General features: G+C 41.3%; 28 protein-coding genes, 11 long non-coding RNA genes and 1 gene segment (V, D, J or C); 17 read left to right on the top strand and 23 right to left on the bottom strand.

Moving 5' to 3' along the window:
• Positions 1–3,201: 3,201 nt before the first annotated feature.
• slc39a13 (solute carrier family 39 member 13) lies at positions 3,202–18,886 on the bottom strand. 2 transcript variants are annotated; one of them, XM_049031511.1, is made up of 10 exons: positions 18,752–18,886; positions 17,063–17,427; positions 14,080–14,187; positions 12,535–12,647; positions 8,112–8,261; positions 7,410–7,499; positions 6,572–6,622; positions 5,901–6,033; positions 5,552–5,651; positions 3,202–4,643 (listed from the first exon to the last, which is right to left on the bottom strand). In XM_049031511.1, the coding sequence occupies exons 2-10, from the start codon at positions 17,379–17,381 to the stop codon at positions 4,568–4,570; spliced, it is 1,140 nt and encodes a 379-aa protein (XP_048887468.1). In that variant the 5' UTR covers positions 17,382–17,427; positions 18,752–18,886; the 3' UTR covers positions 3,202–4,567. The 2 variants fall into 2 exon arrangements, with proteins under 2 accessions (XP_048887468.1, XP_048887467.1); XM_049031510.1 differs by having other exon boundaries at positions 18,747–18,880.
• Positions 18,887–18,978: 92 nt separating this feature from the next.
• On the top strand, positions 18,979–22,110 carry LOC125704288 (uncharacterized). 2 transcript variants are annotated; one of them, XR_007381076.1, is made up of 4 exons: positions 18,979–19,281; positions 20,865–20,968; positions 21,152–21,194; positions 22,026–22,110. It is a non-coding gene; the product is annotated as an uncharacterized LOC125704288 (long non-coding RNA). The 2 variants fall into 2 exon arrangements; XR_007381075.1 differs by lacking the exon at positions 21,152–21,194.
• A 3,003-nt stretch (positions 22,111–25,113) lies between these two features.
• LOC125704287 (uncharacterized) lies at positions 25,114–29,115 on the top strand. 3 transcript variants are annotated; one of them, XR_007381074.1, is made up of 3 exons: positions 25,114–25,280; positions 25,440–25,594; positions 25,928–29,115. It is a non-coding gene; the product is annotated as an uncharacterized LOC125704287 (long non-coding RNA). The 3 variants fall into 3 exon arrangements; XR_007381073.1 differs by having other exon boundaries at positions 25,440–25,563; XR_007381072.1 differs by lacking the exon at positions 25,928–29,115 and adding an exon at positions 25,595–25,791 and having other exon boundaries at positions 25,440–25,563.
• Positions 29,116–43,906: 14,791 nt separating this feature from the next.
• Positions 43,907–50,942, top strand: spi1b (Spi-1 proto-oncogene b). Of its 2 annotated transcripts, none has more exons than XM_049030276.1 (5): positions 43,907–44,206; positions 44,654–44,702; positions 46,770–46,960; positions 48,776–48,935; positions 49,757–50,942. In XM_049030276.1, the coding sequence occupies exons 1-5, from the start codon at positions 44,165–44,167 to the stop codon at positions 50,074–50,076; spliced, it is 762 nt and encodes a 253-aa protein (XP_048886233.1). In that variant the 5' UTR covers positions 43,907–44,164; the 3' UTR covers positions 50,077–50,942. The 2 variants fall into 2 exon arrangements, with proteins under 2 accessions (XP_048886233.1, XP_048886232.1); XM_049030275.1 differs by having other exon boundaries at positions 43,908–44,206; positions 44,609–44,702.
• Positions 50,943–53,439: 2,497 nt separating this feature from the next.
• Positions 53,440–83,485, top strand: mybpc3 (myosin binding protein C3). The gene is made up of 29 exons (XM_049030279.1): positions 53,440–53,550; positions 55,702–55,806; positions 56,466–56,552; positions 57,299–57,447; positions 57,596–57,713; positions 57,942–57,990; positions 59,933–59,992; positions 62,188–62,351; positions 62,721–62,853; positions 63,094–63,096; positions 63,183–63,307; positions 63,732–63,837; positions 65,616–65,782; positions 66,942–67,107; positions 67,382–67,488; positions 67,672–67,701; positions 68,033–68,172; positions 71,178–71,337; positions 73,185–73,289; positions 73,566–73,754; positions 75,248–75,382; positions 76,462–76,629; positions 77,090–77,178; positions 78,033–78,228; positions 79,065–79,204; positions 80,456–80,615; positions 80,836–80,972; positions 81,537–81,723; positions 83,062–83,485. Exons 1-29 carry the CDS (start codon positions 53,523–53,525, stop codon positions 83,091–83,093), a joined length of 3,435 nt encoding a protein of 1,144 aa, XP_048886236.1. The 5' UTR covers positions 53,440–53,522; the 3' UTR covers positions 83,094–83,485.
• A 4,647-nt stretch (positions 83,486–88,132) lies between these two features.
• LOC125751437 (MAP kinase-activating death domain protein-like) lies at positions 88,133–148,330 on the bottom strand. Its single transcript, XM_049030242.1, is given in 36 exon segments — positions 88,133–89,878; positions 90,167–90,213; positions 91,986–92,055; positions 94,397–94,503; positions 94,777–94,849; positions 95,333–95,497; positions 95,606–95,713; positions 95,925–96,035; positions 97,371–97,476; positions 97,586–97,706; positions 98,389–98,451; positions 99,278–99,398; positions 99,718–99,876; positions 101,211–101,294; positions 101,538–101,647; positions 103,353–103,409; positions 104,867–105,082; positions 106,737–106,887; positions 107,417–107,603; positions 108,210–108,312; positions 111,691–111,792; positions 112,031–112,170; positions 113,345–113,619; positions 113,997–114,190; positions 114,885–114,988; positions 115,954–116,122; positions 116,691–116,926; positions 119,791–119,960; positions 124,134–124,214; positions 124,481–124,594; positions 125,046–125,177; positions 125,581–125,893; positions 129,993–130,519; positions 130,521–130,572; positions 131,630–131,859; positions 148,180–148,330. Coding segments are annotated over 35 exon segments (4,941 nt in total). The 5' UTR covers positions 131,689–131,859; positions 148,180–148,330; the 3' UTR covers positions 88,133–89,764.
• Positions 136,416–450,416, top strand: kif18a (kinesin family member 18A). 4 transcript variants are annotated; one of them, XM_049030244.1, is made up of 19 exons: positions 421,373–421,529; positions 422,220–422,289; positions 422,716–423,077; positions 425,286–425,443; positions 425,683–425,787; positions 427,072–427,182; positions 428,619–428,816; positions 434,924–435,100; positions 435,196–435,270; positions 435,416–435,519; positions 437,295–437,457; positions 437,919–438,083; positions 438,615–438,736; positions 439,013–439,257; positions 439,575–439,634; positions 447,647–448,001; positions 448,908–449,000; positions 449,157–449,278; positions 450,014–450,416. In XM_049030244.1, exons 2-19 carry the CDS (start codon positions 422,279–422,281, stop codon positions 450,148–450,150), a joined length of 2,763 nt encoding a protein of 920 aa, XP_048886201.1. In that variant the 5' UTR covers positions 421,373–421,529; positions 422,220–422,278; the 3' UTR covers positions 450,151–450,416. The 4 variants fall into 4 exon arrangements, with proteins under 4 accessions (XP_048886204.1, XP_048886203.1, XP_048886201.1 ...); XM_049030246.1 differs by lacking the exon at positions 422,220–422,289 and having other exon boundaries at positions 421,352–421,478; XM_049030245.1 differs by lacking the exon at positions 422,220–422,289 and having other exon boundaries at positions 421,374–421,529.
• LOC125751444 (oxysterols receptor LXR-alpha-like) lies at positions 149,359–169,304 on the bottom strand. Of its 5 annotated transcripts, none has more exons than XM_049030260.1 (10): positions 169,182–169,304; positions 166,900–166,983; positions 158,695–158,814; positions 158,249–158,515; positions 157,341–157,549; positions 155,710–155,889; positions 154,019–154,118; positions 152,232–152,345; positions 151,885–151,979; positions 149,359–151,705 (listed from the first exon to the last, which is right to left on the bottom strand). In XM_049030260.1, exons 2-10 carry the CDS (start codon positions 166,940–166,942, stop codon positions 151,559–151,561), a joined length of 1,275 nt encoding a protein of 424 aa, XP_048886217.1. In that variant the 5' UTR covers positions 166,943–166,983; positions 169,182–169,304; the 3' UTR covers positions 149,359–151,558. The 5 variants fall into 5 exon arrangements, with proteins under 5 accessions (XP_048886217.1, XP_048886215.1, XP_048886216.1 ...); XM_049030258.1 differs by having other exon boundaries at positions 158,695–158,958; positions 169,182–169,302; XM_049030259.1 differs by lacking the exon at positions 169,182–169,304 and adding an exon at positions 168,794–169,014.
• Positions 169,381–179,935, top strand: LOC125751445 (ADP-ribosylation factor-like 14 effector protein). 6 transcript variants are annotated; one of them, XM_049030264.1, is made up of 5 exons: positions 169,381–169,574; positions 172,092–172,284; positions 172,740–172,880; positions 177,748–177,869; positions 179,315–179,935. In XM_049030264.1, the coding sequence occupies exons 1-5, from the start codon at positions 169,504–169,506 to the stop codon at positions 179,541–179,543; spliced, it is 756 nt and encodes a 251-aa protein (XP_048886221.1). In that variant the 5' UTR covers positions 169,381–169,503; the 3' UTR covers positions 179,544–179,935. The 6 variants fall into 6 exon arrangements, 5 of the variants coding, with proteins under 5 accessions (XP_048886221.1, XP_048886222.1, XP_048886223.1 ...); XM_049030265.1 differs by lacking the exon at positions 169,381–169,574 and adding an exon at positions 169,583–169,685; XM_049030266.1 differs by lacking the exon at positions 169,381–169,574 and adding an exon at positions 171,170–171,307.
• On the bottom strand, positions 183,079–184,255 carry fshb (follicle stimulating hormone subunit beta). Its single transcript, XM_049030278.1, has 2 exons — positions 183,868–184,255; positions 183,079–183,453 (listed from the first exon to the last, which is right to left on the bottom strand). Exons 1-2 carry the CDS (start codon positions 184,027–184,029, stop codon positions 183,241–183,243), a joined length of 375 nt encoding a protein of 124 aa, XP_048886235.1. The 5' UTR covers positions 184,030–184,255; the 3' UTR covers positions 183,079–183,240.
• kcna4 (potassium voltage-gated channel, shaker-related subfamily, member 4) lies at positions 187,691–190,533 on the top strand. The gene has a single exon (XM_049030248.1). It carries the CDS (start codon positions 188,150–188,152, stop codon positions 190,136–190,138), a length of 1,989 nt encoding a protein of 662 aa, XP_048886205.1. The 5' UTR covers positions 187,691–188,149; the 3' UTR covers positions 190,139–190,533.
• LOC125751454 (uncharacterized) lies at positions 273,490–279,072 on the bottom strand. Its single transcript, XR_007400618.1, has 3 exons — positions 279,005–279,072; positions 274,098–274,178; positions 273,490–273,542 (listed from the first exon to the last, which is right to left on the bottom strand). It is a non-coding gene; the product is annotated as an uncharacterized LOC125751454 (long non-coding RNA).
• On the bottom strand, positions 344,830–420,382 carry mettl15 (methyltransferase like 15). The gene is made up of 8 exons (XM_049030267.1): positions 420,340–420,382; positions 417,500–417,741; positions 384,565–384,701; positions 372,672–372,863; positions 369,284–369,462; positions 361,382–361,746; positions 358,823–359,414; positions 344,830–345,605 (listed from the first exon to the last, which is right to left on the bottom strand). The coding sequence occupies exons 1-7, from the start codon at positions 420,371–420,373 to the stop codon at positions 359,277–359,279; spliced, it is 1,287 nt and encodes a 428-aa protein (XP_048886224.1). The 5' UTR covers positions 420,374–420,382; the 3' UTR covers positions 344,830–345,605; positions 358,823–359,276.
• LOC125751447 (coiled-coil domain-containing protein 34-like) lies at positions 450,201–563,091 on the top strand. Of its 2 annotated transcripts, XM_049030268.1 has the most exons (9): positions 450,201–450,210; positions 557,765–557,813; positions 557,990–558,223; positions 558,881–559,019; positions 559,522–559,629; positions 559,909–560,067; positions 561,006–561,141; positions 561,598–561,838; positions 562,699–563,091. In XM_049030268.1, the coding sequence occupies exons 3-8, from the start codon at positions 557,997–557,999 to the stop codon at positions 561,828–561,830; spliced, it is 1,002 nt and encodes a 333-aa protein (XP_048886225.1). In that variant the 5' UTR covers positions 450,201–450,210; positions 557,765–557,813; positions 557,990–557,996; the 3' UTR covers positions 561,831–561,838; positions 562,699–563,091. The 2 variants fall into 2 exon arrangements, with proteins under 2 accessions (XP_048886225.1, XP_048886226.1); XM_049030269.1 differs by lacking the exon at positions 450,201–450,210 and having other exon boundaries at positions 557,767–557,809.
• On the top strand, positions 471,605–495,907 carry bdnf (brain-derived neurotrophic factor). Of its 5 annotated transcripts, none has more exons than XM_049030270.1 (2): positions 471,605–471,736; positions 493,270–495,907. In XM_049030270.1, exons 1-2 carry the CDS (start codon positions 471,734–471,736, stop codon positions 494,074–494,076), a joined length of 810 nt encoding a protein of 269 aa, XP_048886227.1. In that variant the 5' UTR covers positions 471,605–471,733; the 3' UTR covers positions 494,077–495,907. The 5 variants fall into 5 exon arrangements, with proteins under 5 accessions (XP_048886227.1, XP_048886230.1, XP_048886229.1 ...); XM_049030273.1 differs by lacking the exon at positions 471,605–471,736 and adding an exon at positions 472,704–472,765; XM_049030272.1 differs by lacking the exon at positions 471,605–471,736 and adding an exon at positions 481,448–481,786.
• On the top strand, positions 500,608–512,297 carry lin7c (lin-7 homolog C (C. elegans)). The gene is made up of 5 exons (XM_049030277.1): positions 500,608–500,787; positions 501,992–502,110; positions 504,049–504,120; positions 509,272–509,481; positions 509,726–512,297. Exons 1-5 carry the CDS (start codon positions 500,751–500,753, stop codon positions 509,891–509,893), a joined length of 606 nt encoding a protein of 201 aa, XP_048886234.1. The 5' UTR covers positions 500,608–500,750; the 3' UTR covers positions 509,894–512,297.
• lgr4 (leucine-rich repeat containing G protein-coupled receptor 4) lies at positions 516,852–554,088 on the top strand. Its single transcript, XM_049030243.1, has 18 exons — positions 516,852–517,680; positions 529,712–529,783; positions 535,439–535,510; positions 537,017–537,088; positions 539,507–539,722; positions 539,877–539,948; positions 542,826–542,894; positions 543,760–543,831; positions 544,072–544,143; positions 544,446–544,514; positions 544,783–544,854; positions 544,966–545,031; positions 546,902–546,973; positions 547,302–547,373; positions 548,231–548,356; positions 549,865–549,959; positions 550,298–550,354; positions 550,499–554,088. The coding sequence occupies exons 1-18, from the start codon at positions 517,496–517,498 to the stop codon at positions 551,800–551,802; spliced, it is 2,835 nt and encodes a 944-aa protein (XP_048886200.1). The 5' UTR covers positions 516,852–517,495; the 3' UTR covers positions 551,803–554,088.
• A 428-nt stretch (positions 563,092–563,519) lies between the features above and the next one.
• Positions 563,520–574,755, bottom strand: LOC125751443 (UDP-glucuronosyltransferase 2C1-like). 3 transcript variants are annotated; one of them, XM_049030255.1, is made up of 2 exons: positions 574,687–574,755; positions 563,520–565,479 (listed from the first exon to the last, which is right to left on the bottom strand). In XM_049030255.1, exon 2 carries the CDS (start codon positions 565,472–565,474, stop codon positions 563,882–563,884), a length of 1,593 nt encoding a protein of 530 aa, XP_048886212.1. In that variant the 5' UTR covers positions 565,475–565,479; positions 574,687–574,755; the 3' UTR covers positions 563,520–563,881. The 3 variants fall into 3 exon arrangements, with proteins under 3 accessions (XP_048886212.1, XP_048886210.1, XP_048886209.1); XM_049030253.1 differs by lacking the exon at positions 574,687–574,755 and adding an exon at positions 570,010–570,051; XM_049030252.1 differs by lacking the exon at positions 574,687–574,755 and adding an exon at positions 565,819–567,673.
• LOC125751441 (UDP-glucuronosyltransferase 2A2-like) lies at positions 568,068–574,774 on the bottom strand. 3 transcript variants are annotated; one of them, XM_049030250.1, is made up of 3 exons: positions 574,687–574,774; positions 572,322–573,879; positions 568,068–568,112 (listed from the first exon to the last, which is right to left on the bottom strand). In XM_049030250.1, exons 2-3 carry the CDS (start codon positions 573,872–573,874, stop codon positions 568,073–568,075), a joined length of 1,593 nt encoding a protein of 530 aa, XP_048886207.1. In that variant the 5' UTR covers positions 573,875–573,879; positions 574,687–574,774; the 3' UTR covers positions 568,068–568,072. The 3 variants fall into 3 exon arrangements, with proteins under 3 accessions (XP_048886207.1, XP_048886208.1, XP_048886206.1); XM_049030251.1 differs by lacking the exon at positions 572,322–573,879 and having other exon boundaries at positions 568,068–569,670; positions 574,687–574,704; XM_049030249.1 differs by lacking the exons at positions 572,322–573,879; positions 574,687–574,774 and adding an exon at positions 570,010–570,145 and having other exon boundaries at positions 568,068–569,670.
• Positions 574,775–582,798: 8,024 nt separating this feature from the next.
• On the bottom strand, positions 582,799–586,624 carry LOC125751525 (T cell receptor beta chain MC.7.G5-like). The segment is given in 5 exon segments: positions 582,799–583,181; positions 583,267–583,373; positions 583,592–583,609; positions 583,770–584,102; positions 586,243–586,624. Coding segments are annotated over 5 exon segments (543 nt in total).
• Positions 586,625–592,448: 5,824 nt separating this feature from the next.
• LOC125751526 (uncharacterized) lies at positions 592,449–628,467 on the bottom strand. Of its 5 annotated transcripts, XR_007400655.1 has the most exons (6): positions 625,116–625,648; positions 601,218–602,119; positions 601,024–601,130; positions 599,832–600,601; positions 594,606–594,725; positions 592,449–592,809 (listed from the first exon to the last, which is right to left on the bottom strand). It is a non-coding gene; the product is annotated as an uncharacterized LOC125751526 (long non-coding RNA). The 5 variants fall into 5 exon arrangements; XR_007400654.1 differs by lacking the exons at positions 599,832–600,601; positions 601,024–601,130; positions 601,218–602,119; positions 625,116–625,648 and adding exons at positions 622,825–623,594; positions 624,017–624,282; XR_007400656.1 differs by lacking the exons at positions 599,832–600,601; positions 601,024–601,130; positions 601,218–602,119; positions 625,116–625,648 and adding an exon at positions 628,330–628,467.
• Positions 628,468–639,591: 11,124 nt separating this feature from the next.
• LOC125751523 (puff II/9-1 protein-like) lies at positions 639,592–677,974 on the top strand. 50 transcript variants are annotated; one of them, XM_049030461.1, is made up of 4 exons: positions 639,592–640,333; positions 640,526–640,666; positions 668,436–668,477; positions 677,754–677,974. In XM_049030461.1, the coding sequence occupies exons 1-4, from the start codon at positions 639,860–639,862 to the stop codon at positions 677,880–677,882; spliced, it is 786 nt and encodes a 261-aa protein (XP_048886418.1). In that variant the 5' UTR covers positions 639,592–639,859; the 3' UTR covers positions 677,883–677,974. The 50 variants fall into 50 exon arrangements, with proteins under 50 accessions (XP_048886418.1, XP_048886384.1, XP_048886397.1 ...); XM_049030427.1 differs by lacking the exons at positions 640,526–640,666; positions 668,436–668,477 and adding exons at positions 649,754–649,894; positions 659,155–659,259 and having other exon boundaries at positions 639,642–640,483; positions 677,817–677,974; XM_049030440.1 differs by lacking the exon at positions 668,436–668,477 and adding an exon at positions 659,155–659,259 and having other exon boundaries at positions 639,642–640,438; positions 640,505–640,666; positions 677,817–677,974.
• LOC125751531 (uncharacterized) lies at positions 641,979–642,945 on the bottom strand. Of its 2 annotated transcripts, XR_007400664.1 has the most exons (3): positions 642,741–642,945; positions 642,547–642,653; positions 641,979–642,124 (listed from the first exon to the last, which is right to left on the bottom strand). It is a non-coding gene; the product is annotated as an uncharacterized LOC125751531 (long non-coding RNA). The 2 variants fall into 2 exon arrangements; XR_007400663.1 differs by having other exon boundaries at positions 642,547–642,945.
• Positions 651,249–655,656, bottom strand: LOC125751528 (uncharacterized). 2 transcript variants are annotated; one of them, XR_007400658.1, is made up of 3 exons: positions 652,005–655,656; positions 651,817–651,923; positions 651,249–651,394 (listed from the first exon to the last, which is right to left on the bottom strand). It is a non-coding gene; the product is annotated as an uncharacterized LOC125751528 (long non-coding RNA). The 2 variants fall into 2 exon arrangements; XR_007400657.1 differs by having other exon boundaries at positions 651,817–655,656.
• LOC125751529 (uncharacterized) lies at positions 660,527–661,470 on the bottom strand. 2 transcript variants are annotated; one of them, XR_007400660.1, is made up of 3 exons: positions 661,283–661,470; positions 661,095–661,201; positions 660,527–660,672 (listed from the first exon to the last, which is right to left on the bottom strand). It is a non-coding gene; the product is annotated as an uncharacterized LOC125751529 (long non-coding RNA). The 2 variants fall into 2 exon arrangements; XR_007400659.1 differs by having other exon boundaries at positions 661,095–661,470.
• LOC125751530 (uncharacterized) lies at positions 669,790–670,750 on the bottom strand. Of its 2 annotated transcripts, XR_007400662.1 has the most exons (3): positions 670,546–670,750; positions 670,358–670,464; positions 669,790–669,935 (listed from the first exon to the last, which is right to left on the bottom strand). It is a non-coding gene; the product is annotated as an uncharacterized LOC125751530 (long non-coding RNA). The 2 variants fall into 2 exon arrangements; XR_007400661.1 differs by having other exon boundaries at positions 670,358–670,750.
• Positions 677,975–691,616: 13,642 nt separating the features above from the next.
• On the top strand, positions 691,617–693,979 carry LOC125751941 (uncharacterized). Its single transcript, XR_007400816.1, has 4 exons — positions 691,617–691,687; positions 692,300–692,382; positions 693,172–693,261; positions 693,896–693,979. It is a non-coding gene; the product is annotated as an uncharacterized LOC125751941 (long non-coding RNA).
• Positions 693,980–701,531: 7,552 nt separating this feature from the next.
• Positions 701,532–707,390, bottom strand: chrna5 (cholinergic receptor, nicotinic, alpha 5). Its single transcript, XM_048969496.1, has 7 exons — positions 707,122–707,390; positions 704,514–704,665; positions 704,074–704,118; positions 703,541–703,650; positions 703,150–703,327; positions 702,357–703,046; positions 701,532–701,909 (listed from the first exon to the last, which is right to left on the bottom strand). Exons 1-7 carry the CDS (start codon positions 707,192–707,194, stop codon positions 701,751–701,753), a joined length of 1,407 nt encoding a protein of 468 aa, XP_048825453.1. The 5' UTR covers positions 707,195–707,390; the 3' UTR covers positions 701,532–701,750.
• Positions 707,391–707,963: 573 nt separating this feature from the next.
• On the bottom strand, positions 707,964–714,401 carry LOC125704152 (uncharacterized). 2 transcript variants are annotated; one of them, XM_048969498.1, is made up of 12 exons: positions 714,271–714,401; positions 714,111–714,146; positions 713,622–713,924; positions 713,082–713,405; positions 712,405–712,728; positions 711,796–711,879; positions 711,633–711,657; positions 711,487–711,545; positions 711,359–711,386; positions 709,603–709,682; positions 709,354–709,379; positions 707,964–708,175 (listed from the first exon to the last, which is right to left on the bottom strand). In XM_048969498.1, the coding sequence occupies exons 1-12, from the start codon at positions 714,293–714,295 to the stop codon at positions 708,119–708,121; spliced, it is 1,371 nt and encodes a 456-aa protein (XP_048825455.1). In that variant the 5' UTR covers positions 714,296–714,401; the 3' UTR covers positions 707,964–708,118. The 2 variants fall into 2 exon arrangements, with proteins under 2 accessions (XP_048825455.1, XP_048825454.1); XM_048969497.1 differs by lacking the exon at positions 707,964–708,175 and having other exon boundaries at positions 708,831–709,379.
• A 4,371-nt stretch (positions 714,402–718,772) lies between these two features.
• Positions 718,773–731,857, bottom strand: LOC125704153 (uncharacterized). Its single transcript, XM_048969499.1, has 10 exons — positions 731,727–731,857; positions 731,597–731,632; positions 731,070–731,372; positions 730,572–730,895; positions 729,860–729,952; positions 729,700–729,724; positions 719,956–720,014; positions 719,828–719,855; positions 719,339–719,394; positions 718,773–719,091 (listed from the first exon to the last, which is right to left on the bottom strand). Exons 1-10 carry the CDS (start codon positions 731,749–731,751, stop codon positions 719,039–719,041), a joined length of 1,002 nt encoding a protein of 333 aa, XP_048825456.1. The 5' UTR covers positions 731,752–731,857; the 3' UTR covers positions 718,773–719,038.
• Positions 731,858–736,073: 4,216 nt separating this feature from the next.
• On the bottom strand, positions 736,074–744,485 carry chrna3 (cholinergic receptor, nicotinic, alpha 3). The gene is made up of 6 exons (XM_048969604.1): positions 744,372–744,485; positions 743,648–743,787; positions 741,743–741,787; positions 739,434–739,543; positions 737,699–738,854; positions 736,074–737,244 (listed from the first exon to the last, which is right to left on the bottom strand). The coding sequence occupies exons 1-6, from the start codon at positions 744,427–744,429 to the stop codon at positions 737,116–737,118; spliced, it is 1,638 nt and encodes a 545-aa protein (XP_048825561.1). The 5' UTR covers positions 744,430–744,485; the 3' UTR covers positions 736,074–737,115.
• Positions 744,486–748,656: 4,171 nt separating this feature from the next.
• Positions 748,657–755,903, bottom strand: LOC125704219 (neuronal acetylcholine receptor subunit beta-4-like). The gene is made up of 6 exons (XM_048969600.1): positions 755,601–755,903; positions 752,350–752,495; positions 751,797–751,841; positions 751,455–751,564; positions 750,270–751,290; positions 748,657–749,730 (listed from the first exon to the last, which is right to left on the bottom strand). Exons 1-6 carry the CDS (start codon positions 755,647–755,649, stop codon positions 749,557–749,559), a joined length of 1,545 nt encoding a protein of 514 aa, XP_048825557.1. The 5' UTR covers positions 755,650–755,903; the 3' UTR covers positions 748,657–749,556.
• A 23,908-nt stretch (positions 755,904–779,811) lies between these two features.
• Positions 779,812–793,203, top strand: LOC125704092 (ubiquitin-conjugating enzyme E2 Q2-like). Of its 4 annotated transcripts, none has more exons than XM_048969413.1 (13): positions 779,812–780,618; positions 782,130–782,234; positions 783,961–784,065; positions 784,751–784,807; positions 784,894–785,052; positions 786,381–786,465; positions 786,620–786,680; positions 786,860–786,950; positions 787,059–787,117; positions 788,041–788,089; positions 788,174–788,269; positions 789,592–789,658; positions 789,880–793,203. In XM_048969413.1, exons 1-13 carry the CDS (start codon positions 780,460–780,462, stop codon positions 789,909–789,911), a joined length of 1,125 nt encoding a protein of 374 aa, XP_048825370.1. In that variant the 5' UTR covers positions 779,812–780,459; the 3' UTR covers positions 789,912–793,203. The 4 variants fall into 4 exon arrangements, with proteins under 4 accessions (XP_048825370.1, XP_048825371.1, XP_048825372.1 ...); XM_048969414.1 differs by having other exon boundaries at positions 784,897–785,052; XM_048969415.1 differs by having other exon boundaries at positions 779,813–780,618; positions 784,894–785,037.
• Positions 793,204–818,575: 25,372 nt separating this feature from the next.
• LOC125704091 (SH2 domain-containing adapter protein F-like) lies at positions 818,576–906,224 on the top strand. Of its 3 annotated transcripts, none has more exons than XM_048969412.1 (7): positions 818,576–819,410; positions 839,982–840,111; positions 880,682–880,897; positions 890,566–890,718; positions 894,998–895,050; positions 895,942–896,061; positions 903,480–903,616. In XM_048969412.1, the coding sequence occupies exons 1-6, from the start codon at positions 818,982–818,984 to the stop codon at positions 896,026–896,028; spliced, it is 1,068 nt and encodes a 355-aa protein (XP_048825369.1). In that variant the 5' UTR covers positions 818,576–818,981; the 3' UTR covers positions 896,029–896,061; positions 903,480–903,616. The 3 variants fall into 3 exon arrangements, with proteins under 3 accessions (XP_048825369.1, XP_048825367.1, XP_048825368.1); XM_048969410.1 differs by having other exon boundaries at positions 818,580–819,410; positions 894,998–895,172; positions 903,480–906,224; XM_048969411.1 differs by lacking the exon at positions 890,566–890,718 and having other exon boundaries at positions 818,584–819,410; positions 894,998–895,172; positions 903,480–906,224.
• Positions 906,225–921,187: 14,963 nt separating this feature from the next.
• Positions 921,188–964,503, top strand: LOC125704097 (CD276 antigen-like). Of its 4 annotated transcripts, none has more exons than XM_048969425.1 (8): positions 921,188–921,534; positions 923,074–923,119; positions 924,783–924,868; positions 933,881–934,231; positions 935,491–935,787; positions 944,984–945,165; positions 952,321–952,354; positions 961,948–964,503. In XM_048969425.1, the coding sequence occupies exons 3-6, from the start codon at positions 924,826–924,828 to the stop codon at positions 945,163–945,165; spliced, it is 873 nt and encodes a 290-aa protein (XP_048825382.1). In that variant the 5' UTR covers positions 921,188–921,534; positions 923,074–923,119; positions 924,783–924,825; the 3' UTR covers positions 952,321–952,354; positions 961,948–964,503. The 4 variants fall into 4 exon arrangements, with proteins under 4 accessions (XP_048825382.1, XP_048825383.1, XP_048825385.1 ...); XM_048969428.1 differs by having other exon boundaries at positions 921,189–921,534; positions 944,984–945,118; XM_048969427.1 differs by lacking the exon at positions 921,188–921,534 and adding an exon at positions 921,997–922,111.
• A 62,508-nt stretch (positions 964,504–1,027,011) lies between these two features.
• Positions 1,027,012–1,058,270, bottom strand: LOC125704095 (inhibitory synaptic factor 1-like). 2 transcript variants are annotated; one of them, XM_048969422.1, is made up of 3 exons: positions 1,058,076–1,058,270; positions 1,056,397–1,056,797; positions 1,027,012–1,028,524 (listed from the first exon to the last, which is right to left on the bottom strand). In XM_048969422.1, exons 2-3 carry the CDS (start codon positions 1,056,538–1,056,540, stop codon positions 1,027,709–1,027,711), a joined length of 960 nt encoding a protein of 319 aa, XP_048825379.1. In that variant the 5' UTR covers positions 1,056,541–1,056,797; positions 1,058,076–1,058,270; the 3' UTR covers positions 1,027,012–1,027,708. The 2 variants fall into 2 exon arrangements, with proteins under 2 accessions (XP_048825379.1, XP_048825378.1); XM_048969421.1 differs by having other exon boundaries at positions 1,056,991–1,058,270.
• A 45,360-nt stretch (positions 1,058,271–1,103,630) lies between these two features.
• On the bottom strand, positions 1,103,631–1,129,822 carry LOC125704093 (C-type lectin domain family 9 member A-like). Of its 4 annotated transcripts, none has more exons than XM_048969419.1 (7): positions 1,129,574–1,129,822; positions 1,128,693–1,128,773; positions 1,127,951–1,128,100; positions 1,127,433–1,127,789; positions 1,126,050–1,126,216; positions 1,104,221–1,104,336; positions 1,103,631–1,103,929 (listed from the first exon to the last, which is right to left on the bottom strand). In XM_048969419.1, the coding sequence occupies exons 1-7, from the start codon at positions 1,129,635–1,129,637 to the stop codon at positions 1,103,797–1,103,799; spliced, it is 1,068 nt and encodes a 355-aa protein (XP_048825376.1). In that variant the 5' UTR covers positions 1,129,638–1,129,822; the 3' UTR covers positions 1,103,631–1,103,796. The 4 variants fall into 4 exon arrangements, with proteins under 4 accessions (XP_048825376.1, XP_048825375.1, XP_048825377.1 ...); XM_048969418.1 differs by lacking the exon at positions 1,104,221–1,104,336 and adding an exon at positions 1,125,588–1,125,703 and having other exon boundaries at positions 1,129,574–1,129,818; XM_048969417.1 differs by lacking the exons at positions 1,103,631–1,103,929; positions 1,104,221–1,104,336 and adding exons at positions 1,124,950–1,125,287; positions 1,125,588–1,125,703 and having other exon boundaries at positions 1,129,574–1,129,817.
• LOC125704098 (uncharacterized) lies at positions 1,105,315–1,128,672 on the top strand. 2 transcript variants are annotated; one of them, XR_007381032.1, is made up of 3 exons: positions 1,105,315–1,105,383; positions 1,116,833–1,117,021; positions 1,126,596–1,127,426. It is a non-coding gene; the product is annotated as an uncharacterized LOC125704098 (long non-coding RNA). The 2 variants fall into 2 exon arrangements; XR_007381033.1 differs by lacking the exon at positions 1,105,315–1,105,383 and adding an exon at positions 1,128,389–1,128,672 and having other exon boundaries at positions 1,116,673–1,117,021; positions 1,126,596–1,127,272.
• Positions 1,115,402–1,120,984, bottom strand: LOC125704096 (C-type lectin domain family 9 member A-like). Its single transcript, XM_048969424.1, has 7 exons — positions 1,120,449–1,120,984; positions 1,119,595–1,119,675; positions 1,118,283–1,118,432; positions 1,117,870–1,118,121; positions 1,116,462–1,116,619; positions 1,115,998–1,116,113; positions 1,115,402–1,115,697 (listed from the first exon to the last, which is right to left on the bottom strand). The coding sequence occupies exons 1-7, from the start codon at positions 1,120,510–1,120,512 to the stop codon at positions 1,115,565–1,115,567; spliced, it is 954 nt and encodes a 317-aa protein (XP_048825381.1). The 5' UTR covers positions 1,120,513–1,120,984; the 3' UTR covers positions 1,115,402–1,115,564.
• A 10,264-nt stretch (positions 1,129,823–1,140,086) lies between the features above and the next one.
• On the bottom strand, positions 1,140,087–1,144,408 carry LOC125704099 (uncharacterized). The gene is made up of 3 exons (XR_007381034.1): positions 1,144,253–1,144,408; positions 1,143,178–1,143,286; positions 1,140,087–1,141,102 (listed from the first exon to the last, which is right to left on the bottom strand). It is a non-coding gene; the product is annotated as an uncharacterized LOC125704099 (long non-coding RNA).
• Positions 1,144,409–1,153,433: the final 9,025 nt, after the last annotated feature.

Here is a 1,153,433-nt window from a genome sequence, read left to right on the forward strand (position 1 = left end):
ACTCATTCTTGGCAACAGATCGGTATGACAATGAACTGCCACTACAATGACTACCACTAATCATTTTATGCATTGAGCGAAAAAATGGATGAAACGAAAAGATCAAGAGTGAATGTCGAGCAGAATCATTACCAGAAAAACCGATGCCTTCGCATACATAGTCGACACTGTCATTACAGACTCTGCTTTGCTCTTCTCTGAGGACACATCTTGGCATTGAATGATCGGCAGCTTTCAAACTACCTCAGGAGGAGGAAACTGCAAAGCAAGGAATGGCATTATAGACCAAACAGTGAAGTTAAATTTGTGGGCTTGTTATGGAAAAAAAGAAACGATATATTATCTCCCTGCATCGAGTGACCAAAGCCAAGGGCAAGAACAGCAACTGTGGTTTAGAGAAACAGCTGAGAGTAAAAAGCCAGACAAGTGAAACACACAAACAAGCAAAACCAAAGCGGCAGGAACAACAATCGCAATCAGTCAAGCAATGCAATGCTGAATCCAAGAGAGTCAGTAAATACAGCAGGCTGAATAACGAAAGCGAGCAAAAGCTGCCGGGAAGCGAACGGCAGGCGGTTTATATTCACTTCTGGGTGGCGATATCGAGCGGCAGATGGAACCTGGGCTGGAATCCCGGAATGGAGCAGAGACAGGAGGGCTGGGTGGACAGAACGCTGGAGAATGAGTACGATACCTCGCAGGACAAAACAAACCTTTGATTAATCGAGGAGGACAGGATGTCCAGGGTGCCAGAGTTTGACCACCACTGTGCCAGCAAAGTGAGTCAATATGCAGATCCACGAACTGAAGGTTTTTTTAAGCCCAGCTGGTGAACAAACATCACTATTCAGTGGTACTGCTTTCCTAGAGAGCGTATGTTTTTGAAGACTCATTCCTCCATATGCTGGATTGTGTTCAATGTTCATTGTTCAATGTTCCCACGAGCACAGAAGCTTAAGAGCTGCAATGTATCAAGCCAATAAAATGCAATACAAGAGATCTGGCTTGTTATTACTGGAAATGTTTAATACCGTTACAAAGAAGCAAACTAGGGCCAAGGCGCAACAATGAATACCTAGAAAGGTCAAGCACCCACAGAACAGACACCGTGCTGTAAAAACGGTGCTGTCCATTGGATAAGATGAGGAGTCCTAACCCTCATCATAAATGACATCATAAAAGATCCTTGGGCATCTTCCGAAAGTGTAAGGCTGTTACCCCGACGTCCTGGCTAAACCTTTCAGAACTGGCCTCTTATATGTAATTGGTGAATTCTCTCCTGTTCCTTCACCACCTTAGCTACTGTGTGGTGAGCGTACTGGCGTAGAACAGCTGCTGTCGCATCATCCAGGTGGGGGCTACGCTGTGGTTGTAGTTCAAGTGGCTCCCCATTGGTTCTGTTAAGCGTTTTGGGCGTCTTGAAAAGCGCTACATACACACAAGTCATTCACTCAGACACAAAATTGATATTGTAGAATGTGTCCGGCAAAATGTGTCACATGCTGATGAAATCCAGACACAAGCCCTTAACTGACCCAAAAAACTCCCGCAAATCACCCTCATCAAGATCAGAAAAATGATTAAAGCTCAAGTTCAATGATAGCAAGAGAGGGAGACCCTCAAATATTTCAGATCGACCTCAAGAGAAATTGTTGCGAATGATTGTTGTGAATTAACCCTGGACCTCTGAAGCTGGCATAGTCCCATCAAAATATGTTATTCCCACAAAGAAATATTTTTAAACTGAAGAGTCCCCTAAGTGTGTCTCCGAACAAAAATGGACTAAGAGGGTAATGACGGGATGCCTTTAAAGCCAATATAACTGCAATCTACATCTGAAGAACCTAAGTAACAGCTGCAAAAGGGCAGAAACTGACAATGATGGACCAGCAGCAGGACGGAGGACTGTAAGGGCAAGCTGCCGTAAGGACGGGGGAGACTGCAGTCAACAGTACAGACTGCAAGAGAGGCACATGGTATTTTCTGATAATGACGGCTTCTGTTTAGACACATTCCACTACTGCAGGCTTAAACTAAATACTCAACCTGTATAAACATCATACACTATCCTTTCCCCCTACGGACATAACGTCCTAACGTCTCCAAGTATGAATAACATGAGAGGAAAAGGAGATTCAAGTGAGCATTGTTTCTAATACAATATTTAATCAGTCATAGAAATTGTGTCACACTGTAAAGTCCACTGGCAGAAACGTGCCTTTGATTACAGAGATCAGACGTGCAGAGTTGGATCTGGAAGATTGTGAGTGTTGTCAAGAACCCTTAGAAAAATGAAACTTCTTAAACAGCTGAGATCGGCTGTACAGGAAACAAATTATCACATGGTCCAAACTGATCATGTAAGTACAGTCAGAGACAAGCATTTAATAGAACAAAGTACATTCAGTTAAGTCCTACACACATGTATTATTTGACTCAAAAACACTGAAAGTCGACAGAGGCAAAGTAAAAATGCACAACTGATCTTGTTGGGTGAAGCCTCCAATGAACATATTTACCAACCTTTTTAGTTTAATGTTGAAACATATGACCTTCAGTAAGTCTGCCACAGGTCCCAAATACAGTGGCCGGTGTGTCAATACGCTGCAAATTCAGAAAACAAAATACGAAAAGGAAAACAAAAAAAAGCTAGAAATCCACTCACAACACCTTGGAAACGAGCCACAACACAACGGAAGTTTCCAGGGGACACTGAAACGAAACAGCCTATTAGGGCTGGGTGCCAGATTGAATGTTTACAGCATATTGATGAATTTTCAAAATGAGATATGGGATTCGCATGTTGAAAACTTCCATTAAAAAGTGATTAACATGAATAGTGATAGGCTGGTACTCTCCTTATTGGCCACTGTACCTGAAGTACTTCCAAGAACAGAGAACTCGTCAAGTATTTCATCCTTATTTGGAGGGATAGGTGGTGGCGATGATGCGTGATTGGCAGACAAATCTCAGCATAGCAGCTTGTGCATTAGATACAAGGTACAATCCACCATAACAGAACACTGAGTAAGCAGAACCTACAAGTGAATTGTTATGGCAATGCACTCCTGCCAAGAAGATTGTGTCACAGTTCAATAAGTGCAAAGCAATCCATAGCACACTCCAGTCATTTGTTGACATTTTGGGGCAAGCTTCTGGGGGGGGAGGGGGGGGGGGGAAACTGATGGCTTGCAGCAAATATTTGGTTTGTATAACAAAAAAAGTTTATTTACAAACAGGTACACATAAGGCAAAAGATGTACTTAAAACAAGATATGCATTTTCGAAAAGCAGTCTATTCCATTACCGGAGACTCAGAGCAGCACAGCAGAAGTCAGTTGCTCAAGTTGACTGAAAAATTGAGTGAAATCGCAGAAAAACCAGACTAATAAGCATTTCATAAAATACTGCCGTTTTTAAGCACTGACCTATTCAGAAGAATAATCTCACAGGCTTATGTAGAGTTAAGTGTTACATATCATAGATGTGCATTTCCCAAACACGCAAACTAAACAAGGGAAAATTGCTAGCTCTTAAATGTTACCGGTTTATGGGAGTGAAGGTTATACACCGACATAAGAATAAAATCTGTAATAAAATAGATCACAGGGATTTAGCTGTAGCATAAGATTAGTATATTCTAGTTCTACGTACAGGGAAAACAACCCTTTCATTCTTCAATGTCTTTGTGTGTGTATTCCTACTGCGTCATTAACGCTCAAAGACTAAATTATAGTAATTAATTTAAAAGCTTTTGAGTTTCTTTAACACAACTAATATATATACCTTCCCAGGGGCTAACACTGAGCCAAAATAAGTGTCACTCAAGAAATATAGATACAGAAAATTTTAGTCATGTGCATCGACAAAATTGCAGAGTGTATCTAAACTCTCCAGTGACACGGAAAGCAGCAGGTATGATCTGACCTTAGACTGACAACATGCCGTTTGCTTGCCGAATACCACAGAATCTAACAAAAGGCACCTGAATATGCTTGAACATACAAAATCTTATATGACAGGATATATAAATAACAGAACATAACTGACAGTGCCAATGAGGACTGTGAAACAAGGACCAATATCCAACAGCTAAAGAGCATTTAAATCAGTACATTGGCAAAGGTTAACAGATGTTTGAAGTAAAGTTGTTATGTATGCAAGACTGATGAGAAAATATTACATTTAGCCATTTCCACGTAGTGGTACCAGTGGGTATTGGCGTGTAAATGAAGAGTAACACTTTGGGAAACAAATAACGCATCTTTGAATGTTCATCTCAGTAGTGGTCCTGGGGAGTGTGGTGCCGCGGGCTGGATAAGCAGCCGACGGATCCCTTCGATTGAACCACACACACTCACGGCACGTCCACCTCTGGCATGGCTCCCACACTGGAGTGCATGTTCAAAAACCTGGACCTCGCAAGCCTCCGATTGTCTGTCCGCTTCCATTGCGAAGAAATAAACTGACTTCCTGTGACATCATTTCCACTTGACACATTAAAGTTGAGAAGTGTGTGTTGGGGGGGGGGGGGGTCTCTTTCTGCAGTGGAAGCGCACCCAGAGTGTCAGTCCACCACAGCGGACAAGACGGCCATGACTGCTATCCCACAGCACAGTAACAGGATCTGCAACAGCGAGCACCTAGAGGCAGACGATAGGACGAGAACAGGACACAATGTATTCTCACACAAGCAATGGCGAGTACTAGTCTTTCCTTATCAACAAGGTGGCAGGACATCACTCATAGCTCCTAAAAGGGTCACCTTTGGGATTTATTGCAGTCAATTTCCAAAAGCTCTATAGGCAATAAAAACATCTAGCAAACAAAAAGTGGCACCATAACAGGAAATTAGTTTATAATTTCCCCAACAATAACACTGTGCTACTGTAAAGTATAATACTGATGTGATAATCAATACTTTTTAGATGGCATATACCTGCTTGACTTGAATTCATTCATAACCACAAATACTGGGTTCAGAGAATCCAAAACAAGTGCCTGCTTTCTCGTACAAGTGTCAAGGTATCAATTTATACTTTGTAATGAATGGATGAAACATGGAATTTCTTGTCCCAGAATAAGCTTTTGTGAAAGATTTCAGATACTTTGCTAAATATTAAATCCGACACTGGTGTTCGGACATCCCGAAAACCTCTTCCACATTTATTAAGGCAAACAGCCAGTGAAGTTCATCTGATGTCCTTTACCGAAATATTTTGTCTCACTCGGGCCGTGTCTAACATTTCAACACATGCACTCTCATATGCTGTAGGAGGAAATAGGTTTCTCAAGAATTTACCACTGGAAGCTGTAACACTGCACCATATTTTACGCAAACTAAACACACTATTGCGGGTGTATCCAAAGTCAGGTGGAATAATACTTAGATTCCATGAAAGTAAACAATTTAAATGCAGACTGGCGATAAAATCCAAGCAATTTTAGCAGTGTAATCCAGAACTTGAAACAACTCCATTTGAGGCACTTATGAGAACTTCAGACAGAAACAAAAACTAAGCATAAAACCATGACTTAGTGACGCGATTACCTGGGGTTAGACTCTTCCAGAAGGTCTGGCACTATGTTGACTAAAGCAATGTACAGGAAGCCACCTGATGTAAATGGTAGGATCCAGGCTGTAGAATTTCCTGCACCAGTGAAGAAGAAAGGATAGCAACTGTTGAGGAAATCACAATGAACACAAGTGCCTAAGTTCTACATACATGTTTTTTTTTCCCATGATGAAACTTTACATTAAAGGGTGATGAACAACATCAGGTTGGTACTGTCCTTTAAGCATAGGGCAGTGTTATCAGCAAACAGCATTGAATTAAAAATGGAAAAAAATACACATCCTAGCACATACGTAAAGTCATGCATGAGTGCTGTGGTCTCACCTGTTCCTTTGGGAGACTGAGCACAGAGGGCGAAACAAGCACCCAAAACCCCCCCTAGAGCCGTGGACAGCTGCATTTTGGCTGCCCTCCAACGGTCAAACCCCGCCCTCAGCAGAATGGCGAAGTCCCCCACCTGAAAGGCAGGAATTCAACTCAGCACAGTTGGAGAATTATGAGCCCCTAATTATGAGCCCCTATCCTGTCTCAAATTACAGCCTCCTGGCAAAATTAACATATTGTATTATAATAAGACTGAACCAAAACCAATTCAGGAAATATATTCATGGTAGCAGTGGTTAACTTCGGGAATTAATCGAGAGGACTTTGCGAGGGTTGTGCTGTTTTTCAGTAAACGGTAGAATACACTGCTTTGCACTCACTACAAATCAGCAAGTCTTATGTTTCTCAAGGAGCGGACTGGAGACAGAGAAGGCAGACAGCCAGAAACAGAGAAAACAGCTGCATTTACAGCAAAGGCCAGAGGCCTGGAGGGGACATCAGGCTCAATTTCTGCTCGTCTGCCAACATTTCAGCCCCAAATCAACCCCACTTCTAACGGGGGGAGGCTGATAAAACTTAGATCTCCTGAGGATTAACAGCATACTTGAGAACCAGCAGCATCCCCACATTAGTCAACAGAATCACGTAGAGGTGGCCTAGTATTTACGAACCTCGTGAGGAATTTCATGAAGAAGAATGGCAAATGTTGTCAGGACACCGACCTGTTAGGATAACAGGAAAAACACATATCAGTGACCATCTGCTGCATGTTTTACGACCAGTCGCATCGTTTACGTTGCTAAGGTGACATAACTATGGCAGCAGCTGCTTCAAGTATGTGCTGAAACGGAATTTTATTCAGATCTCTTTGTTGTGTGGCCACATGCTTAACAGTAACCCAAAATTTTTTATTTATTTTTTTTAATATATAGTTTTTTCTTGCTTCTATACCAGACTGAGACAAGGTTTTCTGGGCAGACATGTCAACTTCAATTAGTGTCTTGATAATACATGCCTGAATTCATACGGCCTGCAACTATCGCAGAAGGACAGACGAAAGTTTTATGTCTCTATGTGCCTACAAATAGTGTAAACAAAGCTGTTCATAGACAAACAAAGGAATACACTGTGAAGGATATAAAAAAAAACACCTGTTAGGGTTTGTGGTCATTTTACTTCCTGAATTACCACGAAAAGCTCTATAAAAAGGGACAACTATTATTATTATAATCATTTAATATTATTCAATATTGTGATTATTTAATATCATTACCAATTATTATTACTGTTATTATTGCTGTTATTATGGTTATTATTGATGATGACTGATAATGATAATATTCACTATAGAAGACAAGCGAGGCTGACCGCCATCCCAAACATCATCATGCTGCCTGGGGTCTTAGTAAGTGCTTTAATAATAAACATTTCTTGTCCTGACAAAAACAGAACATGGGACGCACGTTCACTTTTTTTGAACATTTGATTTTTCTTGCAGTACAAACTTACTTTTTTGCTGACCAGGAAACTTCCCCCGACTGCCAGCCCATGAGTAAAGTTGTCAATGCAATTGGCCAGGAGGTTTAAATATCCACTTGTCTGTCAAAAAAATAGTTATATCAGATATAAAGATACAGAACATCAATACGGCAAGATGTCTTGTATCGAGCAAAGCATCTCACGTCAAACTGGAGTAGTATAATTAGATATTCTTTAGTCCATGAGGCATTGAAGTTTTAAAACTTTTCCCCTCACGATCACAAATACACCAGAGTGGGACGCTACCACGGAACTCTCGCCAAGACCTCTCTGTATGAACAGAACAGAGCACTGTCCAAACAGTAATGCAGTGCTTCTAACTGGACTCAGGCACAGACAAAAGTTTATGAATGTTATTGCCGGAGCTCTCGACCATCTGCTCGTGCTGGCAGGAGAAAGAATAAGGCGAGTAAGACACGTACGCGATGGCGATCTTTCTCAAGGCAAAGCAGGGGGAGACGGCACAGCTTGTAAAATGACCGAAAGTCACCGAGAGCAACGGCTCCAATAACAGCGGGACCCTTCTCACGGTACCAAGTATGATCACTGCCAGTTATTACCTTGATTTTATTCTCAGCATATATATTACAGTGCATTTGTAAAACCTGAGAATCGTAAATATTGCCTGGGACAATATTAAAAAAAAAAGACATCAACACTTTTCCTCCCCACCTTTATTTTCTCGGGGGTTCGATGTGGCTCCAGAGCGGAATGGCCATCGGGACAGTGCCCATTTGTGTGTGGGGCCCACTTCTCCGGCGAACCGATTGTCTGCCCACAGCTGGACTTAGCGTACAGATTGGCTTTTGAGCACGAGCAGATCTGCAAAAGGAGAAAAGTTTTGGTGTACCGAGTGCCATAAATGTGCAATTAAGGCCATTACAAAAAAGAACAACAGTAAACCATAAACATAATTACAAAAATCTGTTACATTACTGTCACCACAAGAGCAATATTTATACCCAATGGATCTGCGAAAAACTAATAGTTGCTCTGATCCACAGATGCTCAATATCTAGAGACTTGGGGTCTTCAGATATACTCACAATGCTAACAAACATTTAATTGAATAAGTGAAACCCAATTAGAGTCAGTTTTACTCTGGAAAAATCACTCTACAATCCAATTAACTTCAGCATACTACCCACCTTTTATAGAATCATAGTTAGTTTTATGGTTGAATGTAAAAATAAAGAAAACCGTGAATGAAGACGTTATCCCGAGCACGAGGTGGTATCCACGTGTGCTTTCGTTTATCGAATTATGTTGTTACTCACAAGGCATTAACTTTTCAACTGTCAGTATTCCTGAGTTTAAAAGGAAACCGCTGCTAGATATGCTGTAGAATTCAGATTTTTGCAGATACATTTCCTGGTGTTTTTGTTTTATGTGTGGATTAATGCACGGTTAGCACAATTTTAAATGAGTATTAAAAATAAATGGAATGATAAAATGCAACTACGAACCAACAAAATGACAAAGGCCCCTCTCTTCATCCTATTTTAAGCTGTCAAAATTCTCTTAATCTTTCACATCTGAACACAAAAACCTTTCACAGACACTGATGCTGTTTGATGGATAAGATTCCTAAACATTTTATGTGGTTAAGTGCAACTAAATTACTCAATAACTACACAGATAATAGCTTCTTATACATATAGTTGCACCCAGTCAGGCTGACAGCTGACTTACTATACTTAAGCAATCTCTTTTGAAATTGCCTAAAGTCTGAATTTCAACAGCAGAACCAGACACCATTTTCCACTGGCAGATTTACTGGTTTAGCCACCGGTATATTGCACTTACAATTTCAAATACCAACCAATATATTTTTAGCAAATCTGCAGGTACAAATTTTTAATGATGGGTCCATATAGTTAAAATGTCAGCCTTTAAAAGCGATAACAGTCGTGATTAAGAGCATTCCTGAACACTGCCGAGCCTGGGGCTCAGACGCACAACCTCTCCCTCGTCCCCTGGCGATAATATTAATTTTCCAGCTTCGCAGCTCCACTTTCAGCAGGCGTACAAAAGCCTCTCTTGCTAAAACCACAAACGATGTAAACACACAAACAAAATTTGCCCAACAAGCTCATCATGAAGACCACAAACACGCTGCTCTTTTGCAAATCCATGTGCATAAATTAAACCGCATGCCCCGCAAACAGCAAGAGATATGCTCTTGTGCGAAATGCACACGTCTATGCAACTTAGGCAGGACTGGTCCAGGTGCGCAAACAACCACCACAAAGGTGTGGAAATTACAAGGGGTTCTTAACATACAAACAGAATGGTCAGGCAGCATTAGTTTTTGTCTACTTTTATAGAGCAACAAGACATAATGACATTTATGACACACACATGCTCGGAATTTCGGCTCCTCTCGTAGCTCTTTAAAAGGCCCATTCAGAAAAGCAGTAACCACAGCCCTGCCTAACCGCCATGAGGGAGCTGCCTCCCTGCGCTTTTTTTGTCTGGTTTTATATTTAGCCAAAGTGTGGTGGAAAACACTTGAGTGGCATGGAAACTGCTAGCCTTCAGCCCGGGGGGGCGGGAGGGGGGGCAGGGGAGAAGTCTGCACATAGACATTCCACAGGTATTAAGACTGGATAAGTCACATTTTGACTTAATAAATCTGGTTAAAAAAAAAAAATTCGAAAAATTCACCTGCATCGTCTCTTACCAGAAATTATTTATTCACGATAATCCACAGACTTTGTACTGAGCAGATTAATGTAGGAACTATTTTCTTCTACCAAACTCCACACACCAATCATATCATTGCACAGACTATACAAGCACCCCGGCAATATCTTGAGTAACCAGGGTTAAGATTTTTTGAAAGAGATATTGCTGTTGAATTTATCAAATGCATTTTTTGGCGTTTTAAAACACCAGAGAGAGAATACTCTTCAGTCCCATAATATTCGAGAAAAGGCTGACATTTCTATGGCCAATATCTCCAAAACCAGGCAACTCCCAGCAGTACAACCTCTAAAGCTTCCCTAAAAAATATCTTTTAATGAGTTTTGGGGTGAACTGCCCCTTTTCCGCTGAGAGTAAACGTTCAAAGGACATGAAGCTGCCAAGGGTAGCATCGTGAAACAAAACGCAAATAGCGACATTTATTAGACCAGGGGTGGGGAACCTGATCCAGGCCACACTCACTTTCAACTGTACTCAAGGGGGGGGCAAGAACTAATTAAGTCGCTCATTATCTGCCTTAGCAACAAGCCATCTAGGTAATTATGGGATGAATCACAGTTGCATGCGTCATTTAGATTTTCCTGCAGGGAGTGAAATCCTGGTTGGTCTGCTAATATGTCTCAGGACTGGATTACTTATACCACTTAGTTACTATCAGTCAAACTGGTTATTTGTACCGTTTTATGTACGACGCAAAAATTTCGCTTGTGTGCCTTTGCGCTAAAAGCTTGTCTTGCTGCAGGACTGGAACAAGTGATTAGTACTGCAATGGGTTAAACCATCAGCCGATTAAAATGTAAATGTTTACTTAAAAGAACAACAGATTGGGAGACTATACCTCCAGCGGCAGAGATAAGACTGCAGTGAAACCTGAGCAACAGACTCAAGTGCAGTGGGAGCAGCCTCACGACCAGAACTATAAAAAGCCCAGGAGTCACTGTCTGGGTCCCAGTTTTCACCAGCTGTCTGCAGCCCTATTGGGCAGAGCATCTGGCACAAGCAGTGGGAGGACTGGACGCACTTCCTGTTTTACGCGGGGCTCCGCTTATAGATTACCAGAAGTGAATTAGATTAAAAGAGTGCAGTGAAGTAAAAGGAGAATGATAGACATTTTCCAAGTGACTACATTATAAAACACACAAAACCTGAATAAGATTAATGCCTCTAGCCTGAAATAAGCATAAGTATGTCTGTACCGTATCTAGCTATATTTAAAAAAATAAAACGTCACAGCACCCAAGAATGCATCCTTTACCTTTTGTTACATGACATAATCATTTAAGATATGCTGTTCGTTCTGCCTCACCTAGTAAGATGTAAACGTTCTAGTGTAAGACGTAACTTGAAATTAGGAGTACATTTTTCCCCCCATAAAAATAATTTCCTCCTGGGTCAGAACTTAACAGGGTTTAAAGTTTGTTTAAACAAAACCGTCACTGAGAAACTGCCGAGGCACAAATTTATACATATACAAACAGACCCCATCTATGAATGGTTTTCCTATTGGCAGGGCAGACACAAACCGCACTGGCAGGGGACGCAGTTTCCCTAAACAAACTTTTCCTCCTCGATTTTTTCAAAGTGCCTAGACTTGACAATCAAAACGAAATCTAACTGTGCGGCGCAAATCCCACATGAAAAAGTGTTTTGCCAATCAAAACGAAGGGAACAGAGGCGAAGAGCAGATTTAGCATAAATCTGTGCCTGTACGGATCAAGATAGCTATGCAAAGACATGTCAGTGCAAGTTCCCAACGCACGTCTCCTTGCACACGCTGTGTCTGTACCAAGCTTCAACTAAATGGAAAGGCTTCTGAGCTGCCGAGTGGCCGAACTAAACCAGCCCAACCGAAAAGCAGCGCGCAGAGGGGAAAACCTGACAAGCATACATGTATATTTACGTCTAAATAAGACCCCTTCTATAAATAGCAGCAAGCCAGCATGGAGGAGTCAAACTTTCTGCAACTGGCTGAGGAGCCAGACGAGGCTTGAGTCAGTCTCATGATGACCCACGTTACAGAGGCATTAGTCACCAGAAGACAGATGAACTGGTCAAGTGAGCTCATTCTTTCCAAGCAGTCCTGCAGCACGTTTTAAAGATGGTTGGCTGGTTAGTATGAGTAACCCTAAGATTAAAAAATATTATACAGAAAGACAACACGACATCTCATAAAATTCTACTGTGGACAGTCAAAAAAAAAAAAAAAAAAAGAGAGAGACAGACAAAATTCAGCTTGACAAACCCTGACAAAGGGATACACAGCACATACAGAATGTCGAACTGGGTTTCAGGAAGGAACAGATCAAACGGTTAATGTGCTATTTGACTGAATGCAAGGCCATGTGTGTGGAGTCCCCAGGATCCCAAAGGACCGTGCTGTGGAACTCACCGAGGGCTCCTCCTGACTCCCCTCATCTGGGAACATCTTCTCCAGCACGAGGAAGGACAGCATTCCCACAATGACCCACAGGCCCTGGATCTTGTGATACTGATGACCCCCATCTGCCAGAAAGGCACATTACAGCCCCAGGGACTATATATCCATTTGTTTTCATATTCTCAGTATTCTAGTGTTTAACAAAAAAAAAACAACAACCATGGCCCTGGTTTGTTACAAACTCATATTTACTATATCAGTCATTCTCATACTTCGGTTACCTTGTAAATCAAACAACACTGTTTAAACATTTTAGAAGTTAGTTGCGCAGTGTTACCCACGTAGGATGCTACTCCACTGCACCAGCTTGATTTCCAGCCAGGAACCATTACCAAACCAAGTGCTTTCTTTGTAACTTGCAACTGTGTTTATTGTCAATTGGTTATGCAAATAATCTTCCTCCCAAACACAATATACATCCACTACCCTGAAAAACAGCAGTTAGGAACTCGGAAAACGTCGATTGAGAAAAAGAAAGGAATAATAATGGATGTGTGGACAAATAAGACCAAAGCTTAAACTGCCCAACCTTTTTAATTACAAAAAACATGATACCTGGGGCAGTGGAAAAGCCCCCTCAAACCTGAATCGCCACCCCCCAGGCCGATGTGTCAATCTTGGTTGATTTTGCAAACAAATTTTTTTGCCAATATTCAAAGTTAGTTGCCTCACTGATAAAGACAAAAATACTAAATTAAAAGGAGATGATTCGATGAGATGATCAACCATTTCCCAAATGAGGATGACAGCGGATGTCATTGGCTCATTTACCGCTTAGAATCTCGCTACAGTCTCCTCAATGTCTCAGTGCCTGTATTATATTATGATGTCGCTAAATACATTCATGGGATCTTAAGTAATGTCAACGACATCAAATTCACTAAAGATTTATTGGGGCTCAGAGGCAAGTCAGTTATGGATATTGGCATTATTAGAAAAAAATATATATATAAATATATCGGCATCAGCCAAAATTTACATATCGTGCCACAGTGGCATAGCGGGTAGTACAACCCCCCCCACCCCCCCACCCCCCAGTCTTTATGTCAGGGGACTGCATGTTCTCCCTGCGTTTGCACAGGGACTCTGAGTAATATGGTTTCCTCCCACCAGTCCAAATGTGAATTTACATGTGGTTTAGATTAACTTAAGTATGTATCCTAGGACTGGCTTCCTGGGAATATAGAAGATGGATGGGTGAACGAAATAACACAATGTAGAATTAATATGTCAAAGTCTAACCACGTAATTACTGACTGTCTGAGCTTCAACGGTAAAGAGACTTCGTATCATACTGAAGCTCAAAATCAACTCCCAAGAGTACAGAGGAGCACAATCATGACCAAAAACAAGGAAAGACCAAATGTCGCATTTTGTTTGCGCTACCCATTTTTTCCCCCCCACCAGCATAGCTACAGCAAGCCTGGCCAAGGAGGAGAGGGAATCTAGAAGGGCAGATCTACCAGATCAAGATGGAGAGACCGGATGGCCGCTCACCTGTGCTGCAGGAATAGGCCCATGCCTCTGGCAGCAGGTGGAGGAAGACGTCACCCAGTAGACCTCCGACGGCGAAGCTCAAGAGCTGCTTCAGTTTCTGGCAGCCAGCTGTAGCCAAAGACAGAATATCAAACGTGGACAAGTACTACAAAGGACTCTTCAGTCATAGTGGTGCCACAATGGTTTTGGATGCCAGTACAAGCATGACGTCATTTGTTCCTTAAAGTCAAATCTCACAGTAACAAAAAAAATGTCACCCTCCACTTCTGACGTACGCCAAGAGCTTTTGGCCTGATTTTAGGTAAAAATCCAAAAGGAAAACAAAAGATTGTAGTTTCTACCACATAAAACCTAAAGCTCAATGACTTGGACCACAAAGAAGGTGCTGGGAAGAACAGGGTAGATTTGTCCTCCTCAGAGTAGTGAGGCTTCTTCTAATGCTACTTTATTACGACTTCATGACAATGTGAATTAAAAGACAGAGAAACATGACGGATCAAATATTAGTGTTAATATAAAATCAACAGCTACAAACCAGACAGCTGCAGCTCTTGCTGGCTTAACATTTGATATTTAACACCTTGGTTTCATTACACAATGGTTTCCATGATCCTTTTCAAGTATCACTGATGGAGCTCATTTCAGCTGGGACATGCCCTCTGGCTTTATCTCTGAACTACCGATGTCTGAGGAATTTGGAAGTGACTAGGAGAGCACTTTGTCTGTTAGGCAACAGCTCCCAGCAGGAGTGCAGAAATACCCGCTCTGAGCGTTTAGGTTGGAGATATACTTGCAGCAGACACCCGCACATTGTGTATGCAGAAACCTTCACTGACCTACAATCCAGATCTTCATAACTGCTGAGGTTGCTGGAAGAGGAAATTTAATAAATCCCGGGAGATGAGGATGAAAGTAAGTAACTGCCTGATAGCCCTCTATGCAAACCTCTGTCTGTCTGATCCCAGAGCAGGCCTGGTTTAATATTAACAGGCCCCTGCATAATGCAGCTGATCTGGAAGTTTCTGCTTATCTATATTCTGCTCTCCATCAAACTCAAACTCGTTCTCTAAGCTCAGATGGCTGAAAAGCATTCAAGTTCTACGTGAATAAAAAAATATATTTAACACTGAATGTATTCAAACATGCCTTTTGATACTTAAACGCAGATTCTTTAAATATTTAAAGTCCTCTGCCAGCAAATGTCAAATCCCCATTTGTGAGGTCACACACTTTGATTCTGAGTCCCTGACTGCATCAACTGCATACAATTACCCCACCATATCTGATTTCATCACTCTAATTGTTCTTACTATAATTAGCACCCACTTCCTGCTGATTAAAACAAACTGACACCTACAAGGTATTAAAAGTTCATCAGCAGTGTGGATAACTACAAATTTAAAATTGGGTCAGAAAAATAATAACGCAGTACATAATAAATGTGTGTCACAAAGTTATGAGTCCATTCGATATTATGAACCATTTTCATTTAACCTGACTTTTTAATATAATGTGTGTTGTGACAGTCCATTCATGAGTTATCCATAAGTCTGATGTTCTTAACCCAGGAACTGCCGCCACTTTCCAATGAATACATAACGTTAACAGTGCAAAACTGCAATAACTGTTAGAAGCAACTCCTAAGACGTTCGGTCCCTAAATGAATCCAGTTTCACAACTGTACGGGTCAGCAGTCAGACTAAACAAAATAGTATCACAAGCAAAAGTGAGATATGAACTGCTACGTACTGTATACCAAATTCAGCCATGGCGGTTAGGCACGCCACACTGTATGGCACTTACACTGCAGATTATTCATCACCATATGTTCCCTTTTAAATCCAAGTGTGATGGGTTTAAAAGCCTTTGCTTATATTTACTGATTTACAGTGAAATACCCCAGACTCTTGGCACTGCAGTATGTTGATTCCAGGATTTTTTTTTTAGCCTGCCGTTGTAAGTACTACTAATGAATAGAGGATGAGAATCAATGTTGTGTTTTCTATCAAGCTGATGACGACAAAATAATTAGCTTTTGTCCTTTGACATGGATACGTCATGGGGCTGCAGCTACTGTCTGTGTCAGGAAGTTGGGTTATTATGATACAAAATCAACTGTGCCTCTGGGTGAGGGCAGCACTGTGTATGGCTATGGATGAGAAGGATTAATATGTCAGTGGAGCTTCCTGTGATTTACAATTGCTCCTCACACAAAGGGTCAAAGCCAGTGAGCCGGTTGACCGGCCAGGACTGCATAAGGGGCACAAGGATCTGAAGCGTTTCACACTGACTGATGCTATCCAGGACTTTGTCCCTCACACACATCTATATTCCTGTCCTGGCCAGTGGTGGTCCTGTATCTACCAACATTCATGCACACATCTGTCCACCACTATAACGTGCAAATGGAAATGATGAACAAGAATCAGGAGAAGACTGACCTTCAGCTTTCTGACTAAATATACATCCACTGAATGGTACTACCTTCAAAAACACGATTTACCAGAAGCGTCATTAGACCTATTTTAGGGTGGCTTTAGCCCCCCCAGATATATACTTATTGGCTTTAATCCACGAATAATTTGCCACTGCCCCCCCCCCAGTAAAAACTCTGCTCCTCTATCCATTCATCTCTAACTATGCCCCTGCTCTTTACCATTTCAGTACAACATTAATAAGATACTCACTAACAATGTATAATATCTCAATTTCTTCACGTGGCTGACATTTTAATCCAGAATCACTCACTGCTGCTTTCTAATCCCGTGCGGCTCTCCAACATATTCCTCTTTCTCGGGATTTATACCAAGACAGGCTCCTAAGCCCAATGCCCTCTCACGATGGCGTTTGCTCACTCCTCGCTAACCCCTCTAACAAAGCTGCCACCGCTCACAGAAAAATGTCATTAGCATTAAAGGTCTGTGCAGACCTCAGATCCCCACTTGTGCTAGATGTGGTATCGTGGCTTAGCTTCACCATTTACCTTCAGTCTTTAAGGCGGCTCCTGCTTCAATCGGGATGACAAGCAAGGGGAAAATCCCACTGAGCCCCACCACAATAGATCCAATGAGGGAACAGATAAAAGCATCTCCCCTCTCCCCGGAAAAGAGGTCCAACAGCACCTGTAGACCCGGCAACTCCTCGGTACACCAGGGACCCGCCACCGCCTGCAGCACAGTGGCCTGGGACATCTTCCTGGCGTTGGACCGATGGCTAGACGCCGTTGTGGAAATGAAAAAAAGGGCAGTGCTGCTGAGAAAGGCAGCGATACCCCAAGCTGGGCTCCAGGCCCGAAACTTCATGGCTCCTTCACCATGCCCAGCACTCGCAGCTGACGCCGAAAGGACACTGCAACCACAGAAGAAGACATGCAACAGAGTCAACTTCAAGTTACAGAGACAAGAGGACTGCATTCAGATCAACACTGAACCTTGCTGTCTAACTCAAGCAAAAGAGTACTGAGTTATGCCCATAGACAATGTCATGTTTTTATCAATATCAGCATTAAAAAGAACAATTTTGCAAACTGAAATTTTGCAGATAACCCCTGAAGAATGATGCGCGCAGTTTTATTATTTTTTTTTTACACTTAATGGAAATGACTTTTCCTTCACATCATAACCCTGCATAGAACAAGTCGGTATAGAAAACGAGCGGATGGAAGAACGGAATCGGTTTAAATACTCGTCTGTCAACCGGGAACTTTTCCCAGTAGTGCACCTGGGACTGCAGCGCGCAAACCTGCACCATCACTCATTATCAAATTTCTGGACTTTTGCTGTAGATTTGCTCAGGTAATAATAAGCTGAGTACTGAGGGAACCCACTGGAATGCTAACGCTAAGTACCTAGAAGGTACTAGTATCCCCCCCCCCCAACAGACCCACCCCACCCACCAGATTACAGAGCTCCGTTAAACTCTGCCTACCTTGTTTCTGCTTTGTCACATTTGCTTGTTGTGGTACAACACGTACACAAATAATAATAATAATAATAATAATAATAATAATAATAATAATAATAAATTCATTATTATTATTTTTGAAAAAAAATATTTTTTAATTATTACAAAAAGCTTATACTGAATTTATCACTAAATGAAGAGGATTCTTAAATTACTAATGAATCGATTTGTTTTAGGACGCAGGTAACGGGTACAAACGGCTGCAGTCCCCAAGTTTCCAAAAAAGTGCCACACCTGTACTTAAATTAGACGTAAAGTCCAATAACCCTCGATATTACCCGCAGGCTATGTTAAATACCGTGCGGAATGATTCACTTTAACGTTTTATGCATTAATTAGCAATATCTTTCTACTTTACATGATTATAAAGCAAAATGTATGTTCATGAATGTAAGCGTCATTTCCCTCACAGTTTACCCTTAAATATGTGAATTATCAGTTTGCAAACATTCAAGTTGTCTTACCATAGTGTACCACCTATTGCCTTATGACGATTATACTAAATAATTATGAGTTTGTGAAACTTATTTTTCAGTGATAGATTCAGTTACCCGAAACACGTTGGACTGTATAAGTAGAACGCAGTGCAAACATATGAAGTTTTAACTTCTGAACAAAGCTGAACAAATCATGCATTAACTTAGTCAAAAATATTCAAATAACGCAATCCTAAACACTTCATTATAAGAAAAAGATTAATTTACCATACTTATAATCCCGAGGTTTCTGCTCCAGACTATCCCTGCCATCCAGCTCCGTGCTCCGCCGCGGGTAAGCTGATGCAGCAGCTGCAGGGGAACCACCTCCTCCGGAGGCCACGTCTCACGACAGGAACCAAACTTCCTTACAGTCACACGAACCGAATAAAAGGGAGCACTTCCGGTCGATGCCGTCATCACGTGGGCCCAAGAGAGTAGGAGCTGTTAGTGACCGCCCTCCCCCGGCCGGTTTGAACGTAATTCTTCTCGCTACTTTTTGATCAAATTGTCCCAATTGTCCCAATACCCTGAAATTGTCGGTTTGTACGATAATTACACGCTTAATAGCACAATAACATATTGTCACTGTATGGGTACAACGAGATGCCCTTCTGTTGAAGCCTCAGTAAAGACTGTAAAGTTTAAGAATATAGAATAGAATAACATAATAATCACAGTGTAATGTAGTTTTAACCGTATTATTTATTTAGCGCCATATTCCCTTCTATCTCAGTCGTGTTCCTGGCTTAACGGCAATTCGGTAATTATCTTACTCCAAGATTTATTTCTTTCAATTTTATTAGTGTCAAACACGTTATCAACAATCATTTTGTTTTCTGAGTTAAAGTTTCTACGTCATTCCAAAAATAAACATTCATAAAATTAAATACATTATGTTTATGTTCATATAGTTTGTTCTTGCTTTTTACATTCAAAAAATGTAACTGGTAAGTATTTGGCATGCTTTCGTTTGGTTGTATTTGTTGGTAGGTCCTTGCCACTTAAAAGAACCTGATCACAAATTGGGCTAAATTTGATCCTAATATGGTAGAAGTTATACAAATCCTTCATTCTTTTTTCCTAATAGTCTGTTTGTAATTTGAAACAATTACTAAAATTGGTCCAAGTGACCATTGTATTATTTGTTTACCATTTTTTTTGTCCCTGTTTTATTCCTTAACACTTAACCCCTTCCTTTTTCTGGCCTGTTTTCAACCAGGCAACTCATATTGGTAAATAAGGAACAGAGTGACTTACATAAGTACTCATCCTCCCAAGACTGCATACTTAGTAGAGCCTCATTTTTTTCTGAAATTACATCTGGAAGTCTTTTAGTCTTTACCAACTTCGTACATCTGGATCTTGCAATATATGCCAGTTTTCCTTGGCGAAATTGCTTAAATCCTAGCAAGTAGAATGAGGAGTATCGCTGATCAAGCATTGCTATCTATGAATCATGTCACTGATTTTCAGTCGAATTGAACCCTGGGCTTTCACTAGGTCATTCTTAGACATTCAGTTCCCCGATTTTAAACCATTCCAGTGTAGTTCTGGGTGCACGTTTAGGGTTGACGTCCTGCTGGAAGGTGAACTTATATCCCAGTCTTAGGTCTGTTGCAGACTGAAACAGGTTGCGCCTATAGAACTGCTTGTATGTTGCTCTATCCGCTCCTTGTTGATGAAAAGCATCCCTACTACATGATGCTAGCACAACTGTGGGCATGGTATTTTCAAAAACCTTTTTCCGCGTATTTGCTGTGTGTTCCACATTCTCCTTATGGGATTTTGTATGATCCCCACTTCTCACCGCTGTTCCAGAAAAACCAACTTCCTGAGTAGTAGCTGAGCCTCTGTGCCTGTGAATTAAATGTCCAAGAGCGATGGCTAAGGGTGTCGTGTGAATGGAAAGTAACATTTATGTAAACTTTAGAAGTTACCTCAGAACAGCCAAACCATCGGAAAGCTTAATGTTTGGTTTATTATTAATAAGGAGTAAGGAGAAGCTCGCAAAACATAGTGAGCTGAGATCACACGCTACCATATTATATTTAAAATTTTACCTTCACCACCACGCAAAATAAATAAATAAATAAATGACAATAGAAGCCTTTGTCTCGAATTCCACATTGTTGGATGATGGCATTAAGAGGACAGCTGTTTGTAGTTAATGTTACGTGTTGATAACTTCATCTGGTATTTCGGCCTTATCTACAATATTCAGCTCATTTCATTTTGTTCCATATCAACAAAGCATCATTATTTTGTTTCACCCCCCCCCCTTTCCTTTTTATGGAGTATCCAAGATATAGAGTTTATTGAATCTCAGCTGTGGTTCCCCCCCAGCTCCATCAGGACCGGAGCCCCCTGTGAAAACCCACATGGACACGGGGAGAGTGTGCAGACTCCACACAGAAAGGACCCAGGACCAAACCCAGGATTATCTTGCTGTGAGTCAGCAGTGCTAACCACTGCGCCACCACGCTGCCCCCCATATTCTTTCCATTTTTTTTAAATAATGGATTTAACGGCGTTTTGATGTTTTATAATGCAACGCTGACTGGATCTTCTCCAGAACATGATCCTAAGCTTCTTTTGATAGCACTAAGGTTTTTATCCTTCTGTTTGCTTAGATATGTTCTTCAAAAAACTTTGGGACACTACAGTTCTACCGAGGTAGACCCCCCTCATATACCTAAATATATACCATTTGGTTGTACCAGCAAGTTTATAGGGAAAAGGGTAAATACTTGCGCAATGACAACTTTGTTGTTGGCTTTCGTTTGTTAGTTTTCTATCTGTAAATGACTATATATTTTTAAAACTATGTATTTTTTTACTTTATGGAATATTTTGAAGACCCGTGACATTAAACTTGAGGCTGTAACACAATCTAATCTGCAAAGGGCCGGTGTGTATGTGGGTTTTTGGGGTAACCTTTAGGTCAGCAGATCAAACCCTGGTGTGAGGACTCTTTAGCCAATCAGTCCTCTAATCAGTAATCTGATTAGGGAGTTGCTGTGAAACCCCGCATACACAACGGCCCTTTCTGGATAAGATTGGGCACCCCTGCTGTAACTCTACAAAATGCAAAAAAGTACAGGGTGGTGAATACCAGTGAAAGGTACTATATACAGAAAGAACCTTAAACATTGTGGAATTTTACGACCTGCAACGTCTCACACTCACTCACCAAAACAAACTCATAGCTTTGCAAGGTAAATCGGCAGGTCAGCTAAAAGCCATCACAGACATCGTCCACCCCCATGCCATTTCCATGTATCAAATAAACACTGGTCATGTCTCTACAGCAGCCTGAACGAATAATGATGATTCTAACCGCTGGGAATATCTCAGCTCACCTGACTCATACTCCACAAAATTACACTTCAGTCTCAAGAATACATTTAAATTTTACTAACTTCACCAGAGACTGTGAAATTGAGGTTTATGTAGACGGTAGATTTTTGTCTAACTTCCACTTTGTGGCTGTTTATTATGGTCAAGATCATAGGAGACCTGGATGGTATCCCTGGTGACACTGCTGGGGTACATTCCGGATGGGATGCCAGCCTATCACAGGAAACATATGGTATATATGCACATCACAGGCAGTTTGGTGATGCCAACTGCATGCAACTAAATGTATGCGTAATAAACTTTAAAATTACCTGCTGTCTAAGTTACTACTGTGCAGAGTAATTCGCATTAACCTTTTCTGCATTCATTAGCGACATTTTTCCATTTTACAAGGTCATAAAGCAAAATGTATGTTAATAAATATCAGAGTAATTTCCCTCAGAGTTTACCCTTAAATACATGAATTATCACACTGTAAACATTCAAATTGTCTTATAATAATGTACCATCTGCTACATTACAATGATGATCCTTCCATTTTTGAGCCATTTATTACTCTCCGTATAGTGGGGGCCCTGGGCCCTGTCCCAGACGACACAGGGCTGGGGTACGTTCTGGATGGGCTGTACAGCAACAGTGCTACTCAGAGCCATCATGCCCCCCCTCTGACAAGAAGAGGAACCAATTTAATCAGATAATGAAGTCAGCTGTAAAAAGAAAGGTAAGACTAAACTTTTGAAAGGGAAGAGCAATGGAGGTGTTTCTGCCGAAATAAAACCTACAAGTACAGGCCATAGACCACATCAAAGACGCAAGAACATTAATCTTCACCTCAGACAGGATCTCATAAATACACTGAATTTACGAAACGGCTGCAGAGACGTTTCCGTCAAAGAGCACTATGTCATTCTGGGAACCCGCGGGCTCCTCACATTGGCTGCTGGACTGGTGGTGGTTCCGAATGCTCAGGAGATCCGATTTTTAATAACAAATTTCAGGCGACCTGCTGCATGCACAACAGGAAGAGCTGATGAATGTGGGACTGATGCTTTTTAGATAAAAGTCTGTGAAGAAATGCGAGGCTGCGGTGTATCAGCTCCGAATGAACATCGGCGCTTTGCTGTGTTTCTGAGGGACAAGAAGGACTTACAAATTGACTGCCATTAAGCCTGATTATATATAAAAAAGTTAAATATAATAGTTTGTAATAATGAATGCGAGCACTATTTTGTGATGCTTATGAAAGCATTGCGTGGCTTCAGCAATTATTATTATTATTATTATTATTATGTATTGTATAACTATTCTTCTGATTTACCTACAAATTCTACTTAAAAACAGACTTAGGGAACGGTAACTTGAGGGCTGCCTGTACATGCTTTTATTGTACTGCTTTTTTTCGTGGAAAATAGGCATATATGCTTTGGGGGGGGGGGGATTGAGGACCATTCATTATTGTCTGCATTTTCTCAAACAGAGAACAACACACAAATTCAGTACTTCGGTGGGAAAAGTAGCAGGCAAACATGACTGTCTTCAACATAAACTGTAGACCGAAAGACACAGATACCTTTTATTACTGGTAAACAAGTCAGATAAATATAGAAGACATATTGAAAGCCCAGTACAAAAGTAAGGACACGCAGCAAAATGAAAAGAGGGAAGAAGAGGAAACCAAAAATGTTTGTAGTGGACGTTGCAGAACAGAAGGCACACAAGTATCAAGTAAATTCCACATGAAGGCAGTAGTGCTAGCAGGTTGGGTGCTGGCGTAGTTGTATAATTAACTTCTGCCAGGGAAAATGTAGTTTGATACAATCCTGTTGTCCACCACAGGGTGGAGCATTTGATTTGTGAGATAAGAACTAAGTTTCTATGTGATGTATTTTAGACACATAGTTAAGTAGCGACCGCTTGTTCTAAAGTGTAAATTCATTGTAAATGGCCCCAAGCCTCTCAGGCTGAACAGGGTTCTCCACAACAGAGCAACCGAAATTACGCATCTTGATATGGCAACAAGAGAATGTGTACCTAATCTGCAAGAAAGGCCTCTTCTATATAAAGTATATTTGGGTTAAACCCATTTTCCAAACCCCAAACACAGCTACTTTTTGCTTATGGGTGTAGTCTAACCAAGAAAAGAGAATGCTTTTATTGTGAGTTCTTTGAAATGTTGGTGCTTGAAATAGCACTCTAACATTCAGATTTAAGGCCTCGTGGAAGCTGTCCGCTCTGATTGGGAATAATATGGGTTAATCCACTGCAGCACAAGGGTTAAGTCAGTGCATGGCTGTTTCAGATAAGGTGAGTCATCTTTAGACTTACTTAAGCAATGGATTTAGAAAGAGGAACTTTGGGGGAAGAGCTGAAGACACATAGGAGCCACATAGAGAGGATTTCATACATGCTCTGCTCTTTTGTGGCACCATGCGCTTTCAATGTCTCTTCAAGCAATGGTTTTACAAGGCTTAAGGCAGTATCTTATGGACAGTGAAAGCAATTTATATAAGTTCACATTAGCGAAAACAACATTTAAGAGCAACAAATCTCCAATTTTACAGACATTTCAGCAAGGTCACCCCCACACCCCCCACCCCACCCATCCGCTGCTGCAAGCCTGTAGCGATTCCTCCAAACACACTACGGCAGCCTCCTTCCATAAAGAACCTTTATTGTTTCACATTTATAGCTTACTTGTTTAGCTATACCAGTGATAGAAAGACATGCCTAACCGAATGTATAATAAGGGCAATGGGTGTTGATAATATGTTTTTAAAAAAAGCTACTTGTTGATTTTATATATCTAGGAGAAGTTGATACATCATCTGCCGTGACTTCGCCCTGGATGAGTAGTTATGAAAAATGGACGTATGGATGTATGGATGGGTGATTCATCCCTGGACATTTGCGCATTCTGTGATCTTTTGTGTAAAGTTGTCCTCCAAATGTCCAGTGTTGCTCTGATGCCTGATTATATTCCCCCAACATTTCTTTCACATGATTTACTTGCTCAACGGTGTGGCGAGTGGGCTGCTTTCTTTTTCAGAGAATAGGATTGCCACCATGTGTTTTTGATTGTGTACACTGTTGCTCTGATTGTGGCAGACTTTCGGAAATTCCCTTCTCCATTGCCTGTCTTCTTGGTAGCGAGCATGTGACTAGCCCAGCTTGCCTTATTTTTTGTGTGTGGCCATGTGTCCGTGTGTGTGTGTGTGAGACTGAGAGCCGATGTTCCTGTGAGTCACTGTCTCAATGAAGTACTCGTCAAGTAAAAAAAAAACATTTTATGGTGATCGCAAGTGGCTCATTCTAGTAGCCTTTAGTAGTATGTACTGGAGTGCTTTTTTTTCAATTTAGTGTGCTTCATCTGAAACAGGACACAAAGCGGCTTACTGTCGCCAGGTAAATATAAGTAAAAATTTAAAAAAAAAACATGATAAGATCGTGCTTTAAAATATTTCAAGAAGGAAATTGTATTCTTAGTTGTTGTTCAGTGGTTAGTTAAAAGGACAGCAGTAGCATTCTAATGTAGCCTGCTAATCCACCCTGCCTTGCACCCAGGTCAGTCCACGCAGCTCTGCCCTGCACCCAGGTCAGTCCACGCAGCTCTGCCTTGCACCCAGGTCAGTCCATGCAGCTCTGCCTTGCACCCAGGTCAGTCCACGCAGCTCTGCATTGCACCCAGGTCAGTCCATGCAGCTCTGCATTGCACCCAGGTGACACACGCATATTTACAGATTTTTCTGGAATTGTTTTTTCACATGACCACTTCCTGCTTTATCTTTATACTTTTCTATTATATACAATTATTATTCTGTTTCGGTTTGAAGAAGTCTGCATAGCTTAAATATTCTAGCTTTCATCAGTATGGTTTTTGTATACCAGTTACTGTAAATCTCTTACATTTACATTTATATTTCACATATTTAGCAGACGCTTTTGTCCAAAGCGATGTACAAATGAGGCAAACAGGACATTACAAATGTATGTACAGTCAAGGAATCCATCCATCCATTTTCCAAACCGCTTATCCAACTTGGTCTGTCAAGGAATCAACTTGGCGAAAAGCACGGCTAGACTGAGCTTCCATTGGATGCCAAGGTACAAGTGAAAGCAGTACTGGGGCAGGAGAGGCACAACAACTTCTAACAAGCAACGGCCTAGTAAGACTATTCAAGGACCAGAAGTGCTTCAACATTCATGGAATGTAAAGAGGCATCAGTCTAGTAGAGGAACTCATGGAACAGAAGGGTCTTGAGGCGTTTCTTGAAGGTGGAGAGGGAGTCTGATGACTGGACGTGGTTCAGCAGCTCATTCCACCATCGGGGAATCACACAGCAGTACCTTCTGGAGGAACAGCTCTTGCGTGGTGAAGGGAGTTACAACCGGCATAGGTTTGCTGACTGAACTGATGATAAAAACATTAACCTTCATTCAGATAGTCAAATTTAGTTAGATTCATATTGAGCTCTATCAACTGTTCAGTGGGTGGGGTCACTGTCTATACTCTTTATTTCTTATTTCCATTGTTTTCGCATGAAGAAGAAATTGATTATTCCTGTCACTATATTAAACAGAACTAATCATTAAAAGGTGTAATGTTTGGTGAATAATTTCCCATTAATTATCCAGCAAACTATCACTTTTTTTGAGGATCCAGTAGCTGGGTCAAGTTTAGCATTAAGGTGAGGAGGTTTGTTGTCATGTGCAATATAAGACAGTCAGTTACACCATAAAATGAGACTTAATGACTGGTGAAGTGGTAGCTGTTTGCTCTAATCGAAATGCTAACTGGTACCCTGGTGACTAGTGTTTCTGAAATGGTTGGTACATCCATTGACACATCCTTTAGGCTGATAAGGTAACATCAGGAGACTGTCAGTCACATGCAAGGCTCTTTTGACCAATTGCTGCCTTGCAACATCGCATGACGACACCAGATGATCTAGCTGGAAGTTTATCATATAGCCCAGACTGCACCATGGGTGGGGGGAGGCCTAACACACTTTATTCACAAATTAGTAACACCCACACCACCACTAATTCTTACTAAATCAGTAGTAAAGCTGTTCATCATTAAGGAAGAGAAAGCTTGCCACGAATATGACATTGTGAAGGATTTCTGGAAAATCCAGGTCCTGTCTGGGATCTCTTTCAAGGATTTGGAGAAGGTGCCATTAATTGTGGAATCTCGCCTCATGAAGGCGGAAACATATGAAAGGCTTGGGTGACTAGTCTAGGCAAAGACAAAGAGAGCGTATTAAAATCTGGTGGTTCTTCTGGTGGCTTAAGACACCGTTGCCGCCTGCTGCAGCGGCTGTACACCGGCAGGAAGTGTGCTTTGGTAGATAAAGACCTTCAGTCAAGGCAGGTCAACCAAGTCTGTTGAACAACAGACATGTTTACTCACACCACACAGCCTTTGATGTGGTAAACCTGGTGTGTCTCCACCACTGAGTAAGGTGTGAGTGTTAAGTGGAATCATACTGGAAAAAAAAATCTTTAAAGGTGGTCCTGGTTTAAATGAATAGGGCCTCTGAAAGCTCTCCACTCACTTTTTAAGGGATCTCCACAAGGTCCAGCTCTAATCCTATGACTGCTGTACCTGAATTTCCCTTGACAAACCAGTGATCATTAACAAGAAGGAGATCATTTCCATGGATTCTATCAAACCATCATCTGCCAAAATCCATCTATGAGAACTAATGAGGGTCATTAATATTAAGCTCCATGGATTTATCTTAACCAATTAAATGTATCAAACTATCTGGCATCACTGAATTGTATAATTGAATTGTATAATTCACAAGATGTACTCATTGAATTGTATAATTCCATTGCGGTTTCAGTATAAAAAAGTCTCGTTAGATCCCAAGAATATCAGTCAGAATCCATTTGTTTTATTTGTCACTAAATCGTGTGCCTAACACCTGCCAAACCAAAACCACGCACTACCAAATATTATCTTGAATGGTCAATAGGCTCCTGTAAAACTCACAGCCATAAAGTGAATAGAACAGGACAAAATGAGGAATCGGGAATAAGAAGTGAGATGTTTGGATCCACCATAGACGACTGTCCGATGCCTGTTTGTCTCATTGTGAAAGAGGTGAACAGAAACCTAGCATAGCCGGATATGCGAAAAACCAGGAACTTCCCTCTCTTTGGGGGTCAGCTTTTGTTTTGAAACCCCGTTCAATCCTGACAGGTGTTACCTGAAACATATTTGTGGGATTTAATGTGCCTGAGAAAATGTGTTGCAAATGGCCCAATCCGATACATGGCGATAATTTCATATTTACAACTGTCACTAGATGAACAAGTAAGGGGTATACTGAAAATGAACAGATTAACATATTATTGCAAAAAATGTGATTCATTTTGTTTGTATTTGCAGGTAAGGCTGCATTTATTTAGCATAAATAAAACTATGATTTATTAATATTTTTGGTGTCCACACTTGAACCATCCAGCTATTTATCTCAGCCAGAGTCACAGGGTTTGGACTTAAACAATAAAGTGAGATTAAATTGTACTTTGCAGCTATGAAACATCCACAACAAACGATGTTCTGCAATACATCACTGGGCTGAGCCGTGATGGTGACCAGATTTCCTTTTGCTCAACAGAGTTGGATAATTCAGGTCCAGACCGGGATTTTGTTTCAACCGACCAGTTGAATATTCTGTGACTGTGACTCTTTATGCTGAACTGGTTGGTTGAAACTAAATCTTGGTCTGGACTTTTAATCTCTGGACCTGAATTACCCAACTCTGCTGCTCAATAGTTATAGAGCTTAGCAGGACCAAGCGATGGGCCGGTGAGTGTTTGATTGGCAGGCCAACTTGACACGGATGCCACCCAAAAAGGAATGATTGGTACAGTTCCCTCCCTTCTTAACAATGTACTGCATGGGCCATTGATCTTAATGACCGCATTCTGAGACTGAAAGCCTCAAAAGAGGAATGGGAGTTTGGCCACGGTTACAATTTTCAAAGACCCTGTAAAATCAATAGAAATGCCACAGAAACCCTTTTCGATGGTACAGCTTGTCTGTGGGACAATGCTTCTCCAGCAGAGGTACAGTATGGAGACACAAATGCATGTTTATCACATACATGTCACTATGCTATGCAATCTAGCAGCGTATTTGTCTTCTCTATTCACTACCTGTCTGAAAAAATAAATTACCACACTGTAATAGGCATGCAGGCCTGTAACAGCCGGATTCAGCCTTTAACACCTTATTTTCTCTCTTGCTATTTTTCAGTGTACATCTTTGAGGAAGTCAATAAATTGCAGCCTGGCTACTATTAGAGAAGAAGAAAAAATACTCAAGGAACAACTTCAAAGTCTAATTAAAGGAAGTTTTTGACTGATTTACGCTGCTCCAGATTTGACTGTGTGTTGCAATGCTTTTCACTAGACACTGATACCTTATTTAACCTGACTGAAATAAAAGGTTAAAGACAAAAGGTTAAGAGGAATGATTACTGTAGCAATTTCTGGGAAGGAAATTAGAGTGGTTTTCCGAATGCATCATTTTCTTTCTTTGATCACCCCACATTAAAAAGAGTGGCAGTCGTTTCAGATCCTGCAATGGATTAACAAAGGTGTGTTTATACTAAACTGCTCTGACTGGAGAAACACACATTTTGATCACAAGATATTTGCTGTGCATGCTTAATCCTATATTCCATATACTCAATGAAGAGTTGCTTAAACTGCATTTACACTAGTTTTAGTACTTTTGAAGTGGATTTTCTCCAAAAACTCCATTCAAAACCCTATTGTTTTTATATTGGATTGAATTTTCAATATTTACATATACACTGGAGATCAAAATTAGAGAACAACCTACAATTTCCTAAATGTCAAGGTCACTACGTAATCCTACTTGGAAGTTTTCCAAACAGGAGTAAAAGAGCAGTATTTTAAGCATATGTCACCAGTTACATAAATTCAGGAGCACAGTATAAGAAACTTAAATGACATCTTTGAAAAAGAACACTGATCAAAAGTGTTCATCAATTGTTCTCTAATTTTGATCTCCAGCGTAAGCTATGGCCAGTATTATATTGGTATTCAGCTGTTATACTGATATATAACCTTGACATATTGCTTCCACTTTTGTTTATCTGGTTTCGGTGGTTTGAAATGCTTCTTTACACACGTACACATTATTTTATTTTTTTTAAAAAGGAATCTGTTTAAAATAGCCGGTAAACTATATCTAACTACAGTTTGTGAGATAAAATGATATTTTTACATTGATCAGCAATGGTTTTGTTGAGAACAGCAAAAAGGCGATACAGAAGAAAAGCACCATATTTCCTGTTGCGGCTAATTCTGTTTCCTGGTTTTTTTTCACGTAAGCGGTTTTGCTGGTCAAGACCTACAACAGCTTGTAGGATTTGAGTGCTTGGAGGCCTTGCAAGAGGCCGTATGAATCTTCTCAGAATAGCTTATAGACTGAGCATAGGAATTTCTGTAATCCATTACTGAATCGGCTGGATCTCACAGGAAGACAAAGATATAGAAAATTGTTTACATTGCATTGTTTACGTTACCTATGCCACGTGTGGCTATTGGAGGTACTAACCAACTTATTCGACCTAGGGAGAGTTCTTGTAGGCTCGCCGTTGGCTTGAACTTGTGAATTTGGTAAATAGTTTCCACCTGACTAAAGGGAACAGGTAACACTGAACCCTATTGTCAATATTAATGTTCACACACAGCCTTATCCCAGCATGCTATTGGGACGGTACAATGGTATTTATTTTAATTGATGTGAAATGAAACATATACGTGGTCTGCATAAGGGAAAACACAACAGCTGGAAATATGGTTCAGCTACAGCACAGACCGAAGGGATTTGGACAATTAACGTAGATATTACTATGGATCATTCCCCTTTTCTGCTTCTAAGGGAGCTGTACCCTATTCTCCAGAATTAATCACTGTCTGTCAATCATGACTGCTGAGCTTCCCTTGGGTCCAGACTTCCTGGGGGCAAAAAGGCACCCACCCACACACACACACATGCCTGTAACCATAAATATATATCCAGGAGCATGTGGGAGGCAATGAACCCATGCAGTCACCTGACTAACCTCCTGGGGCAGTCGGTAGTCCCGCCCCTTCCTTCACACCAACATAACTTTTGGTTTTCATCAGATGAGTGTAATCAGCCAACTGCATCATAATGGCAAAGTCCATAAACAGTGCAGATGTACAAAGCAGACAGCCTCGATTCTTACCTGGTGTGTCTCGTTCCATGGCCACTTTAGTGACCTATAGAACAATATGTGTTTTGGGGGATTATACAAGGGGAAGGGACCTCCTGCCTCTGGTAGGAGGGGAAAAGTACGAACCACTTCCTGTTCATGCATGATGGCCTCTGTCATAGACTGTGAAGGAGAAGCAGGTGTATTTATGCTTCTGAACACGCAGGTTTACAATGATGCCACATAAAACTGAGAGCTATCAACATTTATGTATGTATGCATTTATGTATTTATCTGTTTGATAGCACTGGCTAGCTGGTATTGATTTTTTTTTTCATATTTGTACATCATATTTAAAATATTATCCCACTTAATAATGCAATATTTCAGTTTCTGCAAAAAGAAGATGACGAGCCATTTTGGCTTAATATTATGATACTAATATTCTGTTTATCTGAATTAAAAAATTCTTTAAAGACACGTTTTTACCTTCCTTTGTTTAATATTGAATTTGACAGAGTACATCTTGTGAAGTGGGAAGTTAGGCAGGTTACATCATAGGCCTAAATTAGTTCTGAATTCATAACCTAAAGGTCCGTGCAATGTCCCAAGGAAAGGTGCTTAGGTTAAATACTCCAGGGTTATGCTGTGTGATACAGTGAAAATCATATTGAACAAATACCTGAAACATCTCCTAGGATCTCAACCTAGGAATTGCCTCCTGAATGGTTACACCTCAAAAAGAGAACTTCACTTTGATCCAGTCAGAGCAGTTTAGTATAAACACACCTTTGTTAATCCATTGCAGGATCTGAAATGACTGCCACTCTTTTTAATGTGGGGTGATCAAAACAAACTGTATATTATCTGCAAAAAAACTGATTGGTGAAGTGCCAAAATACATAAGGAAGTGCTAGACTTCCTGCAGAAAGCTGCAAGTTCTGGAGCACGCATATGGAGCGACGCAAAAGTGACCCTGCAGGTTCTTCTTTTTATATTTGAAAATATTGTATAAGATCAGAAAAAGGTTTAGCGTTTAATATGGAGCCAAAATCTTAAATGTGAAAAGGTATTTATTATAATATGTGAGTTTAAAGGACCCAATGGCGGGAAATATCAGGTCGTGATAACAAAACCACATTGTAATTCACAAACTCCACAGTGGAAAACTCCTCCAGTCACCACAGCCTTGCTGTAGGTAGGCTACCAGCCAGACTCTCTCAGTGGGCTGAGAGGTCCCTTTAGAGGCCAGCGCAGGTGCAGCACCAGGCTGCTGAGTCCCTCCCAGCTGCTGTGCCTCTTTGGTACCCATATATCTTGCACACCTGCCCTTTTTTCCACAGGAAAACCACCTGAGGGCAAGACCTGAAATAGATTCCTTAAGATCTAACACACTGTTCTAAGCCCTTTTCCTTGCTGTGGCTATATAGATTTAAACTTTTGATAAAGAGAAACCGTTTTATAATTAATCTTTAAACCTAACTCTGTTACTTTAATAAATAACAACTTTTAATACTTGAATAACAATCTCTATTGATTATTCAGTGAAGATGAGGTAAAGTTGCAGGGGCCTGCAGCTGAATGCCTGCACGCACGATACGCACACTTGGCATTTTCGACTTGTTACCATGTGGCTAATGTGACGTGAGTGCGTGCGTCTGTTTTTCCTCATTATGTCTGGAACAGAAACATAAGAAGAGGACTGCACGATTTTGGGTAAAATATGAATCGCAATTTTTTTTTTGTTACACTCAGAATCACAATACTGTCTCACAACTCTTGAACGATATATTTCTCCATTCTTATTTTGCACTGTGTATCGTCTTTAGCGAGGGTGAGTCTATTTTGCACAGCCAGGGCAGGTGTTACGACGTGCAGAGCACGGACCGGGGAAGCAGGCGAGGAGAGCCGTGGAAATGAACAAAACGGGATTTATTGTGGGCTGGCACTCCAAAAACCGCAGCGATGCTATAACACTACAATGACCGGACTGGGGAAACAAACTGAAACGTGGACTAGATACATTGAGCTGATGACAGCAACAAGAAAGATAAACACGTGGGATTCCACACGGGGCACATGGAAGGAGCAGACAATCGGGTCATGACAGCAGGATGCCTAGAGAGACGTCAAAAGAAGGCAAATATTCACACAGAAAGTTGTCTGACTGTAGAATGCAAAGATCAACACGAAACAAAGTGAAATCCTGTACATTTCAGGCATTTCGGGTCCCAAAAAAAAAAAATCGGTACCGTATCAGTAACTTCAGAAAAAAATATATCAGAATCAGTCAAATTTTCAACCCTGGTGCAGCATTACCAATATGATCATTAATGAAATAGGACTGTCACATGAACTTTGCAGAACAGAAGGGGCATATTCTGGGCCCTGTATCATGACACAGGATTTCTTACTTAACCGTATATCTTATCAGGTTTAAGGTAGTTTGGGCTAAATGTAAGTGAACGAAGATAAAGTCCATCTACCTTAAATACGACAAGTTATGTAGGTAACCAACAAATCACGCTTTGTGATACAGGATCTCCTCTTCCTGTCACGCAGTGTAACGCAGTCCAGACACAGTAGATTGGGGGTGTGCTCAGCCTGAGATAAAATCCCACACGCACCCCTGGTCAGATACATCAGGATACGTTACAACACAAAGCGATAAAATAAGATACATAAGGGCAACATAACATTTCATAGATCAATCATGGTAGAATTTTCAGTAACACTTTACTTAAGTCCAGAAAGTAAGGCACTATATAGATATCTTTATAATGCAGTTATAATGGTCAGTATAAGCATTAAGGATGCTTTATAACTGCATTATAAAGGTATCTACAGTATAGTGCATTATAGATGAGACCTTCATAGAACATTCATAATGCATAATAAACATGGCTATAATGTGTTTTGCCTTTTTATAAATAGGTTTGTCACCATGTTTATAATGCTTTCTGAATGCATTATAATGCATTATGAATGTGTTTATAAATTAATTAGAATGACCCTAATTAAAGTGTTATCAAGTTTTCTTAGTCCAGCAGCAAGGGCATACAGAAAGGAAGACCTCAGCTAGCATATGCAACCATTGTCTTCATCTGCAATTCTTTAGCTGGTCTCTCTGGATGCACTTTTGCACTATTTGCATGTCTTTGTCTTTCATTTGGAATAGTCACGTCATGAACAATAGATTCTGATGGACTGGCTCTTTTCAGTGAATCCGTTGAACCGGTTTCCAAATCTGAAATAACTTTTGGTAGATGCACACACTGTACAGGCACACATCTAAAATTACGACAAAGTGACATGTAAAATCACACAACAACCTTTTTAAATATGTATATATTTGCTTTGCGTGGACCCTCCATAGCCCTGCTGTCCTCAGTGGCCCTGCAGTGAACCGAGTTGCCACTCATGCCAAACTCGCTAGCATGTCAATTGCCTGAGTCAGGAGTTAATAAGCCACAGCCACCATGCAGCTGGGCATGAACACAGTGCCAACACAAAGGATTATGGTATACTATATTTTTGCCTCTACAGTTTTATATATGTATGTAATTTTTTGGCATCATTACTTAACCGTAATCTAAACCACTAAAATTACACAGCAGTGTACGGGTCTGCTTTGGGTTTAAAATTAAAGCTTGACACATTTTTCTAATCGTCTCTCACAGAATAGGGCATTGTTTAAGCTCCCCCAGTGAAACGGCAGTCAGTAACAGGTTACGCAGGGCGGTGTGAGCAAAAGGGGGAACCTGGATTATGTGTGCAAGGTCAATTTCTGGGAGCTGTTATTACCAGGTCAAGTGCAAGTGGATAGTGAATGTGCACCTTTAAACAACTAATGACTTATACATTGTGATTTTATCCATTTTCACAGTTGTATTCCTGCTTACCTAAATACACATTATTGTTTTCCCACAAATTCAGATGGGAACTCTGGTGTAACTGGGATGGTAACAGCTGATAAAATGGAATGCTGAGGATAAAAACCAAAAATTTCCCTAAAGTTATTCCGAGGCTCATGTTGAAATAGGTCGCATATTTATTTAGCCAGAATTAGAATTTTCACCAGTCCTTCCTCTTATCAGCTCCTGGGTCATCCTGGGGTTTCTGGGAAATGTCTCAATGCGCAGGAAAACACATGGAAACAACCGTTTTGCCTCTGTAAATGTCTCAGGTGATCAGATGTGTGGGCCTCGGTCATTTTTGAATGTTGCAACAGTTCTTACGATGTCATCATTAAAAAAAAAAATGTTTTTATTGAGTTATAGAATCAAGAATACTTTGAGATCTGAGATGGACAAAAATGGAATCCACCTAATGCATTCTTTCTGCTGTCTTGTCACCCTTTGCTCTGTTCCATTTGTCTATAACAAAGTCTATAACACTAACCTATAACCAACATTATGTGCGGAGACTATTTTTAAGACCCCATATGATGAACAGTGTCTTTCTTCCTACTCCTGTTACTAAATATTAGTGAACTGTATCCAGCTTTATTTTGTGAAAAGTAACCACACGTTTTACACCTAAGCTCCACGTGGCTTGTGGTCGTTGAACTGTCTTTTGTTCTCTTCAGTTCCAGTAACTGCAATTCATGAGCAAAATTCTGCTCTGTGTCCTTCAGAAACAATTCTGTCAAACATGGCAAAAATATTCATCACATAGAAAATGGCAGAATTGTCACCTACGTCATTTTTAAAAGGCGACATTTTGCGATACATTTATTAGTAGCTATTTTCATGTTATGCCTTTTTTTATAAGAAAATTTAGAAAATCATAAAGGCTAAATTTAAGGGAAATGAAAATGACCTCAACCCACGACTTTGAGAGGACCAGACAAGCACACGCTACATTAAATATCAGAAACACGACTTCTTTTTCTGCAGCCACAGCTCAGTGTGAAGTGCAAATGGATCTGGGTGAGACGGTTGAGGCTTGAGAGGTCCGGTGAGGGGTTGTGTAAGAGACAGGGCATCTGCAGATGTAACTGACTTCCTGTGTTGAGAGGAAATTCACTGCAACACATTGCTGTTGGGAAAACACAAGAATCTGCACGCACAACACTCGATTTTCCACTCTGCAAACCTGATTCTGAACGAACATTTGACCTGTCCTGCCTCTCAGCCTTTCTGCAGAGTAACAGGTGACATGGAATCACTGGTTAAATTTTGCTGAATCATGTACCAGTTCTGATGGACAAGATATTTAACCTGAATTGTTCCAAAACCCGACCATGTAATATTTAACTATGTAAATGGGCAAAATCTACGATAATTTCTATATAACTAACAGTATTAATGCCTCACTAATAAATCAGGCCACCCTATCCCATAAATAAAATTACATTGTACCACATTTGCATGCTGGATCAAAGTGATTTGTGTCTTGTTTTTTGTGTATCATTACTGAACACTGTAGGTGGTGCATTAGTAGATGACTAATCAGTTTGACTTCAAAGAGTGACAGAGTCTCCCAGTGACTTAAAGCGATGCTGTTATCCATCATATCTCCAATGCAGATGAGTGCCGTTTCTTCTATCAATCATTCATTGCTTTCCCAAAAGTAAACACAGCAAATATTATAGGAGAAGCTTTCATTGTGACAGTTATTTTTCGTAAACCTTGGACCAGGTGCCAGTGCATCACAGGGCACAGACTGTGGGCACTTTAAGAGACACCGGTTCAGCTGAACTGGAAACCCGTGCCGACACGAGCCACACACACACACACACACACACACACACACACACAGTGCAGTTGTGAGCTTACAGTGCTAACGATTGAGCCACCAGCACAGGGGTATCATATATTTTGCTTTAGGTTTATTCTTGATTGGGATTTACCATTATCCGGCATTAGTATAGTAGCTATTTCAGCTTTGGTAATTAGCAACTAAAAATTCCCCAAAAGAACAAATGTACTACTCAGATGGGACAGGTGTGCAGGCCTGTCTTGTGTGTTTGCCTTGTGCTCTGTGCTCCAGGCTCTCCATGGCCCCATGTTGGATAAGCAGTATGGATGGATGGATAGGTTTCCTCACCTTTCCATCTTTCCGATTGTAGGTGGTACTATGGGCAGGTAGGAGTCAGGAATGGTGGTATTCCGTATACACTAATTCAGACTTGCATTTGGCCAGTTCTTAAGTCTTTGTAAAGCTGAAAGAGGACAGAGAAGGAGACAGAGATGCCTGCATACTTGTACCATACTAAGGATAATCAAACACACATCAGGTGATCTGGTTCATTCATAGGCTACCGCATGTATGAATATAGTAGTAGATTTTTTTGGTTGTAGTTTCAGAAATTATGCAGAAAATCTACTTTCTCCTTTCTGTTACCCAAGGTTACTTTCTATTGAAAACTTATGCCATCTGGCCTGGCCAAGTTGGCTACCACAGCTCACACCCCACTGACAAGGTGCCCATAGCTTTCCACAGCTAAAAGGTCAAAGAGCTCCTGATTAACCCCACCTCCCCTTTCAGGAAAGCCCTCTGTCCATTCTCTTTTACCTTAATCCACATGCCTCTGTTAGGGATCGGGCCCCATAAAAGTCTCACACAGGTTCCTTCATGGGGAACTGAATCTGAAAGAAAGTTCCCTAGTTCCTCTTTTTCTTAGCGTCTCTATGCTGTATTGTACTGTATATACCAATGTGTGTGCATGCTGGCTGAAGCCGTGTGTCGGTATGTGCGTGCAAACAGCATCTCATCTTCAGCAGAACTGACGTGACCAAAGTGGTTTTGACGAGCATCTCCTGTCATACCCCGTTAAACGAGCGAGCCCCTCTCCGCCTGGTCGGGCACACGGCCCCCGCCATCTTATGCAGGCACCGCTTGGCCATCACTCTGCCCCCCCCCCCCCCCCCGCTACAGGCCGCGCTGCGGCCTCAGACATCATTTCTGGCGATCAAGGGGAACACTGGAGTCCAAGTAAAATAATTGATAATGAGAATGATGTTTAATTATGGTACTTCCCCTTCCTGTCCTGCTCATATCAGACTATTTTTGGAGAACTTCGATTTGGTCGTCTTTTCATAGTTGATTTACTGAGAGGTTGCAGCGGTGTTAATGTAATATAAGTTACATTATTAACCAGTCCCTACGTTAGCACCTTGTATTCTCTATATAGCAGGCGAATGAATGCCTACTACATGTACTTTACCTCATTGAATCAACCATGATAATAATAATATGTTAAATGTCTTTTCTAGTACAATGTGGTGACCAGTGACTATGTCCCCAGAAAAGATCTTTCTTTATAGAGCTATTTATTGAAAGAGAGAAGTGAAAGTTTTTTTTTCTCATACTCCACAATGATCCTAACCCCCAGTATCCTCAGAGCATGCTTTGATAGCCACATAGATACTGACCGTTGAGTAGTCTAACAAGTCCCCACAATAAGTTCTCTTATTCCCCAAAAACAGGGGCTTTCCATCCAATGGGATGGCAGCCAAGGCACCTGTCCTAGGGTTGTCTGAGGTGATGGTATTACGTACTGTAGAAGACACCAAACTGTCTATGACAATGCATTTGCTGTTCACCCAGACAGCGGCCTTTCCGCCTTGAGGCAGTGAGCAATATTTTTCAAACTTCAAAGCCAAGTCTCAACATTTGTTAATATTTCTTTTGCATGTGCTGTTATGGGATGCATCAAAACATGCTGGATAAGCCTGATTTTTTCAAACCTCACATAAAAGTCTGACCAGCCACGACCATTTGTTACCCATTGACTTCTCACCTTTGAGACACAGAGGGTTGAACGTTAAGACTGGCTTGGTTCTTATGTTTTAGTTGACTGTGAGGAGGGTTAATGTACATCACTGAGACCTGGAGTTGCACTAAACAAACAGGTATGTGCTGTAACCGGAGGGTTTAGAAGTTCCATCTAGTTGACGGCGATTGACTGCGAAACCAGGAAACGCATCAAATGGGCACATTGTGAGCTGGCTGAATGACACTTACGGTGGCCAGCTCCGCATGTGCTCCGTTCAAAAGTATCACTGTGGAAAAATACCTAGTAAAAGGCAGCTTTTAGACGGAGCTTCAGCCTGGCTTGAATTTGATCAGCATGCTATTCAGAAGGACAAAAGAAACACACTTGCTTGACCCACTCAAAATAGACAGAACGCTGCTGAGGAGCGTAAAAGCAGGAGGTGAAAACACAGCCGGCAAAATGCATGTCATCAGTTTTGCTGGTGTGCAGACGAGCTGTTATGGCTTGACTGGTGCTCCAGGAGGGCGACTGCGTGGGACGGCGTTCGGTAAAAGTAGGGCTGTTAATAGCGAGTGCAGCTTTAGGCTACTGGAGTGATCGCAGTGGTTATTTTACCATTTCCTTTTAAAAAGGCCATGCCTCCCTGTAGTGACAGGCTGAGAAGTCCCACTGCACGTCTTTACTGGCCCCCAGTTTTGCGACATGGCTGTCCTCTCTTCACAATCCATCGGCTCCCCGTCCCCTGAGCTGATATCTCCATGAAGATGACGGAACAGTAAGAAAAGCATGACAGTGTGCAGGATTCCCAGCCTCTAAACATTCTTGTAAAAAAGAAATAAAGATAGCAATAATAACTGAAATTAATAAAAAACATCCGACCATAGATACTCAAAATTGACTCTTTCCACCTTTTATCATGAGGCATTAGTTAGTTGCTTTGAAGTTTTGTTAAGTTGCATAATATAAAATGTACAGAAAAGTAAATGTATGCTGATTATGTATCTATATGTACACACACACACACACACAAAGTGTACATACAGTATATACATACACACAGTCTGTGTATTTGTGTATATATATATATAGCAAAGACAAAGCAACTGAAAAACCTTCTGACATACTGTACCAAGTGAACTAGGTACGCCTTCGACATTCAGTGGCAAAAATGTTACGGCAAAACGCGTCTTCTGTGTAAATTCATTCATTAACATGTTTTTAGTTAATCTGCCTGGTGACTGCCATGTGCACCAATGATGAATATCACTGACGGTTTCCGCTCTTGATCCTTACATAACTAAGGAATTGTGCTTCTTGGTGCTTGTGCTGCGTTTCCATTGAAAGATCGTATCGGGCCATGGTTACAAATAGAACAGAGCAGTGGAATATGCTGGAATCTTTTGCAGTACATTATTAGGGTGCAGCTGCCTATGTGACAGTAAGAGAGGTGTAGTTCAAGATGAATTTTCTATCATGGAGGTATGCTTAGATTAATTAAGATTAGTCGGGCTAAAGTTTTGAAATAATGTGACGCAACTATAACCCTTCACATCTGATAGGGTCTCAGCTTTGTCTACATTGTTGCAGCTGATGCTGCGCCCCCCCCCCCAACCCACCCCCCACCCCCCACCTCCAGTCTGCGGCCTGAAACCTTACATCTTTATTTAGAGCCCAAAATCAGGCAGCTGCTTTTGCTGGAGGTTATTTAACACAGAATTTTCACAATCTGTACATAACACACATCATTACACTCTACCAATAAGAGGCAGATACAGGTGTGAGCTTATGCAGAAATAGCTGAAATTTTCAAACATCAGGAATGATATTTTAAACTTAATTACAGAACAGTGTTGCTTTTAATAGTTGGGGGGCGGTAGACTATTTTCGAATATTTTTATATATACTTTATGTCAAATACATTAAAGGAAAAAGAATATTTGTTCTTGAAGCTCAATACTGGTATTTCATTCCCATAATCTATAGCATATATGGTCATTTTGTATTCAGCTTAATGAAACAATAGGAAAAATGATTATTAAAATCAGTTGATAATCTAAAGGCAGATTTTAGGAAGTTTAGAAAGATTTCACCCACTTTTTGACCGAATTGCTGATGACATGAGCAGAATTGGGAGTTAAGAGGCCTTCCGTGTTTATGACTGCTGAATGGGAGGCAGAGCGTTCCTGCAGTCACAGTCTCTTTCCTTGGTGAACCTGTGTGAGTCCACAGTGAAATCTGCTTGCAGAAAACCTGGCATGTCATCCTATAGCTTCTCTACCAGCAGAAAACACTTGTGAATTCTCACCTTGTCTTGATGGGTTTCTTTTACTGAACAGTTCGTGGTAATTGAGATTTTCTGTGCATATCGTGTCATGAACCTTAAGAGGTCCCATTGGTTCGCTTTATTCCTCAGAAGAATAGGAGATAAACAGTAAATAGACTAAATGGACTTGGTAGAATACATCAGGTAATGTAAAGGTATAATCTGTGAGTGATTTCTTTGGGCGAATGTGGGGTATATAACCACATACACAAAGGCTCGGAAATCATAATCTTATCGTAGGTAGATGCCTTGAAGCTTTCATCTTAATGGATCTTGTGCTTATTTTTTTAGCACAAATCCCATTGTCTTTGTATTTATTTTTCATAAATTTACATTTCCTACGTTATAAAAATCATGGTATGTCTGTCCTGTGATAGGTTGTCGCCACATCCTGGGTCATTCCTGACGCCCAAGAACCTGCATAGGACAAGTGGGTACAGAGGCTGGAATGGATGGATGGAAGGAGGAATGGATGGATGGATGGATTTTATGAAAATCTGAGTTCAGGATTTTTATAACATAGGGAATCTTTAAAAAAACCTTAGAACTATTCAAAAGCAGTAATAATCAGTTACCTTCCTCCTGTGATTAGACGTGCTTCTATAGATATTTTGTCAATTCTCAGTTATGAAAAAGGTAAGAAGCTATTTTAGAAGCTTAGAAAAGCAAGCTATTCAATGGCCGGGGTTGTATGTTTGGTCTGCACTTTTCAACATTTTTCCTTCCTAAAATGAACCATTATACGGAATAAAGAGTTGATGGAGCAAGGAGGAGGTGCGGCTGTTAGCAGGCGTACCAGACTGTGAGTGTCACACAGTTTCGCCCGCCCGTCTTCGCACCTGCTAGCAGAAACGCCTCGACCGCCGCAGCAGGGCATCTGAGCACGCAGAAGCACGCTAGAGGTTAAAAATGGAAGTGGGGGGCTATGCTCTGGGGACCAGGGCACACTGATGACAAAACGTCAACAATACAACAGCGAGGTTTCCATGTTTGAAACGCAGACATTACACGAACATCTCTGTAGAACAGATGAAGGACCACACACTGAACATTTACATAGTGAAGGAGGCCTGCGACTGAGAAAAAAAACAATGGCAAACGACTTTTAGCGAAGTAGAATGGATGTACTGCAGGTTAGTGGGTGTCGTTTGTTCATTTCTTACTAACTTTCCTTTCATTATTTATGACTTGACATTATGATTTTGCCGTCACGTATGTAGCGGGCATCCGGAGTAAATTTCGGAAATGCCTGCATGTATTTGTGAGTCTCCGTGTCATGTATGCTGTATGAATATGGTTCTGATTCATTTCCCAGTTTGAATGTGCGTGTGGCTACAGCGTGCTAGCATGTGCACATGCATTACGCGGTCAGAGCCATTCCGGTACACAGAGGTGACGGGCCGTATTGCTCTGTAACTTTGCTGCATCTTTGGCCTTTTGCCCTCCCCTCATACTGGCTTGGTGAACCCATTCCTCACGTCTCGCCCCACCTCTCTTTCTGTGTTTCTTCCGTTACAACATCGCAGAAGTTTTTGTGTAAATGTTTCTGCCCCCTGCCACCGACTGCTGACATGCAAAACGGCCAGTTCAAAGGAAACGGCGCTATCTTGCTATCTAATCTCCAGAGTCTTCTTTCGACAGACAGTTAAAAGAATTCTCATGTACTGTAGCTATCAATAAAAAGGCCGATGAGCGGTCTAAATGTACATCATTCTCATTTGTTTCATTGACTGTCTCTCTGCAAATCCTTTTTGTCAGTGACTACTGTAAAAATTTCAAGCATAAAATTCTGTTTGAGATTTAAAACTGTAGAATTTTTTTACGATTTCTACAAATGACCAAAACAGTTTAGGAACTATATTAACAGAATACTGGCTAAGTAATATCATCATTACTGAAATCCTGTAATGCTAGAGGAAAATATATACATAAAACAATATGACAGCAGATATCAAAATTCATGTAAATAATACAACAATTCCCGTATTTTCAATCTCATTATCAATTTGCCAGTTCATTCAGTAAAACTTACATACATTGACACCAGTGTTTCGGTTTCATATATCACTGTTAAAAACCAGCCCTTACTGGGTAATCGGTAAATTTTTATAAATAAATACAGAATAAAGGGTAGACTAGGGTCAAGTCATCTGGCTATTTATTTAGTATGGAATATATCCCACCTGATCCAAGCTGCAGTCACTTCCTCAAAATAATGTCACAGTGCTAGACTTTGATTAAAACAGGAACAAATGTGTGTTTCCCTACTTCCCTTTTAGTTCACAATACCTATATGTTTTTAGAAATCGTCAACACATTATAATGAACGTCCCACAATGAAACATCTGAAGTTAGAAGCACTATTAATTTACTTATCATGAATTAAAACTATTATTCGTATATAATCCATCCATCCATTATCCACTACTTATCCAACAATACGATGTATAATATGTGTCTGGAGTCGCTACATGTACGTATACAGATATGTGTGTTGTCATTTTGTTAAATAATGTTTGTAATGACTGTTAGAACATTTAAGCCAAAGTAAAATTAAACTGTAAAAAAAAAAACGCAGTTTAGTCTGAAATTTCTTTTATATCTTTGGTTATGATTAAAGGACTGAATACTTTTACATTCCAACTAATAGAAAAGAAGAGAAAAAAAACTACTGAAAAAAAACTGACACAGGATCACCCTGTGATTGGCTGCTGTCTATTGGTCCTTGATGACTCAATTCTGATAGACAAATCACCAACAATCAGGAACTTTACTGTAAAAAGAACTAATAGTGTAAGAGGATCGTCTCCCACAGATATTGTATTAATAATTAAGGGGCCTCACCTGAAAAAAATTGGCAGTACAGTAATTGCCCCTGTTCAGCGGTGCAGACTGCAACTCCCTAGAAAGTGGTGAAAAAAGATTTTGAGGTTCGTTTCTTGGTTATGCAATGGCCTCAGCAAAGTTTTAAAAGACCAAAGAAGAGTGCGGAGTATCAGGCCGAAAAGTCTTCATGCTGCATGCATACAGAATGGAGGGGTACCTCATTCCACCTGTGAGTATTTCTGCTTTACTGCGCCTTTGCCTCCATGGCCTTCCATAAGTGCTGCTTTTCATCATTCCAGTGACATTCCCAGTGACTTTATAGGATACTATTTCTAATTATTACAAGACAGTCACTGGCAGTGTTAGCAGCCTGTCTTTAGGGAAATACTGAGAAATGTTTATAAGCATGTATATATTTTTTATCTTATTTTATTTTGCTCTGGGATTGTTATGTTTTTGTTTAATCATACCTAAGTAACCAGTCGGAGGAAAACATAGATTATATGTGAAACTACACTTGATGGCAAATTTCTTAAATGTACCTGTCTAATATAAGTACTGGTAAACGGTCTTTGTGTGTGTAATGTAGGGTCATAATCCCACGAATGATTTTTGTCTGATTTTCTGAAAGCCACCCGAAGAAATCATGCATTATGATGCTGATATATTTCGACAGCCTGTAGAATATTACCCGTACTTCAACAGCGATGGGGAGAGCCCTGCCGGTGAGTAACAGAGGATATATATTACCCTATGTCATTCGTTATTAAATTATATGTCATTATATATTTTCCAGTTTGTTTATATTATTGTGATGGTTTTATGCAAATATTTAGCTACGGAGTTTTTTCCCCCCTCTCTTCATTTCTGAACAAAAAAAAAAACTGAGGCTTATAAACCATTACAACCCAACTGTATCCAGTCTAAAAATATTAGTATTTATGTTTAGAAATATTTTTTTATGTTCCAGGACTGGCAGATCAAGATAAGCACATATGCAGTAGATTATGGATTGTTTAAGCAGCCAAGTGAAAAACAACAGCAAGTGGTTTAATGAAAAAAAAAGTCAAGTGAACTGTACCGATATAATCACTCTGTATAAAGCATAAAGAAAGGAAACAGATGCTATTATACCAACCCTGTCGATGACAGTTGGGTCTGACTGCTCTTCAGTCCCCAGGGATAAAACCGAATAGATACTTTTATCGTTTAATGCCTCTCCCTTTTAAAAATAGTATATAATGTGTGTATATATATGTATATAAAACACATGCTATTTTCTTTTAGTAAAATCTTAATTATAAAGAGACTGTTTTTAAATTTTGCTATAGAAGTCATGAGTAACAGCTTCCATGAGTGAAATAAAATGCAAGCCACTTATTTTCCACAGTACAGCAAAGTGGTGCAGTGTAGCGTTTTTTTCTCCGTGGTCAGCCTTTAGCTTAAGTATCAGACATAACCTTTGTTCTTCCTTTACCCTGGTGTTTAGTTTTATATATATATATATATATATATATATATATATATATATATATATATATATATATATATATATATATATATATATATATATATATATATATATATATATATATATATATATATATATATATATATATATATATATATATATATATATATATATATATATATATATATATATATATATATATATATATATATATATATATATATGGGGCGGCATGGTGGTGCAGTGGTTAGCACTGTTGCCTCACACCTCTGGGACCCAGGTTCGAGTCTCCGCCTGGATCACATGTGTGTGGAGTTTGCATGTTCTCCCCATGTCATCGTGGGGTTTCCTCCGGGTACTCCGGTTTCCCCCCACAGTCCAAAAACATGCTGAGGCTAATTGGAGTCGCTAAATTGCCCATAGGTGTGCCTGTGTGAGTGAATGGTGTGTGAGTGTGCCCTGCGATGGGCTGGCCCCCCATCCTGGGTTGTTCCCAGCCTCGTGCCCATTGCTTCCGGGATAGGCTCCGGACCCCCCGCGACCCGATAGGATAAGCGGTTTGGAAAATGGATGGATGGATATATATATATATATGTATGATTATTGTAACAGTTTTCAAATAGCTTTACCTTTTTATGGATGCAGTTGTTATTAACGTGGTTGTTTCCAGACTTAAAAATCCCCAGAAGATTTAAAAAAAAAAAAAAAAAAAACAGTATTTGTTAGAAGTTGCCAAAACCCAAAAGTTAATGCTGCTATTGTGCTGTTATTTCTCTTTGTTTTGTACTTCTTCGTTGTAATTTGGTTATCAGCTGATTAACTCAACAAAGACTAAGAGAACTGAAAAATCTGAATAGATTTAATGTGATGAAGTAAAACAATGTCAATAAGTGTACAGCAGGCATCATAATCTGCATGAATTCTACAGGGAAATTACAGACGCTATACTGCTGGCCTCCTTTGTTGATGTGGTGTGGTGGTCAGTGCAACAGTAATGGTGCAAACAGCTTTATTTTCACATCAGTAAAAACAGCACAGGAAATACTGATGTGAACACAGTTTCTTAACTCTGTGGTCGAAAAGAGCAAATGATTGAACAGAGCTGAACAGGCACAGCTACAGAAATTATGCTTGTGGACCAAATATAATGGCGGGATAAACCTCACATTGACCTTTATTTATTTGTTGCTTTTAACAGGCAATATTTGACCAATCAACCACACAGACAGTGGGACTCGCAAAATTAGTCCAAAATTTTTCAATTTTGTACTAAAATAAGACTTTAAAAATCTAGCCTGTTCCTCCTCTCTCATCCTTCTAGATCATACATGGGACTACCACCCCCATCATGTTTACTCTAACGAGTGTGAGAACATTCAAGAGAACCAGCTGGCAGAGTTGCAGAGTGTTCCCCCCCAGCACATCTCTGGCCTGCATCGGGCCGGGGAACCTGAGTCTATCTATGCCCTGGATCCCACACTTGGGTCTCATCACCTGGCTATCGCACCGCCGGTCAGTCCATTTCCTGTTTACCTGACTGTTGCCTTCTGATTGGTTTGTTCTTAAAAGTATTAGGAATGAGCCAGCCTTTGTGTGACAATATTCTCATCATAGCACAGTGGTGACAAAGTTGACAAGATGTTACAGTGAGTGCAGTGGTCTAACGTTGCTTTGTAGCTCACAGCTTGTATAACATTAGATAGACACCCTTTGTTATGTACCAGTTAGCAATGCGTAAGTCGTAAGATCTTCAGGCACTATGCCACCTGCTGGTCCTGGGACAGCAATTATTAGCTGAATTTGCCTGTCTAAGAAACTGTGAGTGAAATGAATGCACGGCAGCGTTTCTGCACAGGGCGAGCCGCCACCATCGCTCTCTGCAGTTTCCCTCTCTCATCATGACAGTGGATTCTTTTGATGACTGTTAGAATATTTTCACTCCAACATTTCCTGTATGCAAGCTCAATGAGAAGCCACTGTTTATAAAAGAAGAGGCAAGCAAAAACACAGGCAGTCCAGTAGGCCTCCTTACCAGTCTCAATATTTTGAGAATTACAAGCAGCCCATTTAAACTTACTTGGAAAACTTACTCGCATGTAAAAAAAAATTTTCTTCTCCTTTGCCTGATCTTGGCCTTGACTCATCTTTTTTTCGGGGGCAGTAAGTGGCTCAGTGGGCTAAGTCTCTTTGAGCCTGGCCTCGGGGCCCTTGATGAAGGCCCTTAACTGCCTGCAGCTCCAGGGGCCCCGCACATTGGCTGAACCTACGCTGTGACCCCACAAGCCATGGGCAGGCGAAGATAAGCACTCCAATGTACCTGTGCAAATGGCAAATAAAGGATTTATCATTTTCTCACTAATGCTCTAAAAATTTGCAGAGAAACACCACAACAAGGATGACAGCATTTCTGACAGAGAAAGAGGCGGCGAGTGTGCGATTCGTAATGAAATGCAACAAGCAGAGCAGGCAGGAGAGGATGGTCACAGATAACAGACAGTTGCAGGCTGCTTTTCGCTTTGTCTATTGCCCAACGATGCTCTTTCCTGCTTGAGGACCAACAGTGTTGTGATGGTTTTCTCGGTTCAGAATAGTGTCGACTCATTAACCGCTAGTCTGTGGATTTACCTTGTTTACCCAATTCAACTGCTCGTTATTGGGACATACGGTCCTGTGTGATGTGGAGAGGCGGGATGTTTGCTTCAGGTGGTGATAGGAAAGACAATGAGAAGCAGGCAGAAGAATTACCCGTAAAAACCTTGATCGCTGCTGGGCACGTGCGCCAGTCCGAGTTACTGAGGGCCGCCGTTTGTCTATTGTCTTTTGGGGAGTTTGATCAAAAAAGCAAAAACATGCTCTGTATAATGTAATGTCTGGGAAAATGTCAAAGCGAGAGTATTTAAACACTTTATTTTCAAAAGAAGGTATCACTTTATTTTAAGATTTAATAATAATAGACAAGCAGGTGAAAATGTTAATGATTTTTTAAAACATATACTGTTAGCCAAAATGTTTTGTAACATGTCTTCTCGCCAGGGCAGACATGTATAACAACAGATGTACTTCCTCTTTCAGATTTAAGTTTGCCTGTGGTGTCTCGAGTCACCGCTATCTTCCAGAGCTGTCTCCTTTTGAAACCTCTCCCTCTGCATTAGAACTGTGTACGACTGGTTGCTGAATTAGAAATTATGTTTCATGGTTAATCTGTGGCAGCACATGCCTTGGGAACTATGCTTTAGAAAGGTGCAAAGAAGGTAGAACTGGAGAAGAAAATAATGTGCCCTTTATCGCCGATCCCTGTGTTGACCCCGGTCACTATTTCCTCCTCAGATGCAGTACTACTCCCGCAACGCCTACTTTCCACATCCCTCCCCAGCCCAGCGCAGCACAGACGAAGAGGACCCAGGTGGCCGAAGCCCCCCCTTCGAGGTGTCGGATGGAGAAGGGGACATCGGGGATCGCATGCCGTGTCCCCCTGGGGGGGAGGCAGGTGAGTGGCGTTGGTGGACCAGTTTTTTTACCCGCCTTAGTTCGGCTACGTATCCCAAATTCACACAATCCCAAACATGACCTGCAGCAAAATGTGACATATAAAAATGAGCAAGGAGAAAGCCCCCCCCCCCCAACATGAATGAAGGCCTCACCTTTTAATGTCAGAGTGAAAATGTAAGACAAAAAAAGGTACTATTTCAAAATGGTAGACAGGAAGTCACAGAATAAAGATTGTTACAGTAATAAAGAATATGTTCTATGTGACCATGTTTGTATGGTATATAGTGCTGGTCTTGCTTTACTAAATATCCTTTTTAAGTCCCAGATGAAAACTAGCATAAAGTAAGCAGCTAGTGATTGGGAATGTTTCTGACAACTATTATGCATCAGGCTTTGAGAAAGTTGCACGCACACCATTTATTCACTTTCAGTTTCCCAGCAGTTACGCTAGTCCTGGGCGTTCTCTGCAAGTATAAGCAAGTTATGGGACCAAAACCTCAGAAACCAACTCTGAGCCCATTTTAAAAGAATGAAACTGCTTGTCTGCTGATTTTCCGTGCGGCTTAAGTCACTGTCAGCCATTATGGATTGTGAGTAGGCAGTGACCAGGGCCGAATGTGCATAGCTATGATGCAGCTGAACTGTAAAACTGCCCTAATCAATGTGCTCCCTGCTGCTAATGAAATCACGCAAATACAACGTTATAAAAACGTTATTTTAGCCACCCAGCTTCTTGCCCAAAGTGGGTATATTGGGCTCTGTTGAGATTTAGGGGGGCACTCGAGAGGTGTGGCTGACAAGGGCATCTGTCTCTCACAGGCAACAAGAAGAAGATTCGCCTGTACCAGTTCCTGCTGGATCTGCTCCGCAATGGAGACATGAAGGAGAGTATCTGGTGGGTAGACAAGGATAAAGGCACTTTTCAGTTCTCTTCCAAGCACAAGGAGGTGCTGGCCAATCGCTGGGGTATTCAGAAGGGGAACCGCAAGAAGATGACGTACCAAAAGATGGCCCGAGCTCTTCGGAACTACGGCAAGACGGGAGAGGTCAAGAAGATCAAGAAGAAGCTTACATACCAGTTCAGTGGAGAGGTTCTGGGGAAAGTGGCTATAGAAAAAAAAATATTCCCACACTTATAGGGCAAGGACAGAGATTTACTGTTTTACTCTTCATGTGAGGTATGACTTTTATATACACAGATTGAAAAGACACCTAAAAACTTACTTTAGGTTCCAATACGGTCTTCATGGGGTTTTTCAAATGTCATTTCTGTGCAGGAATACAAAGCAAATAAGTACTAATATGTTTTATTTTACTTTATTTACTACAATTCATATGAATTATGTGTGTCAAATAGATGTTGCAGCTTTGTTTTCGGTACTGATTTTGCATTAAGTAATAGTTTTCATGATATCGGTATGCGATGTATGCAGTGTAAATAGTTTAGACCTTATTGTGAAAATACGAAAGGGGAAGTGAATATGCATGACACAATCACACACAGCAGTCAGTGGAAATCAGCAGCTTCCCACAGCCTCAGTTCATTTCCCATATATACCATACAAAATGGCACTGAATCCCAGATGCTTTGGGCCTCGGGGCCATGCGATGAACCTGTGTTCCTTTTAAATGCTCATCAGTTATGTCTACCTTATGAGACAGACTGAAGCCAAAATGGACTGTTTTTTATTTAAAAAAATGTGTATATAGTATGGTCATTGAAAAACTTTAAATTGTGAGATACAGACAGATTTCTCAGTAAGTGCGTAGCAAGGATAATATACATGAAATCAGCCGACTAAAGCTGATAAATACAGGTGGCATGTAAGGTACATGTATAAGGATACAAATAACTTCAGATCATTTGAGTAGCATAGCTTTTTATTTTGAATTGAATCACGGTGTATTCTGTCTTTTAAATAAATTATTTATTATATAAAAATCACTTTGATTATGCTGATGATGTTAGAGGTTTTAATGGTAATAAAGTCATATGCAATTTTCATATCTAAAATTTTTCTAAACAAAATAATATTTTGTTATACATCAAGTAACTATTATATTAATAATTATTATTTTTATAATTTACATATATATGGTACCAGTACCAAAAGTTTGGACACACCTACCTATAGAAGGGTTAATTGGTACTATTCTGTACATTTTACAATAACTATATAGACATCAATACTGTAAAATAACATATGGAATTATGCACTAACCACAAAAATATTAAACAAAAAAATAATTCTTGGGTGGGGCAGCTCTGTGAGTTAGGACTCAGAAGGTTGTCGGTTCAAATCCCGTGGTCAGCAGTGTGATTCCATCATTGGACACTTGAGCAAGGCCCTTGACCCTAATTGCTCCAGGGACTGACTGACCCGGCTGTCTCCTATATGCCAGTTTCATGAGGTGACCTCCTGGGATGCTTTTTCAGCTGAGCACTCATTGACCGCTGTTGACTTCACTCTCTGGTCAAACTCCTCCAAAACCGTTTCTGCTGTGTTTAGGTCAGATGGCTGGGTCATGTGACACAACACTATCACTCTCCTTTGCAGGTGGCTTGGCGTGTCCAAGCCATTGGCTAGTACGATATAACACAAATTACAATACAAAACTTCTATATTAAGCAAGCTCAATTATGAACTTAACTGCATTAAATTTTAAAAGGAAATTGTTTTGCAGTACACGTGCTTACATAGGGCACACAGTAACCGACTACCACAAGAGGGCCTCAGTTGTATTCCAACTACACAAAGAATAGTTAGAACATAACTTATTAAATGCAAAGTTTTCTCCCAAATTTAGCTTGCCTTGTGGTGAAAGGTCTGTAGCGAGTCATCAAAAATAAATGGCAAAGCTGAGTGTGGTTTTAGCCAAGCATGTCACAAGACATCTGGGTGTCGAGAGTGACAACAACAAGTTGCACCACAGTGTCACTCATGTCACTCCCGAGTTTTATTTGTTACAAAGCCACAGGTGGGTGGGTTATATGTTGAGATGTTGCAAATTGTCACTTTAACAATTTTCCATTGTTCTAATACAAGGGGAACATCTACAGGACAATAGGTTCATTTAATCCTACATTTAAGTATTTAACAGCATATATTCTGTATGTTTAAATTTAAATGTAATATAGCTGTTTCTATAGTTATATGGTTATGCTTTAATAATTTGTGACCAATAAAATCTGCAATGTGGCATGGTGGTGCAGTGGTTAGCACTGTTGCCTCACAGCTCTGGGAGTTGGGTTTGAGTCTCCGCCTGGGTTAAATGTGTGTGGAATTTGCATGTTCCCCCCATGTCGTTGTGGGGTTTCCTCTGGGTACTCCGGTTTCCCCCCACAGTCCAAAAACATGCTGAGGCTAATTGGAATTACTAAATTGCCCATAGTTGTGCATGACTGGGCTGTGAGTGTGCCCTGCGATCGGCTGGCCCCCCATCCTAGGTTGTTCCCTGCCTCGTGCCCATTGCTTTTGTGATAGGCTCCGGACCCCCAGTGGGATAAGCGGGTTGAAAAATGGATGGATGGATAATCTGTAATGAAAAATAACGATAATATTTCTTTAGATAAGCACAGAAAACATTCACTAAGGTTTTTTGCATAAGTAGAAGAAGCCAGTGACTAACAGAAAGTGACACAATGGGAACAGAGCTGAGCATGTGACCAGGACCCTGCCACCTAAAACCTCAGACGAGCTTCAGAAACATCATGTGACTAAACAGGACAGAGCAGGCAGTGACTTTCAGGCTGTACTAACTAAATAAACACTAAGGACGGTGAAGCAGGTCAGACACTAAAGAAAGAACGAGTCATACTTACAGCTCATAGACGGCACTCTGACACTGGACAGTTCTTGGTGCCTGGATCTGACTTTTCACAGTAGTTCCTGCCCTTCCAGCCCATTGCTAGCATTACTGCTTGTCATACCATTGACCATCCCATCAATGTCGGCGATATATGTAGAACCAAACGAGCAACAAGAGTAAATAAACGCTTTCTGAACTTGTATAAGTTTATACCTCTTTTTGGCTGCAACCAGGGCCTCTGCCAAGTCCCAACAGTGAGTCTGTATGATCAAGAGAAACGTAAATTTTCAAAAAGCACAGACTGACAACACTTGGGAAGTGATTTTTCATGCCGCTTGCCTAGATAGTGGGAACCCCTTTCAATGAGACCACAGAAGGGTTCCTGGTGGAAGCGTTTGGCTTAGGGCTGAACGCTCGCTGATGCATATTCAACCAGCTCCTGGAAAAGCTCCTGTCGTCTTTACCTATATTTTGACAGGCAGAGAGGAATGAATTGGGATGGTTGAGTAGCTCAGTCACTTTCTAAATTTGTCACCTGCATCCTGTCGTGCTGTCATGTGCGAACGGTCCTCTGGAGGGTGGGGATGAGTTCAACGCTGGTTGTGCGCTGCAGGGTAGAAGCATGGCTGTAAATTCATTGCCCGGCTAGTAAGTAGAGGGAGGGGGTGGGTTTGGGGCGGGGGTTATTGCAGCCTCAATCTGGGACAAGGCTTGGGGATGTATTAAAGGCACGGTGCTGGGTATGACAAGGGATTCTTAGGGAGCCTCGATCAAGATGCCAGAGCCGAAAGCTGAAAATGCAGGTGGGAATTTGTGTTGTGTTGGGTCTAAGACAGCCAGCCATATTGGAGAGCATGCTGGACTTCTGCCTTCCTCAGTTTAACAGCATGTCTAAACCGGGCATGGAAATGTGACAGTATGCAAGGTGTTTTCTTATCAGCTTTTGCTGATGCATGTGTGGAAGGAGATTAACAAAGTCTTTGCACTTTCTCAGTGAATAAAACGTGATGACGTGTTTAATTACACGGCCAGAAGTAGAAATAGGATCTAAAACAGACATGGATGGTCATACCTCACACTTTCTGAACTACACTTCACTGAAGATCTTCTCCAATTCTCTGACTTCAGAGCAAAGTAGTATGTAAGTTTTTTTGAACAGGGTTTGATTTCAGACATAACTGTTAAGTCCAGTGTGAATGGCATGCTGCAAAACTAAAGACATTAGTATAGTGTAATAAACAAGAATTAGCTACTGAAATCTGGGGGGTATTTATGAAAGCTGAGCAGGTTGCATAATGAACTGGTGGTTGTGACTGTCCCCGGAAATGTGAGTGCACGTGCCTCATAAAATGCGCGTATGCAAAATCACATGTGCATGAGTCACATATATTAACATTATCCCTGCATGCATGTCAGCTTTGCCTAGAGAATGTCACCAGCCTTATGTTGCAAGATGCTTTGCATCCTAAAAAGTTCGCCTGGCCGTTTCAAGTGTAGGTATGGCACTCCGGACATGTACTTTTCAGGGAGTGTTTTGTTATTTTAGCTAAAGAAGACTGTCCCAGAAAAAAAAAGAACACACTCGACATGTAATGCAACTTTAGTTAGACCACCCTAGAATGATCACTAAACCCCGCGGTGGATAATGGACATTATAGAAATGCAAAAACCAGGTCTGTCCTTCGCTTGAAAGTGCAGTCCTGGTTTTAAAGGCTTTTTTATTTGTTTATTCTGAGTCAGCATAAAATAATAATCTTATTATTCATGCCATATATTATCAGAACTGTTAAATCTGAGTCAAGTGATTTGGGGCGTAACTGATATGAATGATACTATTCAAATATTTTAATTATATCTTAATAGATAAACATTTTTTATATATATATTACTGACTATTGGTGCTTATTCCCTGGAATTAGGGACAGGACAGTCATAGTTCTATGTTTTTAGTCATATATATATATATATATATATATATATATATATATATATATATATATATATATATATATATATATATATATATTTTATAACTATGACTTTTAAATTATTATTAAAGTGAATCTCTGACTGGAGTTTAATGCAGCAGGCTTTGAGCACAGCAGGACACGAGAGTAGGACACAGGTTGTTTGAATCCCCATATAAGATGCCTGCTGGGTTAAATAAGAACTTGAAGAACCTGAAGTGACAAGTGACCCTGTTTAGAACATGCCACCGCGCCTCTGTACCGCTCTAATTCACTGTCAGGTTGCCACCTCTATGCCAACCTATCACATCCACATATCACAGTTTAGCCTTCATTACAACATGAAACTGTCCTAATTCCCTGGAACAGCCCTTCGTTTATATATAGCCTATTGTAAAATTAAACGGGAACTGTGGTGCATCTAGAACTAATTATAAAATGTACAACACAGCATGTACATCTCTCAAAAGATATATAACATTATGTTTAGAACAGATTATAGACACCTAGAGTAGTGCTTCCCAATCTGGCCCCCAGGGGCCCCGGAGAGCCCACGTTTCAGCCCCCTCCCAGCTCCCGATATGGACTGTCTGGAGGTCCCCAAGCACCGCGTGGAGAAAAACTGACCTAGACGAAGCTGCAGTAGGTGCTGGTGGAAGCTCTACCCGGAAATATCATTCTTTCAATTCCTACTGTATAACTGAAATAGAGGCCAGCTAATCCCCCACCATTACCTGACCATACTAAATGTGCACACAGCAGGTGTTTATTGGTGGCTTTGAACATGTGCTATACTTAGACATAAAAAGACACATAGTGTCAACTTGCATCCATGGTATCGACACTAAGTCATATACAAAAAACAAGGAGAGGACAATGTGAAAAATACATATACTGTATAAGAACAAACTCTCGCACATGTAGGTATATTTATCCGCGAATGGATTTGTTCGTTCGGTTTGTCTCGTTTACGGACCTCCTTTGCAGGGACCTCTGAGGATAAAGCAAGCTGCGCAGCCGCAGCACCATCAGCAGATTCTACCCCAGCAGACACAGCAGGAGACGCCCAGCATGACGGCACAGATGCTGATGGTCAGGTTCCTCTTAGCCGACACTCAATGGCTGCAGTTATATGTCTGTCTGTTTTAGCTGGTCACTGGATATTTACAGAAACACTGTCCAGGTTAAACGCTTCGATTATTGAGAGCACCAGGCTTTTTCTTATTGGCGCCTGAAACAAGTTTTCAGAAGTGATGCACAATGCCGTAAGCATGTACTGTAGTGTGATTTAAGGTGGAATTTCAGATTTATGTTCAACACCAGTAGCCACCTTGAGGCTGCTTATGGTACTACAGCATACAATTCAGTGCGACCAACACACACATCCATCCATCCATACATCCATCTATTTTGTGAAACCACTTGTCCTATTCAGGGTTGTGGGGGTCTGGAGCCTATCCCGGAGGCTACGGGCGCAAGGCTGGGAACAACCCAGGATGGGACGCCAACCCATCACACTCACACACACACACACACACACATGTACACCTACGGACAATTCAGCAACTTCAATTAACCTCAGCATGTTTTTGGACTGTGGGGAGAAACCAGATAAAAATATATAATTTATATTGAAACATGATTCACCACATAATTCAAAGTGGTTTAAGAATCGGCAAAGTATCTATAAATGCATGCGTTGCATCACTACATGCTCAGAGCATTCAGGTGACTTCATGCATCCTTTACAGGTTTGCCAGAAAGTCAGCATCCGGACACAAGGCAGGACCTGACTGGACTTTTCTTAGAGAAGCCCGTGAGTGGAGAGGTCACCGTCGGTGAGTGAGGAGCTCCTCACCCAGAGGACACACATTCTTCAGCCTTCAGATCTACTGAATCTGATCCAAAAACATCATGTGTCTGAATGATAATGACTATCAAAACTCGGAATGATTATAGCTTAATTTAGTTTAAGTAATACATTAGTATTCCATAAATTTAGAAAATAACAAACCGTATTTTTTGTGATCTGGAATTGCAACATGCTAAATGATACTACAGCTGATAATGTCTGCATCAATGGTTAAAAAAACTCATGGCAACAGTTTCATGATAGTTTTTTTATGTAAAGTCCTCATTAACAGTGAAGTAAAGTGGCTGAGTATACTATGCTTTGGAAGGCCTACAGTGCTGCAGTTTTGATAGCCATAGAGAGTTGATGGAAAATGTACCAATACACAGATAGTTAGACCTTCCATAGCGTGGTCTGTGATGCTCTTCTAACTTACTAGTCCAAACCTGCTTAAGTCCATCCATCCATCCATATTCCAAACCGCTTATCCTACTGGGTTGCGGGTGGTCCGGAGCCTATCCCCGAAGCAATGGGCATGAGACAGGGAACAACCCAGGATGGGGGGCCAGCCCATCGCAGGGCACACTCACACACCATCCACTCACACATGTACACCTATGGGCAATTCAGTAACCCTGCTTAAGTCGTTTCCCCGTAAATCCAATGGCATTAAGTTTAGAACATCAAAACCTCTACAGAATATATATTTTTTTCACATCATATGATGGGCAGGAGAGAACATCACCTTCATATCCAAGGTGAGCACTGTCAACCTGCTGAAAAAGCCCACTGTCCGCTGGTTCAAGGGAAAGTGGATGGACCTGGCCAGCAAGGCTGGGAAGCACCTGCAGCTGAAGGAGACGTACGATCGTAACACCAAGGTCTGTGCCAGGCTACAATCGGGGCTGCATGCAAACTCGGGGTCAAAGCATTTGAGCGAGTATAATTCAACGCAATGTTAAAACATTAAACCTATAATCCTTAAGCATATCACTCAGTTTCAGAGGAAGAGTAAGTTGTGCATTGCAGATATTCACCTTCGAAATGCAAATCATTGGAGCCAAGCCCAACTATGCTGGAGCGTATCGATGTGAAGTGTCCTCCAGGGACAAGTTTGACAGCTGCAATTTTGATCTTGTTGTGCACGGTGAGCATCTTCTTAAATGGCCATGATATGGTGGCCAAAAATATTCAAGTCTGTGTGGAATTCGGCGTTACAATTAATCATGCACAATTAATACTTAGCATCAGCTTTCGATGACAAACCCTCTGCGACAAGAGCAGAAACACATTTTAGTTTACATTGTGGCATTAATGTCACATAAAACGCAGTAGAATTTATTTTAAACTAATGGTTTTCAACACGAATCCACAGAGGCAAGAGCAACTGAAGAGTTTGACATCCGCGCAGCCTTTAGACGCACGTAAGTTCTGCTCTAGATCCGCTTGACACGTACTGGCCTACCTAGGCAGGACAGACAAGAACGAGGAGGTCTAGGATGTCGAAATAGGTACAGATCTCTTCTGGCAAGAAGAGATCTGGGCGCCACTATTACTAACATTCTGGAAATGCTAATTCACCAGGAGCACAGCTTCAGGACAGAAGAAGAGTGGAACTGCGGGAAGGTAGTAAAGGGTTTGCAGCAACAGCGGGGTCATATTCAGAATGAGGAGCCTCAGTAAACTCATTCAGAATGATAACTCAGCAGAGCTTCGAGTATTCTCCCATCTGATGCACCTTCGGCAGGGTGAAAATGGCCCCCGCCTTCAAAGGTTTTGAGAACACAACTGCCACAATGGAGCTGGATAGAAAAACTAGATGTTTTGCAAATGGGCACAACTGCCAGAACTTCAATTCAGCTGAAAGTGAGTGACTGCGAGCAGATTACAAAGTATCATGCTACTAAGCTATAGCAGTAGCATTGAGCGTTATTGGTTAGTATGACGTTTTGCTACACTTTTCAAGGACAACTGCAGAAAACAAATGATTGTAGATGGACGTTACCGTCTGAAGGACACCTAGCCTCCACACTGGATGTTGTGTTTGATCAAAGCCAAGGAGCCTGTTGTGCAAAATATACATCAGCTGGAGGGATGGAGTTTGGTTCCTGGGCAGCAGTGAATTGTCCTACCTGCCCTGGCATGCAAGCTTGGCGTGAAATAGACCTGTCTGCCATGATGAGAGTGATTTCCCATGAGCTGTCACAAGACATTGTCCACAAGCTTCCAAAAGGACAGCAGGCACTTGCATTAGTCACAGCAGACATGGCAGAGTTTGGTTTAGGACTAAAGGAAGCTTCCATGCATTACTTTTACAAAGTGCTCTGTCTTGTGAAGGCCCATGAAATTTGAGATCGTTGGTATACTATAAGCTTTAATCTTTCATATATGATTTCTGGAGATCTGAAATGTACATTATGTGTGGGAATGTACATCGAGGTGTGTGTGTATGACAACATTTGGAGTGTGTCACTTGTCACATTTTAAACTTTACTATGCGTTTACTGGGGATTGAAGCCAGTGTTCAAGCTGACAGTTGCTTTATAATCTTGTCAGAGTATTAATACATTTTTGGACATTTACTACAAGTGTGAATGACAGACATTTGGACAGTAGGATGCGAGATGGAGTATTGGATGATAGGATCTTTTCCATGTTGCTTGAGACAGACTGCTGCAAAGTAATACCATGACCTTGAATGATCTTTTGGACAGTGGGATCCTCAATATCCCATGTGAGATGGTCTGTTGAACACTATGATCCTAACTGCCCTGTGTGAGATTATATGTGGGACAGGGGGATCGTCAGTGTCCCATGTGAGACGGTCTGTTGGACACTATGATCCTGACTGTCGTGTGTGAGATTATATGTGGGACAGGGGGATCGTCAGTGTCCCATGTGAGACGGTCTGTTGGACACTATGATCCTAACTGCCCTGTGTGAGATTATATGTGGGACAGGGGGATCGTCAGTGTCCCATGTGAGACGGTCTGTTGGACACTATGATCCTAACTGCCCTGTGTGAGATTATATGTGGGACAGGGGGATCGTCAGTGTCCCATGTGAGACGGTCTGTTGGACACTATGATCCTAACTGCCCTGTGTGAGATTATATGTGGGACAGGGGGATCGTCAGTGTCCCATGTGAGACGATCTGTTGGACACTATGATCCTGACTGTCCTGTGTGAGATTATACATGGGACAGTATAATCTTGATTATCCTGTGTGAGAATCATGATGTGAACTTGAACAGGGGACAGTTAACCTTTACTTTCAATCCACTCCTTGCTCTCTGTGCTTTGCTGCTCTTTTCTGGGGGCGGGGGGAGGGGCTGACATCATGTTGGCTTTGTTGTCTCCCTGCAGTAGCATTGATGGAGGTGAAGAAGCTGGAGAGCTGGACTTCAGCGCTTTGCTAAAGAAGAGGTGAGGTCACCACGTGCAAACACGACCAAAGACTGAACTGATCTTCCAACCACTTACCTAGTCCAGGGTTGTGGGTGTGGCCATCAACAGCCATTAGATATTCCGATGAGTATGGAGAGGGCTGTAAACAAAGCAAATGTGAGCTGGCATGAGATGGACTACCAGGTGCTGAACTTCATTTAGATACATCCTCACTTGGGATCCAACCCCATGAGTGTTTACTACTAACAGCAAGCTGCTTCTTATTTTTAGATGAAATCATTTGCTGATTAGGGCTCTATCAAGGAGAGCAGAGCTTGGCGAGAATAATATGGAAGGATTTTCACATTCTGAAGGGGAAGATTTGTTTAAGATGTTTCTGTTTTCACAAAGTTTCCCTGTTGATTTGCTGAAAATTCGAAAACCAACAAGTCCAGACATGACTTTAATATCTGCCAGCAGAGACACTGGATGACACTAAACAACAAGGGCTTTCTTGGGTTTACCTCTTATGCAGTATTTCAGTAGAAAAAAACTGAACCACAGAGTGTGAGTTTTTAGAGAGGGAAGATGCCTGTAGCAGTTTAAACCCTGCAGTAAAATGCAAATAAATCCAGCTAATGTGCTTCTGTGTTTTATCTGATACTGGATCCCCTGAATGTTGGACCTCGCCTGGCAGGGAGTAAGTTTCTATTGAGTGGACCCACGCAGATTAAAATGCATGGAGAGACTTGGTTCTGTTTCACCCCTTAACTGGCAAACCTGCTCAGAACAGCCTACAGTCGCATATAGCTTGCAGTGATATCAGCCTGCAGCCGCATGTAACCTGTAGTGACACCAGTTTGCAGCCGCATGTAACCTGTAGTGACACCAGTCTGCAGCCGCATGTAACCTGTAGTGGCATCAGCCTGCAGTCGCATGTAGCTTGCAGTGATATCAGCCTGCAGCTGCATGTAACCTGTAGAGACACCAGTCTGCAGTCACATGTAGCTTGCAGTGATATCAGCCTGCAGCCGCATGTAACCTGTAGTGACACCAGTCTGCAGCCGCATGAAAACTTCTGTGGCATCAGCCTGCAGTCGCATGTAGCTTGCAGTGATATCAGTCTGCAGCCGCATGTAACCTGTAGTGACACCAGCCTGCAGTCGCATGTAGCTTGCAGTGATATCAGTCTGCAGCCGCATGTAACCTGTAGTGGCATCAGCCCGTAGTCACAGCCCTCAGCTGATCTCACTGTATTTCTCTCTGAGAAAAGCATGTCTATATTTATAGCGAGTGTATCTGGTGTGGCAGCTACTTCACTGATTTCTCCTGCTCCAGCAAGCTTGAGCTGCAATCAATAACAGAATGAATCCTTTTTCCACTACTTGTGCTTTTTCCTTTCGGTTGTTTTGTACGATTTATCATTTGAAGTGACGATTTAGCCTGAAAATGCGTTAGATAAGGTGCTGCTTCTGCTTTCCATTCCGATGGAGGATTTTCAGAACACGAATTGACTTTTGCGCACTTGTCCTGCTCTGGGCATTAATCATCGTAAGAGCAGCAGCTTTTGAACAGCATCAGGGTGATACACACCCTTCCGTCTGTCAGTGTGTGAAATAATGTCAAAGAGGCAGCTGTTAATCCTTGTTGTTCTGATTGTTTTTCGGTTACTGTGCCGTATTTCTGAAGTGCATTTCACACATACCATTTTGTAAATATCAACTTTTACAGAACTACTACTCTGGCTCTGGCAGGGCTAGAGTGCTGTGTGATCATGTGAGACAGGGGCTGTGTCCGAATTCAGGGGCTGCAGTCTAGAAACGCGTCCTACTTTTGCCAAGTTGCAAAGGATCCAACTGATGGATGGATCCGATTTACCCTTCGCAGCCCAACATATCCAAACATTCATTGCGCAGAGGTAAAGTGGATGCGTCCCACATAGGTGACTGGAGCGACACTTTGTGAGTCAAGGATAAGAGTGGGAGCAGTTGGTGAGGAGCAGACCATCCCATTTGATGCTTTCTGCTCCTTCTTCGAAGAACACAGCCTACTTAGGCTATGCCTTCCTGGGCCGCGTCCTTCAAATGATGCAGCCCCTGAAATCGGACGCAGCCAGGATGATTATGGGTGTGTGACAGAGGTTGATGGAGTAGTGCCCCAGGCTCTGTGATCAGCTGAGAGAGGCAGACTAAGGCTGAATGAGGTCATCCAGCCAGTCATCTATGCCTTCCCAGTGTTGTCCAAGTCAGCACGGAACCTGATGTAGACGTGTGGGAAATCCTCCAGAAGGCCAAGCCCAATGAGTATGAGAAGATTGCCTTCCAGCATGGCATCACGGACCTGCGTGGCATGCTGAAGAGGCTGAAGAAGATGAAGAAGGAGGAGAAGAAGAGTGCTGGTGGGTGACGAGCCGACCTGTCAAATCACACTCATCTCAGTGAAAGATTCAGAAAGTCAAAATCCATAAAACCAATTCAACACTCTACCAAAGCAAGAAATGCATGTTTGAAGACTATGAAGATATGTAAATAAAGAAATGAAAACACACACAGGCAGTTATGAAACCAAAAAATGGTGCTTGTTCATATTTCTCATAAATGCCCTAATATTTCCAAGGTTTTACATTGACTTGAGCACCTATTAAGACAGAGACAATTTTCACTGCCGCGATACCTACTGAAACAGAACATTAGCACGACGTGAATGATCCGAAGAAAAAGCCGTTTTATCAAGTACAGCAAGGTTTATTTTTTTCATACAATCCCAGCATTCCTGAAGAAGCTGGACCCAGCCTATCAGGTCCAGAAAGGTCAAAAAATGAAATTCTGCGTAGAAGTGGCCAATCCTGACGCAGAGGTGAAATGGCTGAAGAATGGACAGGAAATCCATCCTACTGGCAGGTATACCTGATCAACTGGGTACTTAAGCGGGTCCTGGTGATTTGAACCGCGAATTTTGTTTTTATATATATATAGTATGTTTTACGGGTTTGATTTGGATAAAACGGCATATGCCATAGAACGTGCTGAGATTTATTATAGTTATCCGCCATCTTTCATTCTTTTCTCTCTACTGCCCCCCCCCCCCCCCCCCAATGAACGTCACTGGGATCCTCTGAACATGATGGCTGTCATTTGTAGCAAGTAAGGTGTTCATCAATAGCGACTTTATTGTTACAGTACTAAGCTCCGGGTTATCATGCTACAATACTGCTTCTGTACTCCATCAGGTACATTTTTGAGAGCGTTGGCAACAAGCGATACCTCACCATCAACAACTGCTCGTTATCTGATGATGCTGCTTACACTTGTGTGATCGGAGATGAAAAGTGCTTCTCTGAACTCTTCGTCCAAGGTAATCATCTGGAAAAAAAAATAAAATCTCTGTCCATCAATGCCTCCTTTCTCATGTCAGAGGAAACTGGGCACCTGTATATTATTTCCTGTGTATGATTAAAAGGTATACAGTGAACTTTGAGTGCTAAATAGAAAAGGTTTAGGCTGATTCCACACAGGTCTTATGCTGGATGAGACAAATCATTAACTTACCACAAGTGTCCGCAATGTTTGCTAAATCCTACTAAATCCCACTTACTCCCATTCAGAAATGTGCAGCTGTAAAGTCCTAGGATTTACTGTAATTCAAAAACACTCGCCGCGTAATTGAATGCTGCAGCCTACGCGGGCCTGTGCTCCACCGCGACTCGCGCCAAGGACAGGAGAATGCGGGGCGGCGGAGTTATGCAGCCCTGTGACTGAGACCCACTGCTTGGTTTCAGAGCCCCCCGTGCTCATACTGCGCAGTCTCGAGGACCAGATGGCCATGACAGGGCAGCGTGTGGAGTTTGAGTGTGAGGTGTCCGACGAGGGTGCCCAAGTCAAATGGTAAGACGCCAACCAGTGCCAGCCTCAGTCAGGCAACCTTCACTGCTCTTAACACCATTCCCAGTAAACACATGTAATCTCCCCATGGACATAAACTCTTCATATAAAATAGGCAAAATAAAATCATCATCAAATAAGGAAAAATTGACTACGCTTTATCTATATTCTGTGTATTTAAATGGAATATCCGCAATTTAATTTATTTTTGTTAACTAAATTTAGTTAAATATATATATTTTTTTATTTAAAACTTTCGGATTCCTTCAGGATATCTGGATAAGGATACATGTCATTGATATGTATTTTAAGCAGCATTCCATTAAAAAACATGACTATTTTATTAGCTGAATTACAGAATGGCTCCTACTTCATAATCACAGTTACGTAAAAGTGGCTCTAGGGTTTGTGCTCATGGCCCAAACCAGGACCAAAATCAGCCCAACCGTGTGGAAAAAAAAACGCTGAACTACATGGGGATTAGGTCCTTTCTGGTTGCATTCCTACTGTATGCTGCGCATTCCTTAAGTGTCCTGTAGGTGGGGTTTGCACCTTGTTGCACAGGAACACCTGCATGACTCACTAGGAGAAGCCGTTACTGGCTCACGCAAGTATAACCGCTGCTTTTGTCCGTCAGGCCGATATTTTTGGCTTGCCAAAAAACATGTCAGAGGAGAAGGTTAAACACTAGATGACCGCTGGACATCCCCCTTTCACCTTAATGGTGGACACTTTGCAATTTATAATAGGCTTGATATAATAAATTGTTCAATGACTTATCTACTGCTATTGGAAACATGCTCTGTATAAAAACTTTGTCATATAAAAATGTAATATAATACCACAAATTCTTATATTTTGTAATTTTTATTAGAAGTGAATCAATCTCAGTTTTTCTTAAATTAGTAAATACATATGAGAAAATTATATGCCAAAAAAAAGCTTTGCTAATTAGGCTACTAGAAACATAGATAACGTGCCGTTCCACCTGGTTTGTACATCATGTTTTAAGTGTTTTTGAGACCTTATGAATCCAAGAGAGGATATGCAAGTGGCGAATGCTTTAAATGGCCCATAATTTTTCTCCCACTAGCAACAGTGTCACTTACACTTCGTCGCGATATCAGCCGCTCCTGTATCACGAGCTGTAGCGAGCGTGCAGAACAGCCCAAGCCAGCGACTCCCAAATCACACTCATGATTTTGACTCTAACGCTCATGGAAGAAATCTTAAGGCAAATTCATATTATTCCACTATAAACCCTAAATGACCTGCATCCAAAGCATTGGGGTAGTTTGCAAACCCTACAGACCCTAAGATAATTAAACCGGATACATAAATGTAAATATGTGTGCAGACTCGTCTTGAAAATCTTACGCCAACCAGCTGACCAAAATTGACACAACCCTGCTAAATTATTGTACATTTTTAAATTTAAAAGTTGGCAAGATGTACATCCAAACCCCAAACTTTAACCGCTTTACGTGCTTCTTAGCAGGTGACAAAAAAATGTTCATGGATTAGTAAAACAAAAATGTAAAATAATGAGCAGGTTCGAAGCACATACAAAGCGAAAAGGTTTTCCAAGGCTTGTGTCCTGGAATCAGGGGCAAGATTTTGGACCCCATAAAAGGATATCACATTGGCCCCCCAGTCCCAATCCAGTTATCTTCCAAATTCTGTAGGACTGCCACTCTTAATTCCCTTGGAATTGTCCTAACCCCCCCTCCCCCCGTACGGCACCACTTTCTGGAACTCGTGCTTCGACTTGCTGAACGCAGGGAAAAGGACGGCGTGGAGCTAACCAGGGACGAGTCCTTCAAGTACCGTTTCAAGAAAGACGGCAGGAAGCACTTCCTGATCATTAACGAGGTCGGCAAAGAGGACGGCGGCCACTACACCGTGAAGACAAGTGGCGGGGAGTCCATGGCTGAGCTCATGGTGCAGGGTGGGTATCGGCTCCATGCCCGCGCTTTTAGTCACACGTATAACGCACACACATTAGGACAGGTTTCAAAATGCATGGACTGTTACTATAGCAGACATCCATACTTTTTGTCTTTGGCTCCTGATCAGTGGGTGAAGTGCCAAGAACGATCAGCTGAGCCTCTTTGGCCTGCGAAATAGATTCCTGGGGTTGTTATTCAGTCCACACACCTTGCCTGCTGCCCCAGTGACATTGGGCTTTTTTTTTTAAAAAAAAAAAAACCATTTCTCTAGTACTACTAAATACTAAACTATTTATTAACTGGGTATTTAGATGATGCAATACTTATTTCGATGTGTTCTTGTCGTACAGTACTGTAAAGTATATTACTGCATGACAGTTGTTTCTAGAGACACAAAATCGAGGATTTATATCCCCTCACCCTATTTAAACTGTGTCAGGGTATGACACAGATTTCAAAATCTGTCCAAGGTTCATTATGTTAGAGTATACTTTATAAATGTGTATAATCAGATGTTTGTCTCATTTTCATCCACATCAATCTTATTTTCTTTTGCATTGTCATCCGCTACTTAGATTATTATACCAAACAGGACAGTGCAGAGACTTTTCGTGGAGCGGGGGGTGCTGAAAGGCTACCTTTAAAGTTCAAGCACAAGTTTAAATGAAATACTTTGGGCAAAACGAACAGGTGTTCAAACCACCCCATACCTCCCCCCCCCCCAAAGCATGTAAATGCCCTCCTCTAGTGCCTGTCTATAGATTTCAGCATTTAAATCAATAGGGATAATTCCCAGCCTAAAAATTCAACAGTTGTAGTACCGGGAGATAACGCTCACACAACCCAGACAAACAAATAATTAGTTACACTAGGGGCTTGAAACTTCGTACATCAGGAACTTATTTTCTTGGCTTTCCCCTTAGAACTAGTCTGCACTCTATACGAGGCCCAGACTCTCCTGCCTCAGTAATGTACGAGAACAGAATACTGCTAGTATGGATAATACCTTAGGTAAAATTTGAATGATTAGTCACATCACCTGACAAGATTGCTGTGAATTGAATATGAAAAATACTGTAAAACCGGTGAAAGCCCTCAGAGTTATATGATTTGGAAGCCATGGCATTTGATTGGTGGTCTGTGTGCTCCACTTAACAGAGAAGGAGTTAGAGATATACCAGAGCATCGCTGACCTGACGGTGAAGGCCAAGGAGCAGGCAGTGTTCAAGTGTGAGGTCTCAGATGAGAATGTGAAGGGCATTTGGTACAAGAATGGCGTGGAGGTGAAGACAGACCCGCGGATAAAAATCACACACATCGGCAGGTTGGTGGCGGCGGTGTGTGGAGGGGGGGGACGGTTAACTCTGACTTTTGAGGGTTCGGAGTGCATGGCCTTTTTCACTACAAACTGCCAAATGAATATGGATTATGAACAACTTTGCCCAATCATGACACGCATTACTTGCAATGCAGAGCAATCAACCATCTATCCAGAAGGCGGTTGCAGAAAGCACCAGGTTAACTACGAACACTTTCCTTGGTGCGTCTGTGGACATGGATTTGAACCACGTGTGATAGAAGAACTCATGTTATTACAGGATCCACAAACTGACCATTGATGACGTGAAGCCAGAAGATGAAGGTGACTACACCTTCATCCCTGAGGGATATGCGTTCAACCTGTCCGCCAAGCTCAACTTTCTTGGTACAGTAACTTCTTCATCTTTCGACAATTATAGAACACAATTCAGCTCAAACACAATTAGATTTGACTAAAATACAGTATGACCCATAAGACACCCTTTGACTGCATAGTGATTCTGGTGAGCCACTTGCAGACTGAGTGGGACGTTTCTTACACAAATTCTTCTTCTGTTTTGTAACACAGACGTCAAAATTGATTTTGTTCCTCGGCAAAGTAAGTCGTTTCCTAGTATCCATTATTATTTCTGTATTGAAATGTCCTGATTGTTATATTGAACTCCAGTTACTATTACAGAATTAATGGGCAATTTAGGGTAACTTAGACATGGTGGCTTGTTGGGATGAAACTGTTGCCTCACACCTCCATGTCTGGGCGTTTAGTTCTGCTCTATGTGTGGAACCTGCATGTTTTCCTTCGTTGTGCTGGTTCCTACACAGTCCAATGACCCCCACCCCTAGCAACCTGACTAGGATATGTAGCTAAGTTGAACAGGTAAATATTAATCTTCAGATTAAACTAAAGTGATTTCTTTTTGCCGTCAAAGATCCACCAAAAATCCACCTGGACTGTATTGGTCATTCTGCTGAGTCCACCATCATAGTGGTGGCAGGAAACAAACTGCGACTGGATGTGCCCATCACCGGAGAGCCTGCCCCCATTGTGATCTGGACCAAGTCTGACAAGGTAGAGCAAGGCGTCTTTTGTTACTTCCTGATTGAGCATAGCTGGCTCTCATGTATAGCCCTACAATGAGAAGCAAAGAGCGGCTTCACTTAGAGGAGCACACACAGACCGCCCAGTAAGTAAATCCTCACAGCCATACTGCCTAAGGAACTGAGCCAAACAACCATACCATTTCCTTACCAACAGGGGGGTGTACAGGGGTGGAGCCACAGGGGCACTAGCCCCAGATGACAGCTGATTGGTTCCCAGAGTGCCCCCTCCCTTGTCACTCACTGATTCAAACCATATAATTCGCTAATGATAAGGTAGACCCCTCTGCATGAATGGCCCCTCTTATGCCCCCAAAAATCATAGAACCGCCCCAGCTTCCCAGTTCTCCCAAGTTCTAGCTAAGCATCAGAATCAGTGATATATCACTAAAATGAGACATTGAGATAGTATCACAATAATGGTAAATATTCTCAGGAACAGGCCACCAGTTATAATGTAAATTTGTCATTCATCTGTCTGTAGTCTGTACTTCTTAATTAGTATAAAATCATACTTAACAGCATGTACTCCGTCTATCAGCATGAGCCGTTACCGTTTGCCATGGGTGGCAATGTCATGTATGCAACGAGTCACCATTGGAGGTTCTGATCCATTGTCACCACCACCAATCATGATTCCACCAATCATGAGTCCACCAATCATGATTCCACCAATCATGAGTCCACCAATCATGATTCCACCAATCATGATTCCACCAATCATGAACAGCATGACTTGCAATATAATGTAAGAACATAGACAATTTTAAACCATGATGGTTGTTTTTTAAAAAAACATTTGGCATATGGTCACTTTTACAAATGACATCTAGATTGCTAGACAAATTATTAATGTGAGATGTAACTATCGGTGTAATAATTACTGGCTGGATGGTGACTCAGTGGGAGTTTGCACTTTCTCCCTGTGTCTGCATGGACTTCTTTCTGCGTCTCCAGATTCCACACAAAGTCCAAGGAATTGTTGTCTCTAAATTGCCCATTGAGTGTGAGTGGGTCTGAGATCCTGTACTGGGTAAGTGTTTGTGGAAAATGGAGGTATAGTAATTACTGAATGGGTTTGCGTGTTTTTTTGTAGCCACCACTAGTTACATGCCAAATGGAAAGGAATTAACCTGTAACTGACCAGTGCCCAGAGCTGCTACTCTAAGAGGCTTGCTTTTAATTCAGCGTGATTCCTTCGGAGGTCTTTAAAAATACAAATCGATCTGGAAGGAATCCCGTGAGCCTTTTTGCATGTCATGGTGCCTTCCGGAGATAACACCGCTCACAAAGACACCTAAGGTGAGAAGATCAAAGCTTCGCATTATCACCCAAGCAGGTAAGAGTCTGAGGATCTCTGCCAGCTGATCATCACTGACTGACAGCTTGCTCTCTTCAGACCAAAATAAAACATGCTGCCTGACTGGGAAATAAGACCCAACAATGAAACTAATTTCTAATTAAGATTTAAATTGCATTGCTCAAAGATGCAATTTGATATGAAGGTATCTAGAAGATGCCATGATGTCACTGGGCATCTTCTAGAAATATTTCCCAGCTTTGGTGCAGCGTGTAGCTCAGTGTGCGTAGGAGGTCACTGCTTCAAGCCCAGCCTCAGCACATCTGCAGGTTCTTCAGCAAGGCCCTTAACTCCCAGCTCCCTCAACACCGCTATGAGTTGCTGCACTTCGTGGCCAGCTTGCTGCTACCTGCAGAGAGCAAGCTGGGGGAGATATAAAGAGTATTTTCTCACAGGGATCAGTTAAGTAGCAATTCCTAATAATTAATGAACTGGTAAACAATAAATATAATGAAAATAGGTGGCTTTAGGATTAACTTCTTGTCCTTAGCATTTACCTAGAAAAAGTAATTCTGCTGAAGCTGATAAAAATCAGATGAAGGGTTTATTTCAGAAGAAATACAAGAATTCTTCTTGTTCAATAAGAAACTGGCGTGGTCTGCAGATGCTCTCACACTATATTTATCTTCGAGTTAGTTGGGCAGATTCAGGGAAAGTGACCCGTATCCCGAATACCAATGCAGAAAAGGTATACAGCTTTTTATTCAGAGAAAACTGCAGCTTGCTGTTTTATGTCAACAAGAAGGAGGTAACATCTGGCGAGCGATATCACATTAGCTGCAATTTAGCGTTTTAAGCACGATCTCGGTGGTATATTCTGTATGAGAATCTGTGCAGTCAAGATAAAGAGACCAATATTATCAATGTCTTCCATCATTTGGAGGCCGAGTTACTTACTAAGAGCGTGTCACTGTCCACAGATCATGACTCCAATTTGCAGCTTCTGCTCTCAGGCCACAAGTAGCATGATTGTGTCTGACTGTACTGGTGAAGGTCTTTTTGGTCTGAGGCTGTATGAATGGGAGGCTGTTCCTGTGCCACAGAAGGAACTGGAGACAACTGGCTTCTTCCTGGAAGTGTAGCTGCTCTATACTGTCTCTCAGCTTTGGTTTGCTCATGTAGGGTAAATCTAGACAGCTGAGGACCGACCAACCCACTGACCTGGAGTACATTGCTGATCTGATGAAAGATGGAGAAGTAAGTCTTACAGCAGCAATACCATGGCTTTTGCATGATTTACTCTGTCGATACTCGTGCAAACAGTAAGGCAAGCAAGACCATCATCCCTCAGCAGGACGTCCACCCGGGCAGGTAATCTCAGAGATCCTCCTTACTAAAAAGCAGTAACCGTGATATTTAGATTAAACTTTTTTTGTGAGACACAGAATGTTCAAAATGATGAAAGAATCATTTATCATCGCAGTTCTTAATTCTAAGGACAAACAGCAGTGTAGCTTTCGTCTGCAGGTAAGTTTCGTGTTTTAAAATGGAAAAAGTTTCTAAAAGAAAGGACATGAAGTGCGTCAGTTGTGGCGGGAACAGGGTCGTTGGGAAGAACAGCTGCTGTCCCTTGGCAAGGGTCCAGGCTGGCAGGTTAATCTCTACCCCCTGGGCAGGTCATCTCTGACACAGAAGGGAGGGTCCACGTGGAGACCACCAAGGGCAACTGCATCTTTACCATCGAGGGGGCTGAGAGGAAGGATGAGGGTGTTTACACCGTGATTGTCCGCAACCCAGCGGGAGAGGACACTGCCAACATCAACGTCAAAGTAGTGGGTGAGTGCCCATTCTCCTACCCACTGAGAGTTAGCCCTTTTCCACCAACGCAGTGCTGGTGCATAATTTGGAACTGGTTCCATGCTTTTCCACTGTCAGTTACCTGACAGTACCACAGAATTCTGGGTGTGAAACTGGGAGCCTATGGGGAGTCACATTTGTCATTTCCATTGTTTAATGTTTTGCTTGACTTGAGAGTTCCCTAAAAACATACAGAAATTAAAGCAGACCTGGAGAAAGCAGGCTATACAGTATGGAGCAAATTATTAGCAAATATATATAAAAAAGAACTCCCACAAAGCTTCCAAATTGTGACTTCAACACACAATTGAGAATTGGCGCGTGTTCTCCCAAGTTCATGCTCAAGACGGTGATATATGTAGTCAAATGACTAATGGAAGTGAAATTTTGGTTGAACTGCGTCAGACTGAATTCAGAGTCTACTGTGTCCCATCATTGGCTTGTTGGTGGATATACAGTACACAAACAACTGGTGATGCCTGTCTTTTGTACAACTGCAAAATCTGCACAGCTAAAATGCAGCAAATAATTAGCTATAAATATTAATTAATAATGCTTTGTACTGTAGCTAACTAATGTTTTGTGGAAAATAATGTTTCGACTGATGCTAACTAAAGAGCAGTACTTACGTTAGCATTAGCATAAACATTCTCTGTCAAAAAAACATTAACAAACTCAAAAATGTTACATGCCTGTCATAGGGTGCATATTTACTGTTAGTTTTAAACAGTGGAAATGTGGGCTGGTTCTCACTCGGCACCAGCACCAGCGTGGCGCTAGTGGAAAAAGGTTCATGGAAACTAGGCTAACATGCACTGTCCAAGTCACACACGCACGTGTCCTTTTCATCTCCGCTTCCCCTGGAAAGTAGCAGCTTGTGCCTGGCACAACATTTGACATTTGATATGCCAAGTAGTTATGGGTAAAATGCCAATATGTACAGCCGCAGCCAGGACCAGTTCACCTAATTTATGGAAGCAGAGCTGGCCTTTAAATATGATCCCAAATAGCATCATGTCAAAGCCTATAGATCAGCTTAAAGCCAGGCATTGGCCAAGTACATTGACAATTAAGTTATATTCTTGTGATTTCATTCCCTCATTCTGCAATTAGAGGGTTACCTTGAAAGCTGGCATTCTGTCATTGGACAGACATAAGACTGTCAGTCTGGCATCTTTCCGCCGTTTGTGACGCTGAGCGGCTGCACATCACTGCACGCTGCAGCACATTGTCCCGCATCCCCAGCGAGCCCCAGACAGACTCCTCTGCTTCTCAGATGAGCCAGACCACATCAGTGACCCCACTGCTGCATGCGTTCTTATGCATAAATTAGGGCCACCTTGACCTGTGCTTTTGTTCATGGAGTAACACAATATTAAACTATAAAGAGAGTTTAATTACCTGTATCTGTTAGCTATACTACAGGCATCAGCCATGAGAAATACTGGCTGATCATTTGGAGTAGATTAATTGAACTAACGTCATTTAAAACTTTTTATTATTATTATCATTGTTATTATCATTGTTATTATTATTGTTATTATTATTATTATTATTATTATTATTAATAATAATAATAATAATAATAATGATAATAATAATGATAATAATAATAATTTCAGTATCCTCATCCATAATTTATGCTAAGGGTGTTTTCACATGATGAAACATTTGTTATCAACTGGAATTCCTCAGTATCTTTAAATTATTACCAATAGATCAAATTCTCCAACAAAAATAATAAAGAGATAGTTAATAAATGGTTTCTGCCCTCGGCAGGGTAGCTGCGGTCCATGTGAGGCATTTATTGTATTCCCTATGTTCAGACGTGCCAGATCCTCCTCAGGCACCCAGAATTCTGAGCGTTGGGGAAGATTCCTGTATCGTCCAATGGGATCCCCCATTGTTTGATGGTGGCCAGCCTATAATTGGTAAGTATAAGCAACAAATAGCTGTGATGCACTTTGACATTTGAAGATAAATGTAATTTCTCTTGTGGTAATTCTCGTGTTTGCAATACCTGGATTCTAATTAGGAAACCAAGAGTAGACTTCACACTAGGGTTTATGGTATTTTACATAAAGATCCTACAAAACTGAAACATAATTTCATAATGTTACGCGAAACAGCCTCTCTGTGACCTTTGTAATTATTGATATCGCATAAATATTTAGGATCATCAGAGTGCTATCGAAACCCCCCCTTAGGTTATGTACTGGAGAGGAAGAAGAAGAAGAGCTACAGGTGGATGAGGGTGAATTTCGACCCACATAAGGAGCTTACCTATGAAGCCAGGAGGATGATCGAGGGGATGCTGTATGAGATGCGAGTCCTGGCGGTCAATGCCATTGGCATGTCCCAGCCCAGCGCTGCTTCCCAGCCCTTCATGCCGATTGGTCAGTCCCTTTATTTTTCACTTCCTTTCATCTCCTTCCATCCCACTTGGACCTACAGTGTACATCCAGTTTTTCAGTTCCCACAATCCATTTCCAATTGGAATAATAATTATTTTTAATTAATTACAAATAATCCTTTTTAGATCATAGGAGGATTCATTCCACCGTTTTGGTTAAATTGTGGCCACATTTTGCTTGTTCCCAGAGTAAAACATGACCACAATTTAATTAAAATGAGGGGACGAATTAGTAAAACGTGACCATGTTTTAAAGTATCGTTCCCACAATGTATATCATTTTTATCGCTATCATTCACACGTGGCCACGATATTTCATTTTTATCATTATGTCATGAGCGGCGCTCTATAGTCCTCCAACATATAGCTAAATTGTCATTGTTTGAGCTTTAGACTTTTAATCGAGGAACATGGAGTCAGTTTCATGAAGATACATCTGTAAAACTCAACAGCCTGTGGGATTTATTAAGACAAGTAAGTAGACTGCACGGGGTACAGAGAGGTCCCCCTCCCCTTTCTGGTCCTGGTTCAATGGGTGTGAACACGGAGGTATCCATCTGAGCCTGTTTTTAATCCAACAGGTTCAGAGGTCACACAAGCAGGTGGTTAGGAAACTATGCCCAGCCTTTACCTCTATAAATACATGTATATTAGAGAGCTGCGAGGTTAGGCCTGACCACACTGCAGAAGAGAGAGCTCAACCTGCTGCCACAGCCACCGTCTCGTATCCCAGGGAAATACGCCGGCCCAGGGGCCACAGGGGGCAGAGCAGTGTTGAGAAGCCTCTAAACTCAGGTGCCTGTAAGAGCCATGACGAAGCCGAAGCTCCCCAAGATGGCGGAGAAGCAGCCAGTGGAAGAAGGACACTTGGAACCAGAGGTCGCACCTGAAGATGCACCTAAGAAGACAGAGGAACCTGCACCAGGGCAGCCCCCGACAGATGAACCCGGCCAGGCGGAGCCCACGTCTGCTGAAGTAGGCCCAGCTGCAGAGGAAGGGGCCACATCCACTGAGGAGATGCCTTCACATGTGGAGCCCATGTCTGAGGCAGAACCAGAACCAGAACCAGAACCTATTGGCAGTAGGCTACTGTTTTTCGCTAATGCGTTCAAAGGAAAATATTAACACTAAAACATGGACCATTGAACACTGGCTATTTAACTGCATTTGTAAATGTTTACGTTTGCTTGGCAGGGCTATAATACTATTAACATTCCAGGTTTGCTTAGTCTACGGCTGCCATTCTGAACAACAGACACCAGACAAGCCTTCATTAAACTCTATTGATTCATGCTGCTCAGATAAGATAAGCTTTATTGATCCCAGGGGAAAATTCTTTAAATAGTAATTTGAATTCGGTTTTGGCCTGGTCAATAAAAGGATGAAGATCATTCATTCATTGAGACGTCATGGTGAGACATGGTGACACGAATGAATGATAATGTTTGACCCTTACTCACGTTCTTCTCCCCCCAGCTCCAACGAGCGAGCCCCTTGGCCTGAGCGTTGAGGACATCAGTGATACCACCATTTCCCTAAAGTGGAAAACCCCAGAGCACTTGGGGTCCTCCATCCTGCAAGGATATGGGGTTGAGTACTGCAAGGAAGGCAGTGAGTGTCCCTACACACGATCCAGTGCACATCTCTCACTGCACCAGCTTATCCAATCACGGGGGAGTATTTAATGCAACTGATTCAGTTGGTCAGCCACGATTCAATCCAAATGTAGCATATAAGCGTATGTACTGCAAGCTATGGGCCTCACCTTAGTTGTTCCCTTAAGCTTTTACAGGACTAACAAATCTTCAAAAAGTAAATACGCTGTAAATACTTTCACTTCCGCAACACAACAACAGACATGCAGCATGCTATTTTGAAATTTAAGCCGTGTTCTGTCACCCTCTTTTTGAGCACAAACAACCACAAATGAGTACAATCTATGCAAATGGAAAGTGCATGTACTGTAGTACTTCTGTATGGGGAAGCTCTGCTTGTTTTGTACACATATAGAGCTTTCTCTGGAGCACGTTGCTCTCACCTGAAAATTAGATTCGTTTTAGTAGGATACAATCGGTGTTGGGAAGATTACTTTTGAAATATTATAGGTTACAGATTACTAGTTATCCTGTTAAACTAACTTTTGTAAGAAATGTTTTAAACTGGCCAATAAAGCTGAAGCATGCAGAAGGATGTGCCGATCAGCGTTTTCGGGAAATATGCCAGAAGGCGGCATTTTTGCACAGCAAAACGATGCAAAGTAACAAATGAATATTATATTTTACATATAAACTTTTTACCAAAAAGAATAAATTCGGATGTAACCCCTTTGCAATCATCAACATTTTGATTAGTATCGTTAATCAATTTCAATACCTTTTCACAGTAACTGTAACAGATTACAGTTACATTTATTTTGCAATTTAATTACATAATGCTGTTACGTGTAACTGATTACTTGCCAACAAAGAGTATAATTTACCATCAAATTCTCATTCCTTGCACACAAGCACAACATAGCATCTAATTCACTTGATATGTTTGCTAACAGTGTCCCTAGCATTGCCTGCACACTAAGGAATGTCCATGGTACCCGCGTTAATATTGAGTAAACAGCTTATGCTTGATGCACTAGGCTCCCTAAGGTTTCAAGTTTCGAAGCATTGAACGATGCTTTTTCTCTCGTTTTACAGCCGACGAATGGATGCCAGCCTTTGAGGGATTGACGGAGAGAACATCGGTCATCGTCCGTGATCTTCCAACAGGGGAGAAGATGAAGTTTCGCGTTCGGGCTTATAACGAGGCTGGCCCTAGCGCCCCCGCCACACTCGCCCAACCTGTCACAATCCGGGAGATTATGCGTGAGTCCGCACTGCTGTCCTCTCCAACCCCTGGCAAGCTTGCCGCATCTCTCCACTACTGAATGATTTCCACAGAGGGTTATTAGCAATGAAAAGAACAGTAAAGCAGGAAAAATACACAGAGACAAGACTGTGGTGCAAATATCTATCTGCCTCAGCTATCAACCCATTAACTTAATGGAATTTGTAAGATACCACAGGCAACAGTGAAGAAATTCTTTTGGGCAGATTCTTCTCCCCATTTCCGACACCAATCTGACCACCTAACTGGGCCTTAAAGGACCGTTCTGAGAGTGATGTAAGAAGCCAGGCCTTTCGTGACATTTCAGAACACAGCTGGGCAGCAGTGGGTGCTGAGCCTGTATGGTTCAGTGGAGCCACCAGCACAAAAGTGTATATTTTCGTGGAACATTTGTTTGTTTGCTTATTTGTTTGACTTTTTGGTGTTTTTTTTTTGTAGAACGACCTAAAATATGGGTCCCACGAAATCTCCGCCAAACTGTGATCAAACGGGTTGGGGAATCAGTAAACCTGGTTATTCCGTTCCAGGTGAGCTATGAAACCAAGAACTGGAAACTGTTGTATGGCAGACTGTATGGATGACACAGATGCAGAACAAGAATACTAAGTAAAAAAGACTAAACCTTTAACAAAGCTTATACAGTAGTTCTCATGTATATCTCATGCTACTTTATTAAATGTGTGTTTTTCTCTGGTATATATAAAGCACAGAGCCTCCAAACTTTGATTAGATACTCTATAATCACACACTACAGTACTGTCAGTAAAATACCATCTGCAGGTTTGGTATTCAGATTAAAATGATTGACTCTCATCTACAGTACAGTTCTCAGGAAAATGCTGGCATGTGTTTTCTGATTGCAATGCAGGATATTTCCCACATTTAGGAGTGATGTGTATATTGTTATGGAAAAGTCTGGGTGTTTGATTACCTATGAACTCTACAGATCAAAGGCATCGTAAGTCCTTCGTATTAAAAAGTCATAGCCAAAACCGCATATGCGAGAGCTTCAAGAAGAGAACGTCAAGGACCTGTACTGAGCGGACACCTTCTGATGACTGGACTTCATTCGTAGCTGTTACCAGTTTAGCATTCAAGAAAGAAGGAAGAAAATGACACCTACGACCTCTAAAAGACAAACCCTATGTCTCACATTTTCATTTGTTGTCAAACCAAATTAATTCTAAAGCACTTGCGGAGGTCACAGAAAGCCCGAGCTGGATAGCTCCACACCAAGATTTTTTTTTCAGCCAATCAGTTGCGTACTATCTGAATGTTACACTTTACACTCAGCTGGTTGGTTGAAACAAAATCTTGATCTGGATTTTTACTTTCTGGACCTGAACTATCCATTTCTGCCCACTGTCAACATTCTTCTCAGGGCAAACCGAGGCCCAAAGTCACCTGGACAAAGGAGGGGGAGCCTGTAGATCCCAAGCAGGTCAACACCCGGAACAGCGACACCGACACCATCCTCTTTATTCGCAAGTCTGAACGTAAGGATTCGGGAAAGTATGAGGTGCACCTGCAGATTGAGAACGTGGAGGATAAAGCCAGTATAACCATTCAGATTGTAGGTGAGCATTAATCCACTTCATCCTGTCCTGAATGTCTGCCAGTCACAATATAAACATGTTCATTTTACTGCTTTGAAACCTTATTTAAAAAAAAAAAACTAGACATTCTATACCCCTAGGCAATAATATCTTGTATCTCTATGTCTTGCAATGGCTGTGGAGTACTGCCTAGTAACCAAAAGATTAGAAGATGTAATCCTAGTCTATATGAAAAGATGGAGATCGCAGTCAATCAGAGGCAGAGCCTTCAAGGGATAGTCTCAGTCCCTGTCTGTTCATTTGAAGGGAGAGCAATCAGAGGCAGGGCCTTCTAGGGATAGTCTCAGTCCCTGTCTGTTCATTTGAAGGGAGAGCAATTAGAGACAGGGTCTTCAAGGGATAGTCTCAGTCCCTGTCTGTTCATTTGATGGGAGAGCAATTAGAGGCAGGGCCTTCAAGGGATAGTCTCAGTCCCTGTCTGTTCATTTGATGGGAGAGCAATTAGAGGCAGGGCCTTCAAGGGATAGTCTCAGTCCCTGTCTGTTCATTTGAAGGGAAAGCAATCAGAGGCAGAATTAGCTTAAATTTTTGCTACATTATCTGTCTGTACACAAACTCCGGGCCAGGGTAACAGGGCATTTTATGGAAGAAAATGTCTTTTCTCACCAAATAGTCTTGATGTAGTTGAACAAGAACTAATGATACACACTGTAAAAAAGCAAAATGAAACAGACTCAGTGTATTTATCAATGCTGTATCTAACTCACAGTTCTGATTTAACCACTTCAAAAGTTTTAATAATGATATTGCTTAAATATTAGAATTATAAATGCCAATGGTTTCCTTGCACTTGACAGACTTACCTGGTCCACCTGAAAATGTAAAAATCACAGATGTTTGGGGCTTCAATGTGGCCCTTGAGTGGAAGTCACCAAAGGACGACGGCAACTGTGAAATAACAGGCTACACCATCCAGAAGGCAGACAAGAAGACCATGGTAGGTGTGACTATGAGCCCGCAACTCCATCACCCCTTAGTAGACAACATTTTTCACACATCAGTTTAGACCTAGATGAGATATGATGTAAAACACTTCATCTCCGTAGGCGTTAATTATGATGTCCTTGTGAATTCATGCTTTCACCAAAAAGATACCTCTGGTAATTCCAGGGTGACCGCCCGCATTGTTTTCATAGCATGAGTCACAGCTGTGAATGCTCCCAGCGCTGAGCTATAATTGAAGGTGCATGTGCAGTATGCCAGAGGGTAAAACTGTGCCATTGTCAAGGATATCTTTACCCTGTCCTTGTAACCCTGCTGGCCAGAGGAACGCAGTGCTCTGTCAGCAAACTGACAGAGGCTTGAGTCAAAGCTATCCCTTAGTCTCTGAGAAGACCCCCAATTCTGTGTCTAAGCTGAAAGGCGGACACTAAGAAACAGTCAGCCAGAAAATATCATTTTAGGCATAATTCATTGTTCCCGTCAACGAAAAAGAAAACCTTTTAAAAAGTGTGTTTTACTGCACTAACAGTTTTTTTTTTGGTCACACCATGTAAACGTACTTACCTAGCTGTTCATTACTGCCAGCAAAGAGGGGGCCAGTACTTGTAGGGGTGCGTGCGAAGCCATTTCCACTTTCACGTGAAATCAGCTGGCTTAGTCGGCGCCTCCAGACATTGGTGTCCAAGGCAGCTGCTCACGTTGCCCATAGGATCGACCGGCCCCGTGCAGGAATTGAAGCCAAAAGATGTGGATCGGTTGCTGCAGGACCAGGAAGTACGACAAACACGACCACGTGACACGGCGATAGCAGGAAGGAATAAGGGCTCTATTTGTATTGAAAATGGAACTAATAAAATGGGCCGAAATTAAAATAAAGCAAAGCTGTATGGATATACCACCCAACCCATTTTTCAAAAATGAAACATGGATAGGGTGGAATGCCACGAACATATATGGAGACTTATATGTTAAGAATTGCTGCTGCAGTGAGGGAACATAAGACATACAGCCAATTTTCACTCTGAGAGGTTTCAAATTGCCGTTTGAGACCCATGACTAAAACGCATGAAGTGTAAGTGTCAATGCACCTTCCTTTTGTATATGAATCTCTTTGATGTATTTTGATATTAATATTCATGTTATCTCACAATGATGTCTAATGATAGCAAGTTATATTCAACAGAATCGTAAACGCGGTGCAAAACCCTGCTTCATGCCTTGAATGCTTGTGATCCACCCTCCACAGGAGTGGTACACTGTATACGACCAATACCGACGCACCAACTGTGTGGTGTCCGACCTCATCATGGGCAACGAGTATGTTTTCCGCGTTTACGCCATCAACATGGTGGGTTTGAGTCCAGAACCCTGCTTCTCCAAGGACAGCGCCTACATCCAGAAAACAGGTTCGCTTAAAAGCTCCTGCATTCAGAGACATTCAACCATCTGTCAGCTCTTACTGCAGATCTGATAGACAACTATAATACCTCATGTTCAGTTCCAGATTGTAAATCATCTTTTTAAAAAAAAAAACACACATGGGGAGACAGGTCTAAATTTATCATATGCCCCCAGACACAAAGATAAAAAGAGGAAGACAACTTTTTTTTCTACTGTTGTTCTCAGGAATCATGTACAAACCACCCACCTACAAAGACCCAGACTTCTCGGAAGCGCCAAAATTTACTCACCCCTTGGTGAACCGCTCAGTCATTGCGGGCTACAACGCCACGCTGAGCTGCTCCGTGCGGGGAATTCCCAAGGTAAGACAGCCAGATCAGAATGACCAATGATTATGCTTACTTTGTTAACTATTACAGTAACAGTAAACCAAAACATTACAAGGTGTATAGGTGTTTGAAACAATAAGAAACAGACCCTTTTTCCGACCTGGAAAAATCGTACAACATATCGTACTACATTTCATTATGGTTCTGTATCCTTTAGATTTATATTCATGTTCGCATTTATGGACATATACAACCAACTTGCATATGCAAATCATGCTTCATAGATCATTCACATAATGGAAAGTGATTAGTTGTCTTCCTTGACAACAACAAAATGTGTCCCCTGTATTTAAACCGACATGTCACATCATGACAGCAGGGGAGAGGGATTTCAGCACAGAGGGAGTAGTGCTTGGGGACAGTCCCTTGCTGAGGGTTTTCTTTGCTGGTTAGGGATTCAAACCAGGGATCTTTCAATTACAAGGGCACATCCATAACCATTAGGCCACCACTGCCACTAAGGGACAGTTCACAATAATAACGATGGCAATAACGCACTTGGATGGGTGGATTTTAAATACTCTTTTAAACTCTTAGCCCAAAGTAACTTGGTACAAGAACAAGATGGACATCTCCAATGAGGCCAAGTACAGGATGTTCAGCAAGCAAGGTGTCCTCACTCTGGAGATCCGGAAGCCCTGTCCCTTTGACGGGGGTGTGTACACTTGTAAGGCGGTCAACGACTCTGGGGAGGACGTTGTGGAGTGCAAGCTGGAGGTCCGACGTGAGTATGAGCGTCAGCCTACAGGCCAGACGTCACAGGCCAACCCAGCTTCAGTAGATCCACAGTAAAATGCAGTTTCTTACAGATAAAGTTGTGAGGCATTTCTTGCACTATACTTAACCATGACCTATTGCGTGGTAAAAGAGCTTTACCGTATGCGCATATTTGTCAAAAGTCTTATATGAAAGTGCATCTAGTCACATTTGAAGCAGGGTCTATTATTACATTTAAAGAAGATGATCATGTAGCAAATATTGTAGCTACATAACGTATAGATATTTACGTTTTATATCTAGCTACTTAAATTACGGATAGGAATTAGGATTTGTGACTATTGGAAGTAGTGGAGTGACTGCTGCTTCCTTACCAATTGTATGTTTACTTTAGAGATTCAAATAATCCCAAAAACTTAATATTAAACCAGAAAGTGAAAATCAAACGAACTGATATTAAGGACGGTTTGACTTATTCACTTGGTTAAAACTTCATTAGCTGTAAAGCTTTTAAATCACACATGATGAAATGCAAAACACTGCCCGATCAGCTGTTGTGCGTAATTAGCAGGCTGGGTACAAAGGCTTGCAGTTCACAGGTGCAAATTCAGAGAAATCCACCTCTTCTGTGGATATGGGGCAGCTACTATTCACACATGCATGCACCTGCAAGGGGAGATGGTTAGTGTGTTACTGAGGTGGATGCAGCTCCAGGAAGAAAAGCCTTTTTACGACCTGAGCCAAGACACATGAGCTGAAACCAGCTTCCACATTCGTCATGCCGTTTCAGAAGGAACTATTTGTTGACCTTTTGTTTTGTATAAAAATACCCAACAAACCATTTTAACTTGCTGGCTGTCCATCCAGGTCTCACCTCTACCCACTCTTTTTCTCTGTTCCCTAATTTATGATGTCATAATGGAAACGTTAACAAAATTCGCTCTGACAGTCAGAAGCTATTTCCTACCCTTTGTTCAGGCTTTTCTCTATTGAAGTAATATGCTCAGGTTAAGGGGTAGTGTGGCTGTTCATGGATATCTTATGTTTGCGGTGCGATTATATAATTTCCCTGGGGAACCCCATGCTCCCCATTGTTTTTTGCATAGTCAGAGCATTTATGTTTATTTGTCTAACTGTAACTCCTGTGTCTGGCGGTGCCCTTGAGAGATTATGGATCACTTGACTACGGAAGCAATTTTTGATAAGTGGGGGACGGGTTCATCTACTGATCACCATGGTTACGTTTTTAGAAATTACTGTGCAACTGACAAGCTGTGCATCATGTAGGCAGTCCATGTTGTTGGGTCTTGTGAAATAGGAAATTCACTCTGTGCTTGCTTTTCAGCTCAAATCACCAAAGAAGACACAAAGAAATGAGGAGAAGATCAATTTGGCGGGTGGTGAGGGGGGGGGGGAATCTCGCATCCTGTAACACCAACATGTCACCGTCTATAGGAGGAATCTGCTTCACCCTGAACGTCTTTCCCTTCCAGAGGTCATCTCTACACTTTCAGTTATTTAAAGCGACTAGCATATGAAACTTGAGAACACATTAATGCATGTTCAGATGTGCAGACAGTGGAATCTGTCAAAAATGAGGCTTTTGCTTTTTTTGACCTTTCTACGCTCATCTAGTATATGTATTTCTGTGTTATTTGCTGATATGAATGTAGTAGCTTTGATGCTTGAACACATGCTGTAAGAAGATATTTTTGTCCTCTTGTCAACAGCAGTAGGTTGAGCCCAATAAAGTATAAGATTAAAAACTAGTTTTACGTTTGCTCTACAGTAAATCATTTCACATTTGGGCAAATAAGCCCCCAGAAGTGAGCTTGATGAATTCAGCACAAGGTCATCTCAGTGCTGTAGATGTCTGGGCCTTGTCATGGACAGAGATGCACGGGTTGGGGGGGGGGATTAATACTAATAAAAACAAGGGGTCATGGAGGGGGAGACCAGTGAAGGAACGACAACCACGAAAGGCCCCAACCGAGCATTTTTAAAGTCGAGGTCTTCTGTTTCCTTTCATAGAGGGTGGGACGTATCTGGACTGCCGGGGGTGTCAGTTTGGGTGTCAAATGTGGGAGGCTATTAGAGAGGCTTTGTTGGGAAGGGTGGCTGGAATGTGAGCATGCAAAGGCACGCTGCCTCACAGACTTGGAGCACCAGCTGGCCCCCACCCGCCCACCCCCCCTTGCAATTGTAATGCAATGCCGAGATCATGTGCACGTATCCCAACAGCATCGCTGTAAACACTTTTTTTTCTCCCAGAAATGCTGAGAAATAACATGCATATCAAAGCATGTAAAATGAATAAATGTGGTGTAATCCTATACTACAGCGATAACAAACATTCCTAGGATTATTTTTTCACACAGATTTGGTAATGACACAAAATATATCTTTGCATGATCTTGATTTAAGGGCAATTCAATCTGCTTGCATTACTTTTTACAAAGTAAAAAGTCTTGCTTATTTTTATACATCATTTTCCTTAAAGGGATTGATAACAAAAAATATTCACCTTTGAAATGCAGTAGTCTGTACATCTCACAGCGTGTTAATTTAGCCTCATAATTCTATGAAGCTGAGGTATGTCAGCTCATACTTTGGAAGGTGTCCCTTGCTGAATATACCAGCCAAGCGTTTCTCATTCGTTGAACTTGCCCATTGTGGGTCTCCTCTATAGCTTTATATTTACTACTCCGGCTCTATCTTTAAAAGAAAAATCTTTGTAATGTTCACATATCCATGGAGCAACTTACACCATTTGTGTAATAAGTAAACATGCACGCTTAGCCACATACCACTTTTAAGTTCAGTAATGACTATTTCATAAATATTTTTATATCCACCATTTTTTGATTACTTCTTATTAAAGCACCACAGCTGACATCAACTTCAGGTGATCAAATTGAAACATGAGCCAGAAGAGAATCAAATACAAGAACATCCCCATTTTAAGTAAATGTATTCCAAAAATTCAATTACTTTTAAGAAATACTCGCCCCAGAGTGTTCCAAAGAACTCAACACCATTAAAAAGAATCTCTGAAATCCTCTGAGATCAACAATTAAATCTAGCGGGGGTGTGGGGGGGGGGGGTACAAAACAATTTTTTCCTCTTAATCATAGTGTCAATCCTTATAGAGCCATTGACGGCCTGCAAGGGCAATTAGCCCGAACATGAGCGTCGCGGCTGAAATGACTCGGACGTAGCGAATTAGGAGTTTCTTGATCCTTGGTCTATGGAGAGCAGCTGGTGATGATCACAGTGACAATATTCATCATATTGCACTTCAGGCAGCAGACTGAGAGCACGCCAGCTGCTGAGTGCCCACAACAGGGGGGTGGGAAGCAGGGGTACCTGAGTGTGACATCACAGATGCCAAAAAAAAAACATACTGAGCAGACAAACGAGAAGATGAAGAGCTACAATCAGCTAAATCCTGGTCGGAGATTGAACTGGTCACAGCAAGGGACCTAACAGGGTGTTTTCACCAGTGAGAAAACACATTATTTTCTTAAGATGATCCTTCCTACCAAGCTGAAAAAGAGAAAATACAAGCATCAAATACAAATAAAAAGCTCCAGAAATGTTCCTTTCTTGTCCCACATTTAGAATTGCTGAACCCAGTGTGACACACCAACTAATTCTAAATGCAGTCAGGATTCACACCGCTTTCTGTCACAGGTATTCCGAGATCAAGAATCAGACAAATATAAAGCACATCTGGGCAGATTATATTTTGATAAGGTCCTTCTTATTCATCATGAACCTATTTTGGTGGAAAATGGAGTGGAATACAAGACAAACCTTTTCTGCACTGACTGCAGATTCACAAGTGTCACACATTTATGCATTTAATGAAAAAAAACCTTCCTTGTTTTTCATAAAACCATTTTAAACTGCTTTCCCTGAATAGGGTCACAGCAGCGGCATGGAGAGACTTTTTCAGGGGTAGGGCCCCCCCTTGGCACTTAGTGAAGCACCCTCAGCCCTCCCCACCCCCACAGCTCTGCATATGCCAGGGTCAGAGAGACCTGGAAAGTATGTATTCCATGCAGTACAGGGCACGCTAGATGGTCTACCAGTGCATTACAGGGCACACACACACACACACACACACACACACACACACACACACACAGGCCAAGCGAAATAACCGCATGTTTTTGGACAGTAAGAGTCAACTAGGTTACCTGGAGATAAAGTGAAATTTAGAATCATCCACCTCTTGGTCTCAGTATTAAAATGTCCTGTCAGGTAAACCACAGAGTGGAATGTGGCAGCAACGGTGCAGATGACGCCGTTCATGGCAATATCACATTCTGAAGGGCTCACAATGTCCAGAATGAGTCCAGAACATTCCTGAGTCTAACAATACCCCACATTGGTGTCGAATGGCAGGTGAGGGACTGTGTGTGAGGGAAAGAGACAGATGGCGTGGGGCAAGGGATTGGCTAGACAAACATATCCGTCACATGTAAGTCTATATATCGCCAAAATGGATTCAGAGCAGATGAGTTTAATTGTACATTGAGATACATTATCAGGACAATATGGGCTGGTAATGTGCAGGTGAAAGAAAAGCAATTTAATACACGAAATGTCATTGTCTTAAGTACGCCATTTATCTAAAACATTTCATGCTCAAATAGTATTTACACCTACCGTGTTTGCTTGCTGCAATAAGGTAGTTTTAGTAAAGTCATGTCTCCACCTTGTGGTCATTAAGTGATGGTGCAGGAAAGGAAATAACCGAGTACAAGTTAAGGCACGACAGAGTAAAATATAGATAAGACCCAGCGAAAAATCTTAGTATAGTAGCAAATATATACCGAATGGGGAAAAAAAATAAAAAATAAATAAAGATAAAAGTAATGAATATGAACCATACATCTTCAAACGTATTCTGATCGGGGGGGAGCCTATCCCATACAGCACTCGCAGACAGGGACACGCACATCCAGGCACAACATGACCTTTACGAACTTTCCTTACCAATCAAACTACATGTTTTTGCACTGCAGGAGAAAAGCCGTACAACATGGGGAGAACATGCAAACTTTACATAAAGCGACAGTGGGATTAAAATCCCCCTCAATCCTCGTTTGGTAACGACTGATAACACAAATTAAAAACGAATTCCTTATCTTTCATTACAAATCCACGTTACTGAGGACGCTTTAAGAGGGTGAAGACGAAACCTAACGAAGAGGGTAGTCCGGTAACCTGCAAAATCGTTTAATTACATGGATCAGTTATTTGTCATAGTTATGTTTAGTTGTGAAACTGCATCCAAAACAATGTTAATATTTATTTTTAATGGAAAAAAAGCTCCTATACCGCATCCTCTCATGACGTGACTATTGCATGTGTGCCCAATGCGATGTGGCGATACACACCTACTGTCCAGATTTTGTACCCCTCAATGTCAAAGTCATTCTGAGGTCACTACTAGTATATAAAAGATACCGAGTTTGGAGGTGTTTTCAAAATGGACGGTGTTTGAAATATTTCTTGTAGCCATCTACAAATTTCTTACACTCTTCAACTGCGATGTATAGGAGCTCTTAAATATTTGCAGGATTTTTGCCAACAGCAGATTCCAAAGGTGTTCAATCACATTGAAATCTGGACTCATTGCAGTCAGTCTAACCTAGTCCAGTGAAATCAGTCAAGGCTTTCTGCATTTGTCTTTTGAAAGTCAGGTTCTCCTTAGTCTCCACCCATAAAACCCTTCTCGATTCAGTGTGTGGTGTTTCGTACAGAGAACTCCGTCATATTTGAGCTCTTTCGCATGTCAAACGAGGTGCTTTCCCAACAGTCTGCACCAACCTTCCACGGCTTGTCTGGTCAACGTTCCACTCCCCACTACATCGCGGGACATTCTTGGGAGTTCCACGGGCAGCAAACTTGGAGCTCAGTGGTGTGCAGGTACCGGAACCTCTGGAGATGGCCGTACACCTGCTGAATTCTTACGTTTGTTTTTTCTGATAGTCTCCACTCATTTGTCTTCACCAATGATTAATTCATATCTAATCTATCACAGGTGACAGCAATTGTCATGGCCACCAGTCAGTTTTTGTGCCATTTCGATTCCTCTTTTGATCCTGTAGTGTTGCACAAACAAATGTATATAAACCAAAGCTGCTTATGGGAGAAACCCTAATCCCTACAATGACAATCTTAACCCCTTTTGTTCCCAAATGTATTACGTACATAATGCCCCCCCTCCCCACACACACACACACACACACACACACATACACACATATTAACATATATTAACAACTACAATAACTATGGTGCATAGAGTAGAAATTGTGTACAACAGGCACGAATACATCAGACACTGGCCAAATAAGTAAATAAATACATGAATAAAACCCACTAAAAAAGCCACAAAATCCTTCGAAGTTGGACATCATTTATTTTCTTATTGCCAAAGCTGTACAATTTCTATAAATACCTTTAACACTTAAATATTTACACCACTTCCCCCTGTTCTCTACAGTAGCAGATTTCTACACATCACTGACACACTTCGCTACAGGATTCCCCAACTCCCCCAGCCAAAACGTTCAGGTTATTCCTCCTGCGACAGACGTATTTACATCCTGTTAAATATTTGTCTTCTTCTCCCCACACAGTACATCTAAAGGATTTTATTTCTCATGGAAGGAGTAACGATCTGTCTGTACACACACATACACACACACACACACACTCACGGATTTCTTTCTTTAAAAACATAAAACCAAAAAAATACCACAAAAGTATATGGCTTCTAGAGTTCCACATATATTACACATCCTAGGAATGACACTACAGCCTACTGTGGAACAGAAGGTGTTCAATCTCCCTTGTACACAGTATGACAGGACTGAAAAGTACAGCAACTCCCCTATTTCTACAGGACAGGCTTTTCAAACCCAGCTGATTTTCATATTGTACCTGTTTCTCATTGCTAAATTATGCATACAGTTAAACAAAAGTTCAACTTTTCTGCTTACGATTGTTTCGGACCACTTTAACTGGTGATGGACTTTATTGCACATCTAGAGGACGAACGATAGTTGAATAGCAATGCTTGACCGTTAAAGTGAAATGTACAGCGTTTAAAACTTCTTACTCTTAACATGCAGTTTTAACTGTGCTGATCACAGACAACAAACATTAAAACCGGCACGGCAGCTAAGACAAGGGCAAGCAAAACATTTTGGACCACTCACAATTACTGTAAGTAACGGAACCGCTAAAAGGCCAAACAATGGGAATCTTTCTGTTGTGGTTCATATCGCATTGGTGCCACGAGTTTCCCCAGTGTGCTTTAGAGGTGAAGGAGCCGATAGCGTGTCCGCTTCAGCTAGGAGAGTTTCCCAACATACCACCATTTTAAGCATCTTGTAGATTGTAGTCGATGACATCGTAAAGCACATTAATATTTACTATACAGCCAGCATTTTGGGGGAAAGGGGAATGAAAGTCTGAGGGTGGCAGAGCGTTAGAAAGTCTCCAGTTTATTTTTCCCCCTTCCTTATTTTCCAAGATTACCGTTTGTGCAGGATTACCGATTGTCTTATTTTCCTCCTGGGAAAACAGGGTAGAAGGTTGTGGAAAAGAAGAAACAGCAGGTGGTACATTCAATAAAGCAGTGGAAATGGTCCCAAATACAGAGTAAGGTCCTACAGGTGAGCTGTCGGGCACAGGAAGGTAAGCCTAGTAAAAGGGATGGCGGGACAGACGAATGGATGCTCCTCTCGCTCGTGCAGTGTAAATGCCAAGGGCTTGGTGTTTGGGGCCCGTCAGAGGGTAGTGGGAGGAGCTGGGTGTAGGTATTAGCTGGGTGTAGGTGTTAGCTGGGTGTAGGTATTAGCTGGGTGTAGGTGTTAGATGGGTGTAGGTATTAGATGGGTGTAGGTGTTAGCTGGGTGTAGGTGTTAGATGGGTGTAGGTGCTAGCTGGGTGTAGGTGCTAGCTGGGTGTAGGTATTAGATGGGTGTAGGTGTTAGCTGGGTGTAGGTGTTAGCTGGGTGTAGGTGTTAGCTGGGTGTGGCTCGCAGGAGAGGAATCTTGGCCTTGCTCTCCGCTTCCTTCCCCCGCACCGCTGCCATGTATGAGAAAAGACACAGCACAGAGTAGCAGATCTGGTCTGCCTGTGAAGACGGGAGGGGGGGGGGGGGGACGACAAACATTTGACATAATCCGATATCAACATCCAAGTCACGCTCGAAAGCCCACAAATAACCAATTCTGGGGTTAACTTTAAAAGTGCTTGGCTTTGACATCAAAGGCACATTATACTGGAGATACATTAGCTATTACTAGCTCTAGATATCCCAGTAGAGCAGGAAGATTACAGGAAACGCTGAACCACTTAAGCAAGGTGTACTGTTAAGTGGAATAACGCAGGTCTTAAAGAAGCAGAGCATGAAGGAACTCACCATTGGAGTCTTGTACTTGTGGATCACCACTTCTTTAGTTTCAGGAACTACAGCCAGACGTGTTGGAGACAGAATAAAGATTTTATGAGCTGGAATGGACAGTCTGTACATTTAATAGGACACATAAAACAAGCATAAAAGCAGGAATATACCAGTCAGGGGACAAAGCTACAGTGTAGGATCTCAAAGAAAAGAACTGAATAACTGAGGAGAGAAACACATGTAAAATGGACGGGCAGCAACGCTGATCCTATTTGCATGTGGATTATATTATAGGGAACTGAAAAATAGTTTAAAGAAGCAGGACATGAACACAGTGTCTATAAGGCCCCCCAGGCAGCTGTAGGAAACCCCACCCAAACTCCACCTTGTCACGTCAATTAAGTAAACCTGCAGCACATGGCCAGCTATGTCACTAAAGAGCAGCAAAGGGATTCAAACGGTCAAGGAAACGAAGTCAATGAATTGTTGTCCCCTTAACCCAAAGCCCGTGAAGAGACATGCAGTGCGGGGACTGGGTCATGCAACAATGAATGACATATGCCACTGAAAATTTATTACCAATTTATGATATCCGTTTGATACAAATATTTAATAGCTCTAACACATGCAAGTAAACTTGCAACGATTGCAAAACTCACAAATGCCCATGTGCTTGTGAAGAGGAAAAAAAAAAACTTGACACCCACTATGTTAGTGACTTATAGATGTGTGAGAAGAGAAATCAGATGAACACTCTGTTAAGGGACACTGTAACAACGATCAATGATCATCACCCAAAGCTACAGGAGCTCCGATCTCCTGAAAACCCCAGTATTTCCATCTGATCCTGCAGGAATTTTTTTAACCCCCTAGACAAAAACTGACCTCCACCTTCAATGTTGGTGGTAGAGAAAAGGAAGAAAAGAAGGTGAGGAGAGAGGAGGGAGCGACGGGAGTCTAAGAGGAAGGAGAAGAAGGAGACGGCAGAAGGTAGGAAGGAGATAGATAAAAGTGACAGAACTTTACCTGCTGGAGAATGGAAGGTTTTCATAAAAGCGACGGTGAGGGGACATAGAGGCTTAGAGGAATGGCAGTAACTCACCCTCGTATTTAGAGGAGTGGGGGGGTATGGAAGAACACAGAGAATACGCTTCGAGAACAACCACCAGTACTGGTTACAGGACGTCTCTCAGACACCTATCACTTTCCTGTTCTCAGCCATGCCTGAGATCGACCTCCTAAGGGCTAATGCTTGTGTGAGAGATTCCCAGCCATTAAAACCGTTAAACCAAATCCTGTAGATCCCCTTTCATTCAAAGTAACACGCCATTATCTAACACGGGGATTCTTAACCTGATCTTCAGGAACCATCAGGAGGTCCGAGTTTTTGCTCCTTTCCAGCTCCCTGCCAGGCAGTTCAAAAAACGAGGAGTATCGGGAGGGGGGTGGGCGGGGGGGGGGGGGGTGGATACCGGGGAACCGGGCTGAGAAACACCAGCCTAACAGATGTCTCCATATTACCGTTACTTGAGGGTCTACACGGAATCATACATTTGGACCAAAAAGCTTCGAAGATCAAGGCAACTCTATTCCTGAGCAATGTGATGCGACAATCTCCAACCGTGTTTTCCTACATCATACGAGGTGCAAGGTGCCAAACACAAACACCGTACCGGCTGGTTGGACCAGTTACCTTTCTGTTTTTATAGCGGGAATATGACATACGACAGGGGGAAAAACAACAACAAAAAAAAAGTTACTTGTGAACGTTAAGAGCCACAAGTGTGAGTTACTGCCATGTCCGTTAGGGGGCCTGGTATCAAAGGGATGTAATTACCAAATTCCTCCAGGACAAAGACTCCTTTCACAGTATTGCACTTTCTAATGTGACTCAGCTCTATGAAAACCTAAAAAAAAGAATAGAAAAAAAGACAGAGAGACCATTAGCATAACCAGGCAATTTTAGTACCACAAGGTCATTAGCAGAAATTAACAGTAAACAAAATTAAATGGCCAAAAAAACAAAACAAAAAGGTAGACGTGATACCATGCAAGCTCAGTTATGCTGCAGCAAAGAAGAAAACTCATAGAATGGGGAAGTAGTGTGGCTTTTCCATGACGTTATGCGAGTAAATAGTGTGCATGAGGGTGCGTTAAAAAGTCATTTTGAGGCAAATGATGCATCTAATGCATGGAAATTCGACCACATGGATCCAACAAACGAACGTACATACTAATCAATGAGCTGGAGAGCAGAGGTGGACTGAGAACAGTAGAAAAAGGATGGGAGACATAGAACCGCAAACGACAGAAATGACAGACGGGATGAACTGCTAAGAAGCGAAGACAACAGAGGATGTGTACCTTCCGCTCCTTGCAGGGGGAGGAGCATGGGAGAGAAATGGTTCGGATTAATACCGGACAAAGGCGAGCACAGATGTGGACACGCGGATGCAACCCCCCCCCCCAGAACAAGCTGGGCCTACTCAGCTACCACTCACAGCCCAGATCATCAATCATTTACAGTTACCGTGAGTCCAAGATTGACATGTGATGTTCAGGAAATACACTCCGATTGGACACACTTTCCCAGAGCCCCTCATCTCCACTTCCTCCATGCCTCTTCCAGCAATGATCACTAACCTTCGAGTCTCGTCCACTACCATTTAAACTGCAATAAAAAGGCTGAATTTTCCTATCATATTTACAATCAGTAATATATATCCTGTCCGACCATGTAGGTTTAACAGGTTGGACCCAGTAGCCAACAGGTCTGAACACACCGACAAAGAGTGTCTGCCTGAACACGACCATGCCGAAACATCCCGATCTTCACCCTCCTGGGTTGCTTTTATTTTAGCCATTACAGGACCTTTAACGACTAACTCCGGAACTCTGTCAAAGTGTCACCATTCCATTCGTTCTATGGGGAAAAAAGACATCAGTTTCTTTAAATGGCTATCTGGCCAATAACTGAATTTATTTCTCTTGGTATACAAGTACCATACCTAAGCAATCATGAAAACAGACTCTGTACGGTCAATCAGTTCTAAAACCCTTTTATGGATAAATGGGACCTGAAACACACTAAACCCAAAACAACATCCCTCTGCTCCAATGAACTGTTTCAATCTTCTGTTTCAGATCAGCTGTAAATGCGTCACGTATTCTTCCGAAGCTGATACCGCAGGTGGGTTCGGCATGTTATACAAAAACTTCACTTACCTATAAAAATTAACAGATCGCACCTCAAACCAGAATACCAGTCAATGGAGGCTCTGCTTTTAGCAGCTTTCCTCAGCCATTCTCAACAGTGTGGTGCAGTTTAATGCACTTTCAAAGTGTTTTATTTGAACTTTTCATGCAGTCATGTTCCCCGGGAAATACACCAAGGAAGCAATGTCTGTAGCATAAATTAAGCAAAACATCCCTGGTGCTCACTTGTATTACTATAATTTGCCTTCTCAGCCTTTTGTATATCAGTTTTTTCACTTCATGGCAGATACACGAAGTTCCCAATGTAAGCATGCACATGTTTCATTTGCAAACTACAGTGCTTTGCACTATACACCAGAAATAGCCAATAAGAGTTATTCTGATGGGATTCAAATCGAAAATCATGAAATTTTGACCCATAGCCTGTCATTTCACAAGCTGGTACATATAAATATATGATGAAAAGATTTGTACCTTAAGTAAAGAAAAAAAAAAGTTTTGGTGTCCAAAAAAAATGTAATGTGGAAAATGAAATATATATATATACACACACATGAAAACAAGTTGCAGTCTGTACTAATCTTACCTCTATAATCATCACCTAAAATCCCCAAATCTACAATTCATAATAGTCATATATAGGTATAGTAGTAATAAGACATTTAGTCCAGAAACTGGCTTGAATATTGTAACATTGTACAATATTCGTCAAGATTCTGGAACTCTCAAATTTCCAAAAAAGAAAACTTACTTGCAAGAGACTTGAGCAAATTAAAAAATAAGAACATCAAGCAAATCAAAGCAAGCGACACACAAAATGACAGCTTCCTCTATGGTGTCATCAAACTTCTTTGTTTTCCGAAATCGTCACAAAATTACAAGCCAGAATTGACATGATTTTGGAGGGGCTGGCTGGCACCCAGAGGAAGTGGGTGGCACACTGTCGAGGGAGTGAAAGAACGTGGGAGAGCGGGTGAAGGACTGGCGAGGCGGCATGCGTGAGTGGGCGCTCGGGCAGGCTGGTAGCGCTACCTGGCTGTGCATAAACTTGAGGTTGATGCCCTCTAGTGTGACCTGTAGCAACCCTCCTTCGCCCGTCTTCATGTCCTGCACTGGGAACTCTCCCCCCAGCTCGGGCCCTGCAGGGAGAGCACACCTAAGCCCCAATCTATACCACAAAAGCAGGAGGTTCTAAACCCTTCTCAGGGTCACCCTGTGACCTTTATCAGCTTTTTTAGCATCTTTACAATGCAGGTCTTAGTGCTACACATCAAAGCCCAATTAATCTACTCTATGGTCCAGACTGTAAAGTGACTTAAGATCACATGACTTATATCAGAAAGAAGCAGCATGAGCTTGCGGTTGCCTGCTCATTCACAGCTCTGCAGGTCTTCATTCCCTTGTGACCTCACCTGGTTTAATGCTCTGCTGCCAAGCGGCAGCTCGCTCCATGCTCCCCTTCACACAGTAGTACAGCTCCCGACACTGAGCGACAGGCACAGACAGGGTCAGTTGACATCGTTTAACAGGATACCTCCACACCTACAAGACCTCCGATCTTCTTGAGCTTGATATGCGGAGTACTGTGCACATTAAAAGAATGTACCTGCATGGAACCACGAAGGCCATAAAATCTAGACTTTTCAAAGCTAATTGCTCAATTGGGACAAAGAAATGTCAAAAAATAGAATAGGAATAGAATATTAGCAACCTGTTTTCGCTTCATCAAAAAAAGACAGTTTACGCAAGATACCGAATATCACACTCAAAGCAATAAGACAAGGAAAGAACATTTGTCAAAGAATGCAGCCAATCCTCTGAGAAAGCTGGGATCACCATGGAAACGCCAGTGAAATTCTCCTTGCATGGGCACATCAAACAGTGTTTGATGGACAGCTCCCAGCAAGTGTGGTGCAAACCGAAGACTATGTAATATCCTGGAAATGAGTCATCAATGAAGAAACCAACCTTTTTGGTGTAGAACTTATTGAGTTGGGTCTCTTGGCCATTACGCCTCCAAAGACACAGGACTTTGGTCTTGGGGCAGTAGGTCATGTTGATGAGCTTCTCGTACCACCAGCGCTCGCACACTGTGCCAATGTTGCTGCGTAGCACGATGCAGTCATCACACACCTGCCGACGGACGTGCGCTGTGCGTGAGCCACCGCAACTGCGTCTCAGAGCGACTCGGCTCATCAGAATATGAAGGAAAGCCAATACAATCTCAAGCTCGTCTCATACCTCCATGAAGAATATGTCTCCCGTTGTATCTGTCCCAGCATGCACCACAAACGTTTGCTTCTTGATATGACGACTACCACTGGGCCGAATGGACAACTCCCGCCCACTCTGGAATACAAGAAACAATGGCGCCCAGCTTATTTATTCACTCGGCTGTCTATCAATGCCGGGCTGTCCTTTGTGTAAAACGGCTTAACCCAAATCTAAAGCTGTCAAATGAATCAGTTCTACAGTACAGTGGAGTAACTGGAGAAGCCACAAACACTATGTGCATTCAGGGACCAACACCACACACTAGCAGGTCAGCCTAGTTCCTCACCAGCTCTGATAGACGATCCAGGACCTCATTGATCTCCTGACTGTAGGTCAGGCCGACGTGACACTTCCCCATCAGGCGTCTGATTTTCTTCCTGATGTCGTTTTTGTTGACCTGTACCAGAAACCAAATTATTTGCTTTGACAGTGAATGCTAATTCCACTGCCACTTCTAAATCTGGACTGACAACTGCATATTAGAATATCTGAACAAAAGCACTGGATATATTCACAGTAGTTCAGTTGAACTTTACAAAGTTTTTTGGGAACAAACCTAGAACTTTGGTCAATATGTGACATGTAAGAGTTTTAATATTCGGGATTTGTGACCACATAAATAAGACAGGTGGAATAAACCATAAAAATTTACTGAACAGTTTATGAACCAAAACCACCCAGACACTTTTATATCAAGGTCTAATTGTATCTAAAAGAAGCTCTTAACCCATGGGAATGAATGAAACAAGGCTCTGGTTTGAAGCTCTAAACCAGTGGTTCTCTTAACCGTGCCCCATGTAAGTCCAGTCGTGACCCTATATCAAGTATAGGTTTAAATTAATTAATCAAGCACACAGTGCAGTCTGCAGGATACACCAATCAACGGCTATCGCACAAATCTGATTGGATGTGCCAGTGAGTTTTTAAAAAAGCATCTGTGGTTTGGTTTCTTGGATTGATTGAATGTTCACTAGTCTTGCGTTAAACATTTGCGGACCCTAGGACTGTTTATATAGGATTAGGGCTGGGAAATCTGATCGTGGATCAGTATAGGAGTACGCTAGTTCTACAGTGCTTACATTTCCAACTCTGCCTCACGACCTTTTCAGAACTTTTGGGTTGCGACCCACGGGGAGAATTAGCCTCTAAACAGCATTTTTATAATATCAGGTATTGATGACTTTCCTCGTGAATAAGCAGTCTCACAATTAATTATATTTTCATTTACCAAATCCCACTCAGCTAAATGATGTGACCATCCATCCATTGAATTCATTTATGCTGAATAAAACCTAAATATAAAACAACTATCAGCAAATATAAATGAGTATAAATAAGTTCAAATGCATCTGTGTGTGTCAGCCCTTCAAATTGCCTTAGCAGCACAGAATTGTCCATAATACTTTACTTGACGGGGCAAAAATAATATAGTATTATGCTATTACTTATGGATAACAAAGTAAGTTTTAGTTACATAATGATCTCATGTAAAATCATCATTAATGAATCATAATAGAACTTGTATCCAAAGCAATTACTACATTTGTTACTATATCTGATAATTCTGGAAACCTTTGTAAACTACTAAAGGAATGACTAAAGGAACAAGTAATGAACAGCACAAGTGAAATACTGATATCATATTTGTTTACCATTTATTTCAAGTAGCACTTTTGGTTCATGATTTGTACTTCGCTTTTACAGTGTCACCAAAACGTTTATATGTTTTCACCTTCATCATGAGCATGTAGGCCATTATATTGTGAAGTAGGGTGGCCAGAAGCCGGTCTTCATCATCCTCCAGGCGTTTCCGTTCTTGATCTCCAAGTGACAGGTACCTAGTGGTTGTGAGGGGGGAAGGGGAGGGGTTGTCAGTCTATTAACCTATTAGCCTGAAGCCCATTCTCTACCATATATGTCTATCTTTCAGCAGTGCCAGGCACTCACCTGTCGATCATCTCCTGGGGCCCTTGGTCCAATCCCATGCCTTCCCTCTCCAGCATGACCGCATCCAGGAAGGCGTCTTCCCAGAACTGCATCTGGTCCCAAAGTGTGGAGCGTTCCTTGCCTGTGCAAACACATGCACACATAGCTCAGGGTTAAATAAAAGTCAAGAGACTGTGTTTGCAAGCTTCACTGCCTGCTAGAGATACACTCAAATAAATGTAAAAAAAATCCTAACTTGAAAAACCTCTTAGCATTAAATGTTATTAAATGCACAGTTTTGCATGCATAGGATGCAACACAGGGTTTTTCAGGGTCTTTAAAGGTTCTTTTGTCCCCCTTAGGACACCGTAATGGAGGAAGATCAGGTACCAAGCAGGGGAGCTGGTAACTGAGGTGACCACAGATTCAGTTCTCAAGCACAGTCATGTTGATTCCTTAATGTAAATCTTTGTGAAGGTGACAGTCCTGTCTCTCTGGTTCTTTATCTAAACCGGTAATCAAAAAAGCTTTCTAAAGACACCGAAGGCCAAAGATTTGACCTTCTCAACAGCACTGAGAAGGCTGCGCTCCTTCAGCTTTCGTACAGATCAGCTTCTGGCTTGTAAGGTCAGGCAAGACAAAAATCCTATCTTTGAAAAAAGAAAAAAAAAACAGATTTATCATGCAGCAGTTAATCTGAAAATAGGGAGCTTGGCCAGAGGAGTTTAAGAGTTCGCAGGCATGCTGATAGGTCATAAAATACAGGAAAGCAAGAAGGAAGTAACTCAGACACACAGCGGTGAAAGGGAAAAGGTCAGCCCTACTCAGAGAGAAGGTCTCCATGGCAGCATCTTCCAGCTGGTCCCATACAGAGCTTTTATCCCGGCCTGGGTGTCCCAGGACAGGCAGAAAGGAAGGAGATAAGCAGCATGAAGGAATTACAGGCAGAAAGAGAAGACGAAACATTAGCTTGAATTAATAGTAAGCTTATACACTATATATTAAGAGGAGGCAGACTCGTTTTTGAATTAAAAAGTATATTTGTTATGGAACAACCATGTCAGTATATATTGTAAAATGTATGAATAAACACAGTTCTTAAGAGAGAAAAGAAGCTTGCCAAAATAATGGAGCACAACATCAATGTTTGCTGCATTTTAATCAGGGTGTCCTTCCCAGGCACTTGTGGATGATAATAGCACAGTAAACAATCCACATCTCCTCTGCTGAGGTGCTGAAGTAAATCACAGCTTGCTCACACACTTCAAAACATAACAGTGACCCAATCTGGGAGAGAGTTCACTACTTATTTTCTGCTGACATCACGCAGTAGTCTAGTCATACTGTAACTGATAACTAAACATGTTTGACAAAGTTGTATATAACAACTTCTGTGTGGTAACCAGATGAAACCGTACTACCATCAAGAGACACAAGAGTCTGCATCCAATGTGGTATTTTCTCATTACTTTTGTGGGGCTGCTGGTTCTATTCGTAGCTGAGATACCAGCTATGGTCCTGATATGTGTTTCAATTGCCACAATTATTCCATAGATCAAGAATTAAGAAGCCGAAATGGACTCCAACATGTTCCATGTGACCTGCAGCTGATCCGCTTCAGGAGAGTTGGAAAGGTATCCACTATTTGGAAGCGGCCAAGAGCAGCATAGACACTCCAGATTCCCCAAAATTCCACTAGATGAGTGTACATACCAAGCAAACCTTCGCAGAGGTATATCCTCATGCTGGTATCTTCAAGAGGCACGATTTGAGCCTCCTTCCTTAAGCTGCCTCGCGGTTCTGCCAGACGAGGCTTCATCTTGTGAGGTTTGCCCTTTAGGAAAAACCCAACATCTCCAAGTCAGTCTGGGAAATACTTTGGCAATCACTCCCCTGCTCTTATTTAACACTGACCAATACAGTTGGCATTGTAGATACTATCGGCACGGTGTATAATTGTCCTGTAGTCATAGGCCATCGTATAATTTGTCATTCAGAGCAAGGATGAATAGATAGAAGTATTCAAATATGAGTCTATAACGTATTGAATGCATTACTGGCTTATTCACTGAGGGCATTTCCATGTACATTGTGGATTGTGGGGGGGGGTGTCAGAATATATGATTAATAGAATCCTACAACAGGGTACATACAAAGAGAGAACTGGTGGCAGGGTTGGTCTCGATCTCGCTGTCAGAGAGGGTACCCCGGGACACGGTGAGGTGGGGGGGAAGTCCACCTGCCGGACCATCACCAGCATTGCTACTCAGGTCACTGTCGGCCCCCAGCGTCTCACCGGAGCTGTTGCTCACCTGAGGGGGGCAGCATTGAGCAAAGGTCTTGCGTCTCTTAGACTGTCCGCTTGTTCACTGCTTCCCAGACACGAGAAAAAGTGAATCACTAAGGAAACCAAATCCGTGATTCCTGAAGGCACCGAGGCGCGGTCTCCGATTAGTGACAACATCAGGCTTCTTGTATTTTTGGCTAGAAGCTTATCTTAGGCTACAGACTTCATTGACCAAAGGAACATCTTATTGGAAGATAAGGCATTCTAAAGTATGCCGCAGGTTAAAAGGACACTGTTAATCTAAAAGACATTAATAGTGTTCAGGGCAAGGTAAAGACATACCAGTCGTTGGACTGCATTATCAGACTCCTGTGTCACGCTCGCTTTTTATGCATCTGCATGCGGCTCACCAGCTCCTGTCATGTTACTGATACATGATACTTATCATTCCTGCATTTTTTAATTCACTCTGGTCGCAGGTTATTAATGTTGCGTACCATGTTTTATCAAGGCATTCAAACACATAACGTTTAAAAATACAGTAACTCGTTCACATTTGTGAGGATAAAGGGTGGAAGATCCCCGCAAATGTGAGTATTTCTGAATAATACTGGGACATATACACATGAATAATACCCTCCCCCCCAATTTAATACCACTTTCCAAACAATCAATTCTGTATTATACACTCAGCATTAAATTATTTTGTCATTTTCTATCAAGACCTTTTTATATAATATATCCATCCATTTTCCAAACCGCTTATCCTACTGGGTTGCGGGGGGTCCGGAGCCTATCCCGGAAGCAATGGGCACGAGGTAGGGAACAACCCAGGATGGGGGGCCAGCCCATCGCTGACACACTCACACACCATTCTATATAATATATATTATTATATAATATACAAACCATCTAAATTATGCCACTGTATGAACAAAGTTACTACCGTATGCCTTGGGGGCACTATATTTTGGACAAAAAATGCAAAATGTAGACTTCCAATATTAAAGATATAGTACGCCTTACCACTAACAAATACTATGTATCACTAATATTTATATATAATATGGTTTTATGTGATTCAAATTAAGTATTGTTTTTGGCTTACGCGTCGACTGACTTTTTGCAATCTTTTGGCAAATAAAAGTTTCAAATTTTATTGCTCACGGCCAACTCAGGATTAACCGAAACCACGAATGTCAAGTCCGCAAATGTCACGGGTCCCCGTATATCTGTTTGCATTATTTCTTAGCACGTGGACTGAGAGGAATTCAGTTTCATTTTAATTTATCATGACTTAGCTCTCATTATCTGGGTAGCAATAAGGCTCAGAGGAACCTCATGTCAACCATAGCCTACCACAGTGCTGGCCTCCGAGTCCTGGCTGGTGCTCCGAGTGAGGCTGGGGGATTTCGCCGTCCTTACAGACTCTGTTTCACTCTTCTGTAGATAAACAAAGGGAACAGAAATGAGCTGGGAAGATGGTGAGGGGAATGGTGAGTTCTGAGAAGCAGGGCTCGGGACCACACTAGAAGATAATTGAATCTATCAGGATTGCACGGAGTGTTGAAGGGTGTCACACATGTCATATTACAGGATCCATACATGTTAAGACTGAGCTATAAGCATGTGCTAACACTCTCAAACTGATCATGGCCATTCCTTGAAATTCTGAGTCTCACCGACCTGAGAGCCAGAGGTGACACTGAGACCACTGTCAGCACTGATCTGAGATCTCTTCTCATCCGTGTCCCCGGGGTCCACCACCGGCTTGCCTGCTTTTGCAGCTTCCGTCCCTGAAGGAAACACTCCATCAGACTGGCAGTCACAAGTTCCTCCAATTCGATTCCAGCGGGAGAATCACATGACCAGGTGTAGAAGAGTGTTGAATTCACAGAGAGTATTGTTCTTTTGAGGTCATGAAGATTAGAAGATGCTAACGGATTACCAGAAACACCCATACAGTCCAGGATTTAAGACCGTTTCTATAATGTCATTAAAAGCAAAAGCTTTAAATTTATTCCTCTTATCTCGGCTGGTGACCTCAGGGCCCAGCATCTACTGTTGAAACGTCTCTGTGTTTAGCGGTAGGCAAAGCTCTCAAGGGGGGTAGGCAGAGGTTGAACGTTTGCAGGTATTAGGTGGCAGTAAGCTGCCTGGTTTTACAGTACCAACAGACTATAAATGTCATTCAGCTGTAAACTGCAGCTTATGTTCTAGCTCAGCCCAAACTTACACACACACAGACACACACACACATACATATTTATATATATAAGTATAATATAAGTATGTACTGAGCTATATATAGAAAGCCACAGACAAGGATGGGGCCCAGTGTAGCTTTCTTTAATGCAGTAACGTGAAGCCCAGTCATACACGATACTGTGTCACTCTAATACCACTAAGTTCAGAGTTTAAGCATTTAACTAGAAAGAACAAATATGTTTAAAAAATTGACCTCCTTGTTATAGAGCAGCTTTGCCTTTAGAAGCCGCTAGAAACATTTTAATGTAGGTTATCCCTAATTTAGCCTGCAAAGTCTAACAGATTCCTCCGGTCAAATACCCTGCACCAAGGCCTTTCTGCCTGTAGGAGGCGGAGTGGCGTCTTACAAGTGACTCAGTGAACAACAAGGAGCAGGGAGTCCTTGGGAGTAGCTGACCCCAGCAGTTATGATTCTTAGTAGATTCCATTACACCAGTGTTTCTCAACCCATCCTCAGGGATCCCATATTTTTGCTCTCTCCAAGCTCCCTGTCAGATAGGTCACAGTCCTGCTCCCTCCCGGGAGCTGAGAGGGAGCAAAATTGTCTGAGACATAGATTGTCTGAGGCTCCCCAAAGGACGGGTTGGAAACACTGCATATGGTCACACAGAACTGCATGTAATTTAGAGCAAAACCTAAACAAACAAAAAAAACACAAGAATGAAAATCAAGCTGTGGGACCAGCATACTAAGAAAACGAATTATTCTGGCCCTTGAGGCTCAGATGTGCATTTAAATGTACAAATCCAAGCAATCTGTGAGAAGGATTTTATGTCCTATCGTTGCCAACCAGAATTTTAGGAAAAAATGCAGCATGGAACGAAGCCAGCTGCTTCGCAAAGAAGGACATTTGTACAGTAAAAGTGTCAAAACGGAGATGAAACTAGTAACTTCCAAGTAAAAAACACAGACGTCCTCGACAAAAAATGTCAAGAAAACGGATATCCTCTTTATTATGGACAGAAATGTCATTTACCACTATAAACACTATACAAGTATTTCTCCAAATCTATTAAAGAGCCTAATAATGTTCAGGGTTTCTCTTGTTCATTTTATGATCAGCACTGAGGTCTGTCATGTACGCCGACGCTTAAGCACGGGAATCTATCTGAAGACACGATCTGTTCTCATTGAAATGAACATTACAGGCATGGGAGGTGTAGAGGTGACAAGTGGAAATAAAGAGGTAATAAGAAGACCCAGACCCAGACTTTTTCTTGTGAAATGTCTTACTCTGTAGTTTTTCCATAGCTTTTTGAGCTCTGTTATCCTGGTGCTTGCTCCACAATTCTACCCAAGATGCAATGCAAGCAAGGAGAGAAAGATATAGAGAGTCAGAGGCTGTTGGATTGGCAGGGAATGAGTGATGGGCGTTAAAAAAAATTAATAAATAATATAAATGAAGCAAAAAAGAAAATCATATAATCATCATCTTCAAATAAAGATGCTTTGTAAAAACACTATAGGCTAAAATGCATTAAAAATTAAACTTATCAAACTTAACAGCCAAGCACTGCTCTGTGGTATTGGTCCCGGGGGCTACAGTCTGGCAGACTATCAGGTCTTTATGGCATCCCCTGTCTAGACACTTTGCATCAAATGTCTGAACAGTGGAATTAAGTAACTGAAGAGGATGGGAAGAGACTGGAGCCTCCCTGAACCAGGACCGAAGGAGCAGCGCACAAACGGGAAAATGGCTCTGGAATGGCAGGTGAGCGGCCGGCCACAGCAGTGAGAATGGAGCAGCGGAAGCAGGGGTGCAACGTGAGAGAGACACATTCCGTAGAATTGAAGGTGCTTTTCCCAAACAGGGGGGTGGGCCAGAGGTGACACTCGTCCCGTTTACACAGACCCTCCAGCTGTATCCTCAAACCGGGGCAGAATCTCTACTGACCACGAATGCTCCAACCGCGCTATTGAATTGCAGATTATGAGATGCCTGCAGTTGCGTTCCTGATACTAACAGACCAGCAAGTAAACCAAGCAGGGTACAGGGTCTGCATAAAGGGGAAGATGAGCTCAGAACAGTACCTCACACAGAAAACTGCAGTAGAGCCTGATAGCTGGATTCTGCTGGTTAATTACAGCTGATAGCCAATGGATTTTGAATTAGTGTCAATATCAGAAAGAAAATATACACTATTTGTAGACTAACTAAAATAAAAATAGAGATCTGTAAAATTAAATACATATATCTACCAATTCAATAAGTACTGCAGATTTCGAAACAAACAGAAAATGGCTGATAAAAATCAAACAAACATGCGTCCAGTCCTTTGGTTGAGGTAACAAACATGGTGAAATATCTGCAATACATTGGATTTGATTAACACACAAGACAACACACTAATCTGCATACTTAGGCTCAAGAAGAACATTCACTACAACCTGTAATCTGGGCAATATGTCTGACATGCATCATTTCCATCTAAACAACTCAAAATATAATTTTGTCTGTTTGAACCAACCAATTTATGGGTTCAACATAGCACTGAAAAGAAGGAGAGTCATATTTTTAAAACACCCTAATTGCGCTGAGTCATTAATTAGTAAGTAATAATTTATACCCAAATGCCTGACCCATTAACATACCTTACTCAAAATCATAGTCAGCATTAACTTTAGAGATAAAGAACATCTGGCGTGTATTCTAGCAAAACCGTTGCTGAAAAACAAAATGAGTAATTGCTGTCAGGGGTTACAGAAGAGCGCCCCCTCATGGGCGAGGGGAAGCTCGGAGTACACACCAATAGAGGCAATAAAATTCTCCTCGTTCAGACTCCGGGTGTCAAACTGGCGAGCTCCCCTGCCGGTGGAGGGGGCAGGCGGATGTAGCTGGAACTTGGGTACCAGCAGAGGGCGTGGTGGTAGGGCAGTGTCCGCCCTGGGCGTCAGGCTGCCCTTACTGCTCGGGCTGCTGCCGCCCGCGATTTCTGTGGGGCTCCGCCTGCGCTTCTCAGCCTCTTCAGAGACAGACGAAATACCCGGGAAAGAGCAGGGTGGAAGAGAGAGAGGAAGATGGTACGGCGAGAAAAGGCAGAATTTCAGATTAACTTATGAATGATCAAAGCATTTAAGTGGACACCCCACCAGTGGACGTGCTATTTGATTTCCTGCCAGAGGAACCTTTGTCAATGAAAATTTGTCAAAATTAATTATATAAGTATAATAATAATAATAATAATAATAATAATAATAATAATGATAATAATAATAAAATATCATCATCATCAACTAGATTTTAAAGTGCAGAGTTGGTAGCAGCCCTCAGGCAGGACAGCGACCGGCAGGAAATCTAACAGGATTATCTGATGGCTCCACTACAAGGAAAGGGTCAGAAAGGTGAAGAGCCACAGAGAGGAGAGACGACCCCAGAGGAGCAGGACCTGGGGATGCAGTGAGTTCCCTCCATTTCAGCGTTCACACATTCTCACTGCCCGCCTAACACTAAGACGCCTGCGGAAACCCGCTTTCCCCCGCTGCTGGCATCACCCTGAGATGTGACCCAGTGACAAAGAGCTCAGATGTTGCATGGCGCAGAAGCAGCACAGAAATGATACATGCTAACTTACATGCCCAATATTGTAAACTCTAGTTGGAGCTACTTGTCTTTGCTATGTTATTGTACTCACTCGGAAAACAGAAATCCTAGGTGCTTGAACATTGCATCATACCACAATTGGAACAAACACACAGAGCAGCAAGATGCTGAACGAACACAGGTTAAATTTCAGCTCAAACAGCTGCCTTCTAACTTCCAAGATCTACAGTAAAAAAACAACATCCTTATTCACTAAAAGGAGTCAATACAGTACCATATTAGTATCCATTTTGTACTCTGAACAACATGATTTACTCAGTTATGTATAAATAAAAACAAGTTAGAACGCACTGAAATGACCAGACAAAAAATGCGGGCTCTGTAACAAAAGTGAGTACACCTATGATGTCATCTCTAATTTGCACTAATTATATAATCCCTGTTAGACCCTCTCACCAAACTATTGATGGCTGGTCCACTGTCGGTTAGCATGTTAGACTGCTGGCTAAATAGGCATCCATAACAAGCCATTAACACCAGATTATTCTGGATTTTTGCCTATAATCAACCGCTTTTAATCTCCTATGGCTCCACACGGCAAGAAAATGCCTGAAAATTTAAGAAACCAGATAACAAAACAGATGCAAAGGGTTAAAACACTGAGCACAAAAGTCGATCACAAAAGTGATAAAATGTAAAAGGTGCTTCTTGTGATTTAGATTTTCTTGGTTTGCGAGTCGCTATACCAAAGGCCAGCTACTTGCTGCTTGAGCAATACCAAATACGCTTTTTATTGTAATCAATTCAAATCTATCACTAATGAATCGATGTTAACCAACAGTGTTTAACACCTCATACGAGATCTAATTAATTAAACTTACAATACTTATTGGTTTTGTGCTTGTGTTAATAATCTTTTCCTGCTGAATGCTCTTACTGTTGGATGCATCGACCAGCAAGTTACTCTGCATAAATGCTATATGATGTACTCTGCAATCATATCATACAATCTGGTTTATAGCTCTGGATGTAGGAGACAGCAGCAGGGAAGGGGCAGCTAGGCGGAGGTGCCCTACCTTTGGTCTGGTAGTGCGTGCGAGCGATCTCCAGCAGGCTGAAGACGCTGGCCATGCCTCCCAGACCGGCATTGCTGTACGTGTGCTCCAGGCTGGACACCGTGCACTTCAGCAGGTCCAGCATCCCTTTATACACTTTGCGGCTGAGCTCCTGCACACAGGGAAAGAAAAGCGTTTGTTTTTGGGGGGCTTCCCTACAGACTTGCGGAGGAATGGATTTATAAATGGAGGAGATGTCAGAGAGGGGCATGGTGGTGCAGTGGTTAGCACTGTTGCATCACACCTCTGGGACCCGGGTTCGAGTCTCCGCCTGGGTCACATGTGTGCGGAGTTTGCATGTCTCCCCATGTCGTCATGGGGTTTCCTCCGGGTACTCCGGTTTCCCCCCACAGTCCAAAAACATGCTGAGGCTAATTGGAGTTACTAAATTGCCCGTAGGTGTGTATGTGTGAGTGAATGGTATGTGAGTGTACCCTGCGATGGGCTGGCCCCCCATCCTGGGTTGTTTCCTGCCTTGTGCCCAATGCTTCCGGGACAGGCTCTGTACCCCCCGCGACCCAGTAGGATAAGCGGTTTGGAAAATGGATGGATGGATGGAGATTTCAGAGATTCTGGTGCTATAGGATCATCAGAGTTTGACTGGACAGAGCTCCACCCTCCCTCTCCTCCCCAGCTCTCACCACATCATGGATGACTTCCTGCCTGGCGTCCTCCTCCGACTGGATGGCCCTGTTCAGTTTGCTCAGCACAAAGATGCGCAGCTGCTCATTCTCCAGCAGGCGGCGCACTTTCTTCATGTTCAGCCAGCCGACACCTTGGCCTTCTAGGACGCCCTGCACCACTTCCTTCAGGAACTGCTGGTTCTCGCTAATGGGGACGCAGACACCCATTATTTAGGGCAGACGTGCTGAATAGAAACTGCAGAGCAAAGTCTTATCTGATACTTCCTGTACGGATCAACCATACTGGAGGAGGAAGTACCACAATATCACAGGCGAAAATGAAGTGTGCGCATGATATCAATTTAACATATTCGTATTAATATTAAGCACTTAAAGTATTTCAAAGGTAATATAACTAAAAATCATGTAGGGTCACAGCTTCCAGGAGCAGAGTTGGTATAATTTAGGTCCAGAAAGTAAAAGTCCAGACCGGGATTTTGTTTCAACCAACCAGTTGAGTCTCTGTAACTGCGACTCTTTATGCTCAACTGGTTGGTTGAAACAAAATCTTGGTCTGGACTTTTACTCTATGGACCTCAATTACCCAACTCTGTCCAGGGCTAAGTAAGTGAAACAGCAATTTCAAGAAAGAAACACTGATCCCAAACTAATGACATCATCCTGCCAAAATGGTATTGATTTCTTCTAGTCAGTTCACTGAGCTGATGAGTCCCCTTCTTTCAATTTGCTTTTTAATTTGCAGAAACAATAGTAAATGGGTACAATCAGAAAGCTGCCGTATCCCGTTTACCTGCTGTTTGTCCGCCCCTGAGGAGAAGACGACTCCTTTTTCACTGGACTGTGCTTAATAACAGAGGATTTCTGGTCCACCAGAGCTCTCGGGGGACGGTTGCCTGAAAGGGCCAAACAGAACTGAGGCACCTTCAGGGCACTTAAAAAACACAATAAATATCCACCCACTTGCATAACTTACATGCTCCAAGCTCTCTCCCTCATACAGACTCATACTGTACACAAACACACACACACACACACCTTCCTACACGTCACCACCCACATTCAGACACGCACGGCATGCACAGCAGTACAAAATCATATACCACACACACCCACGCCTAAGAACATACCACGACCATCCAAACGTACACAGAGCATGTAATGTTGTACCGATGCTGGCTTTCAGGCAAGTACATTCATGTGTACAAGTGCTGGTATGGTGTAAAAGATATGCAGACAGGCGCAAACACACCTTTACTTGCTTGGTAACCGCGCACACACACACTCACACACACACACACGTTATCGATAACTAACTACTGACATTATTGACCCAGGTATGTGGCACAGTGCAGAGTGGCATGTTTAAAAGGTGATATACTGGTTACTGCCAGTAACAGGCATAAACAAACCAAAACGAAGGTGAGAGATGGAAACACCAGGTTCACACATCGGCAGAAAAGAGAGAAAAACTGAAGAGGCTTCACAGTAACTGTGGCAGAACGCTAACAAGCTGAACACCTTCATGCAACACATACTAATTAACACGGGACTAATATTTACTTGTGCGTAGTATATACATACACAAACACAGTGCGTAAAAATGGCACGCTTTTTGTGATTGGTTAATAAACATGAGGGTTAGACACAACGGACGAGCAAAGTGTACAGCCCGGTCGAGGCTGGATGACTTTCACAGCCAGACACAGAGCAGCCCAGAGACGCGAGTGCAGAGGAGACTGGTGGGAGATGGGAGGAGGAGCTAGACTGGGTGGGAAACATGCAGCTCATGCAAGGGTGAGACCCACCTTCGCCGCTCGCGGGGCCAGCTTCTGTTATTATCTCCATTAGAGAATTTAGCCCAAATACTGGACACAGAACCCAGAATTAGTGCAGTGAAGAAGACCAGCTCAAGAAGGAGAGACGCCGGCCCGAGGCAGAGCAGGCCCGCGTCTCGACGGGGACGCAGCACGCCAGGGCAACAGAGGGTGCAGGGCCGGGCCAAGGAGAGAAAACGGAGCAGAGCGGGCCTGCAGCGCTTTAACCGCTTCCGCGGACATCATCCTTCCGCCCAGGTAGCTCCGCCTCAGCATTAACAAACAGGTACGTTTCAACCTGCTCGTCTATAATTCAGAACCCAATCCAGCCCAGCCACAACATTTTCACTGCCCTGCAATCTAGCAGGAGGTCCCGCACCATCAGACCACTGACAGCCAGATTCAAGAAGAGCGTGTTTCCCTCAGCCATGCGGATTTCCCGTCACAGTCATGCCCACGGCAAATACACTTTAGAAATCGGCTACTGCGTTTTATCACCGACTGACTGCATGTCATCCAGACTCATTGTTTTGTGTTGCTTTTTGTATAGTATTGTTTTGTAATCTCTTATATTGTTATACACCATCTGCATTGCTGTGCACTGTCCTGTATGATTTTGCATGGTCTGCATTGCTATGTTTTGGTTGTTTTGTCCTAGTCTCGTTTAGTCTTTTTTAAGTCCAAACTAGTAAACAATCCAATGGACCTGTTGCACATGGCTAATAAAGAATCTTGAATCTTGTGTTAACCGCACAAGACGAGCAGCCTCTGCTGATCTGGGGCAGGACTTCCTCAAGAGAAGCCTGCAGCAAATTTGGATGTGCCGCTTGCTCCATCAGGCGGTGCCTCTACCTGGGTGGAGGAGAGGTGAGCTGGTACTACAGCCCAGGGGGTGGGCAGAAAAAGCAGCGAAGAGCTATCCCACCCTGGCTGCCAAGTGGGAAACCAGCCCCAATAGCCCCCCCCCCAATTCCTTTAGCACTGTAGCAGACAGGGACTGAGGTAACCACACAGAAATACCACACAGTAATGGGGACGGGGACAATGAACATCACAAGCATACCGGCACAGAGAGCCAACACTCAACAGAACAAAAAACACAATATAAAGTCACTAACAGTTATATATACCTGCATAAATGTATTCAACTGAAAGCCAAAACTGATAGACGTTATGAAAGAAACATAATATACATATATATATATTTTTTTTTTCCAATGTGTACATGTTGGCACAATTGTCTCCCTGCAGCAGAATAACAAGGCTGGAAAAAATTCCCCTGTAATACATGCCTGCAACCCTGCAAAGCGAACTGCTCTGAATCAAATCACACTGAATGTGAACACACTCCGCTTAGCTAAACGGCACATATTTCACTTCAGAAAGAAGAATGAAATGTTGCTATGGCAACTATCCAAAAAAAAAAGCAAAGCTCCGGAGTTATACCTTACGTTTCCCATGCACTGTACAGGACATGTTATCGTTTTTAACTCACGGTTTTATAAATAGAAATGAACACTGTCGCACTTCAGAGCATAAGTGGAGCTTTCTGCCATGCAGACATCCTAAATAGTGCCATAGGATTAACTTCATAAGTTAACGTTTATGCCAGTAGATTGTGATAAAAATCCCCATTGTTATCCATTTCATATGTCATCTAAATGACACCTTAAAACATACAAACACATTTTGCACCAAACACAACACTGCAAGCAAATCGCAGATACATGACTAATTATACACTGCAAGCAAACTTCTCAAAAGCTTCACGAGAGAATGGACAGCGCAAGTGAGATTTTACCTTTGAGCACAAACAGATTTAAATAACAGATTCATCCCACTTCCACTGGCAATCATCAACATTTCCATAGCTTTGTAGCCACTCCACGTACACCCTAGCATTCTCTACTGTTATTGAATAAAAACACTGGCATGTTTCCACAGGGGGGAAAAAAAAAATCAATTAACAATCCAAATACTGCATACTTCATAAATGGCTGTTTAAATAAGTGGAGAAACACAATCTTGCCTTTCAGCTACCGTCGCCTAAGCCAGACACTGACTCAGCTAAAACTCTGTAGCCTGTCAATGTAGCATTAAGGAAACTGGGATTACAACCTGACACATGCAGACTTTGCGATTCTTCCCAGAAGTAATATTGCATGTCTTTTTTTTTACATGCACATTCACAGGAAACGAAACAGTGGTCTCAAATTCAACAATTTAGTTAAAAACAGTAGCAATCCAACGGTAAAAGTCCAGAATATGGTTACTGCATCTTTTACTTGTACAGAAAGACTAGACGGCTGTCAGACATCTAAGAAACCACGGGAGCAAATTAAATGCCTAGTGAGACACCTTCAGTGCGAATGAAAGCAGCGCGTCTATCAGCTCAGTGAGGGGGATTTGGAGTAGTGAATAACCGTAGCTGTAACGGCAATAAGGAGAGTACTGTACCTTTAAGACTGGGGAATGGGTTGGCCTTGTCCCTTACTGCTTTGCTTGGAAGGGCCAGATTGGACAGGCTGAAACTGGTACCATGGTTCTTGTACAAGTTACCTACAAGATGCACACATTGGAATCGCTTAAGGGATGGTTGACAGCGGAGGGGTCAGCTTTGCTAGCATGACAGGCTAAGAAGTACATGACTCATAAGTTTAAGGGCAGATTAACTAAACAAAAATACAAAGAAAGAAGGGAGACTGTTGACCTAATACATACAGACGGTCACAGAGAGACTGTCCTGCATATTGTACTAAAGCGTAACACCGCATCAGGCTGCCCTTTGTGTACCCACTGGCGAAATTCATGAGGCCGCTGAAGCCTTCGTTGCTGTTGTTGGAGATGGTGGAGGTAGGGGAGCTGCCGTGGGAATCCGACTCCCCGTCCGAGTCGCCAGACAGCCTCAAGCTGTTGGGCCGCAAAGGGAGTGGAGGCCTGCAAAAGCATCAGCCATTAACTCTTCAGGTTAAAAGTATTTACTTAGCGGGTGCATTCATCCAGAACGATGCAGGATTGAGAAGGCAGAGCCAGCCGGTCCCTGGAGCCACTGACCATTAATTAAGGGCCTTACTCAGGGGCCCAATGATGGAATCTCAGCCAACCCTGGGATTTGAACCAGCAACCTTCGGATTGTAGGCACAGAGTCGTAACCCGCTGAGCCATCTCCATGAAAAGTGGCATACATATTCATTATTTTAGGTTCTTCTTTTAGTTTGGGCAGGATGTGAATGTTTGCTGACTTTGTAGAAGCGTGGGGTGTGTTACTCACTTATTGAGGTTCTGGATGAAACGTGGGGTGTTTTACTCACTTATTGAGGTTCTGGATGAAACGTGGGGTGTTTTACTCACTTATTGAGGTTCTGGATGAAATGTGGGGTGTTTTACTCACTTCTTGAGGTTCTGGATGAAATGTGGGGTGTTTTACTCACTTATTGAGGTTCTGGATGAAATGTGGGGTGTTTTACTCACTTATTGAGGTTCTGGATGAAATGTGGGGTGTTTTACTCACTTATTGAGGTTCTGGATGAAATGTGGGGTGTTTTATTCACTTATTGAGGTTCTGGATGAAATGTGGGGTGTTTTACTCACTTATTGAGGTTCTGGATGAAATGTGGGGTGTTTTACTCACTTATTGAGGTTCTGGATGAAATGTGGGGTGTTTTACTCACTTATTGAGGTTCTGGATGAAATGTGGGGTGTTTTACTCACTTATTGAGGTTCTGGATGAAATGTGGGGTGTTTTACTCACTTATTGAGGTTCTGGATGAAATGTGGGGTGTTTTACTCACTTATTGAGGTTCTGGATGAAATGTGGGGTGTTTTACTCACTTATTGAGGTTCTGGATGAAATGTGGGGTGTTTTACTCACTTCTTGAGGTTCTGGATGAAATGTGGGGTGTTTTACTCACTTATTGAGGTTCTGGATGAAATGTGGGGTGTTTTACTCACTTATTGAGGTTCTGGATGAAATGTGGGGTGTTTTACTCACTTATTGAGGTTCTGGATGAAATGTGGGGTGTTTTACTCACTTATTGAGGTTCTGGATGAAATGTGGGGTGTGCTACTCACTTCTAGAGGTTCTGGTTGAAGCGTGGGGTGTGCTACTCACTTCTTGAGGTTCTGGATGAAACGTGGGGTGTAGCTCTCCTCCTGCTCTCCATCGGCATCGGTATCATCCTCAGCAGGGAAGCCGTACTGTGGCTCGAAATACGGGTTGTCATACTCCTTCTTCTGTCCCGGGACATCCATAGCAGCAGCCCACTCACTGTCCTTTTGCTCAGCTCCCAGCACAGGAAAGGCCTGCGCACCCGTAACTGGGAGATGGTTCTGCACCGTTCCGCCGGGTACCATGGACACATCGGAGTCTGCTGGTTCTGCCTGATCCTGTCAACGCGTGCAATATCCAATTTCATTCACCCGTCTCCAGCAATTCCACACGTGATACAGAAAAAGACAATAAAATATATCAAATATTCACAATATTTACAATCTAAAATATTGACAAACAATGCCCCAGAATAACCAAAAAAAAAGTTTGGACTGTGCATGCTAGTTTAATCGAGGCTTGGCTCTCATTCTGAAAATGAGGCTTTTCCACACGACTCATGTTCCGGCTGGTGTGTCCTCTGGCCTTTGTCAGACGACATGGGGCACAAGAGACATCAAAGGATCGCTCACCGCTCACAGCCTATGCACTGTATGTTCAGTAGGGTGATGTGGCTACAGCACATAGAGATGCTGAGATCGGTGGGGGTCCTTACATGGTTGACCCCCTGGATGATGGTGCTGGGGCTAGAACTGGCTGTGGTGCTGGAACTGGACTTCAGCTGTTGGCTTTCCACGGACCCCTCCCCCTCCAGGGGCAAGCCCACCGCCCCGGCCCGGTACTCCTGGAAGTCCTGGAACTCCACCTCACTGGCATCTCCCAGGGCAGCATGTGTCAGGGGGTCCTCATCTGAGGAACACAGGAAACAGTGGACCGGGTCACCCAGTGGGTCAAGGACCGGAATCCAGTTTGTGGTGCCGTGTGACGAAAACAAACCTCCAAGAAACTCACAAGTGTATCAAGACCTGAGTGTGAAAACCCGTCACACTAAATAAAACGGGTTTGTTTATTTATTTATTTATTTTAAGTGCCAAATCACAGCTAGTTATTAGCTCATGGTATTTTTTTACTATCAGAAAATGGGCAATAAAGTGATAAATAATGTTCACAATTACCCAAACAAAACCACAACTACAATGTCACTTTGCTGAAGTTGGACTTATCAGCAAAGATGCACTAAAGCCCCATAAACCTAATAACTGCCAATGACAATTAATTTTAAATACAATGGAGGCATTAAAGGCCGTCACACCAGAGCATAATGTAATAACCAGCCAATAATGTACCAGATTTTTGTGGATAATATAATAGGTTATTATGCTTTTGATTCAGAAATTTTATTACATTATTGGTAAGTTAAAACATTATCGACTTTTATTACATTAAGAATGGAAAAATTATTACGTAACTGGAAGTTATTACACTTTTGGCAGTTGTTATATTGCTGGCTGCCACACATACATGTATGGTTTGTTACGGAAGTGGCACTGGAAACATGGCAGTTTATGTGGCTTAAATCGCACCGGAGACGTCCAGCACTCACTCGCCGTGTCTCCCTGTATATCACATTTGATCATTTCGCTGACAAAGTCCCCCAGCGAAGAGTAAGAGGAGCTGGAGTCATCGCAGTCCACGCTGTCGCTGCCGCTGGAAGGGAAAGGAGGGGCTTTCAGTGACTGATTGTCCGCCTGCTCACATCTGCAGGATCTCCAAAGAGAGGCAGAACGCAGTGGAGGGCTAATGCTGAAAAACGGCTGGTCCGCCACACAAACCCGTGAGGTGCTCAAGATGAAACCTTTACTGCTTTGGCCATAGATACAAATCAGACAGAAACAATTAAATACTTGCTAATAATCTGCTCATAAAAAGATATAAACACGTCAAATTCCATGGGTTCCCAAACTTTTCAACCCAAAATTACAGTGCCTGAGACTTGACCCCCAAAACACTCCCGCCGGCTGGTGAGGGAGAGTCCCCTTGCACCCTTTCACCATTGGGGAGTGTGTGTGTGTGTGTGTGTGGGGGGGGGGGGGGGGGGGGGGTCCCTTCAGAAAGTGATACTACATCCTACCGTCTAGGACTGGCCGCAACGCTATAGCCTGATGTCCAGCACTGGCTGGCTCCTTTGGTGTTACTCAACAACACAGATATTTCTTCTGTCTCTATGACTCTGTAGGAGTGGGGGTGTTAAATTGGCCCATTTTCTTACTGAGAGTGCAGAAAGAATGCTAGAAATCAGACACACACAGCCCACACATGGGACTGCTCTCTCCAACAGGGGGCAGTGTTGCACTGCCAAGAATGTCTGCATTTACTCTATCCACATGAAACTGTTATCAATAGCTTCAATAACTTATCGATACTTTGATCTGACAGATTCCTGTGACCAAGATTTGATGGCTCTACTACTGCACAACCCACAAATGGATTTCGTTTTTCAAAAAAAACGTTACGGATAAACGTGAACGACCACAGGAAGTAAATCTTAGAAATGTCCGATACACCGTACAAATTGCTAGGTTACATACATACTTTTTATTGCATCACTGGTCACGGATTTGCCTTTATGTCAAGCTTAATGATATTCTTTATTTACACGAGTCCCCACAAACCTGTCGTCGGTGAGGTCAGAGTCGTCATCCTGCTTATTTTCGGCTCCCGTCGGGCTGCTGAAGGCCACTGCCAGTTGGGAGTTCCCGTCGTACACGCGGTAGAAAATGGGCTGCAGCTGGTGGGCGTACCATTTGGGCTTGTCCCCGATCAGGGAGGGGTCGTATACATCTGATTAGGGGGGCAGGCAGAGGTCTATGAATCGTCGTTCTTGAGAGCATTGCAAAATGCCAGTGAGTAAGACTACTTTTATCCTACAGTATCTGCTAGCCGTTCCCAAAAGCTGACAGTTTCACTGTGCTGTACAGGAGTAGATAAGACCATATTAGATGATTTTACAAGTTCCCTCTACCTCTGTCAAGGGATTAATGTTGTTAGCGCCCCCATTTCTGCTTTTTCTTATGAAATTTGCCATGAAATTTACAACATGGAATTTCCACTGCTCTGATTAGTGCGAATCTTCCTTTCTCACAATGTGATTCACAGCACAGAAAGGTAAGAAGAATGGTGACAGGCAGGGATCACCAGTCTCTCCATGTCCATGTTCTGTTGTCTACAGTATATTCTAAACAGCTACTGTAGATTACATTTGGAGCTGAATAAGCACATAGCCAATCAAAATAATGCCTCCCTCTCGCACCTCCTTAACCGGCTCAGTACCGAACATGGACCATTCGGGAGCAGAACAAGTGATACATAAACAGGAAGATTAGAAGGACCCCCCCATGGAGACTCTTACTGTTGTGGATCCTCTGAAAGGCCTGGTTGGTAGGGCTAAGGGACCACTCGCCAAAGTATTCCACGGCTTGAGTGTGGGACAGCTTCTCCGCGAAGCTGGACTGTCTGGGACGTGAAGCCAGGAAGGAGGAGGCCTGGAACGCCACCACGGGCCGCGGGAAGAGGCGCAGCGTGCGCGTGTGCAGCTGGAAGCCCTGCAGCACGTTGGGGGAGTTGAAGAACCTCACCATGGCAACCCTGTGGGGAGTGCAGGAGCGAGTGCCTGTACTGTTGTTAAAATGTAATTAATATTCAGCCCCGAGCAGAACATTTACGCTCCCTGCGCATCACTCACTTGATTGCAAATAACAGTCTTTGCGTAATGGAATATAAGCCAATGCTGACCACAGTACACAAGCATCTATATAAAAACCACATTCCATTTTCGGTTTATTCTAAAAACAGTTAACTCTATATTTAGGTACTTTTTTTTATTTTCAACAATGCTATTTGAATGTAGATGTAAACCACAAGCAACAAAATAGGATTTTGTATATTCTGAAGCACATTATTACCCAGATTGCAGTTTCAGAACATTCAATATACCATAAATGAGTGAAAACAGTATTTGTATTTACATTGTATTTTCTCCATAATCATATTACTCTTCTACAGTCGACCTTTCTGCATCCTGATGTTCCCCCATTGCGGTTTCCATACATTGTGGAGTCGGCATATGAAATTAAATGGAAATTTTTTGGGAGTTTTGGGAAAGTTGCAGACAACACACTGAAAGCTTAATAACTCAAAGTTTAACAGCTAATATCTCGCAGTGATCACACAGTGATCTCGCAGTGATCTCGCAGAGATCTTTGTATCTCACATTTCTTGTGTCCTTTAGCTTCACTTCACTTGCCAGGAGACCAAAAAAATTTTACGTGGTTTTTCCCCAGATTGTGAGGGCTGTGCCCCGAATCCCCCAGGATGTGGAAGGGTTGACTGTTGCATTTGTGAGTACATGTACAGTGCCTGCTCCTATTTGATTAGAGGATGCCGTTATTGCCTCTCAGAGCTGCGCTTTTGAGGTGCACCACCATCCGCCCGTACAAACTGCCCCTTTCAAACTGCTAGGGCTGAGGTCTCGCGATGATGGCGGCCGAACCATGATTTGTTTTTTACTGGCATGTGCGAATCGTCCTGCATGAACGTCATGCTATTTTGGACGGCGTGAATGGAATGGTTTTTGGGATTCCGTACCAGGACAGGAAGTGTTCCTTTAGGACAGGAAGTGTTCCTTTAGGACAGGAAGTGTTCCTTTAGAAACTTCACATGTATTACTGACGTCAGGTCAGGATGCCAGAAGAGGCGTGCTATTACACTTTCCGTTATTCCTGTCCAAAACATCACTCCGCCACCCTTTTTATTGATGCCTCAATCTGGTAGGCATAGGATGTCCATTTACCAGCCATCCAGAAATCCACCTATCCGGACCATCTAGTGTAAAGCAGCATTCATCAAATGAAAATCAATTTTTATATATGCCTGAGCTCATTGGATACGTTTCTCTCTGAGTGCCTTGGAGAGAGGCAGCCAAAACACAGACACACACACAGCCGCCAGCCTCTGGCTGATCCTACGCCAAACCATTTCGGGATTCAGGGACACCAGCCATTTCGAAAATGTGTTTGCTGCTTAACGGGGTTTTCTTTTTTTTATATATATATTTTTTTAGCTGTCCTGTTAATAAGATTAATTTGCTTGCCTGAAACGTTCCTTAATGATCCTTCATCTGATTTACACTCATATATGTTTTAACAGTTCAATGATCTTTTAAGTTTTGATGAAATAAATTATTTACATCTCCTGCAAGACATTTTCACACTTTTCAGCTTAAGAAAGATCTTTTTTCCTTTAATGAGAACTGCGACCTACCTAATAATGTGGAACAACTACTAATTAAGTTTCAGTTTAATTAAGATCACCTGGCAAACTAAATTACAACGATCTCTTGGATTGGTGTACTTTACCTAAAGAGACAAAAAAATAAAAAAACAAAAAGATGACAATATAACTGTATTTTCCTGAAATTGCTGCCTAATCATTTGCAAAGTAGTGTATTAGTCTATCATAACTCTGTTCAGATTGTTGAGATTTATAATTACCCTGTTTAAATGGGACAAAAAGTTTGTTAATGATCAATACATAAGAAACCAGAGGAGAAGAAGATATCATTTAATTTGGGGAGGCAGTCCATGTTCCGCATTTCTGCATGGGGTTACCTACATGGCTGAGGTCGTTACTGCAGACTCCCGTGACCTTTGACCTTTTAAGTGCCCTCTTGCTGATTGTGGCGAAGACCAATCACAAATATTATTGACCAGGGCAGGACCATGCAAGAGCCTCAAGAGGATGACCGTTTCCTAAATTACCTTCCCAAATGAAAAATGTATCACTGAGGCCACTTGGAACAGCCCATTTCAGCAGGAACCTCCATAATCACCTATCTCTGCATATTCTAGCCAAATTCACAGTAACATGCTGGTTTGATCCCAAATGACTTATGGTCCAGCTCCACCCACATCACTGGTTTTCGATACTTGTGATTGAAATTCAATCAGTTCAACTGAAATTATTTAACCCAGGGGTGAAATTGTTATAACAACCCAGGACGGGGGGGGGGGGGCAGTACATCGCAGGGCACACCCACACACCAGTCACTCACACATGCACACCTATGGGCAATTTAGTAACTCCAATTAGCCTCAGCATGTCTCTGGACTGTGGGGGGAAACCCAGAGGAAATTCCACGACGATATGGGGGGAACATGTAACCCAGGCGGAGCATCGAACCCGGGTCCCAGAGGTGTGAAGCAACAGTGTTAACCACTGCACCACCATGCCGCCCCATTTACTAAACCAGTGCCTAAGTTAAATATTTTATATTACAGTTTTTAAAATTATTGAGGAAAATAATTCAATATAATAATCTGTAGTTATTGTTTCACTTAGACTGACAATGATATCAATACAGATTTTCTCATTTGCCTACGTATGTCACTGCACAAGCCAAAACTAATTCTGAATGCAGTTTATTTCATCACAGAAGAGGTGAAACGTCTTGCCTTGTGGCGACATCCACAGAGTCCACGTCATTGCCATAGATCAGGGGGTTAAACTCTGTGGAGGGGGTGCAGGTATTTTCCCTGGCGGTGAGCAGGGGGATCTCTTGGCTCTCGTGGAACTTCTCCAGGTTGAGGATGGGCTGAGTGTTGAGGCTCATGCTTGCCAGAGCCTGGAGGGAACAAAGAGAAAAGGCCGGGCCAAGTTAAGCCGAGTTCATACAACTATGTTAACGGTAGCACTGCGATCTGTGAACAGTGCCTGGCAGTGGCTATATTTACATCTCAGGCGCCATGACCAGAAGGAGGGACAGTCCTGTTGCAGACTGAAATCGGTCAGGGTTACACTCAAGGTTTAGTCAAGTTTGCAGCAACCCATGATTGCTGAGTGTAGCACATCTTTAAATCCCACTAAAAAAAGGGAAATGTAACAGGGATTCCGAAAAACAGAGAGACTAATGTTAGTTATTTAAGAGTGTCAAGTGTATGTAGTAAAGGTTGTTTTCTGCAAACTTCACTTAAACAGGAGTGCATCATATTGCAGTACAGGTAGGGTTCAACTAAAGGAGGAGGGAAGGGGGCTTTGTTTTCTGCAAACTTCACTTAAACGGGAGTGCAGTATGTGGCAGAATTGGTAGGGTTCAACCAAAGAAGGTTCACTGCAAACCATGGGGGGGGGGCAAAGCATTGGGTGGCAGTCATTGTAATATCGCAGTATGGCCTTCTGCATTTTATAGAAGCTATTCCTCTGAAAATCACCTGTGCAGTTCTGTAAACATTCAGTCATGCTCAAGCAGCAACTGGGCCACTATGCATCCCTGGAGATTTTTTTTAAGTAGAGCAGACATTTAACAGATCATGCCACAGAGTCAAATTTAACATGTATTTTATAACTAGGAATGAACCAACAAGCCAACCCACTGGTCCCGGAGACGTTTCCCATGCAAAAAGCATGGCAGCGCAATCAAAAAATGAATAGAAACCTTATTGTCAGAGGCGAAGATCTGCCTTTGCGTGATCGCAGTCAACCTAACCAGACACTGAAGCACAAGAGAGACGGAGGGTCACGAGACAGCTGTCAGCCAATCACTGAGCAGGGGCGTGACCAAAGGCAAAGGCCAAGAAGACCCGGGAGTTAGAAGAGGCTCCCGTATGGCACAGAAAGAAAAACAAACAGCGTGGGCAAACAGAGAGAGGATAGAGAGAAACACAGAACAACAAACAGGTTAGCAGCCTCATAGGAAAGACAAGAACATCTTACAGAACGCCTCACAAATGGTACAGGAGGGTGGTGGGGGGGGGGGGGGGGGGGCTTAGTACAGAACTGAAAAGGAATGGGTAGGATTTATGAACCTAGGTTCATAAATGCAACACGACAGATTCTCTGACAGCAAAATAGCACCAGGCAGGCACTGACATAGCCTGAAAACCGACAGCAGACAGGTTTTCATAAAATGATCATACTTATTAATCAACCTTACAGTTATAATTACACCAAAGGCCTTCTGGGACTGTTTATACATAAATCACCTTAATGTTGCAAAACATTTTGGTGAATTACAGCATATGGTTCTGGCTTGGTGTGACGACTTGGGAGAATTGAGAGGACACTTATGACACTAATGACAAATAGCGGGTTCATACCACCGGAGGAAATTATAAAACACTTTACAAAGGAGCCTCCATAGTGCTGGATCTTTAAGAAAAGAAACGTTCCGATCTTACGTGATTTTGAAATAAATAAAAATCCTGTTGCCAGAAATTCGAATGCGTGTCACAGAAGGACGAGATTCCTCTACCTTCGGGAAATATGCTCTACGGCATCTTCTCTTAACAGCAAAACCCGATCTTAGTATCTAAATGCAGCATCTCCCTTACACAACTGGGCTTAGAGTCATGTGACCAGCTTGCTTCAGAAGGGTATTACACATGCTGTTACTGCGCCGTATGGTAATGAAGCAATAAGGCACAGGACCGATGCGGAATCCAAGTTGCAGTTAATGAGTGAACCCGGCCGTCCCTGTGAAGGCAGGTCAAGGGTACGGACATGTAGGACTAGGGAAAAACCCCCCCTTTTGTTTTACCCTCAGAGAGAGGGGAGCTGCCCATGGACATCTGACAGAGCTGGGAAAGACGCTGGGGAGACTTGACCCCCAGGGTAGGAGGAGAGAGGCTGGGGAGCTATTTATAGGAAGGTAAAGCGGAGGCAGACTGCTGTGGGCACAGACTGGAGAAATGCCAAAGCTTCAGGCTTCGCTGCTCAGAAGAGGCGATTACCTGCTCGTCAACGTCTGAAGTGCAGTAACAGGCGACAGGGAAGAGAGCTGAAGCACAGCCACACTGCACATACAGTGCGCACACACACACGCACACACACACACACGCGCACACACACACACACGCACACACACACACACGCACACACACACAGGTTTGTAATTAAATCTTTGTGGGGACTCTCCATTCACTTCTATGGGGAAAACTGTAATCCCAACATAATGACCTTAAACGCTACCCAGCCCTAATCTTAACCATAAGTAACCAAACAAAATACGAGACTTTTGGCATTTTTACTTTTTTGATTGGACTCACAGATCTTTGTGAGGACCTGAAAAATGGTCCCCACAACATAAAAAACCCAGGTCTTTATTACATTGTGGGGGACATGTGGGACACACACACAAACACACACACAAACACATGTTGGCCTACCTATCTAAATGGGGACCTTCCATTCATTTCTATGGGAAAAACCCTAATCCCAATCACGACACCCTTAACCCCCACCCAGCCCTAACCTTAACTATAAGTAACCAACCAAAGTACAAGACTTTTGGCACTTTTACTCTTTTGATTGCATTCACAGATTTTTATAAAACTGAGGTTATCCAAATGGGGACCTAAAGAAGTTAAACCCAAAAGTAAGAAAGTTTCAGGTTTTACCGCACTTTGGGGACATTTTGGTCCCCAAATGTGATCTATGCAACCCCCACCCCCCGCCCCCCCCCACACACACACACACAGACACACACAGACACACACACATACACGCACACACGCATCTGTGTGCTTGCAAGGCTTCCTACAAACAGCACTTAGCTTCTGCCCGTATGCACAGGTACAGTGGTGTCACTGTACTGGGAGCGGATGTAGTTAGTTACGCATCTCTGCAGAGCAGGACCTGAGTCAATGCAAATTTACAGAAGTGAACAATAGAGGCATTGCACAGCAGCCCCGGTCTGAATCACGGATGACCTCCTCAGAGCTGATATGGTTACTAGTTTATGGATAATTATCAACAGCTTTCATTCGGGTTTTGCCACATCGCTCGTTTATAAACCTTCGTCGTGACTACGGTCACCATGGAGAGGCTTCAATGAATCAGGCTTGGAGTCTGGCCAGGATTTGGACAGAGTGCTGGGTGGGCGAGAGGTCTGGAGATGTTAGTGAGAGTCAGGCTGGATGCTGATCTCTGGACAGGAGCTGCTTTACCTGCAACTGCTATGACATGCAGAACCCTAAAAGCTGGGGGGGGGGGGGGTTACGGATGGGTGCTGCTGTCAGTGTAGACAGTAACGGCTCTGCTAAGTCTATGTCTTGTCCAAAGCAGCACTATAATCCCTCATTTAAATGCCCTGACGATAACGCTGTACTTGTGCTTAGGGGGGAAATTCAATTAAAGGAACAGGGAAGATAACTTTAGAAAGAAGTCTGTATGTCCAGCACGTCGGTGTGGGGGCTGCTGGGGGCTGGACTCACACTAAGTGCTTGTGCTTCATGTACCCATCACCATTTGCTCCTCAGCTACCTGAAAATTGCTCTCATCAGGCACTATAGGATGTTTTCAGTAATACTTTACTTAAGGTCATGTTTTTAGTCATTTATAAACACGTTTTATAATACATTATAATGCATTCATAATGCATTATAAACATATCCATAAATATTTATAAAAAGGCATAACACATTATAGCCATGGTCATTATGCATTATTACTGCCTTATGAAGCTCTCATCTATAATGCACTATAGATACCTTTATAATGCAGTACAAAGCATCCTAAATACTTACTTACCATTATAAAGCATTATAAAGGTATGTATAGTATCTATATAACCATGGCTATAATATATTATGACTTTTTATAAATATTTATGGATATGTCTATAATGCGTTATGAATGCATTATAATGTATTATGAACATGTTTATAAATTACTAAAAACATGACCTTAAGGAAAGTGTTATGAAGTTTTTCAGTGTGCAGCAGCAACAGACTTCAAAAGCAGAGCTGAGCTGAAGCCAGAATTGACCAACATCTCCATCAAAAGCCAGGCTTAGTCTTACCTGCTGTAAGTGTTTCTTCAGCTCGGAGGCCTCTGGCTCCGGCAGCGGGGGAAGCGTTTCTGCATTGCCTGGTACGATGACCTGAGGGGCGTAAAGGAAGAAGCCATTGGCAAACCAGCCATTAGTCAAGGTCAGATTAGCGGTGGTTCCTCCGAGCTGTCAGCTGAAATACTGCGTGGCCCTTTAAATGGTCATTATCAAACAGCTGTCTCCATCTGTAGGACCTGCTATGGATCGCGCTGCTTATATCAGCAGGGCGATGAAAACCAGACAGTTAGCAAAAGAAAAAGAAATACGTGAAGCGGAGCAGGACAGAGCCGGACTGCCAAATGACCCAGAGCGCTAACCTTGTTACAGTCAAGGTCCACCAACCACACGTCATCTGGCATCTTGAAATCCGATTTGTACAGGAAGAAACTGGCTGGGACACCGATGATGTAGGGAGTGGGGGCGAGAAGTAGCTGGGGGAGGTAAGTGAAGACCTGTTAGACTGGGCAGAGAACCATAAAGTCAGTGTTTCTGAACCCGGTCCTCGGGGGCCCCCAGACAGTACATGTTTTTGCTCCCTCCGAGCGGAAATGTGCACTACCTGGCAGAGAGCTGGGAGGGAGCAAAAATGTGGACTGTCCAGGGGGTCCCCGAAGACTGGGTTGAGAAGCACCACATAAAGTTACAGTATAAGGGATTTCAGTTATTAATATAGATGCAATGTTAGTCATTCTGCTATGGTACTCATGTGCCTGATTAGCAGATGGCTTTCACTGAGATGACCGTCAATCCTGCCTGTTTTATTTAAGGATTTTACCGTATTTACTCTTGTATTCTTACCCTTTGACATCACTAAGCCGCTGCTGCTAGAAGATCATAAAGTCTTTTCACAGTGCCCCCACCCGCCCACCCCCACTGAGATACCTGCTCCGCAGATGCCATGCAGGTCGGTAGCAGTGGGATGATGGGAAACATGTACTCCAGCGGATAGATCATGGCCACGAAGGCCATGACGCTCATGGACAAGGCGTTGTAGTCGCGGGACTGGAGCACCACCTGATGGGAAGAGGGGCCATTGAAAAATCATCACCAACAGCCTCACGGTGCAGCCCCAGTAATCACATCACACCGTATGGTCATCATAATGAAAGGCGATGGCTGAGCTCTGCATCATTTATCAACGTTTCTCAATCCGGTCCTCAGGGACCCACTGGCAGTCCATGTTTTTGCTCCCTCCCAGCTCCACACGTAGTGAAATTGTGGATTGTCTGGCAGGGAGCTGGGAGGGAGCAAAAACATGGACTGCCCGTGGGTCCCCGAGGACCGGATCGAGAAACACTGCCACGTTTAACATCTCTGCGGCATACAGAAAAGATTCTGAATTCTGATTGGTTAAGATGCTTCACATTAAATCAATTACAGGTCTCTGTCATAACGTGTATAAATGGTTCAGGGCTACCTTGTGCTCCAACAGGATACAGCTGAGAACCTGCAGACAGGCGTCCACTCCCAGCAGCTCGAGGGGCAGGTGCAGTGGGAAATCGACCATGGAGAAGCGGGACGAGTCGGGCAGGGCGAAGGTAAGCGGGCTCTGCATCTCACGGGGCAGAACCTCCACGTCTACACGCTGCAGGCCTGCAACCGGCACTGGGGAGCGCAGCAGGCGGTAAACCCAGGCCTCGATCTCGCGCAGGTCCTGCAGGAGAACGCTGCCCTTCTCCTCCACTGACAAGGAGCCGGTGAAGACGCGCCACATAGTGTCCCTGCAAGGGCTGGACGGTCACCGTGCATCAGGAGCAGAAGCCGGGCATGAACCCGGACACACATGATCGCATGCAGACAAATGACACACATCCTTTAACTAGAGGTGAATAGTTTATGTCCATAAAAATGCAGATTTTGTTTCAACCAATCAGTTGAGTACTCTGTGACTGTGACTCAGCATACAAAATCTTGGTCTGTATATTTATTTTCTGGTTCTGAACTATCCACCTCTGCCTATAGCAAACACATATAAACTCATACAAACGCACAGGGAAAATGACGAATACAAACGCGCAGACATACATACGTACATAAGGTTCAACAAACTCGATACAGCAGAGAGCAGATTAGGAATCTTAATTTCTGCACAGCTACTGAACAAAAGTTTGAAACTCCGAAAGAGCAACATACTGTGTGTTTAACAGAATGATGTGACATTTTAAAAAGTGATAGCAAGTTATTCACACCCTATATTCTTATTTCCTTAGAAAGAAAACAATGCAAACAATATTCCTGCACCAACTTCTGATTATCTAATGATACACAGGTAATGCAATTCTTTAGAAGCTTTCAGTCTCTGAAATTCCTTCAGGAACATCAGGCAATGAGTAAATGAAGGTAATTAAAAATGTCACTAAAAGCTGGACCTGCAGACTATCAACAGTATTGGCTGGCAGAGGAACATTAAAGAATATCGTCATTTGTCATCCGTCAGCAACCAGATTAAATTCTGATGTCAGAGAGAGCCTGGCATTGTCAGAGTAAAACATCTACTCTAGAGCTGTCTGTGCACATGCATACAAGTGGGATTTAACAGAAAGCTGAAGGAAACCTTGCTGGTAGCAGCGGGAGAAAATAACGATTGGGATCTTGGTCAGATAGGGATATACGGGCGAACTCAGCCCAAGAAGGTCCATCAGTCCACCAAAAAAATCTAGGCTGGATATATTTTGGGTTTTTTTTTTTTTCGTGCATCTTGCAAGTACAAGTACATTTATTATACTGACACAACAAACTCCAAATTTTGCTGAGAGCTTAATCTGGGTCAACAACACACATCCCAACAAAGCAAGGAAGCCAGGCACACAAAAAAAACCTTAGAATTGCACAAAATCAAGGTTCTAGACTGGCTATCATCTCAACACATCAATACAATAAAACACTGGCCATGCGTTTACAAAAGGATATCACAGGCAATCTGGCGGACACATTCCCCGCGGAAAAAATTATCAAATATCCTCAAGGAAGGGAACCTGCCTGAACCTGATAACACTAAAGCAAGGGGCTTCTCGGTATTCAAAGCAGAAAGTAATTTCATTTAATATCACAATCATCATTCTAAGGAGAAAAATATCAAAATCGCTCATTACTTGCATTTCAGTCTATTATCATTAAGATATCTATGCAAAAACAAAACGACCATCAATGATGTCCATTGTAGAAATGTTTAAAAAAAAAACAATAAAAATGGCACAAAGGTATAAATACTGAGATTAGTGGGCAGGCACACGTACGCACGGACAAAAAGAACATACACTGCTGCTCAAGCTCATTTCTCCGATCCTAGTGTGGATGGGAGTATTCCTGTCCACTGGACAGCGGATTTCAGGTTGCCGTGACGTCGCGGTAGATGCATAGTCAATGCCGGGGTAAACATTCACAGTTGTGCAGCTATTTGCGGCTGAAAGCCAAACAAAACGAACTGTGAAGCCAACCGTTCCGGCAGGGCCCCCATTACGCCTCGGAGCTGGAGCCAGGAGGCTGGGACGCAGCTGGCCAGGGGCGGGGCCTGCAACAGAAGCAGGGGCAGGTCTCTGGGGGGCCGTGTCTGTGGGGTGGAGCCACGCTGAGTCAGATGCATATCTCTAAAATGCTTCCGGGCAGATGAATGAAGAAGTAGGGCTGTCCTGCCATGTTAGGAAGCTGCGTGTATCTCCACATGAAAACCTCTCCCGATAGCATGCCTCCCTATCTGTACCCGAGTGATGCATACTTCATGGTAGACAGACGTTCTAGATACAATATTAATATGCATGTAATATAATATGTGCATTTAATATATTTGTATGTTCGACATGCTGAAGTGAGGGTTATGGCCTTTGCTACGTTCAAGAAGACCTCTTCCATTGCTCAGCAAGCCAGCTCTCTCAATCTGTCACAAAACCTGGCTGGTCCTCCTGTTCGGCCGCATTACATAACTATTCCCAGGCCCGCTGTCAGAGTTAAATAACAGAAAACTGTGAGGTTTTTTTGTTTTTTTTTTTACTGAGAATGGCCATTTTGTTTTCTGCCGTGTGAAAGGATTATGTCGCAAGGCAGCAGGATCGTCCTTGAAGAATCAGATGAGGACTGTTGCAGGGTGAACGGCGCCGAGGAGGAGAGAGAAGTCCACCCTGCGTGACGAGAAGCCTGGGCTGGACCTCATGTGCTACAGCCTGCTGGGTAAACGGAGCTGTGAAGGACAGACCACCCTCTCCTCCTGACCCTTTCGGCGTTACTCATCATCGCTAAGCTAGACGGGGGGATTATCATAAAGAAACAGGCTTTCCTCTTTCTGGGAATCGGCCTCTGGATTAAATCTGTTCGGTCCATTTGAGTGAGTGGACTTGAGCTCTGAGAGACCCTTCGAAGAGGCGTTCCTCTCAGAAGTCACACTGACAAGGTTAGCCAAGGTCACAGGAGATACAACCATGCTTGGCAGCTGAATATATTTCACAATCGTGCATGACAATTAACAGAGAATGGGGTGTGTGTATGTGTGTGTTCACAACACTGAACAACACTGAATACTCGTGTTCCTCTTAACTGCACCAACAGAAACTCATCTTATTTAGGCATGTCAAACATAATTAAATGTAATCATATGTGGAACAAACATAAGTCACGGATTTCCATACGTTACCTTGATCTCATTTGAAGGGGATTATCAATTTATAAGACTCTACACCTAAGAGGCCTGTCTCACCTGTCATTCAAAGGGCAAATGCGGAAACCGGATTCTTATCAATGTTAGTGAGAGTAATTTTCAGAGAGAGAGTGATTTACTCCAGAGAAGCCCTCTGCATAACCAGAGCTATACATCTGGATAGCTTTGTCCCACAGTGAAAGACCCTCATCCAGCTGGAAGGAGATGATGCCTCACTACCTACTGCACAACCGAGCATGCATAGCAGCGATCGGAAAAATATCTGAAATATGACAGAGATATAGCTATAAATAAACCCATAACTACTGCTTCAGGGAGAAAATGGCCAACCCAAGAATCACTACAGCATGATAAATATATATAAACCCCTGTATACATAAAACATAAAATATAAAGTGTCACAGTGGCTTATTGGGTAGCTCTGCCGCATCACATCCCCAGCATTGGGGGTCTGAATCGTGCCTTCGATCAGTGTGTATGGAGTTTGAATGTCCCACCATGTCCAAATACATGTAGTAGGAGCATGACTGTGTGTAAGAAAGTATGTGTATGTTGCCTGTAATGCAGTATAATGTCTGCAAGGTATGATTGTACAAAAAATCTGATTCTGCGCAAGACTAAGTCCAGGATACCTCCATGACCCTGAACAGAATAAGCGGTTAAAAGATGGATGGATTTCTAAACAAATTCAGGTCAATCCAAACGCAGACACCGACAGAGACGCGAGTATGAAATGTGCTTCTCAGAAACTAACACTAGCATCCCACTTTGCACGCGGCCCAGACACAAACACTGACATGATCTTAACGACACACATAGGAAGCTCATCAAAAGAACAGGCACCAATCAGCTGGTATATAAAAGGAAACTAATTGCAGACGAAGGCACTAATCTGAGCTGAGTCACTGATCGCACCGGGGGACCCGAGTTCCAAAAGGAACCAGGGATCTTCAAAGACAGAAAAAATCTAATCCAGAAAGATATAATGGGGCTAAGAGTGAGCCGTAGTTTACCATACACCTCAACGGCAGAGGGAGAATGAAACTACGAAACATAGCATGTGTGGCATTACACTGTCTGTCACTATATGCTGGAATGGGACCGAGGAGTGGGTAGGAAACAAAGCACCATTTCTCCATTTAAAAATGAAAGGTTTGAGCCGTGTAGACGGGTAGACTCACCTCTGCACTCCTTTGGGGAGGCCGGCCTTGTGCGTGAGCCTATCACTGCAGCAGTCCACCAGCCTCTTGAGGATGTACAGGCATTCCCTGAACGTAGAAAGGAAGGGGTAGTGGCTGATAATGCACAGCGAGGTCAGGGCGCTGTTGTGGCTGCGTGGGCCGTGTCTGCCACTGCGTTTGCCCTGTGGCGACTTGCCCGCATCAGGCACCGAGTTGACGCTCTCTGAGCTCTCGTTGCCCGCCTCTTCAGGGGCACCGCTGGGGTCGCCGGGCGGAGCCGGGGCAGGAACCACGGCGGACGCCACCCGGGGCCGTTCTGACTTAGCTAATCGCCTCTGGAAGGAGCAGTAGAAATTGACGCAGATGCCATAGCGTGTCACGCCCGAGTCTTTGTCCGTGAGTGTGAACACAAAAGAGGTGTCGTCTCGCAGGCCCACGCGCCTCTGCCTCACGCTCAGACAGCCCTCGGGCTGGCAGAAGAAGACCACGTCAGGGGGGAGGGGGAAGTCAGGGTGATCCTCCAGGGGGGTAGCGGCGCAGTAGGCGGGGTGTCTGGGCCACACTGTCACTGCTGGGCTGCCTAAGAAGGGAAAAGCACAGCAGAGTCTTGTTAAAAGGAGGGTATCACTAATCACACACCAATACATCCACAACCATACTTCTGAAGAAATTCTTCTAAAGGAACTATTATCCATAACGTAATGTAACGCAACGTAATGTAACGTAACCAAAATATGACAACCTCTGCCTGGCGGTGTCTGTTGTGTCACATGATCAAATGACAAAGCTGGACTGGCACATGACGACGGCGGAAACCTCCTGTGTTACAGTCATTTATGGTTTTCCTCTGAAAATGTGTCGTGTCCCTCAGTGATAGCAAACTTCCAAGCCATCATTTACTGCAGGGACACTATTACTTAACCTAACCCAGCAAAATGCACGAGGACGGGCAACAAATATCAGTATTAAATGACATTTTATGGATGATATCTCTAGTTGCAGGTGTGGTATTCCATCAGTCCCTATAATCTATGTTAACTAGCAGCTTGCAGCTTCATGGAGTAGACATGTCTAGATTTTGGCAAGCTTTTAGACCACATTTAAGCAGCCAGAAGTCTCCTCCTATCCCCAGCTCCCCCACCACCACCACCATTCAGGTCTGCGCCGGTTTGACTCTCCTCTTGGCCTGGTCTCCGCTCTTGGAACTGGGCTCTCAGACATTTGAACAGTTGCCCATTGGTTACTTACCGCCCAATTCTAGTTGTAAAAGTGAGCTTTCAGGGTGTCTCCTTACTGCACTGCAAACACAGGGGACCCGGCCTGTTACAGCCCAGACCCACCCACACCCATGCTGGGTGCCGCGCTGATTATTACGGCAAAAGGGACAACGTGAAAGTACACGGACATGCATTTTTGTGAAAATGTAGAACGGTGTCCATAAAAGAATCCCTCCAGAGAGACAGGCTGCGATTTGTGGATCTACTGTGATGAGTTTAAAGGAAAGGATCAAAAATACAGAAGGAGGGTCACTGGGAGGAAAAATGACAGAAGTTCTCTTAATGTGACACGATACTAAATGTGTTCAGACCAACAGACTCCTATTAGGAATGATTCAGGCTGGACCGAGGACCACTTACCTGGCACCGACCAGCACCAGGTAGTCCAGTAAGCGGGGGCACGGTATCTTTTTCTCCATGGCTGAAAGCGGACTTCTAAGTCATTGTAACGGAGACATAGGTGCAGCACTTCGACCGGAGACCGGTCGACCAGGAAACAGCGGAGCTAGGCCAGCGGTGAGCTCAGACGTGCTTGGGCAATCATCAGGATGCAACGGGGAACTTGCTGTCCTCCAGTGGCGCCTCACGATCTGAAGGAAGGAAGCAAATTTGTTTCACACCTTCTGACCACTAAAGCAAATAACATCAATATTAGGACACAGATGTAAAACATCCAAACAGGCAGGATAGCATGCTTCCCTATCAAGGATCATTATGCAACATCAAGGTGAGAAAAACAGACCCATCTGGAAATAAAAGCAATAATTAACCTGGAAACTGAAAGTAAACATTCTCAGATAAAACAGTCATTTGCTTCACAGCAGGACTCTCAGCAGCGCGAGGCTCAGAGGTGGCCGATATCTCGTTATACTCTCAGCCTGCTTAGAGGTTCACGACCTTCGTGCAAAGTGCTGGTGGGCACGCTGCCTGCTGTTGTTCGGTGCTGGGGGGGTCGTTTAAAGCATGTGCCACTGGCCAATCCCGGAGCGGGGGCCGCCATGCAGTAGGTGGTGCACAATCATGCATGAAAATCCTACACAGAGAGGCGCTGAGCCAAAGACAAAAAAATTCATGATCCTTGAAGTGGGAACGCTGAAGGGCAGGAGGCAGTAACAATATTACAGCAGACACCCAATAATGCTGGGATTTTTGTACCCTTTATTACTGAACATGTTTGATTGTTGATTGGTTATTTGTAAAATTTATACTGTCAAACTTGCTATTTTTGACTCAGTACGAGAATAATTGCGCATGATCAATCGTTATTACGATGCACAACACCGCAGTGCAGCCTATAATCCAACGACAATGTAGAAAAACTCCCAGTCTCCCAGCCACTGCCTTGCCTCCCATTACTCGCATTTTCAGTCGCCCTTTCAGTCCTACTTGTCTTGTTGCGACAGTTCTTGATGTGTCATGCTGGAGCACTTGTCAGAATGTAAACAGCAGACCTACATGGTAACTAGCCCAGCCAGCTCCCTGCAGAATCCAAAGCTAATAATGTAGAAAATGCTCAATCTCTGTATGCATCCTACACACCCATGGTGGCTCAGGAAACAGCAAGCCAGTACAGCTGGGGCCCAAAGATGCATCTCCCAGTGATAGCTGCTTGGTGTGCAGATCCATCCGTTTCAGAAAAATACAAATATTAAATTGTAAATGCGCACCACTGACTATAACACACGGTCGAACATTCTCACAGTGACATTCTCATCAGCTTTCCCAGAGCACGGTCGCACATTTGAAATGTGGCAAACAGGCACCTACATCATTACTGTATACACCCTGCAGGCCATTTCCTCTGGAAATGTCTGTTATGCAGCTAAAGTGAAGATATGCCAGTTCCCAGAGAGACTGCGATTAACAGCTTTAACCAAGAAGTTGATAAGACGGATCAGGCGAGTTCAAATGCAAACAAAATGGCTATAATTTGTTGTTAAACCATATGTCTATCTTCCTCAAAACATTTTATGGGCAGAGGTCCCATAATTTGTCACGGTTTGGTAAGTGAAACTTGGAAAAACATATTAAAGTTAATTTAGAGGAATGAATTATTTATATCCCCCAACGAGAAACAGCGAACTGAAGATGGATGGATGAAATTATTTATGCTCTGCTTAATGGTTCCAGAGTAAGAATTACTAAGTCATAACAGATTAGTGGAAATAAATGAACACACTCGGTGTCCATTAAGAGGCAAAAATGTTCTTTGAAAATACACAACCTCGCCTTTATAGGGATTTTTTCACTAGATTAGGGTTAAGTCTACGGGTTAACATGATTTAATCTGAGAGATTCATTTGGGAGTCTGATCAAAAGATCTGACCAGGGAACTAACAAAGAGGTTAATTTCATAACAACCTGCAGAATGTGTCACCTGTGTTGTTACTCATTCAGACGAAAGCCTTGAGTGTACATGGGTTGGGGTAGCGGTTCTGTATGAAAGCACAAAGCACCTGTGATGCCCTGGAGCTCAGTTTACAGGCGAAACAGGGAGAATCTCAAAACCAACATGCAGGGATTTTTTATCGTCCTCAAATACTTGTTTTTTCAGTATTGGGACTGGTCTTCGGCGATGTAAGATGATGCAAAACGAGTACATGAGAACACAAGTACGGCCAAGTACGTATATTGAGATTCAACCAGAATGGCCATTTGGGGTGCAGAATGCAACTATCCAACCACCATGATAAATAACCGGCCCTCTTTTCAAAACTGTTCCTGCCACATTTTTGCACAAGTCAACAGTATGGCGTGTTGCACAATGCTAATCATGAGCCTGGACGGTTCATGAGTCAGCTGGAAATGCAATCCACTATTTCCCTACCTTAACTGCCACAGGGACAACATCCCTACTAGTTCCCTAAGGCTGCACAGAGCCGGTGCCGAACGAGGGCTTTGGCATGCGACTCCCTTTTATACAGCTGAAAGGTCTTTGTTTCGGTTTGGGCGGGGCTCCCAGAGAGAGATGCAGCAAACAGACAATGTGCCGACAGGGAAGAGATGAAAGAGCACATGTTTTCAGAGAGAGATGTCGCACCCAAGATGACCTCGTCTGAACTCCTACCAGCCAGCAGGGCCATTTCATTTCATCACATTTATACCATTTTACCTCACTGCACAATATAAAATAACAGGATTTAAAAAAAAAAAAAAAAAAAAAACGAACATCACAGGTCAACAATTTGAACATTCGGCATTATTATTCTTTTATTAATTAGCAAAAAATAGTACTATGATATACTGAAATCCAGAAAACAATGACTGCAAATCGTAAGCCTTCCTGTTAATTTAAAATTAATTAATAGTTTTGCTTGTGGCAGACACGTGATCTATCTCACCTCAGAGCTGAGAAAGCCATACGTTTCTTAGGAAATTCTCACACCCTGGCTTTTACTAAAGAGGGAACACTCTTTGATATTATAAAGAGAAATTCCTAGTTTATCATGTTGTTTTATACCTGAAAACATTAAACATTTAAAAATGTAATTCTACATTTTTACAGTAACTACAACTGCAGTGGAGATTACGACGTCATTCGGTACATGAACTCCTGCTTTAAAGAGTTATTGTTGCCCGTCATGTCAGCAGTCTGTACAGGTTAAAAAAGACGTTTGCCTTCTTTACAACAGCAATACCGACCAAAAGCCACCATGCCCCAATACTCACTCATTCAAATATTTTTGATATCAGCAAATCACTTTGTCATTATACGTGCTTTGCTACTATTCATGTTCCGTGGACAGTTAAAATTATCACAGTGTAAGCTGATAGTTGCATAAAAGATTCATGGTTTTTAAAGGATTGAATTGGGATGTAAGAAAATGACAAGCCGAAACGCTGATGTTTCTGAAGTAGATTTCCCATGTGTTCAGAGATGGGAAATTCAGGTCCAGAGAGTAAAAATGCAGACCAAGATGGTGTTTCAACCAATTAGTCGTGCATAAAGCGTCAGTCAGAGTACTCAGCTGGCCGGCTGAAATAAACTTTTGGTCTGGAGTTTAACTCTCTGGACCTGAACAATCCATCTCTGCATGTGGCTAAGACCTAAAATGTGAGGGAAACATCTAACGTGTCGTCTGTAACTGCATGCAATGACAGGCATCATAAGAGGAACAAGAGGGTTCTGATGCTGTGGGAAGCTGTAAAGCAGAACATTAAGAGGCAAAAGGTCTGACAACCAAGGATGGAGCAAGACAGAAGGACAGATGTTTCAGAGTAAAAAGCCAAGTGTGAATATAATCAAGATGTACTGTGTACAGAAAATCCAAAGTGAGTTTGGTTTATGTATCACGGATATTTAACAGCGTGGCAAGTCACTGCAGAAACACACTTCACTGAACCATTTTGTCTACTGTTACACAGTATTCAAATTAACTGTGTGTAATTCAAATTTTACAAGATCAGATTTTCATATGTTGCCACCAGTAGGTTTTGTTCCATCTGCTAAATTTATTTTTCATTCCCAAAAACTGCACTACTTCCCCTAAATCATTTTAGGCGTTAGGAACGGAAAACCTGAATGAAAAATGTTGGCACTCAAGTTAAAGTCGGTCCTGCTACAACGCATGAAATGACACAGCAAATCTGTTCTAACGTGACTGATAAATTAGTACCCAAGTCCAATACAATCGTCTTTATATTTCTGCGATTTTCAGTGGGAGAGAAAAACACTACATGAACTACAACGCGATACGGTCTTAGCAAGAAACACTACTACCATGCTGGAAACAGATTTCCAAGTGAACGACAGTGATGTCCAATTGGTGAACAAGCTGTTCTTTAGAAGCGATTCTTTTTAGTCAGCTGTCGGCAGCCATGTTGCCCTCATTGCCCCTCTGCTTACCATGACCCGTTGTATTGGTGCAGTGACCATGCCCGACCACATGGTGGCTGTGGTTCACTGCTGCCAACTCTCTGCGATCGACAAGTTAGAAAGTTCGGCACATTCGGTTGAAGTTACTCATCAATTCTTGTGGGACTTATAAGACTAACTGTAGATGTTTATGATATAATTGATTCATGTATTATTATTATGATTATTTCCTATTTAAAATACATATAATTACATTATTGGCCACTGGTATCCCTGTTTTTATGATTTAATTCATTAAAATTGAGTAAGGTACTAATTTTTGGAGTTGTGTTCTGCAATTTTTCCAATAGGATATGTGTATTTCGGTATGCGATTTTAGTGACCGCTGGGTTTTTTGGGAATGTATTAGTCGTATTGTAGCAGGACTGACTGTACATACACAACAACTAAGCAAAGGGGAATTTTAGTCACACCGAGTGACAAGCTCCCTCACGAAACAGGAAGAATGGACATATTGTTTTACGTCTGATAATCTCATCGACTCTAACTAAATATTTGTGACAGGACTGTGTTATCTACACGCTATTTCGGACCTTCACAAATAGTCCCCTTACCAACAAGGACTAAGGTGCAGAATTCTCGCTGCACTAGTCAAAAAGGGGAAAAAACCATGCCAATTTAAGACTGGCATATAATGATCAACACGCAATTAACTATTGTCTGAATTCTAACAGTGCTTTGCAGACATAAACAAACCCACGCAGTATCTGAGCACATTCATATGCAGGAACAAGGCCGGCGTGTCCCGTAATGACAAAGCTGACATCAAGAACACACCTTCAGCCCTCTGCAGGCATGGCAGATAGAAACGTTACGCCAGAAGGCTAGCCCAGCCATCCAGAAGATTACATTAACATTTACGCACATTATTTAGTTGCTTTCGTCCAAAGCGGAATACACACGAGACAGATGACACATCAAAAGTATACGGCTGCCAAGGAGCCAACTTAGCTAGATAGGGCAGCTAGGCTGAGCTTTCAATGGGTGTCCATAAAGAAGTAATGGCAAACTAGCATTACCCAGGGGAAGAAAGTTCAGGTTCAGAAAGTACAAATCCAGACCAAGGTTTTATTTCAGCCAACCAGCTGAATATTGAGAGGTTGTGACTCTTTATGGTTGAAACAAAATCTTGGTCTGGATTTGTACTATCTGGACCTGAACTTTCCACCTCTGGCATTAGCTAGAGCTACCCAAAATAAGATCAGCACCGAACCCACATGACCTTGCAAACTGTGTAGGGTAAAAATGTAGACAGACAACACAAATAGTCTCATATATAGCCTAAATACACCACAAATCTGCGTTCGGAGTATAGTCTGTATTCCTTTATGACAAACCAGCTTCACAGGTGGATTGTAGGAAGGATGAGAGTAGATGATCACTGACATGCATGTTTACATAGTTGAAAGAACCCACAGCAGTGTACCTCTCCTTTTGCTTGACAATACGACTCAGACAGAGATTCAACAAGTTTAAATACCCTCTAAGTGTCATAGACATAAAAAGTCAAGAAATATTTTTCCAGACAACACGTACACTATCCACGATAATACAATGTGTACAAAAAATATATCGATATGATTAACATTCTGATTAATTGGAGATTTCATAATAATTGATACTTGATTGATCCCCAACAGGAAATCATGTTTACGCCTCCCTCAACTTGGTCTTTGCAGAGTAAGTTGTCCGTGAAGGGCAGCCATCCATAGCGGCACCCAGGGAGCAGGGAGCTAAGGGCCTTGCTCAATGACCTGCAGATGTGCTGAAGCTGGGTTTGAACCGGCGACCTTCTGATTACAAGAACACAGGCTTAGTCCACTGAGCCACACGCTGCCATAAGTTACCAGTGAGACATGTAGTACTGCTGCTACCCAAGAGGGAGTCAAAAAAGCATTAAGACACAATGAGCAAAGTAAAAAGAAAAGTGAAACGTGGGTGGAAAATGTCAAGCCCCCCCTCACCCAAATTTCTAACGATACACTGCTGACACAATTAAATGCTGAGGTGTCTTTCCTGACTGCTGACAAGCATTTCATGTCTTGTCCTTGGAGTTACAATCACAGGCAATAAATCACATTGATGGATAATGTCGGCCCTGTTCCAGTGATGGAGAATGGCTCGACAGGGAAGTGCGCCCTACCACAGAGCCTGCAACAGTGACAACCCTGGGTCATCACTCAACAGCACAGGCTGAAGAGACAGCGCAGGTACACATGATTACCACCTCCTCTTCCACCTCCCATTGCAGCTAACAGCCCCAAGGTAATCTGATTCAGCTTGGCTCTCTGTTGCTGTAGCAACGCAATCTGCTTTCTTTACAGCCCCAACAGAGACTGCTATTTTTAATCAACACACTACTGACCCTAACACACACAGGAATAAAACGCAGGGAGGGGTAATTCTCTAATAAAGCACACGTAGATGAGGTTTAACATGCATGTAAATGAGGCCTTCTGGGGCTGCGTCTGTCCCCCCCAGTGGAGTGCCACTGGAGTGGCACCGGATGCTAAGATGGGTTAGCTGGCATGTGCCTTATTTTCCATGGCTCTAGTGTTTTACTTTTTTCATTACTCATAAATATATGATGCTTTAACAATGCCAGAAAATCTATAAACAACAGCTGAGCAGGTCCTGAAATAGATGAACCTTTAAATTCATTCCTCCTTTGAAAATTGTAATAAATATTATATCCTACCACACAAGGAATGGAGACCAAAGCACCATTCGATCTGGGTGTTGCTGTAAAAGGTGCTGTTTGTCTTAGCAGTGATAAACTTCAGCTGTGTGTTCCACCCTGGAGGGCAAACAAACCTTCCCACACTCCGGCCCCACACTACACCGTAACATCTAACAACAAAACCCAATCTGTGTCAGCTTGGACAAAGTTTGGGTCTCTACGTCAGAGATAGTGACCTCCAGTATTTTAGGGGAGCTCAAGGCATTGATTTACTTAAGTGCTAATAGTTGAGAATATCTGAAAGATTAGTTCTAGGGAAACACCAGCCTTTTCCAAGTCATCAAGGCTTGGCAAACAGAAATGGAAAAAGTAAGCTAGAGGTCAGGCAGAAACAAGATTTTGTTTCAACCAACCAGTTGAGTATAAAGAATCACAGAGCACTCAACTGGTTGGTTAAAACAAAATCTTGGTCTGGATTCGTTCTCTTTGGACCTGAAATCTTCACCTCTGACAATCTGAAAAGCTCAGAGACGGCACAAATATATATTTGTTTGGCTCAGATATACAGCCAGGGCTCAAGAGTTTGAAGATCTGCAATGATGCAACCTCTCCAAACACTCGCTCAATCCGAGACCCCAGATTGTGCAAAGCAGTAAAACAACTAAGAAGGAGATTTTAACCACCTGAGCCACAAAATCCCATTTGCCCTGAAGATTCCACCACAATGCTTTTTTTAACCAGTACATTAGTAACTCCATACTGTTAGAAGACATATTAACATGGCAAATACACGTTCCTGTACTAACAGCAGGTCTTTGCCATGTGCTGTAACTGAAGTTAAATCACATTTCTGGGAATGAATTATTAAAGACACACTAGGTGTTTTACTCACATGGTGGTTATGCATTGTCTTCTCCTATGCAAATGAACAGGTAAATATCCAGTTGCTTCCTTATGTGAATGTGGAGTTTTCACCGTCTAGTGATATTCATACAGGTACTTCAGCTAATTCGCAGAAATGCCTGCGAATGGCTGAGTAAATGTATGTTTGTGTGAGGATGTGTATACGCTAGGCCTGCACGACGTGCAATGTTAATATTGACATCACGTGAAAATGCTATTCATATATATCAGAAGGACCGCAACTATCAGCTGGACTACAATCAGGCTCATACCACCATACCTTCCAGACATTATTCCATGGTATACGGTAATTTCTCATGTTTGCGAGAAATTTAACAAATGATTGAGGAGGAGAAAGGCGAACAAGGGCTGGTAAGCAAAAAAAAACAAACATTCGCCTTCCGCTAAATGGAAATATTTCGGATTCAACACCAGAGGCAAAATTGAACAAAAGCAAGTGATTTGTCGGCACAGCTCACGGCAACACCCCCCAACTTTGATAGACTTTATTGGTTCCCAAGTAGCCAAGTTCTACTTGGCTACTTTATTTTGGGTGCATTTTGAATAGCTTTTTTGAATAACATTTAATCGCAAAAAATTTCACACTGCAATATACGAAAATTTTTCAATAGCATGCAGCTTTAGCAATGGCACCCTTGCCTCATACCATATGCCACTGAAGATAGTAACAAAAAAGATATCTGCCAATCCCTGTATTATTATGAAATATATGACAAACAAGACAATAAAACAAAATAGCATGTCCAATCAAATTGCCTTGACCAAAAAAGGGCAGCCGATCTGGGTGTACAGCTTGATGCCTAACCATCTTCAAAAATAAAAACACTATTAAATGCACGGACCCCACCCCATAACATGGAAACCAAACACTGAGGCAAAATGGCTGAAGAGGATCACAGTTGCCCTCCTCGAATGAAGGAGAAAAATCATTACGTGCTTTACAGCTTAGTGCCAGTGCTACACTCACCCAAGGCACCCAGTCTTAGCACACATACACACTTCATCTAGAAGCACACCATAACTGACCAGCAACAGGAGGAAATCTTACAGTCTGACAGAAAGGCCCAAACACATCAAACAGTGAGAAAATCCAGAGCAAGCTGACAACTTCCCCAACCATTACGCCACCACCGCCCTACTCGGTACCCTGACCCTTTCTGCAAAAACAGCTTTTTGGGTTATTTTGGGGTAAGTAGCCACCAGCTTTTTATGCTGCTCAGGGGGAATTTTCGCCCGTTTTTCATGTCAGACCTGCTCCAGGTCCTTCAAGTAGTCTGGCTGTCACTTGTCGACTGCAATTTAAAAAAAAAAAATAAGGCACAGACTTTAACTTTGACAATATTCACCATTTTGTTTTTTTAAACGACTTATTGCAGGTGGCCTTCTGCATAGGATAAGCGTCCAGCTGAAAGATACATTTTTTTCCCAAGTTTCAGTTTTTTGCAGATTGAAGCAGGTCTTCTTGGAATATCTTTCTGTATTTTGATCCATCCATTCTCCCTTCAGTTTTCACAAAATGGCCAGTCCCTCGGTTCCTCCAGATAGCATGATGCTGTCACTAGCGTACTTCGCTGTTCGGATGGTGTTAATTGAGGCATGGGCACGCAGACTGCACAGCCTTAACCGATGTTAGCTGGGTCTCTCGTGCTTTCTGCCGAACTCTAGACATGCTTTCACAACCTCTTCCGGTCAAGGTCTTCATTCTAGCGACCCCCCCACACTGTCATGCCGTATGCTCTTGACATAGTTAACTGGTGCACCTTCGCTCCACTCTCAGCCACTGAATTCTATAGCTCCTTCAGAGTAATTATTGGCCTCATTTTGGCCTTCAGCACCTGTCTATTTCATACGTCCTTGTTGAGTTTTGAGGGATAACAGGTTTGGTGTGACTTACACATGCTCGGTATTGATCCAACAGCGCTTACCGGGATGTCCAACCTCTTGGATATTTTACATACCCTATTCTAAATGCATGCAATTCGATTAGTTCATCTCTAACTTCCTTATGATGCTCACTTATAATGCTCCTTGTAACGCTTACAATGCTCCTTGTAACATTTATAATGCTCCTTGTAACATTTATAATGCTCCTTCTAACATTTATAATGCTCCTTGTAATGCTTATAATGCTCCTGACATACATTATTACTCACACTAAAATCAATATGTTATACTATTAAATGCTTTTTTGTTAAAAAATTATTTTACAAGTATATAAAATCATGTAACGCCAATGACATGAAATTAAAGGACAACATTAATTTGAAATAATTTATAATCTTTAATAATCATTTTTGTTTTCTTTATTTACATACCTGATATTAAGTCTGACAAAATAAAATGTGAAAGATTTTTTGGTAACACCTTACTTGACAGGGCATAAATAATGTAGTATTAAGCTATTACTTGTGTATTAATTAACCACAAACTAAGTGTTAGTTACATACTGACCTCATGTTCGTTCATCATTAATGAATTGTGACATTTTTATCTCAAGCAGTTACTATATGTGTTACTGTATCTTAATTCTGTAAACCTCTGTGAACAACTGAAGGAACTAACTAACTACTGAGGAACTACTGAAGGAACAAGTAATGAATAACACAATGACAAGTGAAATTGATTTCATCTTTTGTTCATAATTAATGAATTATGATTTAATTTAATGTCTTAAGTAGCTACTATATTTGTTCATGATTTGTACTTCAATAGTAACTCAGCTGTGCTAAGTATTTGGGCTCCTCAAGTAAGGTTTTACTGATATTTTTTTTTTTAGTAACTATGTTACTAGAGCAGTATCCATGATGAAAGGAACAAGGTGTTTTTGAAGCTCTTGTCAATTTGAAATACATTTTAATTGAAATCCAAATGTGGAAACCATTATAGAGCCACCCCCTTATACATAATTGACCAAAATGTTGGCTTATAAAATTATGTCTGTTACTTCCTGAGAAATTAAGGCTTTTACATAACCAAAAAGCCAAGGATGTGTCACCATATTTTGAAAACTGTTGGGTTTTAATCACGATAACAAATTTTGCCAATTTTAAAATAGTAACATGGTCTGGAACATGGGTTCATGGCTTGAAGGCTGTCAGCTTAAGGCCACGGCCAAACCTCTGTACCATTGAATTCAGTTCTCCAAGCACACAGCACAAGACTAGAAACCCCAAACACTATATTAATACCATACCATTACTCATTTTCATGCTGAAAGGCACATAGCGCGTCGATGATTTGCCCGCATTTGGTCCTGCCTTGGGCTACGTGATCTCCTACAGCTCATTTATCACAGCTCTCCACCTGGTTTTTTTAGGTCGGCCTTGTTTGCGCTTCCCAGGTGCTGACCATCTCAGAGCAACCTTTGGTATACGGTTGTGGTCCATTCTGAGGACGTCACCAAGCCATCTTAAGTGTTGGTGCTTGATCTCCAGCACCATACTCTGACTCTTTGTTTGCCTGGAAAGGTCTTCATTGGAGATCTTCTCGGGCCAGTAGATATCACAGATCTTCCTGAGACATCCATTGTGGTAGACATTGATCTTGTTCACGTCAACCTTTACAGCACACCAGCATTCAGAGCCATACACAGGAACAGATCTGACATTGCTGTTGTAGAGTCTGACCTTTGTTCTCAAGATGAACTGTTTATACTGCCAGATGGGCTGAAGTCTTGTGAATGCACTGTGTGCTTCCCCAAGCCTTGTTCTGATGTACTTTTTTGCTGCATTGTCCTTACTAACAAGACTGCAAAGATATGTAAACTCCTCAACATATTTTAAGTGGCACATCATTCATTGTGATAAGTGCACTAGGGTTGGCATTCATGAACTTGTGTTTTAGAGGCACTGAATTTGACACCTGTTTGCTTGGCAAAGGTGTTCACTCTGTCAACCTTCTCCTGCAAATGGAGTAATTTTGAGGAGAGAGCAGCTCGGTCATTGGCAAAGTCAAGATCTTCAAGCTGCGATAATGGGGTCCATTGGATGCCTCGAGGCTTGTCAGCTGTTGTCCTCTGCATGATCCAGTCAATGGCAAGCAGAAAGACTATGGGGGAGATGAAACATCCGTGTTGCACACTGGACTCCACTGGAAACCACTCTGGCAGGGTTCTGTCAACTATGAGGCTGCACTGGAAATGAATTAACACTCTGCTTGGCCAAAAAAAAAAGTCACGATTTGAATTTAAATCAGCAAGTACTTAAGAGCTAATGACTGGATCGATATTACAGCTCAGCAACGTCATGCAGCAATGAAGTAAAGTCAACCGAGTACCTGAATATACTGAATGGTCAGGTTATCCCAACAATGGATTTTTTTCTTTCCTAACATATTCCTAGCATATTCCAGGACAATAACGCCAAGATTCATCGGGCTCAAATTGTCATAGAGTGGTTCAGGGAGCATGAGAAATCATTTTCACACATGAATTGGCCACCACAGAGTCCTGATCTTTGTCTTTGAGATGACTAAGGAAGACTTTACAGAGTGGTTCAACTCTATCATCAATACAAGATTTCAAAGATAAATGAATGCAAATCTTTATGAAAAAAAATGTCGAGACGTTGCATGAGTACGTGCGAACAATGCATTGACGAATGTGCACCATTACCAAAGCCAAAGGCACTGCAACAGAGTATTACAGTGAGTGACGTTCTTTTTGGCCAGGCAGTCTACAAAAGGGTAAATACTGGACTCACTTCTCAAAAGAAAACTGCATTCTAATTCATCTTCAGGTTTGCATGAACTTAGCCAGACTATATTATTAATATTATTATTATTTATTAATGATAGTAATTCATGACATAGTTCGGTACAGATCTACAGGACTTATCTTCTCATCAGGCTTTCTAATTTGCCCCTAGTGGAAGGTCTTACCTTCATCCACTGAGATCTCTCTTATGCACTGAAATTTTTTATCCTCCATTACCTTCTTAAGCAAGTTTGAATACAATCCTTGTATTTCAATTCCTGACACTTGACTGTTTTTAACCTTATTGTGATTGGCAGTTAAGAAAAAGAACTGCAGTACATCAGTACCTTCCACGCTGCAGAGCGGCTCGTATCAGTCACTAACGCAATGTCTGATGTTTTTTCATGTCCTTCAGACTTGATTTATGCTCAGAATCCTACAGCTGCAGTCAGAATTATAAACAACCCTAAAAATGCTTCAGTACAAGCCAGGCTTTATGTATCAGAAGGCTGCGGGATTCTTAACTGATCTCAGCTTGTTTTACATGCCTAAAAAGGAGACAAAATAGCTGCCTGGTTCAGCGCTGAAGACATTGATACAGTCATTTATAGAATTCTCTAATGTCTTAGTACCACCTGGGTTTTCATGCAATTCATTGACAAAGCAAAATGAAAGGCTTCACTGGTAAAACCACACAAACCAAACAGAAATCAGGACCATTTAACAGACAAAACATATTTTGTACTATGTTTTCACCACAATTCAAAACTGAAATTCGCCCCATATTTGTGTTATGAAAGGCACAAACTGCAGACCACCTACAATGTGGGAAGAAATATTTTTTAATGCTCAAACATTAAACTGATTCACTGCAGTGCGAAATCAGATTTATGAAAAGTAGGAGTTCCCAATCTTTCAATACTCGTGGACCTTCCTAGGGTGTAGAAAAATTTCACGTGCCGAGGGGAAGGGGTATCGGCAGATCAACTGGCAATTTCATAAGTTTGACCATTTCCATTTTTTTTTCAGAATATGCAAATGTGAGGGGTTGTAAAAATTTGAAAATAAATCAATCAACCAATCAATCCATCCATCCATCCATCCATCCTCTATACCCGCGTGTACTATGCAGGGATGTGAGGGTTCGAACCCTCTACAGAATCTACAGGCACAAGGTAGAGAATAAGCCAGGACGGGTGCATCACAGAAAATGTGAAAATATGCAGTTTATATTCCGAAATGAAGCAACTCCTCCCCGAAACCTACCAGTGTTCCACAGTCCAGCGGAATACTGGGGGCTGGGAACCCCTAAATATAGCTGGAATGCATATATAAAACTCAGATGGAAAGGTTCCACCAAAATGATATATCTTTGGTCACATTTTGGGAATTGTGCGCCTACAATGATTCTTTTTAGGAATCCATCTGAACACTAATTTTTCTCCAGGGATCAATGACTGAACATGGCAGCAGATAAATTTCCAAGGAGCATTTTTCTACTGCATCAACAATTATCATTTAAATTATCATTCTTAAGACCCAATAAATGTACACTTTTTAATTATTCTGCTTGCTTTCCGTTTCTATAAACACAAACTTTTCTGTTAAATGCGGCACCAAGAGTATACATAGGTCTTAAAGTGACAGTACCTTTTTCCTAGCATGAATTTTGGCTGCCACAGTATTACACTATATAAGACAAAAATACAACATGAGATTAAGCACAGCTAAACTTATGAGAAGGTATTAATACATACACTACTTCCCCATTCCGTTTAGAAAAAACATGTAGACATTGCAAAAACATCAGTCCTTAAATAACAAGAACCTACTAACTGGCCTTTAAATTATTTCTCTTATGGTAACTAACAAACATTTAAATTCTCAGACAGGTTCTGAGTCTGACGTATAGGCTTGGTTTATTATTATTTTCTTGTTAGTCTCTTTTACCAAAGGAGGAACAATACATCAACACATGGGCACCTTTAAATAGAAATCGTTAACGACTTCTCCTTGACCATGTGCTCTCCACATTGCATTTAGCTTCACCAGCAGTGAATCTGATGAAGTGTCACACATCTGAGTCGCAGTGACAGCTCCTTTCAACAAGGGCACACCAACACACCTAGTAAACAAAGTGGCTCCTGCTGACACCAACCGTGCGTCACCTCCTCCAGCTCCGACAGCGACAAACTATCCTCAGGACCCCTCGCAGCGTTTGCTGGAATGCCATCGGCAATCAGTGCCAGAGTGACGCCCGAGCTCCCCAGTGGAGCTTGGCGAGTCTTCGGGCTTCTCTCCTCATGCAGTGCCTCACGCCAATAAGCCAGCCGAGACAGAGAGAACCGGAGACCCAGCCTAGAAAGTAAACATTATGCAAACGGGGCGCAACTTTAATCCTGTGACCTAAGAAGAGCTCATGTGTGGCCCTGTTGGTTACGACTCTGTACCTGTGACCGGAAGGTCGCCGGTTCAAATCCCATGGCCAGGAAAATGATTTCACTGTCGGGCTTTTGAGAAAGGCACTTAACCCCAATTGCTGCAGAACCTGGATAACCCTGCTCTCTCGGTTATACGTGACTTTAGATAAAAACATGTGGTAAATAAATAGATGTGATGTTGATATTCTCAGGAGAGCTGAACCCAATTTCTGCGGTTTATAAAATCCTGTAATTTTACATATATATATATGTGTGTATATTTATATGTGTGTGTGTGTGTGTGCTTGTAAGACTTCCCAACGAATTCAGTTAATGATCACTTAATCAAACAGTACCTGCTGTAGAAGCACTTCATTCTTTGACTTTCGTCCCCTTAGCATCCTGGCCAGGCCTAAAATGTGACCTTGGCTGGACACCTGCTGGAACCGCACTTCCCACCACGCACGTTTCACCACCTTAATAACAACCTCAGGGGTGCAGGGCTACGCCCGTGACCGACTTCCCAAATCGTCCCAGCATGAGTACCATTCCGTTTCAGGAAATGAAGAGTTAGACAACCAGCCATCAAATCACTGTCATACAGCCAAGGCGAGGGATGCACAGAAGCTGCTGACAGACAATTCTGCCCTTGGACATGCGCTTCTAGCAGCCAACAAAAGAGAGATCACTCCATAACAGCAGACCAATTAACGCCCCCGTGCTCGCTTCAGCATTTGCAACTTCACTCCAGCCAACAATCGCCATAAACATCTGTCCGTGTCTGCTTGGTCTGAATACGAATGACAACCATCGCAATAATGTGGCACAGCAGCAGCGAGATAACAGAACGGCGCGCCAGACTCTTTCATAACGCAGAGCACTACACGATACCAGGGCTTCTTAATGTGCCCAAATTAGCCCGATCGCCTGGACATCACCGGACACATGGCGTGCAGATCCCTAGAAAGATCGGAGGCTTACTTAACCAAGATCGGTGACCTGTCCACCCCGAAGCCCCCAATGACCTGTGGTATTCAACTCCCTGAACACCGCGTCCGCACAGAAGGGGGGCAATCATCCTGCTTTCAAATACTTGTACCCACCTGCTGAATAACTATACATTGAATAGCTGAAATTAGGCGTCCGCTTTGCGACCGTGCAACTTACACTACAACCACAGCGGGCGGACGCTTCCGGAGCACCGACATCTACATCCATCTGTATCGCCAGATAAACCACCATCTATCTGATCTCCATGTTAGCGTTTGGAAGCCCAGGCACGCAAGCAGAGGAAGGCAACACGACTCCATCCCTTACCTGTCTCCAAGCCTCTTCTTAATGGGATAACGGGAACGCTGCCCCGATCTGGCGAGATACCGCGAACATCACAGCCGTCAGCGCCGCTCGGGCGGTACGCAGCACTGGCACCCGCTCCGCCAGCCCAGTAGCAACCACACGCAGTTCCGCATAACTGCAGGGCGGGGACCGCCGGGACCTACCATTCAGCGGGGCGGGGGTGTCACGGCCCACAAAAGCCCAAGGGCGCCCCAATATGTCGGATTCTGTATCCCTTTCTTTACAGGTCCCTTTGTCTGTCTCAAGTCAAATGGCATATTGTAATAGCACGCGAAAATATATCAGTTACTTCCCCGTGCACATCGAAACAGTTGCCTAATATGTCTAATAATAATTGATTTAATAATATTACTGATTTCATAATATGAAAAATGCAAATGTGTTTTTCTGAATTAATTCCATTGATGTTTGAATACAACTGTCATTTCGTCGCCTTTGCCACCAGACATTGCTAGTCTACCCTGTTTTTTTTGCAGTAGTAGAACATTCCAGTGGCTCTACGCCTTTATAAAGGGCTTCGAACTAAACAGGCCTACATGTCGCGGCAACGTTGTTTTCCTGTCGTGCGTTGTTGTTGATGGCACGGGAGTTAATTCTGTAAATATTCATTTTGACAAAATGTTCTTTTTCCTTGTTCTCTTCAGATTCACTGTTATTCTCCGATGCGGAGCAAACCTGAAGATCACTCTCCTTAATTTAGAGAGAATCTAATTTGCAGTGTAATCAAAATATACTAAACGGCAAGTCCACTGTATTAATAATAATAAAATAAAATATTATTATGCAAGCTAAATTCAAAGCGCCAAGTCAATTAAGGATTACCACAAGCCTTTTGCGCCCTCTAGGGGAACAACTTCTAAATGGCATTATTTTCAAATACAGACTTTATAAATAAATGAGGATCTTTCCAACCAAATTTTTGGACTTCTGTAGCGTGTTCCGGGCGCCCATTTCTTTAACATGCAGAAAGATATTGCACTTTTCTAAAATACCATTTTAGATGTACTTTTCCCCACCCTCAAATAAAGCACAATTTTGCTATTCCTCGCTTCAAGTAGGATACTGGAACATTAACCAGAACACGAGAGACTTCCGGAAAAGCCACAGAACAAAAAGTTCTCGAAGGCACAAAACAGCAGATAAAATTCAACATTTTATTTATGAATCTAATAATTATTTACTTCCTCAAAAGCAGATTGGAATGGAAAAAAACACTTGTAAATGGCTTAATATCTTAGTTTTAAATTGCGGAAATTTTAAGTACAAGAGTGTATATTCGATAAGCTATATTTCACCATTTGTTCTTCTCCAAAATTTATTTTGTACATTGAGCAGGACAAAATTAAGGCGCTGAGATATTAAAATTTTTAGATTTTTCATCAGAACATCCCATATAAAAGGTGAAATATCTTTCACTTACAGGTGTGAACGTAATTTGGTAAATGCAAAACGCAGGGCTTTGGTAAATTAGAAGATCTGTAGAAGATGAATGACAAGATATACTAATTTACACAATCTGTTGGGATAAATATATAAATATTTTACTTGCATCATACAGATTCTAATATATTTTTCCTAGAACTGGTAAACAGAAATGTGTATAAAAGTACATAAAGGCTACAAAGAATTACTTTTTTTTCCTAAACCAAGAAAAGCAATTAGAAGAGTTAGAATAAAACAGGTAAACGAAGGGAATATTCGACATTGCAACGTTTGGTCTACTTTTATAAAATCATCATCATACAACTGAGATCTATAATTAGGTTCTGAATGAAGACTAGTTCACCAAACAGCTAGCGCCTACCAGGGCATATGTTAGGGAACAAAAGCAGAAAAGTTTGGTTTTAGTGACTCTAAACAAAGTAAGAATCCTTCCCAGATGTGTCCAAAACAGCGATGTGATTAAGAGGTAACAGTTGATGAGACTGGTCATCACAGTGGATAACAGATGTAGGTATTTATGCCTTGAAGCGTTTGCCATGTTATCCTTGCTAGTTTTCTATAATGAATGGTATTACACATGACCAAATATAATTAAAAGTTAACAAGCATTTATATTCACTTTCTTTACTTGTAACTACATAAATGATTTATAATTTTATAACTGTTACTTCTATAATAGTCACTACTACAAATTTTCCTTCTTTGAGGAGTCCACTTCCTGGTTGTGACTGTTCGGAATAACCTTAGACAAGAAAACAGGAAGGGTCAAAAATGTCCAGTATGCATTTTCTCGTATAGAATTAATGCATATTGGCTAAGGGAGTTTTAGAAATGACACTATTGGAGTACAGGACAAGCCAGGGCAACAGGAAAAACCCACCGATTCTAAAACGAACGGTGTGAGAAGAATATATATTTCTTTTTTTTGGGGGGGGGGGGGGGGGGGGCATAGTTATCTAGGTCATGGTAATTGTCATAGAAGCTCTACGCAGCACAGGGCAAACATCCTCAGAGGGGCCACTAAACAATTTTATATATATAAATAAAATGCTGAATCTCGTAATATTAGTTCATCAGTACTGTGGATTGCTTATATTTTTATTAATCTCCATGTTTTAGCCAAATGTTTAGACATTTAAATTAAATATGAGCAGGAATAAAAATATGGCAACTTGCTGAAGACTCTGACATCAGTTTTAGTGTTTTTGCATTGAATGTTGGTGTGTGTTAAATGCTGACTGACACCCTTCAGTAATTATCCTGCGCTTGTATCGGTAAAACATAAACTGAACAGTTTAGTTTCACATACGGCGTAGTCATATAAAATAGTACAGCTGGTTAGACAAACCCAGGCATCAGCAAATTAATCTGGATTACTACCACAAAATGCCTATGAGAGCTTGCTTGACACCTTTCAAATTTGAGACTGAAAACTGAGTTTCAAATTTTTGAGATTCGGTATTGTGTACTATGAAATCACCAGAAACCAGGCACAACCGTCTTCACTCTGCTCAAAGCTCTGCCCTGACTCAGAATTTGACCATTAACATGTCGGAAATGAAATCAAAAAAGTAAAATCACCTCTCCAAGCTTGCAGAAAGAAAAATCCACCTCTGGTAAAAGGAAGCATGTGAGAACACGTGCACGATTCGCAATGTCAAATTCCCGGGGAGGTACCAAACCACCCCTCACCTTTTACAAATCAGGTAGACAACATGCTGAGAGTTTTTTTTTTTCTTTCTTTCTTTTTTACGTGTTACTTCTAAGCAGACAGCCCAGCAGCAGGTAAACCCGAAGTTCCTGCATCAATGCCCCGCGTGCAGAGTCACAAAAGGGCAACTGCTGATGGGGTACTGGGGAATGGGATTATGGATTAAGAGGAGCGAAGGCCATGGGGTCACTCGTGGACGTCCCAGATCTCGGACAGCAGCGGTGGGAGCTTCTTGTCCTGGAGGCGTAGTGCAAAGACCTGCTCAGAGTGGACGCTGCTCAGGGTGCGGAGGCTCACCAGCTTCATCAGCATGCGAGGAAACATCAGCTGGTCCTGCAGGACAGCCAACGCACCATCAATGCATCTTTCAATTAATCTCCTGGACATCGCTGAACACGCACACATCACTGAAGATGTTTAAAAAAAAAACTGCATGTAAAGAATTTAAATACAAAAAACAAAATAATAAATCACCCAGGACTCTTTGCTTGTTCAAACTCACTGTTACTCACGTTTGGTCTCTTTATTCTGATATAAGAGTGAAGTGCATCTACATATGGCTGCTGCAGTCTTTCCACTAAATCGTGGTCTTGTACATTAGGTCGATCTGCAAAACAATGTAATTGTTACAGATGAATAAGGCCATGGAGCTGTTGACATTTATGGTCGTTAAAATAGACTTACTGTTTAAAATAGACTTACCTTACATTTCTAATGATATTTACAGTGTTGGGCCATTACAAAAGGCATATTACCAAGAAACTCCTGATAATCAACAAAAACAAGCACTCAAAAAGCATAGGTTCTTGCCACACTAACCACTAGGGGAAGCTAAAGAACAAAGGAAAGAGTGTCTCGCCTGCTGAGAAGATGTTGATGGCGATGAGCAGGGCATACTCCGCTTCATCCAGGTGCAGGTCATTCATGCCCTTGGAGAACTCGAAGATGGGGTTGATGAATTCAAACTGAAGCCCTAAAAAACACAAAATTACAATTTTCAGAATCTTAGAGCAAATATTAGTTACGTGGGACAAAGGGAAACTGGGACCTATTTGATTAGCTATATCTTTACAACTCTGTGGTCTATTAACTTAAGCCGAGTTCCTGAGCTTTCAATACTTTTTATGTTTTAGTATTTATAATTAGGATCATATTTTTAAAGTGAGAGAGTAAGGAAAATTTCTAGAATTACCCCAGTTTACCAATAAGCAGGCATACAGGGTGATGCACAAAGAAATTGCATAGGGACACAGGTGTTGGAGAAAAACATAACTGTGTGTTGGGGGGGCTAGGGGTCTGCATTCCTGCGGGACTGCTGTGGGGGCCACGACAATGCAGAGCAGCACGAGACATTTTCATTTTTGAATTTGGAATAGACAGGGAGGGACAGATAAATAAAAATGACTTGCAGGATCCAGCAGAAAGAATTTAAATAAATAAGCATTGATAACATAGGAAAAAAAACATATTTGGGCAAAATGTTATTCATGTTCATGTGAACAGGAAGTTGCATTAAAATTTCACGGACTACACTGATATTCACAGCAAGTGTAAATAAATAAAAAAAAGTAACAACTACAATAAAAAAATGTGCATATTTAAATAGGTTTATATTCTTAACTTGAAAATAAGCATAGTGAAATGAAAATGTTTTTTTTCCCTTTGTGGGTGGGGGGTGGACAAAAAAAATGACAACAGATGATTATCGCCTACCACGGCCCGATCCAAAGCCTGATCTGTTTAATTTCCTGTGTGCGTCCAATTTACGTCAGCTGTGCAAATCGTAAGATTCTGTCATACGCTGCAAACGAAATTCTTTAAACTGGAACTCAAAGTAACCCATCATCTACCTGCAATGTTTTTGATGCCATCCTTTCGAGAGGAGACGGCAAGAGAGCATGGTTTAATACGACTAATCGAATTAGGCCCTTGCAAAACGAAGAATGCACCAACGCCTACTGTACAAATATGTACATTAAAATATTTATTAAAAGATGGGATTGAGACTCAGGATCAACAGATATAAATATTGAATGGATCAGATCGGGCTACCAAAATTGCTAATAATTAAAGGAATAAAGATATGGATACTACTGAGAATGGAGGAACACACAGAGAACCTCAACAACAAAGACAAACTAAATATATTTAATAAAGTCAGATTTGGGGAAGAAGTTTCACTATCTGATTCATGTTGACAAGAAGAGTATTACAGTGGACAGGAAAGATAGACAAAAAAGAAAGATAGGACTACAGCTAAATGTGCTGATGAAGACAGGGGTCAGAGGCAGCTTTGGGTTCCTTGGAAGGATCAACAAGTCAGGACTCAGCAGTCAAGAAATATGTCATAACCTGTCAATTGGAAGAGCAGACGAGAAGAAGCGAGAAAGAGTAAAAACAAGGATAAGAATTGCGAAGAACATGAAATTTCCTGTTGTGAATCTTTATAGATGTAAAAAGTGGACTACTTTGGGCTGCAAGGAATACAAACAGCATCTTGATGAAGGGAACATGCCACTGGGTAACCTGAAGAGAGAACAGAAGACCCAGACAAAAGAAGGAACATTCTGGGGGGCGGCTGTTAAATTTGCCATTAGTCAATGTCAACGTGGTGGCAGATAATAATAAATAAAAATTATACATTACCCGCTTTTGCAAAATCCTCCTTATTATAACTAAAGTCCTTCAGAAAAGTGATACTTTCTATGGTAGGGTCATATCGCCGTGACGACTCCAGCAGCATGATCTACAAAAACACAAAGACGTTATTCGAGACCTTCTAATCACTACTGATCAATAAGGGACCTACAGAGCATATTTATTGAGGCCGCAGCCAAGGATACGACGATTAGACAAGAGCAGCAGATTTTATGGAATATGGGAGCCCATTAGTTGCACGGTCTAGTAAACAGGAAGCACGCTTTAGGACAGGAGGAGGTTACAGGTCCCAAATCTTGCTTTAAAGTGGTCCAAATCATTCAAAATCAGCTAAAACTGAATTCTTTAACATTATACAATAGTTAGTTCCAACCAAGAAATCTGATTCAACAAGAGGCGTTCTATGAGTGCCGTTAGAGTATAAATGCACTCGGCCATTTCATGTCACTCCGCTTTACAGGTGTATCAATGTCTGAAGGAAAATGCTGACTATGTCCTGTCACTCTGTAGTATGTATTGTGGTGTTTTTTGCAGCTGAACGAGCCGAGTAAAAAGGCTGGTTCTGTCCTGGGTGCCAGACTGGAGAAGCTGGCGGAGGTGTCTGAGAGGAGAATGCTGAAAAAGCTTCAGTATCATGGACAACCCTTCTCACCCCATGCACGTCTCCATGATGGGTCATCAGAGCACATACAGCAAAAGACTCATTGCCTGCAAATGCAGAACCGAACGCCACAGGAAATCCTTTCTACCTGTGGCAATAAGACAATGTACAACTCCTCCCCTTTCTGCAGGTGATCCGTTTCAGCATTTATGTCATTAGGTTCTTATTCGGATTGCCATTTACTCACCTATATGCTATTGAATGTTTGTTTCATTCCCTCATCACAAACTGCTCTCATTTTATTCATTGCACAAACACTAAATCACTTTTCATAACCACTCTCCCTAATAATTTATTTGATTACATCTGTTATAGTTATTTGTTACTTTGTTCTTCTTATCAAAAAAAAAAACCATCACATATGCCTCACTTCCACCAACACGGAACCAGTGCTGGGCTGGTTCTCGCTTTGAGAACCCGTCTGTGTTTCCAGCAGTTTCAAAAATGAATGTAAGAGGAAGTTAAGTAAAGTAAAGAGTCGTATGTATTTTATTTTGATCAGATTCGGATTTTAAGTCAAAATTTCATCCTGACCTTTGAGGAAGGCTCCACTGCGTAGTTTACAAAACAAACTGTCATTCACTAGTTTATATCCAAGACGCCAACAAGTTAAAGATATTGTCCCAACCAATGCATACCGCTAACGTTCAGTAATGCTAGTAATTAATAGTCCTTGAATTGATTTTCCTTTAAGTGAGACTGGGAGTGGTAATTATAACACACCCATTTTTAAAAGGAATGTGCAAAGCAGACCTATTGATTTGTTTGGGTGTTCCTCATGTAAAATGGACCACGAGGTGGAACCTAAACAACCATTTAAACCTTGCTGCAGAGCAGTAGGGGCTCCTGAAGGATTAAGCAATCCCAGTGCTTATGGACGAAAGTCTTTTCATTAGATTCATTTCTACTAAATCACACCAGGATATTTGTTATTACTCCGAAATTCAGTTTGTGTTAAATTTATGAGAGATGGAGAGTATTTTTTTCCCCAGAGAAGAGAGGCACAAGGCTCACTGACCTCGATGGTGGATGTCTTAAGGAGGGCAATCTGGTCCTCTCTGGTGAGCTCCAGGAAACCCGGAAGCTGCTTGGCAAAGTCCACGATCTCCTGCACTGACATGATGGCCAGCTCGGTGAAATGGGCAAACCGTTGCTGCCTCACCTCACGGTTCTGCAGGTCCTGGCTCTGGGGCCACGGCTAAGGGGGGCAAGCAGAGGGCAGGGAGGAGGCGTCAAGCACTGTACAGAACAGAGTTACTGCATGACCAACTGAAAAAGGTAGCCTGTGATCCATAACAGTGATTCCTAACCCGGTCCTCAGGGACCCCCAGACAGTCCACATTTTTGCTCCCGGTATGGAGCTGGGAGGGAGCAAAAACATGTTTAGAGGTTGAAAGTTAACACATCTACATGATGTGAGCTCAGAAAACATCATGGTCAACTATCTAACACTATCAAAGGGTAAGAAAATGACTTTACCAGTGCCCTCATTTCATTAAAATCTGCCTATTTCAGCTTGGAGGCTGCATACGAGTGATCCAAACTGCTTTATGCAGTGGTTTATTAAACAGGGTTAAAGGAGGACAAAATTTCTGCTTAGGAAAATCAGCCAAATGTCACAGCATGGCTGCACCACACACTGCATTCATACAAAATGCTGTTCTCACCCCTGGAGTGCAGTTCTCACCCCTGGAGCGTGGCAGGAGGAACAGTGACTACCAGATTTTAGAACAGGTTCTTCTACTACTGCAGTATTGCAGTCTCCTGTACTTTATGGGAACAGCAATATGACAAATGTTACACTTGTCTTTACTATGCAAATTCTCTATTGTCTATTTATTCTATATTTGTATAATATTGTGCTTTGTACTGAATGTGGCTGAGAGAGTAAGCATTAAAATGCATTTATTACACATAGCCATATTTGTTATTCAAGCCCACAAAAATGCTCATCCAGTCAAGTGGGAATCAACTGGCAAGTGATCAAATGGGCCTCGTCTCTCCCACTCAAGAAATTACCGTCCTGCCACTTACTACTCATTATATGAGTCACCCACCTACGTGAGGACTTTCCAATCTAAAACTGAACAGAAAGCAGGAAACTCGACTGCAGCTGGACCACACTACCTGTCTGTCAGAGCCAAACACTGAACAACAACAACCAATGAGGGGAGTGAGACTTATCAGAGCACTGCCTTGCGGCTCGGCACAGCTGCTACACAGAGAATACTGCCTTTAAAATGGATTCTGACTGTCTACCTTTAGGACCTGGAGGAAAGCCAGGTGCCTGTTACATTAGAACAAGCCAACAGGAATAACTTTAAGGACCCCTACCCCAAATGTGCTGTGATGTGCAAAGTTAGTTAATTGCGATGCGGGCAAGTTTTCGAATCGATGGGAAGATGTTTCATAGCCATTAATATAACAACAATGACAACTATTCTCGGCCTACATGGGTTATGCAAGTATGCATGGTACATACATGAAAATTACATTATTTGGGTGTTACCATAACAAAACCTTCTTGCAGCTATTGTTATCAAAAGTACAAATTGAACAAAAGCAATAAAAGCAGACAGTGATAAAACAATATGAGGAGAAAATACTCCTGGAAGATGGTCTCTCTAGCGGGGGCGATGCAGCACTGACCGTGACTTTGGGCCGGTCGAGGAACGATCTCTTGTTGCACTGTTTCTGCATGGCCACCAGCTTCTCAATCATCTCCAGCTGGTCTGGAGCCAGCTGGGCCACCTCGGGCCTCGGCGCCGGCTCGGGCGGCACAGCGGACGTGCGCGCAGACTCCTCTTCCTGCTGCTTCTTCAGCTTCTTCAGCCGGATTTGCTCTTCGGAAAGGACACCTGGGATGGGGGACGGGTCGTTCAGTAAGCCCTCAATAGCCAAGCCCTCATGTCCCAACTGATAAAGTATCATTTATAACACCGATGTGGCAAAGGATGGCGATAATGATAACGTTTTTGTACATGGGCAAAAATTACTAGCAGAGGTGGAGATTTCAGGTACAGAGAGTACAAATCCAGACCAAGACTTTGATTCAACCAATCGGTTGAGCATAAACAGTCACAGTCACAGAGCACTCAACTAGTGGGTTGAAACAAAATCTTGGTCTGGATTTGTACTCTCTGGACCTGAAATTTCCACCTCTGATTACTACTTATGCACACTATTGTAGATGCATGTTATGAATGTGCAACACCTCCTAGCTTCTAACAGTTTTTGACCCTAGATGGGAATCTTAGGTTCAAATGGTCACATTCTCAAAGACCTTTTGTGCCTTAACCAGGAAATGTGACACATGGGACCTTAGACTTCACCCTGGCACTAGAGGCAGTGGATTTCTGATTCACTAACAGTCAGGTTACAGGCAGCAGGCATCAGTTTACTTAAATGTAAAACTTTGTAAACTGCCGCGAATTTCCAACCATCATCAATCTGAACGAAACCAACATCGCTGCTACCATGACAGGTACTGGGATTAATTATACCGCTACTACCAATCGAAACCCACGCTGCCCCGCCCCCAGCCAATCACGACTCACACTGCTCCAACATGCCCGCCTCCCGGCACTTGCGCAGCCGGCACTGCTGACACTTGCGCCGCATGTACATGTCCATCTCGCATTTGCCGCTGTTCTTGCAGGTGTACTGGGCGCCCTTGATGACGCTGCGGCGGAAGAAGCCCTTGCAGCCCTCGCAGCTCAGCACGTTGTAGTGGAAGCCCGAGGCCTTGTCCCCACACACGCTGCACACCTCATTGCCCAGCATCTTGGGGGCTGGGCCCTTCTTCCGCTTGACTGGCAGGTTCTCTGCATGGAGCAGGGTGGAAAAAGGAGATTATCTTACTAATTCTGATGTTAAACTAGATAACAATAATGCTAAAACTGAAGTCAAGTGCTACAATATTTAACAATGTAAACATACATGAAGCCATGAACTGGACTGGATTGCTGTGGGTGTTAATATACTAGTCTTGGGGATATGTTACCTTGTTCAACAGCCAGCGTGTTTACAGCAGGGTCCAATTTGGCACTGCCAGATTCTGCAGAGATGGAAGGGGTCAGATCTGGGTCCCTGGAGTCATCCAGCTGGGCCTGAGGAGCCGGTGCTGTGCCGTTTGGCAAGGGGGGGAAATCGATGGGGTCAGGGAGGGGCAGCGAGCCATCGTGACCGTCTGCTACCGCCACAGAAGAGTGGGATGCATCCTCTGTGCTGGACTGATCTGGAGCTATGCCAAACACTTTATTTACATCTGGAAAATATGCATGTGTGACAGACAGACAGACAGACACACACACACACACACACAGGCATTAGGCATAATAACATCAGAAATACCTTAAACTCATATAAAATGTTTCACACCCAGTGCTAACAGCAAAAACAATATAAAACCTATTTGCTATTCTGTTACTGCCTCCTGCTGTGTGTGTGTGTGTGTGTGTGTGTGTGTGTGTGTGTGTGTGTGTGTGTGTGTGTGTGTGTGTGTGTGATTTGCATGCTCTCTTTCAGTTTTCTGCATTTCCTCCCACAATTCACAGTCCTTAAAATACCAGTTTACTTATCCACCAATACTATTTAAATTGCAGTCAAATGAGCATGTGTGCACTCAGCACAACTCTGTACTGGATAATCATTTATTTAAAAAAAATAAAATAAAAAAGATTGTTGTTTATTATTCAGTGATGATAATAATGTAATGAGAATGTAAACAACTCGAAGCACTTCAGACGGTTTATCAGTAAGTGAATCCCAACATGTGTGACTGTCCCAAGGATGGCCACAGACCACTGAAGCAGGAACTCCCACATCCCCATGGTAATTCTCAGAAAATCATGACCTCACCATTTTAAAGGCATTTCACTGTATTGCACTAGCCTACCCCCCCCCCCCCCCCCCCCCCCCCCCCCGCAAAGACTAGGAGATTGAATCGGCTTCTTCAAAACTAGAAACCCAGCAATAACAAGCATTAGTCTGTCAAGGACAGAAACATCAGCATTAAAACTCCTCCTTGGCTATATTTGTGTCTCTTTAGTCTACTAAAATATCACTATAAAATGTATGTTAAATAAAACTGAGAGTCTGTACAGTCACACCTTAAACTGAAGTAATGGGGTGATTTTCCCCTGCAAGAAACGTCCATTAAGATTATGCAAACTTCACCCAAATAACTGTCATTCTCTAACAAATAAGTGAAAGTAAGTAACTTCTAATAATAAACATTTAAACATTGTTTTCCAAACAAAATACAAGATCTTTATAATAAGAGTGAAAATGGCAGATTCAAAACGTTCCCTGAATGAGTCAACATGAGGAGCAGAATGAAGTCAGGTGACAAGACCATGAATTTACTTACACTTGATATTACAGTTAATTACAGTTGGGTAAGACTTTACTTGAGGGGTACAAAAAAACTTACTCAGTTACTACTCAAGAGCAAATAATAAACTAATACACTTCCTGCAAGAAATACATGAATCATCATGATAGATTAATGATGAATGAACATGGGATCAGTACATAACTAAGACTTAATGCATTAATTAAACAGGAACTAAGTATACACTATTACATTACTGGTGGCCCCCGGAGTAAAGCATTACTAACACCAGATACAAAACTACATTTTCTTCAAGTGTTTTGTGAGTTTCAACCAAGTACTCGGGTTTCCGCTGATGATTCACCACTGTGCGCATGCATGCCTTGCGATGAACTAACACCCCATCCAGTGTGTTCCTCTTACAACCCTGTGCTGGATGAGGAACTGCAAGCTGGATGGGTGATTTATGACAGACCATGCAAACAGTCCTCATCGCCCCATCTTAGCAGATGACCATTTTGTTTCCCATGTGCTGAAGCTTTCCTCGAAAGCTTTCATCAAAAACAAAAGTCCCCATTTTGTCTGCCAATCCCCATAGCATGTGGTTCCATTTGCCATTCCTACTGAACCAGGTCTTGCACAGCTACTTTCAACTCTCTTACCCACAGTTTTAATATAAACAGACAGCATTCATCTTCCCCTGACACTGGCTAACAGCAGTTAAAATGAACTGGAGATTTAATTCCCAACTAGTCAGGCATTTCTCTATAAGCCTCTGAATGCAGCCAACAAACTTACTAAAATCAGCACTGCAGTAAATATCCAGGGTTTCAGTTTCCTTTATATTTGTATTTTTGTCTTGCTACATCAGTGGCTTGGTCCACGGTTTAATGCAGCACCACAGGCACATATATGCACAACGACAGAACGAGACAGAGTGACCAAAATACCTTAAGTACAGCATGGCCTGAATCCTCAGTTACGTTTCATCGGGGCTGTACTAAAACCGGTCTGTTTTACGACAATAAGACTAACAAGAAGTTATATCAAAGTCACTATATTTACATCCCTGCAATCTCAGACTGGTAACAGTGACAAAATTTTACACCACAATAGCCTGGGAGACATGGAGATGCACATTATGTTTAGATGCCGACTACTATGGGTCGCGGGAGGTCCGAAGCCTATCCCGGAATCAATGAGCACGAGGCAGGGAACAACCCAGGATGGGGGGCCAGCCCATCGCAGGGCACGCTCACACACCATTCACTCACACATACACACCTACGGGCAATTTAGTAACTCCAATTAGCCTCAGCATGTCTTTGGACTGTGGGGGGAAACCCCACGACGACATGGGGAGAACATGCAAACTCCACACACATGTGACCCAGGTGGAGACTCGAACCCGGGTCCCAGAGGTGTGATGCAACAGTGCTAACCATTGCACCACCATGCCGCCCCTAAAACAGATCCCTTGCTAGCAATGGAACTATCAAAATGAGCCTGGAGGAACGCAAATAAAACACCAACGCAACTCGGTTATGCACATGTTCCTACATTAAATTCCCCAGTATTTATTCATTCATTGTATTGAAGAAACCCAACCAGAGTACAGAATGTGGGATTGTGCAGGCTAAAGACAGACAAAACATCACAGGGAGAATTCTGTGAAAATCTACAGATTACAGTTAAGAAAATGCACCATACAAAGTGTACAGTACAATACTGCATCAGATGTACGTCAGAAAACCCTAAAAGAGAGAATCACAATACCTTCACAGAGAGGAAGCTATGTGCTCTAAAAAGGAGAAGGATATATCTGTGAAGTTAAAAAATAAACCTGTCAATACCACAGACACATTAATAAACAGCACGACTGTTTCAGAAAACAGATTCCCTGGAGAGAGACCTGGGTTTAGGCAACCAGCTGTAGGTTATTAGCAACGTGGACCAGAAATAAACAAGCACCGAGGCCAGCTTCTGCAACAGCAGCCAGCGCCAGACAGGAGGTGCTGAGTCACTGTCACAAGCCGAAGCCAGACGGGTGGTGGCACTGGGAAGGGATCCAGCTGCAGCGATCTCCGCTCACCGTTTGCCCCCTCCCACTTCAGGTGCCACGCCTGATTTTAACTGAAAAGCAGAGAACCCGGATAAGACGGCACACAGGTGAGGCTTTGTTTGGCTCTCTTCGACATCTGGCAGATTTGCAAAGTAAAGCAACCATAAACCTTGCTTTTCATTTTAACAAGGCCAGTGATTCATTGACCGAGGTGGAGAAGAATATAAATGTCCTCACACTTTAAAGGATTTACAGTTCTCCAGGTTAAATATACACAGTGTACAATTATGTCATGACCTGGACCCACCAAATGCACTGACCCACAACATAGAGAGATTTCTCAGTATGAACATAACTGGAAGCTCACAGCATGTGCTTGAGGGGGGGCGGCTTATAATTGCACTGCGCATTTGCTTCCCACTGCCATCTCGGTGCATTGTCAGTAATGGTAATGGAATACTCGGAGCATGTGAATGCAAGTAAGCCAAGTAGCGCTTTACATTGACACCAGTCACATTCAAATGGCTATGAGCTGCCCGTTGTCAGTTACGAGGATCAAACGTCGGGAGCATAACAGTGAAAGTGACTGAAAGTCTAATGGTTTAATTTCTTTACTTTTGTGTCGGTACACAAACTGCCGAGGAAAAAGTGTGGACGAAATATTTTGCCATATTCACGAGTATCTATAAGTATAAATCTCATGCTTATTATTCATCGTTTATTAATATATTTCTTTATTATCATTATCTGGTTTGATCGCACATAAGTGAAAATGTTTTAACAGTAAATTGCCGATTTTTGTAATTGCTGGGGAAACCGTCCGAGTTCTCGCTTCTGTTGCGTTCCTGTCTTGCCGTCAGGCTCTTCATACTGGTGTGTCATGTTCACTGTTGGTGCCCAGGGAATGCTGCCTCTGTCATATTTAATGGCTGTTTTGCCTAATGCAAAAGGATAAGAATGGCGTTTCTGATATGTTTCAATGTTGAATTTTTAAAACTATACTGTAATTGTATCCTCAGCTTACTTCTTATATTATGTGACACAAAAAGCCATAGAAATACTTGAATTCACGACATCAGTCTCCACAACCATGTACAGAATGGAGATCTTGAGATGCAGTAATTTTAGCTTACTAACAATAATGAGCCCGATCTTCACCAGCTAAGCCCACACATAGAACATTCAGATGCCCACCATTTCTGGTGCCATTAAGGTTCTTCTCAGTGAGATCTGTTCCAGACATCTTGAGATGTTGTGCATTCATTGTTACTGGTGCTCACTACATACAATTTCCATCTCTCCTCTCTGGATCGCTGCGTTTTACTATTTCGGGAATCCTGAAGGATCATTTTCCTTTGTTGCAAAAACTATTGCCGCTGCAGCCAACGACAGCACAATCGGGCGTGACAAACTCACAGAGTTCATTAAGTGTCTTGCAACGGAAGGAAAACTATATACCAATATGGCTTTGCTGGGTTTATATGGTAGTGTGTGATGTCACAACCCTCCTAATAGTGCCAAACCCTTAACTGTTGATTGTGCAGAATGTCAATAATCTTCAAAGTTCTGAAATAGTGAAAAATGCTGGTTTGATTTGAGAGATCAGGCCATGCTATGTTTAGGAGCCAATAGTTGTGGGGCTCCCTCATTTTACCAACACCTTTCAACCCTTCGCTGTGTATCGTGAAATTGACTGCATTGTAAGTGTTTATAACATTCTGCCAGGGTCCTCTGGAGAGATCCGTTGGAAGCGGCACTTCCCAGGACCACCAGAGCAACGGTGACCCTAGGGGTCCTTGAGAGAGTGAGTGGTACTGGCATTTTTGGGTGTTAGTATACCAGGCAGCTACGAAACTCATCTAAACGTAGGCTAACTTACAAACAAAACTGAAGACTTCTTAAGAGATGTATTTTTAGTCCAGAATGAACTAAACCAAATCTTCATCAACTCTGCAGGCTGCAGAAGACCATCCACTCTAGTCGTATAAATCATATGCTACCTCAATCTGAAGTCAATTTTTATTTGTTTATTAGTTTAGGGCTAAAGCAAAATTAAGTGTGATAATGTATTCTGTTCCACACCAATAAACAAAACCAATGTACAAGTGTCAGTTACTAATAATGATATAATTATTAAAAATCTGACTTTCATAATAAATTATCTTCCATGAACAAAGCCAGAAGTTGGGTGAGTTGATTAGCAGGCTAAACCTCTGACTGGAAGGTCATCAGTTCAAGCCCCGGCTTTGGCCTTGAGCAAGGCCCTTAACCCACAGCTCTAGGGGTGCTGCACGCTGGCTGACCTTGAACTGTGATGCTCAAGCTTGCTATCGCCTGTACGTGTGTCTGTGCGTCTCATGGAAAGCAAGATGCAGCATGCGAAAAACTAATTTTCCAACAGGGATTAATACAATATCTCTTAATAAAGTGTCTCTAATCCTTTACATGGAAAAAGAGAGCTGAAGGCATGTAAATACTATAACATAAAGATGACACATACCTTCACGGAAAATTAAATTGACGCAACTATGCCCGGCAACTGAAATTTGAGCTACAGATTCTGGGTTACTTCTGAGCAACACTGAAAACATCTCCCTGAAGTAAAGTTCACATCAGTCGTGAAAACAACACACAGACAGACAGCTCTTCGGCAGCGTTTCTACAGGAGTCCGTATGGTCTAGATATCTGTGGAACTGAATGCTGGCCTATTGTTTGTGTTCAACATTGGCCCTGATCTTGACTGACAGTCCTATTGTTTTTTAGTGGCAGAACTGAAGGTCAGCCATTTTCAGGCACGTTGACATTAACGCAGTGGGCCAATAAGAATGAGAGTTTGAAGAGAGTCTTCGGTCACATCATGTGGCAGCCTGCAGACAGCCCGGATGTCTACCCCTCTCAGTAACTTGGTGCGAAAACTGAAATACATCATTTGTTTAAACATTAATCCCTTAATATTTCACAGAGCCACCTTTTGCCACAATGACAGCACTAAGACAACTTGGGTAGGTGTCTACTATCTTCATACAGTGGTCAGGATATACAATTGTCCACTCCTCTTGACAGATCTGCCTCAGCTCAGTATCCTTGGACAATGACTTGAGATGGCATTTGTAAAGCATTTGACTGGTTCTTGATGTGGTTGAGGTGGGAATTTTGACTGCGTTATTCCAGAACATTTACCTAAGTCACTCCTGTATCGCTTTGGATCTATCATGCATCCACCTTACTGTCACCTACACAAACACCACCAAAACAAATCAAATCAGTTCCACCTATAAGCTGATTTTATTGTCTGCCAGTTTTGATAACTCTAAATAATAAAAGGTTGAGGGCGGCATGGTGGTGCAGTGGTTAGCACTGTTGTCTCACACCTCTGGGACCCGGGTTCGAGTCTCCGCCAGGGTCACATGTGTGTGGAGTTTGCATGTTCTCCCCATGTCGTCGTGGGGTTTCCTCCAGGTACTCCGGTTTCCCCCCCACAGTCCAAAAACTTGCTGAGGCTAATTGGAGTTACTGAATCACCCATAGGTGTGCATGTGTGCGTGAATGGTGTGTGAGTGTGCCCTGCGATGGGCTGGCCCCCCATCCTGGGATGTTCCCTGCCTCGTGCTCATTGCTTCCGGGATAGGCTCCGGACCCCCCGCGACCCAGTAGGATAAGCGGTTTGGAAAATGGACGGATGGATGGACAAAAGGTTGAAAGAAAATAAGATTTATAACTCCAGCGTCTAAAATGCACATCCTTTTAAGTTTCACAAAACTGATCTTCTTAATTCAGTTTAGAGAATCAGTGACCATTAAGGATGAACCTGGACAGTCAGCCATACTGGGTCTCTTCATGCCAGAAGTGAGAAACGATCACAGCTGGAAGTACAAGGAGCCACCTGAAGACACAGCAGATGCAGCATATGTACACCTGTGTGTAACCACTCAAAGTCGTCGAGAATTCAAATCAAGAATAGCATGCAGAGAAAACCATTTCAGGCAGCAAGCAGACAGTGGTGCACACAATTACACCTCAAGGATGAAATGTTTCTAGCATATCTACAAACCCCATCTCTGCTCCACCACACTGTTTTAATGTACGCCTAAATCCCTCACACCAACTCACTGAGTGCCTACACCTCCACCAGGCTGGGTGATAAATCTCCTAGACTTCCTTCTGAGAGCAAATCCTATCCACTGAGCTCAGTGAGCAATAAAACAAGCTGGGGCTGAGGTCTGGCCAATCTTGCTCCAGAAATGAGACTTCATATTGAGGTCTGATTTCACACGAGTGCACGGCATAGAACGAAGCGGAAGTAAAAGTTTTACAATGAGGCTGCAGACTCGCCTATGCAAATGCGGATCCAAGAAACTGTCATTTACAAATAGCCATAAAAGAACAGAAGGATATTTGCTGGAAATATTGGTAACAGGTAAACAACATCAAATTTCTGATTCTACTTCCACTGATTCTAAAACATCGCAGAGGTTTAAATGGACTACTTCTGTCAAGGTCCTGCCAAACAAGCAGCACACAAACATCTCAAATACAGTTTACACTGCCAACACACAAATAATTATTACACCTGAAGGTAAGCAGAACATGTAAAAACAAAAAACAGTAAATGTCTAAACAGCGCTACCATAATAAAACCCACTGCATGTTCACAACACAACTTAGCAGTGTATACCTCAGGCTTTACATAAATGAGTTTAAGAGGCTGATAGTTAATTTTATAGTGCTGTTAGGTAAGCATAATTCACATTAACAACCAATCTGATAAACATTCATGGCAGGGAGAAATCCTGCAATATAGGACACTTACCATGACCAACATCAGTGATATCAGTCGGAGAGAGCGTGGACATCTTCTGCACAGCAGTTTGTCATAACGGGACCAATCTTCACCCTGTTTAATCCAAAACATTAGCTGTTCCGCTGTTCCAAGGTATTACATTTGCAGGGTAATCCAGTACAATACAGAAACCGATAATGTGTCAATCACTGTTACAAAAGAACAACGCATTTATAGCAGGAGAAACTTTGTTCTGCCCAAGAGTGGTTTGTGGTACACTGAGAATAAAAATATTGCATTATCACACGAAAATTTATTTTCATTATAAAGATATTTACAGGTTTTAAGGGATTAAGCAAAAAATTATTTTAACAGAATCTGGTGCAACTGTCTATGATAAAGGCTGCATCAATTTAAACACTCTAAGACAGCTCAAATATATCAGGGACCTTGGGATTACAATAAACTATAAGGTGTTTTGACTTAAATCCACAAAAAATATATGGCTCCCCTACAGAGCAACTAAAAAGTGCATTTGCCTTTAAGGTTTACAAATCAGACCACAGAGTAACCACCACCTTCAATACTGTGGAATCCAGATAAAACATAGATGGAATAAAACGCCAGGAGCGGAGGAGCAGAGCGAGAAAATGAAACCAAGAAAGGGAGGTTACTAAAGGTCATTCACATCATTTTCAAACCCCCACTGGGTCTTAGCTAGTGTCTTCCAGCCTGACTGCCGGCATTATTTACCAAGATACCCACTGCTCACTTCGCATAACTGCGAGTGTCTTGCAATGCCATATATAAAACCTGTAACCATAAAAATGTACTATGATCTGCGCAAAAACAAACACCATGCAAATGAGATAAATTAAAGCAAGCTTCAACTTAAGTAAGAAGATAATTTATAACGAACTACAACTCGTAGTAGAGAAAACAAAAAATAGCAGATACGCATTGTGATCAATAGTGTGACAGGGTAAAAAGTGAATAGCCAGATGGTGACTGTACACACCTATAACTCTGATAACCTGTAAACTGCATTGCCGCCTTGCCAGCAAGCTGCAATGGATGTTCCTGACTCAGGATAACCTTCCCTACCTTCCCGAGTCCAATGTCCTTTGCAGGTTATCAGACTGCACTTACCTTTGTACGGTGCATGGCTGCAACGAGAAAGCCCCTCCGCTAAAACAAACTTTCTATATTTGCTATTAATAAATCTACGCGCTTCTTTTTACTTTGCCTAATACCTCAACGGTTTCGGCATGTAAACAAAATTAAAAGGGCTCAGTTTAATAAAGCATGGGCTATATATGTTCGCGTTATAGTGTATTTTTCCAGCTTAATGCACTTCTAAAAATGCAATGGTGTGTGTGACCACAAACAAACGTGACAACAGCGAAAGAAAAACTGAGAAATAAGTGCAGCCGTGCACCAACGCACATTGTTTACGAAGACCCAGTAATCTATAGCCGAGTCCGATAGCACTTTGCAGGCAAGTGGTATCAAGGTGGCCTGACGCTAAGTAGGATCATCCATTTCCATCCCAGTTATACGCTCGTGTACCGGTGACAGGCCTAATACCGCGCTCATGGGCTCTGTTTCCCCTTCGGGGATCTTCCTCACGACAGGAAATAACCCACTGTCATCCACGGTGACCAGCAGACATGCCCCTGAACCGACGGCTTCTAGCACTTACCTCGGAGATCCCAATGAAATCCTTTAAAGCCTTATTAAGGTCAGCTATTGCCCGTCTCACTACCAGAAAGCATAGTGATGTGTCGGTTTAGCTCGATCAGACACCCTGGCAAGTTATGAAACTGGACTGACATTAACCAGCTTCGAACGTGGGACGTTCCCGGTGCACCTCACTGCGTTAGTAAATAGCCCACTAACTACTAACGTAACGGCCGATAACTACCTCGGAAGACTTTCCAGCAAAGGAAACCAGCACACCGAACCATCATTCGACGATGCGACGCGGACGAGCGCTTCTGAATGCCGTGAAGATAAAATAAAACAATATAAAATAAATCCGACAGCATCCGAGCGTCCCGTCGTTTAATTACACATTTTAGCTTAATCGCACGCGAGCTGCCGGGAGTGACGTCACTCTCTGCGGCGTCAGGAATCTCCGCCCACGCAGGACCGCCCCGGCAATTCTGCCTGCCTTTAACCACATACACTTTAAAGATAATTTAACGAATATCTGCGATTTTAAGGCCGTCGTTCCAATCAGCATTGGTTAGAATTGAAGCTCTTTCATAAATGTTCCTCTTTGTAGGTTTCATTACGGAGAAGTCGGTCACCTTGTAATTTTAGAGAAAAGTAAGGCTTTATTTATCATCACGTGAAAGCACTTCCCAAAAGCAGCGTACAATAAAAACCTCCCAGGGTGTTTGAAGACAGCAGCTTTCCGGAACGGATCCAGACAACCCTGGCCTGTTGTACTCCGGACGTACTCTCCAGTGCAAGGACCCATTTTGGGCCGCACGGCTTCCTGTTTGTATCATTTTACTTCCCGTAACGCGCTGAACCACCGTGAAGCTGCAGAACGATTTTGATTTTGTGTCTGAAGCTGTAGACGGCAGTTTTATTTCTCATTCGTTTATTTGAGTTTAGTTTGTCATAATGCCAGTTAGTTGTGCTGCTGAAGGGTGTACGAATCGATTCATTAAAGGTTCGGAAATTAGGTTTTATAGGTATGTTACTACAACAGAAAAGGTGTTTGTTGTCGCTTCTACTCCATGCGCTGTTTTACTCGTAGTTCCTTGAGATATTGGGATGTGTCCGTTATGTTTCAGCGTCAATATGTAAGGCCTGATGCATTTTAGAATTTATTATTACGGAATCGTCCTGATCCTAATGCTTCTGTTACAGTATAATCCCTTTATAGTGGACTCGCTTATAATGGAATATCGTCTATAACGGACGAGGTCCGCTGGTCCCGGCCGTGCGCCTTTACGAACATACAGAAAAAGCATAGGATATAGCGGAAATTCGCTGTAGTTCTGTTCGCTATAACGGACATGCAGGCTCTGCCTACAAGGCGCGTGGCGTGCCGGTGATATCCAGCGCAGATGCGTAGTCGGGATTATTAATAGTCACGCTCTATAAATAGGCATCAATAGTTCTTTTCAAAATGGCTAAGTCTGCATCAAAGCGTCGTTCTATAACATTAGATTTTAAACGCAAAATCGTTCTTTTAATCGAAACAAAAATTAAAACACAAGCGGATATTGTACGTGAGTATGCTTTAAGTAAATCTACGGTCAGTGACATCTGGAGTAACCGTGAGAAGTACAAGACTTCTTTGCAGTTTGCAGATGGCAGCAAGAAAATGCGCAAATCCACCTATGATGATGTTGAAGATGCGCTTTTTCTTTGGATAAAGCAAGCTCGTTCACTTGGTGCACCAGTCTCCGGTCCAATTCTGAAAGAGAAGGCAGTCAGTCTTGCTGTTGAACTTGGTCACAATGACTTTAAATGTAGTGATGGATGGCTGGATCGGTTCAAGAAGCGCAGAGCTGTTATCTTTCGCGTCCTGAGTGGCGAATCACAGTCTGTACCACAAGAACTTGCTGCAGACTGGCTACAGACCAAACTGCCACGGCTGCTGGACCAATATGACGAACGTAACATCTTCAACGCTGACGAGACTGGATTATTTTTTAAGTTGTTGCCGGACCGCACGGTGATGTTCAAAGGAGACCGCTGTCACGGTGGCAAGAGAAGTAAAGAGCGCCTCACATTATTGTTTGCTGCCAATATGGATGGATCTGAAAAGCTGCCGCTGTTAGCTATTGGAAAGTCTGCCAAGCCACGTTGTTTCAAAGCTTTGAAGTCGCTGCCAGTTGTGTACAAAAGCAATCGTAAAGCATGGATGACAGCCAGTCTGTTCAGTGAATGGCTGACAGATCTTGACAGAAAATTTGTGAAGGAAAAGCGTCACGTTCTGATGATCGTTGACAACTGCAGCGCACATGACCCAGCTGTAGCTGAACAGCTTGAAGCAATACAGCTGGAGTTGTTGCCACCAAACTGTACTAGTCAACTTCAGCCGTGTGATATGGGCATCATACAGAACTTCAAAGTTCTGTACAGAAAGCGGCTTCTGCAGAAACTTATCCTGGCCATCGAGAACGGCAACATGGACAACTTTGCTGTCGACATACTGCAGTGTCTGCGATGGGCTCGCTCAGTCTGGGAGAACGAAATCACAGCCACAACAATCAACCATTGCTTCAGGAAGGCGGGACTTGTCAAGAACGTTGTATCTGATATTTCTGCTGAGACAGGAGAAGATCGTTCAGAGACATCCCCATCAACGATATTGTCTGCTCGTGACTGTGGTGACATTTTTGAACGGCTGACGGAATTGCATTTCTTGGACCGTACTACGTCTGCGGAAGAATTTCTTGTCGTTGATGAGCAGGTGCAGACAGCTGCTGTGTTTACCGATCAGGAGATTGCAGCAAAGTCTGCCAGTGTCGATGGTGCACAAACTGGTGACGAATCCAGTGATGAGGAGGCTCCCGCTGAGCTTCCACCATCTGCACATGAAGCGAGCATGGCGTTGACTCTGCTGCAGCGATACGTTGAACATAACGCTAATGAAGCTGTTGAAGCGGACGTTCTGATGAATTGCGTTGGAAAACTTGATGCGTTTATCACTAAAACCTCTGAAAGAAATGCAGCGCAGAAGAAAATGACAGATTATTTTTCTTCCCAGTAATTTGCGTACAGTTCGACATAATGCTTTAGAACATCTTTTAGTGTAGGGTATTAGAATGCCTCTTGCCATTTGCTATACAATCGTTCACTACAGTAGTAAGAAAAGAAGATATGGGTGTTTTGTGACGTAAAACGATTTTTTTTTTAGTTGCAATAGGTGAAATACACTACCGTACATGTATAACCACTGGGGTGTGGCATGAGTAAATGGTGTCCTGTAGTTCTGTTCTGGGCATACAGCAACTCTGGACATAATGGACTGTTTTGCCAGGTCCTTTAAAGTCCATTATAATGGGATTGTACTGTATTTGTAATTGTTAGTTAACTGAGCATTTTATGACAATGTGAAAATCACCTATTTTTGAGACGTATAAGAACTATTGTTACTGCAGAATTTTCAAAAACTTTATGCAATGAAATAATGGGCTTTTGTCCTTAAATAGGAGGTAAAATGCCGGCCGCTCCTCACAGCGTCTCTCTTGCAGGTTCCCCATCAGCAAGCCCCAGCTTGCGGCCCAGTGGGTACAGAGCCTCGGTCGCAAGTCGTTTGTTCCCACCGCCAACTCCTGCCTCTGCTCCGAGCACTTTCAGCCGGACTGTTTCCGTGATTACAACGGACGGCAGTTCCTGAGAGAGGATGCCGTGCCTACTATCTTTGCAGGCTGCAATACTACCAAGGTGACATGTTGTTGCTGTGAGAGATTATTTTTAACTAGCTGACTCCTGACCTGAAGTATTGTTTTTCTATGGTTTTATTTTCCCCTCTTGATCTTATACTATTAAATTATGCAGGTTTGAAGGCATGGTATGAGGTATAATTTGGTCATACAGTACTATGTAAGGCAGTAATTTAAGAGAGAGAGATTCTTGAAAAGTTTGGAGGGGTAAGCTGCCTTCCTAATTATATTTTGCAGATTTATTTTACTTTATAGTCTAGGGTTTACTGAACAAATGAAATGATTCAGCGTAGCCCAGATAAAAGTAACTCTACATGTCAGTTGTATTTATTAAAGATGCATGGCAACTTTTATGAGGCCTCCTGTATATGTGAAGATGATGAAATGTATAGTGCTGGCATATAAAATCAAATTTTGCTGGATTTGTAACTGTGGTGTACAACTGTGTCTTTATAGATTGAATTACGGAAGAGTCGAGGTGGGTTGGTAGCAAAAGATCCTTTGACAGACAAAGATAAAGAAAAGGACCACGAGAAAGCAAACCTACGTACAAGAGACAAAAAGCAAAAACTGAAGGAGACAAATTCTGCCAATATGGTAAGAGGCAACACAACAAAAAACAAATACCAAACGTTAATTCGAAGTAGTTGCATCTTAAAATCAATATTATATTTGTTTAGCAGACATTTTTATACAAAGTAACATAGAGTTGAGAAAGCGGGGTCAGCCAGTCCCCGCAGCTTTTGGGGGTTTAGCGCCTTACTTGCGAGCCCAATGTAGCCATGTTTCCTGTTTAGCGCCAATTATAAAAGAATTTTCAGTAAGTCAACAAAACTTAATTGCTAATGGGGGTGTTTCTGTTAATGGGTGTCATGCGAACCGTACTTAACATCTAACATCCCAATCCATATCATACTTCGTTATGTAACAAAAAACATTGCCTATGTCTGCGACTAAAATGTATGCTTTTAATCTGTTTTTATTTTTGTATTGGAAACGGCTGTGAGGAAAATTATAGGATGAGAGATCGGGCCGCTGCTGTCACTATAGGTCCCTTGCAAATAACTAAATTTTACCGTACCAGATTACAAAATTACCCCAAAATACCCTGCTTATTTAGCTCAGAAGGTAATTACTATGAGTTTTGAAAAGTGTGATATTTTTAAATTTTTTTTTTTTGCATTTTTGTATTTTGGGAATTATACCCCATCAGTAATGTTAAGCCAGACTGGTCTTGCCAACTTGCCTCCCAAGAATGAACTTGAATCATGGGATTGCTCTCATTTGGCGAGGATGCAACCGATACATCATTGATTATTTGAGGTGTGGTACAAACGACATCCGGAGATCTTTACCGTCCTCTGCATTTCTGTTGTTCAGTATTGGGAATTGATCTTCAGCAAAGGAAGGTCAAAACGGGTGCATGAGAACACAAGTGCAGTCAAGTACACATATTGAGAAACGCCCATTGTCATGTTAGGTTCCTTAAAAGGCAGACTGAGCAGGATATGTTGGCTGTTTATAAACACATCATTCACAGTTGGCCCCGACTCAACAGGCGAGCGAAATAGTGCTGCTAAACCTACTCCACACATGAAATTAAATTATTTTAGTGGGATGTCTAGTGTTTGCTTTGCATCAAAAGTCTTCACTAGTGATATCACTGTTGCGGATAAATTTCCAATGTTGGGGAAAGAAAATCAAAATAAATTAAATCCGTTTTGATAGAGTGCTGGTGTGCTCTTGTCACTAACGCAGATGGTCAGGAATGCTCTCTTTAATCAGTCTTTTTTCCCCATTTTGGCGTTCCGATAAGATCAACCATGTCTAATATTATCATAGTTCTTGGCTCATGCAAATAGTGACATGGACAATGTCCACCACCAATCGGTCTCTCCACCACCAAACAGGATGCAGCAAAGCAGGTAGAACATCTCAGATAGAGTAGATACTTTGGATTCTTCTCCATGTCTAAGCTGGTACAGTTCAGAGTACAGTATAGAGCTACAGTGTTTTGAATGGAGGGTGCATTGCATTTCCACTGCACTTTAAAGTTATTTTTCTATTTTGCGCTACTTTGTCCTTTTGTGCAGTTATCTTTCTGTGTAAAGAAAACTGGAATACATATTTTGTAAGAATTTGTGAAAAAAAAATCTTTACTGCATTTATTCTATGTAAAACAGAAGCAAATATACAGCAGTAAAACATTCTGTGTAATAAGGGGTACAGCAAAATCAAAAAGTCTTTAGACAAGAAAACATTGTCTTTAGATGTGGGAGGGTAACTTTGCAGTTTTATGGTTGAAAACTTTACTATAATTCAATAACATTTACGTGTGTGAACTTTGTAGTAAACATTTGCTAAAAATTCTGTTTTTAAATCACACTGAACAATCATACGCAAAACCTTTGTAGAGATATGGAATTAAATTAAATGCACTGGGCTGATGAAATATTATTCATCTCTTTTTATCTTGCATTATCCACTGGCTCTTTCTTTTCATTAAGAGAAATAGGCTTAGTTCAGTTCCAAGAAATCGAAACAATCTCATTACAACTAGAACGTTTTGTTGAATTTTATAACTCGCTGTTGTTGGGGAGGAGCGGGAAATTGGCATGGGATGTTTACATTCAGTCATAATCGGTAACTGGTTTTACAATAAATTACACCAACACTGAGAGGGATTCATTGACAAGACCAAAACTATCGGTCAGCTCTGTTACACCGAACTCGGATATGTTGCTGGAAATGCATCCAACATGCTAACTCCTTTGAGTTAGTATCAGTTCGTTATGATTATGATGCAAGTTTATTTTAGAATTATTTTACATAGCCATTTTAAAATGTGCTAATTAGCGTCCGATGGGTTACATACGTCTATGGTGATACATGACTGTTTTGCAATTGTTCCTAATTGTTTGCGGTTTTAGTAATAACTTGAATGCGTTTTGAAATTATGCGTGTGCTGCTGTAACGGCACATGCTCCGACATATGAACCTAAAACCGAGGTGAATTTTGTGTACCATTACACCGCTATTCCCAGCTCATATTTAACAGAATATGAAAACAATTTTGCAGGCCTTAATGCGCCGACCGCGACGTATGCATACTGAGACAAACCTAGTGGTCTACAGCAGTGATATTGTACCAGACCAGTAGAGGGCAGATGTTGGTCTCAGTCTTAATGAAGGTTACGCAAAACCAGGAAGTGTTACACATCAACCCATTGCGACTGAGAGTGAGTTGCTTTTGCTTCTGTTGGCGTGTGCTGAAGAATGAAAAAAAGGCGGAGGGAAAACAGTATGTGCGTCCATAAATACCATTGCCCTTTTCCTACTTTTTATGGCCGTATGCTGTGTGAAAGTCGGTGTTGCTACGTTATTTTTTGTACATGCGCAGTTGGCGCGCACTGACCGCAACCGTATGCGTAGACGGCAAAATGAAGTGCGCGCGCTTGCTCTTGTTTGGGCGCGGACGAGTAATATAACGGCTGTGATGTGCGCGAGATTCCGACGTGATTCTTCTGCCGTCCATATAATGAGTTGACTTGTATTTCTCGGGATGCTGTTGGATGTTCGTGATTCTATAATGTGAAGATACCAGTTAAATGTTAAGGCATACACCTTATTTAACGACGTGTAAGATGAAGATAATCACTGAGCCCCTGTTAAATGCATCGTAGTGTTCGTTACCTAACTACGAATTTTTCTGTCCGAATCGGATGAGGGTTCGGTTTTATTGCTTAATATTTCGTTGTGTTTAGGTCATTATTACTAACACAGACGACTAAGCTACTAGTTAATTTCGTAAGTCTGACTAATATCTCCTAAATTAGACTAGACTGACGAAGTAGACTCTTCGTTAACAGTTAAAAATAAGATACTTATTTGCCAATTGCTGGTACAATCCGTATTGTGCCCTAATACTATTGGTTAGTGAACTTTTAATTCGTTCTGTCTAGTTAGTTTATGGGTCGTCTAAACCAGTTTTAAAACAACTCATTTGGGGGCTTTAATAACCTTTAGGGGTCTAGTGACATCCAAGTCGATTAACCTCAACTATGGAAAACTCATTTAAAAGGCCATGCTGTAATCTCTGTTGGACTGTAGTGAATGACTATATTGCATGCTTATTGTATAATGCTTGTTTGACACTTCATCGTGAATATGCATAGATACTTGCTGTTTTACTTACTATTGCAGATCTGTTCTATGAAATGACACTTGTGTTCATTGTGCTTTTAGAAACATGTAACTTGAGGTATGATCTGAAACTTGTTCTTTTTGAGATTGATGCTTGTTTATTGTAAGGGCACTGTACTGACAAAAGAAAAAAAAATGCTGTTGTAATCTAGCATCTAGTCCTATGTTACAAGAGGGCTTAATAAGTTAGATAAAAGGCCTCGGTTCTACCACTAAAAGTTTTGCCTGTAATCATCAAAAAGGCAGTAGATATGTCAGAAATGAGCCCATGCACAGTGGGGGAGCAGCTGCAGGAGGCATCAGACTGCCACAAGACATTCTTAAGCCAGGAGGTGGGGCTGAAACAGCTGGGGGTACTGCCTGAGAGGGACTGCCTGCTGCTGCAGCTGCGGACAGGCCTGATGGGTTTGATGGAGCGAGACACAGTGTGCCTGCACCACCATAAGGTCTACGTGGAACACTATGAGGAGGCCCAGAGGGTCTGCTGTGACCCCTTCAGTAGCCACAGGAAGGTTGTCAGGAAGGGCCTGCGTCCCATAGACCTGGATGACGCCAGCTTCCTGACCGAGCAGTTCGCCCGGCATTTTGTGCCTGGCTGGAAGCTGTGTAACCGTTGCACCCAGCTAGCCACTGGGTACACTGATCTGGAAGCAGCGTCCCGCCAAAGACGCAGACTGGATAAGGAAGTATGTCAGGCAAATTTCTGTTTGCTACTATACCTGGGATATAATGAAAGGTCCCTAAACCAAAGGAGGATGCTGACATTGTTCTATTGTGACAGTGTGCTATTGTGTTCCCTGGTTTGGAAGAAAAAAATAGTGAAGGATTGAGGTATGGTATTGTAGGCCGTAAAGCTAAATTGAATGTTCCAAAACCCTACAAAGGGTTACACATCAAACTGAAAATACATGCTGTTAAATATATATTTGAATAAATTATTGTTAGGGTCTAGCATGTAGTGGTGGGTTTTGTGATGGACAGTTTTTGTGCTTAGGGAAAGGAAAGGAGTTTTTCAAGAATTAGTGAGTAACACGCACAGTGAAGTAACTTTAATTCCACCGAAACTTAAATTAACAATTGCATGTCCCTCCCATACCACACATTCACAAGTATGGTCTCTTATTGATTCCACATGCCCAGCGTTAAAGGTTTTTAATGAGCATAATTAAAATATTTGCTATATTTGTCATATTTTAACCTTTTCTTTGTGTGTTTTTTTTTCTCAGTTTTAGTTCTCAGTATTGTATAATTTTGTGTTTAGGGAAAAACAGCCAAAGCTTTGAAGTCATTGGAGTTTGCCAACCCAGGCCGACAAACAGATTTTGCAGCAGAAAATAACAGGAGAGACAAGAGGCGAGTGAATAAGTATCCTTCCAGTGACAGGTAAGATCAATCTAACAGCATGGACAAAAGTAAGAAAAATATCTATATATTTCCAATCTTATGTTTTCAGACCTCTCTCCGTAGTGAAGGGCTCTGTTTAAAACATTATTTGCTATAGCATTTTGGCATGCAAGTATTGGGGAGATCCAAATGTAGGCTGCTTTGGATCAGTAGTCGTTTTAATAAATTACGGTAAGGCCAGGTATCGCCATTGAGTTCCCAAATCGATTAGAATTCCAATTCCACTCGATTAGGCTCTGCATCGATTGTGAACCCAAAAGTTAATCAATAAATTTGGCGCAATCTAATGTTTTATTAAATTCAGTTAGCGGAGCATGCACATGCTACCTTTTTGGAATACCATGGAAGCGATAAGTAAAGGAAGTGGCGATAAAGGAAGGCTCAATAGCCACAATATCTTTTTTAAAAGAGATATTGTCGATAAAGTAAAAAAACATGTTGGTGTGGCAGTGCGTATAAACTTTTAGGTATTTCAAGTGTACTACTGATCAGCTTCTCAAATTGTGGGCATAAGTAAATGTCTGTATAGCACCACAAAGCCAGTTTCCGGACAAATTTTTATGCCCCTTACCTGAAGCTCTATAATCACATGACATTTATCGGCACTTATTTGTGTCTCGACACAGCCCACGGCAGTATCACCAACTTATTTGAGATGCACTATTGGTAGATGATAAGAAGTTCTGTTCGGCTATAGTTAATTTTGGGAAGATGTAATCTTTTTTTATTGATAGTGCAATATTAAACCTGCATATTTAAAATAATTACGATGTGATATCGTGCTGCACTATCTTCAGTGGAGCAACTCCCACCATATCTTTCATCTGTTTTTGTCTGCCAAGTTCTCATTCAGGGCTGGCCACGTTAAAGGGTTAACGCTTTACACATTTATGGGTAAAGGCTATAGACTGTAAAAGGCATATATTTGAAAAATGACCTCTGGGTTTTATGAATCGATATTTGTTTATGCAAATTTGGATCAGTTTGAATCAGGACATTGTTGCCTAATATGTTTTTGCATTTAAGTATATTAATACAGAATTTTACTCTTTTGTGTAGCTTTGAATTTCAAGTTATGATGTTTAAATCATTAACTTTAACTGTTATGTTTCTTGTTCCTTGTATGTTTCTGATACATTTGTAGTTACTAAATGGCAGCATTTGCAAAATTGCTAAATCACTATGAAAACTCTGTTCCTCCCATGCATTCTACAAATGTGCACATTTTATGCGTAGAAGTATGAGTAGTTCTGTGTCTGTTACAAGTTTGGATACGCAGATGCACAGTTCATGTGCAAAGTATGAACTGGCCTCAAGGGTTAGAAGTTGGTTTGGTAGGGGGTGTTATTTAAAATGTAGCACACTGGTTTATTTGACCACTTTGCAGGTTGGATCCCTTCATACTTTACTTTTCTGCCTTTCAGGCAGACCATGGGTACAAAGAGTAAGGTGTATGACAGCGAAGGCCTACTGATCGTTAACGGCTGTGACATGTGCGACTGCCTGGATGTGGAATGCATGGGCTGCTTCTACCCGTGCCTTGGCTGCAACTCCCGCAAGTGCGGTGTGGAGTGTCGCTGCAACCGCAAGTGGCTGTACGAACAGGTGGAGGTGGAAGGAGGGGAGATCATCCGGAACAAGTACGCTAGCTAGGCTAGATGTCTCTACAGAATCCACTTGTGCACAGTGCTGTTGTGTATATACTCAAAACGGATTTCTTTGCTTATGACCACAGTCCTTCTGACTGAGGAGTCTTAATTTAATTTCTGTAGTATACTTTAAAAGATTTGAATTAGCATTTTTTACATCAGCAGTGGACTTTTTCGCCCCGCTGTACTGTTAAACGCAGACACCACTGAATTAGTTAAATACTTTGTTCATAAATTGCTAAAGGTCTCAGGTGGTGTGTAAGGCTTTGGTCAGTATGGCCCCTTAATAGCAGGACTGAAGATAAACAATTTGCAGTGATCTAGTTGTAAATATATATGTATTGTCCTCATATGTGTGCCATTTGTGTCAAATAAATTGTGCTGTATATTTTTAAATGCTGCTCTGATTTATTTTATCCTATTTTATCTTATTGTTCACAAAGTTTTGGGATTGGTATTTTAAGGCCAAACTAAACATGCATCTCTGACTTTCCTGAGGCCTGACCTCATTGTAATGCTTTCCCTGGGATAAAACAGACCATGCATAAGAATGTAAACAAAAGGGGGAGAAGAATTCAACCATGGTTATACATTTAAACTTATTTTTCAATCTACAAAAACAATGGTGTTAGATTGGGGCAGAGGCAAGCCAAAAAGAGTGAGCATTTTTTTTAATTAAATGGGAAATGTACCTTTTTAACCTTCTGGGGTAAGGCCAGGAAGTTATCCTGGATGTGTAAATGAGCAGAATTAACTTCAAAGGTTTGAAAACAATTTTATTTTACACATTCCCCAGATATAATTGTTTAAATGATTCAATGAAAAATATGGATATGTGAAGGGCTCATTTTTATAAAAAGGGTTAATAAATTAGTACTGGTTGATCACAGAATTAGCTTATTGTGCCACTTGATTATTTTTATACATTTTATTTCCCATCTGTACATTTTTAATTGCAATATTAAATTGCCTTCACCCTAAATGGTTTACATGGCAATCCTCACCCATTACGATATGCTAATGATCTTAAAGGAGTCTATTGGTACAGGATTGGATTGGGGTGAACCTGGGTCCTGTTCTAGGACATGAGGAAAACCCATCCCTCATGGGAGGTCAGTCCATTGCAGGGCAGAAACCCATCCTCAATGGGCGATTTAGAGATACTTAAGACCATGGTTGTACTGACTGTGACATCCGGCATAGCTGTTTGTGTTATATGTGATAATTTATTAAACCTGCATATTTTTCTGATTGTGAAGCAGGTGAATGAAGTTGACTTCACAACATGACTGCAAGGGGGCTTATTGTGGGATTGTTCCAGGACAACTTTGTGGTCTTTCCATTTATCGTTACACTATGTGCGTCTTTCATGAATTCTATTAAAAAATCTAGTTTAAAAGAGAAAAATATCTATTGTAATGTAAGGATTTATTCTCTTACCATAGCGTTTGTGCTATTAGTAATATCTATAAGGAAGACAGCGACACTTTATTAATCCCTCGTGGGGAAGTAGTTTTTTGCCTTCCCCTTCTTGCTCTCCACGTATCGTGTAGCTGAGAGCAAACTTGGCACCAAATGGCAGCCACCTGCAGCAGCACCCATGGAGCTGGAGGTTAAAGGGTTACAGACATATTTTACCGAGGCCAGGCTCGAACCAGTGACCTTCTGGTCACAGGCTTAGCCCTAACTTTAGGTTATGCTGGTCAGCGTGTATGTAATTTTTGACGCTCATTTAGTACATTTAGTGAGTGTGAGGAATATGTAATCCAAGAAATCACTTTTTCAAAGGGTTTTTTTTTAGTGGGGGGACGTGCGTTAGTATAGACATGGGGTGTGTAAGTATAAGACCTACTCCAGGTGGGACATTAAACAAATTCATGTGAGATGGGGATGGGGGCAGAGGGAGATGAGGCTGATTTAACAAAAACAGCTTTATCACCAGACCAACGTGCACAAAATAAAAGGGCTACACTGGGTTCAGGCATCATACGCTGGCAAGATAAATTAAAAAAAGCTGTGTGGTGTCTCAGAGGTGACCGTGGAGGGGGACACAGGCTGTGTGAGGGGCTCGCAGTCTCTGAAGGATGCCGGTGTGCTGATGGACAGCTTTGCCTTATCCCATGTAATTAAATCTACCAAGGACTCTGCTGACTCATGTGTTTAGTCTGTATGGCCTCTTTTTAAGATGATACCCGACGTGGACTAAAGCCATGTGCCACGGCTTGTTTTTAATTAGTAATTTTTAAACATTTATATGGGATCAGTGTACTTTACCATGGAGGGATTTTCCACATTTCCTTATAACACTGTTGCGACACTTGCTTTCATTATCCAGGTGCACGCGTTACATTTGTGTGTTTAATAGCAATGCAGTGAGTGCATCACTCCTGCTGACTCTGCAGACTTCCCCTCAAGTCAAAAGTGAGTCAAAAAATTTTTCAAAGATAACGAGAAATACTTTGATTCTGACACTTTCTCTGGCAGTTGTATAGAGAATGCATTAATTTGCTCAGAACACTGTGAAATACCTTATGGCTGATGCATAAAATGCCATCTGGTGCGCGGAACTCTTTATGTGTGAGACTGGATTTACGACCCAAATTACAATAAACTTAAAGATGGAAGAACTTATTAGCACTCGCTGAGGTCAGTCCTGAGCCACAGTCTAAATGTCTAACTGCATTTACCCTGTGCTTGTGCACATTTTAGTGTCTATGAGCTGCAAGTAACTTAACTTGAACAACTTTCAATATGATTTCTGTGAAATTTTTAAATAATTGCTTCCAGCCGTTCAAGGATGCACAGAGTGCTTGATTGAATCGAGACACCAGAAGGTTGTGCAGGTAATATGTAACTTTGCTCCAGCAAGGTGACTTTTATGGAACCATCTTTACATACACCTGACACTTCATTTTGTAACTTGTAGCATTTATGTCGCGTTGGAATTAGCAATGAACTCCTGGGCAGAGAAGCTGTCACTCATTTCCATTTCCCACCATGGCGCTACACGTAATACATTATATGTGCTATATCACAGTAAGTTTCCAACAATATACAAAACATTTTGGGGGGATTTTCTGAGGCCATGGCCTTGTTCCGAAATATTTACTGTATATGTATCAAGGTGCTTCAGAAATAGGAAGCTGCCTGTGCCTATTTACTGAAAGCTTTCTTTACTGGATCTGACTTCCCGTACAAGCAGCAAAAACCCCAGAGAGCCTAGTGGGGTTCTGAGTAAGAGCGTGACATTGGTACCACCCGTACCGTTTCAGCAGGCCTGCCACACTGCGGCGCAGAGGGCTGAGCATGGAACACTGCAGTGAATACCTGATCCAGATCCTCTCCATCTATAACTAATCTTCAATCCCTCCGCGTATATTCAACTGCAGCTCTTTGCTTACAGTTTTAATCTAGGGTGTTACATTAACACACGGTGGACATTGTCTGCTGTTGAAACACGGTCATGCTGCGCTGATTCAAACAAACATAAAATTGCACACAAACAGCATTGACATGGTGCTGCCCGTTCACTCCATGCCTAGTGTGATGTATATGTTATGAAAGGGTAGTCAAGACGAGTGCAGTAATAAAATCTGTTTAATTTTCTAAGGTTCACAGATTCACGTTAAAGGGAACAAAAGTCGTTTTTTTTCTTGCTGCATCAAGGTCCCTTTCTCACTGTACTTCTTCTGAAGCACTGCCTAGTGGGTTTGGCAGCTCAGCATGTGGAAGCTACTGCAGTCTGTGCTTTCCACGCTGCACTGGTCGCACTTGCAGCTGAGGGGAACTGGGTAGGAGACAGTGGGGTCCACTCCCTCTGGGCAGTCGGGCAAGTGCACCGTCTTGTAGGTAACCTCTGAGATGCTGCAGGAGTTCTGGGCGTGTGCGATTAGGGAGCTCTTGTACACAGGATCCTGTAAACAGTGCCAATGCAGAGAACACTGTCACTGCATCTAAATGATGAAAATCCCATCACAGACAAGACTGCCTTGAAACATCCACCATCACAACATTGTCCTGTTCTGACTTTGGGGTTATAAAGAGTTATGATTGTAGTATGTACTGTATGCAATTTATTAAAATATTCTTTAAACTGCAGTGTGTGATGTATTCCCTCGCAAGAATGGCAAATTACATTAGGACACAGAAATCAGGAGCTGAGTAATAATATTTTCCCTCAAATGGCCTTATGTTTTCATGTTGTGATGTCCCCTGTGTGTGATATTTATGCCTAATGCTTTAAAAATGCTTGCAGCCGTTGTAAAAATGCCCTGAGCCAAATGAAATACGGCTGACTGTTTAACACTGAAGTGAGGGATCCACAGTACCTGAGTGAGGCAAAAGCCTGCGCAAGAGGCTACATCAATCATGATGCATTTTCCACACTCCTCTCTCTCCAAGGGGATAGAGATGTTGATCATGTCACACTGAGGACTGACCCCTGATAGTGACCAGTACACCATCGCTACCAGCAACAGCACACGGTCCATTCCTGAGTCCTCCAGTGACGGCGGCAGCGAGGAGGATTTCGTGGGATGAGGTCAAATGTCAAAAGTTTGTCTGCGCTCCTGTTCGGTGAATGGTTTTGAAATAGGAAACAGATGATCTCTTGGCTCACCAGTCAAGAGATGCAAGCCCACAGTAGTTATTTTCCCTCAAATCACTCAGTTCCATCAAGCACATACTTAAAGAACAGCCTCAAAATATGACAAAACTTCTAACTGGATAGAAAACTGGCAAATTTCAATGTCCCGTCGTGTTTCATTTCAAGTTAAATTAACTGTATAAAAAAGTTTCAAGTTTAGCATCACATTGCAGCAAGAAGACAATATATTCTGAAAATATTTTCAGAGAAAATTGGAGAGAGAGAAAGATTAGGAAAGAGCAGCATGTGGACGCAGCCCACAGTGTGGAAAACAGGAGAATTAGAGGTAAGGCTCTCACCTGATGGACTCCCAGAGATGTATTTGGAAGCCGCTGGCTTTTATCCTTTTGTCAGCCATGGGAAACCCAAATGACATGTTTCAGCCAATTAGGGTTTACCTGTGTGGGGAGACACAACTCTTTGAATGATTGTTGTCATGGCTATACAGATAACGATGTCTGGCCAAACATAAGTGCAAGCGGAATATAGTGGTTTTATTTTTCATCCCCCCCCCTCATAGCGTGGGACAGATCAGTGATCCAAGGTCAATACTCCCACAAATTTAGCAGTGACAAATGAGTGAACTTCAAACATGACGCTGAATGTATTCTATTACATGCACCTTGTATTGCACCCACAATCAGTTTATAGAGTTAGTTAGAATAGATTGCAATCTTCGATATATGCGATGACTTAATGATGATAGCAACCTATGAAATTCACCGGAAGATTTCCATCACCTTTTCAAACAAGAAATTGTAGCTGGCATCTATTCTTGCTTGGAGACCTTTATCTTGCAAGAGAAATTGGTAATCCCGTTTTCCAAGAAATCAACATTATAATATAGCAAGCAGATACACTCATTCGGCAGTGATTGTGACAGTTTCCTTTCATTTGCACAGATGATGTATCAGGATATTAGAACGTATGGTCCCTCAAAAGTCTCCCCAGTAGTGTAATAATTTGCGCGAGGGATACATTTGCTATGAAACAAGAAGTATCCATTGCAGTATTTTGGCATGCAGTAGAGGGAATTCATTCTGTTAGTTTTTTAAAGACCTGTGCTTTGTGTTGCATCAAATTAATGGACCACACAAAGGAGGAAACATCCTGTATTTATCATTACTTGAGCTGACAAATTGAGCGCATTTTAGATTTACTAAATCAAAGCAATATCTTGTATAAAATCTATGAAGTTGAAAATTGAATTAATCCTACTGAGTTGTAGATAAACCAAACACTTTAATATATACTGTATGATGTTATATGTTCGAAAGAAATCACTTTTGCATGACATTTTATGACCCAATACATGAAATATATCTAGCGAAGTCTAAGCTGTGAATTGCACAGTAACCTGTTGCAGCTCATTAATGAAAGTCGTTACTTTAAAATATCAGATGACCGATTGATAACAGACAGGCACTTTAGGGAGCTATACTTATTGTGTGATTTGCAAGAGAAGTTACAGTCAACACAAAAGCAGAGTAAAATTTCTCACTCACTGCTTTCACAGTGTTGCACATACTGTATACTAATGTTCAGAAGAGAGTAAAAAATAGTAAACAAAAAAAATGGTTAAGTTGGTGCTTAGGAAAACCTGTTTCAAGCAGATGTTCCTATAATGAGCAAAGTAGATTTTCACCCACTTATACAGATTGATGCTTTACTAGATTCAGTTGATGGGGATTTTGGGACTCAAACTCACAAACCTCTGTGTTTTTAATCAACTCTTACTAGGAGCACGTCAATGTTCAAGCTAACCTCCTCTAAATCTTGCTGGCTGTAATAAAATTTTTATCTAGAGTTGCTACGGGGCCCCTACTGAAAAATATAATGCGGGATCCCAAACCGATACTAAGGGGACCCCACAAGGTTATTTTCAACCGTTATAGGTGGAATGAGGCTACAAAGCCAAACTCCATACTCTTTCTGTACATCTGCCTAAATACACACCTTTCCCTCCCTCTGCACTTGTTTACTAGTGGAAATAGCTTATTAGGATAGATAGATAGATAGATAGATAGATAGATAGATAGATAGATAGATAGATAGATAGATAGATAGATAGATAGATAGATAGATTGATTGATTGATTGATTGATTGATTGATTTTTGGCAGTAAAGGACACCTACCTTGCAAGTCTATGGCAACAGCTGACTTGGATGCTAAAGTTTGAGACTGCAGCATGACTGTTAGTAGTGCAATGTCACAATGCAGCCACTGAGGGATGGTCTAAGGCCGGTAAGTGCAACACAGCATGCCCAGCGCAACCACCGTGCTCCTCAAAAACACATGCAGAATAGGTAGCAGGCAAGCGCTGCGGACAGATGCGTTACTCGCGCCCACCTTTACAATTTAAATGATAAAACTTTCAAGCATTATAAGTTGTGCCGTCAGTGCCAAGTGTATGAAATCACCAATAGTGTGAACACTGTTTTTCGCAAGAATGGAGGCAGAGGCAAATTTCGTTTTTGCAAGGTGAGAAACGAATAATGATTGATCCTGTTGAATTACGATACAAACAGCTGCATCACCTTGAAGCTAAATGAAAAATACGTATACAACAGCGTTAGTCGATACTGTTTTTCTATACCTAGCCTAGACTTTGCTTTATTTTATTTTATTACATCTATTCATCGCATAAGGCGGCGAATCTTTAGCGCTATTTTTATTATTATTATTATTATTATTATTATTATCGACTCTTATTTTGATGTCAATAATTTTGCCAATAAAATCCTATCAAGACGCTTCAAAAGTGCAAGCCCTTGAATGCGATAGACAGTACAAGTAAAGGTTCAGTTGTCAGACGGAGAAATGCATCGATGGATTTCCTACATACTGGATATCACGCAAACGTGATCTTGGGAACGAAATTCAGGTGCAAGGAAAGAAGATAATAGTCTGGCCTTTTCATATGTAAGTATCTGTATGAATTACGCTGGAGTATTTTGTAGCGCGGGGCTGGGGGGTTAGTATGCATGGAATAACGAGTGTCTGAATTTGTGGTTTGCTTGATACTGTAGAAAAATGAAATAATACTCATTCTCCTGTTGCAGAGCTAGCAGTTATTATCTTTGTTGTATTTGACAATGAGAGATTGGTTATTCCTGTCGTGATATAAATTATTAATTAATGTGATAGTATGATAATAATTTATAATAATGTAATTATTAATATTTGCGAATAATTGTTCGTTTTGCTAATAGTAACGCTCTTGTTTTTCTCGTCTCAGATGTTGCTCGCCTTGAAGAAATAAAGTAAACACCAAACACTGGACGTAGCTTTCGATTAACCCCACCCATCCTAAAATCCCTGTCCAATAAATAATTCGTCAAAGAAATTATTGCTTTATGCCTGCGTACTTCGACATCCAAAGAGTTAACAATGAAGGACACAAGACAAGTGAATTTTTTTGGGGGAGAGACATGAGATCTAAGACGTAATTTTCCTTTAAATATTATTTCTGTAATTTCCGAAAGGTGTCCTCAAAAACCTTGCATGGATGTATTTGGACTGTAAAAATATTTATTTTACAAAACAGAAGACCCACCCCCAATGTGAATATTCATTCATTTTTTATTTATATGTTGTTATTTTTCGGAGAACAACGGTATGGCTATATTACAAAGAAATTTTCTTGCATACTGGGAATGAATTGAGCTGAATTATCGACTGGCTGGACTCTCATCTTTGGAACTTTACCTCGGAGCCTGAGACTACAAGCAACTCATAGAACAATGCTGTTAGCGTGGCACCGCAACTGGACGTCTAAGATCAAGATGAGTGTATGTTGCATGCACAGAATAACACGTGCACGCTTCTGACAATGCGTTATTTAGTTACCCATCAGGTCCCCCCGCCCTAATAATAATAATAATAATAAAATACAATTCCGTGTTTGGGAGAGATCAATTTCAGCTATCCAGTTAATTCCAACTGCAAAACCAAGAAAGCCAAAATGGAGTTCGCCATGGTAGGTGCCGAAAGCGGTGGGGGCGGCACCCACCTGCCTTACGGATATGCCCAGGCGCGGGCTCGGGAGCGGGAGCGCGGCAGGGAAAGACAGGCGCAGGCGAGATCGGCGGCAGCTGCCGAAGGTGCATCGGCTGGAGAAGGAGGAACTTCTTCCACCCATCACCCCCACAACCACATCCAGCAACAGCATCAGTCTCGCACCGCCTCTTTCCCTCATGCCAGCAACAGCGGCGCTGGTACCGCCTCGGGCCCCTCCTCCTTGCAACAGTCTCAGCAGCAAGTTCTCCGAGGAAGGAAAAAGCAACGGGGCGCAGAGTACCGGAGGAGAAACCGCCGAGCTCTCGGCGGGGAGCTGCGCCAGTCGGAGCTGGCTCTTCTCGGCTCCGAGGAGGACATTATGATGGAAGACGAGGAAGCTGAAGGCGAAGAAGGAGACGAGGACGAAGGAGGAGGTGGGACGAGGAGCGGAGAGCGGCTCAGAAGCGTCCGCTGTGATATGGATGATGAAGACGATTCGGTGTCAGTTACTGACAGGCGACCGCAGTCAAGCTACGAAAATGTTTACAGTGAGTTCGGCTGCTGCGAGAGGGTCGTGATCAACGTGTCTGGCTTGAAGTTTGAGACGCAGCTGAAAACTCTCACCCAGTTTCCCGACACCCTCCTAGGGGACCCGGATAAGCGGATCAGGTACTTTGATCCTCTGAGAAACGAGTACTTTTTTGACAGGAACCGACCGAGCTTTGACGCCATTCTATACTATTACCAGTCGGGGGGGAGGCTGAAGCGACCTGTCAATGTCCCCTTCGATATATTCTCCGAGGAGGTCAAGTTCTACGAACTGGGAGAAGATGCCATGCTGAAGTTTCGAGAGGATGAGGGTTTCGTGAAGGAGGAGGAGAAGCCCTTGCCGGAGGATGAATTCAAACGCCAGATCTGGCTTCTTTTTGAATATCCCGAAAGTTCAAGCCCCGCACGAGGAATCGCAGTCGTGTCCGTTTTAGTCATCGTTATATCTATTGTCATTTTCTGTTTAGAAACTTTGCCCGAGTTCAGGGATGAAAAAGACTTCATTGGCGCTGGGAGCAATTTAACAAGTGCGGACAATGGATTCACCCCGTTCAACGACCCCTTCTTCATTGTGGAGACTGTGTGCATCATCTGGTTTTCTTTCGAGATCATAGTTCGCTTCTTCGCCAGCCCCAGCAAAGCCGCCTTCTTTAAGAACATCATGAACTCCATCGACATAGTGTCCATCTTGCCTTATTTCATTACCCTCGGCACAGATCTTGCCCAGCAGCAGGGCAACGGGCAGCAGGCGATGACCTTCGCCATCCTGCGGATTATTCGACTCGTTAGAGTCTTTCGCATCTTCAAGCTCTCCAGACACTCCAAGGGCTTGCAGATCCTCGGCCATACCCTGCGGGCCAGCATGAGGGAGCTAGCGCTGCTCATCTTCTTCCTCGTTATCGGGGTCATCCTCTTCTCCAGCGCCGTGTATTTCGCCGAAGCCGATGAGCCCACTTCCCAGTTCACTAGCATCCCCGACGCTTTTTGGTGGGCGGTCGTTACAATGACAACAGTGGGATACGGGGACATGAAACCAATAACAGTCGGTGGGAAAATAGTGGGCTCCCTGTGTGCCATAGCCGGCGTGTTGACCATAGCTCTGCCCGTCCCGGTCATTGTCTCCAACTTCAATTACTTTTATCACAGAGAGACCGACAACGACGATCAAACGCCAGTAGTACAAAACATGCCTCCGTGCCCATATTTCCCGACAAACTTCCTCAAGAAATTCAAGGGATCCCCGACGGCTTCCTCCTTAGGAGATAAAGCCGAGTATATGGAAATGGAGGAAGGGGTGACCGAGTCATTATGTGGCGCAGAAAAACAAAGTCCGAGCAAAGGAAACGGCACAAAACTCCTTAGAAAAATGAGCACTAACCCCAAATCACTACAAACAGATGTGTGACGAGAAGCACCAGACATTAGGTCTAATTCTAGTTTCATATTACGGGCTACGTCGCATTAACTTACGCAAAGACCGTGATGCGTTGATTACTTTAAATGTTACGAAGACAAACATCACTTTTAAAAATGTACGTGAATATAATATGTTCGCTGCAATGAATGAGATTTATGTTGTCATGTTGAATCCAATGTAAAAGCATCCCAAAATGCTGCAATCACCAGCTTCAAGTAGTAAGCGGGGTGGAAAATATTAATGGTAGGATCTTCTAGTGCATATAAGATCTATCATAAGTATCATTAGGAATTAAAAATATACATATAAAAATATAGGAATAATGCAAAAGCACTTTATCAATTTTTTCTGTCACTTTAAACGAATTCATGCAGAATGGAGAAAGGCAGATGTTGTGTTCTTGCTGTTGTTATGCAATAAACCCTAATTCACTTTGCACTAATGTAGGCGGCAAGGTTTATAATCAGTCATGAAAAACTCCATCCACACACTTTAAAGACGCGCGCACAGGCGCATATATATATATATATATATATATATATATATATATATATATATATATATATATATATATATATATATATATATATTGGTCACAGAGCCCTATAGAAATCGATGGGTGACAGCTTCGTTAATATTACTCATACATACATACATACATACTGCTGAATATCCATACATTTCGTCAGCGATCCTACATAACCATTATGTTCGCACGTACCGTATCATCTCCATACTAGCTGCCTACGTAGCACTTCTCTTAGTTGTTTAGTGAAACAATGACTCACAGACATCAGTATGAGTAGCACAAAACACTCGGTATGTTTGGTGTTTGGCATTTAAAAGCATGAAGTGAACTAAATTCATTCCCCGCATTTAATTCCTGCCACCTTGTCCAACTGGGCCTTTTTTTTGTGGACGCCCAATGTTGGAAACAATGTATAGTGGTTTCTAGCAAGAAGAGGAATAAAGTTCCGTGGACAACGTGTTCGACATCGTTTATTGTCAGAAGACCTTCGCATGATGCCTCTTATTGCGCCATGCATAGTACCTTCTGTCTACTACATGAGAATATATATATTTTTTTTTACTCTGTGAAATTGAAGTCCTGTTCCCTTTCTTTAACTACATGGACGTGAAATCCATTACGTGACGATAAGTGAAGACAATGGGAAGAAATGCTTATTGTGATCGCAGCCTTGGGTTTTTGTTGTTTTGTGGACTTCCTGTACGTCCTCAGTCACAGATGAACTTAAGGTCTTCCTGGAGAATACCCTAAGAACCCGCACGCAGGGGGTCTGAATAAAGGTATGTTTCTTTTATACGTACTTTTACCTTGTATGTGATCCATCAATACATGTAGAAATAATAAAACACCAAGCACTTTTGGATTGACGAACAAGCACTTTTTCTTTAAAAAAAAAAAACATAAATTGAATTACAAAGAAAGTGCTGTAGACAATATCCAGATATACAACAGCATTGTGTCGTTCACTGTTCTCAAAAAAATCCAGTTTGATATTAATGTATTTTTAAAAATATATTCATAGTGAAATGGGACCCTGTAATAGCAAAGTATTTATGTGCATTTTTGTAAGTTTATTACAGGTCTAAAACTACTTCAAATTACTATAACGACATAAAAAATAATCGAGAAATTGTTACATATGAATACTTGCCGATTATATTATCTAACCAAGCAAGTAATACAATGCTGAACATTGACATACAATCCAATGCCCTACTCAGATTTTTTTTTTTTTTTTTTAAAGTTGTGTAATTTGTCAGATTTTTCTGTTTGTTTGATTTTAAAGGGATACTCACAGAATAGTTCCATTTATTTATTAGTTTGGTTGTTTGTTTGCTTATTTGTTTATTCATTCATTTGTCTATTTTTATTTGTTTGTTTTGAAACGTGTTTGTAAATAATTTTATAAAGTCACATTTCCCAATTTAGGCCAGTATGTCAGAGATATGTAAACACTGTTTGCTTTCCTGAGGTAAGTCTTTTGAATGGCTCTATGTCTAGACAATAACTGAACTTATAATGGGATAGGAAAAACTGACTAAAATTAGCAGCATAACTATTCTAAGCACAGAAATACAAGGAAAATCCACACAAACCATGTTTCTTGAAAGGATTTAAACTGTGAACTGGGAATTAAACCCAAACCCATAAGTTAGATCTAAAACATTGCTAAAGAACTTGGCAGTTGAACAACGGAGATGTAAAGTTGACTTGTGATGAGTTTTTGACTGAAAGAAATGTTACTTTGATGCAAGGGAAGGGTACGCTCTTGTGTTATATTTACTGTTTTGGATATCGCTGCTGTGTGGTTTGTGTGTAATGCACTGTATATTCAAGACTGTCTTGAACTACTTTGCTTCCTCAAAATATGTGGTGCTGATGGATAATATAGAGATTATTTTTCTGGGAAATTTAACACGTCTTGGGTGTTGTTTTCCAAATATGTAAATGCGATGCAAATACAGAGAAAGGTGTGCTGGTTTTCAGACACTCATCAGTTACTAAAAGCTCTGATAGATACAGTGCATATTATATGGCCTCAGTAATCAGGATGTGAGATATCGGTGTATACTTCGGGGCATAAAGGTGAGAGACATTACTTGCACTTATACAAAAACTATGAAAACAAATATATTATATTTGTAAGGAATGAGATCTCATGTATAATATGATTAGGTAAAAAGTTGCTCAGTATTAAGAATATCATACTGTATGGTAGGAGGGCTCTGCAGTTGCCTGGTATTTATAACAGTGATTACGTTTTCTTAATGGTCCCATTTTCTGAATTTGTTTTCGAAGTGTAAGTGGTACATTAAATGATAATATACGTAGTACATTACATTGTATTTTGAAATCAGGAATTATTGATATCATGCCGCGTGAATGTTATCCTGTATAAAAGAACATAAAATCAATTTATAATTTATAAGATAAGATTGGTACAATCTAAGAGCATACAGCATATTACAATGCTGCCCAAATGGTTCGCTTACAGATAGGGGACATATCACACATGAAAAAGCAGCCTCAGTTTCTTAGAATATAATTGGGTGATACAGATAACCACACCGAATTGTGCACAGTGTTGGGCTGTCATGGAGAGACTCGGGGTTTCAGTCTTCATTCAGACAAGGCAAGATTTGTGATGGTCAGAATGATATGGCAGATATCCCATTCCCTGAGTAGGAAATCTATCAAGGCGTCCTGTAACTGAATTTTGTTAGCAGTTACTTCAGTTATAGAATACATTATTTTGTTTGATATAAAGCATCTTGTTAAATAATCTTGAGGTGTTTTAGCGTGATGTTGTTATTCAGTCATTTTTGCCTCCTCTGATCAGATGTTTTCCTAAAATTTGACGGATTTTATGAAATCTACCAATACACTTAATCATACACTTAAAAATATTCCTATTGTAGGAATAATCAATATGCTGTCTCACAGTAATTATTTTACAGCTTATTTGCACAGTCAAATATTCCTCATGTGTACCTTCAGTAATGTTTAATATTAAAATTGGTATAATTTTTTTGTGGTATTATTACGGATATATCTGTGAACAGCAAAGTCATAAGTATCATCTATAGCTATATTATAACTAACCATGTCGTAGCGTGATTTTTCTTGGATGCTAAGTTTCTAGGTAATATTCCTTAAGAGGAAAAGTTAATATGTTTTTATGTTTGTGGGTACATTATTTATTCATTCTGAGTGCATGATTTACAGGTGAATTTCTACTGTCATAAAAGAGTTTCACCAAAACCCACAGGATTACAGATGTCAAAGATTAAATGTTTGCGCGTGTTCTACTCGACGTAGAAGTGACAATCAAAAGTGTACAAACTGATAGGGAAGGGGCCAGAAATTCTAATTAGGGAAATGGTCACTTTTATTAGGACCGGAAGCAAATGGAGCAGATTTGAAACCGCTGGCAGTGTTATAATGAATGACTAATGTTGTCCAGTTCTGGACTTGATCGTGTTTGCGTGCAAAGGTCATGGAGCCCTCGTGAGTCAAACCCCCCACAGGCCCAGAAGTCCCATTTGCCCTTCATCTGAAGCACAAACGAAAACACCCTCAGTATGATTTTCATATATTCAGTGGCTGTAAATGTAAATGCACAGTAAAGATATCTCTGGGCTGTGATTAAAATTCATATCAATTCTAATATTTCTGTAATTCTCAGCTTTCATTTATAATATTTGGCGATTAATTACTTGCAAAGCATTGGATGATGAGATAGATGAGTCAATCTCAGAGTGCCATATTTAAAAGAGTTGGTATAATTTGTGCTGGTTGCCTTCCAGATATCTGTAACGATTATCACATTTATATACAATAGGGAGTTACATCGAAAATGCTTCTTAATTTATGAACCAAATCATGCATTTTTTTTTATAACCTGCCACATAATTTCTGCTTAGTCCCATTTTGGCAGTTGATAGGGCTGGCATTATCGGCTTGGGAGCATTGAAGGCAGTGAGAAGGCTTGATTTGTGCCAACAGCAGCTACCTGCAGTGGTACAGATCTCAGCGTAACAGGAATGGTACACGAACCCAGCAGGCACTGGTATAGCTGCATCACAGAGAATGGCACCAGCTATCCAGTGACTGGGGTAAAAGGTGCTATATTACCTCTTATACCCCAGAAGTGATACTCCCTTATTGTTCATGTATCTGACAATATAAAACTTTGGAAAGTATGTTAGATATTGTCAGAAAAACAAGGTGATGAAGAAATATCTGCTACGTAAGCATAAGTATTTTGATGCCACCTATATGTACACTTTCCAGAGGCCTGGTATAGTGATACCGGTGAAATAGGTTATGAAATGTATTACCAATAGTGTTAATAGTGGTAAAAACCAAAAACACATTGACTGTTAAAGCTGTTACTTTAGGGTGCCTTGTGTATAATTTCTGTTCCAAAACTCATAATTCAAAGTTCAAGGTGATGCACTAGAAAACCAGGATATTGAATTTCTTAAATTCTACTATTTAAAATGGGAAGAGGACATTTTTACAAAAAGCGTGTATACTTGGACATGCAGTATCCAAGATAAATATTACTATATGGATGCAAATCTAATACTGATGGTAGTTTTACTTGTACAAAAATGTTCTGAGGGCAGAACGAAAAAATGATTGTTTCAGAGAGATAACCAATCAGATTTTAGAAGAAGTGGGTCCAAGCAATGAGAGGAGGCAGAACCAACCAATTAGATGTCTTGGTTCTGCCTCCTCTAATTGCTTGGACCCACCTCCTCTAAAATCTGATTTGTTATCTCTCTGAACCAATCATTTTTCATTCTGCCTTCAGAGCAGTTTTGTGTAAGTAAAACTCCCACAAGCAAATTTAATTGGCGTGGCAATCAGTGCATGGCATGTCATATTACTTCCCATACCCAACACCAGAGAAGTTGAGCAAATTGTGTTTGACTTCTTTGTAATATGGCAAATGGTCTCATTCGGAGTGAGCATATCTCTCCCTGGTCACAAAAATAACCACAGAAGCATTTTTTTAGTATTGAGAGATCTTTAATAGTGACCACTTTCTAGTAGTGATGCACTCCCCACGAGAACTAAAGTTTACAGGCTAATATAGAGAGAAATTTATGGAGCAATCCCCTTTATTTCCTGCATGCACCTCTTGCAGTTTGAAAATGGATTACAAATGTCTCCTCTCAAGGGGAATCTTTATTTCCCACCTTTCTCCTTAGGTCATATCCTGCAAATTATCTCTGCTCCCCTCCTCTAGGTCCTTTTGGATTCTAAAGAAATTTTAGTTCAAATATAGTTAAAGACCTAGGCGATCTCCATGCAATCAAAGGCACAATGAGGTTGCTAGTTCATGACATGTGATTGGCTGGTGCTTCCCATTGTGACAGCATAGAGTACTAACCCTGGTAGCAGTACTTCTGAATGTGGTCTATGCAGTGACTGGTCAACTGGTCTGTGTTGCTATAGCAACTGATACTCCATATACTCCATATCTATTGAGTAGTGATGGGTTGTCAGCTAGACAGGCATCCAAAAGACTTTATAATTTTAAGATGACTCTAGGCTACAGGAACATGGTTTTCTATACTCCATGTATGCACTGTCACTTAAAAATGTACTCTCTTGATCCAAGTGCAGAGGTTTAATGTTCTCTAGTCATACTGTACACACCACACTGTTTTAAAGGGTAATTTTTCTGATGACCTGTCCCTTTAACAAGTGTGCAGCATGCGATGTGTATTCACATGCAAGGGTCACATGATGCATGTGATGGATGCATCCTTCCCTTCCAGAATTTAATGTGTGTTAAGTGTTGGGAACTGGCACCTTAATGACCTTATTTGTGGCATGTAGTATAGTGCCCTTATATGAGATGTGAATCACTCTGCCTGGAAAGATGAACAGCCCCACATGACATACGGATTAGAGAGGGGATCACAGTTTATTACTGTGCAGCTACAGTACATTGTCAGAAAAAAGGGTATCAATTTGTACATTTGCTTGTCACTAGGGCTGTACCCTCAAGGGCAAAGGTATCTTTTAAGATACCGAAATGGACTATGAAGGACATTTTTGTACCATTGGGGGTACATTAATGTTGCTTTGCACCTTGGGGAGTCAACTTCTTTACATTAAATTAGACTAAAAGACATTTACCTACAGCTGGGCTACAGTTGGCAGACCCTTGAGAGTCCAGCGCCAGTAACGAGATAACGTACAAACTGGTACACTTTTATTCTGACAGTGAAGGAGAGAAATAGATGAATCGAATACCCTTCAAAGGCACTAAATACAGACAGACAGACAGATAGACAGACAGAGAGACAAACAGATAGATAGATAGATAGATAGATAGATAGATAGATAGATAGATAGATAGATAGATAGATAGATAGATAGATAGATAGACTTTATTAATTTTGAGGGAAAAGCCATTATTTAAGAAGCTATTTTGGGGGATAAGAAAATAAGTAGCAAATCGACACGAAAATCCCCAGTCACCTGACTCCCTCTTTCGCGATGACAACGTCCCCTCTTCCTACTCGGACTTTGTGGCATGGCTTGGGTGCATGTGCTTCACTGGCTCTTTAAGAGGCTGTTTTGTGTAGTCTGTGAGGCGCGGCACCTCTGGGTGTGTGCTCTACCGTACCAGTACTAGTTATAGGCAGAATACCTAGGACCCCCGAAGTACGTGCGTTCCAGTGGAAGTGAATTTGATCATCAGTTTTTTTTTTGGTGGGGAGGCCTTCGAAATAAAGCTTTGCCTAGGTCCCCTGGAAAGGGAGAGCCAGCCCTGCTGCGTACCCATTAACTTAGAACAAGGATACAGAGTCCCTGTGCTGCGACCACTGACTTGGAGAGTGAGCCAGACTGGTATAGAGATGGACTGCTGCTCTGCCACAGAGATCCACGGTGATCTGAGCAGCCAGCTCATCCCTCCAAAAACAGCAGACATGTTCATGCATAAAGTGTCCCTGCATCCCCGTAAGATCTTTCTTTGCTGAGAAGTCTGTTTACTCAAAGCAGTGTTGCATGGCAGCAATGTAATAGACTGAAATTCCACCACACAAAACGCAGGTTGTCTCCTGCTCAATCGATTACACCAAATGTCTGCATTTACTGCCCTTCTCAGCTCCAGCACACCTAATTTAACAGGAAATATTAGCAGGCTGGACATTTCACAATAAATGTGAAATAATTTGGCATTGGCATTATTTGGCATCCATATAGTTATATTTCCATAATGTAAAGCAAATAAAAAATGAATCTTGAAACAATGCCATGAAAAATAAAAAAACATTAATATCAGTCACTTTCACATTTCAGAATAATTCAGTTTATTTTTTTTAATAACAGTAGATATGAAAGTGAATTTATTTAGCAGATCTACAGTTGTTCCTTTATTAAATGCTCTGAGTCTTTTTACATACTGTTATTGGACTGAATTGATGGAAAAGCCAGCCTTGTCTCACTGCCACCCATCTGAACTCTGCAGGACCCAAGTAATTTATCTGGGATGATTTTTCAGTTTGGGCTGAAATGACTCTAACATGAAAGCCTCTGGCACAGCTGAGCAATTATATTATTGAGGAGGATTAAAAAGGTATGTAATCATTTAGTGTCCTGGAGGGTCACACGCTTCCCCCATGAATTTTGTTCCAGTGGCTCAAAAGCCTGATATGAGCAAGGGGTGGTAAACGCTAAAGAACTGCAGTGCAGCTCACTGCAACCTTGTTTGTTGTTGCCGACAGTCAGGGCCGATCGATTCTAAAGGCGACATAGGTGGCCGCCTTGGTCACCATCTTTGCAGGGGGCGTTGACTTGCCAGCTAATTTCACTTTGCCTTGGATGGGGAGCGCCGGTTGGCGAGGCTTGCCTAAGACGCCACTTCGACCAGGACCGGTACGGCCGACAGTGATATGCAGTATTGGCCTGTGTGCTGAAAAACAGGTTGACTTCTTACCTTGAACGGTCTTCTTTCTAAGATTCCCTCCCAACCTTTAGTGCATGAATAAGCCGGTTCCCAAGCATCGCTGAAATTTCAGATAATAGCTGATAATCTATTTGAACACAAGTCCTGAGCAAAGCAAAGGAGCAGCTTCATTATTAGGGTTAATCAGAAAAATGAAAGGTGATGTGTGCTGGACTTGTGTGGGTAGAAAAGTTGACCCAGGAAGGTAAATTGAAACACAGTTCATGTTCCCAGCAACACGAATTCTTATTGTACTGTAAGTTAGTGCTTCGCCCTTTCAAGTCTCCTTCTTTGTGTGCAAAATGGTTTTCTTGTGGTTGTTGCTGTTATTGTAGGTAATTTCTGTAGTGCTTTGAAGAATTTATTGTAAAAGAGTAATAAGATTGGTGCGATTTATATGTTTTATATGTGTTTATCCTATAAATTAAAGTCAAATATTTTTTGTGATGTTTAGAGTGTGAAAGACAATCTGAGACTGATTAAGGAACCATCCATGAATCAGGCATAGAAATGAAATTAAGCCTTTTAGAATCTTACTGTCAGTAATGCTGATTCACTTAACGTCACTGAAAATTTGTGGTTACATCCGCTTTTAACAAATGCATCAATTAAAGTTAACATAGCAATGAATTAACTATTGTCGAGTGGCTTATTTGATAGTTCATTCTTTGATAGGGCACGGTAATATCATTCAGGCTTTGTTATTGTCAAAATTATATGACGTAGAACACTGAACATCATATAATTGTTAAGCATTGTATGTTTAAGTAACAGGGAAGTCTTTGATATTAGCTGGTATTCGTTCACTTTAGAATCACATTATGCTGTGAATTATGACTGTGAGCCGTATGTTTGGAGATCTCTCCTGTGGAAGGTAATGATGTAATGTTTTGTCAGTGTTTATATTTGCTAGTCTACCTGCTGGCAACTGAGAGGCGGTTTTGTTTGCTATGCACTATATTTGTCATGTGCTATTAAGAATCCATTCGTTCTTATGTTTCATTTACTAAGCAAGTGCTTCAACTTTCAAAATTTTGTTTTCCAGCCAGTTAGAACAAATAAGTTTGGATGTGATTCTAATTTATAAGCATGGTTTGAGCTGAAACAGAAAAAAAGACCTGTTAATTAAACGTCATATTATATATGTCTCAAAGGCCTTGTTTAATACTTGGTTTTAAAATGCATCTTGGGTGATCGGATCACAAATGGACAGTGCTAAATACAGGTCTAAATCCCCACCGAGACGAATTGTGATCCGATCATTTAAACCATTTGCTGAGGTGGTCTTGGATGCATTTATCCACAAATGTGTGTAATGTAAATGCTATGTGCCCTGGTGTGTCCCCGACAGACTTCACAATAATTGTGCATGGGGCAGGGTCTTCTGGCGGAAGTGACGTAGGCAGGAACGAAATCTGAACACGAGTGGTCAATTGGACACCTCGGAGACTCATGATAGGCAGAGAAGTGTAAACGTGTTTCGGCTGTATACTTGTGATCCGATCACTTAAGACTCATTTTAAAACCAAATGTAAACAGGACCATAGACACACAGGCTATTTTGGTGTTGTGACCTATGTAGATGAATGGGATGGATGTTTCCCTTCCATGGCTGTTCAGGAAGTGTGCAGAGGTGTTGGTGTAACAGGAAAAAGGAGACATCTACGTTCTGGTCATTGTTTTTAGTTAAAGAGAAAGGGAATGTTAAGTAAAGTCCACTGAGAATTTAGAGACTGCTGAGCGTTACTGTGATGCTTACCTCGCAGCTGTGTTGGAAAGCCTGACCTACATCTGAACCGCGGCTCATCCCACACAAGGATGAGGGCCTCCCTGCCGTCGAGGTGTCCTGTGTTTTCACCAAAAGGCACGCAGCAGCTACTGTGCCCCCTGTCTCCTGCCTCCTGACGCGGCATTTAAGCTGCTAAAGACGGGCACGGAGCGGCAGACGCAGAGTAAATGTCATGGGGTTCGTTTGCTTGAAAGATGGCCAATGGATATCAGATGGCAAGGTTGGGATTCTTTCACTCAAACTTGAAAATTACAGACACCTAGATGGCTTTGCCATCTGTTAGCATAGTGTAAGATACGTTTATAGCCCTCCTTCATATGTATTCAAAGTGTGTCTTTATAGAATGGCTTCATAAATATGTATGTTCCCTATTTATCTAATAAAGGGAACTGATAGCCAAAATATTACAATAACCAAGAATTAGTTTGGAGAGTGAAATGTTTTTAATTTTTCTTCCATCCATATTCCCATCTACAACTTCTACCTGTATTCCTGGTTGGTCCAGTTAATATTCATAATATTCCTATACAGTGAAATAATAGCACACTGCACAGTACTTGTATTAATGGAACTGTACTCTGAGGCATGCTTTGCAGTGATTCTATAAATTGCTTTGAGACTGGGCTCAGGAGCTGGGCTTTAGACCTCAGTCATGGCCACAAAAAAGGAGCAGACAGTGAAAGAGGCCGGCCATTGTAATCGTCAAGCCATTTTTGACAGGCGGTGTTGGGGGAGGGGGGGGGCAGACTGATGGCCAAGGGGATAGGGGGAGAAAAGGCAGAGACGGCTTCCAGCCCCTGCAGGATCCATCCAGGGCAGTGAGCTTCAGATAGAGTCTGTCTGGGATTATATAAAGGAAAATGTTAAAATAGCATATTTTCCATGAGACATGGAAGAGGGCCTAAGGGCAGTCCACACAGAAATGTGTAATGGTCACTAATTGTGTATTTACATTATTTCCGGTGTCATCCATGCTTAAGATGTACGAAGAGTGAAAGGATATGAGCAATACGGATAAGACGTGATCAACAAAGGTTAATTTCACATTGCAAATTCTATCTCTCTTTCTGTGCAGTTTAGTACATCAATTATTAATTAGCTATAGAATGTGAGCTTATCTTATGTGTATCAGCAAACATTCTTCTCCCCCTTTCATGCAGTGCGTGAGCCGCAGCTCCTGGCATTTTTCTCGCTGTAGCTGCGGACTGTTTTCCTGCTGATTTCACTGGGCTTTGCATTTCTGAACACTGAGCTACAGCTCTTTCACTGCTAGAGCTGCTTTCCCCTTGTTTATTTTAGGAACTTGCATCCGTGTCTGTCCATTGAAATAATCTCTGTTTCACCCCATATGTGAATATTTCTCTAAAGCTGCCAGTTGAATAATTTTCAGCACGGACAGCTGGGAGATCGTTATTGATGTCATAATTTGTGTTTTTCTGGTTTCCAAATAATTAGCAACCGCAGTGAATCAGCCAGGTTACATATAAGTTGATATACCCAAATGCCCCAATTTGCCTCTGTGTCCCTCCCTATCTTGGGAGAAATTGTAACAGTAATGGGCTTTATGTCAATCAGTTGATCTCGGAAGTTATGTTTCCATGATTGTGTTGCCAAGGATAAAATGGGCAAAAAATAACATACACACTAGAGCGAGCGTCTCATGTGCACTGTGTAGGGAAACATTGAAAATGTTTGTGTTAAGTATTCACATTGCCATAGTAACACTGGGCTACAATCAGCAAAACTGTAGAATTTTGTTTGTGTGGTAATTAGAGCAGTATTTTTCCAGGGTTCGTGAGATAACCCAGCTCAGCTCTGCGTTTGGAAAATACGTGTCAGCCTTCCTCCGGACACGGCGCGTTCCAGAAGGAAACGATTGTAAAACCAATTAAGATGACGAAAGACGGCTTTGTGCTATACCTGACAGCTACCTGTGTGAGTGATGTATTGTCCCCGAACAGTAACCCTCTGGCCTCCGTGACCTGTGTCTACGAAAAAACAGCCATGTAATTCTCACGATAGCTGGCTGCTATCAATGTCAAGCGCTGAGATTGTTTTACAAAGATCTGTTGCACCGGTGGTTCTCATTTCTTTACTCATGCTGTGGCCGTGGACTTAGACTGATGTTGGGCTAAATTATTCATTGTCTTTTTGAATCGTCAGCTTGTGCAGAGCCAGGAGGAGGTAGAGCCCCTAGGTTTTATGTTGTTGCCACAGCAGCTTGTGTGGATGGGGTGAGGAGGTGTGGACAACGCAATTAGGGGAGACTGGGCATGTGTGGGAGCGATGGACGTTTGGTACGCTGCAGGATGGAGATTCATTTATCCTGGGGGACAAATTCATTGTGTCGTTCCCCTTTAAATACACATACCTATGTACATAAAGCACTAAATGATAGAGTAATGAGGCTATTTTTGGAGACAGGCCTGTAGTGTTAAAGATGCCTATCCAGTCACCGGGAGATGTTTGGTGTAGTACCGAAATTGTATCAGTAAAATTATTATTTCAATAAATGTGAAAATGTAAACATTTTAAGTGAATTTGACCAGAACGATTTAGGTCATCTTCTGTCAAAGTCATTTATTTATATAAACCATATATGAGCGAGTGGCTCAGTGGGCTAAGTATCTGTGCGTGTGGTTTGAGCTGGTTTGAGCCCAGCCTCAGCATGCCTAGAGTACAGCCCTTAACCCCCAGGTCCCTGGGCAGCGCTATGGATGGCTGCCTCTCGCAGCCAGCTTGCTCCTGCCTACAAAGAGCGAGTTGAGGGAGGCAGAAAGAGAATTTCCCCATGGGGATCAATAAAGCATCCAAAAAAACATACTAAAACTAGCCCACAGTCAAATGCTTGGTTATTCGCTGGAGCTCAGCTTTCCCTCAAGAGTCAGCCTGCGACTTTTTCTTCTACTTCATGTTTTACTTCCCACTCAGTGTCCTGAACTAGTTTAATTTCAGTTGGCCTGTGAAGGATGATGAGTGTAGAATCCTAGTCAATGGTTTTGTTGGGTGGTATAAGAAACACCACTTGCAGCTTAGTGTTGGAAAGACAAAGGAATTGGTGACACCATCAGGGAGACTGATCACTGAATCCCGCCAGCATCCAAGAAGGAAAAAGAGTAGAATTGGTCCCAATGATACCATAAGTACCTTGGCATCTACAACAATGACTGGCGGAACTGGCAGGACAACATGAAAGGAGTTTGCAAGTAGACTGCCGTTCTTGAAAAGACTTCAATATGTATAGTCTACCACTACAGACATTACCATTTAATGGTAACCAGTGCCATGTGTATTGCTGCTGTTTGGTCAGTGCCCTGTTTACAAGGGTGTCTAAGTGAGCATAGCCCACTCAGATTAATAAAATGCACCCTCAGGTGTAAGTCAGTCTGTCCATGACTGCCACGTACTTGTGGGAATCGTGCACTCTAACTAATTTCAGATTCACCCTTAGTGATTTTGTTGAGGGGAGATGGTGGGGGGGGGGAGTGGGGGGGACGCTAGCTTTGTCATGGCACTGTCTGGAATGCTTGGAAGTGGTGGTGAAGAATGTCTACTCCTTTCTGAATAATGAAGCCAATTTATGCCTACTACCATTTATTTGTTTGTGTTTTTTCTTTATGTTTGACTCACTTGCATTAAAATATGCACCTACCTTTTTTATAATCATTTTTCTACCACGCTTCTACCACCTACAATGTACTATACGATTTCTTGTTTCCTGGACGGTTGTACTGGGAGGTATTTATTTTTGTGATTCAAAATGTAAATTTTGCTAGTCTGACACCAGCACCAGAAAACATACGTTAATGATGCTTTATTTATGTTTCTCAATGTTATTTCCAAGCATACAGTCCAATTAGCCATGAGTCAATGTTAGATTCATAATGTGGCTACATGCTCTGGCTTGTTTGTGCCTTTTTGCGTTTCCCAGTCCAGTCCTTCAAGAATCCACAGACAGTCCATGTTTTTGCTCCCTCCCAGCTCTGGAGATGGAGCGGAAATGTGAACTGTCTGGCAGGGAGCTGGGAGGGAGCAAAAACATGAACCGTCTGTGGGTCCTCAAGGACTGGGTTGGCAAACCCTGGCTTATTGTGTTTACCTGCTTGACTTTATTGTGGCTGCGGTGGCGTTTGTGTCTGTCGCTGCGGACATACGCCATTGGGAAAAAACAAGAACAGAATGTGGTCTTGTTCTCGTATGCTGGAAATGTGAGGCCAAAACGTTCTGACTCATTTGTTCATCCAGTATGAGGCCCAACACCCCCCATGGATCAATCCGTCAGTGTCTCCTTGACATATTACACAGGCATATGAAGCATCATTTTAGCCTGCGCGTGTCCTTTCAGGATTCACCATCCAAATCCAGCAGCCAAAATCGAGTATGAGAGAAAATAAATGACTGTAGGATTAGGAAGGCCAAAATAAACCAATTTCCAGAACAATCCGCGTAAATGCATTGCATGTATTTGGCTTTTTGACGATAGAGTAAAATCTTTTATTATTCTTTATGGATAAACAAGGCACAAGTAGAGACGTCTGCGTGGAACTATACCAATCTATGTCAATTTACCTTTTGACTGTATAACACTACGGTAAGCAGTGGAAATGAGAGGTCCTGATTTTACAGTTAACTCACCATTTCAAGGAATCTATGCATTTAATTAGCTATTTGATCCCTTTTTGCGTAGGTGATTGGGGGTGAACTTAATGATGCTTTTCATGGGTTCAACTACCATTTAGAAGATTCTTTTCTGATGGGGCAGAGTGGGCATTTTGAAATCAGTTGACGATTCTTTCGACAGTATTCAAAAAAATCTGTATAACAGTGTTCTACAGTTCTCATGGTAATCTTTTGGTGATAGTTTAGAATCGGCTATCATTGGGGTCTAGTCAAAAGTGTTCAGCATATTTTGGGTGGTGACATGTTGGTCCTAGGAACGCAATCTTCTTCTATGCTCAGTGAGTTGTCACTCGCTTCATTCACAAAAATTCAAAGCATGTCCATTTCCTCAAGGTCACTAGCTAACCATCAAGAAAGGTAATGGAGTCTGTTCTCAGGCAGTCCACCCACCATGAATAAAATGGCTTTAACTCAATGTGACCCTCTAATGTAAGGTGAAGTGTAGAGAGCTAGCAATTTCAGATGGTAAACTTTCTTTGTCACTCTGTATCAAAATGCTGCTGTGTAGTTTGACCCACTAATCTGCCTCATATGTCACATGTGATTTTCTACGGATAACGGCGTTTAATAGGAAACAACAGCACACACATAATTTAAACAATCAAGATAAGCGACAGGCACTCACACATGGACAAGCCACGTTTACACATATTTATTTATAAGATGCTTTCCTTAAAAATAATGTAAATGTGAGGCAAATAGCATATTACACGAAAGCTGAAGGTAATCTCCTCATAATGCATTGGTTAATTAATCGTTAAGAACTTACTGTAAGTGAAATTGCAGGGAACGTCAACCAATTACAATTTAGTGAGCAGCATGTTCATGGTGTGCCGAACCACGGAGTCTTAGAATTTATAAATTCCGCATTCTGCAGAGGATCTTCAGTAATTTGGCAGGTGTAAACACTCGAGCAATTTCACAAATTGGCCTCGTGTCTGGGTTTCTCCCATTGCAATTGCGGGGGCACATGGTAAAGCTGCATGCTTATGTACACAGCCTCTGGGGGGGTACTCACACTTTAAGAAAATGAAGCTGCAATAATTAAGATGTCGCCACAGTATATGTCTTTAAACTAATTGCAAAATTAAACTCTTTGCAGGTAACCCATTGAAGATTTAAACCAAACCAGGTGAATGTTGCATTATTTATATTTCATCGTTAGGAAATCATAATGTGAGAACAGAAATGTGTCCTTTACTTCACACGAAGAGATCGCTAGATGTACTACATCTCCATAAAACCCATCCATCTTCCAAATGATTATCCAGTACAGGGTCACAGGGAGAGCTGGAGCCTGTCCCAGGCAGTACAGGGCATAATGCAGAAGGGTAGGCTATACACAAACACACGCACGCACACACACACATGCACACAGGTTCGTAGTTATTTTGTGAGGACACACCATTCATTTCTATGGGGAAAACGGCCACATGATGACCTTAACCCTACCCAGCCCTAACCTTAACCATAAGTAGTCAAACAAAATACGATTTTTAGTTTTTTGATGGTATTCACATATCTTTGTGGGGACATGAAAAATTGTCCCCACAATGTCACAATATCAGGTTTATGTTACATTGTGGGGAGCTTTCGGTCCCCACAATGTAATATAAACATAGTCTACATGCACACACACACAAACACACAAAATAAGAATTAGAAACTCATAAAACTGCATGTCATGGACTGGTGGATAGCGATGCAACACAAGGAAAGCATAACTCCATTGGATTCAATCCTCGGTACAATAAGCTACCCTGTCACCTTTCCTCCCACTTAGCAAAGCGATATTTAAATCAGTGTAGAAGACAGAGCAAAAATGTGGACTGTCTGGCAGGGAGCTGGGAGGGAGCAAAAACATGAACCGTCTGTGGGTCCTCAGGGACTGGGTTGGCAAACCCTGGCTTATTGTGTTTACCTGCTTGACTTTATTGTGGCGTTTGTGTCTGTCGCCGTGGACATACGCCATTGGGGAGCATTGAACTGCTTGAAGCAGCAGTGAAATGAGCCGAGGCCTGTGCTGATTCCACTGTGCGCTATAACACCCATCCACCCTTTAGGTACAGATGTGAAATGCAGAGATCTCCTAGAGGTGACGTTGTATGTGATGTCATCACATTTTTACGGTAGCACCTCAGCTCAGGAGTAATGGTTTCGGTCACACCGTCACAACACATACTCCGAAAAGCTGCAGGGATTTGTAATGTACAAACAAAAAAACATTTATCTAAGGTTTTAAATCCACTACTCATCCTGGTGTAAATGATGAAGTCACATCCACGCAAATAGTTCAGTTCCAGTAGAGGGGATAACACATACCAAACAGGAAGTGATTACCATTATAAACAGAGTCCCTGACATCCTGTTTCACACACCTATCTCCCTGAGAGCAGACCATGGTTGGCTTGCTGGGCAGTTGGTCCTAAGCCAGGCTTCATCAAACGCAGCTTTAATCTTCTCTGGCCTTCAGCCCGTACTTCGGTCCAACTTTTCCTACATTGCTCTACACATGTGCGTTCAAGCCTGTGCCATGTCTGGCTCAGGTGACCTTTATTATTTTTCCAACTGATATTTTCTTCCAAATGTGAGGATCCGGTATGTAGAACACCTTCGGCAGCCAGTCAGGCTTGGATTTTTTGAGTTTGAGCTGAAGTATTCATATTTATCCTTTTCCAAAACATGTGGGCCCATATGGCAAGAGAAATTCCTGACGACTAAGGAAAAGAGCAGACTCAGTTCAGTGCGGTCACAGCATTGAGGAGGGACCGTATTTTTCTGCATGCCAGGAAACTGTGTTTGTGTGTCTTTGGATTTTTCCTGGAGAGGCTTTTGAGAAGGTGCTGCTTTCATGCCAGGTTTCATAAAGTGACTTTGATTATTAAACAGTTTTGCCAGAGGCCAGAGATTGCTCTCCACAGTGAGTCGTGTCACATAGACAAAGCTGGGGTTCCTTCTGGAACTTTATGGAAAAACAGGAGAGAGTGAAGGCCTTGAACAGTATCAGGTGTTAAACAAAGAGGCTGGTCTACCTAATTATAGTGGAACTAACAAGCTGGCTTTCAAAATTGCATGGCTTAACAAAAGAAAACACCACTTGCAGAGCATTAAAAAAAATGTACGCAATGCAACAAAAACATCAGCAGTTTTGTATGGGTATTTTATGCATCCAAGACTATGAATCACTTAACATTAGCCCAATTTGGAAAACTGTCTTCATTTAATATATGTTGCAGAAGAATGTATTTTGTTTATGTCTTTGAAATGGAATGTGATGTGTTTTTGCTGCACATTATTACATTTTACTACGTTACACCGTACGTTAGCTGTTGTAAATATGTCTCTGGATCTCATAACTAGCTGTAAAACTCTGCTGGGTTTTGGCTTTGCCTGCCTCTGGTCAGTGCTGATTTGATATATTGTATCTGTCACCTGTTAGAACTCAGTCCATAGTCGGTATGTAGATCTCAGTAAGTAGAATCCAGCACTTACAGTACTATAGCACTGCTGGTACTGGTAATGGACGGCTTTGATTTTTACTGTGCTTATGCTATATTTAACATCAAATGCATTTCTGCTGGATGGAATTTGGAGGCTGACCAATAAGCGAGCATCTTAAAAGAAAATGCCGATTCAGTCCTTTAATGAGGCAGTAATATGACGCTTCTGCCCTGCTTTCTTCTGTTTTGACACAGTACTTTAAAGCACAGAAGAGTCCAGAAGACTGTACTGTTGTTGTGGAGACATGCTGCCTGAAGAAGAGAGCTTGGCCACAACTACTGGAAAGCGTTTGGAGATAAACACAAGAAGATGTCGAAGTGTGGCGCACAATGCAGACGATTGCCTTAACAAGTGTGTGTGCGTGTGAGTGTGTGTGCGTTTGAGTTTATACATATGTACACTCATGCAAATACATCTGTATAGATTCATATATAAATGTTTAAGCGTATATGCATATAGACTGACACACAAGTGCAAAATCGGACATGGTTAGTGATAAGGCTACATACATTTTACTAGTGTTATCAGTGTTTTGATAAAAGCAAATATGAATATTTCAATGCAAATATAACACATTTACATTTGTTTTTGATATTATTGGATAATGTCAAAAAGGGAACAAAACACACTGTGGCCAGATGCTTCCTGTAGCATCTCGTCTCATATCGTTAACAAACAAGGTATATTTTGTTTCCTCTCTCAGTATGCATTAATGAATTACCTTGGCTACGTGTGAGCATTGATGAATTTAAGCATTAACCATCTGCTCACACCAACATTTTGTATTGTGTTAAATCAGTGTTCGCTCCATTCAGGCTGAGTGCATCGTGTATGAATGCTATTCACATTGGTATTGCAGCAACAACTGCAGATGTCAGGTAACATACACATGTGGCACAACTCCTCATTCACGTAATCTCATGATTCCTTAAAGAATGCTGGAATGTTGTTGTTGTTCACATAAAACTCTGAGAGGCTAAGATTGCGGAATTAATGTGCGATTGATTAAAGTACGAGAGAACCAGGTGCAATCGCTTTGTCTACGCTTTACTTCATTTAGGTCTTATGTATGCAAAGACTTATGAAAGTATGTTTGTTCGGTAAAAATAAACTTGAAACTTAGATAACCAAAGTTGTAATCTAGTACCATCATCAGTGTCTTATGAAGTTCCAGAGTAGGTGGTGAATTCAAATCTACAACAGTTAGAAAACACCCCAAGCTGAAATGAAGTGTTTCCAATATGTCACGTCAGTTCAGATCTTAGCCACCTAAAGTGACTATTTGCAGATTCACGTGACCTTCTAGACTGTTAAGAACCTCTTTTGTATGCATCCCGATTAATTGTTTAGTTGTTATGTTGTCTGCTGGAGATGTGAATACTCATATTGAAGAGACAGTTCAATGAAGTGTACGTATAATGTGGACTTAGTAAATGGATCACAGCCCTCATAGACAAGCAATGGCACGTCATACAAGCAGGTGTGGTTTCCCTTTTCAGAGATTTAGAGGCATGACTTAACCCTGTGGACGGTAGTGCAGCTAGCTCAGCATCCCAGTACAGCCTGTACCTGAGTATGCATTTTGTCTACAGCAGTGACACCTGTAAACAAAGCCATTGCACACTGGGCGTTACATTGTGTGTCTCACTGTTAGAACTGTATCTGTACCTCAATAACTTGAAAAGATAGTGTTGTATTGGAAATATACTGTTCAAGTTCCCTAAAGTGCACAGAGTAAGAGCAGTGATTTATGCTTAAATAACAGGCCACTTTTATTTGTGATTAGATCGTTGTGGTTGATTGTTAAGTCATTTCTAATAGTATGACTTCAAGGTGGCCAGGCCTCTTTTCAAAACGTCCTGTATTTTTTTATGTGATATACTTCTAGTTTGTATCTCATATTGATTTGGTTAATATGACTCTATGTCAACTGTATGTCCTTTTCGGCACAGATACTCAGCATATGCAAAAATGTTTTAAAATCCATGCCGTTCATTATAAATAATTTTTACAAATTCTGAATAGTTTCAATTATTCTTAATTACCGTGTGAAATTTCTTGTAAGCAGTGGACATATCCCCGACCTACCAGAAAACATGCTTCCAATACAAAGTAACAAAACTGTAAGACTAATTCTTCAGTCATTTTTTGTTTATTGTACCATTGGCATAATTATTATTATTATTATTATTATTATTTTGGCAACTACATGTTTTGGTTTATATACATGTTACATTCCCTAAGATACCATATCTCCAGTCTCTGCAATAAGAAAACAGTTAATGGCTTAACACTCAGTGTTTAACCTCATGTTGTGTCATGGTTACAGTGCTGTTATATATTCAGAAATGCTGGTGAACAGTTCGTGGGAACGCAATGTAAACTCAAAATATTCTTCAAAACAGAGAAATGCTAGACACCCTTAAGTATGTAATCTTTATGGCAAGATTGTGCGCCCAGTTGCTTGTTGTTATGGTCTTATGTATCTGTTTAAATCTCTGCACTTCCCTCCCCTATCTTATTTTTTTGCATGATCCTTTGTTTTCAACACCTCATTCAATAAAATATGCATTTTTTTGTTATTTATTTGGGTGCTACTTTGGTATTATAGGGGCCCTTTGATTCCTTCTTATTTACTTCTTTCTTAGCAGTCATTCAACTTACTGATTTTTCTACATTGATACTGTATAATTTTGTAGGCAGCAATATGAGACGTGAGAGAGAAGAAATGTCTGTGAAACTTTGACTTCAAAGCTGAATCTATTAAAGGAACACAAAGCAAGCAGATGTGTTCTGTGTGCTTGTGTGGGCTTCTCTCCATCTCTGTGCACTCTGGCATGACTGAAGGTGCAACCGAGGGCAGAAACGGAGCCAGAAACGCCGGCCCAAACACAGGCCAGGAGCGTCCCGTGGACTTCTGACATGGCGACGTAAAAGTAATTTTAGATACGTGATACCCGAGTCTTTCATGTTAAATGTTGATTAAATATTTAAAACGAGTTCTGTGTCAAGTAATTACTATGCTTTGGAAAGTGGACCAAGAACATCAGTCAGAGGCCAACAATGACACTGTGAGTATCTCCTTGTGTATTCAGATATTACAGCTCCGCTGTCCGGATGTGGGCTTTTCATGATATGACTGCTCCGAATATTTCTGTACACTCTCTGCACCTTTTTTAGCACTCATGGGAAAAAGGCCACTGAAAAACATATCTTACCCCAGGGGAGGATAATGTCTAGGTGGAGGTTGTTATTAATTCCTTTTGGTTAATTTCTGTAATAAAAATTTCATGTTGAAAAATATTAAATATGGGTAGGGTATAAAATACGATGCTGCAGTATTGCACCGCTGCAGAGATTACTAGCACAGATGAATCCATGGCGATCCATGCGAAATACGGATATAAAATATGACTCTGCAATTTTGGTATTATGCAATGCGATCCGATGGCTGCTTGATGCAAATAAGGATATAAAACATAGTGCTGCAGTGTGGAATCACTGCGGATGTCCTTAAGTAGGGCCCATTCACAATAATCCTGTGGTTTTATTCTGCTGTGGAGGTTATTGTATATTGACCAAGCATGCCAGTAATGCATGCCAGTTCACAGGAATACAATATGTTGCTGCAGTTTTTCATGCTAATAGAGGTCACTTTATAATATTAAGGTATATATTGCGGTGAGGGGAGTTTAAACCTTCATTTTGCTATGTGGATATCATCTGATGCTGCCGTTTTGTTCCCCTCCAGAGGTAATCATGTACCGTCGTTACATGGCCAATAAATATAAAATGGAAGAAAATCTGAAATATCTCTCAAATATGAAGCTGCAGTTATCTCTGCAGAGATAAGTATGTATGTATATAATACATATATGTATGTATGTGTATGTATATACATAATATGAGACGCTTGTATTTTTATCATATCATAATGGCAGGGCACTGCCATTCACAGGAAATAAGGATATACAACAGGCTGCTGTGCTTTTGTTGCTCATGAGGGATGGTTATGTAACACCGGGCTCATTCACTACAAATACCATTATAAAATACGAACAGTACAGTCAGTGTTTCGTTTTGTTTTTTTACCCTCAGCACCAAGATGATGTTCAGACTGTGGATTCCAATTATAAACAATTACAGTTTTAATTACTAAATGGACTCCAAATGCATCAAGCTTATCTGCAATCTTTCGGAAGCCACTCAGCACATTTGGTCCCCTTGTAGTTGACTTGGTTTACACTTGCCTGTGCATCCTAAGAATAGGTTTCGTCGCTCGTGACGGTAACACTAGACTCGTCAGCGAGGCGTGTCGCGCGTCGGCGGGGACTTTCTGGCGTGTTTGTTTTTGCTGCCGACGTGCACAATGCACCGTTACCTTGGTCGCTCAGCAGTGCAGGGCCAAACGTCATGCAGCATTTCAATATGGCAGCCCTCTGCTGTATGCATGGAAAATCTGAAACAGGACACCCAGTGCCCCGCATGCCCCCCCCCCTCACCCACCCCAGCGGGGGGGTCCTTTGGCCTCATGCATAAGGCTTTGTTCATCTAACAAACAAGTGGATTTATTGTAAACATTGGCCGACCTGTGTTAGCAAAGAATTATGATTATGGTGTTGAAGGTGGGGGGGGGGTCCTAATTAATTTATTTTCAGCATAAACTTTTGGAATTTTTGGTAACACTTCACTCGAGGGGGCAAAATACCTTAGTAACTCAGGTAATACTCAATTACAAATCATGAACAAATTTAGTAACTGCATGAAATTGATTAATGCTGAACGAACATGGGATCAGTACATAACTAATACTTTGTTTATGGTTCATTAATACATTAAGTAAGAGTGTACTGCTGCATTATTTATGCCCCCTCAAGTAAAGTGTTACGGAATTTTTGGTTGATGGTAATTTTCATTTACCAGCTCCTACAGTAGCTGATGGAAAAGCTTTGTGTTTATAGCGTTGAGATATGCAGCCCAGGGTTTGCCACAATTCTCTTCTTTGCCTGTGGGACATCTCACTCTCACATGCAGAAGATCGCTGGAATGCAGATATTATTTATAGAGCTGCCATTTATCTGATGGTCTCTGTACGTCACTGTGATTTTCACACCAAATTACTCTCATTCAGAGATGCTTCCCTGCCTGTGAATGAGCCTATATCCTAGGCGGAGAGAAGAGCATTTATCAAACGCTTCCATGGTTCAAAGGTCACAGCCTTGTAGCACGTTAGTATCAATCCCAGCAGCACACGCAATCCGACAGAAGAATAGGAGAATAGTGAGATTCCTCACATGGAGAGTAGTGGGACGAAGGATAAATATAGATGAAGAGTCTGGCCTAGAGATAAACCTGTAAAATGCACACATCTGGTTAAATGTGACACTGCACCTTTGTATATTCAGCGGCTCTTTTTCTACACTGTCCAATTTGTGCAGGGAAGCATAGCGAATTGCTGCAGGAGACCGGGAGATGGTGACAGGACTAATGCCCACTTATCAGTATCTTAGCACATGTAATCACTGTCGTCTTACTGTCTGAAAAAGGAAAGCCGTGTGGCTTGTCACAGCTTGCGCTGAATTTCAAGCAGAGCCCTTGAAGGACAGAGAACCAGAGGAGAGGCTATTATAATGATACATAAGCATGTATGCCCGGCTGCAAGTGGGGCCATTCTGGTGCTCCTGTGTGTGATTAGGTCGATACATAAGTAGGTAGATAAGCATGTAGGCAAGAAGGTAGGTGTGTAATTTCGAGGATGGTTCAAATTATTTATTTTACTCCCCGTCTATGTGCCTGTTTAAGAGCAAAAATATTGGGATGAGGGGGGTTCAAACCCTAATCTTTCTACACTCTCAAAAAAGGGTAAATATTTGTAGCTTTTCTTGTCACCGGGGCTGGACCCTCAAGGGTCTGCCAATTGTACCCTTAGCTGTAGGTAATTGGACTCTGAGGAACATTTCTGTACCATTGACAGTACCATTAATGCTCTTTGTACCTTTTGGATGTTCCTCAGACTCCATTTCTCTGGTATAATTACAAGGGTACAGCCCCCGTGACAAGAAAAGATGCAAATATCTACCCTTTTTTCTGAGAGTGTATGTGGCAATGTGCCTGGTGGATGAGTAGACAGACAGAAAGACAGACAGACAGACAGACAGATAGATAGATAGATAGATAGATAGATAGATAGATAGATAGACAGATAGATAGATAGATAGATAGAGCATGTGCCAGGCACTTGGGTGGGAGGCCAATAAATTGCTGAATGACTTTCCAGTGCCCCCCCCGAGCATGCTCCTCCACCCAGTGGAAGCTGCACAGGAATGCTAGAGTGCTCAGGATTGTGGGTGAGTAGGGGCTCCTGTGACAGGCATGACCTCTGTGTCCTCCGTTCTGGTCACAAAGCCCATTTCGGACAGTCATATCCTTCATGGGGCCGCGTGGTTTTATTAGGGAGAGAGTGACAGCTGCTGGGGCGGGGGGGGGGGGGGGGACGTGCTGCCTCCGGTGACTTTCAGAGCGGCACTCCAAACTGCAGGCGGCATTAATCACCTGTGTGTCATTTTTAACATTTTTAATGAATTTCAATTAAACACTAATAATGTTTTTACATTTGTATTCGGTCCGCAAATAGACATAAACACAATAATCTGGAACTTGATTTGATGAGAGATTTTTACAGAAAATGAGCCTCCGCATGCAGTCTTTTTGTCTTGGTGAAGATATGGGTTGAGACAGAACGGATGGCGACACACACTTTTATGAAGTGTATCGAAAATGTCTATTTGTTGTCATAGTAACTGCCAGCATAGCCAGACCGAGGGAGAGGAGACAGCTCAGTAAGGGCAGTCTGCATTCTGTACAGCAGCGATTTTTGAAGATGCTTAGCCTGCGTTACCGATAGAACTTGCTTCTGGCAAAGGATGGATATGGGGGCGGAATCTTTTTTTATAGTAAACCAATCAAAATACTGTAAAACAGGACCAATGGGAGGTTGACGCAGAAATGAAAACAAATGATGATGTATCAGCACAAATTAATAATGCAGCACATAGAAAGCTGGGACTGGGGTTTTCCCACAAAAAGCAAGACGACAGTTAAGGATCCTCCTCTTTATATTGACCTCATGGCATTGGGGGGGGGGGGGGGGGGGATAAAACACAGTTATATAACACTTTGTCTTAATAGTAGGTTGCAAGACAGCCAGTTCCACTTGATCCCTGTGCAGCACTATTTCCAGCAGGGACCCGGTGGCTGATCTGAGGATGGGCTCACATGACGGGGGATGGAAGGTAGGGATTCACTTGTGTGGTGACTTCATGGCTGCTGCCCAAGGGTGCGAGAGCGAGGTGATGTCCATTGCAGTCAGCTTTGCCCTTATGGCTGCCTTAGCGTTGCAGTAGTGATATGTCACCCTAGTATTTGTATCCGACAAACATTGTAGTGTTCAGGTTCCTCAGGCTTCATTGGCGTTCATAAAATGTTGCAGTTAAACTAACATAGTGTTAGTTTTGTCCTTAGCCACAAATGTGAATCGGGTTAAGGGTATGCAATTTGAGAAGACATGATACATTATAAACAAGTGACATTCCCCCTCCCAAAGACTGAAATGACACCACCAGCCCTCTGTACCCCTTTATTCAGCCTTTTTAGTTGTGCCAATGTGGAGTGCTAAATGATTGTAGTTCTGCCTAAATAGTTTTTCATGCTCTCCACCTAGACTTGCATCATCAGCTGAATAGAGGATCATTTTTAGAGAGAATACAAGCAGAATATTAAAGCATTACTGTATTGTTTGCTGAAGCATGATAATTACAGTAATGCAGGCATGGGATTATTAATCTTTCTAAGGACTGAAAAATGTTTTGATTTTTTATGCACATTTTAACAAAGGCATATTTCATTCACAAAGTAACAAAAAAACGAAAACTAAAAATACCCTTTTTAATATCTTGTTTTTCTCTGACAAAAATGGAATAAACTTGCTTAAAGTGAAAAAAGGCATTACAATTGTAAGTATAAAGATCTTATGGATTTATGTTCAAGGAAATAAATAACCAAACAAACATATAAACAAATAAACACGAGACTGAATGAAGAAGTGTCACGAAACCCCCATGGTTGAAGATATTCTGCTGAACCAGTAAAGCCATGAAGTTAATCTTTTGCAACCTTTTGTAGACATATACTCATTCTCAAAAATACCAGTGGATAATTTCCACACCTAATTATGCAAAATATGAGGAAATCTAGGCTGACTCAGGCACTGAAATTTGTGTACTAAGGTGTTTCCCCGAAAATGATGCTTCGGATTGTTTTTGAGTGCACTGTGGAATCCTGCTCTGAGGAGACCACACAGTATTTCATTATTACCACTTTTTTACCATTACAAGCTGTTAATTATAGTGAGAGTTAATGTTTCATAATGATAGAAGAGACCCTTAGGTAGCTACTATGAGGCATACCTATTTTCACAAAAATTATGAATAACAATAAGTGTGGTTCCACAATGTTACTCTTTGAATTGATCCAATACCCCACCTTAAAATCAAGAAATAACTGCATATGTTTGTCTGCTCCAAATTATACAACATTAGGGAAGAATTACTCGTTACAAAGTACATTTCTATTATCGAATAGCGCATATGGATTTATAAGAGAAGGTTGGATAAAGAAGCTGCTTTAAAAATGACCATATTAAGCCCTGGTTTGTAAAAAAAGCCAGAACCACATTATTTAAACCAAACAGTCAATGCTGGTTTCCTGTTTTATTTAAGTCTAACAAGTTATAGCTTGTTTGTCATGCAATAGAAGCACATTACACACCAATGAACTAATGAAAAAAAATCTGATGTCAGATATTTTTAATACCAATATTATTCTCATAATTCAACAAGGCTTCCCTAGACAATCATAAACTCCGACTATTTCCTGTAATATAAATACATCCAAAATGTTCACAGTTACATTTCCAACTAACACTTCTGAAAATTGCTAGCTGACACATCTTAGCCAATGAGTACTCTCCATTGAGAAAGATGGTTTACATGCACACATTTGCATAATGGAACACGCGATCGGGGAAATGTCAACTGCAAGCGATGCTGCAGGATTTTGTAAATGGGATAGAAAGCAGAACTTTCTAGACCACCAGGCTGAGTATAGATAGGGAGCGTCCACAAGGGGCTGTCCTGGATAATTCCCTGTTAAACTCTGACTTATCTGAGGCATGTTAGAGCAAATACAGGCATACAGAGAAGATAAGCCCTATGTCTGGTGGAATGAAAGAGAAAGGCATGAGTTAGTCATTAAGAAACGCTAACTCCAGTCAATGGACTTATTTTTGACCATGCAAGGAAAGTGCATGAAAAGATGTCCTGCAGCTAACCTGACACTGTATATTCTTAAACCTGACTTGGACTGGTTAGGCATGTAATTAATATCAATAAATACACAAGCTATATAAAGTGGGTCCATTTCAGTCAGGGATGGAGATACTCCATGAAGTTTAGCAACAGCAGATGGGTAGCAGTGGAAGCTCTTCCACTCCCCCCCCCGCAGAAAGTGATACCAAAGAAGAGTCAGGAAGTACATCCCAACCACACGCGAATCTGTTACTACTGCAGCTCGAGAGCCTGCCAAATGTCTTTGTCATGGAACAGAAAATATACTTCTGTACAGGTCAAACTATCGTTTGTAAAAAATGTTCATATCTGTGATGAACTCTTTTATTGCACATGTTTTAAAGAACCCGCAAATTGCAAAATCTAAACATACAATAATCAATGATGAATATGCAAGATAATCAAACTATGACTGGATAGTAAAATTCCAGACCAAATTTTGTTTCAGCCAACGAGTTAAGTACTCTGTGACTCTTTATATTCAATCGGTTGGTTGAAACAAAATTGTGGTCTAGATTTTTACATCCTGGACTACAACTATTCACATTTTTTTAAGCTCTATAAACATACTCATGGGGTGGCATGGCGGTGCAGTGGTTAGCGCTGGTGCCTCACACCTCTGGGACCCGGGTTCGAGTCTCCGCCTGGGTTACATATGTGTAGAGTTTGCATGTTCTCTCCATGTCGTCGTGGGGTTTCCTCCAGGTACTCCGGTTTCCCCCCACAGTCCAAAGACATGCTGAGGCTAATTGGAGTTGCTAAATTGCCCATAGGTGTGCATGTGTGAGTGAATGGTGTGTGAATGTGCCCTGTGATGGGCTGGCCCCCCATCCTGGGTTGTTCCCTGCCTCGTGCCCATTGCTTCCGGGATAGGCTCTGGACCCCCCGTGACTCAGTAGGATAAGCGGTTTGGAAAATGGATGGATGGAACATGCTCATTCATTACGTGAAAACGTGTTTGCACTTAAAATGAAATATCATAAAAATAGAAATGCATGCTCATTTTAAATTGAGTTATTTGATTAATTCTTAAATAGTAGTCCAAAGCAGCAGCGTCAATTGGCACTGATGGGCTACATGATATTTCCATTAGCTTCATACAAGCATACCTAAACACCCTAACATTCATTTATGCACCGGTGTCACACCAGAAACAGGCCAAATCCCCACTGATGGTACAACTTTAATGGGAAAAAGCGTACCATCCATCCATCCATCCATCCATTCTCCAAACTGCTTATCCTACTGGGTCATGGGGGGTCCAGAGCCTATCCTGGAAGCAACGGGCACGAGGCAGGGATCAACGCAGGATGGGGGGGCCAGCCCATCGCAGGGTACACTCACAGACCAGTCACTCAGACATGCATTCTTACTCCAGTTAGCCTCAGCATGTCTTTGGACCCGGAGAAAACCCCACGACGACATGGGGAGAACATGCAAACTCTGCACACATGTGACCCAGACGGAGACTCGAACCTGGGACCCAGAGGTGTGAGGCAACAGAGCTAACCACTGCACCACCATGCCGCCCCCACCCATGCCATACGGTATCATTTCCTTTCTCATTTTATTCTATAAAGCTCTTCATAAGATTACGATACTCATGTGGGAAGTTGGGTACCTCATCATTACTTGATGTTCATGATGTTCAGTGCTCATTAAAAATAGAGCTCAGAGTTTAGCTTTTAGATTATGCACACGATCATCATAAAGTTCAAATATTAAGTTCAGAATTTGAAGCATTATGACCTGACATTGTGCTTACTTCCTGCCTGCTTCTTGTGATGTAAGTCTTTTTAGAGCAGAGGCGGACATGCAAAGGTATGCAAAGTTTAGGTAAAAATCATTACTGAAAATAGGTTGTAATGTAAAAAAAAGCTTGTAAGCTATTTTTGTTATTTCATCATAACATTATTATTTTCATGATGTAATGACTATGGAACAAATGGTAATAGCAAATATGACAGTATCATGTAACATACCCAGTGCTATCAAATGTTACTCAGTCAAAACACATTGTTTCACTTAGTGAATGTATCACCATTAGAATACAGGACTTTTATTATCATCGTACAAGTAGTAAGCAAAGTGAAATTCAATCTTCATACGTCTTGTATTGCTCCCCTGAGACACACATAGCTAACAGCAAGGCCTGAGGGTAGAGGACAGGCCAAATCATTTATTCAGCACCTTGGGAGCCTTACTTAGGATTAAGGACCTTGTTTGTTCAATGAGCAATGGTGCAACTGCTCTGGCCAAGCATGGGATTTGAACCAGCAACCTTCCATTGACAGCGATGGAGGCCCTATCCCACAGAAGCAGACACCACTCAGCCTATTACTCATTATAATCAGGAGTTCGGGCATCATTTCCAACAGGAGGTACATATAGACTCTCTTACTTGTTTTCAGCAGGAAATAAACAGAGCAGCTATCCATTAGGATACAAACATTTTCCTTTAAGTGCAATAACTACCTGAAAATATTTGAATCATGAGTAAGTAAAGAGACCAGTGTTACTGCAAGGTGCAAACATATGGCCAGAAATCCTTGACTGAAGAGAAGTGATATGCCTGAGTGAACAGCCTATTCATATTGACATTCGAAGCACATACTGTATAATGCATGTGCTTTAAGATGCATTAGTCCTGATTTAACATAATAACACTCGACACACATGGCTGATGGCAATTATCAGAAGGTCATTTCCTGCTGAAATTTCTGCCTGCTGTCCTCTGCTGTTCTGAGGACTTTGAAATACAAGGTAATGTTGGCTCAAAGCAGTTTCAAATGTGAAATGTCAATATGTATATACATGTAAATTAATTTAAAACATTTAAACACCCTGTAATAGTATTTTTTTGCTAAATTCCTCATTATGAGGTACATTTGTGTCTTTATCAAGTAGACACATTCATTGGGAACTTTCAGGATCACACCTCCAGAACCTCACAAGCCCCAGTCCCTAAGTTCAGCTATAGCTAAACCAGTAGCATCTCTGCCTGTCTAGAAGCATTACTGTGGAGTATACCTTAAATAAAGCAATCGCTTCTGCTCTATTATGGTGAGCATAGGAGCAACCATTAAATGGGCCATCAGTTTAATAATTGAATAACCAAGAAAGATTAAGACGAATTAACACAATCAGAGATTCCGGTTATCAAAAGAGATAAGTACCGTGGTAGAAAGCCTTGAAACTTTGCGGCATTTGGTTCAGTTGCTATGCACTGCTAGACGCTGCAGCAGACTTCGTTGCTTGTGCCCTCACTGGCATTTTCTTACTGGACTTTCTCGGTTCAGGTCTCCATGCATTTCTCTTGCTGGGGCCATAGAGAGGTCATAGTGCTGACAGATGTGCTCCACACAGCCAGAGCACCCTCACAGTCAAGACAATGGCAGAAGTTCCCTTAGATACGATAGTCTGGCCTGCCAGTGGCACTTGTTCTCAGTCAGGCCAGTTGGGAATCAAGATGACTTTTTCCATTAGTTCTCAGCCAATGCGTTCCATCTGCACAATTATCTGCCCAGAATGCAGCCTGGAATTGATTACCAGTCCTCACATGACCATTATTGTGAGTGTGACATAGCTTTCATGCAATCTTCCACATCATTGAAAAAGACTTTCCACGCAGTAGTCCAATAGGAAGTCACGCGGCCAGTGTCACAAGATCCCTCCAGATGGGTCACGGCCTAGCGGTGACCTTGCAGTGCACGCCCCCCCCCACCCCCCACCCCAATGTCAACAGAGCTTTGTGTGAAAACAAGGATGGTGACATCTATTAAATCAGAACAGTTTCCAGGCAGCATGGAACATGGGAGACCAAAAAATGATTTTGTATAATCAGCAGCAGCTGAAAATATTTAATTTCATTTCAAACATGAAAAGGGGTTCAGAGGACGGATGTTATATGAAAAGAAAGCAAGTAGATTTTGATTGTATTTCATATTGACAGTTTCATTCCAACACATACTCTATCTATGAAAGGTACATCTAGAACATCATGTTACATCTAGAATATGCACATATTGTGTATTGCTACTCATGTGACAGCTCGATTAGAACATGGCAGGATGGAGAACAATTTTGACAGGAGAAGGTGAGAAAGAGAAAAAAGGAGACGCGAGTTTGTTACTGGTCCAGGAGATGGTGAGAAACATCCTACCGCAGTCATGGTTACAGGAGTAGAGGGCCTGGTATTCAGCTGCAGACAACACGGCGCAGTGTGCCACCTCCACAGCGTCTGTCTGTCACATCCGCCACACAAGGAACCTCCTGGAGAACTGTGTTCTCACAAGACCGAACGCCGCCATGGGCAAGCCCACAGTACCTGTCGGTGAACAAAGAAGTGCTGAGTGCAGCATATTTTGTGACTATCCACTGGGGCCTGTGCTAGCTAGCTTCTCCATTGGCTTATACCTTGACATGGATTATGTAGGGCATCATTGTATCCGGTACTTGGGGCAGAAGGTGTCTCAGCATTGTTAATAAACCCCAGCTTGTTACATATATATATTATTCTTAAGAATTTGCCCAATCGGTCTGCATGTGCTTTGTGGACTTGGAAAAGGCATATGACTTGGGGGGTGTCCTGTGGGGGGTGACTCAGGAGCATGGGGTGCTGGACCCTCTGTTCCAGACCATTAGGTCCTGTATAACCAAAGCAAGAGCTTGGTTCGCATTAACGGCAGTAAGTCAGACTCGTTCCCAGTGGGTGTTGGACTCTGCCAGGGCTGCCCTTTGTCACCGATTCTCTTCATAACCTTTGTAAACAGAATTTCTAGATGCAGCCAAGAGGCAGAGGTTGTCTGGATTGGTGACTGCAGGATCGTGTCTTTGCTTTTTGCAGATGATGTGGTCCTGTTGGCTTCATTGAGCTGTGACCTTCAGCATGCGCTGAGAAGGTTTTACAGCTGAGTGTGAGGTGGCCGGAGTGAAGATCTCCAGCACCTGCAAGTCTGAGGTCACATTTCTCAACTGGTAAAGGGTGGATTGCCCCCTCCAGATGGGGGATGAGTTACTGCCTAGAGTGTAGGAGTTCAAGGGTCTAGTTCATGAGTGAGGGAAGAAGGGAGAGGGAGATTGACAGGTGAATTGGTGCAGCATTGGCAGTAATGCAAATACTGTACTGGTCTGCTGTGGTGAGGAGAGAGCTGAGTCGGAATGCAAATCTATCGATTTAAGTCAGTTTGCGTTCCTACCCTCACCTATGGACACAAATGTTAGGTAGAAAGAATGTGATTGCGGATACCAGCGATAGAAATGAGTTTCCTTCATAAAGTGTCTGGGCTCAGCTTTAGAGACAGGGTGAGAAGCTCGGACATTCAGGAGGGACTCATAGCAGAACCACTGCTCCTCCTATTGGAAAGAAGCAAGCTGAGGTGGCTTGGTCATCTATCTAAGATGCCTCCTGAACCGCACCCCAGGGAGGTGCTCTGGGCATGTAACTATTCTGCAGGGGCAGTTAAAACACGTAAGCCACTCCTACGACAATCATACTTGAAAAATGAAAATTTTTAACATCTCTAGGGGAGTACATGAGACACACAAAAAAGAATAGCCCAAAATGAAGTAATACCTTGTACTTATTTTGTTGCAAGAAATAGCATATAATTTCAAATATACAGTAAACAAAGGGTTAAGAAACAAAAATCTCTGAATAGTTGCAACTGACAAAACATATCTCTTGAAAACTGCAAGACGTGTATGCTAGAAATAGCTACATTTACATTTAAAAATACAATTCTCAATCTCAGTTTTAACAACCAAAACCTTTTATCAGCTGAAGTTGCAAGTAAAAAATATTATATCAGCAAGTGTTTCAATCAAAAACAAATGATGCTTGCTATCACAAGAACAGAAAGCACCTTTTATTTACCCCTTTGTCCAGTATTTACCACTGAGTCTAGTATGTTGAGGATGGTTCTTCCAAAACATGGATTCTGGGTCAGTTTCTGTAGTCTATGATGCTAGTATCTTGCACTTCCAGGCTTTGGCTGTGGGTGAAAATCTCTGTCCGTCCAGGTTGAAAAACACCTTCTTTATGACTTCAAACATAGAGTTCTGGTGGGTAAGTAAGGTGCAATGCATACATTAGTGAAAATAACACACTTATCATCACAGATCCCCATTACATTTGCTTTTCGGCTCTCAAGATATCAAGTCTTGTTGGCTCAGAATAAAAAGTCAGAAAACAAATGATCATCTTTCTATAGGCAACTAATTGTAAGATACCCATAACCATTATCTAAGATAACCATAAAACACATTAAGGTGTAATTACATGATTAGATTATTAAGTGTGGAGTTCACTCATGGGGTGGCATGGTGGTGCAGTGGTTAGCACTGTTGCCTCACACCTCTGGGACCCGGGTTCGAGTCTCCGCCTGGGTCACATGTGTGTGGAGTTTGCATATTCTCCCCATGTCGTCGTGGGGTTTCCTCCAGGTACTCCAGTTTCCCCCCCACAATCCAAAAACATGCTGAGACTAATTGGAGTTGCTAAATTGTGCATGTGAGAGTGAATGGTGTGTGAGTGTGCCCTGCGATGGGCTTGCCCCCCATCCTGGATTGTTCCCTGCCTTGTGCCTATTGCTTGCAGGATAGGCTCTGGACCCCCCGCGACCCAGTAGGATAAGCAGTTTGGAAAATGGATGGATGTACTTCACTCACCAAATGCTGTTTAACACACTTTTTATGGTCCTGCTTCATAAACATGCACAATACATCGAGGAGGCATTCTCTTTGGGTGAATTTGCTGCTTTCTTTCAAATAAACACAAGAAAATTGCATTTCAATATACAATTCCTGTACATTGTTAAGAAACTCCAAGCAAAAATATATTTGGCCTACATGATTAACTTTTGTATCAACCTGGGAAATGGCTAAAATGATGCGCTTCATCTTTCCGTCAGTGACCCCATCCTTGCTGCAAAACAACTTCATCAAGCTGTCAGAGTATTGGTCAAGCATTGCAAAATAACCTAGCTGTAGTAGGACAATGCTGAGCAAGAACTCAGCATTGATCTGTTAAACAAAATGCCTACCAATACCTTCTCGTTCTCTGTATGGAAAGGAACTCACCATATAAGCAGAGCTTCATTGGAGTTTATATTATAACCAACACTATAATGTCTGACATTAGAACATTCTGTAATGCTTTATTAATTCTTATACCAACCAATGTATGAAGGCATCTATAATGCATTATAGATCACAATTTAAGCAAAGTGTTACTGACTTTTCTCTCACAATAGGAAAACAAATAGTGGGAAGCAACCATTTATCTTGTGTTGAAAACTGGACAATAACAAACAAGCCATTAAACAATTTCAGTGCACTCCACTAGGGGTTCTCAAAGACACCACAGAAGCACTTGGGCTTAGGTGGATGAGCTGGCCAAGTGACAAAAAATAGATATAAAAAATAATCAGTTCCACCTATTCAGAGCAAATTAACAAATGCCCTATTTACACTTGGTTTCAAAACGCACCTTGAGTGATCAGATTGCAAGTGGACAGCATGAAATACAAATACAGTAAGACGGATTGTTATCCAATCACTCAAACCACTCGCCGAGGTGGTCTGGGATGCATTTGACCATATATCTTTGGCGGTGTACATGCTAATGTGTCCTGGACGCATCTCCAACAAGGCTCTCGCAATTACTCTGTGTTACTGTGTGAATCTGTACTTGAGATTCGATTGGCCGAGGTGCATTTTAAAAAAGGTGTAGACAGGGCCAGCATAACCATAATTAGCAGAAATGTTTATATAATGCATGAACATGGCTTTGTATTCTTTTAAAAAAATGGAAACTTGTATTTTAATTTCTCGTTAACTTAACTCTGATGAATTAATAGTAACTGTGTTTCCTATCTAAAGCAATTTGCTTTAATTAACTTATATATAACAATATATAATATATAATTAGTTCTTTCCTATCCAAAAACCGCAGTAGTAGCTTCTGTGCACAAGCCCACTTTCAGAGCATCTCAACAATCCTCCTATTTGGGTCATGAGATCTGTATTCTGTATTTATGCTACATTGCATTCTGACATTTCAGGTTTTTGTGGGAGTTTCATAATCTCAGTGAGGTCAGTCTTAAATCACTTTGAACTTGAAATTCACACTAACCACTGATAGCTCAAGCTAGGATGCAAGAATTTGTGGTCTTTGTTGAATTTTAATTGCAACCTTTAACAATGCTGAGCTTTCTAAACAATATGTTGAACTCGGGTGTATTATCTGTACTATGCTAAAGGAAGAACTGGAATTATGCCATGCGTTTACTGCATTCAGGGTGTTTCGTTGCTTTGCGCCCTGTGCTACCCGGGATAGTCCAGGCCCAATGTGACCCTAACCAGGACAAGTGGTAAAGGACGGATGGATGAATGAATTTACCGAATTTATTTAGTCACTCATGTCTATAGCCAGTGGCACTGGAAGGAGATTGACATTAGGGGAGACATTTGCTTTTCAGAAATACAAGTGCTATGGATATTTTTTTTCTTTATTGCGCACGATGGGGTCTTATTAAGATGGAGTCACATTATTTTTACAATTACCTAGCTAGTAGCTACCATCAGCAAGCATGATGTTATTGATTTTAAAATATGTACAAATAACTTCATTTAAGCGTGTAGATAACAATGTGTTATACAGTTACTTACTGTATAATGTGTTTATCAGAAGGTAGTGTGTAACTTAGCAGGTTAAGACTCCTGTGTCTGAAAAATTCCTTATTAGATTCCACACTCAGCAGATCAATCACACTGCCAGTAGGTCGTTGAGGGGGAGATTGCAGACAAATGTTGCAGCCAGTTAAGAATTTTGAAGTACAAAAATAATTATTAATATAAACATTGGCTAGCTAGCTGGATAGCTATCGCCAGATTACTATGAAAAACAAATTCTGACTGCTTGGATAGTCATTACCTTTCAACAAACTCAGTTTGCTAGCATTAGCCTGTGTACTTGTCTCTATGTGTCACGTTCCAAATGTCAATAGATACTGGAAGTCGTGCCAACCGCCTCAGCTATCGATGCTTTGCGATATCTGTTTTGGGCAGTGTGATTCTCTTTACTGGATGTCTTGCACAGAAACTCCTTAAGATTTATGTGCGCAGACCAGACGATAACTTAGACGATGATGTTAACTTAGTAAACATGAATGGATGTGTGCACAATGTTTAAAAACATTGACAAGTATATTAGAGATTTGGGGGGGGGTGGGTGCTGGGGAGGACTGTCACTAAAGTTGCATACAGGCTACAGTAATATGTGGTGAAACTCGGGAAGATTTTTCAAGTTACGGGTGTTCAAGTCCGAATCCATTCACATGTGGACTCGAGACTGGATTCAAGCCTGAATCGGCACTCGAGTACCACAACTCTGGTCTACGGTGTTTTTTTTTGTTTTCAACTGTTAGATATTGTTCTCTAACTAATATGGTATTTAGTACTTGTCAGGCATCAACAAGTACAATGCACTGGAAAATCACAAGGAATCCAACCAGATAAAAAGAACAGCATGCATAAACGTACTCAAATGGTATTGCAAGCAATGACTCGTGCTGTAACTCATGTAGCCCTGCTCTTAAGCCAAAAATATCATAGTGGCTAGGAAGCAGCTTACCTCAAACAGGAGACATGTCTCCTCAGGGGGCAAAGGAAATCTGTGTGAAATCCTTTCTGTCATGTGGCTCCAGTTAGTCAGCATCACTGAAAAGCCTAGCCTCTCCACTGGAGGTCCTCTAGCTGCGTATGATTTCAGGCATAACAAGAAACAGATGCAGACATATGTATTCAGTAGTGCGAACAAATGGATACTTCACTCATGGTCATAGATGACTATGGTCATAGACTTTTAAATATACACAAGCCAAAGGCTCCCAGAGAATGTTCACTGTGGGCATTAGTAAGAGGACAAGCTTCCTTAAACATCCATCACTATAACATATCAGTGCTCTCCATTGCTAATTTACAGGAAGCAGTTACAGGAGCAATGTTGTACGTAATACAAAGCAGATAAAGATGTCTGACTAAAGGAAACTCTGCCTTATATGGCAAACTCAAATCTTATCTGAATTTGCACTGGTCGCCGAAATTTTTGGCATTACGCTTTAAAAATTACTGCACGAATACTGGCGAAAATGTTTATAAACACTCAAAAAATGTTTACAAGTATCATGCACTGGACGATTAAATAAGTAACTGGAGTAACTGGAATTAAGTTCTGCAGTCTCTAAAAACTGGAAGTGTTCCCACAGTTTTGGCTACTAGTGTTTATGTCACTTATATTAGTGATGGATACCTTGTTACCTACAGTGAATAGCACTAATTCGTGTCATTGGATGTGTGATGGCAGAAAGCTGCGCGGACCTGCAGGAATGGGCACTCCGGTATTCTCCACGAGTCTTACAGCCCTGCAGCGAAAAGCACCTGCTTCACTGTGCAGCCTGCAGTGGTGGGCTGGCTGCAGACTCTGCTGCGCTAAAGGCTTGGCACATGTCTATCTCCAGTGACACTGATACCTTCCACTTTACACTGTTATCTTCATAACCTTGCTTGAGGCTTTATGCACACCAGACAGTCTTGGGTCCAATGCTCAGGAAATGTCAGGAGTGGAGACAAACCATGCTACTTTCCAGTAGGTGAGCAATGCCATCCAACCGAGGGTGAAAAGGCATTTCAAATGGACAGGGAAACTGTGTTATGATCTGACTGTTTTTCATGAGTTGAATTGTCTGAAACATCTCCATCCTGGGTTATTCCCTGCCTTAGGACCATTGCTTCCAAGATTGGCTCCAGACCCCTGCAAGTGCAGTATAAGACAATTGCATATAGAAAGTCTGAATGAATGAATGAATGAATGAATGAATGAATTCATATCTAGGTTGGATGAACACACAATTTTTGGTGAAGCACAACAGCATTTCTTATGAAACTTCACATTCAGCAGCGTGTAGTTCATCAGTTTTTCCTATAGGAAGGCAGATAGTTCCTAATGGTTTCTATATCAGCACATTTTAACATCTGCATTGCGATTCATTAATAAAAGACTGTTTCATGCTGTTATTTTGATACTGCATCAGATTAGAACAGGACAAACTCAAACTCTTTCAGGAGATTGAATTTGCTATCACAAAGCCACCGGTGCAATTTAGATTTCTGGAAGAGGGAGCCACATACGTAGTAATAGTGAAAGAAAATAGGTGTCACGCAGATATAGGAAATTTCTCCTGGAATCAAGCTGTAATAGAACAAAACAAAACTATCCGGTAGAAATTGAATTTGGGTCCGCACCATAATATTTTCTATTAATTGGCTATCAATTTAAGCAATGTCTTGCCAGCATAAAAAAAATGTCATTTCAACACCCAGAAAAAATTATGGGACATTATGAGACAATTCAAATATTTCACTGCTTTTCAGTACATTTTACAGAAACATGGATTATGAGAGGCATGCATCAGCAGAGCAGCACATGATTATATGGCTGAAAGATGAAGCTGCCCAGATGGTGGTAATTTCTGATCTCAGATCTGATTAAGATCTTTGCATAACTGAAATAGCTAACTGCTGTCTTTGGCAGTAGATGCAGTGATTGGATTGGATGCCCCCTTATCACTGGTATCTGTGAACAAACTGCTGGACCAGACAAAACATTGCTGAGACTCATTGTTGCATTTTATCCTTTACCGTATAATTATTTTCTTTGGAACTTTCCAGCCATTGTGGAGTCTCCCTGACGCTGTAATAGTCAAAGTGCAGTGTCTTTATGTTTTATTCCCTGGCCTCCACTTTCAAGGTGATGTACCATTTATAGGCGACTTCATCTTCCTCTCCGGACATATCTGTGCACAGGTAGGTATATTACCCACTGATTGTTATGGGCAAAACTGTCACACCTGATTGGTTGGAATGACCTGGAATCATATTGGGTCAAGATCAATAAGCACGGGCCTATAAAATATATTTTTTATAAAAATAAAAGTATCAGAAGAGCCATAAATAGATTCCTGAGTCAATCCAGTCAAAAGGGGCCAAAACCAGTAACAATCAAAACCATAAAACTATACGCTTTTAAATTAAGGCGAAGTCTTATCCAGACACTGGGTCAGCCCCTATTTGTAAAATAAGAAACACACTTCAGTTCCTTATCTTTTTTTTTAAGGTAAGATATGGCTAAGCATTTTGAAAGAGGTATTGGTACAGTTAAGTTCAGTTTGTATTTACCAAAAAAAATTAATAAATTTTTCCTTTAATTACATCCCCAGAGTCCCCCTCCACCCCCCTGCCCCACCATAGAGGTATTGGCACCCACTGCTTTTTAGATTTATTATGTCTGCTAGGGAATTTAGAGCCGGCTAGCTGATTAACATACCTTGGATGGAGACTGGACGTTCGCCAAATCAGCATCAAAGTTCAAGTTTGATGCTAAATTGGCTCAAAATCTGATCTCTGCAAGAATGTTAAATACTTCCCCAACCACTATATATGTGCATTATGTGCTGACCATCTCTGTGTCTGGCTCCCTTACATCTGTGAATGTTATATATATTAATAGGTATTTTCTTCAGGGTTCCAGCAGCTGGCACTGGAAGCTTCTGGATTTCAGCAGTTACATGCACTGTGTCTGGCCACATGCTTGTTGTGCTCTCTGGAGCTCGTACCAGGTTGTTCCTGGGTACGGAGTGAAAAGAGTAGCCCTTCTGGCTATGAAGGGTGCCTCGTGTAGAAACAATTCAAACAAAAACACTGGGGGGGGGGTGAAAAAGCAGAATTGGGGCAGACAGCTGAACACGAGCAAAGCAAGGGAGTCCAGAAGATGAACTTCTAAAGAGCATGAGGAGCAGAGCTTCTACAGAGGGACCTGACAACGTTTATTGCGCCCAACTTCTTCATACTGTACGTATCATCGGGCTGCTGGTTTTCTAGCTCTGTCACCTCCTCTGTCACCTCCTCTGTCACCTCCTCTGTCACCTCCTCACGGAAATCTGAGTGAAATGTGTGCAAAGATGAAACACCAGCTCTGAATGCCACTGAATTCCCAGCCACTACAGGCAGCCCCTGGGTTAGAAACGTCCGACTTACACAATTTGTACTTATGAATGGACTACCATAAAGCCTGTTATATAAAAAAAAACGTGTATGGTTCGTAATAATGAATGCGCACACTACTTTGTCACGCTCATGACAACATTCTGTGGCTTCAGTGATTTGTTGGCTTGAGGTACAGTACGGTACCATATCTAGTTACTTTTATTCTTCTTCTTCTTCTTCTTCCTTACAGGTTAGATCCATATAAAAAAAATGTCGAGATTCTGGTGATGGTAAACCATGTTCATTATTTAAACGGAAAATGGAATGTCATTGGCCATGTAAATCAATTTCTAGCTTGTTAAAAATAATCTGGGTTTCTTAATCATCCTAACAGCAAAAGTCCGTCAAGGAATTCTCTACTGGAAAACATCATTTGAGTTTCATTATCAGAAGCAGCAAAGCACATGAAATGCCTCTTCGAAAATCCCCATTTTCAAAGATGCTGCGGGAAAGCACAGAGCTTGCGGCGAAAACGAATTGAGGTGATGTTTGCTTATGGAATGGAGGGTAAAACGTGAAGAAATGTTTCCTTGTGTCCCTCCCTCTTACTCTCTTGTAACTTTGACTAAGTCTATGGGCACATCTGGAAGCCATTATGATGTCCACTGAAGGACTTAAGGCCAGATTGCACCAGTCCTCACTCCAGAAAACAGGCACCGTTGGCCAGAACCTCAGCTCTCTCAGCCAACCTCACGTCACCGTCCCAGAAAAGGCCAAGCTACGGAAAGTGGTTTCTTTCTCCATCACTTACATTCATATGTTTTCCGGTGCCCATTTTGCGTAATGTATCCATATCCAGTATGCTCCTTCTACTCTAAAAAATCTAAATGTTCAAGAATATTGTTTTTAATTATGGACACAAATAATAGATTGTTGTGAATTTAAGATAGATGTATTGCTGTTGATCTTTTTCCTGCAGCCATTGCACTGATATCGAGTTTTCTGTGTGTATGCTATCAGGAAGCTTTCCTGGAGCACCGAAGAGGAAAGCGGAGGATAGAAAGGATGACGAGAGCAGTGTGGACATCCCAATCCAGTCCTTGGCGACCGGCAGACAGTCCACATTTTTGATTGGGAGTTGGGAGGGAGCAAAACATGGACTGTCTGCAGGTTCCTTGAGGACTGGGTTGGGAAACATTGATCTAAAGTGTACAGGCAGAACCAGGGATATTAAGCTATGCAAGAACACTGACGGTGAAGGACAACTGGGAATGATAAACGCAGGTTTTTCATCTCAGCTCTAATGAGCGTGGAAATTCGAAGGCTGCAAGATAAGAAAGATTGAAGATATGAAGATAAAAGAGGACATCCTTGAGCGGCAGCAGCCACAGTGGAGGACACGATTGTGACCTCACAGTGATAGTAATGCAGCACATTTATCAGGTCACGATTCATTGCCGCCTAAAAAACGAGACGCGATCAACACACGTTGCAAACGCCCAAGGCTCAATAAACAGCAAACAGAAACTTGCCACAGGGGTAAGGAAGGTATGACACCACAAAGTGTAAACATTACAAGACTGAAATCTCACTGCATCTGAATATAATCATGAAAACATCATCAAATTTTCCAAATAGAGTCACCTGACTGCTTCTCCTGACAGCCGTAAACCACTCCCCCAACATCATCACAGTTTCAACTAAGACATCTTACTCCACTTTGCGTAATATAGAAGTCTATTGCTAAACTTGCCTACTTTGATTAATGCTTAGGGCACCATCATGGAAAATGATATTTTCAGCGTACAATCAGATGCGTCTGAGTCATTGAGCCGAGCTCCGAAGTTACCGTGCCTTTCGGGAACGAGACCGATGGAGGGTGACGTGTGATGAGATGCTTAATGCTGAGACACCATACTGCCGTTTCCACAACCAAAGCTCTTGTACAGCGTGAAATGCCAGCCGGTCATTAGTCTAGGTGTCTCCAATTTGCTTATTGACCTAATCGCAGCAACAGAACTCGGTTGTTAAGTGAGGGATGCCTGTATATAAAATATTGTCATCATTACAATTATCTGCCACGTAACACAGTAGCCCCTCTTTTGGTCTGTAGCAGATGTGATAACCTTCGCTAACATCCCACATCGATGAGTCCTGCCCGCCCATCACCCCGCTGATGGTTTTCCCTCCGTTTTCCCACAGTAGGTAGGCCTTCTCACCACAGCTGAGGTGACCAAGTCATCTGGCCATAACGATATGGCCTTTGTCAAAGTCACTCCGATCTTTACCTCCGGCCATTGTTTCTGCGTTCACCAGGTCAACTATGAGTATAGAATGTTAGCTTACTGGCTAATATATCCCAGACCTTGGCATGCACCGTTTTATGAGATAGTCTACATTACTTGCTTCATGGTCATAATGTTTTGACTTGTCGGAATATATATTATTTGTTTTTTACTTATGTCACTAAAATTTAGTTATTGACAGCTCCAACTTAGATCTTACGTTTGGTGTATGAACCGGAATTCCTCGCAGCAGACTATCACAGCTCACAGCAGGCTACCCCCCCCCCCCCGACCACCTGTCATGATGCATTAAAGGGCACAGAAGTCTGTTGCTCTGATCCACCAAACTGTGTGCCGCATGGCAACACACAGCATAGTGCAGAATTAAAGAGCCTCTGCCCTACAGAGGGCGCTGATGAGCTGGGCAGCCTTAGTCAACCGCACGTTTATTTGCAGTTAACCATTAATCCAATGAGATTTCTGGATGATGAGCACAAAAATCACTACAGAAAAAAAAAATAATTTGAAACCACTTTTATATAGCTAAGCCGATTGCTTTGAAATGTATGTCCAAATTTCCTTGCGTTAATATTTATTAGCATCGATTTTCATTTGCATTTCGTGAAATCAGTAAAAAGAAAATAAATGCTGCAGTGTTCTTGAGTAGCAAGTCCTCTAATTTTGTGATCCTTCAATGAAGTGAGTATATCTCTGAGTTACTGGGGAACCGCTCAATGTGTATAATCATGAGTAATTACTGCCTCTGTGATGTTCACTGCCTCTGCAAAGCTGACGTTCGTGCGTATTACCGCGCGTCGCCTGTTTCAAAAACTGCACACCGCCACAGACACAATTTAGTCCGTGTCACTGAAGAATGTGTGAAACAAAACGTCTAAGCTCGGTAATTTACTTTGCTTTGTAAAGCATGCGTTGAGTAGCCTCCTAATGGATTGTGATGTGACATAAGTCCCAGTGTGAACATTCATTTACCTTCTGCTCTGTGGTTTTTCATTGTGTGCACTGAAATTATGGGACATAACATGTAATTTTAGTGTGGCTTTAAAAGAAAGACATTTGCATCCCGTGCAGGCAGAGCAGTCCCTGTCCTACGGGTCATTTCAGCTCCTGCATAACCTATTAATCATATCGAACATACAACACTCTACTAAGATGAATTACATTCTTTAAGATTCAATTCTGCCTTGCTTTTCCTGGTAGATATTAGAACATTTATAATTTAGGAGTAAGAACCCTGGTAAAAGCTCTCCGTTTTATGAAGACGGTCCTGGAAAGAAACTTAGAACTTGTTTGGACTCATGGAACAGAATCAACGCACAACAAGAGCGTATTGAAGTACTCACATTACCTAGGCATCATTGCCAGCGCCTGATGTTTTATTGCTGTGGTTTTGATTCTATCAGACATATTGTACATAAAAGCTGAAAAGAAATGAGCTTAAATGATTTACGATCTATATAATTTCCTGCCCTTAATGCCATTTTATTACATTCTCAGAGGGGGGCTCTGCTTGCAGAACTGTAAGAAGAAAAGCATAATATGCAAATTGTGAACCTTTTGCACATTTCGGCAAGAAAAGAACTCAAAAAGAAGATCAACATTCTAATTCACAGTCACACCCATCAACGTGTCCTTCACTCTGTTTTTACTGTATAGAATACTGAGATAAAATGTATTATTTGCTTACTACCTGTGCTGTTGTTCTCTTTCCTATTAAGGTTGCTTAAGCGTTATTTCCTGATGCAAAGCTGAATTGTAAAACTTAGAGTGAATTTGGACGGTGAGACTCAGGCTTTGGGATAAATTAGCTGCTAATGTGAGTTTGGTGCAGACGTGTCAAGGTCATGTAGAGCTCAGACATTATTTCTCAGGTCAGCAGTTTGTTGAAGCGATACCACACGAATCAATAAAAAAGCATAAATAATTGCTGTAACACTTGCAAAAGAATGAATTGCTCATGAATGAATGAAGAAGCAGTCACATGTCAGGCAGACGCACGTGGATGCTAGCTTTGTTCACACAGTTTATTAATGGAACCAAAAGCAAAAGGTCTGCATCACAAAAGGACCTTTTTACAGATGATAACAGAACACACTGAACTCCACACATTCCATTACATCTTATGCTGCATATGTCTTGAAGAAAATGTTTCAATTGATTTTTACCTATTTTAGAACTAGAGAAGCTTGAAGTTTTTCTGTGTGTGTGTGTGTGTGTGTGTGTGTGTATACATACACACACACACACACAGATAAACTTCAAGCTTCCTACACACACACACTCACCGAATAGGCATAACATTAAAATCACCTGCCTAATATTGTGTAGCTCCTCATGCTTCCAAAACATGTCTGACCTGTTGAGGCGTGGCCAACACAAGACCTCTGCAGGTGTCCTGTGGTATCTGGTACTAAGACATCAGCAGCAGATCTTCTAAGTCCTGTAAATTGTGAGGTGGGGTCTCCACAGAACACACGTGTTTGTCCAGCACATCAGACAGATGCTCAACCAGGTTCAGATCTTGGGGATTTGGAGTGCAAGTCAACACTTGGAACACCTTTTCCTGTTCCTCAAACCACTCCTGAACAATTTTTGCAGTGTGGCGGGGTTCATTACTCTCCTACAAGAGGCCATTGGCATCAGGGAATACCGTTGGTGTGAAAAGGTGTTCTTGGTTTTGCAATAGTGTTTAGGGAGATGGTATGTGTCACAGTACCAACCAAATGAATGCCAGGACCCAAGGTTTCCAAACAGAACATTTCCCAGAACATCATACTGCATCTGCTGACTTGCCATCTTCCTATACTGCGGTACATGTAAGTATGCATGTATGTATACACAGTATGTATACTGTATAATGAACTTATTTAAACTGAAGCCTGCTGAAATACTTATGAAACATGAGGACAGACCTTGCCAGTGCTGGAGGCTGATTTACAGATTTCAAGGAATTTCTCATTCAGAATCAGTTTCCAAATTCTCATTATAGCCTATTGAACATTCTAATTAGAGCGATTCATCTGGCTGGTGTTTTTAAAGGCTCACATTATCCTTTGAATGGTCTAAAAGCTTTGTTTCTCTTTTATATGAGACTGGAAAGGTGATTTGGAAAGTTCTCTATTTTAATGTTCATTTATTTAAAGATGGATCATCTGAATGATATAAGACTTAATTTATTGTTAAATGAATTATTTATCTCCTCTGTATAGCCAATAAAAAGTGATTTTGTAGAAGGCCCAAGGACATATAAATATTTAATTGGCCATTTCTCAATAGAAGAGCTGCACTTTCACGCTCCGGCAGCCTTTAGCTTGGGATCATCGCCATGTTGAGTGTCCAACCCAGTCCTCGGGGACCTACAGCCGGTCCACGTTTTTGCTCCCTCCCAGTTCCCAGCCAGACATTCCACATTTCAGTTGCCTCCCTCCCAGGAACTGGGAGGAAGCAAAACCATGGACCGTCTCAGAGTCGCTAGGGACCGGATTGGGAAACGCTGGTGCTATACACTGCAGAAGTCTCCGTTTCTACACTTTCACAGCACAGAGGTCCATCACCTGCGTAATCTCGCCGTTGCTGAAGCTCCGGGTCAGACAGCTCTGACTCAGCCGCTGCTGTTTTTATTGGACGACGTCACTCATTGGGACTGAGCAGCGCGTGAGATGCATCACATCTGGGAATGACTCTCGCAGTGGCTTGACCTGAACAGCTGCATTTCATTTCTGAGGGGGCAAAACAGACATCAAATCGATATAAAGGTCCCATTACTTTTCCTATTTTTTTATTTTTGTGTTCTCTAATTTTAGAAGCTTGGCTGCCAGCTCTTTTTTCGAAACGTTTATTTTGCGCCTGAACTAATGAACAGTGCATTCCATTATATGGGATGTATAATATTATGCTACTAGTTTTTAAGAAAAACCTGGGAAACTAAACAAAACAAACTGGCAGTGGATGACAGAGCTTATCCCTAAATCTGCTAAGAGCTGCCATTATCTAGCTTTATTTATAGATCATCCTGTTACGCATGGAGGGAAAAAATCCCAAAAACCCTACAGCACATGAAAAGAGCAAATCAAAGCGCTTGCAGGCAGCTCCTGGAAATGTCTCCCATGGTTTCACTCTCCATGTCATATTTACAACGTGTCTATCAAAAACTCATTCTGTCTCAACAGATAAAAATAAACTCAGAGAGCACATAATAATGAAATGATGCATGTTGTAGTAACAAAAAACAAAGTACAATGTTTGGGAATGAAAATCAGTTTGGCCTCATAACACCTATTATGTTTTGTTGATGTCCCGGCCATCTGTGCTTGGACATCCCTAGAATGCTAATTTGTGGAAATGTGTGAGGTACACTGCTGCATGAAAGAGAAATGAAGCTGATGTAAATCAATTACACCACAATGAGTTTCCAAATAAATTCCTTATATTGTGCCAACAGACACTGGAAGACAGAATTCCACCTTCTAGGAATTTAGTATATTAAAATATCACTTGTTGGTAATGTGTCGTTATCTCTTCTCTAGAGACTGGCAGATGCTGTTACGTACAATGCATTTATCATTTCTGTTTTTATAAAAATATTATGCATATATGTGTTAGCAGAGTTGGTTGATTAAGGTCCAGAGAGTAAAAGTCCAGACTGGGATTTTACCAATTCAAAGGCAAATGAGTGGGCAGGCTAGAAGGACGTCACAGGCAAATGAGTGGGCAGGCCAGAAGGACGTCACAGGCAGTGGGGTGGGCAGGCCGGAAGGATGTCACAGGCAAAAGGGCGGGCAGACCAGAAGGACGTTACAGGCAAATGAGTGGGCAGGCCAGAAGGACGTCACAGGCAGAGGGGTGGGCAGGCCGGAAGGATGTCACAGGCAAAAGGGCGGGCAGACCAGAAGGACGTTACAGGCAAAAGGGCGGATAGGCCGGAAGGACGTCACAGGCAAAGGGGAGGGCAGGCCGGAAGGACGTCACAGGCAAAGGAGAGGGCAGGCCGGAAGGACGTCACAGGCAAAGGAGAGGGCAGGCCAGAAGAATGTCACAGGCAAAGGGGAGGGCAGGCCGGAAGGACGTCACAGGCAAAGGGGAGGGCAGGCCGGAAGGACGTCACAGGCAAAGGAGAGGGCAGGCCGGAAGGACGTCACAGGCAAAGGGGAGGGCAGGCCGGAAGGACGTCACAGGCAAAGGAGTGGGCAGGCCAAAAGGACGTCACGGGTAGACAATAAATAAACACTATGTTTTCCAGGCCTGTAACAACTTTCTCCAAATGCTGCACCACCAAAGGATATAAGGCAAGAGAACAGCACCCCATCAAAATCTAACCTAAAGGGATATCTGCTCCCTGTCCTCATACGTCTTTAATTAATTCAGTTTGATTAAACTGTTTCAAAATGACAGAAGCGATAATTTTTTTTTCTCCCTCTCTATTACCCATGTAACTTCACACTTATTAAGAAAAATACACCTCAGCCACCCAGGGAGTTACCATCTGATCTCAGGGTGCAACAGCCCCGCTGTTACCCTGGTGGAGACCATTTCGTACTTACAGAAGCACTCTGCATGGAGGGTGTGTTCTCCTTTAAGGTACAGGTTTAAAATGAAAGGGCTGAAACGGGGCAATTTATGAGAGAGTTGTTGCAACTCGGTGTCTATTTTTTGCGCCTGTTTTCCAATTATTGTGTTATTTCTTACCTGTATTGTCTGAATGTAACTGTTTGGCATCATCCCACAACTGTACATCTTCTGTCTTGGATCACATACATTCATAGGAAATTTGTTTGATGTATAAATATATGACTTGGACTCAATATTAGGAAGATTTCAAGCACTTCCAGAGACGGGTGTATCACTGCTAGAATTTCCATAACACAATTATTAGTGGCACTGAGGACCCTTTGAATCATTGCAGCATGTTATGGTAGTTTGTGTATTTATTCTGTGTTCTATATGCAGTTAGCCTGCCTGCACTCATTATAACCATATTCTGAAGGCTAATGTGTTATGTGTATTAATACCTACATAACAGCAAGCGTGTGCAAATTCACAGCGTGATTTAAAAATAATGGTGGGGCTGCTACTTTGCAAGTGTTGTTTTTACGCCGGAAAACAGCGAAGTGTCTTAGTGCTCATGGAAGATTCAGGTTAAAAGGAAACAGAAATAATAGGGCTTTCTTGACATTAAAAAAAATTCTTTTACTTAGTTGGTTTTAAAATCATTATGGACAGTTTTTTGAAGTGAAACAAACGGCTTTGGATAAATGAATAAAACGGAAAAGCGAAGTCATTCGGGTTATGAAAATGGCAGCTTGTAAACAAGTTAATGTAATGTGTACAGCCTCCAAAAATATGATGAAGTGATCCATATAAATATTAATATACAAAAGTATTACAAAGACGGCTAGAACTATTTATAAAAAGGCATAACACATTATAGCACGTTTATTATGCATTGTGAATGCTCTATGAAGGTCTCATCTATAATGCACTATGCACTATTCACTATATATGTTCACTATATGTACTATGCCTGTGTACTATTCACTATATGTACTATGCACTATATAATGCACTATTCATAATGCATTTTAATGGTCAGTATAAGCCATTTATTGTGCATTTCAGATATTTTTGTGCGTGTCAATGGATAGGAAGTGGCAACATGCAATAATAAATAATTCCCATGTATTTGTACAAATGGAAAATAAAAAAGCGTTATCATTATTAAATATAAACTACTCTCACCCTAAGGGCAGTCGGGTCAGTCATATCGCTCTTGGGATATTTAGAAAAACACATGCGATAGGATCAGTTTCATAATTTGGGACATTTTTAAGCCAATGGGCATGCCACATGCATTATGTAGGGTAAATATTATGAGAGAAAAAGATGTGGTTTATTTTAGACACAGCCCTCTGGCATGGCAGCAGCCAATTCACCGCTGCCAATTGCACAATGCCTACAGCCATTACTGAAACCCACTGAATTACTGAGAGCTCCCAGCTGGCTTTGAAAACATCCAAGGGCAAAAAATGACAACTTATTTCTCAAAATGAAAAGTTCATGTTTTCAGAAATGACAACAGTATTGGACCAGGACTCAAAACGCATTGGTAAATTTATGAAATATCCTTAGCTTGTTGTACTTTAAGGTTGCTGCCGAAAATCCTAACGTAATGCCTACATTTAATGTTTTTGACAGTTATATTTTCTTTGCAGTCTGTGTTTATACCTAGAACAGGAATCAGTCTACAAGAATATGATTTTATAAGGAAAGAAGCTTCTATCTCCGAGGGTAAATTAACACCCCCTCCCCAAAAACTACAGCAACTTAATTTGCAAATTATTAGTATCCATCCATCCATTTTCCAAACCGCTTATCCTACTGGGTCGCGGGGGGTCCGGAGCCTATCCCGGAAACAATGGGCACGAAGCAGGGAACAACCCAGGATGGGCGACCAGCCCATCACAGAATTATTAGTATTATTATGAGTATTTTAAGAATTTCAATTTTAGATGTTATATTTCGTCAATGAAGGTGATTAGGTTCAAAGATAAGTGAAGAAGTCCTTCCTGTGAGGGAATAGCCATTCTGGATACTCGAACCCCAATCCTAGGGGTGTGAGGCATAAACAATAGCAACTATGCAGCCATATACCCTGTTATATGTTGCAAAAATAAATAAATAAATAAATAAATAAACAGTCATTCTAGGGTAACTAAAAATAACGTTGATTCCCATTTTATTTTCCGCTGGAATCCCAAAAACAATCTAATCTAGTACAGCTTGAAGTAGGAAATGCAGGGACAGTGAATTCAGTTTTGAATTGGACATATTTCCTCCAGGGGGCGGCATGTTGGTGCAGTGGTTAGCATTGCTGTCTCACACCTCTGGGACCCGGGTTCGAGTCTCCGCCTGGATTACATGTGTGTGGAGTTTGCATGTTCTCTCCTCCGGGTACTCCGGTTTCCCCCCACAGTCCAAAAACATGCTGAGGCTAATTGGAGTTACTAAATTGCTCGTGTGAGTGAATGGTGTGTGAGTGTGCCCTGCGATGGGCTGGCCCCCCATCCTGGGTTGTTCTCTGCCTTGTGCCCATGGGCTCTGGATCCCCCGCACCCCAGTGGGATAGGCGGTTTGGAAAATGGATGGATCGGATCTTGTAGTCTGTAGCTATAATCAACAAATGCTGGAAGCAGTTTTAATCACATTAGGCGTGTAGATTTCTGGGACTTCAATTAGCAGCAGTTTGATTGTATTTTATGACGTAGTAAAACCATCATAATAACTAGTAACATAAAGGTAAGATAGGGGAGTAAGTGGATGTAAATGAAGATAGTGGAACCGTCTTATTTACACCAAGACTGGGCCAGACAGAAGAGCTTTGGGGAGAGGGTATAAAACACAGATTACATTGCTGAAACCTCACATATACATACAATCTGGGCAGGAAAACTTCTTACTCTGTGGGAGCCGCAGGCATGATAGGGCGATAAAGAGCAGCTGCATGATTCCTTAACATTTCTCAGGTGTTAATCACAATGGGGCCTTTCTGGGTTTGGGTCTCTTCAGGTGTTGACAGTTTTAAATAAACTGAGTTTATCTCATTTTATTCGATCTTCCAAGTAAGGTAAGGAAATATGATCAAGAAATGCATTTACCTTCAATGTTATTTTTGGATAGCGAGGAAAGATTCAAAAATAACTTTATCCAGTTAGCACGCAATTCCATAGTCTACCAAGAATAAGATAATAAACTAACAAACAAAAGCAAATAAAATTCTTTATTTAACATGGAAGCTATGTTGCTTCATGTTGGTATTTAAAGCCTCTTCACATACAAACTCAGGTAGACTAGAATTTTTATGCCACTGGAGAAACATTTCAAAAAAATTTTTATTAAATGTAATACCTTTTTGTGACACCCCCCCCCCCCCCCTTGCATGTTGTTAATTGTTTTGGGTGTATTTTCTTTCACATTCTGTACCTGATTCAGATGACTGTAAACCATTCATGTGAATTATTCATTTTATAAAGGCACATCTTGAAAAGAAGTCAATTGTAAAGATATTTGTTACATGTGTAATCGTAATTTGATGGAAACACAATGCCAGACTATTGCGCTGAAGCATTGTTGCTCTGCAGGCATTGAAAACACACCTTGGCAATCCAGACAAATGTGGTTAGAGGTGAAGCATTTCTTTTGGTTTCTTAAATGTTTGATTGATCTATCGATTGCTGTTCCCCTTTTCCACAGATTCTGCACAGCCTCTCTTTTTTAGGAATGGCCCCTGCGATCCGGCAATTTCCTGCTGTAAATGCTGCTTGGCACTCATAGGCGTGACACTAGTGAGATCACTATCTCATAAGAAACAAAATGAGCTAAATCACTGGCAGTGATTTTAACATTTTCTATTATGTGCTATTAAAAATTCAATATCCTGTCAAAAGTTTCGTAGATTAATGATCACTCAAGTGCAATGCATTTTTTAAAATCAAAGTTTTTAGAAATTGCCTGACACCCTGTCACGCCCTGCATTCCTTTCCCCTCGTTCTCTCCCGTTACTTGTTTAATCTTCCCTCTCGTTACAGGCCCTGTGAGGATCATCCCAGGTGCCTCTCGTCTGCTCCCTTGTCAGTGGTGTATATAGTGTTTCCCTGTCTCAAGCTCCCCAATCCAGTCATTGATGTTTCTGCCTTGCGTGCGTCCAATCCTCCGCACCCTGTGGTCTGGTTTCCTTTTGCCTTGCCTGTAATTTCATTTGATAAAGCCCCCCCCCCCCCCCCATTTGGTTTTCCCCAAGCCTGCCTTCGCCTTCGTCTCCGTCCTTGCCTGCGACATGACACACCCGAAATACTCAAATACTCAGTATGTAGGAAAATGGGGAAATACAAGAAACAAAATACAACTTTCCTTCATGCTTAATTAAAAAAAAAAAGAAAATGTTTTTTGCATCATGACAATTTATTTTATTTATATTTGTTCAGCAGATGCTTTCCCCAAAGCATGACATCAACGAGAGAGCAGGGTCAGATGGTCCTTGGAGCGTTTGGCGGTTAATTAAGGGCCCAGTTCAGGGGCCCGGCAGTGAAAATCACTCTGCGGAGCGCAGGATCTGAACTGGCAGCCATCCGATTATGGACTAACCTGCAGAGCTCCACACCACCCCCCAAATTACAGCAGGGACATAACCTTGTGCACAGCGACAATGGTTTTTAACCAAGTCAGTTACCCAGCTCTTTGACATCTAAGGTATCCAGGATTACCGACACTGCAGATCGCTATTTCCAAATGTTTTGTATTACCAGCATTTAAATCACACACGCACACACACAGGTTTGTAATTATATCTTTGTGGGGACTCTCCATTCACTTCTATGGGGAAAACTCTAATCCCAACATAATGACCCTAACCCTACCCATCCCTAACCTTAACCATAAGTAACCAAACAAAATACAAGACTTTTGGCATTTTTAGTTTTTTTTTTTATTGCATTCTGAGATCTTTGTGGGGACCTGAAAAATGGTCCTCATGTCGTCAAAATAATTTTTCACCTTGTGGGGACAACGTGACCCACATGACCCACGTACAGACACTTAGACAAAGACACAGACACACACACACACACATACACACACACACTTTTCACATTTGACCTGAAGTTTAATAAGTCTTTTATCAGCTATACATTTACTTCAAAAATATATCTACAAGATAAGTGTTGATGTGTGCTTCCAAATCTGTCATGTGTGATACGTGATCTGTCATATGTCTCCATATATTCTTTTTATAAAACCACATTGTGAAAACATTTAAGGACATTAAAATATAAACTATATTGAATGACAAAGACAAATTACTCTAATTAAACAAATTAACATATAATAAGCACCGTTATTTAAAACTGCTAATCACGCTCAAGCAGCTAATAATTAAATGTTTACCTCAATATCTTATTTAACTTGGTTCAGTTCTGCCAAGTCTATATACCATTTTGTGCTATGAATCTGAATAGTTATGGTTGCTTTGATTATATTAAGCAAATGCATTTGTTATCAGATCAGTCCATAAATACGTAAATATCTCTTTTTTGAGTATTGCTGTAAGTCCTTTCAGGCATTTGCTAATTGCTTATCTAACGCGAGGTTGTGCCGAGCCTGGAGTCAATCCCAGGATGCACTGGGGGAGACACCCTGGACGAACGGTAAAACTAGCATAAAACGCTGACGCGTGGACATAATTTTTTAAGTACCTCAGATAGAAAAGGGATGACATTTCCTCTAATTTCAGCTTTTCACATTAATTTGCCGATGGATGATTTGCAGGAAATCACTTTAAAGATGGTATTCCATCGGAAAGATACATACGTGTTGAGGAAAGAGGCCTGTGAGAGTGAAGGGCTCTGGGATATGAATGGAGCGCTAGAGAGCCAGAAAAACAGCGGTTTTAATCATTACCCCGCCGGTCGTCTCTGCCATCTGGCACAACTCCCACGTCACATCAGAGGCACAGGAAGCCTCTGACCACCCCATGTGAGGAGACACGACAATCCAGCTGCTCCAACCTATCGTCATCAAAAGATGAAGAGGATGGAATGACTGTGCGCTGACAGAAATGAGACAATCATTAAAACCCAATCGCTCTTCGTGCTGAAGAATGAAAACCAGAAAGAGAAAGATCTGTCCGAACTTGTAAGATAATTATAGTATTTTATACTGCATTATTTCTCTTTGCTTCTATAGCAGTGAGAATTATTTGGTTGTATGTTTTTAACGGAAAGATAGAACACCGAATCTTCAGTAGCACATGAGAGGCAGTTTAGAAAGTAAAACTGCAGACCAGTCAAATGAGCATAAGAAAAATCTAAAACAATATTTAAATTAAAAGACACAATGCCTCGGATTATGCAGTAGAATTTCTTTTTTTTTTAAATCTGGCATCAAACATCTATTTTCTACATGGACAAATATGCAGTGTTTTCTGCCACTGCTTCTGGAATCTCAAATATGAGTGATGTTGCCGGATGTGGTGCAGTAGTTAGCACTGTTGCCTCACACCCCTGGGGCCCGGGTTCAAGTCCCATGTGGAGTGTGCATGTTCTCCCCATGTCATTGTGGGGTTTCCTCCAGGTACTCCAGTTTCCCCCCACAGTTCAAGAACATGCTGAGGTTAACTGGAGTTACCAAGTTACCCGTATGAGTAAATGGAGTGTGAGTGTGCCCCGCAATGGGCTGGCAACAGGACAAGCAGTTACAGCCAATGGATGGATGGATATTGTTGTCTGTGATTTTTTTTCAGATTGTTATCTGATCAGATCAAAAAAGAATCAATTCATCTATTACCCAAGTTGAAATGTATGTCACATTACTCACCATTACTTTCTCCTTCTGAAAGTCACGACTGCGCTCTCTCTCAGCTCATCCATTCTGAAGATTAACTGGGCAGCAGTTGTGTAGGTGTGTCAATGAGCAGTAGACAAATATTTCAGTAATGTTCACTGGGGCACACAGTTACGTCTGCCTTCTTTTTTTTTTTACTTAAGTGCTTTGATCTTGTTGATAATAATTTTGCTGCGTTGAACTGCTTTGGAGTCGGTAATGAGTTTTGAGAATGAGACTTCACGTAGGGGCATTGCATTTAAGCTGAAGCATCTTACACGTTCACTCACCCGTATCACGCATGGTGATGCATTTACCAATGCAGTAGATGCAGTACTGATGCTTACACCGTAAACCATGTGGCCCAAGTTGTGTGTCTTGTTGTATCATTGAGTTTCTTTAGGCTGAGATCCAATCCTGGGATGGACCTCGACTCACCCGAACCCGTGTCAAGTTTGCAGATTTAATCCGCAGCCAGACTGCACTGCTGTCCATAGGTTCCTGGTAATCCTCCATCTATGCCTGTTTCCACCCACTCAAAGCTATCAGAGCTGGACTGGCCTGAAGGCATGTTGGAAAGACCTTGAGTTTAGTTGATGAAGCATTTCCTTAAAAAAAGAGAGAAAAAAATGAAACTAGAATTGTTTTTTGGATATTCTACTAACATGGCACACTGACAAGGCTTGGATGGACATTAGATGTAGCCGGACGCTTTTATTTTTTAGAAATATATTTCACATTAAAATTATTGCAAAATCAAAAGCCTAGCTACCAATATTTTTATGTTATACAGGTTTTAATACACTCATTTATGACTTAATATACTTCACTCATTCATGAGTATAGTAGTAACATGTTTTAATACACTTCTTCACTCATTCATGAGTATAGTAGTATAGTAGTAACATGTTTTTAATACACGTCACTCATTCATGAGTATAGTATTTGTCTGAATATATAACATTTGAGTAAAAATGATTCTGAGGTGTGTAAAAATGAATGTGCATACAGTATGTGCAGCAAAAAACAAACAAACAAACAAACTTGCATCCTTGGCTTTCTCATATGTTCCTTCTTTCAGGAATGATGTCGCTTGGCTACGACCACCCACTCCTCCTGAGTCAACTACAGTTTGTTAGTAGAGTGAACAGATCATGTTCAGCCAATTAGAGTCCAGCCTACATTCAGCCAGTCATATGGAAGGACATAGACTGGGGCGTGATCATAACTACTACTCCCTTTAACCAGCCATAAACACATAATTGTATTACAGATTACATATTTTTTACATACCTTTGTTCATATGTAATAAATTATAATTTGGATTACAGCTCTACTCTAATCACTTTATATAAGCACATAATTTTCAGCAACACACCTTATTGCTCTGATTCTAATACCATTGAGCATCATTTTAGTTGATTTATAAGCATTTCTTGCCCTGTATCTGTGGGTAGGGTTGGCTCTATGCCACCTCTGCAGGTTGCCAGCAGCCCGCTCCTGCCCATGGCTAATTGGGCATGGCTGTGCCCCAGTGTGCCAGGCCAGGAGGGCCAGAATGTTGGGGGAGGGGGGTATGTGTGGGGGTGTTAGAACCTGGGCTGATCGCCGCAGAGCCAGCCATGACGAATGAGGGAGGACATCTCCCAGGCTGCCGGGGGCCCTGCTGCAATGTCACAGCACAATTCGGCACTGCATCTCCCCCCCCCTACACCCCCCCCCCACAGCCTCAGTTTTCCAGCCTCAAGTCTCAGCTTCCTATCATAAAAGAAAACTCTCTGTCTGCTCAAGTATGTGGGCAGATTTTAAGGTAGGTTACAGAACCATCTAAGAAACATTTAGGACAGCCGAACCAGTCTAGTAAGAGCTCTATGGGAAGACACACTGCCGAGGATTTAGGCAGAGGGTGGGGTGGGGGGGGGGGGAGGCAGGTGATACACAACTGCTCATCGATTAATCTTTATAAGCAAAAAATAGGACAAAAGCTATAACCCTTTCTCACTGTGCATGTCAGTAAGCCATATCGCTTGAATGAATTGCAGCAACCTTGTGACAGTATGGGGGGGGCAGAGGAGAAAGTTGGGAGTGACCTGGGTAGGTTTTCAGGTAGCTTACAGAATCACCAGAGCTTTATAACAGCCATGCTGGTCCTTGGAAGTGTGTTTTATCTCTTAAATTATGTGGAAGGCAGATTAAACCACTTTACAGTGCAATAGCCCTCGTTAATCAGCATGTGTTGGGTGAGTAAGACATAGAGAAGGATTGCAAAAATATCAATTTAGCAGGCTTAGCATCTGCTGGTTCAAAGAACAGCTGAATACCCCTCCCATCCCATTCAATTGCAATCCTGCTTTGATGCACAATCACACATTCAAGATCTATTTTTAGGAACGAAGTCATTAATGTCTTATTGCAGAGCACAATTGTTGTTCACGTTCGTACAGCAGGCTCTTTCATTTAAGGTGACCTGGGACAGCCTTCCATAGCAGTCAGTTTCTACAGCCGGTTTTCGAACAGGGTCTTTACTGCAGGAAGGGAGGCAAAGAAGCGTCATAACCGGCATTACAGGAGAATGTGGAAAGAACCCCATGGAGAATAGCCCTGAGCCCTTTCCAAACTGCGAGTTTAGTTCAGAAAAAAAAATTCTAATGAATTCGGCAAGGATTCACTTCAACTCAGAGGTTTAACTGTTTCTAGTGGTTTAAATCAGGCAACCCGTCTGCTTTCCTTCTTGTTAGGAAGGAGCTTGGCATAATGATTTGACGTGCGAACGATTACAAGCGCCTGCCGAAACCACTGGGTGAGATATCACACATATCAGTTGTGTTGCAGCCAATGCCGACTCAGAAACAGAAGGGTCTCTTCTGAGGGACTAAATAGACTAAAATCATAAATTGTCGCTGTTCAACAGAGGCCCACCTCCTGAGATGAAACCCGCTTAATATCAGGTAGATATGCGAGCTGTAACGGGTGACAAATATGACTGCTTTATCTCTTGCATAAGGGATGGAAGCAACTACTCCCACAGCCCGTGGCAACAGTTCTTAGATGCTTTTAGATGCTCTCCTGTCAGCAATAAGAAACACACACAACTGTTGTTTCTGCTCTGGATGATATGGACACCACAAGAAGAAGAAAGAAGGCTATAGCTGGAAATAGTGTTGTGTTTAAATAGGGTAATCATCAAAATCCACTGGAGTGGATCTGAATTCCCGATTTAATTTGAGCGTGGGCCATTTACACCTACAGTGCCAGTCAAAAGCTTAGACGCACCAAGTCACCTACAAAGGAAAATGGTAAGGTGTTGCATCACGTGACCTGGTCACCTGACCTAAACCCAGTTGAGATGGTTTTGGAGGAGTTCGACCAGAGAGTGAAGGAAAGCACACATGAGGAACGCACCTCATGAAACTGGCGTAGAGGATACAGTAGGGCCAGCCAGTCCCTGGAGCAAATGGGGTTAAGGGCCTTACTCAAGGGCCCAATGGTGAAATCACTCTGCCGACCCAGGGATTTGTACTGGCAACCTTCTGAGTCCCAACCCACAGAGCTGCCCCCCCCCCCCAGCAAAATTATATATTTATAATTTTATTTCATTATATAATTATTGTCAGTGCTTAACTCCATATATGTTATTTTATAGTTTTGATGTCTTTGTAATTATTCTGAAATGTAGAGAATACTACACCTTCTATGGGTGGGTGTGTCCAAACTTTTGAAACTGATTTTGTATATCCTATATATTTACAGTTTAGAGTTTGCAGGCTATAGCAAATAACATGTTAGACCTGCTCCATGCAGCATCTGCTGCCATGTTGCTATTGCAATTAAAAATCAGTTCTTATTTGTAAACTGTTGTATGTTCACTTCATGGTTTGGCAATATGAGTGAGATGTTTTTGAACATAAAACCCATATAGAATAATGAAACAGAGGTTTGTTACTTAATATGACTCCATGAGCCCCAGGGAAATATGTAAATGGTTGAGAATCTTCTGCAATTCTTTCTCTCTCCCCTTTTTATTTTGGTGCTTTTACCGACTACCTGTGATCTTCAAAATCAGATAACAGTGAGCAGATATGCACAGAGCTGTGTTAGGAATAAGCACCAACCATGTGATAAAGTGATAACACCATCATGCAGCTACACACGGCCTTCGGTTAAATCACCTCAAACTCTATTGGCATTTCAGAATATGCAGGCGTACAGTGAAACAAAATATCAATTGTCCAAGACAAGACTGCTTCGCACAAAAGACATAAATATGCCGGATAAATAAATATGCTGAACAAACAGTAAAAGTTTCAAATAGGGCTGTGCAATGGGTTTCACTGTAAGCGGCTTACAGTGAACGAGCAGTAGCAAAACATTATAAAAAAATGATGCAATCTAGTGCAGATGGTTGGTGAGCAGTTATGGATTAAGTTGTTCAATGGAATTACAAACAGGAAGACCGATACATAAATGCAACGGCTAACACTCATGAAATGCCCAAGGGTTACGTCAAAATAGTATCAACAGACACTTTTCATTGATCCCCGTGGAGAAATTCTCTTTCCACCTCCTCCATCTTGCTTGGTCGTGAAGGGCAGCCGCCGATTATAGAGCCCAGGGAGCTGGGGGTTAGGGGCCTTGCTCAAGGAGCCAGAGACACGCCGAGGCTGGGCTCAAACCAACAACCTTCTGATCACAGAGGCATAGCCCACTGAGCCACACACACTGTGCTACCATGCCCTCATACTGTCTTATTAGAAGCTAAACAAAAGTCTGTTTCCTTGCGTTAAAATACTCAGGAGATGCGTTGAAGAGCAAATTAAATGCTGTTGTGTAATATTTTGTTTGACAAATCTATACCAAGCATATTCACCAAAACAGGATAAAATGATAGCAAAATGTGCTGTACAGACATAGAATAGATATACCAAAGTAGAGAAGCCTCTTAACAGACTGGAACTCAACTTTGGCCGCTCAGGGAGCTAGACATTTGGTCATTATTCATGTTCTGCACTTTTGTCCAGTCTGTTTGGGAGAAGGGAAAACGTAGAAATAAAGATGGATGCTCCCATTACTATGCCTAGAGGGCTGTTACTTTGCATCAAGCAAAAATGGACAAATAGCAATATGTGCCAACCCTAGTTTTTTTTTAGACCTCACCTGCGAAATGCATCTGCCAGTCTGTGGGAGATTCTGCACACCTTCCTGAGGAGAGGCAGAAAGCCAAAGAGTGTTGGTGCTGTGCGTGCGCGTGAGTTGCTGTAGTATGTCCGAGTGTAAGGCGCAGATGACGATCCCACCGGAATAAAATCGGTAAAACTGTAAGTTATGTTATAATTCATGGTAACTCCTCCTGTACCCAAGAGGCTCTCTGAGACACAGAAAGGCTCAGAGTAAATATAAAATCATTTATTGCTATATATTTGCAGATAATCTATATTTATGAACCTGCGATATGAATTTCATCAGTATTCTAAAAATATTTAGTCACTGTTTGAGATTTTCACTACTTATCTTCAGTGTGTTGGCTGACTTAAAGTGAAATGCATTTCTTGCGAAATAGCATGTTTAATTCTTAAAGAGAGAAGATGGAGTCGTCTTTGCAGCAAGAATATCATACGTTAGTCTATTGATTTGAAAATGTTTGGATGGCCTGCCACCTGCTGGACGCATTAAGCATGGCGGGCGTATTACCAGATCTAGTATGCAGAGTGCATCTTAGCATCGATCAAACAGTGAAACCAGAAATCCAAGTTGCTCTGATTTGTGTTCATTATTAAATTCCATTTACCTCAGTACCAAGAATCAATTGTTGTGTTTTTCTTAATCATTTAAGTCCTGACAATGCAATCTTTCTATATAAGTGTATCCAATTTATCGATCACCTTTTATTTTTTTTTATCAAAAACTGTTGGTCTGAAGATACACGATAATGGAAGCGGACAGAGTATGTATCTCTTACACTGACATTCAAACAAACAGCAATAGCAGGACGTGTACACACACACATACACACACACACACACACACATTTGTATTAATATCTTTGTGGGCACAGTCCAATCCATTCATTTCTATAGGTAAAACCCTAATCTCAGCAATGACACCCTTAAGCCCCACCCACTCCTAACCTTAACCATAAGTAACCAAACAAAATATGAGACTTTTAATGTTTTTAGTTTTTTGACTGCAGACACAGATTTTTATAAAATTGAGTTTCCCCTTGTGGGGACTGAAAAATGGTCCCCATAATTTCAAAATAACAGGTTATCCTCACATTCTGGAACATTTGGTGTATACATAACCCTCCCCCACACACACAGCAGACAAATTAGAGATGCCAATTCATCGAATCTACCCCAACAGTGAGAAAGGTAGGAGTGCGTGCACTACCCGCTGAGCAGAAGCACTGCTTTACAAGGGGAAAATTGTCACTTTAACTTCACTTTAAATGTTTATTTGTATCGATGTGTATTACTTTCAGTCCCTGGGTGGACTGTACATTCGCAGTGACCTTGCATTGTGTAGACTGTCATGGATGGATGGATGCAGGCCTGTAGCCAGAAAAAAATTTCAAGGGGAGTTCTGCAAATATGAAAGGGGGTGGGGGGGGTCAATCTCGTTATTTTATTCCTTAGTTGGGAGCAATCTAATTGTGGGGGGGGGGGGGGTGGTTCCAGGGACGGATTATGGGTTGTGTGGCCCCTGGGCAAAACGTTCGCGAGGGCCCCCCCCCACCACCACAACCACCACAATTCAAGGGCCCTTGGCAGCCAAACGCCAACCGTATAGGGTCAGGGGCCCTTGTAGGCAGAGGATCAAAGAATGTGGGCCCTCTAAAATAGACAAACGAAAATACATTGTTGATAAGCGTTGCAAATTGTTTTGGGCTAGGGGCCCCACGGGCCCCCTGCACCCCAAGGGCCCCTGGGCAGCGGCCCTGCTGGCCCGGTCCGTAATCCGTCCCTGGGTGGTTCCAGACTATGTGCCTGGAAGGATGACTGCGACTGTATGGATGATTTTTTTCCATGTGAAACATAAATTATAGTATTTTTATTGATCAATAAAAATATGTAGACCAAAAATGGGGGACATTTAACTTGGTCACGCTCACCTGAAGCCTAACCCAAGCTGAACAGGTTACATCCTCAGTTTCTCAAAAGCTCCCCTTAATAATGTGCATAGTTGGAAACATTCAGTTATATGTTATGTAAGTTGCAGCTATGCTCTTGGCAAACGTACCCCTGGATGGTATGTCAGTCCATTGCAGGGCACATACAGATGTGGAAAAACTTAAGAGACTTTTATTTTCACTTATTTTTCAATTTATGAGTAAGCATGTAAGAATAAAATATATACGTTTTTTTGCAAACCGGACCCTGGTACTTGTCTGCTTCTCATTAATGAAGGGCTGCTTCCTTGCTTTATGGGTCTTCAGTCCTGCTTCTAGGAGCCTGATATGAACTGTCCTAGCAGTGCACTTCACACCTGCACTTAATGTTTCCCATTCTTTTTCAAGGTCACTTGAGGTCATCCTCCGATTTATGAGACTCTGCCAGATAAGTTAACTGTCATCCCTGGCATTAGAAAGTCACTTTTGCCCTTTGCCTGGCTGCTTTCTGGTCGTTCCCAGTGTCTCCTGCTTCACCTTATTCTTGTTTACTGCCGTTTTAAAAATTTTGAACCTGGAAGCAACCTGCTGCTCAGCGTAGCCTCCTGCCAGCAGAACCTGGATTAAACCAGGATTTAAAAATGCAGATGGCTGTACTGTACACACACATTCACAGTCGTAAATTTAGCTGCATGTTTCTATATCGTGGGAATAAACCCATAACACAGGGAAAGCATGCAAGTTGCACGCATGTGGCACAAGCAAGATCAGAACCCCCAACCATAGAGGGACGAGAGAACCACCCGACCCACTGAAGCACCATGCTGCCTCCCCCACACACAAAATCGAAAACAGTAAAAACCTTTTCAGGTTTTATTTTACAAGCGAAAACACTGTTAATTTTGGAGGGCATGTTAGGATTAGTTATCATTTTTATTTGAAGTGCAAACTCTCACTGGCTTGGCTGTACTGGCTTGTACAGGCATCAAAGTAAAGCACAGAACAGGGGTGGGCAGTCTTATCCGCAAAAAAGGGCCGGTGTGTGTGCAGGTTTGTGGGGTGACCTTTAGGTCAGCTGTTCAAACCCAGATGTGAGGACTCTTCAGCCAATCAATCCTCTAGTAATCTGATTAGGGAGTTACAGCAAAAACCCACAACTACAATGGCCCTCTCTGGATAAGATTGCCTCCCCCTGGTCTAGAACATATAGATTGATAGTAGCAGTAGAATTACGACTAAATTAAAGTGGATGGAAAAAAATGTAAAAATCAAAGACATCATTTACCACTAGGTGCCAGTATAGAGATCCAAATTGCTTAAAGATTGTCAATACCCTGCTGGAAAGATAATGGTCAGTCTCAGCTTGGTAATCAAATAGTCAGGACAACAGAAAAGGACTATAAGGAGAATTGTTTTTCACAGTGGTGAAGTGCACTTTTGGCTTCCTTAGACTTGAACACGTTCTACAGTGTGGGTATTAAAGCAGAAAGACATAGATCTTAGAGACCTGCAGATTGTAAGCAGGGCAATTAATTTCAATTGCAATTTGGGCTCCCAGTGATTATTAAGACATTCTTGTGTTATACACACAGCACACCCCTTTCCAGTTCCTTTTTATTTATTTTTCAGTCGAATTATATCAAGTTCAAGGAAAGACAAGTTTAAAAATTTTTTTTTTTATTAAAGTTCAGTAAATAATTGATATTTCTAAAATCAATGAATAATTCTGTAAAATAATTGTGATCTCAATAGTGACGAGAATAATCATTATGATAATTTTTGCCATAATTGAGTATCACATACTTGTGTTTAAGATTGCATCGAGTTAATGGAAACAAGTTTTCATAAACCATTGGGGCAATCTAGGAGAGTGTAGGGTGTTCCTGGACAGTGCAGGATCCCTGTAAAATGACAGCACTGCCTACTGATATAACTTCATTAGTGGAACATGACTGCAGCATTTTAGACAATCCCTAGTAAATGTGGTGCAAGACTCCATCCTTTCTCTGTTCACTTTACATTAACAATATGGGAAACTGATATTTTTAGTAGAAGGTTATACTGAAGGGGGCGGCATGGTGGTGCAGTGGTTAGCACTGTTGCCTCACACCTCAGGGACCAAGGGTTCGAGTCTCCGCCTGGGTCACATGTGTGTGGAGTTTGCATGTTCTCTCCATGTCGTCGTGGGGTTTCCTCCGGGTACTCCAGTTTCCCCCCACAGTCCAAAAACATGCTGAGGCCAATTGGAGTTACTAAATTGCCCGTAGGTGTGCATGTGAGAGTGAATGGTGTGCGAGTGTGCCCTGCGATGAGCTGGCCCCCCATCCTGGGTTGTTCCCTGCTTCGTGCCCATTGATTCCGGGATAGGCTCCGGACCCCCCGCGACCCGGTAGGATAAGCGGTTTGGAAAATGGATGGATGGATGGATGGATGGTTATACAGAAACATCACAATCAGGGGTTTTACAACTTATGGGTGTAAATATCTACCTCTGGCTCTTCTACCTGAGAACTACTCTCCTGTCATCCCCTTTAGTTGGGATCTCATGTTCCTTTTATTGGGATCTCATGGTTGGACAAGGCTCCCAGTTTAATGCATTTAATGTAAAAAAGATAAGTGGTATTTATATTAAAATTTATATTTATATTAAAATATTTCCCCACCATGCGCTGGATATTATTTCTTCCTTTATTTCTTCTGGCAGGCGATACCAGAATTCCCAAGCACTGCATAAGAGGCTATCAACTTATACACCCTACAAAAAGAAAATAAACCACAAATAATATATTCTAAACATCGACGACAGTAGTCATTCAGACCAAGGAGGAAATATTTTAATTTGGTGTTATTACGATTTTACCAAAGTCAAAAAATGTTATTTGGGACAAAGCTAAATCCCAGAAAGACACAGCATGTGGAAGGCTCACGTCATACAAAACGTAATACTTGCGCAGCTCTAATCACACTGTTATATAACAAAACAGCAGTGTGGTTATGAGAATGTATGGCAATGACTGGCTAAATCTGAAGCAAAAGTATTTTACTTTAATCTGCAAGAACACTGAAGGCAAGATTGATTTTGGTGACGGCTAAACATTAGTGTGCTATCCCTCTGTGCCTATGATGGGAAGGTCGCCGGTTCGAGCCTGGTTTTGCCAGAATAGTCACATGCCCTTGAGCAAGGCCCTTAACCCCCAGCTCCATGGGTGCAACTGCAGGTGGCTGCCCTTCACTGCCAAGCTTATTCTTACCTACGTCTGTCATGGGGTAGCCAAAAATTATTATTATTATTACTGCACATCACCAAAAGATCCAGGTCTGATGCAGAACACACCCCACCCCCTAGTTTGCTTATTTAATAAGAACATGCCTCTTCACAAAAACCATGCAGCGAATATTCTAGGATAAGACAGCTGGCATGATATACGAGCTGAAATACACATTTATTTGTTACATTTACTTTCTGCTTTCTTAAATCTGTTACACCATAACGAAGCATTGTGATTCTGCATTTGAAATGAAATTTCCTTCGTAGATAATATGGACACAGGGTGTATGTTAAGTCTTTGGTGGGTGGCATGTGCTTCGGATGAAGGGCAGCTTCACAAGCAGCACAGAGGCCGGAAGATAAACGCAGACCCTGCAGCAGAAGCACATAGTTTTCTTATTAAAGTTTATAAATATGCAAATGCACAGCCACATTTAATTACATAAGTGCCCTATTTTATATGTGAATGTTTTTTTTCTATTCCTGTGTATATAAAACTTACTGTAAGTATTTTTTCTCAATGAGGAAAATGCAACATGCAAAATTAAAACGTTATAAAAAGGAATTTAGAAGCAGCACCGGTCATTGTGGGTTATCTTCCGGGTTCATCCGTTTCCCCCCACAGTTCAATTACATACTAAAGTAAGATGGAGTTGCCAAATGCAATTTGTGAATGCGATAGGTTGACGCCCTAGGTATAGGTAAACATTCTGTTTGTCAAAGGGTTTAAATCAACAACACATATCTGTGGGCAGTCGTTGTTTGTAGAGATGCACCGATCTGATATTTAGATCGGGATCGGCACCGTTCCAGATCTACTCAGTTTCGGTTGTTGCAGTCTCTAAAAAGATATCTCCTATTTCGTGTTAAATCTATTTGTACAACCAAACGCACTACAGCTCTTTCTCGCTTTAGATTTTCTGTGGCATTCATGCTAAGTGCTATGGCTGCCTCTCAGTCTTTTTGCCACTCAGTGGGTGTGAGCGCAGTGACGTCTACCTGTTGTGACGTTATGCTCATACCCTTTACAATAGGAGGAGTCTAAGAATAGATCAGGTAAGGATTGGGAAATATTTACGCTCTTAGCTGGAACTACTAGCATAGCAATTTTCAATCTTTGAAAAAACAAAGTTTTGATAGGTGGGAAATGCGAGACAACGCGATTAATATGAAAACAGCAATGTATGATTTGGGAGTCGCTGGCTTGGGCTGTGCTGCTACAGCTTGTGATACACGAGCGGCTGATATCGCAACGAAGTGCCGCTATTGCCAGTGGGAGAAAAAATATGGGGCATTTGAAGCATTCGCCACTTCCGTATAATCGCTTGGAAGATATTCAAATAGAACTGCAAAACGCGTCAAAAACGCTTAAAACATGATATATATAAACAAGGTGGAACAGTACGTTATGTATGTTTCTAGTAGCCTAATTAAAGATTTTTATCTGTATTTACTAGTTGAAAAATATTAATAACATAAAGTATAAATATATATTATATATTTATTATATTAAAATATTAAGGTAAAATAGCTATTGTATCGGAAACTATCGTTATGAGCCGTTGTGTATCGGAATCAGATCAGAACTGAAAATAATGTGGATTGGTCCATCGATAATTGCATGATTTATACTCTGGCTTATAGTTGCACTAAAAGTACTTCAGTTCATCAGGACTGCCTTTTTGTCTTTGGTTCATTTGGCTTCAGACATGCAGGGTGTGATTTAGAAGGTTTGGTCATCGGCCAGGAGAAAGTCTTTCCTAAGCTGACATTGACACCTTGCAGACATTCATTCTCCGTGGTCTTGGAGTGCTTTGAGAGCAATCACATGGAAAACACTGGCTAATTTTTTCCTAGCTACAATTAGTCAGGGAAACAGTGAACTCAATCAACCAGTATGTGGTGCCTCTAGTAGCTATGAACATTCCACTTACTTGAGCAAAAGTCACTCAATAATGACCAAACTATCCAGAAATACATTCTTAAATGTTTTGTAAAACAATTTAGCAATCAATTGTCATTGTTGACATACCACAACAATGAAATGTGTCTTCTGTATTTAACCCATATATGACATCGTGACATAGCAGTGGGCAGCTAATTCAACGCCCGGGGAGCAGTTCTTGGGGGTGGTACCTTGCTGGTCGGGGATTTGAACCTGCCATTTTTCGATTACACGTGTGCTTCCCCAACCATTAAGCCACCACTGCCCACAACATGTCACAATATGTGTCAAAACAAGGCTGTGTTTGTTTAACAAATCATATAGAACACAATATTATGATGGTTTGAACAAACAAGAGAAGATGGTCACAGGCATGAGTAACTCTTCCTGTACTGAAAAACTTCTTTTGTAGTTCAAACAAGCAAGCGTCATCAGTGATCTCCACAAACTCTGGCACTGTCGAGGGTGTTCTCAATGGGACCTGCTTTCATCTGTCCTCTCTGGGTCGCTGTATTTGTTTGTTTGTTTACTTGGGAATGCTAAAGGATCCTTTGCCTTTGTCTGCTGTTGTTGCACTCAACAACATCACTCCTGGCCATAACAAAAAGGGCAAAACAGCACAGACCAGGGATGGGGATAAATATCATTCCCATGCAGCTCCCTAGTGCCTTGTCAACCATTTATTCGACACCAGTGGAGCACTATTCAGGGTTATAGGCCCTGTTCTCAGGCCCAGCCGCAATGAAACTATCCTGTCAAGCGCTGGATTGAGACTGGTGACCTTCTGATCTCAGGCACAGAGGGCTTAACCCATGAAGTCATGCACTGTCCCGTGTGAAATGCCCTTAAAATTCCAAACCTTGTTGTGATGCCAACCTCAGGCATTTAAAATTCTCAAGAGAGTGAATAACATTTACCAGACAAATCCAAGAGTGAGGCACATAGACACAACCTGCTTAAAGGGATTTCGGTATTGATTGGTTATGTTTTTCAGTTGGACATGCAGATATCTGAAAACCTTGTTAACGTGTGCTTCAATTAAAAATACTTGTACACCTCCTTTACGGAAATATGCACATAAAGTAAGGAAGTATACTTTAACCTCTATGTTTTATTCGTACTCAGAGCTGTTCACCATGTGTTCATGGTTTAAAACAGGCGCATTGATTAAAAAAAAAATGACTGAACTACTGCCTTCTACATGTTTATATCAATGCCAGAGAAGCACAGCCAAGTCACCACAATGAACTTTTTGGGGAAGAAGTGTATTATTCTTTCAGTTTTTATCATTTTTCCCTCCAGTTTTCTTTTCCCTGGCTGTTTGAGTTGGGAAGTCCTTGGACAGAATAAATTTTACAAAGACTGACAGATTTTGAAAAGGAAGCCTTGCTGAATGCTGTATATAATAAGGGTTTGCAGTCTATTCCGCTGCATTTCTTTGTTTCCTTAGACTGGCCTTGAATAGATAAAATGTCACTGAATGGAAACTTAGCCGGAGATTCACTCGATTTAGCTTCTCCATAACAATAAGGGTTTCCGATTTATTATACAACCTAATCTCTGTACCTGGTTAATTGAATTATCTTCAGATCATATAATGATATCCACATGCAGTACATTCCTTTAATCTTAACTACTAAAGACTGATTAATTCACGTTTTAGCTGTTAAATCTTGTGAGATTCAGTTGGCCTGAAGATGGAATAGGCGTCTTATAGTGCCATGTTAACACAGGAGAGAGAGTTAGAGGGAATCACTAACAATGCTGGTTAATCATTGTAAACACTGTTGCTTAATGGCTACTGTGCTTTCAAAAGGTACATCCAACTACCTTACTGATGGGAAATCAAAATTTGAATCAGTTTTTTTTTTTTTAACAAAGACCAGAAAAAAATGCCATAAACAATTTTGTTCATTTCAGATCTCCTGTTGGAGCACCTGAATGTAAATTTCCCTGCAGGGTAGCTTCATTGCTCAGGGCACCATTTGAAGTGAGGAATCCTTAACACTAGATGGTGATATCTCCCCTCTGATGAAACATCTCCTTTATTTTTCACCAGTTTAATCCTGCACTCTTATAAAATGGCCCTGGTTAGATTCTTCAAAGTAAAAGTTAGGACACTAATGAAAAGAATGATCCAATAAAACTTTACTAGCAACCAAAACTGCACAACAACAGTCCCTTCAATCAACAAAATATTTCACAAGTGGTATCAAGAACACTTTAAATAGAGCTGATTGTTCGTGCTTTTTGGCCTGTCATTGTCCTTGTTGTTTTCAGCCTTACTACACACGCCTGTTCCTTTGTTTAGTCATGTGACGGTGGGTCATCTTCTGGGTTTGACAGAAACAGGCGCCCCAAAAGGCAACAAGCTCCCCTTGTTTTGCAGCCTTTTGGAGGGGCTGCAGCGGGGCGTCTGGCCCCTTCATGTGGCCGCCATGCAAGGAGAACTTGTCTTACTCACCCGCCGGACTGAAAAAGCAGTTGTTCAAAAGATGAAATGCGTCGGATTCCTCGCGTCTCATGCAGGCTGCCAGTGTCCTGTGGCCCTAGTGCGTCTGGTTTTCCTCCTGGGCGTGTCGGTAAGCCTGTGTGGGGACCTCTTCGGTTTCCTGTCTTACTTACGGTATTTCCTTTCGTGACATGTGAGCAATATAACGCATTACTTCACATTACAAACCTGTACACATTACTTTCCTTTTGTGAAAAAAAATGTTTCCGTATCAGTGGTTTAATACGACCTCTTAAAGGCCGCAGTTCATCATTTTTGATATCTTTATTATGCCAGGTGGCCTGTGACTATGATTTACTGCCGGCGGTGAGTATAATAGCAAGTAAATGACCACTATACCACACGGAATAACTGTCATTATGTTGTTGAACTTTTTGTCAATTTGTTTTGCCATGGTTGTACTTTATTAATTCAACAAGGCTCATTTACTGTATGAGTGAATAATGACAAGGGAACACACTACTGAGTGTTAAAGCTCCTATAAGAGGAGAAGGATGAGGAGCACTCCTTACTGGTTATGCTGGTGACCAGTTTGAACTCGAGCTATCATGTAACCGCTGAATCTGTTATTCTATCACAGGTGTAACAATAGAGTGGTATAGGTTTAATTACAACATTGGTAGGACACAAATCAGCTCTGAACACACAGTACTGCCATAATATCGGTGCAGACATCTCCCTACCATCCATACCCAAATCTACGCCCTTGTCACAATAGGTATGAGAAAAGGGGTCCAATAAGATGTAAAAAAACATACTTAAGTACCTGATTTCACAGTCATTTCTGATAGAGTTGGAACCCATTAAGTGAGATGATACACACTCATCTACAGAGTGTCAATGTCTCAAGAAATGTTAAAGCACTTATTGAATAAAAAAAGCAATGTAGAATTTGTTCAACACTTAGTCACTGTTACCACCTGCTGCCTCAAAAATGCTAACTTATTATTTAGAAAATGTACATGAGCAGACACACACACACACACAGACGGCTCATATGAAACACTTTCTAAATAATGTTCCATAGAATGCAGTTTTTAGGGCTAAATTATAGAATATAGAATAATTCATACTTCACTAAAGACAACGAATCTAGTTTAAGGAATCAAATTGTTTTTCTGCTCAACCTTTTGATTAGCAAGTACTTCTTTAATTTGTATCAGCATTATGATGTGGGTTTTCATGTAACAACAACAACAATAATAATAATAATAATAACCATTTTTAGTTTTTATTTATGCATCACCTTTGTCACACTCAAGGACGCTTTACAATAGATACAATCCAACACAGAAAAACCATCTTGTTCTGAACAGTTTGAAAGACCCAAACAAAAAGGAATCTTTCCGCAACAATTGATCGCAAAAAGCGTCAAACTATTAAGGACTTGAGGCCATATCAAGTGACTCAGCAGCTTCGTAATTTTATTTCTCGGCCACAGCCTTTGGAGAAATGAAATAACGGCGAGATCAGTTCAACGTCAGCATCGGACAGCCTCAGAAAGCATTAGCAGAGTTCACTCAGTTTAGCGTGTGACTCATTGTCCAGCTGGATATGGATGGTTTTTGGAATATAGATCAGCACTATAGGCAGCGCCATAGACAAACCCAGAACAGTACATTGGCCAATTGCTTCATCCATCCTCCTCTTCCACCTCCTCTGTGATTATCACCTTGCTAATCAATGAGTGTCCACCCCCTTAGTTTAATACTTCCAGCTTCACCAATGCTGCCCGATACCATCAGCACACTGCTGAAAATAACAAGCAAGAAGACAACTATTCCAGCTCAGTTTGACCAGTAATACACTGTGTTATTGTATTTAGGATGTTTCAAGAATAAAAAAAAAAAAATTTACTTATATGAGTATTTTTTTGTGTTCGAAGTCAAGAAATACACACCCACCATCTCCTTTGATGCTAATTCCTCCACACACTCCATGATCTGTCTCGGTAATTTAGTTGAATTAAATGAAACTGAAATTTGATCAGTAGAGTTTACAGTCACAGAATGCATTGCTGTAGATGGATCCTTAGGAGTAGACCACTTGCTGTTATGAAGCAATTGTGACATATTTTTAAACAAACAGGCAGACGTCCTTAGGAATATAAAGTGAAGAAGATTCTATCATTTTAGTCTTGGCTTATTTCCGTGTATCACTTTCAGTGTCTGTCCACTGCAGCTGCATTTGCAATGAGGTTATGCAGATAATGTTATATGTCTAGGGAAACTACTTGTTGTGGGATTAGTAATCAGACAATGGAACAGCAACGGCTGTAGGCTATATTTAGGTTGGCTTATTGATTAGTGTTGGAAGAAAGGTTAAAACTGCTTCAGGGAGTCTTAAAGTCCTGAAACAAACAGTTTTCTGAAGCAAAGATTTGTTACCTTGCATCTTCTGGTGTGTCTCCTACATGTTCTTTCCGGCAGGATTTGATTGTCTCCTTTATGCCCTTAAACCCAGACTGAGCGAAGGATGATACCAAAGGCTTAACCCTTGATTTACCACTGTACCCTAGTCCTAACACACACACACACACACACACACACACACATATATATATATACTATAATAATGTTTCAGTGTTTGTCTTCTTCAGTATACCGTGTCCTTGGTTAGGCGAATGTAACGTTATACATTTCAGAGAATGTCAGGAAATATCTTTTCAGTTTTTATATAGTTGTCCATAAAAGCATGAGACATCAATTCACATGTAAATACAAAATGTATTTTAAATATATAAGTATACGTGCATTCACATCTCACTCTAAAGGAGCAGCCTGTTAGTTATTCACAAATCCGTGGACGAATACACCAGACAAACATCGCAGAACAAATAATTATGACATCTTGCAGTATTTAGCATTTTGCAGGTAGGAGCTACGTTTGGTCACAAAAAGCCTGGAGCCAGTTTCAGGAAGTAAAACAAAGTATGAAAAAGCAGTATGCAGGATGCGCCTCCATCACAGGGCACATGCACACACAAACACACACGCAAACACAAACACACACGATGGACAATTTAAGTACAAATTTGCTTAGCTATATGCTTTTGGAATATCGGAGTACCCCGACAAAAGATTCATACTTCACACACAGACTACCCACTGCTTTGCCATACCACTTTTGTGAGAGATATATTAGTAGTATGTAAGTATACACTACAAGTGTATACTGTAAAATTATAGAGGTATGTAAATGGTGTACACTATACATTAACCCAGGCATGCTGATGGCAATTTGAATACTACCGTATACATGGAGACAGACTTCTTGATGGTGAAGTTCACACTTGACACTGGATATAGAGCATAATTATGGAGAAGTGCTCTAAATATCATTTGAAATGTGCTCATGGGAAATTTATGTATTGATATAGTTGATGAGGAACTGTGTAGTGTAGTTTGCTGGAGTTGGTAGGTTATTATTTTTTATTATTTAGGCTCTTAGACCACGGAGCACTGGAGTGACGCACTGGGCTCCTCCAGAGAGCGCCCGCTACGCACCTCAAGCGCCTTCCTGGGTGAGAGCTTTTCAAAGGGAACCAATGAGACGTGCTTTGCGTCTTTTAAGATCCAAACAGCCGCATGAGTCATACCCTTACACAACACGGAGCCTATGGTCTCCGTGCTTTCAAGTCTCCTGTCTCTGAGACACAGTCCCAAAGGTCGCTTGATCGTCCTCTTCCACTGTTTCTGTTTCCATCTTGAAATGACATGAGTCACTGTACCATTTTTTTTTTTTTTTTTTTGCGATTTCTGAAATTTCTGAAACTCACACTCATAAAAAATGTGTTTTTAAGACAAACCAGTGCATGAATTGGGTTCAGTCTAGGATCATGCAGCCGTCGTGCCGAGCAGATGCACAGGCCTCCTTTGAAAATGCAGCCGGATTTCGCAGAAATTTTTTAACTCTCCGTGGTGTCAGTTCCTGGGGTTAGTTCCAGGGGACATGGGGCACAAGATAGGGGAACAAACGAATCGGATGACATACCGGCACAGGACACACACCCTCACATACAATGGGAAATTTTGAGATGCAAATTTGTACGTACTATTTGAATATAGGAGGACAACGGAATTCCAAGACAAAATTCACACAACATGGGGAGAGCATTCCGACCAGTGTCCATCCTGACCTGAGAGTTGGGTTTGCTGTGGAAGTCTTCAGGTCTAGTGGGAGTGATTAATGCATGCCACAGCAGCATGTGAGCGTGTCTGCAGTGATGACTCATCGTCTCCAGCATTATTTTACCATCTTCCTCCCCTCTGTTGTGGAGGGAGGGGTGTTGTGTTATTTTTGATATTAATTATGGTTACTTTAAGCTGAACAGACCAAAATTACATTTACCTGAATATTAAATATATCATGACTATTTTCTTTGAATATTGAAGAATAATATCTCACTTTTAGGTATTACTTAGATATAAGTACAGAATGTAGACTGGAAATATATATACAGACAGACAGATGTGTACATGCATTACACACAACGGTAAATTAATTATTAGTTCATATCCCATATACTTTGTTACGCCTTCCGGTAGGTCTGGTCATTCTTATTTTAGAAATCATGCAAAAAAGGAGGCAGCATCACAAAGAGGTAGTATAGCAACTAAGATTGTATAGTTGTTTTAGTAGTATAGTCATTAAGGTAGTATAATTGTTTTAGTAGTATAGTCATTACGGTACTATAGTTGTTTTAGTAGTATAGACATTAAGATAGTATAATTGTTTTAGTAGTATAGTCATTACGGTACTATAGTTGTTTTAGTAGTATAGACATTAAGATAGTATAATTGTTTTAGTAGTATAGTCATTAAGGTACTATAGTTGTTTTAGTAGTATAGACATTAATAAACTGGTTCAAACCTCAGATAATCTGACACTTAACAAAACAAACACACAAAAAAATGTTAAAGGAGTTTTGGATTGAAGCACCATCAAAGCAACTTAATGGAGTGTAATTATTACTGAGGCTCAGTTAGCATCCTGCAGCGGCTTCCTGCTACCTGGTGGTAACCAGCACTGAGCAGTGGCTGCTTGTGCTGCAGGAAGTAAGGGCTGCCTCCTCTGCTCATGGAGGGAAGGACTTGCCACAATCCCTCCAGTGTCTGCCTATTCATGGGCATAGCCCTAGCTGCTAGTGCCTTCTCTTTACTACTTACAATCCCCCAATTAGTCACACTAATGGCCCGTTTAGCCGCATATAATGGGTATTATATCACATGAGATCCTTAGGAAGAAACTTTCAGGGCAGTAATAAGGTGACCTGCCTTCTCCGCGCCCCACCTCTTACTTATCTGTGCCTTACTTTATGCCAGGGGGAGATTTAATCTGTGTCAAATGAGATCCCATGTCAACCGTCAGAACCAATCCGTTGGGCTTATCTGAGAAGAAACAGGCACTAGCTTCTTTCATTTACAATACCAGTCAAAGGTCTGGACACACCTGCTTTTGTCGCTATTTATCTATGTTTTTCCACCTTATAGTAAAACACCTCAAGGCAAGTAATCCATTTCAAAAATTGCAACGACAAAGAGAAGTGTTCAACATCTCATTTTTTTTTCAAATTTTAGACCCTTCAAAATAGCCCTCTTTTGCTTCAATGACAGCATTGTAGGCTCTCGGCAATCTTTCAACCAGCTTCTGGATGTAGCACCTGGAATGCTTCTACAACAGTGCTGAAGAAGTTTCCGCAAGTAATGGGCACAGGCTGAACACCTTGCCCTTGCTCTTCGATCCAACTTATCCCGAACCAGCTCTGTAGGGTCATCATCTGAAATGGTTTTCATTAAGTTTGTCCAGACATTTGACTGGTACAGTACATTCCATTTACAGTATGTAGCAGATAATTTTTTCCAAAATGACATACATTTTTTGAGAAGGCTGGGTTATACTGTTGTTAGCAGTTTGTGTTAAGGGTCTTGCTTAAGGGCTCAATAATTAAATGAGTTCGCTGAACCTGGGATTCAAACCGGCGACTTTCCGAACATAAGTACAAGTCTTCAACTCGCCAAGCCACATGGCGCCTACCCTTTGGAATGGAATGTTCTGCTGAGAAATGTCTCAAAATATAACAAGCAGAATGGGAATATTAACAAAAAGAAGCAAGAAAAGCAATTGCTCACCCAAAAAAGGAGCAAGTAGAAAGATAACAGGAAACAAGCCGTCCTCATCATTCAGTGAATACTTGTGGGAAATATGACCGTGTCTGCAAGGTCACGATCACCACCTAGCCACCACACATGCATGTTCTTGTGTTTTTTATGAATCCACAAGAGAGTTTATTGAAAGTGCACAGATTCATTCTTAAATTGTACTATTACAAACCGTTTCCCACAATTACATCCTTCATCTAATTTTCAGTCATGGTTTTCAGGCTGCCTCTGACATATCTTCTTTGCAGGAAGCTGTAGTCACCCTACAACTGCGCTTTGTCAAAGGGAGAAAAAAAATAAACAGAGCTGGTTTTCTCTGAGAGAGCGCCAGACTCAAACTTCTTGCACATCATAACAAATCAACGCATTGTGCCATTAAGGGGGTCTCTATTGGTGTTGATTACTATGTCCCGGATCTCTGAGCATCACTTGGAATTGCTTGCAAGAGTCCCTTGTTTGCACACTATAATTACTCATGCTCAAAAATAAGAAACATACTGCGGGAATGAAATGAAAGTATATAGTGTGTCAGGATGAGATACTCATGAGAGGCAGGGGGGCCTCGGCGTGAGACACTTTATTGACAACAAAAGAAAACACAACGAAGTACTCAAAATAAGGCAGGGCGCTTGGCTTTCCACCCAGCGGATCCTCTTCCTCCTGTCTCCAATGTACAGTACCTGTTCTGTCTGTCTCCTCATGGTCTGAACAGGGTTGCAACTAGATGGCTTAATTAGTTGCCTGCCACGGGAATTTACCGTGCAGCAATGCTGAGCCCCGTCGTTTCCTGCGAGCATGAATGCGATGCCCTTAGAGCCATGCGCTCTTCCCGCATTATTAGCTACAGCTAGCTAATACCAGGTAGGACTCCTGCATTCTGCCTCGAACCATGCCAAGGGTAAATGATTGCAGAAGATTTAACTGAATGGTTTTTGTTCGTCACACCTTTCTCTGTAAACTCCAGACACCGTAGTACTTTGAGGCATCCAGACAGCTGGCTATTTCAGAGATGCTGGAACCACCATGAATGGCACCAATAATAACACCACATTCAAAATCATTTAGATGAAGTGTTTTTAGTCCAAGAGTACATAGAGAACGCCTCGACCCTGTCTGCGCGCTGTCTGCGTGTTCATTCAGAGCCTCATGATTCACTGTTTGGAAGGACAGGCTGTTTACATTAAACTGACCAGCGAGTGTGTTTAGTGAATATGTTCTGAAACCGAACCAGCACTTGAAGTACAATTCAATTTTTTCATTGCTTTCTATTGAAGAGCCGGAACTTACTTCTGGTCATAAACATTTATGACACATTGGCCTAAAGAACAAACAAGACGTTACATATTGTAAACAACAAGTCATTTAAATCTAAAGAAAAAGAGAGAAACAGCCATAATAATAAGCAAATTATGTGACAGAAGATTGATCTAAAAGAAAATGGGAATTTAAACACCCAGCTCCTGGATTCAGACCAGCTGAATTCTTAAATCGTGTCCACAGAAACAAGAGCGTTTCTGTGGCTTCCTGTGCCTCAGTCTTATGAATAATTTTGAACAAGTTGTGCTGCTAGAGCACGTTGCTAATCCCTACCACGTCACTGAGTGATTATTATGCATGTACCTTTTCCAACGCAGGAGAAGTACGCTTGTCTTACACACCCCTGGGAGCTGATATATTTTTTTATTGCTCCGCTTATAGATCAGGCAGCGTGAATGAGCGAGAGAGCAAGTGAAGGATGGAGACAGAGAAATGGGATACTTCAGTGGTGGAGATGATTGTGTGTGTATAATGCCCAGCTCTCATTCATACAGAAGCTCTCCTTTGCACTATCATGCACACTTAATAGTGCACACACACACACACACACACACACACACACACACACGGAACAAACGGTTTCATTATTTTATGCTTCTCCTAGATGGAAGTAGCTGTCCACATGGGTGGGGCCACTTTGCTATTCTCCCTCTCTGCTAGTGACCGCCTGCAAGGAGTAATTGGGGGGTGGTGGGGGGTGGACAGAATTCCTTGCTAATTGTATCAATGGGAATGCCAAAGGTGGGGGGGTGGGCACACGTTGCACTCTGTTTCGCTCTTTGACTTGGCACGTAAGGGTGAGATTTTTTGCACCTCATTGACATTTTTGCAGTTTTCCTCACTCCAGTCATCAGCTCAGAAACAGACATATGGAAGGTACAAGCATGCACCAAACTTACACATCCACACTCCCCCAACCAGAGCCCCAGCATTGCAGATCTATGTAGGAAAGCATAGATGACATCATGAAATAATAAAGACTAAGGGGGCCATCCAATGTGTATCGTAAAATGGATAGGAAGGTGAGCTACGCACCTTCTTCAGGCCCTGCACCCAGAAATATTGACTGTAGCACCATCCAAAGAACCCCGAGATTAGGACTCACAGTGTTCCCCTTTAAAGAAACTAAAACAATTGCAAACTGTATAAATAGTAGGAACATTTCTGTTGGGTCCCTCCAGAGACGCGGAATGGACAACTGTCCCTGCATTCAGACCACAAGGTTTTCCTACCTGTATATGTCTTAAAAGAAGGAGAGCAAGATGGAGTATGCAAAAAAAATGCTTTCCAATGTACCTGTTCCCATACCTTTACAAATGGTAAATAAAGCTTCCTTCCATTTAAGTAACTGTACATATTCCACGAAGACAAGATGGTTCTTACACAGTGTGAAATGCACGACAGAGACAGGAGTCTCATTTAGATACCATATATATCATCTTAACCTGCAGTTTCCTGGGGAAATTTCCGAGGTGAACTCAGTCCTACGCCCTCACCTGGCAATGGGCAGAAACGGTGGCCCTAGAATACCTCAAGAATGGGAAAATAGATTCTACATGTTTCTCCATCCTACAATTTCCTCCTCTGCGGTGAACTCTCAGCAAGAGGAATTCCCTAAATATCTCTTTTGGGGAGATTCTTCCAGGAACAAAGAAACGTCTTGGTACCGTGGTGGAGGTCACTATGGACACAATCTCATCCCATACATCCGTCTTCCAACCACCTATCTTTTGCCTGGTGCCTCCTTAGAGACACCAATTAGCTTAACTGTTCTCTCAACGTGCTCCAGCAACTCATAGACTACTTCCTACGCTCCTCCAACCTTGATCTCACTAGAGGCCTTCTTCCCAACTGTATTGCCCCTAAAACAGACCACTATGATTGCATAATTCTCCCTACTGGACTGGCTCTTATTGCTGGAGAATGGCCATGACTGTTCCAGGACACCTGCACATGGAAACATGCCGCACACCATCTCCAAAGACTAATCTTCAGGAGCTGACCAGCCTGTACTGGTCCCTCCAGCAAGGTCTGCCTATTATTTCCTTCTCTATAATTAGTTTATAAATTTATAGCTAATTAATTCTTCATTAGTTTCTCTATTCTGAATGTGTGTCATAGGCGGTTACAGCTGTTGATCTTTCGGTTATTAAAATCTGTGAGTCGAGCTCACATACAGTGTATGTTTCACATGTGCACTGACTGATCTTTTAGATAATCTGTGAATTATTGGCAAAAGTAACCAAAGGTCACTTATTGTGGCAGATCTCTCTGCTTCTTGTTTGTTTGACATATCAGGTGGGCGCCCTGTTATTTTCTCCTCACCTCTTCGGTCTTCAGGTAAAACTGAAAACAACTTTATTAACAGTCCATCCTGCCCAGGGTGTCCTCTGCCTTCTACCCTTTTCTTCCTACGATAGGATCACTGCGACCTTGTACTAGATAAACAGCCATGGAAAATGGTTCTATTCATGAATGTACAGATGGATTGAATAATGGATGGATGGATGGATGAATGGATGGATGGATATTAACTTTTTACTGAAAATTACCTGCACAATTGATTGACCATGTAAAAAGCTTGCTGGCATTAATCCCAGGAGAGAGTCTGATATTCTTGGGGATGGGGGGGGTTTGAGGGGTGGATGTTAAGGTCTATCTATTAGGACAACAGGGGGGGCAAATGAATCCAAATTAAATACTGGAGGGTGCACATCCTCTCCAGTTCCTTCGTGATCCATGGCACGGACACTCTGTCGCCATATTATCCACCGAAGCTGTTATTTATTTTTTTCCTTTCTTCTTATTATTTTTATTATTATTTTTACCGAGTTCACGTAACAGAGACTTTTATTCAGACCTTAAGTGTTAGCAGACTTCACTGTGAACTCTGAGTCACCGGGACGCTTGGCTGACGCAGATACCCGATTACAGAGTGAAAAGTGGAAGTGTGTCGGCTATGTGAATTGCCGTGCTATTTCAAATCAGTGCCGATTGCGTTTTCTTTTCCCGTCCTTCTCGCTCTCACAAACACCTGAGTTCCGTGCGTCATCCTCCTAATATTTCTCTCAAGGGCAGATCGCTAAGGATCCTATTGTCTTAATAAATCAAAGCTCAGATACCTTTTCCTGGTTTTGACTTAATTAAAGCAGAAACTACGGCAGCCATCGCATTCCACGCACATTGGATAAAAATGTCCTTTCTCATTTCTTGTGTGATCTTCCATGACCACTGTTCCCACTAAACATCGGCGTGACCTTCTGCGTGTGAACAGCGTGCATTTTTATTATCTTCTATAATTCACCGTTTATTACTCCCAAGGTGTGCCCTGGTTTTATCTTTCAGGGTTGAGTGTCTCATTCACCATTTTCCTTTCCAAAAATGTTAACAAATAATTAATTGTATAGTTGCCCAGTGGAATGCTACTACCAAGTTACCCATGCAATTGCAATTTGTTGTATGTTCCTACTAAATTTGGATGAGGGCGGCACTGTAGCAGAATAGGATGTTACGACCTTGGGAATAGAGGAAGATGCTGGCTGTTTCTGTCATATTTTAGACTTCATTTTTATACATGAGAAGCATAAACACTTATCAAAATAAGTTTTCTGTCTGAAGAAATTCCAAAATGTGTCTCTTTAAAACTCGGGCAACCAAAAGGCTACTTTCAGAAAAGAATCAGCCGCCCTTAAATCGGGACCAATGTAAAGACCCCCCAAGGCCCATTTCAAGATCAAAATGCTACAGAAAAGACGTAAACACAAATTCACCTAGAAAAGAGAAGAGGTGGTACGGAGCAGAATTGGGAACGTCTCCTGAATGTTTTTCAAACACTTGAACCTCCTTTGTGGACACAGCAGCCTGGGAGCATCACAGTGAATCATACTCCGGGCCCCAGAAGGTCAGAGACGCTGAGAGATCCCTTCAGAGCTGCTGGAGTTTGCCCTGGTACGGTCGCTCCAACTGCATGCGGCTGGAAGGCAACGCCTCCCCCACCCAGGACGTGGCTCTGGGTTGTTTATTTATTTTCATACCCATATATGCCTGATTTATTCCAGAAAGTCAGCCCACTTCTGCGCTGCACTGTGAGCACAGGGCACCGCAAAGCAGAAGTGACGTGAATGATTGTTATCATTTCAAGGTTGCAGGATTGATTTCTCATTTGTTCCCGTTCCCATCGTAACTATGGCAATTTAAAAGATCCCAGCCTGATGATAAGCCTCGACGTCAATGATGTTTGTTCCTTTTGTTTTCCTGTCTTTTTTCACCCTTGTTAAGTTCTATTTAATGCGCAATTGAAAAGACACTTCCTGTAAGTAGCTTATGGACAAGCAGTGCTTGCCGCTGAGAATACTTTTGGGCATTGAGGTGACTGCCTCATTGTCTAGAACCGTGTACCATGTTTATCGATAGCTGCAGAGGGCTGCAATTCAGGGTAATGGAATTAAGCTGAAGCACAGTGCATTGCGTCATAAAGGGAGTGCTGTCCGCCCCGCACTCACCGTTTATTAATTGTGGTGTCAATTTACCTCCAAAGTGCTTATATAATTAACATGAGGCACAGGAGAATTTGGAAATGGATACTGATGACTGCAGCCGCTCTGCCGAAATCACACCGATCGTAGCCTTAACCTTCTTCTGATGGATATATAGGGTAAAATATAGGAGGTGGAGATTGATCAGTGGTTATATTACCCTGAGGAAATTCCTATGACAGTGTACCCTTTACTAACTGGGGGCTATGCAAAGTGACTCACAGTGAATGCAACATGCTAGTGAAAATATAAATGGAATATAGGCCATCCACCGGACATGATTTTTGCCACACAAATAAGTCAGTCTCAATGTCACTAAGATGCAGGGCATTTCTTCAGTCTTAAAACGAGCGAGGTATGCCTCATTTAAACACCAGCTGCACCTAAAAAAGCTGTATGTGCAATTTTGAGAAATCACATGTCTATTTTGTAAATCTCTACGGCTTTTAGGAATACAGCCCCTAGCTGTGTGTCTATTTGCTCGTTCTCCTTGTTTTTTCGCGAGCTTTTTCCAGGTACTCTGATTTATTCCCGGAATTAACAAACATACCGTTAGGCGGGTCGGCGTCTTTAAATTGTAGCGCGTCTCCGGCAGTGGACTAGCATCCTGTGTAGGGTGTCCCCCTGCCTCATGCCCTATGCTTCCTGGGATTGGCTCCAGACCCCCTGTAATCATGTCCTGAATAAGCAGCTATGAAAATTGTTTAAACCACCAGAAAATCCACAATTTTACTATTCTCATCACTTTTCTTGTTTTTTTTTTTTTTTCGTACTAATTTCAGCTGTACTCGTTTCAGATGAATCATGGTATCCCAGAGAGAGAGAGAGAAAAAAAGTTGTATATTTGCCATTTATTAATGAAATCTTTCCTTACACTTGCGTCAGCGAGTGGCGAGCCCCTACGTGCTCTGCTCGTAGCGACCTCCATAGTCTTCACCTCGTCCATGATTATTTAAGACTGGAATACAAAAAAATGAAAACAATAAGAGCTTCCCTCTCAGATAACAGGCCCGACGCCCTCTTTATGAAATTACGCAAACACAACATAACACCTGGGCCCTATATGTAAACCGCAAACAGGCCGCAAACAGGAATTTTAAAATAATTTATAACAAACAATATTTTTATTTTAAATGACCCCACACGTCTCCTTCAGCCTGGAACAGCCGGGCATGTTACTTTTTAGCAGGTTACAACTAAGCATGGCTGAAAATAGCAAACGCTTGCCACGTGTCACTGTGCTGCAAGGCAGCTCCTGGCCACAGCCTGCTGGCTGGTGCTTGGACCAGCTTCAGTACAAACAGGGGCATTTTTATCTTTTATGTGCAATACACACAGGCACGGAGATGCCACATTTGATTCCTAAAATTCAGCTTTAGCGCTTTCTCCTCCGCCTTTGATACTTGTGCCGGCGGATTATTTCAAAACATATCAGGATGAATTAAAGATAAAAATGACATTGGGATGTGCCTCTTCGCTCGCATTAGGCCTAACAAATCCTCGTTATGCTCACCATTAGGGCCAGTCTGACGGTGCCGTCTTTATTTATTTCGCCGCTGTGTTGCTGGAGGATTAGGAGATGTCCATTTGATAGCTTGGGAATGGTTTTAAAGGAACGGTTAGCGGGTTTTCATTGCAATGTGTTATTGTTTTAAGAACAGTGCATGGGCATTGTTAATAATATTTAAAGCAATATCTAGTATAGATTACATTCAGGGTGCACAACCAGTTTGTCATTCCTGTCCCACAACCCTGAATAAATGAATCCCTTTAGAGATACACTGATGTATTGTATCTATTACTTGTACCTTTATGAAAAATGTAAAATGGTTTGCATCCAAATCTACAGCAATAGTTGCAATATCCTGGAACGCTAAACACATATATAGCAAACCTCACATTTTGAAAATAATACTTCAGCGATTGGGAGCGTTTCTGGCATGGATTAAAATTTCAGTTTTCGGGTTGATGAACGGTCCAAGATGTGGCCGGCAAAGGGTGTTTATCTTTTAACATTTGGTCCCCACCTGTAAAATATGTTTATTATTAACTTTTTATCTTTTTCTCTTTTGAGAGGATTGCTATAAATTATTTCGGTCTGTCCTCAGTTCCAAACCATGTCAATAATCCAAGATCATGGATATTCATATTTTTTTCTTGCTATAAATACACCAACTCCATTATTAGCTGATGAATTTGGTATAAACTGCAAAGCATGCATCCATCCATCCATCTGTTTATCCAAAAATGATGGTGTGCAGGCACAGAGGATGGGATGCCAGTCCACCGCAGGTCACATGCACACAGTCACACGCTATACTTCTACATAATAACATAAACAAATTTAAGGGTGGATATAAAAAGATGCAGATTTGACTGGATTCTTTATCAGCCTCACATTGGATTTTCGTTATGGTGTGTTTATTATCAAATAAACGTAAATTCAGGCCAATTCAGCATTAGCTCAACAGCAACTTTCATCCTCACTAAATTTGCTATCTTAAAGAGTTGCAGTTACATCATAAACAAGCTTGGGGGGCGAAATACCATTTAGAAGATGGGAAATTAATAGCAAATTGGCAGTAATGATCCATTTTTATCATGCATTACATCAAAAATGGCACAATTAGAAAATCAATGTTAAATCAACAAGAGTATAGATTACATTTACAGAGAAATCACTGTTAAATGATAATAAATGCATCTTGAATGGTTTAGTAAAGTGTTTCTCCTTAAAAGCTGTGTTTTTAATATTACCCATAAGTCAACAGGCCATGTGCCTTGTTCATTCTTTCTCACTGTAATTACTTTTTCATTGCTTTTTTATGATACATCCCATCATCCATCTCAATGCTTTTGATCTCTGCTGAAACTCATTTCCCTGCTTTTCTACTTCTTCACAAACATATTCTTCTGCGTCCATAATACAAACCATCATTTGAGTATTTAATCTTAGGTAAGACGTAAGACGAAAAAGAATAACAATCAAAATTGTGTATGAAATAGCTAAAACATGGGCCACGTCAGAATGGTTTTTAGATACTGTTTAGCTTGACCAGAATCCGAATCCTCAGATAGATGTTCCTGCAGTAATAATGCCATTTCAATCCATTCAATGACCACTACTATGTACATCAAACTCTTTGCAAGTATATTCATCAGTCTGTGTTTTGTCTTGTACGGGGAGAATAATTACAATCCATTAGTGTTACAGTGTTTCAGGCTGCAAATGTTTTTGATAGTTTCAACTGAGCTTTAAGAAAACTGACTCAGTATGTGTAGAGCGGTGATGAGCCGGAAAGTCAAACAGTGTGATAGAGGCAAAGGAGGCTACACAATAAGCCAATGTGCTTCTCTAAAAAGTGTTACTGGTAACACACTGATTCCAAAAACCTACAGTGGTCTCTGAGTCACTCTTAACACTGAAGCAAAAAGCGAAGGGTGTGAAAAGGAAACTGAAAGAACCTGGGCACCAAGGGGATGGTGGAGAACGGATGCGGAAGATGTACTGATTTTCTGATGCGATTTTTTTTAAATCATGCAAATCTGCTGTGTTTTGTAAAGGTGCCTAAATGCTCGGCGGCTTCGTTTTCCTGCTCTGCAACAGTTATTGATAATTATTATTTAATAAAATCCAGCTGGGTTATTGTTTAATTGTCCACATGAACAATGCAGACATCTACGTCCAAGGAAATTGTATTTGGGTGGGATAATGGAGTAATTTCTAGGTTGTCTTATTGACCTGTGTGGCATGATGGTGCAGCAATTAGCATTGTTGCCCCATACCTCTGGAGCCTGGGTTAGAGCCTCCACCACAGCTCTGTGTTTGGAGTTTGCATGTTATCTCTGTGCTGTCATGGGGTTTCCTCCAGCTACTCTGTTCCCCCCCCTCCCACCCAAAAAACATGGTGAGGTTGATTGGTGTTACCACATTGCCCATAGGTGTGACTGTGCCTTGTGATGGGTTAGCACCCCATCCTGGGTTGGTCCCTGCCTTATATCCATAGGCGCTGGACCCCTGCAACCCTGCATAGATCGAACAACTGCTTCCAGAAAATAGGTGGATGTTTTTGACCTGATTTATTGTGGCGCTTGGCTAGCAGCTGCCGTAGCTTAGATTTTATAGCATAAATATATACAGGGCTTTTAAAAAGTAAAGGTTAGAAGGCATTACTTTAAACAGGAAGATCTCCTGGATGAAGGAATGGAGATGCGTAAGACATTAAGCTGGTGTGACAATTTATTTTTGCAAAAGAATAAATGTCCATAGGTCAATTGATTAGCATTCTATTGTACTATTATACTAATATACTAGGAAGACTTATAGATCTGTTATAGTGGGACAGACAGAGAAACAAAGTGCCATCGCTAAATTCTTCTTGGACAAACAGGTACTACAGGACTTCAATGACCAGCCTTTATGTGAACATATTAGCAGGACAAGCCTATTGTGGACACTGGGGCGGGGGGGGGGGGGGGTGGGCAGAGCATAATTCTACTCTACTTCTAGAAGGCATTTATGTTGTAGTACTAATATTTATTTCTACTTTTGTAATACTTGTATTGCAAGTATTCCACAGTGTGTCTCCCCAAAGCTAATAATTAAATAATAAACATAATTAGCCAAACGTAGAGCAACAAATGTCCCCCAGCACAATTTCTTGCCCTTTGCATATGCAAGTCGCTTCTTCAGATCAGTGCACATGCACCACCAGGAGCTATTTAGTGCACAAAATCTCCAAAATGATCCACAAACACAGAAAATCAACATCAACAATGGCCACCCAATTCATTTCACAAGTAAAGCTAACGGCAGAAATCGGACTCATGTTATTGATCCAAAATGTAAAAAATGAGTGTAGTTTTTGGTGCATGTATATTTCCCCAGTTTAGTTCAAATAAGGCATAAAATTACATAATCTCATAAAAAAGGCGATATAGGTCTCCCAGTACTGGGAAAGCCCTGATACTTCAAGCTATTTTTCATTTGAAAGAATTAATTCTCCTAGAAAATTACTAAACAATGTTAAATTTACCTAGAAGAACAGATTTCTGAATATGGATGCTACATATGTACCAATAGTTTTTAGCTAGATAGAATTTTTCGCTGAAATATTTTTATTATTGACTTTCACCGCAAAACATAAGTGTAGGTATAAGGTACCTTGAAAAAGTACTGAACCCTCTTAAAATGATCAGATTTACCTGAATTACAAATGATGCATATACTGATTCTTCCTGTCAGTATTTTTATTCCGAGCTCATAGTGTTTCACAGTAAATAGTCACAGGTAGAGGCCTTGTATTATTGTTCACTACGGCAAGGTACTGTAGCGCATCCCATCAGTCTTTTTCGTCTTTCATTTGGAGCTTCCTTGGCACTGGGGTTGATTTTGACTTTGAAAATTTACTGTGAGACACTACGGATTTACAATGGTAAAGGATGTGCATGTATCATTTGTAATTCAGGCAAATTAGATAATTTTAAGGGCAGTTCTGTTCAATACTTTTGCAAGGAACTGTATTATAAGAAGTTTCAGTTTGCGGTATGTGTTGTCTCAAAGTTTTGTGCCCCAGTCACATCGGACTTCCAGTACAACACCAGCTCCTGCCATCCACAGAAGTTCTTGGATGACTTCTTCATTGTAGGATATGTCAGCAATGGAAATTAGCCAGAGTACAAAGGACTAGTGGAGGACTATGTGCAAACCCCACATCAGCAAGGCAAAGGGGTTTGTGGCAGACTTCCGGGCATGACGTGCATTACATTATTTGTAGGGGGTATTACTGCTTGGCACAAAAATTTCATTTTTAAATATATGCGAAGTATGGTTGTACTCTCTGAAGCTTGCACAGCATTGCCGTACATTCTTAAGGAGTTAATTGCACAAGACAGACAAAGCACAGAACTAATTTAACGTATCATCCAGTTTGTTCTGGTCTATTTCTGAAGACTGGACCATATAGGAACTCCATGACAACTCAAATTTATATACTGCATCAAGTAAGGTTAAAAGGCATTACTTCAAACAGGCAACAGGTCAGAGACCATTGAATTAGAACTAAATCTGCAAGCGGTGCTGTAAAAGGCTTTTGTTTAACATATGCTCCATTTATTATGCAGATAAGCCTTAGACTATGCCATTCGTTTCACCTTGTTTTGCTTTTGCTCCATTGAGTTGTTTTCTCTCTTTTGCATTTGTCCTCCCTGCCCCTTTTAAAAGGATTTCTATTTCTATAAAGGTAAAAATGGAGAGCCACCCAAAAGCCGCCACATGCCACGGAACGACAGCCCCTTTGTTCCCCTGCAGGTGACCTTAAAACTGACACCAAAAGCAAAACAAAAACCTTGAGCCTTATTGGTTCTCTCTGCCCCTTTCTATCCCTTTTCAAGCGATCGGCAGATGTGTCGTTTTCATACCTTAGATCCAAGGGACCACGATCGGTGCCCTATTTTGACGTCACTGCTGCAAAAGGCTCAGTGCCTTTGATTCCAAGGCTGGGGAAATGGAAGCGAAAGACGGAAGCTCGGCTCGTGCGGCTCAAAGCCCTGCAGCTGCTGCTCACCACACAGAGCACCAGTAAACACCAGGCGTGGTGCAGCAGAATTCACTGGCAGGTACTGCAAACTGGAATATGCCAGGAGACAAACAGCATAGATAAAATTATTAATTATAATATGCTTACCATACTATAATGCAGTGCCATAACACCCACAAATAAATAAACAATAAATACTGGAATTATCCAGTTCGAATCAGTATCAGAGCACAGGGCACAGAAAGGACAGAACAGTGGTGACAATATCCAACAATTTGCCTCCCTAGACATAAATTGCAACTACATTTTATTTCTCAGAGACATCAATCCAAAACAAAATACTTTTTTGAAAAAGCATGATGAACCAGTTCCTGAGGCAGTTGGGGTCAAGGGTCTTGATCCAGGTCCAAACGATAAATCCACTCTGTCCACCCTGGGGTTAGAACCAGTGACCTTCTGGTTGCAGGCACAGTGTCTCAAACACAGATCCACATGCCTCTCCCCATCAGAACAGACTGTGCCCATCATCTGAGGACTAGTACAGAAAACAGTGAAGAAAGTATAGAGGGTCCTTAAGTACAATTTTGGCGTCATTGTTCGGTTAAATGAAGCCAGCAAAATTTAATCCTACCTCCTTTTATACATCTAAGTTCTTGCTACAGCAAATCAGGCTAAATACCCAGTTAAGCAATGGTCCTTCTGGGATATTAATCAGTAATGTGAAACCCTGAAAATACCCCGAAACACTAATATCTATGTTCTACAGATCTCCATAGTTTTGTTCTGTAATCAGCTTTGAAATTAGTTGACTGCTGCCTTGTGCTCATGGTGTTCAGAGTAAATGAAACTAGTCTTTTCCTCAATTGCCCCTGAACTGTGGAACTCTAGTGAGAAGTCCTTGCACACTGTATGGCGCACTGCATTGTGCATTGTCGCACAGCTGGTTTATGGAATTATAATTATAATTCTTGTTAATAATATTTTGTAATTTTTATAATTGAAGGATTTAAAGGAGGGAAAACTTTTCTTTTTGGCGTTTGTCCTGTTGGCCGGTTTGCATTGGTTTCCCAATAAAATTGCTGTCAAGTCAAACCCTGTGGTTCTTTTTTTCCAGGTTTACTGAAATATGTTCATCTTGGAGGGGTTTTCATTTAAATGGAGCAGTAAAAAGGTTTATATGTATAAATATGTGCAGTAGTAGCAGGAGAAGTGTATATTTGTGCCCTTCTCAGGATTGTACCAGTCAAAATAGTTCTTCCAAAGAGCAACTCTTAGGCTGATGTTTGAGTAGAGGTTGACATTTTGGGGCTTGACTCTTAAGGAGAAGGGCATGGCCTCTTTTTCCAAACCCCACATCTTCGGTTGTTGTAGCTAAGAGGTTGTGCCCCCATTACAGCAACCTTCCATTCGTCTGACCCCCACTACAGTAAAGGCTTTGGCCGTGATCCACAGTAGAATGTACAATGTTCAGTAACGCAGCATGATTGACTCTCCTCTGGACCTGGATTCACCCAGACTCTTGCAGAATCGCTCTGGAAACCCAAGGACACCTGCCCTGGTGCCCAAACAGATTATCCAGTGTTTCACGCCAAAACGCCCTCTCTGTCCTCCAAGCCCACACTGCACTGCATCTGCTAAGGTTATACCACTCAAACAAAGGAGCACTGCAAGCCAACCTATTTCCTTCCCCTCTTTGGAAAAGCAATGGTTTAACTTAATTACCTTGATGATTTACATCAGCTTTCCACGCGTTTCCTCTTCTGTCACTTTTCATACTTTATCATTCACACAATTCCACTCCTGTTCCATTTGGTGTTACATTTCATGTATCACAGTTCTCCAAACTTCTGTATATCTCTGTCTTATTAATAAATGCTTTTGTTGGTTTTTTCTTGTTCCAAACTGGACTCAAAGGATAAATAACTCATAATCAAGATTAATGCTGAATATTATTGTTACTGTTATTAATATTTTGGACAGGGACTGTTAATTACAAACCTACATAATTGCTGCCCCTTGGGGTGAGTCTCTCTTAGATAAAGTACATAGTTACCAAAAGCCAAAAAAAAATTCTCAGGTCTACAATACATCCCAGATACTGCAACACTTGTAACACTTATAACTGGCATTATGCACTTTTTCACTGTAACCTTGTACTGGATAGCACTGTAATGGTATGGAAGATGGGTAACTGGATAGATTATGTACTATTTCCTTAGATTTTTATTTTTGTTTTGTTTTGTATTTGTTTCTTATTCTTCTCTGATAACACTGTGCTGTGATTTCTCTGCAATGGACTGGCATTCTGTTTGGGGAGTTCACTACCTCATGCCGTGTGATTCCCGGGATAGGTGCCAGGCTCACTGTGATCAAGCCAAGATAAATCATTTATTTTTATATCGCATTTATTTATGCATAATCTAAGCAGGTAACTATGGGTTCAAATTGGTGATAAAGTGCGATACCCAGTGTCAGGTATCAGTGTCATAACCAATGTTATTCTGCACTGCATTGTTAGCACGTATAAAAGTGGATGAACATTAAGTATCGGTTTACTTGCTTAACGCTGAAGAAGATAATTATGCCCGATCTTCAGTTCTGAAAGGTGCTGCCCACTGTAAAATAGAAGAGAAAACTGATGGTGTTTCAGCCTGTTTCAGAAGAGGAGAGTTCTTCAAAGAACAGCCAACTGGCATAGAAAAGGTAAGATGGGAGGGGTGACTGAGTTTCACACTGACTTCAGATACTCTGGCCTTTGTGTCACCTGCACTGCCAGTGCACCAGGGCTGAAAGCAGTGCTGAGCTATTTAAAATAGATTTAAAAAAAATAAAATAAAAAATGCGGAGCCAACTCAAACAAAGTGGAATGCATTTTTGGTAACAAAATTATTTATTGATATATTTTATATTTTTTCATATTCTCTTGACCTTGTCCAGAATAAGATACATTAGATATTTAAGTTAAATAACTGTAATAGCGAAGTGTCTTGCTAATATTAAACAGGCTCATAGAGATTATGAAATATACTCATTTTCTTTTATTTCTCCTAAAAAAATTGGAGATCTGGAACTAGATCTGATAACCTGCGTTCTGTCTCTTAGCCTTTTCATTCCCTCTTATCTAGCAAAAATAACAAAAAAAATGTATAACAAGTTAAATGACTGGAAAATCAACACAGCAGACAATTGCCTGATAATTTGAGAGAACCCTACTTTAGGAAGGCTTAACAAACAGCTGATGATAAGAACATGTTAAACAATGTCTGATAACACTGTGCTATTTGTACAGTACCTTGCTCATTAACACGAAAACAAACTACGTTTGTGTCAGGTTGTCTAGAGTCCCTTGCAGCAGTGGAACCAGGGAATTATTCGATCGCATAGAGTGTTGCTAATAGTTACATTGCCTGTGATAGGAGGCAGATTCTGGGAAATGAATGATGGCTGAATTTTTACTGTTTAAAAGAAACCCAAACTTGCATCTAAATATAGGTAAGAAAATGACATTGCATGACACTTTCGACTTCCTGATTTCCTACTTCGTCACTCATGCTTCAGCCAGCACGCTCAGCTGACGGATTACGCTCAGAACACAGGTCGCGCCAACGCAGTAGGGACCTGATTATATGGCACGACGGGGCAAAATGATGCATATATTACTGTGTCTGGCCCTGAACAGGAACTAATATGTTCTGTACAGATGGAAATACGATCTGAGACATGCATTTAGGTGTCCAGGGGGTCAAATAATAGGAGGGTAGTGTCAGGTGGGAGTGTGGAAGGCACAAGGGACTTGTCCCATCGCTGTGGTGTCGATGTTCTCTCCCTGTGCAATTCTCACATGCTGCAAAGGCACCAACTCACCGCCCATAATTAGGCTCCTTCCAAATATTGCTGTCTAACTGGAATGATAAAAAGAAAGAGAAGACAAGGAGATGAGCTTCCAGCATCATTTCCTGTACAGCAACTCAACGGAGGGAGACCCCATCTCACCAATACAGTGTAATTCAGAGGAATTGATATTTTTGTGAATAAAACTCCAAATTTTGCTTCTAAATATTTCAAAAATAGTGTAATCTTTCGCATTCTGAAACATAAAGAACTGCATAATAAAAGCAAATCCTTATTATATTTTTTTTCTAGCTTACAAGGGAACAAGACTTGAACTTCATTGCCATGTAAAATATTGTAGCGCCAGTGAGATTTGCATGTCCCAGCATGTATACAGTATAACCCCGTGCATGTAACTGCAAACAGTTATGATTAAGACTGCTTCCCGATTGTGGCGTGTATGTTTGCCCGTGTTTTCTGTGTACCCTGTCCAATACACGTCAATACACGTGTCCTTAGCTTGTATAAATCTCCCACCGTGTGTGCCTTAAAGTTTAGCATCTCACCACCTTGTGTTTCCGCTGTTGTATTTGGGTTCGGTGCTTGTTGGGTGCCAGTTATAGTCCTGTCAAGAACTGCAATAAAGGGCATTGTTCTCCCCTAAATAAGCCCCCTCATCATTCGCCGTCGTTCCTGCGATGCGAAGTCATCACAATGTTATATAAAATGAAAAATGTATTCAGTAAACTAGGGAATACTGCTTTTACTTTCGCATTTTATGCTCGTCGTGTTGTGGTCGTTTGTCCGGCGTCTCTCCGTGTCTGGATGAGCCAGGTCATTTATACAAGTTTTACAAAGTGATACCTTCTGAAAAGAAAAGCCAATTCCGCCTCCCATGAGCTCCTTCCTTCTGCAGAAATGTACCATGATTCATTCAGATGATGTCAGATGACTGGCGACAAGGGTGAATCGTTACGGTCTCTCTGAATGACTTCATCATTCATCCGTATCTCTCATTCCTCTGGCATTTTTTGTGGTGATTTATTTTCATATCGGTGATGCAGTCTTTCCCAGCTAAATCTGAGGACTTTTTTTTGCACTATGACTCTCTCGTGACTCTAAGTGTGTTCTTCATTTTAGTGGCAAACTGACACTGAGACTAATATTATGAGACTGCATTGTTACATTCGTACACTAAGCCACTATTCAAACTTTGGGTGTTTGGGGGAACATATTTCACCTTGGGAACCAATTAAACATCCATCCATCCTCCAACCTACTTATCCTTCTGGGTTGTGGGGGGTCTGGAGCCTATCCTAGAAGCTATGGGCACACTCATACACCATTCACTCACACATTGACAATGTAGTAACTCCAATTAAACTGAGGGAAACTGGAGCATCCGGAGGAAATCCCATGACGACATAAGGAGAACATGCAAACCCAGGCGAAGACTTGAACCCGGGTCGCAGAGGTGTGAGGCTACAGTGCTAACCACTGCACCACCATGCCGCCCTCCCAGTTAAACATATGACATGTGAAATAATGGAGAATTAATTTAGCTTATGTGAGTTTTCACCTAATAACCACCCTTCATGAAGCAAATACGCATAATAAGAGATCCCTGTAATTGCTATACAGACTAGTATGAAACACACCCTTAATGTATGCAATGCTGAAGGGATAGATTGGACCCAAAAAGCTGCAACTTGCAAACACCAGAGACTCCTTGCAAGGCTGTGGATTATCAGTTTTTTCACACAACAGACCACTGGGTGCAGCATTTCGATGAAGCTGTCACACTGGGTGTGAATCAGCAAGGAAGAACCTGGAATGGCAGAGTGACACTACTGGGTTGAGTTTGAAATGATTTAGGCAAACACATACCTGTACTTAGCTATAGTCACGCTGTCCTGCATCTCTCCTCTATTAATACTCTATGCAGGCGATACCAAGCATCTACAATCTGGGGGAGATGGTGCAGGCGGCGGCCACATTTTGTAAAAATATACAGCGACTAAGCCAACCTTAATACAATTTGTAGGAAAAGTTTATATATAAATAAGGTCTTTTGGTTGCTATTTATTTACAAGATTCAAAACAATTTCTGGTCAAACATCAAATGAGTAAAATCCAAATTGTTTCTTTAAAACTGCCAAGCCATTTTTACTTCACATTTGTTTTGTTGCATTTGTGTTAATGAATAATTGGTAAAGTTCGTTGAGGGCAGAGTCAAATGTTGCAACATCTAAAGCATGTGTTGGATCAAAGTGGTAATTAAGCCAGACTCTCACATCCTGAGAGCATAATTTATCACTTATATAAATATATCACAAACTCAGTTGGCGCTCCTTCATTGAATTTGATATAAATAGCATAATTCATTCAATGTTACATAAAAAATACAACACTTATTAATATTTGATAAATATAGTCCATCTATTTGCATTTGTTTTGCAAATTCTAATTGGAGTTGCCAAACCTGTGGGTGACTGGCATGGTGTCATCACCTTGCAGGTAAGATCTGACTCCAAAAGACTCTCTCCATTTATTATTGTGAGATTATATCCTGACAACACTTCAGATTCCCTGTCACAATGCATTTTTATGAATTTAATCACAATTGCACTGGGCTCTCAACCCAGTTTACTCATCAATGCCCTCTGCTGGACAGGTAGAATACTTCCTGTTTTTTGCATTTCCTTTTTGAAGGGAGGAAAGATATTAGGGGGCAGGAGAGTAGTTTCTCTGGTTAATATAATATTTTGAGAAATACAATTTATATTGGGAAATTATCTTCTTCACCCAGAAGAAATGGATTCCACCAGAACTGGGAGATACCACACGTAGTCCAACATTTGTACAATTATTATTGCAAATTATTATATAATTATGAGCTGGGGGGCAGCATGGTGGTGCAGTGGTTAGCACTGTTGCCTCACACCTCTGGGACCTGGGTTTGAGTCTCCGCCTGGGTCACATGTGTGTGGAGTTTGCATGTTCTCCCCATGTCGTCGTGGGGTTTCCTCCGGGTACTCCGGTTTCCCCCCACAGTCCAAAGACATGCTGAGGCTAATTGGAGTTGCTAAATTGCCCGTAGGTGTGCCTGTGTGTGTGAATGGTGAATGAGTGTGCCCTGCGATGGGCTGGCCCCCCATCCTGGGTTGTTCCCTGCCTCATGTCCATTGCTTCCGGGATAGGCTCCGGACCTCCGGTTTGGAAAATGGATGGATGGATGGAATTATGAGCTGTATTGTTTTGTTGTTTTTAAATATAATGCAATCATAAACACAAAAATAAAAATGCATTTCAATGGACCTGGCTCACACTTTGGTATTTGAAGATTTTTTTTCCGTTCATAGTGTTTGGTCACGTCTTCTCAGTTCTTCAGCTAACAGTGGCTTTAAATTAAACATACTGAACTGTTTTGGGCATTCTGACTCTTGTCTTCATTTAGAAGAAATAATGTGTATATTTAAACTAAAGAACACACTAAATAAATTGTAGCAAATCCTAAAAGAAAAACTAGACCAAATTTTACAACGTGTTGTAAGAACAATTTAAGCCATTTATTTAATTTATCAAGTTTTTTTATTGTACATCATACATTTCTCTTTTTTTAGCCAAAATTGCTAGAAAAGTTCTCAGTGTTTCCAGTTATTTTAATTTAACAGGGAAGCAAACAGTGACATATTATGGCCAAACAGCTTCATAAATTGAAAGCAAATGTATGGCACGGGGAGTAGATCCAAGTCAAAGTAATCACACAATTATGAAGTGCCTAAATCTGAAGTGGTCTCCTCAGAGCTGTGCCGTACTACATACCATCACAACTTTACCATCCTCTGAGCCAAGAGCACAGACCCAGAAGGACACGTCTGTGAGTGTAATCGCCAGAAACAATACGAGCCTAATTGCACTGAAAATAAGGACCAGTTTGGATATCTGTGATTGGCACATCCAGCATGATATATATATTAGGGTACAGTAGTTTAGCGAAGCCCAGACGTTTGATTTTGTGTTGAGTGCATTGCAAGGATTACTGTAGCGTTGTGTGAGGTTGCCCTGTTATAAGAGGCAGAAAAATTTCCAAGACAATATTAGTTGCTGTGTATGGCCTGTTTGGGGAGTTCATAGCAGTGGTACATGGTCACACTTTTTTACATGTAGGCAGCAGGCTAATGAGGAGGTGGGGGGCTTTATTTCCAGTTTCTGTGAATAACTTTCTAGGTGGCAAAGTGGAGACACCCAACAGCGGGGGTGGGAGTGATACCCTGTGCAGAGCTGGTCCAGGGCTTTCACCCTGACTTCGTCCTAGCTGAACTACAGAGTCCAGGACCAAGATCCAAGGAAGACATTCAAAGTTCTTTGTAATGAAGTCGTGGCATATTGCTAGAGGGGGTGGAACCACTCGGAGCAGCGTCTAGGCCTCCAGAGGCTGCAGAGGGAAATTAGTGAGGAAGCCAAGAGACTTTAAGAGCAAAGGTGATGGCAGAAATAAGACAGTAAACTTGGTTAATGAGATAAGGCAACAGCTTCTGATGAGCCGGCAATGGATCGACAAACCACATGAGAACTCAATGCGAGCCAATAGCAGCCGTGCCCCAGGCAGGATCGAGGGTTAGGGTGAGACAAGCCGTGCTACCCCATCTGTGTCCAGAGTGGAGAGTCTGGCTATATTCAACAGCATTGCCCCTCCTGTCAACCTGTCTTTCGGTGTTTTAAAACCTCTCCACCTTTCAGGAGGTATACAATGGTAAGACACAGACTGATATTCTGGACCACCCAGTGATGGTTGGCAGGCATTCAGAAGAAAAAATGGCTGTGAGGGGCTGATGAGTCTCCTGTATTTTGGACAATAGATCATAGGTAACTTTCTTTAGCTCTGTTAACTTTGATATTTTTGGAGGATGTGCTGATATGAAAGCCTACTGATTTGACATGGACGATTCTGAATGCAGTTGTTGACCTTCAGCAGTCTTATGTGGCCTATGTACACAGTCCTGAACGTTGAGGTGGAGGTGGGGGTGGGGGGCGGGTGGGGTTGAAGAGACCTGGTAAAGGGGTCATTATTGTAGATGACAAGTAACTCAAGTACTTCTCGTTATGAGTGCGTTTGTTATTATTGTTGGAAAGCCTTTCTTCCAGGACTCACACCCAGGTTCCTCAGTCTTTAAATCAACCATTAGACTAAAGACAAGAGTTATGTAGGGAAAAAAAACCTTTACAATCTGTTGGCAGGTGAAGGTGAGGAATTTGTAGGAGTGTTTTAATAGAGTGGCTAAACTCCCTGGCTCCCCGCCTTGTTAGCCGTTGGCCCAGGCAGAGACACTAGTCTGGGTCCAAATCAACCAACACGGATGGTTGTGATCTGGTGGAGGATACTGTTAGTGATGAAGGAGAGTACCATGTAGGAAGAGCCATGTCTGTGATCCTCATACGTTTCCTGTGGAATAAGAAGATAAGTAGCCCTTGATGATGATTACTGTATGCAGAATAATTTTGCAGGTTATGTTGAAGAGGTTCAGAATCGAAGGACATTGTACAAAGGTACACATGGCTGGACACAGCTGAAGTGGGAATCTAGCAGGTGAGTGCTGACCGTCTAATTACCCCGTCTAATTACCCCTGTCTTTTCTGAGGTATGGCTTAATAATGGAGCAGCAGACCAGGGTGTTGGATCTCCTGATGCCAAAGGCAGGGGTCACTTACAGGCTGATTACTGCACTGCTCCTCCAAATTCCCAGTGCTACTCTGAGACTGCTGTAGGTCAGTCCCTGCAAGTCTCTACCCAGAGTCCTGTGCCCTTGCATAAGGGGTGCTGGACAAGCGGGTAATCCTGAGAGCAGGAGTCCCTGAGGTGCTCTGGTGGTACTAGTGAAGAAGATTGTAGTTGGAGGATTTGCACTGATTTCTGCAAAATCAATGCAGTGATCCATAAGGACACATTCCCAGTCTTCCAGATAGAGAAGCCCGATACAGTCACAGTGCAGTATTCCATGCTGGATTTAATAAGTGGGTATAGCAATGGGAGCTACATATATTCAACTTTGAAAATATTGCATCGAGCCATCCCTGTGGGGTTCTACCAGTTTGCGTGGATCCCTATTAGCCTATGTAATGCTCCTGCCATGCTCCAGCACTGGATGCAAAGGTATGTCGGTTCCCAGAGAAATTATTTTCTTGTTATTTGTTTGATATGATTATGTATTCTGCAACTCGGAGCATCTGCGAGAGATGCTTGATTTCCCTTTTCATTGCTTTAGTGCTCCACCGGGAGAAGTGCTCGTTCAATTCTGATTTTGAACTGCCCATATACCTCGGTACAGTCATCTCGGAGCTGTGCTGGCAAAAAATACAAGAGAGAAACGAGTGGGTGATTGCCCAAGCAAGCTGCAGTATGGATCTAGCTGAGCAAAATGCTCAGAACTATAGTTCACTGAAACAGGAGCTACGGGCTCTCAAGTGTGGAGACACTGAAAAGTTCAAAGATTGTCAATAGGGGGCAACCTTCAAGGTCTTAACTAATGCTCAGCTTCTAGTGCACCTCTAAAACAACTAAGCTAGGACCAGTGCAATACAGGTGGGAAGTTCAATTTGCTAACTCCAACTTAAAGTCTGTAATGGACCTGGTGCTGACAGTCAGAATCCTGATGCATTATCTTGGATGTCTATGGAGGTGGAAGTGCGAGGAGTGGAGCTGGAGAAGCTGTACTTCTGGGGGAGTTTGAGAAGGGTCTTGGGGAACAGGACTTTGCCTCTTGGCAAGAGGGGAAGGCTGGGGATGACTGGGGTGGAATGGAGGAATCCTGGAAATACGGTTAAATCAGCTCCTAGGGGTGGTAACATGGTACCATAACAATTAAATGGAAAGTGATCATGCATCTCCATAACACCGTAGGTCACGTCAAGGCCAGATATTATTAAGTACATTACGGAATTGTGTCTACTGGGAGAAGGTGGAAAAAAATCTCCAAAGGTGGGTGGCCCAAAATGTGTAAAAGGAGGACTATGCCATACCCCCCACAGGGGAATGGAGCCTGGGAACATTTCAATAAGGTTTTGCTCGGACTTCTGAATATTCTGGATGGGGTATAGAGCTGGAAAGGCGAGTGGAAAGTCTGTCAATGCTTACACTCCATAGAAGTGCTTGGCTGGTCCCACTTTATGTGCTGCTTTGCAAGGCATGCAGAGCTGCTGCTTGATCTGGATTTAGGGCTCGCAGGATTAAGACATAGCAGGGACTGGTGCAAAAACCTCCCAAGTACAGGAGACAGAGCTGGTGCAACATTTTCGACAAGCAAAGGCAGGGCCATTGGTTCCAGGGGAGATAAGCTTTCTGCCAGAATTTTGGGCAGAGGAACAACGGTAAATTGGACCCCCACTGCTTGCCTGAGTCCTCGGTTATAATGAAGCAGATGACAACGGAGCACCCTATGTATGTGTTGGGGCCAGAAGGTAGACCTATGAAGACCCTGAACATACGGCTAGGTTCAGAGAGATGAGCCACTTGGTGCAAGGCATGAGTAGCCGATACATTTTACAACTTTTAGGCGGCCAGGGAGGGGACCTGAGGAATGAATATGTAGGCGGTCTAGCCCAGTGATTCCCAACTCAGTCCTTGTGTTTACTGTCTGTGGGTCCTCCAGGACTGGGTTGGGAAACACTGGTCCAGCCAGCACTATTGAGTCCTCTGCCTGTTATAGGAATTGAGTGCTCTGGATGACTCCAATTTTAGTGGGGATGGAAAAGATCTCGTGATACTGTCGGGATTTACTTTTACAATTGTTTGGCGGTGGATGTGCTTTTATGATGAATTTCCCATGTCTTTTTCTCTTATTAATAAAACTCATTGAAATTCACATTGGTGTTTTTAAAGTTTGCCGGGCTGAAGTGTAGTGGGTCGCATGGATTTCTTGCGCTGTATGCTTCCCTGTGTCTGCGTCTCCCTGATTAGTGCAACTTCCCTGCTGAGAAGGGGATTACCGTATATGCTCTACAGTATGTGACTGCTCCTATTGAATACGGAGATGAAACATAACTTAAACTTTGGTGCTTTAACTCACCCTAAACAGGCACAACAAAGATGGATGAGTTTAGTCCTATAATTATTTTGATTACTTAGTTATATTGCTTCTGTATACCAACATTAAAACATATAAGGTTAAAGGACCATCTGTGGGGGCGTCATGGTGGTGCAGTGGTTAGCACTGTTGCCTCACACCTCTGGGACCCGGGTTTGAGTCTAAGCCTGGGTCACATGTGTGTGGAGTTTGCATGTCGTCCTGGGGTTTCCCCCCACAGCCTAAAAACATGCCGAGGCTAATTGGACTTGCTAAATTGCCCGTAGGAGTGCATGTGTGTGTGAAGGGTGTGTAAGAATGCCCTTTACTGGCCCCCCATCCTGAGTTGTTCCCTGCCTCGTGCACATTGCTTCCGGGATAGGCTCCGGACCCCCCGCGACCCAGTAGGATAAGCGGTTTGGAAAATGGATGGATGGACGGATATACACACATATATGCATACAGGGCCCATGAAAGCAAATCATATTGGGCCCCCCAGTCCAAACCAATCTAGTTATTTACCAGGACCCTTGGAATCGTCCTAACCCCCCCCCCTCCTTATGGTTCCCATGTATAAATATGTGTCTGTGTGTGTGCATATATATTGACACACATGCAGTATATGGACTAAAGTATTGAGACACCTGACCATTGCACCTACAGGAACTTTTATGACGTCCCATGCTAAATCCATAGGCATCAATGTGGAGTTGGTCCCCCTTTGCAGCTGTAACAGCTGCCACTTTTCTGGGAAGACTTTTCACAAGATTTTGGAACATGTCTGTGGGAATTTTTGCCCATTCATCCAAAAGAGAATTCGTGGTCAGGCGAGAATATTGGACGTGAAGTACTGGCTTGCAATCTCCGTTCTAGTTCCTCCCAAAGATATTTGATGAGGTTGCGGTCAGGACTTTGTGTGGGCCAGTCAAGTTCTTCCACACTAAACTCACCCAACAATGTCTTTATGGACCTTGCATGCATGGAACAGGGCCTTCCCCAAAATGTTCCCACAAAGTTGGAAGCATAGAATTGTCCAAAATGTCTTGGTATGCTGAAGTTCGTTGGAACTAAGGGGTCTCTCCTAACCCCTGAAGAACAACCCCATACCATTATCCCTCCTCCACCAAACTTTACAGCTGGCACAATGCAGTCAGGCAGGTAACCTTCTCCTGGCATCTGCCAAACCCTGACTCATCCCTGTGACTGGCAGACTGAGAAGCGCAATTTCCACTGTTTCAGAGTCCAGTGGTGGCCTGCTTCACACCACTCCATCTGACGCTTGGCATTGCACTTGGTGATGTGATGCTTGCATGCAGCTGCTCGGCCATGGAAGCCCATTCTATGAAGCTCTCGGCACATAGTTTGGTGCTGGGGTTAATGCCAGAGGAAGTTTGGAATTCCAGAGTTATTGAATCAACAGAGCATTGGTGACTTTTATGCACTATTCTTCTTAGTACTCAGCGACCCCGCTGTGTTACTTTATGTGATACGTCTCTTTCTGTTTCTGTTGTTCCTAAATGCGTCCACTGTGCAATAATACCACTTAGAGTTTACCGTAGAAGATCTAGCAGGGAAGAAATTTCATGAAATTACTTATTGCAAAGTGGCATCCCATGACAGTGCCATGCTTGAATTCACTGAATGCTTCAGAATGACCCATTCCTTCACAAACGTTTGTAAACTAGACTGCATGGCTAGGTGCTTGATTTTACACACCTGTCCCAATGGGTGTGAATGAAACACCTGAATTAATTGATTAAGAAGTGTGTCCAGTACTTTTGTTTGCATATTGTATACGCATGCCGTATTTGTGCCATTTCTCCCTTTTCAAGTCCTTTTTACCTCCAGAAACTCCGGGAGCACCAAGCACCAAGCCGAGGTTTTATTCTCTTTACACTTTCTGCGTTAAAAACATTATTTCTTACTCCATTGTTGTATGATATTGAATTCTTTATGAAACCATATGGGAGTGTTATTAAGATATATCTTTCAGAAAGATCATGTACATTCTCTAACAGATCACTTCTCCAGAACTTTGAGAAAGTCTACAAGTTATGCATCATTCCTAATCTCTCTGTACCCTACAGCAGGGCTGCAGTCCCTGATCCTGAAAATCCTACATCCTAATTTAACACACCTGATGCAGATAATCATACCTTTCGGTAGCATCTATGTATTAGAGATTTTGAAGTTAAGTTGGCTCTAATACTGAAACGCTACTGAAGTGCCTGACTGTAAGCATCAGATGCTCTGCAGGGTGGTAGATCTCCAGGAGCAGAGTTGGGCAGCTCTGACCCGCAGTATCTCAAAGTGGAACCACGCTATGCTCAGAAGTGAGGGAATGGATCTGAAATCCAGGAAAAAGATTGGACGTCTGTCAAAACCAGACCAAGAAATCTAAGCAAATGCTACATTTCTTTTGGAGAACATATCACTTTGAACTGTAAACAGGTTTCATGGAGAAGGCAGCCATGGAGGCAGATGGCAGAGTTTCATCTACGAAAGGGGACATCAAAGCTACCCTAAGGAGAGAATTCAGGAATCAACATTCGCTGGGAACTAGTAATGTAAACGGACCCTCTATTTACGTACCATTGTTTGCTTCTGTTTTACTGCATAGACCACTTTTGAAGAAGCCCTCATGAAACTGTCTTCTGTTTGATGTGAAAACGTCACCTTAGAATGGATTCCGAGATGCAAGAGTGCAAATGCCTCAGCGTTGATATAAAGGATTTTATCATATAAACTATCAGAGGTCTCTGTTTTGAAAGCTGTTTCCTCATAGCAGTTACAGGCCAGTATTATCTTGGCAATGCGTTTGCTCTTTTGTCCACCATGGTCATTAATGATGATACAGCACTTTGTGGTGGTGGTGGTGGTGGTGGTGGTGGTGGTGGTGGGAGGGGGGGGGCAGATTTTAACTTTGCTTAGCTACCTTGTGACCTCAAACTGTCAGGGAGTTACCAAAACAATATTCCAATATAGCATTAAAGTATTAGTCCAAATGGAGTCAGTCGTACAAAGAAAAATAATGACAGTATCAAATATGAAAGCAATTTTCTCCTATGAAGAGTTATAACATATAATTTTTTTAAACCACTCATTATACGTCAATCTTCAGCTCAACAGAATATTGCATAGAGATTAAAATGTATTGAACCTAAGGAAATGTACATTTTCAATTTACCCATTGCTAGTACAATGAATATTCACACCAGTAATACTTTTCTACTCTCCGTCGTCATTGCCAACACCACCTCAGGTATGCACAACTCTAATTATTTAACATGCTTGTTCTGATTTGCTTCAGTGACAGAACAAGCCGTCACTGAGCTACCAAGGTATGACTCAGTCGACATAAATAAAGAGTGCGCACGTTCTTGGCAGTCTACAACATAAAGTTCTATAATTTATTATTTCAGCCAAAGATACTTTGTGAACAGTCACTGGTACAGGCTACTGGCATCCTCAGTGAAGATAGGAAGGGGTTAATGCACAGTAAGCCATGCATTATATGTTTTTAAATGCACGGAACCGCCCGACACAGAGCGGCGTGAGTTTATGAACGTATAATGCACGGCTTGAAGTGCTTTAACCCATTTACATAATGGTTCCTACACATTTGGCTTTTACTGTACATAAGGACACACGCTTCATTATTAGTAGAACTGATTTATTCTGGCACATATTTCTTAGATACAACCCCGGCTTGTCTTGTATTAATCCTTACTGAGTTAGAATTAAAGATTATAATAGTGCATTGATTTACTACTGTGATTCACCAGGCTGCTATTACTTCAGTGGTTATAGAAAATTAATCAACAGCCTTTTGACCAATCAGATTTAAGAATTCAACACTGACATGGTAAAAGTATGAAATAATTCACAGTAGATGCATTCCCTGATGAAGAGACTGAGTATGTGAAAAGGATAGCAGAATCATTAGCCAATGGCATTTCTCAGAACTTCAGGAACGGTTATACCATGCCAAATCTGAGCGCTGGTGTTCTTCAAAATCACTACAGTATTTAATATCTTTTGTTATTATTTAATTTTTTGTTAATGCAGCTTTGTTTTGTGGGGTAAAAAAAATCATCTTAATAATATTAAGGCACTGCGATGACCTGGCCCCCAGTCCTGGGTTGTTCCCTGCCTCGTGCCTGTAGCTTTGGGGATAGGCTCTGGACCCCCCGCAACCCAGAAGGATAAGCAGTTTGGACAATGGATGGATATTAAGGCAGAAAATGACTTTGTAGGCCTAGAGTTGATGCTTTTTGTTGACTAAGGGAAAAATACAAAATTATGGGTGAAAAGTGGCCTAAAGTGGATAAATGTCTTTTAATAAATGAATCTAAAGTATCAATGGAAGACAAAAGACAAAAGGTAAATAAAATTATTTGGATTATATTTTACTAAATAATATGTTCTGAAATACACCTCTTGGTGCTACTTGGGCAGTTTTACACTAATATACTACCAAGTTAAATAGTGATACTGATTTTGTTTAATGGAAGTCACAAAAAAAATAACAAGTGAATTTAGGACAAAGAATATAATTGTAATTGTGTTTAACTATTTTGCTCCATCTATCTATCTGTTTTCTATAATAGGCTCTCCAAAGCAGGATCACCTGAAATCTGGAGGCTATTCAAGGAAGCACAGGACACAAGGCAGGGGACACTATGATGGCTTCCATGACAAAATTCAAAGCTGTAAATGCACTAAACATTAGCACGGAATTAATTAAACGAATGACCTTCATAATACAGGTTAACCCATTCATCCATCTTGCAGCCAGTTACCTTGTCCGGGTGGCAGAGTTGCCTGGAGTCTATCCCAGGCAGCAAACGGCACTGGGCTGGGATGCCAGTCCATTTCAGGGCACACAAACAGCAATTTAAAACATACTGTATGAATATTTTGGTTTTTAGCAGCGACGATTCTAGAATTTTTAATGAGGGGGCCATAAAAAAGGCCATAATTCATATAGAGGGGCAAACCTTATAATTAGCCAGTGAGTGACAGCAGGGAGACCACTCTGGAGGATGATCGGCTTTCAGTTGGGGCCAGTGCCCCTGTGGCCCCACCCTTGAATACACCCCTGACAACTACCCTGAAGTCACTATATTTATAATGGAAATGGATCTTAAGATTTTCTGCATGCCTGGTCCAAAAACCATTTATTCTGGTTAGGGTGCGCCTTTTCCAATGGAAATAATGATCATCCTGTACAATGAACCACTTTACGAAGTTCTTTTTAAGACTAATATCAAAGTAAATATACAGGATTGAGGGTTTATTTCTACTTATTCACAATGATTCAGATAATTCATCACATATTTGTTGCTCTTATTCAGATGTAGCTTTAATTTTTAAAACCTTGGCAAGATCGCAAATTGTTATTATAATTAGAGCTGACATTATGCAACTTACGTTTCTGATGATGTCACATCTGACCTCTTTCTGTAACATTGGTGCCATAGCTTACAAAGTATTTTCTGGTAAAATGGCAAAACTCCATATGTCAAATTAAAGAAATGGATGTCTACAGATAATAAAAAATAACAATAATAATAATTGTTATTATTATTATCGATACATCCATTATCATAACGCTTAATCCCCACTGGGGTCGTGGGGGGATTGGAGCCTATCCCGGAAGCATCGGACGCAGGCGGGAACCAACCCTGGGTGGGAGCCAACACACCACAGGGCGCACACACTCACACAGCCACACTCACATTCACACAACTACAGGGCCAATATAGACACGGCAATTAGCCTACCCTGCACGCTTTTGGACTGTGGGAGGAAACCGGAGCCCCCAGCGAAAACCCACACGAACACAGAGCGTGCGAACTCCTATTATTATTATTCAATTAGACTCTCATGACCAACCAAACTCTCCAGACATGTTGGAGGTCTATAACCAAGTGAAGCCAGCTGGGTATGATAAAGTCTGACGGCACAGGGCCGGTATAGAATAGCCAGCCAGTGAATATGACCTTGAAGATGACCAGAGGTCACTGAGAGTACGGCATTCATGCGGCCATCATTAACCCTGAGATATACTGTGTCCTCCTTAGGTAAAGGAATTCTGCAATGGAGGGCAAGATAAGATGCCAACCAAGTAAATGGCCAATGGATTTTCGAGGGAGGGAAAGTCACCTGATTAAATACGTAAAACAATGACTTTCCACTGGCAGTAAAAATCACTCTGCTAGCTGGGAATAAATCTACTACTACTCTTTCAGCATGCACACATTTGTGCATCCTCTGACAACACACCGTAGGGCATTTTCAATATCCAATCACATTGTTCCTGTGCTTCAGGGTGCTTCCACAAGTTTCCGAATGTGGTCTGCCTTTTGTGTATAAACCACGCGGATCAATATTGTTTGAACCTGTTCCACTGGACAAAAACATGGGCGACCCACGCACTCTGGAGCACATAAACACCCAGAACAAAAAAAAAAATACGAGTGTCAAATTTTCCCCTATCGTGAGGCTTTGTGATTTAAGGTAATCTAATAAAGATTTAACATGAGGCTAAAATGCTTGGTGACTCATAGGTCAGCAGTGGGTGGGAGGTGAGAACATTAGAGCCTTAAGCATTTGGGCCGTAATGGGGCCAGAACTGCTTTCCAGTGCCTAACATTGCAAGTTATTACTTCCTGTAATATTATAGCTCAGAGCCATTTTTGTCAATTCACAACACCTTCGCTCACTCATTACATGCGAAATAAATGGAGCGGACATGAAATATACGTCCTCTTCTTTTCTCATTTATTTGGTTGAATTTTGGCAAGGCGGCCGGAAGGAATAACCAAGCCTCTCGCAGCCTTATCCTCTTTTTCCTGTGTCCCGTGTCCCGTCTCTCAAACGCTACAGCAGGAGCATCTCATCCTCCGGGGATGTGAAAGTTCAAGCACGTCCAAAAAAAAAAAAAAAACAATAAAAATTCACAGACTGCAAGGGGTCTTATGGATCAGCGGAGAGGACAAAGTACGTCCCAGACCAGTGATGGCAACCCATCCCTGCATCACTGCAGGAGCCCTCAGCAATCAGAAAATCAACGGACTGACGGTAGGAGAAATGGGTCGTGTGATCCGTTCCATTTTTCATTTATTTAAAGGGCACCTGCTAAGGCAGTTAATATGTGAATGTATATATCTATTCATGCTGAGAAACACAGCCTACTTTGAATGATGTTTGCATTGCAAATACAGTTTTTTTCTTACGGTAATAGGAGAAACCAAGTTTTATTGTTGGTCTGCGCTGTGCTGCACCCAAAATGTACATGGCTGAGTGCGCCGCGAATAAGGGGGTGTAAAGTTTGACAGTTTGAATGGAAAATAGAGAAAATACACCTGAAACGGTAATTCCACCGTTTGCCTGCTTTGGCCGTGACAGGCGTCTAAGCATCTGTGGCCATTTGCTCTGTGGCAGCTCTTTGATATATGGAATAATTCATTTGCCAAAAGGATAATCATTCTAAAGGATGATCGTACTTTGGGAATCATTTTTCTTTAATACTGTGTTACAATATATAAAACAATTATATTGACATACACCAAAACAGTATGTACAATATATCAAAGTGTTAGAAATGTATTACTCCCTGAGAACTGCCAGCTGGATCAAAACAATGATATTTCAATACCCCGTGTGCTGTCAGATTTGAGAGGGTGATAAATTTCGAATGCTTCAGTAAAACCTGCCTCAGAGGTTTGTCTCCTGGTCAGATGTGCTGGTCAGAAGCCACCTTCTGTTTCCCACTGCATAATCAGGAAAGATTTGTTATGTGGCCGGGAGACGATTCCTGGTAACCAAGAAACAGCCTCACAACATCGTAAAAGGAGCGTGTCTTGTCTCGGTACACGGTAGCCGCTACCAGCCCTCCACTGCGGGCCTCACTACCACGCATACTTGACAGTTCTTAAACATTCCAAATTCAGTCATCAAAGTACAGGTTACTAGGCTTTTCATTAGTTCCCCGTAAACACCATCAAAGGCCTGCATTTCATCTTCATCCAAGCACCATGCGGGGTTCACACATGTGCATTTCCATTAAAGGCATTATTACAATTAGTCTTGCACACACTTTAAAAGAAACAGAAGTGTGATTGGTGGGAAAGGGAGCCAGTGAGAACCGCAGCCGACGTGCGATTGCACAGACTTGTTTTGCACCCATAATGAAAGGATGCTATTCAACATTCTTAGGTTTCCGTGATCCAGTCTCTGTAAACAGGATCATTTTTTAGCCGCAATGTTTACCTGTTGATGAAGACAACATTGTCTATGACCTAAACCACCTATTTTAAGTATGACCCAAATTAGCAGTTATGGGCATTTTGGAAGAATGGCGCTAAATTGGCAAAATAAAGCTGACATTTTAAGTTAACTCACCCCAGGGTGTAATGTGGTAGAGCATCTGGCAAATGTTAGACTGGAAGAAAAATGGGGAAAAGCCGACACGTTTTTCGACTGCTTTATAGTGCATGGGAAAACAAACTGCCGAAGGGTTTCACCAAGCCTTTTCTTTAATTACAATCGCAGCGTGAAGCTCTCAAAATATCGATCTCATCCACCCAGCAGAAATAAAACAAAGGCCATTCAGACAAGGCTATACACTGATCATTCATAACATTAAAACTACATGCCTAATATTGTGTGGGTCCACCTTGTGCCACCATAACATCTCTGACCTGCTGAGGTATGGACTCCACAAGACCTCTGAAGGTATCCGGTGGTATCAGGCACCAAAACAATAGCAGCAGATCCTTTAAAATCCTGTAATTTGCGAGGTGGGGCCTCCATGGATCGGACTTGTTTGTCCCGCACATCTCACAGGTGCTCAGGCAGAGTCTTGGGAATTTGGAGTGCAAGTCAACACTTGGAACACTTTTTCCATGTTCTTCAAACCATTCCTGAATATTTTTTGCAGCGTGACAGCGCTCATTATCCTTCTAAAAGAGGCCAATTCTTTCAGGGAATACTGTTGTTGGTAAAAGGTCTACTTGTTCTGCAGCAATGTTTACGTAGATGGTACATGTCAAAGTAACATCCACATGAATGCCAGGACCCAAAGTTTCCAGGCAGAACATTACCCAATCACATTGCCTCCACCGGCTTGTCTTCTTCCCATAGTGTATCCGGGTTCCATCTCTTTCCCGGGTAAACAACACACATGGACCTGGTTGTCCGCATGATATTACAGAAAATGCAAATCATCAGACCAGGTCACCTTCTTTCATTGCTCCATGGTGTAGTTCTGACACCCACATGCCCATTGCAGGCACTTCCGGCATGCACAGTGGTCAGCATGGGCGCTCTGGGCACTGTGTCTTCTGATATTTTTCTATCATAGCCAGCATTAACTTTTTCAGCAATTGGTGCTGCAGTAGCTCTCCTGGGGGATCGGACCAGACAGGCCAGCCTTCGCTCCCCACGCGCAGCCTTGGGCAACCATGACCCTGTCTGTGGTTCACCAGTTGGCCTTCCTTAGACCACTTTCGCTAGGTACTGACCACTGCATACCGGGAACTCCCTACAAAGCCTGCAGTTTCAGAGATGTTCTGAGCCAGTCATCTACCCATCACAATTTGGCGTTTTCCAAAGTCACTTTACGCATGTCCTTTATTCTGCTTCCAGCACATTAACTTCAAGAACTGACTGTTCACTTGCCTGATAAATAATGGCACACAGCTTCACAGCTGATATTGTAATGGGATAATCAATGTTATTCACTTCACCTGTCAGCGGTTTTTATGTTAGGGCTGATCGGTGTGTATATGCTTATATACATCCATGTCTTCTTTCTCATTATATCCTGCTGAAGTTCTGTAGGGCTTTAGTGGAGCAGAAATCAGAAAAAGCAAAAATGAAAAGGGAATAGTCTACGACGTGGGGTGGGCAGTCTTATCCACAAAGGGCCAGTGATGCAGGTATTTGGGATAACCTTTAGGTCAGCTGTTCAAACCCAGGTGTGAGGACTCTTCAGCTAATCAGTCCTCTAATTAGTAATCTAATTAGAGATTTGCAGCGAAAACTCCCATACACAAAGGCCCTTTCTGGGTAAGACTGGCTACCCCTGCTCTAGTGTGTGAACTTAGAAGTTACTTTGATTCGTCCCATAATTACTGTTTAGTATTTGATTTTCCATCAGTTTTCATTGATCCTAATCTAAAGATGTGCAAAAAAGCGACACAGAAAGTTACCAGCATCTGATCACGAGAAAGGGCATCGCAGATTAACCGGCCGGGGAAAATAAACACTGCAGGTTTTGTGATTTGTGAGCATGTTAGTGTCCATGGGGTGACTGACATTGTGCACATAAAAAGATCTCATTCACTACGGTAGGTAGCATTTATGGGAAACATGAATGAACCCCATGTCCTGCCACAGGAAGCATGGATACTCAGCAACTGGATACATTCTTATAAGCAGTAGTGGATGCTGTTTATCAGGACATGAAACATTCCCAGTGGTCTTCCTCACACTGATATTTAGTTAAAACTGGTAAAGAACATGTGTAGACAGGAGATCTATACATAGAAGAAGAAAACCATTGGTGTTGTTAAAATAAGAATCCAACAATAGCCTGTTCTCTTATCTGATAAAAATACAAATGATGATTTCTTCTAGAGTTTACCATTGGACCACAATGGTCCCCAGAGTTTATGAATCAGTAGATGAGTCACCTTCATTTAAAATCTGATTTGGGAACAGGCTTTAACTGTTAAATTATTGCATTAAGCTGCACACTTATTACAATGGAATTTTAATCTCCTGTCATCTTTTTAATAGATGTGTAATAATGTTACATATACAAAAGACACAAAAATGCTTCTGAATGTACAAAATGACAACCAGGATTCTTTTTCATTATGTAGTATACTGGAGTAAATATTTTCCAGTGAATAAGTCTTACATGAAATACAATGTAACATCCATCCATCCATCCATTATCTCCCGCTTAATCCGGAGTCGGGTCGCGGGGGCAGCAGCCTCAGCAGGGAGACCCAGACTTCCCTCTCCCCGGCCACTTCGTCTAGCTCCTCTGGGGGGACCCCGAGGCGTTCCCAGGCCAGCCGAGAGACATAGTCTCTCCAGCGTGTCCTGGGTCTTCCCCGGGGCCTCCTCCCAGTGGGACATGCCCGGAATACCTCCCCAGGGAGGCGTCCCGGAGGCATCCTGATCAGATGCCCGAGCCACCTCATCTGGCTCCTCTCGATGCGGAGGAGCAGCGGCTCTACTCTGAGTCCCTCCCGAATGACTGAGCTCCTCACCCTATCTCTAAGGGAGAGCCCAGCCACCCTGCGGAGGAAACTCATTTCGGCCGCTTGTACCCGCGATCTCGTTCTTTCGGTCACTACCCAAAGCTCATGACCATAGGTGAGGGTAGGAACGTAGATCGACTGGTAAATCGAGAGCTTCGCCTTTTGGCTCAGCTCTCTCTTCACCATGACAGACCGATGCAGCGCCCGCATGACTGCTGACGCCGCACCGATCCGCCTGTCGATCTCCCGCTCCATCATTCCCCCACTCGTGAACAAGATCCCGAGATACTTAAACTCCTCCACTTGGGGGAGGACCCCATCCCCAACCCGGAGAGAGCACTCTACCCTTTTCCGGCTGAGAACCATGGTCTCGGATTTGGAGGTGCTGATTCTCATCCCAGCCGCTTCGCACTCGGCTGCGAACTGCTCCAGTGAGAGCTGAAGGTCACGGCTCGATGAGGCCAACAGAACCACATCATCCGCAAAAAGCAGAGACCTAATCCTGAGGTCACCGAACCGGACGCCCTCAACGCCCTGGCTGCGCCTAGAAATTCTGTCCATAAAAACTATGAACAGAATCGGTGACAAAGGGCAGCCCTGACGGAGTCCAACCCTCACCGGAAACGAGTCCGACTTATTGCCGCCCATGCGGACCAAACTCTGGCACCGGTCATACAGGGACCGAACCGCCCTTAAAAGGGAGCCCGGTACCCCATACTCCCGGAGCACTCCCCACAGGACCCCACGAGGGACACGGTCGAATGCCTTTTCCAAGTCCACAAAACACATGTAGACTGGTCGGGCAAACTCCCATGAACCCTCCAGAACCCTGCTGAGAGTATAGAGCTGGTCCACTGTTCCACGGCCAGGGCGAAAACCACACTGCTCCTCCTGAATCCGAGGTTCGACAATCCGGCGGACCCTCCTTTCCAGGACCCCCGAATAGACCTTACCAGGGAGGCTGAGGAGTGTGATCCCCCTGTAGTTGGAGCACACCCTCCGGTCCCCCTTCTTAAAGAGGGGGACCACCACCCCAGTCTGCCAGTCCAGAGGTACTGCCCCCGATGTCCACGCGATGCTGCAGATGCGTGTCAACCAGGACAGCCCCGCAGCATCCAGAGCCTTGAGGAACTCTGGGCGAATCTCGTCCACCCCCGGGGCCCAGCCACCGAGGAGCTTTTTGACCACCTCAGCGACCTCCACCCCCGAGATAGGCGAGTCCACCCCCAAGTCCCCACACTCTGCTTCCATATTGGAAGGCGTGTCGGTGGGATTGAGGAGGTCTTCGAAGTACTCCCTCCACCGACCCAAAACGTCCCGAGCTGAGGTCAGCAGCGCACCATCCCCACCATAAATAGTGTCGATGCTGCACCGCTTTCCCGCCCGGAGCCGCCGGATGGTGGACCAGAATCTCCTCGAAGCCGTCCGGAAGTCGTTCTCCATGGCCTCACCAAACTCCTCCCACACCCGAGTTTTTGCCTCAGCGACCGCCAAAGCCGCATTCCGCTTGGCCTGCCGGTAGCCGTCAGCTGCGTCTGGAGTCCCACAGGCCAGAAAGGCCCGATAAGACTCCTTCTTCAGCTTGACGGCATCCCTTACCACCGGTGTCCACCAGCGGGTTCGGGGATTACCGCCGCGACAGGCACCGACCACCTTGCGGCCGCAGCTCCGGTCAGCCGCCTCCACAATGGAGGCACGGAACATGGCCCATTCGGACTCAATGTCCCCCGCCTCCCCCGGGATATGGGAGAAGTTCTGCTGGAGGTAGGAGTTGAAACTCTCCCTGACAGGGGATTCCGCCAGACGTTCCCAGCAGACCCTCACTATACGCTTGGGCCTGCCAGGCCTGGCCGGCTTCCTCCCCCACCAGCGGAGCCAACCCACCACCAGGTAGTGATCGGTTGACAGTTCCGCCCCTCTCTTCACCCGAGTGTCCAAAACATGCGGCCGCAAGTCCGACGACACGACTACAAAGTCGATCATCGAACTGCGGCCTAGGGTGTCCTGGTGCCAAGTGCACATATGGACACCCTTATGCTTGAACATGGTGTTCATTATGGACAGTCCGTGACGAGCACAGAAGTCCAATAACAAAACACCGCTCGGGTTCAGATCGGGGGGGCCGTTCCTCCCAATCACGCCCCTCCAGGTCTCACTGTCGCTGCCCACGTGAGCATTGAAGTCCCCCAGCAGAACAAGGGAGTCCCCAGGAGGAGCGCTCTCCAACACCCCTTCCAAGGACTCCAAAAAGGGTGGGTATTCCGAACTGCTGTTTGGCGCATAAGCGCAAACAACAGTCAGGACCCGTCCCCCCACCCGAAGGCGAAGGGAGGCTACCCTCTCGTCCACTGCGGTAAACCCCAATGTACAGGCTGAATTGAAACTCAAATCAAACTACGACCCAAGGGCCTCGTGGGCATCAAATGAACATTAAAGGTCATTATGAAGAAAAGCAACCTTGCGTTGTTGAAGAGGTTGCTGGAACTTCAAGTCCAAACTGCATTTACAGAAGGCATAGTTCTTCATGATGAAATCTCGCCTCATTGCGGACATGCATATGTAACTAAGGGACAACCCACATGAGATCTTCAGTCATAACACTTGCAGTTCAGACTCAGTGATCTATCTGAAGCTAAGCAGGTTTGGGCCTGGCTAATGCTTGAATAGGAGATCACTTAGAAAAGCTTGGTTGCTGCTTGAAGAGCTGCTGCAATGGCCAAGACAGGGACGTATTTGGTACATCCTAATGCCCCAGTGTGGTGATGGGGACACTGCTGTAAAAATGGTGCTGTCCTTCAGATGAGATGTAAGACTGAGGTCATAAAACTATCCATCCCTTGGCCTTCTTTTGAAAGAGTAAGGGAGGTAACCCAATGTCCTGGCTACATCGTGGTCCTTTCAGAACCGGCCTCTTAATTAACCATCCCCTATACAGTATGTAATGTCAATTCTCTCCTGTTCCTTCATCACCTTAGCTACAGTTGGGTGAGTGTACTGGTGCAGAATGGCTGCCATTGCATCCAGTGGTTGTGGTTCTGTAAAGCATTTTGAGTGTCTTGAAAAGCGCTATTTCAATGTAACATTCATTCATTCATGCATTCATCGTAAGGGACAAGCTAATGAGGGACATACAACATGATCTAAATTCAGGTAGAGCTTAACCAAGCTTTGGAAGTGGCCTGCAGCAAAACGATGGACACAATCAGATGAGAGATTAGTTTCGCTCTCTGTGGTAAACTGGAAGCTTTGAGTCTGTACTGAAGGACACACAGCCTTTGTTAGTAGAAACAGCCCTTGTAAGTTCACCAAATGCGTGGCCTGATACTCCAGAATGGCGTAGCATGTAGACAATCCAGTGTTAAAGACTGAGGAACAAAAACCTTTTCTATAATACAGTGTTACTTGGCTAAGTAGATACCCACAGGGAAAGTAACAGGCAATTAAATTGACAAACACCAAACCTTTGTAGGGCAAACAGAATAACAAGTATAGTTTGCGCTGCACAATAAACACCTTGTCATTTTAGTTGACAAATACAGTATGTTACATGTTTAATGTGTGTAGGAGGATGAGACTGCTGTGATCTGAGCTTCGGTAGGCATCTGCATATTTACAAATGGAAGCAATCAAAGGAATGCAGAAGTTTATCATGGAAGAGTGTCCCAATCCAGTCCACGGTCCACATACTTAATAATAATAATAATAATAATAATAATGTTCTGTATAATTATTTTTCCAACTTACAACTTAATGACTACGGATGGTCCATGTTTTTGCTCCCTCTGGGCTTAATGCCAGATAGTCAACATTTTTGCTTCCACCCAGCTCCCATGGAGCAAAACTGTGGACTGTCTGTGGGTCCCCGAGGACCAGATTGGGAAACACTGCCTATAACCACCCACCCCCACCGCTGGCATCACCTTTATTGACACTAATTGATCATTTGACACAAAACTGATGGAGACTGGAGCTGTATAGATTAAGTAGCACTGAGATGCATCCACTCAACAGAGAGAAGATTCCAGATGTGATCAATCTCTGATTCCCAAACCTAAAAACAGTTTGGCCCAAATGTAACGCTGGCGGCCAATAAAGTGTCAAAGATATTCTGCCGAGAGTAGGAGGGTGGGACGACCAAGCTGCTAATCTCATCTACATCAGGCCCTCTGTTACCAAAAAAGAACTGATTACATTGTCTGATTATCCATAATCTAATGAACGCTTAGGAATTATATTGTGCTTTTCTGTGTCATAACTGGAAAGAACAACACAAACATTTCTTAATGAATTGTTTAATTGTTGCCTTCTCCCAAAAAACCAGTATTACTACCTGAAACAAACGTATTACTTGAGTAAAAGGTAATTAAACTTAGCTGTTTGTAAGTACAGGCAGCCCCCTAGGTGAACAGACTGCCGTGAAGCCTATCATCTTAAAGATTTCGGTGAAATACAATGGCTCGTAAAAACAAACACAAGCACTACTTTGTGATATTCATGAAAATATTGCATGACTTCAGCAGTTCATGATCTTGAGGTACAGTACAGTACTATATGTATTTACTTTTATTATTACTATATTATTGTTATTGGCTTTTATTGCTATTTTTATTATCATCATATACTGTATTATAATTTTTCCAACTTTCATATTACAAATTAGGGAACAGATAATGTTTGTAACCTTGGGACTGCCTGTACCGAATTGATGGACAGGTTACGTAGCCATACATGTTGTCTATAACACAGCATACATTACCCTGATGCATAGGTAACTATTAAGGGAAATAGAAGCTTTGCATGCATTAGTGAAGCACAATACCTGTCCCATTCCTTCATCCTCTATTCAGCAATATAGAGCCGTTCAATCCTTAGCAGCTGCCATTATCATGAGTGATCTGTGCATAAATATGTCTCCTTAAATTACTTTCCAAGAACCTGGAGTAAATCAAATAAATGTAATTTCTACATTGACCTTCACAATAAAAGAAAAGCACATGCTCATGTCTGTACATAGAAGAGTGATGGGTTATCATAAAAATATCAGAAAAAAATGGAGCAATTTGTAGTCTCAGTACCCTTAAAAAGGAATATCAAAGGCTTAGATTTTATGCACTTTCAATTTAAAGCACGTTATTTCCAGGATGTCGCCTCCCCAAGTTCCATTGGGAAGAGCTGCTCTATTTTTCTGAATGAAGTGCTAAAAATACATTGCCTTTTTTTATGAATGAAACACTGAAAATACAACTCACATTCATCTCTCCCTCTCTTGCTCTCTCTCGCTCTCTCTCTTTTCTAAAACCATACTCGAGTGAGCCCAGATCCAAAGAATGACAATCATGTAGCTCAGCTCGGCCATACAAATTTCCTGGGCTGAGACACGAAATGTCAGTATACATTAACACCTGATCCATTAAAACAATGCAGAGACCATTTTTTAAGTATTAGTCACCGAGTCCAGAGAATGCAGTTGCGAATTTCCAGTACCACCTTGAGTCTGGACAGCCAGTCACACGTGTACAGAATTAAATTATTTATCTTTATTCTAGAAGGCTGGAGGAATAGCTTTTACCTCACAGCTTTGACTTGACCATTGCTCTACAATGACAGAAGGAAGCTACACAAGGGAAAGAGACCTGAATGTAAACTCACCATTATTCATATTTCAGACAGTGTGGTTTTCCGTTCAGTGCCAGATTTTAATAGAATGATAATATGGCACTAGGTCAAACAATAAGATTAGGATAGTTAGCTGGATTGTAACAGGATGGTAAACGATGCCAGATTTCTATTTGTAATCCTTCGGATAAAGTTGAGAGGTTTTTCGAAGAATATCTTTGTCTGATTTTTGACTTGCCTTAGGATACCGTACGGGTGAAATTGGCCAGATTTTGGTACACTGATACTCCATGTAAGAATATCTTTTATTTACTGATTTTGTTTAATGGATAAATGCTGCTTGCAGGGTTTCACTGAGAGCACATGACCCAACTGAACATGGCGTAACACAACGTATATGTTATATTCATTTAGCCAAGGCCTGTGCAAATAATCAGTACAATGACAGAACATGAAAAACACTAGACATCAGAGGACATTAAGGACATGGCAATGAATGCTAGTGTTGTATGTCAGTGCACAGATTAGTGCTAAGTGTTGGTCTGTATGCTTTTACTTGAGGGAACACAAATAATGTAGTATTATGTTATTTATGTATTAATTAACCACAAACAAGTTAGTTTTAGTTACAACCTGATGTCATGCTTGTTCATCTTTAATGAATTGTTATCCTTTATCTCAAACAAGTACTATATTTGCTACTATATCTAATTCTGTAAAACTTTGTGAACTACTGAAGGAACTACCAAGGAACTCTTGAAGGAACAAGTAATGAATAACACAAGTGAAATACTGATGTCATGTTTGTTCATCATTGATCATTCATGACACATCTTTAATCTTAAGTAGCGACTATTTTTGTTCATGATTTGTACTTAATTCAATGATTCAGTTACTATACTAAGTAAAGTGCTACCATGTAGTTTAAATACTCAAAGTAATAAAGTTCTTGTCTGCTCCAATTCAAATAAATCTGTGTTGTAGGACACCACCCGTTGTCTATGTGTGGATTTGTGATACTGTTGTCACTGTGATGACACAATCATCAAACACTTATGCATTATGACGAAAATGGATTATTTAAAGACTAAAGTGAAATACCAGTTTAGTAACGGATTTCTAAAGAGGACCTCTGAAGATGGATTCTTCTCTAAATCACATAGTTTTCATCTATCCATTGTCTATACTCATTGTTGTATGCAGGGTCACAGGTGTCCGGAGGCTATTCCAGAAGCTACAGGGCGAAAGACAGCGAATAGCTCAGGACGGGGTGTCAACCTGTTGCAGGGTACACACACCATTCACACATAGGCAACTAGGCAACTTCAATTCACCTAAAACTGTGGGGGGAAACTCATGGAGCCGTTCTGGATACTCGAACCCCAATCCTAGGGGTGCATTGCAATGTGGAGTAAGAAGTATGACTGTAGAGGATAGCATTAGCATAGCATTTCAAGGTTTTATTGAAGTTCTGCTCCTTGCATATGTATGAATGAAGTTTCCATTCCGTATACAGGGTAAAGGCTGTTCTCTGATATTAGTAAACATCACGTGCAGTTTGGCTGAGGGTGAGAGCTTACTTATAAGACCATTCAGGACCTTAGAAACACTTCAGAATGTGCTTTTTGAGGTTTCCTGGAATTTGCAGTTACAGGATAACACTGCACGCTCCATATTTCTATAACTCCTTATTGCTGTGTCACAGTGTTAAAGTGGAAAGAGCGCGATGAATTATGTTTCCTCTGCCAAGTGCCTATACCGCTCTCTTCATTGCTCTTCTCTATTTGTTAAGTCTGAGGCAATTCTGGCACAACATGGTATGTAAATATTATAGCAGATCCTGTCAGGGTGGATCTTTTAGTCATTTGTACCTTCACACAAGTATGGTGGAGCCTGGATCAAATGTTTACATTTTTTTCTCTTGGGTACATTCCTAAATAAGGCTTTTGACTACATGCAAAGTTATGGGGGACATCTTAAACAGTCACGTTTACTGCTTTACGCAATTACTAGCATTACAGTGTTATCAAACTAAGCAGCACCGGTTATTAGACTATTAAAAGTCAGACAATTAGTAAACATCAATCTGCCATGCTAGTCTGGAACACAAGTTTTGCTGAAGAGATGCTGAAATTGTGTTTGTTTCTGGCTTAGGTGGTTTGAAGAAGTGTTTGACTCTTTATTGGTTAATTAACTTGACATTTTCAGCCCTGTGGTCAAGTTAAGTCCATCTGCGGCATTTAGGTAAAGGTCAGAAAAGAGAATCCTAAGACAAGAGAATGATGGGCAATTAAGTTACAGTTGTTTAACTGTCATTCAGAGAAAACTATTGCAATACAATCACTGTGGAAGCTTTATCTGATTAATTAAACATTCCAATAAGTAAGTTATGGATGTGGTTAATATTATTACTATTATTGTTATTAGTGTTTGTACTACTTGAAGACTAAAACACTTGTCATTCACGTCACTCAGGAAGTGAAATGAACTACTATATGTGAACCAGTACAGGGTGAACATTCTGACTCATACATTCCCAAGTACCCAAGAAGTCTTTAACTTTCTGAAAAAATAAACACAAAAGTTACGGTTCTAGGCAGGGGAGTAGCTAGACATTCTGGGGCCCCCTGACAAAATGTCACGCTTACATTATATAATTTTAGCATTTTACGTATTCAAGGGCCCTTGTAAAGTGCTGAAACCCCTGTATCTGTCAGGCCATCCAAGCCCCTCCAACATTCCTTCTAGGTTATTTTAATGTCTGGTGCATTTTAACATGGGAACCTTCTATTTGCATCATTGTAACATGAGAACCTTCTATTTACATCACTGTAACATGAGAACCTTCTATTTGCATCATTGTAACATGGGAACCTTCTATTACATCATTGTAACATGGGAACCTTCTATTACATCATTGTAACATGGGAACCTTCTGTTTGCATCATTGTAACATGGGAACCTTCTATTTGCATCATTGTAACATGGGAACCTTCTATTTACATGATTGTAACATGGGAACCTTCTATTTACATCATTGTAACATGAGCCTCAACATTACCAGTACATAAGATAAGATAAGATAAGATAAGATAAGATAAGATAAGATAAGATAAGATAAGATAAGAACCCATTATTAATTCTACAGTTTGGGAAATTTACATTGTTACAGCAGCCAAAAGGACACAAAAGGAGGAATAAATGCAGCAAAACTATACGCTCAATATAATCAAAGAATGAGCCGATATAACACATCAAAAAGTTTTACATGTTATATTCCTGTTATAAGGTGACGTCTAACAGAAATGTAAGGAAAAAGTCAAAGTACGTTGCCATGGTCTGTTGCCTATTGGTCAGCTGTCCTCAGCTTGAGGTTTAGCATGAGATAATCAGTTAGCGCTGCAGTCACCGCCCTTCCTCCGAAAGAGCTATATTCATTGGCTCTACATGTCAAAATCATTCGTTCAGAAATGTAGTTCAGATGCTGGTTTGACAGAATAACACACTTTGAAGAACCACATCATATGATCAACCTGCTGTTAGCTCTGACACTTACATGACCTGTGTTAACTATTCTGAAGAGAATCAATCAGCAAAACAAAAATATAATATATTATATTATATTAGGTTAGGAACATATAGAATATTTAACGATAACACCACTTAAAGCTGTCATCTACAATATATAAAAATGGTTGTTATAAGAATAAATAAATCATTACAGCATCTTCTATTAAGAACATAAGACATTTACAAATGAGAGGAGGCCATTCGGCCCATCAAGTTCGTTTGGGGAGAACTTAACTAATAGCTCAGAGTTGTTAAAATCTTATTTAGCTCTGATTTAAAGGAACCCAGGGTTTTAGCTTGCGCTACACTAGCAGGAAGACCATACTCTAACTCAGGGGTGTCAGACTCCAGTCCTGGGGGGCCAGGGTCCTGCACATTTTTGGGTTTCCCCTCATTTAACACACCTGATTAAACTCCTTGTGCTAATTGCCACTCAGCTCTTGAGCTGAATCATTTATGGTGGAACAGTGAAAGAACTAAGCTACACAGGGCTCCGGCCCCCCAGGACTGCAGTTGGACACCACTGCTCTAAGTACACGCTGTGTAAACAAGTGTTTTCTAAAATTCAGTTTAAAATGTTCTCCCGCTAATTTTCACCTATGGCCACAAGTTCTAATATTTAAAGTAATATTAAAGTAGCCATTTGGCTGAACAGCATCCAGACCTGTTAGAATCTTATATACCTGGATCATGTCCCCCCTTAGTCTCCTTTGCGCGAGGCTGAACAGATTCAGCTCAGCTAACCTCTCCTCGTAAGACATTCCTCTAAGACCAGGAATCATTCTTGTAGCCCTACGTTGAGCCTTTTCCAAGGCAGCAATGTCCTTCTTAAGGTATGGTGAGCAAACCTGCACACAATATTCTAGGTGCGGTCTTACCAAAGAATTACTGTATATAGTCGTAGCATCACCTCCCTTTACTTAAATTGTCAGTCATAAGGCATTATAGTGTAGATTATAATACTTCATAAGCTCTAATGAAGCTCTCATCTATATAATACTATTGACACTTTCATAATGCATTATAATAGTCGGGATAAGAATTAAGGATGATTTGTACTGCATTATGAAGGCATTTATAGTGCATTATGGACATAAACATCATGAAGCATGGCTACAATGCAATATGCCTTTTTATATTTATAGCTATGTTTATAATGCATTATGTATACATTACAATGTGTTATGAATGTGTTAATAGATTCTCATAGACATGGAAATTGAAAGTGTTACCTCTTTAATCATAAATCAAAGAGTGAAATAAAATATTGCACATTAAATTCTAAAAAGGTGAAGAAAATCCATTTACTAATACATGGTTCTGTTACCTTCACAACTGCATCATCTAACAGAAATCATGCAGAGATAAACAGACATGAAACTTTTAGCATCAAACAAAAGGATTTTCATGTATTTCCAAGTAATCCCAAAATATACACTAAGTTACTTGATTTTGTACAGATTTGTACCCCAAGACAGAATGCAAACTGACGAACCGAAATAACTGTCGTTTGACGTCAATATGCTATTTATAGACCGTAATATTTGTATTTGGGGGGGCGGGGGGGGACTCTGAATCTGACATGAAAATGCACTTGCATACTAGTACACTAGCACACACACTCACACGTACCACAGAAAAGACACTCACCTCAGAAAAAGTGGAACAGCTCTGTGGATTTGCTAGGGACCTACGCTAACAACATGTTTTATATTTTGGGCACATACATACACTGAACAAAAATATAAACGCAACACTTTTGTTTTTGCTCCCATTTTTCATGAGATGGACTTAAAGATCTACAATTCATTCCAGATACACAATATTACCATTTCTCTCAAACATTTCTCACAAATCAGTCTAAATGTGTGATAGTGAGCACTTCTGCTTTGCTGAGATAATCCATCCCACCTCACAGGTGTGCCACATCAAGATGCTGATCTGACATCATGGGTAGTGCACAGGTGTACCTTATACTGCCCACAATAAAAGGCCACCCTGGAATGTGCAGTTTTGTCTCACAGCAAAATGCCACAGATGCCACAAGCATTGAGGGAGCGTGCAATTGGCATGCTGACAGCAGGAATGTCAACCAGATCTGTTGCTCGTGCATTGAATGTTCATTTCTCAACCATAAGCCGTCTCCAAAGGCGTTTCAGAGAATATGGCAGTACATCCAACCGGCCTCACAACCGCAGACCACGTGTAACCACACCAGCCCAGGACCTCCACATCCAGCAGGTTCACCTCCAAGATCGTCTGAGACCAGCCACTCAGACAGATGATGCACGGCCCCATGTTGCAAGGATCTGTACACAGTTCTTGGAAGCTGAAAATGTCCCAGTTCTTGCATGGCCAGCATACTCACCGGACATGTCACCCGTTGAGCATGTTTGGGATGTGCTTGACCGGCGTATACGACAGCGTGTACCAGTTCCCACTAATATCCAACAACTTCGCACAGCCATTGAAGAGGAGTGGACCAACATTCCACAGGCCACAATTGACAATCTGATAAACTCTATGCGAAGAAGATGTGTTGCATTGTATGAGGCAAATGGTGGTCACACCAGATACTGACCGGTTCTGAGTCCCCAGACCCCCAATAAAGCAAAAAACTGCACATTCCAGGGTGGCCATTTATTGTGGGCAGTATAAGGTACACCTGTGCACTACCCATGATGTCAGATCAGCATCTTGATGTGGCACACCTGTGAGGTGGGATGGATTATCTCAGCAAAGCAGAAGTGCTCACTATCACACATTTAGACTGATTTGTGAGAAATGTTTGAGAGAAATGGTAATATTGTGTATCTGGAATGAATTGTAGGTCTTTAAGTCCATCTCATGAAAAATGGGAGCAGAAACAAGAGTGTTGCGTTTATATTTTTGTTCAGTATAATAATACTTATAAAACAAAAGCATAATCATGTTTATTTATTTGCTTGTTTACCTGTTTATTTGTTTAGTTATTTTTGTATTTATTATATTTATTTTTAAGCTCATTTAATCTTATTTACGATTAGTTATTCAGTTACATATGACAGAATAGTATTTTATGTTTTGACCTACCTTACTTCTAGCTTAATTTTACATTGTACTTTCAGTTTTTTCTAAACATGCTACACTGTAGGTAAATGTACCTTTTAAGGTACAGAAATGACCTCTGAGGAACGTTTTTGTATCATTGGGGGTACATTAATGTTGTTTGTACCAGGGCTATACCTGTATTTTGTTCTGACAGTGTTGTTACAAAACATTTTTTATAACATTTTTAAATGAAACACACCTGCTATTTTCTGAAGGGACACATCAATAAAAAAAATAACCAGCACAGGCATCCTGCTGGTGGAACAGAGCAGTTGCAGAGATAATAGATTTCCTGCAAAGAGAATGGAACCAATTCTAAAGCCTTTCCCATGTTATTAATGAGGACAAATACATTCCTAATCCATTTGTGTGTTTTGTCTGCATGTACAACAACTCAGGCTGGTATCCTCTTTCTGATGATTGTAAAGCCACACATCATGGCCTGATCCTGACACATTAGTTGCTTTGTTATGAGTACAGTGGGATAAGAATCCACGATACATTCTCATAGACACTCCTCTCTGTCTCATTTTCTCTCTCTCTGACAGTTAACCCTTTGTGTAGGAATGGCTTTCAGGCATTAGACAAGGTTTGTCAAATGCCACCTACACCCTTTATCCTGCGCAAATGAGCTTTGATTTTATATTAAAAACACTGTCAAAATGTGAATACCTAGCATAGAACTACAGTATTACTGTTTCATAAGCAACATCAACAACTTTATCCATATGAATAATTTGATATGATATACCGTAAACATTTTACACGTTTTTTTTTAAATAGTTAATTCCAAAAGAGGAATGAAGCTTGTATACAGTTATTCAGTGTTTGGAGTTTTTAAATGCGCTGTCTTCTGGAACAATCCATTAATCTTCTAACCACTTAACCTGTTTGGAGCGGGTGCAGGAGGATATCCTAGACCCATGTCTGATATACACCCTAAGTGGGATGTAATGGAGTAGGAGAGAGTTTTTGAGATTGGTGGGGGTGAGACCCAACTTACTATAAACACAGAGGTCTGTCTATTGGGGGGGATGAATGAAGCCAAGCCCCTGTCCCCCCTGGTTCCTACAACCCGGATGGGATACCATTCCAAAGCAGGATACACACACACACACACGCACACACGCATATGTCAGGTAAACATATCTTTATGGGGACCACTCATTCATTTCTATGAGAAAAATGCTAATGCTAACTATGACAACCTTAACCCCTACCCAGAGTTTTTACATTTTAAATTTTTTCATTGCAGTCACAGATTTTTTTAAATTGAGTTGGGGACATGAGGTATGTTTATCCACTCACACGCATATACAAACACACAATAATACTCTATGGCCAATTTAGGGACACCAATTATCTGCCCAACTCCTATAATGCCAGTAAGTTCCATTCAGTTTTCATGTTCATGTGCAATACTTCATTTGTAACATATTAGAGGAGTTTGCAGTTCGGGTCCAAACACAATAACTGATTATCTGATTTGAGTCATCATGTGGCACACCAGAACTACGCATCATTGAGTATATGTATTAAAGAGCAATGCAACAGTGAATCCTGCATCGAAAGAACAACGTAGAGAGGTTGAGAAGAACTTCCTTCCTCATTAATGATACACATGGGCACACAGATACATAATCAAAGTTCAGTCAAGGACTGACAATGAAACTTTTTAAAAACTGTTGCTGCACAACAGAGCTGAGCTTACCTCGAGAGGTATTTGACGTCTCTCCACAGCTCTTCTCAGAGTCTGTGCTGACGTCATTCACAAACTAATCAATGTCACTCCACAAGCGAAAGCCTCGACCCTCAGTCGAACACTTTAAAGCCTATCTGGGACACACTGTACATAAAACCAGCTATTTCTGCTGTCTGTTTACCACCTAAGATTTATACACCAGCATCTGCTTAGCAATCTTAAGCCTTGTAAGTACATAGCTTGCCATTAAAATAACAAGCACATTTTATTTTTTTTGCCCTCCTGTACTATTTAAATATGATATCATTTTATTAATACATGTATAACCTCAACCCTCACAAGAAACACAAACCTTTGTTTTATTATACATTTTGTCTTAACAGTAAAATTTGGGAATTTATGTTCAGATAAGTTAATGTCTTGTATTAGCTTTAAGGTTCATCCACAGTGACAAGAAACACAATACAATGTAATAATTTCTTCAAATGAATCAGTCCATTGTACCAGCTTTGGTCAGCAGGGGGAGAGAACACCACACCCTAGGGGATTATCCTATTCCTTTTAGCATAAATATTTTGCAGAATAATGTTTAACTACAAGTGGCATTGTGAGCATTAACTTAAAAGCTAAAAACATTATATACTACCTACCCCTTCACATTACCATTAATAATAAACCAACCAATCAGCAAGATTTTGTTTGTTTGTGTTCCTGGTTTTGCCTAAACATTGTCTGAATCCACTGTTTGCCATTTTATTTTGAAAGTAGTTAAAAATTCCCTGTGACCCATCATTGTTCTTACACAGTCGTATACCAATCAACTTTGCTAAGTAATACACCCCGAACATTTCAAGAGGTTATTTTAAGTTTTGTAGATGTGGCATATGTGTGACGGCACTTGGTAGGTAATCTTTTCCTGTAATCCATCCATCCATCTTCGAAACCTGCTTGTTCTATGCAAATCCAGAGCCCATTCCAGAAGCTATCAGTCCAAGGCTTTTTCCCATAATGTAAAAGTTAAATGCAAAGACTGAAAGATGTTTTGCCGTTTTTGACTGCTCTAGGAAAGGCATTAATGGGAATGCTAAATTCATTTCTTTGAAATGAACGTTTTCCTTCGGGCCAGCTGCTATATGAACATCTTACATGAGAACATCTTACAAGCCAAGATATTACATGCAAGACTTTGCAGCCTGCACAGGGTGGTGATTAGTGCATGGCGTCAGTCATGTCGTTTGAACCAACGGTAACAAGAAAACTGACCAATGAAAAGTGGGTTATACCTGCCATTTACTGCCGGCATGATAATTCCAATGGGAGTCAAAGTTATAATGTTCCCATCACTTTGTTCAACATTCAGAAATGTACCCAAAATGTTTAAGAAGCTGCTGAATGACAAAAATGTATGTATGTATGTATGTATGTATGTACTGGATTTATGTGTGTGCGTGTACTCTCTCTCTCTCTCTCTCTCTCTCTCTCTCTCTCTATATATATATATATATATATATATATATATATATATATATATATATATACACACACACACACACACAATGAATTAAATAATTCAGATATAGGTATTCAACTTAGCTGACATATGACATTGCTGCAAATCCTAAGTAGAGTGTAAATTTACATGGAAATATAAATTTGTTAAACTTCAGAAGGAAAATTTTTGTTTTACAAGCAGTTTAGGACAACATCTTATCACAGAGGTGATGGAGTTTGTCGTTTCCGGTTACATATACTCTCCATGACTGATGTATTCACCACAATGTATTTACAATATTAATTGCACAATGGGTGAACAGCACAGCATCTGCTAATTGTTTTCTTGATAAAAGGCATTTGCTCGAATTATTTTATAGCTCATTATTTCCATACTTATGACTGGCATCAATATCATGTGTCAGCTAAGCTAAATACCTACATTTGAATTAATTACTGAATATGACTCTGCAAGCTACTGTGAAAAACGAAAGTGTGGAAGAAATTACTCTGATATTAGCAAAAGTACTGCATTAGATAAGACCAGGTGAAGCATGACAGCTGGTTGCTTACTCCATTGTTTAACACAGTAAGTTGATCAAGCTGTTATAACATTTGTGTATTTTGTATTTCTAAAAAAAATAGCAAGTGATCTATTATGATGACTGTAAGTACATACATGTCACAATGACTATTAGAATGTAAGTAGAGCATCAAATGAAATTGGCAGAGCTTGTGTGTTTCAACTTCAGTAACTACCTTACAACCCTTTCCTTTACCTCCCAGTACCCATGTACCAGTGAAGTACCTCACCATTATCTCTGGTAACACGTTGGAACCACATTGGGTCATTATCATAATTATAATGACTAACAATGAAACAATAATTCAAGATAAGTTAACTGCTGTTTTATTTAGAATATTTTATATAGTTATTTTTTATAATGAATTGCATGTTGATGCCTCACCCTCTGAACATGTGTCCATGCTTTGGGTGTGTTCTTTTGTATTACTTAAAATGTTATGATCCATAAAGACTCTGTTCATTTATATTCTTGATAAATTGCATTCTTTTTATTTTCAGCCTTTGGTTGCCTTTAAGTACAGTGCAAAACAATAATAAATCCTTTCTGAGCATCACGTTCTTTCTGCATCGTTTATGAAACGAGCAGTTTCGGTTTGGTCAAAATGAATGGCGGTTTAGCTCTGTGATTAATTCAGTGTTTGCACGTGTGCACAACTGTGACAAGCGCAGTCTCTGCCAACAGGGACTGTGCAGTAACCCTTCACTATAAGCCTCAGTATAAAGTCAGGAAGTAGTGGAGGAAGAGCAGTCAGAGGATGTACGGCTTCCCTATTTTTAGCTCATTCTTCGGGTACTGCTTAGTTGTATCCTCTATGGAAGATAAATGGTGGCATTTCTGTCGTACAACGGATTCGGCTGGCCGATGCTGGTCTTAGGTATGCTAACAACATCTGCTAATGTTCTGAAGAACCCTTCTTGACTCCAAACAGAGCCGTGTACAGGCTAACACAGCCACAGTAAGCTAAGGCTCAGCTACATGCTACTGAGCTTGTGGCTTCGACTCCCTTCTCACTCCCAAGCGAGTTTTCTCTTCTTCTCACTCCCCTGTGAGCTAAGCTGAGCTGAACTGTGCTTCCAGGTGCTGGCTGTGCTAGACAGTCAATGTGTTAAGACCACAGATTGCAGCTGCTTGGTTGTCTCACCCTACATCAAGCCACAATTACCACTCAAGATGAAGTGCTGTGGTGTTTATTGCTTTGCGCATCCTAATACAAGGCTGTGTGACTTTTCAGAATACAGATCACAGAACATTAATTTCCAGCTAGCACATGGTAACCTCACTGTGCCTAATATACAGGCAACACTGCACTATCATACTAATTGACACTGATTCATTGGCATCAGTTTCTGAATCATAACATCGTTGTGTGAATCCTTTACCGGCTGAACATATGCAGTACACTTTCCAGTAAAGATTTAAAATGAAGGATGCATTGTCAGTTCACCTGGTACATAACACTATAATTTCAAATTTTTATCATTCACAGCATACATGTGACTTGTCCTGGTGTATTTCTAAATCCAGCCAATGTGCTGCAATTTACAGGCAGCCTGAGTCAACCAAAGGAGACACGTATACTCAGACCCCCTGCTACCCCCCCCCCCCCCCACATGGCCAGTGTTTTGCATTTTAATTGTCTCACTATTTGAAGTAACTCAAAGTGAATATACGATTTGTCAGTTGATTCTTTTTCTTCCAGGCTATGAATAAAATGCTTTAATTATTGATGCACTGACGTCATACGGCTGTTTAAATGTTCTGTGTGGTTAGACTTATGTCTCACGGCGTGTTTTCACCCTGCCTCCCCTCTCAGCAGAGGTTATTAATGCAGCCACGCTCTTACGTGGCTCCCGCTTGTAGGGTGCGGCCGTCCAATGGAAAGCAGCGTCTCTGTATGAGATCCGTGCCCCTGCGCACGAGCTCAGACACACACGAATGCACTCTGCTTGTGTTTGTCTTCTGCTGTTACGGTGCTGCCGGAATGATCTGGAAGACAGTTTGTCAGTTAAATGCTTTCCATAATTTAATACCGCAACATGCTGTTTGGAAGCATCAGATGAAATGTTTTAACTGCATGAATCTGGAACTCATACTTTTCATTTCTTGATTAATCACCCTGTGTCACAATTAACCTCAAGTGTTTAGTCTGCTGTAGGTGATCAAGTACTCAAGGTTCTCATTACCTTCTTATTGTCACGATAAATATTTATTATTTAATTTCTACTAAAAACGAATGAAAAACACTGCAAATGATTTAATAAATGACCTGCGTGTTTTGGCAGAAAAAAATATTGGAAAGTGCTTTAAGTAATTATGTAGGCAAAAAAAAAAAATGAGAGGCATTGTTAAATGAATGTCTTTGGACTGTGTATCTGAATTTACGGTCTGTGTGTGGCTGACACTGGCTGATGCTGACAGATTCATATCTACTGGCTCAATCTGCCTGTTTGTCTGAATCCTGATATGCACTTAACCCTGTTGAAGTTTCATATACTCTGATATATATAGCAGTGTATGTTAATCTTTATTGGAAAGGATAAATTTTCAACAACACAATTTTAAACTGCTAGTGGAAAAAGCGGTCCAGCTATTTCAGATCCACTTGGGATTTTTGCCACAAGTTGTCATGTATTTTGGCATAAATGGTTGCTTTTACTTAAGGGATATGGATTTATTGCAATGTAACTCAAAATCCAGAGGGGGTGCTGCACACTGCTTGCGTGACAGTGTATTTTAAGCATAATAGAGCACCTAACTAGTCAGTCATATCATTCATGAATATTTTAGCCTGTTTGTCGCTTGTATTAGCTTTAATAACATGCAGCTAGTGGTAGGTGCTGAACTTTGCTTAATGCAGAATCCTGGGTTTTGTGTTGTGTTAAATGACAAGAGAACAGAGAACCACATGTAGAATGTAGAACATAGACTCACGGTGAAGTCATTGACATAATCCCAGTCTTTCAGGCTTCCACCCCATGCGTATTGTTGTTTGCATATGGATTTAGTTACATACAACGTACTAATAACATATGGCCACATTCGAAGGAATTTTATTGTCACGAAACTTACAGAACTGGCTTCTAGCCATGTTAATTGGAGCATGTTGGTTGTAAAATAGTTGATTTTTTTTTTTGGTTATATTTTGGTTGCCTGAATGGTCTCTGTGCATGTATGGCCCCAAAGTTATAGATTGGATCGTATTTCTTGTACTGGGGTTAACAGCTATTTCCAGCACCCTCGCCCCCCAAAACAGTCACGTTTGTTTTTTTAAGTGATCTTTGAACCTTTTAAGGTTTCCAAAAGCAACACTGCAAGTCCTTTCAGTAGTGTGTGCGCTGCGAGAGCTGGCTCTTGTTTCGGTTGTTTTGTTGGTTCCATGGCCTTGTCATCCCATCATCCTGCTTTTCACATCATCCTGCTTTTCACATCACCCTGCTTTTCATTTCATTTGCGAATGCATGCGCTGGGCTTCTGGCTTTAAAGATAGGCAAGTACAATAACTGACACATAAAAACAGCACTTAGGAAAGCATTATTTGCCCTTCATGGCTCAGGTCTATCTGAGGAAGGCTTGGCTCACCTCAACTCCAAAGTCAGGAGCATCACTGACACCGGATTAGCATCTGACAAAGGCAGAGTGGGGGAGACAGACCGGATTGACGAGGACTCTCTCAAGATAGGCTGGAAGCCATGTGGGGTATGAAGGAAAAGGAGAGGGCGGGGAAAGTAAGTTTTACAAGAGACAGCCGGAAAAGATGATGAATACTGAAGCTGTCACCAGGCTCAGTCTGGAACATGCGGCCAGCAGGTTACTCATAAATAATTGATGAAGTGAAACATTAGCCTCTTCTGCTTGGCCAAGTTTCCTCGCAAGGAGCAGGTAGCTGACAAGTCATCCAGTTACAGGAAGTACAAAAATGGCATTTTGCCACGTCTTCCTGATGTCCACTACAGCAAAACAGATCTATACTATAATTAAGATAACCATTGTTCCAACCACTTCTATCACTGCTTTGGTAAGTATGCAATTCAGACAGGTGGTAATGAACATATTGCATCCAAAAGAAATTAACTGGGATTCGATTTGCTACACCGGTACTACTATTTTGATGAAGCAGTTGAGTCAGGCCCATGTGACCTCAGTCTGAATTTAATATGGAATCCCAACCCGATCCTTTGGGATCCACAGCCGGTCTATGTTTTTGCTCCCTCTGAGCTCCCGGCTAGACGGTCCACATTTTTCCTCCCTGCTAGCTCCCTATTGGGAACTGGGAGAGAGTAAAAAAAGTGCTGTGTTGTGGGTCTCCAAGGACTGGATTGGGGATCGCGGCTTTAGACTGGGCAGTGAGCTTTCCAGAGGCCTCAACATCACTGGTCTTGGAGAGAATGGTTTTAGTGTTCAGCTTGGCTCAACTGGGAATTCTGTTTCTGGGCTTCCATTGCTGGTTTTATTTGTTAACATTATGTCTCCAGGTTTCTGTCTTGTTTGCCAACATCTTGTTTCCAGGGTCGCGGTCGTAGTTAGTCAGAATACGGCAGCTGTGGTGTCACTTTGCCAGGGACTTATTTTTAGGTTTGTATTAGTGTTTTGCAGGGGTGGATTAACTTATCTGGGGACCTGAGCTGACATCAACATGGACACTCAGGTGTTGCTGATTTAACTGAGCGTTCCATTTTTCCCAAGGCAGAGCAGGGCAGGACCCTGACGACTGCCAGGACCCTGGGCTGTAGCCTAGGACAGCGTATGCATTAATCTGCCCCTGTTGTTATGGTTTTCTTGTTTTAATTAATTTCTCCATATCTGAGTCTGCCATTTCTAAGTCCAATGTTCTCAGAGGATAACCCCGGCAAAATAACCTGGCATTCATGTCGACAGCGCAGCTCAGGGTATCTCCTGTCTTACACTTTGTCCAGTATATTTTGTTGAGAAAAATCTTTGGGACTCATCCAGATGTGGTGACGTTGCTTAAATATTGGGGCATTCTGATTTTAATAAATCTGGACCTGGAAGAAGGTTTGTGTCTGAATCTGAACTAGGAAAAACCTTTCTGTAGATCACTTTGTTTTGGACAAGTGTAATCAAGCGAATCCTTAGTAAATTCAGTCATTATAATGGACGATATGTTGTATCAGCATATGAGAGATTTTTCGCATATCCTAGAGAACAATGTAAACAGTAAGTATGCTAAATGTGTTAAAGTCAATGTTTATGACAAAGAAAGACACACAAGAATGTTTTTGCCAGTTCTCGAATAATTTAAATTTAATGTTAATAAACGTAAAAAAAAAAAACAGGGAAGAAAACTAATGCAATTCTCCTGTGGGTAGCTACCTCAAGTAAGACAAAACTGAAAATTTAGAATTTAGTGATCAATTGTCATTGTTGACACACCACAGCACACAACAACGAAATGTGTCCTCTGCATTTAACCCATATATGACATCGTGACATAGCAGGATGCAGCTAATTCAGCACCTGGGGAGCAGTGCTTGGGGGTGGCACCTTGCTTAGGGTACCTCAGTGGTACCTTGCTGATTGGAACCTGCAATCTTTCGATTACAAGTGCATTTCCCTAACCATTAAACCATCACTGCCCAAAAAATAAAATGTATACTTATTCAGAAATAATACATGGTTATCCAATAGCTATTTTTTGTTTATTTATTTATTAACCGCCTGGGTTACATGTGTGCGGAGTTTGCATGTTCTCCCCATGTCAATTTCAGAAAAGATTTGTAGAAGTAGTTATTAAACTGCACCAGCCTTGATAATTAATGACACATTTGGTGCAGTTACTCTGCAGTCAAACAGGTTGTAAGTTGTGGTTTGCTCTTACTAAATCTTGTGTGTGTGTGTGTGTGTGTGTGGATTATGTTTATATTACATTGTGGGGACCATTTTTCACATCCCCATAAAGATCTCTGAATGCAATCAAAAAACACTTGTCCTATTCAGGGTTGCAGGGGGTCTGTAGCCTGTCCCGAAGGCTATGGGCGCAAGACAGGGAACAGCCAGGGTGGGGCGCCAACCCATTGCAGGGTACACTCACACCCCAGTCACTCACGCATGCACATATATGGGCAGTTTCGTAACTCCAAATTACCCTCAGCAGGTTTTTGGAATGTCGGAGGAAACCGGAGTACCTGGAGGAAACCCCATGACGACAGGGGGAGAAAGTGCAAACTCCACACACGCGGAACCCAGGTCCCGGAGGTGTAAGGTTGTACTAACCATTGCACCACCGTGTCACCCCCAGCTGGAGCATCCAGAGCAGTAAAATGTGTATCTGCTCATTTCGTGTGCAGGAGTATGTGAGACCAGAGAGTAACCACATTCTGGCCACATTTGGATGCCCTTCACACTACATAATATCCCTGGTAATGACATCATGCGTGTCAAATGCTGACTATTCCTGGTAAAGTGCAGAGATATACATACATAACCATATGCTATATAAAGCACAACTTCTGCAATCACTCTCCATGTTAAACAAACACTATCAGTTTAGCTGTGAGGTGGGAAAAAAAATCATATCTTTCAGTTTCCACATGAATTGAGTTTGTTAATGGACACTCGCGCCATGCACTCACACACCATTCACTTACGCATTCACATCTAAAACAACACGTGCATATCATGCAATTACATTATAAGGTTATCAAGCATGTAAAGAATACAGAGCATGCTTCAAAAATTTCAGACCTCTACATGACAGCATGGAAGCAGCACAAAAGTCATAGATTAAAACTGCAGAGAAAGGAGCTAGCAGCTTCACTAGTCACAGTTAAACACAATTAGGCTAAAATAATGATGCAGTAAAAATATTTATACATGTACATGAGGAAGGATCTTATAAAGATGGACTTTCTCATTTTAGTTATTTAAATTCAAACCACTCATTATGTGCCTCTTCGTCAGAGCAGCGCTGATAAAAGTGAGGTCATCCCCGTAACCCATTCAGATTTAAAATCCAATTTAAATGCAAAATAGTTTTTCAATAATAAACATCTGGAATAAAATGAAACTACATGAAGAGTGTCGGCCTCCACTAAACATGCATCATAAATGTGGCAAAGGAGGGGAAGCAAAACATATAAAATCATAAAACAACAATAGCAAAAGAAATCCAAGCTCAAGCTGGTAAAGATGGAAAGAATTATTAGCATGAATTGCTGCACAACGTTCGACATTCCCTGTAAGCTGTTTCTGAATTAAAAAAAAAATGAATGTTTGATGTGTAAACAAGCTAAATCAGAAGTGTAAACTTCACAGGACCTAAGTGGGCAATTATAATATGTATTATTTGGAAAATAACTTGTCTTCTGTACATAATGAATCCGTATAAACTTAGTGTGTTACTGTCATGACATACAGTATATTCAAGGAACTGTTGCAACAAAACATAATGTCGACCATTAGAGACAAAAAGCATTTTTAAACATGCATGCATGACAGAAAATCTTTCAGATGACTCTGTTGCCATATGGATGTGCATTGCGATTGTCTGATACCCAACACAGCTGCAGATTTCTTTCAGACATGTAAGAGAAATTAACCTGACGAAGTGCCTGTTGCTTCCCCACATCAATAAATCTGCCCGATTGTTCTGTAGACACTATTCCCCCCACTGCTAAGTTTTATCTTCTGCCCTCCTAGCTGGTAAGTTTGGTAGTACTTTACTTGAAGGGGCAAAAATATTTAGTAATAACTCAGTTACTACTGAAGTGCAAATTCCGATCGAATCGTGAATAAACATAGTTGCTACTTGAGATAAGATGTTACGATTCATTGATGACGAACCAACATTTCACTTGTTATTTATTACTAGCTTCTTCAGTAGTTCTTTAGTAGTTCTTTCAGTAGTTCCTTCCGCAGTTCATAAAGGTTTGCAGAATTATCAAACGTAGTTATATATACAGTAACTGCTTGGGATAAAACATGCATCACGATTCATCAATGATTAATTAACATGATTAAGATCACTCAATTCTGACTTTAAAGTCAGCTGCTGGAGTTTTCAAGCTGACCAGACCAATTCAGTAGAAGCCTACTAGAGAAAAGCCCAATATTCAAATACTGAAACAGCCTGTCTTTAACAACTGCACTCCCTGCAGTCTGCTACCACTAGAAATATTAACTAGTCCGCAAAAAAACGTAATGACAAACTGATGATAGGAAAGATCTTCAATCATTCATTTCACATAGCTACTTTTAATGCGTGTTAAGCGTAGTTGTCGATGTTGTTGATGTTTGTTAACGATGTGGTGATTGCAGTCCGCATGAAGCAGATGACCTGGCAAACCCACTGTGAGCAATAAGAACACCAGCTTCACAAACAGATGAGGCTGAAATTGCACCCGCAATCCTGAAATGCAAAAGAAGAGGAAGGAATAAGCAAAGAGATAACATGCATAATGTCATGACTTATGTAGTGTCAATGCAGCCGCTAATCTGCACAGTCCTGATTGAGGAATATTTGTAACAGGAGCAGAGAATAGAAAGCATTTTTTTTGTGAGTACAAGAGAAGTCAGATGTCTGAGAAGGGAAAACAGAGGTGGGGTGTTCCATTAGAGGTAGGGTAGGGAGGAGACAAAGAGTCTCCCCAGTAGGCTTGGTTAGCGGTAATGGCAAAGGGAGAGAACAGAACAAGAGTAGGACCAAAGAATTCAAGATAAGCTGAGACTGAAAGGGGAATTGAGTGTGGCCTACAATATCAAAAAACATCAAGAAGACCTCAGACAAAGCAAAGAGCAGCAACATAAGTGGAGAGAACAGACTCAATTACAGGTTTGGAACCTCTTTTCTCATATAAGAGAGGAACAAAGTCCAGACTATGTACAATCAGGGAAAAAGAGCCAGTCAAAGAGCGGAGATCCGATGACAGACAGCTCATTCAGAATCTTTTGAAAAAAAGGTAAGAGAGAGGGCAAGGTGCTGGTTTTAAAGGTGTGGTTTCGTTGAAAAAGTAGACCTAACTTGTGCTTCTTGTATGAACTGTTATGCTGAAAAAGACAAGAGCAGAGAGGCTAACTACAACATAAATATCTTGCAGGCAGAAGGACGGAAAAAAATGGAAAGATTGTCAGTAAGGAAGCTGTTGGGGTCTCTTACTTGCAGCAAGAGAGCTATGGTCATGCTATGAGACAGAGTCTGGATGTGGAACAGAGAAATCTGGCATTGTTATTTGTAATCGATTCATTTTTGTTAAGAAGTAAAACTGATTATTCTTGTATAAAACAGTGTATCTGTATATACTAACAAATTCTATGCCATGGTACAAAACAAAGACCCCCCCTACATTTACAGTAAATCTTATCTGTATGTGTGAGTAACAGTAAGGTTAAAAATATTCACACCCACAACTGTGCATCCATAGATGCAGGAAAGACCCAGCAAATCTTAACACTATTGCATTAACTGTGTATCTTAACCGATAAGGCAGATTTCTTCATGACGAAGTTAAAGAAAGACTTACGTATATTTCTGCTGAGGCCTCTATGGCATCACTCATGCCCAATGAGAACTAAAAATTTAGTCACAGAGTCACCTGAAATGAGAATACAGCTGGACAGTTCTAGAAAGAAAGCTAAAAAGCTCAGACACGATGATGACCCCGAAATCAATAATGCAGACAGCCAGGTGCTAATCAGATTAATATATTATGTTATTATAGAATAGATCTACCTGTTCTTTAATCATTTACCCAGTACTAGGTCACTGAGTGAACATGGAGCAACATAGGACAGAAAGCAGGGGTCCACCCTGGTTGGGATTGCAGTCCATTGCAGAGACATCAAATTAGCTAACTATGTGCCTCTGAACTACTGGAAGAAATTAGCATAACATGCCAAAACACATTCAGTGTTATCCAATGTGCCACTATAGATGGAAAGTACAACTAACTGCGAAAGTCCACTCATGACATAACGAGAAAAAATATGCATATCGTGGGAACTATATATTAAAACGTGAGCACATTTCATAAGTAATACAAGTGCATTTTTGGTGCATTTTCATCTCCTTTAACTGATGTGCCCTCTAAGGGGGGGGGGGGGGGGGGGGGGGTTACACAAAAACTTGCCATTTTGTGTCCCTCAGAAAAAACACTACTCCATAAATCTCAATAAATTTTGTTTTCCTGATTTTTCTTTTGAGACCAGTATGTAACTAAGGCCTGGTTTGTGAAGCCACAAGTGTCCTATTATTACTCATGAATAGGTTTTATTTGTAGTATGTGTGAAATGTTTTAAAAAAAACTATTTATGAATCATTAGTCTCCAGGTTGTCTTCAACCCTATTACTTTTCATGAAAACCCCTTATGAGATTAAGGACTGTTCCATTTGTTGCATTTTTCCAGGAATTTGCATTTTATACCTTTGTTAAAGTTGATTGTAAAAAGACAAGTAAATGCTCTCCTTTTTTTAACTTATTTTTCATGTACAATCAGAGAACAAGCTCTTTGTGTCAACCCTGTTACTACAAAAGGATACATTAAAACGTTTTATTTAAAATTTAAAATGCATGTATACGACAACATATAAGCATCTCTTGAATGCATTATGTAAGTGTTTGTACTGCATTATAGATGAGAGCTTCATAAAGCATTCATAATGTATAATAAACATGGCTATAATGTGTTATGTCTTTATGAATGCATCATAATGCATTATGTGGGTATCTATTTAAGTAAAGTGTTACCGATATTTTCCGATTTGTTGTCTTGAGGTTCACCTCGCCATTGATAATACTTCCAGGGCATTACTATATACGTGAAAGCATTTCCCAAAGAATGGGAGTATTTAAAACCAGGTGGAGGTACGCCATGCATTCAAAACACCTTCTTTAATACACCAGAAAGGTCAAATAATAGAAGGTTACTAGCGGAGGACAGTGAGGTGGACATACAGTATGTACGTCACACATATAACTGGATAGCTGTTGGTATTCTTTAGAGGTACCACAGAGAGTATGCAGTAATTGTATTTGCTTTCCATTAATGTGTTAATGATATGCATCTTGTGTACCACTGACCCAGCACGGGGGTGCAGGGAGCCTGGAGTCAGTCCCAGGAACCATAGGACACAAGGTAGAAACACCTTGGATGGACTTTCAAGCACAATATGGCCACTTTGAAACACAAATCCAGCAAACTATACAAATGATGCAGTATAATCATCCGTTTGTCCCTCCATCCATCTTCCAAAGCACTCTTTATATAATAAAGCATTGTGATATTCCCAGACAGGAACCAGGTGACATGGTGGCCCCCACCTGCGAAGTTTGGGTTCAAACTGCACGATATGTGGAATTTACATGTTAAATTGGCCGCTGTCTGTATCTTCTGGGACAGGCTCTGAATCCCTGCTAGCCTGCATGGCAGATACAGGAAATGAATGGATAGATTGCTGCTTGAAATTCAAGAATACCTATCATTTAAAACATTACATTTCAAATACACCAACAAAATACGCAATTCATTATCGGGTGAAAATGGAAAAAATGTTAGAATCACGTTTTCTTCTTTCACAAAATTTAAGAGAAATGATTATTCAAAACTTTTTTCAGTGGTCTGTGTACAGATTCATGCAGCAGCTTCTTAGTATTTATCTGGGAACTACAGTCACGAAATAGCAGCTTGTTTGGTTGTAAAATATAAACTAAACTAAATGGTTTTCAGGGGTATTTTTGCCAGTTCCAGCTTTTTACAGTTAGTTTTATATGTTATATGATATTTTTTATACATCATAATATATCATATATTATTATTTCATGTTTATCTGGAAATGATACTAAAAGAGTAGCAATGGCCACCCTATACAAAGGATTTTATACTGTATCATTTAATTAAAACTTAATTTAATAGTTCATTTTATATAGCACCTTTCTCAGTATGGTTGACCGAAAGCACTTACCACAGACTCAAATAGCAGTTCCTGACATACCACAGCTTAGGGTAACAATAGAGTAAATGAATAGCGAAGGAAAGCCAGAAGAAAATGGAGGAAAGGAAACAAAACTCCATAGTTTGTTAGTAGAAAAATAAAACTCTGGGAGTCCAAGGTCAACCAGCTGCCCAACCCCCTGGGCCATGCTAACATTAAATAGGACAGGAAGTAGTGTGTGTTATTGTGTAGTGCTATCCTCTGTTACACTGTCTGTGGGTCAGCGTGCCATCTGTAGGGCAGCACTCTCTTTGGACTTGTGCAGGAAAGCCTTCAGTCCTCTGCTGACCAGTAGCTGTGCCTGTGGTCTGCTATGTCTATGACATGAACTCAGTTGGTGTCCGATGGGGCAGGCTAAGCTAAAGTAATAGGTCTTCTGTCCGGATTTAAAAAGTGAGACACAATATATGCCAAATTAAGAGAAGGCTGCCATTAGTTAATCTCAGTTTACATTGTGGATTGTACATCTGGCTAATTCAGTTAAGTAAGCATGGGCAGCTGACATTGTGTACACACACACACAGACATACATACACACCCACACACATGCATACATACATACATACACATAGATACACACACACACACACACACACACACCCACACACATGCATACATACATACAGACACACATACACATAGATACACACACACAAACACACACACACAGACACACCCAGACACACACACACTCACGTATGTTTGTGTTCATATCTTTATGGGGACCATCCATTCATGTCTATGAGAAAAACCCTAATTCCAAATTTAAAAGATTTCGTATATGTTGCATATATTTCACTTTATAATCCTTAGCCTATTTTGAAGCCTTATTCTAAGAACAGTGAAATGTTTCTCAGAAATATGGCTTCAGACTTTGTTGTGGGAAATATGATAAACTTATCCATCGATCCGTTCATTTTCCAAACCCGCTTGGCCTGTGCAGTGTTGCAGGGGTCCGGAGATATTTTGGTGTATCTTGGTCACTAGAAAATTTCGTTCATATTTTTATATAAAAACTTCCTAAAATGGAACAAGGTACATGTTTATGTTAACAGGAATCCTAGTTTATGCAGGCCGAGTTGATGCACTTTTTAAATTTCAGGACTGTACTTGCCCCCCATGATTAGTGTCATATACCTGAAGCATTGTCTTGTGACAAATATTAAACACTAGGCACAGAGGAAATAATGCTTTGAGAAAGATTGATGGAGAATGTGTCCACTGTTTCTGACCTCGCCTAACCACTCCTCAACTGGCTGATTAACGAATTCACTTACAGTAGTTTGCCCCAGTTGAGCGTAAAGGTCAGCTGTAATGGCATTTGCTACACGAATGTCAGGACAGGCAATTAATTGCTATGTAATAATTCCCTTTTCAGGTGGTCACAACGTGTTTTGTGATGTAAGCATTTTGTCCTGCTATTTACATAAAAAAAAATCCTCAATTCAAGTGGAAACTCAAAGATATGATTTTTTTTCCCACCTCACAGCTAAACTGATAGTGTTTGTTTAACATGGAGAGTGATTGCAAAAGTTGTGCTTTATATAGCATATGGTTATGTATGTATATCTCTGCACTTTACCAGGAATAGTCAGCATTTCACGTCCATGATGTCATTACCAGGGATATTATGTAGTGTGAAGGGCATCCAAATGTGGCCAGAATGTGGTTACTCTCTGGTCTCACATACTCCTGCACACGAAATGAGCAGATACACATTTTACTGCTCTGGATGCTCCAGCTGGGGGCGACACGGTGGTGCAATGGTTAGTACAGCCTTACACCTCCGGGACCTGGGTTCCGCGTGTGTGGAGTTTGCACTTTCTCCCCCTGTCGTCATGGGGTTTCCTCCAGGTACTCCGGTTTCCTCCGACATTCCAAAAACCTGCTGAGGGTAATTTGGAGTTATGAAACTGCCCATAGATGTGCATGCGTGAGTGACTGGGGTGTGAGTGTACCCTGCAATGGGTTGGCGCCCCACCCTGGCTGTTCCCTGTCTTGCGCCCGTAGCCTCCGGCACAGGCTCCAGACCCCCTGCAACCCTGAATAGGATAAGAGGAAAATGGATGGATGGATCCTCCGGTTGGATCATTAGGAATGGCCTTTCAAAGAGTAAAATTGGACATATTTTACTATAATAAATTACAATGAAATTACATTTTGAATTGAAATGAATACATTTTTATTTTCACATTGAGGCAAGCAGCTGTAAAGCACCACAAATATTTATTATTGACACAATACAGCTTTACTGTCGAGATATTATTATTATTATTGACATTCTACCCACCTATAATATATAGAAGTTGCACAAAATACAGCTCTGAAAATATACATCTTATTGGTAAGTGATGTGCAATACTATGAGAAGCTTTTATGGAAAATATGGGTGAGTTGGACTAATTTTTTGGCAGAAACACTAATACGGTCATTGTCTGGGAGAATGAATGTACATATATAGTTTTTCTGGATAGTTTATAAATTGACATTAAAAGTGACTACATTAATAACCATTTTCCCAAAAAAATTGATATAAATGAAATCTGGATGAATAGTTTTCTGGGCCAAGGGTATCCCAGATAAGCTGTGAACTATGAATGGCGAACCTATTGGTGGGTAAGTGGGGAGAAGCACATTTAATGTGTCCCCAAAGCAGATGGGAATTTTCCAAAAAAGCTGGATGTCAGAGTGAATGCGATGCCGTGACTTTGAGCTGCATATACACACTTTCTGTATCGTTGACCAGAACCAGCTTCAACCCCACACTCTCCCATTACAAATATAGCTGGGCTGTTTTTATTTCACCCACATAATGCAGTCAAGTTTTCAAAATTGATGAGTCTGCATGACGCTGAAATGCTGGGCCAGGAATTCATAACTTGAAGATTAAATTAATGTTTGGCTGTCCTGTCTGGCTGTGCTTCTATTAAGTCATATGGGATGCAGCTGGATTGTGTTAGCAGAAGTAAAACGATAATCCTGCACTCCGCACCCTTCGCTGACTGCCAGTCCAATTTAGAGCCGGACACACGCATATGTTTTCACATTAAAAGCCCTGATATCTGTGAAATATTTGGCACTGAAACAATCCCTGCACCTAGTCAGCCTATCCTGTGGTTGAAGGTTATTAATTAAGGTGATGAATGAATCTGTAAGTCATTGGACAGCCGACTTCCTGACAGACACAACACTGAATGTGACGTTGGAGAGACACACGTCTGAACACATTACTCTTCTCCTATTTCTATACAAATGATTCCATCTCAGCTGTAACCTGCCCTCCTTCTTGGATCTTTACAGCACATATACAACAAGTGGGATCACTAGTGATTGGTCACATCCTGTGCACTGCATCATTCATTGGCTGCCTTTTGGAAGAGATTCTAGCCACTAAAAAAAAAAACAGGGATTCAAGACAGAAAATACTGCTTTTCTCCCTGAGGGGTGGCCCACCTGAACATGAGACACAGTACCCAACTGCTATGAAAAAAAAGGACAAATCACCTCTTGCATGCAGCACTACACCATACATTGCACATTCATTTACAATTGTGATTAGGGCTAATTCCTGATTACAGAGCAGTCTGTCACATGTGATCGTCACAGTTTCTTCTCCATACAGTGATTTAATGCTGTCCTTGGTCTCCATTTTTTTGCGTGTCTAGCTACAGCTTCACCATCTCGACTGGGGTTGCACTCAGACATACACACAGCTCATTATTAAGGAAATGCATCCTTTTTTCCTCACCTGCTTCCCAATGGAGGTCAATACTCCTGACAGTATCTAGATAAAAGATCTTTGCACCAGGTTTATCCAGTGCACTGATCGGCTCTGAATGCGGCGTCTCACCATATCCTAAGTTGTTATCAGTAAGATCAAGAAGCCCTGCGCACTACAACTGCATTTGTGATCTCTGATTATTACATTTTTTTTTCCAGCAGTACTGCTCGAGTAGTATCATTAACGAGTCTGAAATAATGTTCAGCTTTTCCACATTGATTTTTTTTTTTCATTGATCTCCCTCTCATAAAACTATAGTGCAGTGTCTCGTGACAATGTCAATTTTAAGAGTGTTAAGTCATATAAGAAATATTAAATACCATGATTATTTGAAATAGCTCATTGTGCTAAAAATGTGTCTCCGCCTGTTTGTCAGATTCTGTCCAAAATCCAAACAAGTGCACGGGAACAAGGAGATAAGGAGAAGTTTGACAAATAAGGCAGAGAAAATGCACAAGACAGCAGCCCTTGCAGGGACTGAGCAGCGTTAGAAGGTGTTGCTGGGATCGGCAAAGATGAACTAGCGGCTACGGCACTCAAGCAGGCTGGCGCTCTGACTCACCATATTCTCATGGGGCTCTGGCTGACGTCACTCTGAGAACGTGGGTCAGCCTCCGTCCGGAATGCAGGCCTGCTCACGTCAGCTACGCAGACAGACTCGAGTTGAGTCAATGTTCCACAGCCTGTGACTGATCCTACTGAATTTTATATCGTGTTGCCGAGAGGTACAGTCATCTTCTTCTACTTCCTCGATCGTTTAATGGGTAACTGCACAGATACAGTCTCATCATCGTCGATACTACAACATTTGATTAGCATGATTATCATGATTAGCATGATTGTATTATTAGAATCCGGCCATTTCCATTGGATCGTGGCAGATTCTGACACCCACAAGTTTTTTTTTTTTTTTTTTTTTTGTTTAACACCCCCTACGATGCTTCCACAGTTTCAATGCATCAGCTCTGATTGATAGGGTGGGGGTGGGACTGACTTCCCCCAGGGCTCTACGCTAATGAGCTCCCAGTCGCATTAAACCACTAAAAATTGAACATTTGTGGAGTGCTCTGGATGGGTCATCTCATTAAAAGTACTGATTATCTACACTCTTTTAGAAAGTTTCCTTTGTTATGCTTCATATCGCGCTTGGAAATTTTCAGGAAAATCATCCGTTTAAAAAGGACACTGGACTTACTGGGAATTAAACTGTGAGACGGGGCAAAGGGCATTTCAGGATGAGTGCACAGTTCACCTGATCCTCATTCCCATTCCTTATAAAACACTGAATTTCATTACCGCTCTCCCAGTGACCCCTTATGGATCATGATGCCTGTCCCTGCAGCCAATTGTTGCCTAACTGTGATGCAACTTTTGGTTTGTATATGATCTTAACCCTGATAGTTTTGTTTTCCTTTCTGCCCCCCCCCCCCCCCCCCGCCCCGCCCCCATTGTTTTTATTACTGTTGTTAAATGCATTGAATCAAGAATGCTGGGAATATTGTTATCAAATACCCACTTATGCACAATTACAATAAAACATCTGTGCACAAATACATCTCTTTTGGCTTTTAAAATCTGCATATTTTTTATCCAATTTCTTGGATTATTAAGTTTAAACATTTTCATGTAAAAGCCTATACTGTTCCCTATAGCATCAGCACACTGTAATTATAGGTAACATACATATTTAGTGGGTGACATGGTGGGTCAATGGTTAGCACCAGTGATGACCCGAGCCAGCATCAAAGATCGGAATTGGGGCCGATCCAGGCATTTTTTATTGATCAGTATGAGCTACCAAAGCTCGATCTATTTCACTTTCTGCTTCGCCCCAATTTACGTCAATTACGCTGATTGCAAGGCTCTGTCACATGTAAGTAAGCCTGAAACTAAGAACTCTCAAAGTGTCAGCTGTGTGCAAATTTTTAACCTGCCCAACTGCTACCTGCAATGATTGAAAAGCCATCCTTCTGAGAGGAGGTACAGTAGCAGCAGAGAGTCGTTTAATATAGCGAATCAAATTAGGCCCTTGCAGGAACACGATAAGAACGTATACTGTGAAATCGCAAGGCTTACTCAGACAAAGACTACACCAACGCCTACTGGATGTGTATGTATATTTAAATATTTATTAAAAGATCAGATTGGGATCAGACTGGGTTGATATAAATATTGAATGGTTCGGGTTGGGGTACTGAGGATCGGGACATAGTTAGCACTGTGGCCTCACACCCGCATGACAAAGCAATTGAATCCTGTGTCCAATACGTGTGTGGGGAGTTTGCATGTTAATTCTGTGTTACATGGGTTTCCTCTTCAATGACATGTGGGATAATCATTAACAATTAAGGTAACGGTCATCTCTAAAATGCCCATAGTATATCCTGTCCAGCAGGAATTCCAGCTCTTGGCCCTGTGCCGCCTGGGATAGGTTCCAGGCCCCCCACTGACTATGACCAGGATAAGCAAATGGAGGAAAGATACTGAACTATTTTTATCATGATTCTAAAAATAATTATGATCCAACTTGTGGTATTTGTGCCCGTCATGATCATGAATCATATCCCTTATAATGTCTTCCCTTACGTCAATTTCAAAATGTATACGTATTTATTTGAGTGTATTTCAGTGAATGTATTTACCTGTCAGAGATCCTAAAATATTTAGAACACAACTGGATTGGTCGAAGAGACCACTGCAGCGCAAGGCAGAGGAGTCCACTGTATCACAAGACTGGGGAGACCACTGCAGCACAAAGCAATGGAGTCCACTATATCACAAGACTGGGGAAACCACTGCATCACAACGCAGGGGAGACCACTGTATCACAAGGCTGGGTAGACCACTGCAGCACAAAGCATGGGAGACCACTGTATCACAAGGCTGGGTAGACCACTGCAGCACAAAGCATGGGAGACCACTGTATCACAAGGCTGGGTAGACCACTGCAGCACAAAGCATGGGAGACCACTGTATCACAAGACTGGGGAAACCACTGCATCACAACGTAGGGGAGACCACTGTATCACAAGGCTGGGTAGACCACCTCAGCACAAAGCAAGGGAGACCACTGTATCACAAGGCTGGGGAGACCACTGCAGCACAAAGCATGGGAGACCACTATATCACAAGGCTGGGGAAACCACTGCATCATAAGGCAGGGGAGACCACTGTATCACAAGGCTGGGGAGACCACCTCAGCACACACCAAGGGAGACCGTTACCCTTGCCATCCATGACATGAAACCTGCACAACACCATGAGAACATGCAAACTGAGTGAGTTTCAAACTCGTTGTTGCTGTTCTGAGGTATTGTCATATCATAAGCCCCGAATAAAATACATAAAAATACTTTTGACAAAAAAATCCACGGCACAGTTGGGCATTAACAAAATGTTTTTTGTTTCTTCATGAAGTTCTACATCAGCTCACACTGATTCATCTCCAAAAATCTGGTGCCTGACCAAAAATGGTGTCTGAACATTCTCATTTATAAAGTTACCAGCAAATGCCAATGACTGACCAAAGTACCATGAAGTAGTCCTCATACCAGTGTACTGCAACATCACAGCATCGTCTTGTCAAGCGCCAAGTACATAACGTCTGTTCAATCCAACAAAACCCAAAGCGCAACAATTCTTTGGTACCCTCTATCAAACTAATCTACTATAATTAATTTCTACATAGATGCTATCTTCTGGGAATTTGATATTAATAAGGGAAGCTGGCTTGCAGGAAAATTAGAATGTAAGCCGGCAGAGTCAAACTGTCGTAAAGTGCTTGGTAACCACCAAGCAGGTGTCTGTATGCCTGTGGTAAATTTAATAACAATTTCAATTCCCTTCCTCACCTCAGCTCCCAGTCACTGCCCTGTAAATTCCAGGCACGGTGTCCGTGTTGTCATGGGAATGCTGCTTCTCCCACTAGTGGTGGCACATGCCTTGAAATGTGTAAATAGACATCAGGATGTTGGTAGGGTAACATCTCCAAGGTTTTCTGTCCAGAGGTAATAATAAGACAAAACTATTATTTTGATGAAGGCCTTGGCCATTGTTTTAGTGTGTATACACTCATCAATATCCTCAAACTTTAAAATCCTGGGTTTACCTTTAAAATCAGATCTCTGTTTTCTTTAAAAGAGCTAACCAGAGAAGCTAAAGACTTCTTAAATATGGATTGACCTTTGCTGGCCTCATTATTTTGGCACTGTTTAAGTGTGTGTGTTCTGTGCATTTCCTGTACACCTTTTTCAGATATTCCCCAAATAAACCTGCTGCCGCTTCACAGTGGACTTAAGTCCATGTTTTTTCCCCATCATAACTACAATCTGAAGCTTTCCCTTAACTCTCAACCCTCTATAAAATCAAATGCAACATCACTGGATTAAACGGGGATTCAGGCTGTCTCAATATTCTAACTTCTCCCATGTTTTGACGAGTCAATTACTTGTCATTGTAGGTCAATGTTCTTATGGAAAACTGTGAGAACTGTGAGTTTTATTAATAATACATTTTATGCTAATAGAGTTATAAAAGATTCCATTCTTTTCCACAATGTTTCCCATAAGATCATGTTTGTCAAAATAGACACTTTTATCAAAGATATACATTTGATCATTTTTAACTCATGAAAAATTGCTGCAAGGCTTAACATTGGAAGATGCATGTAAATAGAAAAAAATTTACCATAGTACCAGCAAGATTCAAGTTTTCTGATTTAGATATATTTTTAGAGTTCGTGTCTATTTTATTGTATGAGTAACTGACAACATGCAAGCTATCCAATCAGCAAATAGTATATTCAGAACATTGTTTGGTGCAAACCATGTGATTCATCCTTGTCATGCTATACATACTTCCAGATTAGCTCAGAGTGTCTATTTGCATGTACTGAGACAACAGTCATGGTCACTTCTGAAATTAAATGCACACGATGAGTCGACCAAAACCAGTCAGTCATCCTGTGCACATCCCCCCACCTACGATTTCCTGATGGACTGTTGAGAATTTCCTAAGACTCATGCGCCAGCTACTAAACAACACGTCTTTCGTGAACAGTTACCTCTTCTGTGTTTGGCCCTTGTAGTGGACGTGGTCGGCATGTCAGGGGTCAGACTGCAGTTGAATCTTAACGTGGCAGCGCACAGACGGCCCTTGTGTCTTGTTTGAATGGAATCTAAGTGAGCACTGGCTGAGGCCTGATTTGGAGATTGTTCTACCCACATTTTTGTCTCAGTTATGCTCTGACTGATACATGGACTTGGCCAAGAGGCTTATTAGTCAGTTCAGATGTAATGACAGGCCATCACTGAAATAATGATGCCACTTGCAGATTAATGTGGTCAGTTTTATATAATAGAGGTCTTTGTGACCTAAATATGGCATAAAAACTGCTGGTGACCTTAATAGATTTCAACAGAGTTACATTTCACAGGACGCCAGAACTGATCAAAGGTCTTCTGTGTTGTACTAAGGGTTCATAACAAGAAATCAAAGTGATGTGGCAAGGAAACTGGAAAAAAGAGGCTTCAAAACACATCTGAGCCCACACTGGTTTTTGTATATAATAAATAAATAAGTACAAACCTTCCCTTCCTTTATTCTTTGTCCCTGAGATGTACTGAGATAGACACAGCTCGAAGTGTTTCTGAAGCACCACTGGGCTAGTTTCTCATTTGCAAAGTGTCACAGGACCACATTAAAGACCATCCGGCTAGTCAATAAATCCAGTGAAGTAGGTTTTGTAGAGTTAATATGTGAACTTCCCTGGGGTGCGGTCTGTTCATCTTGTTAGAGAATAAAAATATTCTTGGAAGAGCAGCATCTGTGCAGGAAAAAAATACATACCCAGGGTGCTCTGTCAGTATTGATCTCATATCGTTGTATTATAATATTCATAGAATTACTCATCTTTTCCAGTAAAAAAAAATGGGCTTAGCAACGGGCAATTTTGAATAACATCTGACTTACGGACTTTTATACGATTTTAAATGCACGGCTGGAGTGGCTAAGAACTAGCCTATGCGCGGAGGGTGGCTGCCTCTGTGGACCCAAGCTACCTTCGTTAATTCAAAAATCGCCCAATCCTGAGACCGTAAGACAGTTGTTATTCAAAATTGCCTGTCGCTAAGCCCAATTTCTGGTGGTCCTTAGCCACAGCAGCAGTGCATTTAAAAATGTATAACGCACGACCTGTCGTACACTAACTCATACTTAGTTAGAATTAAAGATTATATATATCACTGCGGGGGCGGCATGGTGGTGCAGTGGTTAGCACTGTTACCTCACACCTCTGGGACCCGGGTTCGAGTCTCCGCCTGGGTCACATGTGTGTGGAGTTTGCATGTTCTCCCCATGTCGTCGTGGGGTTTCCTCCGGGTACTCCGGTTTCCCCCCACAGTCCAAAAACATGCTGAGGCTAATTGGAGTCGCTAAATTGCCCATAGGTGTGCATGTGTGAGTGAATGGTGTGTGAGTGTGCCCTACGATGGGCTGGCCCGCCATCCTGGGTTGTTCCCTGCCTCGTGCCCATTACTTCCGGGATAGGCTCCGGACCCCCCGCGACCCAATAGGATAAGCGGTTTGGAAAATGGATGGATGGATGGATATATTACTGCATTGATTTACTAATGTGAATCGCCTGGCTGGCACTGTTGTGTGCAGTTAAAGAATATTCTTCAACATACTTTCGACCAATCAGATTCACGAATTCAACAGCGACGTGGTATAACGGAAAATTAAAGCGTTTATTGGGAGGAATGATGCTTTGAATCAGGCCTACTGGGGATCCAAGCATCTCAGAGACTCAAGTGGTGCCAAGACCAAAGGATTCAAGATAGAGATTCAGATATGTGAACTGGGGCCGTATTAATGTGTGCATCTTCCTCTTCTTCAGTGCACCAGAGCCTACCAATTTGTTCATCTTTTCGGTCAAATCGTCAGGTCTCTCCGCAGTGATACAGAAACCATGTTAGTGCATAAATACCCACCATCAGTTGTATTTTTAGAACCTGAAAAACTATAATTAAAACAGTCAGTATTAATGGTTAGACTAGGCTGATTAAAAGTAATTAAAATGGTACTAGATTCATTATTAAAGTGTTCAAGTAATTATCAATAATATACGTCAGGCAAATGTTCTTTTGGGAAGCTAAGCAGGAGACAGTTTTAAGGTGGGCTTGCAAGAACTTAGCAATAACACAGCACAGAACACAACAAATGTAATAAACACTAAAAGGTGCGAGAATAACACAGTCCAATACCTCATTAAGCGTATAAATTTCAATACAACCTATTTACATTCTTGCCTGGTTACTATTACATATTACATGATCTAAAAATACACTCAGTAACAGGGGGGTAATAAGTGGCTCTGTGGGCTAAGCCACTGCACCTGTGATCAGAAGGTCACGGGTCCAAGCCCAGCCTCGGCATGACTGTGGGCCCTTGAGCAAGGCGCCCCCCTCCCCATATGGCATTACAGTGTTGATTATAATACCTCATAAGCTCTAGTGAAACTCGCATGTGTAACAAACTCTTGATACCTGCACAATGCATTCCAATGGTTGGTATAAAAACTAAGATGCTTTGTACTTGTGAAGGTATCTATAGTGTATTATAGATGACCATTAAATAGAGCATTCATAATGCATAATAAATATGGCTATAATGTGTTACATATGCATTATAATGGGTTCATAGATTATTATAGACAGGGCAAACACAAAAAATGTTACCACAAATTTTGTACTGTCCAACAGTAAAGACCTTACAATCAACAATGCTATCTGCTATACTGTAAACATAGCACAATGTCACTACCAATTTAAACAGTTGAATGTTGCTCACTAGGGGATCATTGAATAATGCGGATTTATTATTAGCCAATCCTGCAATTTCAGCTAGTGATAAATATGAGCGTAGCCATGGGTAGAACATTATGGGCCCCGCAGCTCCAGTGTTCTGGGTTGAATAACTGACTCGGCTAATTTGTGCAATTTAGCACTTGTTTAGGTTTACTCCTGCAGTCCAAAGACATGCAATTCGGCTGCATTGGTGTCTCTAAAGTTTGCTTTGTGTACTGTGTCCTGTGGACAGGCATCCTATAGAGGGGACACCCCATATTGTGCTCTGGGATAGGTTCCAGTCACAGTGTAACCTTGCATTGGATAAGCAGGTCTTGAACTGCTTGAAAATTACAGACTTCATAAGCATAATATTTTTTCTTCTTTGCTGTTATTATTGCATTTGCTAACTCACCACTTACCTTGGTGTTGCTGTCAGTGTTTGCATATAAGAAGGTTGTAATGAAGGTTTTAATAATCAGTCACTCAGTTTAAATCCAAAACTGTTGTGCTGAATGATTGCATACTGGGCTGGCAATTCTGGGCTTACATCAGCATTTTTTTTGTATTGCCATTGCACACCATTTATTGATGACAGTTAACATAATCGTTTTTATGCTAAATTATCTCAGTGACAAATTTCATGGAAATGTTATTGAGAGCCTGCTTCAGATTTGAAAATTGTGCAAACTCTTTACTTCCTGTGCAATTATGTTTAAGACACTTGACTACCTACTTGTAATCTTGTAATGCGCCTGATACAGGCATGTGGGGGGAAAAAATATCCTTGGCACCTTTTGTGAAAATATCAGTTATAAAGTAATAAAAATGGATATCTGACTTTATGGTAAATCTATCCTTTAATAATTAATGAACCAGGTCTACTCATATGGCACTGAAAGAATTCATAGCTATCAGAGTTGAGGCCATTCCAGAATACATTCATTAATTCCAATCCAAATCAGGACAGGGAACTGGAATTGTAATTTAAATCTGCCCCCAAGTTCGAATTCAATTCAAATTCTTCTCCCCATGGTTGTTTTTCCTGATCCCAATTCCAGTTCCATTTGCTGATTTGGATTGGAACTGATGAATGTATTCCGGAATAGCCTCAATCCTGATAGCTATGGACAAATCTTCCATACATTTTGTTCAATGAATTGCTTTCGTATCTGATGTGGGGTAAATCAGTTTTTTAGGTTGAAATCCTTGAGCAGAATATGACCTTCTGTAGAAACACATAACTTCGTAATGTGAGTCAGCCTGGGTTATCAATAACACAACTTAAACATAAAATATTCCACAGAGATTTGACCAAGTGTCAATAATTTCTGTGGACAAATGACTACCATGTAATGTTATTAATATTCATTTGGACAACCAAAGCTAAAGATAATCTGTGTGTGGCTGATAGTGGTGGTCTAATTTGTCAGTGAATAAGACATTAATTAGTGATATTTCAGAGATTAACATTTACTGGAATACTGAAATGAATTGCAATGATTACGAATTAATGGCATGAAGAGTAACAGTCGTTCTTTGATATTTAGTGGTAGGACTCGACTCGTCATGTCATCAGTTTTGACAAGTGCTTCCCTACCCACTCTTTTCAATTCAGGGATCTTGGAAAGAGGGTTTTGCTTATTATACTGAAGGCAATACCCAGTACCCTCACTATGAAACCAGCAGAAATATATTCCAAATACCGTCTACTCCAGTCTTGCTGTTTAATATGGCATTACCGTCTGTGGTATTTTTAATGAATAAGGTGTTGGTGTTTACTAATCAAAATAGAAACCTCCAACCTTGTAAATAGTTCATTTCAACTGCTGTCCAAATGACACAAACTCAACATCAACCAATCCATCCATTTTCTAAATGCTAATCCTGTCAGGGTAGCCTGGAACCTCGGGTGTCACGTGTGTACAATTGCGTGTGTTTCAAATTCGTCATGTGGGAATTTTTAAGCTGTCCATGGTAAAAACAGGACCCATCAGTGACTGTTACTAGAAAAAGTCATAAGCACCATACGGAGGTGTATGACAGGGTAGGGCCTACTTGTTCCAAAACCCCATTATTGTTAGCAGAGTATGCCACTGGACATACCAGAGGAGAGTCAAGAGAGCAATCTGGAAATAGGTTGTGCTGTGCTGTGCAAGATTATAAAATATGCCTCCAATCGAAATCGGTCCCAGTCCTCCACAGAGCTAAACAGTAGCTCCATGGACTTAATTAAAAGATGTCTTTCAGTATGAAAAGTGTGTTCTCTTTTTTTTATCTCACACACACACACACAGGATTACAATTATATCTTTGTGGGGACTATCCATGCATACCTACAGGGAAAACTACAATCATAACATGACGACCTTAACCCCTACCCAGCCCTAACCTCAATCATTAGTAACCACACTCAATACAAGACTTGTGGTGTTTTTACTTTTTTGACTGCATTCACAGATCTTTGTGGGGACCTGATTAACAGGTTTTTATTACATTGTGGGGGACATTATATAAATATATATATTTAACGGCCAATGACCCTGAAAGGACAGAGGAAAACAAAGGATAATTTGATTGACAGTAATAGACAGGTTTCTTTTAATGATTTAACAATGACAGAAGTGTGACAAGGAATAAAATGATTTGCACATTAACTAATGAAAGCTTACCAAACTGATTTTGTTTCTCTGCCTAAATTTCCTTGTGCCCAAATCAATGCCAGCTGTGTTTATTTTGCGCTCGTTTACAAAAGCTGAGGTGACGAGGTTAATTGTCCGAAATGAGGCTTCAGCCAGCGACGTGTCATTCCGCAGGTTTCCACCATCATATTTCTATGTACCTCACCGGTTATGTTCACAGACTCCTCTTTTTTTAAGCTGAATACAAGAATAAATTCAGGACATAAACATCTGTGGTTTATTGGACGTTCTCAAAAGGTAAGAGCCCACGCTCTTAAAAGAATGAAGTAATACAAGGCAGTTGTAATATGCTCCTCACCACTCAGGTTGTGCCATTTTCTACAAATATACCCAAATCTTACAAGCGTTCCATTTATTAAGGGTGCAAATTGCCATATTTCTTCCAAATGCTCTACCTATTATGGTATAAATGTATTGGTCTGTGTAACAGTGATAGCACAAAGGGTATTCCCCAGCTAACGATGCAGCTCACAGCGCTCCATTGAGATGAAATTGCCGTGTGACAGGCCTTGCATCATACCTGTGGTAATAATATTTACTCAGTGTAAGCAATACACTTCCTTAATGCTCTGCTGTGTCATGCATTATGGGGGCTCAGAAGGAGGACTGATCAGTGTTTTCCTATATCAGGGTTACTCAAGTCCCTCATCAGCAGTTGTTCATGCAGGATTTCATACAACAAACATCCTTGCTAGGTAATAAATAAGTTTCACTTTGGGAAAGTAAGTGCAAGATGTACTGCTGCTGACCTGAGGAAACCTCAATGCAAGAATAAACCTTCATCTCTGTACTTTGAGGTAGGACATTAATGTTACCTTCCTCTTTAGGAAAGCCTAATAGAGATTGTTCTTCATACATCTCCTATCCCATCCAGAGAGCTTCTCCTCAGACATCAGTGAGGGTCTTCTGACCACCTCAATCAGTATCTGGCTCCTATCCTCCTCCTTCTCCAAGACCAAGCTGCACCAGGTGGTCCATCCTGCAGAGAAGATCATTGCCTGTCAGCTACCAGCGAAAATTGACCTCTTCATTGCCAGAGCAAAAAAGAGACGGGGTAAGATTTCCATATAACCCTTCCACCCCCAAAGATACCCCTTTGTCAAACTGCCAAGTCAGTATCAAGTCAATTGCTACAATTTCACCCCTGAAATGACCTGGCTCATCAAAAAACTCAGCTAGATATAACCCTTTTTTTACCACAGTCACATCACCTACTCCTGTGTTTGACTACAGCTGTGATTTCTGCATTGATGTAGTTGCTGTACTTGCTTTTCATTGCAGTTTTGTTGCATTTACTGTTTGTGTTAGAGCTGCTGTACCGCACTTGTTACACATGCTGCATCGGCTGAAGCCCCGGATGAATCCAAATGAGCCCCAGGTGATTTGTTTAGCTCAGATGTTTAAATGTTTAAACAACCGTGATCTTACTCTGAGAATTCCATATATCACAACAACAGTCCATGGCTGCGTTCTCATTTCGGTGATTTTGGTGGATCCTTGGACAGCTTATGTCTTTGGGGCTAAGCAGCTTAAGTCTTAAGATCTTAGCAAAACCCCTGGTATGTCAGACAGTACATGATTGGATGTTGTCTTGCCTCTATATTGTTGCGGTACCTCTGTATTTTTGTTATTGTCCAACGTTTCTTGTGTTGCACCATATCATAACCAATCCCTGTATTTCTACATACAGGCAATAAAGTTCCAAACTGAGCTTAAGGTTAATGTTGAGAAATTATATTTCTGATCTCGCACATTAGCTGCTTCTGTTTACTATTTTCTAGATTTATTTTTGTATGATTCTCTAGTTCACTGCTCATGCAATGTACCAGGCGAGCCAGGCATGATATTTTATGGCAACAAAACATATTTAAAGGGGCAATCAAAACACAAACTGTAGCTAAACAAATATAGCTGAGATTTTTTTTTAAATTGCCAAGAGAACATGTAATTTGAGAACAAGATGGAAATTGGAAATTATAGGGTACAGTTAACCCCCTCAAATTCCCTACAGATAGCGAGCGAACAACCTACTCTTTGTTTTGTGCAGCTGAGCAGAGTGTGAAATGCTTTGATTACCATCCAGTTGTTATGAGTGGGGCATGCCAGCAATTTGTATCGCAAACCCTATCATTACATCGCTTACTCTCCAGCTGCCATGTCCCCCTCACCGTCAATCTCCGGGAGACCCCATTATGAGGCTCACACAGCAGAGCAGCTCATTTCCGTTACACACCAAATGCCCTACAGAAGCCAGAGCTCTCAAGAAAGGATAATAGAGGCAAAGTGTTGGGTCGGACCTGTACCTGAAAAGGTTTTCCAGAAAGAAGATGATTTGATTCTGCTATAGTAATCTGCTGTCTCAGAGGTGCTGATTACTGGTTACTTGCTGTTTCCAGTTGAGGATGAGTCAGACAGAATGTGCTCTTCTTATGTCAGCGTGCCTTCTGATAAAATGGTAGAATGCACTTTTTCTTTTCTCTTTTTAAAGCTCCCATTGTGTTAAGGCTGGGAGAAAAAAGGTGGTTTGTGGCAGATGGCTGATGCTGTAGATGATCAATTAGGCTCAGTTTGCACTAAGCAACACAAACAGTTGAAGTGCAGCTGTAAACTAAAACATCGGACATGTCTTCACTTAGCAATTCATTTGCATTTTCTCATCTATAAAAAAAATAACATTTAGGCCTATATTTTCTGAAGCTCTATAAATTAACTGTAAGTTTAGAAAAAGAGGATAATTTGATTTTCGTCTATTTTGTTTGCGAACAACATTCAGTTATCCTTGTTTCTTGTAGTCTAACTAATATTAAGAATCTCAAAATGTGCATTGTTCATAGCTGTCTTTATCTTTTTTTTTAAATTGTCTATATCCTAGTAGCGTTAACAAGATGTTTCAGTTTGAAGGGGACAAGTGAAACAGAAAATAAGAAACAAAACTGTAAAAATGTCAGAACAGCAGAAACGTCCACATAACCATAATTTGCAAAATTGTTAAAATATCACGCATTTTTTGTCAAACACATTTGGAGAACCAGAACCAATGACAGTGCTGAATGGGATGTGTAACGTAGATATTTTGCCAGTGGCAATGCTGAATGGGATGTGTAACGTAGATATTTCGCCAGTGGCAGTGCTGAATGGGGATGTGCAACGTAGATGTTTTGCCAATGAGAGTGTTGAATGGGATGTGCAATGTAGATATTTCGCCAGTGGCAGTGCTCAATAGGATGTGTAACGTAGATATTTCTTCTGATACCTACAGTCTTGCGCTATTGATTGAAAAAAGGTAAAGATTTATATTTTCCTGTACAATTCTGTCTTATATCCATTTTGCTAATAGTTTATCCAGGACAAGATCACGGTAGGGCTGATTAATATCCCAGGACACTCAGGTAACACAGGAGTAACACGCAACTTAAAGGTGCTGATTCACATCACCGCATATCTTTGAATAGCAGGTGGAACCCAAACTATGACGAGAAAATCTATCAACATGTCAGCTGAGGGGGCGGCATGGTGGTGCAGTGGTTAGCACTGTTGTCTCACACCTCTGGGTCCCAGGTTCGAGTTTCCGCCTGGGTCACATGTGTGCGGAGTTTGCATGTTCTCCCCATGTCGTCGTGGGGTTTCCTCCGGGTACTCCGGTTTCCCCCCACAGTCCAAAAACATGCTGAGGCTAATTGGACTTGCTACAATTGCCCGTAGGTGTGCATGTGTGAGTGAATGGTGTGTGAGTGTGCCCTGCGATGGGCTGGCCCCCCATCAGTCCCGTCAACTGAGGATAGGAATGAAGCACACAATCCTACCGATTGTAACCCCCCCTTCCTCCCCCCCCACACACAAAATCTTTCTTAAAGATATTCTTAATATTTATTACCAAAGGACATCCACCAAATTAAATGACTCCTTAACATACATTTAAACATGCATTAAACGAAATATCATATCTGAAATCAGTCCAGAGCATGTGTTTATAGAAAGGCTTCTGATTTCAGCTGTCCTCTGTTATAGCGGCTCTCCTAGGCAATTTCTTTCAGCGATATATGTGCAGTGGTTCCCAGATGTTACCGTGCTGCAAAGTGAGCACTGAAGGTGCGACAGGTAATAGGTCTGGGCACTGGTCAGCCAGCATGACAAGCAGACAGGTCATTACCAGATGGAAAAGAACGTGACAGCAGAAATGCAGTTATTTTGTACGTTCCCCCCTCTTTTTCAATTGCAGGTTAACGTCATACCATGTGACCCTGACAGGGATAAGCAGCTTAAAGATAGTTGGATGGATGGATGGATGGATGGACATGATACATGGCAAAACTAAGCCCTTAAACTTAAATGTAGTGGATATTTGTTAAACTTCTCTGTTTTAATCTGTCATGTTTAGTTTTCTTTCTGTCATTGCCAGGAATTTATTTTCACTTAATTGGAAATGGAGGGTGTTATCTATATCTGTATGGTATATACACACACAGCTTGTGATTATGCGTTTGTGTGTGTGTGTGTGTGTGTGTGTATAGACACATAAATAATGAAGACATATAATGAATGAATAATGAAGATAGATATAGTATATTTCTATTGAAAAATGTAGTCAGAGTACTGGCGAATGAATGAATTTCACCCGAATGATGAAGATAGAGCTGTGAGGTGGGGCGGCTGAACATTTGTCAAGGCAACGGCTGGAGACATGCGAGGGCTTTCTGTGACGCAATAAGAGGATTGTGTTTGTTTCTCTGAAGTGCCTCCCTGGTGCTCAGAGCTGCTCCTTGCAGTGTGGATCACGCACTGGATATGCAAGTCAGTGTTCGAGCAATACGAGCGGCCAGGCAGCATGAGGGTCTTCTTCAGCCAATCCGAAGCATCCTACTGAATAAGTAATGTGAACTGAGGCAACAAAAGGCTCCGACTAGAGACAATGGCCACCCAGATACTGCAGTTCGCTTTGGAGGATGCTTTGTGAGTCTCACGGTTCTCCAGGGATGGGGTGCCGCATAAGGCTATAGTAGTTAGGTAGTGACTAAGGGGCTCCGTAACCACACATGCATTCTCCTGCCCCATCTACTTCTGTCCATAGGTCTTTCATCTTCCCCCTCATTCTCCGAGGTGATTCCTATTAAGCTTCCCTCCGTTTTGGGGATTTTTTTCGTTTTCCCTTACCAAATTACATCCAGACAAAAGACACACCCGTTAAGGCATCGGTTATAAAAAGCAAGAGAACATTAATTAAATTTGGTCGCATTCCAATGAGCAAATAATTACTGTAAAGTAATACTACATTTGCATGTAATCGAGCTCGGTTAGAAGCACAGGATTCTGCTAAAATCAGCGCCAGCAGAACCGCCTGATCGTTCCTTCATGGTTGTAGGCGACATCGCTCACAAATAAACACTGCAGCTGTCTTCTTATTTTACAGGAGCCGACGATTCCCCAGTTAGACCACGATGGCAAAAAAAATTTCTGTGCTGGCACCTCGCCAAGTACCGACAGCATTTGTTATTGTGGATGCATGGGGTATGGGGAGAGGTAAAAACAACATGTCAAATAGCACATTAAGCATCCAGAGAGATTTAAAAGTATCTCAGGACAAACTACACATGTATTTGCTGTCGAACAGTCTGTGGTTCTCCTCGTTTTAAATATTTAATCAGTTTTTGATAGTCCTTAGTGTCACTGGGTGCTCTCCTTGACCCAGAAATCACAGAAGACTGTCCCTGACCATTTCCTCAAAGCTGTAGCATCGGTCTTAATTATAACCGCATCAAAACGCCAAATTATTAATTCATCAACCTCATTAACTTTTAAAATTCTGCAAGGTGTTTGGTTGCAGAAGTGAACTGGGACAGAATGTATCCCAGGTAATTCTCTCGTCTTCTCTGAAAGTAGACAGAGGGATGGGAAAATGTAACAATTAGGTGGCAATGAATGGAAAATTGGACAGGAGGACTGCGAGGCTTTCTCTGGGCAGCGGGTTCACTTTCCCTCTGTGAAGCGGACAGCTTTAGAAGTCGTGTTTTTATTTAAGTTTTAATTGAAAGTCAGCGAAAGGCAGGGGCTTCTGGCTGCAGCATCACTCTTTAACATCTCTGTCTTGCCTGGATGCGATCCGCCTCCCAGGAGAGCAGAAACCGGCGTCATTCACAAAAATCATTCAAATGGCTTCGACTTCAAAGCCTTTCATTGAGGAATCTTTTTATAGCACTGGAATGCAGCCCTTACCTGATTAACATTGCACGCAGCAGTCCTTAAGAACTCCTCCAACAGAAGCAAAGGGACACAGCCCCTCTCTGTATGCCTGCCTTCAAACAGCGATGGGAGGGTGAAGTGAGACATGACCTACGCAGACCCAGGGAGCTCTCTAAGATATCGATTCTGCATCGCAGTTCCAAAGACTCAAAGCACATCTCCCAGCTCTCTTCTCACGCAGCTGCAACATGTTTTAAATAACTGATCCCTTTTCTAAAAAAAGCATTTTATAGCGCCATGAAAAAAAGGATAAAAATATTTGCCTGATTCTCTATTCTTGCATATTTGACACACTAAATGGTTTCAGATTTCGAGACAAAATATTAAACAAAGGAAAAACTGAATAAACACATAACAGAGTTTTTTGATTACTATTTTATTTACTTTAATTCATTCACCCGTATCACCCATGTGAAATGGCACTGCCCTCCTAGTTAATGAACCAATTGACCATAATTAATTGATAATTAGATTCAGCTGATCGAACACAGCCAGGCATGTTTACAGACAGCCCTTTTGAATCTAAAGCGCACTCATATTGACCCTTACCATCCAAGTGCCACTGTCACAACAAAGGAAGAAACACATATATGATTATATTGATTACATAATGTATAATATATGCGTGTGTGTGTGTGTCTGCGTGCATGGACAGGGTTACAGAGCTATTTCTAAGATCCTGAGACTTCACTGGACCGCAATGCGAGCATTACTTCCAAATGAAGAACACTTGAAGAGTTCAGTTTGCAAAATATCTGTAATTCATCCAGGAAATCACGAATGATACCAGGAAAGCACTCAAAGGCCTCGTGTGAATGACTGCAATAGGAAAGAGATTGGCTCAAAATGAGGTTTGTGACTGAAGTCTGTTAGTCCAAAGAAACCTAAATTGTCATCTCATATTTGCAAACAAGCGTTTAAATGATTTTTGGAACCATGTCCTATGGAGTTAAAAGTGGAATTCTTTGGATGATACAGGACCTGTTAACGCCCAGCATAAACAAAACACAGCACTTCACACTATTAACACAAGTACACATTCGCCTTTAAAGGCGATACATGCGGCAATCGATTAATGTAACAGCGCAAATACATACGTGTCTTATGTGCATTTGCACCGATATGACAAGAAATTACCGTGCATTTCAACCTCTATACCGCAAATGAAGTACAAATTAGCACATAAAGGTTAAAATGCACAATAATTTCTTGTCATATCGGCGCAGATGCACATAAAATACATATGCATTCGTGCTGTTACAACAATCGATTGCCGCACACATCACTTTTAAAGGCGAATGCGTACTTGCGTACCAGTTATGTCAATCCCTGAATATTAGCATCATACCTAGAGTCATTGATGCTAACATCACCGTGCTGGTGTTGGCGTGCCTTACTGATTCAGGGGTGTACTTTTTAAAAATTTACTATCGGCATACTTACCGTATTTTCTTCACTGAAACATTTTATATACTACAATGAATGGGGATGTTCAAATTTGGGAGCCGTTTTCTAGGTATATTAATGGATGTTTCAGTTTGGGTAAAACCATTGGTTGTGAATAACTTTGAAACAGGCTCAGTGAATGCATAGTATGCGTTTTAGAGTTGGAGATGTAAAATAAGGGGAAGCCTGGCAGGCCTCAATGTTGCAGGAGGGAAATTAATTGGTGTACAAACTGGGATCTATTCCATTTAACCCACACTAACCCAATTTAGGCAGAATTTTGTGCTGCATCAGTAGTGAAAGAGCCTCTCCGTATGATCCAGCAAAATGTGAAAGCCAATTAGACCCGAATGTCTTCTTTTATGTATAATGAGGAAATTTCATGTTTGAACTGAGCAATAATTATACCAATTCTGCTGTAATTACAACGCAATGTCAATTATCTTGTTTTTTTTCCCCCATTTACCCAGAAGGAGGACAGTCTCCAATTTTTTTCACAGTAAAAAAAGAAAAAAAAATCAATTACAAGCCGCAGGATTTTATAGAAGTCTTTAAATAGAGACGACAAAATTATGTAAATGCAAATTGCAGACCCTGAGAGGTGGAGCAGCGAGTTAATCATGTGTAACACAGAGAATGTGTACACAGCATGAGTACATTATTATACTTATTAACTGCCATGGTGATCTTTTAATAAATGTTTTTGCCAAAATTATTTTCATAGCAATCATGGCACCTTAGCAAGCCAAATTTGTTAACGGTACCATCTGATTGGGCATTTCTTAGTAAAGGCAATACAAACAGAGGATTGCAGTACTAAATGACAGTTTCCATTGCTATGACTCACTTGATATAGCCCTGGACTAGGCCAGTGGGTTGAACCTCGAAATTTTTAACATTAGCAGGTTAGCAATACTATCAAATGTTTTCAACGAGTTTGACCATTTGGATGTTGAAATCTGATCTCAGAAATCCCCTGCCTAACCCTCCCCCGTTCTCTGGTACTATTCAGCTATCTCATTTTGATTCTCAACAAATTTGCACGCGCACACACACAAACACACACACAAACCTCTGCGCATATCTTTATGGGGACTGTCCATTCATTTCTATGGGCAAAACCCTATTCCCAGCAAAGACAACCTTGACCCCTGCCCAACCCTAACCTTAACCATAAGTAACCAAACAAAATACAAGTCTTTTGGCTTTTTAGTTTTTTGATTGCAGTCACAGATTTGAATTTTCCCTTTTGGGGCCCGAAAATATTGCCCCACAACGTTTTTTATTACATTGTGAGATAATGTATACTTGTGTGTGTAATGTATACCTGGACCACAAACACGCCAACTAAGTTCCCTTATCTATAGATTTCAGTTAATCACTGAGTTCTTGCTGTGTGCTGATTGGTCAGTCTCCGATAATCATGCATGTGTCACTAATGTTAATGTGAAACAGCTGGTTGAGTCTTTCAATCAAGGAAACAAACCACTCAAAGCGTAAGAAGAACTGAATTAATTAGTCAAGCACAGGAGTCTTTCAGGTTTAAAGTAGTTTGTACAACCCAAAGTATCCTACCAGACATGGGCTACCTGACCACCTTCTTCAAATACTTACAAGGACATGAGAGGTGTAACTTTTGTTGATGATATAGTTAACATGGTACTTAGGTTAACCAGGTTATTTAACCCTGTTGTAGGTAATCCATATACAGTTTGAGATCACCATCCTTTGCTGTCAGGCAGACTAACCTAGTCACAGATAACTAACTACAGTAGATGGTTATTGTTAGAGACAACTTATCTCTTCAGTAACATCCAACGATTTGGGCATGTAGACGACATGTAGGCTAAGCCCCTGGACTTAGTACACTCTAGATACTCAACTGTCTAGAGGAGATTATTGAAAACTGAAGTGCCCAGTGGTTCATCAGGACTCATTGCCATCTCATACCTCTAGAAACCTTTGTGTGGAGTTTGCATGTTCTCTCCGTCATGGGAGTTTCCCCCAGTATGGCAGTTTTTCTCCAGCAGTCAAAAGATGTGGAGATTAACTGGTATCTCTAAATTTCCTGTAGTGGCGTGTGTCCCATTTGTAAAAAAAAAAAAAAAAAAAAAAAAAAAAAAAAACACTGTTTCAAGATATCAGCACTATCATATTAATTGCTGTAGATTTAATTCCTGGTGTATATGTGTCTAATCCATTAACCAGGCTCACAAAAGCCTTAAATTTAAGCTTCAAGAAGGCAGCTGAGAGTCAAAATCCTTAATATGAAAGTCCAATGATCGTAATTCAGTAATGATGATGTTAAGAATGGTGTTTTACACTAAAACAACTCAACAGTAATATAAAACAAACTTTTTGTGTTTCTGCATGTTTTCCAGAGTTTTTTTTAGTATTCACAACCTAGTTAATTAGCCATGATTACTGACAGGAATTTTTATGAGAACAATACTAAGCTATATCTGAGCCCACAATTACCATTTTTGAAATGCATCGTGATTACTGAATACTACATGTGACAAAAATACTTCCATATTTGTTGTATACAAACAAATTGGATGCATATGTTTCACTGACTTTGTCATTTAAAACAAGATTCTAAATTAAACCCCAGTGTGCCGAGGTATGCAGAATCTAAATTTTTATGTTGTCATTAATTTAATATATCCTGTGGAGTTTTACAGCAAACTGCTTATTTTCAGTGTGGCAGTATAAGCAATGGTTCGTTCGTGCTTGCTGTTCAACTTCAAAGAGAAACTCCCTTTCCAAGGTGACAAGACTGTAGGAATCCTAAACATGCTTACACAGCCTAACTTTTATTCCAGATATAGCCAAAAAAAACTTAAAAAAAAAAACTTAAAAAACCCACACTTGATCCATCAGAGGCTGAAAAATACAGACTGGTCTCCCTCCTCTCATTTCTAACTTATACTCTTAAGTGTGGTATCCCCAATCAAGGGCCTAATATTCTAATGCAGAACAACCTCTTGGAGCTTCTCCAAATCGGCCTCAGAGCTGGACACTTGACAAAGACTGCCCTCCTGACTGTTATGCATGCCTTGGGAGTATCGCCCAGCCAGACCTTTGCGCAGCTTCTCACATATTGTGCTATCAGATCTGATTGTCCGTCCTCTGTCAACTTCACATTGTGGGTGCTGCTATGAAATGGTCTGACTTTTACCTAACTAGAAGATCATTCCAAGTGTCTTGGGGTGCAGAGGTATCATCCGATAACAAATGGTGACCCCCAAGGTTTAGCTGTTGGTCCCCTTCTCTTCTCTCCCTGTATAATACTTCAAACCTCTCTAGGTCCAATCATCGGGTCGCATGGCTACTCCCACAGCTACTACGCTGATGACATCCAGCTCCACCTGCCCTTTCCTCCAGAGGACACCATAGTCTCTGCTCACATCTCCACATGCCTCGTCGACATTGCAGCCTGGATGAGGGAACGTTACCTCCTGCTGAACTTCTGAGCTTCTTGTCTTCCTTGCCAGCCCTTAAATTCACCATGACATTACTGTACATCTTGGATCATCAATACTGTTTCTATCAAGGTCTGCCAGGAGCCTAGGGATAAAAATGCATGACTAGCTACCCTTTGCTGACCACGTAGCAGCTACCTCTCTGTCTTTTAGATTCACTCTACATAACATCAGGAAGACCAGGCTTTATTTGTAAGAATGCAGTTCAGCATTTAATCAAGGAACTTATATCACAAATAGACTTCTGCAGCTGCTGACTGAGAGGGCTACCAGCTGGTGCTGTCAAACATCTGGAGATGATTCAAAATATAGCAACACATCTGGTATTCAATCAGCCTAAATTCTCTCATTTTACACCCCTTTGTCTGCCTTTGCCTCCTTATAGGTGCTCACATCCAGTTAATGTCCTTGGTACTAGTTTTCAGGGTAACAGAATACATCTTCATTAAGTTCCTCATCAGGACCTGCCAGCAGACTGATGCTGCTTGGTTGTCTCTCCACCATATAAACATAATACTAATTCTTGACACTTCTTATGTGTGGTTCCTCGATGGTGGAACGACCTATCCAACCACTTTGAGTTATTAAAAGATCTCTCATCAGGAAACAGCTCAAGACCCATCCAGATGTTTTTCTGGGAACATCTCGGATTGCTTCTCTAGCCACTGACCTGCTCAGTCTTCATCTGCAATTCCATCTGACGGACGGCTCTGCCTTGTACTCTGTGACATAACATTCTCATGAAGCAATGGCATATTCACTTGTATGCAGGGAACCATTGTTCAGTATTGTACCAGAAGCATTGTGTTATTGTTATAATAATATTCCTGGTATCCATCCATCCATTATCTGTAATCACATTTCCTGTTCAGGGTCATGGGGGACCAGAGCCTTGGAGGTTACAGATGCAGGTCAGGAAACAACCCTGGATGGGGTGCCAACCCATCACAGGGCACTATGACAATAATCATAATCATATAAGCTTTTAATAATAATTGATACTTTATTGATCCCCTGTAGGGAAATTATCTTTACGCCTCCCTCAACTTGCTCTTTGTGGATTTAGTCGACCGTGAAGGGCTGCCATCCGTAGCGGCGCCCAGGGACCAGGGGGTTAAGGGTCTTGCTCAAGGACCCGCAAATGTGCTGAGGCTGGGTTCAAACCTGTGACCTTCTGATTACAAGAACACAGGCTTAGCCCACTGAGCCACACGCTGCCCCCGTGTGTGCATTTCATTAATGCATATTAAAGCCGATAAGGTATGTTAGGATAATGAGATATATTTTCATGCTGCTAATGAATGTTCTATAAATGCATAATGAAGGCATTATGAAGGTACACTGAATGTACTATGAGTGCATTGTGAAGGTGCATTTAATGTACTGTAAAACGTTACCCTATACTGTTAACTTAAACTAATGACATATTGGATAACTCATCTCAGCTCTGTGCTGCTGAATGGTGACCATGAACTACATTCCGCAGCAGTGTCAACAACAATAAATGACACAACACTTCAAATCAGGATCTTACTGATGCATTAATCTAAAAATGATCAGTATAATAAACCTAAAGCGGCCTCGAACGCATTAGCTCACCCGGCGGTGTGACCAGGCCTCCATGCAGCACACTCGCACTTAGTGCAACCCTTCTCACGGACACAGTCACCGCTGCACACATCACCACCCCCTGATGACCCGCTTGGCGTGGATGGTAGGCATCCCCCCTCCGTCTCCCAGTAGGCATGTAATCGTTCCTGCACACAGAAGTCTGATGCGGCAGCTCTCGCTCAGTACTCGCCCCCTGGCATCCTTCCCCTACCCTTTCACACGGGCACACTGCCCGCTTCCCTTCTAAGAATTGGCCAGTTGACTTCAAATGGCCTTGAATCCACAGCCAGAAAAAAAAATTCCAGCAAAATGTTAAGCCAGAGAGCCGTACAGTAAATCTGAATGACGTCTGATCTCGTTGTTTTAAATTAGAAGAGTGATGACTTTTCATAACTGTTGTTACACCCCAGGTTTGCCATTCAAACTATGATTAACTGGCAAAAATATCTGGACGTAGTTATTTTATCATTTCCAAGGTAACAATCCGTAACAAAGTTAGCATTATGGGTAAGAAAAAGAAAAAAAATGTCCAATTATGTCCAATGTACCAATTATGCAGTTACAAATGGATCAGCAGAGTCATTTGGTAACAGCTGGGGAAGAAATTCTAAGGCGAAATTCTACAAAAGGGCAGAAACTTTTGGATTGTTGACTTTGAAGGTTTATTTATGTGCCAATGTACGAACAAAATGAGACTAACTTTTTTTTTTTTTATCTCTTTCCACTTAAAACGCCACTTAAGTAAAAATATCTCGTGAGAAAATCTGTCATTCATCCTTTGATTTTTCGGCTTCAAAACCGAATTGGAAAAACGAAAAAATTAAAAAAATGTCTTTTTTTTGTTCTTCTGGTTTAAATAAGAACAGGAAAAAGGAAATAGAAGGCAAGAACAAAATAGGCATAATGTTTTGTTTTTCTGTCTTAAATCAGACCAGTGTTTTTTTTTCCTCAATGACTGGACATGTAGAGAAGAAGAAAAAAGGAAGAGGACCAGGGACTATGTGGTGCCTCCTTCAGGACAGCTGGAAAAGCACCTAAGGAGACCATCTCATGGAACTGGTGTAGAGGGGACAATAGGGTCCGCCAGGTCCTGGAGTGGTTGGGGTTAAGGGCCTTGCTCAAGGGCCCAATGGTGGGACCACTCTGCCAGCAACTTTCTGATCCACACCCCCCCTCCCCCCCAACAAATTATTGTTTTAATAGTTTCTTGGTTAGTGCATAAGCCATATCCTCACTGAAAAAAACATGATTTCCATGCTAGTCTAAGCTGGTAAATGCTGCTGCTGGTGGACCAGCATAACTGTGCTGGGCGACCTGCACATGGAACTGGTCCATCAGCCACGTTCCATTAACGATGCTGCTCCAGCATCCACCAGCACCAAAACACACACAAAAAATTCAAGATATTCTGCCTAACCTGCTGCCTGTGTTGCCTCTACTGCCTGTGACGTCCTTCCGCCTGTGACGTCCTTCCTCCTGTGACGTCCTTCCGCCTGTGACGTCCTTCCTCCTGTGACGTCCTTCCGCCTGTGACGTCCTTCCTCCTGTGACGTCCTTCCGCCTGTGACGTCCTCCCGCCTGTGACGTCCTCCCGCCTGTGACGTCCTTCCGCCTGTGACGTCCTTCCTCCTGTGACGTCCTCCCGCCTGTGACGTCCTCCCTCCTGTGACGTCCTTCCGCCTGTGACGTCCTTCCGCCTGTGACGTCCTTCCGCCTGTGACGTCCTTCCGCCTGTGACGTCCTCCCGCCTGTGACGTCTCTCCTGTCTGCCCTGCTGCTGCATCTCTGTTCATCCTGCAGTCAGCAGCAGCACCAGCACCTGCCTGCCATCTGCACTTAGACTCAAATATTAAGAATTTGGACGGTTTAAATTAGGATTTTGCCATCCCATTAATTTGACTTCCTCTGCCGGCTTCTGGAGCTTGAGGTCCATCTGGTTCCTCCCAAGGTTTCTTCCTTCTAGAAGAGTTCTTCCTTGCCACTGTTGTGTCTGGTTTGCTCTCTGGGGGCTTTGGGCAGGAATAACGTGCAGCACATTGAGACAATGGAATGCTATGATAATGCACTATACAAATAAAATTGAACTGAATCGTACATATGCTGGTAAAACCCAGCATTCATTATGCTGGTCTATGCTGTTTATCAACAGGGATATGCTACTTCAGAGTTTTGATGTCATTTTAATTATCCTAAAATGTAGAGAATAGTACAAATGAACATTTCTATGGGTAGGTGTTTCCAGATTTTTTGTTGGCCCTGTATATGTTACAATATAATAATAAAATACTGTTTAAAATTAAATAACATGTTACATTGTCCAACATACCCTGGATTTCTTGTAAATATCTAAAAATAAAGCTGGGAAAAAACGTGATCTTACAGTTTTCCAGTTTGGTTTTAAAACCGGAAAACAAAGCATGATACCGGCTATTTTTTTCTTTTCCAGTGTTTCCTGTTTCCTTTTCTGACTTTTAAACAGAAAAACTAAAAAACTCCTCTGTTTTCTGGCTTTTCCAATTTGGTTTTGAAACAGTAAATTCAAAGAACGAACAACAAACGGATTCTAGCAAAACCAGTCACTTAAACGTTTGTTTCTGTTTTAAGCATCGCTTCTCAGCAACATCAGACAAATAATATATAATTGTCCTCTATGGTTTGATGTATGTGACATTTGGGCTTATCAAATCACTCCTGCCTTCCATCTATTTGTCCATCTCTCAAACGCTTATCCATATCAGGGTCAGGTGGAAATTTGGGTTTAATTCACAGAAAAGCACTTAAGCACTTCTTACCATGATTTTACTGGTCCCACTAAAATATGTTACAGATATGCTTGTGACATATGTTTTTATAGCAAATTCATATTTATAATGGACTATAATGCAATGAGAAATTGAAACAAGATAAGTGTGTATCAGTGTGAGAATGTAAGCTGTAAAGGAATATAATTACACAGAAACCATTTCAAAATACCAATTTATTTCTTACGAATGACATGATATATTGAAAAATATTCTGTTGATGTGTGAAATACCCTTAAAGGTATGTATTAGTACATATGCATTCATCCTTGTCTGAGTGCACGGTATAAATACTTTTATCACAACTATCAGCAGCTTTTACATTGTTTTACAAACCAAATTTTGTGCATTGGTAAGAAACTCCCACCCCCATTGCAGAGTGTGTACACTGATTTACAAAAATGGATATAATATATATATACAAATGTAAGTTATGTTATGATGCTGGCAAACAAATGTTATTCTAGGGCAAAACAGTCAACATGTGTGTTAAAGCTGCAGCTTAAGTAGTCAGTTTGTCCAACAACGTGGACGTAAATGTTTGTCTGCAGGGCATCCATAAGGAGTCGCTAAACTGCAGTATTCACACTGCTAACAAACATTCAGTGCTTGCTGTTCAAACAAGGTAGCCATGAAGTGGTGGATATCTGACAGTCGCTGTTCAGAAAACCCCTCACACTCGCTTGACTGCAAACATTTTCAGTCAAATGAACAGTGAACCTGGGCAGTTATGGGGAAACCCTGTCTCCTTTACTACAAGAGAGGGTTTTTACAACAAGAACACAATGGCACTGGATTAAATAGACTGGTGTTTCCCAATCCGGTCCTCGGGGACCAACAGACAGTCCATGTTTTGCGTCTGGCAGGGAGCTCGGAGGGAGGAAAAATCTGGACCGTCTGTGAGTCCCCGAGGACCAGGTTGGGAAACACTGAAATAGACTAATGGTGAGGGCAGCCGCACAATAAGGCCATCAGCAGAAAGCCAGCAGCTGCCTTTCAGCGTACATAAATAGGCAACCAAATGCTGACAGGCACAAACCAAGTACCCAGCCAGGTGCGTTAAAAACACTGAATGGGATTCCCACTGAGAAATCCACAGAAACAGGACGTTCTCAGACCTAGAGCTTCACAGCTGCCCTGAGTTTTGCTGAACGTCCCCTGGGGTTCTCGCGTACCTCATCCTCCTGGGGCACGATCACCTTCTTTTGCACAAAGGTCCAGCGAGCGTGCCCAGTGCCCGGTCTCTCATCCTCACCCTCTTCCTCCCGGGCTGGTCGGCGGGGGTTACGGCGGGGCGGGGCGGCCACGTCGAGGCCGTGAAGGAAGCGCTTGACCACGCGGTCCTCCAGCGAGTGGAACGTGAGCACGGCGAGCCGGCCACCGGGCCGCAGGAGCACCTCCGCCGCCTGCAGTGCCGCATGCAGCTCCTGTAGCTCGTCATTGACAAAGATACGCAGTGCCTGGAAGCTCTTGGTGGCCACATGAGCGGGTCGCTGCAGGAGGTCTTTCCGGGCATACAGGGCGGAGGGTGAAAACGCTCCTGCAGGGGTGATAGCCAAATGCTAAAAATACTCTGTATATGACAAAATGACATAATGTAATGCACAGACATCCTATAGCTATGCAGAATTACCAGTGTGAAATTCAATGGCTAAACTCAGCTATACTACATTAGAGCTAATAGCATTATTACTAAATTACTACTACAGTACAACAAGTATATATTTTAATCATTAAGATTCAGATAATAACCGTGAGACTGTATTTGCCAGAAGGTGCCCAAACTGCAATGAACTGACAGTCTTCTTGGGAAGATTCTATAGTATGGCCACAGGGGTGAAACCATTAGTTATGAAAAGGTACGGACTTCTCAGTCAAGTTTCAAAGACATTCCACTCACACAAGTTGAATAACATACTGAATAATGTACTGAAAGCAGAATCAAGGTAAAAAAAAAACAATTGACAAAGCAGACCATGGTCTGTTCTGTGGGACAAAAGGGCAGAGCAGGTAGAGCAGGAACTGGCAGGAAATTGGTTTGCGATTAAAAGGTCACTGGGTCAGGTTTCAGCCTGAGAACACCTGTAAGACAGTCGCTTTGAGGAAGTTGCTCAGTCACTCCTGTAACATATCTACAGTAGCCATCTATACAGCCGTAGTATAAGACTGATTACACATCACCCCAAATGCTTGGCAAATAGGGTCATCACCTAATCCATGTTAGGGGGACATTCTGAGCTAGGACAGGGTTTGTACGTCACAATCTCAATAACAAGCCCTGGATTTCACTTTAGCACTGAGTTCTTGCTTTGTGCTGATTGGTCAGTCTCCTACAATCGTGCACGTGTCACTAATGTTAACGTGAAACAGCTGGAGGAGTCTTTCAAACAATAAACAAATCACAAGATGAGCCAAGCACAGGAACCTCTCAGTTGTAAAGTAGTTTGTAAACCTTGAAGTAGATCATAGTGTCTCCCCTGACATGGATTAGATGGTCACCCTATCTGCAAATCACCTGAACATCGGACACATAGACAAGCCCTCAGCCCCAGGTGATACTCAGGTGGGCTGTGTCCCTAGACTGCGGTGGGCAGAGGAGCTTCTGGGGCAAGGCTGCATAACAGGCTATACTAAACAGACACATCCTACGACACTAGACACAGCCCCATGGGCATTGATTCTGTCATAAAGCATATTATTCTGTAAATCAGTATATGACAGCAGGGTAATACCCCCCTTTGCAATACTGCAGTTTACATAAGGAAAAGCTGAAGTCTAAGCATGACCGTTTTGTGTTTGCCTCTGAAAGCATGCAAAAGCGTGTGGTATAGACTTCATAAAGCCAATCAAAACTGGTGATTTTCCATGTAAATTCTTGCAAGAATGTTATAATGTTAATCCCATATTATCTTTGGCATGTTTAACAAATGGTTTATATATATGAAACAAACACTGCAAATGAGCTTCATCAAACAGTTCCTTAACTCTGCTGGTGGTGTTGTTTGCAGCATCAGTGGTGCTGATTAAGGAGGGTGGCGACAGTTGTATGACCCCCCCCCCCACCCATCATCTATCTCGCTCCCCAGGCCCCCACCGCCCGCCCCCAAACGCAAAGTCGACCACCTTTAATGTCTGGCTCTGTCTCCCAGCCCTGTGACATTTCTCATCCGTGGTTCTATGGGCGTCGGGGTGACTCATCGAATCAATGAGGAAGCAGGGCCGTCCTCCCCAAGAGTCAGGGAATTAACTCCAGGCACTCTCATTCATCTTTAAAAGGCCCAGAAGAAGAGAAAGGGTATCCTTCTCGCACTAGGCGGTGACGGCAAACACGCCCCCAGATGGACATTTGTAGACGCGGAAGGAGCCCGTGTCTGTGTCACTGAACAATAATTATACTCGCATTCCTGCGGTCATTTCATAAATCCCCCCCCCTCACCCTCCACATGTCATTCTGGAGCCTTGAGTCCCACACCGACAGATCAGGTCCGGATACCCAAAGCAGGACAAACAGGCAGCAACAGGATCAAGACTGCTTGGTCCACTTACACGACCCTCCTCATGTGGGCAGAGGGAGATGCAGGGAAGATGGAACGCCCAAGGAGGAAAAAGTGTGCTTTATGACATAGTAACAGGAAGAACTTTAATAGGACATTAAAGGAAAATGTTAACCACGTCCGGCCACTGTGTTATATACAATTTGTGGTAACACTTTACGTAATGCAATGTTTTTAGTAATTTATAAACACATTCATTACAAATAATATTGCAGTCATAAAGCATTATAAACATAGCTATAAATATTTATGAAAAGGCATAACACATTACAGCCACGTTTATTATGCATTACGACTGTCTTATGAAGCACTCATCTATAGAAACCTTCATAATGCAGTACAAAGCATTCTTAATGCTTATACCAACCATTATAATGCATTATGAAGGTATCTATAGTGTATTATAGATGAAAGCTTCATAAAGCATTCATAATGCGTAATACACGTGCTTATAATGTGTTTTGCTCAAATATTTATATTCATGTATATAATGCTGTATGAATGCTGTATCCATGTATGAATGCATTATTATTTGTTATGAATGTATTATGAATAAATTACAAAAAACATTACCCGATATATTATCCCGCATATAAATAATCAGCAGTCACGGCACATATAATAGCGCTCATGTGATTCTGCCTGTCATTCCGCAAGCTGCCAGGGCTGAGACAGGAGGTCTTTGACAGAGGCTGGTCTGGGCCCAAATCAGCAAATGATTCATATATGAATCTTACTTAATAGGAGAGGTGTCTTAATGGTGGTACAAGAAAGCAGCTCATATAGGGAAGGCAAGACATCATACACAGTTTTCTTGCTTACTACCACCCCTCACATCCCACTTAAAGCAATCCATCATCTATAGATTCCATTTACATTCTTTCTGTCTGATGCATGCATCCATACTTTAGTTTATGACATTACATAAATTCTTAACAGGACACAATAAAAGAAGCGATAATGTTTAGGTTCCAGCTGACCAGAACAGGGGGTTATGCTGAAACACTAATCAAGGCTACACTATCTTGAAATAGGGGGGGGGGGGGGGGGGGGGGGGAGTGTCCTACCGCAGTAGAACATACAGTAGTTGACATTTTTCATCAAGGGAAAGAGTAGAGTGGTTAAATAGGACTGAGGCACACTGGCTGGGCATCGTGTGACTGTTATTCCCAGGTTTCTACACACGGGACCCATTGCCCTCTCCTGGAGCCGACACCTTATCGTGGTGGAGGGGTTTGCGTGTTCCAATGATCCTGGGAGCTACGTTGCCTGGGGCTTTATGCCCCTGGTACAGTCACCCAAGGCAAACAGGTCCTGGGTGAGGAACCAGACAAAGTGCGGCTCATCAGACCCCTTATGATGAATACAAACATAGATCCACGTTTTCCCTCACCCCCCCCCCCCCCTTGGAATCAGGCCTTGGGTTGGGGCTCGATAGCCAGCACCAGGCCTGCACCCATGAGGTCTGGTCGGGCACAGCCCCAAGGAGGCACGTGGGTCCCCCCTCCAATGGGCTCACCACCTGTGGGAGGGGCCAAAAGGGTCGGGTGCAGTGTGAGGTGGGCAGTGGCCGAAGGCGGGGGACCTTGGTGGTCCAATAGAGGAATATCTCCTCAATCCCACCGACACACCTTCCAATGAGGAAGCAGAGTGTGGGGACTTGGGGGTGGACTCCCCTATCTCTGGGGTGGAGATCCGCCTGGAGTTCCTCAAGGCTCTGGATGTTGTGGGGCTGTCTTGGTTGACACGCATCTGTAGCATCAATTCTGACCAATTCTGTCATTGATAAGTTTTATGGACAGAATTTCCAGGCGCAGCCAGGGCATTGAGGGTGTCCGAATTGGTGACCTCAGGATTAGGTCTCTGCTTTTTGCAGATGATGTGGTTCTGTTGGCTTCATCAGACCGTGACCTTCGGCTCTCACTGGAGCAGTTCGCAGCCGAGTGTGAAACGGTTGGGATGAAAATCAGCACCGCCAAATCCGAGACCATGGAAAAGGGTGGAGTGCTCTCTCCGGGTCGGGGTCCTTCCCCAAGTGGAGGAGTTTAAGTATCTTGGGGTCTTGTTCACGAGTGAGGGAAGGATGGAGCGGGAGAGCAACAGGCTTGGTGCAGCATCAGCAGTAATGCGGGCGCTGCATCGGTCTGTCATGGTGAAGAAGGAGCTGAACCAAAAGGCAAAGCTCTCGATTTACCAGTCGATCTACGTTCCTACCCTCACCTATGGTCATGAGCTGTGGGTAGTGACCGAAAGAACGAGGTCACGAATACAAGCGGCCAAAATGATTTTCTTTTGCAGGGTGGCTGGGCTCTCCCTTAGAGATAGGGTGAGGAGCTCAGTCATTCGGGAGGGACTCAGAGTAGAGCCGCTGCTCCTCCGCGTCAAGAGGAGCCAGATGAGGTGGCTCGGGCATCTGGTCAGGATGCCTCCTGGACGCCTCCCTGGGGAGGTGTTCCGGGCATATCCCACTGGAAGGAGGCCCCGGGGAAGACCCAGGACACGCTAGAGAGACTATGTGTCCCAGCTAGCCTGGGAACGCCTCGGAATTCCCCCAGAGGAGCTGGATGAAGTGGCCGGGGAGAGGGAAGTCTGGGTTTCCCTGTTTAGACTGCTGTCCCCGTGACCCGAACTGGAAAAGCGGTAGATGATGGATGGATGGATGGATGGATGGATGGATGGATGGGACCCAGTGCATCACCTCACCACATGCCCACATGCAGTGTGTCAAACACTGAGTTGTTTGGCACATTTGCGAAGATCCAATACCTTTGATCACTTAGCATTCTGTAAATTTCAGTGATACATTAGACATTAATGCAAAACAGCAACAAATGCCAATGGAAAAGAAAACCTCTCTTAAATTTATTTTCTCTGCAGATGTACAAACTGTTGTTATGGTCTGAAAGGCATAGTCTAGTCAAGTTTACTGTTCTAAATTAACCACACTAAATTAACCTTCAAAACTGTAAGAAATCTTGCATTGTTCTTAAATAATACTAATGTTTTGATATCTTGTTATTTTTCGATCTATCATATACTATTACTTTGGCATAAAATTAGCCTTTTTTAATATAACAAACGGTAATAATCACTTACAGGATAAATAGATGCTAATTTAACATTGGGACGCTCATTTGCATGTGATCCACCCATCTGCACAGTGGAAAGCCATAATCTTGTCCCATGGAAAAACATCAACATCTGTCAGCATGATAATGGATTATGCTCCACTTTGTGACCTACCGTGATCTGGAAACATGTTGTATCCACAAGTGTATTTCCCATGTGTTAGTAGACCGCATCGCTACTATTTTCGGCCATAGTGTGCTTTTTAACGGGATCAGCTCATCAGTCTTGGTACCATGTTGTGTATTTTGACTTCAGCACAGGAGTCGTCATGCTAGTCTTCATCAGCATTTTTGATTCATGGTAAATGGACTGCATTTATATAGCGCTTTTCTACTCCTACGAGTACTCAAAGCGCTTTACATTTCATGCCTCACATTCACCCATCCACACACTCATTCACACACCGGTGGCGGAGGCTGCCATGCAAGGTGCCAACCTGCTCACCGGGAGCAATTTGGGGTTCAGTGTCTTGTCAAGGACACTTTGATGGGGTCAGGAGGAACCAGGGTTCGAACCTGCAACCCTCCAGTTGCCGAACGAAAGCACTACCTCCTGTGCCACCATCTTCCCATTTATATCAGCATGGAGTGAAACAGAATTAATAAAAAAATACCAAAAATATTTAGATTAAGAAATGAGGGTGTACTCACCAAACAGACATAATGACTTCTTTGTTAGCTATATGCTTTACATAAATAACACCTAGATGCGTGCGTCTGCAACACTCATTAAAATGTTGACTAATTACTCCGTTGGACTTCAAAAGCTAAAACTGTTCATTACATCAAACAACAGGTCTGAACTCACATGTTGGAAATGTAGCAAAATGATAGAGTTTGTTTTCAGCCTCCCGACAACGAAACGTGAACTTACTGAAACGGCTCCAGCTGAGATCTTGGCGATGCGCAGCTGGAAGGCGCTGCCAGTCAGAGGAGTTAAAAGGACTGAAGTGGCCAGAACAAAAGTTTACTTGTACTGAAGAACACCTCATACATACCGAATGTGATTAATAGGGGCTACATAGAATTCACATATAACGTGCGACTTTTTTTCCCCCAAAATGTATCATTTAATATAAAGGAACTAATTTATTGTTATGCTGAATTCCTTAAAATGCAAACTCACTAACAGATTCATATTTTTTTTTATTGTAAGCATTCAATAATTTTAGGGTTGCATGTTTATTTTAAAGGGTAATAATCTGCAGAGACGACAAAGCCAGCAGACAGTTTTCTGATGAGGTTGAGCTTTGTAGGAGGCACAGCGAAGGTGCACAGTGAGTAAGCAAAATTGATAGGCTAAAATTAAAATTATACAAAAAAAAAATAAATAAATGAAAACACAACACTCCAGCTGTACTACATAATGATATCAACCCAATTATATGTATATGCAGGGTTACTAAAATGAGGTCTCCCAGTGATGACATACGTCTCGTAAAGCCTTATTAAACGTAATTGTGTTGCTGGCTGAGGACCAGCTCAGTTTCCACTTTAAATAAGATGGCCATAAATTACTAGTAATATGAAACACATTCAAGGAAACAGAGTGTTTCAGATACAGAGCTGGCCGCTGCCGAGATGACGGGAGCTCCGTCACGTGACGGGGAAGACAAGAATCCTGCGGCATCTGGGGATAGCGCATGTAATCCTATGCGTAGGTATGGAGAGGCAGATGCACTACTGCACTGAAGCGGCGTTAAATGGGGACACTGCCCATGTCAAAGGCAGCGGCGAGAGCCGGGGATTATGCAGAGGTGGAGCCACAACGCAGATGCTAATCGTTAAGGCGCCTTCCATCGTCACCCCTGCCCTATCACACGCTCCCCTAGACCACAACAGCAGCAGGCGCCCCCTTGACCCAGGTAAAGCAAGACCCTTCCAGAATGACTGGAATAAACATCGATCTTGACTTTTAGAGAACAAAAGGAAAACACAAACAAGCTGTCTCACGTGTTCTCTGCCGTGACGCGTGTGCTCTGCCGCCGATCGAGCAGACCCTCTCTCTACGACGGCGCGGATGACGCACTACGGGACGAGTCGAGAGTCAGGGGAAGGGGGGGGGGGGGGGGTTTGGCTGGTGACAGGTGGGGGGGGGAAGGGGCTGCTGACAAGTAGGGGGACCAAAACAATTGAAATCGAAGCTGCAAGAGTGGGTGGTAAATTGAGCACGACATAAGAAAGAGCACTGCTCCTTTGAACACCTCCTCCCCTGACATTAATGAATCTCATCAGGAGGCGACCTATGAGAGCACAAGCACAAACCCGAGTGTGATGGACGGGATTAGAGGTGCTATGATTTCCTCGACAAATAGATCCCGCTGGGAGGGAGAGGATTAATATTTCTCTCCCTCTCTCCGCCCGCAGACGGCACACACAGAATTAATGAAGGTACCTGCGATGATAGCGCCCAGCTGCTGCGTCCTGGTGATGGGGTAGACGTCACGAGCCGCCACGATCGCCGATGCTATTTTCTTGGCGTACCTCTCCTCTCCGTAGGTGCTCAGGATGGAGACGAGAGCCTGTCGGTCTAAGGCATTCACCACGTCTGCCGCACTGGCCAAAGCAGGGCACCTACATGAAAGAGGAAGATAATCAGGTGCCTAACATCACACTCTCCTCAGCGCCCATTTAGGCCCGAGACCTGAAACAAGCATGACACCTTAAAAAAAAAGCGCAATATATGGATACGCATACGTACATATTCTTTGAGTTGGAGGGTACTGAGTCAGTGACAAGTTCGGCACAAAAAAATGCCATAAAAAAATAACCTTACTTGGCACAGAACAGAACTGACATCCTGATTGTGTATTCAGATTGACAGCAATACCAATGTATTGTCTGAATTGTGGAGGACTGTTTGTCGAATCACACTGTAGAGCAGGGCAACGCTGTATGATGAGCCACAAAGCAACAGGCTCGCATGAATTGGTTTTAAATATTGAAACCACTCAGACATTCCACAGTGGAAATGACAGAGCGCAATAATAATGACGCGTCAAATATGCGAAGGATGCTGCACTTGCGCTTCCTACAGAAGAATCCCAGACGCATGTTGAGCGTGTTAATGATTCCCTTTCCTGGATGCACCTTTTTCTCCAACTTTGCCGACTGACAGAAATATTTAGTTTGTAGTGTTCCGGAACACAAACAAAAAGAGATGATCAAATAGGGGAAAAAATGAGTCACATTCCTGAATTTACATATGATAAAAAAGGGGGAAGTCTGCTCAAAACTCAGTGTGTTGCTTCAAGCCATTTTTTTCCTGCCCTCATCTTACATTATAATGCATGAGAACGCCCTCGATTTTAAAGTATCATAATTACACCTGCCCTGATAACACCTTCCATGAACCCGATAAAATCAACATCAGATGATACAATTGGAAAATTATTACTGTGCTCATATGCACCTTGTCTTACATCTTGTGATGACCCTTTTGTTATTATTGAAGTAGGAGGAATTTTAGTGCCTGTTTTCTGACTTGATGCTCTGAATTCCAAAGGTAGTTCCCAAGCAATAAAATCTATCACTTCACTGCTACGTCATTAGTAAGGTAAAATCTAAGCAAAATAAGTCAGAAATGGATGCAAGTAAGAACAAACAATATATAAAGCAGCCAAATAAGCATGCAGGACTACAATTTATTGTCTTCAAATAGGAACATTCGGTTCAATAGCTCTCCACTGTAACTGCAATCCATAAACAGGTATAAATAATGATGATGTCATAACATCATATACTCAACATATTGAAAGTGACGGCCAACACATAGCAAAAATGCTGTTTTTTTTTTTTTTTACCTCACTCCAAAACACTATAAGTTCCGGTCTTCTTAGTTTAGATGAAGCAGAGAGACCGCCTTTAAAAAATACAAAGCACTTGATCTGCTATAATTACTCTGCGATTTAGAAACTGGCACACTGGGGCAAAGCAGAGCGATCGGCCTCTTATTCAGTTCAGGAGCCCTTTGGCCAGTATTTTGTTATCGGTATAGAGGACACTAATAAAACAAGAATGGTACAATTCACAGGGGCCCCCTAGTTATAGCTAGGCGAATGTAAGCACGCGCTGGGGGACAGCCCAGCGCCATTCACAGGAGAAGTATTCCTGACGGTCTGTTTCATCCTTGGGGGGTAAAACATGCTTAACAACTGGCTCTAACTGCAAGTTCAGAAAGACTGTTTCAGCTTCAGCATTGTTCAGATTTATAGGGTGGGGTAGGCACTGTGTATGTAGTGAAACCTGAGGCTCCTGTTTAATGTGATACATTTCAACATTACAATAGAGTAAGAAAAGCATTAAAAAAAATGAAAAATCCTTGCCACTATGACACAAAAGTCAGGACAGCACAGCTCCACTAGTCTAATTATGTTCAAGCACCACAAAAGAAGACTAAACTACTGCAAGTGGCCTGGATAATGACTGACAAAGTGAAAAGAGAATGGTGCATGTAGCCTCCTGAATCTTCATCATTATCCAGGAGAGAAAGGAAATAGGCAGAACAGGTTCCACAGGTACGAGGGCCGACACCAAAGTCCACGCCGCACTATTCCTGCATCCGTGAGGCATTTGAAAAGCTAATTTTAATGCTCACCTGATTCCCTTTGGGAGTTTAAAATGACCCAATAATGAACTGAAACCGTGTATCAGTATTAGACATTGTGTACGGTCCATGTTTTGCCAGAACTGTGTGCAAAACGGAACAAAGAAATGCACTGGATCCCATGTGACAAGCAGTTAAAAACCGACATGCATCCTTCTTTTGAGTTTAATAATGATGATGGTTATTTTACCATATGGTGCAGATACAGGGGCTACACATATAGTACAACTATGTGACCAGAAGAGTGGGAAACCATGTATCAATCTAAATCAGAGCCTTCCTGTACTAGGCATCACTCAATCAACACCGGCTCTACGGGCAAGAGTAGCTGTTTCTCCTCAGCAGGAAGTGAAAAGCTTGTTAGGACCGAAGAAAAAAACACTAGAGAGAAAAAGTTCCAGTGTGGAAAAGTAAAAAAAAAAAAGAAACAAAAAAAACTGGGCTGAAAACTCACCATCAAGAAAAATAATCCTGGGCACAGAAAAAAACGACAGTGGAGTCACAAAAATTAAAAAAAAAGTTAATGTCACTGAGAGGTTTAATCAAAGTGCTGACTGGATGCATTATGGGGAAGCTTTAGGAAGATATGAAAGCCATTTCCTGTCACAGACTGAAAAGCAACTTGAGGATTTTAGCAAACTATCGGGAAGGAACTAAACACGGCAAAATACATACTTGGTAAAAAAAAAAAAACAAATTTGCCGCTGATGCTGGGAGGAAAGACATTTCCATCAATAGTCTAAGTAATCACATAATCAGTTTGTTTTCCCCCTGGAGGGGAAAACAGAAAATTGGGCATCTTTGGTGTAACATTTATATTGTTGTGGTATGATGAGACATCCTGTTCTTCCCCAGATGCAAACACTCATTGTCTGAACAGAGAAGGCAGTGATGTAGGTTTGCAGTAAAACAGCCACCTGGGGTATGACATTGTCCCAGGTTGAGTCTTAGGCACTGCATGGTGAACAACACTGCACCAGTGCCTAACTAAAGCACCCAAGGTCACTGCTGCCCTGTACAATGCTCTGTCTTCCACACAGCTCATTTCTAAAGTTTCGAAAAAATGCCATTGCAAACTAAATCCGGAGTTTACAAAGAATAAAATTTGTGAAGGACATAAAAATATATTTAAAAATCTGTTGTTCAGAAGATCGCATTGTCTTCGAGAAGCTCCTACCTGCCTCCATCCATCCGCATATCCAAAGGCCCATCCTTGCTGAGAGAAAAGCCCCTCTCCGGGTTGTCGAGCTGCATGGAGGAGCAGCCAGCATCCAGCAGTACAGCATCCAGACCTCCAGGCTGCACCCCATGCTGCCGAAGCAGGTCGATCACTTCACTGAAGCACCCCAGGACTGGGAACACCTGGCCCCTAGAGGAAACAGTGACAGCGAAGCAGCCCTGAGAAGAGTTCCTGCCCAAAGCCACTCACATATCATCCATCCACCATCGTTCACTTCAAAAAACTAATAGAAGACAAATGCTGAACGGCTTACAGAGACAAACAGAGATAAACAAGACACCGGTATCCAGGATATGCCAAATTTAAGTACCGATTAATTAAAATTAAAATTAGTGGAGAACAACAGTTGTTCTACCACTGACAGAGGCAAGAGAGAACATCAATAAGAAATCTACAATAAGAGATTTTCAATATGGTTAGTCTATAACTACAGAAGGGGTTAAGAGGTACGTCTCCTGGGTAAGTGCCTTCAGAAGCAAGATGTATCTCATATATTTGTTAGGTTAGATGGGGTCCTCGGGCAACACCTTACCAATGAGATTAAATTGATGGTGAGCAATCAGTCCAACTCCACAACTTCCTCTATAAATAATAACATGTACAGGTACAACCCAGCCCTTACACAGAAAAGTGCAGAGGAGTTTGGTTTCTAGTAGAGTGACTTCATGTGAGCTTTAACCTAAATATAGCGTAAATATAAAGTAGCTAATTTTGTAACTTGTAAAAAGCATTAAATGGATATGACACTGTGATTCTTGCAAATGCTCGAACAATAAACAAACTTACAGACAACACCAACTGACGCCCTGTCTCCTTTAACTAAATATTTTGTAAGTGCACAAATTTGTTCTTTACCAGGAAGCCATGCTTACATCCCACTTTCTACAACAGTCTCCCATTACGTCAGGCCTACAGTCAGTACATGCATAAGAGAACAAATCGTGAGCAGGACTCCTGTGTGGGAAAATGGCACAGCTCACCCAGCACAGATTCTAGAAGTTTAGAAATGACCGAAGTGAGAGTGGTGCTGGACTCAGAATCACACGTGTATATTCTAACCACGGGTGGCAATCGTCAATGTTCGAGTAGCACTTTTTATTGTGCGGGTGGAGAATGCATTAGGCAGTCTGCAGTTTTCTTGCCATACCCCGCAATCTCCTCTGATTAGAGCCTCACTGCTCTCCCTGAGCTTGGGGGAAGCCGTATCTCCACCCTCCCACGCACAGCTCCCAGACCGCAGCACACAGGCAATAAGGCAGGCTGTCACTGACGGTCATGCATTTCCACGTGACCTTTGCGGGCTCCGAGCCCGGAGATATCGGCGAGGCAAATCGAAGCCATTGAAGAGACACCCGGAGGATTCATTTCTAGGCTACTAGACAGAACGAAATTGCTTGAGTAATAACTATTTGTGACAGTCAGCTAGATGCCTTCATTGGTGCCGGAATGTGTCGTTATTAAAAAAAAAAAAACATCTGTGTGAGATTTATTATTTTTTTTTTAAAAGGCTGAAGATAACCCGAGTAAGACTGGAGTAGCTATGTGGAGATTTGCCTGTAGAGCCAGGATCCTCCGGTTGCCCACCCACTGACACTCCAACGCCCAGGGCAAAAGAACACCGCTCTCGCACTGTCAGGCTTCCCCACCACGCTCCGCGACTCTCCACATCTCCGATAATTTGTGGAAAATCTATAGCAAGGCATTTTCCTCACCCACACGCCGGTCCACCATCCACACATCAGCCCTGCAAACCGAGAACCTCTGCGTTCTTCTGCGCTTTCACAGAGGACGCTGCATATATTAAACCCAAATCAATAAGGAATATATCTAAGGCTGTGGCCGGCTTTGACCTTTCACAGTCCAGACCTTGTGTTTCTTCAGAAACGGCAAGCCCAAAAAGTCCATCATAGAGGGTGGACACAATAATAGTGCACATATGTATAAATTACAGTACCTAGTTTCTAATTTATTTTTTTTCCTCATTTAAATTTGCTGTAAGCTGCGTTACGTCACGGGTGATAGTTGGCAACAGATTTAAAGCACTGTTGCTATAAACATTAATTTTTATACGTATACTGCAGGTCTCAAAAACTAGGTGAACACAATTAGTTGTATTTAAGGATTACTACTCATAATGCTATTCTGTAAATTTATTATCACAGTAATGTTATCTCAAGAATGTCATTGAGCCGAGCATCAAAAACATTAGGATAATATATAAGGTAGGTAAATTATATTCCTGAGTGTTCATGTGTCACATAATTTTTCCCATAAAATGAAAGCAAAATAGGCACCATTTAAAACACCCAAAGATTTCATCTCCCTACTTCGTTTGACTTTGGACCTCAAACTGTAGGCAACTTTAGTTGTGAGATTTTCTTTTTCACCCTGGTTTTTGGTCATATTACTGTCCAGCCAGGTACAATTACCGATCAGCCATCAGTACCACCCAGGACAGGATGCCGGTCCTTCACAGAACACACAGACACATATTCTCTGTACTATGGGCAATGTAGAGGTGAGGCCTAATAGTTCAACTGCATGTGTTTGGGCTGTGGGAAGAAACTGCGGTAGCCGGGGGAAACCCCGCTTGGAGGAAACATGGAAATTCTACACACATACTGAGAGCCCAGCCTTGGCAGAACAGTCACGGGTCCACTGGCCCTTCAGCAAGGCCCTTAACCGTCAGCTCCACGGGTGCTGTAGCTGGCTGACCTTTCGCTGTCACCCCGAAGCCTGTCTATGTGTGTCTCCAGGAGAGCAGGACGGAGTAGGTGAAGAGAGATTTTCCCCACAGGGATCAATAAATTATCATGATTATCATCATCATCAGCGGCACAGGTAGGATTCAAACCTTCGACTCTGCCGGTGTTATGCAACAATGCTACCCAAAGAGCCACAATGCTGTCTGGCTCTTAATTTAATATGAAGTAATAATGTACAGTCATGTTGAATGACCAGCGCATTCTGCACCAACCTTCCCGTGGCCCAGCGCCACCGTTTCACAAAATATTTAGGTTATAAGTAACAGTTCAAATATAAGTATTGTAAACCCACAACCAAGTCAAATTCTTCCAGCAATTCTAGTTAACGAACAAAATCTAAATCAAAATGTACTTGTGGTTAATTTATATGCATACAATTGCAAACGGCACGTCACACTTGTGAAACACTGCAAAAAGTTATATCAACAAACCTCTTATGACAGACGCGTTTGTTTAATCCATATTGTTTACACTTGCTACGTTGCTTGATTGAGGTTTCATGCGTGTCACCTTTAGCCTTCTCCATTTAACAAGTGATATCCCGTCTATGCTTAAGGTATTTTTTTATGTGATGTACAGGCCTCACGCGGTCCCATTTTAAAGAAGCCGGGATTCGGATGGTGTGGATGCTGCTTATACGGCTCTCTGCTTTTCTTAGACCGTGTCACTGTGACACGACAAATCTGTTCGATGTGCTCTCCATGGGAGGAAGGCGTCCTTATAGAATTGAGGCGACCTCAGTGATTGTTGGCCTGAAATACTCTATGCTGTTTCACCATCTTTTCTAAGTAACTCGCATTATTTTCCATCAGTTGCCACCAGAAAAACCAACACTGCATGTATGAGAATTTAAGACCTCTAATCCATGAGTGAACTTGAAGATGCCTGTTATATCCTAAGCACCACGACTTGCTCAGATTACGGGGCACTTACTACCTGGAACCACAAAGGCCACATATAACAAATATGAGGATACTGTAAAAATTTTGAGCACTACTGTATCGATCCCTTGGGACAATACGCCGTATTTTAGCTTCATATTTTCTACATTAATGCTATTTTAGTTGGTAGAAATTTATCTTCTGATAAATTAAAAAATCAATAACAAAATACACAATAAAATAAAAGATGTTATTGAAAATTGACTGAAGTATTTAAAATTGAGTAATTTCTACATATCTGTAAAATAAATTTTAAAAAAATAATAAAATCATCACCAAGATGTTAGCAGTTGACTACACATGATCTCTGTCATGTGCAGATATCAAATAGTGTTGTTATTCTTTGACATATATTTCATTTTAATATATTAGTCATAACCAAAAAAAACCTCTAAAATACAGCGCTCACAGAAATTCTTGGGATGCTTCATTAAATCAGTAAAAATATTGAAAATTTATTGGTTTTCTAACAAAAATCATTACTTTATTCATTTGTTTACAAAATTATATATATAATATGTCACATTATATATATTGTATATGTAATATGTGACATTAGAAACAAGTAATTATAGGTAAAACATTCAAGTAGTGATAAACTTAATCCCAAATTATAGTTTTAAAACAGGTTTTCTGAGTTAAAAAGTGCATTGACAAGCAGTCTGATTGCATGCTTTTTGATTAGTGACACCTTTGCAATAACATAAAACACCAAAGATTTGTGTTTAGTACCCCTTTGGGAGCCAGTGACTACAACTGCAATTAACAACAAGAAGGCAAAAACAGAAAAGAAAATGTCTGTGTGGAAGATAAGTGTATATGAGAAACACTGCTTATAAAACCAATAAATCAGCATTTTTTTAAAGAACTTTTTACAGTGTTTCAAGACTTCCTGTGAAGACTGTATGATTAACGGATGAAGCTAAATTACACCCATCCATTTATCCTGAGTTGGGTCATCTCCTGCCTATCACAGGACACAAGCCAGGTATACACCCAGGATACCAGTCCGTCACAGAGCACCCAGACACTCAAACACACACGCACACATGCACTAAAGCTATTCAAAGAGGCCCCTTAACTATCTGAATGCCAGTTTAACTGCTAAACCCTGAACACTGATGCCCAATGTGCCACCTTGCCGCCCGGTCTAAACTCCCTTTAATAATAGTGACACATTTCGGCATCATAATCTATCTGTTTATATCCAGCTAAATTCTACGAAATAATAAAAATAAAAAAAAGCAATATTTGTCTGTCAAGAATGTCTTTAGAAAAGTATTCACTGCACACACAAACTTCAGAATGAGGACTTCACTGTATCAATTCAGAGAAATAGACAACATTTCCCTCTCACTTTTAGTAAAAGGGTCAAATCATTTAGATTTAGTAAAAGGTCAAAACATTTATGTTCATACTAACTTTGTTCCTTCTTGTCCCAACTTTGTTCCCCTATATGATGATGCTTTTTCCAGTCTGGTTGCCCTTCTGCCTACAGCCCATGGGGTAAGAATATATGCCAATATATCAACAAATGAATGCAGAAAATGCCAGCAAGCGCTCAGCATGTGGCATGCAAGAAAATAAATATAAAATGCTCAGTAGTTGAGTCTTTTCTCAAATGTATATAGTGTTGATTTGTAAGATGTTCAAACTGGATGAAGATGATCATGTCTTGGCATCGACATTAGAGTCGCAACAAGAGAGATGAATTCCAAGAAAACAAAAATTTCTAGAATGTTAAAACAAAGAAGAAAGAAATCCTTCAGTTCTGCACTGTAGCATCTGTCTCTTGGTTTGCTACACCAGTTCCTCCACCACATTTGGAAAAGCACAGAATGAAGGCGCATGGCCTGGTGGTGGTGACCTGACTTAGACGTAGCCTTCTGCTTCCCATTGTCATTGTTAGCCACATATTTGCCGGGGAATTTGTAAACCTGTTAAATAAAGCTTTAAATTATTCACTGCTTAAAGAAAAGTTTGACACAAATGTATTATGTAAGCTGTATATTATTAAGGGGAAAAAAAAAACTCATTTGCGTGTATGCGTGTAGGCTTATAATTACTCAAAGCCTATTTATAGTTGCACATCCCACCACATTTACATCATGCTGCACAAAGAAAAACATTTTTTTGATTGTCCTTCCTTCATTGCCTCAAATAGCTTGATGCCCAGGGCACAGGCAACTCTGAAGTTAAACATTATTAATTAAGATTACATCACGCGTTTACATCACACATGTTGCTAGCTATTTAAGGAAATTTCAGAAACAAGTCCAAGCTTAGGGAACGCCTAGTGACAGGGGCGAACTAACCTCTCTGAGGGGCCTGAGGCTGATATGGGTAGGGGGGCGTCCCTTAGTGGGCCATCTGAAAAATTTTTTGGAGTTGAATGAAATGAAAAGGGATAAAAAAAACAATGGAATATCTGTGTTGGCAGATTGATCAGCCAAAATTAAGACATATTATATTATTATACAATATAATATTTGAACCGCAATTGTTATATAATTGCCATCAGACAGGCAAGCCCAGAACCAGGGCATTTATGTCCTGCTGAAGTCCATAGAAAGAAAAGCAGAGGTCAATAAGCATCTGCACGTTTAATATCTTCAAGCATTACAAGGTACTGGAAATGCATAATTACATGAAACTGAAATGGTGTTAAGTAAATAACTAGAAAAAAGTTGCTAATTACTTAATAGTAAGAATCATCTACCAAGTTTACTGCTTCACCTTCCTACTGTTTCTTCCAGAAGAGCAGAATTATGGGTATAAAACACGAACCATAAAACATGAACCATAAGACGTGTTGTTTGCTGAGGAAAATTCATGCTAGGAAACACAACAAAAATGGCATCTTCTAAATAATTCCACATCCTCTATTTATTGTGAAACTCCACTAAAGAATTACAAAAATGTATTGTCCCCGGTCAAAGATAAACAAATAACAGACAAATAACAGTCAAATGTATCTCGATCTTGGGATCTCTAGGTAAGACACATCGTACCTAAACCGACATAAATGGTACATCACTCAGGCCGCGGCCAGAAGACGTAAGCAGTGCAAAAACTCATCTTGGGGAGGTCCATCAAACAGCCACAAGCTCCTTCGTGGCCTCTCTGCTAAACTCTCTACTGCAAAATGATTCTTCTTCCTGTCATAATTAGCTTTTAAAAATAATAAGCTTAAGCACAAAAAAGTTATTTTTGGTTCGAACCCTGGGGCAAGGTGGCTCACTGGATAGCACTGGTGTCTTACACCTCCGGGGTTGAAGGTTTGAATTTTGCCTCTGCTTTGTGTGTGTGGAGCTTGCCTGTTCTCCTACGGCCCAAAGACACGCAGGTAGGTTAAATGGTGTCTCTAAATGGTATGTGATGAAAGCCTTGTAATGAACTGGCACCTCATCTAGGACGCACCCCGGCCTTTTGCCCTATGCTGTCTGGGAAATGCTTCAAGTCCTCTCTGTAACCCTACTCAGATACCTCATAAGCAGTGAGAAGATCACTTTCAAACATTACATTAAAAATGAAAACGTATCATCTCTGTATCAACAGCAGAACCCCCATTTGCAACATTCTGTGCTACAAAAATACACCACAGCTGTGTTTATATCTGACTTTATAACATTTTTACTGATCTTACCTTCTTGATCTCATAGGCTGTAGAAGGAGGAAAAAAAACAAGCAAAGAGAAACATTCTGGGCTAAACGCAATGAAGAGAAATTAGCTAAACCTACAGTACGCAAAAAAAATCACAAAAACAAACCAGAAATAAAACACGCATGAGATCCTCACATTACCATCTGCATGGTTCATGTTGGCTTTATAATGGTGTGAGAAAGAAATTAAACTAAATTCTAAGCATGATCAGTGAATCAGTGATCAGTGAATCAGTGACAAACGCGAGCTTTCAATTTTAATTGGCTCATGTCATGTCTCATGTTCTCGTATTACCTCCATCTGATGAGATCTGTTATAACGTTAGTCTTAGAAGAAGCACGCCATTCTACATTCCAATCTGGGCCTTGCTGGGCTGTGCATGGACAGGAAGACACGGCTTGTTTCGCTATATCATATGTACTGATTTACACATTAAAAGGACAAAACTATACATTGTAAGGCCTCAGGCTTCTCACAAATGATAAACCACTGAACAGGGGTACTTTGCTGCAGAACAGCACATGGCATAATATAAATAAAGCTAAAATGACCTTCACAGCAGGTTCCAATTTTAAACAAAATTGTATTTCCCTTCAAAATACACACAGTCTCATTGGTGAGAAGGCAGCTTATTAGTTCCGCATCAACACTACAATTCAGTCTGCTTTCTTGCCGCTGGATGGGCTACTCCAAAAGCAATCAAGCAGAGAGCGAAGCACAGATTGCGGCCGCAGCAATCTTCTCCTGAATGGACAGGATACGTAAAGATACACTCCATAAACAGCAAAGACCGGTGGGCTATTTCCATTTCTTGACGTAGAGGGTCAAAATTCAGTTCTACCTATGTTGCCGTTTGCTCCTTTGACTGTTCTGTCCTCTTTGAGTTTTTAGTGCTGCAGTCGATTTAGTTTGTGAAGGAAGGAAACAGAGAAACACGCATTCCCTACTAAATAGAAAAATTCTCTGTTGACTAGCGAATGCTTACATGACTTAGCTGAAATATCTGAAGTGACTGCTTTGCTACAGTTTAGTGCTGTTAAACAGACGGACAAGAGAAACAGTAGTTCTGAATCCTGCAAAAAGCACATCTAAGTGTGATATTTAATGTTAACTGCTTCAGTACCGGACCACACAGGAAATGTTATTCTAGTAGGGGCAAGGATGATTGGTGGGTAAGCATGGAAACACTGGGGACAATGGAGAACTGGGAATAAAAAGGTTATGAAGTCAAATGAGGCACAAATGAGGCACAGCTAACACCGAGGAAACTGGGAAACATATAAAACTTTAAAAGATTTAAAAAAAACAACTTCCAGAGAGAAACACCAAACATGTCAACTTCAAAACTAAAAATTAAGGATGGGCCGATCCACAGTTCCAATCCAATTCCGATACACAACTGCCGAAACCGATACAGATTCCGATACATGACCTCTTCTTACTTTAATATACTAAATATATTTATACTGTATATATAGTTCATATTTTTTAACTACTAAATACAGATTAAATGTATGCCAAAAAATCTTTAATTAGGTTACCAGAAACGTAGCACACTGTTCCATCTCATTTGTTCATCTTGCTTTAAGCATTTTTAAGACATTTGCAGTTCAGTTTGAATATCTTCCAAGTAAGAATAGGCCAGTGGCGAATGCATAAAATGCCCCACAATTTTTCTCCGACCTGGCAACAGCTTCATTACACTTCGTTGCGATAGCAGCCCCTCGTGTATCACAAGATATAGCGAGTGTGCAAAATAGCCCAAGCTAGTGACTCCCAAACCATCCTTTACTTATTCATATTAGTCACGCTGGCTCGCACAATTGCGTGCACTTTGTTTAGTGGGATTTTCCACTAAACACTACTGCCACCCCTCAAATCTTTGTTTTTACAAGGTTTGAACAAATTTGCCAATTGCTAATTGTTTTGCAAATCGCCGTGCTACTAATGGTTGTTAAAATCGAAAAATACTTCCTGATCGCCTCTCTTATCTGATGTTTTTAGGCTCCTGCAGCAAAGGGTATGCGCATGATGTCACAACAGGCGCAAGTCATTGTGCTCACACCCACTGAGTGGCAAAAAGACAGGCAATCTTAGCGTTTAGAATGAATGCCACAAAAAAAAAAAAAACATCTAAAATGGGGTAGGGATGTTGTGCAATTGCTTGTTCAAATAGATCTAACATGAAACAAGAGCTATCTTTTTAGAGACTGCCAAAAACTTAAGTGAGTATCAGACGTGGGTTGGTCACGAATGGCCGATATCAATCAGAATATCGGATAGGTGCACCTCAGCTAAAAATCTAAATGGAAGTGACATTTGCGTCATCATCATAAGTTCTGCAGTTTGTTCTTAGATGATCAAAGATAAGTATTAATTAAAAATTACTATTTATTTTATTATTGAGACGAATAATGATTTACATGTTGCATAAGTTTTTATAAGTTTAAATACCATCATACCAGAAAAACATGGGTTTTACAAAAAAAAAAAACAACTGACTTTCATTATTTGTTAACAATCTCCAAAACTGGTCTTTTTCTAGAGCTGCCCAGGTATGCAAAGACAAACGCCTAGCATCCTTGGTGAGACTTGACCAGCTTGTAAAGACTATATTTGGCACCCCCCCCCCCATACCGAGAGCTACGTCAATAATGATATCAGTACCTTCTGCTGAATGACATTTGACCAGTTGGATAGAAAACAGATAGCAAGGATGACTGGTGGAATGCTGGAAAAAAGGCTTTATTTTCCATTCATTGCCAAACATCTTATCAGATTTGATGTAGCTAAAATGCACTGAAACAAGCACAGTGAAGAGCTAACTTTACACAGTAATGGATCACAATGCAATGGGATTAACAGCGCCTTCCAGGAATACTCAAAACTGTAAGGAGACACTGGAGTAATAAGCGATATAACATTAGGATTTAGAGGTATGTTGAGTTCTACAGTTTTGGTACTGCAGAAAAATCGACTCCCCTGTAATAATAAGAAATATATAAATCTTTCGTATATGTGCCTGGCAAATTTCCATAAATGTTACAAAATTCAGCAGCACAGTGTAAGTGATACTTAGAAATAAGAACACCAAGAGGTATACAAGGTATAGTAACTAGCAGTACATGCTGGGGTTTATGACTACTGCTGGTGACATTGCTACTTTCAGTGAGGACCAATGCACTGCCTCCAGCTTCCAGTGATGTTTCAGATCCATTTACAGCTACGGGCTGAAAAATCTAAACCCCCAAAGGCCATTCGGCTCAGAACATCCCTCCCCAATTCACCCACAGAGCTGGAGTTTAGCAATTATATAAGAGGACTACATTAACATATTTCTAAATACTTTGTTTCTTGGCCATATTCTTTTCTGAAGGCAGAGAAGCAATAAAAGCGATAAGATGAGAGAAGGAAAAAAAAACCAGGAGACGTACCCAGTTCTTGCGTGTGTAGGCACAGCGTGGGCAGCCCGGCCTATTACACAGACTCCCAGTAATATTGGCTAATTGCTGGATCTCTCCAGCCTCTCTCACGTCTCATCTTGAGTGGGCGTTCGAGGGTTTATTAGCGAGATACATTGCTGCTGACGATATCGTACGGCGTGTCTCTCTCTTTCGCCTGCTCTCCTACGTGCATTTCTGTAACCACCATTCCTGCGAGAGAGGTTTCCCCAGAATCGACGTCAAAGGATTCCTACCCACACTGGCGATTTGGGAGCATCTCAATCTCCGGCGCCCCTTATGCACATTCACTCGCTTACTGAAAGATCTGATCCAGGATGACATCTTTCTTCACTTGAACTATTCAGGGTACTTGTGGCTCTCTGGAATTAAATCAAACATCTGAAGAAGGTTAGAATGGTCATAGCTGGCAGTCCTCTCTCCTGGGAAAGTGATTAAAAAGGAAATCTTTCCTTATAGTAAATTCATTAAACTAAAAACATGTGGGCTTCCCCTTAAGGGTATTAACTGAAAAAGAAGCAGTACTTTTACCAATCGGACTTAAACCAGACAAATTTCCTCCTGGCAAAGCATTTTAAAGTGACTTTAAGAGGAGCTTATGGTCATTGATTGCCTGTAGTGGCCCTGTTACGTGACTTTTGGTAAAAGGGAGTTACAGTCCTACCCTCTAGAAGAAAAACGAAACGACCAGCAGATGCAGTCAACTAGGTATCGTTGGCCGTGGCCATGAATACGTATATATATACGGAACAGATGATAAGGAGCTCTGACAGTCTTGAAAAGGTGAAGACTTCGGGGTACAGTAACAGATGATATGCCACTCAGCTGCTGATTAAGGAAAAAAACGAGGACAGATCTGTTTTTGCCTTCCAGATGGAATATATGCAAGCATTATATATTTATATAAACGAAAGCGATGAAGTGTGAAGTTATGGTTTTCTTTGAGGTTGGGGATCATTTTCATGAGTCATGTCATATAAAGCCAAAGGTTACACTTACTGATGTTCTGCTGACAGCCGTCGGGCCATTTCAAAGGCCAGGGGATCGCGATCCAGGGCGTAAACAGTTACATCAGGTACGGCATCCAAAATGGCCTGGGTGTGGCCTCCAGCACCGAACGTCATGTCCAGAAAGACCTTAAAAAGGGTCAAAGAGAAGAGGTGTGTGTTGAAGGACTCTATGGGTAAATTATAAAGTTGGCATAGTGTGCGACCAGTCTTTCTTCAGGTGGCCTCATGGTCTCTGCTTCCTGAACTGCGATAGAAACGCTAAAGGCGCCGGCGTTCTTCGCTAAACACAGTTTGCTCCTGACTCGTTGCCAGTAGCAGGAAACATTCAGTCATAAAAAGTGAAAATGAGGGGCACAGCAGTACTAAAAACAGTGTGTTCTCACAATCAGACCTTATAACCCGCTGGGTCTGACAGGGTCCGCTGCTACTGGATATCACATGCAATCTATGGGAGCGTCGATGTGTCGGGTCCGAAGGCACCTAAGGTTGTTAGGCGACAAGATTCTCAACTTGAACACGGCAAGTTCAAGGATCTACCCTTAAATCCTCATAACAGAAACCTGAATATGTACTTATGAGTCAAATACGCAGTGGTAAGACTGTAAGAAATGCAAGATGTTTTCGTTAAACACATAAGCTACACAATCCACAGTATAAATATATAAAGCAAATTAGAACAAACCAGTTCCAGACAGTTACTGCGATAGAGTGCCCGTAGACAGTACTTTTGGGTAGAGAGTAAGAACCCAGACATGCTATGTACAAAAAGTCACATTTTGACTTTGAGATACACCAAGTCCAAGAAATCACTTGATTGCTCGGTTATCCTGACTCTTCAAACAACGGTTACACTGAAAGCAGAATGCTGCCTCTCGTCTAAAGACGCCACTACAATGAACAAGTGAAATGTCATCAAGTACACTGTTAGTGTTCAGGTTCAGAGGTGTATGTCCTGACACAATAAAAACATGTGATTAAAATTCCTTTTGCCGAGATCTCTGGTGACCTGTAGTCGGACTGATGTGTCTTAGGCCCAATGGTCCATCTTAAGAACAGCTGTTAGCAGTCAGTGAATCACACTCATGCAGAAAAGTCCAGATCAATTTCTAGAAGACGCAGTGTTTATTGAAATTGAGACACACACTGAGTGCCTAAAATACATGCATTCTTACTGAACTGAGACAGCTGGTAACAGAAATGAACAAATTAAAATAAACATGCAGACCACGCATAATATGATCTATTTATTTGTTTTGGCAGAAAGATAACCATATACTTACTCGTTTGCCCATTTTGCCTTGCATTCTGCTAACAGAAGTATCCGTATGGTCTTCACCCAAAGCAACAGAAACTACGCTGACAGTCGCATATTAAAAGACTGGGAGTCAGAGGCCCCGGCTTTGCATTGCATTCTTCATCTGCTAATCTCACACGTGGAGTACAGATGATTGCTCCCCGTATAACTTACAAACCGACAGGTTCCCCTTCAAATGATGATAAAAGTCAACCCCCCCCCACCCCCCCAGAACACATTGCTGAGACTGTCCTCTGTTCTCACCTAAAAGTCAATGCGTGAGTCATCGATGCTCCCCTTCAAAAATCTCTACTCATTTCCACAACCTGTGGTCTGAGTTACACCCCGGTGTCAATTCCCTTGCCGCCATACTCCCACACACGACACCCTGCATGTACCAAGAAATAAATACCACAGATCAGGAAAGTGTGATTCCAAAACACTATACAAACACTCACAACTTGTTGCAATTATTTTGACAGAGAGGGAAGCGATTGTATTTCCAGGTGCTGATGACAGTAAGTAGCTGGATTTTTGACTGCATCTGTAGGTAGAAATTTAGAAAAAGATACTAAACTGATACACGGCCAAAAGAAAGAAAAATAATTAATAATTGAAAAATGTACATTGTATAACATTTTTCAAGCAAATTCATTAAGATGTTTTGACAATCTAGCCATGAAACACTCTTAAGGTCAATATTCCCCAAGAATGGCAAGACCATATGACAAAAATTAGGGTAATTAATGTATTTTCCCTAATATGCCATTCTTGTTATTTTTTGGAGTCATGACAACAAGGGGAGAAAATTGCCATGACATCCTGCTTTAATTTGATCCCACATCAGAGCCTGCAAACTTCTATTTCTCTACTCTCACCTCGCGGGAAATGTTCTGAGTGAGTGACTCACTTGCCTTTTTATTTGCGACTGTTAACCAAAAGTTTGTCTTCAACTTTCTCCCCTGACTTTTAAAGCATGGAAAATGTGGAAGTCCCTGTGTAGCTTTACCCAGTCTACTGTCGTTTGCAGGCAGCATACTACTGACGTTGTTATACATACAGACACAAACAGGTTTGCAATTATATCTTTGTGGGGACTCAACATTGGGTTCTATGGAGAAAACTCTAATCCCAACATGATCTTAACTCCTACCCAGCCCTAACCTTAAGTAACTTTTGGCAATTTTAGTTTTTTGATTGCATTCACTATTACTTTGTGGGGACCTGAAAAATGGTCCCCACAACGTTTTTATTATAAAGGTTTTTATTATATTATGGGGGACATTTGGTCCCCACAAAGTAATATAAACCTAATCCACACACACACGCTAACAGACACGTTATACACAACCCTCATAATCACACTCTAGTGTATGCTGTGATGTTCCATAAACCTCCTGCTAAAGCCTAATGCTGCCCAAAAACTAAGGATACCGTTGAGCGGTGAAGAGAACAGCCTGAGGACTCTCAGTCCAGTAAATATGCTCTCTCATATGAAAGCAGCGCTGGTGGATCATGGTTGATCACTGGAGCAGAGGTTGCTATGACAAAGATCCTTGTTATGGCTGCAGGGGAAACTGCATTGTTAAAGGCACTGTATGCAGTCGGGATGATGCGGCTAATGCACTCCTTCAACAGCTTCTGGAAGCATCCAGGATGGCAGACTAGAGGGTGCTGCCCTGCCACTGGATGTTGTTGATCCTTTTGGCCTCATCTGACCAAGACCTTCAGTGTTCGATGTTGAGTGAGTAGCAACAGGTATGAGAATCAGCAGCTCCAAAGCCACGGCCCTCTCTTGGAAAAGATTACTTCCTTTCATGTTCCCAACCTCTTACATAAGAGCGGATGTGGTATGCTTCGTTGCCACAGTTTGGAGCGAGGAGTCTAGAGACTGGAATGGTCCTTGAAACATGACCGCTGATCCTTCACATCGAGTGGAGTTGGCAGGCATCTCATAAGATCACCACCTGGTTGGTTTCAAAGGGAGCTGTTCCAGGCATATCCCACTGAGTAGATTCCCCAAGGGATGCCCAGGACATGCAAACGACATCATATCCCACAGCTGGGAATTCCTGGGGATTCCCTGAGAACTGTAGCGTGTGGGGTCTATATATGCCATATACACACCATCAGCGTTACTCAGCCGTCATGCCGCCCATAGCATATTACATAAGTTATGATTATGTTTAAATGAAGCTAAGTTATTGATAATGGAGTTATATATATATTCACTATATTTACAAAGGACAGTTGTGCAACATCTGCTTTCCACAGAGGTGAAGTGTCTATGGCTTTCTGTTCCTAACTGGTTTGGCAGTTTGATATCTGCACTGCCAACAGTCCACATCTGGGCCAAAGCCTGGTAGAGGCGTTCATAGCTTAAAGATACGAAGGGAGACACAAGACAGAATGTAAACACCTCCCTGCCTCCCACCAGAAAAATACTACCCTTTACATGGACTCACTTGCACTGACAGAACAGAGAGATAGAGCACTTTCAAACAAGCGCTAGCATAAGGCCCTTTAAGAGGCACCTTTGGCGATCACATCGAAAGCAGACAGCCGAGACACATCGCCGTTTACATCTGCGTCTGGCGCGCATCTCCAGCTGACCACTTGTGATCGGAGTTCTTTACTGCCCCGCGCACAGTTATTGTGACATCCTTGTCTGGGATTCATCCAGGATGCATTAGCGTTTACGCTATAAAGGGTACGTGGTCAAATGCATCCCAGACTACCTCACCTAGTGGTTTAAGTGACTGGCTCCAACTGCGTCTTGGCAGTTGTTTACTATTTAGAGCTGTCCGCTTGTGATCCAATCGCCCAAGACACATATTAAAAGCAAGTGTGAACAGGGCCTACGCTTATCTATGTAATGAGTATGGTGCTCAGTGCTGCATGGTGCAAGTCTGTGCGTAAATTAGGATGCCTGCTTATTCTGAAATTAAACAAACACAACATCTTATATCCCAAGTTCAGCATGGTGAAATGGTCAAAGTATAATCCTCTACAGGCCACAAAATTAACATTATTAATGAAATTGCTACTGTATTGTTTATAACAGAGATAATATGAAATACCATTAGTACTAATGCTGGTTTTAATAAACGGGCCAGTGTGCAAAAACAAAGCAATGGGATGTAATTTAAAATATGACAAGATGGCTGCTAGGTAGGGGTGAGGTTCTACAGACTGAGGATGAGTCAGCCTCCTAATGAACTCTCCTGTTGTGTCATTCAGTACAGCACAACTACAGCAGCCCTGTCGGCTGGCATTTCTGCGAAAGGGGTTAGAGCTGCTGTTCGGCCTTCAGTCTGTGGCTGGAGTCACCTCTAACCACCTCTGGTTCAACGGTTTCCTTCTACTTCCAGGCAAATAGGGAGGATTACTTTAGTTTAGTACAGTGTTTCCCAAACTGGTCCTCGGGGACGCACAGACCGTTCACATTTTTGCTTCCTCCCAGCTCCTTAGCAAAAATGTGTACCGTCTTGCGGGGAGTTGGGAGGAAGCAAAAACATGGACTGTCTGTGGGTCCCCACGGACCGGACTGGGCAACACCGGTGTAATATATTTCCTTGGTCCATGCTTGTCCACTGAAAATTCTCAGAGGCCCCTTTTAATACGAAGAATAGTGAACAGACACTATGTCTCACCTACATTCCACCATCTAGTGTTCCTGCGTACGGAGTTTACCGCAACCTCTTAGAACATTCTGGAAGCAGACGGCTTCCCTGTCTGCAGCTACCAGACAGCATCACACAGATACATAGAGTCGTAGGACAGTGTCAGCCGCCTCCATTAGGAGCTCATACACCTTCCAGGTTTTCGGAAAATGGCACTGGGTTGTACCCTGGAATGTTGGTTCCCCTGGTCATGTCACATTCACACTACGGATCTTTTACAACAACCTTTAAAACAATCCTGCGTAATTGCAGTGATAATAATAAAAGTCCTTCAGAATTCTAATTATGTTTAGAGGGTTAATATGAATAATGACCTATATTCTCGAGCAAAGCTGTCAGTTTTCTTTCGCTTTTTGTTTTTTTTTTGATTAGTTGAAAAACTCATGTTTAATCACAAACTCCACATGTGACATGCTAAATCTTGGGGACACCAACAGCCACAACATACCGATCCAGGCCCCATCCAAATGGGAATTGTTTTGGTCTGGGCTGGCAAGTTGAGAAAGGATTTGTCAATGGGAATAGGAACAGAACAGAGGGAGAAAAATCCCACAAAAATGCCCAGATTTTCATTAAAACATGGATTAATTTGGCTTCCATACTTTCCCGTTTTGTCTTTGGTTATAATCTCCTCGTCGGCGTTTAAATGTAGTAGCATATCCACTACTAAAAACTTGTTTGGTATCGAGTAAGCGTGTGGGTGATTACAGTCTCTTCCTCCAAACTCAACTCCCTCAGAGCAGAGGGTGACAGCGATGTGGGATCTCTCAAATTTTTTGGAAAAGAGCTAAAAAGGAAAAAAAAAAGAACTTACTTATGGCTTTTAAGAGAATATTCTGCTCCTGTGTTAACACTAGAGTATTTGACAATAATGCTCATTGCCCAGCACTGTGTGACGCATTCATTTTAAGCATAAGAACATCTGCTAAAATGCACAATGACAATACAGGTATTCCATGTCAGGTTTAACGCCGAGATGTTCACTTTTTTATGTCTATTTTTAAAACGTACTGATGTGGCGACATAAAATCTAAGATTCAAATGACACTTCGCTTGCTCCCAAAGAACAACAAACAAAATATCTCCAACAGTTTACGCTATTCAAAAGGGTGCAAACCACGTAAATGAAAATGTGATAATTGAGAGAAAAGGCTTGCTCACTGCATGCAAGCAACAGTAGGCTTAATCATCAGAATTCAGAAAAGGCCTGAAAATCACCACTTCAAAGTACAGAAGAACAGCAAGTCTCTTAACCCTTCTTTCCACTGGGAATAGTTTGCTTTTTGTACTGTGTTTTTACATTAAACTAGGTTGCAGTCGTGGTTGTTAAGCATCTATTTTTAGAACTCACATAAAACATTAATGCTGTCCGTCTCACCTACACAGACAATCTTAACAGAGTGCTATCCCTTTAAAATGCAGGCTCCTCCACACTGGAGAAGAACGCATGGTCTCTCTCACGGATTCAGCTATGATGGTCGTACCATTTGCAATAGTGATTGACACTAAAGTCAAAGTGAGTCATCCACATTGATATTTCATTCAGAGCTCTCGCCAGGTTTGTCAAGACCAAGATCCGGATCGGAGAATAGAATCGCTGAGCTGACTGCCTGAATCTATAACCATGACAAAAACTCCAAGTTCTAGCACTTTTCCAGAGACTTCCTCGAGTGACTGCTTTCTCAGTCATTCCTGAGAACAATGAGATTCAAAGTTTCCCACATATAAATATCTAATGTATTCTAATATATATTAAAAAAAAAAAGTTGACACAAAAAGAGCTCAAATATTTTTGGTTAAACCCTGGATGCAGACGCGTAATGCTCAAATGCAGCAAATGTTATCATAATACCCTAAATCAAAATGCGACATTCTGCATAGTCTGTCATCTTGTCCTCTTTTTCCTTCGCTTTTTAAAAATTCCCTCTTGGAAAATCCATTCAAATTTTGAAATCCTAAATATTATTTACGCAAAGCCGCAATAACTGCCTGTCCCAGCAGAGGGAACAAGAAAGTCAAAAGTGCAATTTCAGAAGACAGCTGGGTGAAAGGTTACTCCAGTGTCAGTCCATTCTGTATTATTCAAATGATCCTTTTTTTTTTTTTTTTTTACTCAGTCAGCCGCATACATAAGTCTTCATTAAAATTGTTGGCTGGGTTTGACCAATGGCTGTATCACCCATGGAAAACGAGGACACACAAATAACTCCCATCACAAAAACAACAAACAACTATATCCGTTTTTGCACCAAAAAAAGGGAGCGGAAACCTGACCAAAAGAAAACTTGTCTTCTGCCCTCATTGCAGTTCAGTTACAGGAGGTGATCTAAGATATCAGCTGGGAGTTTTAAATATCACTGTAACAATAACAGTCCAAGTGTTAAAGAGAGGGATAAAACAGGATCGCTTTCTTACCAGCACATCTCCAGGGTCTGTTTCCCTGTCACACCGAGTTCAGCATGCGATTCAACTTACATCTAATTTGTAAATCTTGTAATGGAGTGCGCCGCCCAGCCGCCACAAGCGACTGGTAGAAGCAGGCTATCGGGTGCGTGCGTTTGCAAAGTGGATCCTAAAACCTTATAAGTTTTGGCTCACCAGTACAAGTTTTCCCAAGCGGGGCACATCAACCATATGCCCGAAATTGTCTTCTAATGGAAGGAGCAAAGTTAAACGATTATGTGCTCCCCTACCACCCATTCAAGCATGCAAATAAACCATACCTTTAGTATCTATCAAAATTACACATATCCAGTCAAGAAAGGGAGACAGACTGGCGACAACCAAGGATAATGTTTCAAATGCTGTTGCCTGACGTAGCTGTAATGCTCAGTTTTGATGAATGTTGTTATTGATGCCAGCCTCAGACCTGCATTTTTCTCCTTGTCTCCATTTGTGACCTACACACTTGTGCCTGACGAGTCACCCCAGGGGAGGGCTGGCTATTAGGTGTATAATGAATGCAACTATGGTTTTCAAGATTTAACTGCATCTATTCCATAAAGACATATCATATTCCAAGAGATACATAGATGATCTTTGGCCAGGCCCCATTGTTTGTAAACTAACATGTTATGTAGAAACATATATTAATATAGATACATTATATATATATATAAAGCAGACCACCTAAACAGCATTCTGTTCAGCATTGTCCAAATTCAATGCCCAGTAATTTAGCTTATGGATTTCTCAATGATGTTACTAAATATGGCTATCAGGGCCTCTTGATTAGATTTAGCCGTCCTCTATATCACTGAACAAGGAAGCCCAACAACAAAAAAAAAACGCATTTTCCCCCCACATACGTCTACCAGAAATTTATTTTGCATAATATGACTACTTATGACTCCATAATGCACATGATTTTTTTTCCCGTGGTGATTCATGACTGGCAAGTAGCTCGTGCAACTAGAAAATATGGCAGGAACAAGAAAATATGACTGCAGACACAGGTACTCTGCTGCCTGCGAGGAAAAGTAAAGCACATCACAAAGGAAAAAGGTATTTTAAGACGGGCCTGAAGTTCATCCCTGAAACATCTAGAAGAAAAATTCACGGAAAAGGGCATTATGGACGCCTTTCATCATCCACTGGTGTACCAAAGGCCAAGCTAAGTGTAGCGGCTCCAAATCCTTCCTAGTTTGAACTAAGATTTTCGCCTTTTGGTTCTTTAAAATGATACAAACCAGGAAACATTTTACAGAAAATCCCGCCGTACTGCACCCTGCCAAGAGCCAACTGCCCAGTGCTCGGCGGCTTCAAAACAATAACACCTCCGTATAAGATATGCAGCATATCACGCCAGTGCATACTGCACACTGCTGCAAAATGCAATATTAGACACTCATGTTTATATAGCAATAGCTGTCATTCTCAGGTGAGTGACCCTCAAAAACACCTTTACTTCCATTTCTTGCTCATAAAAAAAGGTGAGGGGGACGATGGCTGCACACGCGTTGGCACAGGGGAGCTGTGGAGAGTGTCGGACAGTCTGAGGAACCAATAAATAAATAAGCACAACGATCGATCCTCAGCACATTTTCATGGTTGGTTAAACGTCTTATCAGGGTGGTAAAGTGTTTCATGAAGACATAACCAGGTCACCTATTGCACCCTGCAAGAGGCTATAAGGACAGTTCCCTGGCAGTTTGGACATAAATGGTAGTGCAGGATCTGCAGGAAACTTGTCCACACCCTAGGATGGGTGGGAGGAGATCGTGAAAGAGGGCTCATATCCCAACCTTTGCAAAAACACGTCTTGCAATGTTACGGACGCCCCTGGGCTTATCCCATACACCAGCTGCTGACACGCTTCCTTAACCGGTGCCTCCACCACCTCCTATAACCTCTCGAAGTGTCTAAGGAAACAATGGCAGAGGAGGAGGAAGCAGAAATATCACATGTAGAGGTGGAGATGCGGAACACGTTGTGTAAGGACCCTGGTGGGGCATCGCTGACACAGCCATGATGGAAATCATCCTCACAATCCAGCACTATGTGGGATCCAGGCAAACTACTGTGCGATGCACTTTTCTTGGTTTTGCTGAAGGATGGCACAGTTTTTCAGCAGAAAAAAAACCCGACAAACATCAATTAACATGAACAAAATATCAAATATCAATTAATTAATATTAATGCATTTTTTGTTCATGTACAAAAAATTTAAACAGAAAACAGTATACAGTAAAATAACGTACCAAGGTGTCACCACAATGATTAGAATCATTACTATTATTAAAAGTTTAAGTAACCTTTTGTAACCCTTCAGGAAAGAGACTCTATGAGATCCTTGAACTCTGACTCTTGATACAGACTAGTTCACACCTTCATGGCAAAGCTTCAAGATTGCATTGGCACATATTTTACAAGGAAGTCTGATTACTGATGACATAAAAACCTCATCCTGTGGAGTATCATTAGAGACAGAAGGTCAGATGAGGCAGGAGTGCCTTGCTGGGACTTGTAGCTCAATGTAGCGGGGAACAGGAGTGATTCATAAACGATACCTGGTGCAACACAGTAGGTACATTACCAACAAACACCTGCTGGTTACAGTCATGACAACTGTATTACCCAATGGCTGCATTTTGTCTTAGTAAGAAAAAGATTTACGGTAAAGCCCTTTGCTGTAATTTACAATATGCTTGTCCATAAAAAAATTTAAAAAAATACATTCATGAAAAGTGTGAAGAAATTTAAACAGTCAATGGAAAGCTAACAATCTGCAAAAGAAAAGTACAGGAAGTTGCAGGTGGAAAAATGGATTTCAAATGACAAGCAGTGATGAGATGTTTTGGTACTGCAACTGAAAGAGAAAAAGTGTGTGTGTGTGTGTGTGTGTGTGTGTGTGTGTGTGTGTGTGTGTGTGTGTGTATGTGCGCGCGCGTGCGCGTGTGTGTGCGCGTGTGTCTCATCCTTTGACATCCTTCGACGTCTTAGGAATTATAACTTTCTACAGGAAATTATTTAAATTAAAGGACAGGTCTGAAATGATTTATAATAAATTGAAAAAAAATGTTTTTGTTCACCATTCCTTACATACAGCCTTTAAAATCAAAATTATCGAAATAAAACCGGGAACAAAGTTATTAAACACCTGAACTTATATATTTATCTTATATCTTATCTCAAGATGTTTAATTTTAAGCTTATAAATTAATAGAAATCATACAAAATGGTGCAGACATAAACAAAAAAAAAAGTAAGGGGCTTTTTCTTTGTCCTTTAGGCAATGTGATCATATAAGCATTAGGGGTGTAACAATTCATCGATTGTCATGTATCAATTGTTAAGGCTGCGTTGGAATTTGATCTAACTCAATGAACAAATACTGATTCATATCATTAAACCATGACGATACGCATAAATGCGGGCAAAAAAATTATTCTGTGAAAAAAAATCTCTCGCGCGAAGCAATCTAAAAACTCACCTTAGTAGACAGTAGAGACCAATAGATTACAGTACATTTTATGTAGCTGAATACACATACTTTTCAGAGTAAGCTATACACATCCAGAAATTAAGGGACAAATACAAGATAGACATGTTTGTGTTTTTTAAATAAAACACTTCGTACAGTTCTTTTCAACATATTTTGCTGTTAAAATTAAACATTTATTGTTAAGTCTTTTTGAAAGGTAAATTAATTCTGCAATCAGGTTATGTTTCACTGTATTGAAAATATTCATCATGAATTACTGAATCGAATCGCATCATATCACAACAACTTTCGAAATACTGCTAGATAATAAATCGATGCCTTGCAAAATCGAAATTGAATCGTGACAAAGCTTACGATTCACACCATAATAATCATATATTAAACTTTATCCCATGGTTAACAGAAAGTGAGCACAGCCTGCATGGCCCTTCAAAACGAAGAAAGTAAACTCAGTCAATCAAAGATGAAGATAGCGTCTCTCACCAAAGGAGAATTTCATGGGCTTCAATGCCAAAAAAGGAAGAAGGCGGCCTTCATAAAAAAGATCAAACTTTAAGAGAAGAAAAAAAGTTGCTCAAATGGCTAAAGGCTAATTTGACGAGTCACGTAGCATTAGACGAGCCAAGGAAAGAGGAGAGACGATTCCACGAAACTCGGTCTGTGTATGTAGGCTGTGCACGGCCCAGCATTTTTAAAATAACAAATTGGGTGAGTAATGACTGGAAAGAGCACTAGTCTACAGCTGCTCCTCTCCATGGCCGTCACTATCAATTCTCTCCAACTTTATCCTACACGCGCTGAAAGCAAGAAAAGACCAGCTGAGTTCTCAGGGAAGGGAATAAATGAATAAATAGTTCAACACACTAGAAAACACCTAATTCTTAATAAAAGTAGTACAGGAAAAAAAACCCAGTGAAACTACGAAATCATTATCAATCAACAGTGGATCACAAAGTTTTAGAAGTACCAATACAAAAAATATATATATTTTTCTATATTCTAATATGCCAAAAGTACGCCATTGAGAGAATCCTAATAAATAAACCAGCATTATGATTACATTATGATTATGTTCCTGGCCCAGGAACACCATACAGACTTTCAGCTGTCTTAATGCCACCTGAGTACACAGCCTGAATTCATTCAATCAATCGCTCAACTGGGACAGAAACTTTTATATATACCAGCTGTGTATGACCAGCTAGGCTGCCTGTTATAAATAGCAGTTAAACATTATCTGCACTTATCAATTATTAAGTGATAATGAGTATTTTTTTTTCACAAAGCCACAAGCAGGATGTCGATACATCGGGGTGTCAGGGGGCGATGGACACGCGTGCCCTTGTGTAATTCACTGATAAACGGCTTTCGTTCCAGTTTAGCGTCACAAAGCGAGCACTGATCCACAGTAACGGCCCTTCATCAGAGGCAGCGATATATAAAGGGGCTAGATGTTGACCCAGACAGTTTTAGACAGCAGGCTTTGTTTGTGAGGTAAGCATTATCTCCCGTATCACTTTACCGCGTAAAGCGACAAAGAGGATTCCGTTGTTTAATAAGCTAGCAAACACGAAGGAGCAGCAACAGGCAAAGACGCTACCTTTTCTACTTCTAAGCCATTAATCCCACTATGGATTTTCAGGAGAATACTATTCACATACTGTAATTTCGAATGGACGCAACATTAAATCAGGATTTACAAAATTCTTTCCTGTTTTGTTTCTGGGTATGTGGCCTATAGTTTTCCATTTTCATATAGCGCTTTCAAATATTATGCTAACCCCCAGGGCCACACATTCTCCTTTTCCACAGTATCGAAGATTCACTACAAACTGGCGTTCTAAAAAGACTAAGGATGTTCCTGTATCTTAATGTACACAACTTAATATGTTTTATTTAACAGCCGTCAAGATCAACTGACAGTAATGAATGCATGCTGCGAGCAGGGCAAAAAGAATGCTGCTCCTTTTCGGAAGTTGTAAACAAAGTAAACACTTTGTGTTAATATTGCGGAAAATACCACTTCCTCTCTATGCAGGGCATCCATCCATAACTTTTCAATGGAAGCTCCCTTCCTAAAATGCTGAATATCATGAATAAACAAATAACATTCCTCCATACTATTTAGTCACCAGGCATTGTTCATTCCATCGGTTAACTAAAGCCACTCACTTCGATTTGACCGGATATAAATATATAGGCCAGACTGCAGCGCTATGATCTAACCTACTGAAAAATTCAGAGTTAAACAGGATACCCAGTGAAGGGAGACCATCCCTAAACAAATGTACAGACTCATCACAGGAACACTTCCCATTCATCTCCATCTGCTCCCACCAAAGCTCACTTTCTCAATGAATAAAGCTGGGTTTATTCATTGTGTCTCTGTGACACCCATCCCCCACCCCATACTCCCACCCCCCCGTGAGTGTTAATGTCATATCACTGCCCAGCAGTCTGTCCCCGGCAGGCCCGGTTAGCTGAGTGCTGAGGTCATTGCAGTCTCGAAACAATCGTGTGCCACCTGCTAGGGACCAGTCACCGGGTGACTGGAACAGAAAATACGCATTCAGGGAAATTACCGATTCATAAAGTGGGAATTAAAAAAAACAAGAAGTTTACAAACACAAGCTGTAGGAAATGACATGAATAATTAAGATGGCTCACACATATAAATGTACAAAAAGCTGGCTTTCTAAGCCTTAGTCAAAAAAAAGACATAGTTCTCAACGATATGAAATAATGCTATTTAATCTCAGTGAGTCACAGGTAGGGTTTCTATAATTCCCTCTCTCCTTCAGTCGATCTACAAGGACACCAGAGTTTAATCGGTAAAAAAACTTGTGCAATTTCGTTAAACACAAACACAATGAAATATAAACACTACTCTTGCCCTTATCGTACATTCCACTCCTAGTAAAATGAAAACAAAGACTGGCTCATTAACACAAAAATAAATGTGTATAACAACAACACATTCAATAGCAAAACGGAAACAAACAAGAGAAAAATAAGCCAGTATATGTTATCTGAAATTGTTTTTCTGACTGGTGCTTTTCTAAGCATTTTCTTAGTAACTGAAAAGCAAATTTCCAAAACCACTGACCTAAAGTCAGACTCCCTCATTGTATGTTACAACATTTGGAATTGAAATCCAAGAAAGAATTTCCATGAAACTTTTAGTCTTAGCTTTTGAAGATAAATGATACAATATCTAGTCATTCTCTGACTAATCCTCTTTAATATCATTATTATCCTTATCATGTTTGTCGTCTTTAATATTTTAGTTTTGAATCACCACTCTTGCACGTGTCAACAAACGTTATCAGATATCATGAGTTTACAGTTACATTTTTGGTTCAAAAGGGATGGGTGATATAGGCTCAAAATGATATCACGATATTCAAGGAAATTTGCAATAATGATATTTGTGATGATATAGAGAAAAACAATACTGAACAAAGCATTGTTGGTGATTGTGACGTGCAGACAGCAGCATTTGTTAGTGCAAATAAAATGAAGGGCATTTTCCATCTTTCTTTTCTAATCAGCTACTGTCATTGATGACAGGCTTCGTGAATCTATTGCCACAAGATGCCAGCAGCAGCAGCATTATACTGCAACAGTAGTGACATAGTATTATATACAATGACACAGCATAACTCATATGTAAGCACAAAAGTAGCCTAGGTAGTGTTTTTCCTGGAAATCGTAAGTATATTATTACTGCTTAACACTTTTTTTAATCAAAAAGTAAAGTAACTTAACTTTGTAACTGTTCAGGAGCCTACACAATACACAGGCTACACAAACTGACCAGGGCCCAGTGAGCGAGCAAGCGCTGTGCTGACACAGTCGCGTAGAGGGTCCAGTGAGCGAGCGCTGTGCTGACGCAGTCGCGTAGAGAGTCCAGTGAGCGAGCGCTGTGCTGACGCAGTCGCGTAGAGGGTCCAGTGAGCGAGCGAGCGCTGTGCTGACGCAGTCGCATAGAGAGTCCAGTGAGCGAGCGAGCGCTGTGCTGACGCAGTCGCATAGAGAGTCCAGTGAGTGCGAGCGCTGTGCTGACACAGTCGCGTAGAGGGTCCAGTGAGCGAGCGCTGTGCTGACGCAGTCGCGTAGAGGGTTCAGTGAGCGAGCGAGCACTGTGCTGACGCAGTCGCATAGAGAGTCCAGTGAGCGTGCGAGCGCTGTGCTGACACAGTCGCGTAGAGGGTCCAGTGAGCGAGCACTGTGCTGACGCAGTCGCGTACAGGGTCCAGTGAGCGAGCGAGCGCTGTGCTGACGCAGTCGCATAGAGAGTCCAGTGAGCGTGCGAGCGCTGTGCTGACACAGTCGCGTAGAGGGTCCAGTGAGCGTGCGAGCGCTGTGCTGACACAGTCGCGTAGAGGGTCCAGTGAGCGAGCGAGTGCTGTGCTGACGCAGTCGCATAGAGAGTCCAGTGAGCGTGCGAGCGCTGTGCTGACACAGTCGCGTAAGGGTCCAGTGAGCGAGCGCTGTGCTGACGCAGTCGCGTACAGGGTCCAGTGAGCGAGTGTGTTTTTTGTATGTATTTTTTTTTTGTTTAACATTGTGCACATAAAGTTTGCAAGCAGCAGCTGTAACATAAATGTAAAAAGAAAAAATATAACTCTTAAATCTTCATATTCAGATTTCTTAAATGTAATTTGGCAAATAAAACGAGATTATTGCAAAGGTATTATGAATCGGCAAGCAGAGGGTCGAGCACCTGAGTGCTGTGCAGATCAAAGCATGCTTGGTTTTTATGTGTGAGGGGTTTTGAGACTAAACAGCATATGTCTGTGCTTGTGTCGTTGTTGTGCATGCTAGGGAACGTAAATGCATCGCATCACTATATCGTGATATGACACTTTATCGTGTGAAAAATTTACCGGTATTATCATAGACAGTGTGATATGGCACAGCCCTAATAGCAGCATCATCCTTTAGCGAACGCACCTCTCAATTATTACATTAATCAAGCTGAAACAGAGCAGAGGAATCTGCATTACTGCTTCGGGCCAGTGTGTGCTGAAGACCAGCAACTTGCCTTCCTGCAGAAGCAACGGTGTCCAAGGTATCTGATTACGTAGTGAGGTCTAGGCTTACCTGAAAGTCTCTATGCAATGCAGATTGATGCATATGTACACTGAGAACTTAACTACAGAATTTGGGGATGTTCAGTCCCACTCATGCTGGGCTACGCTGTCTACACAAACTGCACATGCATGCACAAGTCAAGTTCTTGATGCAAATTCCGTCCCCAGCCGAAGTAATTTGGCCCGGTTTCAGTAACATGGAAGTTGTAAGAGGTGTACAGAGAACCAGAAAGCATCACGCGATGGGGCCCAGCGTGGGCCTGGAACAGACAAGCCTCATGTTTCAAAAAGCACTGATAATGTATCTGATAGAAATAAACAATGTTCTTATAAAACGCAATTGCAAGGGAAAAGGGTACCTGTATCATTAATTACCAAATTTAATAATAATAATAATAATAAGCACCTAAGATCAAAACTGAATAGTGCTTAATAGTATTTTTAAAAGTATTGCATAGGAAAGCAACAAATGACTTCAATAATACATTATACATCCAACCTGTTTCCAGATGAGTTAACCTTGTGAAGCGTTATAGTGTATTATCTTTGAACACGGCAGAAATGCTTTGCTATTAACTATCATGTCTGCAATTTTGTCAGCATAGCTTCTCTTAATGTCATGTATCAAGAGCAGGGAAGACAAAACTGTGTAAAGACAATAACACTCATTTGAAAGGAGCTGTCATGTCATTTATTGATATGGCACAGCTTCTCTCTGCAATACGTTTTTTTACCCTCCTCGAGTGGGTCTGCTACATGAAAAACATTCTGCACCCTCAATAGTTATGGATTTTCTAATATTGTCGATTCCCCACACCCAAATAATACATTTGTTTTTTGGAATGTTTGTTTTATAATACACGTATTGTAATCCGATTGCTGGTTTATTTATTACATGTGAATGAAGAAAATTATTTTTCGTTATAAAGGTATTCCAAATTTTTTTTCCAAAACTAACTGTTAAAAAAGTGGGGGGGGGGTTGACTTATATTTGGGAAAATACTGTAAATTAATTGAAAAATTTATATTATATATATATATATATATATATATATATATATAATTAACACGTCTGGCTTAGTATACACATGTATAAAGTAAGTTGAAAGTGTGGTCTCTCCAAAGACAAAATATTATTCTGCTTAAATGGGAAGCTACTCTGAAGCTTCAGGTGTCATGGCTACCTACCTACATGCTTTCCATACCTGAAAATAAACACGACCATTCTGCAGAACAGCGCAGACAGAGTGAGTCTCTCGGCTCCTTTGGGAGAATCTCACTTCAGCTTTATAAGACTATCAGAGCTGCGTCTGAATGGAATGAAATGAAATGAAATCACATAGACTTCAACTTAAATTAGAATTGAATTAAATGATGTCAATGGAATTTGAAATTCCTGATATATTTGTGTATTAAATGTTCTCTTTTACACAGACCCATTTTTTGCATCAATGACTGGAGGCAGATGGCAGACCCTCTCAATGGGAAACCCCTCTCAATCGCCCCCCGTGGACCACCCCCACCCCAACCCTGACCCATCTAACACAAGTCATTAGCTACCTGTGCATTAGTCACGCATATGCAATGACATTATCTGAACAAAGTGACCAGATTTCTCGAGATAGACAAGCAACCTAAACCCAGAAGATAAGCAAAAATTTGCCCTAAGTGCATAACGTGCTGAATACTTCTGTAATGTACTTTCACTTGGCTGATGGCATCACAGCCGGATCATCTTTGGAAAGACATTTCAATGAGCAATGAGAACTATGGGTTAGATTACCGCTTTTATTAAACTTTTTTTTTTTTTTATCTATTTTCTTTGTCTAAGCAGCCCAAACACAGGTGGTAAGAAATACTGTGTAGAGACTGAAGCTTTGGGGTTTGTCTTTGCAATGATAAGCAAATCTTACTGCTGGGCTCCACAAGTAGGGCCACTGTTACTTTCCAGGTTATGTTTTGATTTAGAAAGCGATTAAATTCATACCTGCAGTGCTGAACAGGCCAATCAGCAAAGAGGACATCATAATCACTTGGTCAATATTTCGGAGCAGATGATTCTATGTACAATTCCAAATCCAGCTCCAAGCGCAGACTGAGCTCTGTCCTGACATCACTGCGACTGGCCGTAAACATGTCCTTCCCGTGGAGAGACATGTCCGCATTTTGTTTACAAGGCTATTGACTCAAAGCTGATGATTCATGAGACCTTGGTGTAATTCACTGCTGCTGCCATTACAGGTGATACATCCACCCCCTCTGCTCTTCCACCCACTCCCGGAAAAAGCCATACCCTGGGCCGCAAATGAACAAACTTCACTAATGAATAACCACAGAGCCCAGGTCTACTCTACGATATTAAAACCCCGATTTAATATTACTTTTACCCAAGTCCTACACACCATAGTATATTGGTCAACGCTTTACATTAACTACACCTTCATAATGCATTCATTATCCATTCACAGAACAATCAGCGCACCTTCGTAATTCATTCATAATGCGTTAATAGAACATTCATAAGCAGCAGGTAAGTATACATTAACTTTCTAGCATGTTTTAACAGCTTCAATGTATATTAATAACAATCTTTACATGATGATACTATTCTAATATTTGTTATAATGTAATATTTGTTATTAATGTATATTAGGAAGAATTAGTCATCTTATCAGTACATGTACCTTAAGCCTTAAAAATAACGTGAAATCATCATATGACAAGGTCCTTCCCAAGCTAAAACTACTACTGTGTTTTGTAATCACAAAAATAATTCTAATGATTTTAAATTAAAACTAAAGTATACAAAAATTACACTTAATTATAAAAGTGGATAACCAGTGTTGGCGAAGTCACAAAAGTAAACCATCGCAGACCGAGGTGGAAAGTTCAGGTCCAGAAAGTACAGAATCCAGACCAAGGTTTTGTTTCAACCAACCAGTTGAGTATAAAGAGTCACAGTCACAGAAAACTGAACTGATTGGTTCGGTTCTCTGTGACCGTAGAAAGCGATACGCACAGCAATTTCTTGTCATAACAGAACAACAGCACACTTATCTCATGCTTATCGCTTACTTTGCTATTACATGGTCATGACCGTGCATTTTAACCTTTATATCGTGAGTGAAGTACAAATTAGCCATATGAAGACTAAAATGTATAGCTGACATACCAGCGCAAATAAAATGAGTACACATTTGCGGTGTTACAACAAAAACTTGCCGCACATGTCTCTTTATACGACAAATGTGTACTTGCGTACCAGTTAGCGCATCCCTGTTTATAGAAATAAAACATATGCCAAACTTTAAATGTACATCTGCTTGAGTAACAAGTTCGTAAACTGCAGAGTGCCCTTTGTAACTCTTCCTGACGGTTCACCGGTGTTGAATGGAGCTGCCTTCACAGAGGTACGGGACCAGCAGCAGCCATGATGTGGTCCAAACTACAGCAGAAATAACCTGACAGATAGCATGGAGGGGTCCAAGGAGCAAGCCATTGATGAAATAAAGGAATTACACAAGAGGCACTTTGGGGAGTTGTCAATCAGGCGTGTGAAGCTAATAACTGCACTTTAATTAAATTGAAGGCTGTTTCCAATTAGTTATTCAAGGGCACAGCTGGCCGCAAACACTGTGAGTCAGGGCGGCTGACTCATCCAACAAACTTTTCTTTATTCTTTTTTTCTGTATTTTGCTTGGAAGAGGAAACATCAGCTGACAGCATCCGCAAAAGGTGCAGCAAGTCTAAACAGAAAGGAGAGACAGTATTCCATCTAATCTGACCTTCGGGGGGTCTGCGTAACGGGGCTGGGCCCAGCGCTTACAGAAATCAACCGGCCTTGTGTAAAGTTCTAGCCTCAATCCCAAAACTGAAACTTGAGCCACGCGAATGTAATACAAGCAGGGCGCACCAGCACAAAGCCGGGTGTGAAACACGACTACTTGAAATCACTGCAGAGCCATGCAGTGCAAGCAGTCCATCGGGTTCCAGTGTGCATATTTACCCGTATTCGCACACGAGCCTTCAGTGATACCCATTACTTAATATGTCACTGGAGACTGAAGCAAAACCAGGATAGTAATGGCTGAACCACAGAACTGAGATAAAAAATAACAACAATAATTCTATTGGATAGTATTGCATACTGAGTTTAATAATAAACTTTTGCTTGAGTGACTTTTCCATAACGTACATACGTTATTAAGCAATGGATTTGGAATCAGCTGTCAAACCGTGATGACTGTTGGGGCAGTAATATTTTGTTTTGGTTTTGAGAAACCAACACGGCATCCAGTGCAGTTTACAGAAGTGTTTTTATCAGCCCAAGTGCTTTGCAATCACACTGCGCAAAATATGTTTACACCTGCAGCTTGTGAGGAATCTATGGCTCCTTAAGCAAAATTCATGAGCCTACTGTGCTGGTGTCCCACCGGCAAATGACTCATTGCATAATTGTGTTTACCAGTGCTAAATTTAATGTATAATAAAACATCAGCTCACAAGCTGTGCCAATTTAGGTAAATCACACGAGAGAAAACCAGAGCATCTGCACTGATTTCCATGGACGATTCCTCGTTGCTTAAACTTGACAACCAAGCTGGGGAATCCCCACAGGTCTAGCACGTGAACCACCAACCAGTTGTACTAGTGGACATCCACAGACAAACAGCACACAGGGCATTGCCACCCCACACGCCTGAAAGAAAAGAACGACACAAGAATGTATAATCTGAGCCCTGTAGCTTTGAGAAGCTACATCTTGAGTGAGGCTTCACTGAAAGAATCAACTGAAGCAAACAATGATGCATAATAATTCCAACAATAACACACCGGAGGTTTTGCTTTCTTACAATCCCAATCAAGGGCATATTGCAGATATGAGTCATCCTCTTATTCCAGCAGTCCACAGGGTGTTCATCTGATTACCATGCCCACGCTCACCCATGGGCCACAAATGTAAATATTGTAATAAAACCCCCCATAATAAATTCATCTGAACGTCTTCCTAGGGCTTCACTTTGTTTTTTAATTTTTTTTTACTTTTTATTGCGTCAATAAAATATCGTGTTTAAAAGTAGCTACTGAAATAACGGTACATGCAATAGAACATTTAAAATGAAATAATAATAATAATAATAATAATAATAATAATAATAATTAATAATAATAATGCAGCAGTGCTTCTCAAAGTCCAAAGACGGTAACAGTACTCCGATAAATGAAAATAGCATTCACATCCATTGATTTCAACTTGGAAGAAAAACAAGCACCTTCATTACACTGTTTACTAAAATCTCACTGTAAGACGTATAAAAAGGAAGAAGTGACATTGGAAAAGCTTAATTGACGGTAATGCTCCATGGACCTCTAAACATAAGATCCTGTACACACTACTGGACTAATATTAACTCCAAAAACCAGACTGAAAAAAGAGTCATAGGATCAGCATCAAATGGATGGATGGACGGATGGATTACCGCCACTGATTAAACAAAGATGAATGGTTCAATAGGAACAAAACAGCTATGCTGTCAACATGTCCACTGTTGCCAGAATGGCATGAATAAAACACATTTTAACTACCCCGCTGTATTCTAATGAGCAAAAATTATATGCCTAAATGCATGATGTATGCAATATATATGATCCGTACTGGTGATGCTGCCCGTCTCTGGTGTGGCAGCATAGAAGCACATGTCACTGAAGGCTGGTTCATGCCCGTTTATAGCAGTAACAAGAAGTTAGAAGAGTCATCCTGGTTACTGGTAACCTCAAACTAAACCTGCGACCAAATAATAAGACGGCTTAACATCTCATCGTCCCCAAGCTGGGGTGTTTAATTACACAAATCAATTATTTACCAGTTTCCTTTCAGTGTGTTTGGGACCTCGGGACAGGCTAGAGAAACACGGACGCTGACAGGGGCAGGATGTAAGGGGAAGCCTCTCTGTTCAGCTGCCCGCAGAGCACTTACAAAACCAGCGAAATATGAAATAGCTGCTCCTGATTCTATCTGATTACACGGAATTTACGAAGTTTTACTACTGTACTGTATTACTAAAATGCCATTTTTAATCTAAATAGCACAAGCCTTCTGATCCTCACAAGTCCAAATTCCATTATAAAGCCTGCAGTCATTGTAAACAATATTACAGTTGCATGAAAATTCAAACTGAGCTGCATTTTCATGAGATAAACATTCATATATTCAACACATATTTGTACATGTATATAATTCTTTGGGTTGCATTATCTATGCTTTTTTGGTGGTTTATTCCGTAGGGCACCATATGAGCTCAGTGACCTCGAACCTTCAGGACAGGTGTTTGCGTCCCAACTCCACTATGTGTGGAGTTTGCACGCCCTCCCCTCCTCCCCTCGGTTTCCACTGGCGACTCAGATTTCCTCCCACAGTCCAAAGGCATTCTGTCAGGCTAACTGGTGTCTCTAAATTGCCTGTAATTGTTTGCATGCATGTGCTCTGCGATGGGATGCTATCCTATCCATGGTGATTCCCAGCCTTGTGCCGTGCTGCCAATCAAAAGCTCCAGGGCACCTTGACCAGGATTAGCAGTTGGAAGACCGATGGATTTTAAAAATGAATTAAGAATATCAAATAATAAATAATACCAACGAATAATAATAATTTTGTAAGTGCAACCAAAACAGAAGTTACCTATCTATCTGTTATTTACCATATCACTGATCGAATACAGGGTCACCATCCCATGAAGCAAGCAGGGAATACATTTAACAGGCTGTTAATGGTCCCAGTACTGAAATATTAAATATGAATAATAACGTAGTTTGTAAATTGCAAATAAACTTCATCGTAGAAACTTCCAAACACCTGAGTTTTATGTCCTACATCATATTACCATCTAATAAGCAAGTTTTATAGCTTTGAATCCCTCCACCAGAGACACTTTGAGAGTCAGGTAATCCAAGCCCCTCTGGTTGCAGACTCCCAAGTGTGAATCTGTCTGAGTGAGTATTTATTAAGCGATCCTGGTTGCCATCATGCTCCGCCCACGTCGCCTCCCCCAACCCGCCAGCAGAGGGTAGGTCTGGGGGAGTTCCTAATGGCAGTAAAAGCTAAACGTGTCTAGGGAGCCATCCTCAGCCCTCCTTGCTACGTGCCTTAGTCTGGGAAAGACCCTGAGCTGACAGAGATGGAGGAACCCACCGCCCACACCGCAGTGAAGCTGATATTGAAGTTGGGGGGGGGGGGGGGTGGTGGTGGTAAATCAATGACCAGAGGCTGCTGGACTGGGGGAGGGATGTTGAGACAGAAGCAAAACATTTTAAATAACTTTGAAAACTGGCCGTTACTTCTCTCAAAGCTGCACAAGAATCCTTCCAAAAAAGCAACCAGTGTGGGAGATGAGGATGGAGGAGAAAGGTATTGGAATAAAGTAAATATCAGTCTTTATTCCAGTTTGACCGTCGACTTCAGCTCAATATTTCCTGTGGTGCAAGGATTAATGTGAGCTGCACTGTCAGGAATCTCTCTCACTTCCTCATTAACATGCTTGAAGTACAGCATGGGGGGAAAAAAATCAATGTTGGTCCTGTTAAGGTGTTCCTTACACGAGCAGTATAACGTCACAACAATAAGGCATCAGATTTGACCCTTAGATTGCGGCTCATCCATTCCGCCATGCTGTGGGCCGTCCAGAAAAGCTAACCGATAAAGTTTTTCTTTACAGAAAATGTATCACGGGGCTGCAAGAAAGTGTAGTTTTTAAAACGAAACCCTTTAAAGGTTAAAAGATGTCTTTTGAGCTTTGTATTAATTACCAGCAGGCTACAGTCACCAATAATCAAACTAGACACTTTGATGCCCCCACGTACCGGGCACAAACCTATGAACACCTCTGTTCCATTTCACAGCTTTTCAATGGATATAACTACACCGAATCATTACGCGCTAGTGATGAAAACAATGTCATAAGTGCGGAGCTTTCATCATTCTGTTTTCTGTAAGATAAAATCGGTTTTCCATCCATCCCATCTAGCTCTCCTTCTCCCAGTTGCTTCTTTTGTCCAACCTGTATCGTTTCATGCAGTGATTGCTGTATTAGTTTACCATGCGGAGTGGTAACCATGCTGCTGCTAGGCAACAGTTCACCACTCGCGTCCATCTTTAGCACACTTCCCAGTGTTCCTACTCCACATTTCAGGTAAGGTGACACCGGGACTCTGATCTAACGCTACTGATGTGTGGTCAGGCGAGCAAAGCCGCAGTAACAGCTGCGCCGATGTAAAACCTGTCCTGATGTGATGCTGCTCAAACATTCACCCTGTTGACTCCTGCTGGGGTGTCAGGTGTCGCCCGCCCCCCCCCAGTGGTGTGCTCCCTTGCAGTCCTTGACCCAAATCCAACATTAATGTCCCGGCAGGAGGGCATCTTGTACCCTAATACAGGTCATTATCCAAGTTGTCAAAAGAGCATCTAAGCAGGGAAACCTACAGACTGGGATAACTGGAAATGTGCTTTGGCAGTGTGCATACAGTATGAGGTCGCGTTAGATCATTAGTGCGACAAAGCATGCCTGCTTTGTGGTCCGAATCCACAATTATGCAGCTTAATGCAATTGCTAAAGTAGTAAAGACCCCTCCGTTTAATTCTATTAATCGTTCTTTTACATTTTTTTTTCAAAAATCGTTATACATAAATCAACTGCAAAAACTGTTAAAGAAAACTCTAACACTGCTAAATGAAATACAATTAGCTATTGAAAAATGGAGCAATCTGAAGTGTCACTTCAGGGCAGAATTTCGGATGAACATCCTGCCACGAATCAATTTTCTGTTTTTTTTTTTTTATGAGCAATGTCCTGCTCCCACCCCAGACTGCTACAAAAAGATCCATTCGATGATCTCCAAATTTAAACGGAACGACAATTGCCCTAGAATCTGTTTGACCATTGTACAACATAGCCATCCAGCGGTCTTCAAGTCCATAATTACAAAATTAAAGACTAAGCTCGTCAGCTTTTCTGGTATAGTTAAACCCACACTCCTTAGGAAAGCTAAATAGACTACAAGGTTCCCATTTTACCAGGCTTAGTTGAACCAATCTAAGTGTCAGTTCAGCCAGTATAACTAGAAGTATTCTGTAAAGGGCATAAATGTTCAGGGGTGGCCCATTCAAGTACAATAAATGTACTACTGGGGCACAAGTTAAAAATGTGTTCTGGTCCTCAGGGTATGAACACAAGCCATACCCGACCTGCACTGCAATAGGAGAGTCACCACAGCACAATTTCAGCTCACTTCGTTTCACTACTGCAGAAGGGTCAGCTTGGTAAAGGCGTAGCTGGGGTTGGAGAGTGACAGTTACGCAACTCCGAAGAGATTCTTATTTACCGTTCACATTGTTTACTGTTCATCATGATTAACTATGTGCTAATTTTGGCTGGCATGTTTGTCAGAATTGCCGTGTTATGTTAGCATTTAATGCTTACAGAATTAGCATTCGCTTGCCAAAAACTGTTTTACGAACCTATTCCATTTAGCTGTTCTATAGTACTTTTATAAGAGGGAGGTTGGAAATTTTCAAGTTCCGAGTTATCGGGAATGACAGTGTGCGATACTATTAATAATAAATGATGCATAGAATAAGTCCTTTTCTCTTTCAGATAATCCACACATATCAGCGCAGATCACCGGTATCTCCATGCATTTTCAGCAATCCGATGATAGTGATGCAACCTGCTCCGTTTAGTCATGCTTTTGGCAGGGCCATGTTAGTGTGGGTACGGCTCGCATTTGGACAGCAGTGGAAATCTCCATATGATAACTGATCATTCTAGGATCTCAAAGATTTGGGTTACTTTGCTGCATCATCATATTTTGCCTGCAATGCAGGTATGCAGAGTGCCAAAGGCCCCTCCCCCATGGCACACCCAGTATAGTATATAAAATGCCCTTGCTGGCCGCCTACACTTGAATCTGTGCAAGAATGACGGTTCTTCAGAAGATATACCCAACTAGAATAAATTCTGGTTGAATCTCACCCAGTCACTGAAAAACCAGGCCCAGCATGACGCCATATAGGACTGTTCAAAACACTGCTGGTTTCCCAGCCTTCCTTTACCTGTGAGCCAGGTGTGAAGCCTCTGACCAATCAGAATCAGGAATTAATTAAACTGACTACCTGGGAGAACTGAAAACACGGCCTGGATTCGGAAACTTAAGTCCAGGTTTGAAGACCCATACAGGATGTTTGTGGAGCATGTCCTGTCTCCTCAACTCTCTAATATCTGCTTAATGGTCTTGAATATATTCATTCATCTTCTAACCATCAGAACCCCAGTGAGGATCACAAGGAGATTTTTATGACCTTTGTCATTTTTTTGCATAGAGCACTCTGTCATGAAAGACTTTTATTTACGTAACTACTACCTGTATCAGTCTTCCCAGTCTTACTGTAAGCTTCCCCCATACTTATTGGCCATTGTATTTGCGTCTTTATTTTTGCTGACTCCAGTATGCATGCATATTTATGAACTGTTACTGTCTTCATCCCCCTGTTCCTGTGTAAAAGTCATAATAAACGCCACAAAAAGATAACAAACCCAATTGCAATTTGTCATTGCTTTCTGTGCATCTAGAACAATCTCAATGAACAGACCACACTACAATGTCAGCTTTTAAGAGAACACCTCAGGGCCCTGGCAGGGCCTACAGACTCAGGCTACCAGCGTTGGCCAAGGACCAAGCTAGATAAAGTCATCTTTCAGTCTGAGTTACCTCCATTTTGACAAAAAACAAAAACCAAGTCAAATGTCTCAATTCATTCAAAATCAGGTGTTGTGTCCAATCAACATTTGACATGGAAATGAGATATTAACATTATGTGACCTCAAAGGCCTCTCAAACAGATATAACTGAATAACATCATTGAAAGTATAAGGTTCACTATTAACTATAATCTTCAATACTACATCATTAAAATATAACTACCTGCTCATACAAGAAGCATTTCACACTTTTATAGTAATGACTGCTATTTCCATTGTGTGTAGAGTAAATGAAATAGTAAAATTTTATCTCACACTTTGCTATGGCTAATTACACTTGGGGGGGGGGGGGGGCGGGGAGGTATGCCCATCTGGGTGCAGCTGGCCATCGTTGTCACATTCAGGAACTTAAATCGTCCTTTTTGGTAGATTTCACCAACCGGAGGGTGGGGGTATTTTGAGGGGGGGTGATAACTCATTTTATTACTTGGCTACACGCCTGGTCACGATTAATATACACCACCCTGACCTCAAGCGGACCATTATCTAATTAGCCAAAAGCTATGATTGCGTTCAATACCTAAAACACAAAATAGTCTAGCTGGTAAAACAGATTTGCATGAAGGTGAACAGAATCCAGATACGTGCATTGCTGAATCTGGTGTGCTGATCAATGACCATAAATGGAGTTTGATACTTGTGCTGGGGGACAAAAACACTACATCTTGCTTACCTCGTGTGTTGATGTACATGTGATACATATATAACCGATTATGTTGTCTACTTACAGTGTACCAAAAAAACGCTTATGACAAGGTGCAAAGTGCCAGCGAGGAACATGTACAATGCTGGTCTTGCCAATTCACTGTAATTTCCGCTCAGACGACTGGTGGGCGGGCCGCGCTACCCACCCCCCCCTGCCCCCGCCCACAAACTCCACCCATGTTAATGAGGTTAATGCAGTTAAAATAACTTAAAGACACAAGAGGGAAAGAAGGGGAAAGTGGGGCAAAGCTGGAAGGGACACAAAGATAGTACTTAGTGTCAAATCCGAACTAGATGTCAAAAGCCTCAGACAGCAGCAATATGCATTTCACTGTAATAAAAGACAAAATTGCTTATTTTAAATGCCAACACAACCTGAGCTTTATTCCAGTGCAAGTATTAATGACTACAATGTATGTCTTATTCAAACACATGCAGCCTCTGCGACGTAAAGCAGGTAGGAATTGTTTTTTTTTTTCTACGATTAGTTTTTTTTCTGCATATATACTGGGTTGGCATGGTGGCGGACAGCACTGGTGCCTCACACCTCTGGGACCCGGGTTCAAGTCTCCACTCTGGCTCCGTGCGTGTGCAGTTTGCTTGTTCTCCCCGTTGTCACCATTTCCTCTAGGCTCTCTAGTTTCCACCCCACAGTCCAAAAACATGCCAAGGTAAGCTGTGGTTGCCAAATCGTTCACAGGTGTGTGCGCGAGTGCCCTGTGACGAGTAGGCGTCCCATCCTGGGGTCATTCCCTGCCTTGCCCCCATACCTTCTGGGATGAGGTCTGAAGCCCCATTACACACACAGGACAAGAAGGTACAGAAAATGGATTATACACACAAATAAATTATATAAAGGATGATTCAAGCGTGCTATAAAATAAACCACTGTCACAAAAAGTAGTGTTTTTCTTTTTTAGGTACACTCAGACTATGCCTGACTTGTTATTTTATTATTTTTGAGAGCATACAATACACGAGACAAAGGGCTGCACCTAAGCAGACTTTCTGGCGGAGTGAAATTTTATGAATGCCTCAACGTCAGAAGGTAACCTTGGGTTTTACAAAAAAGCTGAATGATTCAACACAACAGTTACGCTGAAATGACTGCAGGATAAACATTACATAAAAAGTGATGGTTATGACGGTAGTTGTGCACAATGCTCAGTAAGCGGGACTGTAGCTTCGCACTTCCACGGCCTGTGTAGCTTAACCAGGGTTTCATAAATACCCTCGGTGTGTCGGTGCATCCCTGCTTTGTGCTTCATGGGACAGGCTACAGGCTCTCTGTCACCCCGTACTGGAAGGTTAGGGGGACCTCACATAATCTCATGAACCCGCTATAAAAAAATGAAAGAAAGAAAAAAATCCTTAACTGAACACCGTAGCCACACACACAAAGTAACGGCACATTAAAAGCAAGTTAAAACCACATTATTTCAAAAAAGTAAAAAAAAAAAAAAAAAAAAAAAAAAAAAGATAATTCCCATTCTGAATATACAGTCATACTGATAAATGAATGTACACATCACTGAGAACTACTGACTGTTCCCTGTTAACTTCCAGAACTGCTTTGATTATTTTTTCATTATATACAATAGGATTTTATATCCTATAAAGATTAAAACTGCTAATCAACATTTAAAAAACCCTTGTAAATTAGACAAAACACACAGACGATGTTCTTCGTCGACTCTACGGTGATTTGATTATCATCTTAATTTATTTACATGGAAGACTTTCCAGCTTTAGGAACTAACAGGTCCTGTATGTTGAGCCTGGGGTTTGCAACAGTCATCAATAATATCACGAGAGCAACAGCTTCCCTAGGTATGCTACCTTACGTCATTTCCAGAGTGCTCCACTTATGCACTCAGCCTAATGGAAGGAGCATGGTAAAGTGCTAGTAAGTTAACAATCACTTCCATCAAAAATATAATTCCACTTTCCGTAGTAAGAGGCAAACTGCCTAATTGATAGTGAAATTTCAACGAGTGTTAAATTAACATGTCTGCCCTGGGGATGCTCTTACTTGAAGGGGCGGGCCAAAGGGAAAAAAGTCCCAAATCCAATAGTATGTTTTTTGTTTGAGTGCAGGGGCCTTGTTCTTCAATTGCGTGTATGGATTCTCAGTTTTTAAATAAATTATGAGCAGAGCTGACATTTTGCAGATGACTGAAGTGGAGTAATTCTACGTTATTTAAAATTATGATGGCTGTCACACGGAGCGGTGCGACGGGGGAAATAAATGAAAACGTTAAATCTGGAATGAAAAAAAAAAATCATGGCCGAAAGAAAACAGCCGAGATGAGAGCTAGCAGTCTCAGTTTGTGTCGGAAGACGAAACTACCCAGAAAGCCAGAAACACAAAAAGGAAACAGTCAAACTCCATATTAGAGCTGAGAGAACAAGCGCTGACTTTCAGCTGCGCAAAAGTAAACTTCACCATAGTTTTATACTTCTGCAATATTCCAATAGCCATATTTGCAATTAACTAAAATTTATACATAAATTCATTCTAACATAGACTTGCATGCTTCAGTTTAGCCTACAATAGAGACCTGTGAATTGAGATTATTAAACAAAAACACAGATACAATAATACCAGGTCTACGACGGTCGTGATATGCAATCCAAGGAAGTGCTTGCAATATATTAACCACACACACACGCACACGCACACATGAGTTGACCAAGAAGAACCAGGAAAGTTCTGATGAAGCTTTTGGCAGCTTCCCACGCAACAGTTGGCCCCAGGAAAGATAGTGTAAAATCAGCAAAGGGCTAAGTGCAAGGCTTAAGAGTCAATCAGCTGTCAATGCACCACCTCATCAGGTGTCTTCTTCAGCCACTACACACCAAGACAGCCTTGACCAGGTGTCCACCTACACATCACACCTGACCAAGCCGAAGAGTGCCGGTTACTTCCTGAAGGGGCCCCGGCGCCTCAGCTGAACGGTCCCACCTCCACACCTGCCCATGCCTGCATCGTGCCGCCGTCGGCCGAGGCCTCGTCAGCACAGAAGGCCTTGACTCATGCCCATCTGTCCTAGCAAAGCACTTGCAAATTGAGCCTTGGCAACAAACCCGTGCTGCAGACATTTCAAAGTGAAGGTCTGAAGCCTCGACAAGCCTTAAGTTTCTAATGAACTTGTAAATCTCTGCGAGTTCTGCTGACGGAGCAGAGGAATGTGAAAGTAGGGCTCACATTTTTTTTTTTCCCTTTCCATTTACACATTCACATGGGGGGGGGGGGGAGGTGGGCGGTGAATTAATGACTGCAGACCTTAAACTCCACCTGACTGCTTTCACTTCTCAATGTAAATTTGACTCAGTGGTCAATTAGTGATTCACACGCTATGTCTCAGCAGCAAATGGCAGGTTTCCAGGTTAACTGCACGTGGCTGTTCTCATGTGGACCCCAGCCATCTTCGACAGTGCCACGCCATGTGCCTCTTACTGAAAGTACTTCATAATCCTGTCACTTTGGCTTTCCCACCTATTTCACAGTTCCTTAACAGCCTTGTTCTGTTCCACCTCAGAATCACCATGCCTTAGTTTACTGAGGAAGCCAACACAAGGGCTTGGTTCCTTCATTACTCCATAGGAATGTTTTTGCTGACATCACATTCCAGGGACTTCTGTTCCACGGGGTAACGACTCAATAATATTCAACTTATCTGTGCAACAACGTTTAATGTAAAAAATATGGAGAATTACACATTAAAAGTATTACAATACTTTCAGCCAATCATACTCTGTCCAAGCACTGGCTGGACTGTCTCCAAACAGAACCCAACCAATGAGAAAAGTAAAGCATTTTCTATCACAATATCCAGATATCCATACACATTCACGAGAACCCATTAAAAAACACAGCTACACACCAGCAATCCCTTACTAACAGACCATTATATATAGTTCACCCCCGTAGAAAAAATATTTTTATGACAGTGTTAAATCAACTATTTTCCCATCAAAATATACAATTCCAGTAAGGATTGGTTGTAAATCCGGTTCTGATTTCCACACAAAGAAGTGACTGCAAAGTAAATACAGACATAGGCACGGGGACGGACATGGAGTTACATTTGTACTATTCACATTTTTACTCATGTCTTACAAGTATTTGTTAAAATGATGCAGGTTATGGTCAACAGGGTACATGAAAACTATCAGTGGTTACCGAAGATTTGATTTGGAAATTGCACACATTTTATTGAGAGGTGGGTGGAATGATGGTCCAGAATGTTCTGTGATTGCCTTGGCATGTTCTTTAAGTGCTCCCTCTCAATCTAAATGTTCCCTCCTTGACAAAAAGTCATGCTATCTCTCTTAGGCGTATGTGCATGACCCCTAAAATGGGCCGGCACCCCATCCAGGCTAACAATTATAAAAGCATAATATGACTGAATAGCCTTAAAGACAGGTTAAGAATAAAGAATGATTTAAATTTTTAATGGGCAAATTTGACCTATCAAACTATTAAAAGAATACTTGAGAATATAAATATGTAATTCATAAATAAATAAGCTTAATACAACGTGATGATAGAAGCTTCCCACTTTTAAAAATAAGACACGCACTCTGAAAACAACTGATTAACCTGAAGAGACTTGAAAACCTGAAAAGCATCCAGTAACTTGCTTCGCTCGGCCTGTCTTTGAAAGTTACAGCTGAGGAAAACTGAAAATTTACCACAGTGGCTGAAATTTTAGGTGCCAATGCAATTCACTGGAACAAACACAGTTTCCTGATCAAATTATCTTTTGTAACAAGAATGTCACAGACAAGCCATAATCCACCCCCAAGTCCATTAAGACAAGTCCAACCAGCTTCAGGAATAGGTTTAACCAGAGGAGAGGTATGAAGCGCTCGCTCATATAGCACTTTGCCACACCCACCACACGACAAGCCACTTCAGGGATGGAGACTCAAGTGCAGCTGTGCAGCAGGTGATACCTCGACACCACACTAGTTGGAATGGAATGGAACAGGGAGAAGTTTTTTTCTTGTGGCTGGAGAGCCAATTCTGCCAGCAACAGCCAAGTTTTACCTGGAAGTTGAAGGACCTGCTTACAGGGATGCAGGTTACTGTCGTACCCAGGACGAAGCAGCTGCAGGTTGAGGGCCTTGCTCAAGGGCCCAACAGAGTAGGATCACTCCTAGCATTCACAGGATTTGTACCAGTAACGTTCCAATTACCATCATGTATCCCTAGCCTCAGAGTCACCACTCCATTTTAATAAGACCAGAGATTTTTTTTTTTTAAATAAATAACGAATGCATATAATTTTTTATAATTAAAATTTCACAAACTGCAAGGGGATAAATTCTATTGAGCTTTCACTGCTATTCCCAACGTTATGGAGGCTAAGGATGCTAACTGACCTGTCCTGGCTTGAGGTCCAAGGAGCGGAGCACCTCTTTCAACATGACAGGGGTGTGCAATGCCGTCTCTGCCGAGCGGGACCCCCCATCTGTGCCATCTTGTTGTGTATATGACCCTGTGGTAGGGATGGCGTGGGACAGCCACACCCTCCCATGCTCCTTAGCAAGCTTGATCTTGTGAAGGGAAAGAACAGCTCTCCACAGGGCAGTAACCTGCTGTGAAAAGGCAGGGAGAAGCATCTCTGCAGAGAAGAGAAAGAAGAGAGATGCGAGACCTTATTAGGATGTTTTATGTAACAATGTACAACAACTTCCAGCAATTGCACTATAAAATTAACATTTAGTTCAAACATGCAGCACTTATTGGGGCATTTCCATAAAGAATCACTCAAATCTGTACACAAGGTTTTAAATATCACTAACAAGAAAGTTAAGGACCGCTTTTTAGCTAGCCTGGCACCTAAAGTAGGAGTTACAGTGTCTTTTCGTACCTTTTAGTTACAGAGACATTATATTTATGTGAAACTTATATGCAAAGTGACTTACAGTAGAGGAAAAGGTTATAATTTGTGTGTGCTCCCTGGGATTTGAACCTACAACCATCACGTTGTTAGCATGGTACTCTACTTGTTGAGCAACATTTTAATGAGAACACTTTCATGCAAACAAATATCTTTAGAACAGTCTCCAAATTTTTGCTACTATGCACTGAAACCAGAAGCACCTATTTATCAGTCCGCATAACAAAGAGGAAATGACCAGTGCTGTTTTCACCCAACTCAGGTTCATGGTTTCCACCTCAGGTATTTGTATCACCATTCTTGATATCTTTCTCTCTGAAATGCTCTCAGTTTTTGGCACGCACTAAGTCAGGCTCACACCTTGCAATCCCCCCAAATATGATTTGGCTGCTTTTGCTTACTTTCTCTCAAATCCTGCCACTCACAAAAGGGTTGATTAACCACTTCATCTATTCTAAAACCTTTTCAGGTTCTTTCCAGACCACCAGTATTAAAACTAGCTGCACTTGACAGTTACTGCACTTTAATGCTAGTACTAGATGCTAAAGCATGTATAACAATTTCTTTTCACTAATGTGAACTACTGACACACTGAATATATCACACCACCGTTACTTTGCCCATAAGTGAAACTCAAAAAAATAGTGCCCAAACAGGTAATACAACACATTAACTAAAATTCATAATAAAATTCTAACTAAGCAGAAAAAGAATGTATTCACAACAAGGTAATTAGAAGTGACCTACAATGGAAAATAGCCTCAGAAATGAATTAGGAAATTAATATGACTAAATTCTTTAAAACTTGAGGGATGTCAACACCATTACTTCCATCAGCAGCTATCATGAAAAACCAAGAATGGTTTATTGAATACAGAACGGCAATATACTGAATGGCAATGCCCAGAACGGCATACCAATGCCCAAAGGTCATTCCATTCTGTATATACATGTTTGGATGACCTTAAGAGGAGATCTTGACAATTTAGGATGTAACTGCTGGGATACTTATTTGGGCTATCTGGGGAAAACACAACAAAACAGAATGAACTTGATATGAATTCACAGGAATCTTGACTGAAGAAGAAAAATCCAATCCAAAGAGAACAGCCAGAAAATGCCACCTTCCTGTAATCTAATAATTTATCTCTATGGCACCACAGACAGAGGACTGTTCATCTGTGAAAACTACACATCCACAGTATTTTTTTGGGGTGGGGGTGGAATTTAGATTGTTTCAGTTTCTAAATAAACAAGCTTGAATAAACCATAATCCGTCCTTGAAAATTACATATTCTACCTTTCTTGAACTTTTAATAACTTACAAATGCATGCAACTTCTGCTGACAGTGCACAGAAATGACAGTATTATTACTAATACCCAGAGGCAGGGTCAAGCAGGACAGGCACAAACCACTTCCCATTAAAAGTTTACCACATAATCAATTCAGGGAATTTTTGTACAAAACAACATTTGAACCATTGGTGTACATGCAGTTTCTTTTTTGTCCTGTATCAGCAGCTGAAGATTCATTTTAAATAATCGCGTATCCACTTGATCTAGTTTACCCTTCTCTCACAGTACTGAGATCATCAGCAGTGTGTAGTTAGCAGAAAACTGCACATTCATTGATTTCCCAGGAAATAATTGGAAACTTGAGGTCAGGATTTGAGGGGTCTTTTAGTAACATTGCAACTGATAGACTGCGAATGTCATTCTCATGTCTACAGGAGTGATGGCATTTTGATGGAGTGCCACTAACCAGACCTGTAGCTTACCGATATTTTTCCAGTAATGGGCTATCAATGCACAGGATACTGCCCTGCTGAATCCAAACATTTGTTCTATAAGAACAGACACGGGCTACTCATCTTCAGTATAACTGAATCACAATAAGAATATTTTTAAAGAAATTGCTTAACCCAGAGAACTAATGTGAGTCAGGTAACTGCATGTTTAATGTTTACTATATATGTATTATATAGGTCGTAACCTTTTTGTTTGAAATTTGTTTGTGTGTTAGCAGCGGATGCCCAACAGATTCATAAATTCTCCCGATTTCAATAAGTAGATTGTAAAAAGGAAAAAGAAGAAAGCACAAACAGTTAAACTAACAAACTAACAGCACTCAAACTTTTATTTCTTCAGTTTGACAGTCAGCAAAATGACTTCATCATTAATTGTTACTGGAACCAGACGAAAAACATGATACACAAAGCTTGAAACTGAGGTATATTGGCAGAACGCTTATAGAAGGCTGAGGCAGAAATGCCGAATCACGTAAATATACTTTTCTAATAAACACTGAATGACATTACTGGTTGTAACTCGTCCACACGGCCTTCGGCGCATTCAACAGTCTTACCTTACAGTCCAGCGTATTGACAAGCCCCAGTAGAGTAAAGCATCGGTACTTCTTCTTAAACGTTCCGTGAGGCAACATAGGGCCGAAGCAAATGCGTTCCGCCCGAAATAGGTGAACTTTGACTACTCACCATTAAAAACAAGAAAACGTTACATTTCAAAATATTCTCAGATGATTGTCATGATTTATTATACGCCTAATAATGTTTGTGTGAACCAGATACTCGGAATAATCGAAAGCATTAAAATACATGTCTGTGTTTACAAACTATAGTATCTTCTCCTTAGTGAGCAATGCCCCGTGCCCTCTGCATCCTCTCTAAATTCATCGTGACCGAGCACTGGATGAGCGGTTATGGTGTATACTCAGTATTACGGTATTAGTATTACAGTATTACGTAAAGCATAATTTTGTTGCACTTTGTGTGAAATGTCTAGAAACTGTAAGAAGGAATTGAATGAACGCGACAATTGTCCAGCACCAACGTTAAAATATGCGGTATTTTTTATATCCATAATGCAATATATATTACGTTACAGCATGTATTATTACCAGTGCCGTGCACAGACATTTATAGAAGATGGTACTCGAACAGGGTGCGTGGCTTTTTTGGGGGGGGTGGTGGTCCCACACGGTAAATTTGGCAGGCCCGGTAGAGTACCCCTCGGTATATTATGCGTGCTCGTCGAATATCGAAAAGGACCACCCAGTACCTCAAAAAACCGGCACTTTAAATTATCCTCCAGCCCCCCTGCAAGTGCCTGATTATTGTTGTTTTCATCTTCAACCCGCGAGCTGAGGGTGTGAGGAATTGTACCTTTAACAAATCAATGAGCAGTGGAAAAAGAAAAAAAAAATATATAAAAAAATTAGAAATTAAAGTTGTTAGTCGGAATAGTATTAGCCTACTGTTATCGCCTTTCTCTTCACCTTATTAAATTAAGGGGGCTGTATGCAGTAATTTACCGGCTCTGGAGCGGCAGTCCGGACGTCACTGTGACATCAGGGTACATTCGTCCAATCAGCGATCGGGATCCAAAAGTAGCTTGTGTTTGAAATTCTCCTCGTTGTCTGACTGACTTAAAGGCGTTCGTAAGTGATAAAGTCATATTTGGTTTTTAAGTATAATATATGTGTTTTTAGGTGAGTGCAATGTCTAAGCTTCTCTTGTTGTTTATAACGTAATTGTCTATTGAAATGCGTGATAATTTAGGTTTTTCGTTTTTTTCCCCCTAATTCTGAGCGTATTTCCGCCGTAATGCAGGTTTCTGGCAACATGTTACGTTTGTCCACGGGCTTCCTGTTTGTATTTATTTAACGTCGCCTAGTTTATTTAACGTGCCTAATTTCTCATAATTTTACCACCCAGAGAGTTTGAATGCAGCATCTCCTCCATATGCTTGCGATATCAGCAAACATGTTGAATATACTAAGCTCCTTTAAGTGGACAGCTCATCCCTGACTGCGGCTGGAATTCGATTCGCGGTCAATTCCGCGTCGCCTTATGTACAACTAAATGTTTGATCGTCGGATAAATTATTTTCACATTGATTGCACGGTACTAATCAAGTACAAATAGGCACCTATAGTATTGCATAAGCAAACAAAAAGAGCTAAAAACGCCCGTGATATATGCTGGTCTCGTCCGCAGCATTCACTGGGCTGTGTATGTTCTGTTGTATTCGAAGCACCGTTCCTGTCAACCGGCGGATCCCAACAAAATACAAGCTGAACGTTGATTTCACTGTCTTAGCGCTAGGAAGCTGCAAATCACCCACTGATGCAGCTCGTGATATCTGTTAATTTATAATTTTGTCCCGCTGCTCCTTTCAGGTGATCACCTTAGGAATGACGATCTTAACGTGTATATAAAGATATTTAAGTTAGCTTAAATGCACAACAGGTCAGTCAGGTTAAGAACATGTTCTTTTAAGATTGTCTTTCAATTCTTGAGTTATTCATATAAAAACCATTTACTTCGTGTTTGCATGTGTTGTGATGGAAATAAAGGGAATTAATAATATGATGATTGGTCTGCTTTTAAGCTTTGATAATAGAAATGTTTATGTTTTGATAAGTCTATGTGACAAGATTTGAATCCAAGAGGGATACTAATCCTTTTCTATGCAGGGTGGTTTAAGTTGATTTGGGAACAAAAAATATCACCATGGAGGTGGTTAGTTATTCATAGTAGGCCTATGCCATAAATAGTACAAAATGCACCATTTTGCTCTGTCACCTGAGACAATATGTACTTCACAATGCAGTTGTGGTCTGAAAATACTGGACTGACTTATTTGGTTTTTGCTGAAACATTAATTTCTTATAGGGAAAACCACAGAGCTGTAAAGGTTTTGGAGGAAGAAGCCAGCATGGCTGAGAGTGACGTGTGCAGCCATGTCCGAGTGGTGGTCCGTGTGCGACCGGCAAATCGGCGTGAGCTAGAGGGCAACTTCAAGAATGTGGTCCAGGTCGTTGACAACCACATGCTCATCTTTGACCCTAAGGAACAGGAAGTCACATTTTTCCATGGCCAGAAGCTCCGGAACAGGGATATCAGCAAGAAAGCCAGCAAAGATCTGAAGTTTGTTTTTGATAATGTCTTTGGGGAAGACTCTACTCAGCAGAATATTTTTGAGAACTCCACTAAAGGAATCCTTGATGGAGTCTTAAATGGATATAACTGCACTGGTAAGGTCAAAGGTCATGTCATATGTATTTTTTATGTAGTATGTTGGCTATCTGGAGTTTCAGCCAATGCAGGATAGTATACAAGCAGTGGAAGCTGAGGAAGTTTAGTTTTTGAATAAGTAACAAGTGTAGATGTAGCTGGTCAGATCTATCTCCTTGTTGGCTTAATCATGTTTGAAATAACGGGATCACCGTTAGTGTGTGCATTTGTCCTACTGTCATAAGGCCCTATGTTCTTAGGATAGCTTTTGAATAACCTTGTTCCAGAGAGGTCCATGGATGATGATTAATACTATTATACAGAGAATTCTGGGAGTACATAATGCTTCATTATCTGAAGTGTTTGGAATAATAAGGAGTGTTTGAGTTTACTGATATTTGATGCATATTTCGGATTCGGCGAATGGTGGATTGGAAAGGGGTTTGGGGCTCTTGCAGTGACCCCACTGGAAATGTGACACTGTACCCAAATTTGAAAGGACCTTGTGGTGCGAATTGGCCTCTGACATCTCTCTGGAATCTGTGGGATGGCAGCTCATCAACAGGCTTAAGTACCTTGCGCACACTTCTTGATTCATGTCAGTAGGTTGGTTGGGCTGTGATTTGCTAGGGTCAGGGGAGACACAGAGAGTCAGGGATTTGCTTTTGTAGCTTTGCCTCTGCCGTCCTTACAGGTTCTTCAGAAAGTCTTTCTTTTATGTGTGTGCAATGTCGATATTCCTGTAGTCTGAGTATATTTGAGTCTTTTGAATTTTTTATTGTGTGAAATTGTATATCGTAGTTTGCCTGTTCAGTGTAATGCTTCAATATTAGTCTTGCAGTTTAAGAAATTGCTATGTGTTTTAGGTATTTTTTCTATTACTAGAGATAACTTAAAAGGGGATTAATGTGGGTTATAATTGTGCAATTTTTACCGCTTTTTGTACAAACTAATTTAACACTCATTGTAAATTGATTGTCAGTTGATCCCAGGAAGCAGATGATGAGCGGCATAATTATTTTAATATTTAGCTGATTATGTTGATGAAATTGAGTTAATGTGCTTCTACTTAGAATGTGGCATAGGAGCTTGATAGAATAAATTGTTTACTCTGTGGGAGCATGTGTGTGTACAGAATGTGTAAAATGGCCTACCATCCCAAGCAGGATGTACCTTGTAGCCAGTATAAGTTGGGGTTGTTGTCGCACGTTGACAACAGACATGAAGCAGTACTGACAAATGCATGCGCACATTGCTGTTATTATGCTGAAAGGATATACAATGGCACTTTGGAACACAAACTTAATTTCTTCCAGGCTGGTCAAGTTGCAATTTGGTCAGATTCCAAGTCGAATTTTCCCATAAGAAGTAATATAAATGAATTTAAGCCATTCTTGACCTCCAAGTGATTGCCTATTTAAACTTATCTTCCTAACTAATTAAAAAAAGCATGGAAAATCAATATAAAACTAATGCACACATGAAAAACCACACATACAAAAGAAATAAACGTGAAATAAATGACAATCCCATACTCCGAACAGACACACGTGCACCGCCTTCAAGTCTCACTATAATTTCCTTTTTAAGTTCTACAGTTACTTACTAATTTCCTCTTTGGTTTGCTGCTATCACTGCTCACCTTCTTAGGGACCATTATTACTGCATCACTAAATGTACTACAGATAAAGCACAAAACAATTCACACCGAAAACAGGAACACGGCTGTCTCATATCGAACGATATGTTTAATTGTCGAGAGGTACCACAAGACTGAGACCGATTCATAGGCATAAGCACCCCCAGTAGGTCTGCTTGCCTTCGTTCATCAGAGACACGTCTCAATCCGTACAAGTTTTAACGGGTCTGTTTTTGTTTTGTTTTGTTCGAGTTGCAGTTAGATTTTTCCCAACCGGCCTGTTGAGGTCTGAATTGATAGAGCTGAATGCATCTTGACCCATACAAATTTACACAGAAACGGTGAAGTTCCAAGATTTTGGTCAAGGTACAAGTAAATAAAAATTCAGCGGATCCGTTCGATGCCTGAGTTGGTCGAGTTAAGAGGCATTCAAGTTTCAAGGTTTTACTGTATCATGCAGCCTTAATGGAAATGTAATTGGATGAGCTGTTAGCGAACATGAATGGGTAGCTTTTTTCTTTCTTTCTCTGGGGTATTTAAGGATGGGATTTGTTGTATTTTGAAGTACATCTCCCATAAACACCTGCAGTATTTGCCTATGGTGCTACTGGAGCAGGAAAGACTCACACCATGCTGGGCGATGAAAGTGATCCTGGAGTCATGTATCTCACTATGAAGGAGCTCTTCAGCCGAATCGATCAAGTCCGAGACGAAAAAGTCTTTGATCTCGCCTTCTCTTATCTTGAGGTGAGTCCTTTGTCTTTCTTCATCTTGTAATTCCTTAAAAATTCTTGATCAAGGCTGCCCTCCCCACTTCAAAAAGAGCTGGCAAAGCACCTGTGGGTATCGCTAGCTGAAATGTTTTCTTATTTAATTTTTTTTTGAGCAAAATCTTATCGACAACTTATTTGTTCGTGTTGGCAGAGAATAAGCTAATGTGCCAGAAATGGTGGTTCAAGTTGCCCTCCTTCCTTCTGTATTTAAAGGTCTATAATGAGCAGATTCGTGACCTGTTGGCTAACTCTGGTCCTCTCGCTGTTCGTGAGGACAGCGTTAAAGGCGTGGTGGTGCAAGGTCTCACACTTCATCAGGTAGGAAACAACCCTTTACCAAAGGAGCAAATAACCATCAACTGCAAGCACTGTCCTTTTGTTACAGGTAATAATGTCCTTTAAAGAATTCTGCCCTAGATCAATGAAGTATATGTCACTTAATCTTATCACAGCATGTACTAATTCTGCTCTCCATGGCATTACAAGTGGAAAATTTGCAGTGGTGTTTTAAAAAAAAAAAAAAAAGCAGTTTTAGAAAACCCCGGTTCAATCCACTATCTGTCAGAGTGGTATCTGGTGAAAATGAAATTTCACGTCTGATGGGTCAGATTTCCCTGCAATATAACTGTTCAGGAAGAAAAGGTTTATAACACTTATGAACGCACTGTAAGACCTGCTCTAGGTCAGCTCATTTTTAGGACAGAATCTCATGACGTGGGGATTGAAGGATTGGACTAGGGGCTTTGTTTTGGAGTGGAGACTAGTATACGAAGAGCAGTAGAGAGGAAAAGAACAAAAAGACAACTCATTTGGTGTGAGCTTGGCTAAAACATGTACATGTAAGAAAGCCGACGTTGCGAGGGATAAGAACTATACCTATACTGTAGAAGCAGAGCTGTGTGTCATTCTAGATGCATTTAAGAACATAAGAACTATACAAACGAGAGGAGGCCATTCGGCCCATCAAGCTCGCTTGGGGAGAACTAAACTAATAGCTCAGAGTCGTTAAAATCTTATCTAGCTCTGATTTAAAGGAACCCAAGGATTCAGCTTGCACTACATTATCAGGAAGGGTATTCCATACTCTGACTACACGCTGTGTAAAGAAGTGCTTCCTTAAATCCAGCTTGAAGTGTTCTCCCGCTAATTTCCACCTATGGCCACGAGTTCGTGTATTTAAACTAATGCTGAAGTAACTATTTGCCTGAACAGCATCCAAACCTGTTAGAATCTTATATACCTGGATCATGTCCCCCCTCAGTCTCCTTTGCTTGAGACTGAACAGATTTAGCTCAAGTAACCGTTCCTCGTATGACATTCCTCTAAAACCAGGAATCATTTTTGTGGCCCTACGCTGCACCTTTTCTAAGGCCACAATGTCCTTTTTAAGATATGGTGACCAAACCTGCACACAATATTCTAGGTGAGGTCTCACCAAGGAATTGTATAATCTTAGCATTACCTCCCTTGACTTAAACTCCATACACCTGGAGATATACCCCAACATTACTATGGGACAGGGAGAAACCAAAACGTCTGCTCATCCACTGACACTTGCATCAAGATGAGTTTTATAAAAATTGTCATTTGATTCCTTTCTAGCCCAAATCGGCCGAACATATCCTTGAAGCACTGGATTTTGGAAACAAAAACAGAACACAACACCCGACTGATGTGAACGCCTCTTCGTCACGATCTCACGCTGTGTTTCAGGTAGACGCATGCAGGCTTCGTGCTGGTCCTCTCCGTACTCCTCACATATGCACATCCAGCTCCACAGTGACAGTGTGGTTACATTTCATTAGATTTACATGCATACAAAACATTTCAGAATTCTCCAAATAGACGTTCAAAAGTGACAATATGCACGAAGGGGCCGTAACAAGTATCTCCTTCGATGGTTACCGCTCAAATGACAATATAATGAACATTAATAATGGGGAAAAATACTCAAAGCCATCATTTGTGTTTGTTAGAATGTGTTATCCATTGTTCAGTTATTGATTTTTTTATTTTTTTACTGAGTCATACACAAATGCAGTGTTTGTAATTAGGGCTGGATAACTATAAGAAGGTGTTGCCTCCCACCTCTGGGACACGGGTTCGAGTCTCCGCCTGGGTCACGTGTGTGCGGAGTTTGCATGTTCTCCCCATGTCGTCGTGGGGTTTCCTCCGGGTACTCCGGTTTCCCCCCACAGTCCAAAAACATGCTGAGTCTAATTGGACTTGCTAAATTGCCTGTAGGAGTTCATGCTGGCTTCTAGCATGGTTGCTACTGTGTTGGTAATGTCATGGGAGAGATCAGCACTCCCTCAGAGGAAACTTCAAAGTGTAGGTGAAGAAGCAGACTGGTGCTGCGTGCTGTAAACTCTGCCGAAAGCATGTGCCAACTAAAAGTGGAAATACTTTCACCACTAGAAGCATTGCCATCCAGCAGAACATACAGAACGCAAGTGCTTACGGTCATAAACACCAGCAATTAGGGTTTCCTCTGAGTTTGATGAAATGCATTACGAATTACATCGTATATTGGTTCAAACTGGGACAGGGTTTTTTATTTATTATTTTTTTTTAATTATCAAACGGGTGCCAGGTAACGTTACCAGCAATGTCCCATTTCCTGGAACACGCAGTGAGGCAGTTAAAGCCTGTTCATCCTAATGACAAAGTTTTTATTTTTGTGTGATTTATTAAAATTATATTAGATTTTGCATGCCATTCTACTGTGTTCCATGTTCTGAATCTATTTAACTGGAATTTTAAGAGATTTTAGCAAATGAGGCATTGAAATGAAGAAATTATGAGTGTGCTAACTACCAATATTGACTGATCTGGGGAATAAAAATGATCATAATAATATCTTGCTATATCGCCAGTCCTTTATGGAATTTAAAACATTTTAACTCAGAGCATCATTAAAAATGATGAATGAAATAAAACCCTGTCGTTTTTAGTACAGGAATTCACAATTACAATATGCAATGTGCATTTGACATTAAACCTCTTAGGTGTTTGCAAAATGTACACTGGAAATTGAATAGATATTGACAGTAAAAGGGGCTTCGCTGGTGCATTGGAACATGGTAATCTATGTTAAAAAAATATTTTTTTCCTAAAGATTGTAATTGTTTTCTTCATTTGCTCCGCAGATCTATCTAAGGCAACAGGAGAAGACAGCCAGCCTGAACCCTAATGTAAAGGTGGCGAAAATGTGCCTCATTGATCTTGCTGGCTCAGAGCGAGCCAGTGCCACCAATGCGAAGGGGGCCCGCTTCAGGGAGGGGGCCAACATCAATCGCTCACTCCTAGCCTTAGGAAACGTCATCAACACCTTGGCAGATCCGAAGGTATGGGCCGGCGTCGCTCTGTCCATAGCATGTTGGATGGCAGGTGTCGAAACCCCTCTTTGCATTTACATTAGCCTTTGTCGTCGTTTTGTTTTTTCATTCATTCATTCATTCATTGAACACAGGGATTGTTGTATGTGGTACTGTGTATTGTCTATCCAGTGTCCCAATTGCCTTTGGGATAATTTAAGTTTTCTGATTCTAATATGCAATTTTTTATTTATTTTTTTTAAATGATGGATTCTAAGTAGATATATGTAAATGTGTGCTGTGCATTATTTTATTTCACCCCTGTATGTGGTAAATAGACTGCCACCCCCAGAACAGCATAATGTCGGATGAATCGCAACTGTCGGACATGTGCCTTTAATAATGTTAGTAATGCAGCGTGTCAGGAACACACTGCTGTAGGTAATGGGGTCTTTCCCATCTGACACGTTGACTTATTAATTCTGACACAGTCCATTTGCAGGTCCTAAAGTCCAGTTGCTCACTGATTTCCCACTTGCCAGTTAATACAGCCTTTTGGATTTGCAGCCATTAATCCTGTTAAACGTAATTTAATGTTAGTTCCGATATTTTAACCACTTGCTTTCTCTTTTCACTTAAATTCTAAATTAGTGCCTTTATTATTAAGATGAAATAGTACCAGTCACTTATTTTTGAAATATTACTTTTGAGGTAGTTATTGGAGTGATACAGTGCATAGTACTGTTGCCTTACATCTGAATTTGGGGGTGCAGTGCAATCATCTCCAATTATTTTAGTAGTTGTGTTTATGGCTCTGGAGCTGCTAAGTTTGGATATTGAAAAAGTTTAAACATTAGCTGGCAATATTCGATTGACACATTGGGTCAATGCCATTATCTAGATTTTTTTTTTCCCGGATGATGATGATATATTAACTGATATATCGTGTATCTCTAAGGCTAACATTACTTAGCTAGCTAATTAGCTACCTCAGAGTCTTAATAAATATTAGTGAGCCTTCCCCCGCAATCATACATTTTGGATATTTGCGTGTGCGACACGTTTTGTAAATTCTTTACTTGCTTCGCCACATTCCTTGATTATTTCAGTAATGTATCTTCTAGTGGCTTGTCCTGATGAGGGTCACAGACGGGCCTGGACCCTAACTATGCATCGGAAGGCTGTGGCATTTCCCGGATGGCATGTCAACGACTGGTTTTATTTTATTTTCATTATGAGTTTGTTGGCCTTTATACACCTTGTTCACTCAAGTATTTTGAGTGTTCACCTTTACAGTGTTGCTCATTTATTGATATCCCTTCGGTAAAATGGCTGTGTTGTACCCCCATCATAGAAAATCTTGGGGAAAAGCCGGAATGAAACTATGTGCTTTCTGTGTACAACAGTAAAAAATGCAGTAGGACCAAACTTATTTCGGAGGGGGGTATACAGGTGTTCTCCTAATTCACATCTGACAGGATACGCAAGGAATACAACATGGAATTATATGTATTGTGCACCGTAATCCTTCGGAATGAAAGCAGTACCCTGAGGATTTAGTCTGTGTGTGGGATCCCCTTGCCGTGTGAGTCCCATGTGCCACCAACACTGGCTGAATCGCATCCAGATTTCATTCTTGGAACAATTAGAACAATTAAGATGCATTTTCCTTTGAGTTACATGGAAATCTCATTACTCTGTGACTGAGATGTTTGCGAACATGGGTTTATTTATGTTATTCTTTATTTCTCCCTTTGTGTATAGTAATTGTGTGGTATTTGATGATGATGATGAAACCCTTTATTGCTGTTGCAATACACCATGTGACTAGTCACAAGTACCAGCGAGAAAACTGGCCATCAACCTGACCATACATCTACGTAAACATCACAGTATAGGGGGAAGACGGGGGCAAACAGAGGGGAAAAAAAAGAACAGAATTACATGAGAGAGGAGGAGAATAAAAAAAACCAGCCCCCAAACTGTACTCCAGTTATATACCCGTAATAGTGCCATTTACATTTTTTGTTGATTATTAATTTATCTGGGTTTCTCAATCCCAATCACACCTTCCTTAGTGAATGAAATATTTGACACTGTCATGTTTACATAAGCGGAATGATTTGTGCAAATGTTCAGTGAAAATGGTCTCTGAACCCGTTTTGCTGAATAGGCACCAATTTTCTGTTGGTTTTGGAAAACTTGTACAATACAGGCAGTAGAATTGAAACAAGCGCTGCATGTTGAATGGTTCAACCATGCAAAAATACTTTGCTACAATGGTTATCAGAGTAGATCTCTGACTTGGAATGTGTTCTTTTGAGAAAGCAAATGTAACTTCCAGAAAGAAATGTGCAGGGTATGTTTAAAGGATTTTCCACAGTGTTCATGGTCAGATTGAATCAATTGGAATCCGGCATTGGGAAGCTACCTGGAACAGGGTGTAATGTAGTATTCAGACAACCTCCAACTCACACAGCTGCTGGCTAAAGAGTACCTCAAGGATTCCTTTTTGGACTTTGACTCAATCTGTTAATCAAAAATTGTGTTGTAATATTGCCAAGGGGGGTGGTGGCATGTTTGCTCAGGGGGTATCACTGTTCTGTCATGGTGTTAAGGTTTGGATCCTGCCTGCACTCTGCAGGTGTGGAGTTTGGAGACTATTTGGAGACTTTAAATCACCCGTGAAGTGTGTTTTTGAGTGTGTGCATGTGTCTACAATTGACTAATATCACTCAGGATGTACCTGATGCCCTGTGCTGCCTTAGATAGACTTCAGGCCCTCCACAGCCCAGCTGAAGTGGAGGGTGGATGGATGGATGGATTTTGTAGCAAGATTATGGAAGATGGATAGAAGATTATGTAGCAGTAAAAGGTTTAAAAACAAGGACTGGGCAGATTCTTAAATGACTCAAATTGGGCTGATGTCATGCGGTCTGTGACAACTGGAACACATCTCATATATGTTGCATGACACGAGGGGTCTCATGGATAATGGTGTCCTAATGTGAGAGGATGTGTGTGTTTACTTAGAGGCCTCCATATATTCACATCACTGCATTGCTGCGTTCAAGGAGGAAGATGGAATTCTGGGATGTATTTCAATGTACACATAACCATGAACCTCTAGTTTTCACAGTTTCCCGTTTTGTCACATTTCACACTGATCACAAGCCATTTTTTTAATTTTCTAGTCCTTGTACAGCAATGATTTAATGTGCAGCCTAACCGGATGAGATGGCCTGAATCTATTTTTGTTTCTGATGATGATGATGATGATGATATTTGAAACAATATTTGTACAGATGGTTCTGCAGACAGATAATAATGTGATTCTCTTGGTTGGCAGCTACACCAAATTGATCCTTTCGTAACTTTGCTCTTTTAATACAAAGACTGTCCCTGGTTCAGTCACTCATAGAATCTCCTCTGTGTATTGTTCTGTGTTTGAGTCAGACCTGTGCTTACTGACTGCTTCACTGATCTCAGCCTGTCAGAATGAGGGGAGCGTAGTACTGTTGAAATCGGGCTACTGTTGTATGTCATTGTCAATGCTTCATTTTGAGCTGTATGCATGATTGTCTTTCCACGTAATTACCTTTGGTTCACTGAAACTTTAGAACAACAGGATGGATGGGTTAGCCAGCCGTCGGATGGGGTCTTCACAGCACGGTGCAGTGAGCAGTGCGAGAATCGTAAGAGTTTGATGAGAAGGCATTGATCTGTTGATGTAGGCATTTTTGGCTACGTTTGGGACGACACGCATAGGTGTTCTTTCCCTGGACCGTATTTTACATCAGTCGCAAATATAGCCCATCTTCCAAAAAGGTTTCTATATATTTTTTCTCTCTGTGCTTGGAAGTATTCCCACTTGTGCTGCTAAGAATTCTCTAGAACATTTCTCTTGCATGCTAGGCTCGTCTCCTTGGTGTCGACCTGTTCGCGTTAACCTCTGAAATCAGTCTGTACTTCAGCTCTCTCCTATGTTCTGTATGTCTATCTGTAGTCTCAAGCTACTAGAGCCTGTTAGCAGCATTTATGTCGTCCTCTAACCCACACATCCTGAGTGTGGCGACTGGAGTGTTTCTATGAGGCCTGTTAGTGTTTTATAGTGGGATTTGTTTGATTAGCATATTCCTCCTGTTTCTTGAAGCCCCCGGCCATGAGGCCCTCTACGCCAAGCTGGGGTGGTGGGTTTGGGCGCTGGTAATCATCAGTCACAGATATTAAGCCATCAATAAGGTGACTTGGCCCGTGGCATCCCCTGGGGAGAGTGCAAGGAGGCTGCTGGCTTTCAGAGGCTGCTGTCTGAACATGCCACTTCCGTGCCGTAATGCGATCCGAGTCTCATCGCTGCGGGGGATGAGACGTTCGCTCTCCGCGAGACCCGTTATGGTCGGCTCACGGCGCATGTGCAAAATGTGCCATTGCACACGTTTTAAGAGCAGAACAACCCCTTTTGTAAGGACAGCTGTTCCATTGTCATTCTCTGATGTGTACATGTACCATTGCACTAACGTGAAATGCCATTCAATAAATTCTGTTTGTGTGAAGCCAAAGTGTCTATATATATATATATATATATATATATATATATATATATATATATATATATATATATATATATATATATATATATATATATATATGTGTGTGTATGTATATATATGTGTGTGTATGTATATATATGTGTGTGTATGTATATATATGTGTGTGTGTATGTATGTATATGTGTGTGTGTATGTATGTATATGGGGACCTTCTTGCTACCTTAGTTTTCAATAGATTCAAAACGCATATGCAGTACAGGTCAAATGAATAATTTCTGACAAATTTTGATATAAAAATGTTATCAAATGCAGCATTCCTGCAGTGAGATTCTGACCTTGCTTAAATAGGGAAAAGTTTACTTTAACTGTATTGTGTACTTTTGTAAGACAGAAGCTCACGACTCCCTACACCCCCCAAAGTAGTTTTATGCTGTTTTATTCATTCCTTTGGCTGACTTTTAGAGAAAGAGACAAAATGCTGACTCACTGGTGATTGTACTGAAATACTCGTGTTTATGAGAGAGAATTCCAGCTCAGGAATGCTCAGGAGTAAATCTCCGGAATAAAAATGGTCTGAAATGCTTCACCGGCCTGTTTACCTTTCTAATTCTCACTGCAGTAACCTTTTCATATTCCTTTACTCTGCACTTTATCAGTGAATTTTTCTGCTTTGTGTAGAATGCACTGGTAGCATGTGTAACTTTATGGCTTTTCTGCGGTTCTTGATCTTCTGGTCAATCTGCTTTTAAACGTTGTTTAAAACAATTTTGAGGGTGCTCTGTATGAATAAGGAATATTTTGATCGCTTTTAAACCATGTTGCCTTTGACCGCTGGACAACTCTGCAAGAATTCTGGTTTCAGTATCAATTAAAGTACATAATTTGAAATATGGAGTAAATGAAAACTATTGCGTACTTTGCATGTTGTAGCCTACACCAATTTTGGCTGTTTTTGCCAAAGTTTCTTGTCCTTAAGATGTTAAACTTGTTTAGTGTTATGCTTTATGTTAACTTAACGACTGTCATTTATAGTTTACTGTCAATATAACAGGAAATTTGCTTAACCAAAGCATTTAATTAAATGTCTTGTTTTTAATGGGTTTTCCATGGTTTAATGTCTGACTCTTCTGTGGCTGATATATAGTTGGTTGTTTGAAACTTTTAATCAAATGTTCATGAATGTTTTCTACTGCATATGTTCAGATGAAGTGCCTTGCATAAGACATTCCAACAGATTTCCACCTGACGTGAACCAGAAACCTTCAGATTCCATTTGGTGTTATTTCACAGATACTTCATTTGGATTTTCCAGGGAACAGTCCCTTTTTAAAAGAGCTTTTCATACATTTAGATGTATAAATTGCTCTTTGGAGTTCATTTGAGTGCAGTTTGTATCATTGTTTTCTGAATGCAGTTCTGGTCTTACAAACGCGATCGGCTCAATGGCAAGCATAACATCAGAGGCACATAATTGAGCAGCTGTTAAAAATGAAGGCTAAACAAGATTATCAGATCAAGTGCTCACTTGGGATTGAGCTGCCATGGGTGAATAATGTACTTGTGCACTTGTTTTTGTTTTATCTGCAGAGCAAGAAAACTCACATACCCTATAGGGACAGCAAGCTCACTCGACTGCTAAAAGATTCTTTGGGGGGAAATTGTCGCACCATCATGATTGCTAACGTTAGCCCTTCAGCTTTGTCGTACGAGGATACTTACAACACACTCAAGTATGCCAACAGAGCAAAAGAAATCAAGTCCTCTGTAAGTATTGACTTCTCTCATTGGTGAATGTTTTTTAATCCCTAGCTATTCTGTGTCAAGATTGCATTTACCTGATTATTATATGTGTAATGTAGCTGAAGAGCAACGTGGTCAGCCTGGACAGTCACATCAGTCAGTATCCAGTGATCTGTGAGAAGCAGCGAGCCGAGGTAATTACGGAGCTTATTCCCTTTTGTCAATAATTAATCATTACCAAGCAGGTTAATGTTGTTCTTCACCTACCTGTTTTGGCACTGGGAGTTATGCATCCTCTCACATTTTTCTAACTGGGGACGGCAATCTCTCGTTCCGCAGATCATCATGCTGAAGAAGAAGTTGAAAGAGTATGAGGAAAAATATAGTTTGGCTCCAGCGGCTTCAAATCCTGTGGCAGTCCAGAAAGAAGCTGAGGTTAAAAAGTGAGTCCTTCCAATCTTTGGTTTTTGTGTCCAGTAGTGATGAGAACGAGACCACCTACATTATGTCCAATTTAAGACCAAGGGAGGCGAGTCTGAAAAGTAAAGTTGTATTACGTAAGCATGGTCTTAAGAGATGAACCAGTAACCGGGGTTAGCCACCCCCCACCCTGATACCGTTGTGATTAGAGTTGCCACTGAAGAAAAGGGGCTGCTACAAAGTAATAATATTTTCAGGTAGGAATCACTCCACATTAAACTGTACTCGTTACATTTTATGTGGTTAGGGATACATGACAAATACACGATAAAATGACACAATGTTTTATAGTACAGGATGATAACGTAAAGTACGGCTCTATAATGGCAAGCTTCATTGACATCTTGTCTGTTCTAAAGGGATTTCCAAGGTAACATTGCACACTCGGACCACCTCTCCAATAATAAAATAAAATTAATATACAACCAATGCAATGAAAGTGAATAATAATTTTGTTTAATTTTATTTAGTGGAGTAGGGGATATGAGAGAACTCTAAAATTATGAGTCCGAACCATAGTCTGAGGGTAGAGTAGAATACCGAGTTACTGGGGAAAAAACTCGGTGACGTCCAGCTGTCAAAATATGCGTTTTGTGGTGAAGTTCTGCCTCTTCAAAAAGGGGTTGATGTTAGGCTATTGTTAACATAAATATGGTACCTTTTACAGGTGTGTGGTTTGGAACAGAACCAAGGGCTTAGACCTCTGCTTTAATATCAACATCATGTATAATTAACAGGATCTCCTGATTCCCAAGTCATTGTTCTGGTAAACAGATTCATCAATAACTCTGTAGAATACGACAGCTATCAGTTTCATTTTGTTTGTCCTGAACTGCTGCCCTATGCGTTTGTGAGCTTTAAGAAAAAAAGTAGATAAAATAATCCAACCACCTGTTTGACGCCACACTGCTTCCCAGGGGACCGAGCTTTGTGACCAGCGGAGAAACCGCAGAATGAACCGGCCTGTCAAATTGCTGAGGTGCCATGAGTGAAATGTGATTTGTTTAGGACAGATTAGCAAGGACAGCTTGTGTATACCTTAGCCGCCTCCCACACGTTCAGTTTGGCGGCATCAGAATTCGCAGTGATCATGCTGGAGAGAGCGGCTGCTTTCTCACATTATAAAAAATTAAGGAGTGTGGCAAGGCCACTACGGCTCTTGCTTCAAGGGGGTTGGGTTTAGAAGAACAGTTATATCCCTGCAACAATTTCCGTGCTTATTTATTTTTTTCCCGGAAAGTTGTGAAGCAAATGGCATTTCTGAAAAAGAAAACTTTTAATTTCATGGATCAGTCTTAATATCCTGCAGTGTATTATCAAAACATTAGGGTTCCAATAACTTGAGTACTTGTCCCCCACCAAATGTTAATATGACAGCCAGTTGAGATATTTAGATGTCTCTCCATTGTTCCAGTTAACAGCTATGTTTTCATGTGATATTTATGCATAGCAAGGAACGATATAAGGGTTAAATACTGTAAAACTATGCATGTATGTGGTTTAGAAATATTTGAATGTTAGGCAAGCCATCTTAAAAATGTCCGGATAATTAAGTTTGGCTTTTAAACTCAGATGTAATTGTGCTAATCTCTCGTTCTGAATCATTAATAACAGTATAATAGCTGATGAGTCATAAATGTAGCTGCCTGTTATTCATGTTCAGTCGCCGTTTAGAGATGCTTCAGCCAAAGAATTTTACGGCTGTTGAAGCCCATCGGTGCGCCTCGTATGTCGACAGGGTGGTGGAGTCTCTGCAGAGCGTATTCTTCGACCGGGCCCAGATCCGGCAGGACTCCCTATACTTGGAGAGGCAGCTGAAGGAGAACGAGCTGCGACGGCACCAACGCGAGGAGATCCACCAGCAGATCCAGCTGCTTTGTGACGGGGACAAGGCAGAGAAGGTGCATTTCCAGGCCATAAGAGTCAGCACACTTCTAAGAAAAGTGCAGAAGGGACTGGTGTGTCTGATACCAGGCCATAAAATCACACAGCGCGATGGTGATGTAAAGGACATAGTCGTTGGTATAGCAAAAATTAAACTCCTTTCATTGTAGGACTTTGACCTGTTTGTTCTTTTAGATAGACCTATGCTGTTGAACAAAACTTCAGCTTTTGGGTCAAAATTGAAAGCAATCAAAAATAGTAATTCAGATTATGTGTACTTACCAGGGTTATTGGAATACTTTAACTAACTTGTGGTTTTACGTGTTAAGATGGCATCTTTTTCAAGCATCAGTGAGGCCTGGGAACTCTTGGAGATTTAACACGGTCACAGTCTTGACTTACTAACAAACCGTCTAATGTCATCACAGTCTGCACACAGACCGTTGAGAATGTCATAAATAACTGCATCCTCCTTCAGGAGACCTGCAAACATGAAAGAAGGCTGGCCTCCCTGCTGACCCACCGAGAACACATCAAGAGGCGACTGCAGGAAGTCGAGCAACGCTTCCAGGAAAACGAGAGCTGGCTGCACCGCGTGGAGAACGAGATGAAACTCCTGGCCGAGGAGGGCCAGGTTCCCCGGGTGAGGGCGGGGCCGCTCCAATCGGGCGTGGCCGTGATCCGCCCGGGTGTGCTGCATTTATCGCAGAGCAGTCCTGTGCTGTGGAATTGCCGAATGTCAGCCGATTAACCTTTAACGAGCTCTGGAACCTTGCTGGTGCAGATTCTCCATGTGATAACTGGTTTGTTTTTCAACTTCTGCTGTCCCTTTAATTACAGCAGTGTTTATTTTGGAGTTTCTTGTGAATCGGTCGTAGCTGCCCCCTCCCACAGCTAGTTACCTCAAGTTATGCCCGTATCTGTTGTTCCCCCCCCTTTTTTGTTATCCCGTTTTCTAGGAAGATTCATGGAACTGTGACTCACTTCCTGTTGCACCCACAGTTGGTAGCTTGGATCTGGGTGCTGTAAATTGGACCGGGTTACTCAGGAAGTGCATTCTAAGAACATAAAACATGCCTGTTGTCTTTACAGCGTTCGGGTTTGTGGTGGAGCAACCTCCGATTAATCAGCTCTATTATCATTCCTTTCCTGCGTTTGTTTTGATTTCCGGCAGGTTCTCCAGAAAGATCGACAGTGTCACACACTGCAGTTGCAAGTTGAGGATCTGAAGCTTCAGATGAAGCATGCGACTCACCTTATTGGCCTCCAAGATCAGGAAAAGAGTTGGATGCAAAAGTAAGAAACATTCGGAGTTTTCTGTCCTTACAGATGGAAAACTGTAGCCATTGTTTTATACAGCCTTTAGACAAATGGAGTGACTCTGTAGAATGCATTGTGGCACAAATTATCACTTACATACCCCAAGGAAGATTCTGGAAAATGTTAAGACGTTATTTGGTGTTTTCCCTGTAGTTTAATTTTATATGCACACACAGGTCTTGTAGTTTTGGGGTTTTTGTTCTTTTTGATGCCTGATGGGGTTGGTGAGATCTCTCTCCCTCTCCCTTCCAGGATGATGGGCACCTTACTGCCAGCATTTCGCAGGCAGTACAGTGCACTGAAGGCCTCTGGGCTGAACAGCGCAGAGAATGACTCCGACTATAAAGCTGTGCAGCAGCTGGTCCTGAGGGAGAGGGGCGTGGCTTGGGTGGACCAGCCTGTGGACAAGGCGTGTGAGGAGCCCCCATACAACCAACAGGAGCTCACCTCTCTGCTGTCTTTCTCTCACCTGGTGTGCCATCCGAGCACCCCGTGCAGTAAGTGGAGCCTAACCGCGTCAATGGCCCTGTAGCTCACTGAAAGGTATCAAGGAGAGCAGAGCATGAGAGCAGCTTTTGATTTGCCTCCTTGGTGTTGGTCGCTTTAGGCTTCAGCATGAAGCTGTGTGATCCTCCGCACATACCTCCGACACGGGTGAACACAGTGTGACTTTAAGGTTTAGTGACGAGCTCCTAAACGTCAGTTGACGCAAGCTATTTGTTCCTGTTATATTTAATTTCGGTTCTTGCTGCCCCCTGATTATAATAAATGTTTGCATGTCACTTCTTGGTGAATACTGGTCCCTATATTTCAGGTGGGGAGCAACTCGGCCAGAGGGTCTCTCTCAGCCAGTGTCCTGCCCTGTTAGGAAACGGTATGTGTGGTTTTTTTTTTGGTCCTTACTACTGCCTTTGTGAGTAATAATTTTAGTACATAATGAATTATTTAAAAGTGAACTGTGCTTTATGTATCATGCGATGAGACAATATTCATGACTGTATTGATGAAATTTTCCTTCTGTGAAATGCTAAGGCATTACCTAGGCATTTTATATTCTCCAATCAGTAGTGACCAGAGTTCACCATGAAATGCATCTTATTACTTGTTAGTTCCGTAGCTAAATGTCATATTTAAATAAGAGCTCAACTGAGATGTTAAATTTTAAAGGTAAAGTAGAGAGTTTCTGAAAATTATTGCAAGTTCGGGAAAGCTGATCTTCAGCATCGCAAAGCAATAAATTATGAGTTCTAACTGTTTTTGCAACTGTAATGTAAGAAACAAAGTCAATGATGAAAACTTTGCTGAAATCAAGTCTTGGCATTTCTTGACTGGCCCTGAGGTCCTGCTCACAATTTACTGGTTCTGTTTACACACAACACATTTGTCTGCTTGATGTTGCCATGGTTACTTGCACCTAGGAATTTTGCAGGCAACACAATTAGTCTGGACTTTCAACTCTTTCTGCAAATGTTTTTTTTAGAATATAGCTATTAAAGACCTCATGAAACCCTTCAAGTTGGCATCATTTGTGTGCTATTGAATAGGACGCTTGACTAGTTTACGGTTGAAATATTAACTGCTTATGACTTTGTGTTACGCTGATTTATATTTGTGTAAGTTCTCTGAGAAATGTTGGCTCATGAGTAGCCCCACGACGACATGGGGAGAACATGCAAACTCCACACACATGTGACCCAGGCGGGGACTCGAACCCGGGTCCCAGAGGTGTGAGGCAACAGTGCTAACCACTGCACCACCATGCCACCCCTCACTAGTCATTATTACCTTATTTTTCTGTTGTTTGTTGACGTGATGTATTCGTTTTTATGTGATTCTAATTGATACTTGAGCTATTTATGGCAAAGTGAGACTTTTCATTGCAAGTCTAGCCTAATTATTCTGTATTTAAAAAATACAGCAATTTGATTAATTGTGTAATTGCAATGAATCTTTTATTACTTGCAGTCTGTAACTTCATTCATTTATTGTAGTCCTTTGTGTGTGCTGCTTTGGCCCTGGAGGTGTACCCACACTGTCCACTCTTTGCCTCTGTATGTGAAGCTGGCCCCCTTTCGGCTTCTTTGGAAAGCTCAGCAGTAGGAAAAATAGGGTTTGCTCTTCAGTCCAGATATTGTTGGAGGCAAGACAATGATCTGTTAATATTTTGATTTTGTTTGATTTAAAATGAATTCAGTAATTTAACTTTTTTTTTTTATTATTACACTTTGAGTCATAGGTGAGACCTTTTAATACTTGAGTAGATATACTTTGTCTTACTTTTGTACGTTGCATATTAATTTTATTTCAATGCAAAAAATGTGTGCTTTCCCAAAGTTTGGGAAATCGCTTCCAGGTTTGAAGTTCCTGGGCTGTCTCAGCCAGGAACTCTTGAAGTTCCTGGCCACTTTCGTCTGTCACTTTTCCACCACACAACGGGAACTGTGACCTTAATGCTAAATAAGCATGAAACTGACCAAAAATATTGTAGGTTGAACTTGGAATGTAATTTTGTAAGCAAGGAAACTAGACCGCAACCCAAAAACAACAGAGCTCGAACAAGGCATGTTGTTATATTCATTAGTTAATGAATGAGGGGGGATTGATTGTGCAGTCCAGGAATCATGTCTCGTACAAATTTGTTTTTCTGAATGCAAACACTGAAATTCTTGGAGACCAAAAATGTAGCTTGTCAAATAATATTTTAAGTAATTAGCACTGGTGTTACAAAGTAGCCTAAACATATATGCTCAGACCATTCCTTTTGGCCTGTGTTATCTCATTATTGGCTTAGCCATTGCAAGCTACAATTATTACAATTATAAATTTGGTTTATTGAAATGATACGACTACATCTCAAGCCAGATTGCTTGACATCAACAGCTACCCTAGAACCCATTTTACTTCACCGCATGAGAACTTGGAAAGTCACACCCATTCCAGACATATTTGACCAAATCATGCCAAGTGTGACTTGACATCTGATAAAATTAACATTAATAATTATGGTTTGTAAACGCATTGACATCTGGAAGTCGTTTTCAAATTGTTGCACCCTATCAGGTAGCAGGGTGAAGCAGAGTTTACATTATCTTACAGCCTGTAACAGTAAACAAACACAAGCACAGTGCATTCGCACACACAAATCTATGTTAAATGATGTGTGCATGTATTGTGGCTTGTGTACGTCTTTAGCAATAAGAACACAATGTTAAGTTTCGTGTTGTAGCACTTGCGATGCATTTGTTAGCTTTCTTTGCAATGGATGCAGTACTGTAGCGGTGATCTAATGTCAAACTTCGCAAAGAAGTTGTCACATAATACCTGAAATGGAATTTATCACTTGTTGAATGGATATTGTCTTCAGTCAGAGGTCCAGACTAACCAGTCTGCGACATCATGGCATAGCATTATCTCAGGGACGTATATTTCAAAAGAACCTTTAAACATCAAACCTGGGATAGTAAGTGGCATGATTGTGACATCTGACTTGACATCACCCAGGGAGCCTATTTTTAATACAGTGTAATCTACAGGAATAGTAACTCATGCATGTATTAATAGGCCACCAAAAATATGTGATTGAAGGAATTTGGTGCCATTTTTTCTTTGGCCCAATGTCCCCTTGACGATGTTATTCATCAGTGTCGTTTTACACTGAACTCGGCTGACTCAAGCTGACTAAATATTACATTTGCCTTTTGAAGTAGTATTTCATTCATAGGTATTTTTTTTCCTCCTTCCCTTCTCGTCTTCTCCCCCCTTTAGTGATGTTCTCATGGGTCCAATGCACAACCGTACTTTACGGCAGGGTTTGGCAATTAGTGTCATCCCAGAACCAGTGTTTTTCCCCAGCAGTTCTCAGTATAGTTTATAGGGACCAGTATAGTTTTACAGACACGTGAAATTGCAGCTGTATGTTTTAAATACGGTTTTTAATCAGGGGTGTGCATTTTGACGATATTAGATCGTGAATGATTAAAATCCACAATGTGCCTTTTTATGGGGAGATTATTAATATCATGATTCAGTGCCTAATCTATTAGTTGCAGTTTTGTGACTTATACACGCATTATTTTGTATGTGTTATTTTCTATTTTTTATTCCTTTTGACACGCCAATTAACCGAAGATAATAGCAAACAGTTGGCTAGTTCCTTACATTTCTTCGTCTCCCTTTTGCGCCATTGTCCCAACATTTGGCAACGTAGCGAAATGGACGACATGATGGACTTGGTCCTAAAAAGAATTCAACATCGGTAATGTGGAAAATGCTAGCATTTTCCAGAACCAACACTGTTAATAATCTTCAACACTGACAAGGAAAAAAATCACGATAAGGATTGTTATCCTGCCTGAAAAACATCTTTGATATTTTTACCATATCACCCACCCCTATTTTACCAAGCTGGTTGCATCACCATCATCTGATTGGTCGAAATGCACGGAGATACCAGTGTTCTTCGCATTGATTATCTGAAAGAAAAGGTGTGTGTGTTCTGTATATAATTCATTATTAGTATTGCGCATCGTGATGTATTCATGCATTACAGACAACTTGGAACTTGAAAATGTCCAACCTCCTTTTTAAAAACACTATAGTAACAGGCAAACCGAATGGATTCATAATGTAAATTGATGCAAGCTAATGCTCTTTCCATTACCATTTGATATTTGCATAACACACTTTGAAATAGTGTGTCTGTGAGAATCAATCAGAAATTAACCCATGGCAAAATCAAATAATAATTGCACATAGCAAATCATGATGTACACCGTGTGTACAATAAATAAACATCTTGTTGGTTTTACGAAAGTGTCTCTTTCCAAACTCAGTTGGAACCGCGCTGTAACTAGTCTTTCTTTGGCATAGCTTGGGTATGGATTGGCTCTGGTATGCTGGTGGAAGAAATGACATATTTACCAGCTGTTGTAAAATGTCTTTCAGTGCAGTGAACCCATAATATAAATGGATGTGTTATGGGGGGGAGGATTGATGTTGTAAGCTAGGTGGAATGGGAGGGTGGGGGTGGGATAATGCTTAGGAATTGTACTGTTAGCTAGGTGGCTTGGTGGGGCGGCAGGGGTCGTGCTTTGGATTGGTACTGTAAGCTACGTGAAATGGCGTGAAAATGCAAGAATGCAACTAATGTCTTCATCTCATACTGCAGCAGCTTTGCTGATGACTCATTGCTTTGTTGTACATTCTGTGTATTTTTAGACGTTCATATATTAAATCATTTAATACGCATGCAGATATTTTTAAAAGTTGAAATATTGAGCTTAAGCATTCTGGAAAAAAGTATTGATGGCTTATTGGTACCGTAACCATGGTACTGTACTGTGGATTTGATTCGTATCAGTGCCTCTATGTGTGCAGTTGGTGGGAATGGCATGCAGTTTAGGTGAAGTGGCCCGTTAGATTTCTCACTCTGTTTGTGTGTGTGTGTGTGGGGGAGGTGACATGTAGGTATATACAGTATATGCATAATCACACACATTGTGGGGACCAAAGGTCCCTACGATGTGCAAAACACCTGGGGCCAGTTGCACAAGTTTCCAATTCGATATGATACTTAAGGTTTGATTTCTTGTAGCTGAGGAATTTATTTAAGGGTGTTTCACAGAATCCCTTAAAAGGATTCCTTAGTTAAGGGAAAATCTTAAGGAATTTACTGCATTGAAAGACATTTTACAGCAGCAAAATTGTAGGGTTTCCATGGAGTCCGTTTGCTTGGTTGCCCTCACACCTGCTCACGATACCCGTTATTGTCTCCAGTCTTAATTTCGTTCACAGAAATGTTGATAGGCCGATGTTGAAGCATATATGCTGATGAAAGTTTTGTGACTATAATTAAAGCAAAAATGTGATTTGAATATGCGTTTAATGACAATGGCGAAATGAAAAGTTATTTGTCTGACGAATATAAATAAAATTTAAAAAGCCCAGATTTTGTCCCCACTGCATCCTTATCTGATGAATTTATAGACAGTTCCTCCTGGTGAATTGTGCTTACTATGAGTAGGTGCTTTTAGCTCAACTTAGACCAAGTGAGAGTTGTATTTAGCAGTAAACCTTGTTGAACGGTTGACAACGAGCACCGTCGATAACTTGGAAGATACATGGGAATAGTAGTGGAGAAAAATTGAGCAGATACAACAATAATTCTTTCTGTTACTTTTAAATGCATTGTTGCATGTCTCCATATTTCTGCATCAGAAAATTCGTCTCCATGACCAATGTACTTTTGTACTGTATAATATGTGACCTGTGCTGGCAAAACGAGTCGGAATGAGGAAAATTTCAAAATGGTTATTATTTTTAGATTCTCCTTTTTAAAACCTTCAAAATGATGTATGGTTTGTTGGAATCGGACAAAAAAATGACCGAGTTACATCCGTTAGAATTTATCATCAACAGGGCTTTATAAAATCGAGTTCTATTGGTTCAGAGTGATGTCATTGGAAATTCTATGCAAACTTTTAGAAAGTAGGCAAGCCTCGCTTCACGGTGATACCAAACAATCGGTGGGGGGATTCCCCGTCATGCCGCGAGTGAGTGGAGAAAAACACGGATGTTCTAAGACAATTTAAGATAAAGGACTAATCTCTGAAGACAAAGCCCGTACAAAACATTCAAATTATGATGGTTCAAGGTATTTATTTGCTACTTTGATTATTGGAATCGATAGATGATGACTTAATGGACTCATTTTTGGGAAAATCTCAATTTCACCAAAAATTAACTTTCTTTGACATTTTTGACTCTAGCTCATAATTAGCCAGCATTAGTGCGCATTCCGATTCATTTTGCCTGCACGGGTCACATGTTGCCGGTGCCCACTGTGAAATTTGCCAGCTCTTATTAATGAGATAGTTACATTGTTTGATCTTCGGGTTTCACAGAATAAAAAACAATCTACTAGCCAAATTTTAACAAGGAATTATAAACCTGTCGTGGGCCATATAAATAAAATGATAAATTAACTGTTGGTCAGGTAAAATCAGTTGATCATCATTGATCGTATTCATTGGACATTCTTCTCAGGATGCATTCGTTTTCTTCATTTAATCGCCGTAAACTCAGCCATGTGTGAGGTACCTTAACCAAAAGGGGGGGGGGAAACTTAAGTTGTTTTGTTCAATCATTAAGGGAACTTTAAGGGATTTCTTGAGTATAAGACCAAGATAAGGGGAAACACTGAAATACTTAAGTGAGCATTTTAAGGAAACATTAAGACTTAAGGGTGTTTTGTGCAACCAACTTTATTTTAAAGAAACCTTAACTCAGACTCTTGGAAAATCTTAATTTAAGATGTTTTGTGCAACCGGCCCCTGTCATTTACATGATGTAGGGACGGTTTCTTCGGTCCCCACGAGGGATTAACTCGCATGGTTACTTCTAGATAAAGTTTGGGCTTGGTAGGGGGAGTTAAGGTTGTCAAAGCTGGGATTAGGATTGTGCCCATATAAATGAATGGATAGCCCTCTCAAACATATGACAATGTGTGCGCCAGCTCCTGATTATCTTGGGTTGAGGTGGAAAAACAGGAGTTATTGCAATCTGAAAGAATATAAAGAGAAGGAAGGACAGTGTAGTGACGATGCAATAAATGTTAAGGTGTTTTTCATGTCGAGTTCTGGTCTCTGTTAGCTGAATCTGTGCCACATCTTTTGCTGGTGGTGGTTGTTGTTGTTGGTTGTTATTGTTGCCAATTCTGCTGCTTAACCTATAGTCACCAAGTCCAAATGCTGTACAACATTTATATCAGAAGGTACTGCTGTGAAGGGTCCACTCCATTACTGTACACAAAGTCCTTCAAACACATATTTTTGTTTTCAAGCCTTCCTGTGGCTGAGTGGTTCTAATATTGTTTCTTTTTTGCTGGCCTTTTTCTCATCACCAAAGAATTTTAATGTTTGTTAGAATGGAAGTTTTCATTTTTTACTGCAAAACGTGAATCCAGTTGCTTTGCGGCTGTCTGATTTAATGATTGCTCTTAGCTTTAACAGTAAGTTTTGAGAACGATTGACTGCATCCTCGACTTAGGAGACAATCCTTTGCATGGTGTTTCGGGAGATGGGGAGGAATCCTTTTTGTGTTTGTGTCTCTGCATTTGGGAAATGGGACCATTAACTGAACAGGAAACTGAAGTGCAAGTCCTTTCCGAAATCTTAGCTAAGTGGCCTAAACAGTCAAATGCATGTCTATCTTTCAACAGCTTACTTTTTCCACTACGTGGTGACTGGACAGAATTACAGTGCTCAGTTAGTAGATACAACTGTTAGTTAATACTGTTGTATTAACTAACAATTCTATATCTATACATTAGAGTTTGAAGAGATGGAGGTGAAGAACAGCACTTGCAAATCACTGTTAGACTCATCCTGTACATTTAAACACAATGCATGTGATTTCATGACCAACTTTACATGAGTAACCATGTATTTTTTTTTTCTCTCTGGATTTCCAGGGGGGGGCGGCATGGTGGTGCAGTGGTTAGCACTGTCGCCTCACACCTCTGGGACCCGGGTTCGAGTCCCCGCCTGGGTCACATGTGTGTGGAGTTTGCATGTTCTCCCCGTGTCGTCGTGGGGTTTCCTCCGGGTACTCCGGTTTCCCCCCACAGTCCAAAAACATGCTGAGGCTAATTGGAGTTGCTGGATTGCCCATAGGTGTGCATGTGTGTGTGAATGGTGTGTGAGTGTGCCCTGCGATGGGCTGGCCCCCCATCCTGGGTTGTTCCCTGCCTCGTGCCCATTGATTCCGGGATAGGCTCCGGACCCCCCGCGACCCAATAGGATAAGCGGTTTGGAAAATGGATGGATGGATGGATTTCCAGGGGTGGGTGTCCTTGTTTATGCTTGTGTGTGCCTTCTGCTTTTGAAGGGCTTGCAGCTGCTGGAGATAAAGAAAACAAACAGTCCACAGAACAGGAAGTCCATCTGAAGAGGCCCACAAGGAGGAAATTATCAGTGTCTTCCCAGCCCTCAAGCTCTGCCATACTAGCTCAGTCACTCTTTACTCCGGGACTCCAGGAAGCCCTTAGCCAGGAAGGGGTGTTACCACTGGAGTCCTCCCCCAAGACTTGCACCCAGCGCAACCCAAGCACTGATACTGCCCATGAAGATCTCAACGCCACCTTTGATCTGCCTCACAGCACGGAACCTGTTGGCAATGCTACCATTATCTTAGCTCCTGGCCCTAGCAACCTCCAGACCAGCACAGATGAGCCCTCCAAAAGGTCCTTGTGGAATTCGTTTGCTGCACTTTTCTTCCTGCCCGTTTCAGAGCTGGCTTCCTTTCCTTTGATCACATTAGCAGGCTCTACTCGGTGTATGTAATTTTGATTGGCAAGTAAATCAAAGCTTGCTGGGCTAAGTGCATACACATTCTTGATTAGCTCTTGACTTGATTTCTGTTTGGATTAGGTCATCATTGGCATGCAAGACTTTTGAGAATATTTGGTTTCGGGTTACTGTTAAACACTTTGTGTGTGTATTAATATACGGAGATGTGTGTATGTAGTATGCATGTTTTATTATTATGTCAAAGCTAGGGTGACCAGATAATCCATGTCATGGAGGACACTGAGCTATTTTAGGTTTTGCAAACTACTTTAAGACTGAAAGGTTCCTGTGCTTGACCAAATAGTTAATTTCTTATGTTTTCACTGGTTTGTTTCCTTAATTGAAAGACTCATGCAGCTGTTTCACATTAACATTAGTGACACATGCATGATTATTGGAAACTGACCAATCAGCATAGAAGAACCCAAATGAAGTGAAATCCAGGTCCTAGTTTACGAATCCTGCCCTATCTACCATAGACGATCTAGTCACCCTGGACAAAGCTCTTTGTTTCATGAGATGCACATGGTTCACTGGACAATTTCTTACATATTAAAAGAGCCACTTTACTGTAAAGAGGAAACTGTACAAAATTGTTCCTGACATGATGACATGAGAACACAAATATGCAGATATAATTAATTGCAAAAATGAACATTTTTAAGTTGAGTGGCATCACATTAAACATTAGTTTTTGTTTTTTTTAATAGGACGGCCGAAATTCCATTGATTTTATGTAGTTTGGCACGTGCACTTGTCTTCATGTGGCCTTATCTTATTTAGTCCTGTTTCTTCCACAGGTCTGAGATCCCGCTACTGCTGGGGGAGAAGCGTGCCAAGCCGTCATACATGGCTATGACCTCTGCTGCTCAGCGCAAGCGCAAGCTTGGCTTGTGAGTTGGTCATTTGTCATCAGTGTGTTTTATTTTTTTATTGAGCTGCCCCAGAATTTGTGCATTTCATACATTTGTACAGAACAAAGCAGGTTTAGTCAGTTGTGTTTGCAATATAGGGAACTTCTTGTTTCAAAGGTGATCATTGTGTTTCAGCTACAGCATAACCAGTCTCCGTGAGCCTTCTAAGGAGGCCTCCCATGACATTGTTGCCCCAAAGCGTCTGAAACAGGACCCCTCTGTGGCCAGCAGGCCTCTCCGAGTACCCCGGTTCAGAGGTGAGTTTCTGAGGCTTTTCTCATGTCCTGTAGCCCGTGAGAGGTGTGTGAGACTGAGGTTAAGACTGAGAAATGGAAACACTCACTAAAACATTTAGGTTGGTCCTGTGTTTCGGGTGTGTCCTGAGGTGTAAGATTTGTGAAATTTAATTTGGTCATCAGTGGTCATTGTTAACACACCACAGCACACAACAGCATGAATGAGTCCTCTGCATTTAACCCGTATGTGACATCATGACATAGCAGGGGGCAGCTAATTCAGCCCCCGGGGAGCAGTGCTTGGGGGCGGTACCTTGCTCAGGGTACCTCAGTGGTACCTTGCTTGTCGGGGATTTGAACCAGCAATCTTTTAATTACAAGTGCGTTTCTCTAACCATTAGGACACCACTGCCCACAAACAATTCCGCCCAACGTGGGGCTCAAACACGACCCTGAGATTGAGTCTCAGGGTCGTGCTGCTAAAGACTGCTTTGTTTTTAATTTGTAATTTTTTGTATCCATTCTGCTTTTTCCTGCTCAGAGTTGCAATACCTTATGGAAAATATCACAAACATTTTGGTGCACAGGAAAACAACTATTGTCATTTTTCCCCCTCAAGTTTGTACGTGCATAAAGCTACTTTGTGGCTTTTGCTGTGTCTGCTGAGACATTTGTTTCCCCCCATTTTATGTATTTGGGGATAAGTGGCTTATATCAGATTTTGAGGGGTTACTTTTTCATTTTTTGTGTTTCCAGGGTCAGACGACAATGGGCCCAGCCGAAGGGTGCTGCGAAGCATTTCGGAGGGAAACCTGGACCTCATCAGAGTCCACAAATCCAAGTCCAGTTTCCTGAAAACCACTCTGCTTCAGAAAGTGACCAAGAGATTGTGAGCGCTTCTGTGCTCCTCCTCGTCCTTCCTATGTAAAACTGCAGCGTTTCCCTTTGATTTGGTCCATGAGGGAATGAAACATCCCTGGGATTAAAGAGGAATGCAAATTCTTTGTAGATACATCTACAGGTTTTGTTTTTAAATTAGATTTTATTTTTAAATTACAAGCTGTGTACATAAACCGAGCAGGCACAACGCTCATTCTTCTGCTGTAAAATAATTCTGTCGTTTTTTTTTTCCATGTCAAATAAACTGAAGTAAATTTTACTCACTTCATTTTGTCCTTTTTTTAAAACGGGCATCCCACTTAATCCTTTAATTACTGTACTTTTTTTTTTTTTTTTGATTTTTAATGTTATGATCCCCCATCTAAGGGTCGGGGTGTAACAGAATGGATGTAGAAAGGGATGAAGTATAACGGCACACCAAAGGTGTGGAAGTAATCAACACGAGACTTTATATACAGACAGATGGTAGACGATAACAAATGTGATGTTTACAAAGTACAACATCAATGATGCGTCTTGTCGGGATTGAGCCAGGCCAAAATAACGAACAAAACAAACTACCGAGTGAGGCACAGAGCTAACTTGCCTACAACAACAAAGGAAACGAAAGACGATTCCTCTCCCTACCAAAACACACAGAAACAAAATTACCCGCAAAACAAAAATGACAGTCACTCCCTACACATGAAGTCAAACATACACACTGTACACATTCACACAGACTGAGGCGAGGGTAACCAAAGGGGCATACAAGACCATAAACGAATAAACTGGGCAGAACGATCTGTAACTAAGTAAAACAACTAACAAAAACGGCAAAACTACAGTTGGGAGAAAGGAAATATCCAATCAATCCAAAGTCACACGCAAAACACAGGTCAGAATCACAAAATTGTACTATGAGCTGAGCTCCAGAAATGGTTGGATGGCGGTCTTTACAAATCTGGAACCTGGAAGTGAACTGCGCAAAGCGCAGGGGGATGATGTGGGCAGGGTCGTGGAGGCGGAGCAAAAGGTAGACGGAGGAGACCAACAGGCGAATGGCAGGCCTGGAATAAAACACTCAAACACACTGTAAGTAACAATTACATTTACTTTGTTTCTGTTTCAAATTTGTTTCATACGTAGAACCAAGGTATGCTTCATGTGCTTTTTCCTTTTTGAAAGAAATGTATCTTTTTTGACCAATGAAACTAATAGATGAATCTGCCCTACACCCACTCATGCATTGGATATTGTGTTCTCCTGCCGGTTGTCTTTTGCCTTCTGCTATGTAGATAGTAATCCATTGTAGCATAGATTCTTGGATTAGTTTACACCCTAAACTGATGGTCACTTACGATTACCTATTTCTCCATATTGTGAACACTCCAGTTTTAAACCTGTTGCCTCGTTCTTCTGAACTCTTCAACTCTGTTCTTCATAAGTACTTCTGTTCCATCTTTCCACTCCCTGCTAATTAACTTCCCCGCAAATGTACTGCTATTGCCTGTGCTTTTTCTCTGTGGACTGGGCCATGTCCTCCAAGTCTCACGCATCCATCACAGGCCGGTTTCCTACCAGAAGAAGAATGGCAATCTATTGTGTAACCTGCCACATGCTTTGTGCTCGTTGTGATGCTAAATGGATAGTGGCAGAGGATATAGAATTACATTTACTGCAATTAAAGATGTATTCTGATATTTTTGTTTACAGATGTTTATATATAATCAAACAAGTATAATCACGAGTATATGTTTGTATGTGTACAGACAGGCCTTAGTGCATTCCTCAGTTCTGGAGTGAGTGAGCAGTATTGCTGCAGAATTTTATGTATTTGTAAAAATTAAAAATCAGTAATTGATCACATATTTATTGAGTCTAAGCTTGCAGGCACAGCAATAGTTAAGCTATTTCTCTATTTGCAATCTCTTCCTACTCAATCCTACTGAATACAGAGGGAATCTGGATATTGGGAAAATCATAGATAAATGTATTATTGCATATTTACATTATGGAAGTATTAATTTCCAGATAATGTGTCGTGCTGAAATTTTTTTGTAATTGAACTTCAGAATTTTACTGAGTTCAGCATGATTATCTGATTTTATGTAAAATGAGGAGTAGGCATTGAGTCCTGTACTTCCTGTCTGATTTTTAAGAGGAGCTTCACCTGAGGCAAGTCTGATTTAAAGACTGTTGTTGCTTCTCTGAGTTGTCAACTGACTAGCAAAATGTAGACCGGTTGGAGGTGGATGTTACTTGGCAACTGTAGGTGTGATGCGTCGTCAAAGTATTTAATCTCTGAAAAGATCACACTCTTAATAAACATTTTAATGCAGACTAATACAATGCAGGGGCTTTAACATATTTATTACGTATGTGCTTGCCATATAAAACTCTTTTTGACATTCCCCTGGGCTCATTTTCAGCATTATTCAAGCGTTTTCTGTGGTGTAGCAGGTGGGCAAAGTAGCAGAATGGATGAAATTTAGGGGCCAGTGTTTTGTTGCTGGATTTTAGCAGGGAACTCGTTCTCCTACCTTTTGTGCATCGTTTTGAAATGCCGCTCCAAATCGCCCTTCTTCAGCAAAGCCACGCTCGCATTGCATATAAGACATATGAACTTCGAATTTGAGTAAACAAAAAAAATAATCTTCTTCCCACTCTGAATGAAAGTGATACGTTTTTGATCTTTTAGCTTCTGACGTGTTTGCGTTCTAAATGTTTACAGTACACAATTAGTCGCATACTGGAAAATGGGCAAGTGCACGGATACTGCGATCGACCACTTCGCGATCGATTGAGAATTGCTCTGCGATCGAGATCGACTGTTTGGGTAGCCCTGATATACAGTGTCACTTGCCTCATGCTCGGTCCTTCTCAGGATAGGATCCATGTTCAGTGTACCACCTAGGGCTGGGTGATATGGACCAAAAATCATATCTCGATATTTTTAGCTGAATCGCGATATACGATATGTATCTCAATATTGTTTTCCAATAAAGTAATAACAAATAGACAGTTCCAAGTCAGAGCAAAATGACCTCAATGTCACGGGTACTTTTATTGATAGACAGCTGTATATGTACATGAAAAAATGGCCCAGAAATGTCGATTTGTCCAACCTTACTGTGTTTCGACAGATATATCTATCGATCAGTGCCACCTTACCGAAAATGTTATTGTCATTTTTATGGGCTGAAACTGAAAGTACCCAAAGGCAGCATTCAAAGTCCTCTGTGATTTGTCCGTCACTTTGGCCAGGAATCCTGCAAGCATGACCCTGTTATTGCATTAATAGATGTTTCTAATTGTGTATTTTTCGAGCATATGTAACAAGCACTGATGGAGATAACGACGTTAGTTTCACGCATTTATAAACACGTTGTAAGTTAAGGTGCCGGCGCCTTAGCCGACTCCTGGTGGAGTAACCTGACTTCAGCCAAAACAGCATGGATTTAGGACAAGTAATACCAGCAGTCCTGTAATTTCGGAAAAGATTCAATGTGTGTCAATTGTCGTCGTTTTCTTTAATAAAGTGAAAATATGCTTTTGACTGTTTACTGTCTGTTGTCATGTATGCAAGTTTGTTGCGTGTTGATGCATGATGTATTCACCTAAAACAGGTCATGGCAGATATGTAGTGTTTAGGAACTGATAAGCAGAACTGACATTTGAATTAATTACAGTTTATTATTGTCTATTCTATAATGAGTATTTTATTATTGGTTCTAATTAGAACCTACTTTCGGTTCCCTATCCTATTAAACACTACAGAAAACAAAACCACACCAATCATCTAGGCTCCTCTGGAAATATTCAAATGGAAAATATGCAGATGTCAGATTATGCCTTTATATGGTTTTGTTAATGTAAAGCAGGGTCTATGTCTTCTTTCCACCATATAAGTCACTGAAATATCTCAACACACTGGGTTTTTGGACCAGCTGCAAATCTAAGTAGACTTTGAATGCTAAGGTAAGGATAAGGAACATTTTTTAATTGAAGCATACTAACAAAAGTACTGTGTGACATTTGAGACTGTAGTTGCTAGTTGCATATTGTAAATGACAATATACAGTATAGTACATATTTTACTTCCCAGCCGAACCTTTTTCTATGTAGTGTTTATAGAAATGTATCTTTAACAGCTCATAGCAGTTACAAGAGCTGTTTTGCCAAGAATTACTAGTTACTCACTGTCCCCTATCAAGGACATTTTCAGTATCCTAAAGGTTCTTGAAAGCTGTATTAAGAAAAATACTTTTTTGTTTTTGTGTGTGTGATATTATTGTATCATTCAAAAACATTCTGTAGCATGAGGTTAAGCAACCTTACAATTGTAGGTATTTTAACCAAGCCAGCACTAAAATCCAAACCAAACACAGCACCTGTAACTATCCATAAACCTGTGGCTTAAACATTGCTCGGACTAGAAGGCAGATTCCCCCCCCCCCCCCCCCCCCCCCCCCCCCCGCACTGCCAGTCAGTAAGACAGGAGCCCCCGCCATTTGCCTTATGTGCGTTGTCCATTTCTCCATATTCACTGAAGCTAATGCAGCACCTCACATTTATTTCCTGGATGAGAATGTTGTACTAAAAGAGAAATTAATACGAGACGAAAAGAAAGCGTTGCAGTGCCGATTTGCATATTGCAGTGCCTGGCCTCAGAAGGGGTTTCTGGCAACACAACCATGACAAAAGTGGCAGTGGAAGGTGGACTATTTACAGCTGAGGGATTTCCATAGCACCTCTGCAGGCTTATTTGCTTAATAAATGGGAGTAAATAATACTTATGATTTGCTTAAGATGTCTGGTTAATAAAAGTACAGATGATTAATAATGAATATTCTATTTATTTTCAAACTACTTGTACAATATAGGTTTTAACGTACTGTAGCTTATCCCAGGTAGCATAGGAAACAAGGGCTATGCTGTGGAAGGGGCACGCAATGCATTGATGCCACTTCACCTCAAAGGATTCAATGGATTTTGTCGTATCGCCTAACTGCGTTAGAGATGAGGTGCGCTATCCTCTGCACCACCGTGCAGCCCAGTGATACTGTAAATATTAAAAGACATGTTGTCATCGCAAAATATGTTTCCAAATGCAAGCTTCAGTTTGAAGTGACTGTCACTCAGGGATTGTTCTGGATTATCTGGAATACTTTCGAGGAGAGGGTAATTCCTATTTTAAACTGGCCCATCCCACTTCAAGACAGGAAAGTGCGCATGAAAGTGACTCAAATATGGCACCTGTTAGCTCAGACTCCAGGGCAGTAACTTGCACACCCGGTTTCATTTTCAGGCAGAATTGTTTCTCAGTATATAAACTGTTTCCTTGCTGGCAGATCAGGATCGATAATCACATGCCTATACTTATTTAGTTTATGGATAGTTCACAGAATTAAGTGACGTGAAGAGAAATGAAGAATGTACCATATACTGAAATGTACTCCAAATAATTTATTGCTCTTGTATTTGTCAATAATTAACTGATTATTGTGCAGTTGTTGAGGCAGCACCTCCCCCAGGAGTTACAACAGATACTTATGTCTTAGCTATCATGTGTGGAACCAGGTGAAGTTAAATGAGTTTATCATTGTTTACCGTGCATTACTAGCCTTTCTCCCTCCTATTCAACAAGGCTGCCAGCATGTAGCCAGGATCTATGGAAGCAGTGAATGACTCACTAGCACTGTGACTGTTCCTGTGAAGGTGAAGAAGAGCGCTTAGTGTGTTGCCATGGTGTCGAGCTCAAACCACAGTCTCTCCTTGGTTCTGGGGGAGAAAAGACCCTGAAGGTTGACCAAGACTACACTGTTTCTGGGTCTGCAATTCACTGACTGCCGTACATAAGGTTCAGTAATTTTATGACATCACACTTACTTCGACTGCCTTGTTTTTGGGTTCAGTTATGCACAGATTAATTTCTTCTTTTCGTAAAGTCTATCCTCCTACTTTTTTATTGGAAATCAAATTTGTAGTAAGATATTATTTATGTCACTATATCCTACTGTTTACGGTGATTCAACATTTAACTGTCTCACGACATCTGTCTCCTGCGCACTTAATTGAAACATAGCAACACGTTCTTGTGTTCTTCCTTGTTTTCCTGAAATAGCGCCTGAATAACACAACCAGTATCCAGTTAATATCTGCAAGTTAGCAAGGCTCCCACACTCATTTACAGCGAAAGAATATCACCCCAGCAATGATTCATAGTGGCCTTAGATTTATTTTTTTAATTATTCAAAGTCCTATAGAATTGCCACACCTGTATACGTCAGAAAGAGCACAATGAAAGCTTTATATCTCTGAAACATAATTGCCCCCAGTTTCCTTCCTTTTTCCCTTAAAGAAGCCCTCTGAGTTTATAGCTGTTACAAGCATAGGAACACAGTTCAGGAAAGGCATAGGGTTCAAATGAGATCCTCCATGTGCCTCCTCTGTGATTTGTCCATCACTTTGGCCACAAATCCTGTATTGGACAAACAGTTATGGCAGATTGATGAAATCATTAAAGTAGAAAACAGTATGATACATAATGTATTACAGCCGAGTTATGGGATTTGGTTGTGTAGTTACATATGAAGGAAGCACCATTGAGACTCTGGGATGTCAGGCAGGGAACCGCCGGAAAAGTTAAGTAATGTGAGACTTTACTTTTCCTCTTAATGGGAGAAAGGTGAACAGGTTTACTTAAGCGTTAAAAAGTAATAGAACATTGATGTGAGCTAGACCTTGCCCATGTTCTGACAAGCTTCCCAGAGATCTGCTCCACTCTAATTGGTGCAAATGTAATTTCACATCAGGCACAAGTTATTCTCCCTGCATCTAGTCAAACAGAAATATAGATGGAAAAAAAAAATCTATTCTTGTCATTGATCATTGCCACACTGAAGGTTAGGGACAGTGTGTAGTGAAGTGGGTGAGGGATCTGTGCCCCTGTCCAGAAGCGGGTTCAAATCCCATGGCTAGCGGAGTGCTGATATTGCTGGACCATTGATAAGGGCCCTTAACCCCAGGTGTTCTGGGGACCTAAGCTGACCCTGCTCTCTGATCCTTCCTTGTATGTCACATTGGTATAAAGCATGTGCTAAATAAATACATGTAAATTGCTGGTACTTTTCGACATTTAAGGGCCTCTTTTAGCTATTGTCATGTGACATTTCAGCTGTTCCAATAAGAATATGGCTATGAAGAACTTGACACCAGCTTAGTGTCAAGGATTAATTCTGTCTTATCTCCATGCTTTGACACTGCTTTGCAAAAATAAAGGGGGTGGGGGGGGGGTGTGTTTGAGGTTCAACGCTGTAATGGTACACTCCACAACTGAAGGGGAGAAGCACTGAAAGAATTTTGATGCGGTAACATTATATGTCTAGGCTGAACCACAGAAACAAAAGGGCACATCTTACCATCAAGGTACAGCATGTCATCTAAATTGTATAGTCTTTTCTGTGATGTATTACATTTTTGAATTTGTATAGTCCAACACACAGAGTAGGGAGTTTGTTAACCCACAACAAGTGCACTTTTATTTTCCTTGAGCCTTTGATGTATAGAGAGCCTGGCTAGATTTCCTTCACTGAGGACCAAAGGCGAAATCTCACTCCCCCTTATTATCCTTTACAATTCCTCACCATTCAACAGCCAAGCTTTTAGTCACATTAAACCTACAATTTTATAAAATAGGAGCTTTAAACTTTCATGCCTACATCTACCATAAACCTGTGGTTTCCACGACTGTTACTACGCTAAGTATCCATCCAGTGCCATATCTCAGCTTTCCCTTACTAAATATGATAGAAACAGTTATAGCATTTGATGATTCATGGGCGTCTCACTGACTTTGTGCTAGGCTTGCTCCAGTTAACAGTAGTTTACCATTACTGATAAATCTGACGTTTAAAACTGTACAGTATCATCATTCCGCTAATTTCGGTTCTCTGTTCTCTTTTTGCCACTTTTTCACTATACTCTGAAAGCTTTAAGATTTCGCTCTCACGCCCGCCCATTAAGACGAAACCTGCAGCTTGTGGGCGTGATGTAAGTCTAACTCTTAGCAGTGAAAGAGCTTTGACACACAGTGTGAAGTTAGGGTTGAGGAAAAAATATTTTGGCTTCGAAAAACGGCCCGAACATCACCGAAACTTGCGGAAAAACAAGGTTTCCAAAGTGAAATATGGAGATGCTTGGCATGTAGGGCAAGTGATAGTGGAGAGGTGGGGTCTCCTTCCCCCCCTTTATGCAAACGGTGCCTCAAACCATGTGTGGCAGGAGGAGGTAATAAATCTAATCTTGTTAAACATTTCATGCATGTGCATCCCAGTTTGTCCAGGGAATTTCAGGAGTGGAAGCTGTGCATGATGATCATACAAAATATGCTCAAAATAAGATTCTCAGTTATACAATCTTTTGTATGGCTTGGGTGACCAAAAATTGCATCTGGCCAGCATTTATAAAATTGTGAGACATGTCCGGGACTTTGTATTACATTCACATGACCCTCTGTGGTTATCATTTTTCAAGTTTGCTTCATCAAGTTGCATCGAATAAGCATGGATTAATTGACATTTCAATGTAATACCTCAATACATTAACTTTAATAGCAATGTATATTGTTATATGTGTCTAATTTTTTTGGCAAGCAAATATGGTCACTCTTTCCATAGTTAGCTAATTCACAATATTTCCCGTCTTGATTTTAGCTAAATATGGCACTAAGGCGGCTGTTACTTAGCAGTCTAATCTTTAATAAATTCATGAATGAAATTGTCCAAAAATCTACAGTGAGCAAAAAAGCGGAACACAACGCTCAGGACTTTATAGAGATAGACAGACTAGACACTGGATAGTGTAGTTTGGTTTTGAAAGTTGTGTCTCAAACTGTTTGTGGACTATGCTATTAACATTTTGTATTTAACCTCTTGTAGATTTTAATTTATTTCTAAAAACTTTAGGTTAGCTCCGTCACTTAGCCGGATCGTTTGTAATATGGTACATATAACCAGTTAGTATTAATTATCTTTGTGAACAAATTGTGTGTTCGGGCTGAATGATACTATGAAAAGTTCATATTGCAATATTTGAAGTTTTTGCGATCTTTAAAGTGCTGATACACAAGGCAACTCCTTGAGCAATGTTGCTAGGCAGTTGCCAACCAGGTGTAACAAAGGACAACTCATTTGGATCTGGAACATCAAAAATTTACGTATTGCCAATCAATGATGGTCAAGTATAAAATTCTTGCCCAATATCAGTGGGAAAGCATCCTAGCAACATTTTTCAGCAAAAGTACCCGGCAATATTGTTTAAAATGTTGCCCCTTGTACCATCACCCAAAGGAATTGAAAATTTAACTATACTGTCAAATAAGTTAATGGTGCCTTGAGTTCTGCCAGGAGGCACAATGCAGTTCCAACAAATTGCTTCTGCTCAATATTGTCTCTATGGAATGCAAAATATTTCCATGCAGCAGAAGACTAATGTCTTTTCATAACCAGTACTTGTTTGCTTTTCTCCTCTTCACATGTTTTTAATTTCTCACAAACTCACCACAATATCTGTGAGTGAGTCTAGGGCTGTCACTGTTTGCTTACATCAGCAATCGAGTAATCTCTAGTAATCTTCATCGAGCAATTGTTTATGATATAATATGTACTACCCATTTGTGCTGTTATGAGTTCCCGCACATATCATTTTTAAAGATAAATGCGTACTTGTGTACCAGTTACGTGCATCACTGATTATAGTCAGTCTTGCAAGATTGTACCTTAGCTACTCATGTTTGTTAAAAATGGGATGTCACTGCACATGTAGGCTAAATACATGTACATATACTTGTTGACCTTATTTTGCTTATGCCACCAAGAGTCAAGCCCAAAGACAAGGCAAAGCTTGCGTGTAAGAGATGTTTTAAATCAGTGCAAAGGCAGCCAACACACTGAACTTGGCAATGCATCTCCCTGAAAGACATCCCGACTCTCATCTGAACAATTTAGAATGACACATCGCACACATATGTGTTACATAATACTTATGCTTGTCCCTGAAATTTAAGTCAAACGAGTGTGATTTATTTTGTGACAAGCAAACCTTTTTACCGCTTCAGTTTGAGAAGCAAAAATAAGGACAATGATAGTCTAACTGCTTAAAGGGGCCGTTCAGCCCAAAACTGAATAAAGATATGTTGTAGATGGGCTTTATTGCTATCTACCCATCTAGGTTGTTCTGCTGGGAGTGGCCTAGTTTTTGGAGATATCACCCGTAGAAATGTCAGGCTTCTCTTGAATGTAATAGGAGTGAATGGTGAATCCTGTGGTGATTAAAGTGCCAGAACAATACATTTTGAATTCCACCGAAATGTCCCTTTCCAGAAACCATAAGCCGGTTATTGAAGATAACTCATAGACTCAAAGTTTGAGTAATTGTGACAGCTCTAAATGTGTCCAATGAGAATGATAATTGTCTCTGAGAGCACATGCAGGGCTTATGCAAAAGCAGTGGTAGTAAACTTTACACTTAAATTTTTTTTTTAACATATACTAAATTAGATGGAAAAGGAACCATCATTAAAATTGCGAAGCTTGCTATGTTTGGTTTCCTGTGACTGAGTAAAAATGTTTTAGTGTAGCCTGTTTGTGGTTTGAGCCCAGCAGCCCAACTCAATGTTTGCCATGCGACAGTTACGTGTGCATGAAATGCTATGCAAGTCGATATTAACGTCGCACACAGTGTCGCAGTGGGTGGCACTTTTGCTACACACCACCACTGTGTGTGTGTGTGTGTGTGTGGAATTTGCCTGTTCTTCAGTTTCCTTCCACTGTCTAAAAACATGCAACTTAAGGGAACTGGAGTGCTTAAATTGACTGTATGTGTGACTGAGTGTGTACCAGTTGCAATGTATATTATATATTGCTTTAAATATTATAAATTGCTCAATGAATCCTCGGATTAATCAGTAGGTTACTCGAATATGGATATAATTGATAGTGAGAGTCCTACAGGATGGGGCTTGGTTGACTTTATGAAAATATAAAACTACTTGACCAATGCAATGGAAAACCTTACAAAAATCTGAGGTCCTCCACAATTCTGATTTGACAGTAAGCATTAATCTGGTCTGTTACTCTACATTCGTTATTGACCAGGGCTGTCATGATCATGACATTTTAGTTGACTGTTAATTGTCGTACAAATAATTGTGATTAACAATTTGTCCTGTTCTGTCCATTTTTGACACTATCAGCCTAGAGTTAGCCTAATCATAGTTAAATAATACATATACACTTTTTGAAGAACATAATATTGAATATTGGAACATACAGATAGAAATTGCACTTGCCTTTTAAACTTTCTAAACAAATATTGTACAGGGCAGATATTACATAAATAACCAATAAGAATTAAACACTTCAACTTAATGTTGTCACTACCCGATCAGTACCACCTACCCGATTTTACCTTACACGTCTGCACTGATCTGTTCATCTTGCCATTTTATGGCAATCCACATTGTCTTCATTTGCAGAAAACTACGCTGGATAACTTATTGGAATTGAGTTAGTAAATATATGAGAACAAAGATAAAATCCATTTAAACTGGGTTACCTTAAATCTGACGAGTTATCCAGCTAAACAAAAAATCCGACTTACTAAACCATGATACAGAGCCCTGGGGTCAATGATTCTGTTGACTTTGGCAAAGAAAGGGGATTGTTTTTTTGTCATTTTAAATGTTCACTCTAGATAAACTTTGTTCACTTTGGATCAACACTATTGTCTAAATATCCCATATCTGACATGTTAGTTTATATTTTCATCAACTGAAATTGCTGCTATCAAGCGACATTATATTGGTATACTTATAGCTACATATTTTTGTGCATTTGTGCTGTTATGACGCAATGTCACTGTGCATTTTAGCCTTCATGCCATGAAAGAACTACAAATTAGCCACATAAGATTACTGTGCATTTTAACCTTTGTCATAGCAGTGTGAATTCATGGAAAATTGATATGCATTTACATTGCTACAATGACATCGCCTCACGTGTCACTGGTGCATGCTTGCATACTGGTTATGTGCACCCTTTTATATCGCTCCCAATTAGTGGGAAGCGAAGAATGGACAAAATAACATACATTTCTCTAGTTCATTGTCCTACTGGTACAATATATGGACTGCTGCAGCAGATTAGTGGCAGCTATCAGGTACATATTCAGTCGTCCCACCATAGCGAGACCCATAAACACGCACTCAGGCACACGTGCAGGTTCTAATCAGAACCTGTCTTAATCAAGTGGAGAACACAAAGAATCCAAAATGGGAATATCTGACTGAGTGTCCCGTCCTTGACCAGTGCAATGGCTCCAGTCCTTGGCTGGTGGAGATGGCTCACAAGCAGTGTGTAAAATGAATCTGATGTGGGAAAAAATATTAACAGGATCAGGATGGGTCAAGAAAATGAAACAAAGTGGTACAAATCGGGCACCGTTGTAAAATTTGCCGTGAAGTGTGATGTGCTACATGAGCACGCACAGACGTGTGAGGTTCGAGTAGGACAGTTAGTACGGATTGGTTCAGAAGGGCAACGAAATTACGTTATTAATCAAGCACCAGTCAAACACTATACGGTAGAAAATGAGGCAGAAATAGTGAATGGAATACGACAGGTCTGTCTTATCCAGCTATTTTTATACAGATGAAAGGGGATGATTCTACCGATTATGCAGAAAATAATCATGGTCAGCTCAAATAATCGCGATGAGGTGATTATGTAATAATTGTGACAGGTCTGTTGTTGACAATAATACTTGTTCCATGAGACGGTGTTGCCCTTAAAGTGGATCAGATGTTCTATTATGAAACTGACCTGAAGCAGTACCTTTTGTTGCCACTTTAAGCTTTCCTGTGTAATCTGGATAATTGATTTCTGATTCTAATATGTGGTAGTGGATAATGCAGTGTTCTAAGCATCGAAATGCTTTGGTCTAGACTCTAGACCGTTTCACTTACCTAGGTATGGTATTTTATGATTGAAAATACACTCAGAACTATATTATCATTTCAGTGTAACTGCTCTGCCCCTCAAAGTTGTAAACACAAGATTTCAGCGAGCAGTGACAGGGGAGGGAGAGAGAAATTTGGATTTCTTTAAGTAATGATTAATTTTGTTGGACTTAAAGCACTTGTACATAATACATAACTAACACAAACAGTAATTTCTATTGGGCTGCAAACAATGTGTTAGGGAAACTGTCACACAGCATGCAAAAGCAATAATTTATTTCATAATCATCCCGCCTTGGTGGCACGCTGAGTACTCAAGGTTCTTCTGCCTGAAAGCAATAGTTTTATATTCATAGGATTAAAGCTGCTGAAAATTTGGGATTGTTCTTGCAGGATTGTTTTGTACTAAACATACAGGTGGTCTGCTTCAAGAAGTTATCGTCTGTCCTGTAAGTGGAAATGAATGTGGAAATGAATTTCATGCTGAACATAGCAGCAGAATATCAGAACAAGGGCTTAGGTTTGGTTTCGGCATGGGGGGGGTCACACGGTACATACGGGACTCCTGCGTTATAGACGCCGTCCAGAGCAAAATCTATGCCTTTGTATCTGAGTACAAAAAAATCTGAATATTCAGAAGTGCGTTGAAACTATGTTAACTCCTTGTACAACCAGCCTGTTATGAATCTGTTGTAGTCAGTGTATGAATAAGCGCAAATCATAGGTTTGCTGTGTCTCGCAGATTATGTTTGGGTTGACTGAGTACCTCCTGCTGCTGTATGACTATGATATCTCAGATATTCAAGAGATTCAGAGATTCTCGAGCAAGATCTATACGTTCATATTATTTTTTTCTTATATTATTGTTAATATTTTCCTTACAACAGAGCAAAATCAAAATGATTTCCTGAAAACGTTTATTTGCATGTATATCTACTTCCTCTCGATATCAACAATAATAAACCATGTAATACTGTACTCGAGCAGAAACAAAATGTGGTGCTGGATGCAAATGTAACACAGAAGTAGATCATAGGTCAAAGAATATAGTCCCTTTGGGTAATCCTAAGAACAACATGCAAATCAATTCAAATCGAGGCCTAGTATAGGAGTGGTTCAGTATTCTAACTGTGCTACCTCAGTACAATATTCAGCCCAGGTTTACAGAAATGACCATCTCTGTTCAAATTCCCCCGGATTTACAAATGAACTTGGTCTCCTTTGGTCCTTGCACTCTGCTGCATCAACTCACTATGGCCATGGAAGGGGAGGATTTGGAGAGTATTAACTTGTACTGCATGTTGTGCATCGTCAGGGAGCAAAGTAGAGTCCACGTCTATCCACATGAATTCTGTGGCCATGGCCAAGAAACTGTTTAACAGTTAGTGTTATGATAATGATGTATGGCCATATTGGCTGCGGGTCATTCCTACTACACAGTGTCTTTTGCTTGTCTCCATTCAGTTTGGGAGCCAAGTTTCCCACATCCCTGGCTACTAGCGTTTTATCCTGTGTTTCCTCTATGCAGTGTGGGCCCTCAGTCTCAATCACGTACTCCAATCGAGCCAGTCCATCTTCCAGCCTGAATTCTTTCCCAGAAGCCTTTGCCTGATTTATATTTTGTTTTAGCGGCCTATAAACCAGAAGAGGGAGAAGGCCCAGGCCTTTTTGCACACTTGTCACCATTTTTGGATCATTGTGCTCTTGCTAGATTTTGCTTTGTTAGATGTGTATTTCACCTTTGGACTATGATTTCTGGATTATCCCTTTTATTTCATTTGCTGGGTTTTGTATTGGATCTCTGCTATATAGTGACCTCTCTTATCTCTATTCTGGACTACGATTTGTGCCTTGCCCTGGCTAACACTTGCCTGGAGTTGCATGTATATACAGTACATTGTTGTAAATATAGCCCTTCTGTTTATTTGTATCCCACTTGTTACATGTTTTGTCAGACCTTTTTTCATTACCTTTCTGTTTTGTCCTCCACCCCCTAAACAGGTCATAACACTAAGTACTGACTATATCAAATAATACCAATCAATTATAATATTTTCAAGATGTTTCATCACTTTTTTTCTGCTCCCCAATTAAAAATTTTCAGGTAAAACATTTTGGCTAAAAATAGTTGCTTTGGTGGGTAGTGGATTTAAAGGTTTTTTCTACATCCTCAATATTGCATTCTGTCCAGTTATTTTCTAGTCTACTGTTTTATATGGTTCAATCGTGTAATATCTCTTTCATCATGGTATTATCCTGCAGGAAGTGATACCATTTCTGGTGGGAAAACAGAAGGAAGATCAGTTGGCATTAGTGATAAGTTTCACAATTGTGATGCTTCATGCTTTTAGTTTGTCGATTTCATTCACCCTTTACATTACAAAAATAAATTATGCACTAAGATCAAAATCTTGATTTCTCACAAAGCTATGGCTAATTTAACCTCTAGATTTCTGTCCTGTTAATGTTTCAGGATCATTCTCTAAACCAAAATGTTGAAATAAAATTTAAACCAGCCATTAATGTGTAATTTCATCACAAAATTCATCCTGTCAATCCATCTTGTAACCACTTATCGTTCTCATGTCGTGTAGCCAATCCAAAGTCACACAGGGCACAAGACAGAGCTACACTCTGGATGTGATGTCATTCTACTGGATGTGATGTCATTCTACCACAGGACACACACATGCATTCACATACTTTAAATTTAAATTGGTCTCTGACTTTAAAAAGATCGCTGTGGAAGCACATCTTATGCTTTTTCCGGTTTATTTGCTGTTTGTCCGAAATAGCATTACTGCAGACTCTTGAACACAATAAACATAACAGTGTCAGTTAAACTATAAATGCCAGAAATGCACAACATACCAAATCTGTTAGTCACACAAGTAAAAAACATTATGTAAAATTAGCGTATCTTTGGTCTTTCAAACATATTTCTGCTTTAGTATGAATTCGTTGTCTACAATAACAGTGGGCTGCTGAGGAAAATATAATTTGTCACACTTGGTGAAATATCCGTAACATTTATGTTGCATGAGGGTTATTTCTTTCTTTTCTTTTTTTGAGGACAGGGTGACTGCATTCATTGATAATTCAAAATAGAACTTTACTGAACACACAAAAGCACATGTGAGTAGCCAACCTTGCTCCACAGCATTCAGTTTTCAGTGTTTGTTTCCCCTTAGGTTCTTGTGGTTTATTCACAGCTCTCAAATCACCAGCCACAGTGACTCTCCACCTACACCATCAGGTAAACTGGTGACTGATTTGTTGTTGTACATGGTTTTGTGTGTGTGTGTGTGTGTGTGTGTGTGCGTGCGTGTGTGTGTGTCTCAATGCCTCACCATTTACCTGCATTGCATATACCAGCTTCCAGGCAACCGTAAACCAGTTTGGATAAAAGATTATCGAAAATGGCTAGATAGACAGCAGCCTGGAATACACACTCCCCCAGCAATCAGTACATCCGGGGGTGCAGATGGTGGGAGGGACCCTGATCCGTGTGTCGACCATCACAACTATTCACCGCATGTGTTTGCTACAGGTAGGAGCGTACTCACAAGCATGCGCAGGACCCTGTGCCTGTTCACACGTGTTCCCACTGTCTCCCTGCATCAGTGTTTAGACAATGACCTACCAATTTACCGAAGGATAACTAACTCAAACATCGATGTCACTGAAACATTCACAGACGTCTATATTTGCCGCATTTGGTCTCAGGTCCTGAACAAGTTGAGAACTGACCTGCCTTAAATTTTGCCGAATACAGTTTTGGTCACACAGAGCAAAAGTGGGAAAAAAAAGCAAAGATCTGTCACAGTGTTCTTTCAAATAGCAAGTAATGTAAGTAGACATAAGTTCTGTATATGCTTAATCTATACCAGGCTAAAGTTGGATGCAATTGTCGGCATAATTTTATCTATATCTCTGATCCAAGTTTGACTTAATGGTAAATTATGTCTGTTAGAATAATGCTGTAAATCTATAAATGTCCCCCTCACGTAATATACTGGGGCTCAGTAAATTTAAATTTTTGTTGTTTATGCTACTGTCTAACAGGCCTTTTCTGGGAGTTGAAGTTCCATACCACGCAACACTAACATTGTATGCATGTTGCTCAGTGTCAATCAAAATGCTTAGTGTATAAAATCATGCCGATTGCCTCATGCTCGATGCCTGGATATGTTTGAGTTGAGATCTTTTGCTCCTTGTTTGGCCCCTACTCCCCTACTTCAAAAATCTCTCCTGCACCCCTGAATCCATCCATCCTTCTAACCAGGTACCTGTGTTAGGGCAAGGGATCAGTATATGCATGTAAACTAAGATGAGTGTCGTTTGAGCGTGCAACCCAATATCAAACTGCCAATCAAATGGACTCTTAATTTCACTAGATGAAAACTTTATAAAGTGCTTTCTTGTGGTACCCAGGGTTACTTTGTAATAAGCCTTCTAGTCATGCAGTTAAGTTGGATTCATTCAAGCCAGAACTAGCTACTTAGATGTGAAACATTCAATGAACCAAACCTCACACATGTAATATTTCTTGTGTTTTGCAGTATCACATTTATGAAATGATTTTATTAACATAATTCAGATATAGTAAGAATATTCCGAGATTCATAATCTATTACATCAACTTTCAAATTATTTATAATAGATCGAAATTTGTGTATGACTGAATAGCACGGAGTTATACTGCCTAAATATGACCTGTTATTTATCATTATAGTAAATATGCATATAGGTTTTTTTCATATTTAATTCAGTTTTAAAGATCTAATTTATTTTAATTTGGAAATGTTTATTGAACAACAGAAAATAGTTATAACAAACTTACTACAATTTGTCTGCTGCGTATACCCTGATTTCCTGCTACAAGTACAGTCAAGGTACTGAGAGCTGTTGGATCTGAGGGAATGAGACTCAGAAAACCACCCAGAGCTAAGAGACTTTCCAGACCATCAGCACGCAGGCTATTTTTAGCTGTAGGTACTACTAATTCATGACATGCATACCTCATTACTGATATTTTTGGAACGTAGATTGAAACGGAAAAATGATACTATTTCCCAGAGAGTCCATTCACTCTTAATAGTTGGCTATACTGTGTATGATGTAAAGAAAAAATGCTGACTGAAAGTATTTTACATAAAATAATATTTTTGGAGGCTAAGCGAAATCCAAATGTAATTAACCAAAATGGGATGCAAGGAAACTGGGATGGTATAAATTCCTCTACACAAATTAATGAATATAAATTCATATATGGACTAAAACTGAATTAACAGAGCACTATAACAGGGCTCTAGGCAACCTTCTGAATGTAAATCCCCTAACCTCAATGCAGAGCTCAAATATATGTATACATCGTGATCAATAGAGAAAAAGCGTAATAAATTTTAATTATCCATCCATCCATTTTCCAAACTGCTTATCCTACTGGGTCTTGGGGGGTCTGGAGCCTATCCCAGAAGCAATGGGCACGAGGCAGGGAACAACCCAGGACAGGGGGCCAGCCCATCGCAGGGCACACTCACACACCATTCACTCTCACATGCACTCCTACGGGCAATTTAGCAACTCCAATTAGCCTCAGCATGTTTTTGGACTGTGGGGGGAAACCGGAGTACCCGGAGGAAAACCCACGACGACATGGGGAGAACATGCAAACTCCGCACACATGTGACCCAGGCGGAAACTCGAACCTGGGACCCAGAGGTGTGAGGCAACAGTGCTAACCACTGCACCATCATGCTGCCCCCCTATGAATGATTTAATTAGAAATCGATCTCTATAAGTGACAAGCTTTTTTTCCCCCACAAATATACTTAAATTCTTCACAGATCTTCCCCAATTTAGTAATGATCTCATCTAGTAGACCAAGCAGTCTAGCTTCAATGCTACCTCCATGGGGCGGCTCAGAGATAGGGAGCGTCACTGCTGTGCACAGACTTTTCAAAGGACAGGTGCTTCAATGTGGGAGGGGGACGTGACTTAGGGTACATTTGGCCAACCAGCGGGCGGGGTTCCTCCAGATTGCATGGCAGTCATTTACACGAAAGCGGCACTTACATCCTCTGAAAGGAGGAACTTTCAATCATTCCAGGCAAAAAGATGCAGATGCTTATGCCACCCCCCCTCACCCTACCCCCCCCCCCCCCCCACACACACACACACACACCTCCCCGCATGTGCCTGGCATGCACACTCCTTGGATAAACTTCCTGCCAAACAAATTACTTTCTGTGCACGCTACCAGCTTACAGTCTTACAGTGGCTTGCAGGAGACCTAGCTCTAGTGGGATCGGAAGATACGCGCATTTCACTGCTGGCACCGCTGAAGGTGCCTGACACCCAGTAGCCAATTCCACCCATAGTGGAAAGCTACCAGTTACATTCCTATAACAGCTATTACCCTCCAGCCACAGCTTTCTGCTGTTCTCTAAGCTATTAAACCCTCCAAATGGGAGGAATATTGTCTTGTGGGCTAGGCTGCACACCTGTCGCAGGCTGTGTCATGGAAATCATCCCTCCATCACATAAAGAGTTTGAGATTTCATATGACAGGATAGCCACCCCCCCCCCTTTCCGGACCAATGGCATAGTCTTAGCAAGCTGTTACTGTTATATGCAGAATTATAAATTATTCTGTATGAAGCATAAGGAACATGAATAGGAGTCAGTTTTAACAAAAGTTAAGACTGTCTTTGTAGTCAGGAATTAATTGAAGAAAGAAAGAAAGAGAGAAAAAGGAAGAAAGAAAGAAAGAAAGAAAGAAAGAAAGAAAGAAAGAAAGAAAGAAAGAAAGAAAGAAAGAAAGAAAGAAAGAAAACACGAAAGGTTCCACAATACCTAAAAAACTACAAGGAATCACTTTTTGACCTAAGAAAAATTCTAAGCCAGCGCTTAAACAGAAGCCTCTGCGTTACAGCACGTAAATGACCCCTCCCCCAGATTACTGCAGGCACTAGAACACAATAAACATAACGTTGTCAGTTAAACTCTAAATGCCAGAAATGCACAAAATACCAAATCTGTTAGTCACACAAGTAAAAAATTATATGTAAAATTAGCGTATCCAAATACTGGTCTTACCTTCTGAGTTTCACTGTTTCCGAAATCTGACAGAACTTGGCTGGGATGTGCTGCTTTTACGCCAGCAAAAATTCCCCGGTTAGTTTCATGACGGGTTTACTCGGTAAACAAAAAATTAACTGCTGATGTTTGCGTCCCGTGAGTATACATCAAAGGGGTACGTGTGTTTTCAACATTGCAAATAACCGGTCAGTCCCAAATTGATTAATAAGGTTATTTCTCTTAAAATTGCTGGAAACCTGATTCGTGTTTCGAATTTGTGTTTTGGCATGTGCTTTGGCTCTTCCACACTGTTGCTATGCAAATCCTTCAAATAAAAAGCCTATGTAGGTATTTAGAGCAATAATATATCACAATATTTAGCCTGCATTGATGACGCAAGTGCGTTATTGTTTATATGGAAGGATATATAAAGAGCATCACACGCTGGTTGGTCTGTGTGATGTGAGTAATGGGTACCATATTGTTCCACTTCGTTTGCAAATCGTTGGAATGAGCGAATCAAAGCTGCAACGAATACATGTATCATGTTAGTCATATAAGTTATCAGTACATTTGCAGCACACATGCATTCATAGCACTTCGTCACTGAATAACAATTAGATGGCAGGAGTCTTGGGCGTGCGACTGATGGAATTTTACTGAAAACAGCCACTTCGAGTTTTTGCGAGAAATTAGTGCTGCTCGGCTCCTGCAGTGTCATACTGTCAAGGGAAACGGCGACAAAAATCTGTCACTTTCACAAGTTAACGCTAAACTTTAAGGCAAAATGCCAAGTAATCTTTACCTCTTTAGTCCACAATCAAATGAAAACGCATATAAATTGCGAAAAGATTGTACATTGTTTTGATTTTTCATGTTGGCTTCATATAGCTCGTGTTCATTCATGTCCCGTCACAGCTGTAAACAGCAACAAGTCTCATGAAAACTTAGTTGGTAGGAGAATAAATGAACCCGAAAATGTTTCTGTATCCGATTGAAACTCTTCACTTATTAGTGACACTTAACTTTTTTTGTACTAACGGATAATAAAGCAAAAAATAAACACAGCAGCGCCATATTTTCCTGGAAATTTTGACCGGAAATTTTGCAAATGTCAAACAAATAATGAAAAAATAGGCCAGTTACCTAGTCTTTTTCTTCAGCTTGACTCCAGCCGTCTATTACGTATATGTGAAACCTCTACTTGGGCAGAGAAATACTGCAGGTATAGATTGCGTGAATCTGTATGTTTTCGAATTAATCACAGCTTATTCATGTTTGTCCTGTCAGTGGAAACGCCAAGATGCTAGAGTGTTTAAGCACGCAGATATTGCAAAGGGTTATTAGATTCATAAGTCACCGAAGTGGTGGGCGATCTACTGAGCACAGCAGAACTTCTTCTATGATGACTTCAAACAAGACACATTACCTACCAGCATCTGTTAGAGTGAGTGGATTTTAAGACACTTCTATCTCCAGGACAACAGAGGAAAATGGTAAGCAGCCATATCATGAAGATTAAAAGGAACAATTACCATAAAATATGCTTATCGGGAATGATACTGTATGTTTGTATTGTGTGTTTGTCCGTCTTTTTAAGCTCAGTATTTATACACGCTGTTTGACTAAAACAAATGCGATTCACAATGGCATGTTAAACTTTATAAAGCGCGTTCTTGTGGTACCCAGGGTTAAAGCTCCGGAGCTAATTCAATAGACACATCGAAGCTTCTTAAAATTTTGATATTTTATGTTTTTTTTTTGTGCAAAGAACGTGAATGGAGTGCGTTTTCTTTGTGGATTAAGGAGTGTTTCAAAAGTTCATCATTATTATTTTTATTATTATTAATAATAATATTTTATTTAACTATGTCAGCGTAATGCACTATGTGTAGACATGTCGTTCTCTGTCAAAACGCACTCAAAGCGCACCGTAGGAGCGGAACATATTTAAGGTCTTCATCTGTTGAAAGGTCTTAAATTTCAAGAAAGTCTTTATTATGAACGTACCCGTCCGACTTCTGCACAAATATTAACAGGACGGGCATGGACAGGAAAAATTCACGTGACAAGGCGTGTGGAGGCAAAAGAGTAAAGCAATACCAAGTGGCACTTAATGAAAGTATAGATTTTTGCCCCCGTAACCCTAGCTATGCTATGCTTTCAGCACGCTGGACAGAGACATCTGGGTCCTTGAACACAGCGGACAAAAACGCCAAATGGACGTCAACTAACAAGCATTGCAGTTCTTTGCCAAAGATAGGGAATGGTTTTATATTGGTAAGCGTTTGCTCTAGAAGCACTGTGATGTCAAAAGGAAATATATTTATATATATATAGAACCGAAGCTTGGTTGCTTTGCGCTTGGAGTTTTGTCGTCACGTAGAGCATGTGAAAGTTGAAATCTTAGAGGCACTGTACGTTGTGCGTTCTTTGCAAGCTCCAGTTCAGCGTTAACTTTGGGAAATGCAAGTGTTGGTCTTGGAGATCTAACCACTGATAGTGGTTGTCAGCTCTCAAAAAAGGTAAGAAACGAATAAATTTCAATATATTTCCGTGATTTTACACGTTAAGTTTTCGTTCTTCCAGCGCTTTGTGTATTTTATTGTCATATTATAGTTTTAATTCTGGGTAGATAAAATGGTATAATGTAAATGTAAAGGGGTATCTGAGCATGACACTGGGATGATAGCCGTTAGTAGTCAGGTAATGGTATTTTCACTATATTCGTCAATGCACAAACTTCATATAAATATGTGGATTTTATTTGCACACACAATCAATATGTGTTCCGTGCACAAGTGACAATTGTTTGTAAAGTTGGATTGTTAATACAGGTTAATTTAAATAAGTATATTAAAATCTCTCAAAAAATTAAATCAAATATAAACGATTAGCAAAAGTAAAAAAAAATCCCAGTCATACTTTTTGGGAGATGCGCTGTATTTTTTAATTAAACTCCAGTGCGCAATAGATATGCTTACGATATGGTATAGCATAACATTCTGCAAGTCTTTAATAATATATACACGTAATCCACACATGGAACTGTCCTATTACATACTTCAGAATAGAATACATAGATCAAACGTAATGCAACAAGAATCCATATCTATCTATCTATCTATCTATCTATCTATCTATCTATCTATCTATCTATCTATCTATCTAAAGTAGGCAGGGAGATAGTTAGTTACCTAGTTATCTTGCTAACATACACTAAAACGATATCGATGCATATATTGATATAGATACCTATCAATCTGCTTACTCTCGGGGTCGAAATATTTCATGCGCTTGCAGCGATGCGTCGTTCGCCACGCGTAACCATTTATGACCGCGCTTGTATCATCTCCCCACTTTCTGTCATGCCGTTGATGTCTCTCTCCTGTTTTACTACGGGCGACTCCGGTTTTCATTCATACTGCGCCGGTGTCACCCGCTCCGCTCCTTTGTCCCTCAGCGAAGCTCACGGAAGCTTCTAAAAACGCACATTTTCCGAATAGCAATTTCTGATACGGGATATTACATATATATAATAACGTGGAATATAATAGTGTTACTTCCATATACAGACCTTTGCAATAAATGTAATAATGGGCGTGGTCAGATAGTGGACGTGTTAACTATGGGTTAGATGTTGTAGCCTATGTGATACGAATTCTGGGTTTTGAATCTGCACAGACATAAAAGCCACACAAACAAAACCAAATTATGGCATTTTGACTAAAGCTGTGTCGGCGTTTTTCTGACAATGCAGATAGAAATCGGTCTTTGAAATTTACAAGGTAACAGTTTGATCATACGGATCCCACCCCCCCCCCCCCCCCAGTTCTTTATATGCAGCTTTATCCCGGAATGCGATTTTTGGTGAAAAACAGCTGATTGAATTAGAAGCATAAAGCCAAAAGAAAAACCCCGAGATATTTACGCCTACGGGCGCTGCGCTGTTTTAATGAAGGATTCGTCACGCAGACTTACATATCCAAACAGCATGCATGAATATTTCGTTTTGTTAAGTGTAATTTTTGAAAGTGTGAACAATTTGAAATAAAGTTTGAAAATACTAAGCGGATGATAACAATAGTATACTAATAAAAATAAGCGCATATATAGCCTGATGGTAATGATTAGCTAGCGGACAAATTGACCAAATTGTGTTTATAAATCCTTTTTTTCTTTTTTTTTGCCGGGATATGCTATCATTTTGTCATAGAAGAGTCAGTGAGACGTGGGCTATGGCGTGGGTGTGGGCGTGTTGTGGGGGGGCGAGTGTGTGTGTGTGTGTGTGTGTGGGGGGGGGGGGGGGGGGGTGGCACGACACCCTTTGTATGTATGAAGGTTTTTTTATAGAACTTTCTGCAATGTACGTCATCGGATCAGTCCATAAATGGGGTTGTGTTATCTTACTGAGAATCTCCCTCACCACCCCCCCTTTTCCCACTCTGAGCGCTGCAGAGTTGGGGTGGGGCGTCAATAACAAATCTGAATATGGTAGGTTTCGTTCCAAATGACCTGATCTATTATAGTCGCGTTATACCTTACATTTTGCAATTACCGTAGTGTTTCATTACGGCGTTTCACGAAATAGACGGGAATGGCGACCACAAACTGGTGTCCAGCTTTCCTTCATAAACTTTTGAAGGAGCTGCTGACATACCGACGTATATATATATTGTGGCCGCATTGCTTAATTCACCTGGTGAGCAGCGTGATTCAAGTAATTCATTGATTCCCTGAAACGCGCATGGGAATTTTGACTAAAGGTAGCTCGATTTCATATGGTTATCAGCAGTGTCTGTGACGGAAGCAACGTGTAAAATACATAAATACTGAATTGATCCGTTGAAACATGATCGCTGAAAAAATATACATGAAAAGATATAGCGTATAATTTTCCATCCTTTTGAATGCTGAGATCGAAACGAGATCTGACCAGTGTTATTTTATGCAAGAATACCTCCGAAAAGTGAAAAGGTGAAGACATAAGGCTGGTTTTACTTTTCTCGTTCTATTTTACAGACGGTTTAGTTTTACTTTCCTCATAAATAATGTGGTAAAATTTGAGTAAATACATTTTGCTTTATTTATATGAAACTGTTTTCAAATGCATGTTTTCAGTATGCATTTACACGTTGTCTCCTTGTCATTGCTTTATGAGTCATATTTTAAGACCTACCTGTTTTGTTGAGGTTATAACTTACTCGAGGTATTTTGGACTTATTCTGTGTATGTTTATGTGAGTCCGTGGTTTACTTGCCTGTAATAATCCACACCTTTTGACCCTACTGGTCTGGGCATGGCTTTTGCAGGCTACAGATGTTTGCCCGGCATGTTTAGTTGTTCTCACGTATTTAAGCATCTTGCGTAGCATATAAAAACAAGGAGAGTAACCAATCCACTCCCTTCCCAAGGGTTCTGTGAACAAAGAGTTTGCAGAGAACAGGTTCTGCGTTTGTGTTTAGTAACGAGGGTACTTATCTGGACTCATGTGATTCCTTTTGACTTTTAGGTATGTATTCCCGGCCTTGCATGTTTGCCATGGGTCAATTGTATGTTTTTTTTGTTTATTTGAAAGTATATCGAACGTAGACTTTTGTATACATGCGTGTATTTGTACTGTATTCCTAGAAGAGAACAATCAAGTGGTGAATGCAGTTGAATGTGTCAATACTATGAACTGTTGTCAATTGTGCTATTAGAACAGCAATGTTTAAATGAATTGAATGTTTTCCGGAACAGTTCCTGTTTCCTTATCCTTTTTTAATCTTTCTTTTGTTCGGTTATCGTCTTGTCAACCAGCTTGGGAAAATTTTGGCATTCTATATTTTTAGAAGGATGTTCTAAAGATGAGAATAATTATATTTTGATTGATGGGCAGTGAGCAGTGTTCACATTACAGAATTTGCATTCGGTCATCCAGCAATTGGAGTAATTCATTTTAATCATTTAAGCCGAAATTTGGGGCGTCCCACAAAATGAGTTTAACTACAAGAAGGATCTAATATCCAAAAGTTACTGAGTACGTCAAAAGTAACTTTATCTTCTTTGAGTGTCACGACCCAGTCTAGGGCTGGGCTGTATTAGAATGAGTGTGGGGGGGGAGGGTGTGGGGGGGGGGGGGGGGTCGGGGGATAATTGACCGAATAACATGATAGATTTAGTATCTAATTTGACATCTCTGATTCACTGAAACTGTGCGTATGACAGGTTAGGATTGGGCATTGATACTTGGATTTACAAAGCCCTGTGACTATAGTGAATATACACACATGCACACAGACACTCATATGCATTACATGTGTGTAGTGTGGTGCTCATTGCCATAGTTTTCAATACCATTACATGGTAGAAGTCACATATGAAGAGATGTGGTCTCTGATCAGTGTCGGTTTGTACCTGCAAAGTTGCTTTATGTTTTATAGCTGCTGAAGTATGAGTCACTCATTTCATTTGGAGCCACATCGAACGTGCAATACAAGCACATAGAGCTCTCCCTGCTGACCAGGAGAGAAAAGGCAGAAGGGCGATACATTCATTCATTTGAAACAATGAAACTTTTAATTCACACGCTGTTGCCGTGGTCTTTGCATAGTGTAATACCTCCTTTTGGGTTCCGCTTCATGTGCTACAGTACTTGTGTAGTTTTCTGTGGATTTCTGAAGTCACAACAGAGCCACGTTCATTCATTCTTTAGGGAAAAGGATTTAAAAAAAAAAAAAAAAGCACCCAGTTGGTTTTGAGCTTGATTCCTGATTTCTTGTAAGCCGAAAGCATTAGAAGCTCAGGAAGCAGGAAGGGGAGGGGGACATGCTTATGTGGAACTACAGTGTCCACTAATCGGGTAACCTAACTGAGCATGCTCAGTGGACATTGGGCTGTTTTGCATGGTATGGATATGTCACCTATGAACAGCTGCCTTGTCCTACACACACGCACACACACATTTGGCAGGTCCTGTCCCACTTCAGAGCCATAGCGTGACACAGGCAATGAGCCAAAGTGCTGTACACCTGGGAACCTCGGCGCTGTTCACAGCTAGGGCATTGCAGAATAAGAACGTCCAGCTGTGCGAGGGGTGATGGTTCAGCATTTATCTGCTCTGAGAAGACCTCCAGAGATGAAAAAGTTGGCAGTATCGAGACACCATCTGAAAACACTGGTCTTGTAATAGTGCACAGAATGCAGGCAAATTGGTTTGGTTGGTTTGAAACTCCTAAAGACTTTTATATAAGAGTTAATGTGATTGGTTAATGTTTACTCAAAAAAATGTGCCATTTTGTAAGGTTGGTCAGTAATATACAGTTTTAAATAATTTACAATGGTTGATAATCTCCCTGTTCAGATACTTGCTATTTAAACTAGAATTAAGAATTAACACAGGTACACAGATTGAAACACATGGAATTCATGAAGATTGTTCACAAATGAGGGCGGCATGGTGGTGCAGTGGTTAGCACTGCTGCCTCGCACCTCTGGGACCCGGGTTCGAGTCTCCGCCTGGGTCACATGTGTGTGGAGTTTGCATGTTCTCCCCATGTCGTCGTGGGGTTTCCTCCGGGTACTCCGGTTTCCCCCCACAGTCCAAACACATGCTAAGGCTAATTGGACTTGCTAAATTCCCCATAGGTGTGCATGTGAGAGTGAATGGTGTGTGAGTGTGCCCGGCGATGGGCTGGCCCCCCATCCAGGGTTGTTCCCTGCCTCGTGCCCATTGCTTCCGGGATAGGCTCCGGACCCCCCGCGACCCAGTAGGATAAGCGGTTTGGAAAATGGATGGATGGATGGATGAATGTTCGCAAATGAGTCAATATGCTACGAAGCTCAGGGCAAGTGATTGTTATCCTTATCGAGCATAGAATCTACCTTTGTGCATTCTTTAAAAATATGTTCTAGGATTCTGTTACTAGGGTTATGTTTGCTGCAAATGAATGACATATGTAATATTTTTGCCATGGATTTTGACAATTCTAAGATGCCCTAACAAATTTCCTGTATATACTGTATGTATACAATATTTTCGCAATTTTGGATTTTGGTTAGTTCTCTCAAATTAGTTATCTGGCTGGGCATCAACTCCTTATAGTTACCCAATTTTCAGGTTCTGTTAATCATATACAAGCAAATGTATCTTGGATTTTTGTATATCCAAAATATTTAAATCCGTATAATGAATGAATATTTCATATGACAAGTAGGAATATTTCATCTGACAGGAACACAGACTCTGCTGTTGCTTTGCTGTTGCCTATGTCAATTATATGGTTTCAAGAACATTCTTCAGTTGAATTCTTCTGGAGTCTTCCGCAGACACACAGGAAGTGATGCAGCAGAGGTGGGTAGACTGCATTCCAGAGAAGCTGCTCTTTAAAGGCCCTCCTGAAGGACTTCATTTGCGTACTTATGAATAATGTATCATAAAACCCTAGAATAGGGAAAGCGAGCTCAAATGATGCAGAACATTTTTTAAAAGAACAAGGCAAAGACGAAAATAGTGACACATTTTCCTAAACTCCAGGTGGATCAAAGGAAAGGTTTCTCCTTTTTGTGAATTGCCAAGCAATGCTTATTATAATTAGAATGTTATATATAAAAAGCACACAATCAATGATTATTACTCTAAATTAGTCAAATTGTGTCATAAATGTCATTTTAATAGTCGGCCTTAAATATAATAATATAAATATATATGTACTTCAAACTCTAATGTTTAAAGTTAAAACTAGTACAGCAAGACTGTAATCCCAGTTATCCCACAAATGCAATCATTCTAAGACCTGCATGATCAATATTTAAATATGATTTTTAAATTCTTTGTTAGTTCCTGTCTGCATTTAAACCCATATGTCTTTTAACGAGACTCATTAAACCTTTATCATTGGGAGCGATCCCCTTTATGAAGGGAGAACGTGCATCTCCACGTCCAATGGCTTAGTCCACCCCTCTCAGGTCAGGCTGAGATCAGCCCAGTCAGACCACTGACTTCATTAAACTGGCCACAGGAAAACAGAGACCAGCACCACGTGAACATATTTTTGAATAAGAACGGGTCCAGGAACCAGGACACGTAGCTGTTTAGAGATGCAGATGATGTCTCTTTCCCTGTTTTCATTCACACATTTGCCACTGCGGGGCACTGGGAGGTAGCACTGGGAGGTAGCACTGGCATTGGGAATTTCTGAGAATGCGTCGCCCTACCAAATCAACCCTCCTGACAGACTCTTATGTTTCGCTTAAGAATATTTATAGACTGATACCTACATGGGATTCCTCGCAATCATGGAGTCTGTGAAAAGCCATTCAATATCTAATGTCTGATTGCTGGCCTGTAATGCAATGCTGCTCCCATGATAAATCAACGAGATATTTGCGTGATGGGTCTTTACCAGGGACTTGTCCAAATGCAGGTAGACACTTACAGCAGATTAGATACAAATGGAGATGCAACAAAATGATGAATGCTGAAGAGATGCTGCAATAGACAGACTGCCAAATAATGTTTGTTAAACACAATTAGTAACAATCTCAAGTCTGACAGTGGGTCTGTTAAGAATGTTTTCCCACCTGCTTCTCAGGTGCTTTAGATTATACGACTTCATATTCTCAAAAGTGCCCGAGACAGCTGTTGAACATTCAAATGAGTAGCTGAGGGCAGCTTTTTTTTTAACTAGATGACTCCAGTCATTGAGCTGTTCTTTACAGAATTAAAATGGAGTTTGAAGACAACCCACGGGACCTGAATGAAAGGTAACGTCAAGCTTGACACTCCAAAAATGGCTGCTCGGTTTTGAAGTGAATCTACTGAGAGTTTAGGCTAATGTAACACAGTAGAAGATATATCATCTGTGTATCGTTTGTCTGAGAGCTGAGAACGACCCTTTGAAATTCAACATGGTTATCGTCTACTGGTGCCCCTATATGGAATGAATTCTTGAGAGTTTTTAAACTATTCTCACAGTGTGATTAAGTGCATAATAATTTTACATTTATTTAGTTCTCTAACTGCTTTGTTTAAAGTTTCATTTAAATAAACACTTAAAAGACATTGACTAAATCTCAAATACAACTAGTTTATATCTTTAAAGTAATTTTCACATAGTGATCATACTTGTGTACTTTATTTGTCATTAATCTTGAAACTATTCCATCCATTTCTCCACCTCCTTTTTCTGGTCAGGTCCAATGCATAGAGACTATATTGACTTCTTACATTTTTGTACTAGAAAGTTGTCACACGATTGAATAATATTTTCTCCAAATTTATGTGAAATTCTTAATAAGAAGTATTGTTAAATTTGCAGGTGGCTGAAGAGGACCTGGCCACTGAATTAACTTTTAGACCGCTGTAAAATAGGGTTAGTAGAGGCCAAGGGTGCTTGATATGCTAATAATTGCTGGCTTATTAGCAAGAAATACCATTGACTTCAGTGGTGGTCCATTTTAAATTTGAAATATTACATACCAGGTTTTCAAGCAAGGGAATGCGGCAATTTAATTAGACTGGACAGCCACATACACCATCACAACATGATGCAGGTAGGTCTCTAACTTCTAAACCACATCCATGCAAGCCTCTCTCTTTCCAAATTGCCATTATTGCTGACTGATACAATTTGATGATAATCATAGATTAGTCTAGGGACAGGTACCTTATCTGTATTGTACTGCAGTCCTGTGCCCTGAGCTCCAGGTGACTCTGAAGAGCTTAAGCAGTTAGAATATAGATGAATGGATGGATTGACGAATGCCTTAAATGAGATAAATATACATGAGTATTTTACTGTAATTATATATTTATATGTTGGCGATTCATTCATGCATATTTTTCTATTGTCCCTTTAAATATAATACGATGGCTGACTTAAACGTTAAAATGCGTCGGAAAACGGTTTGCAGTCCTTTCGATTTATCCAGAGAGTTGCAGCTAAGGTAATACTTTATGGAGCCAGAGGACATCCCTCGGCGCAGGAGCTTCGGCGCGGCTGAAGGATCGTGAGCTGGTCCGGCACCGGAAACCTCCGTAAGCAATGGCGCACAAATGCTGCTGCTGCGCAAACTTGCGTGGGCGCTAAATTCCCACTCTTTACACAGCTTAAATTATTATCTTTATTGTTTGCTAAGCCCGCCCAAGCAGCCAGTTGAGAGCTTTAGGCTTTCCCTCACTGGGAATACTTACGCGCTGGGAGGCAATGAGCCAGTATCGGAGTCACATGCTACAACGTCATGATGTACTTAGTTACTGTAGTTGCAAGGCATGAACCTTTCATTCAAAGCTACAGAAGTCCCTCATCGCGCAATACCTCGGCTGCTGGCGTGCGACACTTTTATTCTGACCGAATTCAGATGGATCCACTCAGTCATGGGAATCCCATACCTCAAGACTGCAATTTCCTCCATCAATAATTTCGTCTTTTTTTCTCCAAAGCTGAAAAGATCTCTTCAAGGAGAGGAAAATATAACTATCCGTATATAACGTAGGGAATTACCAAAACGTTACAAATGAAATTGTCCTGTTGATGTTCTTCCTTACGACCAGACAGTAGAAGGTAAGTCTGTGTGACTTTGTTCTGTCGATTTCACTCTTTTTTCCCCCTCAAAACTTAATGAGGGGAAAGTCAATGAAAGTAAGCAAGTTGATGAACATGGAGCGGTACGTCCGACCGAAGCGCAGCCCTCTTGCAGGTCGATAATAAGAAACGGTGTTATAATCTTGGTGGAATTTCTGTCTCAGAAACCAAAATAACCATCGAATGTAAGCGTTGCTTTTGTTTCATTTGGGAATATCTTTTACAGTTTATACAGGATTTCTTAATTGAGGCACCAAATTTGTTAACCAACTTTTTTTTTCTCAGTGGTTACGTTAGTATAACTTCTTTTGTAGTTTATTAATGGTGTCAGGCTCTTATTAATGACTTATTCTTGCGTGTAGTTGACATAATATACATATTTAAATTACCTTCTCCTGTTGTCCCATTATAAAACGCGATCGGTACGGTAGTGCTTACTATATTGTAGCAAAATATATTTCACCTCATTGCGTCAAAACGTGAAAACATACGTGATAATTTAGATGAAACTTCAATATGTACAAAAAGGCGGCAAATAAAAGCTGGATACCCTCATTAAGACTTTATTAGAAACCTGAGACATGCTTAGGTTTCTAACCATGGTATAAATGCTTTCGCGGAAACTGACAAGGACGATCTTACGGTGTAAAATGACCGTTATAGCGGTACTGCAAAGTTATATAAGGATATAATGACATACTTTGAACGTTGACACAAGGACAAAGTTTTGCTGTTTCTTTATTGTTACCAGGTAAAACCGATGAAAATAAGATACTTTATATATGTTTCATATAATTGCTTGTAAAAATATGGTACAGCTGTAGTTTATGAAGTAGTACCATCAAAGCTTTCACTTGGAATAGAAATGATTCAGTATCCTTCTAAAAGTAGATTACGCCAACAATGTTGAAATTTGATAGCAATAACACCTGTTTGTTATTTAAATGTCCATAGCATGTTGTTTACAGACAAATTACACATTTCATGTGGCTTTGACCTTTGCTATGTTATGCACATGTCTACAACATTGCTTTACGGGGTTTGCTGTAGAGTAAAACTGGAGATACGGTGGTCACGTACTTCTCATTTTTAAATGTCGTGATCCTGCTCTATCATTGCAGCTCCATGAATCGTCGCTGTATTGGTATTTGAAAAACTTTACCTGGACAAATACCGCCATCTAGCGTAAATATGATTGCAGCGCTTTCTCTTTCTTTCCCGTATCTTCATCTGAAGTACGTGCCCTGCGCAGGGTGTGTGTAAACTAAATGGGTGCAGTTGACGCGCATTTTAAGTTTTCTTTATAAATTTCGCTCGCCACCTATCTAGCTAGTCGTTGAAATTGATACCTAATTAAGCTTTGACAAAACATTTCTACCCTTTTACTCCTCTGGGGTGTCAGCATAACATAGGCTCTTTGTTGAGCCGCTTGGGACGCTCTAAAGGTCAGACACATTTGTTGCACCGTAATTTGACTCAGAAAATAGGCTGGTATATGATTCACTTCCACATTATGGACCATTTTCGTTCTTAAAGATCCTTAACTGTGCTACTTTATTCGTTTCATTTAATAACGATTAATAATGGTTCCTTTTTGAAAATGACTTATTTCTAAAGCTGCACACGATTATTCTGCTGAATATTTAGGACATCAACTGGCAGTTCTGTTCACATGTAGGTCTACTGGTCCAAAATACTATCTGCATACCCAGTAATTTTATAACTAATTCCTGAACCTCATCTTTTGGATGGTGTGGTATATAGTTTAATCTACTCTTCTAAAGCAGTCAGTAGTTTTAAATTATTCATTTTTAGCTGCTACCCTATTTGTATGTCTAAAATGAGAAGAACCTGCTGATGGTGGGTATTCACGATTGATTGCATCTATACGTTGTTGCTTGGTTGAGCAGGGTAGAGGTGTATGGAATCTTGGGTACCAGTCCTCAAGACCACTGTACGGAGCATCTGTCTTTGTAATGTGTCTGAGCAAACGTCAAAGGTACTTTCAGTTGTCCGATAACTCCCAACAAAGTGTGAATCGTGCTATTAGTAGTCAGAAGTCTACAAGAGCTCTATCATTATTAGAAATTCTACATCCTGCATCAGTTAAAGTTGCTTTATTATCCATCCATTTTCCAAACCGCTTATCCTACTGGGTCGAGGGGGAGTCCGGAGCCTATCCCGGAAGCAATGGGCACGAGGCAGGGAACAACCCAGGATGGGGGGCCAGCCCATCGCAGGGCACACTCACACGCCATTCACTCACACACGCACACCTATGGGCAATTTAGCAAGTCCAATTAACCTCAGCATGTTTTTGGACTGTGGGGGGAAACCGGAGTACCCGGAGGAAACCCCACAATGACATGGGGAGAACATGCAAACTCCACACACATGTGACCCAGGCGGAGATTCGAACCCGGGACTCAGAGGTGTGAGGCAACAGTGCTAACCACTGCACCACCATGCCGCCCCTGCTTTATTATTATTATTATTATTATTATTATTATTATTATTATTATTATTATTATTATTATTATTATTATTATTATTATTATTATTATTATTATTATTATTATTATACGTCTCTCTTGGTTTGAGGGATTGAAAGCTTCTGTTCGATCATTCATCGTGTTAAAAATACTGCCAAAACCTGACCTGTGCCTGTGTCTATTGGATACGTTGTTGTCTTGGAAACAGACAGTTCCAACGTAAAGATGCAGGTTTGTTTCCATGACAGCATATCAGTATATCCAATCTGTGTACGGGTTTGGATAGCATATAATTGTCCATTTTTATCAAACCTGATTTTGTCACTGTACTGCTTGCATTATTTTCTGTAAATGCTTTAATCTGATACTATTTCACACTCGATTGTTCTTTGCATTATTTTTGACTCTCCCTCTTGCGGTGTGGTTAATTAACCATGCATCCATGTGATGTCGCAAAGTCCTGTAAGGTTGGAACTGCACCGACATTGAACTTCATTGGGCTTGAACTTCCTTTTTTACTCAAATTGGGCTGTAGGCCATATATATGTGATATTCTGTTAATCTTTTTTCCCCTTTATCAAGGATACTTTCACACAGATTAGCTGATAGCGATACCTTGTTATTGGTGGCCGATATGGCCAGAATGTCATATCATGGTATTTTTCATTGGACTCACGATCCACGTTATACATTACGCATAGTTTGTATGTTTACAAACCAACCGAATTGTAATGTATGTAGCAGTGTTAATTAACCATTTAAACAGCAATTATGTCCTATCCAAGAAATACTACTTGTAGCATTATAACAATAAACATAAGATATATATTTAAAATAATTTATAACAAAAGTTATTTTAATTTTGTTTTATATAGTAAAAAAAAACTTTTGAGTGCAAATGAACAACTATCACTTAGGTTAATAACTGTGCACTTCTGAACTCGGTTGGCAACAAACACTAACCAATAATAATAATAGATAAATAAAATTTGTCGTGTTGCCACCTGTTGTACAAGCGATATCTTTGCAAACTTTGCAAATTACAGTAAATTGATCCACGTCGGATTTCACAAATCCAATCCTTTTGCTTAGAACCCAAAGTAGAACCTTTTTGGAAGCGATTCCTCATCAGTAATGTCATATGTTCTGTTTATTCCATAGCATAGCTGACCCGGATTTTTACCGCATGAAATGAGTACAATATTTTTATCAGTCCGATTGTATATAAAGTTTATTTTATTTTATATTACTTAATTTTATTTTATTGTATTTACCAAGTTAGCTAACCGGTTAAAAAAGATCAATTATTCTTTAGTACAAGATCTAGTCACTAAGCCCAGTTTTTAATTTGGCTTCATTCATCGCCCCAGTACTTGGACATTATATTATGAAGTCGTACTCACTGTTACGTTGTGGGTTGCAGACTCCGAATTCATATGTAGATATCGCGATATGCACTTGCCGGATTGTGCTATTGTTACAATAGTGTAAAAATCAGTGTACTTGTAACGACATTCATTGGGAACTCGGCATAGCTAGACTTATACCTAGTGGACTCCTTAACTGCATGTTGTTTGTTATGTGCTATTTGCGTCACTTTCACGTCGCTTGGACAGGAGCATCTGCTAAGTTAAAGTAAATGTAAATATATTGCTGTATCACGATTCTCGTCATAACTCTGAAATGTTTAATGCAATTGCAACAGTAAAGATAAATTTTCATCATATCTATAAAGTTGGGCAGTTTTCACAGATTTATACCCCACTGGAACTTAATTTTCAACTGTCCAGTTACCTACAGTATTTGATCCCATAACTGATTGCTGGCCCTGTATTTCAGTATGAGATATATCATCCATCCATCCATCCAGCCAATGAATTATTTTTCAGGAAGATTTTGAGAGGATGAGAGGATTTTCTAAATTTAAAAATGATATAATGTATCACATATAGACAATGTCTAAACACGGACTATCCATCCATCCATCCATTTTCCAAACCGCTTATCCTACTGGGTCGCGGGGGGTCCGGAGCCTATCCCGGAAGCAATGGGCACGAGGCAGGGAACAACCCAGGATGGGGGGCCAGCCCATCGCAGGGCACACTCACACACCATTCACTCACACATGCACACCTATGTGTAATTTAGCAAGTCCAATTAGCCTCAGCATGTCTTTGGACTGTAGGGGGAAACCGGAGTACCCGGAGGAAACCCCACGACGACATGGGGAAAACATGCAAACTCCACACACATGTGACCCAGGCGGAAACTCGAACCTGGGACCCAGAGGTGTGAGGCAGCAGTGCTAACCACTGCACCACTATGCCGCCCCTAAACATGGACTATAGCCACCTATTTAAAAAAAAAAAACACACACTACAGCTCACTCCTGTTGTTTACAAGTGTTTATAAAGTGTATATGATTAAGTTTTGAAAAGTTCCAAAATATCATCTATATTTTTGTCATGATTCCAGCGATTTTTACAATAATTCTCACCACGGTTAGTATATATTAAGTAGCTCTCAATAATGTCAGACGAAGGACAGATTAGTAATTGATTGGACATTCTGAAATCTTTAAGTCAGGGGTGTCAAATTCCAGTCCTGGGGGGCCGGAACCCTGTGTAGCTTAGTTCCTTCCTTGTTCCCCCACAAATGATTCAGCTTATGAGCTGTGTAGTAATTAACTTAAGGAGGGGCAAGGAGTTGGATCAGGTGTGTTAAATGAGGGGAAACCCAAAATATGCAGCCCCCCAGGACTGGAGTTTGACACCCCTGCTTTCATTCAAGTCATTCATTCTACTCATACTCTTATGCAATGCATTTTATATAGCTTGTTGGCCTAATATGTGGGAAGTGCTGTGCGGTTAATATGTTCGCACAGTTTTCTGGAATTTGGACTAGAATGTGAAATGAAAGTAGCAGTTTATTATTTAATGTATGTTTTAGAATGCAATGCTGTATTTGTTGCCTGGGACACAATGAAATTGGCGTCTTTCACCATTTCCATTTTCATGTAAATTTAAGTCTGTTCCGGAGGACCTCCTGTCATTCTGAAGCAGTGGATAAAAGCAGTGAAGGGAGGTTTTGCCTAGTATGTGAACAGCGTGCTCCAGACAATCTAGCTGCAGTAAAATAAGCTCTCTGCACTCCTGGAAGTGGCACCCTGTTCACCGTAATCTGCCATGTCACTAAAGCAATGGGTAGATGAGCAGCGTAGGCACTATGTCCAGCCGTAGACTGAACTGCAAGTTAATCCAAAGCCAGCCAGAAAATCACCTTCTGAATCAATAGGGTTAAAGTAAAAAGATAATGTGCTTTGAAGTATGACAATACAACATAGAACTACCAAGTTTTAACCCATCATAACCCATCATAATAAGCCCCCCACCCTGCCATGACAGAGTCAAAATTATCCTATTTTTGTTATTTAAAAAAAGTTCTAATTTTTCTTGTATATTGATGTCTATATCGAAAGTTGTTGTTAATTCATTAAAGTTTCTGAAATGTTGTTTTGTTATTGAAAATTGTTCCGGATCTTTGACTTTGAACCTTTGATCAAAAAGTTTGAGAAGTCCTGAGTGATGATATTGCCTGTAAAGCTTTGAAGAAAAAAGAAAGGAAATGTCACCCAAGAGCGTATTGAATGAAGACCTGCAGGCATTATGTGATCGAACGAAAGAGGGGGAGGGTCTTCAGCACTGCAGAATTGCTGTATGATTCGTTTGACTGCCACACTGTTAATTCTATGGTGGCTAACATGCCCTAACACAGCTGGTTATGCACAAAACAAAACAAAAAGTCAGTTGACTACTTACCTTATCTGGTAAAACTGTAGTTCTTTGGTGGACATTTGAGTCAGCGATTTCTTAACTGCTCCGTTCCCTGAAGACATCCGTCCATACGTACATCCCATTGACATGCAGCCTCACTGTTATTTTCAAAGCAAATTCAGCACTTGGGCTGACTTAGACAAGGGAGATAGATATCGTCCCTGCATCAGAATAAGGCATTTATGCATGTGGTGCTGTGTTTGCAATGCACTGTCTTTCAGCTGTGCAAAAGCACGACAGATGCAGTGCTGGAATAAGAAAAACATTTAACTGCACCAGTGCAGGAAATACTATCAATGATGCTATTTTGATATTGTAGTAAATTACATTGTATTGTTGACATGCTGGTTAAATTGTAGGCGAAACTTGCTGAAGGGAAGCTCTGGGGTTAAGCCATCTGTAAACTGACAGCTTCTCAGAAAAAGACTGGATCATGTAATTATGTATGTATTACGGAAATTTCACTGCTTTGCATTGCAAATGCAACCATGTGCATTATATATCACAGACTATTGTGTATATATACATCGATGCATTTTTGAGCCACTGATGAAGGAGCCTATACCGCACAGTGCAAAAGGCAGGGGTACACCATGGATGGGATGCCAGTCCATCACAGGGCACAAAGCCTTTGGCTTATTTAGAGATGCCTGTTTAACTGCATGTCTTTGGACTGTGGGAGGACACACAGGAAAGAACATACAAGCCTCACACTCCGAGCAAGAATACCATTCAAGCTCAGACCCTGGAGGTGTTCAGTTGCAGTGCCTTGTGTGTACACACATGCATGTGTATTGTTCTGATTTTTGTGTTATTTATAGTGGGAATAATACAGTTATGTTGCAACTGGAAAGTGCCGACAAAATGTGGATATTTAAAACAGGGTAATTTTTCATTGTTTAATTTAGCTGCAGTTTAACACTGTATGACAACAAATGTAACACCTTGCAGGCAAATGATGGTAATTGTTTACCTGCCTATAAAGGTACCTCCTGCCCCACCATTTTGCAGACATACGACTGTCGCTGCTGGGTGACTTCTCTGATTTGTATAATTCTAAGATTATATCATAGTACAGCCATTCCAATCGTAAGACATTCTGAGCGCAGAACAATCTCTCTACCTTTCATTTTACCATCTGAGGTGATTTATTTCAAGAAGCCGCTGTTCAGACACAAAAATCTTTTGTTGCTGGCAGTAATATAATGTCTCTGGTGCTGCTAATTAGCAGTTTTCTACTACAAAGCAGAATATGCTTCGTTTTACAAGCTCACGGGATGAGCTGAATGGGAGAGAGGCAGGGCTGGTGGAGCTGGAGAGGGTCAGGTTCTCATGTTGACAAATTAAGGGGAGGCTTCTCTGAAACGTGATATCGCTGCAGATAATTGTTTTTGACTGAAAAGACAGGCAGAAGCAGCCGGACTTGAAAGGTTTTCCCGAAATCCTGCGGCACCAAGCAGCCCCCATGTGACTCCCATCGTGGTTGGCTTGTGAAATAATAGCAGAGAACCGCACTTGCTTAGTTCTGTGAATGAGTAATACAATATACAATTTTCATGGTGTCATTTAAAAAAAAATGTTGGTGAGCTTTTATACATCTTCCTGTAGGGGCCTCCAGTTACCTGTTTTTTTTTTTTTTTTTGTTTTCTTTAGTGTGAATTAGACAGAGAGCAGAGTCCCATAACCATAACGGGATGTGTTTGCCGTCAATGGAGTTTCATGCCTGCATTTTGCATAGACACTTTGTCAAATTGTGCATCCTCTATCTTACTGAGAACAGGAAATGGGCAAGTTTAAAAAGACGATAACGAGTTGTTTTCTTTTCCATTTTGGAAATGTGATGTCTTGCTGGCCCAGCGGGAAATGGACAGCGTGAGCAATAGTGTACATGGTGCTTCCCCCGGTGCCTTTGCTACAAGGGGGAACAGGGGAGGCTGATGCCAGCTGACACATCCGGTGGTAACCCCCCCCCTCCCCCCACCCCCGTGAGCTGTATCTCGTCACCCCTCGGGAAAGACAGAAGTGGGCCTGCATGGCAGGGGCAGCTCTGTAATGGGAGCAGAAACAGACTCTAGCACTCAGGACCTGCCTGCCTCTGACCAAAGACAGATCCTGCCTCTGTCACCGCTGCTGCCGAACGGAACCGTTTGTCCCCGAGTTTTAAGACAAACATGTTTCCCAAAGGGCTCTCCTACACGAGGCAGCCCTAAGCTCTGCGGTCACCAGAATAGGTCCAACATGGGTACGTGAATGTTTGGCAGACGACCCACATGGACTAAGATTGATGTGTGAGCCAATGAATTTGGGTCAGACACTTTCTTTAGTAAATAAATTAATTAAGGACATATTAAAGTCAGCTCAATATCATCTATTCATTTTAGCACATTCTAAACGCAGGAATACGCTAATGATTTTATAAGAGTGCACTTTCTATCATTTTGTAATTGCTTGCTTATCAATTGAATGTAAATCAAAATCAAAGGATATTTTCTATATCAATGAAATTATGTAGAAGCCAAAAAAACTGACGTTTAACCTTGTCCATAGTAAACAGATCCTGAGTGTGAAACCCATTCATTACGACACACGGCAATAAAGCTACAGTGTTTACACCGATACCTTTCTACCGACTGCTTTTGAAAAATCCTGTCTACACGCATCATGAGTCAGCTGTTTATACATTTATGTCTTTCATATTGCGGTGTGACTGCATTCAGTAAAAGGAGCAAATTAAATTCGTCTTTCTGAAAAGGCATGTCATTGAACAGAGCTGAACTGTTCAGCGGCTCATTAATGGGAAGGATGTAATATTCTGAACTGAGACTATGGGACTCCCAGCTCACCTATTTATAGGTTCTGCATCTCCATGGTAGTCTTTGCAGCATCGTCAAGTCATAACTACCGCCCTAGACACCAATTAAGAATGAAACTAATGCATTTAAATAGCGGCTCACTTCCCTCGCCATTCCCTGACGTTCGCTCCCGGCCTTTGGAGTCGCAGAGTCACTACGAACGTTTTCTGCATCCGGGCGAAGCCACGTGGAGGACAGCGTGTAAAAATCTGTCAGAGCCCCACAATCCTGGCTATTTTTAAATGCCTTCCCTGAAAGCGAGAGGCAGCGCGGCGCAAGTTTCCTGAGATGTCTGCAAATACACTGCCGTATATGAACTTATAGGGCTTTGCAAGGTAAGGGGGCCTTTCTTTGTCATTGTACAGTTAAATGGAACGAATGCTCTCAATCAGATTGATCTTATTCTGTGCTACAGCCTACTTTGCCTTCTTGTCAGCATCTGTGTGGAAACAAAACATGTAAAGAGTAGCAAGTTTTTTCTTAGCTCGGCTCTTGAATGTCTTCTGTATCCTGAATATTGAATATGAGTGCGTGTGCATCTAATAAGGAAACGAATACTGTAACGGTATTAAATGGTAGAGAAGGAATGTTTTTATTGCCAGAAACTGAAATTATATAACGACAGGAAGCTTAGCGTGTACAGACAGCTGGCTTTCTACAGCCTATCACGCAGTTAAATGCTTATTTTGCTGATAAATTGAAATTCCAGTTATTAAATCTCTGTCATGGTAACAAACACACTCTTAATTCATCTAATCTTTTGTAATAAAGGGGTAAAATATTGTGATTAAAATTTATTAAATTTTCATTTAATAATTGTACAATGGCTATTTAAAAATATATATTTATAGCGTTACCTAAAAATGTATGTGCCTTGAAAATATATATGTTCAATTGCGCGGAATAAAAAAAAGACATATCACGACATTTGTGAAAAATGAAGTAAATATGGTCAGATAGAGAAGTGTTTTGAGGAGAACAAAGTATGTTGTTTCATAAAATTAATATTGAATGAAACTGAATGCTTTAATTGATAGCAGTAGAACAACAGGAGCGTGCATGGCATTTCCGACCTTTTTGGTAAATTCCTGATGTGGCAGTTCTGTGCCATTTGAAAGATGGAAATTGAGGTCCTTCATTAAATGAATGCATGGATATGGACCAGTGTTTCCTGACGATTTCAGCTGAGTCAATATGAATTAAATGGGTGGGGGGGGGGCATGGGATGTGTGAAATATGGTGACAGAAGAATGTTATGCAGCCAAGATATGGAACAACATGTCAATCAACATTGAGCTGAACCTTGAGGGCAACATTACAGGACTGGCAGTGGATACTTGTACTGAAATTAACTAGAGCACCAGTATTGGTAAATATGTATCAGCTTCAGAACATCTGCTGGGCTACATGCTCTTCTGGAGTCTCAGACATTTGTTTGTTGTGTGTGAAACCTTTTCTTTTCTTTTCTAGTATTTAAAGACCCATGGAATGAAGGTGTCCTCAAAGCCTAAAAATAACTATAATGATTAATTATGAAAAATATTATGGTAAATATCACTTTACATAATGAATGGTGTTGTGTGAAGTGATTCCAGCAGAGTAAAGTTCACCAATGAATCGTTATCGCTATTTTTTGTAAATTTCTGAATCTGTAGTGATTGATTTGGAACTGCGTTGTTGGGGAGGGGGCAGTGTATTCAAACACTCAACCAGATGTTACCTTTGCAAATTGGCACATAATGGCTTGAACGTCTCAAATGCCTGTCATCTGGCCTAAAGTGGAGCGATTGGGACTGGTGAATTCGAGGGCAAGGGTGGCAAATTGAAATCAGGCTGGTGGAACTCAGCTGGATGGGACTCAGCAGGTCAATGGCCTACTTTGAGCTACTGGAGGACAAGAGAAACAGGGTCTTCCCGGGGGAGCCACCACACACATCCTCTAATGATGCCGCAGGTGCTGCCGCATTTAGCTTCTTGTGGGGAGCTGACAGACGTTGTGCATGAGTAATGACATCCCAAAGGCTCCCAGGTTGCATTGCTGTATTAAAAAAATGAATTGGAGTTTTCTTTTTTTTTTTTTTTTCTTTTTAACCATCAGAGATTTGACTCGCAAGCAATGTAAAGACTCTGTTTTCATTTGAGAAGGCTGTGGGAAAGAACAGGATTGTTTTCCTCCAAGCAAGGAATTTGCGCCGGTAGTTTCCAGCATAAAACTGCGTGAAAGGGCAGCCGCAATCTGGCATTAAAATACCTCTGTTTGTCTCCTCCTCTCTCTTCCCCTCCAGTTCCACCAGGTGAGAAGAGTGATGAACATCCTGTTTCTTACTATGGTTATTTCATACTTCAGCTGCATGAAAGCCGCCCCCATGAGAGACACCGCGGGCATGCGGGGGCACCGGGCGGACGGCTACTTGGGGACCACAGCGACACAGAGCCCCGGCGCTCTGGAGAGAGCAGCCACGGGTGGACGCAGGGGGGCGGAGTCGCTCACAGACACGCTCGAACAGGTGATCGAGGAGCTGCTGGAGGTGGATGGGGAGGCCCAGTTGGTTGCAGGGGGGCCCGGCAGCGAGAGGCGGGGCGATGCGGCGGCAGAAGCCAAAGACAGCGACTTGTACTCGTCGCGGGTGATGATCAGCAACCAAGTGCCTTTGGAACCACCGCTTCTCTTTCTCTTGGAGGAATATAAAGACTACCTAGACGCTGCCAACATGTCCATGAGGGTTCGGCGGCACTCTGACCCAGCGCGGCGCGGGGAGCTAAGCGTGTGTGACAGTATCAGTCAGTGGGTGACCGCCGTGGATAAAAAGACAGCCATAGACATGTCCGGGCAGACGGTCACAGTCTTGGAAAAAGTCCCGGTGCCCAACGGTCAGCTGAAGCAATACTTTTACGAGACCAAATGCAACCCCATGGGATACACAAAGGACGGCTGCCGGGGGATAGACAAGCGGCACTACAACTCGCAATGCCGGACAACCCAGTCGTTCGTGCGCGCGCTCACCATGGATAGCAAAAAAAAAATCGGCTGGCGATTCATACGGATAGACACTTCCTGTGTATGCACATTGACCATTAAGAGGGGGAGATAGTGAACGAAATGTATAGATTTTATTGAGTTGAAAAAGAAAAGAACAAATATCTATTTGTATATATACATAACAGGGTAAATTATTCCATCAAAAGAAAATTTTATGGACTGCATGTAAAAAAAGATGAAGTTTATACAGTAAAAGTGATATTAAAGTCTATTTATTGATCATTTTCATGACCTTGTAAATGATTAAAAAAAATTCTAATCAGTCATCTGCGCACAATTTAAATTACTATATTACATTCCTCAAGACATTGTAGTTTGTTTACGTTGCCAAGAATTTGGGGGAAAAAAAGGAAAATGGAAAAGTGAGGAACAGTCAAAAATAATAATAGTAAATACTCTGCATGCTGCTTCAGTTGTGAATTAAAAAAACTGTCCATTTCCGGGGAAAAGGGGACACAATTCTAACCAAAACATTCCGTTTACATTTCCAACGGTAAATGGTCTTTCCTTTCCTCAGTACTATATCTGTTTACTGCTCTAAAATTTCTCAAAGGTAATGTTCAAATTACATACTATGTCAAGGTGCTGTTGTCAAAGCTTCGCTGTTTTATTTTTTTATCCCCACGTTGAGAAAAAAAAAAGATAAAAAAATATAAAATTTATTCATTGACATATGTTCTGGATTAATATAATTCATTTTGTATGTTGTGAAGTTGTTTGAAATATTAAATTGAACTATTTGAAGAAATAAAATGATTATAGACAAGTGAAAACAAAAGAAATGTCAATAAAGTTTGACCTTTCCAATCAAAGGTATGTATTTAGGTAGACCTGCAACCCTGACTGGGATACAGTAAGCAGTTGAATATTAATATTTAGGTTAGAGAAACAAACTTGTAGCCTGTCGTCTTTTCTCTGAACATAATTTTGACAAAGTATTAGAAATCATAATAAAAGTTAAACATATATTTATATATAGGGAAATTTATGCACCTAATCAAAATGCTTTCCATTCCTGGTAGAGGTTTATGACATAAGAATTGCAGTAACAATTGAACTGGCAGCAAATTTCCATTACAAGAAGATAATTAAAACCATATTTTTAGTCCTAAATCAAAGGTAGTTTGCAGTTAATATGTACGAGAGATTTGTATTTAAGGCCAGGAATACATTTGTACAGATTTGAACTATGAAGGACCGTTCTGTCTGATCGAAAGGCGTAACAGTTAATGTAATTTCATTGCCCTTAGGTTTCGATAATTGCCAGCTGAAGGGGATTCACGTTGCAGCAAGTCATTGGTATTTAAGTGAAAATGTAAGATTACTCTTAATGGAAACCGTTTTTCGGTTACAGTAAAGAAGACATGGCACTAAAACATCACTCTGTCTTAGATCATACAGCGCACACAAAGTATGTGGGAATCTGGACTGGCTCCAAGTACCTTTCAAGATTGGTAAATCATTTGACATTAGTGTGGAAAGCAGCCCCCATGAACTTCCAGGTCTGGAAGAGTGGCATGCTGCGGCCTTCAGTCATGCACATTAACAGAGTCAGGAACAGCTGTCAGATTAATACCTTTAAAAAAAAAACTGAGTACAAAGCAAAAGGAATCAGGGGTAAATGTGATGAAGACCAATGTCATTGTTTGATTTACATCTCAAATGTTTAATGGCTTGCAATGTTTTTTTTAAAAAACTAAATTGAACTTCATATAATTTTTACCTAAAAAAGATCAGTAACAGTTTTAGGTGAGGCTACGGCTTATTGCCTTGTGGGATTGAGAAATGTAAATTCTGATTTCTCACAAAGTGTCACTAGAGTCCTGGTTATCATTGTCATAAAACTGTCTGATGTCTTGATTATGAGGTCTCTGTCTTTGGTGTAAATGTGAGATATTTATGACCAGCTGTGAGGCAAAATAAAGCGGGATATTTACATGAGCGATTTGGGGAGATGACTTAGCAATACGAGAGCCAATCCCCTTCTGGGATTTCAACTAGAGATTTAGTTGTAGTAGATTTTGTTGCACTCCTTATCCACCTACACCTATATTTCTGGGGGTTTTTTGTACTTTATTTGTTGCACTGTGATCTTTTCATTTCTGAGTAATGTAGGATTTGGCCCTCTTTTCCATGTAGAATAGCTTGTTTGTAATCATAACACACTACAATAAGTTACTTACTTTGGTAGGGTCTATATACCATGTTTAAATAGCAACGCTTGTTCAGTTTATCAGTAGGATGATGCTGTTATTATACATCTCAGACACCCAAAGTGCTCCCTTTCCGCGTCTGACTAAACACTTCGGATGCATCGAGCTTTTTCTTACCGCTGATGTGCCTGAAAGCGTATAGCGCAGAACTCCACATACCCTCAGCACAGCTTCTTCCCTCCCAGTGCCGGGATCACTTGTTGTTCTGAAGTCATTCAATCCTCAACAGGTTAACAGGAAGCTGGTGCCCGAGACACAAGGCACCAAATGGTACTTCCCATGCTCCCTCCCTCCAGGCAGGAAATGTAAAAATACCAGCCAGCTGAACTGGCATGTAGTTGAGGGACTGGGAGGAGAAAGGAAGGGAGTCTCAAACAGCAGGGGGAACATGTACAAACACACACACACACTATCAAGCTAAGGGTCAGGAGAAATTCCATTCATGCTTGACATAGTTAGATGTCCTAGGTTACCTTGTCTATTTTAGATAACCCCTGCTCTCAACCTAAAGTAGTTTTTTTCCACAGAGACAATGATAACAGCCTCAGTGTCCATGAGGGATCCTGAGAATGATGAGCAGAGAAGGTGGTTGTGCCTTAATCACTGTTTAACCCTACAATAAACTGGTATTTACTCCTGACTCCAATAGTTCTCAATGACGGAGGTTGTCCTTCATTTCCTCACTAAGCTCTGTGTGCGTCTCATTAATAAAGAGTCTAAATATATCAATTCATCTTCAAACCACTTAACCAGGATAATGATGGGGGAGGTCAGTTCTTCGCAGGGAATTTCACATTCTATAGACAAATCAGAGATATTAATTCACCTAAACTCAAAACACACATCAGTAACACAAGTCATGCTACTACAAGAGTCTAAATATAAAACGCAATATATATTTACAGTTTCATTTACTGGGGTGGTGAGTGATTCTGCAGATTGGAACACTGCATCTGTGATCAGAAGGTCGCTGGTTCTAGTCCCGTGGTCTACAGAATGATTGTACCCTTAACCTCAATGTCTCCAGGGGGTGACTGACCCTGCTCCTCTCAACTGTACATAATTTTGGATAAAAGCAGTGGTTCTCAAAGTCGGTCCTCGGGCCCCACTCTTCCTTGCTTGTTTTCCAGCTATCCCTGTCCAACACACTGCTGATTACCTGGATCAGGTGTGTTCAGTCAGTCAGAAGCTGAAAGACAGCTGGGACTTGTGTGTGTGGGGCGGGGATAGCAGGAAAACAAGCAGGGCAGTGGGGCCCGAGGACCGACTTTGAGAACCACTGGATAAAAGCATCGCGTACAATGTAAAACTTATATTATGAACAGGAGAGGTCATTTAGAGAAGCAATAATACATGACAGACAGACAGACAGACAGACAGACGGACAGACGGACAGACGGACAGACGGATAGACGGATAGACGGATAGACGGATGGATGGATGGATAGATGGATAGATAGATAGATAGATAGATAGATAGATAGATAGATAGATGGATGGATGGATGGATGGATGGATGGATGGATGAAAAAACAATATTTTACATATCCTTCATCTATAAAGGACTTATGGAGACCAACAGGACATAAGTGATTCTGTTCAGTTTACTGGCATCACTTTCGGCAGAAATTGCATCAGCCTTTTGGGATAAGTTGTTACCAACTTTTCACTACTGCACACTCTTTGTCCATTTGTCTTTGAAAAATTGTTCAAGCCACCTCCAGGCTGCATAGGTACAAATGGTACAAATGGTTCATATCCTGTTACATGTTCTTCACTGGACTAAGGAACCAGCACCGGGTTAGTCGAAACTTTTGTATTTGTTGTTATGTCAAATGTAATTCTTAACATCCCTTTCATCTTAGATGTCAACTGGGAATACATAGTATAGGAAGTATAGATCTGAAGTGATTTTCTTTTTTTCTGGGAGTGTTTTTCACAGCAAAGTCACTCTCCCAAGGAGCCCAGAGTCACAGAACACTTGGGCAATTGTTGTACACATAATTTCTAGGGCAGGAGGTAGTGTGGTGGCAAAGGACATTATCTCATAACATGAAGTTTGCCGGTTTAAGTCTCAGGGGGAGCTCTGTAGTTGTACTGAGCATGTTATCTAACCTAAATTACTTCAGTAAAATACCGTCAAATAATAAGTGAAAAGTCACGTTAGAGAATGCAGCTCCACCTAAACAACTAAACGGTGCCTCAAATGATATCCCAAGACCGTAAGTGGCCTACAGTTGTCATAGCTTTCACAGCTAATGCCCTGCATGCCCGGATACTTGATTTTTAAGGACAGCCTGTTCTACAGAAATTCACAGCTGTGTCTTGATTTCCTGAAATTGGGCTTTACTGTGCATCTGGGGATTTTCGGTGCCTTGAAATGCCCTGTCCTTGATTGATGCTTTTAAAAACCTTAAGCTGGGCTCTCACTGAAAGTTCCTTCATGGTATAAACCCAGCAGCTGCACAGCTTCCAGACACCGTTATATTTCACCTGGACTTCACCACACACATATCGACTCCCTTTTTCTATTTATGTGACTTTCTAAAAACAAATCATTGCACCAAGAGTGAAACAGAAAAGGGGACTGAATACTCATGGAACCAGGACAGTAGCCTCACTGTTTGGGGAACGGGGGCTTGTTTCGTGCCTCTGGCTTCGCGTATGTGACATTTCATGTGCGCCCTGTGTCGGAGCGGGTTTCCTGAGTAGGATGTCCCCGTCCTTTGCTTTCGTTTTAACTTTGACATTAAAATAATATGTTAGTCACTGATGTTTGAAATTCTCCTTAAGCACAGTGAGTACATAGATACATACACAGACGCTCCCCGGGTTACGATGGTCAATGTCACGATATTTCAACTTTAAAATGGGTATTATTATTCAATACATGATATGACATATTCAACAGTTTATTGTAAATTGGGCTTTGTGTTAATGATTTTGCCCAACTGTAGGCTTAATGTAAGAGTTCTAAGCATGTTTAAAGTATGCTATAGGTGTACTGTATTAAAATGCAGTTTCACTATAGTTTCACCGTACAAAAGCTTTATCGGAACGTAACCCCATCGCAACCTGGGGAGCGTCTGTATTACGTATTTGGATTGAACATTGAACAGCAGGGTCGCAGAACTGGAATAACATTTCATGACATGAGAGCAGGTGGGGGAGAGGGAGATAGAGGCAAGTTAGAAAAGGAAGTCTGTGCCGATATGGACAGTAAATCTTGATTAAAGAAACATCATGTAGCCTTAGCATTTCGCGGTTTGTTCACTGACGGGCTATAGGTAGCCAGTGACTCAGAATAACAAGGTTATTGGTCAGCCTCTCACAGTGCACCATCTGCTAAGTATTATCGTTTACATCATCCCAGTGACCCACCCCAGTGACAGTTTGAAAGGTTAAACGTTTTCTTCCTTAGCATGGATTTAATTATTAAGCGCAATTCCGCTCATATTTCAAGCATTTAGTGGGAAGGCCCATATAAAACGGTATGAAACACAATTTTAACTTAAATTCCTTTCCAAAGAAAATAAATCTTTCGTTTGCCGATGGGAGATTCGAAGATCTACCATTACAGAGGCTACAATGTTACTGCAGAATCATTAAAAATCTCATCACTAGACATTCCAAGGAAGACAAATCGTGAGGTGGATTTTAAAAATGCTATAAAAAAAAGCAGATGATGGGAATGCAGACTTCGGTAATGCCCATACCACACACTGAATAGCATAATCTACAGGATTATAGTCTAAAATTAAAGGGACGATCATACCCAATTAGTTATTAACATTGCTCTGATTAGTAACAGTCAGGTCTTTACTGCATAGAACCAGGTGGCCTCTGCTAAAACGAACTTTTTAAAATAAAATTTGGAGCCTTCAATCCTGGTCAACAACTTTTACTGGTGACGCCACCTCCGGTCGACAACTATGTCAAAACTGCATAAATCTAAACAATGAGTGGCTCTGAAAACTCAAATAGCCCAAAGGTCCCTGACCAAGTTAACGTCAAAGTAAACTTTATTGTCATCTCTGCTATATACTGTACAGGTACATAGAGAGACGAGATGACGTGGCTCCAGTTTTTTTTTCCAGTGCAGACGAGAGAAAGACATGTAACAAATAGGCACGTGGTAAACAAGTCTCTGACAGTGGCAGAAGTAAAAACAAATGTAATAATATTAATGAAACAACAATGACAACTATAATAAAACAACATAAATATGAATAACGTTAAATTTGCACTGTATTAAAAACTGTGCGTTATAAACAGCGTTCTGCAGCGGAGACACACAACCTTATTAGTTGGGTGAGGCTTGTACCGCTGTGTTATACACTCCCACCAGCTGGGGGCAGCACTCGGTATCCAGCCTCCGCAAACGGAGACCGCATCCAGGCGAAACTGTGTTCAGTGTGTCGTGGGCGGGATCGTTATTTACACGAAGAGAAACTTTTCTTCGCTGTTGTTGAGTTTTTTTTCGTGCGTGGAACCCGTCGACGTCGCACCGAATATGGCCTCACTGGGTGAGCCGATCCGGCTGGAGAGAGGTAAACGCAGATTGGGCTGAATGGACGCTCCTCTTGGGCGCTTGGCTGTATTTACGTCCGGGAGACGCCGCCTGTGACCGGACACACTCTGTGTGGTTAACCGCCTGGCATCTTCCAGTTTCACTAGCAGTGTCCGGAAAATACGTACGTTAGTGTGAGCAGTGGCCCTTATTATTATTACTATTATTATTACTATTATTATTAATATGATTGGATACCTGGCTCGTTCTTAACGTCACTGTATGCTAATAGCAGTCTGTCGGAAGGGCCTGTATCCCTGTTAGAAGAGGCTGGTTCCCGGAAGGTGCGAAACCGCATTGATGATGGTTATAAATGAACCGGGCCCAACAGCTCAGGGCTGTTCAAATCACGGCCGTCAAGGTCCGAGAGCCTGGAGTGAAGCTTCTGACCAGTCAGAATCAGGAATTAAACCAACTACCTGGGAGAACTGAAAGCAAGGCCTGGATTTGGAGTCAAGGTCCAGATCTGAAGAGCCCCGCAAGGTGGTTGTGCCCATGCCATGTTGACGGGAAAGCTCTGCAAGGCACACAGATCTGCGTATTAAGAAACACAAAACATCAAGAAATGCAACATTTGCAAAACAAAAATGTATCCTCTGACCGTTTAGATGATGTCCATCCCCATAGCATAAAAGCACAAAACGGCCCTTTGTCAAAAATTATGTATTTTTATGGTTGTAATGGTTTGTGTTTTCGTGAGACCTCTAAATATGCTGAAAAGCAAGGGCCTCCAAGTGTTCTGGAACCGGCTGCCTGTTTCCTCAAACTATCTAGGTGAAGCCGAAAGAAAAAATGACCAGATCTTTACAGTTACGAGAAAGTCGTATGAATTGTATCATGGTTATCTATAAACTGGATTTGATAAGGTCTTTTTCCAGAGAAAGAAAATGTCAGACAGTTGCTATCAAAAAGTGTGAACTTCGATTGAGACGTTTTGATTTTTAAAAAACATTAATCATATTATGAATGTATGACAGACTATAAAGTTAGATTCCTGTATTTTATATTTATCAACATTTTGATGAAGAGAGAAATTAAATATTACTGATTAAAAAAAAATATATGTAAAATCGATGGAGGCTTGAAAATGATATATATTTTTTCTGTACTGTTCTAACAGAAGATATTTAAAACATATTTATTAGGATTGTCAGATAAATTGTGGCAGGCTTTCTGTTCGGCAGATATCTCCCGGGCCATTGAGCTGCTGGACAAGCTGCAGAAGACTGGGGAGGTCCCCCCGCAGAAGCTACAAGCACTACAGAGGGTGCTGCAGAGTGAGTTCTGCAATGCTGTGCGAGAGGTGGGTGGAGCCACGTCACACACCAATCCGGAGAATCGGTCTAAACTGGTTAAACAATAGTGTTAAAATACTCCTACTGTATATCAGAGTTCTTCTCTCCATATTCCAGGCTTTTCTTTATGACTACATCATGGCTAAATCCTGAAACTAATTTAACTTTTCCAGACCTTTTGCCTGACAGCTAACTTTAATTTTTGCTAGTTAAAATTATGCAGTGCCAAATGAAAGAATGATTGATTCTTAATTTAATTAAATAGATTATGTGTATGATTTAATAGTTCATAACGTTTGCCCAGCTGAGTTGTTTATTGACTGATTAATGGTCAGTAAGTAATCGTCAAACAACATTCTGCTTGTATATGAATGAAATATTTAGGTAATTTCACTGCAGCACTACTCCTCCTACCCACCGGCCAGCCCCAGTCAGGCATACTACCATTTACACTGCCGAATATATTTCTCTGTAAAAGTTATTCTTAATATATGATTGTAACTGGGATTAATAATTCTGTGATTTAAAAAAACCCATAAAATTGTATTAAATCCTCGAACAGATATTTGGCGCTATCCCAGTTGACAAAACAGGAATCAGTAAGGATTAATCCTTACTGATTTATAAGGCCAACTACCCTTTTCAGTGGGTACAGGACAGTTTTTCTGGCTACAGCTGTACTGTCCACTCTTACAACTTTCCTTAAGGCTGAGAATATGATTGGCTGCTGCGGTGGTTGTGGCAGATTTTCCAGTGCTGCGTCTGTCCACCCAATGGCAGCTTATTTGCAGTGTGTAAAAATGGGGAGGAGGGCTAGGTGGGAATGATGGTATTTCTAGGGTGATTATAACCTGTTGCCACTGCTGGGCTCGTTTAACTACAGTATTTAGATTTTAGTGCTGTTGATTTTCTCTTATGGAAGGACTGGTTTTTTAATCTTAATTTTCCTATTCAGACTTGTGGATATTTGATTTATGCTTGTGATTCGGATGTTTCAATATTATCAGGCTTTTGTGTGGAGTTTGTATGTTCGCTCTGTCAAGGCATACAGTTTAGATGAATTGTCATCTCTAAATTTTCCCTGTTATGTGGAATGTGTGTCCTGTGATAGTTTCTTTCTACTTGTATTTTCCTTTGCACGTTACTTGTCTGTATTGAGATTAGGCCACCTGAGCCTCTTCAAGGGGCAGGGTTGACATTTTCATTACATTCTCAGGCACCAACGTCTCTTTAGATTCGGTTGTCAGCCTATTTTTCAAATGTCATGCTAGTACGGTCCGCTGTGATTACAAAGCATTCTTATACTGTAATGTATTGGGTCATGGTGACTCAGTAGGAAGTACTATGGTATCACTGCTTTGGTGTTGCGGGCTCCCTTCCTGTCCCTGCTTTGTATGTGGTGTTTGCGGATTCTTGTATGTTTGCGAAAGTTTCGTACAAGTACTGTGGGTTCCTCCCACAGTCCAAAGACAAGTGGCAAACAGCGTCTCTAAATTTTTCGAGTGTGTGTGTGTGTGAGAGAGAGGCTGTGTGTCCTGTGATGATCCAGTTCAGAGCCTAGTATAGTGCACGAGGTTTAAGTCCACGATCCAAAAAGAAATAAAATAAAAAAACAAGTTATAGAGGTTAAAGTGAATGTTGTGAGCACTGCTATTGTCACAATATCTGCTACTGATCTAATCTCTGCTAATAATTATAAATAATTACGTCAAATGAGGAAATTGCAGGGAAGTGTTTATCAATGGAAAGAGATGAGTGTTTGTTTATCAGTATAATTATAGGTGTCTGTCGTCTGTGGAGTTGATTGAGGTTCCAATTATCCTTAAAGGAATGTTTTTTTTTTCCCTGGCCAATGGAAACCGGTTGCCTCAACCCAACCTGTAACAGAATTCTCACGTCTCCTTACGTGTCTATGGGAGGGTGACAGCCTCGACTCTCTCTTTTAGGTGTACGAACACGTGTATGAGACGGTGGACATTAACAGCAGCGCGGAAGTCAGAGCAAACGCTACCGCTAAGGTAAACCCTCATCAGCTGCTCCTGTCCACACCTTCATCTTCACAAACTGTCTCATTCACCTTGTCCATGCCAAACATGTTTTTCATTCAGATTAGCAGTAATGGTTCTCTCATTCAAAAATGAGAAATAACAGATCTAATTGGTCTTTTAATGTACTTATTTCAATAAACTAATTACCATTAATAAAAGCTGAATTATCCTCATTATTAAATAATGGCGTGGCCTGTGGTTTCTCACCACCTGTTGTTAGCTGCAGGATTCAATTAAGTCTTATCTTTTTCATTAATGGGCCAGATTCTGGCCAAGAATGAACCAGGCAGTATGCTTCTCAATAGACAGCTAAACAGTGGAAATCATTGTCTTTGAGTCATGTCGTTAATTTCATTTCTGGGCAAATGGAAGAAGGAAGTATTTGCACTTCATATGAGCTACAGTTTTAGAAACCCACGTCCTTGCAGGTAGTGTGGTTAAACTGTTCTCGGCTTGAATTACACTGGTTATTTCAAATCGATTTCCTGTAATGTTCTCAAACTACCTTACAGCTTGCAAAGAACTGCATATCTGTGTATCCTTTGCAAGAATCAATCTGTAATTGATTTTTAATTTGCTGTAAATGTGTCACAGGCTGTACTCATGGGCAGGCTTTCTGTATACATTTTTCTTGGGCAGTGTCATATTGAAATATTCTCGATATATGATGCACCAAGGCTGATATTTCCAAGACAGAGTTTAAGAACTATTGTAGTTTCTTACACAATATACGAATCCATAAATTCATTAATATTGTACTTATTTTGTTTTTAATGCAAGCAGAAGCAAGATGCGGTTGTAATACCCCATGAAATACAAAAATGCAAGAAGTGCATTGTCATTGTAGGCAAACGATATGCAGAAGGGTTCAGACCAAGCTTATTTGTTGGCAGTCTCATTAACAGTGCTAATTATGTGTGAGGAAACATTGAGATTGACCTGGAGCAGTGCAGACACGATACAGCTGCAGATCTCCCTCTCTAAATTCCTCTCTTGGCAGTGGACGCTGAGGACAGTGCATATTTTTTCCTCATATGCTGGTTTTGGCAGCAGTGCGACTGCATCTCTGTCAGAGCATTCAGCTGACGTTCAGTGTTCAATTCAGCAGCACAGCAGAAGGCTTGCTGGCCTGCAATGTTCTGGCTGCATGAGTGAAGCAAGCAAGTCTCGATTACGGCTTTTAATTACAAGCCGGAGCTACTTGAACCCAGGTGATCTGCTCTGCCGCTGTTCTCTAAGTTTATTCAGCACCCTGCAGTTTTGTTAGTATTACACATTGAGGAATGTAGGGTGCAAAACACAACTCATTAAGAAAACACTATTTCATTAAGAAAACAAAATGCCATCGTTTTGTCAGTGTTTTTCTGTGAGATGACACAGTGGCTTGATGGACAGTGCACTTGTCTTAATCTCACTGTGCAAAGACGTGCAGTTAGTGTAACTGATCTCTCTCTAAATTATCCAAAGAGTTTCATTGTGTGTGACTGTGTGCATGTATGTGCCCTGCAATGGACTGGCATCCTTTCCAGGGTGTACCAAGCCTAGGATAGCCTCCCACGATTCTGATCAGCATAAGCCGGTTGAAGATGGACTGGAATATTTTTACATTTTCTTAATGTTTGGGTCCAAATGACCATTTCAGAATTTTTAATCTGGTACTTTTTACAATTCACAGGGGTCTTGGAATGACATCGATGGCATTTGAATCATTGTCACATTTCCCAAAAGTTCTGCTTGTACAAGTGAAAAGCCTTCCGATTATCTGGTAACATTTCAAGCTCATATTTATGCCTTTGCCTTAGTCCAGTGTTTCCCAACCCAGTCCTCGGGGAACACCGGACACTCCACGTTTTTGCTCCCTCCCAGCTCCCAGCCAATCAGGAACACCGAATACCTGGTACAGGCGCGCTGGGACCTGAGTGGAAGCAAAAATGTGGCCTGTCCAGTGTTCCCCAAAGACTGGGTTGGGTCAGCATGTAGCTCAGTGGGCTAAGCCTGTGTGCCTGTAATCACAAGATTGCCGGTTCAAACCCAGCCTCAGCACGTCTCCTGGTCCTTGAGCAAGGCCCTTTAACCCCCAGCTCCCTTTCTCAAATTATTATTATTTATTATAAACACTGCCTTAGACTGTATACAAAGCCCTGCAGGGTTTTCTTGAACAATGTGCATAGTACTTGCTCTGGAACTCCTATTGGGTCCATTTGATGTTATTCTGACAGGAGACATCACAATAAATGCAGTGTTAATTTAATGCCAGTGCCATTTTCATTAACATCAACATTAAGGTAAAAAGAAATGGGATGCTAATGTAGCATGTCAGGAAAACAGCCCTCTAACTTCAGTATTTAACATGAGCATTCATACCTACTATAGAGCATGTAAAAGCATCATGTTTTATAGATTTAATAGCACTTGTGTGTTATAATAATCTATAACATAATCTATAACACTTGTATTACATTTGTGGTGTGCTTCCCTGCCGAGGGATAGAAATGTCGGTCTGAGACAGCCTCATGAATGCTGAATGGAGCTTATTGAATGATTTCAACCTGCCAGCATGTCACTCTGAAGCGAAAAGAGAGACATTAAATATGTAAATATTTAGTGGGGAAACATTAGGGTTCAACAGGATAAATAGTGTTTTTTTTGTAACTGCATCACTTTTGATTAAAAAAAAAATACAAGGAATTTTCTGTACGTTGACATGAAGACTAACTTCATGTTAAATTCAGCAGTTTTGTTCCTTAGGAGTGGGTCTGTCACCAAGATTGTTAAACTAGGTCAAACTACTTTCAGCAGGGGTTTTTCCCTCCTCCAGGTGTATAAATAATAAATAGGAGAGATTCTGACAACCTGTGCTGCTCATGCAAAGAGTTTAAAGGTACAGAATCTGAGTTGAACCTTCATGATGAGATATTCCTTGATTATAGTTGGCTCACACACCAAATATTCGTCATCCTTTCCAGCCCCCTGCCTTGGTGCAACAAACCTGTCTCTCTCTGACACACGGATTACATTTACTTTTATTTACCAGATGCTTTTGACCAAAGCGACGTACAAACAAAGGCAGAAAATACATTACAAGCATACAGGCCCTCGTCCGCTCGTGCATCTCCTACAGAAGATAGCATTTTACACCTCCAGCCTGTACTGTAACACAATGCCAATTCTTCTTTGTCCAATACTCATGTTGGATTTGATCCCAGTGTGAATTTTGCTAAGAGGTGCTTTTAATTTTCAGGTAGTACTAAGTATTATAAATAATTGCCATGTTCAAATAAAAATAGAAGTTTCTAATATAAATGTGTGTGTGTGTGTGTGTGTGTGTGTGTGTGTGTGTGTGTATATATATGTGTATATATATATATGTGTGTGTGTGTGTATGTTTGTATGTTTGTGTGTATGTGTATGTATGTATATATATATATATATATATATATATATATATATATATATATATATATATATATATATATATATATATATATATATATATATATATATATATGTTTGCAGTTTGTGCTAACAAGATTAAAATACTGACTGGTATCACGGGAATCTAATATTTCGAAGAAATGTTAAAAATGCGTTTGTCTAATTTGTTTAACCGTCTAGCCAATTAGATGTAGCTGCATTGGCTGCTAATGTCGGGATCCACTGTGTAACGTCGTTTCTGAAAACCACAATTAACGTGGTATAAATCGCTCCTGTTACTGTAACGGCCAATTAGGTATAACGGTGCCAAGAGGGAACAGAGGGAGAAGGAGAGAAGATGTAAAAAGACGCCCCTATATCGCTCCCATAAATTCTTAACAAAATTGCAGGAGAAACGGCCATGTTTCCCGCACGCTCGTGTCCTCCCCCATGCATTCTCCTCATTACATAATCATGACACACAGAATGATGCTCAGTACCACAAACTCCTACCCATATTGCTGCATGTTTCTGTAGTTGGACGCTGAGTTTTTATTTATAATTTCTTCTGTCTGTCTTTTCTTTATTGTTATTGGCAGTTACTTGTCAAGCGTAGATAGCTCTATAAGACAATAATATGTCCTTCTGTGTGTGAAACGTGTTGCGTCTTTAATTAGGATACATTATCGGAATAGTTCAGTCACTGTTTAATTTTTGTGCTGTTGTCAGGTTTCTTTCGGTTTGCGCGCAGTTGGTTTTCTCTGATAAACTGAGTAACTTTCTCTGAAGGTATCTGTGTTGTTTCTGGCTGCCCTTTCCATGAGTGGCCCTGTGGGGCGGCAGGCTGATCAGGGGTGGTTTGCAGTCACGTACAGTTCAGCAAGGTTGTCCAGAGTTGGCCCGTCTATTTTTGGTGCTGCTCAAAGGCATTTGTTTTAAATTAATTTGACGACTTTCATGTCCTGTGTGCTGCCTCACGTCGCTCCTTGATGGTTTGTGTGTCATACCTGTGTTTGAGGCCGTGTATACAGTGGGTATCCTATGCATTTAGTTGGGTTTGAGAAAGCTGTTGGCTTATTCATGAAATACTATGTAAAGACCTATATAAAATTTTGCATTGGCTTGTGTAGGGGGTGACGATATGGCAAAAATATATCACTATTTGTTTTTCAGGCAGGATCGCGATCTACGAACTTAGCAAGATTCTTTTTCATGTTGGTCTTTGAGACTATTCTGCAAGTTACTGAACAGTACAACCAAGCTAATTCCATTATTTTAAAAATACAGCTCAATAATGTAACCAAGCCTAAACGAAAAACATAGTACATTCGTTCTTTCATGTGTTTTCTTTTGATGTGGTTAAAAAGGAGACCAACTACGCTGCCAAATAGGAAATGTTGCATGTTGGGCCAAGCACGTGGAAGGAGTGGAAGACATCCCCTACTGTTCACTTTACCAGCGTATTGGTGTGTTGAAATAGATTTGCCTGACAAAACAAATTCAGATGCGACTATAAGCCATAGAACTGCAACTGACAGTAACAATCTCTCTGTAAAGGCAGATCGTGGAGACATTTTAATCGTTCATGATTTAATATTGCCAAATCGCACACCCCTAGACTTAAGTCTTCAATTCCATTTATTGAGCTGAGGTGATCACCTTTGATGGTTGCATATAACTTCCTGAGCCTTACCTCTCGCCTGGTAGGCCACAGTGGCAGCGTTTGCAGCCAGTGAAGGGCATTCGCATCCGCGTGTGGTGGAGCTGCCCAAGACAGAGGAGGGCCTGGGCTTCAATATCATGGGGGGCAAGGAGCAGAACTCGCCTATCTACATCTCTCGCATTATCCCCGGGGGCATCGCCGACCGCCACGGGGTGTTAAAGAGGGGGGACCAGATGCTGTCTGTCAATGGCACGGTAGGTATCCACCGGCGCCAAACATACAAGCAGCTGTCCGCTACAGCTGTGCCGTAGGCACCAATGTCATAAACTGATTTATCTGTGTAATTCCTTTGACATTTAATGTGCCAGGTACCTTTCTTGACAGATAATGTGATATACAAAGTATTGATGGAATGGGTAGCTGTAGTGAGATGGAGTTTCTCAGAGAATGGGAGCAGGTTCAGGTGCTGGAGAAGGTGCCTGTGTTCTCGTCTCGTAGAGCGTGGAGGGGGAACATCACGAGAGGGCTGTGGAGCTCCTGAAGGCTGCGCAGGGCACAGTCAAGCTGGTGGTGCGCTATACCCCCAAGGTCCTCGAGGAGATGGAGTCGCGCTTTGAGAAGATGAGGTCTGCCAAACGTCGCCAGCAGAACAACTACCCCCAGTAACTTTGGGTTTATCAAACAGGGTCCTTCTTATCTTTCCTCTTCTCCTGTGGACTTGCGTATTTCATCACTGTACACCACCCCAAATTTCCATCTCTTATGATGGCTTCCACCCATTGAGTATCTTTCACTCTTCATCTACAATCTAAGATCATGAAATTATCCTTTTTTGTTCTCCTCATATGTGCATGTAAATGTTTGGAGAGTCATCATTCAGTTCTGGGTTTCATCACTATGGTGATAATCCTTATCTGAAGCTGTGCTGGTAGCATCCTGAATTCATCTACAAGAACAAGCAATCGGCAGAGATGAGCACTTCTGCATATGGAAAATATGTAAATAGTTCATTGTAAATTCTACACGAATGAACACAGGTTGTCTTTACAAGTTCGTTAATTTAAGTCGTCTAGTTTTTATACTTCAGTCAGATTTTTAATGTATGCGTTGATTTTCAGTATTTGTGGGATTGGTGATCTAGGTCTGTGTAGGTGTGATAGAAGTGTATGGGGTAGTCCTTTATGAGTTTATTTTTAGGTGATTGCCATTGGGGTGTGAGTGTGTGAGAGAGATTAAACGTACATGGACCTCTAAGTTGAAATTAATTGAAGGGGAAAGTGACACTTTATTAACTAATTCAATTTAATATAATGACCAATAGGCATGTTGTTCTTTTAATTTTCTTTAGACATTTGACAGAGGTGATGCTGTTAAACTGTGTGCATCCTTTTATCAGTTTTATCAGTAATTACATGCATTTTTTTCTTTTAATATTTAAATTGGGCAGGCTCATAAATATATCCACAGGAGAACTATACCTCAAACTTCAAAATAAAGAACATGCAATAAACCCATTTGAAGCAGAAACCGATGTAGCAGAAATTGTCTGAGATACACAGGGTAGACGCACGGTCTGCCTCCGACCTCACACCTTCTCTCCCTTAACTGTGGTGGTTGCTAAGTAACTGACTATCACCTGATACCGTTGGTTTCCTTTCACTGGGCTATGCTGTGTGTTGAATTGGACTTTTTGCTTCTTGCCAGCTTAGAGACAGGATGATACCTTAAAAAAAGTACCACCAGCCACCCCTGGTTATTGTGGGCAACAGCCTTTAAATGAGCAGACTCAGTCTCTACTTGAGTCTGTACTCTTCTGCAGCCCACAGGTAAAGGAGAATAACAGCTGTATTCCTGAAATTATCCAGTGCATTGCATATAGGGTAAGGATGCCTTGTAAGCTATTCAGCTTGCATGACTGTGATAGTCCTTTCCACTAGCATTTCAAATATTACTTCTTATAAGACATGAACGTATTCGTAAGTTAGTGTAATAAATTATAGGGATAGCATTCCTGGGGCTGAAATCGGTAATTGACAAGCTTGGTGCAAACTGCCACTCACCTCAGGGACACAACGGATGATGTTTTAACCAGCTGAAAGCTGGTGATTAATTATCACGTGACATTGTGGGTATCAGTCCTGCAGCGTTTTCCCAGTTAATGTTAGAAGTTTTGCCCTCCTAGTGTCACCCCATGTTATTTTATACTGATTTTACAGTACATTTTCTATTAAACATATCTCTTTTATTTAGGATTAGGAGTAGGGTGTCCAGATAATCTGTGGCTGTGGAATTTTTACATTTAATTTTTAAAAATCCAATGTGTGAAATGCCTGTCAGGTCCTTCCGTGTCTCATGTTTGTAGTAACTGTACATACTGCCTTTGGAAATTTATTTTCTTATTTATACTTAAATTGTATGTGCTTTTCAGACAGGATAATCCATAACTACTTTTCTCCTCAAACAGTCCACTCAAACTATGCAAACATGAGTGCAAGACCTTTAATGTTCCCCTCTAATTATTTCTCTAGATTCTAGAAGAATTAGGCATAATTATTTAACTGTTACATGTTAACAACCCCACCCATCCAAAAACGCATACGTAAGCGAAGCAGCACATTTATGACTGTTGACCTTATGATGAGCCTACTCTGAAACACCATAGTATCTGATGTGAATGATATCCTTCCTGTCTCAGGACTGACCCTGCAAAAAGAATTAGCTTTTCAGAGTACTGTCCCTCTACCAGGTCACAATATTTGTCTTTTAATTTTGTTTCCCCAAAGAAGAAATTGCTGTTCTATTTTCTTTAATGAAGACCTTTGTTTTGATATTGCTCTCTTTTTGATAATGGACGTTCATTAAAATGCTAATAAAATATCACTACTATTTATTTTTTTATTTACTACATTCCCTGTATCCTGAGTAACAATACCAAGGATTACTAATGGTAAATGTGTTCCATTTGATTTTTTATTTAAGATTTTTATTTACCTTTCCCACTTGTTTTGTGTAATATAAAGATGATTGTATACAATATTGCTGGAAAATAAAGGTATTTGCTTGGATGGTATACATTAATAATCCTCAAGTTTTCTTTTCATTGGTTTTATCTGTCGGTGTAGCCGACATATTAGCTCATCCTGGGGTGTGTGTGGATTAGGGATTAAACTGTTACTGATTTCATGGTAAAACACGGTAAAATTCCAGAGAGTTATTATTACTGTTTAAAATTTTAAATTACCAGTAAAATTGCGCTTCGAAGAACTTGCGTTAAATACAGTCCAGCATCAACAAGTTAGCAACAGTCTCCCTGTTACTGGGGCAGCATGCATCCTAGGTTTGGCTTGTCAGAGAAAAATAAGGCGTGAGACGCTGAGAAACGCTCCAGAGAATTTTAATGTTGGTGCACATTTGAAATGGGTTTCATATGTTAAGTGATGATCCTTTATTGATCCCAATGGGTATTAGCTATGTTGTTACTGTAATGTTTAAGCAAAGTACAGAGTGCTCATAATTTTATTTGGGGTTTTCAATATATAACTTGGTGCAATGATTTCAGCTTGTGTATCAGTACTTTTAAATATTTTCAGAACATTCTAATAATACCACAATAATACTCATAACTGTAATACAAAATGTTCGTTCCATTTCATCTCTAATGTGAATCCCAGTTCAGCGATGGGGGTCGCCACTGTAAAAATGGTGCCATCCTTTGGATGAGATGTAAAACCGAGGTCCCGACATTCTTGGGTTATGTCCCTGTGCTTCCTTTGAAAGAGTATGGGGTGGTACCCTTATGCCCTGGATAAAATTGCCTGCTGCGGTAGGAATCTGCCCTTTCATACCTGGCCTCCTACTCATCCTGAATATCTGACTGGTGACTTCTCTCCTGCCCCTTCGCCACCTTTAGCTGCTGTGTGGTGAACATTTTGCTGAAGAATGGCTGCCATCTCATCCAGGTTGGTGCAACACAGTGGTGGTTCAAGTGGCACCTCATTGATTCTATAAAGTGCTTTTGGTGGTATTTACGGGTATATAAACATTCATTCATTTTACTATTTAATAGTTTATACACAATACATTTCAACTCCTGGTCGTATTGAGGTTAATTTCGAAGTAATTGTAGAATTTACTGATGGAACTCTTTCACAATGAAGTGAAGAACACACCCTCATTTTGTTTTGAGGGATCTACATTTTTCATTTTACCACCTGCCTATTCTGATTCTTTTGATCTCCCCTTGAAAAAAAAATATGAACAAGGGGTTTCTGGGATGATATTGGGGCCTAGAACTTGAGACCAGGTCTCCTGCATTTTCGTAGCACGTTTACAATCTTTCAGTTACGATAATCTGCGGAATTGGAATGTATTATTCACAACAAGGAAGCCATCAACCCAACCATAGCAATGTCTAAAGTTTTGCTATTCCTCGGTGTTACCTCTAGGTGGTGTTGCGTCTCCATTTTTAACGGAAGTTACTAATAAATAATTACAAAAACAAAATATCTACTTCAAGGTTTTTACTGCATAGCGTAAGTACAGCAAACATTCTAATTTTATATTGAATTACAGCCAGTCATTCCTTAAAAAGATTGTTTCCAATTGTGAATGATTCCGTATATGTTGTATTTTCAAACAATTTCTTCAGGGTTGACAAGTATTCTGATTCTACAAAGAATCGTTGATTGGCATTAAATGATCTGGTGAAATTGCTGCACATTTAACGGTATTGTGTGCTTGCCATTAAACTATAAAATGATTGCTTCAAGGTGAGAAATTTAACCAGATATTTGTCTTTTCTTTATCAATTTTTACTTAAAAGCTGGAATTTCAATCTAGTAGTTTTCTTTAAATATTTTGCCAATTGCATGTAAAACAAAATATTTTTGCGAGTTTAATAGTGTTTTTCTTTAATATTTTCCCGAGAGCTTGAAAAACCAAAAATTCATTTTAGCTAAACGACTTGAATTTCAACCGTCCTTGTGGATGTTCGTCTTTTACAAAAGTCAACCGGTATTCCTGCTGCAGTGAAAAGCAGCAGCATTAACCACTTATAAACAGTCCCCGTCACGTCAGTCTGCTCTCCGCTTAAATGCGAAGAGACTTGTGCACTTACTTGGGTTTAGAAAAATATTTCTTTGCTTTCCCCAGCGAAATCAGTTTCCCTAACTTTGGTGTTTTACCTACTTTAAACTTCAGCTGTATGTCTTCTAGTTCCATAAGTGTTTTACTTGGGTTTGACTGGACCCAGCAAAATGATGTTTGACAGGGACAGAACTCCTGTTACAGCTGCAGTTTTACAGTTATTGTGACTCATTTGTTTGATGACTAATTTCTATGTATAATGTCACTGTTTCTCTTAAAGTATGAGAACCATTTAAAACACAATCCTCCAAGTAACACAATGGTACCCTATGAACGTAAAAATGGAAAGCTCAAACAATCCATTGATATGGGTCATATCTGCTGTAAGTTTCTATTTTTTTGTCTGTCACAGCTTGGATTGATATGTTCTGAAACTTGGTCTATACTTCTTCCAAATATTTGGCATGTAAATATTCCCACCTCTGATATTTCCTTTTCACCACGCACTGATTAGTCATGCAAATTGCACTTGCATGAGGGGAAAAGCCATGTCCCTTTTGCTGTTCACAACATGCAGTTAATCTGGTGGTCTTTGTACGCTTACATGTGGGGAATATGCCTATGGCTACATAATCCATGCGATGCTCCCTTTACTTTTACTGTGTGGGTTTCAAACCCCAAAGCCCATTGTAATGCTAACCAGCACTTTTTTTAAAAAATGAAAATAAACATACACATTAGATAGATAGATAGATAGATAGATAGATAGATAGATAGATAGATAGATAGATAGATAGATTTATTGATTGATTGATTGGAGCCTTACACATAGGATGGTGCATTTGTATTATTCACTACATCAAAACTTTAACATGACATATGTGGGATTTTGCACTAACCAAAACAGTATACAACAAATTCATATATTTATATTTGTTGTTGGGGGGAATTGTGCAGCTCTGTGGATTGGGTTCAAATCCCTTGGTCGGCAGAGTGATCCCACAAATACGCCCTTGAACAAAACCCTCACCCTCAATCACTCTAGGGACTGGCTGACCCTATATTCTCCTCAACGTCAGAGTTGACTGCTACTGGTATTTAATGTTGCCATCTCAAATTCAGTCACCTTCATTGGCAATTATTAAGTAGTTTTCAGTGATCATGCAAAATACACTTTTAATTTATTAAAATTAATATAGACATGCATAGGTAGTTTTTGACTATAGTTTCTTTGCTTTCCTTAGGAGCCCAATTAGGAAAAGAGCCCACGACCACGTGTAAAACTTTTAAAACAACATATTTTCCATATTAGAACATGGAAAATTCTTAGTCACGCTGCACCTGATTTGCATCCCCATATAAACATGTTATAAATAGCTGAATCTTATAAGGTTGACTAACCCACCATGTCTCACTTTTGTCAGTTTTTATGGCAATAAAACTTAGCTGTACTGTTATTGTAGGTTACTGCATATTAGTGTTCTTTGAGAAGTAATTGAATTTTGCCAAATAATTGAATATTACCAAGTCACTTTTCTATTGAAGCTACTCCCCTAGGAGATGTTCCTTTAGGGAAACATCACGGAGATTTTTGCAATGTACTTGGCAGGTATTGCTCAGCCAGTCAAGAGTCAAATTAAAGGTCTGAATGAATAGACTTGTGAGTTTCTTTTTTTCACTGTTTGTTATGAGTGCAAAAATGCAAGTAAGATTTCCCTCCAACCAGACAAAATTTACATTTGAGTGGGACTTCATTAGGGGGCGGAGTATTGGCACAGTAATTAGCAGTGTTGCCTGGCAAGTCTCTGTTCCATGTGTGTTAAGTTTGCATGTTCTTTCAGTGTTGTTGTGGGGTTTCCTCCAGTCTCCCCCCACAGTCTCAAACATGCTGAGGTGAATTGGAGTTTCCAAATTGTCCATAGGTGTAAATGGTGTGTGTGCGTTACAATGTGCGGGGGGGGGGGGGGCGGTGAAGCCCATGCCTGTAACCGTGAATAGGACAAGCAGGTACAGAATCTAGATGGATGGGACCTCATTACTTGACCAATTATGTGTTTAGAGATTGCATGAAGAGTATGCGACTCTTCTGTGTGAATAAAGCCTCGTTGTTTTTAATGCTGCGTGTGTACCGGACAGAAGAACCCCTTTGCTAATATTACTGTATTGGTAAAGCATAACGTGACACTGGTCAGCGATCCTCAGTAACCTGGCCGTTAAAGAACCTGCAGGTTCCTCCATATTGATATGCTCATGAACACCCTCTATCAAAGGCGTGAAGACTCTCTTTACTCATAAGACTCACGATTTTTAGTGCATTTTGCTATCTCTGTCTCTGAAATTAGACATGTATGCTCTGTGTTGAGTTAAAATTGTGTTTTAGGACGGTTGATACAGAACAAAAGCCGTATAAAGGTCTGGTTGATTCCCCCCGTGATATCCTACCAGACGGTACCGAGAAACCCCAGCAGCTTATAGCTTGGCGAGCCGGTAACGTCACGGTGTCGTTAATTCGTAGGCTGGGCTTATTCGCATATTCACAAGGTGGTGGTGCTAGATGTCCCGTAGGGTTTGGAGTGAGTGAGCGAAAGAAAGCAAGATGAAGAGCTCTAAGAAGGGAGGAAACGCGAGTAACTGCTGAAACCTAATGTCTCGGTCTCTACTTTTTTCTATACGAAGACCCTGTAGAAAAACTCAACATGAAAACAGTACATCTTAGTTTTTTTAATCCTATTTTTCAAATTTTGCATCCACTGTGAGTAAAGGCTGCAGGAGTATTCAGGGGCAACTCGAAAGAAGCTAAATTTTTAGTTTTAATGGGACACAGAAAACGTAAAAAAAAAGTTGTTTACGGTATATCTGCTATACGTACGTTATAGGCTTTGAATTATTAAGATAAATTGTGGAATACCGAGTACTATCCAGCTGAAATTTAAAGTGTTCTCTTAGAAATATCACAATTCTTTGGAGAAAACAAAAAAATAGGGAGTTATGTTTCATTTCACGGAGACTGGATCGTGAAGATGGATTTACTGTGTTAGACACTACGGACTATGGATTTGCACGTTATACAAATGATTTGACCGTCGAACGCTGACCACTGTTTTCCACTTTTAAAAAGGAGATAATAACCGAATATTGTTTTGGAAAGGAAAGCAGGAAAATCTCACTTCGTTCACATAAAGTATGAAAATGTGCGTTTTGCTCCTGGGGATAGTGCTTTCGGGATGGTGTTTATTGGCCGGCCAGGGGCAGCCCAGCCCACGGCTCTGCCCGACTCCGTGCCGCTGCGACGGACTGGAAGGTGCTGACTGCTCTGGGCGAGGGCTGGTCACCGTCCCGTCTGCACTGAGCGCCTTCACTTACTATCTGTAAGTATTACAAGCCGTGTGTCTTTCATACAGCTGCAGACTGATGCAGTCACTATTTCCAAATAGCAGAAGTAGTATAATGCATCTAAGTTTTCATTGCTCAGCACCGTTTCGTATTTTCATGTTAATTGCATGAGTTCAGGAATATCGATAATTTACGTTTAAGCCTTCGCTGTTTCCAAAATACAAAAACAAAACAAAACCTTGACACCAAGGGTCAAAATGGGAACAAAAGGAAAGAAGTGCAAATAAGCAGACGGCGAAGTCTCCCTTGTCTGTTTCCTGATGTTTTTTTCCTTCTTTTTTCTGGTGGTTATACAGTTACACTACCTTTAGATATATGTGTTTCTATGTGAGGTTCATTACCCCCCCACCCCCACCCTTTCTGACAATAATTTATTAGTGGCTGGAGGAATTCCTAATGTTCTGGTAATTCCCTTGAAGCAGGGAATATATCACTATTACTATATAATTAGAATGAAATTTAAACGCCAGTTGAGCTGCCCATTATCCATTTTTTAAAAATCTTTTTAATTAAAAATATTAGTCTCACACGTGTATACTTTGTCATTTATCATGAGATACATATAAAATGCAGTTTTAAAAATAATTGTTTGAAAATTGCTCATTTATAAGACTTTGTCAGAGAGCAAATACCAGGAATATGTAGGGAAGTTGACCTTAAAATCTACTTTTTATGCAAGTGTGTTGCAACAATTCAAATGCGTAAATTCTGCAACCAGGCTGTATTGCATACGATTTAACCATTGCACAGCACCTTTTAATCTTCATGAGCCTTCTAAGAAGTGTGAGTGAAAACAGTGACCTGTGTTAATTTTTTAAAGAAAATGGTACGTAATTATTAGTCAGCACACTATCATTAGTACCAAAAACAGCAACGGACTTCTAACAAAAAGATTCAAGTCCGAATCCTTCACAGAAACTGCAGCTGAGCTCATGTGATACACTTCACACTGAGTTCTTCTGTCAAATACTCAGCTGTCCGCTTACAAAGTTTGCTTTTGTTGTTAGCTCGACCATTCAGCATAAATGTCTTTAAATAATTGTCGTCTCTGCTTTGAAACGCAAATCTGTCACATTATAATGAAATACTGGATTATCCTTTGTTCCCAAAGTTTCGCCATTGATCTGCCAACGCACTGGATGCGCATGCAAATCATGAGAACATCCCCGTGCAGTAGTTTCACCTCCCACATCTATGCAGAGACACCTTGATGGCACAGTACATTCACATACACTTGGCACTCACCTTCTCTGTCACACCCAGGGAATGCACAGGGAAGCTCACAGCGGGCTTTTCACAGAAATGTTTAGGAAGTCACTAATGCATTATAGCTTAGGATAAAATAGTTAAGCAATAAGGTCATCATTTGGGCTGAGGTGTACTTTTACTAGATTATTTGGTCTTTCTATAAGCTTGGTACCCTCTAATGTGGAACGCTGTATATTTCTTTGTCTAATTATAAAGCATATTTTAAAGATTAATCATCATATTAGCTTGCTCAAACATGCACAGCACTTGTTGGCAAAGGGAGATGGCACACTGGCAATCTATCACTCACTACCCATATTTGCAGAACGTTGAGTCCCTTTTAATTTGAAATACTTTGTCACTTAAAATATTTCGATTCTGTTGTCTGTGTTGGCATTCCGTGAATAAGCCATGTTTCAATCGTTTTAATGCTGACTGAAAACCCAGTTGGTTTTTCCACTTCTCTTGCAGACAAACTGGCACATTTGGCAGATTGCACTGCTGAAATGACAGTAGAACTGCACCATTTATTGGTTAATTATACACTATGGTGACTTTCAAATTCTCAAACGGGATTTGCGCCATATTCTCTACATTGGTGAAAAAAAGGTAGTTTAATAACTGAATGTTCTTAAAAAGAAATACTTATATACATAATACAAATAATATAATGTATACCTCTATGGAGTAGAATATATATAACATGGGCAGTAATAATATACTACATAAACTGTAATATATTTTTATGAAAAATGAAGGTTTTAGAGCAACACAAGTCTTTCAGCACCATGACATTTGAAAGCTAGCAGCCTTGAAATGCTGTGTAATTAGATATAGCTAAATGTGCACCACTGTTTTTGTTACATCAGGGTAAATATGTACGTATTTGGTTTGGTAAAATCTACTGTTTATCCTCTCTGAGAGTCAGAAACATAGTTTGTAGTTCAGAACAACTGAAGTAAGAGAGGAGCAAAAAGTGGGTGCAAAGTGAGGCAGGATGTTTGAAGATGATGATGTTGTTGGGCATCCTGGTGGTTCAGGGTTGCTATTTGTAGCAGTTGGAAGATGGATCATGGGCGTATATTATGGGGGGGGGGGGGGGGTTGTAACTCCCCCAATAATCAAAACCAGCCAATACAGCCCCCTGGGCCTTCTTAAATTGATGATGTCAACCCCCTCAACGCTCAACCCAAAGTTATGCCCTTGAGGTGAATGGATTATTAATATTATTGTTATTATTTTATTTTAATTTGACCATTGAGAAAATTATTTCAGATTTTTTAGCATGCTTGCTTTAAAGAGATGAAACGCAAGAAATCCAATAATATAAATTCAATGTTCCATGTTTTCCCATTGAAAAAGTCACCATATACGTTTTATCTTCATAGGGCAAGAACACGCAAGAATGAGTAGATTTTAGTAAAACAATAGTTTGTTGACTGACAAATCTGCTGTTCTTCAAGTCTGCTGCTCTCTGCTTTCCTCAGAGAATATATAGCCACTGTTCAGTTCTTTCAGATCATTATTTTTCTTTGTTGCCAGAGAAATGGAGACAGAGTCAAGGTCTAAATTTGTATATTGTAACATAAGTATTTTCTAAACGTTCAAACAAATCCAGCTGAGGTTTTAACTGGGCAGTTATTGCTTCTATATATGTATCACCGGCTTTAGTACTTCAGTGTAAGCAGGGATTGTGCAGGAGATAAAATCCCTAAGACTACTTGTCGTGTCCAATACTGAACACATGTTCAGCACTGGGCAGCCTTTGCCAAGGAGAGCTGGACGAGCTGATTCCAAACAAAAGCATTAGCTTTCTTATTTGGTCTTGCTTAAATTTCCAAGCTTTTGATACTTTTGCGTAAAATAAGGGCAATGCCTGGAGTCAATTAAACATCTGCTTACTTGCTCCTGGCTTGTTCACGCATGCTGCCTCACAGTCTTTCTTACCAGGCGTGAAAAAAAGCTTGCCGTTCATGTTGTTAAGCTGTACTGTCAAGCAGGAGGACCTATGAGTGTTATGGATTAAAGCATGAAGAATGTGTCACCAAGCAGCCTGGTCCCAGACACGCAGAAGGGCTTGGTCTTTCGGGGTAGCGCCGGGCCATCAGCATGTCACAAGCAGCTTTTTCAGATCAGAGTTGGATGACGCATCTATTTCGAAGCTTTCAAACATCCGCGGAGCGGACAGTGCTCAGCTGGATGCACAAAACAAACTTAAGCTTCGGAATTCCCAGAGAGAGAGCAACATGAGAGCAGCGGCTCTCTGGGTGGCATGAGGTCAAGGGTCACGGATGTCTAATGAAGCGTGGTGCCGCTGAGGCAGATCTTGCCTTGGATAGTTTGAGGTGGGATTTTGGGGGTGGGAGACCGTTCACTAAACACATTATTCAAACACACTACAAATACTCTGGAGTGAGAAGCCTAAGAGTTCCACAAACGTACATGCTACATATAATTAATGTTCTGTCGCATACTTCACTCATGCTTCTGCAGTGCTGCTTGTGGAGGATGGCAGTGGGTCTGCGTCCTGCAAAAGGTGACTGTGGAGTGAAAAATCTTCTCAAAAGATCTGCTCGTCTGGGGTAGAAACAGCTGCTTTATCTGTCCCTATACCAGTAGATTTACAGTGAAATGCGGACCAGTACAGCTTAATAGTGACTGATGAAGCCCACGGAATGTAACAGGACATAAGACTGCAGTTACAGCTGGGAAGCATTCAGTAGATCTGCAGACACATTCTAGACATGATCATTAGTGATAGATCTGTGATGAGGATGAGAGTTATGCTCTGATTTTGACTCCTGCTTCTCATAAAGAACTTCTGCAATGTTGGCTAGGTCTAACATTTCATACAGGTTGTTCCTCTGTCGTGACCTGGTCTCCCTGTGAACCTGTAATGGATTAGTGGTTGGAAGATGGATGGTTGGATGGATGGGTGATCTACAGGGAATCCTGTATTGTTCATCTACATGTTCCAGTTGTATGATATTAACCAGAGGTGGATAGTTCAGGTCCAAAAAGTAAAACTCCAGACCAAGATTTTGTTTCAACCAATCAGTTGAGTATAAAATGCCACAATCACAGGGTAATCAACTGGTTGTTTGAAACAAAACCTTAGTCTGGACTTTTGCATTCTGGTCCTGAACTATCCAGCTTTGATATTAACTGTCCATTATTGTGAAATGATTTTGTTTAGCTTGAGATCAGAGGACCTTTTAAGCCTCTTTGGGGACAAAATGAAAAACCTACATACTGTGACACTTTTATCACAATTTTCAGGAGTCCTCAGTAGATACTAAATCGAATGAAATGCAGTGTGTTGAAATCAGTGCAGATGGAAAGGATAATAAGTATTGTTTTAAAATTCACTTTGGTATTGAGTTTGAAGGAATTGTTGTATCAATTTTTTTCCACTCCGAATCATCCCAAAATACATAGATTAATGGTTCCAAATTATATGTGCTCTGTGATGGAGTGGTATCCCTTCCAGGGATCCACTCCTTGTGCCCTGGGCTTCCTGGGGGGCTACGTTCCAAGCTGTGATCATGCACAGAAAAAGCTGCTTTGGAGGGTTGTGGAGATGGACGAATATGTTTCATAAAGCTGCTATATTAATTTTAAATATTTCACTCACATCTATCTGCCCAACTTTCATCCTATACAGCAGTGTTTTCCCAACCCTAACCCACAGACAGTCCAAAATTTTGCTCTCTCCCAGCTCCCAAAAATGAGGGCTGTCTGGCAGGGGGCTTGGAGGGAGCAAAAACGTGGCCCAACTGTGGGTCCCCAAGGACCGGATTGGGAAACACTGCAGTATACGGTCCAGTGGGTTTGCCTGAACCCTTTCCCAGGCAGCACAGAGCAGATGGCCCAGGAATCCTAAGTGGCTATAGATAATTATAACATGTAACTCTGTTGATTATTATGGGTGCCTCCTGCAATAACTGTAGTCCATGAATGAGGCCTTGCTGTATTACAATGCTGACCTGGAACCATCATCTGATTTTCATACAGTGCTGCAACTGAACAGCTAAAAAAAGGTGTCATCTAGCAAATTTCTGATGCCTTTCCAATGCAGCTTTTGGAACATTCAAAATATAACCCAAATATGTCACTTCTCCCAGAATGAAACGGGAATACTCTTTTTCCATTGAGTTTTCCAGTTAAATTAAATGGTGCTTAATTAAAATCCTGCAGCTGCCTTCCGTCTTGTTTAAATTCACTTCACTTTATCAGCTAAACTTCGCAGGATAGAGGGATGTTATTCTGAAAAAAAGTACAATAAACCAAGATAAATATGTATTATACTTGCACAATAATGTGGAAGACATAGCTTGGCAGGAAGGAAATGTGAATTAAATACAAATGCATGAAATCCAAGTGTGTGAGAGTGTGTGTCTGGCTGGGGAGGAGGGAATGCTGTCCACTGTGCATTCATGTCAGCTTAACCTTTACTGGCAGCTGCAATGGGGCAGAACTGCCTCACAAAACAGGTGAAGGGAGGGCCGTCTCCCAAGGCGAAATAATGGATGAGGAAATAGCATATTTTACTGCTTGATTTGGTGTTCAGCCTGTCTCCGTACCACGTCCACCTCATCAAGAAAGAGGCAGCAAAGGGAGAAAGGGGCTGAGCAATGGTGGCTTCATGAACGTACAGGGGGTGTATTGTTCTTGTCTTAATTAAAGGCTTTTCAACAAAAAGTACAGAATGAGAGTAAGTGGAGTTTCAGGCCCATTGTTATTCCACTCCACTGGCTGAGCTCTTTGGCCATCCATCGGTGCATTCTGTCCGTTTTAAGCTGAATCACTCTTTTGTTCTTGGTCAACAGAGGTGAAAGAGGCTGGACTTGCTCTCTGTCTTTCTCGCTTCTCTTTCTGATCCATCGTTGGTTAGCAGAGGTCGAAGTCGTTGGTTTGCTTTTTCTGGGGGTGGGGGGGTCTACGTTTTGTGGTCTACGTTGCGCTCAAATAGGTGATTTCCTGTTTTGTCCGAGGGTGTTCGCACAAGTTCCTTAAGCAGCAGTGCAAAACCTTTACACATGCGCGCGTACTATTCACAGCAAACAATTAAGGATCAGCTGTAATTTATACCTTTAAAATTATGCCTGTAGTAAATAATGCCCTGTTGATGGATTACCATGGAACATCTATGTGCTTGTGTGACTTGTGACTATGGAAAAGAAGAATATAAATTTTTTGTGAATCATGTATATTATAGATAGATTTGCTTGGTTTTTTGCTGGAAAACCTGCTTAGAACCGACATTTAAAACCAGGGCTGGGCAGTTAATCAAATTTAAATTTCAGTTTGGATTTTGACTTCTAGAGCTTATCAAAACAAAACGATTGAGATAAAACAATAATTGTACTACATTTTGTTTGCAATGATGCTCCCTTTATGTCATGTTATAAATGCAGTACACCCCTTTTCCAGTCGCTTATAATTTATTTTACAGTCCAATTGTTTAGAGTTCAAAGAAATCCACGGTTGAAAGACATTTTTAAAGTTAAATAAATGCATGTTTCCAGAGTTAATGAGTAATTTAGTGTTAAATAATCATGATCTCAGTATTGACTGAAATAACCGTAGCTATGATTTTTGTCGTAATAGTGCAGCACTAGAATATACCCATAGTCAGACAAAGAAAGTGTAAATTCAAAGGCAGAGGGCAGAGGACAGTCAAACATGACAGAGCTTACTGACGACAAAGTAAAGGCAGCTGTGCCAACGTTCCCCAGTTTAGCTGACCACCTTCAGGCTGTTCTGTACATGTGTAAAACATCGCTTTTTGAATAAAATCTGTCTCGCTCAGTCAATTTTTCACTCTTATCTGCAATGCGCCAGTCAATACAGGCATGTAAGTACCGTGTCTTATTCCTTCCTTTTAGAAAATTATAAAACTCATGTTTTCTACTCCTATGTGGTTGCACCTTGACTTGTGACTCTTCAGCTTCCTTTCCTTCTGAGCAGTTATAAACATTTACTTGGATCTCCAAACACTGCAGGCTGCCACAGATTGAGGGTGGCAGAGGAGACACTGATCTGCCATGTGCCATGTGTCGCTATTTCCATGTAAAGACAGGACTATATGATAGGAACTCTTTACTGTATGTATCCCATGTTAACAAAAGCAGCTCTAAAACGCTTTCATTTGTTCTCATTCTAATATCCTGTATTAGTATTAGTGAAGCAGGCATATTGAAAAAAAAATATATAGAGCTGTGTCCAAATTCAGGGGAATTTGAAGGACACAATTTTTGAGGGTCAAACAGAAAGCGTCGTCGAATCGGATGGTCTGTCAATTACCGGCTTTCCCCATTCGTACCTTTGAGTCGCAAAGCGCCACTCCTATCGCCGTGTCAGGACATACCCACTTAACCTCTGCACAATGAATTTGTTGGGCTGCAAAGGATCCATCCGGGGCCATCCATCGTGACTTGCCAAAAGGGGGACGCGTTTCTAGATCACATTTGAAGGAGCTTTTGAAATGGGACAGCCCCTGTTGTGTCGCTGTCACACAGCCTTAGAATGCAGCCTTAGCCAGGTTCAGCCCCTGGATTTGGAGCTTAGAACTTTAGAAAAAAAATATGCTTAAGATTTTATATATATAAACATTTCAACAAGAGGAATTTATTCACAAGGGCTTTTAATAAAATGGGGCAGGTGTACCTTTAGAGTGCTTCTGGATATATTCAGTACCGTAGTTAATTGGGGTGGTGTGTAGTTCAGTGGGTTGGACTAGATCTTTGCCTATGTCTGGAAGGTCATGGGTGCAAGATCATTTCACCGTAAAGCCCTTGAGCAATGCCCTTAACTCCAATTGTTCCACGGAGGCTGACTAAATAAATACTGTATAATGACTGCAATTGTCTATTCATACATGAAACAACTACTATCAACTGCATAATGCAGTAGATCATTTCTGTCTGGAAGGCAAGACACTTATAGGAGTGTCTTAAGAATTATTCAAAACAAAGTAGGTATATTTTGTATTTTTGAGCATTATTTGAGTTATTGAGGCTTATTGGTATGTTGCAGTCACAATACCAGAGTTTCCCTGGCTTTGTTAACTGTGTTGATGGTTTGCACACTCTGTTCGTTCCTTTCCTTTCCATATGGTGTGGTTCACAAGCAAGATCCATTTGTTTAATCGTATCAGAAACCATGAAAAATGTATCACTCCCTGACACTTCACACGTGCTTTTTTCATGAGTAACATTTATTTTAATGTTGAATGCAGTTGTCATGATTAATTATATTAACACTGAAAAGCTGACTTAAAAATTGCGCAGTGTATAATTCTTAATGGCAATGTTTATAACAGTTTACAGGCCACTGGAATATATTTTCTGACACCCAGTGAAACCCTTTGTCATTGCTATGAAGTTCAAACTGAATAACTTAATTAGTCACTTGGTCAATAAGGGACTTGCTGAAGCTCATCAGGTCATTCCAAGATCATGTTATTCCAAGGCCGCCGTTTGTGGTCCCCACCATGTCAACACTGCTTGAGCAATCGTTCCCTTTTTTTGTTAACGTCTCTACTGGCCAGGAGAGATGCATCCAGTCCCGAGGAAAGATGATTTTCCCAGGCCTTTTTTCTGGCATGTGGCCTGCAACAAACAGCCATCCTGCAGTGCGTTTCCCAAAATGCTCCCATTGGCAAGTTACATGGTTGGACACAATCAGTTGTAGGGTTCCAGCTATGTAAGTTGCTAAAGTAGTTAGCAACTATGCTTTTGGGAAATGCACCCTTATGTTGTCACCACAGCAGAATGCATTTGTGGGACCACCAAGGGGAGCGTTGAAATAGGAGTCGCAGATGCTCTGATGGCACAGGGAGGCCCCCCACACACCACTGAAACAGCCGTGTATTGGTAATTTAAAAAATGCTATAGAGCCTCGAGCACAAACTAGTTCCAACTTGCGTGCAGTGTTATCATACTTACACAGAAGCAGTGGTGACCTCCATTCATTCGCTTACGTAGGACGTTCAGTCTCCTCTCTTCATTACACTGATATATATTTTCCTGTCTTAAATCTAGGTATCAGTTCATAATCAGGATTAGCACGAAACAGCTTGAAATATGTAGGTATTATATGCTAGCTTTAAAGCAACTGCAAAGTAAGACACTAGCTAGAAAATATTGAAATAAATTTAAAAAACAAAATAGATTTTTAAAAAAGCTCTTTTTTAAGTGATTCCAGTTGACAGTTAAAGAGCTTAATATGAAACTTAATATATGAATAATATTAAGCATATTACATTTGTCATGCTCTGACCAACCCTCCCATTTCCCCCTTGTCGTGGCCCTACAAGCCATGTCTGGTTGTCATTTGTATTACCTCTCATTCCTGCCCTTGTGTTAATCACTCCCAGCTGCCTCTTGTTTGCTCCCTCATTGTATTTAAGTGCTTCCCTTCCCTGTGTTTCCCAGACCTGTCATTGAAGTTGTGTGATGTGTAGCCTGTGCCTGCCTTCCACTGTTACCCCGTTCTGATTCCCCAAGATCCTTTTTATTTTCTGTTTTGTACTTTTCTGATTTATAAATCCCTTTTGGTTCATTAATTCCACTTGTTCTCACATCTTTTGTCCCGCCGGATATGACGATATGTATGCAAAAAAAAATGACTGTTGCAGTCATTCATTTATAGTTGTATTATCTTTATTTAAATACGTTCTATTAATATTTTACTCAAGGAAGTATTTTAGTAGCTTTTAGTCTCCTCCCCACATAAGCCTTTCTTTCATCCTGTTGGATAGCCTGGTTTCTCTTTCCTGCTGGGAATGACCCCTCATGTGTGAAAATGGTCTAAGCTGCCTGCTTGCCTGCCTGTCAGTCAGCACCATCCCTTCCTGAGTGTCCAGCTAAGTGTCACGCTTAGAGCAGAACTCAGCTTTTCAGTGCAGCGAAATCTCCAGTCAGACAGACAGCAGCCAATGACTTATCGGGATCTGTGGAAGACTTTAGTTCTTTTGAAGCAGTTGCTTTCCTGTAAATACTGTCAGTAAAAGGCCAGTAAGGTCCAGATCTCTGCACAGGATCTTTCGCTAAGAGGTTTAAGTGAGGCATGATTACTGTTGGTGGTTTATTCTGGGGTTGCTGTGTGGCTTTGAGGGTTTAGAGTCTCGTGTTTGGAAAGTCACTGATTTGAGTCATGTGGCTGGCAGATTTATCATGTTACTGCTGGGCTCTTGAGACCCCATATATGCTGCTGGGGCACTGAACCCAAGACTCACCCTCACCTGAATGCAGTGTGTCGCACAGCAGAGCCAGATGGCATATGCAAAAACTAAATAATTCAAATTTACTTGTCCTTGTACAATAGCCAATGAAGTCTCATTTCCTTGGTGTAATCCTCTGCAACACGCCAAAATAAGTCTTCCAAAAAAAATCTGAATTTTAAGCATTAAAATTTAAGCATTAGTTACACAACATAACAATATCACAAAAAGGCTCTGATCAAATAAACAATGGCTGACTAGTCACGAAAATACAGCAGGGAAATGGCGCTGTGGGCTTCCGTCTTGATAAGATGTTTGAAGACTCTTCTAGTTATGATTTTTATGTGTGATTCAAACTCACCAGTAAGTTTGAAGTGTATTTCGAAGAAAGCCTTAAATCATCTCGTGGCAGACTTGATGTTACTTTGAATCTAAGACAGACATGGTGTGACACGGGCACTTAGCGCCATTTAATTGTGTAGCCGCACAGCTGACAGTCGTACAGCTAATTCCTTGCGCTTGAATGAGCACAGAAACACTAACAACGGACTGACAGGCAGTAATATTATGACGATGGGCAGCAATATGCTGTAACTAAAGAGGGACAGGTGTGGCCCTCAAAGCCATCCTCCCAAAGACCTCCCGTAAGATTCAGCCCGCATTTGTGCCAACATGTAGCAACTATCGGCTTACGCAAGTCTCATGTCGGTGAAAAAAATCCTTGGATCTCGCCTGCATATTTCTCATGCCGCTACATGTCTGTTGCTGCCGTTGCTCATTCTAACAAACGTGACCTTGTCATACTTTCTGACTGTGTTTTTCTGAGGGTACGGTTTCAATACACACTGAAATGTAATGGTGTGCATGGTTTGCGCTGTCATCCCATGAAAACCTCCCAGAACTAGTAGGTGAAGAAGGAGTCAAAGTAGAGACGCTACATATTACAACTGCCCGCTGTTGGCGCAGAACACGTCTTTCGCCTAGGCTGAAGATTTTTACTGGGAGAGGCATTGGTGGGAAGCAGAGGATGGGAGTGGTTATGTTAGACGTTCAAAGTTGTCAAATCAGTTGGTGTTGAGGTTGTCGAGCAACATCCTTCATTCTTTTTTAGCATCTTTGGGTAAAGCCATTTGTGTGGGCTGACACTGCTACTGATTCGGTATATGCCATGGCATCTGGTAACAGTTTCAAATGACCCATTTCACAAAATCCTGCCACATTCTATAAATGCTGCTATCAGTATTTCCTTCTTGTTCAATAGAACAGTGTTACTCATCCTTCTAAATCAACAAGTGGGCTGAATCATTTATAACTGACATCTGAAACTAAGCGATTCTATGGCGTTTATGGCAGTCGGTATGTTTTAGACACTCAAATGATATTAATCGGGAGCCAATTATGAGCTTAATTTCTTTCATTCAACAGTACTGTATTGTACAGCAATACAGTACTCTGTTATGTAATAATGGCATGAGGAAAATGCATTTTTACGTACTTTAAATTGCATACTAAGACTGTGTCCTTTTTTACAGGGACATTAGCATGAACAACATAACAGAACTCCCAGCAAACGTCTTCGGAAACCTCCCCTATTTGGAAGAGTTGTGAGTATTCCCCTGTCTTCTCACAAAAGCAGACCATGTTATGTATTTCTTAGGTTTAGATACAATATAGCATCATTTTATTGTAATGTTCAGTTGACAAATTCAAATCAGTGGCTTGTCAGAGGTTGAGACTCCTATGACCGAGTAACCTTTAGTTACTTAGAATTTATACTTTCTGAAGCATTGACTGTCTTGTGCAGTCGTTTTGAAAATCATTTTCAGTCTTGGTAAGTTATTGGTAAGCTATTATGTGAGTATAAGGGCACCGTGTGTTTGAGAATTTAGGAAATATTTTTATGTTAGTCAGCCCGATATTACCAAATCATTGACAATGATAAATAAGTCATTTTTGCTAGAGATTGCTAATGGCAACTGGTTCTTTTTAGAAGTATCCTGGAGGTCCACCTTTCAAACTGAGTTTACTTTGTGGTGTTCTTCGGCAGCTGCAGTAGGGTATCTGTATGAATTGAAGTAGAGGAACACCTGGGCCTTCCTCATCCACGAAGTATGTTGCAATTAATAGGAAGTGCTGAGAACAAGCTTGGCAGTGAATGTCAACTAGCTGTAGTGGCACCTTGGGAGCTGGGGGGTCATGGGGCTTGCAGTTGTACTAAGGCAGACCTTCTGATCAGAGGCACAAAGGGTTTGACCAATGAGCCACACAGCCCCCTGTGGTTAGTTTGTTTCTCAGTGTTTTTGCTTCTCCAACACCTACCTTTTCTTCTGCTTTAAACCAATGTTAACAGCAGGGCGAAATGTTATAAAATAAAAACAACAAAGTGGTTTTCCATTGGTATGCTGAAGAATTTGCATTCTTGTTGTAGTGGCCCACCTGTAAATCTTTGAAACTGAGCTTCGCCTTGGATAGCTGATCATCATAATCTGAGCAAAATATCATGGTGGCCTTATTTTTGGAAGATAGGTTGGAAAAGTTTTTCCAGACACAATCAGTCCTCGCTTTTCAGAACAATGAAGTCAGTTCACAGTGGTTGAAATACAACATCTCTGTCCATAACTGATTCAGAGACGCCTTTCATGGCTGCCGGACCCATTTTAACCTTCTGCTCCGCAATCTGGAATGCAATCTGGTTTATGTCATGAAAGTTGAAAAAAAGGACACTCTGCACATACAGTAGAGCTCCCACATGCGAATTCCCTTGGGAAGTCTAAGAACACTGGGGGCTTCTACAAGGAAACCGCATGGCAAATTCTAATCAGCTGTCCCTGAAGGAGTACAATTTGCATGTAACCTCAGGTTCCTCTGCAGTCAACATTATTTAGACAAATTGCTAATTGCCTGCCTCAGTGCAATTTTGGGGAAAACTTTACCCAGTTTTACGCAGGTCTTAGCTTTGCATTCTGGAGCTGAGCACACAGCGAAGCAGGTGAGAAAAGCTTGCTTTTATATCGTTTGCTTTTACCATGGGTATGATGGAAATGATGCTGGAATCCACGTGGATGCACCGGGCAGCCTGTTGGCATACTTATATCACACCTCACAGCTGGTTGGCTGACTTTCCAGCCCCTGAGGTAAGAACATTCCTTTCTTGGTAGTCACACAGGTCTCCGTCCCGCTCAGTCCTGTCCGGCTCTCCTGAGGAGTCTGCTCACAGTGTTGACAGAAATATGGCAGGAAATGGTGATCTGTAGTTCTTTATGGGGTATGGGGTATAGCAGAAGTGCCTGTTCAGACACAAGGTGAAGGGCAGTGTTTTGTTTTTTTCTTTTCAGGGGAGGGGGCAAAATTTTCCATAACAAGGGAAGAACACATTCTTCTCTGTTAAGCCTTATGAGACATGTCCTGACATTTTGTGGGGTGGGGGTTGGGGCGTTTTTGAAATGAGAGTGAAATGTGATTATATGGTTTAGCAGTTTGTTTCTCTGTATTTTTGTTTCTCTCTGTCTCTGTGTCATCAGTATGTTATGAGATTAGTGCTCTTATTTTTTTAAATTTATAGACACACTTTGGTATTCTTACTGTATTTCGTGAAAAATATAGGCTTTTATTACACATACTAATTTGTAATCAGTCTTCAGAATGTTTAAAGTTAAAAGCTAATCAGTTGGTTGCAGTTGGATTCAAGAATACTCATTGTATACTTCGTGTATTGCTATAAAATTTATCTCAGAACTTATGATAAATTGGATAAATTGTGGTTCTTTGGGTTAAGATGTGCCTGTGATCGGAAGGTCTTCGGTTCCAATCCCATAGTCAGTAGAGTGATTCCACCATTGGACCATTGGGCCTGCTCTCTCATTTTGTACATTTGCTTTGGAGAAAAGCTTCTGGTAAATAAATGCCATAGTTCTGTAAATTCGTTGTGTAAATGGGATAGGAATTGCAGTAAGAGAAAGTGACTTTGCCTGGCAGATCCTGGAGGATGGTTGTTCATTAGCAGATGGCAGCTGGAGACTCCCTGTGTAGTGCAGTGCAGCACAGGCATGCGGCAATTGGGAGAGCCAGCACACGTGCCTTAGGGTGCTATGTGGTTTCTGGCAGGCTTTGAGTTTACACCAGAAATGACCCAATGAAATGAGCCAAACCCAAGCCTGTGCCTCTTTAACGTAACCATAAGCTTTCACAAGTATAATTTAGCTATTATTGGGAGCCATAATTCTTTAAACTGTGATATGTTTGTCATATGAAATTTTAGGGTGAGGTTTCTTCACTATAGGAGCCCTTGTCATCAGTTGTTGGACATGCGTCCTACCTTTTTTGAATATACTTTCCGTAGCTAGATACGAAGAAGTCTTTGGTGTAGGACTCTGGACAAAGTCAAACAGGTTCACCTAGAATTCAGAGAAACTGAAACATTAGTGGCATGCAGTTAGCACTTAAATGCGCTGTTTTGTTTTTGACTATCAAGGAGTTAACTCTGCTGGTAAGTGCAGTGGAAAATGTGACAGGAGGTTTAAAGACAGTGCTCAAAATCAGAGTGTTTTAAGAGGTTCTGCCTGAAGCTGCTTGCCAGACAGTTTAGGATGAAACACCATTCTGGTTTCTACCTGATAAAACGCCACTGGATATTCAAAAAAAAAAAAAAAGTCTAGAAGGAGTGTGTTCCAGATTGTACTTTCTGCCTTAGCTTTATAGAAACATTGGCATCTGTTACATTCACTTTGACAATTATCAACATTGTTAATGAATACAAAACTAAGTAACACATGCCAGTATAATTTCAGCAGCATACAATGCATCTATCTTCCAATAATGAGGGGTATATGTGCCACATGGTTCATGTGCACACTTATGTACACTCTGGGCAATTTAGAGACACCAATTAACCTAACCACATCTCTTTGGTCTGTGGGTGGAAACTGGAGTCCCCAGAGGAAACCCAGGACACACAGAGGGAAACTCCAGAAACAGATTTGAACCCCCCCCAAGCCTGGAGGGGGAAAGCGAGAGCGCTAACCACTGAGCCACCAGAGACATGACCAATTTCATACAGATTCCTTATTATTAATTTCAGTAAGCCTGCCCATTGTGTTGTTGCAGTTGTAAATCTGAGTTTTGCACAAGTCGGGAATAAAAGATTTTAAAAGCTGATTGTAAGAAGCGAAAATGCTGGAATGAATGTGACTGGGACAGAACTGACAAAGGTCAAAGGCTGCTTCGCATGACTGCTCTAGCTCCTCTACATTACACTGATTTTTTACAGCTCTCCATCGCTCTGACAGTATTTACATATAAATTACTCTTCTCTCCTCTATGGTGTACTTGTTGCTGCCGGTTTTGGGAGGTTTGCTTTCAGCAAATTGACTTGAAACACTTGAAAAAGACATAAAAACACAGGACAATTTATTTTGAAATGCTGGTGAGTGATCTTGATCATGCACATCATATTAGTCCAATCTAAAAACTTAGATCATTCAGCTTCATGTTGATATATCAATACTATTTGTTAGTTACTTAATCATTTTCAGGCATATTGAGGAGGGATTTCTTTGTTTTGACTACTGAATTCTGCAAAAAAAACTGTAATTTGTGTTTAAATCCCAGCAGGTGGTTTTGTGCAGTCTTTTTTTAAAGCTTGATTTTATACACAAACACGCCACACTATAGATAATTTCATTTATTGAAATCCACAGACATCTGGGCATTATTTGTTCCATGCTATGAATATTGTATGCATTGTGCAATGGCCTTTACCCTGACCAAGATGTCTGTATGTAAATCAAAGTGTTTCTGCTATTTGTGAGTAAAAACTGATAGTGAATATTTATTTGACTTAATTTTTTAAGAAGTTCATTATTGAAGGACACAGCTGCTACAAGTCAATTTAGTCAAATTATAATTTTTACAAATTTGCAATTATTTCCTGGGATGAGTAGGATTTATGCAATGTGGTTGTATTTAGTTCCGTATCTGATTACAGTATTGATTATATACATCACAATTGCCTGTCTGTCTTCATTGGTCTTTTGGGTTTGAAAGCAGGGTCTCCCAGAATTCCCTGGGGTTATGGGTCCAGTAGTGATATTATTGCTATTATCACTCTACCAGCTGTGGGATTTGAACTCACACCCTTCCAGAAATAGGCACAGAGCACTGTCCCACTGAGCGCACACACACACGCACGCACACACGCACACGCACGCACGCACACGCACGCACGCACGCACGCACGCACACACACACACACACACACACACACACACCTAGCACGTTTCTTCTTCCAGTGTTAATGCATGCATTTTACAGTAGTAACATAAAATGTTTCTTAGGGATTTTTGGATGAGAGATGCTATTTATACAAATGAAGCAAAAATGACTGACTTAAGACTCATGAAACTATACTTTTCCATTACTGCAGTCTTTTCCCCAAAATGCCTTACTGCCAAACCTAAGAATGTGCTGAGGAAATTAAATTTAAATGCATGTAACATGCCAGTTTGGTCCTTTTACATTCCCAGTTCATATACAGAATACATACAGTAGGTCTGTTGTATTCTTGAGGGTTATTTTCACTCCAGCTGTTTGGGGAAACTCATCTGAAATTTTTCTACACAAACATTTTCATCATTTTCAGCTGCATGCAACTGGACACCTTTGAAATGTATTTTCCCATTCTATCCTACCAAGTGATTTACCATGCAAAATGCAGATGGTGTTATTGCTTAATTACGATTATAGAAATTCATATAAATATATATTCATGTACAATTTGGATATCTTTATGGGGTGGTACTGGGAATTATGACACAAAGTAACTGGTTTACAATTTAATAATAATTACTCAATAACAGCTGAGAGCAGGCTAGCAGGTAGACGGTGCCGCTCCTGTGTTCCTGGACAGTGAGGCTGCACTTTGTATACAAAACCTATATCGGCACCATTAGTTTGGAAAGTTTGTTATTTAAAGTCCATTTATGATACTTGGAAATGTATAATAGTATGTGAGTTTTTGAGTTATTCACTTTTTCAGTGATCCAACTGCTATAGACGTATTTTGATTAAATAGCATTACTGTATATTAAATTGATTTACACGTGAATTGGTCAGTGGTTTATGGTCTTGTAGTATTCATTTGTGTTAGACCAAATTCATCGATTGTGGGCACTTGAAGTGCCTGTAAATACCCGTTTTTGCATCCGTGTGAGAATGTAGTTGCGTTTAATGTAAAGTGTGAATTTCTGTCTTTTCCTCATCAGGCGGCTGGCTGGGAATGACTTGACCTTCATCCACCCTGAGGCTCTGACTGGACTCCATCAGCTTAAAGTCTTGTAAGTTATAGTTAATACTAATGGTAATTAAAAAAACGGGTACCATCCGTTAACCATGCGTCTTCCTAGATGACTTTGATGGGAAAATGTTGGCTTGTTTTTATAGCTTTTTATGACATTGGACCTGCATGAATTGTGGGGAGGTATTTCATTTCCACGTCATCTTGAAATAAAGAATACGTAGATATATTATATAGTAATCCATCTCCTCTGTCTTAACAGCAACATATGGTTCTTTTTAGAAAACCATTACACATTTATTACTTATATAATGCCCAGTTTAAGTTACTTCTTTGGGTGCTGGTCCTGTGTTGTCAGCAAGCTTATGATTTGCATCGCTATCCATTTACCTGCCACGTTTGCTGTCAGTGTGTGGTATCAGTCATATCATTTTCTAGCGAGTATTGGGTCTGTTAGCTTGCTCTCCAAGGCGCAAAGAGGAAAAATGAATGTCAGCGTTCGAGTCCAACCGATAAAGCACTTTATCTCCTCCCAAATAAATGTTGCAATTTTTTGACATTCTAGCCACTGGATGCTGAAATATTTCACACTCTCTGGTGAAGATTTTGTTGCGTGCAGGTCTTTGTGAACATTTCATTAGCCACATAAGTTGGAGTTTAAAACTTTTATTTTCATTTCTAGCAGTATTTTTAATGGCATGACACTAAAATAGCAAGTTACGATTGTAACTATAATACGCCGGAACCTCTTTTGTTTTTTTTTTTTTACTTTACTGTACTTTTGCTGAAATTATCAGATAAACTAAGTAAAGGTCTTTGGATGGTATAGGAGGTGTAGGGTACAAATGTGTAAAATGGTGGCTCATGAAAAGCCTCAGAAATTCCAATTCTGGATTATGAGGAGTTTTCATATGACATTCGAACTCCGAATAAATTTGGCACAAATTGTGGATGTTTTTCTCAGGATTCATATCTGCCTTGTGTTACACCAAGTTAACTCAGCTCGTGAACATTTCCGAAGCATGCAAAGTAGTCCGCCTGTCGTAATGCCAAGTATATACAGCATGCTCTTTGTGTCCCGAACATATTTTTTCGTAGCATCTTGAACAGATCAGTCTCTACAATGCTTGGCTCAGCCATAGCCATGTGGATGACATACAGTCAGCTTTCTGAGAAAGGCAGGTCCTGGCCAGCATGAGGATAGGATGAACACCCATAAGCCTCCGCTCTCATTATACACCCCTGTAACAACCATTGCTTCTGCACAGAAAGGAAAACAATGGACTTTAGTGCACTGTAGCGATACCCAAATGGACTGATAAGGGAGAGGAAGACAGGTAAACCGGCTGTGTTCAGTTCTTAGCACAGTCATGTGACATTGGCAAGAAAGGACCAACGTAGTTTTGAATAGCCAGCAGTCAATCCATCAAATGAAACTGACATCTTTATGCATAATGGGAATCGTTGGTAATCGTCAATAACATACATAATGGTAATGAAAGGCAGGGCCAATGCTGTGACTGAAGACGTGACGCTGTCGTTTCAGGATGTTGCAGAATAACCATCTGAAGACTGTGCCCAGCCTGTCCCTAAAAGCCCTACCCTCACTCCAGTCTCTGTAAGTTATCTGACAACGCTCACCACTTCTGTTGGCTCCTGGGGATCCAACAACGTGGCTCCGGGCTCTCTGTTAGCGTCGTTTTCATAGGAGCAGTGCAGGGGACAAAGTTCTATGGCTGCTTCAAGCTCTGCTCGCCAGGCATTTTCATTTGTGTTTAAAATATCTTATGTAGGTGATTATTCTGTCATAATGTTACTGTAACTAATTCTATTGTTGAAAATTGTCATGTAAGGCACAGTAAATGTTACTCTGATGTACTCAGATTTAAATATTTTAAGCAGTTTTTTATTGTTCTTGCATTCTGATGAAGTACCTTACATTACTCTCCACGTGTTTACCCAAGAAACATGAAGTATTCATGGATTTCGGGTTGGATAATGAGTTGAAGTAGGAATTGGTGGATCTTAATGATAAAAAACCAACATGGATACCTAATGAGCTGTTTTCTATGTATTCATGGCTCAATGCTATAGGCGGTTCTTTTAAATGCACCTGAATGGTATTTATATTCGCCCACTGCTAGCCAATGAGTGTGTCCCCTGTGCATTGTGGTCTATGGGTTTGTGCCTCTCATCCACATAGCAGAATGGAAGCTGGGCAGCCTTGATCCAAAAGCAAGCATTCATTCATTATCGCCCCACCAGATCTTCTCCAAACCAGACTGCATGTTTTTGCTCCCCTTCTTTGTCCCCCTCCTCATGGCAGATGTCTCTGCCCCTCCCCCGAGAGCTTCAGCTTTATAGCTGGAGTAATATGTTTTGGCAGACCAAAGCTAACTTTGTACCAAGCCTCTGAGAGTAAGCTGTCTGTCAACACTACTGTTTTGTTCATTCTGGCATGGACTGAGAAGGGATTTTTTTTTTTAAATGAGAAAGCAAGAAGGAGGAGAATAAGGATGAGCAGAAAGTAGGAGAGTTTGAGGAGCAGGAGTATCCCCCAGGCTTTTTTAGACAAATATTAAAACCCTAATATGCTCGCCAGATGTGGTGGATTCCAGTCTCAAGATAAACAGCGTTATTATTGTTGAAAACTGACTGAAAGGCTACATTTGGCAATGGGCTTAGACTGATGTAGCAGTGTTCTTGTAGTAAGTAATGCTTATTATTCTTAGAAATGTATGGCCTTCTTTCTGGAGAATTTGAGAAATGGTTTTTTTTTTTCTACTTCTTGAAGAAATGGTTGGTGGTTTAACCCATAAGGAATTCGTTCCTGTTGCACTGCATCCATGGTTTGAACGTGGAGCACGTCCACCTTTTCATCTCCCAGCTTCCATCGAAGTAACTCCTCACAGAAAGTGTCGGATGGGAGTGTTTCTTATTTATGTACTTTGCAACTGATGAACGCGAACGAATGAATGCGATATGATAAGCGCTGATGTCACTAGTAATAATTTGGTCATAATTTAGTCTTGGTGATATCATTACTTAACATCAAAAGAATGCAAGGCTTCTCTTTAATTGAAAACATCCTCATAAAGTTTTTCAAAGCAGTGAAGCATATGTTGTGTAGAAATTTAAAGATCAGTGGTAATGCCATTATCATTATTTAGATATATATGTTTTTTAAATCTTAATGACAATCTAGCTATTTCAAAACAAAATCCTTTTTACATACTTTGGAAAATTGGAAACATACAGAAAAATTAACTGGAAATCTACAGATGTGTCAAAATTATATAATTCCACAGTTTTGAGGCTTAATGTTCTGAATGTATCCTTTTCCCCCAACATAGCATTCCTAAGTAGAAAAAAAAAGTTTGGTGTGTTTTTAAGAACATGTTTGACAGTGTTTTGGAGTCCATGTCCTGTTTAGGGGAGGAAATCTGTGTCGCCCTGCTGAGAGGTCATTATGCCGCAGGGAAAAGAAAATGCTTGCCATTCACAAGCAGGAAATCATTTGGCTTCGGTTTTCTGGCAACGATCATCATCCTTCATTTTGGTGGGGCAGCAGAAACCACTGAGGCAGAGATGTGTCTTGTCCGAATCCACTGCTAGGGATTTCATTGCACTTAGATGCTGAGTAATACTCTGTCTGAACATACCTTCTCAGTGAGGACAGAGTCCCACACACATGTGAATGTCTATTTCAGGTCATATGACAGGAGCCATCATATTAGTAATCTGGTTTTTACAGAGTAAGATGTACAGGTGATCATAATGATGATATCTAAGGTCAGGCAGAAATATTTCTATCAGCTTTTGGTATAAACCTTATAAACTCTATATTGTAAAAAACTTGTTGTAATTTATGCATTTTACACTAAATAATACTATATTGCTCTGGGAATATGTTTTTATTGAGTAAAATGTGGTTAAGTACAGTGGACTGAAGCTCTGAACTTCGCATTTCCTTAACCATCTGCTTAACTGCAGTTGCAGTTATGACCACGGCCTAAGAGGTGTCACCTTTTTACAGGCGTCTGGATGCCAACCACATCACTGTGGTGCCAGAAGACAGCTTTGAGGGTCTGCCACAGCTACGCTACCTGTGGTTAGATGACAACAACCTCTCAGAGATCCCTGTTGGACCACTTAGCAACTTGGGCAACCTTCAAGCGCTAACCTTGGCCTTGAACTGCATCTCCTACATTCCTGATAATGCCTTCGCCAATCTCTCCAGTCTGGTGGTTCTGTTAGTTTCTCTTCATGACTCTCTAAGTTATTATTATTTTTTGGAATTTTAAACCATAGAATATATTTGAAGGCATGTGTCTTTTAAGATGAGTAAAAGTAAATCCGAGCTAGGAGCGATAGATATGGAAGCTAACCATATTTTTCCTTATAAGGCATTTGCACAACAATAAAATTAAAGAAATTTGGAAGAACAGCTTGAATGGACTGGATAATCTAGAAACGCTGTAAGTATCTCAACATCAGTTTTTTTTTAAATAATTTGATATCTGTGATTGATCGGGCTGTGATCCATGTTTTAAGAATTGTCCGATATGCACAACAAACATCTCTTACCACTTGGTCCTATTTTTTTCCATTTAGCTATGTTCTTTACCGCTAGATTTTGAATTGTTTAGACAGCATATCAGAAGCGACAACGGCAACAATGCAATCTTGGTTTTCCCTGTGGGTGATTTTAATTCATTGAAATGTATGGTCTGTCTAGTTGCTATTAGGTTGGTAGAACTATGGATATGGTTTATTTTAAATGAACCTTAGGTTCTTCTCGTGGCATTTCGTTTTGCTAAACAATTTAAAGGGAATTAAACCAACAGCACCAACACTTCTCCTGCTGGGGGGTTTTGCTGTAACTAACAGATTACAAGCACAAATTGTTTTTCAGAATACATTTTTGAATAATGTCTTTTTTAGTCTTCCATTTTTATATGTAATCCTTCTAAGTTTAAGTTCTGGGTTTAAGGTATTAGAAAAACATGTCACTCGATGCAATAATCTCCGTCAGTCTGGGAACTGTTGGGATAGTTTAGTTTCTTCCAAAGATGATGAGACAGAGCTCAGTAGGACATTATTTCTTCCTCACTGGAGCAGGACGTTGGTGTATCAACTTCCTCCAGTAATTTCTGCCAAGATAAGTACTGTGTAGTCCGAGATTGCTATCGCATTTCCCCTTTTCTTTTTTCATTTCCTCCTGCAACGCAGTGGATGTAAACATCTCAACATCTCCAGCCTGGGGTGGTCAGAAAACATTTAGTGCCCCTTTTTGCAAAAAATGTATTAATTAAAATGTGATCATATTTCAGATTGTATATTGGATAATTCATTCAATAGAATCATCTGAATTATAGAAGGTGTCTGATTTCTGAGGCCTGGAACCAGTCCATATACTACTAAATAAAGTGACTTGATTAACTTGTTCAAAATCATGACCATTGCTTCCATCTCCACAATGTAATATAAAAAGAAACCAAGCCCTGTACTGGTTCTATGTACTTAATTCTAATACCAGCATAACATTCATTACCCATCTAATTTTCTATCAACTCATATATTTTGGTGCATTTTTCAGCCAAGGCAGAATATTATCTAACATGACTAGTGAATAGTGAATATATAATACACATTACACCGTAGAGTAACCAATGTTAATAATGGCTACTGTCACCTTAGCAGAAATAAGTATAGCCATTACACTTGCTGTAATTACTGGTTTATATTTTATTAGACTAAGCTAATCTGTTTTTGTTTTATTACAGTTGTCTTTTTTGCATAACGCTTCCCAGCTTTGGCTTCATCTCGCAGACAGATGGTCTGACATTGTCTTGCAGAGTTAACTGATACAAAGCAGCATTCATGGTTTCTTCAATGGCAAGATCCTGATGCAGAAAAGGACCCTCATACCATGACATGCACCGTCATGCGTGACTGTTGGTGTGAGGTTTTCACCATGGAATGCAGTGTCTGATTTGCACCAGACATAACACGGCCCTTGTCAACCAAAAAGTTCCACTTCTGACTCATTTGTCAATAGTCTTTTTCTAGAACTCTTAGAGGCTTTTTTGGCAGGCATAAGATGAGCATTCATGTTCTTCTCAGTGAGCAGTTTCTGACCATGCATCCCATTCTTATCCACTGTCATTTTAAGCAATTTCCTCATCTGAGACAAGACAGGTCTGCAGATCCCTGCATGTTCTAATTCTCTGTGACATTTAGACAAGATGACTCTAACTGTGGTTTTGTGGATACACATCAGTTTACTAATGGCGCTGTAACCCTTTCCAGACTAGCATAATCTTTTTGAAGTTTCTTTTTATTTTGGAATGATGAATTTGCGTGCTGTCAGCTTCGCTTTGATTGTATGCATCAGCATTAGTTTGTTTTATTTTGAAGAGGACTGGCCCAGATCATGCCTGTTTGTTTACTGAAGTATTTAAAGACCTGAACCTAATAAGCTTTTGCTCTAATATATTGGAAAGAGATGATCCAGTAGTGTAAAGAAAGCGTTTTTATTCTCAAAATCATTGTCCAAAATCGTAATCCAAAACGCAGGGAGTTTATCGTGGAACTGGCAAAGTCACAATATTAAAATCCGTAGTGCGAACAAAGGAAGTGCTGTGTGCAATGTAGAAAAAGAAAGCAGACTAAAAGCATCCAAGAAATGAATGGTTAGTATGATTATAACACAACAGGGGTGATAAAACTTCTGAGAAATAGAGTATGGCCATGCTGGGTGTCACTGAGGTAGAGTATGGTCATGTTGGGTGTGACCGAGGTAGACTATGATCATGTTGGGTGTGACCGAGGTAGAGTATGGTCATGTTGGGTGTGACCGAGGTAGAGTATGGTCATGTTGTGTGTGATCGAGGTAGAGTATGGTCATGCTTGGTCTCACTGAGGTTGAGTATGACCGTTCTGGGTCTAACCAAGGTAGAATATGGCCGTTCTGGGTCTCACCGAGGTAGAGTATGACCATGCTTGGTGTCACCGAGGTAAAGTATGACCATGCTTGGTGTCACTGAGGTAGAGTATGGCCATGCTTTGTGTCACCTAGGCACAGTATGGCCATGCTGGGTGTCACTGAGGTAAAGTATGACCATGCTTGGTGTCACTGAGGTTGAGTATGGCCATGCTGGGTATCACAAAGGTAGAGCATGGTGATGCTGGGTGTCACCGAGGGAGAGTATGGCCATGCTGTGTGTCACCTAGACACAGTATGGCCATGCTGGATGTCACTGAGGTATATATCATAAGTATATCGAGGAAGTATGTCGAGTATGCTAGAGGATGCAGCTGTAACACAGTTGTTTCTTGCTCTTTCATTTTAGAGATTTAAATTTTAACAGCCTGGAGTCCTTCCCAGTGGCCATCCAGATGTTACCCAAACTGAAGGAACTGTAAGTCTTCAGTTATTCATTGCTAATCATTCTATGTTCTATTCTTATTTCTTTGCTGTTTTGTAAACATTTGACAAAGTGACATGTCACTTTCATTGATTGAACTGGATATTAACAGAAGAATTCAGTGAAATTGAGTGCCTCACCCCATAATTCTGCACTGTATAAGTAACTGGAAGATTCATGGAGAAAATGCTGTGTAAAATACTTTTGCAAAATTATAGAACTGGATATTTACTGGGTAAATTCTTAAAGAACTTAAATTCTTGTCAGTGGTCTAACTTGTACACACACACACACACACACACCATACACACGCAGTTGACAGGATAAACAAGCACAGGCTGTGCCCCTGTTTATACACACACCAGCATCATGCGTACTTCATTAAATTAGATGGAAATCAAAGATATGACCTCTGCTTTTCATGAATGGGCCGTGAAAATGGCCCTAAGGTTTGAAAGAATTGCCCATGTGAGGTTTTAGCCTTTAGTCCTCTTATTTTTACCCTCACTGGAGGTGCAGGTCAGAGTTGGGGAAACACAAATGAGGGTGCAGTCTCCTGTCAGTGACCCAGTGATTCCCAGCATTGGGCAAATTAAGTAAATATTTACTGATCAGTTATCGTGGCCAGGTGCAGGACCTCTCCCCATCTTCTCAAAGTGGGAAAATGAAATGTAGAGATGTGCAGTAATTAATTTCAGCAAATAATGGCTTTTCAGTTAATTGCTGAGAACATTCCTTTGGCCCTGTGTGACAGCATGGCTATTCTGTCTATATACAAAAAGAGAGATTCACTTCTGACTGACTATTAATGTTGTTAGCCAGTGGAATCATTGACATGTGATTTTTCCCAAATCTCCAGTGGATTCCATAGCAACAACATTGCAGTGATTCCTGACGACGCATTCCTTAAGAATCCTCTTCTTCGTACCATGTAAGAATTTCTTAGCCTTCAATTAGATTAAGAAATATAGAATTAGATTTAAATAAAGATCAGTATTTTGAATTGTAATTGCTATTACTGATTACATTGTTGGTGGACAGGAAGTAATCACTTGAAAGTAGAGCAGTCATTCAGAATAGGGTATTGGGTTCATTTCCTACAAGCACAGCTGGGTTCGTCCTGAAAAGCATATTGCTTCTCTTTTTTCTTCATCCGACTTCTCTTCTGCAGACACCTGTATGATAACCCTCTCTCCTTCGTGGGCCACTCGGCGTTCCAGAACCTCACAGATTTGCCTGCTCTGTAAGTCTCCAGAAGACGTGAAAGAAGAGGCCGTGAGTGTATAGAGGAAAGAAAGCTGTAGGGAGAATAGCGTGTCCGTTAAAATTTGCTAAGAGGTTTATGGGAAATGAGGTAATTTTTTAACCAGAATAGCTAAGCACATAAAAAAAATCCCTAGTTATCTATTAAATTCGCAGCCTTGATGCCTGGGTGACTGCAGTGATTTGTAGAATGTTGTACTAATAAGTGGTATTTAATGAGAAAGTGGATCCTTTCATGTTGTTTCAGATGGCAGACTTACTGATTCCGCACATTTCTTACAGGGCTCTGCGCGGAGCCAGCATGCTGGAAGACTTTCTCAGCCTCACTGGGACCAGCAATCTGGAGAGCCTGTGAGTCCAACGCCCCCCCTAAACCCTCAAGCTCTTTCTGTCCGGCGTACCTCCTCCTCCTCATTCTAGCTCAAGCTGGGGGGCACATGTCATACTTCAGCTTAAACACCCACAAAATCTTTGTATCTCTGTACCTTTGTTCAACCCACACAAAACACAAGATGCACGGATGCACTGAAGCTGTAAGGAACTGCCAGTTAACATGTGGTTTCAGGGTAATGATACATCATGTTTCGTTTATAACTGGTTTCTGCTGGGTCTTTCTCAGAACACTGAGTGGGACTAAAATCAGTGCCATTCCCTCTGCGCTTTGTGAGGACCTCGGCTTGCTTCGCGCGTTGTAAGTCAAGTTGCGGTCTGACCGGAACACCCCCTCAGCTGGTGTCAGTGGAGAGCAGTGGTTGGTAAATTCTGTCACATGCCTTAAAAACGTCTTTCATCCTTTTACAAGAGACCTGTCCTACAACAAAATTGAAGAGCTCCCCAGCTTTCAAAAGTGCTTCAAGATAGAGGAAATGTAAGGTTTGATTCTTGTGTTTTTACTCTTTCTTTAACTGATCCAGTTGAACAATTTGTATTCAGTATTACAGAAATGATTTCTTACTCAGCCCTGACCTGCAGGTCAACCATCGTAGATTCAGGCATAGATAAGTAGCTTCAGGCATTAATGAGAATATGCACGTATATACAAATACAAATGCTACCTTTTCTCTTCTGGTTAATTTTACAGGAGTAAGTTATTTGGACCTGTGCTATTCGAATCAGAAGTCCAGAAAATTCAAAAATACAAACCAAGATTTTGTTTCAAGCAACCAAAAGAGGATAAAGTCAGAGATTACTCCACTGGTTTGTTGAAACAAAAATGTGGTCTGGATTTTTGCTGTCTGGACCTGAAATTTCCATCTCTGGCACGGGCACAGATGTCTTTGAAACCTATGATCATAATAGCACACCCACAGTTTCTTCACTGTGCTTTTACCAGAGAAAAAACTGATAGCAAATAACAAAAAAACGAGCTATGCAGATATTCTTGTATTGGTTCCGTTATTTGAGTGCATGATAACAATCCCATTCTTTTAAAATGACTTCTTATGTTTTTTTGAATGGAGTTGGTCAATTTTATAATAAAAATGCTACTGAATCTGCAAGAACTTAGCTGGAATCCTAAGGCACATTGAAAATGCTTTTAAAATTAATAGAGTAACTTGCTTTGAATGTTTTGGTTTTTGCTCAAAAATGTTGCATAGTCTGAGTAATACGACGTAAAACCCTTAACTTGTGTCTTTTGGTAACCTCAGAAGAATGTGGTCAATTAAAATAAGAATGCAATTGCCAGTTTTAATTTTGCTGATTCGCTCTCTGCAGTATTATGTCGTTATGGTGTTTTCGTTGGCCTGTGGTTTGTTGCCCCAGTGCCTGCATCTGAACGCATAGCCTCGCGGCACAGATTCTCAGGTTGGTAGTGCAGTCTTGGGGAAGGCATGATGACAGTCTGATGCCAGATCATTTGCCAGACTGCTACTCGTTAAAAGCAGGCTGCGCCTGGCTGCCCCTCGGGAGCCCAGCCAGAAGGTCCCACGGGGCTGCGGCGTGGTGCTGCTCTTCATTCCTTTGGCTCCGGTGCTGTCGCAGTGCGCAGTACCGCATTTGCACAGCAGGGGGGAGCCTGCTTGCATGGAGGAGTGTATAATTATGGCAGTAAATACTGCCCCACGTGAGGGCCACCCTTGGTGTAATTCTTGGCTTTTTATCAAAATACATCATATATACTCATGAAAATGTTGAATTTTACATGAATTATCAGACACATTTTTTATGGAGTTCGTCTTTTTAAATTGTTATTTGCATACACGTTTGAGATAAACTGGATTGCTTACGGGCTAAAAAACTGTGTAATGTCCTAAACCCGTGTTTCCTAACGCTGTCCTCAGGGAACCCCGAACAGTCACGTTTTTGCTCCCTCCCAGCTCCCAGCCAATCAGGAACACTGAATACCTGATACAGGTGCCCTGAGAGCTGAGAGGAAGCAAAAACATGGTCTGTCCAGGGTTCCCCAACGACTAGGTGGGGAAACACTGTCCTAAACCAAGTCCAGGGTACTTCATATATGTATAAATATGCATACACAGTGTATGATATATTGCAGTAATAGTAATGCACATTTGAACAGTGTGCAAAAATATATTTTGCTTGATAGAACTACAGTAACAAATGTATAAGGTCAAAAAATAACATAAGACGCAGCATGCTTTGTGAATAATGTGGGCATCCAAACTGAGGCAACACCCAAAGAGAGTGATGGATGCTGCCCCATTACTGTACTCAAAACGTTTCGGAAACTCTCAAACTGTCTGTAAGTGTGTAAGCACTTCCCTCCTTCTCTGCAGGTACCTCCAGCATAATGGCATCCAGCAGATCCGTAGGGACACCTTCCAGGGCATGGCGTCACTGCGCACCCTGTGAGTTTTATGGGATTTGCACTTGGAAGATATTGGTGTTTTCTCATACTGACCAGCTGGATTTGTAAAAGTGTAGTAGGACTGAAGCCTTTTTGGAAGGCTGCCGTTTTAAGAGCCAGCAAGGGGAATGACAATTATTTCTTGCACTATTTAGCCTGAGAGGTTTGCATAATTATCCCAGTCAGTGATTTTATACAAAGTTTGCAAACTTCATGTAGTGCACGCATGCCATACTGCATTGTACTGGGTAGGCACAGCCTGACAGCAATCATTTTTAATCATGATAATGCATGCGAGTCCTAATGAAATGTTTGCCTTTCTTTCTTAGAGACCTGAGTAGAAATGAAATCAAATATATTCACAAAGATTCATTCCTTTCTCTCTGGGCTTTAACGAACCTGTAAGTAACCCCTACTGCGATATGTTGTACATTGCCATCATCTGAATAAACATAACAAGATTTCTGATTTATCATTCAAAAATCACGAAAAATAGGAACAGTTATTGAATTGAGTTACTGAATTCTTTGTACTGTATATATCCTATTAAAGGCAGGCTCAGACATTAATTCTTATAATTCATATACCAATCAATATCAAGGGTATATGAGTTGTATATTCAAAGAAGCCATTCTGCACACAACTGTAAGCTCATGGGAGTTTCACTTACACAAAAATGTTCTGAGGTCAGAAAGAAAAATGATTGGTTCAGAGATATAACCAATCAGATTGTAGAGGAGGTAGGTCCAAGTAACTAGAATTGATGGGACCAACCAATCAGATGTCTTGGTCCCACCTCCTCTAGTTGCTTGGACCCACCTCCTCTACAATCTTATTGGTTATCTCATTGAACCAATCATTTTGGTTGTGCCCTTAGAACATTTTTGCGTAAGTAAAACTCCCACAAGCCTATTGCACTGAGCTGTTACTTTTGCACTTGTGAGCTTCCTGTTAGCTTAAAGAGTCTGGCTGTTTTCATCTGACTCCTTCCATTAACAAGGTGTCCTTGCTCACGGAAATGCCATTTACTGGATGTTTTTTGTTCGTTGCGCCATTCTTTGTAAACTCTAGACATTGTAGTATGTGAAAATCCCATGAAGGTGGCTGTTTCTGAGATGCTGAGACCATACTAAAGTGCCCACTGAATGCACATTCATAAATTCCGCTAGTAAGGTGGGCTATTAGCATGTGTCATGATGCATTATTCTGTCTTTATGCTCGCATTTGCTGCTAATTTGTGCCCTAACATATGTTGCAGGGACCTGAGTTTGAACTTCCTGAGCAGCTTCCCCACAGCTGGCCTGAGTGCCGTCAGTCAGCTAAAGCTTTCAGGAAATCTGGAGATGAAAGGGGCTCTTACTGCCAGGGACCTGCCCAAACTCCGGTCAGTGGCTCTTGCTTTGGGTAGGAGTGTGACTTTGCTGTCTGGAAGGTCACAGGTTCAAATCCTGTGGCTGGCAATGTAATCATATCACTGTTGGGCCATTGAGCAAAGGTTCCAAAAAATTGATCTAGATCAGTGTTTCCCAACCCGTCCTCAGGGACCATGTGGACTTTCTGGCAGGGAGCTGGGAGGGAGCAAAAACAGGGAGCGGCTGGGAGTCCTCGAGGACTGGGTGATCTAGGGACACTAGAAAAATGGTTGATTGCGGCTCTCTGACTTCCAAGATTCGCTCTCACATCTGTAAATTTGTGTGTCTTGTAGGAGAGGAACCTGTGTGTGTCTCATAGGAGAGGAGCGTGTGCGTGTCTCATAGGAGAGGAGCATGTGCGTGTCTCATAGGAGAGGAGCGTGTGCGTGTCTCATAGGAGAGGAGCATGTGCGTGTCTCATAGGAGAGGAGCGTGTGCGTGTCTCATAGGAGAGGAGCATGTGTTTGTCTCATATTAGAGGAGCATGTGTTTGTCTCATAGGAGAGGAGCATGTGTTTGTCTCATAGGAGAGGAGCATGTGTTTGTCTCATAGGAGAGGAGCATGTGTTTGTCTCATAGGAGAGGAGCATGTGTTTGTCTCATAGGAGAGGAGCGTGTGCGTGTCTCATAGGAGAGGAGCATGTGTTTGTCTCATAGGAGAGGAGCATGTGTTTGTCTCTTAGGAGAGGAGCGTGTGTTTGTCTCATAGGAGAGGAGCGTGTGCTTGTCTCATAGGAGAGGAGCGTGTGTTTTTCTGATAGGAGAGGAGCGTGTGTTTGTCTCATAGGAGAGGAGCGTATGTTTATCTCATAGGAGAGGAGCATGTGCGTGTCTCATAGGAGAGGTGCATGTGTTTGTCTCATAGGAGAGGAGCATGTGCTTGTCTCATAGGAGAGGAGCATGTGCTTGTCTCATAGGAGAGGAGCGTGTGCTTGTCTCATAGGAGAGGAGCGTGTGTTTTTCTCATAGGAGAGGTGCATGTGTTTGTCTCATAGGAGAGGAGCATGTGCGTGTCTCATAGGAGAGGAGCATGTGCGTGTCTCATAGGAGAGGAGCATGTGCGTGTCTCATAGGAGAGGAGCATGTGCGTGTCTCATAGGAGAGGAGCATGTGCGTGTCTCATAGGAGAGGAGCATGTGTTTGTGTCATAGGAGAGGAGCATGTGCGTGTCTCATAGGAGAGGAGCATGTGTTAATCTCATAGGAGAGGAGCATGTGCGTGTCTCATAGGAGAGGAGCATGTGTTTGTGTCATAGGAGAGGAGCATGTGTTTGTCTCATAGGAGAGGAGCATGTGTTTGTCTCATAGGAGAGGAGCATGTGTGTGTCTCATAGGAGAGGAGCATGTGTTTGTCTCATAGGAGAGGAGCTTGTGCATGTCTCATAGGAGAGGAGGATGGGTTATGAGAAAAAGAATTTCAGTGTGCATCATAAACACTTACTAAACCTGAATGATCCAAAATAAACTTTTTTTCTGTGTAGGACAATATCTGTTCCGTACGCCTACCAATGCTGTGCTTTCATGGGTTGTGAGACTGAGATGACAGTGACTGAGAACAACGGCAGCAAGATTATAGGTAAGAACAGTTAACTGTCTTTAACTTTAGGTATTGTTCTGAAGGACTTTAAGCCAGAGACCGTGAAAAATGTTTTAGTCTATTAATAGTAATAATTAATAATAGTAGTAATAATAGTAATAGTAATAATTAATGTTAATAGTAAGAATTCTTAGTAAGAACACCGATCAGACAATGTTTTAAAATCATTAAATGGGCTTCAGGCGAATCATGACCCTGTACTTCATAAGCAGTCATGGATGGAGGCTGTATGATTTAATCATCTACTTAGGAAAATGTTAAATCTGCATTTCCTGTCTGTGCGTAGAGAAATTAGCTTGGTGTCCTTGATGTTGCAGGTGAGGAAGAGGAAGCCGAAAGCCTCGGGTTTTCGCTGCACTGTTCTCCCTCGCCAGGTAACCAGCACATGTATCCTGTTGTATTTGACTTGTATAAATCGCCTGTAAACATGTGAAAAACATCTGAAACAGTCTCATGTGACTGTCACTTACTACTCTCCAATGGTTTTGAAAAATAGCATATTTATCTCTGTCTTCCAGGTGCCTACAAGCCGTGTGAGCAGTTACTGGGCAGCTGGATGATCCGGTTGACCGTGTGGTTTATCTGTCTGGTGACACTCACCTCCAACATCGCAGTGCTGGTGGCCACATTCAGCACTGGGGGTCTCTCCTCCCCAGCCAAGCTACTGGTGGGTCTGCTGGCAGCTTCCAACCTGCTAATGGGCATCTATGTTGGTCTGCTGGCCACCTTGGATGTCGCCACGTGGGGAGCTTTTGCCGAGTTCGGCGTACGATGGGAGACGGGACCTGGCTGTCGGACGGCGGTCTTCCTGGCCACCTTCTCTTCGGAGTGGTCTGTGCTGCTGCTGGTGCTGTTCGCAGTGGAGCGCAGCATGTCAGCCCGTCGCTGGGCGAAACAAGGCAAGGGTCGGCAGCTCAGGCTCCACAGTGCTTGTCAAGCCGCCGCACTGTTGGCACTCATGGCCAGTGGGATGGCTTTCCTGCCCCTTTTCCATATTGGAGAATTCTCCTCCTCACCACTGTGCTTACCCTTCTCCACCGAGGAGACCCCATCCCTGGCCTTTACCGTCGCCTTGGTGCTGCTCAACTCCCTGGCCTACCTGCTCATGGCCACGGTCTACATACATCTGTACTACGGTCTGGGGAGAGCGGACATGATGGAACCCCACCAAGCTAGCATGCTCCGCCATGTAGCATGGCTCATCTTCACCAACTGCGTCTTCTTCTGCCCCGTGGCGGCCTTCTCCTTCGCCTCGCTGCTTGCTGGTGTTGGCAGCAAGCCTGAGATTATGAAGTCCGTCACGCTAATTTTTTTCCCCCTGCCAGCCTGCCTTAATCCCATACTGTACATTTTCTTCAACCCACACTTTAAGGAGGACTGGTGTCGGCTGCGGTGGTGTGGCCGGGGGAGGCCCTGGACAGCGGTAATGGGCAAGGAGAACAGTGGGGCCTGCGACTCCTCTGGAGAGAAGACCTGTGACTGCAGGATGTACTCTCACTTTCAGGGCCGCAGAGCTTTGTGTGAGTGCTGTGAGTCTGTGATGTTCACCAAACCTTTAGCCTGCAGACATTTGATCAGGTCACTTAGCTGCCCGGTGCTGGCCGCTGTGACCTTTGAGCAGCCCGAAACCTTCTGGTCAGACTGTAGAACCGGTTCTGCCCAGTCTGAGTTTGCCGATGAAGAGGACTCCTTTGTTTCGGACAGTTCTGACCAAGTTCAGGCTTGTGGACGGGCATGCTTCTACCAGAGTCGCGGATTTCCTCTTGTCCACTACTCTTACAACCATTCCTCGCAACAGAGACTAGGGAAGGCACTCAAGTAGATTGTTTGTTTGTGATTGTCTGTGCGTATGTGTGTGCAAAGTGAACTGTAAAAGTATGAAAACACATAATCTGAGTTTACCCTGAGTTTAGGTTGTCTGTACATGAGTTATGTATTAAGAAAGCACTTTTCTAAGAACTATCTGACTAGACGTGACTAATAAATTTGACAGTGTCTTAGTTTTCTTGCTTACGTTGTTTGTTCCATTATTTTACATTACAAAACTCCCATCCAACAGTGCCTGCTTTTATCATTATAAAAAGTGTACTTTTAGTACTTATTTTTAATTCTATCTGATATAGAGATACTTCATAATTCACATGTCCATTTATTTGATATGACTGTGACTACATCTTTCGATAATTTAATATCAAACACAATACCGTTGTTTGGTAATTTGTCAGTCAATGAGCAGCATTTATGCGGCTGCTTGGAGGAGCAGTTTGTCTGCAGAAAAACTCTCGGAGGAAAACTCTCGGTTCATCTCGGAGGAAGTTTTTTACACTGACAGGTCAGAGTCTAATAGTCTCAGTCTCAGTGCTTGGAGGGAAAATAAGTACTAATATTTATTTTCATTTGTTTACAGACAATCAGTTGTGCGTTATTTGTTTTTTTTTCTTGCCATTTTGTTTAAGAATCTGTGTTTGATTAGAAACAGATCAGTCCCATTAAAAGAGTGCTAATCAGGGCATGACTACACAAAACTGAATAGGATTCCACAAAAGACCAGGACTAAACTTTTTTCCTAGTAATGTGTCGTAAGCGAAGTTTTTCTAGTGTACGGTTTTAGTTTATTTAATAACATAATTTTACTTGAATTAAAAATAACTTTTCAGTGTGAAATTTACCATCTTCATTTTGTTGAAAAAAAACAAGATATGATATATTTGTTATATCATCAAAAATTATTAAATATAGTAATACTATTACTGCAGACTACATAAATCTGTGAATTAGGATTTATGCTATTGTAACAATTAGAATTTCGCTGAGTAGTGTGGCAATTTTTCCCAAGTTCAAAAGTAACAGAATATTTATCTGATCTAATGGGCTTCACTGTATCAGAGCTTGGGTTTGTGAAACTTTTTTTTCGAACCAGATCATTTCACATTTGCCAGAAACTCTGATTTAGCCCATTGTTATAACAGAACCAACAAACATAACATGTACTGCAGAATATTATGTCATTTTCTAGTTTGTGAAACAAGTGAGTTAAAGCAAGGCTTAAAATAATGACCACTATCGCAAATTATTACTTTTCATGTTAAGATATTAAATAGATTCTCCACACTATTAAAATATACAAACATTCCATATATGTATTAAGGTCTAGTCAGTTGTGGTACAAGATGCTCGTACATATTCCCATAAACTTGCTTCAGTGATTTATACAGACCTTTGTTAACTCATGCAGCCTATGTGAAGACTGTGAGAGCGGGATATGTTCATTAATGTACATTTCACACTGAAGTGACCGAGGAGAATAAGCCAATAATAATATGAGGCTGGTAATTCACAGTTCAGTTTCTCTTACATGGACACAGCAGACATGCTGCATCAAGTCAGCCTGCTTTGGTACTGGAGACGAAACAGCCTCGCGAATCATGTCATTCGGTTTATACCACCATGGAAAACCATCTGGGGAATGTTGCAATAATTGTTATTTTCCTTCCTGCAACACACAGAATTGCATTTTCTCCTTTAAGTCTGATATCAGTATTTACCTGGCAACGCACTGTTTGGCTTATCTCTCTACACATTGTAGAGGTATTTTAAAATTCTTACTACATCTATAAAAGGGAAAATATAAATTGCAATGCTTTTTGAATGAGTAGAGACTATGATTTCATTGTGAAATATTTATTAGAATGGTTTGTGGCCACTTATATTCCTGTATTCATTCCAAATATATACATAACAAATGGGTTTTGAGACATCAACATTTATCTTGGAGAACCAACAAAACAGTATGAAAGTCATAACATGCTAAGGATGTTTTAATGTGTGCATGTGTGCTTTTTGTCTGCTTGTAATCGTAAAGGATTTTATTACTAATGTATTGTCCAGTCATGACAGCTACCTCTTTTAAGTGTAGTGGCTGCCAGTAGTGAGATATGAGAAAGCATGTGTGAGTAATTTCTCAAAATACGCTTGTAATGTAAATCAATCTGGGTGTACATATCACTGAATGAAATTAATGGGTAGTTTCTACAAACTGTGGAAAAAAACTGTAAAGTGTATTTTTTGTAAACAAAATCTTGCTTAAATACATATCTTCTTAAAAGTATGAGCATATTTTTTTCTTTTATTGCAGTACTCATTTACAATATCATATACAAATAATTCATCGTATGAAAATTAAAATAATCCCAAAGTTCTCATCATCATCATCATCATCATCAAATCACTGCTACTAACACACTGAATACGAGTGGGTTAGCATCAAGAGAATGCAAAGGCGATTTTTTTTTCTGGGTGACCAGTGGTGCAATTGCACCTCCTGCTGGTCAGATGAAATACTATTTGAACATTTAAGTTCAATAAAAATGAAATCATGTTGTAAAGTTATATTTGCAAATTTGGTTTGTGTTGGTCAAATAAATGTGTAATAATAACGTATTGTAAGAATATTTAATTAATTAATTTATTTATTTATTTATTTTCATAGGGGCAGCATGGTGGTGCAGTGGTTAGCACTGTTGCCTCACATCTCTGGGACCCAGGTTCGAGTCTCCGCCTGGGTCACATGTGTGTGGAGTTTACATATTCTCCCCATGTCATCGTGGGGTTTCCTCCGGGTACTCTGGTTTCACCCCACAGTCCAAAAACATGCTGAGGCTGATTGGAGTTACTAAATTGCCCGTAGATTTGCCTGTGTGACTGAATGGTGCGTGAGTGTGCCCTGCGATGGGCTGGCCCCACATCCTGGGTTGTTCCCTGCCTCGTGCCCATTGCTTCTGGGATAGGCTCCAGACCCCCCATGACCCAGTAGGATAAGCGGTTTGGAAAATGGATGGATGGATTTATTTACATATTTACCTATCCAGATAAATGACTGGTTGGACTCTCTCACCTTGTACGCCCTGGAAGAAAAGCTTTGAGTCACCCATGATGATAAGAGTTACACTCCCGCAGATACATGGGAGCTATTCTTTACAAACACCCTCCTTTCCCTTCACCCACCACCCTGACTACTGATCGTCTTCCAAGAAATAATGGCAGTTGATTCTCTGTACCCCATTCCACATAGAGTCTAACACTTCCTTCATTTGCCCCCTCGCTAAATGTGATGTTTCCAAACTCCTCTTCACTGACACATCCACTGCATACATCCTGGATCCCTGACCCTTGCATCCTGTTAAACTACCTCTTCTAAACTCTCCCTGTATTTACACATGGTACCAGCATGTCATTAACGACTGGGACATTTCCCACTGCACTTCAGCAGATGTGAGTAATTCCACTGCTTAAAAAACCCACACTTGACCCATGAAAAACTGCAGACCAGTCTTGTTTTCTGTAATGAATCAAAGCAAATCTGAAAATCTTGAATATGTCTCCTGAAAGCTGACTAGATATTAATGGTCCCCATACCATCCATACATTGAACCACCAATCCATCTTCTGCAACTGCTTGTTCAATTCAGAGTAGTGGGGGCCTGGAACCTATCCTGGAAGCTACAGGCGGAAGGCAGGGAACAACCTACCCCCACTGCAGGTTCCCACACCATAACATTAATAATCATTGATATTTTATGCATCTGAAGAACTTTTGAATTGAAGAACATATTTCGAAAACTCACTCAGTCCAGTTTTTGTTGTTTGTAAATGGCCTAAAGTCATTTTTCTCATATATTCCATATATATCCGGGAAGCAAAACTCGCTCAGTCCTCAGATAATCCAACAACAAAGTTTTGTTAAATTGCCAAAGCTCAGTAAGTCCACTGAAATTTTCTCGAAAACGTATCCAGTGGACTGAGTATGTTTTTGAAATTTACTTTTCAATTAGCTGATGCTGTAGGTTAGCTTGTTCATGACCTAATGCAGAGGAAATGGGCGGAATTAGGACAAACCGTAAGTGAATGAAGGGAAGCATAGCTGGGGAATTGTGAAGTATATTTGGTTTTGGGAATTCATGGTTTGATAATCATCAGACCAGACTGCTAAAACAATACATTACAGATGTAAAAACAAGGTTAGGACGTTTTCTTCAGCACTATATTCATTATGTTAGTCAAACGTGAAATCTTGGATACATGAGTACAAATTACTCTGACTGTAGAGATTATAGCAGGATTCTTTCAAGATTATGTTTAGAAGCTGCCGGTCATGCAAGAAGTGGATCATTCCTCTGTTTAGGAAAATCCTAAAGTCCTCAGCAGAAGCTTAATCCAAGTATCGGTTATGTGTGGGTATATGGATGTGGGTATATGTGTGATAGTAACTGCCATTCAATGCAGAAGCAGAGAAACCTATGTGTGTTACAATACAATACATCGATAGTTTGAAACTACTTGAGAGTTATATAGCTGCAGTCAATGCATCCTGTATCCAGGTGATATGTACAAAGAACACCGATGGCAGAAAGGTGTACTTAAAGAATCCTTGTGTTGAATTCCTACAGCCTGCCCCTTTAACAAAAGAAGGAGCTTCCGATGCAAGTATGTAGCTATATCAACAAGCCCTTCAATGCTGAAGGCATGTTCGAGTACATGGTCTTGCAAGCAAGCCAACGCTACATCTATTGTATGGTTGCAGGAGACAGCCTTGACTAGCTTTCTCCACTTACGAATAAAGCAATGGAAAAGGGGCATTGGATACATGGAAAGGAAGGTCTGTATGGGATAAAGTAGGGGGGAGATTGTATGCGGAGTCAACTATATACCTACATTCATCTAGCTCTAAGCAGATTACCCGAGACTCCCAAATAACCTGCATTGCAGAGGAAGTGAAATGAGCATCAACTTTCTTGGTAGAGGGGCCTCCCAAGGAAAGAAGTAAAGCTTTGCCTGGGGCTCCAGAAGAGGTAAAGACGACTCTGGCTACTTCCCTCCCTAAGTAACTTCTGCATCTCAGTTCATAGTGTGACCAGCCTACGTTACACTACAGCCACATTAGATTTTTAATGTCAGTGTGCATTTATGGTACAATACATTCATTCACTAACTCTTTATTTATCACGCCTTCTATATATTGTACAGCTGTGTCTTACTCTTTTGCACTATCTGCACTTTTGGATTAGAGACAGAACTGCATTTCTTTTTCTGAGTACTTGAACAAAACAGTTGAATCTAATCTGACGTGTCTAAGCTAATGGAGCATGTTAACATTGACTGGCAAGAATGGGTGACACCTAGTGTTCATTTCATGTACATGTCGTAGCAATTTCATGATCGCTCGAATCTAAATATCTTCCTCAAAGTGCGCACAGAATCAGTTGGTTCTAGTATTTTTACAGATATGGCATTAACTATTTTTTTCCCAGTGCCACTTGCAGCTGCTTATGGATAAGTTAATTTAGCTTTCTCGTCTATCCAACTTTCAGTTTATACTAACCAGGGTCGCCGGTAGAAGCTTATTCCTGGGCACAAGGCAGAACTTCCCGGGAGGAACATGCGAACTTCTACCGCCTCCATGGGAACCTACTCACCCTCAAAACTACTAATTTAACTTGATGTGAGGATGTTAACAAAGACTGGAAACTCCGCAGTTTTGAGTCTCTTATTATTTACAATACTGTATATCATAAGATCTACATCGAATCATTCAGATAACTCAGACAGATAAACTGGTAGCACGCATTTAACTCACAGACTGTATTCAATCTTTTTAGCTCTCATGACAACAGTGATTTTCCATCTTGCTACGTCGCCATAGTTACACCGACGCCAGGATCTCATTGTTGCTCTTCCATTGGCTGATATTTAACAACAAAGTGTGGGGCATGACGGGAAATATCACCATTCGGGTCGCCATTCCAAACTGTAAGCAACGGGGAAGGAAGAATGTAAGTAAGTAATAGATAAGTTTAAATGAGTTACGTGTTCAGTGTATCTTAATAAACTCAATATAAGACAATTTAGGGAAATACGTTATGAGCGTAGCTAATATGGAATGTTATTCAGCAAGGATGTCGGCAATATTGATATATATATATATGACATTTTCCTCTCTTTTCAATATCCAGAACCACAATGTCATCCCATCCCAAGTCCGGAGGTTGTAGTTCAACTCCTCGCAAAAGTTATGAACGGGACAAAAATCGAACCAAATCAAAGAGCATGGACTACGATTCCACGGGAGAATCTACATACTCCTTACTCTCTCCCATCTACCATGACAGCTTTGAGAGTGACCCAGAAGACCTGGAGGAGCCCGTAGCTTCAAGTGGCTCCAAGGAGAGCAACAATGACGGCTCACGGTACAAATGAATATCCTCTTTGCGCTGGAATTGGGAGGGGGGATAGTATACAGACGATATTTTCTGCAGTTTTGAGACGGTAACATTGCACTTGCATTGTAAACGCTTTTGGTAGCATTCCACAATTGTGCATTCCAGTTGTGCCAATTAATCATTTAATTTCTGTTTCACAGTTCAAACTTGCATTGTCCAAACTCAAGTTACCAACGAAAAAATACTTTGAGTTACTTCATCGGTTTCGTCAAGTCTCCATAATCCCCGGTGTTTGTAAGACCATAGTATAATGAATAGTTCCTATAATGCACAATGCTTATTTTCTGTAATATTTTATGCATCATCAATTTACTTTTTTTCAGTGTATCATGTGAAAGTGGCAGTGGCGAAGCCAGAAATTTTTCACTGGGACGGCTAGGGTGGGACCGGAGGTCATTTTTAGCTGGCGCATAAATCTAGATATAAGGGAATATTTGAGGTGCCTAAACGCTATAACTTTATAATTTAGACAGTGCTTCCCAGGTGTCTTACTGCTATAGAGAAAAGCTCCGCCTCTAAAAGAAACGGGTGTCAGTTTAGCGTGGCAGTGGCTGCCGTTTGTCACTCCCCAGATGTGCGTATGGAAAGCGGTCATTTTATCCTCCCTTTGTTTTTTCTTTTCAGTGGGAAACAACTAACAACCAAGACAGAGGATACGGCAGAGCACCCCCCACCCTCTGGACCAGCCCTAACTGCTTGGGAGAAGTGGCTCATTTGTAAAGCCAGGCAGGACCGACTGAGGGTAGAAAGGAAAACTATAGAAGTATGTGGTGATAAGGGGCGAACTGGGTTCTGGTTTTGTGTATGACATTGCATCCACTTATCATGTGGGCCTATATTGACAGTTTCACCTTCCTGCAAACTACGACTTCTTCTGGTCCTTCTGTTTCACCCTGTATTGTGGATTTTGGTTCAGTTGAGGAAATTATTTAGCTTGATTGAGTTATTAAATAAATGGCATGGAATATGTCAGTTGATGATTTCCCATAGTTTTAACCAATTGCTATATTTTGAGATAAAGCAAAATTGAAATTGTAAAAAAAGCAACAAGTGTGTATAAGTGATAAACACTATGAGGTGCTGCTTGCACAGTTTTTGTAGTGGATGATGAAACGTAATTGAAATCAGCGATTAAACATTGTGGACCTATAGGGCCATTGAAATACTGAGATAGGCCTCACGAAGTTATACCGAACACTACCGAAATCAGAATGGTTCTATTACCTGCCTGAACCCCTGTCGACGTGCAGCCATCTTTTCCTCAGGACACTGTCCTGAAAGAGTCACAGGCACTGCAGCAGAGGGAACAAGAGAGGAAGAGGATGGCAGCGGAGGAGAAGATCTATGATTGGCTGCAAATGAAACAGGAACAGGTGATTTCCGCTTGAGAAGAACAAAACCCCTGAGCTCCTGTTGTATTTAAACAGGAGGCTGAAAACAGCTTTATTTTCGTGTGTTCAGAGAAAATGTCAGACTGGGCCAGTGTCACTTCTCGTTACTGGTTTTGAACTAGTGGCATTATTTAAATATGCATAGAATCGTGCAGTGATTGTTTTGTGTCATTTTTATTGTTACCTGTTGCCATTGAAAGCTGCTGTACAGTGTACAGTGTCTGATTTTACAGTGCCAAGTTTAACGTAATTTTTTTTTAGGAAAGGATGGAAAAACATCTGAAAAAAATCAAAGAGTTAGAAGAACATTACGCCCAAGATCAGAAAAAGAGAGAATCTGAAGAAAAGGCACAAAAAAAGTACAAGGAATGGCTTCAGAAGAAAAAGCGAGAAGAAACTGAGAAAAAGCAGAAAGAAAAGGTCATTTTACTCTCAGTAACTGCAGGCAAACAACGTATCTGAAAATGAATATTTAACACCATGACCAGCTCTTCCCTCCCCCTCCATGGGGCGCTCTCTGGAAGCATCATTGGCCACCTCAGTGTGTTAAAAAGCACTATTGAGGATCCTTTCTGCCTGTCATCAGTATCTCCTTCGGATGTGCCAGCCCCCTCCCCCAAGTATAACACATATCAAGATGTCATGTCATTTTTAAAACCATCTGACATTTATTGTGCAAATTGCACATATGCCACCTACTAACTTAATTATATTTATTTCAGTAACACTTTACTTGAAGCTGTCACCTATAATGCATTATAGATACTAATACATAATGCATTATAAGGGTCAGTATAATAATAAAGCATCGCAGCATCTTCTATTGACAGTCATAAGGCATTATAGCATAGATTATAATACTTCTGAAGTTTCAGTAAAGCTCTCATCTATAATGCACTATTGATACCTTCATAATGCAGTACAGAGCATCGTTAATTATTGTATCAGCAATAGTAATGCATTATGAAGGCATCTATAGTGCATTATATGTGAGAGCTTCATAGCGCTTTCACAATGGCTATAATGTGTTTATAATGGCTTTAATAGCCATGTGTATAATGCTTTATGAATTCATTATAATGTGTTATGAATGTGTTCACAGATTCTTATAGACATGCCATTCATAGAAAACTGTTACCTTTATTTCTTCTGCATCATGTCTTTGCACTTTTATGTTTGTTCGTTTTTGTATCTGTGCACTTCTTGTCCCTCATTGCTGTATGCAGAAGAAATTCCCCAGGATCACTAAAATGTATCATATCTTTATACGTTATCATTTCTATATTATGTTGATTGTGGACACTGTTGATAGTATGTGGAGTGCCGACAAATCCAAGTCCAAACTGCATGCCCCGTAGGAGGAAGCAACCAGGACAGAGGCAGAAGCGAGAGAGAGAAAACAGAAATCTGAGGAGAAGTTCAAGGAATGGTTGATAAGTATAAAGAACAGACCACGGCCAGCCTCAGCGAAACACACAGATGGGAAGTTCACAGGTACATTTATAGAATAGTTAAAGTGGAATCGACAGGCCCAGATGCCTAATATTTACCATACAGTAAAACATATTTTTATTCTTTTACGAGTTCGCGTTTTTGCATTTTAACTTGCTGCTTAACTTTTCTTCTCTGTAATACCTGTTTCAGCCTAGAGGTTTTCTCCTGTTCTGATTATTACGTAAAAAATTTAAATCCTCTAGAGACATTACATAAAATGACATTACCATGATTACAAATGTAATTCTTGGTTTGTTGCCATCTGACATGTTTCATAGTTTTATGTTCTCTACTTGACATGCTTGTTGAATAAAAAATTAACATGCTTAGTAGACGCTTGCACAAATGTCATGTTTTATTGGCATGCCTGTGATGCAGACTCATGCATGTGAAAAGGAAACGCTTGACCAGTACGTTATGTGGAAATGCTTACAGATTTTTTTTTCTGCTTTGTAGGTTACCATGACAACCCCACCCCTAGCTACTGTAACCCCATCCCATGGAAGCCAATCCACAATCCTCCCCCTGAGAATGTTCAAAAGAAGATGGCCTCCAAGAAGAGCAAAAAGCCCTCCGGACATATCTTGTACCAACAGACTCCATCTCTCTCCTATAGACCCAAAGACACCCTCACAGTCATCTCCACAAGCCGATACAGCAGAACTTGCAGGTCTCACTCAGCTCTCTGATGTCAATGGTGAGTTAGCCAGCCAGATAGGCTAGTTTCCGTCATCACAGTCCTCTCTCTCTCTCTCTCTCTCTCTCTCTCTCTCTCTCTCTCTCTCTCTGTGGATTAGGTTTATATTACGTTGTGGGGACCACTTGACGTTGTAAGGACCATTTTCCAGGTCCCCACAAAGATCTGTGATTACAATCAAAAAACTAAAAATGGCAAAAATCTTGTATTTGGTTACTTATGGTTAAGGTCAGGGCTGGGCAATCATCATGTTGGAATTAGAGTTTTCTCCATAGAAATGAATGGAGAGTCCCCACAAAGATATAATTACAAACCTGTTTGTTTTATATGCCACTCCAAAGACCTGTGATTTGATGAAATGGAGTTTCTAAATTGCCCAGTGCGTAACGGTGAGTGTAAACATGAGTGTGTCCTGTGACGGACTACCATCCAATCCAGTGTACTTCTGCCTTGTGTCCTATGCTGTCCGGGATATTGTCTCCCCCCCCCCCCCCCCCAGGTGCTAGGTGAGGAGTTAGAATATGCATATGTGGAGGGTGCAGTGGTGTTGTGTATCTGGAAATTATAGGGCACATATTTGATAACCTTCAATCCTGCCTGTTGGTAGTAAATATTTGAATGTAAAATTATTGTGCCTGGTTTTTACATTTGGAAACATATTATACTGCACCTTCCAAGGGACTGCCAACCAGTCTAGGTGTTCTCACATTTAACACCTGTCAAACAGTTTTTCATTGATTCTTCATTACATTACTTTACCCGTATTTAGATGCTGATGTGTCTTCTGTTGTGCTCATATTTTTTCCGTTTCCGTCTGACAGTGTAACCAAAGGGTGCCCTTTCGGTCTGTTTTGTTTCAGAAAATGTTTTCCTTGCGGCACTCAAACATTTACTTTGAAAAACTCATCAGGTAATTGGAGGAGGATCCAGATCTCCGACAGTATTGTGGTACTTTACACATCTGGACATTCATTTTCATTTTGTATCAAAGTTGACATGAACAACAATGCAGTAAACCACACGCAGTGGCTTTAAAAGGTAATTCACTTGTTACATTCCAGTTAGTTTACAGTGTTTTTGTTTTTAAGGATAAAAAAAATTTGCTAATTCATTTTTGAATCTGTCACTCACATTCATATGTGAAGCTTTCAATACATAGGATATTTTAAGAACTGAAAAAATTTTACAAGTTGGATGTAGATTTTGTACTGATTTCTTGATCAAATAACCAAATAAAGATTTTTTTCTTCAAACTGCATTAATTCCAGGAAAAAGTTTTTTCATATACAGCTTTTATGTTAATTGATTTTTTTGAATATGTAATACTTAATGCATTGTAAATGTTCAGAAATGCATCATTCTTTTCTATTCTACACAATAAAGTTGTGTTCAGTGATTTTTGCTATTGTAAGCTATTGTACCTTACACATAAAACATAAGTTTCAATTAAAAAAACCCAGGTTTTTGACTAAATAATAATAAAAATGTTTTTTTTTATGTTTGTTCCCTTGATGAAGTCAAAGGGTCAAACGGCATAAAGTTAGCACAATATGTGCTAGAAGTGGACTGGTATTTGTTTACAAAGAAAAAAATTGGACTGAATTACTGGTAATACATTCTATAAAAGCATTGTCACAATGAGATAATCCTTCCTAATATACATAAATGGACATCACCATGGTTTCAAGTAATTGAAATGTATTTCCATCAGTACCTTACAGTGTACATTTATATTTTCTATATCATGCTTTAGACATATATACATATATAAGTACAGCATACGTCTCCACTCTCAGGTTCTTTTTAACAGTGTATAAAACAGTCACAAGATCCATCATTGTTAATCATTTGAAATCCCACTCTGAGACTAGTCTTCAAATTGGTCATATTTCTTCGTCTAACAATGGACGTTTCCTATTTGTTATTTTTTTAAATGTGTTTTTACTTTTTAATGAACAGACTATGATATTGTTGCCATTACAATTACGCTTATTCGTTTCCCTTATTCCATTCAGTAAGTCTCCACAGTTGTTGGTAGTAAAGTCATTCGGATTTAATTTTATAAACTCTGCAGCAACAATACCTGATAACTCCAATGATGGTTAATAACAGGAGTAAAGGGACAGCCAGAAGGGTGGCAATAACGTCCACAGAGTGGTAGGCGTACCAGGGCAACTTGTAGGACTCTGAACGCAGGTGAGCGGCACCTTTGTGTCGCATGACATACTCGATCCAGAAGATGGCGCTGTCTAATGGTTTATTTGGCTGGTCACGGTGCAGCCTTGAGAGTCTCTGCATATTTAGTCTGTAGGATGGGTTGTGGAGAATTTCCTGTATAGCACTGGAGAATATGCCTCTTTCTAGGGTGGCGATGTCTAAGATCTTTGCAGCTCCTTTTTCCTTGAGGCGTAAGAGGTTGTCATATTGATCAAAGAATAAGGGGATTCCCAACACGGGCACACCATGGTAAATGGCTTCCTGAACTCCATTAGTTCCTCCATGAGCAACAAAAGCTTTGACTTTAGAATGTCCCAGGAGGTCACTCTGAGGCATCCAATTCACTATCAGGGTATTGTTACCTAACATGGAAGGTCGGTTTCCCAGATGCCTCCAAATGACTTTCTGAGGCAATGTTGCAAAGACAAATGCAATTTCATCGCATATATCACTCGGGAGACTGTTAACCAAGGTTCCCAAAGACATTAGAATGACACCATGTTCTCCAGAGCTCTGCACAAACTCTTCCAAATCTTCTGGAAGGGCTTTGGGAGGCTTACACTGGAATCCACCCATGTAGACCACATTTGGCATGGTAGGGCGTGGAAATTCAAAGACAAAGTCAGCTCTCATGAGCCATATATCCGCTGACTGAATGAGGGTCTCAATATCACAACTTGACTCAAAGTACCTGTCACAGAGAGCTTGGTAATGAGGTCCAATCATAAAGCGTTGTTGGAAGAGGATGATGCCATAGTAAAGGATGTTTATAACCCTTTCAGTGAAACTCATTCTGTCTGAGAACCCAGAGCCTGGCGATGGGATGTAAGACAGGGGTGTAGGTGCCAAAGCCGAATGTCCCTCCCCACTGGGGATCCAGCGTACATTCAGCACCAGTGGCAGTTTAAGGTAATGAGCCAGCACAACCCCTCCTGCCATAACTGGGTCAGTGAGCACTAGATCATACTGGGCTTCCTGAAGTCTTTTCACCAGTTCTGTATTTTCCAGCATATCAGAAAACATCTCGCATGAAAAACGGTGAACTTCAGACAGCATGGATAAGAAATCCCTCTGCAATTTGAGGAATTTTATCAGGTACTTGTCACCTCGTTGCACTTCCAACATTTTCTCTAAAAACTCATGGAAGAAGTCCTCTGTTATATTTCCATGTACTGGGATTGTGATTGTCGTGTAAAGAGGAGACCTTTCAGCAATGTACATGGTATTGGACCCTCGAATCACAGTCATGATGTGTCCTTTCAATTGCAGTTCCTCCATTAGCACTTTCATATTTACCCAGTGGGATCCGTCCACAGGGATTACCAGAATATTTCCACTATTGCAAGAGGGCAGAGCCATCAATAAAATCACAGCGACCTCTACAACTACTAGAGGTTTCCAGGAAAAATGGTTCTTCATAGTTCCTAAAAAGATTAATCATATTCACAAATATATTCAGCTTTTTGTATAAAGTAAGATAAATACCTAAATATGTATAACTGGTCCTTGAATGTTGTTTAGAAAATTGTTAAAATATTCACTGATCAACACGGGAAATGCAACATGGTCAAAATAGTCTTTGCCTATGCAACAATCTGCAAAGCATATTTATATTATAGAATATCCCAGTAACATTTAAGAAATTCTGCTCAGATTCACCTGGATTTAGGCATCTAAATATGAATGAATAATGAATCAAAGTGAAACAAACAATGCAAATATAATATTGTGAAAGTAAGGAGGGTCCTTTGAAAATGCCTTACCAAAGATTTGGTATTCCATTGAGGAAGGTAAGCAGATTGCCACAGATCTTCCCTCTTAATGTTCATCATTCAGGCAAGTTTACGAGCAAGTTCGAATTCCATTCGCTATCTTATCTTTGTCAAACATCCATTTTCTTAATGGGTTTATGATTTACGAACTGATGTTGACTAGAAATGTGCACTTTATGCACATTTCACTTTATGTTTATGCAACGTCTCATTCCCCAACAAAATAGCCGCCATTTCACACTTGAACTTGGTCCCAGATGATTTGACCTTCACAGTCGCTTAACTTGCCATTGACCAGGACAGCTCTAGCAGGGCAGAAATCTGGCAATCTGACTTGATGGGAGAGTAGCGTCCTATAATGGCACCAGATGGCAAGTCACTAAACTCACTGTTCTGTACAACCACCCACTCTGCTGGTATTGATCGTTGTAGGAGGTTTCATGACTGTGCTTAATTATACAACTGTGTCAGCAATAGGTGTAGCAATTCATCTAATTTATCCGGATGTCCACATACTTTTGGCAATACAGGTAGTTCTCACTTTCCGAGCTCCTGATTTACGGGTTTATATCTCTGCTAGAATATTCTGTGGCAAAAATAAAAATGCCACTTTACATATTTTTTTTAAAATATGCATGTAACTCACCTGGCGCTGCCCAAAAACACTGTCCATGGCCAGAAAAAGCTGTTAGTAAGGACCGAGTATGAGTACGAGTACGAGTACATACATTTGTGTTTTTGCTGATAACGAGTACCGATACAAGTACTTAAGGCAGTATTTATACCATTGAAAATAACAATGAACTAACATGGCATAACCAGACCAAGACTCAAATGAAAATTTGTTTGGACCCCATCAATTCATTTACAATTTTCATGTCCCCTTGCCAATTGTTAAATTAAGCTTAAGAGTTGGTATGTTAAACTGTTATAACAGGCTAACAATTGCCATCACAGTGCAATGAACTAGAAGGTAGGTTTTATTCCATCCATCCATCCATTTTCCAAATTGCTTATCCTACTGGGTTGCGGGGGGTCCGGAGCCCAATGGGCACAAGGCAGGGAACGACCCAGGATGGGGGGGCCAGCCCATCGCAGGGCACACTCACACACCATTCACTCTCACAGGCACATCTATGGGCAATTTAGCAACTCCACTTAGCCTCAGCATGTTTTTGGACTGTGGGGGGAAACTGGAGTACCCGGAGGAAACCCCACGACGACATGGGGAGAACATGCAAACTCCACACACATGTAACCCAGGCGGAGACTCGAACCCGGGTCCCAGAGGTGTGAGGCAACAGTGCTAACCACTGCACCACCATGCTGCCCCAGCATGAGGCCATTTCCAACCAAATATAAACGATTTTGTAATGCCTCAGGTCTGAAACATATCATCAAACGCACTGCTATATCTTGGCTGGTGTGCAAGCAGCGGAACGGCTTTGCTTTAAATGATTTGTACCGCTTTGTTTAACGACCCTACCGGACCTCCGTTAATACACCAGGTTCATCTTATGTACTGTTTGTGAGCAAATCTCCACCAGCTCAAAAGCTTTTCAGTTCTTAAAATATACTGCATATCGAAAGGTTCACATATGAATGTGGGTGACAGATTTTCAAGGGTGTAAGTCACCAATACGTATAAATAATACGTTCTTTAAAAATACTCTTCTATAGTATGGTGTTGGTTTCAGAAAAAAGTTTTATCCTTTAAGACAAAGCACTGTAAACCGATTAGAATATAACAGTTTCATATCTTTAAAAGCCAGTCCTTGATGGATTTAAGTTCTGCACTGATTACATGATCTAATGACCAAATAAATGTTTTTTCTCTTCATACTGCATTCCACAAAAATCCTTTTTTCCATATACAGCCCTTATGTTAACTGATTTTTGGCCTATGTAATATTTAGTACATGCTAAATGGTGCAGAAATGCTCTTCTGTTCCTCACTTAATAATGTTCTGTGCAATGTACATAATAATGTAAGATTAATTTATTTTAATACTTAGTGTAAAACAGTCACAAGATCCAGCATTGTTAATCATTTGCAACCCCCCTCTCAGACTAGTCTTCAAGTTGGTCATATTTCTTCGTCTAACAAGGGACTTTTCCTATTTGTTATTTTTTTAACGTGTTTTTACTTTTTAATGAACAGAATATGATATTGTTGCCATTACAATTACGCTTATTCGTTTCCCTTATTCCATTCAGTAAGTCTCCACACTTGTTGGTAGTAAAGTCATTCGGATTTAATTTTATAAACTCTGCAGCAACAATACCTGATAACTCCAATGATGGTTAATAACAGGAGTAAAGGGACTGCCAGAAGGGTGGCAATAACGTCCACAGAGTGGTAGGCGTACCAGGGCAACTTGTAGGACTCTGAACGCAGGTGAGCGGCACCTTTGTGTCGCATGACATACTCGATCCAGAAGATGGCGCTGTCTAATGGTTTATTTGGCTGGTCACGGTGCAGCCTTGAGAGTCTCTGCATATTTAGTCTGTAGGATGGGTTGTGGAGAATTTCCTGTATAGCACTGGAGAATATGCCTCTTTCTAGGGTGACGACGTCTAAGATCTTTGCAGCTCCTTTTTCCTTGAGGCGTAAGAGGTTGTCATACTGATCAAACAATAAGGGGATTCCCAACACGGGCACACCATGGTAAATGGCTTCCTGAACTCCATTAGTTCCTCCATGAGCAACAAAAGCTTTGACTTTAGAATGTCCCAGGAGGTCACTCTGAGGCATCCAATTCACTATCAGGGTATTGTTACCTAACATGGAAGGTCGGTTTCCCAGATGCCTCCAAATGACCTTCTGAGGCAATGTTGCAAAGACAAATGCAATTTCATCGCATATATCACTCGGGAGACTGTCAACCACGGTTCCCAAAGACATTAGAATGACACCATGTTCTCCAGAGCTCTGCACAAACTCTTCCAAATCTTCAGGAAGGGCTTTGGGAGGCTTACACTGGAACCCACCCATGTAGACCACATTTGGCATGGTAGGGCGTGGAAATTCAAAGACAAAGTCAGCTCTCATGAGCCATATATCCGCTGACTGAATGAGAGTCTCAATATCACAACTTGACTCGAAGTACCTGTCACAGAGAGCTTGGTAATGAGGTCCAATCATAAAGCGTTGTTGGAAGAGGATGATGCCATAGTAAAGGATGTTTATAACCCTTTCAGTGAAACTCATTCTGTCTGAGAACCCAGAGCCTGGCGATGGGATGTAAGACAGGGGTGTAGGTGCCAAAGCCGAATGTCCCTCCCCACTGGGGATCCAGCGTACGTTCAGCACCAGTGGCAGTTTAAGGTAATGAGCCAGCACAACCCCTCCTGCCAAGGCAGGGTCAGTGAGCACTAGATCATACTGGGCTTCCTGAAGTCTTTTCACCAGTTCTTTATTCTCCAGTATATCGGAAACCATCTGGCATGAATAACGATGAATTTCAGACATCATGAATAAAAGTTCCTTCTGGAATTTGAGGAATTTTATCAGATACTTGTTACCTCGTTGCACCTCAAAGACATTCTTTAAGAAATTGGGGAAGAAGTCCTCTGTTAAATGTGTACGGATAGGGATTGTGATTGTCGTGTAAAGAGGAGACCTTTCAGCAATGTACATGGTATTGGACCCTCGAATCACAGTCATGATGTGTCCTTTCAATTGCAGCTCCTCCATTAGCACTTTCATATTTACCCAGTGGGATCCGTCCACAGGGATTACCAGAATATTTCCACTATTGCAAGAGGGCAGAGCCATCAATAAAATCACAGCGACCTCTACAACTACTAGAGGTTTCCAGGAAAAATGGTTCTTCATAGTCCCTAAAAAGATGAATCATATTCACACATATATTCAGCTTTTTGTATAAAGTAAGATAAATACCTAAATATGTATAACTGGTCCTTGAATGTTGTTTAGAAAATTGTTAAAATATTCACTGATCAACACGGGAAATGAAACATGGTCAAAATAGTCTTTGCCTATGCAACAATCTGCAAAGCATATTTATATTACAGAATATCCCAGTAACATTTAAGAAATTCTACTCAGATTCACCCGGATTTAGGTGTCTGAATATGAATGAATAATGAATCAAAGTGAAACAAACAATACAAATATAATATTGTGAAAATAAGGAGGGTCCTTTGAAAATGCCTTACCAAAGATTTGGTATTCCATTGAGGAAGGTAAGCAGATTGCCACAGATATTCCCTCTTAATGTTCATCATTCAGGCAAGTTTACAAGCAAGTTCGAATTCCATTCGCTATCTTATCTTTGTCAAACATCCATTTTCTTAATGGGTTTATGATTTACGAACTGATGTTAACTAGAAATGTGCACTTTATGCACATTTCACTTCATGTTTATTCTCATTCCCCAACAAAATAGACGCCATTTCACACTTGAACTTGGTCCCAGATGATTTGACCTTCACAGTCGCTTAACTTGCCATTGACCAGGACAGCTCTAGCATGGCAGAAATCTGGCAATCTGACTTGATGGGAGAGTAGCGTCCTATAATGGCGCCAGATGGCAAGTCACTAAACTTACTGTTCTGTACAACCACCCACTCTGCTGGTATTGATCGTTGTAGGAGGTTTCATGACTGTGCTTAATTATACAACTGTGTCAGCAATAGGTGTGGCAATTCATCTAATTTATCCGGATGTCCACATACTTTTGGCAATACAGGTAGTTCTCACTTTCCGAGCTCCTGATTTACGGGTTTATATCTTTGCGAGAATATTCCGTGGCAAAAACAAAAATGCCACTTTACATAGTTTTTTTTTTTTTAATATGCATGTAACTCACCTGGCGCTGCCCAAAAACACTGTCCATGGCCAGAAAAAGCTGTTAGTAAGGACTGAGTATGAGTACGAGTACGAGTACATACATTTGTGTTTTTGCTGATAACGAGTACCGATACAAGTACTTAAGGCAGTATTTATACCATTGAAAATAACAATAAACTAACATGGCATAACCAGACCAAGACTCAAATGAAAATTTGTTTGGACCCCATCAATTCATTTACAATTTTCATGTCCCCTTGCCAATTGTTAAATTAAGCTTAAGAGTTGGTATGTTAAACTGTTATAACAGGCTAACAATTGCCATCACAGTGCAATGAACTAGAAGGTAGGTTTTATTCCATCCATCCATCCATTTTCCAAACCGCTTATCCTACTGGGTTGCGGGGGGTCCGGAGCCTATGCCAGAAGCAATGGGCACGAGGCAGGAAACGACCCAGGATGGGGGGGGGGCAGCCCATTGCAGGGCACACTCACACACCATTCACTCTCACAGGCACATCTATGGGCAATTTAGCAACTCCAATTAGCCTCAGCATGTTTTTGGACTGTGGGGGGAAACCGGAGTACCCGGAGGAAACCCCACGACAACATGGGGAGAACATGCAAACTCCACACACATGTGACCCAGACGGAGACTCGAACCCGGGTCCCAGAGGCGTGAGGCAACAGTGCTAACCACTGCACCACCATGCTGCCCCAGCATGCGGCCATTTCCAATCAAATATAAACGATTTTGTAATGCCTCAGGTCTGAAACATATCATCAAACGCACTGCTATATCTTGGCTGGTGTGCGAGCATTGGAACGGCTTTGCTTTAAATGATTTGTACCGCTTTGTTTAACGACCCTACCGGACCTCCGTTAATACACCAGGTTCATCTTATGTACTGTTCGTGAGCAAATCTCCACCAGCACAAAAGCTTTTCAGTTCTTAAAATATACTGCATGTCGAAAGGTTCACATATGAATGTGGGTGACAGTTTTTCAAGGGTGTAAGTCACCAATACGTATATATAATACGTTCTTTAAAAATACTCTTCTATAGTATGGTGTTGGTTTCAGAAAAAAGTTTGTTTTTTTATCCTTTGAGACAAAGCACTGTGAACTGATTAGAATATAACAATTTCATATCTTTAAAAGCCAGTCGTTGATGGATTTAAGTTCTGCACTGATTACATGATCTAATGACCAAATAAATGTTTTTTCTCTTCATACTGCATTCCACAAGAATCCTTTTTTCCATATACAACCCTTATGCTAACTGATTTTTGGCCTATGTAATATTTAGTATATGCTAAATGGTGCAGAAATGCTCTTCTGTTCCTCACTTAATAATGTTCTGTGCAATGTACATAATAATGTAACATTCATTTATTTTAATACTTAGTGTAAAACAGTCACAAGATCCATCATTGTTAATCATTTGAAATCCCACTCTGAGACTAGTCTTCAAATTGGTCATATTTCTTCGTCTAACAAGGAACTTTTCCTATTTGTTATCTTTTTAATGTGTTTTTACTTTTTAATGAACAGACTATGATATTGTTGCCATTACAATTACGCTTATTCGTTTCCCTTATTCCATTCAGTAAGTCTCCACGGTTGTTGGTAGTAAAGTCATTCGGATTTAATTTTATAAACTCTACAGCAACAATACCTGATAACTCCAATGATGGTTAATAACAGGAGTAAAGGGACAGCCAGAAGGGTGGCAATAACGTCCACAGAGTGGTAGGCGTACCAGGGCAACTTGTAGGACTCTGAACGCAGGTGAGCGGCACCTTTGTGTCGCATGACATACTCAATCCAGAAGATGGCGCTGTCTAATGGTTTATTTGGCTGGTCATGGTGCAGCCTTGAGAGTCTCTGCATATTTAGTCTGTAGGATGGGTTGTGGAGAATTTCCTGTATAGCACTGGAGAATATGCCTCTTTCTAGGGTGACGACGTCTAAGATCTTTGCAGCTCCTTTTTCCTTGAGGCGTAAGAGGTTGTCATATTGATCAAAGAATAAGGGGATTCCCAACACGGGCACACCATGGTAAATGGCTTCCTGAACTCCATTAGTTCCTCCATGAGCAACAAAAGCTTTGACTTTAGAATGTCCCAGGAGGTCACTCTGAGGCATCCAATTGACTATCAGGGTATTGTTACCTAACATTGAAGGTCGGTTTCCCAGATGCCTCCAAATGACCTTCTGAGGCAATGTTGCAAAGACAAATGCAATTTCATCACATATATCACTCGGGAGACTGTTAACCGAGGTTCCCAAAGACATTAGAATGACACCATGTTCTCCAGAGCTCTGCACAAACTCTTCCAAATCTTCTGGAAGGGCTTTGGGAGGCTTACACTGGAATCCACCCATGTAGACCACATTTGGCATGGTAGGGCGTGGAAATTCAAAGACAAAGTCAGCTCTCATGAGCCATATATCCGCTGACTGAATGAGGGTCTCAATATCACAACTTGACTCGAAGTACCTGTCACAGAGAGCTTGGTAATGAGGTCCAATCATAAAGCGTTGTTGGAAGAGGATGATGCCATAGTAAAGGATGTTTATAACCCTTTCAGTGAAACTCATTCTGTCTGAGAACCCAGAGCCTGGCGATGGGATGTAAGACAGGGGTGTAGGTGCCAAAGCCGAATGTCCCTCCCCACTGGGGATCCAGCGTACGTTCAGCACCAGTGGCAGTTTAAGGTAATGAGCCAGCACAACCCCTCCTGCCATAACTGGGTCAGTGAGCACTGAATCATACTGGGCTTCCTGAAGTCTTTTCACCAGTTCTGTATTCTCCAGTATATCGGAAACCATCTGGCATGAATGACGATGAATTTCAGACAGCATGGATAAGAAATCCCTCTGCAATTTGAGGAATTTTATCAGATACTTGTTACCTCGTTGCACTTCAAAGACATTCTTTACGAAATTGGGGAAGAATTCCTCTGTTAAATGTGTACGGATAGGGATTGTGATTGTCGTGTAAAGAGGAGACCTTTCAGCAATGTACATGGTATTGGACCCTCGAATCACAGTCATGGTGTGTCCTTTCATATGCAGTTCCTCCATTAGCACTTTCATATTTACCCAGTGGGATCCGTCCACAGGGATTACCAGAATATTTCCACTATTGCAAGAGGGCAGAGCCATCAATAAAATCACAGCGACCTCTACAACTACTAGAGGTTTCCAGGAAAAATGGTTCTTCATAGTTCCTAAAAAGACAAGAAATTCATTATATTCACACATATATATTGAGCTTTATGCATATCCATCCATCCATTTTCCAAACCGCTTATCCTACTGAATCGCGGGGGGTCCGGAGCCTATCCCAGAAGCAATGGGCACGAGGCAGGGAACAACCCAGGATGGGGGCCAATCCATCGCAGGGCACACTCACACACCATTCAGTCACACTTGCACACCTACGGGCAATTTAGCAAGTCCAGTTAGCCTGAGCATGTTTTTGGGCTGTGGGGGGAAACTGGAGTACCCAGAGGAAACCCCACGACGATATGGGGAGAACATGCAAACTCCACACACATGTAACCCAGGCGCAGACTCGAACCCGGGTCCCAGAGGTGTGAGGCTACACCAGTGCTAACCACTGCACCACCATGCCACCCCTATATATAGCATAATTGAATGTTTTCTGCTGGTGTGTGTGTGTGTGTGTATATATATATATATATATATATATATATATATACATGCATGCACAGGTGCTCCTGTACTTACGAATGTCCAACTTATGAACTTTCAGAAGTACGGACGAAGAGGACTGTGAGTCCAAAGTAGAGGAGTATCTATGTATATCTATTACGGTCAAAATTATCTCTGCATATACAGCAATCTGCAAAACCTTATTTCTGTTATGCAATATCCGTATACCGTTTTAACAATGCTTTTCAGATTCACCTGGATTTAGGTGTCTGAATATGAATGAATAATGAATCAAAGTAAAACAAACAATACAAATATAATATTATGAAAATAAGGAGGGTCCTTTGAAAATGCCTTACCAAAGATTTGGTATTCTATTGAGGAAAGCAGATTGCCGCAGATCTTCAAATGTTCATAGTTCGGGCAGGTTTACAAGCAAGGTCAAATTCCATTTGCTATCTTATCTCTGTCAAACAACACTTTCTTAACGGGTTTATAATTTACAAACTGATGTTAAGAAGAAATGCGCACTTTATGACCAAAAGTACAGTATATGGGCAGCAGCTGATGCAACATCTCACTCAGAACCAAGTACATTATAGTATGATGTTATTGCCCCCTTTGTTGCTGTAATAGCTTCCGCTGTTCTGGGACGGCTTACCATTAGATATTGGAACATTGCTGCTGTTCAGGTATGGTATTGATGTTGGCTGATTATGTCCATTTCTTTGAGCATGTGTGGTACCATTTCACACATTTTGTCCTTTACTGTCACTTCACTTCCTGCTGACCAGGACAGATCAGGCAGGGCAGAAATGTGGTCACCTGACTTGTTGGAATGGTAGCGTCCCCCCTAGCAACCGCGACACTGTTCCTCCCTTTTGTAGAAGTGCTGTCACAAGCAGATTCTGGACTGACACTTTCGCAGAAACCGCTTTTATGGTCTCGGGATAACCTGAACCGACCTGGGCTTTATCAGCACCGTGTAGAATGAAAGGCAGGGCTGCCAGCTTCGGTCAGCTGGCTGGAGTGAGATTTTCAATCCGAGACGAGTCCACAAATGCAGTTACATGTCTTATTAAGTTGTATATAGTCTGTATGTCACTGCTTAGTGTAGCACCATCCTTGTAGCACATCTTAATGTAGCAGTCATGAATCCGGAAACCCCCCTCCCCCTCATTTTCTCTAGCTAAAATGAAATGTCTCATGGTTACTAAGGTTGCTGATAAAATTAACAGGACAATGGCTAAAGGATAGGGGTTGCAGGCTGGGTTAAACCCCCTGGCTGTAGTTCTCAGCCTCTAATGTCGGGCATGTTTTCCCCCACTGGAGCTCCTGTGCTTGTGAAGCTGTTGGTCATGTTGCCCCCTTTTCTCTTAGCTTCTGAATTCTTGCCTGTTTACTGAATGTGATTTAGACTCCTGTCTTTGTGTACTAGATCAGCGTTTCTCAAACTATGGGCCGCGGACCGCTGCCGGTCCCTGAGAGGGTTCCTGCCGGTCCGCGGAGCCTCGCTTCTGCACCAGTCAAAATCAAAACAGGTCAATAAATATATTCAAAAGGGTATGTTGACAGAGTGTCCAGTGTTAAAATGGCCAGTATTGGGAAGGGAGGTGAAAGGGATGTGGAGGGATGTGTGCTTTCTGGGTGGCATGGGGTGTTCAGGAGTCTAACAGCCTGTTTAGCAGCCTGGTGGTCCTGGTTTGGATGCTCCTTTGTGATAGCTGTTTGTGCTGTTTTCCAGGTGGGTCAGAACAGTGACATGCACGACAGTGGGGCGTGGCCAATATATATGCACGCCATACAGCACGGGGGGGGGGGGGGGGGGGGGGGTCAGTCGTTTTTGGGAAAGCACACAATGACTCACAACATCATTTCTGCCAGAAGGTTTGGGTCTCACACCTGGACTGGCAGCTTGTCTTGCTGCTAAAATGCTGCCTCTGCTCTTATCCTGTTTGCAGTCATTACTTGGTAAAGAAAACGTCTTTACTGAAGCTCTGTTCTCTCATTCTTTTCTCTCTTTCTTTTCTGTATGTACATCAGCAATACTTGCGGAGAGGTGATCTTGGTACTCATGGTACTGGCAAATTGTGTTGAGAACAATTATTTCTTTTTGTCTTCCAAGGGCTGATAGGCGCCACAACGATGACACAGCAACCGTTCATTTCAGCTGAAAAGGGAGGCAGTGCGGAGTTAAAATGCCACCAGTCTGGCTCAAATGACTACATGTACTGGTACCAGAAACTGCCCAGTGGAGAGTTTTTCCTGCTTTCATTTTCCAGATCTGAAGTTGTGGAATCAGAAAGAATCACGCTAGATGAAAGATTTTCAGCGGCCAGGAACGGGAAACAGGCCTTTTCTCTCAAAGTAAATGATCTGCGTATTAATGATTCTGCTGTGTATTACTGTGCGAGCAGCACACTGTGCCTGATAACTGAGGGCCTGCTTTACAAAAACCTTCGGAAGAAAATCTTTATTCCACAATTCACCATTAGATGGCAGACTGTATCTCTAGTAGAATGTAGGCCTTTCGTAGAGTACATTCTGAGTTTAAAGTCTTTTAAACTCTTTTACACTGAGTCTTTTTTATATATAATTTTCCATAATTGAATGTCTGCTGAAAACATTGTCTGCTGAAAGTATTCAAGGTCATTTGAATTGCTTCAAAGTGAAATGTTTCAGTATCTATTGGATATTGAAGTTATATTATGCAATCAACATTTTTTGCCATTGCATTGGGTATACATTTCTCTAAAAGGAAAAAAAAGAAGTTAGGCTTGTGGAAAATTCATAATCTGAATATGCATATTTTTGAATTAATTTTTTTAGCTAGTTTGACTTTTCTTCCGGGGCGGCATGGTGGTGCAGTGGTTAGCACTGTCGCCTCAGACCTCTGGGACCCGGGTTCGAGTCTCTGCCTGGGTCACATGTGTGCGGAGTTTGCATGTTCTCCCCATGTCGTCATGGGGTTTCCTCCGGGTACTCCGGTTTCCCCCCCACAGTCCAAAAACATGCTGAGGCTAATTGGAGTTACTAAATTGCCCGTAGGTGTGCATGTGTGAGTGAATGGTGTGTGAGTGTGCCCTGCGATGGGCTGGCCCCCCATCCTGGGTTGTTCCCTGCCTCGTGCCCATTGCTTCCAGGATAGGCTCTGGACCCCCCGCGACCCAGTAGGATAAGCGGTTTGGAAAATGGATGGATGGATGGACTTTTCTTCCTGAAAAATTCCGGAAGAATTTGCCGTTAGTGTAGTGCAAGCTTAAACCTCGGGTTCCTTTAAATCAGAGCTAGATAAGATTGTAACAACTCTGAGCTATTAGCTGAATTCTCCCCAAACAAACTTGATGGGCTGAATGACCTCTCATTTGTAAATTTCTTATGTTCTTATGTAGTGTTTTATTACTATGGACAATTCTCTCAGAAAATGCCCTTGTACACAAAACATTGTCATAACTCAAAGTACAATGTTTCTTGCCAACTCTGTCGTTTCAGTTTAACTTCCCTACTACCCTGTCCGCCTGCCAATCACACAAACCCTTACTGAGTGAAAGACGTGACAGGAAGAGCACCCTGCACCATCCGTTTTAATCTCCTGGTCACAGTGCTACTCCCCCCCCCCACCCCCCCATGTTAAAACGGGGCAGGCATCCTGTCCAAGGTGCCCAGAGCTACCAGGCTCATCACTCCCAGGTATTTTATAAGTGCTTGTGTCAGAACAGGGAACCCTAAACTGAACCATCCACCCACAAAGGCTGGTAGGTAACAAACAAACAGGAGATGGGGGCGCTGACTGGATGGACACTTCAGGACGATGTGCACAATATTGCAGGCTGAAGTGCAGAGGGCTGGAAAACCAGAAAATGGAAGCGGGCGCAGGAAAGAGGAACTGGTGTTGGAAGACCAAAGCACCGCGACTAAGCTAAAACACCAGCTGTGGAACTTCAGCTAATCAAGACCGTGAATCCGGGAACGAGATGCTGGCTAAGCAGGACCTAAAAACTAAACACAAAACACCACCCAGCACCACAGACCCATAAGCAAATTCCGAAAACTGAAACAAGATAAATGTAAATGCAGCCGACTCTGAACCAAACTAAACTCTGAACTAAATTAATCTCCATTCTCAATGAGCAATGAGCAGAAAGCAATTCTTACTGCTCTATTTAAACAACATCAATTCAAGTCAAGTAGGTTTTATTGTCATTTCAACCATACAGACAGTATATAGAGAAATGAGATAACGTTCCTCCAGGACCATGGTGCAACACAGAGCAGGACAAAGACAGAGCAACATCATAAGTGCAGATTCATTCAGTGCATTCAGCGCATTTCCATCTCCGGCACAGAACAATACTGAACAGACCAGGCTAGTCAGCTGACTAGTCATGTGAATGTCACTTATAATTCTTTTTTTTTTTCCTAGTACGTAATGTGAATTTTAAAGACTGCAGGGACTCATTTTTATTTAGTTTCACAAATTAAATTTTAAAGGTATATTAAATCTCTTATTTTTATTTCCTGAGCAGGTACATCTTCAAATGATCTTCCAGTTTGACTCCGATACTATTAAATTCTGCGTCTCAAGCTAGAATGATATTCACACTCATGCGGGCCTCTTTTAGGCACCCAGGTGGACAGTCTCATGTCACCTCAAAAACGGTCTCAGTCCCCTTTATGTAAACCATTTCACCCCATGAGAAATGTCTCCCATTAAGTGTTACAACAACCACACGGATAAAAGCAGAAGGACAGTTACTGACCCAATAAAAAAATTTTCCAATGAACACCTCTACCCAAAATACTTTGAATTTATCAAATTATGGCTATGCTTTCAGCGAGGGTAGTAATAGGCTCAAAGATATCCATAAATTAATCTGCAATGTTGAATGACTGTCCAGGAATAAGATATAAGCCTATGGTATGTAAGTTTTATTGTATTGAGGCATTCTTTACGAATAAACGTTTGACTGTTGGTGCAACGTGGAAACTGGTGCAGTACTCAGTAACTGGGTGAGCTTGTGGTCTGTTAGGTCACGCATGTGCACTGGGTTCACCGGGAAGTATTGTTACTGCCTAGTGCTTGATGGGCTTTATCTGCAGGTGCAGAGATCACAGTTACTCAAACCGTTCCTTCGATGTAGCACCATGTGTGGATCTCAGCAACTGATTTGCACCCTTGTTGTTTACCTGGCTTTGCACTTGAGTTACGGTCAGAGTTCATTTAATTTATAGAGATTTGTATTTCAGGCAAATACACTGTTTTGTAAAAGGCTATTTTCATAATTTAATAATAATTTAATTTAACCATCCCACCCTCTTCTTTTTAAAAACAGATTTGGTCAGTGCAACTGCGATACATCAGACTAGAGATGCTGTTGTGGAAGCTGGTGGGAATGTTTACTTAGAATGTGAGCAGGATGGCAGTGATCAGCAAATGTACTGGTACAAAAAACTACAGAAACAAGGTCTGGAGCTGCTTTTCTTCTCCCAAATGGAGAACATGGCTGTGGACAAGGTTTTGGACGACAGCAGATTCACGCCCAAGAGAACAGATCGAAAGCATTTTTTCCTCAACATGACCAGGCTGCAAGCTAGCGACTCTGCTGTGTATTTCTGTGCCTCCAGTTTCCACAGCGTACAACTGCAATGCAGTGCCAATACGAAAACCTATATATGTTTTTTCCCCTGCCGCACACCAGGAGGCGACGTAAGACCAGAAACGCTGCTGTTCCTAATGCAACAGTCGCACACAACGTTCAGCTTCTAATTTGCAAAACCTGCAATATGGAATTTTAGTCGTTTTTTAATTTTTGCAGTATGTTATATGTCACCTCCATGGTTAGTGGTATATTCTGTTGCCTTCAGAGCTGACATGTTCTCCCAAATGCGCATACTGTAGATTTCCTCCAGATACTGAAGCACCCTTTTCCATTCCAAAAATATGCCATAAGGTGAAATTATGTCTTTACATCGCCCACAATGTTTGAATGTTACGTGGTAATGTATATAAAATAATAGCGGTCCTTCAATAAATACCATTAGTAATTATAACGTAGTGATCAACTTCTCCTCTGGATCTGAAAGAAAAGGCACCGGAAAAACTGATGCCTTTACTGAAAAGAAAATGATTCTAGCAATGGGGAGATATTATATATTTAATATATTTAAATATGCTTTTAAAGTAGGATAGAACATTGAATCCATCCACTTTCTGAAACCGCTTGTCCAATGCAGGAATGCAGATACTTTATTAAATTATAACTATTCAGTTATACTCAGCATACATGCATATTGCTTTTTATAGGAGTTAAATATTTTTCTAGTTTTCTCACAGTACTGACTGATGGAAAATAATGAGTAATTTACGGACGCAGAGCAGAAACCAAACCAGGAAGGAAAGGGTGTCTTCCTGTGAGACCTGGTTTCAGAATAAAGGTGACTTCAGATGTCAGTTTCCTGAGCCTTAAGTGAGAGTTGGACCTCTTCTCTGTTAATATGTATCCATGTGTAATAGCAGTTTTTATAAAGTTGGTAGTGATGCAAAGTAAGTTTAAAATGTTCATGGCTGTGCTATTTTTGTGATATTACACGATGCTTCACAAATTATGTTTTCATGTTAAACTTTTTTTTTTATTATTTAAAAAATATTTCCTCTTCTTTTCCGGCAGTTACTGCATCACAGACAGTCCACCAGCTTCCCTCTGATATTATTGAAGTCCTTGGATCTCCAGCAAAGATAAAGATGACCTGCATGGTGAAGGGACATAGCAACCCCTATATGTACTGGTACAGACAGACCCCTGGCAGTCAACCAGACCTGCTGTTTCTCTCTGTGACCAAAGGAAGTGTCTCAGAATCCACAGTGACGGACTTCACTGCACAGAGACCCGATGAGCAAAACTTCTACCTGGAGACAGAAAACCTTTCTATAAAACACAGCGCTGTTTACTTTTGTGCATGGAGTATAGCACAGCGACTAAGACTGAGACGAGCCCCCGTCAAAAACCTCATGCAGCTCTACTGCAGATTCAGAAGGGCTGCAGACGTACGTTAGAGGGAAGGGACAGAGAGAATGTCTATATGTGGTCTCCTAGCAGCATTTTACACAGGTGGAAAGGAAGAGACGCGTGAGCGATAAGCGAAACTGCTGCAGTGCTCCCTTCTGCATAAAGCAAGCTGCAGACAGGATGTGTCCCACGTGCTGCCGGCAGACACAGCACCAACCCTGCACCTTAGCTTTAGGGCCTATTTCCTGTCACCCACAATGTACTGACTCTCACGTAGGTGATCAACAACAGCAAAAAAAAAACACACACACACACACAAGCCCACTAAACCACATCCTGCTGTTTACTTGCTTGCCTTTTATTACAGTTTCTTTTCAGTATGAGAAACAAACTTGTTCCATTAAACAAATTATGGTAAAAAAAAAAGAAGAAATTTAAAACGTGTTAAATATAGTTTCCCAGGTTGGGGAAAAACAGGTTGAGATATATTCCTGCATATATTTTTCATTTGGTTCTCAAGAAAATATATTGTAAGAACATTAAAATATATACTATATATATGCACGGCAAGGCCGTCTTCCTTAGTCAACAGTCACGGAAGACGGGGCAGACAGACAGGGTGCACCTCAGATGCCAGGGCATATACAACACAGATTACAAAACAATTTTGGATGGAACATTTATTAATCAATTAATAAAGATAATTATGAGGGGCATGACAGCAGTGTTGTCTTTCACCCACACAATCATTGGACCAAGGGAATGGATGTACTACAAAAGTGCTCAATTATTTTCCCCCGAAGCCCAAATTTCATTAGACACACAAAGCTACTTCAGGTCGGGGGAGTAGTTGCCATTTTACAACCTGTTATACTGTATTGGGCTTGAGACTTGCTGTAGAATGTAATTACTAGCTGCTGGGTCAGGACAGTTAAAAAGGTAGACATGGGATCAGATGCCATATAATGCTGTCACAAAACAGAAAATCACCGTGGCGTTTTGAAGAAAAAAACTGGTTTGGCTTTATTTAGTTGCACAGTGATGTACTGAACACCTACTTCTGCAAATGACATTATCAATCATTCAAAATATTTCTTAGGTAAACTGTGCAGTTTTGATGTTGAGAAAAGTTCTAATTGGAACGACAGGCGTCAGAAGACACCTGCTGTACTCTAACAGGAAACGTGTTCTATTTTCCATGCTCTGCAAGCAGAAACAGTCTTTGCAGACACCCACGTCGGAAAATAGCTTCTTTGTCATTTATGAAAAATGCCATCTTTAATGTTCACTTTGTCTCAGTTTAAGAAATTATGCCTCAGAGTGAAACTCCTCATTTATCAAAACAGCATACATTGCACAAGTTCAACAATTTCACTACATTTTTGTTGACTACAATTTAAATCCATCCCTGTAAAGGATTGTAATTCATTGTAATGAAGAACACAAAAAAAATGCCACACCAGCTCATATCATAAACTTTTATTCCACAAACCCGGTTTCTTCGCAAATAAGCCAAGCATTCCTTGTTCTTTTAACCACTTATTCGGGAGAGGAATCTATTAAAGGTCAATTAACTGAAATTAAAAAAATTACAGACATCAAGCTACTGTCTTTGCATATAAAATATAAAAGGGATTTGTTTTTCTATCTAGCTTAGTAATTTACATAATTAAGTTTGAATAATATTGCAATAACAAAAACTGCATGCTGAATGACATTTATTGAGCAATAATGTCAAGTTCGGTTAATATCTCATTAAAGAAAATTAAAACCGCTAAAGATACAGGAGTTACTTGAGCAGTTTTCACTTGTCTCTGCATCTCGCCTCATCTGGTTTTTGAAGAGCCCTGCAGGAGTAATAAAAACGTTAAACAAAGCCTAAGATGCTACTATCCTTTAAAATGTTTCCTTGTTCTTCGAGCGGCCACTCACCTTCAGTCTGAACACGAAAACCGTTATAAAGAGTGAAAACAGTACGCTCTTTGCCAGGAACAGAAGGTATGAAAATTTTGCCATATTGCCATCCACTTTAACCTTACCTGAAAGACCAAACAAAAATACACGATCATGTCACTCTTCCATTTGCGAGATCAATGTCACAAAACACTATGAATATAACAGCTGATGAATGCAATGACTAGCAAGAAATGACAATGACATTTTTCCAAGTGACCAGTGTACATGGAAAGAGTCTGCTACATAAATCAAGTACAATCGCATAATACCGTAACCATTGTACAGTACTGGGTAATCTTACCTGCAGTCTTTACACAATCTGAAAATAGATGGAAATATTGATTAAGAAAAATATTTCAAATGGCACAGTGTCCATACTCTCATTTGCATATCTGTTGCATGTGGTGTTTTGGCTAATCTGACTACTAAACTTGTGCGTGTCTACTTAGTGACCCATGATAGACATTCTGCAGACTCACCTGTGTCCCCTTGGATAGAAGCCCTAAACACTTTAGTATTGTTCCCATTAAAAAAGTTGACGGAACAAGTGAAGCTGTACTTGCTGCTGTACCACAGCTTCAGAGATATTCGCAGTCGGCTAGTGATGCTATAGGTCTGCCCTGACCGCGTTGCAAAATCATCTGATTTTGCCTGGCTCTCCTCCAGCTGGTCGTTTATGTACCATTCGACGGTAACATGGTCAGGGAAAAAATTGGTCACCACACAGACCAAAGTGACCCGATTATGCTGAATCTCCTGTTTGGATGGTGGTAGGATTTTCACTTCGGGGTACGATATGTTGGTTCCACTTTCTGTAGAGGTCAGAAACAACCGAACAATTATTATTAACACATGGTAATTAACAAGCATGGTTTAAGCCAGCCTAACATTTCGGATGTCAAATCGGCTCACCCAGGTTCTTGACTTTGCTTCCATTGCCAAAATAAAGCACATCTGAATAGCACAGTTCAGAACAAAGATGAAAACGACTATCCTTCAATTATACTTAAAATGTCGAGACCCACATTTTAAAACATATTTATATTTCTAGAGAACTACAATATACTCTACAAAACTAAATGGAATACTTTTTTTTTTTTAACTGGGAATATCACATCTAACAGAAGTACATTTTTTCCCCAACCTTCAGTTAGGACTCGTATCCAGCAGCCAACCCAGATTCACATCATTCAGTTTTGCAGCCTTTAACGCCAATTTCTTACCAAGAACGGTCAATCGGGTTCCATTTCCAAAGTACTGTTCAGCATTAGTACACGTTATCTCTCAGCTGAAGCAAAACAAGGTCTAGAGCGCAGTTCCCAGAATGTGCTCTGTTTGCTACGAATTAAAGCAGACCCTAGGTGTAACCCTGTTAATTGTTACCCTGATGACTGAAGGAGTACAAATACCTTCACTGTACAGAGCTCCATGTCCTCCCTTACCTAAAACCGTGAGCTTGGTTCCATTTCCAAAGAAAGCAGGATCATTGTTCACGCTGTTATTGCGCTACATGAAAACTGGCTGCTCACACGCTACGGCAACAGTAGCCTCTCGCTACACAAGTCTATTCATATTCTAGCACAAATTAAGAATGCCAACATTTTTTAGTTACCTAAAACGGTGAGCTTTGTACCTCCGCCAAAGTATGCAGGATAGTTGTTCACGTTGGTTTCAAGCTGGCAGAAAAGGAAATCCTACTTTCTACTTCTAAGCACTCGTTTCCGATAAATAATAGCATTGCAGTCTTACCTTTTATGGTTAGTTTAGTTCCTTTACCAAAGAAAGCCGGCTGAGTGTTGGCACCGCTACCGCACATCATGCTAATACCCGCCCAGCTAATAATTTTTCGTTCTAGGAACGTTTACCGAACGTTACCATATGTGCAAAGTTTTCCCGACATTCCCAAAACGTTAGCCCACTACTACAACTACTACAATTAAGAGTAATATAGAAACAAAAGGGCATGGTAAAGCAGCGGATAGAACTATCGCTTGACCCTCTAAGGTGGGTGATGTGTTTGCAAAATACACAAATAGTACTCTTATAAAGTAACAGTTTTATTATAATACATTGTCCTATATTAATTACGTTGAAAGGATGTTCGTGTGAATGCTATCATGCTACCATTGCCTTTATTAAAATGCAAAAACTGTAAATAACGTTCCATTAACGTTATAGTAGGAACGCTCTCCGCCAACTTTGATAACGTTATTTAATGTTCTGCGGACGGTCCCGGCACAGTTTAGTGCAGTGTGACAGGCTGGCGAAGGGGGGACCGGAGACTACCGGTGACCGGGTGAGGATGGAGCGCAGACCAGGATGCGGGACGCACGAACGGGCAAACGCCTAGCACAATGCAAGCAACTCATCAGAGCAGAACTGCAATTAAACGGCGTGAAATAGATAAACACCATCCACTTACCAAGTACGGTTATTTTGGTACCGTTACCAAAGAAAAGTTGGTCAGTGTTCACTGTACTTCAACATCACTCTAAAACTATCTCACAGACTACAAAATAACGCGGAAATTCGTGCAGGACAGGAGTTAATACAATGTATCAAAACGACACTACTAAACATCTTTATAAGATTTCTTACCCAGAATGAGTGCAGCTCCTGATCCATCGACACTGATCTCTCTTTTGATGCGTATGATGCAAGCCATTTAAATTGAATTTTAGATTGGGTCAGAATAAAATACACGTGGGCTACTTACCTCAGTGAACATGCCGCCGTCATGTAAACAGAGTACCATAAAAAAAGGGATCATTTTTTTCATATATCTTACCTAAAACACTCAGCTTGGTACCATTTCCGAAATAGGCTTCATAAGAAGCACGTTGATCACTCCTATTTAAATTACCCGTAGGCTAGTTTTTGCAATATAACACAAATATTATTAAATGTTGGCAGGTCTTTATTTTCATAAATGCTGTAAATGTTTAAGCTTACCCAGAACAGTAAGTTTGGTTCCATTTCCGAAGAACACCTCGGATGCAGAGGCACCATGGTACATTAAGGGGCCTGTTGGCTGCCATGCTCTCGGTAATAAAGCGGAACTTCACCTCTGTATTATCGGACGAATGGACGCTGTTCTGTTCGGTAAAGAAGAAGCCAGCGTTTGCTTCCCGGCCCAGTTCTTTGGTTTACCCGAGTCAGCAAATTTCTTGCCTTGTGTTTTCATTTCCAGTATTACAAACCCAGCGAGGTTTTTGTACATCCGCTCTATGTAAATGTATCACTGTGCCCCCCCTGTCCCCACGACGTTAAACAGTCATTCAAAAACCACGCAGCGAAATCCACCTGCACAAGCTCACAACCTGGAAGCTCTGAGGCAATGACATTCTATTTATACCCTATCCGTCTGATGCCGGAAATAACACGTAGTAAACGACATATCTGGCGTTGGTGCATTGTCATTGGTGTAACTCGTCTGTTGGAAAATTGGGAAAATGAATAATATTATAATATATACAGAGATGCGGGGTCGGGAGTCTTTTTAGGCAGCAAAGGGCACATATATCACAGTGACCGGATCATCTATATATTTACTGTTGAGAAAATATCCAGTTTCGCGTTAATATTAATAAAGAATCAGAATAAATCCGCATATCAGATAAATACCTTCCAGTCTGTTTCCATCCATTAATTTTCTATACCAGCTTGTCCTATACAAATTTGAAAACGTTGAATTATAGATAAAAAATATGTGCTGAAACTTTTACATAATACTAATTGCGGTAGGGGGCGCCATCTCATAAGCTTAGTCTTCCATTCAGACGCTTAGATTTGCACTCATTCAACGGACTGTTTAATCAACAATGCAAAAATAAAAATAACGTCTTTCTTCTATATTTATGAACCATAGCTGTTTGCTTTAATTAAACGATTTCATTCCCGTGTAGCACGTAAAATATAAATTATTCCTTAGTAGAGTTTTATCAGTTTGATTAACTGGATCACGTGCTATGTGTTTCTGCGAGGTTCTACTCCCACTCCACTTGTAGTTTTCATACAGAGAAACCTGCATGCTTAGGTACTGTGGTGAAGAGGCACAGTAATACACTGCGGTATCTGCAACCTCAACACTGTCAATCGTCAGTGCTGTATGCTCAATGTTTTTCCTGGAGACCGAAAACCTTCCTGGAGTCCCATCGCCCTTCTCTGTTACATCCGCAGATGTAACCGTATAGAAGAGAAATCTTAGCTCTCTGTCTGCCTTCTGCTGGTACCAGTACATGTAAGTATTAGAGCTGCTTTGGGTGCAGCTTATGATCGCTGATTGTCCTGCATGTAATACCAATGTAGTTGGGGTCTGGGAAACATTAACACCCAACTGACTCTCAGCGCCTATGGAAATAGAACATAATAATAATAATTATAATAATAATAATAATAATAATAATTAAACACAACATTAAATAGCTTGAATTTTAACATTTGTAACAGTAATACATCTTGATAATAATTCATAATTCAGATTATACAAATGCAAAATGTATAGTAAATTATATAATATTGTAATATACTAAATACGATACATATACTAAAATTAGTTTCTCCAAATGGCTTTTTAGTTTAAATTATCTATAGTACATACAAGAAATAAGAAGTATCAGGTACTTTAAGAATACAACAAGCTTCATTGTGTAGTACGGGCTGCTGTTGCTCTGTGATATGAACCCAGGGCTTTTCTTCCTCAGCCCTGATCCATGTCATCATTTCCTGCCCTTTTTTTTTTTTTTAAAAAAAAAAAAAAACGTTTGACATTTTTTTTTACTCCCACTCCAATCATTCTTATGTATTTACCGAACCAAAATTTAAAGAAATAAAGTTTTTGTACTAGTGGTTCAAATAAGGTGTACAATTTTGTTTATTGGGAAAGGCGACACCACATTGTCGTTCATGTAATACACACACCCATGAGGCAAAACATTATGACCACATGAAGTGAATAATGTTGACTATCTCATATTAACGGTGCACGTCGAGGTTTGGGATAGATTAAGTTGACATTCAGTACATAGCTGACTGTTGAACGGAGAAGAAATGAACAGAGGTGGAGATCTGAGGTGCTTTGACGGTTATGGCGTAACATGACGGAAGGACGATCCATAGTGCAGTTCACAGATAGAGAGAATTTTATTATAGACATTAACTGAACGCAGAAAGACTTGAAACAAAAAGGACCACGAGGGATCAAATAAAGGCAGGAAGGGAAGAAATAAAACTAACAATGGCTAAATTAAGCACAAGATAAAACCAGAACCAAGTATGGGAATCATGCTGGTACAAACACAATGAAGTGCATACAAAACAGACAATGACACACGGGGGAAGAACAGGAGTGTAAATGCACAGATAATTAGGGCTTCAATGAGGGAATCAACCAAATGCTGGGAACTAGAAGTAACAAGGAACAGGTGAAGGTAATTAATGAGCACTCAGACTGGGACCATAGGTCAAACTGGTGATGGCCACATGAAGCTTCATGAACCATTTGCTGTATTTTCTGATCCAACTAGTTAGTGCTACTGGTTCAGAAAAAGGTTCACATCATGCCCCAAAGCAAACCAAGAGCACCATGTACTGAGGTAAAAAAAAAATACGGCACGAGTATGTTTATGAAGCTTCATTTGACCATCACTAGGTGAAATGGAACATATCTGCAAAACTAGACACAGGCATTTATATTTGGTAACTCCAATTAGCCTCAACATGTTTTTGGACAGGGAGGGAGAGAAACTAGAGTTCTTAAAGGACATATCATGACAACACAGAGGAAACATGCAAACTCCACAGACATGGAACCCAGGTGGAGACTTGGACGATAGTCCATGCGTTGTGCGGTAACAGTGCTAAGCAATGCACCCACCCCAGCTTAATGGCAATTAACGGGAATTAAATCCTTTGATCCACCTGTATAGAGAGCAAGATGTGACAAAGCAAAAGGAGAGTTTCCCCTAAGGATTAATAACATATCTCTAAATGTCTAACATGTCAGACACTACTTTCTATCAGTTTTTGGAGGTGAATAAGAAGACTGCATATCACTGTGCTTACTAGCTGCACAGAAATACACAGCTGCATCTTCTGCTCTCAGTGTTCTGATTGTGAAAGAGCCTGAGAGTGTTTCAGGTTTTTCTATAGCATATTTTTCTTTTTTGAAGTCTGATTCAAATGTTGGTTGTCCATTTGTGAAAATGTAAGCTATTAACTCCAATCCTTGTCCCAGGTGCTGCCGGTACCAGTACATATAGTCTAGGTTGTTGTTACTGTGAGAACAGTTAATTTGAAGAGAGCCTTCCTTAAATTCAATATGTTCTCGAGGTAGCTGGGTCACAGCTGTGCTTCTTCCCGATCCTGGAGGACATAACATAATGGTTATTTTTTAAATTTGCGCATTTTGTTACATTTTGTATGTATTATTTATATCGGATGGAGTAGCTACGCACTTATGCAGGCTATATACAGAAACAGATGAAAGAGATGTTTCATATCCATCCCCTGTTGTGTTGTTGTTTCAGCTCAGACGTTGAACGTTTGAGGCGCATTCGGCATGTTGGTTTTTTTATCACTGAAGTGTCACAGGAAACCGCAGTTCATTACCATAGTTCATTACCACAGTGATACGTGTAACAATTGACATTGTCGCCTCCTGCTGGTCAGCTATATAAAAAAATAAAAGGATATCATTTGAGATTCCAGCCAATCTAGTTTTCTTTCCTCCAGTTGTGGTACAATGTAGTGTATATAGTGACTGTAACTGCACCATTATGTCCTTTACCTAGAACCTTTTATTCTGACCCAAGCTAAAAGTCCATTATGTCCTTTACCTAGAACCTTTTATTCTGACCCAAGCTAAAAGTCCATTATGTCCTTTACCTAGAAACAAAGCTGAACCTAACCTTGGTCCTGTGCAGAGGAACCCGTACTTCATACTCATTAACCCTTTCTGTTTAACACTGTTAATAATTCTTTTCATGAATAAATTGAAAACAAGGGAACTGAAGATAAAAAATACATCATAAATGATTTAATTCGGGTCTTCGGTCAAAACTTGCAGGAAGTTGCTGACAAAACGCTTGCACTGCTCCACCACCAGGCAAGATCCACCAAGCACACTGAGTCAGCTTTTGAAAACGAGGAGGCAGCATGTGATTGTGTTTAGTAGCTACACAGAAATACAAACCTCCATTTTCTGCTGTTAATGCGTGGATCCTGAAAGAGCCTGATAGCATTTCAGTCTTTTCTATAATGCATCTTGCATAATCGTTTTTGAAGTCTGATTCAAATTCTGGTTTGTCTTTTGTGAATATGTAAGCTATTAACTCTAGACCTTGTCCTTAGTGCTGAGGGTAGTGTTACATGTAGTTGAGATCATTGTTACAGTAGGACCAGAAAACCTCACAAGACGAACTCCAAGTGGGAGACAAAATCTGGTACTATAGTTTCAGGCAACCAATATCAACACAAAGACTCTCCAGGAAGCTTCTACCACGCTAGTCAGGACCATATGATATCATGGACAAACTGTCACCTGTGGCTTATCGAATCAGAACCAACAGATACACCCAAGAAACATACCTCCAGTGTTTTCATCGGAATCAAATCAAGAAGTACCAAGCCCAGAGAAAGCCTGAAACAGCCACCAACCTCTGGACAGCGCTCCAGACGAAGCCAGCAGCTTGGAATAAGCCACATTCCAACCAAAAAGGAGGACAACTTTTCCAACTGAAATCTCACCAAAACCCCCGAGGGAAGAACAAAGAGAAAGGGAAGGAAAGAAGGTCACAGATAGGGTAGACCAAGGTGGTGAGCTTGACTACTGATATCTGGGTGATCTTGAGGTTTTGATAACTTCTCATTTTATTTGGTTGTGGTTTTTGCTAAGGACCTGGGGTGGCTCACGCGTGCCCGGGAAATTACTGAAGAGGATCCGGTTCTGCACTTTTCTTTGTCCTATTTGTTTCTTTACAATTGCTCTCTGGCGGAGAATTGTTGCCCACTCGCTACCAAACCAATTGCCCACGCTACCGATCGTTTACATTACCTTGTGACGCAGCTCGCTGGACCAGCCTTCAAACCCAGGTTATTGAGCGATACTGGTTATTAATGAATCCCATTTAAGTCTCCCATTAACAGACTCACGGGGATTCACAATTGAGTTTGGAGAAGCCGATCATTCGGCATAACAATTGGTTAATAATCAGCATTAAATAATAATTAAGTTAATTAATTTCAAAACATATTGGTGGAGATATTAAAATTTACCTGAGCTAATAATTCCTACACCCCCCACCCCCACCCGGTCTGCTTCCACACTTGTCGCTCCTTATACAGAAGCTCCACTGGCTGCTTACACAGATAAGCCTCTTAGTCAAACCCTTTCCTCACTGTAAGAAATGCAGCTGTCATTCCCCTCAAAATTTAAAAATAACATGTTTGTCGTTCTTTCTGACGGAGTATCTCTGATATTGAGTTGTGGGGCAGCACGGTGGTTAACATTGTCACTTTACACCTCTGGTACCAGGGTTCGAGTCTCCGCCATGGTTCCATGTATGTGGAGTTTGCATGTTCTCCCCAAGTCGTTGTGGGGTTTCCTCTAGGAACTCCAGTCCCACCCTCCCACAGTCCAGGAACACGCTGAGGTTAATTGAAGTTACCAGATTGTGAGCGTGCCCTGTGATGGGTTAGTGCCCCATCCTGGGATGTTTGCTGTCTTCCCCCCATAGACTTTCAGACCCGCCCCCCCGTGCAGTTACTGAAGATGAATGGATCCAGCTGTGGTCAAGCTGCATGTAGCCTGTCTCATGGGTGGGCAGGGGGGGTGGTCAGTGTTACAACAGACTCATCGCTTTCTATCAAGCATCCCTGCAACCTCTGGTGTCACATTATGACAACCAAACTGAAAATACTACTGGAAGAAAAACCGGTGTCTGTTTCTGATGCATATGATGACAAGCGAGCAGATCTCAAGGTGAAGACTTAATGAGTATCGGTGACGGTGCTTCCAGAAGGTCATGAAAATACAAACCATATTCAGCTGATTAAAAACGGATAATATGCATCCTTATAAATGGAAGCTTTGACTGAAAGAGATACTTCCTGCTGCATTTATCTGAAGGGTTGCTCAAAAATGAGTGAAACTGCCTTTATACAATTTTATTACAAGACTGGGTGCGTTTTACAGCTAACAAAACAGTCTGGAACAAAACATTGATTTTCTTTTTTAATGGTAACTGAGAGTCATGAAAAATCTACAGCACCGATACATCCCAAGGATATAATGGGCATCCGATAGTCATTATTGCATCAAAATCTAATAAAAGCTGCTGTATGGTCAAACTTTTTCCAAGATTATTAAAGTCTAATCAGCTTAGATTAAAGCAAAAGATGTGTAACTGGCGGCTGTGAGTTTGGCAATAGGGAGTCCGCATTGCATAGGTCACGCTCAGGTGTCCATGGAAATCTCCATTGTAAAGGCGCGACTTTTCAGTTAGAAGGCCTGGATTTCATCTGTAAATGGAAAGAACCGGTATGAAACAAAAACTAAGGTAACATTCAGGTCATTTATGTTCATTTATACCACTAAACATATAATAAACATTAACTAACCATTCACAAACCTCAATAAGACATTCATAAGCCTGTAGTTAAGAGCTAACTAATCTAATACTAATTTGCGAAACATTAATAAACATTTATAAGTGAATGAAGGGGGGAAATAACAAACAAATCATTACTAAATGATTAATACACCTGTACTTAATGATGAACAAATTCTTTACAAATTCTTAATCATTTATTAGTAATGCGGTATGGTGGTGCAGTAGTTAGCACTGTTGCCTCACACCTCTGGGACCCAGGTTCGAGTCTCTGCCTGGGTTACATGTGTGTGGAGTTTGCATGTTCTCTCCATGTTGTCGTGGGGTTTCCTCCGGGTACTCCGGTTTCAAAATGCAGTCAAAGCATCTTTATTGCTTATACTGACCATTGTAATACATTATGAAGGTATCAATAGCGAATTATAGAAAAGAACTTCAATGGAGCTTACGAAGTATTACAATTAATGCTATAATGCCTTATGACTGGCAATAGATGATGCTGTAATGCTTTATTGATTCTTATACCGAACATTAAAATTGTCACGCCCAGCTCGTACGATCCTCCTGTGTGCCACGCCCCCATGATTATCCACGTGTGCTTCCCTGATCTTACCCAGCTGTGTCTAGTTATTTTGCTCCGTCTTGTGTATTTCAGTCCGCGTCTTGCCCTGGTTCCCGGTCTGTCACTGATGTTAGTCTGCGTGAGATGTTTCCTGCTCCCCGTGTTCCCAATAAATCCCCGTTTGCCCGACGTTGCCTGCCTCCTGCCTGCTTACCTGCTCGTCCGCCTTACCCGTGTTCAACGGATCGTGACAATAATGCATTATGAATCTATCTATAACACATTATACCTGACAGTGTTCAAGTGATCATTTCCTGTTTTAATAATTTACAAATGTTTAAGGTTTTGCAAATGATTTGTTAGTCCTTAACTACATGCTTATTTTATATTTCTATAAAAGATGCTTAGTCTATGTGAACGCAAATCTGCTGAGGCTACGACTCTGTTCTCAAAACTCAAAAAGTTCATCAGAGGTGGAGACTTCCAGTCCACAGGGTACAAATCCAGACTAAGATTTTGTTTCAACCAACCAGTAGTATAAGAAGTCACATTCACAGAGCACTCAACTGGTTGGTTAAAACAAAATCTTAGTCTAGATTTGTACTCTCTGGACCTAAAATATCCACCTCTGAAGTTCATATGCAAAATAAGCCTACTATTTCACTAAAGCTTCTGAAAAGTCTGTTCAATACAGTACTGTATTCAAAACCAAATACACAAAAAGACATTTTGCAAGCAAATCCAAACACAAGTGGACACATAGACCGATTCACCCTACGCCATTTCCACACTAATGAATTTACAGCACCACTGGGTTAGGAATAAGGCTGGATGCGATAAACCACCTATAACATTATATAACACAGACCTGCTCAAAGAAAAGAGGCGGAAAGCATCAAGGGAAATAACTTTCAGAGTGAAAGAACCAAACTGGGCAGGGAATATTGCCCCTCCCCCTGCTTCCCGGGGGCCATAGATATGGGGGCTGAACTCATATACCTGATATCAGTGTTATGCTGAGAAAAGTTCTGTTGGGCTAAAGAGACGGGAATATGGAGGCTCATGGACTCAGTTCTTAATTAGACTGGCCCACTGGAGTGTCCCGAGGCCCCAGGTGACACAGGGTATTTATGTGCCGGCCTCACCTTCTTGCGTGATGCAGCAAGGAACACCTTCCTGCTCACTGATGGATGTCACAAATCAAACCCAGCTACATCAAGGAGAACTGCATCTAAGTGAGACCTTGTGTATAGTTCACATAGTGTCTGAAAAACAAAATGGCATGGAACCTCTGTAAGTTAACAGTGAAGGACATTAAAATGCTGAATTCCTCAACCAGCCTGATAAATTTCTGCTCAAAGCACTGAGAGTTCTCGCACTGTGCCTATGCTAAAACGTGATTGGTTCAACATACAATTAAGTAAACTAAATTAGTACATCGTCACTTATCACTTATAATCAATAAACTTAGTACTTACATTCGTCAGTGACGCATACATAAAAACCAGTGACTGTATTTACTGCCAGGAACAACTAAACTAACTACACATAAACTGCAGCTCGCCGACGTGCTGCCTACTCCTTCAGGCTCTCCCGCGCGCTCTCGTCACGCGTTCACCCACAGTCCTTTGCACGCAGCAGTGTTCCTTAAAGCTACAAGAGCCTTTCTAACACGCGGTCTCTTGTTTCCAGAGCTGTATATAAAATATGTATACATAATAAATGTATATAAAATGTGTATCGTATATGGAGTGTATAAAGTAGGGATTAGCATTATACTACTGTAATCCTCTACGCTCATTTTCTCAGCAGTGCGTTTAGTCATGCCGTACTCTGTGACATATTACAGAAATACTGGAAGTTCCATACATTCTACTTGGCTTTATTCCTCTGTTCCTGGCACGTCCAAACTGCAGTGACCTCTGCCTGCTATCCTAATGAAATGAATTTTAAAGGGATGCTAGTCTTTTCCCCGAAGCTGCAGCGATTATAGACAACTGCATGTTTCATATCACCTCATCCATCACTCGCCGAAAACATGCACATTTGTAATTCCATCACCGCCCTGATGAAATTACCAAGAGACATTTTAGTTTTGCCACCTGTATGAATTACAGCTTCATTCTGTCTTCTGGGGGGTTCATTTAACAGAGCATCTCAAGCGAATTCAGGGACCCTGGTAAAATTGTACTTTGACAGAGTTACATTTGAGTTTAATAAAAAGACCGCTTGCCAGCAATATCACCATCTTTTTGCCACAGAAATCACATTCAGCAAGGCAGTGCTGCCTTTCTCCTTGGGTTACATCGTAGTGCTAGAAAAATCGCACCTTTTAGCTCTATATCGTCCTGCTGCTCATTTCGTACCCATTTCAGAATTATTAAAACATAAGAACACAAGTTTATGACCTTCTCCGTACTATAGGAGTTAGGCAATGCAGCCCCACAACACATGGAGAGGAACAAACGCACATCCTGCAATAAGCTCTGTGATCAGCTGGGGTTTAAATGGTATAGAGTGTCAGGTGGAGCCAACTGTTAGTCCAACTGGGAAGGAAGGCAGTTTGGATCCAGGCTGTGCATTCTGCCAAATAGAACAGGCGGAGATTGGAAAATCGACTGGGATCATTTCAGCCGGATTCGAGAGTCAGATACCTGTGAATAACAGGAGGTGGAGTAAAGTGAAGATGGGATTCAGAGGGACCTACCATTTGCACCTGAACAGTGCAGCATTTAACCTACTCCTTAGGGTTCAACTGAAATTCTCTCCTTGCCTGCCCCCTCTTACTGTCCATGATACACAAGCACATATGTAGAAAAACGTCAGCTTGGAAGCCAAGGCTGGACTTAACCTACTCCTTAGGGTTCAACTGGAAACTGCCCCATGGCCGAGCGGTCTAAAGCCTCCCACGCAGCGTAAATGGCTTTTCAAAGTAAGGTGTATTCTGTTCTCCGAAGTAAGGCGTGGGTTCGAATCCAACTTCCGACCAAAGTTCTTCAATCGCTACGGCAGAATTTGAGCAACTGCTTGGCTTTAATTGCTTTGTTTTATTTTTTGCGTTTCAGGCAAAACTACATAACACTTAAAGACACTTCCGGCATGTAAATGGAGAACGAAATTATAGTTATACCGAATCTCCTACACACAATACCAAGGTTACCAACTTTGCTCAGCTGACCGGAGTGAGACGTTCAATTCCCGTAAGATTTCTTTGCGCCAGCCTGAGAGTCTGACAAACACGTCACACCAGATGCATGAGAGATGGAAACCTGGGATATTCAGTCGAATCAGATCAAATATGATGCTAAGTTAGTACTAAGTTAAAATATGTTCCGGACTTGTAACATGCACCCATGATTTGGAACAGTCAGCAGGCTGTCTCTGGCCACGCCCCCTACACTCGGTCCGGCCCCTGGCTTTTCCTGAATTCTGATTTCTTTACATAAACATTGACTTCATTGATATTGTTATAGATTTATCGACAGACCATCATACGTTTTAGACGTTATAATAACAACACTCTATTGATCCCCAAAGAGAGAGAGATATTCTCTCCTTGCCTGCCCCCTCTTACTGTCCATGATACACGAGCACATATGTAGAAAAACGTCAGCTTGGAAGCCAAGGCTGGACTTAACCTACTCCTTAGGGTTCAACTGGAAACTGCCCCATGGCCGAGCGGTCTAAAGCCTCCTGCGCAGCGAAAATGGCCTTTCAAAGTAAGGGGTATTCTGTTCTCCGAAGTAAGGCGTGGGTTCGAATCCAACTTCCGACAAAAGTTCTTCAATCGCTACAGCAGAATTTGAGCAACTATCTGGTTTTAATTGCTTTGTTTTATTTTTGCGTTTCAGGCAAAACTACATAACACTTAAAGACACTACGGGCATGTAAATGGAGAACGAAATTATAGTTATACCGAATCTCCTACACACAATACCAACGTTACCAACTTTGCTCAGCTGACCGGAGTGAGACGTTCAATTCCCGTAAGATTTCTTTGCGCCAGCCTGAGAGTCTGACAAACACGTCACACCAGATGCATGAGAGATGGAAACCTGGGATATTCAGTCGAATCAGATCAAATATGATGCTAAGTTAGTACTAAGTTAAAATATGTTCCGGACTTGTAACATGCACCCATGATTTGGAACAGTCAGCAGGCTGTCTCTGGCCACGCCCCCTACACTCCGGTCCGGCCCCTGGCTTTTCCTGAATTCTGATTTCTTTACATAAACATTGACTTCATTGATATTGTTATAGATTTATCGACAGACCATCATACGTTTTAGACGTTATAATAACAACACTCTATTGATCCCCAAAGAGAGAGAGATATTCTCTCCTTGCCTGCCCCCTCTTACTGTCCATGATACACGAGCACATATGTAGAAAAACGTCAGCTTGGAAGCCAAGGCTGGACTTAACCTACTCCTTAGGGTTCAACTGGAAACTGCCCCATGGCCGAGCGGTCTAAAGCCTCCTGCGTAGCGAAAATGGCCTTTCAAAGTAAGGGGTATTCTGTTCTCCGAAGTAAGGCGTGGGTTCGAATCCAACTTCCGACAAAAGTTCTTCAATCGCTACAGCAGAATTTGAGCAACTATCTGGCTTTAATTGCTTTGTTTTATTTTTGCGTTTCAGGCAAAACTACATAACACTTAAAGACACTACGGGCATGTAAATGGAGAACGAAATTATAGTTATACCGAATCTCCTACACACAATACCAAGGTTACCAACTTTGCTCAGCTGACCGGAGTGAGACGTTCAATTCCCGTAAGATTTCTTTGCGCCAGCCTGAGAGTCTGACAAACACGTCACACCAGATGCGTGAGAGATGGAAACCTGGGATATTCAGTCGAATCAGATCAAATATGATGCTAAGTTAGTACTAAGTTAAAATATGTTCCGGACTTGTAACATGCACCCATGATTTGGAACAGTCAGCAGGCTGTCTCTGGCCACGCCCCCTACACTCCGGTCCGGCCCCTGGCTTTTCCTGAATTCTGATTTCTTTACATAAACATTGACTTCATTGATATTGTTATAGATTTATCGACAGACCATCATACGTTTTAGACGTTATAATAACAACACTCTATTGATCCCCAAAGAGAGAGAGATATTCTCTCCTTGCCTGCCCCCTCTTACTGTCCATGATACACGAGCACATATGTAGAAAAACGTCAGCTTGGAAGCCAAGGCTGGACTTAACCTACTCCTTAGGGTTCAACTGGAAACTGCCCCATGGCCGAGCGGTCTAAAGCCTCCTGCGTAGCGAAAATGGCCTTTCAAAGTAAGGGGTATTCTGTTCTCCGAAGTAAGGCGTGGGTTCGAATCCAACTTCCGACAAAAGTTCTTCAATCGCTACAGCAGAATTTGAGCAACTATCTGGCTTTAATTGCTTTGTTTTATTTTTGCGTTTCAGGCAAAACTACATAACACTTAAAGACACTACGGGCATGTAAATGGAGAACGAAATTATAGTTATACCGAATCTCCTACACACAATACCAAGGTTACCAACTTTGCTCAGCTGACCGGAGTGAGACGTTCAATTCCCGTAAGATTTCTTTGCGCCAGCCTGAGAGTCTGACAAACACGTCACACCAGATGCATGAGAGATGGAAACCTGGGATATTCAGTCGAATCAGATCAAATATGATGCTAAGTTAGTACTAAGTTAAAATATGTTCCGGACTTGTAACATGCACCCATGATTTGGAACAGTCAGCAGGCTGTCTCTGGCCACGCCCCCTACACTCCGGTCCGGCCCCTGGCTTTTCCTGAATTCTGATTTCTTTACATAAACATTGACTTCATTGATATTGTTATAGATTTATCGACAGACCATCATACGTTTTAGACGTTATAATAACAACACTCTATTGATCCCCAAAGAGAGAGAGATATTCTCTCCTTGCCTGCCCCCTCTTACTGTCCATGATACACGAGCACATATGTAGAAAAACGTCAGCTTGGAAGCCAAGGCTGGACTTAACCTACTCCTTAGGGTTCAACTGGAAATTGCCCCATGGCCGAGCGGTCTAAAGCCTCCCGCGCAGCGAAAATAGCCTTTCAAAGTAAGGGGTATTCTGTTCTCCGAAGTAAGGCGTGGGTTCGAATCCAACTTCCGACAAAAGTTCTTCAATCGCTACGGCAGAATTTGAGCAACTGCTTGGCTTTAATTGCTTTGTTTTATTTTTGGTTGAATTTTAACAAGTACAAACATGCCCGAAAGAAGCAGAAGAGCAAATGCCGAGTTTAGACAAGCACAAGCGAAACCAACATACAGCACGTCGTTTTAAAAAAGCACTTTTTTAATTTAATCAACATGCTTAAAGAATTAGAAGAAAAACTTTAGCGGTATTTACCAGTGTTAGGTTGAAGAAAGCCTTTAAACAGCAAATTTTTAGAAGAAATAGGCCAAAAGGCGAAATGAGTCCCAGAGCTCGGGTATAATCGGCAGGTCTGTTTGAAAAAAGCGGTCGAAATAGACCGAAGTGGCCAGCCCCTTTCAAAATGGCGACACCAGCGGAGCGCCTGTTATTTCAAATAAACGTCATGGTTGTAGGGGATTAAATAATGAAGCACTTTTATGCTAATGTGAATAAATTAAAACGCTCTAAGCATTTCAACAAGAATCAAGGAATAACGCGGTTAATTCTTGATTAAATTAGCGAATGCGCTCTCCTCTCTGGCTCGCTCTCATGCAGCGCATGCGCGTAGAGCCACACAGTATTTTCTTTGAAGAGCCGACTCTCTCGCATTAATTTATTTAAACGAGAATTAACAGGGTTATTCCTTGACTATTTAAAACAACGCTAAAGTTTCTCTTTAAAACATTTCGATGCTTTCTTGTGGTGCCCAAAGCACAGAATACCCACACTGCTCTGACTACGCCACCTCCTGGTAAGGGCAGGAGGAACCCCTAATGTTCCTTCTGTAACGTGGCTAAGTTCGAACCCTCCCCGCAAAGGGACAACAACAAAGGCATATGAAAATAAAACCCAATCCACTTTATTACAAATATGTAAAATCAATTAGTCAAATAAAACAGGCTGCTGGCAGGGTTGGGGGCAGCTGACTATCCTCCAGATAGTAAGGTCAGATCGGCACGCGCAGCTCTCAGCTCAGGAGGCCCCTGGTGACAAAGAAAAGAGCAAAACCACACATCATGCAACACGACAAACACTACACACAACAGTACAGTGTCCGCTCAGTGTGGCACCCCAACAGCAGAGCAAAAGCCTGTGCGGATCCGGCCTTGTACAGAAAGATCCCATGTACAAACATAAGGGGAGGGTAGATGATGCAAGATGAGGAAGCCAGTAGTGGATGATGTCCGATGTCCACCGCCCAAAATACAATACTAAAATTACACTTGCAACTTACAAGCCTATCAAGTAAACCTAAAACAGTGGCTAGTCTGGTCCTTTGCAGGAATGCTTAATGCCCTCGCAGCACAGCAACACCAAGAGGAAGCGTTCCAATGCTACAGGTACAAAGAAACAATCAACAAAGAAACATAGAACCTTTTAAATCCCACAGTATAACCCAAGTTACCAGAGCCTCAGTGTCTGTAGCCCAGCAGCTCGTAGGGGATCACGTCAAATGATAAAATTCCAAACCTCGCATCCTCCATGAAGAGTTACATGCTGCTAGCAGTCACCCTGGTAAAATTAAAATTTAAATTAAACATTCAAGTTCTCAAACAAACCCTCTCCTCCTTTCCTTACCCACAGGGAAGAAGAACCCACCCCATGTCCAGTTGTAAAACACAGCAGCAAGAGAATGAGATTCCATCTTGGCAGCCTTTTATAACTTCCTGGTAGGTCATATGACCTGGCTCAAGTGGTTGCCAATATAGTGTAATTACCAGTGCCGTGCAACTACTCCTACCAGCCTGTTCAGATCCCCACATTCTTTTAAAATACGCCGTGGTGCTTGTGCCTACTCCTAACAGCCCGTGCCTGTGGCCGGACGGGCCCCGCTGGATGTGTATGCGCTAGCTTGCATTCATCCTGCCATATGTTTTATTATTCCATAAAAACGCAATTAAAAATAACACAAATAAATACATGTAATGTATTTTTATTCTATTAAAGTTTAACAGCAACCCTTATCACCCAAACCATATGGCCCCCTATCGGCAATGTAAGGTATATGGAGAAAACACTCGACCAATGAGAATAAGGGATACGTTCCCCATCCCTCTTATGACGTCATAATTCATAATAACAATAACGTCCAAATTTAAGCTCCGCCCAATGTACCACAGACTTTTAAGTACAAATTATTTAAAAATACAATTATAACATGTCATAATTACAAAATATTATTAAACTGTAATAAGCCAAATCGTGCTAAATACTATTTTTAAATAAAATCCATCCATCCATCCATTTATTTTCCAAACCGCTTATCCTACTGGGTGGCGGGGGGTCCGGAGCCTATCCCAGAAGCAATGGGCACGAGGCTTTAAATAAAATAATCTTTGTAATTTAAAAACACATATCCATCCATCCTCCAAACCGCTTATCCTACTGGGTCACGGGGGGTCTGGAGCCTATCCCGGAAGCAATAGACACGAGGCAGGGAACAACCCAGGATGGGGGGTCAGCCCATCACAGGGCACACTCACACACTCTCACATGCACACCTATGGGCAAATTAGTAACTCCAATTAGCCTCAGCATGTTTTTGGACTGTGGGGGAAACCAGAGTCCCCAGAGGAAACCCCACGACGACATGGGGAGAACATGCAAACTCTGCACGCATGTGACCCAGGTGGAGACCCGAACCCAGGTCCCAGAGGTGTGAGGCAACAGTGCTAACCACTGCACCACCATGCCGCCCCCTAAAAACACATATATACACAATAATTCAAATAAGTGCTAAGTACAACCTTTGTTAAGAAAAAAAAACTGCAATTAATCAATTTGTGAAATCGCCCAGCTGCCGTGAAGCAGTAGTGAGCGGAAATGATACTTATCTGCTCATGCACAGTCCAGTTCGGGTTTACGGTCTAAACTGGGAAAAGTCTATAAGCAGTTCAATGTGTCCCTAGAAATGCAGGTATCCCCAGGAGTAAGATATCAAACCAGATATGGACTACATTGGCTGACACGTTCAGTGACACGTCAGCATCATAACGCCTACTGAGGACAAGAATATAGATGATAGAAATCACTGTTCACCTCACTGTGTTATGCTTTGTCTGGTGTACGGTACGGCGAGTGTCGAGTCTAGCAGATATGTACTAGTGGGCGGTCACTGGAACACTCCGTAGCGTCCGTCGAGTGTACATGCCTCCGAGCAGGGTGCTCAGCAGGAGCTCACAGCAGCAGCTTGATTTTGGGTTTCGATCAGACTCCCTGGGTAGAAAATGCTGTTAGCACACTAACAGCACATATAACCAGCGTGCAAAAGCACTCAGGGTGTGGGATGAAATTATTACTTCGGGAAACAAATTTAATAAGGTCACTTTAAAGATAAAATTACATAAAATATAATTCTGAGGCGAATGTCTATTATATCTCCATATGTGTTTGAAATTGTTAGATGCCTTTCAATAAACCATCTCAATAAACAACCTTGTGAATGATTTAAAAGCAGCAGCATCTATTTTCATTATTTCACCAGCATAAACCTACCAATTTTCACCTTTCATGATGCAGTATTTGGGATATGAAGGTTTTGGGGGTGTGAATGTAGTATTCTGAAACAGACTCCATTTGAAAACTGGTCTCAGGTTCAAACATGCAGCCAAAACATAAAATAGATACATATAAACATAAGAACATAAGAACTATACAAACGAGAGGAGGCTATTCGGCCCATCAAGCTCGCTTGGGGAGAACTAAACTAATAGCTCAGAGTCGTTAAAATCTCATCCAGCTCTGATTTAAAGGAACCCAAGGATTCAGCTTGCACTACATTATCAGGAAGGCTATTCCATACTCTGACTACACGCTGTGTAAAGAAGTGCTTCCTTAAATCCAGCTTGAAATGTTCTCCCGCTAATTTCCACCTATGGCCACGAGTTCGTGTATTTAAACTAATGCTGAAGAAACTATTTGGTTGAACAGCATCCAAACCTGCTAGAATCTTATATACCTGGATCATGTCCCCCCTCAGTCTCCTTTGCTTGAGACTGAACAGATTTAGCTCAAGTAACCGTTCCTCGTATGACATTCCTCTAAGACCAGGAATCATTTTTGTGGCCCTACGCTGCACCTTTTCTAAGGCCACAATGTCCTTTTTAAGATATGGTGACCAAACCTGCACACAATATTCTAGGTGAGGTCTCACCAAGGAATTGTATAATCTTAGCATTACCTCCCTGGACTTAAACTCCACACACCTGGAGATATACCCCAACATCCTATTGGCCTTTTTTATTGCTTCCCCACACTGGCGAGAATGGGACATGGAAGCATCAACATACACACCAAGGTCTTTCTCATGATCAGCTACCTTTATTTCAGTGACACCCATGAAATACCTGTACTTTATATTTCTGCTCCCTAGATGGAGTACCTTACATTTATCGACGTTAAATTTCATCTGCCAGGTATCGGCCCACTCATTAATTAAATCAAGATCCCGCTGTAGCTGCTGAGCCGCTAATTCAGTATCTGCTACACCACCCACCTTGGTGTCATCTGCAAATTTCACCACTTTACTGTATATATCGGTATCCATATCATTTATGTAAATTAGGAACAATAATGGTCCTAAAATCGAACCCTGCGGCACCCCACTATGAACGCAAGCTCTGTAATACACAGCAACAATACACAGCTCTGTAAAAAATTAAGAGACCACTCTATATACTTTTTAAAAATCTGCATTGTTAAATTCTGGTTTAATCCTGGTTCTGCTGGCAGAAGGCTACACTGTGAGGCAGGCTGCTTCCATGCTCGTGAGTTTCTAAGACCGCAGTACACAAGAACAGGGGGAAGAAGCAGGAGACACTGCGAAAAATCAAAAACCAGCCAGGTAGAGGGCAGAAGCAACCTTCGAATGCCAGAGATGACCATCAACTTATCCCTCAGTGTCTAACAAATCGGAGGATGACCTCAAGTGACCTTCAAAAGGAATGGAAAACATTAAGTGTGAAGTGTACTGGTGGGACAGGCTCCTAGAAGCAGCGGTGAAGACCCATAAAGCAAGAAAGAACCCCTTCATGAATGAGAAGCAGGGAAGAGCCAGGCTGGAGTTTGCAAAAAAAAAAATGTGTATTTTACACAGGCTCATACCCATAACCCATAAACTGAGAAATGAGTGAAACTGAAAAATTTGATGCGGTGTGGGAAAGGGGGGCCACACTCCCCTGGGAAACTGTAAGGGGTTGCTGCAGGAGGGTAGTACTCGCTGTGGGATATCAGTCACGATTCAGGAGGGGGGGGGGGCCTGCTGACCGTATTTCACCAGATACACGTTCTCAATCAGGAGGGGGGAGCAATTAGTTGTACTCTGGCTTATCTTACTTGAGGTCAGTTGGATGCACACTCAGACGAAGTGGGTTGGTAAGTAAGTTTGTATTTATTTATGGTTCTATAACAAATAAACAGGAAAAACAAATTACCACAGTGCTTACAATGGTTATTACCATAATACACCAACATAATGCATAATTGTACCATATCGCCTTAACACTGATAAGTTCGGCAATACATTACATTAGCAGCAATTCGTATTAGAGGGAATGATTGGACGGGAAATAAACGCAAATATCTTTCCGAGGTATACAACGGAACACTCGTCAGCGATAATTGTAACAGTAAGCAAGCTAGGTCACGTTAACCTAGCCGCGCAATTAAGTAAACTAAATTAGTACAGCGTCACTTATCACTTATAATCAATAAACTTAGTACTTACATTCGTCAGTGACGCATACATAAAAACCAGTGACTGTATTTACTGCCAGGAACAACTAAACTAACTACACATAAACTGCAGCTCGCCGACGTGCTGCCTACTCCTTCAGGCTCTCCCGCGCGCTCTCGTCACGCGTTCACCCACAGTCCTTTGCACGCAGCAGTGTTCCTTAAAGCTACAAGAGCCTTTCTAACATGCGGTCTCTTGTTTCCAGAGCTGTATATAAAATATGTATACATAATAAATGTATATAAAATGTGTATCGTATATGGAGTGTATAAAGTAGGGATTAGCATTATACTACTGTAATCCTCTACGCTCATTTTCTCAGCAGTGCGTTTAGTCATGCCGTACTCTGTGACATATTACAGAAATACTGGAAGTTCCATACATTCTACTTGGCTTTATTCCTCTGTTCCTGGCACGTCCAAACTGCAGTGACCTCTGCCTGCTATCCTAATGAAATGAATTTTAAAGGGATGCTAGTCTTTTCCCCGAAGCTGCAGCGATTATAGACAACTGCATGTTTCATATCACCTCATCCATCACTCGCCGAAAACATGCACATTTGTAATTCCATCACCGCCCTGATGAAATTACCAAGAGACATTTTAGTTTTGCCACCTGTATGAATTACAGCTTCATTCTGTCTTCTGGGGGGTTCATTTAACAGAGCATCTCAAGCGAATTCAGGGACCCTGGTAAAATTGTACTTTGACAGAGTTACATTTGAGTTTAATAAAAAGACCGCTTGCCAGCAATATCACCATCTTTTTGCCACAGAAATCACATTCAGCAAGGCAGTGCTGCCTTTCTCCTTGGGTTACATCGTAGTGCTAGAAAAATCGCACCTTTTAGCTCTATATCGCCCTGCTGCTCATTTCGTACCCATTTCAGAATTATTAAAACATAAGAACACAAGTTTATGACCTTCTCCGTACTATAGGAGTTAGGCAATGCAGCCCCACAACACATGGAGAGGAACAAACGCACATCCTGCAATAAGCTCTGTGATCAGCTGGGGTTTAAATGGTATAGAGTGTCAGGTGGAGCCAACTGTTAGTCCAACTGGGAAGGAAGGCAGTTTGGATCCAGGCTGTGCATTCTGCCAAATAGAACAGGCGGAGATTGGAAAATCGACTGGGATCATTTCAGCCGGATTCGAGAGTCAGATACCTGTGAATAACAGGAGGTGGAGTAAAGTGAAGATGGGATTCAGAGGGACCTACCATTTGCACCTGAACAGTGCAGCATTTAACCTACTCCTTAGGGTTCAACTGAAATTCTCTCCTTGCCTGCCCCCTCTTACTGTCCATGATACACAAGCACATATGTAGAAAAACGTCAGCTTGGAAGCCAAGGCTGGACTTAACCTACTCCTTAGGGTTCAACTGGAAACTGCCCCATGGCCGAGCGGTCTAAAGCCTCCCACGCAGCGTAAATGGCTTTTCAAAGTAAGGTGTATTCTGTTCTCCGAAGTAAGGCGTGGGTTCGAATCCAACTTCCGACAAAAGTTCTTCAATCGCTACGGCAGAATTTGAGCAACTGCTTGGCTTTAATTGCTTTGTTTTATTTTTTGCGTTTCAGGCAAAACTACATAACACTTAAAGACACTTCCGGCATGTAAATGGAGAACGAAATTATAGTTATACCGAATCTCCTACACACAATACCAAGGTTACCAACTTTGCTCAGCTGACCGGAGTGAGACGTTCAATTCCCGTAAGATTTCTTTGCGCCAGCCTGAGAGTCTGACAAACACGTCACACCAGATGCATGAGAGATGGAAACCTGGGATATTCAGTCGAATCAGATCAAATATGATGCTAAGTTAGTACTAAGTTAAAATATGTTCCGGACTTGTAACATGCACCCATGATTTGGAACAGTCAGCAGGCTGTCTCTGGCCACGCCCCCTACACTCGGTCCGGCCCCTGGCTTTTCCTGAATTCTGATTTCTTTACATAAACATTGACTTCATTGATATTGTTATAGATTTATCGACAGACCATCATACGTTTTAGACGTTATAATAACAACACTCTATTGATCCCCAAAGAGAGAGAGATATTCTCTCCTTGCCTGCCCCCTCTTACTGTCCATGATACACGAGCACATATGTAGAAAAACGTCAGCTTGGAAGCCAAGGCTGGACTTAACCTACTCCTTAGGGTTCAACTGGAAACTGCCCCATGGCCGAGCGGTCTAAAGCCTCCTGCGCAGCGAAAATGGCCTTTCAAAGTAAGGGGTATTCTGTTCTCCGAAGTAAGGCGTGGGTTCGAATCCAACTTCCGACAAAAGTTCTTCAATCGCTACAGCAGAATTTGAGCAACTATCTGGCTTTAATTGCTTTGTTTTATTTTTGCGTTTCAGGCAAAACTACATAACACTTAAAGACACTTCCGGCATGTAAATGGAGAACGAAATTATAGTTATACCGAATCTCCTACACACAATACCAAGGTTACCAACTTTGCTCAGCTGACCGGAGTGAGACGTTCAATTCCCGTAAGATTTCTTTGCGCCAGCCTGAGAGTCTGACAAACACGTCACACCAGATGCATGAGAGATGGAAACCTGGGATATTCAGTCGAATCAGATCAAATATGATGCTAAGTTAGTACTAAGTTAAAATATGTTCCGGACTTGTAACATGCACCCATGATTTGGAACAGTCAGCAGGCTGTCTCTGGCCACGCCCCCTACACTCCGGTCCGGCCCCTGGCTTTTCCTGAATTCTGATTTCTTTACATAAACATTGACTTCATTGATATTGTTATAGATTTATCGACAGACCATCATACGTTTTAGACGTTATAATAACAACACTCTATTGATCCCCAAAGAGAGAGAGATATTCTCTCCTTGCCTGCCCCCTCTTACTGTCCATGATACACGAGCACATATGTAGAAAAACGTCAGCTTGGAAGCCAAGGCTGGACTTAACCTACTCCTTAGGGTTCAACTGGAAACTGCCCCATGGCCGAGCGGTCTAAAGCCTCCTGCGCAGCGAAAATGGCCTTTCAAAGTAAGGGGTATTCTGTTCTCCGAAGTAAGGCGTGGGTTCGAATCCAACTTCCGACAAAAGTTCTTCAATCGCTACAGCAGAATTTGAGCAACTATCTGGCTTTAATTGCTTTGTTTTATTTTTGCGTTTCAGGCAAAACTACATAACACTTAAAGACACTTCCGGCATGTAAATGGAGAACGAAATTATAGTTATACCGAATCTCCTACGCACAATACCAAGGTTACCAACTTTGCTCAGCTGACCGGAGTGAGACGTTCAATTCCCGTAAGATTTCTTTGCGCCAGCCTGAGAGTCTGACAAACACGTCACACCAGATGCATGAGAGATGGAAACCTGGGATATTCAGTCGAATCAGATCAAATATGATGCTAAGTTAGTACTAAGTTAAAATATGTTCCGGACTTGTAACATGCACCCATGATTTGGAACAGTCAGCAGGCTGTCTCTGGCCACGCCCCCTACACTCCGGTCCGGCCCCTGGCTTTTCCTGAATTCTGATTTCTTTACATAAACATTGACTTCATTGATATTGTTATTGATTTATCGACAGACCATCATACGTTTTAGACGTTATAATAACAACACTCTATTGATCCCCAAAGAGAGAGAGATATTCTCTCCTTGCCTGCCCCCTCTTACTGTCCATGATACACGAGCACATATGTAGAAAAACGTCAGCTTGGAAGCCAAGGCTGGACTTAACCTACTCCTTAGGGTTCAACTGGAAACTGCCCCATGGCCGAACGGTCTAAAGCCTCCTGCGCAGCGAAAATGGCCTTTCAAAGTAAGGGGTATTCTGTTCTCCGAAGTAAGGCGTGGGTTCGAATCCAACTTCCGACAAAAGTTCTTCAATCGCTACAGCAGAATTTGAGCAACTATCTGGCTTTAATTGCTTTGTTTTATTTTTGCGTTTCAGGCAAAACTACATAACACTTAAAGACACTTCCGGCATGTAAATGGAGAACGAAATTATAGTTATACCGAATCTCCTACGCACAATACCAAGGTTACCAACTTTGCTCAGCTGACCGGAGTGAGACGTTCAATTCCCGTAAGATTTCTTTGCGCCAGCCTGAGAGTCTGACAAACACGTCACACTAGATGCATGAGAGATGGAAACCTGGGATATTCAGTCGAATCAGATCAAATATGATGCTAAGTTAGTACTAAGTTAAAATATGTTCCGGACTTGTAACATGCACCCATGATTTGGAACAGTCAGCAGGCTGTCTCTGGCCACGCCCCCTACACTCCGGTCCGGCCCCTGGCTTTTCCTGAATTCTGATTTCTTTACATAAACATTGACTTCATTGATATTGTTATAGATTTATCGACAGACCATCATACGTTTTAGACGTTATAATAACAACACTCTATTGATCCCCAAAGAGAGAGAGATATTCTCTCCTTGCCTGCCCCCTCTTACTGTCCATGATACACGAGCACATATGTAGAAAAACGTCAGCTTGGAAGCCAAGGCTGGACTTAACCTACTCCTTAGGGTTCAACTGGAAACTGCCCCATGGCCGAGCGGTCTAAAGCCTCCTGCGCAGCGAAAATGGCCTTTCAAAGTAAGGGGTATTCTGTTCTCCGAAGTAAGGCGTGGGTTCGAATCCAACTTCCGACAAAAGTTCTTCAATCGCTACAGCAGAATTTGAGCAACTATCTGGCTTTAATTGCTTTGTTTTATTTTTGCGTTTCAGGCAAAACTACATAACACTTAAAGACACTTCCGGCATGTAAATGGAGAACGAAATTATAGTTATACCGAATCTCCTACACACAATACCAAGGTTACCAACTTTGCTCAGCTGACCGGAGTGAGACGTTCAATTCCCGTAAGATTTCTTTGCGCCAGCCTGAGAGTCTGACAAACACGTCACACCAGATGCATGAGAGATGGAAACCTGGGATATTCAGTCGAATCAGATCAAATATGATGCTAAGTTAGTACTAAGTTAAAATATGTTCCGGACTTGTAACATGCACCCATGATTTGGAACAGTCAGCAGGCTGTCTCTGGCCACGCCCCCTACACTCCGGTCCGGCCCCTGGCTTTTCCTGAATTCTGATTTCTTTACATAAACATTGACTTCATTGATATTGTTATTGATTTATCGACAGACCATCATACGTTTTAGACGTTATAATAACAACACTCTATTGATCCCCAAAGAGAGAGAGATATTCTCTCCTTGCCTGCCCCCTCTTACTGTCCATGATACACGAGCACATATGTAGAAAAACGTCAGCTTGGAAGCCAAGGCTGGACTTAACCTACTCCTTAGGGTTCAACTGGAAACTGCCCCATGGCCGAACGGTCTAAAGCCTCCTGCGCAGCGAAAATGGCCTTTCAAAGTAAGGGGTATTCTGTTCTCCGAAGTAAGGCGTGGGTTCGAATCCAACTTCCGACAAAAGTTCTTCAATCGCTACAGCAGAATTTGAGCAACTATCTGGCTTTAATTGCTTTGTTTTATTTTTGCGTTTCAGGCAAAACTACATAACACTTAAAGACACTTCCGGCATGTAAATGGAGAACGAAATTATAGTTATACCGAATCTCCTACGCACAATACCAAGGTTACCAACTTTGCTCAGCTGACCGGAGTGAGACGTTCAATTCCCGTAAGATTTCTTTGCGCCAGCCTGAGAGTCTGACAAACACGTCACACTAGATGCATGAGAGATGGAAACCTGGGATATTCAGTCGAATCAGATCAAATATGATGCTAAGTTAGTACTAAGTTAAAATATGTTCCGGACTTGTAACATGCACCCATGATTTGGAACAGTCAGCAGGCTGTCTCTGGCCACGCCCCCTACACTCCGGTCCGGCCCCTGGCTTTTCCTGAATTCTGATTTCTTTACATAAACATTGACTTCATTGATATTGTTATAGATTTATCGACAGACCATCATACGTTTTAGACGTTATAATAACAACACTCTATTGATCCCCAAAGAGAGAGAGATATTCTCTCCTTGCCTGCCCCCTCTTACTGTCCATGATACACGAGCACATATGTAGAAAAACGTCAGCTTGGAAGCCAAGGCTGGACTTAACCTACTCCTTAGGGTTCAACTGGAAACTGCCCCATGGCCGAGCGGTCTAAAGCCTCCTGCGCAGCGAAAATGGCCTTTCAAAGTAAGGGGTATTCTGTTCTCCGAAGTAAGGCGTGGGTTCGAATCCAACTTCCGACAAAAGTTCTTCAATCGCTACAGCAGAATTTGAGCAACTATCTGGCTTTAATTGCTTTGTTTTATTTTTGCGTTTCAGGCAAAACTACATAACACTTAAAGACACTTCCGGCATGTAAATGGAGAACGAAATTATAGTTATACCGAATCTCCTACACACAATACCAAGGTTACCAACTTTGCTCAGCTGACCGGAGTGAGACGTTCAATTCCCGTAAGATTTCTTTGCGCCAGCCTGAGAGTCTGACAAACACGTCACACTAGATGCATGAGAGATGGAAACCTGGGATATTCAGTCGAATCAGATCAAATATGATGCTAAGTTAGTACTAAGTTAAAATATGTTCCGGACTTGTAACATGCACCCATGATTTGGAACAGTCAGCAGGCTGTCTCTGGCCACGCCCCCTACACTCCGGTCCGGCCCCTGGCTTTTCCTGAATTCTGATTTCTTTACATAAACATTGACTTCATTGATATTGTTATAGATTTATCGACAGACCATCATACGTTTTAGACGTTATAATAACAACACTCTATTGATCCCCAAAGAGAGAGAGATATTCTCTCCTTGCCTGCCCCCTCTTACTGTCCATGATACACGAGCACATATGTAGAAAAACGTCAGCTTGGAAGCCAAGGCTGGACTTAACCTACTCCTTAGGGTTCAACTGGAAACTGCCCCATGGCCGAGCGGTCTAAAGCCTCCTGCGCAGCGAAAATGGCCTTTCAAAGTAAGGGGTATTCTGTTCTCCGAAGTAAGGCGTGGGTTCGAATCCAACTTCCGACAAAAGTTCTTCAATCGCTACAGCAGAATTTGAGCAACTATCTGGCTTTAATTGCTTTGTTTTATTTTTGCGTTTCAGGCAAAACTACATAACACTTAAAGACACTTCCGGCATGTAAATGGAGAACGAAATTATAGTTATACCGAATCTCCTACGCACAATACCAAGGTTACCAACTTTGCTCAGCTGACCGGAGTGAGACGTTCAATTCCCGTAAGATTTCTTTGCGCCAGCCTGAGAGTCTGACAAACACGTCACACCAGATGCATGAGAGATGGAAACCTGGGATATTCAGTCGAATCAGATCAAATATGATGCTAAGTTAGTACTAAGTTAAAATATGTTCCGGACTTGTAACATGCACCCATGATTTGGAACAGTCAGCAGGCTGTCTCTGGCCACGCCCCCTACACTCCGGTCCGGCCCCTGGCTTTTCCTGAATTCTGATTTCTTTACATAAACATTGACTTCATTGATATTGTTATTGATTTATCGACAGACCATCATACGTTTTAGACGTTATAATAACAACACTCTATTGATCCCCAAAGAGAGAGAGATATTCTCTCCTTGCCTGCCCCCTCTTACTGTCCATGATACACGAGCACATATGTAGAAAAACGTCAGCTTGGAAGCCAAGGCTGGACTTAACCTACTCCTTAGGGTTCAACTGGAAACTGCCCCATGGCCGAGCGGTCTAAAGCCTCCTGCGCAGCGAAAATGGCCTTTCAAAGTAAGGGGTATTCTGTTCTCCGAAGTAAGGCGTGGGTTCGAATCCAACTTCCGACAAAAGTTCTTCAATCGCTACAGCAGAATTTGAGCAACTATCTGGTTTTAATTGCTTTGTTTTATTTTTGCGTTTCAGGCAAAACTACATAACACTTAAAGACACTACGGGCATGTAAATGGAGAACGAAATTATAGTTATACCGAATCTCCTACACACAATACCAAGGTTACCAACTTTGCTCAGCTGACCGGAGTGAGACGTTCAATTCCCGTAAGATTTCTTTGCGCCAGCCTGAGAGTCTGACAAACACGTCACACCAGATGCGTGAGAGATGGAAACCTGGGATATTCAGTCGAATCAGATCAAATATGATGCTAAGTTAGTACTAAGTTAAAATATGTTCCGGACTTGTAACATGCACCCATGATTTGGAACAGTCAGCAGGCTGTCTCTGGCCACGCCCCCTACACTCCGGTCCGGCCCCTGGCTTTTCCTGAATTCTGATTTCTTTACATAAACATTGACTTCATTGATATTGTTATAGATTTATCGACAGACCATCATACGTTTTAGACGTTATAATAACAACACTCTATTGATCCCCAAAGAGAGAGAGATATTCTCTCCTTGCCTGCCCCCTCTTACTGTCCATGATACACGAGCACATATGTAGAAAAACGTCAGCTTGGAAGCCAAGGCTGGACTTAACCTACTCCTTAGGGTTCAACTGGAAACTGCCCCATGGCCGAGCGGTCTAAAGCCTCCTGCGCAGCGAAAATGGCCTTTCAAAGTAAGGGGTATTCTGTTCTCCGAAGTAAGGCGTGGGTTCGAATCCAACTTCCGACAAAAGTTCTTCAATCGCTACAGCAGAATTTGAGCAACTATCTGGCTTTAATTGCTTTGTTTTATTTTTGCGTTTCAGGCAAAACTACATAACACTTAAAGACACTTCCGGCATGTAAATGGAGAACGAAATTATAGTTATACCGAATCTCCTACGCACAATACCAAGGTTACCAACTTTGCTCAGCTGACCGGAGTGAGACGTTCAATTCCCGTAAGATTTCTTTGCGCCAGCCTGAGAGTCTGACAAACACGTCACACCAGATGCATGAGAGATGGAAACCTGGGATATTCAGTCGAATCAGATCAAATATGATGCTAAGTTAGTACTAAGTTAAAATATGTTCCGGACTTGTAACATGCACCCATGATTTGGAACAGTCAGCAGGCTGTCTCTGGCCACGCCCCCTACACTCCGGTCCGGCCCCTGGCTTTTCCTGAATTCTGATTTCTTTACATAAACATTGACTTCATTGATATTGTTATTGATTTATCGACAGACCATCATACGTTTTAGACGTTATAATAACAACACTCTATTGATCCCCAAAGAGAGAGAGATATTCTCTCCTTGCCTGCCCCCTCTTACTGTCCATGATACACGAGCACATATGTAGAAAAACGTCAGCTTGGAAGCCAAGGCTGGACTTAACCTACTCCTTAGGGTTCAACTGGAAACTGCCCCATGGCCGAGCGGTCTAAAGCCTCCTGCGCAGCGAAAATGGCCTTTCAAAGTAAGGGGTATTCTGTTCTCCGAAGTAAGGCGTGGGTTCGAATCCAACTTCCGACAAAAGTTCTTCAATCGCTACAGCAGAATTTGAGCAACTATCTGGTTTTAATTGCTTTGTTTTATTTTTGCGTTTCAGGCAAAACTACATAACACTTAAAGACACTACGGGCATGTAAATGGAGAACGAAATTATAGTTATACCGAATCTCCTACACACAATACCAAGGTTACCAACTTTGCTCAGCTGACCGGAGTGAGACGTTCAATTCCCGTAAGATTTCTTTGCGCCAGCCTGAGAGTCTGACAAACACGTCACACCAGATGCGTGAGAGATGGAAACCTGGGATATTCAGTCGAATCAGATCAAATATGATGCTAAGTTAGTACTAAGTTAAAATATGTTCCGGACTTGTAACATGCACCCATGATTTGGAACAGTCAGCAGGCTGTCTCTGGCCACGCCCCCTACACTCCGGTCCGGCCCCTGGCTTTTCCTGAATTCTGATTTCTTTACATAAACATTGACTTCATTGATATTGTTATAGATTTATCGACAGACCATCATACGTTTTAGACGTTATAATAACAACACTCTATTGATCCCCAAAGAGAGAGAGATATTCTCTCCTTGCCTGCCCCCTCTTACTGTCCATGATACACGAGCACATATGTAGAAAAACGTCAGCTTGGAAGCCAAGGCTGGACTTAACCTACTCCTTAGGGTTCAACTGGAAACTGCCCCATGGCCGAGCGGTCTAAAGCCTCCTGCGCAGCGAAAATGGCCTTTCAAAGTAAGGGGTATTCTGTTCTCCGAAGTAAGGCGTGGGTTCGAATCCAACTTCCGACAAAAGTTCTTCAATCGCTACAGCAGAATTTGAGCAACTATCTGGCTTTAATTGCTTTGTTTTATTTTTGCGTTTCAGGCAAAACTACATAACACTTAAAGACACTTCCGGCATGTAAATGGAGAACGAAATTATAGTTATACCGAATCTCCTACGCACAATACCAAGGTTACCAACTTTGCTCAGCTGACCGGAGTGAGACGTTCAATTCCCGTAAGATTTCTTTGCGCCAGCCTGAGAGTCTGACAAACACGTCACACCAGATGCATGAGAGATGGAAACCTGGGATATTCAGTCGAATCAGATCAAATATGATGCTAAGTTAGTACTAAGTTAAAATATGTTCCGGACTTGTAACATGCACCCATGATTTGGAACAGTCAGCAGGCTGTCTCTGGCCACGCCCCCTACACTCCGGTCCGGCCCCTGGCTTTTCCTGAATTCTGATTTCTTTACATAAACATTGACTTCATTGATATTGTTATAGATTTATCGACAGACCATCATACGTTTTAGACGTTATAATAACAACACTCTATTGATCCCCAAAGAGAGAGAGATATTCTCTCCTTGCCTGCCCCCTCTTACTGTCCATGATACACGAGCACATATGTAGAAAAACGTCAGCTTGGAAGCCAAGGCTGGACTTAACCTACTCCTTAGGGTTCAACTGGAAACTGCCCCATGGCCGAGCGGTCTAAATCCTCCTGCGCAGCGAAAATGGCCTTTCAAAGTAAGGGGTATTCTGTTCTCCGAAGTAAGGCGTGGGTTCGAATCCAACTTCCGACAAAAGTTCTTCAATCGCTACAGCAGAATTTGAGCAACTATCTGGCTTTAATTGCTTTGTTTTATTTTTGCGTTTCAGGCAAAACTACATAACACTTAAAGACACTTCCGGCATGTAAATGGAGAACGAAATTATAGTTATACCGAATCTCCTACACACAATACCAAGGTTACCAACTTTGCTCAGCTGACCGGAGTGAGACGTTCAATTCCCGTAAGATTTCTTTGCGCCAGCCTGAGAGTCTGACAAACACGTCACACTAGATGCATGAGAGATGGAAACCTGGGATATTCAGTCGAATCAGATCAAATATGATGCTAAGTTAGTACTAAGTTAAAATATGTTCCGGACTTGTAACATGCACCCATGATTTGGAACAGTCAGCAGGCTGTCTCTGGCCACGCCCCCTACACTCCGGTCCGGCCCCTGGCTTTTCCTGAATTCTGATTTCTTTACATAAACATTGACTTCATTGATATTGTTATAGATTTATCGACAGACCATCATACGTTTTAGACGTTATAATAACAACACTCTATTGATCCCCAAAGAGAGAGAGATATTCTCTCCTTGCCTGCCCCCTCTTACTGTCCATGATACACGAGCACATATGTAGAAAAACGTCAGCTTGGAAGCCAAGGCTGGACTTAACCTACTCCTTAGGGTTCAACTGGAAACTGCCCCATGGCCGAGCGGTCTAAAGCCTCCTGCGCAGCGAAAATGGCCTTTCAAAGTAAGGGGTATTCTGTTCTCCGAAGTAAGGCGTGGGTTCGAATCCAACTTCCGACAAAAGTTCTTCAATCGCTACAGCAGAATTTGAGCAACTATCTGGCTTTAATTGCTTTGTTTTATTTTTGCGTTTCAGGCAAAACTACATAACACTTAAAGACACTTCCGGCATGTAAATGGAGAACGAAATTATAGTTATACCGAATCTCCTACACACAATACCAAGGTTACCAACTTTGCTCAGCTGACCGGAGTGAGACGTTCAATTCCCGTAAGATTTCTTTGCGCCAGCCTGAGAGTCTGACAAACACGTCACACCAGATGCATGAGAGATGGAAACCTGGGATATTCAGTCGAATCAGATCAAATATGATGCTAAGTTAGTACTAAGTTAAAATATGTTCCGGACTTGTAACATGCACCCATGATTTGGAACAGTCAGCAGGCTGTCTCTGGCCACGCCCCCTACACTCCGGTCCGGCCCCTGGCTTTTCCTGAATTCTGATTTCTTTACATAAACATTGACTTCATTGATATTGTTATAGATTTATCGACAGACCATCATACGTTTTAGACGTTATAATAACAACACTCTATTGATCCCCAAAGAGAGAGAGATATTCTCTCCTTGCCTGCCCCCTCTTACTGTCCATGATACACGAGCACATATGTAGAAAAACGTCAGCTTGGAAGCCAAGGCTGGACTTAACCTACTCCTTAGGGTTCAACTGGAAACTGCCCCATGGCCGAGCGGTCTAAAGCCTCCTGCGCAGCGAAAATGGCCTTTCAAAGTAAGGGGTATTCTGTTCTCCGAAGTAAGGCGTGGGTTCGAATCCAACTTCCGACAAAAGTTCTTCAATCGCTACAGCAGAATTTGAGCAACTATCTGGCTTTAATTGCTTTGTTTTATTTTTGCGTTTCAGGCAAAACTACATAACACTTAAAGACACTTCCGGCATGTAAATGGAGAACGAAATTATAGTTATACCGAATCTCCTACACACAATACCAAGGTTACCAACTTTGCTCAGCTGACCGGAGTGAGACGTTCAATTCCCGTAAGATTTCTTTGCGCCAGCCTGAGAGTCTGACAAACACGTCACACCAGATGCATGAGAGATGGAAACCTGGGATATTCAGTCGAATCAGATCAAATATGATGCTAAGTTAGTACTAAGTTAAAATATGTTCCGGACTTGTAACATGCACCCATGATTTGGAACAGTCAGCAGGCTGTCTCTGGCCACGCCCCCTACACTCGGTCCGGCCCCTGGCTTTTCCTGAATTCTGATTTCTTTACATAAACATTGACTTCATTGATATTGTTATTGATTTATCGACAGACCATCATACGTTTTAGACGTTATAATAACAACACTCTATTGATCCCCAAAGAGAGAGAGATATTCTCTCCTTGCCTGCCCCCTCTTACTGTCCATGATACACAAGCACATATGTAGAAAAACGTCAGCTTGGAAGCCAAGGCTGGACTTAACCTACTCCTTAGGGTTCAACTGGAAACTGCCCCATGGCCGAGCGGTCTAAAGCCTCCTGCGCAGCGAAAATGGCCTTTCAAAGTAAGGGGTATTCTGTTCTCCGAAGTAAGGCGTGGGTTCGAATCCAACTTCCGACAAAAGTTCTTCAATCGCTACGGCAGAATTTGAGCAACTGCTTGGCTTTAATTGCTTTGTTTTATTTTTTGCGTTTCAGGCAAAACTACATAACACTTAAAGACACTTCCGGCATGTAAATGGAGAACGAAATTATAGTTATACCGAATCTCCTACACACAATACCAAGGTTACCAACTTTGCTCAGCTGACCGGAGTGAGACGTTCAATTCCCGTAAGATTTCTTTGCGCCAGCCTGAGAGTCTGACAAACACGTCACACCAGATGCATGAGAGATGGAAACCTGGGATATTCAGTCGAATCAGATCAAATATGATGCTAAGTTAGTACTAAGTTAAAATATGTTCCGGACTTGTAACATGCACCCATGATTTGGAACAGTCAGCAGGCTGTCTCTGGCCACGCCCCCTACACTCCGGTCCGGCCCCTGGCTTTTCCTGAATTCTGATTTCTTTACATAAACATTGACTTCATTGATATTGTTATTGATTTATCGACAGACCATCATACGTTTTAGACGTTATAATAACAACACTCTATTGATCCCCAAAGAGAGAGAGATATTCTCTCCTTGCCTGCCCCCTCTTACTGTCCATGATACACGAGCACATATGTAGAAAAACGTCAGCTTGGAAGCCAAGGCTGGACTTAACCTACTCCTTAGGGTTCAACTGGAAACTGCCCCATGGCCGAGCGGTCTAAAGCCTCCTGCGCAGCGAAAATGGCCTTTCAAAGTAAGGGGTATTCTGTTCTCCGAAGTAAGGCGTGGGTTCGAATCCAACTTCCGACAAAAGTTCTTCAATCGCTACAGCAGAATTTGAGCAACTATCTGGTTTTAATTGCTTTGTTTTATTTTTGCGTTTCAGGCAAAACTACATAACACTTAAAGACACTACGGGCATGTAAATGGAGAACGAAATTATAGTTATACCGAATCTCCTACACACAATACCAAGGTTACCAACTTTGCTCAGCTGACCGGAGTGAGACGTTCAATTCCCGTAAGATTTCTTTGCGCCAGCCTGAGAGTCTGACAAACACGTCACACCAGATGCATGAGAGATGGAAACCTGGGATATTCAGTCGAATCAGATCAAATATGATGCTAAGTTAGTACTAAGTTAAAATATGTTCCGGACTTGTAACATGCACCCATGATTTGGAACAGTCAGCAGGCTGTCTCTGGCCACGCCCCCTACACTCCGGTCCGGCCCCTGGCTTTTCCTCAATTCTGATTTCTTTACATAAACATTGACTTCATTGATATTGTTATAGATTTATCGACAGACCATCATACGTTTTAGACGTTATAATAACAACACTCTATTGATCCCCAAAGAGAGAGAGATATTCTCTCCTTGCCTGCCCCCTCTTACTGTCCATGATACACAAGCACATATGTAGAAAAACGTCAGCTTGGAAGCCAAGGCTGGACTTAACCTACTCCTTAGGGTTCAACTGGAAACTGCCCCATGGCCGAGCGGTCTAAAGCCTCCTGCGCAGCGAAAATGGCCTTTCAAAGTAAGGGGTATTCTGTTCTCCGAAGTAAGGCGTGGGTTCGAATCCAACTTCCGACAAAAGTTCTTCAATCGCTACAGCAGAATTTGAGCAACTATCTGGTTTTAATTGCTTTGTTTTATTTTTGCGTTTCAGGCAAAACTACATAACACTTAAAGACACTACGGGCATGTAAATGGAGAACGAAATTATAGTTATACCGAATCTCCTACACACAATACCAAGGTTACCAACTTTGCTCAGCTGACCGGAGTGAGACGTTCAATTCCCGTAAGATTTCTTTGCGCCAGCCTGAGAGTCTGACAAACACGTCACACCAGATGCATGAGAGATGGAAACCTGGGATATTCAGTCGAATCAGATCAAATATGATGCTAAGTTAGTACTAAGTTAAAATATGTTCCGGACTTGTAACATGCACCCATGATTTGGAACAGTCAGCAGGCTGTCTCTGGCCACGCCCCCTACACTCCGGTCCGGCCCCTGGCTTTTCCTGAATTCTGATTTCTTTACATAAACATTGACTTCATTGATATTGTTATAGATTTATCGACAGACCATCATACGTTTTAGACGTTATAATAACAACACTCTATTGATCCCCAAAGAGAGAGAGATATTCTCTCCTTGCCTGCCCCCTCTTACTGTCCATGATACACAAGCACATATGTAGAAAAACGTCAGCTTGGAAGCCAAGGCTGGACTTAACCTACTCCTTAGGGTTCAACTGGAAACTGCCCCATGGCCGAGCGGTCTAAAGCCTCCTGCGCAGCGAAAATGGCCTTTCAAAGTAAGGGGTATTCTGTTCTCCGAAGTAAGGCGTGGGTTCGAATCCAACTTCCGACAAAAGTTCTTCAATCGCTACAGCAGAATTTGAGCAACTATCTGGCTTTAATTGCTTTGTTTTATTTTTGCGTTTCAGGCAAAACTACATAACACTTAAAGACACTTCCGGCATGTAAATGGAGAACGAAATTATAGTTATACCGAATCTCCTACACACAATACCAAGGTTACCAACTTTGCTCAGCTGACCGGAGTGAGACGTTCAATTCCCGTAAGATTTCTTTGCGCCAGCCTGAGAGTCTGACAAACACGTCACACCAGATGCATGAGAGATGGAAACCTGGGATATTCAGTCGAATCAGATCAAATATGATGCTAAGTTAGTACTAAGTTAAAATATGTTCCGGACTTGTAACATGCACCCATGATTTGGAACAGTCAGCAGGCTGTCTCTGGCCACGCCCCCTACACTCCGGTCCGGCCCCTGGCTTTTCCTGAATTCTGATTTCCTAACATAAACATTGACTTCATTGATATTGTTATTGATTTATCGACAGACCATCATACGTTTTAGACGTTATAATAACAACACTCTATTGATCCCCAAAGAGAGAGAGATATTCTCTCCTTGCCTGCCCCCTCTTACTGTCCATGATACACGAGCACATATGTAGAAAAACGTCAGCTTGGAAGCCAAGGCTGGACTTAACCTACTCCTTAGGGTTCAACTGGAAACTGCCCCATGGCCGAGCGGTCTAAAGCCTCCTGCGCAGCGAAAATGGCCTTTCAAAGTAAGGGGTATTCTGTTCTCCGAAGTAAGGCGTGGGTTCGAATCCAACTTCCGACAAAAGTTCTTCAATCGCTACAGCAGAATTTGAGCAACTATCTGGTTTTAATTGCTTTGTTTTATTTTTGCGTTTCAGGCAAAACTACATAACACTTAAAGACACTACGGGCATGTAAATGGAGAACGAAATTATAGTTATACCGAATCTCCTACACACAATACCAAGGTTACCAACTTTGCTCAGCTGACCGGAGTGAGACGTTCAATTCCCGTAAGATTTCTTTGCGCCAGCCTGAGAGTCTGACAAACACGTCACACCAGATGCATGAGAGATGGAAACCTGGGATATTCAGTCGAATCAGATCAAATATGATGCTAAGTTAGTACTAAGTTAAAATATGTTCCGGACTTGTAACATGCACCCATGATTTGGAACAGTCAGCAGGCTGTCTCTGGCCACGCCCCCTACACTCCGGTCCGGCCCCTGGCTTTTCCTGAATTCTGATTTCTTTACATAAACATTGACTTCATTGATATTGTTATAGATTTATCGACAGACCATCATACGTTTTAGACGTTATAATAACAACACTCTATTGATCCCCAAAGAGAGATATTCTCTCCTTGCCTGCCCCCTCTTACTGTCCATGATACACAAGCACATATGTAGAAAAACGTCAGCTTGGAAGCCAAGGCTGGACTTAACCTACTCCTTAGGGTTCAACTGGAAACTGCCACATGGCCGAGCGGTCTAAAGCCTCCTGCGCAGCGAAAATGGCCTTTCAAAGTAAGGGGTATTCTGTTCTCCGAAGTAAGGCGTGGGTTCGAATCCAACTTCCGACAAAAGTTCTTCAATCGCTACGGCAGAATTTGAGCAACTGCTTGGCTTTAATTGCTTTGTTTTATTTTTGGTTGAATTTTAACAAGTACAAACATGCCCGAAAGAAGCAGAAGAGCAAATGCCGAGTTTAGACAAGCACAAGCGAAACCAATATACAGCACGTCGTTTTAAAAAAGCACTTTTTTAATTTAATCAACATGCTTAAAGAATTAGAAGAAAAACTTTAGCGGTATTTACCAGTGTTAGGTTGAAGAAAGCCTTTAAACAGCAAATTTTTAGAAGAAATAGGCCAAAAGGCGAAATGAGTCCCAGAGCTCGGGTATAATCGGCAGGTCTGTTTGAAAAAAGCGGTCGAAATAGACCGAAGTGGCCAGCCCCTTTCAAAATGGCGACACCAGCGGAGCGCCTGTTATTTCAAATAAACGTCATGGTTGTAGGGGATTAAATAATGAAGCACTTTTATGCTAATGTGAATAAATTAAAACGCTCTAAGCATTTCAACAAGAATCAAGGAATAACGCGGTTAATTCTTGATTAAATTAGCGAATGCGCTCTCCTCTCTGGCTCGCTCTCATGCAGCGCATGCGCGTAGAGCCACACAGTATTTTCTTTGAAGAGCCGACTCTCTCGCATTAATTTATTTAAACGAGAATTAACAGGGTTATTCCTTGACTATTTAAAACAACGCTAAAGTTTCTCTTTAAAACATTTCGATGCTTTCTTGTGGTGCCCAAAGCACAGAATACCCACACTGCTCTGACTACGCCACCTCCTGGTAAGGGCAGGAGGAACCCCTAATGTTCCTTCTGTAACGTGGCTAAGTTCGAACCCTCCCCGCAAAGGGACAACAACAAAGGCATATGAAAATAAAACCCAATCCACTTTATTACAAATATGTAAAATCAATTAGTCAAATAAAACAGGCTGCTGGCAGGGTTGGGGGCAGCTGACTATCCTCCAGATAGTAAGGTCAGATCAGCACGCGCAGCTCTCAGCTCAGGAGGCCCCTGGTGACAAAGAAAAGAGCAAAACCACACATCATGCAACACGACAAACACTACACACAACAGTACAGTGTCCGCTCAGTGTGGCACCCCAACAGCAGAGCAAAAGCCTGTGCGGATCCGGCCTTGTACAGAAAGATCCCATGTACAAACATAAGGGGAGGGTAGATGATGCAAGATGAGGAAGCCAGTAGTGGATGATGTCCGATGTCCACCGCCCAAAATACAATACTAAAATTACACTTGCAACTTACAAGCCTATCAAGTAAACCTAAAACAGTGGCTAGTCTGGTCCTTTGCAGGAATGCTTAATGCCCTCGCAGCACAGCAACACCAAGAGGAAGCGTTCCAATGCTACAGGTACAAAGAAACAATCAACAAAGAAACATAGAACCTTTTAAATCCCACAGTATAACCCAAGTTACCAGAGCCTCAGTGTCTGTAGCCCAGCAGCTCGTAGGGGATCACGTCAAATGATAAAATTCCAAACCTCGCATCCTCCATGAAGAGTTACATGCTGCTAGCAGTCACCCTGGTAAAATTAAAATTTAAATTAAACATTCAAGTTCTCAAACAAACCCTCTCCTCCTTTCCTTACCCACAGGGAAGAAGAACCCACCCCATGTCCAGTTGTAAAACACAGCAGCAAGAGAATGAGATTCCATCTTGGCAGCCTTTTATAACTTCCTGGTAGGTCATATGACCTGGCTCAATTGGTTGCCAATATAGTGTAATTACCAGTGCCGTGCAACTACTCCTACCAGCCTGTTCAGATCCCCACATTCTTTTAAAATACGCCGTGGTGCTTGTGCCTACTCCTAACAGCCCGTGCCTGTGGCCGGACGGGCCCCACTGGATGTGTATGCGCTAGCTTGCATTCATCCTGCCATATGTTTTATTATTCCATAAAAACGCAATTAAAAATAACACAAATAAATACATGTAATGTATTTTTATTCTATTAAAGTTTAACAGCAACCCTTATCACCCAAACCATATGGCCCCCTATCGGCAATGTAAGGTATATGGAGAAAACACTCGACCAATGAGAATAAGGGATACGTTCCCCATCCCTCTTATGACGTCATAATTCATAATAACAATAACGTCCAAATTTAAGCTCCGCCCAATGTACCACAGACTTTTAAGTACAAATTATTTAAAAATACAATTATAACATGTCATAATTACAAAATATTATTAAACTGTAATAAGCCAAATCGTGCTAAATACTATTTTTAAATAAAATCCATCCATCCATCCATTTATTTTCCAAACCGCTTATCCTACTGGGTGGCGGGGGGTCCGGAGCCTATCCCAGAAGCAATGGGCACGAGGCTTTAAATAAAATAATCTTTGTAATTTAAAAACACATATCTATCCATCCATCCTCCAAACCGCTTATCCTACTGGGTCACGGGGGGTCCGGAGCCTATCCCGGAAGCAATAGACACGAGGCAGGGAACAACCCAGGATGGGGGCCAGCCCATCACAGGGCACACTCACACACTCTCACATGCACACCTATGGGCAAATTAGTAACTCCAATTAGCCTCAGCATGTTTTTGGACTGTGGGGGGGAAACCAGAGTCCCCAGAGGAAACCCCACGACGACATGGGGAGAACATGCAAACTCTGCACGCATGTGACCCAGGTGGAGACCCGAACCCAGGTCCCAGAGGTGTGAGGCAACAGTGCTAACCACTGCACCACCATGCCGCCCCCTAAAAACACATATATACACAATAATTCAAATAAGTGCTAAGTACAACCTTTGTTAAGAAAAAAAAACTGCAATTAATCAATTTGTGAAATCGCCCAGCTGCCGTGAAGCAGTAGTGAGCGGAAATGATACTTATCTGCTCATGCACAGTCCAGTTCGGGTTTACGGTCTAAACTGGGAAAAGTCTATAAGCAGTTCAATGTGTCCCTAGAAATGCAGGTATCCCCAGGAGTAAGATATCAAACCAGATATGGACTACATTGGCTGACACGTTCAGTGACACGTCAGCATCATAACGCCTACTGAGGACAAGAATATAGATGATAGAAATCACTGTTCACCTCACTGTGTTATGCTTTGTCTGGTGTACGGTACGGCGAGTGTCGAGTCTAGCAGATATGTACTAGTGGGCGGTCACTGGAACACTCCGTAGCGTCCGTCGAGTGTACATGCCTCCGAGCAGGGTGCTCAGCAGGAGCTCACAGCAGCAGCTTGATTTTGGGTTTCGATCAGACTCCCTGGGTAGAAAATGCTGTTAGCACACTAACAGCACATATAACCAGCGTGCAAAAGCACTCAGGGTGTGGGATGAAATTATTACTTCGGGAAACAAATTTAATAAGGTCACTTTAAAGATAAAATTACATAAAATATAATTCTGAGGCGAATGTCTATTATATCTCCATATGTGTTTGAAATTGTTAGATGCCTTTCAATAAACCATTTCAATAAACAACCTTGTGAATGATTTAAAAGCAGCAGCATCTATTTTCATTATTTCACCAGCATAAACCTACCAATTTTCACCTTTCATGATGCAGTATTTGGGATATGAAGGTTTTGGGGGTGTGAATGTAGTATTCTGAAACAGACTCCATTTGAAAACTGGTCTCAGGTTCAAACATGCAGCCAAAACATAAAATAGATACATATAAACATAAGAACATAAGAACTATACAAACGAGAGGAGGCTATTCGGCCCATCAAGCTCGCTTGGGGAGAACTAAACTAATAGCTCAGAGTCGTTAAAATCTCATCCAGCTCTGATTTAAAGGAACCCAAGGATTCAGCTTGCACTACATTATCAGGAAGGCTATTCCATACTCTGACTACACGCTGTGTAAAGAAGTGCTTCCTTAAATCCAGCTTGAAATGTTCTCCCGCTAATTTCCACCTATGGCCACGAGTTCGTGTATTTAAACTAATGCTGAAGAAACTATTTGGTTGAACAGCATCCAAACCTGCTAGAATCTTATATACCTGGATCATGTCCCCCCTCAGTCTCCTTTGCTTGAGACTGAACAGATTTAGCTCAAGTAACCGTTCCTCGTATGACATTCCTCTAAGACCAGGAATCATTTTTGTGGCCCTACGCTGCACCTTTTCTAAGGCCACAATGTCCTTTTTAAGATATGGTGACCAAACCTGCACACAATATTCTAGGTGAGGTCTCACCAAGGAATTGTATAATCTTAGCATTACCTCCCTGGACTTAAACTCCACACACCTGGAGATATACCCCAACATCCTATTGGCCTTTTTTATTGCTTCCCCACACTGGCGAGAATGGGACATGGAAGCATCAACATACACACCAAGGTCTTTCTCATGATCAGCTACCTTTATTTCAGTGACACCCATGAAATACCTGTACTTTATATTTCTGCTCCCTAGATGGAGTACCTTACATTTATCGACGTTAAATTTCATCTGCCAGGTATCGGCCCACTCATTAATTAAATCAAGATCCCGCTGTAGCTGCTGAGCCGCTAATTCAGTATCAGCTACACCACCCACCTTGGTGTCATCTGCAAATTTCACCACTTTACTGTATATATCGGTATCCATATCATTTATGTAAATTAGGAACAATAATGGTCCTAAAATCGAACCCTGCGGCACCCCACTATGAACGCAAGCTCTGTAATACACAGCAACAATACACAGCTCTGTAAAAAATTAAGAGACCACTCTATATACTTTTTAAAAATCTGCATTGTTAAATTCTGGTTCTGCTGGCAGAAGGCTACACTGTGAGGCAGGCTGCTTCCATGCTCGTGAGTTTCTAAGACCGCAGTACACAAGAACAGGGGGAAGAAGCAGGAGACACTGCGAAAAATCAAAAACCAGCCAGGTAGAGGGCAGAAGCAACCTTCTAATGCCAGAGATGACCATCAACTTATCCCTCAGTGTCTAACAAATCGGAGGATGACCTCAAGTGACCTTCAAAAGGAATGGAAAACATTAAGTGTGAAGTGTACTGGTGGGACAGGCTCCTAGAAGCAGCGGTGAAGACCCATAAAGCAAGAAAGAAGCCCTTCATGAATGAGAAGCAGAGAAGAGCCAGGCTGGAGTTTGCAAAAAAAAAAAATGTGTATTTTACACAGGCTCATACCCATAACCCATAAACTGAGAAATGAGTGAAACTGAAAAATTTGATGCGGTGTGGGAAAGGGGGGCCACACTCCCCTGGGAAACTGTAAGGGGTTGCTGCAGGAGGGTAGTACTCGCTGTGGGATATCAGTCACGATTCAGGATGGGGGGGGGCTGCTGACCGTATTTCACCAGATACACGTTCTCAATCAGGAGGGGGGAGCAATTAGTTGTACTCTGGCTTATCTTACTTGAGGTCAGTTGGATGCACACTCAGACGAAGTGGGTTGGTAAGTAAGTTTGTATTTATTTATGGTTCTATAACAAATAAACAGGAAAAACAAATTACCACAGTGCTTACAATGGTTATTACCATAATACACCAACATAATGCATAATTGTACCATATCGCCTTAACACTGATAAGTTCGGCAATACATTACATTAGCAGCAATTCGTATTAGAGGGAATGATTGGACGGGAAATAAACGCAAATATCTTTCCGAGGTATACAACGGAACACTCGTCAGCGATAATTGTAACAGTAAGCAAGCTAGGTCACGTTAACCTAGCCGCGCAATTAAGTAAACTAAATTAGTACAGCGTCACTTATCACTTATAATCAATAAACTTAGTACTTACATTCGTCAGTGACGCATACATAAAAACCAGTGACTGTATTTACTGCCAGGAACAACTAAACTAACTACACATAAACTGCAGCTCGCCGACGTGCTGCCTACTCCTTCAGGCTCTCCCGCGCGCTCTCGTCACGCGTTCACCCACAGTCCTTTGCACGCAGCAGTGTTCCTTAAAGCTACAAGAGCCTTTCTAACATGCGGTCTCTTGTTTCCAGAGCTGTATATAAAATATGTATACATAATAAATGTATATAAAATGTGTATCGTATATGGAGTGTATAAAGTAGGGATTAGCATTATACTACTGTAATCCTCTACGCTCATTTTCTCAGCAGTGCGTTTAGTCATGCCGTACTCTGTGACATATTACAGAAATACTGGAAGTTCCATACATTCTACTTGGCTTTATTCCTCTGTTCCTGGCACGTCCAAACTGCAGTGACCTCTGCCTGCTATCCTAATGAAATGAATTTTAAAGGGATGCTAGTCTTTTCCCCGAAGCTGCAGCGATTATAGACAACTGCATGTTTCATATCACCTCATCCATCACTCGCCGAAAACATGCACATTTGTAATTCCATCACCGCCCTGATGAAATTACCAAGAGACATTTTAGTTTTGCCACCTGTATGAATTACAGCTTCATTCTGTCTTCTGGGGGGTTCATTTAACAGAGCATCTCAAGCGAATTCAGGGACCCTGGTAAAATTGTACTTTGACAGAGTTACATTTGAGTTTAATAAAAAGACCGCTTGCCAGCAATATCACCATCTTTTTGCCACAGAAATCACATTCAGCAAGGCAGTGCTGCCTTTCTCCTTGGGTTACATCGTAGTGCTAGAAAAATCGCACCTTTTAGCTCTATATCGTCCTGCTGCTCATTTCGTACCCATTTCAGAATTATTAAAACATAAGAACACAAGTTTATGACCTTCTCCGTACTATAGGAGTTAGGCAATGCAGCCCCACAACACATGGAGAGGAACAAACGCACATCCTGCAATAAGCTCTGTGATCAGCTGGGGTTTAAATGGTATAGAGTGTCAGGTGGAGCCAACTGTTAGTCCAACTGGGAAGGAAGGCAGTTTGGATCCAGGCTGTGCATTCTGCCAAATAGAACAGGCGGAGATTGGAAAATCGACTGGGATCATTTCAGCCGGATTCGAGAGTCAGATACCTGTGAATAACAGGAGGTGGAGTAAAGTGAAGATGGGATTCAGAGGGACCTACCATTTGCACCTGAACAGTGCAGCATTTAAAACAGCTCAAAATAAGGGGCAGAAATACAGGCAATAAGATTAATGAAAAATGGATTTTTCTCCTACTTACTCAAATACTCAGTTCTGTAAAAGTTCACTTCCACTCATGAAAACACATGAAAAACACTGCATTCCATCCATCCATCCATTTTCTGAATCAATTTGTCCAATACGAGGGTGTGTGTGTCCAGAATCTATCCAGAAAGCTCTGCCTACAATGCAGGGATATTACAGACGCTGCTAAACCTTACCAAATGTTTTATCTCACCTCCATTAAATGTACCCAAACACTGAAACCCAACCCCATACCCCTCCTTGCTGTGACCCATCACCTGGCGGTTGGTTCTTTGGTTAAACTGGCCTCCACTACCATTGCTAATTAGAATCATCTCACTTATATAAAAGTTTTGAAGAGCCAACAGGATTCGAAGCCTCTTACACCTCAGGATGAATCGGACGTCATCGGTCACGTGATATTGCATAAACTTAGCAAGCCCCGATTCCCAGCTTGAAGTCACTGGGCCTCACTTTGAGGAGGCGATCTCCAGAATCTGGGTATTAACTGTCTCATCACTAAGTTCAGCACCTTTCACAATATAGCACAGCAAGGCCACGGTCAGAAAATGTGAGCCTGTCCTCCTCCTGAGTAAAGTAAAGCTCACTACGCTCTGTGAGCACAGGAACGGCCCGGCAATATTTGGTAGGTTTCTGCATTGTTTGCAAGTACAGAATATTATCTGCGAGTAAACTAATTAAGGTAAATATGGAAATTCATACAATATATGCTGCAGAATATGAGCTGAATAAAGCGTATAAAAAATGCAGAGAATTAAAAAAAATTGAACCACTGACCAAATATGGCACCTACAGTTGAATTCTAGAACACAATGTTACCGTAACAACGCTGATGTCATCATTCTGAAGGTATAAATTTTGCTGTAGGCACCAATACCACTTCAAAACCAATCTGATTTCGAACAAGACGCATCTCAACATGAAGTGGATTTTTCTCAATTGCTTTAGGCCGCCAGTGGTACCAAAGCACGCTGGAGAAGCTATAGAAGCAAAGGAGGAAAGAAAAAAGGACAAAGAAGGAAAGAAAAAGAAATGCTGGCTGAAGAAGCTTTTTACAAAAAAAGGGAAAGGAAAAAAGGCAATGGTGGCGGAGAGCCAGACATTGGCGATGGAGGAGGACAGCCAGACATTGGCGATGGAGGAGGACAGCCAGACATTGGCGATGGAGGAGGACAGCCAGACATTGGCGATGGAGGAGGATAGCCAGACATTGGCGATGGAGGATAGCCAGACATTGGCAATGAAGGAGGCGAGCCAGGCAATGGTGGTGGAGAGCCTGGTAATGGTGGTGGAGAGCCAGGCAATGGTGGTGGAGAGCCAGGCAATGGTGGTGGAGAGCCAGACAATGGTGGTGGAGAGCAAAGCAATGGTGGAGGAGAGCAAGGGAATGGTGGAGGAGAGCAAGGCAATGGTGGAGAAGTGCAAGGCAATGGAGGAGGAGAGCAAGGCAATGGAGGAGGAGTGCAAGGCCTGGGAGGAGGAGTGCAAGGCAATGGTGGAGGAGTGCAAGGCAATGGAGGAGGAGGAGAGCAAGGCAATGGTGGAGGAGTGCAATGCAAAGGTGGAGGAGTGCAATGCAAAGGTGGAGGAGTGCAAGGCAATGGAGGAAGAGTGCAAGGCAATGGAGGAGGAGTATAAGGCAATGGAGGAGGAGTGCAAAGCAATGGAGGAGGAGTGCAAGGGATTGGTGGAGGAGTGCAAGGCAATGGTGGAGGAGAGAAAGGCAATGGTGGAGGAGAGCAAGGCAATAGTGGAGGAGAGCAAGGCAATGGTAAAGAAGTTCAAGGCAATGGTGAAGGAGTTCAAGGCAAGAGAGATGATGCAAGATTAGAAAGCCAGTATTAATGAGACTGAATATAGAAGATTGACTATCAGTACTACTTACATATGTATATACTTGTAAATAAAGCATTAAAAACTAAGGAGAGAGAGGTGTTTTCAATTGAATGCGAGTAGATGTTAAATGTCAGGAATATTCCAACTGTCTATTACACGTGTTGCCGATAGGGGGCCATATGGTTTTGGTGATAAGGGTTGCCTTTAAACTTGAACAGAATGAAAATACATTACATGTATTTCAGTTGTATTTTTAATTACGTTAAGGAATAAAACATAACGCGATGAATGTAAGATACACGTCCAGCGGGGACCCGTCCGGCCGCAGCCATGTATTGTTAGGAGTAGCCACAAGCGCCACGGACTATTTTAAAAGAAAGCACCAAAATGTTTTAAAGAACCTTAGCGTTATTTTAATAGAAAAGCAGGCGGAATTTTAACAAGTACAAACATGCCCGAAAGAAGCAGAAGAGCAAATGCCGAGTTTAGACAAGCACAAGCGAAACCAACATACAGCACGTCGTTTTAAAAGAAGCACTTTTTTAATTTAATCAACATGCTTAAAGAATTAGAAGAAAAACTTTAGCGGTATTTACCAGTGTTAGGTTGAAGAAAGCCTTTAAACAGCAAATTTTTAGAAGAAATAGGCCAAAAGGCGAAATGAGTCCCAGAGCTCGGGTATAATCGGCAGGTCTGTTTGAAAAAAGCGGTCGAAATAGACCGAAGTGGCCAGCCCCTTTCAAAATGGCGACACCAGCGGAGCGCCTGTTATTTCAAATAAACGTTATGGTTGTAGGGGATTAAATAATGAAGCACTTTTATGCTAATGTGAATAAATTAAAACGCTCTAAGCATTTCAACAAGAATCAAGGAATAACGCGGTTAATTCTTGATTAAATTAGCGAATGCGCTCTCCTCTCTGGCTCGCTCTCATGCCGCGCATGCGCGTAGAGCCACACAGTATTTTCTTTGAAGAGCCGACTCTCTCGCATTAATTTATTTAAACGAGAATTAACAGGGTTATTCCTTGACTTTTTAAAATAACGCTAAAGTTTCTCTTTAAAACATTTCGATGCTTTCTTGTGGTGCCCAAAGCACAGAATACCCACACTGCTCTGACTACGCCACCTCCTGGTAAGGGCAGGAGGAACCCCTAATGTTCCTTCTGTAACGTGGCTAAGTTCGAACCCTCCCCGCAAAGGGACAATAACAAAGGCATATGAAAATAAAACCCAATCCACTTTATTACAAATATGTAAAATCAATTAGTCAAATAAAACAGGCTGCTGGCAGGGTTGGGGGCAGCTGACTATCCTCCAGATAGTAAGGTCAGATCGGCACGCGCAGCTCTCAGCTCAGGAGGCCCCTGGTGACAAAGAAAAGAGCAAAACCACACATCATGCAACACGACAAACACTACACACAACAGTACAGTGTCCGCTCAGTGTGGCACCCCAACAGCAGAGCAAAAGCCTGTGCGGATCCGGCCTTGTACAGAAAGATCCCATGTACAAACATAAGGGGAGGGTAGATGATGCAAGATGAGGAAGCCAGTAGTGGATGATGTCCGATGTCCACCGCCCAAAATACAATACTAAAATTACACTTGCAACTTACAAGCCTATCAAGTAAACCTAAAACAGTGGCTAGTCTGGTCCTTTGCAGGAATGCTTAATGCCCTCGCAGCACAGCAACACCAAGAGGAAGCGTTCCAATGCTACAGGTACAAAGAAACAATCAACAAAGAAACATAGAACCTTTTAAATCCCACAGTATAACCCAAGTTACCAGAGCCTCAGTGTCTGTAGCCCAGCAGCTCGTAGGGGATCACGTCAAATGATAAAATTCCAAACCTCGCATCCTCCATGAAGAGTTACATGCTGCTAGCAGTCACCCTGGTAAAATTAAAATTAAACATTCAAGTTCTCAAACAAACCCTCTCCTCCTTTCCTTACCCACAGGGAAGAAGAACCCACCCCATGTCCAGTTGTAAAACACAGCAGCAAGAGAATGAGATTCCATCTTGGCAGCCTTTTATAACTTCCTGGTAGGTCATATGACCTGGCTCAAGTGGTTGCCAATATAGTGTAATTACCAGTGCCGTGCAACTACTCCTACCAGCCTGTTCAGATCCCCACATTCTTTTAAAATACGCCGTGGCGCTTGTGCCTACTCCTAACAGCCCGTGCCTGTGGCCGGACGGGCCCCGCTGGATGTGTATGCGCTAGCTTGCATTCATCCTGCCATATGTTTTATTATTCCATAAAAACGCAATTAAAAATAACACAAATAAATACATGTAATGTATTTTTATTCTATTAAAGTTTAACAGCAACCCTTATCACCCAAACCATATGGCCCCCTATCGGCAATGTAAGGTATATGGAGAAAACACTCGACCAATGAGAATAAGGGATACGTTCCCCATCCCTCTTATGACGTCATAATTCATAATAACAATAACGTCCAAATTTAAGCTCCGCCCAATGTACCACAGACTTTTAAGTACAAATTATTTAAAAATACAATTATAACATGTCATAATTACAAAATATTATTAAACTGTAATAAGCCAAATCGTGCTAAATACTATTTTTAAATAAAATCCATCCATCCATCCATTTATTTTCCAAACCGCTTATCCTACTGGGTGGCGGGGGGTCCGGAGCCTATCCCAGAAGCAATGGGCACGAGGCTTTAAATAAAATAATCTTTGTAATTTAAAAACACATATCCATCCATCCTCCAAACCGCTTATCCTACTGGGTCACGGGGGGTCCGGAGCCTATCCCGGAAGCAATAGACACGAGGCAGGGAACAACCCAGGATGGGGGGTCAGCCCATCACAGGGCACACTCACACACTCTCACATGCACACCTATGGGCAAATTAGTAACTCCAATTAGCCTCAGCATGTTTTTGGACTGTGGGGGGAAACCAGAGTCCCCAGAGGAAACCCCACGACGACATGGGGAGAACATGCAAACTCTGCACGCATGTGACCCAGGTGGAGACCCGAACCCAGGTCCCAGAGGTGTGAGGCAACAGTGCTAACCACTGCACCACCATGCCGCCCCCTAAAAACACATATATACACAATAATTCAAATAAGTGCTAAGTACAACCTTTGTTAAGAAAAAAAAACTGCAATTAATCAATTTGTGAAATCGCCCAGCTGCCGTGAAGCAGTAGTGAGCGGAAATGATACTTATCTGCTCATGCACAGTCCAGTTCGGGTTTACGGTCTAAACTGGGAAAAGTCTATAAGCAGTTCAATGTGTCCCTAGAAATGCAGGTATCCCCAGGAGTAAGATATCAAACCAGATATGGACTACATTGGCTGACACGTTCAGTGACACGTCAGCATCATAACGCCTACTGAGGACAAGAATATAGATGATAGAAATCACTGTTCACCTCACTGTGTTATGCTTTGTCTGGTGTACGGTACGGCGAGTGTCGAGTCTAGCAGATATGTACTAGTGGGCGGTCACTGGAACACTCCGTAGCGTCCGTCGAGTGTACATGCCTCCGAGCAGGGTGCTCAGCAGGAGCTCACAGCAGCAGCTTGATTTTGGGTTTCGATCAGACTCCCTGGGTAGAAAATGCTGTTAGCACACTAACAGCACATATAACCAGCGTGCAAAAGCACTCAGGGTGTGGGATGAAATTATTACTTCGGGAAACAAATTTAATAAGGTCACTTTAAAGATAAAATTACATAAAATATAATTCTGAGGCGAATGTCTATTATATCTCCATATGTGTTTGAAATTGTTAGATGCCTTTCAATAAACCATCTCAATAAACAACCTTGTGAATGATTTAAAAGCAGCAGCATCTATTTTCATTATTTCACCAGCATAAACCTACCAATTTTCACCTTTCATGATGCAGTATTTGGGATATGAAGGTTTTGGGGGTGTGAATGTAGTATTCTGAAACAGACTCCATTTGAAAACTGGTCTCAGGTTCAAACATGCAGCCAAAACATAAAATAGATACATATAAACATAAGAACATAAGAACTATACAAACGAGAGGAGGCTATTCGGCCCATCAAGCTCGCTTGGGGAGAACTAAACTAATAGCTCAGAGTCGTTAAAATCTCATCCAGCTCTGATTTAAAGGAACCCAAGGATTCAGCTTGCACTACATTATCAGGAAGGCTATTCCATACTCTGACTACACGCTGTGTAAAGAAGTGCTTCCTTAAATCCAGCTTGAAATGTTCTCCCGCTAATTTCCACCTATGGCCACGAGTTCGTGTATTTAAACTAATGCTGAAGAAACTATTTGGTTGAACAGCATCCAAACCTGCTAGAATCTTATATACCTGGATCATGTCCCCCCTCAGTCTCCTTTGCTTGAGACTGAACAGATTTAGCTCAAGTAACCGTTCCTCGTATGACATTCCTCTAAGACCAGGAATCATTTTTGTGGCCCTACGCTGCACCTTTTCTAAGGCCACAATGTCCTTTTTAAGATATGGTGACCAAACCTGCACACAATATTCTAGGTGAGGTCTCACCAAGGAATTGTATAATCTTAGCATTACCTCCCTGGACTTAAACTCCACACACCTGGAGATATACCCCAACATCCTATTGGCCTTTTTTATTGCTTCCCCACACTGGCGAGAATGGGACATGGAAGCATCAACATACACACCAAGGTCTTTCTCATGATCAGCTACCTTTATTTCAGTGACACCCATGAAATACCTGTACTTTATATTTCTGCTCCCTAGATGGAGTACCTTACATTTATCGACGTTAAATTTCATCTGCCAGGTATCGGCCCACTCATTAATTAAATCAAGATCCCGCTGTAGCTGCTGAGCCGCTAATTCAGTATCTGCTACACCACCCACCTTGGTGTCATCTGCAAATTTCACCACTTTACTGTATATATCGGTATCCATATCATTTATGTAAATTAGGAACAATAATGGTCCTAAAATCGAACCCTGCGGCACCCCACTATGAACGCAAGCTCTGTAATACACAGCAACAATACACAGCTCTGTAAAAAATTAAGAGACCACTCTATATACTTTTTAAAAATCTGCATTGTTAAATTCTGGTTTAATCCTGGTTCTGCTGGCAGAAGGCTACACTGTGAGGCAGGCTGCTTCCATGCTCGTGAGTTTCTAAGACCGCAGTACACAAGAACAGGGGGAAGAAGCAGGAGACACTGCGAAAAATCAAAAACCAGCCAGGTAGAGGGCAGAAGCAACCTTCTAATGCCAGAGATGACCATCAACTTATCCCTCAGTGTCTAACAAATCGGAGGATGACCTCAAGTGACCTTCAAAAGGAATGGAAAACATTAAGTGTGAAGTGTACTGGTGGGACAGGCTCCTAGAAGCAGCGGTGAAGACCCATAAAGCAAGAAAGAAGCCCTTCATCAATGAGAAGCAGGGAAGAGCCAGGCTGGAGTTTGCAAAAAAAAAAATGTGTATTTTACACAGGCTCATACCCATAACCCATAAACTGAGAAATGAGTGAAACTGAAAAATTTGATGCGGTGTGGGAAAGGGGGGCCACACTCCCCTGGGAAACTGTAAGGGGTTGCTGCAGGAGGGTAGTACTCGCTGTGGGATATCAGTCACGATTCAGGATGGGGGGGGGGGGGCTGCTGACCGTATTTCACCAGATACACGTTCTCAATCAGGAGGGGGGAGCAATTAGTTGTACTCTGGCTTATCTTACTTGAGGTCAGTTGGATGCACACTCAGACGAAGTGGGTTGGTAAGTAAGTTTGTATTTATTTATGGTTCTATAACAAATAAACAGGAAAAACAAATTACCACAGTGCTTACAATGGTTATTACCATAATACACCAACATAATGCATAATTGTACCATATCGCCTTAACACTGATAAGTTCGGCAATACATTACATTAGCAGCAATTCGTATTAGAGGGAATGATTGGACGGGAAATAAACGCAAATATCTTTCCGAGGTATACAACGGAACACTCGTCAGCGATAATTGTAACAGTAAGCAAGCTAGGTCACGTTAACCTAGCCGCGCAATTAAGTAAACTAAATTAGTACAGCGTCACTTATCACTTATAATCAATAAACTTAGTACTTACATTCGTCAGTGACGCATACATAAAAACCAGTGACTGTATTTACTGCCAGGAACAACTAAACTAACTACACATAAACTGCAGCTCGCCGACGTGCTGCCTACTCCTTCAGGCTCTCCCGCGCGCTCTCGTCACGCGTTCACCCACAGTCCTTTGCACGCAGCAGTGTTCCTTAAAGCTACAAGAGCCTTTCTAACATGCGGTCTCTTGTTTCCAGAGCTGTATATAAAATATGTATACATAATAAATGTATATAAAATGTGTATCGTATATGGAGTGTATAAAGTAGGGATTAGCATTATACTACTGTAATCCTCTACGCTCATTTTCTCAGCAGTGCGTTTAGTCATGCCGTACTCTGTGACATATTACAGAAATACTGGAAGTTCCATACATTCTACTTGGCTTTATTCCTCTGTTCCTGGCACGTCCAAACTGCAGTGACCTCTGCCTGCTATCCTAATGAAATGAATTTTAAAGGGATGCTAGTCTTTTCCCCGAAGCTGCAGCGATTATAGACAACTGCATGTTTCATATCACCTCATCCATCACTCGCCGAAAACATGCACATTTGTAATTCCATCACCGCCCTGATGAAATTACCAAGAGACATTTTAGTTTTGCCACCTGTATGAATTACAGCTTCATTCTGTCTTCTGGGGGGTTCATTTAACAGAGCATCTCAAGCGAATTCAGGGACCCTGGTAAAATTGTACTTTGACAGAGTTACATTTGAGTTTAATAAAAAGACCGCTTGCCAGCAATATCACCATCTTTTTGCCACAGAAATCACATTCAGCAAGGCAGTGCTGCCTTTCTCCTTGGGTTACATCGTAGTGCTAGAAAAATCGCACCTTTTAGCTCTATATCGTCCTGCTGCTCATTTCGTACCCATTTCAGAATTATTAAAACATAAGAACACAAGTTTATGACCTTCTCCGTACTATAGGAGTTAGGCAATGCAGCCCCACAACACATGGAGAGGAACAAACGCACATCCTGCAATAAGCTCTGTGATCAGCTGGGGTTTAAATGGTATAGAGTGTCAGGTGGAGCCAACTGTTAGTCCAACTGGGAAGGAAGGCAGTTTGGATCCAGGCTGTGCATTCTGCCAAATAGAACAGGCGGAGATTGGAAAATCGACTGGGATCATTTCAGCCGGATTCGAGAGTCAGATACCTGTGAATAACAGGAGGTGGAGTAAAGTGAAGATGGGATTCAGAGGGACCTACCATTTGCACCTGAACAGTGCAGCATTTAAAACAGCTCAAAATAAGGGGCAGAAATACAGGCAATAAGATTAATGAAAAATGGATTTTTCTCCTACTTACTCAAATACTCAGTTCTGTAAAAGTTCACTTCCACTCATGAAAACACATGAAAAACACTGCATTCCATCCATCCATCCATTTTCTGAATCAATTTGTCCAATACGAGGGTGTGTGTGTGTCCAGAATCTATCCAGAAAGCTCTGCCTACAATGCAGGGATATTACAGACGCTGCTAAACCTTACCAAATGTTTTATCTCACCTCCATTAAATGTACCCAAACACTGAAACCCAACCCCATACCCCTCCTTGCTGTGACCCATCACCTGGCGGTTGGTTCTTTGGTTAAACTGGCCTCCACTACCATTGCTAATTAGAATCATCTCACTTATATAAAAGTTTTGAAGAGCCAACAGGATTCGAAGCCTCTTACACCTCAGGATGAATCGGACGTCATCGGTCACGTGATATTGCATAAACTTAGCAAGCCCCGATTCCCAGCTTGAAGTCACTGGGCCTCACTTTGAGGAGGCGATCTCCAGAATCTGGGTATTAACTGTCTCATCACTAAGTTCAGCACCTTTCACAATATAGCACAGCAAGGCCACGGTCAGAAAATGAGAGCCTGTCCTCTTCCCATGAGTAAAGTAAAGCTCACTACGCTCTGTGAGCACAGGAACGGCCCGGCAATATTTGGTAGGTTTCTGCATTGTTTGCAAGTACAGAATATTATCTGCGAGTAAACTAATTAAGGTAAATATGGAAATTCATACAATATATGCTGCAGAATATGAGCTGAATAAAGCGTATAAAAAATGCAGAGAATTAAAAAAAATTGAACCACTGACCAAATATGGCACCTACAGTTGAATTCTAGAACACAATGTTACCGTAACAACGCTGATGTCATCATTCTGAAGGTATAAATTTTGCTGTAGGCACCAATACCACTTCAAAACCAATCTGATTTCGAACAAGACGCATCTCAACATGAAGTGGATTTTTCTCAATTGCTTTAGGCCGCCAGTGGTACCAAAGGACGCTGGAGAAGCTATAGAAGCAAAGGAGGAAAGAAAAAAGGACAAAGAAGGAAAGAAAAAGAAATGCTGGCTGAAGAAGCTTTTTACAAAAAAAGGGAAAGGAAAAAAGGCAATGGTGGCAGAGAGCCAGACATTGGCGATGGAGGAGGACAGCCAGACATTGGCGATGGAGGAGGACAGCCAGACATTGGCGATGGAGGAGGACAGCCAGACATTGGCGATGGAGGAGGATAGCCAGACATTGGCGAAGGAGGAGGATAGCCAGACATTGGCAATGAAGGAGGTGAGCCAGGCAATGGTGGCGGAGAGCCTGGCAATGGTGGTGGAGAGCCAGGCAATGGTGGTGGAGAGCCAGGCAATGGTGGTGGAGAGCCAGACAATGGTGGTGGAGAGCAAAGCAATGGTGGAGGAGAGCAAGGCAATGGTGGAGGAGTGCAAGGCAATGGTGGAGGAGTGCAAGGCAATGGAGGAGGAGAGCAAGGCAATGGAGGAGGAGTGCAAGGCCTGGGAGGAGGAGTGCAAGGCAATGGTGGAGGAGTGCAAGGCAATGGAGGAGGAGGAGAGCAATGCAAAGGTGGAGGAGTGCAATGCAAAGGTGGAGGAGTGCAATGCAAAGGTGGAGGAGTGCAAGGCAATGGAGGAAGAGTGCAAGGCAATGGAGGAGGAGTATAAGGCAATGGAGGAGGAGTGCAAAGCAATAGAGGAGGAGTGCAAGGGATTGGTGGAGGAGTGCAAGGCAATGGTGGAGGAGAGAAAGGTAATGGTGGAGGAGAGCAAGGCAATAGTGGAGGAGAGCAAGGCAATGGTGAAGAAGTTCAAGGCAATGGTGAAGGAGTTCAAGGCAAGAGAGATGATGCAAGATTAGAAAGCCAGTATTAATGAGACTGAATATAGAAGATTGACTATCAGTACTACTTACATATGTATATACTTGTAAATAAAGCATTAAAAACTAAGGAGAGAGAGGTGTTTTCAATTGAATGCGAGTAGATGTTAAATGTCAGGAATATTCCAACTGTCCATTACACGTGTTGCCGATAGGGGGCCATATGGTTTTGGTGATAAGGGTTGCCTTTAAACTTGAATAGAATGAAAATACATTACATGTATTTAAGTTGTATTTTTAATTACGTTAAGGAATAAAACATAACGCGATGAATGTAAGATACACGTCCAGCGGGGACCCGTCCGGCCGCAGCCATGTATTGTTAGGAGTAGCCACAAGCGCCACGGACTATTTTAAAAGAAAGCACCAAAATGTTTTAAAGAACCTTAGCGTTATTTTAATAGAAAAGCAGGCGGAATTTTAACAAGTACAAACATGCCCGAAAGAAGCAGAAGAGCAAATGCCGAGTTTAGACAAGCACAAGCGAAACCAACATACAGCACGTCGTTTTAAAAGAAGCACTTTTTTAATTTAATCAACATGCTTAAATTAGAAGAAAAACTTTAGCGGTATTTACCAGTGTTAGGTTGAAGAAAGCCTTTAAACAGCAAATTTTTAGAAGAAATCGGCCAAAAGGCGAAATGAGTCCCAGAGCTCGGGTATAATCGGCAGGTCTGTTTGAAAAAAGCGGTCGAAATAGACCGAAGTGGGCGACACCAGCGGAGCGCCTGTTATTTCAAATAAACGTTATGGTTGTAGGGGATTAAATAATGAAGCACTTTTATGCTAATGTGAATAAATTAAAACGCTCTAAGCATTTCAACAAGAATCAAGGAATAACGCGGTTAATTCTTGATTAAATTAGCGAATGCGCTCTCCTCTCTGGCTCGCTCTCATGCAGCGCATGCGCGTAGAGCCACACAGTATTTTCTTTGAAGAGCCGACTCTCTCGCATTAATTTATTTAAACGAGAATTAACAGGGTTATTCCTTGACTTTTTAAAATAACGCTAAAGTTTCTCTTTAAAACATTTCGATGCTTTCTTGTGGTGCCCAAAGCACAGAATACCCACACTGCTCTGACTACGCCACCTCCTGGTAAGGGCAGGAGGAACCCCTAATGTTCCATCTGTAACGTGGCTAAGTTCGAACCCTCCCCGCAAAGGGACAATAACAAAGGCATATGAAAATAAAACCCAATCCACTTTATTACAAATATGTAAAATCAATTAGTCAAATAAAACAGGCTGCTGGCAGGGTTGGGGGCAGCTGACTATCCTCCAGATAGTAAGGTCAGATCGGCACGCGCAGCTCTCAGCTCAGGAGGCCCCTGGTGACAAAGAAAAGAGCAAAACCACACATCATGCAACACGACAAACACTACACACAACAGTACAGTGTCCGCTCAGTGTGGCACCCCAACAGCAGAGCAAAAGCCTGTGCGGATCCGGCCTTGTACAGAAAGATCCCATGTACAAACATAAGGGGAGGGTAGATGATGCAAGATGAGGAAGCCAGTAGTGGATGATGTCCGATGTCCACCGCCCAAAATACAATACTAAAATTACACTTGCAACTTACAAGCCTATCAAGTAAACCTAAAACAGTGGCTAGTCTGGTCCTTTGCAGGAATGCTTAATGCCCTCGCAGCACAGCAACACCAAGAGGAAGCGTTCCAATGCTACAGGTACAAAGAAACAATCAACAAAGAAACATAGAACCTTTTAAATCCCACAGTATAACCCAAGTTACCAGAGCCTCAGTGTCTGTAGCCCAGCAGCTCGTAGGGGATCACGTCAAATGATAAAATTCCAAACCTCGCATCCTCCATGAAGAGTTACATGCTGCTAGCAGTCACCCTGGTAAAATTAAAATTAAAATTAAACATTCAAGTTCTCAAACAAACCCTCTCCTCCTTTCCTTACCCACAGGGAAGAAGAACCCACCCCATGTCCAGTTGTAAAACACAGCAGCAAGAGAATGAGATTCCATCTTGGCAGCCTTTTATAACTTCCTGGTAGGTCATATGACCTGGCTCAAGTGGTTGCCAATATAGTGTAATTACCAGTGCCGTGCAACTACTCCTACCAGCCTGTTCAGATCCCCACATTCTTTTAAAATACGCCGTGGCGCTTGTGCCTACTCCTAACAGCCCGTGCCTGTGGCCGGACGGGCCCTGCTGGATGTGTATGCGCTAGCTTGCATTCATCCTGCCATATGTTTTATTATTCCATAAAAACGCAATTAAAAATAACACAAATAAATACATGTAATGTATTTTTATTCTATTAAAGTTTAACAGCAACCCTTATCACCCAAACCATATGGCCCCCTATCGGCAATGTAAGGTATATGGAGAAAACACTCGACCAATGAGAATAAGGGATACGTTCCCCATCCCTCTTATGACGTCATAATTCATAATAACAATAACGTCCAAATTTAAGCTCCGCCCAATGTACCACAGACTTTTAAGTACAAATTATTTAAAAATACAATTATAACATGTCATAATTACAAAATATTATTAAACTGTAATAAGCCAAATCGTGCTAAATACTATTTTTAAATAAAATCCATCCATCCATCCATTTATTTTCCAAACCGCTTATCCTACTGGGTGGCGGGGGGTCCGGAGCCTATCCCAGAAGCAATGGGCACGAGGCTTTAAATAAAATAATCTTTGTAATTTAAAAACACATATCTATCCATCCATCCTCCAAACCGCTTATCCTACTGGGTCACGGGGGGTCCGGAGCCTATCCCGGAAGCAATAGACACGAGGCAGGGAACAACCCAGGATGGGGGCCAGCCCATCACAGGGCACACTCACACACTCTCACATGCACACCTATGGGCAAATTAGTAACTCCAATTAGCCTCAGCATGTTTTTGGACTGTGGGGGGGAAACCAGAGTCCCCAGAGGAAACCCCACGACGACATGGGGAGAACATGCAAACTCTGCACGCATGTGACCCAGGTGGAGACCCGAACCCAGGTCCCAGAGGTGTGAGGCAACAGTGCTAACCACTGCACCACCATGCCGCCCCCTAAAAACACATATATACACAATAATTCAAATAAGTGCTAAGTACAACCTTTGTTAAGAAAAAAAAACTGCAATTAATCAATTTGTGAAATCGCCCAGCTGCCGTGAAGCAGTAGTGAGCGGAAATGATACTTATCTGCTCATGCACAGTCCAGTTCGGGTTTACGGTCTAAACTGGGAAAAGTCTATAAGCAGTTCAATGTGTCCCTAGAAATGCAGGTATCCCCAGGAGTAAGATATCAAACCAGATATGGACTACATTGGCTGACACGTTCAGTGACACGTCAGCATCATAACGCCTACTGAGGACAAGAATATAGATGATAGAAATCACTGTTCACCTCACTGTGTTATGCTTTGTCTGGTGTACGGTACGGCGAGTGTCGAGTCTAGCAGATATGTACTAGTGGGCGGTCACTGGAACACTCCGTAGCGTCCGTCGAGTGTACATGCCTCCGAGCAGGGTGCTCAGCAGGAGCTCACAGCAGCAGCTTGATTTTGGGTTTCGATCAGACTCCCTGGGTAGAAAATGCTGTTAGCACACTAACAGCACATATAACCAGCGTGCAAAAGCACTCAGGGTGTGGGATGAAATTATTACTTCGGGAAACAAATTTAATAAGGTCACTTTAAAGATAAAATTACATAAAATATAATTCTGAGGCGAATGTCTATTATATCTCCATATGTGTTTGAAATTGTTAGATGCCTTTCAATAAACCATTTCAATAAACAACCTTGTGAATGATTTAAAAGCAGCAGCATCTATTTTCATTATTTCACCAGCATAAACCTACCAATTTTCACCTTTCATGATGCAGTATTTGGGATATGAAGGTTTTGGGGGTGTGAATGTAGTATTCTGAAACAGACTCCATTTGAAAACTGGTCTCAGGTTCAAACATGCAGCCAAAACATAAAATAGATACATATAAACATAAGAACATAAGAACTATACAAACGAGAGGAGGCTATTCGGCCCATCAAGCTCGCTTGGGGAGAACTAAACTAATAGCTCAGAGTCGTTAAAATCTCATCCAGCTCTGATTTAAAGGAACCCAAGGATTCAGCTTGCACTACATTATCAGGAAGGCTATTCCATACTCTGACTACACGCTGTGTAAAGAAGTGCTTCCTTAAATCCAGCTTGAAATGTTCTCCCGCTAATTTCCACCTATGGCCACGAGTTCGTGTATTTAAACTAATGCTGAAGAAACTATTTGGTTGAACAGCATCCAAACCTGCTAGAATCTTATATACCTGGATCATGTCCCCCCTCAGTCTCCTTTGCTTGAGACTGAACAGATTTAGCTCAAGTAACCGTTCCTCGTATGACATTCCTCTAAGACCAGGAATCATTTTTGTGGCCCTACGCTGCACCTTTTCTAAGGCCACAATGTCCTTTTTAAGATATGGTGACCAAACCTGCACACAATATTCTAGGTGAGGTCTCACCAAGGAATTGTATAATCTTAGCATTACCTCCCTGGACTTAAACTCCACACACCTGGAGATATACCCCAACATCCTATTGGCCTTTTTTATTGCTTCCCCACACTGGCGAGAATGGGACATGGAAGCATCAACATACACACCAAGGTCTTTCTCATGATCAGCTACCTTTATTTCAGTGACACCCATGAAATACCTGTACTTTATATTTCTGCTCCCTAGATGGAGTACCTTACATTTATCGACGTTAAATTTCATCTGCCAGGTATCGGCCCACTCATTAATTAAATCAAGATCCCGCTGTAGCTGCTGAGCCGCTAATTCAGTATCAGCTACACCACCCACCTTGGTGTCATCTGCAAATTTCACCACTTTACTGTATATATCGGTATCCATATCATTTATGTAAATTAGGAACAATAATGGTCCTAAAATCGAACCCTGCGGCACCCCACTATGAACGCAAGCTCTGTAATACACAGCAACAATACACAGCTCTGTAAAAAATTAAGAGACCACTCTATATACTTTTTAAAAATCTGCATTGTTAAATTCTGGTTCTGCTGGCAGAAGGCTACACTGTGAGGCAGGCTGCTTCCATGCTCGTGAGTTTCTAAGACCGCAGTACACAAGAACAGGGGGAAGAAGCAGGAGACACTGCGAAAAATCAAAAACCAGCCAGGTAGAGGGCAGAAGCAACCTTCTAATGCCAGAGATGACCATCAACTTATCCCTCAGTGTCTAACAAATCGGAGGATGACCTCAAGTGACCTTCAAAAGGAATGGAAAACATTAAGTGTGAAGTGTACTGGTGGGACAGGCTCCTAGAAGCAGCGGTGAAGACCCATAAAGCAAGAAAGAAGCCCTTCATCAATGAGAAGCAGGGAAGAGCCAGGCTGGAGTTTGCAAAAAAAAAAAATGTGTATTTTACACAGGCTCATACCCATAACCCATAAACTGAGAAATGAGTGAAACTGAAAAATTTGATGCGGTGTGGGAAAGGGGGGCCACACTCCCCTGGGAAACTGTAAGGGGTTGCTGCAGGAGGGTAGTACTCGCTGTGGGATATCAGTCACGATTCAGGATGGGGGGGGGCTGCTGACCGTATTTCACCAGATACACGTTCTCAATCAGGAGGGGGGAGCAATTAGTTGTACTCTGGCTTATCTTACTTGAGGTCAGTTGGATGCACACTCAGACGAAGTGGGTTGGTAAGTAAGTTTGTATTTATTTATGGTTCTATAACAAATAAACAGGAAAAACAAATTACCACAGTGCTTACAATGGTTATTACCATAATACACCAACATAATGCATAATTGTACCATATCGCCTTAACACTGATAAGTTCGGCAATACATTACATTAGCAGCAATTCGTATTAGAGGGAATGATTGGACGGGAAATAAACGCAAATATCTTTCCGAGGTATACAACGGAACACTCGTCAGCGATAATTGTAACAGTAAGCAAGCTAGGTCACGTTAACCTAGCCGCGCAATTAAGTAAACTAAATTAGTACAGCGTCACTTATCACTTATAATCAATAAACTTAGTACTTACATTCGTCAGTGACGCATACATAAAAACCAGTGACTGTATTTACTGCCAGGAACAACTAAACTAACTACACATAAACTGCAGCTCGCCGACGTGCTGCCTATTCCTTCAGGCTCTCCAGCGCGCTCTCGTCATGCGTTCACCCAGTCCTTTGCACGCAGCAGTGTTCCTTAAGGCTACAAGAGCCTTTCTAACATGCGGTCTCTTGTTTCCAGAGCTGTATATAAAATATGTATACATAATAAATGTATATAAAATGTGTATCGTATATGGAGTGTATAAAGTAGGGATTAGCATTATACTACTGTAATCCTCTACGCTCATTTTCTCAGCAGTGCGTTTAGTCATGCCGTACTCTGTGACATATTACAGAAATACTGGAAGTTCCATACATTCTACTTGGCTTTATTCCTCTGTTCCTGGCACGTCCAAACTGCAGTGACCTCTGCCTGCTATCCTAATGAAATGAATTTTAAAGGGATGCTAGTCTTTTCCCCGAAGCTGCAGCGATTATAGACAACTGCATGTTTCATATCACCTCATCCATCACTCGCCGAAAACATGCACATTTGTAATTCCATCACCGCCCTGATGAAATTACCAAGAGACATTTTAGTTTTGCCACCTGTATGAATTACAGCTTCATTCTGTCTTCTGGGGGGTTCATTTAACAGAGCATCTCAAGCGAATTCAGGGACCCTGGTAAAATTGTACTTTGACAGAGTTACATTTGAGTTTAATAAAAAGACCGCTTGCCAGCAATATCACCATCTTTTTGCCACAGAAATCACATTCAGCAAGGCAGTGCTGCCTTTCTCCTTGGGTTACATCGTAGTGCTAGAAAAATCGCACCTTTTAGCTCTATATCGTCCTGCTGCTCATTTCGTACCCATTTCAGAATTATTAAAACATAAGAACACAAGTTTATGACCTTCTCCGTACTATAGGAGTTAGGCAATGCAGCCCCACAACACATGGAGAGGAACAAACGCACATCCTGCAATAAGCTCTGTGATCAGCTGGGGTTTAAATGGTATAGAGTGTCAGGTGGAGCCAACTGTTAGTCCAACTGGGAAGGAAGGCAGTTTGGATCCAGGCTGTGCATTCTGCCAAATAGAACAGGCGGAGATTGGAAAATCGACTGGGATCATTTCAGCCGGATTCGAGAGTCAGATACCTGTGAATAACAGGAGGTGGAGTAAAGTGAAGATGGGATTCAGAGGGACCTACCATTTGCACCTGAACAGTGCAGCATTTAAAACAGCTCAAAATAAGGGGCAGAAATACAGGCAATAAGATTAATGAAAAATGGATTTTTCTCCTACTTACTCAAATACTCAGTTCTGTAAAAGTTCACTTCCACTCATGAAAACACATGAAAAACACTGCATTCCATCCATCCATCCATTTTCTGAATCAATTTGTCCAATACGAGGGTGTGTGTGTGTCCAGAATCTATCCAGAAAGCTCTGCCTACAATGCAGGGATATTACAGACGCTGCTAAACCTTACCAAATGTTTTATCTCACCTCCATTAAATGTACCCAAACACTGAAACCCAACCCCATACCCCTCCTTGCTGTGACCCATCACCTGGCGGTTGGTTCTTTGGTTAAACTGGCCTCCACTACCATTGCTAATTAGAATCATCTCACTTATATAAAAGTTTTGAAGAGCCAACAGGATTCGAAGCCTCTTACACCTCAGGATGAATCGGACGTCATCGGTCACGTGATATTGCATAAACTTAGCAAGCCCCGATTCCCAGCTTGAAGTCACTGGGCCTCACTTTGAGGAGGCGATCTCCAGAATCTGGGTATTAACTGTCTCATCACTAAGTTCAGCACCTTTCACAATATAGCACAGCAAGGCCACGGTCAGAAAATGTGAGCCTGTCCTCCTCCTGAGTAAAGTAAAGCTCACTACGCTCTGTGAGCACAGGAACGGCCCGGCAATATTTGGTAGGTTTCTGCATTGTTTGCAAGTACAGAATATTATCTGCGAGTAAACTAATTAAGGTAAATATGGAAATTCATACAATATATGCTGCAGAATATGAGCTGAATAAAGCGTATAAAAAATGCAGAGAATTAAAAAAAATTGAACCACTGACCAAATATGGCACCTACAGTTGAATTCTAGAACACAATGTTACCGTAACAACGCTGATGTCATCATTCTGAAGGTATAAATTTTGCTGTAGGCACCAATACCACTTCAAAACCAATCTGATTTCGAACAAGACGCATCTCAACATGAAGTGGATTTTTCTCAATTGCTTTAGGCCGCCAGTGGTACCAAAGCACGCTGGAGAAGCTATAGAAGCAAAGGAGGAAAGAAAAAAGGACAAAGAAGGAAAGAAAAAGAAATGCTGGCTGAAGAAGCTTTTTACAAAAAAAGGGAAAGGAAAAAAGGCAATGGTGGCGGAGAGCCAGACATTGGCGATGGAGGAGGACAGCCAGACATTGGCGATGGAGGAGGACAGCCAGACATTGGCGATGGAGGAGGACAGCCAGACATTGGCGATGGAGGAGGATAGCCAGACATTGGCGATGGAGGATAGCCAGACATTGGCAATGAAGGAGGCGAGCCAGGCAATGGTGGTGGAGAGCCTGGTAATGGTGGTGGAGAGCCAGGCAATGGTGGTGGAGAGCCAGGCAATGGTGGTGGAGAGCCAGACAATGGTGGTGGAGAGCAAAGCAATGGTGGAGGAGAGCAAGGGAATGGTGGAGGAGAGCAAGGCAATGGTGGAGGAGTGCAAGGCAATGGAGGAGGAGAGCAAGGCAATGGAGGAGGAGTGCAAGGCCTGGGAGGAGGAGTGCAAGGCAATGGTGGAGGAGTGCAAGGCAATGGAGGAGGAGGAGAGCAAGGCAATGGTGGAGGAGTGCAATGCAAAGGTGGAGGAGTGCAATGCAAAGGTGGAGGAGTGCAAGGCAATGGAGGAAGAGTGCAAGGCAATGGAGGAGGAGTATAAGGCAATGGAGGAGGAGTGCAAAGCAATGGAGGAGGAGTGCAAGGGATTGGTGGAGGAGTGCAAGGCAATGGTGGAGGAGAGAAAGGCAATGGTGGAGGAGAGCAAGGCAATAGTGGAGGAGAGCAAGGCAATGGTAAAGAAGTTCAAGGCAATGGTGAAGGAGTTCAAGGCAAGAGAGATGATGCAAGATTAGAAAGCCAGTATTAATGAGACTGAATATAGAAGATTGACTATCAGTACTACTTACATATGTATATACTTGTAAATAAAGCATTAAAAACTAAGGAGAGAGAGGTGTTTTCAATTGAATGCGAGTAGATGTTAAATGTCAGGAATATTCCAACTGTCTATTACACGTGTTGCCGATAGGGGGCCATATGGTTTTGGTGATAAGGGTTGCCTTTAAACTTGAATAGAATGAAAATACATTACATGTATTTCAGTTGTATTTTTAATTACGTTAAGGAATAAAACATAACGCGATGAATGTAAGATACACGTCCAGCGGGGACCCGTCCGGCCGCAGCCATGTATTGTTAGGAGTAGCCACAAGCGCCACGGACTATTTTAAAAGAAAGCACCAAAATGTTTTAAAGAACCTTAGCGTTATTTTAATAGAAAAGCAGGCGGAATTTTAACAAGTACAAACATGCCCGAAAGAAGCAGAAGAGCAAATGCCGAGTTTAGACAAGCACAAGCGAAACCAACATACAGCACGTCGTTTTAAAAGAAGCACTTTTTTAATTTAATCAACATGCTTAAAGAATTAGAAGAAAAACTTTAGCGGTATTTACCAGTGTTAGGTTGAAGAAAGCCTTTAAACAGCAAATTTTTAGAAGAAATAGGCCAAAAGGCGAAATGAGTCCCAGAGCTCGGGTATAATCGGCAGGTCTGTTTGAAAAAAGCGGTCGAAATAGACCGAAGTGGCCAGCCCCTTTCAAAATGGCGACACCAGCGGAGCGCCTGTTATTTCAAATAAACGTTATGGTTGTAGGGGATTAAATAATGAAGCACTTTTATGCTAATGTGAATAAATTAAAACGCTCTAAGCATTTCAACAAGAATCAAGGAATAACGCGGTTAATTCTTGATTAAATTAGCGAATGCGCTCTCCTCTCTGGCTCGCTCTCATGCCGCGCATGCGCGTAGAGCCACACAGTATTTTCTTTGAAGAGCCGACTCTCTCGCATTAATTTATTTAAACGAGAATTAACAGGGTTATTCCTTGACTTTTTAAAATAACGCTAAAGTTTCTCTTTAAAACATTTCGATGCTTTCTTGTGGTGCCCAAAGCACAGAATACCCACACTGCTCTGACTACGCCACCTCCTGGTAAGGGCAGGAGGAACCCCTAATGTTCCTTCTGTAACGTGGCTAAGTTCGAACCCTCCCCGCAAAGGGACAATAACAAAGGCATATGAAAATAAAACCCAATCCACTTTATTACAAATATGTAAAATCAATTAGTCAAATAAAACAGGCTGCTGGCAGGGTTGGGGGCAGCTGACTATCCTCCAGATAGTAAGGTCAGATCGGCACGCGCAGCTCTCAGCTCAGGAGGCCCCTGGTGACAAAGAAAAGAGCAAAACCACACATCATGCAACACGACAAACACTACACACAACAGTACAGTGTCCGCTCAGTGTGGCACCCCAACAGCAGAGCAAAAGCCTGTGCGGATCCGGCCTTGTACAGAAAGATCCCATGTACAAACATAAGGGGAGGGTAGATGATGCAAGATGAGGAAGCCAGTAGTGGATGATGTCCGATGTCCACCGCCCAAAATACAATACTAAAATTACACTTGCAACTTACAAGCCTATCAAGTAAACCTAAAACAGTGGCTAGTCTGGTCCTTTGCAGGAATGCTTAATGCCCTCGCAGCACAGCAACACCAAGAGGAAGCGTTCCAATGCTACTGGTACAAAGAAACAATCAACAAAGAAACATAGAACCTTTTAAATCCCACAGTATAACCCAAGTTACCAGAGCCTCAGTGTCTGTAGCCCAGCAGCTCGTAGGGGATCACGTCAAATGATAAAATTCCAAACCTCGCATCCTCCATGAAGAGTTACATGCTGCTAGCAGTCACCCTGGTAAAATTAAAATTAAACATTCAAGTTCTCAAACAAACCCTCTCCTCCTTTCCTTACCCACAGGGAAGAAGAACCCACCCCATGTCCAGTTGTAAAACACAGCAGCAAGAGAATGAGATTCCATCTTGGCAGCCTTTTATAACTTCCTGGTAGGTCATATGACCTGGCTCAAGTGGTTGCCAATATAGTGTAATTACCAGTGCCGTGCAACTACTCCTACCAGCCTGTTCAGATCCCCACATTCTTTTAAAATACGCCGTGGCGCTTGTGCCTACTCCTAACAGCCCGTGCCTGTGGCCGGACGGGCCCCGCTGGATGTGTATGCGCTAGCTTGCATTCATCCTGCCATATGTTTTATTATTCCATAAAAACGCAATTAAAAATAACACAAATAAATACATGTAATGTATTTTTATTCTATTAAAGTTTAACAGCAACCCTTATCACCCAAACCATATGGCCCCCTATCGGCAATGTAAGGTATATGGAGAAAACACTCGACCAATGAGAATAAGGGATACGTTCCCCATCCCTCTTATGACGTCATAATTCATAATAACAATAACGTCCAAATTTAAGCTCCGCCCAATGTACCACAGACTTTTAAGTACAAATTATTTAAAAATACAATTATAACATGTCATAATTACAAAATATTATTAAACTGTAATAAGCCAAATCGTGCTAAATACTATTTTTAAATAAAATCCATCCATCCATCCATTTATTTTCCAAACCGCTTATCCTACTGGGTGGCGGGGGGTCCGGAGCCTATCCCAGAAGCAATGGGCATGAGGCTTTAAATAAAATAATCTTTGTAATTTAAAAACACATATCCATCCATCCTCCAAACCGCTTATCCTACTGGGTCACGGGGGGTCCGGAGCCTATCCCGGAAGCAATAGACACGAGGCAGGGAACAACCCAGGATGGGGGGTCAGCCCATCACAGGGCACACTCACACACTCTCACATGCACACCTATGGGCAAATTAGTAACTCCAATTAGCCTCAGCATGTTTTTGGACTGTGGGGGGAAACCAGAGTCCCCAGAGGAAACCCCACGACGACATGGGGAGAACATGCAAACTCTGCACGCATGTGACCCAGGTGGAGACCCGAACCCAGGTCCCAGAGGTGTGAGGCAACAGTGCTAACCACTGCACCACCATGCCGCCCCCTAAAAACACATATATACACAATAATTCAAATAAGTGCTAAGTACAACCTTTGTTAAGAAAAAAAAACTGCAATTAATCAATTTGTGAAATCGCCCAGCTGCCGTGAAGCAGTAGTGAGCGGAAATGATACTTATCTGCTCATGCACAGTCCAGTTCGGGTTTACGGTCTAAACTGGGAAAAGTCTATAAGCAGTTCAATGTGTCCCTAGAAATGCAGGTATCCCCAGGAGTAAGATATCAAACCAGATATGGACTACATTGGCTGACACGTTCAGTGACACGTCAGCATCATAACGCCTACTGAGGACAAGAATATAGATGATAGAAATCACTGTTCACCTCACTGTGTTATGCTTTGTCTGGTGTACGGTACGGCGAGTGTCGAGTCTAGCAGATATGTACTAGTGGGCGGTCACTGGAACACTCCGTAGCGTCCGTCGAGTGTACATGCCTCCGAGCAGGGTGCTCAGCAGGAGCTCACAGCAGCAGCTTGATTTTGGGTTTCGATCAGACTCCCTGGGTAGAAAATGCTGTTAGCACACTAACAGCACATATAACCAGCGTGCAAAAGCACTCAGGGTGTGGGATGAAATTATTACTTCGGGAAACAAATTTAATAAGGTCACTTTAAAGATAAAATTACATAAAATATAATTCTGAGGCGAATGTCTATTATATCTCCATATGTGTTTGAAATTGTTAGATGCCTTTCAATAAACCATCTCAATAAACAACCTTGTGAATGATTTAAAAGCAGCAGCATCTATTTTCATTATTTCACCAGCATAAACCTACCAATTTTCACCTTTCATGATGCAGTATTTGGGATATGAAGGTTTTGGGGGTGTGAATGTAGTATTCTGAAACAGACTCCATTTGAAAACTGGTCTCAGGTTCAAACATGCAGCCAAAACATAAAATAGATACATATAAACATAAGAACATAAGAACTATACAAACGAGAGGAGGCTATTCGGCCCATCAAGCTCGCTTGGGGAGAACTAAACTAATAGCTCAGAGTCGTTAAAATCTCATCCAGCTCTGATTTAAAGGAACCCAAGGATTCAGCTTGCACTACATTATCAGGAAGGCTATTCCATACTCTGACTACACGCTGTGTAAAGAAGTGCTTCCTTAAATCCAGCTTGAAATGTTCTCCCGCTAATTTCCACCTATGGCCACGAGTTCGTGTATTTAAACTAATGCTGAAGAAACTATTTGGTTGAACAGCATCCAAACCTGCTAGAATCTTATATACCTGGATCATGTCCCCCCTCAGTCTCCTTTGCTTGAGACTGAACAGATTTAGCTCAAGTAACCGTTCCTCGTATGACATTCCTCTAAGACCAGGAATCATTTTTGTGGCCCTACGCTGCACCTTTTCTAAGGCCACAATGTCCTTTTTAAGATATGGTGACCAAACCTGCACACAATATTCTAGGTGAGGTCTCACCAAGGAATTGTATAATCTTAGCATTACCTCCCTGGACTTAAACTCCACACACCTGGAGATATACCCCAACATCCTATTGGCCTTTTTTATTGCTTCCCCACACTGGCGAGAATGGGACATGGAAGCATCAACATACACACCAAGGTCTTTCTCATGATCAGCTACCTTTATTTCAGTGACACCCATGAAATACCTGTACTTTATATTTCTGCTCCCTAGATGGAGTACCTTACATTTATCGACGTTAAATTTCATCTGCCAGGTATCGGCCCACTCATTAATTAAATCAAGATCCCGCTGTAGCTGCTGAGCCGCTAATTCAGTATCTGCTACACCACCCACCTTGGTGTCATCTGCAAATTTCACCACTTTACTGTATATATCGGTATCCATATCATTTATGTAAATTAGGAACAATAATGGTCCTAAAATCGAACCCTGCGGCACCCCACTATGAACGCAAGCTCTGTAATACACAGCAACAATACACAGCTCTGTAAAAAATTAAGAGACCACTCTATATACTTTTTAAAAATCTGCATTGTTAAATTCTGGTTTAATCCTGGTTCTGCTGGCAGAAGGCTACACTGTGAGGCAGGCTGCTTCCATGCTCGTGAGTTTCTAAGACCGCAGTACACAAGAACAGGGGGAAGAAGCAGGAGACACTGCGAAAAATCAAAAACCAGCCAGGTAGAGGGCAGAAGCAACCTTCTAATGCCAGAGATGACCATCAACTTATCCCTCAGTGTCTAACAAATCGGAGGATGACCTCAAGTGACCTTCAAAAGGAATGGAAAACATTAAGTGTGAAGTGTACTGGTGGGACAGGCTCCTAGAAGCAGCGGTGAAGACCCATAAAGCAAGAAAGAAGCCCTTCATCAATGAGAAGCAGGGAAGAGCCAGGCTGGAGTTTGCAAAAAAAAAAATGTGTATTTTACACAGGCTCATACCCATAACCCATAAACTGAGAAATGAGTGAAACTGAAAAATTTGATGCGGTGTGGGAAAGGGGGGCCACACTCCCCTGGGAAACTGTAAGGGGTTGCTGCAGGAGGGTAGTACTCGCTGTGGGATATCAGTCACGATTCAGGATGGGGGGGGGGGGGCTGCTGACCGTATTTCACCAGATACACGTTCTCAATCAGGAGGGGGGAGCAATTAGTTGTACTCTGGCTTATCTTACTTGAGGTCAGTTGGATGCACACTCAGACGAAGTGGGTTGGTAAGTAAGTTTGTATTTATTTATGGTTCTATAACAAATAAACAGGAAAAACAAATTACCACAGTGCTTACAATGGTTATTACCATAATACACCAACATAATGCATAATTGTACCATATCGCCTTAACACTGATAAGTTCGGCAATACATTACATTAGCAGCAATTCGTATTAGAGGGAATGATTGGACGGGAAATAAACGCAAATATCTTTCCGAGGTATACAACGGAACACTCGTCAGCGATAATTGTAACAGTAAGCAAGCTAGGTCACGTTAACCTAGCCGCGCAATTAAGTAAACTAAATTAGTACAGCGTCACTTATCACTTATAATCAATAAACTTAGTACTTACATTCGTCAGTGACGCATACATAAAAACCAGTGACTGTATTTACTGCCAGGAACAACTAAACTAACTACACATAAACTGCAGCTCGCCGACGTGCTGCCTATTCCTTCAGGCTCTCCCGCGCGCTCTCGTCACGCGTTCACCCACAGTCCTTTGCACGCAGCAGTGTTCCTTAAAGCTACAAGAGCCTTTCTAACATGCGGTCTCTTGTTTCCAGAGCTGTATATAAAATATGTATACATAATAAATGTATATAAAATGTGTATCGTATATGGAGTGTATAAAGTAGGGATTAGCATTATACTACTGTAATCCTCTACGCTCATTTTCTCAGCAGTGCGTTTAGTCATGCCGTACTCTGTGACATATTACAGAAATACTGGAAGTTCCATACATTCTACTTGGCTTTATTCCTCTGTTCCTGGCACGTCCAAACTGCAGTGACCTCTGCCTGCTATCCTAATGAAATGAATTTTAAAGGGATGCTAGTCTTTTCCCCGAAGCTGCAGCGATTATAGACAACTGCATGTTTCATATCACCTCATCCATCACTCGCCGAAAACATGCACATTTGTAATTCCATCACCGCCCTGATGAAATTACCAAGAGACATTTTAGTTTTGCCACCTGTATGAATTACAGCTTCATTCTGTCTTCTGGGGGGTTAATTTAACAGAGCATCTCAAGCGAATTCAGGGACCCTGGTAAAATTGTACTTTGACAGAGTTACATTTGAGTTTAATAAAAAGACCGCTTGCCAGCAATATCACCATCTTTTTGCCACAGAAATCACATTCAGCAAGGCAGTGCTGCCTTTCTCCTTGGGTTACATCGTAGTGCTAGAAAAATCGCACCTTTTAGCTCTATATCGTCCTGCTGCTCATTTCGTACCCATTTCAGAATTATTAAAACATAAGAACACAAGTTTATGACCTTCTCCGTACTATAGGAGTTAGGCAATGCAGCCCCACAACACATGGAGAGGAACAAACGCACATCCTGCAATAAGCTCTGTGATCAGCTGGGGTTTAAATGGTATAGAGTGTCAGGTGGAGCCAACTGTTAGTCCAACTGGGAAGGAAGGCAGTTTGGATCCAGGCTGTGCATTCTGCCAAATAGAACAGGCGGAGATTGGAAAATCGACTGGGATCATTTCAGCCGGATTCGAGAGTCAGATACCTGTGAATAACAGGAGGTGGAGTAAAGTGAAGATGGGATTCAGAGGGACCTACCATTTGCACCTGAACAGTGCAGCATTTAAAACAGCTCAAAATAAGGGGCAGAAATACAGGCAATAAGATTAATGAAAAATGGATTTTTCTCCTACTTACTCAAATACTCAGTTCTGTAAAAGTTCACTTCCACTCATGAAAACACATGAAAAACACTGCATTCCATCCATCCATCCATTTTCTGAATCAATTTGTCCAATACGAGGGTGTGTGTGTGTCCAGAATCTATCCAGAAAGCTCTGCCTACAATGCAGGGATATTACAGACGCTGCTAAACCTTACCAAATGTTTTATCTCACCTCCATTAAATGTACCCAAACACTGAAACCCAACCCCATACCCCTCCTTGCTGTGACCCATCACCTGGCGGTTGGTTCTTTGGTTAAACTGGCCTCCACTACCATTGCTAATTAGAATCATCTCACTTATATAAAAGTTTTGAAGAGCCAACAGGATTCGAAGCCTCTTACACCTCAGGATGAATCGGACGTCATCGGTCACGTGATATTGCATAAACTTAGCAAGCCCCGATTCCCAGCTTGAAGTCACTGGGCCTCACTTTGAGGAGGCGATCTCCAGAATCTGGGTATTAACTGTCTCATCACTAAGTTCAGCACCTTTCACAATATAGCACAGCAAGGCCACGGTCAGAAAATGAGAGCCTGTCCTCTTCCCATGAGTAAAGTAAAGCTCACTACGCTCTGTGAGCACAGGAACGGCCCGGCAATATTTGGTAGGTTTCTGCATTGTTTGCAAGTACAGAATATTATCTGCGAGTAAACTAATTAAGGTAAATATGGAAATTCATACAATATATGCTGCAGAATATGAGCTGAATAAAGCGTATAAAAAATGCAGAGAATTAAAAAAAATTGAACCACTGACCAAATATGGCACCTACAGTTGAATTCTAGAACACAATGTTACCGTAACAACGCTGATGTCATCATTCTGAAGGTATAAATTTTGCTGTAGGCACCAATACCACTTCAAAACCAATCTGATTTCGAACAAGACGCATCTCAACATGAAGTGGATTTTTCTCAATTGCTTTAGGCCGCCAGTGGTACCAAAGGACGCTGGAGAAGCTATAGAAGCAAAGGAGGAAAGAAAAAAGGACAAAGAAGGAAAGAAAAAGAAATGCTGGCTGAAGAAGCTTTTTACAAAAAAAGGGAAAGGAAAAAAGGCAATGGTGGCAGAGAGCCAGACATTGGCGATGGAGGAGGACAGCCAGACATTGGCGATGGAGGAGGACAGCCAGACATTGGCGATGGAGGAGGACAGCCAGACATTGGCGATGGAGGAGGATAGCCAGACATTGGCGAAGGAGGAGGATAGCCAGACATTGGCAATGAAGGAGGTGAGCCAGGCAATGGTGGCGGAGAGCCTGGCAATGGTGGTGGAGAGCCAGGCAATGGTGGTGGAGAGCCAGGCAATGGTGGTGGAGAGCCAGACAATGGTGGTGGAGAGCAAAGCAATGGTGGAGGAGAGCAAGGCAATGGTGGAGGAGTGCAAGGCAATGGTGGAGGAGTGCAAGGCAATGGAGGAGGAGAGCAAGGCAATGGAGGAGGAGTGCAAGGCCTGGGAGGAGGAGTGCAAGGCAATGGTGGAGGAGTGCAAGGCAATGGAGGAGGAGGAGAGCAATGCAAAGGTGGAGGAGTGCAATGCAAAGGTGGAGGAGTGCAATGCAAAGGTGGAGGAGTGCAAGGCAATGGAGGAAGAGTGCAAGGCAATGGAGGAGGAGTATAAGGCAATGGAGGAGGAGTGCAAAGCAATAGAGGAGGAGTGCAAGGGATTGGTGGAGGAGTGCAAGGCAATGGTGGAGGAGAGAAAGGCAATGGTGGAGGAGAGCAAGGCAATAGTGGAGGAGAGCAAGGCAATGGTGAAGAAGTTCAAGGTAATGGTGAAGGAGTTCAAGGCAAGAGAGATGATGCAAGATTAGAAAGCCAGTATTAATGAGACTGAATATAGAAGATTGACTATCAGTACTACTTACATATGTATATACTTGTAAATAAAGCATTAAAAACTAAGGAGAGAGAGGTGTTTTCAATTGAATGCGAGTAGATGTTAAATGTCAGGAATATTCCAACTGTCCATTACACGTGTTGCCGATAGGGGGCCATATGGTTTTGGTGATAAGGGTTGCCTTTAAACTTGAATAGAATGAAAATACATTACATGTATTTAAGTTGTATTTTTAATTACGTTAAGGAATAAAACATAACGCGATGAATGTAAGATACACGTCCAGCGGGGACCCGTCCGGCCGCAGCCATGTATTGTTAGGAGTAGCCACAAGCGCCACGGACTATTTTAAAAGAAAGCACCAAAATGTTTTAAAGAACCTTAGCGTTATTTTAATAGAAAAGCAGGCGGAATTTTAACAAGTACAAACATGCCCGAAAGAAGCAGAAGAGCAAATGCCGAGTTTAGACAAGCACAAGCGAAACCAACATACAGCACGTCGTTTTAAAAGAAGCACTTTTTTAATTTAATCAACATGCTTAAATTAGAAGAAAAACTTTAGCGGTATTTACCAGTGTTAGGTTGAAGAAAGCCTTTAAACAGCAAATTTTTAGAAGAAATCGGCCAAAAGGCGAAATGAGTCCCAGAGCTCGGGTATAATCGGCAGGTCTGTTTGAAAAAAGCGGTCGAAATAGACCGAAGTGGCCAGCCCCTTTCAAAATGGCGACACCAGCGGAGCGCCTGTTATTTCAAATAAACGTTATGGTTGTAGGGGATTAAATAATGAAGCACTTTTATGCTAATGTGAATAAATTAAAACGCTCTAAGCATTTCAACAAGAATCAAGGAATAACGCGGTTAATTCTTGATTAAATTAGCGAATGCGCTCTCCTCTCTGGCTCGCTCTCATGCAGCGCATGCGCGTAGAGCCACACAGTATTTTCTTTGAAGAGCCGACTCTCTCGCATTAATTTATTTAAACGAGAATTAACAGGGTTATTCCTTGACTTTTTAAAATAACGCTAAAGTTTCTCTTTAAAACATTTCGATGCTTTCTTGTGGTGCCCAAAGCACAGAATACCCACACTGCTCTGACTACGCCACCTCCTGGTAAGGGCAGGAGGAACCCCTAATGTTCCATCTGTAACGTGGCTAAGTTCGAACCCTCCCCGCAAAGGGACAATAACAAAGGCATATGAAAATAAAACCCAATCCACTTTATTACAAATATGTAAAATCAATTAGTCAAATAAAACAGGCTGCTGGCAGGGTTGGGGGCAGCTGACTATCCTCCAGATAGTAAGGTCAGATCGGCACGCGCAGCTCTCAGCTCAGGAGGCCCCTGGTGACAAAGAAAAGAGCAAAACCACACATCATGCAACACGACAAACACTACACACAACAGTACAGTGTCCGCTCAGTGTGGCACCCCAACAGCAGAGCAAAAGCCTGTGCGGATCCGGCCTTGTACAGAAAGATCCCATGTACAAACATAAGGGGAGGGTAGATGATGCAAGATGAGGAAGCCAGTAGTGGATGATGTCCGATGTCCACCGCCCAAAATACAATACTAAAATTACACTTGCAACTTACAAGCCTATCAAGTAAACCTAAAACAGTGGCTAGTCTGGTCCTTTGCAGGAATGCTTAATGCCCTCGCAGCACAGCAACACCAAGAGGAAGCGTTCCAATGCTACAGGTACAAAGAAACAATCAACAAAGAAACATAGAACCTTTTAAATCCCACAGTATAACCCAAGTTACCAGAGCCTCAGTGTCTGTAGCCCAGCAGCTCGTAGGGGATCACGTCAAATGATAAAATTCCAAACCTCGCATCCTCCATGAAGAGTTACATGCTGCTAGCAGTCACCCTGGTAAAATTAAAATTAAACATTCAAGTTCTCAAACAAACCCTCTCCTCCTTTCCTTACCCACAGGGAAGAAGAACCCACCCCATGTCCAGTTGTAAAACACAGCAGCAAGAGAATGAGATTCCATCTTGGCAGCCTTTTATAACTTCCTGGTAGGTCATATGACCTGGCTCAAGTGGTTGCCAATATAGTGTAATTACCAGTGCCGTGCAACTACTCCTACCAGCCTGTTCAGATCCCCACATTCTTTTAAAATACGCCGTGGCGCTTGTGCCTACTCCTAACAGCCCGTGCCTGTGGCCGGACGGGCCCTGCTGGATGTGTATGCGCTAGCTTGCATTCATCCTGCCATATGTTTTATTATTCCATAAAAACGCAATTAAAAATAACACAAATAAATACATGTAATGTATTTTTATTCTATTAAAGTTTAACAGCAACCCTTATCACCCAAACCATATGGCCCCCTATCGGCAATGTAAGGTATATGGAGAAAACACTCGACCAATGAGAATAAGGGATACGTTCCCCATCCCTCTTATGACGTCATAATTCATAATAACAATAACGTCCAAATTTAAGCTCCGCCCAATGTACCACAGACTTTTAAGTACAAATTATTTAAAAATACAATTATAACATGTCATAATTACAAAATATTATTAAACTGTAATAAGCCAAATCGTGCTAAATACTATTTTTAAATAAAATCCATCCATCCATCCATTTATTTTCCAAACCGCTTATCCTACTGGGTGGCGGGGGGTCCGGAGCCTATCCCAGAAGCAATGGGCACGAGGCTTTAAATAAAATAATCTTTGTAATTTAAAAACACATATCTATCCATCCATCCTCCAAACCGCTTATCCTACTGGGTCACGGGGGGTCCGGAGCCTATCCCGGAAGCAATAGACACGAGGCAGGGAACAACCCAGGATGGGGGCCAGCCCATCACAGGGCACACTCACACACTCTCACATGCACACCTATGGGCAAATTAGTAACTCCAATTAGCCTCAGCATGTTTTTGGACTGTGGGGGGGAAACCAGAGTCCCCAGAGGAAACCCCACGACGACATGGGGAGAACATGCAAACTCTGCACGCATGTGACCCAGGTGGAGACCCGAACCCAGGTCCCAGAGGTGTGAGGCAACAGTGCTAACCACTGCACCACCATGCCGCCCCCTAAAAACACATATATACACAATAATTCAAATAAGTGCTAAGTACAACCTTTGTTAAGAAAAAAAAACTGCAATTAATCAATTTGTGAAATCGCCCAGCTGCCGTGAAGCAGTAGTGAGCGGAAATGATACTTATCTGCTCATGCACAGTCCAGTTCGGGTTTACGGTCTAAACTGGGAAAAGTCTATAAGCAGTTCAATGTGTCCCTAGAAATGCAGGTATCCCCAGGAGTAAGATATCAAACCAGATATGGACTACATTGGCTGACACGTTCAGTGACACGTCAGCATCATAACGCCTACTGAGGACAAGAATATAGATGATAGAAATCACTGTTCACCTCACTGTGTTATGCTTTGTCTGGTGTACGGTACGGCGAGTGTCGAGTCTAGCAGATATGTACTAGTGGGCGGTCACTGGAACACTCCGTAGCGTCCGTCGAGTGTACATGCCTCCGAGCAGGGTGCTCAGCAGGAGCTCACAGCAGCAGCTTGATTTTGGGTTTCGATCAGACTCCCTGGGTAGAAAATGCTGTTAGCACACTAACAGCACATATAACCAGCGTGCAAAAGCACTCAGGGTGTGGGATGAAATTATTACTTCGGGAAACAAATTTAATAAGGTCACTTTAAAGATAAAATTACATAAAATATAATTCTGAGGCGAATGTCTATTATATCTCCATATGTGTTTGAAATTGTTAGATGCCTTTCAATAAACCATTTCAATAAACAACCTTGTGAATGATTTAAAAGCAGCAGCATCTATTTTCATTATTTCACCAGCATAAACCTACCAATTTTCACCTTTCATGATGCAGTATTTGGGATATGAAGGTTTTGGGGGTGTGAATGTAGTATTCTGAAACAGACTCCATTTGAAAACTGGTCTCAGGTTCAAACATGCAGCCAAAACATAAAATAGATACATATAAACATAAGAACATAAGAACTATACAAACGAGAGGAGGCTATTCGGCCCATCAAGCTCGCTTGGGGAGAACTAAACTAATAGCTCAGAGTCGTTAAAATCTCATCCAGCTCTGATTTAAAGGAACCCAAGGATTCAGCTTGCACTACATTATCAGGAAGGCTATTCCATACTCTGACTACACGCTGTGTAAAGAAGTGCTTCCTTAAATCCAGCTTGAAATGTTCTCCCGCTAATTTCCACCTATGGCCACGAGTTCGTGTATTTAAACTAATGCTGAAGAAACTATTTGGTTGAACAGCATCCAAACCTGCTAGAATCTTATATACCTGGATCATGTCCCCCCTCAGTCTCCTTTGCTTGAGACTGAACAGATTTAGCTCAAGTAACCGTTCCTCGTATGACATTCCTCTAAGACCAGGAATCATTTTTGTGGCCCTACGCTGCACCTTTTCTAAGGCCACAATGTCCTTTTTAAGATATGGTGACCAAACCTGCACACAATATTCTAGGTGAGGTCTCACCAAGGAATTGTATAATCTTAGCATTACCTCCCTGGACTTAAACTCCACACACCTGGAGATATACCCCAACATCCTATTGGCCTTTTTTATTGCTTCCCCACACTGGCGAGAATGGGACATGGAAGCATCAACATACACACCAAGGTCTTTCTCATGATCAGCTACCTTTATTTCAGTGACACCCATGAAATACCTGTACTTTATATTTCTGCTCCCTAGATGGAGTACCTTACATTTATCGACGTTAAATTTCATCTGACAGGTATCGGCCCACTCATTAATTAAATCAAGATCCCGCTGTAGCTGCTGAGCCGCTAATTCAGTATCTGCTACACCACCCACCTTGGTGTCATCTGCAAATTTCACCACTTTACTGTATATATCGGTATCCATATCATTTATGTAAATTAGGAACAATAATGGTCCTAAAATCGAACCCTGCGGCACCCCACTATGAACGCAAGCTCTGTAATACACAGCAACAATACACAGCTCTGTAAAAAATTAAGAGACCACTCTATATACTTTTTAAAAATCTGCATTGTTAAATTCTGGTTTAATCCTGGTTCTGCTGGCAGAAGGCTACACTGTGAGGCAGGCTGCTTCCATGCTCGTGAGTTTCTAAGACCGCAGTACACAAGAACAGGGGAAAGAAGCAGGAGACACTGGGAAAAATCAAAAACCAGCCAGGTAGAGGGCAGAAGCAACCTTCTAATGCCAGAGATGACCATCAACTTATCCCTCAGTGTCTAACAAATCGGAGGATGACCTCAAGTGACCTTCAAAAGGAATGGAAAACATTAAGTGTGAAGTGTACTGGTGGGACAGGCTCCTAGAAGCAGCGGTGAAGACCCATAAAGCAAGAAAGAAGCCCTTCATGAATGAGAAGCAGGGAAGAGCCAGGCTGGAGATTGCAAAAAAAAAATGTGTATTTTACACAGGCTCATACCCATAACCCATAAACTGAGAAATGAGTGAAACTGAAAAATTTGATGCGGTGTGGGAAAGGGGGGCCACACTCCCCTGGGAAACTGTAAGGGGTTGCTGCAGGAGGGTAGTACTCGCTGTGGGATATCAGTCACGATTCAGGATGGGGGGGGGGGGGCTGCTGACCGTATTTCACCAGATACACGTTCTCAATCAGGAGGGGGGAGCAATTAGTTGTACTCTGGCTTATCTTACTTGAGGTCAGTTGGATGCACACTCAGACGAAGTGGGTTGGTAAGTAAGTTTGTATTTATTTATGGTTCTATAACAAATAAACAGGAAAAACAAATTACCACAGTGCTTACAATGGTTATTACCATAATACACCAACATAATGCATAATTGTACCATATCGCCTTAACACTGATAAGTTCGGCAATACATTACATTAGCAGCAATTCGTATTAGAGGGAATGATTGGACGGGAAATAAACGCAAATATCTTTCCGAGGTATACAACGGAACACTCGTCAGCGATAATTGTAACAGTAAGCAAGCTAGGTCACGTTAACCTAGCCGCGCAATTAAGTAAACTAAATTAGTACAGCGTCACTTATCACTTATAATCAATAAACTTAGTACTTACATTCGTCAGTGACGCATACATAAAAACCAGTGACTGTATTTACTGCCAGGAACAACTAAACTAACTACACATAAACTGCAGCTCGCCGACGTGCTGCCTACTCCTTCAGGCTCTCCCGCGCGCTCTCGTCACGCGTTCACCCACAGTCCTTTGCACGCAGCAGTGTTCCTTAAAGCTACAAGAGCCTTTCTAACATGCGGTCTCTTGTTTCCAGAGCTGTATATAAAATATGTATACATAATAAATGTATATAAAATGTGTATCGTATATGGAGTGTATAAAGTAGGGATTAGCATTATACTACTGTAATCCTCTACGCTCATTTTCTCAGCAGTGCGTTTAGTCATGCCGTACTCTGTGACATATTACAGAAATACTGGAAGTTCCATACATTCTACTTGGCTTTATTCCTCTGTTCCTGGCACGTCCAAACTGCAGTGACCTCTGCCTGCTATCCTAATGAAATGAATTTTAAAGGGATGCTAGTCTTTTCCCCGAAGCTGCAGCGATTATAGACAACTGCATGTTTCATATCACCTCATCCATCACTCGCCGAAAACATGCACATTTGTAATTCCATCACCGCCCTGATGAAATTACCAAGAGACATTTTAGTTTTGCCACCTGTATGAATTACAGCTTCATTCTGTCTTCTGGGGGGTTCATTTAACAGAGCATCTCAAGCGAATTCAGGGACCCTGGTAAAATTGTACTTTGACAGAGTTACATTTGAGTTTAATAAAAAGACCGCTTGCCAGCAATATCACCATCTTTTTGCCACAGAAATCACATTCAGCAAGGCAGTGCTGCCTTTCTCCTTGGGTTACATCGTAGTGCTAGAAAAATCGCACCTTTTAGCTCTATATCGTCCTGCTGCTCATTTCGTACCCATTTCAGAATTATTAAAACATAAGAACACAAGTTTATGACCTTCTCCGTACTATAGGAGTTAGGCAATGCAGCCCCACAACACATGGAGAGGAACAAACGCACATCCTGCAATAAGCTCTGTGATCAGCTGGGGTTTAAATGGTATAGAGTGTCAGGTGGAGCCAACTGTTAGTCCAACTGGGAAGGAAGGCAGTTTGGATCCAGGCTGTGCATTCTGCCAAATAGAACAGGCGGAGATTGGAAAATCGACTGGGATCATTTCAGCCGGATTCGAGAGTCAGATACCTGTGAATAACAGGAGGTGGAGTAAAGTGAAGATGGGATTCAGAGGGACCTACCATTTGCACCTGAACAGTGCAGCATTTAAAACAGCTCAAAATAAGGGGCAGAAATACAGGCAATAAGATTAATGAAAAATGGATTTTTCTCCTACTTACTCAAATACTCAGTTCTGTAAAAGTTCACTTCCACTCATGAAAACACATGAAAAACACTGCATTCCATCCATCCATCCATTTTCTGAATCAATTTGTCCAATACGAGGGTGTGTGTGTGTCCAGAATCTATCCAGAAAGCTCTGCCTACAATGCAGGGATATTACAGACGCTGCTAAACCTTACCAAATGTTTTATCTCACCTCCATTAAATGTACCCAAACACTGAAACCCAACCCCATACCCCTCCTTGCTGTGACCCATCACCTGGCGGTTGGTTCTTTGGTTAAACTGGCCTCCACTACCATTGCTAATTAGAATCATCTCACTTATATAAAAGTTTTGAAGAGCCAACAGGATTCGAAGCCTCTTACACCTCAGGATGAATCGGACGTCATCGGTCACGTGATATTGCATAAACTTAGCAAGCCCCGATTCCCAGCTTGAAGTCACTGGGCCTCACTTTGAGGAGGCGATCTCCAGAATCTGGGTATTAACTGTCTCATCACTAAGTTCAGCACCTTTCACAATATAGCACAGCAAGGCCACGGTCAGAAAATGAGAGCCTGTCCTCTTCCCATGAGTAAAGTAAAGCTCACTACGCTCTGTGAGCACAGGAACGGCCCGGCAATATTTGGTAGGTTTCTGCATTGTTTGCAAGTACAGAATATTATCTGCGAGTAAACTAATTAAGGTAAATATGGAAATTCATACAATATATGCTGCAGAATATGAGCTGAATAAAGCGTATAAAAAATGCAGAGAATTAAAAAAAATTGAACCACTGACCAAATATGGCACCTACAGTTGAATTCTAGAACACAATGTTACCGTAACAACGCTGATGTCATCATTCTGAAGGTATAAATTTTGCTGTAGGCACCAATACCACTTCAAAACCAATCTGATTTCGAACAAGACGCATCTCAACATGAAGTGGATTTTTCTCAATTGCTTTAGGCCGCCAGTGGTACCAAAGGACGCTGGAGAAGCTATAGAAGCAAAGGAGGAAAGAAAAAAGGACAAAGAAGGAAAGAAAAAGAAATGCTGGCTGAAGAAGCTTTTTACAAAAAAAGGGAAAGGAAAAAAGGCAATGGTGGCAGAGAGCCAGACATTGGCGATGGAGGAGGACAGCCAGACATTGGCGATGGAGGAGGACAGCCAGACATTGGCGATGGAGGAGGACAGCCAGACATTGGCGATGGAGGAGGATAGCCAGACATTGGCGAAGGAGGAGGATAGCCAGACATTGGCAATGAAGGAGGTGAGCCAGGCAATGGTGGCGGAGAGCCTGGCAATGGTGGTGGAGAGCCAGGCAATGGTGGTGGAGAGCCAGGCAATGGTGGTGGAGAGCCAGACAATGGTGGTGGAGAGCAAAGCAATGGTGGAGGAGAGCAAGGCAATGGTGGAGGAGTGCAAGGCAATGGTGGAGGAGTGCAAGGCAATGGAGGAGGAGAGCAAGGCAATGGAGGAGGAGTGCAAGGCCTGGGAGGAGGAGTGCAAGGCAATGGTGGAGGAGTGCAAGGCAATGGAGGAGGAGGAGAGCAATGCAAAGGTGGAGGAGTGCAATGCAAAGGTGGAGGAGTGCAATGCAAAGGTGGAGGAGTGCAAGGCAATGGAGGAAGAGTGCAAGGCAATGGAGGAGGAGTATAAGGCAATGGAGGAGGAGTGCAAAGCAATAGAGGAGGAGTGCAAGGGATTGGTGGAGGAGTGCAAGGCAATGGTGGAGGAGAGAAAGGTAATGGTGGAGGAGAGCAAGGCAATAGTGGAGGAGAGCAAGGCAATGGTGAAGAAGTTCAAGGCAATGGTGAAGGAGTTCAAGGCAAGAGAGATGATGCAAGATTAGAAAGCCAGTATTAATGAGACTGAATATAGAAGATTGACTATCAGTACTACTTACATATGTATATACTTGTAAATAAAGCATTAAAAACTAAGGAGAGAGAGGTGTTTTCAATTGAATGCGAGTAGATGTTAAATGTCAGGAATATTCCAACTGTCCATTACACGTGTTGCCGATAGGGGGCCATATGGTTTTGGTGATAAGGGTTGCCTTTAAACTTGAATAGAATGAAAATACATTACATGTATTTAAGTTGTATTTTTAATTACGTTAAGGAATAAAACATAACGCGATGAATGTAAGATACACGTCCAGCGGGGACCCGTCCGGCCGCAGCCATGTATTGTTAGGAGTAGCCACAAGCGCCACGGACTATTTTAAAAGAAAGCACCAAAATGTTTTAAAGAACCTTAGCGTTATTTTAATAGAAAAGCAGGCGGAATTTTAACAAGTACAAACATGCCCGAAAGAAGCAGAAGAGCAAATGCCGAGTTTAGACAAGCACAAGCGAAACCAACATACAGCACGTCGTTTTAAAAGAAGCACTTTTTTAATTTAATCAACATGCTTAAATTAGAAGAAAAACTTTAGCGGTATTTACCAGTGTTAGGTTGAAGAAAGCCTTTAAACAGCAAATTTTTAGAAGAAATCGGCCAAAAGGCGAAATGAGTCCCAGAGCTCGGGTATAATCGGCAGGTCTGTTTGAAAAAAGCGGTCGAAATAGACCGAAGTGGGCGACACCAGCGGAGCGCCTGTTATTTCAAATAAACGTTATGGTTGTAGGGGATTAAATAATGAAGCACTTTTATGCTAATGTGAATAAATTAAAACGCTCTAAGCATTTCAACAAGAATCAAGGAATAACGCGGTTAATTCTTGATTAAATTAGCGAATGCGCTCTCCTCTCTGGCTCGCTCTCATGCAGCGCATGCGCGTAGAGCCACACAGTATTTTCTTTGAAGAGCCGACTCTCTCGCATTAATTTATTTAAACGAGAATTAACAGGGTTATTCCTTGACTTTTTAAAATAACGCTAAAGTTTCTCTTTAAAACATTTCGATGCTTTCTTGTGGTGCCCAAAGCACAGAATACCCACACTGCTCTGACTACGCCACCTCCTGGTAAGGGCAGGAGGAACCCCTAATGTTCCATCTGTAACGTGGCTAAGTTCGAACCCTCCCCGCAAAGGGACAATAACAAAGGCATATGAAAATAAAACCCAATCCACTTTATTACAAATATGTAAAATCAATTAGTCAAATAAAACAGGCTGCTGGCAGGGTTGGGGGCAGCTGACTATCCTCCAGATAGTAAGGTCAGATCGGCACGCGCAGCTCTCAGCTCAGGAGGCCCCTGGTGACAAAGAAAAGAGCAAAACCACACATCATGCAACACGACAAACACTACACACAACAGTACAGTGTCCGCTCAGTGTGGCACCCCAACAGCAGAGCAAAAGCCTGTGCGGATCCGGCCTTGTACAGAAAGATCCCATGTACAAACATAAGGGGAGGGTAGATGATGCAAGATGAGGAAGCCAGTAGTGGATGATGTCCGATGTCCACCGCCCAAAATACAATACTAAAATTACACTTGCAACTTACAAGCCTATCAAGTAAACCTAAAACAGTGGCTAGTCTGGTCCTTTGCAGGAATGCTTAATGCCCTCGCAGCACAGCAACACCAAGAGGAAGCGTTCCAATGCTACAGGTACAAAGAAACAATCAACAAAGAAACATAGAACCTTTTAAATCCCACAGTATAACCCAAGTTACCAGAGCCTCAGTGTCTGTAGCCCAGCAGCTCGTAGGGGATCACGTCAAATGATAAAATTCCAAACCTCGCATCCTCCATGAAGAGTTACATGCTGCTAGCAGTCACCCTGGTAAAATTAAAATTAAACATTCAAGTTCTCAAACAAACCCTCTCCTCCTTTCCTTACCCACAGGGAAGAAGAACCCACCCCATGTCCAGTTGTAAAACACAGCAGCAAGAGAATGAGATTCCATCTTGGCAGCCTTTTATAACTTCCTGGTAGGTCATATGACCTGGCTCAAGTGGTTGCCAATATAGTGTAATTACCAGTGCCGTGCAACTACTCCTACCAGCCTGTTCAGATCCCCACATTCTTTTAAAATACGCCGTGGCGCTTGTGCCTACTCCTAACAGCCCGTGCCTGTGGCCGGACGGGCCCTGCTGGATGTGTATGCGCTAGCTTGCATTCATCCTGCCATATGTTTTATTATTCCATAAAAACGCAATTAAAAATAACACAAATAAATACATGTAATGTATTTTTATTCTATTAAAGTTTAACAGCAACCCTTATCACCCAAACCATATGGCCCCCTATCGGCAATGTAAGGTATATGGAGAAAACACTCGACCAATGAGAATAAGGGATACGTTCCCCATCCCTCTTATGACGTCATAATTCATAATAACAATAACGTCCAAATTTAAGCTCCGCCCAATGTACCACAGACTTTTAAGTACAAATTATTTAAAAATACAATTATAACATGTCATAATTACAAAATATTATTAAACTGTAATAAGCCAAATCGTGCTAAATACTATTTTTAAATAAAATCCATCCATCCATCCATTTATTTTCCAAACCGCTTATCCTACTGGGTGGCGGGGGGTCCGGAGCCTATCCCAGAAGCAATGGGCACGAGGCTTTAAATAAAATAATCTTTGTAATTTAAAAACACATATCTATCCATCCATCCTCCAAACCGCTTATCCTACTGGGTCACGGGGGGTCCGGAGCCTATCCCGGAAGCAATAGACACGAGGCAGGGAACAACCCAGGATGGGGGCCAGCCCATCACAGGGCACACTCACACACTCTCACATGCACACCTATGGGCAAATTAGTAACTCCAATTAGCCTCAGCATGTTTTTGGACTGTGGGGGGGAAACCAGAGTCCCCAGAGGAAACCCCACGACGACATGGGGAGAACATGCAAACTCTGCACGCATGTGACCCAGGTGGAGACCCGAACCCAGGTCCCAGAGGTGTGAGGCAACAGTGCTAACCACTGCACCACCATGCCGCCCCCTAAAAACACATATATACACAATAATTCAAATAAGTGCTAAGTACAACCTTTGTTAAGAAAAAAAAACTGCAATTAATCAATTTGTGAAATCGCCCAGCTGCCGTGAAGCAGTAGTGAGCGGAAATGATACTTATCTGCTCATGCACAGTCCAGTTCGGGTTTACGGTCTAAACTGGGAAAAGTCTATAAGCAGTTCAATGTGTCCCTAGAAATGCAGGTATCCCCAGGAGTAAGATATCAAACCAGATATGGACTACATTGGCTGACACGTTCAGTGACACGTCAGCATCATAACGCCTACTGAGGACAAGAATATAGATGATAGAAATCACTGTTCACCTCACTGTGTTATGCTTTGTCTGGTGTACGGTACGGCGAGTGTCGAGTCTAGCAGATATGTACTAGTGGGCGGTCACTGGAACACTCCGTAGCGTCCGTCGAGTGTACATGCCTCCGAGCAGGGTGCTCAGCAGGAGCTCACAGCAGCAGCTTGATTTTGGGTTTCGATCAGACTCCCTGGGTAGAAAATGCTGTTAGCACACTAACAGCACATATAACCAGCGTGCAAAAGCACTCAGGGTGTGGGATGAAATTATTACTTCGGGAAACAAATTTAATAAGGTCACTTTAAAGATAAAATTACATAAAATATAATTCTGAGGCGAATGTCTATTATATCTCCATATGTGTTTGAAATTGTTAGATGCCTTTCAATAAACCATTTCAATAAACAACCTTGTGAATGATTTAAAAGCAGCAGCATCTATTTTCATTATTTCACCAGCATAAACCTACCAATTTTCACCTTTCATGATGCAGTATTTGGGATATGAAGGTTTTGGGGGTGTGAATGTAGTATTCTGAAACAGACTCCATTTGAAAACTGGTCTCAGGTTCAAACATGCAGCCAAAACATAAAATAGATACATATAAACATAAGAACATAAGAACTATACAAACGAGAGGAGGCTATTCGGCCCATCAAGCTCGCTTGGGGAGAACTAAACTAATAGCTCAGAGTCGTTAAAATCTCATCCAGCTCTGATTTAAAGGAACCCAAGGATTCAGCTTGCACTACATTATCAGGAAGGCTATTCCATACTCTGACTACACGCTGTGTAAAGAAGTGCTTCCTTAAATCCAGCTTGAAATGTTCTCCCGCTAATTTCCACCTATGGCCACGAGTTCGTGTATTTAAACTAATGCTGAAGAAACTATTTGGTTGAACAGCATCCAAACCTGCTAGAATCTTATATACCTGGATCATGTCCCCCCTCAGTCTCCTTTGCTTGAGACTGAACAGATTTAGCTCAAGTAACCGTTCCTCGTATGACATTCCTCTAAGACCAGGAATCATTTTTGTGGCCCTACGCTGCACCTTTTCTAAGGCCACAATGTCCTTTTTAAGATATGGTGACCAAACCTGCACACAATATTCTAGGTGAGGTCTCACCAAGGAATTGTATAATCTTAGCATTACCTCCCTGGACTTAAACTCCACACACCTGGAGATATACCCCAACATCCTATTGGCCTTTTTTATTGCTTCCCCACACTGGCGAGAATGGGACATGGAAGCATCAACATACACACCAAGGTCTTTCTCATGATCAGCTACCTTTATTTCAGTGACACCCATGAAATACCTGTACTTTATATTTCTGCTCCCTAGATGGAGTACCTTACATTTATCGACGTTAAATTTCATCTGACAGGTATCGGCCCACTCATTAATTAAATCAAGATCCCGCTGTAGCTGCTGAGCCGCTAATTCAGTATCTGCTACACCACCCACCTTGGTGTCATCTGCAAATTTCACCACTTTACTGTATATATCGGTATCCATATCATTTATGTAAATTAGGAACAATAATGGTCCTAAAATCGAACCCTGCGGCACCCCACTATGAACGCAAGCTCTGTAATACACAGCAACAATACACAGCTCTGTAAAAAATTAAGAGACCACTCTATATACTTTTTAAAAATCTGCATTGTTAAATTCTGGTTTAATCCTGGTTCTGCTGGCAGAAGGCTACACTGTGAGGCAGGCTGCTTCCATGCTCGTGAGTTTCTAAGACCGCAGTACACAAGAACAGGGGAAAGAAGCAGGAGACACTGGGAAAAATCAAAAACCAGCCAGGTAGAGGGCAGAAGCAACCTTCTAATGCCAGAGATGACCATCAACTTATCCCTCAGTGTCTAACAAATCGGAGGATGACCTCAAGTGACCTTCAAAAGGAATGGAAAACATTAAGTGTGAAGTGTACTGGTGGGACAGGCTCCTAGAAGCAGCGGTGAAGACCCATAAAGCAAGAAAGAAGCCCTTCATGAATGAGAAGCAGGGAAGAGCCAGGCTGGAGATTGCAAAAAAAAAATGTGTATTTTACACAGGCTCATACCCATAACCCATAAACTGAGAAATGAGTGAAACTGAAAAATTTGATGCGGTGTGGGAAAGGGGGGCCACACTCCCCTGGGAAACTGTAAGGGGTTGCTGCAGGAGGGTAGTACTCGCTGTGGGATATCAGTCACGATTCAGGATGGGGGGGGGGGCTGCTGACCGTATTTCACCAGATACACGTTCTCAATCAGGAGGGGGGAGCAATTAGTTGTACTCTGGCTTATCTTACTTGAGGTCAGTTGGATGCACACTCAGACGAAGTGGGTTGGTAAGTAAGTTTGTATTTATTTATGGTTCTATAACAAATAAACAGGAAAAACAAATTACCACAGTGCTTACAATGGTTATTACCATAATACACCAACATAATGCATAATTGTACCATATCGCCTTAACACTGATAAGTTCGGCAATACATTACATTAGCAGCAATTCGTATTAGAGGGAATGATTGGACGGGAAATAAACGCAAATATCTTTCCGAGGTATACAACGGAACACTCGTCAGCGATAATTGTAACAGTAAGCAAGCTAGGTCACGTTAACCTAGCCGCGCAATTAAGTAAACTAAATTAGTACAGCGTCACTTATCACTTATAATCAATAAACTTAGTACTTACATTCGTCAGTGACGCATACATAAAAACCAGTGACTGTATTTACTGCCAGGAACAACTAAACTAACTACACATAAACTGCAGCTCGCCGACGTGCTGCCTACTCCTTCAGGCTCTCCCGCGCGCTCTCGTCACGCGTTCACCCACAGTCCTTTGCACGCAGCAGTGTTCCTTAAGGCTACAAGAGCCTTTCTAACATGCGGTCTCTTGTTTCCAGAGCTGTATATAAAATATGTATACATAATAAATGTATATAAAATGTGTATCGTATATGGAGTGTATAAAGTAGGGATTAGCATTATACTACTGTAATCCTCTACGCTCATTTTCTCAGCAGTGCGTTTAGTCATGCCGTACTCTGTGACATATTACAGAAATACTGGAAGTTCCATACATTCCACTTGGCTTTATTCCTCTGTTCCTGGCACGTCGAAACTGCAGTGACCTCTGCCTGCTATCCTAATGAAATGAATTTTAAAGGGATGCTAGTCTTTTCCCCGAAGCTGCAGCGATTATAGACAACTGCATGTTTCATATCACCTCATCCATTACTCGCCGAAAACATGCACATTTGTAATTCCATCACCGCCCTGATGAAATTACCAAGAGACATTTTAGTTTTGCCACCTGTATGAATTACAGCTTCATTCTGTCTTCTGGGGGGTTCATTTAACAGAGCATCTCAAGCGAATTCAGGGACCCTGGTAAAATTGTACTTTGACAGAGTTACATTTGAGTTTAATAAAAAGACCGCTTGCCAGCAATATCACCATCTTTTTGCCACAGAAATCACATTCAGCAAGGCAGTGCTGCCTTTCTCCTTGGGTTACATCGTAGTGCTAGAAAAAATCGCACCTTTTAGCTCTATATCGTCCTGCTGCTCATTTCGTACCCATTTCAGAATTATTAAAACATAAGAACACAAGTTTATGACCTTCTCCGTACTATAGGAGTTAGGCAATGCAGCCCCACAACACATGGAGAGGAACAAACGCACATCCTGCAATAAGCTCTGTGATCAGCTGGGGTTTAAATGGTATAGAGTGTCAGGTGGAGCCAACTGTTAGTCCAACTGGGAAGGAAGGCAGTTTGGATCCAGGCTGTGCATTCTGCCAAATAGAACAGGCGGAGATTGGAAAATCGACTGGGATCATTTCAGCCGGATTCGAGAGTCAGATACCTGTGAATAACAGGAGGTGGAGTAAAGTGAAGATGGGATTCAGAGGGACCTACCATTTGCACCTGAACAGTGCAGCATTTAAAACAGCTCAAAATAAGGGGCAGAAATACAGGCAATAAGATTAATGAAAAATGGATTTTTCTCCTACTTACTCAAATACTCAGTTCTGTAAAAGTTCACTTCCACTCATGAAAACACATGAAAAACACTGCATTCCATCCATCCATCCATCCATCCATCCATCCATCCATCCATCCATCCATCCATCCATCTTCTGAATCAATTTGTCCAATACGAGGGTGTGTGTGTGTCCAGAATCTATCCAGAAAGCTCTGCCTACAATGCAGGGATATTACAGACGCTGCTAAACCTTACCAAATGTTTTATCTCACCTCCATTAAATGTACCCAAACACTGAAACCCAACCCCATACCCCTCCTTGCTGTGACCCATCACCTGGCGGTTGGTTCTTTGGTTAAACTGGCCTCCACTACCATTGCTAATTAGAATCATCTCACTTATATAAAAGTTTTGAAGAGCCAACGGGATTCGAAGCCTCTTACTCCTCAGGATGAATCGGAAGTCATCGGTCACGTGATATTGCATAAACTTAGCAAGCCCCGATTCCCAGCTTGAAGTCACTGGGCCTCACTTTGAGGAGGCGATCTCCAGAATCTGGGTATTAACTGTCTCATCACTAAGTTCAGCACCTTTCACAATATAGCACAGCAAGGCCACGGTCAGAAAATGTGAGCCTGTCCTCCTCCTGAGTAAAGTAAAGCTCACTACGCTCTGTGAGCACAGGAACGGCCCGGCAATATTTCGTAGGTTTCTGCATTGTTTGCAAGTACAGAATATTATCTGCGAGTAAACTAATTAAGGTAAATATGGAAATTCATACGATATATGCTGCAGAATATGAGCTGAATAAAGCGTATAAAAAATGCAGAGAATTAAAAAAAATTGAACCACTGACCAAATATGGCACCTACAGTTAAATTCTAGAACACAATGTTACCGTAACAACGCTGATGTCATCATTCTGAAGGTATAAATTTTGCTGTAGGCACCAATACCACTTCAAAACAAATCTGATTTCGAACAAGACGCATCTCAACATGAAGTGGATTTTTCTCAATTGCTTTAGGCCGCCAGTGGTACCAAAGGACGCTGGAGAAGCTATAGAAGCAAAGGAGGAAAGAAAAAAGGACAAAGAAGGAAAGAAAAAGAAATGCTGGCTGAAGAAGCTTTTTACAAAAAAAGGGAAAGGAAAAAAGGCAATGGTGGTGGAGAGCCAGACATTGGCGATGGAGGAGGACAGCCAGACATTGGCGATGGAGGACAGCCAGACATTGGCGATGGAGGACAGCCAGACATTGGCGATGGAGGAGGATAGCCAGACATTGGCGATGGAGGAGGATAGCCAGACATTGGCGATGGAGGATAGCCAGACATTGGCAATGAAGGAGGCGAGCCAGGCAATGGTGGTGGAGAGCCTGGTAATGGTGGTGGAGAGCCAGGCAATGGTGGTGGAGAGCCAGGCAATGGTGGTGGAGAGCCAGACAATGGTGGTGGAGAGCAAAGCAATGGTGGAGGAGAGCAAGGGAATGGTGGAGGAGAGCAAGGCAATGGTGGAGGAGTGCAAGGCAATGGAGGAGGAGAGCAAGGCAATGGAGGAGGAGTGCAAGGCCTGGGAGGAGGAGTGCAAGGCAATGGTGGAGGAGTGCAAGGCAATGGAGGAGGGGGAGAGCAAGGCAATGGTGGAGGAGTGCAATGCAAAGGTGGAGGAGTGCAAGGCAATGGAGGAAGAGTGCAAGGCAATGGAGGAGGAGTATAAGGCAATGGAGGAGGAGTGCAAAGCAATGGAGGAGGAGTGCAAGGGATTGGTGGAGGAGTGCAAGGCAATGGTGGAGGAGAGAAAGGCAATGGTGGAGGAGAGCAAGGCAATAGTGGAGGAGAGCAAGGCAATGGTGAAGAAGTTGAAGGCAATGGTGAAGGAGTTCAAGGCAAGAGAGATGATGCAAGATTAGAAAGCCAGTATTAATGAGACTGAATATAGAAGATTGACTATCAGTACTACTTACATATGTATATACTTGTAAATAAAGCATTAAAAAACTAAGGAGAGAGAGGTGTTTTCAATTGAATGCGAGTAGATGTTAAATGTCAGGAATATTCCAACTGTCTATTACACGTGTTGCCGATAGGGGGCCATATGGTTTTGGTGATAAGGGTTGCCTTTAAACTTTAATAGAATGAAAATACATTACATGTATTTATGTTGTATTTTTAATTACGTTAAGGAATAAAACATAACGCGATGAATGTAAGATACACGTCCAGCGGGGACCCGTCCGGCCGCAGCCATGTATTGTTAGGAGTAGCCACAAGCGCCACGGACTATTTTAAAAGAAAGCACCAAAATGTTTTAAAGAACCTTAGCGTTATTTTAAAAGAAAAGCAGGCGGAATTTAAACAAGTACAAACATGCCCGAAAGAAGCAGAAGAGCAAATGCCGAGTTTAGACAAGCACAAGCGAAACCAACATACAGCACGTCGTTTTAAAAGAAGCACTTTTTTAATTTAATCAACATGCTTAAAGAATTAGAAGAAACTTTAGCGGTATTTACCAGTGTTAGGTTGAAGAAAGCCTTTAAACAGCAAATTCTTAGAAGAAATAGGCCAAAAGGCGAAATGAGTCCCAGAGCTCGGGTATAATCGGCAGGTCTGTTTGAAAAAAGCGGTCGAAATAGACCGAAGTGGCCAGCCCCTTTCAAAATGGCGACACCAGCGGAGCGCCTGTTATTTCAAATAAACGTTATGGTTGTAGGGGATTAAATAATGAAGCACTTTTATGCTAATGTGAATAAATTAAAACGCTCTAAGCATTTCAACAAGAATCAAGGAATAACGGTTAATTCTCGATTAAATTAGCGCATGCGCTGCATGAGAGTGAGCCAGAGAGGAGAGCGCATGCGCTAATTTAATAGTAGAGCCACAGTATTTTCTTTGAAGAGCCGACTCTCTCGCATTAATTTATTTAAACGAGAATTAACAGGGTTATTCCTTGACTTTTTTAAAATAACGCTAAAGTTTCTTTTTAAAACATTTCGATGCTTTCTTGTGGTGCCCAAAGCACAGAATACCCACACTGCTCTGACTACGCCACCTCCTGGTAAGGGCAGGAGGAACCCCTAATGTTCCTTCTGTAACGTGGCTAAGTTCGAACCCTCCCCGCAAAGGGACAATAACAAAGGCATGTGAAAATAAAACCCAATCCACTTTATTACAAATATGTAAAATCAATTAGTCAAATAAAACAGGCTGCTGGGGGGGTTGGGGGCAGCTGACTATCCTCCAGATAGTAAGGTCAGATCGGCACGCGCAGCTCTCAGCTCAGGAGGCCCCTGGTGACAAAGAAAAGAGCAAAACCACACATCATGCAACACGACAAACACTACACACAACAGTACAGTGTCCGCTCAGTGTGGCACCCCAACAGCAGAGCAAAAGCCTGTGCGGATCCAGCCTTGTACAGAAAGATCCCATGTACAAACATAAGGGGAGGGTAGATGATGCAAGATGAGGAAGCCAGTAGTGGATGATGTCCGATGTCTACCGCCCAAAATACAATACTAAAATTACACTTGCAACTTACAAGCCTATCAAATAAACCTAAAACAGTGGCTAGTCCGGTCCTTTGCAGGAATGCTTAATGCCCTATGCCCTCGCAGCACAGCAACACCAAGAGGAAGCGTTCCAATGCTACAGGTACAAAGAAACAATCAACAAAGAAACATAGACCCTTTTAAATCCCACAGTATAACCCAAGTTACCAGAGCCTCAGTGTCTGTAGCCCAGCAGCTCGTAGGGGATCACGTCAAATGATAAAATTCCAAAAAGTCACCTCCGCGTCCTCCACGAAGAGTTGCATGCTGCTAGCAGCCACCCTGGTAAAATAAAAATTAAACATTCAAGTTTTCAAACAAACCCTCTCCTCCTTTCCTTACCCACAGGGAAGAAGAACCCACCCCATGTCCAGTTGTAAAACACAGCAGCAAGAGAATGAGATTCCATCTTGGCACCCTTTTATAACTTCCTGGTAGGTCATATGACCTGGCTCAAGTGGTTGCCAATATAGTGTAATTACCAGTGCCGTGCAACTACTCCTACCAGCCTGTTCAGATCCCCACATTCTTTTAAAATACGCCGTGGCGCTTGTGCCTACTCCTAACAGCCCGTGCCTGTGGCCGGACGGGCCCCGCTGGATGTGTATGCGCTAGCTTGCATTCATCCTGCCATATGTTTTATTATTCCATAAAAACGCAATTAAAAATAACACAAATAAATACATGTAATGTATTTTTATTCTATTAAAGTTTAACAGCAACCCTTATCACCCAAACCATGCAATGGCGGCAATGTATGGTATATGGAGAAAACACTCGACCAATGAGAATAAGGGATATGTTCCCCATCCCTCTTATGGAATTCTTCCGTAGAATGCCTCCCGGCACCCAACGACACAGCCTAGACAACGGCATATCTGCTCATGAACCATGTGTTCTCCAGGTTTGGCCTTCCGCTGAAAGTCAACTCAGACCAAGGCACCCACTTCATAGCCGAAGTGATGCAGGACATCTGGAAATTGTTGGGGATCAAAGCCCAGTTTAACATCAGCCACCATCCTACAGCATCCGGCCAAGTAGAACGGACCAACCGAACCGTCGTTGGCATGCTCAAGAAAAAAGTGGCGCCCAATCAGAAAGATTGGAATGTGAAATTGCCTCTACTGCTCATGGCAATCAGAGCCACACTCCACAAGTCCACAGGAGTGTCCCCGTTCAAACTGATGACAGGACGACAAATTACACTCCCTCTCCACCTGCTCTACCAACCTGGTGACAACAGCCTACACCAGCATGTGAGAGCTTCCTTTGCAATCGCCCAGCAAAACCTGCAAAGAACCGCAGAGGGCAGGAAAGCCTACTACAGTATTGTGAGAACAGCTGATCTTCAGATAGTCTTGCTTTAACGCAACATATTCTGAAGGTGGCTGGGTGACAGTTGAGCTCCTTCCCATTCCTATTGAACACCAGCATAACTTAATGGGTACTTTAAACTGTACTTTTGTTGTTTTGAAATACATATTGGATGTGCAAAACTAAGATGCTGCTACATGAGTAATTTTTACAAAAAGGAGAAATAAAATTTCTGTTTTGTACTTATTTTTAATGAATAGAAAGGTGTTGCTTTTTTGTTGTTGCAGAAATATTCGTATTCATCATAAAATTGTCCCGTTCACTTCCAGACAGGGAACTTCAGACAGCGCAGTGTTTCAGTTTTTGAGTGTGAGGGAGGAAGCAGCACATCATTGTGCTCAGTAGCTGCACAGAAATACACAGCTGCATCTTCTGCTGTCGGTGCGCTGATCCCGAAAGAGCCTGATAGTATTTCAGGTTTTTCTATATCATATCTTGCCTTCTCTTTTTCAAAGTGTGGTTCAAATGTTGGTTTTCCTTTTGTGACAATATAAGCTATTAGCTCCAAATTTTGTCCTGGGCGCTGGCGGTACCAGTACATATATTGTAGCTTGTTGTCATTATGTGAACAGCTGATCTGCAGAGATCTTTGCTTGAATGCAATGTCTTCTCGAGGTAGCTGGGTCACAGTTGTGCTTCTTCCCATTCCTATAGAAGATAAAGATAACATAACGATTATTTTTAAATTTTACTATATATATTTACTCTGTGTGTATATATGTGTGTGTATTGGTTACCTACTTGTGGAGATCATATACAGGAACAGAAGAAAGAGATGTTTCAGACCCATCCTCTCTTGTGTTGTTGCTTTCAGCTCAGATGTTTAACATTTGATGCACCTTAAGCATGTTGTCTTTTCATCACTGAACTGTGACAGGAAACTGCAGTTCATTGCCATGCCTCAGAGTCAAAGTAATATGCATTACAATTAACATTGTCGCACCCTGCCGGTCAATAAGTAAAAAAAAGAAATTAATTGAGGGGTGAATTCATTATTGCTCAAAGCTCCATGGAATCTTAAGGACATTTGATTGATTCCAACAATTTTTAGTTTCATCCTTTTACTATTTACTATAGTATTATAATATTTTCACCCCAGCAATTATCTTATAATGGGTGATATTCAACAGAGTGATTCTGACTATGCCACACGAACAGACCCATTGTATCCTTAGACTTTGCCTAAAACAAACCAAACCTAACCGTGGTCCTGTGAAGAACTGAAACTCTGGGATATTGGCCATCTTTCTGCGTTGCTCTCTTCATTCTTCATTGTTTCACGTTAATCCTGACGGTTTTTCAGAAGTTAGTTTGGGAGCAGGGACTGTCATCATCGTTCCCCTGTTTACCAACCACATTGAATCAATTCGCATTTTGGAAACCCATACAGTAACAGAACTAAGTGTTTTTTGTAGACAGTAAGTCCTTACATTCCATAACAGTTCTTTTTTTAGAAATAAAGTGTGACATTGAGGCAATTGAAGGTACTATGCAGGAATATCCTGAAGTTCCACATTCAGGACATCTGTCAGAACTATCAGGAATCTGGTAAGAAAATAGCTCTATTTCACTGTCACTTTCACGTCATGACAGTTTTTGAGTGTGAGTGAGGAAGCAGCACATCATCGTGTTTAGTAGCTGCACAGAAATACACAGCTGCATCCTCTGCTGTCGGTGCGCTGATCTCGAAAGAGCCTGAGTCCATTTTGGGTTTTTCTATAGTATATCTTGCCTTATCTTTTTCAAAGTGTGGTTCAAATGTTGGTTTTCCCTTTGTGACGATATAAGCTATTAGCTCCAAGCTTTTTCCCAGGTGCTGGCGGTACCAGTACATGTATTGTGGGTTGTCTTTGGAAAAACAGTCGATAATTATAGAGCTTTGATTGACTGCAATATATTCTGGAGGTAGCTGGGTCACAGTTATGCTCCTTCCCATTCCTACTGAACAAAAAGATAACACAAGGGTTAATTTTAAAGTTTACTATCATTTGCTTCTTGATTCATGTTGGATAGTCAGGAACTGAGAAAGACCTGGATGAATAATTAAAAAAATCTATATATTTCTATCGGATACATACTTATAGAGGCCATGTACAGGAACAGAAGAGAGAGATGTTTCACAGCCATGCCTTCTTGTGCTGCTATTTTCATCTCGGATGTTGAACATTTGAGGCACATTCAGCATGTTTTCTTATCATCACTGAACTGTCACAGGAAACCACAGTTCATTACCATAGTTCATTACCACAGTGATACGTGTAACAATTGACATTGTCGCCCCCTGCTGATTTGGTTTGTTCCAGCGTATTACTTTTTCATCCCTCCTGTTGTGATAATGTGGGGTGAGGTTGAACAAAGTCTTTCAGTAAAGCAGGAACAGGCTATATCTTCTAACTGGAACTAAACATCACCTTAACCTTGGTGGTGTGCAGATTGTGGTAATTTATCTGTGGTGTTCTTTCCACTCTTCACTGTGTTTACAATCTCTATCATGATTGATGTTCATCAGTCTGAAAAATATTTATATTATACAGTCCCATTTACTTCCGGAAAGGATCCCCCTTGAATCACAGTGAGTAAGTTTTTGAATGTGAGGGAGGAAGCAGCACATCATTGTGTTGACTTGCGGCACAGAAGTACACAGCTGCATCTTCTGCTGTTAATGCGCTGATCCTGAAAGAGCCTGTGAATGTATCAGGTTTTTTTATATCATATCTTTCTTTTTTGAAGCCTGATTCAAATGTTGGTTGTCCATTTGTGACAATATACGCTATTAACTCCAATCCTTGTCCCAGGCGCTGGCGATACCAGTACATATTTTGTAGGTTGTTGTTACTGTGAAAACAGTTTATTTCCAGAGACCCCTGCTCATCTTTAATATGTTCTAGTGGTGTCTGGGTTACGGTTGTGCTCCATCCGTTTCCTGCACAGCAAAACATAAAGTACATAAGTATTTGTTTGATTGCAGAAAACTGATAAATCTAAGCAGGGATACTTCTAAAGCAACCTGTTTGTATGAGGTACTTACTTATGGATCCCATACACAGGAACAGAAGGAGCAGTTGTGTCGACCCCATTCTCTGTAAAGCGGCTTCTCTCAACTCAGATCTTACAGGTATTAGGTAGGCACTGCATGTTGTTTCTGAATCGTCACTGGAAACCACAGCTATTTACGACAGTGCAATCATATATAATTGGCATTGTGTCCCCCTACTGGTCATTATTTCTAGCAGAGTAAAGACATTCTTTTAGATCTAAACGTAAGGCTATATAAAGCTGGCATAGAAGTAAGATGTACAATGTGCTCCAAATAATTCATTATAAAATGTGATCTTTGTGTGTTTTTGTTGTTGCCATGTTTGCTTTTCAGAATTATTTTGTCATAACCAGGTCTGACAGTGAATAACTGAATAGTTCTGCCAGTTACTACCAGTAACTAGTATATATGGGACTACTATATTTTCACTGATTGTAAATGTGAAACATTGCAACATGTTGCCCAGGCCCTGAGGAAAGGAGAAATCTTTTGGGCTTGAAAAGCCTCTTACTATTTATTAGTTCAGAAGGAAAATGTAAAGTTTTCCTTTAAGCCAAGCAACATTCCCTAATGAATACCTGTGGTGGAGCTTCTTACATTCCTTGACAGTGTCTGAGCTCAGCCTTGGAGACAGGGTTAGGGTTAGGGTTAGGGTTAGGTGCTTGGATATTCGGGTGGAGCTCAAAGTCGAGCCGCTGCTCCTCTGCATCGAAGGGAGCCTGCTGAGGTGGTTTGAGCTTCCTGGACGCCTCCCTGGGGATGTGCTTGGGGCATGCCCAACTGGGAGGAGACCTGGGACACACCCAGAACACCCTGGACAGATAGTGTCTGTCAGCTGACCTGGGTGTACCTTGGCTTGTCCCCGGAGGAGCTGATTAACTCTAACTCATTATGCTTAATCTGCATTTAACTCATCAGTTGTTTTTTAGGAGTAGTGACAACAAGGCAACTGGAAATACAAATATATTGTGAATTTCTAAATTCAGAACATCTTCCAGGAATTTGATGAGAAAATACCTGTATTATATTTCACCATTAATTGAATCAAGCGGCACAAACTTGTTGGGGGGGGGGCAGGCAATCACCTGCTCTGGATTGTGTTTTAGTCTGAACACAAAATACACACAAATTGTATCTCATATTGCCACAACATGGGAGACAGTATTCATTTCTCAATATGGGACGATACAGAAAAATACACCTTAGATTTCTGTCAAACAAAATCACTTGAGGCCCCTTTTTAGCAGAGGCCCCTGGCCATCAGTCTGGGTAAACCTGTGCATGTAAAGCATCTTTGCCCCATTCTCTTCCAGACAGACTCCATCATGCACCACAGTGAGTCAGTTTTTGAAAGTCTGTGTGGAAGCAGCACATCATTGTGTTGACTAGCTGCACAGAAATACACAGCTGCATCTTCTGCAGTTAATGCGCTGATCCTGAAAGACCCTTTGAAAGAGTCAGGTTTGTCTAAAATGTATCTTGTCTCATCTTCTTTAAAGTCTGATTCAAACTGCGCTGTGCCTTTTGTGACAACGTGAGCTATCAGCTCCAAGCTTTGTCCCAGCTGTTGACGGTACCAGTACATATATTCTTGGGCGGCTGTGTGAGAGCAGTTGATCTGTAGATGGTCGTGCTTGAATGCAATGTATTCTCGAGGTAGCTGGGTCACAGTTGTGCTCCTTCCCGATCCTATAGGACATAAAGATAACATAATTGTTATGGTTGTATGTAACATATATGGCAGCGGTTATAGATTTTAATTAGTTCATTCACTTTCTGGAAATGTTGGGTGGGCATGAATTGAGAACATCTGATATAGTAATATAAGAAAGTATATATATACTGTATATATATAATCAGCTACTTACTTATGGAGGTCATATGCAGGAACAGAAGAAAGAGATGTTTCAGACCCATCCCCTGTTATGTTGTTGCTTTCAGCTCAGACGTTGAACATTTGATGCGCATTCCGTTCTGTATGTTGTCTTTTTAACACTGAACTGTCACAGGAAACCACAGTTCCTTACCACATTGTATTATCAGAGAGGAATGCCTTACAATTGACAGTGTCTCCCCCTGGAGACCAGTATTGTAACAAATGAAAATAAATATGAATTGTGAATTCGATTATTGCTCAAAGCTCCGTAGACTATGTTATAATATTTGGTTCAAATGAGTGATTCTTACTACACCACATGAGTAGGCAATTATCCTTCACGTACGACTAAACCTGAACCTAACCTTATTCCAGTGCACCTGTACAAATAAAAGCTTAGGTTCTGCCCCAAGATCTTAACACCTTAATAAATGCTTTTATTTTTGCCAGTACAGCCACACTGGAACACCTCTCTTCACCTACCTCATCATACTCCTTATAGCTTAGATCAGACAACATGTAGCACCCCCCAGAGCTGGGGGATAAGGGCCTTGCTCAAAGACACACAGACATGTAACCATTCCACCAGGGCCAGGGCTCGAACCAACAACCTCCTGTTCACAAGAACAGAGACTCAGCCCACAGAGCCAATCACCACCCACGTGTTAAGGTGGGATCCTGGAGCAGAACTGGTCGGCAGTCAGTCTGAAAAAAATGAGTCTGATCCACGTTTAACAAACATGCATTATTTGCACAAGTACAGGTACATTGGAATGTTTCTCTTCACTGATCCCATCTTATTCTCCAATGTTGGGGGGTCACAGTGCAGGGTCAACTAACATACAGTGCCCTCTGCTGAGGCCGGGGCTTGAACCAGCACTTTTCAGATCACAGACACACTGTGAAATGTTGCGCAGTGTACGACATCTAGTGCGCAGTGTACGACATCTAGTGCGCAGTGTATGACATCTAGTGCGCAGTCGGCAGCCGGTCAGACGGTGACAGCCGGGACCTTCACGCAGATTTCCTCCTTGCATCTGTACCATGTATAAGAGTGTGATTTGCGGCACAACAAAATAAACTATAGATATACTATGAAATGATTTTCGATTGTCATACGATATATATCGTCATATCGCACAGCCCTACACACATAAATCAGTGGCTGAGAGCATGTGCTCAGCTTAAATCGTTGTAGCTGGTTAATTATGTAAACCTAATTTTAGGTAACACAATGGAATATGACATTTATGAAACTCATCAATTAGCATTTCGTGTTTTAAATGTTTATATTGGGAAACACAACACTATCATGCCTGAACTTTGAATTTCACAAAATATACGTAGCAGATAACTTAATGCCATGTTATACACAAGTACATTTTTGACTGTTTATTTCTGCTTAAGTATATAGTCTGAGCATTTCCTCTACCTCTGCTTTTATGCTGAGTCTTGCCTTCTATATAACCCTCATCAATTAACCCTCATCAATTAACCCTCATCAATTTTTCGTTAGAAATAAAGTGACAACAAGAGAATTGAAAATAGAAACAGATTTTAAATTTATAAATTTAGGACATTGGTCAGAACTAACAGGAATTTGGTGAGAAAATATCTACAATCCACTGTCCCATTCACTTCCACATCAGGGCAGTTTTTGAATGTGAGTGAGGAAGCAGCACATCATTGTGTTGACTTGCGGCACAGAAGTACACAGCTGCATCTTCTGCAGTTAATGCGCTGATCCTGAAAGAGCCTGTGAATGTATCAGGTTTTTTTATATCATATCTTTCCTTTTTGAAGCCTGATTCAAATGTTGGTTGTCCATTTGTGAGAATGTAAGCTATTAACTCCAATCCTTGTCCCAGGCGCTGGCGATACCAGTACATATAGTCTAGGTTGTTGTTACTGTGAAAACAGTTTATTTCCAGAGACCCCTGCTCATCTTTAATATGTTCTAGTGGTGTCTGGGTTACGGTTGTGCTCCATCCGCTTCCTGCACAGCAGAACATAAAGTACATAAGTATTTGTTTGACTGCAGAAAACTGGTAAATCCAAGCAGGGATACTTCTAAAGCAACCTGTTTGTATGAGTTACCTACTTATGGATCCCATACACAGGAACAGAAGAAGCAGTTGTGTCGACCCCATTCTCTGTAAAGCGGCTTCTCTCAACTAAGATCTTACTAGTTGTAGGTCGGAACAACCTGTTTCTGAATTGTGACAGGAAACCACAGCTATTTTCTACAAAACTATGAAGAACTTGACACTGTCTCCCCCTACTGATAGGTAATTGTAACAAAGTAAATCTCCATAATGGACCCATCATGCATCACAGACTGTTTTTGAAAGTGAGGGAGGAAGCAGCACATCATTGTGTTGACTAGCTGCACAGAAGTACACAGCTGCATCTTCTGCTGTCAATGCACTGATCCTGAAAGAGCCTGTGAGAGAGTTAGGTTTTTCTATAGCATATCTCGCCTTTTCTTTTTCGAAGTCTGGTTCGAATACTGGTGGGTTACTTCTGAGAATGTAAGCTATTAACTCCAAGCCTTGTCCCAGTCGCTGGCGGTACCAGAACATTCGGTCTAGGTTGTTGTTATCATGAGAACAGTTGATCTCTAGAGAGCCTTGCTTGACTGCGATGTCTTCTGATGGTATCTGGGTCACAGTTGTGCTCTTTCCTGTTCCTATTAAACATAAAGATTTATTAGTTGGTATAAACTTTACTTATTTATAAAATGTATGTTGGATGGTCAGGCACAGAGAAGTTTCTATAAGAGTAATTTAAAAATATATATATACGTATGTTACCTACTTATTGAGGACATATACACAAACAGAAGAAAGAGATATTTCTGACTCATCCTGTCTAGGGCTGTTAGTTCCAGCTCAGATGTCAACTGTTTGAGGCACATTTCATCACTGAATTCTCACAGGGAACCACAGTTCATTTACCATGCCTCATTATCATAGTAATACGCTTTACAATTGACAGTGTCGCCCCCTGCTGATCAGCAAAGTAAAAAGATTTTTAAAAATCAGTTGAGGAGTCAATTCATAATTTCTCCACACTCCATAAAAATGGAATGCTATTCGATTGTTTCCAATAATTTTACTTATCATCCCTCCAGTTGCCACCAGCAAATGTCCACTCCAAACCATCTAAATAATTTTAGTTAAAATATTATAATCTATAATAATAATATGTATCTTAAATTTGGCTGTCACTTGGCCCCTCCCTCCGATTGGCAAATTTTACCGACAGCACTCCTGCCCCCACCATGATCAGTAAATTTTACCGCTGGTACTCCACGCTTTCATTAACATATTATTGATGTTCCATCTTTTCATCAAATCCCTCTCTTTTCTCTTTCGGCTCCTAAAGACGGCTTCAATGGCCTGCTTAGCCCCCCTACCCGTGTCAGCCTACAGCCCCCAGAGATGTTAGTCTGCCCCTGCTGGCAGTGGGTAAGAAGGCACCTCCATCCAGCTCATTAGTTTGGGAAATGATAAGCAAAAACATTTTGAAACCCTTTTTCAAAATCCTCATGGAGTCCTCAGTCCTCTAACTGAATGCTGGAAACAGGCTGTAAAAGTGATTGACATAGTGATGTACTGGAATGGTACACTCAACATGTGGCGACCTTTCACAGGAAGGTTGAGGAATTCCAGATTGCAATATTGAAATCTAAAGGGGTTGTTTCCACAAAAGGCAGACTCTCAACTGCGAGGGTAATGTATACATTTTGATTGATAAACCTTGCTTATTATTCTTGCAGTATTAGGCAGATTAATAGATTCCTGGATTCCAGTTCTCCAGTTTTGTGGGCTCAGCTCAGTCATGTCTCGAGTGTTAATGTAAGACCAAATCTTTGTCTGATCTTGTGGGCTATGATTCCCTAGAGAAGCGTATTCCATCGCTACTGAGTACTCTTGATCTCCCCGTGGGAATGGTGTCTGGTTCGGGCACGTGTTTCCTCCCTCTTTGTACTTTAGTCTTTTTGTTAATCAATGGTTGTGAACTGTTGACAAGTCTTGCCTAGTGGTCCAACTTGTGGGGCAACTAATGAGCATTGTCAGCAGTACAGGATCCACCTTGATAGAAATATGGCGAAGTCAACAGTTTGATAATAATAGCAATACAGACAAGACTTTAATAACCATGCAATTGCCCTCTTTTCCCCTCGCAAAACATTTTCAATATGAGTAACTGTAAAATAGATTCTCTCCATCTATATGCTTATAGGAGTAATTTTCTTTTGCACCTGAGTATGTGAGTGTGTCTAACCTCATCTGAATGAGGTCACATTTAAAACCGAAGCGACTGGATTGCTTTTTAGTGCAGTGTCTCCCTCTAGTGACAGAGATTGTATTTGTCTGTATTTTTTGTCCAAGAGAGTGTGTGGAATCTCTCACTGTGTTTAGATGCTGCACAATAGTAAACAGCACTGTCTGAGGTTTCTGTGGATTTAATCATGAATGATCCTGACAGTACTTCAGACTTCTTAATTTCATATTTCTCTCTCTTGCTTGTGAAACTGCTCTCAAATTGTGGGTCCTGGTCCGTCAAAATGTTGGCAATTAACTCAATCCCTTTGCCGGGTAACTGTCTGTACCAGTACAGATACTGTAAGCTGTTGTCATTGTGAGAACATATAATTCTCTCAGTCATGTCCCCGGTATTTGTCAGAATTTCCTGTGGTTCCTGAGTGACAACAGCTCCTTGCACCCATGCTGGAGAAAGAAAATAAAATTTATTTTTGTATAAATTATTTATATTTAAATAATTTATACATTTGTATATTTTGGTACATTTCAGCATTGGTCAAAAATTATGTTTGTACGAAAGCTGAAATTGCATATAGTTTTAGAATAGTAAAAGTAAGGAAAGTGGGATAGAATCTTACTTGTCATCAGGTAGTAGAGTAAAAATGTTCTCAATTTCCCCTTGTTCATGCCTTTGGTTATTTTTTTAATGTATGTGGTCGCGTTGCAGCACCTTCAATTTATGACTGAACACTGACACAGGAAATGACCTGTGAGATGCAGATGAGATATATATATATCTGAGTTATATTCTGATGATAGATGATACATCTCTGAGTTATATTCTGTCAAGAATTTTTTTACTGTAGACAATATTCCGATTCATGCCTGCTTTTCAAATAGTTGCCGTTGTGTGTTTTTATTATTACATTTTACAGTTTTTTTTTATTTATTCCCTCTCATAATATAACAGTGAATTAATTTTATTCTGCAACAAAACTGATTTGGAATGGTAAAGCAGAAAGATATATTTTAACCTGCTCCGTCTCTGATGAAAAAGGCATCTTTCATACTCACCATCCACTGACACTGTAGACAGTTACTGTAAGGCACCACACAAGTCAGTTTTTGAGAGCGAATGAGCAACCACCATGTCACTTGATTGACTAGCTGCACATAAATACCCAGCTGCATCCTCTGCTGTTACTGTGGTTATTCTGAAGGAGCCGGAGAGAGTTTCAGATTTGCCTATATAGTATATCTTACTTCACCCCTTTTGAAGTCTAGTTCAAACTCTGGTTCAAACCGTAACGTGAAGAATGTCCCAGATGCTGCTGAACTGTTTTGTGACTCCATACAGTATCGCTTATGCCCTAGAAGTGATTCTGTCATATACCTCCTGTTTTAGACAACTTCAGGATCTGTTGGTCATGTTGCAATTTGGGCAGCAGAGGTCACTGCTGGTCATCCAGTTTCTTCCCTTTTTTTGCCCAATTAATCACACCTGCCTCTTGTTTGATCCTCATTAGTCTGTATTTCAGTGTCTGCTTGTCTTGTGTTCCCCAGTCTGGTTATTGTTGTCATATGTGTTGTTACCTCTGCCCTTCCCCGTGTAAGTTCTCCTGAGTATCTGTCTGATCATAGCCTTTCATCTGGTTATTTTCAGTTTCCCCATTTAGTTCCATCATGGTTCTTTGTTTTCTGTTTAAATAAGTGATGGGCCGATGAAACTATATGAAGCTTTCGGGAATTCCCCCGTAAAGTGACGCAATGTGTGTGATTGGTTTCACATGTTGGGGTTTACAGGAGAGTTTAAACTGGGGAGATGGGGTAAAGACTGAGGTGTTGATGCCTTGGGGTGTAGCTTGACAGTCACATGGGGGCAATGAAAAAAATTAGCATATTGAGGATGTGTTACTGCTGTATGACAGGTGGTTTGGAGCAATACAGACCTTTGCCAGTACAGTCCTTAAGTCAGTGTTTCCCAGTCCGGTCCTCGAGTACCCTCAGACGGTCCATGTTTTTGCTCCCTGCCAGGCAGTTCACATTTTTGCTCCAAACGTGGACTGTCTGGGGGTACCCAAGGACTGGGTTGATAAACACTACCTCAGCTAATCGCTGTCCTCTGTACACTTTTGGGTACACAGTGATGAAGCTAAACAAACATGTTTCATGGCATGAGGGTGCAGGTGCTGACTGCAGTGTGTTTCTGGGTTTTCTGCAGGTGTAAAGCACACCCTCCACCAACGTGATAACTGACGGCACAGAAATACGTGCCACTCTTCTGTGCTGCAGAACTCAAGATTTGTAAGGTTCCTTTCTCTTTTGCGTTCCCTGACAAGTTAAATTTCCCTTTGTACTTTTGTTCTAGGTTGACAATATCAAGGGTAAGAAATCCAAGTAGCTCCATTGCTGTGTGTCCTTCAATTTGCTGGTACCAGTACATGTATTGGTAGTTGTTGCCATTGTGCTTACAAGTGATCTCAAAGGCCTGACTAGAGTTTCCAATGAGGGAAAGTGGAGATTGGAAAACATTTATGGCACCAGTGAACCCTGCAAAAGAGAGAATGAAATGGTCAAACACACAAAAGCTGGGAAACAGTGACATACTTTAGGCAAAGCTTCAAGATAACCAGTGAAACTATCTTCTCTTACCTGTATAAAACAATATCATTATGATGACAGTAGGCAAACGATAGATTTTCTCCATTTTTAATATCTGAGAATGTCTGCATCTGCTAGAACTTGCTATGAGTATGAGAGTGGAGCTGCCTTGTGCTGAGATACGTGCTTCTTCAGTCCACATTTCAAATGAGGGCGTTTTTCATTTTTGTTGTATGAAGTGTCTCCCTCTAGTGATCTTTTGACTAAACTAGAGGCTGGGGTCTCGCACTGTGATTAGCCAACTAATGTCATTGTTAATTGTGAATATGAAGCAAGATTAGTTCGCATTTTGTTAACGCTGACATATTTGCCTTACTGGCAACAATAAACATAAGTCCATGTAAAACATTAAACTGCTCACTGATTTATGGTTTCTATTTGAAACCAGTGATGTCGTGTCTCATTATGTTTTATGTTTATTTTGTACTGAAGGGTCCGAGTTTCTTTTTTCAAGGCCCTGAAATCATGGGTTTTTGTAGAACGTGTTTTTCGACGTTATGAAACACAGATGGTGGAACACAAGTAAGAGCTAAGCAGACCCCATCTTCTTTGTTGTGTTTCAGCTAAAGATGTTTTAGACAAATGCTGCTTGTTGGGTCTTTTTCACAGAAAACCACCTTTATCGTTTATTCATTCGTTCGTTTCTTGTTTTTGTACACGACTGTACAGTCACTACCTTAGTGGTGAAAACAAAAATCAAGACAAGATACATAATATGTAACAATATTTACAGAATACTCAATGGTTAAATATAAATGGATAAATAGTATATGTATCACCCATATCACCTACTTTGTGTTGCGTACATCTGTTTTAATTCTTGTGTCTTGCATTTATAATCTGTCTGCTTATGCTTTAGTTGTTAATTGGCCATGGTCATGTTGTCTCCACAGTAGCAAGCATGTGGCAATAAAGATTTAGATTCTGATCATGTGGCGCATGCTGGTTATATATTATAATTACATTAATTACCACTGATATTGTCACCTCCTACTAAGAAGCTCTAGTAGAAGAAGTCAAAGTAGTGAAGCCATTAGTCATGATTGATCTAACTGGTTACAGTCTGGAGTTAGACCATGTATATTATCCTGGCTACTTACTGCTATTTACTGTATTCTCTTTTCACCCACCCCGTCTTGCTCTCCATCACACACAGACGCATATGTAGGAGAGAGCAAGCTTGGCAGCGAAGGGCGGCCACCTGCAGTGGTATCCATGCAGCTGGGAGTTAAGGGTCTTGCATAAGGGCCCTGAGACGTGACGTTCTGGTGAAGCTCGGCTCTCAAACAGCCATATGCTGCCCCCTTTTAGAAGCTTTTTATAGTATATTTTATATCACTATATAACTTCTAGGACTCCTCATCCATTTTAGGCATCAAATACAAAAAGCTACTTATTTGATTTAGTGTAACTAAAATTTTACTAATCATTTGCTCTTGTTGGTTTGGAGATAGCGGTGATATTCCTGCAATTTTAGGGCTCTTTTAGTAATCGCTGTCTTCTGTACACTTTTGGGTACGCAGTGATGAAGCTAAACAAGCATGTTTGGTGGCATGAGGGTGCAGGTGCTGACTGCAGTGTGTTTCTGGGTTTTCTGCAGGTGTAAAGCACACCCTCCACCAACGTGATAACTGACGGCACAGAAATACGTGCCACTCTTCTGTGCTGCAGAACTCAAGATTTGTAAGGTTCCCTTCTCTTGTGCGTTCCTTGACAAGTCAAATTTCCCCTTATACTTTTCGTCTTGGTTGACATTATTATACTGAAGAAATCCAAGTAGCTCCATTGCTGTCTGTCCCTCAATTTGCTGGTACCAGTACATATACTGGTAGTTGTTGCCATTGTGCTTACAAGTGATCTCAAAGGCCTGACTAGAGTTTCCAATGAGAAAAGGTGGGGATTGGACAACATTTACGGCACCAGTGAACCCTGAAAAAGAGAGAATGAAATGGTCAATCACACAAAAGCTTGGAAATAGTGACATATTTTAGGCTTAAAGATAATCAATGAAACTATCCCCTTTTACCTGTATAAATCATTATGACCGTAGGCAAACAATAGACTTTCTCCATTTTTAATATCTGAGAATGTCTGCATCTGCCGGAACTTGCTATGAGTATGAGAGTAGAGCTGCCTTGTGCTGAGATACGTGCTTCTTCAGACCACATTTAGTATGAGGGCGTTTTTGTTGCATGAAGTATGTGCATGAAGTGTCTCCCTCTAGTGATCTTTTGTTATATTTAATAGTCAACCTGTCATTCATAATCCATAGTGGTCCATAGTGCATGGCATCAGATGTACTATTAATAACTGGTAGCAGAAGAATAATATATGAGTTTTCTTCGTTGTGTAATAGTGACAGGAGATGACTGGTCATCAGTTTGATTAATCTAGTATAAACAAACTTTCAAAGGACCACTGTGTTTACTTGCTGTACAGAAATATACAGCGGCATCTTCTGCAGCCAATGCACTGTGGTTGGATAGCAAAGGTGTCAATGATTTATGTGACACTCGGGGTAAGATGTGAATGAACAAATGCAGCCCACGACACAAGATTACACAGGTATCACTCTTACAATTTATGGTACATAAACTTATACACGCATGTATTTACAAGATCAGCAAACTCACTCTACGTCACAGTTTACTCCAAATAAGTCTTTACTAGCCAGCCCTGCAGCATCACAATATTTTTATTATAAAGTTAGACTGCTTAAGATAAACATGCATACAAGTGACACTGAAGCTGGCAAAACATAAATGATGATGGTCAAATACTTTTTGAGTTATCTCGCCAACAAGAAAGCATTTTCTGTCCCAAAATTTGTATGTATTCCCAGTTTTGGGAAAACAGCTAGCTGTTACGTACGCCGTTAACTGGTGTTTTGTTATGAGTCATTTTTTAATTTGTGTTGTTCCCATTTCATTAGATGATGCTGTTCGCTTGGCTGTTCTGTAAAAAAAACCGTAATCAAAGCAAGCAGGGGGAAAACAAAGAATGGCTACCCATCAGTTATTTTGCTTTATGATTGAGTTGGAGGCTTTATGTAGCTTTATTTTTGGGGTTTTGTTTGAATTGGTTCATTTTCTTGTGTTTGGCTCAGAGGAATATGTCTGGATCTGATGGAGAACTGCTTGACTCGTCCATGGCTGTCAGCATCTCCCTTTTCTTTGTGTTTTAAGTTGAGCTGTGTTTACTATTAAATTTCTGAATAATGGTTCTGTGCTTGCAAATTTGTAATAATATTTAACACTAATATTTGTTTGTATTAGTTAACACTTGCATTCAAAACGGTGATTTGTATGTGTTACTCTATATACTGTAGCTAATTTTAACAACTTAACACTGATAGGTAGATTGCTAACTAACGCTATTGTTAATTGTGAAAATAAAGCAATTTCAGTTTGCATTTTGTTGACACTGACATGTTTGCCTCACTGACAACAATCCACGTAAGTCCATTTAAAACATTAAACATTCACCAATTGATGTGTAAAGATAGGTTTCTATTTCAGGTGCTAAAGGTGTTTCATTGTTTTGTTTTATGTTTATTTTGTAAGGTAGGCTATGTATTTTTTTCAAGGTCCTGAAATAATAGATTTTTGGAGAATGTGTTTCTCGTTGGATATCAACATTATGAATCAGTCTGGTCCTCCGGGACCCACAGACGGTCCACGTCTTTGCTCCCTCCCAGCTCCGGGCAGAACCACGAGGACTGGTTTGAGAAACACTATACTGTATATGATGTATTAAACGGGGGTATTTGGGTTGCTTCTGTGTGGAGTGTCTCCCTCTACTGGCAAAGATTAACTTTTTGTGTGAAATAGTGGGCGGGATGTCTCGCTGCACCTAGAAACTGCACTGATTTGGAATCAATAAACACAAAATATTAAAAATATTAGGGGATGATGGTACATGAGGAATTTGTGTTATCGGTCTGCCTGCTCTCTGATGAGAAGAGATTTTTTCCCCACAATTTCCTTCTCCTGCCGGCATTTACATTTTAATTTATTTAACAGACATTTCTACACAAAGCAGCACATTTTTTGGGAAAGCCGGGTCAAACACTCCCTAAAGCAGGTTAAGCATATTGCTCAGGGGCCCCCAGTAACATGAGTCTGCAGACAATGGGATTTGAACCCATATCACTGGCACAGTGTTTTAGCCCATTGAATCACACACATCTCTCCTTTCCCTGCCCATACAAGTCATCCTTTGAAGGTTAATGAGGAAGCACTATCTCACTTGATTGACTAGCTAGACATAAATATCCAGCTGCATCCTCTGCAGTTATTGTGGTCATTCTAAAGGAGCCTGAGAGAGTTTTGGGTTTTTATAATAATGACACTTTATTGATCCCTGTGGGGACATTCTCTTTTCACCTGTAGTACCCCGTCTTGCTCTCCATCACAGACAGACACATATGTAGGTGAGAGCAAGCTTGGCAGCGAAGGGCAGCCACCTGCAGTGGTATCCATGGTGCTGGGGCTTAAAGACCTTCAGACATGACCATTCTGCTGAAGCTGAGCACAAACTGACAACCTTCTGATCACAGGCTTAGAGGTTTAGCACACAGAGCCATGTGCTCAGTTATAGATATTTGTTTATATCACATCACTTCTAGGACACCTCACCAATTTTTGCTATGAAATACTAAGAGTTTTTTAATTTGTTTTAATGCAACTAAAATATCACTTACATTTGCTCTTGTTGTTTTGGAGATAGCACCTATACTCCCACAATTTTAGGGCTCCTTAAGTAAGCCCTGTCCTCTGTACACTTTTGGGTACACAGTGATGAAGCGAAACAAACATGTTTGGTGGCATGAGGGTGCAGGTGCTGACAGCAGTGTGTTTCTGGGTTTTCTGCAGGTGTAAAGCACACCCTCCACCAACGTGATAACTGACGGCACAGAAATACGTGCCACTCTTCTGTGCTGCAGAACTCAAGATTTGTAAGGTTCCCTTCTCTTTTGCGTTCCCTGACAAGTCAAATTTCCCCTCATACTTTGCTTCTCGGTTGACAATATCATAGCTAAGAAATCCAAGTAGTTCCATTGCTGTGTGTCCTTCAATTTGCTGGTACCAGTACATGTATTGGTAGTTGTCGCCATTGTGCTTACATGTGATCTCAAAGGTCTGACTAGAGTTTCCAATGAGGGAAAGTGGAGATTGGATAACATTTACTGCACCAGTGAACCCTGAAAAAGAGAGAATGAAATGGTCAATCACACAAAAGCTGGGAAACAGTGACATACTTTAGGCAAAGCTTCAAGATGATCAATGAAAATATCGTCTCTTACCTGTATAACACAATATCATTATGATGACAGTAGGCAAATGATAGATTTTCTCCATTTTTAATATCTGATTTATTCATCTGCTGGAACTTGCTATGATTATGAGAGTGGAGCTGCCTTGTGCTGAGATACGTGCTTCTTCAGACCACATTTAAAATGAGGGCGTTTCTGTTTTAGTTTTGTGAATTGTGTCTCCCTCTAGTGATCTTTTGACCAAGGTGGAGGCTGGGGTCTCTTACTGTCTGTTGTTTATCTGGTTTTAAACATAAAAGACTCATCAGTCTCAGATGTGTGTTTTTTCGAGACAGCTTTCTGTCTCGTTATTAAATATAATCGCAGATTCATGCTTATAAACTAATTTTTTATTATTATAATGTTCAGGACAACAGTAACTGATAGCACAGAAATATACAGTATGAGTTTTACTGTCTCACTATATATTGTGCAGTAGTGTCTGGAAGTCATGCGTGTCGACCACACTGCAGTGAACTGCACTGGACTTGGGTGACAGAAAGTGTTTCGGTGAAAACTGTGAGTCCTCATAAAAGGCTCCTTATGCTCATAAGCTTAAGCTTAAGATTTTATTTTTATGATCACTATAAATAATGCTGGCAGATAAACAGACTGAAAATAAGAATCTGATCAATAATCTCCACAACTTCAGAAAATAACTGCAATCAAAAATCTTAACTTTACTACCCCGGGTCCCAGCAGAGACCCCCAGTGTATCCTTTTGTAATATGGAATGAATGCAGGGATGCTAAAGGAGGTGGTATATATTTGCTGTGTGTACTCAGATAATCCTCTGCAGCATGTGATTTCTGACACTGAAGTAAACTTTATTAATTGGTTTAAGAGCATCACGCTCTGTAAGATTTACATCATACAGCTGGCAATAGAAAACTGGAAAAAACCGCGATAGGAACAGACCTGGAAGACCCAAAGCCAGAACACCAACCAGAAGACAAGTTTCTGAGAGTCACCAGCCTGCATGATAGGTACCCCGCAGCACGATAGCTTGAAGGACAGCTTAACTGCGGTCAAAGTAACCAAGTCTCACTTTTAACTGTGAAAAGAAGACTGACCTGCTAGATCGACAGGCTGAGTAGCAGCCGGAAAGTGGCTTACCTGGGCCATGAACCACTAAATGGACTATAGAAGACTGAAAGAAAGTAAGTGGATGAATGAATAAAAATTTGAAGTCCGGTTCATCACACTGGGTGTTTGTATGCCGTTGACTAGACGAAAGGATAGTTCCTTAGTGTGTAACACCTACTGTCAAACATGGAGGAGGAAGTGTGATAGTATGGGGCTCCTTCTGGAGGCAGAGTTACTCCATCATTTTGCATTTCTGCATCTACTTGGTCAGGGGATCCTCATACAGCAAGAGAATAACCCCAAACATACCTCTGGCCTTTGTCAGAACTGCATGAAAAAGAAAACAAGATGCTACTCTTAAAAACATGGAATGGCCAGTACAGTCCCCAGTCTTAAACCCCACTGAGGTGCTTTGAGATGAACTGGATAGAAATGTGATACCAAAGCAATGTACAAGTGCAAAACATTCACGGGGGCTTCTGCAACAGAGCTGGGAAGAACATTTTGACAAATATTTGATTTCCTTTGTAGAAAGAATGCCACATGGTGTCTGGCTGTTATATCAGCTGATTTCACTGAACATTGAAACATGAACCCTGCATACTTTTGTTCTAATGTATATTCAGCCTAGTGAGAGAGACACAGGTCGCCTCTACTTTAATGTATGAAAATTAGCTGAAGTGCAGAGCAGTTTCTCATACACCTGACATAACTAGATAGACGTCGCTGCCTTATCATTTAATCTGAATTCTTGAAGAGAGTGTGGTTAAATTTTTTTTTTACCATGAGAACTGGCAGTTTGAGTTGCTTCTCAGTGGAATGTCTCCCTCTAGGGACAGAAATTGTCTTTACATGACTTTTTGTCTAAGAGAGTGTGTGAGCTCTCTCACTGTGCTTTAGATGCTGCGCAGAAGTACAGAGCACTGTCTGAGGTATCCGTGGATTTAATCATAAAAGACCCTGACAGAGTCTCAGGTTTTTTTATTTCATATTTTTCCATCTTGTTTTTGAAATCATTCTCATATTCCGGATCACTACCGGTCAGGATGCTAGCAATTAATTCAATCCCTTTGCCTGGTAGTTGTCTATACCAGAACATGTAGTGCAGAGTGCTGTCACTGTGGGAGCATAAAATTATAGTGGTAGGTTCTCCATCATTTGTCTGAACATCTCGGGGTTTCTGAGTGATGACGGTTCCCTGGGCACATGCTGTGGAGAAAAAGTCAAATTAATTAACCAGCCATGGATAACTGAGTGGTTGAATTAAGACATGGGTAATATTTTAATTAAATGAAAAATTTACTGTGCTAATGATATGAAATGCATATAACAAATGTACACCCCCTTATTGAAAGTCATTGAAATGTCTTTTTTCTGAATTTTATTTGTTGCATGGAAAATATGATCGACATGATTTCTGGCTTTACATCACAAAAAAACCTGCAATTTATATTAAGGTGTGTAGACTTTTTAAGTTGCATCGTATGTTGTTATTGTTCAAGCCAGCTTTATATAAAATTTTAAAGAAAAATAAGACACAGGTTAAATCATACTTATCAGCAGATGATAGAGTAAAATTGCTCTCAGTTTCCATGTGTTCATGCCTTTGCTTATATTGTATAATATGCAGAGCAAAGCTGCAGCACTTTCTGCTTATAAACACTGACACAGGAAGTGACTTACGAAGTAGGAGGAAATCACTTTTTCAGTAACATCCTGGCACGAGATATTTTCCATTTAATATGCAAACCATTGCATGTTTATGACACACAATTCAACTTTTCAATAAATTACTGTTATGTACTTTTAACTTTGTCTTGGGATCATTTTTTATTTGCATAAAATACATGTAAAATAGGGGAAATGGTGGAAAGTTACTTACATACGAATAAGTTCTCTAATTATGGACCGGATATAATAAGAATACAAGAATCAGTAGTACAGATTCCCCCGACTGTTATGGGGCATATTTCACTCCTGATCTTGAATGTTTTTGGCAGATACAGTTGTTTCTTTTAAACACAAAGCCATTGCAGGAAACCACAGCTCTTTACACTGTGGCATGACTTACTGATGACATTGTCTCCCCCTACAGGCGAATATGTCACCCAAAAACACTGTACAGATTAAAATGCTTTCATTTGGCCTACTAATTCATCCAAAAAGGTCAGAGCATCAGGGTACGAACTAGCTGTACAGAAATAAACTGCCCTTGCATGTGCTCTAATTAATCTTCTGCCAGAGATCCTTGTTAATTCTAAATCCTTATTTTTGTAATGATGTTTTGCACTTTGAGGTGGGATAGATGACAGAACAATGTACCGCATATTGAGAAGAAAACAATAGCTTTTGTATGGCATGTTTATTTTATTGTGATCGATGGGAACATGACTATATAAGTTGAAACACCAGACTATATAAGTCGAAATTTTAAATTGGGAACATTTTATAAATTTGATTTTATTTATATTCGTATATTAACATATGTTATAACACATACAGACTATAGATGGATGATTATATTAGAAAATGTGACTAAGAAAAATACTCTTGAAATGTAAAACTGATGTCTTGCAGAAATAGTTCATTTTATAGTTTGTTTCCAAACAGTTCAGCCCTTTTGTCCAGCGTAGTTGGGGACAACAATGTTGGCCCAGTTGTAGACAACAGGGATGAAGAGCAAGGCAGAACCCAGCACCGAAACCAAGAGAAATGTCCACAGCAAAACTCGGTCGAGGACCTGAGCCACAAATTTCCAGTTCTGTACTACCTGCAAGAAAAGACTGATTAGGTATTTACCATCGGTACGTCCATATATACTGTAATGCTACACGAAAGAGATGAGACCTTCCAGCACGAGCCTAACTCAATAAAGCAAGTACGAGTTTTCATGTTTTTACTGAAATATGTTAGGTTTGTGCTGGATGATAATTTTTCGATTATTAAAGTTTCTGTTAAGGGTGTTACTCAACAACACAAAATATGTCTCTAGGTATTAAATGCAATAATTCTTTATTGCTTTTAATATCTTGGATTTCTGTGTTAGTTAATGTCAGAGACCCAGTAAACTAAATTAAACATTATACAAATCTAACAAAGCAATAAACAGACGTTACAAATAGAGAGGCACTTGTGAGACAATAACATGGACAAAAACAGTTTTTTTCTATATATTTTTGTCTTAAGAGGAGTGTTTGGAGTGATGTCATTCTCTCACCTCTCTGACCTCATCCTCTCTAACCACGTGCATGGTGATGTAGCGGATGGACTCCAGGGCTGCCTGCAGTCCATCCTCGGAGGAGAGGAGATGTGCCGTCTTGCATCTGGTGATCCTGGCCCCGGCTTTACCTGCACCCCCCTTTGTGCCTCCTGGGGTTGTGTAGCGGTCTGCATGGCTGCGCATGCAGAGCAGCTTGGGCAGCTGGTGCAGAAATATGCGCCGCACCCAGGGTGCCATGTTGTGGTGCGCTGAGGATGAGCGGTGGTGGATGTTTATGACAAAGACGGTGATGACGATGGAAAGCGTAACAAAGATCATGGTGAACACCAGGTACTCCCCTATAAGGGGGATGACCTTGGAGGACGATGGGATGATCTCCTCAATTACCAGCAGGAAGACAGTGAGTGATACCAGCACGGAGGTGCAGAGGGAGATCTTTTCGCCACTGTTGGAGGGCAAGTAGAATACTAGGATAGTGAGAAAGGAGAGACCTATGCATGGTATGATGAGGAACAGCGTATAGAAGAGTGGTAATCTTCGGATGATGAAAGAGTAAGTAATAAAGGGATAGACGCAGGATCCATCCATCCTTAAACTGCGAATGCCAGTGGCTGTTACAATCTCCCACTCGCCATTGTCAAAATAGTCATGTTTGTCCACATGGAAGTCCTCCAGAAGGATATCCACCTGCAGAAGCAGTACGAAATAGTTTACGAATCGCCATTGTTCCAGAACCGCGAGATCACACAGAACTGCAACTGAACTGCAGAAATGCATTTTTGGGGTTCACCTGTGAGCCGTCGTATGTCCAAGAGCCGAACTTCATAGAACAATTCTGCCGGTCAAAAGGGAAGAAAGTGACATCTATAGTGCAGGCTGACTTGTAATTAGCAGGGGGCTTCCACAGGACGGTACCGTCGTGCTTGATCACGCTCTTTGTCATAGACCCCTCAAAATGACCATCTGCACTGTGCCAGTGGATAATGAGAAAAGTTTATGAAACACAAATTGAGCTTCCTCTTAATTCATAAATACACAGTAGGTCATTAAAATTTACATTTCAGACTTTTAGACTGTCTTAGATTAATCTAACCATCTTCCACCATTTATTCTAAAAAGGATCATGGGGGGGGGGGGGGGGGTTAGCCTATTGCTGTAGGAGGAAGAATTATGCCACATACTTATCATAGAGGACAATGTCTGGAACCCAGATGGAATCTGAAGGGACACGGATTGATGTAATTCCCAAGAAATCATCCGGATTCCACCGTAGCTTCATATCAACCCATTCCTATAAAGACAAATCTCTCTGAGCCAGCAGTCTTTCATTCCTGCCCACAGCAGACATGCACTTTCCCCTGCAATTTCATTTCATTTTATAAGGACCTTTCAATAAGGGAGAGACTCAGAGGGCCGCTGTAAGGCCATTTTTGAGACGGATTTCTTTTATAGCCTTCATACCGTAGTAATTTGAGACAAGCCGATAATCTGTGAATCTTTTAAGTTAATGAATAATCAGCATATATATTCAATTTAAAAAGTGTGGATTGGTGACGTTAGGAAGGTTACCATCGGTAATGTCTGAGAACAAATAATCTTATGCATCGTTAAAACACACATAGCCCAGAAGAAACACATAGACAATATTTAAACACATAGGAATCATCTCATTAAAAGCTGATATCTAATGTGGTATCTTCCAAGGAGCACAAACCTGTTTCATCCACACATTTGTTGTCATCAGCTGGTTCTTCTCATCCTACAGGTCATAGAAGAAAAAAAAAAGATCCCTTTAATACTCTAAACATAATATCTATCTAAATAGGATTCATACATTTCATAAAGTTTTGCTCCAGGTGAAGTGTTAAAAGGGAACCCATGATTTAGGTAGAAGCCACAGTCAGTCCTGCTACAACGTGTGATGTCACACTGCGAATCTGTTCTAACATGAATGACATATTAGTACCCAAACCCAATATCATCGCATTTGTATTTGCGAGATTTTCAGTTGGAGAGAATCGCACTACGTCAACTACGATGCAATATGGTCTTAGTGAGAAATACTACTTGCATGATAAAACAGCTATCCAAGTGAACGAGAGTGATGTCTGATTCAGACTTCAACAAGGGTTCTAGAGAAATAGAGTTTCTTACCACATCTACCAGCTGGGATATGGCGAGTCCAAATTTGACCCGCACCGTTCCATTCAGGTGCTCCACTGGCCTCACCCACTTCTGGTAATTGCTGAAGAGGTGCTTGAGTAAGCGATCCTCCATTTTGGCATAAGAGGACAGCTTGGGTGTTGCTGGAAAATGGGAAAGAATAATACAGTAGTAAAGTGCAACTTTTACATCTTTGTGTAAATAGCATAAGCACAAAATATGGGGCAGTGTGAGGCTCTACCAGTTAGGAATCTATGCCCAGAAGGTCGCTGATTCGGATCCCTTGGCTTTTAGAGTAATCATATCAAGGGCTGTCTTTTAAGAAAAGATCAGTCACCTTTACTGATACAGGGACAGAGGTGGTACAACTAGAATGAGTATTTTGGAAAGGAAACATCCTCTTTCAGTTGCTGCGTTCACTACATAACGTGAATTTTCTCATGTCTAATTAAACCATCTGAATATGGAGAGATCATGCGTCTGTCATTAGACTAACATGAAAGCAACATACAGTACTACTTTTCTTTTTTTTACCGATGCCATTTATTGTATTCCTCATAAACACAATTACGGCAGAGAGGGCCTTATTTGATAATGACATTTCCGAATGAATAAAATTGCATTAAGTATCACTGAGAGTTGAGTGATTGCTTACAGTATTCCTCACGTCTTTCCTTTTTAGCTGGTGTTAAAAGCAATATATTGCTTTTAGAATCCTGGTGTAAATAGATTGGTGCAAAGTGGAAGGATGCAGTAAGCAGTAAGATCGCTTTCTGATCTGAAGTACAAAAATGTGAGCAGAAAGACAAAAAAAATCACCAAGTACTTGTCTTGTTCAGAGTCATGTGGCACAGCAAAGACAACACAGGGGTGGGGTTAAAAAAGATGGATATACCATTTAGCCATCTAGCCTGTACGTCTTTGGACTTCAGGAGGAAACTCCTATATGTGGAGAACGTGCAAACCTCACTCTCAGTGAAGAGGTGGGATTCAAACCCTGTAATCTGTAACATCACTAACCTCTCAGCCACTCTGGCAACCAGGAAATATCATTTGATGAGAAATTAATTGCATTTCCTCTAAGAAGTTACATCTTACTCGATTAAAAATAGATTTAATGCTCAGTCAATGTAGCTTCTAATATTTTTTTGAGATTTAATTGTCGTGCATTAACCTCTGTGGATAGTGGGCAGCTGTCGCCATTTCTGTCCTTGAATCAACACTGCATCAGTGTATTTATTCATTCTGCACGATCCTTCTTACAAAGCCCATTGTAGCTGTGATGAACCCCCAAAAGAATTAAGGCAGGAAATGACAGGGCCCTTTGATTTGTTATAAACTATAAGCAGTGTATTGGTGTTTAGTAATTTTATTATTATTCAGCAAACATGGTATGGTAGCGGGTGAGTCAACAAACACATGTGTGACAGGAACACTGTCGTGATTTCAGGGGAAGTTTTGAAATTGCTAAGCTAAGACACTCAACATAGTTTCACACCAACATGAATATCATGTAAACATCCCTGCTTTACTACTGCTAAGGGATTCAATGGAACAAAACAGATGTTTAGGAAGATGACTTATGTTAGTATAAAAAAATAACAGTCTGTTGGAAATGGTGCAATTTAGCATAATATGATATAGCATGTGAGCTGATCATTTAATTTGAACTGCATGATCAGCCAGATTTGAATCTGACTTGTAAATTATTGGCTCTAATACACACACACACACACACACACATACACATATATACAATTTCACAATAATGGCAAAGGCCATACTTTTTTCAGTATATCACTTCTGTTTATATAAATAATTCATAAAGGACACATTGACCACTGTGATTAATTATGCACATCCACTTTCACAGTTAACTTATACTGCACTTGTCTAATTAAAACAAGATTTCACACAGGACTAATTCTGCCATTAGAAATCCTGCTGGTTTTGGAAAACAATGACAGATGAGGCGATGCAGCATAAACAGGATTGGACTGTCAGAATTCATCACCACTATTGATTGGACTTAAATGTCAGGAGATGGTACTTCCCGATCCAATCAAATTACTCTGGGGCATCTGCTGTCTCGACCCAAGGGTCTCTGCTGAGTGCATGGTGTCACCTGATATGTACTAAATATCTTCCCTGTGGAGCAGCTTGTTATGCAAAGGATTTTGTAATTTAGATCAAGTCTACATTGATTATAGGGCTTTTTTTTTTACGACAGATAGACCTGCATTACATTTGGGACAGCCATCCCCACCAGACAGCCATCCCCACCAGACAGCCATCCCCACCAGACAGCCTTTGCAAAAGCTACACAGTAAACAATACAATAAATCAGATTTTATGCTGTATTTTTTTCACCAATTTATACACGGCAGGAGAAACATTTGAATGAAGATTTAGTAAAAGAACGAGTCTTATACAGTATATGTTGTGTCGTTTCATTTTTCTAGCTGCTACATTGAAACAAATGCTCCTTTTATCTAAAATAGTATGTTTTTAAACTTCCTTTCAATTTCCTTTGCCATCATTAATCATGAAGAATACATCCATTAAGCAGAGAGGAAATTCCAAAACGAACCGAGCTTACCATGACACAGGCAGAGGTAGCGGCAGCACGAGAGTAGGAACAGGGCCGCGACCGGTTGTACTGCCCTCAGCATCTTCACAGTGACAGCATCATGTCAGCGGAGCCCGACTCGGTGGTTCCTCAGCCGCGAGGAAGGCATTCAGCCATGAGGACAGCGGTGCCAGAGATCTCCGCGTGAGCGCTAGGGCGAGGATGCCGTGTCCTGCCACTCTGGGCGCGTCTGTGTGCACATGCCTGCATGCCCCACCTTGCTACCTCCCTCCCCTCCCTCTCTCCGTCCTCCCTCACTACGTATCACAGTTACACAGGAGGACAGAGGAGAGAGAGAGAGCACATTAATCATGCCCCCCTCCCCACTCACTGCAGCTTTGTCACCTGACCTCAACAGCAAGCCTGTCGCCTATCTGCACTTCACCTAAAAACCACAACACTTCTTTCCTTTCCGCCTACCCTTTCCTAAAAAAAAAAAGAAATAAAAGTTATCTTACATATATGAGACTGTCCTGAAGACTGAGAGCCTAATGTTTTGCAGGATTTCCTTACCGATAGTAGCTTAACAATAGGCAGCCATGCGTACTATACAGTTCAGTGCATTCCTGACCCATGACTCCCGGATCACACCCCCCTCTGGTGTCAATAAACAACTACAGCGAGACTGGGGTAGGAATTGATGAATTTTGTTCATTTGGATTTGTCATGGCCATACAATAGGAAAATGTATAATCTGTGATTGCTAGCTTACCCAAAGCAAACATTAAATATGTAAAATAACTGACACACATCCATGTATGTACGTTGTTGTAACAAAATGATTTATTTTCTTAAATTCAATACATGTCTTTGTTCCCACACTGTACATGCATACGCTAAATGCAGCTCAGTTCTGAGGTCTTACTCTGCTCTGTGCCTCAGCAACCTATGTGACGTATTTAGTATGTGGTGCATCTATAACTACATGGGTTTTTCGGAATGTAACCCTTTCCACGCCAAGTCCTTCTTAGGACTTGTTCTTTATATTGTTCTTCTGTACTCTGCTGTACGAGGGAAACTCTGTCTGCAGATGATAGATTAAAAAAAACAGTGTTAAATACTTTTTCAAAAAGGATGGTTAAGTTAATCCACAATGTTAATTCAATAAATGCAATGGAATACAAAACACACTGAACATAATTCTGAAATTGTTTACATGTTTAGAAATTGTTTGGCAGGCAGAATTGCTCCAGAAATCTGATCAATTCAGGAAATTCTAGTGTTATGAAAACATGACATTTGCGGCCTAAATCATTTATTTTTCCTGTAATTTTTGCAACGTTCTGGCTTCTCATTTGTCACATTTATCCTGTCTGGTATTTTCTGCATTTCTATCTATCGTGAAATGAGGGTGACACGCCCCCAGGCGCAGACTAGCCATCGGGAAGTTTGGGAGTTTTCTCGGTGAGCTGGACTTACAAGGGTCACTTTTTCTTCACCAACCCTGGCATTACAGAACCTGAATACAAGGGGGGTGTCGAACTTTCCTTCGATGTTTCCAGGTCAATCACAGGAGATGATTAATGGATAATACTCTACTTCAATGGATAATGCTCTACTTCATAGGTGGCCAACTCATTGATCGCCAGTCGGGGGCAAAATAGACCAAGTGGGACCCCCCCCCCCACGCTTTTTGTTGGCAGTCCCCCCCTGCACACCCCTACCCCCCTGTTCTTCAACTTGGGTTTCGTCTGATGTAGTTATCGCTGCCTAACCATGCATATGAAACCACTCACCCCCCCATCCTACCCAGACATAATAATACACAGTTACACCCTACAGAGCAGTGAAGGCTGTTTTTATATGAACCCTGTACACTATTTTGAAGTGGTTAAAAAGGCAATACAAATGTAGACCTGTGCAAGTGGGGGTCTTTCCACACCCGAGCTACGTGTCCTATTCTGAGCACAGCATAGCATAAAACAAGAGATGTACTGCAATGGAAACATTGGTAATAATAAACTGTAGCCAACTACCAAATAACAGTACAAACGCCTTGACAATGGAAACATTTCAGCATTTCTTCTAAACGATGTAGACAATTCAAATAAGCCTATTTGGTATTTTTATGAAAAGAATCTAATCTATGTGTAGCACTAACTAAAGACATTTTCTCAATTAGACAATAAAGCTAACTTTCCGTATAATGGAAGACAAAGCATGCAATGACAGATTCCAGCCTATGGTCATGTAGTCACTCACCTCTATTTCATGATATAACCAGTTTTCTGTGAATTAAAGTGAACAAAAGCACATTGGACTGCTGCTAAAACATGGGGCTTTGCATTTCTATTGTTCTTTGTATTCAGTTCTCTTTAATTATTACTGTATTATGCATATTATACATTATTGTATTTCTTGTTTCTGTCAGTTTGCCTTCAATTAACTAATGAAGAAAACAATGAAATGTGAACAAGGACAAATTTATGTGAAGTAAATACTTATATTTACCGAAAACATTAGTTTCAGCCTCACCATCATGAAAGCTGGTTTCGTCCTCATCTGATAATTCAACAGATTCATATGTATGGCTGGTAAATGATAAACACACACAATAATGTCATGGATATCGGTGAATGTTTCATGCTGCTTTTATAGCGCTTTGCATAATTATTCACCCCCCTGGGATTTTTCCACGTTTTGTCATATTTTAGCCTCGAATGAAAATCGATTTCATGGGGATTTAATGTGTAGGACCCCCACATTATGGTCAAATATTTCTTACACAAAAAAATACTTTGATTAAATGATACAAAGCCCAAAAAAAATCCACTTTAATCTGAGGATGCGTCATGACAAAATGTGGTAAAGTTCAAGGGGAGTGAATACCTATACAAGGCACTGCAAGTGCAGTAACTGAGAATCAACACGCAAGTGTACAGGCGGTTCCCAGGTTATGAAGATTTGATCCCTAAGTTAGGTCCATCCATCCATCCATCCATATTTTGTAAACACTTATTCTATTCAGGGTTGCAGGGGGTCTGGGCCCTATCCTTGAAGCCACAGGCACAAGGCAGGGAACAACCCAGGATGGGGGGGCCATCCCATCGCAGGGCACACTCACACATGCACACCTATTTTCAATTTGGACTGTGGGGGGAAACTGGAGTATCTGGATGACACCCCACAACAACACAGGGAGAACATGCAAGCTCAACACACACGGAACCATGATGGAAAATTTGTAGCTAAGCTGGAAAAATAATAGTACAATACAAAATAATAATATTAATTACAGATGCTCCACTAGTTACTAACTTTCAATTTACGAACTTTCAGACATACAAACGAAGAGGACTATAAGTCCAAATTGTGTTCCTTGGGCTCCCGTTTCCTGTCTGCAACATCAGATTTTGTTCTGCGCGTCAATTCCGCCTAGTACGACTTCTAGCCGCTACTCCCGCCGCGCAGCAGTGTAGCGTGCGTACTCCCAGCATCCTAGTTCTTTGTACTTGCGTATACCCAGGGATTGATAACTCGTACGCAAGTACGCATTCACCTTTAAAAGCGATACGTGCTGCAATCGTGCAGTACGTATTTTATGTGCATTTGCACCCATATGACAAGAAATTATTGTATATTTTAACCTTTATATGCTAATTCGTACTTCATTTGCGGTATAGAGGTTAAAATGCATGGAAATTTCTTGTCATATTGACGGAAATGCACGTAAAATATGTACGTATTCGCACTGTTACAATAATCGATTGTCGCACGCATCGCTTTTAAAGGTGAATGTGTACTTGCGTACCAGTTACGTCAATCCCGACATATACCCTTAAAATGTTGTTGAAAAATAATTTACGAACATTTCAAGTTACGAACGGCCGTTCGGTATGTATCTCATTCGTAACTAGAGGAGCGTCTGTATTATACGCCAATAATAAAAGTAATTACATACAATGGGTCGACTGTAGTAAATGTCGAGCCAATGGACCACTGAAGCCATGCAATGTTTTCATAAGTGTCACAATGTAATACATATAATTACAAACTATTGCATTTAAGTTTTTAATATAAAAAACTTTAAGGCACAGTTTGTTCATTAGCACGAGTTGTCTGTAAGTCACACATTCTTGACCTATTGACTGAACATTTTGTTTTAGGTTATCAGCATAAACCCAAAAATAGGTTGAAGATATACATTCTGCCACAGGCAAAAGCCAATTATTACAAATTACTGACAAAATAGCACATAAAGACTCACCAGCCTGTCTCCTGAAACGTGTCATCTTCTGAAACGTAACAAATGATAATAGTGATGAAATTAGGTAAACAATGAAGAAAAGCAGATTTGAAATTCATAGTTATGCACATAATAGGCCCAGTACTCACCGGGAACAGGTACACTGTGTCGAATTTCTGTGCTATTCCTGTTATCCTCCTCCTGTTCCCTGGGAGGAAACCAGATTTATTTGAAACACGGTTGTATTGTAGTACAACAAACTGAAAACACAGGGATGTCTGGCCCTTCCACTTACCTTTCGGGGCCACCTTTGGATTTCCCTGATAAAGAAAGCAATGTAAGCATGCTTACAGTATATGTTACAGAAGAAATAAGAAAATCGTTGTATGTGTTATTTAAACCAAGATCGGGGAACCAAAATAGAAAACAGTAACAGACTTTATATTACCTTTACTGACCTTTCTTACACTGCCAGACTCCAACCATTATGACTAGAATCAGCAGTAAAATGAAGATCACCTGTCCAATTACTAGAATGGACCCTGTAATACAAATGTCTTCATTAAAAACTTTGAAGTCTCTGGAAGTGTTAGGCATACAGGGATGTATATTGTGTGCATATTATTAACTTATATCTTGGTTTCACTGAGCAGCAACAATCATTGTACATTAAGTCAATAGATTTTACCATTAATTAAATAAACTCTGTTTTTGGGGGAAGATTTAGCTAAATATTATAAATTTTAATAATTATTTGTAATGATGTTTTAAATAAAATGAAATATTTATGAATTAGTATTTTAAATACTCTCCTTTTCTCTTTATGTAGAATGTCTTTTTAATCAAACTGGAGCTTAATACTAATAATTGTCCAATGTTGTGTGATAGCCCCGTAAAAGCTGTAGAATCATTAGAATTAGAAACCTGAAGAAGTCTGAAACTTTGATTTAAAAAGTGTAAATATACCCGGTCTATCTTGCTACAGTCATGTATAAATGCATTATTATTTGTGTGGTTCAGTTCTAAGATGTGTGGAATTATATGAAAGTCAGTAAACAGGTACTTACCACTAAAAGTGGCAGAAACAGAGAGTAATACAGTATTATTTCCATACAACTTCATTGCCGTGCTGGTGAGTAACCCTGACTTGAAGAGGACACAGCTGTAGTTGCCATTGTTGTCCTTGGTGATTCTCTTAATGGTGAATTTGGCTTCATCCTTCTCTGTGTCCCATGTTTGTAATTGTACAGGAACTCCATCTTTACTGAGGTAGGCAAAGGACGCACTGCTGTGCACCATCTGCACATCTTGAAGGCTACACCTTAGAACCACATCATCGCCTTCCCTCACTGATTCATCCCTCACAGCAATGTTTGCTGGGATGAAATCACCTGAACCCAAAGGAAGAGTCTCGCATGATATACCATAAAACACATTTCAGGTGTGTATTTGCTGTGCTATCTAAATATTCATAAGTATATCGAACGATACAAGGTTATTGAAAAAGACCACAGAATGACATTGAGTAGGGACTATTTAATACAGAAATACTTAAGATGGTCAATAAATAGCTGAATATTGTAGAAGGAACTGCAGAGAGGAGAAAAAGATCCGTTTCTTTGATTTCAGAAGTCTAAACATTTACAGTCTATGTTGCTACACTCATGTATAAAAGCAGTATTATTTGTGTGGTTCAGTTCTAAGATGTGTGGAATTATATGAAAGTCAGTAAACAGGTAGTTACCACTAAAAGTGGCAGAAGCAGAGAGTAATACAGTATTATTTCCATACAACTTCATTGCCTTGCTGGTGAGTAACCCTGACTTGAAGAGGACACAGCTGTAGTTGCCATTGTTCTCCTTGGTGATTCTCTTAATGGTGAATTTGGCTTCATCCTTCTCTGTGTCCCATGTTTGTAATTGTACAGGAACTCCATCTTTACTGAGGTAGGCAAAGGACGCGCTGCTGTTCACCATCTGCACACCTTGAAGGCTACACCTTAGAACCACATCATCACCTTCCCTCACTGATTCATCCCTCACAGCAATGTTTGCTGGGATGAAATCACCTGAACCCAAAGGAAGAGTCTCGCATGATATACCATCAAACATATTTCAGGTGTGAATTTGCTGTGGTATCTATACATTCATAAGTATATCAAAAAATTAAATAATAAATAAAAAAAGTGCAGAATAACATTGAGTACAAATATTTAAGATGGTCAATTAAATAGCTGAATATTATATAAGGTACTGCAGAGAGGAGAAAAAGATCTGCTTCTTACCGATGACCCGGAAAAATACAGAGTTATCCCCTTTTCTCCGGACTTCCCTCAGTTCATACTCAGACACTGAGAACACACAGCTGTAGTTGCCAGTGTCGTCTTTTGCCACATTTTTCAAAATAATTTTGGTCTCAAAATATTTATTCTCCGATCGCCTTCTTACTCCTATTCCGTTTTTGCAGAGGTATATGTGCACCAATTCTGACGGGTCTTTCCTAAACCCATAGGTGCTGCAAATTACTTCTACTTCACCTCCTACTGTCGAAACTTGCTTCATAAATATCTTTGCGGGATGAATGTCATCTACAGTAGTGCCATGATGAAAGAAAGAACAGCATCAATATGGGTTATACTGAATAAATGATTGAAAATCAAATTGTGGAAATGTTATTAAAGGTTCAAAAAATGTTTTATGTATGCAAGTAAAAACATGCAAATTATACATTCACAATAAAATATAGTAAAAAGTGTACATTAGTTTGTAATTACCTATTGCATGGGTTGGTATTATATTTGCCAGTGTATCTATAAATAAATGAATAAATATTAAGGTTCTATACAATTTGCAGCAAAACAGTAATAAATAAGAAAACTTCATATCTTCACAATGAAATCCAATATTAAAATAGCTGTTTTAGAAGTTACTTACAAGCTAAGAGCAGGACGAAGGCCATTTCTGTTTCTAGAGGCAGCACTCTTGTGAGTTTTAGGGTAGGCGTTACTGAAGCGTTTAACTAGTTCAAAAAAGCATCATGACTTTATATGGTAACACTGTGACAATGTTTCTGAGTAGAAAGGTTAGACACAGAAACCGGAACAGTTCATGTAGTAGTTTTATCAGATTTTAATATTCAAATTCATTTCAGTCATTTTTTCTACTGTATAAGATTATGTTGCACACCGTACACTAAGAGATAACTGGAGGGCATAAAGACGTCCTTATTTTGAAATAGCGTTTAGCTCACCAATTGCTGACTGCGGTCAGTGAAGAGGTACTCCACCACTCCGTGCTCAGTGTCCTTATTTTGTTGTATCTTTTGGGGCCCCTGGAGCTCCTTAGTGATGAACGACATGGAAGTGTTCCTAATTAATTGAATGGGGATACTTTATATGCAAGTCATAAAGAGAGGTTCATTATTGGATATCATAGCAAGTTAGTCACATTTTGCAAACCTTTGTACTTACACCCGATTGCTTGTTCTGGTTTCGCCTTGTTATCTGGGTTTCGCCTTTGGATCTGGTTCCGTTCCAGTTATGCTTGCCGGCCAAATAGCACTGGGCCTAAACCCTGCATTTTACCTTGGAGGTGGTTGGCTCACACATTGGCTGTATTTAGCCAATTCTGGCTTGACTCCAGCTGAGTTACCCAACTGGCCAGGCCATCAAGCATATACACATACTACCTTCAGGTTTCTGGTAACCGAGTCCACCCAGGATTAGAAAATATATTTCAAAACATGTTTTTATGATAAGTTAGGGCATCTTTACCACGGGAAAGCACAGTTTAGCTCAATTTAATAGCATGTTTCATACTTTCCAATAGCCTGTTGTGTCACCCTAAGTCCTGAATTAGGGTTAGCTGACTGAAGCTAGGGTCAGGGTTAGAAAAGTTATGGCTTTTTTCAGACATCAAAACTTGTGCTTATGATAGTTCAGGCCGCCCGTATAACAGGAAACCACAGTCTAGCTTGGTTTAATAGCATACTTTCCAAATGTTTAATAGGAACCCACAGTTTGGCTCAATTTAATAACATATTTCATATTTTCCAAAGGCCTATTGTGTCAACCTACGTGTTATTAGGGTTGGCCATCTGAAGCTAGGCCCACAATTCAAGGGCCCTTGGCAGCCAAACACCCTCCCTATAGGGTCAGGGGCCCTTGTAGGCAGAGGATCAAAGAATGTAGGCCCTCTAAAATAGACAAACGAAAATACATTATTGATAAGCGTTGCAAGTTGTTTTGGGCTAGGGGCCCCACGGGCCCCCTGCACCCCAAGGGCCCCTGGGCAGCGGCCCCGCTGGCCCGGTCCGTAATCCGTCCCTGCCCTGCGCCATATCACAATTACACAGGAGAGCATAAAAGGAGTGAGCACATTAATGATGCTCCCCCCACTCACTGCAACTGGGTCACCTGATCTCAAAAGCAAGCTTGTCGCCTATGTGCATATTACCAACAAACCACAACACTGCCGTCCTTTTCACCTACCCTTTTCAAAAAGAAAGAAGAAAGCTGTGTTAAATGTATGAGTCGGCCCTGAAAACTGAGAGCCTAATGTTTTGCAGGGATTCCTTACATGTAATACCTTTTCAGTAGACAGCCCTGACCCCAGTTCAGTGCATTCCTGCCTCATAACTCCTGGATCACATCCCCCTCTGGTATCAATAAACAGCTACAGTGAGGCTGGGGTATGATTTAGGCAAATAGTAAGGAATTATTTAAGGACGGATGAACATCAGTCTCTCCAGTTAAATCGCAATACTCATAAAGAAATATTATATTCTCTTAATGGCTGTGTAGATTCTTTAAATTGGCTGTAAAGCATGAGTGGAACTAAAATACTGACACTGAGCTGGAGAACAACCTGGACATGGTGAAATGCACAAGAATGCCTTACTGTGCAAGGTACTTATATATAACAGCTGCAGATCAGATAAAAACCTGGATGCCACAGGTCTGCAGAGATGGTCAAACTATTTTTAATTCATGCACAATTAATTACTGCTTACCCGATGAAACATTTCCTTGATACAGTTTCACTTACTGTATTTTGTTAAATACTTTGCCTAGAACATAGAATGTGAGATTGAGGTCTGTTGTGAACATGAATACAGATCAAGTATGCTGGTTAAGCATATATATGTGCACTCTTTTTCTTGTTTGTACTCGATTGTGCTATAGGTCAGGTACCACACAAATCAAATAATGTGGTATGCAATTTTATACGTGTAATGTTGTTTGTGATGTCACTGATGATTATATAAAGTAAAAAGAAATGTTCTTTAGAAAATACACCTCCAGCATACTTAGTTAACAAGAACCCAGAGTGTCGGGTCTTTCTTAGCACAGCATTGTGGCCTGGAGGAGGTGAAGGAAAAGGTGATCATCCACTTGTGGCTCTAGGACAACAGGGGTTTATTAACAAAAATCAGAACACCAAGGGAAAACCACAAAATAAAAGGGACCACAAGGGGTCAGAACTAAACATGAGAAGAATTACTTTAAAAAATAAAACAATAAACTAACATACAAAGGAAAACAGACAATACGAGGAACATAACTAGGAGAAACAACAGTGTAACAAACAGCAGCAAAGCGCAATAACCAACTGAGAAAAGGAACACAGGCAGGCACTCGAACATAAAGAGACAACTGGGATAACGAGGGAGCAGGTGTGGCACATGAGACAATTAACCAATAGCAAGGGCACAGAGAAAACAGGCAACGGGTGGGGTAACTTACATCAATGAACACAGGACTAGGAACTCTACAAACACTGAAAGTAAGAAGTACTAGTCACACACCGGGAATTACTAAGAATAATTAACATAGAACCAAAATAAAAATCAGACCAGAAGTGACTGGACACATGCAGGGCAAACATAAGACCAGGAAACCAAAAAAGATCATAACAAACATGGGATGAATAGAAAACCAATCCTACTGACACATTAAGTCACAACCAAAGCATTAACAATCTCTGAACTACACATTCAACCCACTGAGCTATGCAGCAGTCGGCGGAGCAAGGCAATCACACTATGGGGACATAAGAAAGATAGAAGAGGGAACAGGATGGCCAGCAACACCTGCTAGCCAAACGGGGACTGAACACATAGGACAGGGATGGACTATATGATGGATAGGGGTGAAGGTGGAATGACCAGCAAATTTTTAGGCACATGTAAGTTGTATCAAAATTATTTATTTTCTTAAATTCAATCCATTTCATTGTTCCCACACTGTACATGCATACGCTAAATGAAGCTCAGTTCTGAGGTCTTACTCCGCTCTGTTCCTCAGCATCTTCTTTGATGTATGAAGGCAAATTTAAATAATTTATTTATTGGCAGTAATAGTAAATAGTGCCATAGCAGCAGCACAATGTGTTAATGCAGTTAAAGAACAAAAATGGTCAAATTAATTATAAAATAAATTTCAAAATTTCAGAATTTCAATTTTTATGTTATTATTATTATTATTGTTGTTGTTGTTACCACACAATCCATGACCCCGTGAAATTGGTCCCGAGACCCACTTTTGGGTCGTGAGCCACCAGGTGAGAAACAGCACTATAAGCTTTTTGAGGCTCGCAAGGTAATAGCAGTCTAATGGTTTTGGTTGTTCTTAGGAATGTAACTCCTTTCAGGTAAGTCCTTCTTTGTTCATACTGTATTGTTGTTCTGTGCTGCGCTGCATGGGGGGGGGGGGGGGGAGTGAGGGGGGGCCTCCATCTGCAGATGAAAGTCAAAACAAAACAGTGCTAAGTGTCTTTTCAAAAGGGAGAGTAAGTTAATCCACAATGTTAATTCAATAAATACAATGAAATAGAAAACACACTGAACATTGTTCTGAAATTGTTTACATGTTTTGTGACTGACATGCACTGCCTATTATATAATTTTATAACGTTCTGGCTTCTCATTTTACACATTTATCCTGTTTTCTGCATTTCATCTACTGTGAAATGAGGGTAACACACCCCCAGGCAGGGTGACACGCCCCAGGCACGGACTGGCCACCATGAAGCTCACGGATTTCCCTGGTGGATCCATCCTGTGAGGGCTGCTCTTTCTTCCCCAAACTCGGATAATACATTTAATTGCTGGTCAAATGGTTGATCCCAGGTCAGTGGCAAAAGGGGCCCAAGGAAACCTCTCCTCCTGAAAATTCCTGGGCTGCTTTTTCTTGCCAGTCTGCCCCTGCACACCCCCTCACCCACCCCATACTTTAACTCAGTTTCCTCTGGTGTAGGTTTCGTTGCATGTGAAACCAGCCACCCCCCATCCTACCCAAAAAAAATCACCATACAGAGCAGCGAAGGCTGTTTTGTGTATTAACCCTGTACACTGTTTTGAAGTGGTTAGAAAGGTAATACAAATGTAGACCTGTGCAAGCGGGGGTCTTTCTGCACAAAAGCTACGTGTCCTATTCTGAGCACAGCACAGCATAAAACAAAATGCAATGGAAACATTGGTAATAATGAACTGTAGCCAACTACCAAATAACAGTACAAACGCCTTGACAATGGAAACATTTCAGCATTTCTTCTAAACGATGTAGACAATTCAAATAAGCCTATTTGGTATTTTTATGAAAAGAATCTAATCTATGTGTAGCACTAACTAAAGACATTTTCTCGATTAGACAGTAAGGTTAACTTCCCGTATAATGGAAGACAACGCATGCAATGACAGATTCTAGCCTGTGGTCATGTAGTCACTCACCTCTACTTCATGATATACCCAGTTTTCTGTGAATTAAAGTGAACAAAAGCACATTGGACTGCTGCTAAAACAGGGGGCTTTGCATTTCTATTGTTCTTTGTATTCAGTTATCTTTAATTATTACTGTATTATGCATATTATACATTATTGTATATCTTGTTTCTGTCAGTTTGCCGTCAATTAACTAATGAGGAAAACAATGAAATGTGAACAAGGACAAATTTATCTGAAGTAAATACTTATATTTACTGAAAACATTAGTTTCAGCCTCACCATCACAAAAGCTGGTTTCTTCCTCGTCTGAGAATTCAGCGGATTCATATGTATGGCTGGTAAATGATAAACACACACAATAATTTCATGCATATCGGTGAATGTTTCATGCTGCTTTTATAGCGCTTTGCATAAGAATTCACCCCCCTGGGATTTTTCCCCATTTTGTTATGTTTCAGCCGCGAATGAAAATCGATTTCATGGGGATTTTATGTGTAGGACCCCCACAATTTCTTACACAAGAAATAATTTGATCAAATGATACAAAGCCCACAGAAGTGTCAACAGGCGGTCAACACAGAAGTGTACAGGCGGTTCCCAGGTTATGAACAAGAATTGATCCCTAAAGTGAGGTCCAGCCATGACTGAACATGTTGTATTAGGTTATCAGTATGAACACAGAACACAGGTTGAAAGTATAAATTCTGCCACATTAATAGCCAATTAAAGTATAACTGATTTCTGACAAAATAGCACATAAAGACTCACCAGCCTGTCTCCTGAAACGTGTCATCTTCTGAAACGTAACAAATGATAATGGTGATGAAATTAGGTAAACAATGAAGAAAAGCAGATTTGAAATTCATAGTTATGCACATAATAGGCCCAGTACTCACCGGGAACAGGTACACTGTGTCGAATTTCTGTGCTATTCCTGTTATCCTCCTCCTGTTCCCTGGGAGGAAACCAGATTTATTTGAAACACGGTTGTATTGTAGTACAACAAACTGAAAACACAGGGATGTCTGGCCCTTCCACTTACCTTTCGGGACCACCTTTGGATTTCCCTGATAAAGAAAGCAATGTAAGCATGCTTACAGTATATGTTACAGAAGAAATAAGAAAATCGTTGTATGTGTTATTTAAACCAAGATCGGGGAACCAAAATAGAAAACAGTAACAGACTTTATATTACCTTTACTGACCTTTCTTACACTGCCAGACTCCAACCATTATGACTAGAATCAGCAGTAAAATGAAGATCACCTGTCCAATTACTAGAATGGACCCTGTAATACAAATGTCTTCATTAAAAACTTTGAAGTCTCTGGAAGAGTTAGGCATACAGGGATGTATATTGTGTGCATATTATTAATGTATATCTTGGTTTCACTGAGCTTCATATTTTCCAAAGGCCTATTGTGTCAACTTACGTGTTATTAGGGTTGGCCATCTGAAGCTAGGCCCACAATTCAAGGGCCCTTGGCAGCCAAACACCCTCCCTATAGGGTCAGGGGCCCTTGTAGGCAGAGGATCAAAGAATGTAGGCCCTCTGAAATAGACAAACGAAAATACATTGTTGATAAGCGTTGCAAATTGTTTTGGGCTAGGGGCCCCACGGGCCCCCTGCACCCCAAGGGCCCCTGGGCAGCGGCCCCGCTGGCCCGGTCCGTAATCCGTCCCTGCCCTGCGCCATATCACAATTACACAGGAGAGCATAAAAGGAGTGAGCACATTAATGATGCTCCCCCACTCACTGCAACTGGGTCACCTGATCTCAAAGGCAAGCTTGTCGCCTATGTGCACATTACCAACAAACCACAACACTGCCGTCCTTTTCACCTACCCTTTTCAAAAAGAAAGAAGAAAGCTGTGTTAAATGTATGAGTCGGCCCTGAAAACTGAGAGCCTAATGTTTTGCAGGGATTCATTACATGTAATACCTTTTCAGTAGACAGCCCTGACCCCAGTTCAGTGCATTCCTGCCTCATAACTCCTGGATCACATCCCCCTCTGGTATCAATAAACAGCTACAGTGAGGCTGGGGTATGCTTTAGGCGAATAGTAAGGAATTATTTAATTAAGGACGGATGAACATCAGTCTCTCCAGTTAAATCGCAATACTCATAAATAAATATTATATTCTCTTAATGGCTGTGTAGATTCTTTAAATTGGCCGTAAAGCATGAGTGGAACTAAAATACTGACACTGAGCAATGAACAACCTGGACATGGTGAAATGCACAAGAATGCCTTACTGTGCAAGGTACTTATATATAACAGCTGCAGATCAGATAAAAACCTGGATGCCACAGGTCTGCAGAGATGGTCAAACTATTTTTAATTCATGCACAATTAATTACTGCTTACCCGATGAAACATTTCCTTGATACAGTTTCACTTACTGTATTTTGTTAAATACTTTGCCTAGAACATAGAATGTGAGATTGAGGTCTGTTGTGAACATGAATACAGATCAAGTATGCTGGTTAAGCATATATATGTGCACTCTTTTTCTTGTTTGTACTCGATTGTGCTATAGGTCAGGTACCACACAAATCAAATAATGTGGTATGCAATTTTATACGTGTAATGTTGTTTGTGATGTCACTGATGATTATATAAAGTAAAAAGAAATGTTCTTTAGAAAATACACCTCCAGCATACTTAGTTAACAAGAACCCAGAGTGTCGGGTCTTTCTTAGCACAGCATTGTGGCCTGGAGGAGGTGAAGGAAAAGGTGATCATCCACTTGCGGCTCTAGGACAACAGGGGTTTATTAACAAAAATCAGAACACCAAGGGAAAACCACAAAATAAAAGGGACCACAAGGGGTCAGAACTAAACACGAGAAGAATTACTTAAAAAAAAAAACAACAACAATAAACTAACATACAAAGGAAAACAGACAATACGAGGAACATAACTAGGAGAAACAACAGTGTAACAAACAGCAGCAAAGCACAATAACCAACTGAGGAAAGGAACACAGGCAGGCACTCGAACGTAAAGAGACAACTGGGATAACGAGGGAGCAGGTGTGGCACATGAGACAATTAACCAATAGCAAGGGCACAGAGAAAACAGGCAACGGGTGGGGTAACTTACATCAATGAACACAGGACTAGGAACTCTACAAACACTGAAAGTAAGAAGTACTAGTCACACACCGGGAATTACTAAGAATAATTAACATAGAACCAAAATAAAAATCAGACCAGAAGTGACTGGACACATGCAGGGCAAACATAAGACCAGGAAACCAAAAAAGATCATAACAAACATGGGATGAATAGAAAACCAATCCTACTGACACATTAAGTCACAACCAAAGCATTAACAATCTCTGAACTACACATTCAACCCACTGAGCTATGCAGCAGTCGGCGGAGCAAGGCAATCACACTATGGGGACATAAGAAAGATAGAAGAGGGAACAGGATGGCCAGCAACACCTGCTAGCCAAACGGGGACTGAACACATAGGACAGGGATGGACTATATGATGAATAGGGGTGAAGGTGGAATGACCAGCAAATTTTTAGGCACATGTAAGTTGTATCAAAATTATTTATTTTCTTAAATTCAATCCATTTCATTGTTCCCACACTGTACATGCATACGCTAAATGCAGCTCAGTTCTGAGGTCTTACTCCGCTCTGTTCCTCAGCATCTTCTTTGATGTATGAAGGCAAATTTAAATAATTTATTTATTGGCAGTAATAGTAAATAGTGCCATAGCAGCAGCACAATGTGTTAATGCAGTTAAAGAACAAAAATGGTCAAATTAATTATAAAATAAATTTCAAAATTTCAGAATTTCAATTTTTATGTTATTATTATTATTATTGTTGTTGTTGTTACCACACAATCCATGACCCCGTGAAATTGGTCCCGAGACCCACTTTTGGGTCGTGAGCCACCAGGTGAGAAACAGCACTATAAGCTTTTTGAGGCTCGCAAGGTAATAGCAGTCTAATGGTTTTGGTTGTTCTTAGGAATGTAACTCCTTTCAGGTAAGTCCTTCTTTGTTCATACTGTATTGTTGTTCTGTGCTGCGCTGCATGGGGGGGGGGGGGGGGAGTGAGGGGGGGCCTCCATCTGCAGATGAAAGTCAAAACAAAACAGTGCTAAGTGTCTTTTCAAAAGGGAGAGTAAGTTAATCCACAATGTTAATTCAATAAATACAATGAAATAGAAAACACACTGAACATTGTTCTGAAATTGTTTACATGTTTTGTGACTGGCATGCACTGCCTATTATATAATTTTATTACGTTCTGGCTTCTCATTTTACACATTTATCCTGTTTTCTGCATTTCATCTACTGTGAAATGAGGGTAACACACCCCCAGGCAGGGTGACACGCCCCAGGCACGGACTGGCCACCATGAAGCTCACGGATTTCCCTGGTGGATCCATCCTGTGAGGGCTGCTCTTTCTTCCCCAAACTCGGATAATACATTTAATTGCTGGTCAAATGGTTGATCCCAGGTCAGTGGCAAAAGGGGCCCAAGGAAACCTCTCCTCCTGAAAATTCCTGGGCTGCTTTTTCTTGCCAGTCTGCCCCTGCACACCCCCTCACCCACCCCATACTTTAACTCAGTTTCCTCTGGTGTAGGTTTCGTTGCATGTGAAACCAGCCACCCCCCATCCTACCCAAAAAAAATCACCATACAGAGCAGCGAAGGCTGTTTTGTGTATTAACCCTGTACACTGTTTTGAAGTGGTTAGAAAGGTAATACAAATGTAGACCTGTGCAAGCGGGGGTCTTTCTGCACAAAAGCTACGTGTCCTATTCTGAGCACAGCACAGCATAAAACAAAATGCAATGGAAACATTGGTAATAATGAACTGTAGCCAACTACCAAATAACAGTACAAACGCCTTGACAATGGAAACATTTCAGCATTTCTTCTAAACGATGTAGACAATTCAAATAAGCCTATTTGGTATTTTTATGAAAAGAATCTAATCTATGTGTAGCACTAACTAAAGACATTTTCTCGATTAGACAGTAAGGTTAACTTCCCGTATAATGGAAGACAACGCATGCAATGACAGATTCTAGCCTGTGGTCATGTAGTCACTCACCTCTACTTCATGATATACCCAGTTTTCTGTGAATTAAAGTGAACAAAAGCACATTGGACTGCTGCTAAAACAGGGGGCTTTGCATTTCTATTGTTCTTTGTATTCAGTTATCTTTAATTATTACTGTATTATGCATATTATACATTATTGTATATCTTGTTTCTGTCAGTTTGCCGTCAATTAACTAATGAGGAAAACAATGAAATGTGAACAAGGACAAATTTATCTGAAGTAAATACTTATATTTACTGAAAACATTAGTTTCAGCCTCACCATCACAAAAGCTGGTTTCTTCCTCGTCTGAGAATTCAGCGGATTCATATGTATGGCTGGTAAATGATAAACACACACAATAATTTCATGCATATCGGTGAATGTTTCATGCTGCTTTTATAGCGCTTTGCATAAGAATTCACCCCCCTGGGATTTTTCCCCATTTTGTTATGTTTCAGCCGCGAATGAAAATCGATTTCATGGGGATTTTATGTGTAGGACCCCCACAATTTCTTACACAAGAAATAATTTGATCAAATGATACAAAGCCCACAGAAGTGTCAACAGGCGGTCAACACAGAAGTGTACAGGCGGTTCCCAGGTTATGAACAAGAATTGATCCCTAAAGTGAGGTCCAGCCATGACTGAACATGTTGTATTAGGTTATCAGTATGAACACAGAACACAGGTTGAAAGTATAAATTCTGCCACATTAATAGCCAATTAAAGTATAACTGATTTCTGACAAAATAGCACATAAAGACTCACCAGCCTGTCTCCTGAAACGTGTCATCTTCTGAAACGTAACAAATGATAATGGTGATGAAATTAGGTAAACAATGAAGAAAAGCAGATTTGAAATTCATAGTTATGCACATAATAGGCCCAGTACTCACCGGGAACAGGTACACTGTGTCGAATTTCTGTGCTATTCCTGTTATCCTCCTCCTGTTCCCTGGGAGGAAACCAGATTTATTTGAAACACGGTTGTATTGTAGTACAACAAACTGAAAACACAGGGATGTCTGGCCCTTCCACTTACCTTTCGGGACCACCTTTGGATTTCCCTGATAAAGAAAGCAATGTAAGCATGCTTACAGTATATGTTACAGAAGAAATAAGAAAATCGTTGTATGTGTTATTTAAACCAAGATCGGGGAACCAAAATAGAAAACAGTAACAGACTTTATATTACCTTTACTGACCTTTCTTACACTGCCAGACTCCAACCATTATGACTAGAATCAGCAGTAAAATGAAGATCACCTGTCCAATTACTAGAATGGACCCTGTAATACAAATGTCTTCATTAAAAACTTTGAAGTCTCTGGAAGAGTTAGGCATACAGGGATGTATATTGTGTGCATATTATTAATGTATATCTTGGTTTCACTGAGCTTCATATTTTCCAAAGGCCTATTGTGTCAACTTACGTGTTATTAGGGTTGGCCATCTGAAGCTAGGCCCACAATTCAAGGGCCCTTGGCAGCCAAACACCCTCCCTATAGGGTCAGGGGCCCTTGTAGGCAGAGGATCAAAGAATGTAGGCCCTCTGAAATAGACAAACGAAAATACATTGTTGATAAGCGTTGCAAATTGTTTTGGGCTAGGGGCCCCACGGGCCCCCTGCACCCCAAGGGCCCCTGGGCAGCGGCCCCGCTGGCCCGGTCCGTAATCCGTCCCTGCCCTGCGCCATATCACAATTACACAGGAGAGCATAAAAGGAGTGAGCACATTAATGATGCTCCCCCACTCACTGCAACTGGGTCACCTGATCTCAAAGGCAAGCTTGTCGCCTATGTGCACATTACCAACAAACCACAACACTGCCGTCCTTTTCACCTACCCTTTTCAAAAAGAAAGAAGAAAGCTGTGTTAAATGTATGAGTCGGCCCTGAAAACTGAGAGCCTAATGTTTTGCAGGGATTCATTACATGTAATACCTTTTCAGTAGACAGCCCTGACCCCAGTTCAGTGCATTCCTGCCTCATAACTCCTGGATCACATCCCCCTCTGGTATCAATAAACAGCTACAGTGAGGCTGGGGTATGCTTTAGGCGAATAGTAAGGAATTATTTAATTAAGGACGGATGAACATCAGTCTCTCCAGTTAAATCGCAATACTCATAAATAAATATTATATTCTCTTAATGGCTGTGTAGATTCTTTAAATTGGCCGTAAAGCATGAGTGGAACTAAAATACTGACACTGAGCAATGAACAACCTGGACATGGTGAAATGCACAAGAATGCCTTACTGTGCAAGGTACTTATATATAACAGCTGCAGATCAGATAAAAACCTGGATGCCACAGGTCTGCAGAGATGGTCAAACTATTTTTAATTCATGCACAATTAATTACTGCTTACCCGATGAAACATTTCCTTGATACAGTTTCACTTACTGTATTTTGTTAAATACTTTGCCTAGAACATAGAATGTGAGATTGAGGTCTGTTGTGAACATGAATACAGATCAAGTATGCTGGTTAAGCATATATATGTGCACTCTTTTTCTTGTTTGTACTCGATTGTGCTATAGGTCAGGTACCACACAAATCAAATAATGTGGTATGCAATTTTATACGTGTAATGTTGTTTGTGATGTCACTGATGATTATATAAAGTAAAAAGAAATGTTCTTTAGAAAATACACCTCCAGCATACTTAGTTAACAAGAACCCAGAGTGTCGGGTCTTTCTTAGCACAGCATTGTGGCCTGGAGGAGGTGAAGGAAAAGGTGATCATCCACTTGCGGCTCTAGGACAACAGGGGTTTATTAACAAAAATCAGAACACCAAGGGAAAACCACAAAATAAAAGGGACCACAAGGGGTCAGAACTAAACACGAGAAGAATTACTTAAAAAAAAAAACAACAACAATAAACTAACATACAAAGGAAAACAGACAATACGAGGAACATAACTAGGAGAAACAACAGTGTAACAAACAGCAGCAAAGCACAATAACCAACTGAGGAAAGGAACACAGGCAGGCACTCGAACGTAAAGAGACAACTGGGATAACGAGGGAGCAGGTGTGGCACATGAGACAATTAACCAATAGCAAGGGCACAGAGAAAACAGGCAACGGGTGGGGTAACTTACATCAATGAACACAGGACTAGGAACTCTACAAACACTGAAAGTAAGAAGTACTAGTCACACACCGGGAATTACTAAGAATAATTAACATAGAACCAAAATAAAAATCAGACCAGAAGTGACTGGACACATGCAGGGCAAACATAAGACCAGGAAACCAAAAAAGATCATAACAAACATGGGATGAATAGAAAACCAATCCTACTGACACATTAAGTCACAACCAAAGCATTAACAATCTCTGAACTACACATTCAACCCACTGAGCTATGCAGCAGTCGGCGGAGCAAGGCAATCACACTATGGGGACATAAGAAAGATAGAAGAGGGAACAGGATGGCCAGCAACACCTGCTAGCCAAACGGGGACTGAACACATAGGACAGGGATGGACTATATGATGAATAGGGGTGAAGGTGGAATGACCAGCAAATTTTTAGGCACATGTAAGTTGTATCAAAATTATTTATTTTCTTAAATTCAATCCATTTCATTGTTCCCACACTGTACATGCATACGCTAAATGCAGCTCAGTTCTGAGGTCTTACTCCGCTCTGTTCCTCAGCATCTTCTTTGATGTATGAAGGCAAATTTAAATAATTTATTTATTGGCAGTAATAGTAAATAGTGCCATAGCAGCAGCACAATGTGTTAATGCAGTTAAAGAACAAAAATGGTCAAATTAATTATAAAATAAATTTCAAAATTTCAGAATTTCAATTTTTATGTTATTATTATTATTATTGTTGTTGTTGTTACCACACAATCCATGACCCCGTGAAATTGGTCCCGAGACCCACTTTTGGGTCGTGAGCCACCAGGTGAGAAACAGCACTATAAGCTTTTTGAGGCTCGCAAGGTAATAGCAGTCTAATGGTTTTGGTTGTTCTTAGGAATGTAACTCCTTTCAGGTAAGTCCTTCTTTGTTCATACTGTATTGTTGTTCTGTGCTGCGCTGCATGGGGGGGGGGGGGGGGAGTGAGGGGGGGCCTCCATCTGCAGATGAAAGTCAAAACAAAACAGTGCTAAGTGTCTTTTCAAAAGGGAGAGTAAGTTAATCCACAATGTTAATTCAATAAATACAATGAAATAGAAAACACACTGAACATTGTTCTGAAATTGTTTACATGTTTTGTGACTGGCATGCACTGCCTATTATATAATTTTATTACGTTCTGGCTTCTCATTTTACACATTTATCCTGTTTTCTGCATTTCATCTACTGTGAAATGAGGGTAACACACCCCCAGGCAGGGTGACACGCCCCAGGCACGGACTGGCCACCATGAAGCTCACGGATTTCCCTGGTGGATCCATCCTGTGAGGGCTGCTCTTTCTTCCCCAAACTCGGATAATACATTTAATTGCTGGTCAAATGGTTGATCCCAGGTCAGTGGCAAAAGGGGCCAAGGGAACCTCTCCTCCTGAAAATTCCTGGGCTGCTTTTTCTTGCCAGTCTGCCCCTGCACACCCCCTCACCCTCCCCATACTTTAACTCAGTTTCCTCTGGTGTAGGTTTCGTTGCATGTGAAACCAGCCACCCCCCATCCTACCCAAAAAAAATCACCATACAGAGCAGCGAAGGCTGTTTTGTGTATTAACCCTGTACACTGTTAGTGGTTAGAAAGGTAATACAAATGTAGACCTGTGCAAGCGGGGGTCTTTCTGCACAAAAGCTACGTGTCCTATTCTGAGCACAGCACAGCATAAAACAAAATGCAATGGAAACATTGGTAATAATAAACTGTAGCCAACTATCAAATAACAGTACAAACGCCTTGACAATGGAAACATTTCAGCATTTCTTCTAAACAATGTAACACTACTACTAGTACTACTACTAATAATAATGAGCGAAAAACAGATTTAACTGAAACATAGCTCTATTGTTGTACATACATTGTACTGTATGTCAAGCCAATAGACCACTAAAGCCATCCAATGTTTTCATGAAGTGTTGTACTTAACCTGAATTTTTTAAATAATAGACTTTATGACAGTTCGTTCGTAAGTATGAGTTGTCTGTAAGTTAGATTTTCTTGACCCAGGAACTGACTGAACATGTTGTATTAAGTTATGAGTATAAACACAGAAAACAGGTTGAAAGTATAAATTCTGCCACAGCCAAAAGCCAATTGTAACTGATTTCTGACAAAATAGCACATAAAGACTCACCAGCCTGTCTCCTGAAACGTGTCATCTTCTGAAACGTAACAAATGATAATAGTGATGAAATTAGGTAAACAATGAAGAAAAGCAGATTTGAAATTCATAGTTATGCACATAATAGGCCCAGTACTCACCGGGAACAGGTACACTGTGTCGAATTTCTGTGCTATTCCTGTTATCCTCCTCCTGTTCCCTGGGAGGAAACCAGATTTATTTGAAACACGGTTGTATTGTAGTACAACAAACTGAAAACACAGGGATGTCTGGCCCTTCCACTTACCTTTCGGGGCCACCTTTGGATTTCCCTGATAAAGAAAGCAATGTAAGCATGCTTACAGTATATGTTACAGAAGAAATAAGAAAATCGTTGTATGTGTTATTTAAACCAAGATCGGGGAACCAAAAGAGAAAATAACAACAATTTTATTTACTTAACTGACCTTTCATAGTCACTCTGTATCGGCAAACTCCAGCCATGAAGACTAGAATCAGCAGTAAAATGTAGCCCACATATGTAATTGCAAGAATGGAACCTGTAATACAAATGCCTTCATAAAAACTTCATAAAAGTCTCTAACAGTGTTCAGTATACAGGGATGTATATATTCTGTTAATGTTATTAATGTATATCTTGGTTTCACTGAGCAGCAACTATCATTGTACATTAAGTCAATAGATTTTACCATTAATTAAATAAACTCTGTTTTTTGGGGGGGGGGATTTAGCTAAATATTATAAATTTAAATAATAATTTACAATGATATTTTAAATAAAATGAAATGTTTATGAATTAGTATTTTAAATACTCTAATTTTTTCTTTATGTAGTCTATCTTTTTAATCATACTGGAGCTTAATGTTAACAGTTGTCCGTTGTTGTGTGATAGCCCTTTTAATCATACTGGAGCTTAATGCTACATAATAGTTGTCTATTGTTGTGTGATAGCCCCGTAAAAGCTGTAGACTGCATTCTCTACAAATGGTAATGCAGAATCATTAGAATTGGAAACCTGAAGAAGTCTGAAACTTTGATTTAAAAAGTGTAAATATGCACGGTCTATCCTGCTACAGTCATGTATAAATGCATTATTATTTGCGTAGTTCAGTTATAAGATGTGTGGAATTATATGAAAGTCAGTAAACAGGTACTTACCACTAAAAGTGGCAGAAGCAGAGAGTAATACAGTATTATTTCCATACAACTTCATTGCCGTGCTGGTGAGTAACCCTGACCTGAAGAGGACACAGCTGTAGTTGCCATTGTTCTCCTTGGTGATGCTATTAATGGTGAATTTGGCTTCATTCTTCTCTGTGTCCCATGTTTGTAATTGTACAGGAACTCCATCTTTACTGAGGTAGGCAAAGGACGCGCTGCTGTGCACCATCTGCACACCTTGAAGGCTACACCTTAGAACCACATCATCGCCTTCCCTCACTGATTCATCCCTCACAGCAATGTTTGCTGGGATGAAATCACCTGAACCCAAAGGAAGAGTCTCGCATGATATACCATCAAACATATTTCAGGTGTGTATTTGCTGTGTTATCTAAAGTGCAGAATAACATTGAGTACAAATATTTAAGATGGTCAATTAAATAGCTGAATATTATATAAGGTACTGCAGAGAGGAGAAAAAGATCCGCTTCTTACCGATGACCTGGAAAAATACAGAGTTATCCCCTTTTCTCCGGACTTCGCTCGGTTCATACTCAGACACTGAGAACACACAGCTGTAGTTGCCAGTGTCGTTTTTTGCCACATTTTTCAAAATAATTTTGGTCTCAAAATATTTATTCTCCAATTGCCTTCTTACTCCTATTCCGTTTTTGCAGAGGTATATGTGCACCAATTCTGACGGGTCTTTCCTAAACCCATAGGTGCTGCAAATTACTTCTACTTCACCTCCTACTGTTGAAACTTGCTTCATAAATATCTTTGCGGGATGGATGTCATCTACAATAGTGCCATGATGAAAGAAAGAACAGCAGGAATATAGGATATGCTTTAATTAACTAACCAACAATTGAAACTATACATTATAGTAATATAGTAATTATAGAAATGTTGTGAAAGTTTGATTTATTGTTCAAAAAATGTTTTATGTTTGATATAAATATTATGCAAATCGTACATTCACAGTAAATGATATTACAAAGTGTACAATTGTTTGTAATTACCTGTTGTATGGGTTAGCATCATATTTGCCAGTGCATCTACAAAAATGAATAAATATTATTAAAGATATAAAAACTTCATATCTTCGCAATGAAATCCAATATTAAAATAGCTGTTTTAGAAGCTACTTACAAGCTAAGAGCAGGACGAAGGCCATTTCTGTTTCTAGAGGCTTGGCGGAGCTTGTGAGATATGGTTTTAGGCAGCACTCTTGTGAGTTTTAGGGCAGGTGTTACTGAAGCGTTTAGCTAGTTCAAAATAGCATCATGACTTCATATGGTAAAACTTTGACTATGTACACCGGTCTTATCCTCCCTTCTTTCGCTACCAGTTAAGTTTCGGATTGACTATAAAATACTGCTGTTAATCTCTAAAGCACTGAATGGCCTTACACCAGAATACCTTAGTGACCTGCTGACCTCATACAACCCTCCGTGCTTGCTTCGTTCTCAAGGCACAGGATATCTGTTAGTGCCTAGGGTAGAAGGAGCTACGGCAGGCTGCAGAGCTTTCTCCTATAGAGCTCTTCAGCTGTGGAATGGTCTTCCACCGGATGTACGGGATTCAGGCTCACTCTCAATATTCAAGTCTAGACTAAAAACACACCTGTTTATTTTAGCTTATAGGGACACTAGTCCTAGCTTTAGCTAATTGTTCACTCCCAGTCAGACCTATAGTGTGAGGTGTAGAGCTGGGTGGGGATCGTGCCATTAGCTTTGGATAAACTGAACTGTCAGTGCTGTCACTCTAGCTTGTTGTCAGTGCTGACATTTCAGGGACTCCCCATGCCTGCATTCCCACTTTCCTCTCCCTCCTACTTATGCTGCTATAGCCATATCTGCCAGAGCTTGCACATTGCAATTCATATTGCACTCACCTAACTGTTAGCACTGCCTATAGTCTCCCTTACTTTGATTAATTGCACATTTTATTTCCCCTAACCCTCCTGGGGTGTGCTGCCTGGAGACCTCAGTCGGCACCGGCTTGTCATCACCTCCCTGCTCCCTGGTTATTTCTCAAATCTTATGATTTGGACAGTGTGACTTGGCACTTAGCCATCTCTCCTATTTGACTCTCCCTGCCAGCCCCTGGACGATGGGCTCCCCCTTTGAGCCCCCTTTGTTTTCCCTCCCAAGGTTGCTTCCTTCTTTGGAGTTTTTCCTTGCCACTGTCGCCTATGGCTTACTCACTGGGGGATGCTGTAAAGTGCTTTGAGACAATGTAATGTTGTGATAACGCGCTATACAAAAATAAATTTGTTGTTGTTGTTTCTGAGTACAAAGGTCAGACACAAAAACCAAAACATGTAGTAGTTTTACCACATTTTGTTTAATATTCAAATTTATTTCAGCAATTTCATACTTAAGGTTATGTTTCACACCTTACAATGGATTTGTATTAATTTAGTTTATTATTGAAATAAAGACACGCACTACAAAAAGTCATCATTCTCTGGTACCTTTCCACCATTTGCAAGCCACCCAATAACTATAAAATATTTCATCCTTTTTCAGTGGGGCAGGTGAGCCACCCGTCCAGGATGTTCTGGTCCCAAGACAACTCTCAATCCGGTAAACATGAAAGCATTATTACTGTTGAAACCTCTTACAGCACTCACGGTTAAAATCCGTATTTATAATATAAACCATTCTTGTACAAATACTGTTTAAATGACTTGCTTATAGTAATTAACCAGTCCACTTACAGTGTTCATTTTGGGTCTCTTTAATTTATTTAACAACATATTTAAACCCTTAAAACTGCGTTTTTTTTTTGTTTTTTTTTTGCGGTAACCTGTCTGCTTCTGGCTAGCTACCTGAGGCTAATGCGACACACACAGAAAAGCTGACGGGAAAAAGAACGTCGTTTTCTCTCAATGATAAACATAGACTCATCAAAGCTTATTACAAACCTCCAAAAACGAGCAACCGAGATGCAGCTGAGAAACTTCAATAAGCGCTTTGAAGCAATGCAACGTTGCGATGGTGGTGCAGTGGTTAGCGCTGTTGCTTCACATCTCTGGGACCCAGGTTCGAGTCTCTTGTACCTGTAGCTTCTGGGATAGGCCCTGGACCCCCTGTGACCTAGTAGGATAAGCGTTTTGGAAAATGTATGGATATACTGTATTTTATATTGAATTTGAATTATACACAGGTAGGTAATTTAATTTGTACAGTACAGTAATTTGTGTGTAATAAATATACAAATATCAATCATATGGTAATCTGCCCGAGAGATAAAGAATAAAAAAATCGATTATCACTTCAATTTCACCCACGCAGTTGTGATCACTACAGTATAAGCGTTTTCCACTGTTTTTATGAAATTGTTTATAAATTACGACAAACATGGCCAAAACTACAGTGTTACGAAGGTGCACTGAATGGTCTATGAATGCATTATAAAGGCATTATGAAGGTGCACTGAAAGGTCTATGAATGCATTATAAAGGCATTATGAAGGTGCACTGAATGGTCTATGAATACATTATAAAGGCATTATAAAGGTGCACTGAATGGTCTATGAATGCATTATGAAGGTACAGTTAATGTAAAGTATTACCTAAAAACCTTTCAGCCTACTCAAAAATGTAGGCCTATTCATTTCAAATTGTTATTAACAACAGAAGGTGATGTTGTTCGTTGATTACGTCAGTAAGAACATTCTTTTTTTTACACATTTCTCCTAGACACAGTATCGTAATGGTGTCATCATAACATCTTATTCTGCTCTATAGTTTGCCTCAAACAATGAGGCTTTGTCAAGCACCATTTGGCCACCAGATGTCACTGTGATGCGATGTTTCAACTTTTCCCACTGCAAGCCAACTTGTGCTGTTTTACTACTGTTGTGTTATCATTTACATACACTTCTGCTATTATATACGTTTTCTGTTTAATATGCATATGATGCACATGCTAAAGCTCTATTGCCTTAAAATTCTTATTCATAAACAGAATATGTTCTCTGTCCTCTTCTGTGCTGCATGTAGTATTATTTTCAGTAAACCAAATTATGGTGGTAATTAAAATAACACGGAAGGCTGGTTCCTACCAGTAGCTCTCAAGCAATCAATGGCATTGTGAGCACAACACAGGACCACAGTATGGGCAAATGAACAGCAGATAATTAATTATCAGATAAGACAGATTGTCCAAATGGTGAAATTTATGATAACGAGCATCATGTCTGAAGAGAGCAGGAAGGGAAATTATATGTGTATTTGTGACTGAGAAACAGTCAAAAGACTGTTGCTTTTAAAATAATTTGGTGTTAGAATTTATTCATAAAATGTACATTTTTCCTGATCTAATTGATTATCCTAATGGTGTCTTTGTATCCCAATATAAACACCTGGGAAATTACTGTTTAACTAAATATTATAATTACATATTCATAAGGTCCTTCCTTTGTGTTAGATGTCTAAATGGGCAGCTCAGGGTCTTATTTACATTAATAGTTTCTCATCAGGTGTTTTGTTCAATCACGATGCTAGAGAGCACAGGAGGGAGGAGAAATATCTTTTATATCTTCCTGGTCAGTGAATATGTGCTTTGATCTTGTTTTCCGTGGATGGAAGCTTGGGTCTCCACATTCATATGTAGGTCCTCATAATTGGTGGGAAAGTATGTTCTTAACATAAAGTGCTATCCTGTACATTATAAACTGGATCTATGTACCTCAGTGTTCACCCAGCTGCTACTAATCATATTTATTTGCTGCTAATAATTCAAAATTCAATTTTCATAAGAGAAAATAATATTGATTTCCCTACACGGTGATGAATTTTCCTGGGGTAACCGTATGCGTAACCCACTCCAGATCATAATGGAAGGCTTAACTGCATCAGCCGAAATGAATCCAGTCATTTAATGGAGGAGGATCAGGAGAGGGGAGCTGTTGAGCACCTCTAGAACTTCAATTCAATTAGGGGATACTGACTCAGCACATGTGCCAGTGTTTATACCAAAGGACTCATTAAATCCTGCCCCCACCATTATCCTGTTTCACGTTTGAATTCATATTCAGATTCCATTAACTATTGTGTCTGGATAGTGTATTCAGTACGTTGAACTATATATGTGAAACAGGTGCTCCAGCATACAGCATTAAATGGGGAGGGGGGGCATATTTACTGCCTCTACTGTTGATAGCAGTACCTTAACTCCGCAAAGGGAGGAATATCCCTCTTCAGATTGGGCTTTTACTCATCCCATTGACGTTGGCACAGAAATTGACTGTGTATGTAAAAATGAATATTAAACCGTCCTCAGATCTAACAAATTAAGGACCAACTCTTTGCATTGCATGTACCGCTAGCTAGCTTGCCTCTTTCCAAATAAAAAATATTTTTTTAATGGATGGAAATACACCTAATATGTTAAGGTGCACTTCTCACAAAAGGTATCTCAGTGTTATATTTGCCAGTTCCAATAAAGTAAGAACAAGAAAATACATATAATAAGACAGTATCACAATTTTTCTTTATTTAAGTTAGCCTTTGTCCATAAAGCTAATTAATAGCTTGAGAAAGAAACACTCTTTTAAAAATGTGGAACCAGAGTAATGAACAAACAAACGCTGTCTTTGCGCATTTTCATGGAAATCTAATAGAACATTGATCGTTAAAGGTCAGTAATATGAGAAATGCATTTGTAAATTTAAGTACTTCTAAAGCAAATAAAATAAATGAAAATTAGACAAAGTACACCATACTGCTGTTTTACAGGAGCAGTGAACAGAGGCCCCCAATACACTTCATTCTATACTTAAGTGTATAAGTCTGCGCACTTGGGTAACACTATTACCCAACAGTCCAGAAATTGACATTTCAGGTCCAAAAAGTAAAAATTCAGACTAAGATTTTGTTTCAACCAACCAGTTGAGTCTAAAGCAGGGGTGGCCAGTCTTATCCGCAAAGGGCCGGTGTGTATATAGGTTTTGGCTGAAACTCCCTAAGTAGGTCAGTAATTAGAGGACTGATTGACTGAAGAGTCCTCACACCTGGGTTTGAACAGCTGACCTAAAGGTCACCCCAAAAACCTGCACACACACTGGCCCTTTGCAGATAAGATTGGCCACCCCTGGTCTAAAGAGTCACTGTCACAGGGTTGGTTGAAGCAAAATCTCGGTCTGGATTTCTACGTTCTGGACCTGAAATGTCCTCATCTTGTTAGCAGTAGTACAAACACCATACAAAATGGAAGGGAACTGAGAACCCAATGCAGGAACCAGGAACTATGTCCTCCCCTTCACCTTCTCAATATATCCGAGGTCAGAAGATCTCTTAAACTCTATAAACACGCCAACAATGTCAAAACATTACACTGAAGAAGTGAGCACGAAGCATCTCTACTGCAAAGCCGTACTGCAAGGCTTTGGATTGTGACCCCAGCTTGCTTGTACATGTGGCTTCATGTTGATTCTAGATTTGACCTATGTGACTTCATAACAATTCCACACTCTAACTACGCTCTCGGTTTAAAATCTTCACCTCCTCCAGAACAGTCATTTTTGTATGTCAGATGTCATCTCCCAGTAAAAGAGGCTGAAGAAAAAGGCCTGCAGTGCCTAGAATGCACACGAGAATAAAAACCCATAAGAAGATCCTATCAATCACCATGGCAACATACTTCCAGTCATCTTGAACCTAAAACACAAGAAATGAGCAGATGAGCATACAGGCCTCTTTGGAACATACAGTGTCAGAAAAAAATACCCATCTGGACCGTTGAGGGTAATATTACTCGCCATTACTGTTGCAAACTCAAGGCTCTGTCAATTGTACCCAAGCTGCTGGTAAATGTACCTTGTAGTATAATTTAAGGTACATAAATGAACTCTGAGGAACATAATGTTTACCAATGGGGGAACATTAATGCTTTTATACCTTGTGGAACAAAACCGAAAACTTTTTTTTCTAACAGTGTCCAAGTTTTATAAATTTCCAAAGAAAAGGATGAATCACACTGCATGAATCTGACTAAACAGGTACAGTTACATATTAGTGTTGAATGTTTTATGCATACTGCAAATACACACTATATATTACACAACACATAATTACTTTTATCACAAGGCAGTGATCTAAATGTGACACTCACCTCCTTGGCTTCATTTTGTATCCTCATGTTCTCAGCTATGTACTTGACACTTTCAATAGCTTCCCTCACTTCTACTGAGAGAGTGGGCAGAGACACATTTCCACCATCCAGGGACTCTGAACTGGTACAGGAGCTCCCACTACCACCTGCAGTGGAGATGGTCCCCAGCCCCATGACTCCTCCACTCCCACCGGTGGGCAGCTTGGTAGTCCTCTGCCGCCAGCAGCAGTTGCAGCGTCCCTCCCGACAGAGGAAGCCCGTCCCGACTTTTGCGGAGTTGCTGTTCAGGTTGTTGAGGTTAGAGAGCTCGGTGCTGAAGAGGAGACGCTGACGTTGGTGTAGACTGGAGTTGACATTGTGCAGCTTGGGACGTGGCAGGGAACCAGCTATGGGTGACCCATAGGGCAATGGAGAAAGCGGCTGTGCGCAAGAAGCTAATCTCTCAGGGTCTCTCTCGGGACGGGCCATGAACATCACCCTGGGTAACAAACCCAGGAAAATGTGACGCACCCAGTGGGGCATGGTGTGTGTCTTAGGCGTGCGGTAGTGCACATTTAATACAAACACCGTGATGACAATGGAGAGGGTCACGAAGATCATAGTGAAGAGGAGGTACTCGCCAATGAGCGGGATAACTAGCGAGGTAGAGGGGATGGTCTCGGTGATGACCAGCAGGAACACGGTGAGGGACAGTAGCACTGAGATACAGAGTGTGACCTTCTCCCCACAGTCTGAGGGCAGGTAGAACACCAGCACAGTCAGGAAGGAGATTAGCAGGCAAGGAATGATCATGTTTATTGTATAAAACAGTGGAAGTCGACGGATATAGAGGGAGTAGGTGATGTCTGGATAGATCTCTTCACAGCAGTTGTATTTGATGTCATGTTTGTAGCCTGGAGCATCAATGATCATCCACTCACCACTCTCCCAGAAGTCCTTTAGATTGATGGTCGATCCGATTAGGACCAGGTCAATCTTAGCTTTGTCATAAGTCCAGGAGCCGAACTTCATGGTGCAGTTCTGATAGTCGAAGGGGAAGTAGGTAACGTCAATCTTGCAGGAGCTCTTGAAGATGGCAGGAGGAATCCAGGTCACTTCTCCATTGTAGCGCAGTAAGGCCTTAGTTTTGTCATCCACCTGAAAGTCCCCCACTGCACTGTGGATGCAACATTGAATGATGGATCTGCACTGAGGATCCCTATTGTGAACTCAGGAGCATCCATTTGCAAAACAGTCCTAACTGTATGGCCCGCTAATATAAACTGCAATTGAGAAATAGGCTCTATCAGCCAAAACATTTAATGTATGATGGCTTTTGTCTACAAAAATGGGGGCTAATTCAGCCCCTTCACAACAGTTGCACATCCATATTGTAGCCATTTTCCTCTGCGACTGAAATTGTATTATTACTGTCTTAGCATGCGATGAATAAGCACCTATTTTTTAATGATCACATTTTTACATAAATAAAACGCAAAAATTACAAAACATCTCCGACAGAACAAATTCCTTTGAGTATTAGTTTCAGCACTTACCTAAAAAAATTAATTAATAAAAACCTGTCATAATAATTTCAATAGAATAATGGTGAGAGCCCAAGTAATTCAATTATAAATAGAATTTCATAATTAGATTCAAACAGCCCCCACAACCCTGACCAAGATAAGAGATTAGAATATGGATGGATGGATGGATGGATTTGTGGATTTCAGTGAGCAAATTTTAATATACATACTTATTGTAGAGAACAATGTCTGGTTTCCAAATTTTGTTGGAAGGCACCCTGATAAATTCCACGCCTCCAAACTGTTTGGGATCCCACTTCAATTTGTAGTCATTCCAGACCTGTGGATTGAAAAATCCAAATTTCAGTAAAACCATGCTTTCACCTTCTTAGATACAGTAAAATACCATTATAGTGGACTCACTTATAACGGAATATTGTCTACTACGGACAAGGTCCGCTGGTCCCGGCCGTGTACCTTTACGAACATGCAGAAAAAGCATCGGATATAGCGGACTCACATGTAACGGAATTTCTCTTATAACGGACAGATAATTTGGTCCCCAGAGTCGCTTTTAGCTGTAGTTTTGTTTGCAATAACTGACATGCGGGCTCCGCCTATAAGGCGCATGGCGTGCCGGTGATATCCAGCGCAGATACATAGTCGGGATTATTAATAGTCACGCATCTGGTCAGGTAAAGTCGGATTACTACATGTACAATATAATAATCTGTACCACGAGTGTGTCTGCTGGGGTGTGACATGAGTAAATGGTGTCCTGTAGTTGTGTTCTGGGCATACAGCAACTCTGGATATAACAGACTTTGGATATTAGAGACTGTTTTTCCCGGTCCCTTGAAGTCTGTTATGAATGGGATTTTACTGTAACAGACATCTGTTTTTATGCTATGTTCTCAAAAAGTCAGCACAATGCAAGGCAGTGAAAAGGATTACTTTACTTTTGTCTGTAGAGAAAGGAACCTATACTGTAGGTCAGGGTTGTACCATTTGCAAATACCCTGAAACAGAAAGCTTATCCCCAACATTTTACAGCAATAAAGTGATTGCAGATTCAGATAAATATGGAAAAGGGAATAAGGGGTGAAACAAATAAATCCTTCTATTGCAACATTTCAAGAGTGACTGACGTCAGACACGTCAGACTATATTATAGCTGTCAGAGGACGAGACTCATATTTCATCAGATAAGATGCTTCAGACAAGACAGGGAAGAAACAAATTACTCTGCAATACCACCAGTGCCTCTGCATGTGATCATAGTTAGAATTGAATCTGAACCTCGGTCACTTCTGTTACTCCCTATCTCTGTAAATCATTCTCTGTTTTTAACAAGGGAAATGAGACGTTTTTATTTGCCAATTACGCTGTCCTTCCTGTATGGGGTTTACAGCTTTATCCTCTCATTGACTTTCGAAGCCCAGCGCTGCGTGTGACTCCAGCCTTTGGTACAACTCAGAGCAGTGTTAACGTTGCTTCTTATGACACCTTTTTGCATATTTTGTTTGTTTATTTTTAGGCAAGCGAAAATATTTCAAGAATCCAATTTAACAAGACAACTTTACAACAGTCAGTCCAAACCATGCACTTATGTTTAGTTCTGATTTATAGATTTCTCCATTATCAAAGGTTTACTACCTTGTATATTGGTGTGTCTGACTCTTTTGAGTATTTATTAAGAGCTAACAGTTAACGTCTGCTGGAGGGGGTATTGGTTAAAGTACACCCGTACGCAATGTGAAAACGATCAGGCAAGACTTCAGTTCTCAGTGTATTTCTGGTGCTGGTCAGTGAATAACTCAAAAACTCAAAGGCACTCAAAGGCTGAAAATTCCCAAGCCAGGTGTAAGGAGGCCTTCCACTTTACAGTGCTGTCATGGTGACAGGACGTCTTGTGTTAACTGGAAGTCTAGGTTCCATATGTGACAATGGCTGAATATAGCTTTTGAAAACACCCAAGACAGCTTTTATTACCATGTTATAAATATACAGTGAGAGAGACTGATTCCTATTTATGCTGCTATTTCCCGTCCATTTTTAATTAAGTCTGTTTATGCCACCTATCTCGTAACTGACAGTACATCAAAAAGAATTGCTTATTAATCACTCCTGTGGACAGGCTCTGTAAACTGACAGCAGCCTATTTACCTCTCAGGGGCTTTACACCTGGGTATTTTGCTGTACGTATGCTGTTGGGAAAACTATTTATAAATTCTCATGCCATAGATATAGTGAAATGTATTATAATTTCTATTTTCTAAGTGTACATTAGTTGGACACAGTAAGCCAAGCTGACAGAAATCTGAATTCTTGAACATAAACACCTCAAATTCAAAACGTACCTCCTCTGTGGTTCAACCACACTTAGCAACTCCAGGATTTCTGATAGCTTTGGGCTCTTGAAATATGAAAGATCACTGAAAATCTTTGCGTGTGCCTTTCAAACAGCAATTGATTAACAGAATTTTATAGGTGATCAAATTAATAAACATTACAATGTTTCAAAAGAAGGAAAACTCACGTGTCGCAGCCACAAGTTGGTTTCCATGATCTGATTGACTTCATCCTGTCAAACAGAAAATGCACAGACATTGATGGACAGAGAGGAAGAACATTTATCCTGTGCATTGTTAATAAACTAGGATGCTTAATGACATTATTAGAAGCAATTACACTTTAATGAATGAAAACACGGCATCCTGAGTCTAACTCTTCAGATTAACCAATGGAACGGGGGCACCTGGGCTAGGAAGGGTAGGAAGTGAGGAGACTGGAGAAAGCTAAAGTGCCGAAGGGTATAACTCAGCTCCGCAGAACACCTGAGCCCCCCAGCCCTGTGGCACACAGCAGCTGCCATCGTCATCTGAGCATCAGCGACATGCCACGCAGTGCCCATGCTGTCTCATGACTCTTGAGGCTTCAGTACTAAAGACAGAATCCCTCGACTGGCTACATGGATCACGTTTCTTTAGTGAATCTGGGGTTCTACTGACCTGACATCAGAGAGGTTTCAAGAAAGAACAGTGGCGTAAACACAGATATGACAGACCTTAGGTTGCAAGGATGGATTTCAAATATTGGTGAATCCACTAAGAAATTTCATGTCCCTTAACGTAGAACAATTCCAACACTCAGCTCAAACCCCCTAATATTCTAAGTTCTATTGTATCTAGAACCAAGCCACAGTAGAGGTATTGATATTTTTAATGAAGATTCAAATGGAAAGGCCCTTTTAATTTATGTAGGGAGACACGTCGCAGTCAAAGCCAGGCGTGGAAATGTGGTAGGAGTGTAAATAACTACCATCAATCAAATGAACAGCCACTTGTCTGGTATTTCAGCAGACAGTGAGGACAAATTATAAATATTCTCAAGACTTGTGTCGCTCTTTGTCTGGCCTGTAGCCCAGCCCTTAGCGATAAGCACTCTGCTTAGGATGTTTAACGGAATCTATTGAGATGTGTGGAGGAAGCAAAAACGTCCTTATTTACAGACACACATTGGCGTTTGACTGACACTTTCTGAGACACCCGGCAGTTTTTAATCCTCAGAGGAAAAATCCTTAAAATTCAAATGAGAAGGATTTTTTTGGCATTTCTGATAACAGTCCCTGAAACAGAATGGATCGCAAACCATTCTGATGCACGAGGTAGAAATATCACCAAACTCAGTTCTAATCTCCAGAGAATGAGGCATGTAAAAATCTCCAACACATTAGGACCAAAGCCAAGCCAGTTTAACACGGGACCCCCTGCCATATTTGGTGCATGGTCCTGATATTCACTGTGCATAATTAACAACAGAAGCTTTGCACCAAACAATCTGCCTTTATGAGAAAAGGCCCTCAGCTCTTACAACTTGCCATATCGCATTTCCTTCAGCTGTAGGAAGACACGACGGGCTAAGATGTGGCAGGTGCGCAATTGAAGTGTCAGTGATTGAATGATAGGGCAGCCCCCACAGAAAAGTCTGGTGCAAAGCATTACAAGAAATGAGATTTCCCATCTTCTCCTGCCTGATTCCATGCAGTCTCCCTGATAAGTACACCTAAATCCAAGGGCAGTCCAATTGACAAGGTTCTTTGGTTTGAAGGGCTACATCTCACAGGACTGCATATGCACTCCGACCACTAGACCACCACATCTTCAAAAATCAAAACAACAAAATTAATAATCACATGTGGGAATTCTACCTTTACCACATGCCTTTCTCGGGCTGCAGTTTATTGCCCCTAAAATCAATGCACATCAGGTTAAGTAAGAGTACTGATGTTGTGTGAAGCTCTCCGCTTGATGATTATTTGTCCTGAGTTGGTGTTGGGGCCCTGAACCTGTAAATTTACAGCACAGAGGTCAATTTTGTTGGGGGAGCAGAAGTCTTTAAAAAAAAAAAATAGCAGAGACAGAGGTCACCCCGAACGACTCACCACTTTGACAAGCTGCGACATAGACACCTCGAAATGTACAATGACCGGGTCGGACACATTCTCTACAGGGCGGATGTACTGATTATAATGGGAGAATATGACCGAGAACAGCCTGTGTTCAGCCTCAGAACAGGAACCTCCTGAAAAAGAAATAAGTACGTTAGCTCAAGGTTTCTGCACATTCACCTGAATGTTCTTTTTGGTCCTCATGCTTAAATGATTATTTATGCCTTAATTAAACACGTATGTGGGAAGTAATGTTAAATAGCCTATGTGGTATGGAGAGTTACGTATTTGCACGTAGTTATCTCACTTGCTTATCAATGTGTAAAAACTTTCCTTATTTCTCTGCACAAATGCATCATGAAATATCAAAGTACAATTTAAATATGACATTTCCTTAACTGAAGACACGAGCGAAAAAGCCAATTCCAAACGCAAACGCCTTTCAAGATTTACGCAAAACGAAAACATACATCTCTTTATACGTATATTTTTTGTTATATTTTCCTATAAATATCACTCCATAGAATTTCGTGGGAAAAAGAACACAATTACATGTGTGGTTACATAAATACCGCATAACTCCATCACATGTAATAATACACGTAGACGAAAATGTTATTGATATGGGCAATGTGTTTTATACGAGTTAAGTGCTTTACCGGTTTCTCAACAGCTACGGAAAATATTCAATCAAAATAGTAAAATAAGCTCAGTTTACCTGATAGAAGGAAAAGGAGAACGGAACAGATATGAGCAATCACCCAATGTTTTACCATTTTCGTCTGAAATTACTCCAGTGGGCGATAACTCTGCTCCTAAGGTCCCGGCGGAGAATGGCAGACTGAATGGGAAAGTGCTGTGAGAGTGTATATAGGCTGCGGGCGGCTGCGGGCGGCTGAGAGCGCGGCGGTCGGGAGGAGGGCAGGAGTCAGACCGCCGATCACACGCCCGGGGGCTGACGAAATACGAATACATGAAAATATCACCTTTCGCTTAAATAATAGTAATATTAATATATAATAAAATAATTTTATAATAAATTAATTACCGTAATGTAATGATGAATAATTACATGATTAGGTATTTCCCAATAATTCAATATTAGTTTGAATTAACTTGTTTTACAAGCTTTTTTATTTTAAATACATATGGACTATATTTAGGCTACCTCTTACTATATATACACACCACAAAAGTTACTAAGTTACGCTGTTGATTCATAACCTCAAGCCGAAATTCACCACGAGCGGCTCAAGTTAAAAACACAAACGCGACTGCGTGAGTCATTAAACAAAGCCCTGATTTCTTTTATCTTAGTGGTGTTAGAACTTTAAGCAGTCGTTTGCCTTTAATTTTGAATTGATTTTTCATCTTTACATTTGACCCATCTGTCCGTTTTCCATGCCCTCTTGTCATATTGACGGTAATTTCTTTCAGAGACAGATTTAGGTCATGGTAAGTAGGCTGTTTAAGGATCTTTTCGGTAAATTTTATTTACTTCCAAAATTAGCGGTAATTAACGGTAAAAGCTAAAATCCAGTCGAGGTGAAACTAACAGCTTAAATACGGCGAGTTTTCCAAAACAGTTCGCGTGACATGTTGTAAGCAGCCAGCCGCAGGTAAGCAAACTCTCGCAATATGTGAGAATAACCGCATAGCACCAAATCCAAATGGTAAATAAATCAGCGATCAGCGAATCTGCATTGAGTTAATATGTTTTAGTATTAACAACGGGTAAGTGCTGTAAAGGACAAAAATACGAGTAGGCAATAAAGGTCCTGGGGAGGGGATAACAACGAAGAAAACCACAGCAAAATAATGTCGTCACATTAAGGAAAACTGAAAAAGGAATTAGTGAATGCGACTTGGTCATCTGCAGGTGCGTCCACAAGTTTATATGACTAAACTGCTTCATAATGTTTATCTCCAGACCCAAAAGTACAACAAACGGAATCCTATACATTGTTACATCGATTGAAATGACAAAGGAAACCCCTTGGTTATTAATGCCTTTCATTTCCCTTCCGTTAATCAGTTTTTCCTCACATTTTATCCTACCTGCCCATAAATGTCGTTACAGGTTCCTGCCTTGCAGTTTTGTAATAATGCATTTGTCAGTCTCGATGACGACTTTATTTATAAAGCACTTTTACAACAGCACGTCGACGGGAGTGCATGCTGCGAACCATTTAAACCAATGAACACATGAATTATGTTTTTTAAAAAAGTATATGAGTAATTAATAAAACAGTCATAAAATGAATAATTTCATTCTGCATACTGATGTTCGTACCTACCAATAATAATGCAACATAATGTGATTGTATCATATATGAAAGGTGAATGTGCTCCATTTCACCAGTTACAGTACCTGTTGCACACGTGGTATTCCGCCATAGCTTGGGCGTCTGGGCAGCTGTTCTGGTTTGGAATCTACGTCTTGTCTGGGAGTTTTCTGATTCTGTTTGGTTCCCCGGTTTGGATATGTTCTGTCTTTGCCTTCTTACTCGTTGTTTTGTTTCTGGCTCTGCTTTGAGCCCTGCTTAGCTCACTATAACCTTGGCCGTTTTCAACCGTTTCATTTTCAACTCAAGCTGCGAGTTGAAAGCTGCTTGAGTCCCGCAAAGTAGCCTCGGCAGTGTGCTGTAGTACTGCCTGTGCTGTGTACCCTTATGAGGTCTGGCAACAATTTTTTTTGTGTTTTGGGGGGGTGTCTTCTTTCTTTTGTTTATTTACATTTTGTATTATGCCTTTTAATTAACTTTTAAATACTTCATACATATACATCCATCCATCCATCCATACATACATCCATTTTCTACACCTGCTTGTGCTATGCAGGGTTGTGGGGGTGCTGAACCTGTGCTGGAAGCAGTGGGCACAAGGCAGGGAATAAGTAAGTACGATGACCTAGTCACACACACATTCTCTACCAAGCGGAGGAACTGATTATAATAGCGGAAGATATCTGAAAACAGCCTGTGTACAGCCACAGAACAGGAAACTCCTGAGACGCCTGTTTATTTCTAGCGGCATAACCCTAATCCCAGCCATGACAACCTTAACCCCCACCCAGCCCTCACCTTAACCATAAGTAACCAAACAAAATACTCTTGGCATTTTTATTTTTTTGATTGCATTCACAGATTTTTATGAAATTGAGGTTATCCTTGTGGGGGGTAAAAAATGTCCCCACATGGTAAAAAGTTACTGGTTTTTATCAGATTGTGGGGAAATCTGGTCCCCACAATGTAATAATTACAAACAGTCACATACATATTGATTTCCTCCCTTGTTGCTATCGCACCCCCATCAGTGAAAACAATATGCTCTAGGGTACATTCTTTGTCCTTTTCATTGTTTTCTGTCTTACCAATGTCAAGTTGTAAAAATGAGTCAGCTTATTGTAAAATAAGATTAGTTGCGCAGTGAAACAGTGATGATCAAATCTCTGGGTGTAATTTTTTCCAGTCATGCATTAAGGTTAGGGCATGAATAATATGTGAGAGTCATAAGCAGGTATATTTCTAATGGATGGGTATAGATGGGTCTGGTTCAATATTTTGCTGGTATGCGGAAGGTGCAGGATGTAGCACTGGAAAGGATACAAGGAGATTTTAAGAGTCCATGTCAAATACTGTAAGGAGTCCTCAGAGAATCTGTATCTGCTATCAACACGCTTTTCTTCTGCGCTTTTTATACCTTGTGCGAATTGCAAAGCGCAGTAAAAATCCAGCAAGAGCTGAGCATAGGCATAAAGCAACTCCTTTGTCTTGGTGAAAAGCTGTGTTCCAAGCAGCTGATGGCAAAATGGCAGTAGACTGACGCTGTTGCTGGGAATTACTCAGTATCCAAACAGAAAACTGACAGAAACACCCACATGAAAAGCTGTAATGCATTTCATCATCCCTACCGTTGCAGTTATGAACAGTTGGTTGGTATAGACTACATACTAATAATAAGCGGAACAGACCTCAATCTCAGTAATTTGTCATTTTATATTAAATTCAAAGGTAATAAGATGAAAAGATTATGTTTTGAGGGAAGAATAATGATCTAAAATCCGTAATACCAAATATGGAAAACATGGAACGACCTTAAAATAAAATAATAAATCAAATAAACAAAAGAACAACAGTTAAGATGTTCTCGATAATGTGAAGATACTGAACGTTTTGCTGTCAAAATTCTGGACATTTTGCAAGTCAGAAAATCATCACATTTTGAAAATGACCCAGGTATGTTTATATCCAGTCAACCGTCGATCACGTTAAAGTGATCTTGAGGAAGATTACTTTTCTTTATCATTTACTGTCTTGCATATATCCGTCTTCCAAACATTTACTGTGCACATGGCCGCAGGAGGACCCCAATCCTACCCTTGGCAGCAGAGGGCACAGGGCAGAGGTATGCCCTGGATGGGACGCCAGTCATATTTTATCTGTATGAATTCTGGGTTCCTTCTTTGAATTTGAATCTAGTCTGGTGAACAGTTGGTTTGATTATGCTGAAAATAAACAGTACTGTAATAAACTGTGTTGTCCTGGAGCACCTTAAAAATTATGTGGAAACAATCAAATATAATGGAATTCCTCCTGGACTGGAGCAAAATATGAAACATAAACAACACACAGATTATACAGAATTGTTAAAAATAATAATAAATTCTCAGTGAGGAGTAAATGAAGGTAAGTGAATTTTCAAAGTCATACAGTTGCTGCATATTGGTGTTGTATGGAAATAAGTAATTAAATAATGCGCACCATCCAGCCATTGATCTAGTGTGGGACACCATACATTACAAGGTAGCGGGGACACCATAGAGTGCAAGGTAGCGGGGATACCATAGAGTACAAGGTAGTGGAAACCCTGGCAGGGGCGCTAGTCCAGACTGTTAATGCCAGGCATCCCAAGTAGCACAGGGAAAGCATGCAAACTGGACAGACTTAAGTTTGTCTTCTATTAGTCCATGATTAATAGCCAGAATAATGACACAAAACAAATTGTATCTTAAAAAATATTGGGTTTTATTTAATCAAAATCAAACTCGTTTTCATAATGTATTCTACTGTATTTTGTTTTTATAATTCTTTAATTATAGACAACTGTAGTAAACTCATGATTTCACTAAGAGCTGCTCTGGCTCACCAGGATTTTGATGTTACCATATAATTACATATCTTGGTATGAAACGTCTGATAGGAAAAAAAAGATTAAAATTAGTATATTGTGCAGGTACTCTAAGTGTCATGCCCCGCTCGTCCTACCCTCCCGTGTGCCACGCCCCCTCATCTACCCCGTGTGGATTCCTCGTGTTCACCAGCTGTTTCCTGTTGTCATTAGTTCAGTGTATTTAGTCCGCGTTTGTCTGTTTCACCACTCTGATCATTAACGTTACATGTCTTTTAGAGTGTGTTACCCCATTAAAAAATCTCCTTTGTCTGTATCCACGGTTCCCCTCACCTGCTTCCCTGTGCTGATCGTGACACTAAGGTCCATTCTAAATCCATGGATATAAATATTGCTCCAGGTCTTGTTTAAATTAAGCTAAACTGATTCTTTAGCACTTTTATACATTTGACAGCATGGTACACTTTTAGGCACGGAGAGATGTTAAATAACTTGGGATACAAAGTCTATTAAAGCGCGACTATCAATTCCAGTATCTAGTGTCAAATAGTTGTCACAGAGACGCATTAGACGTCACCTACGCGAATTGCCCTTGGCATGAGAGTCAGTCATTACCTCCCAATTCTTGGCATTATTTGTTAACTGTATTTTGTAAAAAGAACCCATTGTGGCAGAGAGCACAGGGTTACTTGTCTGTGTATTTTTTTTAGAATGACAGCTGGAGTGGCTGAAATCGATGAAGATCTCTCGGCATTGGCTTCAGGTCTGTCTATTCAAAAGGCATCTCTTTTTGGTGTATCTGTGCCAAGCTGCTGGGTAGGGACAACCTGATGCTGGAAGAGAGGCTGCAGGAACAGCCCCAGGGTCCCCACAACACACACGATCACAAAGATCCACAGGAACATCCTGTCTACCACCATGGCAACGTACTTCCAGTCCTCAATTACCTGGGGACAAGTGGAAAGGGACACATTGAAATCAGATCTGTTGCACACGACACTGATAATGCAGTGTGCTTCATTATTAATAGTTACTGCATGCAACCTGTATCTCTCACTCACACAGCAGACACTCGTATACATGTAGCATAGACACAGACCATGAGGTTCCCACATCCTGCTTATAATTTATGCTTATGCTTTGACATTGATTAGTGATATACTAAAACATGTTAAAACAAAGTGACAGCAGTGTTTAGATTAACATGTCTGTGGCTATTGACCTTTAATCATTATTCTCCTAGGTTCTCTCAGCGGTATTTGAGGGCTGTTGTTACTCACGCTGGTCACCTCAGCCAATTATTGATCTGTTCAAAAGTAACAACCATTGACTATCTCACAGTCTGTCTGGATATTATTACAAGTTTCGGCTGCCATCGTTTCCACTGCCAGCTATCAGCTGTTCCATTGGCAGACTCCCACGTTCAAGTTCTTAGCTCTGGTTAACAAAACCGCCCGCATTCTCTGGACTCACAAAGGCTACTTACGCTCTGGTCATCGTCGTCCCCCATCATGTGATCGGCTACAAATCTCACCCCGTCCACAGCTTCCTGTATGTCAGCCTCCCAGTCTGAAGTTCCCCGTTTGTGAAGGTCGTCCCTCGAGGAGAACCTTTCTGCAAAGCGGTCCATAAGCCTCGGATCGACTTTCTTCATGGCTGTGTTAAGTCCTAAGGGAAATGTGGTTCTACCAAAAAACTGTTCTGTGGAAGATAACCCAGATTTAGTGGAAAAGCTGGCTCCTGGATGAGGGGCCCGGTAGGGCCGAGCTTGGAGCCGGCGCTGCTGCAGGAGTCGCTGACGAGCCGAATCGCTCTGCGGGCGCCGCATGAAGAGTAGAGCTGGAAGCTTGACCAGAAAAAGCAGCCTGACCCAGGCAGGCATGGTGTGTGTGCTCGGTGAGCGGTGGTGCACATTAAGCACACACACGCTGGTAATGATGGAAAAGGTCACCAGCACCATAGTGAACATCAGATACTTGCCAATCAAGGGTACGTCCAGTGAGGTTGGGGGCACAATCTTGGAGATGAGAAGCAGGAAGACAGTGAGGGCCAGGAGCACTGAGATGCAAAGGGTCATCTTCTCACCAGAATCAGAGGGCAGGTAGAAAACCAGGATAGCCAGAGAGGTGATCAGCACACAGGGGATGATGAGGTTGATGGTATAGAAGAGGGGCTTCCTCTTAATGATGAAGTCATAGGTGACGTCCACATAGGTGGGGTCCATGGGGTTGACTGTCCGCCTCCCCGGGAGGGCCAGGATGTCCCACTCGCCACTGGGTGTGAAATCGTCCATGCTGGCCATGTCGCTCTTCAGCACCAGGTCGATTTCGGTGTGGTCATATGTCCAGGAGCGGAACTTAAGTGTGCAGTTTTGCTGATCGAAAGGGAAGTGTTTTACCTCAATTTTACAGGCGCTCTTATAGATAGCTGGAGGAAGCCAGAAGATGCTGCCATTGAACTGGACGATGACATTTGTAAACACGGTCACTTCGTATGTTCCATCCGCACTACCAAGAAGACAAGAAAGTAAGAGAGCCTCACAGAAAAAGAGCTTATGTCAGAACAAAGAATATAGACTTATTTATTAGAAATGACTGCATATGAAATCAATACTGTAATAGAAGTTAAAAGCTCTTAATGAAAACTAATCTGCAGAAAGCATTACACTTACTTGTTGTACAGCACAATATCTGGGAGCCATATGTGTCGTGACGGAATACGAATCTTGTCAATTCCATCATATTTTGAAGGGTCCCATGACAATCTGTAATCAATCCAATTCTGCAGATGGACAGTTCAAATTTCCCTTTACAATGTCTTGGAAAAGTAATTTCCTAAGCAAATGGATCCAATTGAATGGCATGGAAACAGGCATAAATCTAAATTTGTTCAATGTTCAGAATGATTAGGAATACAGATACTGAGATGCTTGAATTCAGAGGGAATTAACAGCATGGGAAGCCAGAATCGTCTGATGATTAATGGCTTAATGAGTTCTATCTATCACGCATACCTGAGTTAACCAGACATTGGTGGTCATGATCTGCTCTCTCTCATTCTGAGAAAACGAATAAGAGATCCAAGTTAGGCTCCCACACAAATGCAATTCATACCAGTACCATAACCGTTAAGGATGTACACTAAAATAGTCTATTTATAGGGCATCTATTGTTAAAAGACTTGAACTCATTATTGATGAGTTGTAACTTTTAGGCTTCAAAAAAAAAAATGTAACCAACCAAAGATACGAAAATATTTTACAGAACACAACACTCTCAATAACCAAGTGGGGGAGAATAAGAGGTTATAAATATTGGCTTGGTGCCCTTTCTTGTGCTATGGGAGGGACAGGAAAGTCCCAGTAAATCAGCATAGGGACTGTGATTCCATTATTCTGGCAGGTTTATGGAACTCTTTAATGTAAATGTGTCAAACTTTCAGCCTGCCTCTCGCAGACAATAAGATAACAGCCGACCCTGTCATGAAGACAACAAACGCTTCAGTGTGTGACGTTAATTAGGCAAATAAGGGATGCACAGCTACTCGGCTGCCCTCAGCACACTCACCACGCTGATGAGCTGGGCAAGGGAGACCTGTAGTTTGATAGTGACACGTTCAGTCCTGTTGATGGCGGGGCGGATCAGCTTGTTGTATCTGTCTTTACCCAGTAGCCAGTTCATTAATCGTTCCTCGGAGTCTGCATTATGGCCATCTGAAACATGACAAATGTGGGCGCATTAAAAACCATCTTACACTGCATGAATTGCTAAGAGGAATGCATCCATCCATCCATCAATCCAACTGTCCAGCAGCTTAAGCCAGACAAAGTCACCAGTGTGAGTCAGCACAGGGTACACACACACCTAGTCACACAGTAAAGGCAATTGTGAGATGCCAGTTAACCTAACTGAATGTCATTGGAGGACAGTAGAGTACCTGTGATATACTCGTACGTCACAGGGAGAACAGTAAAACACCGTGCGCTCACTGTGTTGGAGACATATGAGTCCCCATTCATTCAGGCTGCCCAACATTGCAGTTCCCCTCGATAATGATAATAAATACTAATTGTGTAGCCATTCAGAATTGCTATGAGTGATGCAAAAAGTGAGCCGGTCTGGTGGAGCGGTTGCCTTACATCACTGGGACCAAGCTTTCAGTCACTTTGCTGACTATATGTGTGTGGAGCATGTTCTAGGCTCTCTGGGTTCACCCGACAGTCCCAACTCATGCTAAACTTCACCAGCCGCATTGTTTGAAAACCTGCTAAATTGTACATAGGCATGAATGGGTTGGTTCCCTCTCCTGGATTGTTCCCCGCCTGTGGAACCCTGAATCAGACATGCAGATGGTGGATGGATTCAAAGAGTAACCCATCATTATTCCTTACAATACAATCAAGAATGAAATTTCTTGTCTTCTCAGAAAAAGCACCCAAAATGAAAAGTGACTTTACACACCCCATAATTCTCCTGTGGTTTTATTCTTATCTGAGGTTCCTGGGCATGTTTTACTACTCTGCTCAGAGGTTTGTTGCTGACTGGACAGTTAGTATATTCTCGCACTGACAAACAGGCTCCAACCCCCCCCCCCCCCCCACTTAACACTGGTCGGGCACTGTTAAACAAACACCCCATCACTTCATGTAGCACTCGTCTCATACTTAAATGTAGAATGCTGTCCTATTAAGCACTGTGCTCTGAGTTCGGCTTCTGAATTCTGCATTTATGCTGAAATAACACGTTATGCAGAAGCTTCACAGGAAAGGAGCTTAGTGCATGTTCACATTCGCCGCCATCTTCGCCGTCCCACACCCTGAGCGATGTGCCCAGAAAATGGCCAAACAGTAAGTCATTAGTTACACGACATGATGTCATGAACATTTCATCTGTCTCCTTGCTTGTACAGAGATGACTTTGAGTACAGCGTTTTTGTTTGCTTGTCCGTTCAATGTCTGCTTTCTGTAGAAGCTACTTCCATTATAGGTCGTTCCGTGGTGATTCTGCTCGGCTGAATGAACACGGTAAAGGCCACTTTAACAGATGGTGCGCAGTGAATGCTCTGAAAGGCTGCATTATGGCATTATAATATTCATCCAGGGGTAAGTAAAAGACTTTGTATTGGCTGAAACAAATAAGGGCTCCCACTGGAACAGATACGAAAGGCAAATTAAATTGTATGTGAGTAATAACTCATTTTTTCCCCCATGCATCATCGATTTTGTGTCTGTAGTCATTTTTTATATGTTCCTTAGGGATCCATCTGTTTTCTAAGCACTGCTCTTGGTCAGGGTTGTTCGGAGGCTACCCCAGGTATGAAGAGCACAAGACTGCAGTACACCCTGAAAAGAATGCCAGTCCATCACTGGGCATGTACATCATCATGCTCTGTGGGTGTTTTATCAGCTCCAAGCAGCATAACGTATCATGCATGTCTTCAGACTATGGGAGAACATACAAGCTCCACATATACAGAGAAGAGATGGGGTTCAAACCCCAAACATGATGCAACAGTGTGACCCACTGAGCGAATGTGGCACTTTTATGTCGAATAGCCTGATTTTATAACAAAGAATTTCACCTATTTCTGGAATAGGCTCCAGTATCAGCATAACCCCATACTGGATAAGTGGTTACAAAACATGGATGGATCGATTAGCAATTCTCTGCATGGATTTGCTAATCGATGGCAAAAAAAAAACGCTTTATTTGTATTTATGTATTTCTCGCAAACATGACTGTGGTATGCCCTAATCGCCATTAACTGCTGGGGTAGCATGTGGTGAGAGAAAGATTGACATGTGTATGTTTGCCCCTCATCACAGAATATCAGATTCTGTCTCCATCAAATGTAGAGACTCCAGATTTACGCAAATAGGGAGAATTAAAAGGGCATTCTCGCAGCATACCTTATGCCTTTTGAGTATTCCTGAAGCTTTTGGCTAAAAAATGAGCATGTACTCTAGCCAGCTGAACACATCAGATTATTTTAAGCCGTCAATTGATATTTCATCTACATTTTCCCATTATGGAGAATGATTAGAAGATACTAGATTTTGTAGTTTCACAGAAAACCTCAGCTGAAATTGTACTTGGATTTATCAAGCCAATACATATGAAATTGCGTTCAGATTCCCCCAACATTAATAATAAATAATTCGGTTTATTTATTTGGTTGTTTATTCATTTGTCTTAACGGAACCCTGTTTCGGAATTTGTAAGGACTGTCAGTGATATCGAAAGAATATCAGATATTATGTAAGCTCCTCATATCTCGATATCTCAACATTCATCAATCGATTATGCAACAAATACATACCAACCCTGGATAGAGCTGTTTCGACTGTTCAGTACAAACAAGATAACTCTGAAAAAGTACGCGGCAAATACTTTTTGATCATGGAAGGTTTTGTGCCATATGCAGTGTAATCAAGTGAAACTCAGCGCAACGCCTGTTCGCGTCTGCATTCCGGCATGCAAGCTTTATTTCTCGTAAATGTGCACTGATTTATATAGTATTTGACCAAATTCTATAAATTTGGTCAAAAACCCTATAAAATGTGTAGATACGAGAGACGTGTAACAGATTAGAACTGTGGGCTTTTTTGCATTACTACTTTCTGTCAAGAATACTTTCCGATGAAATAGCGAGAGAAACAACAATAATAATAACAATAATAATAATAATAGCACGTGTTCTGGTTTCCTTTTGTCAGGCTACCTACTTCGCCGTCACCATACATGCTGCCTAACCAAGTCGCCTCTATTTACGATCATAAAACATAATCCACGGATGAATAGCGGTGGGGTGTACTTACTTTGAATTAAAGTAAACAAGCAAACGCAGACGACCAGGATCCGCCTCATGGTATGTGCCAAGTGGAACTGTAGTGTCCTCTGTGTTCAGCCCCATTCGATCAGGTAAGGACTTGCAACTCACAGCGCATTGTGAGTTCAAAGAAGACTTCAGACCCGGATTCAAATACAGAATTGCACCAGAAACTAAATGTTCGGGGTTGAATTTTCTGGGTAAAATTAACACATATGTGGATTACAAACCTTATATTTTTTTCTCGTACTGTATAAGCTGGCGCGTGTCCGCAGCGTGGGGTGGGAGAGATGTCCCATAGATAGACTGCAATGACACCCCCACGATCCACGACCCCTCCCCCAGCAGACGCACTCGCGATTATTCCTCCACGTTTATGTGTATGCGATTTAAAATACTGCCATTTCTTTCCATTCCTTAGTTTGAGTTTGGGAAGAAGCGTACGTAATTGTTTTGTGACATTGTTTTCGTTTTATTATTATTCTTATTATGGTTATCGCTGTATGTATTGCGTTATTATTGCCAACACAGCTACCCAATGTGCTGTTTATTTTTGTTGTGATAAAGCCACATAGCCATTCTGCAACTTTTCTTCGCATGCACAAGAGGTCCCCTCCAAAGACTGCGACCCTAGCGTGGCGGCAGGCAGGGGGTGTTTGCCTTAATGATCCATGCAAAAAAACAATAACCACTGTACCCATGGGCGCTAAGGGGAGCTCGACTATCCCGAAAAGGACACGAGCACCAATGAAAGCCCCCACCCCCTTTTAGAAGGCAGCTCTTAAAAAATGTCCACTTTTATGTTATAGGTTATGTTTTATTTTCCTGTGATTCACACTGGAAAATAGGGCACTCTTATAAGACACTGTGTAATTTGAACCCTGACTGTACCCTCTCTGGAACACGGTTAAGAGTTAGATCTTGGAGAGTTGCTTCCCAGCAAGGAGCCTTGTAGCTGGACTGTCCTGGTACCCCAGACAGGGTCTGCCAGATTTGTGGAGGCATTTTGTGGGCTCACCACAAGCAAGGTGAAAGGTGGGGGTCAGATTCTATGCCATTTAGGTAGTTAGTGCTGTAGATAGAAAGGTTTAAACTAGAAACTCTGAGAATTACCTTCAAGCACAGTATGTATCTGCCTCATTGGAATTCCAGCCCTTACTGCTGTGACATACTGAGGTCACCTTGTCGCACAATCCTTAGTTGAAATAAACTTCAGAGAAAAAGTCAAAAGTTAAACGGTTCAGACCTATCGGAGACTGCGAGATATCAGGAGGAAATGAATGATCTTACCTGATAAGACCATGGAGCTGCTTCCTGGATTCAACCCACACAAAATGAAGCCTTAACTCTGCTCGAAGATAGTCATGGCATTTAAGTTTAAATGTACCACTTTAATCTCAAAACGTTAACTCTAAGGTAGCTAACTAGCTATTTCAGTAAAAAGCTAATGTCAGCCTTAGTTAATATATCAGTATTAAAAATGAAGATATGGACATTGGTCCAATGTGTCGGTCTTGACCAATATTTCCATCTAGTATTTAAAATGCATCAATATATGAAATTAACAACATTAGAACTAAATAGAAAAATACAAAGAAATAATGGAGATGATTCCATTGGACGATCAGCTAGTTTTCATAGTGAAGAACAAGGAATTTCGTTGCTCATTCACCGCTTAGACGAGGTCTCAAAGTACTGGCCTGTGACATGTTTATAATTCGGTATTAAATCTGACCCACAGATCAAGTTGTCATTCTCTAGAGAGTAAAAAAACACAATGTAACGTTATTCCGAACTGTTTAGCAAGCTAGGCAAGTTACACCACAGGCAACCCCCTTCCCACCTAATCCAGTAGCGCTTCCTTTATGTGTTTTATTTTTTTGTGTGTGTTATATTAATTGTGACTAATTAAGTTCCCATGGCATTATCTATGATTTTTTTCAGTACAGCTGATTAATCAAATTTTATTGTGATAGAAACGACAGATTTACGATGCAAAAAATCATTCCTTCAATAATCACAATCAAATCAAAATAAATCAGTGCATGATATTCAGTTCCTGCATGAATGCATGAAGACGTATGTCCACATTCTTGGCACAGAATCACAAGTGTTTAGAGTGTATGATGGCCACCAGCGGAGGGCTTTTCCTGTTTCCACTTCTGTTTGCGATTTTCATGCACTGGATTTCGGGAATCGGCCATGGCAGTGATACTGCTGGAAGTGACAATGCTTTTTAGTTAAAACTTTGATTCCATTCCCTTCTGCTTTTAGCGGAATTGAAGATGAATACATTTGTAAAGGTAAAGGCAGACTTTTCAATGTATATGATCTAAAGTCATTTAATTTATTTCATTCATAAGAAAATTGTTTTCTACGGAAAATTTTACAGTTGACAGCAGGATGCAGGTGAGTTTCTTGGCCATATATATTTCTCTGGCCTTTGATGTAGTTTCATTGGAACAAACCAGGTTTTTTTGTACAAATTAAATCCGCTAAAATCACAGGGAAATTGGCAGGTCTGGAACAGATTTACCGCTGATACATTTTAAAAGATAAATTGCTTTGAACTTAATGATGTCAGCTTGCCTTGATTACATTAACCTTTCACAGGGCATGTAGGTCTATGTCACACATATAAAATGATTTGTAGAGACTGTTGGGCCGGTGTGTCTGATTTCCGTTAGAACTCTTATTTTTCCTTCAGAAAGCTCTGAAAATTAAATGTTTACTTAAGCAATTAAAATGAAGCTGCATTAAACAATCTATTAAAGAAATAACTATGATAGGTTGTTGTCAATGCTGGAGAGGCTAACTGGGAGAATCTGGAGAATTCCCAGTTGGCTGGCATTAGTCGTAGACTGGCGACGAGAGTCGGAAAATAATTTAATGTTAGCGCAGTAGCTGGGACACTCAACTGGCAGAAATGAAATTTAATCTGGATCGCACGATCGATCTCCCCTCTGCTTAGCGAAATGTATCGCCAGAGACCACCACCCTCTCACACTCCCCACATTTTTTATTGTCAAACCCCCCGCCCCACCCCCAACCCCCGCTCAGCATATTTTATCATCGATCAGGGACGCCTCACCCCCAAAAGACTGGTCTGGGGTGACACTTCCAGACTGATTCTCAGTCTCTTTCCAGCTCTGGTTCTTCTACTCGTGAAACTCACCTGTCTGTCAAAGTGACCACCGACAGATACTCAAAAATATGGCAGCTCATTTCAAACGTACATAAGCTGTTTAATTAGTATGAACATTGATGGCAATTTACGGGAGTAAGAGGGCGATGAGGAAAAGAAAAGATCCTAATCAAAACAGTTCATTTAAAATGTCATATAATTTATTCTTTTTGTAATTATAATATATTCTTTATGATTTAACCATCCTCACTCTCAGCTGGCTCCTGTAGATACTTGTTAGAAGGGACATCGTAGAGTTTTACTGGACTTCAGCATCCCAGACCTGTAATTTCTCCTGTGATGTTCTCATTGCCTAGGGTGGAGGACCATCGTGTGACCTGGAATTTATAAAGATAGCCCCTGTCGTTCTTTTTCTTCAGCCTGAAGATTTCTGAAAAGAGTTTCTTGCTTGTCTTCCCTCTTTCTATATACAGTTCCATGCATTCCATGTCTGATAAAGGGTCATTCTGTATTTTGCAGAAAGTTTTCAGGCAAAAAAAGCATAACAAATGATTAGTTTATTGGCAAAATTTTCTTACATTCTGACTGGAATAAGAAAAATAGGCTTATCCAGTTCCAAGATGCACCACTTCATCAATTGCCAGTGGTTCTTCTGCATAAAATAAAACTACCTGCCTGCAGTTTGAAAGAGCCACAAACCAGAATTGTACTTGGCAAACTAGGGCGGAGGTAAATAAGTCAAACACTGCATCATTCAGGTCACTGGCAATAGTGGCCTGACTGGGGAATTTTATGGGAAATCCGCTCTTTGCTGAGAGCATCATGTTTTGAAGGTAGCATTGAAATTTACACAGAACTGTGAATAGACTTTGTATTTCCATGATGCCTCCCCTCTCCCTGACATATGTGGACACAAAGCAGAGTGAAAACATGTAGTCCTGACAAACACAAAGGGGAGGCTGGCATTGAAAGGGGCGGGGGGGGGGGGGGGGGGGGGGACTTCTCTGCAAGTGGGGGGCAGCATAGTGAATATGTGGCCTAGTTCTAAAGTCCAGGTACTTCATCTGCAAAAAGTAATGGAAACTCACTAATTGTTAATTCAAGTTGCAACACACTTTAAATTATAATGAGAGGCAGTGGTGAATAAGTAGCCATTGGTTCAGAAAGTGCCAAACTGCTGAGTTTTGTAGGTGCAATGAAATTTGCTGAAAGGAAAGGGATTTCCTGTAGTTTGGTGTACATCCCTGAAGAGGAACAATTACTGTAAGTACCCCATGTAACTCTGGGTAATGTTAATACAAAAATGTGACCTTGTTTCTCAAACCAGGCATTTACCAAACTGAGGGATTCAGAGCTGAGTTACCTGGTTATTTTAAGAAAATCAGCTTTTCCTCACAACCAGGAAACCATGAAGATTCGTACATTATTGTCGCTTATTTTATTTTGTGTTGCTTATTTTGAATGTAGTATTATTTGGATCAGTGGGGAGCAATTTTACCCAATTTAATTGAGTCCACTGGAGTTCATTAACCTTGGTTTAATTTCTTAATTACTATCAAGCAAGAAGATTCTTTAATTAAGCAGAACAGCTTCTCTGCATGCTCTGGATTCACTCACACATCCTTAGTAGCAGTGAGAGGCTACTTATGTGGGAGAGGTAATGGGGGCCATTGCCAAGCCTGCAGGGGCTCTGAACAGGAAGCGGCGGCTCGTGTGTACAGTGTGAAGGCCTGCTGGCGGACTTCAGTGGACGGAAACACAAGCAGTTTCTGTCCCACCAGCAGAGGCTGATGGGAGAGAAATGGCTAATCAGCGAAATGCTGCAACTGCGGCGTTCAGCGCACACCCAGCCTCAGCAGGGAAATAGATCAAACGGGCAGTTCATTACACCAAGTGCTTGGCTCACATACTGCCGTCTTGCTGCCTGCGCTCAGCCATTGATTTGACCCCCCCCCCTCCCCATCCTCTGTTTCCTGGGTGTCTTGGAACAGACCTGAAACCAGAGGTGGAGATTTCAGGTCCTGAGAGTACAAATCCAGACCAAGATTTTGTTTCAGCCAACTAATTGAGTATAAAGAGTCACAGTCACTGTGTACTCACCTGGTTGGTTGAAACAAAATCTTGGTCTGGATTTGTATTCTATTTGTATTCTATGGACCTGAAATCTCCACCTCTGCCTGAAGCTAAGAGGGTTATGTAGTGCTCCAGGGCAAAGCATACGGCTCTACCTAGCCAGGTGTGTACTCCACCTGTAACATTACATGCCATTTCAGAATTGAAGCCTGCCTGTAAACCAAAGTTACAGAGACTTCCTCTAACTGCAGGAATCTGCTTGGCCATAGCAGTGTTGCCTGTTTCAGTGTTAGAAATTATACCAGTACAGTGTAACAGTGCCAGCATTAATATGAGTTTAGTTTAGTTTAGTTTAACATATTGTATGAGCCTACAGTGCTGTGCTCTACAGTCGGAGCCACTTAATAAATTCTCTCATGCCCCCGAATCATAAAGGCAACAGCTTTAGCACTTTCATGCTCTCCCTTCTGCCCCAAAGGGCCGTTCATCCCAGAGCTCTCATCCCCATACTTGTAAGGTATGAAATGCGGGGGGGTGGAGGGTGGGGTGTCCTTAACAGCCCGTGTTTTATGTTCAGAGGAATGGGGGAGGTAAACATGGAGGATGTGTGATAGATGAGTCGCCTGCGTCGCTATATTAATTTGCTTATTGCCAGCATTCTCTTTAAGATCCCAGTAGTAAGAAATGTGTATTTTCCCTCCAGGATTCTTAAACCAAATTCAGTTTAAAAACTATTTACATTCCACTTTCAAATAACGTCAAACATCCTTTTGTCCCACGATTCCTCGTATGCGCCTGTAAGCTGGCAGACGGACCGAGTGATTAATTAGGAATCATTAAACTCATTTGGGATAATGACAGCTGCCTTCTAACCAGTACGCATCCCAAGGACGACAGAGCTCTAAAGAGGATATTGCCCATTATGCACGGCACAGGACAGGACCTTGAAAACTAATCTTGCATCTTGATAGAAATTACAGACAGCACAGAAGATGAGGTCACGCTCTGGTTTTAAATGGCGAGAGTAACTGAGAGAAGGGACGCATTAAATCCCCGCAGTGACCACTGACGATCTATTGATGACTCGATGAAGGCCGCGGTAATATCAGCTTTTTCCTGAAACGACATTGTTAATTGTTTTATCTTAGACATCCATTTGCTTAATTTGAATTTGCTACACACGTATTGGTGTAATTTATTTCACCTGCTACTATTCTTCGGGAACCGTGGCACTGACTTTAGCATTAGCATGCAAAAAAATTTTGGTGAAAGGTAGTTTTTCTCTGGATCCCATCTGTACATTTACTACTGAAGTGCAGGGAAATAAGGCAAATAAGGCATGTGTGTAGGTGTGTGTGTGTGTGTGTGTGTGTGTGTGTGTGTGTGGTGTGTGAAATCCTCTGAACACTTCAAGCCTTTGCTCTCCAGATTAACAGGCCTGTGAAATTGATTCCATTCGTCATCTGCCTGCTCTTCAAGGGCACCATTTAACGGACAGGCTTCCCTAGTCTCGACTGACTGGAATCAATCCTACAACCAGGAGATGAGATCTTAATGTGTTTGGGAGTGATTGTGGGGGGGGTGATGGGAAGAGAGAGACGTGGCATGTGTAAATGCGATCTTTTTTTCTTATGCAGATGGGATTATTATTATCAAAACCAAATTGCGGTCCTGTGAATTGTCATTGGATGTAGTCGACATGAACTTTGGGAGATGGGGTTTTGTCTATGTCCATGACACAGGCAGATATATGCAATATATACACACAGAAAATACACAGAGAAAGAGAGAGTAGATATGCACATTCGTTGCTAGAATCAGATGCACATAATCACTTCTTATGAAGACCAAGTGAAAGCAACAATATGAATAACAATATTAAATATAAGTGGCAACTGAAAACTGGAAGCAGATATTACCAATAACATGACTCCAAACCTTGTGAGAGAAAAAAGTGGATAATTTCCTTCTTTTCCAGGACATTATGACTAATTTGAGGTGGTCATCAAGTCCTCACAACCCATTTCAACCTCCAAAGTCATGTAAACACAACACAGACACACACCCACTCATACCCCTGAGCATCTAAATGAAATGAACCATTTTCCAAGTGCAGAGGGCAAGGCTTGAAATACGGTAAAAGGGAAAGATGTTGTTTCATAACTCCGGCTACCTATGGGCATATGACTTAAAAGATATGCAAAGATTTCTGTCTCTCATCTGCATTTCACATGATTCTGTCCACCATCCAGCTTGTAGCGTCTCTTTTCCATGGTTTTAATGAGGTTGTGGAAGGCTGAAGGAAAGCAAGAGGCATCGATCAATGAATATGTTACACCAACAATGACAGACCAGTCTACATTCACTGCAGAATCTCAACAGAAAGATATAGGAAGTAGGTAGTAGCCTTGGTATCTATTTATTTCAAATAATCCGTAGTTTTAAATTTTTTACTAAGCATATATGAAAAAAATAAATATTAATGCAATGATCATGTCTCCATTGCTGTAGTTGATATTCTAGTCCTTCTCTTGCAACAGTTTTCAAACATTTTTCTGCACTTGTAAGTATACCGATAGACCTCAAAATTTCCAACTGGGCTGCAAGCTGATTAGGTTACAAGCAAGATATTCTGCACAGCAGGGGTGATCATTAGCCCTTACTGTATCCATTGTTATGCAAAACAGAGTGTTGATATAGTTATTTATTCACCAAAAACCGAAAAAGGTACTGATTGAATGCCCACACATTTTTCCTGCATCCAGAAAACTGCAAGAACTGATTATGTTTCAGCCATTCTAGCACAAAATCTAGCACCCTACTCACGTCACAGGAAAACAAATACAGTCCAAAAATTTCAAATAGCTTTCCTTAGTAAAACACATATTTACCTAAAACACTGTGGGAATGGAACATGTTGAGTTTTATTCATTGTTACTTTCATGCTGATTTCATGATGGAATGTTTTCAGTATATGGAGTTAAAATTATATATTTACATTGCATATACAGTATGCAGATCTTCAGATGCAGATCTTCTTTTTGGCTATCATGCAGTTCACATATTAGATTTCATTTGATTTGCAAGTTTACACAAAACATCATTTTCTCAAACATAAATAATGCATATTTCTAACTGCTGCAACAGTAAGGTATAGGAAGATGAATTGCAGTAGCTTTGGTATCTATTTATTTCAAATAATCAGTAGTTTTAAAAGTTTACTAAGTACATATATGAAAAAAAAATATTAAAGCAATGATCATGTCTCAGGGTGGCATGGTAGTGCAGTGGTTAGCACTGTTGCCTCACACCTCTGGGACCCGTGTTCGAGTCTCCGCCTAGGTCACATGTGTGTGGAGTTTGCATGTTCTCCCCATATCGTTGTGGGGTTTCCTCCAGGTACTCCGGTTTCCCCCCACAGTCCAAAAACATACTGAGGCTAATTGGAGTTGCTAAATTGCCCGTAGGTGTGCATGTGTGAGTGAATGATGTGTGAGTGTGCCCTGCGATGGGCTGGCCCCCCATCCTGGGTTATTCCCTGCCTCGTGCCCATTGCTTCTGGGATAGGCTCTGGACCCCCCCCCCCCCCCCGTGACCCAATAGGACAAGCGGTTTGGAAAATGGATGGATGATCATGTCTCCATTGCTGTAGTCGATATTCTAGTGCAGAGGGCTAATATAGGAGTTGTGAGGTCTGGTGCATTGTTGTCTCTCGAAAACCTTGAATGCCATTTTTGCCTCAAAAGATTAAAATAATTTGTTTGGAATTCTTGAATAGGGTGATGATGATTGCATATGTGGCTGAAATGCATGTGACAAAAACATAAACAGCAAAATGAAAGTTACCCCGTATTGACAGCTAGACTATTGATGTATTTTCTCGGGGGGTCTTTGTAGCAGGAGGATTCAGTTCCATGCATACACCTCCAAATTAAGCATGTGATCGGTTCTGGCTTCCATCAAGACCATTTCCTGTTGGTCTGTGTAGAATGTCTTATCAGATGGTTATTCTGCCTGCTGCAAAGCGGAGTCCCTGAAAGCCAGTGTTCAGGCACTAGAGGGGCAGCCATGATGCACAACCCTATCTGTGTTTTTATCTCTCTGTGAAAGAAGTAAAAGCTGCTGATAAGAGAAGGCATGTATACAATTGAATCTGGGTTTTCAGTTTCAAAGAAATTTATTTTTATAATAGTCTGTTGCCAAAGCAGAATAATCTGAGACCATTCACTGTCAAAACAGGAACATTGTAATAAGGTTTAACTACTGATATAAGCTTTTTTAAAACAAAATAATCCCCCATTGTTAAAATATCATCTTTAACCTAGAACTTTAAACTACAATTCGTTTTTTTCTTTTTCTTTTAAATCTGTGCGAATGTGCTGATTTAGTCCAAGGGCATACAGATAATTTCAAAGATATAGCATTTGCAATACAATATTTTACATTGCATTACATTATACTTTACACAATCTTATCTAATTTTTATTATTGGTCTGTTTGTTTATGTTTGTCTGGTGTAGTCTCTCCCAGTCATGGAGTCTGTCTGGTGTAGTCTCTCCCAGTCATGGAGTCTGTCTGGTGTAGTCTCTCCCAATCATGGAGTCTGTCTGGTGTAGTCTCTCCCAGTCATGGAGTCTGTCTGGTGTAGTCTCTCCCAGTCATTTCAGTCCCAGAGTGTATATCATTTTGCATACATTTTTCCTCTTTCCTGTTGGCTTCTAGATATTGTCACTGTGGAATTTGGACACTGCTGGTGATTCTGTCCTTGTACCTAAGTGCTTTGTGTCAACTATGCTATATAAAAATGAAATGAACACATACTGATACTGGTCATTAAGCTATATGCTTCACTAAGATATGTCCCTTTCTTTGGCAAAACGTGTTACTGCAATTGTGTGGGTTGCAATTCCCTGGCAGATGTTTATTATGTAAAACCAGAAGTAGTTTATATGCATACAGTGAAAGTTTGAAATTTAATTAAATCCATCCATCCATCCATTTTCTGGGCCTTCTTGTCCTCTTCAGGGTCACAGTCAGTCTGCAGCCTATCCTGGAGGCTACGGGTATAAGGCAGGTAATAACTCAGGATGAAGTGCCAACCTATCACAGGGCACACACACACACACACACACACACACACACACACACACACACACACACACACACACACACACACACACACACACACACACACACACTAAAAGGCCAGCCCATGATCCACAATCCTATTTGCTCTTTTATCTCTCTGTGATAGAAATAAAATCTGTCAGCCCACACATACACTTTATCTTCATGGACTGTGGGGGGAAACCAGAGTACCCACCACAACAATACAGGGAGAACACAAATCGATAGGCAGTTTGGCAACTCCAATTAACCTCAGCATGTTTTAGGATGGGGGGGGGGGGGGGGGGGGGAATCCAAGGGAAACCCACAGCAGCATGAAGAGAACATGCAAGATCCACACACACATGGAATCCTGCTGAAGACTTGAGCCCTGATCCCAGGGGTGTGAGACAACCACACTAACTACTGTGCCACCACACCACCCCCTTAACAGCATTAAAAGTATTAATAAATTAATATGATCATTAATAATACACCCCTGCACCACACAGACGAAAATGACGTTTCCTACAATTATTAGTATTGTGATTGCAGCAGAAGTACCAGGTGCAACTCCCATTGCACAACTGAAGTTAACCTCCTCTTCCAATTCTTCCAATTCTGCTAGGATGGTCGCTTAACAGTGTCTATGCCAGCAATTCAAAATGTGTCTACTGTCAATTCAGAGTTTATGACAGCGATTCAGATTGGCTACACAATCAATTAATTAAAGGTCTGTATACTACTGATTCAGATCGTTCACGCCTGCTGTTTATGCAATAGTTACTTTCCTCAAATACACAGTTTGATATTCAGAAAGTGATTGTTTCTTTGAATTCCCTTTTCAAGAAAACCTCCACAGGTGAAATATCTGTATATATCTGTAGATAACAGTCAGTCTATCTGGTTTAAATTTCACATCTTCAGTTATCATTTTGTCACACTTGTTCTCCACACTTAACATACTAATTACTGGATATTCCTATACATGACACTCTGTAGTCTAACACCCCCATCCTCTGAAAATGAAAGACAGTTTCCCCTTCGGTTTTTATTAATACTAAATATAAAACCGCTTCAGAATATTTGCCTGTCATCAGTTAACCGTGATGTTTGGTTCCAACAACATAATTGGGTAAATGTATTTTAAGAATGTCACTTAATTTAGTTTTGAATGTACTGTAGTTTTGAAGTCTTAGTGTATTTTCCTACAGGTTAAAATGATGAGGATTCAGGAGAAGTTAGATTACAGTGCTAAGTAGATATATTTTTTATTTAGACACCAAAATGAGACGGCAAAATACAATGTGGCTTAAACCTGCTTTTTCAGAACTAATTATTCCTGTCATTTACAGTGCAGTGGTTAGCACTGTTGCCTCACACCTCTGGGACCCGGGTTCGAGTCTCCACCTGGGTCACATGTGTGTGGAGTTTGCATGTTCTCCCCGTGTCGTCGTGGGGTTTCCTCCGGGTACTCCGGTTTCCCCCCACAGTCCAAAAACATGCTGAGGCTGATTGGAGTTGCTAAATTGCCCATAGGTGTACATGTGCGAGTGAATGGTGTGTGAGTGTGCCCTGCGATGGGCTGGCCCCCCAGCCTGGGTTGTTCCCTGTCTCGTGCCCATTGCTTCCGGGATAGGCTCCGGACCCCCCGCGACCCAGTAGGATAAGTGGTTTGGAAAATGGATGGATTTAACTCTGTTCAGTTTCTTTATTGTTTTTTGAATTTATACATAAATCACATTTATTTAAGTCCCCTTGAACTATCAATATTTGAATTCAATTACAGTGCATTGTCTCGTCAGTCTAGTTATTTTACTGTTTGACATCCCCATCTATACAAACCAATCATAAAATCAGTAATTCACTAACAGGAATTATATTCTAGGATTTCCTCCCATTACTCAAGTTTTATTTGACTAATTTTTTTCTAAGCACCACAGTGTCCGACTAGATTACAAACTGAGAGTGACCCTGGATCAGAGTACTTAGGTTATGATATCTTGCTTGTGGTGGGCAGTCTGGAAAAGCACTTTTATCTTGCCAGCCTCGAGGTTAAATATCTGGCCATTCCGTCTGCTGATATAGACTTCCTTTCAAAATCAATTTGCTTTTTCCTGTTTTTCAGTGACCATCTACATGAGAAGCTGAAATCTGATCAACCTGCGGTCCAGGATCCTACAGTATATGTGGTTCCGCTCTTTGATGCTGAGTCGCTCAGATGCTTCCTCAGATTTTCTATATGATTGAAAAGGCTGAAGGATCTTTGCAGATAACTAACCCCCCCCATCCCCCCCCCCAATTCTACCCTAGTGATTGAAAGACGGAGATTAAAAAAAAAAAACTCCTTACATTTTATCATTCATTACACTGGTGAATAATAAAATGACAGTTGTTATTTGACTGTCAAAATCAGCAAGGATTGGGAGGGTTTACAAAAAAAAATACCTACAACAGACATTCTGGCACTGGTAAGCTGATAGCTGGTTCTAGGCTCTAGGTTTGACCACACTTAAACCCCTGGGTCATGCACAGGTAGAAGAAAATTGATTGTATCACCGTAGTCTGTGCTCCAGGTAGTGAAAATGTGCCCCTGGGACACTCCCCCACCCCATAGCAATCAGAACTTAAGGTGAAAAAGTAACATACACCGTCTTTTCTGTGGTTACATTCTTTTATTACTGGGTGACCTCACCTTCACACTGACCCCTTACATTTCTTTTTTTATCTTCCCATGTATCTTCTAGGCATGTTGGCTTTTTTCTAATAAGCGTTGTTTGATTTCATTTGTGTTTCTAACCCTTTTGGCTGCTATCCACTGCACAGAGGTCAGAGGTCTGAAAGTAACAGAGACTGCAGGATAACAACAGCAAGGTGAAATACAAACCTAATCTTGCAAAAAAAAAAAAAAAATCCTCAAAACAACAATACACTTTCTGATATGTGAACTGAAACAGGTAAAATTATACCAGTTTCCAGTTTGTGAAGAACATACAGATGGCATGTAACTGGTATGTGGCTCTTTGGGCTAAGCCTCTGTGCCTGTGAGCTTCTAGAACCTTGCTGGTTCAAGCCGGGCCTTGGCACATCTCTGGGTCCTTGTGCACGACCCTTAACTCTCAGTTCCATGGGGTAGCCTTTGTAGCCATGAAGTTAGGTGAGGCATAAAGACAATTTCCCCATGGGGTTCAACAAAAAAGTATCTATTATTACTATTAAAACACTGGAAAACTTAGTGTCAGGTTCAACTGTGATGTACATTGACAGCACATCCATGGCCTGAAGCTGGTTGTTGCTTTTGCTAATATTGTTTACACTTTTTCTTTGTTCTATAGATAATCAGTAGGCTGACCCTGTTTTTGGGGTTTACGTTTAGCTTGGGTTTGCTTAGCACACATGCTCCTGCAGCTTCAGCTCCATGGTGCTCATGCTGAAGGGCTCTGTCTGGAGGTGCCTCTCTTGGATTTACATCATGTTTGTCCTCTTAGCTAATTGATTTAAGCTGAACATCCTTCCCCAATTGTCAGGCTGTCAGAACTCGTCTCTGGTCCAGTAAACTGCATTAGTGGTCTAACTGATAAATGGGAAAGACTGTGCTCTGATTGGTTCCCCCACAGTGCCCTGACATACCACTCCCCAGTGCTTCCACAGGATGAAAATGGACTGCATGCGAAAATCTCATTAGGCCCCCGTTTACTCAGTTACGCCTAATAAGGAAAGGCTGAATTCACTGAGCAATGCAGATACATCAATAACTGTTATCTAATTAGGTCTGGTCATTATGCTACAGGCTTTATAAAAACATTGTGTGTTGTGGGTTAGCTGTCAACATCTCCTGCTGCTTTATGTTGGTGAGGGAACATTGCTGTTGCGCCGATTAATGTTCTTACTTGTTGCACCACATCTTCTTTGGATACAAATTCTTGCTGTTTTCAGCATTTTTCAAAATGAATTATTCGTTCACGTTGATTCTGAGAGACTGAAAATTATTTGAAGTCCAGCAACAAAACCTGGTGACATGGGAGTACATGAGTTCACAGGCTCACATGTCCAATACCAACATAATTCAGCACATTAGGCACAAGGGGAACAAGCAGCAGTTTCACTGACACTGATAGTGATATCTGGGTTTGAATGAATGTAGCCTACAAATCATATGTGACCCCTGTCAAGCAGACCACTAGTTCTTTCTGTGATAGGATTGACTTTATATAAAAAAAAATCTCTGCATTCTGCACTAATCTGGGAGATTCCACACAATAGCCACCAACTCCTACTGTACTGACAAGAGAGCATCCATGGTGGCACTCAAGGTTCGCTTTTGATTATTACATCATATTCTCTTAATTATTACATCATATTCTCTTGATTATTACATCATATTCTCAAGTCATGAGTAAAAAAAATTGCTTAGAGTATTTGTGTCAAAGAAATTGTATAGTGCAGTATTGAAATATAAGAAAACGAAAAAGAGAAATTTAATGACAAACTGAATGGTTAGGGAAATAAGCGATCCATTAGCTATGAGTCAGACTATCCTCTTTCTCTAGTTCCTTACTGAATATAGTCACAGCGTTCTTGAGAGTGATCTGTGCCTTCCGCTTGAGCGCTCCCACTTATATGTCAGGACAAGGTTCTTCTGCCCGAACACAAAGCCAACAGCCATCAAGAATAATATAACAAGTCATCATCAGACATCCATAATGATATTCAAGTATGACCCTGTTGTTTCTTCAGGTTAACTGAAGCCTTTGAAACTCCTCCTTAAACAATTTTCTAGCAGGTTTATTGTCCAGGTGGATCCTTTGTGGGGTATTTGACAGCAAAGGGTCGAGGAAAAATGAAGTCGAGTAATTTAAATTTGTTCATTGTCTACAGTAGTAAGCTCTTACCATTGAAAATACCGTAATCAACTTATTAAATGCGAGTCTACCAGATTTTAATTGGCCGAAATGTACCATCAGTAGTATCGTCAGTACTGATGTACCGTCAGTAGTACGTCTTCAGTAAAAATACGATTATGCGCACGTATTAAAGGGTAATTGTAAAACTTCTTGTTAAAATTTTACATCATATTATTTTATATTAGCTGAGGTTCCCCTGAATAGCTGATGTTGTTATCACACCTGCATCAAGCCAATTTTTTGATTGGTCACATCCGGTCTGGCTAGGTTATGCTTGACTGGACTATTAGGAGACCCGTAGCTTATGACCTCATTGCTGCCTGGGCGTGCAGATATCTCTTTGTGAGGTATTGTGTGACTCCACATGAGTGGGTATTTGTTTCCTGATGTATGACTTTCACCTGATCTATCAGCCCTCGATTTTATGAGCCAGTACAGATGCAGAGATACACATCAATGCATGTGTTGCGCTACATTGCTAAATAATATTCTTGTTTGAAAGAATTAGCGGTAAATTGTGGCTCCATTGACCTTTTAGTGTTCTTACAAAGGGAAACATTATTTCTGGGATGGGGGAAATCCCCCAGAAGCTCTGCTTTTACCCCTACATTAGCAAACTGGTAAATGATAATACTACCTGAGTAAAAATGGAAGATCATCTGAAATGAATGCGGACAAATACTATTTATAATACCTTTGCTAGATGTCTAAGGGACTATGTTAAGTTCTTCAATGTTTCTTTGTCCACCCTGAACCAGGTCTCCCCTCCATACCTAACAAGGGTCCCCCTTCTCTCTGATTCTAAAATAATTTATCCCCTGTTTGTACTGTACAAAAGCCCACTTACTTAAAGCCTTACTGCTTCGGATTTTTAATTACGGAAAACACTGCCCAACCCTAAAGAGTAGGGCAGTTTCAGTGATAGTTATATTTTGCTTCGTTTTGTACACATTCTGCGTGATCTTATTTGTCGGGGCGACATAAGGAGAATCAAATGAACAGAATGTGCCTTTATATACTGCCTATATGTTAGTCTGACTTTGCACTGGGCAGGTCTGGTGAACCGTGATGTACGGCTTTAATGACGCCAAAGAAGCTTTTCAGTGGAGGTTGGGAGTGACGGATGGTCAGGCGTCTGACGGATGCAGTATCCTGCATGGTGCTGTTGTGGGGAAGGGTGATGTGATCCATGTCCAGGGTCTTGCTGCTCTCGGCATGTTTACAGAAGATGGATTTTTACCACCCCATGAGGAAAGCTGGTTGTGGGATCCTCTAAGGCTGAGAAGGGAGCAATTTCTTTTAATAAATGGCCCAGACAGTTTTAAGTCATTTTGAGCAGGGTGCCAGTCCAATGCAGAGCAAATACACACAGTCATACACTATGGCAGAGGTGGAAAGTCCATAAAGTAAAAATCCAGACCAAGATTATGTTTAAACCATCAGGTTGAATATGAAAAGTTACATTCAGAGAATGTTTAACTGGCTGGTTGAAACTAAATCTTGGTCTGGATTTTTACTTTCTGCACCTGAAATTTGTACCTCTATACTATGGCCAATTTAAAGATGCTTACTGGGTGTCTTTGGAGTGCAGGATGGAGCCTGTGTGTCACAGAAAGATCATGCAAACTCAACACCCACAGTGGAAAGTCAAAAAGCTGAATTATGCCTTTCCAGATTTTTGTTAAAAGGTACCTACAGTGTCTACAAGGCAAAAGGACATGTGGCAAGAGGTAGACGACCGGTTCCCACATGATATCATCAAGCAATATTACTTGTAAGATATGCTGAACAATACTGATCCTCTCACAAGGGTCATAGAATATTCTCCTCCACTGAGGGGGCGACTTTGGCAGTTCAGCCTGAAATGTCCATCATTGCCACAATATAGATATTTTTCTGAGGATGAAGGAGCTCAGCAGAACTACATGGATTCAGGATGCAGGGATGTTGAGGTTGACAGACTGGGTTGACAGAGCATGAGAGTGGACCGATGGGTTGAAGCACTAAATCTAAGCCATCATCTTCAATTTCCTAAGAGGTTGTCAGTGGAAGCTGACATTTGCACGAACTAGATACATCACTTCAACAACTCAGCTTCAAGTGCAGTTTCAGGTTTAACCCAGAATGATATATGGTGAACGAGGCTGACTCACTCCAGCCACCTCCTGTGGCTAAAATCCAAAATTCCACGGCATATTATGATATAGGTCAATTACTCTGGCATATCACACATAACTGGGTTCATAGAACCTTTCCGAGGGCAAAAGGATCAAAGGCTTCTACAAACAGCACGCAGAAAAACATCTCTGAAATGAACAGTGCTATTTTGTGACTGTGATGCTGTGACCCACTACAGAGCATTTCCCCTCAGTAATTACTCTAAGAGAGACACTGCATGATGTCCACTAGCTATCCGCAGTTATGATGGACACAGCAGGAAGGAGTGGGCTAGAAGTAGAACCCATAGCATCAGACGAGGTGGACGAGGTCTATCCTGAGGGAGTAACTGGGCTTTGCAGACTGGCATGCAACAACTGAATCATCTCATTCTGCTTCTCAGCCTGATGGGTCAGTCTTGTCTCTACAGCTCCACTGGATCCTTAGTGGCTAAGCATGCAGTAATAACTAGGTAATCAAAAGTAACATTTATGCATGGTCACTAACACTGTGAAGAGATACATTTCTTTCGATGTGGCGATTGGCACTGGATGTAGTGCCAGTTGTTTCAGTGACCAGTGTTTTGCAGAACTTTTATTTCTATAACTTTTTTTTCTTTTGCATATAGGATGCTGAAGAAGGGACAGGGTGGCCATTGACATAAATATGTGGGGGTGATCCTCATTAAATTATATTTCACTCTGGATAGGGAAATACAGGGCAAAATGAGATACAGCTTTTTATTTTCCAATACAGGATGATGCCATAAAATATGACAAAGTTATCTTCACTTTCAAACCAAACACAGGCAGAAAGTTCCAAAGTCAACACTGGGAGAACAATGAAAACAAACTGTGCGGAATACACAGAGAGGATCAAGAGCAGACGGTGGTTTAATTAGAAGGCAGGAGCCACCGTCAAGCACAGGCTGGACCAACACCTGGAAGGCAGGTAAGCAAACAAATCCAATACCACGATCCGAGGCACTGGGCAACCGGAGCCACAGAGACAAAAATCCAAAACTTCGAAAATAAAACAAGAGTCATACACAGGAATACAAACACGGTCATCCAAAATGCCCGGTATGGTGCAAAATACTCAATAGTCATGGTGCAGGTGGCTTAAATAAATCCAGGTTGTTTCTCAATATGCGTACTTGACGGTACTTGTGTACTTGCGTATCCGTTTCACCGCATCTTCCTTTGCCGAAGACAAGTTCCGACACCGAGAACAGACGTTGTTCTTGCCCAGTCCTAAATATTAAGGATAAATCAGTTGCATCCTCACCAAACAAGACCAATCCCATGATTCATTGCACCCCAAGTTCGTTCTTGGGAGGCAAGTTCGCAAGACCTCTCTTGCCAAGACCACGAGCATAAGCTGTTTATCCTTGGTATTAAATTCAGGTGCCTAAGATTGGAGGGGGGGGGGGGGGGGGGGGGGGGGGGGCGATTGGGCATGGCTGAGTGGGTGCTTTTCTCAACATGGGCGAGACGACATCACTGTTTTTGTGAGATTAACTTTTCCCGCAGGTAATAATGGCATAAAGTAGCTGAGAAAGACTCTGAAGGAGATCTGGTTTACTGAATTATCAGCTTTTCTTATTGCATTTTTCATTTGGAAATTGGTCGACGTGCATTAGCTAATGCTGGTTCCAACAAAATGCATCTTGCTCTGAGATTGACCGAGCATAATTACACAGCAACAATGAGTAGATGTTATCGATTTACCACTGAAACACCACCTCATTAAAAAGCAGTTGGTTCCTGTGGTTTTAGCATCATGGTATAGAGGCAATGGAATTTTACCCTCTTTTCCAATGTGGTGCCTACTGTCGAATAATTCCGTATTCTGTCATGGCTGTGAATTAAACAGTGCTATCACATTCATTCCTCCAGCCATCCATCTTCCAATCGCTTACGCAATAAGAATGACCTTGCAATGAGTTTGGAGCAGTTGAACACCCAGGACGCGAGTCTATCTCACGGTCTTATAGATGTCAGTTTACCAAAGTCCATACATACTTAGTGTGGTTGAGATTCAAACCTCCAACCCTGGAGGTCTGAGGCAAACGTGTATCAGTGTATTCATCTTGATATTGTCAAAATTCAGGTGGCCTGAATCAGCACTACGGACAGCAACCACCTGTCAAATTTCAGCACCTTTGATTTGGACCAGTTGTTAAAAGTCAGGCCAATCCTAATCTTCCATGCCTGGGTCCCCCCCCCCTCCCCCCCCTCCCCCCCCAAGGCATTGTGCCAACTGTCTGCTTAATGCCTCCACCTGGCTGCAGTATTGGCACGCTGTGCATTGGGACCCGACCACTACCCCTCATCATGACCTCCATTTCCTGCCATCCCTAATTAAAAAGCTGCTTTTTGGGAGCAATACAGACGCTTCCTGGGTTACGATGGTTCATGTTACAATATTTCAACTTTACGATGGGAAAATGTTTTTCACTTTCGTTACATTATTCAATAAATTAAATGAGATATTCAACACTTTAATTTAAAATAGGAGTTGTGTTAATGATTTTGCCCAACTGTAGGCTAATGTAAGTGTTCTAAGCACGTTTAAGGTAGACAATAGGCTAGGTGTACTGGGGGTACTTAGGTTAAGTGTACGGTATTAAAATGCATTTTTATGCAGGTTTATTGGAACATAATCCCATCATAATCTAGGGAGAGACTGTATTGCAAACTTATGCTTGGCAAGGCCTATGTACCTCTATTCTTGCAGCTAGCTGCAGTATTAAATACTAATTCATTTTCCTTTCTCAAAATGGTTTAAAACACATCAAAATAAGTAAGATTTAAACTTTAAAATCTATTTGTTAATTTAGGATTTGTCTCTCCATTTCTGAAATCTAGAACCTCGAATATTATTGCTAAGCTATACTTACTGAAAATGTACAGCACATGTCAAGTTGCTCAGCCAAATCACATCTACTCAGTTACCTTCAGATGAGTTGAGGTAACATTTCAAAACTGATAAGCTAGTACTCATAAATAGTAGTTCTACATCCATGCCATACTTGTGTTTTCGTGTCATTTATCAAAAGCTACCTGCTACTTTATTTATTCTAGATTGTGTGTTATAAGGGTGGTCTAGTTAAACTAAAATATCCGTATTTGCATTCAGATTGTCATTTGAAATAATTTCTGCCCTTTAAATGACTATTTCACTACTTCAGTAACAATCGATTACAATTTACAGATACGTTTTGTTATTTGTTGCTCGGCAATGACTTACAAAAAGGTATTATTCTTACCTGAACAACAACAATAAAGGGAGAGCCAACCTGGGAAAAAATCACTTGAAAATCCCAATTGAAAGGGAAATTTACTTCTGATATATTTTTGAGATGAATGACTATGCTTCGAGTATGACTACACGCATTGTGTAGAGTTTGGCCACAAACCAAAGATATGGTGGCTAAGCCCTACTTAGCCCCACCCCCAAGAAAAAAAAATCAATCAGAATCACCCCATCCCCCAAACCCAAAAGCCTAACCATTCACATGCTGCCAACGGAAACCCTTCCCTTTGTGACAAGTGTTGGCTTTGTTGTAATGCAACTGTAAGAAATCCAGTCTTTGGGTTGGAAATGCCCCTGACATCACAGGTGTGGTGGCAGGAGAGGTAACATAGGTATAAACCACTATTCAGTATTTCACAGATTGGATCTGCCTTGAGGATGTTCCAGCGCAAAGACAAACAGCCCTCGGCCACAGACATTTTGGAGAGCATGAGGCCAATCAATTAAACAGCCCCACCGGGATTTAGCAGCACTAAATCATGGGAACGGGAACTGCCACAATCGTCAGCAAGATGGGAATTATTCATGGCTAGCCACCTCACCTGCAGTACACCCCCAGTTCCCCATGACTGGCCAATACAGGCTACAGCAATTCAATAAGGTCTGTGATTTAAGTTTGATTTTGGACATGCTGGACCGACCATAGAAGATTCATGATGGGGAGGAGCTGTATCTAAGCTGCCAAAAGGACGACCTTCACCAGCACAGGGAGGGAATCACTGGTTAGACGACACTGTGTGGACCTTTGCTCCGGCATGATGGTCCAGTAGGTAACAGTGATGTTGCTTCACTCCTACAAAGCTGGGGACTTGAATCCCACCTTTACTGTGTGTGGGTTTGCATAGATCGCTTATGGCAACCAAAGTGCGGTAAAACCTGAAACTTCCTTACTTTTGTGGACATTTTTCAGGTCCCCATTTGGATAACCTTGATTTTATAAAAATCTGTGAATGGAATCAAAAAAGTGAAAATGCCAAAAGTCTCGTAGTTTGTTTGGTTACTTATGGTTAAGGTTAGGGCTGGGTAGCGGTTCAGGGTGTCATGATTGGGATTAGGGTTTTTCCCTTAGAAGTGAATGGAAGGTCCCCATTTAGATAGGCATGCCAACGTGTGTGTGTGTGTCTATGGAACATATTCTCCCTGTCACATTAATTTCCTCTGGATAATCTGATTCCCTACTGTAGTCAAAAGACATGCACTTAAGATAATCGGTGTTTCTAAATTGTCCATAGTGTATGATTGCATGTATGTGTCCTGTGATGGGCTGGCATCCCATGCGATGAGTACCCCTGCCTTATACCCTATGCTGCCTGGGATAGGCCCACTGTAACCCTGACCGCGATAGATGCATTGATGGATAGAGACTTTGAAATATGCTACAATAAATACATATCAGAATCACATATGAGTGTGCCTCAAAACCCCACATACACGTTTAGTGATGACAGTATTAAATGATTCGGCATCTGTCCTGGGTGGGCTGGGTAATGCATGTTATGGTGAAAGATGTTTCAATAAGGTCTGGCTGTCTTCAAAGGCTATTTCTGTAAAAGATGGGACTGCACTGCTGATCCTATGCTCACAGTCATTCTTCACTGGCTCACCCAGGCTTACAGTAGATGTAAAAAGTCTTTCTGAATCACCATCTGCATTTCAGCCACGGATGGACGGAAGCAGTGTGGTGAGGGTTCGCAGCAATACAGAGTCCCACCCGTAGATAAGATATATTCCACCATTATGCTGTTTGTCTGTATATAATGGAATTAACAATATTCTCCATTTAGTTTAGTGTTTTCATAGGAAGTTAAAGAAGTAGAACTAACAGAGCAGTTACTTGAATGTATCATGTTGGTGGAATAATGCTAAAGTATCACTTGTTTTTTCTAACAACCAAAGAGATACATTTAAAGAGCTTTTTTCCAGGAATATATGCATTCAGTAGGAGTTTGAGCAGTGATAATTAGCACATTGTTCTGTGCCCAGTTGTTCTCCAGGCATGAAGTGTAATTATAGGAAATGGTTCCTTCAGAACAACATTCTGAATTCTTCATTTGCGGCTGGGTGGATGACTGATGTGGGAATGTGCAAATACTCCATTGCTGTCTGGGCCTTAGCAGTCCCAAACCCTCATTGTGCTGAAAGGGATTTACGGTTCTATGATGGATCGGGCAGCTTGAGCAGGTCCATGCACGTCTTTGCCATGCCTTGTGCTTTCCAAACATCATGTGGGACCACCTCATGCACTCATACTGTAGAGTACAGTAGCACTTTCAAGGCGAGAGAAAGAGGATTGTAATTCATATGCTGGTATTATGTTCATTGGGAAAGGCACTCTAAATCTGAAAATCTCAGGCAATCTGTTACAGGTACAAAGCTCCACCGTATGCTCTTTCGCCCTGTATTTAAATACATGTTCTTTCATAAAAAAACTTTACAAAACTTTTTTAACTCAAGATTCTTAAGAAGGGATGGGGTTATTATTATTATTATGATGTGCTTACATGTTTTTAAATATTTTGTAGTCCTTCTTGTATCTTTCTTATACATTCTGGCAAAGAAATTAAACATTTAAAGGAGAAGACTGACATCTACAGTTGAAACTATGAAACTACATGAAAAAAGCGGCAAGGCCTCAGTTTTCCACAATAATTTACGGAAAATTCCAGATCTCATCTCAGTACTCTTTAAAACGGCATAATTGCCGTCCTTATTCTGAAATACATGGATAAAATCAAGTATTGCAACGGGGGAGGTGTGAGGCACTAATATTTCAAAGGTGACAGGATACGCCAGACATGAAACAGTGATTAAATATATCTGGTGACAATATTTTGAGTAAGATTGGACAATATGTTTGGTTTATGGGAGAAACAATATATTTACTCTCACCTTCATTTTTCTTGTGTGGGTCATTGTGAGCTTACGACAAGACACAGGCTTCCACAATTCACATGAGCCACATATTTTTGGACCTGGAGGAAAGTCAAGAAAACAAGAACCTACAAGGTTTACACACACCCTGAGTTTGAACCAAAACATCATTAGGTATGGGACCACCATGCCACCAAAAATATTTATGCCATAAAAACACGGTATCAGTTCTTTGATGTACAAACATACTTGGTTAATAAACTGTCTATTCAATTCTGTTAAATGGCCAATAAAATGTCTTATTTTAAATAAGCAATTTGCTAAATTTATCATAAAACCATTTGGTTGTATTTTCACTTGTCCCATACTATCTCCAGGGAAATTCTAATGCAATAAAGAAAAAAAAAACTTTATGTCTCTTGTTTAGATCACAGAAAGTCGTTAGAATCAACTGTAAACTAATCCCAAACATGGATTTTTCGCACTGTCAGTTCGGGTTCGCAGCTACGTTGACTCATCTCTTGTCAGGAAACTAATTTCACTGCCCGCATCTCCCACTGTTTGCTGTACCGTTGGGCATTTTATGAATAAACTTTGATTTGACCCGGTAGAATACTGAAAATGCGTAATGCACTGTCGTGCATTTAGCAGCAGCAGCAGCGGTACAGTGCTTGCGTACTTGAATTATCTGAATTTCATACACACGGCGCTGCAGTTAGGTTCACTTCAGTGTACTGCGCTCCTACACGCCGTATCCACCGGTAGTTATTCTCGGCGTGTCCGGACACTCTCCGCCTCTCTCCCCGTGACAGCGCATAGTGCGCCCGTGTTCCGCAGGGCCGATCAGCGACGCCATCTTTAAACCCCGACTAGCGCCGCCGTTCAGTGCCGGATCGGTGCTGTACACGCTTCCCGTGGCCGCCTTTTACATTTTAAAAGGAGCACCGTGCGGTGTACAAACAAATATATACACAGCCTATTTTTATTCTGAAGGAAAAATACAACGCGGGCAAGTGGCGCGGTTATTATATCAAGCAGGAGCAACAATAACAAAAGGCGGCCGATCAGGCGTTATTGGTACGTTAACAGGATCGCCATCTGGCTAACCACGCTAGGGGGTGGCGGACAGCCGTTGGTTTCGAAAGGCGTCCTTCTCCTCTCTTCGCCGTCGCAGGCGCGGCTCGGATCGGGTCAGACCCGACTGCGTGGCCGTGGTGTCCAGGTCCCGGTTTCTCCCCCTCCCCCCTGGCGACCCGGCCGGAGATGAGCGGAAGATGTCGGTGTCGGGGCTGAAGGCCGAGCTGAAGTTTCTGGAGTCGATCTTCGACCCGAACCACGAACGATTTCGCATAATCGACTGGAAGCCAGATGAGCTCAGCTGTCAGTTTAACGTGACTGGGGAAAAGCTCCTGATCATCCACTGCAACATCACGGTGAGGACTGGAAAGGGGCCCCGGGATGGGCCCGTTTGGCTCCGTACGCCGCGCTTCAGCGCCACGGCGCATCCGCTGCCTCTACTCGGCGCCAGAAACCCTGCCTATATATAATTATTCAACACGGAGTAACTTATACAACTCATTCACGCAATTCGTTGCCTCTGTTTCCCTTTTTATTTTTATTTATATCTATATTAATGTTTTGTTATTATCGCGCTTGAAACCGGAAGTGTAACTAACTAGCTATCGTTACGTCAGATGTTTGTCTTTTTGCTTTGCTAATAGCTAACAGCTAACAACATGCATCTGGTCGTGCTGAGTCGCCCATTACCGACTCGTAGACCTAAGTTACATAATGTTTTTATTGTCATACTTTGCTGTCCAGGTAACTGGGGGAAACGGCAACGTCAGTCCCTAAACGAGTAACGAATTATGTGCCGATCTCGCTTCCAGTTGTGTACTAGATACTCGAGATGGTTAGTCAGATATATTGAAATTCCTCTTTGGCCGTTTATGGCCTGGAATTATAGCTGTTTATTCGCCAATCAGTAAAGATTAAGAGACTGAGTGGATGTAAATTTAGAAAGAATCTTTGTGTCTTGAATCGTTAATGACGGGGAGATATTCAGCCATTTACGAAAGTTGCTATAGTGACATGTTATGACAGGACTTGGGTTTGAATCTCCACCCCCCCGGACTTGGCATGGAAATCCAAAACACCTTGAGACCTAAGTGGTTACACAAGTATAAATATACCATTTAGGGCTTGTTTTGAGAATCAACCCCCTTCATACATATTTAACAATGCTTACAAACGCTTGTTTTCTGTATCAAAAAGCAGTTGACAAAAACACCAGACTGATATACTGTGACTGTGGTACTTGGTGTATTTCTCTGCACCAGGTCATACTGTTTTCCATTGTGTTGTCCAAGCATTTCACAATATTACTAGTTGCATAATCAGTTGTGAATTTGTATTTTAAGCTGTTTTATGGAAGGTTTGTGGAGTTATAGCGATCATTTTCACTGGCATTACCATTATTTTTAAAGTAATTTTAAAAATGCATTGCAGTGAAGCTAATGGTCTCTTGGGTGTCTATGTGTTGTGCGCTTAAATTACATGAATATTCTACAGATTAAGTGAATTTCATGGAATAAATATAAAATACTGAATATTCAGAATAAATATATAAGTTTAGAAGTCACTTTAAATATAAAAATACATTTGTTTTTGCAGATAGGAGCCTTGGTTTTGCACACAAACTTGACATCTTTTAGTGGTTGTACCAGCAGCAAGGATATTGCAAACCAGTCATTAGTTCATTCCACACCCAGTTAGCTCCTGTTCTTTACTAAGATACTGTTTAATAATACTGTCCACTTTTTTAAGCTACTTACCCACTTAATGTGTGCTATGGTGTAATGGGACATGTGTTTTACTTAACTTTCTGTATGACTTAGTATGCTGCATTTTATGTGCTAATTCCAAAAAGTTTCTTGTGTCTTAGGAATCCTACCCTTCAACACCCCCAATATGGTTTGTGGACTCTGATGACCCCAGCTTGGCCCAGGTTCTGGAACGTCTGGACGATGTGCGGAAGGGCAACACATTGGTAAGGATTGGTGTCTCAACTGGATTCCACTGCAGATTCACCAGCTCCTAGGCCTCAAAGTATTTAAAGGCTTCTTGAAGAAGATTACGTGCGTGTATTTTGTGATCACCTTTTTGTTCTAAGTATGACAGTATGCATACCATGGTTCTCACACAGCTGCTTTCATTTCCTATACGATAACCTTTTGTGCATATAAATGTCTGTGTCTATAATGAGAGAGAAGCTGTGTACTTAGCTGAAATACACACAAACACAGTCTTACGACTTGCATTCACATTTGCGACCGGTAACACCAGTCTTAATTACTGAGATGTTTTCCTTACCGTCATTTCTTTCATTTTAGTTTGTCGATTTACAGCATGTATTTTATTTAATTTTTTTTTGTATGTGTGGTGTCTTTCAGTCTATGAATGTCACATTTTAAATAATAGTTGTTAATTTGGTTCGTTTGTGGTGTTGATGGTTTAATTTTTCTGGTAAATGTTCTATAATTTTTAATTGTCAGAAGTTTTTTGGGTTGGGATTGTTGGGATGCCAGGTAGGTGACTGGCTCCCAGACAAACATGCTAGGGTGAAGAACACATGAATCATGAATCAGATCACAGCCTGCTAAGGATCACTTTAGTTAAAGATCACTATAGTGTGCCTTTAGTTTATTGACCTCTTGGCACTAGAACAACCCTTTTGGGGTTGCCATGACCTTTTGCTTTTTTGAGTTGTTGTGTAGTTTTGTGGGTTTGGGACCTGTGCTCATGTCAGGAAGGTGCTGGGTTCAAATCTCTTGGCCAGCAAAATAATCATGTCACAGTTGAGCCCTTGAGCAAGGCCTTTAAATCCAGCCGCTCCAGGGCTACTTGATGCTAGCTTACCCCACTTTTTGACCGCAAGTTTACCTCAGTTGTGCATTGCTTTAGAAGCATCTGCTAAATAAATGTAAATATGTCCTACTGTAGTTCATAATGAAACAGTCAATGGACAGTGTAAGTCAAAATCCAGAAAGGTCCAGATAAATTAGTCCAGTCTGTAGTCATACACAAGTCCTGCATAATATAAAAGACTTGTTAGTGAAGTGAGAAGGGAAATATTGTATTATGCTGAAGAACTTTATGACAGAAAATCATTCTTTGTAGAACAGTCTTGCTGCTGTTTGTGAATTCAGAATTGTGGAGTTCAGCTTTACTTCTTTTAAGTAACTTATAGGCTGGTATGTTGTGTTTTTGGCCTTTGTCAGTTTCTGCTGTTGGAGTCTGTGAAATTGAGACAGTCATGTCAAACCAATGGTCCCTGTTTTCATTAAAAAAAAATTTTTGATCATGTAAACTTATCTGTTAAGAATTTTTATCACCTTAAAAACAAGTGATATTGCCTTTGTCTGAACTTAAAAAAAAATCACTCATCATACTGTTTCCTTTGCACGTGTTCTCATGTTAGGTTTGATATTAAAAACTACTATACACAAAGTAGGATGCTTGAGGTCTCAAATGACTCATTTTGGATTTCTTGGTTGTGTTCTATATTTAAGAGGAATGTTGTGGTCTAGGCAGCACAGAAGGTAACATGATCAATAGCTGAATAAAAGCCTCCCTTTTTATTTTTCCTGTTTTATGTAACAAGGCCTTTGTTTACCACCTACCCACTCGTTGCTGAAGGGCCCTGAAGGGGTTCATATCCCCCCACTGCCCTGAAGAGGTCTTTTAGCGTCGCTGATTTATATCTCTGCCTCCAGCTACTGCAGCAGCTGAAACGTCTCATCTGCGATCTGTGCCGGCTGTACAACCTGCCCCAGCACCCCGATGTGGAGATGCTGGACCAACCCTTACCTGCGGGGCCGGTAAGCGGATGCCAGATAACGATGTCAGGATCGTGACACTCCTGTCAAGCTGTCACCTTAAGTTTCATTAGTATAAGCATGTTCGATGGTGAAGCACAACATGAGAAAGTTAGATTTGCTTGGGTGAAGGTGTGGCACTTGTGAACTCTCTATTAGCCACTTTCAGTTGAATTTGTGGGTAGTCAGAACTAAAAATAATAATAAGTATTGTTGTCGTTATACAGTAATAAAGCATATAGGGTACTGTACTGTACCTCAAGACAATGAACTGCTGCAGTCGCACAGCGTTTTCATTGGCATGTTTTCATTATTATGAATCATTGTATTTAACCTGAATTTTTAATATATTAGGCTTTATGGCAGTCTGTTCATAAGTATGAGTTGTCCATAAGTTAACCCATGGACTGCCTGTATAACTTTTCTGCATATTTTGCGTATAAATCCGAAGCTTCAATGTGAACAGTTCCAGCTCTAGAGGCGTCTTGCTCTCTGGGCAGGAAATAAAAGCTAATGTACACTTGTTGGAAAACAAGTTGATGGGTATTTTTGGTAGTTGAGCAAACTGATCATTATACTTGGTAGATCCTGTTTATTTTTACTCATTTTTATATTCCTATAACATTTGAATTGGTTTTGTAACCAGTATTTAATTTTATTTTTTTGTATGTTGCATTGCCCTTTCTAGCCTGTAACTACAGATGAAGTTACATCAGAGGAGGAGGATGAAGATGAAATGGTAGAGGTCTGTATCTTTTAACATCGTATTAAGGTCACCTCTTGTCTTCTTGGTGTTCTTGCATACCTATCGGTGCATGTTTGGTCTGGTAGCAGGATATTGAAGACCTGGACCACTACGAGATGAAAGAGGAGGAACCTGTAGAGGGGAAGAAGTCTGAGGATGATGGGATTGAGAAGGAGAACTTGGCGATCTTGGAGAAAATCCGCAAGAACCAGCGACAGGACCACTTGAAAGTAAGTGCCCATTCGGTAAGATGACTTTTCCTACATTCGGGGGAACTGGGTGCTTTTCTGTGAACATGTTTGCTGAATGGTCCTTACTGTATAACTATGGATAGTTATGGTTAAATCCCGTTTGATTTTGACACTTATGAATTTCTACCATAACGTCTTGGATGTTATAATGTGATGTCATTTGCTTTGGAGAAAGTGTCTTGGTTGGAGGTAAAATCAAGTGTAATGAAAAATGCTGTTGCTTTGATGCCTTGAGTGTACATAACTGTCCTGTTCAAGTGTAAGCCGCTAGCCAACATACTGGTTGAAGGTGTGAAGGTTTCGATTCAGGTTCCAGGAGGGAACAGCTGGGGCACCCTTTACAATAATGTCCTTAAGTTGCATTGTTGCAGTTAAAACAATCTATGTAAAGGAGTAAAATGTGTGATTTCGTGTGGAGAACGACATCAGCTATGTGGTTCAATGTAAAGTTCAAAAATAAATCACAGAATTGTCTGTGATCCTGTAATGAATGGATATATACCTGTGTGAATGTTTTCATCAGATTACAGAACACGAATGTGATTGTTGAACCTTTTTCACTTTTTTTTTTAAAGGGACTTTTCTCCTTTTCATTCTGCTGGTATGACATGTTTTTTTTAGCAGCCACTTTTATCCAAACTGACATTCAGTTGAGAAAACGGGTTTGGAAAGTCCCCGGAGCAATTGGGGTCAAGGGCCCGGCTCAAGGGCCCTCTGACAAGAGCATGATGCGTGTGAAGAGTGGTTGCATAGAATGGATGGGAAAAATGAAGCTCCGAAAACCACAGTGGTTGGGGGGGATTCCGCTTCCACTTTCTGACCGGTTAAACCCACTTTCTGCTATCATTTTCCAGTTGGTTAAATAAGGGAGTGCACCTGCGCTTTAACACCTTATTGTTACAGGAATCTATCGCTGGGCTGGTTATACAATTCAGTGTTATAGAAGCTGTGTAGGTGGCAATACATCCCTCTCTTGTGGGGGTGATTTGGCCTGCATGGGCTGTTCTTGCAGAGCGGAGAAGCGTTTTGTCAGTTCTTGGTCCCCAAAATTAGTCTTGTTAGCCCGTTGACCACAGGTGTTCTCCTTAACACTCCCTTCTCCTGCAGGTTTCACCAAAAAAGGGAACATCAGCGCTGTTTGAGGAAATCGGTGTACTACTGTGGATTCCCTTGAGTAAGGGATTCATTGAAATTGACATGTTTTGAGAATAGCTTCAATGTTGCTGATCCCGGTGGTTACATTCAGAGAGCCAGCTATCACTGGCTTAAAACGGGCTGCTTAGGTTTTGCGTGCTGACGTTTCGGTGCCTGCTGTCTTCCAGGGGGCAGTCTCTGGGTCAGTGCAGGCCTCTGACCGCCTCATGAAGGAACTCAGGGAAATCTATAGGTCACAGAGTTACAAGACAGGTGAGCACAGAACACGTCTGGCTTTGTGTTGACAGGGCTCGTGTTTCATGAGATTGAATGCATTTCCTTTGGTGTTGAAAGCATTATGAATAATTTAAAGGTGAAGCCAAAGTAGTGAATCCTTTGTGGTATTGAAGGATATTTTCTTTAACAGGCATCTATTCAGTGGAGCTTGTCAACGACAGCCTTTATGAGTGGCATGTGAAACTGCGGACGTAAGTGCCAGTCGGCATCACGATTAACTGCGTGGGGTTAGGGGTTCAAAGGGTGGCTGAATTTGAAGACTGAATTGATAGAAATACACAGACCTGTATACTGATAATTTGCTGTTTATGTATGAGAAGACGTAGTTTAGTGGTTAAGACAGTCTGTAATCCTTCCTGTTCTGTAACAGGGTCGACCCAGATAGTCCATTACATAGTGACTTGCAGGTTTTAAAGGAAAAAGAAGGCGTGGATTACATTCTGCTGAATTTCTCATATAAAGTGAGTCTCTGCTTATTTTTCCCGCTCAGTATTAAAATAGTATTTCCCAGTATTTCATGTTAAGTGAAGAGTATCTGTATAATTTATGCATTTGTTTGCAATTTTCAGGATAATTTCCCCTTTGATCCCCCTTTTGTAAGGGTGGTATCTCCTGTTCTGTCTGGAGGGTAAGTGTTGCATATTTTTAGCAGATAATTTTCTTATTATTTACCCTACATTTCTCTGATTTGTAACTCGGCAACCAGGGCCACACATCTCACCGGTGTGTCACAGGCGACCGGTCGGGAAACTCTTCTAGACCAAGGTGACCCTCTAGAAGCTTGTGTATATTGACGTCGAAACAGTTCCTGAAGAAGAAACCACTGACAGTGACTGTCATAGTCGGGGCTCAGTTATGGGGTTTCTGGGTGAAAGGGGGGTACTTGCCTACTAGATTACTATACGGGTGTGTAGTAGCAAATATTCTTAAGAATGGGGAAGATGATCGTATTGGTGAAAAGCAGTTGATGTGCGTCTGAAACAGACACAAAGCAGGGGGACAAAGTCTCTGCAGAAACTGCCTGGTCTTGGTCGGTCTCCTACAAGGATGTCCAACAAAAAGAAGAAAATGATGTTGAACAAGGAAAACTCTAAACCCCCAGAGAACCAAAACACAAGTCTCAACTTGGAAAAACAAAAAATAAAATAAAGACAGGCTTTTTCAAAAGATCAAAACAACCGGAATCCTCTGTAATTGAGTCTAATTGGAGAACTTATGCAAATTCTGAAACTGCTGTTTCCCCTCGGCCATTACTGTGACCAAAAATAAAACACTTTTTTTTTTTCTTTTCCAGAATAAAATTGGAAAAGGCATATAGTTTGTGTGTTGGGTAGGCCTAAGGAGGGAAATTCATGCACTGCCATCGCAGGGAGAAATTTGGGATTAAACGGATTAATAGTCACTAGATGGAATAGGAATGTTTCTCACTGTGTGTATGAAAATAACTACAGAAGTTGTTTTGGTGATGCGACAGGCTTCAGTCCATTTTCAGTATGGTAAAACCTATATATCACACTGTTTTTAAAATATTCACACGGTATATCTTTACAGTTATGTTCTTGGCGGAGGTGCCTTGTGTATGGAGCTTCTCACAAAGCAGGTAGGTCCTTTGCTCCCCAGTTTCCTCTCAGTTGTATATGCATACTGTGCTTGTTATAACATGTTTTTCATTTTTTATTTATAGGGCTGGAGTAGTGCCTATTCTATAGAATCTGTGATTATGCAGATCAACGCCACCTTAGTCAAAGGAAAAGCCAGAGTGCAGTTTGGCGCCAATAAGGTAAAGAAGATTTGAGTACTAGGGTAGTTCCAAAGCGCTGCAAACTGCAAGGTTGTCAGAAAGAGGTTCTGACAACCTTCTGGTTACACCTGCATTTCCTTAACGTATTGCTACCTAATGCTCATTATTATACGCCTTTCTTGTCAACCCTGAGAGATGTCAGCAGTCTGTTACAATGTGGCAGCACACAGAATGTGTATGCAGATAAATATGTTCTTCAGATGGAAGCACCTAAATGGACATTTGGAATTATGGGAAAGGTTACTGGGAACGCTTTGGGGTTCTATTGCCCAGTACTAGGGGGTTTTGAGCTAGTATTTGACACAGAAAACAGATGCATGTGACATGGGGATTGGTGAAGTGGAACAGTTTTGCTTAGGACTGCGACAACTAATCAATAGCATTGATAGTGGTAATAGTTGACGACAGATTTTGTCATCGATTTGTTGCGTTTCTGCGTTTTGCTGTGTAAATTATGTATAATGGCATTGCCACCTAATTTTGGCATGTCGTCCCTGTGCGCATGATCGTGCATGCATTTTCTGCATGCAGCATTTGTCTTTCGTGGTCATGTGTACAGCAAAGTTATTCTATCAGACCAGTAGAGGGCAGATGCATTGCAACAAACAATTTCAGGTTCTGGTTCAGTTGTGTCTTGGTCTAGAGTTGTCCAGTTGGTGACCACTGGCTTAGATCATACATCTTAGCTGTTTTAATGCATAGCTAATCAGTAACTGAAACTCTTGACCCTGCCGGTGTGATGAATGTATTCGGTTGTAACTACTTGGTTTGCTGATTGGAGAAGGCTGCATGTGTTTACAAGCAGGTGTACAATATAAACTGACCTTGATTGTCAGTTCGACTGTATACAATTCAAATCCGGACACAATTCTTTGGAAAATAATTTTGTATGTGGTAAAGAGAGTGTTTGCATCAGATTTTGCAAAATGTAATATAGTAAAATGGCGTTTTTTTCGTGTAATTGTTTTGACACAACCGTTTGATCACACGTGATTGAGAATGGCTAGCTAAATTTAAAATATTCTTTTTTTAACTAAAGGTTTTACTTTTAGCTAATTTCTATAATATATTAAACTATCAATATATTGAGTTATTACATTATTATAGATATTGTAATATTTGTAATTTTGTAATATCTTGTATTATCTAGTATTAGTATTTCTAGCCTTTTTTCTGTCCTGGAGCAATTGTCATTTCCTTAGGGATTAATAAAGTATTTTGATTGATTGATTGATTTTAAATTTACAGTTTGAGCTAAATAGCTATGTATAACTTTAACTGGCTCTTCGTTTCCCCTGCAGAACCAGTATAATCTTGCTAGAGCACAGCAGTCATACAAGTCCCTAGTACAGATTCACGAAAAGAACGGTAGGTTTTTGTCTATGACCGTCATAGGTTAGAGTTAAGGTTAATGCTACAAGACTGAATTCAGATAGCATAGCAAAGACTCTGAAATGCCTTTAGATCTCTCCAATTTGCGTTATAGCCTCTTCTGTTTTGTACAGTCCCTACTGAAGATACCTACCCATTGATATTTGAGGTCTGGATATTCTCCCCTGTAAAGCTGTGCTTGATTGTGTCTCTTGCAGGCTGGTACACACCCCCTAAAGAAGATGGATAGGAGAAGACCCACTATCTGTGCACTGGGACCAACTGTCTTGGGGTCGCTTTTTTTTAATGTTTTAATTTTTGGATTATATATTTCCACCTCCCCCCGCCCCCAGTCTGGAATTATTTTTATCAGGAGTGTGACCCTCACATGGGTGTGACCCATTCAGTGAAATACGTAGACCAACGGGTAAAAAAACATCGCTGACCTCTCTGAAGGCACATCTTCCCGCCGCCCTGTGTTCCTTTCACGTCGCCGTGGCACTACGACTCCTCCAGCCATTCTTTCTCACACAGATCAACAGAAACTTAAGGAGGAAGAGTGCTGGGGTTGAAAGGATTGTCAAGGGTCAAGTGTCACTGAAAACGGTCCCTTGGGATGGGTGGGGGGGAGGGTGGGGTCGCGTCCTTACTTTTTCTTGCCAGATTGCATGCAGCACAGTGCCGTTTTCTGTGTTGAAACGGAGGGAACAGTTTGTGGCAATCTAGGGCAACTCCAGTGATATGAGCAGCAGGTCACATATCGAGGCATCCTTTGACCTCTTGGTTCAGCCATCATGTCCATTCTCTGGTGGCCCAGCCTTTCTGGACAGCTCTGGGGAGTGTCTGCCTAGTGATAGTCAGCCATGACTTTTTGAGCATGATGTGCAGCCTCTCTCCAGTACTGAGACAGCCATTGGCCATAGCTGGCATCTCAGTGCAAATCTCGGTGGCAGCGGGATCCTGGCCATATACTCTTCATTTAACAAATGTGTGCCACTGTTTCTGTCCCATCTCTCGTTCCTTTTTTCATATGCCAAGAACTATGAAGAAACAATGTACTGCAGAAGCTTACGGCTGGATCGTGAGGCGAGCAGAGATGTATCGCTAAAGGACGGATGTCCAGTACGCAGCAAGAACATCCCCCAGCCTCTGCCAGCAGGCCGGATGCCACATAGTTAACCCCAATCTGAAAATGGTGACGGTGTTGACTGAGGATAGGGCTTGGCCTTTTTAATTTGACTGTATATGTGTTTGAAACCTATGTCTGCTTATGTACACTCTGGAATAGGAGGTGTGGCGAACTGTTATTTTACATGTAGAGTAATGTGGGGGGGGCGGGGGGAAACAGTGAACACCTGTACTGGAGTAGTAAGGAAAAACTTACTCCTTACTCATTTTTGTTAAGGATTGCATTTAGTTGCTGAACTGTGTTATTAGAGTGGCTTTGCTTCTATATCAGTAAAATACAAGAGTAATAACTTTCATGTTCTATCAACTTGAATCGATCGAGTGCTGTTGCAATCTTTAAAAAGAGTAAACAAAATTTGCCATAATCTGGGCTGTTACATCCCAATATGGCATGAAACTTACCATGGGTGTATCTATGCAGAGACAGGTCATCTATACAGGTTTGCCAGTGAGCAGCTTTTATGCACGTAATGTTGAACAGAACCTGCCACAACATAGACCCAGTTTATCCAGCTGCAAGTCCCAACTGCACACTACCACATGGATCATCCTCCTCCACCTGGTTGGCTTCTTTCACCACTGTCTCCACATGTCTGGAAGGTTCTGGAAACGGCCTCCGTGACTTGCATAGTGTTTGTGCAACCCCCTGCATGAGATTAAGATCCAGATTCGGGTAAAATTCCTTCTCGCAGTGAGGGCAGAAGGTTTCCTCATGCCTTATAACGGACAAAGGAAACTCCGACCTCTGACACTCCATGTGATCTCACTAACGTTCTCGGCTTCCTGCTGACTGCAGAAGAAGCTGAATTTCTCGCTCAACTTTGAAGACGTGAGGTGCTGCTGAAGAGTTTTAAGTTGGCGTGGATGTGCGCATTTTGATATGGTGGTGACTGTCATTGTGCGTCAATTTAACCAATGTTCTCTGTGAGTGTGTGTGTGTGAGAGAGAAAGAGACAGACAACTTACGCCTGTGTTATTTTGATTTTATGTTGGCCCAGATATTAACATTTTTACAGCACTAGAACAGTACATCTTTCGTGTTTCTTTTGTGTGTGTGTGTGTGTGTGTGTGTATGCTGCCATATTGTCAGTCTAACTTCTAAACCAAATCCAGACACTTTGGTAGCGCTGGTTGCAGTGGGGAGTTCCATTGTAAAAGCCACCACCGTCTTCATCTCCAAAACAGTCGTTTGTGTGACTGCTTCAACTTTTGTCTGTTTCTAAAGCGAACTGCGTTGAAGCTTTCCTTTACCCACTTATACTGACAGGAGAGCTTCTCCATGATGGTTGAAGTTCTGTGTTCTTTATTTGTTTTAATTGCTTTTACCTTTTCATTTAAAGTAAGGCCACAGCACCAGGTGACAGTACAGCCAATGCTTGCCATGTCAATAAAAACCGTGAGCTCTGTTACCAGACCTGTGTTTGGAAACACCTAATGCTCTGGACACGTGGTTCTGACCTGTCTGTACTCAGGAATACAAACTAGACTTTACGAGGGAAGGCTGCAGAGATGTTTTCATGTCAGTTTACACTATGCTGTTATGCAGCCGTACAGGTGTGAGCGCTGATAAGTCAGGCAACGTTTGAGTTTGACCGTTTCGAAGATAGTTTGTATTAAAGTTTATGACACAGTTGCAATCAGGTGTAGTGATGGTTCTGTAGGACAAGAAGCTTGACTGTGTTTCATTCACAGAAAGCTGGTGGCGTGGGGCATGAGGGTAGCAGATTCCATGTACGTTACTTGGAATGAGAAGTTTCCGGAGAGCCTTGCCTTAGAAAGCATGTTTGGCTGTCGTGGCTGAAATTTAGGAAACAGTATTTGTAGGGAGGTACAGAAGCATTGGCTCTAATGAACAGACTAATTGTCTGTTGGTACACAGCCTTTCTGAAATTTTTTCATTCATTTATGGTCCTTATTGACTATACTGACATGGGGCAGACATCAGCTTATAACTCATCTGTCTGGTGTTACATTGAAGAGTAATTTCCACTACTGTCGTTTGAGTTTCTGTTCAGCTTGTAATCCCTTTGGCTTTCGCTGTACTTCTTCACCGTGTTAAAAAGACTAGAATTGTCAGTGTTCAGCTTCTGGAAGGCTGTGAGTTGAGTTGTACACAACAGTTTATCCCATCATTTGTTGTTTTTTGTTTTTTTTTTCCCGAAAAAAAAAAAAATTCTAAATCTTGACAAACGGTGGACGACCATTGGCTCCGTCTGTTGTTGGGCAGGTTATCAAATTATGCACTGTTGGCATGCTTTCATTTATTTCTTTTCCATTGCAATTGCATAATTTTGACCATGTACAGTAATTTGTAAACTTGCATCAAGTTTATGAATAAATAATTTAAAAAAACACTTGTTTTTACAAAACATGTTTTCACTTAAGGAGTGGGTTTTTGCAACGGCCATGGCTGTTGGTTAAATTAATATTGAGTATGAGATGTCAGTGTTCATATTGTTCATTTTCTTTTGCTGCAAGTGTTTATATACCATTATTCTGGCTGAGTGGGCGAAAGTTTCCCTTTCATTGGAACATGTAGTGAAAATCATGCTCAGATAAAGGGCTTTGGTTCCTCTCTTGCATTTTTCTGGTCCTCTCATCTAGAAATTCAACCCACCAACGCATCACAATTCCAAGTACCACTTTCTGTAATTACCAAATAAAAACCATGAGGTAGGTGCACGTGTTTAGTTTTCTTGAACTTTTGAATATTTTACGCGCTCTGCCAAGTCCATAAGAATTTCCGATACCTGATCTGGTCTGCTTCACTCACCAGGACATATGTAGTGGTACATGTAATGTAGTCCTGGCTCTCCCAACTCATGGTTTATGGAATGTCCTGCACTGCTAAATTCACGTTAGATAGATCGAAGATTCACTTTGATTCTCCAGACACCCTTTTCCCACTAATCACTGTTATGTAAAAATGACGACCTGTTTCGAAATAACCTTGGTGTTGCCTATTAAAGTAAAGTGTTAATTATTTTAATGAATGATTACTCAGTATCTCCTGAACAGAAATTTACTTATAAATCCAATTATAATGAATGTGAAATACTGACTTTTCTGTTTTGTTGACATTTCAGGAATGATAAGGACATTTCATTAGTTTGACTATATAAATGAAAGGAAATTGAAGTTCTTATATAAAGCAATGGGCTAATCACATGAGTTCAGGTGGAATGAAGTGTGCATACTGGTTTACTAAGACCGGCATTGAGAAATAGGTCTGCTGTAGACAAAAAACACATCTTAGTTTTGTGCTTAAATATTTTTAATTAGTTAAACCTAAGAACAAATCAAGTTATCACAGTTTTGCATGAAATTAGAAGAGATCAGTTTGTTCTATTTAAACTTGGATCAAGGCAACCTTTTGATGGCATTATGAACTAATGAGTTATAATTACATGCAGCTGCTGCAGAATGTGACTGGATTAGGAAGAACATAGTCATTGAAAAATGTATTATATGCAATAAGATTAATATACATACATTGTTGCATATTCTGTATTGGTAGCTTGCCACTAGAGGGAGTTCACACACTTTGTTACTCCATATTTGTTTGTTTGTATGTTTGTTTGCACGATTGTTTAATTGTTTCTTTGTTTATTTATTGGTCAACTGAAACTTCTAAATTCGATCAGATTTACCCACCCCACTGTCGAAGTACCCACCCCACTGACGACTTTTAATGGGGTTAAATGCTGCTAGATTCTGTTCATAAAAACCCAGTGAATTTTACCTCTGAATAATGAAGATGTGGATATTCTGAGTTTTTAATAACCTTATATAACAGCTGTCTTTTCTTACACATAATAGAATACTACTGTAATTCATGAGGCTGCACATTTTCTTTACTCAAGTGATTTTACAACCTAGCCTTTGACTGCGTTTTGTATTAATTAATATAAACCAATTTCATAGCAGTCTTAATGGTGCATACATTAGCTGAGTCATATGCATTTCATTATATCTATCGTGCATAATTGTGGAATCAACTGGTCAGTCAGGAAGAGCTTAGAAAGATCTTGGGACCACAGAAAGCAATGTGATGTTATAAACCATGGTCCCTGCTGCAGGGGTGTGCCGGAGGAGTCCAGATTTGGGGGTGCTGGAATCTGGGTAAGTTGTCTCTAAAGATCTTCACACCCTGGCTGATATTTCAGTATAGTTTTTGAGCTGGAACTCAGGGTAATGAAATATCAGTTCCCAATTCTTCTGCATGAAGACAAATATGCAAGAAGTTCCTGCCTGCTTCCGTATTGCCGTTTTCCATCCTGTACATAAATTCCAGTAAATACTTAAAGGAGACAGGACTGCTTCATCTCGGGCAACAAGCATATCGTTTCTTTGAAAATTAGGAGGACGTGAGCCCCCCCCTCCGAATATATAGCCATGAACTTTGTTCTGTTTCGTTATCATTACTATAGCTGATGAATGGGACCTGAACTTACCAATATGCAAGGCCACAAGAAGAACCATGAAGCCCTGCTGGACATGAAACATTGATCCCAGGGACTTGCGTTCTTGGTCGTTCAATCATGTGTACAGTCACTTCCCTGAAGAAATAGGAACACAAAAAAGGCTGGTCATTACTAAGATGAGCTGCCACCATTTTTTTCCCCCTGCTGGTAGAAGTCTAGACTTTTTCCTTTTTCTGTTTATCTTCCCCATGTGGAAGCAGGTGCACGGTCTTAAAGGGGCTTTAGCCTACGTTATTCACTCCTTTTTCTGATGACATCTTGTCTGGTAGTACAAGGCTTGTAGTTCATTGTGGGAAAGCATGAGACTCGTATTGATCTGTAAAAGCAAACCTCAAAGAATATACTAATCTACCAAGTGAGGCTTTTTCTTTGAAGCACATGTATGTTCTAAGTTGTGGGGAATTTGGACCTTGAGTGTGCGGTGAACCAGCCAGATTACGGTGCATGCATAGTATTGAATTTTGATGCAATGACCAATGATTGTGTTTTTTTCCCTCTCTTGTTTCGTCAGATAATAATGCACAGGGTCCTGGATGCCGGAGAATGTTGAAGAATTTTTGAGAATGATAAAAAGTTTATAAGATCTATATTCATAAGGAATTTCTCCATGCCACAGAGATGACTCTTCAATTTCACAGAAAAATGACTAAATCAGCATTTTAAGGCTGGGTAATTGCAGATGGGGCCACTGACAATGACCTTTCCAAGCAATTTTCTGTAGCTATTTGTACATTTGATTCAAATCTATTCATTTCTCTGGGACACCAAAGGGTAATAAGGGGATGCGATGAATATATTATACCAAAAAGTTAACTTGGATATTTGTAAGACATTGTGGAAATATTAATAACTTATCCACCTGAATTTATGAATTTTGTGTTTCAGAGTTTTCAACACCTCATAGAGAAGGCAGCGTGAAACATTTGAAATGACCCTAATGACCCAATATGTTTGCAGATTAACCCTTTCAACAAACTTACTTCTGGACAGTTCAAGCTGCATTTTCAGATGCCACATTCTGCTTGGTCAGCAATGACAGGGAACAGTCACTTTTGCTGCAGCATAGCTTTAGCTATAATTCCTACGTGTTTTCCTGGTCTTTTACAGCAATTTTTTCTGGACACCATACAGTCTCCTCAGAAAAAGTGCTTAAAGTTGATCTATGATGCCAATAAACAATATTCAGAATTTGTGCAGAAGCATATCAGAGGCTTGCTAATGAGGAAAACAAGTCTTTGCGAAACGCGCCACTGTGATTGGACAGGGTTCCACTAATTGTTTTGTCAGTGGATTAGTGTTTCCGCTAACTTTGAAAACCAGCGGACCAAATTCACTTTTGCTAAATTTAATCACACTGACAAAATCAGCTAACTTTTTTTCACAGGTAAAGTGAATAAAGCTTAACGGTCAAAAACTGTCAATATATAACAGTCAATATATCAGTCATGCCAGAACAGATTCTGCATTGTCGCGGAACTGACTGTGCTCCCGTTTAAATGGAGTTTATCTTCATTTACTTACATTTTGTACCCAGCCTACCTTAAATCCAACATGCTATCCAGCTAAGCAAGAAATCCTACTTCATGATACTGGACCCCAGTTATATTTCCAGAGCTGAATTGACAGAGTTATAGACCAATAAAGAGCTGAGACCCACCTTCCTACTTCTGGGTTATGCAGAACTTGTCTCTCTGAAACTTGTTTCTTAAGCTACCAGCTGAGTATCAAGAGTCACAGTCACTTTATACTCAACTGGTTGGTTGAAACAAAATCTTGGTCTGGATTTTTACTTTCTGGATCTGAACTACCCACATCTGCCAAGATGAGATGAAGAATTACAGACCTGGGCTTTTAGTGCATTGCTTTTCTATTCCATGCCGCTGGAAGAGCTTTTAAGGGATCATTGTCTGTTATGAAGCCAAAGGTTAACATCACCCTAGGGAGATAAACCACCCGGTCATCAAGTCCGATAAGCATCTTATCAGCTGTGGACGCCTGCTGTAATACGAAGCGTTATACACCCCCAGAAACAATGAGATAAAGCTTTGCTTGGCCCTTTGTTATCTGTCCTTTTGTTACTTTTAACATTATGTGTTTTGTGTTCTTTATACAAGGTCAGTGTTACATGGTGTAATACGGTACCCACTATATACAATGCACACTGCATTCCTTAAAGAATTTCTGATGCAAGTGCTTTAATTTTTTGTTTGTTTGTTGAGTATTTGATGTAATTTTTGTACATTAATACTAGGGTTAATCTTGCAATCTCTCTAAAGTCTGTTCTTATATGCTGATGCAAAAAACGTTAGTAGTAGCACATGTAATGCAGTACATGTGAAATCAATGGCTTATTATGTAAGGAAGATAGTCTAGTAGGGCTCTTCTACTGGGTTTTAGACCTGCTTAACATGCAGATCTCTAATGGCACTTTGGGTGAAAGTAAAGATTTTTTTTTTGTAATGGAACATGGGGACAAACACAATTTATGTGAGTTTTTTCATAGCCTTGAAAAGGCATATAGGTTGTTGTCGAAATGGTTAGCTTGTGTGACTCTGACGTGGGCAATGCTGTGGCCCCTGTTTCCAAGACAACGTAAAGGATGAAAGACATGCCTGGTGGGAAAAGATGGGGAGAAATTACAGCATGAAACAATGTATTATTTAATACCTCTATATTTAAAATATTTCCTTTTTTTCGCTATTACTGTAAATATTTTGTGTATTCAACAGCATGGTTGTGCATTGGATTGTTCTGCATTTTCATTGTAATTGAAAGGAAAGGGTGATTTATAAGACATGACCATCCACCTTGTTTCATTTACTGAAAAACTAATGACCTGCTCATTACAGTTAGCAGTTCATTGCCTCTTCTACAGTAATGGGATATTTCTCTAACATTAGATGCAGGTGGGTGGGCCGTAACAGCTGGCGGACGTATGTCCAATGCACATATCTGATGTACAGCAACTCCGCATGTTTTTCCTTTTCGTCCCATTTGCCAGATGATTATGACTCCTACTTCCCAGTTTCCAATCCCTGATAATTATCTGGATCATTGTTTATATAGCAGTCGATGGGTGTGCTTAGAGGGAATGAATCTGGAAAACAAGCTACTGCCTGTCCTCTTTTGCTGTGGTTTCTCCACCCCCTTGCTCCACCACCTGTCCCCGCCCGGAAGGATTGGACAAGTCCCGGTAATTACACCATGCTTCCTGCAGGTCACATTAATGGCTACTTGGCTTCTTAAACAGCCTATTTATATGCAAAGTCTATTTTTGATGGATTTGTTCATTATTTATCATTAATGCATTAATGTGCTCTGCGGGCGAGGTCTGTGTGTGTGTATGCATGTGTGTGTGCAGCTCGCGCTATTTGACCTCATTGTGCAGTTGTGCATACCTGACAGACAGGTGGCTAATTTTGCTGGCTGGGGGGGGGGGGTAAATTTTGTGCAATCCCTGGTAATCAAAAGGGGGCACCTTCCTCACAAGAAGTATATTTTCAATTGTTCGGACAAAACGGACAGATGCTCAGCATGCTTGTGCATTGGCACTAGGTATATAAAAAAAAAAAAAACATGATATACTGCCTTTAGGAGAATGTCTAGGTATCTTACTGTAGTAACGTGTGACATGTTATAATGCATCAGCTGTAATTTACCCAGGCTTATTCAGGATTTCACTGCATATGCTTCGTTGGCACTTTCACTTCAAAGTTTACCGCTCTGAGTCTTTTTTGTTTCCCCTGCAGTGAGACCGAGATTGCAGTGAGGCGGGGATGTCTCTGTCTCTCCACTCAAATGCAATTTTCAGGGGAGAAAAGAAAATGTGATCCACTCTCTATGGTGCCCACACTCCATTTTCCACTAACCACCGTTTCCATCATGGTCGGGTGCTGTCCTGGGGCCTGCAGAAGCACTTAAAGCAGCGGAATGAGATACGATGGGCTTTGCCGGTCCCGACTCAAGCTGAGACTGATTAATCAGCCCCCGTCTCTCACCAGCAACAAAATCTGCTCTCTCCGAGCACAGGATATGAGGCCTGTAATTGGAGAGAGAATTTTTTTTGTGCTTTTAGTTGACTTATTTAAACATGCTGATAAGTTACACCCAGATTGCCGTAGTCTTGATTTCACAGTCTTCTCCCATCTTCTTATATGGGTTTTGAGGGGGTTAAAAATACAGTCATGTGCCTCTCACTTGAAACAGAGCTGGAGAGCTGCCATTGTGGCAATCAGTTAGGCCGTGCATGAAAAGGAACTCTGTAATGTGGTATCAGGGAAAATACAATCATATTTGTTCTTTTACATTATATCTGGGTATATATATATCCATCCATTTTCCAACCCACTTACCCTTCTGGGTTGCAGGGGTCCAGAGCCTATATGCACAAGGCAGGAAACAACCCAGGACAGGGGGCCAGCCCATCACACGGCACACTCACACGGACAATTTAGTAACTCCAATTAGCCTCAGAATGTCTTTGGACTGTGGGGGGAAACCGGAGTACCTGGAGAAAACCCCACGACGACATGGGGAGAACATGCAAACTCCGCACGCATGTGACCCAGGTGGAGACTCGAACCCAGGTCCCAGAGGTGTGAGGCAACAGTGCTAACCACTGCACCACCATGCCGCTCTTCTGGGTATATAATATTTTTAAAATAAAATTTGCATAACATTTTACTTGATGTTGTCATCTATGTTGCATTATAGATATTTTATATAATGCATTATAATAGTTGGTATAAATATTAATAAAACATTACACCTTCTTCCATTGACAGTCGTAAAGCATTATACTGTTAATTATACTTTATAAGCTTAAATGAAGCTTTCATCTATAATGCACTATAGATACCTTCATAATGCATTATAATGGTCAGTATAAGAATTAAAGATGCTTTGTGCTGCATTATGAAGGTATCTATAGTGTATTATATATGAGAGCTTCATAATACATTGATAATGCATAATAAACATGGCTATGATGTGTAATGCCTTATAACAAATATTTATGGTCATGTTTGTAATGAATGCATTATAATGTGTTAGGAATGTGTTCATAGATTCTTAAAGACATAGCATTCATAAAAAGTGTTACCAAAACTTGCTAATTAATGGCTCAGGGTTGCATTCTCTTGGTACCCGTTATGCAACTTACTTGCACCAAATACTGTATTTTATACATAAGATAGATGGATTACTTTCCAGTGCAAGAGGGACTGTAACAATGCATTATGTAACAACTCAACAAAATGGAATAAATATATAGACTACATTATAATTTTATATTGCAACATTACCCTATTATTGTTATTATATTTATTATTATTAATATTATTATTATCATTATTATTATTCATCCATCCATTTTCCAAACCGCTCATTATCATTCAATTTTCTTATATGCCTTTGCCTTATTGTATAATGTGGCATTATTACACAATGCTTTGTTACATGGACAAGACTGAATACCTTGCCGCTAGAATGAATTCATTTTTACAAAATATACTTGCTGACAGTATTCATGTCTGCTCCATCCATGTACTCTGTATGCTTGTGCTTGTTTCCAGGGCCTGAAACGTGTGTGTCCGTCAGTCAAAACAGCACTGCACGCCACCTTAAGTGCACTGCTGTGTGTGTCCGTCAGTCAAAACAGCACTGCACGCCACCTTAAGAGCACTGCTGTGTGTGTCCGTCACTCAAAACAGCACTGCACGCCACCTTAAGAGCACTGCTGTGTGTGTCCGTCAGTCAAAACAGCACTGCACGCCACCTTAAGAGCACTGCTGTGTGTGTCCGTCAGTCAAAACAGCACTGCACGCCACCTTAAGAGCACTGCTGTGTGTGTCCGTCAGTCAAAACAGCATTGCACGCCACCTTAAGAGCACTGCTGTGTGTGTCCGTCAGTCAAAACAGCACTGCACGCCACCTTAAGAGCACTGCTGTGTGTGTCCGTCAGTCAAAACAGCACTGCACGCCACCTTAAGAGCACTGCTGTGTGAGGTGAGATACGGAGTCTCAACAGTCACTACTTCAGGGGGTCTTAGGGTTGTCATAGTGACCGGAAATGCTGGAATGGCTGTACTGCTTTCGTGTCCTCCCTTTATTTTTATGTTTGCATGTGAGTGTGCAGTTTCTACCCTGCAGTCATACTAGGTTGCGCATTTCTGTTATATCTTTAAAATTCACTTAAGACAGGATATTGTAAAGCAGCATCTATGCAGTATCTCTTCCGGGGCTCCCATTATGAATATATGGTTTACAAAATGGGCAATTATTGATTCTTAGTAAGCCCTTTATCTGAAGGAATAAATGAGTGAGATAATGGCATGTCAGCTACTGCACTGGCTCATAACATCACAGAAGCAGACTTTTGCATTACAAAAATGCTTTTACAGTAGTTGGAAACCATATGTTCTTACCATTTACGCACAGGACGTTTTAAGTAGTTACATTTCTGTAAGTGCCATCAAAGAGGAAAAGATGAAACTGACATAGTGTGATTGATGTCTGTCATAAGTGGAATGCACCATTAGAATACGACACTCTTTGATTATAACACCTCTTTGTCAATCGATATGCGCTGTCGATTCATCTCTGTTTTTACTGATGATCAGTTTTACATAAAAATCTCCATATTTTTTAATTTCATATATATTGTATTTCTTTTATTCTTATCCAGCTACACTGCAGTGATTCGGAGCCTATTGCAGGAAGCCCAGTGTGAAGAGTAAGACCAGTCCACAGTGCACATTCACTTCTTAAATGCGTGAAAATCTTTCACTGGCTTGACAAAGTGATCTCTGTAAACACTGCTTGCTCTCTGGGTAACAGATTATAAATTCATAGTTACAGAGTCGTTGGGTGAAACAGTCCCCATTTCACCCTGCAGCTGCTTCAGCTGAATCAGCTGTCCCTTAGTTAAGCGGTTCTCCTTACCTGATGGGATCATAGGAAAATCCTTTATGACCAGACAGCTGTTGCCACAGGAACAAAAAACAGCAGTGGGACTATTGTACACCGGATAGAATAATATTAAGCTTTTCTGACTTCCTCTGATTAGAGATTGCAAAAGCTAAATAAACCGTATTTCATTAGTATGTATTTACTCACAGTACAATAGTCTGTACTATTTTGCAGCCTGCAGAAAGATACAATTTAACCATTACTAAACAAAGAAACTTCCTTTCCTCCTCATTGTTATTGTGCTGGCTGAAAAGTAATGTCCTGTTATTAAGTCATAAGAGACAGGTTGGTGGGTGGAGCTTGTATCCCATTGAATCATTTGTTGTGTTAACATGCCAGTTAGGACAATTCTCCACTACAGTATGTGCAGCTCATTAACACCATGTCTCCATAAATTCTCTGAGGAGGTACGGTGGGGATATTATCTGCTGCGGGAGCATATATACAGTGGGGCAAAAAAGTATTTGGTCAGCCACCGATTGTGCAAGTTCTCCCACTGAAAATGATGGCAGAGGTCAGTAATTTTCATCATAGGTACACTTCAACTGTGAGAGACAGAATGTGAAAAAAAAATCCATGAATTCACATGGTAGGATTTTTAAAGAATTTATTTGTAAATTAGGGTGGAAAATAAGTATTTGGTCAATAACAAAAATTCAACTCAATACTTTGTAACATAACCTTTGTTGGCAATAACAGAGGTCAAACGATTACTATAGGTCTTTACCAGGTTTGCACACACAGTAGCTGGTATTTTGGCCCATTCCTCCATGCAGATCTTCTCGAGAGCAGTGATGTTTTGGGGCTGTCGCCGAGCAACACGGACTTTCAACTCCCTCCACAGATTTTCTATGGGGTTGAGGTCTGGAGACTGGCTAGGCCACTCCAGGACTTTCAAATGCTTCTTACGGAGCCACTCCTTTGTTGCCCGGGCAGTGTGTTTGGGATCATTGTCATGTTGGAAGACCCAGCCACGTTTCATCTTCAAAGCTCTCACTGATGGAAGGAGGTTTTGGCTCAAGATCTCACGATACATGGCCCCATTCATTCTTTCCTTAACACGGATCAGTCGTCCTGTCCCCTTAGCAGAAAAACAGCCCCAAAGCATGATGTTTCCCCCCCCATGCTTCACAGTAGGTATGGTGTTCTTGGGATGCAACTCAGTATTCTTCTTCCTCCAAACACGACGAGTTGAGTTTAGACCAAAAAGTTCTACTTTGGTTTCATCTGACCACATGACATTCTCCCAATCCTCTGCTGTATCATCCATGTGCTCTCTGGCAAACTTCAGACGGGCCTGGACATGCACTGGCTTCAGCACCGGAACACGTCTGGCACTGCAGGATTTGATTCCCTGCCGTTGTAGTGTGTTACTGATGGTGACCTTTGTTACTTTGGTCCCAGCTCTCTGCAGGTCATTCACCAGGTCCCCCCGTGTGGTTCTGGGATTTTTGCTCACCGTTCTCATGATCATTTTGACCCCACGGGATGAGATCTTGCGTGGAGCCCCAGATCGAGGGAGATTATCAGTGGTCTTGTATGTCTTCCATTTTCTGATAATTGCTCCCACAGTTGATTTTTTCACACCAAGCTGCTTGCCTATTGTAGATTCACTCTTCCCAGTCTGGTGCAGGTCTACAATTCTTTTCCTGGTGTCCTTCGAAAGCTCTTTGGTCTTGGCCATAGTGGAGTTTGGAGTCTGACTGTTTGAGGCTGTGGACAGGTGTCTTTTATACAGATAATGAGTTCGAACAGGTGCCATTAAGACAGGTAACGAGTGGAGGACAGAAAAGCTTCTTAAAGAAGACGTTACAGGTCTGTGAGAGCCAGAGATTTTCCTTGTTTGAATTGACCAAATACTTATTTTCCACCCTAATTTACAAATAAATTCTTTAAAAATCCTACCATGTGAATTCATGGATTTTTTTTTCACATTCTGTCTCTCACAGTTGACGTGTACCTATGATGAAAATTACTGACCTCTGCCATCATTTTCAGTGGGAGAACTTGCACAATCGGTGGCTGACCAAATACTTTTTGCCCCACTGTATATATATATATATATATATATGGCCCCCAGCTATACTGCCCTCACACTAGCACTGAAAATTTGGAACTAACATCAGACAACAGGCATTAAAGGTCTCTGTGGTGCACAATTCAATCTAATTCAATTCATAATTCAATCAAAATCAGTCTGTAACTCCCTTCATATACAGGCCTGTGTGCTTAATGTGTGAAGAAAATAATGTCTTGAGTTCAAATCCTGTCCCCTTTTCACGTCCCTCCTCCCTGACGAGGAGAAAGTCTTCGCATGTCCTTGGAAAGGCAGTCAGAGTTTGACTAGAGAGGGAGGAAAATGTTTGTTTTATTTGTTGATTTTTCTTCAGGCTCTAGGGTGGTCATTAGTATTCTGCTCTCACCAGTGTCTGGGAGGATAAGGGGGTGGTATCTGGGGGGGAGGTGACCACCTTTCCAGGCTCTCAGGAGAATTACAATAATAAGGCAATACTCTTACAGATTAAAGTATCCATCCATCCATCCATCCATCCATCCATCCATCCATCTATCTATCTATCTATCTATCTATCTATCTATCTATCTATCTATCTATCTATCTATCTATCTATCTATCTATCTATCTATCTATCTAGTTTGTTTTTAAATAAAAATAACCCTTTCACAGTCACATTTGACATGGTCTCTAGAATCCCCTCCTCCCCCAAACAAACAACCATACAGTCAGCCTGAGACACATGATGAGATTACCTTAAATAAATCATGTATGATATTTATGACATGTACTTCAACGAGCAACACCTTGCACTGATTTGGACTGCAAAAAAAAAATGCCTATTCATCACATTCAAGTCTAGTCTTCAGTAAATGTCTCAGTAACCAAGATGTGTGAGGTAGAAAAACTGTTGCCACTTGCCTATGCACACTTTGTCATTATCTGGGTCATAGATCAAGTCTGGCATATCATTAATGTGTGGGCGCTTTTGATAAGCTATATGAGATACTCACAGAGAGAGCATGAAGCATCCTGGGTAACACTTTACTTAAAATACTCACGTGTAATGCATTCCTAAAGCATTATAAACATGGCTATAAATATTTATAAAAAGGCATAACACTTTATGGCCATGTTTATTATGCATTATGAATCCTCTATGAAGGTCTCATCTATGATGTACTTTAGATACCTTCATGATGGATGTTAATGCCTTATATTCACCGTTATAGAACATGCAAACACCACAGGCACAGAGCCAGGGCAGGGAATCAAACCCTGCTCTTCAGTGGCGTGAGGCGACCGCACTGTGGCTGCTGGCTTTTGATGAAGCTGATCATGCATATTGAGTATGTGTGTGTGGGGTCGTGTCTTTGTCAGAGACAGAGGGACCCAGACAGTGTCTGAACCTGCTCGGGTGTGGCAGTCCTGACATGTGGACTGGCCTACTGTGACTACTAACACAGAGTAAGTCGGCCAGATACACGGGACCTGTCAACACGCCCTGCTGAATAGCATTAAGCGGTGGATGCAGGCAAAGCCACAAGGTCATGTCTGTGTTTTCGTTTTCAGTGCAGTGATCCGTTTAATCTTATGGGAGCTGAATTTTAAATTAATCCATAGCATAGTTTTTATACTATTACTGAAATGTAATTGATCCCTCTTTATCAATTAGAGCAGTGGTTCTCAACTTCTTTGGCCCCAGGACCCACATTATTACTCAGTCATTAATTCACCACCCTCATTGTTTTGTTTGTGTTTCTGTATGTTTGCATGTTTGTTTGTTGATCTATTTCACCAAAAATGGGGCAGGGTGCTGGCAATAAAGAAAAAAGAAGAAGAAAGATGATTTATGGAACTACATTGCGCATCATTTGCAACCACAAAAGTCTAACATTACAAAAAATGTTCTATATATATTTTATTTTAAACCACACAGTCCTTGATACAATGAAAATGGCCCCATGATCCACCAGTTGAGAACCACTATTTTAGAGTGTGGTTACAGCCACTCCTTAGTTTGTAAATCAGAAGGTGCCAGAATGTGAAGGGCATATGAGAGGGGGGGGGGGGGGGTTATGGGGTGGGCGCAGGTCCCGGGAGGAGTACAAATCATGGTGCTAAAAACATGGCGTGAATTTTTAAGAATAAATATAAACTAATAAAGGATGTGAAATTCTGTGAAGTTTGGTCTGTAAATTAAAATAGATAGTTATTTTATTTTAAAATATCATGTACTGTAATTGATTTTGTGTTTTTAACTAGAGCCCTGCTGGGTCTGTACAAATAGGTGCTGGAACAGACAGTCACAACAGAGAGGTCCTGGATCGCGTTAAGGCAGGATCTGCTGCAAATGAAGCACTGGTAACAGCTGAGTAATGATCATTTGAGCGAACACTGTCCCTAGCATGATGTTTACGCTGGTGTGATGTGTTCATCCTGTCTTTCTTGCACACATATAGTCTGAAAGATTTTTCTTCCCTAATATCATGTCCCAGTCTTCCCCTCTGATTCTCGTTTGTTTGCCCTCAAATTCCAGTTATGCGGACAAAGGTCCCTTTTAAGGCAAACTGTTCCATAGATGAATCTGCTAACGATGGAGTGTGGAGTATGTTTGTGAACATGACGAAATGTTTTGTCAGTTCTCCAATGTGTATTTTTATCATATTTGTTCAGTGTGTGTCCCTGGCCTCTCAGGGGTTTCAAGCATTTTTACCAAAATGACACGAAGGCTGAGTCCTTAAGGCCAATGGAACAACGCCACATTCTCGGTCAACAGCAAATGTTGCACAGGGCTAAAGCTTGGTCTCAGTTCACTATGCCAAAAGAAGACATGTAGTGTAGTTATTTCAGCAGGACACCTGAAACAGTACTCACAGGTGATTCTGTTTTTGATTTTTGGCTCTTGATTGATCAACAATATACAATTTAGCATGTAATTGATGCGTACAGTCCTTTAATCGTGTAAACATTGAGGGATTTATCTGGGCAAAAGTCTCTAACATGTTAATTGCCATCCATTGTGTTGCAACACCGGCAGTTAGACAAGAACCAGATTGGACAATCCTGCGAAAAGCAGGGGAGTGAGGTACTTTCCATGGAAATGAATGCACTTTCCTCCACAAACTTGGCTGCCCATGGGCTGCCTGTCATGATCAATGTTCAGTGATCAGTGCTAAGAATTCAGTGGGGAATCTGAGTATGTGGTGTGGTGAAACTCTTGAAGTCTTGTGACTGCTGCGAAATGTGAAAGGAGCAGAGGTGTGGTGTGCACACTGAGCGTGCAACTCACCCTGTGTGAGAGATTACTACTGGGCTGTAACTCAGGAGTATACAGTGTGTTTGTGTGTGTGTGTGTGTGAATTATGTTTATATTACATTGTGGGGACCAAATGTCCCCCACAATGTAATAAAAACCTTTTGTTTTTCAGGTCCCCACAAAGGTCTGTGAATACAATCAAAAAATAAAAATGCCAAAAGTGTCCTATTTTGTTATTGGTTATTTATGGTTAAGGTTAAGGTTGGGCAGGAGTTAAGGTCGTCATGTTGGGATTATAGTTTTCCCCGTAGAATGGTACGGAGAGTCCCCACAAAGATGTAGATACCTAATCTGTGCGTGTGTGTGTGTGTGTGTGTGGCAGACAGACAAATAGAGCAGGAAAGGGAGTAAAGAAAACACTGGTGGAACTGCTGAGGACAAGGAAGCATAAGAGAACTGATTAAATCTGAAACGGACTGAAAGAGGCTGAAGGCGAATACCCCCCCCCCCCCACCAGGCCCTAACACACACACAGCTCACTCAGTGCTTCTATGCTCAGTCACATATGGGGTCACAACTAGATGAACTGATCTTTCTATCTCCATATGAACCTTGTCTCTTACTGTATGCTCTGTCTATTTTGACCCATGCTGCAGTGGCTGCTGGTAATTTAGGCAGATAACAACTGACAAAAACAGCCTCTAGTCAGCACAAACAGGCCATTTCAGTTTGTTACTGTTATTGTTAGTGAAGCTTTATTAAAATTAAGGATAATCCCATGCTTCGGTATGGAGCCTCTAAAGGGTGATTTATGTATTTTTTTTAATCACCTATGGGGCTCCGTACTACGGTCTATAGACTAAATGTACAAAAAAAAAAAAAACATTTTTTGTTGTTGCATTTTTATATTTATTCCTATAATGCATATGCTCTCATTTCATATTTAAAAAAGTATTTTAAAGCAAATTTAAGAGTATCCAGATGTTTTCCAAGCCATGGGTCGGCTATCACGGGCTTTCCTAACACGGCTGCTTTTGCTGCCCCCGTTATCCTGTCGCCATGTCAGCGCCTCACTGAAAGTTTACTTTTGCTCAGAGAAACTTGTACTGGCCCAAGTGAGCAGACAAAAGCAGGCCCTTGTTGGAGCCCCTTTGACTCTCTGGGACGTTTTTGATAAAAAAAAAAAAAACCCGAATCTGATTCCAGTAGACATGATAAATCCTCTCAATGCTGTCTGCAAACTACTGGACTGGTGCCTGTGTTTCCTTAACATTTATTTTCTGTACAAGTAAAAGCATGCAGGGGACTTTTAATTAGGATGATCCAAGTCTGTCCAGTTTGGAATGCGGGACCCTGGGTAAGATGCATAAGGTAAAATGGGAAACAAGGGGGCAGGTCAGCTGTATCTACTATCTCTGGCACTGTGAACAGTCAGCTTGCAGGATGTGCGCCCTGGAGGGACGGCTGTCTCCAGACTGACCCCATCAGCGCTGGACGATCCGTGCCAGTGCTTCCCCTCCGAACTGGCAGCACCAGCCGGTTTGTGTAGCTCAGGGCTGCCCATGTTATCCAGAACGGGCCGTTGTGTTTGTGGGTTTTCGCCACAGATTACTGATTAGAGGACTGATTGGATGGAGAGTCCTCACACCAGGGTTTCAACAGATGACCTAAAAGTTACCCCAAAAACCCACATACACACTGGCCCTTTGTGGTTAAGATTGGCCGCCCCTGGTGCAGATTTGGATATGGATGGTGGGGACGCGTCCCTGCCAATATTGTGGCAGTTCTGTGTGTGTTTAGGGGGGCAGGTGGTTTGGGGCTGATTTGGTCCGTACCAGTGTTGAACCCCCCCTCCCTCCAACTTCTCTGAATAAACCTCACCCCTCAGGGGGTGTTTACCTCTCCACATCTCCTGCACCTCCTTGCCTACCACACAATTTTGCAAGATTAAGATGTTTGTCTTTACAAACATTAGAGTCTAAATATCCAGGGGTTTAGCCACGGTGCTTTCATATGCGGAGGTACTAACACTAGCAGAGAGGTAATTACTTAAGCCAGACTGTGAAGTGACATAAATGTGCTGTGAAAGCTCAATCCTTTCCTACACAGTTTATGTAATGGCTTCATGTATAGTGGGATTTTACTGTTCAAAGCCACTATTTCCCTATACCTGCTTTAGCTATTTAAAAAACCCTTTTTCAATCCTCTTCCCTTCAGTGCATACTTTAACATCTAAGTGTTTATCTAAAAAAAAAGGGGTGGAAATGGGGTGGGGTTGCTTCCCACAGTGATCCCGTTTAATCGAGGAAGACTGAGCACTGACTGATTCTCAAATTGAGCAGGGCTGCAGTGTCGCCTGGCTACTACTGCCATCGCTATGCGAGCCTCCGTCTGCACCATGTGTAATGAGCCTGTCGCCAGAAGCGACATCAGCGGTAACCATGCGGGCCAGATGCCCGCCTCCTCTCTCTCTATCCATCATCCTCACCATCTAATCATCCACCCGACAACCGAGTTTCGATTGAGTCACCAAGGTTTGCTCCTCTGCATTTAACAAACTGGTGAGGAAATGACTTATTTATCATTCACGGCCCAGTGACCGCTGCATGCTCTCAGCGCCTCTCACGCGGTCACCTTAAACACATTTTACAACTTTTTTTTTTTGTATTCATTTGCTTCCCATTTTCCCCCCAAGAAGAAATCACGCTGCAGTGTAACCCTAACCCTCACTGTTCACAAATCACAATTTGTGATTAACTTTCTGCATGCTTTTCAGATGCATGCTTGCAGCAGCACACCGAGGATAGTGTGTAGCAAGAGGATTAATCTCAAACATAATGACACATTATAATGACGACACATTATTAACATATAAAGAACTGCAATTATGCTAAAATGGATTTCCCATTTTAATTTATATTTCATGAATCTATGTCATTCAAAATGAAAGCAATTCCGTAGCTAAATCTCTCCATCCAGGACTGTACCGGTTCCCTATTTCTGTGATGGGAATATGTCCTCCATCTTCGTGCCACACAGAAAGAGAAAATATCTCAGCTGATAAATGCAGGGGATCAATAGATAATTAAACGACACCAAAACAGTGACGTACTCTGTTTTCCCGCTCAGCATTCTGTAACTCAGTAATGCAGGCCATTAAGTTACAAGTGAGAAATCGATACATAATTAATATCAGTGCCACTGCAGCCCGTACTCACACAGCAGTGCATGCTAAATGAAAAGGGTTATTCTGTCACATAGAGTGGATGGGGAACAAGGTCAGATGGAAGGACTACTTGATTCTGGTACGATAAGCACAGACTAGCACATTACAGATGACTTGGGACCTTGTTGCTCATCCCACTGTGGCAAACAGTAACAAATTACCAGGGCTGAGGCAGAAGAGACAAGGAGGTGTCTATTCTCTCAGGCTCTTCCAGGCAAGCAGAGAAACAGGCTCCCGAGAGCATCCCCAGAAACACTTTTCTCCCGGCGTTCATTAAGAAATACCTGTGACACACGTGAGCAGTCGCTTCCGTGTTTTAAAAATAAAAGTCCAGGCGTGCAGAGAGAATCGCAGCGACAGCCGTGAGGACATTTAACGCTTGCCAATTTGAATACCACAGTGCCACGATATACCTGTGCTCTGATAGACACCACGCAGTGTAAAAAGAATTGAGCATAAAAGGAACCGGTGATGGTGGTTATAGATGGGGGAGCATTGACTGGCTTAGAATGAACTACAGAGCTGAAATCAACGTGAATATAACGAGTGGGAATGGTGGCTTTGATGTTCATGCCTCATTATGAGAGAGCACTTTCCTTTCTGTAGGTGCGACTAAGTGCGTGGAAAGAGAAAGTTGGGAGACACGCATGACCAAGTAACCTATTAACTAGGTAAGATGGATGGATGCCGCTTTGGTCCCACTTAATATGCTGGAACTTACGGGCAATTGGTGGAAGGCTTTGGTGGCGTGCTGAGCATCTGGTAAAGAGGGTGGGAAAGCGGGGGGAGTGTCAGCTGCACTGTGGGGGGGGGGGGGGGGTCAGAGTTTCATTGAAAACTCTTGAATTTTACTGTCCAAGAAGCTCATCGGATGATCAAATGAGTCTGATTGTCACTGGTCAGGCATAAATATCAGAGGTGCTTTGACACGCTCAGAGTTCATGTCTATGTAAAAATCACCAAAAAGAAACCAACTCATTCTGAAACTGTCAAGCAGGTGTTTACCACTAATGCAGGACTGGGTAAAATGGTTAACGAGTGAGTCACACTGGAGTGTAACCTGCATCTGTCTTCCAGTGCGCTTCATGGTAATTCTGTGTCTTCTCAGTCATCAGTGTTGCAAGGTAGGTACAAGAACTCATCCATCACTGTGCTTTCCTGGAATTCGTTTTTAATAGAAGAAAAGAAAAATCAAATACCAATGTTATGGTTAGTCCAATCTGCTCCATTTTCCCACACTTATGGGAAATGATTAGAGAGAGGTGGCTGCCCTTTGACGATGTTATGAAACCGACTGGCCCTCGTAAAAGGACGTCAGCATTAACATGTGAGCTTCTGCTGCAGGAGTCATAAAGAACAGCCCAGCTATGGCATGGGACCAGAAGGTAATGTTGGAGAGGAGGAACTCTCTGTCAAGTGAAAAGCTGCAGGAGGAAATGAATCAGATTTCACATCTGACAAACACGTGAGCTAGTAAGCTTAATGACGCCTAAAGGGTAGTCGTCAACTTCAAAAACATTTAAATAAGCTACATACTACATAGGCCATATATACACAGTATATACAGTATATATGGGCTCATACTGTACTATCTACTCATTCATGCACACCCAAACAAACTTTACATATACATATATATACACACACATACACATACATAGTTCATGAGTACAATTTGCCTGTGTGTATATAAATGAGTAGCTACCCATTTTCTTTGACAGAAATTGAAGTTGTCCTGATAGTTCACTGGTGGTTCCCCATTGGACCGTTGGTGGTGTCAAAGACTATCTGAGCCTTATGGTGGGTCTGCAAGAATCTACCCCATTGAATATGCTTTAGCACTTCTGACCCTCATTTTTCATACGTTCCCTGTTCAGGCCTTATTAAGGGGGGCTTCTCATTGCTGTTCTGCTTCCCTGCTAATCCCAGCATGCGGACTGTCCCACAGTGGTGAGGGGAGACTTTTACCCAGTCGCTGAGAGTATATGAGAGGTGGCTATGGCAAGACTCCCAAGGGGAAGAACCCAGATTCTTTTCTGATTTTATACTTCACCCATGATATATAACAGCTGCTCGCCTTATATTAGATGAAATGATTGTGTGTGCTTGAAATATGATATCCAGTGAGAATCCTAACACACCTGAGCCCATCGCATAAAGCTGGCACCTAAATTAGAATGGCAAAGCCTTCTGTTTTCCTATCCTGGGTCAGAAGGACATTAATATTTCATTTAATCTCCTATGGCTTTAATAACAGCTGGAGATGGATAAAACCGGCTTCAAAGTTCTGAATACTGAATGCACCACTTGTCTTAACCTGAAGATTTTGTCCCTCAATGCCACACTAACGATAATTGTGAGACCAACCAGCCTTCTCTTTGAAAGCATGTTCTGGAAATTTTTGCAGAATCGATTTACTTGTGTGGACGCAGGATATGAAGCAAGCAGTAAACCTGTGTGTTTGTTCTTACACAACCATTGGGGCCCAAAAACCGAATCCACTTTGGCTGTCCTTCAGAGAGAGAGCATTTACTGAATAAAACGCATAGACACAAGAAATAAAAATCCAACCATCTACCTATCGTCTTAATGGTCAACCTGGTCAGGCAGCACTGAGCACAATGCTGGTGTCAATGACCACTTGGACAGGATGCCCAAGGCAGGGTGTAGCCACGGACACACTCACACTCACACATGCAATCACCTAACAATAAAAATCCATCTTTTTTCCAAACCGCTTATCCTACGGGGTCGCGGGGGGTCCGGAGCCTATCCCGGAAGCAATGGGCACAAGGCAGGGAACAACCCAGGATGGGGGGCCAGCCCATCGCAGGACAAACTCACACACCATCCACTCTCACATGCACACCTGCAGGCAATTTAGTAACTCCAATTAGCCTCAGCATGTTTTTGGACTGTGGGGGGAAACCGGAGTACCCGGAGGAAACCCCACGACGACATGGGGAGAACATGCAAACTCCACACATATGTAACCCAGGCGGAGACTTGTGCTAACCACTGCACCACCATGCCGCCCCCAACAATAAAAATATAGCTTTAAATTCCAGAATTCCACTTTACAGTTTGTGCTTCAGTTCAGTTTTTTGAATACATCATCGTTTACTGGACGTACTCAATATGTGACACTTCAAATGCAAGGGCATGAGCCAGCGTTCGGTAAATCAGCTGCAGGGAGTGCAGCTAACCAGAGTGGGAGATTTCCCATATGTCTTTGGGGGGGTGGATCAGTGGGCTAGGTCTCTATACCAGTGATCAGAAGCTCACCACTTGTGTAAGGCTCTTAACCCCCAGCTACAGGGGGGTCACACATCGGCTGACCCGGCACTGTAACCCCCAAGCTATGGAGAGCAAGATGGGGTAGGCAAAGAGAAGCAGTATAATGTACTTGTGCAAATAAACCATTAATTATCATTTGCTCACCACCGAGCTCTGTTGGATCAGTTGCTTATTGTAAAACTGATTTCAGTTTGATTATCACTAAGGTAACAAATCGACGCTTTAATTGATATTCTCGTTTTAGTCTCCTAGTTTTGGGCTGCAGAAACACATATGTAAATGAAGGATTCATAGTTGAATGGATTCAATGGTACAGATTCATTAATAAGAATTATGGTTTTCATTTCTAGTGTAGAGGTGCTAAGTAAAAGTACTATCAAATGGGCCACCATTCATTTTAAAGAATTGAAATTTATTTATTGTTTGGCCTGGGGCTGATAACAAACTTTTTTCATATGCACATAGTTTTTATATATTTAATAATGATGACTAATTGTTATCATTTAAAATATATAGCTAAAACACATTAACTAGCGTCATGTGGGACTCAAATGCTTGACTCACATTGTAGTTTAATGACACAAGTGTGAGTGTGCATTAATTTATTATATACAGTAGGTCAATTCTAGTACTGAGTAGTTCACAAATGACAATTTTTTATAGTCCCAGGCATACATTTCATTAGAAAAGCTAGATTTTGCAGTTCAGTACAGCCTGAGATCTGCCTCTGGGAAAGACATCGACCAGTGGGGTAAAATTCCCTAAAAAGGACTTTGGCCACTTCTGATTGGGGAGCATGACTGGCACACGAGGAGGATGGAAATTAGTTCGTAAACCTGCTCACAACAGTTTCAAACCCTGGGTCATACATGCTATATATTGCATACAAAGCAGCCTTTGTGATTTGGTAACTGCATTGTTGAAATTTCAATTTGAAATCGATAAATTGTTCAGCACTATTGTATATGATCACTGGCATCATTGACACTTTTCTTCAGGTTGCATTTTACATGTCACAAGGAAAAAAAAATGCTTTTATTTAACAGGTTAGTGGTAAACTTATATTTTTAAGGAAAATCCAGTGCCAATGAGCTCTAGTTGGTGTGACTGCAATGCTGATTGTCATATGTGAAGTATCAGGAAATTTAGGGCACCTTCTACATAACTGATCAACATGCACACTCATGTTGAAATGTGAAACATGGAGATGGCCGTCCTTAGAGTTATAAACTCTATCCTTGGATACCAGCTTCCAAGGTTGGGAAAATATTCGTTAACTACAATCCCCCACCCTGTTTTTGTCCTCTTCCCTTGAAATGATTTATTGAAAGATGTCAGTGTGGTCAGTGAGTCTTGCCCTAGTTCATTGCACCTTTAAGACCTTTTCCACTACAAAGTGGACAAAAAGTGCATGGGCTGGCAAAAATCTTAATAGAGCTGACCGTGCTGGACTACGGCACAGTGAACTAGCCACCTGCCCACACAGTTACTGCTGCTGCGCTCGCTTTCTCTTTGATTGTGCTTCACTTTGGAGATTGGGTCATTTTTTTTCTGCGCATGCACTAACCACGTGAAATTGACTCAAGCTGTTGACATGTATCTGAATCGTAAATCATGCTTCCTGATTCGAGGTGACCCGACTGTAATGTTCCAGCATATCTCTTGCCTTATTTCTGATGCCAAATGATGATGTGCTGTCACGCTTGTAAGACTTCAGCTGTAGAACTCATTTGTGTTCAGTGTATTTAGCCTAATCATGCCACTGGAATAATGAATTGTAGTATTACATGTACCAATGCAGCAACACTGGTGGGACTGTGGCTCAAAATTCCACTGGTCTGAGACTACAGCCTTAGAGCATTACAGCCATTATTTTGAGAGTGTTCTGGTCCCGGTGAGGCAGCAGATAGTGGATTTCCTAATGAGGATCAATGACGGAAACATGAAGGACATGGTGAGCAAGGCAATGGTTGACAGGGTGCCCTGAGCCCAAAACCAAGATTTCCTTGCCTTGCAGTCATTTGAAATACAGGAATATAAATCTCCTCAGTGTCAGCTCTCTCCCAGAACTGGGATCTTTAAAAATTCAAAAGTTGGGACAAAGCCTTGTAATTTAGAATTTTACTTAATAAAAACGTAGCCAAGTTGTTGACTAATTTCCTTATAGAAGATAGCATCCAATATTCTCAATCACATTTATATACTTTTGCGTGGTGTGTGGCTCTGTGGGTTAGGATTGGAAGGTTGCTTGTTCGAATCCCGCGGCAAGAAGAATGATGTCAATATTGGGTTCTTGAGTGAGGCCCTTAATCCGAATGGCACCAGGTATGCTGGATACGGCCCAACCTTACACCATGACCTAAAAACCTGCTGACTCCTGTATACATGTGTATGTGTGTTTCATGGAAAGCAAGATAGCATGGGCAAAACACCCAATTTCCATGGGTATGAATAAAGAATCACTATTTTATATGGTTCACAATTGCGTGAGGTGCAGAACACCTCTTTTGGAGCACGAGGCCTTGGTATTAATTCTTGGATCAATTCCCATCCTTTCAAGTAGCTGTGAGTAACAGGTGAAAGCTGAGTAATTTTCAGTTACCTTTAATTCCCTCCTCAGCCAGTCCAATGAAGGACACAACCCAGATCTGTATCAATCACCCAGCGAACTAGCTAATGCGAAGTGTCCTTGCTTGTTTCCTCTGACTTCACGGAGGTGAGCTGATTGAAGTAAGGCATGCAATTCTAAATCAATGCTTCAAATGAACGGTAAATATCTACGCATCTTTCAACTGCTCATCTTGGGCGGAGTTGCAAGGATTGCTGGGTTCCCACCCCCCACAGTACAAGGAACAGGGCTGGCGTACACCCAGGATAGGAGGCCAACACAAGAATTAATTTTACCTTCCCCTGGAGTGGCACGCGGAAAATCTTCAGAATCTGCTCATTCTCTGCCACTTTTGACCTTAACGTTGAAATAGCTCTACATAATGTATAACAAGCAGAACAAAGCCTGTTTGGTTATCCATTTGTCACTACAATTAAATGCATCGCCCCAGAGTCGCTATTCATTTCCCTGGAAAGGCTTTAGATGTAGGGCTACGTTTTTGCGTCTGTTTAATTTTCAAAAAGCTCCTTTATAAAACCATGCGGCAGACAGTCTTGTTTGATTTCTTGGCCTCTTGTCCATTTTGACCTGTAGTTTTAACGTTTAATTTTTCCATGTAAGGGTAAAGATGCACGTCAGGAGTGTTTATAAAGGTGTCAAGGTATTTGACCTTGGGAAGATCTGGTGGATGTGAGAGTAAAAACTCCCAAGACTCCAGGGGATATCTTTGTATGAATGTATAAACAAGCCATTTATAGCTGGGAGCTGTCTTTGCATGCAGTATAGCATGCTGCAAGCTGCAGTTCCTTTGTAGTGTAAGCAGCCCTGCCGTAAATATGCTTATAGGTGCTCTGCTGTAATGTAGTAGAGTAATTACTATAGCAATCCTCTTTCTGCCCATTATTTTCAGTGCATCAAATCACTCTTAACCGGCCACCTGGAGATGACGGGAGACAACATGTTATATTGTTCTAAGTGGACAGATTTCCAGTGTTCGGTCAACGTGGAAATTGTTTATTTATACCCCAGCAGTACAGCGGTCTAAATCCAAACATACTGGATCCTTATCGCACATCTGAAACAAGGTTTAAGTGAAGAAAACACTAGGTTACGTAGTAAAAGGTAAATGGACTTTTCTCTAATAATTCATTTTCGACAGACTTGAAATGGTTTTGCAACAGCTTCATATATTAGTGCGCACACATGACATGGATAACAAGAAGCTGACATAACAACAGAATATAAAACTAGTGCGTCAAATGTAGGTAAGTCGCTCCCACTACGTGATTACGAGAGGGCTTGTCAGTGTAAAAGCCTTTGTTCTGAACTGTACACAGTATAACTGTAGCCTCTTTCAACCTTGACAATATACAACTCAGTAATTGTACTATATGTGTTATACAAACATATGATTTATATACAGATACAATATATTTGAAATGGTTACGAGAACACACAAACATTAATGATTTTTTTTTCGTTTTTAATATACGATTACCTGATAAAGACTTTATAATGTATCCAAGATGTGGTTAATATGGGCAGTGCTATCACTGTATATCTCTGTAACAAACATTCCTTTGGTTTAAATCTTTCATATAAGTGCACACAGTACAGTAAATGCAACAGTACAGTAATGGTCACTGCTTCGGAGACTTAAGTAAACATTTAATCACGTACTTTAACTTGTACGGCCACGATTTTTGGTGGTTTCTTTTAAGAGCATTAGTGAGAACGTTTACGTTTATTACTACTGTTCAGGCAATGCTACATAACCTACGTTTTTATATGGCTGTATTACACAACGCCGTTTACAATTGTTTGAAGTGTAATATTTGGTTAGATTATTATAAGATATGTTTTAAAATATAATACAAGGTTTGTTTATGTACTTGTAAGATTTCATGTAATCTTCAAAACGTCATGGTAATATAGCAGGTACCTCAACCACAGTCGACCAGTAGGGGGCAGTGAACGTTGCCAGGTACCTGGACTGGCGATGGTGCTGACAGTCCCCCGTGCTCACAAGCGCGTGCTCCCGTATTCCTCAGCGGAGACACAGTTGAGCGGACCGGCTGTCACTGCGTAAGAAAGAAGTTGCTGGAAAAGGCGGACTGGCTGACGCCGTTTGCGCTCTTCGGTCAGTGAGGCATAAAAGGACGCAGCAGTAACTCGGGAAAAGCCAAGGACCAAGTCTCACACTGAAAGAGGTGGACCTCGGCAGTGAAAGTGGACCAAACATTAAAAACCGACTTGTAAGCAATGCGCTGGCAGCATGGCCAAATGGTTCAAGGAGCACCTGGGATTCAAAACCACCAAAGCGGCACCTCCGGCTCCCCCGAAACCGGACTACAGGCACTGCCACCCCGCTGTGCCAGGTACGCCGGGCTACCAGCAGCCCAGCTCGGGAGCCACCTCTCACTACCCGAGCCCGGCACAACCGGACATCCTAGCTGCGTACAAACTACAGAAGGAGCTGGACTTCGAGGACCCCTACACTGGAGGAGGACACGTCTCCTTCGCGAGCGGCCAGGCTTCACTGGGCTCGCCAGACGGAAAGTACATTTCACCAAAACACCGACTCATTAAGGTGGAAACCATCGAGAAAGGCAACTCTAATCCGGCCAGCGTAGTAACACCGTGTTCATCTCCGTCCCCCGCGACTCTGAAATCTCCCACTTCGCCTCCTGCGGAGCAGGAGAAGGTAAGGCGGCTTCCCAGCGATGTCTTTGTACGCCCCCGAAGAACTGTCAAACATTCAGGAGAAACTTTGTCTTAATTCTCGTCTTTTATTTGTAAACACGAGCTGCGCGCGTTGCTTGGAGAAGCGGTCCGCTGCTTTACTTACAAAGTAAATTATCTAAACTGTACACAAGCAATGAGAAATATGTATTAACAGTCGTCACACGTTTCGTAATGTGGAAATCTGCCAGAATGCTGTCAAAAGATTTCCGGAGCAGTTCTTTGCCGACTTGAATACCATTTATAAACAAACAAACAGATAAATATAAATATCTTAAATCTTCTTAAGTTAGCAAAAATATTGATGCAAGTTCGATTCATTTTGCTGGGAGTTTTTGTGAAATTTGTTTACATCACGTGGCAAAGTGGATTAGTGTGTAACACTTTTGCCTGAAACCTCCAGTGTTGGGGGTTTAAATCCTGACTCCGCTCTGAGTTTTTAGAGTTTTCATGTTCCTCCAGGTACTCTGATTTCCACCTGCTGTCCGAAGACATGCAGTTAGGCTAACTGGAATCTTTATGTAGCTGACCAGTGTAGGGTTGAACGTGTGGGTGTAAGCCTGTATGCGCCCTGTGATGGACTGGCACCCCACACAGTGCCTGTGACTGTACTGCTTGCGGTTTGAACATGGATGAATGGTGAAAAATCACCCTGCAAGTTCAGTAATGTTTCTCTCTGCAACAAAGCACTCAACTTAGATCATTTTTAATTTCAGTATACTCCTTATGTTGATGTATACATTTGACAACCCTGATCCTGGAGTGATGGTGTCCAGCAGGTTTTCTGTCCTACCTGATGAGTTACTATCTGCCTGATATCAGATATGGTTCATTAGAGACCAGGTAGGATGGAAAACCTGCTGGATACCGGCACTCCAGGATCTGGGTTGCCTAGACCCCTGCATTAGGATCTGTGCTGCTTGCCTGTGGTTTCCGCTGCTGGGTGTTGCCCATAGGCCACCAAAAGTCCTTCTAATTGGTGGAGCTCATTGGCTGCTGCCCAGGAATTGACATGGTTTCCATTATACCTGAAATAATGTTGCTTGCTGTTTGTGTTCCATTTGCACCAGCCTTTACTTTCCCATTAATAGTTACTGAGTGAAGCATAGTATTCCAGACAAAATTAAAACACACACACACACACACACACACACACACACACCAGCAGATATTACATGTTTGCTTTGTAAGTCTTCTGATATTGGGCATTTATTTCCTCTTGCATTTGACCATGATGTCAGACTTGTTTTTTTTTTGTAGTAAATGTCACACAACAGCACCTTATTATAAAAGTTATAAAGATTAGGACTAAATTTTTACGTTTTCTTGAAAGACAGGTGATGTGATGATTACATACAATGATCAAATAATTGATCTCAGGTTTCGCATAACAGTTTAAAAACAAGGTGATGAGGATTTGGAGTTACCCAATTGGCCGTAGGTGTCCAAATGTGTATGAATGGTGTGGATCGTGTGCCCCGCAATGGATTGGACTGGATCCTTGGTTGTTCCCTGCCTTGTGCCCGTAGCTTATGGTACAGATTCTGGACTCCCTGTGACCCTGAATAGGACAAGAGGGTACAAAAACTGGATTGATTGATGGATGAAAGTGCCGGTTAGAAAACACACCCTCAAGGAAGAAATCCATCCATCCAAACTCCACACACATGTGACCCAGGCGGAGACTCAAACCTGGGTCCCAGAGGTGTGAGGCAACAGTGCTAACCGCTGCACCACTAGGCCACCCCTCAAGGAATAACAATTGATATCCATATTAAGATAAGTGTTAAGTATATAAAATCTAGGCTTGTTTAAAGACAATTTTGTATTAGGATGTCAAAGGGATAGCATGTATGACATGTCACAATGTTTTAGGCAGAAATGTAAACACATGGATTAGGATGAATTATTTGCATTATGTATAATTCTTTTTGGATGATTGTTCCCATGCTCAGTCAGTATTGGGGTTTTGGCAGAGCTGTGCGCAGTTTCCTAGGAATCACAGGGAACAACACCCGGGGATGAGGGTGAGGCGCAGCAGGACCATTTATCTGGCTTTTCTGCTGGCCAGTTAGACAACATTGTGTGACATTAATTAAGAGCTCTGGAACAGAAGCTACCTGAACACCTAATAAAACCTCCAGCTGTTAGGTGAGAAAGTGGTTGTTTGTGGTGCTTGCCTTTCAGGAGCAGGCGGTTTTAGCAAGCCTGCCTCCAGACTAAGCGCTGATGGCTTCCCTCCTCCTGCTGGTGATGCAAAAACAGCTCACATGGAACAGGTTTTTGTGTTTTTATTCTGGTTGGTTAGCATGGTGAGATGACAGCAGATACAATGGCGGGAGAGTGAGCTTAACGTTTTAGGCTTGAACGTGGTGCTTGGTGATGCATGATGCGGAGCTCTGATTGCAATCAGTGTGAGGAATTTCAAGCAGCTCTCAGGTTTGATGGCACGTTTTCCTGAGCTGTGCTTTTCACCTCCAGGAATACTGCCCGCAACAATTTATTTATTTTTTGGTTTGAGATTCCTAATAGCGTGAGTAATGCTTAGAAATATAAGCCATATATATATATATATATATATATATATATATATATATATATATATATATATATATATATATATATTTTTTTTTTTTTTTTTAAATAAATAATTTTCATACTTCTCCCAATTCATGCCACTGCATTATGCTCATTCTGATTGGTGATGTGCACTCTGGCCTTTTTCATTAGGTACCGCTTTTGTGGTTGAGTTGTGCATTCAAGTTTTTCTACAAACCACTGTTGTACTGAGCTCTTATTTTTGTACTTGTGGCCTTCCTGATGGCTTTAATGAGTAAATAATGCATAACAAGCTGGTTTTGCGTACAGCACTGAGCCTCACTGAATGTTTTGTTGCCTATTGCACTAATCTCTGTACTCTAGATACAGTATTGTTTGAAAATTAGAGCTGCGATGATTGCATCGGTCAACTAAAGGTATCGGTCAATACAGCACCGAACAGCCATTGGCTGAAAGTTAAAAACGAGCTCATCTTTACCGCCAATAATTCCCTTGGAAAGATGACCCGTGCTACTTTGCACACTTGTGTACTAAACAGTAAAAATGTCTGCTGTGAGGAATTATTTTAACGCCAGTGTAAATGACATTAGAAATGCATTTTGCAAACATTGCTCTGCTAAAATTTTATGAGGAGGATCTACTAATAAACATTTCAACACAGCACATTTGATTGCTCACCTTAAGGCGAGACAGTGAAGCATATGAAGAGTTTCTGAAAAAAACAATCCATCCCAATAACTGCAGTATTGTTGTATAACACTAGTCCTCAGTAATGCAGGTGTTTGATAGTAAAAGACAATTCAGTGCGGATACTGCAAAATCAAAATATATTACTCGGAAAATCACGGAGTTTATCACACTTGATGATCAGCCCATCTGTTATAAATGTTTTATATATATATATATATATATATATATATATATATATATATATATATATATATATATATATATATATATATATATCCATCCATTCATTCATTCATCCATTTTCTAAACCGCTTATCCTACTGGGTCGCGGGGGGTCCGGAGCCTATCCCGGAAGCAATGGGCACAAGGCAGGGAACAACCCAGGATGGGGGGCCAGCCCATCGCAGGGCACACTCACACACCATTCACTCACACATGCACACCTACGGGCAATTTAGCAAGTCCAATTAGCCTCAGCATGTTTTTGGACTGTGGGGGGGAAACTCACACAGTGTATATATATACAGCTATAAAATATAGTGCTGAGAGTTGTTGTTTTCTTCATTTTATATTTTTGGAATGTAGATTGTATGTTTATTTTTAAATTAATTTTAAGCAGAATCTCCAAACCAATCGGTATTGGTGTCAGTTTTTGAAATAATCCGCTATTGGTATTGGCCAAAAATTTCCTAGTGAAAATCCCAGGAAGGTTGTTTGGGATGCTAGAAATACCTTATCTCATATCACCAATTACACTGCATAAAAATCGCTCACAATGCACATCTTAACAATTCTAATGTATTATATAATGAACTGAACTGCTGGCCCATGTCTGTGCTGTATGTATTCAGTTGCGTCAACAAGCTATTTGTGCTAACAAACGGTTGTGCTTAATAAACTGACCAATGATTGTTAACTGGTGTTTTATGATAAGGTAAGTATGGAGAAAACACTGTGTGTGCCTAGAGAGGGGATAAAAATGGAATGTAGTGTGAGGATGCAGCACACACTCATTTACAGTTTTATATGTTACTCACACCTTGATACATGGATATTAGGGCTGCACCATATCACACAGGTATAATGGAGATATGAGCACATGCAAAATGCAAAAGTTTGTTTGGACGGCTTTTCTGTACTAAACGGGCGTTTGCTTACGCCTGCAATCTGATAAGCATGTTAGTAGTGCAATTAAAATATTAATGAGAGGTATATGATAATGCCCAAATGTCAGTAATCTGTATAATTTCGGCGTATTCTTGGGTTTATTAAATTTTGCTTGCAGAGCATGCCAAATGCTGCAGTTTGGTATAGCACGGAAGCAATAAGCACTACCGATGAAGAGAGGGACAGCTCAGCAGCCATAATATCTTCTGAAAGAGGAGACATTGTCGATTAAACGTGGTGAAAAAGACGCCAGTGCCGTAGCGATGCTATTTGCGGTTTAAAGTCCGACACATTTATTAAACATAAGTATACGCCGGATTTATACCGATTGCTAACTTTTGGGGATCACGCCTCTCATTAATGTTTTAGGTGCACTACTAATCTGCTTATCAAATTGTGGGTGTAAGTAAACGTCTGTATAGTACCAAAAGCCAGCATCTGGGCAAATTTTTACACCCCATTAGCTGAAGCCCAGACACAGTGAATCCATCCAGCCATTAATTTTTGTTAAGGTTGTAGGGGAACCTGGAGCTTTTACCAGGCAGCACGGCGTTCAAGGCTGAATTACACCCTCAGTGGGATGCCAGTAGTCACTATCAATGCCAATTAAAATTTTTTCCTTTTCTCATTATTATGTGTGCGTAAATACTACACCCTACAGCAGCTGTAAATACTAATAATGTACTTGCGTGCACACGCTGATGCATGTGACCTCTCACTGGCTGTGGGTTTTATTGCTCTCACTTCTTAAGAGTGTACAATACATCTTATGGCAGACGGCATCGGTAGCTTGATTTAATGTCCAATGTGAGATGTGCTGATTAAAAAAAGCCGCTTTACCTGAGGAGGTTTTATGGTGTTACGGTTGAGCTGTGTGAGGTGCAAAAGAGGGGTATGGGGGAGATAGCACAACTAGGAACAACAACAATGTGATTGTCGTGGGTTGAATACACAAGCCTTATTTTATATTATTCATTATTATTCTTAAAATGATTGCCTTATAAGTATAAAAATTATCACACAGTAAATAATCCTTGAATAATGAGCAGTTAATAAGTGATTGCAGTGCATGAAAAAGGATGAATTCTGTTTAAATAAGGCAAAAGCCAAACGGTAGCTGAAGGCTGATTTCAAAGATTTTTTAATTCATTGTTTGTTCTCAGTATAAATATTTTTTATTGGTATGTTTTGGTGTATGGACTGTAGAAAATGTATTGAATAATATTAACTTGATGTGTAATGAGTGAGTCAGTTTCGTCATTTTGCTATACTAATTGAGGCCTGCACATTATAGGTAGTTGTCTCTTCATTGTTCCTTTTTAATTTGTCCATGTAGGAGTATGATTTGACCCTTTTTCAACAAAAAAAAGAGAATGAATTATGGTTTTATCTACGCGCATCAATATTTCCCTGTTGGATAACATAAATAGTGCATCTATGCTTAACAACAATATCGTGATATGTGAAAAGGGGAAAAAAAACACCTCATGAATAAAATGCAAGTTGACTAAATATCCAAGTGTCTGAAATGTAAACAAAAATTTCAAGTATTGAACAATTACGTGGTTCGGGTAAATACATATATTCAAAATAAGACATTGTGTAACGTTATTTTTTTCCATTCTGTTTTATTCCTCTGCTGCACTGTTTCACATGAACTGAAAAAATATAAATTAACTAAATTCGTTTGGAGCCTTGGAAGTGACAAGGAGGGGGAAAATCGATGGTTGAAAAAAACTGAAATGTAAAAAAAAAAAAAAAAAGTATTTCAAGTGTCTACCAGCTAGCTTGTTCAACAGTTCAATATATGGAGTCAAATTACGGCCATATAGCTCTGCAAACATGTGTGCTGTAAACAAATGCATGTTTGACATATATAATTGTATTTTTTTTTCTTATGGCATTAAATGTGAAAGCTCCTTAGCTGTTCTTGAAACAGAACGTGCAAGCAAATGGAATTGTTTGTTTTTTTCCAGATGGTAATGGTATGCCCAGACACCTTGAATTTTCAGCTCAGCACTTGACCTTTATTGTCTTCCAGAAAGAGCAATCACCATGGCTCAATTTTAATCATCGGAAGCTTTCAGTCAGGTCATAATCTCACAGTCTTTCATACCTCTTTCATGCACTCAATTTGTGGAGACTGTTTCTGATCAGTTGTTTTTTTTGTACTCTAGTTTCTGAATTCTCTGGCTTCCTGCATGCCTTTTAATTGCACTCGGAAGTGGGATTCCGAACTGCTGCAAGGTGCTGCTGAACATTGTCGTCTGTTGATTTTGGTGCACTGTCTGTGTTTTGTTGTTTTGTGCTTTTTAATATGTGGCGGAAGCAGTGGTGCTAATTTCTCATAAACTTATGCAGTGAGTTCTTCTTTTGGACATTGAAAAGCAGAACAGGTTTACGTTGTATGCTAATTTTTTTACCATCTTACATTTGTCTTTCTACCCAGTTAAATTCCCCATTTTTCATCTTTGCACAGTTTCTCTCCCTAAGTAGATCTCACATCTGACTTGACTTTCATTGAAACAGGCATTTGTTTCTAAACTGATTTGAAACCATTCTAGGTTTTAGCTTTCGCAAATAGTGATTGTGAGTTGGTCTTGGCTACAGGAGAACCTCCGTAGGCAGGCTTGCTTCATCAGTGATCAAAACAGCTGATGTGATTTTCTATTTGTTTTTGAAGGGACATTTCTGTGTAGTCGGCTTACGAGAGTAACAAGACATGGAGGATTTAATCTTGTTTATTTCCAGTGGAATTGGGGCTCTGGGAAGTGGTTTTCTATGCCTTTGCTTGTTTTAGTCCTGCATTTCTTTCTTTTGATCGAGTTCTACCATAAATTTGGTGAGTAACAATCTTATTGTGGAAGTTGGTTGCACATTGTGGTATGGCAAGGTCTTCTGGAATTGCTGCAGCACCAGAGTAGGAGGTTGGTTCAGAATCTGACAACCACCCTGTTAACACAAAGGGCCAAGGATTCTGCCAAGGTCTGTGCCCTGATAGGGAAATACTTAAGCCGAGCATGAACAGTGCTATATAAGTATTATTTGGTTTTGTATTTTTCTAAATCGGATCTCGTCGTGAGGGGGGCTGAATGGGTCAGTGGGCCGCGGCTCTGTGCCTGTGACTGGAAGATTGCCGGTTCCCAGCCACGGCGGAATAGTCACATGTCCTTGGACCCTTGAACAAGGCCCTTTACCTCACCAGCTCCAGGGGTACTGCATACTGGCTGACTGCATTGCTCTCACCTGCATGTGTGTGTCATAGAGAGCAAGACGGGGTAGGCAAAGGGAAGCATTCCAATGTTCCTGTACTTGTGCAAATGGTAAATAAAGGATTTAGTAATAACAGATTAATAATAATAATCATTTTCCTTGTGGAATTCAGAGTATACTTCAGTAGCATGTTATCCCTTATCAGTTGACAGTCATATAATAAGTACTTAATGTCACTGTGTAGGAAGTCTGAGTACACCTCCCATGACTGGAGGGGTACTGGGTTATGTAATATGGGGAAACATGAAGTTCTAAGCAAAAAACATCCCGCTTTACATAGACTAGTATGGCAATGTGGTATAGATGGCCTGTTCTTCGAATTTAGACCCTGCAGTTTTGCCTTTGACATCCATTTTTTGAGAAATTCATTTTAACTAGCGCTTAACACACACACAAGTTTTATTTTTAAATTTTAGTCTAGCATCAGCATTGGCATTTCAGTTATAGCTGTAAAATATTATTGACTAAAATTGACATTATGGAATGTGAATGTTTTTATAAATGGGAAAAATATTTTTTTGTGTACGTGCTGAATTGGTGGAGCCTATGGGAAATCAAGAAGGAAGAAATCAATGGTATTATTATGACTTTTGCTGTCAGTGTTTAAAGGTCATCAGTGATGCTGGAATAAGGGGCCCCGGACACATTGACTGGAGTGTGAAGTACAACCTGGAGCCCAGGGGCCTCATACATGCTCAGCTTATAGGGACTTGCAGTATAGCCCTACCCTTGTGACCTTGAGTTCTTCTAGAGTATTTGATAAATTTGTCATCATAGTACTGTTCTCATGGATAAGATATGAAAATAACGAATCTGGGGAGAGGGGAAGGATTATCACTATTGTATTCTACCACTATTGTGGCCACGGCATGTTCAGGATGTTGTAGCTGGTTCACGGGTAGAATGCTTGGTTTCTTGCATGAAGAACGCGAGGACCATAGAAACATGCCATGCCTTTCTGACTTTGACCAGGAAGTTGTACAGTGCAACCTTGGATACACTGCGACCTGGTATGATGCGCATTCATAGCTACATGCATGTATACAACACTTTAACCATCATGGAGCCCATATGTGCATGCCATCATTATGTTTTGTGGTCGCTGACTACAAGGTAAAGGTTAAAAATAGTTGCTGTACTTTTATCTCTAATAAAAAAAATAGATAAAAAAAAATAGTTGTACCTGCATTTTAAAATATGTGAAAACATTTCATACATGGTTAACACAAGTGCACATACAGTGTCCATGTGTGTTTCCCTTGTTTTAGTGCTGGTTATGGTATAACCATTGCATTTTATTATAGCTGCGTAGTTCATAAACAGTATTGATTCTGCTGCTGATGGCTTTCTGTACAACCCGGACCTATTTAATACACTAATGTAGAACTGGGTCTTGGTTTCTGCAGCATTACAAGGCTGTACTGTATATAGGACTAAGTATGTAACTGTGACCTACATCCAACGTCTGCATGACTACTTCTGTTATTTGTAAATGTATTTGAATTGCAAAGTTACTGTTATTTTCTTACATAATGGTCTTATTCATGTCATGCAGGAACTCAGGAAGTCTGCTAAGGGGCAGAGACATTTGTCTAGTCTGAATCAGTATTGTTTTTTTCCCCCAATTACTTTAAAAGGACAGTATTATAGTAAAGGGTTTAACTTTCATATTAGAAATATATATCAACACACTGGATCAGTTGAATGATAAATTAAATTTTATGATTATTTATAATTCCCAAGAAAAAAAATACTTTTTTTGTGTAGCTCTTAATCTATGAATCTTCACTGTATCTGACTGTAGCCGTATCTCACTGCCAGCAGGCTGTGACAGCTGTTAGTACAACTCCTGACTCAGTAAAGTGCTTTCCTGTGGGGCGCCGGAACGATAGGAAGGCAGTGGTGCCCTGAGGTTTTTGGCCACCCCAGGCACATATGCGGGTGCTGTGGAGGGCTGTGGTATTTCTGACAGCTTCTGTGGTGAAAACCTAGCATGGTATGGATCCACCCATGAGTGCAACTTTGAATCATGTGTGGAACTAGTAGTAGTAGTAGTCTTCAGCTCCCTGTAGTTGTCTCCAGATTATGGAATGTTTCTTCTAAACATCAAAATTATAACATTGTGGTTGTTCTTTTGTCTGAAGTATTTTTGCATGTTATTCTTAAAATGTCTTTGACAGGCAAAAGTTACATAAATACGAAGAACTGAAATAAAGAAGACAGAGGCTATGTGCAAAAATTTAAGAATATGTAAACTTGCAAATGAAAGGCAACCTGAGGAGTGAAAAAGTGTGGCTCAGTAGGTATCTCTGGTGCCTGACACCTTCAGGGTCTGGGTTTCTAATTCCCTGTATGCTCTGTTTTACTCTTGCAAAATAGGTTAGTAGTCTTAGCAGACTAGGTACTATTATGAATGCTAATTAGGTTAGTAGACTTGTGCCCTCCAGGCCCATCATGACCCTGACCTGTTTAAGTGGCTGAAAGATGGATGGATGGAGTTTAAGCAATTTGTTGCTAATTCGTTGTTGTTGCAGCTGAGCATGTATTACTCAAAACTGGACATTTTTCTCCTCATGATAGCAGATGAGATGGATTTTCAGATCAGCGAAAACTGAAAGGATTAGTCACCATTTAGGAGTTAAAAAAACACAAGGTTGCTAGCTAACACCAGTCAGTTTGGATAACACTGATGCAAAATATTTCCAAAAGTGAGTGGTATGTAGATAGACCCAAAACATAAATATACCTGCTGAAATTGCGGTTCATGATGAAATGTGCTTTTGGATGACGCAGCACAGGTTTTACAAACAAGACAATTTTTTAGAGACTAATGTCCGCTTGTGTCTTTCCTCTCCTTCTATAGTTCCATTCTTTTTAGGTTTCTTATAGAGATCAGCAGTAGTGAAATCTGTACCCATGCCCATAATATTCATGTCCTTTTTTTGTACCTGTCCTGACTTTGTGCGAAGCACCTCATCTTTTAGTTAGATTGCTGGAAGCTGCAGAAGCACCGAACTGCCAGTTACTCGGATAAGTTCAGTTCTTGCTTTAAACACACTAAGATGAGTAGCTTCATTGTTTAAGGATGTGGCATGTTAGAATGGACAAATGGGTTACATAGGCAGATCATTGTCATCTTTGTTGGCCATTTCAGAATTAAGGAAGTGCTCCCTTCCTGACAGGAAGTGTTCACAATGTGTTGACATTCCCTTTTCATCAGGCAAATGAGGGCTTGCCCCCAGGAATCTCGGGCACACTTTTTTGTTATTGCTTTCTTTGTTTGATATCGATGATAAAATCAGAGTAGAAGGCAGATATTTTTGTAATTTTTTTGAGCCTGTGCTGGTATGATCAGTCTGACACGTCCTGTTTAAAGAAACCCTTTGGTTGGGGAGCTAGGAATAATCCTTCCCCTCCCCCCAGATTCAACCATTGTGCTCTGTTGTAAAAGCATGTCTCTCCACTGGGCCTCGGGCTACTTACACATAATTACATTGTGTGTGTGTGTGTGTGTGTGTGTGTGTGTGTGTGGGGGGGGGGGGTTGATTACGCTAGGCATTTTTTTTTAATGGTACCCACCTGTTCTCTTTATAGCCTGTCATAGAACAGAGATGTCAGTACAGAGAAGTGTTTGTGTGTGTTTACACACACTGACACTCTCCCTCTTCATTCAGTGACGTGTTTGGGTTGGGTTTTGTCATGTGTATCTTCAAGTGATTCATTTTCAGGGTATGTTGTGCATCAAGACAAACGCGCAATCTGGCATGTAAGTAACGCCTCCGAGGTGTTATGCTCTGTTGCTCTTGCCAGCACGAACTGCCAGCAGAGGTATGTGTGGCTGTTGGCAGTGTCAGGGAGCAGGGCCAGTAAGTCCTGGGTAACAGTCAGTGAGGAGGCATTTGAAAAGGGCACGTTCTGCTGGCTACTCCGCAGCACTCGCTGGCCCTGTAGGGATGCTGTCTGTGTGTACACTAAGGCTATGTTAGCCTGGGAATGAGTACTGAGTACCAGATTGGGAAATGCAAAGAAACACCATTCTTTGCATGCTTTCTGTGTATATTGTGACCAGAAAAATATAGAGTTATGACAGGCTTGGGAAATTACCTGCCTTGTACCCATACCTTCCGGAATGGATCGGCTCTGGACTCCTGCAGCCCCACATAGCAGAAGCAGGTATGGAAAATGGATGGATGGACAGGCTTTGATCTCACTATTGGCTATAGGTAGGACAGCAATGAAAGGGAGGAAAAGATCAAATAAGTCTGCAAAAAGGAGTGTGTGACACAGGGGTCGTTGTGGTCCCCGGAAGCACAGTAGCTTACGATATAGTTCTTCTGTGTGGTGTGTCAGTGTGTGGGTGCAGTGTGTTGTGTCTGTGCGTTTTGCTGTGTCACATGGGGCAATAGTATGTCCCGGTGGGTGGGGCCAGTCCTATATGCCGGACACCGAGGGACACAGGTTGCTGGAGCCTGGAACACGCTGGATAAGGGAGGCTCAGTGGATAGCCAACAGTGGGTACTGTTTGATTTCTTTTGAGTCTCTTTGTTTGCACAGTACATAGTTACATCACTTGGAGTTGGACTGAGCACTTAATAAACATCCCCATAGAATTGCTATTGTGGCTCTGGCATCATTTTTGTGCATTTTTCTCTTGATGTTTCAGGGATGCGTTTTGATGAGATGGTGACACAGCTATATGCGTTCGTGGCAGTGTATGTCTTTCACTTTAGAAATTCAGTCAGCTACCAAAACCATTCTTTTCATGAAGCCACCTAGTCTTTAAAATAGTAAAAATGTACGCGAATGGAAAAACATGGCTTGATTGTATAAGAGCAAGCGTGTGTCAGTAAAAAAGGTGAAAGGGGAGATTCTCAGGTTTGTTATGGAAACCTTTTATTTTTGCGCTTTAATAAAAGACCCCAGCAACTCCCAGTAACTCCCAAAAATGAGCTGATGATGGGGTGGGGTTTTATGCAGATGTGGTCCAGATTTTTGTATGTAACAAACACTCCTGTACTCCACCCAATCCCAAGTCTATATAGAAATATATTAGTATTTCAAATTTTGAATCATTAGTCTATAAGACTACATAATTATAATTTCAAGTAGGCCTGCTCAGACTTTAGACTGGTAATGTATATAATGCTCCGCAGTTCTCCTCTTTCATGTTGTGTCAAGCAGTGTTTTTGAATTGACTGGTGTAAAACGAAAGCATTCTTGCTGCGTAATTAAAAAAGGCTGTGTTTTGAAAGCAAATTCAGTCAATAATAATCAATGAGGGCTGATGACTCTGATCACCCAGAACCTGACTGTTGTGCCTAACCCATCCCACACGTGTGTAGACAAACAGATCTTACAAGTGTTTGGGGAAGGGTCTTCAGGGAGCTCAAAAGATGAAGTCAATGTAAAATATCTAAAAAGTACAGTCTCCCCAGGAAGCAAATAAGACAACGTATCTACTGTAAGATACGTGTGATATCAGTTCATTGCAGTTTTGATAATACCAGAAATGGTGCAGGTTTCAGCTTACTGTGGGGGGAGAAGCCCAACATTGCTGGTAATACCGATTCATGATGTTTGCCAGTATGGTATCTGTTCAGAGCTACAGTACAACCGGAGAGCTAAAATACTTTCAGGTTTAAATGGACTCCTTTCAAAATCTGCTTCACTTGGTCATTTTCCAACATTGCCCCCCCCCCCCCCCCCCCATATTAGCTTCTAGATTTGGCCTTGAGTGCCCAGTAGAGAGGCTCTTCATAATGGTAAAAGCTAAAGCTGACAGATTAATTTACCCCGAAGAAAACAGAAATGCTTTCCTAGTTGTATAGAAGTGTGTTTATGTTCTTCGTTTGTTTTAGCTTTAGATCCCAAATGATATATTGTCAAAAAATAAATACAAAATAAGAGCCGGCAAAAGGAAAGAAATGCATTACCTACATTCCACGATTCTTTGTTACATCCATGGTAATCACAGAAAGCCAGCAGGCCCCTGTATTTTGCTTGTCACCATTGCAAGGTCGTCCAAGGACAGCCTACTTATGTGGAGGAAGGGATAGTCCAGAGTCAGCATAGGTATTCATCTTGTATGTAGAATTTGTGCTCTAAATTAACTAAAAAAACTTATGCAGAGATTTGGGGTGAAGGAGACTCCATCTGTAAAGAAAATGATTTCTTCTTAAATCAGAGTGGGATACCCTTAATTTCTTCAGATGATCAGGTGCCTTTGGAAGCCAATGAGGATTCCTGATTATTCAAAGGCTGTCTTTCAGCGTCGCGTCAGAACATCAATGATGGTTGTCATCTGTTTGCTGACAGCAGTTTCTTTATTAAACAGCAACTGAATAGCGGCTGTAGGAAGGTGTGATGGAACCACTTATTGCTGTTGTGCTACTGCCTCTGCAGTTATCACAGGTTATCTTTCGCCCCAAATTCCATAAATGTCACATTTTCACCCAGCTTGTGTGTCTTCTCCCCCTTCGTCTTTTGACTGGGGCCATAAATGACGGGGCGACACTGACCCCCTTCAGCTCAGGAACCTCTGTGGCTTTCTTTAACGGCTGAAGCCTTTGTGAACCGCTTAATCTTTATTTATTGAATCTTCCCTGTCACCTCTCAGCACATAAATAGCCCCAGATTCGGTGGCCATAAGCTCTACACTGTCCCCATGGTTTATTTAATTTTGTTTTATTTTGTTGTTTATATGTCGTTTAAGGTGAGGTTTATGAAGTTCCTGCCGCTGGCCATCCCTTAGTCTATAGAGTGCAGATATATGGGTGGGAAAATCCATCCATCCATCCATCCATCTGCCCTCACTCGGAGGGGCTGGATACTGTACCAGGCAGTACATGCAACACATACACACTCACTCATACAGCTGTACACTATAGGGAAATTTAGAGGAAACGGTTAGTCTAACTGATTGTGTTTTGATCGTTGGAGGAAACCAGAGAACCTAGAAGAAGGATGCATCACATCGGGAGAGCATGCTTCTCCACACAGCCTCTCACTGGAGGTGGTATGGAACCCCAAGTGGCAGAGGTGTGATCGACTGTGCCATGCAGTATTATCCAGTATTATTGAAGTTTGTGCAGTGCTGCCCCGATAACAGTTTGTTCTAGGAATGGTTACCAAATGTTTATAGTTAAAGAATGGAAACTTTCAAAGTGTCCAGTTTTTCTGATGTTTCCAGAACTTTGTTCCGCTACTACAGCTAAGACTAATAATATATAAATAAACTATAATATAGGGTAGGGCAGTGGGTGACACCATTGCCTTACAGCTCTGAGGTCATGGGTTCAAGGTTGGATGCCACATTCACAGCATACACATATGGCACTTTTATAAAACAATATTTTATTATAAATGTTCATGTAATAGTTATCATGCTGACATTGACAGAACCTTTGTTAAATTATAAAAAGTGGAAATAACATTACGTTAACATTCTCTGCCAACTTTAAGATGACTTTCACATAGTAATGGCTCTGTGGAGTGTGCGTGTATATGAAAGGTAAGGATCATGCACTGATTACAGTGCATTGCTGCACTCACCTCACGACTGACCACCTCAGGGATGAGAACCTGAGTGCAGCCATGCAGCAGGCGATACCTCAGCACCACACTAGTCTGAACAGGCCAGTATGAGGTTTTTTCCAGTGGCTGGAGTACCAATTCTGCCACCAACCCCCAAGTTATTCCCTGTGAGTTGGAGGACCTCGTTATAGGGCTGGATGTAGATTAACGTCATACCCAGCAGTTACAGGTTAATGGCCTTGCTCAAGAGCCCAATGGAGTAGAATTACTCTGGCATTCATGGAACTTGAACCAGCAACCTTCTAGTTACTGGTACAGATCCCTAGCCTCAGAGCCACCACTCCATATGTGTGTATGGATTAGGTTTATATTACTTTGTGGGAACCAAATGTCCCCCATAATTTAATGAAAACCAGTTTTTTTTTTTACGTTGTGGGGACCATTTTTCAGGTCTCCACAAAGATCTGTGAATGCAATCAAAAAAGTGAAACCGCCAAAAGTCTTTGGTTAAGGTTAGGGTTGGGTAGGGGTTAAGGTTGTCATGTTGGGATTAGAGTTTTCCCTTGGGATTAGAGTCCCTAAAAAAATAATTACAAACCTGTGTGTGTGTGTTTATATAATTGTACATTTCTTTTTTAAGTGGTGCAGTGGACAGATGTTGCATGTTACGAGTCATGGTTTGTGGTATATCACTTTCATTTGCTTTAAGTATTAAGTAGAATGGAACTGAAGTCCAAAACCTCAGTGATGAATACTCTGTAGCAGTTAACCGTTTATCTACAGCGGTCATCTTGACGTTTGTTTTGTTTGCCTTCAAAACATGTCATTCATCTTCCTTTTGCTTAAAAAATCATTACGAAGTATTCGAGTGTTCACTGGGTGATGAGGCTTCAAGGGGGGGTGTTCATCAGTGTTCTTTGCTGAAACTATGAACGTTTCTAGTCCTTGCCTAGTCTCTTTTTAACGGGCAACAAAAGAACAGCGGCCTACTCCACATCTCACCTTAGGGATGAGTGCAATAGTTAAAGGACTGGACCAGCTAACCAGCTGAGATTTCGGTCTCAGACTGGGCTTTGCTGTTGTAAAATTTGAATCCGTCTATTTAAAAAGGATTCAAATTGTTATTGCGGAAGTCCTTGTCCAGTTCTGTTTGTTCCACAGAACCACTTTACACAGCCATCCCAGCCTAAGGAGGTTCCAAGGACATCGATGTTGCTTGCTATGAAGAATGATGACCGTGGAAGACATTTACAGAGCTTTTCGAAAATCTCAGATCAGAAATTGCTTTTATAATGCAAATGAACTCAATTTCTGTTTTGGATAAGTAGTTTCCTGTATCTCTTCACTAGTATCTCATAAAATGTTTATTTTGAAATGATAATGAAAGCATATTTATTCAAGAAGTAGAGGCATTCAAAATAATAATAAAAAACTTTTGTAACTTGTTTTTGATACCTCTTGTGTCTTAGTTCCCCACCATGACTGAATTTACTTGTGTTAGAAGATGTAGACAAATTATATTGCCATACAAGATGCTATTAATACATAGGTTTACAGGAACTCTGATCCTGACTGAGCTCAGTCACTGGCTTCTCAGTGTCAGCAGGTGCTTCGTGGTTGTGAGAAAGGGAGAGTCGGGTGATGGGAGATATTTTATATTTATTATTTCCACCTGCACTTTCTTCTTCATGATGTGCAGATTGGCTCCATTCTGATTTGTTTTACCCCCTATAACCCAGATACTAATCGGCGTCAGTCACAAAGCCTGTAATCTTCTGTGAAATCATCTCCCTTGTTCAGCCCTGCTGCATCAGACCCATATTTGTTCATTTGATTTCTTTGTCCCTCTTTGTTTTTGAACTCATTAATTCTGTTTGTGTCATCTTAGCCCAATCCCTCACCATCTTCATCTCTGGAATGTTAAAATTTTGTGATGAACCTGGTTCTTTCTGCCAAGTTAAGGCAGCGTGTGGCTCAGTGGGCTAAGCCTGTGTGCCTGTAATCAGAAGGTCACCGGTTCAAACCTAGCCTCAAATGAACTGTGGGTCCTTGAGCGAAGCCCTTAACCCCCTGGGCGCCGCTATGGGCGCCTGCCCTTTGCAGACAACTTATTCTACAAAAAGGGGAGTTGAGGGAGGTATAAAGACAATTTCCCCAAGGGGATCAATAAAGTATCTATTATTACTATTATTATTACTATTATTCTGTCAGGCAGCTATGTTTGTGGTCCCAAGTAGAAATGCTCACATGGCGCTTATGACTGAGCTGTGGTCATTTATACCAGTGCCTGGTAATTGAAGTATTGTTGGCTGCTGAACAGCCGGTTTGAACATATCTGTAGGTTTAATGGGATGTCCACATCCTGGTGCTCAAACACGATTGATCGTCAGTGGAATTGCAGCAATAATGTTCTAGGTGATCAGTAATAGCACCTCCTGTCTGGAACCTCCTTATCCCGAGCTCTCAGTCATCATATTCTGTGGTAATGGGGTCCTGCTCCCATTGACATCCATTTAAGCCCTGAAGAAATCCATTGCAATCAGCTGTGTGGGCAACTGTCATGGAGATTGGAGGAAAACACACAACGCACATTGTACTTCACGTAGCAGAAAAGTACACGACCCACACAGCACTACACCTAGCACATGCTGTACACTTCATTTAGTGAAACATGATTAAAAATATTTAAATATTGCCTTTTGAGTTCTAGCATAAAACAAGATTAGTTACTCAAAGGATGCTTAGAAAATAGAACATATATGTATTAAATCAATAAGGCTTTATTTGATTTAAGTGGACAATTCATTGTTCTTCTATTATTGTTATCCTATTTTTTTCTTACAAATTTGTTTTTCACAAAAAAATATACCTTTATGTTGTATTTCTTTTCTTTCTGTCTTTTTCAATTTATTGTTTTGCTGAATTGGGTCATTTCCGTGGAACAGAATGGGCTCAGAGGCAGGGGATAAATTACGTGACTTCCAGGCAGCGACGGCTGGAGATGTGGTGTTGTTGCGGCCACAATGTGTCACTTCCAGAGCTCCACCCCTCTGGCGGTGTGTGGAACTCAGTCCGTCCAACAAATGTGTTTGTTCATTCGGCGCTCTGCGATAGGCATTTTCAGAGTATTTATGGCATAAAAAAAAAACACACACTGCTAACTGTTTACCCTGGATCTCATCCCTGTCTGTCACAGAACTCACACAAGAGCAAACTTACAATTACAGTGCGCTAAAATGAGCGGTTAGCCAGGAAACGTAGGGGAAAAAGTGCAAACATTAGAAATTTAACTGAACATGAATTCATCTGAAATTGCGGTTTTAAGCAAAGCTAATCCATCTGTTGCACATGAGGTCAGTTTAAACACATGCTGCATGCCTTTGCTTTTTAAGGTTGAAGTGGCCGTGTTTCCTGCACATTCTCTGATTTGCAACAAACTTAAACACGGAAGAGAAATAAAAGGGTGGCACTTTTTTCCACACGTTAATATAACAATTCATTCATGCCCCCCCAGCCCCTCCTTGGCTGGGTTTTATGTCTGCAGGGTAGGGCTAAAGGTAGTGTAGCACTTGATGTACTAGCCAGTGCATCAGTGTGTCTGTTGTGCAAGGTGTTAGCTGTTGTCATGGTGCGCAGGAGTGGGAGGCACAGCCTTTGGTGCATTTTGGGAGCAATGGGAAGCAGGTGTCATGCAGTGAGAGTAGCATGATTAAAGACAGGCCTGTGCCCACGCCGATGCGTCTGCTCAGCCGGTGATGAAACATTGTCCTTTCCTGGCAAGGTATGACTCATCATGGGATCTGCGTCCTGCTTTCTCATCCCTTATTGGAAGTCCCAGTTGAAACCAGTAAGCTCTGCTGATTGGCTCATACCAATCATTCCTTGATCTTACTGCTGGCGGGCCATCGCCAGCACACAATAAATCAAAGCGGTAGAAAGTTTGAACTCTATGAAAACCCATTTGAAAGGCAATTTTCTACTGGAATTATCACTGGGGTCAGCTGAAAAGGCTAGTGATTGTCTCTCTGGTTTCTGAGGTGATGCTTTACTCACCGGGGCAATTTGCTTGCCTGTTCGGGGCCCTGCACTGAAGATGGTGTGCACTACTATCTGACTTGTTAGTTGCATAAATGACAAGGATCTTTCTTGTATTTCTGGCCCACAGTAATAGCCCTGGTAATTGTTTTTTTGCCTGCAACATCAGCTTCACTGGTCCGTCTGTTTCCCTGGACACTTGACAGACTGACTGATGATGCCAAGTTGCTTCCACTCTGCTTGTTGGTCTCTGCGGTCCGGGCAAGTCCATCTGGTAATCTCTGAGAAACGACATAAGTTGGGGCGTTTTCACTGCTTCTTTGTAACCAATCCAAATCCCTGCTGCAAATGTGTATGCTGTTTCCTCAGTACCATGACAGGGACTGGTGTTGTGGCTTTTTCTTGTGGTGTCAGATGCATGGTCCTTTTGCATCAGCAGTGCCATGTTTGAGGTCTTAGTTTTCCCAAACCTGAGTGTTCAGCACAGATTTCATAATTAAAACACTCAGGTTTTGTGTAGTGTTAACAGTACCTTCCATATTCCGCTAATTGAACAGCCCTGGTAAGCATGACTTGCTAGCATGAGCTGGGCATGGTGTTAAAAAGAGATCCAGGTTTTGGTTTTCCTTATGGAGAGAGATTATAATTCCAGTAGGAACGTCTGTGCCGCCTGATCCAAAGGCTTCCATTTCCACTAGAGCTGCGCTCAAATTAAGAGGGTAACCCTACCATTAGCTCTGGTTCATTGCCAGCACCTCATATATGTGATACCATTTTCATTGCAAAAGGCAGTCTACTAACTTATTTTCTCCTTCTTCCTCGACCATTTTCCAGACCCTGTCATTAAGTTAGTTAAATCCTCCATCTGTGCCTGATGGACTGACATATGCAGAAAAGGAGGGATCGTGCAAGATGTGGATGGCCCATGCGATCCACACGCTGCCCCCCCCCCCTCACACGCTGCCCTCCCCCCTCACACTCTGTTTTTGACTCATCATTTGGTTAGAGGGCAGTGCTGTATTTGTGGGCCTCAGAAATGTGGGGTGGGCTCCAGCTGTTTGGGTTGCCTCAGTCAGCTGCCTTTCATCCATCCGCTCCCCAAACCTGATCCCACCCCATTCCAACCCATGCTAATCCAATGTTAAATCAATGTTTCTTAAGCTGTTCACTTGTTGGTGCTGTTAGCTTTAATTACAGTGTACCAAAAAAAAAAAAACAAATTGAACTGACAGAATTCTCTCTGTACACCCCGTGCTCCTCTCTTTCTCTCTTTTAGCTTATCATCCTGGAGGACTATGCTGACCCCTTTGATGCAGAGCAGGCCGGGGGGGGGCAAAACGCCTCAGAGAAGGTGCCAGAGAACGATGGCTACATGGAGCCATACGAGGCCCAGAAGATGATGGCAGGTAAGATACGGCTGATTGATTTTCTTTTTTATTGAATTGGGGCTTATGGACCCATTCGGACACGTTTTGCTATATCCTCATCGCTACAGGCTTTCCATACAGTGACTATGAAGGACACTGTTGATTTATGTCATTGGTCGGGTTTCACTAACTGCCATTTTTAGAGCTTCAGTTAGGACATTAGAAACTCAGGAAGTGATCCCGTTCATGAGCCACATCTTCAGAAATGTATTTGGCCAGAGCCGTTCTGCATATGTGCCTGCAATAAGTGACTTATCCTGTGTTTCAGTGCCGTAGCAACAAGCTCACTGTTTTATTGCAGTGTCATTATAGGAATGGTAATATATTCTCTGTGGTACATGCTCTCAATTATACACCAAACATAGTCTTTCAGAAGAGATATACATTTAGCCCTGTGTCCCATTCTCCACGGTGATGTGATAGGAAAGGAAGAGAAGGCAATTCTTGTGTGACCTTTTGCAAACTCCACTGAAGTTGCAACTTAGCAATTATGGCTAGCTACTGTACCAGTCTCTTCTCTTATCCATCAAAATTGAGACGGATCCGTGACGTTTCCTACTTGAATTTGAAAGGGCTGCCGATTTGGGCCTGTTGCAGAGAAGCTATTTCACTTCAGTAGAGAGCACATGCTGTGCTTGAAAGAGTATTCTGCTTGCTTAAGGGTATTTCCCTAAAAGCCTCACGTGCAGCGCTTTGCTCTCTTTTGGGAGATTTCTGCTTAGTATCCTGGAGGGTGATGCTCACTCACACCAATTAGGTGGACGTGGTCTCAATAGTAAATCATTTCTTCAGTTGTACTTCCTATTCTCCATAGTAAGAATGAAGGTGAAATAGAAATGGCATTTTTTTCTGGAGGGCAGGCTTCCACCTGGTCACTGAGATGTTCACTGCATGCAGAATTGGTCAGGTATCACTGGTCCAGTTTGCTTCCCTTATGGAAGGAGACAACCGGCACTAATGGCTCCAGCACAGTACCAAATCTGGGACCTGATCCAGGATTTTAACATTTTTTTTTCAAAATAATTGTCAGTCTGCCTTTGGAGTAGGAGTTCTGAGTAATGGATTCACTGTGGCATGAAAACTGCTCTCATGCCAGGTGTCATCTTCCACTCGGCTGCGCTCCCTTGGGGATAACAGCACATTTATCCTTCCTAAAAGTCTTAAAAAGAGCCTTAATGGGCCTTGTGTCATTCTCTAGTTCAGTCACAGACGTGTCATTTTGTCTGTCTCACTGTTACCTTGTGACTTTTGACCTTTAATTCTGTTTCTGCATGTAGGGCAGGACATTAAGATTTAATGCCACTAGTTCATATCCTGCTCTATTATTTTACATTTTCCCTGCCTTTTTTTCAGTTGTGATATACAGTTAACTCAAGACTCTGAATTCTCATCTTACTCAGATGCCATTTAGTTATAAACCACTGAAAACCCACAAAAGGAAGAAAACAGTCAATCTGTTATGACAGTGGAGCCTTGGGTTATTAAGATATTAATTCTTACTCTACGGTTGGTGAATGCTTTGCTCTTTTTTTGGGGGTATTACTAAGTGTTGTTCAGTTTTGTATTAATTGAGTTCCTTTAAAGCTTCCTATCAGGCATTAATATCTGTCCTGTGGGTTTTGAGAGTGTCATCAAAAAGCAGCATCTGTTGGGGTGAGTTTTCACACACAGGCAGGATTTTGGGTTGTGTTTCTTGCACACATGCCAGGGAGCAAGATCAGTAAACTGAGCATAATTACATTTTGTATTTTTTTCAATTGATATTTAGTTTTTTGATTATGCAACTGTAATTTGCTTGTTTTGTGCCAGTCCCTGCCATGGTAGCTTTCAGTTCAGTGGTCTCAGTTAAATTGTTTTGCGATTACAGCCCTAAAGGAGGAGGTGGGTAGGAACCAGCTTAGCCACAACATAAGCAGTTCAGCAGAGCAAATCATCTCGACAAACACCTCAGCAGCAGTTATAGGTGAAATCACTTAGTGGTTCAGTTGTTGTAGCCATTAATGGAATGTGCCTTAACACTTAAATTGTTACACTATGTGTATTAAAATGTCATTGTGTTTTGTAGAGAGACTCCGATCAGGGATTTGGGGCAAATTGGTGATTGCGATCACTGGAAGCAGAATTGGCCGATACTGATTGCTGTGAAAATAAGATAAAATTAAGAGGCTTAAGAATGAACCTCAAACTGCTTTAAAAAACAAAATGTTTTCAACATTTAACATAAAGACAGTCACTTAGTACCACAAAAAAATAATTTAAAAAAAGCAGGTCAGAATTTGGGACTTGGTGACAGGCCTATGCTTTTCCAAGATACAAAGGCAGATAATCTATCTCTCCTTCTATCTGTCTGTTGAAATATAAGCATCTGTGGATATTTTGGAGAGGGTCGGTTCCTTTTCTTATCAAAAATTTGCTCTATACCGAATAACCGCACACCTTCTGCACTCGTACTCATATTTCTCGTACTGCTCTCTGTGATGACACAAATGTCTAATGAGGTTTATGGTGTTGGATGCCTCAGCATATGATCCTCTGTGGAAAACTTCTTTTGCACATGTGTAACAAATTGCAAACCTATTTTCTTGCGGTAAAACTGGCAGACTGGAGATTACATGGTGCCAATGAGGTTCTTGAAACTTCATGGACGTATTTTAAGTCATCAACACGCACACTGTATGTCATCTACAGAATCGGAATTTGCGATCTGTCAAATTAAAGGCCACCAATTTGAGTAATTAAGACAGCCGATTGAAATTGCCTGCCTATCGGTGAGAGCGTCTCTACTGTTTTGGTTGTGTCAGGGTCAGTTCACTGGTACTTGCGAAAAAGAGACGTTCCGAACGGCCATTCGTAACTTGAAATGTACGTGAGTCATTATTCAACGTCCTTTTAAGGCTATACGCAAGTACAAAGAACTAGGATACTGTGAGTACGCATACTCATACTAGGCGGAATTGGTGCCAGAAAAAAAAATTGATGTTGCAGACAGAAACGGGAGCCCAACGAACACAATTTGGACTTGCAGTGCTTTTCGTTTGTATGTCTGAAAGTTCGTAAGTTGCAAGTTTGTAAGTTTGAGGAGCATCTGTAATGTAATTCTTTAATGCTCTCGTTTCTAGAAATGTGTTGCAGTGTGTATCAATTGAACCCGGCTCACTCTTTTGGGGACTGTATTCAAACGTAGGGACACTGGTGCTCTATGAATTTGGTGCAGAACAGGAGATGTGTGTGAAGAGTACCTCAAGAGTGCATAAAGCAAAACTTGTGGTTACGATACTCTTTTGGTCTGAAGGCCTATTGAAGACAGGGTCTAAGAGTGCCTGAGTGTTCTCTATAGTATATAATATAGTTTCATCTTACTGATGGAAGAATCCTGCAGGGTAACTTGAACTAGAATGCATGCTTACCATTTACTGTTTGCATATTAAATATATCTGTCCAGAAAACAGTGTTACTTTGAATTGTTTTCTTTGATTAATAACAAAAAGACAAAAAACCCATAATGTAAATCCTCCTGTTCTGTTCCTGTGTTATGAACAACACCCAGGTGACTGAGAGACAGACTCTTCTCTAATCCACCTTCTTCCTTTGCAGGGCTCCAGAGAGCTTCTGTCCTGGTGATTTATTAACCTGCTGGAAATGGATGTCATGACTTACTAACCTTCAAAGTCCTGTGGTTAATCCCTGCCTCCCTTCCTCCATGGGGAGCTGTGTGCGATATCTGAGATAGAAGTACATAAGCTGGTGGTCACACACACAGTTTTGTGGCATTCTGCAGTGTGTGGATGTGTGTTTAAAGCATTGTGGAATGTACGAACTCCCGCCCACACTTATCTTTCAGCTGTTTTTCTGTTGACTAGTCTATCTCAGTGATGCATTTCTGCTCACACTGTAATAGCTGAGACATTTGCTCCTCTCAGTTGTCAGTCCTGCCCTTTTTTTTAAAAAAAGAAAAATGTTCCATTCCAATATTTTGGAATCCTAGCTATTGCAGGTATGGCCAATGAGAAGCCTGGAAAATTCTTTCACAAGACAACTGTGATTTGAAGTCTGTTCTCTTTGCCCCATTGTAGCTGTCGTGACCTGTTAGGAGCAGGCAGGGTCGGATGGGTTTATGCTCCCAAACTTTTCGATGCAGGTACTCCTCTCACTAGTTGCAGGTGTGCTCTTGCTTTCATCTAGCCCCACATCCTCATTCCTGAAGAGCTGCTGCCCATGTGAGACTTGTTCTTTCAGTTGAAAGTTGCGCAAGTGGCATATGCGGCTGCTCTGGAGAGCATGTAGCCTGTGGGAACCGAGGTGAAAACAGGTTCTTCATGATTAACTAGCAGTATGTCTAGTGTTATCACTATTTGTACATAAATTACCGCCTCACTTCTCCAAAAAAATGTCACCTCGAGTTAAACAACACAACCACACTTGGAAGTCTTTCCTGTCTCATGTCGAGCTGAATGGAAACCATTACCCTATAGCAGTGTTTCCCAGTCTGGTCTTTGGGGACCTACAGACAGTCCATGTTTTTGCTCCCTCCCAGTTGGGGGAATAGGATGCAGACTGTGTGACATGGAGTTCGGAGGGAGCAAAAATGTGGACTGGCTGTGGGTCCCCAAGGTTCGGATTGGAAAACATTGTCGTACAGGTTTAGGGAAGTGTATAATGAACGCATTTCCCACTGCGGGTCCTCAATTCCAATGCCCATGACTAATGAATTGTGTTAAGTGTCACCTGATGTCATTTTTTGTTCTCTCTCTCCAGCGACTATGGGTGGGAATATGCTACAAAAAAGTTTTTCTAACTCATGTGATGACAACCATCTGCAAAAAATTAAGTACTATGTTGTTGACCAGATGTGCAATTTCTATCCTATTCATAAAATTACACGTTCTGATGCATTGCTGCTAAGCTCTGCTGCTGTGCAGTCAAGCTGCATTTGAGCATTTTGAATAGTGCTGACATACTGCGGTCAGGCTGGTTATCTCTGCTGAAGTTAAGCATATTCCTGGCTCTCCCTTTATTTACTGGGGTACTTTCAGATGCAGAAAAAATGAGTTCATTATGCAGAGTGGTTTCTGAGTATTTCATATTAGAAATGCTCTCAAGAGAAGGCATGGAAACTGTGGTTTCCATGGATTCCACTTTAGTATTTTACAAAACTTAGTATTTTGCATCACAGTGGAATTTCCAAACCATTCAGTTGAGATCCACTTCTGTTTACCCTGAAAGGTTATTCCTGTGACGTGGCTTTTAGGGACAGTACGGTATTTAATAGGTTTTAATACTAACTTTTGGAAGAAGTACAGTTTTCTGTACATTAACCTGAAACATGTGTCAGTGGCAAGGAGGAGACGTCAGCCAGTTTTTGTCTGGACTTTTGAACAAGAACAAGACTTTTCCTTTCTCACTGCTTGCAATGCAGGTATAGCCCACCACATTTCCTCTGATGTCAGGTCTGGCACGAATCAGCCATAAATCTATACTTTTGTAACAGAGAATTTCTTAAACCCCCTGTTTTCTTATTAGTGGTAGAGCCATTGCCCCAGTTAAATCTCTTGTGTAAGAGTTGCAGTACATGTTCTCCAGATAACAGATTTCCTCCTCATCTTATTCATCAACTTTAAGACTGTGCTGATCCATCTCTTTTTTTTCTTTCCCTACCAGTTCCATCCATGAGCCTGTCATTGATTTCATGAGTGATTTGATGAGCGATGGACTAAGATTGAGTCACTTCCAGATCTAGTGAGGACATTCATTCCATAGGCCTTGTACGAAGTCTAGTTGTTAAATCATTTAGGTTATGGAGATTTGGTTGTTTCTGTGGCTATTTGGGCCGCATGATATAGCAAAAGTTCCAAATATCAAATAGTTTCACTGAAACTACTGATGATGTAATTTATTGTGGGGACCAGCTCTTGGTAAAATTTTTTGGTCTGATTTTAAAATAGCGTCGCTTTTGCAGTTACTGTCAAAATACAGTATGCTGCGGTATAATGTCTGGATAGTATGACAGAATGAAAAATTGGGTGCCACCCAAGTTTTAATCTGAATCCAGCTGACTATCACAGTCCTTTTCATGCAACAGCTGCATGTGCATAACATTGTATGTCAGTGTTAGCATCGCACATCATGCTGCCTGGTTGCTTCGTTTCCCATTAATGAACAGCGTTGTTAAAGGTGGCTTCTTGGTGCTCCAGGTAAAACAGCCACTCCTGATGGGGGCAGTGTGTGACTCTGTGAGATTGGATGCTGTATTTGTTTTTGGAAGGTCACTGGTTAAATTCCCACGGTCGGCAGAGTGATTTCACTATTGGATCCTCGACTTTGCTTTCTCAACTGTATATCGCTTTGGATAAAAGCATTCGTTAAATAATAATTTTGTTATTTGTTAAATAATAATGAATGAGAAGCATGAACTTGCATTTGATGGGGAAAAAAATCACGTCGGGTTGTGCAAAATGTCTATATGGACCCATATAACACTAACAGAATTCTATTATCTATGAATAAAAAAGACGAGCTTTCTGCTAGCATGCTGCAACAGAACCAGAAATTTTTTTGTTTACTAAGAAGTAATTTTCATAGTTTCTTTGTGTTGCTAAATGCATGCTGAGCTGGAATTTAGCCCCTGCTTAATACCTTTTTGGAAGACATTCTGTTTGCTATTACCATGACTTGGAATGTGCTAAAATGCAATTTGAAATACTTATCTAATGCCCTTATCAGATAGATTTGTGAATATTCTGAAATAATGTATTGCATGTGTTGAGAGGTTTGGGGGGGGGGGGGTTTGTGTTTCTCGGGTGGGCAACATATATGGTTTTGGGACCGTTTTGCTGCTGCAGAGACTTATGTTGTTAGTGCGATAACTTGAAAAAAAATATTTGACTGATCTTTTTCAAACATTGCAGACACGTTGTATGCATCGAGATCCGGAATTAATTACATTTTGAGACTAATATTGAAGCAGAGCAGTATAGTGATAGCAAAGAGACGGGTAGCTGACACTAATCTTGGTTATACAATAACTTAAAGTGTTATGGTGGATCATTTTCCCTGGAACATTTTATGGTGATTAGGGACCTATTTCATTTAAGACAAATCGGCACAAATTGAAGCAGTGTCACTTAGTGCTGGCACTTGAAAGGACTGCCAGAGACACAGCTCTGGTAAACGCGGTTATATTGAGAGAAGGCTTCTAATGAAGGTTTTTTTGAGAGGCGGAAAGAATATGTAGGGGGGTGAGAGATTGGAGACTTTGAGAGGTGTCGGAGAATTAGGATTTGGAAGGAAGCGGGTGACGGAGCTGTCTGGGGAATGCATTACTGTCGTTCCAGCAGCCTCTAGTTGGTTATTCACGTCCGCATAAAATTATTACTAAAATAATTTTCATTAAGATAGCCAGGCAAGTCAGCCAAAATATTATTGAAACTTGAATATATGTTTGTGCCAGAATCCGTGTACCTTATGGTGGACACACTAGAACTGACTAGCAAGTCTTTCATTAACACTGACCTTGAAATGCTAGTTCTGCGTCACTTCAGCTTGGCATACAATTGGAAGCATAAGAAAAACCAAACTGAGACAGTGTTAAATTATACAAGAAAGGTAGGTAGCCATAGTGAATGGTCATTCAGAAGTATAGTCTAAATCCAGTGTCAGTTTAAGACAATTAAATCAGCTGTCAATTAGATGCATCTTACAGGCATTATTATGTTTATAGATTATGCTGAAAAGAGGGCAGGAATAGGGGAATGTGACCCAGACACAGCAGAACCAATGCATCAGCGAACAAGGTGGAGCCCCACGATAAATAAGAGGATGAAGCAATCATGCTACCCCCCCCCCCCCCCCACGGTTTATTAGGCTGACTGAGCCACAGTGGAAAGTTCAGTGATGTCTAATGAACCGTGGATTTCTCTCAAGCTGGCATGTCTTCCGGAGATATCCTAAAGGTCTTTTCCTCTGCCTCTCCATTTTCAGCTCATTTATAGATAACATTTCCACAGGAATGACCTTCAGGCATTCTACACCCGGTGTTGTTTACCCACCAAACTCAGAGAAATTAACTTGGTATCACCCTAATCATATTGTGACTGCAATATCTTTGCATTTGCTAGCTATTTATAAATCTATGTATACTGCAGTTTTATATCGCGTAACGCACCTACACGCTCATGACAGCATGCTATCTGTGATTTGGATTTTATTGTCACCTAACTAGACTGTACAGTACTATACTGTATATGTGGGTAAGCAGAAGAAAACTGTTAAAGGACAAAAGTTTTGCCGTCTCTTCCAGTCTGAGTCACCTTTGAGCTTTCTTCCTTTGTTCTTCATGTGAGCCGTGTAGATGGAGACTTAAAGCTATAGAAAGTTGCTTTGAATCAAAGTGCGTGTTTACGGCCCAAAATAACCTATTGCAAACTTGAGTGAAAGGTGCTCTGGGGATGTAGTGCTGGATTTCGGAGAAGATTAAGGAAGGAATAACAAAGGCAGGTGCAGCTTTAGTTTGTGATGTCAGGCTCGGTGGTGTAGCCTCCTAAACAGGCAGATGATGAAACATAACGAATTAGCACGGATTATAGGAGCATGCACATAAGGGCTGTGTTGTCAGTCCTGCGTTACTGTGCGGTTTTGCCTGTCACGTCTCTCTCACTGTGCAGCTGCTCCTCAGTGTCCCTCCTACTCCTCCTCCTCCAGGTTCCCCCGTGTCCTGATTCCACTAACGTGGCTTATCAATCAATAGTGGTGAGCGGCCTGCCCTGGCTTAGCCACCGGGGCTGAGCTGTAATTGTTTTCTGCCTCCTATTAATTTGACGCGGTGTGTGTGTGTCCGGCTCTGCTCGCCACGCGCATGAGCATTGAGAGGCAGCCGGGTTTGTTCCTTTGTGCTCACGGCCATTCTCGCTGTCCTCTGCAATAGGTACACGCTGTCAGTTCTTTGTGATGCCTTTGTGATGTGAAGCCTAACCAGGCAATTTACAGGCTTATTTACTATCACTAACATTAACATGAATATATCTTCCAGGAAGCCTCCTGCACTCTGAATATGATTTATCAGTTGGAGTAACCGGCTGTCTGGACAGAGAGCTGCTCTGTCCTATGCTTGTGGATTTTTTTTCCCCCTCTGTAATTGACTCATGAAGGTTATTGACTTTCTGGTTAAAGTGATTAAAGAGCTGAGCCTCTGGCTGCAGCCGGTGCGTGCTTGTCAGCTCCATGGCTGCTCACCTGGAGTGGACGTTTCCTGGAGGCACTGATCGATTAAGAGGCAGAATCGCATTATGAAATGCTGGCTGCCGTACATAAGAAGGCTGCCAGTAACAAGAGAAATAGCTGCTTATTGTCTCTCTGTCTGTCCTTCCTCGTTTTACCTCTTTATTTCCCTCCCTGAAGCTGAACTTTACCATTCTGACCCATTTTTTCTCTCCTTGCACTGGACCATGGCAAGAAGCTGGTTCTCAGAAAGACGTTTCAACTAGCTACCTTCCCCCCCCCCCCCCCCCCCAAGTCTTTCCACCAATGCTCCCTTTGTCTATGGAGGTCACTTGTTGACTTTTCTGGCTGCTTTGTTTTAACTAAATTATAACCTCATTCTGCTGAAGTGTGAGGGATCACACTCGAACTAACACAAAACTTCTATACACTCATATACTCATACACACAACGCACACGCAACTCTATTCCATTCCTATTCATTTTTTTTCTTTTCTAACTTCTATGGAGGATAAGTGGGTAAATATGGAGCTAGAACCTGGATTGGGGGGTGATTAGGCTTAGCACTGAATCTGCCAGGCACATGAAACTGGAATGAATGAACTCACCATTAAATGATGTCCACAAGAGTGTTCCTTCAGCATGAACATGTTTGTAGTCAGTCTGTCTTCCTGCCTGCCAGACTACCTGCCTGTCTCTCTGTCTCTCTTTGTTAAGCATAGACTATGTTCACTGTGTGAGAGTTTGTGTGTGACCATGTATAGAGGCTACTCACATTATCACTTGGAGAACCCATGTAGGGTGTCAAAAACGCTGTCAGGTTGAATGAGATGGCTGATTCTAATGGACAGCAGTGGTCCCGCTATGCAAGTCTCCTGACGGCGAAAGAAAAACTCCTGACCAAAGTGCCAACTGCACTGAATAAATGGCTGCACTCTGACCCCAAACTTCTCAATCAATGAATGTATATGTGTGTATGTCCTATAAGGAGGGCAAGATGAGATATGTGAAGACTAAAACATTCGTATATACTTGTGCTGGCACTTGTACAAATGGAAAATGTATATCTGCCCCGTTGCTCTGAGCAGGGTTGAGAGAACAGGTGTGGGCAACGAACCACTCCAACCACAAAGCCTCACACTTTCTCCCCAGGCACAGTGAATATCAGCATTCACAGATGCCAAGCTAATGGGGCCAAACATTTGACTTTGCCTCTGCTTAGGCTTGTTTACAACAAGCATCAGCAAGCGAGGAATAGAGGCCATGCGTATAGAGATGAGATTTTTTTTCAGCAGTACGAGCCAGGATGTGTGTAGTGTTGGGTACTTTTTTTTGCTTCTTAGCCAGAAACATCATTCTGCCTGTAAAGCCTTCCTGAGATCAGAAAGGAGCTTGTTTACTTTCAACAGAATGTAATTAAGGGTGTTGACATGGTACCAAATGCACGTCAGCCACTTGTGCTGCTCAGGCCTGGTTTATTGTGGCTCTGTCAGTTGTCTCGCTGCAGTACTAGATAAAGTGATGGAGAACTGAAGAAATGACAGAAAGGTTATATTGTCATCCCAAAAAAATGTCTCAGATTGCCATGCACCACTCGAATGGTTAATTTTACTGGTTAGTCAAAGGGTACAGGGTATTTTATGTAATTATTAAACTGAGCCAGAGAGCAGCATTGGATGTAAAATAAATCTGTTGTTGCAGATGAGGTAGTGAACATGCAGTTTTGTACGTCATTGAACGTCAGAGGGCACTGGTGGCTATCAGTATTTGGCCGCAACATTCCTTGCTTCTCTGATTACCTTGAATGTACTACTGGCAGTGAAACCTGTAGATCTTGGAGCAGGATATCTGTCGGCACCTCCTGAAGCCAAGTGGTCACCAGAGACCTTCTTTTAGTGGAATCACCATCAAGTTGCAGCAGTTTTGCAGCAGTTGGTATTTTGGGGTCAGGTATAGGATGACAGGAGCAGTTCTTTGGGCATTTCTCAGCTGCAGTTTAATCTTAAGTCTATACGGGGGCTACTTATGTATGATGACCTTTCCACTGGTCTTGGCTCACCCTATGGGCACACGTACAGCAGTGTGTGGCATAACAGACAGGCACTTACTGGATATGAGGTCCAGTGATCAAACAGAATAAGGAACCTTCCTTCTTTCACCATAACAAAGAGAGCTGAAGTTTAAAGGTGGAGGTATTGAGTGATACTGTGCGATTCTGGGTAAAATATGAATCCCGATTTGCATTCCATATTTCTATGAAGATGGAACAAGCAATATGTCGAGATGTATGATTTATTGGTTAACATTTCGCATCGGCCAGTATTCGTTAAATCAAGACTTCAGTATCGGTTCTATTTAATTTTATCAGTTTCCAAGGTTAGCAGCACCTGAGTTAGGGATAAAACTATTCAAATAATGGAGGTAATTGCATTGGGTGATCAGCCATTTTCCATAGTAGCAGATGAGGGATTGCATCGATTCATTCACCCCCTTGGAAAAGGCCTCCAAGTACTGAACTGGTCAAAATTTCCATACTAGTGCCCCATAACAATATAGGTCATTACTGAAATGGCACTTTCACATCAGCATTACAGAACAGAAAGGGCACAATTCTGGTTTTTTTCAAACAACCATTTCCTAATGCAAGAAATGCTAAACAAGTACTTAAATCTCATCTGTTCTTTATTAAAACTATTTTTTTGCCCCCCACCTCTTTCTGTCATGTAGTGTAATGCCGTCCGATCATTTGTTGATACAGCTTAGGATGAAAATGGGAGCATTTGGTTTTATGCAATGATAATGCAGACACTGCAGAATTTGTATCATGTAATAATGAGATCGTTTAAGCCTATGAAGTGAGGTTGAGATTTAAAAACGATGAATTGTGCAGCCCCTAGATTGAGATTACAATTTAAAAATGATTAATTGTGCTGCCATAGTATCGAGTGGTGGCTAAGGATAGATCATCAGCATCAGAAGGACCATGGCGAGCAAAGATCTAACAATGTGTCTGTCATTTGCATAGAACACATTTTTACAAAGTTCTGCACTTAGCCGACTCGCTGTTTTGATCTATGTTTTACCATATTGGCTCCTTGGGTAGCTTGAATTCACTCTTCCTGTGGATGAGCAAGCCAGGAATACACATGAGGGCTCGCTGAATATTTACAGATCTCTGCCTCCCCCAGTACTAAACTTACTTCCAGACATTAAGGAAAATGTCCCTCTGTTGTTTAGAGACCTGTTCATTTATTTATTGAGTTTATGATAATGCAGAATGCTGTAGGAATACCAGTGTCTCACAACATGCAGGTTATACATCTTTTGACGTCTTTGCGGGTTTCTGGCAGAAGGAACAATAGTACTGGCCTTCTATCTGAAAGCCCCTTAAAATTAGGCCAGATGTTGATCACGGTAACTATCTAGCTTCTTTAGACGGCAATTTATGTCAGATGGCTGTAAGTGTTTGAGGTGTGAGGGCTGTTAGAGGACTGTTGGCCTCATTCATATACACATTTGTATTTATCAGTGAGCTCAGAAAATGCACAGGAACCTGAGAGTGGACTGTCTGAGTAATTGTGGAACTTGAACTGGGGGAATACAAACGCTTGTTGTTTGCACAATCTCCAGTGTTCTCCTGCTCACCTTCTGTCACCAAACTGTTAGTTTTAGCATCTGTGCTATTCTAAAGTGAGCCCTTCCTAGGTCCTATTTGAAATAATGCTGCCTTTTGTTTTTGCCTTTTTATTACTGCATATAGAACGTGGACTAATATGTCCTTTTTGGTCCTTTGTAGTTGCTATGAAGCAAGCCTATGCAAGCATGCAAATTGCAGACCTCTCAGGGTTGTATGACGAGTAAACGGGAGCTAATCAGACTGTGTGCCCTTAGTTTTCCCATCCAAAGTATGCACATTATGCAAAGAGCTACTGTATAACGTGCCCCCAGTACTGCAGTCCTTAGGGTTCGTCTCCTGAGTGAGGCTAGACTTTCCTTTTTTCTTGAGAGAGCAAAGAAATCTCTAGGGAGGAGGTTTGATGAAAAGAAATCGGGGGAGGTCATTTTCTTCAAGCAACGAGAGAATACATTTCAGGGGCATTCTGTAACCAAGGTCACTGCAGAGGTAGGGGCAACTTGTGTAAGGGAGTGACAGGAAATGAAATTGGGGGTCTGTTTAAATAATACACAGTAAATAGCTCTGTATTGTAAACTGTTTCCTTTGGGAAAAGTCACAAGTGAATTGGTTTTACTTCAAGGTTTTTGTACATGTGTGATTGATGTGATTTGCAAAGATATGAGATAAATGTCATTTTTGTTATTGATCATAAATTGCTCCGATAACACTGTGACAGACGAAACGAGATAAGAAATGACACAACAGTTTCCAATGGACTCTTGGGGCCAATGATTAAAAATGACAAATAAAAGTCCTTTTGCGCACACAATAAGAATGAATTTCATGCTGGGACTGCGACTGATGCCTGAATTATTTTTCACCGCATTGATTTTTATCCCTCTCTCTGATCTGTCCTGCACTCCTATCTGTCGACGGTTTAAAAGTCCACTTCCAACAAAACTGATTTATTTTTTTTTGGTCTGCTCAGAATTTAATTTCCTCTCCAGCACCCTGCTGGTGAGTGATAAGATTGCCTGGTCACTGACAGCAATGCCAAAATGTTGTCCAATGTGTCAGATGATGCAGGATAAGGCATTCTGAGATGGATTCAATGCTCAGCTCATCCGGTGCCGCCCCAACGAAGAAGGCAATAAGCATGGGATGCGTTGACCATGAACTAACCAATCACATCTCAGGCCAGTTCCAGCACTCCAGTGTATTCAATGTATTCATGAGAAAGCATGCCCCCTAGGGACTAGAACATCAAACGAGTCAAAAGCTACCCTGCCTATTAATGGCTGTCGTTATTGCATTAGTAAAATCTTGTAAGCGACTTTAAGTGGATTTTGCTGAATTGTGAATAAGAAAGCAGACGTGAACCTGCTTGGAAATTAAATGCTTGACTTTGGAGCAGCCTCATGGACAAGTTCTCTGACCCCCCACCATTCTTACACTCCCTCCACTGGCTTCCTGTACTGTAGCTGCCCACATCATATTCAAAACACTGATGCTTGCCTTTAAAGCCAGAAATGCACCAGCACTCCTCTCCCTAAAAGAACTTATCGCACCCCGCACTGCACCACATTCTCTCCAATCCTCCAGCACTGCTCGACGGGTCTCACCATCTCTCAGGGCGCAAGGAAGACGTGCAGCTAGACTGTTCTCTGTTTGGGCACTTATATGATGGAATGAACTTCCCCTAGATGTCCAAACATTTGAGTCATTGGGTGTCTTCAGACGACTAAAAACCGGCCTCTTTCTGAAGTACTTGGATTGGCACTTTCAGGATTATACTCTTATTTGAAAAACAAAAAAAGTATTACTTGCCAACAGAGTTTTTTAGAGTGAAAGTATTCTTAGCTGGGTTCTATTGAACGAGTATCAGAATGTATTCACTAAGGGGACTTCTTAGCGTTTATGTCAGTCACTCTGGCTAAGGGTGTATGCCAAATTGCATAAATGTAAATCCAGATGGGGCGGAAGGGGAATGACAAATGTATATGTTTGTGATGAAGAATTCAGTCTCTTTCTCTGAAACACACACGGCTTTGATTCCACACTACAGATCCAGCGGGTGCCTTTTTGTCCTGTGACAGCTACATCCGTTCTTTTCAGCTCTTGCACTTGTCTCTTTAGTCTCTCTGGCTTTCTGCTCTGTCACGTGATGAGGACAAAGGCAGAGTCTAAGTGCAGTGGGCCACCAGTTAACCTCCCCACGCTTCTGGCTGTTTGTGCGGTTTGGAGGATTAATCCAAGCGTCTGTCATCACAACAGTGGAATGACATTTGGGAAGGTGATGGTTCATCTACAGAATTAAAGGTTGTCCTTTATACATGATTAGCGAAAGTGTCTAAGGTTCTTTGTGTTATTAACTGAAACAGAAAGTCACGCGGCAGAGTCAGGACTGTGATATTTTTTGATTTTGTGGTTCATTATTTAGGCCTAGTCTCAGTGCAAATGATTAAACGTTCTGGATTGTGTCTCCTGTTTGTGAGTTAGATCACATCTGTTAGATAGGTGCAGCACACGCTGCGGTATGAGTCCTTAAATTCTGTTGGAGCAGAATGAAAAACATGTCACCAGAAATGCCTTCTGGCAGCGGAACACTGCATGGACTGGGATTGATGTGCACTTTATGCACTAATTAGAAGTTATCAAATATAAATGGCAAGAAAAAGTTTTTTTTGCCACTGTGTATTTTGGTTTCACTGCACAGAAACACTGTCATATCGCTTTCATCCCAAATCTCAAAGTCTGAAAATTTGATGAATTATTAACATTTTATTTATTTAGCAGAAATGTTTTCCACCCCCCAGCAATTTCTAGTTCAGAAGGCAGGGTCAGATAGTCCCTGGAGCAACTTGGAGCTCAGGGCCTTGCTCCAGGGCCCAATGGTGACGTCACTCGGCCAACCTTGGGATTTGAACTAATGATCTTCCAGTCACAGGCTCCGCATTCTAACCTGCTGAGCCAAACACCACTGCAAGGAATAAGGATTGCTCTCTCTCTACGTGCCTGTAAAAACTCTGATAGAGAAAATGTTTGTTTAAAATGTTTATCTGGGCAGTAAGTGAATGATTTCTCAGGAAAAAATAGACAAAATAAATATTGACACAATTAAAAGAAACAAGAATGTGTCATCCTTTTCAAGCAACCAATTTTCTTTGGCCTTTCTTATGAGACAAAACTGAAGCAATTTGCTTTGGTATACTCTTAATTTTTTCAAATTGTCTTGTGGTAAATTCCCACAGTCTTTTTTCATGACTTGCCATGACACTTTTTGACTTTGGTTGCTTTTTGTTCATTTAAGTTGAGGACAGTGCTCTGAGGTAGTCAGTCTAACACTGCAAGTGTTCCATCTGTCATGTCCTGCCCGCCATGTCCACCTGACCTGTCCTCCGGTCTCCTCCCTAGTGTGACCATGCCTGTTACCCATTTCTTATCTCTCGTTCCAAACCCATCTGTTAATCACTCCTAGCTGACTCTCGTTAGCTTACTCATTAGTCTAATATATATGTGCTTCTCAATCCTGTGTTTCACTGGCATAGTTCCTTTGTGTTGCATGTGCCCTTTCTTGCTTCCCTCCTCCCATTCTGATCCCTTGCAGTTTTGTTTATTTCCAGTTTATCTCCAGAGATCTCAATAAAAACCTCTTTTGTTTTGCCACAACGCCTGCTCCTTCGTCCTTCATCCTTTGTGTCATGACAGTAGACTTATGCTCTTGATTATTTTGGCAGTGTTTTTGGGGTCATTGGCATGTTGAAAGTAGCTTTCTGAAGGAACAGCACAATTAATCAATTCTGCTTGTTTTTTCAGAAGAATGGCTTCTGAAGTACAACATATATATATATACACAAGAATTCTCGGGGCTGGTGCCATATACTGAGTGAGAATGTCATTGGGTTTGCACCTGTTTCTTTAAAAAGTGACTGTTTAGTGCTACAACTTCCACTGCATTTTGTGTTCAGTTTTCCGGGTCTTACTCTGATTTCTTTATTCTTAATGCTTGCAAACCACATCTTCAAAATCCAGTTTGAAGCTTGAAGCTTAGTCATTTTGAAGCTTGTCCTCCTGTCATCCCAGTACTTTCGGTTACCATTAAATATACCCATGTATCCGTTGAACTTCACCGTTAGCATACCTCATTTGGTTAATCAATATAATAATGCCTAGATGAATAACTACCCCATTGAGTAATTATTGGTATTTCCACATGATTTATGCAGCTGTGGCCAAAATATGGGAACACCTGCAGTTTCTTTCTAATAATGCACCAATTCTTTTGCAAAAATGTTGTGTGCTAACTTATGTATTTCCTTTATTTGCATTCACACCATGCAGAAAAATCTGGAGGAAATAAGTCAAATCTAATGTTATTTGACACAGAATAACAAAAATTGTATTGATAAAATTATTGGCACCCAAGACTTAATATTTGATAGCACAGTCTTTGCAAAGAATAACGGCAAACAAGCACTTCCTGTAGTCATGAATAAGCTTCTTGCACCACTCTGCTGGAATTTTGGAGCACTCTTCTTTTGCAAACTACTCCAGGTCTCACAGATTTGATGGGTGCCTTCCCCCAGCTGCTCTTTTCAGATTTCTCCACAGACATTCTATGGGATTTAGATCAAAACTTCAGAAGAGTCCAGCACGTGGTGTGATACCATTTCTGGGTGCTTATTTGAAGTGTGCTTTGGATTATTGTCCAGTTTAAATACCCATGACCTTCAGTCGAGGGCAAGCTTTTTGACACTGGGCCCTACATTACGCTCCAAAATACATTGGTAAAATTTGCATTGCATAATTCCATGCACAGTTTCAAGGCACCCAGTGGCAGAAGAAGTGAAGCAACCTGAAAACCTCTGTGAATCTCCTCCATGTTTGACTGTTAGCAATACTGCTAACCTTCTCTTTCAAGGCGTCCTTTTGTTTGTAGTAAACATGAAGATGATGTGCTTCAGCAAAAAGCTTTAATTTGGTCTTATCTGTCCAATGGACATCCGCCCAGAAGGTTTTTGGCTTATTTGCGAGGGTCTTGCCAAACTTCTGTTTGGTTTGTGTCAATGGGGTCCTCCGGGGTCTCCTACCATAGAGCCCCCTTTCACTGAGATGCTGATGAATGGTGAGTTGAAACTACCTTATGTCTGAAGGTTAGCTTCAGTCTGTTTGGCAGCTGATCAAGGTTCTTTTGCCATCACTTAGATAATCCTTTGCTGCAGTCTTTTATCAACTTTTTGCTTCTGTTGTTGTCCAGGGAGGTTGACTATAGTGCCATGGACTTTAAAGTTCTTGATTACATTGTGCACAGTGGACACAGGAATGTGCAGGTTTCTGTAGATGGACTTGTAGCAGTGTAATTGTCCATGCTTTTCTACAATTCTGTTTCTTACCTCCTCTGACAGTTCTCTACCTTTCTATATTTTCTCCAGGGTAAATGTGGTACACACAGACACACTAAACACAGCATGGTATTACTTTGTTAATCCATGTGGGGAAATTCTCTTTGCCCTATCTTGCTCTCCAATGAGATACACAGACACATATGATGAGAGCAAGCTTGGGGGTCACAACAAAGGGTCAGCCACCTTGTGGCACCCACGGAACTGGGGTTTAAGAGTCTTGCTCAAGGACCCACGGACGTGTGAGTATCCAGCCGAGACTGGGCTGGAACCAACACCCTTCACAGCAGAGGCTTAGCCCACCAAGTCAGTTTTTATGTTGTGTCAATGCAAAATAAAGGAAATACATATGTTATCGTCGAAGCTTCTGTAATCATGACATTTTTGGGAAGGAATTGGTGCATTTTCTGAAAAAAAAAAAAAAAAACAACAATTTTGCATTTGTAACCTGCTATGCAATGTCTGCCTTTTGTATCCATTTTGTAATTTTGGCCTCCAGAAGATAAAATCAGGTCACATAGTATCTCTGTCACATAATTTACACAATGAATAATTAAGCAGATCCCATAACAACAGAGAGACATTTTCCTTAATGCCTGGAAGTGAGTTTAGTACTGGGGGAGGCAGAGATCTGTAAATATTCAGCAAGCTGTCCTGTGTGGGTACTTGGCTCGTTCTTCCGCCAGGAATTACCATAAAACCATGATAATATCTTAGATGATATTAGCAAACGACAGAGATTTTCAGGTAATTTGTTTCAAAAGCAGCAATAACCCCCCCAGCACTTTATGTCATATATGAACAGACATGGCTTCTATGCCCGGAGGGCTGGGTGAGAGTAAGAACATACTGACACGGCATCCAGCTGTCAAGAAGCTTCTGTGAATCGATTTTATTCCAGCTGTAACAAACAATGCACACAAACCTCTTCAACCCTGAAGTCATGTCGGTGAATTACAGGAAACCCCTTTTCTCCAGACCTCAGACAGTGGTTAATTATGTCTGGTTTAAAAGACCCTTTGTGAAAGATCTGTCTGTAAACTATCTGTGGTTTACACCGTTATCTGGAGATTGGTTAAACCTTACAATGAAATATACAAAAAAAAAGTGTCTTCAAGTGTTATTGCCTTCCCTTGTGTTGATGAAAAGATTCTAAGGGATGTTATCTGAAATGTGCTAATCCGCAAGGGGCTCTGCTGTTATTCCTGTAGTATTATGAAACATCTTCATTTATGTTCAAGCCTTTCCGCCCTCTTTGAGGTTCACAGTTGAATATGTTCTGTGCCACCGTGTGTGCAAATTAATTGAAATTGGACTGTTCTTAAATCGCACCCCAAGCACTCATTTGCCATTCATGTAGATGATATGAAAGGAGGAAAAGGTAATCCTTAATATTTTTATGAGTGACTTATAAATTACAACGGAAGGAATTTAATTATTAAGAAAAGACATTTTAAGGTGATTTATTGCTGCTATCAGGCACTTGCAATGAAAATGTTCAGAAGTCAGATTACAAAACCAAATGAGGAAGTGAAATTAAATTGTTGAAAGCAGTGTGCTTTATACCTCACCTGGAGATATATATGTAAATGGAAGAATTTGGCCTTGTTAACACAAATACTGTTATGTGTGTAGTTTTTGTTCATTCATATATTCTACAGATGGCATCCCAGTAAACTGCTGTTCATTTTTATTTAAACAACATAAAATTGAAAATAACAGCATGTTCATTAAGTGATACAATAGACTTGGCTGCCACTCAGACGAGGAGACTCCCATTGACAAACCCAATGCACAACCTTCCTTCTCTACTATAGAAATTTCATTTTGGGAAGAGTATCATTTTCTCAGGGAAGGATGAGTAAACGTTCAAAGAGCATCCTAAATTAGTGTTTCCTGACTGGTTAGACAAAAGAAACCTAAATGAGAACACTGCATGAACACATGCCACTAACCCAGCACAGCAAGTCAGCATCAGAGCGGTCATGTGGCTCCCTTTGTCGACGTGGCGACAGACTGGGGACTGAGCAGAACAGCTTGGCTGATCCCTGGAAGCACAGAGCAGTCGGTGGGAGGATGGCACATGATTAATGGATGCAATGGACACATGCACATATTTGGCACATGTGATTTGCACATACGTGAAGCCATGCAGGGAATGATGATGCAGCCTTACCACCCACAAATTGGAGGGTAACCTGTACAAATAACATCTAATGTGTGAAGTTAAGCCCCCCCAACTCTCCGCTAAATAATAAAGCTGGAAACCCGTGCCACAGAAATTATAGAGGTGCAATTACTGAAAATAAACGTGTTGCATCTTATTCTGGATCTTGTAGATCAATCAGTTTTGATTTCTCGCCATATTTATTTTTCAGCACATTTAGTTCATTATTTGGAAATTTTTGGGATCGTTAGAATGAAGGTCAATATGTTATTTCTCCCCATTCTGTAAGAGTTAAGCTGACTGCTAGATAATATAATAATGATTTCTAACATGCCAGATTTAGGATACCCTGGAGTCATTGAGCGCTCAAGTGTGTTGAACTGCTTTAGACCAGTGCAGACATATGTAGGTCTGGGCATGGGAAAATAAAAAAGGTTTTTAAATTTGGTTTAATCCTCTTTCAAGACGAATGGTCTATACAGTTTGCCTTCTGCAAATACTGAAGTAGCTGAAAATGTAAAAATGACAAAGCTTAGCCTTTTATTTTGTAGCATCGTGAATACCGGCCTGAATCTTTAATTGACCCCACTGCCATGCAAACAACACGTCACATCTTATGGTGTGTTTGGCAGTGGACTGAAAGATTGTAGGACTGCATGTGTGCCTATGATAACCTGTTGGGAGACATGAGGCTTTGAAACTGTCAGTAAATGGGGCAGCTGCTCTGTCAGTCACTACCTGGTTTGACCTGATGTGAATGAATAAGATAACCAAGGGGAAGTGGGTTAATCCAATCTGTTACTGGCAGTTCATGATAAACACGCCCTCTGTAGGTTTTAAAGCCTTTTTTCTCCTAATACGGTACCAGTTACTACAGCTGAGATAGAGATGAGCACGTGGGGAAAGATTACTGTGTTTTATTGGGAAACATCATCCTTCTTCCGACTTGAGACATTGGGTGTGATGAAGGTAGTTGCCTGAGACTGTCTTCCAAATCCAAATGATAAATGTATCAACACAATATGTTTCTTGTCTCTCTCTTACTTTTTCATACCTTTTTTCTGAAGCTTCTGAAGCTCAGCAATCTTCAGTTATATACCCTGGCACAAATCAGCCATTAGTTCTCGGTTGCTAATAAACAATCCATTGATGTTCTTTAAGATTGATTTGTGTCTCAATAGATTTTTCTGTTTTCAGAGGTACCTTATGAATCCTGCTGGTTCCTCTTTTTTAAAATAGTCCTACAGGGTCTTTCTCATCTAGGCTATCTTCCATGAAGCCAGACTGGTAGCAATTGGCTTTGGATGGACACTTCTACAGTAAATACCTAGTTGAGGAATTTGCTTTTATTGGATTCACACTTAAGACACGAACACAATCATTGGGCTCTTCTTTCATTCAATGTTTTCTTAACAATACTAACCATGGAGTAACATATTTCACACAAAAAAATAAAATCCTATCCCAGCATACAGTGTTGGTTGTATCTCCTCTTTTATTTTGCTGGTTGAAGGGACTGTATACACAAAAAAGCCAGCAGATGGAAAATTAGCATCCAGTTGCAATGAAATTTCTTACAAAGCATGCTTTTGAAAGCCGTACATTTTTTTTTTAATTACTCAAATATTGTTGCCAGTAATCTTTCAGCAATTATATACTGCTGGAGTTTTTAATACTGTCATGAGGCTAAGCTGAATCATTTTTGTTTCAACAATGTATTAGCCGTCGCTAATACAGAGTTGGCAGCTAAAAGGAGCACTATAATGTATGAGGTTTTGCACTATAGTGTGTGGGGAAAAAAAACAACACTCAGTTTTTCCCAAACACTCTTTGGAATAGGCAAAATATTTTTTGTTCGTAATCTGAAGGCTCTGGATTTATGCAGTATTATATGGTAGTGGTCAGATGAGGTTTTGGGCAAAATAAATGACCGGTGTCTATATAATATATTATGGAATTGTACCTGTGGACATAAAGTAGATAATGGGCTGTCACTAAAGGCTCACAGGAGTTTTATTTGGAACCGCTCTTACCAACCTACAGTGCTTCTGAATTCAGTAGATAATTTGCGACACTGTTTCATTGTTCTGTTTAAGCCCATAGCATTCGCTCTCACTCTGTGTAAGAGCATGGAGGATTCAGGAAAAATGAAGTACAATATTAATGTTTAAATTTTGTGCATTGGAGTTATCAGTGACATGATCGGTTTACCAGATCCGTCAATGTTGTGCTCTTGCGTTTGCCAAATTACTTTTTCAGATGCTTTTTGCTGTGTACAGAACGGTTTTTCCTGTTTACTCGGCAGCGATCTCCTTCGCAACGTACATGCCTCATGTGGGTTAGGGCCACTTTTATGATGGTACTCGCTAGTGGCCTGATATTTGGAGGCTGTTGAATGCCTTTCATTATCTTGCGGTGCAGGGAAAGAGTACGCAAATCTGTCACTTCAGCAGAAATATGAAACTACCCTTGATCCAACATTCTGCTATTTTTTCTAAATTTATTTGCTTCCAGGATGAGCTTGCATTATCTCAGAAGGCCTCTGTCCTTGATAAAATTGTCCCAGTAGTTGGTAAAATTGTAAAATTGTCCCACGACCCGACCCCGGATAAGCAGAGGATAATGGATGGATGGATGGATAGTTGGTTTCAGTCCAAACCACTTGCTTACACAGCTGGCCTTGTTATGATTAAGATCCCTACTGGTAATGTCTCTCTGTCTTTGGTCTAGAGGAGGACACATGTCCTGAGGTTTCTGGTGTGACATAGATTTTCTGAACAATCTGAGGGTACATGTATATTTCAGCACCTAATGAGTGGTACGGCACTGTATGCATAGCGTGCATGCTCATGAGAACATACTCGGGTGACAATGAGGATATGCCAGAATCTTAACTGCAGCTGTTTGCATAGTCATTGGCAAATCACTTATATGGTTGAGTCAGTGTAGCTGTGCTTTCAGTTGACATTTAAATCCATGCTGTTATTAGTCACCTGTCTGTACTGAAGCACATCTTCGCCGTCTTTCTAGGTCCAGCAGTTGCTCAGCCTGACGTAGCTGCTGCTAATACCCACTAGCACATTGATGTGTCACTGCCCAGTGAAAACGACCTTTGATAGTTATGGGTCCAATGAGAACAGAGTTGGAACTGTGAATTACCCATTAAAATTGGACTTCCTGTTTCTGTGCCTGAGGATAGTGTAATCGGGTATCATTGTTAAAAATTTGTATATTCTTGCATTCACCAGGACTTGCCAGGAAATTGTAAAATACAGAATAAATATGCATATCCAGCTGCCCAGATTTCATGTGCAAAATGCCTTAGACTTTCATGACTTCTTTTGCCAGACCAAAAGAGAGTAAAACAGAGAGAGTAAAACCAGTGCAGACTTTAACTATAATTGCCCAGTCTATGATTTCCTGTATGCAGCAGTGAGATCCGGTGAGAGTCATTCCACAGAGGCATTGTGGGAAGTTTCAGCTATCCCAGAGAGCAGGGATGATTACCTTCTCTATTGTGTGCAAACCATCAGCTGAATGGAGAATCTGGTTGAATCATGCACTGCTACCCCATCTCCATTTCTGCCATCTGAGTGCTGTCCAAGTGGATTTCCTTCCAGCATCTTTCTTTGCACTTTTTTTCCCCAAATCACCTTACTGTCAAATTATTAATTTTTCAGCCTTAGCTGAGTCAGCAACAGAGGTAGGCATTTCATATCCAGAGAATACAAATCCAGACCAGGATTTTGTTTCAATCAACCAGTTGAGCACAAAGAGTCAGAGTCACAGAATACTAAACTGGTTGGTTGAAACAAAAATCTTGGTCGGGATTTGTGCTCTCTGGACCTGAAATCTCCACCACTGGTCAGTAAAGGTTTGCGTATGGGTGAGAAGTTATATTCATTAGCTGATTCTGAACCCTGAAATATTCTAATAAAGGTATTGAATTTATGCAGCACAACCTGGCTGTTCATGTGGCATGAGTGTGTAAGCAAGACACTATCAGGAAAGATATGGAGATATGTGTTTGTTACCTGAGATTAATAAAAATGGCTCAGAATTAATTATCTGGCGTGTCATTGTGAATTTTGGATGGGAACATTATTGTCCTGTCACAGGAAAGTATAATTGTCTATTCATCATACTAAGGAATGGCATCTTTACAAACTTTTAAGAAAACAGCTGCCCCTATAAAGGTGCCCTACCTAATTATTATGTGTTCGCAGCAGCAGATTAGTTTAGTGTTCACATACAGTCCCATTTTGTATTATTCACAAGATAACTGTCTGCTGGATATTACTGAGTGCTAGAATCTTTGCCTGTAATATAATACACACAAAGGGTATTTTATCTGGTCCATTGATGTGGAATTTTTGTCTCCTGTTATTGACAGTGCAATTTCAAATTACCGTTATTTTATTTTTTTGTGTTTTATTCCTTCATATGCACTTTCCTCATGGATTCTTTCCTCTCCACTAGAGTCAAGCTCATACACAGAAGGTATAGGCAGATCCAAAATAGCAGATGGTGGGCTGTCCAAGCAAGTTAACAAATTAGCCCTGTTACCCTGCTGCGTTTGGGCACTGTTGCAAGCAGTGGCGAGGCCCACATTCAGAAGCATGCGCCAGCAGGTCAGCTGGCTTCTCTCCTCCTCCTGTTTTACCTCCAGTGCTTCTTGCTGGGCAGAGCATACAGTTTTAGGTATAACTATATAGAATCCTGTTGGATGTCAAGCGACCAAAACAATTTGTACAACAGTTTTCCATAGATTATCAAATGCAGGCTTGCTGTTCTGAGTTTGGAGATTATCCTAGGAAGTACTGGGAAGGAGAAACCCTGCATGAGAGGCCTGCTCATTTCAGAGTGCATGCACATATGCACACACACACAGACACACACAAGGGTAATTTAGAAGCATTAATCCAGCTAAACTGCGTGGCTGTGGACATTCATACAAATTAAGGGATAACATGCAAACTCCTCACACATACGCAGAGCCAGGGGCCAAATTGAACCCATAACCAGAGAGATGTAATGCTGCTTAGCCTCAATACAAAAATCCGTCCATCTCTCCATACATTTTCAAACTGCTTATACTGGTCACGGGTCAATTCAAACATGTCACAAAAATACGTTTTCCCATTTAATTAAACACATGTAGATGAGCCTCTAAAAATGACAGGTGTTTCACATGTAGGGCAATCCACAATATGTTTCTTCAGGGTCCCATGAGATATTTAAATGTCCACACGCATATGCTTCAATAAACAGTAAACTAACTTACACACAAATGCTCAGTTATGCGCACACATATGCACGGAAACACTTTTACCCAATCAGCTGTTAATACTCATGGGGTCAGATGGCCTGTACCCTGCAGGAATGACCCAGCCATAAGCCAGAGCTCCGGGGGGAGGTGGAGAGCATCCATCAGCACCTCCTGGAGCCAGATGGTCCTCACCTCCAGGGGTAATGGAGGCAGGACGCAGCCTCATTTTCTTTCTGATTCATTGCTCCAGTGGCCGATGTCAGGAGAATGAAACTCCTTTGTAGATCAGATTCACTTTTTCAAATTTAGCCTATTGTGAAGTGCTTGCATGATACTATCTAAGCAGAATGTGTAGCCAGTGCTGGATTGCGGACATGTATTCCTTCATTGTAACAAATTGGCCTTTCGCACAAAGCTGTGTACCACAGCAATCAGATGCTGCCGCCTAATTGAATGGCTGCACTTCTGTTACTAGAACTGTTTAAGGATATCAGTACTGTCCATCACCGAGACAAAATGGCAGGTTTTCAGCCTCAGCTCCAAATGGATTCTGAATGCCTAATGAAGGTTATTAATAAAGAATCCAAATCCAACTAGACACCAATTAAATGTCTGCCTTTTGTAGAATGGCTTACTGAGGGGAAAGAATAGGTCATAACTATGACTGCAGCAAGCCGCGGTCGGCTGCTCCCGAGTCGTCAACACATCCTGTGTTATTTATCACTTCACTTTATGTCCGTCATCTATTCCCTGCCTCGGACTGCATTAAGCACGCTGGCCCATAAATATGTCAGCGGTCAGCCCTTGACAACTCGCCTTGGCCCAGTTTGACTTCAGATATTTCACAGGAGGATGCGGAGACCTGCACAGGGAGGACATAACCTTAAGGCTCCTGTTATAGAATCTCTGCTCGGTTTCCCGGAGTCATTGAGCTTTTTTGTGGCACCGTGTCCCCTGAACTGTTGTGTTTTTGCTTCTGTCATTATGCAATGAGTTTAATAATGATGTTGATGCTATATTTTTGTACTTTTAAAGAAAAGAATATGAGATTCTAAAAATGAGCTGGACAGCAGCAGAACTGGCTTCAAGTGGCCTTCAAATATCATATTTGCTCATTGTATTAAATAAATAACTAAATTCTAGAGTCATTCTTGTCTGTGTCTCTAAGAAGGTTTGTAAGAGCTGCTGTTGTAGTGTGGGGGTGGGGGTGTGTCCACAAGCACTGCTTCTCCCCTTCCTGACAGGAATCTTGGAACTTCCCGTGTCTTGAAAGCAAGCGCAGGAGGTCAGATTAGAGGTTTGCTCTTGTCCACACCCTTTACTGTGTGATGGCTGTTACACTCAAATTCAGATACTTACGTAGATATTTTTGTCCTGCAAACACACCACCATTCAGCTCACAAACCCACATGCCTGCATGACATCACTTGTTATCTCAGTTCTCTGCACGCAAACAGGTTTTAGTAACGTTTTCTTTGTATGGGAGTACCTTCAAATTGCTCTGACAACTTTTTAAGGTCTTGGTAATGTTAAGCTTTCCCTGCACTAAGGAAATTTTAAGTTCCCAGCTGAAGTATTTAACAATATTATATGACCTGCAGTGGCTCATTTGATTTTAAATTAAAAAGTATATGTGCCTTTCAGCTCTGAGACACTTTTTGGTGTCAACATGAATTAACTCACAGACCTTTGATCTTTCAAAAGATACTTTCACACCATTACTGGCTGAACGACCGAGATGCTCACTCCACATGCATAAATGCATTCCCTTATTCTTAGGGAATAACCTTGTGAAAATCTTACAAAGCACCTGTATTTTATAATTTGTCAGAAACTGTTTTCCCCCAAGGTTATAGAGGGAGCAAATCACATTTTTCCCCACTATACCAAATATTTTTTCTTGATCTGTTGCTGTTTTTGTTCCCACTGGAAAAAAATATATATATATATGTCACAATCTGTAGAGGCTAAGGTAGTATAAATGTATATGAAACAAATCTGAGTTTGCTGCCACATTGCATGCCACATGAGCGCTGCAGTGGGAGGAACCTCCGGCTTTTGCAGAAATAGGGGTGGTGCATGTACCTCCATCACGCATTGTTCTTATTTCTGCTGTATTATTATTACTGTTTTTGTTTTTGCAGAGTAAGTTTATAAATATTAAAAGAAAACAAACATTACAGATTAAATACAGTTCAGTGCAACAGTGTTACACAGTTCAGGAAAATATTTAAAGCTATTTTATCTGGGTCATGTAGATTTGTGAATTTGTGGAAATTTGACGCAAAGGAAAAAAATGTATAATTTAACACCAGAAATTTCTGCAAATGAAGAGTAACACAACCAAAAGGAAGTAGCTATTTCTTCCATTCTTCAAAAAAATTGATATATTGATGAATGGCTAGAAGGATACTGCTTCAGTTGCCAAACCTCTCCTTGGGCACCTCAGCCATTCTATGTATTTATTACATTTCAGCCCCAGCTTAATTACGGTCATAAATAACAATGTAATTCAATAATGTTTCCAGGATGTAAATACCTTACATGCATTCAAAATTCAATAAGCAAGTATTGTAGAACCCACTTGAACGCCTAAGATTCAATTTTATGGTTTGTTTCCCGTTTTCCGTTTACGTCTCCATTTAATAAAATGTGTCAGCCGTGGAATTCCCACTTTATCGCCAAGGAAGAAGTCAAGTCATGGGTTGGTGGCCATTGGAGTCAGTCTGGTTCTTGTGGATTGTTATTCCTACTCACGCTTTTATGTGAAACAGATCAGTACATTACAGCTGAAAGCATCACACTCCCTCTGTTATTTTCTGTTCCAGATTAAATTTAACTGGTAAGATAATGTTAATTTTCTGTGCCGTGAACGGAACTTTTTTGTAAGCTAATATTGTTTTCCAAGGGATTCGAAAAATTTTCCCGCTCACTTCGTTGTTCGTAGTTTCTGACTTATGAGGAAAAAATGGAACATAAAGGAGGTAGATTTATGTTGATGACTTGTATTTGTCGGTTCAACAAGTAATACAAGAGTAATGTCACGTACGAGAGTTTTAATGGCAGTGAATATGACAAAATGGTATGTATGAGGTATTCATCTTCATCATCTATAACAACATTTGATGTAATTGTGGAGGTAAAAATAGAAGAAAATCATTTTGTTTTCGATATTGGAAGCATAGAAATAGGTCCTGGTGATTAACAGAGTAGCAAATAGCTGAATGGCTAATCCTGTAACCAAACTATATATGACAGATAGGTCTAGGCCTAAGTGTTCCCTTAGAATATGCACCCAGTGTAACAAGTTACAAAAATAGCAATGTAATTTTCTAGGAACTCTTTTGCTCAAACTTAATTCAGAACACAAAAACATGGAGAAAAGTCTTCACAAATGAAACTGTTACGTGCACAATAAATTGAATTATGGACAGAATATAAAGATAAGCACACTGTAAACCAATTTGGGTGTTTTGAAATGTGCTATATAAAGTGCTGTATAAGTGTAACATCATTCATTCATTCATTCATTCATTCATTCATTCATTCATTGGGTAAACCTGGAGCAGTAAACACTCCATATAAAATACTACTTCAGTCTTGGAATGTCTTACAAAGACATTTTTGTTACAACATAGTTTCATATTGAGTGTGCAGTACACAAACAGCAGCGCACAGCGGTCACATGGTTACCCAGGGCTTTATCTGTGGGGTGTAACATTACAGAAACAATGTGAGTGCATTGCTTGTGTTCATCAACAGTGCATGCCTGTCTAAAATACCTAAAAAAACCTGAAAATCACTAAAATTACAGATATGAAGTCTTCTTAGTTAGCCAATGAATATTCACACATTATGTGTACACACACACACACACACACACACACACACACATACAATGAAAGCATTGCTTGGCAATCAATCAGTTGGTTGACTGAAATTTTCTCATGGAGCCTCTTTAGGTAGGTGAAGTGCACATCTTTCTACTCCCTGACCACCAGTGGTCTGCTTTAGCCATGTCACATGATAAGAGTGCTTCCTGTTGGGCTGTGCTTATGAAGGAGAAAACCAAGCACAGTATTACGAGGCCTTCGGGAACCAGCAGTGTCAAACAGCTGCTTCCCCTGCTGCAGGGGAATGCAGTACTTACACCCCAAGAGCTCCTGCATGTCCTTTTTTCTGTTCCCTTTCTAGCAACATATATTTCTGTGTATCTTTACGGTTAGGGAACAGTCTCCTAATCGCTGTCTATATCACTTTTCTAGTCAGCAATCTGCTATCGTTACTCAGCATGGAAACGAATGAGGCAGAGATTGTTCATTCTGAATTGGTTACCGATGTTTCTTTATGTTTATCAAGGTTCTGTTGTCTGTGGGTGTGACTAAGTGATTGAAAGCGTGGTGGCTTTGACTGTTTGTGTGTGTGTCCATATGGGATGAAATAATGATTGCCAGAGCTACATCAAGGGCTTTAAGGTTCAGCTGTAAATTCTCACTAACCTTTACAGGCTGTGCTAAGCGATGATTTCCAGGCATCCCAGACACTGTAGTGTGCATGTCAATCACAAAAAAACAGACACATGAAAAACAGACTTGGACTGATTGCAGTCAGTAGCAGACTTGCTGCACCACATTCCTGTTCATTCCATGCGTCTCGGTCTCTTTTGTTCGAGTCTTTCTGCACTGTAATTTACCGTGACGCATCATCAGCAGGTAAAATGACATTTCTGTTTTCAGAACAAGCTGTTGACGAAATGTTTCTCTCCCACTCTAATTCAGAACTTTTTGCCCTTTCTGAGAAAGTGCAAGACTATATTCGGCAGATACTATTTCCAACGCCTGTCTGTTGCTGAGTGGCTTGCATGGCAAGTTGATCTGCTGACACGTATTAAAGCTGCAAATCATTTTCAAGAATTTGCTTGTGTAATAGTTTGAGACCAGAAAGAACTTATAGAACTTTAACTCAGAAAGGATAGCACGATAAAAATGTATGAGATGTATTTTTATTAACTTATTTACTTTTTTCTTTTTTTCATGAATGTTATATGTAGGGGGCGACATGGTGGTGCAGTGGTTAGCACTCTGGGACCCAGGTTCGAGTCTCCGCCTGGGTCTCATGTGTGTGGAGTTTGCATGTTCTCCCCATGTCGTCATGGGGTTTCCTCCGGGTTCTCCGGTTTCCCCCCACAGTTCAAAAACATGCTGAGGCTAATTGGAGTTACTAAATTGCCCGTAGGTGTGCCTGTGTGAGTGAATGGTGTGTGAGTGTGCCCTGCGATGGGCTGGCCCCCCATCCTGGGTTGTCCCCTGCCTTGTCCCCATTGCTTCTGGGATAGGCTCCGGACCCCCCGCAACCCAGTAGGATAAGCGGTTTGGAAAATGGATGGATGGATGTATGTTACATGTAGACCTCATTAATAGTGATAGAAAGTGCTGTGAGGAATCGCACTGTGAACATGAAGCATGCAACCGTGGTTTGCTCTCACTAGCCTTGTATGCTTGAGTGCTATCACAGAAATTGGTTATCCATGCCTGGACCCTGTGTTTAGAAGGATGTTTGCTCCAGTCAATAATACCGGACCAGAATTTTCTGGTTTTGTTCGCGGGGATATATGTTCAGACAAAAGCCTGAGGCCAATTTGCAGCTGTTATTTACTCTTCAAGAACACAGTCCTTACTGCATAATTGACTTACAAAACAAAACTTTATTTTTCTTAGAAATACAGATAATTTGGGGAGTTCTTTGAAGCTAAAACCATCTTCTTATCTGCTTGTATTATATTTCTTGATTTTCGGACTGGTTTTGAGCAAACAAAACTCCACTAAGTATTCATAAGCTATTTCGTACAATAACAAACCACTGTTTATCTTTTTTGGAATCCTTCAAATGCATGATTAAATGTCGGATGTTAGGAATGAATCTTGTTTCCTCCATGTGCTCGTGACTGCTGTTCTTTTATTTCCATGCTTGGTGCTGGTAATGTTTTCTTCCTGCTGAAAGGCTTGTTTGATGGCTGGTGATTCGAGACTGCTTTAACCCATTTTACCCACCAATCCCCCCCCCCCCCCCCCCCCCACACACACACACACACACCACACACACACACACACATGAGTTTTGTGATCCTTAGTAGCTGATAGGTAATGTGAGGGGACATTTTTGGAACATTACCCTAAGACGCCATGGCTTGGTCATTATTCACCACCATGTGGAACCTTCTGAAGTGCAGATGAGTGTCCATGCTCCAGGTCCTCCTGCAAGGTTCTCCAACCAGTAAAGCACATGGAATTGGCAGTTATCAAAATCTCATCTAATATGGCTTTTTGACGCAGTTCAGGCTACATCCAGCACTCATGTTTTCAGTATCTCTTCATAAACACAAGAGATTCATTAAACCTCCTCATTGTTTCCTTCCTATATTAGTCATTTTATACCTTCTGGGAACAAGCCGGTTTCCTCATTTGATACTTTCTTCAACCCCTCTGCTGTGCTCCACAATTTCATTTTCCATGTCCTGCTGAGTGACCTACTCTGCCCTGGTACCTTTTGGGCAATAGGAGTAATATGAATCCGTTTTGAAGAATACAGGCTCAGCACTACAGCCAGATAACATAAAATATCTAGTCATATTCTGAAGTGCATGATGAAAAGGAAGGCAGTTGGTTTGATACACGTGGGTTTTGTAGGAGTGTGAAATCTGCAGTCTTATTTATACCAGTGCATGTCAAAATCCTGTCACATAATGTGATTGCTGAAGGGTGCTTTGCTGGTTGATGAGAGCTCCATAATAAGTCGCATTTTTGTATTTTGTATTTCCATCCATCCATCCATTTTCCAAACCGCTTATCCTACTGGGTCGCGGGGGCTCCGGAGCCTATCCCGGAAGCAATGGGCATGAGGCAGGGAACAACCCAGGATGGGGGGCCAGCCCATCGCAGGGCACACTCACACACCATTCACTCGCACATGTACACCTACGGGCAATTTAGCAAGTCCAATTAGCCTCAGCATGCTTTTGGACTGCGGAGTACCCGGAGGAAACCCCACGATGACATGGGGAGAACATGCAAACTCCACACACATGAGACCCAGGCGGAGACTCGAACCTTGGTCCCAGAGATGTGAGGCAACAGTGCTAACCACTGCACCACCATGTCGCCCCCGTATTTTGTATTTTTTAAATAAAATTCATTGGATTGCACTCATCTCTGGGGCATGGTGTACATTGCTAAGATTTCTCTTTGGACGAGGTTTATTAAGGGAGGGCATATTTTCTGTCAGTTTGTTGGCAGACCATTACAGCTTTCTCTGTCATGGTTAGGGTTAGTTTTACGTGAGGTAGCCTTGAAGCTGTCTTTGCAAGCCAGCACTGCCAGAGTGACCATCGGCCTTTTGACAAAAAAACCCCCGTGAACTTCACAGCATTCTATAGAAAGGTATTCTGCCACATCAAGCATACAGCGGCAGAATCGCTCTGGCTTATCTCAGGGTATATTTGCTCCATGTTCAGAAGTCTTTGAAAAATCCAGCATATTGATATGGTTCTTTTCTACTTTACATTACCTTGTTCAATAAAAAAAAAAAAAACACTTTTTCTCCTCCAGGTGCTGACACGTTTATTGATTTATGCACTTCATTTATGCTGTGTCTCTTCCACAGCCCTATTTGCGGCCTTTGATATTTTGATCATGTATAACTTGGGATTCAGTCCTTCTCTGCAGGTCTCCTGTGGTGGGAAGCAGTTTTTGTAACTGTTGCAAAGTTGACTGTCTATCATCAGTTTGCATCACTTTGGCACTCCGTATAGCAGTCAAACTGAAGACACTAGCCTTAAAAAGTACCCACCCCCATCTCAGCTGTTTCTAGGGAGACGGGTAGGATCAGCACCAAGTAACACAGACTTGAATATTTCCCCCCCCCCATAGCTTTATTGTTTAAGGACAAACTGCTCACTGTATTACAGCTGATATGTGAGAAAGGTAACGCTTTTCATTAACTGTCCTTTCATAACGCGTTCATAGAGCATTCAGTGCACCTTCATAATGCATTCATAATGCATTCATTATGTATTCATAGGGCATTCAGTGTACCTTCATAATGCATTCATTATGCATTCATAAAACATTCATAAGCAGCAAGCAAGTATACCATAACATCCTAACATACCTTAACTGCTTTAATGTACTGTACATTAATAACAGACATTATAAGATGATATGAATATGATGTTTGTAATTATTATCATATCATTTTTGATTATAAATGTATTATGTAGCTGCAGTTAATGTAAAGTGTTATTGAAAGAACAATAATGTAAAGTTACCATTTTGTACAGTGTGCTTAGTGGCAAAACCCTAAATAGAAATGTACTCACTATGTCATTGTAACATAGTAAATTTGGTACATGTGGCTGTATGGCACAGTAACTTAGTGAGCTTGATACGTGTGGCCTTATGGCACAGTAACTTAGTGAGCTTGATACGTGTGGCTGTATGGCACAGTAACTTAGTGAACTTGATACGTGTGGCCTTATGGCACAGTAACTTAGTGAACTTGATACATGTGGCCGTATGGCACAGTAACTTAGTGAACTTGATACGTGTGGCCTTATGGCACAGTAACTTAGTGAACTTGATACATGTGGCCGTATGGCACAGTAACTTAGTGAACTTGATACATGTAGCCTTATGGCACAGTAACTTAGTGAACTTGATACGTGTGGCCTTATGGCACAGTGACTTAGTGAGCTTGACACGTGTGGCCTTATGGCACAGTAACTTAGTGAGCTTAATATATGTGGCCGTATGGCACAGTAACTTGCCATAATTGCTGTGAAATTAGTTCTAGGTGGTGCTCAGCCCTCGGAGTATACAGGATACTGGTCGTGCTGGAGCAGTACTAAGCAGCAGGCTGGCAGATTTCACCAAGACTTATGGCTGCTGAGTCACTGTCCCATGCTAGTGAGCACTGGTGCTCTTGCTGGTCTGGGGGTCCCCAGCATCCCTCTTGGTCCTCCGTGACTTGCAAGCAGCATTCATATTTCTCACACATTTGTCTCCATTCGGGAAGTGCTGTAGAAGAGAGACCTAAGCTTACTGGATTATCACACAATAAGGATCAGGAATCCATTACCCCCCCCCCCCCCCCGCCCCCCACCCAAGAATAGAACATCATTTCCTGGGATGAAGCAAAATATGTTTTCTCCACTGTAGGGGTTTGGAGTTTATTTATCTCTTAATGACGTGGATAATTGTTAAAGTTTGTCATTATGTATTCAGAAAGAAATAGACACCACATGCCCATCTCCCAGCTGACACATGCGTGTGCATGTACTGCAGATGTGTGTTTTTTTTGTGTGGAGTGTACTGTGGATTCATTCCACGGTGTTTTCCGCAGTGTCAGTGGGGAGAGCAGAAGCTGAGAGTCACCCCGGACAAACCCTGTTGCCCCAAAAGGCCTGCAGCTCTGATGGAGACCCACTAATGGTCACTAGGCCCCCACCTGGGAGGGGGGACGGGGTGGCGATTTATCACCACCATGTCAAGATGTCATCCTCGAAGTGCGGGGGTGTTATCTGCTGGCCCAGCTCTCATTAAACCCTTGTGCTGGTCGAGGTTCAATAAACCTAATAATACATAGGAACTGGAAAAAAATAATACAAGGAACTGGAGGAGTTCTTTTGTTTTATTAGGATCTCCGTTCTGTTACCAAGAAATGTGTATCTGCTGCTGGTTACCGCTGTGTCTCTATTGCAGGTGCAGTCGCTGCCATTTTCACTGTGCTGATCTGTATCTCTGCTTAGCCCATCTGATCCTCATGGCGACACTGAAAATGACTTTTTTTTTTTTGTCGTTATTCCATCACATTTTCCAAACTGTTGGAGGGGAAGAGTTTTACAGGAATCTATAAAACATCTAGTATGCATTTTAATTGCCGGGTGAATTTTCTTGTAGCTTGGTATATCTGTATGTAATTAAATGCTCGCTCCCTATAGGCGTTTTCCCCTGCTTTGGCCATCCTGATTTCCAAGCAGTTTCACCACATTTTTTGAGATAAAGATCCCATCCATCTTCCATTAATGAGCCCATACCTGAGTGCTAATGAGCTATAATGTGCCATTAGAGCTTGGCTGAATCAATGCTGCTGCCTCTGGTGGTAACGGACACACATTTGCATAAGGACGACACAGCCAGACTGTTAAGAACAGCCAGGTCCCTTCGATATGTATCAATAGGAGACCAGATCCGTTTTCCATAATAACGATCTCTTTAATAGTTGGCATGGTAACGTAACGCAGCAATTTTATTTATGCGGTTCATTTCCAATCTGCACGTCATTACTTACACTTTGTCGGAAAGCCTGGTTCTCGCTCGGAAAGGCACTTTGATTTATAATAAAGCGGGAAGGGCTGCCTTGTCACGCCACATGCTGCTTGTTTTAAGAGCTGCCCAGCTTTCAGCCGTAGCTGTATAACCTTTGAAACTGAAATATGTGTTATGGTAGTGTCTTGCATCGACACACTATTCATATTTATACGCCTCCGTAGATGATTTCGATTCATCGTGGCTAGATTACTGGTTTTATGGCCCTTGTAAAAAATAAATAATTTATTAGGATTGCTGTAGTTTCCCATCCTCACGGCTCACAGTGCACTACACAGTAGCTGACAGTCTGTTATTTCGAATGGGTTTTGGGTGGCGGCGTTGCATATACTTGGCTGACCTGTCACAGACCTAAAAGCCAGTGGGACTTAACCCCGATGGCATCAATAGTCACGATGAAGCTGTGTCTTTTGGCTGCATCGGGGGCACCTCCAGATCTGGGGGACTTTACTTCTCTCGCACAATAGTGTCTGCTGAGGCACAAAATTCCATAATAATGAAATGTTTTCTACAGCTTAAGGTTACATCAAAACACGAAGACCCACTTGACACACCTCTTAGATACCAATGCTGAAATGTAACATTGCAAGTTTGCCTTAAACAAGTAATGCTTCAAAACAGTGAGGATATATGGTGTTTATTGATACATATGGAAAATGTATGGGGTTGCCCTTTGTTGTTCAATCCACAGTTATATTTATGTTGAATAACATATATATGCGGAAAGTCTGCAGTTTTGCATACATAACATTAACTGTATTACAGAGGTTGTAGATTATCTAGTTGTCGATTAGCAAAAACAAACAACAATAGTAAACATAAGCTGATTTTTCTGCCTGCTGTACGCATATGGATTTGCTCATCTGTAGCCTTGTCTGAAATTCTGCTGTATTGAATGCAGAGGTGCAAATATAACCCATATGATGAGGCAGGTTTTTCAAATAGAGCTCAAAGTGCCTTGTTTGCACCTTAATATATATATAAAAATTGAATTTAATAATGCTAAACCGATAAACCACTAAAACAATTTAGCAAACAAGTATGGAAGCTTGTTAGTGCTGTTATATATGATTATAGTGCAGAATGTCACTGGACTGGCCTGGGTGGGACAATCATAAACTGCCCCCCAGGCCTGTCACAGCCACTAATGGATAGCATACAAGATTCAGTCGCCCCCCTTTTCCAAAATGCCTTGCGCCATGGTGGTGCACAGAACCAGCGTACCCTGCATGGTTTGGCGCAGTGCGTATGCGCGTCTGTGGGGACGTGGGGCTGTGACCCTCTGCTCTCAGAAGCAAATGACTGAGCCCCAGGAGATACAGTTGCAGTGAAACAGACGCCTGCGAAGCCTATTGATCCCAGCTACTTTGTTCCCGTCGCCCTGATTCCCGAGGCAGGCAAACGCTCTGAAAATATGAGCAAAGAAATTACCTATAAAGGGACCAACAGATGCACCTCCCAAAGAGGTCTACTGAGGTTAGGCCGACGGAAACGTTAACGAAATAAATTTCAGATTAAAAAGCGAAGCCTTTTTGTTAAACGCTCCTTAACTGGAGAATTATAGGTCTCTCATCGCTTCTCGGTATTTTGCTTCTTCCTGATGTCCCTCCTTCCAGAGCTCCGCCTTTCCACTTCAAGACTGTAATTAAGAGTCCTCCTCTGCAGAGCCTGGCCTGCACCCAGCATTTATTTTTGCTGAGCATCACTCCCCCTCCCTAAGGGACCTGTGAAAAGTGGTGGAATGGACACCTACGCATTGACAGATTGAAATAGAGCTGTGAGAGGACATGTTAATATATATGGGGGGGGGGGGGCTGCACTATAACAAATGGAGAGGTGACAGTCTGGACGATCCGCACTCTGGGAAGCTGTGAACTGCTATGGCCGAGATGTGTGTAGTCTGTTCGTCTGGGTTATGGATGCCTCCCTCTGACTTACCTTTAACTCACCCTTTCTTTTCCCTTTCTTTATCATGTGTCAAAAGGAGTCAGTGATGAAGTATGATCTGTTTAAGATAATTGCGTGTGCCAGTTGCTGCACATTATAGTGTCGAATAAATGATTTGCCGTACCTGCTGCAATATTTTGCCAGCTTCATTTGATGGCGCTCTGACCCCGTCCCCACTGCGAATGGACAGTGGTGCAACATTGCATTACTGCAGCAGGCCCAACCACGACCCACTGAGCAGACCCATTCAGTGTGCGAGCTCTTTATGGATGACCGACCCCCACTTCTGCCTGACTGCCCCCTTTCTTGCTGAAGTGAATTGTCTGTCAGAAATTGAGAAATACAAAATCTACTGTTGATCACGTCGCGTCGCTGTCTTTGTCGTCTTTGATTTGACCAAACTTGTGATTTTTGTCAGTCTCGTTCTACATGTAAGTAAGTCATTTATAATGGAGAGTTTCAGCCTGAATGTTGGCCGAGCTACAGCGCTGCTGCCTATGGCCAGCATCTTAGCAAAAGCTCCTCCTCTGGCCTACTTTAAACACATACAACACAGAACCACACGCGTGCAAAAATAGCTTCGCCGTGTGCGACAGAGCTCAGGCATGTGCAGGCAGTGTGACCGCAGCTGGAGGTAGAGAGCGCAGTACATGTAATTAGATGGTAGCGTGACAGTGGTCTTGCTTCTTGAATGGACGAGTGAGAACACAGAGGCTTTGGATTGAGGCTCGCATGTTTTTGTTTATGTGCTATAGTTTTAATGGGTTGTAGGGTTAATAAAGTAATCCTTAGCTTAGAAGGAGAAGGACCCTTTCGATCACTAGCATGCACTATGTCAGGGGCTTTTAAGAGCTTAGACTGCATATTCTTCCATGAAGTCGGGATGAAGCACTTAATCAATAAAACACATCCATTTTGGTCTAGGAGATGCCTACATAACCATTTTAGGGTAGAAGCTGTGGCAGTAGCGGGATTAGAAAAGCCCATTGCTGTAGAGGGGTTGACTCGGTCGTCACTGGTGGGTGAGTTAATGGTCAAGTTAATAAAGCAAGTTTGTTAAGACTTGAAGGTTGGAGTCCTACAGAGAGTCAGTGCTCATGACTCTGGGTAAAGCGAAGCACTAGACACATCCACAGGCCAAGGAGGGTGAAACCCCCTTGTCCTCCATATGTATCTGCCCAGCTTTTAATTAGATACAGTGTAGGGCAGCGAGTTATTTGGCTAAATGGTGCATGGACCTATATGTGGAATGTGCAGCTGTGGATGTGCAGCTGCGGATGTGCAGCTGCAGACAGAATGGATACAAGCAGCAGCCGGCTCCTTAGGAGACTGGAGCATAGCGCCTGGGTTTCTGTAAAGACCGGCGTGCGCAGCTTTTGACCCTTTGCCAGGGAGGTGGGCTGCATGGGTCACATGTGAGAATGTTATGCTCACCATGGCAGATGTCAGCTGCATCAGTCTCCTGCTCAGACAGCTGGGGCTTTGATCCGTGCAGAGTGTGTGACATTTGAGCGTGGCAGGATCTCCACGTGCCTTTGCCCACCCCTCCTCCCTCGCTGGGCCTCCTAATCTCCTCCAGCAGTTTATTCACAGTCGCACGTCCCCTAATTAGAGCACCTCCCCCACCGCCCACAAATGAGATTCACACACCATCACCTCCCCCCCCCCCCCTTCCAAAAGTTCTACCCTCGTAACTTAACACCCGGCTGCTAAGACCGCCGTTCTTCTCCCACCTTCACATTGATTTTTTCTTCATCCAGCCTCTTTAACACCCACCCACCCCAATTTTCTTAATGTGCATTTCTTTTTTTTTTCCAGGGCACCGACATGCATCTCACCAAGAACTCTTAAAATCAGACACTTTGAACACAGAGATCAAAGAGAGGGAGTCTTTGCCTCCTGCAAGATTGTTTAAAGATCCCCCCCCCTGCCCCACCACCGCTAGCCAGCTCCATTACGCATGACACTTTTCTCATTTTTCCCCACAAGGGCTCCCCTGGGCTGGGAGACAATTATGAAGCGTGGCAGTGTAATATTTCAGTTTCCACCCCACACCTTACCGTGACTAGCCTGGCTGGATAACAATTTCATAGACCTTGAAAGAGGGTTGAGCTGCCCTGTGTTTCATTGAAGGGGTGTACCTCCCTTCCATCCCTGTGTCCTGCACAGCCAAAACAAAAGGCAGCCACCTTCAAAGTGCTTCGGCAGCATATAGGCAGCAGAGGGACTCCTGTTTTATTATACTACTTGTCTCATGCTGTCATGGGTGGTGTATCTGATGGGCGTCTCTCCCACACTTAGAGCCACATAACGGGAGGCTAGAATTCATTCCGCAGCACAGTTCCGAGGGTTTTTTGCAAAGTGTAACGAAGAGGAATTTCTGGCCCTGATGATTCTTTACACGTTACGCAAGACGTGGCCATTTAAAAGATTTCAGTTAGGTTGCGAGTACATTTGTAAGCGAGTTAGAAATTTGTACACTTTTCAAAATCCGTAAAGCCGGATGGTGTGGGGTTCTGCAGTTAGCGTTCATCTTCCCCCTCTCCCCCGCAGAAATCCGTGGTGGACGGGGCCCTAAGGAGGGGCCACTGCGACAACTGCCCCTGTACGACACACCTTACGAGCCAGCTGAGAATGGCGGGGAGTCTGACCCGGAGCCCCCCCGGTGCCCCAGGGAGAGCCGGCTGCCTCAGGATGACGAGCGGCCCCCAGAAGAGTATGACCAGCCCTGGGAATGGAAGAAAGACCGCATCTCCAAGGCCTTCGCAGGTACAGAAGCAGAGGCGCTGCAAAGCCTCTCTGCGGGGAAGTAGCTTCACAACATGAATGTTGTGCTTTTTTATCCTAAGTATTGAGAAGTAACAAGACCGTAATGATACACCTGTGTGTAACTGGAGTGCTGTGTCATTGTTTGTGTCTCTATTTCCAAAGCAGGAAATGGAACTGAACTTGGAATTTAAATCTGAAATTCAAATTAAGTTCAAATTCTGCTCTACATAGTTCCATTCCCTAATTTGGACTGGAATTGATGAATGTATTCCAGAATGGCCCCAACTTTGGTGTGTGTGTGTGTGTGTGTGTATGTGCGTGTGTGCGCGTGTGTGTGCATGTGCCAGTGAGCTTCCACATTACACCACTCCTGCATGTCTTGGACATAACCTTGTCAATCAATTAGTCACATTGCCATTGGTCATCTGCGTGTTTGTGATTGTATGTGCGCCTGCTCTTCTATTACATCACTCTCGGATGTCCTGCAGATAACCTTGTTGGCCAGTCAGCCACATTGGTGATGGGGTGTGGTGGGTACTGTATGTGTGTATGGGTGAGAGTTTGTTATTTTAACTTTTGCATTTAAAAATTAATTTCTCATTGCTGGTGAGTGCTTCTCATCACTGTGTGAGGCTGTCACTGCAAGCTAATTAAGCGCAGTTACTGTCTTGTTTAATATCTTCTACCCTGCAGTATGGATAGCAAATTTATTTACATACATGGGTTTGTTTAATGGTCATAGTATATAACTTAATTAAACAAAAAGAAAATTCCGCAGGACATTTTTTTGACATTTTCGTCTCCTAATTGTTTTTCTAACCAATATGTGGTGCATTTATTTTAAGGACTTTTAAAGTCTTTCGCCGGTGGCCCAGTGTGGTGCAGGTTTCTGTTCACAGGCAGCATGAAACACCTTGTCTTTGAAAATATGAAGCAGAGGTATAGATGGGTCTTTTAAGTGGTTTGATTGGGTGTTCTTTCCACAGCCTTTTATGTTATAATTACCGATTTTAATGAACACACAACACAATGCTGTATTTCAAGAGAGAGAAATATACTCTCTTCTCCACTCACAGCGTTTTTTGTTTAGACTGATATTTTACAGTATGTGCTTTTTCCATGGTCTTTAGGTTCGAAGGTTTATAGTACAGCTAGTGATGTCTGATAACCAAGGTCCCTGTTGCCTGATGTGTTGGCTGATAACTATGGTCACTGGAGTTTTGTAGTACAGGTAGTATATAATAGCCATGCTAACTGGAGTTTTGTAGTATAGGTGGTATATAATAACCACCATGATCACTGGAATTTTGTAGTACAGGTTTTATATAATAACCATGGTCACTGGAGTTTTGTAGTAGAGGTGGTATATAATAACCATGATCACTGGAGTCTGCAGTACATCAGATGTTATTTCATGAGATCAAACACTGAGTTTGTAGTACAACTGATGGTATCTGATGACAGTGATCAGTTGGTTTGGTAATACAATTGGTGGTGTCTGATGACTGTGACTGATGGCGTCTGTAGTATCACTGATACTGTGAGCTTTGCTGTGTCTTGTGTTAAGGTTGCCTCTGTCTGTTAGATCAGTCAGTTGGGGTTTGGGCATGTCATGGTCAAACAGGGACTGCTCCTCACTGATGCCAGCCTGAGCAGCGGGTAATGTGTGCGTCCAATCAACTGATTCCCAACAGCAGAAGTCATACTGTTTCCATTTTCGCTTATCTCTCCAATCATAGGGGCTGTATACAAAGCGTGGTCTATTGGTCTATTGTGTGTTCATTTCAATACTTGTGTACTCATGCAGTGCAAGCAGGTACAGAACCCCTGTAGAGTCTCCCAATAAATATGTACATAGCCATTTATCAGTATGTCAGTGGTTCTTTGATCCTGTGAGAATGTCTTCGAGATGTTATTTGTATGCTAAAGCAGTGACAGAAGCGCTCTGTATGCAAAGTGTTACATGAAAATGCAACTGCATCAGTTCAGTTTTGACAAAATCAAGCAAAACATAGACGGGCCCGTCATTTGTTGGTAACCATTTGGTATAAAAAATACTGCACTAAATGTAGAAGGTTTACAGTCATAGTAGGTAGCAGCAAATGTAAAAAGCCAATACTTCATTTAAAAAAAAAGAAAGAAAATGTTTCACTTTAGGATTAAGATGTATGTACAGATGTCACAGATACAGTGACAGATAGAGCGTTACTCCTGTGAGAATGCCCTCTGCAGATTCTGTCAGCCTAGCATGGGTTCCTGCACACAGCGGTGACCCTCATCCTAACAGCAGTGGGGCTGCAGTCCCCCCGCGGTCATTACTCACCATGGGCTCATCTCCTGACAGATATGCAGCTAAATGCAAATCCCTCCTCTTGTCAGGTCGCAGTGGGGGTGTTTACATGCAGTCCTGTTAATTACTCAGACCCCCCCCTCACCCTCCACCCGGCCGCATGTCATCCTTGTGATTGATGATTGGCTGAGGGACGCTGCATCGGAATGTGACCCCTGTGAAAACGAGGGCGCGTGCCCATGTAATGCAAGAGGCACACACACACACACTCACACACACACACACACACTCACACACACACACACACTCACACACACACACACACTCACACACACACATACACAGTGTAGACGGATAGGCAAGCGGAATATGAGCATTGTTGTAGAGAATGCGTTACTTAATCTTTGCCCCACCAACCTCCTGCAGTACCCCCCCCCCTTCCCCAGATGCTGTCTACTCCATTAGCTTGGTCTGTGGCTAATATTGTCTTTGTGTGCAATGCAGAGTAGATAAGAAGCAGCATCACTGATGTTATATCCTTAGCTCCTGGTCCCAGAGAGCAACACAGCTTTATGTTTTTTTAATGAATCTTCAAGGGCTTAATGACCTCAAAGCCAGATCGCTACTCTTGTGATTTCAGCTGAATAATTGAACCAGGTTAAATTCTTGGCTGCTGTCAGAGAATGTGGGGAGAGAGCAGCAGTTTGTCGCCATTTACTCCTTGCCTCCTCAGTCTGGCCCTGAACTGTCCTCATGTTGTCCACACGCAGTCTTTATACTCTCCCTGAAGTTTGTTTGTGGTCTCTACACTGCGTCTACATTGTCCCCCTAATGTCCTCGTGGTGCCTCTCACAGTGTCCCTGCGCTTTAAATGACTGATTATGTCTCCTCCGGCTGCTTCTTAGGCTGCTAGTACCTCTGAGCAGACCACAGCTTTCCATGCTCTGGATGCACTGAGGGAGATTCTGTTCGCGAAAAGGGATTTTGTGGCTTTAGTTCAAAATAAACAAACGTGTGATGGTCTACAGTTGAAATGTAGATTGCTGCTGGGGGATAGCTAATTGGGTTTGTTTTACTGCTTCCCATATACCAGCACCCAAAGTTGCTGGGAAAGGTGTTTTACGATTCAGTGTTCTGCAAGTCTTAAGAAAAATATATTGTAATCCTCTCAGTTCTTCTGGATATTCATGCAATTAGCAAGACAGTTTAAGCAGTGTTGGATTAAATGCCAGCCGGTGAAAGCAATGGTCTGTGTGATTCATGCAGCAGTGTTATAAAAATAATAATTACCTTGTAATTAAAGAAAAAAATTAAGCAATAAATCTCAGAAAAAAAACAAGACGTATGTGTGCTTTATGTGCTCAGACTCAACAAAAAAGCAAATTAGAAACTCTCCTGTTTTTATTTGCAGAGCCAGCCAGGCATCATTTGTCTTGGCTGAAATGTCAGCATGTGAGAAAGGATCGCTTAGCAGACAGTTGCTTGGCAGACTCGACATTAACCTCAACCTCTGTAGGCCTGCCTTGGCCAGACTGTCAGTGTGGGCTCTCTGTGAAGGCCTGTCAAATGAACGGGGTGTCACGTGACCACTCACCTATACCCCCACAGGCTTTCCAGCAGTTTATCTACTATTCCGGGAAACCCTTTTTAAATTTTAGCTTCGAAGGCTTTTCTTTTTCACTGTACAGCTCCAAAGTCTTTCACTGTACAACTCCAAAGCAGGAAAATGCCTGACACGGTGTGGCAGTAAACCACTCCATAGCACCCTTCTCTTGTGAAAACACATCAGCAATATCAGTTAACTTCTCCAGTTTCAAAGGCAACTTTTGAGTGAGGACCTGCAGAGAGTATGTGATAAACATTATAACAGCTGGCATTCACGCCAAACACCTTTGCCTGGTGCGTTTCGGGTTAGAAGATCTGGGTGTGGTAAGAGGGAATGTAAGAGTGATAGGCAGATTGGTTTGGTGACTAGTTTTGCAGGTACTACTAAGATAAGTGGTGGTTAAATCAAGGCTGACATCCCACCTCTTTTGGAAGTTCCATGAGTCTCTGGCATGTTGATAGCAACTCCATGGCGCCCACAAATTATATACAGTATCCTGGACATTTGTTTTTTTAAAGTGAGAGCGTGCATGAGAGTGAGCAAAGACCCTAGAGTTTATTTGGGGCGTCAGGGAGCCACTATCAACAAGTGGGACACTCTTGGTGGGACGTCTGGCAAGGATTAATGTGTGTACTGCAGAGGAAAATTAGCATGAGCATGCTTATACCACAGTCACCACACATTTAGTTTACACCTTTGTACTTGAAGACATTATTTTCATGTTTGCAAACGTGTTTACCAGTAGACTCCGCTAAGGATTTTTCGTTCCATGAATGTTTGCTAAACATTATGATTAAGATATAGAAATGTTGAGAGTGTTTAGTTTTTCTGATGCTCCAAGAAGTACTACAACTACTAATAAAACATGGAAATAATGGTCCATTAGCATTACAATAAGAACGTTCTCTGCTGACTTTGTGACAACTTTCAGATAACGATGGCTAAAGTTATGGGAATATTCCCTGTTAGCTGGATGTCAAAATGGGGTTTCTCTGTATGTTTTCTGGACTCACTCTCCATGACAGGATAAGATGTTTGGAGATCTTTGAATTGAGTGGAACCAACTGAGATGGTTCATGGATCTCATAAGGACGAGACCTGGATGGCTCTCAAGGGAAATGTCCTAAAGGGCAGAAGCTCTGGGGGAGACCCAGAACATGCTGTAGGGTTTTATAACCTCCTACTGGCTAGGGGTCTCCCAGAATAAGCCGGAGTCAGTGGGCATGGGAACGGGGTCCAGTCTGACCTGCCCTGCACATTTCCACCATGACCCTCACAAGGAATAGCAGCAGGAAAACTACACATATCTCAATGTGAATTTGTTTTGTGCTGTCTCTAAGAAATCTCTGCTATAGGATACAAATATGAAAAGCATGAAAGTATGTACAGAAATACAGCCCCACAAATAGAAATTTCTAAAACACACAAACTCCTTAAACATCAACCTAGGTATTCTTTTGTTTTGTTGATAAGAATCTTTAATATAAAAAATATCAAAAGTAGCTCATGCAGGAAATGAATGAAGAAAAAAATTCAACAATTTGTTATGAACAATAAATAGAGCCCAAAAAAGCATTTAGACATTTAACATGACTGCAGATTCATCAGTATACAAAAGAAAATTAAAATCATGCGTCATATACAACCCCGTTTCCAAAAAAGTTGGGACGCTGTGTAAAATATTAATTGAAACAGAGTGCAATGATTAGCAAATCATATAAACCCAAATTTATTTGAAAATTGAACAAAGACAACATATCAAATGTTGAAACTGAGAAATGTTATTGTTCTTTATATGCACAAATTAGAATTTGATGCCAGCAACGTGTTTCAAAAAGGTTGGGATGGGCAACAAAAGACTGGAAATGTTGTGTGATACCAACACAAAACCTGGTTGAATATCTCACAACTAATTAGGTTAACTGGCAACAGGTCAGTAAGATGATTGGGTATGAAAAGTGCCAGAGTCTCTGGTGTAACGGTACACAGAAATCATGGTTTGGTACTTACCCTGGTTTTGAAGTCACGGTTTGGTATGGTGGGGGTAAAAGAAACAAAACATCAATCACTATTTTATTTTTTTCTTAAACAGTGATTTACTGAACAAAGAAAGACCGTCTTTCTTAAAGTCTCTGTCAAAACTGCTGCAAACTACTAATAACTTAAATTTACTTAAAAGTAAATCAAAATAAATATTCTCTGAAGTAAATAAAAATTTAATTAATATCCATTAAGGTGCCCATTTAGAAAATTAACTGTATCTGATCGATAATGTATTCACATCAGAGCTGTCAGCTTCCTAGTAGAACTGTGCAACACAAATATCGTCTCAAAACATACAAAGCATAGTAAAATAGATATCCATTATGGTGCAGCATTTAAAAAATATATACATACTATACTTGTATTTACATGAACAGCTTCCAGCTTCACACTAGGATGTACGTGCGCATGCAGAGTGATGTGGCTTCACCCGCCCCTTTCTGATTGTAGCTCGGGGTAAACACGCAAACATCCAAAGGTTCCACATTTGCCGCATTCGTTCGATACATATGAGAACCGAAATGAAAGACCTGTACGTGTAATGACTGCATGGGTAAATGGTGCAACAGTTTAAGAATAATGTTCCTCGACGTAATATTGCAAAGAATTTGGGAATTCCATCATCTACAGGACCTAATGTCATTAATAGAGTCAGAGAATCCAGAGAAATCTCTGTATGCATGGGACACGTCGGAAAACCAATATTGGAGAGCTGTGATCTTCGGGTCTGCAGGTGGCACTGCATTACAAACAGACACGATTCTATAGTGGAAATCACTGCATGGGCTCAGGAACACTTCCAAAAACCATTGTCTGTGATCACAGTTCGTTGCTGAATCCACAAATGCAGGATGAAACACTGCCATGTAACAAAGAAACCATATCTAAACATGATCCCGAAACACCGCTGATTTCTCTGTGCCTGAGCTCATTTAAGGTGGACTGAGGCAAAATGGGAAACTGTCCTGTGGTCTAAGGAATCAAAGTTGCAAATTCTTTTTTGTAAATCATGGATGCTACATCCTCTGGGCTAAAGAGGAGAGAGACCATTCTGCTTGTTATCAGGGGTCAGTTCAAAATCCAGCATCCGTGATATTATGGGGGTGCGTTAGTGCCCATGGCTTCGGTAGCCTCACATCTGGGAAGGCACCATTAATGCTGAATGATATGGCCTGCCTGCAGTTCAGACCTGTCACCCATTGAACACATTTGGTGCATCATGAAATGAAAATTATGACAAAGGAGAGCCTGAACTGTTGAAATCCTATATCAGACAAGAATGGAACAACATTTCACTTTCAAAACTCTTACAGTAGCTGACTGGTCTCCTCTATTACCAAATGTTTACAGTGTGTTGTTGTACAGTTTTTTCCTGGGTCTTTAGCATATGTGCAGTGATGTCACGTTTTGTGTGCTGCTGTAACTTTTTGGAATTTACTTCGGGATCAATAAAGTACTACTACTACTCAAAGAACTTGTGATGTAACACGACGGTAGACATGCCCCTGTCCCAACTTTTTTGAAACATGTTGCCGGAATCAAATTCAAGTTGAGCATATTTGTCAGGAAACAATAAAATTGTCTTTGTTCCATTTTCAATGAAATGTGCTTATATGATTTGTAAATCATTGCATTCTGTTTTTATTTACATTCTACACAGCATTGGAAACAGGGTTGTGGAAACGTAATTGGCTAGTGCTACGATGTCCTGAGGGCAACTTCACCCTGCCACGGCACTAGCTCTCTCAACTCAGATGAATAAAGGTTTCATTGTCTGTCATGACAGTTATGGCATTGGAACCTTCCCAAGGTTTTTTAGATTTAGATTTACCCAGGGGAAATCACAATGGTCTGCTCTGTATCTAGCACTGTCTGAGGTCAGGCCCGTGTGGAGGGGGCAGGAAACGTGGGGCAGAGCGTGAATGAAAGTGCAGGGGGGGGGGGATGCAGCCCCTCCTCTGCGATCTTGCCCTACAGGTAGGTGTTCAGTGGAATCCCATCACCATGGTAGCAACAAGAATCGTTTCTCTCTCTGTAACCTGGCTCTATGAAGGAGGTTTACCACTGTTGAGAGCAGCTTTACTATGGCTATCTAATTATTTCCTATGGATTCCAAAAATGCCAGCATGCTTTGGAAATCACATACATCTTACCCAGTGTTATTTCTGTATGCCTTCCTGCTTTCTGCAGACCATAAGCGAAAAGTCACCCCAGCCAGTTGGGTTATTACTTCTTCCCTCTCGTAAGTTATTGTCAAGTGCTGGGCCTTTCAAAAGCAATCATCCGAGCAGGAACCACACCGACAGATGACCTTCCGCAGGCAAGCTTTCCACTGACAGGCAGTTCAAACTGGTCAGGGAGCCACGGGTCTCAGAGCCGCAAGGGCAGCCTATCAGTCACTTTCATTTCAGTTCAGAAGTTCGCTGTGTCGCCCAACTTTAATGCGATACACAGCAGCGTCCACAAGTCTCTGTCCTCTAAAACAATTATGCTAATGCACAACGGGAGCTGTGAATGGGGCTTTTAATTAGGCTGCTTGGAGTTAAAAGCCAGAGGCATTAGTTTTTCTCACTGCATGTCACTCCGCCTGACCTCTCCATCCTGAGTTCCCAGAACCCTGGAAGATGGCATCACACTCTGTTTAATGGTTTGTCTCACTTAATCATGCCTCTCTTCCCTGTCAAGCGAGACGACGTCCTCGTTCATTAACGTGTTCTGCGGAGCCTCAGATTCCTCCTGGGACAGAATTGCCCTGGTTCTCACACAGTCATCGGTGTTGTTGCTGAGTCTGAGCTGCGTTCAGGTGGCTCTTCTGCTGTTAATGGCTTGATGGTGACTGAAACATGTGGCCCTGAGCAAGTCACGCCACCGATTGCTACATGTTATCTCAGACAGAATGAGTGTGAGCTTCAGGGTTATCAGAGTGACGGTGCTGATTTTAATTCAGCTCAAGCACCCCCGCCCCCCCACATATGAAACCCCTTAAGATAGGTGGGCAGCGAGGGAGCAGAACAGCAAGATAGCACTCTTTGTGTTATTACTCCTGAGTCGCCACCTTGGTCCTGCTTGATGGTTGACATCTTAGCATTTGCAGAGCTCCCTCAACGGACGCCCATCCTGTTGTACAGTATGTCTTTATTAGCTGCTGCAGTGAACCCAGGCCCCACAGCCACTGAAGAAAAGTGCTCCTCTCAGGGATCTTCATCTATTGTGTCTCCTACGGTGTTTAAGTAATGGAGAAATTTCAGGGAAAATGCAGTGTCTCGCCGCCATGAGCTTTACTCAGCCAGTGCGACGGTGCAAACATGAGCGAGCATTAAAAAGGCCTGTAGGCACGGGCAATGGTCAGCGGCCGTTTCATTAGAGCTACATCTCACGCTGCAGTGCTGTGACAGGAACGGTTTCTTGCATGGCCAGTTCTGCTCAATTCTATGAAACAATCACCATGAGAGCTGTGTCGAAATATTCTAACTTTGAATGTCGGACGTAAATCTAAATGTGTAATATGAAGCTTAGTACCTACTTGGCATGACTTCTTGTTAACTAAAAATCATACAGCAAGAGGCTTTTTCACACAGAAAAAAAAACATTTTCCAGCTGTGCTCTTTTGCAGCTGTTGTGGACTGAACTGCCTTCTTCTGTACCTGCCCGTATTCTCACTCTGCTTTCTTCTGTTTTCCAATCTGCTCTTTCTGTGATTTCCATGCTGCTGTCTGGTGCTGCCTGCAGTAGAGATTAATGTGATCAAGGACCTGCCCTGGCCGCCCCCGGTTGGGCAGCTCAGCGGCGCCCCTCTGCTGGTGGAGGAGGTGGAAGCCCCACTTACACCTGCCCCAGCCCCAAACTCACCTGGACAGGCCACCTGTGACCAGCACCATCCTGGTGGGTGTATCCATAAACCAGCATGCCTCTCATCCCCTAATTGGCCTCATTGGAAGTCCCTAACCTCCTCAAACCCCCAGTCCATCTCACAAATCTTTACATTTCTGCCACACTTGCATCTAACTCATTCATTTCATCTCCAATCCATTTGTGCTGTCATTTCTGTTGGTGTCTGTTAAGCAAAATAATTACTCAGAGCATTATTTCAGGCAATTGTTGCCTTTGTAATGTATTAAAAATGTGAATGTAACTTTATCTGCGTATTTACAAGTTACAGCACGTTAATGGTTTTGTCTGTCCTAAGATGCACAGCTCTGCATCTGGCTTGCTTGATACAGGAAATGACTTCAGGATGGTTTGGTTCATGATTGTGCTACAGGCTTGATTTATTTTAATTGGTCCAAACTGCTATCAGTTTGGATAATTGCAAGTGTAGACCTATATTCCCACAGGCTGCACGTGTCATTACTGAACCCTCACAGGCTGCTTCCAGATGCACAGATCTCATGATACTCTTAGTCTTTTGCCATTTATGTCTCAGTAGCTCCTGTTGTCCATATTCCAGTATTAAAGTGTCGGAAGCATGGAAGGCATTTTTCATAAGGAAACTTATGTTTTCATTTTTTGGTGCTTTTTTTTTACCTCCTGCTAATTTCCCATGGAGAAACCAATCATTTCAGAGCTGAGGGATTTAGTGTCCTGCTGCCTCGTTCTGCCCACCCGTGTCTTTATCCCCAAACTAGTGCAGGCCGACAGAGTTGGGAGGAGCCTGCAAAAAGGTGACACCACCTTGAACTCCTGCCATTACATCAACAGGAGTCCAAAGAGATGATTCCCATGATCTCTGCTCCTCTTTGATTCGCCAGAATTCCCTCCCTTCGCATAGCTTCATCCCACATGTTGTGTGTGCAATGCGGAGGATTTGGCCGAGAGGTCCCTCCCACAGTTTGATCTCCACCCAGGCCTGGGGTGGGTGGTGTCACAGTGGTAGGCCCCAAAACTTCACAGTATGTACTTTAAACCTGCTTTTTATTGTCAAAGGTTGTTTTGATGTTTTGGTTGGGGAAATGTGAACAGAAGTGGCAAACGCCACCCAGAGAAAAGGTTAGTAACAGCTTCTTATCGTATCGATCTGTATCTTAAATCATAATTAAAGATCATGGGAGTTATCTGGTATTTTTATGGATGTTACCTGATTCCCCAATGTAACATGATTATCATATATGAATATTTCTTGCCATGAAAAGAATTACATCTGCATATAAAAAGAATAAATCTTTTGTTTGGGCTGAGTGAAGAGCTTGGTCTTTTGTTTTCTGACTTGAATTAATTGTCACTGCTTCGGGGGTATGATCTTTTTTTTTTGTTCTCTCCCCCACCTTCCCAGAATGCAAAGCATCACAATTAATGGAAATCCAGATTTCATCTGGAACAGTAGATTGGTGAAGCTGGTGGTTGCCTTTGTCTGTGTAGATCCTTTCCAGGGCACATTCATGATTACAGCATGCAAAAGATGGCCTGCCACTGAAATGATTGCAGACCGAATCTGCCTGCATCCGTCAGCATGACAAGTCTGGTATCCGGTCTTAAAACTGTAATTAAAATTGTGAGCACACTGAAGGTTGCGAGTCAGGAGTCATATCTAGAGTGATGTGCTGCTATCGCCTAGGGTAATCTAGCATATCATGTTATTTACTTCGCGGAAAATCAATTGGGAACTTTAGTCTTGCTGATCATTTAAAGCGTCAAACTAGTCGATGCACTGGACTCTAGAAGTAGACTCGGCGGGTAGATTTGCCATTTCTAAATGAAAATGAATTAGCTGGCATAAGTAGTAAAAGTGATGTGGACGCCGTGGCCTTTGCAGCCGTCAGCGTTTCTTGCTTTTAATGTAGATTTTGCCCGGAGCCCTTGAGATCCCATACTGTGCTTCTCCGAGATGTCCTCCCTGACCTCTGTTGCCTCTTTGTTTATTTAGTATCTTATGCGAAGCTCTCCATCCGCTCCTGGCACAGTTCCCAACCTCTCAAGAAGAGTGGGGGATGGGAGCAGTGGGACATGGTGACCATCAATCACCTTTTAGCTAATGGGCGAATCTGATACAGGGACCCCATTCAGGCACTTTCATTCACACACAGATGGGGGAATCGGCTCCATGCACGGCGTACAGCTTCGCACTGGTCTCGTTGGTCTCTTTCCTTCTTTTGACAATCTGCCTGTGACAGTCTTTTGTACTTTAGTGATTGACACATGTCTGTCTCCTGGAGAATGGTGGATGGGATGGTCTAGACACCTTTTCTGGCATTTAGATAGGAATATAAAATAGCTGCCAGGGCTTTTGTTGCAGGTGAGAGACCTACCACTGATAATTTTCTCCTGGACGCCTCATAAATGCTCTTCCTTCAGCATAACTTCTTTATTTTTGATGAGTGATGTGTACTCCCTTTGAAAGGCCACATTCAGAAAAGACTGAATCCCTGCAAATGCCACAGGGGACCCAGCAGAGGTAGAGCAAATATTTAATCAGGGTTTGTAATGCCTAGCATTGCTTTATGGAAGCATATCTAGATGTCAGTTTGCGTTTGCCAGCTTGTTTTTATGGGAGAGCAATCACTGTTTAACTTGCCATAGAGCTTCACCTGTCCATCATCACAAGGAATGTCAGTGAAGTTGTCAGTGTTGCCAAGAGTTGTCATCGGCGTCATAAAAAAAACATTTAACATGATCAGTTTTGTCAGGAACTCTTATCAGTATGTCTAGGTGGCCTGAGTGAAACAGCAATGCCATCTGGAATGTTGACATTGTTTGGTCGATCGCGGCCTTGTCCACACAGTCAGGAATGTTGTAACTCGTTAGGAACATTGTCGGGAATGTTGTCTGTGTTGTTACCGAAGTGTTCAGAGAGGCCGGCAAGAGCTTTGTCAGGAGCACTGTTAGCATTTTCAGGAATGCTAACAAGTGCACTGCCATTACCTTCAGGAAAGCTGTTCTCAATCGGAAATGTATGGGAAATCTGTGTGAATGAGCACTGTACTGTGAATGAAAAATGAAGCAGCTGTTTTTCAAGCAAAACCAATGTCTTCACATGTATGTGTATTCACCCAAAAAAAAACAGAAAATCTGAAGATGATTGTGCTTTGTGCTGTACAAACTGTCTGTGGGAAGTTGAGGAGAACCCCTAGTGGTCAATTTCAGGAATAACAGGATATGTTTGTATGACGTTATTGCCTGTAACAATAGCACCGTAGAAAGTATTTGCAATACCTCCTGTGCTTACTACAAGTACACGTCCCGAGCGAGTGGTATGGATAGCATTTAATTATTGTGTGTGTGTGTGTGTGTGTGTGTGTGTGTGTGTGTCTGTGTGTGTCTGTGTGTGTGTGTGCGTGTGTGTGTGTGTCTGTGTGTGTGTTTGTAAAACATTTCTGTTATTGTTGTCTTCCATTTCATCAAGCTTCAGATGTGTTTGTTGTACATCTGACAGGGAATGTGAGTTCACAACAAAGAACATTACTTTGGATAAGATGTTGTGTTTTATACTTTATTTAATTTAAGGGCATGACCCAGTTGCTCTCTGATATCTTTAGTTAAACAGAGGAAGGTCTTCCATTGAAAATATGCAAGCAAGACAGGCCAGTTATTAGTAGTTTCTCTCTCTTTTTCCTGTACAAATGTTTTTATTTTACAAAGAGTAGCTTCAGTGTCACCACTGAACTGGCAATAGAAAGGTTTTGTCCCCGCACTGCTCTGCATGAAACTGGTGAGGCTCTCAAAAGGGGATCAGTTTGCAGTTCACAGTGTCATGGTTTCGCAGACCGCACACTTCTCAACCACCACCACCCCCCACCCCACTCTGCCTCCTCAGCGTTTTCTCACTGTACCGTTTCCTGTCAGATACTCTGTACGTTCACCAAAGCGGAGCGGTGTGGCGCTGTTGGCCCCACGTTTCCTGGCCACAGCTTATCAGATCGGTACCTGTCAGTCAGCATAGCCGCCCCCCCCCCCCCTTTGGGCATCATTCATAAAGTTACTATAATGAGTTTCTGCACTACAAGGAAGCCTCTGGGGTTACCTATCATCAACAGTGTCATTTCCAACGCCTGTGTTACTTTATATCTTGTCCCATGCATACATTTGACTGATATTTGTTCGTCCCACTGACAGTTCTCTCTCTCTGTTGGACAGAATGGTGCCAGTCAATCTTTTACACACAAGCTTAATGAGGAGTAAGATTTTTCCAGTGAGCAGCTGTAACTTTCATTTTTCCTCTCTTTCACAGTGCAGTTTGAGGGCCTGGAGAAATCGCGAATGTCACCCACCAAGGAAGGCAAGGTGCGCCCTCCCCAGCGCCACTCCAGTGGTTGCCTGGTCAACACCAAACTGGGCTCGTTGGACCACTGCAGCCCCCCCTTGGGCGAGCGTATCGATCCCTCCATGCCCCTTGAGAGCCAGTTGTGAGTGAAGCATTTTCTGAACCAATCTGTCTCCTTTTGTAGGATGACTGGTCTCAGATCATTTCGCTCCCAAGCAGAAACAGGAAATTTGCTGTAACGTTTTGCTGAGATTGCCACTCACTATACCATGAACACACAGCGATGTTACACATGGAGACCCAATGATTTATTGCAGGAAGCGACTGTTTTTTTCTTTCCCTTCATTTTTTTTGTCCCAGTGTAATCAGCTATTGAGTGGCTATTGATTATACTTCATTCAAACTTTCTTTATGCTGTGAATAGTGATGCGTTCATGTCCCTGATAAGCACTTCTATAACTCAATAGCGTATTGTGTAGCTGATTCTGCACAAGAGAGGTAACTCATTGGGGAGTGAATACATCTTTCAGTGTGAGAATTGAGTAACATCCTAAGAGGTGTTTACATTACAGTATCTTAAGAAAAAAAAAAGCCTGACTGACAAATGTATGACTGAGCCAAGCCTTTCATAGGCAGTGCCAGTTATGACATTGCTGTAGAACAACACTTACAGTCAATGCGTGACATAGCTTAGCTGACAAACTAACACTGCCTTCTGCACTGTATAGCTGAATCTGCGCTCAGAATGAATGTCTCACTAGCCAGATGCCTTTAACATTTCTGGCGGCCCCTTCTTATCACCTTTAGAGTATGTATCTGTCACTGCTACTCTCCATTTCCTTTTTCCCATAACCTGCTCCTTCTGCTTCTCTTCCTTCCACCCCTTTGGGCTGCGTGTCTCCACATCTCAGCTGGTACCACGGAGCCATCAGTCGAATAGATGCCGAGTCACTGCTGCGACTGTGCAAGGAGGCCAGCTACCTGGTCAGGAACAGTGAGACCAGCAAGAATGACTTCTCCCTCTCCCTCAAGTAAGGCTGTCCCAGATTTTTCGTAATGTCATCCGTGACTCACCATCACCTCTTACAATAGAGCTTACATTTTGCCCATAACAGGTCTCAAGGTACGTCCGGTTCTCGCCTAAAACAAATCTCGTATTACTGACTACATACAGAGTCAAATAATGAACAGGATAAAGTGCCTCTGAGATCCCATTTCAAATATGAAAACTGCTATGACAGCCTAAACAAATTGTTTCAGTTCAGGTGTATACTGAAGCTCTTTATCAACCAATGAGATAACTTCAATGGCATGAAGTTTATTTTGTTATGGAAGCAAGTGCCATTTGGAATTTTTATTGCGTACAATCCGTTACCGTGTTTATATACTGTAGCTTGCATTGGTTTGTTGGATAATATTCCCAACATATATTTTTCTGTGGTATCTGTAAGATACATTGTAGGAATCATGAGAAGATTTTTGTCATCAGAAATATTCTTCTAAAATCGCTGCTTCATAGAGAAGCTACTCGTGGGTACAGAGACGTCGTTTTCATTGCCCGTTTGCATTGCTGTTGGCTAGAGAGTGTGGCGCTGACTACATCCACTCCTCCTCTTTGCTGGACTGTCCCTTAACGTGTCAGAGGTTAAGGGTTGATTTAGATTCAGGGTTTATTTTAGATTAACAGACAAGTCTTCATTTATGGTTGGCTTCCTAAGGGAGTCACTTGATGGTTTGCAGAACCCATTGAGCTAAGCAGGGATGCAGCAGACTCACTCTGATCAGCACCCATATGGTGCTTCCTCCAACTGGACAAGCCCAGTCATCTACAAACATACCTACAGTGTCTATACAGAAAACTACAGGCAACCATGCCACTAATATCATATGAAATTTAAATGTTATTTAAAATAAAAATTGGAATTGCAATAATGTAGACAATAAGTATTACATTAGCTTTTAAAAAACTACATTTCCTTATGGGAGATGATTTGATTACTTTGTTTCTACTCTTCTCTCCTTGGCACAGAATCTCATCTGAGCCGTGGAGACCAGCCTTCATTTTCAGACATTATTCCCTTTGTTTACTTAAACGTCCAAAGGGACTGAACTGTAGCATGTTTGCAACAGCTTCTTCATTATCCGTTTACATGAATGTACAGACGCTTTGCTTTCCAGACGTGGCATATTGGATCAGGCAGTGTCATGCACCAAGTTAGCTGGCCTTCGTAGCATCATCGGCCTCAACGTCATGCATACTGCTGAAACTAGCACAAAAACAAGCAGTGCACAAAATGGGCAGCTTACTTCAAAGAACATTCTTCGAGCACTACATCTGGATACTGCCTGCCAATAAGCCACCACAGTTTAACTTAACAAAAGGTTGAAGGTCATGGAGGGCCTGTATACAGCACGTCTGTCTAGCTCTTTACATGTTCAACATGCTTAGCTTTTTTTTTTTTTTTTGGAAACCTTCATTCCAGAGGCCCATCATGAAGGCCTGCCTGGAATGCTAAAACTCTAATGGTGTCTTTAAATCACATTTGTGCTCTGCATGCAAAATAACCCTGTGAGTCGGCTCAGACTTTCAGCCCTGCTCATGAGGAGAGATCTTTTATGTCCCACAGATAAACACCCTCTCTGGTCTTTAAACCTGTTTTAGCTTTTCTTGAGCCTTTTTAAACCATCGCTGCTTCAGGGAGGGGCTTTCTCAGAGCTACGTGACTGAGGTGGAAAAGTATACGTTTGATGGAAGAACTGATTTACGTTAAAATTTAGGCAGCAAAAGCTCGTTGAGATGGAGCTGTGGAAATGTGAATAGACTTTTTACATACGTTGGAGTGGACTTGTCTGAGTCGACATTAAGACAGCAGTTCAATTTTATTATGCTTATGTGTGTTTATTGTGTGAGATGTGCAGATGTGCTGTAGTGCTGATAGGAAAGGACATATTTAATAGGTTTTCTGTCAGATCGTGCTGCCAATATTTCTTCTTTATAATTAGTGCCTATGTAGTGCTGATGATTGGTCAGAACACCTGAAAGAATACGAAGATGTACTCACACACTCTTGCATTCACATGCATACATAACTTCAGACAGATATACAGTGACTTCTCTCTCTGTATGGTTAAATTACTTGGTCATTAAAGCCTGTGCCTTTTAACGATCCATATGTTTATTGTAATAAATAGTGCAATTTCACCTACTCCATAAAGGCTTAGAAAATATTTCTGGCACAGTACATTTAATTTTATTATTTATTATCAGAAAACCCTTGCTTTGAACCATGATCAAATTACAGATATTCTGTTTTAGTGGGTTTTGCAGCTGCTGTTCTGTTGGTGTCATTAAGACTATGCTAGTATTATACAATTATATACAAAGATAACAAGTGTTTTACAAACCGTTACCTCCATTGCAAGTGTTTCGGAGCTCTGCCATAGTCTGAGGACGGAGGGAAAAAAAATCTTTATTTAAAAATTGTGACTCAAATCAAGGAAATGCATTTAAATTTTTAATTGTAAACCATAAATCAAAGAGTGTAAATTGTAATCCATAAATCAGAGAGTATGTTTTTTCTATCTCCTGTGCCAGGAAGACATCTTTAGGAAAAATGATCTGTTAGTCACAGAACACATCAGTAAGCACGGATAGGGGTTGAGCCAGCTGTCCCCTCACCTGAATACTAATGAGCTATTGTGGTCTCTGATTGCATGCCTCTATGCCATATTAGACCATATTACGACTTAAGCCCTCTGCATGCTTGCCTTGTTGTGAAGTTGCGTCTCACCTTTGAGTTAGTCTCAGCGTAGGTGCTGGCATTGGATTTCTCTGGTGTTTCATCTCTTGCTTTACTTCTTTTTTGACTTCAGATTGTCCAGCATATTCTGTTTGTCTGTTCTACTGCACCCAGTTTTCAGCCCTGACATCAGATAATGGCTTTTGGAATTAATCCCTGCACCTGGATCCTAACCTACATGTGTTTCTGTGACAGTAGAATTGGTTCTGAGACTGATGTCATTTGTAGTTGAGGGACCAATTAAAAAGTCTTAGTGTACTTGCTGGAAACCAGGTTGTTTCGTATTGTTTGATATTTTGATATTTTTATATAAATACTTGAAAAAGAAAACAGTGCAATATATGGTAACACTTTACTTCAAGGGGCTTGAAAAACTTAGTTACTCACTCAACAAGAAATCATTAACTTATGAAACATACTTCTTGCATGAAATACATAAACCCGGCATGATTGATTAATGATGAACAAACATGGGATCAGTCTATAAACTAACCCTTTGTTACTGGTTAATTAATACATTAAGTAAGTGTATAAGACTACATTATTTTTGGCCCCTCAGTATTCAATATAGTAAACAAAGCGAAAGGTGTATCAAAGCAGTATTCAGGAAAAATGAATGTTTCTGAATTTTGTATTGCTCAAAATAGCCAAGGTTTGCCTTGATAACAAATGAAGAATCACAAGGCATTTGGTTTATAAGTTTCAGAAGTAAAGGATCCCAGCTCATCCGAACCAGCTCCCAGAGATCTGGGATACTTATTGGTTACTTTGCTTTAACTCTTCTGTCCAGTTTGTCCCATGCAATTTCTGCGGGACTCAATTCTATAGACTGGGTGGGTCAGGTAATTTATTACAGTTTCCCTTCACTTTCTTTCTTCGCTAGATAGTTCTTGCACAATTTAGGTGTGTTTTGGGTTGTTATTTTGCTGAACAATGAAGCACTGGCCAATAAGCCTTTATCCTGCTGGAATGTCACGCCTTAAACATGATATGATAATGATTCAAAGGCCCACTGACCAGGAGGGCAACCCCAAACCATGACGCTGCCTCATCAATGTCGTGTCAACCACAGAATCCATGCACTAACCATCTCTACATCTTCCAAAAATATGGCAGTTGGACCTAATTATCAATTTTTGACTCGATTGTCTATAAGACTGACTTCCATAGATAATTGAATGTTCTCAAGCAGGTGTACTCAAACTCCTCACTACTTCAGTATATGCTTTATAGGTGCATTTTTTTTTTCAAAGTATTAGCAACAACCCAGTGTTTTAGTTCTGTGCGGGGAAACCGGAGTAGCTGCAGGAAACCCCATGATGACACAGGGAAAGGAAACCATGCAAACTCCACGCACATGGATCCATGATGTAGACAAGCTGCCCATTTTTAAAAAATAAATTATACAAGCTACTGATTTATTTATCTTACCTTAAAGTGGGAAGTAGAAACCTTTTGGCCGTTGATGTTTTTTAGGAGTCTAAGACTAATGTGCCACTGACAATTATGGTTACTTTACTGTAGTATGGAAAGTCAGTTGGATTATGAACATATCAGTGTATTTTTAAAACTTAAAAGGAAGGATGTTTTTGCAGCTGGTGAGTATCACATTGTTTATTTAGCCAAACTGTCAACTCAAGCCAGCTCTATTTCTTAAACAAAATATACAGATTTTGGACTTTCATAGTTCGAAATAAGAAGGTGTTTCATATGTCCTGTTTCATTGTGTATTTTTCTCTTATTTGGTGGAGTCCTAGATGTTATTAGAGATAATTCTTGTCTTTGAAACAGTACTCTAGTTCCAGAAGAATTGACAAACTAAAATTACCTAGGGCTGGTACGTTGGCGCAGTGGTTAGCACTATTGCCTCATGTTTTCCCCATGTCTTCGGAGGAGGGGGGGTTCAGGTAGGTACTCTGGTTTCCCCCCACAGTTCAAAAACTGAGATGAATTGGAGTTACCAAATTGCCTGTAAGTGTGTGTGTGTCCTGTGATGGGTTGGTGCCCCATCCTGGACTGTGTCTGAAGCCTCTGGGATAGGCTCTGGACTGAAGAGGCAGGTTACAGAAAATGGATGGATGAACCAAAGGAGAGACTTCATGGTGACTTTGATGTTCATCTTCATCATAAACATTTTGACTTTTGATAGATAGGACACGAAGGGAATCATTTCTGCTAGATGGCCTTATGTTTCCCTTAATAACATAATGTTATGGGAAACATGATCTTTGGAGCTGGGATTCACATTGAAACAGGACACACTGTATTTGGACAGATAAGGGACCTTGGGAGTGCTGATATTGATATTTGAGGTCTTAAGTGAAGACTGATCACTGATAATAGTAGAAACAGTAACTATCAACAACTGTTACCACTTTTTCTTTTACTTTTCGCAGCAACATAAAAAACAAATTTTTTTAACAAATTTTATTTAAGTTGACATTTTGTCAGGGGACACAAAATTTATATCTATGCCTCTGATACACTTGAATAAAAACAGATAAGGGGTTAACTTTTTAGGTGGGTATCTTACTGAATGTATTTAGACAGTAAACAGCATTAGAGTTTTCAGAACTAGCTACATTTCACTTTGCATATTTTCATTTGATGTGATCTATTAAAATATCCGGCCTTTCCGGAATGCATTAATCAATTCCCGTCCAATTAAAAAAAAAAAAAACTATGAGGAACAGAATTGGAATTGAATTTGAATTTCAGGGAGATTTAAATTCCAACTTCGGTTCCATTTCCTGATTTGGATTGGAAGTGATGGATCTATTGCAATCCCCAACCCTCGTAATATTACATGCGGCTAGTAAATTTCAATGGCAAATTGTCAGCTCGTTCAAAGGACACAACTTTACATCTGGATTTAACCTTCCAAAAGAAAACAGTGCTCTGCTCAAACGTGAAGTCTTTTTTATGAAGAACTCAGTGTTTCATTATCTTCAATTCAGTATGTCTCTGGTATCTCCTGGCCTCTTCTCTGCTATGGTCTTGGATCCAACCTCTCAGCCCTTTGAAGGGTTCTCCATTGGTTATTCACGATTAAGTCATGATAGTAACACAATGGCTGAGGCTTAATGACGAGTATCGCTCTGCATGTTATACTCAGAGCATTGAGTACCTAGAGAGCAGTCACACATTTTCTCACTATTTGTTGACGCCAGCATAAGGGCTTGTGTTTTTTTGTGCAGATGTACTAGAATTGTGATGCTCTCCTGCACGTGTAATTATCAGGTTGTCACACCATGTTTCAGCAGTATCCTCACAGCTCTCCCCGTGTGTATCCCGTACTACACATTAATTAGATAATCATCTACACATGAGTAACATGAGTAATTTATAAAACTGATTAATTATACTGTCTAAAAATGGAATCTGTTATAAAAAGCACAAAACAACTTTTATACTCCAGGGATTTATATTTATTTATTCACCATACATTATTATGTAATTCATTTTTCACCTATCATCACATGTATATGATAAGGTGATTGTTAGGTTTAATAACCCACATGCACTCAAACACTTATGGAGCTATGGCTGTATTCAGACCGATAACCTTGGCGGTTTTAGATTACAGTGTAATATCATGATTGTTATAGAACAGTGCAGTCATCTAGGGCTTCAGCTGATCTGTTCCAACTTAAACATGAAGCCTTCCGTTCACTTCATCAGATTATAAGGGACAATGTGGGTTTGTTTCCTCATGAAGTACAAAGGAAGTGCCACACTTCTCAATTTCATGATCATTAACTGAATTTCAAAGACTGTTTTCAATTGATTGCCAGCATTGCTGTCACACCACTGATGTGCTAAAGGCCTACCTCGCCCTTCCCTTTCCGGATCTATCAGTCAAAATTTCTTTTTCCCCAGTTGCCCGATGTAGCTTTAGGGCAGCAGGTGTAAGTTAAAGATAAACAAAAGCATTGCGTTCTCTCATTTAAGATTTCCAGCTACTAGTGGTATTTGGGGCCACATACACCTGTCACACAGCTTGACACTCAGCCTGAAAGGTACAGTCTCCAGCCATTTTTATAAATGCATCTGGCTAATAAATGCTCACTCCACTGAGATCACTTTTCACTCACTATTAGATTGCCATCATCTTCTGTCTGACTGAGGACAGGTTTTGGTTCTTTGTAGACTTGCCTTGCTGGGTTTGTCAGTGAGCCTTGAGTAATAAGTGAAACTACAGCAAAATTGCAACTGCTTTGAATCCTCCAGCCAAAAACACACTGGCTATGTTAGGAGCTTGTGATTTTCTGTGCTAATACAGCATGTGATTTAGATCAAGCCTAAAAATGCATTGTTAAATAGGGTTGCATTAGTCTTAACTAGTATTCTGTTCAAATGATAACTGTCTGTAGTGCTTGGATATTTGAAGGACAGCTTCATTATATAGACAGATTGATTATAGTGATGCTGCACAGGGACCTGTAATACGTTTGTCATCAGCAAGAAGATATTCGGCTTCTTCAGTGAAAAAATTGTATTGAAATATTAGCTTACCAATTGAATCACAATCCACTGAAAAATACTAAATTATCAAAGTGCTTTGTCTGTCGTCGTGAATTAATTCACTTGTCACATACATCCTTTTTAATTTCGTCACTCACTTAAACACTCTGATTCTGTTTCGCCAGGAGCAGCCAAGGGTTCATGCACATGAAACTGTCCCGAACCAAAGAGAAGAAGTTCGTCCTGGGCCAGAACAGCGGCCCCTTCGACAGTGTCCCCGAGATCATCCACTTCTACTCAAGCCGCAAGCTGCCCATCAAAGGGGCAGAGCACATGTCCCTGCTGTACCCTGTGGCCATCAGAACGCTATAGTGCAGGTCCAGTCCAGTGATCGACTGGGCCGGATATCCTCAATTTCATTCTTATTCCCTTTGTTTTTATTTTTCCACGGCTGAACTACAACAACGGAAAATCAGGAAGGGGCCAGGGCAGAAGTCAAGATGGTCTGATAATCACGTCATCAAATGGGAGCTCAAATCCCGCTTCTTGTTAGATCGACGTGGGACCACGAATCTCTGATTTGACTCATTTCACGATATGATGAACACAATGGTCTCTTCTTCGACCTAAGCTGTGCCAACCGTCTAAAGACTTTACTGACAGGTTACATCACTGACCTTAGACCTGCACTGTTAAACCTAAAGGTTAACTAAGGTTAGATAAGTATCTGCTCTGAGAGCGCCATCTCCTGGACCTCCCCACTTTCGCTCATTCTGTCCTGCAAAGCTAAGAAATCCATAACCGAGAGAACAGAAGCAGAGAATCGTGAAGTCAATCTGACCGCCTGCATCTTAGCTATTCTGTTTTTCGATGACTTACATGAATGTCAGTGATTGTGAAGAGCAGAGCAGCTTTGGAAGGTGATCCTCCTCATGCTGCCTGTGTGGGCTGGGCCAACTGGGGCCCCAACATCATCTATTAGGAATTTATTACATTTGTTGTTCTAACAAATGTTTAATTTCCGCTAATTGCCTTTTGCCACGTGCACGCATAATGAAATATACATTTCCTTTTTAAAAGAAAGGCATGAAATTGAAATAACTAATGTTCCCTTTGGTTAGCTAGCATTTGTGACCCAGAAGAAGATCCCCAATACAGTCATGTATTTTACCAGAGCATACGTGCAGTTCTTCTTAGTTTACAGTTAATACCTTCAGCTAAAGATACTCCACTGTACTGCAGTAGGGTTTATGTAAGCCTTCATAGGACCCTGTGCCCAGCACCTGCCCAGCCGGCCTTGTCATTTCCCTACAGGGCTGTCTCCCCACCTCTCTGTCCTGTGCTTCTTCTCAAACTATGAAGCTCGGTCCCAGAGCTTCAACCAACAGGAGTACCACGGTGGCACTGATTGCAACCTTTCCTGTCTATAATCCATTTACTTTAAATATTCCCAAAATAGGTCAGTTTTGAAGTAAGAGAATGGCATTTTCTTGCATTGTCTACCTCAAAAAGAAAACTTAATTTACCCCTCTATTGATCAACAGGTATCAAAAGGTTTCAAGAATTGACTTTCCAAACTTTTACAATTGCAAATTAATCAAATTAACTTTGTACTGGCATTGCTCTATGTCGTCAGTCCTGAAAGCTGTACTATGCCCGTAATAATAACATTGCATGGGTAAAATTACTATAATATATTCACAGATTTGAGTTTTCTGTGTGTGAGAACTTCTAGCTATTACATCACAGGGGCCACCTCCGCCATCTCACTGTACTGTACTTTGGCATGATTTTTAGGAAGAGCTTGAAAGCCTTACCCACATCCCTTTTACAGCCTTTCAATTTTTCCTCCTTCTTAGTGTCCTGTCTTTAATCCTCTCCGACTCTAGACATAACCTCCTGCTGACTGGATTATCTCAGAATCACATATGCACCACTTATCTCACTAAAACACTTGCTCTCTGACCTACATTTGAGCTCTTACCCGCTAACTCGTCCATAGTGGATCTCCGATAGCTTTATTCACTTGATATCAATCATAACACCCTCTCACCTACACAGCAAACTTATATTTTCTTTATTACTGCAAAATTACATGGCTCAATGCCAATGAGCTTTTTCCTTGACAGTATAATTTACTTTGCCTTTTTTCGTCCCGAACTGAGCTGATTTTTCCTCCCTCTCTCGCTCTCTCTCTCTCTCTCTCTCTTACTCTTTCTCTTTCTCTCTCTCTTCGGTGTCTCAAAGCTAAACTACCCAACCTCGGCTACTAAAGATACAGAGGAGCCTCAGTGAACTTAATATTTTCACATGATTAGATACTCACAAGCTCCAAAGTATTTTCAGGGAATGTATTTTGACTTGGAATACTGCGTCTGTAGACAGCTACTGAGGGACTAGGCACTCATTTTCGGGGCATTCTGAGGTACTGAGCACTCTTTTGTTTCCAGATTTCAGAAAGAGATTTAGGACAGGAAACTGGAATAATGCTAACGAGGGCTGTCCTGACCGGATCTGACCTGAATCTGTACTAAACCTCAGATGTTTTTGTGCCTGTGAGTCCATTGCTCCATAATATGTTTTAAAAATGCTGAATGTGGTATGATGGGTGCGGACTGAAATGTACTTGTGAAGCGAGACACACCGTGCCACTTCAGAAAGGGGACGACTGTCACTCAGAATCTGTCCTGTTCCTAGAAAACCATCCATGCGTTACGTGAAGTATTGTTGGTAGGGTACCCTCCTTGCTTCCAAACCATGTGCCCCTTACTGCTTGCTTGTTTGTGTGTATTGCCCTCCTACACATGTGCACTAATGTAACACATCCATGTGGCCCACCTCGCCAAATGTATATAACTGAATGTATTGTAATGGGTACATGGCAAGATGCAATGATTATGGAAAATAAAATATAGATTATGAATCAGAAATGAGTTCCTTCCTTTTTGCTGCAGTGCTGTTCAGGGACTTCCGTTTGCGTAATTATTTTGTCAGGGCCCTCTGATATTTGTCATGTGATGTTTGTATAATAATTCTGTGACTTTATATATGAACCTGACAAGGAGAGTTTGTTTTGTTTTTTTTTTTTTGTTTTTTTACCTATGTAACATATTGAATAAAGTCATTATGGGACTTTTGTAGTATAAATACAAATTAAAAACTAGTATAATTGTCAGCGTACAGTGCATGTGCTACACGAGTCATGCAAGGAAAGAGAGATGGAAAAACCTAATAATAGCAGCTGTCTGAAAAATCTTACAGTGTCCATAAAAGACCTCTACAAACATTAAGAGGAGTACCGTTTCCATGGTGAATCTTTAGCTGACAGTAAGGACGAGGCACTGGGGAGAGTGTGAAAACCCGGGGACAGCCCTAGACATACTGATGCTTTAAAAGAAAAAAGGCAGGTGTTCAGGGTTCAGTTCTCAAGAGATTTCATCCCTCTGCAGAACAGAAGAAAGGGTATAGGACTGTCAGGAAAGACGCTGGAATATTGCTCTGCAACGTGTACATCTAAAATCAAATCTGCACTGTATTTGTTTCTCTCTGCCTTCAATCATAAGTGGCACTTTCTGTCACTCTCTACTCCAGCAATACAGATAAGGGCTGATGGTTACTTTTATCATACATTACATTCTTCATCGGAGATCATGGAGATGACAGCACCAGATCCATTCTGGAAAAGCTGCCTAAATGCTGTAAGGAGCTGACCCCGTTCAACTGGCGTTTAAAGAGCACGAAATTAAATTATTAGTGAAGAGAACAGAAAGATGTAAATGAGCACAATAGTTCTGAACATGTCTACATCTGTAGTGAACTCCAACACAGCAGTGCAGGTGCAGGTCACCTTAATTAGCAGCAGGCAAAAGGAAGGCAGAGACGATACCCTGAATGAAGATGTGGTACTTCCCTACTAGAATGCAAGCTGTTTCACTGCATATTTCTCCACCTCTTTCACCCTTCCCCCCAACAGAGGACTGGTGACACCATTGCTGTGTCCGAATTCAGGATCGGCACCCTTCTAAGGCTACATTCTAAGACCGAATGCCTCACAGCGGCACGACAAGGCAGTCTCATTTGGAAGGCTCCTACAAATGTGGCCTAAACACACGTCCGTCTTTTGCTGAGTCATGAAGGATCCACCCGATGGATCCTTCATAGCCCAACATTTCCCAAGATTCATTGCATATTGGTAAAGTGGGCGTGGCCTGGCTAGTCGATAGGAGCGACATTTCGTGACTCAGCGGTAAGAATGGAGTCAGAACGACCAGACTATCCCATTTGACAACGCTTTCCACTACAAAGGCTATGCCTTCTTAGTCAGCGTCCTTCAAATGATTCAACCCCTGAATTCGATCACAGCCCATGATAAGCAGATTTCTCTGATATGATTTCCTAGCAGTGAATGCCAAAGCAATGATACAGCATTTTTAACATCCGGGCTGTAGGAAACATAACCCTTCTATAATGGGTGCAGGCTTTTCACATCAGTACCCCCTTTGATTTCAGGGATTCCATATACATTAATAAATCAAAACTACATATATTGTGAAAGGTTATGCCCATGGTAAATATGAAATGATACAAAATGGGAGCAATGGTATGACAAAAGTAATGAAGTTAGGCCGGAGCATTGCAGTTAAATAGAAATATATTTCATTAAAAAGTTGACAGAAGCATTCAAACTTTGACTGACAATCAAATAAAGTTTACCCAGAACTGTCTGCCACAATGGTGGCAAAAGGACACAGATTTGACATACAGTATGAGATAGTAGCAGATGTTGGCATGAAGCCAGACATCAACTTGAACAGCCTGCTTCCCACGAGGAGGATACATTTGGCAGATATTCTGTAGGGAGGGTAGATCAAATGAACTTTTTATCAAAAAGGAAAAACAACTTTAGGAATTGGTGTGGAAACCCTTGTGAGGCCTCCAGAGGTGAGAAGATCTGAGGAGAGAGTGGGATTTAGCAGAGACTCTGATGGATTAGTGTCCTGTGAGCAGACGGTGGCTTTTAATGGATAGAGAATAATCATGTGCTGCAGTACAGTGGCAAAAAGTATGTGAATTCTATGGAACTACCTGGTTTTCTGCATTAATTCGTCGTAAAATATATGATCTTATATGGTCTTATATGATCTTATATATGATGGGGGGGGGGGGGTTGTCCTGATCCTGATAGCTGGAACAGTGCTGATTTTGGTGACAAAACTATTTTTGGTGACAGACTTGTCACTGATGGGAATGAGGTGATACTAAAATACAAATAATATACGATGCCAAAAAACTATGAAGAAATCTACTTACACTTTTAGAAACCATGCAGTTTTGTCTATGAAATCTGTCTGTAAACTGTTTTGCCATTATGTTTATGCCACTGTTTGTTTTGGACAGGGAAGAAACGTACAAACATATGGAGAAGTTTCACCTTTGATGTGTAACAAAACAAGCCTCAATACAAACCATGTGGGGCTATGTTTCCCAAACCCTGCCGTTGGCAACTTGCATAGCTGGAACCATTCGGTTGTATGGTTGCAACTATGCTTTTGGGAAACATACCCTTGAGTGGGAGTAAGGGGTAGAAACACCACAAACAGAAAAGTACATTTTTGAAATGAAAAGAAACACATATTTGCTTTTTCCTTTAATGTGAAAAGTTTCCTACTGAAATTCACTGCCACAGACTGAAGTAAATGTAGAAATAAGCACAACACACGTGATTTTCACTAGTCTGTTACCTGGGAAAACACTTATTTTCTTTATTCAAGTTCTATGCCGCGGAGTGTTTTCATTTTGCGGTTTTTCTCAGCTGCTTTGGTACATTTTTCAGATCAGAAATGAATTTTGTCCAACCTCCACATCATTGAGTCACTTGTGCACATCATAAATGCAAAGGTTCATTTGTTTGGTCAGATTGTAAATGCTTTGGCACAGTCAAGCAAATGACTGTACAGTCAAGTGCGGATTCCTACATTTTCACTTATTTATGACATGTAGGTGAAAATGTACTATACTGGTGAATAGTCCTATCGATACCCCAAAACATCTAGGCATTATGACTCCATTCAGCTTCATTTTTCATTCAGAAAAACTATACTATGAAGATGTGTCTTTTTGCAAGTCTTTTGTTTGAGATTAATTTTTGGTTTTAATTATTCTGTATTTAACTTAATGATACAGCTAATATAAAGCCATTTTAGAATTTGGCCAGCGCTTCATACTACAGCCTTTACAATAGTTCAAACTAAATAATATGTATCATAAATAATATGTACCGGATGTAGTAGGTTATATATATTTTAGTCTAACAGATGTAGGTGAATGGGCAGCACCAATTGTATGTAAACCACTGTCTAAATATAACTTGTAATACAGTATACATACAGTAATGTTTATGCATTGGACTGCTACAATAAGCAGATGCGGTACAGATGCAGTATATGTATCATTTCATTAAATTTACTGTAATGTACAAAACAATATTTTTCCGCAGGTTCAGTTGCCATCTTCTTCCTCAGCACCTCTCTTCCCTCTTCACTACAGTGCACATCTTTTGATTTTCTAGTGCAATTTGTGCTTTTTTGTGAAGATTAAGTGCAATCTCTTTTTATCATAAGGCATGGTGATATTTGCATTATCATTTGCTATAGAATACTGTATGTAAATTACTGTACTATACTTAATGTCTTCTCTCCCCTGTTACTATTCCCAAATTGACCTGCGTCTGTCTGGTGGTCCCACTGTCAAATGCGAACACAAGTATTCCTGTATTCACGCAGTAGCAATGCTATCATTTCTGCGGTTGGTTTTGTTTATTATAGTACCTCAAGATGAAGATCAAACCATGTTTTAGTACAAATTTATACAGAAATGCATTTAATCCAAAGGGTTCACATACTTTTTCTGGCCATTGTCCTTTAAATCAGAGAACCTTCACAATAAAACAGAGGGCCTTTAGCATCAGCTGGTAACTGTACTACTGGGAATAAATGGAAAAGCAAAAGATTGAACTAAATGCACTGGAGTGATCGGCCTAGTAGGAAAATGGAGACAAAGACTTTTTAAAATCATATTTTACACAGCGATGTATTTTGCTTCCATACAGTCGTTTTAAGAATTTGCCCCAAACAGTATGAAGCAAATTTGGAATACGGAACTGTGGTTCTTAATGTATGTGGAAGTTGCAGCTTTTTAAGTTCTCACTGCTCACAATCAGTCCTCAAAAGGAATTTTTTTTTTTTATAGTTTATTTCATATCAGACAACAAAGGTCCACATCAAAAACCACACGAAACAAAAATAAGTTAAACAAAAAAAAAAAAAAAGCTGGGTTAAACGCTGAGTGAAATTGGTAAAGGTATTCTGCCCCAACAATGGAGGGGAGATGGATCGGAGGAGAGCAGCAGCAACAAAAAAATGGCACAAGTTAGGACCAGCTAATGCATTCCATTGGAGGGATAGAGGGTGGCAGTCAGGCCCCCTCGCGACTCACATTCCTCTTGTAGCTCGCTGCTGTCACTATAGGCGAATTCTGTAGAGAGTCGTGATGAACACCGCGAAAAGCCATGGCCTGAAGAAAATGCTGCCAGAAAGAGGTGCAGTCTCGGATCTTTTTCTTAGCTCAATAAAGGGCTACGGTTGAACTAAAACCTGTTATTAGCACCTTGATTGGGAATGATGTAAGATTTAAGGATTAAAGGCCATCCTAAACACCGAGGAGGAGTAGAGATAACGGTCAGGCTGTTAGCTCTGTTGAGGATTAATTCTGCCAGTGATGTAATATAAATGCGGTGGGAGTTTGTAATTGGAGCAACCGTTGTGCGATTACTATATGGCGAATGACAGAAATGCTACATCATTTACGACTTGCTTCCTTCTCCCTTTCCTACTTCCAGGGCCAGCCGATGTTGAAGTGCTCATCTTTACTGCTCAGTCTTTACAGCCTGAAGTCATGTTACAGTTAATACCATTCACTGTTATTTTCATCATCTTCCCGTCTCATATTCTTCTCATCTGTGATGGTTCTATTGTGCTCACACTCCTCTCCTGTCTGGTCTTAGGCTCTTCGTAGCCTTCCCTGCACAAGGAATCATCTCACATCAGAGTCCTGGGCCTTGGCCGCATTCTGACAGGCAATTTCAAATGAAACCAGAAGGGAGACCGGATTGCCAAAATCCATCAACACTTATCAGGCAGAAGGATGTGTTTCTAACAGTTGCATTTATTTTGTGAAGCCTGGTGAATGAAGCCAAACTCTTCCTTTGATTTTAGTGTAAGAAACAAAACAAGATTCATACATTGCAATATTTCCGCATGTAAGCATGGTTATATATTACATGTGTATTCTGTGACAAATATAAATATTTTGAAAATCTTGTTGTATACAGAAGAAAATGTGTCACCATAGCAACTTTTTGTTAAGGTAGTTGTGAAAAATTCTATTGTAGCTCTTTGTAAGAATAGGAATATATAATATTGAGAGCTGAAGAACAACCCAGGGTCCCCAGATGAATGGGAAGATTGGAAGCAACACACCCATAACCTTGATGGATGGATGGATGGATGGATGGATGGATGGATAGGTGGTGCAAGGTATGTTAATGTGCTAAGTCTAAGATGATACACTACAAATAATTCCAACATTATTCTTTTAAGTGCACAGCATCGCAGAGCATCTGGACTTAAAACTGTATATAATCACCCAAAATAGTGGTTTGTGTTAAAGCTTTTGATAGGTATGTCCATGAACCACCAGCTCCACCAAGAACCATTGGGGCCAAGAGCTCCACCAAGAACCATCACCCCTCTGCCAGTGCCTGATCTGGAAAACCCATGAATGAGACTAAACAAGATACTTTAGCCATAATATGATGGAAGCGACTGGTACAAGCCTCTCCCCTAGTGGAACCTGGGGCAACCTCAGTGCCTGGAAAACACATATACATGGCAAGGAAGAGCATAGACTGGGAACTACAACCTGTTTATCCAGATTGTTAGCAATAGTGGAGGGAAATTTCAGCTGTGCCGCAGTGATTCTGGGCCAACAGAACACTAGAACTCAGAGAGCAGTTCTGTCATTTGGGATCAACAACAAAGAACAAAATCCATGGAAGACTTCAATCAAGCAACTACAAAAGATGTTCCAAAAGCAAAGGAGGCAAAGGAACCTACCATCATGAAAAACATGCCTCACATCCTGCAATTGAATCAAGAGGACTCTGACACGACAACAGACAAGATACAACGAACACAACCAGAAGAATGCTGTACCTCTGGATGCAGCCTTTAAACTAAACGTGCCCAGAAGCCCAAGCAACTAACAACTCTAACAATTCTACCCCACAGAGAACCAAAATATTTGACAAAGGCCTAACATTCATACCCACAACTGGAATAACGAAAAAGTAAAAAGAGCAGGTGAGAGGGGAATTGGAGGTCTACCACTAAAGGCTAAAGCTAGCAGCCATCTTTGAAGGAGTGGAACAACGGACAGAAACTCCAATCAGCTGAAATCACCCTGGGAACCGCAAGACAACCAGATCCCCAGGGAGGTGGTGGACCTGATTCAAGTGGACAGAAGACTCATAAACCCAGGCTCACAAATACACAGTGACACAAACAATGTCACAGCAGGGTAAAATACCGCTCTAAATAACTGGCAAAGAGCAAACAGACATTCATCAAAACAGCAGATAAACACAGTGCAATAGTCATAATGCACCGCGACCAATACACTTTAGAAGCAGAAAGAATTAAATAACCCAGAACAGTACAAAAAAAAAAATAATAATAATAAATGCAATTTATTTACACTCAGCAAAAGAAATTCACAAAATCATAAAATCTCTACTGGAACAAAGGATAATTGCAAAAAAGCAGAACTTCTATCTGAAAGGTGCAGATACCCCCAGGAGGAGAACGTATTTATTGCTAAAAATACACGAACACCCCCACACATGGACCATTCAATATGAAGTTACAGCGGGGAGACCCTTAGTATTGTACTGCAGCTCCGAGTCCTACAGATCAGCAGAATATATTGATTATTTCCTAAACCCCCTCTGCACTAAACACAAAAGCTACATCAAAGACGTGTATGACTTTGTGTGCAAAATCGGACATATCATAGTTGAAAACTCAGCATTCTTCTTCACAATAGACATCGATAACCTTTACACAAACATAGATACCCCAGCAGGATTAAAGGCAATAAAAATGGATGGAAAATACCCAATACAATTCGAGGCCAGACAAGGAACTGCTTCAGTTCTTGAGAAATAACCTCACAAAAAATTATTTGAATTCGACGGACAGACACACCTGCAAATTAAGGCCAGAGCAATGGATAGAAAAATTTGCACCTTGTTATGCAAATATTTACGTGGTGGATTGGGGAGGAATCTGTCTTTCAGAAGCGTGAAAAACTACCATTGCACTATTTCAGATACCTGAATGACATCTGGGGCACCTGGACACGTGACTTAGAGGAGTTTCAAAAATCAATAGACGTCATAAATCTGTCACAGTTACATATAACATACACAATACACACATACTGTAGGCTTCCTAGATACAACGACCTACAAGGAGGGCATCTTTAACCTTACAAAGAAATTAAACACAAAAGGACACTTCGAAGACACAGACACACACTCATTTTTCCACAAGAAGAATCTCCATCCCAGGCACACATTCAGAGCTCTAATAAAATCTCAGCTCCTTTGATTCCACAGAATCTGTACAGAGGAGGCAACAACCACACTGTGTCAGGCATGGAGCAGGCACTATCCACGAGGGGACACGAGATCCTTACTCAGAAATGCAAGGAAAACTTTCCTGAATAAAAACGAAATGAGTAATAATCCTTTTAATAACCAGCTACTCAGAACTAGGTCAAAACTGAATTCAGAAATGAATGACAAAAAGGAAAGACATATAGGGATAGGCTCCAAAACATCCATTTTCCAAACCGCTTATCCTACTGGGTCGCGGGGGGTCCGGAGCCTATCCCGGAAGCAATGGGCACGAGGTAGGGAACAACCCAAGATGGGGGGCCAGCCCATCGCAGGGCACACTCACACACCATTCACTCACACATGCACACCTATGGGCAATTTAGTAACTCCAATTAGCCTCAGCATGTTTTTGGACTGTGGGGGGAAACCGGAGTACCCGGAGGAAACCCCACGACGATATGGGGAGAACATGCAAACTCCGCACACATGTGACCCAGGTGGAGACTCAAACATGGGTCCCAGAGGTGTGAGGCAACAGTGCTAACCACTGCACCATCATACCGCCCCTAAAGATGCTACTCTGCTGAGGCTTGAACCAGGGACCTCCTCGACTGCAGGCACGGTCGCTCAGTGTGTCGCGCCACCCTCCGACCGACTCCAAAACAACAACCTGAAAAAAAAAATCACTAAAAAACAAAAATACTAAACTAACATACATAATCACACAAAATCTAACGGAAAACACAACTGATGGCGTATAAGAGATACAATGTGAAAAATATGAGGTCACATGCATTGGAAAAGCATGGAATGAAATAACCGGATTAGCACAACACTCCGACAACGTTAGAAATCAAAGCCACAAATGCTGAGCTGGGGGGCACATAAACCTCCTTAAGGTCACAGGAGTGGAATCCAGACAAAACTGGATGGAACAATGAAGTAGAAAAGAAAAATGATGGATTAAAAAAAGTAAATTACATTTTTCAAACGGCCTTAGCTAAAAGCTTTGAAAATACTGATAACCTTAAGTGCACCCCCTGACCCTAAACGCTAAAGGCAAGCCTCTAACTCTAGCTCTACTCCTTAAGGCAATCCTAACTCTAATCCTAACAGTCTAAGCCTTAAAAGATCCCCATGCTAGCTCTAAGCCTTAAGGCATGCCTAACTCTAAGGATGAAAACATAAAGAGCAGTTGTGAATATTAGTTACTGTAACAGAGCAACACTCCGACTCCAACCATATGGCTCCACATTGCCATCTAGTGGATATATTCAAACTTTCAGAATTGAATGCCTTGGAATTCAAATCTTAACATGCTTTGCTTTAAAAGAAAAAACTTCACATCATAACTCAACATCCTTTTTTTACAGTCACGTTAAACTGAATGTACTCATAAACGTTAACCTTCACTGTACACATACCCCCTGTGTCATTAGAATGGGCATGTTGTGGCAGACAGGTCTTCATTTCAAGGCGAATGCTCAAACTGCAGTTCCAAAGTCACAGCCAGGGGTATCGGAAGGACTTTGACATTGGGGTGGGGGGGGGGAGCAAATTTGTTCCAACAGGGTGTGCGATATGGACAAAAGTACTGGGACCGACTCTACATCATGTGAATCTACACCCGCACCTGGACTCCTGGAGATAACAACATGAAACCAACTGGGACTTTATAACTATATGAACTCTAATGAATGTCAATATAAATGCAGTTTCATGCTCCCCGGTCGCCCAGAGGAGGATGGGGTCCCTTTCCGAGTCCAGGTTCCTCTCAAGGTTTCTTCCTGCTAGAGGGAGTTTTTCCTTGCCGCTGTCGCCTCAGGCTTGCTTGGTGGAGTTCTGGTCGGTTAAATGTAAAGTGCTTTATGACAATGACTGTTGTTAAAAGCGCTATATAAATATAATTGAATTGAATTCAATTGACATCTGGCTGTTACACCTACACGAACTTTTATGACATCCCGTTCTAAACCCACAGGCACCAATATGGAGTTGGTCCCCCCTTTGCAGCTATAACAGCTGGCAGTCTTCTGGGAAGACTTTACACAAGATTTTGGAGTGTGTTTGTAGGAATTTTTGTCTAACCATCCAGAAGAGCATTTGTGAGGTCAGACACTCTCGCTGGCTGTGAAGCCTCGGTTCTTAGTCTTGATTAAATTTTATCCCAAAGGTGTTTGATGCGGTTGAGATCAGGGTTCTGTGTCTTTATGGACCTTGCTTTGTGCACTGGGCCACAATCGTGCTGGAACAGAAAAGTGCCTTCCCCAAACTGTTCCCACAAAGCTGGAAGCATAAAATTGTCCAAAATGTCTTGGTTTGTTTCACTAGACCTAAGGGGCCTTGACCAGCCCCTGAAAAATATCCCCACACCATTATCAGTTCTGCACCAAACTTTACAGCTGGCACAATGCAGTCAGGTAGGCAACGTTCTCCTGGCATCTGCCAAGCCCAGATTTGTCCATCAGTCTGCCAGACAAAGAAGCGTGATTCGTCACTCTACAGAACACATTTCCAGTGCTCCAGAGTCCAGTGGCAGCATGTTTTACAGAAGTTCATTCGGCACTGGGCATTGAGCTTGGTGATGTGATGCTTGCATGTAGCTGCTTGACCATAGAAGCCCATTCAATGAAGCTACCGGCACACTGGGGTTAATGCCAGAGGAAGTTTGGAACTCTGCAGTTTCTGAGTAAACAGAGCGTTGGCGACTCTTACACACTATGCGCCTCAGCACTCAATGACTGAGTTTCTGTTCTTTGCAATAATACCTCTTACAGTTGCCAGTGAAATATCTAGCAAGGAATAAATTTCACAGACTTTCTTATTCCAAAGGTGGCATCCTATGACAGGACCGCGTTTGAATTCACTGAGCTCTTCAGAATGAGCCTTTCTTTCACAAATGTTTGTAAACCTGACTGTATGGCTAGGCGCTCCATTTTATACACCTGTGGCAATGGGTGTGAATACCTGAATTCAGTGATTAAGAGATGTGTCCCGATACTTTTGTTCTTATAGCGTATATTGCAACATCACATGCAATAGTCACATCGTGAAAGAACGCGATGTGAGAGAGATTTTAAATAATAAAGATCTCATCGTTTAAAATAAGACTGACACTGATTAGAGTGCAGTGTCACGGGGGGTAGGGTATCTGCTGACACTGTGGGGGGAGACCTGTCCCCCCATGTCCCCGCGATTTCCAGCAGGACTTAAACTCCAGCTTGTTAGCAGTACGCGCAACAGCTAGAAGTGGTATATTTTGCTGGGTGGAATAAATTTCTGAAATTTCAGGAGCCACAGAAGCTCATCTCACCACCATTTGTAGACACTAGACTGCAACATCAAGATTCTCCAAAAGCAGACTATGCTGAGTCACACAGTGAGGCATCAAAGGAAAGTAATTATACTCAGCAATTAGTCCAGGCTCATGCTCAGTGCGGTAAACGGCTCACCCACTGAAGCTCAGTGCTCGTAGGCCAAATCTGAGCTCCCCTGCTGTGGTGAATAATGAGAGGACTTACCAAGGACTGACCCCAAAAATTCCCGGCTTTGCACATCAAGAGTTCACTTGGCTAAAAACGGCCTTAGAGAACATTTTGTCTGCTTACACCATGATCAGCTTTAAGCATCAAGTTCTCAGAGATCACCTGAGATTTAAAAAAGCCTCAGCACATTGTTGACTTGCACATCAATACTCTCCATCCAATTACAGATAGAATGGAGGCCTTCACTTGGCACTTAACCATCTCTGGCACTTAGCCAGAGAGCTATTTGACTCTCCCTGCCGGCCCCTGGAGGATGGGCTCCCCCTTTGAGTCTGGTCCCTCCCAAGGTTTCCTCCTTCTTGGGAGTTGTTCCTTGCCACTGTCGCCTATGACTTACTCACTGGGGGCTTTGGGTGCGGATGCTGTAAAGCGCTTTGAGACGATGTAATGTTGTGATAATGCGCTATACAAAAATAAATTTGTTGTTGTTGTTGTTAAGCAGCTTAGCAAGAATACGTCACATTTACATTTTATTTATTTGGCAGATGCTGTTATACAAACAAATCTACAGTGCCAGTCAAAAGTCTGGAGACACCTACTTTTAATGTATTTGTCTCTAATCTACAGTAGCTGTGTCTCCCTGTGTCTGGCATTAGTTTGATACCCCATTAGCAAAGACACCCTTCATCACACTACTAACCCTAACCCTCACTATCCAGTCTCATCCTCTCATTCTTCAACCTCTCACAGTCCCAGCATGCACTGGTCCACACGGTCCCCTTACCCTGCACGTGCAAGTAAGGGTGTGTGATTTAACAGTATTAGAATTAACAACAAAAAGGTCTCCACAATCAGGCTTTACTGAGGGATCGTTAGTATTGTGCTACAGTTAGGGTTACCACCTAATCCAAGTCAGAAAGCACAGTTTGAGCTGGGACAGGATTTGAAAACTTCCATTTCAACGAAAAGGACCTGGATTTCACTTAAGCGCCAAGTTCTTGAGGTGTACTGGATGGTCAGTTTTCCATTATCATTCCTGCTCACCCATTTTCATTCCATGTTTTACTACTTACGCCAGTGATCTAAGGACCTACGGCAGACACTACTCCCAATGAGACACCCCCGCCTGCACTGGATGTTGGGGGTTACTCAGCTGGCCATGTCTGGATGCTCCTCAGTAACAGATGCTGCTGTTGGGGCCATAAGGAGTACCTTGCTGACTGGGAAGAGTATAGTGTCTTTTAACCAAAAAGCCTGCACTTAAACATGCTTGGAGCACGTTAGTTGTGTACCATAGCAATACAATCAGTTTAAAAGTGAGCTACGGTTCATAATACCTAGGACTGGGAAGTAAGCCTCAAGAGACCTCGCTAAGGTAGTAAACCTTTGTAATGCACCCCTCAGGGCTGTGCCTGGTGATTTGGTTCTGTTTTATAATTTGGTGCCATAGAATCAAGATGTGACTTTACTTCAGTATAGCTGAATCTCAATCACTTTTGTTCCCTCTTTCAAATATAATTCGTTGAATATGTAAAAGACGGAAGTGAAACGAATTTTTCCGAAATTCCTACACTGTTACGTAACAATCTTAACCACGCCCCCAACCTTAACATACGGCGGCGCACTTGCGAGCTCAATGAGCATGCGCAAGAACGAAGCAGTGGACAACAGTGAAAATGGGGCCCTTCAAGGCTGTACGTGACGGGGACGTCGGCACTTTTCTTCCCGTACCCTACTTTTAATTAGCTAAACAAATATCTAATTGATGCAGTAAACTACGTAAAATCATTTGTTGCGTGAAATGAAAAGCCATTTCAATGTTCTTGTTACAATGTTGAAAACAAAGTTATGGATTATGCTAACGTTGTATCTGTGCTGAAGCAGGACTGTTACATTACGTCCGGCAAATTGTTCCAGAAAACATTAGATGACAAAACCGCCGCTTAGAATAACCATTTGCTTTTCTGAGGAACTGGCTGTTGCTCAACATTCGATTCCCCCTCTGATACAGGCTTGAACATATGCGGTTAGATGCCTAAACACTTCATGTTTCACACCCATAGTGACTTATGTTTATTTTATTATTATTATTTTTTTTAATAATGAAGAACATTAAAATATATCAACAAAGGAACTGTCATGCAATACATAAAACAGTAACAAAGCCAGAGAGAAGGGAGAAGAGAAAGAAAAAAAATACGCAAGAAAACCAAATTCTTCCACAATTTTACCGGTTTGATAGCTTTTTTTTTACACTGAACTAAAGTTGTGCCGTAATGCTTAATTTCATTTACAAAATGGAAAAAGTTGGATTTAGATCTTAAAACTTTTTCTTATGAATGTGGAATTTTCCGTGTGCAATAAATAACTGAATCACATGAATAATGTAACCCCTCATTTATAAAATGAATAAAAACGTCAACCATTTCAATTGTTACTTTCCTTCCAATCTTCCTACTAATAAAATTTGATAAATCTATCCAAAACATTCTTGTATAGATACATTTCCATCCCATAAAACCACAATTGTAATCTATCTCTAGTTTTAACCTTTCTAAGACTTTCTTGCCTCACTGTAAACCAGCCAATCAGAGCAGAGCTCTTGAACATAATAATGAGCTCACCAAATAAGGGAAAACGTTTCATTCTCGGACCGAATTATTGTAAATGAATCTATAAAGGCACTAATGGACATTTTTCGACCAAACTAAGTTCACATACCTGCTATGTAAATACCAGTGAAAAATCTAAAATGAATTAATGAATGAATGCATTCTATGGCCCACTACCACTGCATGCTGTCTCTTAGTCGGACCCGTGCACGTCATGATACAGCTTAAATGTTTTGTCAATAGATTTTAATAAATAAAATTCATAAATGAAGTTTCAGGAAATATGTAGTGAAAATGAAAGTGCCAACTCTACAGGTAAGAATGACATATTTCAAAACCCGCTAAAGATAATGACTTTCATTTTTTTGTCTATATGGTATGAAAATATAACATTCTTAATTATTAAATCTGGGTCAATTGGCAAATTAACCTACTATTGTCTACTAATACACAGCAGCCTAGCTGCATGGAAAGATGTTAGGTGAGTCATTAAAAAATTTTAAAAATAAAAAGAATGTGAAACTAAAAACAAAACTGAAAAAAGTGATGTAAAAATAGATGGAAGGGTTTCCTTGAAGCGGGGGCTGGGAGGTGACAATGATCAAAGCTGTGGACGGCGGAGATGGGAAGTGGTTGGTGGTGGTAACTTGTCCATCGTCATTTGTTTGATTTAGTCGAATGACAATGCTTGATATTTGCTGCTCAAAAACGCAACATTTACTTGGGAAAATGTCACTGATATTCTATGGATTCCAAATTCTATGTTTAATACATTTTGAAGTTTCTTAAAAAATTAGTACATTCAGACAGTAAAACATATAGCTATAGGAATTTTGACCAAAATTACAATATTTCGGAATATTCTTAGACTTTTGTAATGTGATATTTCAATTCATCAAGCCAATGCAATATAAGGCCGACGGGAGAATTCTGTAAAGCCATGTCGTATAATCTTAATGCACGTTTTAGATTAACTCAATAAAATGTATAACTTCATATGCCTTTAATTTGAAGTGTCAGGAATATTTTCTTCCCGTTTTAGGGAGTGGCACGGTTTTATGTACCATTTCCTGCGTGTAGCCTACGTGGATGGATTTAAGAAGCAGTGAAATTGTGGAAGCTTGTTCTTCGAAGCCCCTTCCGCTGCCCGGACCGCGACAGCGCTGGGACAAAGAGCCGCACGCTTCGCGACAGGGCGTAGGAGTTAGAGATCGTCTGGAAGAGAAGCGTATCTCTTTAAAAGTATGAAAATGACCAGAACTTAAGGACTGTACCTCCGGGACATCTGCACATCCAAAAGAATAATGATTTCCGTAATGCTAAGTCTGGAATTATTTGATCTCTGAATCCCACCTCCGTCTAACTGGTGGTTTGCGGGTACAGGAAAGTCTGTTTTCCAGACACGGTAAGTATACATGTATAATTTTATACTTAAAATAAAAGAAGTGATAGTTTTCTCCGCGGAACTGGAAGGTCGGGGCCTTAAACTGGTAAAACGCCATAAAACGGGACACTCCTCGGTATCGCCTTTGTAAAGTAACGGGACCGGCCGGGTGACAAAATACCAATGTAAACTGAAAATAAGGTGGAACGCAAAATACAGGAGTGTGGTCTTAAGATCCGCTTGGGAAGACTTTATTTATATACTTTTTGACCGTTAATCACGAAAATGCTGCCTGAAGTTTGAAATATTATCTAGTAAAATATCACATTATATATCAAACTGCAATGCAGGGACTATTAACGACCAGCTGTTCAAGCGGATTAGGTTTGCGGACAAAAATAAAAAGGTATACATGCTCCTCTGAATAAAAAGTAGCGGCTATGCTCGTGGCTAATGTAGCTAGTTAGAACTGAGTCAGTAAGAGAAGCAGTAGCTGGGGTCAGCAGGAATGGCAGGTAGAGACGGCACATTTAATCCTATTGTGTCTGTATGCAAGCGGCCATTCATATAAAAGTTTTCAAGAAAGAAGTGAGCATGGGTGGGTATTCTGTGAATCTCTCCACACATCAGTTATATCTCTCATGAATGAATTATGTTGGCGCGGTTCTTGCCGCATCCTCTTTCTTTAGGGCGTATCAGTCATATGGACGTGTCGTTCTCTTTCGTTCATAACCGTAACCACGTTTTGACAGTTCGTTTGTGTACATTTTCCTGCATTGTTTGTTTGTTTCCCCTTTGACATAAAAAGACGTGCAGTTATACTTTTGGTTTGAGACCAGCTGTTTATATGGGATTGAGTTGGCCTCATGAAAATTTCTCAGGATGATGTTATGTGATAAGTGTGTGTGTGTGTGTGTGTGTGTGTGTGTGTGTGAGTGAGTGACTGTGTTTTTCCCAGCAAGGGTTTCCTAGTATGTACTAATCTTTGCACTAACCTTTGATACAGATCGTTAGCAAAAACACTTTGGTTAAGCTTTGTTTAAAGCTTGATCAGCAGATAGAACAAACTGTGTTCGCTACACATCTTTCAAAATCATACTGAATCCACATTATTTTTAGAAACTTAAGCTGTTTGAATGCTTTTTGTGTGTGTTTGGTTTGTCTTTATGGCCTGATCTCAAAACCATGTGCAGCGCTGCCTTAAAAAGCTGCGGTCTGTAAAGCAACGTCATCATGTAAAATAAGGTTTAGAATGGGTTTGTAATCGCTTTGTAGTTTTATTTGAGATTAATATGTTTTGTTGCAGTGTTAGAGCTTTTTAAAGAACCACTTTTCTTTTGTGGTTGGTTACTAGCTGCTACAAAATTTGTTTGTGTAAGAAAATGTTTTAACACTGACATTCGACAGACCAGTAATACAACAATGAATAAATTAGAAGTAAATAACTATAGTGTAGATTTACAGTTTTAGAGTCAGGTGCAAGACGCTGTATGATAACCTGGCATCTCAGTCATATCGGTGCCATATTGATGTCCTAATTACCTCTTTGAAATTTAACAGGTCTGTGAGCTTGGGAAAAACACTGGGAAGGAATTAGAATTTCAAGGTAAACAAAATAATGTTATTCCTAATTAAATTGGTATGAATGTCAAAGTGCAGGTCGGGTGGTATTACTGTTTTGGTAATGCTTGTTACTATATTGTTTTGTTTTCTTCATTGCCGTAGTTGTTTAGAGATACGTTCACTTAACTTGAAGGTAACACTTAAGGCCCATGTTTTTAGTGATTTATAACCAGATTCATAACAAATAATAATGCGCGCACAAATCATTATAAACATGGCAATGGTTTTTTTTGTTGAAAGACATATAGCCATATGTATTATGCATTGTGAATGCTTTATGAAGTTCTCATCTATAATGCACATGCGCCATGTAATCGTGATGTGATATCATGCAGCCCTATTAATCAACCGTTCCTTGTCATCTTATGTTTTGGGAATTCAGATCAATTCTGATGTCACAGATCCATGCAGTTGAATTGCCACCTCAATAACTGATGCATCCTTATTTCAGCAGCATGCTGCAAGCAACATATTCAGTGAAGTTTAAATGATAGTAAACCTTCTTTCAGGTTTATGGTGTAATATATCAGGATACAACAAAAAATTGTTACATTGTAATATATGATTAGCCTCATTCTACTGTGTCATTATTTTATTTGAATAAGGCCAACACACTGAAGGCATGTCTTCATACATCATGATTCATTAGCTTGTAGCTTCTTTCCTCCCATGGCTACTCCTCATTGGCTTGTATTAAATATCGATGTTATGATCAGTTGCAGTGTTAATTTTGACAATTCAGTATCGATTCACAAAATCCCAAGACTGATCTTGTTAATTTATGCCTTTCTCCTGTTTATTTCCACTGTATTTTTTACTGAATTTCCCATCCCCAGCAATAACATATTGACATGTAGTAAAATACACGCAAGCAGAATAGGCAAACATTCTCGTAATTCCTATGACGTGCGTTTTGGGTGATATATACTCAGTGCCACTTTATTACGTACATCTACTTGTTAACATAAACACTGGCTGAAACTGAATGCATACAGCATGCAGACAAAGTCAACAGGTTTAGTTACTCTGCTGCTGAGCACTGATGTGTGAACTAAGTGACAGTAAATGTGGTACGATTGCTAGTGTCAGACACAGCGTTTCCAGCATCTCAGAAATGATCATCCCCTTCAGATTATTACATACTACAGTAGGCAGAGTTTACACAAAAAAACCATCCAGCTATCCTCCTGGAAACACCTCGTTGAGGAGAAAGGTCAGAGGAGCATGACCAGAATCGTTGAAGATATCCAGAACATGACAAGAGCGTGCTGAAAGCAATCTCCAAACACACAGCTTGTCAAACTGTGAAGCTGTTCTGGAGAAGCAAGGTCCTAACTACACTGTTACCATACAGTGGTACCTAATGAAATACCCATTGAGCAAAGTATTCTAAATTGTCTGTACTTTGTTTGCTAAGTGGCTTATACACAAGTACCATTGGCGAACTTTCCAGCACTTCATGGCTATTATAGGGAGAGTGAAAGATACAAGATATACAATCCATAATTTTAAAATCTGAATAGCTTGTTTAGACTTCAATAAATCTGATTTTCTGTTTTTTCTTGGCCAGTATATCATCAGTGTATTTTGTTATCCTGACATTTTAAAGTTGAACTATAGCTAGATTGTTTGTTTTTCTTTTCCAGTGCTGAGCTCGAGGAGGGTTTTCCTGCGGTCTTCAGAATAACAATGCTGGTGCCTTTGATAGCTGTGCTGGTCGTCAGTGCTGTGGGTGAGTACTGTCTGCCTTGGCACAGCCGCCGAGGAGGGCCGTCACCGTCGGTTCGTGTCAGTAGTTTTGATCTGAAAATATCCCCTTTGTGTTGACAGGCCTCAGTTGGTCTCACTGAGGTCACCTTTCCAAAGGTTCTGCCATTTTTTTGCCAGTTTTTTCCAAAAAGAGTTAAAACATGAGTTGTTCTTAAATTGCTTATAGCGGTTCATTGTGCAGCAAGCATGTCTGTATTCGGCTGTAACTGAATTTTTGTAACTCAAAAGTGCCCAAGTGACTGGTATTTAGAGTGACTAAGAGCATTAGATGTGCCCGGTGACATGCTGCCTGACTATTGGGAATAATGGCTCAGGTTACCATGTTGTATGGAATTGATAACGTATAAGCAGTAAAGGATTTCGGTTCCTCATGCAGCGACATCTGCTTTAACATTTATTCTGCAATTACCAGACGAAATGTCAGACAGAGGTATTCAGAATGCTTAGAAGTGGAAGTATTGGCCTCGCTGTAGACACAAATGATGGCCCTTTGGTCAGCAGGATATATAAATTTCATAATCGCCTTTGTATTACTCAGAGGCTGTGTTGGTTCAGGTTTTAATTTCACCCTAAGCTCAGGTTCTTTGTTTTACCTTAAATCTAACTCTCCCGCTACTGCCATGCCTCTCCAGGCGGACTCTCTGTTCCGGCGATTGTGATGCCCTTATCATTTAAGCCCCTTAGCACCTTGTTTCTTATCCGGTCACTGGAGTGTATTACCAGGTTAGTGACTTGATATGAGACAGCAGGCCTCCCAGATAATGACATTTTTCTGCAGAGAGAGGGAGCATAGAGGAAGACAGTGAGAATGGCATGGAAGGCAAGAGAAGCTTGGGTGCCGTAAATGTGCATTGTGCTGATTTATCATGCTTCTGAAAACAAAAATCCTCAGACTTCTGTTGCATTCCTTTTTGCATTCAGTAAATTAGGAGAAAGTTGAGGAGTAAAGTTGAGGAGTAGGTGCAGAGTAACAGAGACGATTTTATGAATGAAGTGCGGCACTAGTGACATATGCACCGTGTGACCTAGCACCGTAGTGATGTGGTTTGCCAGTGGGGGTCGGAGCGTGGCTCTGCAGGTTAGTGCCTGTGATCATAAGGTCATTGGGTCAGATCCTGTGTGGTAGAGTGATGATATGATTGAGCCCTTAAGCAAGGTCCCTTAACCGAAACTGTTTGGGGACTACTGTCTGACTCTCTTCTGTCATGTCTATTATCCTGCACAAAAGCTTTTGATAAATAAATGTGAACTTACTTCAGGTATATAGGAAGTGTCATCTAATAACGAAGTGCCTGACCTCAGGTATATGTAAAGGCGTCTGAGGGGGCTTAGCAGAAGTGTAGCAACTGATCCTCCAAACTGCATGTACTAGAGGCCATCATGCGACAGGAAGGATTCGAAGGTCTGTGTGTTATGTAGAAACGATATATGAGTTATGATTGTAAGAATTGTTCTGGTCAGGACAGCAAACAAAACCATATAACACAACTATGAGATAGAGAAGTGGGGGTTTATAAGGGAGAAGATTCCAGTGACAAGACAGGAAGAGGGTTAATACACAGTAGACTGGAAAGTGAAGGAAAATGACTCTAAAAGCTTCCTCTCACATGAACTGCAATGACACATTACAACCAGGTGGTGTCAGTATGGTTCCAGTGCTGTGTCACTGCAATGCCATGGAAGGCTCGGTACTAAATGTGAGCCTCTGTGATTTGTGGTTCCCAGCCTTCACCTTTATATGTTTGTGTGTGTTGACAGGGGGGGGTGCAGCTGAGTATTGTGTGGTACCAGTGTTGTACTGTGAGGAATAAAGCACACCGGCAGAGCTGTGTGCTATATCGCGTGTTAAGCAGCATGCAGTCCTAATACACCCGTCTCCTGACCTATAATCCTTGTTGTTGCACATTTTGCTCATGTAGGTGAAGCCCTGAACATGCTGGGCATGTAATTGTCTGTCCAATTTTTATTAATCATCAGTCATACAAGGACACCTCTGAAAGAAGGGGCTAGGTCATCTCTTTTAACAAAATTATCTCCCACTGGCCATAAAAATGAATTTGAAATAGGGTCGGGGTGATGTAAGTACTTATCCTCTGATATTTATACAAAGTTCAAGGAGCTAAAACTTAAAATAACTTATAATACTCAATGACACTTGGTGATATAATTTTCTTGGTTCGAAAATTTTAAGTTTAATACTTTTAAGTTGTGCGTTACTGCATTTGTCAAACTCAAACAAATAGGAAAAACACAGTCTTCATATAAATAAAGGCAACTTATAGCTTAAACTATTAGCCTACTTCAAAACAAGTAAACAAACTTTAAAACAAGAACAAATTTGAAGTACACTGTCCGTTCACTCTTTTCACACACACGCACAGATTACACATAGACACCCACACAAGAAGAAATCAGTTTCAGTTAAGTTTTTGTTTGGTATAAGGCAATATTTCCATTCTCAGTTGTTCACTAACAACTCTTGTATTATGTTTGACTTTGCATGACTGGGAGTTTGCCTGGTCCATTCTGAAATTTCTGTGTTTGTTTTTCACCCTTCATCGAATATTAATTTCCGCTTGCACCCCCGCCCACTCCATGACAGAATGGGGGTGCCTTTTATTTTTCACTCTTTGTGTCTGTTTTTTTTTTTTGGTTAGTGAGGGAGTTTTTTCAGTATTAAAAAGATAGAGAGTTTGTATGTTTAGCTCGGTTTCGGTTTTTAATTTGTCATATTTGAAGAGATCCACTCCCGATAGTAAACGTCTCTCACGGTGCCGATATCTAACCGCTATAGATAAAACTCAGAGGAAAAGGAATTTCCCTTGGTCTTCACCATATATAACAGCATGCACATTCTGTCAGAGCTAAACCCTGAATTGTAGGACTAACAATCAAAGAGTGAGAGTGCTTAGTTCCGGAAGCATAGCGATTCTCTCCAGTGACAGAGCTCATGTTTGAAGAGGTACTATCAGTGCTTTTTTAGTGGGTTTTTCATTCATAACACCAATTGTTCTTGGCCAGCTGATATCAGTTCAGTCCTAATCTGACAGCCAATGGGCAGAAAAACTGCAAGTTCCGGTATATGCATCCCTATCGGTTTGACTCTCCACCCTGCTTCCTATATGGTCTCGTTTGGGGCCAGGTGGAGGTGTCTTTGTCATAATAGCATCTTGCAGTGAGTAAGGGAGACTGGCTGTGAATCTCCTGCTTTGCTAGACACTACCTCTAATTTGCATATTCATGAATGAAATAACATGCCGCAGCAGGAAATAACATCCAGAAAGATCTGATGTGCTCCATGCTCCCAAATAATGACAAAAACGCAGAGCTCTACAGAGATTCATTTCACGTGCCTGCATTTTTTTTAAAACAGCCGTATCCAGTTAAATGGGTGCGAGTTGTCAAGATTGTTCAATGTATAGCAGTCTGAGAGTTAATATTGTCAGATGTACAGCAGTATAGCTGTATTTTATGTTCTAATCTTTAGTGACTTATCTGAAAGTACCACATAAATCTGAAGGACATACTAATGAAAATTAGGTGATGGGAGTTTATGGATCTTTTTCCCAAAATTTCAATCTTATTCTTTGAGTTATTTCATTCTCCGCAGTTTATTCGCCTTTGCTGAATGAACCAAATGCAGCAAAGCACTCATAGCTTCCCTTGGAGTGTCTTCATGCTTAGTGGTAAAATGGAAACCTTGAAGAACAAATGAAGGGGGTTTCCAGAACAAATTACATTGACCGGTCTGTGGGGTGATTGTTTCTTGCATGCCGTTACATGGCTGTCCGCTTAATGATGCTGCGAGGGCTAGAGAGCGTTTCTGTTATTGTATTCCCTGGATGACAGCTGGAAAACGAAATATCGATCTGCAGGCCAGCTTTAATAATGAATTATAGGCATGTTGTGGGCTGGTACTTTGTGCTCTCTTATGAGTGATAAATGAGCCATCGTAATCACTTGTCCTCCACTACAGAAAATTGCTGATTGACCAGTGCAGTCATCGCATTATTTTGCTAATTGGATATTTTGCTCTGGTGCTGCTAACTTTGAATGTTGACAGAGTTTACATATCGGCAATGATTGATATATCAGCCCGATGCTGATATCATGATTTTTAACAAGTCTCGGCCGACAGAGATATGTTAACCAATATGTTATGCATCTCTAAGGCTAACATTATTTTTTTTACTTAGCTAGCTAGTTAGCTACCTCAGGGTCTTGACTATTTTTATGGTAGCTTGTAAAAATAAGTAGTTTTGTGCTACAAAACAGAAGTGTTTCTCAAAATTCTTGCAGCACGAAGATTAGCTTACCCATCAGAGAGGGCGTTCTGTGCTACAACACAGGCGAGTTACCCAAAAGGGTCATAGCACGAAGATCATCAGGTAGCACTTTTGGATATTAATTAACCTTTCCATGCCGTTCTGAGTTTCAGAAATGTGCGTGCCACAGTGCACCTTTGTGATTAGATGTTGTGCGATCTTATATTGGAGTAAATGGAACCGTTTGCGTAACTGGTACACAGTCTCTCTCTTTTCGTATAAAAGCCCAATAGTGCATGTTGTCGAAGACACACACTGCAGTAACAAAGGTGCTGTGCTCATAAATTCTGAGGGTACAGCTTGATGCCCTGAAACGCCACCCTAATAATCAACTTACCACAATGCATCCGTGCACCTTTAATTGCTAGAAAGACATACAGTATCATAAACATGGTTATTTTGGTGGGGGCGGCATGGTGGTGCAGCGGTTAGCACTGTTACCTCACACCTCCGGGACCCTGGTTTGTGCTTGTGTGAGTGAATGGTGTGTGAGTGTGCCCTGCAATGGGCTGCCCCCCCCCATCCTGGGTTGTTCCCTGCCTCATGCCCATTGCTTCCAGGATAGGCTCCAGACCCCCCACGACCCAGTAGGATAAGATGGATGTATGGATGGGTTATTTTGGCTGGTATTGAGAGCACAATAATTTAACATGATTTCTCATTAACTTTGGAAATATCATGCATTTCTTGAACTTTTTTTTTAAAACAACTAGACTTTTTAACAGTGGATTTCCTTGAACTCTGAATGTAATGCAACTGAGAAATAATTAAAATTGGCTTGAAAGAGGTGCCCTACATTTATAACACGACAAAACTGCGAATCACCATGAAATAAAATGTGGCACAATAAACATTAAGAAGTTTTAAGTATTAAGTATGCAGTACTAAAAATCAAATGACCTTAACCCCTAATTTGCACCATAAAATTGGTTGAAACTCTGTGACAGGTCTAGGAGAATAAGACAATGGAGTCGGAATGGGAGACATACTAATAAAATCCCACAGTGTTCAAACAATTCACTTCAGGTTCTGGTTTTGTGTGCAAGTTTCCTTTAGGCAAGAACACAGTTAACCAAAACGTGAGGACATCTTTATTAATTGGTTTAATTCGTTTGAAATGGCAAACTGAGAGCACAAAAAAAGTAAATTGTGTGCACATTTTAGGCATTTAGTGAGCTTGATTCAGTATTTTGTGGGCATGTGAAACTAGATTGTATGTACAATGTAATACACTGTGTACTAAAAGTTTTAAAAAAGTTCAGTTTTCTCCAGGGCTCAGTGTATATCACGGCTGTGTTCGTTACAGTTCTTACTGTTATGGCACGGAAATGTTGGACAAAGTACAAATGAGAAATAAATAGAATGTAAATATTTAAACATAAAGTATGTAAATAATAAGTAGATTTTAATACATGGACATTAAGACATACCCAAAGAAATTCAGTCAACCACCTAATTGGTGGGGAAAGAAACATATTTATTGGCTTTTCACGCTTCCTGTTGATCCATCTAGTAAATTTAGAAACTGCAGAGGTTGTGGGGTGTGGGGGGAGTATGTATTAGATGGGGGAGGAAATGACAGGGCTGTCTGGGAAATACATTGTTGTGATTCCAATAGCATCTTTTCTAGTTTTAATTAACATTGTGGAAGTCAAACATTATTTTATTTCTCTTAAGAGTGTAATGAATTGCACCATTAAGCTGTTTTTTGTACCAGGAAGCACTGGATGTCATTGATTTGGTTTATTTCATTCATTACCTGGTATTTAGGAAGTGAGAGGTCGTTAACTGCATTTTTTCGTTGCTGTGAACAGGGGAGATACTTTCTAATATGACAATGAAAAGATATTGCCTGTGGTATTTGTAAGTATGAGGTATAAATTACTGGGGGATATTTAGCCAGTTTTTTAAAGCTGAGTCAGATTTAGCTTCAATTTTATTTTATAATTATAAAATATAATTATATGATGGCTATTTTTTTAAACATGGGCTGTTTCGAAAAACCTTTGTGACGTGACTAAAACCGAGAAGTTAATCTGAGAGGATGATCTTACTCCAGGAGGAGAATACATTCCAAGATTTAAGAGCCATGCGGGTCTGTGGCAATTCTGAGAATCCTCTGTAAACTTTCTTCCTGGTTTTTGCCTGCTGTGTAGACTGTAGGATTAAAGTGGCACAGAGTGACCACTGTTCATTTTAGTTCTGGGACCACTGGTTCATTGTGGGGGAGGTCATGACGCAATATCTTCCCACCTGCATCCTGAAGACACACAGAGAAGTGTTTTTGTGCTTTTGGCCACTTTTTCCCGGAGCTCTTAGTCACCGTCGCTCTTCACATCTGAGCTGCTGGGAAGTATGACACACCCAAAGAGGCAGCCGTTCTTGGGGATCCACAGGTCGCTGAGACCATGTTCACTGCTGGGGAACCGGTGAGCGACAGCATTGTCGCACGGGGGCTGTGATCAGCAGACTGTTTCCTTGTTTCATAAACTAACAGACAATGGTTTATTTATTTATTTTTTTAATTAATTTTCACTCTGTTCTCTCGTGCTATTTCCTGTTCTCTGACTAAAGATCTGCAGTTGGCATGGGTCTCTGTTCCTTTGTCTGGATGTTTGTTGAATCAATTCCCAGTACTCTTTGAGGGGGAATGCGTGTTTAAAATTTCTCTGTTTATCAATTTTGCCATCATTCCCATCACCCTGAAGTGGTCTGATAATCCCTGGTCTTCTCTTGAGGCAGTTTTTTTTTCATAGAGCTCCTTGCTGCCTTGAGCTCTTCTACGAGATTCATACATGGACCATACCGATGTGCGAATTTAAAACCACTCATTAGACTACCGAAATTAAAGTCAATTTTACCCTCCAGTTTTTTCATTCATAGAAGCCTACAAACAGTAAACTAGTTACAAAAATAAAGCTTGAAAATCAAAGGTTTTCAGGCTATTCATAGTGAAATCCCTCAATAAATGGCAGAATCCCGCCATGATAATGAAAGTGGAGTTCCCACTCATCAGGTTAATATCCATAGCTCAAGCATTGTTACAGATAATGATTTGATTTAGTGAGTATATGTGTGTCTTTATTTTTTATTAAACATTCAACACTTATTAAATTTAAAGTTCTCAGTTTTTATCTGCTAGTACCTTATATTAAGAATGTTTACTTCAGTGGCCTTAAGTCCTCTGACACACTGCACCATTTATACAGGGTAGACAAAATAATGGAAGACGCATGGAAAAGGCTAAACAAACAGCTGCATAGAAATGATTTTAGATTGAATAGTAGTGTTTGTCAGCTTTGAAATAAGTATAACGATCAGTTCTTTGATATGAGACGACTATCAGTTTCAAAAGCATTCAGTGTCTGATTTGCAGGTACCTAGAGCATAAAAAAGTCAGTGTCAGGAAGAGCAGCTGAAAGTCAAAGCTCGATAATAGACACTTGTACTTAACATACAACTCAATAATCACCCCCGTCTCAAAAGAACTGTATGTTGTCAGCTTCAGAAACCTGGAATTTTTGGCTTGTTTGGAAATTTTGTATTCAAGTTCAGTATGCAAAGACACATAAGTTTATTACCGACCTTTTGGAAACTGAGAGCTACTTCTCAGGTACTGAGCCATACGAAGGGCTACCAGTTTTAAACTTATCTAAATTTCCTGTATAATAAACATGTTTTAACTGTTTGTTTTTAGATATTACAGTACAAATACTGAACAAAGGGAAAAAAATATGATCTAATGAGTCATCTTTCACCCTTTTGTATAGATCTGGACAGGTTTTAGTTTGGAGAAAGCCAATTGATGTCTTCAATCCACAATGAGGGGGATGTGCGTTGCATGAGCAGCCATCTCCATGTCCATCGGTCCAGTAATTGGTCTGCATGTTCATATAATGGCCACAGGGTACCTTATTGTGCAAACTCACTTCCATCATAACTTTCTCATATTCAGAGATAATATCACCATACACACTGTTAAACACATTCAAGCATTGAATTGTCTAAGAAACACCTGGATAAACTCATTAGACTCATTTCATAGCTTCTCCAGCCACTAGACAGAAACATCATTGGACCTCGATAGGAACTTCTGGAGTGCAAAGTAGATTTTTCCATGTTTCCTCCCTCTGTATCCCACTTCCCACCATGTATGGCCCGTATAACAGCATTCCGAGGTGGACCGGAACTGACCAGGAGGCAAAGAGTGGTCTTGCTCATCAGAATTAGAACTCATTTTTCACCATGTACAAAAAAGTAGAACCGGTTAGTTTTTTCTGGTGGCACGGGTATATAATTTAAACACACTGCTCAAGACACAAAATACACAAATATACAGATACACAAAACAATAAAAAATGCAAATACAGCTGGAGATAGAGAATAAGCCGATGTGCTATAAATAAACAAACATGTAGGCGTGTAAATAAGGGTGAGATGAAAAGATGATGGATACAAACAGTTTGGGGATTTGCAAATAAGCTTAAGAGTATAAGTACAGTGAGTATTAAGTATGGGACCTTGTGTAGTTGGGTACTGGCTTGAAGAAAGAGGTGGTTATTGGATCATTGATAATATATTTCTAGAGTTTCTATTATTTGATTTTTCTGTCCATATCGCATATGTTTTATAACTTTTCTTTTCATCAGCTGCCCTTGACGTCCATGTCCCAGAGGTGCCAGTGGTGGCGCTCTATGGTCAGGATGTCACTCTCCACTGCACCTTCAACACCTCCAGTCCCGTCAACTTGTCGGAGCTGAATGTCTACTGGGAGCTGGCTGACACCAAGCGCAGCGTCCACAGCTTCTCGGCCGGCCGTGACCAGCTGACAGAGCAGGCCGACGCCTTCGCAAACCGCACCAGCCTATTCCCTGCCCAGCTGGGCTCCGGAAACGCCTCTCTGCTCCTGCATAATGTGCGGATTGCTGACGACGGCATCTTCTCCTGCTTCGTGAGCTTGGGGACGTTTGGCAGTGGCGCCTTGGTGCTGCAGGTTGCAGGTGAGTTGCGTGTTTTGGTAGGACACTCTGAGACCCGTCATTACCAATACTCTTCATTGATCTCCAAATGCTAAAATAGCTAAAATAGCTAAAATGCCTCAATTTCTTATTCCCAGAATTATCATCTTTGGTTTATCAACAGACACTGTGGAATTAAACTGATAATTCACCCTCCCCCCCAAACCTTACCAGTCCTACACAGGTACAAAACATATGTGGACAAGCACATACAGTACAAGTCAAAAGTCTGGACACACCTGCTTTTATTGAAATTGTCTCTATTCTAACTATATTATTCATGTCATAGTTAAAGAACCCATGGTCAGAATCACATATTACAACAACCAAGAGAAGTGTTCAAATAACCCTCTTTTGCTCCAGTGACGGCATTGCGGACTCTCAGCCTGCTTTCAGTCAGCCTCCAGATGTATCCACCTGGAATGTTTCTGCAATAGTCCTGAAGGAGTTTCCATAAGTCACGGGGACACGTTGGCCGTCCTGCTGTTTTTGATCCCACTCATCCAAGACCAGCTCTTTAGGGTTTATGTTGGGGGAGTGTGAGGGTCAGATCATCTCTCACAGCACTTCATCTGTTTCCTTGTAGATAATACTTACTAAATAACCAGACTTTCGACTGCTACTGTATATAAGGTCCAAAGTCTGTGGACGCTCATTGCAGCCGCTGTCCTGCTCTGTATTATGCGGGTCGTTTTTAAAGTTTGTATAGCTGATTTGTTTTCATGATCAGTCAGTTATTTTACATTGAATGGTGAAGCCAAAGTACTTTTGAGAAATTATTATGTGCAGCTACAGTTTGTTGGAGTCATTTAAGACAATTATAGTTTTATGTTGTTATTTATGTTGATGTGAGCTTTGCCATTTACTTTCCGAACCCAAAAACAGCTTTTTCTGCTTTGTGACGTTGTCCACCCACTGATGCCATCAGCTGCAATGTGATTGGCTCATGTGTTACATTCTTCCTTCCTACAACATTGTGATCTTGAAAGGGGGAGGGGGGATTATGAGGTGTATGTTTCCAAATAGCCTGGCGTACAGGATTTGTGTCTGTCTTTTAGCTGTTCTTCATGGGCTTATATTGTGGCTGGAGCCTGTTAAGCGTGTTAGTTAAAGCTATTAAAGTTACTGCTGAGAACTTTATATTGCTTCAGAGTAAATGCTCAGGACTGTTAAAAATCAATTGGAAATGACATTCAGGATCTATTTCCTGCCTTGCCCCTTCTCTGTCGTCCTGATGTTAGCCCCATACACCAAGCCGCAGGTGACGCTGGCCCCGGATTTGAACCTGCGGCCTGGAGACGAGGTGTCCCTCACCTGTGTGGCTTATGGGGGCTTCCCCCAGGCCCAGGTGCAGTGGCAGGATGGGATGGGGCGCAACATGACGGACAACGTGACCACATCCCAGGTGGCTAGCGAAGAGGGCCTGTTCAACGTGCGCAGTGTCCTGAGGGTAGTGCTGGAGCCCAACAGCACCTACAGCTGCAGGCTACACAACCCGCTGCTGGGGGAGGAAGGACATGCCTCTGTCACCATCACAGGTGGGTGTGGCCAACCAGGTGCTGAATATTCAAAGGCAGAAAGAGGCCAGCTTTAGTTCCCATGTATGTTTCACGTGTAGTAATGAAGCTTTGAAAACTATTTGCAATCTATTTGATTGTGTGGAGCTTATAGCTTAATGGTTTCAAATGCTCAACTTACAGGAGCTGCTTAAGCTATGAATGCATGGTGGGTGGAGACGTTCGGATCTTGCCTGGTGTCTGTAGGGTGGAGCATGGGAGTGGGAGATGTTGTTCTGCTTGTGTGGTGCTTTGCTGCACCATCAGCAGAGTTTGCACAGTGCGTTAAAGGAGACTTCCACTGAAATTTGGCCAATCTCATTTCATCGTTTTTGTTTTGTGTAGTGGAATACGCCACATAAATATTTTTTACTTAACTGGCGAATTTGCATTTCTGTGTGTTGCTTTCTGGTATCATCTACAACCAGCAGTGGGCAGTAGAATACTCTTATACTAATAGGACAGCGCAAAGCTAGAATGTAGTACACTGTGTTAAAGCATGAGAACGTGTTAGATTCTGAAAATTAGGTTTTATTTTAATTTTATTAATTGAGAAAAGACAATCTGTAAGAATTAAAAAACAAACAGCAATTGTATTTACAATGCACATTTCAGAGGTATTCTAAGTCAGTTCAAGTATTCTTTATTTGTAGAGTACATTTCACACAACTCTAGTTGTGTAGCCAAATAGCCAAAAAAAATAAATAAATCACATGCAAAGTCAAAGGCCAAAGAAAAGAAATGTGTTTTTTTTTTAACCTAATTTTAAAAACTTGTGGCTGACCTAACATCTGAAGGTAAAGCATTTCAAAGTTTGGGTGGAGTTACGGAAAAGGCATGATTACCTTTCAACTTAAGTCTAAATCTTGGCTACATCTAGCAATAACTTATAAGGACTTGAGGTGGGGCTATTCAACTCACGATGCTCAAGGGCCGAGCACTGCTGGTTTCCCAGCCTTCCTTTACCCATGACACCGGTGTGAAGCCTCTGTGACCAATCAGAATTAGTAATTATTAAACTCATTTCCTGGGAGAACTGAAAACAAGGTCTGGATTTGGAATCGGGGTCCAGATTTGAAGAGCCATGACCTAAGGCCACGATGATAGGAGTAAGCATGACTTACATTGCCAAGGTAGCTTGGGGCCAAACTGTGGACTTTCTATAATTAAGATATGTTTGATAAACATGGCTGAAATAATCACTGCGTATTAAACATGTTTAAAAACAGTTTTGTTAACAAATTATATTTATGAATGCTGGTTTAACATGTATTACTTAACGTACATGTATATTATTAGTGCTGATTTAGATGCAATTGTACCACATGCTGCAGGTTTATTGATGAAAATTTTATTTAGTTAATACAAGATAATAATAATTTCCTTACTCTCAGATGAGAATTACTGACAGAGAAGGTTCACTCACAGGTGAACCTTTTTAGATATACAGGGAAAATAGTATGGGCCCGAGGATTGAACCGTGGGAAACTCCACACAGAGCAACTGAAGAACAGGTACAATCACCTGGCCTCACTGAGAACCTTCTACCCATAAGATGTGGTCGAATTACAATTAGAAGGAGATCATTTACCATTTTTGAGAGAACAGTCTCTGTACTATGCTGAGGCTTGAAGCCTGATCGGAAGATCTCATGTACACCAGCCTTGTTTAGGTAAGTCTGTCACTGCAGACTCACAACCTTCTCCAATATTTTGGATGAAAAAGGTAGCCTGGAAATGGACCTAAAATTAGGAAAAATGTGTGCCATAAAAATTAGGTTTCTTTAATAATCACTGAACCAGATGCAAAAGGAGAAGTTGTAATAAATAAACAATGAGGGTTGTATCAAACAAAATAGAACAAAACTCAAAACAAACAGGATTGCCGGGGATCCTAACTTGGAAAGTAGATAAAGTTTATTATTATAATGTTACATTGCAGTTTTTCCTGAAAGGATACGCTTGCTGAAACTTTACAAATGTAAAAACAAGAGTAAAAATGAACAAATGGGGAGGGGTTTAGTTGTGGTGATCAGAGATCTGTTTTGGGAGCTCAGAGATAGCATTATGCAGTCTGCTTTATATCTCTTACAGACAGTTTTATGCCTGAGTAGGACAGAAGACAAGAGAGATTTTTAGAATTTGCATTTGTTATGACAGCCGCTGTATGCTTCACAATTCTGTGATTAATGTTGACCCAGGTGGAGTCTTTACCTGAAGTTGCCAAGGGCATGGAGCATACAGCATCCCCAGCAAATATGCTCAATCCTGAGAACTGTTTAGAGACATCTCAAATTCTAGGCTCACCACTCGTGGGAAAATGCAATGACATTCGTTAAAATGTCGCCCTTCTACATTCTTGATGTAATAATTGTGGTAGCATGTATCTATGGCACCGGAATGTATGTTGTTTGATGAGGCACATTTCACGCTTAAACTGAAAAAAAACGAATGACCAAAATTATGAATGAAGCTTTTTTGGTCACCACAAGGGTTAACATAGTTTTATAAAAATCTGTGAATGCACTCAAAGCACTAAAAATGGCAAACGATTTGTATTTTGTTTGGTTACTTATTGATAGGGATGGATAGGGTTAAAGTTGTCATAGCTTGGATTAGAGTTATGCCCACAGAAATTAATGGACAGTCCCCACAAAGATTTCAATACAAGGGTGTGTGTGTCTGTATTTACCACATTATGTGTGTGTGTGTGTGTGTGTGTGTGTGTGTGTGTGTGTGTGTGTGACTTTTGTGGAGTGGTCAGGCGAGTATAGACAACTTTGGGGGCCGGTGTGTGGCTCAGCGGGTTGGGCCTTGTGCTCTGGATTGGAAGGTCACCAGCTGGAGTCCCAGGACTGGTATACCAGTGCTGCCATGGGGTCCCTTAACCCCCCCAGCTCCAGGGGTACTGCACGCAGTTTGGCTCTGTACTGCGACACCCCACCTCCCCCACCCTCTCAGGCTTGCTCACACCTGTATGTGTCTCATGGAAAGCGAGAGGAAATAGGCAATAAAGTATCACGCTCCGATTCTCGCTCACGCATGGACAGCTCATGTGGCTGCACATCCAACAAGCTGAAAACACTTACCTGACATTCCACCAAAAGTGTTGCGTGGGAGCAGACAGTGGTTGGTTGACTCCCCGTTGCAGAATATCATTTGTCCCTCGGCTCTTCTGCTCTCTCCTTGCCGCCTGCCATTGCTTTATTAATATGCGTTTCACTGCTTGTGCCTGACCTGCATGTCTAAATTGGTACCTGCATATAATGGCCAGTCTTACTAGGGAGTCGAGAAGAGCAGAGGCAGCTAAAAACAAACGCACACAGCACACTGTGTTCCCTGCTCAGCTTGTTCCCAGGCCTAGTTTAAATGCAATTAGCCAGAGCTTTGGAGGCGGCAGGCAGCAGGCTAAATGAAGCCGGCGGCAGTGATGCAGTAGCCAGCCGGCCTCCCCGGTGGAGCCGAGTATTAATTAGTGTCCAAAGCAGAGACATGACTTTAAGAGCTTTCATTATATGAAAGGATGGACACTGATAATGTGGCAAGCATTACACCAACCCCTTTGAAAGTCTTTCTTTTTTTGATGAGTCCATGTGGACTTTCATTATTGTCTTTTCCACCCGTACAGCTGTCTTTTGAGGTTGTTAAAGAGAATCTTGGTCACTGGAGTCACCCAGTAGAATAAAGTGATTCCACAGTTACTTCAAAGGTGACATCGAAGAAGAACATCTGCAGGTTGTCTGTGTGTGTAAAACACACAATTTGTGACAACTGAAATGTTTGCTCCTCAGCCTAAAATCTCTGACTTATGCCATAACAATGACTTTGGTATATCATGGAGTGGGGGGGGGGGGGTGCCGAACCCATTTTAATGTTTTCTTCCAGTACTGAACATCACGGGAGCAGAAACACAGAAATGGTACACTTTTCATTTTGAGAGACACCTAGTGGGCATGTGTTAGTTGTGGTCAGCAGGGAAGGACAGATGGAAAGATCTTCAAAGGTTACTTTTTCTCAGTGGAAGATAAGCTTAAAAATGATTGTTCCACAATGGATGTTTATATCCTTTTGAAATGACTGTTGTTTCTGCTGTTGATCCATTTCGCTCCATACACAAAAGAGTACTGTCTCACCCTTCAATGTATTTTCAATTAGAAACCTCTGAAGAATTTCACACCTCAGGAGGAGTTGGCCTTTCTCCTGATAGCTTGGAAAATAAATTAAGAAATTTAACATTAGGAAACCAAAATTCAAGCAGGGCCCTTCTCCCAGGAGTCATAATGCGTCCAGTGAATTTGTGTGTAAACGCAAGACACATGGAAACTAATTCATTTAAATATATTTACTTCATTGCGGTTTGAGTACTTTTTAAATTGTGCTTGCTGTATTTTGTCCTTTTAAATGCGGATGTTGCCATTTAGTAACAGGAGGTCCAGATGCAACTAATACCCTAATACATTAATCCACTGCCAAAACAACCCACAGGGCTAAATCTAAGCAAGTGTATGTGTGTCCATCATGAATATCTAAAGAAGTGGCAGTCATGAATGTGTTTAATAGTGTGCGTGAACACAGGAGACATGCAGTCTTCGAGGAAGTTCCCTCAAGTTCTCCACTGACAGCGTGGCTGCCTTTCTCGATTGCTCTTTAATGCACAGCAACCATCTGGCCGTTATGACTAAATTGTCTGAAAAACAGCAAAGACTATTCGATTTTGTTGTTAATGATAAGTGTCTATGGAGACGACAATGTGACTCTTGATCTGTGAAATATGATCATTTGGAGACCACCCTTGGATAGTTCAGGTGCAGAAAGTGTAAATTTAAACCAAGATTTCGTTTCAACCAACCAGTTGAGTACTCTGTGGCTGCAATTATATTCAACTGGTCGGCTGATGCAAATCTAGATTTTTACTTACTGGACCTGAACTCTCCACCTCTGCCCTTCTCGCTCTCCAAGTGAGACAGGCATGCATATGTTTCTGTGTCGGATCTAGTTTTTTGGGTTCAGAGAAGCTGGCTCAGCAGTTGGGGCTACTGGCCTAGTTTAAGGACCCAGTGGTGATATGATTACACTGCAAGCCAAAGGGATTTGAACTCATGACATTGCGGACACCGATCCCTAACCTGCTGAGCTGCACACAGCCTGCAAAATATAGTTCCGCATTTTTCTGACTACCTGCACTAGCTATCAAATGAAAACCTTTTTTTCCTGAAGATGTGAAGCAAGCAATGGCAACACATGACCACCTTCTGTTGATTAAACCAAGGGCGGGTAATCTCATCCAGAAAGGGCCATTGTGTATGCAGGTTTTCGCTGCAACTCCCTAATCAGATTACTGATTAGAGGACTGATTGGCTGAAGAGTCCTCACATCTGGGTTTGAACAGCTGACGTAAAGGTTATCCCAAAATCCTGCGTACACTCTGGCCCTTTGCAGATAAGGTTGGCCACCCGTAGATTAAACTGAGGTTACGGAGGTAGTTTTTTGCTGTCAGCCGGGACAACCTGAATCATTTGTGATGAGACATGAAAACCTGAAGATAGTCTAGGTTTAAATATTGGCAGAGTGTGTGACTGCCATGCAAACCGAGGAGGCCCCCTGCCTGTTGGGGGCTTTTAGCTGAAGGATTGTTTCCTGTAGTCTGTTATCATTTTAAACTGACAGTATTTTTGAAAATATTTAAGCTAATGAAATGAATAGAACAGGATTATTTATGAGTCTTGAAAAGCCTTATACCAACTCTAAATTTAATAAGAAGCTTCACATTATGCTGTAATTGTTTCTCTCTCTCTCTAAATTGTGGCTTTTGCTGTTATCTCCAATGAGCAAAACGTTTCCTCATATAGAATCTGAAATCTGTCTCCTCAAGCACTGTTTGTACACCAGTGTGTCTTCATTTGATGAGGGGGCTATTTTTTTGCACGAGATTATAGGGCTCTGCTGTCTTTACTTGTCATAACTTTTCATTCAGGACTGCTGTTCTGTGCACTATATATAATGAGTGTGGACAATTTTTGTAAATTAGTTTTTAAAATGCTGATGCAAATCTAAAACGACAAACTTGGCACACTGGCACGTGATTGCTTTTTCATCTACGATAAAATAGGGTCGATCTGAAGGGAATCAGAATTAATTTATTTACACCAAATTCCTTCCTAAAAAAAAAAAATAATAATAATTGCTGATCATGATTTGAGTTTTGTTTTATATCTCCCTGTCCCAAGAATCTGCATCCCAGGCCAACTCTGCCTTGCAGTTTTACAGTTACAGTTATTGTTATTTTATAATTTAAATATCCTCTGAGATCTAACAGCTGGTGTTCTGGGGAAACTAATAATGTGGTTTATTTAATCTGGCAAATGTCAGAAAGCAGCATTTGGATGTGCTGCAGGATAAGTGCTGGGCTGCTTCTTCCTAACCAGATGTTGGAATTGCTAACGGTGCATAAGCACATGTACCAGGCAGATGTCAGAGAGGGCTTTATGATTAAGATTAATGGCAGTGGCTTGTCCCTCCTTACTCCTGTAGGTTGTGTACTTCCTGCCTTGTCTGTGAGTTTCTGCAGTATTATTCACTGCTTGAGTATTTGATACACGGGACAGCATGTACTTTTGGGGTATTGCAATTAGTCCCGTATGCACTGAAGGGTAGGCGGAGCACTAGGACCACGAAGAGCCAAGTGAAGAGCTGACGTACGGAGATCACCCGCTCGGCCGATTCCATCATTATAGGGGAACATTTCTGCATATGCATCTTTTCTCCATTCTCTTTCTGATAAGGTACAGGGTTTACTGGCCGACACGGTCCTTCCACTGACATCTCAAACTACCTGCGTTACTGGTTTGAACTTGGCCCTGCCTTTTTTGGGCAGTTCTCCCCGGGTTTTTGTCTCGGGTTACTCTCGGTAATTTGTTTTCGTCTCACACTGCAGTCTCATTGTTTATTTGAATTACTGATGCCAAAATTTCCTTTCGCTTGTTTGTGTGTCTTATTGCCCTGTGATCTCCGATGGACTAATATGCCCCGATAAATTCCCTGGGATTCCTGGTATGCGTTTAGGATAATTGCAACACCGACTGATTATTGATTAAGAGGTTTTAAGAAATGCGTATAGTAAACGAAAATATTGAGCTAAGTTAAGGACGTTTTGTTTATTACGATTCATTACTCTTCACATTGTAATGGACTTTCATTAATGATCTCCTACCCCCCCCCCCCCGATGTATGGAAGGAAATGGGGGGGCAGGGAGGGGTTCCAAAACAGAGGAGGAAGATACTGGAATTCAGCAGTGGCACAGCAGTTTTGATGACGAAAACAATTTAAAAATCATAGAATCAAACAACAGCAAAGAATCTACAAAGGCCTGCGGACATGAGTGTGAATTTGATGGCTGGTGCTGGTGTTTGTCTGTATCACCCTGACCCATGAGAGCAGAGAGAAAAGTGGTCCTCCTTCCCAAAATGCCCCACACAATTATACACTATATTGCCAAGAGTATTGGGACACCTGCCTTTATACACACATGAACTTTAATGGCATCCCATTCTTTATACAAAGGGTTTAACATGGAGTTGGCCAAACCCTTTGCAGCTATAACAGCTTCAACTCTTCTGAGAAGGCTGTCCACAAGGTTATGAGTGTGTTTATGGGAATTCCTGACCATTCTTCCAGGAGAGCATTCGGGAGGTCAGGCACTGATGTTGGACAAGAAAGCCTGGCTCAGTCTCCACTCCAATTAATCACAAAGGTGTTCTATCGGGTTGAGGTCAAGGCTCTGTACAGGCCAGACTCACTCATCCATGTCCTTATGGACCTTACTTTGCACACTGGAGCACAGTCATGTTGGAACAGGAAGAGGGTGTCCCCAAGCCCCTCTTCTTTTCAGTTATATTGTCTTCACCTTTGTAATGCATATTTTTTCCCCAAACTGAATGGAATAGTGATACTTTATTAATCCCTGTTTGCCCCCATCTTACTCTCCATGACATGCACATATGCAGGTGACAGCAAGCTTGGGAGGTCACAGCAAAAGCGTCAGCCACCTTGTGGCACCCAGGGACTTGAGGGTCTGGCTCAGGGGTCCACGACCATGGTGGCTATCCTGTGGAGGCCAGGCTCAAACCAGTGACTTTCTGATCACAGGCACAGAAGCTTAGCCTGCTGAGCCATACACTGCACAATCCTCTGTGCATAACCAAAATGGCCGACACAAAGGTTCATCTGCATCGCCCTTCCCAGAATTTGACCAGGAGCTTTCACATTCATTTATGCATGCTGTGATGAAAATTGGGTTGAAAATGCAATAGATGACTTTCTATATTAAGACCGGTGTGGGGGGGCCGGAACTGCAATTGTTGATTATGAAATGTGTCAGACAGCAGTTCGGACCTTTTGTAAAGGTTAAAGCTGAGCAGCATGACAGACAGCGTGACTTTTCTGCATTCAGCAACCGGAATCTAATGTACTCATGATTATTGGTATAAATGCAATACAGAATACTGTGTGTATATTGGATCTGGGGATGTTTGGAATTATTTGCCATAGTTCAGTGCAAATATCAGCCTGCTTGTGTAATGTTTTTCTTGTGTGAGTTCACAAATGGTAGTTAAACAGTTGGCACTATGAGATCGTCCCATTTTTCATAAGGTCTGATTCTCTCTCTTGAAGTTATGGTTGATTCAACCCCACATATAATGAATTCAAATGCACTGTATATTCTTTAAAGGTAAATGGCATTTAGATTTTAAAAAGCAAAGACGAGGCAACTTCTATCACCCCATTATCACATTATTAGTATGATTTAGTTTTTACATGTGAACGTGTGATGCTTGTCTGTTGATTTTTAAATTTTATTTAACTCCACACGGTTGTCTGCGGAATTCTCTAAGCTGTCGGTTCTGCAGCAAAAGGAATGTTACTTTGACACATAGCTGACTAAGCAGTTCGTGTTTTAAGAGATTTTGTTATTTTTGAGTTTTAATTCTTTAACAACTCTAAAGGCTGTCCAGACAGCTGTACGAGACTCTGGTCCTACAACTGATCAAGTACAGGTGTTTGTAGATGCATGGATGTTTATATGCTAAAGTAGAGAGTGTGATTATAAGGTTAACGGTCATTGATGTGAACGTAATCATTGGTCTTTCCCCACACCTCCTCCATCCCTCCACCTTCACAGGTCAGAACTCGACTTTCCCTGCTGTGGCCCTTTGGGTGACAGTGGGCCTGGCCATCTGCCTTCTGGGGCTGCTCATTGCTCTGGCTGCTGTGTGTCGCAGGAAGATCAAAGAGAGCTGCGAAGAAGCTGCTGCAGGTGAGGCCTGTGCTGAAAATGGGCTAAGAGTGGTGCTGTCTGAATAGGTATGTTGACGTCAATAGTTGTCTGTCTGGCCCCATTATCAGTGCTCTAAGCTGTATTGAATAGGTAACACTTCACTTGACGGGGTACAAGTAATGTAGTATTAGGCTATAACTTTTGTATTAATTAACCACAAACTAAATCTTAGCTACATACTGATCTCATCTTAGTTCATCATTAATGATTCATGCCACATCTTTTATCTCAAGCAATTGCTAAATTTGTTACTGTATTTGTAAATCGTTGTGAGCTACTGAAGGAACAAGAAATGAATAACAAGTGAAATACTGATGCCATGTTTGTTTATTAATGAATCATAATGCATCTTTTATCTCAAGTAGCTCCAATATTTATTCATGATTTGTACTTCAGTAGTAACTAGGTTATTACTAAGTATTCGTGCCCCCTCAAGTAGTGTTACTGTAGAATTGTATCAAAAATTTTAAGAGAATTTTCGTAGAATAACTGATGTTTGTGTAGTCAAGGGATCATTTGTCTAATGCCCCCTCGGATTTTTGACTTATTTGTTTTCATTGATTGCCCGATTTCTTTATGTGTTAAGTATTCATACCCACATGACATTTCTACACATTGATAGGTGGGATATCTAAAATAATAAACACCTGGCTTTTGTGTTCTAGCTCTTGCAGTCAATATGCTATTTTTTTCTTGTTTATGAGTATAGTTCGTATAGGACCTCATTATAAAGGTTAGTTCAGGCTTTGTAGTTTATTTAGCAGAATTTCTTAAGGTATGCAGATCTGAGTACACAAGTTGTGGAAATCCTTTAATGTCCGTCTGTAATTGGTTGAACATCCCCCCTGGCTGTGTTCTTTTGTTATTCACTATGCACTGTGATGCCACCTTATTCTTATTTAATTGCTCACCGACTTCATGATGTGTTACTCCAAACCTCTAGCTATCACATGCACTGGTGATGTCTCCGAATTAAGTTGATCTTTAACTTTTTTTCTAGCATCCGAGCATTTCTCTTGGCTCTCTACAGGTCCTTTCTTCTTTTTTCCGGATTTCATTCACTTAACCTGCTCGGTTTCCCTCTCCAGTGTTATGTTCACTTTTGATGGACTTACATGCCTTTGGTTGCTGCTGCTCTTCCTCTGCCTCAGGCGCTACCCTGGAGTTGCCATTAATTGGTAATTTTTTTTTCATCCAGTCCTTTGTGATCCGCAGTCAAGTGTCCTTTTTCATTCCGTTTGTGTAGATTTAGCAGTGTCATCTTCTGTTCAGTCACTGCTGGCGTTTCCGGACTCTGGGGGTATTTTTTGCCTTCAATTTCCTAGCTGCCTGTTACGTTTCCTACTCCTGCCATCCCATATTTTCTCTGCTTCCTGAGTCAACTGTCACCCCAGGCTATAAGCAGGATTTCCCCCCACCACCAGCTGATATGTTCACTCTGGCTATGGGACAGGGCCAAAACTGTCCGATACGTCAGTTCATAATTGCTTGGAGAAGAGATCCATCTAGACCTGAGTAATAATTAGGTCTCAGACCTTCTTCTGGGTCTGCCTATATTGAAATCAACCCTATTGATTAGGTGGGGGCGGGGGGGGGGTGTCATTAATACTCCACTCTCCCTTTTCTTTGGCATGTTATGCCAAGCAGCTGTCTTCACTCTGTCATGTCTCCCTTCCTTCCCAGGTCTTAGGGCCTTGAATAAAAACTTTGATAAGGAGAAGGAACTTGTGCAATTAACCAATCTGCACTTTACTTTATTTCTTACCTCAAGTCAGTATTTATATCAGTTCTCTATTGATACCAGGGCAAGGGAATTGAGATGATGAATAATGAATGATCTCTCTGCTGCCCCGAGTCCCCATCGGAGGTCAACACAGTTGTTATCTATTCAACCTTCACAGAATGCGACCGAAGCAAAATGCCTATCCGAGCCACTGGCAGGCTAATCGCATATCGCTCTGTTGGGGAGGGATTGTTGGCATCAACAGTGCATTAATGTGCGATGTCAGTGGCCGCAGCGTCTGTAAGGAATGTTAAGGCCCCAGACAATGAGTGTGCCACTTTCGCTGTGGGAGGTTCATTAAGTGAGTTGCTATAATTAGCTACACCTAATGGTGGCAGAATGTGGGAGGTGAAATAGCTGAGCATAAGGAACTGCCAAGTGCTTTGTAATGGGGTCTGCTCTGGTTACAGACATTTAAGTTAGATGTTGTGCACTTGCTGGTATAGAATTGTTCAGTTTTTCAATGAAAAGGGAAATAACTATGTACAAAACATTAAAAAAAAAAAACAGCCTGCCCCAGATTTTCAACCTTGACTGTGATACTCCGCTTGCAACTGAGAAACAGTTATGTCTCCATTGTACTGAAAGCCATCGTTTTCTCTGTTAGTTGACTTTTTCTGTTAGCACTGCCAAACTCTATTGGAAGTGTGAGGGAATCCGCAGTGTTATAGAAGTCCATGAAAATAAACCCGATTGAGTCTTTGGAGAGCCTTGGTGCAAATGTTAAGTTTTAAAGCTAGTATAAAGTAAAACTAACCCTAATTTTGAATCAATTAATTAATTAATACAATTTAATTCTATTTTATTTTATGTTATTTTATTTGAAAACTATATATATATATATCCATCCATCCATCCATCCATCCATTTTCCAAACCGCTTATCCTATTGGGTCGCGGGGGGTCCGGAGCCTATCCCGGAATCAATGGGCACGAGGCAGGGAACAACCCAGGATGGGGGGCCAGCCCATCGCAGGGCACACTCACACACCATTCACTCACACATGCACACCTACGGGCAATTCAGCAACTCCAATTAGCCTCAGCATGTTTTTGGACTGTGGGGGGAAACCGGAGTACCCGGAGGAAACCCCACGACGACACGGGGAGAACATGCAAACTCCGCACACACGTGACCCAGGCGGAGACTCGAACCCGGGTCCCAGAGGTGTGAGGCGACAGTGCTAACCACTGCACCACCATGCCGCCCCTTATATATATATATATATGTATGTATATATATATATATATATATATATGTATATATATGTATATATATATATATATATCCATCCATCCATCCATCCATTTTCCAAACCGCTTATCCTATTGGGTCGCGGGGGGTCCGGAGCCTATCCCAGAAGCAATGGGCACGAGGCAGGGAACAACCCAGGATGGGGGGCCAGCCCATCGCAGGGCACACTCACACACCATCCACTCACACATTCACACCTATGGGCAATTTAGCGACTCCAATTAGCCTCAGCATGTTTTTGGACTGTGGGGGGAAACCGGAGTACCCGGAGGAAACCCCACGACGACATGGGGAGAACATGCAAACTCCGCACACATGTGACCCAGGCGGAGACTCGAACCCGGGTCCCAGAGGTGTGAGGCAACAGTGCTAACCACTGCACCACCATGCCGCCCCTATATATATATATATATATATATGTATATATATATATATATATATATGTATATATATATGTATATATATATGTATATATATATGTATATATATATGTATATATATGTATATATATATATGTATATATATATATATATATATATATATATATATATATATATATGTATATAGTATCTGGTGTTACATTAATATTTTAATGGAACAGAACAGAGTGTCAGGTAGTACTTGAGTTAGCCTCAGGCAGGGAGTGTCAACTTTGGTGCGGACATTCATTTAGGTATGGTAGGTATGGTATTTTCTCCTCTCCCTCTTCCTTTCTCCCTGCACTCTCTATATGCCTGGACCTAGGGATGCACAGATCCCACTTTTTCTGTCTCGATACCAATGCCTGAACTTAGAGTATCCGCCAATACGAAGTCCTGACCTGATACCAGTGTTTAATTAAGAAGATGTAGGCTTTTGCCTAACTGTGTGGAAGAGACTCTAATCTTTGTTTGATGTGTAAGGCAACATCAGGCTTCACTTAACCCTTAAACAAAGGTTTCCTAACTTTGTAAAACAATATGTGGCCCATGCACATGTGTGTGTGTGTGTGTGTGTTTATTTGTCTTATTTGAAACGAGTTTTTTATATCAGGATTCTCAATTCTCACCTTGAAAGGTCTTTACAGAGCAACAAAACCTTGACTGTAAAGGCTGACATATACTTCTGTGTCGAATCAACGCTGTAAGTAGGACGAGGCCATGGACCCTGCCCTGTAGCCTGATGTGTACCTCCCCAGAAATGTAACTACACATTGTGGCGACACAGACTGCAAGAATTGTGGTGGGTCCGCTTGGTAGCGTTTGTTTTTTATAGGAACAAAGAAAGCTTACACCCAGGTGCAATTGATTGAACCTGCAACACTAGTTATTTAGTTTAATTTTCTCTCGCTTCTCCAGAATTTGTGCTAAAGATTGTAGTTGCAGTCTTTCTTTGCTAGCATTAGCAATCTCTGTGTACTCTGCACTACAGTGCCTGTTCAGATGTTTGATGAAATTGCTTGAGTTAAACGACATGCTGATCCTTTTTTCTCTTGACACTTTAGGAGAATAGAACTCACAGTCTGCTTAACTTCTGTCATTGTCCGTTGTCTTATAATAAGTCCAAAATGCTGACATCCTCTGCATATACTTACCAATTTACCAGTGCCAGTGTTGTCTGCATTCATCCTTCCCAAATGTTCCCAGTTGACAAATCTCTCGCTAGATGCCAACATTTGACAGGGCAGCAAAAATAGAGAAAATGCTGTGGCATTGAGTTTTAATATAATGTTGCAATTCAGTATCAGAGAATTATTACGAGTACCAACATGAGCATATGAGCGCAGTACTGGTATCGGTACATCCCTACCTGAACCCTGAAGGTGCCACTGGATGGTGAGGAGAAAAAATGGACCATTTTGTATATCCTGTTTGTTGGCCAGAAGGATAATTAGATAAGTCAAAGACATTGGTGGCACATGGGCTAAAGAGGATTACAAAGCATGATTTAAAAAAAAATTATGAAATAGTATACATCATGCAGAATATGTTTTTCTGGGAATTTAATGTTTTTATCATTAAACATTCTGTACACCTTTAAATGTGCATACTTTTTTGCAGAATGTGACTGCAGAATGCCTTTTTGTATTCACTGAAATAAATAGCAGCAGTTGTTCCCTCTGCAAGTTAAATGGATCGAGTTGAGTGGTCAATGTATGTCGTCAGTTCCTTGTCTGTTTTACAAATCTTGCCTGGTCAGCATGAACTAAATTAGGAATGACATTTTCCAATCTATAGGTAAGAAGGCCAAGCAGCAATTTAGAACTCAAACTGAATAAGGAGATGGCTTTCTTCAGTGCGTCGCTACGGAAAGTGATGTCAGTGGTGGTGCTTTCTTTCTGCTGGCCGGTCCATGAACATGTTGGCCTTAGGGCTGGGCGATATAACCTTAAATCAACATTACGATTAATTGAACATTTTACCTCGATTACGATTAATGAACAATTAATTTGCCTTCATATTTCATTGACAAGGTTGTACTGTAAATATGTTCAACTATTAACTCGGATATTTTTCTAATTAAAAACTGTATATCTTTATGATTTTAAAATAACTGAAAGATCCACACACAGATGAACCATCTGTGGTTATTTATTGAATGTTTCGTGCAACTGAAGTCAAACCACAAATCGCTTGAAATGACAAGATCTTGTACAAAAGGTCACCTTTTTGTTCTAATGTATAGAGTAAGGGGGCAGCATGGTGGTGTGGTGGTTAGCACTGTTGCCTAACACCTCTGGGACCTGGGTTTGAGTCTCTGCCTGGATCACACGTGTGTGTGGAGTTTGCATGTTCTCCCCATGTCATCGTGAGGTTTCCTCCGGGTACTCCGGTTTCCCCCCACAGTCCAAGAACATGCTGAGGCTATGTGGAGTTACTAAATTGCTCGTGTGAGTGAATGGTGTGTGAGTGTGCCCTGCGATGGGCTGGCCCCCCATCCTGGGTTGTTCCCTGCCTCGTGCCCATTGCTTCCGGGCTCCAGACGCCCCGCGACCCAGTAGGATAAGCGGTTTGGAAAATGGATGGATGGATGGATGGATGGATGTATAGAGTAAGTTCCCTAGAAAAGTAGAAAATTAATAGTTTGCATTTCTTGCTAATAAAATAAACCGTTTGTAGTGATCACGTCTGTCTGGGTGAAATTTATCATTATAAGTGGATGATCATTATAAACATTTTTTTATTTTTCTTTATGTATCAGGCAGACTAACATCTAATTGACATTTGAATATTTATTCAAACATCCAGTGAATTCCAGTTTGTTGATGAGAGAGGTCAGAGGGGAATGGCCAAACTGATTCAAATGACAGCAAGGCTGTTCACAATGATGGTGAGCAGAAAGCCACATCTGAATTCAATGCGCAACATGTCAAATCTTGAGGTTGATGGGCTACAATGGCCGAAGGCCACATCAGGTTCTACTCCTGTCAGCAAAGGATGGGAAATGAGGGTACGGTGTCACAGACTTATGGAAGCTAGACAGTTGAAGGTTGGAAAAATGTCACTTGGTCTGATGAATTTTGATTTGTGCTGTCTAATGTAGATGGCGAGGTCAGGATTTTGCATAAACAGCATGAATCTATGGACCAAACCTACCTTGTGTCAACAGTTCAGGCTAGTGCTGATGGTATAATGATGCAGGGAATGCTTTCTAGGCACATATTGGGTCCCCCAATACCAATCAAGCATTTAAATACCACAGCCTGTCTGAGTTGGGCAATTGTTGCTGACCAAGTGCATCCCTTGCTGACCACAATTTACGCTTCTTTTAATGGATATTTCCAGCAGGAAAACACGCCATCTCACAAAACTCATATCATCTCGAACTGCATCTATGACCATGACTGAGAGTTCAGTGAACTTCAGTGGCCTCCATGGTCACCGGAACTGAGTCCAACAGAGCATCTTTCGAATGATGGGAGATTTGCAGGACACAAGTGCAGCCGACAAATTGTGCAACAAATTCATGATGCAATCATAAGAGTCTACATGAACCAGAACCTCAGGATCAAGAAAGTGTCCAGCACACTGAGTCCATGCCATGAAGAATTCACAGAAGAATTCTGAGAGCAAAGGGATAAGAAATAAGAAACCTGTTCCTAATGAAGTGGCCAGTGAGCGTACATTATAATTATAATTAACCGATATTTCCATTTTTCTTTCAGCAACGACACCGCTAAAAAGCTGAAGCAGGACGAGGTAAGAATACTATGTAAATGCATGTGAACCAACACATTCATCCTTGTACTGGGTGTTCATGACACTGAATCCTCTAGTGCGGTTAACCCTCACAGTTTCTTATTTCCCTGCCGTACAATGGAGAAAACAGCAGAACGGGTTTTGTCAGCTTTGTCCTATTGGTGCTTCCAGAGGACAGATGCTCTATTGAAGCATGCCTCAATTAATTTTTTACTACAGATTCAAGGATTTTGTAAGTCTTGGCATTTAAATTTTTAAAGTCACTAATGAATTTCCATTTCGTGTTGAGTATTCTTTTGAATTCCCTTAACTCTGATTAACCATAATCACCTGAGATATTAATCGTTGAACTGCCAGGAACAGGTATTCAATAAAAGACAAGCAAGAATAATTAAGACCAGCAAAATCTATGTTTTTGAGCACCTTTTGTCTCATTTTGCCTTGCGTGGAATATCTACTTACTGCCAGTACAAGTCAGAAGGAACCAGCGGTATTTCTTTAGATTTTTTATCTTTGTATTCAGTAACATGTGTGAAGTATTGGTGTTTGTGATTCTGCCCAGATATCAGTTCAGCATGTTTCAGCATTAATGAATGGCAATTCAGAGAACCGATGTGTTTTCTTTACACCAATTCAAGCACTTTATTTTCATTGTGTAACACAACGAAATTGCATTTACTACAGCCCCAAAGGTGCTTTAATAAATGCAAAATGAATACAAAACCGAGGCTATAAATAATATAATCGTACAAATATGTTTAAATGGCCCTTCGATAGACATTGTTAAAAAAAAAATTAATAAATGCCCAGTGGCAGCGGTTATTATTGCACATATTAGTAAGAAGTATGTTTTTCTGGGTTTTATGCATAGCAGCTTTTAGCCTAGCTAGCAAACCCGCTCGTTTGCCCCCCCTTCTGCTTCCTCTCCCTGCACCTTCCACATCATCTCCCTCTGGGGGTAGGAGTCAGTGTAAGTCCTGGTGACCTGAGAAACTCTTGTGGTATTGCGTCCAAGTTACAATACTGATCTGTACTGTTCAAGCATCTATAGTAAATGTCCATCCATCCATTTTCTAAACCGCTTATTCTTCTAGGTCGTAGGGGGGTCCAGAGCCTATCCCAGGAAGCTATGAGCATGAGGCAGTGAACAACCCAGGACAAGGGGTCGCAGGGCACACTCACACATACCTATGGGCAATTTAGTAACTCCAGTTAGCCTCAGCATGTCTTTGGACTGTGAGGGGAAACCGGAGTACCCGGAGGAAACCCCACGACGACATGGGGAGAACATGCAAACTCCACACACATAACCCAGGCAGAGACACAATCCCTAGTCCCAGAGGTGTGAGGCACCAGTGCTAATCACTGCACCACCATACTAGGCACTTGCGTAAATGTAAGTAAATGTTTGGATTTGTTTTTAGAAAACAGCTATTGGGGAAGCATGAAGCCGCTGCATCCAGGCTCACCGCCATCTTTCTTTTTTCTCTTTCTCCTACCGATGATTCTTAACCGTAATTAAGGGTCCAAAGCATGTACTGCTATGGAACCTTATTGTTTTTTTTAGGATTTTTCTCTTATTATTATTATTATTATTATTATTATTATTATTATTATTATTATTATTATTATTATTATTATTATTATTTTTGGAATTTCAATATGTTTGACAAGGGGCGGCATGGTGGTGCAGTGGTTAGCACTGTCGCCTCACACCTCTGGGACCCGGGTTCGAGTCTCCGCCTGGGTCACATGTGTGCGGAGTTTGCATGTTCTCCCCGTGTCGTCGTGGGGTTTCCTCCGGGTACTCCGGTTTCCCCCCACAGTCCAAAAACATGCTGAGGCTAATTGGAGTTGCTGAATTGCCCGTAGGTGTGCATGTGTGAGTGAATGGTGTGTGAGTGTGCCCTGCGATGGGCTGGCCCCCCATCCTGGGTTGTTCCCTGCCTCGTGCCCATTGATTCCGGGATAGGCTCCGGACCCCCCGCGACCCAATAGGATAAGCAGTTTGGAAAATGGATGGATGGATGGAATATGTTTGACACTTGATGTGTGAACCATTTTAACCATTCATGAAATAATTCCAATCAAAAACTATATCAATAAATTGATTTCATGGCATTTTAAAACACATCCTTAGAGTGCAGGTGGAAGCCTGACCTTTGTGACGTGACATAGACACTCACTGTCTGCCACAACTAGAGGTTTCTAGTTTGAGTTTCATTTCAGTCAGCATCATATACCTGTTTTAGCTGACCGGTCACAATTTATGCTGTGGCACCTCTCCTACGCTCCATAATGCTGTTCAAGTAAATTTGTGACCATGAATTATTGTACTGGCTTCACTCCTACTATCATGTACTTCCAGGATATACATCCCTGCTAATCTGTTTGCATAAATGCACATTGACAATACATTTATTTATGGATGGACAATATTTTTATACTTATAAGCATGTCTGTGCATCAGATGTTCATGCACTAAGCATATATACTTTTTTATTTTCTTTGCTGATTTATACATTATTATGGTCCATTAATTGGTTATTGTTTAAGGCATCTTAAAAACAAATGGCTTACAAGGGCTAATCGCAAGAGCTGCCAGGATACAGAAAGTCATGGTATTACTAGGAACAGCTGAAACGTATGTTACATGTGAATCTGTATGGAACTTGTCACAATGAGAAATGTGCACATGGTTTTGAAAAGGTGAACCACATACATTTTGGCTGGTGGGGAAAAATATCGAAAGTTGATTTAGATACATTCAAACAAACGGGAGTATAGAGAATAAGCGGTTCTAAAATTGGGGCTTGGAGAAGCCAGGAGAGCAACAGAGAGTTTTTTATCAAACTTACTATAACGGATAACATGTTAAATAGTTTGTGTTGTATAGTGCATGGGTGTATTTTTGTAGCTGGTAAATAATGCTTGAACTTTGAGAGCTGTAGGTTAGTATTGTGAGTGAAACAGCACCGCTGTGCCCTTGAGCTGGGAATGCAATGGTGCCAGAGACACGTTGAGCCTGGAACCTGAAATACATTAGTAAATAAACTGCCAATGGGCAGGATGTAAATTCAGGAACGGGGCCAAACTCCAAACTACTGGTGTGGTATTATGTACCGCAGCTGGCTGAAATAACATTCAGGCTGTACACTGTTATTCAAAATGGTTACTAATTAATGATGAAAGGTATTTGTAGGACTGTGAAAACAACCAAGGCTTAGTGGGAAGCATGTTGGTTCGAGGTTGGAAATTATTTGTCAAATGAATGTCCTGCTGACCTTCACTCTGAGTGCAGATTCTGGATGTGTCCTTAAGCTGTACTCCAGTGCAGAAAAACAAGGAATCAGTGCCTCTGATTATGTATGGCAGTTCAAAGTATAGCTTTTTATATTTATGCATACAATTGTGTATATATATATATTTTTTTAGCTGTTGTGTATTCTAATTGTTAGGATATTTAGACTCATCTTCAAGAATCTTTTTTTTGTTTTTGTAAGTTCCTGTTATGTCAGATATGACAGTACTTAGGAGTATGACGGTCCATGCATTTGTACTGAAAATTTTCGTTTGGGGTCTTTTGGTTTGATACGCGTATGTGCAGAACAGAAGCAACAAATGCGGAACCTTCGTGTGTTTTTGTGTTTGCGTTCAGAAGGGGGCAGAATGAAGCCGCAGCACTACGCATGAACACATAGTTATGGCGAACATAGATAAACCAGCACTTGAAGACCCTCCACCATGACTAGTACAGTACAGGTATTTTTTTTAATGCCGCACCACAGTAGATATTTATTTTGTTATTCTTTCTATTTGTTGAGACAATATTTATGCTGCACATTTCTAACATGAAGCTAAAAGCCCCTATTTTCTAAATGTGCGACTTAATGGATCTGACTTTACTTGAGGGAATATTTATTGATGTAGTTTTAATTAAAATTTAACTTTATTAGTAGGTTGCAGCAGTATCGACTGAGTTTTTTTTTTATAAGAAAGACCGTCAGCCACTGTTTAATATAGAAAGAAAATAAGCATTTCATGTTATATTTCTTTTACTTCTGCTGTTCAAAGCCGAAGTACGTACCGAACCACCCCAAGGCGGTACAGGTGAAAACTAAACATTTATCATAGCAGGTCATATTAATATTATACCCATAACTGTGGTTGTATTTGGAATGATGTCACTCATATCACTGGCTGGTGAACAACAGGCTGGGAAATTGTAGTGAATGTGGCCTGTTTTCTCTCTTCTTTACGAAATAATTCCATAGTATGGCAAGCTACTTATTACACATTTCACAGTTTGAAACTGACAACATAGGTGGCCCATTTCTTGGATGTTTCTAGGATAGCTATCAGCCAGTCTATTGCATGGGAAACTTGCTTCTGTGGGGGGCCTTGAGATGGTGTAACATATTTTCGTGATGGTTTCATATTTCCTAAACCTCATGCTGATACCTGAAAATCACTCTTAATTATGTCCCAGCGTTGCTTCTTGGTTGAACAATGGCCAGACTGCTGTAGTGAATGTTGAATAACCATTCTGCGTGGTAATGCTTTGTCTACTTGCCGAGGGTTTTTTTAAATATTTACCTTTCGTAAATATCTCTTTTCAGCTCTGTGTTGCAGTATATGTTTGTACATGTAAGAGCGAGGGATAAAAGAATTGGGGCTGAACATGAGATAACGCCAGTATGCAAATAACAGCACATTTGTTGCTGGACAGAGGCGTTCCAGCATCTTACCATTATACTGTCAGGAAGAAGAAATCAACCAAGCTCTGTTACACTCTTGCTATTTTCATAGCAAAATATAAAAAAATAAAACAGAGATGCTTCAGATACTGCGTAGACATCATTTAGGAATCACTGATCATGATCAGTCAAACTCCTGGACTCCATCTCTCTTGGCCGTCCATAAAGGAGCATGAGGTCTTCATGGGGAACTCATGTCGGAGAATGTCGCATAGGGAAGCCAGCTGCCCGAGGGCTTGGTTACTTTGGGGGTGGCTTGGTGGATTGTGGGCACAAATCTCACCCCGTACCTTGCCCGTGTGGAATTTGCATGTTCTTCCTGTTGTTATTGTGGTTTTACCCCACGGCCCAAAGACATGCAATAGACATTTCTTAATTGCCTCACCCAGTGTGTTACCCTGCTGTCTGAGATAGGCTTGCCCAGCCGCCCAAACCCCCCCCCCCTCGCCAACCCAAATATCACTTAGTAGGTGAAAGATTGATGTTTCCAGTAAGTTGCTAAAAATGTAGGACATGTAGAATTTTATAAATTCTGTACATGTAGGCATATTTCTTTTCTGATGGTGCTAAGATAGATGCCTTCAATATGCAAGGCTCTTTACTGTGGATCTTTTAGAAATCTATGAAAGATGACCCACCCCAGATAGTTAAAGAAATCTGTTTTTTTTTTTTGTTCTTTGACAACTTGAACCGCATGTCACGACTGATAAAAACCGGACAATGATCTGATAATCAACCATTCTACAGAACAAGTGGACGATATCAATGGGATAATGCTTTATGACTGTAACGGCAGAAATGGTCATCGTGAAGCAACAAGATGCAGAGAAGACAACGGTAGCTTTCTGAAGTTTCACAGACCAGTGCGCCTTCCGATAAATAACTTGTAATTATTATGCAATGACTTAGTCAAAGCCAGACTGCAATTTAATATTCCTTTATTATCACTTTTTATACCGAAATGTACTTGAATTTGATATGAACTTGTTTCACTTGTGTTTTAAAGTGTATGAAATGTGTGGGCTCAAATTGTTCATGGTAAGCAATTAGAAAACTCATAGATGGATGGGAATGTGCAAAAATATGAGGTATATTGGCTACCTGCAAAAGCTTGTTTCAAAGCAGTATGGGCTGTGTATGGAAGGTCTGTGAGATCTCTTAAATTCAAGGTCATTGTTTGGTTGATTCAAAAAATCTCTAAAATGAATCAGCAATCCAGCCCCTGCTGAGTGCGCTTTAGGGCAAAGCTGGAGAAAAATGATGATGAATGTGTGTGGGGCGAAAAATATTCTTCACATTTTGGATCAGGACTCCAGTCAGCTTTGTGTGTGAGTGGAACAGTAGCCAGCATGGAGCAGAGCCTGACATTGCTGTCGCAGGTACATGGGCTCTTCCCTCACTCATTGCCCTGCCAGACCCAGCTTACAATGCACAGGAACATTCTACATGTGCTGTATGTCATGCAATAAAGCAATTTTGAGGCCTTCACTTGAGTAGCAAATATCATCTGCTGAGGGGAATGTTGTAACGGATGTCAGGATCCTTTAGGGTCAGTGTTTTCCATCCAGGTTCTTAGGGACTCCCAAACAGTCCACATTTTTGTTCCCTCCCAGCTCACTGGCACAGTCCACATTTTTGTTCCCTCCCAGCTCACTGGCAGACAGTTTATTCTTTTGCTTCCTCCCATCTCACTGGCAGTCAGTCTACTTTTTCACTCCCTCCCAGCTCACTGGCAGACTGTCTACTTTTTTTCTCCCTCCCAGCTCACTGGCAGACAATCCACATTTTTGCTGCCTCCCTGCTCCCTTCCCATCCCTGAGTATTGGGTTGGGAAACACTAGCTTACGTCATAAGTATAGGATCTTTTTAATCCCCTGGGCTTTCTCCTGCCTACCTCATGGGAGGTATTTTATTTCATTCCTGCAGGTTTAACCCTGGGGTACCTCAAAACTCCTTGCCCTTGTATTTGGGTATTTACCAGAAGCTCAGCCCCGCCACATTAATGCCTAGCGATCTTCTCCTTGTCAGTCATTTGTTAGTAATGTGCTAAATAGTTAATGTAAATCTGCATTTCAGCCTGCAAAATATTCTTTGACTTTAGATATAGTTTTAAATGTGGTTTCAAAAGCATGTACCGTAAGATCTGCTGTAAATATTGTGGTAGTGGCATGTAAACAGGGAGAGCAAAGTAAAAAGAGTCACAGTAAAAAAACCTGGGGACTCGACCCATATATATATATATATATATATATATATATATATATATATATATATATGACTTTGTAACTTTTAACCTTAAATTATCTGGACACAGTAAGTTGTTTTATATTTTTAAAGTTATCCCTGGCTGGAAGTTGGACCATATGCTCCTGTTACAGTTTGGTTGAATATGGGTAATAAAACATACCGTTTATGTTCCTGTAGCCTATATTCACAACTATTACTTATGCGTCTGCTGCCTGTAGGGTTTACTGCATAATTGTCTTCGAAACAAACTTTACGCTGAAGTGGAGAATCAAGATTTGTGTTTGTCATGGTTTTGCATGGGAAAAGAGCACTTTTAATTTACACCATTGTGCCTTGAAGCAGCTAGGGCAACTTTTACAAAAAGAAAGGTTAAATAAGTAAATGAAATTTCATGCAATACATGATACAGGGATTCAATGAGAGTTCAGCTGAAGTAGGACTTACGGATACCTCCATCTATATAAGCCCAGGGCCATACAAAGGGTTTGTGCCTTTTTCCTACCCAATCAGCTGTTTTTAATGGATTCACTTGTAAAGGTTTAAGTTGTCCCTTCTCTGTATTTTTCATGCAAATTTCTGCCACTGCCATTAGGCTTCATGCGTACGCTCAAGTCATAAGTGGCTGTCGGTTCAGTACTGTGCCCAGCAGATATCCAAATTGGAGACTGGTAAATAGGGAGGAGAATGTAATGTGGGACCTCCATCTCAGTGTAAATTAGAGAAGAAATAAGAGCAAGGTGGAGTTGCGGTTCCTCATTACAGTGGGCTGTCCTCGCCGCTGTTTATATTAGAGTGTGCAGTCTGTGTTAGCTGGTGGAAATTAGCGCCCAATCTCCCGTCTGCGTTTTAAACGAGCTGTCAGCATTCCGCCCTTCTGCTTCCATGATGGGCTGGATCTCTTCTGCTTTTTGGATACATCTTTTAAAAAAATCTTAAAAGGGGCTCTATGTGTAAAATAAATTGAATTGAAGTTTTAATCTCAAGTTTAAGTCAAGAACTACATTAAAACTTTTCACTATTAGCCGGGGTAATGAAGACTGTAAAACTAAAAGTAATTGAAATGGTGGGATCTAACTGATTGCTGTAAAACAAATGCTATCCTGAGCATTATGGGAAGACGGACTGAACTTGACAGGAAGATGTACACCGAGGACACATTACTCCAGTGGATATCAAAATCTACATACCACAAATCTACAACCTTTCAGATTTAATGTAAAAACGGAAAAACAACTTTTTCTTTTTTCCACAATCTTTGCAGTACAGTTCACACTCAGTTAAATTGCAGGATGAATTCCTGTGGTCAGTCCAAAGGTTTTCAATACAATTGTGGTCTCAGCTCTGACTGGGCCATTCCAGGACACTAATCTTTCTTCTAGTCTATTCCTAGGTTGGGTTTGCTTTGTGTTTTGGATTGTTGTCGTATTGAAAGACTAAATTATCCTTCTGCTTTCTAGCAGAGGGCAACAGGATTTGCACCAAAATATCTTGTTTTTTTAGAGCTATTTATTTTCTCCTCAGTGTGAAGGAGAGCCCACCGTGAGAGAGCACAAGCTGTAGAAAAATAGCATTTAAGGAACCTCACATTTCAATATATTTTAAAGTAGGGATTATTTAAGGATTATTTTATATAAACTCTGTACAACTGAGGGGTGTTTTAATTTCTCATAGACATCTGACTCATAACTATTCTTGCCCATTTGGGACTGATTTATTTTGGCTGATTATGAACTACCCATGGACATAATTGAAACCATTTTGATTTTACTACAGGGACTACAGGGTAGCCACTATCACAATCGCAGCATGTTTGGTTAATCCAACTCAGTAACTGCCTGATGTTTTAATATTTCTTATTGATTCAGCTCAGAGAGTTCAAGGTAATTTTCAGCATGTTTGTTTGATGCAGCTCTGGGAGTGGTTCCCTCGCAGAGTATGTCTGATTGACTTAAGCGTGGGACCTCTGGCTATAGAGTTTCTCCCTTACCATTTTGTGATGGATATTCATACTGAACAGGGAGAAAACAATATTAGGTTGGGTAGATAAGTTTCTTTGTGCTCCAGCGGGGTCGAGCCTGCCAACGGTGTCAGTGGCAGAACAAACCTGACAGCTGGGCCCAGGTGGGGCAATCTTTTTTAGCATCTTTGAAGATTACTGTATTTTTTTTGGGGGGGGGGAGGGGGGCACAGGTGGTCATTTGGGCCCCCCTCCACCAATGCCTCCTGTGGCACCGGCACTGCCTACCACCCAGGCCAGATATCACCGACTTTGCATTCAGCACAGAGTGATGAGCTGCGCTAGCTTTGCGCCAGCCATACCTTTTGGAATTATGAAGAAAACGTTTGATCTTGATCTTGGCACTATAGTATAATATGTAGTGGTTCTGTGGGCCCCATAGTTGCCATGATGCTATGATGGGAGCGGTCACGGAAGTGAAGGCCTGGATGCATGAGGCACAATCTGTTTGAGTTTAAAGAGCACTGTGAGGACAGTCTTATAACAATGAATTTTTTGTGGTTTACATGGACATCGGGGTGCATTTGTATTGTATGCAGGCTTCTCACCATCCCGGTTTGCTTCTGTTCCAGGAACATTGGACAAGACAACGTGCCATTAGACCTTCACCCTGACCACATCTATTGCTAACAGGAGACTGAACGTGGATTAATGAAGACCAAGTGACGGAGGGTTTGGCTTCATATCACGGTCTGATCTAAAAGGGCTTTACACCGGACCACTGTACTTGCTCTGAGGGTTTGATTTTCATTTTATTGCATTGTATGCTTTTGTTTGTGTTCACAAAAGAAATTAAGGCTTACATGTGTAACGACCACCCGGTGCGTAATAAACGAACAATCTTCCATTGAGCTTCACATTGTGCTGTTAATCAGGCACGGTCTTGGTTTCCTCCTCATTGGCCTGTGTATAGCATATTAATAATGCCAAGATCTCCCTGCAGGAGGCGCTCTTCATACTAAGCCACATAGTCCTCAGTGCCTTATACTTTCTAACCTGGACAAATGCAAACTGAAATCAAAGACATTGCTAAGTGCCCACAGACTGTATTCCTTTGAACATAATATAGTACGACACAAAGTATCTTGCAGTAAGTCGGTACATAATATTTATTTTCAATAAACAAAGTTTCCATATTTTGAGACTTCTGCTTTTATGGAGGTGGGAATGCAGGACAAACTCCCCCCCCACCCCCCCCCCCTCAAAAAAATGATTTCTTTATACATGCTTTATGTCTTCAATGTTTCTTGTACAAAGTGTCTGTACCTTAAACAGCGTATTGGCAGCCTCCTGTCATGCATTTTCAGCACATCTAATTAAATGGAAGAGCATTTTCTTTTCTTTTTTTTTACATTAAACTCCATTTTAAAAGCTTGCTTACTGCTTCTGATTACCTCACTAAATCCCTTGGTTCATATCAGTGTCATTGTGCTACTGTTTAGTTGCATTTTATGTATCTGCTTTTCACAGCAACTCTAAGCTGGGCTTATAGTCATACTCGCTGCACTAATTCAGTTCACTCTTATCTGAAAACTGAATCCACATAGTTGCAATACAGAAATTCCAATGTCAGTGCCTCACGCATGGGTAAAACCGCACTGTGCTCTATTTTGTGTACTTGCCAGAACCTGGCTTTATTGTCATATTAAGAATGTGTCTATCTCCTGTTTTGCTTTCCCCACTCATTGTATAGGTGCCAAACTGGGACGGTTTTCTTAGCCCACTGGCACCTTTTCAATAGAGCATCTTATTCCAAGACCTTTTATGCTGCACAGGGTCACAATGGGAGCTGGAATTTCCAAATCTCTCCATGTAAAGCTGTTAGGAATAAAATCAAGAAGTGTCAAATCAAGAAGCCATATTGAGTGGTTCCCATGTTTATTTCATTAGCCATTATAGTTAGTTCCTTCATTTATTCATTCGTCATCTTCTGTACCCACTGTTCTATACAGGGTTGTAGGGGATCTAGAGTCTATCCTGAAAACTACAGGCACGAGGCAAGGAATAACCCAGGAAGCAGTGCCAACCTATTGCAGGGCACACGCCATTCATTCACACACACACATTCACACCTATGGGCAATTTGGCAACTGCAGCTCAGGCTCAGGCATTTTTGGACTGTGGGGGGGAAACCAGAGAACTCAAAGGAAACCCCACAATGACACGGGGAGAACATGCAAGCCCCACACACAAACAGAACTCACTGCATTTATACCTGTTAAATGGGGTAGTTAGTTATGTTAGCATTAGTATTTTATCATGGAAGAGTATATTTCATTTCTATGTTTATTCCTTTTGTTAAACTCTTGAGTATGTGTATGTGTACAATGATTTAGGTCTTTTGAATAAGCTTTAAAGTTATTGAAAGATTCCTCATCCAGCTTTCAGGCCCTCATCCAGTATAAGCACCCTGAATGGGATGCCAGTCCATCGCAGGGCACGATGCAGGGGAACATCCTGAATGGGATGCCAGTCCATCGCAGGGCACGATGCAGGGGAACATCCTGAATGGGATGCCAGTCCATCGCAGGGCATGATGCAGGGGAACATCCTGAATGGGATGCCAGTCCATCGCAGGGCACAATGCAGGGGAACATCCTGACAATTCAAGCTTTGCAAACACACTGTCTAGGTGATGAACTGGAACTGAGCAAATTTTGAAGTAGCAAAGAAATGTGCACTTTTGAAATTTTATCCTGCTAGTTCAATAACTGAAAATAATTTAAAGGATCTTTCTCCAGCTTTGCAGACACCTTGTATGGGTGAACAACTGCAGTTGATCAAATGTTGAGACAAATTTCCCCAAAACTGAACTAATGTCACTTAGTGACAGCAAAGGAAGGGATGAAAGCAGATGAGATTTGACATTGTGATAAGTCAAAAAGTATTTCATGGATTTTATTTCTCCTTCCGAAAAGGAGTAAATGGATGAATATCTGTTGCTAGCTGCTGTGCTCGGCAAAGTCTGTGTTAGTTTGTGGGTAGGGAATTTGTATACTCTGTGAAAGAGCCAAGAGTTAAAAATACTTTTATTTGTAAGTTCTGTCCTTGATTTGTAGCTAATCCCATGTATTTATTGTAGATAAGAACATTAATTTTATAAAATAAAATGCTGTGTCCCGTTTGAACCATCTCATTTTCTGTGGATGAATATTGTCTGAAAAGGTGGATAAATGTTGTCTGAAAAGTACGTCATAGTCTTTTGTAGGTATAACTACGGGTTTCTATTTTGCCGCTTAATGCATCTGGAGAGCCAAGACAATGCAGCACAGCTCATAAACCACACTGATGTTGTCACTGTCAATAAAAAATTATTAAGGTGTCCAGAATGGGCTGAAAAATTGAAAAACCAATTTACCAAGACAGAGAAATACTGGTTTCACATATGGCCGTGTCCTCACAGATCTAACATCATGAAAAGGCAATGATTTGCATTACAGAGAAAGATATATTACAATTATACAGGTTAAGAATCACCTACTGTAGGCACTGTGTTCCTTGCTAACCATTTTACTTATGCCCAGCTCTGGAGCTGACTAAGATTTGCATTTGGAATTTTGTGGCAACTTTGAAAGTATACAAGCTTGCAACTTAAGAAGTATCCTTTAACTTTGTGCTATTTGTTTGCCTCAATTGTGGTACCAGTCTGTGATAGAGTATAATGAAGCCGGTAGGAGATGGCCATCTTGTTTTGTTAAAGAGTAATGTATGGTGGAGTAAAAACTCAATCATTTGCTTTTGACTCAAGAGGTTAAAATGTTTCTTTTGCATGCATCTGTGCAAGAAATAAATAAAACAAGTCCGGCTCATTTAGAGACAAAGCTCACGTCAAAGGGCCTTCTGTGCAGTTTTAAAAAGTGTGATGTGCTTAATAATTGATGCTGAGCTGCCTGCTTCAGTCTTGCTCCGGAGGGAACACATTAAGATTACAGAATGTGCAGACTGTTGTTGTGCAAACTAATTTCCAGAAAAATATTGATTTCCTGAGTGAGAGGTGAGTGAGAATATAATGCGGGGGATAAATGATCTGAATATGTGTCAGGTTTGTGTCTTACAAAGATTGAAACTGGAAATGTAAAAACTGGACACTGGAAAAGCAGAAAAATCCCAATACAAAACTGTCCCCGTCTTCATGCTTTCGCACTGTGTTTGTTGTCTTTTATTTGTTTCTCTTTTCTCCTTTAAATCCATGGCCTTAACAGTTCAGGTATATTTCCTATTTTATTTTATTTTTTCTCTGCAAATTTCAAAATAACGATTGAATAAATTTGTCTCAAGGGCTCTTTGCTGCTTCAGTGTGTGTCCATCAGTTACTTCATGATTTTGTAGGAAAACAGGCAAGGTGGGGGGGGGGGCAGGTGGGAATATATTTTTGGAATATCTTGATTGATTTCTAAAGATCTGCAGTCTTCCAGTTAATTGAAACCGGCACTGCCCTACTACAGGACCGGATTTCTGGGGAGCTGTCACCTAATATTCCATAAAGCTGGAAAAAAATCAGTAGGTATCAGCAAGATAAAGAAAAAAAAACAGGAGTAATCATCAAAAAAAGGACAGTCTGAACCTTGTCTGACAAAATGAGAAGAGGAGAGCTTGGGAGAGGATGAAGAACCTGGCCGTGTACTGATGGACAGAGTGAGGCCAGCTCACTGTCATGTGTCATTTTGGGCTATCAGATGGGCTATCAGATGGGCTATCAGATGAGCTATCAGATGAGCTATCAGGTGGGCTATCAGATGAGCTATCAGGTGGGCTATCAGATGGGCTATCAGATGAGCTATCAGGTGGGCTATCAGATGGGCTATCAGGTGGGCTATCAGATGGGCTATCAGATGAGCTCCTGCGGACCTCAGTGACAGCAGACTCCTGTCCTCTTGGTATCATCTCCCTTCCTGCAGTCTTCTGAGAGCTTCTCGGGATTAATTAACATAACCTGGAATATCTCTGTGGAATCCACATCTGCTGTATTTTCTCCATAAAAGCCTAAAATTATTGTTAATTACATTAACATCCTTATAGAAAAGACATTATTAATATTATAGTGTTATTATTAAATTATAAATCATTATTTTCTGTTTTTTTGTGATGTTTTGTAGCAGATAAAACTAGCATTAACTTAAAATGTGGTCAAAAAGTCTTGATTTTGGGGCAGTTTTACATTTTGGCCAATCAATGATTCAAAGCAACTACAATTTCCCATATTATATGTTATTATCCTAAGAAAACTCTAAGCAGCAAGCTGTACAAAAATACGATCTCTTCCAGAAAGCATAGCTAACTGCTCAAAGAATAAATTGTTACAGACATTGAAGGTTCTAGAAGCTTTTCACACTTGCTTTTCACACTTATTAATAGTAGCCTCATTTGAGTATGTGTCACGCTATTGTAACTCAATAGGTTTTCATGGGTGTTGCATTTCCGTATTTTTAAGTTTAAGAGTCATACCATATTGACAAACAATGTGTTTTCCTCACAGGTGTCAAATTATCACCATAAGTTCCCAATGGGTATTTCTACTGGCTCACTGGAAGTGGACAGTTGAGGTGAAATTGCTGCCAGTGTTCATGATAAACAACACTTATAAAAACCATATCCTACATAGAAGCCCTTCTCAGCCTGATGGATGTGGCAAAGGGGCCACACTTGAATGCCAAGTCTGCCTTCTGCACAACACTAGTTAGTTTTCCAATTCCTGCGGAATAACAGCACGATTATTTCAGTTTTTGTTCTCATCCTCGGCAATAGTTGTGGTACACTCTCACCTTATTAAACCGTTATGCTCCACAGCACTTCAGACTGTTTTGTAGGAGGAAAAAACATCTTCTTGTTGCAGTGGATCCCTTTTATGCTTTTATCTCTTTTATTTACACTGAATAAACTACTCCTGCTTCAATTAAAACTTATGGAGGAGATAACTCATACCTAAATTAAGTGACATCACCGCCATCTCTCCAAATGCAGATGAATTATATCATATACGGCTGAATAGTTTGGAAAATGGGGCGGCGGGGCATGAAAAATTATGCAGAAAAATTGCCAGTCCCATAAAGCACTGGAAGCATTTTCTTGAAGTCGTGCCTTACGCCTGTTTTGATTCTTTCTCAAAAGGTATTGTACAATGAGTGTTCTGTACTTCATTTTACAATTGCTAAGCACATTAAATATACAAGGGTTTTTCCCCCTGATGTTACACCTAGAAACGTAAACTCATAATCAATACAGAGTTTGATTTACAATACAGAGAAACTTACATAAATGCACAGGCCACTTTATTAAGAACAGCTGTTCACCTGCTAGTTCATGCAAAAATCTAATCGGGCAATCATATGACAGCCACTCAGGACATAAACTCATGCAGACGTGGGTGAAAAGCTTCAGTTAATGGTCAGATCAAACATCTGAATCGGGAAGAAATGTACTTGGGCCGTCTTCTGGATGCACTATAGCAGTGTTTCCCAGTCCGGTCGTCGGGGACCCCCAGCAGTCCATGTTTTTGCTCCGTCCCAGGTTCCAGTAGGGAGCAAAAATGTGGACTGTCTGCCAGGGAGCTGGGAGGGACCAAGAAAGTGAGAACTGTGTTGGAAAACACTGACTAACACTGACTATCCTAAGATCCATTACAACATTACATGTACCCTCAGCAGACAATATTTTAAAAAAAGACTATCTGGGGGGCTTGGTTGCTGCACTATAGCAGTCTTGCTGCCTGGTCTGTGCAGTATACCAGAGCTGGTGTACACCATTTTCAAGTCTTCAGCAGGGCCTGGTAATCGTGTGTGCATTGGTGTTCCAGATGCTGATGTCAGATCAGTTAACTGTTGGAAGAGTTTGTGTAAAAGATGACATTTCTTACACTGTGCATCATTTCTTTTGGGGCTGAAAAGGCTGCAGCATCTGTTTGCACTGTCATATTGGGTCTTTGCTGCCATGTGGTCCCTGCAAATTTGAGATGTTTGACATGATTTGTACCTTAAATGTGTCTAGAGATGAATACAGAAGGTTTTTGTTATTTTGGAATATCTCGATTGATTTCTAAACATCCGCAGTCTTCCAGTTAATTGAAGCCGGCACTGCAGCTGTTGCCCTGTCTGGTCTTCAGGTCCTTTGCTGTAGGGACAGCCTGTGGAGCTGGAATTTTGCCCATTGTCCATAGTTCTGTATGTCAGTTTATGAGCACTGCACTACCAAAACCATTGCCACACATCATGAAATTGTCATCAGAGACAATAAACTTGCAGGGGAAGATCTAGTTGAGGCTTTCAAAAGTCAAATCGCTAATCCAAGATCAGAGTAAAATCCGGGTGTCGGAAGGTCAGGCACTAAAATTGCGTTAAAGAAACTCCAAAGTCATTGAGCAAGAGAAGTAACAAAAGGTTACAGAAAATCCACAATCAAAATATCAAAATCAAAACTAATGCTCAGACTTTAATATGCAGAAGAAAGACAAGTTTTTGCAACAAGGTGAGAGTAACCTAACTGGTAATGCAAAAACAATCAGGGACAATGCAGGTAATGCAGGAACAGGCAGGAACAATGCAGGTAATGCAGGAACAGGCAGGAACAATGCAGGTAATGCAGGAACAGGCAGGAACCAGCACAATCCTTAGTATTATGATGAGGGGGATTGTTGTCCCTTCTACACTGGTGAAACAGAGGTCTATGAGGACATAGTAATGTGGGACTATTTGGAAATGTATAGTAATCAGAAGACGGCAATATTTTTGTATGTTGACTTTCATCCCAGGTTGGATAAAGCAGAGCTTATGAGTCCGCTAATAATTATTTAAAGGATTTTTAGACATAAACATGAACTGATACATATGCATTCAGTTTTAAGCATTAAGTTGTTTTGAACAAACCCAACCATATTAAAGGCATTATCCAAATGCAAGTTTGTTGTCATTCATTCTGCCATGAACAAATCATTCAGAAAATCTAGTATGTGGTAGCTGACTGTCACCTGTAATTAAGTATAATTTTAAGGTCTTTTAATTGTATAATAAACAGGCATCTTCGACGTATAGATTTGCCAGTGACAGACTGGTCTGTGGAGATAGGCTCGTCTCCACTATCCTCTCTAGTTTTCATTGTGTCTATTGCTCTTTGTGATTTCTATGAATAGGATATGGTTGAATGGGCATCCACTATGGGAAACACCCTGCTATTCGGGTTGTGCTTATTACCTCATCCAACCAGGACCTCCAGCATGTACTTGAGTGATTCAATTGAGTGTGAAGCAGCTGGAAGGAAAATCAGCACATCCAAATAAAGGCTATGGTATTTTCTCAGAAAAGAGTGGATTTTTCCTTTCAAGGGGGGGGGTGAGTCTGGCTTTAGTGAAGTAGTAAAAGTAACTCAGAATCTAGTTCATGAGTGATAGTAGTGATAGTGATAGGTGAAATTGATAGGTAGATCCATGGACGTCATTAGATCCGATCAATGGGGGCTGTAGCCCAGAGTATTTTAAGCTTATAGCCAGAGTATTTTAGCCCCAATGCCAATTTTCCTTCAAAAAAAATAGTCAAGTCCCAGGTAAACTTATCTCAGCCCCTTTAGTAGCTAAAAACACCCCAGGGCAGATGTCTTCAGTGACTGGAGTTTTTTTGGCAATGAGGTGGCCTGTGACACTCAAGTGTAATTCATGGTCCTGCTTTACCATGCAATTTAACTGCCTTGAAATAGCACTGCTGCTCCTTCGGACCAAGAAGAGTCAGTTGAGGCGCTTCAGACATCTAATAAGGATGATGCCACCTGGATGACTCCCAAGGAAGCTGTCCCACGTGTCCCACTGGACCCGCTTGCGGGATTATATTTCCCTGCTGGCTTGGGAGGCAGGGACTCTCCAGAATATGCTGGCTCTGATCTGACCTGCTTGGTATGCTGCTACTGTGACCCTCGCCGGAAAAACAGTGGAAAAATAAGACCAAGGTCATTTGGTCATTACTTTCGAAGAATGGACAACAGAATTGCCAGTGAGGTCTTCTCAGTGAACTGAAAACTATACTAGAAATGTTAGAAGATACTTACGCATCAAAATCGTTACTTCACTGAATATGAAACCAGTTTAAAACATTAGAAAAGACAATAGTCTCGGAAATGCACGCTTGCACCAGTACACACAATGAGAATATGACAGTAGTCTGCAGGGGAGTCTGCAGCCTATGGGCACTAGGCAGGGTGCCAAACCATCACAGGACACATTTACACATGCATAATTTGTAAATTCCAGTTAACCTCAGCCTGTTTTTGGACTGTGAGGGAAAACAAGACTCCCCAGAGGAAAGCTGGGGAGATCATGTAAACTCCACACTCATGTAAAACAGACACTTTCACAGCCTTAGTGTATTATGTTTGTTTAGCATTAAAACAAGGGCCGGCATGGTGGTGCAGAGGTCAGCACTGTTTGGTTCGACTCTCCGCCTGGGTGACATGTGTATGGAGTTTGCATGTTCTCCCCATGTCGTCATGGGGTTTCCTTCGGGTACTCCAGTTTCCCCCCCACAGTCCAAAAACATGCTGAGGCTAATCAGAGTTGCTAAATTGCCCGAAGGTGTGCATGTGTGAGTGAATGGTGTGTGAGTGTGCCCTGCGATGGGTTGGCCCCCCATCCTGGGTTGTTCCCTGCCTCGTGCCCATTGCTTCCAGGATAGGCTCCGGACCCCCCGCGACCCAGTAGGATAAGCCTATTAACAATAATAGGATAAACAATTAAAACATTAAGCCTGTATTTGATTGAATTCCTTCCTTGTTAGGATTTACTTGTGGTAATATAATACATATACACTACTTTTATTGTACCGTATACTACTTGGAGGTGGAAACCAGTAAACCTTAAAAAATATTAGTATCATATTTACAAAATTCAAGAAATATTTTGGATAAATTATTTGAATATACTCAGTAGTTTACATTCTGAATACAAGCTGACAGCCATTAAAATGGTCACTCAGTGAAATCTACTTGGTCTGACACAGAATAAAATGGTATCGCGGGTGCTCATGGTTGAGCTGGTGACTTAGACTTATGTCTGAACACTCATCTGTTTTGTCGAACGTGATTTTTGAACGTGATTTGAACACGACCCTCATTCTTAGCTTTTGCTTTGACCCTTAATCTTTCATTACATTTTAGTACTGACCATTACTCACTGTGAATAATTAAACCCACTTGCGCTGCACTTGCATCTACTTCCTTTCTTTGCCACTATTATTGGTATACTAGATTCAGATTCCTTGTTATTTACTAGTATAATGAGATTATGGGCGGCATGGTGGTGCAGTGGTTAGCACTGTTGCCTCACACCTCTGGGACCCAGGTTCGAATCTCCGCCTGGGTCACATGTGTGTGGAGTTTGCATGTTCTCCCCATGTCGTCGTGGGGTTTCCTCCGGGTACTCCGGTTTCCCCCCACAGTCCAAAAACATGCTGAGGCTAATTGGACTTGCTAAATTGCCCATAGGAATGCGTGTGAGAGTGGATGGTGTGTGAGTGTGCCCTGCGATGGGCTGGCCCCCCATCCTGGGTTGTTCCCTGCCTCGTGCCCATTGCTTCCGGGATAGGCTCCGGACCCCCCGCGACCCAATAGGATAAGCGGTTTGGAAAATGGATGGATGGATGGATGAGATTATGCAAGTTCATATAAGAAATGTGGTAAGTAAAAAGTTGAAAATAAAATGTGCAATAACACTCTGCAATAAATGGTACAGAAGTGATCATAAAGTAGTGATAATTCAGTAAGGAATACATACAGGGTATTAATATGAAGTGAGTATTACACATGGAAAAAATGCTTGTATTGCAGTGACCATTATTATTGCACATTGAAATGAATTTCACTTCCAGAGTAATGAGCAGTAACTATTAACAGTTCGGTAAAGGAGGTTTAAGTATGAATTTCATAAATATAAGAGCTTTAACAGAAACTGGTTGTGTAAGATTAGTTCAGTGTTCAGCTGTGTGATTGTCCTGGGGAATAAACTGTTTCTGAGTCTGTTAATGTGATTGTGTACAGTATAGGGTATGGGGACAAACAGACAGGTTGGAGCTGTTTGAGTCTGTGGAGATGTTTAGGGGTTTCCAGAGGCAGCAGTTGTTGTAGATGGTCCCCATATTTGGTAACTACATCCTGATGATGTTTTCAGTAGTTCTGACTGCTCTTTGCAGAGCTTTGGTCTGCAGTGGTGCAGTTTGCAGTGGTGCAGCTGTTGGGTAGTGCAGCAGCTAGGCAGGTACCTTGTCCCTGTAAGCTGCCTCATTTTTGTCAAAGGTGCTTCATTTGTAAATCAGAAGGTCCGTACTCAAATGCCCACTTACTGCACTGTGAGGCTTACATGCCTCAGTTTCAAATAATTCACATGATATAAATGTTATTGCAATAATTTCAAATTGCCCACATCACCACACCCTAAATTTTAGGGCTTAAATCAACGATTCATTTCTCAACAGGTGTAACATATATACAATAGTATTTCCCATACTTCAGAGAATCACACTGAGCTGTATACAATATTAGACAAATACATTCTTACCGTATCTAGCTGTTTTCTTTTAAAACGAAAAACAAAACTCTGTTTTTGACATATCTACTTTGCACTTCTGATCCCCTGCTTCTGGTTTTTGGCAGAATTCAGGTTTTTTTTTTGTCTGTGTCATGACACAGGAAGGAGAGACTGGCGTAAGGTTAAATGTCTGGGGCTTTATTAGGATAAACACAAAGGATCAAGGAACAAAACAAAACTGGGCCGTGAGGAATCCGAACGGGAACAGGGAGAGGCTTAGGGTCACACAGAGACTAGCACAGGGATGGACACAGGCAACAGGAGGGATGACATCAATGACCAGACTGGGGTTGATGAGACAGACAATGCTGAAGGGTAACTGAATCACAGATTGCTACAGTACTTTAGCAGGACTGCAGCTGAGGCAGAAGAAAATTGAAGAAGAAACTGGTTGTCCAATTAAGTCTAGATTCTAAGCAAACAGCTAGCTTATGGTAGCCTTCTAGTAGAAGAATATCAGTTATGTACAATCAGTCAACAGGTCACTAATTGCCAGTAAGGCCCCATGCTGTCTGGAATGTTATGCTGGTATTTTGTGTTGGAACACTGTAGGTTCATAAAAGAGATTTATAATACAGATTAATCAGGAATATAGCAATTAACAATGCCTGATGAATTAAAAGAGGAGGTTAAAGTGCTGTAGGTATGAATACTATCACCTCTTCTGTGCTCTATTGGTTAATGGCAACAGATAAAAAAGTCAGGACAAACTTTAAGTCCTTGCTGGTTCCACTCTAATTCACGCTTTATTGATTCCGATTCAGGATGTCCGAACTGCTCCAGTCACTGGCATTACTGGAAGGTGAGACTGCAGCTAGATGACACTGTATAATGGAATTTAATCTTTACTGGCCTTGAAAATTTGCACAGATAACATATACACAGGTGGCATGGTGGTACAGAGGTGTGTGTCTGCATTTGTGTATGTGTGTGTGTGTGTGTGTGTGTGTGAGCGGGTATACCTTACCTTATGGGGACACCACAACATGATGAATACCCCCTTTTTTCCCATATGAGGATCAATGAAAAAATGAAAAATTACAAAAATTCTTTTCTTGGTTATAGTTAGGGCTGGGTAGGGGTCAAGGTTGTCATAGTTAGCGTTAGCATTTTTCCCATAGAAATGAATGAGCGGTCCCCATAAAGATATGTTTACCCGACATTTGTGTGTGCGTGTGTCTGCCTGATGGTGGATGGGCAACCTTTCCTTTTGTCTGTTACTCCTGTGATGGGCTCTGTCCGCTTGTGGAAAGCTGGAACATGTAACCAGCAGCTATGATTTGGGTTTCAGCCAACATGCTTGGAAGGGCTATTTCAGCAGAAATCCATGCCTCCTATCAATTCTATTCATGAATTACAAAATTAATTTACTACGTCTCAAAAACACTTATAACCTCCAAACAATTTAATGGGGATATTTTGTGCCAAACCGGAAGAAAAGTGAGTGGGCTTAAACAATGGCAGCTTGAGTGGGAAGCACCTATCAAAGCATTTAAATGCAAATGCAAATTGGTCTCAGGAATTGTGCAAAGGCTCCGCTATGCTCAGAGAGCTGTGTTTAACGGTGCTGGCTGCATAAGCCATACTGTTGGGTTTCCTAGAAAAAATTAAATTCAAAATGACTTTCATTAACAAATGTTTTATGCAGCAGGAAAGCACAGTGATGTAGATGCACAGGGAACTCTATTGTCTAGTTCCCCTTCTGACCCCTACCTTTGTCTGTGCTGCTTGGCTCACCTACGATGTGGATCAGCACCAGAGGATCGGAGGAGCCTGGCATGACAACAAGTTTTTTCTGTAGTGCTTAATGTCATTTCTTAGAAGATATTTTTTTCATGTGATCATGATAATCTGATTTACTTAATTGATATAAATACTTTATATAGTACAATTCTGTGTTTGTATAGCATAACGCAAGGTATGTTTGGAAATGGTAGTTTCAGTATAATTTGAATTATATTACATCTAATGATAATTTAACTCCGTTTTGCAATAGTCATTACATGCCACAAAACCATCCTGTTAGATATTCATGCTATATGTTAATTCTCATACTGTGTATCACATCACCTTCCTTCACTTCTCGCCTTGTGAGAATTCTGGGGATGGAGGAGAGAGGGACTTTGATATGATATTTAATTATACCTATGCCTTATCCCCTGCAATGTTTGCTCTATTTCCTCTGAAAAGGAAATAAAAATCACATGTCTGGTCCAGCTCCATGTCACATGGTTCCGTTGGCTGCTGAGTTATGGATGGGGGGGGGGGGGGGAAGAGGTATGGCACTGAATTTCTTCTAATTGGTATTTCTGTTTTCTCCTCAAATTCCTGAACTGCGGTCTTCCAAACCATAGTTGCTGTAGTTTGAGACCAGTTGAAGACTGAGAAGAAACGCTTTCAATCTCGAGACCAAGTCAGTGAAAAAGTGGCCAAGACCACGACCAGACTTGAGTACTACAACTGCAACACAAGGGTGTTTTTGTTAACATCTATTACAAAAAATTAACAGCTTCAAAAAAGGAAGATGCGAGATATAACAAAATCCAGAACTCCTCAAAGTTCTGGAGGCATGGTGTTCCTCATCAGTTTTTTTTAACTACTGACTTGCAGTAAAAGGCTTTGACAGTGTAAAGCCGAGTTGATATGCAGACACATGGCTCTTCACACTGATGCCTGTGCTTACTGATTCCATCAGCAGGCAGGAATCACAATGATGCTTTCATACAATACAAATTAACATCTGCAGAGAGACACAAGGCCCATATTAAGCAAGGCAAGGTCTCATTAATACCAGAAATGCTGTTGTTTACCGAGTGAGCTAGTTATCACTCTATAACAACCATGTTACAGCTGTTTGTCCAGGTCTGTGGAGTGAGTCTCCCGCAAAAATTTATCCAAGAATAACCATATATACGTTAGAAAGCTACTATTCAAGGATTTGGGACAGCATTGAGATGTTGATGGCAAGGTTAGTGGGCCCTGTATGAGGATCCTTCCGGTTATCCACAGTTATTCCAGTACTTTCCGGAGCATCTAAGAGTCATTTTATATAGCCACGATAAGGGCTAAAATAAGAAGGTGTGTTATCATTTGTACTCCTGAGATGCAAATGAAACCATTAGATTACAGTGATAATTAATTCATTGTGATAGTCAAGCAGGGCAGATGACTATCATCACTGAACAGGAAATGGAAAAAGTGACTCCAGTGCTATTTCTGTTAACCAAGAAACACAAATTAAGAGGTGCACCCATCAAGGGTTTAAAAGAAATACCCTTAAAGGCAATTTAGATTGTACATGTATATCAAAATTGTATTCTCATATTTTATCTCATTGTCGGTCTACATCCAAATATTTCACAAATTTTAAAACATGTTGCCTGAATTCTGTTCATTACCTTCCTATCATATTGATTTATAACTTTTAATGACTTCTGGTAATGTAGAAATATACCTTTACTCTCAGGCGTTATTTAGTTTTTACTGCGGGCAGAAGCTTAGGTTTTACCGATGTGTGTCATAAATGGTTCGACAGCTGTGAGGAAAGATGCATTGTGGACAAAGGATGGAAAAAGTGTCGTGGAAACAGATGAATGAAAAAGAATGTTACAGCATAAAGGAATGCTGAGGAACGATGAGGTCATACTTACCCTTATCTGCTGAGCTGCACATGATGAGACTGTGCTCACATATATAATGAGCAGAAATTCCAACCAGTTGTAGTTATGCAGCTGTGCATAGATGCTGTGACTTAACAGGTGGCCACATTTCACCAACAATCAGGGAGGTCACATGACCAGTGCCACACAGGAAAGTGGAAGAACATGATGAAGGCATATTCTTCTGTTTTCTAATGGGACCACAGAGAGGCTGTCGCATACCTAACACAGTCAATGAGCAGCCAATAAATGGCATCTATTTAAAATGAAAGTATGAAATCAGTAAGGAATTATTGTTGCTTACTCTCTTGGAATTAAGCAAGATGAAAAATGCTTCTTTATGTTTGCACTTCTCCTTTTGTGCAAACTGGGTTATATCATCAAAAAGGCAAAATACACAGTATATCTTTTCCAGCCATTCAGAGACCATTCCGTGTAGAATTAATGCATTGCCTAGAACACTATAGTATTCAGCCATGGCTTTTAAGTTCATTTGGCTAAATTTGACTGAAAGTAATGTTTTGTTTTCATTAGATTTCATGTTTCACATAATCTGTCTTAACAAAAATCTTTCCGCCTGCCTAGGGAGTTTTATTAATTGTACATTTTAACAAGCAAATAACTACACATCCACCCAGTCGTGGTGTCACTTTTTCAAAGAGATTTTGTTTTGTGAAGACGTATATGGATGTTAGTTGTCTATGTTCGGATACTCTAGGATGAAATATACCTGTACCTGTTCGAAGTGTTAACATATTTATCGTTGGTTCAACTCTTTCATGCCACCGTGCCCTTAGGCAGGAACACGTCAGGCTGTCGGTGAGAGCTAGTGGCTGCCCGTCAGGTTGGTGTGTGTTGGACACGGCTGGTCCCCATTGGCGCGGTTCTGGCCCATTTAGCATGTTGAATCATCATCAGAGCTAATCGGCAAAACTGAGCTCTCTGATTAGGCTGTACGTCAAGCATTGCCCCTAGTCGTGACGGTGTGCTCCAGAGCAAATTTTCGCAATCAATGGCAGTCTACAGGAGCTGACCATTCGTCTGTCTCGGTCAGCGATAATCTTTTGCCGTCAACTTGCCGTGAATACCCAACATAAGACGCACACACAATGTGTAAATTACCAGTTCAATATATGCACTAAATCTATAACGGACACTGACTCCAGTGGAAGAATTGACCATTAAATGTTATCCATCATCATTAATTAAGACATACATCACCTTCTTCTCAATGGCCATTAACTCAGATAGTTCTGCTCTTCCTGCCCAGTGTCTGAAATGGCTTTTAGTCGCATTATGACCTGACTATCATTCATGCTGCCCCTGTCTGTATCAGTGCAGGGTACTCGTGTGATATGGCTGGGACAGTAAGTTTCAATGTCAGATTTTCGTGTGTGCTTTGGGCCAGTTCACTTTAAATCAATGCTGTACCAAAACATCGCTATTGTTTAGCATTCAGGAACCAACCGAGATGACAAAGGAGCCTGGGAATTTAGCTTCTTTTAACTAAAGGGAAGGGGGAGAGACTATATATTGTGATTTTGATCCACACAGTGATCACATTTGAGTATCGGTCCATCTTTAATTGCAATTTAACTGAGACTGTTCAGAAAGCATCACTGAAATATCCAACAATTGCATTTATATATTTCTTCTTAATCAGCCTATTTAGCAAGCAACTCAGAGTTAAGATGAAAAACAAATGTAGTACAACAGTGTTAGAAATTCACATTTCTGTACTGTAGTTATGCAACGCCTCATGCATATAAAAGAAAAGGGGATCTTCTATTCTCTTCTTAAGAAACAAATAGAATTTTTTGGTAGGCCTAGATAAATAAGTTTTAAACCTCTGTTTCCCCTCTATTTCTGTTTAAAAAATTTTCCCTTCTATCTAAAAATCACCACAGTTACCATACCATGTTATACTGAAGCATGCAGATTACCACATCAGTACTGTGCTGTTACAATGTAATGATGTGTTACAGGTGTGCTTACAGTAGTAGGCCTAGAATATGTTACATCTTGCATTATAACCAATCAAAAAAGAGTGACAACCTTCTTTGGTTTAAGGTCTGTTTAAATATGCAAATTACCTGGCAAATGAAACACAATACCAGTAAGTAAGTCCCATCAGAAAATTGCTGGTGATCGAACAAAGATTGCTAATGCAGCTTAGGAGAATGACAGTAAATTTGCTTTCTGCCAAGGCTGATCTGTACCTTGGAATTCTGGGTGGATTTTCTGGCTCACAGAGCTCTTCTGAGTGGTGGTGCTTCCAAGCATCAATATTTCACAAGGACGTTCAATGAAGTGTGAGGTTCAGGCTGATTGCAGGGAGGGGTCTGCAGTTGTGTGAGAGATTCCATGCCATAAATGGAGCCTGAAATGATACTAAGTTCTCAGAATGCCAACACTAAAATTTGAAAGAAGAGTCATGAACGGTTATTTCAAAAATTACATTCTAAAAGCATTCTTTGATATGCTGAGAAAGAGCTATATAAATGATTAAAGAGGTGATTATATACCTGAAATATAGCCATTTTCCAGTCTTAAGATTACTTGGCATTTATATTTAAACGGGATGCATTTACACATTTATATTGTAAGGGAATTTATGGATATAAGTGTTTAAAAGCAAAATTATAGCAATAAATAAGGCTAGACAATAATTCATCATATAACCTGAGAGTATAGGCGGTTCAGTTTAATTCTTTGAAATTATTCACCTACAGAAGTCAATTACAGATCCATTAAAATTGGAAAAATCAATACATCTGTTTGCTTTTCTCTTGACACTCTGCTAGTCATGGCCGGGCTTTAGCAAGGGTTTGCAGAGAAATAGCATGAGGCCCTGACCTGTTAGGGCCCCCTAAATAATCTTAATGGGCAATTTTTATGTAAATATATGTTTTTATTTTTTGTTGCTCTGCAAGTGTCACAAATGTCAGGAGAGGCATGACCCAGAGGCAGCACTGGAAGGAGCCAACAAGGGTTTTACTGGACAAAACAATTGTATACAGGACCACGATGAGATATAAGGACAAGACTGGAGTAAGACAAACTAGAACACAGGGAGCACTGCAAGGAAGGGACAGGGAACAGCCAGCAATGACAACCACAACAATGACAGTGACCAAACTGGGGATTACAGTGAGGGCAGGCACATATATACCTGTATACACACCACTAACAAGGAACTAACAGGGGCAGGTGTGGGTGATCATGACAGATTAAGAATGATTAGGTAGTTAGGAGATGGCCAGCATCCTCTACTGGCCAAACAGGGACATTTATTAAGTTTATTTTTTCTCATTTATTTACAAATCTATATTTTAAGGGTTTACATATACAGTAAAACCTCAGATTGTGAGCATAATTTGTTCCGGAAACGTGCTTGTAATCCAAAGCACTCGTATGTCAAAGTGAATTTTCCCATTAGAAATAATGGAAACTCAGATGATTCGTTCCACAACCAAAAAATATTCATATAAAAACGACTAATACAAAATAAAAAGTAAAAATACATAAAACAAATTAACCTGCACTTTACCTTTTAAAAGAATCGTGGATGGTGTGAGGGAGATGAGAGAGAGGAGAAGAGGAGGGTTATTTTGTAGGATGACTTTTACTATAATAGAATCACTGCTATCTGTTGGCTGACTGAAATCTTTTTCTTTTTGTGTGACTTTAACAGGGAACCTAGCCAATGACAGCCGCTTTTGCCTCCTTTTTGATTTCACAGAAATGTGACATTGCATTGTCGTTAAAAAGATTCATCACTCGCACTACTACGTCCTTATTCAGGTGGTGCTTTTCTACTAAATTTTGACTACTCGTTTATCAAGTTAAAATTTATGAAAAAATTTTGCTCATCTTGCAAAATACTGGCAAACCAAGTTACTCGCAATCCAAGGTTTTACTGTATAAGTGCTTAAAATCAAAATTACAGCAACAAACAAGGTTATACAATAATTATTGTTTTATGGTAAATTTTGGTCATTTATTGCCAAAAAACTAGAGGGTTGCCAGCGACATGAATGCTGTAAAGTGTCTGTATTTTTATGCACATTTCTTAAAGTGTCCTTCGCCGGGACAAGGATCAGCACCTCCAAGTCCGAGGCCATGGTTCTCTAGCGGAAAACGGTGGATTAACCTATACAGGTGTGGGATGAGTTACTGCCTCAAGTGGAAGAGTTGAAGTATTTCAGTCTTGTTCATGAGTGAGGGAGGAAGGGAGTGGGAGATCAAAAGCTGGCTTGGTTCAGCAACGGTAGCCATGTGGATGCTGTACCATTCTGTTGTGGTAAAGAGGGAGCCGAGTCAGAAGGCAAAGCTTTCAATTTACTGGTCGATCAACATTTTCACCCTCATCTATGGTCATGAACTTTGGGTAGTGGCCGAAAGAATGAGATCCTGGATACAAGTGGCAGAAATGACTTTCCTTCGCAGGCTGTCTAGGCTTAGCTTTAATGATAGGGTGAGGGTATGAGTGTAAATTATGGGGGGGAGATTGCAATCCCCCTAATAATCAAAATCAGCCAATACAATCCCCTGGACCCCCTTAACAGGGTGGAGACTCCCCCAGTTATTCTGTTTAGAAACTCTTCTTAGTGTTCAGGGAAGAGGTATTCAATAAAATTTTGCAAAGTTATCCTTATTTATGGATTGATTGTTAAATATATACATGACGGGTAAATGAAGGCCCAAGATATTTAACAGGAGTTAATATACACTATGCCCTATGCAATATTTGATGTTCCAGCTTTTGTATGCTTTTGCAAAGATCTTACACTTTCATTGCTTTCTAGAACTCGGTTAGTGAGGGTACTTGGTTATTCTGTAAACCACACAGCATTAAAACAATGTGTGATGGATGGCTTGCTGCATTAAAACAGATTGTTACTGTCTTCTGGCTTGTCATTACGCTGTCTTTTCACCTTTGACTCTCATTGAAATTTCACTTCCATAACACATGGTTAATGAAAAGCATGCACACTTTGTTTTAGGCTTTGTAATGGTGTGACAGCTCTGGGCTACTTGTGGTCCATGCAGCAATGGCTAATTAAAGATACCAGCTTTGATACAGCTTACTTTGTCTCTCATAATTTCAGATAGTAGATGGCTTTTTTTTCTGTGCTTCAGATTTCAGCCATTTGTTTTTAAGTTAAATCTCTGTTGTAATCCTTTACTCTGGTTGAATTTTGATATGTATAGCACTTAGTATTTTATATAGGTAGGGTCATATATGGGCAACTTTTTTGAGAAATATAATGAATTATTTAATTACCTCATGTGTCCAGATGTTGCTGCAAAATATTTTTTGATACGGTAGGCTTATGGAATCCATTATATCTTCGTATATTAGCCTCCACTACGAATTTAATAAAATTTTAAATTGCAACACCCCCCTCCCCCATAAAATAGAAAATAGTGGGGGGGGGGGGGGGGCAGGGGGCGTTGACAACTCAGATAGCCCAGGGGTTTCTGACCATGTGCCTCTGGCATTATTCTTTCAATAATTCAGTGCTTCATAACAGTAAAACATTTTCCCCCAGTTTTCAAAGCTTCGCTTTATCCTCATCAGCTACAAAATAATTTCTTCTGCCACAAAAGCGTTTGAAAAAGGTTTTCTTCCTGATTCATGTGCTGTTCTTCAGCGTGCTGACTCAAAAAGCAGCCACAGTCTAATGATATCCATCTGGAGGATGAATGTTTCATAGAAGAGTATGGAACCCAGAAAATACATGTAAAATCAACAATGAATTTTATTAAAAGGAGAAACTTATTTTTAGATTAAAACAAAATAGATTAAGAAATGTATCTAGTACTTATTTTTGTTACTTTCTTATTCTTTTCACCATGAGACACCCTTAGAAGCACAAATAGACCCTATCTTTACACAGTCTTTCGTGAATGATTTAATGTTTTAAATTAACGTGGATTGCTGTCATCAAGGCAAATATGTCACTGTCACTAATCTCGCTTTATATTCAAATTAATGATGATGTTAGTAATCTAGCTAATATTAAGTAACGGTGTGAAGTAATCTATGCAAACGACCATCATGAATACAAATATTAACCAGTACGGTCATAAATACTAGTTAAATAGATGATGTTCATAAAATATTTTCATTGGTGAATAAGACCTCAAACTCTATGCAGTAGACAGAGGAGAGGGCATATTCCATCTATAGTAAATCTCATTGGACAGTGACTAGACCTATATATATATATATATATATATATATATATATATATATATATATATATATATAGGCCACTGAAGGAAATATAAGTAATCATGTTAAAATCGCAAAAAGGGAGAATAGTATGAGCGTCACTACAGGATCTGAGTCAACTATGTACTGTGATGGAAGAAGTACTCAATTTTACTACTTAAGTAAAAGTCCAGATACCACCCCAAAATGTTACTCAAGTAAAAGGAAAAGTTGACAAGTAAATACTATTCTTATGTAAAAATGAAAAAGTACATGTTTTTAAAAGTACTTAAGTATCAAATATAAAAATACTACATATTAAAATCTATTGATTATACAAAAAACAACATATTTTTTCAAAATCACTCAAGACAGAGTGGCAAGTAGATATGCAGATATTTTCTTTTTATTCAAAAGCAGTAGAACTTGCTGAGCCTGCTGGTGCAGATTAGTGCAATGAATTTTTTATTTTGTGGAAAACAAAGGCTTGACCTACAGGCCAGATTTAATAATGAATTATAAGCATTTCACAGGTTTGTGAAACCTTATAAGTGGTGAATGAGCCGGCTAAAACCTTCGTACTTCGTTACGGCTGATTGTCCAGTGAAATCATCATTATTTCAGTAGTAGTTCTGGTGCTAACTTTGATTAATCATGATTAACCACAGAGAACTCTGCGATCATTATAATTATTTTTTATTTTTTATTGATTCGCAGCCTTTTTTATATAAGTGCTTTTGCAACGTGCAAATAAGAATCTCTTTGTTCATTATACCTTTGGATTGCAACTGTCTTATGTGTTTGTGTTTGTAGTTTTAATAATAATTTTGAAACAAATTCTGTTTTTCATGCTGTACGGAAATTGCACTGAACTATGACCCTAAAATCGAGGCTTGTACGAAACTGTGAATTTTATGAACCTTTACACCCCTATAGGCAATGTTAACGTTACGAGCAGAGCTCTCTAGATCTAATTGAACCGAGTTTGTGGGACCACTTTCCATTACCTTCACTGTCATGTAACACTCTTTTCCTTGGATACTTCTAAGATATTGTCAAATGGATTCAGTGAAGGTCCATCAACCATCTATCAAATAGCAGGGTTTGAAAACTGAGCGCCTGGATGATGCCGATCATTTCTTATGCAGGCAAATGTCTTTCACATGTCATATCACACTTACCAGAGAAGAGAATATATTTTGAATATTTTTTTTCTTTTTTTTTTAATTGTCATTTTACCCAAGGAAAATACAGCCTCCCTGCTGTAAATAAGAGACCTTATTTAACATTTCCAACATGTGTTCTGAAAGAGCTTAATTTCTCAGTCAACCTCAGGTCCAATTAAAAAAAAAACATCTTGCCATCATGCAATGGCAAAATATTCAAATATTCCAGTTACAGAGCTGTGTATAACAACCCCATTGCCCCCAAAAGAAAGGACAACTTTAAGGGACATTAATCTATAGCGGATCCTGTTGAATGTATACAGACAACAGAGAAGCTTGCAGTACGTATCTAGAAAGAGATTCAGGACTTACTTTAGTGCGATAGCAGCTCAGGACGAGTCACAAAATGCAATACAAATCATTCTGTGATGGCACACATTATAGAGCCAATGAGCTACTGGTGACTTAAGCATTGTTCTCATTCCTTATGTGGATGACTTTGAATTCTGTAATTCTCCAGAAACTTATAGCATTTTATGCCAAAAACTTATGCCAAGCGAAAAAGAGAAATACCACACATGTCCTGCATGCAATCCCTGGATAAAGACTGCCTCCTATTGGACCCCCATTTTGCATATATTTCACTCTTTGTTCTACAATAATCTTAACCCCTCATAGGGTATTGGTCTGTGTCCGGTGCCTCATTGCCAGACACAGCATTTGTCTAGTATATAGAGATGTATTTGTAATACCAGTTTGTATCTTTAGTCCAGTGTCAAAGGTCACCCACTGATTCATATTCTGCTCCCGGGATAAATACTATCCCAGTTCCAGCCCAAGAGCATTTATCACCTGCAAGTACAAATTGAAGCAATTCTAGGAGTCTTTTGGATTTTACACAGCATAGTTCATAGTGAGCGGAGTAGGACAGCAGACATGGTTTATCACTGACAGTCCGCGGCTGGGGACCGTGGTGACATTCATCTGTGCGCCTTCAGCGTCACACGATCTCAATAGATGAAGACTTAGTGAAGGTTGCAAGATGCATAACGATAGCAAAAGAGTATCTCCATCTTTAGGACAGAAACAAATGCAGTTTACAGTATCTACAAACAAGACAGTGGTCAGAAGCCCCAGAGTATGTATTTTGGGGGGATGTGAAAAGTAAACACTGGCAGTATGCAAATAGATAAAAAGAAAAGCTGCTGCAGAGGTCAGGCTTTGCAAACAGCAATATGCTGACTGCTCAGCATAGCATGAACAATCCCCTGTATAGTTTGTTTTTTCTTACAAGGGCTCAGCACCATAATCAATGGAGAAAAACTCATTCTTTTTTTTCAAGAATTTGGCCTGAGACGTGCAGCCACAAATCGATTGCTGTATCTAATGCCTCCTCAAAAGCAATAATTATTGTATTCTAGAGTCATATCTGCATTTTCCGTTTTACTTTTCCTAATGCCTGGTTCTTCCCCCTCTATGGAGAGCGGCTTTTCAATACACACGCAGAATAACTCTCTGGAACACATGCTGCTTATTAGTTTACAGGACAGATCAGATCCTGTCGAATAAAATTCTTCCTGACATTGCAAGTGAAAATCTTCACTCAGCGTGTTGTCACTGGAATTATACAAATGAGGAAGAAATGTGATGAAATGACATTTTCAGCAAATAAGAACATAAATCAGACTCAATCCCTGTATACATGTACTCATTCCAATCAATATTCTAGACTTAATGCGAGTAATTAGTACATGATATTTACTTAGCAAACACTTTTATCCAAAGCAACCGATAGTGGAGAAGGCAGGGTCAGCCCATCCCTGGAGAAACTGGGGGTTGAGGGCCTTGTTTAAGGGCATGATGATGAAACATTATGCAGACCTCAGGATTTAAACCAGCAACCTTCCATTCATAGGTGCAGAATTGTTACCCACACATCGACCACTAAAAATTGATCTCAGCCATGATCCTCGGTCCTTCAACACAACAGCCTGCTCTCCAATCACGGCTGTTTTAGTTACAGTAAGTAGGTAATACAAACAGAATGTATTCGTTTTAAAGTATAAATAGTAAGACTACAGTTAGAACTGGCATTTTTTTGTAGCTGTAAAGGAATGCAATGTCTGAATGTTATTATGTTGCTTAAATCGAACAATTTGTTTTTACATATCTTTAGTTCAAATTTGTAGCTAAAAGTGAACTCCTTTGTCACATATATTCAAGCCAAATGGTTCACTGAACTCCTGACTCTGATCCATTTCATGTAAATGATAATTACTATATGGTCCAAGAAAGTGATGTAATGAAACAAATATGGGTTATGGAATATTTCTAATGTACGCTTCTTTCTACTGATGCAGTTGGAACGGGATAACATCACAGCCCTTGGAAGATCATGTGGTCAAGTCAAGTCAAGTGGGTCTTTGTCATAGCATTTATATACAATCCACAGCACAAAACAGTGGCACAAAACAGTATTCTCTGGGACTGTGGTGCAGTATACAGTATATACATAAACTGCAAAGACAAGTAAACAAGGCAAGTGCAACAGATGAGGGAATGGGGAAAAGAAAAATAATAGCTAATAAATAAAAATAGAGAATATACATACACTAACACACAGGGGAACTAGGAGTGGCCACACAATATAACAGATACTGTATGGTGGCTGCTGTAGAAATGATAAATACAATAGATTTAACAATGTTACAGATATGACACAGATGTAGGAAAAGGTGTAGTGTTGGGCAGTGTCCACTGGATAAATCTGCTAATGCTGGTGGTTAGCTTGGATGCTCCCAAACCTTCTGCCAAATGGAGGGGGACAAAGAGAGAGTGTGAAGGATGGGAGGGGTCTTCCACAACGCTGGAAGTCTTGTGGATGCAGAGCGTGAGAAAGTTATATAGGGGTCCCGATAATTTTTCCAGCTGTGTTAACTATCCGTTGTAGGGTCTTGCAGTCAGAGACATTGCAATTCCAAAAGCAGTAATGCAGCTGGTGAGGACACCCTCAGTGGTTCCCCTGTAGACCATGGTCAGGATGGGGGATGGCAGACTTGTCCTCCCCAGTCACTGAAGGAAATAGAGATGCTGCTGAGCCTTCTTAGCTAAGGAATAGGTGTAGTGGGTCCAGGTGAGGTCAGCTGTCAGGTGTACTCCAAGGAATTTGGTGCTCCTGACTAATTCCACTGCGGAGCCCTCAATGTGCAGTGGAGGATGGACAGCATGGCTCTTTCTGAAGTCAGAAATCACCTCTTTCGTTTTGATTTCATAGTCAGACAGACTGTTGCACTTGCACCATTCCACCAATTGTTGTATCTCCACTGTTGAGACCAACCACTGTTGTGTCATCAGAAAACTTGATGATGGTGTTGGTGCTGCACGTGGCTGTGCAGTGATGAGTCAGCAAGGTGAACAGAAGGAGACTGAGCACACAGTCCTGGGGATTGCCGATGCTCAGAGTGATAGTGCTGGAGACCCTGCTGCAGATGCAGACTGTCTGGGGTCTCCCTCTCAGGGAGTCTGGGATTCAGTTGCACAAGGAAGCGTTGAGGCTCAATTCTCAGAAGGGACAGGGGCAGGTGGAAAGTATTGGAGATGGCATTATCACTGTAATGGTTTGGGAAGTATGAAAACTGAAGGAGGTCATGTGATGTCCAGTTTTCAGGTACCCCCTGAATAGCGTCTTGAATCACTTTACGATGGTCAGTGTCAGTACTACAGGGTGATAAACACTAAGGTAGGAGACATATGATTCTTCAGCATGGGTATGACAGTGCTGCCCTTGAAACACTTGGGGATGGCTGCCTGGCTCAGGGAGACACTGAAGATGCCTATGAGGACATCTGTCAACTGGTCCACACATTTCCTGAGCACCTGACCAAGAATGCTGTCTGGTGCAGCAGCTTTACAAGGGTTCATTTTCTGCTCAAGTTCTCCAAACATCAGTTGTTCCTCAGGAGGGAGGATGGTCTTCCTTGCAGGCGTCTTGATCAGGGCATCAGACTGCATAGAAGTTATTCAGCACATATGGAAGGGGGGGCATCACTGCCGCAGACGAAGATGAAGGAAACTCCTTTTAAAACAAGTCATTTCTGATGATCTGCACATAGAATACCACATGGAAGGATGGTATTAATATTAATGTTTAGTTAGTTCCAGGCTGAAACTCAGCTGTGTTGCCATGCTTGACTGTGTTGCTTATGAAATTTCCCTGTTAGCAACATTTACATTTTTTTGTCGTGTTAAGGTGAAGGAATTCAGCTTCTCTTTATCAGTCCATTGACTATAACACGACATTGACTTTACTGTCTTAAAAAAGGGAATTCCCCCTACCCAGAGCCCTATTGATTTTCACATTCTTTTTATAGCCACATAATTTAATACCCTTTCAAGGGAAATGACATTATCAAAGAATATATACATATAAAAGAAAAACAATTTCTGACCCTCAAGATTTTCTGCAGAATTCAATAATTTTCTCCTTTGAAGCAGATCAGAAAATGGCCCCAGGGATTTTCAGGAAATCTCCGCAGTAACTGATATTTGTTTTCTAACATCGGTTGGTGTACTGTAAGGCAGTGTTAGTGTGTTTCACTGGAATTTGTACATGATGAGAGTATAAAAAGCTCCCACATCAGTGCATTCCTACAGTAGTCGTTTTCCCTCAAAGCGTGTGTTCAGCGTTATTTTTAATATTCATATTACACTGTTTGGGCATTTTACAATATGAGGCCAAACTAGTCATAGGAACTGTACGATCTTTATAAAAGCAAATTACAATTACAGTTACAAACACGGATGGTTATGTTACACATGAGAGGAAAATAAACGTTGCTTCCTACCAGACCTAAAAGCAGGAAGAGTGTATGAATGAGATGAACTGCCATAGATTTTTCCTAGTCAAGGACGTACATCAGTTTAACACATCTGTGTTAATTTGAATACATCCCTTGGGTTTAGATGCAAAAAGTACAAATACTAGTTTAATTGGACTTGGACGTACACAGGACATGTATAAACTATTCAGTTTTCATTCCATATTGATAATTTGATGATTATGCCAGTTTCCCTGCACTCTTAGTGAATGTTTTTCTCAGAAAATATGATGGAGGTATGGTTTATCCACCATCTAAAAAAAGGTCTGACTGATGCACTCAAACTCAACTGCCATTTGTGGGTAGTCAAGCTACACATAAGACCAAAAGATTTGTATTTAATGACATACCGATGGGTTACTATTTTCATTTAGTCAGTTAGTTGCAGTGTCTAATGAGGGAGGGACAACAGTGGGCTTGAACCATATCAGACACAGCCTTGAAGTAGCTACATTTTGGATTATTAAGTGGGGGAATCTAATGACATGAATGCAGCTCATTGACCTCATCACTAAGCTCCCGCTACACAGCACAGAGAAATAATTCCACTCCTGTATTTTCTATTTGTCATGGTTTGCTGATTGGAATGAGTGCAGTGGATGGAAAGTCGAAATTCTAATGAAAACGTAATGAGGACTGGTTTTATCTGCTAGCTGGCACAACATTTCTGATCATGCTGTACTCTTGTCTTGTCATGTGTCTTGCCATCCTTCATGCCGTCTCCATCCATCTGTAGCTCTAACTTTGACAGGTACATACATTATTAGCATCTCGTGTTACATGAGAAAGTGTCTCAAGTGTGAGTTACTGAACATTTTGTACTGATGTTTTATATTTTCTATATATATGAAATACTTTATTACTCTTAGGCTTATTGTATTGTAAGAGGAGGGGATTGTAATGTAAGAGGAGAGGATTTGAAGTTAAGTTATTCATCCAAATTAGATAAACAAGCAGTTGTGGTGGTAACGTTGGTGGCCATTCCAGAATGCATTCATCAATTCCAGTCCAAATCAAGAAATGGAACTGGAGTTCGAATTTAAGTCGCCCAGAAATTTGAATTCAGTTCCAATTCTATTCCCCATCGTTTTTTCCTGATCCCAACTCCAGTTCCATTTCCTGATTTGGATTGGAATTGATGAATGCATTCCGGAATGGCCCCAACCTAGGATACAAATGGCTTGGTTACATGCATCCAAAAGGTGGGTTACTTTTGCAGTGATCAGTTTTTAATGGTAGCTATAATAAGGCGACCTCTAGAACCCTTTTTGCTAAAATAAAGAATGATATAAATTTGAACACTTCATTTTTATGGAGCGGTACAAAGGTTTATTGGGTGGTGTTGTTGCCCCTCACCACTAAGACTAAAAAACAACTAGAACAAGTAAAACAAAAAATAGTTTATATGAAATAAGTTCAAAAAAACAGAGTGGGGGAGGTCATTCAGTGGGTACCCTGCTGTCTTACACTTACAGTCCTGAGGGCTTATTTCCAACCTTGGGTATGAGTGGAGCTTTTATATTCGCACACAGGTTTTATCCAAATACTGTGGCTTCCTGCTGTGGTCCAAAAACATGCTGTTAGGCAAATTCCTGTCTCTGAATTGCCCTTAGTGTGCAAGTGTTTGCTCTGGGCTGTCTGCAATAGGCTTCAGGCTCTGGCTGGGTATAGAATTTGGATGAAAATTAGATGGAAAAGCATAAGAATGCATGAAATCGAGCCATAGCAGTATTTTCAGATTAAAGTCAAAGAAATAAATACCCTGTCAGATTCAATACCGTTCACGCTATTTTTTTTGAAGAGTTGAATTGTGTTTCGTTTTTAATACAAAATAACATTATTTCGTGTGCTAATTGTGCAGAAAGAAAAATTGGTTTGAAAATGTCCTACTGTAATCCAAGACAGCATTTCATTTTGAGCGTGTGAATTACAGTATAATTGTAAGCTTCTTTCACTGAGCTCCTGTCATTTTCTCCTTACAATCTGTTTGTAGAGCCATTTAATAGATCCTCAGCATTTAAATGTGTAGGTTAATCCTCTAAGAAAGTGGTGTAGTCAAAAGATGATCTATGAAAGCTTGAAATACCATTAAAGCCAGAGAGCAATGGGGCTTAAGACACTTGTTCAACATTAGCTTCAATCAAAAGAAGTGTGTCAGCATTGCCCTTAATGAGTAAATTATTTAACGTTTTGAGTACCATTGCTTACTGGGCCAGAGAATAAAATGAGGAAACTCAAAGTGAAGGCTGATTAACTCCACTTTCCTCTAGTCATTTTAGTCCTAGCCTCATTTCAGCAACTGGGCCAGACAGCTGTACAGGTCCCTTATTTAAATATGTAGCTAAGATGGTATATATTCAGATTTACTGTATATACTCTTGAAGACATTAAAAGGCATGTTCAGGCTGGACTGATGGAAAGAACCAAATGACATTGGACCGTACAGGGGACTGGATCAGCGAATTCTTTTCAGGGCAAAAAAAATAACAGGAAAGGAATGAGAAATGGACGGTGGATATTAAGTACACACTGAAAGAAAACTTCCCTTTCAGTAGGGATTGGAACAAACAGGGCAGAAACAGGAAAGTCTTGTCAGGGTCTGTGAGATGACATTGAATGGGTGTGCATTTGGTGGATTCCTCCTGGTTCCAAGGGCCAAAGGCATAGCTATGCTTTCAGTATTGGGGGGGGGGGGGGGGGGGGAGTTAGGAGCAGATCCTTTAAATGACTGAGTCGAATCCATCCTCTCGCATTATCCTAAATGACCTCATATATTGTACCTATTTATAGGTTACCTGTCTGTTTCAACATTAACTTCAAGTCCACTTGTGTGTGTGTGTGTGTGTGTGTGTGGATACATTACCAAAAATTGTCACATTAAATACTGACTGCTGTGTAATCGTGAAACCGTGTTGCATCATATTAAATGTTGGCCGTTAATGCATTCCCTTATCCTTTCTATTATGTCTTTCAGTGCTGTAAAGCACTTTGAATGACCTTGCATATGAAAACGTGCTACAGTACACAAATAAACTTTGACTTGGCTTGATTCTGTTGCACGTAGTTGCTTTTCAGGTGGAACCTGCTGAAACTATTTATGCTTCCAATCAGGGCTGTAAAATCAGTTCAGGGACTTTTGTAACTTATTCAGGCTACCCATCAACAGTAAAGCAGTTTGACAAAACAATAAAGAACCAACTTAGCTAAGTCCACAACTGACCCATATGTTTACATTGTCAAATTCCGTGTATGATAGTGAATTGAACGATGGGCATTTCTTGTGTAGTGTTACTGCAATTTCCAAAGCAAATATTCTGTACGGTCACTGCTAAAACATCCTTCATATTGCGATTCCGGTTTTCAGTCTATTGTTTCAACATTACCAGAGGTAGCAATTAATTTTACACATCTATTCTAACCAAAGGATGCATGTAATACAGTTGCCACGAGAGTTTTTTGAATGCCCAGCGTGTCAGCAGTTGTCTGACAGTGAAATAATCAATTACAGCAGTATAGAGTTTACAGCGTCTGTCCCAACATCCTTCTAGCTGATCTAATCTATCCCCACAATCCCTTTCAACACTGCTTGCTTTGGGTCACTGATAAACAGTGACTGTGGGCAGCGATGGCTTAATGGTTAGGGAAGTGCACTTGTAATTGAAAAATTGCAGGTTCAAATCCCTGACCAGCAAGGTCCTGTCCCCAGGTGCTGTATTAGCTGTCCCCTGTTATGTCATGATGTCACATATGGATTAAATACAGAGAATACAGTTTGTTGTTGTTGTGCTGTAGCATGTCATGACTGAATTCTAATACTGCATATGCGATGGAAGCTGTTGGCTAAAAGTGTTTTTGGTGAGTAGCTAGTTGAGAACTGAATTCTCCCAACAGATTTATGTCATTTTTTTTAAAGCAAAATCCTGGAAAATACTGGGTGGGACAAGCACCACTCTTTTGAATATTGAGTGGAATGTGTCTCACCCATCCCCCTATGAGTAATGACTTTGCCTAGGGCCAAAAAAGCTGAATGCACAATTTAAACACCTAGTGAATGAAGAACTGGTGGAAATTATCAGCGTACCAACACTAGTCACCTGACTCTCCCTCTCCCGTGCCCTAATCCCCTTTCATGCCAGTTATACCATTTGAGTTTTGATTATATAACAGATGTTCAATTAGAGCGAAAAAAAATCAATGTGAAAAATATGATGATGATGTTAGTGGCGGGGCGGCATGGTGGTGTGGTGGTTAGCACTGTTGCCTCACACCTCTGGGACCCGGGCAGGTGCAGGCAGGTGGCAGTGTGGTCCACATCAAGATCAGATACACAAGCTGGAGGAGTAGATGATGGAGTAGATGATGGAGGGGTAATGGTGTTCGTACACATTTTTTTAACTTATGATTTGTTCTAAATGTGCAACTTACATTCCGGGTAAATACTACAAATGATAAAAATAATATTTTTAATGTATAAGTTCACACAATCCGTAACTGTCTTCATTTAAACTGTGATTTCGCCCAGATTCAAAATAAAGAATTAATTTAAGCTCCTACAGCTCCTATTTCATTTTGAGAAAAGGCCTCGAACCCATATTCGACTGAGGTTGAGCAAAAGGTGAAAGATGTAATATAAAAAAAAATCATATGGAAATGCAAGCAGACATCTTTTGCCAAATGAGTCACATATTATCCAGGACAACCAAACATATAAAATCATTGTCATTTACTATTCAATATTTCATGTGATGAGGATCATCAGACAAAGGGCTTCTCCTAATATCAAAATCAAATGATTCATTTACATTTCATGCTGCTGCAACATTTCATTGAAAGGAAAAGCAAAGTTCAGTCCGTTTGCACGAAATTTCGTTATTTCATGTCGATAAATGTACCTCTATGTTTTTATATAGCAGTTCTAATACGGCATGCATTTAATCGAATTGCATAAAAGTTGACACAAAATTATATCTGTGGAGTTTAGAGTTCCATGCTAATTTATTCAGGCTACCCATCAACAGCAAAGCAGTTTGCCAAAACATTAAAGAAGCAGCTTAGCTAAGTCTACAACTGACCCATATGTTTACGTTGCCGTTTATGATAGTGAACGTTGGGCATTTCTTGTGCAGTGTTACCTGCAATATCCACCTTGTTGACTGTTAAGTTTGATTGTCAGTGTCAGTGTCTTCATCAAGCAATGGCCTTTGACTGTAGAAGCCACATGGTCAGGTGGTGTAACTACTTTTTGTTAACTGGTGTAACCAGTATATTTTATAAAAATATAACATAGGTATATATATATATAATATATAGGCAATATATAGGAAAAGTTATGTAGAATAAAATATAGTTGTCTATTGCAGTATAATAACCTTGTTCGAACAATTTTTTTTATAAGAGCAATTTTTTTCATGATAAGAAAATGGAGCAAATGTCCCACTCAACATTGCAAAAACGCATAAAATTAAAATGTTTTGTACTTGCAGCATTTGACATTTTCAGGCACTTTCGGTCTTAACTTTTGTAGAGAATGCAAATCCAAAACCAACAAGCGGACGAAGTGTACAGTTCAAGAAACTTCATGCATGCTTTTAAAGCAAGACGCTGAAAGATTCTTGAATTGCTCATCTTGCCAACATTTGTCACTGACCTGTTTATAACTATGAAATACTGCATGAATCCAGACTGGCTGTTTGTTATGATTCTTTTTACCTGAATAAATGAAACTTTTACATCCATCCATCCATCCATCCATCCATCCCCACTTGTACTCTGCAGGGCTGTAGAATCTATGGCCACACCACAGACTAAAACCTCGTGAAAAGCTCATTTAATGGTTTGTCAAGTGTATTTTCCCCGATTATTTCCTGATTTACAGTATGAGTGTCACTGACAGTGAACATTACTTTTACCGCTGGGTATCAATCAATGCATGTCAGGCACACTAATATAGCTTTAATGGCTAAGCATTTGGTAGTGCAATTGCTCAGTGGGTAGTACGGTTGCCTTTCACCCCCAGAGTTGTAGATTCAAATACATTTTCTCTCTGTGTTTGGAGTTTGCCATTCACCACCCCTTAAGGGCCTGTCAAGGTCCATTTGTTTGTGACAGACCTAATAAAAAGGGGATGTGAGGACCTTCTCTGTAGATTTTGGCCCTTAAAACTGAAAGGAGAGTGATGGTGCAGGTACCTAAGCTGACAAACAGCTTATAGCAGACCTCAACTTGACATTGATACACCTCTGCTTTATCACAGGTATAGCTGGAACTTTAATTGGGGAGAAGGAGAAGAGCTTTTTGATGTGCAAATTCTATTTTCAGCTCACCAAGACTCACCACTAATTGCATTGCTATGGAAGTGGGAATTTCTGATAGGTCAGCAACAGAGGCAAGGAAAGGGAGCAGTATGCACAGGGAAGGATTACGGACCGGGCCAGCGGGGCCGCTGCCCAGGGGCCCGTGGGGCCCCTAGCCCAAAACAATTTGCAACGCTTATCAACAATGTATTTTCGTTTGTCTATTTTAGAGCCTACATTTGATCCTCTGCCTACAAGGGCCCCTGACCCTATAGGGAGGGCGTTTGGCTGCCAAGGGCCCTTGAATTGTGGTGGTTGTGGTGGTGGTGCTGGTGCCTCGCGAACGTTTTGCCCAGGGGCCCACACAACCCATAATCCGTCCCTGAGTATGCACATTGCATGGTGCCTATTAAAGAACACACCCTCAATACTCCAGTAACATGCTTGGTAAAAGAGTTTATAAGCTGTGCTATTTGCAGGATAAGGAGGGGAACTATGTGAAGGACGAGAGGAAGAAATAAGGGATTTCATTGGAGAGGGATGGAGTTTTATGTGGGCTGTGGGGAGGATTGAAAATAAAGGGTTCGTTTGGTGTCAGTACAATGAAAAACATAAGAAAACACATGAGAGCTGGATTGCTTGAAGGGCTATAGTTGGGTAGAGGGTTGAGCATCAGCATCCAAGCCCATTTACAAACAACAAGAGAAACAAAACCTGAACTTGTACATTGATCCAGATTAAGGAACAGAGTCTTATATCTTTAGGAATCAATGGAAACCATACAGATTGGTCTTATTTTAACATTTGTGGCTGTAAATCTGAGGAGAGATTTGTCCCATCTCTGAAATCCAACATAGATGGTATTGCAAGAAAAGTTACATCTTACATCTTGTGGGGCTCAATCTATGTGACTGTTTGGAAGACAGCATCCATTTACATGTAGTCTTTGGAGCTTTATATTAAGGATTAGCTGCAGAATTGTGGGGCTTCATTGCAAACGTTGCTCTTCCTCATGATTACTTGATTACATGTAATATACTGTCCAAAGACTTCGGCCATTTTCATTTAATGCTCTCTGATGTGTCTTTGATTATAGTAAGCTGTTACTCTATGGTACAATTCATGCACTCATAGGATTTTCAGTGTCGAGCTGTCTTTGATCAGTTGATTGTGTGAAAAACTGCTGATTGCATACATTTATTCAGCAAAACAAGATAAGACCTAAAAGACGTTTTTGTAACTTCATTATTAACATTACTGAATTATACTCCAGACCCGAGTAAGTGAGGTCATCATCTGCTTCAGTCAGAGGAAGTGGGCAGGGTCACCTCCTAACTAGTTTCTGGTTGGTCCATGCTGCTAATTTACATATTCCCGATCCCAGCTGATCCAGCTTTTCTATGGAAGCAGATTCTGTTTGGATCAACTTTTGCTGCCACATGACTTACCAGCCTTGTAACTGTAATCTTTGCAGTCAGTTCTGCTACAACACGCAATATCACAGTTAGAATCTGTTCTAGTGCAAATGACGTATGATCTAAGTCCAGTTTAACGTGAAATTGCATTTGTATTTGCATGGTTTTCAGTTGGAGAGAAAAGCACTATGTGAACTACAACGCGATATAGTCTTAGCAAAAACAGAAATCCTTGTGAATGATAGAGGTGTCTGATTTGTGTATCAATAATTCTTTGGAACCGGTTGTTTTCAGTGAATCGGTCAAACCGATTTTCAAATGTAAAAGAACTGAACGTTTTGTACATCCATGCATTGCACAGGTTAAAGTGAAAATATCTGGCAAATTATCATATAAAAACAGACAGAAACCATTTTAAATTCACTTATGCAGTAGGAGCTGTGCGTGACTCAGTGGGCTGAGCCTCGGTGTCTGGCATCAGAAGGTCGCTGGTTTGAGCCCAGCCTGAGCATGTCTACAGGTCGTAGAGCACGGCCCTGAACCCCCAGGTCCCTGGGCAGCGCTATGGATGGCTGCCTCTCGCAGCCAGCTTGCTCCTGCCTCCAGAGAGCGAGTTGGGGGAGGCATAAAGAGAATTTCCCCATGGAGGTCAATAAAGTGCCTATTATTACATGCTCTTTTTGTAGACTGTCTGTGACCATTGTGACCATTGTCACTACAGGATCAACCATGGATTCGACCATGAATTTGAGCCACGCATGCGACAGCATTGAAAACCATATACAAAATCAACTAAAAACTAAAAGTAAGCTAAATGCAAAAAATCATATGTCCAGTTCTTGTGAGGTTTTGCCAGTGTCAATACAGACACTTAAAGGTAATCAGTCATTTTATGTTAATTGATGTGAACACATGAGATTTATGTGAATACATTAGATTTTCTATAATTGCTAAGGGGGCAGGTTTGGCAGATGGCCACAAATGTATTACCTGAATAGTATTACTTGAATAGTTTAATAATTTAATAGTTTAACAATAGTTGACTCAGATTGGCAGTACAAGCGCAACTCAAATCCATGGTTGACTCAGATCCTGTATTGGAGGGGTTGGGGAACTTGATCCATTGAGAGTCATGGTTGTGGGTTTGACCTCTCAATCAGCCAATAAGAGTGCATCCCCAAAACTGGAGTTGAGAACCACTGGTTTGTTATTGGATGATCGAGAGGTCATCCCAAAAACTTGCACCCACACAGGCCCACCATAGAATAGGTCCCCCACCCCTGCTGTAGTGACAACCATGTTGCCTTCCGTGCTTGTTTGCATTCCATAATCAATTGTATTGGTGCAGTGTCCATGCCCGGCCACATGATGGCTGTGACTCACTACTCCTGACTCTTGGCAATCAACAAGTTAGCGAGTTACACACATTTGGTTGAAGTTATTAGGCAATTCTTCTGTCACATAAGACCCATATGAGATGCGTATGATGTCATTTATTAAGGTAATAATGTTCTTTCCTATTTTAAATGCAAGTAATTACATTATTGGCCATTGTTATAATTTTTATCATTTTATTAATTTTGTTTGGCTTAAATTTTGAGATTGCACTCCCTAACCCTGTTTTTGATTTGGATATGTGCATTTTAGTGAATGCAAGTGTTTTCAGGTTGTAGCAGGATACACTGTGTATCTTATATACTTTTATAAATAGGCAAACATAAAAGGCTGTCACATAAAATCCAAATTAAACGTTATATTTCTTGTAGTACCGTTATATCACTATATCAGTTTCCTATCTGCATGTAAAGCTTAGCAAAATGCGAGTGATTTTCTTGACTCTCATGACTGACGTGGGGCTTCCTTGGTTCCTTTCAAGGCTTCAGCAGCACCAGGGCCACACTGCCTCTGCTCGGGGGTTTGTGCCGTGTAATTATTTGTGAGAGCCACTAACAGCCGCCTTAACATCTCTGCTTTTGAAAGTCAGATCTCAAGCAAGACACCTCTTTCTTCAGGTGGGGTACAGTATCCTCCTGTCCTCTACCAAATTACCACTAATGATACTACCTTTATTATTATTGTCGTTGTTGGCGATTGTTTGTTTGTTTGTTCTTGAACTATTTCCAGTTATAAACTAATTGATCCAGGCTGTGCATGTGCTCCCGCCCATGGCTGCTGTCATCGCGATATACTGTGCCTTCATTTTTCTGCTGCATAAAACATTCCCTCTTAAAGCCATATGTTCCAAGGTACGCAGAAAAGGCTGGCTAAGGGATGATAAGATTCCCATTCATTATAATTAAGGAAGCTGCAGATAGAAGGAGATTGCTCCAGCTGGTCTTTATATTCGTACTGCTTTTAATGAAAATGAGTCGTCAGGACGGGACCCAGAATAGTACCATTGTGTTCCTTTAAATAGCTATGAGGAGTTAAGGAAAAGAGAAAAAATAATAAATATGATTATTAAACAAAACGTCATTGGATTAAAGAATGTTAAAAGATTTGAAGCACCCAAACGAATGATAATGACCCAAGAATAGTAATGGAACATAGAAATACAAACCAAACCAGAACACCATCTTTTTCAGTTCTAAAGTCTCTTTGATTGGATATGATACGGGAGGCAGATTTTTCGAGTCTGCTTTTCCTGATTCACAAGGATGGCTCAGCACTGTAATTAAGCTCCACAGGGAAGCTATAACATGCTGGACAAGAATAGAAAGGGTTGCGCGGAATGATCCGATACAGGCTCCTTCAGATGTGGCATTTGTGTAGCAATTATAAACTGTCTTGGGGTTAGCATTAAGCCACGTACATCCCCAGTGCCCATTTGCACAGGGTATCTTCTGATGAAGGAGACCCAAATATACACCTTAACTTCATGGGATCTATACCCTGCATTGATATGTTTCAGTGTGCCATTCAGTGCCTTTGGTATCTAATACTTAGTCTATGCATATACAGCAGTATTGACCAGTAGAGGAAGTTAAGTATCAGTGAATTAACAGTGGTGAAAATTAAGCCATAATGTCTGTAATTAAGCAATTTCCAGCATGAGGGAATGTGGTCGGTCTTATTAAAGGATTTGCCTTGGATCTTTCTCCTGCCTCCCTAGTATTAACTTGGTGTCACTTAAAGGACTGGTGTGCATGTGTGGGGAGGCCCAGTGGCGCATATGTCAGATGCTGGGGGTGCTGGGTCATGTGATTAATGGAGGGGCTTCAGGGTGGTTTTTTTTTTAATGTGATTAATTGGGCATAGGGCATAATTTGCTTTTTTTTATTTAAATGAGGAGATGAGTAGATGGAGCTGGGATGTCACAGAACAGAAGCATTAGCAGGGGCAGCTGGATATGCTGCTGTGTGTGTCTGTCTATTTGCATCCGCTCTGCATAGACAGACAGAAGATACATATCGGGTTAAAGAAAGAAGAAGACTGGTACTCTGGTAACAGCCACCTTAATGAAAGTGATCAGCTCTGTAACTCAAGGACTGTGGAAGCAATAAGCTGCATGACTCCTGAACTGCAAGGTGGTCCAACGGGGATTTCCAAGCTGTGAAGTGCTGCCTCTGAAAGCTGTTCCTGGAAACGGTGAACACGCTCTGCCAGTGCTCCTCATTAGGGCTCCATTCATGCAGCATGTGATTTGTGCTGCAGGGGTGCAAGTCAGACCATAATCTTGGAACAAACTTGATGATACATGCTGTAAAATGGATGTGGTTCCTTTAGTTTTTTGTGTGTAATCAACACTGTTCTGTTCGGTGACACATATGCTAATTATAGCTGGAAAGGGTTAAAACGTATAGGTTTAACATAAAATTAAATCTGCTTTCTTCCCAAAAAACTATTTATGCGACTTCCTCGATATGAATTACAGTGCGGTGATGTGTAATTTTAACAAGCCTGTAGCCAAAAGATGCGCCCACTAATGCACATCATTCTCTAGCCATGCAAAAATACAATGGGTATGATTTCTGGAATTTCATTGCACCTACCCCATACAGTCACATTTAAGTTGCATTTCTAACAGAGAAATATGAAATGGAGGATGAAACTTTTTGAATGAAATTGTTTTAAATGTTATAAAAGTCACCATATTGCACACAGAAAAGCTGCAAGGACAAAATGCTGTTTTATATGTAGGTCGTTTTAAACAGCCACATTTGCTGTGCTTAGTGCTTTCCAAGGTATTGCTGTAATACTCTGAAAATTATAAATTACAGTTGACTCTGGGAAATCTTTTATTTTTGCAATGTACCATTAATAAAATATGTTTTTAATACGTTTTCTGATGGATAGTGCTTAATGACAGGTTAAATTCTAGGAGAGAAAGTATTTTGTAGCCTACTGGCAATTCTGCTCCTGGTCTTACTGATTAGATATGACAGGTCCTTTAACACCAAGTGTGACTTGAGAAATCTTCTGCGCTGAGGTAGGTGAGACCACTTTAGTTGCACTGACTCGGAGCAGTGATCTGTGAGCCATTAATCTCCTGTAAATGTATGCAGTTACCCAGAAGGCTTTTGGTGGCTTATTTAAATGTCACCTAATTTGGTAACCCTGACTGCCACCTTGTTCTAGCCACGAAGCGTCATTCTCTCAAGCTCGTTATCTTCTTCAGAGAAGAGGTCTTAGATTCCAGTGCTCAGATATTAAAACTGAATTTGAATTGCGGGAATGCAATTGTCTTTTTTTCAGAAAAATTGCAGGAGTTCGCTGAATCCTTCAAGTGCCTTTTGTGCGGCATTAAATCAGTGAGCACTAATGAGTAGTGCCAATGGCTTTATTACATTTACTATCATTTTACCTCGTTCAGCAAAGGTACGGAGTTAGAACAGAGCATATTTGTTTCCCATGAACATGCAAACCTTCCATAAAAATCACATGATATATTGTTTTTTTCTCTATATATTAGGCCCTGAAACCGATTGAAAGGCTGATTAAACAACAGTTGAGCTGGGAAACTTGCAATTTAACCAATTATATTCACCTTTTATGAACCCATTCAGCAGTGATTGCCTCCCCTCCATTCTGCAATTCAAATGGCATTAACATCTTGTAAATGTTTTACAGACTCACATGATCATATAATGCCATCTAGCCATTTTCTGCGTTCCAAACACTGCCTTTGTCAACTGGGAAGTTTATTGCAAGCTAAAATGAGCTTTATTCTTTTATGACTCTTTTTGCAGCATCATACGAATGAAAACAAAGGCATCCTAGGATAGCGACAAGAAGAAATCAATTTTTTTGTTACAAACGCCATATTAAACCATATTTCTGTATAGTAAAACACCATTATTTCGGAAACCATAAGCCATGCAATATGTCAGGTAAATAATTAAGTTCTTAAATTCAGTTAAAACATAAAGTGTGCAGGTTTGGTCACAAAAACAGTTTTTGACGCAAGAATGGTTTTGCATAAGGAGAAAAAAAAACTGATTAAAAGGACTGGGTGGGGGAGACTATGAAATTACTGCAGATAGCAGCAAATCTTCTGTCTTTGATCTTGGCAGGGCATCAAAGGGATTTGGCCTCCAAAATAGAGCAGCCAGCCACTCACGCTTAACTTAATATTCCTGGAGAGAACATCAAATAAATTCCCTCACATCTCCCATTAATCCTACTCTTAAACACAGTGACACGGCCAGATGAATTGGGCTTAAAACCATCCACTAGAAAATGGTGCCTTTTTCTGGTGATTAATATCACTCTCTGCTCACATATACAGGCTTATTTAGAAGCTTACATGCTTCTGTTAAGGTATCAGCACTGGAATGTTAGACAGCACTCACAGCTACTCAATTACATCATTCCTGTCTGTTTCTCTGCATATGTTTCCCTCAGCACCTTTATCTGATAAGTAAACATACTTAAACATAAACATACAGAACTAATTGCAATAGCCTGAGTGTAAGAAGCCTGTTGAAGGATTCTCTGAGCTCAAACACTCCAGGTAGAGAAACAGAATACAGTTTTTCAGTATCACATTAAGCTTCTTCAGTAGACAGTCAGTTGGTTTTGAACTGATCTTCAGAAATTCGTTTTCAAGATGGCGAACATCCAATGCAGGAGAATAAATCATGTTCCCCATCTCCTTGTGCCCAAGAACAAATTCTATTTGGCATATCTATTAAACAGCATCCAAGCTTTCTGAGCAACTTTAAGATAATATGTACAGTAAAGAGTATTCTAACCACACACACTTCCAGCAAGAAATCAGTTCTTTCTCCTACCCAAAGACAGTATAGTGAGTGATAAGAAACTGTACATGATGCGTCACTTTTAAATGTCGACATTTTTTGTTTTGTTTTTGCAGTGGTTTGATCAACATGACATTCAACGATCATTCGCAAAATCTCCAATGTGCAAGTGGGCTCCGTAACCAAGTCACCCTTAATTATCTTAATCCAGCTTTTTCATAATAGGCTTAGGTGAGAATAGACGGTCATGTGAACTGATCATATGCTGACAGGCTCTGATCCACTGGCGCTGCCCATATATAAAGCCTAATTATTGACTTTTCATTATAATCTATTGATACAATTTACACATAATCATTATTATTCATTTGGGCATTGCACACCATGACATGAGGTCAACACTGATGGTCTATTTGTCAAAATTAAAATAACCAAAAGCAAGGTAGCCCACAGAAATATTCAGAAGTGATATTTTGGTAGCAAGATTAAGTCAACTGCGAAATCAGGGGAGTATTTTATCTTTTTCTGAGTCACTAGCATCCATTGTTTCAGAAAGCAGAGGACTGGTCTGGCTAGTGCTGTCATGACAGGTATCATTTTGATTAAGATACCATCCTGTCTCTGACCGGAGCTTCTGTCCTAAGAGTCCAAATACATTCAGCTCCTGTTTTAGTCCGAGCTGGTCTGCTTCATCTCATAGTGGGAGGTTTTAAATTTTTTTTAATAAAATTTATAATGCCACCATTAGTGTTTTGTGCTTATGGTTTGTTTGTGTGTGTTTTATTCACAAATAGAATAGTCATGATTAACATATTTCTAAGCTAATTTTAACAAACAATATGATAACTTTAAATGTAAATTGTGTTTTTTTTTCCTCACATGCTTTTCCAGCATCCAGATGTTTAGCTGTGCTCTCCTGTAGCGGACTGCACGATGCGTACCCCTTTCCCTTCACTGGTCCGACATCTCCTTAAATTCCTTTGGTGCTCTGGTCTGCATGGGAGCTGTCGAGCCGATTTGCATTTAATTATGGCCTCATTAAGAAGTAGCCGCATCCTGATGATGTAAGTGCTCGGGGGTGGGGCACCATTGTACACTGCTGGTTCTGTACTTTGCCAAGCGCCTAGGCTGTGTGTCGAGATGAATTCTCCGAAATGTCCATCAGCGATGCTCATGACAAACGCATAACTTCCAAGTAAATGGCAAAATGTTTATGTCTGCACGGTATGGGTCAGGGGAATTCTGCTTAGGCCTTGATTAATTATTCCATTCACAATTAGCCTCTCAAATTGAGTGCATCTTCCCGTATATAGAAAAGGGTGATGGTGAAGCTTGATGGTTTATTAGTGGACCACTCGTGTATGAAGCTGTGAATGATTTCACTTGAAGTGAACCCTCTGGCCGGGAGGTGTGTCAAGACAGGGCTAACTGACTGCTGTCAGCACTCTCATCAGCACTAGTCGCTTCGCAGATTTGATTCTGCCTACTGCTTTTGTCACAGAGATGAACGAAAAAAGACAACACAGAATGAAATGAAAGTATAAACAAATAACTGGGTACAGGCAGTGTATAATAAAACAAAGAAGCATGTATCTTGTTCATATATGAAGTAAGAGCTTGACAATACCAAGTTTTGATAAATTGCTTTCTACCTGCTATAAAGGGCCTTTTGTGTTTTCATTGAATATTAGTATCACATCGAGATTTACATTTATTTATTTACTTTTGTCAAAAGTAACTTGCAAACAAGATAAAGAGTGGGTTACAAGCTTACAGCTGCCCAGGAGCCAACTAAGCAAATTTCATACATCAGTAGATTGTTCGTCACAGAAAATCACAGAAAGACGTATATCCATAGCAAAAAGGTTTTATTTCTCTCCCTTGCATTCTCTTCTATTGAGTTTGCATTCAACCCTTCCCATAAATCATGGCCCCAGAATCTTTACACCTGTACTCCCCAAATAATAAAGAAGTAAAACTCGATATCAAAATGTCATAAATCTTTCAGCGTACTATTAGAAAGTTTCCTTCAGGCACTTCAAGTGTCTACATATGCTTGGATAATACTATATGCAAGTCTTGCAAATTTCTTATGCCCACAAAAGGCAAGAAATCTTATTGACTTGTGACGGAAGTTTGCTCATCCATGCAATCCGTGTATTAGTTGTTAATTTTTTTATTTTCAAGAGTGTAAAGTGTTGTCTTTGGTTCTAGAATTCTTTACCATAGTTGTTGTGCTACTGATGAGCAGCACAGTCAGTCAGTGTTGCTACAGTTAGTGATAGCACAAACCAAAGGATGTGGCTCTTAGACCCTGAATGCAGTGCAGTCTGGGTGAAATTATTTTGGGACTGATTGGCTTTTAAGGACGTGCAAAGGTGAAATACGAAAAGGAACACAGAAGTGCTGCAGAAGAAAACATCAACATTATGTGCATTTGTCCAAAACCTGGTGTGATGTTTGCTGAATCAGATGACATCTAATATTAAATACAAATGTTGCAGCCAAAATTTGGGAAGAATTAATATTAAAAAAAAAAAAACATTATTCATGTATATCCAAATACTGCATTAAGGTTTTGGTACCTCCCTGGTAGATATGGACTCCTCTCCTTGTGCTCCTGTGGATTCTGGGATTAATGCAATGTGAAGAAGCCAGATGGATTTCATTAATGATACACCTGGGGTGATGCGCTAGTGTGATGTAATTAACTGTTGGCACACCATCTCAAACCACAGATTCTACAACAAGCAATCGCCAGCGACCCCCCTCACCCAGTTACTAAACTGACTGTTTGAGATCCTGATGATCTGCAACCGTGTTGAATTTCAGGTTCCACAGTCAAATCCTCAGGAGTCTCACTGTGTTGTGAACCTTCATCTCTCCTGGAATCATGGTCTGAGTGTTTTTTTTTTCTGCTTTGGTTTTGGATTCTCTAGCGTATGACACCCAGCTTGATTTCTTTTATGATGTTCTATTTCCCCCCAGAGACTCTGTTTATACCTGATCTACTTTTTCCTGGTGTTCAGCTCTGATTCTACAGCTAGATCTTTACCAGGGCCAGACTGGAAACAAAAGTAGCTGGTATTTGCTGTCAAGTGGCTCCAGTTTGATGTGTTCCACTGACCACTGCGGGGTGGGGGGGGCACCGATTGTGTGTTGCTATCGATTGCAATCATATCGGCTTTATAATGCCGCCATTGGTGAAGAAAGATCAGCCTCACAAGACTAGGAAAATTTCCAAACTTCCTAATGGCCAGTTCATGCCTGATCTTAACTGAAAACAAAAAAAAATTGATTTTGGTGGAATAATGTCTGGTGGAAGAAATTGCTTTTGTTTATTAGGAACATAACAGTTTTCATCCTGGATAATGACTCTTCTTCAACAAAAAGTCCATCGCCATTTCTGAAGTTCTGCTTGCTGCTTCTTGAAACCCACAAAATAGAAAACAGTATCATGTAAAGTGATTCAAGATCCTAGCGCATAAGGTACCCTAGAGTTTGGAGTTAAACATATCCTACAACTGCACTAACACGATCCACATTCGCTGTTCACATTTCACTCATTGTTTGTAATAAAAGTTGAAGTTGATGTTGTGATGTTTTGGCTGCATTGCCAGTGAGTTTTTGAATTTGTGTTATATACTGGTGTGGTGGAGTTGTATAATCGCTATTACTCATGCTACTGTTATTGCCGGTATTGCTGTTCTGCTATTGCCAATATGGTTGCAGTTACCTCTAGTGTTACACTGATACTCCTGTGTCAACTGGCATATCTAAAAACATTTAACTGATGACTGCAGAGTGGGCTGGCGGAATATGAAATATTCAACCACTTAAAGTACCATTGACAAATTGGACTTGCCAAACATCAGGGAGGAAATCTCATTTATATTTAGGGAAATTCAAGATAAATTTAACATATCTTTTGTACAGTGGTCATTAGACCTTCAAAAAAAATAGGAAGAATTCCACACAATCACAGGAAGTGATTATGCTGTACACAGGCTGTGAGCCAAAGGTGAAGAACTGGAAGTGAACTGTGGAGTGCTTGAGAACAAAATGAAGCAGATGGAGAAAGGGCAGCAAGCCCACTGTGGGGGGGGGGGGGCACGCCCACCTTCACTTCTGTACCTGGAATTACAAAACAGGCAAATGCTGGCCAGATAGGCAGGCTTGCCAGGTATACAGAATATGTAGAACATTTAGGTGAGAGTAGTGAAGGTAATGACGTGCTCTCAGCAATGCTTCTGCTACATCCTTTGACAATCAAAAGGTTCAAAGTTAAAAAAACAGACTAATGCAGATGGAACTCACCGATATAAATATGCAGAATGAGTATATGATGATCCTGCTGATCCAGAGAAGATAGACAAGTAGTTTAAATAACTGTTATAGCCAAATAAGAGCAGCATGAACACCTGGGAATAACTGCAGAAATATGCATGGTTTGCATCCACTCGACAGGGATCAGATACGTGCAGAAATACTCCCACACAGAAATGTTTGCCACTTGAGGGCAGAAGTAGCTAAGTACACTGGACCCCAGACAGGCAGAACATCAATGGCCAGGGGCGCCGCTAGCAATTTTGGGCCCTATGACAAAATATGAGGTTGGGCCCCCCTACCACACCCATTCAGATCTCTGGGGGCCCCTAAAGGGCGTGGGCCCTTAGAATTGTCCCAACTTTCCCCCCCTTAGCTGCGCCCCTGTCAATGGTGCTTGGGAGGCTGTCCAGCAGCGGCTGCAAGCCGACTCCCCTTTAAAGACCAATTCGGGGAAGATGGCTGTCAGCAGAAGGGCAGCAAAGCGTCTGATTGTGATGAACGTTTCAGGGCTGTTTGGTTAGAGCATTCCAGTGTGGGTGACATCACTGCTGGAGATTTGGAGCACAGCACACATGGCTCACTCAAATCCTCCACTGAGCCTGGACTGAAGTCTAAGCTGTCCAAAATGTTCGACATAGGCGTGAAACGAAAAAGCATTTCTTAGGAAATGGCTCAGTGGTGCCAAATTCAACAAAATAGGCAGTGAAACAAACTGGGCCTGGATGTCATAACGTTCAAAAATGCAACCCCTTGAGGTGCTAATTGCACTGCACACCCTTGAAACCTGGCTGTATATCCACAACACAAGCGTTACTAGGCATGGAGATTCGAAGACAATTAGACTTCGTTCTAATGTTCCAGCAAGAGAAGGTAGTGAGGAAATTTGACTAGAAATTGAATGGTTAGCATGTGATCCAATATGCTCAAGGGACAGGAATTACTTGGTACCATATCACTTGCACAGACAAGCCACCAGAGCTGGGGAGCTCAGGTCCAGAGAACGGAAGTTCAGATTTTTGGTGGTGGGGGTGTTACATCTTAGTGTATTTGCGGTGCTTTGCTTTGTGACTTTGTTGTGTTGCAGGACATTCCAGTGACAGCGGTGGTTAATCGTTCCTGCCATCGGTGATTGGGTGTACAGCTATATAAAGGGGTGCTGTTCCCTTGAGAAGTGGCTGCACTCTTCCATCAGCGATGGTCCGCCCAGCCACGTTCTGTCGTCATGACCGTTTATTGCTTGTGTGAGAGACAGGCATGGCTTTGGCATTGTGCATTGTTATTTTTGTCATTTGGTCTTACTTTTCCGTCTTTTGTAATACAAGCCATTATTCATATTGTTTGTAATAGACCTTTTGTTATACTGAATATTTTGTTCGTGGTGCGTTGGAGGTTTTCCGCCATCTCTTTTTCTTTGTTAAGGTGTCCTATCCCTAGACTGGCACTTAACAGCTGTGACCAGCAGAAAGATACTTAATACAAATCTCTTAAATAAAATGGTAATTTATTATATCCAGCTGGGTAATTGCATAAAATTGTGTGTCACTCTGGACAAAAGCGATAAAACACTTTTAGGCTGGAAAAAGCCAGTACTGGTTTTTCTTTACGGTCTGAGAGAGGTGAAATTCCCTGTTTAACTATGGTACATGGTACTGTACCAAATTCTGCTGGAAAAATAAGCTGTGTATCATATTTCAGGCAATATTGTCTTATACTTAATTTAATCTAACCATCCCGCAAGGGACAATTGCACAATTAATCGCACAATTAATCAAAGAGGAATCTTAAAATAGACAAAATAAATTATGCAAGGGTGTAGATTTGGGTATGGATGGTGGGGACGTGTCCCTATCAATATTGTGGTAGTACCATGTGTGTCTGGGGGGGTGGGGGATTCTGAACTGATTTGGTCTCTAGCAATATTGAGACCAAACCTACACACTTAAAATTATGTGTGTATCAGTGTTGCATGGATCAAATAACCAACTTACAACATAAAAGCACTTCACTCTAGTACTGTATGTCCATCAGGAGACCGTTTTCTCAGTTTGTTACATTTCTTTCGTAACAGAAGGTGACTATATCTAAAACCTATTTGGTAAATGGCCTTAAAACAGAATGCTGACAAACACTGAAGGAAAGATCGTAATTATGAGTTATTAACCTTTGAGAAAATATAAAAATATATATTGCAAATTCTAACATTTTTATTCCCAGAGCCATCTGGTAATTTTCGGCTTTTTACCAGTGTTGATATACTTAGCATACCACATCCCCAGTTAGAATCATATGCTGGTGGCAGTCCGCGTGTCACTTTGGACCAGTACTGCCAGAGAGGGGACTGTACATCCCTCAGGCCACCTTTCATGGGATGTCCCTTTTTCCAGCAGCATACAGGCCAGTCTGCCGTGTGACTTGCAGATCTTAGTTCTCCATACATTTTTTTCCTATTTAACCTCCATAGCTGCAGATGTAGAAAAATGGAAGATGGGAAATATGACAAGTAATGGATTATTATATTGTAGAACACTAGATAATCTACTACATGCACGCACTCTCTTCCATGTTCCCTGTCAGCCAGCTGTTTCACTTCCGGTGCTCGTACACTGTACTTAACTGACTAACTATGACATTATCACTTGGTTGCTTCAAGACTTACCCAGACTTTCGGTCAGTGACATTAGTCGCATTATTCGAGCATCGTGTCGTACATCAGCAACTAAAAAGAAGGACTTTGAGCTATACGTTTCGAGCAGAGGCTGTGTTAGATTTTCTCGTCCTCCTAGGGTGAGCAAACGACCTCCTTTTCAGGACCTAAAAATACCTGAAATGTCTGGGATCTCCCTTTGCTTCATGTTGACATTTGCTTTCTGCTATGGTTGGGCAGACAATTGACATTATCGATAAACACGTTTTTCTCCCTTATCGATTTTTTTTCCAACTGTATCAATATAATTGACAAATGCATGTAGAGAGTTTTCATTGTTAATGAAGTAATTCTGTTTTCATCAGGTCGGCCTGCATTATCGGATTAAAAAACAAACATGGGAAAAAAAACATTTTTTCTTGCAGTTCTGCAATAAGCATATTTTCTGTGTCAGTCTTTGCATTACATTTACACTTCAATTCATATCCTAAACCCGGTGTCCTCTTCTTGCAAAGCTAAAATTCCATCATAGCCTACTACCCATCATTTTAATTTTCCATTTTTAATTACAATAAGACATATCATTTAATTTTCATTCATTCATTTTCATTTTTAATGATTAATACACATAACAAGCGTATATATTATGCATTTATAAGGGCATGGAGAGAAATAATGAGCAGAGACATCGACCGTGCGGTCATTTTCCATGTTAACACCACACGAAGCAGACGAATGATTTTCTTTCTTCTGATATTATGCCTAAACAGGTAATTATGAACAATGTAACTTTACAATATTAGATAATTACAATTAAAATATGAACTAACCATTTTCCCCCGTAAAATTAGCCGCCGCTGCTTGGTAAATATTATCAGTACTACTCCTCCCACATCCTCCACTGCATCAATTTCTTTACTTATATTGTCAAGGCCACTGCAATTTTTAAAGAAACCTCAGACATTCGGCTGTCCTGATGTTATCATGACATTAACATGCACACTTTTTCTGCGACATTTTTGATGAAAACAGAGCTATGAATGGATAGCGGAAGTTATCAAGCTGGCTGAGGTTACACCGGAAATACACCAGCACTCCTGTGAGCACGTAGTCCATTGAAGGTTAAAAACTGAGGTAGAGGAAGAGCGTGATTCCAGGCAGAAAAAGGCTGATGGCCCTCGGCTAAGCCCCTCAGATTTGGATGGTTGGGATTTCAGTCTGGTGGCAGCATATTGAGCAACGTGGGTCGTAATTGTGTCCCGTTCTACACAGCGAAAAATAGAAACACATATGTTCCATTTGTCTTCCACCAAAGCATATCGTGTGGCTGAATTCCAGGGCCGTCTGGTTGAAGCTATCCTACTCCATCCCCTTTATTTCCTGGCATTTGCTCTGGTTTCAACCTGCTATCACACAGAGAGGTGAGAACGAGATAACAGGGCATCGTTTGCCTTGGATGTGAAGTCAGGTGCCCATTTAGTTATCAAGCTAAAGCTCTTACTTATAATAAAGACACAGCAGATTTATGATGAAATCCCACATTGCATTTTTTAAATGAAATTACTTCTTTTCCTGACAGCAGTCCATTAAACCCTGTTAACTTTTGTCCAACTTCTGTGTCCCACTGTTTAGGTTAATAGCCAATTTGGATGCAATTGTAGGATTTAGGATTGATCAGATTGTTTTTTTAGATAATAGCCATTGCTGCTCTAGGTAGAAGTCAATAGATGTGCTAAACTGTTAGGTCTACAATCATACTCAAACAGTTTAGAGAGTCCATTTCAAAGCTTTAATCATAGAATTTGCTGAATAAAAGAATGAAAATGTTGACTATATTACGTCCCATGACTCTGTACCTCATAAGTGGTTAGAATGTGGGTGGATGGTTGGCACAGTATGGCGTAAACTGGAGGTTAAAAGTATGAAGCAATGCAAGTCTGGTGTTGAAAGTGTTGCTTCAATAAACAAATGCAAAGTACAGTATTAAAATCTCCTTGTCATTGGTAGTTTTACGTCATTTCAGCTATTACGTACTGTAACTGTCGGTAATGAAAAATGACAGCTTTTCTTACTTGATGAGGTACTAAATAACTGTTACTAGTTATTCGGCTGTCTTGATATTATCATGACATTAACATGCATCACATGTGTGCAGAGTTTGCATGTTCTCCCCATGTTGTCCTGGGGTTTCCTCCGGGTACTCCGGTTTCCCCCCACAGTCCAAAAACATGCTGAGGCTAATTGGAGTTGCTAAATTGCCCATAGGTGTGCATGTGTGAGTGAATGGTGTGTGAGTGTGCCCTGCGATGGGCTGGCCCCCCATCCAGAGTTGTTCCCTGTCTCGTGCCCATTGCTTCCGGGATAGGCTCCGGACCCCCCACGACCCAGTAGGATAAGCAGTTTGGGCAAATACTTGATATAGGGGACAATTTACATGCCTACAACTGACTGCAGGTGTTTTTGAATTAACTCAGAAAATACTGTACTGAGCTTATTTTAAAGTTACAAAAGTGACTGTCAAAATAATCTTTGTTTCAACAGAATTATCATCATTATAAATTTCATTAGGTTTAAATAAACATAGTTATTTAAATACACTGGTTATCCTTCGCAATGGCTGTCTGAAACATACAATTTTGACAAAAGTTCACAATTGAAACCATTCCGTATGACAGTACAAAGTACTTCTATCATAAGCCACTGATGCGTCATTTATTCCTTTATTAACATTTTACGCTCCGTTAAGAGTTTCTCACACATCCTTGTAATTTTTCTATTTGCATGCTTCATAAATGCCGAATGAAGTAAAGGATAAAGAAATGATAATATAGCTAATAAGGTTGAGTTCATAACTTTGTAATTATCAAATTATTACATTTTCATATTATCAAAAGAGTTTATTATAGAAGCATAAAAGAACTGGTAATTGTAATGGAGATTAAAAATATTCTAATAAACCAAAGACTTAGGTAACTCAGATTGTAATATATCTTTGAATTTTTATCAAACTATTGTTGTGACTTTTAGGGGAAAGGAACCTTTGAAACTAAAGAAAACTTATCTTGCTTAAAGAACATTTAACAAATGCAAATAACTGCATAACTGAACTGAAATATATTTCCATGTATATGAGACGTGATAATATATAGTGGACCAATAGGTTATTACAGTAACAGCTGATCTCATTATTGTTATCAATCGTATTATTTTATATTATGAGAAGAATCGTGAACATTTTCAAGAAAGCTTGGAATATACTGAAAGGCAGAATAACTAGTGTAAAATTTCACTGAATTGCCCTTTGTTCTTATGTTTTTTTTTTCCTTTTTCTTTTTTTTTGGGGGGGGGGGCAGTTAAAAAGTAAACTGGCAGTTATTAATAAGGCTGTCAAGCAAAGAAATAGCATTTTCCCAAAAAGCAGGAGCAGCAGAGAGCAGAGAGCATAGTGTAGACGTGGACAGAATTTTCTGTGTGTGTGGAGACTGCTGAGAGAGGGGAAGAGCAGAACTGGCAAATGAAGGCTGGCAGGTCCCCGAATCTACATCTGCAGTGCTCTTATAAAACCAGCCTCTTATTATCTTTGCTGTTTTTGCAGGTTTGTATTTCCAGTGCATGCTGTTGCTAGTGAGGAAAAATGATTAGGGGACTAATTTGATGAGCCTGTGACGAGCCATTTGGGTTTGGTTATGTTCCCTAACCCTAACCCTAACCCTAACCCACCACCACAACTTGGGGTCTGGGGCTACAGTCTAGATTAGCCTGTAAGTCCAACCCTGCATTTATGTTTTGTATATTTCATTTTCCTAAAGAAAGAGTTTTGCTTTGATATTCCCTAATCAACAGCTGCAAACAGGGCATCAGAATGAAATGTGAATCAAATACCATGAATAATAGAGGAATAACAGAAAAAAGTGATGCAATCACTATAAGTGAAATGTAAGCTCTCTCCCTCATCCTTCTCCTCTGTGATTTTCTTTCTTATTCCCTTGTTTGCCATTTTTAACTTTTGCCTGTATGTGCTAGATTTATGTGGGTGCATAAAGCGTTTGGTTTCGGCATCTATGCTCCCCTCCATATTGTATATTTTGTCCGTACGTGTAACACAATTTGAAATACATATTGGAAAACTAATTCTTCCAGGCTTGTACAGAAAGTATATTTTTGTAAGGTATGCATATTTTACATGTGGGTGAATGGGAACTATGCTGTCCAGTCTTCTAAGTAACCCAAGTACTGTATTCTAATGGGTATTGACTTAATGTAAATGTAAGCTGTATCTATTTCTGAATAGGTCTCTGGGCTGTTAGAAAGCTTGTTTTTGGTAATAAGCCATAAGAACAGCCATACCTCATGTAGTACAATGGAATCAATGCTGTTATTTGAGAGATGCTGGAAAATTAATATTTTAGATATCACCGTAGCTTGCTTGGAGAATGTGGTGATTGTGTAGGAAACACAATAAATAACTTCACGTCATTGTTGTTTATTTAAGGACGTCAATATATCCTTGTAAAAACAGCGAGAGGAAAGTCCACACATCGCTAGGGCTGCAACTAATGATTATATGATCTAATGTATATTAGAATTTGTTTGCTTAAGGAAATGACCACCAGATTAATATTTTACAGGAGCTGTAGTATACATTATGTCTGAAGGAAAGATGGATCAGAAAGTGCTACTGAAACAGATCAGAGACCTATAGAAATGAGTGTTTCCTTACAGTCACCAGAAACCATGTTCAACAGCTAATAGAAGGATCAGTTTGCTATAAGATTTGTGAAAACACCATTGTACAGGTATACTGTTATCTACAATAGTTAGATATTAGATTTGTTAGGCAATTTTGGTATATTTCATTCATGAGGAATAAGTTATGAGGAGAATCATTTGTATAAAGATCCATCCATCCATCCATCCATCCATACATTTTCCAAACCGCTTATCCTACTGGGTCGTGGGGGGTCCGGAGCCTATCCCGGAAGCAATGGGCACGAGGCAGGGAATAACTCAGGATGGGGGGCCAGCCCATTGCAGGGCACACTCACACACCATTCACTCTCACATGCACTCCACGGGCAATTTAGCAACTCCAATTAGCCTCAGCATGTCTTTGGACTGGGAAGGGAAACCGGAGTACCCGGAGGAAACCCCACGACGACATGGGGAGAACATGCAAACTCCACACACATGTAACCCAGGCAGAGACTCGAACCTGGGTCCCAGAGGTATGAGGCAACAGTGCTAACCACTGCGCCACCATGCTGCCGCTGTATAAAGATCACTATGCTTATTCTGGAAAAGAAAAGGTTCATGTAATCAACAAACCAAAAGGAGGAAAGGAATATAGATAAGAATATAGATAGGAATATAGATAGGAATACAGATAGGGATAATGAGGTTAACATCTTATTCAATAGATCTGACGTAGCCCACCACCAACACTGGCAATTCACTTCCCCTCCCTCCTCTACTATCTTCATGACATCCCACTGTAGAGACCACACCTGAGGTCTCCACCCCCACCCCACTTCCCAAATCCTGATCCAGTCTATATTGATCAGATTAATTGAGAGCAGGAGAAACTCCAGACAGGGAAGGCTATAGAATCTGATAGAATCTGCCTCAGGGTGCTGAATACATACTCTGTAGGGTCCTTTTATGTCTAATCTGACCCTTCCTGAGACTTCCTGTCTATCTGAAGTGTTTCTGTGGGAATGTTTGCCCATTCATCCAGAAGAGCATTTGTGAGGTCAGCCACTGATGACGGAAGTGAAGGCCTGGCCCACAATCTCCATTCTATCCCAAAGGTGTTCGATGAAGTTGAGGTTAGGGCTCTCTATGGGCCAGTCAAGGTCTGACCTACCAAAGTCACCCAACCATGTCTTTATGGACCTTGCTTTGTGCACTGGGGCACAATCGTGCTGGAACGGTAAAGGGCCTTCCCCAAACTGTGCCCACAAAATTGGAAGCATAGAATTGTCCAAAATGTCTTGGTCTGCTGAAGCATTAAGAGTTCTCTACATGGCAACTAAGGAGACTAGCTTAACCCCTGAAAAACTGTGCCGTACCATAATCCCTCCTCCACCAAACTTTACAGTTGGCAAAGACAGTCAGGCAGGTAACGTTCTCCTGGCATCCACCGAACCCAGACTCGTTCATCAGACTGCCAGACAGAAAAGTGTGATTTGTCACTCCACAGAATATGTTTCTGCTGCTCCAGAGTCCAGAGGCGGTGTGCTTTACACCACTCCCTGCGATGCTTGGCATTACACTCGGTGATGTGATGCTTGCATGCAGCTGCTCAGCCATGGAAGCCCATTCCATGAAGCTCCTGGCACAGTTTTTGTGCTGGGGTTAATGCCAGCGGATGTTTGGAACTCTGCAGTTACTGAGTCAACAGAGCGTGACATTTACACAATATCTGTTGCTTTACGTGCTCTATCACTTCGCCGCTGAGTTTGTGTTGCTCCTAAACGCTTCCATTTTGCAATAATACCACTTACAGTTGCCTGTGGAATATCTAGCAGGGAAGAAATTTCACAGACTGACTTATTGCAAAGATAGCATTCTGTGGCAGTACTACGCTTGAATTCACTGAACTCTTCAGAACAACCCATTCTTTCACAAAAGTTTGTAAACCTGACTGCATGGCTAGGTGCTTGATTTTATACAACTGTAGCAATAGTTCTGAATGGAACACCTGAATTCAATGATTAAAAGATGTGCCCCAAAACTTTTCTCCATACAGTCTTTATAAGTATATATAAATATAGTACCATTAGCAGAATTTAAGTGACATATGAATTGTCAACACGCCTCGTAGGCAAATCAATCAGGCTAAACAACTGGTCAATTAAAAAAAAAAAATCTTTCAAATGAAATGAGGAAAAAATGGTTTCAAAGGAAGTAGTGTATTCTCACAATCCTAAGCTGCAGTGCATGTATTTGCTCTCCTGCGATAACTGGACATACAGAGACGACCTCCTCTTGATGTACTTCAACTGACCAACAACGAATGCATCACACGTTTCCAGGTGGATTGTGAAACACTCCGTTTTGAACCAATACAGGATGCCATTCGTCACGTATCTTCGTACGAATACATTCACTCTGTACATTCACTGCATACCGCAGGTCAATGGTCTCCAGTGAAACTACCTGAACTTGACACTCACCTAACTGGTAACCATTCTTCTCTTAATGGGGCAGATGTGTGCCAGTGAGTAGCAATTGATTTGGAATAATACAGCACAGCCCATGGTGCAGAATATAAGCTGATTTGATTAGTGTGTAGTTGCAGAGTGTGCTACTGTACATTCATGAAATAGAAGTAGCTTTTTATTCAGAGGCTCACTGGATGCATAGAGGTATTCCATAAACAATGGCCACAGTGTACATCCAGTTAATTATCGGCAGTTACATTTCTGCATGTCATTTCCTAAACTCAAATGCCTTACACTTTTTTTCCTCCTATCTTTGTATGCTGGTGAAAACTAAAGGCAGATGACAGTCAGAATCATAACCCGTTTTCTTTAAATTTATGCACATTAGCCCACCACTAAATTTGGGATTTGGGACATGATAAAGACAATAAAGACAAGAACTATTAAGAATTTTTTTTCATTAATTAAAAGCAAGAGGATTAAAAAAAAACATGAGAAATAAACAAGCAACTGAAGAGATCATTTATCAGAGTTACTAATGGAAAAATTCTCCCCATAACTACCAAGATATAACCCATCTTCTGGGAATAAACAGCTGAATCACATTAGAATTCTACGTATTTGGTGCTGGGATGAAAAATGAAAATGTTTTCTGCTTCTTCTTACATATGTCACCATCACTAGTAAGTTAAAATGGGCCATTAATCAATTGTCATTATGTGGGATTAGGGCTGCGAATGACAAACAGTTGGAAAAGAAAGTTGATAATGGATTCATCGGTCTGATGTTTCATTTTTCTTGAGGGACTGGAATTTATGACAGCTACCTAAAAGGATGCAGGAAAAAGAGGAGGTCTACATTTCCCGCTGTTGTTCAGTATATAGTTGCAGACTATTGAGGTATCTATGGCTGTCCAATAAATGCTTCAAAAACACTGGTGATGCTTTTGGAAATTTATGGTGCAGATCCACCTTTTTAATGCCTCACTTCCTAGGTCACTTACCATGCACGCTGAGCAGAGCTCGGACACAGATGAATGTTTGCACCCCTGAGAGGAGGAGCTTGAAAGGGACCAAGCGTTCTGCTGCTGTCAGTGTCACATTAAATGGTGTCATTTGGATGCTGGCCATGCAGTAAGGGTGCTGCAAAATTTTCTGTCACCCAATTCTTAATCTCTGCACTTAGAACAGGGGTGGGGAGCCTGATCCATGGAGGGGCCGGTGCGGGTTTTTTGGATGACCTCTCAATCAGCCAATAACAATAGGTCCCCAGGACCGGAGTTGAGAACCACTGCTTTATTATTGGCTGATTGCGTGGTCAACCCAAAAACCAGCACCGACCCTCCGTGGATCAGGTTCCCCACCCCTGGTTTAGAGTGTTAATAGTGGTTGTTATGGCTAATTAATTAACAGAAGCTTGTGTTGTCTATGATAATGTGTCGAGTGAAAGACAGGGATGCCTTCTGAGAAATGTATCATTAGCTTATTTTGTCAGTACAGTTAGTACAAACTCATTGTTTATCTGAAACTAGCTCATTAGACTGTACTAACACGCTGGAAGTAAAAAAAGCACAGTACAGTAAATACATAAAACATTGACTAGCTGTTTATTACCATTATCAAGAATTATAATCTTAGGGGACCATCATTGTATATGTGGTTCATCATTGGCCAAAATGTCATTATGTGGCACACAATTGTATCGATTTCTTCTTTGATTGGAATTGGAATTGGATTGGAATGCAAATAGGTTAAATCTGCCCTAAGCAGTTTAGTTATTGTGAAAGAGTTCTGCCTGTGACACAGGAGAAGGCAATGGTCGCAGATGAAATCGCAGACTTGCCAAAGTGAAGATAATTCGGTATACACATAAGCCGCCAGCGATGAACCCATTTTATTCTCAGCAGAAGTTTCATATGAACATTGCATGGAGGAACATTTGAAACACGTTATGGCTTTCAGAAAGACAATGAAATTAATGCACAGTTGCTGGCAGTCATTTTGTATATTATATTGAGAGAAGTGGGGGAAAACGTTTTTAATGGTGCTTTACATGGTAAATGGAACGGAGGATGTGTAGTGATTTCAATTTCACAGATGGATTTTTGAATTAGCTGCAGAGAAGTGTAATACTGCTAATTGATTTTATTTCAAGCTACTCTTGTATGGGTGTTGAAACATATTAGAACTGGAAGAAAATGACATGGATATTTTCTAGGGATGATTTTTATAGCTATAAAAATGCATATCCTGTTTTGAGTCAGGGACCTGGCAGTGTCTACAAAATATATGGTTATTTACAACACAGCGAGCTTCCTTGAAATTCTATTTACACCTGGCCAGTGGGTGGGCTTTTCCAGTTAAAGTGGTGATAATTTGTCTGTGATTTGAATGAACTGGGAGAAGGCTTCAGTACTGGTCTAGGGAATAAGCCATTCAGAGAAATGGCACTGGGATGCTGGCTAGTCAGTGTTCTGCAGCCTCATGCAGATCCGTTCCTCAACGCTTGCTGACGTACCAATGGGTAAGATGATCTCATTAATGATTATTACTGTGCTTTGTATCGAGCATAACTGTTTATGTGTATATCATGTATGTTGTGAATATCACAAATAAAATTTTGAAAGGCAAACTGTCCATGACTGAACAAGACAGAATGAACTGACAGCCCTCCTCCATCCCTTTTGAAAACGTCAAGGCCGTTGGAGTACATGAGTGGTCAAGCTGATGCTATGAAATGGAGAGGCATTTAAACGCCGCCTGGGGAGCACTACAAGACGCTGACTCTGTAGTGGATCCACCGAGCCGCCCAGGATGCTAGACTCCCAGGAATCCACTATCCTGGGCTTCTCTGGGGCTTCTCTGTTTTTCCACATCTAGGGAATTTCAACAAGCTTAACTAAATGAGTTTAGGAGTTAATTAGAACAACCATAATCTTGAGATGATAGCTGAAGAAATAATGCAAATCAAAATCAGGTTTGGGTCAGATTTAATTCATTTTACTTTGAACTTTAATTTTGGCCTTCAGCTGCACGATGAGATTCTGTCATTGGGCTTTTGGTTGGTTCTTCACACATCTATGCGCAGCTTCTAAATAATGTAGTCACTAATTGCCTGTTTTGGGTTGTGGAAAGTCGTTTTACCATTTAATACCTAAGGTAAGGAATTGGTGGTGCAGTGGTTAGCACTGTTGCCTCACGCCTCTAGGACCCGGGTTCGAGTCTGCGCCTGGGTCACATGTGTGTGGAGTTTGCATGTTCTCCCCATGTCGTCGTGGGGTTTCCTCTGGGTGCTCCGGTTTCCCCCCACTGTACAAAAACATGCTGAGGCTAATTGGAGTTGCTAAATTGCCCATTGGTGTGCATGAGAGAGTGAATGGTGTGTGAGTGCACCCTGTGATGGGCTGACCCCCCATCCTGGGTTGTTCCCTGCCTCGTGCCCATTGCTTCTGGGATAGGCTCCGGACCCCCCCGCGACCCAATAGGATAAGCGGTTTGGAAAATGGATAGATCGTAAGGAATAGGCATAATTAAAGACAAATCAATTCCATTTCTAAGTTCCTTACCCATCTCTGAAACAAAAGACTTGTAGCATTTCAGATCCTTGGGGATTGCAGAGACACAGTGGGTGGACACTGTGATATACCAAAGAATGGCTGAAATATGAATGAATGAGCAAATCTGGTCATTAATGGGAATGAAAAATTGTCCTTATTTACAACACAGACATGAGTTTCTGTTGGACCCACTGACAATCAAATTTGAATTGTGTAGTATGACATTCGCTGCAAGAACATGTTGTCTTTGAGGATTTTTCTCAGGAAAATAGGACAATTATGTCAATATGCAATTTATGTCTCTCTGCCTTTCACAATTATACAGCTTAGATGGTTATCTTGTGGTGCTAGTGTTGTTGAGCTTCTTTCTGATGAGTCTCTGTTGCATTTTGATCACGTAATAAAGAAATTAACTAATTACTAATGGTGTTGAAGCTGGTGCTGATGCTGACATCAACCCTACAGTACAGAACAGAAGGATCTGAGAACAGGGACAGCCTTGATGGATGGTGCTGGTGATTATCATTATACTGTATATTATATATATATATATATATATACAGCATGTCCTTTATCATAAATGCGTTCTACTCTTTGTTGTACATTGGTTATTTCCCTGCCTAATTCCTTAATGCTGAAGTTCATCCCATTAACTAAAAGCCATTATCTAATTCCCTGGATGCATGAAATCAAGAGAACTTTTTTATTAGAACAGGTGAGCATCACTTGCAGGTCAGATTATTATTCAGTCACAAACTGCGAGGCTGTACATGACAGACTGATATTTCTGTCAGGTATGTGCAGTGATGGGATAAAATCGTCATAGATGTTGGCACCTAATTAGTGTGCACCGCTGCCCCCTGGGGGTACTGTGTTTTGGCGGTCTTAAACAGCTGCCACTGCAGATGCTACGCTATAATCATTAAGCAGTATTATAAAGATTAATATATATTTTTTAAGGTGGCATACCGAAAACCCTAGATGTCTGATAAACAATTAACTGTGTATATCTTACATTTTATTTGTATCAACGTGTTCTCAGCACTACTCAAGTACTTCCTGTTGCAATTCATATAATTTCTGATGACCTGGGTTAAAAAGCCATTTCTTGCAGTGCAGTGGGAGTGTAGGGTCACTTAGCTTTTTATTGATCTGTAATAATTCCACTCCCTAGTAGAACAACTGAAAGCAGAGGCATGACAGAAACACAAACAAAAATGTCATTTTTCAGTGGTTGGACGATGGATAGATGCTTTTCTAGACTGATGTTAACTCTTTCTTTTTTGTCAAAAACATTTTTCGGAATATTCACAAGGCAATGTAAATACCCCTGCATCAATATTTGATTGGATAATGGGGATCTATCTATTACTTTCCCATGGTACCCTCCGTGGCAGACCGTGGCGGGAGAGAGGACTGTGTTTGGCACCAGTCTGTCCACTCTACGCTTTGCCCCACCAAAGAGTTCATGAGGTAATGGTGAGTCTTTCACAAGAGTACAGTCAAATATAAAATGTCATGAGAAAAATTTATGGCTATGCTAATCGTTGCTTATCTGAAGCACATATTTAAATATGTTAGCCAGAAGCCCCATAACTACAACAATAAGCATTGCCTCATGCAGTGTTAGTCACAATGCTTTTTATCCTTGAAGACTTGAGTGCTGGCCCCCCGTCCTGGGTTATTCCCTGCCTCGTGCCCATTGCTTCCGGGCAGGGGCGCTGTAAAGGGGGGGTAAACGATGACGATTCTCGGGGCCCATGACTGAAAGGGGGCCCAGAGAAGCCCCCAATAAACTGTGTTGGGGGCCCTGTCAAAATTCTTTTCATGGGGCCCAAAATCCTTAGCAGCGCCCCTGCTTCCGGGATAGGCTCCGGACCCCCTGTGACCCAGTAGGATAAGCGGTTTGGAAAATGGATGGATGGATGGATGAAGACTTGAGTGTGTTTCTTTTCATAATCTGTTATGACCTTCATAATTCCACGATCCAAAATGTTTGTTTATAAATAAAGGACAGCATTTTGTCATTAATTAATTATGCTATGCTAGTAAGTTCATCGCTGTCTGAACTTAGGTTGGAGTGATTCCAGCATTTTTTTGTGTCTTCTATATGAGGTTTAATGCAGTCAACATGTGTAATATGCATGTACATTAAATTGATTTTTAAGCATCTCACGCTACTTACTCGTGCTACTTTAACTCTCTAAAGCTTGCTAATGGAGACGTAAGCTACACTCAGTGAAAATACAGCATTGTTTTATGTTGTAAAATTAGGTTTCAGTAATGTTGAACTATGAAGCTAAATTCAAATGTGATAATTTGTACTGTGGTATATTACTGTACAAATGCATTTGTATCAATACTGTGTATCAACCCCCCCTACTGAATAATTCTATTATCAACCTAATTATAAACCGAGTTTGCTCTTTAGGGAAGGAGGTGACATTTTTGTGAATGGTTGTTCATTGTTCAGTATTTCCCAAGCAAATTATTTAATTAATGCTCAAAACTATTCATCTCTAGACATATATCAGGTCTACTTTTTTAGCAGTACACACGGATGGAGAGCAGAACCTGACATTTTGCTAATTGTGCCCATTAAGTTTACCCAGCTGAAGCTAGAGTTAAGGTTAGAAAGGTTAAGGCCGTTTCAGAAGTCAAAACATGTTTTTATAATTGTTTAGAGCCCTTGTTTATAGGGAAACCACTGTTTAGCTTAATTTAAGAGTATATTTCATACTTTGCAACAGCCTGTTCTGCCACTCTAAGTCCCCAGATTTAGGTTAGTCAACTGAAGCTTGGGTTGGGATTAGAAAGGGTATAGCTTTTTCAGACATCAAGACCTGTTTTTATGATAGTTCAGGGCCACTATACAGTGGGAAACCACTGTTTAGCTTGATTTAATAGTGCTGCTTCGGTGCTGCACTACTACAAAATGCAATACAGGAGACAGTTGGGCTGCTTACCAGTTTTGATTTTTGTACTAGAAATACATTGACCAAAATAAGCTGCCATAATAATCAAACATTAATGGGACTAAGGTGAATTTAATCAAGTTGGTGGAGCCCAAAGTGTTTTTAGGCCTTTTGTCTCAAGTGGAGGTAGAGATTGCCACTTGCTCAGGTCCTTGACCTTACCACTGTAGCCATTGACTAAAAGACCAAACTCAATCCATGGCACAACTTCAGCTGAAGGTGTTTATTACTAGATAAATTAGATAGTACCCAATCATCTCTGCTTATTGTGCCTCTAAGAGACTCACTCATTACTTCCCTCATCCAAAATAGGATTCTGTAATTTTATTCGGGAAAATAACACAGTTTTGCATTCAAAAAATAGGACACTACATTCACAAATACAGTATTATGAGTATATGTACTTAAGAATCATTGCATAGATTTTGTCAGGAAATCCCTTCTATCAATTATGTTAATTCATGTGTTTATTCACTAACTGCTTTAAAATGAAATCCCTTGATGTCCAATGTCTCAATTGGCTTTGCCCTTCATCTGCTGAAGGTCTAAAGTAATCTGTGGTTGTTTCATTGGGCTTCATTAATCATCTGTGTCAGCCTTTTCAGGTTCTGAATGATGCAGGCCTTGACCTTGGCCAGGTGTTCTACTCAATGCTCAGTCCCCAACCCCAGGATTTCACGTAGGATTCCAGGCAGGTATCGAGGCGACAGATGTAGGATGACGGCCTTTGCCAGGTAGCACTTAAAATTCAGTTAATGTTACTGTAGCTGTTTTGTATCCTCCTGTTGGGATTGATGTCAGAAAGGCAAAAGTGCAGTAATAACCATCCATCATGCAACCAACACTGTTACTGTGGTCATAGGTGAGAATAAGCTACCAGGCACCAGATTTATAAATCTGAGGGGGTAGGAGGGTTCAGTGTGTGGGAAAACCAGGTCTTAGTTCAGGTCAAATAAGGAAATAAATGACAGAGATTCACAAATCAACCTCCAGCTGCCCAGTCTGGTGGACAATCCATAGTAATCAGTGTGACCACATCAAGCTTCTCTCCTTCTGCGGAGCTTTTGCAATCAGTAAAGAAAACAGCTCTCCAGAACAGAGATCCATTTTCCATTATCTCTCTTCACTCCGTCTGCGTGAGGAAGTGGAGAAGCTGCTTATCTATACATGCATGTGAAAATGCAAACTGATTACATGAGCTCATGCTCAGAGACATGCATAGGTGGGGAGAGCTGAGCAGAAGCAGACCGTTGTCTCACCTAATTACGCTGGGCAGAGAAACTTGACCATATATCCCATGCTGGCATGTATGGGGATGCACAATGCTCTCACACACACACACATGTTGGTGTACCTATCTAAATGGGGACCGTCCATTCATTTTTATGGGAAAAATCCTAATCCCAATCACGACACCCTTAACTTTTACCCATCCCTAACCTTAACCATAAGTAACCAACCCAAATACAAGACTTTTATTTTTTTGATTGCATTCACAGATTTTTATAAAACTGAGGTTATCCAAATGGGGACCTCAAAAGATGTCCCCAAAAGTAAGGAAATTTCAGGTTTTACCGCACTTTGGTGACAATTTGGTCCTCAAATGTGATCTATGCAAACCCACACACACACACACACACACACACAGATTTGGTGTCTATATCTTTGTGGGGATTCTCCATTAATTTCTATGGGAAAACCCCTAATCCCAACAATGATGACCTTAACCCCTACCTTGCCCTAACCTTAACCACAACTTAACCAAATGCAACCTTTCGACATGAAAATATGAAAATGGTCCCCACAAGATCAAAATAGAATTTTTTATCACATTATGAGAACATTTGAACCATACAATATTTTTATGACATATATTAAGACACACACATGTACACATTACACAAACACAACAGAAGCATATTCTGTCTGGGATCATCAGTACTTTAAGAAAGGAAACCTTGGTCTATTTAAACTGAGTTTAAATGCAGTTTTTTTGTGTAATTTGACGGCTAAATAATAAAGGAATGACAAAAGGATGTTTGCTTCGGGTTTTCAGCGAAAATTCATCTGTGTTGATCGATCCAGGGAAACGTTTATTCCTTGGACTCCTTCCCACCATTCATTTCAGCCAATGAGAGCCAAGTTCTGGCCATACCAGCCACATTGGTTGGAACAACTTTAAATCAAATATTAAATATTTATACAGATCATTACCTGGTTTTATTATGCTTTGCTTCTGAAGACTGGCATTCTCAATCTGTTATTACATTCAGCAGTCAGAAGAAAACATGGAAACTGGCGAGGTTTCACCTGGGCAACGGCTGCATGTCACATATCTGGAAAGCTTTTTTGGAACGAGTTTACATTGAGCTAGACAGGCTGTAATCCTCTGGTGCTGATGATAACCATTTCTGTAGCAGTGGATCTAATGGGTGCAAGCTTGGGACTGCGAAAGTGCAGCGATTTTCTTTTAATTTATCCATAGGTTTCCACGGGTGCTTGTGGAAATGAGCCCAGGAAGTAAACTCTGAATACACCTGAGGAAGCACCCATCTGCAGCTGACGGGATAAGCCATAAAACTTAGGTTTATTTTCTGTACATAAACACTCCTCGTAAAAGGGGGCTGCCTGCGTTTAGTTAACTCGAGGGAGTTCTACTTGCACCTCATCTTGTGCAGCGGTAGTAGAGAGCATCCCGGACCACTTGCAAAGTGGCCATCAAACTGTCAGATTTTATTAAGCCTTGTGACCACTGCCAAGCCCACTGTGCCCAGCTTGGACAGCGGAGTTAGGGATCTGCACAAGGCGGTGACATCATTTTATTGGCAATATGCTTGTTGTGGAAGAGGACGGTTATTTCTCCTTTCCTTATGTTTGAGGTGGTGGCCTCACTGTGGACGGAAATTGGCGCACGATTCGTGATTAAATGAGATCCTGGGGCTTTAAATGTGGCAGCAGCGGCAGAACATGCAACGTAATATAGAAAAACAAGCTGGAAATACCTGAAGGGTCAGACGTTTAGAACATTGCAATGGGCATCTTATGCCGGAGGCAGTCGTGTACTGTGTGAGCAGTGGGCAGAAACCAGGATTATCAAGGTTCTTGGCAGCTGGGCTTCTATCACTGCGGCATGTTAAGTACAGAAAGACAGTTTGCAGCTGAACCTAGGACTGCAGAAGGGACAAAAGAGAACAGATACTGGGAATCGTAAATGCTGGTCAGAGTCTTCCCTCAGTGGGGCGCCAGTGCAGAATCAGCAGGAGTGGCGTAGAGCTGTCTAGCCAGAAATCACAGATAGCACCATGTTTTGGGGATCTTATATCACTGCATTTTCAGTATATTCCTTCTTCCAAAATATAATTATTTAAAATCACATGATTGTGACACACAATGAACAAGTGGTCGCTGAAAAAACACGACGTCTTACATATTATTATCAGCTTTATTATAGTCTAATGGTTTTATAATAGCATTTCCTCGTCAGGTACACTCATCAGGTATCCTGCTCGCTTTGCCCATAAAAATGCACAGAATTTGCCACTTAAGGTTTAATCCAGGGGTTCAAACCCCAGGGGGGGGGGGGGGTGGGGGCAGGTTTCCCCAAGTCACCGACATCCATCAGCAGTACATTTGCAATGTCCCTGAGGATACAAGCAGCACCCTTTAATTCCTGCAGGGACACCAAGGACCCGAATCCCTTTTGCATTGTGGCTTTATGACCGTCAGTTGCTGTCTCCCCTTATATGTTTGCTTCCTTACAGAAAATAATCATTTGAGAACATGTGCCACCGTTCAGTATTCAGTAAACCAAGGAGATGACTTTATGGAGTAACATGCATTCCTGTCAAGCTCTACTTACCCCCGTCATTGACAAAAAGTCTGCATTCGTTCGCTGCATATGTCTCATGAGCCATAATCCTGATATTACTATATAAATCTCATTTCATGTGCTTTTATATATATATTTTTTTGCCTGGTAAAATATTTAGAAATATTTGAGGCTTACGCTGGTGTGTGTCCCGCCCGTGGATCTCTGAGTCTCATATGATATAGCCCAGTTTTCTGCTTAACTGTTTAAATTACTGCGAGGAACTTTTTTTGTATCATCATAACCCTGTTAGTAATTTCCCTGAGTCTTGAATTAAAGTTAAGCAGACAGGCAGTTTTCCTATATCATTTATTTATTTAACAAGTTATTGATTGGTGGTGTAGTAATCTGTTACCTAAGTATGCAATATTAAATGTTCATATTCAGTCCATTTTCTTGCTGTGGATTTTCTCAGTGCGGCTCCATCGTTTTCTGTTTGTTTGGGATATAGGGCAGTACAGTTTGGGTGCTTTTGTCAGACACAGTTTGTGTGCTGTTGTTCCGTAAAAGTTTTTTTCTGCAGCTCGGGTTAATGTGGCCCTTTCTCGCCGGTGCGGGAGGAATCACAAATGTCTGTACCCCCCCAGCTGGTGCCGGTGGGGAGGGAGAGGACGAGTCCAGGCAGTTGAGGTGAAGTGAGTCCTCGGACGGTGAGAGTACAGTAGGCGTGGGCGTGGGGGAGACAGTAGGGGGACTAGGCTCACTGTCCGTTTCCGGTATTGCGTCCTCTCCCCTCTCCTCTTCCTCGCCCTCGTCATCATCGCAGCACAGTGCATGGTACAGGATCTTGTCACTGAAACGGACCCGCTCTTTGAGTCTCGAGGGTCGTGAGGCCTTGTGACTGTGAGTGGAGCTGGAGGCCTCCTCACTGGATGAGTCTGGCGTTATTCTCAGGGGTCCATTGGGGATGGGGAGCCCCCCATTCATCTGCGAGTACACACTGGCGTTGGTGGGCACTGCAGCAGGGTTGCCCCCCACATCTGGCTCCGGTCTCTTGTCCCCAGGCCGCGGCTCTGCCAGCTTCAGGGTAGGCCCGGTGGAAGCCTCCAGGAAGCTGCAGAGCTCCCAGCTGTCGGAGAGCACGTCAGGATTGAGGAGGTCCAACCTGAAGGTGTCACCCAGCCCTCGCTCACTGCTGGAGGTGCTGCTCACTGTGGCACCTGTCCAGTCGTCTGGCTCTAGATCAAAGTCAAAGTCCGATGTCAACTCGTCAATCTGAGCCACCACCTGTGAGGGAGGAGAACGAAGAGGAAGAGAGTGAAGTAAGTAAAGTAAAGTAAATAATAAACAAGTACTCGTTAGTACTCTCGCTAATCCAGTACACTGAATTCATAGCACAGATCAGTATTGACACAAAACCTTTATTAATGAAGTGCAATTTTTAAAGAGTTTCAGATGAGTCTTGCATTGACTCTCTTCATATGATTAAAGTTGTAATAACGTTAAGGGCCAGTCTGGGGTCTGAAACACCTTTAACAAGGAAAGATCTTATTATTACAACGTATCATCAAAGAAACTTCACAGATTAAGAGACATTGCTTGACTTGAAAATTAGGCTACACTCAAGCTTTTTGAAGCTTAACTAAACAGCAGCTGAATCTAATAAATTGCCCATTGAGTGCAATTATTACCAAAAGTCAGAGGACACAATGCTAAAATCACAGGAACACGGAATTGGAGAATATAATTATTTTCTGTATCTGGCACATCATTATAAATTGAATAATGGCTGGGAAATTTATTTCTCCATCAGAGATTAAACCACTATTCGCTTTTGCTTTGCAGTGAGTAGAGAATAAAAGACTTGTATCAACAATATGCAAAAGGACGTTTTTTTTTTTAAAAAAAAGTCTGCAATGAAGTGATTGGTACAGCAAGCATTCCTGGCTTGCATCAGATGATTGATAGTGTCTTACAGAGCTAAGGAGCTTAATGTCAAATAAACCCGGCCTAAAACAGTGAAAGATACACTTTCTTTGATGTTTATATGGAGGTGGAACAAAACAAGAAAAAACAAAAACGTGTTGGGTGAAGGGAAATTTAAAGTGGCAAGCAACCAGCAAAGGTTCTGTGCCATTTAACCAAAGACAACTTAGCGTGTGGAAAATCTCCAGCTGGTTATGTGGCTTGAAGGCTTGAACTCCTGTAGGAACAAAGCTGAGGAAGTTCATGACACATTTGGTATAAAAGAAAAATTTCACGGCTAAAAATTTCTGTAAGGATCTTCCCTTATTAAAGAGATACCCCAAAAAGAGAACTCATGCATGAATATATAAAAATGCATATAAATTACTGCTCTGGGCTGTTAGTATTCTAATAGTGAAATAGGGGCCAAGTTAAACCTGACATTAAAGAAAAGGAGTGTTTAAAGGACAGGATTGGGGAGGAATTAGCTTGTGTGTGGCAGTGCAATGTTATAACTGATTATAATAAATGTCTGGGCATGTTAAATGTCCTCCCAGACATACAGTAACTGCATGGTTGCTTTGACAATTGTATAATAAATAAACAACGCTTGGCCAATCATTTCACGTGAGCAGGAATGTTCTTGAAGCTTTGGGAGATAAGCAATTTGGCTGGGCAACAGCCTGAGCTTATAGGGTCTATTAATTTTTTTTCTAGGCCACAGATGGGCCCATGCAGCAACAATGAACAGTAATCTTCAGCTTTTTTTGTGGAAAATAAAGCCTTTGTGTCAAAAATAGAACAAATGGTCATACAAACAGATTGCATTATAATTTGGAATGAATAAACAAAGCAGGGTCAAGTCATTTGTAAGGGCCAATTATGTTTTGTGCATGATTGAAATGTATGATAATTAAAAATGCATGATAAAGTAGTGTGAAAAATTAAAGCATTTAATTAAATGCTTTACTTTAGGTGTCTTCAGTGCCTATGTTCACCTTCAGACTTGATTGATTGAAATAAAGTAAATAATAAGTTTAATCAGTGACATATTGTTAGTATATTGTACCGTTGCAACAAAGCATATCGTTCAGCAAAAGGCAGGTTTGTCTCCCTGACTAACTTTCATGACAAGAATTGAAATTGACAGCAATAATCTTTCTCCCCTTCTACAGAACATTCTGTCAGACATTTTCTACTAATTCCATGTGTGTACCCAGTGGGGCACTTGGATGGGGGGTGGGTGGTATTAGGAAGCTACTTCATAGTGGACTGCATCCCTGTGTGACGCAGGCATTCCCTCAAGATGAACCAGAGTGCGATGTGCTCCAGGCCAGAGCAGGTGGTGTGAAGCGTCCTGTAGGGAGCAGGCCTGCTCTGACAGAGCCCTGCTGAGGACCACTGAGGGGCTCAAGTTAGGCTTTCTGTGTACAGTTGTATAGACCTACAGCATAATGGTGCAGGTATTTCGCTTTTGAGCATCACTAAGTGGTTTTGAGAAAGGGGACACAGTAACATTTTACAACAAAACTTAAGTGCCGATCCTCAGGTGTCTGAAAAAAGCATGTCATTTTGTTAACAGTTTAGTATACCAACGAGTACTCTCATATGGCACGGCATTCTCAGCCTCTAAGTATGTACTAACATCATCATGTAATGTTTGTAATTTTCCTTCCAAAATAAAAAAGGGGGTGCCCATCCTCTGTGACTCCCAATATAATGCAAGTCCACGGTCATCTCTCTCAATGTTTGGTTAACCAGGCGTTTGATGAATTGAGCCCTATTTTGGCAGTGAAATAGGTCTTTAAAAATCAAAAGTACAAAATTCATCACGAAACCGTTCTCTCTAATTCTGAGATTCTGCGGATGACTGTACTGTTCAATATAAGTCCAGGTTTTTGCGTCATTCTTGACCAGTGAAGCTTCGTAGAAATCCACCTGGAATTGCAGTAACTTTCCTCACTATTATTATTTTTTTTTAAAGAAGTAAATATTTGTAAAAACACAGCCAAGGATACCTACTGTACGGTGCTTTTTAAGCTTAGCTCATGTAAACGTTTAAGCTGGATGTGGAATAGATCCTGCAGCTAAACTTGCTGTTCAAGTCAGATTTCTGCTGATAGCTGAAGACACAAACTGGAGTCAACACAGAGCTCCTTGGCTGCCTGTTACAGAAGGGCTTCCGAGGGAACAGTTGGTTGCTGGTGATTTGCCAGTAGCCAGAGAAGAGTAGTTTAATATACACACAAGCTCCATGGACGAACTGGAAATTTTGGTCACCTTGAAATCTGATGATCTGTTTTAAAGTAAAGATCAACCATTTCTGCCTTCCTGGCCCATCCAGCCTGCTGCATTTTTTATAACTGAAACCATTAATTTGTTTATTTTTATTAGATGCATAGCAAGCAATATTAAACATGTCTTTCAAGATATTACAATTTTTTATGAAATTGTTAGAATTGTGGCTGAAGCCAATTTAATTGGGGCTTGATTCTAATGACCTCTCACTTGTGCCCAGGGTCACACTCTCCTGCTGCCTCACCACACAGCCTGCAGCTCATGGTGCCCCTGCGCTCTTAATGCGGTCAGTGGCTTCAAGATACTGACAGGACCTGGCTTAGCTCTGGCTGTTTTAAATTGGGCCGCGCGGAGTGTGAACTTTGTGTCAGACCTCTACCGGATAGGGAATTGTGGGTCATTGGTTAGCAGGTGATGAATACGGATTTCTAGGGACATTTGAGCCACTAGCAGTAAATACTTCACCTTCACTTAGAACTTCTCAGTTCTATTGAATTTCAACCTAGACGCATGTACATCCAAACAAGCTGTTCGCTAATTGGCACTGTGGTTTTATCCAAAATTGACAAGTGACCCCTGCAATGACCCTTTGGTGTCAGATGCAGTTCACTTTCTTATTGGTGAAGAGTATATCGAAGACAGGAAGGAAAGAAGGACCGTATGAGTCCCTCTCAGTATGAGGTCACCTCTGTCAGCTTTGGGTTACTTCTGTTCCTATGCTTCCAGTTCTTTTTTTACCCCATTTTACCCCATAGAACCAGCATTTCATTAACTCATTATTGCTCCTTCTGAGTGCAGATGAGCAGTAATATTTAGTATATATTTTTACTTTGTCTTTCATTATATGTTTTAGGTAAATATGTGCAGCAAGTATGCTTTTTAGCACCTTTTATTATTTTGTTGCATTGAAAGTAGAAGCTCGCCAATATCCATTTTTTTTTATATCTGCACTAATTTTCGGGACACAAAACAAACCAATTATATGTAGTTATACACCAATGTTAATTAATTTCAGTGGATTTCAAGGAAAGGCAATCTTACCCCAAAGGGAAATTGTGTATGCAGGATTTCCAATAACTTTTAGGTTAGCTGTTCAAACCCAGGTGTGAGGACTCTTCAGCCAATCAGTCCTCTAATTAGTAATCTAATTAGGGACGTGCAGCACAACCCCCCCCCCCCCCCCCACACACACACACACACACAAACATAACAGGCCTTTCTCCCTAACCCTGATCCCTGATGCATTGCATATGTAATACACATATTTTTCTGTCACATTGTCTTGTTGCCTTGCAAAGCAGTGGATCAACAGCTAATGGGCTATTTAGGCAGTGATCAATAAATCTTTCGATACAGTGTATATTCTTCTATAGTTAGAGCCAACTACAGTACCTCAGGTCATGGTTGATACAAATTTAGAACAGATAAATAATTTGTGTATGCAATAAGTTGTAGGTATTCAAAGAACATGGTTAAAACTATTTATCTGAGTAGTAAGTATATATTTGCTCAGAAGAAAATACAATTTAATATTAGAACACATGCAAGTTAAGAATACGATAATAAAAACTAGTAAGACTTTCTTTTGTTCCCCCAAGAGTTACTGGTGGCTAAAAGAATATCGCTTCAGTTCCCAAACCCTCCTCAATGACACCTCAGCCATTCCCTGTATTCCTTTCATTTCACCTCCTGCTGACTTAACTAAATTACTTAAAAATAAACATGTCAATGAAGTATTGATTGGCCATACAAGGTGTGCTAGTGGTGTAGTCGAAAAATACATGCGTATACAGTCATCATAATGCATTATAATACACTCAAAGAATTATAGACATGGATGCAACTATCCTAAAAATGCATTAAACAGCTAGGAACCATGTTTATTATGCATTATGACTGCCTTATGAAATGAAATGCACTCTAAATGCCTGCCTAATGCATTATGATGGTCAGTATTAGAATTAAGGATGCTTTGTAATGCATTATGAAGGTATTTATAGTTCATTATAGATGAGAGATTCATAAAGCATAACGTTATGTAACTTCTGTCAGTGCTGTGCTTTTGGAAACCGAATTTCCCAGAGGAATCCACCCGAGGGATTAATAAAGTTTTATCTATCTATCTATCTATCTATCTATCTATCTATCTATCTATCTATCTATCTATCTATCTATCTATCTATCTATCTATCTATCTAATGCATAATAAACATGGCTATTAGGTGTTAATGCCTTTTTAAGATAGTTACAGCCATGTTTATAATGGTTTATGAGGGAATTTGTGACACATTATAGAATAGGGCTTTATAGAAATTGTTACTAATGTTTGTTAGAACTGTGTGGTGACATACTGTAAGGGGAGGTTTGGCTAAGCTGGCAAACATAAAAGTTTTCACCAGTGCAGTGCTTAGCACTGTTGCCTCACACCTCTAGGACCCGGGTTCGAGTTTCTGCCTGGGTTACATGTGTGTGGAGTTTGCATGTTCTCCCTGTCATGCCCGGCTCGTCCACTCCTCGTGTGTACCACGCCCCCTGATTACCCACGTGTGCTTCCCTGATCGTCTCCATCTGTGTCTGCTTATTTTGATTAGTCACGTCCTATTTAAGTCCTGGTCTTACCTGTTCCCCTTGTCCGTCATTGTGGTATTGGTGTGGTTAATGTCTCCTGCTCCCCGTTCCCTCAATAAACCCCAAGTTTTGCCCCGATCTCTGCCTGTCAGCCTACTCCTTGCACGCCTGCCTGCACAATCGCTGCTCTGCTCGCCCCAGATCATGACACTCCCCATGTTGTCGTGGGGTTTCCTCCGGGTACTCCGGTTTCTCCCCACAGTCCAAAAACATGCTGAGGCTGATTGGAGTTGCTAAATTGCCCGTAGGTGTGCATGTGTGAGTGAATGGTGTGTGAGTGTGCCCTGCGATGGGCTGGCCCCCCATCCTGGGTTGTTCCCTGCCTCGTGCCCATTGCTTCCAGGATAGGCTCCGGACCCCCCGCGACCCAGTAGGATAAGCAGTTTGGAAAATGGATGGATGGGTGAAGATCACTTAAAAATCATTTTCCTTTGACTGCCCATTACATTTTCATGGTGCTGTACATTATTCAGTATTCAGTTATTAATAACAATCAATTTCATATGTGTTATTATGCAGTATATTTAATACCCTCATATACATTACGTTCAAAGTCTTAGTCACAAACATTAAGTCACATCAAAGGATGTAATTATCTTTCCGATTCTAATTTAGCCTCAGTTTGTTTTTACTGTTCTTCGGAAACTACATAAAGGTCCCAAAACGTACAGTAATTCAGGGATGTCACATTTATTAACGTATACGCGGAGTGAGTCCAGAATTGTGGTATGACTTGAATTCTTTGATGCCATCATTGCTAACGTTTTAGCAAAAATACAGTGTATTTGATAGTACATACTTCAGTTCTCTTTTTTGGATTAAATACAGCAGGACAGATGATGCTACTTGTACAACAAATGCTGTTGGTGTCAGATTTAAGGAAAAACAGAGAAAACAAATTTAATGAAAAACTCAGTGGATACATGGACTGTGGCAATTTTACAATCCCTGTAACAGCAGAATCTCTCCCTTTCCTTCCTCTTTTAAAACATTTTGCTGTTTCTCTTAGTTCGCACCTTGATCTTTAACAATGTACAGGGCAGTCATCTCTAGGAGTGAGAACATCTGTCACAATGCGTTCTACTCACTTTTGTTCTCCGGATCTGTGGGTCTCTTCTGAAGCCTCAACACCTTTACCAGACCTGTCAGTTCATAAAACATTGAATTTGAAAGCTAGCCAAGTTGTGCATGTGTGCGCGCGTGTGGCGTTGGGAGGGAGGGGGGCATGGGTGGGGGCGAGGACTTGGATGGTGATTTGCGAAAGGAAGCTATTCTGAGACATCCAGTAATCCCCTGTGTGACACTATCTGGCAGGTACACTCGCTTCACCTCCACAAAATTGGTGACTTCGCTATATTTAGATGTATATTTACCCAAATGCTGCATGCAATAAATTAAGTTTGGAGAGAGTAGATGTAAACTCTCAGTTAATGAGTCACCAGGAATGACAATGTCACCAGTTGAGTGGGGGAGGAACTGCATCACAAATTGTTCATAGAACCCGGAGAATACCAGTTGACATTTATTGACAAAAACCTTCCAGTCCTCAAGGAGCAGCAGCCCTCAACTTAACAGCAGCTCGATTCCTCAACACTGAGCCTGCGATGGAGATTGCATACCACATAATTAACAGGATTTGCGCAGCAGTAAGCAATGTCTCTGAGCGTGTGCAGGCAGTGAGCTAAATGTGGTCATATTGCTATTAAAAACCAATCAATGCCTTGCCAATGGGAGCACCGTGAACATTGCAGTTGGGTGATGATAATTCTGCAAGGCTTTGGAAGGGTGTGAGTTACGGGTTGATATTGTTGCTGCTGCCACACTGAGCCTTTTAAACAGTCAATTAACATTTAGATAAGATTTATACTGTTTTATCTTTATGTGCTAATAGCATAGTGTTTTCTGCTACTTGGCTATGGCACTCACAGCACTGTGAACTATTTGTGTTTAAAAATGGCTCTTTGCCTGTTTGGTATGCTTGATTAAAAAAACAAAAAACAGGAAGGTATTCTCAGCCAATCATTGCTCTTGCCTGTTAATTAAGCTTGTTGTGATAACAAGTGGTTCCCCAGAAGTGAAATAAATGGCCAGATTGTCATTACCATACATTTCCAGAAAAAGCATCCATCGAAATATATGTTTTTGCTTGTTTCACTAAACGAAATTAGGAGCTTGCATATTCTTGTATCTGTAATGAAAACACCGTGGAAGATTGTGGTTTCAAATCCCAAACAGAAGTTTTTTTAGGTGCTTGCTTGATTTTTTATTTTTCCATCAGTTTTTCAGTTTTGCATAAGTGCATGTGTTAAAAATCAGTGATTTATAAAATTACAAACACAAAGATAACCACAGTGCTTTATTATGTGGTTAAATATGCCAATATGTCTTGATGTGTATTGATGAGTCGTAGTCTCAGTGCTTTGGGAGCTGCAGGTCAAGCAGTCTTTTGACCAATTTACCACAGGTCTAAGTCATTAATGGGTTTCCATTTATAGACATGACTCAGCGTGGATGCTTAAGACATAAGAGATTTACAGTCATCCCACTCAGTACAAATCCAGGCAAGTTACTGAAACTAACACTGAGCAAAAATACACATCTTACTATACAAACTAATTGATTATCATGGGTTGCATGCAATAAGATTGAAAGAGTCAAAAATACTTTATGTAGTTTTGTGTTACTGATTTTGAGTCTGAGTCTGAAACCTATTTGGCAAATAGCTCTAAAAACAGAAGCCTGACAATCATTGAAAGTGCACTTTATAACATGAAAGATCTTAAGATTTTAAGGTATAAGCCTTCAATAAAATAAAACAAATATTGTAAATGACCATGTTTGTATCCTATGTGTGCATCCATCTGGCAGATTTTTTTTAAACAAAACGTATCAAGCACTATCAACTATCCCGCGATGCTGAATGTTTTTATCCCCGTGATGAGTGATCAGATCAGATTTATACCAACTTGTGATCAGAAGGTTTATTGGCTCAAGCCTTGTTATTATCATTTCTGCTATTATTTTTGTTATAATTATTATTTCTATCATGGTTACCATGAAATAAAGACACACCCTTACTTGCCTTTATATATCACAATGTTTTCTCTATAATTATCTATGACATGTCCCTTAACAAATGGCATGCACAGTACTTCAGGAATCTGTGCACCTTGCCACTTAACTGAAAACACTGCTTTTAATTAGTGCGTTGATGTCACACAATGAAGACGTTGGTTGGTTAAAGAAGTGACATGCAGCCTCCTCCCTTGCTGATCCAAGGGCCACATCAAACTTGGCAAAATCAGGATCACATGACCTCCATCTTTCTAAAGGCCTTTGCAGTGTCACACAGTCTCCATCCCTTTTGAAGTTCCCACAGTCCTGTTATTCTCTTCAATAGGACTGCCCTGTCCACAGTGAAGGCCTCATTTGTAATCCCTCCTACTTCGGGAGATGTGCTACTTCAATCAACAGGAAACATTACAGATGAAGACATCACAGGTGTCTGAGCTTGCAAAAAAAAAAGTGAAACACCACAGACCCAGTTAATGCTAATCCTTCTGTCTCTAAAGAAATATCCCTAGATATTAACCACAGACACCAGCAAAAATCTGACAAATTAAGCTTAGTGGTTCAGCGACTAGCTGACACATTCGGTGTGTGTGTTTTTTTCTTTCGCTTTCCTGGCATTCACCATATGTGACCCTTGCCCTACCAGTCACTGTCAGTTTCATTTCACTACTATGAGGCATAGAATGGGTTGATGGTTTCTACTCTCATCAATGCTCTTCAATTCAGTCAATTCAATCAGCTCTTCAATTTATCTGATAATCCCTGCTTTCCTCTTTGTTTACCAAGTATCTGCTCAGTTTTGACTCTGTGAAAGTCGCACAGGTTTAGATATTTCATGTGTTCAACATTGCTTACTTCAAACTAAAAAATGATTTGGCGTTTTGCAGTTCGGAGCTAAAATATACAGCTGTACATTATGTGTGCATGTGTATCTGTATGCTCAGCTCCCGAGGATATTCTGACCGCACCGCACTGCGATTCCACAAGCAGCAGAAGCTTTCACTGAGCCAACAATAGGAGGTCTGAAAGTTCTGACATGAGAACCCATAATTTCTGCCAGAGCAAACAGCAGTATTTAGATCCCGAAAACACCCCTTCCTTGCTGAGCCAGTATAGATTTTACTTTTACAAAGAAAATTGGCAGTATTTTTGGCTGAATAGTGACAAAGACATTAAATCATCATTATCTATATTGTTATTAGTACAACCCTGATTTGCCAGAGAATTATATTATTAGTATGTGATGATGGTATTATTAGTACAATTCTGACTTGTAAGAAGATGATAGGTTGGCTGAAAGAATGGAGGTGGGGGGTGGGGCAGTTATGTTCACCCAGCATATCATCTTCTGTGCGAAACATTATTCTGTGGAAAGAAAGCCAGCTATGGGCTGGAATACTGTAAGTAAAAGTAATGAAAATGATAACATTGCTGGAGAGGTGATGTGTGTGGGTTTGTGGGGTCACCTGTTGTTATATTTCTGCATGATTACTGGTCATGGTTTCTCCCGGCTGCTAAGCGTCCGAGAAGCCTTTACATTATATAGACTGCCCCACTACATATAAGGAAAAACAGACACACAAACACCCCATTCTTCACTCGTCCTCTGTTAGCATAGCCTCTCATTTCAGTACTCTCAGATATTACGGTTATTTGAAATTTATACAAACACATGCTCATAAGTCATAGAAAAAAATCCCATCTATCCATCCATCCATCCATCCACCCATCCATTTTCTAACTGCCTACACTAGCCAGAGTTGAAGAGAGTGTGCCCTGGAGCCAATCCTACACCCTGGATGAGATGTCAGGAAATGAAACTTCGGAATGCTTTACAAATGCATTTAAGATAAAGTAAATTTTCAGTTGTTTTAAACGTGAATTCTGTGAGATTGTTTTATGTTCTGAAACCAAGGAGCAAAGATGTCCGTCGCAATGTTGTGATCTTGGGGAAATGTGCAAAATTCAAACAAAGAATGGATGGGGAAATGTCCAAGCGCCAAATCAGTCAGTATGTTACTTTGTTCATGGTGCTTTGCAATTATGTTGAATAATCAGCACTCTGATGCATTCACAGGGTTACTGAATAAGACAAACAGCACTTAGAAGATACACAATGAAAACTACACTTACAATGGAGGTTGGCCAGGTGCTACTAAGAGAGTGGAGGACTTTGGCAGACATGTAAAGCAGTGCTGGCAGCCTGGGGTAAGAGGGAGCAGGTCGCCTATCCACCCGATATTTGTGCAGACCACAGCTGTCAAGTGGAATGATGGAGTGCACTGGCCTGCTCTGTTTCTTTCCCTCTTTTTTCAGCAAAACGTTTTGTACTAATACTTTTTTTCCAGTACTAATACTGTTTTCAGTTTTAGAATGCCTTCAGTGGCATTATACTGTATGGGTACCAAGTACAAAAGCAAAAACAAACATCCCTTGTGATGAATTCAATGCTGACCAGAAGCCAGCCTCACCTTTGTTTAATATCTTGGTTTTATTTTATCCCCGTGTATCTGGTATTGTTAATCTAGGCTATGGTTATCCCACATGTGCCTTGTTTAATTATGTTAGTTTGTACTCGTGTCCCTAGTCTCTCCTAGTGTACATTGCCTTCAGTGTTTAAGATTTCCTAGTCTTTAGTGCCTGTCAGTTGTAATTTTCCCCACCTGTTCCCTGCTGCTTCAAGTCCATAATGAAGGGTTGATTAGTTATGGTTCTAACCTGTCTTGTGATTAGTGTATTTAAGTCCCAGTTTATGTTCTGTTCCTCAGTGGGTCGTTGTGGCTGTTGCCCTGTGTTACCTGTCTGATTGTTAGCTGTAGTCATTATAATTAATCCCATGTTAGTTATTGTAGCTCCTTGTGTTCATCACAACCTTTGGTATTTTTGTCCTGCCGTTTTCGGTTTTACTAGTTTCCTTTTGACCCATCGTGGACCTTTTGTTTTCTGATTCTCCCTTTGTGTTCTGTTACGTCAATAAAACCCTGTTTTGTTGGAGTAACTACATGGGTCGTCCCTACTTCATCATGCCCCGTCACATCAACAAATACCACTGCAGAAATCAGACACCAAGTTTTGGACACTTACTATGATACAAAGCAGAAAGACTCACCTCAGCCACTTTCTAAGCAATATAATGAAGAACCCTGCAGAATGTGTGTAAATACCTGGTTGAAATGCAGAATGTGTGTAAATTTGGCGGATTTTTACCCCAAAACTGCCATCTTTCTTGTTGGCTGCTTAATGTCTACACCTGTCTAGACCTACATGAGCATGGGAGATAGGACTGAGAAGTTGTATTTGGGTCCGATAATGAAAGATGTGTTAGCATGGTCAATATCTTTCTTTCAGCTTGATTTACTTTTATTATATCTACATTACATAAGCACCATCCTTATCGTCATTTTTGGCCTAATTTTAGCAGCTTCTCTAAGGCGAACTTCAAGGTACCTGAGAGTGAGGTACAGGGTACCTGCTGAGGATGATGGGTTTGTGACCGACCCACATACTGTACAGTACAGCACTGCTGGGAGTAGTGGATGCAGTATAATTTAATCTACTGTGATTATTATCCAACTTTTGTGTTATAACCAAATGTTTTTTTTTTCTGAGTCAAATACCTTGTTCTGGTTTTGGGAGCTATACTTTTCGCATTCATCTCACTCAGAATCTTGTGGCTCATTTCGACAGCAGGTTTAATTTCCAGCTCTGATAAGAGAAACTAATGTTGTATGTGGTTAATTTTTTTAAGGAGAATGAATAGATGTTGCTATTGGAAGAAAAGGTGGTGCAAGGTAAAGGAAATATTTATAGATGGAAATAGCACACAGGTGGTGCTGCAGGCAAGCCTGGGGGGGGACGAATTAGTGCAGAAGATGGTGCCCTAGGCGGTAACCAATATCACCTACAGTAATAGGTTGACCAGCAGCGAATGGAATGGTGTTTTTATTAGACATTTTCTCATATGTTTATACCACAATATAGGAAATGCTTATCTTTGCATTTTTAAATTAAATGCCATGAATAGAGAGCATGAAATGTCAATAAGGTGAAGAAGACAGGAAATTAGAATTCTCTGATCAAACATTATTGATTTTCATTAAATACAAAAATTACATTTTAATGGTGACTGTCAATAAAACTGGAGTTGAAGAAGGAATTGAAAGTAAACATTATATAGTCTGTAAGTCACTAGCATGTAATTTTAATTTATTTTCTGTAAAAATACTTGGCGTTGCGTTTAGTAGTTCCTTAGCAGATCTTCCTCTATGACTTTTTCCAGAATGGAGTTAGGGAAAAAAATGCATTAAAATGAGAGAAAATGACAGTACTAAGATTAAATGTGTGTGAACAACTCAATACATGGATATACGTACGTGTGAGATTTGTTATAAACTACTGCACCTTGCCGGGGTTTTCAGAAAGCTGTTAAAATGTTTGTAGTCCATTACGCGCTTTTTCTGACTGTTTCAGTGTCTGGGTTTTCTTTGCCACAAGCTACTACTACTGCTGTACACTGCAGGCGAGACATATGATTTCACAGTGGAACCTTGAGCTTGAAGGTCACGGCTGATTCAGGATACAAATTTCCTGACTGGCACTGTTCAGTGCTGTCTTCCTATTGCCATTTAACTGATACGATTCAGTCAGTGCTCCCCACAGAAACAATGCCTGGGGTACAGCTTTGCTCCATGTTTGAATTTTGGGACTGTCATATGGTCTAGTTCCTTTGTCTGGACTTAAATATTTTAATATGTCAAACTACACCAACCCCCCCCCCCCACCACCCATTTAAACAGACAGGACTATAAAGTCTTTTCGAGGCAGCTGGGCTATTGATAAAATATCTTGTTTATGATATTTGCAAAGTTGGTATTGAAGTTAGTATGCATTCTCCAAAGAACAGCACACACGCCTGCAGTCATTTGCTTGCACTACATCCTAGTTGACACTCATTTCACATCTTCTTCTCCTGGATATCTATAGATTGCAGCTTTTGGATGTATGTATTTCTTTAACTGCCATGCTGGGTGGTCTTAACTTTGGTATTTCAAAAGGTTTCTGGTGGATATTCCACAATATTTTGAAGTTAAAGATCAATACGAACCTGCTTTTCTTAGCCATAAAGAACTGATATAGTTACATCAAGTTCATGCATAACAATTAAAGAACAGCCATGCCCTTTCTAAGTTCTGGCACTTTTCCACTGCCACCAAGAACCAAACCACAAGAAACAATTTTCCATTGTAAATTATGCGAGCGGAACCCAATCCACACCCACGCGGACATGGCCCAGCTTACTATAAGAACCGAAACCGTGACTAAATCCAGCTAGTTGCATCACCAGTGGAGCATGGAGATTGACATTGCAATAAATCGATGCATTCCCAATAACTCAGAACCATTTACTTGAGAGAGTACTATACTGTACAATGGCTGAACGGAATAAATAAATGAATGTTACATTTATAGACACCCAAAGCACTTTGCAGAACCAATGGGGAGCCCCTTCATCTACTACCACTGTGTAGCCCCCACCTGGACGATGTGACGGCAGTCATTGTACACCAGTACGCTCACCACACAGTAGCTAAGGTGCTGAAGGGGCAGGAGAGAATTCACCAAATCAACCTACAGGGCGACTATAATGGGCCACAGTGGGCAATTTTAGCCAGAACATCGGGGTACCACACCGACTCTTTCAAAAGATGCCCTGGGACCTTTTATGACCACAGAGAGTCAGGATCTCGATATTACGTCTTAACCACTTTTACAGCACGGTGTCCACATCACTGCACTGGGGCACTGGGATCCACAGAGACCACAGCCACGCCAACACCTCTTCCAGCAGCAGCTTATGTTTTTCCAGTTGGTCTCACATCCAAGTTTGTAGGTGCGAATTTACAGAAGTGAAAGCCAGTTCAACATAACATGACGATTCTCACAGACGTGCTAGTAGAAATTAGCACATGATATACAGCATGTGAACAGTAAATAAGTGTCTCTGTGGTTTTATGTCACTACCTCTGCCATATATGATAAAGCCTTCACTATGACCATGGGACAAAAACCATTCAGATGCTATAAAGACTCCAAAACACTGGTCTTGCAAGACCAGTACAGTAAGTGACTTTGTCAAAGCACTTCCGGAATTCCTAGCTTGGATCTTTGAACTCATGTCAATGTCTTCTTCACTACTTGTATTCCTGTGAGGGCAGAGTACACCAATGACAGAAGATTGTTTAGAAAGGTTTTTTAGTTCATCTGCAGACAGATGCTTAAGATAATGGAGGACTTAGCATTAGTATAAACAAACAAGCAAACAAACTAGAGTTGGAATTTAAATCTCCCTGAAATTTGAATGAAATTGCAATTCTGTTCCCCATAGTTTTTCTTTCTAATCCCAACTCCAGTTCCGTTTCCTGATTTGCATTGGAATTGATAAAAGCATTCCAGAATGGCCCCGAACCTGGGGGGTGGCAAAGCATTGGATAAGCACATGACCCGTATATACTGTATGAGCTGAGAAAGGCAGATCGGTATTGTTTTAAGATGAACGACTTTATTAAAAAATAAAATTGAAATAAATAAAAAAGTCATTGTCCTTAGTGGCTAGTGTTGGAGGAGCACAATAGCTTGAATTCCCCCCATGATACCAACCCTGCATTTTTCTATGCGTGATCTGATATAGTAATTGTATATTTTTGCCCGCGTCACACATTTTAAGTGTGAATGATTTGACCACAGTTCAGACACAGCTGGGTCAGGGGTCCGCAGCCATATCAGCATTGAGCTGAAGTAAATTATCCATTAATCCTTCCAGACGAAATGGAAGGTAGTCATTGGTGTGTGGTTTGCAAAATCATTCGCTAATGATCTTAAATCATTAGCAATGACTCGTAAAAAATTTTCCATCAGTAATACAGGACTACATAAAATTAAGGATTGTGAACACATTAGATAAGTGGATTATAACTAGCTAATATAATATAATATAATATAATATAATATAATTAATATAACATAATATAACATAATATAATATAACATAATATAATATAATATAATATAATATAATATAATATAATATAATAAATTATAGCTACCTAATAGTAATCCGTAAGCCTTGCAATGCTCAGGTGTTCCAAAAAGCACCCACAGCAGTCATCAAGCATTAGTAGTAGAGCCGAAATGATCCCACCTCTTTAACCAATCCTGCTCTGAGTGAGGTTAGACCCACCTACCTTATTAACATACAGAGACAGAAACTAAATTAAATAAATGAAGAAAAGTATACATACAGAAATGCAGAAATAGATAAACGAATAAGTGCAGAGCTAATTATGCCATTTTTTATGACCAAAATGTATACATGTATGTATTTTTGTACATGTTTCGTGATTTTTGTACATTTATTTATTTTGAATGCATCCTTATGTCATGTTTAGTCCTCCATGGAACATGTCTGGTCTTAGCTGCTCAAAAGGGCAGTATTACTGTGCTGTCCACCTCAGACAAAGTAATGTGAGCATTTTATAAGCCACGCTGCCCCTGATTATCAGGCAGCCTTGGTCACACTGTCGGATCCACATGGACACAGGTGACCTCTACATTCTAGCATGAAGAATGCATCATCTCCATCTTTTCTTTTTCTTTACAGCTTCTGTGAGTTGTTCCTCAGTTAACATGCGAGCAGATCTTCTCCGTGTGTTTAATAGCCACACTGTCTGACAGCTAGCAAGCTTATAGCCTGGAACTTGAACTCCTGGGTGCCACTAGGTCCCAGGAAAGCTAAATTTCCTTCCTGCCATGGGTGTTAATTAGTGAGGAACAGTGTGAAAAACACATCGGGAAGCCTTCCACATGCTGATGTCTTTAACCAAGGGACAGAGTGCCTATCATGTTCTTAAAATAGCACATCTCTGCATTGTGTTTTTGTCATTGAAGTCCAAATTAGAGTTATTTTATTAGCAAATGACTGTGTTTTATGGTTAGAACTCTGACGGAACATAGCAACTGGATCTTGAACATGAAATGATCTTTGTTATCATACCATAATAATATGACATGCAGCAGATAAGCTGTAATTTACACAGCAAATAGAGATGGATGGATGGATGGATGGATGGATGGATGGATGGATGAAAGAGAATACATTTATTATTCATTTGGAGAATCTGAATGGATAAAGATGCATCACTGATCAGATGAAACGTTGTGTTTTGGGAGTCGCCACATGGACGAGTCCAGCCACGGCCATTAAGAAAAAGCAAATATTTCTATTAATTCCAAGCTTTATCGATCACTTTCTTCAAGGTTGTCATTTATCGAGATACTTATTTCCTCAAGCAATTCCGGTTTAAAAAAATATGGAGATTACTGGCCACTCATGTGTCCAGTCAAGCCGGGCACTGCAGGGGGGGGGGGGGGGGGGGGGGGGGCACTTGTATTCTGATACGATGGCTGACCTTTTTCTGAGAATCATGTTTTATTGAATAACAGATTTTTTTTTTTCCTACTTTGCTGTCCCATGGACACTGCTGTCAGTTATACGGCGCACAAGCAGAAGTACTGCAATTTTATGAAAAAGTTCAATTTCACAGAACATCTGTGTACAATAATGCGAGGATGAGGACAGTCACAGAGTGACTGAGTCAGCTTTCACCAGCTGTCAGTTTCTCATGTCGTCGATTCTGTTTTTTATTATTGTTTGTGGCCAAGCAGGAGATTATTATGTGAAATGGGGGCGGGGGTGGCGGCAGTCCTCTTCAGGGAGATTACCCTCCAGTATTCACATGGGCCGGAAAGCACAATCACCACTGGTTTGCTGCGGTGTCTATGATAGGTCTCTATGAGGTCGTTCGGGCAGCCGGGTGCAGGTATGATGCATTGTGGGAAGTTCTGATGCACATAGAGATGAAAGGGGAACAATGGAGAGAAACACCAAAGAAGTGTCAAGCAGCTGCGCTACTTTGTGTGCATTTCCCCTCTTTCTGCCACTGCATCCCACCCATTACAGGCAGGAAGTGCAGCTGTACTGCCTCTTTCTGGGGCTGCCTCTTTTGCCTGGTGACCTTGACCCCAACTCTGGTTTTTTTTTTTCTTCTCCATTCAAGCCACATCAAGGAAACTGACAGCAGAACAGGGACAGGCATGAACTCTGCCAGCTAGTCATAGTTTTTTTTGCCTAGTTCTGACGGCAGGCAGGACTAATGGAGCCCAGAAAATCTGGCATTGTGTCAGGGAGAGGCCAGATTGAGGCAAGACTAGATGATCTTGGGCATGATATCCAAAGACTGATTAATTAATACTTAATTCCCCTTTCACTGGGAGTATTTGTACATGGCATTGCAAATACTACCTTAATAAGAGATATATTAGAGGGGGGGGCATTTTTATCATCTATCCTCCCCCCCCAAAAAAAATATAGGAAAGCATGAATAATGACAAAAAATATACACACGATGTTGTCATCTAGATATATTACCTATAACTTAGTCCTCTTCCAAGGTTCTGTACATCAAAAACGCTTGTCTATGTTGATTAGTCCTGCATAAAACATGTGGCTAGATTGTGAGTGACAGCTAAATTGAGGACAGTATTGCAAGTTGTGCCTGTGTCATTTTTCAGCATGAATAAAAAAAGACTTAAAGGCTTAAAGGGGAGGAATGTGCGTAGGAGTAAGATGTATGCAAGTGGAAGCCTCGAGAGACAACAGATTCTCTGAGCTGTTACCTAGCAGCTGCATCTTACTACGGACACCGTGAAGGGTGGGGACACACTACGCAAAGCATGTAGTCCTGTGTGTGCTTGTGTGCATGGATTATGTTCGTTACATTGTGCCCCCCCCCCCCCCCCCCCGCTCCAATGTAACAAAAACCTGTTGTGGGGAATTTAAAAAAAAAAAAACTAAAAATGTCAAAAGTCGTATTTTGCTTGGTTACATATGGTTACGGTTAGGGCTGGGTGGGGCTTAAGGTTGTCGTGTTAGGATTACAGTTTCCCCTAGAGAAATTAATGGAGAGTCCTCACAAAGATATAATTACAAACCTGTGTGTATGTGTGTGTGTGTGTGTTCTGTTCAGGACAGGTCAATGGGCAGTCGATCAAGCAGAGCACAGGCTCTACCTCTGTGAACCATGACTCATCACCACACTTTTTCACTTTAGGGACTTCAAGTGTGAATGAAGCAGTTATTATTTGTTAATTAGCTGATAATTAGGCATGGGTTGAAATCTACCAAGGGGCATTTATTTGGTGCTTTGTTTGCATATTACAGATTAGACATAACATTTAAACCAGCTGCCTGGTATTGCGGTGGTCCCCATCACACTGCCAGAACAGCTCTGACCCGTCGAGGCATGGATGGACTTCATAAGACCACTGAAGGTATCCTGTGGTATTTGGCACCAAGACGTTAGCAGTAAATCCCTTAAGTCCTGTAATTTGCGAGGTGGGGCCTCCATGGATCGGACTTGTTTGTCCAGCACATCCTACAGATGGTCAATCACATTGAGATCTTGGGAATTTAGAGGACAAGTCAACATTTGTAAGACTTATCCATGTTCCTCAAATTCCTCAATAATTTTTGCATCATACCGAAAGAGGCCACAGCCATCGGATAATAGCTTTGCTATGAAAGGGTATACTTGGTTTGCAGGTGGTACGTGTCCCAGTAACATCCACATGAACGCCAGGACCCAAGGTTTCCCAGCACAACATTGGCCAGAGCGTCACACTTTCTCAGCCAGCTTGTCTTCTTCACATAGTGCATCCTAGTGCCATCTCTTTCCTGGGTAAACACACATGTACCTGGCTAACCACTAAATATAAAATAAAATATGACTTACATGTATCAGTCCAGGCAACCTTCTTTTATTGCTCCTTGGTCCAGTTCTGACACTTTCACCATTTGCTTTCAGTGGTGGACAGGGGTCAGCATGGGTACTCTGACCAGTCTGCAGTTACACAGCCCCATGTGCAGCCAGCTGCAATGCACTGTGTGTTCTGACACACTTCTATCATAGCCAGCATTAACCTTTTCAGCAGTTTGTGCTACAATAGCTCTCCAGTAGGATTGAACCAGATGGGTTAGCCTTCATTCCCCAAACGCATCAGCCTTTGGTGGCCAAGGCTTCTTCGTTGATTCACCAGTTGGCCTCGTTTGAGCCACCTTTGGTAGGTACTGACCACTGCATACCAGAAACACCCCACAAGACCTGCCAACCCAGTCGTCTAGCCATCACAATTTGGCCTTTGTCAAAGTCACTCAGATCTTTACGCATGTCCTTTTTTCTGCTTCCAACACAACAACTTCAAGAACTGACTGTTCACTTGCCTAAAATATAATGGCACCCTTCACAGGTGAAAACTGTAACGAGATAATCAACGTTATTCACTTCACCTGTCAGCGCTTTCAATGTTATGGCTAATCGGTATAGTACTGCAAAGATGCTAAAAAATGTTCCCCAAGCCAAGCAAAAATATCGGCACCTCTTGTATTGCTTGACGTAAAATTCATTCAAATTCCACTGTCTGTTCCTTATCCTTTTTAATACATCTAAAATGTGATCATGATTAGTAATCGTCATGTGTTATATCTGACTGCGTGGTTTGACACTATTGGCATTTACACATTGTATTCTTTATTAGCGAATATTTGAAACTATGTGTGTAATGAGGGGCGGCATGGTGGTGCAGTGGTTAGCACTGTTGCCTCACACCTCTGGGACCCAGGTTCGAGTCTCCGCCTGGGTTACGTGTGTGGAGTTTGTATGTTCTCTCCATGTCGTCGTGGGGTTTCCTCCGGGTACTCCGGTTTCCCCCCACAGCCCAAAAACATACTGAGGCTGAGGTTTGGAAAATGGATGGATGGATGTGTGTAATGATAGAGCAACAAGACGTGATCTATGACAAATGCAGGCCAAGCTACATTCAGCAGCAGGGTCAGGAAACAGAATACAGTAGATGCCACTCAGAAGTACAGCATTGAGCCAGCATAAGATCTCAGAAAGATTCTACTTCTGAGAAGTCTTTATGTTTAATCAGGGGATATGCTGCAGGTATGTCTAAGTGTTAAAGTGAGGCAGGATGTGGTCTGGCTGGATGTGGCTGCGGGAGTCCTGACTGGAGGCAGACATGACAGTATATTTTCAGTATGGAGAAACATTATTATTCAGCTGGCAATATTAAACTTTATCCAAAGAGCGTCTACAATAACATTTTTTTAAAAAGTTCAAATGTAGGTTTTAAGGATCTGTGCATGTGCTTGGGCGGTCGTGGGTTAAAATTCCATGTCTAGCATAGTAAAATATCACTGTTGGGCTCTTGAGCAAAGCATCTGAGCCCATTAGCCCCAGGGATGTTGGCTGACCCCACTCTCTGATCCTCACTTGTTTGTTGATTTGGACAAAACTGCCTGCTAAATAACCAAATATAAGTGGGCAGATCTATGTAAAAAGGCCTTTTGGGTGTTTACTGTATAAACACTTAACAGGGCAGTCTCATGGCCAGCTGTTTCTACCTCAGAATGACTGCTGTTTCTGCAAGCTCTCTCTCTCTCTTTTAGTGTCTGTCACCCCGCAGCTGTGTCAGAGGCACCGGTGGGGAAATCTGTCCCCCAGTGTCCCGACCCATCTTTCGTGGAAGGTTAGTGCTGATACCGGGCTGTGTCACCAAAGCATGCTACCTTTTTTCACAGTATGTGGAACCCCATAAGTGTGAAATGGGGTTTACCATCCAAGGGAGCTCTGAAGAAAGGCATTATTAATAATACTTATATACTAAAACATATTAATGACTTCTGGTAATTAAATAGGATTAGTAATGAATACCACTAAGCTGTACTGACATTTTGCACTTATAAAAGCCTGTTCTTGACAAACTTGTCTACTAGTTACTAAAATTCTATGAGCAGCAATGGCTGTCCAGTCATTTCTCAGTCCATAAAGAAATTCATTTCTCATTGTTTAAATAATGTTGTGATACATTATAGATAACATGGAGTGTGTACAATCCATTCCATCGGCCAAAACCTTGACCGTTTACCATTTGGTTGGCATCAAGGAAGAACTGTCTTGATTCGTTGTAACTAGAATCCACTGTAAGAATGGGAATTACAAATGCTTTTGTGGTGAGTGGCATTATGGGTAATGCTGTGCTAGGTTCACCTGTTATGCAATGTCCATTTAGATTTGATGCTTGTTGCCCTCATTTGGAGTGTGAATAATAACCCGTTAGCAAATTATCAATGGTTATTCACTATCCTCCCTCTGTTTACCTTACATGAACCTTGTTTACTCTGTTAAATATTGAATGTTAAACACCACTAATTGGCCCATACCACTGACATGATACTCTGACCTCACATCCTATTTTATAAACTGTGATTCTCTTGGGGGGGGAGGAAGAGATCATAGTCAAATTTTTCAGGTCATTACATGCTGCCTTTTGGTAATATACACTCCTGGGCGAAGACTAGAGTGAATATACCCACCACTAAAGCACCTATCTGTTCCTGTCAGGAACAGAATAGCTCGCAACAGAGTAAGTGTCACCCCACACACTAGCTTACTCTCTCCCTGAGAGAAGTGGGATGGCAGTAATTAGTCGATGTCTTCACAGAAATTTTCATTATTATACCGGGACCAGATCAAATGATGTACGACAGAAAGATACAACGCCTATCTCAGAGAAGGCTTCTCCGCTAGTTATAAGAAATATAAAAGAAAGAGTATTTTGTATGGCTCAATCATGCCTAAAAGCTAGCGGTAAAACCTAATCACAGAGAAGATACTACTTATTTTTTTGTCTATTATAGGCAAACTTGCATCTAGGGTGTTAGTTCACAGGAGGTAAAAGTCAGGCTGACCCCATAGTTTGATTAGTATGAATAATTAAACAGTCGATACTGATGCAAACAGTGTGGCCTCGATTTCTTTTCAGTGTTGTATTAGACTGACCCAAATAATCGTGCCTCCAGATATTCGGCTCTTGCAGTAAAGGAAGCGTCACTCCTGCTCACGGCAGCCTGCCATGCAGGATTAACGGCCATCGTGTCCTAACTTTTCCCCCCCTGAGGATCTCAGGACAGAAGTCAAAGGAACCTGTTTAAGGTCAGCTTGTGGTTCAGACAAACTATTGTATCTCTCTGTTACATAACATGGCACTGTGGAACTGGACGAAACTGGATTCCAAATGAATTTACAGGCTTCAGAACTCAGCAAGCTGATTGACTGTCCCTCCAACAGCTGGCAGTGCACGTGTAAACGTGCAAGCACCCAGTGCTTCTGCTGGAATGGAACTGTCTGAGTCTCCAAAACGGCGCAGATGAGATCTAAAGCTTGGATGAAGCTGCTGGTTAGCTTGCATTCTTGACAGTAGCCAGCAACTCAACTACGCAAAATAAAACCCCTCAGCGAGTAATAGAAATAGCATTGCATCCTCGCCGCTGAAGAACGAATGTGCCAATAGCCCAGTACTGCTAATGCTGAAAACCAAACATCATGGTCCAAAGCCAAACTATAATATAATTATCTTTCTTATGTTCTTGTCGGGGGCGGCATGGTGGTGCAGTGGTTAGCACTGTCGCCTCACACCTCTGGGACCCGGGTTCGAGTCTCCGCCTGGGTCACATGTGTGCGGAGTTTGCATGTTCTCCCCGTGTCGTCGTGGGGTTTCCTCCGGGTACTCCGGTTTCCCCCCACAGTCCAAAAACATGCTGAGGCTAATTGGAGTTGCTGAATTGCCCGTAGGTGTGCATGTGTGAGTGAATGGTGTGTGAGTGTGCCCTGCGATGGGCTGGCCCCCCATCCTGGGTTGTTCCCTGCCTCGTGCCCATTGATTCCGGGATAGGCTCCGGACCCCCCGCGACCCAATAGGATAAGCGGTTTGGAAAATGGATGGATGGATGTTCTTGTCGTTCATGCCTTAAACTACTTATCCAACACTGCAGTCCGTGAAGCAAAAGCACAGTTATTACTCCCACCCTCTCGGGACCCATTTTTGGTTGCTGTCTTGCTGTTGGAGCAATAGCCATTAAAATTTCTACTTTTTCCGTTCTTCGCATTGTTCCTCTGTACGCTTCCCCCTTTTGCTTTACATTGCTTGACGATTTTCCTACAGTTCTTCCCCCAGTCTTAAAGTCACAGTATATTCTTCTGAAACGTCCTAAATGGAGTTTCGGTCTTAGCTAATGCAGATTATTCGCGAAACAAACAGAGAAATATTAAAATGTAAAAAAAGTGTAAAATATTGAAACAGAAAACCCAGCAATTAAAAATACTGTTCCAACTGGACCATTTAAGTCTGCTAGCTATCGATCACCTGGTTGCTCAGTCGGGTTACTATCTAGTTGATGCGAAAACCTCACTTTTTGAGACATATATTGATAATATGTATAACAGTTACTTCTTATTCGTACCTCATTTCCATATACCAAGATGATGGTTTACAACTGATGATTTTCATTGCTGTTTTATTGCTTCTTTTATACATCATGGGCTTCAAATTAAAGCATATTCTTAATTTTACTGCCTGTTCTATTTAGCAAAGCATTTTTTCCTCATAAGTCAGCAATAAAATATGGTTGGATGGAGAAAAAGAGGCATAATTCAGAAAACACTTCTGACTTGAAAATAATGGAAGATAGTGTCATTGAACCAAATGTGTTTTAATGTGTATCATCGTTTTAGATAAGATGCTAAGCTGACGTGCAGAGATTATGTTTCGTCAGGATAGGAGCTGTTATTCCTACCAGGGACTGCAGAAATGAGTAACATGTGGAGATCAGGATTGCCTGAACATTTCATGGTGAGTCTTACAATGCCTTGAATGAGCTGGAACCTTGATATAGACATGGTCACATGCTGTGTAATGTTGTACATTAGTACTGTTTAACAAAGATGTACGCAGAATACAGGAATAACAAGGGAAAGCTTTTTATTAACAAAAATCCAGGAATAACTAAAGCAACATGTTGTATTCACTACAACGTTGTGTATAGCCTAAGTTCTGCATGGCGTTAAGTATAACGAGTAGTATTTCCTAGGAAGGAACGGACGAATTTTAGTTGAGATTAAATAAACTAACTGACAAAGGAAACCTATTCTGGCCCGATGAGATTAAAGAGGAGTTTAGGATGTAAACAGTCAACTGTATCACCAGAAAATGGAGGTTATTAGTATTAACATTTTCCTGGGTGATTCTGCCCCTGCTGTCGGCCCAAGCTGGCTTTGCTAGCAGAGGGAGAATTTGCTATATTTGAAGGTCCACTGCTCATCCCAATCCTACTGCTAATCCCCAGTAAATTGAGTCTCTCCTCTGGTATCAGGAGGGACAGGTCACAGCTGGAAACTCTGCATCTGGAATTTGGGCTGAAGGACCATGATGAATGATTAGCGTTTTATGACACACAGCAGCACCTCTTATGCTCATTCTTAATGCTGATGGGCTCTTTGGATTTCATTTGCATTCGTTTCTCAAATGGTTTCGCATTGTAAATAATTTCACTGCAGCTAAAATGCACAGCAAGCAGCCTGTCATATTTATTGTAGTCGCATTTATTATGCTCCAGCCAGATTGTGACTGATATGACTGCAGCCTGCCCAGTTGGTCCTTTGATTAAAATCATTATGGTATTAGCATGACGTTTATTAATAAGTCTTATCCTGTAGATATTTTAGAGGAAATGATCTGACTCAGTCAAAATTGTGTCATAAGCCCCTGTTTTGACATTGGATATGTAGCAGAAACATTGAGTTTTTGATATTGAAGTGGTTTTATATATATACATTGTGTTTATTTGAAGCAGAGCAGCGATTTAACTATAGGGTTGAAAGTGCCATTCTTGCTTCTGAATGGGGACCGTAAGCCCTTAATCTGAAATAGCCAAAGGCGTTTTCAGGACCTCTGCAGCATGACATTTCAGCCATGAAGTTGGCAGGATTGCAAGCCTGTTCCGTGTGGATTGCCTGCTTCTTGCATAAGGGTTTGTTTGATGCTGAATATGAATATCTTATAACCTTGATTGTGAAAATATTGCATCTCCTGGACTTGCGTGGAGTGTAGCCTAAGGTCTGCTGGATGCTGAACAAGGCCAGAGTTGGCTGGAAATCTAGAAGTGGAACCTTGGGGAAGAACGAACAATAAAGCTCATTAACTCCTGATTAGCCTTGGGTGCTGGAAATGCAAGCCTAATGCTACCGGTTACCAAGGATAAAACAAATTTACTGATGGGCTCACTGTCATTGCTGTATCGGAGATTTCCCATTGGCTAACCGCACTCTACCTACGGCCTGGCAGTGACAGACCGGCTTTTTTACTCAGACTTCTTCGGTCGATTCGAAGTTCCTCTAAGCCTGGTTTTTACCTTCTGCCTTAATCCTGTGGCTCATTATCGAGAGGGAAACGATCTCTTCTTCCCTGATCCATTTACAATGCTCTGCCGCTCAGTGCGCTTCTGAGAGGCATTGGTGGTGCAGCCTCGCTCTGCTGCTTTCACAAATGCGCATCTCTTTCATTTAAACCGCATATCAGAAGCTAATGTTATTTATTTATGCTGTACACACACTGCTAAATGCTATCGATTTACTCCATTTCTCACCCTTATTACCCACGTTCATGTTTCCACTGAAAAAACCCATAAGGTTTTTTCTCCAGTGTTTTCTACAATTTATACATTTCAGATTTCCGATAAGACGCGTTGTGTGCTTAACGACCTGTGCAAATTTAAATTGCTGCCGATATTTGTTCTTATTGGTGTTGTTAGACAATACAGTTTTCAACAGATACATTTCAGATCACTCAGCACTTGCTTAATCTATGTAACAGTTACGATTAGCATCACTGTGCACTGGATTATATTTTCTTATGGTGTATGGAGTTTATAGTGTGGCGTAACGTAAATGTAATGACCAATGGCGTATTTATCACGAGAGCAGCCATAACAAAGTCATGTCTTCAAACCTCAGAATACTGTAAAGGCAGCCAATGCCTTGGCCATTCGTGTCATCTGGTGCAACCTCATATGACACAGAACCAAGCTCATACCCAAGATCAGTGCACATCTCACACCGGCTCATACAGAACAGCAGTGTGTTCTGTTTCTGTAAGCTCAGGGAGCCAGGCTTGTAGCTCCAGGTGCCGTTGAGCAGATAATTACTCTTCATTGCTGTGACCTCATTATCATCACTGGCATTTGTCTGAGCAAGCTGGACTTGTGTCCTTCACTGTGTCACGTTATTTTTCGGTTAGTTATATAATCTGGATATTTATTTACTGCCAGTGAGGCTGGTGGTTTTGGGTGGTTTATGTATGTGAAACTGTGAAGATCTCATATGTTCTGGTTCCAGCGGAAGCATGTGGTACATTCCATGGCTGTGATTCTTATCCCATCTGAGTAAATAAAGAAGCGTAAGCCAGGCGGCAGTGGGGGTTGGCAGAAACCTGGCACCAGTGAGTTATGACCGTCTGCCACCCCTGCCCCCGCCAGCTTTCCACCCCGCCGGCTTCTCTGCCCCTCTCGGCCAGCCTGTCACAGCCTCCATGTTTAATGCATCCCTGAGAGCCTCTTGCATCCTGATTGGCCGGATGGCTGGAGCTAATAAGACACTGATGGCAGACTGGGAGCTGAGGGCACATTAAACATGTGCACGCGTTTCAGTGGGTGTAGGAGAGGTGTTGCAGTTAGGGAAGGAGGCCCCCCACAGGCATTCAGCTGAGTGAGAGGGTGTCCTTTGGTGGAAAGTTTTAATTATGGAAGCTACTGCATATTTTCTCCATTATGTTTTAGCGCAGATTTACAGGGACACCTCACAAGGAAAAACTTAAACCCAATGGCATGTCAAACATACACCGTGTATCCTTTCTCGATGAGAAGAATGCATCTTTAAAACAGTTTCTCTCATACTTGTTACTATGGATTTCCTGAATACGCAAATACAACTTTGCATAAGAAGAGTCTTTGTGTAACTACTACCAAGTCCAATCTATTATTTAAATATGCAAGTAATTCCTTTACGTAAGTCTAAGCAAGTCTTTTGAGATGCAAGGAATCTCCTAAAAAATTTTCCTCTGTTCTTGATATAGATAGCACGGTCCTTTGAACAGGTGCCATGTTACTCTGTCCTGTACAACAAGGTACGTTACCATGTCAAAGCTGAATTGAAATCAAAGGATTTCTTATCAAAACCACCTCTTACCTCTCGGAGTTCGCTGGCCACCTCCTTTAACTCCTGGAGGATGCCTTCAAGTTGGTCTATCACCATCTTCATGTGGCTACGGATTCTCTCTCTGGAGCTGGGGGTCTCAGAGGTGTCCCGAGGTGGTGCTCCTCTGAGGGACATCCTTCACAGGGCAAGGTGGGGTGTGCGCGGGGGAGCCGCTTTGGGGTCCATGTCCCTGGCGTCGGGGACGTGCTGCACTTCTGATCCAAACGGGAACACCGGTGATATGGGGAGATCTCAACATCTTAAGAGCTCCGGGGCAACCAAAGCCCTACTTTGCCTTGACTTCCTTCTCATGAACTTCACTGTGGCAGACCCACAGCCGGCGGTGAGCAGAGGACAAGTGCTGAAGGCCACGGGACTCCCAGCAATCAAATCTGCGGCGGCAGTGGAGACGTTTGTGAAAAAAAACGAAAAGCTGAGAAAGGCCGAGAAATTAATCATAATTTTGTGTGTGTGCATGGGTGTGTGATGCCCTCACCTACGTATGCGTGTGAGTTCATGGAGGATGGAACTAGCGGTTATCCTAGTTTTTTGTGTAAAATACGTGAATATACACATTAATATTACCATTTCAGTCATATGAGAAGCAGTTCCTCAGAGAAGTTCCATCTTGGAATTACCCCAGTAAATCAAAATCAGTCTCCTATTTTGAAAAACTCAATTTTATAGTTCATAATTGTCTTCCACATCTTTGTTAGTAGACAGAGACTGAATGAATCTCCTGCTTCTGTTGCTCATGCAAATTGGTAAAAAGCCTCAGGAGTCACCAAAACAGGACCATTTTTGTTCTGGACTGAAACAAAAGAGTCGCACATTTGAAGCCTTTGTAAGACCATTTCTTTTGGGACATCTGAACTGTGCCCTTTGCTTCTTCAGGAGTGAGATAGAGCAGGACAGAAATTAGGGGAAGTTATAGCCATCCCTTTGCCATGGTTTGTTCTGGCCCAAGTAACATGAACGATCAGATTAAAAAAAAAAAACAAAGAAAGACAACTGATGGTTGCTGGATCCGGAGCAGGAAACATGAATGAGTAAGAAAAAAACAGAAGAGGAAGGTTAATTAGTGGCAACAGCCAACATCAGGGCCAAGAAACCAATGGGTCCAGTGCTCAGAATCACCCCTATTTCCCCCTCCCACGTGTCCATGGGAGAACCGGAGAGTTGTATAAAAGCAACTGTATATGAAGTAATCAAACTCCCTCCATTTGCAGTCAGCCCAGAATCAAGGGGGAATTTTTTTTGCTTGTACTTTCCCTATACTGAGCAGCCCCCCCAACCAGCAAGTTGTTAGCTAGCTTTGTGTTCCTGGGGGTCCAACAGAAGGAGATGAACGCTGTGGCGGTGCATCCCCAGAGAGATTAGGGGAGGCACACAGAGGATCCAGGCTGCTGCCAGAGGGGGAATCTGCCAATCCTGCACGACACCTGGGGAGCCTGAAAAGCAGATGATGTTTTTTCTTTCCTTTTCTCAGAATCGCAGCTGTTAAAATGGACCACGACAAACCGAGGGGGAAAGAGAGAGACACGCACAAAAAGAGAGAGAGAGACATTAACTGCTGTGCTGAAACTTGCTGAATTAGCCCTGGTACGAATACAATCCAGTCCACACACCGCGATCTGCTCACCCCTCTGGGTGACGCACCTTCTCCTTACATTGATGCGATTTTCCAGAGCTGTTGCTGCCTGCTTCTTGCTGCTGCGGTGGCAAGAACAGCTGTCAGAGAGCAGCCGTGTGCTTCCCACTGGCCGTCTGGCTTTCTGTGTCCTTCAAGCACGCGCACACGCAAGGACACATACAGAGGCATACACATGCTCCTCTCTCTGTTCTCTTCTCTTCTTGCTCTCGTCTCTCTCACTCCCTAGTCCCTCCCTCCCTTTTTCTCTTGCTCGATATCACTCTTTCTCTCTCTCTCTCTCTCTCTCCCTCCCTCTCTTGCTATCTGCTCACAGGCAAAGCTGCTTCAGTCAGTCAGAGGGAAGATTCATTCAGTGTGGAATTATGGAGCGTGCGGGTGGGTGGGAGGGAAGAGGGAACGGCACGCTGAGCTAGAGAGGGAAGAGGAGGAGAACGAGGGATCAGTTTCCCCCAAATAAAGGGCTGGAACGGCACATTGAAGTAATGGGGGAAGATGAAAGGCAGAACAGCACGCTGAGGTGATGAGGGGTGCAAAGCAGGAAGAGCAGCACAATAAGGTAATAGGGAAAGAGAAGGAACAGCACAGACATGATGAAGTAGGGATGGGAAGAGAACGATTAGATAATTAGGGAAGATGACAGAGGGTGCAGCATAAACAGGTAACGAGGAACAGAAAGGGGTACATCAAGGTAATAAGTGAAGGAGACGAGTAGGGTAATAGGACAATAAATGGACAGGCCACTGAGGCAACCATGAAACAGGGATTGCTGGCAGTGTTATGACAGTAATTAGAGGACGGAGGACAGGGTGACCTGAGGTGGATTTTATATGGGTGCCAGAGGTGGGCCTGCTGCCTTAGGAAGCATTTTATTCTTTAAACATCATCTATGAAATTCTTGTGCATGTTCAACAATTATTCCATCTGGATAATTAGATATTTGTAGATATTAGGCATATTTCATTAAAATATTTATCAGAAAAGAAAGGAAAGTAAAAGCTCCTTTTAATATAATACCCTGACGAATATTTAGCAGTCGATTATCATGCTAACCAGTTTCGGTCACATGGATGATTTGTGCATCTTGCATTTTTCCATTACTATTATTTTGGGAGCTGTGAGTTCTTGGTGTTTGCCTCTCTCTTACAGAAACACTACAGACTCTTCCAAAAGGATCTGTCTGGGAATATTTGCTGCCAGGTCGGTCTTTCATAAGCTCACACCTGCCTCTGGACAAAAGGAATCAACACACAGCCAGGTACTGCCCTCAAATCTCTTCTGAGTCGCCCAAACGGAGACAGTGGCTCAGGTCACGGACAGCTGAACAGTGTGTCTAACAAGGCTGGAGTAAAACATTATGTATTGTAATCCATGGACCTGGGATAAGGGCACATTATATACCCTGTGTGTATGTGGGGTGTGCCAGCACGTCCCCTTAAGGCTGATTTATACTTCAGTGCAGAATCTACATCATCATTAGCCGCGCACCCTCTGCTGTAACCTGACATCTGTAGTTACATTTAAGGGGATGTGTGTCATGCTATGGCGTAGGATGTGTGGTTATGCCGTACTGACAGTGTAGATTCTGCGCAGCCCTTAAATCAGTCTTTACGTTGTCCGTTCCCTTTCATTCAGGGTTGGTCCTCCCCCCACAGTGCACTGGAAAATATTCCCAAAGGATAATTTAACTGTCCCTGAGAGCACCTTTGAGTTGGCCCTCGTGCACTCAAGGGTTTCATGAAGGGCATATATATATTTCCATGAAAATCTGAACCACCCCTCCTCTGTTTGATTTGCGATGGGTGATAATTGAGGAAAGTTAAAAAAATGACCAACACTAACTTAAGTGCTACTCCCCAGATACAAAAGCCTGCAAGAAAACCTACTACATATGATGGTTGGTGTCTGGTTATGGTATCTCCTCTCAGATCCCTGAAAGTGAATGTGTATTTATTATTTATAATATTTGCTTAGATCGTAACGGTTGGTTTCCTGGGCCAGTAGTTTTTACTAGGCAGCTGAAATAGATCTGAAGGTAAACTGGTTCCTGTTCTACTTGGGATTCATTCTATGTGTTCATTTAGGAGAAAAAATAGGATGCAGTTTTTTCCCCCCCCTCTGTCCACATATATTCTACTGTTTCTGTTATAGAAACTGTCCCTGTAATGAAGACATGTAGTGTTGTATCTGAGAAGCATTTTTTTGAATGTGTACATACAGAAAACACAGCTTCTCTTCCAAAACATATACATCAGTCAACTGATTCCATTATATCTATGAGGCGACCCAAGGTTATTTGTTCCTGCGGTAAGAAAGTATAGATTTCCTGACTCTTCACAGCTCTGAAGATAATACATTTCACAAGATAATGGAAGGTGAGAGTTCATGTCTGGGCATTTAATCATCTTTTGTGTCCCAGTCCTATTGTTTAAAACATATGCAGTATTTTTAAAGTGCAAAAGGTGACATTATGAAATTATGTGAAAACCATTCAAAGTGAACTTGTCACTTGGAAAACCTGTGAGGATATTGTCCTCTCTTGTCCACCATGTGGCACTGCAGTGCAGATGCTAAAGTGTTGCTTCTGCACCATATAAACTTGCAAAAAATATTTGTCTCATTAAAATATTATAAAAATAAATCTTTTAAATATGAACAATTGCTTGGTTATGATTTGTGTTTGTTATGTTTGAACTTTATTGCAGAAGACAGTATTGTAAGAAATTAATAGACAATAAATTACATTGTATAAAACTCCACAGACATGATTTCTTTTTCCCGATATATCGCATAAACATGCAGTGCTGCACTGGTCTGCAGGAAGACTTCCAGTGATCACAGCCATCTCTGCCTCCCTTGGAACTCAGCACTGGTGTAATTAATATGAACCAGCTAGTTTGAATGACCCACCTGCAAGACTATGTTGACTTGTAGAGCTTGTTGGGAGGCCTTTAATTTGTGAATTAACTAGCCGTACGGCAGAGATACACTCCATGGTCAAACGTATATGGACACCAGCTTGTCCAGCAATGCATTTCATAACCAAGGGTACTGCAATGAAGTCGGTTCACCCTTTACTGATATAATAGCCTTTACTCTTTCACTGAGGCCTTCCATTAGATGTTGGAATGTTGCTCGTGGCATTGTCTGCCATTCTGGTGTTGATTCTGGGTCATCAGGTGTCTTTCTGTGAGTTTATGTAAGCTGCCATTTCACCACTGAACTTGCCGCCAAACATTCACACTTCAAAATCAGCCAATTCCTCTTCCCACATACCTTCACCCATGTCCTTTATCAGCTGTGCCAAAGGTAAGTCTCAATGAGTCTAAAGGAAACTTCTGGTTTCTTATTTGGATACAATCCATATAACCACATCTTCAGGCAGCAGCCGGTGCCTAGTCAGATACTCATTTCTTAAGCAGGAAATCCTTCCATTAGCTATAATATCCATGTCGACTACTGTGGGGATTCACTTATACAGTTTTTGTAACTGTTTTGTTGTTTTGCTGACGGATTCTAGCTATATATATTTTACAGTTTCAAAGGCTGAAATCGGACTGGCATGACACATACATACTGTACATATTGTAGCTCATACATGACCTGATTTTTTGCTATATTTGATAGGCCAGAGCTAAATTGTGTGGCTTGGAAAGTGTGTCGCTGAGTCGTGTGTATGTATGTGTGTGTATTATGTTTATATTACGTACAATGTGGGGACCAAATGTACCTGTTATTTTGAAATTGTTGGTGTGAGACAGCATATCCTGGAAAAGCCAAACTTCTCTCAGGAGAGTCTAAGCCCAAATATTTTCACAGAATTACTGGTTTTAAATATTCAGAAAAATGGAGGAAGCAAAAAACTGCCAAATGGCGAACAATGTGGAATGCTGTGGGCAGCGAAAACTGTTTGCAGGGGTCCATATATCACATGAGTCATTGGCACGATTCTGGAGCTGTGACATTTTAAAATGAAACCGTTACAGGCCCCCTTTTGTTAAAAAAAAAAAAAAACATTACGGAAAATCGAATAAGTGAGTTCTTAAACAAGAACCCAGGGTCAAAGCTGCGGGAAATCAAAAGCAGGCCTTTGATTGTGAATAAGACTTCAGGTTCAGGAGACTTTCCAATACTTGTGTGTGTTTTTAGAAGCTTTCCAAAATGAGTGAAATAGTACTTAATACTAGTCTTTTCACTATCAACTGTGTCCAGGTTTCAAAGGAGAGAAGATGGTGTTAAAGCTTAATGTTTAATATGTTGAAGGTGTTAAGAAGGTTATTGTCTGAAGATTTACACAAATGTATCAAATCACTTAATTTTATGTAAGTTGTTAGATGAAGAAATCTGATAAAGAAATGTAAATTCAATATTACTACAAATCCCATAATGCCATACTGATTTTTTTATTTCTGAATGTACGTGCAAGTGACTTTGATGAAAGAAAAGACTGTTCACATCGTTTTAGCTTGTGCCATTGTCCATCATTGCTGGTTAGACGGGAACAGAACATTTGCAGATGTGATAAGTTAAAAGAAGCATTCCGATGTACTTGTGCAAACGGCAAATGAAGCATCGTTTCATTTTATCCGTGTGTAACTTGGTGGGAATCTTACCTTCAGACAAAATAGATTCAAAGGCCTGTGTGACCTCAGCACCGATCTCTGCGCGTTTGGAATGAAAACCTCTGTATCACCACCCATAATTAAATTTGAATCCCCTAATCAGAATATCTCTAGCAAATTGAGTTTTGTGTTATATGTACAATACAAAAAAAATTTGTGACTGTATTTTTGTAAAGGTTGCATATCTTAAATTCTGACCTGTATGTTTGAGCTAAAGTAAATGTCAATAGGAGGAATAAAATTCATGGACCGCTCAGCATGCAAGTCAGTAGTACTCTATTTTTTGTTTTATGATGAACATACATGAGGAAATTCTTGGCTTGGCAACCCTTGTCCTCAATGTCCTTCTCCAGGCCCTGTTTACAGTTCTCTCATGGCTGGACTCTGCTCAGTCTGACGTCGTCGGTCTCACCAGTTCCGTGTCAGACTTTGTGTACTTTGGGACCGGTCTTCTCCTATTGAATTGCCTCATAACCCTCTGCTTCTCAGGGTCTTCCCCCAAATCACTTTCCAGTTGGGTTTTTCTCCTGTCCAGTTTGGCTCTCAGCCACTGCATGTTTTCTTTCTGCTTTGACTGGGTGTCCCTGCCCCATCTGCTTCTCACAATTCTGCTTCGAAGCTGCCGTCCATCATCTTTCTTTTCCAATTCTGAGCCGGTCCTGTCCGGCGGGCTGCTCTCCTCAGGTACGTCATCCTCTTGTTTGTCATCAGCAGGACAATCATCGGCCATGTCACGGCTCACTTCAGCCATGCTAACCGTGTCTGTCTGTCTTGGGCTAGTTGTACTCAGCTTCTTCCAGAAACTGAGAGGAGTACACTTCATTTTTGGGCCCTGAACATTTTCTTGGTTAGGGCCCTGCACCTTTCTGCAACTGATACAGAAATTATGCAAATGCACATGACAAAGCTGAGCTTCTGTTTCACCAGTACTTCCTTTGAAATAGTCTCTAAGAATGAAATGTGAAGGTGAAATCGCTTTTTATATAGAAAATCATCCGTCTATGACATCACTGAGCATTTCGGGAATTCCATTCTGTTTCGACATCACAAAGGGCCCTCCATATAAGGCATCTGTTATTTCATTGTTTATACCAGTACAGGGATGCTGATTGGTTTTAAAATTAATATTAAATCACTATTTAGAAAAAGATACCTGTGTGTTTAGAAAGAAAATACCTGTGCGTGTGTGTGTGTGTGTGTGAGAGAGAGAGAGAGAGAGAGAGAGAGAGAGATCCTGGGCATTGGGATCACAACACAAGACATGTTTGTTTGCAGCTATCTTTCATGCAGTCCATCTTTCTGGTAACGTTTTCTCTCAAAGGCCACGAGAGACTGTGACTTAGCTGTTTTTTCCCCCCTTGTCTTTTTTTGTTTGTGGTGGAGGTCACAGCAGCAATATGTGAGTATCCTCATTCATCATTTGATATAGCAGGATGTTTCACTGGAGAAATGCCTGTTGAATAACTCAAGGGTACAACGGTGGGTCTCCCCTGCCCTTCAGACTGGCCACCCTACAGCCACATAGTCACCTTACATGGGGCAGCGTGTGCTTCAGCTAAGCCTCTGTACCGGTGATTGAAAGGTCACCGGTTCAGGCCCCAGCCTCAGTAGAACCGTCACATGTCTGTGGGCCCTTGAGCAAGGCCTTTAACGGCAAGCTCCAGGGGTACTGCACACTGCCTGACCCTGCACTGTGCACTGCGACCCTAAGCTTGCTCTCATGTGTCTCATACAAAGCAAGATGAGACAAGCAAAAAAGGGAATTTCCCCAGAAGGACTAATGAAGTATCACTCATCTCTTCAATAAATGCCAACCCCTATGCACCGGTGTACAATGTTTAAACATAAATTAATCAAGTATCCAAGAGTGACAAAGTAATCTATTTTTGAGCAGTTAACTAAGCTTTTGAACAAATGATACCAGAGTAAGACAAATGATAACACAAAAATACAATGAGAGAGATTTGGCAACAGCACTGTGATCTGTGAGACACATGCTGTGGTCTGACATAGCATATGCCACTTAGCTCTTTCCTGAGGAGGGCTGTGCCCTTTAACTGTTTTTGGCCTCATATAAAATTCTGCTGTGTGACCTCTGCATTAACCTACTGTCAATCCATTCACTTTATGGAAGTATTAGCCTTGGGTGCCAGGGTGACTCAGTGCTGCCTGGCCCCTTTAGGGTCGGGGGATTGATTCGATTGGCAGCTCTGCGTGTGGAGCTGTGCATTCTAATTTTGTTCACCTCCACGATAGCCACCCTTTCCTCACCTTGCTTTGCCTGCATCCACCTTCCTGGGTTCACACTGACCTCACAGTATTCTGCCATGGCGTAATTGCCACACATTATGCCGCAGCGGAGCAGACCTTCATGCACTAGAAGGAGCCCCCTCTGTGATACGTTTAGGCGCCTGTATGTGCGTTGAGAGATGTTACCACACTCCTTTCCATTTTCATCACATGCCGGGCAAACTTGCTTGACAAGGACGTTTAGGTGGTTATTGATGTGAAACAAATCTTACAGGAAACGCAGAGTAGAATCTACTGACACCATAGTCTCTAGAGTCCACGTATTCAAAGGTTTTCTCACTAAAAGAAAAAATTCCCCATCTTCATTCTTCACTTGCCATAGTTCATACTCTAAACTGGGTTGTACATCTTGGGTAAGCTCACCCTGTGGAATATGGAGATATAGAAGCAGGCATGTGCCCTTCCCTCACAAAGAACTGTGACCATCTGCTCCAATGTTATTTATTTACCATTTATATCCGCATGGCCTCTGCATCTGTCAGACCGCTGACTAGCCGGTTGCCTGTGGAGTTTTTGCTCATCTGTTTGCATAGATGTGAGTGACGGGTTATAAGCACCATTGTCAGAAACTTCTACACGGCGACACACAGAACCGAGAAGTCAGGACCATGTGGTAATTAGTCTGACCCCCGCAAAATTTTCAGTGCAGTGGCTATAAGCTGGTGAAAGGCGTAGAAAACGACATTTCAGAGGGAGGAATCAATTAAATCTGAATATTAAACGTTGTTCTTGCTGGTTTCTCTCTCCCATGCATGCTAATATGTGAAGACCAAATGAATATTGTCCAGAATTAGTTGATGTTTCCAGATGTTACTACGAGTATTTTTTGTCTGATGGCAGGGCAATGTGCCATCTAATGTGATGAACAAGAAGTCCCATCTCCTTACGCTTTGCCCTTTAAAATAGATATACTCAGGCACAATATACAGTTTTAATTATAGTCCCACTTTTCTTGCACTGTTCTCTGCTTATTTGCCTTTTTTATTGTTATTGCAAATCACTCCTAATATCACTTGTCTGTATGTGACACCACTGTCCTGGTGGAACATTATCCGTTTGCCATCCCAGCCAAAATAGGTTCCTTATACAGTAAGTTGTAGGGAGACTGGGGACGGACTATAAAGCAAGTGCCATGGAGGACTCTCCAATGGACATTTACCACCATGAAGCTCAACGGTGGACTTTCCGTAACAACAGCAAGAGTCTCTGTACAGTACGTGATTGTCAAACCTTAAGCTGAGAATAGCATCTGGCCAACGCTTCATCTCTCCGCTCTGTGCATATTTAGGTCCAGAAAGCATTTTAACAATCAGCCACTGTGTGTAGGTGGCGAAAGGTAGAGCAGATGAATCAGTCCCCTTTACCTAGAGAAGCCTAAGTGGCCACTTACAGTATTACATCCCATGTACAGGACGAACATGGCATCCTGAGGAAAGAGAGGAGGGAGAATGGACCCATCCGCGGAGGGATGCCAGAAATATCTGAAGAACCTGCCACTGGGGAAGTAAAACTCGCTCGGCAGCTCTTGGTCTCCCAGGGGTGGCGACAATAAATCAGGAGGCCCCCAACTATTTTTCTCGGAGGGCCAAATTCTATCAGCAACACAAGGCTAAGGTTCATTGCGTCTGAAAAAAGAATGTAGACTGGGGGGTGGTCCCCTTGCAGTTAAATCTATCAAGCAGTGGGGGCAGGCGGGTACCCCAACGATAAAATTCATGCTGGGGGTGGGGGGGACGAGGTTAATCAATCGCACGGTCTGAATTCAATTGTGCTTCGGTCCACCAGTTGGTGACCACTGCTATAGATCATGAGTGCAGTCAAAGGTGCGTTCCCTGATGGAGATTGTGGATGAGGTGGCAGTGCAGCCATTCGTCTTTAGTGCCCCAAAGGTAACTTTGTATTGTCCCTAATGCCACTAACCTCCCAATCCCCCTGCCCATTTGCTTCCACCCCCTTGCTGCACAAAAAAAAAATTAACTTCTCCTGCTCTCCTCTGTCCTGGTCCACGGTCCCCTTATTAATAAGCCCCCTTAGAAATCAATCAGAGTGATGGCTGTGGTTAACTAGCACCTTCTCACAAAAGCTAGGACCATATTTATCCTCAGGGACATCACACCCTCCGGCAGTCATGGGAAAATACTCGTCATGTTATTCTTAGTTATTCTTGGTTCTGCTGTATTTGTTTAAATAAATATGTAGCTGTGCTTCCGCAACCAAGCATATTCTCACTTTGTCATAATTAAGAATAGATTATACTGTGTGAGTCAGGATATATTTACTGGTTAAGGAGACACATAGGTTTCTGATATGGAGAAAAATTACAGGAAAATATTTTTGGTTGCTCATCAAAACCTCCTAGCTGGATACTTAAGAGAAACGAAAACACTCCAAAGTTTAATAGCCAAAATGTATTAACAGAAAGATATGCAGGTGGTATAAAAAGCTGCTGATGGATTCCCAAGGAAAGATGGATATCATTAGGCTATTAGATTGAAGTGCAACATTATATTAGCATACTGTAATACAGATTAGCATTTTTATTCGTCGGTAGGTAAGCAGCTGCACACCTGAAAGCAGAGCCTGCATGAGATGTTTTAGTTAAAACTATTGGTGCGGAAATTTTTCCAACATTGAAGTGAAAGAAATTCTCACTATTATTTCAGGTACATTCAAAATGCATCTGCTAAATAAACGTAACTATTAAAAGATATCCAATACTGCACATGAACCATGAACCCATAGTTTAGGAGATTAAGCACAGCACCATGTTAAAAGGTCCTTAGCACCACAATGGTTTTCATCCTCCTTTCAGATTAGTGATTCACATTTTTATTCAGCCACACCCTCCCAATGCCCCCCCCCCCCCCACACACACACACACACATGCTAATGCTCATTTCTGCCTGAGCTGACGTCATTTCCCAGAAGGGAGTGGGAGGGACTTTTACAGATTCCCTGGCTTGAGTTCACTGATGTGGGTTATGGCCTTCAGTCATTTTGGAAAAGACAGATGGCCAGAGAGAAAGACAGATGACCAAAATTATTGGCAGTTATTAGTTTCACTCGCCCTTCATTCTTAACAAACACTGTACATCAGGCTGCCCTGTTACATTTTGTCGCCCGTAAACTGAACTCCAATACGACACGATTTTCGAGTTCAGTAACTTCATGAAATCATTTCCTTCATCCAGGCCTGAAACGTAAAATTGGCATTTGTGTGTCGTTTTTTTCCGACCCTAGCTCCTTATTCTGGCCTTTTTGATTGTTTGACGGTTTACCTCGTTTCTTTTGCTAAATTATTTCAGTAGCTGATTTTAGAACCAGCAATGGTCTGGCTTTAGCTTAAAAACTGAGACTCTGGTTGTGGGCAACGATCTACCAGCTTACACAGACCTACGTGGAGGACTGGCTCACTAAAGGACCATTTATACACCATGCCTGGGTGGTGTTTGCCAGCCAGTCAGCCTTGGACCTCCATAGGCTTCTTTCCTACTTACTTGGGAGTTTCTGGTTCCTCTCCTCCATTGTCTTCTGGCAATGCTTCCTCCGCTTTCTTTCCCTTTTTCCCATTTCATGCAATATTTTATACAAATGATGCAGTAATTGATTGTCACAAAGTCTTGTCAAGTGCCTTGGGGCGACTGTGTTGTGAAAAGCACTATATAATAATAAATTGAACTGAATTTTTTTTCACATGCTTAACTAAATGTGGCCTTCGCCGATGTTTTCCTAAAGTGAAGCTATTGCTTTATTCAGATATTCATGGGATTTGGGAAGTGGTAGGTATGGACTGAAAGCAAATGAAAGATTATACAGTGGTGGCAATGGTCCCACCCAGCTAGCGAGTTAAACGCTGCTCTGTGCAAACAGCCCCACCCGGCCTGCAACCTCATTTAAGTTGAGGTCTCTGCAGGCTGAAGTAGTGGGCATATCAAAAGGGTTTTGGACATGTCAAAAGCTAGGCGTGGCACAGGGTTTATGGGTGTGTTGAAAGGTAGGCATGTTGAAAGATGGGCGTGTTGAAACGTTTACGGGTGTGAATGATGTTGGGCGTGTCGAAAGGTTTACGGGTGTGGCAAAATGTGGGCGTGTCAAAAGTTTATGGGCGTAGCAAAAGGGGGGGCATCAAAGGGTGTATGGACGTGACGAAAGGTGGGTGTGTTGCAGGGTTTATGGGCGTGTCGAAAGGTGTGGGTGTTAAAGGGTTTTTGGGCGTGTCAAAAGGTGTGAGTGTTGACAGGAATAGAACGTGTTGAGGTGGATGGAACCACGCATGTAATTACCTTTGCACTTCCTAGAAGTATGGCGTTCAGTGTAGGCAGGCATAGGGAATGTCTTATGCTATATGAACAATTATGAAACAGGCATTTATTATAGATATCTGTTAATCATAGTCATTGCCTGACCTATATGTCTGGAATCTTTCTGAAATGTTTATTGACAGCATTTTCAACCAATAGGAACATATCCTTTTGGCACAGCTGCACCATTGCACACGTCACCTCTTGAAACACCCTCTACTCCATCCTGCAGAGACTCATGTCTCACCTCACCTGCTGGTATTGATCTCTCAGGGGAGGCCTTTTCTAGGGCAGGGTAAAATGGGGCATAGTATTGATTCAACTTGGCTAGTTGTTGCATGTTGCAGGATTGTACCAGAGCATCAATTCCATGACTCACAGAGGAGGTACTCCTGGCCATACCTCAACTGTACCATCTCTGCTGCTGCCTGCCATTCTTCCAGGAGTCAGGAACATGGGAAGGGGATGAATCCATTTTATGGCAACAGTGTATTATGCCAGGAAACTATTACCCTTGAAACGGAGAACTTCATTGTCTTCTGACTGTTTAACATCCAGGGCCTGGCCATCTGGCTCAGCAGGCGAGTACCGCACCCTGACCCAAACACCGCTGTGGCAATGAGCACCATCATAAAAACAACTGTGTAAATAAACAGAGACGCAGGCAAACAGATTGTCCTTATCAGAATCCATTTGTGTGATGAACTGTTTATTTTTCATGGAGATGATAATTGTATAGTACGGAGATGAGTCCACATGCTTATTGCTCTTTCATTAATAATGACTCCCGGCTCATTGGGCACTGTTAAGGACATTGGCATCCATGTCTGTGAATGATTTACATTGGAGTGGGAGTGAAGAATGGTGAGGTCCAAGGAGGATAAGAAAAAAATGAATAGCAGACTCCTTGGGAGACATACATTTTACATGTGTAACCGACAGAACTGTTTGTCTTTGCCTGCTACTATAACCCTACCTTTCTCAGTCATGCCCCCAGGTAACTGTTGAGTGGCTAATCGGTAATTAGCCATTTACCTTTATGCTCTGTGTTCATGGTCGCATGCAAAGGTCTTCGCCACTGGGTTGCCTTCCACGTCTCCTGGCATGTAATGCGATGCTGCAGAATAGTCTTCATCTGTACCCTTCCTTGTCCTATAGTGTTTGTTAAATTATTTATACATGTACAGTAAATTATACTATAACTCTTTAGTGCTGGAATATTTGTATTACCATGAATGTTGCACCTCGGGTTCAGGAGGAACGTTATTTAATTTCACTCTGTATCGTCCATGGTTGGGATGATGCTAACATTTTACTTACCTGACTGGACTTGCTATGGAACTGCAGCTGTTTTTTGCAGTGCACTGTTTACATTTTGATTATCACCAGTGTGACGATCAAACTATACTTATGCTGTGGATCTCCCTTCAATGACCGTTTTAAAATCGGCCGATGCTGTGGCAAGATGGAGAGGTATGATATCAGTTTCATGCATGAAGTCTAGCTGCAGATAAGAATAAGATAACCTGTTACCCTTTGCTTGCTTTGAATCTAACATTATTTGTTCTAGTTTTGCATTCTCTTCTAACCTTATGCTCATTCATGAAACATTTTGTGTTTATATCATATTTTTGTCTCTTTATAGGATTATCTACCACTGTTGCTTTGTCTATTAGTAAAATTGGCCTAAATGTTGTGTGCTTTTTGCCAGGTTAGCGCAGGGCGCCGTACTCCCCCTTTGATATACGCTGCCTTCGCTGGAGCAGGACCATATGGGGCCTCAAAGGTACGTCTGTGAATTTGGTTATTTATTTTTAACTGGATACTGCTATGTTTTTTTGTGTCTGTTACTGGACGGGCTATTGGTGTGGTGTTGGCTGCCCCAGTATCTCTGTACTGTAGTTACTGCCTTATTTGAGCTATTCTTAGATTCTTTTTTTGACTTTCAAGCTGGTTGTGTTGCAACCATTTTCGCTTTTCCCCACCTCCTCCCCTCCATCTATGGGGCTGGTTGTCCTGCTGGGCTTCCCCTCCCTCAAGCTACACGGTCATCATTTTTTAGTGATAAAAATGTACCTCACCGTTTATTATAGTCATGCCTCTGTAGCGTATGTGCGTGAACCTAGGCACCAAGTTTAAGAACACACACACACACACACACACACACACACAGTGAATAAGGTCCTGCTACTACACTGAAGGTGGCACTCCCTGGTAATGAGTTTGTGTTTATTAGTTAGGCTGACCTTATTAAGTTTCTGTTGGGAATTGGGTGGCATCCAGTACTGTGCTTTGGGTTTTTTCCACTTATAATGGGACTCCTTTTTAAATGTATGCTGTGTTTTGATCTGCCTGTTGAGTACATGCAATTATATATACATGTGGTATATGCAATTAATAGTTTGACATCCCAACTTGTGATACAAATTCCCTGAGGATGAATAAAGTTTAATCTTATACAATGCCCTCTCATATTATTGCTATTGGTTCATTGGGTCTTTTCTGAAAGAATTTAAATTCAGCTTGCACTTGAAGTGGTGTTTTTGTTGGAAATGAATAATCTGTACAAGTTTAAGTGAAACCACCGATCAAACAAAATTATGGGGTTTTCCTCACAAGTTTGAGAATTTCTCCAAAAAAAAAAAAAAAAAAAAAAAAGAAGTTACAAGGCTTTTTCAAGCAAATGACATCACCTTAACTTTTTAGATATATTAAAATTATGTGATTTGTTTGTCTGATTTGGTTCAACCATTTCCCACTAAAAACAGGTAGCCAAAAAAGTCACTACCAGGCACATACTGAGGGAGGGGCTGATGGGTAACTGAGGAATGAAAGAGCAAAGAACCAATGAGAGACAAATGGAGCTACGATACGAGCAAGAAAAGCCTCAGGAACAGGAAGCCAATACACTGGGAGTCAGGAGTCAGCTGGAGTCAGGAGCTGGAGTCATCTATCCAGGGCAGTCGCACATGCAGAGTGCGGTTAGGACACACATCCACCGATTGGGGGACTGGGAGAGGCGTGCGCACACACAAAACCACTCAGGAGAAAAAGTCAGGCAGCAAAACACTCAATAATCAGATATTCATTCACAGCACACTGGTCAGACTGGTTATATAAGGTAGGTAGATGGTCGTTAATGAGATGTAGTGCAGCTGTCAGTAATTGGGAATGAAGTGTAGCTGTTTAGGGTGAGAGAGCCAGCTGCCTTGTTTGTTTTGCTAAAATGCGATGCCGTTTGGCTTTTTTTCGCTTTTCCTCTGCAGAGAATTTGTCACAGAACAATTTCTTATAAAACAAACTTCAACACTGGGTAATACTTAATAGTGTGAGACCACCACCTTTTCTGCATAAGCCTAGTGAAGATACCTTCATCTGTTGCTTCATTTGAACATGTTCAAAGAATGAAATAAAAAATCAGAAGTTATAAACACGAGTTGACCTTTTTTTGAGAGGACTAGTCATACTGCGTTTTCCAACTTCAGAGTGAAAAGCACACAGTGAATTTATATTTTAAATGCAGATTAGGTAAAATGAAAAGGCAGAAAACATGTTGGTGTGGTAGCCATAATGCTCGTAAAACTCAAAACATTATGTCAGTTCTAGAAGATTTCAAACAGGACCTGTATAGAGTATGTTTATTAGCTGGTATCTGGTATATCTATCAGCTGTGTAAAGTACTTGTGATGTTTGTTTTGCATGTGTGTTACAGGAAAAGTGCAAACATAAGGGAGAAAAGAGGCACTTCATTACATACAAAGGCAAAAGGCTGCCCTTGGTTACTTGTATATTTATTAAGGGCGCTGTAAGGAATATCAATCAGTGGCAATAAGGCTGCCGAGACATTAGAGACATTAGAGACATGCTGATGGTGAGGACTTGGCTGTACTGCCTCGTACAGCCAAGTCCTCACCATCAGCATGTCTCTAATGGAACTGAACAGGAAGTGGCTGTCATAAGGCCATGCGTATTCTATCACTGCATCTCCGACCATGAGACCTAAGATTAGAACTGTCACGTCTGGCTCTGTTTGACACCCACATTACCACCGATCCTAAGCTTACGAGCTTGTTTGTCTGATACAGAAAGGGCTAATCAGGCCTCAGGTTCTCATAACATTACTGCTTCTTAGGACCTGGGAATAATCAAAGGGAAATACAGTTAGCAGGAACTTGGGAAGGAGTTGTCCTGCATCACAGCTCGGGTGGGGTTTGTACATATTTTGCGTTGTGTACGAGTTTTTAGTTAGGTTTCGTAATACTTGAATCCCAAAGCAATTTTTAAAGCTGCATTGTTCATACTTAGCCTTAAACCAGACTGTGGAGATTTATTGTCCAACCTCTGGTACAATTTCTTGGTTTTATAAACTAAAGGCAGTTTTCCTTTGTTCTCCTGAGGTGCTAGAGAATAGTGCACCGCAATTATAATGAGACATCATACAGACAAAAACCATGGGATCATTTCTCATTAGATACATCAAATATTTATCTGTGAAAAGGACCTAGTTTACAATGTGGTGTAAGTTTTTAGAACTAGAGGCCATGTATTATTAATAAAAACACAGATAATACAAGTGATATGAAAAAAAAAGTCCTGTGTTTATAAAGATCATATCGCAAAGTGAAGCAGAAGTGAACAAAGAAGGTCAGTGGCATCATCTCTGAGAAGAATAAATAAGGAATCTGTGAGGAGGGGGGCAGGAAAAAGGATTCAGATGCAGATTAGTCACAGTGAGTAGGAGTTTTAATGTGATGGACATTTTCCATCTCAAAACCACAACATCCCCTTCAATGACCATCCCCAAATGGCTGATCAAGGGCTTCAACATGGTCACAAAGAAACTCACTGATGAGAGCAAGATTCCGTACGTTTTGGGTGGGTACCCATCAAGACTCCCCCAGACCGTACCCCTCCCAGTCAACAAAAAGACGATGCTTGGGGTAAACCTCACCTCCTTCAGTCAGCCAGAAGGCACACGCTTAAGCAAAGAGACGTGCAAAGGCAGGTGCTAATGTCGCATGGATGCCGGCAACTTCAGACGCACCGCCATAGGGCTGATGACTCTCGAAATAACGGCAGGTCCCCGGAACCGGGGAGCAAGCTTTCGTGACTGGACTCGCAAAGGCAGACCCTGTGGAGATGGTCAAATTCTCTGAGCTACTCAGTATGAAGAAGCCGGGTTCTGGCACCTCTAGGTGTATTTCATCATCCATTGTTGCAAGTACAGCTGGGACTCCCAATCCAGATTTGTTGACAGGAATTGGTGAACCAAAGGAACGGAAACAACCCCCTCCAGGTCCGGAAACAATGGTGGCTGGTACCCCACGCAGCACTGATAAGGAAACCAGACAGTGGCTGACACTGGTAGGGAGTCCATCCATCCATCCATCCATCCATTGTTTGCCATGTATCCAGGTCTGGGTCGTGGGGCAGCAGTCTAAGCAGGGATGCTCAGACCTCCCTTTCAGCAGCCACCTTCTCCAGCTCCACCAGGGGATCATCAAGGCGTTCCCAGGCCAACTGAGAGATATCTCCAGTGACTCCTGGGTCTGCCCTGGGGTATCCTCCCAGCTGGACATGCTTGAAACACCACTATCTGCCCGTTGATCTATATGTAAACCTGATGAGAGGCTAATAGTAGCGCTGATCAGACTGTAGAATTCTCTCCATACTTGGGACTCAACCTGGGGACCCCTGTTAGAAAGTATATTGACAGGCAACACATGGAATCGAAAGACATGTTCAATAACTAATTGAGCTGTCTTCTTGGCAGGGGGGAGCTTAGGTACAGGCAGAAAGTGAACCGACATAAATCATTGATCCACAATAGTGAGGATTCATTTAAATTCCTTAGAACAAGGACGCCCCCAAAATGAACTCTAATGCGATATGGGACCAGGGTTGGTGGGGAGCAGTAAGTGGTTGAAGAAATTTGGATGGGAGCTTGTTACATAGTTTTATTCCATACACAGATAGGGTAGGCAGAAACATTTTCACAGACATCTTTAACCCTCTGGGGTCTAGGGGTAGGAGACACACTTTCACTGACTGGGGCATGGTCACACATTTCTTCAAATATCATAAACTTAATTCATGGCAAATAAATTATTTCTTATATATTTCTTTCGCCATTACACTCATCTTTATTTTAATGTATATTGTAAATATGTCATATTTTAGTTAAGTCTGTAATTTGACATCAAAGTATAGACATTGGAAAATGCAGTTTGGAACACTTGCAGAAACATTATAAAAGTACATAGTAAGCAATGGTGGCAGTTTGTTTTGATCCCAGATATCTGATCACCAAAGTCCTGGCTACATGAATAAGTAAATAAGAAAAAGCTAACTCATGTCACTATTTTTGGGCTCCTTTCATTGAATATTTAGGAGCTCTGATGTGCATGCATGAGCCATTCACACCTGGCTACACCCCCCCTTTTATAGCGCTGATGGGGATGAATTTGGATCGTGTTTCACTGCTGCGTTGTTCATCAAATTACCATCAATGCGATTTGAATACACGGAAATGCGGTTATTTACAATGCGAATAGCGATCTTCGGGTGAGGGCGGCACTACACGCCCCTGATACAGGTAAAGCAAATTTACAGGTAAATTTTGCCAATTTACCCTAATATTAAAAACTTTAATACTACCGACAATATAAAGGAGACAGATTACGGATTTAGTCAGCTTTTTTTCATGATTCTATATTAAGATTTCACCGAGATATAAACTGAAATAGATGCGAAAAGTACGCTGCGTCGCCGATGTCGCACTCGACCCCAGAGTGTTAAGTGTAGACAGCAACCAAAATCATTTCCCAAGTAAGAACAGACTGCAGCAGGCACTGGGGCGACCAAGGAGGAGGTGCCCCAGCTGGAGAGTCTGTGATCATAGGAAATCAGGAAAGAAAAGGTGGTTAGGTGGATACTCCTCAGGAGCAGCGACAAAATGATGCCTAGCCAGTAGGAGATCTGGAAATTAAACATGTAAAATTAATGATCATCTAGTCTGGCAAGCATTCACCTGCTTAGCAGTCTGGAGGTAATGAAAGTTTTTGTGATCTATTCAGATTAGAAATTGTTCCCTGGTACCTTCAAGCCACTGTCGCCATTCTTCTAGACCTAACTTTACTGCCACTAATTCTCGGTTACCAATATCGTAGTTCCTCTCTGCCGCTGAGACCTTATGACAAAAGAAAGCACATGGGTGTATCCTATTATTGATTGAAGAATGTTGAGACCTACCCCTATCTCAGAGGCATCCACCTTCACAATAATATGCCTTGAGTAATCAGGCATCTGCGGGATAGGGTAACATGTTCTGTGAAACGCCTCCTGGTTTGCCTTAGTCCATTGAAACTGGACCTTTGAAAGTGTGATGAGAGGTGAGGCAGCCACACTGTACCCAAGATGAAGCATCTATAAAAGTCAGCAAAACCCAGAAAGCGTCATAAGTCTTTACATGCAATGCACCAACCAGCTGGCGATGGCCTTCAGCTTCTCTGGGTCTATCTGGATCGACCCATTGGAGATACAGTAATAAACCCCAGGATGGATACAGTGTGCCTATGGAACTCACATTTTATTTTCTTTATGAAGAAGTTACTCTGGACCAGAAGATGCAGGACTAGTAGTGTATTCTGGATGTTGTCATGTATCAGGATGTCATCTACAGTAGGTAGACAAACACAAACAGGTTCAGCATGTTTCAGAAAATATCATTTACCATGTTTTGAAATTCAGCTGGTGCATTGCTTAAGCCATGGGGCATGACCAGGAACTTGAAGTGACCTCTGGGCATGATTAAGACGGCCTTCCACTCATCTCCCTCCTGTATCCTAATCAGGTGACAGATGTTACACAGATCCAGCTTAGTGAAGATGGTGGCACCCTGGAGCAGATCAAAAGTAAAAGATATCAATGGTAAAGGATAGCGGTCATAATTGTGATATCATTAAAACCGCTGTAGTTGATGCTCGGACAAAGGGATCCATCCTTTTTCCCAACAACAAAGAAAGATGAAGGCTGGATTATTCCTGCTGCTAACTTCTTCTTCATGTAGTTCTCCATTTCCCTTTCAAACATTAATAGAGATCACAGGCAACCCGTAGGGGGAGCAGCACCCAAGGGCAGATCAATAGAGTAGTCATGGGGATGGTACAGGTAAATGAGGCCGTGTAAGATTTTCTGAACACCAGCTTCAAGGTCAGGTACTCTTTGGGAACAGTTGACAGAGTACTGAGTAGGCAACCATGGGTGTCCCAACATCGGGGGGAGTCAATAACAAAAAATGAGATGTCTTTACCGTGATTTCCTGAACATTAGAGTCTCATCGGTGTGGTGGCAAGAGTCACAGATGCCATCTTGAGCCTGTTGAGCGTGTGCGTAATTAGCAGGGACTGCACCCATGTAGTGGGAACTCTCCACTGCTGAGCCATAGTGTTGTCAACAAAACACTTGTCACCTGACAAATGGGAGCCCTGGTGACCCAAGCTGCGGTCGTCCATTCTCTGGCGAGACTGGAAAGCAGAGTAATAACATAGGCAACTCAGGACCTCTGTGTGAAACACGGGGGTTGGAAGCTCAAAAATTAGTGAGTACTGTGACAAGTCCAAGGTGCCCAGAGGAGAGGAGCCTGGCTCACTGGAGTGGGCGGGTGCAGCAACAGATCAAGCAGATGTAGCTCCTGGATCTTCATGGTGAACCCAGTTCTGCTGGTGTTGAACAATTCCAGTGATTCATTTATTGTGGCAGAACCCCTCAGTCGATATACTTGATATTTAGTGTATTTAGTGTAACCTTGTTTCCCAGTGCTTCCACAAGATGTTGGACTCCAACACTAGATCCACTGAGTCTACGAGATTTAATTTGGGGGGGGAGAGGAAGAAGAGGACTCGGATACTGATTGTTCACTGTAATCAGGAGGTTTAATGTGATGGTCTAAAACAGACAATCCAGGTCGAATTGACAATGGGCAAAAGTTCGGTTGAATAGGTCAGATGAGAGATGAACAGTCAATCACAGGACAAGGCAACGAACAGGACAGGCTCAGAAAAAAAAAACAGGAGAAAACAGAATAAGGAAACACGAAATAATAAACACTTCAGAACAAAAATCCCAAAGACAAAATGGGTGAGACTGGTCTCAAGCCAGCATCAAACCCACGACACAGGGGAACATTATCTGAGCTGCACACTCAGCCCACTGATCAATGCAACAGTCTGGGGAACAGTGAAAACACACGAAGACGAGGAGCTAAGGCAGAGAGGGGAAAAGGCGGAATGGTCACCAATGCCTGCTGGCCAAACGTGGAAGGGCCACAGAGGGCGGGGCCGGACGGGCGCTGACCCAGCCAATAATAGGTGACGGTGTTGCTACAGAAACCTGGAACCCCCATGAACAGAAAACAACAAGAACAAGGCATGTCCCAGATGTTTTACAGGAGGTTCTTTCTGGAGAAATCTATATCTATTCTTCTGGTTCTGGTTTATCAGCAGCTTTGTAGTGCAAGGTTTAGGATAGAGTGAGAGCAGAACAAATGATGTAATCTCTCCAGGAATGTATGTGGAATTTTATGGAAATTTATGGCTATTAATGTGATTCTGTAATCTACCGTATGCAGTGTAGGCCGTGTACATATTTGTAGCTGATGGCTTGATCGACGAAACAACTGAATGATGTTGGTAAATGTTAATTAAGCAAAATATCAAAAGCACTTCTGGATGCAAGTAATAGTGATATACTGTGTAATACACTAAATACTTATCAAGTTTATTCATTTTTTGATACTCATTCATTTTGCTCTGCTTGAGTGTAATGACGGTGCTTTAATGTACACGATACCGTTTTGGACTTTAGTGCTTGCTGTTTACTCTGAAGCACATCCCCGCCCGCAGTGACTGCACGAGCTCCATTCCCACAAAAGTGTGTAAGTGATCAGGCCACCGGCCATGTTTAGAGTGCCATTTCACCCCCCAGAATTATGAGGAAAAGAAGTAATAGCTCATTTAGTTAAAAAGTGCCCTTTCTGTTATCTAAAATTCATTCCTGGGGCACTTGAGTACACAGTCATTCTGGATGCTTTTCGAAAGCTGGAAAAAAAAAGTTATCTGAGGAGCTTTCTTTGAATTTTCCGGATGAATTCTCTTATGAAATCAACATGTTGACAGAGTCAGTACTTAGCTCCATTTTTTTTGCATGTATAGGAAGAATTTCTTTTTAAACACCACACTCCACCTTCTCAGATGATTTGTACTATCAGCTTGTCAACCATGCAATACAATCATAAAAACAATCATCAGGTCCACACTTACGTTGGTGGCTTATGTTCTTTATTGTTAGTGATCTACCATGGATGTAGCATGGGTGACTCGCACAAGTCATCATCGGTCTGTCATCTTCAGTAAGCCACATCTTATGATGGTTTATATTCAGTTGCAAGTTTTATTGTCAAGTGTTCTAAAGATTGTCATGCTACAGTTGCAGGGTAGAGGACAGGTGTGTGGAGGAACAACAGGATCAAAAACAGTGCAAACGAAGGCCCAAACAGCAGTGTAGTAAACAACTAGCCAATGCAAGACAAAACACTGTGCAATATAGGAATTTCAGTCACCGCAAGGTGTTTGGTATGGGTCAAGGGTCGCATATGTTAAACTGACATGGAAGAACACTGCAACTTTCCTTTCACGCTCACATTTAGCAGATTGCTAAGCTGGTTCAAAGATAATTTGTGGTAGAAATTTCACTGAAGTCGATTTGTTTAAGAGTCTGACAAACTTTATTTCACCGCAAAGTTGTGAGGGAACAGACACTCAGCACTTTCATGCATCTTGTGTTCTGCTCCCTGAATAACAAATGCATACATCTTTTATAGCCAAAAACGTGTCAGTTTACTGATAGTTCTAGGAGGCACCTTTTCATGATCACTCTTTTGGTTTCATTATCCTGTTCAAACAAGTTGATTTCTTCATCTCACTTCCCCATACTTCGCTAGTACTTGTGACTAGTGACATGGTATATTGCAACAGCAATAAAGGGTTTGAATCATACGTTCCTTGGTTCTCTTTTCACGTATCCTTGACCCCTAACATACATAACTTATAAATGTTTTCCGCAGCAGTCTTACTTCTTGGGTCAGGTCTGTACCTTGATCCGGTCCTTTTTGAGGAATAAACTATCATACTAAAATACGTTAGTTCCTCTTACCTAAAAAATGAATTGAACCCAATTAATTGCTTATTAATTAAGCAAGCTTGGATTATATGTTTAGCACAGGGTGGGCCATTTATATGGATACACCTTAATAAAATGGGAATAGTTGCTGATATTAACTTCCTGTTTGTGGCACATTAGTATATGTGAGGGGGAAAACTTTTCAAGATGCGTGGTGACCATGGTGGCCATTTTGAAGTCGGCCATTTTGGATCCAACTTTTGTTTTTTCAATAGGAAGAGGGTTATGTGACACATCAAACTTATTGGGAATTTCACAAGAAAAACAATGGTGTGCTTGGTTTTAACGTAACTTTATTCTTTCATGAGTTATTTACAAGTTTCTGACCACTTATAAAATGTGTTCAATGTACTGCTTTAATATTTATAAAACATTCCTTTTGAAGCTAATAAGAAGGAGGAACTCAAAACCTTTGGAAATTCTGGGTAATGACAATATTGTGATTTTTAAATTCTTTATAGAACTGTAATTTTATTTCATATACATTACCTGGAATGGCGTAAAATGCCTGTTTAATTGTCTGCACTCGCAGGTGTTCGTGAATAACAATTGCGAATTGCCTGGCGAACTGTACTTTTTCATGTATTTTCTGCATCGCCTACAGTATACAAAAAAGTGCTGCTTGCAAAATATCTCACAGCAATGCACATTGTCTGTGTGGTTGTGAGAGCCCGACTTTGCCTAGTTGGACTTCTAATACAGGTATATGGAGCTAATGAATCTTTACGTTATAATGTTCCATCTTGGCTCAAGTGGTATCTTTCGAAAAGAATATCATCCGGCAGCAATAAAGGATCTTACCGATCGTGCAAAACCCTCTCAATTTGAAATTCCCTTCTTATTATTTGTGCACCGATTGCAATTGGTCACTTATACATGAATGGCGAGGCCATGATTGAACAGATTTCCATGCATGGACACTGATTAAGTGTGCGAGCTAATCCTTGTTTACATAGAACAAACCTGCTCCGAGCAGGTTAGGGAAAACCGACAGGTTTCTGGATCATGCCAGATCGTCAACAATTACACCCAGCTAAACAGGAAACATTGAGCTTCTTAAAGAACATTTCTAGTATGGGAATAAATAAGCATGAATGATGTGAGGGTCTGTTGCAGTTATGGGAGCCCTTTGACAATCAGTCAAGAAGGTTTGATGATGACATAATGGTCAACATTCATTGTGAAACACAATGCGTTCTTTGACTGTTCCAGCCTATGCAACATATAAAACTATACTGAACAAAAATATAAACGCAACACTCTTGTTTCTGCTCCCATTTTTCATGAGATGGACTTAAAGATCTACAATTCATTCCAGATACACAATATTACCATTTCTCTCAAACATTTCTCACAAATCAGTCTAAATGTGTGATAGTGAGCACTTCTGCTTTGCTGAGATAATCCATCCCACCTCACAGGTGTGCCACATCAAGATGCTGATCTGACATCATGGGTAGTGCACAGGTGTACCTTATACTGCCCACAATAAAAGGCCACCCTGGAATGTGCAGTTTTTTGCTTTATTGGGGGTCTGGGGACTCAGAACCGGTCAGTATCTGGTGTGACCACCATTTGCCTCATGCAATGCAACACATCTTCTTCGCATAGAGTTTATCAGATTGTCAATTGTGGCCTGTGGAATGTTGGTCCACTCCTCTTCAATGGCTATGCGAAGTTGTTGGATATTAGTGGGAACTGGTACACGCTGTCGTATACGCCGGTCAAGCACATCCCAAACATGCTCAACGGGTGACATGTCCGGTGAGTATGCTGGCCATGCAAGAACTGGGACATTTTCAGCTTCCAAGAACTGTGTACAGATCCTTGCAACATGGGGCCGTGCATTATCTGTCTGAGTGGCTGGTCTCAGACGATCTTGGAGGTGAACCTGCTGGATGTGGAGGTCCTGGGCTGGTGTGGTTACACGTGGTCTGCGGTTGTGAGGCCGGTTGGATGTACTGCCATATTCTCTGAAACGCCTTTGGAGACGGCTTATGGTTGAGAAATGAACATTCAATGCACGAGCAACAGATCTGGTTGACATTCCTGCTGTCCGCATGCCAATTGCACGCTCCCTCAATGCTTGTGGCATCTGTGGCATTTTGCTGTGAGACAAAACTGCACATTCCAGGGTGGCCTTTTATTGTGGGCAGTATAAGGTACACCTGTGCACTACCCATGATGTCAGATCAGCATCTTGATGTGGCACACCTGTGAGGTGGGATGGATTATCTCAGCAAAGCAGAAGTGCTCACTATCACACATTTAGACTGATTTGTGAGAAATGTTTGAGAGAAATGGTAATATTGTGTATCTGGAATGAATTGTAGATCTTTAAGTCCATCTCATGAAAAATGGGAGCAGAAACAAAAGTGTTGCGTTTATATTTTTGTTCAGTGTATTTAAAGCTATAGAAGGTGTTTATCTAAGGCTGACATTAACCATGCAAATCCTGTGCTTCTTGACAGGCCTGGCTTTCAAAACAGTTGTCTGTGGAGTGCAAAAAAAATGTTTTCCCCTAAAACTTATATGAACAACAATAAACCAGCATTCAACTTCATTTTAAAAACTCACCTTTGAAATCACTGCCCAGCAGTAAACTCCGTAGACTATAATATGGCCATTGTGGGTGCTCTTTCAGTTAGCTTAATCCAAACATGGTAAAGAACACGGAAAACATGAAATGGAAATGTGAAACTTTTCCGGAAAGGTGATTTCAGCAAGGACAAGAAATAGATAGAAAAGACTTTTCTTACCTATATTTTATTATAGCAATGAGATATACAGTTGGGAACTCTTGCAATAAAAGTACCTTGTAATAAAAATCCATTGATGAAGTGTGTAGAAATGAACCAGACCGTGCATTCCCTGTAGTGCCGCACGTGTACTGTTTTATAATTCCAGCATTTTTGGAGAGCAGTCACCCTATAATGGGTTGTGGTTTCATTTACCCCATGCCCACTTGATCACTGCAATACTTACTGCGCTACTTGACCATCCACTGTTGCCCACTGCGTTACTGTGGCTCCACCAGAGGGTAAAACACAGAAAATGAATGAGCAAACGTACAAATGAATAAACAAAAAAAAAAAACAGACTAAATTAGGACAGAGGAGTCCAAAGGGTCAATATGGAGAGTGAAGGAATAATGGGAACGATGACATAATCAGATGTGTGAATTGATGTGGAGTGAGGAAAGGACAATTGGGGAGATTGGGAATGAGAAAAGGGAGAGTGGGTGGTGGAGGATTGAGATGGAGGGAATGAAAAATGTGGAGTGATAAGAGGAGAATTGATGGGGGGGGGGGGGGTGAACAGAGTAGAATTGAGTTATTCAAAATCAGGCCTGTCTGAACTATTATTTTGTTAGTATTTCAAGCAAGTTAACCTGACCAACTAAATTGAGGGCAAAACATTTCCTGACAGCTTTTATAGATTCCAGATGGTATACATTTCGTAATACTAATCTTATCAGAATTATATCCGTCTCCTGCAATTGTTGGCCTATCCTGCAGCCATGAGCAGAATATAATGTTCATTCGTGATGCAGAAGGGAAGCCCTCAGGCCTGCTCTGAAAGGCCTGTTCCGCCTGGTACTACTGGAGCTTGCAGCTGACTGAGGCAGGTCATGTGAGTGAGGCCAGGAGCTGCAAATTGTTATGAGCTGCGGAATTGGAAGGCAGAGGGAACAGTGGGTGGGTTCAGCTCCACTAGCTGCTCTCTGACTTCAGTCACATTTTATGAGAAGAATTAAATTTGCATCACGCCTCAGTGCTTGCCGTTCCCATGCATCAAACCCTTGCAAAACTTTAACCCCTGCTGACTTCTCTTGGGCAGTTTTGAAATGCGGTACTTAATTGGAAGTGAAATATGGTCATAGGTGAAGAACCCAGAATTGGGCTATTCCCTTTTGATGTCCAGTACATTGCAATAAATTCTCATCTTACTTGATTCTTTTGCAGTATGGCATGGCTCATAGAGCATCCATCCATCTTCTTTAATCTATTCAGAGTTGTGGGGGGTGTGAAGTCTATGGGCACAAGTAAGGGAACAACCCAAGATGGGGCACCAACCCATTGCAGGGCAGAATCACACACCAGTCACTCACACATGCACAACTACAGACAATAAAGGTAACTCCAATTCACCTCAACGAGGTTTTTGGACTGTGGGGAGAAACAGGAGTACCTGGAGGAAACCTCATAAAGACATGGAGAGAACATGTAAACTCCACACATGTGGCCATGGTAGAGGCACAAACCCTGGTCCCAGAGTTATGAAGCAGTACTGCATCACCATGCCACCCGGAACAGTGAACACAAAAGAGTCACATGTGTTATCAGAACTTTGCGTTTAAAAGCAGATCTGTTCAGGAAAAACGTTTCAGCAACAAGACTCTCCTTTATTTCTGTCCACCCTGGAATGGATCTGGCAGAGAACGGTCTTCTCCTTTGGGCCGCATGGGGTTCTCTCCACCTTCCAGTGCCTGATGACTGATGACCTGATGATGAGGTCCCGAGATCCACTGAGCATATGCTGCAGCCTATGTCGATGATATTGTAGTGCATTCAGAAAGCTGGGTGGAGCACATTGGAAATTTCCAGAGGGTGCTGTATGAGCTCCTGGTTCATCACAAAACAATGACACCTTGGCTATAGGAAGGGCTACTCAGGGAGCCACATTGGAAATGATCTCCTGAAGGTCCAGGAGGAGAAGGTTGCCACTGGCTTTCTCTGTAGTTTCCCACAGACTTTGGAAAATTCTCCATCCATCATTAGGTTCTGCTTCACTATTGACGATTTTAAATCTAAATTAAATATCCACTTTATTTTCTCTTGCTTTCAAACCAGCTTTGAGGTTCTCCCATGGTTTTTGTGAGCTCCACTCTTAATTTACTTTTAATTGATTTTAATAATACTCTTAATAGATTTTTAATTGCCCTCTTACTGCTTTTTAATCTGTTTGTTGTGTCACATTTCTTTTTTTAATTATTATTTTTACTGCCTAATTCTTATTTCTTGTATGCACATTTTCATATTATTTTTATTAATATATTTTACTAGGTACGTAGTACTTGTTAATCACTTCTCCCTCAACTGGAAAGCATTTGGGTTCAACTTCTGTTGTTTTTAAATGTGCTATATTTAAGCAATAAAATACGAGGAGGAGTGCGGCTGTGATTTGGTCGTAGGCATCAAGCCACAGGCCGAATGCTGAAGATAAACATAGTTGTGATACAGTATATTGGAGTACAACCACACTCCTTTTCATATATTACTGCTTTTATACAACTGTTCATCAAGTGGCCTTTATAATATAATAGTATTAAGCCACAACAGATAATACTTTGATTGATTATTCACACCTTGACACCTTGGCTATAGGAAGGGCTACTCTTTTTTTTTTTTTTTTACATTTTTACATTTTTATTTTAACATTTATGGACCTGTGTGAACCACGTGAACAAGCATTAATGTCTCAGAAACTAAAGCAGGACAACGGACAGTTTTAACTGCAGAAACCAGCAGAAACGCAGCACACACGATTGCGATCGGTTTGGTGGAAATCAGATGCAAATAAGGGGCCAACTTCACGCTGATGATGTCAACATGTAAACAAACATTTGTATCTCAGAAACTAAAACAGCACAATCAAAAATTTCAATGGCACAGTCTGGCACAAATGCGGCACATACGATTGAGACCAATTTGTTTGAAATCTGAAACATAACCCTAACCCTAACCCTAACTTCACGCAGGTCATTTACAGTATGGGCCTGTAAAAAAAAAAAAACGTTCCCACCAGTCAACTGTTACCAAGCAACACAACTCTTTTGCATCATTTAAATTTGACTAAGTAGGTTTTCCGATACACCTGTAAAGCAGAGTAATACATCTGATGTGACATGTCCGAGTGCGGTTACGCTTTGGTAAGAGTACTCATAGAACGCCTCTTATCCTCTCAGATTTTATGGTTGGAATTAACTGTTCTAAAAAAATTACTTGACTTGACTTGATCAAGGATGCTTCGAGACCTTTCACCTTTTTTCTGTCTTTAACCAAAGATATGAAAGGCTGAAGGGGAACTAAGTGCCGTGTGGTTCCCCAGAACTGGACTTACATCCCTAACTCAAGCCCTCCTGCTATTTTTCTCTCTTTGTCTTTTGTCCTCTAATTACATTTACACCTTTACAGCAACCACCTGCTCTCACCCAGCTCATTCCTTTTGTCTCTTCTTCTCTATCCTTATTTTGCTAGTTCATTATGACCTTGGTGGATGACATCACTCCTCATTGCACAAATTACTAGCCTCCTATAATTTGAAAATCTGACCTTGCCTTACAGAGGTCAGTGGCAATAAACAGCTGACAAGAAGGTGGATTGGTGTAGCTTGAAATTTTAATCTTCTCCTCAACCTTTTCCTCCCTTGGCACTTGAGGAGGCAATTTTCTCCTTCCTCTTTTTCCTATCAGGTAATGTGCAGGATACAAGAGTATCGGAGCCATTCCCACCTAAAACATCAAATTTATTGATATTGACCTTTTGTTGAAAGTAAGTAAGCGAATCCCTGGATAGTGAAAGCAAAGTTTACACTAATTGGAAGATCAATTCAGCAATAAATTAGAACTGAAGAGAGCTGTTCATGAGAGGAAATTGAAATTAACATCTGTTTTTCAGCATAGAAACGTTTTCTACTAGGTCAAAAAGCAGGTACATTACTGTAGATGAACAGAACTTTAGAGTGGATACTGAAAACATTACTGGATATTTAATAGTTTTCATTACCTATATCTTAGTAGCCTCTTATTGTAAGCAATAGATAAATTGAATGATGCCTGCAGGAATGTAACAGAATTGTCACTAAAATGGTTGTGTAACTATTCAATTTGTTCAACTTTGGTATATTATAATTGATTTATGGTGAATGCAGGATGCCAGTTGTTGCCAATGCCAATTGCCATGCGAGTTCTGTTAATGGTCTTGGGTTAAATAGGATTGTGCGAAGGCACAGTGTGAAGTGCCCAGGTTAAAATGTGTTATTTTGAAAGTGAATTATGAAACTGGGTACTGGTTTCTTTTCTTTATTTTTTGGGGCTGGCCCTGTGCCTATCATCCACTTTCCCAAATAATTCTAATTCAGTTTTCAGTGCCATAATTGTGTGCTCTTCTCAATGCCCATCCTTTTCTTTGTCTAAATTAAGAGGATCTGTTTTACATGAGGGCAAAAGAAATAGTGCTATTTTTCAAGTCAACAAATGAATTGATTGCGGTCAGTATTCTATTCTGTTGCTAGCAAAATAAAATTACCAAAGGCAATGTTTGTAAACTTTAGATGCTTCTTTCTTGATGGTAATGACCGAACCCATCATCATGGTAGCTTAAAAGCACGGAGTCTCTACTTTCCACACTTCACGTTACAGATCATTTGTCCACATTCATGTTTACTCATTACAGTTGCCCTCTTGTTTGAGTGTCTCTACTGTTTCCATTGATGCTAATGTAAGTTTTTAAGAGAAAGAATAATGTTCATAGTATCTAGATAAATCTCTCCAGGAAACATTTTTTTTAATTAGCGTCTGACGTTATCATCAATAGGAAAGACACAGTTGAAGGACAGCCATTAGTAATCCCATTTTTACATTATTCCTCATAAGTAAAACTAATTTGTGGTCAGTTTTAAAGGCTGCATCCTGGCCCTTCTGCTCTGAAGAACAATGTGATCTGTAGAACCTTGAAGTTGCCTTGGAAACCATTCATGGTGAACATTAAGGGCTTTTATGAAAAGGTGTTTTGAAGTTTTTCTTTGACTGCCTCCGTATTTGGCCCAGTATTCTGACAACAGTCTATCAAAGATGAACGTCAGCTGGATGGCTTTCACATCCAGTTAATGTGAAAGTTCAGGGTGAGTCGTTGACCTCTAAGATCGATCAGGTATTAGCTAAGCTATGCACAGTTAGGGACACCAAACACTGCGCTCAAGAGCCTTGGAAACGCTAAAGGGTGTGACCTTATGGATCTGTTGCCTCCCCGGTACAGAAAACCATACAGAGGAGCTAGGATCTCTCACATAAGGAATCAAATACAAACAATGGATGAATCAGAGAGTGGGGATGAAGATAATGTTGTTAATTAAACCTCAAGCTCCAGTTAGAATGATTATGGCAAAGCAGTTCACCAAGACCCAGAATACAACCAACTGCTGACTACACCACCCCAGGACTTGCATCCGGGGATATATTCACATTCACACAAATGGTGCACAAGCACACGGGTTTGATTAACTGAAGGAGGACAGAGATGTTACTTGAATTGATACTTTATTACATTCCAGAAAAAACTGTTATACCCCGGCAATAATTCACTCAAATGCAGGGGCTCAGAGCATAACATCCACCATTCACGGGACAAAAGTGACGCCCAGACTGGACCTCTGAGCAGCCAGTTGGACTCATGCTGACACACGTACACCCTCAGTGTACCTAAGCCAGGTGATCGTACGCCGCACAAACATCATGAAGTTAAGACCACCAGCAAAGGAAGACTCAACTCAGGTGGCCCTTGGCCGTTACCCTTGAAACATAGATAAAACAGAGGATTAAGATCACATTCACCTCCCAGCGCTTTGTACACCGTCTGAGGCACTTATAAGGAGATTAAAACCCCAAAACAAAGAAACACAGCAACAGAAAATACACAGCAAATCAACAAACACCCCCAGTCTCAGGACAAATCATCCATCCATCCATTTACCAAACTGCTTATCCTACTGGGTCGTGGGGGGTCCGGAGCCTATCCCGGAAGCAATGGGCACGAGGCAGAGAACAACCCAGGATGGGGGAGCCAGCCCATCACACGGCACACTCACACACCATTCACTCAGACATGCATTTCTACGGGCAATTTAGCAAGTCCAATTAGCCTCAGCATGTTTTTGGACTGTGGGGGGAAACCGGAGTACCCGGAGGAAACCCCACGACGACATGGAGAGAGCATGCAAACTCATGCAAAAAATGTGACCCAGGCGGAGACTGGAACCCGGGTCCCAGAGGTGTGAGGCAACAGTGCTAATCACTGCACCACCATGCCGCCCTTCAGGACAAATCAAATAAAAACAAATGATTGACAAAGCAAATTTATATATACAAAACAACATGAAACTGAATAACTCATGAAAACAAGGAAACAGTTGTCCAACCAAAGCATTGAATACAAAGTAAATTAATACAAATAATCCAAAAGAAACTTCAGGCAGTGACAGGCTACCCAACCTATATAAAACAAATCCCAAGTGATCCCACAGTCTAAACGAGTCAAAATATCGCTCGTCTACACAGGACTGCTCCTCACACCGACTCTGATCAATGCTGGGCAACCCAAGGCATGACGATGATCCCCAGGGTACGTCATCATTAAAACCATGACAAAACAGTAGTGATGACCTGCTCCCAGGGACAACCTTGGAACATATTACCACAGTCATACATCACACTAAACATTACCTAAAACTCACTTTAAAAAATATACAAATTTCCCGTCAGACTGATGACAGCACTGGAACTGTTCCAGAGGTTCCACCAGTTACAGAAGAGAAAACATTACTCATGAAATCGTCCGGCCCTAGTTGAACTCCAGCTAGTCCTAATTAAAGTGGGCTTACCTGGAGAATAAGCTCCTCGTAACTACGCTTCACCAAAACCATCAGACCCTATGCAAAATATTCCATTCTGCCAAAGCAGTTGGGAAAGTGCAAATGAACCATGCAGCCATGCTACCTGACTATGGCCGGCTGCCAAAATACCGGACAATTCAGACGCCATTTCCTCCTAGGCACTCACTTTATATACGGCCAAGCACCACCCATGAACAAAAAAACCAACTGCTCACACCGTTACACAAACCCAAGCCAGTACACCTCTGGATGTATGATATTTGTACCCTGTCCATCAATATCTTCTTGTAGTGTGTGGTTCCAACTGCAAGACAACACAAAATTACAAATTACATTTACCCCACAACAGTAATATACAGTACAAAGGAGTGGTGCTTTTATGGTTAAGGCTATATTTTAGGTAGCTATAAAAAAACTAAGTTTGAAAGTGAAAAAGGGTAATATTTAATCTCAGGGTTATTATTAATGACCATGTTGACCATCCGTGTAATGGTAGGGTAAACTTAACCACAGTGAGCCTTGTAGGGTTCTGCATTCTTCAATCTATCTGCAGTAGATGCCATTAAACAGTATTGAAGGTGAGTTATAATGCAATATAAGAAGACCCTGGTGATTGATAGAAAAGGCCGGAAGAAGCACACTGTAACCCTGGTACTGCAGAGACTTGGGTCGGACGGCGTTCTGTGTTTGAGACATTCCTTTACGTGTTATTTTATTTTATTTCATCGTACATCTGTATCGTTGCTTTTATCTAGAGGTGTTACGGAAAAGGCGGCATGGTGCGGGCAGAAATGAGGGTGACGATCCACTGGCAGCTCAGAGACAACAAAAGGGTTTGAAAGAACTGAACACAAACTGATCAAGAGAGGGATCAGGGCTAGGGACTGGAGGAGGACTACACACCACCATGACATGATACAACACTGGCACCTAATACAATGACTGACTAAGGAACTGCACAAACAAGCACAAAGACAGACAGACAACCGAGCTAACAAAGAGGCAGATGTGGCAGATAAGACCATTAAGTTATAATGACATGGGAAAACAGGCAACAGGTGCAGTAAAATACTAATGAACACAAGACTAGGGAAACTCTAACAAACAGTGAAAGTATGAAGCACTAATCACACACTGGGAATTCAACACTCAGAAAATACAGGAGGAAGTGGAACATAATAGCTGAGAGCTCAGTTTCGTTACTCTTTGAAGGTAAGGCCAATTGCTCAGTTTGTTTTGAACCAGAATCCTGATCCTGAGTTTTCAAGGTTGTTTTTGTTTTGTTTTTTTCTGGGTCTCCTGCATGCTGGTATCATCTCATTTTTGGGTTTCCGATTCGTTTGCTGGCATCTTGTACCCAGGTCTATGGTTATGGTTAACCAGGGATCCACAGCTCTTTGGAAAGAATCTTGTTTTTTTGAATTTAAGGTCCCTTACTTGGCCCCCATGGATCCATGCCGCCATGACACGAACAATACTATTAATTGTGTGATGGGATAGACTCTGGACTCCACTGATCCTGTATAGGACAAACATGTATGGAAAATGAATGAATGAATGAATATATTTTCTGTGTACAATATGGTGATTAAAGTACTTTTTGCTCCCTGCCACAGGATACTCTAGCAGCGTAAGTGGCAAAGGTGAATAGGAGGATTACTGGTTAACCTCTGTGCCAAGAGAGGTGCCAGTGTAGAGAGCCGGCTCTGTTTCAGCTGATCTGGAAACTCACACATGCGCTTCCTGTGGATTATTGCCAGGCTCCATCTTCTCACAGATGCCCATCTCAAATCGTGAATTTTCCACGCATGCGAATCATTTGAAACTAGAAACCCGTGTTGAATTTTGAATTTGTGAGCAAACTTGATTTAGCCTTAAGATGATGTCATAAAAATGCAACCAAAAAGAGCATTTATTGGACGGGGATGTCTTTTGAACACACCAGAATGGCCTTTTGCTCTGCCTCTCATCTTGTGCCCTGGCACTAGGCAACGGCTTCATGACCATCTGGAGAAATTCCACTGTTTTATGAAATAGAGGAGAAAGATTTGGAAGGATTTAATATTAAGACGATAATCATTAGAAAGTATAACTGATTAGGTCTGATTAGAAATTCAGTTTCTAGAGCACATCTTTTAGACAGGGGATTTTTCACAGCATAAACAATCTTCAAGCATGTTTTTATTTTGTTTTTTTTCTATCTTACTCTCCAGTCTGTCTTTTAATGTAATTAAAACATTTATTTAATGTGTTAAATTCCAACTTCTAACTGAATCCTGAATGTGTTTGTTTGCTTTTTGTGTATTTTTGGTCATTGATGATGTTCTCTTTTTCTATGGATGGGTGCCCTGATCATTTCTCTTCCCAAGGCGCAGCCACTGTCCTGGCCTATATTCCAGAGAGAGCACAGAATGAGGTTTCACCTGCTGATGTACTGTGCATCCTGCTGAGATCCCGAAGAATGTTCTGCATCAAAGGTATATCAGGTAATGAAACAAACTGACAGGTATTTCCTCTGGATTTGAAATGGAACTGGAAGATTTAACATACAAAATATATCCAGAAATGCCATAATTTAACATTAACCACCAAGCAATGAAATTGAATATCAGTAGTACAATCATGCATCTACATGCAATCAGAAATCAAACACCTAAGAATATCACTGCATGTAAGTGTTTTAAGTATTAAGTGAAAATTTATTATAATGACAAAATCACTGATTAACCTGAGGCAAAATGAGTCATACTAAACTATATAGCTGTTGTAATATGTTTATTTAAATTTTTTAATCCAGACAACATTAACATTACTGTAACAATTGGTAGGCAGCCATTGTTGTTAATACAGTACATATGGAATACTGTCATCTATACTGTCAAACCATCGTCAAATGTTTACTTTCTTTTAATTATAATAACAAAAATTTTGTCGCCCGCTAAGTGAAAAAGTGGAGAAATATCAACTTGTGTCTTTGCAGCGATGATTATTATCATCTAAGTTACTTTTTGAAATTGTGGGTATTTTATTATGCATTATTTGGGAGAAAAGGAGGGATTTCAAATACAGACCAAATAAAGATCTAATGAAACCCAAATGTTCTTTGTTAGGCTGTTACATGAATCAGGATTTAAACGGGGTCATATGGATGGGATTTCAGGTTGAACTGGGAAGCTGTTTAGTGAGCTGTGAAGTGTTAGGACTGTTTCAGGAAAGCTGTGTGAAGCTGCAAGGGTCTGGTATAGTGATAGTTCAGATTTATATGTGGCTTTATGGTTTCACTGCCCTTTGGTGTCTTTTTCAGAAAAGTAATATACTTCTCTTTCTTGAAATTCTCTTATCCTGTCCCCCTCCCATTATGTACGGGCAATTCCGCTGATACAGGCCATTGTGTGAAGAACAGTGTGTGGGTTTATTTATTTATTTGGTGGCCATGTTCATACCTATTTTCTAAATAAATGCTTATAGGCTGAGCAATTTGGACTGTGAAGCATCAGTGCTGCAACTGGCTGTTCGCAGAGGCAAGAGTCACTCAAATATATGATGAGATAATGAAAAGTGGTAATGTCTGGCTTTAGCAAAAAATGCTTTAAAATCTTGCTGCAAATCCATCCATTTTCCAAACCGCTTATCCTACTGGGTCGCAGGGGGTCTGGAGCCTATCCCGGAAGCAATGGGCACGAGGCAGGGAACAACCCAGGATGGGGGGCCAGCCCATCGCAGGGCACACTCACACACCATTCATGCACACATTCACACCTACGGGCAATTTAGCCAGTCCAATTAACCTCAGCATGTCTTTGGACTGTGGGGGGAAACCGGAGTACCCGGAGGAAACCCCACGACGACATGGGGAGAACATGCAAACTCCACACACATGTGACCCAGGCAGAGACTCGAACCCGGGTCCTTGCCGCAAATGTTTTTATTTTTCCTTTTGCATCGTGCAGCATCTTTCTGTACAAATGACATGAAGGCATTTTCATTGCTTGTCTTTGTTTCGTAACATCCTTCTCTCGACTGACCAATTTGTGGTGATTACCAGCAGCACCCAGGGGAGCTGTGCAAAACCATTTCAGCAAGTCAGGGCTGCATAGTTTTCACAATTAAGTATCTTCTGCAGAGTCTGGTACCAACCAGACCTGACTGATTCCCTGCACGGCTAATTTTCATGGAAGTGTAACTTGTATAAAATCTTAATTCAGGCCTTAATATGGGGTGGGATGTTTACCTAACTAATTTCTTATCCCTGAAATGATTCTTGAATTTTTAATCTATTATGTCCTCATTGTGCATATATGGTGCATTTATTCAGCATTGTTACTGGATGTATCATGCATACTTCTAGCCTGTTGGGTTTTGCTTTAGTCTGTTGGGTCTAGAGATTTCATGCGAGACACTGCATATGCTACATTAATCACACTAATGCACCTTTTCTTCTGTTTGTGAAGACTGCAACCCACATACAGTCTCTCCCATATTTATTAAATGAAACATAGCTTTCAGTACATTCATCCTGCATGATATAAAAACTCTTGAACCAAATCATCCCTCAGACATATGAAATGATGGTAAATTGAAAAATTCCGCCTTAGAACGCTTACTTATTGTGAGTGTGCCAAAATAATGCATCAATCGGGTCTGATAAGCTGATACTGAAAGCGTGGCAGGCAGGTTATTTTCTTTATGGAAAATAAAACTGCTTACAAACCAAGCTGTCTTTGAACAGTAGCAAGTGTTTTGTCGTACTGTCGGTTGCTTATGAAACACAGAAGGAAATTTACTATATAACTTAATAAAGGCTGCTGTTATAAATTGAACCTAATAGTCACCTAATCCCTTTTACTTGCTGAATCGCTCTTTGACATGCACATTCTTTCGGTCATCAATCAATTGATTTTATTGTGGTCATAGTCCCTCTACATGGCAATTGTTTTTCGCCTAGGAGAAGTAATTAGTCAGAAAACGTTCCTTCCCGCAACTATGGCATCAGTTTTTAGAAACCAAGTCAGATCTTAATTACTGAAGTGTCTGCTGTTTAGAGATATTTTGACCCATTGCTGTCAGCCGCACATGTGATGAAGTATACCTCTGGGCTTCTATCTGCTCTCTGCGAAAGGACCCCGGTTTTTCCTTCTTGTAATGAAATCCCCTTTGTCCCATTTCTCATCATGTCCACTCTGCTCCTCATAGTCATCAGGCACATACAATAAGTTGTAAATACACACAAACACGCACACACACACACACACAGATATATATATATATATATATATATATATATATACGCGTCCCATCCACTATTTGTCTTCATTTATCTCCACAATAAACAAACTGTTGTATGTAAATTATTGTGTGTGTCCCCCCTCCAAATCTCAAACTGTCTCCTGTCATTGGCCATGGGTCATGTAATAAATGCCTTTTCTACCAGGTATGGGCAGTTATTTTCTGTGGAGGGCCAAATCTGAGCTTCACCATGTCAGTAGGGGTTCCATTTAAAAATATTTTTAGGTCTTACATTCTGAATCAATAATAATGTTGTTGACTCGCTGTTCTGTGCTAGTATGGATGCAGCAGTTTTATTTGTGTTTATTCCTAAGACTCAAACATAAAACTTAAGGCATTTTCCAGCTTTAAATGAATGCACAAGGCAGTAAAAATAGCTCAGTGGTTTCACTTTTGCCCAGGGCTGCCCTACATGAAAATGGCCTTCACCCCCAGCCCAAGAAGAATACCAGGAGGAAAGGATGCTTTCACTCCGCAGGAACTTTTTCTGGAACCGGAACCTTTTTCCAGAATCAGTAACTTTTGTTGCGTTCCTCAGGAATTTGGCCCGACTGTAGTTCCTTGGAGACCGTGTGGAACCCTTTCTTAGTGCCTACTCCAGATTTGGTACTTTTGGTTCAAGCAGAAACTATTCGGGAGGTGCTTGCAGCAATAGTTTGCTGATTGGTTGGCTACTGAGTGCTGTCACTAACTCGGAAGTTACGCAGAAGTGTGGAGAAGACGGAATTACCTTTGTGCTTCACTTACATTTAATGAGTGCATTTTTGGTTGCATCTCCATATTTCTGCATCAGAAAATTTGATTGATAACTAATATACTTTTGTCTAATATCACTGGGGCCGGCAGCGGCCAGCGCTTATTAGTGGAATACGTTACACTGTTTTTTATTCTGTGAAATTGAGAGATCAGTCTGGTTGCCAGATTCAATAATGAAATATAAACATGTTGCAGGTTGTATGAAAGTGGCTGTGAGCTTCAAAAGTCCCAGGGTGAGATGGCCCAGGAACTTGTAACCAGGGACTAGGTTCCAGAACTTCAGTGTGAAAGCACCTATTGAAAACAGAACAACAGGAAGGCTGTCCAGTTTGGTCTGAATAATAAGGATGGACATCAGTGTCACTATATAGGCTGATTCCCTTCAGAGTGCAGACTATGTCATATCAGATTTGTTACGAATGTGATTAGGTGTTACTGTCTGTCACACTTTATGCTGGAGCTGGTCTTTCTGTGTGACTAATTGGTGCGGAGCCCTATATGTGTGTTGGTGCGGAGCCCTATATGTGTGTTGGTGCGGAGCCCTATATGTATCTTGGTGCGGAGCCCTATATGTGTGTTGGTGCGGAGCCCTATATGTGTGTTGGTGCGGAGCCCTATATGTGTGTTGGTGCGGAGCCCTATATGTGTGTTGGTGCAGAGCCCTCGTAATTCTTCCATAGTCCAGGCCAAAAAACTTTTCCAACAAAATAAAAAAAAAAAATCAAATTTTGTGAATACATTAGTTTTAGTCTACTACAGATTCTCGAGATGCAATTTAGGATTATGTTTGCATGTTAATCTTAATTCAAGCCTATAAGGGGGAAATATCTATTAATTTATTGTTCTCACAGGTGGTTACTTTGGGTAGAGAGTTGAGAAATCTCTCAAAATAAGTCTAATACTACCCCTGTAAACCCAAAGCAGATGCCTATACACTGGAATGAGGGCATCGAAGACCATTCTTGTATGTGAAAAGCAAAACAAAGGAAGTGAGTTTGACCAGCCCCCATGCTGCTGCCATTGTGCTTTTTTTCTGCCCAGCAAGCATATTCATTCTGTCCTGCTTGTCAGCCACAGAGTTTGATCTCTGTAATTCTGCTAATAAGACCAGGGCCCTGATAAGTGTCTGGCACAGAGACCAAAGAGAATATCAGAGCAATGCCTAAGACTCCTGTTGACTATGCAGGTCCCCGTCTCAGACAGACACTGTTGTGGCGTAGCACGGTGCAGGTGGGAAAAAGAAGGTGACGATCCACTTAAAATCTCCAAGGGATTTATCGGGGAGAACCGAACACACTGGGTAAACTACAAAACAAAAGCACCATGTGGGGTCAAAACGAGGGAAAGCAAGAACCAACTACAAAACTATCGAAAGGTCAGAATGAGGGGAAAAGAGCAAAACAGGGAGCAGAACTTGAAACCCCAAACACAGACAGCAGCAGCAACAACAACAAAGAACAAAGAACACTGAAATGCACAGTTAACAAGACACAATGCAGGACAGGTGAGAATAATGCCCAATTAACCAATCACAAGGACAAGAAACGTGTACGGTATAATTAAACAGCACTGGAGACTAGGGAAAATTAATAAACGCTAAGTAAACTGGAGACAAGGAGCAAAAGACATGGATCCAACTGCTGGCAACTGCTGTGCATTTCTATATTAAGTGGATCACGGATAACAGAAAAACAGCTGCTGGCCAAATGAAGAGGAGCCTTGAAAGGCATGTGCTGACCCTGACAAGATGCTGCAATGGGACCCGAGCTGTGGTTTGGGGAGCTTCCCCAAAATGCCATTAGGCTACAGTATTGTGATAATAGCAAAATGTACAGTTTCTCCAAGCATAGATCGACTGGGCATTACAGTATGACTTTGCTAGTGTCATTCCTTCTATATCCTCCTCAGACCAGAGCAAAATAAAGGTTTTAGAATTTTTAAAGGTTTTTATATTTCTGTTTTTTTTAGAATGTAACAAAGATCCCTTTCCCCCACAAAAACAGAGTAACATTTCAAATTTGTTGCACTTTGCCTTTGTGAGTGGTCCAGAGACGGTATGCCTTTACCTAACTTTTGTTACCCTTGAAAAGTTTGTTCTTATAGTGGGGAATAACATCTGTGTAATAAGCTATGCTACAAAGGTAGTAGCTATGTCCGTAGTACAGCATATTAGTACAGTGTTCAAGGACACAGACATCCAATACGACATCCTGACAGCTGGCTTGATGTCATACCCTTGAGCAAAGTACTTAAACAATAATTCTTCAGTAATTTAGAGAGAAAATAAGACTTACAATGAAGCAGCAAATATGTCAGGGTCAGGGTGAACCTGAAGGCTGTACTAGTGATTCAGAGATGCTGGTTTGCCTAATTTGATGCTTTTGGAAAGTAGAAGAAACTGGACTACAAGAGAGTAGACCCAGAGTACATCCAGAGGAGTTGCAAACCCTACAAAGGGTTAAGGACAGGACCCTCATCCCTAGCCCATAAGTATGAGGCTGAATGGTTACCTATTGAGTCATCATTTTTGCCCTCATTAGTTAGTTAATAAAGCAAATGCAATATGATAGCAGAGACATTTTGTGCCACAAGTAGAACAAGAAACACTCTCTTTAAATGAAACCAAATGCTTAGTGTGCAATTATATGTTACGTAGATCACAAATAACAGAAAAACTGCGTATGTGAATCAGTGCTGTTTCATTTTATTGCAACTTTCTTGAAGCGTTAAATTAACCTAGGGTTTTGGGAGGCATCCATACGTTTGACTGGTGTGACTGTGATACAGAATGAAATAACACGTAATACGGAAGCATTGGTACATGTTCAGATGGATGAGAGATAGATGATGGACCAAGGAAAATGCCTCATGTTCATTTCAAGAATTTTCCGGTATCCAGACCCATTCGTGTACAGCGAAACATTTGAGATGAATGTCAATAATAGAGAGATAGGCAAGAAAAAAATGCATCAACTACACTCTAACTGTATAGTGAGAGGACTCTCGAAAAACCATGTCCCTCCTCACTTTTATCTTCAGAACTCCATGCAACAGCAAAGTGCATGCAAGTGCAAGAGTAAAACAATGCTGAGCTGTTTTTTTCTTTTGAAAGACTGACAGGGTGTTTTTGCTGCCTTGCTACATTCTGAGTCTTAGTCATATTTAATCATGCTACTCGAACAGTGTGTCTGCAAATGATCAAAATCCAAATTCAATTCCGGCTGCTGTTGCATTAAAAATGTGTGAACACTTATTTTCAGTCCAAAATCTATAAATCACCACTCATTAATTACTCTTTTTCTTTTTTTTCTACTGTGGATCAGGACAAGTCTTTGAGACAAGAATTCATTATGCAGTCCAACTATAAATTGTGCTTTAAATTCAAGGCTGATTTCCCTTTTCTCTGACCTTCCAGATGTTAAACAACATCCTCCTTTCCCAATTTCACAGCAGTGACAGTTCTTCCTTTTGACTAAGAAACTAAGAACAAGTAGCATTGAGTGGTGCTATTATAAAGAATCATTCAAGTGTCACTCTAATGGGACCTCTAAGGAACAGCTATTACTACTTTAATGGGTCTTATAGGTTTTCACCAAGGAATGTGCTAACATGCTAAGACAGGCAAGCATGTTTGGGCCCTGGAGAGCTCATTTAAAAGGAGAGAGGTTTGAATAGTCACCTGCAGAGTCACAAAGAGGACTTAGCCTCACTGGGGAGATAAATATGGTGAAATGGAATAACAACCTGTCATCAAACAACAGTCACTGTAACCACGCCCAACTAGACCACACATTCCTTACCCGTATTCCTTATTCCGTATTACCCACCTCAAATCACTTCTAATTAACATAAGGGTGTAAGGACCTTACAAAAAATAAGTAGAACGTTTATGAAGTAGCATGTCATTGACTTGCTGTGTTTCTGGTTTGACTCCTCATTCCTAGGCTCTCTCTTGTCTCCTGACCCTGCTCTCTGATCGTGATTTAGATTTGGTTTTAGTGCTGCCTTTTGTTTTATCCTGCATTCGATAATTTCTCTCCGAGTTGGAACTCGAATGAAAACGTCATGAAAAAATCACGAAAAAATCACGAAAAACGTCACGAAAAAATGTCTCAAAAAACGTCACAAAAAACGTCAGAAACATGCCTCTTTTATGACATTGATGTCGGACAAGATTTTGTTGTCCAAGTTTCCCCGTGTCATAATTTCAACATGGTGGCTTACGCAGTCAACAGTAATTCTATTTCATAAATATTTAAAAATGTTTATTTTGTTAAATGTATTAATAGTTATAAATGTAATTGCACGTGTTCGATTTAGAGAATACCATATCATGACTGTAAACCGTATCCTAGCAGCAATATCAAATTTTTACCAGACTTGTTAGTGTCTTTTGTTTGTTTGTAGTTTGTTTGCCTCTCAAAAAAAGAATTTCACTAGGAATGTACTAAAATATTTTAAAAAGCTGTTAATGTGGTTTGACTAGTTTGTGTTTCTTGTTTATATGTCTCTCGGAAAAAAGAATCTCACTCCAAATCTACACACTTGAATCTCAGAAGTCTATCATTAAAGAATATATGTATGGTAGATAGTGCAGTATTGAATTACTTTACTTTATTTTCCAGACACCTTTGTCCAAAGCGACATACAAGTGAGGCAAATAGCACATACGGCTGTCAAGGAGCTGACAAGGCATAAGTTTCGCAAGACTTTCAAACCCTCCCTGCCGCTGTCAAAGATGACTATGGCCTGCAGAGTCCCATCCAATCCTTATGTTTACACCATTTCAACTTCACTGTCATCTGTGCGGATGGCCATGCCTGAGAGATAAGATGGACATCCAAATAAGTGCAAGGCTATTCTTATGAGGTTTATTATACATGACCCACCACCCAAAGCATTTTTGGACCAAATTCATTTCCACATGAATTCAATTGCATTTTATTTGTATAAGGCATTTTCACAATGTCATATTGTCTCAAAGTGCCTTACATAATCCCTGCTGAAAGCCCCCAATAAGCTAACCACAGGTGACAGTGGAAAATAAAAATTCCCTAGAAGGAAGAAACCTTGGGAGGAACCAGACTCAAAGGGGGAACCCTTCCTCCAGGAGCTGGCAGGGGGAGTCCAAAGGACGGGATGGCAGAATCCTAGTTTACGCTGTCCAAATTTTAAGACTTGTGTCTCGATGCGGAGGATAGGCAGGTGATGGCAGGCAGGTGCTGGTGCTGCTTCTGACAGCGGGGTGAACAGCGGTACAGCAGCAGGACATGAAGGAGAGATGTCACGGGCAGAAGGAAGGGTAGTAGAGGTATCACTGGTTGCAGGGTAAGCAGAATATCTTGATTTTCTTGATTTATTTTTTTTTTTTTTGGGGGGGGGGGTCTCCAGGCAGCATACCCCAGGAGGGGTGGGGGAAATAAAAAAAGTACATTAGCCAAAGTAGGGGAGACTAGAGGCAGTACAAACAGATAGGTGAGTGCAATATGTAGGCTCCAAGAGATAAGGCTGTGGCAGCATAAGTAGGAAGGAGAGGCAGGTGGGAACGCAGACATGGGGAGTCCCTGAAATGTCAGCACTCCACAAGGGGGTGTGAACCTAGAGTGACAATGTAGACTTCATTGTGGGTGAGCAGTTACCTAGAGCTTGAACTAGAGTCCCTATAAGCTAGACTAAAGAAGTGTGTTTTTAGATTAGACTTGAATGTTGAGAGTGAGAATGAATCTCATACATCCACCGCGAGACTATTCCACAGCTACGGAGCTCCTTAGGAGAACGTTCCGCAGCCTGCCGTAGTTCTTTTACTTCAAGTACGAATAGATATCCTGCTCTTTGATATTGAGGAAGTCTGACATTAGGTCATGCTCATTCCATCCACCCATTTTCTGAAACCACTTGTCCTATGCAGGGTCACAGGGGATCCAGCACCTATCCTACAGACACAAGGCAGGGAATAACCCAGGACGGAGTGCCAACCAATCACAGAGCACGCAGTGGGTGGACCTGACAAACCCCCAGGATAGTACAGCAGGCAGACAGTAGTATAGGCAGTATAGTGTTGCATGGACGGCTTCCCTGCCATATTTAGAACAAAGATGCACTTCATTCCATCCAAAAGCTGTGAGAAAAGAGTTTTCTGTCCCAGCATGACTATGCCACAGTGCACAAATCAAGGTCCATAAAGACATGGTTTGGTGGGTTTGGTGTGGAAGAACTTGACTGGCCTGCACAGAAGGCTGACCTCAACCTCACTGAACATCTTTGGGATGAACTAGAATGGAGATTGCAAGCCAGGTCTTCACATCCAAGATCAGTACCTGACCGCACAAATGCTCTTCTGGAATGATGAACAAAAATTCCTACAGACACACTCCAAAATCTTGTGAAAAGTCTTCCCAGAAGAGTGGCAGCTGTTATAGCTACAAAGGGGGGACCAACTCCATATTGATGCCTATGGAATAGGTCTCCCAATATTTTTCCCTATACAGTGTATTTCTTTGGACATGGACCTTATATTACTTTGGAACTATTCCTTCTCATTAGCATGATCTATCTGCATATATTTTTCATGGAGGTAACAATCAATCAATAGGTGCTTTTACATCAAAATTCTATGACCTGGTCCCTGGTTACAAGTTCCAATCCATGATGTAATGAATTCTGCTAAGAAGTGCTGGCAAATTTCACCACCAACATTAGACAAAGAAATATTGATTATCGATCAAATTTTACAATGCAGAAAAATGGAGACACAAGCAAAAAATCATATTCATGAAATGTAACTGAGGTACAAAAATAATTCCATCTGTTTGGTTTTTCCTCCACTAATTATATCTCTTTTCCCCACACTTCCGCATAACGTCAAGTTAGCGATGTGGTCAACTAATCAGTAAGCTATTGCTGTAAGTGTGTTCAAATAAAAAGTACTTTGGTTGATGATTACGTGGGAGTCTGTGTGTATTCAATGCACCAATCTGTTTGCTTCAGTTACACTTCTCTGCCACTAGGGCTTCGTGCACATGCATGACATATGCATACAGAAGCTCCTACACTTACGAACGTTCAACTTAGGAACTTTCAGACATAGGAACGAAGAGGACTGTGAGTCCAAATTATGTTAATTGGGCTCCCGTTTCCTGTCCGCAACATAAATTTTTTTTATGCGCTCGTAGTATTGTACGATTTCTGGCCGCTACTCCCGACGCGCAGTAGCAGCGTGCGTACTAGTTCTTTGTACATGCGTATACCCTTAAAATTATTTTGAAAGGCCATTTCGAACGTAACTCATTCATAAGTAGTGGAGCGTCTGTATTACTATATGCACAGGAAGAAATTGATAAATACTCTTCTATTCATAAAAATGTGTGTATGCACGGTTAATAAACGCGATCCCAGGTGCTGAACTTTTATAATTTTTTTGTGACTTTTAACTGCTTTTTCACATCTACAAAAGAAATTTGTCTGAAGGCAGAAAAGTCGAACTGTTGAGCAGGTAGGTCGTCTCAGCAGGCCTCCATCCAGCAGACCAGCAGAGAGCCAGGACTGCTAACGGACTTCAGAATAGCAGGGCCTTGTTCTCACAGATCCACCGGTTAAACATGGTAGGATTATTTGTTTGCCAGCTGTTCAGGATTGTTTTGCTTGGATTTATTAAAACATAGTTGTCGCTTCCTTCGTTTGCCCAGAACCTAGAACAAGAGAAATGGTTTGAAATTTAAATTCAATACAAAAACTGTATAAATGCCCCTGGGTGTGTCTCAGGAGCATTTGATATGTGACATAAATTTTAAAAACTTGGAAGTCATCTTGGAATTTACAAAACTGCTCAATCATGTTAAATCGATAAATATCAAAAACAAGAAGAATGCTTGAACGTAGTCTCTGCATAATAGTTTTTGTACTGATTATTTGATGGTTTAGCAGATACTGGTGAACTGAACTGAGTCAGTCTCTTACACTGCCGTTATTCTATCTCTCACCCTGTGGTCATTGTAGAGCCGTTGACCCAGACCCAGTTGTTTGCTTGTCTAGTCAATCCAACCCAGTAACCGTGCCATATGTCAAGGTATGTAGGTGCAAGGTTCATGATGAACATCTAAATGGACACAGTGAAGCTATTTATACCCACACTGCAAGTACATAGAGACTCATCAAACCTTCTTTCAAGTACAGTAGGAGCAGGGCTTAAACGATTCAAAAACTCACTGGTTTTGGGGAGTGATTTAGAAACTATTTACCTATAAAATCAAAGTATACATGCATGGGTAGCAAATATGCGAACAATCATAAGTGTATTAGATTTAGTTTAGAAAGACAGTGATTTTCATATGTACATCTTAGCGAGTAGCTATACAATGTGCCAGGGGTCACCAACCATTTTGAAAGTGAGAGCTACTTCACGGGTACTGAGACATACGAAGGGCTACCAGTCTGATACGCCCTCATAAACTTATCTAAACTTCATGTATAATAAGCATCTTTTAAATGCTTTTTTAAAATATTGTCATTTTCAAATGTATATAAATGCAAATGTGATTAAAGAAGAATAGCAACAGGATAAAATTAAATTTTAGATGCCGCTCACTGCTGAGTTGTCTTATTTTTAGAACAGGTCCGCGGGCGACTCATGTGGTCCTTGGGGGCAACCTGGTGCCCGCAGGCACTATTTTGGTGACCCCTGCTATAGAGAATAAGTTCTGAAATGTATTTACATTGAAGAGTTCTGTGTTACACCACAGGAACATGATTTAGTTTGTTGGACTGTTGTACCTGTTCTTCCTTGTCTTGTATTGTTAGCAGATCAGCCCCCATTTTAAAGCATTCATTACGACTGTCTTGCCACGTTTTCCACACTTGACCAAGGAAGTAACACTTTGAATTGTTGAATATCCATCCAGTTGGGCAGCGTGAGCATGTTGTCTCTTCACAGGAGAAAGCAGCAGTAATAATACAAATTAATAGCTTTCAGGTCACCCATTCATCTATCACCCGTGACCAATTATCCAACATAGGGCTGTAGCTGATATGTAACAGGAAACACTCTGGAAAGGTTTCCAGTTGATCACTGGACATACACTAATGCTCTATAGACACGTTAGTGATTCCATTTCACTTAATCACATGTTTTTGAAGGTTACCGGAGGTGTGTGGCTCTGCAGGGTAGGACTCTTGCCTGTGATTGGAAGGTCAGTAATTCAAATCCTGCTCTTATCAGTGATTTCACCACTGTGTGCTTCAGTGAGGCCCTTAACCCCAGTTGATCCAGAAGCCCTGTCTGACCATCACTTATAAGTTGCTTTGGACAAAAGTAACGTGCAGACATAGTGTGGTGAATTGAGGTGTGAAGTTACAGACTGTTCCGGCATGGCATGGTGCAGGCGGGGGAAAAAAAAGGTGATGATCCACTTAACAGCTCATGAGACAAGGGATTTATTAATTAACAGCAACAACAAAGAGAAAACTGCTCAAATAAATGGACCACAGGAGGTCGGAAATAAATTACCAGAATAACAATGAACAGGGAACCATAAGTCAACATACTAGGGAAACCAGGCAACAAAGGGAGCAGGAAGTAGAAAAACCAAGCAGAGAGACAACACACAGTAATATGGACAATGACCAGCTAGGGAAATGAACAAATGCAGATACTTAAATACATTGATAACAAGGACTAACAAAGGGCAGGTGTGAATCATCAAAAACAAGAAATCAACAAGGGCACTGGGCAACAAGACATAGGTGAAGCAACTAACACTAATGAACACAGAACTAAAGAACTAGAGACCTGAAATTAAAGAAACACAGGGAAATACTACACTAGTAAAATAAACAAGAACAGAACTGGGAAGTCAAATCTAGAACAAGAAACATAATACACTGGGGAGCAGAAAATCAAATACAATGAAAGAGATGATCATTAGCCAGCCTCAAACCAGTGACTGCAGAATGCAAACCCTAAGCCACACACTCAACCCATTGTGACAGGCCAGGGAATGGGGATGGCACACTGGGGGCTGAAGGACAAGAGAAAGGTAGGAGAACCGGATGGCCAGCAACACCTGCTGGCCAGATGGGGAAGCAGACACAAAGGGCAGGATTAGACAGGCACTGACCCTGACAACAGACATTCCCTTCTTATTGGGGAAAAACACAACATGAAATAAGCCAGAACTTGGGTGGCCAGGACTCACCATTTGGGCAATAGTTTTTCACAGGAAAATTACGGAACTGTAAAATCTCATCCAGCAAAGTCTGGCTCTTTACCAGTTGTTTGGTCTCACTCTCCAAGAATTCATTCTGAACAGTGAGATTGCTTTTAAGCACTTGTAGCTGCTTATTGGTTTCCATAAGGGCATTACTGGTTTCCTTTAGGGCACTGATGTCCTTTTTGAGCTGCTCTGCATCACTCTGGGAACGATCATCTGCAGTGAGACACAATCACGCTGAATAGACCTTCTGCACCATGTATTGAGGTGAATGAGCTAAAATGTCCTCTGATGTACCACAAAGGAATTGAGAAACGGAGTCGTCAATCCATTAATATAGAGCAGAATCTGATTCAGGACCAGCGTGTAGTACTTACAGCAGACAGAGAGAGCAATGATGCCAGCCAGTAATAAAGCACAGGTGAGGCTTAGAAACACTACAGCCCACTTGTGAGGCTGATGTCTGTGCTCAGGTTTCTCTGGAGCCTGTGCAGGGGGCGAAGTTTCCTGACCAGTTTTTCTGGAAACTGCAATAAAGCATGACAATATAATACTGTGGTACGTCAACCCATGAACAGTCCTGTTCACGAAGAAATCAGGTTACGAACCAGATGTTCGGAAAATTTTTCGTACCGGTTCACAAACCGTGTTTGAAACATCCCCCAAAAGCGCCCCAAAGAAACACCCGAAACACAAAGAAGTGTGCATTATGCCCAAGAACGGTTGTGTAATGTATAAAAAAACGTCTTGTAGATGTATGGCTTTACTATTTCTCTTCAGAGGTAGAATATCTGAAAAAAGAAAAAACTAGAGAGAGAATGTTCTTTTATAGTGGTATCTTTCAGTGATTGATAAACGTGTTTGTGATGGTGTTTAACAGTCGTATATCTATACATACAATTACAATACTTCATTAATAACATACATTATTAAGTAACTCCTATCTAAGTGTTATATTCTCCATTCACACATAGTGGCAACTGCGAATTTTTTATTTACAATACAAGCAAAGAAGTTCATCGCCATACAACGCGTCACATCACAGAATGTACATAAAAATTTCAGGCATATGAAAATAATGTACGGTATAATAAAAAAAATCACATTTTCAAAATTACTGTTTTGTTTTTCACTGTTAGTCATTTAATGTTAATTGTTTAGTTTATTTGGGGGGATGTTTTGTGGTTCTGTTCCGTGTTTTGGCGTCGTTCGAGCAACCAGCCCACCAACAAGCGTATGCTCAGTTGTACAATTTTATTTAATTTAGCATTATTTGCGTATAATTAAGGTTATTTTAAACTAAGTCTATATTCTTGGTCACAGAAAAACATAAAAAAACTAAAAATTCCGTGCTTCTGATGTGTGAACGAATTATTTACATAATTTTTAATGGGAAAACTGATTCAGGTTGCGAACTTTTCGGGTCACGAACTGAGTCCTCGAATAAATTAAGTTCATGAACCGAGGTACCACTGTACTGTAAAGTCTTTATAGCAAAAGTAAAGCAGGGTGTCAGTCATTACAGGCTAAGCCAAGCAGAGCTACGCATATATGCAGCGTAGTAATACTATACACAATGCATGAATGGTGTACACAAACCAAATACAAAGGCTAAAATCTAACATTTCTAATCGTCTTTAAACTGAAACAAAACTAGGCACCGTAAGCAGTTAACTAACCCATCTACTAAACCATCACACGCATGACAATAAAATGCAAATATATTATTCTCTGGAAATTCACTGTATTACTCCCTATGGAGCCTATGTGCCTATGAGACCCAGTGACAGGCTGATATGACTGATATGGCCCATACTGGAGTGCTCTCTCTGCATTTTACAATATATGATTTAATTTTTATTTTTAACCTAATATGTCGCCGTAGCAAGTTTATCTCATCAGTACAAGATGCAACTGTAGTCTTGGTGAAATTGCCTATGATTCTACATCACTGTTTCTGAACTGGTAGGTTACAACCCAAAAATGTTTTTTGGAATGTGTGGTTAATATTTTCAGTTTTTTTTTTTCTGATGTTGGACACCCATGAATGATTCACAAAGTCCCGGAAGTGGTTTTATTGTTGTTATTATTATTATTGCTATTATTATTATTATTATTTAATTTAAATAATGACACAAACCTCTCAATAATCGCATCTTTCTATAAACAGAGGATACTCAATGGCTGTAAGCATGCAATTTTCAGTCTATCCAGAATGATATACAGGGCAAAACCATGGTATTTTTTCTGTGTTTGTAATTTAGCTTTTAATTCTCAGTAGGAGAACAGTTCAGGCTTCACTGGACATTTATGATGCATTTTTTGGTGCTTTCAGTGTTGCAGCAAAGCTGCACTGGACATCGAGAAGTTCATCACAGTTGGTTTATACCCCCTGTTATACTCCCTGTTATACACCCTGTTATACCCCCTTATATTTATACCCCCTGTTCAGTGGCAAATTCCCAAGCTGCTTTTTATTGTTAATCCACCGCTGAAAAAGCTTGTAACTTACCATCTGGTACAGGGTACCAGCTAGTTTTGCTTTCTTAACTTGTGAATATAGGATTTCTTCATTCTTTTTGACTGTCCATTCATCCATCATCGTAACTGCTCAATCCCCAAATGGGGTCGCGGAGCCTATCCAGGGAACAATGGGCGCAGGCAGGAACCAACGCTGGGCCGGCGCCAACACACTCACCCACACATAACCACAGGGCCAATTTAGACACACCAGTCAGACCTGCACGCTTTTGGACTGTGGGAGGAAACCGGAGCCTCCAGCAAAAACCCACGAACACGGGGAGAGCGTGTGAACTCCACACAGAAAGGACCCAGGATCGAACACTATTGTAACAATAGTGTTGCAATACCCTTTGTAAGTTGAAAGATCAGTAATTTCCCACAGTGTAGACAGTTTGACATGCATTACAAATATGAATTGTTTTAGTAATATGGTGCATGTTTCATGGAAAATGCAACTACAACATTCATACAATTACACAATAATAAAAAGTCCAAAATATTGTATTTTTTTGTCTTTTGCACACAAGGTAATTATAAAATAATGCGTACAATATAATATCTTGTACACACAAGATTAACAAATATCATTTTTTGAGACTTCACAGGCTCCATAATTTATGATGATTAAAGGATTTCAGTAGAAAGTAAAGCCATTTAAATCCACTGATTCTAAGAAGATTTTGGACTGTCTCTGAAATGTATTTTTTTTCCAATTGTGTAGTTTAAATGTTAAATTTCAGCATTTACATTGCATTTACTTTATATAGCAGATGCTGGACTGATGCCTCAAAGAACATTTTCAGACATGAATGTGGAACCAGCTGAGATAAGTTTGACATATTTGTGACCCTGACAGGCAAAGCAAAGAAAATAAAATTTCATGTAAAGGAGAGAGAATACTGGACTCACCTGTAGCCAAAGAATTTTTGGATGTGGTGAAATCCAAATTGGAATAGCAGTGTTCTTCAGACATGTTAGGTATCGCTGACTGACTCTCACATGAGCAGATCTGGTCAGACACTGGCTGGACTGGAGGTTGCTGTCAAAAAAATCCCTAAAAAGTCTGAAAAGGGAAGTTTCACTTGATCGCTTACTCAATTATTTATCTTCTGCTTGGTTTCCTTTCTCACATTCTGGTTCCTACTATTAAAACTGATAGGTTGTTTTTTTCAATCTAAATCCAGTCAGCCTGAAGACTTTATCTTTTAATAATAATACCCTTTATCTGCTCAGTGTACAACAGAACTTACTTAGCTGATGGGGGAAGTGCATTTGTCAAAATGTTTTACCTAAAGAAAATATGCAAAGGAGAGACAATAACGGGACGTGGGCTAAACTTCCATACAGTAAGTGATGTAAAGATAATTTGTTCATTTCTTAACACAAGAATACTGAAGATCTGTAGGTTGCTTATACTTTATATTGCAGTTACTGTATGTGTCTGAATTAATGGGTTGGGGAGCTCTGAGTTTGCGGGGTTTGCATATTCTTGCTGTTTTCATGTGGGGTTCTTTCTACAATCTAAAGACATTTCACTAAGCAAACTCACATCTCGTGAAACTTCTCAGAGTGCAGGATTGTGTTTCTGAGTTTGTCTTCTGAGGTAGACTGACATACCCTGTAGGGGGCGCCCTCCTTTGTGTCCCATGTTTCACTTACCTGGGCTTAACCCAGTGGTGCAGTCTACCTCATATGCAGGACTACACCATATGCCCACTAAAAATGCTCCGAGATTTCCGTATACCCGCTAAAAATATGCAGTGATACGCAGTATACCCATTAAGAAAGTTCAGGATTTCTCTTTCACTTAGAAATGTGCAAGGAATCAGGGATACATACGTTTTGTGAACGAAATTTCATGAGCTAATTGTTTTCCCTGTCACTGGTTTGGGAGTCGTCAAGTTGCCAAATCTGAAAGAAAGAAAAAGCCTTCATATTTCCCAGTGAGACAGCCCTCCCTCACCCCCTCCTCACTTACGGTGATCACCGACGAGCACATTTCAGAAACTAGATCGCATGCACATGCGAATGCAGCTGTGTGATCAGGATTGTATAATAAAGTTTATGGTGCTGTGGGGTGTTGTGCTGGCGGGGTGTGTGCATGGAGGGAGGGGTGGGGGTCTTCATCACAGAATACGCACTAGCAGGCCGCTACTTCAAAATAGACTAAACCTTTGGTCTCACCTTTGTGTGCTATTAGATACATCCCATTCAATGATGCAAGCAGAACTGTGTAAAATATTAGTCATTTACAGAAATCAATGGATTATGCTTAAGAGTCAGGGGTGTATCTGGAAATTCTGGACCCCTGACAAAATGTCACACTCTAGTCTTCATTGAGGGTGAGCAGTTATCTACAGCTAGAACTAGAGTCCCTATATGCTAGACTAAAGAAGTATGTTTTTGGATTGGACTTGAATGTGGAGAGTAAGCCTGAATCTCACACATCCACCGCGAGACTATTCCACAGCTGCAGAACAGGGACAAAGAGAGGAAGTACGACAAAACGTGACAGAGGACAGGGAAGGCAGACAGACAGATCAAGACCGGAGACACAGTGGGAACAGGCGGGACAAAAGGACCGGGAGTGAAAAAAGGGGACATCGGAGAATGAGGAGCTGAAACAGGAGGAACGAAGGGATGAGGGACAGAGAAAGGAGGAGGAGCAAAGGGACCAGGGACGGGAACAGGAGGGACAGGATGAGGAGCAAAGGAAGGAGGGAAAGAGGCAGGGGAGTAAGGAGAGAAGGCGGGGTAATAAAGGGGAGCCCGAGGGAGCCCCAGCGGGCGACGGGAAGCAGCCGGAGGGGCCACAGGTGGCCGGGAGGCCGGAGCCGGAGGGGACCCCGGAGGGGCCGAGGAAACAGGGCGAGGGACTGACGAAGGGGCCGAGGAGGGAGCTGGAGGGGGCACCAGGGAAGGGGACAAGGGAGCTGGAGGGGACCTAGGTGAGGGCAAGGAGAGGGGGGGAGCCGCCGCAGGCGGCTACGTCCTCCGACGTGCAGGAGGTGGGGGACCTGCAGGTGACTGAGGAGCCGCCGTTGGGGAACCCGCAGGCGACTGACTGGACACCGGAGTGGGGAGAGAGGCAGGGTGACGAGGCCGCGGAGGAGGACCCGCAGGCGACAGCCGACCCGGAGGACCAGGGCCCGCAGGCGCTGACAGAGTCCCAGCACGGGCGAGGGAGGACGAGCCAGGGGGCAGGGCGGGAGGGACCCCAGTCCGACATCTGTGTCCCCTCCCCTTGCGGGACACAGCAAAATGACCCTCGATCGGGGTCAAGGTCGCCGGGGCGAGGGCAGAGGAGTCACTGGGGGTAAAGTCACAAGGGCAGGCAGCGGAAGGGGCGCCTGCCCGGGAGCTGCAGGCTGTAGGGACGGCGCAGGCGGCGGCTCGGGCTCTGGAGTCGTGGGCAGAGATGGCGGTGGGACTGGTAAGTCCTGCGCGGGCAAGACGAGCATGGACCCTTTAAGTCGTCGGGGCACACACGGGGTGGCATCCCGCACCGCGCCGGCCCTCTTATTGGCCAGCCATTCGGGCCAGAAGAAATACCGCTCTAGGGGCGGTGGCAGGTCCGTGGCAGCTGGCCACTCTCTCCGGATGGGGGAAGCTGCCTGTGCAAGCAGCTTAGCAGCACCGGTGACGGTAAGGTCGGCCGGGGAGTCCTCCAGTTCCCCGGCTGCGAGGGAAGCGGGGACGAGCGCTCCGCTCCCAGGATTATCGTCGGGGCGACCGCCGGCGACTTCGTCCGCTTCTTCCGCCGGGTTTTGGTGGCGGCGGGAGGCTGCGCCGTCTCCGTTGGGACGGATGACGGGGACACAGCCTCCGTGCCGTGAAGTACAGCTAGCCCAAGTCTCCGTTCCATGAGCCGCTGGGCTAGCTGCTGGAGCCAGGCACGCACCTCCTCCAGGAGGTGCTCGCTCTCCTGTGGAGGCCTCTCCATCAGGAGATCAGCACTACGGTTGGCGAACTCCAAGGCCAGAGGATCCTTCTGGACCTCTAGCTCGTTTAACCAATAATAGGTTTCTTGCAGCAGACCGAGATGCTGCTCCTCGGTCTGCTGCCGCGCCTCCTTGTTTCTTAGGGCTGTCATTCTGTCACGACCCGCTCGGGTCGCTAGGCGATCGGGTGGTCGCACGGGTCGGAGAGCGAGCGAAAGCAGGCAAAACAGGCAGGATACAGGGCAAACGGGGATTTAATGGGGAGATTCGGGACAAGGAACAATCGATGCCAACTAACATCAATGACAGCTAAGGGGTAGAGGCAAGACTTGGACTTAAATACACCAGACGAAGCAAAACAACAAGACACAGCTGGGTACGATCAGGGAACCACACGTGGATAATTAGGGGGGCGTGGCACACATGAGGATTGTACAAGCCGGGCATCACAATTATTATTATTATTATTATTATTATTATTATGATACTCCACCGGCTGGTCTGCTTTCACATTATGATGGACAATCCTGGCCTGAGCTTGCTTTCATCATCACCGTGCGACATGGAAGGAAAGCCCTATAATACAGCAGGATGGAATTCATGATTAATGTCCTTATTTTGTGGCTTATTCATTTTGGGTACAATGACACACAAAGATTTATCAGGTATGAAGCGAATTTTATTCATTCATGTTTCACGTATAAGAAGATCCACATTTTATGAAATAGTTTGTATGGATTAGTGTTGCCTGGGATACTGGTACTGGAAAGGTACCGTTGTGCTGCATTTTTGAAAGTTGTGGCATAATTTTGAAAGTTGTTCAGTCTTACGGTTCCTTAGTACAGGTACTAATTACACTATTATAAAGATGGCTAATGCTAACCATCGAATCAGAACCATGGACTCAGTATGTCTGAAGCACTGCTGACACTCAATTATACCCTATGTTAGAACTGCAAGCATCATGCTATGTTGAATACTAAGTATGACCTCTCTAGCTTCAAGGTTTTGGAACATATCCAAGCCTAAGAGACGAGTTTAACTAGTTTAACAGGGTCATGCTAATCAGTGGTGCAAAACTTCTGATTGTTTTACAGGAAAGAACGATTTGAACTTGTCATTATCAGTACGAATAGGACTAGCAGAAGAATGGTAATTGTTCATAGCTACAGATGTGCTCTGGACAATTTGACAACATGCACTTTAGAGTAATCATACTCTGGCTGACTGAGCCTTAGACTTCCACACCTTACGCACCAGTAGTGACTGGAATGAACTTGCTCTACTTACTATGTATCAAGGTGGATTTCAGCCAATTCTGCAGACTGAATTAACCTGTCGGGTGACATCACCAATCTAGACTCATCCAGATGTTCAATTCTATTGATAACTTTCTCCAGGAGGGAAGGAACTGTGATAAATTGTCTTTACATTCTTGAAGTCTGACATTAGGTCATGGTCATTCCATCCACCCATTTTCTGAAGCCATTTGTCCTATGCAGAGTCACAGGGGATCCAGAACCTATCCTACAGACACAAGGCAGGGAATAACCCAGGACGAAGTGCCAACCAATCACAGAGCTCACTGTGGGTGGACCTCAAAATCCCCCAGGATAACAGGACAGCAGACAGACAGTAGTATAGGCAGTACTGTATACTGTTGCATGGATGGCTTCCTTGCCAAATTTGACCAATCAAAGATGCACTTCATTTCATCCAAAAGCTGTGAGAAAAGACTTTTCCATCTCAGCATAACTATGACACAGTGTACAAATCAAGGTCCATAAAAACATGGTTTGGTGAGTTTGGTGTGGAAGAACTTGACTGGCCTGCAGAGGTCAATACAGAATGTGCTTTCACATCAAGCTTCCATAACCTGGTCCCTGGTTACAAGTTCCAAAACATGATGTAATGAATTCTGCTAACTAATGCTGCAAAATTTCACCCCAGATATTAGACAAAACAATATTGATCATCAGTAAAATTTTACGATGCAGAAAAATGGAGACACAAGCAAAAAAACATGTTCATGAAATGTAATCGAGATACAAAAATAATTCTACTTGTTCGATCTTTCCTCTACTAATTATACCTCTTTTCCCCACACTTCCGCATAACGCCAAGTTAGCGATGGTGCTTCTAGTCAATTGATCAGTAAGCTATTGCTGTAAGTGTGTTCAAATGAAAAGTACTTTGCTTGGTGAATAGACTAAATAAGGGCTCTGGTTCCTAAAAAAGTTCTTGTGGTGTGAAATGGCTCATTCATTTTATCTGTCAGGGTTGATGATTACGTGGGAGTCTGTGTGTATTCTATGTGCCAATCTGTTTGCTTCAGTTACACTTCTCTGCCACTAGGGGTTCGTGCACATGCATGATCTGGGGTGTTCATAAATATATTCATATTATTATACGCACAGGGAGAAATTGATAAATACTCTTCTACGCATAAAAATGTGTGTATGCACGTGATAAACGTGATTCCAGGTACAGCTCCTTTCCAAGCTTTTATTAGATTTTTGTGACTTTTGACTGCTTTTTCACATCTACAAAAGAAATTTGTCTGAAGGCAGAAAGGTTGAACTGTTGAGCAGGTAGGTCGTCTCAGCAGGCCTCCATCCAGCAGACCAGCAGAGAGCCAGGACTGCTAACGGACTTCAGAATAGCAGGGCCTTGTTCTCACAGATCCACCGGTTAAGCATGACAGGTTTATTTGTTTGCCAGCTGTTCAGGATTGTTTTGCCTGGATTTATTAAAACGTAGTTGTCGCTTCCTTCGTTTGCCCAGAACCTAGAACAAGAGGTTTGAGATTTAAATTCAATACAAAAACTAAATAAATGCCCATGGGTGATTACAATTTAAGTTTCTCAGAAACATTTGATATGTGACCGAAATGTTTAAAAACTTGGAAGTCATCTTGGATTTTACAAAACTGCTCAATCATGTTAAATCGATAAATATCAAAAACAAGACGAATGCTTGAACGTAGTCTCTGCATAATAGTTTTTGTACTGATTATTTGATGGTTTAGCAGATACTGGTGAACTGAACTGGGTCAGTCTCTCACACTGCCGTTATTCTATCTCTCACCCTGTGGTCATTGCAGAGTCGTTGACCCAGACCCAGTTGTTTGCTTGTCTAGTCAATCCAATCCAGTAACCGTGCCATTCGTCAAAGTATGTAGGTGCAAGTTTCATGATGAACGTCTAAATGGACACAGTGAAGCTAATTTTACCCACACTGCAAGTACATAGAGACTCAGCAAACCTTCTTTCAAGTACAGTAGGAGCAGGGCTTAAGCAATTCCAAAACTCACAGGTTTTGGGAAGTGATTTAAAAACTATTTACCTATAACATCAAAGTATACATGCATGGGTAGCAAATATGAAAACACTCATAAGTACATTAGATTTAGATTATAAAAAGACAATATTTATCATATGCACATCTTTGTGGGTAGCTATACAACAGGCAATAAGTTCTGAAATGTATTTACATTGAAGAGTACTGTTACACACCACAGGAACATGATTTAGTTTGTTGGACTGTTGTACCTGTTCTTCCTTGTCTTGTATTGTCAGCAGATCAGCCCCCATTTTGAAGCATTCAGTACGACTGTCTTGCCACGTTTTCCATGGTTGATCAAGATACAGGAAGTAACACTTTGAATTGTTGAATATCCATCCAGTTGGGCAGCGTGAGCATGTTGTCTCTTCACAGGAGAAAGCAGCAGTAATAATACAAATTAATAGCTTTCAGGTCACCCATTCATCTATCACCCATGACCAATTATCCAACATAGGGCTGTAGCTGATATGTAACAGGAAACACTCTGGAAAGGTTTCCAGTTTATCACTGGACACACAATAATGCTCTATAGACAAGTTAATTTCACTTAATCACATGTTTTTGAAGGTTACCAGAGGTGTGTGGCTCTGCAGGGTAGGACTCTTGCCTGTGATTGGAAGGTCATTAGTTCTAATCCTGCTCTTATCAGTGATTTCACCACTGTGTGCTTCAGTGAGGCCCTTAACCCCAGCTGCCCCAGAAACCCTGTCTGATCCTAAGCTGCTTTGGACAAATGTAACGTGCAGACACAGTGTTGTGAACTGAGGTGTGAAGTCACAGACTGTTACGGTGTGGAATGATGTACGCGGGAAAAAGAAGGTGATGATCCACTTAGCGACTCATAAGACAAGGAATTTATTCATTAACAGCAACAACAATGGGAAAACCACCAAAATAAAGAGACCAAAGGAGGTCGGAATTAAATGACCAGAATAACAATGAACAGGGAGCCATAAGTCAACATACTAGGGAAACCAGGCAACAAAGGGAGCAGGAAGTAGAAAAACCAAGCAGAGAGACAACACACAGTAACATGGACAATGACCAGCTAGGGAAATGAACAAATGCAGATACTTAAATACATTGATAACAAGGACTAACAAAGGGCAGGTGTGAATCATCAAAAACAACCAATCAACAAGGGCACTGGGCAACAAGACACAGGTGAAGCAACTAACACTAATGAACACAGAACTAAAGAACTAGAGACCTGAAATTAAGGAAACACAGGGAAATACTACACTAGTAAAATAAACAAGAACAGAACTGGGAAGTCAAATCTAGAACAAGAAACATAATACACTGGGAAGCAGAAAATCAAATACAATGAAAGAGATGATCATTAGCCAGCCTCAAACCAGTGACTGCAGAATGCAAACCCTAAGCCACACACTCAACCCATTGTGGCAGGCCAGGGAATAGGGATGGCACACTGGGGCTGAAGGACAAGAGAAAGGTAGGAGAACTGGATGGCCAGCAACACCTGCTGGCCAGATGAGGAAGGAGACACAAAGGGCAGGATTAGACAGGCACTGACCCTGACAACAGACATTCCCTTCTTATTGGGGAAAACACAACATGAAATAAGCCAGAACTTGGGAGGCCAGGACTCACCATTTGGGCAATAGTTTTTCACAGGAAAATTACGGAACTGTAAAATCTCATCCAGCAAAGTCTGGCTCTTTACCAGTTGTTTGTTCTCACTCTCCAAGAATTCATTCTGAACAGTGAGATTGCTTTTAAGCACTTGTAGCTGCTTATTGGTTTCCATAAGGCCACTATTGGTTTCCATAAGGGCATTACTGGTTTTCATAAGGGCGCTGTTGTCCTTTTTGAGCTGCCCTGCATCACTCTTGGAAAGATCATCTGCAGAGAGACACAACTATGCTGAATTGGCCTTCTACACCATGTATTGAGGCGAATGAGCTAAAATGTCCTCTGATGTACCACAAAGGAATTGAGAAACGGAGGAGTCAATCCATTAATATAGAGCAGAATCTGATTCAGGACCAGCGTGTAGTACTTACAGCAGACAGAGAGAGCAATGATGCCAGCCAGTAATAAAGCACAGGTGAGGCTTAGAAACACTATAGCCCACTTGTGGGGCTGATGTCTGTGCTCAGGTTTCTCTGGAGCCTGTGCAGGGGGCGAAGTTTCCTGACCAGTTTTTCTGGAATCTGCAATAATGCATGACAATATAATACTGTAAAGTCTTTATAACAAAAGTAAAGCAGGGTGTCAGTCATTACAGGCTAAGCCAAACAGAGCTACGCATATATGCAGCGTAGTAATACTATACACAATGCATGAATGGTGTACACAAACCAAATACAAAGGCTAAAATCTAACATTTCTAATCGTCTTTAAACTGAAACAAAACTAGGCACCGTAAGCAGTTAACTAACCCATCTACTAAACCATCACACACATGACAATAAAATGCAAATATATTATTCTCTGGAAATTCACTGTATTACTCCCTATGGAGCCTATGTGCCTATGAGACCCAATGACAGGCTGATATGACTGATATGGCCCATACTGGAGTGCTCTCTCTGCATTTTACAATATATGATTTAATTTTTGTTTTTAACTTAATATGTTGTTTTACTGTAGCAAGTTTATCTCATCTTTACAGGATGCAACTGTAGTCTTGGTGAAATTGCCTATGATTTTACATCACTGTTTCTCAATTGTGGTTTGGGTCATGTCCCAAATATGGTTTTTGGAATGTGTGGTCAATATTTTCAACTTTTTTTTGTCTAATGTCGGACACAGATGAATGATGTTATTGTCATTATTATTGTTTAAATAAAATAATCACACAAATATCCCCTGTTATACCCCCTGTTATACCCTCTTTTATCCATCCATCCATTTTCCAAACCGCTTATCCTACTGGGTTGAGGGGGGTCCGGAGCCTATCCCGGAAGCAATGGGCACGAGGCAGGGAACAACCCAGGATGGGGGGGGGGGGGGGGGGGGGGGGTTAGCCCATCGCAGGGCACACTCACACACCATTCACTCTCACATGCACACCTACAGGCAATTTAGCAACTCCAATTAGCCTCATCATGTTTTTGGACTGTGGGGGGAAACCGGAGTACCCGGAGGAAACCCCACGACGACATGGGGAGAACATGCAAACTCCACACACATGTGACCCAGGCGGAGACTCGAACCCAGGTCCCAGAGGTGTGAGGCAACAGTGCTAACCACTGCACCACCATGCGGCCCCGCCCCCTGTTATACGGCCTTTAATTTGTACCCCCTGGTCAGTGGCGAATTCTTGGGCTGCTTTTTATTGTTAGTCCGCCGCTGTCAAAGCTTGTAACTTACCATCTGGTACAGGGTGTGACGTCTCTGGAGCTGGTTCTGCTTTCTTAACTTCGGCATATAGGATTTCTTCATTCTTTTTGACTAATAATGTAAAAGTAAAATTAAAAAGGTAAAGGTATTTATATATGGTAATATATAAATAAATGGTATATGATAATATTGAAAACGTATACACAAGTGTTGCAATACCCTTTGTAAGTTGAACAATCAGTAATTTCCAACATTGTACACAGTTTGGCATGTATTACAAATATGAATATATTTGTTTTAATAATATGTTGTATGTTTTGTGGAAATGCAATAACAAAATTCATACAATTACAACATAGAACATACAACAAGAAAAATAAAAAATTCTGAAAAACTGAAATAAAATATATTGTTCCACATTATCAACTTCTTGCGGAGCCCGCAAAGTCCCAAAAAAATTATTTTTTTATCTTGTGCCCACAAGGTAATTATAACATAATATGTACAATATAATATCTTCTACACAAAAGATTAACACATACAATTTTTTGGGACTTCACAGGCTCACAGGCTCCACAATTTATAATGATTAAAGGATTTCAGTAGAAAGTAAAGCCATTTAAATCCACTGATTCTGAAATGAATTCTCTGAAATGTATTTTTTTCCAATTGTGTAATTTAAATGTAAAATTTCAGCATTTACATTGCATTTACTTTATATAGCAAATGCATTTGTAAAGATGGACTGATGCCTCAAAGAACATTACACATTTTCAGACATGAATTTGGAACCAGCTAAGGTAAGTTTGACATATTTGTGTCCCTGACAGGCAAAGCAAAGAAAATAAAATTTTATGTAAAAGGAGAGACGATACTGGACTCACCTGTAGCCAAGGAATTTTCAGATGTGGTGAAAACCACATTGGAATAGCAGAGCTCTTCAGACATGTTAGGTATCGCTGACTGACTCTCACATGAGCAGATCTGGTCAGACACTGGCTGGACTGGAGGTTGCTGTAAAAAAAATGCCTAAAAAGTCTGAAAAGGGAAGTTTCACTTGATGGCTTATTCAATCATTTATCTTCTGCTTGTTTTTATTTCTCACGTCCTGGTTCCTGTTATTGAAATTCATAGGTTGTTTGGTCCAATTTAAATCCAGTCAGCCTGAACACTTCCCTTTATCTGCTCAGTGTACAATAGAACTGCCTGTGGTATTAGATACATCCCATTCAATGATGCAAGCAGAAATGTGTAAAATATTAGTCATTTACAGAAATCAAAGGATTGTGATTAATTAAGAGTCAGGGGTGTATCTGGAATTTCTGCCCCCCTGACACACTCTAGTCTTCATTGGGGGTGAGAAGTTATCTACAGCTAGAACTAGAGTCCCTATATGCTAGACTAAAGAAGTGTGTTTTTGGATTGGACTTGAATGTGGAGAGTGAGCCTGAATCTCACACATCCACTGGGAGACTAATCCACAGCTGTGGAGCTCTGTATGAGTGTCACGACAGATCGTTCAGCCCTCATGCGGACCACGCCTACCTAGTTAACCCCTTGTGGAATCCTTCCGTTTACCTGCTGTTTTGCATTTCCTGCTTGTAGTCCTGTATATATGAGTCTGCGTTCAAGTCTGCTTCCCCAAGTCTGTGATTGACGTTGGTTGAAGAGTGTACCCCGCTAGTCCGTCTGCCCTACTAATAAATCCCTTTGCCCTGGATTTACGGCTCCCGGACTTTGCTTCTCAACACCCTGCTCATTCGCCCGTCTCTCAGTCACGACGATGAGAACGTTCCGCAGCCTTCCGTAATTCTTTCTACTATATGTACAAATAGATATCCTCCTCTTTGACGCTGAAGCAGGTGAGGAAGGTTGTAAGAGACCAGTAAATCTCTAAGGGTGTACTCACACTTGGCCTGGTTGCCTTCTACATTAATAATTATTATTATACTCATTATTATTATTGCTATTGTTATTGTTATCATCATCATCATCATCATCATCATCATACTTTATTGATCCCCGTGGGGAAGTTCTCTTGTTGCCTACCCTATCCATCTCTCTATTACACACAGTCACATACAGTATGTAGACGAGAACAAGCTTGGCAGCAAAGGGCAGCCACTCACAGCAGGGCCATGAAGCTGGGGGGTTAAAAGCCTTGTTCAGGGGCCCACTGATGTTACCATGCTGTACCTTGCCTGAGCCCAGTTGCTCCCCTTCCCCACTCCACTGCCTGACGATCCTGGCCTGAGCTCGCTTTCATCATCACCGTGCGACATGGAAGGAAAGCGCTATAACACAGCAGGATGGAATTCATGATTAATGTCCTTATTTTGTGGCTTATTCATTTTGGGTACGACGACACACATAGATTTACCAAAAGTATCGTGGTGCCATAATTTTGAAAGTTGTTCAGTGTTACATTTCTTTAGTACAGGTACTAATTGTACTATTATAAACATGGCTAATGCTAACCATCGAATCAGAACCATTAACTCAATATGTCTGAAGCACTGCTGACACTCAATGATACTCTATGTCAGAACTGCAAGCATCATGTCATATAGAATACTAAAATGTTAGCTTGTTAAATATGATCTCTCCAGCTTCAAGGTTTTGGAACATATCTGAGCTTAAGAGACGAGTTTAACTAATTTAACAGGGTCATGCTAATCAGTGGTGCAAAAGTTCTGATTGTTTTACAGGAAATAACGATTTGGATTTGTCATTTTCAGTACCAATAGGACTAGCACAAGAATGGTAATTGTACGTAGCTACAGATGTGCTCTGGACAATTTGACGACATGAACTTTAGTGTAATCGTACTCTGGCTGACTGAGCCTTAGACTTCCACACCTTACGCACCAGTAATGACTTTAATGAACTTGCCCTACTTACTGTGTATCAAAATGGATTTCGGCCAATTCTGCAGGCTGAATTAACCTGTCGGATGATGTCACCAATCTAGACTAATCCAGAGGACCAATTATATTGATAACTTTCTCCGGGAGGGAAGGAACTGTGATAAATTGTCTTTGAATTCTTTGCCCCACACATCATTGGACATGGAGCCCATGAAACTGGGTCACGTCCTTCTGTTTCCATAAGAACTGTCCTAAAGTTATTTGGGATCACTTGTACCTGCTACTAAGCTGTCTGGTAAATCCCCAAAGGTAGCTTACCAATGCGGTATTGAAGAGAAAATCTCCAAAACTCCCTCAGGCCAGTTTGGAAGTAAGTACCATTTCTGTGGACTTAGTTTTGGCAAATTCAATGAAAGATTTTCATTGGATTACATGAGGACTAAGTAAGTTTTGGTTGCCAGTAATGTCAACATATAATGAGGAAGTCTGACATTAGGTCATGGTCATTCCATCCACCCATTTTCTGAAACCACTTGTCCTATGCAGAGTCACAGGGGATCCAGAACCTATCCTACAGACACAAGGCAGGGAATAACCCAGGACAGAGTGCCAACCAATCACAGAGCACATAGTGGATGAACCTCACAAACCCCCAGGATAGTACAGCAGGCAGACAGTAGTATAGGCAGTATAGTGTTGCATGGACGGTTTCCCTGCCATATGTAGAACAAAGATGCACTTCATTCCATCCAAAACCTGTGAGAAAAGAGTTTTCTGTCCCAGCATGACTATGCCACAGTGCACAAATCAAGGTCCATAAAGACATGGTTTGGTGGGTTTGGTGTGGAAGAACTTGACTGACCTGCACAGAAGCCTGACCTCAACCTCACTAAACATCTTTGGGATGAACTAGAATGGAGATTGCAAGCCAGGTCTTCACATCCAAGATCAGTACCTGACCGCACAAAAGCTCTTCTGGATTGATGAACAAAAATTCCTACAGACACACTCCAAAATCTTGTGAAAAGTCTTCCCAGAAGAGTGGCAGCTGTTATAGCTACAAAGGGGGGACCAACTCCATATTGATGCCTATGGAATAGAATCTTATAAAAGTTCCTGTAGGCCTAATGGCCAGGTCTCCCAATATTTTTGTGTATATAGTGTATTTCTTTGAACATGGACCTTATATTACTTTGTAACTATTCCTTGTCATTAGCATTGTCAGAGTCGCCGGTAACGAACAGGCAGGCAGAAGGCAGGGAAGGAAGACGCTGGCATCCAGGAGACGCGGTAAAGGGGAATTTATTAAGGCTACGGGCAGGGCAGGACGGAACAGAACAGCACTGAGACCAACTAACATCAATGATGGACAACAGGCAGGGTAAGACGTGGACTCAAATAGACAAGACTGGGTGAAAATAATCGGACACAGCTGGATACGATCGGGGAAGCAGACATGGATAATCAGGGGGCGTGGCAGGGGGCGTGGCACACACGAGGATTGTACGAGCCGGGCATGACAAGCATGATCTGTCTGCATATATTTTTCATGGACATAACTAGATCAATAGGTGCATTTGCATCAAAATTCCATGACCTGGTCCCTTGTTACAAGTTCCAATTCATGATGTAATGAATTCTGCTAATAAGCACTGGCAAATTTCACCACCAACATTAGACACAGAAATATTGATTATCGATCAAATTTTACGATACAGAAAAATGGAGACACAAGCAAGAAATCATATTCTTGAAATGTAATTGAGGTGCAAAAATAATTTCGATTTTCGAAGTTCGATTTTTCCTCCACTAATTATATCTCTTTTCCCCACACTTCCGCATAACGTCAAGTTAGCGATGGTGCATATGGTCAGCTAATCAGTAAGCTATTGCTGTAAGTGTGTTCAAATGAAAAGTACTTTGGTTGATGATTACGTGGGAGTCTGTGTGTGTATTCTATGCACCAATCTGTTTGCTTCAGTTACACTTCTCTGCCACTAGGGGTTCGTGCACATGCATGATCAGTGGTGTTCATAAATATATGCATATTATTATATGCACAGGGAGAAATTGATAAATGCCCTTCTACTGTATACATAAAAATGTGTATATGCACAGTCAGCCAGTGTCCTGTGTTAGCTTTCTGTTCCTACCTCTTCTGTTAGACGGGTCGGTGCCGACCCGTGTCTTAAATCAGCCATAAAATACCCTCAAAACTATTATTTATCATCCAATTTGTTTCTTTCCTCTTGGTTACCTTGTTATGCTTCCTCATCCATGAAAAGATTGGTTTTAATATTTTTGGTGTGGCTTTCCGGACCTTCCTTTTCACAGCATACTTCTCGTTTTCAATAAAAAATACCGGTAAAATAAACCTCAAGACAATTATATAAATAAACTGAATTGGTCTTATCTTGCCTTACATGTGTGGACATGCTTTGCCTTGATTTTGTTTTAATTTATTTAGCTTAAATAGAGGTTCCTGAGAAAATCTAAAAGCCTTGATGCAGTCCACAAATTTATGTGGTGCTTTTATGCGATGTAAACTTACAAACGGGTCAGTGCCGACCCGAACACGATAGCAAGGTTAATAAATCCCAGGTGCAGCTCCTTTACAAGCTTTTGTTAGTTTTTCATCTGCTTTTTAACATCTACAAAAGATAGGTCGTCTCAGCAGGCCTCCATCCAGCAGATCAGCAGAGAGCCAGAACTGCTAATGGACTTCAGAATAGCAGGGCCTTGTTCTCACAGATCCACCGGTTAAGCATGAGAGGTGTATTTGTTCGCCAGCTGTTCAGGATTGCTTTGCCTGGATTTATTAAAACGTAGTTGTCGCTTCCTTCGTCTGCCCAGAACCTAGAACAAGAGGTTTGAGATTTAAATTCGATACAAAAACTACATAAATGCCCCTGGGTGTTTACAATTTAAGTTTCTCAGAAACATTTGATATGTGACCGAAATTTTTTAAAACTTGGAAGTCATCTTGGATTTTACAAAACTGCTCAATCATGTTAAATCGTTAAATATCAAAAGCAAGAAGGATGTTTATATGTAGTCCCTGCATAATAGTTTCTGTACTGATTATTTGATGGTTTAGCAGATACTGGTGAACTGAACTGGGTCAGTCTCTCACACTGCCGTGGTTCATTCTCTCACCCTGTGGTCATTGCAGAGCCGTTGACCCAGACCCAGTTGTTTGCTGGTCTAGTCAATCCGATCCAGTAACCGTGCCATATGTCATTGTATGCAGTTGCAAGTTTCATGATGAACATCTAAATGGACACAGTGAAGCTAATTATACCCACACTGCAAGTACACAGAGACTCAGCAAACCTTCTTTCAAGTACAGTAGGAGCAAGGCTTAAACGATTCAAAAACTCACAGGTTTTAGGGAGTGATTTAGAAACTATTTACCTATAAAATCAAAGTATACATGCATGGGTAGCAAATATGCGAACACTCATAAGTGTATTAGATTTAGATTAGAAAAACAGTGATTTTCATATGTACATCTTTGTGGGTAGCTATACAACAGACAATAAGTTCTGAAATGTATTTACATTGAAGAGTTCTGTTACACACCACAGGAACATGATTTAGTTTGTTGGACTGTTGTACCTGTTCCTCCTCGTCTTGTATTGTTAGCAGATCAGCCCCCATTTTGAAGCATTCAGTACGACTGTCATTCCACGTTCTCCATGTGTCCCATGTTTGACCAAGATACAGGAAGTAACACTTTGAATTGTTGAATATCCATCCAGTTGGGCAGCGTGAGCATGTTGTCTCTTCACAGGAGAAAGCAGGAGTAATAATACATATTAATAGCTTTCAGGTCACCCATTCATCTATCATCCATGACCAATTATCCAACATAGGGCTGTAGCTGATATGTAACAGGAAACACTCTGGAAAGGTTTCCAGTTTATCACTGGACACACAATAATGCTCTATAGACAAGTTAATTTCACTTAATCACATGTTTTTGAAGGTTACTGGAGGTGTGTGGCTCTTGCATGTGATTGGAAGGTCAGTAATTCAAATCCTGCTCTTATCAATGATTTCACCACTGTGTGCTTCAGTGAGGCCCTTAACCCCAGCTGCCCCAGAAACCCTGTCTGATCCTTTGGACAAATGTAACGTGCAGACACAGTGTGGTGAACTGAGGTGTGAAGTCACAGACTGTTACGGCATGGAATGATGTAGGCGGGAAAAAGAAGGTGATGATCCACTTAGCAGCTCATGAGACAAGAAATTTATTAATCAACAGCAACAACAATGGGAAAACCACCAAAATAAAGGGACCACAAGAAATCAGAATTAAATTGGCAAAATAACAATAAAGAGGGAGCCATATGTCAACAGGGAAACCAGGCAATGAAGGGCGCAGGAATCAAGCAGAAAGACAACACACAGTAACATGGGCAATGACCAGCTAGGGAAATGAACAAATGCAGATACTTAAATACATTGATAACAAGGACTAACAAAGGGCAGGTGTGAATCATCAAAAACAACCAATTAACAAGGGCACTGGGCAACAAGACACAGGTGAAGCAACTAACAGTAATGAACACAGAACTAAGGAACTAGAGACCTGAAAACACAGGAAAATACTACATTAGGAAAATAAAGAATAACAGAACAGGGAAGGCAAATCTAGTACAGGAAACATAAAACACTGGAAAGCAGAAACAAAGAAATGCAAAGAAAGAAATAAGGCTGATCATTAGCCAGCCTCAAACCAGTGACTGGAGAATGCAATTCCTAAGTGGCACACTCAACCCATTGTGACAGGCCAGCGAATAGGGATGGCACACTGGGGGCTGAAGGACAAGAGAAAGGTAGGAGAACCGGATGGCCAGCAACACCTGCTGGCCAGATGGGGAAAACAGACACAAAGGGCAGGATTAGACAGGCACTGACCCTGACAACCGACATTCCCTTCTTATTGGGGAAAAACACAACATGAAATAAACCAGAACTTGGGAGGCCAGGACTCACCATTTGGGCAATAGTTTTCCACAGGAAAATTACGGAACTGTAAAATCTCATCCAGCAAAGTCTGGCTCTTTAGCAGTTGTTTGTTCTCACTCTCCAAGAATTCATTCTGAACAGTGACATTGCTTTTAAGCACTTGTAGCTGCTTATTGGTTTCCATAAGGACACTATTGTTTTCCATAAGGGCACTATTGGTTTCCATAAGGGCACTATTGTTTTCCATAAGGGCACTATTGGTTTCCATAAGGGCAGTATTGTTTTCCATAAGGGCACTATTGGTTTCCATAAGGGCATTACTGGTTTTCATAAGGGCGCTGTTGTCCTTTTTGAGCTGCCCTGCATCACTCTTGGAAAGATCATCTGCAGAGAGACACAACCACGCTGAATAGACCTTCTGCACCATGTATTGAGGTGAATGAGCTAAAATGTCCTCTGATGTACCACAAAGGAATTGAGAAACGGAGGAGTCAATCCATTAATATAGAGCAGAATCTGATTCAGGACCAGCGTGTAGTACTTACAGCAGACAGAGAGAGCAATGATGCCAGCCAGTAATAAAGCACAGGTGAGGCTTAGAAACACTACAGCCCACTTGTGGGGCTGATGTCTGTGCTCAGGTTTCTCTGGAGCCTGTGCAGGGGGCGAAGTTTCCTGAGCAGTTGTTCTGGAATCTGCAATAAAGCGTTACACTATAATACTGTAAAGTCTTTATAGCAAAAGTAAAGCAGGGTGTCAGTCATTACAGGCTAAGCCAAACAGAGCTACGCATATATGCAGCGTAGTAATCCTATACACAATGCATGAACGGTGTACACAAACCAAATACAAAGGCTAAAATCTAAAAGCCAAACCATGATATTTTTTCTGTCCTCGTAATTAATCTTTTACCTCTCAGTAGGAGAACAGTTCAGGTTTCACGGGACATTTATGATGCTCTTTTGGTGCTTTCAATGTTACAGCAAAGCTACACTGGACATCGGGAAGTTTGAGAAGATCACCACAGCTGATTCATACTCCCTGTTATAGCCTCTGTTATACGCCCTTTAATTCATACCCCCATTATACCCCCTGTTATACCCTCTGTTATACCTCCTGTTATACCCCCTTTAATTTGTACACCCATTATACCCTCTGTTATACCCCCTGTTATACCCTCTGTTATACCTCCTGTTATACCACCTTTTATTTATACCCCCTGGTCAGTGGCAAATTCTTGGGCTGCTTTTTATTGTTAGTCCGCCGCTGGCAAAGCTTGTAACTTACCATCTGGTACAGGGTGTGACGTCTCTGGAGCTGGTTCTGCTTTCTTAACTTGGGCATATAGGATTTCTTCATTCTTTTTGACTAATAATGTAAAAGCAAAATTAAAAAGGTAAAGGTATTTATATATGGTAATATTGAAAAGGTATACACAACAGTGTTGCAATACCCTTTGTAACAATTAGTAATTTGCCACAGTGTAGACAGTTTGACATGCATTACAAATATGAATTGTTGTAGTAATATGTTGCATGTTTCGTGGAAAATGCAATTACAAAATTCATACAATTACAAAATAATCAAAAATGGTGAATAACTGAAGTAAAATATATTACTCCACAACTTATTATGGAGCCCGCAAAGTCCCAAAAATTTCATATTTCATATTTTTGTCTTGTACACACAAGGTAATTATAACATAATGCGTGCAATATAATATCTTGTACACACAAGATTAACAAATATCATTTATTTATAATAAATTTATATATTACTTCACAGGCTCCATAATTTATGATGATTAAAGGATTTCAGTAGAAAGTAAAGCCATTTAAATCCCCTGATTCTGAGAAGATTTTGGACTGTCTCTGAAATGTATTTCTTTTTTCCAATTGTGTAATTTAAATGTTAAATTTCAGCATTTACATTGCATTTGCATAACATTGCAGAAGTTTTTGTTACAAACAGGCAGATGCTGTGGTGACGAGTAGAGGTAAATTTTTTCGTGCTTTAATCAAAAAGATGGACTGATGCCTCAAAGAACGTTACACATTTTCAGACATGAATGTGGAACCAGCTGAGATAAGTTTGACATATTTGTGACCCTGACAGGCAAAGCAAAGAAAATTAAATTTTATATAAAGGAGAGATGATACTGGACTCACCTGTAGCCAAGGAATTTTCGGATGTGGTGAAAACCAAATTGGAATAGCAGAGCTCTTCAGACATGTTAGGTATCGCTGACTGACTCTCACATGAGCAGATCTGGTCAGACACTGGCTGGACTGGAGGTTGCTGTCAAAAAAAAGCCTAAAAAGTCTGAAAAGGGAAGTTTCACTTGATCGCTTACTCAATTATTTATCTTCTGCTTGGTTTCCTTTCTCACATTCTGGTTCCTACCATTGAAATTCATAGGTTGTTTGATTCAGCATAATTCCAGTCAGTCTGAAGACTTTATCTTTATCTGCTCAATGTACAATAGAATTTGCTTAAATGATGTCACAATGGGGGAAGTGCATTTCTCAAAATATTTTACCTAAAGAATATTTGCCAAAGAGAGACAATAATGGGATGTGGACTAAAGTTCCGTAAGTGATGTAAAGATAATTTGTAACCGAATACTCAAGCTCTGTAGGTTGCTTATACTTTATATTGCAGTTATGTGTCTGAATGAATGGGTTGGGAAGCTCTGAGCTGGCAGGGTTTGCATCTTCTCGCTGTTTTCATGTGGGGTTCTTTCTACAGTCTAAGCACATTTGGCTAAGACACCTCTTGAAGCTTCCCGTGGGGCCCCTAGCCCAAAACAATTTGCAATGCTTATCGACAATGTATTTTCATTTGTCTATTTTAGAGGGCCTACATTCTTTGATCCTCTGTCTACAAGGGCCCCTGACCCTATAGGGAGGGCGTTAGGCTGCCAAGGGCCCTTGAATTGTGGTGGTTGTGGTGGTGGTGCTGGTGGTGGTGGGGGGGCCCTCGCGAATGTTTTGCCCAGGGGCCCACACAACCCATAATCCATCCCTGGGGGGCACCCTCCTTTGTGTCCCGTGTTTCACTTACCTGGGCTTAACCCAGTGGTGCAGTCTACCTGATATGCAGGACTACACCATATGCCCACTAAAAATGCTCCCAGATTTCCGTATACCCGCTAAAAATATGCAGTGATACGCAGTATACCCATTAAGAAAGTTCAGGATTTCTCTTTCACTTAGAAATGTGCAAGGAATCAGGGATACATACGTTTTGTGAACGAAATTTCATGAGCTAATTGTTTTCCCTGTCACTGGATTGGGAGACGTCAAGTCAAGCCAAATCTGAAAGAAAGAAAAAACCTTCATATTTCCCAGTGAGACAGCCCTCCCTCACCCCCTCCTCACTTACGGTGATCACCGACGAGCACATTTCAGAAACAAGATCGCATGCACATGCGAATGCAGCTGTGTGATCAGGATTGTATAATAAAGCTTATTGTGCTGTGGGGTGTTGCGCTGGCGGGGTGTGTGCATGGAGGGAGGGGTGGGGGTCTTCATCACAGAATACGCACTAGCAGGCCGCTACTTCAAAGTAGACTAAACCTTTGGTCTCACCTTTGTGTGCTATTAGATACATCCCATTCAATGATGCAAGCAGAAATGTGTAAAATATTAGTCATTTACAGAAATCAATGGATTATGCTTAAGAGTCAGGGGTGTATCTGGAAATTCTGGACCCCTGACAGAATGTCATCTTGCTCCCCAGTTTCACATATAGGTTTACGGGTTAATGGGTCTTAGTCAAGTGTTGCGCCCCCCCTCCCCCCCCCCCCCCCCGAATGCCAGGATATCCACCTCCCTCTGATACCCTGTTAATACTGTTTTCAGAGTGTTAGTGCGTCATGGATACCAATATTTGTACTGAATGTTACGTTAATGTTACGTACTACTAAGAATACTAAAAATTAGCCATGAGCAAAGGGCACAGTAGCACAGCAGGTAACGCTGTTGCTTTACACCTCAGAGGTCATGGTTTCAAGGCTGAATTAATGTTTTATTTTAAAACCGTATTTTTCAAAATTAATTGCATTAAAACTATGTTCAGGAAATAATGTTATTGTGCTGACTTCGACAGAACCTTTGTTAAAATGTAAGAAGTGGAAATAACGTTACATTTCCATTACAGTAAGAATGTTCTCCGCCAACTTTGAAAAGAGCGTTCCCTGTTAGCTGGGTATTGTGATGGAAATTTCCATCAGTGAGATGGTCGATCCGTCTCTGATAAGAGAAATTGACTTTCGAGTAATTTTTATGTCTGTATTTACTCACAAGACGCTTGCCTGCTTGCACTTGTCTCTGCAAGGCAAGGAACTATTAGTTTTGGGTCTTGGAGGTAAGACAGAGTGCAGCAAAAACACTTGCATATAAAATAGTTTGAACATAATGATAACACCCTAGAAGAACCAAATGAATATATCTAATAATACAATGCATATACCAGGTATTCAACTTAAATGTAATTGCAATATACAATCGACCACACATCTGCACCACGACTATGCTGAATAAAACCTGCATTGACCAGCATAGCTGGTTAAACTGTTGATTGTGTCATAGCTGCAGGAAGAGTCACTGTTGATTTTCTCAGATACATCCACGGTTTTGCCAACAGCTGGAGAGTTGAGCATAGAATTCCATGCTAAAAACCCATATATGTTTGTAAATCCAAGCCATATACACAAATGCAGCTTTGGGAGGGAGGGGGGGGGGTTCTGAAAGAGCCTGAATTGAAATCTGTCACATTAAGATTGGATCAGTGTCAAAAGGAATGGATTAGGATGATTTGATTTGATTAAGATAGAGAAATCACACCTTCCTTATCTCTTACTTGAGGTTTAATATAATCTCTTAAGTGAAAGGCACAACTCACAACACTAAGTACATTAGGGTTGGCTTTTAACATTTAAATATTTTTCTTAATATCCCATATTAGATTCTGTTGATGTGTTTCTCTGACGTTCATGCTTTGTTCAATTTTGGGTTCCTTTTCAAATACGTGCATTAGACCTCTTCTCTTTTTAGCCTTTCTTGTTCAATCTGCGAAAGCAATTTTTTCAATATTCCGTAGATGATCTGCTTGGACGTCTTTTCCTTTTTGCTTCAGCTAAATGAAAATGTCAAGATCAGCAAACAATGTTGCTGGCTTGAGTGCCGAATGCTGTAATGCCAAATGAAGACGTTCTTCTTTCTTAAAACCAATAGATTAACATTTTATCTACCCTCTGGGATTTGTCTGTCGTTGGTGTTGCTTGGCAGACTTGTAACAATTCACTCACTATGAAACAGATCTACCCAAAAAATTCCTACACAGCAATGGCCATGATTTATAATTTTTTTTCTTGCTCAAGGACCCGCAGACATGCTCCAGCTGGGTTTGAACCTATGACCTTCTGATTACAAGGACACAGGCTTAGCCCACTGAGCCACACACTGCCCCAGATGCTGCTTTGGTACTCTGTCCAAAAAGAAGGAAATTCAGTGAAAGCAGTTGAAGGGAAAAACCCTTGGTTGGTTGAACGCACACAATTAATTAATCATTCACTTTCAAACAGGCTGTACTACTAATACTGATAACAACAATTACCTCCTTTGCAAACACGTGCGGATTTAGATCTGTTTGAAATTGGCCTGTCCATTTCAGTACACGCCTCTGTCAGACTGTAAGGGAAAGACATTGTTTAAACAAAATATCTGCGCTCTGTACACTGTCTCTTCCCCTCTGCTGCTTTTAATTTCATTGACCTCGAAAATCCAACATGAAGCAGACGCTGCATCATCCGTCATGGTTTGGTGCATAATGTGACCATTGGTCGTCTTCGTGTTTTGATTCTCTGTCCTGGCATTTTATCTCAGTACGCTTCTGCTATCTGTGAGGAATGACGGGCTATTCATAGAGACATTATTTGCTGTGTGTTTTTTTATTATTATTATTTAGAACAGTAAGTTCTGTTTCATGCTCTTTATACAAAGAAAACATCACTCAGTGCCTATAAGCATATACCATCCATGCATCTTCCAAACCGCTTATCCTACTGGGTTGCGGGGGGTCTGGAGCCTATCCCGGAAGCAATGGGCACGAGGCAGGGAACAACCCAGGATGGGGTCCAGCCCATCACAGGGCACACTCACACATGCGCACCTATGGGCAATTTAGCAACTCCAACTAGCCTCAGCATGATTTTGGACTGTGTGGGGGGAAACCGGAGTACCTGGAGGAAACCCCACGACGACATGGGGAGAGCATGCAAACTCTGCACACATGTGACCCAGGCGGAGACTCGAACCCGGGTCCCAGAGGTGTGAGGCAACAGTGCTAACCACTGCACCACCATGCCGCCCCAGCACATACCAGTTTATTGGTAAAACCTTTTTAAAATATGAACAACTTGGCTATTAAACAGCCTTCCTTCTCCGTCTTCATTTCCTACTCCAGCGTTCAGAGTGGATCTTGGCCCGTTACATACTCCACAGTCATGCACATTTGCAAGGTTTGGAGAGAATGTGATGCTTAATTTGTGTTTTCTTACCAAAGTGTCCAACACTGGTACCATCTACCCAAAACTGGCTTCATTAAAGCCCATCTACCTGGTACCAGCACAGCAGCTGAGGACATACTTTAGCTGGAGGGTAAGAAAAGTAAGAAATGAAATGAATGCAAAACTGCCCTTGTTGTTGCTTACCTAAGCAAATCAAACATCAGCAAAAAAATTAATTTCCCTAGGGTCCTGGTCCTAGATTTTTCAACTGAAAGCAATGAACCTCTCCAAAGGTCACCATGTACTAGTTGAACCCCTGGATCCTTTTTTCGTATTTAATCATCTTTTTTCGGTGCAGTTTTCTTTGCAATTTCTGTCATTTGTTTTCTTCCCATTCATTGCATTTCCTTGTTTGCTAAAGGGTCTCTGACCCAGTTCTCTGTTCTAAAACTGAATCCACTAAACAATCCTGAATGTGGTTTCATTGCCCATGAGAAGATCCCATACCATCCATCTACCCTATGCCTATATATGCTGAAAATATACTCTGTCAATAGAAGTTAATGGAAATGTCAAGCTTGAGTTTAACTATGCAGTATACAGACCATTTGTAATTATTACAGACAAGAAAGAACAACTGGAAAATCAAAACAAGCACTCAAAGTATGTGCTGGAAAACAATTTACTCACAACATTCTTCTTCAAATTGAAGAAGCTACATTAAATGTGTATATATATTTGGACCCATGTCACCTGGGACTTAATTAAAACCAGAATTCCCAGGCTTGACTGGGAACTGGGCAGTGAGCTTTGCCTGGGGCTCAATTGTGTTGCTCAGGTCTTGTTTGTTGGAGCGCGTTTGGCATGTTTTAAGTCTTCATATAACAGTTCAATTTCGTGTTTTACTCCCATGTTTTGTGTTTCATGTCAGTGTTTGTAATTCTCTCATGTGCAGTGCAAACTTATTAACAGTTTGTTACATTTGATTAGAGGAGAGTTTTGGATTCTGGAGGTATGTCCTCAACATTACCCTTACTGGTAATGCATGTGATCTGGATAACTGGTATGGACATGTTAATGGTACGGACAGTTCTCTTTGGTCAGGCATCATTTTTAACCAGCAGCCTACACTGATACCTGATAACCAGTGTCTCACTTAGTAGGTCCAAATATTTTAATCGGGTCATGGAATGGGGGGTGGCATGGTGGTGCAGTGGTTAGCACTGTTGCCTCACACCTCTGGGACCCGGGTTTGAGTCTCCGCCTGGGTCACATGTGTGTGGAGTTTGCATGTTCTGGAATTTGCATGTTCTCCCCATGTCGTCGTGAGTGAGTGGTATGTGAGTGTGCCCTGTGATGGGCTGGCCCCCCATCCTGGGTTGTTCCCTGCCTCATGCCCATTGCTTCCGGGATAGGCTCCGGAGCCCCCGCGACCCAGTAGGATAAGCAGTTTGGAAAATAGATAGATGGATGGATCATGGAATGCAGTAAGTGTGAGCATATTTCCTCTTGACCAGTGTTTGTCTGAAACAAATATTAATTTAGTACCTCTGAGTGGAGAGATGTATCCTGGGTTGAGTAATTTTGAGCCGGGCAAATGCATTTCAGTCAGGATCATTTCCTGTGCTGGCCTGGTCCATGTGTCATTGCCCCATTGGCCAGCAGGTGTCACTGGTCATCCCATCTCCCATTTTTGTTCCCCGGTGTGTTAGCTTTTAGTGTTCCTTTGGCTGCTGCATGGCTTCATGGGCTAAGCAGTTGGATCATTCAGATATGCATTTTGTTGTGGGTTACCAGCTATGTTAGTCATTTTGACTGCTTGTTTCTTTATATTCTTCATTTATGTATTTGTGTGGTTCCTTGCTATTCCCTGTTTTAATAATGTTTGTTTACCCTTGTTTTCTAGTCTCTCTTGGTGTTTTGATCCTGTTTCTGATAATTGACCTCACTGCTCTTTATTGCCCTTAGTTTGTAACAGTCCACATCTGCCCCTTGTTAGCCCTTTTTAACTGGGTGTATTTAAGTGTCTGCCCTCGTTCTGTTCCATGGTTAGTCATCGTGGTTGTTTCCCAATCTTGCTCCCAGTTTTGCCCTGGTCCCTGATCGTGTTTAGTTGCATTACCTTGTGGTTGTTACTGTGTATTAGTTCCTGTGTCATTTAGTGTTATGGTCCTTGCCTGACTGGGGAACGGCTCAGTGGGCTACGTCTCTGTGCCTACGATCAGAAGATCCCCGGTTTGAGCCCCAGCCTTGGCAGAACAGTCACATGTCTGTGGGCCCTTGAGTGAGGCCCTTAACCCCCAATTCTATGGGGTGCTGTATGTCCTGACCCTGTGCTGAGACACCCCCCCTCCTCCCAAATTATGTGGAGCAAGATGGGGTTGGTGAAGAGAAGCATTCCAATGTACCTGTACTTGTACTAATGACAAATACAGCATGTTATGTTTGGTCCCCGTGTGTCTTACTTCTTCTTTTCCCTGTTTTGGTTTAACCTCCCGTGGTCCCTTTATTTTCTGGTTCCTCATTTTTTGTTTTGCTTTGTTAAATAAGCCCCTTTGCTGAGAGCCACTGTGTGGATCATCTCTCTTTCGTGATGCCCCGCCATAGCAGTGACAGTAAAATGACCCAGATTGGATGAAGTTTTGGTTGCTATAATCAGATGGATGCATATGGTAAACAACTCTAGGGAGCTTCGACTTCATTTTCAGCGTGACCTACAATATTTATGAGGTATCTTTGTCCATGTTTGGCAGGAGGGCAGTGTGGGGAGCCACATGTAATATTGAATACTTGCAAAGCAACCAGCTGGCAGAATCTCCATGAAAAAGAGCACTTTCCACTGTGTGATGGTGATTCGATATTCAGCAGCACGTTGCTGAAATCTCCTGCTTTGTTGGCTCCCATTCTGACTGTTACAGTTTTTAAGAGACTCCAGAAATGAAAATATGCTCACTGTTATCAGAGTGATGCATATTTCTACTGTCTCCTGTAGTTGTGATTTAAGGTGATGGCACAGGGAAATGTTTCTTAATGATTGGAGGACTGTGTCTTTGTATGGTACAAACCGTCCACTCTGATATTAGCACATATTGTCTTTAACCTAAGAAGGTAAAGGGCAGTGGCTTTAATGTGAGTTTGTCAGACAGCAGTATCAAGCAACCTTTTCTGGTTCAGATAGCAAATGGAAACCTGTCAGTACCAATCCGATCATTAATTAACTTTTAATTGCTTAATATTTTTTCTAACATTTTGAAAAGGTAGGTCACTTTGGATAGTAGAACGCAAAGAAAAGTCATGAGTTCAGTTGGAATGAAAGATGCACTTCTCCGAAGCACGCTTCGGTAAGTAGTCCACCATAACCTTCCCACTCGTCATTTTATGCAGATGAAGGGATAGACAAACGAAAACTGCGGACAGACAGTGAGGCCACTGAGAGCCAAATTTAGCCATGAATGATATTCATAGCATTTATCGTTATTGCTGTAACAAACAAACAAGCAATAACCATATTTGCGTCTAGCCAGATTAATCTGGGAAGTGCTGATGCTAAAAATATTGTATAATTTGATTGTGATAAAAAACAAGATAAAAGCAAATAAATGCAACTTTTTAAATGAGAATTAGTCTCCGTCACGTTCGCTCTGTGACTGTGTGACAGAAACGCCAACCACTGAGCATACATGATAAACTTTTTATGTTATTACAATTCCATTTCAGCTGCATGTTCAACTTGTTTAATAATATATATTTAATAATTCTAAGTTTTTATTCAATTTCCCATGTTTATTTAATTTAAGCAAAGTTCAATGTGTTATCGTAATACATCATTAAAACATTTATAGATAAACTGAATTACTCAGTACATTAATTACAAAAAGATCAGTGAGAGCAAATAAAATAATATGTAAAACAGAACATCCAATTTCATATTTATTTACTCTGCAAAGATTTACATTGGGAATGTAAAACAAACAGTTCTCAGTCCACACCATGTAAGCAGCCCCCCCCCCCATTAGCCTTTGCTATCTGTTTCCTATGTATTTATTATTTCCCGTATTCCTAAATAAGCCTCACCACCCCTGGGGCTTCTAGAACATTCTTGTTTTGTGTTAATATAAAACACTGCTGTCAGACTGGGTATAGTTGACTTTCCAGATTATGTATTTTCATCTGTGTATTGAACACAGCAGCAAGTAGGAGTCACAGTTCTGCTGGTATTCAATAGAGAGTCAGTGATTTTAAAGAATGCCAGACTGCAGATGATTCCTTTTGCCAGTTGTAATTCCAGTTTAATTGACTTTCAATGCTTTGCTTGCTTCAAAGCTCACGATCATGGTTCTCTCTAGGAAAGAAATGTCATTTGCTTTAATATGAACTCATCATACTGTAAAAATTACCAGCAATGCTACTTGTCACAAAGTCTTAAGAAAGTATCATACTTCAGAGTTGACCTTGAGGGAGTCCAATCAATTTAATCAGGCCTATTGTCATAATTTTTTTTGTATTTATTTATTTATGTATTTTATTTATTTTGTAACTAAAGCTTTAAATGTCTGTAGGTTACATTATTTCTAAGTAGAAGCTGTCAGAATTACTTTTCTTTCCATAAATATTTACAACAGCAGCTATCACACACGAGATGGATAAAATACATTGCATCACATGTTAGTGCAGCACCTTTCATATTAAGCTGTGGTATATTTTAGAATCAGTGTGTTATGGTTTTTGCAGGGCAGAGGTACTCATTCTGAAATATTCTGCAGGGTAAAATCAGGATCCACTTGTGAATTACACAACATCTTTTCAGTGGCACCTCGATACATAAAGAGTATATCTGATGCTGAACCCGGTGATCAGATGCAGTCAGCAGATTTTACATTGTAGGGACTGATGAAAAGCAGCACAAGTTCAATACAGTTTTAATTTGTTTTGCAGGATTCTCACAGATGCATTATCAAGCCGCAAAGAACAGCTGCAGTCCAACTTGTTTCCTTTAATTCAAAAATGGGACACGATATCAAAGCAAAGCAAACTCTTTGAAAAAATGGAAATGAATCGAACCAACCAACACCTTGAGAGAGATTTAGCAAGCAAACAATACAGTTAACTTATAGTTATGGAAATTCTGGGAAGCAGGCGATACAGTATCACTGTTTTAAAAAAACAAAGTCTGCCTGACATTGTCCTGCTGGAAGGCAGGGAGAAATGCGGCGAGGTCCGCCAGTGGTCAGTGATAAGCCGGATTTATCCTGCTCAGGTGCTAATCAATAATGAAGGTTTAGCAGTTTTTTTTCCCTGGGAATGACTACCCTGGCAAGCAGTATTAGAGGGGAGAACAACTGGTGACTTGGTGGTATGAACCATAATTTTTCCCAAGTGGCATGTAATATGCCAAATGTGCAGCTATTTAAGCAATTTAATTAAAGTATGCATCATTAATTGCTGTTAATTGCAGCCAGTAATAGAATTTAGATTTAATTCAGTCTTTCTCCTCTGACCAACATTTCAATTTTATTTATACAGCCCTTTTAACAAGGATAACAAGCACTGTTACACTTTACGGAATCCCTGACCTGTCCCCACAGAGTAAGGCTGAGTCAGCGGTTCAAAGGAAAAACTGAGGAAGAAACCCTGCTAGAAACCAAACGAGGTGGAACGTTCCTCTGCCCATCATCGGGCAGCACTTTAGTACGTTTATATACACTAGTGTGAGTAGAGTTTGCACTGGGACCTCAGAGGTGGGCAATGGGTCACGTAGGCAGTTAAGCAGGCAGATGGGCATGTGAGGTGGTTTAGGCAGGTGGGGTGGCATAGGCATGTCTCTAGGGAAGACCTCCAGCCAGTCGTCCCAGACCCAGAAGGAACCAGGCAGTACCAAATCCAAAGAACAGGAAAAGCTCCGGGAAGAAGGCTAAGCCCCAAGCAAACCACAAATGCCTGCAACCCCCTACATAGGCTCTGAAATCCTAAGCGGCCAAGAAGAGGCTGTATTCCCCAGTATCAGGCCAAGAAGAGGCCGCATACCCTGTACCAAGCCAAGGAGAGACCTTATCCGAGTCCCAAGTTCCTGGCCTAGAAGAGGCTGTGTACCCAGTACCAGGTCCTAAAGAGGCCTTACTCGAGACACACGTACCTAGCTCCGGACAGTCCTCAGGTCCAATTTCCCTCACATTTCCTCCAGTGGTTTGTCTCTACAGCTGTTCCTTTGGCTGTAGCCCTATCAACAGCTCCGCCAATGTCTCCCCTGATGTTTCTACAACTACGTTCTCCCCTGCTCTCCAGCCAAATGCATTTTGTCCACAAAATGACATTCTTTCATTCACAAAATGCATTTTGTACACAAAATGAATTTATTTAGTTGATAAAAATGCATTTTGTGAACGAAATGACTGTCATCTATTCAAGAAATGCAAGGTGCTGATATTAGTCCTGTGCCAAAATGAAGCAGAACTGGAGTTTTTCTTTCTGTGGAGAAAATGCAGCAAGGCATGACTTGATTTCATCATTAAATAATGCCTTTCGTGGCACAGACGTATTTTGAGCACGCATTATTTATTTTTTTGAGCGGACTGTTAATCTTGCATCACTAAGCATTAATTCTCCATATTTGTTTGGTTGTGTATAGGAGAAAACCACTGATTATTTACATAAAGTTCAGAAGTCTCATAAAGCATTCCAGACTGTTCATTTCATTGTACATGATTTATGATTAATGCAATTGTTCATTTAACATAGCTCTACTGGGAGAAAAGAAAACCTCTGTTATTAAAACAAAAAATTTAAAAAACATTTTAACAGATAAAACCAATAAAACAAATACTAATGGTGTTAATAATGTTTTAATAATCTAGCAAACATAGTTTTTATGTGGCCTACGTGAAGCTAGGCAAGATCCAGTGTGACCCATTCCCTAAAATGAGTTTGACACCCCTGCTCTAAGCCCCTCCCCCCATGCCTTTCCACATCAGTAGTCTGTGCAACAAAAGTTCCTACGTCTGGTTCACTGTGGAGTTCCCCATTCTGTCTGTGTTGTCTGAGTTACTCAGGTTCCACCTGTCCATCCTAGTCCCCAACTGGTGTAACATTCTGATTCAGTCTTTCCTGTTTTCCCCCAGGTGTCATTAAGGTCTAGTGGTTGTCTCCTCTTCTGTGTACTTTATCTTGATCCTGGTAGTTCCTCTTCTGCCTTGAGTACAAGTGGGGAGAGGGGTGTACTGTCAGGATTGGTCCCTGCTTTCTCCCAGTCAGTCCTTTGTTTCCTTAAGCTCCCTGTTCTCCCCTGTTGGTCAGCATATTTTGCTAGTCTTTTCTAGTGCGCTTAGTCCATGTATTCTCCCCGTGTCAATATTCTGTTGTAGTTCTATGTTTGGCCATTGGGTGTCACTAGTCATCCTGTTCTGCTCCTTGTATTCTCATAGGTCTTTCCCCAGTCATAGTCTCATAGGTCTTGCCTGTTCTATGGGCCGCTGCCTAACTGAACAGGCTTAGCTTGTAGCTGAGAACTATGTCACCCAGACCATCGTGAATTTGAGAGTGGTCAGTCTGTTTTTGAGTTGAATTGTCACCCCTATGCTCAATTTGTATCCAAGTCCTGTGTGTCTCATAGAGTTTATGGAGTAAATGTGAATGATCAATACTTTCCCCTCTTCTAGACCTTGTTACTCATGTATATAAATCCTTGTCTGTTCTTGGTTCTCTTTTCATCAACATTACATCTGTTTGCTGTTAGATGTTCTCCTCTGTAAACCCTATTCTCAGTCTCTTTGACTACTCTGAGTTTCCTTGTGTTTAATTAAGTCTTGGACAGTTCTTATGTTGCCAACCTGCCTTGGTTTAGGCCTTCCAGTCTGTTTTGATTTAAGTGTTTCGGGTTGCTTCTAAAAATAAAGTCCCCTGAATTTGAAAGGACTGTCGCTCAAGTCCTGACGTAAAAGTAATTCTGCTCTAGTTTATGTGCTTAATTCACAAATATGACTGGTGTTCCAGGGTGCATGTTTTTTTATTCACATCTGCCTAAGTAGCCTTACCTATCAGTGTTGAATAGAACCAAAACTGTATTTAGGAACTTTGACAGTTTGGAAACCTTAATTTTACACTTTGGTTGTCAGAGTTGCTTTTTCCACATTTCTTAAGATGGATTTGCCTATTATCTGAGCTCTTTCTGCAGCTCTATTGGAGAAATGAAGAGGGGAATGATACAATCAGTGGTTATGATAACATCCCCATAAGTATGTAAGCTAAAAAAAAATGTTTACTATTTAGTGAGGTTTTATAATGACTCATTCCTCACATAAGCACTTGTGCACAACCCAGAACTTTCTCCTGATGAATATTGCCATTAGATTTTGCAGGTCAGTACACTAACAATGTTCTATTAATAGGGCATACAAGAGGACTCTTGTATGGGTCCCAGGGTCAGGTATAAACCACGGACGGGGTAGCTGACCTCTCTAGATAACAATGCTTGTGAAATAACATCTGCCCCTACAGACTACATTCTCTTCTGGAGCAAAGTATGGCAGTGGCACAGACATAAGAGGGTCAGTGGTAGATCTTGCCTTGATGCTTCTGAATTGAGGCCATCAAAGAAACCTTAAATGTTTTTCGTTCTTTAAAACAGTAACTCAGTTACATGCAGCAAAAAAATGCAAATGAAGGAAAAGCAAACATGGATTTGCACATTTCATAAATCACAGCAGTCTAGCCTGCACACATTCCATGTACTTCTGGAATCATAAATCACCAAGTGGAACAGTACACTGTTTGTAGAACTGGCAGGGAATCTATTAATGCCAGCCTTTAAGGATTTGTGCAAATTTTAAGTTAGAACTCAGACTAGCTCACACTACTTCAGGCAATATTCCTTCCAAAAAATGGTTTGCTCCCATCTCGTAACATGATCAAATGAGCAAGGTCATTGATGAATAGCCCATAATGTAAAGTGTTTTATCTGTCCTCTTAATATATCTTCCTTTAAAGACAGATGGTTGTCACTATAAATGGCAATTTGATTCTCTTTCTCTCTCTGTGCTACTGCAAACAAATGCAGTAACTTTTAACATGGTACCATGAAAATGCCTTTTTTGGCAATAGGAGAGAACTATATGCCTGCAACCATGCATATTCTGTGTTTTTTTTTCTCCAGGTAAAACTGTTTCTGTTATTTTATTCTGTACTGGGAATGAGGGCAATGTGTTGCATTTTGAGCCTTGAGTCAGACCCCAGGATATTAGTATGGCTGGATTTCCATGAGCAGCTTACCATTTTATAGCACAGTCCCAGCAGGAGATAGAGGGTGATGCACACCTGGAGTTCACCATCCTTTCACTTGTACTCACTCCCCCTCCCTCTTCTATCAGCTATGGCGGACCTGGGTGTTAAAGGGGCTCATTACCACCCTGACACAGGCAGTGCCACTCCAGAATACCAATAAGCAGAATATCATCAGTCTCCCTCCCGCTCCCAACAGTCATTCTGATGATATTCCCTATTACCAAGGCATGTCAGATTCAGTTACATTTCAAATGGAACAAAGGACCTATTACGATAATGCCTGTTTATATTTATCTAGCTACTCTTTATGACAGAAGACATCTTGTAGTTCGACAAGTTTAACTTTTAGAAAGTGTAGAAATTTATAAAACTTCTATCTTCCAGTGCCATATTCACCCTTTTCTGATTTGAGCCATCCCTACTGTGTGATAGACATCCTAGATTGGTATTGTGATATGTGCATTGTCACACCCATGCCACACCTTGGTGATGTGCAACCAGATGTCTTCCTCCAGAAAGCTGAAATCTAGAATGTCTAGAGGCCTCAGGCGAGAAAGGTTACTGTTTCTGTAGTCAGAAACTCCAGAACATTTTTTAGAGCTCTATTAAAACTGGGCCTATGTCAGCATCTGTGGGACTTGAATGACACAGCCTACCTGCATCACTTAACACCGTACCCCCCAAGGAATGTGAGAGTGCTGCTGACGGTTTTTAAATCTGCCTTTGTGCAGCATTTGTTATCAAGATAAATGACACCCATTCCCACTTGGTTTCCAAAAAGATACATTTTTCAAATAATGCCTTTAACTGTAGAAGCACTTTTCTCTAGTGCTCTGTTATTGCAAAAGCATTTGCATATTTGCTTAACATACATTTTCATGGGTAAACACCTTCAAAACAAATATACAACATAGATCTAAAAGCCTAGTAGCTAGATTTCATCTGGAATATCACTTTTGTGTGGCAATTTCTGAAAAGGAGATGTCAGTTGTGCATTTCACTTCTAAAACATGCTTCTCTGCCGGTTACATATAATAATAATAATAATAACAATAATAAATACCTGTGGGTAAATTGTCCTTATGCTTCCCTCAACTTGTTCTTTGTAGAGTAGGCTGTCTGTGAAGGGCAGTTGACTGGTGGGGTGTCCAGGGAGCTGGGGGTTAAGGGCCTTGCTCAAGAACCTGCAGATGTCCTGAGGCTGGGTTTGTACCAGTAACCTTCTGATCAGAGGCACACAGGCTTAGCCCACAGAGCCACATACTGCCCCCCATATGTTTATATTATAAAATACAATGAAAATAATTGTTGTGTTAGAGCGCAGCTCAGTGCGTTACTAAGGATGTCCCAATCCCATTTTTTCATTAGGCTCATCCGATCTGATCCATTCAATATTTTTATCTGCCAATTCTAAGTCCCAATCCAATATTTAATATACATACACCTACAGTAGACTTTGTACTTCCTTTGTCTGAGTAAGCCTCGTGATTTCATAGTATTCTTACTTACGGTGTTTTTGCAAGGGCCTAATTTGATTTGTTGTATTGAACCAGGGGTGGAGAACCTGATCCACGAAGGGCTGCTGTGGGGGCAGGTTTTTGGGATGACCGCTGTGCTCTGTGGATCAGGTCCGCCACCCCTGCATTAAACCATGCTCTCTTGCTACCTCCTCTTGAAAGGATGGCATCACAAACATTGCAGGTAGCTATTGGGCTACTTTAAGTTTCCAATTTAACAGAATTTCCACATGGTTGACATCTCAATAGTTCATATTTTCAAGCCACGTGCCTCAGGCTTACTGCAGAGTATGACAGAACATTACAATCTGCGCAACTGACGGTAACTGGGCGGACATAGGAAATTAAATAGATCAGGGTTTGAATCGAGCTGTTGGAGCCAATACTAGTCAATTAAAAAATGCCTGGATTGGGTCCGATTACAATCTTTGATATGGACCTGGGAGATCACTGCATATTACCATGGACTCAAACCATTATGGCCGTTGGTGTAATACTTGCCTTGGCTTTGTGTGTGGGGAGTTTCCTTGCCTCATACCCTGTGTTTCCTAAGGTAAGTTCCAGCCTTGCTGCACCCCTGTACTGAATAAGCGAATATGGAAAATGGTTAATCCTAAATATGTCTCTGGTACATCAGACCTGATAGGTTCAGCTGTATTTTTAATCCAATCACCATCTGCTGTTAGGTTGCTCAGCAGAGACATGCATTGTACCAGATGATCTTGCCTGTGTGATCAAAGGCACGTCTGGGGCAGTTTAGGAGAAAACAATATAACAGATCAGCCATCTTGTGTAAGTTAATTAGCTTTTTATCGCAAAATGTAATTAGAAAATTGTAAATTCCTAGACTTTAAATTTCTGCCAATCCCTGAAGGAAGTAACAATGAAAAAGAAAGACATTAGTTGAGGGCTGACTGTGGAAGAATCAGTAAGCTAATGAATCAGTGTACTCTTTGCCGCTGTGGGTAACTCTGGCCTTGATGCAAAGCTGTCGTACTCGGGGGGGGGGGGGGGGGGGGGTATGGGGGGGTGAGGGGGAGGTAGCATTTGTTGAGAAGCTGATAAGAGAGATTAATGGCGTTGTCTGTGTGCCTAGCGTACCACCAGCAGCTGCGCAACCCGAAATGTTACTGCAATCTACACCATCTGCATCCTGGTGAAGACGAGGGTTGGCAGAAGGACGTGGTGCTACAGGGATACTGAAGCTATTTCAGTCATTCCCAGGGTCTCGCGGAGGCAATACGTTGTGTTTCGAAGGATCTGCCAAATGAGAAATGGCTCCAGTGTACAGTGCTAACCAACTGCAGCGTGAGGCATCTGGGACTCTGGTTAATAAAGAAGACCCTTTAAAATGACACTGCTTACACTTCTCGTACTCTTACATCCACCTTCATACCTGTACCGACTTTCGGTTTAGACTGAGAAAATGTATGTACTATATTTCCTTCCATTACCATAATATCGTAAATATCAATTAATAATTAAGAAGGTAATATTTCATTTGAAGAAAGATGCTGCTCAACTTCAGTCATACTTGGATACACACAACATACTGGATAGATTCCCGTAGGGCAAAACACAGTCCTGAAACTACCTTAACTGAAGTGTATAACATAACAATGGCAATGGTTGCTGACAGTGCAACTGTGCTAATGTTGCTGCACCTTAGTGCAGCCTTTGACACAGTTTGCCATTTTACTCTATTGCATAGACTTGAATTTGATGTTGGTCGTGCGGAATGCTGTTGAAGTGCTTTAAATCCTATTGGACTAATCGATATTAATATGTTTAAGTGTCAAATAACTGTCTGTCATCTGCGTCACCAGTCGAATATGGAGTGCCACAGGGATCAGTGCTTGGTCCTATATTGTTTTCTCTCTACATGCTGCCATAAGGTAACATAATGAGGAAACATAATGCTAATTATCACTCCTATGCCGACGACGCTCAAATTTCAGTTACGCAAACTGACACGCCATCTATTGTCCATCCCCTCATCCATTTTCTGTAACCGCTTATCCAATGCAGGGTTGCAGGCATCTTTTGTCACTTTAGCTACTGTAATTACTTTATCGAAGCAATGACCTGGATGAATGGAAACGTTTTTACCACTAAATGTGTAAAAAAAAAACAAAGGTTCTGCTGTGTGGAGGCAAGTCATCGGGTACGAATGCTATAATTTCCGCTCTGAAGAGCTGAACTTTTCCCTCAGCGGCTCAGCCTGTAACCTAGGTGTCGTCTTAGATACGAACATCTCATTCAGATCACATGTAGATGCAGTATCGAAGGTGTGCTTCCTAGAGCTACGCAATATTGCCAAATTGTAAAGATTTCTTACTATTCAAGACGCTGAGAAAATGATGCATGCCTTTGTGTACAGTAGGTTAGACTCCCGTAATACTGTATCAGCTGGGAGCAGACACTGCACATTAAACACCTGGCATTCAAAATACAGCAGCTCGAATTGTCACCAGGAGCAGGAAGTTTGAACACATAACCCCAGCTCTTAGTTCCCTACACTGGCTTCCTGTTAGGTTCAGGACTGACTTTAAAGTTCTCCTACTTACATATAAGACGGTTAAAGGTCGAGCACCTACCTACTTAACAGAATTACTTCGAGTTTACAAGCCGCATGGTCCAATTGAATCACAGAATGCTGGTTTCCTTGTCATTCCACATATAAATAAAATGACAGTGGGTGGTAAAGCATTCTGCTACAGGGCCTCTATATTGTGAACTGGTTTGCTAGCCTATATTCAGGATGCTGAATCAGTCTCAGTCTTTAAATCTCGAATGAAGACCTATTACTTCAGCTTCGCTTACCCGCAACCTATCACATAACACACTGTAACTATGGCTGCTGGTGCTGCTGTATATGCTATCTACTATGCTAGTCCATTAATGCGTCAGTGCATGTTCTAACCATCCATGCCCTCTGCCAATCCACATGTCTAGGTGGTGCATGGGGTCGGCACCGTCTGAGCTGGAGTCTGGTTCATTCCTATGGAGGGGTTACATCGTGGATGCAGCCTTCAATCTGCCACCATACACAGGCCAGCATGGAGAACAGACTCGTTGATAGACTTAGGCTGTTACCATGACCATAGCTTACACTTTGGTTTTAGCAAGCAAGCCCAGTCTTTCTTTTTCAGTAATGATAGCATACTCAGGGTGGGGTGGGGGATTAGCAGCCAGTTGACCTTGGACCCCCGAAGGTTTTTTCTCTCTACTTTTTGGTTTGTCTCCTCCATTGTCATCTGGCTTTCTTTTATTTCTCTTTCTTTTTACAGGTTTTTGTGCTATTCTTCCTCAATGATGTAATGTATCACAACACACCCATGTAAAGCGCCTTTGTCAGGGTCAGCGCCCTTCCATCCCTGTCCTATGTGTTCGGTCCCCATTTGGCCAGCAGGTGTCGCTGGCCATCCTGTTCTCTCTGTCTCCATACTAATCCCTAGTGCAGGGGTCGGGAACCTTTTTGGCTGAGAGAGCCATGAACGCCATATATTTAAAAATGTAATTCCGTGAGAGCCATACAATATGTTTAAAACTAAATACAAGTAAAAGACCAACATTTTTAATGTACAATAAGTCTCTGAATTCTTTTTAATAACGCTGTTATGCTGTTGCTAACCAATGATTAATAAAGTACTTCTTACCATTAATGCGACTTATGGTGCTGAATGGTTCTGCTGGTGGCTTTGTAGTCTGGGTGATACGTCGTGAGGTTAAGCTTCATGCAGGCATTGAGACTTCCATCCGTTAAACGTGATCGTAGGTTGGTCTTAATGTTCTGTGATTGGCTCCAGCCACCTGCAACCATGAACATGAGCGGTAGGAAATGAATGGGTTGAAATACATGAGCATGTTTTATATTTTTAACGTTATTATTTTTTTTATTAAAGATTTGTCTGTGAGCCAGATGCAGCCATCAAAAGAGCCACATCTGGCTCGCGAGCCATAGGTTCCCGACCCCTGCCCTAGTGTGTTTCAGAGGGTTGAGCATGTGGCACCCGCAGCATAACCCTGCATTCATGGGTTGGAGGCCAGCCTCACCTGTTCTGTGTTGGATTTCTGTTTTTCTAGTGTTTTATTTCTTGTTTTGCTTTATCCTATTCATGTCCATTCTAATTATGTTCTGCTGCGTAGGCTCAGCCCTGTGTGTCAATCTTCCTAATGCTTATCTCTCAGCATGCAATTCATGTTCCCTTGTTTTGGTATTTGTTAAAGTTCTCTAGTGTCAGTTCTTCTTAATTGTTGCTTAAGTTTCTTCACCTGTGGCCAGTTTCCCTGTATTGTGTTCATTGGTTAAATGTCCTGACAATTCACACCTGCCTTTTGTTAGTTCTCGTTATTTGAGAATTTAAGTGCCTGCAGCGTTGGCTATGCTTTTGTTACTTTGGTCCTGGATGCTGTTGGTAGATCGTTTCAATTTTGCTTGGTCAAGAATAGAAAGTTCTATTAAAATGAGAGCATTGGGTAAATAGATAAAATCCACAGTAATGATGGGGGCACAAAAAAGATAATGACTTTTCTATGCAGTATTTATATGCCCAGTCTTTCTTTCTGTTTGCCTAATGAAGGTACTCATGTTGTGGAGTTTTAATGTAGACGAAACATCTTGAATTTAGTTCTGTATGACCTCTGTAGAACTAAAGAAACCACTTTGCATTTTCTCCCTAACCTGTGATGGAGCTCCACTGCCCTCCCCCACCCAAGTGAGGTGGCACCAAACACCCCTCGTCCCCAGTGCCCCTGCAATGGCCCGGCCTCCCTAAAGCCTCCACACACCACGCAGGGTTTTACATTTATACCCCCAGAGCCCTGTACTTATCAGCCAGTTTTTTTGCAGTTGAGCAATAAATTATCTGTCACGTAATAATAATAATACACTGTCTTTAATGCGGATTCTCTCACTGCTCATGGCCCCTGGGATCATGCAGTGTTAAGAGAACTGAGAGCATCCGAGACGTCAGCTGGGGGAGAAGGGCACCCTAACCGTCCCAACATGGATTCTAATCCTAACTTGTGCGTAACGTTAAACAAAAATGCTTGCTAAATGCACGAATGTAAGCCAACTTAAAAAAAAATACCCTGCTTAATCCTGTCAGAAGTAAATGAAAAAATAAGCACGCTGAGCATCTTTGTTTTGTTTTTTTGTTTTTTTTGTGGGGGGGGGGTATGACCTGCCGCTTTATTTGTTTGGCTTTCATTGATCAGCTTATTTGCTTTTGCTGTTTCAGTTTTGTGAGTCTACGTTGTTTCCCTTGTGACGCGTACTGTTTTTTTATGTCTTTTTTTATGCTGTTTTTATGCTGTTTTTTATGCTGTTTTTTTACGTCATTTTTTGCCAGCATACTAAGATGGTGAAAAGAGGAAGACTTTGGCAAATGCCTCCTCTACTGCTCCTCTGTCTGATAGGCGAAGCCCCCGTTTCAGAAACAGCGTGAGCAACATGACTGAAGGCTGTGGCTTTGAGTCCACTGCAATTAGCAAGATGCTACTCAACTGGACACTTTTACCCATTTTTGAAGCATTATATATACTGAAGATGTTAGGGTTAAGTGCCTTTAGAAAAATTACGACAGCGGCTCCCCTTATGTTTATTTAAATAGAACTTAAAATAAATTCATCTAAACATTTACCTATATTGCTAAGCCCTGTGTTCAACAATGTAATGGGTCACAATGGGTCCCTTTGATGGAGTGCAGGTACCACAGGTTGAGGTACAGTTCCACATGGAAGCTCAGTAGGGATCTCTCAGCCCTTTTTCAGTTATGGCTTTATCTCTGATATTCACCATAATGACATTTGAAATTGAAGTGCCATCACAGTGACAATGGACTGTCTCAGTGCTGCGAGTGGGTGAATGAATCCCTCTGAGTGATCGGGCCGCTTGCCAGACTGTCAAAGAAAGCTTGGAAAATGGATTTTTCTGCATCGAAACCAACAGCACCACCCTGCACTTCCAGCGTTCGCTCCTCATAGTCGCACTTCTGTACACATTAATGATTTCTGAAGGTGGAATAGTTTTGAATAACAACATTGTTGCATCTTTCTAACCGTCCTGGCTTTCTACAAAATTATGCTTTGCCAGAAGAATAAAAAAAAAAATCTATGAATATAATTATAATATTTGACAATATAATATTTGAACAGGACATCTTTATGTGTGAAATATAACTTGCAGCATTTATTAATATTTCCCATATATGTAGCATGTTATATTATTTAACATGCTCTATTGTACAGCTGAGATAAGCTTGTGGCTTAGGGGTTCTGGCCAGAGAATAGTGCTGATTACATTAAATAATAATTAATGCCCTGATTTTCCCTGGTAAACACAGTGGGAATTTAAAAGAATTGGGGTTAAATGCCCTCGAGTTGGGTCTGTAGAAAACATCGCTATGAAAGCCTCCTTTCCTAATCTGTGTGACTTTGCTGTAATGGTTCTGCCAATGGGGACACACTGAAGCATCTCTGTATGAGGGCAGGCATGACAGAGATGAAGGAGAGTGCAAAGATTAGCAATATCTCAAATAACCCATAGATGCATTAACGGGTAAATTGCACTTATAATCAGTATGTTATTTATTGTATTATGCTAATGGATGCATTGGGACTACACTGGATGTTGCATATTATCTCCGAGCCCGGGGCTAGCCAAATCACCTCTTCTGTGGGCAGTCTGTGGTTGTATAGGTTAGGATTCAATCAGAAGGTCACTAGTTCAAACCCAGAATGATGCCACTGTTGGCCCCTTAAGCAAGACCCTTAACCACAATTGCTCCAGAAGTGCTGGACCTGAGCAACCCTACACTGTATGTCTCATGGAGAACAAAGTGTGACAGATGAAAATACAATTTCCCTACAATGATGAACAAAGTATCTTTATACAGTATCAGTCAAACACGCCAAGCTGCCTATATTGCACCTGGAGGTAGTTACAGTACACGGGCCTGTTTGCTTCAGATAGCTACAGCGTTTTTCAGAGATAATTTGGATTTTTTTTGAAGATACTGGCTGTTTGGACAATGGATGGATGGATGACTCAGCCCAGTTTGCATAAGATAGTTGACCATCTCCCTTTCTTTGAGTCCGCGAATACTTCTTCAAGCCGATTTTAGTTTGCTGGCCTTCTCTCTGTAGTTCTTTGCTTCTTGGGATATTCCACTAAAGTATGACAGAGAGAACACAGGATTCCACTAGCATTAATAATAGTAGCTGTAATAACTTGTCCCCCTTCATCAGGGTACTTGGTACACTCCCCTTCTCTGTACTTCAGCCTGCTTCTGAACAGAAGCCCAAATAAGTCTTGTGCTATTACTGTGGTACCTTGAAGTAATACTGACTGCTGTGGTGTTGCTTAATGCAGTAGAAACTTACTTAACAACTTTGGCTTGGCGCCTAATGGTAAAGCATACAGTATGAAAGAGGAGATGCATTTAAATGCTTTGTGTGTGTTTTTCTTTTGAACAGCCAGCTTGTCTATGCCCTAGTTGGGGGAGGGGGGTGATCTTTCCATGCTGTTCTATTTTGGCAGGGAGGAAAGAGGCTGACAGGATGAATTAATTGGGATCAGTCAAAACCTGTGGCTGGAAATCAGGCAGGGGCTTGCTATCAAGAACAGATTAGCCAAGAAGAACTGTTCATGCCCAGACCCAAACATATTTATAGTTAACTTTTTGTAGACCCATAAAAAGAAAACCCAGAGAAGAGTCAACGTATGTGCAAGTAAATACACAGGCTCCAAACAACTGCTTGGTTCCAGGCTGAGTGCCTCATTTAGCGAATCATTTATGTCCTGCCACAAATGCATCAGTAGTTCACTATTCCTGTCAGATCTTAAGCTCTACTATACAGTTTTATGGCTTATCACAAGCTTCACTGACAGTTTCATTCCTTTATATGTAATTAGTCCATCTATCCATCAAGACCCACATGTGCTATGCAGGGCCTATAACTTATCCTGGAAGCTATGAGCACAAGGCCTGGAATAATGACATTCAAATGGTTATGATAGTTACGCTAAAGTCTGAGACCCACTTAGAGCCTGTTGCGCTTGTGACAGGAACTGAGCCATGGCGCAGTCGACAGCTACACAACAGGGATGGATCATATTGTAGCACGGATTGAATCCAACATTTGGTGCATAGGAGTAGTGCTGAACGGTGACATCCAGATGGCTTGGTGCGATCCGAGTTAAAACTGCCAACAGGAAAGCCATAACCAGGGACTTGAATGAGATTTCTAGAGTTTAAAGTATATCCATAAACTGAGGGGCAAAGACTAGAGACAAAGTTCAAAACCATGCAATGAGCTAAGAACGGAGTCACGGAGGCTGATGGGCAGCCGCTAACTAGTGGCAATACTTAACAGTGAACTTCTGCAGGTCGTTTGTTTATGTCCTCGGTTCAAGTAGACACTTCCTCAAATATGCTGCCAGGGTGCCCCCTGCTGGGGAGAAGTCATAACAGTAGCCCTTCAGTGATAGAGGGAATAGATGTTATGAGGGAACAGAAAGCTCCTTCCCTGTAACATGATCCTCTAGGTCTGGTTTCCATGATCCTAAAGTTGGGAGGCAAGCATCCAGGCCACCATATTATCTGCAGACTATGAAATTCAGGGGTTGTGTATTTGTAGTCAAGGCACACATTAAACTATAGAATTGTTTGGATATCTTCCTAACCACACAATGTCCTAGCCATACTGAACATTCAAGGCAAT

This window comes from Brienomyrus brachyistius, chromosome 11, assembly GCF_023856365.1.
Source record: "Brienomyrus brachyistius isolate T26 chromosome 11, BBRACH_0.4, whole genome shotgun sequence".
NCBI classification, from domain to species: Eukaryota; Metazoa; Chordata; class Actinopteri; order Osteoglossiformes; family Mormyridae; genus Brienomyrus; species Brienomyrus brachyistius.

Coding starts and splice junctions, on each gene's coding strand:
- mettl15 (XM_049030267.1), bottom strand. CDS start 420,373: ATGCGCCGAAGGCCGTGTGGACGAGTTACAACCA. Junction 372,864..384,564: donor CGGCTGTCAGCAGAACATCA/GTAAGTGTAACC, acceptor TGTTTCCTCTAG/GGGCCAGGTGTTCCCAGTCC. Junction 361,747..369,283: donor GCTGGGCGCTATCATCGCAG/GTACCTTCATTA, acceptor TCACCCCTGCAG/GAGCGTTTTCACCCTCCGCC.
- LOC125704153 (XM_048969499.1), bottom strand. CDS start 731,751: ATGGCCTTCGTCCTGCTCTTAGCTT. Junction 731,633..731,726: donor CTTCGTCCTGCTCTTAGCTT/GTAAGTAGCTTC, acceptor TCATTTTTGTAG/ATGCACTGGCAAATATGATG. Junction 719,395..719,827: donor ACGTTTCAGGAGACAGGCTG/GTGAGTCTTTAT, acceptor ATCATTTACCAG/CCATACATATGAATCCGCTG.
- chrna3 (XM_048969604.1), bottom strand. CDS start 744,429: ATGGTAAAACATTGGGTGATTGCTCATATCTGTTCCGTTCTCCTTTTC. Junction 741,788..743,647: donor TGTCGCAGCTTGTCAAAGTG/GTGAGTCGTTCG, acceptor TCTGTTTGACAG/GATGAAGTCAATCAGATCAT. Junction 737,245..737,698: donor TACAAAATGAAGCCAAGGAG/GTGAGTGTCACA, acceptor CTTGTGTTTTAG/GTTCAAGATGACTGGAAGTA.
- spi1b (XM_049030275.1), top strand. CDS start 44,165: ATGCTGCATGCATACAGAATGGAGGGGTACCTCATTCCACCT. Junction 44,703..46,769: donor CGATGGGGAGAGCCCTGCCG/GTGAGTAACAGA, acceptor TCATCCTTCTAG/ATCATACATGGGACTACCAC. Junction 46,961..48,775: donor ACCTGGCTATCGCACCGCCG/GTCAGTCCATTT, acceptor TTTCCTCCTCAG/ATGCAGTACTACTCCCGCAA.
- fshb (XM_049030278.1), bottom strand. CDS start 184,029: ATGGACCGTGTGCTGTTGCTGGTAGCGATGGTGTACTGGTCACTATCA. Junction 183,454..183,867: donor CAGGCTTTTGCCTCACTCAG/GTACTGTGGATC, acceptor CACTGTTTACAG/GATCCTGTGTACAAGAGCTC.
- LOC125704152 (XM_048969497.1), bottom strand. CDS start 714,295: ATGGCCTTCGTCCTGCTCTTAGCTT. Junction 712,729..713,081: donor TGCTTCTGCCACTTTTAGTG/GTAACTACCTGT, acceptor CTTTGGGTTCAG/GTGATTTCATCCCAGCAAAC. Junction 709,683..711,358: donor ACGTTTCAGGAGACAGGCTG/GTGAGTCTTTAT, acceptor ATCATTTACCAG/CCATACATATGAATCTGTTG.
- mybpc3 (XM_049030279.1), top strand. CDS start 53,523: ATGCCAGAGCCGAAAGCTGAAAATGCAG. Junction 57,448..57,595: donor CGTACGATCGTAACACCAAG/GTCTGTGCCAGG, acceptor TGTGCATTGCAG/ATATTCACCTTCGAAATGCA. Junction 67,489..67,671: donor CGCCAAGCTCAACTTTCTTG/GTACAGTAACTT, acceptor TTTGTAACACAG/ACGTCAAAATTGATTTTGTT.
- kcna4 (XM_049030248.1), top strand. CDS start 188,150: ATGGAGTTCGCCATGGTAGGTGCCGAAAGCGGTGGGGGCGGCACCCAC.
- LOC125751447 (XM_049030268.1), top strand. CDS start 557,997: ATGTCATCCCATCCCAAGTCCGGAGGTTGTAGTTCAACTCCTCGCAAA. Junction 559,020..559,521: donor TAGAAAGGAAAACTATAGAA/GTATGTGGTGAT, acceptor TCTTTTCCTCAG/GACACTGTCCTGAAAGAGTC. Junction 560,068..561,005: donor AGAAAAAGCAGAAAGAAAAG/GTCATTTTACTC, acceptor CATGCCCCGTAG/GAGGAAGCAACCAGGACAGA.
- LOC125704095 (XM_048969422.1), bottom strand. CDS start 1,056,540: ATGTCCCTCAGAGGAGCACCACCTCGGGACACCTCTGAGACCCCCAGC. Junction 1,028,525..1,056,396: donor TGGCCAGCGAACTCCGAGAG/GTAAGAGGTGGT, acceptor CCTCCCTCACAG/GTGGTGGCTCAGATTGACGA.
- LOC125704097 (XM_048969425.1), top strand. CDS start 924,826: ATGCTGGTGCCTTTGATAGCTGTGCTGGTCGTCAGTGCTGTGG. Junction 924,869..933,880: donor GCTGGTCGTCAGTGCTGTGG/GTGAGTACTGTC, acceptor TCTTTTCATCAG/CTGCCCTTGACGTCCATGTC. Junction 934,232..935,490: donor CTTGGTGCTGCAGGTTGCAG/GTGAGTTGCGTG, acceptor TCCTGATGTTAG/CCCCATACACCAAGCCGCAG.
- LOC125704091 (XM_048969410.1), top strand. CDS start 818,982: ATGGCCAAATGGTTCAAGGAGCACCTGGGATTCAAAACCACCAAAGCG. Junction 840,112..880,681: donor GGCCCAGAAGATGATGGCAG/GTAAGATACGGC, acceptor TCTCCCCCGCAG/AAATCCGTGGTGGACGGGGC. Junction 895,173..895,941: donor ATGCCCCTTGAGAGCCAGTT/GTGAGTGAAGCA, acceptor TCCACATCTCAG/CTGGTACCACGGAGCCATCA.
- kif18a (XM_049030244.1), top strand. Junction 427,183..428,618: donor GATCTCACGCTGTGTTTCAG/GTAGACGCATGC, acceptor TTTGCTCCGCAG/ATCTATCTAAGGCAACAGGA. Junction 435,101..435,195: donor CAAAAGAAATCAAGTCCTCT/GTAAGTATTGAC, acceptor TGTGTAATGTAG/CTGAAGAGCAACGTGGTCAG.
- LOC125704092 (XM_048969413.1), top strand. CDS start 780,460: ATGTCGGTGTCGGGGCTGAAGGCCGAGCTGAAGTTTCTGGAGTCGATC. Junction 785,053..786,380: donor TGAAAGTAAGTGCCCATTCG/GTAAGATGACTT, acceptor GCTGTCTTCCAG/GGGGCAGTCTCTGGGTCAGT. Junction 786,951..787,058: donor TGCTGAATTTCTCATATAAA/GTGAGTCTCTGC, acceptor TGCAATTTTCAG/GATAATTTCCCCTTTGATCC.
- chrna5 (XM_048969496.1), bottom strand. CDS start 707,194: ATGCTGAGGGCAGTACAACCGGTCGCGGCCCTGTTCCTACTCTCGTGC. Junction 704,666..707,121: donor CTACCTCTGCCTGTGTCATG/GTAAGCTCGGTT, acceptor CCCATTTTCCAG/CAACACCCAAGCTGTCCTCT. Junction 704,119..704,513: donor TATCCCAGCTGGTAGATGTG/GTAAGAAACTCT, acceptor TATGACCTGTAG/GATGAGAAGAACCAGCTGAT.
- lgr4 (XM_049030243.1), top strand. CDS start 517,496: ATGAAAATGTGCGTTTTGCTCCTGGGGATAGTGCTTTCGGGATGGTGT. Junction 517,681..529,711: donor AGCGCCTTCACTTACTATCT/GTAAGTATTACA, acceptor CCTTTTTTACAG/GGACATTAGCATGAACAACA. Junction 544,855..544,965: donor CTCGGCTTGCTTCGCGCGTT/GTAAGTCAAGTT, acceptor TCCTTTTACAAG/AGACCTGTCCTACAACAAAA.
- LOC125704093 (XM_048969419.1), bottom strand. CDS start 1,129,637: ATGTCTGAAGAGCTCTGCTATTCCAATTTGGTTTTCACCACATCCGAA. Junction 1,128,101..1,128,692: donor GTCACACCCTGTACCAGATG/GTAAGTTACAAG, acceptor GCTTTATTGCAG/ATTCCAGAACAACTGCTCAG. Junction 1,103,930..1,104,220: donor GGCTCTACAATGACCACAGG/GTGAGAGATAGA, acceptor CTCTTGTTCTAG/GTTCTGGGCAAACGAAGGAA.
- slc39a13 (XM_049031511.1), bottom strand. CDS start 17,381: ATGAAGTTTCGGGCCTGGAGCCCAGCTTGGGGTATCGCTGCCTTTCTC. Junction 14,188..17,062: donor AGCCGCCTTAAAGACTGAAG/GTAAATGGTGAA, acceptor CTTTGGCTACAG/CTGGCTGCCAGAAACTGAAG. Junction 12,648..14,079: donor GGCCTATTCCTGCAGCACAG/GTGAGCGGCCAT, acceptor CCTTTCTGGCAG/ATGGGGGTCATCAGTATCAC.
- LOC125751523 (XM_049030412.1), top strand. CDS start 649,112: ATGAAGTGGATTTTTCTCAATTGCTTTAGGCCGCCAGTGGTACCAAAG. Junction 649,775..659,013: donor TGGAGGAGTGCAATGCAAAG/GTGGAGGAGTGC, acceptor AGCAATGCAAAG/GTGGAGGAGTGCAATGCAAA. Junction 659,056..668,294: donor TGGAGGAGTGCAATGCAAAG/GTGGAGGAGTGC, acceptor AGCAATGCAAAG/GTGGAGGAGTGCAATGCAAA.
- lin7c (XM_049030277.1), top strand. CDS start 500,751: ATGGCCTCACTGGGTGAGCCGATCCGGCTGGAGAGAG. Junction 502,111..504,048: donor TCTGCAATGCTGTGCGAGAG/GTGGGTGGAGCC, acceptor TCTCTCTTTTAG/GTGTACGAACACGTGTATGA. Junction 504,121..509,271: donor GAGCAAACGCTACCGCTAAG/GTAAACCCTCAT, acceptor CTCGCCTGGTAG/GCCACAGTGGCAGCGTTTGC.
- LOC125751445 (XM_049030261.1), top strand. CDS start 171,443: ATGGCGTTGACTCTGCTGCAGCGATACGTTGAACATAACGCTAATGAA. Junction 172,881..177,747: donor AGACAAATTCTGCCAATATG/GTAAGAGGCAAC, acceptor TTTTGTGTTTAG/GGAAAAACAGCCAAAGCTTT. Junction 177,870..179,314: donor AAGTATCCTTCCAGTGACAG/GTAAGATCAATC, acceptor TCTGCCTTTCAG/GCAGACCATGGGTACAAAGA.
- LOC125704096 (XM_048969424.1), bottom strand. CDS start 1,120,512: ATGTCTGAAGAGCTCTGCTATTCCAATGTGGTTTTCACCACATCTGAA. Junction 1,118,433..1,119,594: donor GTCACACCCTGTACCAGATG/GTAAGTTACAAG, acceptor GCATTATTGCAG/ATTCCAGAAAAACTGGTCAG. Junction 1,116,114..1,116,461: donor TACAAGACAAGGAAGAACAG/GTACAACAGTCC, acceptor GTGTCCATTTAG/ACGTTCATCATGAAACTTGC.
- LOC125751444 (XM_049030258.1), bottom strand. CDS start 166,942: ATGTCCACGCTCTCTCCGACTGATATCACTGATGTTGGTCATG. Junction 154,119..155,709: donor TTAAGACATCCACCATCGAG/GTCAGTGAGCCT, acceptor GTGTTTTTGTAG/ATCATGCTGCTGGAGTCGTC. Junction 151,980..152,231: donor CATCAACATCTTCTCAGCAG/GCGAGACACTCT, acceptor ATTGTTTTGCAG/ATCGACCTAATGTACAAGAC.
- LOC125704219 (XM_048969600.1), bottom strand. CDS start 755,649: ATGAGGCGGATCCTGGTCGTCTGCGTTTGCTTGTTTACTTTAATTCAA. Junction 751,291..751,454: donor GATATTGTGCTGTACAACAA/GTAAGTGTAATG, acceptor TCTTCTTGGTAG/TGCGGATGGAACATACGAAG. Junction 749,731..750,269: donor GGGACGACGATGACCAGAGC/GTAAGTAGCCTT, acceptor ACTTGTCCCCAG/GTAATTGAGGACTGGAAGTA.